The sequence below is a fragment of the Grampus griseus genome (assembly GCF_964374135.1).
Source record: "Grampus griseus genome assembly, chromosome: 14".
NCBI classification, from domain to species: domain Eukaryota; kingdom Metazoa; phylum Chordata; class Mammalia; order Artiodactyla; family Delphinidae; genus Grampus; species Grampus griseus.
Window position 1 is genome coordinate 86,176,821 of NC_139008.1, and position 959,328 is coordinate 87,136,148.

Sequence of the window (959,328 nt, forward strand, 5' to 3'; positions counted from 1 at the left end):
GCAGACACTCAGCCAGTCTTTGTGAGATGAATGGATGGATGGAGAACACTTGATATATGCCTGCCACGCGGTCAGCACTCAGTCAACGCATCGTATGTACTTGTTTTTATCTTTCCCAGCATCACTGGAAAGAGAAAGGAAAGGGTACCATTGGCTCTGTATGGGGCTGCTTCCCGCCCTTCCTACCCCCCCAAACCGTGAAAATGATATGATATTAATAACCATTGTGCTTTATCCGCAAAGTCGCTGCAGGTGGGCGACGCTAAAAGAAAATCTTGGACTAAGGCCTCCGTGGGTGTCAAGCTACAGTTCTTAGCAGGCTACTGACTAAGTAAAACGTTGGCCCTTAGGCCAATATTCAAACTAAAAATCCTTCATCAGGAGCCATTGTGTTCCCAATCTCATCTTATCTCCAAAGAAGGAATGTTACAATTAGCAATTCAGGAACTCTTTTACATCTTAGTAACCATGCATAAAAATTAATTCAAGCAAAACCTAATTTAGAATAATAATAACATGACTTCCTAATGTTTCCTATATTAATCATGGTTAAGACAGTTACTATAGCAGCACTGTTGGAACTTATTGAAAGTAACGGTAATTCGCTTCAGCGCAAGTTCTCTTCTGAGAATGTTACTATTTGTTTAAGCAAAGGAGAAAGAAATAGGAGAACACCCTGTTTCCTTTTAACTAATTTAAGGTTCAGTAGCGGACACAATCAAAAGTAATAAAGTGCTGTTTGCTCTGAGGGGAGGTGGTGGTGACCTCTGATTTTTATGGTTAGATTACTTCTAAATGTTTTCTCTCCGGCTCATCATTTTTTCCCCCTCAGTCTCATCTTTTTGCTCAAACTCAGGGGAAAAATATGGGATGAAGGAATTGAGTTGAGGGGGGAGAGAAATACATTGTGGGGGGCTACTCCCATCGAGGGGCCAGAATGAAGTCCATCTCACTTCTGTCCCTGGAGATCTTCCAGAGCCCAAACCAGACTTAAAGATCACAGTGAGGGGTCAGAGGCCAGCAGAAGTCAAGGTCGGAAGTTGGGGAGAAGTCTGGGAAAACTTAAACAGCATGAGATTGTGCAAGAACTCCCCCAGGTATTCAGCTCAAAATTCTTGGATTCTGGTCTCACAGTGATGACAGCTGGGCCCTGCCCCTCTGATATCAGGTGCTTCCAGGCGGCCAAATGTTCAAGATTTTCACGCAGAGCCAGCAGAGTTGCTGACGTTGCAGGTCCCACGTGGTAAACACAGTGAGACTGAGCAGTTGTTCAGACCTGGGTTCAACTCTCTGCTGTGCTGCAGACTGGCTGGTCCCCTCTGGCAAGGAGCTTGACTCCTCAGCAGCCCTTTTGTTCTGCTGTAACAGGTTTCCCAGGGGCAGCGCAATTGACATCGGGGGCTGGATCACTTCCTGTTGTAGGGCTGTCCTGTGCATGCGGGAGGGGGGTTAGCCGCACCCCTGCTCTCTCCCCCGACTAGATGCCAGTAGCACCTGTGTAGTCAGGACAACCAAAAATGTATCCAGACCTGGCAGCATGTGCCCAGGAGGACAGAATCACCCCCAGTTGAGAACCACTAAACCATAAAATAAAAATGATTAGAGTAGCTCCTTACTAAGGAAATACAATGAGGCAAGCTGCCCCGTGGACCGTGAACCCCATGAGGGCAGACTACACGCCATGGAGTGAGTGAGCCTCGGAGGAACCCTCAGGCAGACAGTGAATCCTAGATGCGGTTATTACAAAAGTTTCTCCTTGACCAATTAGAGAAAATTGATTTTTCCCCCAAAATACTTAAACACCAAGATGTCTTAGTTCATAAAATAGAGCAGCTTTGTCTCAGAGCACTCACCACCATTTTCACGATAAAACTTTGGTCCAGATGATATGAAGAACTATGTTTTAAGTCAAACTCCTTCAATATAAGCAAGACAATTTATGTTTCCTCACTTCTATCAAACGCATCTGGGTTGACACTTTCCATAAGGGCTCTTTCCATAATATACATTTTCCTTGACTCTTATACTCATTTAGGTAGACAGCTTTTTCCACTTTCTTGAACTTCTTTTTTCTTTTTTTTAATCTCTTTGTAAATCCCAGAACAATTTCAAAAACAGAATTTGCCTTCTCCAGTTCACTGAAGACATATTTATTTTAGACCAGCCAGTGGTGCAGATTTCAAATATTGATCGGTCACATGTGAAAACCAAATTAGATTTCATCTTGGATTCTGTTACTGAAAACCCTCTGCCTAGTCCAAGTGAGGTTGAGGTTCAAATATGCTTTTATATCAGCTGTGTAAGAATGCCCTATGTCAGTGAATTGTTTTTAAATTGAAGTATAGTTAATTTACAATGTTGTGTGAGCTTCGGGTGTTATCAGCAAATGTTTAGAGAATTAAATGTTTTATTTTGGCATGGTTGTAGGGTCACATGAAGTTTTAAGAAAACACAGAGAGATTCCCTGTTCTTTTTGCCCAGTTTCCCGTAATGCTAACATCTTGCAAATGTGTGGTACAGTCTGGTGGCTGAGGCTCTGACATTGATACTGTCAAGATACAGAGCGTGTTTCCATGACCACAAGAACCCCTCGTGTTGTTCTTTCATGTCCACACCATCTTCCTGTCTACCCCTAACTCCTTCTCAGTGCCTGGCAACCACTAATCTGTCCTCCATTCCATAAACTTTTTGTCATTTCAAGAAGCTTACATACATGGAATCATTTAGAAGGTAAACTTTTGGGATCTTTTTTCATTTATCATAGTCCTCTAGAGTTTCATCTATGTCATTATGTTCAGTGGTTCAATATTTTTTTTTGGCAAGTAATATTCCATGTTATGGGTGCACTATTCACTCATTAAAGCACATGTGGGCTTTCCCCAACTTTTAGCTATTATGAACAAAGCTGTTATGAACATTCACATACAGGATTTGTGTGAATCTAAGTCTTTATTTCTCGGGCATAAATGCCCAAGAGTGCAACAGCTACAGTATTTATAGTTTTTCAACATAAAAGCCGTGTGCACATATTGTTACATTTATATCTAACTATTTATTTCAACAATTGCAAGTAGTGTTGTGGTTTAATTTGATGTCTGTGTGTGCATTGCCAGTCTTGTATTCTGTATTTTATACAGAAATAAAATTAACTTTTTATGTTTATCCCATATCCTGCAAACACAATGAACTTACTAGTTGTGGGAGATTTTTTGTAGATTCCTTTGGGATTTTCTAAGTAAGCAATTATGTCCTCTGCAAAAAGAGGCAGTGTAATTTCTTTGTTTTACATATGGATTACTTTATTTTCTTTTTTGCCTTATTGCATTGGGTATAACTTCCAGCAATATGTTGCATAAGAGTGGTGAGAGCACAAAGAAATGGAAAGATAGGCTGTGTTCATGGATTGGAAGAATTAACATTGTTAAAATGTCCTAAATGTACCTAAAGCAATCTACAGATTCAATGCAATCACTAGCAAAATCCCAACTACATTTTCACAGAAATAGAACCCAGAACAATAACTTTTATATGGAACCACAAAAGACCCTGAATAGCCAAAGCAATCCTGAGAAAAAAGAACAAAGCTGGAGGTATCACATCCATGATCTTAAATTATATTACAAAGCTATAGTAATCAAAACAGCATGGTATTGGCAGAAAAACAGACACAGATCAATGGAACAGAACTGAAAGCCCAGAAATAAATCTACACAGATATGGTCAATTAATTTATGACAAAGGAGCAAAGAACATACAATGGAGAAAGGATAGTCTCTTCCATAAATGGTGCTGGGAAAACTGAACAACCACATGCAAAAGAATAAAACTAGACCACTATCTTACACCATATACAAAAATCAACTCAAAATGGAGTAAAGCCTTGAATGTAAGACCTGAAGCCATAAAACTCCTAGAAGAAAACATGGGCAGTACTTTCTCTGACATTTGTCTTAGCAATATCTTTCTGGATAAGTCTCTCCAGGCGAAGGAAACAAAAGCAAAAATAAACAAATGGGACTACATCAAACTAAAAAGCTTCTGCACAGTGAAGGAAACCATCAATGAAACAAAAAGACAACGTACCAAATGGGAGGAGATATTTGCAAATCATATCTGATAAGGGGTTACGATCCAAAATATATAAAAACTCATACAACTCAACAACAACCTCAAAAGAAACCCAATTAAAACATGGGCAAAAGAGCTGAATAGACATTTTCCCAAACAAGACATACAGATAGCCAACAGGCACATGGAAAGATGTTCCACATCATTAATTATTAGAGAAATGCAAATTAAAACCACAAGGAGATATCACTTCACACCTGTTAGAATGGCTACTATCAAGAGGATGAGAAATAACAAGGGTTGGTGAGGATGTAGAGGAAAGAGAACCCTCCTACACTGTTGGTGAGTTTTTACTGAACTCAGCAGAAGGAATGGGAGCAATACATCTACTCCATCTTCCCAGAAGCAGAAGCCTGACTCTTTCATCACATTTAGTGAGACAATACAGCAGAGATACCCAATCCAAAGACTAGCTCAGCCATGAGCTTGCAAGATAATTAACTATTCTGAGCCTCAGTTTCCACATCTGTAAAAGGGGATACTCATAGAACCTTCCTCTTGGAATCGTTCATAGGAACAATGCACCTGGTACCCAAATTAGTTCCATCTTGTTGGCCCTGATTCATCACCACCAACATCCTCCCAAATACAAGAAGCATCTTCTCCCTGCTGAGTTAAGTGTTTCTTCTCAGAGTGCTACTGGGCAGGAAAGGAATACCTACAGGGGTGGGGGTGCTCTCCGTCGGGGGGCCTGCTGTGCTCTTACTTGGTTCCAACACAGTCGAGCTGGTGGACTCAAAGCACAGGTGAGGATGGCAGCCTCAGCCTCCCTAGTAAGAAACGCAGACTCTCAGGGTTGGGGGAGGCCACCCGCAACTGCCGCATCAAAATCTGCATTTTGACAAGATCCCCAGGGTTTTCGTGTTCATCCTGCAACGTGAAAAGGGCTGGTCTAGGACTGGAGCTTCCTAGGTTTCACGGAGACCACAGTCCTCCGTTGAGAGCAGACAGCAGCTCGTGGGCGCACCTTTGTTTTTGAACACTGGGAAGGTGCAATAGCAAAGGTAGAGGCCCGGAAAGCCGGCAGCAGGAGCAGGGGAGAGGTACGTGTCAAGACTCAGAGTCTCTGAGTCAGGAAAGGCGGGCGAAAGCTGGGAGCATCGCCGACGGGGATGCACAAACCTCCCTGCAATCCCCATCTCTCGTCTGGTCCCCTGGAGTCCCTGCCCCTTGGATTCAAGGACACCCTTGCACTCACTGGTTGCTGCACTGCCTAACATGGCTTTGTTTGGCAATTAGTACAGATCCTTTGTCTGCAGCCAAAGCTCCTGAGTGACCTTAAGGCTCGCCCCACGTCTGCGCTTGGCTTTGATATGAATGTGAAATCAGTGCGTAGGAAGAGGCGGCAGCTCCACTGGGGAAGCAGGAACATTGCTGGGACCCAAACAGCCAGAGGCCACGTCATTTGCAAACCCCAAGGACCGAGCAGGGGTTACCCATCAGGTCTGGCTAACCTTGAAAACACAGGCGGGGAAACAATCAAGGAAGCAGAGAATCCTCTCCGGCAAAGCCACATAAATAAGTAAAACAGAACACGATGCCCTCTGCCCCGCCAAGCACAGACTTGGCTCCTTCCAAGAGGAAGGCGTTTCTATTTTGTACAGGGAAGGCAGCTGGGACCCACCCGGGGAGAGAGGAAACGTTCCTTCTTTCCTTTGTGCGAGAAGGTGTCAGAGGCTCAGGAGAAGAGCAAGCCTCAGTGTTGCCAGCAGCTGACGCATCCCTGGGCCCGTCCTGATAAATCGTACCCCAAGCAGATGGCAGCGGTGGCGACAGAGGGGAAAGTGTCCGCAGTGAACTTGTGCTTTCTTACCTGGCTTAAAACCAGCCACCCTGCAGGGAACAGGATGGAGTTTCTGGACAGGTGCTACCTTAAGCATGGGAATGGCCATTTTCCTCTTTTATAAGGAACATCGGTGCCCTGGTTGTAAAAAGTAAAAACAAGACGTAAAAGAAAGAGCATGGGTGGAGAGGAGGGCTTATAGCTAATTACATGTTTAAATCCAGGAGCCCCCCACCCCCGAATCTTCCCCTCCAGTTATTCACCAGGCGTTGCAACCCACAGTTTTGCGCAACCAGACGTGCACCAGCGATTGACAGCACACACCGAAGCCCTAGGATCCAGGGACACCTGCTCTGTGTTGCTGAGCTTCTGAGAATCAGGTGCCCGGGGAGGCCCCTTCTGTTTGGCAGACTCGACCTGCCTGGTGAGGGGGCCCCTGGCTTGAACCATTTGGGAGTTTGAGCTACAGCTAAAATTGTCAATTAATTCATAACACAGACAGTTAATATTCATAGAAAAATAAGTCAGAATGGAGTATGGTTTGGAAAAAGATTTCCCTGCGTTGGTGTGTACCACGACTGTGTTCTCTGCTGGGCCCTTTCCAAGGCCCTAAGTTCAAAAAGAAACATCGAACAGCACAAAAAGGAAACAGGAACCTGGGAGAAAATCTAGGAGGAAAAAACAGAAATAAACCTCAAAGATATCCCTTTCCTTGGCCTATGTCTCGATTTTATTTTTGTGGTGTCTCCAATTCCTCATATGTTTGTGTTTCTAAGTGAACGATTACACATGAAAATGACACATGCTTTTTCCATTATTTTCTGTATTTTGCTTTATGCGGAGAAACAGCTAATCGTGGCCGAGTTCTGTTCACAGCTCCTCTTTCTTCTGACTCTGGAAGATGGGTCAGGAATCACTCTTACCGCATCCCCACCATGAGCTGTTATATTTGTGAATTAGAGAGCAGTCGATTCAGCGTCTCAGGAAATGGCTCCTCTCCTCCAGGTGGCTTGGCGATCTGTCCACTTTTTCCCTCTCTGCTCTTATCATCGCTGTGTCATTCGTTAAAGAGCTGTCACAACAGCATATCCGTGATCATTTTCTGTGCCTATATATATATATATATATATATATATATATATATATATATATATGATATTTAGCCAGGAGAAAAGAAAACTTACCCGAATATCCCTGATTCCGAAGAAAACAGTGACAGTACCAGCTGAGAGAGAGAGACCAGGGCAGGCAGAGTCACTGGCAAGGCTGACAAACCAGCCTTGGTCCCTGCCCGTTGCCAGCAGTGATGGGGATGGAGCGGCGGCTCTGATCCAAAGGCGAGCTTTCATCTGTGTCCTTACTCCAGGACACTGCACACATGATTAGAAGCTAAGTTTCCTCGGAGGCTCCAGCTATGTGGGGAATAGCCGCTTCCACACACCTCAGCCTTATCTGAGTTATGACCAAATGCAATAAACAAGCACTCCTTCGAGAAGTAGACTGCACCCCTCACACCCACGAGGGATGGCCACCATCCCAAAACAGAAAATGAGTGTGGGAGGATGCAGAGACCAGAATTCTTGTGCACTGTGGGTGGTGATGGAAAATGGTGCAGCCATTATGGAAAACAGGGCACAGGTTCCTCAAAAAATTGAAAATAGAATTACTGTATGATCCAGCAATCCTGCTACTGCGTATATATCCAAAGGAAATGACAGCTGGGATTCAAATGGATATATATACTCCCATGTTCACAGAAGCATTATTCGTAACAGCCAAGAGGTCAAAACAACCCAGATGTCCATTGACAGATGAACGGATAAAGAAATTGTGTAGTGGAATATTATACAGATTTTAAAAAGGGGGCAGTTCTGTCACGTGCTGTTACATGGATGAACCCCGAGGACGTTATGCTCAGAAAAATAAAACAGACACAGAAAGTCGAATACTATATGATTCCACTCCTAGAAGGACCTAAAGTCATCAAACCATAGAAACCGAAGGCAGAATGGTGGTTGCCTTGGGGTGAGAGGAGGCGGAAGGGGGCTTCGTGTTTAATGGGGACAGAGTCACTTACCGCTCCCCTGGCAGGCGATGAGACCTTCTGCTAACTACACCCAGAAGCTGTGCTGCTCTCTAGCCGGGATCTGGGATCACGTGACACACGTTTCAAGGTTCTAGCAAATGCGCTATGAAAGGTGACACCTGTATTATCACACCTTTATTTGCATGCTAAAGAAATATTTTGCTGCTCCCTAGTCTTTAAAATAATTGCCTTTCAGATGTTTGCTGAAAAGATGAATAGGCTGAGATTTATTTTGAGCATGATACGCTGCAATTTAAAGTCTGATCTACCAAATCACCTCTTTCTATGACAAACTATAATCCGCCTGCAAAATAAATAAGGGCCCGCCTGGAACAATGGCGTGAGATGCAAAGCCTGCATTTCCTGCCGCTCTTGGGGAATACGACCTCCCCCAGGTACGAATCGATAAAACAGCAGGGCCATTTGCATCTGTATTTTTAGCTCGGAGGAATGTAGACAGATTTCCATGCACGAGAGCCACCCTACTCCTCCGCGTCCCACTTGCATTTGCAGGTCCCTTTTCCATTCACGGTGAAAAAAGGTTAACAAATAACTGTTTCTGCAGTTTGTACACCAAGTTCTGAAGTCTTCCAAATTCACCGCCGGGGCACACTCTCAGAGAAACATGAGTGTGAACAGTAATGGAACGACATCGTGCTGTCAGATGGAAACACGGGAACAGATGCTGGTTTCTGTGGCCGGGGTGCAGGTGTTCGTCGCAGCAGAGGAGGAGATAGGGAGGACACCGCTGCCCGGCTTCATCGGCTTGGAGCTAAAAGGCAGGTGGAGCCTAGGCGCCATCGTTCCCTTCCTCTGGGTCGTTCTCATTAAGACAAAATCCCGTGTGAAGGAGCTCATCCTCCGGGACCTGCCCTCCCTGTAGGCATTAATCAGGGAATGTGATTGCTCCGCAAATAATCATCATTCAGAGAGACTGAGGGCCAGTCCAAGAGGCCTGCGGTCAGAGACGGTGCATCTGTTTCCTCCTCGACAGAGCCTGGTAGGGGAAGTGGGGGAATGTGACGTAACCTTGTCAGAAAATTCGAGACCATCATCAAACTTGGTGGTGGCGTCGCTGCCGGGTTCAATTAACACATGCCTGCAAGTCCCTGAGCCCTGTTCTTGGCGCCCGGTGGGTGCACGGTGTCAGCTGTCACACTCGGCGCCTTTTGCCACTTCGCCGGGGACAAGAACCCGTCGGGATTCGGGAGGATTTATTTCTCAGGGAAACACCGCCTTCCATTCCAAAGCAGGCCTTCAAAACAAGATACACGGTGTGCACGCTAGCCAAAGTGACCGTCAGAGGCTCTCTCATGACTTTATTCTGTAACATACACAAATGTTGCTTCCAATAAGGAAAGGTCACTCGCACATAAACAGTTTACGTACAGCCTTTAATGAAATGAAAGATATGGCCCAGAGCGAGATGGACTTTTTGCTGCCGCTTCCCTGCAAGGTAACGAGAAACATTAAAAATGCATTTGGCCCTGATAGGTTGAATTCATTTTAACTGGCATAAATAGGACAGATGAGCTATTCAAATGTCTGCAGAGCACCGTATAATGAAATACTGATCACCTTCTCATGGCTCCGCCAGGAGGGGACAATCATTTGTTTTCTCTCGACATTAGTATTTCATGGTACCAATCATGAATTCGATGTTGCAGCCTCGCAGCCTGCACCCAGTTTCGTTTACTTATGTAGCCCAAAGTCTCATGGATCAAAATTTACAGGGAGAAAAGCTATAGTGTTAAATGCATAACCTTTAATGAACCCTGAATCGATAGTACGTACATTCTTGGGTATAGGTCATTAAGAACTTATTTTTTTACAAGTCTTCTAGGGTTACCAATTTAATAAATGTTTATTAATAGTACTTTTTTGTTTCTTTAAAATCAGAAATCTATGGAAACTTGCGTCTCTTACCATTTGCCTTTGAAGTATGATTGGAGAGTTTACCCCAGCCTCTGCTGGGGTGACTTCGCGGGTGAGTCCTGATTGTGCCAAAATTTGGTAGCTGTTTCTACGGAGAAGACATCGTCAGTGTGGATTTTATTTCACGAAGTTCCTTCGGAAACCCCAATTCGACAGGTTTTTCTTTTACTTCAAGACCAAAGAAAACTCATCCTCAGATGATAGATACTCCAGATCTCTGAGATATAGTATGTGGATGTGCTTGGATTTTGTTATTTTCCTCTCCAGAGGACTTTGAGGATCTTTTTTCTGACACTCTGGATTTCCAGTACATGTCAAAGGGAAATCCTCTGATAAAAGGTTTGAAATCCCACCCAATGCACCCTAATCCCCTCTCCTCTGCCAGCTCCTCTCTGCAGACACCCCTCCCCTGATTCTTCAGGCATCCCTCGGAGGGTTCCCCGGGGGTCTTGTCCCTCACCCCTGTGCGTGTCATGCTGGGGTCCCGCGTGGACAGCAGGTCTTAGGTGACGTGTGTGTTCAGTTCTGGGACTTGCCTCCTACACCGAGCAGGAGAAGACTTTAATCTTGTTGCTCTGATCCTTGCCGAGCGCACAGGTATTAGTCAGAACCCCCGGGGTCAATGCTGCAAACAGGGTCGTGTCAACGTCCAAGTCAGCCCTCCTAGCGGTAATCCAGGTAGGAAAAGCATCAACATCATCCTGTGTTATCAGCGTTTCCCTGCAAACATAACACCCACCCCCCCTCCGCCAGGACCTACCAGTTACTGAGAGCTTCCGATTGTTTTCCTCTTAAGAGCCTTTGAACGCATCCTCGTTCTCTGCATCCCGCTGCCACTGCAGTACCGCCACCAGGCTCCCTCATCCCCACCTTCAACGCTGCACAGAGCCTGAGATCCCTGCCCCATTCTTGGTCCTCCAGCCCCTTCCTTATGCTAACCGGCATCATCTTTTAGAAGCTTCAATCTGATAAAGACATTGCCCTATGCATCCTCTTAATGATTTCCCAAAGCTTAAAATTCTTACTGTGGTACACGGGCTGCCCGTCCGCCTGTCTGTCTGGGCTTGTGTGACACCTCCCCACCTTGGGGATGGCCTTGTCCTCTCTTCCGGTTCTTCCAACAAGCTATCAATATGGTCCCATCTGCCCAGCACCCTATTCCCTTGAGTTTTCCATCGTTCCTGCCTCACCCTCACCTCCTCAGGAGGCAAGCCTTCCCCAAAGCACTTAGCATCCCCTATCCTAAGCTCCTATAGATCCCAGAACCGTCTAATGACATTTTTACACACCAGATCAATATTGATTCTCCCCTTTGCATTGGCAGCTCCGTGAGGTCAGGTGCAGTGGGTGTCCTGTTCAAAGCCCACTGGTCAGCCCACTGCAATGCCAGGAGTGTGCTTAGAGCACTTCTGCCAAAGGTAATAAATATCTCAGTTTCCGCTGACGTCTGCCTATCCCAGCTCTAGTGAAACACCCTCTAAAGAGTCTGAATGAATGTAAATACTAGATTTCTGCGAAAATTCTATTTTTGGCCCAAATACATGGTCAACAATGACTTAAAATCCACCAAGAATTATTTTCTCCAAAGAGTTATATAAACAATAGGTCATCAACTGAAGAGAGACTGGGTACATAAAAAAGAGAAGAATAAAAGATGCTTTCTCACCCAAAGATAATATACAGATATTTAGAGAAATAGACCAGTTTGCAAACCGGACACACCGGAGGGTGATTGAAACTACAGCTAAGACCCTAGATGTCTGCTTTCAGCTGTCACATTAGGATCCCTCCAGAGTCGTCATGTGAAACCATTTTGAACATTTTTCATTCAACTCGCGGAAACCCACATCTTCAGCCAGAAGGTGTCCCCAAGCCCCTCCTTCGCCGAGGAGTGTAGAGCTTGTCGTGTGATTCCGTAGCTTCTTGTTTTCCTGGGTGCTTTCTCCTCAGACAGAAGGTGCCTAAGTGATGTCATCATCCGTCTGCTCCAGGGGCCTGTGCTCGCTACCCGTGGCCTCTGATGCTCGGGGGCAGCCCGCTGGGATCCCCAACGCCACGAATTCCAGAAGGAGCGAGTGCCGGGGGGAGGGAACAGGTCGCAGCAAAAGTAACTGACTCCAGGCAAATGGTTTGATGTGTAAGGAAATGAAGCCCTGTGGAGGAACAGGAGAGGAGAGGTTGGGGAGATTCCACTGGGAGATGCACCGGAGGTGAAGACAGGACCAAACCTGCAGGGCCCCAAGGCTGTAGAAAGACGTCGGGATTTTATCCTGGTGTCAGTGCAGCTCATTGTGAGTGTGAGAGAAAAGAGTAATGTGATCATAAATTTATTTCAAAAAAGATGCTTTGGGTCGAAAGATGAAGAAAGGACTTGGAGAAATGAGGACAAATTCATGAAAAACATGGAGAAACCCTTGGAGTCGTTCATAGGATATTAGGATGCCGGGATGTTGGACTGGGGGGTGGATGGCAATGCAGGTGTGGGGAAGTGACACCTGAGCAGAGATGACAAGGGTAATAAAATCATCAGGAAGGGGCGGCTTGTTGATAAAAAGGGCAAGTTTGGTGTTTTCTTCTATTTGTTGAATCAAATTTGGCTGGTCTAGGGCTTCCCTGGTGGCGCGGTTGTTGAGAGCCCGCCTGCCGATGCAGGGGACGCGGGTTCGTGCCCCGGTCCAGGAAGATCCCACGTGCCGCGGAGCGGCTGGGCCCGTGAGCTATGGCCGCTGAGCCTGCGCGTCCGGAGCCTGTGCTCCGCAACGGGAGAGGCCACAACAGTGAGAGGACTGCGTACCGCAAAAAAAAAAAAAAAAATTCGTCTGGTCTTTTCATGATGACCAGTTTCTACCTACAAGACGCTCGTGCAGAACAGACATAATCTTACTCCTGTCCAGGTCCACGTGCACCCCTGTGAGTGGAGACACCTTTTGTCCGGTGTCAGGACTTGTCTGTCCAGAAGCAGCTAGCCCTGCTTGTTGTCCTGCATATGACGTGTTCTGGGGCTCAGCCAGCCTTGCCTCAAGACCAGCTTGGGAGGAAAAGAGTTTGGACTCTTCTCCCCTTTCTCTGGGAGTGGTGGGGTGAGTGGATGCCATGCACGGTTAGAAAGCCTGGTGCCTATGTTTTCCTAACATGACTCACTGTTAAGACCATGACTATTAAGCTCCCGCATTCATACTTACAATATGGTGGGTTTTTTTAACGTTTTACTTGGGCAACGTGAGAGACGATGGAAGTTGGTGAAAGGCTGTCTGATATTTTAATAGATGGAGGGAACACACATTACATCCTCCATGTCGTTTTTGTCTTGTTTGTATGAATGAAGGGCGCAACCATTAATAAAACATGTAGCGAAGGAGTGACTCAGAAAGACGATAGTTTGTTTGTTGTAAGGGAAGAGGCGAACTCCTGCTCTCGTTTAAACTGGTGTTCTAGAAGAATTTCACGTCTTTTATTCTTTCTTTATAAAGAGGTTTTCACCAGGTGGGGGAGGGGTGCTACATGTTCATTGAAAAACAGGGAAGTTTGTTTCTTAAAAGAACACGTGTGCCGCCCAGTTCTTTGACTTGCAGCTGAGAACTGGGTCTCTGAGATGGGAAGCTTTGGGACGGCCCTTCCCTTGCCCACCGCCCTCTGGCACATCCTTCCCTGTCACCTGGGGGTGTCACCTGTCCCCTAAGTGACCTTGCCAGGAAGTTCTGGAGAGGGCAAGCGTGGACTGGTATTCAGCCGGAGTCCCAGCAGATGGCACTGTTCCCTCTGACTTGGTACCAGCCCAGAAGAGGGGTACCCGGGTGGGAGGGAAGCTGAGTGCCGGGGGTCCACCTGGGATGTTGGGGTCCTGGGCTTTGGCAGCAAAAGGAACAGGCGTGCAGACTGCAGCAGAACAAAGAGCTGGAAACACGACGCACGCACGGCTATGATTCTTCAGGCTGAACAACTTTAGGGCATCTTGCTTGTATTGCCAGCAAATAAGATGAGAAATTGTGCCCAAGGGCACAAACGGAAGTTTCAGCAGATTCTTTTTTTACGTCTATGATTTTCTGGAAGACCATCCAGATTGCAAATTAGGAATGGATTTCCTTTCCCCCTTACGGTTACTGTAAAAATTACATGAGAGAGCTTCCAGGAAAATGCACATAGTACCTGCCTTATGACAGTAACTTCATCTTTCTTGTCATTGTTTTGATTATTACATCCTTCATGCAAATACCCATTGAACTGTTACGGGTCAGGCTCTGTGATGGGCACAGGGAATCGCAGACACTTATGCCAAGGCCTCTAACTTCAGGAAATACACAGATAAGTTTTTTGGAAAAGGCAAGTTAACATAACAAAAAACATCAAAATTGCACAGAGAGGGTGTGAATGAAACAAAGCAAGGATGCGGGCAAGATTCCTGGAGGGGTGGGGACAGGCGAGGGTGGGGAGGACCAGCTGGAGAACTGACCTAAGGCTGTAGAGAGAAATAATAACTGGGCAGTGACAAGGTTGGGGCAAACCAAGGGGAGTGTGGCCAGAGCAGCCCCTCAGACCTGGTCAAGGGGGCATTGAGTCAGCCCAAGGCTGCGGGGTTTGGGGGACAGGACACTCCCATGAACTTTAGCATCCCCACTGCCCATCTATGCAGGCTCGAGAGAAATAGAGCCGCCGCCTTCACCCAGGTAGCGCCTCCCTTTTAGACGTTCACCCGTGAAGGCCATCATCCCCAGTTTCACACTGTCCTGTTGCAGAGGGAGGGGCAGAGTGGATTGCGCAAACCAGGAGCCTTTCCACTGCCTTCTGACTCTCTTGGTGAGTCAGTTTCAACTTACTTCCCATGGATTCAGGGATGAGAAGAAGGGCAGGCAGGCAGGAGGAATGGGAAGCAGGAAACTCCAGAGGCCAGGAGACCAAGAGGAGGCCTTGAAATGACGCATCACACAGTGAAGGAGGCTGCCCAGAGGTGGGGCTGCCAGAGGGGGCAGAAGAAAGACGCCGGGAAGGGACGGAGTACAAGCAGATACTTGGCTACCGACGGGCTCAGAGTCTAAGACTCAGAGTTCAAGGATGGATCGGAGCATGTCAGCCTGGCCCTTCCCAGGGGCATCTGCTTGTGTAGACCTACCGATCCCTCAGATTTCACTACCAAACACTGGCCTCTGACAGCAGAAAGGACAGGTGACAATGCACATGGGGGGGGGGGGGCTGCCTGTCGTGACAGCATCAGAGCTGTGTGAGACATTCTTCCCCAAGTGTGTGCCCCCCATCTTCCTCCTGCCGCCCCGCCAGACGATTCTTGTTTTTTTTTTCAAAAATTTTTTTGGATTGATATTTACGTGGAATATATTTTTCACTCCATTCACTTTCAAATTTTATATATTGTTATATTTCAGATGTATTTCCAACTGTATGTAGTTGGGTGTTTTTTCATACAGTAAGACAATACTTGTCTTTTTTTTCATTTGGCTTTGTTGGGTCTTTGTTGCTGTGCGCAGGCTTTCTCTAGTTGCGGCGAGCGGGGGCTACTCTTTGTTGTTGGTACGCGGGCTTCTCATTGCGGTGGCTTCTCTTGTTGCGGAGCAGGGGGTCTAGGTGCATGGGCTTCGGTAGATGCAGCACACAGGCTCAGTAGTTGCGCCACGTGGGCCCCAGAGTGCGCAGGCTTCAGTAGTTGTGGCTCATGGGCTTAGCTTCTCCGCGGCATGTGGGATCTTCCCGGACCAGGGCTCGAACCCGTGTCCCCTGCATCGGTAGGTGGACTCTCAACCACTGCGCCACCAGGGAAGTCCTAGACAGATTCTTCCTGACTGAAAAATTTTCTGCAAATCAACCTTGACTGCAATGACTATATTTTTAAAAATAGCCTTATCTTGATAAATGATATACATAAAATAGTGGATTTGGTAATAATATCTAAAACTTCTTTTCTCATACACAATTGATACGTAACTCTTCATTTAAAATTGTTTTCTCATGTGCCATCTCTCCTCGCACCAAAAGAAAAGAAAAAAAAAAAACAGAAAAAGGACCACTAGTCATCCGTATCCCAGACCGAGGGAGTCCACAGGACACAGACAGGAGCTGGGGTTCATCTCTGCTTTCATTGTCCATCAGGGTGAAAGGTCGGGATGTTTATGTCGCGACAGAGGACGTAAGCCTCGCTTGTGGTTTCAGCACTTCTGGAGACGCCGCGTACTGCCGTGTTTCGAGGCTATAGGACACCCTAGGGTGCTGCGGTTTTGTTTTTCTCATTGACCTAATCATTCCCGGGCGCCCAGACGCCCCAGGTGCGGAATCCAGGCGGCATGTGATTGGTTTGTCTGGAGTTCCAGAGGGTGGTCCAGGCATCGCAAGGGGCCACATCAGCAGGAAGGGAAACAAGCATCCTTGAGTCCTTGCCTGGAGCGCCATCCCCGACTCAGCCAACACCCACTCTCTCCCGCTAACCTTAGAGGAACTGCCTCCCCTCAAACTAAAAATCATTTAAAAATAACATTGGCAGGTCGAACCTTTAGGTGGCGAGAAAACAGACCATCTCAAACAAGCCTTCATTTTACAGTTGCGAGACCTGAGCCCAGGGAGTGCTCCACAGTGAGAGCGTTTGAACACAGCCTCAGTACTGAAGTCACTTTAATTCTGAACAACTGAATTTAAAGCCAATGGTTTAAAAATAGCTTATATTAAAAAAAAAATGGTAACTCCCTGATGCTATTAAGGCTGCAGTGAAATGAGTTTACGCCTTCAAGGTAAATTCAGAATAAGCCTTTTGGAAAGAAATGGACGCTCAAACCAAGGACTCTCAAGATGATCAAGACCTTGACCCAGAAATCCCTGCCCTCACCAATTATGCCCCATACATAATTCAACAGAACAACAGAAAAGATATTTACACAGCATTATTAACTGCAGCACTGTCTACAACTGTAACTGAAGGAAATGATTAGAGGTATACCTTCAGAAATTACATCCTCCAGAATGAAAGAATTTTATATATCCATTACAATGATGATTATACAAACTATAAAAGAGCAAAATTGCAAGATGGCCTGTCTGTATCGACTGCAGCTCTGAAAAGCATGACTCACTGTTTGCAAAAGGGTCAGAATTGGAAGCAGAGAGCATCCAAGAGCAGAGGCTGGGCTCAGTGGGTTCTGCTCCACCAGCTGGATGGGCAAGTAGGTGACCTGGAAGAATAATATTGATTGGGGAATCGTTTTACCATAGATCACTAGTGAGATAAAGAAGGGTGCAAAACAGAGTGTTCACCCATCCTGTAAGAAAATGCACATGCACACACGCACATGCACAGCTGTAGTCAGCTTCCTGAGACAGGAGCTGTTAACTCGTTGGGTACATTTTTTCTCCTGTGTGTGTGTGTGTGTGTGTGTGTCCTTTTCTGCATTCAGTTATCCCTGAATCAAGCCCATGACGATAAAAATATTTTTAAAAATCAACTGCCAGGAGAAAATTTTCATAGCTGTTTATCTTTTAAAATAAGCACAGAGACCTCAAGTTGGAAATGAAAATATTTGTGCTACTGTAATTTTTTAAAATTGGGAATAGGAGATTTAATATTGCTTTTTAACGTGAATTTTTAATTAAAATTTTAAAAATGGATAATATGCATTTTCCCCTCTTGAAAAAAAGCCATCCTAGGAGTTCAGATTATGCATAAACAGTGTATGTGTGTACATGTGAAGTGCAGATAATTTTATTTGAATTAATGTAGTTAGGAAGCTTCTCTCACAAACAGCTATCACACCATAGTGGAAACATTTAGAGCATAAACAGCGTAAATAAGCAAAATGAAAAAAATATTATCGTACTGTTTACCAACAGATCTATAATTACAAAATAAATTAACCATGAAATGAAACACTTGGGGTTTTCTGCAATATTGTTATGAGAGATCGGGTGCGTTGTCTTTTTTTTTTTTTCCAGATTAATTCTGGGAAAGCTTGAAACTGAAAAATTGCAAAGAGCATTATGATTTTTTTTTAACCTATCAGCACATATCAGTGCTGTTCAGAGATGCCTGTTTTCATTTCCAGAGTCAAGGCTGCAAACGGGGCGGTCACTCTGAAGAGGCTGGGCGTGCACTAAAGGGAAGCATTTCCAGGAGTGGAAAGACAGAAGGTGACAGATCGAGGTTTGAAGAGCGAAGCTTCCTTTATTCTCCTGTGAAGCCAAGAACGCTGAGATCGCAGCTCGGTTCCATGGAAACGAGAGGAAGAAAAGACTGACCTGCCCTCCTTTCAAACAGAGAATTCCTGCATCCGGCTAACTGAGATCAAGACCAACTTAGAAGGGCAGGTGCCCCTGGGTGAGTGTATGATGTAGAGGGAAGGTCCCAGAGCTCTCTGTGTGGGACAGCCTGCACCCCCCAGCCGTCCCTGTCACTGTGGGAGTGACATTCGGTCCCAGCAGGAAACTCAGAGTGCTTAGGACAGACCTGTCCCCATGGAGAAACACGTCTCCTGCTTCTTTGCTTCTAAGAAGAAAGTACACAAAAACAGAGTACATGGGGGGAAAACTCCAGCGTCCTCTCTGAAAATTCACAGTGCATGCCACGCAATCTATCATTTAATTCTATTCAGTCATTGGCCCTTTTCTTCTCCTTTCCTACGTAGGGCTCACGTTTATTTGGTGTCAAGCTTTTGCCTTTATTATGCAGATGCTTTTCTTGTAAGCAGAGTGCACAGGACCAGCCCACTGTACCCACTATTAGGAAGAAAATCAATCCCTGGGTGATGCGCTTATTTACCAAAGAGGCAGGAACCCCACACCTGGAGCTCCCCTCCAAGGAAGCCGCATCCCTTTCAGAAAGGAACCTGCCGGCAGCACAGGAGCCTGTGGAAAATAGCTGGGTGGTCACCACCGCTGTTTCCTAAGTGCTTCTCTCTGCCAGGCGCTCAGCTACGTGCCCCTGGAACATTATTAGGTATAATTCTCCAGAGGGCTCAGCCAGGAAGTATCACCCGGTACTTGCCCTCTTAGCCAACCCTACAAGGCGCCGTTGCAAGTAGATGGTCGGAAAGTCAGGTAAAACAAGAACTCCTTAAAAATTACACAATCTAAACATATTTATTTTAAGTTGACACATGCAAATGTACATTTACTAGTCAATCTTTTGGAAAGTCTCTTCCTTAAGTGTGGTACCACCGATTACATTTCTTAAGTGTTTTCCTTCCATAACCCTCTCCCCGCCGCTGTAATGCGTGGTTAATGTCCAAGTCCAGTTTCTTTAGAGTAGAAAGATGGCTGAAAAGCGCTCGAGAGAACAAGCCTTCTCCATGCATGCCGCCCCGTGGTTAATGTCCAAGTCCAGTTTCTTTAGAGTAGAAAGATGGCTGAAAAGCGCTCGAGAGAACAATCCTTCTCCACGCATGCCGCCCCCACCCCCGGTCTCTGACAGCTTCTGCTTCCGTGCCTTATTTGACAGGACTTTCTCTTTGCCAGCTCACTTTCTGAAACATCTCCCTTCGTTCTCATAAAAACAACCCTCTTTTTGCACTCTCATTTCATTGGCTCACGCGGTATTTAGTCAAATTACGTAATTATGATAAGATGTACCGTTGCATAAACTGATTTGGGAACAAACACAAATGAATCTTGTTCAGCGGATACTTTTGCTGGAGGACGCAGGAGTGCCTGAGTACCTGGGAGGTGGGCTGCAGGCTGTGGGCACTGGGGGGAAGGGGAGGGGCACTGTCCGTGTGTTTATAGAAAGGAGGAGGGTGGTGGTCACCCAAAAAATTATTTCAGTGAAAAGCAGTTTCCCCACTGCGCCTAAATTTACAGTCTGCATCACTGGGGCTGAAAGTTAAAGGATCCAAAGCCCGCTGGTGCTCACTGTACCAGGCTTGCTGCACCTGGACCGTTGCGTATCACTTTTATTCCAGGTCACTGAGTCATCCCTGCAGCTGCACAGTCAGTTCTGAGGTCCCGTTGCTCTTATCACTACAGCATCAAGTGTAGCTTCGGGGGCGGTAAGAGATTTTGAATAACAGGTTGCTGTCCTGCCATTTGCTGCCTCTGCCTGAGATCCTCCATGGGCTGAATGGTGTCCCCACCCCCAAATCTACAGGTTGAAGCCCTGACCCCCAGGACTTTGGAACATGACTGTATTTGGAACTGGGACCTTCACAGAGGTAATTAAGTTAAAATGAGGCCATTAGGGTGGGCCCTAATCCAACCTGACTGGTGTCCTTTTAAGAAGAGGAGATTAGGACACAGACCCCAGGGATGGGAAAGGCCATGTGAGGACACAGCAAGAAAGTAGTAATCTGAGGGCCAAGGAGGGAGACCCCAGCAGAAACCAGACCTGCCCCCACACCTTGATCTTGGACATCCAGCCTCCAGAGCTGTGAGAAAGTAAATCCCTCTTGTCGAAGCCACCCAGGCTGTGGCATCTGATACAGCAGCCCTATAGCAAACTCACCCTCCATCACACACCCTGCGTGCTAACCAGTCCTCAGAGGCTCTCGCCTGGGTTCCAGAGCCCCATTCCTCTGCTGAAAAGACACGAGAAACAGGGTTACCGAGAGCACAGTCCTCAGGACCTCCTGAGTGAGAATCACCTGGGGTGGTGGTTTTAAATGCAGATTCCTGGGCTCCACCCTGACTTCCGGAAATGGAGTTCTAGGGCTGAACCTTGGGGATGCTCACTGTTAGAAGGTCCCTGGGGGATTGCTATGAACACCAAAACATGAGAACTGAGTCAACGTCCTCTGTGCAGGTCACCCCACCTCCAGTTTTATCCCTGGAGTCAGCCATCACCTGCATGGACCCCACTCACTTTTTCTAAAGAACCACTGGGACCTGATTGTGAATGGCAGCATTTACCCATCTAGGAAAGTTAAAGCTGCACTAACAAAACACTTTTCAGACCTAAAGCGTCCCACTAATTCCAGTTACTGACAATAGTGATTGAAGAGCAACTGTAATGGTGACAGTCTCCAGGCTAAAGTCAGTCTCAGCTTAGATTCCATTTCTGTGACACCAGCTAGGTGACCTTAACGAGCTTTCTAACCTTTTTCAGTCTCATTTCTCTAATTAAAAAAAAGATAATGTCAATGTGATGTGAAGATTGAAACTGCACTACATGAGGAGCACCTAGCAGAATGCCTGGCACTTAATACGTACCTGCTAAATAATAGATATGATTAAATTACATGTTATACAAGTGCAACCATTACAACCGTTGATGCTGAAAATAGTGTAAAGATATAAATAGCTTATAAACCCTAATGTACATTTAAAAGATCTTATTTGATAAAAGTAACTACAAGTCTGTACAGAAAAGAATGGTCTGGAACAAAAGGCTAATTACAGGGGACAGAATGTGACGCATATTCGTTTTCACCAAAGGTATCGCCCCGAAAGTAAAGACAGAAAACCACTAGAGAACTTTAGAAATTATGAGGAGTGAACGTCTGTTTGGGCCAAAACAGAACGCTTTGGAGCAGATGAATCCTCTCACTGGGGGCAACTGTAAATGCTGGATGAAAGTTTTAAGAGGAGGGAAGGAAGGAAGGAAGGAAGGGAGGAGGGGGGAAAGGGGGAAAGAGGGAGGGAGGGAGGGAAGGGGAAGAGATCAAGGAAGCGGAGGGGAAAGAAAACCCTGAATGTCACAGAGAGCAATGAGGACAACCAAGGCTCAAAACACGGAGATGCAGGGAAGAGCCCAAGGAGGGGTAGGTGCGGGCACCCCACACTGGCCCCTGCTGTTTGGAGCATTTGCTGGTGTGGTTTGGGGGAACCATGGCCAAGTAGAAAGCAGTGACCTGGGACCTCAGCCTCATTGGACTGGGAAGCAGAGGCTGAGGCTGGATGTTCCCGAGGCAACTGAAACTCAAGGGGCCAACATTATGGAGAATAAGGAAATAGAGAAGGGATGCTAGAGAACTCTGCACACAATTTTCCCTCAAGCTGTTTACCAATTCCTTTTGGAAGCAGGAGCTGACATACCTGGAAGACAAACAGAAAGCAGTTCAGAGGCTAAAGAGCTGGGCAGAGTGTGTGATGATCTCACAGCTCTGGGAAGGTGGACATACAGGGTCCCCCTGGTCTGGAGACCCTCTTAAGCTGTACCAAGCACATACGTAAGTCATATATGTGATATGTCTATAGGCACATATATGATATGTGCATGTGTGCGTACACGCACATGCAGACCAAAGACTGACTAATTTGTCTGGTCAAGAAACAATGAGTCTCTTGTAGGTTTAGACAATTCATTACTTAAATAGACAGCAAAGGGAGTATTAGCTGACAGTTCCAGCCCCTGTGATCTCTATCCTACACCCTAAAACAGATGCCACCAGGAGAAAAGGGGCCAGAAGATTGCAGCATGAGTGTGAGGTATCCCAGAGTTGATGAAGATTAAGCTAAAAATCAATAACAAGGAGATAACTAGAAAATGACCAAATATTTGAAAAAATTTTTCTAAATAATTTCAATAAGTCATGAGTTCAAGAAGATAACCCAATGGAAATTATAAAATATTCTGACCTGAATAATAATGAGAATATAGCACACCACATCTGAAATGCAACTAAAGCCACACAGAGAGGAAAATTTATAGCCTTAGATGTATGTACTGGAAAAGATGACAGGCTGAAAATTAAGAATTTAAGTTTCTATCTGAAGACTCTAGGAAAAAAAGGTCAATTTAACATAAAATAGAAATAGAAAAGGTGAAAATAGGAGTCACTACCAATGCAATAGAAAGAAAAAGTTAGAGAAAATCACTAGAGCCAAAAGTTGGTTATTTGTAAAGATTAATAAAACTGATATATCATTACCAGTTCAAGAATAAAATAGGATAATCAGAATTTAAAGATGGAACACCATTAGAGCATCAATAGACATAATAACAATGGCAAGATGGTTTGAGGAACTTCTAGATGACAAATTTGAAAACATATACAACAAAAAATTCTTCAAAAGTACATCAAAATTGATGCAAGAAAAAATAGAAAATCCAAATGGTCCTTGATATATTAAGTACATACATCTATCATTTGAAACCCTCCTTAAAAGAACACTCCAGAACCAAATGTCTTCAGCATTAATTCTTCCAAATACTTAAGGAGAAATAGCTCAAGTCACATATAAATTCTTGATGATTCATCATGACCCAAGATAAACTTGACACAAACCCTGACAAGGGCGTTACAACAAAGGAACATTAGTTGATTTCATGAACCTAAAGGCAGCATTCTAAATAATTCATTAGCTCACTGAATCCAGGATTTATTTGACAAATAAAAATGTTGATTTAACATTCAAAACTCAATTCCTGGAAGAATAAGTTAGTGCGGGGAGTATGTTTTCATCTCAACAGATGCCACAAAAGCAGTCCAAAAAGGGTATCACCCGTGCATAACAGAAAACTTCAGTCAACTCTGAATAGAGGTGAAATTCCTTAGTTTGATAAAGGGTACCTCTAAAATATACGTAAAGACCATATTTGGTGGTGAAACACCCAAATCAGGAAGATGAGAATATCTGCTAATGTCGTCATTAGTCACATCGCACTGACGTTTCTAGCAGTGCAATAAGGTGAGAGTATAAATTGCTACAACCCCTTGGAACACTGAAGTATCTACAAAAGCTGAACAATGGCCTGGCATCATGGGTTCCTACGCAACGTAACTCAGTGTTTCAACAGCAATAGGGACATATATGAATGTTCAGGTCCATACTGTTCATGATAGTCAAATACCTGCTACCGTCTACAGAGCCGTCATCAGTGGGAAAGTTCGTACAGCGCAGTATATTTATAGATCGGGCAGGGCCAACAGACTTTGTCTGTAAATGGCCATAAAATAAATTGTGTGTGTGCGAACCAAGGTTGTCTGAACCAAGAGGCAAAACCAAGGATGATATAGGTACCAAAATAAACATTTCGTAATACAAAAAACACTCTTCACTCTTGGGCTGGACAGAACTAGGTGGCGAGCCAGATTTGGCCCCTGGGTCATAGTTGGCCAAACCCTGCTGCAGAGTAAGGGCAAGATAGGCTTCTGGGGTGACAGTAGCACACTCCGAGCTGAGTGGGTCACACAATAGATTCATCAAAGGTAAGTATAAAGTTAGTGCATTTTAACTGCATGTGCATGTTAACTTCAATTAAAAGGTTCACCTAAGAAATTCTAGGTGAATATTTTTTAGTTTGTGTATTAGGAGTAGACTTCATAAGCACAGACGGAAAGGAAGAAGCTACGAAGAGAAAGACCCTCTGTTCTGTTACCAAGCGACCATCAAGGAGACATTATCAAAGGCTCTCACCAGGCTTTATATAAACAGATAGTTATTTCAACATCAAATAAAATACCAAAACTTGGAAGCAACGAAAATGTCCCCAAATTTGAGTATTATTAAATAAACGATGAGATATTAGACTTCTGTTAGAAACAATGTTATGGAGAAGATTTAACCATATGGGAAAAGTCCTACATGTAATGTTAAGTTAAAAAGCAGTATATTAATAAATAACAAACACACATGTGCGCTTCTGTGTGTGTGTGTGCACACACACACACACACATACGAGTTCAAAAACACCAAACTATCAACAATATTTATCTCTGAGTTGTAGACCTAGAGATAATCTTTGTTTTTTCTTTTTAAACTCTCCTGTGGTTTCTTTCCTAGTTTCTACAATAAGATTGCAACTATAATCAGGAAAACATATGTATTTTTAAAGAGATGAGATTAAAGAACACTTTAAAATCATTATTACGATTCATAGGCTCTGCTTTGGAAAAGAAAATATCTTCATAACCCGAAAGAAAAATGCAACCATCCCAACTTCCTTTCAGAGAAATGAATTTTAAAAATAAACTCTAAGCAGCTTTGTCTGCAGAACAACACTTTCTTATCACTACCCCACTGTTGGCCAAGGAATGTGGATCTGGTGAATATCGACAGAGATATTTATGGTGAATGAGATAATTCTGCTGATAAAGACTTTTATAATAGACATTTTGTTTTCAACATCTATTTGCTTAGCACCTGTGCTGTGCCTGACACTTTCTGGCAGCAAGTAAATAGGTGGAATAAAAACAGAGTCACGTGCCCTGGAGGATCGTACAGACAAGCAGGAAATACAAACATCGTCAGATAATCACACGAATAAAACTACAACTCCCACTCTGATACACACAGCAGATGAGAAGAAGATCATTCTGGGAGAAGAAATAACAGGCTTCCAGCCATTTACCTAAATCCACAAAGCCATCTTTGAAGCGGCGTGTACACCTGCTGCCTTGCCAGTAAATCTGACACACAGGTTTTGCACCTGGCCAATTCCTGCGTCTCTAGCTGTGTTGGGCTGGGGAAGGGGTTTAATCACTCTCATCTTAGAACTACTGGAATCCAGACCAGCGTCCTGCACCTGCCAGGGCCTCACGCGGGATGGATCAGTTTCCTTTATGAGAGGAAAATGAGGGCCCAAGGCCAGAATTCAAGAGTGACTGTCTCCTGTCTGGGAGGCCGGAGGTGTGACCAGGGCTAGAGCGCTGGGCCGAGGGAGGTGAGCGGGTCAGAGAGCAGCCAGGCCAACCAGGGTTACTGACGTCCACCCTGAATCCTGTAGGGAAACAGGTGTATACGTTTGATTGAACACAATCGTTAGTTAAAATCTGCCGGCATAGGGCCCAAATGCAGCTTGCGCGCTCTGGATCTCACCTAGAGGGAAGGAACCCAAGAACCACAGGGGGATGGCAGTGACGTGCAGGGGGAGTGCACATCTGATCTGTAGGGACAGGAAGTGGCTCCTGTGGGGATGGCAGAGCCAGGACAGAGGGGGCCGGCCCGGGTGGCCTGGAGGAGCCGATCAGGGCAGCCACCACCCGAGACTGGACCTGTGCCGTGAAGCCGTGAAACCAGGCGTGGCCAGAGCCCTCTGGGTTTGGGGGAGAGAACAGTTTATCGTGTTCTGGTGTAAGACGTTTGTAGCATAGCTTCCAGGAGAAAGCAGGGTGGGTCCCAGAACCCAAGGGATGTGGAGACACAGTGAGAAGCTCAGGGAGAGCACATAGGGACAGAAGTGGGTGGTCACTGTCTCTTAGAGGCCTGGCCGGGCCCAGCCCCAGGTTCGCCCACTCACGCCAAGGTGAAGGTTGCAGTGAGAGACACGTCCCCTTCAGGCGCCCCTTCCTGACTCGCCCCATTTGTAAGACAACATCCATCCCCCTCCCCCTGCGGGGGGTGCAGGAGTCAGGTCCTCTTTCATGACCTCAGGCAGACTGTGCAAGCCGCGCTCCGGCCTGCACCTCAAGGTGCCTGAGACTTGCTCCCCACTCAGCAGGGCCGAGAAAACACCAGAACGGGCCGCCCGGGCTGCAGAACTTCCGTGCCAGCAACTGTGGACCCGTGTGCACCGCACAGGGGGGTCTGTGATGGGCACGCTCCCAGAATCATCTCCTCTGGTGACAGAGAACAGAAGGTGACAAAACTGGCGGTAAATTATTCAGTTTCTTCTCTTGGCCTCTGAGACGGATTCTGTGCCGCAGGGGAGCTCGGCGCATTTGTCCTGAGTCACTCGCCCCAGGCTGCCCCTTCAGGCTGATGGACAACCAGGTGACAGAGCGCTGATGTGCGGGAACAGACTGCGCTGAGCCCTGTGTCGACAAGCGCACTTTGATTCCAGCGCAGCTAATGTATTCTGAGCCTCCGTCAAGCGCCAGGCCGGGTGAGTCCTTCCCAGGAGGTTAGTGATGCGCCCCGAAATCCATGGAGCTGGGAGGGGGGCCAGGACGGGAGAAAGGCTGTGTGTTTGCAGGAGTATCGCCAGGGGGGTCCAGTGTTGGGTGATGAGATGAGCGAGGACTGTTGTCCTATGGCCTGAGGAATTCCCAGGCACCAGCAGCAACCGAGGCCAAGGGCTGGGGCTCAAGGAAGGCCGGGGAAACTCTTTGGCCATATCTGGTCTGTCTGGGTTCAAGACAACCACAGAGCACAGCGCTGCCTGAGGCCTCCTGGACCAGCACACCCTGAGCTTCTGCACACCGAGTGCTAACACCCACCGTGCCCGCACCTTCCCATCCCTCCATCACCCAGGTGAGCTCATCTCAGCCTGGAAATGGGAAGACACCTTCGGTGAAGACAGCGCCTCTGAGGGTGAAGCACAGGCCTCAGCCTATGTCCTAATAACTGTAACGTTCTCCACTGCCGATGACTTGGACACACACGCCTCTGCTGTTGACCGAGGTGCCTCTTGGGAGCAGCAAGTGCCCCAGTTTGGGAGAGAAGGTGTGGACAACTGTCCATGCTGCTGAGCTCTTCACTTCAGAGATTCTGCTGAACGAAAGGGTCAGTGGAAACGACTCGGGACCCTACAGTCCTCGAGACCAACTTCCACGTCACTTTCACCGGCACAAGCAGAAGAAACCCAGAGCCCACCGCCTCGCAGGGGAGCTAGTGGTGATGCCAGGTTTTCCTGTACTTGCCACACACCTGAAATTCTGACAACCGGCTCCAGGGAGGCTGCAGGGGCTCATGACAAACACAGGTGGCAGGCTGCTGCTACTAGAGCCTTGTTTTTTTAAATATTCCATTTTTTCCTCATGAGATCTCTGCATAAAAACACAAAGACCCTTGTGGTTAACCTGCCTTCCTGTCTGCCAATCCATGCTTTGTGTATTGTCCACTCCAGCCACGGTCAGGGGCTCATTTTATCTAGAGGGGTCACTATAGAAACCTCGGGGAAACTCAGAAGGATTTTCACAGCACAGAAAGTCACTTTATTTCCCACCCCCCTCCATCAGCTGGACTCTTGTGTTTTCAGAATAGCCCTTGGGGCGAAAGCCCAGATGTGTTTCCTTAGGAAGAATAGGTTCTAGAGACAAAAGTGGGATGAGGGGCTTCCCTGGTGGCGCGGTGGTTGAGAGTCCGCCTGATGGAGAGGACGACAAGCCTCCAGGTGGCTCCACCTGCCTAAAAGGTGCCCCTGGGGTATGTCAGAGCATCTTAGAATTCGCTCTTTGCCTTGCCCATCCTCACCACCCACCTGCACCTGATCAAACCCCAGTGCAGTTCCAGGCAAGATACCTCCGAGTTTGTCACCACCTTAACAGAAAGCAGGACTCGTAAAGGACAGGTGAGCTTGTCAGGAGCAGTTTCACAAGACAGCAGCCAGGCTGGAGATGAGCATCGTAAAGTCACCGGACACTCCGTGGAAGAGAACTCTCTAGAAAGCCAATAAGATGAATGTCCATGAGAGCCGTGCTCCCCACGTGTGGAGGATTGTGCTGGTCCTTGGTATCTATTACCTTATCTAATCTGCACACGTGTCTACATGCCAGGAGTGTTACCATCTGCATCGTCTAGATAAGGAAACTGAGGCTTAGAGAGGTCTGGGACCTTGGCCAAAGTCATAGCCAGAGAATGCATGGGACGTCAAAGCCCAGGGTCACACAGCACCACAATGCCTCTGGAAGCAAGCAGGGCACACGCGCTGGGGAGCACTTCAGATAAATATCGTCAACCTCGAATTTATGCAGAGTGGCTGTGAGTTGCAGAGTGGTCAGGGCAGCTCTGACCTAGAATGTTCCCTGCCGTTGTCCAACCAGGTGTTCTAATGTTTGGTCTGAAAAATATGACCAGCGTAACGCTGTGCCCTGGACCAGTGGTTCTTCAGCCAAGGAGCTCTGTGCCAGCAGCAGGGAGCAGGGGGGCCCCATGTCATTTGAGGTCCCAGACACTCCTTTTCAGAAATTTTAGCCTATGTGCCGGCCGCCCCATTATGACAGTTTTATTCTTCTGAGCCTTAAAGACTTTCTGGTATTAAAATCTTCCCCATAAAATTGCAGATGTCCCATAGAAGGGCCACAGTTCATGCCCCATTGGTTAATAAGATCAGTTAAACCTCTCAGGGAGGGTGACAGAGCCTGGCACTCAGAGGTCACTGATGCGCCCGCAGTGGATACGGCCACTGAAGTATCGTCTTCTGCAGCCCCGTGTGTGCGCCCACTCCCACCTGACTACCTTCTTTCCTGGGGTGTGTGTTATTTTCCTATGGCTGCTGTAACAAATTAGCACAAACATAGTGGCTTAAACAACACAAGTTCATGGTCTTACGGCTCTGGAGGTCTGAAGTCTGAAATGGGTCTCGCGGGGATAAAAGCAAGTTGATGGCAGGGCTGTTCTCTTCCGGAGGCTCCAGGGCGGAATCTGTTTCTTGCCTTCCCAGCTTCTAGAGGTCCCTCTCCTTCCTTGGCCCTGGGCCCCTTTATCCATCTTCAAAACCAGCAAAGCTGGGTTGAGTCCTTCTCACATCACATCTGTTTGACCTCTTCTGTTTCTAAGGACCCTTGTGATGGCATTGGAGGCACCCAGATCGTCGGGGATCATTTCCTTTCTCAAGGTCATTAACTTAACTCTCAAGGTCATCTGCAAAGTCCCTGTTGCCGTGTAAGGTAACATACTCACAGGCTCTGGGGATTAGGGTGTGGACTTTGGGGGCCGTCATCCTGCTTCCACAGACAATTTTGTAGTTGTGTGTGCGTGTGTGTGTGCGATTGAGGCAGTTAGAGATTACATTCTTTACACTTCTGTGTATTTGTTATTAAAATTTATACAATCTTGGATTTAGTTGATCCCCTGGTTCTGGACATTCAGGAAAGGTCTTGTGTTCTGAATTGTAACCTTTGGGCCAGCAGGTGGGGAGACACTGGCCCGGAAGGGGACCCTCAGCTTCCTGTTAGCCTGGTGCTGATGTGTCTACGTAGCAAAGGCCTTAAATGTTAAAGGATGTCACAAGCTGTGAGTTCCATGTGAGGTCTGCATTTGTAGACTTGAATCTACGGTTTACTTTACCTGATTAAGACTCCTCTCTTGCTTATCATGGAGTGCGGTAAACTCGGAGGGGGAGGGCTAAGGACTTTCCCAACACTTCTTTTAGGAGATGGGCCTGAGATATTGCATTAATAATCTCTGTGTTGTGTGTGCACTGGCTGAGGTCAGACCAGATCCTAGATTCTTAAACAAATCTGATGGACTCCTAAACATATGAGGCCATCTTGGAGAATCCAGCCAGGCTGCTAGAAGCCATTCCGGTTCTCCTAAAAGATAACCTGACATTTAGCAGGAACTAACAGGGAGAGAACATAGAATTGGTCCAAGGGGTTGAAAGGACGGAGGCAGAGGACAGTAGAAGAAGAGGGGGGAGGAAGGTATTTGCATGGGGGGAACCCAGGCAATAATTAAGCCACAACTTCATCCTTGCAAATCTACCAGCATCTGCTCCCCAAATGCAGTCTTTTGTCTGAGGAGTAGATGGCGGATACTGGTACCTAGACACACTCTTCCCAGCTCTTTGCCCTTTAACAACCTGACCTTCTGGGCCTGGGCTCTGCATTGTTTGGGGAAGGTGCTTGGTAAGCCTCCACACACTTCAGCCAGCCAGCCAGCCGCTTATTCAGTCAACGAACTCTTACCGAATAACCTCTAGGGGAAGAATCTGTGCTCGTTGCCGTGGAAATAAATTCACACAACAGAGTCTCAGTTCTCGAGTCACTTGCCAAAATTTTCACTCCTAGTCTCTCTAAGCATCTCTTTTGGCATATTTTTATGACACTTACTGTGACTTAAGGAGTTTCTTTCGTGCTCATTTTCCATAATTGTTTTGGGTGTTTTGTTGCTTTTATTTTTAAGCGTATTCTTTAAGGTTTCAGTTAGAATGATTGTTTAGATCGTTGGAGACTGAGGCAAAGAGTAATAAAATAGTTTCTGGCCCTAGTTCTTTTTAAAACTTTCTCTTTTCTTTATCATGATGTGATGTTATCGTTTCATAAGGACTAGATAAAGACCATCCTGGCTGTTGTTAGAAAATTCACATTTAAATGATCAAAACGGGGTTTGCCAATATCACCCAGCCTTTGAGGATCCCATAGAAATTTGGCTTTTTGGGTAACTTTTATTGAAGTAGAGTTGATTTACAATATTGTGTTACAAATTTGGCTGTTTAATTCCAAGACCCTGAAGAAGAAGGAGAAAGATCATGCTTTCTCCAGAATAATCACCCAAAAATGTTAGCAGGCCATGGGTGCCTACAAGTCTCACAATGAAATATTGCTTAACATATAGCTGATTCAATAGAAATCCCAACCAACCATACGCATAATTTCATTAAAATAGTCATTTAACATAACGCTTTAGCAAAAGGAATGCTGATAGGCAATTAGTGTCCAGATGGTCCTTGTTGAATTTAACAACAGTCAGACATGGGGGGCTGGGGCTGGGTGCGGGCCCTGCAGACACCAGTGAGTGAAGTGGTTTGGAATGCACTCTCTGCGACATCTCTAGAGGGTTCTCTGAGTTATGTGACACCAGCCAGCCTGGCTGGAAGCTGAAAGATCCATTTCTCCATTTCCTAGCTAACAGTTATTTTTTTTTTTTTGTGATACGCGGGCGTCTCACTCTTGCGGCCTCTCCCGTTGCGGAGCACAGGCTCCGGACGCGCAGGCTCAGCAGCCATGGCTCACGGGCCCAGCCGCTCTGCGGCATGTGGGATCTTCCCGGACCGGGGCACGAACCCGTGTCCCCTGCATCGGCAGGCGGACTCTCAACCGCTGCGCCACTGGGGAAGCCCCGTAGCTAACGTTTCAGAAGCAGGGTCTGTGCATGAGTTGTGACAGCTCCTCATCTTCCCAATTACTTCTGTAAAACTGACAGTGTTCTCCACTTTCATCATTTATACATTTTTCACTTTTCTGAAAACGCGTCTCCAGACCCCAGCAATGCATTTAACAAGTGAGTTTAAATATTTCAACAATGACGTTTAGCAAACGGGTGAGCGTGAGCCCGGAGCAAGAACCTCCTCGCTGATCCTCCTTCTTCTTAGGGGCTTCCTCCCAGGCCAGGGCTCTCTGTCTGCAGTGTCTGCCTCAGCCTGTGAAACACGGCCCCCCGCCACCCCGTCCTGTGCCCGCCCGTGGTCCAGGCTCGCCCTTCAGGCTCCAGCTCCAAGGCAGACACGCAGCCCTAATTCGGTGCTACTCCAGCCCACATGTCACCCTTTCAGCCAGGGCCCGTGAGCAGCTACCCCCCACCGATTCCAAGACACCCTCATCTTCCCCCACCCTCATGTTCCCTTCCTTAGGCCCAGGTAAGCCCCACCATCCTGGTCGCAGGTGGTCTGACATTTCTGGAGAAAGTGATGGAACAGAGCCAGTCGCCTTCACTACACACCCACGCTGCTCAGAGCCTTGTCAGTGTTCTCAGACGCTCTTACAAATTTCCATTCCCCAGAGGCACCTCCACGGGGGAAGCCCGTACTGTGTGGTGCCTAAGAACCACTGAAGAGCTCCTGAAGGATTCCACTGTGTTACAGCGTGTGAGTGTACGCACATGAGTGGGCTGATACGACAGTATCACATTTACTCCAGTTAAAAATCTTGATGTCAGCACACTGCCCAGATCACCCTTCTGTCCCCTCTACCGCCCAGGACAGCGCCTGGAATGTAGCACACGGACAGCATATCACCATCAGGAACGACGTCTTCAACCTGGTCTCAGGATGAGAAAAAAACGTAGACCAGAGCGGCGGCCGAATCACAGCCCACCGCCATCTGTAACTTGATAGTATTTGCAGTTATTGTTTCAGGACTATTTGTTACTGTAGCAAATTAACTAATACAGCCCTTGTTCCCCTTAGAGCTCAAGAAAAGAGCCAAACCTTTCCACCGCCCAAAAGGAGGTCACAGATTGTCGGGGGAAGCCGCTTGAGCCAAAAGAGCTGGAAGCTTTGCACACGGAGGGTGGACAGCAACTGGCCAGAGAGCCTCATGCAATGGGACAGGGGGACAGAGACCAGAGGCCAGCGAGCATCATGATGGGGTGAGTCACATTTGGAACAGAAAGTGGCATAGGGCAGACACAGAACAAGACACAGAAAGCCACCTGGGATCCACTGGGGGACGTTCCCTAGTCCCCAGGGACATAAATTAACCCTAGAAGTGAAGAAGAGAGAAAAGCCTAAGGGGAAAGTTTATAACCTTGAATGTGACTACATTTTAAACCTGAATTAACTGAGACATTACATTACTGAATAGAACCCCTTACAAGTGGATCCATTAATTTTCTGTTATTAGAGGAAAATGTGGGCTTAAGGTAAGACTCAAATTGAGTTACAGAAAATGTAATAATGCTACCTTTTTGCACACCCACATTTTATAAAGTTTTTTTTTTTTTTTTTGACTGTGAGTAAAAATCATACCCGTGACACACATAGACTGGCATATTTTCACAAGCCCTTGGTCTGAGGTATTTGAAAATTCAAGGGCTGGAGCGAAGTGAAGAATTCCCCCCGGGAAACTGACACAATAGATTAGAGATAAAAATCAAAGCGATTCTTCTTTTAGACCGAGTCTCCCCATGAAATAGGTGTGAGCCTTCACCTCAGAGGGGCTGGTTGCCAAGCAGTTGAGGTGCTGAATCTCCTTTTCTAGGAGTTACACTGATGCTGACAAATGCTCTTTTCAAATGATTGATTCCCCAACATGTGAGAATCTGAGTTAAGTCTGAACCTCAGAGCACAAGTTCAGAGCTGAGATAAAAAGCTCGCAAGCTCACCCCGCTTGGCCTTCTGCCCGGCTGGAGAGGTTTCCAGTCTCTGGAGCTGCCTTTGTGGACACAGGGAAGCAGAGGATGGTCTTTCTGGCAGCTCACACAGTGGCGACGGGCCCCGTACCCATCAAGATAAATGATGTTTACAAGCTCTTTTTGCCTCAAGCGTGAGTTTCCAACATGGCAACCCATCCATTTGAGAACAACTGGCTAGGAGGTAGAGACTGGCCAACAGCTGTAACCAAAGGCATCGTCTCCCCTGAAATAAAGGAGTCCCTCAGGGAAGTCTCCAAAGGACCACGTGATTAGCTTAGATCCAAATATTCGCAATACAAATTTATGAGTTAAATGTTTTATTATTTCAGTGATGGTGAACATTTTCCGAGCTCAAGTGTTGAAGGGAATTATTCTTTTTTTTTTTTTAATTGAAGTACAGTTGATTTACCATGTTGTGTTAGTTTCAGGTGTACAGCAAAGTGATTCAGTTATACATATATAAATATCTATTCTCTTTCAGATTCTTTTCCCTTATAGGTTATTACAAAATATTGAGTATTGTTCCCTGTGCTCTACAGTTGGTCCTTGTTGTTTATCTATATTATATGTATTAGTGTGTATGTGTTGATTCTAAACCTGATTGTGTGAAGGCAACTGGAGAGTTCACTTAAGCACACGCATGTGGCGAGTTTGCCACGATTGTGGTGACTTTGTGACCAGAACTGAAAAGATGTGGCCAAGTTCTCCATCTCACCACCACTCCTTACTCCATTCAGATTCTCTGTTTTATAAACTGAGAATCAAAGCATTAGCCAAAGGAGCGGAAATAGTAAATGGAGATTTTGGAGACGGAGAAAAAGAGACAGTTATTCCAGGACTGGAAAAATGACTTGCAGACACCACTGTGAAGTTTTTCTAACGTTGATACGTCATAAAGGGACAGAACGGGAAGGGCTTTCTTCAGAGCCTTGGAGGGAGATGTCACCACCTCAGAATGTCCCCCTGGGCTCACCTGAGCTCTATAGACTGACATAGAAACAGCCAAGACAGTTGGGGTTTATCCCCTATGAGTGTCACGTGGTGCATCTCAGGGAATGAGCAGATTACCGGAGAAAGCACTGCCTAGGGAGGAGTAATATAAATACCATCTCAATACCAGATCATCAGTGACCCAGCTGGTGTCTTCGACCACAGGGGATAATTTGGGTTGATCCCTCCGCATCCTTGGTTAATATTCCCCACATGTATCTTCAAAGATTTTTAGGTTTAAAGAACACGTAGCCCATAACCTTGAGACAGTGTGGCTTAACCCAGAAATCGGGACTCACCAGCTCCCTGCTCTAACCAGCTCAGGATGACCTCACTGGGGACACACCTGTTCCAGGTGCATACAGCTGGGAACAGGGCTGAGCCCAGCCTTGCTGGGGGCTGGAGGGGAGGAGAGAAGGTAGGGACCTACATCTTCAGGAGCCCCTACACGTCCCGTGATGAAGAGCACACCCCACGCCCGGGCTGTGGCTTCCCAGAGCTGCGTGGATTTGAAGCGGGGGCTCCAGCACAGAGGAGTGTGCCACTGATTTCAGTGGATGGATGCCAGTCAGAATAAAAGGCAAGGAAAGTTCTGTATCACTGTAATAACCATGTAATAATCCTGCTTCTTGGACAGTGGTTGCCCTAACACGGACTGGGTGTTACTGCCAAGCTCCTGTGAGGACCTGGACCACGTCTTACCTGCTCAGGTAGGTGCCCAGGAAGGACATACCGAGCAGATGGGTGTATACATGCATGCCGGAGCATATGCCCTTCTTCACGGTAAGACAAGTCCTCAGCCCCTCTCAAGACAGCCCCCACCATCATTAAACAGCGTGAGCATTAGAAAATCCTCCTCTATATCAAACATAAATACAAACCCACAAAGTGCAAAGGATGAACCAATTTCATTTCAGTTACAGAAACTAAGAATTAAATATTAATGATAATGCTGCCTCACAAGGCATATTTCCACCAGCCTGCAGGATTTCTCCAGTTGGATGTCCCCAAGAAAAAGGATTATGGGAGAGACTCAAAAAAATCCCCCAGGTCCTAAGGGTGCCTGCCACAAAATGATATATTTTTTCTACTAATGGTAAGAAATATGCAAAAATGCATGTCGGTCTCTTTTGTTTCCAAGCAAAGTATGCCAACGGTCACTGCCCCCTTTGGAAGTGAAGCCATACTTGCATGGAAGGAAAAGCATAGCATATAGAGGTCCCTTGCTTTTGTTGGGGAATCTTTCCATTTCAGCCTAGAGGTCATGTTTATTTAAAGAGAGGACTGTCTCTTTGTCTGGGGCAAACAGGATTTGCCGAAGGGGAGAGACTGGCAGGATGAGGTCTAATGTCGTGGCTCCCAAGCCAGTTGCCCGTTGAACTCATCTGGCACCTCTCAGCATCCGTGCCAGAGGCTATCTCCAGGCAGGGTCTGGGTATCTGTGTGCTTGACAGTTTCTCAGGTGACGGGGCAGGGCAGGGGGGGTTGGTCAGGGCTGAGAACACTGGTGAAGCTGTGAGTTCATTTTGTCTCCCGCATCGCCCTTGGACATTGTGGGAGAGACGAAGGGCTGGGAATTCATTCCTCTGGAGAACGAGGGCCTCACCCGCTCTGGTGATAACCCCTGACCTGGATGAGCAACACCTTCTTGGGCTCAGGACCACTCCCAGAACGGAACTTCCCACATTTACACAGAGGGCTGAGGCACTGGGGGTGGAATCTAAATATTATCAGATGTCCACTTAGAAGGGATTCAGCAGGAATAGGAAGTCTTACTGGCTCTTTTAATTCTTGCTGCCCTGACATTTTATGTTATTAAATAATTAGAGGATGGTCTATAGAACAGGATGGGGGTCATCTTTGATCTGGGCAGATCCGCAAACTCAACTGAAAATCACAGTGTGCACACATGTGTTCCCTAGGGTCCTGGAGCGCCTGTCTCTCGTCCTGAATTCTCTAGGTAGGCAGCTGGCCCCATGATACTTCCCCCAGTCCTAGAAGCCAAAGCCAGTGGAGTTAGCTGCTGCCCCTTTCTCAGACCAGCCCCCCTTTCGGCATCCCTCCCACCTTATCAGCCTCTTCCTTGCCTCGTTGCTCCCTCTGCTGCCCCCGAGACCATGCCTCCCAGTAGCTAAAAATGTCTCAGCCCCATCACTGCTGCCTGAAAACGCTTCCAAGCTTTCCAGGAAATGGAAATCCTCCGGGGCGCTCATGAATGGTTTAGCTCCTTCGGTCCCGACATAGGAAGAATGAATCAGAACCTCCAGGGAAGATTCTGGAAATCCAAAGCATTTCGCCCGGCCCCAGGTAATTCTCACGTCCATGCATAATGGGGAACTACCTGTGAATTACAGGGTGGAGGCAGTGACCCAAGGAAGCGTAGAAGGCCCTCTGGGCCCGAGCCTCTGCCTCCTTCTCTGTGTGACTTCTCACTCTCCCTTGGGTCCCCTCACACAACAGGTGTTCATGTAGACACTTGTTGAATGAATCAGCTACTGAGTCACAATTTGTGGTCCAGCAACTGATCTATTTATAGTTCTCCACATATATCATGCTGGTTTTCATCTCCACCCTTGTTCTTTTTCACCTGTCATCCACACACTCCTGTCAACAATCTGGGATGACTCCTCCTCTGTGCTCTGGCGATACAATGGTGCCTGGAGGGGCCTCTCTACTGACCAGATATATGTTTCTATTCATGTGATGTTTCCCATTAAAATGAGCTTCCTTAGGATGGGAACCTTTTCCCCCACCTGCACGTCTTCAGCGACTGCACAGTACTCAGCACACAATAGATGCTACGTAAACATTTATGCGTTGGTGTGTGGGTATCCACAGCCATCCCAGCCAATCAACCCTATATGCGCAGCTCTCCAGAGGAAACTACGGTCCAAACTGCTTAAGTGACTTTCATAGGTGACACAGCAAAAGAAAAGAATAACCAGTACTCAAAAAAGGTGTGATATTTTGTGCTTTCAAGAATACCCTCAGAATTCTTAGCAGGACAAAAATGAGGAGACACGTCAGTATCCCAGGATAAAATGACAGAGTGCTCGTGATGGCGCCAGGGGCCCGGAACCAAGGCCAGGGAGATATAGAGAGACTTGCTCTAGCTGCAGGTGAGAGATGTCCCAGCAAGCCTCGTCCGCCCCAAACCTGCCCTTGCCACCATGGTCCCATCGCCTCTGCTGGAAGCCAGCCCTCCAGAGCCACCGAGCCAGCGCCCGCGGACAGGAGCTCACACGGCTGGCCCTGCCTGGAGGCTAATCAAGCAGGAGGGGAGCCCGCGAGAAAAGAAAAGGGGCCCTTGAGTTTCAAATTGTCTCCATAAAATTAATAGTAAAAGAGGCTTGAAATGACAAGGCTTACAGTCTTAAAGCATGATAGGAACAGCTGATTGGAACATGTACATACACATAAGCTTATATATGTATATATATTATATAAGCTCAGTAAGTAATATATACCATATATACATGTATGCACACATATTAATGTAGTATGTATTAATATAATATTAACATCAGTATATATTATTATATTATACATTACTTTATATATTAATATATCGATACCATTTATCAAGCACTGACTATGTACCTGGTACCATGATCAGCACATAGGGTCATTTAATTATTATTTAATCGGATCGTTAGAACAATCCTCTACTGGGGAGGTGTTATATGCTACGTTAGTGGAAAACCTAGAGGTCAGGGAGACCAGGTGACTTGCCTAAGATCTCACAAGTAGTATGTATGAACCTGGAATTTAAACTTGAATCTGACAAGTTCAAACACTAAACCAGTGTGAGGGTGACAATGAGGACGATGATGATGGTGGTGGTGGCGGTGGTACTGATGAGGGCGATGATGTTGATGATGACGATGATGATGGTGGTGGTGGCGGTGGTACTGATGAGGGCGATGATGTTGACAGTGATGATGACGGTGATAATGGTGGTGATGATGTTGGTCATGGCAATGTTAGCGATGATGATTCTATTAAGCCCTCGCTATGTGCTGGGCACTGTTCTAAGCACTTTAAAGTAATAACTCATTCAGTCCTCACAGTGACCTATTTTTGCTTCCATATTGGAGATGAGAAAACAGAGGCACAAAGCATTTATACCTTTCCAAGTTTACACAGCAGGTGAGTGGCAGAGCAGGTACTAAAACCTAGGCTATCTAGCTCCAATGCCTGGTTCAAATATTGTGCTGCACTCCCTCTCATAATATGAATATGAATTCATAGTATATAATATTATATATATATACACACAATGGAGTATCATTCAGCCATGAGAGAGAAGGAGATTCTGCCATCTGCGACAACATGAGTGGACCTTGAGGGCATGATGCTAAGTGAAATAAGTCAGACAGAGAAAGACAAATACTGTATGATCTCACTTATATGTGGAAACTGTAAGAGCTGAACTCGCAGAAACAGAGTCGAGTGGTAGTTACCAGGGCTGGGGGCGGGGGAATTAGGGAAATGTTGTTTACGGGTCCAAACTCAGAGTGAGAAGATAAGTCCTGGAGAGCATAGTCGTTATAGCCAAAAGGCTACATTATAAACTGCAAACTTGCTAAGAGATTACATCTTAATTGTTCTCACCACAAAAAGAAATGATAATTATGTGACATGATAGAGGTGTCAGCTAATGCCATCACGGTGGTAATTATCTTGCGACATATAAATGCATCAAATCATTACATGGTCCACCTTAAACTTACACAACGTCATATGTCAATTATAGCTCAATTTTTAAAAATCCTGATAAAATATGAAGGGATGTGATACCTCACTGTAGTTTTGATTTGCATTTCTCTAATGATTAGTGATGTTGAGCATCCTTTCATGTGCTTTTTGGCAATCTGTATATCTGCTTTGGAGAAATGTCTATTTAGGTCAGCCAGTGGGAAACAGCCGCATAGCACAGGGAGATCAGCTCGGTGCTTTGTGACCACCTAGAGGGGTGGGATAGGGAGGGTGGGAGGGAGACGCAAGAGGGAGGGGATATGGGGATATATGTATACGTATAGCTGATTCACTTTGTTATACAGCAGCAACTAACACAACATTGTAAAGCAATTATACTCCAATAAAGATGTTAAAAAAAAATGAAGGGATGAAACTGGCTCGTTATGAGAGCCACTTCTCCAAAAAAATTAAGGGAGGGTCCAGACTTGGAGATCACATATCTGGGGGTAGGGATCTTCTGGAAGAAGTTGGAATCTTTGATGTCTGCCTATCAAAGGACACTGTTGGCTACATGTGGGAGGACCTGGAAAAGCTGGGCAGAAAGGAAATGTTCCTTTCAGTTGCTCCTTCAAAAGTGGCTTTTATGATAAAGCCCAAGCCGGGGCATTTCCCCCACAGGGCCTCCCACCAGGCCAGCACGTGCCCTGCAGTGACCGTGCCCACAGCAGGTGCCCTGGAGTGGCCAGGCTAGTGGCTGGTGTTCCCCGCACCCCCGGACCCCAGTCCCCTTGCCTGGGTGGAGGTATGGAGCACAGGCTCCAGCCTGAGGAGGGGCGGCAGGTGAAGCCACGGGGGACCAACAGGGAAGAAGGCGGAGAGGGTCCGTCGCCACGGCAGCCATCCTGCCCGATCACAGTGCTGACGGGGCACCTGCCACGTCATTCTCCAGTTGGCAACTTGGCGCCTACGTGGCTTGAACTAGAGGGAGCACTGATGTGTGTGCACGTGTTTGCCTGTGATGTGCGTGTGCAGTGCGCCCTGGCACACACGTGAGGAGCATCCGTGGGGCTCGGTGCAGGGAGCTCACGTGGTCTCCAACTGTGCACAGGTCCACAAAACTCCTTTTATACCCCTACTAACCTGGGGTTTGAGGGATAGGATGTGGAATTTTCTGGTTAAAGAATTCCCTTAAGAAATACTTTACATACTCTTGAAAGTTTTCCAGGCTCTTACAGCATTTTAAACAAAGTAAAGTAACAAATGGTTAATAAACACATTTCAGAAGAACAAAGAGGCAGAAAAACAATGAAAACAGAAACTTGTCACCAGCAGCAGGCAGCTAGAAGGGTCACAGGCATTGGGCATTTTCCCTTCCTGCCTATTTTCTGTTCATTTCGGTTTAACAACAGTTGTGATCAGAGCAGAGACACAAGTTTGCAACAGGCTTCTTTCGTTAGCATATTGCAAGCACTTTCTCAGTTGCTTTATCTCCATAAATGTTATTTAAATATATTCTATTATTATGCCCATGATTGCATATCAATTCTAGAGAAAGTAGAAAAGTGTTAAGCAAAAGGAAAAAATAAAATTGAATTATAACCCCAACACAAAAATAAGTGCTATTATCATTTTTGCATGTATTCATTTAGTGTGCACGGAAGAAGGGCTAATACACATATAGATACATGTCCATAGATGTAGCTATGGCTCACTTTACTCATTGTGTATATTTGGAATATAGGCAAAATGGAATCATAAGTCATACACCATCTTTATCTGAATAAAATGCCATTAAATGTTGATTTTTGTTTAGTGGCTAAGTTCACTTCCATTTGTATCGAGGAAAGACAAAAAAATGAGTAATTATGAAGGGGCTCATTTGCTCCATCATCTCTCTCTCTCTCTCTCTCCTATTCTATCATCTATCTACCATCTATCTATCTATCTATCTATCTTCTATCCATCTATCATCTATCTATCATCTATCTATCTATCTTCTATCATCTATCTATGATCTATCTTCTACCTATCTGTCTATCTATCATCTATCTATGTATCTATCAATCTATCTACCATCTATCTATCATCTATCTATCATCTATCTATCTATCTTCTATCTATCTTCTATCTATCTATCATCGATCTACCTATGAATCTATCATCTATCTATCTATCTATGTATCTGTCATCTATCTATGAATCTATCTATCATCTATCTATCTATCTTCTATCTATCTATCTATCATCTATCTATCTATGTATCTTCTATCTATCTATCTATCTATCATTATCTATCTTCTACCTATCTATCTATCTTCTATCTATGTATCTATCATCTATCTATGTATCTATCTATCATCTATCTATGTATCTATGTATCTATCATCTATCTATGAATCTATCTATGAATCTATCATCTATCTATCTATCTTCTATCTATCCAGCTATCTATCTATCTTCTATCTATCATCTATCATCTATCTATCATCTATCTATCTATGTATCTATCTATCATCTGTCTATGTATCTATCATCTATCTATCTTCTATCTATCATCTATCTATCTATCTTCTATCTCTCTCTCTTCTATCTATCATCTATCTTCTACCTATCTATCTGTCTTCTATCTATGTATCTATCTATCTTCTATCTATGTATCTATCTGTCATCTATCTATCTATGTATTTATCATCTATCTATGAATCTATGAATCTATCTATGTATCTATCTATCATCTATCTTCTATCTATCATCTATCTATCTTCTATCTATCTATCATCTATCTATCTTCTACCTATCTATCTGTCTTCTATCTATGTATCTATCTATCTATCTATCATCTATCTGTCTATCTTCTATCTATCTATCTATCATCTATCTATCTATCTATCTATCTATCTATCTATCTATCTATCTATCTATCATCTATCTAAATTCTTATTTTAAGTATCAGTTCTCTTCCTCCTGCTGTGCAGATGCTCCCGTACTGTGTCGCTGACATACTGGTCCTTTACTTGCAAGTTCCCCAGCCCACACCCTGTGAGGCAGATGTGAAAACCCAGGTAATAGGTCAGAACCCTTCCCTGGACTGCATGACAGGGCAGTGGCCAAGCTAGAATTGATTTGTTTTGAAAAGGCCCATTTCACCTCCAAACCCTGCTTTCGCCATAAATCCACTGTGCTTCTCCAATTATTCTGTCATTCATCCCCTCTGCTCACTGGGTGAGAGATGCACAGTGTGTCTTCTGTGTTACACACTCAGAAGATGCCATAAAAGGCACTTGAGCTTCAGGCCTCACCTATAAGTTATTTGTATCCTTCGATGAATAAATATCTGGTGTTGAAATTTACAATATAAGTAACTGACAAAGTATTAATATGGAGACTACAGGGGAAACGCTAGTAAATCAGCAAGACAAAGGAAATAAGACCCAACAGTAAACAACAAACGCTAGGAACAGCTAATAAGGATCAGAGAACTGCGCAGACGCACTACTAAAACAATGTATCTTGAGACACACAACTTTTATGGCCAATTGTCAGAGATGGAATGTCATGTGATGATCAGGGCTATGGAGGGAACTCAGTTGCTGGCGGGACTGAGCATTGCGGCTGAAGTTTTGGAAGACAACTGGGAAGTTTCTAGTGACAAAGAGAACAGTTCTTCATCTGACCTAAAAGTTATCTCCCATATTTGCTTTCATGGAGAAAGAGAAACTTCCGCAGAGACGCAAACAAAAGTAAACTGAAGCATGTCAACCGCAACATCACTTGGATAACAGAAATAATCTCAGTGACCATTAGGAGAAGAGACGATCAACTGGGGAGAGACCGACAGTGTGTGCGCTCTATCGGTGAAAAGGAAGGACCGTGAAATGTGAATCCGCGCAGCAGCCCCAAGACAGCAGGAGTAAACACGGGAGGAGCTGGACGGAGCACCCCGCAAAATACGCTCGGTGGTGTTTAAACACAGGTGATGACGCCTCTTGGGAAGAAGGCTGACATCGAGCGCAGAGGATGAGAAATCAAAACAAATAAAAACTCGTCCTTGCCTGACGGCAGTGGTTTGTCCAAACTGATGATCAGAGTCAATCCAGTTCTGCGGATCTAAGGATCAAGGCAAGGGGATCAGTATTTGATAGGAATTTGTTGCCTCTAGCCGCGAAAGACCCCGGGCTTGTGCAAGGGCTCTGTGTCCCAGTCATCACCCAGGCTAGGGGGTGGCTTCTGCTCAATTGACATTGTTTTTCTGCCTTTCTCAACAATCATATGTGAAGTATCGACTTGACCTATTTTGTTTCCAAAAGAACAGAAAATAAGAAAAGTGGCAGACTAAAACACAAGTAGCTGCCTCAGCTGACGCCAGGGCGCCTGCCGCAAAGCACCCGTGTGAAAGGAGTACCAGGCCCCAATGACTATGATTTGACCCTGCCTTTTGCAGGGCCTGCTTACTGGAAGGATTCATCATGCATAGAAATTATTTGTGCTTTAGCTGCCGGCCAAACGCTCTCTACTCTTCATCCAGCAAGAAGCCCAGACCACCGTCTCTACTCACTTACACAGGACATAAGTGACAGCGTTACCAGGACAGATGCAGTCTGTTTGCTGCTTTCCATCTGGTTTTTAAATCACTCAAAGAAAGCTCTAAAGACATGTTTTAATGCTGCATGAAATACACAGAGGAGAAAAAGGGCTTGGGCTTTTCGCACATTTGTTATTTCCTTATTTGTGTTGCCTCCATGGAATAAAAATCACAAAGTCGCTTCCCCAATTCTTCTGACCTCTGAACACTCGTTGTAACCTCTTAAATTTGATGTCTTCTTCCTAAATGTCCTCTCTGAAATTGTCCGACAATTCACTCTCCAGGCAGCTCTGACAGGGAACGGGCACGTTTCTGCTCCCAACAGCTCAGCGCGGCTGAGGGCAGAACTTGTGGAAAAATGCACTGAATCAGGTGTGAGAAGGAAATACAGGGTCTGAGCTGGCACTGCGCGGTCCACGTCACTCTCCTCCGACCAACAGTAGCGACCGTTGCATCCTTAGCTCTTGCCTCACGTGCTAAATGGCTCCATGACCTTTGTTCAGGCTCTTCCCCTGAGCCCCCGCCCCCTCCTGCTGACTCCCACCCCCTTGCCTGGCCCCCTCAGTCATGGCCGCTGAGCCCATCAACAGATTTACTGAGTTCTCGCTCTGTATGGGGCCAGCGCACGGTGGTGGGTCTCTAGCTCTGAACGAAGCAGCCTTCCAGGGCTCTGATCTCACGGAGTTTACCTTTTGTAAGGGGTGAGAGACAAAGAAAACCAGACCAATGAATAAACAAGATCATCATCATAAGCAATAAATGCTATGAAGAGAATAAAGACAGCTATTGGGACTCACTGGGAGAAAAGAAATAAGTGAAGACATTTTTGACCAGTGGTCAGGTAGGAAACATTTGAACTGGAGCCTCAAAGATGAAAAGAATCCAGGTGTGCGAAAACGTGGGGGAAAGTGGATTCAGGCAGAAGGCACTGTGAGTGCAAAGGCCCTGAGGTGTAGCCAGCTTGGCACGGTCAAGAAACAAGAAGGTCAAATTGGTGGAGGTGTCCCGCCAGTAGCCCAGTGGCCCATTTCCAGGTCCCCTCATGAGCCGTCTGGTGCTCCCCATCCTGGGGGTCACGGCCCCGAGTGCACTCCCATGGCCTGGTTTGCTGAGAATAATAAAAATCACTAACAGGTGTGGAGCAGTTACCAGGTGTCAGACCCCATGCCCTCAACAGCATTTTCTGATTTAATTCTCACCATCACCATTCTGTCCAAGAGGAGCCAAAGCAGGGGAATATAAGCCATTGGCCCACGTAGAAGAGGCAGGAGTCTCTATGGGAACCCAAGTTTCCCTGACTTTTAAGTCCTGTGCTTACCTCCTGGGCCAGGCGCTTGAAAACATCCTATGTGAGGAAGGGGCCGGGCAGTCAGGAGGGAGCCGGTGAGCCCCCTGTGGCCAGCAGGGGTCGGGGAAGAACTGACCCACCTGCTTCCCAGTGTGTGTATCTAGGTCACTTGACCTCACCTCCTGGTCCAAAGCGTTCGTGTCCCAGGTGAGGTCAACACCGGGTCCATGGGCCCTCTGGGTGAACTGGGGACACGTACTTCAGGGACAAGCCTTTCATCGGGACGGCAGCCAAGCATGTGGGGAAGGCTCCCACTGGAGACTCTAAGCCCTAGACTATGCCGTTTGGTTTCATTGTTCTGCAAAGGGCCGAGTAGTAAGCACTTTAGACCTTGCAGGGCACTCAGTGTCTCCACTCTGCTCTGGTTGCGGGAAAGCAGCCAGAGACCCTACAAATGAGGGTGGGACTGGGTGCCAGTGACACTTGACCTCACGGGCTGCGGGCTGGATTTGACCCTCAGACCACAGCGCTCCAGCCCTGGGTCCACAAGAGGCACCTCCCTGACTCAGAAGGATCCTGGCCTCTGGAGTTACCCCATGGAAGGCCACCTTTTGAACACCTGCGCTGTAAGAAACCACTCCCCTGGGGTTAAGACACTGAGATTCACTGCAGAACATTGTCTGCCCCAACTGGAATGGTTTCTTCTTTGATGCCTCTTTTACTGTTTTGTAGCTTTTTATTTTCCATCACACATGCATTCTTATCAATGCTATCCCTTGAGATCTGGTTGTTTGCTACAAAGTGGTTTCCATTTTGAATGGCCCCCTTATTAGAAAACCATCGATTACCGGAAACTTTGAAATAAGAAATGAGCCTGTACCGTCTTCCTGCCTCAGCCAATCCAGCCCATCCGCTCTCTCCTCTGAAACTCACTGAATGTTTTCCAGTGTGATTGTATGCAGCAAATTATTATAATTAGGAGCAAAGAGTAAAAAGCGTTGCTCCAACTTTAATTAAATTTGAATTAAGTGAGTTTGGTTCTTGCTGAGGTTTCATTTCTGCCAAGGGTTGGGGAGCTTGTGATCCACCAATCTAATGAGCACATGGGGAGTCCACAGGGAAGATCCTTTGATGACATGGGACCATTTCCACCCACCGTAAATATGTCTCCTGGCTCAAGAAGTAAAGAATAATCCTCGGGGGACTCCCAGGGCACCTCAGGTAGGAAATGTGCTTCCATAAGCAAAAATCGACCAAACTTCAGAAGATCTATCGTTTTTCTCATCCTCCAAATCAGCCCACAGAAGACAGCTGTGCAGTTACACCCCATGAAATGCCGGGGCACAGAGGGGCCTGAGGAGAACACGAGAAGTGGGGTGCAGCAAAGCAGTCACGGGGGGCCTTGCAGGAAATCATTCGTGTGTCCTGCCTTCACGGGCTTGGTCTAAATGTGGCCTGTGAGCCGGGGCCTTCGGGGCTCACTCTTTTTTCAACCCCTCCCAACTCATCTCTGCAGGATCGGTACAGGTACAGCGGGAACCCTACTCCAGCATCCATATGTCAAAGACTTGCAGCTCCTTGTTTTGAGTATTTTAAGTCTTTTGTAAAGCATATGGCTTTGTCACTGCGGACACATCCACATCCTAATTCCTGGAACCTGGGAACATCGACTTCTATGGCAAAAGATGGAAGTAAGCTGAAGATGCCGAGAGAAGGCTGTTATCCTGGATCACATGGGCGAGCCCTAAATGCAGTCGTATGAATGCTTATAAGATAGACACACAGAGGAGAAGGCAAAGTAAAGAAAGAGGCAGAGACCGGAAATGATGCTTCCCCAAACCAGCAAACACCGGCAGCGCCTGGAAGCTGGAAAAAGCAGGAAGAATCCTCCCCTGGGGTCTCCAGAGGGAGCCCAGCTCCGCTGACACCTTGATGTTGTATGTCTGGCCTCCAGAGCTGGGAGAGAATAAAGTTTTGTTGTTTTAAGCCCCCGGTTTGTGATAATTTGTTACCCAAGCACCAGGAAATGAATGCACTCCTTCTCCAAAAATTGATTTAAAAATCACCATTATTCAATCAATAAATGTACCCATATCCTGCCTTAATGAGACGTCACCCCTTGCCGAGCACCGCCCCACGCACTGTCACACGTGATGGCATTTAGCTCCCTCAGTATAACCACTCCCAGCACCCCCGTTTCACAGTCGAGGAAACTGAAGCTCAGAAAGGGGTATAAGTTGCTCAAGGTCACCCAGCAAGTGGCAGAGTCAGAGCTCAGATCTGGGTTGGCCTTTCTCCAACCCCCCCCCCCGCAACGATGTCCCTGGAGCTCCATGTCCATGCTGGGCTCTAGTGGGTCCCCAGCATGGGGTCAGGGGACTCTGTGCCCTGCCTGGAGCACCTCCAGATCACTCCTGGGCCCCGTCCCTTTGTTCCAGTGGACACCCTACTTGGCTCAAAAGGGAATGTGGAGCAGAATGAGACAAGAACACTCTAGAAAGACCTGTTGTGGACATGGGCGAGGAGGATGGAGGAGACGGTCCACGTCAATCTACTTCTCCTCCTCTTACCAAGTGTCTCTGGATCTTGGAGTTTTTTCTTGCCTGGCCAGGGACCATGTTATAGAAAAACACTCGGCAAATGCTCACCAGTATTATGGGTGTCTGGGGATACTGTTGAGGTAGAGGTTCTAGAGCCGCTGGACCACAGTCCCCTCCTGTGAGCTGGGGTCCCCTCTGGGCGTGGTGAGGAAAGTAAGCTGGGCACAGAGGGAAAGCGTGGGTTCTGGGAGAAGACAGAGCAAGAGACCTCCCGGCTCCACCCACTGCTTGGCCGTGCAAACTGCTTAACTTCTGTCAGCCTCGACGAAATGGGAAGCATGATGACATGCAAATGTCATGGGCACCAAGCGACGGTGTGCATTTCACGTGAAAATGCAGCTGACCCTTGAACAACACAGCTTGAACTGCGTAGGTCCACTTGTACGTGGATGTTTCTTTCACTAAATGCTAATTTCACAGGTTGGTTGAATCCAGGGATGTGGAACTGTGGATGCAGGGGGCCGACTGCTATACACGAATTTTTGACCACGGGGAAGGTTGGCGCCCTAACCCCTGCATTGTTCGGGGGCCAACACAATTTCAGGCGCGGTGGGTAGTTAAGAAACATCAGTTTGTTTGTTTGTTTCTCTTCTGGGTTTCCAGAGAATCTAAGTAATATTATTTACATTTTTAATTGAATTTTAAGGGACCTGTATTCATTAGAAAGTAACTAAGTCTGATTCCCGAAATCGTGTGTGGATGACGGGGTGGGAGGATATCTCATGGGAACAAAGATCCAATAATCCCCAGATCACTGATTCTCATCCAGTTGTCATGGCAACCTAGAGTACTGAGGCCCTCTCCGAGGGTACACTAGCAAACTTTGGTGAATATGTAAAATGATCCAGATGCCCTTTTTAGAGCAATATCTGTTGGGGCAGGATTGAGCTGAGGGTCACGCTCTATCTGCATAACAATGCCCCAGTTGCTGTGAGTAACAGTAATCGCACGAGAACTGTGAAGCAGGTGCCACAGAAAGATCGATGTGGAAAACTTTGCCTGCTGAGTATGTAGAGGAGCGCAGTAAGGGGAGTTCATAATTCTATTAGAACAGTGATACTGCTGAAGGGCAGTCCATCCAGTGCTCAGTGCTGTCACAGACAAGGTGAGGCCCTGTGATGTCACGTCCGAGTTCCCATTTAATGCTTGCCGACTTCTCTGGTGATGCTTTGAGATTTCAACTTCTTCAACTAAAGGTACCAAAGCTTTCGAGCCCACAAAAACTGTTCCTGAGAAGAAAGCCTGTGAAAACCTCTAGACTGGATTGTGCCATCTGAGCTGAGGGAGGCTTTACTCCAGAGATGTGCTGCCAGTAGACATAAAGATGCTCAGACCTGCTGTCTGAGATGGGCACGGAGGCAGCTGATCCACCTAGAAATACAGAGTGTGCTACTTGAATTAAACTCTCATTTTTCCATCCTAACATAGGGACAGAGTAACTCCTGGCATGGGATGGGGGTGGAAGATGGAGGTTATAAACCAGAGGCAAGACGACCATGCTCAGGGAGCCCCTCCAAAGAGCCCAATTAGGAGGACCTCGATGCGTAGGCTCAGAGCACACTTCGTATAATGACACAGATATAAATTCCTTAAGAGTTTTGTCTCAGCTCAATCTATGTTTCCTGGGTGAAATCACATGACCTTGAAGAGGATCTTCTCATCTACTCAGAGTGACTGACGAGGATTGGTACTGAAGGGCAAACAATTTAAATACCATAAAAAGGAAGGTGGCAGTGTTCCAAAGGAGCTCGAGGAGTGTCCCAAGTGAGAAGAGTAGCAGTGAGCTCTAAGAGCACGCTAGCTCCACTTGCCACAGTGACTGTTACCAGACACAGTGATGGTGACTGTAGATGGTGATGGTGATGATGATGATAGAATGATGATGTACTGATGGTGATGATGGTAGAATGATGATGTAATGATGGTGATGATGGTGAGGCAATGATAATGGTGGTGATGGTGATGATGATGTAATGATGGTGGTGATGATGAGGCAATGATAATGGTGGTGATGGTGATGATGATGTAATGATGGTGGTGATGATGAGGCAATGATAATGGTGGTGATGGTGATGATGATGTAATGATGCTGGTGATGATGATGGTATGAAACTAAAGTCCATGGGAGCTGCCTATAGAGCAGGGGTTGGCAAACTATGGCCCACGGGCCAATCTGGCCCACTTCCTGTTTTTATAGATAAAGTTTTATTAGCACACAGTCACGCCCATTTGTTTACATATTGTCTTTCGCTGCTTTCACCCTACAACAGCAAAGTTAAGTAGTTGCAATAGAGACTATATGGCTCGCAAAGCTAAAATATTTACTATTTGGCCCTTTACAGAAGAAGGATGACAACCCCTGCTGTAGAAGGAAGGGAGGTTAGACTCCATGTATTCACCAGCTGTTTTCCCCAAGTGTTCGTGCACATAAGAACCACTTAGGGGCTTCTTATGATTAGACTTGTGGGCAGGTGGACAGTTCATTGATAAACACTTCACGGGGTCCACATACAGGTCTTCCAAAACCAGACATGTGGTGTTAAGACAGCTTAAGTGTCTCTAATCCTCTAGTCTATTAGGTGAGGATTATATTTTATCTAGACGTGTTGGGAAACTAAACTGATGAAAAGAATTCAACATTACATAAATTTGAACAGAATTAAGCCAGTTCAATCCTCCTTAACAAATAAACATCTTCAAGCTTCTTGAACAGACCAGGATATAGTCTTTTAAGGTTGTCAGTCGTTAAGCAGACCCACTGGAGAACATTTTCCTTTGCCTTTAAGTGATTTATTCCTGTGATTTTGAGGGGAGCTTAAGTACTTACTGTTGTCTCAGGGCAGTTAATTGCCCCAATTTTGAAACGCATTCTCTACAAGAATCACTATTTTCAGTTTGTGATTTTTTTTCCCGGGATTTTTCTAAGAAGATAAAGCTAAATTAAATTCTTCTTCATGCCATCCAATGTGAGTTATGGCCTCAGTCTCATTTAGCAACGTTCCCAATTTATCACCATTAAAAATGGTCTAAAAGGGCTTAATTTAGATAGCAGATTCCTTTGCTTCAGAATCTGCTCCCCCATGACTTGGATTTCTTCTTCCGGTGCCACAGAAAGACGTAGGTTCTCCCTGAAAAAGATATTACTGATTCCCAAATAATGTTCCTGAAGTGTGAGCTGATTTTCACAAAATGAGACAGGTGTGTGGAGCTCATACCAGCCACCTGCGATGGCTCCGGATCGGCATTTTATACAAGAGGGGAAAGATGTTTGGCAGAAATCCCTAGGCATTCTCTGGGAAATAGGAATTTTAGCCAAGAAGGCTATACCAATTCCACATTTTTAGGCTTCTGTTACCACTAAATCCACAGGCAAAGGGGAGATATTCTTGGATTAGCTGGCTGTAAATGCAGAGATAATGAGACACACATGAGACAAGAAAAGGCTGGTTTTGATACTTATATCAGAGTTGACAGGTGCTGAAAAATGGCAGACATACTTGGGGAAAACATCCCTCCATTTGCTATAGAGCTTTGTGGAAAGCAACTTCAGTCTCTGATAAGGGAGGCACAATGTAGCCTCCAACAAACAGGATTCCCAGACCGTTCACTTGCTCTGTTCCCTGATAAAATACCCATCCCAGTGCCTTGTTGCTTCCACCCTTTCTAATGGTGTTTGGAGATTTATGTTCATTTAAAAGATGCGCCATTTCCGTGTAAAAAACTAATGTGTCTTTATTGCTGTGTGTGTGTATGCGTGTGTGTGTGCGCGCGTGTGCGCGTTTATTCAGAGAATACGGAAGGTTACAAAAAAGAAAATAAATAGATCCCCAAACTCTGAAACACAGATATAAAACCATGCAAACATTTCCCTTTTTATACCCATTTTGGCTATTTCCTGCATACGAATAAATATCTAGATAAAGATATACATGAATCACAAAATTAGATGTTGTGCTTCTTAGCAACTAACTTTTATCTGGAAAATATTTTGTAAAAACATGTTCTAATCACCAAGTTTGGACTTTCATGATCATTTTTTCTTTTTTTTTGCAGTATGCGGGCCTCTCACTGTTGTGGCCTCTCCCGTTGCAGAGCACAGGCTCCGGACGCACAGGCTCCGGACGCACAGGCTCAGCAGCCCTGGCTCACGGGCCCTGGCTCACAGGCCCAGCCGCTCCGCGGCATGTGGGATCTTCCCGGACCAGGACACGAACCCGTGTCCCCCGCGTTGGCAGGCGGATTCTCAACCACTGCGCCACCAGGGAAGCCCCATGATCATTTTTGAACGTTGACATGATGTCCTATTGTATAAACAAACCCTAATTTACATAATCAATTGCTTATTTGGGACATTTAGGGCATCCCCAAGTTTTCTGTTTTTATGTGTAGAGCACTGATGGGCCCCCTGATGTGCACCACTCAGACCCGCTGTCCAATCCTTTTCTTATTATAAGCACTCATCAGAGTGAGGCTAATGCCGTCTCCACACACCCCCCCTTCCAGCACCACCACTGCAGATGAAAGGTTAAAGTCATACCTTTAACAGGTAAACCTGGAATCCAGGGTGTGCCAGCTCCTTCGTTGGTTCCCAAATGCTTGCTAAGGTGTGTCTCCTACACTCTCCATGAAGGAGAGGAGAGTGTGTCTGGTGTCGACCGGGCGTCTGGGACTCTCCTCACAGACCACCAGCCTCTGTTCCATTCAACACCAACTCGTTCGCTGTTCTCCAAGGCGCTGCCATTCTCGATGCTCCCGGATGGCGACGCTCCCTTTGATTTTCCGCTTTAGAGACTAATGGGAGAATATTGTTTGGTGGTTTAGGCTTTCGACAATGGCACAATCTCGCATTTAGGGAAAACCCAGAGGTCTCTGAGCAATGTTCTTTGACCAAATTTCGGAAGGCAATCTGAGAAATTTAAAATTAAGTACTTAAAAATTGATTCAAATACAATCATAGAAGCTGGGAAATGGGAACCTAGGGCTCATTAAACAATGCTCTCTACTTTCTTGTATATTTGAAATCTTCCATAGTAAAAAGTTTACCAAAAAGTAATCCGAATGAACTTAGCTGTGCGAATTTAAGTGTCATAATGGATTTAAGAACAATTCTACTTAAAAAAAAACCTATACACATTGAATTTCAGATGACATCTTAAAGCATGTGTACCTTGTTCCATCACAAATCATTTTAAAATGTGCATTGTAAGTTCCATTTTCCTTTTCCTGCTGGAGAATGTCGCTCCATGGGGAAAAGCCCATTCGGCCATCAGTCGAGAGAACTAAGAGTTCTCCAGGCAGTCGTGTTTCTTGGAGAGGAGGAGAGAAAATACATTGCACTTTTGTATCTCAGAAAATACATCTCACTTTTGTATCCCTCAGCCAGGGAGAGGGAGAGAAGGATGGAAAGAGAGAAAGAAGGGCCAGAAGCGCAGGTGTCCCCTCCTCAGGATGCCCCAGCAGACTCGCTCACACATCTCTCTTCCCCTGCGAATGGCGCTTGAGTTGAAGTCATTAAAATGCTCCTGAGTTAGAGCAAGTTCACGGCAATTTCACTGAGGACCTCACCGAGTTATTATTGTGATAGTTTGAGCAGAGTGAGGGCTGGGGAACCGCACAGCCAGGCCTCCTGCAAGTTGTTGCCTCTACCCCAGCTCCCCGCTTCCTGGAAGATGGATTACAGCGGGACTCCTGTGGTTTCCCAGCTTGGGCAGGAGTGGGCCGTGGCCAAGGCGGCCGCATTCCAGAGCCACCTTATGAGATAACGCTGCACATCAGGCAACTCTCAACTTGATTCAGCTGGAAACCAGGAAGGCAGAAGCTGAGGGGGTGGCTGATGGGCCCCAAGCATCTCTCCCTCCTCTGTGCTTGTCAAAAGCCCCAACATGATCCGCCTCTGACTTTCCTGGGGTTCGTGGTATGTTCTACTCAGCCCGCAGGGTGTCCCTTCCCAGATTTCACCCTGGATAGATATCACTGAGCCTGTTTTCCAAAGGTGGTCTTCAACTGCGCACCTGCACTAGTGGAGGGAAGGTGTGTGGGATGTGTACAGGGTAGGAGGGGAGCAGCCCTCCCCTGTGTGTCTGTATGATGAGGCATTTTCATCCAAAAGGAAGATGGATTGTCAACCGGGCACCAGCATCTGACATGCAATTATGTCTGTGCACCTGCAGCTCGCCCCATATGCAAAATCCACAGGTGCAAACCTTGAGTCCAAAGACAGCCCTTTAAGTCTTCACCTCCAAATACGCCGGTGGTTCCTGTGGGAACAGGAAGGCTGCGGAGAAGAGAAACCGCGGGAGAAGCTAGTTCAGGACTTTTTCTCATGCTTGGTTGTGTTTTCTTCACCCAGGGAGACCTTTCAGCCTGGAGAAATTATAATTCCTTCTCTGGATCATTTCTGCTGACATCCTGTTCTCCTGCCCAACATAAGTGAGGGGAGGAATGTTTGTTTTGTGGGTGTGGTTTTGAACAGCTAACTCCATGCTAGTTCATCTGTCTTCTCCGGGCATCTCACTTGGACACTCGACCTCCCCTTGTTTTAGCATCCTTCCGCATCTCTTTTCAGTCACATCACCAAACCATGCCTTTAAAAATACAGAGACCCCCATCAGAAGCTTCTATCCCTCCAGCACCTTTGCTGTTGTCATTCTCGCTGTCTTCCAGGGTCAGCTGACACACAACCTCACCCTGGAGGGCTGCACCCTCTCTCCCCACCCCACACATCTCTTCTCTCTGTCTCTGTCCCCTCTCTGAGCCCCAGTTATACCTTGTCCCTCTTTGTCACTTTGATCATTTTATTGTGTATCACGGAGAGTTGTGTACTTTTCTCACGTTGAAAATGATGAAATCAGTGGATTGAACACTCTGCCTTGCCTAATTCAATTCTCATGAAAACCCGGGTACTAAGTGCTGTTATTAATCCCATTTTACAGATGAGGAAACTGAGGCTCAGAAAGATTCATTCTTTTTTTTTTTTTTTTGACGTTGGGGGTAGGAGTTTATTAATTAATTAATTTATTTTTGGCTGTGTTGGGTCTTCGTTTCTGTGCGAGGGCTTTCTCTAGTTGCGGCAAGCGGGGGCCACTCTCCATGGCAGTGCGCAGGCCTCTCACTATCGTGGCCTCTCTTGTTGCGGAGCACAGGCTCCAGACGCTCAGGCTCAGTAGTTGTGGCTCACGGACCTAGTTGCTCCGCGGCATGTGGGATCCTCCCAGACCAGGGCTCGAACCTGCGTCCCCTGCATTGGCAGGCAGATTCTCAACCACTGCGCCACCAGGGAAGCCCTCAATCACTTTTAATGAGGACGATTTACAAAGGCTGGCAGGGTAGAGGGAAATTGATGAGGGGTGCTGAAGCACCCTGGGGCTAATAGGGTACCAATCTTACGTCTCAGCAATAGAGGAAGGAACAGTTACAAGCACATGGAGAAAGAGCTATATAGGAAGGAACTATGGAATTTGGTAGATGGGTGCAGCGAATACACTGCAATGTGGTAGAGAGGAAGATGGCGGGGGTAATCCCCCCAATCCCCTGCTGGTGCCATGAGCATCTGGTGACCTTGCTGTTAGTTATTCTTATCCGTATTTTTCAGGCAGGGGTCCAGAGCACAGCAAAGTCACCAGGTGGTCAAGGTGACTTGAACACACACAGTCTGGCACCCGACCACGCCTCTACAGGGATGGAGGTGGCGGGTGTGGAGGTAACCCTGCCTTGAGTGATGTGTCGCCGAGGCCACTGGGGATGCTCGGGGGGCATGGCTGCCACTCTCCGTGGATAGTGACCACCCTGGAGCAGTGTTTCTGGAAACGCACTTCTGCAGGGGATGCAATTTTGAGTACTGAGCACAAGTGGCCCAGGCATGGGAAGACCTGACCAAGAGCATGATTTCTTCCCAGAACTCAGCCCCTGTGCTCTGGGACCGAGTGGAGGGGGACCTCAGCCCAAGCTGGGGCCCTGGTGACCTTACCCCCGGCCATGAGCTTAGCTCTTGTGAATTTCAGAGCAACTCCGTGTCACCCTCGCTTTAGCATCGCCTGTCCCCCGACGGCCCCAGCTGTCATCACCAAGAGGTATCGCCACGTCGTGAGGGGTAAGGGTGAGGCCTCCCAATCCAGCTGTCGTCACCAAGAGGTATCGCCACGTCGTGAGGGGTAGGGTGAGGCCTCCCAATCCAGCTGTCGTCACCAAGAGGTATCGCCATGTCGTGAGGGGTAAGGGTGAGGCCTCCCAATCCAGCTGTCATCACCAAGAGGTATCGCCACGTCGTGAGGGGTAGGGTGAGGCCTCCCAATCCAGCTGTCGTCACCAAGAGGTATCGCCATGTCGTGAGGGGTAAGGGTGAGGCCTCCCAGTCCAGCTGTCATCACCAAGAGGTATCGCCACGTCGTGAGGGGTAGGGTGAGGCCTCCCAATCCAGCTGTCATCACCAAGAGGTATCGCCACGTCGTGAGGGGTAGGGTGAGGCCTCCCAATGTCTTCTACAGATTTTGTTGTCCTGAGACGCTTCACAAGTGAGATGTCCCCATCACTGCCAAGAACAGGAAGACGGGGTGTCACACGATCGCTAGATTTTATTTATGAGAGAAGCATCTGAGTTTGCTAGAGCTGTGATCGCGCGGGTGTAGACTGACAGAGGCCTCTCTCCATGTCCACCCTGGAGAAGCTGGGCTGGAAAATGAAAGCAACAACACTTCCATCAGGAATTTAAAAATCGTAATAAAGTGATGGACAGACGGGATGCTTCCAGGCTCTAACTCCTAGGATCTACTTTAAAGGTTTGAGAACATATAATATTATGCATCAAAAAGAGCCAGGAGGATATATATAGAGAACCATGTTAATATTAGCAATGAGGGATTATAGGTGGCTATTGGTTTTACCTCTTTTGAAAACCGATCTGTGCATACTAAAATTCGACATTGTACTTTCCAAAGAATTCATGATAGGAGCATAAACATGTACGTATAACACAGATGTCCGTGGAGCACATCTAATTGTATGAGATCCCCTCTATTCCCGCTGTAGGCCATCCTTGGGCCCAGGAGGGGCTGTGGCACATAGGCACTGCCCTACCTGGCGGCTCAGTTGCTCCACTGGTGACTGTTCCAGAGGATGTAAAGGTCTGGGTGCTTATTTGGCTGCCTGTCAAGTTTTGGTGACGATCTGCCAAACCCTTTTGAAGCCCTCCTGTATTCAGTTGAGTGGGACCATTCCCCAGATATCATGCCGTCTTTGGCCACTGGTCCAGCAGGAGGTCTGAGCTGGGCTAAAAACGTGCTCCAGGCCTAGAATCTGAGCTACAAGCGGAGAAGCAACATGACAGAATAAGTCAGAGCACGTCCATTCCTGCAGGGCCTTCTAGATGAGGCTGTTAATTCGCTTCTGCCAGCCGGACCCTCTGAGACAGAAGGTCGTGGTCCTCTCCCTGTCCTTCCTGAATTCTCCTTTGTTCTTGGAAGTTCCTCTCCATCTTTCCAAAGATTTCCTTCTGTGCTTGATTCGACCTGAATGAGGTGTGTTGTTTACAAGCAAAGATCCCTACGTGGTACCATTGCCCATGGGTGTGATGTCAGGCTCGCAGGACGCTCCAGAAATAGTACCCTGAGTCCCTGGAACTCTTCCGCAGTGAAGGCATCATATATAATTGCAGCATAACATCAAAACCAGGAAATGGACCTTAGTACAATGCAGTTAGCTATATTACAGGCCTTATTCTATTCAATTGTCACCAGTTGTTCCATGAACTCTGCTTGGTGTCTTAGTTCTTGCTGTGACCCTAATTTAGTCATGAAGAATCCGAGGCCCCAGAAAAGCCCACCAAACAGAGCCAATGATCAGTTTCCCTTGATGGAGGTAAAGGTTCAGTGTATCTGTGCATACACCATTGCACAGAGCAGCAGTCAGGCCGGCAAGCCTGCACCATGAAGGGACCTGGCTGGAGATGACCCTTCCACTGGGTGAGAGTCCTGCAAGGAGCTCATTCCCAACTACAGTTCCAGGGAAAATGGTCACCTTCCAGCCCCCTCCCCATGCTGATCTGGAGACACCGGCTACGTGCTCTTTGCTTTCCAAATGCAAATAATTTGTAGCATCCCCCCAATACGTTCTGCATGTTGCCTATGAGACTGAGACAATGGAAAGTCCGTCTGACAGGTGTCCAAACCCCTGTAGGAACAAGTCACAAGCCCGTTTCAGACCTATGTCTGCACGAGAACGAAGTGGTGCGTACTTGTGCAGTGCCTCTCAGGCTTCACATCCTGATTCTGTAAGTCTGAGATGGGGCCTGAGATTCAGCACTGACACTAAGATGGTGCCCAAGCCGCTTGTTTAGGGACCGCACTTGGAGTCACAAAAGCCAAGATCCTATTATCACAGCTGGCCTTTCTACAAAATCTTAGTCCAAATGAGCTGATGATGTGCAAAGTAAGTCGTGAACTAAACAAATAATCTCTCATTCAATGGGTTTAAGGTAATATGAACCAAGAAACTAAGATCCTCCTATAATCTTGAACAAGTTACCTCACCCTTCTGGACCTCCGTTCCCTCATCTACAAAATGGGACACTAATAGCATTTACCATAATTGTGAGGTTTAAGTGACGTAATGCACATAATCTCTGAGCAGAATGTCATACTCAGAATAAGCACGTGGTACATGCCAGCTGGTAGGTTGACGGTTGATGAGAAGGACGACGGTGACGAGGATGATAATGGTGCCGATGGTTGGTTGATTGGGTGTGATTTCAGCAAGGTCTGTAGTCGGGGTCCCTGCTATAGCCACCATGAGAATGACCCTGCTGCCAGTGCTTCGGAGGCGGAAGGGAATGAGTCTGAGATTTCTCTCCAGAGCTGTTGAGGTTGATTTATTGGTTTGGCTCTTAGAGTACATTTCTTGGAGTTGATTTATTGAAGGTTATTTGTTCTCTTTTGTCACAGAAGTCACATCACAGCAAGTCTTCCTCTCAAGTCAGATGGGACATTCTAGGCTTCCCTGCCCCACATGACCCTGCAGAAATGATCTTCTTAGAAATCGAGGCATTAAATAACATCTGCAGGGCTGTTTGGGGGAGTTCAGCTTCTTTTTGTTCCAACCAAGTACCGTTTTCAATTGAAAAAGAAATGCATCTCTTTCATGGAAGTGAAAATTAAAGAAATTGCACGAAAATTACTGCATGACCAAAACCAAAGAGAACTCTTACCTGCGGGTGACAGCAAAGTGGTGTTCATATATATTAAAACTATTTAATCACATTGATGGCTAGATACTCCTTGAAAAATACACATCATTGTCTGGAGACAGGAATAAAAAGGGAGAAAGTCTGTCAATAGGAAAATGACTGAATTAAAACTAGTCTATTTTTTTTTAAATGAAGACCACATGCAATTCAAAATGAAAAAATATCCATCTAGTGACATGGGTAGATCTTTAAATGTCACATAGAGTAGAAGGGGGGGGTTCAGATTGATTGAACTTTTCTACAGGAATATATAGATCTGTATAAAGGTAATTTTTAAACCTCGGAAAAATATACAGAGAGACTTCAGTTTTATTAGGAAGGTTCTCTTTACTTCTTTTTGCAAGAGAATTTTTTCACCTCTTATTCATGTAATTAATTGTTTTAAGTACCAAACTTGAAGCTAAGAGAAATAGCCCTTTCTAGAACCTTCCTCTTTACAAGCAGTAAGGAGGCACCGTGCCGACTCAAGCACATGGTGTGGCTTAGTCGCTAGGGCACTTCTGTGAGCGGATCAGACACATCTAGGAGAGAAACCAGCATCCAGCGAAGAAAAGAACCTAAGAAGCTGGGCTTGAGTAAAATAGAGAAAACGGGAAAATGTCCCTTAATGTCTCCACCCCTGGCAGAGCCCACTGGTCCCTGCGTCTCTCCTCTCAACTCTGTTCTGGGCCCCTCCCCATTCATCCCAAAGGAACCTTTCCAGTTTTCAGTTCTCCAAGAACTATGTAGGTGAAAGCGTAAGCTAAAATATCACTGCCTAATCCAGGAACTTCTTCAGACACATATTTACATGTTGATGGAGGGTGTATGTTACGGACTGAATGGTGTACCCCCTCCAAAATTCGTGTGTTGAAGCCCTAGCCTTCAGTGTGATTGTGTATGGAGACCCGGCCTTTAAGAAGGTAATTAAGGCTAAATGAGGCCATAAGAATGGGGTCCTGACCCGATAGAATCGGTGTCCTTATAAGAAAAGAGAGAGACACCAGGGACGCCTATGCACAGAGAAAGGCACGTGAGGACCCAGCAAGGAGGTGGCTGTCGGCAGCCAAGGAGCGATGCCTCTTGAGAAACCAAACCTGCCAGACCTGAACTGGTCTGATAAGGCTTCCATGACAAAGTACCACAGACTGGGTGGCGTTTATTGTTTCACATTCTGGAGGCTGGGAGCCCAGGATCAAGGGGTCGGTCCCTTCTGAGTGCCGTGAGAAAGGTCCCGTTCTAGGCCTCCTCCCCAGCTTCCGATGGTTTCCTGGCAATCATCGGCGTTCCTCGGCCTGCAGAGGCATCTGCCGTCATCTTCACGTGGCCTTCTCCCTGTGTCCGTGTCTGTGTCCAAATTCCCCTTTTTTATAAAGGCACCTATTGGATTAGGGCCCACTCTGGTCCAGTACGACTTCATCTTAACTAATTACACACACAATGATCCTGTTCCCAAACAATGTCACACTCGGAAGTGCTGGAGGTCAGGATTTCAACATGGGAATTTCCAGGAGACATAATTCCATCCACAGCAGATGACCTTCAAGAACTCTAAGAAGTCCAGTGGCATAAAGTCTCCATTAAATCTTGTTTCCTTCACCATAGTAAAATAGCTCCATACGTATCCATTAAAGAAAGAAGAAGCACAAATCCTACATAAAAACATGTCATCCATTATTCATTAATGTGTTAGGCATTAGGTACACACTGAGTGCTTAACATGTGCTAGCCAGAATCAGGTTCTAGGGATGCAACAAACAATGTCCGTGCATTCAGCATCCTCTGGGAACTTTCACCAAATGGAGAAATCATCATTAAGTAAGGGTGTACAGCAAGATGTTGTCAATAACCTGGAACTGAAAATACTAGAATCCCATATCTTGGAATGGGAACGCAATATTTTTTGAAGTGTAAATTGTACCTGATAATCTCTTTCCAACCAAATTCCTAAGATAAGTGTTTTTGAGGGAAACACTATTTCTACAATTCATAGGGAGGAATAAACATCAGAAATGGAGATGCTGAAAAGAAAAATAATAGCAGTGTCCGAGATATAGTCTAATGTCATGTAAAAGGTGTGGCAAATGTTTTGCTGGGAGGAAGAACTCCGGAAATGTGTGAAGGTGATGGTCTTACAACTATGTGAATTCACTTAATGCCACTTAACTGTACCTTTTGAAATGGTTAAGATGGTACATTCTATGTTGTATGTTATTTTACCAAACAAAACCAGACTTGTGGCAAAGGTATCAAGATGTATATAGATCAATAGAACAAGAACCCATTTCAGCATATTAGAATTTAGTTTACAAGAATTTAGTTTAACAGTCATGTTAATGTAGGAAGGCATCATTACATTAATGGTGAGGGGATTCATCAAGCATTTAAGAAAAAAGAAAGTCATTTCAAAATCTCATCCAGGTGGACTAAAGTTTTAATGTAAAAAAGAACAATCAAAGTGCTAGAAGAAAATTTATTTGCACAGTATGCAATCTTGCTGAAAGGGAACATTTTCCTAAGCATGACATTAGAAATCCCAAACATGAAATATTGATAGATTTGACAAAGTAAAAGCATTGTATCACACACATACCCACGCAAAATTGTAAAAGTTAAAAGACAAATTTGGAACACATTTGCATTGTACACGTAACAAGGGGTTAATATTCTTCATATAGAAATATGCTTAATATACATTGTCCAACAGAAAAATGGGCAGTGAACTCAAACATTTGTTTTACAAAAGAGGAAACAGATTTAAACTATCAATCAAAATTAATCAAGGGAATGCAACTTCAAACAAAGTAAGGAAACCCTTTTTACTGTATTAGATTGGACAAATTAAAAATGAATGAAAATAAGAAGCTAGCAAGCTTCCTCGAATGTGATTTTGTAATATGTTATCAACATTTTAAAGCATGCATGTATTTAAATAATTACACTCCCATAGTCATGGGTAAGTACAAAAAGATACGGAGATTAAGAGTGACAGATGGAAATGATTGGAGAGAACATACGGCATTTTGATCCAAAGTTTCCCAAGTCCCTGAAGAATTTTGCCAAGAGAAAAATTCCTTTTGCTGCATGTGCTTGTCTCCACAAACACAGGCTTGTTCTCTCTATATGTGCATGAGAAGAAACAAAAAAAAGCCCTTCCATGCCAGTTTTTGTAGTGATTTCCTTTGAGGCATGTAGAATCTCTGAAAACTCCCCTGGGTATGCACATTCTAAAAGACTGATTTCCATGAAACTAACCCAAATTATGCATTGCAGCATCACTGTAGGATTTTCAGAGTAATTTTTCTGTTTCTCTGTCATTTCTCTTTTCTCTATTTCATTTATTTCTACTCTAATCTCTATTATGTCTTTCTTTCTGTTTGCTTTGGGGTTAGTTTGCTCTCTCTTTTCTAGTTTCTTAAGGTGAAAGGTCAGGTTATTGATTGAAGTTCTTTTTCATGCAAAACGTACCTTTTTACAAATTGAATTGACTCCTAAGAATTGCTTTGGCTGTATCCTCTAGTGTTGGTATGCTGTGATTTTGTTTTAATTCATTTCAAAGTATTTTCTAATTTCTCTTGTAATTTCTTCCTTAACCTGTGGATCAAAGAAGTTCGTTGTTTAGTTCTAACATATTTGTGAATTTCCCAAATTTCCTTTCATGACTAATTTCGTTATTAATGCCATTGTGGTCAGAGAATCTATTTTGATATTAATCCCTTAAAATGTATTCAGTCTGGGCTTCCCTGGTGGCACAGTGGTTACAAGTCTGCCTGCCTATGCAGGGGACGCGGGTTCGTGCCCTGGTCTGGGAGGATCCCACATGCCGCTGAGCCATGGCCGCTGAGCCTGCGCGTCCGGAGCCTGTGCTCCGCAACGGGAGAGGCCACAACAGTGAGAGGCCAGCATACCGCAAAAAAAAAAAAAAAATGTATTCAGTCTGCTTTATGACCTGCACATAGTTTATCCTGGAGAGGGTTCCGTGGGAGCTTGAAAAGAATGTGGGTGTCTGGAGAGTTATGTGAGGTCTAGTTGGTTTACAGTGTTGAAAATTCTATTTCCTTACTGATCTTCTATTTGGTCTACACATTATAGGAAGTGGGGTATTGAAGTCTCCAACTATTTTGTTTGTTTTTTTTTAGATGTTGGGGGTAGGAGTTTACTAATTTATTTATTTATTTTTGCTGTGTTGGGTCTTCGTTTCTGTGCGAGGGCTTTCTCTAGTTGTGGCAAGCGGGGGCCACTCTTCATCGCAGTGCGCGGGCCTCTCACTATCGCGGCCTCTCTTGTTGCGGAGCACAGGCTCCAGACGCGCAGGCTCAGTAGTTGTGGCTCACGGGCCTAGTGGCTCCGCAGCATGTGGGATCCTCCCAGACCAGGGCTCGAACCCGTGTCCCCTGCATTAGCAGGCAGATTCTCAACCACTGCGCCACCAGGGAAGCCCGAAGTCTCCAACTATTGTTGGATTGTCTGTTTCTCATTTCACTTCTGTCTGTCCTTCATGTATTTTGAGGCTCTATTGTTAAGTGGATATATGTTTAGAATCATTATGTCTTTCTGGTGGATTGCCCTTTCAGCATTATAAAATAAAACTCTTTGTTTCTAGTAACAATTGTTTGCTTTAAAGTGAATTTTGTCTGGTATTAGTATAACCACTCCAGCTCTCTTTAGATTGTTGTTTGCATGTTATATAATATGTCATTCTTTTATTTTCAATTTTTTTCAGTCTTTGAAGTGTCTCTTGTAGACAGCATATACTAGATCATATTTTTTAAAGATTTTTATCTATTCAGCTTTCTGATTTGTATTGGAGTGTTTAATCCATTTAAATTTAATCTAATTACTGCTAAGGTAGAATTTACTTCTGTCATTTTTTGTTTTCTATACATCTTATGTCTTTTTATTCCTGTGTTTTATCATTACTGCCATCTTTAGTGCTACATACATATTTTCTAATATAGTATTTTTTTTTAAGATGTTGGGGGTAGGAGTTTATTAATTAATTAATTAATTTTTGCTGTGTTGGGTCTTCGTTTCTGTGCGAGGGCTTTCTCTAGTTGCGGCAAGCGGGGGCCACTCTTCATCGCGGTGCGCGGGCCTCTCACTATCGCGGCCTCTCTTGTTGTGGAGCACAGGCTCCAGACGCGCAGGCTCAGTAGTTGTGGCTCACGAGCCTAGTGGCTCCGTGGCATGTGGGATCCTCCCAGACCAGGGGTCAAACCCGTGTCCCCTGCATTAGCAGGCAGATTCTCAACCACTGCGCTGCCAGGGAAGCCCTCTAATATAGCATTTTAATTCCTTTATTATTTCTTCCACTATATTTTTGAGTTGTTTTCTTAGTGGTTTTCCTGGAGGTTACAATTAGCATGTTGGTGTTTGGATTAACATCAAGTTAATTTCAACAGGACCCAGACACTTTGCTCCAGTCTTGTTTTATTCTTTCCCCTCCTTTGTGCTATTATTGTCAGACAAATTGCGTTTTTATACATTACACTCATCAACATAGTTTCATAATTCCTGCTTTTTTTAGTCATCCTTTAAATTAGATGGGAGGAGAAAACAGTTACAAAAATGCATATATATGTTGCATGTCTACTTATGTAGTTACGTTTGTAGTGTTTTTTATTTCTTCACATGCATTCAAATTACTGTTGTGCTCTTTCCTTTCAGCCTGACGGATTCCATTAGTATTACTTATACAGCAGGTCTGCTAATAATAGATTCTCTATATTTTTATTTATCTGGGAATGTTCCATTTTATCCTCCACTTTTTTTTTTTTTTAGATGTTGGGGGTAGGAATTTATTAATTAATTTATTTATTTTGGCTGTGTTGGGTCTTCGTTTCTGTGTGAGGGCATTCTCTAGTTGAGGCAAGCGGGGGCCACTCTTCATCGTGGTGCACGGGCCTCTCACTATCGCGACCTCTCTTGTTGCGGAGCACAGGCTCCAGGCGCACAGGCTCAGTAGTTGTGGCTCACGGGCCTGGTTGCTCCATGGCATGTGGGATCTTCGCAGACCAGGGCTCGAACCCGTGTCCCATGCATTAGCAGGCCGATTCTCAACCACTGCGCCACCAGGGAAGCCCTATCTTCCACTTTTTAAGGATAGTTTTTTTGGGTGTAGGATTCTTGGTTGGTAATCTTTTTCTTTCACCAAATTGAATATGCCCTCTTACTGCATTCTGGCCTCCAAGTTTTCTGATGAGAAGTCAGCTATTAATCTTATCAAGAATATTTTTTCCCAATTTTTTTATTGTGGTAAAATGCATATAACATAAAATTTACCATCTTAACCATTTTAAAGTGTACAGTTCAATGGTATTAAATACCTTTTGTTTTATGGTCATCACCAGCATCCCTCTTTATAACTTCTTCCATTTGTAAAGCTGAAACTCTATGCCCATTAATCAATAACTCCTGAGCCCCCTCCACCAAGCCCCTTGAATCCCCATTCTGCTTTCTGTCTCTATGATATTGACTAAGTATCTCATATAAATAGAATCACAGTAGTTGCCCTTTTGTGATTGGCTTAGTTCACTTAGCATAATGTCTTCAAAGTTTATCCATGTTGTAGCATGTGTCAGAACTCTTTATCTTTTTAAGGCTAAATAACACTATTGTATGCATATATCGAGCTTTGCTTACCTGTTCGTCCTTCAGTGGTCACTAGTGTGGCTTCCACCTTTCGGCCATTATGAATAATGCTGCTGTAAGCATGGGTATACAAATATCTCTTTGCAATCCTGCTTTCAATTCTTTTGTGTACGTAACCAGACTTGGGATTAAAGGATCATAGTAATCCTGTTTTTAATTTTTGAGGAACAGCCGTATTGTTTTCCATCCCATTTTACATTCTCACCAATAGTGCACAAGGTTTCTAATTTCACTACCTCCTTGCCAACACTTGTTATTTTCTGGGTTGTTTAATAGTGGCCACCCTATTGGGTATGAGTGGTATCTTGCTGTAGTTTTGAATTTCATTCTCCTGTTAATTAGTGATGTTGAACATCTTTTCATGTACTTACTGTCTATTTGTATATATTCTTTGGAGAGATGTCTATTCAAGTTCTTTGCCCATTACTGAATAGAGTTGTTGTTCTTGAGTTTTAGGAGTATATATATATATATATATATATATATATATATATATATATATATATATATAATATTCTGAATGTTAATCCTCTATCAGGTATATGATTTGTAAGTATTTTATTCTATTCTTTGGGTTGATTTTTACTCAGTAGATAGTATCTTTTGATGAATAATTATTTTCAATTTTCATGAAGTCCAATTTGTCTCTTTTTTCTTTTGTTATCTATACCTTTGGTGCCACATGCAATAAATCATTGCCAAATCTAATGTGATGAAACTTTTGTCCTGTTTTCTCCTAAGAGCTTTATAGTTTTAGGTACTACACTTAAGCCTTTGATCCATTTTCATTTAATTTTTGTATATGGTGTTAGGTCAGGGTCCTAACCTTTGGATGCCTTTATTTGTTTGCATGTGGCTATCCAGTTTTCCCAGCACATTTGTTGAAAAGACTGTCCTTTCCCCATTAAATGGCCTTGGCACCCTTTTCAAAGTTCATTTGACCGTATATCTGAGTGTTTATTTCTGGGCTCTCTATTCTATCCCATTGTCCATATGTCTATCTTTATGCCAGTACAACACTGTTTTGATTACTGTGACTGTGTAGTAAGTTTTGAAATCAGGAGGTGTGTGTCTTCCAGTTTTGTTCTTTTTCAAGATTGTTTTGGCTATTTGGGGTCCTTTTAGATTCCATATGAATTTTGGGATAAGTTTTACTGTTTCTGAAAAATAAAAAAGTCTTTGGGAGTTTGATAAGGATTGCATTGAATCTATAGATTGCTTTGGGTAGTACTGACATCTTAATATTAAGTCTTCCAATCCATAAACATGAGACGTCTTTCCATTTATTGATGCAGTGTTTTGTAGTTTTCATTGTGAAAGGCTTTCATTTCCTTGGTTGAGTTAATTCCTAAGTATTTTATTCTTTTTGATGCTCTTGTAAATGGAATTGTTTTTGTAATTCCTTTTTCGGATTCTTCATTGTTAGTGTATAGAAATGCAACTGATTTTTGAGTGTCGATTTTGTATCCGACTACTTTGCTGAGTTTATGTTAGTTCTAACAGTTTGTGTGTGTGTGTGTGTGTGTGTGTGTGTGTGTGTGTCTGTGTGTGTCTGTGTAAACATTAGGGTTTTCTGCATATAAGATAGTATTATCTGTGAACAGAGATAATTTTTGTTCTTTTCCAATTTGGATGCCTTTTATTTCTTTTCCTTGCCTAATTGCTCTGACTAGGACTTCAAATACTGTGTTGAATAGAAGTGGTAAAAGTGGGCCTCTTTGCCTTGTCCCTGACCTTAGAGGAAAATCTTTCAGTCTTTCATCATTAAATATGATGTTTTGCTATGGGTTTTTTTCATATATGGCTTGTATTATGTTGAGTCAGTTTCCTTCTAATCCTAGTTTGTTGAGGGTTTTTAGTCACAAAAAGTGTTGAATTTTTGTCATATGCCTTTTCTGCATCAATATAGATGACCGTGTGGGTTTTTTTCAATCATTCTTTTACTGTGTTGTGTTACATCTGTTGATTTTTAGATGTTGAACCATCCTTGCATCCTAGGAAAAAATCCCACTTGGTCATGGTGTATAATGTTTTTAATATGCTGCTGAATTAGGTCTGACAGTGTTTTGTTGAGTATTTTTGCATCAATATACATAAGGGCATTGGTCTATAGTTTTATTTTCTTGTAGTGTCCTTGCCTGGCTTTGATATCAGGGTAACGCTGATTTTATAAAATGAGTTAGAATGTATTCCCTCATCTTTAATTTTTTTGAAAAGTTTGAGAAGTTTAGATAGTAATTCTTTAAATGTTTGATGCAGTTTCATCAGTGAAGCTGTCAGGTCCAGGGCTTTTTTGGTTGAGAGATTTTTGAATACTGATTCAATCTCCTTACTAGTTATAGGTCTATTCAGATTTTCTATTTCTTTGTGGTTTAGGCTTGGTAGGTCTTGTGTTTCTACTAATCTGTCCATTTCATGTAGGGCATCCAATTTGTTGGTACACCATTGTTCATAGTACTCTCTTATAATACTTCTTATTTTGTAGAATCAATAGTTTTGTCTCCACTTTTATTTATGATTTTAGTAAATTTAATCTTTTCTCTTCCTTAGTCCATCTAGACAAAGGTTTGTCAATTTTGTTGATTTTGTCAAAGAAACAACTTTGGGTTTCATCAACTTTATTGTTTTTTTTTAATAACTTTATTGTTTTTATTCTCTGTTTTATTTACCTCTTGTCTAATGTTTATTATTTCCTTTCTTCTACTAGCTTTGGGTTTAGTTTGTTCTTCTTTTTCCAGGTCCTTAATTTATAAATTTGTTTTTTTTTAATTTGAGATCTTTCTTGTTTTTTACGTAAGCATTTACAGCTATAAATTTCCCCCTTAACACTGCTTTGCTGCATTTCGTAAGTTTCACTAGGTTGTGTTTATATTTTCATTTGTTTCTAGGTATTTTATAATTCCTCTTGTGGTTTTTTTCTTTGCTCAATTGGTTGCTTAAGAGTATGCTGTTTAATTTCCACAAGTTTGTCTACTTTTCCACTTTTACTTCTGTTGTTAACTTCTAACTTGATCCCAGTTGTCAGAGAAGATCCTTTGTATGAGGATACAGTGCATGTATGAGGATACAATGTATGTATGTATGTGTCCTTTGTATGAGGCTAGGTATGAGACCTATCTTTTAAAATATATTTAAATTTAATCTGTGGACTAACATACGATCTATCCTGGAGAATGTCCTATGTCCGCTTGAGAAGAATGTGTATTCTGTTGTTGTTGGGTAGACTGCTCTGTATCTGTCTGTTAGATCCAGTTGGTTCTGTGTTAAGTCCTCTATTTATTTACCTACCTTGCACCTGGTTGTTTTATCCATTATTGAAAGTACAGTATTGACATCTCCTACTCTTATGGCAGAACTGAATATTTCTCCCTTCAATTCTGTAAAGTCTTGCTTTGTACATTTTTCTGATCAGTTAGTAGGTGTGCAAGTGTTTATTATATTTTCTTGGTGTATTAAGATGCATTTCACCTGGGTCCCACTGAGACTTGACTTCCCATACCTGTGCTCTTTCAGACAGGTTGCCTGGCTCAGAAAGTCAGCTATCCAAAAAAAAAAAAAGTTACATCCACCACCCAGCACCTGCTCTCTTGGATTTTAAGGGATGAGTTCAGGTCTGGTGCTCTATAGGAAGTAAAGATAAAAGTTCAAGAATCTGCCAGAAGCAGTGGGATTGTTTCCACCAATAGAGCATCAGCAGGCGGCTATTAAAAATGGCTTGTTCGGGGCTTCCCTGGTGGCGCAGCGGTTGAGAGTCCGCCTGCCGTTGCAGGGGACGCGGGTTCGTGCCCCGGTCCGGGAAGATCCCACATGCCGCGGAGCGGCTGGGCTCGTGAGCCATGGCCGCTGAGCCTGCGCGTCCGGAGCCTGTGCTCCGCCACGGGAGAGGCCACAGCAGTGAGAGGCCCACGTGCCGCGAAAAAGGGGGGAAAAAAAGAAAAGGCTTGTTCACAAAACGCTACAAAATACTTCTTCATCTACAAAGTCGCCATGGCAAACATCACCCCAGTGAGCTAGGTTTTTGTGTGTTTTGCTGAAAACGATGTCTTTTCTAAGATTGCTACCTAAATAAGAATGCTCTGGAGACCCTAACACGGAAATAAAATGATGGTTCTGTCAACTTGGTTGTCTCTCTTAAGGAAGAGAAATGTGGTGCTCGGTGCTGCCTGACTCCCCATACATCTCTCTCTAGTCCTCTCCCCCCCGCTGCCCCCACCACCTCTCTCTCCTTCTTCATTGTTTCCAATGCTCAAACTGTCAGAAAGTCCTCAAATCTAAGCAGTCATCCCAGAGAGCTCCAGACTGTGCATTCTGCACAGAGGCCATGACATATTTACATATTTTAAGGGGGATGAGCCACAAGTGTTTTCAATGGAGACGTGGTGGGACTTTCAGCTTTCTAAGGCATCATCACCTCTTCCTGGAAACAATTAGAGTACTTCACAAAAGCCCCCATGCAAACTCAACAGTGACAGGAAAATGAAAGGGAGCACAATCGTAGCTCCGTAGAAGGCAGCCTCTTACTCACTGCTGACAGCAGGGACAGGTGGAATAACAACCCCAGTGAACACTTCCAAGGGGCTCACCACAGGGAAGCTGCCAGCCTTTGCTTTTACAAAAATGGACAGAGCCCTAGGAAGGCAATGTTGTGTGATGGGCTTTGTACATTAATTACATGGTGTTGGTAAGGCAGGCCAGCTTGACCCACCACTTCCCGCGTAGGAGCTGCACTGAGTTCAATGCAGCAGGTTAGGAAACAATGAGGGTTTTGTTTTTCTGTTTGGAGGTAGACGCATTCTGTGGGCACTACTCATGCAATAAAATCAAACTAATATTTCCCTTTTGTGAAGTGCCCAGAGAATGTGACATATGTTCTGCTTTCATGAAGATGGGTTGGAGGGTTTTCAAGCTGGTGACCCCTCCCCGGTTCTCATACTCATCTATTCACTAGGTAGCATCCAGGGGCCAAGCAACATGCTGGATCTTTCATGAGCATTATTTTTTGTCCTTCCACAATCCAACCGTTTAGATGAATGATGGATTTAAAATTGGGAGGTTAATTTTTTAGCTGTCTGCTTTTATTAATTTTTCGTTTATTTTTATCTCAAAGCCGTACAGCTTGTGAGTGGCAGAGCTGAGATAACAGCCTAAGGTCCCCTGGCTCCAGAGGCTCCTTCCACAATGAAACGGCGTATCAGGCAGGGAAGTGCACCTGCACCAACTCTGCAGAATGCCCCGCATCCCACCACAGATACAGACATCCTGTGGAACCCTGCATCGCGCAAAAGCACCCCTCGCCCGGTAGCAGGCTCTCAAAGAATGTGTAGCAAGTGAACGGATAAACTGTGCTACCTGTGTCAGAAGCCAAGAGATCAGAGTGGGCTGGAGACTGTTACTCCCTGAGTCTTCATTTAATCCCAAGAATGAATGCTACTCCTTTGGAAGTGAAGAGAACGGTCCTTTCACAGCAGTCCAGGCTCTTGGCTCCCTGGGAGCTGTCCAAGCTGCTAAGTGGGTGCTGCTGTTAGCAGTTCTGCGCAGGTCAAACAGCCCGTCTCCCCGAGCTTCTGCTTGCCCTGAATGTAGCCACTCTGGCTTCACATCCACAAATCCAGCCACTGGCCGTAATGCAGTTAGATTCTCCTGTGACTGTCTGTATTCCTTCCTGGGGTCCTTTAAAATGATTTTTTAAAACATTTGCATATTAAGGTTTCCTCTTTGCTCTGTTAAGTTCTAAGTCTTTTGATGAATCAAAATGTCATGTGTCTAGCATTACAGTATCACGTGGCATAGTTTAGTCCCCTAAAACACCCTAACTTCATCTCTTCCTTCCTCCCCTCTTGAACCCCTGGCCATCACTGATGAATATTCTGTCAATACGGTCTTGCCTTTTTTAAAAATGTCGTATAATGGGAGCCATACAGTCTGTAGTATTTGCAGACTGGTTCCTTCCGCTTAGCGCTGGCGTTCAAGTTTCCTCCATGACTTTTCATGGCTTGGTAGCTCATTTCTTTTGATCCCCGAATAATATTCCACTGAACGCCACAGTCTGTTTATCCATTCATGTGTTGAGGGGCATCTTGGTTGCTTGCAGTTTTCGGTGACTGCATAGAGCTGCTGTAAGCTTTCATGCGCAGGTTTTTCCACAAAAGCGTTTCTCAACAATTGGTTGAATGGGGGTACAGTTGCTAGGCTGCATGGCAAGGCTCTCTTTGGTTACCAGGCTGTCTTCCAAAGTGGCTGAAGCATTTTGCATCCCCACCAGCAGTGAATGAGGGGTTATACCATTCTGCATCCTTGACACATTTGTCACTGTCTGTTGTTTTGGAGTTCAGTCATTTTAATAGGTGTATGGTGGCATCTCACTGTGTTAACTTACAATTCCCTGATGAAAAATGACGTTAAGTGTGATATTTTTATATGCTTCTTTGCCACCCATATATCATTACTTGTGAAGTACCTATTACAATCCTTTACCTGTTTTTAAAAATTGAGTTATTTCCTCATTGTTGTAAGAGTTTTTGTGTATTTTGGGGACAAGTTCTTTGTCAGATATGTGGTTTGCAGGTGTTTCTCCCAACAGGTGGCTTGTCTTTTTATTATCTTATCAGTCGTTTCCACAGAGCACATGGTTTTAAATGTAAGAACGCTGTTGCTGTGTCAGAAAACTCATTGCCAAATCCAAGGTCACCTAGGTTTTCTCCAATATTTTCTTCTAGTTTTATACATTTTATAGCAATCTGTTTTATTTTTAACCCATTTTATTTTTAGACCTATGATCCATCTTGAGTTAATTTTTGTGAAAGATGTAAGGTCTGTGCCTAGATTTATTTATTTATTTAATTTTCACATACAGACATCCAATTGTTCCAGCACCATTGGTTGGAAAGACTATCCTTCCTCCATCAAATTGCCTTTGCTTCTTTGCTAAAGATCACTTGACCATATTTTTGTAGGTCTATTTTTGGGCTCTCCTATTCTATTCCATTGACCCCTGCATCTATGCTTTTATCAATACTATTCTGTCCTGATTATTGTAGCTTTATGGAAAGCCTTGAAGTTGGGTACATCAGGTCTCAGCTCTGCTCTTCCTCGGCACTGTGTTGACTATTCTAGGTCTTCTGCTTTCTGTATAAACTTTAAAATCAGTTTGCCAGTTTTTACAAAATAAAGAAGTATCCATTAATGGTTGAATAAGGCAAGAAAGAAAGAAGGGTAAGAAGGGAGGAAGGAAAGGTAAATGTCCAGTGCAGAAGAAATAAAGTAGAGTTGATAGATAGATAGATATAGAGATGGAGATGGACATAGAGATGGAGATGGAGATGAAGACATTTCACCCTCAAGTATGTGGAGCCTCTAACCCCCCACTCCATAGGTCTGAGCCGTGCATAGTGACTCTCTTCCAAAGACTATGAAAAGTTGGCGGAAAAGTAATTTTATGATGCGGAAACCCAACAAGCACAGCCTCAGCCAGGCGATCAAGGTTAACATAGATAATAGAAAGTCAGGTTGATAGCATGTGCATTTGATAAGATGTGATGAGAATGACACCACCTCTGTGGTCTTCCTTCCCGAAACCCATAACCCCACTCTAACCCTGTGAAAACAAAAGCAGCAGACAGACCCTAATCAAAGGACATTCTGTAAAATACCCAACCAGCACTTGTCACACAGTCAAGTTAATAGAAAATAAGTCTGAAAGACTAACCATCTAGAGAAACCTAAGGAGATACGATGACTAAATGTACTGTGTTGTCCTGGACGGGATCTTGAGACGGAAAGAAGGACATTGGGTCAAAACAAAGGAAGTCTAGATAAAATGAATAACAATGCGTTAATAACAATGCGTCAATACTGGTCCACTATTTGGGACGAATAAAATGAAGTAATGCAAGAGGTCAACTAGGTGTGGGATGTATGGGAACTTTCTACTATCTTTGTCACTCTTCTATAAATATAAAGGTATCCTAAAATGACGAGTTGATGCAATAGTAAATATGTGAGCAGCTGGGACTCAATTCCGCTGGGAATTCTAGGAGGCAGTAGAGGACACACCTCAGAATGACATCACCTGAGGGCTTAGGAACCTGAGACATTCATCCTCTAATTCATGCTTGTTGTTGGCTGAGGGCTGCCCTAGCACCTCCATCCTGCCCCACCTGGGCTGAGAGAAAACCCCAAATGTATGGGAGCAGTGAGTGTCGGGGGACATGGGCAAGGGGTCAACATCTCAGCACACACCTGCCAGGAGAGGGCCTGGGTTCTCTTTCCAATCAAGGGGCAGCCCTGCTGTTTCTGAAATCTCTTCAGGGAAGAACTTCCTGAAGATAAAAAGAAAACAAAAACATAAAAAGTTAAAAAAAAAAACCAAAAACACAAAACAAAACAAAAACCCAGCACGTCCATGGACAAAATGTGACCCAAATTACATCTAGGTTTATATCTGGTGGGAACCTTATTGTCATGTTAATTTCAAGCCCCACATTGTTCAACTTTCTCCTAGGAATTTGAAATAACTCTTGTGCCCTCTTAGGTCCCACTGGTCCTCCCACCGGCTTGGGAAGGGACAGACTTCCAGTACACTGGTGCTTCCCCAAGAAGAGCTGTGTTCCCTGCCCCTGAGACCACCTGGCATATTTACCTGCTCAAGCAAGAGAATCATGGGGCTTCCCAGAGTAATTATCACCTGATTCCCAGCAGGCACATAACAACATGTAGAGCAGCTGAAGTGTCATCCCTGCTTTGTTTTACAGGGATAGCATTGACTGGCCTGTTTCAGAGCAAATCTTAGCAAGGCCGTGGTTAAAAGGGCACCTCTGAACTCTTTAGGGAACATCTTTGTGGAGGGAAGAACAACCTCGCTCTCAGAGAAATGTCAAGTGACTATTTTGAAAGCAAAATGAAAGCAAAATTTTAATTCTCAGGGAAATGAGAAATCCAGCATAGAAATCCCATATTCTTCAGAGCTGGCAGCCTTTCCCTCTGCAATGACTACTTGATCCGTGTGCTGAGGCCACGTGACAGCAAGCCTGGTCCTCCAGCTACCCGAGGCAGCTTCCTCTCAAACCATCACTTTCTGACCCCTTTCGAATTTTCTAACTTTATCCCTTTTCTCGCATTTGCTTATAATTTATGCTCCAAGATCCCCAAATCTCTGCTCATCTAGCCCTTCCTGCAATCTACCAACTTGGTCTCAAAATTCTATTTTCTTGCTCAAATTGTTTTGGCTTTGAAAGTTTGAGCCTTCAGCTGGTGCCTGTGTCCCTCCGACATACCCCATCAATGTAGGTTTGGGTCTTTGAGCATTTCCTTACTTTCCTGCACTCCAAGAAGCTCCAGGCTCATCTTGAATATCCCCTGTCCTAGTCCTAGAATCAACCATTTCTCCAAGGGAATCCTGGTCCCTTTATTGGAGAATGGATTAGAAACCAATCATGGGCACTGGAGGTGCTCACTGTTACTGAGGTGTCATTGCTTCTAGGCCACCCAACCATCCCCCCAGCCAACCGAGCAAGGAGACTTTTGTGTGTATATGAATCTGTGTATGTTCACATATCTATACATATTTCTATATGTAACCACCTGCATCTATACTAAGGTAAACATGAGTTCATACTGATGTCTCCACCTCCACTTTAACATGTGGGTCATCCTAGCCCCCTCCCCTTGCTCATCTGTAATCTCCCTCCCCAACAGCGAGCAGCCTGGCTCCCACCATCTGCCATCCCGCTAGGTAACTACTCAGTTCCAGTGCGCAGGCACAGTGGATTCACGATTGCAAACCCCGAACCTACACACCTTGTTGACTGCCTTCCTTCCATTTCTCACGTGTGCTTCCTGGGATCACCACCATCACCTCCCAAGGAGCCCACTTGCTCTCAAATCCTCCTCCCGGGTCCGCTTCTATAGGTGCCCATCCTAAGACAGCACATCTGTAGAGCCGGGATGACTTCTAGGCCATCTGCTCTCAAGGATGATTGGAAGGGTTCTGTCTGGATCCTCGTGATCTTGCAGTTGGCCTTCTCTGCCCAGCGGTCTGGTTGGGGCAGGGCTTCAGGAAGCTTACTGCTGGGTTCCCTGGGGTTCTGACTTGGCAGGTTTCTCTCCTTTTCTGTTGCAGGCTCAGGGCAGCATCCTTCAATGATGCACTTTCTTCCCTTGGACATAAACCCTCCAGAATCCCCCGGCATCACCTCAGCACCACACTCAACCACCCAAAAGTGGCTCCTGATTTCCTCGTGGTGTTGATTCTTCTCTGAGCTCCCGAGTTATGCCTTATCAGATCCAGCATCTCACTGGATTACCTGATCCATGACACATCCGAACTCTTCTCTGCTGGGTCCCACGTGCCCTTTCTTCTTCCTCCCTTGGTGACTTTGCTCACATTAGTCTTCCGTGCAGAAAAGCCCACCCTCCCCACCATCCACAGGCACCTGCATTTCCTCCAGGTTCAGCTCCATCCTTTCCTAACCAGCCCTCCTCCCCACAGTGACTCTTAGCTTCCAAGCTTTGACTGAACTGACTTGGTACCAAAAGTCTGGGTACCCAATGACCAATGATCCTCTACCTTATTGATGTAACCTTGATCCCGTGGAGGTAAATACAGGGAGGAGAATTCTGAGATCGCCTTTGAGCTTACTGGTACCAGTCACGTGTCTGACACTTGCGAGCAGTGGCCCAGAGGCAGGTGTCATTGGTGTCTCTGCTGAAATTGTTTCATATGCGTTTTGATCTGGAGTTTCGTTCAGTTATGAGCTCTTAAGTTGGTCATTCTGTGATACACATTCTTTTCCTCCTTCAAGCGAAACTTAGACTCATTAATCTGAACTTAAAGTTGAATTATGAGGTTCAAATTCATACATACTTGGGGACCTCATGAGCCAACACTGCTGCACGCACTTGATCAGCTGAGAACGTGCCTGTATCTGTTGGCAGCTTACAGATAGCGATGTATACAACTGGAAATACAGGACTCATATCATCTTCCCTTCTGGTCTTTGAAGCCTCTGCTCTATAGACCTTCCTCTCTTGCCACATCACATTTTATTAGCCACCCTCTAGCCAATTTTCTTTAGAATCACAAAATAAATCAAGAGGGAATGAGCATGCACACTTAATCCTTTTGGCATATAGTTCGAGTTGTTCTGGTAATATATGAACTGAAGTCCTTTGTACCTTGGACTAAATCTGGCAACATCAGTGTTCAATGAGATTTTATTTTTTGTAATATAGTAGAATAAAATGCAAGTGACTCCATGCTTTATTGAAAGGCAGATTTTAATGGAAGAAAAATCATCACCATTACCATCATCTAGCAGATTCTTAAAGTTCTTGTGGTTTATGAAAATGTGATTCATGATGATGTATTAAATATTAAAACCAATGTAAGACCTAATCCAAATTTATGGGGCAGCTTTGCTTAATTTACTGTCTATCGCACAATTTCCTTTACAGATAACTTTTCGCATGCTGCATCAATTATAAAACGGTGTCCACATCCTTCAGTTGTTTCCACCTAGACCAGGATTGAAATTGCACTTGGTGACACTTAATTCCCTCTAGAATCATGTCGCTTTCTCTTCTTTCTTCCTCTGTCCCTTCAACAGGGCTACCTTGTAATTCTGTCACGACTTTATGGATTCCTGTTTGGAAAACAGAGACATTTTTCAAGCGTCAGCAGAGTGTTTGACTTGATATTTGACTTGACCTTGAACACTTTCTTGGTTGTAAAAGTGTAAGTACTTATCCAGGGCATGTTCCTAAGAAGACTCACGGGGAAGATGTCAGAGAAATGAAAATCTGGTCCTTTTCTCAAAGTCTTCAAGACTCTTGCCTCTGTTAATGAACCATATTGCTACTAAATTCAGTTCCATTTCAAATTTCCACTGTCTCAGTTTGATCCGTCAGGCTCCCAGGTGGATGGAGGAGAGGCACATCCCAGGGTTCTCTCTGCCAGGGAATTCACTGACGGTGCTCACTAGAACTTGTCCTCTTATTCAGAAGGTTGTAAGAAGTCAGAAGCCAGGGAGTCTCCTTGGCTTGAGTTTTCTATTGGGATTTTCTTATCATCCTGGATGACTTGACACGGCTGCTGGGAGAGGGTCACTGGGAGTAGCTGACAGGACTGGGGATTGCGGAACTGTGCCTCCCTGGGAAGGCCTGGATAGGCAGGTCACTGGGAAATTTCTGTGTGAACAGGGACATTTCTGGCCAGGGAGGGGCTCCTGGAACGTGAGTCTGAGGATGGCCTCTGTCTGGTGCATCTCTGTGTCCTAAGTACTCAGCAGGGTACCTGGCAAGTGCTAGGCACTGGGTAATATTTGTTGAGTGGATAAAGAGAGGACCAAAGGGGAGACAGAAGAGAGAAATTCCCTCCTCCTCCCTTGGGTCCGGGGAGAATTGGCACCAAGACAGGGAGGAAGGGAGGAGACTGGAGAAATCAGAGGCCCCAGCTATGCCCACAGCTTCCAGCAGACCTTCTCGGCCTTGCCCGTGACCATCACACCTGGGCACACCCCAGACTAACCCCAGTTAAGGCAGAATCCTCAAAAAAAGTGAGAAAACAGAGCTGGAAAGGTAGAATCAGGGCCGTCGCAATGCCAAGAGGCACTGGGGAGAATGAGGAAGCAGAGGGAGGGCTTCGTGCCAGGACTGGAACAGCCTGGGACAGACGAGGAGTCGCCGCCCGCTCTGGGCCTGTGCTGGGCCCCCAGGTCCTCCCCAAATCCCAAGGGCAGGACAGAGGCTGGAAGGTCACCCTTGCCCAGGGCTCCGCCCTCCAGAGGACCCTGGGGGAAGCCTGGGCTGTCCTGACTGGCATTAGTACCCAGGTCTTCCCCAGGCACCTACTCAGCATTTATTGAGCACCTACTGTGTCCTGGCACTGAGATGGGTCCGGGGTCGGGGGGAAACAGATTCAGAAGATAACAGACAAGTAATGACATTTGGTGAGTGTTTCCAGAGAGTGAGCTCTGATGGAGTTCAGCCTCCCCACAAACTTCGCCAGACACCAAAGGAAAGAGAGGGTCACAGGACCCGGGAGAGGGTCCCAGTGAGACAGAGAGGCACCAGGACGGCCTTAAGTGAGAGTGAGAAGAGCCGGGCCTGGCCCAGGGGGGCTGAGGGCTATGCGAGGCTGCAGTGGTGGTTAGGGAGGGTCCCGGCCGGGCCTCAGCTCGCCTGCGGGCTGCGTGCTGGAGAGGCCGGGTCAGGCAGCTCTGGTGATGGGAAAAAGGGCAGGAACAGGGCGGGGGCCGCCGCAGGACCGAGTAGGGGTTGGGCGGCTGAGCCCCTCTTCAAGTCTCAGGCAGGAGTGAGGCTCAGCCCATCCCACCCTGCCTCCAGGGCGACCTCTGCAGGGGGTCAGCAGCCAGCACTCCCAGGGCCCGTCAGCTTCGGGTCCCTCATCTTCGTGCCCGAGCCCATCTCCCCTGACCGTGTCTCAGATGCTCTCACTCTCCCTCCTGAAGCAGGAGGGCCCTAGGCCCAGGATGCTAAGCACCGCCTTGGAGGCCAAGCAGCAACTAGCCCCCTTCCAGGAACTGAAAATACCACTCAGTTTTGTGTTCTTTGTTTTTGTTCCTCTTACAAAACTGGAGCCGTTCTAGGAACACTTCTCTTTTTTTCCATCTACAGTGAAGTCCAATGATTTTCAGGCATGGCCTCCGGGCCAACTGTCTGGGTTCTAATTCAGCTCTGCCACTGACCAGCAGTGACCTGGGCAGGTAACTCATCTTAAGTCTCCCCGTCCATACCGTGCAGGGGTCCCGGCGATTCCTACTTGAGAAGGGTTTCATGAGAGTTTAAAGTGTGAAATTAAATACACTTGAAATAATGCCTGATATAAAACCAGCAGGGCAGGAGTGGCTGCAATGGTGGCTTTCATGAGCTCAGCGAACCCAGCTCTGAGGTCTCCATAATAGCGACTCCACCTGGCCGACTTCATCCACGCCTGTGTAATGCACGGAGCAGCATGTGTGTGCGAGACAGAGCAGGGATGAGACAAATCCACTCCTTGCCCCTCGCAAGGACTCTATCCTGGCAACGGTCCACCAGGGAAGTCCGGACAGCAACCTTACAGCAACGAGACGCAGAATATTCCCTCGGAGCTTGTCAGTAGCAGATTGGAAGAGTGAGTGCTGATGTGAGCACGGACACTCCATGCGGCCCTTAAAAATGAAATGAGGTATTGAGATGGTGAGCTCTCCAGGCAAGGTTTTGAAAAAAGAGAAAAAACATATATACATACATTTCTAGAGGGAATCACTAAAAGAAACAAAAAGCACTCAAGCTCTTAATGAGAGTCTTCCTCAGGGAGAAGGATTTTAGGCGAGGAGGGGGCGTGGGCTTTGCGTGTTGTGCCTCACGTGCATTTGTCTTTTCTAGCCAAGTATTTCCTTTACAGTTTCGCAACTGTGACAAGTAGGGCAACGGGATTACTAACTTTTATCGTGTGCATTTTTCAGTCACAACAAAACTAAAGTAAAATGGCCTAAAACAGTGATTCTCCTCGTTTTGATCTTCAGCCAATGCTCATTCCTGTTTATAGGCAGTTGGCTTCAGCCGGAGCTGCAGGAGTGAGTAGGCTGGGCCCCATCACCCCTAGGCTCTCCCGTCTATTTGTCCCTCGCTCCAGCCCCTTCCCTCCTTCAGGCTCTCTGCACGCACTGACCCTCCTGCCAGGGATGCTCTGTACCTCATGGCCTCTTCTCAACCCTCAGAGGAGCCCCACTGACCTCAGACGGACCTTCCCTGTCAACGTAACCCAACAACCGCTCTCCTCCTTGCCGTCCCCACCCTCCTCTAAGAGGTACCCGCTCCCTTCACAATTCTGGACACAGGTGTCACTTTGTAGGCCCTTGTTTGCTAACTTTTGGCGACTGTTTCCTCCACTACATCGGTGCTGCACGAGGGCTGAGACCACTTTCGTTTCATTTAATGTCACATAACCAGCATCTGACTCGGCACCACCTGGCACCCAGGAGGTAAACAGCTAGCATTCTTTAAATTAATGAATTAAGGGACAAAAGGAGGAATTCCAGGCACAAAGCTGGATGCTTCTTAAGCTCTGTAGCTTCTCAGTTCTTGGTCTTCTGTCTTTTCATTGCCTTCACTTTGAATTCTAGCAAAGGGACAGACAGGATGCAAAGCTTTAGTCTAACGCCGGAGGCCCCAGGGCTTAGTAGAAAGAGTGCTTGTGTTTCATACAGCGGCAGGTCTGTGTTCAGATCCTGCTGCCGCCACCTCCCGTACGTGTGTGTCACTCCCCGCCCACCACCAGACTCTGGACTCCAGTTTCTCTTCTGTCAAAGGGGCCAGGGTGCATCTTCCTGGCGTGTTATGAATGTAACCTAAGCAGAGCTGTGAGCATTTGCAGAAGGGGAGCAAGATAGACAATATATTAATATGCTTGAATAGTATTTTACAAATAAGGTTTAACTATCTGATGGGGGAAACCTTGCACTAAAAAGGAAATAAATGAAAACTAGGTTGTTAGCTTAACATTCACGGGAAGAGGACAAAAGGAGGCAAGTTTCTAGGTTTGGCGTAGTTGTGGTCACACGTATGTGTGCAGAACACTTGAAAGGACATAGGCGAGCCTTGGGGTCTAGAAGGTCCCCACCTGGAGAGGAGTCGGTGGTGAAAGCATCTAGGACCTCACAGCCCTCACATGGTGCCAGGGGTGGGGGGAGGTAGGGGTAGGGGGACACAAGTGCGGGCTGAACAGCACAGGGCAGGCGGGTCTGTGAGGTCACCCCCAAGGGACGCACAGGCAAAGCCACAAGCACAGAGGAATTTTGGGAAGATGGGGCTGGGGCCCCATCCACTTCTCCTTGGGACTCCGTTCCTGACCTCCCCAAGCTCAGGGGCAGCCCTCCCCTGCCATGGAGCAAGCACTGGTGGCCAAGTGCCCCCGCCCCTCCCTGCTTCCTGAGATGCCAGAGTCCCCATCAGGAATGAGCCCCAGATGCCACAGCGGCAACCTGCTCACTCACTCAATGAACTGGCGTCCTTCCCTTCCCGGCCTCACTCTCCAAGGCCCTTCTGCTCCCTGGGGACACCTCCCAGATCACTAAACTGCCCTCCAATCATTATCCCAGAGTCGGCTTCAGAAAGAGCCCAATCAACGGCTCTCGGGACCTGCTTGTTGACCTAGGAAGCCGCCGGTGCAAAGATTCCAGAGGCACATATCCTGTCTTGGCCCCGATTGATGTGTTGGCCCTGCAGTGGGGAGACCATGGACCGGCCCCCAGATGAGGCAGCCTGGAGGGAGCTGGAAGGTGACGTACTGTCTGCGGGGTGGACATGGTCCCCAGCCCTCCTCCTGCCAGGGTGGTGAGACGGAGGGGGAGGTCGGGGGGAATGTCAGGCCCCCCCCACTTCGATGTCCGTGATGAGCTCCCTGGCAGCAGTCGGGTAGGCAGGGCAGCCTCCTTGGCCAGCGTCCCTGATCCCGACTCAAAAACCGTGCCCGCTGTGGAGACACGAGAGCAAGTTGTTGGCATTTCGAAGCCTATCAAGAGATACTTATCGTGTCACTTTGTGAAACTCTCATTTCCAAATGATTCACATTTTAACCATGGCCAGAAGTTCTATCTAAACCCATTTTCACATTTGTCTTGATGGTCAAGATAATTTTTCTGGCAATCTCAGCGTCAGTTGCAACATGGACGCCTCTGCAAAAGTGAAACGAGGGAAAAAATCTTTAACGGAAGAGAAAGGCGTGTTCCTCAGGAAAGGAAGCTTCACTCATTCCCATTGATCACATCCTCAGAGCGCACCTTCTGTGAGACTTCTCTGCACTCGACTTGGAAGACATAGAAATGCACAGTAATTGCTGTCACTTTGTGTGGGTCCCACTAAGAGCGGCTGGGATTCTCGAAGGACCGGGAGTGTTCCTCGGCGCTAATGTGCGTGTGCTGCCACAAAGGCCCTCTGATCATTTAATTTACAGATTAAAACATAGACCCTAAATTAAATATGGGTTGCGGGCTGGAGACGTTGATTAAGAGACTTTTCATAATTGAAAATTGGCCAGATGGTGTGATGACCAGTACGGCTTCACTAAACTATTCCAGGGACCTCAGCTCTTGGGGTGACCCCCGCTCGAGGAGAAAAGGTTTTCTTCCCTCAGATAAAGGTTTCACATCCCAGCCACACCTGTCAATCCTAAACAGCTCAGCGTGACAAGATGAGGGGTTTTTGTGCTCAAATTCCAAAGACGGTAGCACGGGTGGATAAGGTACTGGAGTTTGATTTTGCAGGTTTGAAGAGTTTGGATACTTTGGAAAAATAAATAGAATTGCAGATGTGTTTCTACTCTGAAGATGGGCTGATGCCGTGAAGAACCATCCCCGTTACTTCTTTGCCTAAGGCCCCCCCCCGGATCATGATGGGATAATGGTCTGGACCACTGGATCCTAAGTGTCTGACTTCCCAGTAGCCTGTAAGCTCCATGGAGTCAAGAACCTCCCCAACTTGCAAGTGGGGTTCCCCAGTGCCTGGCATGTAGGTGCTTAATTATAAATAGATAGATAAGGATATATATGAATGTGGATACAATATGGATATGGGCTTGATATAGATTCAGATACTGATGGGTACAGATACAGATATCGACTATAGATACAGATATGGATACAGATATGAATAAAGAAAAGGTATATATACAGATGCCATAGCTTGAATGAATGAATGAGTGAACCAGGGAGTGAGCACCCCTTAGGATGCACCTGCTCCCACACTTCCTCTCATGTCCATCCCAGCAGGAGCACCTTACCTTAGTGACCCACTAGGAGGTCCCCATTTCCTTCTTTCTGAAGTGGGGGTGCTGCCACCTATTCAGAGGGCAGACGAGCAGATGACTGAGGCAAGCACAGGAAATATGTCGCCTGGTATTATCATTCCCCCGTGGACAAATTCAGTGTCCCCCAAACCTGCCAAGTCCTAAGAATTCCCAGAAATGTCAAATAAAATGCAGGCTTTAGAGACCCCCACTGAGTCAAAGTCTCCAGGGAGGGACCCATGGCCATGACGTTTCACCTGCATCCCAAACGGTTCTCATAAGGAGGCGAGTTTGGGATACACTGGCCTGGCTCTTCATAGTCCCAAACCGCTGGGAGGACGGGTCTGGATCAAGAAACTGCCTGTGATTGGGGTGATCTGAGAGTCTTCCCGATCGGTGTGCCCTCCACTCACCTCAGAGGGACAGAGGAGAGGAAGTAACCAGAGTGAACAAAAATGAGGACTCTGCCTTTGGAATAGAAATGACTTGCTCCAAACCTCCTCTTTCTTTCCCAATTAAGCCTCTCTGCGTGGACGCTGCTGGATCACCAGACACTAGAATGAGATGAAGCAGAAGCAGGCTGCCCCCCAAATTGCTGCCTTCGCTGTGGTGGTTGTACATCCCCTCCAGCTCTAGCTGGCTAACTGCAAAAACCATTAAATTCCAAATCACCATATATATACATATATATACACACACACACACACTCACACACACACCACCTACTGAACACACACACACACTCACACACACACCACCTACTGAACACACACACACACTCACACACACACCACCTACTGAACACACACACACACTCACACACACACCACCTACTGAACACACACACACACTCACACACACACCACCTACTGAACACACACACACACTCACACACACACCACCTACTGAACACACACACACACTCACACACACACCACCTACTGAACACACACACACACTCACACACACACCACCTACTGAACACACACACACACTCACACACACACCACCTACTGAACACACACACACACTCACACACACACCACCTACTGAACACACACACACACTCACACACACACCACCTACTGAACACACACACACACACACACACCACCTACTGAACACACACACACACTCACACACACGCCACCTACTGAACACACACACACACTCACACACACGCCACCTACTGAACACACACACACACTCACACACACACCACCTACTGAACACACTCACACACACACCACCTACTGAACACACACACACACTCACACACACACCACCTACTGAACACACACACACACTCACACACACACCACCTACTGAACACACACACACACACACACACCACCTACTGAACACACACACACACTCACACACACGCCACCGGCAGAGCTGTCACATGCACTGCACGTTTCATGCACTGTCACACCATTATGGATCTCACAAGGATGCAAATAAAGAGAAGGCCGGAGCCTAGGGGCTGAGTTATCGGGGAGGCGTCAGAGGGCGGCGTGTGCAACAGAAGAATTCATTGGGGGGCATTTAGAACCGAGTGGTCCGGGGTCAAGAGACATCATGGAGACGAGACGGAGCATAGCCCCACCTGGTCCTCAGCGCCCCCGCCAAGGGCCCTCCAGCCCTTCCCCACGCCACGGGGAGCGTGCAGGGAGATCCTGAGAGCGGAGCTCCGAGCGGCTGCCACGGTCAGGTGCTCGCTGCTGTCTGAAGCTCGGTCAGCAGGCATTTCCTCCAAAGGGCCAGAGAGTAAACATTTTAGGCTTTGCGGCCAGATGTTCCTGATGAAAGTACTCCTACAGGAATGGGCTTGGCCAGGTTCCAACAAAACGTCGTCTGCACTACAGGCGGTGTGGGTTTGAACTGAGGATCGTTCTTCACCAACCCCTGGCTTAAGGGAGCATTGGAAGGGTGTTCTAGAAACACGTGACCACATCGTTTGGAGGATGTGGAGTCAGGTGGGAAAAGCATGACATCCCAAAGATGACCTCAGAGGGACCGATGGGACCGGATAAAGGAGGCAGACCTGTTTCTGAGGCAAAGGTCGCCATATCAGGCTGGACATGGGGGTGGCCAGCCAGCTGTGAAACACACACTGCACAAATACGGAAGGTCACATGGATGGTGATGCCTCAGTTGATGGGCTAGTCCCTGGGAAATGTAAATGTCAGGTGCTCCCCTGGAGGGTGAGTTTCAAGAGCTCCGGAAATACCCCCCAGAAACGGCACGCTACAGTTCTGGGTTGCCGTGAGCCTGCTCTGTGTTTGTTTCTTCATTTCTGGGACCCAGAGTAATTATTCAACTACAGGGCTATCCCTGTAAGCCAGTGTCCAGAGCCAGGTAGGTCTGTCTCTTCCTTATGTCTCTACGGGTCTTAGGAAGCAGAGCTTTCGAGGTAACATCAGAGTGGGAGCGCAGAGGCCATGAGCCCAGTGAACCCACACAAGGCAAGCATCACTGTGGCTGCAGCAGAGTAACACCCAAGGGATCCCATGAACCGCAGGACAGGGGAATGAGGTTGCAGCCATTTTACTAGTGGACTTTAGACCAAGGGCCAATGTTTTCTTCATTTACGGCTCTGTTATGTGTTTCTCGATCATGCAGCCTGGGTGACTAGCTAGCTCTGAGGGATAAAAACACAGCCATAGACTTGTCCACGCCATCCCACACAGAGAGACTCCTGGGAGACTTGGTCATTGGCTAGACCATGGATTGAGTCTTGACAAATAGATTTTGTTTCCACAGCCTGCTTGAAAGCACTGTTTCTGTTGCAATCTAATCAATGCACATACGGAGTGCTTGTTCAATAAAAGAAACCAAGCAGGAGGTATTTAAGGAACCAGAGAAGTGGCCAAAAATAAAAGGAAGAATGATTTAACTGCAACACATTGGAATGAACTTCTTGAAGCATGCAATGGAAAGCAAAAGTCTACAATAATTATATCAATGAATGAGAGCTCCCTGTTAAAGCCTCTTTACGGTTTAAGCCTAGAACTTTTTCTTCTTTTCTTGGCGAACATCACCAAATTCTTGGTTTGAGCTGATTTATCTGATGAAATGTTAGACGTTTCCTGGTGGAGTGATGTCTGCCTGTTACTAGAATCTGACAGGTGGGCACTTCATCCAGCAGGTATATTTGCTGGAAGGACCCCTGTGACCTCAGCCAGTCTTATCTCTGAAATGGGTACAGGGCTTGGAGAGTGTGGACCTGACCAAACTGAGACCAGCTCCCTGCTTCACGAGACAGGGCCCCCCATCCCTTGGCCTCCCCCTCCCTTCCCTGTGTAACTTCAGCTGCCCCAAGCCCCGCACCCACACATACGTGCTGTTTTGGGTGTGAGCCTTCTCTCGGGCCGGCCTGGTTTCCGCCACTCTGTCTCCCCGACGTGCCTTGCTTACACCTGCCCTTCTCAGCCTGGATTCTCTTTCACCGTCTTCTCTGCCAATCTCCTGATTCAAGCCCCACCTCCCCCCAGCAGACCCTCATAACCTCCATAAACCACCTCCTGTAGAAACTCTTAACTGGTACCCACTTTCCATAGTCAGTGTCCCAGATTCTGTTTTTTTTTTGTGGGGGGCGGTACGCGGGCCTCTCACTGTTGTGGCCTCTCCCGTTGAGGAGCACAGGCTCCGGACGCGCAGGCTCAGCGGCCATGGCTCACGGGCCCAGCCGCTCCGTGACATGTGGGACCCTCCTGGACCGGGGCACGAACCCGCGTCCCCTGCATCGGCAGGCGGACTCTCAACCACTGTGCCACCAGAGAAGCCCACAGATTCTCTTTTTAATTCTCTCTCTGAATACATAGATCTTGGCTTTCCAAACCCAACGCGGGACCTAGTGGGCGGGGACAGAATCTTATACGTATTCAACAAGTGTCTATTAAGCAACAAACAGAGCTCTTCACTGGTAACATAAATAATATGAACTCAGTTGGTGCGATTACAGCAATGATCAGATGCTTACTCTAAGCGTAGTGTAGAGAATGGAGCTGACAGTGGCCACCCTCGGGGTCTTCGTTGGGGAGCTGCCTGCCTCACCATTGCCACTATCCCGAAAGGAGCTGGACGTACACCTTAATCTGGAATTTTGGAAAAAGTACCAAACGCGGCACTGGGAGGCCACCTTTCTACCTGTCCTCCCACCTGTTTTATCCGAGGCTGCGTAACTTTTCTTGTACTCTTTTCCCCATAATAAAACTCACCCAAGAATATCTACAAAGAGAGAGTAAGCACCTGAAAAATGGTCAGCGTCATTAGTCACCAGGGAAATGCAAATTAAAATCACTGACAATAGCCCCACATCCTGTCAGAACGATCAAATTGTTCAAAACTGGCAGTACTAGAGGTGGCGAGAGTGTGGAGCAACAGGAACTCTCATTTTTTGCCAGTGGGGTGACAAACGGCACAGCTACTCCGGACAACAGACGGTAGTTTCTCATAACCGTAAACTTACCGTACAGACCGCAGCCTCAACCCTAGAAACTTACCGAGTGAAAATGAAGATCTTTGTGCACACAAAAACCTGGATGGAAGTTTTATGGAAAAATCACCCCAAAGTAGAAACAACTCAAATGTCCCTTAACTGGGCAATTGATAGACACATTGATGGAATACCCGTCAGCACTAAAAAGAAAGAATTCTTGATACGCTCAACCACGCTGATGAATCTCATATGCACGGTGCGCCCTGAAAGAATCCAGCCTCAAAACACTACAAACAGTGTGATTCAATTTATACGACGTTCTGGAAGAACTAAAACAATAGGGACGGAAAATAGATCAGTGGTTGCCGGGGACGGGGGTGGGGAAGAGGAATGCTGTGCTGACTGTGCTGCTTTCGTGACTGTAGGTATCTGTCAAAACTCACAGAACTGCATCCTGAAAAGGTTGCATTTCATGGCATCTAAATTGTATCTTAAGAAAAAAAAATCTTTAAGCCGGCAGCTCTGACATCAAGCCTGAACTCATCCCGCCCAGGCGTCCCCGAGCTGCTCCAGGCAGGTTCCAGTGGCCACCAGGGAAGCTCAAAGCCCTCAAAACACAGCTGGGGGGCCCCAGGCTGGACCCTCGCTGGGCGCCTCCTTGCTCTCCGATTGTCTGTCATCTCTCGGGCCCTCACAGCAGGCAGATGGTGCAGATTCTGGGAAATCCCGCTCACAAACGTCATTACTTTCATCAGCAAAACTGTTTCCAACTGCTTCTGTGTCGATTAGCCGACTCACCAGCTGGGGCCGGGCGCCCTCCAGGGTGAGATCCTGTACCAGCCGACCCACTGGACCGCTGTCCGCTGCCAGTCTGAAGGGGAGGATGTGCATGGGCGTGTCTGCCTCTTGTCCAGGAGGCCAGGGCTGCACGGTGCCTCCCACCCATCACCCTGGTACACTGCCCTGGAGCCAGAGCTCAGACATCTTACTTCATGTGGAGCTGCCTTGAAATTAAAATGAGCCGTACACATCCAGTGTTCACTGTCGTACATTTACAGCAGCCAAGACACGGAAGCGACCTGAACGTCCATCCACAGAGGAGTGAATAAAGAAGGCGTGGTGTGTGTGTGTATATACACACACAAACACACACACTCGGTGGAATATTACTCAGCCATTAAAAAGCATGAAATAATGCCATTTGCAGCAGATGGACCTAGAGGTGATCATGCTAAGTGAAGTAAGTCAGACAAAGACAAGTACCATATGATATCGCTTATATGTGGAATCTAAAAAAATGATGCAGGTAAACTCATTTACAGATCCGAAACAGACTCACAGACTTAGAGGGCGGGCTTGTGGTGGCTAAGGGGGAAAGGTGGCAGGGAGATACATTGGGAGGTTGGGATTGGCATATGTATACTACTGTATGTAAAATAGATCATCAGTAAGGACCTACCATATAGCACAGGGAACTATACTACTCTGTAATAACCTATATGGGAAAAAATCTGAAAAAGAATATATATATATATGTGTGTGTGTGTGTGTGTGTGTGTGTGTGTATAACTGAATCACTTTTCTGTATACCTGAAGCTAACACAACGTCATGAATCAACTATACTCCAATATAAAACAGATAATTTTAAAAAATGAACCCTAGGCACAAAACAAAAAGTCCAATGAGTATGATTCTTCAGAATTTATTTTTTAAAAGGTTTTCTTTTCTCTCTAGTAGAGGATGGCTTCATCGTTAAAGTCAGCTGATACAGCTGAATCACTGCTTTCCAGGCAGCACACAGAAATACTCCTACCTGAGAAGAGGAGTGGTATCTATGGCAACAGGATGCAGAGGCCTTCAGCACTGATGGGCTGAGGACCTGTGGTTGTGTCTTGTTCCTAAGAGCTTGTGCTCAACGCCAGGATCCCTGAAGCAGTGGAACTGGGACCTCGCTCATTCTTGGGAGGAATACAGCACACGGCGATGACCCAGTGGCCCAGCGTCTCAGAGGAGACTGCCTGGATTTGACTTTTGACACTTAACCCCCTTGAGATCTTCTCTGTAAAGTGTGGATGGCAGCACCTACCCCTTCAATGTGTGGAGATGATTCCACAAGGTGTGAGCACTGCACTCGGTACCCTGCCTGCACGGTGAGAACTCGGTCGGTGATATTTATGATTAACTTACATTGATGCCCACTGGGTCCATGCAAGTCACTGCCCTCCCTGGCCCAGGTGGACTTCAAGCTTCCCTGCCTTTCCCCAGGCACCTGGGATACCCAAATGGGAGAACGGACCCTGGAAAAGGCACCCGAGGGAGGGTGGGCAGTGGACACCAGGGCCCTGGTGAGCGTGCTGCCTGGGCATCTCGGCAGAGACCTTGGTGCTTCCCAGGATCCCCCTCCTTACTGGAAAGGGGTAGGCCAGAGGGGCTCATGGTGGGGTCCCCAAGAGCAGCCTAACCCTAGGGAGAGGCAAAGTCACAGAGGGGGAAGAGCAGGTGGCCCCAGGAATCACCCAGTATATATTTACTGAATGAATGAATGACCCTAGGGTGTCCATAGCTCACATCATCAGCTGGCTGGTTAACAGCGTATCTAGAAGGTTCAGACACAGAATGTAAGTGGACAGACAACTTGCAGGTAGGGATAGGCTCAGGGCCGTGCACCGTACAACCTCCAGGGGTGCCATTCACATAAACACCTCAGTTTGTGTCTGACTTCCCCTTCTGCAGGCCTGACTACCTCCCTTCTGTCCCTCTAGGGCACCTCCGTGAGGGGCTTCAAGCCTGGTTCAGGCTTTGGTTGCTATAGCACCTGCTTGGAGAAGCCCCCAGCCCAGTGCTACGTCATTTTAAGCTGCTTTATTTTATCACATGAGTCACTCCCTGAAATCATTTTGTTTACTGTCTACCTGTATACTGTCTGTCTTCTGCAGCTAGAATGAAAGGCCCATGAAAGTGAGACTTTAACGCCTGGGTTCATTACTGACTCGCCAGTACCCAGAACATGGCTGAGACATAGTAAGAACAGACATTGGATGGAAGGAAAAGGAAAGAAGGAGGGAGGGAAGGAAGGCGTGGATGCCTGGGTGGGTGGATGGATGGATGGATGGAAGGACAGATGGACAGATGGATGGTTGGATGGATACATGTGTGGATGGATGGATGGATGGTTGGATGGATGGGAGGATGGATGGTGGATGGATGGATGGAAGGACAGGTGGATAGATGGATGGTTGGATGGATACATGGGTGGATGGTTGGACGAGTGGACGCGTGCCTGAATGGGTGGATGATGGATGGACAGGTGGGTAGACGGATGCGTGAGTGGGTGGGTGAATGGATTACTCGTTGATTGGGTGGTTGGTTGATGGTTAGATTAACGGTTGGATTGATGGCTTACTCAGAAAAAGGCAGACGCTGCTCACCTAGAGCTTTTATCCTCCAGGCAAAGTTCCTCAAACCTGCTGGGCTACCAGTCATCACCACGAACGCAAATTCCTTTTATATCGTGTAAGGGACTTCAGCCTTATTGGTGGGGGGTCAAGGGGAGGGCAATCCTTGGCTTCACTAACAAAGACCCTCAAGACCGGTTGCCCAGGACCAGATTCTGGTCCTTCAGTTCAATCAGGCCTCAGAGCTGAGAGGTGAGTTGAACAGCCCTGAGCAGTGTGGTTGTTCCTGACGTCTGCTCTCCTTGCCTGTGTTCCCCGAGCTTTCATCCCTGTAATTACACTGGGACACACTTCTCATCACAGGCACCAGGAGAAACCACAAGCGAGCGAGCAGTTGGTTAAGCAAGAAAGAGAAAAGCACAGGTTGACCGAGTCTGGATAAAATGGAATCCTACCTGAACCTCTCCCAGACGGAGCTCTCACTCCGCCAGCGCCTCGACGGCTCAGCACAGACATTGTTTCCCTTCCCTCTCTTTTCATTACGATGATCTTTGTGAGTTTTGTTCTTTTCTGAATTGAACAGAGTTACAAAGGATGGAAAGAACGGCAAGAATCTGAATTTCAGCAGGAACAGAGCCTTAGGTGTTCAGTCCTCTTGGAGCCCCTGCTCGTAAGTGCAGGCTTGAACCTAACAAATGAGCAGCTTCAGAAGTTGTATGTGAACGATGCAGGATCTGGTGGTGGCTGACAAAGGAACAGGGAGGGTGAGCGCCGGTCCAGATGGCGCCTTCTGGCTGGAGTTGTGGGGACCCTGACCAGTTCAGGGTCCCCAGTGGGAAGGGAGCAGGGAGGGTAGAGAGACGGCAAAACACCAGCAGGAAATACGAGATTGAGGAAAAGGTTCACGGGGTGTGGGTTTGTGTTCATTTACTTGAAGAGCGGTAGCGTGGAAGAGGATAGCTCTGTGTGACTTCAGAGAATAAAACTCAGGCTAAACTGATCAACAGCTCATGGAGGGACAGGTGTGCGTGTTTACAGTAGAATCCAGATTTGTCACCATGGCCTGCATGGCCCTGTATAATCCGGCCCCAGCCCTTCTCTCTAAGTTCGGCTCCCTCCACCCCCTCTTTTTTCCCTCTGCCCGGTCGGCCTTGCAGGACTTCCTCCAATGGGGCACGGGACATTGGCACTTGCCGTCCTCACTTTCTGACATGAAATGCCCTTTCCCTTCCTAGCGTTGGATCCAGTTGAAACCTCATTTACTTGGAGAAGTCTTCCTGGACCACGCCAGTTGACATCAATGCCCAGAATCACTCTTTGCTGTAATCATCACCCGGTTTTATTTAATCCCTGGTGTTTATTGTTCTGTAAAAGTGGCTTGTGTGTTTGTCTGCAGATAAGGGCTGTGTCTCTCACATTTGCCACCCACGCTCAGCTTCTAGGAGAGCATCCGATGCACAGGAGGGGCTCAGCAGTGACATGTCAGGTGAGCACATGAGCACACAAAGGAACGAGACACTCTGCTGGGTCAGAGCAGCTCTGTCCCCACAAGGAGAGATCGAAGGGCCGGCTGTGCTACCTTCATGCAAAGAGAACATCTCACCCGCACCAAGGGGACAGCAGCGTGTCCCCCTCACTTCCGAGCCCCAGCCAGTCTCCGGCCCACAGGGATGCAGAAGCCCAGGGGTGTTCTTTTCCATCACGGCTTTTGTTCTTGAAAATCCTGAGATTTCTGGCAATTTTGTTATTATTTGATGTATCAATCAATAATCAATATCTCTCTTTAGGGCAGTTTTAGCCATGACTATATTTTAACCTATTTTTCTCCAAACACACATTTTTCTCCGGGCTGAAGTGTTTCTAAATTCAGATCTCCCAGGGCCCATGTTTTCAATGCTACAAAGTCTAATTAACTGTGAGTTTATAAAGTGATAATTACCTGGTACATCTTGGGAGGGTCTGAGAAACTGCGTCTCCCAGGGCTTTGGCTTGTGCCCAGCTGTTCTCAAGGTCGCCCAATGGACAAAGACTGCCCTCAATTTTAATCCAATGTTGTAGGGGAGAAAAAGCCTATTTAATTGGCGAGTACTCAAAATATTATTTTCATATTAAAACAAATTCAGACTTGTAGAGTAAAATCACTGGATTTTTTAAAACGAGGCTTCAATATTCAAGGATGAAGTGGGTCACTTTTATGCTATTTTCAGCTTTCCAGAAAGCCATGCAGCTAGAGTGACCATGGGACATAATTCTGGTCAAGGGGTTTTTCACAGAAGTCCATAGGAAGGATGTCACTTCCTGAATAAAATGACAAACCGTCCCCTGCCTGGAATGCAGGGATGGCGGCCACAAGTGCTGCAACCATTTTCCTACCGTGAAGGTGAACGTCACGCCAGGAGGGAGAAGTGGGAAGATGGACAGATCCTTGGTCCTGGACATCAGTGCACTAACCCACCTGTCCAAGATCTTCCAACTTTGACTTGTAACTGAGAGAAGCAAAGCCTTGACCTGTGCTGGAATTCTCCATTACGGAGAGTTGAGTGCAATCCTCAATGTGAACCCCAGATTTGGCCTCTATAACAGAAGAGGCAACGGTGAGGTATCATTTTTATTGTGTCAACCAGTATTTGCATCCAGTTCTGCTAGCAATGTCCGGAGCCCAGGACAGTTGGTGGGTTTTGACTTTGAGACGACAAGACCTGATTTCACCTGAGCCCCATGCTCCTGGAAAAGAAGCCCCCAGCCTTCACGTTCCAGCAAACCACTCCCTACAATATGACTCAGTTAAGACTCACAGACGCCTCCTCGTATACCTGTGACCTGTTCAGACACGGGCCTTCAAAATTCCCATTCATTGCCTCCTAAACGATTGGCTGAACTGCCCAATAAGGAGAAATTGCTAACTGACTTGACCACACCGTGGTTAAGCCTCTTTCTTCCCCCCCCCCCCGCCCCGGGGCCCTGGACCCTGCCACACCCTCAGCCTGACACAGCGCACAGCCCCGCTTGACCACGAGAGACACATTCCTGAGTGCACTTACTCCACCCTGGTCTGCCCGACCTCTGAGAGGCCTGTGGAGCTATGGCCAGAGCATCTTTCTCTGTTTTGCAATCGCCTTTTCTAATCAAATCTCTCCTAACCTAAGTCTAGAGTGGTTTTCGTTTGACAGAGGAAACAAACACATGGGAGAGAATATGGAATCTTGCCCTCTCTGGGCTGTAAGGGTGATCAGAGGTCATCAAAAGTCAGAGGTCCAACCTCTTTACTTGGTTGTGAGTGAATTCAGTCCGGGGGGGGGAAGTGATTTTCCAAGTCTGTGCCATGATAAGTGATGGGTTCCAGGACAGCTCTGACCCCCACTTCCGTGGTCTTTGTAGAGCATCCCACCTTATGGGGCAAACCCAGGTTAGTCCTGTGCTTGCAGCTGACACATACACACGCCCCCTCTCCTGTGCACACAACATCATGTACACACAGCTGCACAGGAAGCAGCACACCCGTGTCTACATCTCCGGGTCAGTCGGATCAGGGCTGAGTTTTGCTTTCTTCACCCCAAACCTGAAGTCTGGTTGACAGATCAAAATGGAAATTAATCAGGAGGCCTCACAGTGGACATGCTCGGCCAGGCACAAAATCACCGGGCCCCGGAGAGGCCGCCTTTCTGTGTCTCCCCTCCCTGGTGAGTCCTGCCACCTCCCCACAGCCACTCCCGCCAGAGGCTGCCGTTCTTCTGTGCTGCCCCCCATCACGGTGACGCCGGAGCTGTTGGCGGTGACCACACAGAGTGCAGTGAAAGCATCCACTCTTCCTGGAAGAAAGGGAGGAGAGGGGTTTTATTCTGATAATAGAATTTTTAATGTACACAGTGAAACTCTTCTCCCATTGAAATTCAAGTTAATAAACACTGAAGACTTCCTTTGGGCCAGGTCACGTCCTGGGCACCTAAAACGTGGTTCCACCTTCCAGAACCTCACAGTGAAAGGGTGCAAAAGTAATAACAGCAATCAGACAAACGTAAACATGTAATATATGCACATAAACACATAATAAATACATGTAAATATGTATGTAAATAAATATATATTCTATATGTGTAAATATGTATATAGATTCTATATGTGTAAATATGTATATATAAATATATATTCTATATGTGTAAATATGTATATATAAATATACATTCTATATGTGTAAATATGTATATATAAAAATATATATTCTATATGTGTAAATATGTATATATAAATATATATTCTATATGTGTAAATATGTATATATAAAAATATATATTCTATATGTGTAAATATGTATATATAAATATATATTCTATATGTGTAAATATGTATATATAAAAATATATATTCTATATGTGTAAATATGTATATATAAATATATATTCTATATGTGTAAATATGTATATATAAAAATATATATTCTATATGTGTAAATATGTATATATAAATATATATTCGATATGTGTAAATATGTATATATAAATATATATTCGATATGTGTAAATATGTATATATAAATATATATTCGATATGTGTAAATATGTATATATAAATATATATTCTATATGTGTAAATATGTATATATAAAAATATATATTCTATATGTGTAAATATGTATATATAAATATATATTCTATATGTGTATGTATGTACTTACAGGCTTCATCACACAAAAACCTTGGAATGGGACTTTTTAGTCTGTTCAATCACCATCCCCTTTTTTACAAATGGAGAAGCTAGGCTTAGAGAGATTAAGTAAAGCAGCTTGAACAGCAGAATTCGTAACTGAATGTCTCAAAATTTAACTCTAGCTGCCTTGTTCCAAAGCCAGAAAAACCAATCAACTCCCGGCATTGAAGACACACATATAAGTTGGCAATTCCAACAGAATGGAAATTGTTATGAAGGAGCTGTGCATAGGTCTAAATCCATCCTGAAAAGCTTACTCTGAATTACAGTGCTGTAATCGAATGACTCCCATATGTGGGCCTGGCTGACTCATCCTATTTGGAACAGTGTGAATTTTGCAATCCCTAGGTGTGAAATTGACAGATAATAGCCTATTTCTCAGTCTATCTTACCCTTTGGAAATCTGATCTACACAATTAAGCCATAGGTGACTTTGTAGAAAATGTCAAGTATTGGAGTGGCTTGACTGCTATCGTGGTTTTCAAAGCGATCCTACCAGAAAGAGATGGCTGTGGTCCAAGCTGGCTCAACTCAAAGGCCAACTTTGGGGAGGGTAATACAGCTTCAAAAGAGAGATCCAACCATCCAAGAATTGAGGTTCCTGAATCTGCTTCTGCATTCAGTTTGTTGTGAGATGTTACTTTGGGGGAAATATGTGAAAAAAATGCAACCTCGCACAGATAATTAGTTGGAAAAAGGAGATGTATTTTAATAGTCTCCCCAGGTAGTTGTGGACGTTCTTTTTTGATGCTACACCAGAAGTCAGCAAGTGCTAGTTTCCTAGAGGTGAGATGCAGTGCAAGTCTGAAGTCGCGTCTGTGAACTTCTCATATCCTAGTAAAGTAAAATCCACCGATCTATCTTAAACTTTAAGTGAATCTTTTGCCAATTAAGTGAATTGACCAATTAAGTGAATTAATTGACCAATTAAGTGAATTTAAGTGAATCTTTTACCAATTGGTAACATCATCAAGGTCATTTGGGAGACAATGGTTCCAAACATTATGCAGATTTTCCATTATACAATATCAAAAAAAAAATCACATTTGCAAATATCACCAGATCGCATCAGAAAAGTCTTTAAGTTTTGGGAGGCTGCCAAGCTCAGGAGTGTAAATACAAGTTTTCCAAAATTCTAATTTGAACTTGGAAGCTCAAATTTCATCATTGGCAACACATACCAGCAGTTATGTTCCTGGAAGTGGCAGGTTCACTAGATTATATTTTTAAATAAACTTTTATGTTAGAAGAGTTTTAGGTTTATAGGAAAGTTGTAGAGTGCAGAGTCCCCGGCACTCTGTACCCGGGGTTCCCTATTGTGACCCCTTACATCAGATGGTGCATTTGTTAGAGTTAATGAACCAGTATTGATGTATTATCATTAAATGCCCTTAATAATGTATGTAATTGTATAGAACGCCCTTAGTTCTTCCCTAATGTCCTCTCTCTGTCCCAGAATACCGCCCGCCAGGACACCACATTGAATTTAGTCCTCCTGTCACCATGGGCTCCTCTGGGCTATGACAGTTTCACAGACTTCCCTTGTTTTTGATGATCTGGACAGCTTTGAGGAGCCCTGGTCAGATGCTTTGTAGAAAGTCCTTCAATTGGGATGTGTCTGATGGTTTTTCCTCATGGTTAGACTGGGGCTTTGGGATTTGGGGAGGGACCACAGAGGTGAAGTACCATGCTCATCACATCACTTCCAGGGTACCCTGGTCACCCTCCTGCAGTAGCTTTGTCAGCTTCCTCCCCTGTAAAATCCCTCTTCTGCCCCATCCACATCCGCACTGTACCCTTGAGAAGGTGCTCTCGTGCTCAGTCCACACTTAGGGAGCAGGGGTTGACCTCAGCCTCCTTGAGGCTGGAGCATCTATACACGTTACTTGGAATCCTTCTGCACAGGAGACTCGATGTACTTCGTTTGGGTGGAAATCTCTACATAATACCCAGGTCTGAATAACCATGGTTGACCTGTCAGACACTCTTTCAAGGAAAAATGCTATTTCTGGAAAAAAAGAAGACAGTTCAGCTGGCAACTCAAACAAACACCCTCAGGAAGCCTTTCCTGGAGACAACCCTCAAGTTCTGGTTTGAGGACAGATGCTCTGTGTTTCTGTGTCAACACACACAATAATTTTTTACAAGGGCATTCAGAGGTCACAATTAAAAAAAATTAACACTTTTACAGCTTCAGCAAGGAAATCCTTAAGTGGAACTGGCATTACGTCATCTCATGGAAGTGTCTGGAGATGAAGATAGTAGCTTCTGGCACTCGGCCTCCATCCCTGCCAGGGCGCCAGTGCTTTCCCCATCGTAGCTTTTGACCATCATTGTAAATGTCAAACCAGGGACAAGAGGAGCACCGTCTTAGTATGATCAGGAGAATAGTTTTGACTTTGCAAACCCCTTAAAAGAGACTAGGGGTCCCCAATAAGTCCGTGGATTTCACCACAAGAGCTACTGTTGTCAAGGACAAACTTAGCTTCCTCCTTCCCAAGTTAACCTTGATTCCCCAACTCTCAGGGAGACCCAAGGTCAACCTGTCCCACCCCCCCCATGATTCCTGCTGACTCATCGCCCTGGTCTGCTGCAGTCCTTCCCATATCTGCCGCCTCCCTGCCCTGGAACAACGGGTACTATATGGAAGGGTAACAGTGAGAGCCCCAATGCCACCCCCCAGGTCCCAAGTCGGGAAACCCCACTGTCCTCCTCTCGCTACTCATTAATTTATCCAGCATCTGTTAAGTACCCTAACGAGCTGATCCCTGGGCTGCTCGTCTTTACTGCTCTCTTCTTTAGAGCAGAGAAGACGCACCCAGCCTTCCCAGGCAAGCAAAATGTTAACCCTTCCCCCGAGTCTCAAAAATTTTGTTTTCAGCAAGAGTTTATTTATTAGCATATATAAGCCTAGTTATTAATCACATTATTTCTAAGTAAGGAATTTTCCAGGGTCGAGTTTCCAACTGAAGTTGCTAGGCAATTTGCCCAAGAAAGGACTTCATTAAGAACCACGGCAAAAATCAAAGGGATGCGGAGAGCTCAACAGGAGAAGAAATTGCCTGGGGAAGCCGGACTAGCTGAGTTTTCTTAATTTACTTTCTCACCCTTGACTCTCTCTTTCACCCTCTTGAGTTCTGGTTCTTGTAGACGGAGAGGGGCCAGCTCTGAAGGAATCGCAATCTTATCTCTCTGGCTCTGCACGTAGAAGTAATTCCAGGGGGTAAAGTGGGGAAGGAAAAAGGGCTGCCTGGTTAGAGAACTAAGGCTTGGTTGTGTGATTCTAGCCATTAAGATATGTTCAGTTGTAAGAAACAGAATCACCAGCTAAGAGTCCATCAAACGGGAAAGATGTATAATTATCTCCTGTAACCTGTAGTTTGGAAGGAGAGAATCTCAGGTGTGGTGCAGTGGTCCATCAAGGACCCAGCTTCATCCTCTCTTCCTCTGCCATCTTCACCACATTGGCAGTTAATCCTGGGGCTTACGGCCCTGTGTTTGCACATCTTTGAGTGTCTCATCCACCCATAACCATATTCAAGACAGAAAGAAGGAAGGATCAGCTCCAAAGTCTATCTTTCAATCAGGGTGTAGACACCTTAGAGCTTCCCCTAAAGTCTCTCCCTTGTGTGCCACTGGCCAGAAATTGTTCCATGCCCACCACTCACCCAGCCTGCAGCAGATGGGTGGGATGAGACTAAGACGGGAACGCTTGGCTTCTTAAGGCGTGTAGCTGCCTGAAGAACAACGGGGTTTTCTGAAGTGGGAAGGGGAGTAACCATGGCCCTAGGAAGACAGCCAAGGACACATTAGGGCTTGTTAGTCTAGGAGCCCATTTCTCAGGGCAGTGGGAGGCTCCCACCGAGCTGACCACTGTGATTTGCCCTTGGGGGTCAAGAGTCACCCATGTTCCCTGGGAGCAAAGGGCTGATTTCAACTCCATCTAACAGCAGCAGGAGTCCCAGAGAAACAAGGTGACCTTCCCCATCACAAGCCAAGATCTAAAGCCAGGTCATCCTTAAAGCAACATCCATGCCCTTGGCCCCTCCTTCTCACTGAGGATGTTATGGAGGAAATGAGAGGATTGCCTACAAGGACAAGAGGCTAGAGGTCCCTAACTGGATCCATTCCATCCCTGAAATGTGATGGCTTCAATCCACCTCCCTAAAACAGAAATAGAAAGCATTCATTCACTGTCATTATTTGGTTACACAAATGGATATGGTGACACAGATGGTGCCGGGTGTTTTGAAGGAGAAGTACAATGTACACCAAAGAAGCAAAGACCCTTTACTTATAGGATAAGATCATTTAAACAAATTCACGGCATTTGCGGGGTCAAGGGCAAGCACAATCCATTGTCTGGAAGTGGCAATCTTCCAAACACCTTAGGTGAGGGAGAAAATCTCCCCATGAAGGAGAAAACATCTCACCAAGGAGATCTTTATATCATAACAAAATGTTTACAAGTTGAAAAGCCATATCAGTGATAGATTAGACTGAATGGATAGAAAGATAGATAGATTGATGGATAGAAAGAGATGTATAGACTATTAACCTCATTACATATATACCCACTCACAAAATTGGATAATAATAACATTCAGATGGAAAACCGAGCTATCAGGAAACCTGAGAGTAGCCAAACTTTTCTCAGGCCCCAGAGTTACTCCCTGTGAGGGGTTTTCTCAGGTCAGCTCATTAGTGAGGCTCTTGGTCACTTCTGATTTTCTCCATCCAGGTGTGACTCACCGGGCATAATGAGACAGAATGTGGGCGAACATTCTCCTTTGCAAATGGGAACATAATTGAAGCCGCTCCACTTGGGAAACTGCCACCTCTAAAAAAGTCGCATCAGGGCTTCCCTGGTGGCGCAGGGGTTGAGAGTCCGCCTGCTGATGCAGGGAACATGGGTTTGTGCCCCGGTCCGGAAAGATCCCACATGCCGCGGAGCGGCTGGGCCCGTGAGCCATGGCCACTGGGCCTGCGCGTCCGGAGCCTGTGCTCCGCAACGGGAGAGGCCACAGCAGTGAGAGGCCCGCGTACCGCAAAAAAAAAAAAAAGTCGCATCAGAGGGTCGGGGTGTCACAGGTACATCTCATTGCCCAGAGGAGCCTGAGCCCAGAGACAGCCTTTAAGTCTCCGGCTTTTAGGGGAGAAATCAAGGCCTCCAGCATTTTAGTAAATCACTGCTGAAGAAAGGCAGAGAAAAAGAAAAGAAAATCAGTTGTTTTACTTCCTCGTGGCTTCAGCAATCACCCAGGAGACTGGGAACGTTCCTGGATTGTTATATGATGAATAATTTCTGGGGTCTTGCTTGTGTAGAAAGGATAGAGAGGTGGATGGATTCGTCTTTTTTTCCCACCTCATGCATTTTTCTTATCAAGTGTTCCCAAGTGAAGGATGATTTGATGCATTCATCTTTTGTTTTGTTTTCTTTGCAACATCATCCTGGCCCCTGAGTGCCTTGGGTCTGGGCCTCACTCCCCTCAGCACACGGGCATGGATTCTGTCACTTGTCTGGTGGACTCTGACCCGGTCTCACAGCTCTGGCTCTGCCACGTGGTGTCACTGGTTTCTGCTCAGGGAAGTGTCACCCTCTCTGGGCACAAGGCAGCTAGGCTCCTTGTCTGCAACTATGCTGTCTAATTTCATGGGCTAACTTGACCAGACCACTGCCGCCCCAGATGGCTGGTTAAAAGCTGTTTCTGGGTGTTTCCGAAAGAGCTTAGCCTTTGACTCTGCAGACCCTCTGCAGTGTGGATGGGCCGTATCCTGCCTCGTGAAAGCTTGAGTAGAGCAGAAAGCTGACGGCAGGGGAATTCACTCCTCCTGACCGATTGTCTGACCTGGACCTTGGTCTTCTCCTGCCCTTGGACTGAGACTCATCGCCTGGTCGTCAGGGCAGTCAAGTCAGACAACCTCACCACCAGCTCCGCTGGTCCTCCAGCTGCTGGACGGAGGACCGTGTTGCTTCTTAGTCTCTTTAATTGCATGAGCCAGTAAATCTTTTTATATATAAATATATAAATCTCATCTATAAAAATCCCTAGTATATATAATATATATCCTCTATGTATGTCTCATATAACATATAATAAATCTAATCTAGCTAAAATATATATTTACATATAAAATAAAATATTTTATATTTTAAAATATACATATTATATATGTATATTTTATATACATATTTGTGTGCATTTATAAATACGTGTTTGTTTTCATACATGTTTGTTCACACACGTGTTTGTTTACATATGTGTTTGCTCACACGGCTTGTTTACATGCATGTTTGTTGACACATGTGTTTGTTTACATACATGTTTGATTCTGTTTCTCTGCAGAACCCTGACTGATACGTCACAACAGCCGCAGAACATTGGTTGAATCCATGCTGCAGTTCTCAAAGTGTGGTCCTCAGACCAGCAGCAGCAGCACCTGGGAACTTGTGAGAAATGCAGATTCTCGGGCCCTGCCCAGACCTGCTGAATCAGAACCACTGGATGTGGAGCCTGCAGTGTGCCCTTAAGGAAGCCTCCAGGGGACCTTGAGGGATGCGCGATTTTGAGAACCACTCTTTAAAGTTGTAGGCGATGGGAACCAAACTGAAACTCACTTGGGCACAAGACAGGGCGTTCATCAGTTTGATTAATAGACAAATGCAGAGGGAATCTGGCTTTAGGCTCAGCTGGAGCCAGGTGCTCAGTGTCATTCACTGACTCTAATTGGCCAGACCAAGGTCATGTGATCAAGTGGTGACCAGGGCCCATAAGGACAGAGAGTGAAGGGAGGTGGGGTGCATTAGAGGAAAACCACAGCCAGAAAGAGAAGGGGATAGCACACAGAAATGTCAGGCACTCCTTCCACAGCTAACGGTATTTGCCATCCCCACTTCTCAGATGAGCAAACTGAGGACTGCCGACATTAGGCAATGTTCTGGGGCTCTTCAGCAGCGTGTGCAAGCCGGGGCTCCAGTCACCGAGGAAGTCTTCAAGCATAATAGAGTGTGCGTGTGCTCGGGGAAGGGACTCCATAGGCCCTGGTCCAGCCCCTTGTCATTTAAATGGTGAGCTGTAGCTCTTCCCAACTCTCACCTAGTAAGAACTCAGGCCAAGCATCTTTCATATTCAGCCAACCCCTGTAGCGTCGGGGGCCACCGAGGACACTTGTCTTGTTGGACGTCACCACGTGTGGTCCAGGTCGTCCACTTCCCCACCCGAGCTGGCAAGCTCCTCTATCTGGAACCCGCAGAGCCTGGTAACGGAACCCAGGTATCGCTCTCTCTGGCCACAGGGGAATGGGGCCCCTTCCAAGGGCAGCCGGTGGAAATGCAGCAGCCTGGAAACCAACTTTTCCTCTTGAATCAATCATCCACCCCAGCTCTCATCCATCAGGGGAGATTATCCGAGGATCTATAATGAAGCCAGTGATTTTCATAATAAAGAGGTGCTCAGGAACAGAGTTGAGGAGAGTGCTCAGAGGAGAGAGCAGAAATGAGATTTTGGTCAAGTAAGTGAGTAAGGATGGAAGCCAATTAATACCAGAGCCGCTCAGGGGCTATCACGGGGCCCCAAACCGAAATGTCAGCAGATTCTGTGTAACTTGTTAAAATAAAGGATCTAATTGAAGGCTAGAGAAGACTTTTCCTCTCTTGGTCTCATTCTCTACAGAAACAATCATTTTCTCAAAGCCAGTAACAAGAAAATACTCTGTCCTGGGTTCTCCCATCCCAGAAATGCACACTGTGACACAATATATTAAAAAAAGATGTTTAAGAGAGAGAAAATCAGGAGCTTCAAATATTTTTAGATGTCATGCAATGCTGAGGAAGGGAGAGCGTCGAGAAAAGAAACTGTCTTGTGATCAATCCAACGCAAACACCCTTAAAGTAATAAGTCCAGCAGAAGCCCTGCCATGAGCAAACAGGCATTAGAACATCTGCAGAAATACCGAATTAAATTTATTTGTAGAGGCATATCCAAAATTTCCATTAGAAAAGTTACTAAGCACCTAATTCAAAAGTTTATATTTAAACTTTTCTGGAAAAACCTGGATCGGTTTTATCCGTTTGTTTCTCCCGCCAGTTTTTGTGGGGAACGTGAAAAATTTCTACCTAGTTCTGGTGATGTGTCTGGATTCTGGTCCTCAGAAGAGAGGGAAAACTACCCTTTATTGAGAAACCCTCTCTGGTGAAGACATTTAGCACAGAATTAAAATGTATCTGCTGTGTTTTCATTGCAAAGCAATGCACACAGATTCCTAAGTACTATTTACCTTGCTGAAAATAAGTTGTGTGGTTTCCAGGTATGTCCTGGCCTGCCTTGTGTATGTAGGAGGTTAGCTGTTGTGATTTTTAAATGTTAGAACATTTCATAAGAAAAGGCAGCTCTTCTCGACCCAGTTTCAAAACACACACACACACACACACACACACACACAAGAGCAGTATGACTATATTATTCTTCTGTCATGTTTCTGATTTAAATACAATGTCACGTGTAGCCACTTACGTCTCCAATTTCTCAGGAGTAGTTTTGAAAGTTGCATCTCATTTCAAAGAAAAATTACAAAAGGCTCACTTGGCTCCAGTTTTCTGCCCAGCAGTTGATTATCAGCAGAGGAAACCTGGAGAAAATCCCCCTCGTCTTTTCTCCGGCTCTTGTGGAAGGATTAGGAAATGCAGCGTTTGCTCCTGGAGCTTCAGAAACCGCCTGGCACGGTGTCTCATTACTGCGTTATGGGTACGAGCTGACGCTTCTTCGGGAAAGCACGGACGTGGCTTCTGCACACAGATCACGCGAGAAGGTTAAACTGATAACGCTGGTTTTCTTTGAAGAGGCATTTACCTTTTACCAATGCAGAGATGCAAGTGAGTCCTGGGGATTTAGAATAATCTCCCTGAGAAACAAAAGCAAATTCTGTACAAACAGAGACGGGTGACACGCGTGCTGCAGGCCCGCCTCTGAGCTGCTTCGTTTCTTCTGACCCCTTTTTATCCTGCGAGCAGATGTCGCCCGGCTCCAACCCCTTTTGAATGTGGCGGCAATGATTTCACCCCAAGGCAGCAGCAATGAGTCTTCTGTCTTCTTGTCATTTTTCTCTGCATTAAAATATTAATACACACTCTCTGAAGGCATCGCCGATGAAGGGCAGATTCTGGAATGAAATGCATATCACATATCACTTCAAAGATAACTGATCCTGTGTCGTATCTACCACGGAAATAACTGGCCGATCCTGGATCATCTCACCACTTACCTACATTAGCGTTTTCTGAAAATAAGTATTAAGACTAATTGATATTGTGTATGAAAATACAGCCCGAGGAATGCATGACAACAAATCACTAAATGAAATCAAACTGGAAGTTCCCAATGTGACCAAGTAGTTGTATTTGAAGCGTGTGTGAGGGGGGGGGGTACTTTTGTGCAATGGTGGTTTTGGGAGGAAGCTTTTTTCCAAAGGTCTTAATCTGTACCTTCTCAAATTCAGTATTTTGGTAGAAGGTTCAGTGTGACACTCGGTGCTGCTGGTTAATCCCGTTGGTCTTGCGGTGATAGGAACTGAAGAAATCATTGGCTCAGATAGTTCTAGGTGTAGGGATGGAACCACCTTCAGGTACCACTGGATCCAGGGGCTGCAGTGATGGCGTGCTCTCTGCTCTGCATGTCATTTCACCTCCACCTGCTGCCATTACGCCTTGCTCCCAGGCTTCCTACGTGTGGGGGACAAGGTGAACAACAGTAGTCCAAGCGTCATAACCTCCCCCGTTTTGGTTCCAGCAGGAACGGTAGACTCTGCTTCCAGCTGAGGGAAGGTGCCCACTCAGCGGCCCCCAGCAGGGTCTCAAGGCCCTTGGGAGCATTTTGCATCTTTGGCGTCACAGTAATTGGAGGGTGCTACTGGCGTTGGAAGGGGAGTGGGGGGCCGGGGCTCAGGGGTGCCCGGCATTGTGCCATGTGCCGGGGTGCTGGACATCCTGCACAGTGAAGGGCCTGTGCTCATCCTCCACCGTGTTCACACGTCCATGCAGACACTCATGGAGGCAGAAGCTTGTTAACAATCATCTGAGCCTTGTGTCTTCATGCTGGTTTGCAAGGAAAACATTTGTAAGACGCACTGAATCTTCCAGGAACGTAACCTCCATGCGAATCTAGGGAAGACGGCAAAACTTTGTGTGGGGTGGCAGGGGTGGGGGCTTCATCAGGAGGTTCTCTCCATTTTGGAGAGTCATGTCTCTGACGGCAACGATGCTGGTGGCTTTGAGTTTCTGGTTAACTAGTCTGCATCCGTTCTGCTTTTTTAGACACAGGAAGAGCCAGCTGACTATGCGCGGTGTCTCCCAGGGTAGTTTCTCCTGCACATGTACATTTTGAAATACATATTTTATTATAAATTGCTTTCTTTTCCCTTGACCTTTATATTACAGTTAGGACATAAAATTGATTTAAATTATATGTGTAGGTAGGTTCTATTATTTCATTTCAGGAGTAACACACACACCCTTAACTAAGGGTAGGCTGCAGATGGGATGGCAGGTGGGAAATAATTGAGCACCCCGCCCAAATCACAGTGAGTGGAGGGTAGCTGGGCTGCCCACAGAAGCGATCCTGGCTGACAAAACAAAAAACGGACACCACATCTACTGCATGTGGTCAGAGTGAAAGTGCAATAAAAAAAAAAAGAAGAAGAAGAAAAAGAAGAAGAAGAAGGAGAAGAGGCCTATGTAGAAATAAATGTGGATTTCAAAATCAATACATGTGTATTAGTCAGGCTTCTCCAGAGAAACAGAGCCAACGGAATGTATATATAGAGAAAGAGATTTATTATGAGCAGCTGGCTCCTGGGATTATGGAGGCTGACAAGTCCCAGGATGTGCAGCCAATGAAATGGGGACCGAGGAGAGTCAGAGGTGTGGGTTCAACCTGAGAGCCAGCTGGCTCGACATCCAATAACTGAGATTTCTGTTTGACACCAATGGCAGGAAAAGACTGATTTTCTAGTTCAAGGGCAGTCGGGCAAGAGGAATTCCTTCTTCCTGATGAAAGGTCAACCTTTGGTTCTATTCAGGCCTTCAACTGATTGGACGAGGCCCACCCACACTTGGGAGGGCAATCTGCTTTCTTCACTCAACTGATTCAAATGCTAATCTCATCCAGAAACACCCACACAGACACACCCAGAAGAATGTTTGACCCAATGTCTGGGTACCCTGTGACCCAGTCAAGTTGAGACATAAAATTAGCCCTCGCAACAGGTAAAACTAAAAGTCACAAAATATATAGATCAGGGAGAAAAGCTTCTCCTTACAAGAGTCTGTGCAACTTAACAAGAAATCCCACTGTTGCATCATCTGAGACCATGGTTCTCAAATTTCCATGAAATTTTCCTGGGATTTAGGTTTTTTAGTCATAAAGACTGCCAAGGGAACCTTTCCTTAATAAAGTGATTCTGAAGCCTGAATTTGCCTGTCAGGATGGATGTTCTCAGAGTCACATCTGTTACATTAAAAATTTGTGAATTACCATAAGCCAGGGTTTCTCCACCTCAGCACTACTGATGCTCTGGAGCAGATCATTGTCAGTGGTGGGGCTGCCCCGTGCACTCTAGGAGGTGTAGCAGCATCCCCGGCCCCCACCCACTATATGTCAGTATCATCCCCTCGCAGGTGTGACAACATAAATATCTCCAGACACTGACACGTGTTCCCTGGGGGCAAACGAGCTCCCTGCTTGAAGCCAAGTGCTATAAAGGGAGCAGGATAGACCACATGGTACCCGCTTCTGATATTTTTTCAATTTAATGGGGACCATGGGCCGTAAGTGCCCTTAGAGACGAGCAGTGAGACCGTGGATACTCTGCCCAAGAGACCCCAAGTTCCCTGCCCAGGAGGCCTTAAGCATCTTTGTGCAGAGACCCAGGCTAACTCATTCACCCTGCTCATTTCCATGAGGGCCTCAGAATCAGCTCATCCTTCCCGTGGAGGCAGCGCTGGCTCCACAGGGTCTCAAGGAACCGGATGAGGATTTCAGCCTCCAGGGCATGAAGAAGCACATCTCCTTCAGCCCACCTGAAGGCGTTTCCCAGAGCAGGGTTTGATAGATGCTCACACATTCAGTGTGAGACATTTAAGACTCAGACTTAAGAATCCGATCATATTAAAAGATTAATATCAAATTAGATTCAAAAATAACTTTAAAGGATCTTTACATTCAAAAGAGTTAAGCAGACACTTAAAAGCAGAATTTGCTACAAGGGCAGTAACAGCTCTCCTTTTGTTTCTCCTTGGGCGTGAAGTTCCCACCAAAGGCTGAAAATCTCTGAGAGGCACGAACGTCTCCTCCAAGACCTGCTGGAAGATGAAGAAGGTTCCGGTGGACAAAACAGAGCAAAGGATGACACTTCCCAAGGGGCGGTGGGGAGCTTCCCTGTTAAAAGATCTCCTTTTTCCACTGGTCCAGAACACCAAGGCTTCAGATGGTTCATCTCTCCCCCTGTTTCCCATTTTCTTCTGCAGCAAGCCATGAAAACTCCTTGAATGGGAGGTCCTTATCATTATTGAGGGCTCGCTATTTGCCGGGTGCTCAGCCCAAGATGTTATTTAGATGATTTCATTTAATCCTCAGAAGAACCTTGCAGATCCGGTTTGGCCTCTCCGGATGCGGAAACAGTGTGAGGACGACGCACTGGTCCCAAGGTGAGATGGCCAGTGAGAGGTAGAGGGGGAACGCAGACCAAAGCAGTCGGAAGCCTGACCTTTGCCATCTGCCAGGTAACCCCAGCCCCACACCTTCTTCACTTCTCACTGCTTCTCACTTCTTGTCCAAAGGGCCCCCAACACGAGGAGGCTCCTCGCCCTGTATAAGTTTGCCAGGAAAGGACTGCTGCCCTCGGACCAAACCTCAAATCTCACACCCAGGGAATGTCTGTCATCTCCCCAGAGGACTCTGTCACTCACCTTCAGGAGTCCTTGGGTCTGTGTTTCTCCTCTGTCTTTAAAATATAAGTCAGATTGGGCTTCCCTGGTGGCGCAGTGGTTGAGAGTCCACCTGCCGATGCAGGGGACACGGGTTCGTGTCCTGGTCCGGGAAGATCCCACATGCCACGGAGCGGCTGGGCCCGTGAGCCATGGCCGCTGATCCTGCGCGTCCAGAGCCTGTGCTCCGCAACGGGAGAGGCCACAGCAGTGAGAGGCCCGCGTACCGCAAAAAAAAAAAAAAAAAAAAAAAAAAAAATTATATATATATATATATAAGTCAGATTGCACCACAACCCTGCTCAGAGCCCTCCCGCAGGCCGATGGGATGGAAGCCATGATCTCAGTTTCCACCTTAAATGCTAGAAAAAGAACAAATTAAACCCAAAGTAATTAGAAGAAAAGGAAATATCAAAGGTTAAGGGTGGAAATCAATGAGATCAGAGGTACACACACAAAAAGGCAGGAAAGGCAAACCATCTGTTTAAAGGCTGATAAAATGACTAAACTCCGAGTTACGATGGAATTTAAAATTGCCAGTATTAGGGACAAAAGCAGGGTCACCACTAAGGTGCTGCAGTCCTGAAATAAGAAGGTAATATTATAAATGAGTTGTCAATAAATTGTAAACATAGATGAAACTGCAAATTCTTAAAACACAGAACTTATCAAAACTTATACGAGAAGACACATGAAAACTGACTTCAGAAGTAATACAGAATCCAAAACTCCTATATAGTTTTAAAGCAATTGAACCTCTTATTAAAAAGTTTTCCCACAAAGGAAACTCCAGGCTGGGATATTACCCCTTACCCCTGTGCCACCTGCTAGCATCTCCCCTTCCACTGTGAAAGTTTTTACATTTTAATGTTATGCACGTCAGGGGCTGTCAATGCTCTCTCCACCCTTAGCGATGTTGCTCTCATAGCCAGCCTGACGGCTGACGACCAAACTTCAAAAAACTACTTTACAGTCTGTTTGCTGGGATCATTCCCGGTACCAACTGTCATGGGTAAGTGTCCCCAGATAGGAGACACCCAGAAGTTATGTACTGGGAAGTCCTCTCAGAGTGACCAGCTGTGGGAGAGTTAAGGGAAGCAGGATTCGACAGAGGGAGGTGGTGAACTTGGACGCAGTCACACCAGGGTCTCCGCTGAGCTCTGCAAAGACCTCCTATGTGAACACAAGAAGACGCCCCTGAGTGCATGCTGCCCGTGGAGGGCTGTGCAGGCGAAGGGGACTCAGCTGAACCTGTGTTAACTAGGGGAAGAGGCAGCTGCACCCAGTGGCCCGTCAACGAGGAACCCGATCTACAGGTTGCCTTTCTGATCCAACCTCAGCAGGACTCAAAGGAATAGCAGTGCACTTGGGGCCAGGGGACTCGGGCTTCAGCCAGTTCTGCTGAGAGCCCACGGGTGGGCTAGGGAAGCTACACATCGTGCTCTCACCCTCCCCAGCCACCACACCAGGTCTTAGACTGCATCCGTGTTTGCACACTGCAACCCTTCACGGACGGCCTTCTCCACTTTTGCCTCCTCTGTGTGTAACACGTATATTATTTACTCAGCATTCTCCTTTAAATCAACTTTTTAAATTTTTAACTTGAATATACTTATCTTCATCCGAAGGTATAATAAGGATAAGATTAAGGGTCTGATTTGTTAATCGACTTTTTTTTCTAATGCCTATTTCAAGAGTTGTTTGATTGTTAGGAAAAAAACTTAAATGTTTGTTCATGGGCTCCCTAGAAGCATTTTGTGTGCCCCCAGTCGTATGCCCCCCGAGAGAGACCAGGCTGAGTGAGGATGAGCTCTCTCCTTCTGGAAGCTCATGGAGTCTATACAGTACCCAGACCCCCAGCACCAGCTGCCTTGGGAAGGACAAACCACTAGGCAACACCGTGCAGGGCCCCTGAGACAGCCGTGGTCAGGATGCCCAGGGTCTGAAGAGCGAGGGGGACGGGGTCTCCACGGGAGACGTGGAAGGAGGGAGGACACCAGTCTGCGTGAATTTCCTCCCCCCAGACGTTGTCTGGTATCGCTCAACATTTCAACTGGAAACAAGAGATAGGGATCTCAATCTGGGACTTGGCTTTGTACATTAGCCGTCATCACAGCCCATAGCTATTAACTAAGTTAAACGTCCAGTGATATAAAGACCACACGTGGGAAGTTCCCCGAAACATACACGGCGCAGCTCTGGCTTCGCTTTGTTTAACGAACAGGCTTCACTTTCTCTTAAGCCAAAAGCCCAGAGTGATCCCATTGACTGTAATAGGCAAAATGCTCCTTCCTTGCCCAGAGAATTGCGCACCCCTGCTCCAGCCCATCGGGGTCTCCCTGCTGTTTCCTAAACTCTCAGCTGTGCTGGAGAACAAAAAGATGATGTGACATGAGGTCAGAGAGAAGGGTGGGAACAGGACCAGTTGGCGTGGGAATTGGCAATCTTTTTCTGTAAAGAGCCAGAGAGTAAATATTTTTGTCTTGTGGGCCATATGGTCTCTGTCACAACTACTCAACTCTGCCCTGCGCCACAAGAAAGCAGCCACAGATAATGTACATATGGGTGGGCGTGGTTGTGTCCCAGTTAAACTCTACTTACAAAAGCCGTGTCCCCCACAGCAGGCGCGGCTGGGTGACGCTGGGCAGTAGTGACACTGGAGCACGCCGAGGGCGGCCACTTCCTGCAGGTGGACCTCCCCCTTGCTGATGAAGGCTCCTGGTCCTCGACGGATCGGCAGGAATGCGCCCTGAACCGAGACAGAGTAAAACTTTGCCCATCGAAGATGCTGTTAACGTTGGTTTTCTGACGCGTGCAGCTGGACCTGACTCAGGGCAGTGCAAACTGTTTCCCACCCAAAAACAAGAGCTCCTGGGACACAGGGGCTGTGTTCTACTTTATCTCTGTACAACCCGCAGTTTGTAGCCCAGCGCTCCAGGACATTTTGTTAGCTTGCAATGAGGTATGACATTCTTTTCACCCTGCAGGCAGACAGCCCAGGGACAGTCTCTTCTTGTTCCTCTGTGACCCCCAAATGCAACGCTGGCTGCAGCCTCTAGAAACACTGTCAGTTTCAGGCAACCCCCTGCAAAGGGATCAACCCAATGACGGCTGCCAGTGGGCAACCTTGTGCGCCACGTTAAGTGCACTTTCAATCTGATTCCCTCAGCTAAGAAATGGCAGAATGTCACAGATGACTTCTGAGACCCCGCTCGCCCCTAAACACAGTGATGATGTGTAACCAGGGCACAGATGTGGGGTACCCAGGCCCATGGCCGCTTGTCTGAGCCGAAGACCATTAACCCATCCTGATGGGTTGCATCTTTGATTTGTAACATTTCAATAGATAGATGGTGGGAAGCAGCAGCATAGCACAGGGAGATCAGCTCGGTGCTTTGTGACCACCTAGAGGGGTGGGATAGGGAGGGTGGGAGGGACACACAGGAGGGAGGGGATATGGGGATATATGTATGCATATAGCTGATTCACTTTGTTATACAGCAGAAACTAACACAACGTTGTAAAGCAATTATACTTCAATAAAGATGTTAAAAAAAAAAAAGGTGGTTGAAGTGTAGGACAGCTGTCTGTGTTGGAAGTGCAGGCAGAAACAGAAAGACCCGTTTCCAAATGTTTGCTACCTTCTTTCTGGCGCTATCGGAATCAAATTGTGGCATTACTAGATCTTTTAAAATTAAAAAAATAATAAATAAGGAACTGCCATAAGACAGCTTTGCTATTGGGTCCTTGCTGAAACAAATGCCCTGAAAAATGTACGCCCCCTTACAAGGTCAGACGCGGAGCTCAAACTCCCAGGGATGGGAGACGCTCTCTCCCTGCACCGTCATGTGCCTTTCTCTGTGTCAGCTCAGCCTGGGGCTTCGATCTACCTGCTGTTTTGTGATTGAAATGTGTGCTCAAGCGTCTGTCTTTTCCCGAAAGAATGAGCATCAGTGGGGAGATCCTTGAGGAGCTCACATTGCGGTGGGTTCTTGGGCAACGGGGCAGCAGGCCACGTGCTCATGCCCAAGTTGGGGAGAGAACATGGGTCACGCTGAACACCTGTTAGGCTCAGAGAGGAGCCCAGCAGAGCAGCGTGGAATCCCGGACATTTGGTCGTGGATGTTGGGACAGCTGTGCGTCCTGGGAGTGTGTGGGACAGCTGAGGCCATTTTCCAGCCAGGATGACTGTGGGTAGATCTGAGAAGTTGGTGTAGAGCTGGCCAAGGAGCGTTGGAATGAGGCGAGGCCATGAGGACAGGGTGGGACCAGCACATCTCTTCTGTCCCGTCTGCTTTCTGGTCCTATAGAGCAGACAGCTGGCTTGATTTCCATACAATAGACATTTCTAGAAGGGCTTGGGCAGCCTCTAGATTTTATGCTTCCTGAGGCTTCCTAATCTGTAAGCTCATCTCCATGACCAAAGGGGAGCCTCAGCTCCAGGCCACGGTGAATTCCCAGGATGGCCTGGGACCCACACCAGGACAGAGAGAGTCCTGCCCTGACATTATACAGGGTGCTGGGAGAGAAAAGGCCACCTTTCTTTGGAGGCAGCAGCAGTCTGTCATCCTCCGTGGACGGGTCCCAAATTAATCCTCCCGCCTGTCCGCGGACGATGACCCCACATGGGGTCAGTGGCATTTCACTGCCTGGTGTCCCTGCCACTTTCTTTCACTGAGGTTCCAGTAGCCGCTGTCCTTGGGCCTCGCGTGGCCTCTGTGTTTCATGTGGAGCCGAAGGCTGTCACCCTGTTTTCTGCAGCCCCTGGGGCAGACCCCGTTCTCAGCCTGGCTCCCTGAGCACTGCCAAAGAGGGATCATGCTGGGACTTTAACAGGAAGTCAATCCCAGAATATTCCCCATCCTTCCACACTGTCTGACACCGAGATCCATCAGCCTGCTGCCCTGGGGTCCACATCACCCCCGGGAGAGGACTGGAGGAAGGCGACGCCCACCGATAGGAAACAGAGCTTCGAGGCTGCGTCATCTTGGAGCTCCCGGGGGCACTGTGGCTGAAGCTTTGCAGTTTGGACTTTTCAGTGAGATGAGCCCACAGGTTCCTGTAATTCTCTCCTAGCCACTGTCACTGGCAACAGAAAGTGCGCCGTCAGGTTCAATCACTGGGAGCACTGACGTCTTCGGGCCTGGCTGTCTCCAGGTTTGTGTTAAATGGTGTCACCATAGTGGCCTGCCAGCCGTCTGCCCAGGAGAGCAGAGGAAGTGGATTTCAGTGTCTGGACACTTCTTACAAGGGGGGCAGACGATGCCCAGGACCTGGGGGTGGGGGGCACCCATAGCCTCCCACCTCACTCCCAGCTCCAGGGACAGCAGGGATCTCGGAGGGTGGGCTTGGATCGGAGTGGAGGAGAATGGCAGGTGAGGCACCCGCTTCAACCAAATGAGATGCGATGGATCCCTTACTTGTGCTTCTCCAGCTGTTTCGGATGACCCTCTAGGGGCCTGGCAACAATTAGGCGTTGTTTAGCTAGATCCTGCCGGAAGTCAGGCGCCCGCATCCTTTTATAAGCAACTGAGGCTGAGGGCAGAAAGCACAGACCCAGAACGGTGCAGACGCGAGCCGTGCGCCCAGCCCATGGGGCTGACGCTCCTGCGGCCGGGAAGCTGATCTTGACAGCTCCGGCCCTTCCCTCTCCCAGGCTGTCTTGTCATGTGGGTCTTTCTAGCTCCCTGCTTCGCGGGACGTCACAGAGAACATCACATGAAAGGAACGCTATGTTTTATTCATTTTCTGGGAACGTTCTCTGAATGACGGGGAGCTGCCAGTAGCCCCACCCCTACTCATTTTCGAGGAAGGAGAGAGAATCCCCCAAGACAATGAAACACCGTTGCTTTTAATTTTCCTTAAGCAGCTTCATGGAAGTATATCCTCACACTTAACCAGTTCAACTGCACAATTCAACGATTTTTAGTGACTTTACCAAGAGGTGCGACTGTCACCGTAAATCATTCCAGACGTTTCCATCCCCCCAGTAAGACCCTCATGTCTCTTTGCAATCAACTCCCATCTACCCCTGGCTCTGGGCCACCACTCGTCCACTCTCTGTCTCTATCAATTTGCCTTTTCCACACATTTCACGTAAGTTGAATCATGTATGATGTGGTCCTCTGTGTCTGGCTTCTTTCACTTAACATAATGTCGCCAGGGTTCAACCATGCTGAGCTCGTACCAGAGCTTCACTCCTGTTTACGGAAGAAAGAAACCCGCTGTATGGGCGTCCTCCCCTCACCAGCTTACGGGCCTTTGAGTTGTTTCCAAACTTGTGGGCAAGTCTTTACGTGGACACGTTTCCTGTGTCTTGAGCAGATGCCGGAGTCGAATTTCTGGGTCCTACCAAGGGAGGTTGCTCTGCAAACACCAACTCCTTGTATCTAAGGCCTTGACATTCACAGACGACCCACAGTTCTGGGCACAAGCTCTGAGTGTGAATCCTGGCCTGGCCTCTTGCCAGTGATTGTCAGTTCAAGCGAGTCACGTAAGCCTTCCAGACCTCAGTGTCCTCTCCTGTAAAATGGGGTGATAACAGCTTGGCTGTGGTTCCCTGTGGAGAGGAAGTGGACGGAGCGTGACCAGCAGCCGGTGCCTGACCCCGCAGCAAGCACCCGGGGCCCGGTGCACCCGATGACCAGGAGGGTCAGGGACAGAAGAGGGCGGAAGGAGGAGAGAGGGAGGCAGAGAGATGGCGCCTGTGAAACCTGCTGCAGGGCTCACAAATCTCACGGCCACACGTGGAAACATGCACTGCCCACTGAGTCAGGAAAGGCCAGCTTGCCAGCCGTGGCTATTTTATTAGTTTCTTTTCTTTTAATTTATTTGCTGGCTTTACTTCACTCCTCCAAGTAAGAACGCCCACTCCTGCTTTGCTCGTCATCGATTTGGAGGTTCCCCGGTCTTTGGAAACCCCCCAGGCGCTCGCCCCTTGCCTTGCCCGCATCTCTGCCCAAACCGGGCCTCACTCTGGCCTCCTTCCCTACTGCCTCAGTCAGATTCTGCTGCCGGGGGCCCAAGGTTCCTCCTCAGCTGTTTTGTCGGTTTTCTTAGTGGTGTCATGTCCCATTAGTTCCTTCCCTTTGCTAATATCCAGCTTGCGTTCCATGTGACGCATTCCAAAGAAACCTTCATTCTCTTTGCAGCCGTTTTCTCTGCTGTTCTGCCTTTTGCCAGAGAATGGCTGCCTGGCTCTTTTTCTTCTTCTTCTTCTTCTTCTTCTTTTAATTTTAAGTAACTGAATTTCAACTTCTACCTAGTGTCAAAACCGATACTGCATAAAAATGATAAATATACTAAGATCTTAAAACTTACCATTCCAAATCCACCTGATGGAGCTGACCTGCTGAGGGGAGCAACAGAGAGCCGATAAACAGGACGTTGATGGAGAACCCTGAATTCCCAGACACGCGGGAAAAAGTGTTTTCATCCTCGAGTGGATCAGAAGCTGCTCAGATAAACAGCAACGTCAACAACAAAAAGTATTTCCAAGCTTGTACCGTGAGTCCCACACTGTTATAAGCACCACATTCATTTCCACGGATCCCACAACGACCCTATGAGACAGGGATTTTCATTAGTCCCATTTTACAGATGAAGAAATGAAGGCCTAGAGAGGTTAAGGAACTTGCCCAAAATTGCACAGCTTTGCAGTGATGAAACCGGGGCCAGCCGTCCCGGCCCAGAGCCCACAGCCTCACACCACCTGGGGCTCCCAGCCCCAGTTACCTCGTATGCAGACAGAGGTACGGATCTTTCTGCGAACACTCCAGAAGTCTGCTCCTACCACCCAGTTAGTTTTTACCAGAAAGTCATTACCTTACGACAATTTTTCACTTAGATTCTGGTTTTGATTGAAAGCCCGCATATAAAATAAATACGACACTGGGCAGACCAAACAGCGCTGCACGCCACACGTGTATTCACTCAGAAAATATAATTTCATACAGAAATTAATTTCAGAAGACTGACAGCGTGACCAGGACTCCAGTTCTGATCTGAATCGCGGGCCATTTCCCCCCACGTGCCCTGCCTGTTCTTCCCTTGAATCGATGACAACAGCAGAGGTTTACTGGAAGGTTTCCACGTGCCAGGAGCTGTGGAGTGACCTCTACTCCTCACGCCGGCCCCCAGCCCCTTTTATAAAGAGAAAATTGAAACTCAGTAATAAGTGGAGAGCCCGGGGCTCTAACCAGGAACCTTGGGTCAGGGCCCTTCCCTTCACTAAGCAGCTGAACCGCTCCACAGGAACATGATGCCTCTTTTACCAACACTTATCCGTTCAACACATACTTCATGGTCTCCCGCGGGAGCTGGGCCTGTTGCTGGGGACACAGCAGTGGACAGGGCAGCACTTCCCAAGCCTCGTGGACTCCACGGCTGAGCAGGGAAACGGATCGTTTCCCTTTATCACAACACAGCCCGTGTGATGGCAGCTGCAAGCAGGTCCTGGCGCCGTGAGCACACGGCAGGGTCCTGGGAGACCTGCCCAAGGCAGGGACCCCAGCCACGAGCTGATGCTCAAGAGGAAGATTGCAGAGAGGCTTCCAGGCTGAGGGGCAGCGTCTGTAAAGTGCCTGAAACAAAGTGGAATCAGCAAGTGGAAGGAACAAGGGCGGTGGGAGGGGCCAGGGCTGTGAGCCTCAAGAGGGCGGGGAGGGGGGGACACAGGGGGGTTGTGAGCAGGAGGGGGGCCCTGCCTCTGAGAGGACCAATCGGGGGAGCGAGAGCCTTGAAGGAAAGGCCAATTGGGAGGCAGCTGAGACCTGGGGGAGAGAAGACGGGGGCTCAGAGGCCCCTGGGAGGGGAGGGATGGTGCAAGGGAAACAGACGGTCGAGAAACAGACTTGGCAGGAATTGAGGTTCATTGAACAGCAAGGAGGGAGTGAAGAGAATTAGGCTTGGAAGGGTTTGGAGATGTGCAAAACTGTGGGGAAAAAGCCCTACCCATTCCCCTTCCAATTATGCTCAAGTTTAATTTCTGCCATCTTGGACGCCAAACCCAACTGGTCTTCCAAATCCAGCCCATAGCACAGCCCAAAGTCATGGAATGACACTGCATTGACCCCCAAAGTCCACGTTCCTTAACATGGCCTTCCGCGGCCCTCACCCTTGCCGTCTGTCCATCCGTCTGTCCCTCTATCCTTCCATCCCTCCATCCCTCCGTCCATCCACCAAATACATACACTATATGTCACACGTTTGCTAAGCGCTGGCCACCAACGACTGGCATAACTAGACACAGTCCCTGGAGTATTAATGACACAAACGGATGCACAATTTCAATACAGAGCAGCAAGAGCTGAGAATGCAGGTGGCGACGTCTTGGCTGTGGGGTGACTGGTCTAAAGGCCGTCCCCCACCATGTCCCTCCTCGTACCCTGGCCCCAGAGAAACTGGGTTCTGTTCCCCCAGGCCTTGTACATGTCTCCTCCATGTTCTGCCTGTGATAACAGGCCTGCTCTCATTCACTGGTAGATCTTTACTCCCCGGTCTGAAAACCCATCCTTACCGATAGCATCCATCTCCAAACCCTAGGGATGTCGCAATCACGTGTCCAAGATGGGTGACCTTAGGCTAGGAAACTCCATTTCCTTATCTATAAAATAGAAAAAGTAATAGGAGCTGCTTCCCTAACGGGGGAATGCACAGCCGATACCACAAGTGCTCAGAAGACATGAGCTCTTCCCTACGCAGACCACAGGGCTGACGCCTTCAAAGGTCTGTTTCCTCTTTAGGGCACATGAAAGCCAGAGAGGCAGGTACGATAAGGGAATCTGGTTCATAAAAGAGGCCGTTAGAGACAGAGCCGGGCTCCTGAGCTCCGGAAGCACCCTTCCCATCGGAGGTGAGCGATTGCAGGACCTGCAGGATCACCAGGCTCTCCGCCTAACACAGGCTCCCACTTACCGAGGTAGAGTTAAACAGTTTACGGAGGGAGAGGGACTCCATTTCAATTGTGTCTTCTTGTCTTCGGCTGGAGTTGTTGCGGTTACGCAGGGGCGGCCAGGACTCCTGAGAAAGCGTGCTGTGGTTTTCCTCCTGAGCTGCCCACCTACCCGGAGGAGTGAGGAGGAGGTGGGCTGCCTCTCCCTCCCCAGGGAGTCTGGACGAGGCTCTCCTCTCTTGGGCGGTCCCCCGCCCTCACACGTACCCAGACCTTGTGGTCAGAGGGACAGGTCTGCAGCCTAAGTCGTGGGTGCGGCTCCGCTGGGGCAGGAACAGAGCAGAGATGGCGGGTGCCACCCCTGGGGCCTCTGGCACAGAGGTCTCCATCACCTCGCGGGAGTGTGAGCTCTGGCAGGAGGCCCCAACTAGACCCCATACTAGGGTGCCTGTGAGGGGGTTTCCCAGGAAGGTTAGCATATGAATCGTGGGCTCAGTAAAGCAGGTGGTCACCCCCAGTGTGGGGGAGCTCTGTCCAGTCAGCGGAGGGCCTGGGAAGAACAAAGGAGAGGAAGGGAGAATCAGGCCCTTCTGCCCGACCGTGACCTGGAAGGAACACCCATCCTCTCCTGCCCTCAGGCTGGAACTTACACCATCAGGTCCCCTGGGTCTGTACTTCCGAATGGCAGATTGTGGGACTTCTCAGCCTCCATAGTTGTGGGAGTCAGTTCCTGATAATAGACCTCTTTAGATAGACGATGGATAGGTAGCTGGGTAGATAGACAGATGATGAATGATAGATAGATTGATCAATCAATCCTATTCTCTTTCTCTGGAGAACACTGACTGATACAATACTCAACTCACATTCAGCTTTCCTTTGATCATCGATCAATCGATCCATCCATCCATCCATTCAACAAGGAGTCATGGGTGCCTGCTGTGTGCTCAGTTCTGCAAGGAAATGCAGAAAAACATGGTAAAGAAACACCAGACTCAAATCCTGCCCTCACAGAGCAGACCCTGTAGATAGAGGAGAAAGACGTGGTTCCAACAAAGCACAAAGACAGAGCTACCAAGGAGAGAGACCTGGGGCCCCGAGGACATGTAATGTGGACTTGACCTAGTCAGGGAGATCAGTGAGGGCTTCCTGGAGGAAGTGGCATTTGAACGGAGACTTGAAGAATCCGTAGGCGTGAAAAAGGTGAAGAAAAGAGGGAAAAACCTTCCTAGAACCGCTTATTCAAAGGCCCCAAGCAGGCGTACCATGGGCTGGACAGGCATACCACAGTCAAGGCTGGAAGGCGAGCTTCCTTCTGAAGCAGTGAGCAAGTTACTGGGTGCTGCCTGGCGTCTTATGAAGAACAGGGAGCCAGTGAGGCTGGGGAGGAAGTGCCCGGCAAGGAGACGCAGCTGTGTTTATTCAGCAAACATGCCAGGCACTGGGGCTGTGAGCCATAAGCTTTAGTGAGTCAAGAACCCAGGCTAGAGTTGGTCCGTTTAAACCATCTTAAGAGTAGATTAATGTACAGCGGGGTGACCAAAGTTAACAATTCTGTATCATATATTTTAAAGTTGCTCAGAGAGTAGATCTCATCACAAGAAAAAAATTATTTGTAGCTATGTGAGGTGTTGATGTTAACTATACTTACTGTGGTCATCTTTTTGACATATATACATGTATTGAATTATCACGTGGTACACCTAACTCTATTCAATATGTCAACAGTATCTCAATAAAACTGGGTGGGGGGTAAATTAATTATTGGGCTCATTTTACAGACAAGGAAACGGAGACTCAGGCTAAGTAACCTGTGCAAGGTTTCACAGACAGAATGTGTCCGACTCCGGGCACAAGGGAAGGAACCCCGTCACAGATCGGGTGCCCCCAGCACTTTGCAAGGCCCCATCCCTGCGCTCTGGATACAGCAGGTAAAGGTGAGATGATGCTCCTTTACCTGGGCTCCCAGGGTAGCTGTGGAGGTGGAGCAGGTAGAGAAGGGAGCGCTTCCATGGTTGAACGGGATGTCCCTTGGGCCCTAGGAAGCTGGGCTGAGACCCAGTCTATGCACAGGATGCAGACGGGCAGGAGGGCTCGCCTTTTCTCCACCTCCCGTCAGGAAGCAGCCTGAGGCCGCCCAGGGAAGGCATCCCTTTCACATCAGTCCCTCCCTGCAGGAGGCAGGAAGGGATGACAGGAGAGGACCAGGCCTCAGATGAGAGGACTGTCTATTAGCTCACTGCCTGCTGGAGGATTTTTATCTCTAAAATACAGTGTTCCTGTTAGAAGGTACACATTTCACATCTATTAAATTGCTTTGCATGAAAGTGTACTTTCCTGGTACCATAGCAACCGCGCTTCCTAATCTGATGTAAATTTTTCTACCTTGTGCTGCAGAAGCTAATGCCACTTTCTGAAGTCAGTGGCTGTGCCCTGCACATGAGGTACAATTTTAGAAAAGAAAAATAATCCTTGGCTAAAAGTCACCTCCCTCTGCCCCGTTGGTGGGTGTTCCATGCTAATGGTTACAGACACGGGTACCAGCATCCTCGCCACTTCCTAGCTGAGAGATTCTGAGCGGCTTATTGAACCCTCCTGAAGCTCAGCTTCTTCATCTGGAAATCAGAAATTATAATATTTTATCTCAAAAGGCTGTTGGAAGGCTTAAATGACGTAAAGCACATAAAAAGCTTAGTTCCGTGTCTGACATCTATTAAGTGCAAAGTAAACATTATTAGGGATCTCGCCGTACACAGTCCCATTCATTTAATAGTAGTTAGAAGTTTGGATCTCCCAGTAGCTGCTGGCATGCAGTTTTCCACTGACTGGGATGTTCCAAGCGGGGGCTCAGCAGTTTCTGGAGGAAGGGGCGAAAAGCAAGACCGCAGCCCCAGGTCACCCAGTGCTGTCTCCGTGCGTCAGTCCTCTCCCCAAATCCGTCCCCAGAGCTTGGTCCAACTTCCTTGGTCCAACACCGGGCTGAACACGGAGGCCGTGGGAGGGTACACTCTGTGGTCCTCAGTCCCGGGAGAGCAGCCCCGTCTTGGAAAAACCCTTGGAAATGTTAATGGAAAGGAGGATGTTATTGCTGGAAGGACCAGGGGCACGTCATGCCCCACCTGACAGCTGAGCGATACGTCCTTCAGACTCAAAAAGGACGAGCAGCTTCTTAGAGCTGCAGCTCTGGGGACAGGGTTGTGGACTCCACCAACAGTGGCTGAGAGGAAAGCGTTCCTGGGGTTCTTAGACTGGATGGTGCATGAGAGTCAAGGCGAGGCAGGTTAAATGCATATGCCAGGTATCACGACTGGAGTTCTGATTAGGTGGGTTCAGCAGGGGGCCCTGGAACCAGTATTTTCATCAGTTACCCAGAGGTTCTCATGTAGACGCCCGAGGAAACACTGCTGGGCATCTGTAGAGTGAAACACTATTAGAATTATTTTAGAAAGCATCCTGTACTTCTGAAGTATTTAAAGGCAAAGTATCCTGGTGTTTATAATGTACCTTAATATACTGCAGGGGGACAGAGGGACAGAGACGATGGGAACATTTGGGGACCTGCGTGTGGCAATCCATGATGCCATTTTCTCTACTTTTCTGTACATTTGGAATTTTTTCATAAAACTGGATTTTTAAATCCTATTATAAGCTCAAGATCTAAGAAAATCAGGAGTCTCTCTAATTCTTCCCAGTCTTCAACTCCAGCCAGAAAATCTGGAGTGTTTAAATATCTGTGTTCACCTTCTTTTATACATGAAGAAAATTCCGTTTCTAAGAAATCTCCTTTTCCAATCTGGAGCAGTCATGGAATGGTCTGCCTTTCCTTCTCTTTCCTCTCTCTCTGGCTGACACAGTGGGTCGCGTCCCCCAGGGGGACTGCACCTCGTAATGAGACATGACTGATGTCACCCGACATCACACGACCCGATGTGGCTCTGCAGCTGAAAGTTCTCAGGGCTTTTTTTCCTTCTCTTTCCATAAGCTGTGGCTTCCGTCCCTTCCGGGAGAAGGTGGAGGGGGAAGGCAGCTGCTGTCCTCACGCAGAATGTACTGGTCTTTCCTCCACTCACACCTGCTCCCAGGGGACGGGCTTGACGGGAGGCCTCCCATCACTTTGGGGCACGGAGGTCGAAGAAGGAGGTACAGATGACGTTCCGCCATGTCTCTGGGTGACCCTAGAGCTCCACCCAGGTGGTGACTAAGCCCTTTCATAATGTTCTCCGAATGGAAAGGAAGCACAGTCACGTCTGAGTCCAGGCATTCAAATATTGAAATGCTTACAAATGTAAATTACCCGGCCCGAAGCACGTCTGAAAGCCTACTGGACAATTCACAGCAGCCCCTCTTGCCTGCAAAACTCTCTCCCTTCCACTTTATTGTGAGTTTCTTTATGCATAGCGCCTTAGTCGATATTTTTATGAAGATAGTCCAGCTATTCATATGAAGAAGCAAAGTTCACTTCCTCCCCGTACCAACCCTGTGTCTGTTGTTAATAACCTGCCTGGAAATTCAAAGGCTTACATTCAAACATGCATTTGGCTCCCGCGTTGGTTGGAGCTGGGTATCAGTGGACAGACTGGTGGTGAGGGTCCCCCCCATGCGTCACCATCCTCTGCAGACTCGACCTGGCACGTCCTCCTGCAGGGGCAGAGGGGAACCTCGGCAAACACGCCCGGCCTTCCACGGGCCCCAGCTTTAGCGCACCTTCTGCTCACATACATCCCACTGGCCGAGGCAAGTCCCACGATGAGAGTCTGGGTCAGGCACTGCAAACAGGGCACTGACCGTCCAAGGTGGGGAGTCGAGCCATGGGAAGTACGAGGCATTGGGGGCCACGCCATGCTTCTCTGATACACACAGGACACTCGGCAACATCTGTGCAGACTTCAGGTCTAAATCTTCCATGATCAGACCCACATACACTCCACATTTTGGAAAACTATACAGAACCGAGCCACAGAATGGAGCCCCTCATGCCTTCTTTTTTAACATCTTTATTGGAGTATAATTGCTTTACAATGGTGTGTTAGTTTCTGCTGTATAACAAAGTGAATCAGGGGGATATATCCCCATATCCCCTCCCTCTTGCATCTCCCTCCCACCCTCCCTATCCCACCCCTCCAGGCGGTCACAAAGCACAGAGTGTGCTATGTGGCTGCTTCCCACTAGCTAGCTATTTTACATTTGGTTGTGTATATATGTCCACTCTCTCACTTCCTCCCAGCTTCCCCTTCCCCCTCCCCGTGGTGTCTTCTTTAATTACAATGTCAACAACCGCCTTCCCCACCAGAGCAGCTCCTTCCTGGAGGGCACAGGCCACGCCTGTCCTGTCCGTGTTCCTTTCTTTGGTCAGGAGAGAAAGAACAATAAGTATCTACTGATTGACAAGAGTGACTGGACTCTACTGGGCCTGGAACACCTGCAAGGTTCCCACGTGACGAACTTTACATGTAATATTGTCTTTTGTGAAAATTCTAACAGACACTAAAGAAGAGAGAATAGCATAATAAATGTCCATGTAGCACCTCGATTAAATGATTATTAATTACTAGTTAACCGTATTTGCTTCAACTGTTTTTGGCTTCAGCACTTTCAAAATGAATTCCTGACATTTCACCTCTGGTTTAACACTTCAGTTCCAATCTCTTAAAGAATAAGACATTTACTTATAAACCATAGTACCATTCTTAGACTTCACAAAAGAAGCATCTTCTCCTAATATCATCTAATAACATTCATCTTCAAATTTCTCCAATAGCCCTAATAATGTCTTATAATTGGTGTGTTCAGATCAAATCCAGACAGCGTGCACACATCACATTTGGTTGTGATGCCACTTAAGTATCTTGTAATCAAGAAAAACCTATGCTTTCTTATCCCTGCCATGGACGTGGCGATGTATCTCATTGTAATCTGTGCGACAGCTCTGCAGTGTAATTGTAATCAACCCCATTTTCCAGTGGAAAAACTGAGGATCAAAGAGTTCACATAGCTCAAAGCAGCAGCTGGTATTCACAGAGACATTGGCATTAAAAGGACGTGTTTTCATCTAAAAACCGTGCTCTTTCTGTCATTTCATCTGTGTGAAGAGAGGAGGAGGAAAGATACTAAAACTTTTTAACTTTTAAAAAGCACCTTTAATATTGATTTTCAACACATTCTGAAAGAGCTCGGTTGTTTCTGCAAAAGAAAGGGGGTTGGCAGTGGAAACAGTGACAATCCTGCCCTGAGGGATAAGCGGTGATATTTTCACACTTCCAATCTGTGCCAGGCAGGAACTAGCTAGTAAATAAGTAAATAAAAGTGAGGTTTTTATCTTCAAAAGTATAGAGGTTTTCAGACTATGCCAAAGACAAAAATCAAAGACCAGGCCATCTTCACTATTTACAAACTTGAACATTTATCTAATAAGTGATTTGCAAAAATGACAGCGATACCCAAGGTCCCCTTTGATATGCAAATGTGTGTTTCTGCTTTTCTCCAACCCAGTCCTTCAAAAGGGCATGTGCTGGAGAATCCTTAGTAATATGGGGGAAACATCACGGAAATTGTCCCCAGGTGAATTAAGGTTTACTAGGGCTATTCCTTCCTTCCAGTTCTTTTAGGCAAGCTTGTTTTGCAGAGAGAGATTTGCAGACTAGTTTCTCTATCAGCAAATGCTGGCCGATAAAAGCTCAATAGATCTGAGAATTGGGTTACAGCCTCTTTCTGTCTGCATGCACCAGGGGTACGATTGAGTTTCAAAATTCTATTTCTTCCAGATTGCCACAACTTAGGAGTTCACGTCTGAAACCCTGACTCCCGGTGGATGAATTTTTAAAATATATGTTCCTAGAATATCCCATGGGTATTTAATAGTAGAAACAAAAAAAAATTCCAAATCTCTGGACGTTTTCTTTTAGATCTGGTGTCCCCTTACATTGCGCTCAGCTAGATCATCCGTAAAGGGACTCTGCAGTAGAACCTCTGAAAAGCTGGTTGGAAGACCCGTGTACCAGGAGGATGAGGCTGCCTCAGGAGCCTCGGATATCTGAAGCAGGTCCTGTGGACCTCACAAATGTGGAGTATCACGCCAGCTGAGAAATCAGGCGGAGAGTTCCGAAATCTCCCTGCTCAAAAGACGATTTGAAACGATTCAATGTTTAGTTCAAATTTTCAAAATTCTTCCAGTGAAAAAGGTTTTCTTTTATAAGCAGAAACTTGAGAATGGCATGAGAATCTACTAAATAAAAATATAGGAGGGGGAAGGATAAACTGGGAGATGGGGATTGCCATATATGCACTACTATACATAAAATAGACAACTATTAAGAATTTACCGTATAACACAGGGAACTCTACTCAATACTCTGTAATGACATATATGGGAATAGAATCTAAAAAAGAGTAGATAGATGTATACGTATAACTGATTCGCTTTTCTGTACAGCAGAAGTGGTAACTCCAGGGATGGTTCCTCAAGATGCAAAGTCATATTTCCCTCCACTTACAGCTTGATGCCGTTAATCAGTCTTAATCTCAGCACAGCTCAGGAATCTGGAAAGCACAGGTATGACACTTTTTTTGAACAGGCTCGTAATTTCTGTGCACTAAAATCCTTTGGGAAATTTTCTTGGAGTTACGGGTTTGAGAAGTGTTCATTTTCCAGGATATTTTTTATGGACTCTCCCAATTATGCTTCAGCAATCAGCATCCGGTTGCTCTCACTGGCACCCTGGGTGCTTGTTGGAGCTGAGTGATTGCACAGGATGGCTTTGGGGCTTACACTCTCCAGAATCCTGGAATTGGAAAAAGGCGTTTGATGTGAGCTCACCATATGGTGTCTCTGCAAACACTAACATTTATTTAAAAACTCAAACACTGCTATTTAAAAAAAAAAATAGAATGCAGGGAAATAATGACAATTAAATCATTTTCTTTCCTTGAGATTCTGTATTCTCTGGCCACAGAATCACACTAGCACTTTGGGGTTTTTTTTGTTTTTGTTTTTTTTATGGTACGCGGGCCTCTCACTGTTGGGGCCTCTTCCGTTGCGGAGCACAGGCTCCGGACGCGCAAGCTCAGCGGCCATGGCTCACGGGCCCAGCCGCTCCGCGGCATGTGGGATCTTCCCGGACCGGGGCGCGAACCCGTGTCCCCTGCATCGACAGGCGGACTCCCAACCACTGCGCCACCAGGGAAGCCCCTTCACTTTGGGTTTTATCACTGAGTTTAGAACAAATGCCTCCTGCCATGCGGATATTACCTTTAAATGCCCACTTCGTCACTGAGAAAAGAATCATCCTGCTACTCAAAGGTTTCCCATCCCCCAATGCACATTTCCAGCTGAGTTTATGTATTAAAATTATTTGAAAATGACTGATGTGAGTCAAAATTAATGCTGATGCAACTTCGAGGACCTCCCTGTCAAAGCTGTGAATGAGTACACACAGGTGCCCATTTCTGGGTCAAGTCCAAATTCCGTCAACACAATGCACATTTCAGAGAACAGTCTAAGGAACCGGAATTGTCCTTGATTCTGAGAAAAATAGGTTATAATTCCAAACATTTGCTTCTCACAAATAGCGCCACTTAAATGAGAAGTGCAGAGTTCATGTTCTGAAGGCAAAGTCAGATGTTTTTGCCTAAAACAATCACTCGACTCAGAAGACAGCCGTCGGTGAGTGTGGCCATCAGTCCGCAGCCCTTGGCTGGAGCTGGGGTGACACCTGGGTGCACAGGAGGCTCCAGTGTGACAGTGGCAGAGAGCAAGGCCCAGTGTAGATGGTTTGCAAAAGTGGCCCCACTTGGTGCTGTCAGGATGCTCTCTGAGGGGACTTCACAGCCCCTCCTGTGGAGAGGGGAGGCTGTATCCTCAGCCCTTGAACGTGGACTGGAATTGCAACTGGCTGGGCCAAGAAGGGTTCCACTCTGGAGCCCCTGAAATCTTGAGAGACTCTGCTCGTTCTTCTGGAAACTGGCCTGGCCATCAGAGCAAGCCTGGGTGGCCTGCTGGAGGAGGAGAGATTGGGTGGGGAAGAGCCAAAGTACCACGGCCAGCACCAGTCACCCCTAGAGACAGGGTTGCCTAGGCAACCACGGTGGACCTCAGAGGGAAGAGAGAGCCTGGCTGATAGCATCGGAGCCACCCAACTCAGCCAGGCCCCATGGCTGAGCCTCAGAATCAAAAGTTAAATAGTAGTTTTAAGGTTTTGAGGCAATTGTTTTAAGCCCTTAAGTTCTAGAGTGGCTTGTTATACAGGAAGAATTGACCAGTGCGGACCCTGTAATACCCCCCTCACCTCTCTATCTCCGTCTCTCTCTCTTCTCTCTCATCTCCTGTCTCTCGTCTCTACCTCTCCATCACCGTCTTCATCTCCATCTCTCTCCACAGTCTCCTAAATCTGCCTCTGCATCTCCAGGGGTCAGATCTGGACATGAGATTGGAGGACACAATTTAGATCGTGTTTGTCAAACGCTAGAGTCTCAGGAACTGTTTTCACCCTTAAAAATGAGCAAAAATCCCAAAGTGCTTCTGCTTGGCTATCCGTATTTACCATATTAGAAATTAAAGCTGAGAAGATTTTGTAGCTCCAGAAAAAGCAATCATACCATCAGACGGATGATGTCACTCCAGCTGTCATGGGCCCTGCAAAACCCCACTGTTCACTCAAAAAAAAATCCGAGTGAGGGAGACAAAAAACCTTTAGTGTTGTTATGAAAATAAGCCTTTCTTCACAGACCCTGGAGAACCTCTGATCTAACCTGAAATAAAAGGATCAGTGAGACCATCCTCAAGGATATTCCCAAGATTTCACACTGTTTCCCAACTTTACCTGCAAGGTTTTACCTGGGAAGTTAATAATCAGAATATAAACATGAAAAGACTTGCTCATTAGAAAGCTCAGACATTTACTACACAGTGGTAAAGGCATATGGGTAATAAACATTCATGTGGAGTAAACACTCTAAAATGTTATAATCATTGCATCTCCATGGTAATATTTATTTATAATGAATTGTATGCGTACAGGGGAATTTATTGAGCTAAGTGGAGAACTAATTACGGGAAACATATTTAGATCTTAAATAAAGTAACTCCTCCTTGTTTTAAATGATGGTTGTTTGAAGATCTTCTGCTCTTGTTTTAAGTTCAGGTTGGCGCCCAGGTCTCTCCCCTGGGAAGCCCCATGTGGTTCCCTTCCTGTTCATCCCTGGCGTCAATCACACCCACCACCATCACCGCCCTATCAGGTGCAGATCAGTCCACCCAGTGCATCCTTTGTTCTAAACGCTTTGCCATAGGTCATGGCCTTGACCCTGCACCAAACTTGTGATTCAGACTTCACCCTCTTGGCTGTACAGATGACGAAACTGGCAATCCATTGAACTACGTTCTCAAAGTCATACAATCAGAGAAAAAGAAGAAGAAGACGTGTTTCACTCATTTATTCCAGCATTCGTTCACTGATCAAAGCTGTTTTGTTTACGTGTTCTTTCAGGTACGGCGCTAGTAGGTGGGAGTGTAAAGGTGAATGAAGTATCTGCAAAGCCTGAAGTAAAGCAGCTTGCACCCTGGGAGTGGCAGCAGGGCAGGGCGAGAAAACGATACAGAGAGAGGATTGCATAGGCGTGCGGTGGATGCCACTCAAAGCTGTGCACTGGGTCTCCTGGGAGCCCCGAGAAGGTGCAGTCACCTGGTTGTGGGGCTGTGAGAGGCTTCCTGGAAGTGTGCAGCAGGTGGTACTTTCCAGAAACGGCTGCAGCAGTGGCTCCACTCGCTCTCCTCTAAGGCTCCTCCCAGCGAACAGGAGGGTCTGTTTCCTTCTTCTGAATCTGGACAGGCTGGTGGCAACAAAGGAAGGGATGCTATGTGACTGTAGACGCTAGGCCACAGAAGATAGCTTCCACCCAGTCCTCTGGGGAGGAAGTCCTCTGGGCTCCTCCTGGAGCCCAGCTGCCATGCTCTGAGGAAGCCCAGGGGTGAGGCACCTAGAACACGGCCTTCACTGTGACCAGCACCATTGGCCATGAACTCTACGGTCAATGGGCAAATCTTGAACCAATTTGTGTATTAATTACATTAATAGAATCGTGGCAAGTGCTGAAATAATTAAAAACTGACTCACGTGTTTGATGGACTTGAGTTTGCATTGTGGCATTGCCACTTACCACTGGGGACCTTGGAAATTACTTAACCGCACTGTGTTTCCTTGTCCTCCACTGTGAGGTGGTCCTGACATTATATGAGGTTCCGTAAGGAAAGCACTCGGTGAGCGGTGAGTGTTCGATAAAGATAGACAACCGTCTTCATCATCGTCATTTACTTTTACTCCTGAGAACACGTATTGTATGTTTAGGATTGTGTCCGCAGAGAAGAAGTATGGTTGTTGAAATAATAAGAACTGAGTGGCCCTTGCTGCCTAACCTCATCCCCAAGACATTGCTGACATTAACGATGTTGCTAAGACAACGAATTTGTACACAGATCCTTACTGTGAAGGGACTCCATTTTCACGGTGGTTCTATATCCAGGACACAAGGTTCCACAGTTCATTTAATTAGAGCCCTAAATAATTTGGATGTTAGAAGTCCTTTTATACCCTTAGCTTTTATGGTGAATTTTTATATTTTTCCCCCTGGTCCCCATATCAATTAAGAAATTTCGAGTTTTACAATAGATTGGTGGGTGGGTCCCACAAAGAGAAAGTTTATACGAGCTTTTGCAATTTCTTTGTCAATTCCCTTTCTTTTAATTTGTAAAATAATTAGGAAAAAATAAAATTCAAATATGGATAGAACCTTTAAAAATATAAAGAATAAAACTGTAGAGAATTAAATATACACACACAAGGGAGTGAGTACAGGTGAAGCTGGAGAAATCAGAAGGAGATTGGTGGATTATATCCATGTTGATATGTTGGCTGTGATCTTGTACTAGAGTTTTGCAAAATGTTACCATTGGGGAAAGTTGGTGAAGGGCATGTGAGATCTCTGTGTTATTTCTTATAGCTGCATATGAAGAGATATATATATATATATCATAGATATGAGATATATATAAGAATATAAAGGAATGTACATTTCTGGCAAAATGTCAACTCTTCAATACAATAGAACTAATAATTCTCAAAATCTGGGGAAGATACAGACATTTTGTCTCCAATTAAGTAAATTAGATGGCCACACACTCCAGAAACTACCCTCCATCCTTCAGCTTTCCTGGACTGCATAAATTTAGTTCTCATATTACATGTTTCTTCCAAGCCTGGTCCTCTAAGCTTGTTTCCTCTTTCTAAAAGGATCATCTTCCTTTCCACAAGTCAGAAGCCCAAAGGTCACCCCCATCCTCACCCTCACTCGATCCCCATTGCAAATCCTGAGTAAATCCTTAATGCAGGTGCCCCCGACGCACCCCTGACACGTGCCCACCTCTGTCTTCCTCCGCAGCTGCCCGGCCTCATCCAGCACCTCTCACCTGGGCGGCTGCAGGAAATGCCTCCTCCCACCATGAGTTCCTGTTCCCACTAGGCCTCCCCAAGTCCCATCACTTCTCAGCCGCCAGGATGATCTTTTAAACATAGAAACGTAACCACACGCCCTCTGAGCAGAAGCCCTTTACACCCTAACCCTGCTCTTGGGAACAGAATGTTCACCAAAACCCTGGATGTCCACAGTCAGCCAGGCTGGCATCCGTTCTCTCCCCCAGACACTGAAGCTTCCCTGGATGGGACTTCAGACCTGCTCCCACTCACTTCTCCGACTTAAGGTCTAACCTTCCTCCACACCTCAGTGCAAAGGTCATTTGTTCAGGGACTATAGGGCCAGATTCCTCTGATACAGACTTCCAGTGTCATAGAACTTCCCTGCAGAACCCCGCAAGTATACCTTTGTTTGTGTGTCTTTTTAATTGGGGTATAAATTATGGGCATTAAAATGCACACATCTAAAGTGTTCCGTTCAATACGTTTGACAATTATACACACCCCTAAATTGTACACACCACCCCAAACCAGCCACAGGACGCTTGCATCACCCAGAAATGTCTTCCTGCCTCTTTCCAGACAAGCCCCACCCCTAGAAGCAACGGCCCTTCCGATTTCCATGGATCAGTTTCATCTATTCTCAAATTTCACACAAGTGGAACCACACAGCCTATATTCTTTTGCATCCAGCTTTATCACTGCTGTTGCGTGACCAGCACGTCCTTTCTCCTGTGAGCGGCGTTCCTCTATATAATACAGCGGAACTCAGGTTTCCATCCTCCAACCAATGAACAAACATTCAGAGGCTCCTTGCTCCTGGCTATTATGAAATAGCCTGCTGTAGACATTGTTGTAAAAGCCGTTTTGTGGACACAGGTTTCCATTGCTCTTGGATAAAGATCTAAAAGTGGAATTGCTGCGTCATAGGGACGACATAGATCTAACTTTACAAGGACTGGCCAAACCCTTCTCCCGGGGGCTGTATTATTTTGCACACCTCCCAGCAGTGAGGGGAATTCCATTTGCTCCTCATCTCCAACGTTTGGCATTGCCGTTTTTTTTTTAACTTTAACAATTCTGATGAACAGTGTCCCACTGTGGCTTTAATTTGCATTTTCCTGATAGCTGATGATGTTGGGCACCCTTTTCTCTGCTTCCCAGCCATGTACACAGCTTCTTCCATGAAGTGGATATTAAACGGCCTTGCCCATTTTGATTGTGTTAGTTTTCTTTGAATGGTTGATTTGTAAGAATTCTGTATATAGTCTGGTTATGAGTCCTTTGTCAGGTTATTGCAAATGTTTTTTTCTCTCTTTGTGAATTGCCTGTTTATTCTCTTTAAAAATTTTTATTGAAGAACAGTTGATTTACAATATCATGTTAGTTTCAGGTGTATAACACAGTGATTCAGATATATATATATATACACACACACACACATACATACACACATGTATATATATATTCCTTTTAGGATTCTTTTCCCTTATAGGTTATTACAAAATATTGAGTATAGCTCCCTGTGCTATACAGTAGGTCTGTCTATTTATTCTCATAAGAGTATTTTTTGATAGGCAAATTTTGTCATTCGGATGACATTTAAAAAATCAAGCTTTTCTTTTGTAGTCAGTGCTCTTTGTGTCCTGCATACAGAACCTTTGCCCAACCAGTGGCCTGGATATGCTCTCCCCTGTTGTCTTCTGGAATTGTGTCATCAAACATGGCAGCCACTGGGCACATCCAGCACCAGGGCCCAGCATCTAGCGGCTTAACACAAGCACTGCATTTCACTCACGTTTTTGTAAACGACAAATTCAGGAAGGGCTTCGCTGGGTGATTCCTCTCTGATCTACGTGGTGTCAGCTCAGATCTCCTCGCTCCTACGGCTGTTGGGGGCTCCTGGGCTTCCCGTCTCTCTTTGTCTCCCTCCGGAGTATCTCATTCTCCATGTAGCATCTGCATAAGGCACGGGCTTCTGGGAGAATGGTGGCCTCAGAGTACTTGGATTTTTTATATGGTGGCTGGACACCCCCCCCACCCCCCGAGAGAGTGTTCTTCTGATAACCTGGCCCCAGATGGTCAAGTCCACGTCATCTTGTTGATCAACCAAATCACGAAGACCAGCCCACATTCAAGGGGTGGGGAGCCATAGACGACCTCTCAAGGGGGCCATGCCATACACACAGTGGGGGAAAGAAATTGATGGGGTCATCAGAACGTCCCCACCTTGACCTTGTATCCTGGAGCCACGTGAAATTCGTTTATTAGTTCTAGTCGTAATTTTTGTAGACACCATTTTTTTTGAATGTACACAATGACGTCAACTGCTAACAGCAAGAGTTTTACTTCTCTATTTTCACTCTGTGTGCGTTGCAGGTTTTGTTTGTTTTTCTGGCCTGTTTCACAGGCTAGGACTTCCAGGGTGATGTTGAATGGAAGTGGCAAAGGGCACAACATAGCCTAGTTCCCATCTGAGGGGGAACGTGTTCAGTGTTTGACCATTTGTGTGACTATCTGGTTCATGATGGACTCCACCAAGCTGAAAGCTCCAGGACCGTAAGAACCATGCCAGTTCTGGTTCACCTTTACATCTCTAGAGCTTAGCCTGATGCCTGGCCAAAGTAAGTGCTCAAAAAATGCAGTAAAACATAAAATAATAAAATAAAAAAGAATCATAAACGAAAAAAGTGTGCTGAATAAATGATCTTGACGTTCATTTTGTCTAATGTTGAATGCTAGTCTAGTTATTTGACTCTCAGTTTGAGCTTTCAGGGGGCTTTTGTCTATAAACTGGGGGCTTTGAGAGCCTACGTTTCTATAACGCAAATTGGAAAAAGAAATATACCCATATTCCAAATGTTTTGGTTTTTTCCACTTGAAAAGAGACGTCTAAGAAGTTCTTCCAAGCTCTGGCCTACTGCTGGGGAGGACAAACGCTGGATCCCATTCCTGCTACGTCTAAAGACCAACCTCAGAGGAGGTCTCCCACTGTGAAGATAAATGTCTTTATACCTGCCACTGTGTTGAGACAGACGCCCATCTTAATAGGTAGGCACTGCAGGAAATGAGACGTCTCCCTTCATCTGCTTGAAGCATAACCTCACCTAGCTCAGTCGAGCCCAGTAGCCAAATCCAATGAGCTTTGGGGGGGATGATGGAGTACTATGCCTTCTCTCATCACTTTTTTTTTTGGTGCATTGAAGGTCGTGGATGTGAAAACGATAAGCCTGGCTGTAGACCCTGAGATGTCTATGACGTGGGCACAAGACACTCTGGCCTGAGCAGCTTTGGATGTCCAGGCCCTCTCCTCAGGAACACATCTGGAGGGGCCACGAGCTATGTACGTCTTTCTGAAGTTCTGAGTTTGAACCCCTGCTTTAACACTGTGCAGTCCTGTGACCTCGTGCAAGTTAATGAACCTCTCTGAGCCTCCCTGTCCTTATCTTAAAGTGAGAATATTTATTCCTCCCTCAGTGGCTTTTTGTAGGGATTAAATGGCATTTACCTTTGTAAAACAAATAAAAAACAAACAAAAACTCCCCAGCGATCACATAGCGCACAGAGCAGGTACTCAATTCTGCCATTATTGTCGTTATTAAATTAATTACTACAAGGTTGATCTTGAAGTCCCCGGCTAGGATTACATTTTTTCCTTCTTCTAAAATCTCTTTGATGAGGACATATTGCAGTCTGTGCTGTGGAATAATTATCATCACGATTACTCTTACCTTATGTGTATGTACCTCCTTTGAATTGTTCAAGACATTTCACCTGCATTATCTAATTTCCCTTCACAGCTTCTGAGATTGACAGGACAGGTGACCCATGGATTCACGCGGGGAAAAGACTTGCAAATCTGCTGTGCTGAGAACCAGGGAATTGTCCCAAAGCCCAGAGCTTTGACTTTCTCCTTCCTTCTGTCCTATCAGCCCGGCAGGAGAGTGTAATTAACAAACTTCCTTCCTCTCGACCCTCAGGTTTCTTTCTTTCTCCTATCTACATGAAATGTCCTGCCCTCTCCAGAGAGCCTGCCTCCCCTTGTAAGATATGGGATCGATAAATGGAGAATACACGTCAGAAGCCCCAAACATACTCTAGTTGACTAGCCTTCTGCAGTCAAGGCCACAGCTTCCCTTAGAAGGCCTGCTGGGACTGACGGAAGCTGGACCCAGCCCCAGAAGTGTGCTTGTATTTCTCCTCTGCTCTCGTGCTCTCAGTGGGGGCCCTGTGGCACTTGGGGGTGAGTGAGGGATTCTCCTCGTGCATGGTGCAGGATCCTTAGCCTCTGTGCTGTCACCAGTCAAAGCTTAAAGGCAGCACCCTCAAACCACCACGATGATATTTCCAGATACCCTCCAGTGGCTGAGTGTCACCCCCCGTGAGAACCATGGGGCGATATTGGTCCCTACAGAGGCCTGACCTGTTTTTCTTTTTGACTGTCCTCATTTTTTTTCTTTAATTTTTATTTTATATTGGAGTATAGTTGATGTACAATGGCGTGTTAGTTTCAGGTGTACAGTATAGCGATTCAGTTATACATATACATGGATCTATTCCTTTTCACATTCTGTTCCCATATAGGTTATTACAGAGTATTGAGTAGAGTTCCCTGTGCTATACCGTAGGCCCTTGTTGATCGTCTATTTTATATATAGTAGTGTGTGTATCTGAATCCCGAACGCCCGATTTATCCCTCCCCCCAGCGGTCCTCATGTTTCCTGGGCCATTTTTTCTCAGTCTTGTCTTTTATCTTTAGCGGTGATAATTAACTAATTATTCTATGTAAGCTCTGAAAATGTGACAAGCGATCTTTCACGTCACTTGCTGAATCCATCTCCTTGCCCCTAAAACTCTCTTCAAGCACCATCTCTATTCTTGGGGAAGACCAGTCTTACAGGCCTCCTGGCCAGCATCGAAATACAAGGCAAATGCAAGTCCCCATCAAGTCCTGGCAGCCGGCAGGACCACTTTCCCTGCAAAATCAGGGAACCACACAAGGCAGCCAGCCAGGGGAAATGTCCTGTCAATAGCTCTGTGGGACGTGCCTACGTTCCCCTGTGATGCCCACTGACGCCTCCACTGCCTGGCATCGCCTTTGAGGCTGATCCCCAGCGGCCCCCAATCACCATCACCGTTGTGAGGGAAGCAGGTGCCGTTTCCAGAGAAGGGATTTCTCAGGAGGCCTGCTGCCTGTTGCTAACATAGGAACCTGGCACCCGTTCTGAATGTGTCCTCATGTGCTCGCAGACTGTGCAGCTCCCCGCAGCTGCGGTAGCCACTCCACAGCCATCTACAGTCTGGCTCCCCCACGGTGCCCTCGAGATGCCAGAGCCCCCCCCCCCCACTTCCTCCTGTCAGACAAGCAGGAAGCAGAGATCCCCGAGGCTGAGTCATTTCTATGAGTTAGTGATTTGTGTCTTCCCTTAGCTGTGTTCCTGATCAGGGAGAGAAATTTGAGTCACATCTGCCTTTTAAATATTTTACGGCCCTGACAGACGCCCAGCCAGACCCCCGCAGACCTTCCTGGCAGCCCCTGTACCCACAGCTCGCTGGCAGACGCTGCCCCGATTGGTCATGAGATGTGTCTCGGTCAAAGGGGATTGTTCATTGGCCACCGGGCAGCTGCAAAGACGACCCAAATGGTCACACAGGAGCCCACTTTTCTTTGAGGTTATAATCTATTTATGCCCGGATCTGTCATCTTGAAGGTGGTCACCCCTGGCTCTGTGGGAAGGTCACGGGGTGCAGGGGGTGGGAAGGAGCATCTTCTGGAGAAAGTGGCAAACTCTCTTCCCCAACCTGACACCTGCTTGCCAGAGCCCCACTCGTCCCCTTGGAGCCAGGCTCGCCAGGTTAGCCACTGAACCAACAGGACGCCCAGCTCAGTCTGACTCTCAGGGGAGCAGTAGAGACTTTTTCAGTGACCATAGGACCCAGCGGCAGGCCTCCTGGAGCAGAGACCCGAGAATCCTCGAGCCAAACCCAGAGGGTCCACTAGACCACGCCTGACACAGCGCTCTCCCAGCTGCCGTATGGAAGGGAGAGGCAGCTTTATTTCTTCTTAGTGTCTAAAGGTATGTGTGGTGAGTAGGTACAGCTTAAATAATAATGAGTAATAATATAGCACCCAGTGGGCATCACCCCCATCTCGGGGGAGCCAGCCTCGTTCAAAACCCTCCACAGGGGCTTCCCTGGTGGCGCGGCGGTTAAGAATCCACCTGCCAATGTAGGGTTCAATCCCTGGCCCAGGAAGATCCCACATGCCGCGGAGCAGCTAAGCCCATGCACCACAACTACTGAGCCTGCGCTCTAGAGCCCAAGAGCCACAGCTACTGAGCCCGTGTGCCACAACTACTGAAGCCCGCGTGCCTAGAGCCCGCGCTCCACAACAAGAGAAGCCACTGCAATGAGAGGCCCACGCACCGCAATGAAGAGTAGCCCCCGCTTGTTGCAACTAGAGAAAGCCCACTCACCGCCACTAGAGAAACCCCGCGCAGCAGCGAAGACCCAACGCAGCCAAAAATAAATAAATTAATTTATTTATTAAAAAAAAAACCCTCCACAGGCCCCTCTGCTCTCAACTCCCTCCTCCAGAAGGAACCACCAATCTAATGTGTTTTCTAATTATGAGATGAGACGCTGCCCCAATCATGCATTGTACAATAAAGCCAACTGGATCTTCAAATTTAAAAAATAATAATAAAAAATAAAAATGAAATAAACTTTGTGTTTCGCATTCTCTTCTTTCACTTTTTAACTTTACTATGTCTGGTTGGATCTCTCGATGTTCACATAGCCTCATGTGCTATTGAAGTTTCTATTAAAAAACGCAAGATCGTTTCTTCTGTGACTTACCAACGGCACTCAAGTCTCTCTGGTGGCCTCCACGTCGGGGGTCCAGCTCTGGGTCACTCACGTGTCCTGCAGGCACCGCCATTTATTGATTCATTTTGCTGCTGCTGAATATCGCCCCATCATGTTCTCAGGGATCCCCCAGAGAAACCGTCAAGGTCCTCAAGGTCGTTGTGTCTCTCCCGTTACACGTGAGCAGGCGCTTGTCTCAGTGTCCATCCAGAAGAGAAGTGTGGACTCACAGGTGGGGCCTCCACGCAGCAGCACCAGCTGTCTTCGCAGGGCTTGGTCCCTTCCCGCTGTGAGCACAGCCTGGCCGAAATCACCAGTCACTGTCCCCGTCAGCCGGGGAAGAGGATGTGAAATTAGATTTCACTGCAGTCTTACTCTGCATTCCTTTTCATTTTTCAGTAACCGATACTTTTCTAGGCATTTTCCCATGATTTAAGATTTCAAAAAAGATTAAAAATGTTTGAAATTTTGTTCTATGAAAAGAGTGCAAGATTGGTAAAGAAAGACAAGATGCAATAAAGTCATTGATAATATTAAGAATTGAACAGGAGACAGAACTAGAACTACAACAAAGATAAGAAGAAAATAATACAATGACTCCCCCCAACCCAGCTGAGACCCAAATGGGCCTGATGATGCAGTTGTGGTCCAGATTCCCAGGGTCCTCTTTCCCGGGTTCCCTCCGTGCAGTTCTGAGGCCAGGACGGCAGCTCTTTATCCCCTCTCAGTGTCTTCCCAGCGAAGTGAGTCTTCATCTAGTTCCCTCTCCGAGGTTGGTGTCTTCCAGGGCCCAAGCTGCCATCTCCCTTGTCTGGGTCAAAATTGTCGTAAACACACACACACAGTCCTCTCTACCATCCATCTCACTTGACCTGTGTCTTCCTTTAACCTTAACTTGACTGATATCATGTAATCCTCAAAACAATGTTCTAAGGATCCATTACATTTACAGACAGGGACACAGGCAGAAAATAACTCAGACAAAAGATTAGTGAAAAGCAAAACAATCTGCTTCGGGGAGAGTGGAGAGCCTAGCTCATCTGCCTTCCCGGGGTCAGCACTTCTGGACTCGCACATGCAGCTACAGGTGCTCCGGAATCAGTCCAGCCAGTGGGAAATAAAGGAGGAGGTTCAAGGCAGCACAATTGGGGGCCCTCTCAGCAAAGAGGCAGAACCTGGGCTTTCACAGGAACTGGTTCGAGGAGGGTTTTCTCTGTCCTCATGTGAGACCAAATTTGCAGGAGCCAGTGGCCTACAGTGACACAAAGCTGCCCTTCAATGTGATTCCTGGAGCTGGGAAGGTGGCGTCTCAGCCACGGGACTCGGGGGCGCAGCAAGCAGGGACCACAGGAGCGAGAGGAAACCCAGAGCTTTGAAACCCTCCTCTTCCCAGCTCTCTGGGTGGCCGGCGGGCATTGAGCCTCGTGGCTGGTAGAGGATGGAGACAGTGATGACCAGGCAAGGATTTACATTTGGCATGTCTCTCTGTCCCACCCTATCGTCTGCAGGCAGCCCTCGGCCCTGCCAGGTGTTCATTGCTCTTGTGCGGATGGCCCACACTCTAAAGTGGGATGTTTCAGGGGAGGATTCCCTGGAATTTCCTATCCAAGGCCAAGTGTGAGGTCAAATCCTTCCCTGTTTAACCCAAATGCTCTTCCTGGCTTTGTTTTACAAACCAAGCAAATGCCACATTACAGGGTGGCTGCGTTTCTCAGAAGCTGGGGTTTTATTTACTGGTGAGCCCTACACCACCGATTTCTTTCTTTCCTGTCCTTTTCCATTTTTAACGTTTAATGTTGAACGTTTTTTAACCTTGTTCTTTTAGTGTCCTCGCAAAATCCCATAACAAAGAATTGCAGCTGTATTTCATCCTTTTATCTGCACATAAGTGCTTTTGATCTGTTACCTCGGAGGGGCTATTTATCTGCCACAAGGCTTCCTTGTGGGAAAAACATTCCAAGGAGCTGGACTAGCCCCCAACCGACTCCCCAGACAATTTGCATTTTCTTTGCCCTTCACTCTGCAGCAAAATGCTATTTCATAAAAATGTTAGCTCTTCACTTTTTCGCTCCTGAGGGAGAACTCATCTTCCGGGCTTCTGGGTACCCGGCTTTGGTTTTGAGAATACACAGGAACTAATTCCTTTCCTAGTGGCGACAGGGCCACACACACCTTCCAGGCAATGAAGGGGACAAGGTGATGATCTTGCTGTTCCTGGCCCCGTCCCAGCCCCTGCCTCAAGCTACTGCAGCAAGTCCGTGGTGCGGCCGGAACCAGCAGGGCCTCTGATGGACACAGTGCTGCAGGTCAGTTGGTCAGCGAATCCGTTTGAGAGACTCTGGCCTCAGTCTCCCCAGCAGGCACTTGTCTGGTCTATTTATGTCACTAAAGGAATTCTGCCATTACTGAATTATCAGTGGTAAATATTCGCTGAGCACCTTTTGGGAATCAAGCCCTGGAGACAGTCGTATGGGTCTGACATATGAAAACCTCACACAGCACACCTGCGGAACACTGTCCTCCCGTAAGCCTGGAGCATGACGGACTGACATATCCTTTTAGACTCAGAGCCGACCATCTGGTCAACCTGATCAAATGTAAAAAGTTTTAAAGCAGGTTATTATATGTAACCCCTACGATTACTTCCATCATTAAACACGTTGTAGTCAGACTTGATGCTATTTCAGTATTTTGGTTACTGTTGGAATGTTTTATACCTTGAATAGTAAAAGGCTGAGGTTTTTCACTACCTCCATGTCTCTTGATGAAAATTTCCAGCCTTTATCTCCTTCTCAAAGGAACATAATTTAAATATGAATAATGAAAAGTACTTCCAGAAACATAAACCCAATAATGCTTTCTGAGGTGCAAACTGCTTAATGTGAAACTTGGATGCAACACAAAAGAACTGAATGTTAGCAAGTTATGCTTTCAACCCCTCCTGGCATAAAATTCTCCATGGGCCTGGCATCCGGTGGCGGGAGGGTCGGTGTAGACGGAGGAGGCATGTTTTTAGGCTACCAGTGAGGGTAAGCACAGAGAGATGCGCTGGCCAGACTTTGGAATTAAAATGGCAATTCTAAATACCTTTTGATGACATCTTTTAATATTATATACACACTCTTTTGTGGAGATGAATTTTCAGAAAGAACCGATGTGTTAAAAAGTCGAAGTGTAAATTTATTCCTTAGCTATAAAAAAAACTTAACTTGCATAAGTGATTTATGGGGAAATAAGGAAATACTAATCTAAGTGAGGCTTTTGGGTCTCAGCTGGCATCTCTCTCTCTCTCTTGTCCCCCCATATAATAAACACACTTGGTGCTTTTCAAGCACAGTATTTAATTCTACATGGAACTGGGGAAGCAGACGTCTTTATAAGGTCTTTTGTTTGTTGTACTGCTGGTGTTAAGAAACATCCCTGATAGAAAACTCTCCAGTCTTTTACAGCAATTAGCTGTGGACAGCACCTCCTGTGGCACGTGGGACATCCCTCAGACTCAGTGTGACATTCCCAGATTCCTGGGCGCTTTCTCGTTTTCACACTAAAGGTAGAATAAGCTTAGATTGGACCCTAGTAAATCCACCAATCAAAACATGTTTGCGGGCTTCCCTGGTGGCGCAGTGGTTGAGAGTCCGCCTGCCGATGCAGGGGACACGGGTTCGTGCCCTGGTCCGGGAGGATCCCACATGCCGCGGAGCGGCTGGGCCCGTGAGCCATGGCCACTGAGTCTGCGCGTCCGGAGCCTGTGCTCCGCAACGGGAGAGGCCACAACAGTGAGAGGCCCGCGTACCGCCAAAAAAAAACAAAAAACGTTTGCATCGTCTTCTGAATTCAAGCAAAGAGAAGAAAACTCATGCTCCAAGTATGAAGACGACTGTCCGTGGACCTAACCGGCCGAGCAGAAGCCGTAAGTGCTGTGTCTTAACAAATCTGTGTGCCCCTTCCAGCTCTTTGCCTGTCCCTGGTTATGTTCAATCCCACTGTTTCCGTAACGATTATGACGAGGGGATTTGTTTAGTGCTAAGCGTTTCACACCTTGGGTAAGGCAGTTGGCACTCAAATTCTATTTTGGGCTTTATTTATGAATTTGCAGCTTGCAAAGGGTTTGCGGGTACGAGAGCCAGCTGTGTGCCTCTTTTTAAAGAGGCAAGCCTCTCGTTGACAAGAAAGGTTTATTGAGCTCACACTGATTGACTGTTTTCCTTTTGTGTTAAGAGCAGCACAACTAACCACACTGCAGATGTACAATTCTAGCTCCTAGCAACACACACACGTTTTCAGCTGGCGCAAGACGTTTGCTCCGAAGATGGATTAATTGTGAGATTTAATGATTGAGTCAAAACAGTTTCAATGATTTGGGAAAAGAGTCCAATGGCGCTCGGCCAGGCACTACTTAGGCGGCGGTAACACTTTGCAATTGCAAACTCGGATGTGCACGAAATTTAACCAAATTGAAGCTCTGCCGTTTTGTGGCCTCTCTCTAATCCCCAGAATCCTCAAGGATCCCAGGGGTCCTAAGTAAAGCAAAGAAATGCGGGAGACCCCCTGGTCTTCAGTCTTTGCTGGCCGTGGCTGACATGCTCTCTGTCTAAGCCTGGAGATGAAATCCTGGGTACCACTGCTTCTGTGCCCCACAAGGGACATGGGCATGGGGGCATTGGACCAGGTTGGGAGGTCACAGCCCACAGAGGTCCAGCTGCCAGTACTGCCTATGAGCTATGGCCCAGGACTCCCTCCCCAGGGTAAGACGACTCTCTCTATGTCTCTCTCTCCAGCTTAGTTCCCTCCCTCTGTGCATCCCTCTCCTCTCTCCACTCAAACTCTCCTTCCTCTCCCCTGGTCTCTGGGCCATCCTTGAGCCCAGTCGAGATGCCCGGGTTTTCACGCTGAATCAAGCAAAGTTGTCTTCAGACTACTTCTGCTCCAGCTGTGCTCACATCCCTGGGTGAGGCTCTCTTCCTGGGCCCGTGGATGTGACGTCCCAGCCGCGCGGACCCAGGGAGGAACACGTTGGCTTGTCACCTGCTGCAACGAGGGACACTGCACACCCTCGGGGGTCGAGACCCCCTAAGGAAGCGGGATCTCGCTCTGGATTGGGACAGTCAGGAAGCGGTGGCTCTGGAACGGAGGGTCTCATCTGGTCATTCCTATGGGAGGAGAGTCCGGGGTGAGGATGAGGCTGTGCGTGGAGAGCAGCAGCCGCCCCTCGGTCTCGGGACCCACCTTCTCCAGAGTGTCCACGTTCACGTCCGTGTTTGACAGCAGAATGACACCGCTGGGCTCTAAGCATCTCACCAGGTTGTCACAACATTGAGGTCAGATCCGTCCGGGACCTCAGCGCCTGCTAGTTTCCTTTTCCAGATGTAAGAAGGGAAAATTCCAGAAACTAAAGTACACACTGTGATTTCCTGCCTTTATCTCTTATCAGCTGCTTTGCGTCCTGAAGGCGGGCAACCTCCTCCTCGGGCCTCGTGATGGTTTTCATGCAGCGAGGACGTTTTAAGAGCAAAGAAATTAAAAGTAGTTCCTTGGCTAAATCCTGGGGCTGCTAAGTAGCCGGTGAGTGGGGAGTATGCAGACGCCCCCGCGAGCTCCCAGTCTCCGTGCCCCCCAGGGCACCCCCCAAGGAGCCTGGGACGGTCCCCCAGGAGCCCTGGCCACCTTGGCAAAGGGGCGTGAGGACCAGTGGTCCTCTGCTCCAAGCTCTGTCTCTGCATCCTGTCCCTTCGCTCCTGGGGCCATCCTGTCTTCAGGCAAAAGCCTGGACAGAGCGTTAAGGGATGCCCTCCCTGTCCCTCCAGCATCCTCGGTCCCCAGTGTCTGCTTTACATCTGTGTCCTTGCTGCCCTGAGACACTACCCCCTTCTTTGTCCGCTGACTCCTGCTCCTTTCTCACGTGTTAATTCAAGGCACAGCTTCCTCCAAGAAGCCCTCCATGATCCCCGTCTCTCAAACCCTTATGGTCGGAGGCCAACTTCTGGAAAGCAGCAGCACCCTCCCTCCACCAGCTGTGCCCCCGAGGCAGCAGGACTGGGGAACTCTCCATGCCTCGTAGCTGGAAGACAGGGACCCCGCCCCTGCAGCAGAAGGACCCCCAATCCTGTCCCTTTCAGTTCACAGAGGAGAACACAGTCTGTGGGAGAGTGAAGCCAAATGAACGGCACGTGTAAACCACAGCAAACGAGCCCATTAAGAGGCACCTGGCTGCCTCCAGGGCCGGCTCCACCGTGACAAAGGGGACAGCCTCTGTGTGCCTCCCTGCACCAGGGCACCTGCACGGAGGTGGCAGCCCAGGGTCTTCCCTCTCAGTCCTCAATCCATCCCGCATACACATCTAACTCAGAGCCCCCCAAGGAGGTCTAGGCTCTTCTCCGCTCTTCCAGTAACACACCCCCACCCCCTCCCCTAAGAATTGCCACCTGGCCACCAAGGAGAGGGCGCAACAGCCAGAGACCCTCACGAGCAACCTCTGCCTGGCTTGTTTCTCTCTAGACTTTCATGTTGAACATGCTAATAAGAGCTGTGAAGGGGGCGGCAGGGGGTGGGGAGGGGGCGTGGAGAAAGAGAGAGCCCGAAGGAGAGGGAGAGACAGAAGAGGAGAAGAGAGAGTCATTTCAGCATCTAGATCAACCAGGTGTGATCCTCCAATCAGAGGAAGCCTGCTCTGACTTCTCATTGTTTAGCTCATGTTGGAGGAGAAGAGAGCTCTGCACACTTAGTATCAATAGTGTCCCAGCAGCTCCTTCCCAGCGGGCCAGGACTGACCACCACAAAGAGGTCCAGTGCAGCACGAAAGGACCATCTGCAGCTGCCCATCCGAAAGGCACTGCCCTCCCCTTGGGTCCATGGCATCTTTTCTAACTCAGCAGGAAACACCATCCTTTGCCTGAAAGTCAGTGATGCCTGGGGTTCCACGTGTCTCCCAACAACAGGCTTGGGGAATTCCAGAGCAAGGCCTGTGCTGATATGTTTAACCCGATTCATGTTTGGTTTTGTTGCCATCCATAGGGATAAAGAGTGATAACTATTGTAATAACGTGTGATAATATTGGGTTGGCCAAAAAGTTCGCTTGACTTTTTCCATAAGACGTTATGGAAAAACCCAAATGAACATTTTGGCCAACCCAATATATAGTTACTATTGTACTAATTTAATTGATCAATGTGGCCTGACTTCGCCACTCACTCAGTGGAACACAATGATGACTGTTTAAGGAATTGAAAGTTCTGAATAATACTCTATAGAAAATATGTTGGTTTTAGGATAATATACGGACACCTCCTGTGTTACTCTGTTGCTTTATCCACATGAAAATAAAAACACAAACGTGCCCGAGACCCGTCGTTTTAGGTTAGAGTGGATGAGTTTTGAGAACTTGCTACTGATTTTGATTTTTGGTCTCACATGCTTAGACTTTTATTTTGATGCCTCTTTGGGTCTTTATTCCCAGGTTTACATGTTTTTGTTCCTGACTTAATTCCCTTCATGTTCTTGTGCTTCCCAAATGTGATTGGTTATAAGAACTGCCTGTCCTCTGAGTTAAAATGCACGTTCCCTGGCCCACCCCAGACCCACCATGTGAGAGTCCACAGGGGCGGGGCCCAGGAATGTGCACTTTACTGCTCTCTCCGCCGTCTCTGGAGCTCCAGCACTTTCCGTGATGCAATGAGAAGCAGCAATTTAGACAGCAATCTACTCATCACGCAGTGGACTTTTAAACCTGCAGGAACATTAACTGGGCAGGTTCTCAATGGAATTTTTTAATATACGAGGTCGTGTCCTTGCCATTTAAATACAGCCTTAAATGGTAATTGAGTGACCATCCTAGACCAGGCTTTGTTTATCTTGAATGGATGCTGGATTTTGTCAAATGCTTTTTCTAGGTCTATTGATATGATCTTGTGATTTTTCTTCTTTCGCCTGTTGAGGTGATGGGTTACATGAATTAACTACAAACGTTGAGCCAGCCTTGCATTCTTGGAGTAAGCCCCACTTGGTCATGGTGTATAATTCTTTTTATATATTCTTGGATTCGCATCACTAATATTTTGTTGAGGATTGTTGTGTCTGTGTTCACGAGAGACCTTGGCCTACAGTTTTCCTTTCTAGTAAATGTCTTTATCTGGTTTTGGTGTTAGGATGATGTTGGCCTCCTAGAATGAGTTAGACAGTGCCTCCTCTGCTTCTAGAAGAGACGGTAGAGAATTAGCATGATTTCTTCCTTAAATATTTGGTAGCATTCACCAGTGAGCCCATCTTGGCCTGGTGCCTCCTTTTTTGATTCAATTTATTTTATAAATACAGGTCTATTCATATTGCTTATCTATCTTCCTGTGGGTTTTGGTCCTTTGGGTCTCCGGGAATTTGTCCATTTCATCTTAATTATCACGTTTGTGGGCGTAGAGTTTTTCATACAATTCTTTTATTACCCTTTTAACGCCCATGGGCTCAGGAACGATGGCTCCTCTCTGATTTCTGACATTAGTGTTTTGTGACTTCTCTGTTCTTATCATGGTCGTAGCCTGGCTAGAGGTTTATCCACTTTATTAACCTTTTCAAAGAAACAGCTTTGGATTTTGTTGATTCTCTCTATTGCTTTCCTGTTTAAAATGTTATTAATATCTGCTCTGATTTGCATTTTCTACTCCTTGCTTGAGGCTTAAATTATTCTTCTTTCTCTCATTTCCTGAGACGGAAGCGTAGATTATTGATTTTCAGCCTTTCTTTTTTTTTTCCAATATATTCATTCACTGCTACAAGTTTTCCTCAAAGCACAGCTTTCTCTGTATTCCACAGTTTGATGTTATAATTTCCCATTTCATTTTGCCTCAAATATATTTTTTAAATTTCTCTTGGGATGTGTTGCTTGGACCCATGTGTTATTCAGAAGTGCGTTGTAGACAACGTCCACAGAGTTAGGGTTTTCCTGTGCAGCCCTCACGTTGCTGGTGTTCATTCGAGGACACTGGCCGTTCCATCCAGCACATGGACAGGCCACCATTTTCCCAGGATCCCTGCGTCCCCAGTGAGTGTGGCGCCCACCCCAGCCGAGGCTGCAGCACGTAGACAAGCACCGTGACTCCCACAGCTCGGGGGCAACCCTACCGTCCCCTCTCCGGTTAGAGAAAACAGCAGACTCTTGCTCAGACTGAGTGCATTTGTCACGTAATGAGCATTCTTCACTTTTCTTTGAAAACGCGGAGCAGAGAGTTCCAAGCCCGAGGGGCCAGGAGGATGCAGGCCAGCACGCTGGTCTCCTCCCGTTCCTCACCACACCTAGGACCTCCCTTTCTGGCCTCCCAGGGTAAACCAGCCCCTCTGCCCAGGTGCCCCCCAGAGACCCTGCATCCTGCAGGGGAGGCACCTCCATTTCCCTGAGAGTTCTGGGCCCAATGTCCTTTCCCAGCAGTGACAGGACAAGTCAAGTGTCATGGTCCAAAGAGACCGTGGTGCCCTGGGCTTCACAACCCATGCCCAGGGCAGTGAGCCTCCACCAGCATCAGACTGCAGTCATCTGTCGAAAATACTGGGACTGAACCGTGAGGTTGTTTGTTTAAAACCGGCCTGGAAAAAGGCCAGATCAGATGGATTTATTCCCCGACAGCAAGAGACTGCATGCAGCCTGCACGTTTATATGTACATCTTCCTTCCTGCTTGGCCAGCTCCAGGTCAGTAAAGCAAACCAGTATCTGAAAATAAAAAATGTATATACACACGCATGTAAGGAGAAGGAAGCTGAACCTGCTGGCCTTGGCTCCGTCGGCGTATATCCCACCAGGCAGAGCAAACTGGTCTCTGGATCTTGGCTTTCAGACGTCCCCACAAGGCCCATCGCAGTGCTGGATTGGGATGCGGGCTTTGCTCATCCTGAAAGGAGCCCTATCCGTCCTCACTGTCACCCAGCCAGGCTGTAGCCTCCTGTGCAGGACCCGCCTACAGCCCAGACCCACAGTGTGGCAGCAGGTCATGTGGGCTGAAGTTGGGGGCGGGACAGCAGAGCCCACTCTGGCTCAGGGGGCCAGCTGTCCTGGAGGTTGGGATGCCACGAGGCAGAGGGAGGAGCGGGGAAGAGTCCCTTCTGCTGGGAACCGGACGGGTCCCCTCGACACGCATTATTGTACGTCGAGTGCATCTGAGTCCTGCAGGAGTGAGTGAGAGCTTCACTCTGGCACCGTTCCGTGTGTGACCGAGGACAGCCACGCCCCCGACATGCACTCACACCTGAGTCCCATCACCCCTAGCTGGACCTACCTGGGAGTGTTGGTGGCAGGTCCAAAGGTGATGATTCATAGAGGGCACAGCTGGAGCTGATCCGTGCTCCCCTCCAAACATCCATTTGTTGAAATCCTGCCCCCCAGTACCACAGGGGGTGGCTGTGTTTGGAGCTAGGGTCTTCAAACAGGTAATTAGGCTAAATGAGGTCACCAGGGTGGGCCCTCACCCTCTCTGACTGGTGTCCTCATAAGAAGAGGAGACCAGGATACACAGAGTTACCAGGGCTGCTGGCATGTCAGGGAGAGAGCACGTGAGGACCCAGCAGGAAGACGGCCACTCGCGAGCCAGGGAGAGAGGCCTCAGGAGGAACTGACCCTGCTGACACCTTGATCTGGGACGTCCAGCCTCCAGAACAGGAGAAGTAAATGTCTGATGTTTCAGCTGCCTGGTCTGTGGCACGTTGCTTTGGCACCTGGGCCCACGAATGCAGGCACTTAGAGCCCAGCTCAGAGCCTGGTCCAGAACATTCTCTCAGCAGACCACAGCTGTTGGTGTCCTGCTGTGATTATGACCACCCACCGTGGACAAGGTCACACTGTCCGTTCTCAAAGTCACAGACTGACCCTCTGCGGTAATAGGTGCATTTTATTCATCGTTTCTGAGCACCTAGCAACTGCCCGGCAGTGTCCCGGGCTCCAGGACGTCCGCTGCTGAGTAAACACTGGCGATCTGCAGACAGAAGGGACTGAGCCCGGCTGGACAGTCTGCGCAGCCGCTCGGGGCTGAAAGGGTGACTTCTGACATCGACCTACCCGGGCCCTGGCTTTCCAGCCCCCAATGATCCTGTGCAAACAGAAGTCCTTCTTATCTGCGTTTCGTTCCTGGCATACCTCATCTCCACAAATGCCTTCTCTCATCTGAAAACAAAAATTCTGCCCTGCAGCTGCCAGGAATCTCAGCGACGCTGCTTCTCTGAACAAGGTGGTCTGTTTGACTCTGGTGCCCTTGTGTCACTCCCGCACCTACCCCCGAGCTCTGCTCTGTGCCGTCTTTTTTCACATTAGATTTAAGTCACCCTCCCTTCAAGGCCCTTTGGAAGCGGATGGGTGTGAAATGGGGAGACTGCCTGCTGGGTCACCCCAGATTAAGAAAGGCACCCAGGGCATTACATTTCACTTCTTTGGAGGGGTTTCACTGCAGGGTCACCCGAGACTGACAGATTCAAAGTCTTTCTCCCTGGCCACGATCTCAGAGATCGCTCCAAAAGTGAACTCCTGGCTCTGTCCCTCAGGCCGGTGTGAGGTCTGGGGGTGCAGCAGGGTGCCCCCTTGCTTTTCATGAAGCTTGTACATGATCTGATCAAAAACCTTGCTCCCGAAAGGCCAATGAAGTGGCTGGCAGTGAGATGGGGGCCAGGAGGGCAACAAGGAGCCCAGAACCATCCATGCCCCTGGTGCCTGGTGGAAGAGGAAGCAGGGGGCCCAGGAGCAGCCCCCCAACCCCTGCAGGCACAGGCCACGCCCCCAGACCCACAGGTGCTGCCACGTGCCCCGAATACCGCTTCTCGGCTCATTTAAGTCACATAACGTGATTATAAAGCCCTCCCCACTCGAAGGCGGCTCCGTAGCTCAGCCCTGGATTCTGTTGGCATTTTGCAGGAAGTGGGGGGCAGCCCCGTCCCCTCAGAGATGATTGTGGAGGTGGACATGGATGCGTGAACAGCCCAAAGGTCCCAGCAATCCCTGTGCCGTCTGGCCGCTGCCCAGGCTGAGGTGCAATCAGCATGGTCATAGGAGGGAGTGGAAACAGCTATCCGAGCCTGCAGTTCCCTCCTCCAGCAGCCAGGCCTTCCTGGACCTCCCCAGGCTCCAGCCCCTAGAGGAGTTGGCCTGGCGGAGCCTCCTGCCAGGTCCTGCCCAGGAGCATCACCTTCACTGGCCAGCCCCCTTCCCCCACTCTGCCACTTGCCCTGACCCCCTCCAGCCTCCTCTCTACCACGCTGCCATGTGCTGCTTGCTAAGGTCCCCCATAACCCTCCACAAATGTCTATGCAAGACCATCCTGTGATGCAACACGCTGGCCCATGTCCAAAGGGGCGAGACCAGGGCAGCAAGGAGACTCGGGTCATGTGATGAGAGGGACGGTAGAAGGAATTGGATGTGATCTGCCAGATGCCGGGAAGTCTGCAGCGAAATCAGGGTAGGTCCTCACAGACCCAGGAGGCAGAGGGGCCTGGGTGCAAGATGCTACAGGGAAGGGCTTCCCTGGTGGCACAGTGGTCGAGAGTCTGCCTGCTGATGCAGGGGACGCGGGTTCGTGCCCTGGTCTGGGAGGATCCCACATGCCGCGGAGCGGCTGGGCCCTTGAGCCATGGCTGCTGAGCCTGTGCGTCCGGAGCCTGTGCTCCGCAACGGGAGAGGCCACAACAGTGAGAGGCCCTCGTACCGCAAAAAAAAAAAAAAAAAGATGCTACAGGGAAACAGTGTTCAGGCTGATGTACAGAAGGAGAACCTTAGAGGTATTTGGCCCAGGTAATGTGGGCAAATGGTGTGCTCCCGGCCACCAGAGGGGCTCATCAGAGCTGGGAAGTCGCCAGGAGGGAAGCAGAAAAGGCACTTCCACTCTCCTGCATTTGCCCAGCAGACTGCCAGGTACAAAGGGCGTGTGCAAATGTGGGTGAGAAAAGGGCTTCTCTTGAATGACGTCCCTGGGGAAACATTGCACCAACACCCCTGCCCTCCCTGGAAGATTTGCGATGCATGTGTTGCCTTGAGAAAGGCACTAAGTCCTGCAGCAAACAGATCTGGTTCCCTCAGTTTACACCTGCTTTATATCAAATGCATTTGACCAAAACATTGCCATTAAGATGGAAGCTTTCTGTCTCACAGGCTGGTGATTACGGTGTCCACGTGGGATGCAGTGTTTGCAGGGACCGAGTATGACGCTGGGACCAGGAGGTGAAGAGCACGGCTCTCTTCCTTCTTGGGGTCCAGCAGCCATCCAGGGTACCAGACCCACCTTCGGCAAAGTGCAGCATCTCAGCCTCCTCGGGACCTGCATCCAATAACCGTGTCTCTCTCCTGCTTGACTGTAAACTGTATGAGGTCAGTGAGCACAGCTAACCCTTCCAAGCCAAGTGTAAAATTAAAAGATATTTATTTAAGAAAGAGTGGAAAGGAGGGGGCGAGATGGGGGACATCGCGCTTGTACTGCTGCTTTTGGAAGGTTGCTATAAGACCAGTTCCCACGATGCTGCTTATTCCGAGTGGGGTCCCTGGGAATTCCATCAAGGAGATTTCCAGAGCCCAGAGCTTCTCTTCCATACAGCATAATATCCTGGAGAAGAGGCTTTATCCGTGGAGGGGGCCGGTTCCATGTTAATGGTTTTCAACAGAGCTCTGGCTTTCTATCCTGGGAGACCTTGGCAATTTAAAGAGACAATTGCTTCTTGGGCTTACCCTGCGAAATTGGAACTAATAGAGCCAGCGTCTCCATCGAAGTTGCTCTGGGGAACTGGATACAATCCAAGAAAGACTTATTCTGGACAACCTCAATATGTGTCCCATTAAAAAGTGTGGTATGAAAATCAGTTACATTGTTGACAAGATGTTAGGGTCTTCCCGGGCTAATCCAGTTATAAATGCTGGCCCCTTGCTCCGGCAAAGTGCACTGGAAAGACCTTTTTGGGGAAGCCCGTGCCCTGACCCGTGGTCCTCTTCCAGGGCTCTGTGTAGAAGTCCTGAAATGGCAACATCTCCAGCTGACCCTGTTTCAGCGTTTTCTCCCCCCAGTATTGTTAAGTCTTCCCAGCACACTCGCCAATGCAAATCATCCACTTATGTTCTCACACAAAATCCAATTGCCAATTTGTCTTTTTATTCCTTACACTTAAAGTGATTTGCCTTCAAATAATCTACAATGAATTGTTCATTTTACTACCACAGGAAGCGGTCGGTTCATCCAGGGAGCCACTAGGCTTGCAATCATCACTAAAGAACTCGCACTTCTCCAGTAATAACTATGCAGCCGCCTAGAGACTTCTCACGGAACGGGGGGCTGCGCAACAGGTCCTGCAGTGGTTCCCCCGATCGCTGCCCTGGGTCCACCACAAGACCAAGACCCGGCCAGATCCCCCCTGGCCTCCACTGGGGCTAAAGGTGAGATTCTGGGCTGGCTTTGAAGATGTGGTGGATAGCTGGCTGCTCTCTAGGAAGTCATTAGTTAGCTCTAATCGCCTCACTGGCACTGGCTTTTGGCCACCATGGAGAAGGATTTGGGCTTTATAATACCCGGTGGGATCAGATGTGAATGAGACCCAGAGGGAGGGCAGTGGTTTAGGAAACACAAGCTGTCAGATATGAAGCTTAGAATATTCCTGCCCCATTGGCCTCTGCTTCAGCCATCACGCTTCCACCTCCACCCCTGCTTCTCCAGGAAAATCCCTCCAGCCTTTGTGTAGATCTGGGATAGGACCACAGGCAGACCCAGCTCCCAGACATCACCTTCCCCAGCCCTCGGCAACCAATGCTTCTCCCTTCACAAGAGATTCACACATGGCTTTTTCATGCCTCTGCAATTAGAGACTCTCAAAGCTTCAGAAATCAAGAGAAATCCTGGGCTCAGCCCGAGGTGGTGCTGGTCAGGCCCCTGTAGGAAAGAACCCTCCGTTCCAGACGCCTTCGAGGGGAAGCAGACGGGGATGGACGGCATCTCTTCCTCCATGGGCTCAGCCATCATTTATCTTCCCAGAAAACTTGTTGCCCTTCCGACAACCACAGCTTCCCCTTCTGGGGGGATGTCAGGCACGGGAAGAAGGGAGGGATTTTTGAGGTCGAAATAGTGTGAAAACTTCTGGTCAAGGCGTGGGCTACTCGTTCACTCACTGACAGAGATCCTTCAGCCGAGAAGATATAATATAAAAAAGCACACAGTGGAATTTAATTGCCAATTAGAGATGGTGGTTTCCAGCTGGCCATCTTGAGCTCATCTTTCGGAAAGCGAAAATTGATCATAACTCTGGAAGCAGGCGACTCGGGGGGAGGGGGGCTGCCGGGAACCTCGGGCTGGAGCCGACGTGGGCCTCACACAGACACGGGGATGCGCCGAAGGCACGACGCATTATTTACTGTCATAAAAACGAGACTGAAGTTTTATCATAAAACGTATGTCTGCATAAAAGAACCTGACAGGGCAAATCAATAAACAAGGAGATTGCTTGTCTGGAATGGCCATTTTATTTTTATTTTTTCAAAATAATGCTCAAAAAAAGAACGATGACCCCCACAGAAGGCAGGTCAGGAAAGGCGGCCTCATGTGCTGAAAAGGCAGGGAAAGTGGGTATGGCACGTCTAAATTACAGAATGAAAAAATCAGTGTTCCACTCTCCCCGCAGGAAGAAAGCAAAGACAGAAGGACCTGCTTCCTTGTTGCCACGGTGGGTGCTGCCAGCAGGTTCCAGCAGGTTCCAGAGGTTTATGGCGGCCTGTGGACAGGCAGAAAAGGAGAACCGGCACCCTCAGGAGGTTTGCAAAACAGAAAACAAGCAAACAAAACAAACACACACACACACACACACACACACACACACCTTCTTAAGCAGCCACCCTGGGCCTGTCCTTGGCTCTGTTCCTGGAATTTTCACATCCTCATTATTTTATTGACTCTGCATAGACTTTCCAATAGATGATGGCATGACACCCATCTGACAAATAAGAGAGCTGAGACCACATGTCACCCCCGGAAAACCTCCCCCTCCTCTTGCCTGTGGTGAACAACAGTGGGGACACTCCAGGAATAATCCAGTTCTTCCCCAGGACATGGTGCAACAGGGCAGTTTGGATAGAGAAAACTGGGCCAAGCCTGGCAGTCACCCCGAGTGTGGACTTCAGAGTCAGCCGCCTTGCTCTGGGACCTGGCGTCCCCCAGTGACCAGCTGGGTTTCTGCTGCCACCCTAACCTTGTTTCCTGATTTAGAGAAAGGAGAGACACTGGGTTGGTGAGAGCATGAAGTGAGATAAAGCAAGCAAAAAGCCTCACAGTGTAGGCACTTAGTAACTGCTAAATAAACTATGGGCCAAGTATTTTCCGAGCATCCTTCAGCCTGGACTAGTCCACTGCTCGGACAGGCCTTTCCTGACCCCCTTGGGGGCCCCACGATGCTTTTCACAAACACATTTGCTTTCCACTATTCATTGTCTATCCCCCTCACTTGACTGCAACTTGAAGGAACCTGGCAGATTAGTAACGGATGTGTTCAACAGCGTTTGCTGAATGAATGAGTGAATGAATGACCACATGCTGGCGACACAGCTGGAAGGTAAACACTTAAGCCTATAAACGTGGGGTATGAGACAAAAGGGAATTGCAAGATCTGATCAAGTCCACGGGGGCAAGGACTGGAGGGAAAATGCCTGGGGGCCTCAGGACGTGGAGCTGGGCTTTGAGAAGCAGCAGGAAGGGCAGAGAGGGAGGGAGGCTGCTGCCCTGTGAGGGCAGGTCTGCAGAGATAAGTGACAGGGTGGCTTTGGCATCTTTAACCGAATGTAAAGGTTGCCTCGCATCAGCCGCGGTCAGTCGCCTGCCTCCCTCACAAGTCCAGCCTCAGCCAACTGGAGTGCCGAGGTCAGCGCCGCCGACTGGATCCAGAAACGGTGTGAAGGAGCACGGGTCCCGGGCGCCAGGTACTTTGACAGTCGGGCGGTATCTTCAGCCCAGAGAGGCACCAGCCTGAACCCTGAGCAGTCTGTCACTAATAATGATCATTTAATACTGTTTGGTTTCCATTGTGTGTATACACACTCCCAGAGCAAATTGCATGTGGGTGTTTACGTTGAAAGAGATTTTCTCTCTTATAATTGATAGAACTTTAATTTCCATGCGGTTTCAACAGTAAACACGCAAATGGCTGTTTCCATATACCAAGGCTTAGTTATCTTTAGGGAAGCAAAATGTTTTCCTTTGACCCCCAGTCTGAAATGGAGGTCGAAGCAAATCCAGATGGGACCAGCATTGGAGAAGTGGTGATGCAGACGGAGCTGGTGGCATCTCCTTGGGTCCCGCCTGCACCCGGGAGCCCTGACCCCCCAGCCAAGGCTGAAAGAGGAAGACTTGGCGGGCTGGGCTTGGTGTCTTGGTGTACACGTGAGTATCTCCGCTGAATACTGGTCACTTACTGGGAAATGATGAGGTTTGAGTCCTGTGGCGGGGACCCGAGGCCTCCAGCTGTGGGCAGAAGACGAGGTAGGGGTCTTCCTCACCCTCAGAACTTACTCAGCAGAGGGGCACGGGGTGGCGGGAAGCACAGCTCTGTATCTGGGCCTGACCCCCGAGTTCCCGGGCTCTGGACCACGTGGTCACGCTGCTTAGCCCCAGTTCTGGAGAGCAGAGGGGTGGACTTCCCTGCAGAGCTGTTGAAAGGAGAGGATGCGTGGAGACCATCCAGACCAGGGCTTCCCCCAGGGGACAGGCAGCCCCACCCAGGAACAACCGGGCAGGTGCTCCAGGGGGCGGTGTCTCAACCTCCTGCGCTGCACGGGCAGGACAGCCCACCACCGCAAAGGTTGTTTGGCCCCCAGTGTCATCCACGCCGAGGTGGAGAAACCCTGCCCTGGAGAGGCCAGACCAGCAGCTGCTTCACAGACCTGCTGGGCCCTCAGGCGGCCAAACGGGGCCGGGGCGGCTGGAGCTGCCGGGCTGCTCGCTGTGGCGCCTGGAGGGCTCGTGCTTTCAATTCACAGAGCCAAACAAAGGCCATCAGGGTCACCGTGGGCTACTGTGCCTCGACGGGGAGAAGTTAGGAAGCGCTGCTCTGGAGCACAGGACACAGAGGTAGTTAACTCTTCAGAATGTACTTACGAGAACGTTCTTATTCTATTATTATTGTCATGATCGCTATTATTATTGCTATTATCGTAGGTGGCGGGATGCTTCCCGTGTGCCCTGTGACTGTGACAGCATCAGCGGCTACAGCTCGTCCCGCAGTCACTGAGGCCTCGGGCTGAACCCTCAGCATCTCCATCTCACCCACCTTCCTCTACATCTCTTGGGGTGAGGACAGTCGCCACCCCGCCCCACCATGGAAACCGAGGCCTAGCAAGTCCCCACCCCTGCCCAGGATCCGAGTTCCTGGGCCCTGAGCCTCTGTGACACGGGGAGCCCCCAGGCTCAGCGGCTCTCAGAGCTGCTTTCCGCATACCTCCGGCGCAGGTGTCCCCCTCCAACCGGCACAAACCTGAAAGCGTTCCTCCTTCATCCTTCAGATGCAGAAGCCAGTGCAGGGCTGGCTCACTTCCCAACCACAGGCCGTCCCCCACCGCCACCTGGCCCCTCATGCTCAGGTGCCCACCGGGAGGGATGGCCAGAGCCTGGGGATCCCCGGAGCTGAGGGCTCAGGACACAGCTGAGCGGTTTAGAGACTGGACGGATAAGGCAGCAGGGACTGTGCCGACCCCTTCCTGGGGTCCTCCCCGGCCAAGCCCACATCCGGGGTGCAGCCCATCTGCAGAGACAGACCCGGACCCTGAAAGGGCAGGGAAGATGCTGTGGACAGTCGGGACCCCTGACAGCCAGTCCACCGGAAGAGGAGGGACCTCCGGGGCACAAGTGACTGTGGGACTCCAGGCCGGGATGACTCCTCGGGGACCCAAGTGGAGCGGCTGCCCCGAGTATGGGGAGCTGGCAACACAACCATGAGCTTCCGCCCCAGGAGAACTGCGGACGCACAGCCTCTGCAGAGGAGACGCTAAACAGAGCCAGACAGCGGACCATGTTGGATGCAAAGATCCCGGTGGCAGCAGCTGGTGCCCAATCAGCTAAGGGCCAGACATGACCTCAAATTGTCCAGAATCTCCGGCTAGCTCAGGGCATGGGGAGCCAGGGTCTTGGTTTCCAGAAATGGGGCTCTGAGCCCCAGAACTGTGCTCTCTCCCTCAGCACCTCACCTGAGCATCTGCTTCTCTCCACTGTCGGCCTCATTCCCCACCTGCCGAGAGGACAGTCCCCCGCCCGGGTCTTCATCTTTGAATGGGCACAGGAGTCACTGAGTGAGCCGGCCGGGCAGCTCCAATTCACAAAGGGTCACAAAGGCCTCTGAACAGAGCCGCCTGAGGCAGGACCCAAAAGCCGCTGCCCGCGTTCGCTCCCAGAACAAGGCAGTGACCAAAGGGACCCTGAGAAAGTCTGCGAGACACGGATCCCTAAAGACCTTTCAGGGAGCTGACGTGGCAGGCCTCTCTCGTCAGCTTGAAAAAGAAAGAAGGAAAAAGAAAGGATGAAGGTTGCTGCTGTCACTTACCTGCGGGCAGGTAGAAGGAGGTGATCAAATTCGGCCCCACCCCCCCAGAGCTCAGAATTAGTGGGGAATGCGGGAAAAACACACATGAGCTGTGCTGATCAGTGAGGCTTGTCTTAAACATCACTTTTCTAAAGAAACAGAAGAGCTCAGGCTTGGGGTTAGACAGACCTAATTCCGCCTCTTTCTGACGCCCAGGTCTTAGAGCTTTCATCCCCTAAGTCTTCACGTTTTCATCTGTACAGTGGCAGTGAGGATGCTGATAGGATTGGGCGGCTGCCCATAAGCTGATCCTTTCCCTTCATGGGAGCGTCAAGCCCTCTCCCCAGTGCAAGCAGCCAGGGAGCTGTGGATGGTGGTATAAGCTAAGGCAGGTGCACACGGATGGGGCTGTGTCCTGTTCTGTTTCTTCCCAAAGCCCCTGCAGAGGGGGACAGAGTGGTCCAGGAGATGTGTCCAAGGGGACAGTCAGGTCTTCACCCCACTGGACCATTTCCTAGGCTGATGGGAAGAGCTGGGACAGGGCTGGTGGGAGAAGTGGGTGGGACCGCAGTGCAACGGGAGAATTTTCCGGTAGCCACATCAAAACAGGTGAAAAGAAACAGGCAGTACTAATTTTCTTTTTTTTAACATCTTTATTGGAGTATAATTGCTTTACGATGGTGTGTTAGTTTCTGCTTTATAACAAAGTGAATCAGCTATGTGTATACATATATCCCCATATCTCCTCCCTCTTGCATCTCCCTCCCACCCTCCCTATCCCACCCCTCTAGGTGGTCACAAAGCACCGAGCTGATCTCCCTGTGCTATGCGGCTGCTTCCCACTAGCTATCTATTTTACATCTGGTAGTGTGTATATGTCCATGCCACTCTCTCACTTTGTCCCAGCTTCCCCTTCCCCCTCCCGTGTCCTCAAGTCCATTCTCTACATCTGCGTCTTTATTCCTGTCCCGCCTCTAGGTTCTTCAGAACCTTTTTTTTTTTTTTAGATTCGATATATATGTGTTAGCATACGGTATTTGTTTTTCTCTTTCTGACTTACTTCACTCTGTATGACAGACTCTAGGTTCATCCACCTCACTACAAATAACTCAATTTTGTTTCTTTTTATGGCTGAGTAATATTCCATTGTGTATATGTGCCACATCTTCTTTATCCATTCATCTGTCGATGGACACTTAGGTTGCTTCCATGTCCTGGCTATTGTAAATAGAGCTGCAATGAACACTGTGGTACATGACTCTTTTTGAATTATGGTTTTCTCAGGGTATATGCCCAGTAGTGGGATTGCTGGGTCGTATGATAGTTCTATTTTTAGTTTTTTAAGGTAACTGCATAGTGGCTGTATCAATTTACATTCCCACCAACAGTGCAAGAGGGTTCCCTTTTCTCCACACCCTCTCCAGCACTTATTGTTTGTAGATTTTTTGATGATGGCATTTCTGACTGTTGTGAGGTGATACCTCATTGTGGTTTTGATTTTTTTTTTTTTTTTTTTTTTTTTTGCGGTACACGGGCCTCTCACTGTTGTGGCATCTCCCGTTGTGGAGCCCAGGCTCCGGACGCGCAGGCTCAGCGGCCATGGCTCACAAGCCTAGCCACTCCGCGGCATGTGGGATCTTCCCGAACCGGGGCACGAACCCGTGTCCCCTGCATCGGCAGGCGGACTCTCAACCACTGCGCCACCAGGGAAGCCCTGTGGTTTTGATTTTCATTTCTCTAATGATTAGTGATGTTGAGTACTAATTTTAATGACGCATTTCATCTAACCCAGTAGGTCCAAATGCTATCACTTCATCATGTAATCAACATAAAAAGTCTTCACGCAATATTTCGCATGCTTTTTTTCCACTAAGCCTTCAAAATCAGGCACATGTTCTACACTCACAGCACCTCTCAATCCAGGCGAGCCACGTCCCAAGTCTCCCATAGTTGCCTGTGGCCATTGGCTGCCATACTGGGCAGTGCAGGGGTGCCCAGGCCCTGGATCTGTTTCCTGCAAGTCAGAAAGGGCCCGGGCTGAGCCTGGGGCTGGGGCAGCAGAGGCCCGAGGAGCTGGGCCTCCTAAGGATCGATTCCTGCCGTGTTGACCTCATGGAGGTCCACGGGGTCCTATCACCGCCGGACTCTGTCTCCTGATTTCAGTTTGAGGTGATGTCGGAGGGTTCCGATGCCCTTGTTCTGCACAGCAAAAGTCACGAAAAGTGGTTTAAACTTTCTGTAGAACAGTTAATGTTTTTAACATATCTGCAGTGAACTTTAATGCGATTCCATAAAAGCTGAACAGAACTCTGGACTAGCTGGAATAGTCAGTGAGTGACCTTGGTGTTTTTAATTAAACCCAAAGTGAAATTCAAGAATGTGAGAGTTTTACGTGGCTGGCTATGCAGAAGGAACCAGGAGCCTACAGGAGGGGACCAGGGAGTGAACGGACCACTCTCCCTGCCCAGCTGATGCTGGGTTGATCTGGACCAGCTCGTTCCCAGGTGTGAGATCAAGTAATTATTCAGTGTGTGATGCCCAATAGCTGAAAAGTTTTCCAGCAGGGCAGGAAGGACTTCTCCTGGATAACTAACTCCCACTCGACCTTCTGCCCTCACCTAGAAGACCTTGCTTTGTTTGTGCTGGCAAAGGCCACACATGTTATTACAATAATTTGTTAAACCACCTGTACTTCCTGTGGAATGGTGAGCCCAGGTAAGCTAGAGATGTGTGTGTTCCTGGGGTGAGGAGATGGATGGATGCTTAACATGAGGACCAGCTGGTAGCAGGTTGTCAGTCAAATCTGTGAATGGTCTATTTAAGGCAGAACCCAACCTGAGTTACAAAAGGGCGCAAACTGATTCCTTCACGTAGTAAATCTATCTCATCACTCCCCTCCATCCCAGGAAACGTCCAGAGCGCACTCACACATTCATCAGAGATTAATCAGAACAACTGTGTACAAACCAAATGTGGCTTCCACAACATCCCGTTCGGAAGCCTTCCTTGGCCCCCAGACAGTGATGTGTTCTTAGTTCTCTGAATCTGCTGGTCATCTCGTCCCAATTTTTTCCAACCACTTATCACAAATACAATGTGTTATAATTTCGTGCATACTTGTGTTATCTCCCCTGCTAGGTTAGATTTTTAAACACAAGGTCTGGTTCATTATCTTCCTGTCCCTCAGAAGTGCCCAGCACAGAGCCAGAGCAGAGGAGAAATTCAAAACTGTTGGTTGAAAGAATTCATTGGTGAACTTGACTGCCAATCACTCCTGGCACTGCCCCCAACCCTATATCTCTTGGGTCTGATTCTTTCGGGGCTGTGTCGTCTTCATCTCTCACATTCCTTTACCCTCTTTTCTTGCTTTGCAAGAACCACCATGAAAGTCTCAATTAACTACTGGGCTTGGGTGAGATGTTCTTGTTAACCAAATGAATGGGTGATTAAAGTTAACTGAAGAGTTATCGGCAAACATTTTTTCTGGCTGCCATGAAAATCCTCATTGTTGAACATCTTTCTAAGTATAGAAGTGCCCATCTGTCTTAGGAACAGCTGTATAATGAACATAACTGAGTTTCTCCTTGGTGGTTGGAGATCGTTATCTGATCATCACGTCTCACAACAGGTGCTTTCCCGGGCCGTCCCTGTCCCCCTCAACGCTGCGGGCGCTCATCTCCTACAAACTTCTTTTTTAAAGGATCGTACAGCTGTCAGGCAGTTCTTATCCTAAATGTAAGGCAACAGTCACCCGCCCATTTTCATCCAACGCTCTATGAGAATGTGGAGTAGCGGGTCCCAAATGAAAGGCCTAAATAATTCTATGAAATTTACTTTGTAAAAACCACAAAAGAAGTTGGCCCCTACCATGGACCCAAACCTGCCTCCTCGCTTAGAGAAAAAACACCTATTGTGTTCATGCATCAGGTGACCATTGATTTAGAGAAGCTGGGGACCACGCTCCAGCCCCGGGAGGGCAGGGGGGAGGGAAATAAATCTTGATTAGTTAAACCAATCATCTGGAGAGTGATCTGTTTAGGAGTTCCTAAAACAATTAGCATATGTGACCACAGGGATTGGAATCGAGGCATGAAGGACAGTCTGCTGAGGGGCTTCTGGAGAAGGTTTTCTACCTCTTAAAAGGAGGCACAAGACTGTCCTCTCTTCCTGCCCTTGGGTGATGTTTTCTAAGAATGAGATGCTAGGTGCTGTCGCAGCCACCTTGTGACCATGAGGGGCAGGTCCTGGAATTAACGCCAACAGGACGGCAGAGCAGAAAGGTGAAAAAACCTTGTCCTTAAGTATGTCACTGATCACCAGGTCAGCCATCCTGGAATCTCCAGAATTTCCCATTTTGGCTTTAGGATATTAAGTTAGTCTTTTGTGACTCAGCCCTGAAACCTTAACTGACGCACAACTCTTATCTTCTAGTCTCCAAGTAGAAGGCAGTGGAAAATAAAGAGAAAAGCACAATCTGGATAATTAAAGTATTCTAAGTGGCCTGGTTCTGGTTAGTTATAATTTATTTATATTTTTAATATTTTTAATTTTCTAGGGGGATTTTCAGCCGTGGTTTCTAACCTGCAGGGGCTCCCACACTGCCCCGTGTGTCTGCCTGGCTCCATGATGCTTTCCTCGCTCCTAAACCTCCAAGCTGAAAGCTTCGTCTTAGAGCCTCACACTGGGATCCTGAACAAGCCCCTCTGTCTGCCTAGACCTCCGCTCTCATCACAAGGTGGTAACTCCTTGCTGACTATAAGCCCCTGGACGATCTCAGAGCCTGCAAGACAGCCTCACAGGATGGTTACAGCCCGTGCGTGAGGAGGCTGCTCCCCGAGTGTGGGTGTCTCTACTGGTCACTCTGCTTAAATGGAAGGAGTTGGGAATCCAAAAAATCATAAAACATATTTCTTTCCCCTTTGTTCCCCAGTTCAAAATTGTTTAAATTTACATACAGTGAAGTTCACCCTTTTTGTGTCCAATTCAATGAGCTTTTCCTTGTGCATTACCTCTCACAGAGCAAGTCCAGCGTCCTCAGGTCCAATTTGTATTCAAGGCCTCCACCTCCTAATCTGTGGTGACTTCTTTCTTCCTATAGTTTTGCCATGAAAATGGTGTGATATAAGATGGATGGAGCCTTTGTGTCTGGCCCTCTGTCATTAACCACAATGCGTTTGAAGTTCACCCCTGCTGTGTGAGCATCAGTTCAATCCTTTATTTCACCGAGTAATATTCCACCATCTGGATGTGCCAAAGTGTGTTCGTCCAGCCACTCCCTCACTGAAAGCTATCTGGACTGTCTCAACAAGCCTGGGGAGGTCATGAATAACACTGCTATGAATATTCACATACAAGTTTTACATGAACATTCCTTTTTATTTTTCTAGGGCGACTTCAAGAAGTAGGAGTCCTGAGGACTTCCCTGGTGGTGCAGTGGTTGAGAATCCACCTGCCAGTTCCGGAGACATGGGTTCGAGCCCTGGTCCGGGACGATCCCACGTGCCATGGAGCAACTGAGCCCGTGTGCCACAACTACTGAGCCCGCATGCCACAACTACTGAAGCTCGCGCGCCTAGAGCCTATGCTCCACAACAAGAGAAGCCACGGCAATGAGAAGCCTTAGCACCGCAACGAAGAGCAGCCCCCCGCTCGCTGGAACTAGAGAAAGCCCGCGCAGCAATGAAGACCCAACGCAGCCAAAAATAAATAAATAAATACATAAATAAAATAAATTTTTTAAAAAAAGGAGTCGTGGATCAGATGGTTGTTGTATGTGTAACTTTTTATGAAACTGCTGAACTGATTTGCAGGGTGGCTGTCCTGTTCCGCGTTCCCACCAGCCACGAACAGGTGTACCTGTGGCACCAGACCCTTACCGACACTTGGTATCATCAGTATGTTTCATTGTGTCCATTTGAACAGGTGTTATTAACAATATCTCATCAAGGTTTTAAAGGGTGCTTAACACCAGGGGTTAAAGGAAAGAGTGGCTGCAGAGAGTAGGGGACCCAGGCACGTCACCGTGGTCGTGGCACCATGATCAGTGGTGTCCCCTCAGAGCAGTGGATTTTAAAGTCAGATCAAACAGGAAAGAAGCATTTCCTTGAAATAAAAGGCTCTCCCAGTGTAATGTGTAATATTCCCCCAAGAAATAATCTCCCTAATTTTTCCAACTGAGTTTTGGGAAATCAGTCTCAGGTAGGTGACCAGGCAGCTCTCAGCAACTGAGGTATATGAAGAGGACGCATTTCTAATGTCCGAGGATGAGAATACGATGTGAGAGCTCCCAGGAGGGCAGGCCCCCAGCCTCAGAGCATTCCAGTTTTAGGAAAGTAGACGGGTGTGTAAGGGTCTCCGTCGGGCACCGGTGGGTCAATTTGATGAAGGGGCTGGGGGAGGGGGTGCACTGCAGACCCACTGCCCGGATGTTCACAGGCTCCCAGCGCCCGACCACACAGTGGAGGTCAGGGGGGCACAAAATAGGGATGGTTAGGGGGTGTGTCGGGTGTCTCCGTGGCCTCCTCCACCACAGGCTCTGGTTCAGCAAAGTGGCTCAGGGGACAGACGGCAGGGCAGGGACCACAGGTGGAGCTGGCTTCCCGGATGGGGCTCAGCCCAGGCAAGCAAAGCCCTCTGGCTGCTTCAATGCTCCACCACATGTGCTGGCATCTACTTCCTGCCAGCTGTCCTGTCCACGCGGAAACCCGCCTTCCTGATGGAGTGGCGGGGCTGAGGTAGCCCAGTCCTTGGATCCTGGGGAAGGACTCGTTTCACCTGCACATAGTAAGGGGGTGCTTGAGCGTGTGGCTGACCCATGAATATTAAAAATAAAATACGCTGATGAATGAGAAATTTGTTTGCAGCGCAAGAGTGCTGGATTCAGCTAGACCAGCTCTCACAGCTTAATTACTGTCATCGGAGTGTGGTTTCACAAAGGACCAGGGTGTTTTGACATGCATTGATCTGCCATCATGATCTGAGGCTTTCAGAGATGAATACCCACCCCATCCCCTTTCTGTCTGTATCAGGGACACGTCAGAGCCATTGACATCCAGCCACCTCGTATTGATAAGCAGGGAAGCTAAAAATGCCTGTGATGGCGTGATTGACCATTGCATATTAACTAAGGTTATTAGAAAAGGAAAATATGATGCTTCCCTCCCCTCCACACGGTGCTGAATTTGACTATCTATCTTCCTCCTGTCCCTGGGTCTCTGCTCTCTCTGGGTCCGTTTTTGTCCCTTTCCTTTTCTTTTTTTTTTTTTATCCTCAGTGAATTACAGTCAATTAGAAGATGAACAAAATAACCATTCCAGTGCCCCTGAGGACACTTCCTCTTGGGGGGAGTTGTTCCAAAGCAAAACCGTGGCAGGTTGACTTCAGAAAACCTCAGAGAACCAGAAGAGGAGCCAGAGATGCCCCAGCCCCTTCCCGGGGATTCAAACTCACACCAATTCCCCTGCCTGGACTTGGGTATCCTTTGTGTCCACTTGGTTTTAGCAGAGACGCGTCTTGAAGCAGGCCCTGTGTTCTGCACATTGCCCTCAGTTTGTGGGACGGAAGAAGGACAGGAGAAAAGTCTCCATCCACCGGCAGACAGAGGACGAGAAGCCTGAACCTCAAGCGTCAGAGTCCCCATCGCGCCAGCCTCACGGTGTATCCTGTGTTCTGCTTCCCTGGGGCATAGCTCCATCCTGTGTTCTAGGAAGTCTCCCTTGAAACAAAATAAAAGAACCCCAGCAACGCCTTATTCTTTCCCTCCTTAAGCATTTAGTGAGCCCCTGCTGTATGCACAGAGCTGCAGGAGGGCTGTGGGGACTGGGGACAGGAAGGACTCAGGGGACCTGTGCACCTGACAGAGGAGTGGATCCGGGCTCGAGCTCTGGAAGGAGACGTGCTGCCTCTGAGCCCCGGCCTCCTCACCTGTAACGTGGGGACAGGGCATCCGTGTCCCTGGTGAGACGTGCATTTGATGATTTCCCTTGCACCCGGAAAGCCCAGCAAGTACTTTGCCCACAGCAGTGACCTGGCCACTGAGTTGACAAAGTAGACAGTCAGTGAGGTACCAGCTCGGTTTCTGCCACCTGGTACCCCGCCACGTGCCATGATGGCCAGGTACCCACAGCTGAGTGTCTCTTGGACCGTGCCTGCCTCTCGCTGAATAGCCAGGGCTCAAAACGCCTGCCTGGAAAGGCCGGAATCCTCTCGAAGCAACACCTACTCTAGTGACCTTTGACCAAGTGCGTGGCCTCCTGGAGCTTCGATTCCGGCACCTGTAATACAGCAGTGACAAAAGTCATCTCACAGCCACTGTGGTCAGAATTAAATGGAACTTTATATGCACCGTGTAGCCAGGGTCCGGCAAAGTTTGCTTTCAGCCCAGCCCCTTCGTTCTTGAAGTAGCAAGGAGGCAGGCTGCCCAAACTGTGAGGTGGGAGTTTCTTCTAGGCATCTAGGAAAGGGTCCTTTTGCTGTACTTGTCTGACAGGGAGGAGGGGGCTTCAGAAAGGAGGCGCGTGCCAGGAGAAGAGAGTCCCCCACGCCGGCTCCCGGGGCAGCGCTGAATGTGGGAGATCCTGCTGGAAACGGTCTTCCGTTACTCAGAGGTGCACCCTAACATCACGGGGTGACACACATCTGTCATTGGTGTGGATGTTTCTCCTTGATGGTTGAATTCAGCACATGGTGTCAGCAGCCCCCTTGCTGGTCCTCCAATGTGCTGAGCTGCCCCAGGGTCCCGATGCCTGCGTTCTTTCTGTCTGGAACTCTCTCTCTCTGATGCTCACGTGGCTGTACCTCCTTCGAATCTCTGCTCAGATATTGCCTTGTCTGTGAGGTCCCTCCAGGGCCATCACAGCCGCCGGTCCATGCCCTGTGCCCTGGCCTGGTTCCCTGGAGCGCTTCTCACCCAGAGCATATGTGCTTACTGGGCTTACTGCTTTTCTCCTCTCCCTGGGATGCCAGCTCTGGCAGCTGGGGCTGTGCCTGTCCTGTTGGCTGCGTCCCCATGCGGCCTCGTGCTATTTGCTGAGTGATGGAGGATCGCCATGTCCTCCACCTCCACCTGGTTTTGTCCACGTGGAGCTATGCCCCATGTTCATGGTGAGGCACCCATCTCCCCATCATGTGAGCGTCGGGGGGTGATGGGGGCGGGGACAAGGAGGTCTGAGCAGGTTCACAAGCTCTTGTAACTGAGGGGCTTGGGCCCTGACTGTAGCCCCAGGTCCAAACCAGCAGGATTCAGCCCCACAAGTGAGACCTGCAGGATTGGGCCCCAGCCTGCACAGAACCTGCGTGTGTGTCCTGGGATGGCCCTAGCAAAGGGCCACAGACTGGGAGGCTCACACAACAGAAATGAATTCTCCCATCGTTCTGGAGGATAAACTTCTGAAATCAGGGTGTGGCCAGGGCCAAGATCTCAGGGAGGATCCTCCCTACCTCTTCTGGCCTCTTAAGCCCACGTGAATGCAGTCTCTGCATCCATCTTCACTGGGCCTTCCCTTCTTCCCCGTCTCTCCTCTGTGTCACTTATAAAGACAGCTGTGATTGGATTTGGGGACCCTCTGTATAATCCAGGGTGATCTCATCTCAAAACACTTAATTAAACCTGCAAAGATCTTTTTTCCAAATAAGGTCACACTTCAAGTTTCCAGGGGTTAGAATGTGAGCCCACCTTATGAGGGGTCACCATACACTGTTCTGTGTATCCAACACAATTGCTAACGTCCAGGAGACACCAGTGGTTGTGCCCTGCGTGGTGTGACCCCCTTGCCTTCCGCCCACCCACAGGGAGTTACACTGACTTACAAAGGTAAAGGGAGGTGGCTTTATCCCCATTTCACAGGTAAGGAAACTGAGGGTCAGAAAACATAGGACCAGCCTATGGCAAATCCCAGAATTCAAGTCTGGGTGACTCCCTAAGCCATGTTCCAAAATCCCCAGCCTGGGCTGCTTCTTCAGATGGAGGATGAGGCCCAGAGGCTCTGACGCTGTGGCAGACACAGAGCCGAAATCCCTTTACTTCCAGGTTTTTCTGACGATGAGCCGCTGCTCCCCTGGTACCATAGCAGGTGGAGCAGCTGCAGGGTCAGATGGTACCAAACACTGGGTTACAGCTCAACAAATATTCCTTCCCTCTCCCTTGGGGCCAGTGTACTGTGTGGCCCCACTGAAGTAGGGCTGGGACATGCGATGTTTAGCCTTCTGGAGTGTAAGCAGGGACAACGTGCCATTCCCGAGCCACGACTTGACAGCACCTGCCTCTTCCTCATGGCCAGCTGTGCTTCTGTTGTTGCCCCTGGTAACCACAAGTTCAAGGATGGAGCGGGGTCGTGAGCAGAAGTCAACCCAGGATGCAGCTCGGAGCCTGGAGCCTGGAGCCAAGAGTCGGGAGATGAGTCCAGCCTCACCCACCCAAGGATCCGGGCAGCTGCCTGCCCACTGGTGAGTGAGAAAGAAACACTTGTTGCTTCAAGGCTCTGGGTTTTGGGGAGGTTTGTTACTCAGCATTCTTGTAGCAGCTGTTGATTGATACAGACGGGTCTGAGCTTGGATGGTTCATAGATGTGGAATGTACCTCAAAAATAACATGGATGGAGCATTCCCTGATCCAGAAAAAGAGCACAGAGACTCTTTTTGAGCTCTGTGATGACTAGATGACTCCGTGTTGACTGGAAACCAGTACTCAAGCTAGCTCTTTACAAGTTAAAGGGAAATTCGAATTTGAGACAAGACAGTCTCAAATTCAAGATGGAACCGTCTTTGGATGAGGTCTTTTGAATGAAATACCAGGGTGTCTGTAAACCGCTTTCTTCTCAATCTAACTTTTGAAAGTTTTTTGTGTACCTCTAATACTTAACTGACGTTAGATTGTTCATATCAGTTGATAATCTGATAGGGTCTTTGAAGAATATTCAATTTACATGTAACCCAGTTGACAAACACAGTCCTTCCACCAAAGTCAGCCTCCACAGAAAACTTTCTTCCCACATTTAGTTCTAATGTGTGGACTAATTTTGTTTATGAATGACAGCTCATCTGCTTTCTCCTTGTAATAAAATTATTAAATTAGTTTTTGCCCTCCCATTTGTTTTTTTTTTTCAGGGTAATCCTTTCATTAAAAGCCATGTAATGTTTTCCTGTTCTGTTATCTGCTATATTTCAACTTCTGTATTTTCTCTGCTCTCCTGTCATGTTTCTCATTAAATTTCCCCTTTTTATTCTCTTGTTGTGATGTCTTTTTAAATTTTTTTCCCCCAACACAAGCTTTGAACTAAAAGACTGGAAAACTATGTTATTTGGAATAAAAGAATGTGGAGTGTCACACATTTGCCAGCTAATGTGTTACTTCTTATGTTTTAATTTTTCAGAATGATTGTTTATGAACAAGGTCTTTTGTTTCTTCCAGGCTGGTCTGGTTCTCCGGACCCATCCTTCACAGGAAATGATAATCCTCTGATAACATAATCATCACCATGGCAACCGGACGCAATGTCTCAAACAGGATTATGACTTCAAGGACCCAGATTTGCATTTTTACCCACTCCTGAAGCAGCAGGCCACACCTCTACTGGTCCCACTCCACAGCACGGTGTGTGAGAGGCTCTGGAGGGCTGCAGGACGGCTTCCCAAGCTGAGAACAGCCAGTCGGGGAAAACCATTGTGAATTCAGAACCCGCTGTGCTCCACCGGCATCGGACACAGGCACGAAGCAAAGCGAACGGCTTTTCAGTTTTTTCAAATCTGTGTTTTGTTGTGTCATCCTGCCTCGCCACCACCCCTCCCACTGAGGAGCGATATTTTAAAACACAGGTGAGCATTTCTTAGGTGACGGCCAGGCAGGAGCACAATGTCTGAAGCCATCGGCACTCTCTTCTAACTCAGGGTTAGCTGGTCTATCTAAAGCTAGGGGAGAACTGGCGGACAGACTGATGTGTCTAGGGTGAGAAAAGGACAGCACTGCCCCTCCAGCTCAGTGGATGATGACGTGGGGATGACCGTCTGCATTAAGAGCCCCAAATCTGGCGCTAGACCGAGTGGTTTCAACTTCTGCTTTTGAGCTTTGACAAGTTACTTAGCTGAGTAATGTCTCCGTTTTTTACAGTGGTTTAAAAAAAAAAAGATTGGATTGAACTACTCAGCGTGTTCAGGAGGCCAGCAAAGGAAGCCCAGGGGCAGGGAAGTTGGTGCAGGCTGGGTCCGATGGGCATAAGTGCTCAGGAAGTCCACAGAAATGGTCCACATTCTCAGAGGCCCGGTCTGGGTCCTGCAGGCATCCCCAGAAGGTGAGGCAACTGCCTATTTCACAGATGTTGAAACTGAGGCTTAAAGAGCTTCCGTGAAGCTCCAGGTCACAGAGCTAAAAGCAGTAGGTAACGGCTCAAACACAGACGTCCCCAGTCAAGCACTGGGCTCGGCCAGAGCCTCAGAGGACACTGAAGGGCACGAACAGCTCTGAGGCAGCAGGTAGCTGATACAACCCAGCACGTTTACTGTTCATTAAGCACCTCGTGTGTCAGCCGCGGCACCTGGTACTTCACAGGCTCAGCTCTGGTCTAACCATGATGTCAAGATGCAGTTGTCAGGATTCTTATTTGTGCAGATAAGGGTGTGTGCCTTACACAGGAGAGTTTATAAGCAGGAGAAGCTGGGTTTGAACCCAGAGCAGTCTGCCACCAAAGTCCCTCCTCTTCCCTCAAGCCACCTGTCCCCACACTGCCAAGTCCCCTGGAAATTCACTACGAACCGAAAGCATGTGAGTGTCTGAAAGTAAACACATGCGCTGGGCATTCTATTTGCAGCTGCCCGTTGGGGTTTTATCATGTTGGCTCATCTTCCCATGATGCTGCGTGATGGGATCACTCCAAACAACCCCACACATGGGAAGCCTAACCCACTGCATCCTTCGGGATTACCGGATTCCCACTACAGGGAGTGACTATCATTCTCCACTGCAAGTCTCCCGGCTGAAATCACTCACCCTGTGGCCTAAATGGAATGTACCTGCAATGGATCACATTCATCCAGCTCCTCCTGTTCTCCATAGGCTGCTCAGCACATTCTAGCCCCTTCTGGCTGCGTAGGAAGGTGTCTACATCTGCCCTGTTCCCCTGATGAGCCGCTGACCTGACGCGGGTTTTCTTTGTCATCATATTGAGCATGGTAACAAGTAGGATGAGTAAATATTTGTTGATGAATGAATAAGAGATGCCCCGAAGAGCATCGCAAGATGCTGGAATTGTCAACTGCAAGCCTGCAGACCGGCTAGTCTCAGAGCAGAGCCACGGCCTTTGGGACTTACCTGCCTCTGAAAGCACGGCGATGATGGATATTGTCCCCTTCAGCCTAGTTAATGAAGCATCCAAGTCATGCCAGCTTTTATCTGTCCGTAAAACACCAGCAAGCAGGGTGGAGAGACCAAGCCAAGCGTTGTTCTGAAACATGAACTTCATGTAAATCGGGAGACAAGAATGGCTGGATTTCTCTAGAAGACTCATCATAGGAAACCAGCCGACCCTCTGCCTGAGCTTCTGGGCCCTCCGTATCCGCTCCAGGGCCAGCAGGGGCAGAGGTTGAAGCACGGGTGTGTCCTTGGCCAAGGGGCCAGGGTCTTCTGTGGATCCTGGACGGCCAGCCCTACGTGCGCCCAGCCAATCAGGCTGCAGGGAGGAACGTGTCTCCCACATCATGTGAATTCACCAACATGCAACTGTTTTAACTCCCTAAAATAGCAATCTCATAGGCTTCCACTTAAACGGGGGAAAGGATTGTCTATTTTATTGGAAATGTCTCTCTCGAGGATGATGGAAAGATTGTCGCGTGGTTGGCTTCTGGACTCACTGTCCCCACTAGCTAACCAGCCACAGGGCCTTTTGGCCACTGAAAATCTTCAAGTCACGTTAGCCGTCTGGTCCAGTCTCCTCATCTGCGAAAACAGGGCATCGGACGGCAAAATAAAGGTAGCCGACATTTTCCAGTATTTGCCATGCTCTGAGGAATGTGCTAAGTGATTATTTAAAGACATTTAACAGTTCTAGGTGATTATCAGCCCTTGACAACACTGGGAGGTAGAGATCGTCCTTACCCTGTTTAATAGATCAGGATGCTGGGGCCAGAGAGATGAGTGGTGTCCAAGTGGAGACTCCAGGACTGGAAGGAGGGGGCTGAGGGTCACCGCTGTAGTGCTAACTCTGAGACCCCGCCTCCTTCCATGAGCGGGAGACTCCTTCCAGCTGTAGGATGTGACGATACTTCGTTGACCTGTCATCTTGCAACCTGTTCACTACTGACGACTCATCTGCAGTGGCATTCGTAGAAAGAAGCCACAAAGGCCTGCTGGTGACCAGATGTGCATGGAGGGATGGTCACTTGCTTGTCTAGATCCGGGGCCTCCCTGGATGTTGTTTAATTTCCTCCTGCCCACTGATACGGTCAATTGGCACTTAGCATCCACTCACACCTCCTCCTTGAGTGCTTCCTGTGCTACCAGTGTTGACGGGCTGAAAGGTACATTTTCCAGAATCCCTTGTGCAGTGAGCTGACACTCAGGTGGCCCCAACAATCCCTTGATGGTGGCCTCCAGCCAATAGCCTGCAAGGAGCTGAGGCCTCAGTGCCACTGCCCTGGAGGGATAGACTCTGCCGACAGTTAAGTGAGCTTGGAAGCAGGTCCTGCCTCAGTTGAGCTTTCAGATGAGACACCAGTCCTGGCTGACACCTTGATGGCAGCCTCTAAGAAACTCCAAAGCAGAGAGCCAAGCCCAAAGCACCTGGAGCCCTGACCCCTGACCCACAGAAACTGTGAGACAATTAGTGTGTGCTCCACTTACAGCACTTTGTTAACCAGCACCCGAGGGTGAGTGTTTAGTTGTGCTGATCGGATGCTCTTGTCAAGATGTGGAACACACAAGGGAAGCATCATCTGGCTTCCTTTGGCTGCTTTCAGCCAGTCTGAATGAGGTCACCAGCCTGCATCCCAGCAACGGCGGCCGCCAAGATGCAGTCTGAGCAACTTTGTGGTTTTGACGGCAGCCTAGTGCCCAGCTGGGAGATCACAGTCCCACGGGTCATTGGGATCAATAGTTCGGTGGCGATCTCCCAATTTCCCAGCTTCCTGTTGGCGGAAGAGGTGGTAGCCCCTGGCAGGTCATTTCTGCAGGACATCCTGTCTTTGCCGGCTGGTCAGTCTGGGCATCGCTAGTGTCCACCTTCTACCCATCCAGCCAATTCATGAGCACCTGATTCCCCATATTAAGTCACTTTCTCCTTCCACTGCCTCGAGTGGTCTCTGTGTCCTGCCCTGAGCCTTACTAGATCCACCTGCTTTCTGGATTGTTTCCTGGAAAGTAAAGAAAGCCCTTCAATTTTCTCACCATGTACCTGAGTGCTTTCTCTCTGTGCGAATTCAAGATACTTTGAATCTTGGCCAAACACGAATTAGATGACATAATCCTACCTCAAGTACACATGGGACATGGTAGTTTACCAAGTGGTGCTACAGAAATCATGGCCTTCACGTCTCAGAACAGCTCACTGAAGTGGGTGTATGTCCCTCCACCTGTTTTATAAACAAGGAGACCGAGACTCAGGGGGAGTCAACCTCGGCCAAAGTGAGCAGGGTCGGAGCCAGGACTCCGCCCAGATCCCAGGGCGGCTGTGGTCCCTTCCTCCCTAGGATGAGGTTTCCTTTGATTTCTTCTCCTGATTTCCTAAATCCTCCCCACTTTCTACAAAAGAACCCAAAGGTGAAAATGGCCTTTGGACGCTATTTCCTTAAATCCATCCCCACGAAGCTTGCTTGTCCAGTGAGTAAACCCCTGCTGTGTGAGAATCAGCCCACCATCTGTTAATTTCTAAAACATGAGTGCCTACTATTGGCAAGATCGGGGCCTCATCCAAAGACCCCGACCCTCAGGGTGAACAGCGGCTGAAGTTTCCCACAAGCCCTTGGTCCCCTCTTTGCTCTCACAGAAAGGCCTTTAGCTCAGTCCTACCCCCACAGGGCTGTGTCCACCCAGAGAAAGTGCCTTTCCTTAGTTCACCCACCCAGATGGACGCTCTTCTCCTGGCACAAAGCCACCGTATCGGCTGGTGGCAGCCCTGTCCAAGCTGCGGAGACAGGTGTGAACAGGGACTTTGGAGGGCCTGGGAGTGTGTGACCAGCAGCAGGAAGGCTTCCCAAGGTCACAGAGGTCCCTTGAAGCATTTGAAACACTCTCTCTGTGTAGAAAGTTTATTCCGAGTCTGTGTGTTGTCACAGAGGTCAGAGTTAAGAGCAATGAACAGAAATGTCTGGAGAGATATGTGGGGTGTGCCTGACTATTCAGGCTCTCTGCGAAGATCCTTCTCTAACATTAATAGGGCCCGTGTCTCTGAAGGTGGTGACCTCTGTAGGAAGCAAGATCTTAGCAGGTGATTCGCGGGAGTTCCTAGAAGTCCGTCTGCTTTGACCGCTAAGATCACCTTTCGGTGCCGTTCCAGTGACCACTGGGTGGTGAATACTTTCTAACACAACTATCCTCATCTTCACTCTCAGCCCCTTCGTGACACGCACAACCCAAGCTGCTGAAGCAGCAGCCCTGGGCTCACTCCCCTGTGGCTGGCCTGCGATGGGAGACAGGTAGGCCAAGGGATCGCTTTGTCTTGTAATCAGGCAGATGTTGAATGGCAAAGATGACAAAGATACATTTTTAAAGTAAATGACGAGAAGCCGCATTAGAACATATCGTGAATGTTTGGGAAGCTACTGGGATGTAATTGGGTTCTCTAAACACCGTGCCATCTGATTCAGACTTGGGAGAAGTGATACAAAATGGACTTGAAATAAAACTCCCCAATCGTGTCCTACAGCTCAAGCCCAGCGCCAGCAAAGAAGCCTAATTATCCGCTGAAGCTAATTGCTTCCATTTGGGCTGGCTGCTAGGACTCTCCACAAAAGACTTGGAAATGAGATGGATCAGAGAGTTGCAGGCCAGAGACAGGAGCCCAGGAAAGCAGGACGTGCTCATGGGAGCAGTGCACAGGCAAGGCAGCTTTAAGAGTCATTTCTTTTTGAGCTGCTGCCTACGAGCCAGCCAGAGCGAGAGGGCTGCTTCCTCTGAAGGTGCCCGGAACGACTCAGAATCTCGTTGAAAGTGGCAGGGGGGAAACAGGCTCCGGATAACACGGTGCACACACACGCTTTGATCTCCATCAAGCTCTCTGCAAGGTGAGTCCTGGTGTCAGGACTCCAACGAGCCGACACCAGGGAAGACAACCTGCTTCCGAAGGGAGCCCCTCCCCACGGATGCCCCGGGGACTGATGTCAAAGGAGCCACATCTGCACATCAGCAGCCTCCAGGGGTCACGGTGGGCGTGCCCGAGGGATGACCTGCACGGTGACAGCTCCTCTAAGAGACCGAAGCCGGCTTCCCCGCTGACACCCGCCTGCTCCTCTGCTTGGTTCCGGGTCTCCTGGAGATTGCACTCACCTGGGGAGCAGCTGCATTCACCAGGCTTTGGAATCTCGGAGGCCGCCAAGCACATGACGCTGGGCAAGAGGAAATGGGTGTCTGCTGCAGGACAAACCCCCCAGTTCAGCACTGACTCTCTCCCCTTCCCACCCCACCTCCAGTGGATCAGCTAATCTGGCCAGAATCATCTGTGAAATACACGGAGACTCTGATCGCTTCTCCCCATTTCCACTGTCACTGCTTGGGCCTAGGCCACCATTGCCTTGGCCAGGCCAAGAGCAGTCAGGGATGCAGTGGACTTTCAAGGGCACTAACTGATTGGTTTTGCCTTCATGGCCCATTCTTCCATTATAGCTACCTATCTATCTATCTATCATCTGTCTATCATCTATCTATCTATCTATCTATCATCTATCTATCATCTATCTATCTATATCTATCATCTATCTATCATCTATCTATGTATCATCTATCTATCATCTATCATCTATTTATCTATCAACTATCTATCTATCATCTATCTATATCATCTATCTATCTATCTATCTATATCTATCATCTATCATCTGTCTATCATCTGTCTATCTATGTATCATCTATCATCTATCATCTATTTATCTATCTATCAACTATCTATCTATCATTTATCTATCATCTATCTATCTATCTACCTACTACCTACCTATCTACAGTTGACCCTTCAATAACATGGGTTTGAACTACGCAGGTCCACTTACACAGAGTTTTTTCAATAAATGTATTTATTCCTACAGGGTCCACAGTTGGCTGAATCCACAGATGCAGAACATATGATATGGAGGACCCACAATGGGACATGATCATCTTGGTTCTTGCTATCTGTGGTAGGTTCTGGAACCAAACCCCCATGAGGGTGGATAACCAGGGACCACTGTATGTCTATCTACCTACCTATCTATTTATATCACATATATAAAGCAGTCGTTGAAATATATAAAATATGTATATATTTATACGTATAAATATATATATAAATATATGTAAAACATATGCAAAACATTTGAACGACTTGTATACATGATATCGACTACAATATATGTATGTAAAGTACGTATAGATGTAAATGTTTAATGACTATGTTGGTATAAAGACAAACACAATCCAGGTCGGATTGTGTTCTTGTGTTTCTTCAGATTTTAAAGGAGATTAAACTGTTTCTTGTCCGTAAAGTCCAGGGAGCCCTGGGCCCTCGTGGGGGAAGCCAGGCTGCCTGCCTGGGCCCTGGGTCTGCCACACAGCCCCGCAGGGCGGACCCTCCATTCGAAAGCGCAGCCCTTTGGGAGCGTTCAGTCCTCTGCTCCAGCCTTTTATGCCTCTGCTCACATCACACCCGTGGCTCCCAGTGTGCCCTGAGCTGAGCAAGGGTCTTCGCCTGGCCTTCAGGGTGCTGCCTGCCCTGTTCTGGCCCTTCCTCCCTCTCCCCCAAAGCTCTGATCCAGCCACACTTGCCCCCTTACTGTTTCCAGGTGCACCACCCGGCCTCTGACCCCAGGGCCTTTGCACTCACCACTCCTGCCACGCCTCTGCTCAGAGGGACTTGTCCAAGAGCTTCTCCTGGCTGGGGATCCAGGAGCTTAGGGCCACCGTCACCATCCTGTGCTCCTTCAGAGCACTTTTACCACCCTGTGTGTTTAGCATCCGTTTCCCCCAACTTGAATTTAGGCCCAGACTGGATCTGTGTATCCCAGATGCCTGGCATGTCAGTGGAGTCTTGGATATTACCCTCTGTCTCCATCTTTAAGGAAATGAAGGCACACCACTAGCAGGTGGAGAGATGATAAATGGATCAATGACTTGATGGTATGAATTAATCTTAATGTGTCCATAACTCTCAGACAAGTCATTGACAAGGACCCAGTTCCCCTTTGAATGCCTGGGTGCAGAGCCTACAAGTAATGATTTTATGTTCTTTTGGGGAAAAAAGTACAGAATTACCAAACTCTGGATAGTCTCTGGATGTCACGTGAGACACGGAGCTGAGGGAGGGACCCCTACGAAGCTCCTAAGAGACCCGTCTTGGCCCCAGATGCAGCCCTTGGTGGCTCGTTGAGTCTCACCTGAGGGCGTCCACTTATGATTGGCTATTTCTGTGCCTCATTTTTGGCCCAGGGAACGCAAAATATGGGCCCATAGACCTTCATCCTTCTGCAGCAGTGAAGAGGTCTCAAAAGCTCTTTGAGTCCCATCTTCTTTAAAAAAAAAAAAAAACATCCAAACCAACCAGACATTTGCAAAAAGAAGTTGCTGAGCAGTCAGAGAGCAGAACCGGTGTGGGGGCTGCATTGTCTGGGGTGGAGAGTGATGGACCCGTAGAGCCCACCTCTAACCAGCTTGGATCTCTAGAAAGTTCTGCCCTGTCGTCCCCCCAAAGTAACCAAATAGTCCCGGCCCAGAGGAGGGAATCTCTGATTTCGGCAAGGACCCAAACCAAATTATTCGGCTTTCGGCAAATGACTCTGGTTCTCCTTTTGCTTTTGAATTGAGGGATAACTTACCAGGATAAAGTACGGAGAACTTAAGAGATAAATGAGTCCCTAACTCCTCACCCATGTAGTCACCCCCCCAACTGCAGACAGAGTGTTTCCAACACTCCGCAGGCTCCTCTGTGCTTCCCGCGGTCAGCTCCGCCCACCACCTGTTCTTGAACTTCCCGCCCACGCAGACACGCGGGACACACGCTTTCACATGTGGCTTCTTTGGCTCCGTGTTTGTCTTCCGGGTGGGACCGCGTGTCGTACATTTAGAAGTTCACTCTCTCTCTTCCTGTGAAGCTTAATTCACTTATTTTACGTTTATACGTTTGAGTTTCAGGAAAGTAAACTGCTGCCTCTTTTTTTTTTTTTAGATGTTGGGGGTAGGAATTTATTAATTAATTTATTAATTTTGGCTGTGTTGGGTCTTCGTTTCTGTGCGAGGGCTTTCTCCGGTTGCGGCGAGCGGGGGCCACTCTTCATCGCGGTGCGCGGGCCTCTCACTGTCGCGGCCTCTCTTGTTGCGGAGCACAGGCTCCAGACGCGCAGGCTCAGTAGTTGTGGCTCACAGGCCTAGTTGCTCCGTGGCATGTGGGATCTTCCCAGACCAGGGCTCGAACCCACGTCCCCTGCATTAGCAGGCAGATTCTCAACCACTGTGCCACCAGGGAAGCCCACTGCTGCATCTTAAAGTGGCATGAGCTGTATCAGGTGGACGTGGTGAAAACCACGAAGGCAGTAGACCATTAATTCAAGTCGGAGGGAAAAATTGGTGATCAAGAATCTGACCAGGAAGTCCCTAATCAGAGCAGAATTTCCAGCTGGAGGGAATTACAGCGGAGAAACAATGGAGAGCATCCCTCAGGTTCCTCAAAACGGGCATCCCTCAGGTTCCGCAAAACGGGCACCACCAGTGCGAACGGGAGCTGGGTCAGGCCTTTGAGGACCTCCAGGCACAGAGACCACCAGGTCAGAGCAGGCAGTCGGAGGGGACACAGTGGTGCCCATGGGACCCGACTGATCCACTTTCCAGGCACCGTTGAGGGAGATGGAGCAGGCCAAGGCCCCGGATGGTCAGTCCATTGCTGGGCTTGGACTAGGGTTTCAGGTCTGCCTGTTCCCAGGCCCCCGTGGAGTCCCGAGGCAGGACTTCCCTTCTGCTTCTGGTAGCCCAAGCTGAAATGGACACGACTGTCCTGACAGAGACGCACAGCCACCCTTTCGCGGCACCATTTTGCAGCACAGAAGTCAGACCCATACAGAGCTGCTCTGTGATGTTCGAGGGTGCACCTGTTCATTGATTTATTTTTAACCTCGTGGGTTCCCCCGCCCCGTCCTGAACGTCAGGCCTGTCCCGCCCCAGCCAGAGCCGCTGACGTCACGCGGCGGCCACTGGCTGGAAGGTCTCCATGTCCATCGCTCCTGAGTTCTCACCCCTCCAGACCTGCTTTGTTGCTTGGTAACAATTTTCACGGCCACATGAACAGGAGAGCTCTGAAAAGAGGATTGCTTAAAGCCTGACAGCAATTACAGGCAAGGCAGTCCACTTCCTTCATTTCAGAAACCAATACACAAATGGATCTTCCCATTCAGTTAGTGTTTTATTATTATTTAAACAGCCTCCCCACTGTGCTCAGAGCCAGCTCTGTGTCAATACTAATTCCACACCCCTCACTTCTGAGCCTCTCAGTCACTAAAGAGAGAAGGTTCTTCCTCACCATCTTTTGACTTCCTCTTGGCTTTGGAGTTCGTGGAAGGCAGGCATCCTACACTCAGATCACAGCCCCAAGAGGAGGAGTGGTCTCATGCCCCTGCCTTGGCCAAAAACCACGTCCACGGCCGTTCCTCCTTCCCCATCCTAGTTAAAAACAAGCCACCACCAAACAGCTGGTGACCTGACTCGCGCCTGAATGTTCTGGACGACTCTGAGACCCCTAAGGCAACAGCAGTATGTGAGCTGATTTTCTCCAGGAAGCCCAAGGGAGTCCTGGGCCCATAAAGAATTCTCAATAAACGCTTCCCCTGTTTCATGACCCGCTGGCTCTTATACACAGAGATGGGTCATAACTTTGGTTAATTTCAACTTGTCAAAAGAGAGGTTTTGACAACATCATCAAGCTTGTAGAAAGACTTGGGCAGGCCCAGTTGACATTAGAAAATTCCCCACCCCATTCCCATTTTTTGTTTTATTTTATTCAATTAAACCGAGCTCACGAAGGCTATAATAGAATTATGTTGAAGCCCATGTCTTTTACATAGTGTGTGAATGTATATGTGTGTTGTAATTTCCACAAAGTGTATTGTACTGTACGAATCTGTATGGTGAGTTATTCAGTAGAATGCCAAGTTTTTACACCCATCCATGCTGCTATACGTAGTCAGTCTGTTCACATCAACTGCTGTCTGGTAGTCCAGACTTGACCGTCTCCCCTAAGGATGAGTAGTTTGTTTTCCCCACTATTTCCCTCTTACTAACGTACTACAGTGGACAGCCGTAGACATTCTCCAGCTGGAAGAGCACAATGCGTAGGTACCAGGTGTGGAATTGCTCAGTATAGACTCGTGTTTCTCCTGTGTTCCTAGGTGTCCTCAAATTGCAGATTACTCTCCAAGGAATGAAGATGCCCCCTGCCCCCGCCACGTGGCTTCCGCCCTCTGCACATCCTTGTCGTTGTGTGGCGTTCTCTGACATTTTTTTTGCATCTGAGAGTCTGATCTGTGTGAAATGATGTCCACTTCTGTTCACGTTGTATTTACCTAAATTCTGATGTAATCAAGTGCGCTTGTGTTTGTTCACTGATCTTTCCATGCGGATGACATCAACCCTGGCACGTCTGCTGTCCCTCATTCCCTCCCCCCAAACCCCTAAAACATGCATTTGACAGCTGGGCCAGTGTGTCTGGTGACTGTTTTGGCTTTTTCCTCCCCAATAGTGTATTTGAAGGTGATAAAATAATCTTCACTGACGCACTTTTTATATGTGTTTGATGCCAGGATAATTTACAAAGGTACAAGTCTGAAAAATTGAATAAATCCATTCCTGCTGCTTCACTTATGGTTTGGTTCCTTGTTCTTTTATCTGGCAAAAAGAAAAGTTACAGGCCAACAGAGTTCTTTTTTTTTTTTTAGCAAAGAAAAGGCAGAAAGAAAAAATGAAGAAAAGAAGGAAAGAAAGTAGAAACAGGCAAGATGTAAATCACTCTGTTGAACATGGTGCCGTGCCACAGTGGCGGCGCAAGCTCAGCTTCCCCATCTCACTTCCTGAAAGAAATACCACAATCCCACAGATCCTGTGTGTGATGCAGGGAGCTAGTGATCACTGGTAACAGCGACATCTCACACGATTGAGGGCTCACTGCCTGTTTAGAACTGGAATGACGGGTAATAATGTGATAACAGCACAACAATAACGATGACTCAGACCATGTGTTCAGCTCTCCCTTCGGGCCAAGGCTGGGCTCCAACCAGTCACCCGCGTGGTCTGATCCGCTGTCACGGTGGCCTTGGGCAGCGGGCCTACCGTTCATCAGCTGAGAAGAGGAAGGCTCGCAAAGTTTAAATAACCAGCCGAACGCCACGCTGCAGGTGACACCCAGAGATGAAATTCAAGTCGAGGGTTATCTGCAGGCAGAACCAGAGCACATAGGGACCACAGTGGCCAGGGCAGAAGGCTCAGTGCCCTGCTGGCTCTCCAGCCACCAGGGCAGCACTGCTCTAGTCCCCTGAGGCCAGCGGCACCGTGAATGCAAACGGGAAAACTGCTGCTCCCTGGAAAGACAGACCAGCACCCGCACCCCACTCCCCACTCGCCCCACCTCATTTCCCTCACTGGTCCCACTCCGTCCCCAGGATTTCCAGCCAGCCAAGGAGCGGGAGATAAAATGCAGACTGCCTCCCACATCACGGTGGGCCGCGGCAGGAGGCACAGGCACCAAAGTCCCTGGTGATCGAGCTCCTCTGTCACTCGAGTGGCAAGCAGCTGACACCCACGGCCCTCAAGGAAGCTCCCTCTCTGCTCCGTCCAATTTCTCGGCAAGCGAAAGAAACGAGACCCTTGATCTAATGAAATAGTCCAGCAAGAGGGTAAATAAACTTCCTCTCCGACTTGTCCAAACTATTTATTGTAAATGATTCAGTCAACAGGAAGTGACTCCGGCACCTGGGGGGAAGCTGGCGGCCTCCAGGGTCTGCACAAAAGTGAAGGACAAAAGGTCCCTGAAACTCTTCCCAGGGGTGTTTTCTTTTCTTCTTTTGAAAGGAAAATGTTTCTCCTAGCAAGTTGGTAATACCAATTAAAATATAAAGATTTCTTTGTTTGGGGGTCCAAATTTCCCCAAATTTCCATGTGCAAATTGCTAAAGCAGCCCTCAGTCATTGACCAGGGACTTCTAGAACTTCTGGGAAAGAGGGGCAACACGTAAAGCCGTCATACGGCTGTGAAGAGACCAGGCCGGCATGAGAAGTTCTATCACGACATAAATAACACACTAGGTCTTAGTCACTAGTCCTAGAAGCACAGTGACCGTCCAAGAGAAACTCAGGGAGCCAGAAGCTGGTCTTTGGAAAGTTCTCCCAAATCTTATAGTTCATATTTGAAGTAAATTTGGCAAAAGATTTCTCAAATTTGAAAATGATCCAAATATTATATATGACACGGGCTTCCCTGGTGGCGCAGTGGTTGAGAGTCCGCCTGCCGATGCAGGGGACATGGGCTCATATCCCGGTCCAGGAAGATCCCACGTGCCGCGGAGCGGCTGGGCCCGTGAGCCATGGCCGCTGAGCCTGCGCGTCCGGAGACTGTGCTCCGCAACGGGAGAGGCCACAGCACTGAGAGGCCCGTGTACCGCAAAAAAAAAAAAAAAATTATATATGACAGGAATGAGAACATTGTGTGGTGTGAAATGAAACTTCCTGATTACTCATAATAGAACATCCATTTTCTATCGGACCAAACAACCTTCAGCAAATCATTCCATTTCTCCACCCCTAAGGTCATTGTCTGCACCCACCATGGTGACTGGTGAAGCCTGGACTTCCTGAAAGGCCCCGTATCAATGGTGGTTGTTATCATTCTCATCAGATTATCAACAACCCAAAATTACACTCTTTAACTTCCCTTCCAGAGGGAGGTCACCTGGACCAGCCATCAGCTATAGGGACCTCTTTTCCCAATTCCTCTGGCCAACTTCCCGAGAGCAGGAGGGGCACACACACCTGCATCTGGGGGTCCTTCCATCTGCCCCCGGAACCATTTCCCCTAAGCTGCACAGACTTCAAACACCATCTCTCTGCTGCACTTTTACCTGCCTATCCATCCTCTACATGGTATCACTCTTTTCTATTTCAGTTAATTAATTATCTGAAATTGCCCAAAACAGCCTGAAGTCTCACAGCAGTTACCCCTCACCCATTAGTGAGAAAGTGGCTGCCGTCTCTCTCTCTGGGATTACTTGTGCTGAGAGGTCGAAGATGGCAAGAGAAATGAAAAGCCGTTTGCTTTAGCACCATTAGTACCCTTTGTAGATAATTATATAACGTTCCAGGTATTCCTGGGGACTCACTTCAGCTGCCCAATCTTCTGAGTGAACTTTGACAAGAGAAAACTGAGGGTAATTTCTGTTTGTTTGCATACTCTTTCTATAGTAAGAAGGATAATTATTTTAAAAAGGAAGAAAGTTGTACTAGATCTCAGTCAATAAGTAAGCTCAAATTTTTCCCTTTAAAAAAAAAATGCTCACAGTGCAGATCTAAAGAGAAAGAAACAAGTAAAGGACATCTCATAGTTTTGCTGTCCTTTTTTTTTTTTGGCTTATCTCGCAGGTGAGATATGATTCTCAATTTAATTAAAGTCAGAAGAATAATGGCCTCAGGGCTATATTTCTAGCCTGGATCCCAAATGCTTGTGAATTTCCCTAACAAGAGAAGGGTCAAGGTCACCCATGTGTTTTAAAGACAAGTGTCCTCCTTTCCCCCCACCCGCCCCCACCAGTTTGTAAGTCCCGTGAAAAGCTTAGCACCTCCCGTACAGTCCTAAAGGAAGAGAAAATAACACAGTCTCTTCAGCAATGACTGTCTGTTCTGTCTCTGATAGTCAAATAATTAGGCACATTTGGGCCCCAAACCAAGGCCCCCCCACCCAGGCCAACCAGCTTCCTTCAATTTTCTGGTTGGCTAAACAGTGAAATGAGCACATGTGCCTTTCTTCACTTGTACCAACTGGAGCTGCGCCATGTGCCGGGAAGGATGCTGTGGTCCAGGGATGCGATGGTCAGACTGGCAGGAAGACATTCTGGAACCCCCAGGAGCTCATCCACCCGGTGAGCTCAGAGCAGGAACCACAAAAGTGTGACAAGAGTCCCTGCCTTCACGTAGGTTCCCCAAGGAGCAGAGCCTGAGGCAAGGATTCAAGGGCCAGACGTTTATGTGGGAGGGAGTCCCGGGAAACCCCAGCAGGAAGGAAGGCAGTCAACGTGTGTCACGAAGGCAGCTGCCACTGTGGCACCTGGAGTTAGTCCCACTAGGGACCTCGGGATCCAGCAAGGGACCTGCACCTCAGAGTCATCCCTCCCGAGGGCGGAGGGAGCTGGGGTATTTCCACACAGTCTCCCAAGATGGATCGATTGAGGGCCGCTCCTGGGAAGCTCTAGTTCTCTGCCACTTGGCCTGCTGGGCACAGAGGTGGGGACTGTACAGAGGAGGGAGGGCCCTGGACAGAGATGCACACGCTGGCAGAGGCAAGTCAGGCTACAGGCAAGAAGGAGGTGTGGGCGTGGGGTCTCCAAGGTGGATGAAGAGCTGGGGCGCCATGGGGACAGAGCACAGGCTCCTTCCCTGACCGCTGGACCAGGGGAAGGCTTCCAGGTGAAGGGAAGGGATGTCGGAAATGAGCCTGGAAGACGGGCAGGAGCTCCCCAGGGAAGGAGAAGGGGGGACTCTGCATTGCACAGGCCCAGAGGGAATATAAAGACGGTGATGTCAGCATCCCACGAGGAGCCCAGTTCCCCTGGGGCTGAGACTGAGAGAGGGAGAGAGGAGGGAAAGAAGATGGTGCTGGGAGGGTACCAAGGCCACGTAATGGGAGAGTCCCATGACCACCGGGGGCACCAGGAAGAGTTTCAGGAAAGAGAATGACGTGACCCAAGTTCATGCTTTGAAGGAAGCGTCTGCCTGTGGCCTGAAGGGTAGTTTGGAGTCAAGGAGGCCTGACCGGCGGCTTTGCAGCAGCTTGGAGGAGAGCCAGGCGGCGGCGCTGGGGCTGCAGAGAGGTGGCTGGGTAGGAGGGAAATCGATCCAATCCAGCAGCAGTGCCACTGACAGAGCTGGGGAGACACCGGCTTAGCCTTTTCAAAGACAGAATCCCAGCATTATTTTGGAAATGAGGGACAAGACCAGCCGACCTAGGTGATCAGTTCGGCCATAACTTTGGGAACCTCTGGGAAAACCAAATGCACCTGCCTTCTCGGGCCCCCACCCTGTTCTGTGAGAGGAGGACACAGCAGATGTCACGAGAAGAGACAGGAAGGCGTCACTTTCACTCCTTCCCTAAGAAGGAGCCATCAGACGCCGAGGCTTAGCTGCTAGTCCAACGTCCCTGCACGTTCTCTGAGCTGAAGGCTGCCAGCTTGGCCTCCGCCAAACTCACCTCCTAGACACCAGTTTTATTTTTAAAGTGACGGCCACAGTCAGGTCCAGCCAGCGACTCTGCTCTGAACCTCACCTCTCCTCCTTCGTCTGTGCTCTGCTGCAGAAGTTCAAACCAACCGTTGTCCTGTGACACAGTCTAACTAGACCCTTCACTACCCATTCTGACGCGTCTATTAGAGAATTATCCCAATGTGCTCCCTTGAAATGCTTTGACCAGACAAGGGCACCTAGTTTACAAGTTGCATGAAATGGTCCCTGAACTGGCCCGTGGGAAACAAAAGATGCTACCCACCCTCACCAGTCTCACCATCTCACAGGCGATCCCTGTGAGATGCCACCAGCACGCTTGTCACAGCAGTCACACTGCGGTGTTCGTTTTCTACTGGGAGATGCAGAAAAAAGGCCATGACACAGCGTACTCGGGGAGCTATGGGTTTGGGACGGACATCTTATGATTGTTTCCAGGTCCTGATGATGCTTATTCAATATCCATCAGTCCTTGTGAAGGAACTGAGTGAGTAGCTATTACATGCTTAGTGCAGTTCGGATGAAAGGTCTGTGCTGCAGGTCCCTGTGGTCCAGGTGGGGTTCTCTGGCTCAGATGCAAACTATAGAAAGGAAAGCTGCCTGCTATAACCCAAAAATACAGAGAGAGAGGGATGGAGTTTATCGGGAGGCACTGTGATTACCCAGAGACAGAAAGACGAAAAGAGAAGGTGAAACAGGTCCTATGGACAGAACCCCGAACAGAGCCGGGGATCCAGTGCTGGACCCAGTGGAAGAATATCCCTGTGTCTCTGCATCCTGTCCATGGGGGAGACCCAGCACCCACACAGAGAGAGCATCAACCTGCATGGGTCTCTCCTGCAGTCACCAAACAGCATCCTTAGGCCATCGAAGCCTCTGCTCCGACGTCCAGTTTGCTCTCCCGTTCCTGGGCCAAGCATGGAGCCCAGCACAGCACGGGCACTAAGGATAGATTTGCTGAATAAATGATTGGAAAGTTCCCCATCAATTGTATACATGAGAGGTGATGTCACTAGCAGCGTCACTGATCTTGATATTTCATGAGAGGGAGAAGAATTTTCAAGAGAAAATTGCTTACAGTTCCCTTGTCTTCATTCAAAATGAAAAAAAAAAATAGAAACTTTACTGAACTCCATGGCTGCAACGTCTACTTGTAAATTTGGGTCCATTACGCTTTTGTCTAAAGCAGGATTCCACGATCTACAGCCTGCAGGCAATCTTCAGCTGCTCCGAAGTTTTATCTGTTTTTGCAAATGATAACTTTTTACTGGAACGTGGCCGCACCCACTCGCTTACCTCCACAGCTGCTTTCACACTCTGATGGCGGAGTGGAGTAGTTGAGACAGACCTCAGGGCTTCAAACCTGAAAATATTTGCTATCTGACCCTTTATAGAAAATATATGATATTGCTTATATGTGGAATCTTTAAAAAGGATACAAATGAACTTATCTACAAGACAGAAATAGAGTCACAGACGTAGAAAACAAACCTATGGTTACCAGGGGGTAAGGGGAGGGATAAATTGGGAGATTGGGGTTGACATACACACACTACTATATATAAAATAGATAATTAATAAGGACCTACTGTACAGCACAGGGAACTCTGCTCAGTACTCTGTAATCATATATATGGGAGAAGAATCGAAAAAAGAGTGGATATATGTATATGTATAACTGATTCACTTTGCTGTACACCTGAAACTAACACAACATTGTAAATCAACTATACTCCAATAAAAATTAAAAAAAAAAAGATCAACCTCAGCATGTTAAAAAAAAAAGAAAATTTTGCTGTAGGTGGACATCAATAGACAAAGGGCATTGACACACAAAGCTACTTACTGCATTGCAACTTCTAAATGACGTAACATCAGGCGCAACTGTGGGCAGGTGGGGAGAAAGGGAAAAGCCCTTCCCTTTAGAACCTTGAGAATTCGGGGTGACAATGGAAGATGCTCCGGGGAAGATCGGGCACAGCTCAAACGTGCCCCCAAGGACTGGGGCAGACAATCACACCCCGGGGTCACCTCCTCCCCGTCTCCATGAGGGAACACCCAGCACAAAGACCCCAGACGTTCAGTGAAACCCTGACTCATCCTAACTGCAGCCCCAATCTCACCAAACTCCCCCGAGGCTTGGCGTCCTCAGCTGAAAAGTCGAGACGTTAGTATCTGCCTCTCAGACTGAAGCCAGTGTTGGGATTAAAGGCAACAGTATGTGAGGGGCACCTGCCTACAGTAGGTCCAAAATATTAGTTCCATACCTCCTCCTAGCTCTAAAATCAGTGGGTGTTGGCAAGTGTTTAACCACCAGATTTCTGGGGGGAGGAGAGGTAAGGTCTGACTGGTAGCTTTTGCCAATCGCCGTGGTGTAAATACCTCTATCATCAAGGTGACAAGCCACCAGCGTGACATCCTGAACCCGGAGCAGAGAGGAGATGCTGACGTCAGGTCTCAGCAGGGATTCCCGGCAGCCGTCACCTGGACCCCAACGCTCTGCTGGGAGGGCAGCCTGCAGGTCCCGCCCGTCCTCTCCCTATGTAGGCAGACCAGAGTCTGTGTGTTCACAGCCATGACCTTCTGGACTCAGATGCGGTCAGAAGCAGAATATTCAAGTTCTTTCCGCAGGGAGGACCACTCATGGGCTGGTGGCAGGTCCCCTCGTCTTGGAATGAGGTGGTCATTGATGTTAAGCTTTGGGGATCAATGTTTACGTAAAGTGATGGCAAGGCGTGCGGCTTCCTCCTTGTGCTCTCTGGCGGGCGTGAGGGAGAGGGGCCAACACCGCGCCTTTGGCCCCACTGTTCTGCTCCCCTGGGTCAGAGGTCACTCTGATGGGCTTGGTGAGGCTCCTCCCACCTCCATTAGAACCACCCGTTGCCTCTGGGGACACACCTGAGCCGAGGAGCCAGCTCCTCATTGACCAGGTGGCTTTGACTATAAAACCCCAGTAGAGAGAAAGCCACCTTCCTATGCTGTCCATGTTGTTGGGCCGGCTCTCCCACCCAGGGCGAGAGGGCAGGGGCTCAGGAGGGGGGTGTCCGTGCCACACGGTTTGGCCAGAGGCAGATCCCGGCGACAGGCTGAGCTGACAAGGGCTTCTGTTCCATCGCTGCGGGGACCTCATCACCTGCATTGCTGGGCTGGACTCTTATTCTCTTATTCTCTGCAGACTTGGAAAGAGAGAATATTAAGCAGTCATTTTTTTCCACCAGTATTTTCCAGGAGTCCAGCTCTGTGCAGCTGCGGCTTCTCCTTCTTCGGGCATTTTGTTTCCTGTCTCACACTCAGCCGTGTTAGGTGCAGCATCTTCACGGCTACTCCCAGGGCTCCGGGCACCCATTTTAGGGTGTCGTGACTCCTGTCATCTCCCTGCAGCTCATTCCAAATGAGAATAAGAAGCAGGTGATGGACCTGCTGATTTTAAATTTTTTAAAGAATAATAATACCTGGTAGGATAAGAATTGCACTGTTCTTTTTTTTCCCTCTATAATCTGCATTTGCAGCATTTTTCATCAATTCAAAGCATTCAAATAAAGATCGTCCAGCATACCTGGGATAATTACGTCTATCAGAGAACACTCATGGATGCACAAAGCCCAGGAAATGCTATGCTGACTATTTGTTTGAAGTGCAACCAAGGAGAGGAATATCTATAGTAACCACAGGCAGGTATTCAAATACCGCTGTATTTCCCGATAATGGGTCCATTAATGAAATAGCGGTTTGATTTTCAATCGCAGTTAATGATACCTTTTGTGTAACCAACATCCCTTTGTGCCGACATGTTCCAATGGGCCATTGCAGGTGGAGGGACAAGGCGGAGAGGGGGACAATTATTTGAGGCTCAGCTGGAAGAGAAGAAGCACCATCTCAGCTGGAGCCACAACGACCTGGCTGATGACATTCAGATCAGTCCTGTGGGTTTGGAAACCCTAGGGTTGCCTAGGTCCATGCCTTCCACTCTTGCCACAGAGAGTGAACATGGGTACCAGTGGTCAGCCGAGGCCAGCCGCATAAAGGTCTAAAGAGATTAGGAAAACCCCGGGAATCAGCCCTGTGGCACTGGCTGCAGAAGCTGGAAACAGTGGTAACCCCGCCCAAGTGGAGCCCGTCAGCAAGTCCCTCTGTAGGACACGGCATTGAGCCCGAGAGAGCCTTCCATCCCTGCCGGCGGCTCAGTGCGATGGCAGGTAAAGAAGAGAACGCGAAGGAAGCCCACTTTGGCCCCGCACACTTGGAGAAGCAAAGGAAAACAGTGGGGAGCGGGAAGGAGAGGCAGAGACCCTGGGTCCATGGGACCCCCTTCCTAGTTACAGTCCCTCATGAGACTCCGGCATCTTCCTGTTCTTGGGGCCCCTAACATCGCCTTCAGTCCTTATTCTAAATTCGCCATTTTCCGGGGCCACTTGCAACGGACCCCAAGCAGAGGGACCCTGTCCTTGCCACATCAGCCGCCTCTCACCAGCCCATCTGGTGCGGGGGGAAGCGTCCTTCTAACAGCCTTCCAGAAACGACACCATTTCTACCAAGACCCTCTGCCCTAGAGTTTCGGGGTCACGTTCTCCCCAACTACTTCCCTTATCTGACCCCACATGGCAGGTCTGGGGGGCATGGGGTGTCACACACACGGCAGAGCCAGGCAGCCTGGAGCTGGTCCTACAGCGTGGCAGCCCTGAGAGGCTGCCTCTTCATAATGGGCTTTGAGTGATTTTGCTGTGATTCTCCTGAAATCCCTCTCAGTCTGATCATCTGGACACACCACAAAGCTGGAAAAGAAAACACTAATATTTTGAACGATGACGGTCTCACTCTGGATAATTTTTTTCCTTCCAGTTAGAGATTGATGGAACCATTCCTAACCTGTTCTCTCTGTTTTTACATCTGAAAAAGCTCCTATTCACTTGGAAGTCAGCGCCATGTTCATCCTGTTGGGAATGTCTGGAACCAAAGGCAAGGTGAGCCTTTTAGAAACCCTTTCTTTCTAACCAGCCTCTTTTGTGGGCTCAACCATGGGCCCAACCCCCAGCCAGGAGGGAGACCCCACTTAAAGGGGGATCAGGGTCTGCCTAAGCAGGGGGTTCGGCCACGTTTCCCAGTGTCCATTCCCTGAGACCAGAGTGACAGTCAATAACACTCCTTCTGAAACATCATTGATACCCAAAGGGCATGGCCAGAGCCTTAGGTACCCAAAGGACATGGCCAGAGCCTTACGTACAGGGATGGGCATTGCGGCAAGATGAATTACAATGAAAAGTTTCATACAGCCGAAATGATCTATAAGAAGAGAACAGCTGTAAGAGAAAAAATGATGCAAGAGCCACGTGATGGAATATGACACAATTCATAAATTCATTCTCATCTGAGAATACGGGAAATGCTGATGCCATGTGAATATAAGAAAAAAAGCAAGAGAGAAATTTGTGAATAAAGGACTGACTCAGTTTTGCGTTGTACACACACACACACACACACACACAAGTAACCCAAACACTGGCAGGAGAAAATTGAAAGGAGGCATACAGGAATGCTAGGATGACTGGAGACCTCAATTTTCTTCTTAATATTTTCCCAAATGTACGTAAAAACATGCATTTCTTTTTTAATTAGAAAAATGTCATATTTGTATAAGTAAGTAAAAGAAAATATTGCAAATTCAGTACCAAAGACTGTGCAATCCAGAGATTCGTAACATGCCATGGAGTGGCCGTGAGGCGCTCAGAGCAGACACCTTCCTTGGCTCAAGGACACCAGATCACATCTTGGAAATCCATGTGCGTAAATAACAAATTTCAAACTCAGATAAAACCTTTGTTCACTGATCATTCCCCAGACGTGCTTCTCACTTTCCCACTGTACGCAGTTTCCAGCCCCAGGGGCCATCTTCCCTGCCCACCATCCTCCCCCGCTCCCCAGGGACAGGGTCGTCCCTCCATCCGAGGATGGGCTCCAGGTCCCCTCTCTGCCCCCCTGGAGGAGGAACCTGGGAGGCCTCCATCTCCCCACCCCCCGGGGGAGGTCAGAGGCTAGAAAACACACTGAAATGACCCCATAGCATGAACTGACACAGAGCATGTCCTCTGCCCAGACCCCACCCCCCACCCCAGGAATGAGGGTCTCCACGCAGTGGGTGGAGGGAGGGAGCAGAGGGTCAGAGATGCTCTGACCTTTTGACAGCACATAAACGCTACTTCTGCCATTCTCCTCCAGCATACCATATTTCCTCATTATGCCAGACTAATGAAATAAAGGAAAACCAAGAAGGGAGTGAATTTGGAGAAACATTTAAAAACATGTAATTGTGGCAAAATTTAAAGTGTTTCTTTGACTCCGACTTAAGAGACACATTTATGTTTCTTTCTTATGCGTTCAGATAACTTCTTAATGGAACCACCGTCTCACACAAAATTGGGTTCTTCTTGGATTGATATCTTTGAAAATTAAGTTGATTTATAACCAATTTTCTCCTCATTTAAACAGTGACCTGCAAGGGCTCCTCTGGGGAGCCCGCAGGATCGGAGAAATGATGGGTCGCCAGGAAAGCTCAGGAGAGCAGAATCTTGGGAAATATGGGCATATGGGGGTGGATGCTAAGGGAGCAAAATAATGCATTTCCTTGTTTTGCATCCCTGCCTTAACTCTGGAGTTATACATGCACTTTCCTGGGGCTGAGGAGACACTAACTGGGTAATTATAAAACAACCCCATCCGAATTACGATTTTCCAGAGTAACAATTGTGTTTACCTCCACTGGATCCTCAGTCCACACCAGCCAGGTTGCACCTGAGTCTGCATCTTCCGAACATTGGAGAGATGCCCCCCCAACACAGGGGAGCCTGAGACTCAAGCCACCCTCACCTGAAGCTTTGAAATGAGGCCAGTGGGTCCCCCTCCTGCAGCCAAGGTTGAAAGGCCGGATTTATTTAGAATGGTCCACTAGATGCATCCGCAGATGCAAAGAGCAGACTTCGTCAGGCGGTGCACCCATCCCTGCTGCTGAGAAAACACTGTGCTTCGTGATTTTATGATTATTCCGAGTAACTTGCACACGTGTCTTTGTGGCAGGACAGAAAACGGGTGACGTGGCTGTCCGTACAACAGGGTAATAATCAGCTACGAGTGTGGGCATCCACTGTGTGCCGAGTGTGTGTCATCCCCACCACCCGTCATGGGACTCCACCAGGCTGTTACTCCATCACCTGCTTGTTCATAAGTAAGGAAACGAGGTGACCTGCTGTAAGGATGTCCCGGCAGAGGGCACCATCATAGCCACTTCGCTTTCCCACCCACGGGAGCATGGTTTTCATGCAGCATCCAACATGATCTCTATTTCAGGCTTCACTCTGTGATCACTGTCCGTAAGTCCTGATAAGGCTAGTGAATTTCCTCACTGTTCACTGGCTGTTGAAGTCCCAGGAGAGACAGTGCTCAGTAAATATTTCCTCCATGAAGAGACGCATGCATGGTCTTGGCCATCTTCTGCTACCCGATCTAGATGATTCCAGTTCCTGTAACTCTTCCCAAACCAACAAATGACTTTCCAGAAGTGTTCCAATCCAGGCTACTAAGTTTCTGCTGTTTTCAATGGTCAGCCACATCGCCCTTAGATTTTCTGCCCATTCAGACACCCCTGGGCCTCTCCATGGCCCTGGCCTTCTCTTGCAGGGCCACCCAGGCACGTGGTCAGCCCTGGAGTGCAGCTCTGCAATGCCGTTGCATGGGCTCCTAATTGCCCCAGGGTCTCCAGTGGGCAGTATGCCTCCCTGCCTGTGAGCAGCTCCAGGGAGTGGGGTGCAGCCCAAGAGCAGCTGGAGCCAGACGGCTGGGGCCGCGGATACTGACAGACTCTTTAGGACGAGCCTGTCAGCCGCGATGCCCCAGAGTCCCCAGCTCCAGGCTGGGAAACAAAAGGAAAGGGCACTTTGGAAATAACTTGGGTCTCTGGGATTTTGTTCCTCCTGCAGCTCAAATTCCAGAGACTTTGTTTTAAAATTCATTTAATAATGAATATTTAATAATAACAAAGCAATTAAAAATTAATATTAATCCTATTGTTTTTCAGGTGCCTGGCCCACGCCAAGGGCTTTTCCAAGAGCTTCCCCTGGTCTGTTGCCCCGAATCTGAACAAGCACCTTATGAGTCAGATCCTGTTGTCAGTCTCTTTTTAAAGAGAAGGTAAATGGGGCTTTGAGAGCCTAAGAAAGCTGCATTTTCTCCCCAAATGTGCTCAAAAAATGACTTGTCCAAGGCATTGTCACCACCTCCCATCCCGACCTGGCTTCTCCTGCCTGCAGGTGTCAAAATTCATTCTGCAAACAGACGTCTGAATCATTGGGGTCACACGTATGGTCCAGTGGTTTCTCAGGGGTTTTGTTTTTGCAGAATGAGCTTGGAAGGATAAATTTACTCTTTGGGGTCCCAGGAGAGGAGGGAGGCCGTACCCCCAAATGCAGAATGGGCACCCAGGCTCACCTGCGCCCGCCTGCGTTCACCAAGCACTCAGAGAGGAGCAGGCAGGTCAGGAGCTCACGCTTCTCTTCCGATTGTGTCTTCCCCGAAAATTCCCAGTGACGTGGACCTGGATCACTTTTTTTTTCTGCGGTACGCGGGCCTCTCACTGTTGTGACCTCTCCCGTTGCGGAGCACAGGCTCCGGACGCGCAGGCTCAGCGGCCATGGCTCACGGGCCCAGCCGCTCCGCGGCATGAGGGATCTTCCCGGACCGGGGCACGAACCCGTGTCCCCTGCATCGGCAGGCGGACTCTCAACCACTGCGCCACCAGGGAAGCCCCGTGGGTCACTTTTAATGGGGGAAAAAAAGAAGCCAAGCAAGTGACTGCCTTTTGAAAACTCAAAAGCAATGCCCCTGTATTCACAGCCCTGGGGTTCCTTTGTCTCAGTCAGGCAGGGGAGGATGGAGTGGACCCCCCACCCCAGCCCTGCCCCAAGCCCAGGAGCTTCCTTTCCTGCCAAACAGCAAGAAACCCATAAAGGCTAACAAAACCCAGGCATGTGATACTGTAAAAAGTAGAGCAATTACTCAAGAGAAATTGCTCAGAGCTCCGGTCCCTGTGTGTCCCTTCGTTTTATTCCCGAGAGGACTGAGGCTGATTCAAGGCTAACTGTGTTGTTCTGGAGGTGAAATTGGGAAGGTTATTCTCGACTCAGAGGACACAGACTGGGCCCATGGGTTACCCCCTACTTGAATGCCTCTATGGACCTGGAACTCACTATCTAACAGGGCAGACTGTACCAACTGCAGCAATCTCTTCTTTGTAGTAAGGTTACATCTATAAATTCTATGGTGACCTGTAAGAGGAAGAGGCATAGATGGGGCTGGGACCTTGATTCTAGCATCAGCCTGTGGGGCAGACTGCTGCCGGCCGTTTATTAGCTAGACTTTGGAAGAGATACTTGACCTCTCCTCATTGTAAAGTGGAGAAGCTGATGCTGTAAAGGTCATATCATTTTAGGTACTTTATATGGAATGGAACAAAAACAAGGTCTTAGCTCAAAGCAAGTGAGTTTCAGGTCTGGTTTGATCCAGGACATAAATGATGCAAAGCCATCACGCACCTGTGAGGGCAGGTCACTGCCCCTCACATCACAGCACGGACCCCCCAGCTCACCCTGTGTGACAGCCCTGGATGATTCCAAAAGGCTCAGTTCTCTCCAAGTGCCTGAAATGGTTTGCATCGTATGCAGTGACCCTGTGAGAGCTCAGGTGCTAACCATAGTAATTCAGGCGAGCAGCCTGACACTTGCTACACAGGGTGATAATGTATACCTTGAAGAATGCCTTTAATGAAAATGTTTAGGATATCGGATTCAGCTAGGACACCTGCGGGAAAGCACTATCCCCCAGAGCAGCACGTCCCACTGCCCTGGGCCTCAGGAGGAAAACACAAGGTAAGAAGGGGGCAGGTCGGAACCTGGCTTCCCCGGGGTCGTGGGGAGCACACTGGGATTTTTTTAATTTAATTTAATTTTTACTGCATTTTTTAAATTTCGTTTTGAACTGGATGCAAGCAAATTACTGACCCGATACGTCCAAGAGCCTGGCTCCAGCAGGATGCCTTCACTCCACCAACAGATATCTACTGAGGTGACTATGTGCTCGGCAGATGTGCCCGGGGGCGGCGGGGAAAGCACCCTTTGCAAACAGACCAAGCATCTGCTCTCACGGAGCTTCCACGCTTCTGGAAGAGACACAGCCCAGCCCCAAACACCTAGCCTGTCTGTCACCTGGCGAAGTGTGTAACTGAGAGCAAGGAAGCCGGTGGGGATAAAGAAGGATGCTGCCAGCCACAAGTGCCGATGCTTCCTGCACTCTGCCTCATGCCCTCAGCCCTAACTCGTCCCATCGTATTTTTTGGAAGGAAAAGCAGAGGGGACTGGAGGGAAATGTGTGGAGTACACACCGAACTCTAGCGCTGACTGTATCCATTTCCTGTGCCGCTGAAAGAGATTACAGCCAACCTCCTTAGAACAACAAACACAAACTTACCCTCCCCCAGTTTGGAGGCCAGAAGTCCAAAGTCAAGGTGTGGGCCAGCAGGGGTGCCTCCTGTTGGAGACTACAGGGGAGAATCCTTTTCTGTGCCTTCCCAGCTTCTAGGGGCACCCACATCCCTGGACTCACAGACTCTTCATCTCCAAAGCCAGCACAAAGCATCTTCCCATCTCTCCCTGTGACTCTGACCCATCTGCCTCCCTCTTATAAAGATTTTATGATCACATCAAGGCCACCAGATAATCCAGGATCAGCTCCCATCTCAAGGTCCTTAACATGATCATATCTGCAAAGACCCTTTGCCAAGTCAGGTGACATAGCCACAGGTTCCATGAATTTGGACGTGAACATCTTTGGGGACCATTATTCAGTGGACCACACTGACCAGAGAGAATCCTCTGGTCCTCTCCCTGGTTAACTGAGAATCCACCTTTAAAAATATCAGAACGTGTACCTCTCTGTGGCAGGGAGAAACACATTATTAAGGGAATTTATTGTTTTCCTTGCTAAAAGGTTTTTTAATGCAATGATTTAGGATTTCTTTGCCTTAACAACAAGGAGAATAAATATCTTGAAACAGTTGCGCTTGCTTTTCTTTTTTCAGAGGATGGGGAATCTTTTGGGGTTAAGAATATTCTTGAGTTTTCTCTCCAGCAAGTTCTTCCAGAAAAAGAAACTCCTGTCAGTAAGAGGCTTAGGACCAGCCGATGGGTCGGGAGGGGATGGATATGAGTTTACTCCGTGCATCCTGCTGTCTCACTGCTCGATCTGGGAGCCTTGTCCCCCAGTATGCCACCAGTGGGTGTGATCGCTAGGAAAGCCACTTTGTTTACACCGTCTCCATGGAAATGGCCTGCACGATGGCCCCTTTGAGTCTCTGGAATGCGAAACGTTTTCACAAAGCATCATTAACCTGCTCAAGGTTTGATGCGCTGCCACGAGGGGTGAACGGGAAAACAACAGCTCCAAGTCGAAGGGATGGGAGCAGGGAAGCAGGGAGCCGGGTGGAGACGAACATTTCCTCTGGATACTGGCTGGGAAGGGGGAGGGGCAGCAGCACAGGATGACCTCTAGGGCACGTCACTTCAGCCCAGGTGTCCCCCGTGACAAGCTTTGAAAAGGAAAGTCCGTGGAGGCCACAGGGGCCAGGGTAGCCCCCCGTGGGTCCAGTGCCCTTGTCAGAGTGTCCGTCCTTCTCTCTATGGCGTGTGCAGGGTGGAGCTTGACGGTGACTCGGGCTTCATGGACCTCGGGGAACCTGCAGTGGCTGCGGTGAGCGCACTCACTTCGAGGCTGGTGCAGAGACACTCGGCTGACACTCCCTGGCCCCGCGGACAGAGACGGTCGGCAGGACGGTGGCAAAGCTGAGCTCCCTGTCCCTTGCTTGTCAGCCAGGCGACCCAGAAGGCTGCATCTGCTGCTCTGACCTCAGGCTGAGGGAGTGCATGGCCCATGCTAAGTATCACCAGACAAAATAAAACTAAATTCCAGGACTAGATAGATGATCGGCCTGGCGAAGAGTCCAGAGGATGGGCCAGGGGTTTGGCTGTCTGTCTGCGTATCTCCTTGGTCACCAGGCGCTCAGGGGATCGGCTTCTCTCTGCTCTCCCATCACCTCTCGTCCTGCAGCCTCCAGAGGTTACCTGTGCTCATCCCCCCGGAGTCTCTCTTCTCATTCGTTTGACCTCTGGCCCAGACTCTCCTCTGTGGGTCCCATGTAAGGATTCAGTCATCGTGTGTGTGTGCAGTGCAGGGAGGGGCACGCGAGAACCCTCCAGACACACGCTGAGCTAAGTCGGGGCCCCGCATGGCTCTGGGCCTGGTCTTCTCTGCCGCAGCAGCCTGAGACTTGCTGGACCCCTCTGACGGTTTCCCCAGGAAGGAGAGGAGAGACTCCCCACGGGGCTCTGGCTGGGACGGTGACCTTCAGGGCCAGAGGAAAGAAGGTGATGCTGGCAGAAATTACAGCAAGAACATACAGTGGCTCAAGGTGTGTGCGGGGCTGCTCCTTCCGGGGGCTGTGAGGGAGCGTCTGCTCCGGGCCTCTCCCCTACTTTCTGCTTCTTTGCTGGCATCTTTGCTGTTCCTCAATTTGTACTTGCATCTCCTGGGTCTCCCCTCCTTTTCTGCAGGGCGTTCTCCCTTTTGATAAAGACATATTGTTTTAGGGCCCACCCTAGTGACCTCATTTTCACTTGGTTATCTCTATAAAGACCCTCTCTCCAAATAGAGGCACATTCTGTGGTCCTGGAGGCTGGGAGCTCAGCATATGAACGGGGTGGGGGGTTACTCAATTCAATTCACAGCAATAGACCACCCCCTTTCATCCTCAAGACCGGAGAGTATTATTTTCCTCCATTTACAGACGTGGAAAGTGAGGCTTAAACAGATTAAGTAATGGGGCCCGTCCGTAACATCAGAACGCTCTGAGCTATCATCAGCCTGCATTTCTGAAGCAGAGCGGGCATCCCGTCTGCAGTGAGGCGGTGAGTGTGTCATGTCACCTGGGGCTCCGGTGGGGAGGCCACAGTAGGTGCGCCAATGAAGGAGAAATAGAAGGGGATCAACCTGGATTTTGGACAGTCCTGAAGGGCTGCGGCATCGAGGTTGTGAGTCCAGGATTTAAGACTCAGGATGGTTGAGAAAGAGACTCCACACACCCAAGTCCCCAGGGAGAACGCCGGGGTTGGAGGGGAGTTTCTGAGCATGCTCCAATAATGGATGGAGATTAATTAGGATTTTTTCGGTTGCAAGAAATAGAAAACATCTTGAGCTTGCATAAGCCAGGAGTGTGAGAAGTCATGATAAGGATCCCCACGGTTCGGAGGCCTGGGTGTGGGGTGCAGGCTGAGGCAGGAACCACACCATCACCTGCCTCTCGGGGCTTCTGCACACCTCTCCCCACTTCCCGCACCAATGGCCGTGAGCACAGAAGCCCCTAGGCCCCCAGGTTCTGTCTGTTTGCATTGGTGAGACACCCACACGAGAGTGTCTCAGACCCAGGTCCAAATTCCCAGGACACAGAATCCGATTACGCCCATTCAGATCAAGCGTCCAGGCAGTGGCGGCCGGATCCGACACGGGAGGCGAGGGGAGGGTGGAGGGGAGCACGGTGCACAGCTGAGCAAGGAGCACCCTGCTTCCCGAGCTCTTCCTCCAGGGCGCTGCCTGCCTCTGACACAAGCATGTCTGGGCTTGGTCTTGATTCTCTCAGGACTGGATGTAGAAACCAGTGGACCATGATAAGGAATCAGAGACACCTTCTTTGTTTAAAAAATGCCCTCGTGGCTGGGACGGCGGAGCTGGGTTCTCCACAAACCAAGCGTTTCAAACCCCACGGCGAGCGGCATTTCCATGGTCTCCTCTAAACGGGCTGCTTCTTCGGTGCCGTTTCTTAGCAACTAAATACCTGACTAATATTCAATTTTTTCCAGGGCTTTAAGAGCTGCAAGATGTTAATTCAAAACAAGACATCTGAATTGTTACTCTGGAAACTTGTGTAGTACCCCTCTGTAGATTAGCTGATAAAATGCCACATTAACAATAGCCCTGATTATTTCACTAGCCTTCCCAGAAGGAGGATCAGAAGACCTGTTCTTAGGTCTGTTTTACTGGCCACTGACGGCTGTGAGTGCCCCACTCCCCTCCAGCGGCCACCGCAGGAAAGGGGGCAGCTGGGGCTCAGGGTCTATAGCTCAGGCTGTGGACGTGTGCGGAGGCTGGCTTGAACGCCAGATGACCGCTCGCTGTCTTGGTGACCTTGAGGGCTCTGTAACCTCTCTGAGGCTCAGTTTGCTCCCCTGGAAGCTGGGAACATTAGTGCACTTGCAGGGTGAGGCCCACAGGCGACTAGAGAGTTCCACGCGGTGCAGAGAGCAGAAGCAGCCCTGGGAGGTTGTCGGAGACTGGGGACGGTCATTCACGATGAACAGCAATGGGCAAAGGGAACACGGCCCATCTGGGATGCCGGGATCTGTCCTACTGGCGCTCAGAGTCAAAGGTACAGCTTTAGAGGCATTTATTAAGGAAAAATATTTACAGACAAAGGACTGACCAGTTTCCAGTTCTACATGGAAGGAGTTTGGAAGTCACCACTTCATACTAACAAGTGAAAAGCTGAACTGACTAAAAAGTCAACAATTTTTTTGGCTCCTAAAAAAGGAAGACACAGGCAAACGCTGCCCCAAGGTTGGAGAGACAGACAAACACAAGAAGCTGCAGCATCCCGGAGCAGAAGCCAGCACCAGGGCAGGAGACCCGAAGGGCACGTCGCGGACGTCCAGTGGGGACAGCGCTGAGAGCTAGAAACCCCAGGGGGACCTGGTCGTGGAGGTCCCACGGTATTGTGAGACGCACGCCCCAGAGCTGGCCAGGCTCCCGCAGTAACTATCAGAGAAAACTCCCTCAGGCTTCCAGCAGGCGGAGGGACAGGGACCATTTTCAACTACTCCAGGACTCTGTTCTTCTTGACAAGATTTGTCCTCACGGGAAACCAGTTAACCAGAGCTCCCAGAGCCTAACCTGCTGGGTTATCAGAGCCTAAATGACCCAGGGAAAGGAAATACCCAACTCCAGTCTATTCCCGTCATCCTGCCCCTTTCTCTCTACAAAGGGGAGAAAACACCGAGAAACCCTGGAGAAGTTCACAGTCAAGAGACGTAAGTTCACGAAAGACAGAGACCAAATCACAGGCTATAGGACCCTTCCCTCCCCACAGGCACTGCTCACAATGTGATTAAAGGTCTATTTACAGCAGTTCTCTTTACCCAGAACATCACGTACGGCTATCAGGAACAAGCTAAAACCATACCAAAAGGGAAAAAAAGCACAATTTGAAACACCACAGCAGCCCCGGACAAGGCAAGAATGTTGGAATTATCAGACCAAGAATTTCAATCAACTATGAAAATATACTAAGCGCTCTAATGGATAAAGCCATGAAGGAACGGATGGGCAACGTAAGCAGATAAATAGATATAGGGGAAATCCTAAGAAAGACCCCAAAGAAATCCTTGAGATAAAAAGCACTGTAACACAAATGAAGAATGCCTTTCACAGGTTTGTCAGTAGGCTAAACACAGCTGTGGAAAGAACCTCTGAGACTGAGGATTTCTCAAAAGAAATCTCCAAAAACCAAAAAGCAAAGAGAAGAAAGATTGGGAAATAAAACCCAGAGAATCCAAGGACTGTGAGACAACGCCAAAAGGTAACATACACGTAATGGGAATACCAGAAAGAGAAGGAAGAAAGAAAGGAACAGAAGAAATTTTTGAATCAATAGCAACTGAGAATTTCCTCAAATTAATGTGTCAGACACCAAATTACAGACCCAGGAAGCTCAGAGAACACCAAGCAGGATAAATACCAGAAAAAACTACACACGGCACATCATCATCAAACTATAGAAAATCAAAGATTAAGAAAAAAAATCCTGAAGTAGCCAGAGGAAAAAGCACCTCATCTATGGAGGATTAAAGGTAAGAATTACATCTGACTTCTCCACAGAAACAATTCAATCAAGGAGGGAGTGGAGTGAAATATTTAAAGTGCTCAGAGAAAAAATCCCCACCAGACTAGAATTCGGTAACCTGTGAAGTTATTCTTCAAAAGTGAAGGAGAAAGAAAGACTTTCTCAGTCAAACAAAAATTGAGGACGTTTGTGTCAGTAGACCTGCCTTATAAGAAATATTAAAGCAGTACTTCAGAGAGGAGGAAAATCATATAGGTCAGAAGCTCGAATCTACGTAACGAAAGAGCATTGAAGAGCGGATGTGAAGGCCAAAGAAAATCTTATTTTTCCAATGCGTCTTTGATCTAAGAGATAGCATGTTATTCAAAATAAAAATGGCAAAAATGAATTTGATTATGTTTTGCTTATATATATATATATAATATATATGCTTATGTGTGTTTATATATAAGTGAAATGAATAACAGCATGATACAAGGAATAAGAGAAAAGTATTAGGATTATTTTGTTATAATAAGATACACTATTCGTGAAGAGGTCCAGTGTTCTTTAAAAGTGTACTCTGATTAGTGGTAAATATATACTGAAAACTCCAGGGCAAGTGCAAAAAAAAGTTTTTTAAAAAAGCTGTATAGGGCTTCCCGGGTGGCGCAGTGGTTGAGAGTCCGCCTGCCGACGCAGGGGACGCAGGTGCGTGCCCAGGTCTGGGAAGATCCCACATGCAGCAGAGTGGCTGGGCCCGTGAGCCATGGCCGCTGAGCCTGCACGTCCGGAGCCTGTGCTCTGCAATGGGAGAGGCCACAGCAGTGACAGGCTCGCGTACCACAAAAAAAAAAGGTGTATAATTGATATGCTAAGAAATGAGAAAAAACAGAATGATATTAACTGCTTAGTTAAGATCACAAAAGGCATAAAAAGAGGAAAAGCAAAAATAGGAACAAACAACCAGGGCAGCAAGTAGAAAACAGTAATGAATACAGTAGCTATTAATCCAACTACATCAATAATCACTTTGAATGTCAATGGCCTAAATGCACCAATTAAAGACAGAGATTGTCAGAGTGCCTCAATAAACAAGATCCAACTATATGCTGTTTACAAGAAACCCGCTTTAAACATAAAGACACATACATATTGAAAGTAAGTGGATGGAGAAAACTGTACCATGCCCACATGAATCAAAAGAAAGCAGGAGTCACTACACAATTGCAGACAGTGCAGACTTCAAAGCAAGGAAAGTTATCAGGGATAAAGAAGGGCTTTACACAATGATAAAGGAGTCAGTTTTCTGAGAAAACAACAATTTTTAACAAGTACGGGCCTAACCACAGAGCATCAAACTACATGGGGCAAAAAACCGGTAGAACTGCAAGGAGAAACAGATAAACCCACTATCATAATTGGCAGTTTCAACACCTCTCTTTCTCAGAAATGGACAGACAGAAAATCAGTGAGGACATAGCTGAACACAACAACACCATCAATCAGTTGGATATAATTGCCATATATAGACAACTTCAGCAATAAAACAATACACATTTTTTTGAAGCTCACGTGAACATTCACCAAGACACACCACATTCTGGGCCATAACACACTCCTTAACAAATCTAAAAGAATAGAAATGACACAGTGTCTGCTTCCAGACTACAACTCACTAAACTCAAAATCCGTAACAGAAAGATATCCAGAAAATCTCAGAATATGTGGAAATTAAACAACACACTTTTAGATAGTACATGGGTCAAAGAAGAAAACTTAAGAGAAATTTTAAAATATTTTTAGCTAAATGAAAATATAAACACAACTTACCAAAACTTGTGGAAGGCAGTGAAAACAGTGCTTATAGCACTGATTACATATAGTAGAAAAGAAGAAAGATCTAAAATCCAATAATCAAAGTTTCCACTTTAGGAAACTAAAAAGAAGGAAAAAAAGTAAATCCAAAGTAAGCAGAAGAAAACAATAAGAATTAGTGCAGAAACCAATGAAATTAAAAACAGGAAACCAATACAGAAAATCAGCGAAACCAAAAGCTGATACTTCGAAAAGATAAAAAAATTAAAAAAGAAATCAATAAGCCTCTTGCCAGACTAAGAAAAAGAAAGAGGACAAAAATGACTAATATCAGAAAAAAAGAGAACATCACTACAGATACCATGGAAATTATAAGGCTAATCAAGGAATATTATCAACAACTCTGTGCCCACAAATTTAATAACCTAGATGAAATGGACCAATTCCTTGAAAGGCACAATCTGTAGCAACTCACACAAGAAGAAATAGACTATCTGAATAGGCCTATATCTGCTAAAGAAATTAAATAAATAAGTAATAACCTTTCAAAGCAGAAAGCACCCAGCCCAGATGGGCTCATTGGTGAGTTTTACCAAACGTTTAAGGAAGAAATGATACAAAATCTCTATTATCTCTTTCAGAGTTTAGAAGCAAAAGGAATGCTTCCTACCTCATCCTATGAGGAAAGCATTACTCTAATACCAAAACTCGACAAAGACTTTACAATAAAAGAAAACTACAGACCAATATTTCTCGTGAACATACATGCAACAGTCCTCAACAAAATATTAGCTAATCAAATCCAAAAGAGAATAAAAAGAATTACACACCATGACTAAGCGGGATTTATCCCACGTACCCAAGGCTGGTTCAATATTCAAAAGTCAATTAATGTAACCCATCACATCAACAGAGCAATGAAGGAAAATCACATGATCATATCAAAAGATGCAGAAAAAGCATTCAACAAAATACAACATCCATTCATGACAAAAACTCTCAGTGAACTAGGAATAGAGTAGAACTTCTCAACTTGATAAAGACTGTCTACAAAATAGCTGACATCATACTTAATGGTGAGAAACTTGAAGGTTTCCCCTTAAGATATGTACAAGGCAAAAATATCACCTCTCTCCACTTCTTTTCAGCATTGTACTGGAAGTCCCTATTAATGCAATTTTTTGAATTTTAAAGAAAAGGAAATAAAACGTATACCGATTGGGAAGGCAGACATAAAACTGTCTTTGTTCACAGATGACATGATCATCTGTGAAGAAAATCTGAAAGAACTGACAAAAAGAAAACCCTCCTTGAACTAATAAGCAATTAATGCAAGGTTGCAGGATACAAGGTTACCCTACAAAAGTCAATTGTTTTCCTATATACCAACATTGAACAAGTAAAATTTGAAATTAAAAACAAAATACCCTTTACATGAACACCCCTCAAAAATGAAATACTTATGTATGAATCTAGCAAAATATGTACAAGATCTATATAAGGAAAACTACCAAATTATGATGAATGAAATCAAAGAACTAAACAAGTGGAGAGAGATTCCATGTTCATGGATGGGAAGACTCAATATTGTCACAGTGTCAATTCTTCTCAACTTGAACCTAAATTCGTTGCAATCCCAATCAAAATCCCAGCAAGCTATTTTAAGGATATTGACAAACTGACTTTAAAGTTATATAGAGATGCAGAAGACCCAGAATAGCCAACTGAGTATGAAGGAGAGGAACAAAGCTGGACGACTGACACTACCTGACTTCAAGCCTTAGTATAAAGGTAAGCGATCAAGACAGAGTGGTGTTGGTGAAAGAATAGAAAACTAATCTATGGAGCAGAACACAGAGCCCAGAAAGAGACTCATGTCACTACAGTAACTGATTTTTGACAAAGGGGCAAAGGCGATACAATGGAGCGAAGATATTCTCTTCAACACATGGTGCTAGAACAACACACCAACAAGATGTCCTTCAGTAGGTGGATGGATAAATTGTAATCCATCCGGACAGTGGAATATTATTCAGCCCTGAAAAGAAATGAGCTATCAAGCCATGGAAAGACATGGAGGACGCTTATTACCTAGGATGCATATTACCTAGTGAAAGAAGCCAATCTGAAAAGGCTACAGGCTACATAATTCCAACTCTATGACATTCCGGAAAAGGCAAAACTATGGAAACAGTCAAAAAAAAATCAGTGGTTGTCAAGGTGTGGGTGGGAGGTGGGGGGGAGGGGTGATCCTATGGAGCACAGAGGATTTTTAGGGCAGTGAAAATACTCTATAATATTATAATGACAGATACATGTCATTATACATTTGTCCAAACCCACAGAATGTACCACAGAGGATTTTTAGGGCTTTGGAAAGAGCCTGGCTTTCACCTGCTGGGTCCTTCAAGCAAGTTTCCCCCATTATTCCCCTCCTTCAGCCTCAGTCTTCTCATCTGTAAAATGGAGCAATATCTATAAAACGGGAACAGTAATAAAATCATTATTATATTATTATAATATATATTATTATATAGTGTGGGAAAAAATAATATACCATCAGAATGGTTCATGGTACATGCTGTGCAAGCATTAGCTAATGTTACTATAGAGTCTTATTTTAGTCTCACAGCAACCTTTGTTTGGTGGGACTGTCATCATTACCCTTATTTATAGGTGAGGAAGCCGAGGTGCAGGGAAGGTGAGAGTTTGCACCTGCAGAGTTTGTGGCCAGCCCTCAGCTGGATTTGTTGTCCAAAGTTCTTGCTGGAAAAAACACATGGATTACAGGCCTATCCAAGCGGGCCTGCACTGCGGGCAATAAGGCCGCTCAGTTTGGCGTCCCATCAGCTGGAAATCCTTATCAACTGGGGATCATACCATACAGTGATCATCGATATTCATAAGGAATTTAATTGAAACGAAGTTTAAAATAGCTTTAGCGTTAACTGCATTTTATTCTGATTCCTTAAAAATTGGTCATCCATGTACAACAGATGAGGTAACAAGAAAACATGCTTAATAAAACCACTCGGCCCTGACCTTCCCAGATGCCCAAGCTCCCTGTGAGAGAAGAGGGGTCAGCCGAGGAGGGTCAGCTCCCGCATGTTGACCCCACTATAGTGGACCCCCCAAATACACCCAAGCCCTAACACCCAGAACCTGTGAATGTGACCTTATTTGGAAATAGAACTTTTGCAGAGGCGATGATGTCAAGCATCTTAAGATGAGGTCATCCTGGACTTGGGGTGGCCCCAAATCCAGTGACTTGTAAAGAATAGGCAGAGGGGAGGTCACAGAGAGACACCTGGACGGGGCAGGGCCCTCGAGGACGGAGGCTCCAGGGGAGGGTCTTTCCTGCCTCTCCCGGCTTCTGGGGTCCAGGCATCCCTGGCCGGTGGCCGCATCCCTCCTGCCTCTGCCTCTGTCCTCCCACACCTTGATTTTGGACTCTGGCCTCCAGAAGTGTGAGAGAATAGATTTCTGTGAAGCCCCCAGGTGTGGTTCCTTGTTATCACAGCCACTGGGGACTCTATAGGGTCTCCTTCGTAATCTTCTGTATGTCCTGGGGGGCGTCTCTTCCTTGTCCCACCCAGGTCTGTGAGATGTCGGTCCTCTGGTCACGGCTCCCTGCACAACCATATTCATTCATTCATTCATTCATTCATCCATTCTCGGTTCACTCATTCATTCAGAACCCTTGGAAGGCACATTCAAGTGTCACACATTGGGCCGAGCTCTGGGTACGTGCCGTGACCTCGGCAGGGCTGATTCAACCCCCAAGACCCTCCCGGAGGAAGCTCCTGATGAGGACAGATGATAAACGGCCCCCAGTGTCGGGGGATCGGGGAAGGACGTGTGCGAGTCCTCTGGGTCGTACCCGCAGCCTCCTTTGGTGGTGCCCAGCTCTTGGCCTCACCTGCACACCCAGAAGGTGAGCTCTTGCAGGTGCTTCAGGCTGGATGGGTCAGACAGCAGGGGTCCGGGGACTTGAAAGCAGAGGTGGAATGGGGAGAGTTTGGGGGCAGAGCAAGCATCGGTAATGAGGCTCAGGCTGCTCTGTCCTCACGTGAGCCAAGACCACGATCCTGGGCCTCCCACTGCCGGGTCCCCTTGGAGCCAGTGCCCACCGCAGTCCGGGCCCCAGGCGGGAGCCACCTCTGCTCCGTCCTCTGTCCAGGCCCTGAGAATGTCGTGGGAGCCCAGGAATTAGCACGTGGCTATGAGTGATGAGCCTGCGTTCTTAGAGATACACACACGAAAATGAGGTCACGTTTTAGCCACCCACAAACTCAACCAAGAACACAGCCCAGAAGAACAGCCTTTCCACGACCTTCAGAGTCAGCAGGAACTAGCGGCAGGGGTTCTGAAATCTGCAGGGAGGACAGGCCCAGGTGTGGGCTCCTCACCGACCCTGATCTCCCCGCCCCAAGACCCCGACACCCACCGCCCAGCCCTGCTGGATCACCTCATCTCATCTCATCGAGCGCGGTGCTGCCAAATCAAAGCCCAGTCAGTCTGAGCGTCTTGGAAGCACACGTTGAAATGCAATTTGCATATCAAAAATACGGCAGGGTAGGAAGGGAGCGTGCTGGCGTTTCTCAACCCTGCCAGCGTCATCCTCTGACGGCGTCAAAGACACTTTCCTAACGAAGTAACAAAAACACTCTGAAATTTAAAACCACCCAAGGACATCTTTAAACGACACCCTCTCCCCTTCCTGCAACGATAAGAAGGAAATGGCTTAGATGTAACCGACCACAGTGTGTTCCCCGGGCGACCCCCACCAGGGTCCGGATATTCATACTGGTGTCTTCTCACTTATTGCCGGGTCGCCGCCCCAGGGGGCACCTGAAATACTCCTTCCAGTAGTGCTGTTTCCGTAGACTAACTGCCTACGTACCTACAGTGCCTGGTTATCTCCTATCGATTCTAGTTTCCCAAGCAAAAGTGAAGATTACTGATGTAAAATCTACTGTGTATGCTCATTCTGTCTTAAAAAAAATGTTTAATGACAACATGCACAACTGTGAAGACAGCCAGGTGCTGGAGGGAGACTTGCCTTTAAACGAAGATGCATCTTGCACTTACTGTCTCCGGGTGTGTATATGTGAATTCCACACAGCCCTCTGCGGGAAACCGCGCCGGGTCTAAAGAAAACTCCGTGGAGGCCACGCGGAACAGTCTAGGAAACCAGTCATGTGACTTTCCAGAACTCGACGCCCTCGCGCACACCTGTCCCTCGGGAGAAGGGGAGGGTCCCTGGAGCTGGCCTGGGGAGGAAGCGTTTCCAAGCTCTGTGCCTCCAGCCCCTCAGCACGGGGCGCTGCTGGGGACAGACTGGTTGACAGGCAGTCGCCTCCCAAGAAGCAAATCCCAGATGGGGAGGGACAGGTTTGGGCTCCCCAACCCCTGCCGTGTCCACACACAATTCTCACCTTACAATACACCGTCAGTGCTTCCTTTCTGTTGCTGTTGTTAAACACTTTATTTGTATTATTATTATTATATTAATTTTTACTTTATATCAGAGTATAGTTGATTACCACTGTCGTGTTAGCTTCAGGTGTACAGCAAAGTGATTCAGTTATACATATACACGTATCTATCAGTTTTCAAATTCTTTTCCCCTTTAGGTTATTCCAGAGTATTGAGCAGAGTTCCCTGTGCTATACAGTACATCCTCGCCGTTTATATAGCAGTGCATATGGCAATCCCAAATCCCCAATCTATCCCTCCCCCGACCCTTGCCCGTGGTAACAAGGTTCTCCCCTGCCTAGTTAATACCCTCCTCGTTCTACGCCTCTCCTTTCACACCGGGTTTGCATGGCCTGGCTCCCCTGGGCCCTGGAGATGCGCCCCAAGGCCAGGGCCCCAGAGAGGTCTCACCAGCCACCTCAACAGCCGCTGCCCCTGACCCAAGTCACGCAGAGGCGTGAGACTGCCTCGTCTCTTTGGGGATTTTGTTTTCTCCATAGCACTTATCTGGAAGAATCTCGTTTGTTGCCTTTATGTGTGTATTGTCGACCTGGAGCCCCCCACCAACACCGCGATGGCAGGTCCACACGGGGTAGGGGGGGACCATGAAATTTCACTCACTGGCCCCTCTACCAGCACAGGGCTGAGCACACAGACGGCTCCCTAAACACACATTGAAAGAACCAAGGACGGGACTTCGCTGGCGGTCCAGTGGTTAAGAAGCCACCTTCCAATGCAGGGGATGCAGGTTTGATCCTTGGTTGGGGAACTAAGATCCCACAGGCCACGGGGCAACTAAACCCACGAGTGACGCAGCTACTGAGCCCTCTGGAGCCCGTGTGCCGCAACTAAGACCCGAAACAGCCAAAAATAATAAATAAATAAATATTAAAGGAACAAAGGAACATGGTGACCCTGCTGGGAACCCAGCACGGGAGACAGAAATTGTGCCTCAAGAACTGTGCGTTGTTTGGACCCTCCTACCCACCTACTGGCGGCTTGCAGAGCATTTTAATTGTCACAGGTGAGAGCAGCACCCTGGGCTCAGATGGGGATGGCGGTTTCTGAGTGCGAGGGACATTTCATGTTCCATCATGACATCAGTGCCACTTGGACCGACTTATATTCGGGGCAGAGACCATCCGCTGAGTTCTCTTTAACGAAGGCACCTCCCTGGGGATGGTGAATGGATCAGGAGACATATGGTCACAGACCCAGAAGCAACAAGCAATGAAAGCATGAGGCTGGGTCTAAAATTCAACTCAATTTCACATCATATCCAGAGTAATGACTCTTCCAGGTGATGACCCCAAAACCCCCTCTTGGGTCATTGCCCTGCTGTCTTTTCTCAGGGGTAACTTTTCTGACACCTTCCTTAAAATTAAAGCCAAGCTGGCCCTCTCTAGCGCCCCCACTCCCGCTCATTTTATGTCTTTATTTATCCCCCACGTCCTCCCACTAGAACATATGCTTCAGGAGGCCAGTGGCAAAACATCAACGATTGAAAGTCATTGGAGGAAATGGGAAGATTGTTTCAGCAGGAAACCTAGAAACACCGCCAGGCTGGGTCAGGGCACAGGGAGAAGCAGAGGATTGATAGTGGTACCAGTCTGCGTGGCTGGGGGTTTCTCCAGAAATCCGCAGCAGCCTGGGTGTAAGTATGGAGAATGCAGACTGTTCCGTTAGCCCAGGCACGTTCTGCAAGGGAAACAGGGCAATGGGGGAAGCCAGGAAAGAGAGGTTGCTTCAGGAAGAAAAGACTACGACGGTGCAGGAAGAAAGAGATGGTGAGAGGCTCTTATCTCGGGACAGCGAGGAGGACAAGGGCGTGAGGCTGAGGGCGCTTCGCAGACGGGAGAATGGTGGCAGCGTCGCCTGGTGAGTTGGAGTGAGCACAGGACTCGGTGTCCCGGCGGGGCAGCAGCGGGCTGGATGGATGGCCCACCTTCCTGGCAGAGTACTGGTCTCGTCCAGTGGCCCTGCATCAGCTGTGGTTGGTCCCTTGCTCCAGGACCAAGGCTGCGAGACTCCAGCTCCCCAAGTCTGTGCTGACCCTGGAGACCAAGGCAGTCAAGAGTCTAGTCCGCTCTCCAGTCTATACAAGAGCCTTGCAGGATTCCTGTGGTCCTCCTTATTTTAAAGAGAGGATGACACGATTCCCCCAAGTGATGAACGGCGTGCTTGGAATGCCCTGTGAGGGGCAACTGTATAGCCTGGAAACTTCATAACAGTCTTGGGAGTGAAGCCAAAAGACCTAGGATGGTTTGAGCACCCAGCTGTAGGAGGGATACACAAACCTTGTCTAAATTCTCATGATGTGCTGGGCACTTTGATGCTCCATCCCACTTGATTCCTAGGATAATCCAATAAAACAGGCATGTGCCTTCCAATTCTGTAACAGTTTCCCAGGCTGGATTTCCAGGGCTGCATATCAACCCTTTCTCTTCCATTCTAAGAACCAAATCCATGAATCAAGGGAATCTGGAAAGAAAGCTGGAAATGAAAGACGCATCGGGAGGGGACCCTTCCAACATTTTACAGCGTGTACATTCATGATAGGCACCACGCCTAAAACTCAGAATACCCAGGATGTGTTTTTATTCTCCCAAACTGTTTGGAAATATCCTCAAAAGGCTGTTGAAACCAGTAGCAACTGGAATCGCTGGAATTAATTAACTGGAATTAGCAGTTAACAGAAGCACATTCAGCACCTAGGCAATGCACCCAACTGATGTATTTGCAAATTGAATTCAGTGAAGTGAATGATGTTAGATTTCAGGGATTCGGTCCTGCAGCAAAGCGCTCATTTGCTGAACTGACTGACCACGAGTTAGTTCTGCCAGTCAATGTTTTGGGCACAAAGCTCATCTCCCCCTCGACCACAGACCCTCTTGACCACTCGGACCTTCTCCAAGGAGCTTGCCCTCTGCTGTCTGCAGACGTATGTATGTTCCATTCAGAGCCTTGTTCCATCGGTTCAGCTTTACCAATCCATAAGCTGACCACATGGACGACTCTGCTAAGCATTGTTTCCAACGCCTCAGGGGTTAGAAAGACGAGGTCAGGGAACCAGTTCCCCCTACTTTCCCGTGGAGGAGGGAAAGAGATGTGAAGTGAGTGCTTCTGGTCCAAACAACTGCAGTGAGACCCACCATCAGACGCTGTCTTGCACGCTGTGCTGCATAAACGCGGATCCAGGTTTGGCTGCTGACAGATGTTTTTCCGCCAGAGATCCCAGCCCATCCAACCCCTCCCCCACCGTCCCCATACAGATGTGACTTAGGCATCATGAATCAATCACCACATTTGGAATATCAGCTAACAGCTTTCCTCTTTAAAGGTTCGAATGCAAACTGTTAAGCCGCAGATTCCTGTGCTTTTTTTTTTTTTTTTTTAGAAGTACCAGTTGTCTGTAAAGATGCCAAATGGCACGAACACTATTTGGACACTGGGCTTACGGACAGGTCTTCCTTGGACAAAATAAACGCATCTCATGGAACAAACATGGGTTGGGGGAGGCGGTGCCCTGGCTGAGCTGGCTGCCACAGATTCCAGCTTGAACCGGGAATGTCTTCCAGCGGGAAACAGACCCACAGCAGAACATCCGAAATTAATCACTGCTGTTGGCATTTTAATAAACAGCTGCTTTGGAAAATGCTTTGGAATGAACACAATCCTGACCACCAAATCGTGCTGAAAGAAGGTCGGAGGTTATACAAGCTGATGCTTCTGAAAGCAAAGAGAGAACAAACTTGAAAGTCATTCTTAACCAGACTCCAGAAATGAGACCCTGCTACGTGGCCCTAAGCAACCCGTCATGAGGTCAGGCCCCAGAGGAAGCACAGAGCCGTGGAAAGCGTGCAGACACCTCACCCAGGGCTGCGCTGATGCGCCCTGTGGATTGAGGGGGTCTCTCACCTCCTCTTCCATGAAGCAGTGATGGGGCAGCTCCCCACCTGGGCTTTGGCAAAAATCTGACGAGGTGATGGGCGTGGCCATTCTTTGAGCGGATAAAGAGGCCCCCAGAGCCTGTCACCACTCACATCCTCCAGAATGGGACGTGGAAGCAGCTCCACTGGCAGCATAAAGAGAATTCTAGTAAAAGTCAAACCCGTGTTTCTCTGCCTGGTTTCCGAGGGTAAGACTCTCGGCCTTCTTTCCCAAACTCCCGTGGTGATAAATCGGAGAAGGAAATGATTCGAAACAACAAAAAGGTCAAATGCTTTGCCTTCCGCGGGCCTCCTCCGTGCTGGGAAGGTCCATGAGTGGACGGACGAGGGCCACCCACACCCTGCAGAGCAGGAACCCAAGCCCACCAGCCTCTCCAGTTACTGTACTCCCCCCTCTACAGATCCATTTCTGTTCCTTGAGAAGCCATGCTCCCCACGGACAGGACATTTTAAAAATTCACCCAGAAGGCAACGCAATCACTGGAGCACTTCCTTCCCACGTCCGAACTAGAAGATGCAGCCCGGGGGAAGGAGGAGCCCTGCCCGCTCCAGGTGAGGGGTCGGCTGGGACCAGACAGGCCAGGGCGGCTCCCCCCGTAGCAGCACCGGCCAGAGATGACACCTCCGCTCCGTGCCACTAGGAGCTTAGCCATGGTAGACGTGGAAGTAATTCCCCGGCAGACACTTCACGCGGCTCAGTGACAGGACAGAGATATGCCATGAACTCCAGGCTGCTGTCGATGGCCCGCATGTCGAGGATGCCTCTGTGGGCTCCGCGGGCGCCTCACCTTCCCGGCTGGCTCTGGGGCCAACCTCACACCATCTTCCCTGAGTCTGGGGCAGGTCTGGCCTCAGTGGCTTCGGTTCATCACACGGACAGGAAGATCACCGTGTCCATGACACTTGTTACCGCCAGGGCTGGTGAAAGCGTCTCAGGCCTTGCTCAAGACAGCCGGGCCCTCTGTCTGACATCACTGGCAGCACGTCCGTGTCGGCGAGCCCTGACTCCCTGGAACCACGTCCGGGGACGTAAGACAAGAGCGAGGGACAGCTGTACCACCCGTGGAGAGCAGGGCCCCATGATTAGGAGGGAACAGCTGACTTATTCAGGGCAGACTCAGTCTAAAGGTACCGATGTTTTAGACGATGTTTGCTTCCCATCCACCACCATTCTATTCCTACAGAGAAACTAATCAGGTGGCCTAAAGAGAAAATAAACCAGTACCTGTTGATTAGCTTAAATATAAGTTTTAAACCTTAATGTTCAGCCGGTTGAATTTGGAAGCTGAGAGGCCAAAGAGAAAGTAACACCCACTATTTCTCAGAGGCTAAATGTTGATGCTTATAAAAGTCAAAACAGAATCCAGTGTCTGAGATCTGGGAGTGGGTGGGCTGGGTAAGAAGGTGAGAACAGATCGGCTGCGTGTTCATGCTGCTGGATCTGGGGGATGGATGCTGGGAGCTCATTGTACCAGTCTCTCTACTTTTGTGTATGTTAGAAATGTTCAGTAATTAATGCTTTTTAAAAAAAAAATCGATACAAGTACCACACTCTTAGCTTTTGGTGTTTCTAATAGTTAAGTGTTAAAAAACAATTTAGAACAATGCTCGATTGTCACTGAGACCAACCATGTGATTGACCCAAGGCTCAAGGGGAGGGGAGGGAGGCTGCCAGCTTTCCAACCTCACTGCCAGGAGGACTCTGCATCAGGCCTTCCCAGTGGCTCATGGGACAGTCGCGGTCTCTTGTCCTACCCCCTCCCAACAGGCCTAGAATCCCACAGACTTGTGACTTGAGTGGGGCAGGCCCCTCCTCTGAGTTTTAAGAACAGCCACGGTGAGTGGCCTGAACCCATCAGTCTCAGGTCACGTGTGGACACAGTGGGTGCAGGGCTGGGGCACACGACCTGGGCACTGAGGCCAGAGGGGCTCGACCACTGACGAACCCAGGGCAATCGCCTCGCTCCAGGCAGACCGAGCCCTCTGGGGACCCTGCTTGTGACCTGAGCTGCCCCAAGCAAGGAAGATCTTGGGAAATTGGTTCAGGCCCTTCCCGCCTGTGAATGGAAGAGTGGCCGATGCCATGACGGCCACCTGGAGTCCACGGGGGGCCAGACAGAGGAGGAGTCCCAGGAACCCACCAGAGGCCCACTCACACCTCAACTGAATCCCACCCGCCCCCTGCATTTTCCAGACACATCGGCCGACAGACACACTCTTTCCCTCCGAGCATCTGAGGCTATGCCTCAGTTTCCTGCCGCCAGCACGACTTGGAGATTGGCTGTCACAACCCCAAACAGAGATGTCACAGCAGTTCTTCCCCAGGTAGGCGTTTTTCCTCCTGAAAGACACAGGTCAGCTTTCGAGATGCCCCTGAGTGTATCCTGTGAGTATCGTTCTGTTCCTCGAGCGTCCGGTGTCCTGAGGTCAGCCGCTGCCCTTCCGTGTGGCCTCTCTGTCCTCAGGGCTTCCCGACTCTGGTGAGTCATTCCACCAACGAGCCCTGCCTGCCCCTTAAATAAATTCAGAGCCCTGGATGAAGCCCTCAGGATCCCTGTGACAAGGTCCGGAGTTTCTCCACATCAGGATGCAGCGCCTATTCTAAGGTTTTTGTTTCCAAAGACACGTTATTATAACTAGGGGGCTTTGATAACACATTTCTGAGCAAAAATATACAGAATCTCGTCGACGTGTAAATGAGAAGGGCTCTTGCCTCGTCCTGGACGTGACGCTCCGGGCTGCATCCCGCGGAGCGTGGGGCTGCACGGCCTTGGGGGGTATTAGTGCACCTGAGCATCTCCACACGGGCCGCTCGTGACCGGTCACGCGCCATCAAGACCCAGATCTCTTCTCCTCTTCTGGTTACTTAACACCAATTCTTGGGGTTCCTGCCCTCCTCCCCTCACCTCCTTTCTCTCTCTAACTTAACCTGGGTTTGGTTTTTTTTTTTTTTTAATTTTTTTAACATCTTTATTGGAGTATAATTGCTTTACAATGGTGTGTTAGTTTCTGCTTCACAACAAAACGAATCAGTTATATATATACATATGTTCCTATATCTCTTCCCGCTTGCGTCTCCCTCCCTCCCACCCTCCCTATCCCACCCCTCCAGGCAGCCGCAAAGCACCGAGCTGATCTCCCTGTGCTATGCGGCTGCTTCCCACTAGCTATCCACCTTACGTTTGGTAGTGTATATATGTCCATGCCTCTCTCTCGCTTTGTCACAGCTCACCCTTCCCCCTCCCCATATCCTCAAGTCCATTCTCTAGTAGGTCTGTGTCTTTATTCCTGTTTCACCCCTAGGTTCTTCATGACATTTTTTTTTCTTAAATTCCATATATATGTGTTAGCATATGGTATTTGTCTCTCTCTTTCTGACTTACTTCAATCTGTATGACAGACTCTAGGTCTATCCACCTCATTACAAATAGCTCAATTTCGTTTCTTTTATGGCTGAGTAATATTCCATTGTATATATGTGCCACATCTTCTTTATCCATTCATCCGATGATGGACATTTTAAACTTGGTGACTGTCACACGGGGACTTCTTTGAGTTTGCAGTTGAGTGAGGCTGACTGTACACAGTGAGACCACGCATGTGTCCATCGAGGGGTCAGAGCGGCTAATTTGATGATACCCATGGACGCTGGACACCCTGCCAGCTCACCAGGTCTGTAGTCATCCTTAGAGGGAGCATGGCTGTTTATTTCACTTCCTCCTCCAAACTGTCCCCACCAAGGATGTTCAAAACTAGGCCCAGCTCTCCACCTAACTGGCATTACAAAACACTCCAAGTATGGATGGCTGAGCTGGGAAGAGAGGCTCTGCGCCCCAAGACGGCCCCTGAGTCGCCACTAGGTTGGGCCCCATGCACAGCTGCCTCCCTCTGAGATGCTCGCCTTGCCCGGGCACCTTTGCAGCTTAACTGCCCCTCTTGTGAAAGCGCCAACGGCTGCCTTGTTCCACGTGGACATTCATACGCAATAATAATTCATACCCAATAATAGAGCCCGCTACACAATGAGCGGTGTGGGTGCTCACATGGGCCCTGTGATTAACATAGCCAGGCAGTGCCCTCAAAGGTGTGATTAAGCACCACCCTGGATGAAAAGGAATTTCAAAGGCAGCTTTCTCTCCCTCACTCCTTTGAATCTGCCTGTAAAAAAAAAAAAAAAATCAGAACTTGATTCCAAGCTTGTTCTGGGGGATGACAAATTAATGAACTGTCCTCATGTCGCTAAAGACTCAGCTCAGAACTCAGGTTACCGGGCGGATCGGGTTTTATTAGTCGCCTTACTCTGGGCTCTTGGCAATTACAGCCTTTGATTGTGGTTGCAGAGGGCATTGTATGAGGCTGATCAGTGTCTCCGCACGAAGACTGAGCAGAAGCAGAGATGAAGTGGTGTGTTTCTCCCCATCCCACTCGCCTTTTACCCCAGTCAAAAGAAGCAAGAAAGCGGAATTCCAGTGGAAACTAAGCAGTGCGTAATTCTCAAACGCAATCGTTAAACGCCCATAATCAGCACAGCGGCTATTAGACCGGGGCTTTGCACAAAAGGTTCAGATGCTTGTCTTGCCTTTGAAAGGATCTGCTCCTTGAAATCTGACTTAGGGGGGATTCAGTCAGCATGAATATCTTTGAGGTACTTTCCCCACGAGATGGCTGTCAACTCTGGAACAAATCAAGCCGTTTACAACGTTTTTACGCGGGGGTCCACGTGGAGATGGCTTGAATAAGTTCATTGTGCTCCCTTCAAAGTGGAGTGATGAGGAATCAGAGGACATCTTATAAAACGGGAAGAAGGTCATTTGCCTTCCTGTGACACCTTTCATGCTCAAAGGGTCCCAACAGTGGAACACTGACGAAGGATAAAGTGCTTCTGCTCTGTGAGACAGTGGCGTTGCAGCAACAGGGCTGGAAATGAAACAAAGACGAAACCGGACATGAGTTTGAGCCACATTTTACGTGGGTCTCACTTGGGAGCCCAGCATGAGGTGGGTAGAATCTGTGCAAATATTTTAAGTGGCCAAAATCAAGCCTTCCCCAAGCTAATTTGGGCGGCAATAACCCTGCCGCCCAACGCTTCCTTGGGGCACGATGACCAGATCTATCATTTGTTCTTATCTGCTTGAGAGATGGTTGTCCCTCTCCTTTACTTAGTTTTTAAATGAATAATTCAAACAAAATTAAGACGACATTAACATGTTCTTTTCAGTTTTAGTCACTGACCTAATGTTACCCCTCCCATTCTTTCTTGGTTCCCTTTTGGTCCTGATTTGTAAGCATAAACCATTACACACAGTCACATTCCCGGGTCAGACTTTGCACTGCCACCCCGCCTTGCTGTAATCTGGGGAGCACGGCAGTCTCGGGGAGATGTGTGTTTAATGACTGGGTCCTCTGGCCCCCTCGGGGAGAACGGACGTGGGGGGCTGGTTCTTAACTGTTCTTAGTCCTGCAACATCTTCCCTGGAGTAGGTTCCTGGGAGCTAAATGTCTTGTGTCTGAGGTTGTTGATATTTTTATGTTTATTTTTATATATCGTCAAATTGTTTTCCCAAAGAACTAGACCAATTTACGGTGCCATCGGCAATGTAGGCTCATAGCACACGATGTCCCCAACAGTATTAAAGATGACAGTTTTTTACATATGTTAATTTGACAGATTTTTCTGCAGTTCCTTATTATTTTTTGCTACGTCAGGGATGTTGACCGCTGCTCCCGCATTGCCCACATTACAGCAGCACGTGGACCATGCATCCAAGGGCTCCCACTGCAGCTGTAGCCCCGGCCTCACCCCAGGGCCTCCCTCATCGAATGTCTGTCGACTGCATTAATGATTCAAGGACCCTGTTATTTCTTTAATAATGTCACCCACAAAGTGTGCTGTGTCCCTGCTTTTCCCTCCAGAGCACATCTGGGATGGGAAGTTAAGTGTATTTTCCAATGTGGCCTGTCTGATAAGTTCAATCTGATCTTACAACTCACCTGATTTGTGGTGGAAAGTTGCCAGGGAAACAGCTCTCCCAGGAACGGGAGGCTCAGGGCCGGGCTCGCTTCCCTGCCTTGTGGGCGTGTGAAGCCCCTCTGTTCTCAGCAGGTCAAGATGCAACACAGCCCCCCGTCTGACCCCAGCCTTAAGCCAGAGAGAGCCTGAGTCCCTGCTTGGTCTCCAAGGACCCCCATGGCCAGTGGCGCCTGGTGGTTGAAGGGAGAGGCTAAGGGCAGTGAGCCCGAGGATTGGGGAGGCCAGATAGTGTCTCATGCTCACTCCGTCTGACACACGGACACAGCTCTGTGTACCCAGCACGCCTGCTGGAAACCTGTGACTTGCCTGTCCTCCACGAGTATGATGTCTGCACGTGAGACTGAGTGTTCCTTCTGTCAGCACAAGTACACGTGCGTTCAGCTTGCCCTTGGTTCTGTGAAGCAAAATCAGCACGACACGATGATTCTAGGGCACATAAAAACATTTTTAAAGCTCTATCTCCTTTTCTTGGGTGTCACACATAAAACACAGACTTAGGTGCTGGCTCTTCCTTATTGAACAGGTGCGTGTGTGGTTCTTAGCCCACAGTTTAAAGAATCACCTTGTTTTGTCAGAATAAAGTGTTATTATCCTGAACGAGGCCAACCTTCCCAGGACGCCTTTATTCAGATGGTTCCTGGAAATCCTGGGCCGGGGGTCAGCTCCTAGGTGACAGGGAAACTGGAGGCTGCCAAGAGCCCATGGATTCTACCAGCAGGATTGCGGTTCCCAATCTGTGGGGGGCGGGGGTGGGCTGTGATTCCAAGGTGCAGGTTGGGATGCCCCTGGACTTGTGCGCGGCCTTGGAGGGGAAAAACCACCCTCAGAAGACGGGAGAGCCACAGGCCCCAGGACTGGCAAGCTTCTTAGGCCTTGAGCCCCACACCCCCAGGAGCACCTCAAAGCCCAGCCACCTCCGGGGATGGTGACCCAGCTCCACCGCGTGCCAGAACTGGGCTTGGCAGGGCCGAGGAAGGGACGGCGGGCACACCGCAGCTGAGGGTCCCGGGCACTCACTACCTGCCTGGCAATCTGGTTGCGTCTCTAGAACCTGGGGAGCAGTGGAAGGTTTCGAGGGTTTGATTCAGTCACGTGTGCCTTTGGACAGACGACTGTGTGAGCGGATGGGGAGGGCGGTGGGTGGGCAGGGATGCTCTAAAGCCCACTGCAATTGTCTGGGGGAGAAATGGTGGCAGAAGTGACGTTGGTGAGAAGAGAGAAGAGGACTGTGCATGTCAGCAGTCAGGGTGCAGGGCACGGCTAGACGAGCAAACCTAGATGGAGAGATGTCTGTCCACACATCACATACAGCTGGAGAAACAGAGGGCTTTGGTCATCTGGCCACATTTTTCTCAGGTTAAAGCTCTTGGACTCTACCCTGAAAGTGATGGGACACCATGACAAGATCTTAAAGAAGACAGCTGACATGATCAGTTTTAAGACTTAGAAACTTCACCCTCTGGGCTGGGGAGGCGGGGTGAGCTGGGAGGGGAATGCTTCCCCAGACTTCTGTGAAAATGAATGTGTCAAATCAGTTTCTTCATCTTTAAAATGATGTTAAAAATAACTTGTCTGGGGCTTCCCTGGTGGCTCAGTGGTTGAGAGTCCACCTGCCGATGCAGGGGACACAGGTTCGTGCCCCGGTCCGGGAAGATCCCACATGCCGCGGAGCGGCTGGGTCCGTGAGCCGTGGCCGCTGGGCCTGCACGTCCGGAGCCTGTGCTCCGCAACGGGAGAGGCCACCGCAGTGAGAGGCCCGCGTACCACCAAAAAAAAAAGAAAAAAAAAAATGTCTGGGGCGTGGGGAGCATATAAAATAGCCATTGTCATATCTATCTTCATAGTTTGCTTAGGCATCACGCCAAAGCCTTCACCTACAAAATCTCACTTAATTTAATCTTCAAAACAATCTACAGGACAGATGTGACGGCCTGCCTTTCAAGGATGAGAATATCAAGTGTCAGAGAGTTTGAACATTTGCCTAAGATCGTCCAGCTATTATGGCAGAGCAGGGCTTTGAAATCACAACTGTGGAACCAGGGAACATCAGTGTCTTAAACTTCTCGGGTCTTAAGATGCCTGCCAACAACAGCTCTGCGGTGCGAGAAGGATCTGTTAATATTTCACAGGTGAGGAACTGAGGCTCAGAGAAATTGAGCAATTGTCCCACCCCGGAAGAGCTAGTTTTAGCACCGTGCTTGTATACATCAGAAGGTAAGATGCAGATGGTTTATGCAGCTTCATCACTTGCTGAGATCCTGGCCTCATTGCCTACTAACCTCCCAGGTCCAGTGAGTGTCTGCAGATTCATGCTTTCACATAGACAAGACCTGGAGTGATTTGGAAGAGGGCGGGGCATTTTTATTACATAGAATAAAAGGAAGATTCTGGTCACAGAGTTCCATCAGAGAAGCCAGGTACCAAGCCAGAGTGAGAGACAGGGCAGATCTGGGAGAGCCGGGGGTTGGGGCCCCTGGGCTGTGGCAGGACAGAGAGCGACGAGGGTGGGGTGACCCGCTTCTGGCGGGTGATCGGATCTCCACGCTGCAGGGCGGCCCTGCTTGACCCCTCCCTGGTGTTACTGAAGGCTTTCCGTCTTCAGCAATGAGGAGTGATGCTGGAGGTGGCCACCCCGTGTCCCCACCAAGTGCAAAGACCAGATAGCAAGGGCTCTTGGAATTGAGTCTCCCCAGACAGCTTCCCTTCTGACAATCTCCTTTTTCTTGTGATTAAGCTATTGTATACAATTGCTGCTAACATCTGGATTTCCAGAAAAGCCCAAGCAATTTACTTGGGAGACAAATTCAAGCCCTTGGACAAACCACGTAGAAAATTGTGACCCAGGCTAAAATTGAAGAGATGAAATGTTTGGGTCTTTATTCGGTATTTGTTTTTCTCTTTCTGTCTTACCTCACTCTGTGTGACAGACTCTAGGTCCATCCACCTCGCTACAAATAACTCAATTTTGTTTCTTTTTACGGCAGAGTAATATTCCATTGTGTATATGTGCCACATCTTCTTTATCCATTCGTCTGTCGATGGACACTTAGGTTGCTTCCATGTCCTGGCTATTGTCAATAGAGCTGCAGTGAACATTGTGGTACATGACTCTTTTTGAATTATGAGGACACAGAGGGGGAAGGGTAAGCTGGGATGAAGTGAGAGAGTAGAATCAACATATATCCACTACCAAATGTAAAATCGATAGCTAGTGGGAAGCAGCCGCATAGCACAGGGAGATCAGCTCGGTGCTTTGTGACCACCTAGAGGGGTGGGATAGGGAGGGTGGGAGGGAGACGCAAGAGGGAGGGGATATGGGGATATATGTATACATATAGCTGACTCACTTTGTTATACAGCAGAAACTAACACACCATTGTAAAACAATTATCCTCCAATAAAGATGTTAAAAAAAAAAAGAAAGAAAGAAATGAAATGGCCAGTGGCATTTTCTAAGTCTGGGTTTCTGTGAGCTTCCAGCTGGCGAGGTGACTGGACACCCAGCCTTTGGCATCAGACCCCCTGCAGCCTGATCCCATCACACCCCCCTTTCACAGAGTAGGGTAACGTGTGGTCCTTGTCTCACCAGAAACAATGAGATCCCGGGTTACTCAACCCTCACTTCACTTGAAGCACTAATTCCAGTCACAGCAAATGACAGCCCTGCTGACCAGAGTCATCACGAAAATGCTTTTCAATTATTTTGTTAAATCATTGAGGTGAAAAAAAAAAAAGAACTGTTCCATTCTTCCTCCACTCTTTGACACCGTGAATTGCAAACTACACATTGTAAATTGAAAACAACTTTCTGGGAGGGAGGGAGCACAATACTGACTGTACTCTTTTATTTTTATGACCCAGCCTTATTTCTGTAAAATACGAAAGAGAAAAATATTGATCTTTGAATTGAACCATAAGGAATTTGCCTAAAAGAACATTGCTTCCACATTTTCCATTAACATCTTGGAGAAATCTTTAAACAGTCTCAAAGCTTTTCCTTGAATTTTACCTTAATTTAGCTTCCGGAAAATGTTTGAGGTGTGAGGAGACGACGAAAGTGTGCCACCTCTGCTTCACGCTTGGCCAAGAGCAGATGAGCATCTTCTTGAATGGTACCCACATGCAGACACAGAGCAGAACGGGAATCCGCATCACTCGTTCTAATCACTAATCACTCGTTCATGGTTTCTCTCCTATGACCATCACACCCAAAAAGATAAGGAAACCCACCTTAAGGCAGTGGCCTCAGGTACAGACTCTCAGAAATTATGAGCTGCCGGTGTATGATTTTCCTATGGCTGCTATAACAAATGACCACAAATTCAATGGTTTAAGACAACACAAATGTGTTCACATATGATTCTGCAGCCGGAAAGTCGAAACCAGTTTCCCCAGGCTCAAATCAAGGTGTGGGCAGAGCTGGCTCTTTCTGGAGGCTTCAGGGGTGGATCTGGTTCCTTGCCTTTTCCACCTCCCGTGGGCTGTGTGCATTCTGTGGCTGCATCCCTGCATCCCTACACCCTTGTGCTTTCACCTTCGTGTCTGACAATGTGTCATTGACCCTCCTACCCCTCTCTTATAAGGACCCTTGTGGTTACATCATGAGGCTAACCCAGCTGGTCCAATATAATCTCCCATCGCAAGGTCCTTGACCTAATTACATCGGCAAAATCTCTTTTGCCGTGTAAGGTGACATGTTCACAGGTTCCACAGGTTAGGATGTGAACATCTCTGGGGACCGTTATTCAGCCTATCACAAAGGGAAAGCAAAATGAGAGATGGAGGACATCATTTTATTTTTGTGCGTATTTTGTTATATATATTTTTTCTATCTCTATTTTGACTTCTTCTTTTAGGACCTTACCCTGTGAGCTATGATTGGTGTCAGTACTGTAGCTTTGAGTCCATTGCAAATGTGTCTATTCATCCAACCAATATTAATCAGCTGGTGTATTTCAAGGTCCTGTGCTGGAACCTGGCGGATGGGCGGGCTGGGGGGGGGGGGCACACAATTATGTAAATTAGCCTCTGCCCTATAGGAGCTTGCAAATCCAGTGGGAAGACCAGATACTCATGAAAACAGGCAAGACTTCAGAGGAGAAGATGGCATAAAGGTGAGTGGTTCAGAGAAAACTTCCTGTGGACAGGACCTCAGGGAGGGACAGCCAATACTGACAAGAGAGGGCAGGGTTGGGCACCTTGGAGGGGAAGTGACCTGGGCCAGTCCTAAAAGACACAGGTAGAGGGAGAAGATCAGCGTCTCCAAGAAGAAGAGCATGGTGGGTAAGTCCCGGAGGTGAGAACGCGTGTGATTTCTTCTGGGCGTAGAGCAGATGCTGCTGCGATGGAATTCAATGTTCATTTGATAAACACAGAAGGTGATTTTGGCTAAATGGGGCAGAGTTGGATTTTGAAGTATCTGCATCCAATACCAGGTATTAGGACTTTACCCTATAAACAGGGAAAAGTTATGGAAGGATTTTAGAGGGGAAGTGATACAATGAAGTCAATAATCTGACAACGCGAGGCACAGCGGGAGGGGAGATCCTCACTGTATAAAAGGGAGGGGGGCCTAGGAAGCCAGGGGACCCACCTAGGTGCTTGGTGGGATGGAGAGAAAGTGCATTTGGAAGGCAGCTCCGGGGACAAGTCCAGGGTTGGGCTCCTGCATGAAAATGGGTGGAGGTTGCAGGAAAGAAGATAGACAAGGCATCCGTGAACCAAGGACAGACGCGGCAGAGATGGGATGAATTTGTGACTTCACTGCTCACTGGCTGAATGGCCTTATCTCTTCCCCTATAAGATGGAGACGCCCAAAGTAGATGAACGCCCCCACTGGGCGGGTTGGTGTGAGGGTAGGAACATCGTATGCAAAATGCCAGAGCCACCTTTGTGGAAGGTGCCCAGTAAAAAGGGAACCATCCCCCAACACCGCAACGCAGGCTTCTACCAGCCCAACGCAGGCCTCCATCAGCCATCAGCCCAACCGTCCTCTGACACTGGACTTCCACCTTCCCCAAGCTGCCCCACATAACCTTGAGAGACTTGGTCTCTCTGCCAGGCCTCCAAAATCTGGGCAGAAGCATCTCGTTGGCTTCCCTCCAGCTCTGGCGCGAGCTCGTTCAGCCGGGAGGGGAAGGAGACCCCTCTTCCCTCTGGCCTCACCCTCTGAAGGGCTGACACACCTGCCTTCCACCTGCTCAGGATTCCAAAGACAGTAAGAGCATCTATGTGTTTAGAAGCCAAAATGGCAGCTTCCCCAGCTAGATTCCACCTGACATTTTCCCCATGGCATGAAATATTTTCCTACAATGTTACTTTTTGTAAATTCCTTGGTACAGATTAAACATTTAGATTGTTTCTCTTCGTCATCTTCTTTTTTTTGTTGTTATTTTAAACAACACTGCAGTGAACATCTAATTAGTCTTTTGGGCATATCCTTGATTATTTCCTTAGGATAAAATTCTCAGAGTTTAATTTCTATATCGATGGTGCTACAAAACCAAAGGTCTTTTGTCCTAGATGGCTAATCCTGCATCGCTTACCTGGAGACAGCAGCCAACTTTCTTGTGGTTATAACACACATTCATATGAGACATGAGCATTTACAATCGTAAAAAAAAACAGAAAACATCCTGACATTAAACATCGTGTTTCACGCGGCTCCATGGTAGCATCTGATGTTCTGTGTTCCTTCTTCATTTTGGAGACACAGGTGCAGGGAATTAAAATAATTTCACACTCTATCATTGGTATTAAGAAAGGTTATTATTTCAATGATACGTGTACTAAATGTTAAAACATTTCTGTTGCGTAGCAAATGTATTTGCCTGTCCTTTAATAGGTCTTAGAGTTAGTATTGAAAGCATGATCAACGGGGATTTGTCCATTTCTTGTTAGCTTTCCAATGTAGATGGTGCAGTCTGAATGCTATCCTTCACACACACACACACACACACACACACACACACACACACACACGTATGTATGTACAGATTCAAGTTCCAACTGTACCCATTCCCAATTAAAAGATTTCAGATCAAGAATGAGACGCAAGACAGACAGAAGGTCCTATGCCCACATTACAGATGTTGGAATTGGTAGAGTGTCCATGCAATTCCTTTACTGTAAAAATATTCTTTTTCCTGGGTCCATGTATATACAGTCCCGTTGCTTGTAGACAACATCTCCATTCTTTGTGCCTGACTTTTCAACTCTTACCCAGTGGTTTTCCAGTTAATAAGAGGGTGAGGTGCAATACAGCCAACACACAGGGACCTCAAACGGGGAGGTTTTGTAATCGATGAAAAAACTCGAACTGAATTAGTATTAGACTTTTCCTTATGTTTAATTAAGTCTAATTAAACAATGCCGACATCTTCCTGGCACCTGTGGTGCGATTATGTTAAATATTTAATGCTTGTGAAGGGTTAGGCTGCGCTTCTAATCTATAGCTAACAATCTGTTCCCTCTCTGGAGGATTTTTTATTTAGTTCTGCTTTTGTATAATGAGTTACATTTCAAAGGAAACGGTGAAACACTCCAGCACGGACTGGCCAAGGCGTCGCCTGGCGAATTGGAGAAAGACGCATCTCGCCAACGTGACTTAACATGCGCGGCCGGCTGGCTTTGCTGGACCACAGCGACAGTGTCCCAAGAAGAGAGAAAGGAGAAAGCAAAGGGCACCACAGAGGCTTCTGGAGACTTTTTTCAGCTCCATATGCTGCCAGTGATTAAGGACTTGGAGCGTGAGGATGCCAAGTTCACATTGCAAACACCGCTGAACACTATCTCACAGCTGCACTGCCTCCATCCCCCGTTTCCCCAAGGGCGTCAGCTGTCCAGTGAAAAAATACACTTGTATGTTTTTACACCTCCTCCCCTCCCTGTCCCCAGGACCCGCACATCCATCCTCCTCTGGAAATAAAGCGTCTCCAAACCTGAGCTCCTCTTTCGAAGAACTCACTTCAAAGCAAAGGCCGTGGTTACTTCTGGAAGCAAAACTATAAATGCTGAGTAAGGGTGTTCATAGAATGTCATGCTTCTCCTCCAAAGGAAAACCGGGGCCTAATTATTCATCTTGGCCTGAAATGCTCCTGAGAAAAGAAATTCAATGTGTTCTTTGCATATGTAACACTTGGTACAAAGACGCTTGAAACTTGCAGCTTTGTTTCATTCCTCTAATGATTCCTGATATTTTTAACATATTAAGGAACAAAAGACAGATTTCTGTAATGAGGTTTCTAGGGGTGGAATCTGTGTAATCAATTTCTTAGGGTTTTTAAAGATTCTTCTTCCTCAGCAGAGCATGGCAGCAAGTAGGTACTCCTTCCATACAAGTTGAAAAGGAGCTGCAGGAGCCCCGTTTGTTAAAGCAAATGGGCTTCTTAAAAATTGAATGAGCACAGCTGATACACGTTCTGGTGGTGGAAGAATTACCTTCAACATTTGGGGCAGAGATGAAGATCAACTCGACTCCTCCCAGTTAAACTCCACGGCTTCTGAAAGAGACCCAGAGAACGATAACCTGAAACCTGCAGCTCCTACCGCTGAAGCCCTCCCAAGGCAGGATGAGAGGGAGGGAGGGGGCAGAAAGCCAGGCACATGCTCAGAAGCAAGCCTTATCCAGGAGATGCTCAGGCAGTCGCAGAACCATGGGAACTTTTGCAAGCTGCAGCTCAGTCCATATACTTTTGGGATGCCGAGGTGACATTCTGCTCCAGAGGGGCTGGGCATGGGTGGATTTGAAGCGTCCCTCCATGGGAAGCCCCTCCCCTTGTAAGAATGCATCCCAAGTGAAAACAGGGTGGTGCCCTGTCCACAGTGGCAAAAATTAGGAAACAGCTCCCTGCTACCTGTTAGGAGGCCGAGTCACGTGTACTCAGGAGCAACAATGGATTTTCAAAAGTAACTTTGCACTTGTGTAAAATTAATAGGGTGCTCATTACCACATCCATGCAGCATCTCGTGAATCGCTTCCTGTCACTGGAAGCAGAAGGTAGAGGCTCCTTAAGCTGGGGTTGTGTTGCCCTCTAGTGAAAGAGGTCAGCATTATGCATGCAAAATTATTTTGATCACTGCATAATTAATGTTTACGAAGGGAGGCAGAAGAGAAGCCCCAGCCTGTTTAGAAGGGCTAAGTGTTTATATATATATACATATCCACGAATATATACGTGTCTGTGCGTGTGTGTCCCCAACCCCCTAGACAGCCCCCCCATCCCTTCACTTGACTTAGCATATGGAAGCCATTTCTTCTTCCCTGTCACTTTTATTTCTTGGCATGGAAGTTTCGTTTTATATGGCTATCAACAGGCAAAGATCCAAGCATAAAGAATAAATCAACAGTGCTGATCGGAGACACAGAGCTTTAATGCATAAGTATATATTTAATGTGTCTGCTGAAAGAATGTCTAATTACCCTGTCATTGAACAAAGCACATGTTCAGCTGTGATAAATTATGCCATCCTTTACTTCTGCAAAACATATTGAGAGTTAGGAAAGCAGCAGCAAAGTCACAAAGATCTACCCAGTGGAACAAGCCAGCACCCAGACATCTCGGGCGCAGGGGTAAGGACAGGGCAATGCCCTACAGGCTGCCGCGTGTGGCAAGAAGCAAGACCTCCCTGAGTGGCCTCTTTCTGAATCCGTGCTGCTCCTTTCTTGGGCTTTTATTGGGCCTCTATTCTGCCCTTATGAACTCCACGTTGCCACGGGCTGGATTCCAAAATCCAAACCAGTGTACATTTCAGAAAAAGGGAAAGGGAAGGCCACGTGCACATTTGCAGTCACGCCTCTTCCCACGTGAGGCTGCAAGATCCAGACACATGGTGTAGAGTCCCTACGAAAGTAGCCCCCCAAAGGGTAATAGATCTAAGACGGCAAGGTGCCCCGGTAATCTACGCCAGGTAGATTAATTTGGGGAGGGGATAAAGTGGGTTAACGGTGGGTTGTAAGAAACTAACCAAAGTGCAGCGCACTGATGGATCTAGACCATCGTGCGCTGGGATGCAGCTCAGACGGTAACATCCGAGGAGCGCCCCAGAAACCGGGGACCCAGGGGCTCTTCTGGAGCGGAAGCCAAGCAGGAGCTCCTGCTAATGTCCATCCAACATGGATTCATTTCACCAAGTTCCCTCCCCTGCACGCCTGCCTTTGTCATTCCCACCCACCCCCCTCCTCTGCTGAGTCTTGGTTCTGACGTTTCTTCTCCCAGATGCTGGTCATCACAGGTCCCCAGACTCTCCAAAAGCCCAAGAGGGAGTCTGGCTGAGGGTCCCAGAACTCAGCATATTTATCCTGCAGCGTCAGAGAAGAAACCACGCTGTGCTCTGTGATTTGTGCAGTCCTCGGTCCCATGGACACAGAAGCACTGGGTTTCTATTTATGTCAGCAAGAGACAAAACAAACCAGGGAGAGAAAATATGAATTCATCCTGCCTGGGTATCTATGCCTTTCCTGAGAGGATGCCCAGAGTAGCAATCTGTTTCCTCAGGGGCGATTATATTTCTTATTTCTTTGATTACCTCTTGTTACAGTATTCTTTTATTTACTGACATAGAAGAGAAGGGTTTACCATGATGTCTCCACCGTGTGTAAAATATACAGCCAGGAACATCAGTCCTTTTATGCTTTACTGAATTGTGATCTATCGACTGAAGGGCCCATGAAAAAGAGAGATAAAAAATCTATTTCTGATACCATATTGGCTCTAAAATGTCAAAGTCTTCTTTATTGCATTAGGAGATTTGTATCCTTATTTATCTTTCTCAGTTTATTTTCAGAGGCTGCTGTCTCCATGTTGTTTGACAGGCTGCTGTTTCCGTGTATCATCAGGACCCTCCCTTGCTGCTTTTGGGATCTTATCAAGGCCACCTAAGGCTGCTGAGAAAGAAAAGCCAGGGAACCCAGGTCAGCAGGGGATGACAGGTCAGAGGCACGGATGTGTCACACGGGCAGCCGTGGGCCATGCGTGCAGGTTAAGCTCTTTTTAGTAATTTTTAGTGAGGACCTAAGAGACACTCTGATTCTTTGAATATTGAGAAATTGATAGACACACTCACTACTGTGCTCTTAAGGGAACATTGAGTCTGGAGTGGTTCGGCCAGAACTGAGTAGCCCAACCTGGGCTCCATGATCATTTGAAATGGAAACACTCTGAGTTAGACAAGATTCCTCTGCTCTGGGAAACAAAATGTACCTTCAGAATGAGGCTCTGTTCCAGGATGATGGACTAAACGGAGAATGTAATCAAACAGTGCTTAAAACAAAGGAGGGGGTTGTACCAGAGATACTCACTCTCTCTCGTTACCTCTTGTGTCCAAAATGCACAAGCAGCCTCAGCTTCCCTAAGGAAAGGAAGGGAAGGCCGAGAAGACCTCCCAGCCTGGAGCCAGCAAGGCGACCAAAGCGTCCATGTGTCAGATGTGAAACTGTGCTCCCCTGTGGGGAACCCACTTCTTTTTTAAAAAAATTTTATTTTATGGCTGAGTAATATTCCATTGTATATATGTGCCACATCTTCTTTATCCATTCATCTGTCGATGGACACTTAGGTTGCTTGCATGTCCTGGCTATTGTAAATAGAGCTGCAGTGAACACTGTGGTACATGACTCTTTTTGAATTATGGTTTTCTCAAGGTATATGCCCAGTAGTGGGATTGCTGGGTCGTACGGTAGCTCTGTTTTTAGTTTGTTAAGGAACCTCCATACTGTTCTCCATAGTGGCTGTATCAGTTTACATTCCCACCAACAGTGCAAGAGGGTTCCCTTTTCTCCACACCCTCTCCAGCATTTATTGTTTCTAGATTTTTAACTGATTCACTTTGTTATAAAGCAGAAACTAACACACCATTGTAAAGCAATTATACTCCAATAAAAATGTTAAAATAATAATTTTTTTATTTTTATACAATTTTTAAAGGTTACTTTCCATTTACAGTTATTACACAGTATTCCCCGTGTTGTACAGCACATCCTTGAGCCTGTCTTACGCCCAGTAGTGTGCACCCCTGCACCCCTAGATTGTAATCCCCCCACCAACCCTCAACCACCTGTCTGTTCTCTGTGTCTGTGAGTTTGCTGCTTTTGTGAAAACTCACTTCTCACTGGGTGAAGTGCTGTGTGAGTTCTCAGTCCTGCTATAGCAGCCAGGCTGGATTCACATGGGGCGCTGCCTTCTCCTGGGCCCGATGCTCGCGGAAGCACAGCCAATGCCGCGCAGAGAGGCCGCCTCTCAGGGCCCTGAAGGTGTCGGGGGTCATGAGCTGCGACTTGAGATACTCCCTTCCTTCCAAGACGGGTGAATTGAGATTTAGAAACATGATGCAGTAATGAGTCTGGAAAGGCCCGTGGGTGCTCCCCTGTAGCTCCTCCAAAGCTCTCAGTGCTGAACTGGGAGCTTCCTCGTCCGCATCTTGGGTGTCGTGGAACTGGCCCCATCCCGAGCAAACTGACTCAGTGATCGCAAGACACCATGAATCGCCTTCTTTCTCACTTCCTTTGACCTTTCTTAGAATTTCACCTTCCAAATACAAGCCCACGAGCTCCCCAGAACCTCCCACTAACACTCCACGTGACGGTTCTTCACTGCACACCCACATCATGCCTGGCACTGGGACTGAAACCCTGGGTCTTCAGAGCTGGTGGGGAGGGTCCATCTGCAGGTTGGGGAGGTGCAGGCTAGAGAGAGAGCAAAGGGAACGTGCGTGAAAGCCCAGAAAAAGGGCCTGGCTTCTCTCAGAAACAAAAAAACCAAGAGAAGGGAAGAAGCCTCATACTGGAGGAATATTGAAGTGTTTTCCACCCTGGCCCATAAATTAGAGCCCTGATACCTGACTGGGGTGACTGCCCCTTAGGAGACATCTGGAAACATCTGGAGACATTTTTGGTTGTCACGACTGGGAGAGGGGAGACGGGGTGGTGCTGGCGTCAAGGGAGTATAGACCGGGGATGCCCCACAACAGAGACCTATCTGCCCAAATGTCCACAGTCAAGGTCAAAATGTTGAGAACCCTGCTCCAGAGAGACTGCCCCACAGATTAGCACTAGCTGCTCTTAGCCGTTTCCAGTGTCTTGGTTTTGTTGTTTTAACCAGGTGATTAACTTCCTGAGAGACATCTCCACCGCCCAGGATGATCTTTCATCTCCTGAGCCCCTTGCACAATGAGAAGGAGTTGTTATGTCATCTGCAGAGAGCAGTGTGCCTGGCGCAGAGGTGGCGGAAGCTCAGAGACCTGTGCCTGCCCCGCGAGGCAAGGTCACAGCCTTGGGGCAGAGGAATTGAGGACAACCGAGACAGCCACCTGGATGCCCTTGAAGAGGGTTTTCTGCAAGTAAGTTCTCCTAGAGGGCCGCCCTCCCATTATCCGAGCGTCACTGGCCCCACTGGGATCCCAAGGCAGGAGCCGCCACGACTCGGGCTCATGGTGGGCCACGGCCACACAGGCATGCCACCGCAGGCAAGAGGATGCCTCACGGGGCCTCAGATGCCACGTTTGAAAAACGGAGTTGACGATGATAAAAACTACCTCTCAGAATATTTTGTAATAACCTATGAGGGAAAATAATCTGAAAAAGTACATATATATGTGTATATATAAAATTATACATATTTTATATATATATATATATAACTGAATCACCATGCTGTACACCTGAAACTAACACATTGTAAATCAACTATACTTCAATAAATAGTTTAATTAAAATAAATTTACAAGGGAAAAAACTTCACTCCCAATGTAACTCACATATTCTACAAATAGAACATCTTGAAGAGACCCCAATGCATCTGTGTTGTCTTTGGGCTACTAAGCAACTTGAATTTGGGGTCCATTCTTTTCTGTTTTAAAAGCTGTTTGTCAGAAAGAGAAAAACAAATACCGTATGCTGACACATATATATGGAATCTAAAAATAAAAAAAAAAAGGTTCTGAAGAACCTAGGGGCGGGACAGGAATAAAGACGCAGACATAGAGAATGGACTTGAGAACACGGGGAGGGGGAAGGTTAAGCTGGGACGAAGTGAGAGAGTGGCATGGACATATACACACTCCCAAATGTAAAACAGAGAGCTAGTGGGAAGGAGCCACATAGCACAGGGAGACCAGCTCGGTGCTTTGTGACCACCTAGAGGGGTGGGATAGGGAGGGTGGGAGGGAGGGAGATGCAAGAGGGAGGGGATATGGGGACATATGTATACATAAAGCTGATTCACTTTGCTATACAGCAGAAACTAACACACCATTGTAAAGCAATTATACTCCAATAAAGATGTTAAAAAAAAAAAAAGCTGTTTGAAAAGCCCTTCCCATATTTCTACTCTCCCTCCTTTCCTTTCCTTCTTTCCATCAATAAACTCCTCTCTGCTAGATACTGTTAAGAGGAAGGAGAAGGAGAATAAGAAAGAGAAGGAGAAAGAGAAGGAGAAGGAGAAGGAGAAGAGGGATTCAGGACCCAGTGAACTTAACATGTGTTGAAACTTTCCACCCCAGGTGCTTCGTCCACCTGTACTTGGGTCTCAGCTCTGCGTCTGTTTTGGTCCCTGACTCTGGAGCCGTGACATCAGACCAATGGTTCCAAGCTTTGGAAACATGTTATCTGGCTCTTCCTGCTGGCTATTTCTGGGAACGCCCAGGAGTGGAGTTGTGGCTGCATTCTCACCTGTGGTCAACCAGAGTCCTCTGCCACCTGTGGACATAGGCGCCTTTGCTCATGGGCAGTGGAGGATTTCATGACCCCTGGCATAAACAGGGTGCTCGAGGCCTGATTTCATTCTTTCTAAATCTTTATTCTTGTGCGAAATGCATCAGTTCTGGCTGGCTTATCTAGCCAATTTCATGATAATTCGCTGACAGAGTAGACACTGCTGCTGCAAGAAGGTCCTAGCGCCCAGTTCTCACATCAGACACGGGAGCCACCGGCCCAGCAGTGAGGGGGCCACGTGCATCAGCAATCTTAGCCTAAGGAAACTAACCACGTAGGTCAACCACCATGATCACAGCTGAGCTTGGATGGCGCCCACCGTTTTTTTTATACTCTGCACCACCTCAGCCGCCACTGTCCAGCAAAACCTTTCAACCAGGAGATCATAGCCCTCCTGTTGGTAATCAAATATAGCACAATCCTTTCCTCTCACCTCTGCCAGGAGACAGGATAAACTGTCCAGCATTCTTCAAGAGAAGGATGCCACCTCAATTTCCTAGCAACCAGTCTATTGATAGAACAACTGGACAGGATTGTTAGCCTAGAATAATCACAATAAACTACGCTTGGCATTTTTCACTCATTGAGTAATATTCATAGAGTCACATTTACGTTTTCTGGGTAATAAATCAAAAGCAAGATACCATGGTTTCTAATTTATCTTGTAGACTCTGCTCCAGTGATATCTTGCCGCTGTGAATATTTCTCACATTTCTTAAAAATCCTAAGATAAACGGCTTCTGAATGTTGAATGTGGCGGTTATATTCATCCCCTAAAACTTTATTTCAGGAAAGGTGCTTTCTTTTCTTTGCAGTTTCTAAAGGAAGTAATATACAAATTATGTCAAGCAAGCATTAACTGTCAACATTAAAATATTAACATGGCTCAAACCCTGTCTTACAAAGAGAAAACATTAACAGTGGAGATCATCAGAAGACCTAGTACACCAACCATATGAATTATGAATCAAAAGATAAAAAATGTGGTTTTTTTCTTTTCCACAATAGACATGGAACAGGATATTGTAAGACTAAGGGAAAATAAGCGTTCGTGCTCTTGAAGCATTTCACCTGTTTATTCAGCAAAATGAACGTACCCCCATTTGTTCTTTTTCCAAATACATAGCACACAGAGCATAGCTGTAGCACACAGCCGGCCAGGAGTGCCGATTGGTTGCCTGATAACAACTCTAACTGTAGGAAATTGTCGTTAATGTGGACTCTGCTACTTCGGAATTTGTGATGCAGGCAAGCTCTGGCTTAAAAACTTTCTTTATAATCTTTAGGAGGAATATTAGATTTAGTAGACAAACCTTGGTACAAATATAATTACTAGCGACAGGCACACTATTACTTAAGGGCACACACTGATTCTAAGCAGGTAGGGGACATTCGTTTCCCTCTAAATTCTTATTATATACTAATTACAAACCATATTAACCTGTGTTTAATTTTTATTATGAAATCACATGGCTTCTTCTTTTTATCAATTTATTAATTTTTGGCTGCGTTGGGTCTTCGTTGTTGCACACGGGCTTTCTCTAGTTGCGGCGAGTGGGGGCTACTCTTCGTTGCGGTGTGCAGGTTTCTCATTGCGGCGGCTTCTCTCGTTGTGGAGCACGGACTCTAGGTGCACAGGCTTCAGTAGTTGTGGTGCACGGGCTTAGTTGCTCCACGGCATGTGGGATCTTCCCGGACCAGGGCTCAAACCCGTGTCCCCTGCATTGGCAGGCAGATTCTTAACCACTATGCCACCAGGGAAGCCCCATGTGGCTTCTTATAATAAGAAACTAGTTCCAGCGTATGTAAAGGAAAATGTGACATGTTCTATGATCACACTTCTCTGCCGGGGAAGATGGCTCGCCCCTCTCCCCACCTGTTTTTAATAAGAGGATCCCAGTGGGCGCTTTCCTGTGGACTGAATTCAAGATGAGGTCAACTTGCAAGTAATAAAGCTGTTTTAAAATGAATTGTCACTAACTCAGAACTTCCAATGAAAGCAGAGGCCAGTCAGTCATCCGAACGTGCTCGTTTATGGCGTCCTCACTCATCCTGGCGATGTCACAGGAGTCTCACGCTTGTGTGAAAGGATGAGATTTTGGGGACTTTGAGTTTTCGTCTTCTCTCTGAGAGTGCATGTGTGCCCTTGCCCAAAAGGCAGGGCCACGTGGAGAGGCTGTCTGGAGAACACATGAAGCCCAGATTGAGAAGAGCTTAGATTCACTGAGGAGTTCCTGAGACAATGAGGAAGAGATGGTGCCTTTGAAAGTGTGGAAGCAGAGGTGGCCAGAGGATGGAGATGAAGATGGAGACTGCAGGTCCTGAGTGGTCAGGAGGGTCCAAGTCCCACCCTTATACGAGATGTGGCCCCAGGGATGCTCCTTGGGAGTGGACTGAACTTGGGGTGGAAGTTCCAAAGAGCCCCCTTCCAGGGACTGTGGGCCCTGGACAAGAATGTATGTACAGTGACCCATGAAGCCAGGTCAGGAGGTGACTCCCCAGGTTTCGGGCCCTGTAACCCCTGCTGCACACACACACCTTCGCATGGACCTGGTATGGGGCTGGAGTCTCTGCAGTGATGCCATTGGATTACCCAGCTGGGGGGCTTGTGTGCATCCGGGTTCCCAAGAGAAACAGACCAATAGGATGTAGAGAGAGAGAGAAAGAGATTTATTATAGAGAATTGGCTCCCACAATTATGGAGGTTGGAAAGTCCCCAGGTCTACAATCAACAAGCTGGAGACCTAGGAGTAGCCAAAGTTTCGGTTCAAGTCTGGAGGCAGGAAAGGAACAGCGTCCCAGCTCAGCAGTCAGGCAGAAGGGGTTCCTCTTAGTCGGCCTTTCTGTTTTATTCATGCCTTCAACTGACTGGATGAGGCCCACCCACACTGGCGAGGGCAATCTGCTTTCCTCTGTTCACCCATCCAAATGGACATCTCATCCAGAAACACCCTTGTAGACGCCCAGAGTAATGTTTGACCGAATATCTGGGCATCCCATCAACCTGACACGTAATATTCACCACTACAAAGCCCATTAATGAGTCCACACGTCTCAAACTCCAGGACGTGCTGTATGTACCTCGCCTGCCCTTGTTTACAGGATGGGATTAGCCCTTTCACAGCAGCAATGACGTTGCACTCCTCACGTGTCATCAGATGTGGACGCTGCACCATCCCTGTGCCCATCTGCCTCTCCTCCCAGCTGTCCCGCGTGGAGTCAGCCCGCTCGGACCTGCTTTACTGTATATGAAGCGAACTGTGGCCAAAACAGCCCTCTCTTTGCACGTCACCAAGCCAAGGATGCTGTGGGTGCATTTAGCCCGCGGCTAGACGAAGCACTAACAGTAAATCGTGCGCTCTCTCTAAGCATCATAAACATAAAGGGCTAGTGTGGAATGCATTGCAACTGCCTGCCCCCAGGTCTAGATCACTGCCTATTGATGGCCATGAACGGCAGGGCACCGAGCGGCCTGTGACAGTCCAGGGGCTCCCCTTTCACTTTTGGTTGCTCTGTGCCAGAGCCAGGACCAACTTAGAAGGAGGAGCATTTGCCATTATTTAAATCTTGCCACTAATTAAATCTCTCCCTTGCTCGGTGACTGTTCACTAATAGACGTGCTCCTGGATGTGCCTGGTGCGTTGAACAGAAGCAGAAACGTCTTTGCCCCTGGCAGACCCCAGAGTCCTGTCCCCTCCCATGCGCCCCACGGTACAGCAGGAGCTCCTCCAAGTCCAGATGATGGAGTCCAGTCCTGTATCCCTGCAACACCCACTAGGGTCCCTCCCCAGCATGTCTGAGAGGCCCACAGGGTCTGCTTGTGTCCACAGGACTCATGCGAAGTCAGGGTAGCAAGGGCTCCTCGTGGCGCCCTCGGGCTGAAACTTCTCCCTGCAGAGGGGATGGGGTCCTGGTTCACAGCTGGAAATCCAGGCAACTGGAAGAAGCAGCTGGGTTTGTTCTTGCTGCCAGCGCCAGAGGGGACTGCCGCGTCACTGCCTGCACAACCCTGGAGCTGCCCCGTGTCCTCAGAGCTTTGCCCTACTGTGATCACCCAAGGAAAGTGGCACTGTCCCTGACGGGGCCCCTGCAGCATAGCCTGGCCTCCCAGGTCCACGCCTGCCCCTTTGCTCCACCCAACTCGCTGCGAGGGAGTGGCTTCTGGCCTTTCTGACCCCTGATGCTTCTATCTTAGGGGCCTCACCATCCTTGCAGGAGACCGGCCTCGGGTCAGTGCACACAACCTCTTTCAGTAACCTGGCACCTCGGAGGTGACTTTGGGGTCACCTTCCCAGTGGGTATGCAGGATGGTTGCTCCGTCAGAGCTGAGACTGCTCGTCCTGGTGGCCACTGACCGCCACACCCTCTGCCCAGGAAGCCCTGGAGCGCGTGGCCGGCCAGACGTTCCCTGAGTAGCAGCGTGCTTGTGATCACAGCCCTCAGGTGCCGAGCGCTTGGGGGTGATTCAAATGCATCCACTTGTACAAGAAACATTCGCATCCGGGACTTTTCTGCTAAAAACCACCTCAGCTGATTTGCAAAACTGTCAGGGATAAAGTTTTTGAGCAGGATGCAGCAAAAGGGGAGCGTCTACACCTAAATGCACACTTTTTCCCAAGCCCCTGCATCCCTTGCACAAGCCCGGGGCTAGGCCCCTGTGCCCCAGCTGGTCACAGATGTGCTGGGCCCGGGGACAAGGCTGCAGCTAGAGCCAGGGACGTGTGTGCCTTTTCCTGGATGGTCAAGCGCACAGCCAAGGTCTAGAGCCTGAACTACTCTAGTCCTTAACCAGACATATTCACACGAGGGTTACCCCCACCTTGTAGTGAACCCTTGGGTTCCAGGCAGAGTCCCCGCTCCTGCACGGGATGCTCTTCCTTCCAGCACAAAGCCCCACACCCACTGAGAGGGAGGAAATGAAGCTGTCTTGTTCACAAACATTGTTTCCTCCATAATTAAAGGGAAGAAGCATTGTGGCTGCTGTCAGAGCAGGTCTAACTACCACACTGGGGCAAGGCCCCCGAAGAGCTGATAAATCAACACGCGGACGACGGTTGCTGTGATTAACACAAAGGGATCCTAATTCAAGTGTGCACTTTGGCTGCTCCAACATCCAACGTGCCTTAAAATATCCTGCATCGGATGAATGGATAAAGAAGATGTGGCACATATATACAATGGAATATTACTCAGCCATAAAAAGAAACGAAATTGAGCTATTTGTAATGAGGTGGATAGACCTAGAGTCTGTCATACAGAGTGAAGTAAGTCAGAAAGAAAAAGACAAATACCGTATGCTAACACATATATATGGAATTTAAGAAAAAAATGTCATGAAGAACCTAGGGGTAAAGCAGGAATAAAGACGCAGACCTCTTAGAGAACGGACTTGAGGTTATGGGGAGGGGGAAGGGTGAGCTGTGACAGGGCGAGAGAGAGTCATGGGCATATACACACTAACAAACGCAGTAAGGTAGATAGCTAGTGGGAAGCAGCCGCATGGCACAGGGATATTGGCTCGGTGCTTTGTGACAGCCTGGAGGGGTGGGACGGGGAGGGTGGGAGGGAGGGAGACGCAACAGGGAAGACATATGGGAACATATGTTTATGTATGACTGATTCACTTTGTTATAAAGCAGAAACTAACACACCATTGTAAAGCAATTATACCCCAATAAAGATGTTAAAAAAAAAAAAAATATCCTGCATCTGAGTGACAGAGATGTTCTCGTGCGGGCATCCCACAGGCAGAAGGGGGAGCGCGCCCGGCTCCAGCGCAGCAGCTGGTGGTCGAGGCCGCTGCCTTTTGGGACAGAGGAAACGGCTCTGGGGCCTCGAGTTCAACTCCCGGAGACCAGGTCTTCTGGGAGCCAACGGTGGGTCCATCTAGGAGGGGAAGCGCCAGAGTCGTGGCCCACCAGCCATAAGGTCATTCGCCTGACCCCGTCTCCATCAGACTGGGTCTGTGCTGCAACCTGCCTCCTGCCGGGGACGGTGGCGCCCAGTCTTCCTTTGGGAAACCGCCCTCCCCTCTCTCGGTCCAAGTGGCTCAGGCTGGGCTCACCCTCTGCCAGCCCCACCCTACACGCTCACACACAGATGCACACACGCACTCGTGCACACACATGTTCCCCCACAAAAACCCCCACTCACACGTTCACACTCCACATACTTCCTCACCTCAGGCTGGGCTCCAGACATGGTCTGATGAGGAAGACTCCCCCCGGCAGCTGCGGGGGCTTCTGAGCCCTTGGTGGGTGGGGGGGGACTGCTGCTGGACAGACTAGGTCAGTGGGTCCCAGGAGCCGCCCTCACAGGGGAGTGGGGCATCGTGAGACCCTGGATGTGTCAACCCCACTCACCTGTGGACCCTCCTCTCCACATGCACCTGCCCGAGCTGGGTTCTCATCAGTTCCTCCTCCAAACGCCTGAGGGTTCCCGCAGACACCCCAGAGAGGATAGCACGGTCCCGCGGCAGCTGTTCCGAGCCACTGGCCTGAAGACACCTCGCCGATACTGCAGGGCCCTGTCCCCTCCCTCTGGCTCCAGCTCTACCTCCCCATCCCCCGAGCCCCTGCAGTGGGTCCCAGCCGCAGGGCAATCCTGTGTGGCTGCAACCCTCTGCGACAACCTTAGCACGACAGCTTGTGAGTAACGGACCCACGAGGACTCGTGACGGGGCGAAGTCACCTCCCAAGAGGGGAGAGGAGCCGGAAGCACGTGAGCCCAGTCACCGGTGTGACGGCCACCGAGGCGGGCGTCGGTGCAGGAACACGGCACTCGGGCCGTCCTGGTGACGAGCTTGTGTGGGGCACCCAGACCCCTGCCCCTGCTCCCACCCTGAGTACAGGCCTCCGGGCACCGTGGGCTGAGCCTCGCCTTGTCGGGACTCCCGGCTCCCAGGCCCTCCGGCCGGTCCAGCGGCGCCTCCGCCGCAGTTAAGGGAGGGGCTTCTGGAACAAGACGCCCTCAGGAGCCAATCTTCTTTTCTACCATTTCCCAAGGTTTGCTATTCAAGGCGGGCAATCATCTCCTCACGTCAAGATCCTTCACTTAATCACATCTGCAAAGACCCTTTCCAGTCACAGTCACAGGCTCTGGGGACTTGGACGTGGGGAGAGCTTCTAGGGGCCACCATGAAATCCCCCCACAGCGACTTGCTGGCAAGGCCCCCTTTGTGTTTCCAGGTGAGGCAGACGCAGCCTTAGGATCCCTGCGCCCCAGGGGACTTGATGGTTGACGGAGGCTTCTGCAGGCTGAGCCCAGCCCTGCAGGCAGGTCTCGGGAGCCAGAGAACAGACCTGGCAGCTGCAGGCCCAGGGGGACAAGGCTGCTTTGCTTAAAAAAGTGTTGACTCTGCAAAGTGAAGCGAAACAGAGGGCAGGTGCTGGGAGCATATCTGGGCCCTCCTGGGTGTGCGCTGGAGCGCAGCGTGTGCCACCAGGCTCTGCCCTCTTCCCTTCCCGACTCAGCCGCTTGCCTGCAAAACAAAAGGAAGTCGAGGAGAGAGATTACGATGATGATGACAATGATCGTTTCTGCTAATAACGTACTACAACAAGCGCTGGCTGCTGGTTCCCGGGTCTGCAGACCCACACACAGGAAAGAGGGGGGTCCCTCCCCTAGGGAGTCTTCCTTCTAGAAAGAGCGGAGAGCAGTCCTCCCCAGGCAGCCTCACCGGACACATCTCATGATGGAGCTCGTTTAATATTTCCTCTCAAGTTACCCACTTTCTCCCACAGGGTGTGTTGGAAATGTTGCCTCCACCCCAGAAGGACCACACGTTTTTCTGTCCCTGGTGCTATCGGTTTTTGGTTGATTGTGTTTATTGCAAAATACTCCAGGTCAGCTATAATAAACGCAGATCACATAGTTATACGTAAAGTGAAAGCCCACCAAAACAATACCATCCACAGAGATGACAGCAGAAAACGGATGCAGGTGTGATCGTCCAGACATGTTCTGTGATGCATAAGAGCACACCTGTGCACACACCTGTATACATGTGCGTGCACACGTGCAAGTGCAGAGGGACACACGTGCAAACAAATCCACACGTGTACACACAGAGATGAGCATATACATAAACATGCGCACCCATGCACACGTGTACACATACCTACGCATACATGCACGTGCCTGTACACACATGCACACATTTGCATGCAGAAAGAGAGACACACACTCTCTCACACACACAGGAAACATGAGTTTCCTACAGACTTTGTAACGAAATTAAGATTCGAGGATTCACATCATCCTACAATTTGCTTTTACACTTAACAATATACGAGGACCCTTCCCACGTCAGGGCTCAGGACCGTCCCACCCATCTCAGGGCTGCACCATATTCCATTATGAACGCCCTTCAACGTGCTCGCCTGTTTCTCCACTTCTGCACATTGAGATGGTGACTCTTGGCGATTTCCTGACACACAAGATGCTGCGTTGAACCTTGTTTGTAACACATCCTTGCACACTCATACTAGTATTTCTGTAGCATAGAACTGATCCGTGAACTTAAGGAACAGACTGCCCAGTAAGAATGAGCTTCTGAAAATCATACTATGGGAAAAATAAAGTGTTCTCTTCAGTCTAAATTAAATTCTTCCAAAGAAACGGGCACGGGATGTCAACGCACCCATCTGCATGAGTCTCATCCAAATGCCAGCCCTCGAAACGTTCCATTTACCTGAAACATTCCCATAGGCTGTCTACATTAATCAGCCTCAACGGATAATTGTTTGACGAGCTACATGTTGTCATAATGTCTTTGATACTTTGGGAGGAGGTGACATAATATTGTGACAGTGTACCGTAACACTTACGAAATCTTAATAACCCATGCATGCCGAAGGTCATGAATTCCCAGCCAAGCCCAGGCCTCACACCCCGCAGTATCTTTGCCGGAGACAAATTGCCTCTGCTTGGGAGGGGCTGCAGTCTTCAGGGAGACACGAAGTCACGTCACTTCTCACCGTGCTTCATTTGTGAACAGGATGTGACAGGTCTCTCCTTTGAAATATCCAATTGGAAATATAGAAAGAGGGATTGAAGTAGGATTTCCCCGCAGCTACATGTTTCTCCCTCCTCTCTTTGAAGAATAAAATATTCCAATTAAGACTTGGTAACTAAATAGTATTGCCTAAGGAACTACATATGAAGTCGAATGTTCTCTCCCTCGCCCTTGACAACAGCAAAATGTACTTTTAACCTTAGCAATGAGAGTCACAGAGACTCTCCTACAAAGACAGGGTTGCATTTTTTTTTTCTTCCAACCCATGAGACCCAGATACATACACGGGAAGCTTGATTTATTTTGCAAAGTGAGTGTCATCCAGAGGCTGAAGTGTTTAAAAATCAGTCATTCCATCTAATTAGACCTCTCAGTAGCTCTGAAACTTAATATTACACCAATCGTGACACTAATGAGCTCGATGATGCTGGGCGTTTTGGAGAGAACCAGCTTTGCAGGCGCCGTGGGATCTGGACACTTGGGTGGTTTTGGGGGTACGTACAGCATTGTCTCAGCCTCGTTTCTGCAACTTAATTTAGGATCCAAGAGCCTGTTTTAACAAGACCACCTGCATCCAAGGGCTCTGGCTGTTTAGCTTGCTCCATTTGGGGAGGAAAAGGGAAAATACGTACATAACCAACCACGACTTAACAGAACCGACCTGCCATTTATTCAACTTTTTTCAAAACCCCATGTTTGTAGCATCGACATCATTAAAAAGCCTCTAAGCAGGATGAGGATCTGGGTCCTGTATATATTAATACAATCATTGATTTTCACCGAGCCAACACTTCACCGGCACCGGGAAACCTAACAACACGGTGTGAAAACATCGCTCATGTCAATTTCCACTGTACACTGTTAATATCCAATTTTGAGAGCACATCTTTCATTTGTAAAAGCAAATTGCTAGGAAAAGCAATTGCTACTGGCATTCTATGTTTCTAGTTCCAGCATGTATCCTCATGGAAAATTTATAGGAAAAAGTTTGTACGTTTCTCTACAGCCCGTATAGACCTGGTGTTTATCATACACTTGGATACATATGTGGCCTGATCATCTTTTTAAATGATGACTCGTATGAATTCAAAACGAGGTTACTTTAGGATGCATCCATTGAATAACGTTTGCACGGAAGGATTAAAAATAAAAGGCAGAAAGAGAAGATGCTATAGACCTACTGAAAGACACGAGCTTGAAGGATCTCTAGCATCTTGTACGGGTGCTTCTCAACCAACAGCCCAAAGCCGTAAAGCTGTAAATCTCACTCGACTGGGGAGTTAATACGAATGACTCTGGGAATTAAAGCAAGGAAATTAAGGATATTTGTGGGAGAGTTCAGGGAAACCAATTGTTCTCTGGAACTGTTGATTGAATGATAAGTCAAGTAGTGTTAGCATCAAGCAGAGAGTGCAGACCAGAGCAGTAAATAAAAGAACGATACATTTGAAATGCAGTTATTGCAAAGGGCACCAAGCAATCACCTATTAAATGAACTGCTTGGCGCTGAACGCCTTTGAAGCTCCCAGTATGTCTTTGTATGTGTGTAAAGTATAGAAAAACGGGGGGGGGGGGAATGTGAGTAGAATAATAGTGGGAGCAGAACTGAGAAAACCTGTCAGATCAGGCAGCTGATAATAATAATTCGGGTGACAACAGATCATGAGGCAGAGCCATAAAGTGGGTAACTATAAGTATTAATAAAAACGAGGCAAAAATGTGCTAGTATAAAAGCCATGATGTCCAGACCAGGCGCTCAGAATAATTAACCTGTCAAGGATGCGATTCAAGGAGCTGCTTAGCTCTAGCCTGACCTCAGGAACGGAGCAAGAATTCAGGTTGCAGTGTGCCCGCATCTGTGGCCTGCTGGTCTGCTGTGCTTGGCTTGCGTCACGCTTTTCATTTCGCTTTTTTAATGAGCCGCCAATATTTAAGACTTGGGCAATTTTGCATCAAACACCGGGATTCCTGGCTTTCCTGGGAAATTAAGATCGGACAGCATTGTGGCCCCCTTACCACATGACTGGAAGGCACTAGAGCTACGGGGAGGTGGGGGGAGGGGGGAGTTCCTCTCTCTCCTCTGCACACCAAGTGTGTTTTACTTATTTACACACCCTGCCTGACCCCTTCTGAGGCCTCTTGTTCAAGAGCACGCGTGGTGTGAGCTGTATCTTCTTTCCTAACAGACCAATGAGGCAGCTCAGTATCATCTGGTCCAGGGGCTGGGAGACACGGGCTGCCCTGGCCTCCATACGTTTATATGCATAGCAGCTTTCTTTATAATAGATCACCGTAAAGATTATATGAAGATTACAGGAGTTTGTGAGCTCCGTGTTGCCCGAGGAGAAGACAAATTTCTCATTCTTCTAAAAAGCTCACTTTGCAACTGGAATTTCACCTGAACCAAGTAAACAAAACTGTCATCTAACTTGAATGGGGAAAAGAAGTATTAGGAAAGGATCACTCTATTTTCAACTCTCCTATTATTAAGTTTGACTGATTTTTCCAGGGATGGGATTGTTACGGGGCGACTTTAAAATGAACCCAGCAGAAACCACTCTTCAGGGTTTATAATAGAAACATTTAAAAATTTAAATCACCAGTGAAAGATTGAAGCCGTGTGGTTTGGAAGCTGTGATTTTTTTGGAAGGGACCATCTATTTTCCATGAAAAGTGCAGCCTGATGCAGCACTTGCCCCTCAGCCTGGGCCTAACCGCACGGCTGGTGAAGCCACTGAGAGGTGAGCAAGTGACCTTGGACTTCCAAGGTCAGGGTAACAAGCTGCCTGTCTCCTGGTTGTAGACCTAGGGTACCACCCTGAAGATGCTGCTGAGAGAGAGGAAAAGCTCCTTACATTTGAAGGTGAGGACAGTGTTCCAAGCTGGCTGGGAGCCCATCTCTGTTACAAGACCCCCCCAGAGGGCTTGTGTACTCAGCGGGGAAAAAGTGGGCTTCAGAAACCACCCACTAGGCAGTGGTCCCTCCAGGATACGGATGTGCCTTATTGGTCGACAACAATTCTTGAGCACTCAGGGAGCAGTGACAGCACACGTAACATGCTTAACACACTGCCTGGCACACCGCACGTGGTAGGGATGTGCTGGCTCTCGGCGCCGAGGGACTGCTCTTCAAGTTAACGGTTCAAGGGTAAGGAGTGCAAATCCTGGACCCCTATTTGTCGTCTGGGAAAGTTATTTGATTGTTAAACTTCATCTCTAACATTAGAATAATAACTCCTACTTTGTAAGAATTCCACGAGGTAACATGAAAAATGTTAGCTCAAGGCAAGCATATAGATATTATTATTATTACTACATACGGCCTATGTCTTCCCCAGGACTCACCTTTCAGGAATTGAATGGATGTGACCTAATAAATTGGATGGCTATTGGCCCTGGCACCAATAACTCAGAACAACTTTTTTCAAACAACAATTTAGGAAATGAGGGCTGGGCAAAATACTTCTCATAGCCCGTCTACTGCGTTAACTGATTCAAAATGTGCACACGGGGGGCTTCCCTGGTGACGCAGTGGTTAAGAATCCGCCTGCCAATGCAGGGGACACGGGTTCGAGCCCTGGTTAAGGAACTAAGATCCTACGTGCCACGGGGCAACTAAGCCTGTGCGCCACAACTACTGAGCCTGCGCTCTAGAGCCCGTGAGCCACAACTACTGAAGCCTGTGTGCCTAGAGCCCGTGCTCCGCAAAAAGAGAAGCCACTGCAATGAGAAGCCGGTGCACCGCAACAAAGAGTAGCCCCCGCTCGCTGCAACTAGAGAAAAGCCCGCGCGCAGCAACGAAGACCCAACACAGCCAAAAATTAATTAATTAATTTATTTAATTTTTAAAAATGTGCACGTGGGTGTGCCTGCCAGAGGGACCGGAAACCCGAGCCTTGTCCCCACGGGCACCTGCCACCTGTTACGAGACAAAGGGCTCACTGCACAGTCTGAGCTGATGTGCTGTTTGCTCCTGGTGGCCGAAGCAGGACTTCATGACTCATGCACGATTGTAAACTTTTATTTTCTTTCGTAGACTTGGTTATTATTACCATTCCTACTCTCGAGGAAGGAAATATGGATTTAACTCAGTTCATAAAAGCATGTGGAGATAATGCCTCCAGGACCCAGGGCAGCACCAAGATACGATTAAGGGAGGTATTTGCTTTCTTGCTGTTTCCCATCAAGACCCACTGTTACCACGGCTTTGTCAAATCTTCTGCCTCACGAGGTTAACGTGGGCTTGCGGGACACTCAGGCCGGCCAGCAATCACAGTGGAACTGCTGTGAGAGCTGTTGGGATCTTCTTTGGAACAAACTACAGGCCATCCAAAGAAATAACCAAGTTTTAACCCTGTCCGTGGGTGTCTGTCCCAATAAAGTATCTAAATTTTCACAGTACACCGTGACTGTGTAGCAGAGGGAGAAGTTGAATCGTTGCTTGAAGTATTCATTGGGTGGAATAACCAAAGCTAAAATCCATGTGTTTTTTTCTTTTTAGTGGTTTGGGTTTTTGTTTGTTTGGGTTTTTTTAACATCTTTATTGGAGTATAATTGCTTTACAATGGTGGGTTAGTTTCTGCTTTATAACAAAGTGAATCAGTTATACATATACATATGTTCCCATATCTCTTCCCTCTTGCGTCTCCCTCCCTCCCACCCTCCCTATCCCACCCCTCCAGGCAGCCACAAAGCTCCGAGTTGATCTCCCTGTGCTATGCGGCTGCTTCCCACTAGCTCTCTACCTTACGTTTGGTAGTGTATATATGTCCATGCCTCTCTCTCGCTTTGTCACAGCTCACCCTTCCCCCTCCCCATATCCTCAAGTCCATTCTCTAGTAGGTCTGTGTCTTTATTCCTGTCTTACCCCTAGGTTCTTCATGACATTTTTTTTTCTTAAATTCCATATATATGTGTTAGCATACTGCCAACAAAGACATGAAAGAATGCTCAACACCATTAATCATTAGAGAAATGCAAATCAAAACTACAATGAGATATCATCTCACACCAGTCAGAATGGCCATCATCAAAAAATCTAGAAACAATAAATGCTGGAGAGGGTGTGGAGAAAAGGGAACACTCTTGCACTGCTGGTGGGAATGTGAATTGGTACAGCCTCTATGGAGAACAGTATGGAGGTTCCTTAAAAAACTACAAATAGAACTACCATATGACCCAGCAATCCCACTACGGGGCATATACCCTGAGAAAACCATAATTCAAAAAGAGTCATGTACCAAAATGTTCATTGCAGCTCTATTTACAATAGCCCGGAGATGGAAACAACCTAAGTGTCCATCATTAGATGAATGGATAAAGAAGATGTGGCACATATATACAATGGAATATTACTCAGCCATAAAAAGAAACGAAATTGAGCTATTTGTAATGAGGTGGATAGACCTAGAGTCTGTCATACAGAGTGAAGTAAGTCAGAAAGAGAAAGACAAATACCGTATGGTTTGGGTTTTTAAAATCATGATTATTTTGTTTTCTAATTGGCTAGAAAATTCCATCTTCAGGTCCATAATAATTGCCTTAAATTCACCTTCTTTGGCAGACAGCGACCAAGAAGTTAACTGCAGCAAGGCAGGTGTTGGTGCCCCAAATAATCAGAACGTAAGGGGCCCTCAGGGTGGGGGGCACCAAGCACTGGAGGGGCAGCTCGGCTTTCTTTGAGCAAAGGCCTGGGGGCTCACAGGTGATTCTGGAGAGGAGGAGTGTGGGTTTCTGTCTGGGATTCACGGCCTACACCCTCCAGAAGGAAGCTGAGTGCGTCTCTTATTAAGTGGCACATGCGCACCTTTGAACACCGGATTCACCACCCACACGTCCAGGAAACAGCCGCCCACCCAAACTCGGCACCATCAGCGACGGCATTTCATCCTCTCAGTACCCCACCTTCTCAGCCAGGACCGATAACTCCTCTGGTCGTTTGGTACGATGGGATTTGATCCTATTTTCCAGCTGGCGACCTCACTCCTCAAGAGGAAGCGCTAACAGCTTGAGGTTTTCTGGAAGGTGCCTGCAGTGGAAGGAGAGAACGTGCATGTTACAGCAACAAAAGCCCGTGTCGTGAGTTATCTCTTCCTCTGTGTATTCGAGGGAAATAATTTCTCATTTGAACTCCTGAATTTTCTCCTGACCAGCAAAGAGTTTCCGGCTTCTGGGTGGGCAGCGTTCTGCTAATGGGACCCTCGAGGGCCCCTCCCACTAGCTGTCTTGCACCCGATCCTTATTTTTACAAAGACATACCATCTGCTCCCAGACACTCCAAAGGGATCCTCCATGTCTTACGGGGTGTTTATCATATGTTAGCCATTTCTGTGCATGCAGAAATATTTTGAAAACTGCCAAGTCTACACGTATGAAAAATGCATTGAGGTTGCTATTTGTCAAGCATTTCCTGCCATTTGTCTCAATTCATGCACCAATTTCAACATCCATCTCAGAAACCCACAGCGTGGCTCTAAGCCCTGCACCCGCCCCCTTTCCTCTCAGAACCAAACTATCTACAGTCTATTTTCTAAGCATAGGAAAGATGTCACTGCATTTGGTTCTCAGTCTATACCAAGAAATGGTATAACGTATGGGAGGGGAGCCTAATTTTTACCAATGTATTGAGCTCTCTGGCTGTAATCGCAAATGGATAAAACACGGTCTGCCATTCAGAATTCTCTTTATGTCTTCAGAATCCACATTTGGAAGTGTAATTTTTATAGTGGTAGTGCAAGTTTTAACCCTGTCTGTGGGTGTCTGTGACTATGTAGCAGAGGGAGAAGTTGAAGAGTTGCTTGAAGTATTCATTGGGTGTAACAGCCAAAGCTAAAATCCATGTGTTTTTTTTCTTTTTAGTGGTTTGGGTTTTTTAAATCATGATTATTTTTCGTTTTGTTTTCTAATTGGCTAGAAAATTCTGTCTTCAGGTCCATAATAATTGCCTTAAATCTACCTTCTTTGGCAGACAGAGACCAAGAATTCAACTGCAACAAGGCAGATGTTAGAACAGCTTCTTTCCAAATAGCTCAAAGTCTCCCTGTCACTGAAATCTCAAATTCTATCACTGTAAAAAAGTAAAATAAAAAGGGAACCAGCATATCCATTTCCATCTGTTTTATCCTCTCATTATACCTTGTTATTTAAAGGGAACACGATCAAGCCACATGACTTGTACCTGACAGTAATACTGCAAAAATGAAGTCCCTACCAGAGAACTTGAATAAAGAAGATGATTCCTACTAACGTATCAAATTGTATCAATAAACCTGCATGGCTCTTAGGTGTCACTAACAGAATTAAATGAGTGTTTAAGGGGTTAAGTAGGATCTAGTGACATCTGTCAGCCAGCAAAAGGGAGCCGGGGGCATGGGAGGGGCACTTCCGTTCCAGGTCAGTCCACCCCTGTCTGTCAGGCAAATACAATAGGAATTACTTAATTTAACACCGTTTCAGTTCTAATTGAATTCTATTTTCTAAATCCTGAATAAATACATTACAATTGTCTCTTCGGTCAAACGGAGAGAAAGAGTCATCTTTTAATGACTCCCCTGAGAATTTAATGCCTATTCTATCTGTGAGAAAAATGATTCCAACATCCCTGGAATACATTGAAGGGATAATGGTTATTTAAACATGCCAAGTCTTTATAGAGTAGATAAGTATTTGAATTTGCATTTATGAAAATCAAAAAGAGAGCTCGGGAAGCAGGTACCAGGTTGCGACTTCCCAGGCCACGGAAACCATCGAGTTGGAAGATCAGGAAGTGAGGAGGGGGAAGCTGTTCTTTCCCCAAAGGACCTTCCACTGGCCTCTCTGTCCCCCACCACTGCATTCCTGCAAGTGGTCTTGAAAACAGCGTCACCGCTGGCCCGCCGGCCGCTGGCCCGCCGGCCTGGTTTATGCCATCAGCAGCTCCCGTGACTCTGCCGTCAAGACCAGAAGAGCCGACGTGGATGCCGTGGCCAGCTTGGCCCTCAGGGCTCTTCACCACCACAGCCTGGGCACTCTTTTGTTTCCTGCCCTTCCTGCTCACTGTTCCCTTGGACCCCAGGACCTTTGCACATGCTCTTTTCTGTTTGTAAAGCTCAATCTCACACACACACACACACACACACACACACACACACACACACACTACAATTTGTAATCACCTAATTACTGATGTCATTATTGGATACTTGCTTATCTCTCCTGATCGACAGGAAATTAGGGCCCTCATCTAATTTGTTCAGTATCACAGCGCCAGTACATTTTTGCCCAGCACGCAGTATGCGCTCAATAAGCTTCTGATTGAACAAATGAGTGAATCAATCAATCAATGCCCTACTTTGCAAATTCTGTTGAGCCTAAAAATAAACAAGCCATTTAGTCAAGCTATTTCCTGATTACTCCCATAATCCAATACGTCGTACATTCAGAACGACTGAATGTTCATTAATATCCCTCTAATATCCCTTTATTCCATTCCTTACAATTTTCAGAGGGGTCAGCCCATCACAATTTACCCCAGAGACGCTGAACTCCTCTCCCAGCACCACACTTAAGCCCCTTCGTTTTCTGTGCCTGTGTTTCCTTCCTGGGCTGCTTCCAACGCCCTGCAGCTACATTCCCCTCCCAAGTTCTAGCACAGGGACCGGGCTTCCGGAGACATGGGCCTCCTTCTGCCTCCACGCCCCTGCCTGAGAGGTGTCTGTGACCCCCGGGTGCTCTTTGTAAATGTGGCCGTGTGTGTTCCCCCCCGTCTGAGCTCCAAGGGACGCCTGGGGAGATGACCCGTGGGTTCCAAGCTGGAAAGGCAGCCTGCGCCTTCCAGCCAGCAGCTCAGCTACGCCAGGGGAAGGCGTCACGGACAGATAGAGCCCGCGGGGAAGGGGTGGCTGGCAAGTGTTAACCACCAGCTTTCAGGAGAAAGGATGGGAAGGTCCTGATCTGCAATGTTCGCTGATTTCCATGGTGTAAACTCTCTCTTTGCGGTCAAGGGTGGTCAGGGATGTGGTGTCCCAAGCATGGAGGGAGGAAGAGGTGGTGAGCACAGTCAACTGTCCCAGGCCCCAGGAGCCGCCTGGAGCACCCCGGGGACTGTGGGGTTCATGCGAGAAGATCAAGGAGCTGCGAGATCTCCATCCCTTTTGCCCAGCTGGGTCCTTACCCTGCACCCGCCCTGTGTCACATTCTTCACAGCACTGACCCCTCCACCTGCAGTGACGTGCTGATTTCCCTGCAGTGATGTTCAGGGGAACAGAGGCCTTGCCCGTCCTCTTCAGAGGAAGCCCGGCCCGCCGCCCGGCTCCGTGCTTGTTCATCACCTCTGTCTTGATTCCTTCCTCCAGTGGAAGATGGTTTCTGCCTCCGGCTACCAGAAGCTGCCAGAAGCAGCTAGATTAAGTCTCATCTCTAAGTGCTCACGAGCTGTTTTCTTCCCGGAGGTCTTAGAGTATTTGGAAATGCTCCCCCAGCTACCTAATGAAAAGCCCGCACACCTAATTCAGATATTTCATGGAAGACATCCCCGCAGCTCTAAAAACTTCCGTTTAAAACATAAGCAACATTCTAGAATATCTGGATGAAAATGATCAAAATAAGAATAATGGTAAAATGTGCAAATGTAGACCAGGGGTCAAAACACACGAGAAACCTCGAATCTCCAGTTCCTTTTACCTTGAACCAGAGCCCAGGAAACGCATCTGCTTAGCCTGACTCTTATATTTCAAATTCCAACCTCTCTCACTGGTCCTGCCTTCTTCTGGTAGCTAAGGAGACACATCTCTTCGAATAGAAACCCAAACATTTACATCCTGTGAAACAGGCTTGGGAATCAGACTCCAGATCCTGGGGCCTCTGGGAGCCTGGGAACCAGATCTCCCATCCGCCCTGAAGAGCCGACCGAAGGGGCTTGTGGGAGGTGGAAGGAGAGGATCCCGGGCTTGCAAAGCTCTCCAGACTTTGACTTCGTTCTGTGTTTGTTTGGGGGCGCAGGGGGTGCTCATGTCGAAGAGAGAGACAGAGACAGAGAGAGAGGGTCCTGGTTATAGACGAGGAAGAGCAGCCTCTTTGCTGAGGAGCTATATAATCCAAACGGAGGCAAATAGCAAGGCTGGAAGCACAGCTGCTTATGCAAATTGGCGTCTCAGAAGTTTGAGTCAGAGGTCAAGTATGAGCCGCAGAATCATGCCAGCACTAACGAAGCAGCCCCCCGGCCGAGAGCCAGCTTCTGGGCACGGGGGCGGTGGAGGAACGCCCCTTTCTGCAGGGACAGCTGAGGATCTCCATCCGCCATCACCTCTGACGCTGGGCACAGGGAGCCCTGTGTGTGCGATGGTGGAGCAGTGGTGGGGCCCCTGCGCAACGGCGTGAGCAGTTGTCTGAAAGCAGAACTCATCTTGACAGTCGTCATTCCTGCTTGTCCCTTTACAAATTGAGCTACTTTTTAAAGGCATGATCTTGCCACCCTCCCCTTCTATTCATTGGTCCCCCTGGGATCTGTCCCCGTGGCAATGTGCCCCAACTATGCCACTGCCCTCAAGATGGTAGGGTCAGCCACCCTATTATCTTAAGGGAAATAGCGGAGTTGTCAGCCTTGTTATCTGAGTGTGACGCTGCTGAGGGTTGTGGGGAAGGAGCTCTCACACTGTTGATGATGATGAGAGAGTAAATCTGTGGAACGTCTTTACATTGTTCTTTGTTTCTTTCTTTCTTTCTTTCTTCTTACTTTGCAGGGCACGTGGACCCTATCACTTAGAAATTAAAATGTGCATCCCCTTTGACCCAATTCCATTTCCAAATCTACCTACAGAAATAATACCCTAGACGAACAAAGACACACATATATGGATAATCATCATGAGTGATAGTAGAAACCTGGAAACAACCTAAACACTTACCAAGAGTGGTCTGTTTAATTTGAGGGCGCCCGTATAATGGCATGATCTGTGCAGCTCATACAGGGCTGCAGATCGAAAGATAATGGGGAAAAGATGCTCTCCCAGGATGTTTTAGCAATCAGTTCTGTTAAGGTATAATTGACATTTAATAAACTGCACATATCTAAAGTGTGTAATTGGATACATTTTGACATAGGGCACACTCATGAAACCATCCCCAATCTATTTATATCTTGGACCACATCCCCATCCGAGGCTGCCTCCTGCCCTTCCTCACGCCTCCCTATCCCACTCCTGCTTCCCTGCCCAGGCAACCACTGACCTGCTCTCTGTCACTTTAGATTAATTTCCATTTTCCAGATGTTTATGTAAGTGGAAGCACACAGGGCATATTCAGCTCTGTCAGGCTTCTTTCACTCGCCTAATTGCTTTCAAATCCATCCATGTTGCTGCTGGGACCATAGGCTCATCCCGTTTTTATCGCCAAGAAGTTTCCATTGCACGGATGCCTTACAGTTCATCAGTTCTTCTGTTGATGGACATTTGGATTGTTTTATTGGGGGGTTAATACAAATGAAATAGCTACGAACAGTCTTGTATGTGTTCTTGCACAGACACGTGCTTCCTTTTCTATAAATACCTAGGAATGGAATGTCTAGATCATATGCTAGGTGTAGGTTTAATGTTTCTTTAATGAGGTATAATTGACATACGACATTGTATCAGTTTCAAGCGTACGATAAGATGATTTTATATTTGTAAAAGGATTAACTTTTTAAGAAACAGCCTAACTGCCTTCCAAGGTGGTTGCCACATTTATATGCAGATATATATACATTTATATATATATTTGTTCATATATGCATAAACCACCACAAAAATTTGTACATAAACAGATTCAGGTGTGTGTATGTGTTTGTATCCTCATCACGTAGGACAATTCACATCAAATTCTTTTTTTTTTAACATCTTTTTTGGGGCACAATTGCCCCACAATGGTGTGTCATCCCCCGCCCTACAACAAAGTGAATCAGCTATACATATACATATGTTCCCATATCTCTTCCCTCTTGCGTCTCCCTCCCTCCCACCCTCCCTATCCCACCCCTCCAGGCAGTCACAAAGCACCGAGCCAATATCCCTGTGCCATGCGGCTGCTTCCCACTAGCTATCTACCTTACTACGTTTGTTAGTGTGTATATGTCCATGACTCTCTCTCGCCCCGTCACAGCTCACCCTTCCCCCTCCCCATAACCTCAAGTCCGTTCTCTAGGAGGTCTGCATCTTTATTCCTGCCTTACCCCTAGGTTCTTCATGACATTTTTTTTTCTTAAATTCCATATATATGTGTTAGCATACGGTATTTGTCTTTCTCTTTCTGACTTACTTCACTCTGTATGACAGACTCTAGGTCTATCCACCTCATTACAAATAGCTCAATTTCGTTTCTTTTTATGGCTGAGTAATATTCCATTGTATATATGTGCCACATCTTCTTTATCCATTCATCTGATCACATCAAATTCTTAACCACACTTACCTCCACAAGGTACAATTGAGACTTTGAATTTTTACTTGAGTTTTGGAATAGTTTTCCAGCATGTGTTACTTTTATATGTTTTAAAAATTATTTTATAGATAATAGAGTGTGTCTGGGATTGAAAATTTGAATCCATCTCAGCCTTGACCCAGTGAAGGTCCCTGTCATCACCAACGTGGGACTTGATCCAGGTGTGCATTACAACCCACTCAGGCCTTTATCTGCACAACCCCGGGCACCTGTCCCCACCTATGGAATGACTGTAGGACCTCCAGGTGAGAGTGTGCAGTCAAGTTCAAAGGAGCAGCTCCACCACCCAGGCACCCTAGATTCTGGGGTCGACCAGCCCAGCACTCACAGCCTCTGTCTCCCCTCAATAAACGTGCAGTGTGACTCAGTGACCCCAGATGTCTGTTCCAGTGATCAAAATCCTTTGCTGTATTTTTTCTTTCAAATGATAATCATGTATCTTACAAACATACTATTCCATGAGGTTGTTTTACTAATGTTTCTGAGGGCACCTAGCCAGCCCTTTATACCATTAAAAAACAAAAGAAAGACTATTTTGCAGATGTTAGGTTGCAACTGTGTTTTGAACAGTGGCCTGAGAGCAACGTTTCTAAGCAGTGTCAGCTCTCTTCTCTTAGACTAACAACAAACTCTGCATTTTTGAAAGACCAACTTTTGAGCAGATGCCACATAAGCTCTGGGGAAAGCTTAACAAACACGGCTCCCCATGAGTGAAGTTTACGAGACGCACCTCTGTTGGGGGCCACATCCCAGCTCCCAACGCACCACGCAGCTTACTGATGCTCTGCAGTAAGGTGACACTCGGAGGGCGTGAGAGGGGTCACAGCCATCATGCGCGAGGACCAGACCGCCCAGGGCTCCTTCCCGCCCAAACGAATTCCAACCTGTGTTGGGACTCGTCACAGTTCTCAGGAAAGAAACTCCCCTCTAAGAATTAGGACACTGCTGGGGTAGAGACCAGACACTCTTATTTCAGAAGACATCGGTTATAGCCATGGGTCCGTGCACTGGGCCGAAGCATACAAGGGTTGCCAGAATGATCTGCAGGCCCTCTCATGCCTTTAGTTAAATATAAATGCTTCAGGGTAGAATTGACTTAAGTTACTGTTATATTAGTACTCATTTTTTAAATTTTTTAAAAGTTAGTTGTCCCCATTTGTATCAATAATATAAAATCGAAACATCATTTTGAGTCAGTTTTATGGATTTCTGTAAATGGACACACAACTTACTTTATGACTTTTGTAAATTAGTGAGTATCTGTAGATATCAATTTTCTCATCTGTAAAACGAAGATAATAGCACCTGTCTTGCAGGCTGGCATGTGTTAAATTACTTAATTAGAAGCAGTGGTGAGTGCATGATAAGGGCTACGGCAGTGTTGACTATGAAAGTTCATATTATTTCTTTCTAAAGCTGGATCCCCTTTTCTGCAATATAAGACTCCTATTATCACTCATTCATTCATTTATATGACCAATATTTATTGAGTGCCTACTATAAGCAGGTGGTAAAGTCTCAGCTAGTTGTAGTGAACAAAGCAAAATTTAAAATCAGGGAACAGAGGCATGATGTGGAAGTGCAGATGCCCCAGGACGCATCAAGGGGACCCACCAGGGACAGTGATAGGAAACTCAAGGGATGGAAATCAACAAAGGCTTGGAGTGGAGCCATGAGTCCGTTTTAGAAAGAACCCTCGGCAGAGGAGCAGAGAACAGCTGCAGGGGAAGCAAATTCACGGGCAGTTGCACAGTTCTGATGGAAGGATGATGAAGTTTTGGAAGGGAGGCCAGGAAATGTAGGAGAGAGTCAGGAAGATAAGGTTTGGAGATGGACCGAATACGAGAGTTAAGGAGAAAGAAGTAATTAGGAACGGCTCCTAGATGTTGAGCTTCAGTTTTGGGGTGGGTGGCAAAGACGTTGGCTGCAGTGGGGGGACACTGCCCAAGAAATGGTTCTGTCCCTGGGAAAGGGCCACAGGGGATGAAGATGCAGCTATTCTGAAATAAGAAGGGATTATTGCTTTCATGGATGTCTTCATGGGTGTCTACCTAAGAATCTTTCCTAAAAAAATGGACTCGATACTTTTATTGAGTTATTCAAATACTGATTGTTTAATAGAAGGCACCTTACAAGACACACCAAACGATGGATGCCTGGGTTGTCACTTATGTTAAAGGAATAATGCATAACTACACATATCACCCCATCAAAGGAGACCTAGAGAGATTAAGAAAATTGACTTTGTTCTTCAACTAAAAGTGGTAGAACATGAATTTGAACCCAGACCTGCATGACTCAAGGCTTTATTGCCTTTCTAAGGGCACCCTGAAGAATTCTCGAGAATTCTTTTGTGGAGGTTAAAAGAAAGAAATCTTGAAAGTAATGAAAAGGTGAGATAACGTCTTGCAGATTTCTAGTGTGAGATACAATTGGTAGGTATTCACGAGCCTTGGCAGGTACTCCAACAGTTTCTTAGAAGATGCACCAGCCAGATAGCCAGATAAGATCAAGTTTCTGTAATGGAATTTTTGTTCACTGAGAGAGAGTGAAATGCAATTCAAGCAAAGTAGAGTCAAAGACTTCAGAGTTTACTTCAACGATGGAGAGACCTGGAAGGATTACTGTTTCCACCTTCAGAACAAGTAAAGGACAAACCGCAAGCCACTGACTTGTTGAACCCACCAAAGAACGTAGGTTGCAGAGTAAACAAAAACATCAAAACCTATGGAGAGGGGACTTCCCTGTGGTGCAGTGGTTGGGAGTCCGCCTGCCAATGCAGGGGACATGGGTTCAAGCCCTGGTCCAGGTAGATCCCACATGTAGCAGAGCAGCTAGGCCCATGCACCACAACTACTGAGCCTGCACTCTAGCGCCCGTGAGCCACAACTGCTGAGCCCACATGCCACAGCTACTGAAGCCTGCGTGCCTAGAGCCCATGCTCTGCAACAGGAGAAGCCACCGCAATGAGAAGCCCGGGCACTGCAATGAAGAGTAGCCCCAGCTCTCCGCAACTAGAGAGAGCCCACGCACAGCAACGAAGACCCAACGCAGCCAAAAATAAAATAAATTAAAAATAAACAAGACCTGGGGAGAGACAGATGCTGGCAGAGAAAAAGAAGATCCACACATCTGTTATGCAGAGCAGATGTCACCTGATCACATATATACTATAAAAAATTCAGCTTTAAACTGTTAAGTAATTGATAAAGGCCGAGCATGGGTGAGCGTGAGCGCGTAAAGTTCATAGTGACTACAGGCATTGGGAAGGGTCTGCACCGTCTCACAAACACACCAAGTACCACATGTTTGTATGTAAAAATGAAATCTGTGACAAAGATGGCACAAAGGATGGGAGGGAGGAATTAGGAACATATTTCTATAAGTCCCTCACACTGCATATGAAGTGGTAGCATGAAGGTGAACTTAGATTTTTAAAGAGTATATTGTAGATACTAGGGCAAATATTAAAAGAATTAAGAAGTATAAATATGCAATAGAAGAAATAAAACGTAACCATAGAAAGGTTAGTTAAACCTAGAGAAGGCAGAGAGGAGAAATATTTTTAAAAAGTAAAACAAACAGAACACAGCAAAGTGGTACCTTTTCACCCAATGTTATCAACAATCATTTTAAACGTGAACGGTCTAAATAAAAGACAGTTGAAAGACAGAGATTGTCGGCTTGGATTAAAAAAATGGAAGACTCAACCATATGCTGTACAGAAGAAATCCATTTTAAATGTAAATACATAGATGCAATAACAGTAGAAAGATAGAGAGTGATATACACGCAAACACAAAACGACAGGAAGCTGACGCGACTATGTTATTTCACACAAAGCAGAGGCAGAATTTAGAACAGGAATTTTATCAGAGCTAAAGAGGGGTGTTACATAACGATAAAAAAGTCAGTTATCCAGGAGGAGATAATGCTCTAAAATGTACGTGCAACTAACATCACAGCTTGGAAATACTTGAAGCAAAAAAACTAATCCATCCGAAAAGAGACAAAAATAATTACAGCTGGAGACTTCAACACTTTTCTTTCAGTAACTGACATAAAAAGTAGGCAAGGATCATTAGGATATGGCTAACCTAAACAATACCATCATGATTTTGACCTAATTGATATTTATAGAACAGGCCACACAGCAACAGCAAAATAGGCACTTTCTTCTAAAGTGTGAGTGTAAATTCACCAGGAGAGACTATGTTCCACACCATAAAAGAAACCTTAATAAATTTAAAAGAATAGAAGTACTATAAAGTATATACTCAAAGATTCAATTAAACTATAAAAATCCATAACAGAAATACATCTGGAAAAATCTCTAAATATTTGGAAATTAAATAACATACTTCTCAAAAAGACATGGATAAAAAAAGGACTTCTCTGGGGAAATTAAAATAATTTTGAACTGAATGGTGATAAAAATATACCATCAAAATGTGTGGGATGCAGTTTAAGCAGTACTTGGAGGACAGTTTATATTATGACATGCTTATACTAGTAAAAAAAAATTTTTAAATCAATAACCTAAGCTTTCCACTTTGAGGAATTAGAGGAGGAATGTCAAATATTCCTTAAGGAAGCAGAAGGAAGTAAACACTAAACTTTAGGGCAGAAATAAATACAATTGAAAATAGAAAAACAATAGAGAAAATCAGAGAAATTAAAAGCTGACCCTTAGAAAGTTCAGTAAAATTTACAAACCACTATCCAGGTAGAGCAAGAAAAAAAGAATGGATCACAAATTATCAGTACCAAGAATGAAAGAGAGGTGATCATTACCAATCCCCTAGATATTAAGAAAAAGAAGAAAATTTACAAATAATGTTATGTTATAAATTCAACTTAGATGAGATATACCAATCCCTTGAAAGATACAAAAAATACCAAAACTTACTCAGGAAGAAATAGATAACCTGAATAGACCTACGTATATTAAAGAAATTAAATTAGTAGTGAAAAACCTTTCAAAAAAGAAACTTCCTGATCCAGACAGTTTCACTAGCATATTCAATCGAACATTTAAAAAAGAAATATTACCAAATCGAGATAATATCTTCCAAAAATCGTTTTTTAAAAAGAGAACACTACTGCTGTTTCTAACTTCTTGGGGTGGTATATTTCGAACCACGTGTCCTTCCTATAATGAATAACATAATCTCCATTTTAATTCTTAATCACATGTATTTATCAATTTGTTAGGTTTATGTATTATTTCCTTTTAAACAAATAGACATGATTTTTAATTAAAAAAAGAGAGAACACTACTCAAATTATTTTATAAGGTAAGCTTTATCTTAATACCAATAGCAGACAAAGATATTACCAAGAAGGAGGAGGAAAAGAAATAAATACATATTCTTATATTTTAAATCTCTAGGAGTAAGACATAAAGTATTAAAATTCTAGAAGAAAACATCCTCTAGAGATTTCCTAGGGAGAAAATCTACCTGACCTGGCTTTGGAAATAAGTTTGTAGCTGTAACACCAAAAACTTGATCCTTAAAAGGAAAAAAAAATGGTAAATTGGACTTTTTAAAAACAAAAACTTTAACTTTGTGAAATATACTGTCAAGAGAATGAAAAGACAAGCTACAGACTTGGAAAAATATTTTCAAATCACATACCTAATAAAAGACATATATAGTACATATAAAAACCTCTTAAACTCGACAACCCAGTTAAAAACGGGCAAAGATCTGAATAGACACCTCACCAGATGATACATGGATGGCAAGCAAGCATAGGAATAGATGCTGAACATCATTCACTATTAGGGAAATGTACGCTAAACTGCAGTGAAACTCCCCTCCCCCTTGGCAATCATAAGTCTGTTCTCTATGTCTCTGAGTCTATTTGGAAGCTTTATTCTTAATTGCCCCAAACTGGAAACAATTCACATACTCGTTAACAGGTGAATGGATTAGCAAACAGTGGTATACCTGTAAAATGGAATAATACCCAGCAATAGAAAGGAATAAGTGATCCATTCACACAACAATATGGATAATTCAAATGCATTTTGCTAAATGGAAATAGTCAAAGCCGAGAGGCAACACACTGTATGATTCTATTTACACAACACTTGTTGTTTTTAATGTTTATTGGAGTCTAGTTGATTTAAAATGCGTTAGTTTCTGCTGTACAGCAAAGTGAATCAGTTACACATATACATACGTCTACTCTTTTTTAGATTCTTTTCCCATATAGGTCATTACAGAGTTCCCTGTGCTACACAGTAGGTCCTTATTGGTTATCTATTTTATATATAGCAGTGTGCCTTTTAAACAACATTTTGGAAAAGCGAAACCACAGGGTGGAAAAGAGACAAGTGATTGCTGAAATTTGGGGCTGGGGGAGGAATTAACTACAAGAGGCCATACAGAGAAGTAGGACATTTACATGGCCACAAAGTCTCTCTCCCCAAAGTGTTTATTAATTCTTGGAGTGGGTTTAACATATGTCCACACTTTCTTTAATATTCCTCCCTCCAGGAGATGGGGGTTGATTCTTTCCCTTGAGGATGGGCTGGTTTTAGCAATTCACTTCTAATGAAGAGAGCATGGAAAGGGAAAAATAGTAATTTTACAGAGGAGAAGTCTGGGAGACCACCTTATCCAAGTGATCAAGGTTTCCGTCATCCATAACAAATCATCCACAAGCAAGTACCCCTGTGTGGTGTGAGGTGACCCACCTCTGGGGTCTCCTTCTCCCAAGTCCGTAACCTGGATGTGAACATGAGAAAACATCAGACAAACCAAAATCGAGGAACATTCTAGGAAATGCCTAACTGATACCAGCCAGGGTTCTTGGCCTTCCGCAATGGATAGAAATTGATTAGAGGCCAGACAAGAAATTCAGGCAAGGCTTTATCGGGGCTCCTGCTGCAGCAGGGGGAGCGGAAACAAGTAACATCTTCCCTTGCTAGCTCCCCAGGAGAGTTGAGCTGGTTCCTTATATGGGGTGAGTGTAGCGGTGGGTCCAGGGCTCGGGCCAGAGGTGGGGCTTGGGTGGTCTGCCCGTCCTTTTGGTGGTGTTGAGTGCTGGGGGCATGAGCAATACGCTGTTTTTCCTCCCGACCCCGCTCTGCTCTTCAGAAGTAGCAGTTGGGTTTTTCCGTCTTTTTGTATCTTCTCTTCTCATCCAGAATTTGCCCCAACGGCACATGCATGCAGTTATTTTTAGTCCTTTATGGTTTCTTTGTATTTTGTTGCTCAATGAGACATTTGTCCAGGTGCAAGCATTGCAGCAAAGGGTCCCAGGTCCCAGACTGTCCCATGACTACCACTCTTCAAACGCTTAGAGGTCAAGAGAGACAAAGAAAGATTGAGAGGTTGTCACAGATTGGAGGGGACGCAGGGACAGGGAGAGTAAACACCACGCTTGGTCCTGGATCTGACCCCGGAACAGGGGAATCTGAGTAACATCTGGAGTTGAGTTAGCAGTATGACGTTGACAGTGCTCATTTCTTCGTTTTGATAAACATCCTGTGGTTTTATAAGAGGTCTCCATTAGGGGAAGCTGGGTGACAGATGTGTGGGGGGGGGAACTCTCTGGACTATCTTTACAACTCTTCCACAAACCTAAAATTATTCCAAAATCAAACCTTTAAAAGCATACAAAAACTGGACTCAGCACAGTAGAGTGGGCTGGGCATTTCCCATTTACCACTTCGGGTATCCAGCAGGCCGGGGAAACAAAGGAGAGGAGATCAGGCAGAAGTCTCCCATCCTCACAAAAGTTAGCATTTGCGGGAACGGGGGACTCCCACCACCGACCCTCAGACACTTTCTGCTATCGGCACCCAGGTAGCCCAGATGCAGAAAGGCCATGATCGTGGGCACTATGGAAGGCTGGAAACATATGCATGGGAAGGTAGACGCCTTGCTTCTCAGAGTGTGGTCCACGGACCAGCAGGCTGGGCATTGCCTGAGAGGGTGTTAGAAACGCAGGGCCTCAGGCCCCGCCCCAAAGCTACTGCATTTCAACAAGAGCCCCAGCTCTTCCTCTGCACCTCCATGAGTGTGTCCACCCCTCCCACCCTCCATCACGGCCCTCCCCGGGGGCTGTCCCTTGTCCTGGATCACGGCCCTCCAGACACACTTGGCCTCTTTTATTCCTTACAAGATCCAACTTTTTCTGTCTGGGACACTTTGACCAGAAATGTTCCCCAGACATGCATTCACATACAAACTCACACCTGCTCCTTCACACACACTTACACACGCACAGACTTACAGCCATGCACATGTGGATTCGGGCTACACACACACACACACACACACACACACACTGACTTCCCCTCACTCACATCCTGCACGTACGCCCCAGCTTTCTCTGGGCGTCCACACCCATGATTTTGTTGGCTCGTTCACTTGTCTGCTGCCTGTGGCTGTCACTGTGGTCCCAGCTCTGGAAGGGACTTTTGGTTCCATCCATCTCTCTTTTTTTTGTTTTTGTTTTTGTGGTACACGGGCCTCTCACTGCTGTGGCCTCTCTCGCTGTGGAGCACAGGCTCCGGACGCACAGGCTCAGCGGCCATGGCTCACGGGCCCAGCTGCTCCACGGCATGTGGGATCCTCCCGGACCGGGGCACGAACCTGTGTCCCTTGCATCAGCAGGCGGACTCCCAACCACTAAGCCACCAGAGAAGCCCCCCATCCATCTCTCTTACCATCTGTTTCCCCAGCACCCAGAACAGAGCCTGGCACAGTACAGAGACTCAATAAATATTTGTGTTTGAATAGAAGAGAGAGCGAGCCCAGGTCCAAAGGAAAGGGAAAGATAAAAGGGAAGAGGGAACTGCAGACAAGAAAAGGCCCACCTTTGCTGACCACGCGTGTCACCCTCTGAGTCCTGGGACTTTTCTCTCACACAGGGGACCACAGGTCTCCCGCAGGCAGCCTTATTACAATGAAACTCCACAGCTTTGATTTGAGACAGAATATGGACCTGCCTTCCCACGAGTTATGGTCTCGTAACCAGCCAACATGGGTTCTGCTCACGAGTTAAGAATGTGTTTCCATGGTGACCTTCTGGTAATTAACTCCTTGGAAGGTAGCCAAGATAGGCCAGCATTCTCCAGAATTCAGCACCACCAGGGGTCCATCCTGCCCAGGGCTACTCATTTTGGAAAATTAACCTGCGTGTTCAGGTTGTGGGAAGGGAAATTTGTTTCCCGACAAATGTCATCAACCCTTCCTTCTGTATTTTGCAGAAGAACCGGCTGGGAGGTTTATCAATGGACTCAGGTCTACTGTGAGACCCTGGAGACAGACCCAGAGAGAGGGGTGGGATGGGCCGTTTCTAAACTTTCATCACTGTTGGCCTGGCTTTGGAAACAACAAGCAACTCCTTCTAACAGGCTGTGGAAAGGAACGTGAGTGCCGGGTGGAGGACTGAAGACAGACATTTTTGTATCATGTGTTCTTGGACGGGGTGTTTCTTGCCAACATTTTGAAATTCATTGTTTAGCTCCCTTATGCTTGAGGCAAAACCCAAGAGACAATGATAGCGCATCGTTGAAACAATGGTGATAAATCCTAAATAGCTATAATTACCCGGTGGCTTGAAAAGAGATCTGCACACAATTAATAAAGAAATTTGGCAAGGGCACGATCTAAAGAAACATATAATTTATCAAGTAAGGAAATTTTACGGAAGTTCCATCATGTAGCCCTGTGTACGGCATCTTCTGCAAGGAAGCAGAATCCCACTGTGGATCAAATGCACGGAGCAGGGATTTTAAACAGCGGTGCGTACAAATCACATGGCCCGTTCCCACCTCTATAACGCCAGTTCCAGCGCGATGCTGAAAAAAATTCTCAAGCATCGGCTGGGAATTCATGTGCTCGAGGAAACAGGCCTGTCTGCAGCACAGACTGTCAAGCTGTTGCAGTCATACGCAACATGAGATAAGGCGGTTCAGTTCTCCGGAAGAGCTGGCATAGACCGTTTTGATGTGGAGAGAAAACTGGGCTGCATCTTTGCAAGCTGAGCAAGGTAACGAACAGAGGGGGCAGCGGGCACAATTTGGAGACATTGACATTGGTGTGAGCAAACATTCACCTGCTTCGTACCCTTCAGGGCGAGGGTTCAGCCAGCCGGGGAGCCTGGGAGTTAGGAATATGGCTGGAATTAGCCCATCTCCATCCCTCAATGCTCCCACTTATTTGCTTTGAATCTTAACAAGTTCTGTAAACTTTCTGAGCCCCAATCTCCTCACCCCTGTAACAGTTACCTCTTGGGGTTGAAGATAAAATGAGGTTAACAAAGTACCCAGCACATAGTAGGCCCTCAATAAAAAACAGCTCTAGTCTCCGCAGTGCCACTGGGTGCCTGGGTGTCCAATCAAGCATTCAGGTCCTCCTGGAATGAAGCGGAAGTCAAATTAACAGTTCGCCTTGAACCTACGTAGTAAGCATTCAATGGGAATTAACCTAAGTGCCCTAGAAGTTCAACCTACCTGGGATTCCGTTCCTGAGAGAGGCATGCGAATGGGATTCAAGGGTACCCAGGGAAGAGCTTTAAACATGCACACTTGGACTTATATACCTTTAGGAAAACTAATTTCCCTGAGTCTATTATTTCATCAGAAGGATGGAGAGGGAAGTCCTTCCGGGGGTCAGGGTGTCTGGGGTCCCCGCAATGAGCTGCGCCCCCCGTGTCTGCAGCACTTGCTGACCCCGATCATCCTGCCGCTCTCCGGTCCTCTCCCGGCAATACAAGATATTCCAGGCGGCAGCGACGTCCTCTCCCCCACCTCCCATTAAAACAGCTGTTTTATTTCTGATTGACTCTCTTTTGAGCAAATCCTCCAGAATCAAGTTGCTTGAAGGGTAATTGTTCCCGACAAATATCTTGTTTCTTCCTCCGTGCAGCTGTGGTTATTCAATCTCTGTCACACCATCCATTGACTGGCATATTTATTGCTTGACTTTTTTCCCTCCTTTTATTGTGGTTCTGTGTTGTTTGGTTCTCTTAGCTTGGGGAGGTTATGTTCTATACGCTTGGCGGGGGGGGCTCTGTTTTGCTTTACTGTAGTCCTAGTATATAGTATAAGAAATGTTTATTTTTAAATTAAACTAGTTTAAAATTAAGTATCTCAGTATAACATCCTAACATTTTGATATGAGTCCATTAACTGCAAGATCTATGTTTCAAGGAGAAATTGACCAGTCTCAGATGTTCAAAGATCACCTTTACAAATTCTGGGAGCATGTGTCAATCAGTTACATGGAATCTCCCATAACTTCATACTCACGTGCATATTTAATCCATCACCAAAAATGTCTAGGAGGTAGCCATCGGCCTCCTGAAGCTGTCGAGGGACAGAAGTTCCATAATCTCACATGAGTGTTAACAACTCCTAGGGTTTCCCCCTGGGGCTGCAACTTCTAGAGCAACCTTGTAGGGGAGCAGCATCCTCTGAAGGGAAGGGTTCACAGTGAGCAGCCAGGGCACGAGTCCTAACAGAGTCAAGACGGGAGTGTGAGAATGGGGTGGAAAGTGAGTACCAGGGGCGCACAAATGAGAAAGTGTTCACAGTCTTCCTGAGCACCTGGATTGCAGACCCCAGTGTCCCCAGCAGGGTTATTTTGGAGGTACCAGCCCACCAGCTCCTGCACCACAGTCCTGTCTCGGAGAACCTGCCCCCACTCCACCCTGAAAGTCCACCCACACAACACTGAATCTCACTCCCACCACAGATGACGGGACCAGGGGTCAGAAAACAGTGCTTGTATAGGATGCTTAATAGCCAGAGAGATATGGGGATGGGGCACAGGGACGGGCAAAGAGAGAAAGAGGAGACAGAGCAGAAAGGAAAGGTGATGGACCCTTGAGAGACGGAAGAAATGGCCACATTTCCTGACCTCACAGTTTCTGCTTTGAGCCTGGAGTCCAGCCACGCTGCACTTGCATGGTACTCATGGTTCAGCACAAGCAGTTCTCTGTGTGTGTCCTCCTCTGAATCATCAAAGCTCAAGGTCCAACACCTGTGTCTGCCTGGTTCCGCACTTATGCCCAGGACACAGCTCCAGGCCTGGCACCAAATGGCTTCCAGAATAAACAAAGAGTGAGCTTTGGGCCAAGAAAGGGGTCGCAGGTCAACTAGGAGCCCACAGCATGGTGGTCAACAGCACAGGTCAGAATGACCATTGCAATTATAGTGAAACACAGGTAAATATTTTAAAGGCAAAAATTCCTTTTTTTAAAGATTAGAATAAAAAGTGTTTGATAGAGTTAGTGGTGTGATTATTAAATTGTGAACTCATGCTTTAAACAATAAGTACCTTCCCCATGGGATTTATGCAGGACACTCTGATCCATCCCCGGTTTTGATCTTGAATACTAGTCTTCCATAAGAGGAATCAGAGATCCTCAGAGAGCAACTGATCTGACATTCAGCAGAAGAATAAAGTCAAGATGGTCCTAGAGCATCCTGTTGCCAGAGGGCAAGAATTCTTTCCAAAATGTTTGGGAATAGTATGAAAAGGACAAAGGAAGCTAACCCAACATGCTCTCAATGGACACACTGTGACAATGGGACCATCACCAAGAAAAGGATAATTATAAACAATCAGAACTAAGTCAATTCAGTGAAAAACCATGGGTCCTTACGGATACTCAAAATGGGCCAAGTAGTATAAAGTTTGCAAAGCCTTCTATGAAAGATCGATGGGGGTTGGAGAAGTGTTGGTGCCGCGTTGTAACCCCACAGATTACTTGCTGGTTAATGGGAGAAAGTATAACTCCACAGTGGAGGCATCTGGCAGCCCCCTCTTTAAGCCAACAACGAAACTTATCGTCACTCGTGGTGAAGTAGCCCGACATGCATGTGTCCACGATGAGACCCAATATGGAGTGCAAAGAGATCTCCTATAAGTCAGCCCCTCACTCAGACTTCTCAGTTATATGAGCCAATACTTTCCCTTCATTGTTTAAACCAGTTTGAGTTCGATTTTTAGTATAACTCAGATAAGAAGCAGCAGGTAACTTAGAGCCGAATGCACAATTTGGGGCTCCTTGGGAGAGCTTATCCTCCCTTCCTTCCGGTCACCGAGAAAAGTCCTGAGAACCTGAGGCTCCTGGAACTATGGCTACAACCCGCAGGATGGAGTGAGGGCGCCCATGCCTTTATGAGACACTGAGAGGCTTCCCTTTGCCTCCTCCACCGCACTCAGATTTACCCACAAAGCGTAGGAAACCAGGTTGGGGGGCAGCCGTTGTGGTCTTTGTCAGGATCACAGAGGAAGGCACTCTGTTCACCACTGGGTCTTCCTTTTATTCAGACTGATTTCTCATTCTCTGAAATTCTTCTGGGGCACATCAGGGATCTCAGTGTCTAAATTCTAAATGTATCTCTTTCTAACTCCCGTTAACTCTGCTTCTCGGGGTGTCGCTTCACTTCTCAAATCTTTAAACTGCTGGCAGAAAGCGATGCCTCCTTTGGAATGCAACCGTTTTGCAGGGCCAGTAATATCTATAATTATCCTCACCACATCTGTGATGCGTTTCACTGGCTTTCCACTGGAATCATTAGTGGAAATCATGGTATCACATATCTCAGTGTTTAAAAGGTTTTCTCTCTGAAAGGGGTTTAGGAGGTGGCAGTCTTCCCATTATTTCATTAACCTCCAAGAATACATCCAGGTGTGTGATGCTGAATTTCGTGCGACCGGACAGGGGAGCTGGCAGTGAGGTTTTTCTGCACTGGTTCGTTCATGCACCTTTTTTTTTTTCTGGTATTGGGGCTCCCCTGCTCAGTGTTCCTCGAAAGCCGAGTTTTTAACAAAGACTTCTTTCCACAGCATCCAATGTATTCAAGGGACTGAGACATACATGTCAAATATTTTAAGTCATTTACAAAAGTATTGAGATTTCCTAAGCTAAATGAGTAGAACGAGGCTGTGGATGGCAAAATTACCAGTTACCGCCAGTAATTCAGCAGTTGTCTATCACCCATACAAGACACAGTGGAGAGGAGGCCTGGCTGATTTAGCAACTCATTGGATGCATCCAAAACACCACTTAGAACTTAGAATTTATTTTCCGTAGAAAAGAATAACTGCACTGTTTCCTGCTGGGAAATTTACTACGCCTTCCTTCTGTTTAACCAATACTACCTTATGGGTGCTTGAAAATTATATTCACCTAATGATCGAACAGTCATTTTCATTTGTGCTGACAGAAAAGCGTAAATTGCGATTGGGTGTACAGAGCCCAGGTTCACTCACTGTTTTGCTAGGATAACAATGGCCACCACCAAACTCACTGTCGCTCAAACTTGCCTTGTTCCTGTCTGGTGCTAAGGCTTTGCTCAGGCCACTCCCCTCACCCAGGGAGCCACTCCTGGCCAAACCTTATTCTTTCCTCGAGGTCCAGTCTTAGTCTTCCCTTTCCATGAATTTCTTTCCAGATGTGTCTACACTGACCTCTGTCTCTGTGGATGCCCATGGTAGGTGAATTCATCTCCAAAATCCATGCCCTTGCTTTGTAGCTTTCCAGCTTCTCTTACTAAACATACAGTGTGTTACCATGCACCTAAGTTTTGGTTTTGGCCACATGGTTTGTTTGGGCCAATGGGATGTGAATAGAGGGGTGTGTGCTAGTTCTAAGCCTAGGACAGTGGTATAAAACTGCCAAGCACAGCCCAGGCAAGATGGGCAAACCCACCTAGCCAGTGCACAGACACATGAAAAATAAAGGCTTATTTCTATATACAACTGAGATTTTGCAGTTGTTTGTTATACAGCAATACCTGACTGATACAACTGATATACCTACAGTATAGTTTTCAAATGGTACAATGAGTGTGGCAGACATGCAACTCAGCTAATTGATACACATAATTAATATATGACATTTTCTTCATTTTCCAAAACTCAGCCAAATCCCCAGACTCCATTCTACTGAAGTGGGAGAAATTCAATCTGTCTGTTTAACTCTGCACAATCCGTTTACCCTGTGCCTATAGCTAAGTTCTAAAAGTTTACAAAGTGAGAAGACAGAGAGAGGGCAGGGCCCCCTCTGGACCCTTAATGTCATCCATCTGTACAGCCAACTACTGAGATGTCTCTCTGTTGTGGCCCACTTAGACCACCTTGGAGACATCCTCACTCATGCAGGCCCTTCTGACCCAGAGCCCCTCTCTTCCACATCTATCACATGGGGACATTCTGTATTTCCAGCCATGTGCTCAGATCCGACCTGCTCTGTGCTGTGCTCTTGTACCTTCTTTGACTCATCAGAGTAATCATGTTCTGTGTAAACTATTCCCAGGAGGAAGGCATTGCTTCCCTCTGTTGTGGGAGCTAAGAAGCCTCTCTGGGCTTAGCCTCCTTTCCTGGTGCTTAGTCCAGGAAGCAAGGCACAGGACCCATTTCTACTGTGCCAGCTAGTGATCGACCCCCTCAGATCATCCCAAATTCTCCATCACTACAACCTCTCCATCATCCCAACCTCTCCATCTTCCCAAGGATGCTCTTCTTGTCCCGAAGGACAAGAAGGAACGTCTGTCCTTTGCTCCCTCCCAAATTTACTGACTATTCCCTGCATCTTTTTGTTTGCCTAGGGACCTAGACTTTTGAAATACAAAACCCAGGAAGAGATTCCATGTTTCTGTCATTCTGATGTCACTATTTTCCTTCCAGTCAAGAACCACAGACAACAGTGATAACTGCTTGTCAATTTCAAGGCAATCTAACATTTTGGAGAGGGATGAAAGTAACAGTATGTGTTTCTTTATGTGTTAACAGAGCTTATTATTTGGCTCAACAACAATAACAGCATAACAAATTTAAAAAGTAATTAGTTTGTTTAATTAGTCAAATTTCACTAAAACTAATCTCCCAGTCTCAGACGAAGACTTTTATTGAGTGTTTTGTGCCACGGTTTTAGTAGAAGTCTCTATAATACAATTGGTGTTTGGTTTGTTGATGTGTTTCACTTGTCCATCTCAAAGTCATTCAATAATGACAACAGACCTTGACGGATAAATCTTCAGTTCATTGAAAGTTAAAGAAGTACAGAAAACGCAGTGATGCAGGGCAAGGAATAGAGCAAATCACCTCTGCATGACCGTTTCTGATCCACTAAGCCAGGGTTATGTTATCAGCCTTGGCTTCACTTTAGAACACACTGTGAGGAAATTCACAGAAAGAGCATCTTGGAGCTTTATACAGAGTCCCCCTTGAATATTCAGCTGAGTACTGATTAGCACATACAGGTAAGGGACCTACATGTGGCTAGGGAGAGAACCACCTGAAAGGATTGGAGGGAGCAGTGGCAGGTGTCCATACGGGACCAGGAATAGTATCTCTGTTCCCCAGCCAAGTTGAAGAAACTCGTAATTCATGGGACATTTAGCAAAATGTTCAGGAAGCTTTTACATTAATAGAAGTAAAAATTAGCCCTAGATTGAGAACAGCTCTCAAGCCACCTTAACCATCATAAAAGACCCCAAAGGACTAAACTGTCTCCAACTAACTTCATTGCATTTCAGGAAAAAAAAAAAAAAAAAAAAAAAACACTTCAGAATAAAATACAAAAATATGCAGCCTTCAAAAAGGTAAAAAACCACACAATGTCTGACATGTAACCAAAGATTACCAGACACACAAAAAGGAAGGAAAGCACTACCCATAATGAGAATAACTCATTGAAACGAACCCAGAACTGATGTTAGAATTAGCAGAAAAAGACATTAATACAATCATTATAACTATATTCCATATGTTCAAAACATTATATTGAGATATAGAAAAATGTAAAAGAGACATGAGAAGCTTTTGAAAATACTACCCCCACACAACTAAATTAAAATCTCCAGGAATGGGGCCCACGTACGAGGGTATTTTTTAAAGCCACTCTGGTGAGTTGAGTTGAGAAAGACTGCACTAACAAAAAACTAACACGACCAAAATGCTCCCAGCTTCGAAGAACTACTTATTTGCCTTCAGGAAGCCACAGAACACTTACCAGTTACTAGCCATCGAACAAGACTCCTCTAAAAGAGAAAGGAAGACTCATGGCCTGTGTGTATCCTCCCCACAAAGCCCCCTGACACATCATAAGAAGAATACTTAGTACAATGACATATTCCTACCACCGCAAAATTAAACGTAAAGCCAAAGGACAAATCACAGGTTCTGGAAAAATGTGTGTGATGACTGTGACCTATTTCTGTAATGCACATATGTTTAGCAATTTCCAACACCTGACATCATTTTCCAGGTTTCGAAACATCCATAAGTTCAGTCTCTCTTCATTTCTTCCTATAGAGCACGTAGTGGGACTCAGAGATGTGTTTCTACTAGGTACTAAAGAAACACTTGCTGAATCTATTTAAATGAGGTAATACCTGGAGAATTCTCTTGTAAACTGAGCTATTTTTGATGACCATCACAAACATACACACAATTACAGACTTAGAAAATCTGTGCACAGTGTGGAGCTCTGAAAATATCCGGTGCCTGGGTTCCACCCCACACCAGTGAAGTCAGAATGCCTGGGAGTGACCTCAGCATGGGTACCTTTTAGAAACACTCTATGTGGTTTCAGCAAGCAGCTACAGTTGCACAGGCAGGAGTACCAGAGTTAATTTTGGTGCTACAGGTGTGGGTGTTGACTAACAATGAGCTTATTCAATCCTTTGACTACTCAGGCAGAAAGCTTCATTCAGTATTAGTAAGTCTTTAACATGTCTTTAACTGTTGTGGGGATTTTTTGGGTTCTTTTTTAATTGAAACGTATTTGACATATAACAGTGTGTAAATGTAAGGTGTCCATGTTAATTTGATCACATATATTGTAATATAATTGCCATTGTAGCGATAATTAGCACCTCTATCAAGTCCCATAATTATAAACTGTTTAGTATTTGGAGTGATTAAGATCTAGTCTCTTAGAAAGTTTGATGATTGTAATACAATTGTTGTCTATATTCACTGTGCTCTGCCTTAGATCTCTAGGATTTATTTCCCACTCCTTTGTGCCCTTAAGCAACATCCCATCCCCAGTAACCACCATTTTACTTTCTGTTTTTACAAGTTTGGCTTTTTCAGACTCTGCACATAAGTGTTGTCACACAGTATTTGTCTTCCTCTGACTTCTCACTCAAGTTTCATCCATGTTACAGCTCATGGCAGGATGTCCTTCTTTCTCGTGGCTGAATAATATTCCTGTGTGTGTGTGTGTGTGTGTGTGTGTGTGTGTGTGTGTGTGTATTACATCTTTTTTATTCATTCAGCTGTTGATGGACACTTAGTTTGTTTCTATATCTTGGCTATTGTGAATAATGCTGCAATAAACATTGGAGTGCATGTATCTCTTTGATATCCTGTTTTCATTTCCTTCGGATATATACCCAGAAGTGGGATGTCTGGATCATATGGCAGTTCTATTTTTAATTTTTTGAGGAACCTTCATGCTGTTTTCCACAGTGGCTGAACCAATTTGCATTCCCACCAACAGTGTACAAGGGTTCCCTTTTCTCCACTTTCTCACCAACACTTTTTATCTCTTGTATTCTTAAATCTTGTTTATGTGTTCCCTTGACATATGGATCTCCAACCCAGAGCCTGGGAAGACAATGGTACCTTTTTCAAATTTAATAATGTTTTTCTGGTTCACTCAGGTTCTTAGTGGCTGTCAGACTCACAAATAGGCAGAGCCACGATTCCAGCCTTGCCCTGTCTGGCACCAAAGATACGATCATACAGAGCTTTTACAGATATAAAAAGTGATATAATGATACCACTTACAAGGGTCTGTGGGTTATACATTGTGTAGTCTGAAGAATTAAAGGATTAATTATTTTATTTTATTAAAGAATCAAGGAATTCATAAAGGAGACATATTTGAGGTGAATCTTGATGATGGAGCCTTAGGAGGGGCAAGGGACATATATTTCAAACAGAAATATCAGAAAGTAAAATTTTAAAGGATGTTGGGGGAGGGGACTGGTAGGGCAGGAATACAGAGTAGAGGGATGGGTCCTAGCAAGAGGTGAAATAGATGAGTGACAGAGTTTTCAATAAATGATGATGAGCAATTGGATATTCCTGCAGGAAAATAAGTTATACCTCTCATTCACATCATATGCAAAACCAGTTCAATGTGGTTTAAAGGAATAAATGTGAAAGACAATTCTTTTTGTAGATTGTAGGAAATTGTAGAGGGGAATATGTACGGTCAGGATGGACAAGCCACTCAATTGCCTATTAACTGTCATAAACTTGTGAGCAATCTGTCTTTTCTCTCCGGTTGCTTGAAGATTTTGTCTTGTCTTTAGTTTTCAGCAGTTTCCCCAAAATGTGTTTAGAATTGTGGGGGGCTTTAAAATTTTATTTATCCTGATTAAGATTAATTGCACTTCCTGAATCTGTGAATTGGTGTCTTCCATCAGTTCTGGAAAATTCTATCCATTGTATCTTCACATACTGTCCCCACCTTTTTACTTCTTTCCTCTGCTTTGGAACTCTGAATACATACATATTGTGTTTTTACCGTTCATGTTTCACGTCAGTCTTCCTCCCATATTTTTCCATTTCTCTGTCTATCTGGGCTACATTTTGGATAATGTTTTCAGATACATATTTCCGTAAACTAATTAGCTTTTCATCTGTGTGTGATCCACTGCTAAACCATCTGCTGAGTTTTAATTTTGATCCTTTCTACGTTTTCACATTTGTAATTGGTTCTTTTCCAAATGTGTTTGGCCATTTTATATTCTCTCACTTTCCCCATATTTGCAATCCTTTCATTTATTTCCATAAACTAAGTAAACATAACTTGATAATGTTAATATCTAAATTTCTACATACTTATTATACTGTCTGTTGTTTTGTTGGTCCTTGTTCACAGTGCCTGGTGTCCCTGTGAGTTTACAATTTTTGAATGAGTTCATATGTATTTAGAACTTTATCTATGGCAATTCCTTGTGCTCTGTGTTGACGGTGAGATTACTTCCTTTTGCTTCTACACGTTTTTGAGAACGTTACCAACTAGGACTACATTAGACTACATTCTCCGTTTGAGGTTCTACAGATTCAGTATTAATATAAATTCACCCACAACGCTGAATTCTCAAGTTATCAATTTCGGGATAGATTTTTCTCTTTCTCAAATCTGCCTTGAGGTTTAAGAGGACAGTGGCCTTGCAGCCCCTGAGGGTGGATTTGTTTCCACGTCCCCTTATATTGGGTGCAGCCCTTTGGGGGCCCAGGTTTATGTGGAAAGAACTCTTGGTTGACTTAGCACCTTGGACAGATGCCGAGCTTTGCTTCCTCTTCCTTCACCCAGTGGCTCTAAATGAAGCTCAGATGTGCTTGGTTGTCAGACGCCCTCAAGGTAGAGCCAGCTTCCCTGTTCTTATCCCCTCTCTGGGTCCCGAGTAGTAATCAGTTGCCGGCCTCCACGTATAATTTACTTTCTTGACGGCACATCATGCATTTTAAAGGTTTGCTTTTTTTCTTTTTCTTTAATCCATCATTTTTGGTTGGTTTCAGTGGAATTTGTCATATCTAGCCACCATTCTGCCAGAAGACATTCTTTGTAATAGCTGCATAAAATTCCGTATTATAAATGTCCCACTTTTTAATCATTGATGGATGGTTTGTTTCTGGATTGTTCTGTTTATTTTTGATGCAAAAAGGGTCCTTACGCATGCATTTTTATGAGTGTGTGCTCTCATTTCTGAAGGACTGGTTCAAAATATCAGAATGCCTATATCCATAGGAGAGCTGTATTTGTAGATACACAGACATATTCATACACATACCTGCAATATCTCACAATGTACACATTTACCTCTTCTTTTGTCCCAAATTTTTATTTTGAAAAATAGGTGCAAGACTAGTACAATGACAAGTGCACACACACACAGACACTGATCCATGTTCTTGCAGTATATATTGTTTTATTGAACCATTGGGATCATATAGCCATCAGGACACTTTATTACCAAATATATCACCATGTATTTTTTAAAAACAACCACATAACTACGACATTGTTATCATACACAGGAAATGCAATGCTAAAATCATTTTATTATCTAAAATGCTATCCATATTCAAATTTCTCCAATTATCCCAATAACCCTTTCTACAGATGTTTTATTTTTTAATCCAGGGTCAGTTAAGGATCACAAATTGCCTTTAGTTGCAAAATTCCCTTCATTCCTTTTTAGTCTGGAACAGTTCCCTTGGCTTTATTTTTATTTCTGTCTTTCATGGCATTGATCTTTTGATGAGTCCAGGGTAGTTATTTTACAGAATATCCCTCAAATGTATTGATCTGATTACTTCCTCATGATTTGATTCAAGATCATCATTTTTGGTCAGAACACCTCGTAGGAAATGTTTCCCTCCCTGGGCATCACATCAGGGCATAAGTGCAATCACTGTTTCCCATTATTCACCATGTTAAATTGGAGCATTTGCTTAAGATGGTGTCCGCCAGTTTCTCTCCTATTAAGTTATCCTTTGCCCAAAGCAATGAATAAGTAATTTATGATGCCACACTTCGATCGTGTGGATACCCTCTGCACCGGCAATCTTTCACCCAGTGATTTTAGCGCCCAGTGATGATTCTTGCCTGAATCAGTAGTTATTGTGGTAGCTGTAAAGAAGGGCTTTCCCATGTACCCCAGCTTCTCAAACGTTCATTCATTGGATTCTTTGTTTCTTTCTTATTCAGTGTGTTGTAACCCATTTCCTAGGCCTGGCCATGGTGTCCTTTTCTGTCTCCAATAATTTTTGAGTGCCTCCTGAATTTGGGCACAAGAGCATGTTCTTTCCATCCCTCGTCCCCTAATCCATGGGGTCCCATAGGTCCTGGCTCCTTTTGGAAAGAATCCCATTTAGAAGCCGACATCTGGCTGTTAGTTTCTGACACTCTTCCCCTTGAATTTTACAGCTGCACTTTCCCCAGCCCCGCTGCTGCGTCTGTGCTTGTTTTGCAGGCTTGTCTTGTACACACGTCTCTGCTGTTGGTCCTTCTGTGACGCCAACACAATGTTCTTCTGGTCTCTCCTTGGATGATTTCACCCACTCCCAAGGTTTTAGTAATAATTTATACACTGTCAATTCCCAAGCTGTCATCTCCCATTGCAGCCTGTCTCCTAAACTCTAGTCCACTATTTACAAGTATATCCTCAACGGCCACCTCAATGCCCTGCAGACACTTCCAACCTACTCACTTCAGTTTCAGTTAAAGGCATCACCACCCACCCAGTCTCCCAGTCTTAAACGTGTCACCTTCTTTCTCTGTCGCTCAATTTCTCTATTTAGCAACCAGATTCTGCCAGATCTACCCCAGAAATGTCTTGGGCACTGCATTTTCCTCTCCAACCTCACTGCTATGTAAATATCAACTCTCACTCAGACGACTGTCTCTTGTTCTGCAATTCTGTGACTTGTCTGATTTCTATGCCAGAATTGCCTCCTGTGGAATAATGAGATGACATGTGTGGTGTGCATTCTTTAACCATATACCCCTGTTCCTTCTTAGAAAAATATCCTGGTGTTCATTAGCATACGTAGACACCTAACCACCTGGCTATGTTCTCTCTAAAGAGACACAAGCAAAAGTGTGATTTGGGATTTGATGAAGGACACCTCTCCCTCCCTCTCTTCTTTCTTCCAGACCACAGCTCAGAAGGCTGCTACTCCAGCAGTCATCTCGGACCATCAGCTGATCTGAAAGATGAAACCCATGTGCTGAGCTGATGGGCAGAAAGATGGAACCCAGAACCCCAGATGACACCATGGAACTGTTTTCTACCACATCCTTGGAGGTGTCTTCCTCCAAGCTTCTGCCTGCAAAATATCAACTTTGATCTTTCATAAGCCATTGCTTTTGGGTAGGAGAAGAGTATTTTTCTTTTGAGCAGCTACCCCAATTCCAGCTGATACCATGTGGCATAGTGATGGAGCACATCACCTGGGGAATTAGCCACCACTGCCCTTACAATTAGCTGCAAGGTCTTCATCAAGCGACATAACTACTTCAAGATTCACATTATTCTCCACCAAGCATACACGTTTTCCATTCTTCAGTGGCCACTTTCTATCCTTGCTTCAATATCTAAGTTAATTGTCACCTCAAGAGCAGAGAGGCTTCTGGGTGCTGGGCATGCTCTACATCTGGACGGGGATTCATTGAAGAAAGCCATAGCTTTAAGACCCACACATTTTGATATGTATCTCTCTGTGTATAGATGATGTGGATATATATGTAGAGGCAAAGGTAGATGTAGATGTAGGGGTAGGTGTAGGTGTAGATGTAAATGTAGGTGTAGCTATAGATGTAGGTGTAGAGGAAGACGTAGGTGGAGGTGTAGAGGTAGATGTAGGTGTAAGGGTGGATGTAGTAGACGTAAGTGTAGATGTAGGTGTGGATGTAGATGTAGGTGTGGATGTAGGTGTAGGTGTTGCTGTAGGTGTAGGTGTGGATGTCGGTGTAGGTGTAGGTGTAGGTGTAGGTGTAGGTGTGGATGTAGTAGACGTAGGTGTAGGTGTGGATGTAGATGTAGGTGTTGCTGTAGGTGTAGGTGTGGATGTAGATGTAGGTGTGGATGTAGGTGTAGGTGTGGATGTAGGTGTAGGTGTAGATGTCGGTGTAGGTGTGGATGTAGTAGATGTAGGTGTGGATGTAGTAGATGTAGATGTAGGTGTGGATGTAGTAGATGTAGGTGTAGGTGTGGATGTAGATGTAAGTGTAGGTGTAGGTGTAGGTGTGGATGTAGTAGATGTAGGTGTGGATGTAGATGTAGGTGTTGCTGTAGGTGCAGGTGTAGACGTCGGTGCAGGTGTAGATGCAGGTGTAGGTGTAGTGGTAGATGTAATCACTGTCATCTTAGGGAAGGTGTCCTTAGCCACCTAAGGCAGGATCAGCACTTTGCTCATATCTCTGACCTTTGACCCCTTCCTTACTTATCTATAACCTACAGGTTTCCCAGACTGGCCAGTAAACTCGAGTGTCCCCAGGACCAGCCACGCCAGGACACACAGAGTTCTCAGCAAATGTTCCTAAACACACTGGTGAATTGAAATTCTTTACGAATAATGTGTATTTTGGGCCTTTAAGAAATGACTTCCACGTGCCTGATTCCAAATTCATGAAATCACACTTCCTTTATTTACTCTAAGACAATTTTCTTTACATCGCACAAAAATACCTCCTGAAATTGGGAACTGGGATTTGGCAAACAACCCCCCCTTCATTCCCTTCATGCCTGAACACATTTCACACACATACCCTGACCTTTCCACTTGGGAAATGATGCATCCCCTGGGCCTGTCTTCTGGGGAAGCCACAGTCTCTGCTCCATGTCAGGGTGACAGCCTTGGGGATTCCCTGAGCCACGCTGACCAGCACCACAGATGGCACCCAGGCGCAGAGACCACCACCTTCCTGGACACTTGGCGGAGAAAGAAGACAAAGCCTCAATGTGGAAAAGAGGGAAATGTATTGGACTTACAGAATGATCATAGTAAGGTTGCCAGATCTAGCAAAAAAAAAAAAATCTAGTTAGTTATATGTCAATATCAGATAAACAGATATTTTTTCAATAGCCTAGAAAATCATTCCCTGTTTCTCTGAAATTCAAGTGCTTTGTATTGATGGGAGAACCTGAGATCGTGGTGCATTTGCCCAACCTGTACTCACCAGCGACAAAATGCCGTGTCGGATAATATCGTTCTACTCACTCCTCACAAAAGCCCAGTGAGGTGGGCAGAGCAAAGGTCACTGGCTGCATTGAAATGAAGATAGTTAACAAAAATTACAACATAGGTAGCAAAACGTTCACCAGACTCAGGCCTTCTGGCTTTTATTTTACCCATCTCCATGGCTTTACTGGTGTGACAGGTGACCCTTCCCACAGAAGAAGGTGACTCATGCCTGCTTTCCACAGTTTACCATCAGGGCACCATTTTTCCTTTGGGAAGGAACCTTGCCCCATCCTGAGTCCATGTGTTCAGCTGAGACTGATCTCAGACCCAGGCATGGAGTCTGCAGAGCCCATCTCCACAGCCACAATTATCAACTCATTGCCCACACCTAAGACACACCAATGAGACACCATCACAGCACTTTGGCTGGAAATGCCTGAGAAAGAGAACTCTCTTACCAACTTGGTAGCCATCATAAAGGAAAGAAAAAAGAGAGAGAGTGAAACTTGACAAAGTAATTTGATCACCTGGATCCAGCCATACCTGAAGTCTAATGGCCCTGGACTTCTTTTGCACATGAGCCTGTACATGTTTTGTTTTTTTTTTTGTTCAGTCCAGATTTACGTGGATCTCTGCCACTTGCCAACAAAATGGTCCTGAACACCTACCTCTACATTTAAATGTCAATTATTGAAATCTGTCCTGGCCAGAAATTGGACAATCATTTATGAAGTGCTTGCTATGTTCCAGACACTGTGACAAGCGCAGAGACTCAGCGTGAGCAAGACGAGCATGCCCTCTGCCCTCGTGGAGCTGACTTTAATGCCACACAAGCTCTCAACATGCCGTGGCCATGCTGTGCTGCTCGGTCTGAGAGAACAAGACTCTCCTCTGGTCTGGTTGGGTTCCTGCCAAATGTCTGAATCCCAGGTAGATCAGCACTTCTTTCCCCCAGAGAGCAGAGCAGTGGTTCGTAAGGGAGGCCCCACCCCATCCCCGCTGTGCTCCAGTTCAAGCAGACGCCACCTTCCAGCATCACTCACCGATCTGCCCATTCTCCAGCTGCCAACTGAGGAATAAACCATCCTGTTAAAATACATAAATGCCAGACTAAGACCCCAGAAGGCGATGAGTCCTACCTAGTCCCAAGATTTATATTCCGAGTGTGAAAGTCAATAAAAACTAATTAGATGTTTACCTCATTTCCTTGGTAATGACCCTTACACGCTGCCGATTGTCAAACGGAATCTACGTACAGGCACTACCTCTCCTGGGGTCAGGGCTGCTTTCTGCACACACAAAGAAACAGCATTGCGGTTATTTATACCTGGGCCCCGGATGTTCTGTGCAGAAGCTGGTAAGCTCATTTCCACAGGAGGAGGAGCTGCAACCCCGATGTGAGTGCGCTGAGCAGGGAATTAGGTATGCAACAACCATCAACAATAACGAGAGTTATGCACCTAATTCCCCAGCATCATTTAAAAATTTGTTTTATTAAATAATGCTGTAATGTTAAGTAATGCAATGTTAAGTAACATTGACTTCAGCCTCATTAAATAATCTCCTTAACTATCATACTGGAAAACTAGTATCATTAAACAAAGGCGATTTGTCATCAGCCATGATGTAATTGTTACAGAAGTTTCCAGGCTAAGGAATTAATTAATAAACAAGTTACCACATATATAATGCCATCAGTGTACAAAAGAGAGTGTGGGCAGGTCTGAAAAATACCTCACAAGAGAGAGAGAATGCATAACGCTCCCTAATCATTAGCTCAGAAAGGGGAGAAAACACTAACCACCACCTCTGGTCTTACTCCTTTGTGCCTGGCTGAGGGCTGGCATCTGGGGGAGGCCTTATTGTGATGTGTTTCTGGGGAGGAAAGGAAACATGACTCAGTTGGTTGGTTTGTCAACCCTCCTCCCTACTAGTAAGAAACTGGAAAAAACACAGTGGAGTTTGTCTCAACATTTCCACCTTTGACATGTCACGATGGTCCATTTTACAATTAAAGCTATGATACCATAAAGTAAAACACTGAGATTTTTGCTTGCCTTTTACTATCTTCAGTAGCAGTTATCAGAACAATGCCACCCCCCTCAAAGATGGCCACATCTTAATCTTCCAAACCCGTGAATATGTTAGGGTGCGTGGCAGAGGGAAATTAAGGTCACAAATGGAATTAAAATGGCTAATCAGGGGCTTTCCTGGTGGCACAGTGGTTGAGAGTCCACCTGCTGATGCAGGGGACACGGGTTCGTGCCCCAGTCCGGGAGGATCCCACATGCCGCAGAGTGGCTGGGCCCGTGAGCCATGGCCGCTGAACCTGCGCGTCCGGAGCCTGTGCTCTGCAACGGGAGAGGCCACAACAGTGAGGGGCCCGCGTACCGCAAAAAAAAAAAAAAAAAAAAAAAAAAAGGCTAATCAGGGGACCTTAAGAAAGGGCGAGGAGCCTGGATTATCTGGGTGGCCCCAGTGTAATCACAGTGGTCCTCAGAAGTGGGACAGGAAGGCAGAAGAGGGAGGTCAGGGTCACAGAAAGCAATGTGCGGATGACAACAACAGAAGCAGTGTCCGAGCCATACGATGGGAGGGCTCAACCCGCATGGCTGGGTTTGAAGATGGAGGAAGAGGCCACACGCCAAGGAATGCAGGCGCTTCTGGAAGCTGGGAAAGGCAAAGAAACTCATCTTCTCCAAGAGCCTCCAGAAAGAAAGTCAGCCCTTTTGACACCCAGGTTTTAGGCCAGTAAGACCCATGTCAGACTTCTGACCTGCAGAGCTACACAATGATAAATAGACTTTTTAAGTCGCAAAGTTTGTGGGAATGTGTTACGGCAGCAGGAAAAGACAAAAGCATCCACTATCTGGAACATCTTACTACACTTCCCAGGTGCACTTGGACAGTTAATACACCACCAGGGAGACACCCTCCACCCACGAGCCAGCTCCTGCGATGGCTGGTGAGAGTCGGCTGCCTCGCCATAGACATTTCAGCATCAGAGGAGAGAGAGATTCAGGAGCGCGAGATGGGCTGACAAAGAGCACAGGGAATGAAGAGAGGCCGATATCTCCTGGGGCTGAGCCCGTCCCCGGGTGCTCTCGGACCAGCTTCCTTTCCTCACCCAGCCTTGATTATGAGGGAGGACTCTCTTGACTTTACAGCCTAGGAAATAGATACTTAGCTGGTTCAATACAAGTTCAGAACTCTTCCTAGTAAGAATCCACGAGCAGGATTTGAACCTCCTTGAGTTTCGGCTCCCAAAACCAAATCCTGCCCGCTGTCCTGCAACACCTAGAGTCCCAACAATTTTCAATAAACTTCTCACTTCAGTAAGAGGTCATTGCAAGGTCAGTCTTCTGTATGGGAAACCTCTTCCCTCAACTGTGGTTTACTTCTTGCATTGTCCCTGTTAAGGGATCTTACAAAAGGGATCCTGAATTCACATCAAATTCTCTGGAACAGAAGAATAAACGTGAGAGCACTTTATCACTCCTCCAGGCTCATGGCTGTACGCGTTAATAGTGACAGAATTCTGAGAGGGGTGCTCGGTTACTAACCCAACCTTTAAATATGCAAACGGAAGTGCAATCCGCTAATTGCCCACTGGCCAGTGGACATCAGCTCATCAGGGATCTTCGACCAGGTCTTGTGCACTCACGTGTGTTCACTCCAGAATAAAAAAGTGTCAGTGGTATGTACATATGAGAAGTCCTCCCCTGCATTGGCAATCGCCCATTTTATTACAGCCGTGGAAGATAAAAGTGCAAAGATTCAAGGAGACAAGAAAAGGGCATGATTCGGAGGGTTGGCTCTTACTGTTCAGTAGAACTTTGGGATGCTGGAATGTTCTATATGTGTTCTGTCCAATATGTTGGCAACTACCGACAAGCGGCTAGTGCAGTGCACCCAAAGAATATAAAAGTTAGGTTCGTTTCAGTTAATTAAATTTAAATAATTAAATTAAAGTTGGAAGAGAGAAACTTTGTACTCTGGCTCTTGTACTGGACAGCATAGAATTGAATAAACATGTGTGAACCTAAAACATGTCCATGACACTGGCCTTGGGATTGGCCATTGGTCTTCAGATGGTCAGCCTTGTGGTCAGGCTCGTCCCAACCTCCAGGATCTAGATATATAATCCTTCCATGAAAACTGTGCTCATTCATCCATCACTCTGTCATTGTTGTTTTTTTTTAAAAAAAACCTTTAGTCTGAATGTCTTATATCTATTTCTTTGGCTACTGTACCTGTCAATTTGCATTACACATTGTACCTCAACTGAAATACATACCCTGGGGTACTTCCCTGGTGGCGCAGTTGTTAAGAATCCACCTGCCAATGCAGGGGTCACGGGTTCGATCCCTGGTCCAGAAAGATCCCACATGCTGCGGAGCAACTAAGCCCGTGCGCCACAACTACTGAGCCCGCACGCCTAAAGCCTGTGCTCTACAGCAAGAGAAGCCACAGCAATGAGAAACCCGCGCAACACAGCAAAGAGTAGCCCCCGCTTGCCGCAACTAGAGAAAACCCACACGCGGCAACAAAGACCCAATGTAGCCAAAAATAAATTTAAAATAAATAAATAAATTTATTTTTAAAAAAAACATACCCCAGGGGGGCCCACTTGCGGTGCCTTTTTATTGCACATGTGGAATTAATATAAGGGCTAATTAGAGCCAGCAATTAAAACATCGCTGGTAATGAAAAATAACCTTGAACTTTTTGGAGTTAACAAAACCACCTGTAAACGACATCTTATCAAGTAAGGACCGTCCTGGGCGCCGCTACGCGGGTCTCCTCACTGGGCGTGGGGGGGCGGGGGGAGGAGGGCTTTTTCTCTCTTTCAACTCCTGGAAACCGATGACGAGCCTTGTAGCCACTGTCGCCCTGGCAGGATAAAGACCATTCCAGATTCACATTTTCAGCTTCACTTCAGCAGCAGTAAATATCTCCTGATGCATCAGAGCACCCAGGCCATAATCCAGAGTGAATGACATTTTTAAACGAGGAAAACAAGATTTATAGATTCACTTGCCAGTTTCAGCGTTTTGATCCTCGTACTAAGAGCCCTACATTTGACAAGTGTTATTTAGGATGCTGTCCGACTGGGCTTCCCAGGAAAATGACAGCCCAAGATTTTCTGGCCCTGCTACGGGACGGCGGAGATTAGCCACGCCCGTCCCATCGAACTCAATGGGAGGATATTGTCTTTTCTCCTTGAGAACCCACATCCTAGTCCAAACACTTGCCCTGAGGTTATTGTATTGATCGCAAGGGAGCGGCGGCCCTACTGAAACGTGATCTCTCAAAGGCAGCCCTGCACCCATGGGGTGTGCAGCTCTTCAATATTTGTTCCGCTAAGGCTGCCGCTGCTCCTAGACCAGCGAAAGGGCACCGGGTCAACACCGCAGGCCAGTTACATGCTCTCCCAGACATTCAGATCCTCATCTGGGGCCTCCGCATGGGGAAGGGAGACGGCGCCCTGGGAGTTCCAGCAAGAGGAAGTCAACACTCATCACTCCTAAGGAAAGACAAAAAACCAAAAACCAACCAGGGCTGGCCCAGCCTCCTACATCCAGGCACATACTGGTTCCCAGTGTGTATTCCTGGGCACACTGCAGCGTTCTTCCTTTACAAGTCAAGAGACTGATTCCAACCACATTAAGGGAGAGAAAAGGGGTTTAGTTTTGGAGCGGCAGCCTCAACCCTGGCTATATGTTAGAATCACCTGGGAAGGTTTTAAAACGTCAATACCCAGATCACACGAGCCAGTTAAAGAATACTTTCTGCGAGGGTGGGGCTGTGGGAATCAGTCCCTTTTAAAAAATATCACCAGGGGATTTTAACAGGCAGTTGGGTTGGACACGACGGACTGGGGTGTCTGGAACGTTCCCAGTGGGAAGGTGGCCGGAGAAGCAGCTTAGACAGAGAAGATCCCGAGAACCTCAGGGGTGGTCCCGCCCACAGGGCCCATCCTTCCTGCCATCCTCAAGCCACAGGCCCAAAGGCCAGAGTTCATGGAGAGCAGGCTGACGGCGCTCAGACGTGGCCAGGCCCTCGAATGGCAGGGGGTAAAGGCAGAAGGAAGCCACCCCGTCCCTCTGGCCTCCTGAATAGGTGGCAGGCGCTGGCTCTGCTTCCTGCCTCAGCCCCACCCGACGGGGCAAGGGTCGCTCCCTGGAGGGACGCTGGCGTAAGGCCAGGAGGGGGAATAGATGTCGGGCCCCCCAAAGGACCCCAACAGCCTTCATCTCTGTTATCCATAGGGTGGAAATCATGCGTATTAGTCTGTGGGTTAAAAAAAATTATACAACCTCTTTGAATGCAAGAAGAGGATATTCCACATTTTTCCAAAATATTTTTAATAACCACAAAGCCCTTCTCCCCATCATATGTTCTAAATTTACTGTTTGAATCATTTTAAAGAAGACAGTGCGGTGGCATTAAGCGTAACATCACCGCTATGTAGTTCTAGAACTTGTTCACTTGATGGTGATTTGTAGAGTGTGTGGGGCAGGCCAATCCCTTCGAAAGACACCAGGAGCCCAAGAGGGTGGATGCCAGGGAGCGGATGCACCTCAGAGCATCAGTTCATCTCCTGGGGCCGCGGCCAGGACAGTGGCCATCCCTACCTGGGCTCCTGTGTCTCTCAGGGTTGGTGGGTGATCCTTTAGAAGTTACAGCCCCACAGCTGGGGCCCAGCCAAGGTCCGGGTAGGATGTGGGAGGCTCATGTGTGCTCTGCCCAGCAATGAGCTTGCGTGTGGGGGGGATGAGTCTGGTTGCCCCAGGGTCAGTTCTACTCACTCACTGCTGTCTGACTGCGGCCACAGTCCACTGTGGCCTTGGGTGTCTCACAGAGGAGATGGGGGTGCTTCCCACAGCACGGCTGGCTGGCAAGTTAATTAAATTAAGGAACTCACAAGGTGCCAGGAGGTGAGCACGTGTATTGTGTCCTTCATCCTAACATGAGGTCTAGCAATTGAGTAAATGCTAAATAAATATGTAAGAGCAGGAAGTATGCTAAATCCCTTCCATTATTGCACGGAATTACTTTTTTCTTTTTTTTCTGCAGGAGTTTAAGCCCTTAAAGCAAAACAATTCATGCACAAGGTTAGTATATGTCTGTGTCTGTGTGTCTGTGTGTGTGAGTCTGCATGTGTCCGTACATGCATCTGTGTTTGTGTCTCTCTGTGTGTCTGTGTGCAGAAAAGAAGACTCACACTTGCGTGTGCGCACAGGAAAGAGAGAGGGGAGTGACAGAGGATCATTCTGGGTATTTTCTTTGCATGTCTCTCTCTGCTGGGTCGGTCTTTCCTGAAACCCTTTCACCTTTATACCCCCAGAACCTAGTGTGCTCCTGGTGTAAATCGGCACCGGCAGCCGCAGGTGTATTTCAGCATCCTTGAGGTTGGAGGAGAGCGAGTGAGAATAGACTTGGCTAAAAGAGGTGGAGCTGAAGGCCATAAAAAAGGATGAAATAGTGCCATTTGCAGCAACATGGATGGACCTAGACGTCATCATAGTAAGTGAGGTAAGTCAGACAGAGAAAGACAAATACCATATCACATCACTTATATGTGGAATCTAAAATATGACACAAATGAACCTATCTACGAAACAGAAACAGGCTCACAGCCATAGAGGACAGACCTGTGGTTGCCAAGCGGGGAGGGGTGGGGAATTGAGGGATTGGGAGTTTGGGATTAGCAGATGCAAACTATTATATATAGGGTGGACAAACGCCAAGGCCCTACTGTAGAGCACAGGGAGCTATATCAAATATCTTGTGATAAACCACAATGGAAAAGAATATGAAAAAGAAGGTATATATATGTACAGCTGAATCACTTTCCTGTACAGCGGAAATTAACGCGTTATAAGTTAACTATACTTCAATAAAATAAATTTTTTAAAAAGAGGTGGAGCTGAAGCCCATCCAGGTTCCCCACTTATAAGAATCCCCTGGACTTTACCCCGGCCCGAACCTACACTTTCTGGGGAGCGGCCCGGGCGTCTGCATCTTTCACAAATGCTTCCAACTTAGGGAAACGCGGACCTGCCCCTGAGCTTTGGCAGGCTGCCTGCGATCAGAGTCCTGCCCGAGCTCTCTGCTGCCCACTGCGTCCGCCCCCTCCTCTCCGTGTCAGCATCTCAAACTGTCTTCACCCTCCAAGGCAAACAGCGGGTTCTGGCTGAAGGAGGGTGTATTTTCCCATCCCCACGTCCCCTCTGCCCTCCACGCACAGGCTCACGCCGTTTGCCGCTCAGAACACGCTCAGGGTCCACGCATGAATTTCAGGTTGAAAATTTATCTCACACACACTCTGAGCAAATTAAATCCGATCAGGCAGAAATTGTCTTAAAGGGAGTTGATATTCTGGCGAAATTCCTGCATAAAGTGGCCACACTCCCCAGGCCTGCTGCACTTAACCTATTATCTGGATCAGATAAATGAGCAAGCCAGCGGCCCTTGGGGTGGGGCATCTTTTTTGGAACTGGCCCTGGAGAGCCCCACTCACCTTGGAGCTCTGGGTTTGGATTTATGGCAGAGGTGAGCTGTCCACCAAACAGTGGCAGACGTGGAGGGGCTGTGAATGGGGACATGGGGTTGGGATACTGTCTATGCAGAATGTGCGAAATGTACACATTGTTTGGGGAGCATTTAACATAGAGGTAACAATTTTTACAGCTAGAAATTGGAAAACTCTCAAAAGCCAACAGCAGAGGGTAGGAAGGCAGATCATGAGATACAAAACGGAAGTGAAATCACCATCTGAAATGATGGTTGTAAGGCTTGGGCAGACGACTCGGGCAGCTGTGGTCACTTGCGGTCAGCAGAATAATGTGCCCCCCCAAATATGTCCACATCCTAATGCCCCAAACCTGTGAATATGCCACCTTCCATGGCAAAGGGACTTTGCACCTGTGATTAAGGTTGTCAGCTTTGAGGTGGGAGATGGTCCTGGGTCATCTGGGTGAACCCAATGTCATGGGTCCTTGAAAGCAGAGAACCGTTCCCCGCTGCGGTCAGAGAAAGAGAGATGCGATGATGGAATGGGTGTCAAAGAAGGTGTGAGAAAGACTTGACTCACTGCTGCTGGGTTTGAAGACAGAGGAAGGGGCCAGGAGCTGAGAGACACAGGCACCTCTAGAAGCTGGAAATGCCAGGAAATAGATTCTCCCCTGGAGCCTCCGGAAGGACACAGCCGTGTGGACACCTTGATCTTAGCCCCATGAGACAGATTTCAGACTCTGACCTCCAGACTGTGAGATAATACATTTCATTGTTTAGGCCACGAAGTTTGCGGTAATTTGTTCCAGCAGCTGTAGGAGACTAATGCAGCTCTGGAGTCAGGTTGCCCACCTTTACTTCTGCAAAGTGGGGGCAGTGGACGTGTCTACTCTGCAGGACTGTTTGAAGGGTTAAATGAGATCTGCCATGAGGAGAGCTTGCCCCGGGCGAGTACTCCATGGGAGTTAAGCCACGATTTAGAAAGGAAGTTAAAAAAAAAGAAATAAAAAAATTTTAAAGGACTGAAAAAGGGAAAGGGCTATGAGCCACAAAAGGCGAACTTTAGAACTCATAATGATAGGACGGCTGTAAGGAGATAGAGGCCTATGGCAGAGTTCTTTTTAATAGTTACAGATTTACAGGTCACTTATTCTCTGGTGAGGGGAGCTGATGATAATTTTCTGCCTCTGCACCACTGGCCTCGCTCTCTGGCCCTGGAGCTCTACCCTGGCTGGACCCTGGGGAGACTCGGGCCTCACTGATCTCCATGCAGTGCCCAGACGGGAGCCTTCAGCCGATGGAACAGACACAAAATATGAAGAGGAAAAGTGAGAAAACCGTCTCGGGCCCCTAATCTGAGGTCAGCCCTTTGCAGTCTCTTGACAGTGCTGGCAAGGGGGGCATTGTTCCCTACACGAGGGAAAGATGTTTCATTTCCCACACGCCAGAGCGTTTTGAAATGTGAACTATTCTATTTTCTTCTTACTTCCTGGAGATAAAACCAAAGGCCTTGTATTTGAGCCTCACGATCTCTGCACTTTATTTGCCCTTCGCCGCTTTTTGCAAGCAAATTCCTGCCTCTTTTCAGTTTTCCCTGCAACCCACCGCCTTGTGCATCTCATGTGTCTTCGTGGCCTGGGGAAGGACAGGATCCATCACTGCTGGTCGGATGATAATGCCCAAACCTCTAACCTCCCGACAGGCATGGCTACCGCTCCAAACCCAGCCGAGCTGCAGACAGCGCCACTTAGCGGCTGAGAGCCCCAGGCAGGCCCGGCTGCCAGTCTGGCGGGTTTCAGTGACTGAGGGAAAACCTTTTTTTTTTTAATTTTTGTTGGAGTAGAGTTGATTTACAATGTTGTGTTAGTTTCAGGTGTACAGTAAAGTGAATCAGCTATACATATACAAATACCCACAATAGCCAGGACATGGAAGCAACCTCAATGTCCATCAGCGGAGGAATGGATAAAGACGATGTGGTGCATATATTCAATGGAAAAACGGGTGTTTTTTTTTAAATCACTTTTTCGTTTTGTCCCTAGAGCTCTCTGCATATCCTAGAGCTATGTTGGCATTCACAGACAGTAACAAACTATGAATGAAATGGAATTAGAGAATGCACACGTGTCTGTATTAATGGGTTGGCAGAACCATGTGAAATGATGAAATGGTCTAGTGGTCCAACCTAATATTTGTGTGTGTGAGGTGCTGACACAAAAGTAAGATCTATCTATCTGTCTATCTACCTACCTACCTACCTACCTATCTATCTATCATCTACTGATGGATCTATCTTACCTATCTGTATGCACATATACACACATTCCAAGGAAATAAGTGATCATGTATTTAAGAAAAACTAATAGAGCTACACTCTCCTGAACTTAAAGATGAAGCGCTGGACCCAATTATTTACTGTATTTAGAGCCGAGCACATGTATTTCTCCACTCAGGTGCTTTTGCAGGCTGTGCGGTGAGACCCTGGATGTTCAAAGAGAAACGTAGACCCCGATGGCTGGCTTTGGGGTGAGGGTGGGGAGTGTTCCTTTGCCGTGGGGACAGGGCACACCTTTGTCCCTCCAGCAGCCGCAGAGCAAGTTGTCCACAAATGAGGAGCTCTGATTGACCAGAGGCAGAGAGTTGTGAACGTCTGGCCGACAGTGGCCAGCATCCTTCTAAGGAGGGGTCGGACCACCTCTTTTCTTCAGTGGTTGACTTGATCGTCACACCGACTGTTTTTAAGGCAATGTCTTGCTGTTTCTCATAAGCGTCAGGCTCCTGCTCTCTGTCTGAGTCACATCTGCTTCCTTCCTGGCCCCCTTGTCCAGACAGGACTGGGATTGCCTGCCCCATGCCCACCACGTGTCCGGCTGGTTTCCCAGCTGCCGGCCACTGACCTCTGGGACCCATGTCCATCTGTCTGCTCAGCTGAGGCCAGGAGGGGCTGGCCAGAATGGGCCCCTCCCAGCTTTGGCCTGGCCACTCCCTCTGCCTGGGATGCTCTGAGGTCACCTCTTCGGGGGGCCTTCCAGATCCCCCAGCAAGGGTGGGTCCCCCCCACACAGATATTCTCCCCCAGAAGTTCTGTCCCCTGTCCTCTCAGCAAGGGTCCCCCGACTGCAAGCCTCTGGTATGTGCATCCCATGTCTGTCCTCGCCTCTTCCACCAGAAGGGAAGGCCCCTGTGAGCCGGGCCTGGGCCTGACTACTGTTTCCCCATGTGCCAAGCACAACCAGCAATTGTTAAAGCAAGGAAAGGCAACGCTTCCAAAGAGTGTGCTTCTCACCGTCAAATGCCCAGAGAGGAGCAAAGGTTTCTGTGGTCGTGAGGGAACGGCTGCTGCTCGCCGGTGGGGCCCGCGTCCATCGCCCTTGGCCTTCAGCTGGAGGTTAGGAGGTGATTCTAATTCTAGCCCTGCTGCCCACACATGGCGCTTTCAGCAGCTTCCCAGCCTCAGCACTAGTGGCCCTTAAGACCCAATTCTTCTCTGCAGTGGGGTCGTCCTGTGCACTAGAAGACGTTTAGCAATATCCCTGGCCTTTACCCACTAGATACCAGTATTGACCTCTGTCCCCACCCCTGCCCTGGTCCCAACTGTGACAATAAAAGGTCTCCAGACATTGCCAAAATGCCATGTGGGGCAAACGCACCCCTGCCCTACATGTATCAAATTCACCGTTCCTCACCATCTGCCTGCACGTGAGTCGTCATTATTTCTCTACAGAACAGGAAGCTGAGCTCAGAGAGGTTAACTCACTTGCTCAAGGTCACACAGCAAGTAAGCCAAGGAGCGGGGAACTGAACCCATGCCTCAGCCTCCCTGGAAGTCTCCAAAAACGTGTCTATGTCCCTCCACCCGTGCGGACGATGCTTTCATTGAGGTCCTCCATGTTGCCACCCCAGGAGCTAGTATCAGCCACGTCCAATCTAATGGACCAGGTCCGGGTTGTAAGTTATCCCTCTGATGCTGAGTGACTGTGATGCCGTCACTAACTGAGCAGGTGAGCACAGGGTCTCAAGTTAGAGCTCAGCTCCTGCCCTCACTAACAGCCTGCTTCTCACCTCATCGCAGGGCAACGTGAACCGAGATTCAAGTGAAGGGGGGCGCTGCACATCCCGACTCTCCCACCAGTGAGAAGCTCTCATCCGTCATCACTTCTGAGGCAGTGTGCCAGCAGGCCCCAGACCAGAGTGAAGCAAGTTAGGCCCTCAGGATGTAGGCCCCCCAGGGATGCCTCTGCACCTGTGGAGCCCTGGAGTGACGGCTGCCTCACACCTGCACCCTGGGTGCCTCCGTGATTTCCCCTGGTCCCAGTCCCAGCTCTTAGTCTTGGACTCACGGCCCCTGGATTCATATTCATCCCAGCTGCCCTGCTGGAGCCCCTGGCGTCTCCCATGCCCACCCCAAAAGCTTTCCCGGGTGCGTTCAGAGAAGGGCGTGTAGCCTCAGAGCAACCCTTCCCAGGAGAAATGCCCATCCTCCAAGAAGCCTCAGGGGAAGCTGGGCCTAGAGTGAATGGTCAAAGTCAGGCCAGCCCGGGCCAAACCCAGGCCAAACCCAGGCCAGCCCAGGCCAACCCAGGACAATCCAAGCCGAATCCAGGTCAACCCAGGACAACCCAGGTCACCCCAGGCCACACCCGGTCAATTCACTCTGAGTGGCCTTCAGCTACTTTGTCACCAAATGAATAGGTCCCTGAGCTCCAAAGATGGGGGAAACTGAGGGTGCAGACCAATTCTATCCTGTTCGAGGGTCTCTGACTGCTCGTAAAAAGCGCCTATTCCCCAATCAAATGCTGCCCATTGAAGGGTCTGACAGAGATAGGCACCTAGTAGCGGCCAAAACAAAGGCCCCACCAAGTCCGCACCCCCAGCTCCACTGTCTGACAGCACTTCCTGCCAAGGCGTCATTACACTGCCAGCAACTTGATGTCACTTTCAAACCACTGCTTTATTGCAATAATTATAAAGCTTTCTGGCCTCTGACAAATAAATGGGAATCCTTCCCACGTGCCGACAGAGCTGGGAAAGGGAATGGCACCCCAGCTGGGCCACCCTCCTGCACGGTTTCTGTTCTTCCTCATTTGTGTTTGCTCAGAGCTATGGGAAACCCAGAGGCTGGCAGACGTGCTGCTCACCTTCCACCCCTGTCAATCTTGGTGAGGTTTCACATGGATTGATTGGATATGAGTTCGGGTGAATTATTCAGGTTTCATATTTTGATGAATGGGAAAAAATGCCCATAGAGCACACGGAACTGTGTGCATTTGCACGTTTCAGGAAAACAAACATCACCTTTGCCAATCCCCATTTCTACCTCCTGTAAAGACTTTTCTGCAAATCTTCTGTGCCTGGTGAGCCAAGATCGCCCGGTGGGTGGGAGCCCTGTCTGCCCTGAGCTCGTGGGGAGAGACTTGCCCATCTCTCCGAGCATCATCTGCCTCCTCATTCATAAGTGGCAGTGAGAGTAATAATAATGCCCTGCCCTGAGCTGTGGGACTGTTATTTACAACACGTGCCCTCAAGGACTGGGCAGACGATCCGCCATCCGCCCAGTGGTGAGGCGCTAGCCTCTCCCAGCACCATCGGGGAAACAGGGTCGCCACCACGAATGAGACTGGAGACCTTCCCAAATCTCATGGAGCTTGCGTGTAGCTTGGACCGACATTGGAGCCCCTTTGTGATGGTCTGCTAGAAGCACAGCTTTGTGGTTATTTTCACATGACAGCTCAGGATCACCAACCTCTCACACCGTCACCTCGGAGAGAAGGGGAGATGTACCCACAGATGTCGTGCCTACGTTTCTCCATCTGTAAATGAGGGGCAACCTCCTCCTGTTTCCGTAACAGCCTGCTTGGCAAGAAGACTGGACATCGAGGACCCTCAAAAACACCGCGATGGAGGGACGTGACTTTGTTTGACAGCTTCCGCCTCCCGGATTCACCCACTAGCTAACCACGTGCACGAGGCAGCCCCTCCTCTCCCTAGTCAGGTAACCCCCAGGGCGTCTGGGTCAATTGGCAATACACCGCAGTTGTTAGAAACCTCCCTCTCTTGGAAGCTGATCTCTGGTCTCCAAGCTTAGCCAGCTTCAGTGATGTGTTATTACTACACCTCCTCCACCTTGTATTATTAATTTCATTTATAGCAGAACCAATAACTCATACATTCAAGGCAGTTTGTCATGCATACCTGTAAATAGATTGAAAGTCTACTGAAGCATGCTGGGTAAACACGAGGCCCGTGTCTACTCATCTCCTGGACCCGCGCCACGTCCTTTAGAGCCAGGCCATATTTTTCACAATGCATATGAATTTATGCCTCCCCCAGCCCTTGCCTCCATCACCCCTGAAATTCCATTTAGTCTCAGCGTTACTGCTCAAACCCGCTCTGCTGGAGCCTCACCCTGTGAAGGTGAAAAGCCGCAGCCGTCATTTTCCTATTGATTTACAAGAGACACTTCGCTCCTCGGGTCTCTGTTCAGTGACCTGAGCTGAAAGCACTCCACTCCGTACGAGGGGAGCACATGCAGGCTGGGCTACCTGGGCAGAGGGGCTGAGGGGCCGGGGTAGCAGGAGCCGCGGGGCTCGGGAGGCAAGGGTGCACCCCCTCCACGCTGGCCCCGCGGTGGCCTAGAGTCACGGTCATGAGGAGGGTCCGCTGTGCGGTAGTCTGAATAATTAAAGTGGCTCGTTCTGGCCAGAGACGCAAGTTGCTTGCTTAAAGCAAGTCTTTTATTTATTTATTTATTTATTTTCTTTTAGGGCTGCATCTAAAGAGAGCAAAATAAACGTTTAGGAATTTTACAAATATATGGACCTTTTGACAACAGCCCATTTCCCAAAATTTATGCTTAGATATACTCATACATAAACTCCCAGAGGACATACCTACAGAGTAAGGGCTACCTTGGGCTGCGAGGGAAGGACCCCAGACCCAGGCCTGAGCGCTCAGGCTCAGTGTTATTGTTTTGTGGGTGTCTGTGGCTCCTGCTTTCCCAGCATCCATCCCCCTTCTCCTGGTAACAGACCCTCAGTGTTCATTGGGGGTTAACTTCCCCATCAGTGAGGTTCAGGTGGATTGACTCAGCCCCTGTCTCCAGTGTGGTCATGTGACCCAGACCTGGCCAATCAGAGCATCGAATCAGCCTGGCACAGTGACTAGTTCAGAGAGCTAAGATGACCAGCTTGGTCCAATGAGGCTCATTCCAGGACTGTTGCTGAGATGGTTGAATAAGGTCAGTTATCCTGCTGCTTGTGTTACTGGGAAGGCAGGGTATGAATGTCGAGCTGCTAGTGTAAACATCTTGCTACTAGAAGGAGAAAGCCTCATTCAAAATGAAGCTATGCATGCAATACAGAAGGGGACAAGTGAAGTCTATGCAGCACCTGGATCCAGCCATGCCTGAAGCTAATGATGTCTTGGCTTTTGGGTTACCTAAGCCAATATATATTCTTCTATTTTTTTAAACATAAGCCAGTATGAGTTGGGATTCACTCTCTTCCGACTGAAAAACAATAGCCTGATAATACAACTTAGAACCCAAATACCAAGAATCAGAGTCTCCCCAACACTTTGCAATTGTTTAGATTTCCTTGCAACCACAAAAGTCTAATTCGAAGTTAGTGGTAGTTTTTGAATTCCTTCAAGTTCTGTCCTTTGTAAATCCAACGTCTCAGGCTGTCAGCGTGCAAAGTGATCAGCTTGTATGGAAAAAACGCATCACTTTAAGATAAAAAGGGAAAGCAGACTTTCTCCGTGGTCTTTTCCTTGCAGCTGTGTATCGCCTATTCCTCTTGGCATTTTATCCCCAACCCACTTTTTCCTGCTTTAGAGGCAACCCGATATCCTCCCAGCCTCTAGATGGGCTTTAGTCCCAGCTCTCCCAGCTCCTGACCTTGGATTCAGAGAAAGGGTCAGATGACTGAGATCTCTGCCCAGCTGGCTGCCATGGGCTCCCCTCTCCCAATGGAGGGAACATGTGTAGATAATATGCATGAACACACTTAAGTTGAACTATTAATTTCACTTTATTTTACATAGCTGGAGTCAATGGCATCTTGAACACAACAGGAAAGTCTATGTAAATGAGTACACACAGTTACGTATAAGGCTGTGCACACATGCCCCTGGATGCGGCAGGGCTGCCATTGAATTTTGTGACACGTGTGGCCACCATCCTGACTTTGTTCTAACCTCAGGAAAGTAGCGGGGAGCTCAGAAAATACCTGGGTTTCTGATTACCATGAAAAATGCTGGCTCGGCTGGAGGCCTGCGTCTCCCATTGAGTGGAAGCTTTCCTTCATTCAGATGAGCCTGGGAGGTAAGAGCCCCATGTCAGATGAGTGGTTGGAAAACCAGGACTTGGATTTTTATTTTATGTAAGTGTGATTTAAACTTTCTGTCTGCCTCTGCCGTAGTTTTGTGACTTTCAGGGCAGCCAGCAACGTGGTTTTGCAGAGTCGATTGCTGTGGTTGTGCAAGGCACAGGGCCAGTCTTTCTTGATGCAGGGATGCTTCTGGGGAGGAGGTCCTGCTGAAAATACACGCGGACCGTGTCTTGGGTCCTCTGCTCTCAGTTGGATTCCCTGAAAGTAGAGCCTGAGACAGAGACTAAGGTGCAGACAGTTTATTTAAAGATAATCTCAACTGATTTCTGTATGTTGTTTTTTATCCTGCAATTTTACTGAATTATTCATTCTAACAGGGTTTGTGTGTGTGTGGAATCTTTAGTGTTTTCTACATATGTGATCATGTCATCTGCAAACAGAGATAACTTTACTTCTTCCTTTCCCATTTGGATGCCTTCTTATTTCTTTTTCTTGCCCAACTGCTCCGGCTAGGACTTCCAGGGCTGTATTGAACAGAAGTGATCATCCTTGCCTTACTCCTCATTGTAAAGGAAAAGCTTTTAGTTTTTCACCCTTGAGTATGATGTTAGCAGTGTGATTGTCATATATGGCCTTTATCGTGTTGAGAGAGTTTCTTTCCATTCCTAGTTTCTTGGGAATTTTTACCATGAAAGGATCTTGAATTTTGTCAAATACTTTCTCCAAATCTACTGATATAATCATGTGATTTTCCCTTACTTCTGTTAATGTGGTGCATTACATTAATTGATGTTTGTATATTGAACCATCCTTGTATCCCAGGGACAAATCCCTGGGATGGATTATTCTTTTAATGTACTGTTGTATTCAGTTTGCTAGTATTTTGTTGAGGATTTTTGCATATGTTCATCAGGGATAGTGCCTGATGAAAATAACTTTCTTGTGTCTTTTTCTGGCTTTGGTATCAGGGTATGCCAGCCTCACAAAATGCATTTGGAAGTGTTCTGTCCTCTTTAATTTTTTGGAAACATTTGAGAAGGACTGGTGTTCATTTTTCTTTAAATGTAGAATTCACCAGTGAAGGCATCTGCTCCTGGGCTTTTCTTTGTTAGGAGGTTTTTGATCACTGATTCAATCTCCTTAGTCATTATTGGTCCATTCAGATTTTCTATGTCTTCTTTATTCAGTTTTGGTAGGTTGTATATTTCTGGGAATGTATATGTTTCTTCAAAATTGTTTAATTTGTTGGTGTACAGTTGTTCATAGTAGCCTCTTATGATCCTTTGTATTTCTGTGGAATCATTGTAATGTCTTCTCTTTCATTTCTGATTTTATTCATTTGACTTCTCTCTTTTTTTCTTAGTTTTTTTTCTTAGTCTAGCTGAAGTTTTGTCAATTTTGTTTGTCTTTCCAAAATAACAACTCTTAGTTTCATTGATTTCTATTTTTTTAAGTCTCTATTTCAATTATTTCTTCTCTAACCTTTACTATCCTTCAGTCTGCTAACTTTGGGCTTAGTTTGTTTTTTTTTTTTTTTTTTTTCTAGTTCCTAGAGGCATGATGTCAGGCTGGGTTTGTTTGTTTGTTTGTTTGAGATGTTTCTTCTTTTTCATGTAGCCATTTATCATTATAAATTTTCCTCTTAGTACTGCTTTTGCTGCATCCCATAAATTGGGTAATGTTGTGTTTTTGTTTTCATTTGTCTCAAGACATTTTCTAAAATCCCTTTTGATTTCTTCTTTGACCCATTGGTTGTTTAGGAGTGTGCTGTTTAATTTCCACGTACCTGTGAATTTTCCAGTATTCCTTCTGCTATTTATTTCTAGTTTCATTCAGTTATGATCAGAAAAGATACCTGACATGATCTCGATCTTCTTAAATTTGTTAAGACGTGCCTTGTGACCTAATACATGATCTATCATGGAGAATACTTCATGTGTGCTTGAGAAGAACGTATATGCACTACCATGATCACTGCAGCATTATCCACAGTAGCCAAAAGGTGGAGACAATTTACATGTCCATCCACTGAAAATGTGGTACATACAAACAATAGAATATTATTCAGCCTTAAAAAAGAAGGAAAACTACCATATACAACAACACAGATGAACCTGGAAGGACAAATACTGCATGATTCCCCTTATATGTGTTATCGAAAACAGTCAGACCCACAGAAATAGAGAGTAGGTCAGTGGTTTCCAGGGCCTGGGGGGAAATGGGGAGTTACTGTTCAATGGGTGTAAAGTTTGAATAAGTTCTAGAGATCTCCTGTTCAACATGGAGCCCATAGTTGCCAGTACTTTATTGTGTCCTTAAAAATTTGTCTAGAAAGTAGATGTCATGTTAACTGTTCTTATCACAATAAAAAAAAAAAAAGAATGAATGAGCCAATGAGTGAATGAACTTGCATTCATAAAACAATAAAGATGGTCTCAGGAGCAGGGAGACAGGGAAGATGGAGGGTGTGTACAGAGCTCGTTTCTGACTGAGCGCCTGGGCTCCCGCTCCAAAAAGTGCTGCTCTCTGTTCACTATTAAGTGAAACGTTTGCTCTGTACAATGGGACCACTTTGCACTCCGATGACTTGAGAAGTTGTCCTGGCGAAGGATGGGAACGGGGGCAGGGGTAGTTATCCACTAAATCCCACCCACCACTGGTTGCCGGTTTCCCCCAGGAAGTGATCTGTACCCCGACCTCCGTGCACACACTTTGGGCTCAGCTGTGTGGGGCTGAGGCTCCCCTGGAGGTGGAAGAAGGCCCTGCAGGGGCTTGAGCTGGGCAACCGCCACTGGCTGCTACGTGCACCTGAGTGGTGTGACCCGACCAGAGCGCACTCTTCAGCGCAGAGCCCACCGCAGGGCCCCCGAGACCCCGGCCAGGACCCTAAACGTGTCTCTGCTGTTCCAGGGTCTGGGACTGCATTTGGCAAACGGCATGTCCCAAACGTCCGGAGCAAGGTGAGCTTGTAGAGCAGGGCCATTCGGGACAAAGCCTCCTGCTGCTGCTCGGGGGACAAACCAGGTCCCTGGAGTCACCTTTGGAAGGTTTTGTTCCTTCCTTGGCCGTGCAGCTGGATTACTGGGGAGCAAGCCTCACAGACGCCACCCCTCCAATGCAGGGGTCCCTCAGCAGGGGCTCGGACCAGTGTCACGGGGTCTGGCCTCCGATGTCAGGAAAACCAGGAATGATAGAAACACATCCCTGGCTTGGTTCCCACATTTACCCTCTTAGAGATGGGTTATACCCCATTTTCCCCAACAGATTTTCCCGTCACGGTGCATCTCTATTCAGGGAGCAATAAGAGGCAACTAGTGTCCCCAGCTCTCTCTGCGATTGCTCCAGACCCAACTCACCACAGCCGACCAGCATCTCCCAGGAAACCTCTGGCCTCATCCCAGGCTGCTCAGTCTTTAGGAAAACACCAGGGCAGAGTCCCAAGGAGGGACGTGTAACCTGTATTTCGTCTCTTTGAAATGTATTGTTTCACTCTTTTTTTTTTTTTTTTGCCTTTCCCCTCCTCTTCCCCGTCTCCTTCTGGGGTTGGAGAAAACATGAGTAGAGATGCAAGACTCCCGTCTTGCTTTTCCCCTGCAAACAAGAGTGTGAGCAGAATGACGCATTTCATATGTGAAGTGGGGGATGTCAAAGGGCTTGCGCGCTGCACTGAGGCCTCCTGGGAACGGCTACTTCCTTCCGGCTGCATGAGGGAAGCAAACATCATTAGGCACACGGTTGGATTTCCAGGGTCCAGGTCCTGTGATTGTGGCTGAATCAACGAGATGCCTGGCTAACTCTGCTGTTGTGGAATGGCTGTTCTCTGCAAGCCCAGGATGAGCACACCCCTCCTCCCTTCTGCACATCAAAGGGCAGCAGTGGGACGGCCTGCGAGCTTACCTGCAACACGGCTCCTAGAAGTGATGTTTCCTCCCTGTGTCTCACCCATGAGCAGCTAAGTGAGCAGGCACTGGAGGCAGCTGAGGTGGGTCTGCGGTTTCCCAGCCTTGAAGGTGGGTGTGTTACAGCTAGTTATCCACTGCTGGGTAACAAATCACCCATAACTCAGTGTCTTAAATCATTCACCTCCGATTGCATCTCACCATGTTGCGGGTCAGGAATTGGAACAGGAATTCTGTTCCACGTGATATCAACAAAGGTCCCTCGGAGCTACTCAGCTGGTGGATGGACTGGTCTGGTGGGTCCTGGGGAGTTTCACTCATGAGGTGGGCACAGCTGGAAGGCCCCCTGCACACGGCTTTCTCAGCAAGGTGGCTTCAGGTGGTTAGACTTCTTACACGGCAGCTCAGGGGCCCAGAGAGGGGGGTCCCAATGGGCCCCCTGGGAGCTGCGAGGCTTCTTATGACCTATTGTCAGAGGTCGCAGAAGTCAGTTCTATCACGGTTGCCCAAACAAGTCAGGAAGGCCAGCCGGGATTCAGGGGAGGAGAGTCCAGCTTCACTTCTCAACGGAAAGAGAACAAAGAATTGGCTGCCACCTTTAATCCCCTACAGGCAGAGTGGCTGCTTTGTCTATAAGCCTCGTTCCTTCCTGAGTAAATGGGGATCACGATGGACCCTCCTTCAGAAAATGGTCATGAGAATAAAATGAGATGATGCGTTTAAACCACTTTGGCCCAGGAATAGGGTCAGTAGCGAAGGCTCTTCTTTCCTGGTTCCATCTGGACCACGGGAGTGGCTACTGCTGGCCAGTGACGCCAGCCCTCCTCCGGCTGCATTATGTCTCTGGTACTTTCACAGTATTCCTCTGGACACTGAATTTCCAGTGCAGTAAATTGGCTCCTGGGTGGGGAAGGCCCTGGGGCCCAGCGAAGATCATTCTCTCTTAAGAGCAATGAGCATTTATTGAGAATGTGCCTTCCCCAGCAGCAATTTATAAACGAGAGAGCATTGAAATCCCCAGAAGAAGGAGACTGTTTATAAACGCAGAGTGCTTCGTGCTCGCCGCTTCCCAAGTGGGAGAGGGTGAGGGCAACTTTGTAAACGGTGTCTACAAATCCCTGCTGTGAACGGTGCTCACCAGGGCTCAGGAGACGACGGCCGTGACCAGCAGGGTCCATGGCAGGTGGCTCACGCGGGGCCAGAGGTTATCGCCCTGGAGGGGGCAGTGATGGGAGGGAGATGCCTGAGCACCATGACCACCGGCCCCACCCGCAAGCTCACGCCAAAGGCTGGGGGGGGGGGGTAACCCAACCCATCCACCACCTCCAAAGATGGGATCATAGATGCAAAGGACCACGTGAGTCAGGAAAGAAGCCGTTGGCTTATCTGAAATTCACGTTGGGGGGAAGTGGGAGAGAAGAGCCTGTAGGCTTCACTAGTTAAAAACCCAGGAGTGTCGGAAGCAGATAAGATGTCCTTAAATAGGTGAATGGATAGTTAAACTGTGGTACATCCATACAATGGAGTGATAAAAAGATGTGGAGGAAAGGTAAAGGTAAACGCACATTGCTGAGTGAAAGAAGCCAATTTGAAAGGGCTACATCCTGTATGATTCCAGGATCCTTCTCCACCAACCCACCCAGCACCTGCCTTTTCCGAGTGCAGCGAGGATCAGTCCTAGGCCATGTTCTATGGTAGGAGCCTTGTTCCTGGGGATCGATTCTACGGAGTTTAGCTTCAGAGCTGGGTCGCCTGCTGCGTAGACCGGTGACCATGTCTGTACTGTCCCCCCCCGCCTCCTTTCTTTCTTCAGGGCTTTTCTCATTTCACACACAGAGCCCAGCAGCCTTGAGACCCTCCCAACCATCCTGAGAATCCCCTGCCGTACCCCACCTGGATAGGTGATATCCCTGCCACCTCCAGACCCCTGGCCACATTTCCCTCCCTCAAATCACGCATTCATTTGGCCAACCCATGGGAGCGCCCTTTCTAGAAAGTTATCAGAAATCAAGTCGCCTTTCAAGATGGAAACATTCAGAAGTGGTTCCATGCCTTACCCTCCGGCGTGCATCCTAACTCAGCTGGGGACGTGGGGAGCAGAGTTGCTCAGGCCCTACCTGACATTAGCTCAATGGGTATCGCCGGGGCTGGCTGGGCTCCACGCACCCATATTTTGAGACACTTGTCAGGAGGTCCTGTGGCTTGACTAAAGTTTGAGAATCCCTGCCTTATCCCAAAGAAGTGAATCTCTAATGGGGGTTGTGTTTTTTGAGCAGGTGGCTTCGTCCATCTTCCTCTGCAGACTCTTCTCCATTACAGCTTCAGCCACAGACCAAGAAGCAAAGGCAAATCGAGGGCTTGCTTCTTGAGGACAGGACAGCCTCCCTGGCCCCCGCACTTAGCAGAATGCCCCCACTTAGGCCTCCGAGGCACGTCCCACTGCACCTGCGCAGAGTGGACCGGGGCTGTCACCCCCTGCCAAGGAATCCAGCCACCTCTCAACAGTCCTGAGACTGGTGTTCTGGAGAAGGTGATCAGTGCTAACCCCCCAAAGTTCAGTACTAAAACCAGGTTAGACATAACTTGAAAGGATCCGACCAGTGACTGTAGGTAGAAGCCGTTTCCCCTGGGAACCCAGAAGAGCTGAAGCCAGCAGGACATCATCCAGCTCAGAGAAGCTCATAATTCCAGGCAGATGGTTTAACTTGGGAAGGCCGCTTCCCACTTCCTTTCCATTTTCTTGGTCTCTCCTGTGTTTTATTGCCACTCTCAGTCTACTCATATTTCCAGCGTCTCCCCCGTTTTCTCCTTCCGCTTGAATCTAATATTATCTATTTTACTGTTTCATTGGTTTCCTTTCCTCAGACATTTGTTTTTATCATCCTCCTCGCACTCCCTCACCCACCCGCCTTCCAAATCCCTTGCTGTTGGCGCCCTCACGCTGAACCACCTCCTCTGGCCCCAATTCTCGTCCTTCTGCCCCAGAGTTTATGAGAAGAGAGAAGGGAAACCATCCGTGTTCCTCCCTCCTAGGCGTGGGGCAAGTGTTCGGTTGCAGCATCACCAGACCCCTCCCCACTCCTCCAAAGTTGCCCAGAAGATGCTTCAGCCCTCCCGGATTTTCTGATCATCCACTGAGACGTTTATTTATTCAGAAATTTGCCCAGGCTGGGCTGGCACTGTCAGGGCTGGGGAGAGAGCCGTGGGTCAGGCAGAGGTGGCCCTGCTCCACTGCAGACATGAGACAAACCAAGAATCAGGTGTGAAAAGTCCTGGGTGACTGGGAGGTAGTTCAAGCCCTCTGCTTGCTCCAGGCCTCGGTTTCCCCTTCTGTCTAATGGGGGCATGTAGGAAGGTACCCAGACGCTCAGGGGAGCTGCTGATTCGAGCCAGAATTGTCGCTGCTTTATTCATCCAGCCACTGGGACTGGATCCTGTAGAGAGAAGTGACTACACCGGGCCCCCTGCCCTCAGACTCTTGGAGTTTCGGGGGGTGGGGGGCATAAAGCAAAAACCTCCATGACAATAGGACAGTGGGACAGTGTGAGGTGTATATGCAGTCGGAAGGCAGCCAAAGACAGCCCCTTGCCCCTGAAGAAAGGCCGGTTGGAGATAGAGGGGTCGCCTCCCACACGAAGGCTGGTGGGTTCCCGACAGAGGGCACAGTGGGGGCACAGGCGCGGAAGCCGGAAGGACGCACGTGCTCCCTGACAGGGGTCCAGGGTGGTGGCGGGCTTGGCGTGACCGGCCTAAAGTGGGAAAAGGAAGAAGATGGGGTGAGGCTGGGAACGTGGGAAAGACCACCTCCTCTGTTCGTGAGGATTACAGGAGATAACAGTTCGAAAGCCCTCCACGCAGGGCCCGGCCCACCCTAAACATCAACGCGTGTTAAGGGAGAGGTGATGTCAATGAAAACAAAAACAGTAATAATAGCGGCTGTGGGGGGGGTGCTGTGATGAACTGGGCGATTGGGATTGACATGTATACACTAATATGTATAAAATGGATAACTAATAAGAACCTGCTGTATAAAAAAATAAATAAAATAAAATTCCAAAAAAAACCCCCAAATAATAATAGCGCTGTTCTCTTTCTCCCCAGCATCAACCTTCTCCGGGGGTGAGAGTCAGTGGAATTGAAGGCAGAGAGCTGTCTGTGCTGGCCTGTCTCTCTCTCTCTCTCTCTTGCTTTTTCCTTTAAGATTGTTCTTCTGGGTTCCGTGTGGGGAGGTTTTCTCAAGCGGGTGGCAGGCTGATTGCACTCCTTTCTGTAGCGCCTGAATATCTTCAATTGTCCACAAAGATTCTGTTTTATTCTAGGGACCCGCCTTTTGCTAACTTCTCCCTGCTTTCTTTACAAAACAGTTTTTTGTCTAACATTGAAGTATCTAAACAATAATGATAAATGGAGGAGAAACAAATGAACATCAGAGGACAAGGCAGGGAAAAGTAGCCCCGATGCAAGCATTCAGTTTGCTTCCAAAGCTGAAGCCCTTCCCACCAGCAACCTCAACAAGGAGTCTTAGCAAACATCTGCAGGGCCATCAGTCAGAGGAGACCGTCACTCACAGGCTACCCTCTCGGTGGAATTTTCTTACTCTCTCTTAGAAACAGAAACACGCTCTTCTCTGGGGGCTCTACCCAGCAGCCTGAGAGGATAGCTCCTCGCCAGGTGGGCTTAGCCTGCTGGCACTGGGCAGAGCCGGGCGGCTAGAGCCCTCCCTCACGGCAGCTGTGTCTCCAACCCCAGCTCCGCCCTGAAACACCCAGATTCAGTAGGTCCAGGGTGTGGCCCAGGAGGTAGCATTTATAGATGCTCCCAGGAGCCGCCTATGGCCTTTGGGTAGGCCAGTGGTTCTCAAACACTAGTGTGCGTGAACACCAACCTAAGAAGCTGTTAAAAGGCCAGGTCCTGGGCCCCATTCCCCAAAGCTCCAAGTCAGTGGGTCTCAGGTGGAGCCCAGGAGTCTGCATTTTTCACAAGCCCCGCTAGGATTCTGAAGCAGATCACGTGAGGACAGAGGTGGGCTGGAGGGAGGGTGGGTTCCCATGCAGGCTCCCGTTCAGGAGGCCTGGCGTGTGGCCTGAGGGTCCGCATTTTCAACAAGTCCCCGAGGGGAGTCTGTGCTGCTGCTCTGGGGACCGTCCTCTGGAAGCCACTGCCCTGTATTTCAGACGGTCTTTTCCTTCCTCTCAGTGTGCCCTCTGCTTCATTCACAGCAAGCCTGATAAACCAATGCTCTCTACTGGACTTGCATCAGTTACTGCAGTGTTTCTGAAACCATATTCCTAAACGTGCGAGTTCCCATAAGACATCATATTCAATATATTGTGTACGAGGTCTCCTCCAGCAAATGAGCTTGGGGAAGAAAGATGCTCCCCAGGCCAGGGGTGCAGGGCCTGCCGCCTCCGCCTGGCCTCCCCACGCCTCCTCCTCTCCTGCCCAGGGGAGCAATGGGTATGACAGCAGACCCCACTCTGGAGTCAGGACGGCTCTAGGAGTTGATTCACACAAAGCTCCCCCACGTGCCCCTCCGCCAAGGCTGACTAGAGCCAGGACGGGCCTTCCAGGCCTGCGAGTCATCACGCACCTCAGCAGACTCAAGACTCCGAGACACTCAGTGGCAGGACACGGTGGGGGGAGGGGGAGGGGGAGGGGGTTTCCCCCAGTGTCTGGGCCTCAGGACCCCCCGACCCAACACCACTGTTTTTGTAATTTAAGTTGGCACACGTGTTTGCACGCGGAGCAGTTTCAGGAAGCACAGCAAGCAAGTGCTGGGTTCTGGAAGTCTCTCCCGAGAGCAAAATCTGCATCATACTCGGACCTTCTGAGACAAAGGCAGGTCCCCGTGATGGACATTTCAGAACTATTGCAAGGACCGTGGCCGGCCTCTGTCAGCTCCCTGCTGTGCTGAAGTACCCTGAGTAAGGGGGGAATTGGAGAGGTCTTAGCACAGCGCTGAGGAGTGGAACTTCTCCCAGCGTGGGTCTTGGGTGGGTCTGTCCATGCAACGTCACTGGTGACAAAGGATCTGTGCTGAAGTCTGAGCGTAAAGGTAAGCCAGGCACACTCAGCCACGTACAGGGGCACCCTGGCCCTATCCCGCCAGGCTGGGAACCGATGGGGCTCTGGCCAGGTGTGGCAGGCCGTTACTGATGCAGTGTCCCCTTTAACTGTCACACAGTTACTGAGTGAGAAGCCACAAGTCGCCGTGCTCTCAGATACACACTTGCCTTGCCCCTCTGCAGTTGTCTAGACCCTGACTTCCTTCAGTCCAAGGCAGCACGCTAACCAGCAGGCCCCCCAGCCCAGGTGCAAGGGTTCCAGGGGAGGGCAGGGCTGTGCTACAGCTCTCCTGCTCTCCTGCCCAAGTTGGCCCTGACCTTGGAGCTCAACAGTTCAGTCAATCTTCTTCCCCCTCCTTTGCAGCATATTTCTTAAACCAGAACTAATGTATTCTGGACACAGAGCTCTCCAAACCAAGACAAAGAAAATTTGAAATATCTGAGCAAACAAAACCACTTTTCTTAAAATCTCCAAACCAAAAGGGGACGTGCAGAAACATTTACTCACTTTCCAAGCTGTACACATTTTTCACTTGATGAGCCCTTAAGGAAGTGTTCCCCCAGTTCAGAAATCGCCCAAGCAGGCCCGCCTGGCCCGTCCGGCTGGCGCTCCTGCCCGCTCTTCTGCGGGGGAGTTTCTGCCTTTTCTTCCTGGGGCCTCTAAATTCTTTCTTCGCTTCTCAGGCCTAACAGTGTATTTTGATGCACAAACAGGAATTAGCCCCTTCCTTGGTCCTTAAGGGTCCACCACAGCCAGGGCCCAGACCTGGAGCTTTCCCTCACCCTGGGTGTCCATGCAGCCTGCAGGCCCTCTCTCTGCGCTTTCCGCTTTCCTAATCGGCTGGTCTCTCGGGGCTAATTCCTGGGAGCCCCAAAGATACGCAAGGCCAGGAGGTGGGCCTGGGACAGGAGAGTTAGTGGGAAGACACCTGAAGCATACAGGACAGATGGGGGTGCCTACCCCCACTGTGGGCCCAGGCAGGGATCTGGACTAAGGCATCAGGGTCTCCCCATCCCCAAGGCGCACCCATAGTTTGGGATCTGGGACCACCATCCCTTGTTCAGACCTCACAGCTCCCCCCGCCCCTTTTTCCCCAGTAGACTTTGTGTCCTCGGCCCCTTCGGCTGACCCGGGTTCCAGATGCCCTGTCCGGGCCGAGTGGTAAGGTGGGGCGCGGCGGCTGGGCGGGGACGCGGGGTGCGCGGGTGCGGCGCGGAGAGCGCGGCGCCTTTAAGGCCCGCGTCAGGCCGAGCGAGCGCAGGGGCCGGGCGGCGGGGCGGGGCCTCGGCGGGGCCGCCGCGCGGCTTCACCTGCAGTTCCGAACGCGCGGAACAGAGGCGCGGGCGGCTGAGAGGCCGGCGGACGCACCCGCCCGAGGGAGCCCGCCGCCGGCCGGACTTGGCCTCGCTCCCGGAGCCGGGCGGCAGTCGCGGCGGCGCAGCCTGGCTGCAGGAGCTGGGCCCGCTTGAGCGGCGGCGGCCGCGATCGGAGCGGCGCTATCGGGGCGGCGGCGGGGAACGGGCTCCGGGCGCCAGGCATCGGGCGGGCGCCGGGGCGCGGCGCGGCGCGGCGGGGAAGATGACCGTGGGCTCCGGCGTGCTCCTCGTGCTGCTCTCGCTCTCCGGCGCGCTCCGGGTAAGTTGCGCCTCGCGTCCGGGCCGCTCGGCAGCCCAGGCAGCGCGGGGCCGCCCCCGGAGCCGGCGGGGCGCGCACTCGCCCGGCGGGGCTTTCCCGGGCTTCCCCGGCCCGCGCCGGGCGTCCCCGGCGCGCGCACCGCTGCATCCAGCCGGCTCCCGCGCTCCGCGGAGCCGCCTGCGGTCGGCAGGAGCGAGGAGCCGCCGGGTCAGCGGGGAGCGGCGGTGCGTTGCGGAGTGCGGGACGCGGGGAGCTCTGCCCGAAGCGGACCCGCCGAGCATCCCTCAGCCACCCCAGGTCCGCGGCCGCTGCCCCGGAGCTTGGCTCTCCCGCGCTGGGGCAGGCTGCCCGCTGGCGGAGCCGGCGAGCCCTCCGTCGCCCTCTCGCCGCGCTCCTCCGGAGTTGGCGAGCCCAGCCCGGGCCAGGGCTGAGAACGAGGGGAGCTGGCGGCGGCCGGCCGGAAATCAGGGTGTTGGGGACACCGGCTCTGGCCGCCCCTGCTGGGGGCCGGTGCTCCCTGCGCGGCGCCGCATCCGTCCTCGTTCTCTGGGTGCTGGCAGGGACCGCCGCTGCTGGTGGGCGGCGGATGTGGACCGAGGGGCATTCTCGCTGCGGACTTCCCGCGGCGCCTGCTGCAGCCAGTGTTCGGCGGGGCCCTCGCGGCTCGGAGCGGGGCCGGAGAGCCAGGCGCCAGGCAGGAGCATGGTGAGGTGCACCGGGGAGCACGGTCCGGGCACCCGCCTTCTTCCTGCGGAGCCCCGCGAGCTCTGTCCCCAGCCCTGCGCTGCGCCTGCAGGGTGCAGGTCCCGAGGGCAGCGTGCAGGCTGCGCCGGGGGGCGCCCCTGGGGTAAGGCAGCGGGGCCGCGAGAATTGCAGGAACCCCCTCTCGTGGCCGATCGGCCTCGCTGCTCCTCCAGGGCCTCGCTGTTGTAACCTCGGAAATAAACAAGTGCCCGCGGCCGGAGGCCCGCCACTGAGGCTCCGGGCGCTTCGGTGCGCTCGACCCACGCCCGGGCAGGTGGAAACTTTCCTGGGCGAGTTAGGTATCCCCGGGCTTCGTTCGTATTTGGAGCTTCGTTCTCGAGGCACGGAGCCGCGGTGCGGAGCTTTACCCGAGAAGTGACCCTGCGCCCTGCCCTGCCTCCCCTTGGTGATTTTTGATGGGGGCGCCGCGCCCAGGCCGGCGTCGGGGTCCCGGGAGCTGCGGACTGGGGCAGCCTCCGGTGCCGAGGACGGGCGGGCGTCGGCGCGCAAGCCTGGAGGAGGCGGGGAGGTGCGTTCCGCTTGGTGGCCCCGCGAAGGCGCGACTGCGGGGCTCGGGCTGCGCCCCTGCTCCTGCGCTCGCTGCGGAGCCGGGAGCTGTGGCGCTCCTTCTTCTGACGCGGGGCTGGCTTCCCGTCGCACATGCAGCCTCTCCCTCCGTTCCCCATCCCTACGCAGCTGACCTAGCTGCCACTCCCCGCAGCCTGGGAGGGGCTCTTCGCCCACCTCCACACTTCCCTGCCCTCCCAGCGATCAGGGTTCTAGACCTCACACTGGGCAGGATAGCCCAGGGTGCGCCGGGGGACAGGACAGGAGGACACCCACCTTCTTTGGTCAGTTAGGGAAGCTCTGGCCTGGTTAGGCTGGAGATGAGGGCTCCAAAAGTGGACAAGCGTCCAAGAAGTGGAGGGGTAGGACTGGAGGGTGGGCGGAAGCCTCGGCCGCCTCCCTGCAGCCTCCCCGAGAGCCAAGCTCCGAGGTGGAGCTGAGTCTTGGAGAATCTCCTTTCCTGCCCTGCCCCTCTCCTTCCTCCTGGCCACCACAGGGAGGAGAAGGCCTGCTGGCCCACCTCGGCCCAAGCCTGAGCACTGGGGTGGGAGGGTGACACGGCCCGGGCAGGAGCCTGCTCCCTTGGCCGCCCCTCCTCTGTGTCTGCATTTGCTAACTCCTGGCTCTGCTGCTGGACAGTCCTCAGACCTTCCCTTATGCCACGTGTGGGTGAGGCCCTGACAGGCCCTCAGCCTCGCCATCCGCCGGCCCTCCCTCCCTGCTGCATGCCCCCTGTCCCCGGCCAACGTGGAGACCACAGGGGCAGACCCCAGATTATGTCTGGGAGGAGGCTCTGGTGGACCAAGGCTTGTCATAGCTGGAGACCTTGCATGCAGGAGGCCCGACTAAACGTGGGTTGGATGCAATTTCTGTGAACCTGTGTTTTTTCTGACCTCTCTTGTTTTTGTTCTCAGGCCCACAATGGAGATCTTACAGCCAGGGAGACCTGCAAAGCTGGATTCTCTGAAGAAGATTACACGGCATTAATCTCCCAAAATATTCTGGAAGGAGAGAAGGTCCTCAAAGGTAAGGCAGACATGTAAATGAAATGGCATACCATGCTCTGGATTAGGGAAACATTACCACCCACAGAAAAAGAGGCTCGGCTGGCTTTGAGCCAGGCTCTTTGCAAAAAAAAAAAAAAAAAATGGTGGAGAGGTCAGTGGAGGTGCAGCTCGGTAGACCTAAAAGGCCTTTTGCAGCACAGGTGAATGATTCAGAATCCCTGTCATTTTTGAGTGAGGTGAATCATTTCCTGGGCAACAAACTGGAATTCGGATGTAGCGTCACCCAAATAATGTGCAGAGAGAGAGACCTTCTTACCAAGTATTTTTGTGTATGAAATTCTGGATTCTCAAATTATCCCTGCTTTGAAATGCATGATAAAGCAGACGATGTTGTTGGGGACGCAGTAAATAAGCCCACAGACGTTCTGTTCGCAAATGTGCCGTGAGTTCTCGTTACTGTCCCACTGACAGCACGGAAGCACACGTGCAGGAGGCGGCTGCCGGTTAGCTTTATTGTAACCGCAGCACGATATCCACATTTGTGATGGGGAAGTCGGAGGCAGCTTCAGAGCTCAAATGACAATAGATCATTCTGCATATCGACCTGTTTCCCTCTCAAGACAAACTAACTAACCTTTATTTGCATGGGAGGGGAAATAAATCAGTTCTTTCTTCCTTGAGGTTTCAAATTGGCACCACAGACACCTCGGCGCGTGCCTTCCCTCCCCGCATCGGCTTCCCAGAAGCGGCTGCGTTTAGCCGATTCCAAAGTGATGGAGGGAACAAACTTTAGTGGAAGCATCAAAGCTAAGTTTCAATATTCAGGGCAAAATCATGCTCAGGCTGCTGACTTCCTGCCCAGTTTTCTGTTTTAGGGAATACGGCGTCCCCGCCACGAGCACTGACAGCAGATCCTTCGTGTGCGGGGGAACGCTCACAGAGTTGGTTGATTCTTCACATCCTGTCTGTGGAGACAGCTCGTTGACCTACTGTGTGTGCCTGGTTATGTGAATCAGGATCTTACTTTGCACCGAGTCCAGCTTTTCTAACTTATTTGTTGTCATCTGAGTCGACTATTAATATAGGGGTGTGATACTATTGACTCTTGCATTGATTATCAAAAAACAAAAAACAGCAACAAAAAAACCCAACCTCTTGGCAGTTGGCCTGGAAGCGGGCTGGGTAGCTGTGGGAGGGAGCATCTATGGTAAGAGTTTTCAAGAGATGCTTTGTTAATTGCACAGTGTGTGTCATTTTAGACCGCCTTTCAGGATCTGTGGGTTTATGAGAATCCCTGTGTGTGCACAGAGAAGGCCCGGAAGACTCTCTCACTCTCAGTGCAAATCAGGGGCGGCTAACTGCGGTCCTGCTGTTTGTGTGTCCTGAGGCTGGCATCCTTGCCACCTCCCCAATATGCAGCTAAACTTAAGATCTTGGCATATCAATTTTACTCAGGAATTTAAGAAAAAGTACCTCTATTTTTGTAACAGCAGATGCTACCTACTATGGAAGAGAATGACAGATGATTCTCTTACTTTTCTTAATAAAATGTAAGATTTCCAGCTAGCATCTCCTCTCTCTCCTGGTGGACCGTGCGGGTCCAGGCTGACCTGCCCTCTGCTCCTAGCCCATGTGATGGGGAAGCCTTGGTCGCTGGCTGGATGCTGGCCTGCCCCGTATGCCCCAGGAGTCCATCATCGTACGTGAACTTGGACCAGCTCACGGACTGTGTGGATGCAAGACTCATATTCTCTTCACTTACTTATACCCACGATGAGGCCCAACCCAAACCTGGTTGAGGGGGAAATCACAGAGTATCTCCCTCACCTGCGTGTGCCACTCCCTCTGTGTTCTCAGGGACAGAGAGGTTTTGCCTTAGAAATAATTTTACACATATGGAGGCAAAAGCTACCACTGCATACACTCAAGCCACGGCAGATAAAAACCTCTGTTTATGTAGAAAACTTTGCAAACGACAGGACCCCAGTGAAGATGCATGTGTCGAAAATAAATAAGTGGCCCAATATTTCTGTTATCCTGGTAGGAATCAAGTTAAATAAGTAATGACTACTTACAATTGAGTTATGCCAGCGGAGAGAGCTTAACCTTAATTTGACAAGCAAAGCTTCACAGAGTCCCCGTTTTATTCTAAATGCGCCGTAAGCCGTTAATGACTGCTTTGCGGTTCCTTCTCTTTGCCGGAGTAGCCCCAAACATCCAGGCTCCAGAAGGAGAGATTTGTTACACAGTAATTAACTTGTTGATGATAAATGGATGGAAGAAATGTTGTGGCATTTTGTTTTATGTCTAAATGAAAAAGCATTTGCATTCAAAAAATTTCACGCTAATTAGCCTTAAAACCGTTTTCCCCAGTAGGGTAGCAGATACTATGGTATTGGGATCCTTTTGAATGGCGGGCAGAACCGCTACGTACGCCCTCTGGAGTGTTTGTTTAGCTGATCTGTAGTTCCTAGATCCCCTCCGCGTTGCGTTTCCCGTCTGTGCTCCTCCTGGCGAGCACTCGAATGTAACTGCACACGCTGTTACCCCGTGGTTTGTTTCCAGGATCATTCACTGATGGCCACGATCACTGGTGCATGGTAATGTCTAAAATAGGATGGTGGAGCCCTTTTCCTTACGTGACAACAGAGCGTTCTCTACACCATAGTTTAGCACTGGGTAGTGGCTAAGCTGGTGTCTTTTTCTCGGCTTCGTTAATAATTAACGGTCAGCCCGGCCCGAGGCTGCAGCTGATGCGCTGACCTGCATCGCTCTCTCATGGCGGGCAGAGTTCTGCGAAAACCCAGAACAGCTTCAAGGTAAAACCCCACAAGGATGGGAGATTGAGGGGCGGCTTTGTGGGAAACCAGCACGGATGGGTCGTATCTGTCCTCGCTCCTGGAGAAGAGGGTGATGTGTGTGAAAATGTTGTCTGCCAGGGCAGGGGAAGTGGGGTCTGGACATTGCCCCACGAGTTCAGAGAATACAGAAAGAGGTGCTTTGTTTCTGATGACTTCATTTACTGAGACTGCCTCAGAAAAGCCTTCCCTCTCCCATATCCCAGTGAGTTTATGACCATCTTGTGCCCTTGACCACACTTTGCTTTCTCATTGGAGAATTTATATTATCTGGTCAATCATCTTTCTTACTTAAACTGTAAGGTTCATGAGGGCAGCAGCCCCGTCACTCTGGTTTAACATTTAGAATGTTCTGGGCCAACAGGATAAAACCCAATTAACAGAATCTTAAATGAATGGGGTTTAATTTTTCTCACATAACCGTGAAGAGATAGGTAGTCAAGGACTGATCAGGTCAGTGGCACCATGTCATGCCTAATCTTTATTCTTATCGTTCTACCATCTTTAGTTTGTCAGTGTATTGCCTGATCATTGTAAACTGGCTGCTGTGGCTCCAGGCATTGCATCTGAGTTCACAGCAAGCTAGAAAAAGGAGGGAGTAGTAGCACCATCTTCATCTCTTCCCTGTATCAGAAAAACAAACACTTTCTCAGAACCCTTGCTGAAGTTCTCACTGGCAAGGACTAGGTCACATTGCACTCCCGGTGGAAAGAGGTGGGGAGGCTGGGAAGCAGAGAATTGCACAATCTGACTTAGACCTGTTATGATCCATCACCTGGTAGATGAGTAAATTGCTACTTGGAGCAGAGTTGGGCATCTTAGGAAGGAAGACGGGAGGAATGGGTACCGAGGAGACAAGCATCAGTGTCTGCCACATAAAGGTTTCCCCACCTTCCAGCACCCTACCCAAAGCAGAGTAACAGGGAATGCCTTGTAGAACGAATGGCTCATTTGTGTATCAAGTCACACAGAGGGAGGGATGGTTGAGGAGAGACCAAATGCACGCAGGGGTCTGGAATCGGCATCTAAGAAATCGCCACAATGTAATGACTGTGGCCAGAAGTACCGCTATCTTGTCTTTACAAGTATGTTGAAAATAGCCTCTTTACCCTCCTCTGTGAAGACAGGTAACACTCTTGCCAGGGTGGAAGGTGTCGCTAGATGCATGGACCAGACGCTGAGCGAGTCTGACTGCACACCTATCACCCAGTGTCATGCCTGCCTTGTGGGGCCGTGGGTGTGCAACCAGTGTTGTCAAGTGAAGTCATGAATAAGCCGGAAAATGCTGACACTGTGGTGTTTCTGAGTCCCCTCCGTCAACTCACAGATAAGCGGGAGCTGCTCGGAATGTTCAAATAAATGGCACGCACGACAAAGCCACCCTGTGTGCTGTGAATCACTGGACACTGCAGGTTGCCTGTCCAGTATCCATTCTGTCCCTCTTCCTTACTAAGAGAAACTCTTCCTTACTAATGAAACCTCTTCTGTCCTGATCCGGTTGGCTCACACTGAGCCCTGTTTAATATACTCACACCTCTGGTAGACTTTTACACCAAGGTGGCAATATGGCCCTTTTCTGGTCAATGGGATCTGACTAGGTTTTTCTGTTAGATGAGACTTGTGGGAAAGCTGTTTTTTTCATGGTAAAGAGTAACAGACTCAGCTGGCCGTGCCTTCTTTCTTTTGCCCTTACCTTTTTCTCCTGCCTGGAATATGAATGTGATGTCTGGGGCAGAGCAGCCATCTTGTGACTGTGAGGATGGTGGAGCGGGAACTGGATCTCAGGTGGCATCCTTGAAAAACTGCAGACCTTTCACTGTCCCCTGAGAGATGAGAAAAATAAGGATAAAACACCACAGTCGAGTTTCTTGTGACGTGCAGCTAAATGCAATCCCTGCCTTTGGGAAAGCAAGAGCTGTGCATGCTAGCAAGTGCTTGTCTTTCCCTCTGGAAGCTCACAGCATGTTTCATGCTCTGCCCTGAGCCTCTATCCATCCTTTGTTTCTTGGGCCTTGGCCTTACTCTTGCTCTAGCGGCCTTCTGCTCCTTTGTAAATTAGTATCCACGTCCAGCACACTGGATTGCAGAGAGCATGTCTGGGCACTCGGTACATATTTGTTGAACAGACGAAATGAATAGTCAACACTTCAGACTTTCTCTTTGGCCAGGATATGACTGAATCATTACATATATTAAGTCAGGGCTATCTATCTCATCCACCCATCCCAGAATGTGAACTCTCTGCTGGCTGTCTTAGCCACCCTCTTCCAGGAAGCCAGGAGATTATGCACTGGGAATCTTGGTCTTAACAAAGACATGGAGTTGAGTGGAGGTGAAGCAGGACTGAGCCCCAGCGGGTGGCTTCCACTGGCTCTAAGCCAGGACTTTCCTTGCTCTTGAAGCCAAAGGAGGCTCCTTTGAGCACCCAGACCTCACTGCCTTCTATTGGTGGTACCTCAGGTGTCCCCTGAAAAGGAGCACCCGGAGCCCGTGGTAGTGGTGGAGACCATGGTACCCCTCTGGCTGTCTTTGGGGCCAGCCTTGCCTTTTCAGGGACCAGTGCTGTTTTGGGTTTCTCAGCAGCCTTTCCCTGCTATAATTTTGCCTGGTCACAGAGTTAAGAGGTTTAGAAAGAGTTTATATACTTAGAAAGTGGCTTCTATCAGATAAGAGGTAAGAACAGCACAGTGATAAAGCACGAAAAGCCTGCTTTATGCTCTGCCCACGCGCCAAAGCTCACGCCGATGGAGGGCCCTGATAGCTGTGTTTAAAACCAAAAGCAGGCCAAGGACTGCGGCCCCTGCCCTCGGCCACCACACCGCGTGCGGGCCCGGCCCCTGCTTCTGTTGCTCCCCCTGCAGCCCGGAGGGAGGTGCTAGTGCCTGTCCTTCCTCACTGGGTCCCTAAGGCCACGGATCAGGAGCGCCCCCCAGCACCCTCTACCCCCTGTGCCCTCTCTAGTCAACTGTCATGAAATAAAAATCCTCATCTCAGAGGCACACACACCAGTTAGACGTGAGGATGACGGACTCATGCACGCTGCAGTTTGAAGATTAAGATTTTTGCATTTCAGAAATATGTATTTTAATGGAGTCTTGGGATGAGGGAATGTGAAACTTTATATACTTATAACATTGCGTCCCAGCTGGGTCTGTGCCAGCCTCGGCGCACGTCCCGTGTAATCCTCCCAAAAGCCTTTCTGGGGAGGTAAAATTATTCCCATTGTTTGGATCAGAAACTGAAGATTGAGGAGGTTGAGAGATTGGCCTAAATGCATGCAGTTTGCTCTGTTTTCCCTCATGTTCAGACCCACGCTCTTAGCTTGTTTACATCTCCCCTGTAATGTGAACGGAGATGGTTTCTAGAGCACTTGAGCGGACAAGAGACACCCCAGATGTTCAGGGGCACCGTCATAAAACCGGCAATTATCAGGCATCCAGACGTGCTAATTGTTTCTCACCTTGAACGTTTGGAACAAACAGAGGCCCCGTTTATCCAGGAGTGCTTGACTGCAGTTGCTGATGTGGAAGGGCCCATCTGAAGCGGGTCCAAACTTGGTGGACACCTTGGGTTGGCAAAACTGGCCTTGGTTTTAGAAGAGCAGGATTCTGCGATGCCAGCAGGAATGTGCGATTCCGGGCATGTGGCAGACAGTCCCAGAACCACACTCTCACTCAGCTCTCAGACTCTGCCCACGTCGGGGACACAGCAGAGAAAGCCTACAGGAGCCAGCCGTCCTGGCACACACTTGATGGGGGCAGGGCTGAGGCTCGGGACAGCGTCATAAACCACTCCCGCTGCGGCTCAGAGCCTGGGGGACCTCGATGAGGCTCCCAAGAAGAGCTGACAACCCTGGTCTGAAGGAGGCCGCCCACCTGACCAGGCCGGGCTTCCTGGCACCACCTCTGTGGTATGCGGGGGCTGCGTGGGAGAGAGGGCCCTCCGTCTGCAGGTGGTCCTTTCTGCCTGGTTCTGGGGTCCTCAGTGTTTGCAGGGGCCCCCGATTCTAGGTCCTTCCCTCCTTCCTTCCTTGTGTCCTTCTTTCTTTTTCTTTGGAGCATGGTTAGGTGGATGCCAGAACTAACCACAAACTGAGAGCGAGTGAGGAAGCCAGCACTCATTTTTTCAAAGAATGTTCCTGTTATTCTGACTCTTTGAAGGAGCAATTCTTACTCCGATGGGGCTTCCCTGGTGGTGCAGTGGTTAGGAATCCACCTGCCAATGCAGGGGACATGGGTTCGAGCCCTGGTCTGGGAAGATCCCACATGCCGCAGAGCAACTAAGCCCGTGCACCACAACTACTGAAGCCCGCGCTCTAGAGCCCGTGAGCCACAACTACTGAGCCCGCGTGCCTACAGCCCATGCTCTGCAACAAGAGATGCCACTGCAATGAGAAGCCCGCGCACCGCAACAAAGAGTAGCCCCCACTCGATGCAACTAGAGAAAAGTCCGCGCACAGCAACGAAGACCCAGTGCAGCCAAAGATAAATAAAATAAATAACATGTATTAAAAAACAATTCTTACTCCAAGTGAATTCCACTATACAAAATACTGTAAGCTGACTGTCTTTCCGTCAAGGGTGGAAAGTGTGCTCTTGTAAAACCTCATGGCACTTGTTTTGCTTGTAATCTTCAGAGAGGGCTGTGCTATGTTGTAAGACGGGCTGGTAAAAACGCTCCCTTTTTGCTTAAAAACTAAGAAGTTTGGTGACTTTTTGCCCAGGCTCTAGGCTGCCCTCTCCTGGTGGCCTCTGGTACTGTCTCAGCCACCTCTCCCCACCTCCACTCCTTTTCTTAAACAAAAGAGAACAAAACTGAACAAAAACCTACTTAATTATCTTGGACTAGTGTATGCTACCAAAGGCCCTTTCCCTTCCAGCCTGCATCAGGGGCACGTGGTGTTCTTTGAGGACTTATTATATGCTAATATGTACTCACATTTAATGCCTTCAAGACACCTGTGGGCTCAGGGCAGTCAGAGGCCACGCCCCCAGACCACCTGGTCTGTATGGGCTGTAGGACTTTCCGCTCCCACACTGCCTTTTCCAGGGAGGAATCTGCTTAGATTGAGGACTGTAGGCGTTTCTTAGTGTGGTACAAGTGACCCATAAATGTAGCAGCTTAAAAGACACCGATCTTATCAGCTTGTTCTTCTGGACATCAGACTCCATCCAACATGGGTCCCCCTGGGCTAACATCCAGGTGTGGGCAGGCTGGATCCTTCTGGAAGTTCCCGGGAGAATCCGTTTCCTGCCTTTGCAGCTTCTCGAGGCCCCACTGCTGTCCTTTTCTCGCGGCCCCTTCCTCTACCTTCACACCAGCACCGGTGCAGCTCCCCACGGTCACATCACCTTCCCTGACTGCCTCTTCTGCTCATAAGGACCTCGTGAGGACCCTGGGCCCCCCACCCCCCGATAGTCCAGCATCACCTCCCATCTCAGGTACTGGACTTGAGCACATCTGCAGAGTCCCTTTTGCCACGAAGGTGACGTACTCGCAGGTTCGGTGATTCGGACATGGGTGTCCTTGGGGCCTCCCGCAGGCCGCCGCCTGCTGAGGACCTGCTGTGTCTCGGGCATTGTGCTGTGTTCTTCACTCGGCTCCTGTGGACCCTCAGCGATTCATGCGGGCACCCCCGCTTCACGGAGAGGAAAGTGAGGCCCAGGGCGATTCAGTCACCCAGTGGGAGACGGGTTAGGGAGACCGGTTTGCATCCAAAGCTGCAGCTCTGAGCCCTGCCCCCCGTGGCCCTCAACCCACCCTGCCTCACTCTAGGAGCTCCCGCCTACGGTGTCTCTAGTTAGGACTCTGGTTGGCAGCTTCCTCGTGGGTCCTGAGACGGGGATTTGCCACTCTGGAGACTCTGAAGGGTGACGGGGGCCACAAAACCCGTCCGAAGCAGCTTCCAATCCAGCTGCTTTAACTGCGCCTTGTTTAGCTTCATTGTGTTTTCTTGCCTCCTGTGGAGATTTAGGAAGGCTTAAGGTAAGCCTTCAGTGACAGATAAATATCTGCAGGGCAGGGGAGTGCCACCCCCTGCCTGTCAGGTGGGAGGATGGGCCTCCTGGAGGTGGGAGCTTACCTGCCCAGGGAGAGGCCCCGGGAGAAGCCGCAGGCCTTCCTGGCCTGGAACTGGTGTGCTTTCCATTTAGAATACAGTTTAATTCAGTTCCAGCCCCGGGGTTGGGGTGCAGACCCCATGTCTGTCCAAGGAGGGGGCCTCGCTCTCCTTATCCTTGAGCCAGGTAGAGAGGACGGCTCGCCTTCCGGACCGGCCCCCTTTGGGAGTGCGCACCCTTGCGTGTGCGTCTGACTTGGAGAAATGTAAGAGTTTCATTTTGCTTGGTTTTTGCTGCCCAAATGTGTTTGAACACCTTCGATGTTGATCTGCCTGGAAAGCTGAGAGGGACCCTCGTTGTGCACGTGTGCTAAGCTTGCCGTCCCAGTCTTCTGCGTCCAGCGGGGCAGGGGAGGAGTGAGGGTGGGGAGTTCTCCTGGGAGAAGAGCTGAATGGGGGCGGCCCTCCCTTCTCTAGGCCTTGGTTTCCTTATCTGCAGAGGGGCAGGATGTCCAAGTGTGGTCCAGGAACTGCCTGCCTGGGGGACACTGTTAAACCCGGCAGGCCCCTGGGTCCCCTCCCACACCAACTGTAGCGGGTTGGATGGTGTCGACTTTAAAAAAATGCAGTGTGAGAGTCGTGAGTTAAGTTTTACTGGGGGCAAAATGAGGACTATAGCCTGGGAGACAGCATCTCAGAGAGCTCTGAGAAATCGCTCCAAAGAGGTGGGGGGGAAGGTCAGTATAGATGTGATTTTGGCGAAGGGGGAGTACATGCAGTCAAACACATATCTTTTTGCAGAAGGTTTCTGCTAGTCACGAGGAACAGACGTCACCGTGAAGGATTTTAGTGCTTTTCTAGATACAAGGAGATACAAGAAGTGGGCTCATAAAATTGGCTCCTGAAAATATCTAACTATCTGAAGACCTGTTCTGCCACTTTTTCCCAGAGCACAGAGTCCCTCATCTCTGCTCTCCACCCTGAGCTCCTTTCAGGGGGTGTCGAAGGTCAGCAGCTGCAGCAGCATGTGATTTAACCCTTGTAGAGGTGGATGGCAAGTGCCCCTGGCAAGGGCCAATTCGTGGTTGACAACGGTGGCCCCAAAAGATACATCAACCCAGAACCTGTGACTGTGACCGTGTTTGGAGAAAGGGTCTTTGCGGGTTCAACTAAGCTAAGGATCTTGAGATGAGATCACCCGGGATTATCCAGGGCCCTACATCCAGTGACAAGTGTCTTTATAAGTGACAGAAGAGGAGACACACACACAGGGGAGAAGCTGTGTGACGATGGAAATAGAGCCTGGAGTGATGAGGCCACAAGCCAAGGACACCTGGGGGACCAGGAGCTGCAAGAGGTGGGAAGGATGCTCCCCTGGAGCCTGTGGAGGGAGTGCAGCCCTGCCGACCTGGATTTCAGACTTCTGGGCTCTAGAACTTCAAGAGAATACTTTTTTTTTTTTTAAGTCTGTGGTCACTTGTTACAGCAGCCCCAGGAAACTCACAGACGCACTGAACTAGAAATCCTGGGTCTGTGCCCTAGGACTCTGCCTATTTAATCCAACTGCCAGGGAAGCTGATGTTCCTTAAAGCCTGAAGGCTTCAGGTCTAGAGGACGTTTACCTTCAGAATTCCAGCGCTCAGCATCCCTCGTGAGAAAGTGTGTTTTCCATGAGGGGCTCTGCCAGGAGGTAACCAGCATCCTAAAGTGCTGCTCAGGTGGGCGGTGGGAAGGATGCTGTGGTTTCCATCTCCCCAGAACAGTAAATGGGGCACGTCAGTATAGAAATGTAGGATCTCGTACTATAAAGCCTGACATGGAACAGTTTCATTGGAATTAAAATGTATGTGAACATTTGCTCTCTCCCATTATCCTTCCCGGTCAAATGGAATTTTAACAAGGATTATAGCTCAGATAATATCACATAGATACACTGTAAATATTTTGTTAACCTGAAGGTCTGCATTTGGGAATGTATCGTTGAACCACTGCTGCTGCAGAAGGAAAGGCACGCTCCCTCTGCCACTGTGGAGATGCGTGTGAAGGAGCGGGTGCCCTCCAGAAGGAAAGCATTCATCGAATATGCCTCTTCTCTCCCCAGAACTGCTTTACTCTGCAAATGCAAAAAGGCATTATTTCTGGCTCCCAGTGTCTCGTTTCCGCGTCTCGAGCAGCCGCGTTTTTGCTGCCTGGCCCCTTAGCTCTCCGGAAAGCAGAGGTGAGCGGGCTTTCCCCAGGAAGGCAGCTGCTCAGCTCAGGTTCCAAGGTTCTGACCCTGTCCCTGTCCGTCTGTGGCTGCGTTGCAGGTAGCCTCCTGCATTCCTGGGACCAGACTGTTGCAAGCTGCCCTGCCTGCTGGGTCTGTGTTGACGGGGAGCCCTGGATATCCCAGGGGGCTCCAGGTCTTAACTGGGAGGGAGTGGCTGTGGCCATCCTGTCTGTCTTTTGGGGTTGGGATGGGCAAGCAACCCAAGGGCCAGTGACCGGCATGGGAATGGGCCTGGCCTTTCCATGACCACTGCCACTGGGCACCAGGATTCTCAGGCCCCAGGTGCTGCTCCAGCTGGCCCCTCGGGCTGCATGCGACACATCTCCCCAAGAGTGACCCAGGGCAGCCGGAGCAGAGGCGGAAGGGCTCTCGGGTTGGAACGTTCTGGATCAGCCGTGTCGTTGCTTTCTCTTGATGGTCAGGCTGTTTGCACGGCATTGGGTTATGGACACTGTAAACTGGGTGAGCTGGGTCATGCAGCCCCCGTGGTGAGTACCAGGCTCCCACGGGCGCCCTGTCCCATGCCTGCATCCGGTCCCACCCGAGGAGTTGGGAGGACCGTTGTTCTGTTTTCTAGTCTGTGGATCTAGGCTTCCCCTGCACCAGGCACCTTGCCGGTGCCAACCACCACCCTCTGAGGAGAGCGCATTATTAGCCCCCTTTTACGAAGCAGGGGACACTGATTCTGGATGGTTTGGGGACAGTTGTTTAAGTGGGGCAGCCTGCCTCCTGAGGCCTGCCCTTGCCCTGTTCTGTCCATCACCTTGGCCCCAATTCCCCCCACGGAGACCGGGCACCCCCGAGGCAGGGGGTCTGATAGCCTGGGTGGTGCAGACCCGGCGGCCCCGTCATCAGGTCTGCCAGCCTGCATCGTGGTCACTGCTCTTGTTAGACGACCAGACTCTCCTCCTCCTTGCCCCTGAGATGTGATGAGCTGGCCTTTGGAGCAGTAAGTTTTCCATTAGACGGCAGCTTGATTTGATATTTTTTATGGTTTTGTTTGGGGGCTTTTTCCCTTCTTGACCTTTACATTCTTACGTGTGGCCAGAGACCTTTTGGCAAAAGGCATGCTTTTAAAATTGAATAAACAAATGATGGAGAGGGTCATTTAAAGCTTTGTAGGCTCACGGGGGAATGGAGGCCGCACATGAACATAATTTCACAACCGCTATTTATTAATAGGGCTGGGTATGATTGGATTATGTCATATCACATTTAATGCTGGGGCGTGACGAGCTAATGGAGTCATTAGGCAATGAGTGTCCAAAGATAGCTGTCACCATCCTGCAGGCTCCTCACTGTTTAAAGCCGGAGGCTTTTTTCTCAAGTTATCTTACTCTTTCCCACCTTCCCTCAGATGCAAAGAAGGGATTATACCACTTGTCTTATCTAGTTCTTACATTTTAAGATAAAAACAGAATACCAGCAAAGGGCTGAAGGCGATAAAATTGTGATCAAAAGTCCGTAAAATTATAGAACTATATTTTCTTGAGAACAGAGAGGTTTCACAGTGACTTTTAAGGAGCTGGACAGCTTAAGGATTTATCTGCAGAGAAGTGTAAGGTATACTTGCATGTAAGAAAAAAAAATTGTTCCGTGCTTGAAAGGTTAATGGCTGGTAAACGTCAATTTTCTACCATGCTGCCAAAATTGCAATGGCCTTTGAAATCCATTTTGAAGTCTTGTATCCTTTGAAAATGACGAGGGGCAGGGGTACCGCCTGAACCTCGAGTGTCTTTCCTTCCGGCTGAGCAGTGGCACCTTTGCTGGAAGGGAGAGTGTCTCCCAACTGGTGGGAGTGTTTCACTGGGGTATTTTTGGTTTAAACACTTAACAAATGCTCTGGATTTCTAGTCCTAGAAACTGCAGATGCGTCTTTATGACATAAGATCTGTCCCCCACCCTGATAAACCTGAACTGTATTTGTAGGTCGTCCTGGGATATTTGCATTTGAAATACTATAAGCATAGCCTTCTCTAAAGATCTTTGATTTTAAATATGATGACAGCGACAGACTTTTGTTGCAGCCCCTGGAATTAGAATGGGGTTGTCTCCACTTTTTGGAATTCCAGCACACAGAGGTTCTGGAACTTTCCAGAGTTTCACAGGATAGACTAGGGTATGCGATGGGAGAGCCTTCTCATCTGAGCCTCTCCCACCTCTCTCCACGTCTTCTGTGCTTTACCTGGGCTGCAGGTTTGCTCGGGCAGAGCAGATGCCTGTAATTAGAGGAAACTTGTAGGGCCCGGCTTGAAGGATCATCCCTTGTGTGTTAATTTCCCAGTGCCCTTCGATTCCCGCATCTTCCGCTGTATTAAATGCAGCCCATTGACAGGGGTGCTCCTTCTTCCTAAGTGATAGAAGACGGTCCTCACGTCCAGCCTCGCTGAATCAGCGCAAGGGAGGGGCCAGGGGGCTGCCTTTCTGATTTCTTTGTGAGCAGGACTGAATTCCCCTTGGGCTGGCGTGGAGCCACAGGCCTGGGCTCCAGCATCTTCCACCGTGAGGCTTCAGCCTGGAGGGTCATGTGTCTGTGTTTAACTCCTCTGTGCTCACCTGGTGTAGCACTGGTGGTTCTCACCTGTCAGCCTCACACAGTGGGCGAGGCCACGTGAACCTAAAGTAGGAATTTGATTTTTCAGCACCGTCAGCCTGGAGGTTGTGCCTTTCCCCCGGAAGAGGTGCCGCTCACGTGATGGTTCTGTCACGATGTAAGAGAATCTTGGTTTTGCCTTTTCCCGCTTGAAAGATAAAAATGAAAGGTGACAGGTCTCCCCTCAATGCGCCAGGTTTGGTGGGGGGGGCAGGTCGGGACTCGGAGGCTGTGTTTAAATCAGGCAGCTGATTGTGGGCGGGGATGGGAAGGGGTGCTGGGCTGAGGGAGAAAGACCAGAAGAGAGGGGACTTGGTTGCTTCCTTCTTTAACATAAAATTGTGTCATGAATGGCCTTTCCTCCCCGCACAAAAGAGGCACCAAGAAGAGAATTCTTTTTTTTTTTTAAACATCTTTATTGGGGTATAATTGCTTTACAATGGTGTGTTAGTTTCTGCTTTATAACAAAGTGAATCAGTTATACATACACATATGTTCCCACATCTCCTCCCTCCTGCGTCTCCCTCCCTCCCACCCTCCCCACCCCACCCCACCCCACCCCTCCAGGTGGTCACAAAGCACTGAGCCGATATCCCTGTGCTATGCAGCTGCTTCTCACTAGCTATCCACCTTACGTTTGTTAGTGTATATATGTCCATGCCTCTCTCTCGCCCTGTCACAGCTCACTCTTCCCCCTCCCCATATCCTCAAGTCCGTTCTCCAGTAGGTCTATGTCTTTATTCCTGTCTTACCCCTAGGTTCTTCATGACATTTTTTTCCCTTAAATTCCATATATATATATATGTGTTAGCATACGGTATTTGTCTTTCTCTTTCTGACTTACTTCACTCTGTATGACAGAATTCTCTTCAAGCCAGGCCTCTGTCCTCCTGGCAGCCCCTGGGCTGGCAGACATGCTCCATTGTTGGGTTCTAAAAGGAGGATTCTGGAAGGATGTCACTCGGTGCCATGCAAATAGAAAGTCCCCCAGTGGCTTTCTAAGGTTACAGCTTCAAGGAGGCACTAATTAGTCACCTCGTCCAGCCCCAGGGGAGCAGAAGGGCTGCTCCCAAGATAAGGAGGCTGCGGGGGGGGGGGGGGGGGGGGCTCCCTCTAAATCTGCTCCTCTCCGTGGGCAGAAAATCCCATTGTTTTCTCCCTTTGAAAGGTGGTTATTTTATCAGGGACGCATCCCCTCCTGCAGCTGTTTAGGCGTTGCCTTACTGCACTTCTCTCTTTTCAGTTTTGAAATATTATTTCCTTCTTAAATGCCACGCGGGTAAAAACTTTTGTTGATGGGAAATGGCATCGTGGGTGAGGGCGTTGTTTCTTGCCCAGCTTCCTGGGCTCTCTCCTGGGTGGTGAAGGCTGATGGTGAGATCGGGCGCGACTCTGGGCGCTTGCCTGTATTTTTCTGAAGGAGTCTTGAGCTCTGAGTGTCAACCAGCAGCTGCGGAGGCAAGCGCTTATCTCTTTATTTCCTAACATATTGTGCTGTTAATCTCAACTCAACTGTCTACCAGTGGAACTGCTCCTGGTGAGACTGTAGCCTCTCTCCAGGAGGTTATTTGATTTTTGATGTAAGGAAAAGGATTAATGCAGTTGGGCTTTGATAAGGCTGGCCGTCTAGCGTGGCACAGACACGCTCATCCCAGCCATATCACTGACAGTCGGATGGTTACAGGAGCACTGCAGAGCGGCGATACAGGACGTGCAGAGATAATTGTAGTTTCGCTATTTAAAAAATAAGTCTAGTGCTTTACAACGTTAAAATGATAACCTGTTTAGGGAAACTCGCGGTGCCTGTCTCTTGGCACAGAAAAACCTCTTCTAGCAGCTTGACTGGACCCTATTAACCTATTTTTATTTTCCCGAGCAAAAATTAAAGTCTCATTTCTGTTTGAACTCTTAAGCTTAGAACGTAGGACCAGAAGTGCGTATCTGCAGTTTTGAACTGAACATAATTCCATAGATTTTGTACCTGTGATGTGTTTACGCCTTTGGTTTTAAATGATCTGAGGGTTGAAGTTAGATGCACTTGGTTAGACTTGGGATAAGTGCCTTGATCTACGGGGGCATTTTTTTTTTCTTTTTTTTTTTTTGCGGTACGCTGGCCTCTCACTGTTGTGGCCTCTCCCGTTGCAGAGCACAGGCTCCGGATGCGCAGGCTCAGCGGCCATGGCTCACGGGCCCAGCCGCTCCGCGGCATGTGGGATCTTCCCGGACCGGGGCACGAACCCGCGTCCCCCGCATCAGCAGGTGGACTCTCAACCACTGCGCCACCAGGGAAGGCCTACGGGGGCATTCTTGATCCAGGTGCTGATCTCGGGGCTGGGGGAAGAGACGATTAGCGGCCACCGTGGAGCAGTAGATAATTGTGACCCCGTGCTTCTGCCATCTTCCTGTCCCCACACTTGTCACTAATACATTGCGTTGTTCATTTTGCCGTTGGTGATGGTGATTCACTTCATAAACCCTGTGGGTCTTTGGATTCCTAGATGTCAGAGTAACCACAGCTATCCTTGACCCATTATCAATGGATCCCGGAGAGTCTTAGGCCCTTCGTGCCATGTTCCCCATGGCATGCCCACCGTGCCAGGCACCAGCATTGAATCACCTGCCCAGGTAGCTAGAACCTGCCAGCCCTCCCCTGCTCTGTGCCTTTGTCTTGGCCACCACCCTTCCCAGCTTGCCCCTGCATCTGGGGAATCTTCCAGGGCCTCCTGATCGAAATGTCATCTCTCCACTGGGCCCTCTTTTGGGGTCTTCTCCCTTCCCTTCTGCCTGAGCTAAGTGAAATTAATTCCCTCCACCTCCCTTGTCTCATAGTTTTATTAAAATATGCAATAATGTAATGTTGATTGTACTCTCCTCTATGGCTGCCCCAATTATGGTCTTACTCTGAGTGTGTGTGTTTTCTAGGTAACTGTGTGTTAGGTCTGGAGAGAGAAGATAGATGGCCCAGCGCACACCCAGGGAACGCCTTCCCAGGAAGGGATCTTTGCAGGAGAAAGAGATGAGCTTTTCCCACCTTCTGGAGGAGGCAGAGGCTGGAACTGATAAGCAAGAAAATATGAAAGTGAGATAATTAGAGAATGAGGGGCATAAAATGGAAAAGCCAAAGTATTTTTCATTTTGCAACTCTGTGTTAGGACTCACTCAGTTTATTTATTAAGCCGTTATCAAAGTAAAGTGAGACAAGTGGGTCTCAGTCTAATGGAATTGCCCCTCTGTGGGCCGTGTTAGCTTCAGGTATTCCGAGCATAACTGGATAACAACGACAGTTATTGCACCAGGAGTTTAGTGCCGGCCAGCCTCTCCCTCTGTGCTTTTTTCTGCACAGAGGCTCATAGGCCTTCTGATGAAGCTGGGGCAGGGCTGACTGTTCCAGCTCCAGTCCAGACCAGGAACTGCAGACTGGGTGCCCATCAGGCCAATAGGCCCTCACATTTCAGCTCCTGGCGCTTTTCTCTGTGTTGTAACCTGGGTGAAAAGCACCTCTGCTGTCATCTGGTAAACTACTCAGCAGGCTTTTGGCTGGTCTGGGTATCTGTGAGGCAGGTGGTTCCTCACCCGGGGGTCAGGGCGCCAAGGACAACCACCTACTGACTTCTGATTTGTTTTTAAAACTGTTTGACCTATGCCCCCTCCCTGCCACCTCCACCCCTCCCCAGGTAGGCCTGTCTGCCAGTATCATTTCACTGCTGAGAATCGGGCCCCTCTGTAAAATTATGCTGACCTGAGGGGATCGAGATCCAGAGGTGCCTGTGTGCTTAAATGTGCAGGAATCAAACCACTTGGCTGATAACTTGGTATCGATTCATCTCCTTCCCCTGCTTTGCTGAGCCCACGGCCTCCCGGATGAGGTAGTGATGTTTTGGGGCTGTAGTTAGGCAGGTAGTTCTCATTCTTGATGCTGAAATGACGTGTCCGTGGGCTGAGGACTGGCTCTTTATCAGGGCTCGGCTCACAGGGACTCCAGGCAGCATCACCTGGCTGGGGGTGGCGGGGGAGGGCATGCCTTTCCAGCGCGAGAACCAGAGGCCCTATCCTGGGGCTCAGTCCCCAGGAAACAGCTCAGGGCTTACAGTAATTGTTCCAAGAGGAGAACGTTCAAAGTGCAAGAGAAACAGAGGCTACTGGGCAGGAAGGGAATGTGGGAGGGGATGGAGGGGGTCTCCTCCAGGAGCGCAGAATTGAGACTCTACAGGTCACCCCTCGCTGCTCTGGGTGATGAGCCTGTGGGATGCTGGAGGCTCTGAGGAAGGGCCTGGGGGCCCTGGGGCCTCACCTGCACGGGGGGCCAACTGACTCAGTGATCCGGAAGGCGTGAATCTGATGAGCTTCACTTCTTAAGCAGGGGCTAGCTTCAGAGTCCGACAGCGAGGCTCCTTCCGCGTGGAGACTGAAGACTGACCCGCGGTGTTTGCTGCAGCCGGTGCCGTAACAGACACTGGAGGCCGTGGAAGCGTGCTGAGCTTGCTGGGAGCTGCGGACCTGGGGTGGGTCTGCTTCTGGCTGCCCCCGCCTCTCGTTCTGAGGGCCGCCCACACTCCTGCATTTCTAGGGATGAGAAGCCCTGTGGCCCCATGACTGCCTTTCCTGAGAGCTGTCCCCTCTGGGTCTCCACTGCAGCCGGGCTGCACGGAGTGCACACCCAGGAACACTCGCGTGCTGGGCAGGCGGCCGGGCACAGCCGGGAGGGTCCAGGCACCTGGGTCTCCTGCCCGGCGGATGGCTCAGTCCTCGCAGGGGCCTTGCTGCCTCTCAACTCTTGCTTTCAAATGCACCCTTTGCCAAAATGCCAGAAGGAGCTTCGGAAGCAGAGCCGCAGCCACCCTCAAGGCTGTGTTCCCTCGCTGGGCTCCTGGCTAAGCCACGTGCCCTCTGCCCCTGGTTCCCTTCTCTTCTTCATCCTTGTCCTGGGGCCCCTGCGAGGGACCCTCTGCTCTGCTCCGGGCACTACTTCCTGTCTCAGGCACTGGGCTCCTGGCCCCTCGCCGGGGGGGTGTCCCTGTCCACCTGTCGCCCTCCTGGCCTCCCTCTTCTGTCTGCCTTGGGGCACTGTGGCTGCCCAGAAGCCCCTCCCGTTATCCTCTTGCCCGTCACGCCTCCCTTTGCTGCATCATGGTTCTGAGAGCACACAGGGCCTGTGCTGGCCGGGCTCAGAGGGACACTCACGGCCGGTCGCTGAGTGGGTGACAGGTCGTGTCCCTGCTCTGCTCTAATCCCGACGTCATCCACAGCCCTGCCTGCGCAGGTTCTCGTGACTGTCACACTCCTTCCCACTCCCCCACTGCAGCTCCCTGCCCCCCTCTCGCCCCCATTGCTGGAATTCCTTGGCCCTTCATCCCTTTACTTTCTTTCCTTGGGAAGGGCCTACCTCTTCTCCCTTCAGGCAGCAAGTCCTCTCTGGAGGCCCCCTGCCCCTCCTGAGGGGCCTGGGCCCCCACCTCTCCCCTGCCCCTTGGTGGTCCCTGCCGTAGAGACCATCATGCGGCTCGGCCTGGGAAGGTCAGCAGCTGGAACTTCCACACACACACCCCCCCCAGTGCACCTGCTGGGGCCAGTCATCCACGGTTGCTGTCCTCCTGGGTGGGAGAAGGATCCTGCCCCCTGAGGCCCCCCAGGGGCCGGGGGGCAGAGGGGAGACAGTAAGGGGTGTTGAAGACTCGGCGCCTCTGAGGGTGATGCCCTGGCCTGAGCGCTGGGGGGACGCAGACTTGGCCTTGTTTCCAGTTGCCGGACACACAGGCAGTCTGGACCCTGGTGTGAAAACTCCCAATCTTGGTAACATTCCACGAGCCAAGCACAACAGGTCCTGGGCCGAATACCAGGCCGACAGTCCGTGACCGCGGGTTGGACTCTGCTCTGTGTCACAGGCCAGCACTCCTGTGAGCCTGTGACACCGTCTTGGAGCTGCATTGCTGGATAGGAGGGGACACCTTAACCAGGGCCCACTGGTTGCAGGGAAGAAACCTCTCTGGGGAGGAGGAGACGGCCTGGCATCTTTGGAATAGGGCTCCGTGCTGACCGCAGGCCAGAGGAGGCCCGAGTGGACGGTGGTGCCCAGGGCCTCCAAGGTAGGCCCAGCCTCCTGCTGGCCATGAGCCTTGCCTGCTGGGGCTGGGTGGGCGGGATGCGTGGTCCCTCGGGGCTGGGCGTGGTGCAGGCCAGCAGTGCTGTGAGGACAGCTTGTTTTGACCAGAAGCCCCCACCGAGGTGGGAAAGCGGATTTTAACCGCACTTTGCTCACATACAGGCTATCGGAGCCTGAAGACCCCCAAAGCGTCGGGCTCCGCGGTGCCTCCCCGCATCCAGAAGGATGCAGGGTTCCCGTGGCGCATGCAGCGTAGGAGAAGCCACCGCCCTTTACATTCTCTTCCAGCATCAAGGCCTCAGGTGGGCACCAGGATGTCCTCACTGTCTCACAAGGGAGCCAGCACCAGGCATGGAGCAAGAATTGAATGATATTATTTTGCTCTCACTGTGCTTGTTTACAAGCGCGATGTTAGCCGGCGATACAGATTTTCCTTTTAAATGCAAGTACTTCCGTAAAACCACAGAGTCAGTTAACATAAAAGCCTTGGGGGGACCGCAGTTGCGTGACTCGGTGGCGTCGCGCGTGCGGTGTGCCCCTGCCGCCCTGGTGAGGACCTTGGGGCCAGGACGTCCTCGGCAGCTTTCCAGTCGTGCTGCTCTCCCTGGGAGGGGCCGGGGGCGAGGGGCAGCAGCGTCCACGTAGATCTCACAGCATCACTGTTCCCAACATTTTGACAGTTCTTGACAGTTGCTTCTCCTTGTGGTACGTGCTACCGGTTTTCCATTTTCCCTCGGTGATGAAATGTTTCCTTGGAAGTTGTGAATTATTTTAGAAAAATGGGAGGGAAAATGGTAAGATGGTCCACAGATGGGGCAGAGAGCCGGGGCTGGGCCAGCTGTGGAAAGAGCTGCGCTGGAGTCCTAGACAGCCCAGCGTGTGGGCAGGCCTCTCCGGTGGCTCGGAGCTGTTAGAGTTCGCGGTGGACGAGGGTTTCCCTCCACCCACCCCCGCCACCCCCTGCCGGCTCCAGCACTAACGTGAGGCCTTGTGGGGACCCAGGCGAACCCCGTGTGCACCAGGACAGCACCAAAACTCATGGTGGGAGTCCACATGGCCAGCACCGAGGCCCAACAGGACATGTGTGTCTAACGTCCGTCAGGGGGTGGACCCCAGAATGTGCATCTCTCACAAGAGGACCCAGCGTCTTCTTGTCCACCAGCCTGGCTGCTCCCAATAAACCCAAATAAAACACCCTGCCCCTGCAGAATGAGTGAGCCCTGCCCCATTCTGGATCTGTTTGGATGTTGCTTTGAAAATTCCAGCTGCTGTGGAGAGAGCCACACAGAGGAGGAGAAAGACAACTGGGGAAGAGGCCGGTCAGGAGCAGAATTAATGAGGACATAACGCAAGAGTTAACCTCTGGGAACACATGTTAGATAAGATGCTTCTTTCTCAAAAGCAACAGCTTTTCATCCTTCTCTCTCTTACTTTAATAGAACATTTTGTGTTTTTAAAATGTCAAACAATTTACTTTGGAAAACTTGATAAGCTGAAAAACACACAAAAAGTAAGTTAGTGTAAGTTTGTCTCCCTCCCCTGAACAGCCACATTTAATCACTTGGCATGTCACGCGTGTGCGTGTGTGTGCGTGCGCACACGCTGTGTACAGGCATGGTATGATATCACGAGTACACGTGTGTGTGTAGTCATGTGGGCACCCTTGTGTATTGTTATGTACCTGTGTGCAAGCATGTGGGTGCTATTGTGTGTACATACCACACGTGCACACACATTCAAGTGACTGGTGTGATAATGTGTGATCATGGCTATAGCGTGTGTTCGTATGTGCACATGTGCTGGATGAGAGTGGTACATGCATAGAAGCGTGTGAGTGTGGTGTGTGCATATGTGCAGACATTTGGGTGTTTGTGCACGTGTGCATGCATGTGGCACGTATGCATATCTGGTACGTGCGGGGTGCCTGCGTGGTGAAGGACTAGAAGAAGTTTCCAGTTCTTTGCTGCTGAAAATGATGGATGCTGAAGAAAATCTATGTAAACGCATCTCAGGGCACATCTCTCATTACTTCTTTATGATGAATCATTAGAGGCAGAATTCAGAATTTCTGGCTCAGAGGCTCTGTTTGTTACATGGCCCTGGATCCACGCGTGTAAAGGATGTTTCAGGGGAGGTAGTGGGAATTTGTGCTCCCAGCCAAGACTTGGGAGATACCCGTGTTCCCGGGCCTCCTTGGCCCAAGGCCTGTCATATGGCCATTCTTTTAAAAGTGTTTTGTGGCCTGACAGGTATGAGACGATGTCATTTAATCTTGCATTTATTTAATTAGCAATTAGTAGAGTGGTAGGGAACTTTTAAAAAATCTGCTTTTCCTTCCCCTTTTTTCCTTTTGCAAATTATGTGTCTGCGTTTGTCAGTTTTTCTCTCGGGTGATTGGAGTGGCCTCATACAAATGCTTTCGTTTAGCCCTATCACCACTGAGATCCCTCAGGAAAGTTTTGTAATTTTTTCCAAGTAGTTTTGGTGTATTCTTAGAGTTTGTCCCTAAGTGCGTAACATGTGCTGATGTGTGAGCAGTGTGTCTGCAGGATGGAGGTGTCACTAAAGTATGCTTGATGGAACCTATTTTAACCAGGGACCATTGTTTACAGGCGTAAGTAAGCAAAGCCCATGCAAACTGGCGGAAGTCCCAGCACAGACTCTTGGAAAGGCAACAGGGCTTTCTGAGGGCCTGGAATCGAGGGTTGAAATCTAAGGCTGCCAGGACAAGGCATTGGCAAGCTTCTTCTGTAAGTGGCCAGATGATAGTTATTTTAGGTTTTGCAGGATAGGTCTGGCGGGACCTGCTCACCTCTGCTGCCGTAGCACAAATGCAGCCGTAAACAGTTCGTCATGAATGGGGTGGCTGTGTGCAGGTTACACACACAGTGCCCCTCCTTTCTGCATCTCTACCAGACGGCCTGTTTTTCTGTGCGTGTGGAGGAAAACTGTTCCCGGTTGAGAACCGTTGCTCTGAGTACATTTTTCTTTAGCCCTCATAGCCACATTATGAAGCTTGGCATTGCAGCCCCATTTGACAGATGAGCAAACTGAGGCCAGCAAGCTTTGATACCATAGCAGAGGTCAGGTAGCTAGTAAGTGGCAGAGCTGGGCTTTAAACCCACGTCTGCCTGACGGGCACAGCAGCCACGTAAGTGCCGTTCGGAGCAGGGCCAGGCACACAGGTCAGCGGCCACGGTGCTGGCCTGGGGGCTGCAGTCCTGGGTCCAGAGAGGCCGCAAAGAGGGAGCAGAGGAGGCAAGGATGCAGAGAGCTGGGTCCTCCCAGCCCCGCCAGGAGCGCTTTCTGCTGGCACATAATGCCACCATTAGGATAGCTGTGATAATGGAAAAGGAAGTGAAACATGATGAGCCCTTGGTGGATGGTGTGATCAGCCTTCAGTGTCAGATCTGCACGTGAAACTAGAGTTAAGAACGGACGACTGCTCACCTCCTTTGTGCTCTGTTTATCCCAGGTGTGGACTCGGAGAAGATGCTCCACATACTGGGCCCCGAACGCCAACGTTCGGTCTCATTAGAGGGACCGTGCTCGGGGACGTCGCCGCTCACCTGCTGGGGCCTGGATGGCAGCGGAACCCGGCATGGGCGCGGGTCGTCCCTTCCGGCGCGGGCGCAGGCCGTCCCTCCCGGCGCTGGACGCCTGCGGCCGCTCCTGCTTCCCAGAATGCCCACACTTCCGGTTCTGTGCATTCCATCCGGGTCAGGGGGCGCAGGGGGGCGTGAGGCGGGGTCAGCCACGAGCACAGGGCACCGTTTTGAGCCGAGGAGGCTCTCCTGTGGTGGAGTCCACTCGGGAAGTCCCCGCCTGTCCCCGCCGGGCGCGGAGACACTGAAAGGGACCTCAGGTGCTCAGATGGGGGGCGAGTTGACCACAGTGGTCGCATCTGGTCGCCTCCCTTGCGATGCTCTTGTCCGTGAAGCTGAGGCTGGAAGCCGGGGCCCGCAGGTCCCCTCAGTCCTGCGAGTGGCCTGTGGCCGCTGGGCGCCTGCAGCGCGGGCGGGGAGGTGCTGGGGGCCCTGCACCAGGGACCCTGAAGGCGGGCAGCTTTCGAAGGCGGCTCTCGGTGGCACCTCCTGTCAGCCGTCCCGCCCCGGCGACGGGACCGTGGCCCGGGTGGGCGGGTTCTGTTCCTGGACTCGGGCTCGGCCGGCGGGGAGGACTCCCCAGTCGCCTCGGCTTCGCGGTCACCCGTCTACGGGCCACATCAGCGTCCCACCTGCCGCCCGGGGAGCTCACATCCTCTGCCTGGTTGATCTGGACTCTGTGGGACAGACGCTCGCCCCAGGTTTAAGGTCAAGCGCACCGAAGAGTTAAAGCCGGAAAAGCGGCCGATGACATTGAAACACGTCCGACGTCAGACTTGTCCACGGCGCTTCCTGAATTGTCAGCTTGGTGGCTCGTCGTGTTCGGGGGGACCCGGAACCCGAGAAGGAACGTACGAGGACTCCAGGCCCGACGCCCAGCGCGTCTGAGCCTCCGTCTTCCCGCCTGTGAATTGGGGTAAGAGTCGCAACCGCCTCTTAGTGTCCTAAAGGGTCAGGGGAACGTGGGTGGCGGTGACCTTGCGGGTACTTGGCAGGCGGGGGGTGTCGCTCAGCCCACCGCGGCTCCTTTTGGGAAATAAGCCCAGTGAAGGGCGCGTCCGGGGGTGCCATGAGCCCCGGTCACGTCCCACGGTGGCGAGGCATTCTCCGGAGATGCCAGCTCCCTCCCGGGGCACCCAGGTGTGTGTCAGAGCCTGGAGTCAGGTGGACAGTCACGGGCGCGATGCCCAGCACGTCAGGGATCTGCCTCACCTGCACGGCCTCCCTGTGCTCACCTGGGGGTCCTTCCAGAAGGATGTGCTGGGGACCCGGGCGTCACTCTGGGCCGTAGGTGGGCATCCTGGCATCCAGCCGGCTCCCTGGCAGGTGAGGGTGTTGGTCAGACCCATACACACGACATCCCACGTGGGGAGCACGACCGTGACCCGGGCCCTGGTTTCTGGGGTGAAAGGCGGTCCAGGCCCGGGTGCCCGATGGTAACTCAGCGCCGACCCGTTGTCTCCTGGGAAGTGACTGCTTTGTGGCACCTCCAGGGCGGGCAGCAGTCCATTTGGGGGTAAAATATTTTCAGTGACGTGGAGTTTCGCACAATGAAAGAAAATCACAGCCGGTAGGACTTGGAAGGACAGTGGTCAGCATTTAATTATATTTATCCAGATGCACTTGGTGAAGGAAGCTGCTGGTGTGTTTCTATTCTCACGATTTCGTTCTTCCCAAGTAGAATACATTCCCTGGTGGAATTCTCAGGTTACGTTTTCCCAGAAAAATCTCGTTTCGCGGATTGGCCGTACTTCTGGCTGATCCATAAAAATGGGATTTTCCTGTCTTTGGTTCAGGCCCCTGCAGTTGAACTGTGTAACCTGTTTTAGCTGAAAAAATCGCGTTTGTCACTCTTTTTTCCCTTGGATTTGTCACTCAACTGACAGCCACATGCCCTCACCCCCTGTGTTTAAGGTGGCGGCTGTGGGTTGGGGGGTGGCCGGGGCCACCTGTGGGGATGTGGACGCCTCTCCTTGGGGCCGGGGCCTGGGGTGGGGCGGACAGGCAAGGCCTTGCCTGTTAATCGCATGATCCGCTCAGCGCTGTCACGAGCCCCGGGAAGGGAGTGGACGCCGGGCAGCCCCTGATTAGCAAGGCTGCTTGTCCAGCAGCCCCAGGGCCCTGGCCGCGGTGGGCAGGTGCAGCTGCGGGTGCCAGGGGCCCCGGGGCAGCTGCTGTACGCGAGGCGACACCGCCAGTGAAGGCGCCTGAGACCCGGGCCTGTCTGCCCAGCTGCCCCTGCAGGCTACCCAGCAATAAAAATATAAGCAGTTCTGGCATTTCTCTGTGCCGGGAGGGTCAAGGTGTTCGTCGTCTTCAGGCAGTAATAAAATCATCATGTTCTGAGGCAAAAGTCACAGACTTAGGCTCCTTGCAAGTAAACTGCGGCTTAAAAGGCAAGTGGCTTATTGAGATCCTGTTAGGAAAGGACAAAAAGAATTCAGAAAGCCAGGAATTAATTCTTTCTCTCCAGCCATTATAATGGGACAGTGGTTTATGTCATGCGCACCTGCTTTAAAAGGGGCGGTTGCGTTTGCTCCCAGGCCAAATGGAAAATTCGCAGGTGCTCCCACATGGGGTTCTGGGGTGATGGGGGGCCCAGGGAAGGGGTGGCTCCACTGCCCCCCCGCCCTACTTGGCGGGTCTTGTCTGTTCCCAGGGTGACTGTGCTCAGGGCCTCCTCCCCACTGGCCCCGGCTTGTGGGTGCAGTGGCCAGCCCAGAGGGACCCCAGGCTCCGCCCTGCCCTCCAGGGCAGGTGGATCGGGACTCTGCCAGCTTTTGTTCCCCTGCCTTCCCACAGTGAGGGCACTGAGCCCCACCAGCTAGCAGCGCTTGGGAGGAGCCTCCCTGGTGCCGGCTGGGGCGGGGGCTGCCTGGAAAGGATGGCCACGGCCAGCAGCATTTCCAGCTTTTGCATGAAATAGGCGTCAGACGCTGGCTCGGTGACCTTGTGTGAAATAGGAAGTGACACCAGAATATCCCCAGGGCCAGCAGGGCTCCCTGGGTTTAGAGCCACAGAACCCTGGCTCAGCGGAAGCGGCCAGTGTGGCAGGGACGGTGCTGTGCGTTGACCACACGTTCTGATCCTTCCGCTGGTGCGGAGGGGATGTGGCAGTTAGGAGCTGGGGGGGGTGGGCTCCTCCAGGCTGACAGATGACAGAGTCGCAAGATGGACACAGCCCCTGTCCCTGTGTCACAGGAGGGAGAGGACCCAGCAGCCCACTGTGGGCTGGGACATGGGGTGAAGGCGCTCTGTTTTTTAAAATGCAGTTAAAGTACTCCCCCGCTTCGTGGAAAGAGTTTTAAGTTTGCTGAGGTTGGGACATGTTTATCGATGTTTTAATGCACGTTTTTCACAGAGACCTGGCGTTACAAATCCCCCCATGGGGCTCTGGAGTCTGGCAGCCTGGAGGCACACTGATTAAGTGTGTGGCCTCAGACAGGGTACCAGGCCTGTTGTCTGCACAGGAGGGTCATGATATTCGTCCCCATCCCCTCTAAGACTGTAATGATGATAAGATGCTATTGTAAATGCAAATGCACTTTGCAAACATCTTTCATGAACATTGCAAAGTGGACCTACCAGCGATGGTCAGAATGTCCCTTTGGTTTTTGGAATCTGTGATTTCGATGTTCGAGCCCACAGTACATCGATATTAATTCTAGGAAGTTGCAGACTTGCAGATAGCCTTAGGTACCTTCTGGGGGTCTTGTATTTACACAGGTGAATGGCATGTGGCCAAGAATAAGGAGACGATAGTCCAGAAGGCCCCTCACCCTCAATCCAGCCCCTCAGGCTGGTGGCCACCACCCTACCTGACATCTGCTCCCCTACTCCTCAGTGCTCAAGGGGGTGGTCCTGTGGTGGCCATGGGGCAGGGGGCAGGCTGACTGCCTTTATCCTTAACCTTGGTTATTGTCCCTGACCACCCGCTCTGGATTCCCCGCCCTCACCCCAGCCCCTGTTCTTGCTTCATGCACATGGTCCGCCCCTCTGGTATACGGCCCTACTGTCACCTGTGCACCAGTGCTGGGCTGGGCTGGACTCAGAAAATAAAGCAATAAACACGGCACTCGCCCCTCCAGGTCCATTGGAGGGAGCAGACAAAGCAAAGGACAGCTGCAGAGTGAGACGGGGCTATGGGATTGCGTGAGTGGGGGCAGCAGGAACTCGTGGGAGCGGGGACACGCCAGGACGCGGGAGGTGGTGGTTGGGAGGTTAAGGGGGTCGTGGCTAAGCTGATACTAAGGGACGAGACAGAGTCGTCTGAAAGGAGAGCAGAGTGCAGGCAGCAGGTAGACCAGACGACCGGTCTGTTCCACACTAAGGGGTCACCATGCTGGAACCTTCAGGGATTGTATGAGACAACAAGGGGTGGGTGGGTGTGTGTGTGTGTGTGTGTGTGTGTGTGTGTGTGTGTGTGTGTGTGTGTGTGTGTGTGTGTGTGTGTGTGTGTGTGTGTGTGTGTGTGTGTGTGTGGTGTGTGTGTGTGTGTGTGTGTGTGTGTGAGAGAGAGAGAGAGAGAAAGACCGACCCACTGCCTGCCAGACACAGTTCCCAGCTCTGGAGCTGTTGTATCAATAGGTAACAAAACAATAGGTTTCCATGAGCTTATGGAACATAGAGTTCAGACAGGGTGGGTTCTGCAGGGCACAGGTTCTCAAAGATTTTTGACCATAACTCAGAAAAAAATGAATTTTAAAATGGAAGGCAGTAAACACCCCCCCTTGCCCCCATACAAACATAAATAAATCTTACAGAATCATATTTGCCTTCCTAGCGCAGGTGACACCATTACCATTCTGTTGTACTTTGTTTTAGAATGTTTTTCACAGCTCACTAGGTTGTTGGCCACAGTTAGAAAAGCACGTTTTGGAGGGCAAGTTCTGGGTGGGTGTTCAATCAGTGTTTGGAAAAAAACAGGTTTGGCTGAAGGTCCCTGAGCTGGATATTTCAGGCCAACTCAGATGAAAGGATGAGTAGATGGATAGATAGATATACAGATTCATAGATGGAAGGATGGATGGAGGATAGATGGATGGGTGGATATTAGGATGGGTGGAGGGAAGGATGGATGGATTAATTTGAGTTTCTTCATAATGGTTATTACTCAGCAGATTTTTTTCTGGAGCTGCTGGTGTTGGCAGGACTTGGGGGCTGATTTAAGTGAGCAGGACCTGGGAAGCTCACCTGAGCTTCCATTGGAGCAGCTCTCTGTTTACCTACAGTGTATTACGGTGTTCCTAACGTGGGTCCCTCTCTTTTTAAAAAGACATGGAAAAGCACTGGTCTTGTAGTGTGAAGAGTGCATCTGTATTTGGTATAAAGCAACGCCATGGATGGAGGGCTTGCTCACCACAGAGCATCCTTAGAAGGTGACTTTCAGTGATCAGTTGGTGCCTTTGCGCACGTGCACGTCATCCCACTGACAGGCCAGCTCCCCCAGGGGTCTGTCTGCCTCGGTCACTGCTATTCCTGGGGCCAAGGACAGGGCCTGATTCACAGTAGACGCTTGACTGTTTGTCCATTGAATGAAGAGATGTGTCTTTCCGCCTTGCTGTGAAAGCTGGGTTCTGGAAGGCCATGAGCACGTTCTCCACTCCCCAGGTCTCTTGTGTGATAGAGACATTAGCGCGTGTCAGACCCTTTAGCAGGGCTTCCCATTGCTGTAGGACGTTCCTTTAATCTAGTAAATATGCGCCCTTGGCTGAACTTTCCTGAATCTCTGGGGAGGCCAGAGTGAATGTGTGATGATTATGGGGTTTGAATGGCAATCAGGAGGTGCTTCTGGTCGCTGTGGAGACACCTAAACTGTTGGAAACTGCTCCACCTTCTTCTGGGTTTGGTGGTTCCGGCTGGCTCTGAAGGCCCACTATCTGCTTCAGGCACACCTGCACAGAATCCCAAGATGGCTTTGGCTCTCACAGGGTGGCTTCTGTGCGGCAATTTCAATAGCTCTGCTATTTGGGGAGCTCCCTTGGTGGGGCTTGGAGAAATGGGAGAAGGTAATGCCGTCAGGGTGACCCGTCCAGGAACGGGGCTCCTGGCCGGTATTTGACGGCTGCCTGACCTTGGACACCAGCAGAGTATCTTGGTCCTGGGCCACCACAGGCATCCCAGTCACTGGCTCTGAACCGGCATGGAGATCAATTAAGTCGAGTGCGTTTATGTTGGTAGGATTAGATTGAAGTCCGTGTGCTTTATTGATTTTATTGATCAATCATCCTGGACAATCAAGTTCCCTCCTAGCACCAAGGACCCGCAACCCAGGGAGGCCTGGCTCAGTCTCTCCCTCGCCCCTTCCGCTCGGCTTCCCTGCCCTCCTCTCTCCTGGGTTGTGTTTCTGGAACCTTGTCACTGGCCGGGTCCTATTCAGTCCTCCGAGTATTGCAGGATGACAGGCCTGTGTGCATTTCCACAGACCGTTGGAGGATCTGGGTCCTGGTGTTGACACGTCAGCACCACTTCTGCTTTGAAACATAACACATTATTTGTGACAGACGCTCTGAGCCTTCTGGCAACCGCAGGACCCTCAAATTCTACTATAATCATCACCTTTTTCTCTTGCCAAAAAAAAAAAAAAAATTTAAAAGAACACGTAGTAAAGAAAATCATTTCCGAGTCAAGCTGCAAAGGAGTCTGAGATTCATAGTGGCTAAGAGTCAGTCCCCCTTTTTCTGTGGGAACGGCAGAAGCAAGTGCAGGTCTGTGCACGTGGTGAACATAATGCTTTGCCTAAATTCGGGAACTAGAAATGCTCCGAAAGAACAGCGTTGGTTTCTGAAGACAGTGAAGTTGCAGCCCTAGTGGCAGCATTTTGGATAAGAATATCGCTGAGTATTGTGGGTTGAATTGTGTCTCCCAGGAAGATATGTTGAGATCCTTACTTCTTGGTACTGTGAGCATGGCTTTATTTGGGGGGAAAAAGGGGGTCTTTGCAGATGTAATCAAGGTAAGATGAGGTCACACTGGATTAGGGTGCGCCCTAAATCCCATGACTGGTATCCTTATAAGGAAGGAAGAAGACCTTTAATCCAGTTTTGGGTAGAGACCCACAGCAGGAGGGTGGGGACAGCGCAGGCAGGCAGAGTGGAGTGATGTGTCGGCAGGCCCAGGCCGGCCTGGGAGGGGCAGGAGGCTCCCTCCCCCACACGCTTCAGGGGGAGCCTGGCCCTGTCCACACCCCGAGGGTGACTTCAGTCCTCCAGACTGTGAGAGAGTCACCATCTGTTGTCTGAAGCCCCCCAGTTGGTGGTCCTTTGTTACAGGAGCCCCAGGAGTGGAATACACTGGGGGATATGGCAGTTGTGGAGGGGCACAGGAAAACACGGTGGAACAGAAGTGTTGGTTCAAATGCATGCTGGTGACTTACCTTCTCAGTGACACCCAGGAGTGACTTTTTAGGGAGGAACTTCTGCTCTGGGTGAGTTTTCTGTTCCCAGCTCTCTTTATGATGGAACAGTGGTGTCACTGCAGGAACAGGGTTGGCATCAGGAGTCTGGGTGTCGTTTTGCTGATGTCTCAACATTGTGAGCATCACTCCTGAAAGCCCCTCAAACACTCACAGCTCCCCAAGTTGCCTTCTTGCCTTCATCCCTCTTCATCCTGTCTTGTGAGAGTTTCATAAAACCGTATTCTGTATGCAGATGATGATGAGGCCTAAAGCCGAAAAAAGCAACCTATAAAAGTGTTAGGGGCCCTTTGAAATCAGCCATAAAAATCAGCCTGCGTCTTCCCCTCAGGGTGTGATGCTTGCAGCAAGCGTCCAGGGCTGGCTGTTTTGCCGGTGTGACCATTTGAAGTTTTAGAAGGAGGACCGGGTTTGGGACCAGTTCTCATAAAGGATCATTATTAAAAATAATATTTTATGGAAGCGTGTATGTCTTAGTTCACTCAGCAAACATGCATGGCCTGTCCTGGGTACTGATAATTTATTGGTGCATAAACAGAAGTTCCTTCCTTGGAGAGGGCATCGAACAGGAGAGGCAGGATTGACAGTCATGTGAACCAGGAGATCCCAGGGGGAGGGGTTGGTGCTCCAAAGCCAGACAAGGGGCTGAGGTCAGAGATGGGGTCGGGGGAGTGCCTGTCAGGTGAAGTGACATTAAGAGGATTCCTGAGTAATGGGGAGGAGAGGAGCCTGTCACGTGTGGCTCTAAGGAGACAGCTCTGGGCAGAGGGACAACACACACGTGCAAAGGCCCCGAGGTAGGGCGCATTCCAGGAACAGGAAGAAGCCCAGTGTGTCTGGGGCAGAAGAGTCAGAGGAGGAGAGGGGGGCAGTCAGAGCCTGTTCTGCAGACCTTGCAGGTGATGGAGGTCTGAGCCCAGGGCCTCGTTTGTCAGGACCAGCTCTCCGACTTTCCGCAGCCAAGAGCCTTCAGCTCGCCCCTGCTAAGAGCCTTGGAGTGTAGGCTGATGGGCTGCAGCTGGGCTCCGGCCCCCATGGGTGGGGAGAATGCCCAGTTCTTACCGGGTGCAGGGCTCCCCTGCCTCTGGCTGCCCTTCTTCCCACCCCACACACACTCACAGGTCCCCTGCAGTGGGGCGACGCAGACTCTTCTGCTTCCCACGATGCCATTTCTTTTGGGTGGGAAAGCCCTGGTTTTCTGGCAGAACCCCCAGGAAGGCAGGCGCCCCCGGGAAGCAAACCCCTCCATGTCCTTCATTTAGAACATTCTCAAGCGGTAGTGATAGGCCTCCACCCCTGCAGACTGGTGGCTGGGCCCACGCTCCTGCCCATGTAAGCCATGGGGAAGCCACACGCACACGTCCTGTCTCGACTCCGCTAAGCCTCCCAGGCCTCCAGAGTGAGGAGGGAGATGGGCAGCCAGCAACCACGGCTTATGATGTGCACGGTCTCTGCCAAGGGTGCATCGCGGGGTCCCAAGCCCCCACCGGCCGCCTACATCACAGACGGGGGAGCAAGACTTCGCCGTGGCCCCTGGACAGTGAAGGGACAGACCCCGAGCCTGCCTGTCCCTGAGGTCATTCCCATAACTGCCTCAGGTCTCTGCCATACAGACACGGTGGCGGGGTGGTGGTGGTGGTGAGGTGTGGCGGTGTGTGACAGGGAGCAGCCGTGTATGTTTGCAAGGGCACCCGTGTCGACACACTTGAAGGACATTGACCGTCCCGCTCGGGAGAATAGCCCCGCGCCTGGAATCAAACTTGGTTTAATTGAAGCGAGGTCTGCCTGTGCTCCCTGCCTTGGCGGGAGGTGTGTCACCGACGTTTGGGGCAGACCTGGTCTGCTGAGTCCATGTTGTTCCCGACGCCACTCAGCTTGGGCCGACGCCCTCTGGGGAGTTTTCCTGCTTCTCTACTTGTTTCCAGGGATGATCCTCAGACAATAAACTTCATCTCTAAAAATAGGTCACATAAAGGCCTTGATATTTTTTCTAATTAGTGTAAGAATATATTGAATATACATCATACGTGTAGATCACAATATTATTAAAATTACTGTGAAGACTTTACACATCAAAATAGTTCAGGCAGTGGGGACACAGGCAGCCCGATGTTCCCTGAGAATCATATCTGCATTAACAAGATAAAGGACAATTTAGGACGATTACAAAAGTGATGATTCAGAGTACAACATAAAACTCTTCTGAGAACGAATTCGTAATGCCAGCTGCTGCTAAGCTGCTTAATCTTTATCTAGTTCAATTAAAATCTGAATGTTTGGGATTTCATTAACAGCTGGGGGTTTGGAAATTACATGCGCTCTTCCACTGTATTCCATTGCTGACGTACAATAGTGGAAGTTTCCCAAAACGTCTTCAGGTAGACTTAGGTATCATTAAAACTTAAGTACGTAAAGGACGACACAGAGGTGAGAGAAGATTAGTGTAGTTTTTCGACCAGATCCAATTGGCAAGAGTAGGAAACCCCCTTGAAAGCAGCGCGACTTTTGTCGGGGAGAGAGAAGTATCGGAGCCTGGCTGAGACGCCGTCTGAGCCCTTTGGCCACGCCTGATGCTTCAGTTTAAGGACCGGGAGCTGGTCCGGGTGACGCTGGCCGTAGCGGTGTGTGTGGGGGGTACCCTGCCGATGCCCCTGCTCCTGCGTCCCATGCCTGGTCCTCACTCCAGTGCACATGGCTGCGCTGCCTGTCCATTCATTATGCATTCTCCAGACTTTGCAGGCGGGTTTTTCTAAAATCAAACCAGCCAACGTGATGAGCCAGCCTAATGTATCACTTCACATTAAAAACGAAAAGCAGAATGAACGTTTCATGTGTGTGTTTTCCCTTGACCTGGGTGTCAAGGTCTGTTGTCGTGAACTTCATTCTCCCAAGAATGGGAGGGTCCCTTTTTCCTCCTGCAGAGGATCTGACTGAGGTCAGGGTGGGGACAGGGAATCTGCATTATTAACTGCGCCCCCCCATGTCATCCTGAGGCAGGTGGTCTCCTCGCCAGGCCCGGCACGCCCCTGAGGGAGCGTTTGAGGTTTGGGACGTACCTGCTTTCTAGACTTGGATACCTGTGTGTGTGTGTGGGGGGGGGGGTTGCTGAATGATGGCCCCCAAACATGTCCAGGTCCTGATACCCAGGACCCGCAAATATGTCGCCTTACATGGCAAAAAGGACTTTGTAGATGGGATTTGGTTAAGGACACTGAGGTGGGAGTTGATCCCGGTGGGACCCCTATGGCCCTGAGGGCCCTTCTAAAAGGGAGAGAGGAAGGCAGAGTTAGTAGGAGATGTGACAGTGGAAGCAGAGGTTAAAGTGATGAGAGGAGGGGACCATGCACCTCCAGAAGCTGGAAAAGGCACAGAAACAGATTCTCCCGGAGCCTCCTGGAGGATGTAGCCCTGCCCACACCGTAATGTTCACCCAGTGAGACCCGAGTTGGACTTCTGACCTGACGAGCTGCAAGATGATAAATCTATGTTGTTTTCAGCCATAGGGAACTAATGCTCTGTGGGGCCTGGAGCAGGCCACTTCCCTTCTGGCCTCATTATTCTCACCTGGGAAACGGGCGTGGGAGGGGGCACGTCAGGGGGCTGAGCGAGGGTGGGACGGGACGTGGATGCTGAGGGGAGCCCGCTGAGAGCGAGGAGCTGTCCACGGCACACTGCTACTTGATTGGTGCAGGTGCTGCTTTGAGGGCCCCCAGGGAAGCCGGGGGAGGTGGACGGAGGCCTCCCACATAGGCTCACGTCCACGGCCTCTCCATGTCTGTTCTCTCAGCACCTCCGGCTGCCTCTTTGCCCTCCTTCCCCCGGCTTCCCGGGGAGGTGCCTTGGGCAGGAGCAGAAAAAGGGTCCCTTACCAGGTGCCCTGTGATTTGGGGTCAGTCCCCTCCTCCCCATTTCTCTGGGCAGCGATGGAATGGCTGAGCCAGCTCTGCAAGGTGCCCACTCATCTGGGTCCTCCCCATCTCCTCGCTGCTCTCTGTCCGTCCGCCTCACCTCCAACCAATTCCGTGTCTCTGTGTGCATGGAGGAGTGGGGGAGGAGCATCCCTGTGCCTCTTGGGCACACTTGGTGACAGGGAGACCCTAGGATGGAAGTTCTTAGGGCACCAGCTGGAAGGAGGACTTTAGAGGCCGTCCTGAGTCCCACAGGTTCAGGGGACACATGGCAGTTTCTGTTTTCGTTAGTGTGGGTGACATTTCCCTGCCCTTCAGTACTTCAGAGCCCACTTCGGAATCGAGTTGGCGTGACGCACTTTCTGAATTTTCAGAGAACCCAGCTCTCCCACTGACAAAGGAGCAGCATACTGCAGGGGCCCCCAAGGGCTCTGCCCCGCGATTATGAAAACGGGGCTGCAACCCCGTTCTCCGGGACACCCAGGCACTCGCATCCTGCTGTATGAGACAGACACCCGGACACTGCTCTTCTCAGCCACTGAGCACCATCCTACCGGCCCCACACTTCCTCCACGTGTATTTTGTTGTTACTCCTTTCTCCCGGCATCCTCTGAACCCCTTTTTTGAGGTCGATATTTTGGGTGGAATAGAGTGGAGAGCACAGTCTTCCTCTAGGGAGGGTGATCACGTGAGCGGCCCCCCAGGCAACAGTTGAACTATTCAGTATTTGTCATTTCAGATCATCCTAACACTGTGGTTTCCTGTGTCCTCATTTTATTATATTTATGTCTTTCTGCCTCACTGTCTTCTCTTTAAACCGTGAGCTGGAGGCTTGTGTGTGTTCTGTGTGTGTTGTGTGCACGTGTTGTACGTGTGCTCTGTGTTGCATGTGTGTTCTGTGTGTGTGTGTGTGGCATACAGATACTGTATCTGATACCGAGTTTGACAATCCATGAGTATATATCACATGTTTTGCATGTAAACTTGTCTTTTCGTTTGGTGATTTCTTCCCTTTGTCCTGGTGGTGGGAAGTAGGGGGAAAGAAAGAAGCATTATATCTACCACCTGTGGTGCAGAGTGGTGGGTGTAACTGGGACATCTAATGCCACAGCTTACTTCCTTCAGATTTCTTCTTAATTTCTTCTCACACTTAATGTGTTGACAAATCACATCAGAGTCCTGTCAAAATACTTGTCCTGATTCAGAGGATCTGGGCCGGGGCCTGAGGGTCTGTACCTCTGCAGGCTCCCAGGGCTGCCACCACTGGACTGGGGACCACAGTTTATGGAGCAAGAGTCACACTCCGCCCACCCCCTGCCACGCACACACCTGGTGGCCTCTGTCAGCCAAGTCCCTGCGCCAGCTCCTGAGGTTGCAAATAACCCCTTGATGCCTTCCTGCTCTCCCACCTCCTCCCCTTGGTCTGAGAGCGTCCCAGGACGTAGACGGACACAAGCTGGCACCTGCTCAGGAGCCCGGCTTGTTGCTCAAGATGAGAGTGAGCTGCCACCTTTTGGTGCTTGTACAGAAGAAAGACGTGAAGGAGGAATACTGCCATGTCCCACAGGGCTCCGGATAACCCGCAGGATGGGGTGTATCTGACACCCGGCTCCCAGTGTGGAAATCTGGGCCTCACATTGATCCGGTGGGCAGTGAATGTCTATGGCCTGTAATTGCTCTTGAACTGGGTAAGCCTTCTGATGGCACCCCTGCTGTTTTTGCTCTAGGCCCTTTAACGTTTCTACAAACAGCAGCCACGCTAACACAGGTCAGAGTCCGAGACGGGAGGGACCGTGGGTCTGCTCAGTTCCTGGCTGTCCCTCCTGAAAAGCTGGGAAGCTTCCCCACTTCCCTCTGTTGCTGAGGGTTTCATTTTCATCTGTTGACTTCAAGGGTCTTTCCAAGGTCTTGGGAAGGACGGTGATTGAGAATCTCGATTCCGCAAGTTGCTTTAGAATATCGTAGGCAAAATGTCCTAGGTTCCTCCAAAACTTCAACTTATGCTACAGGAAGTGGTTGATGGGCTATGTTGCTGCAATGCCATTGGCTTTTTAAAAACTTTTGATTGGTCTAAAACTACACACAGAAGAATCACACAGGTTGTGAGCATCCAGATGGCGAAGCTTCTTAAACTAAGCACATTGTGCCACCGGCACCAGCCTTTCTGAGGGGCTGAGTGGGACCCAGGCTCCGGGGCCTTCCCTAGTGGTCACTCCCTTCCAAAGGGGTCTGCTACACGTCGGTTTTGCCTGGTTTTGAACTTTAAGTCAGTGGAACCCTGTAGCATCTGCCATCACGCATCTGGCTTCTTTGAGCTCTGTGAGTCAGCAGATTGTGGCTTCCCCGCAGCACGGCTTCTGCCCCCTCCTCCCCCTAGAGCTTTCCTTCCCGTGAGTGTCCACATTTTATTTGTCCAATCTATGCTGATGGGCACCTGGGTTTTTCTAATGGTGCCACGCCAGGCAGTGTCGCATGGGGCCCACCGAACAGCCACGTGCCAAGCTTCTGCACTGGCCTTTTGGAGCACAGCTCTCCTGTGTTAATGAAAGGACCAGAATTTTCATTTGCAATGAAAGCTGGCAACAGTGGAGTGTGTCAGGGCGGAACTCAGCGCCCAGGGGAGAAATGCAAATATCCCTGCATCTTTTAGTCCCTTCCAAGTGAGCCTCTTGGTTCTAAGTGTACGTAGTGTGTTTTCACATGGATTCGTACCATGCCAGGGGCAGTGTGATATTCAAGGGGTCTGCAGACGAGTTCTTTACTATGAAACACCGTGTGCGTGCACACACTCACCCAAAGCTGTCACAAAACTACCCTGAGCTGCACGGTTGGGCGGGTGGAACTGGTTTTCTGCAGATGGAATTAGTGGGTTCCAGTGTCTTTTGCGGGGGCGGGGAGGCAGGGAGCGGTGAAGCCCAGTGACACCGTCTTTCGAGCTGCCTTGTGCAAGAAAGCATCGCAGACAATTAATCCTTGTCCACCTGCAAATCCTGGCAGAAGTCAGACACGCTGGCAGCCTCTGAGGTTTTTCTGCTGAAACGGCTGCTGCTTCTGTTCGTCAGAGTAATTGCCTGTGCTGGGGGCTGGAGAAGGTGCGGGGAGCCGGGCGCAGCATTTAGCACAGTCCAGACAGAATGCGAGGCGCCTCTGCTTCTCCAGTGTGTGGTTTTCCTCTGCTGATGGGGACCTGCTCAGGCACCACCCCCAGCCCTGAGGTCTTGTCTCTGATGATTGCAGGTGGAGGAGAGCTGGACACCACGATCTCTGGGGCTTAGACTTTGCTGCCAGGAACCTGTCTTGGTGCCTGAAATAGCCCCTTCCTGTACATCTGAAGTTGCTCAGAACCCGTTCAAAGGCTGGTCTGTGGGAGCAGGGCTTGCAGCCCACAGTTGGCAGGAGGACTGATTCCTTCCTGCTGGGTCTTGATTCCAGCAGGTGAGAGCTGTGCCCAGACTGCCTGCCCTGACAGCCCTTGGCCGGGGCGGGGCTGGCTGCAGATTTGCAGGGCCCAGTGCATGGTGACAGTGTGGGTCCCCTCGTTCAAAATTATGAGGAGTTTTAAGATGGTGACAGCAGAACATTGAGCCAAGCACAGGCCCTTCCAAGCGCCGGGTGCCGTGGGACTGTGAGGGTCACGCACCCTGAGGCCAGCCCTGCTCAGGGGGCAGCTGGGGCCCAGAAGATCCTGTGACTTCCTTGGAGCCGGTTCTGAGATCTGGCCGAGTGCTGGGCTGTGGGGGCCGGAAGGGGCTCCCCCCATTCTTGGGAGCTCAGGCGAGTGCCTCTCTTGAACATCCTGGGATGCGGGGAGGGGCTCCCAGCACAGGCCACGCCTTGCAGAGCTGTCCTCTCCCCTCTTCAGCTGCCCTGGACGTGGGCACCTTCCTCTCTCCTCTGGACGTTTATATGCGGTGGTTTGTGTAGCATTGGGTGGGCTGTTGTGAACTGACAGCAAAGTAAAAAAAGGAAAAACTAACATAACAGAATGAAGGAAGAGAAATGGCTGGTAGATGTTATAAAACTTCCAGAACCATTTCCCCAAATCATCAGTACCTTTCTTTTTATTTATTTATTTTTACCTTTTTTTAAAATTTATGTATATTTATTTTTGGCTGTGTTGGGTCTTCATTTCTGTGCAAGGGCTTTCTCTAGTTGTGGCAAGCGGGGGCCCCTCTTCGCGGTACGCGGGCCTCTCACTATCGCTGCCTCTCTTGTTGCGGAGCACAGGCTCCAGACGGGCAGGCTCAGTAGTTGTGGCTCACGGGCCTAGTTGCTCCGCAGCATGTGGGATCTTCCCGGACCGGGGCTCGAACCCATGTCCCCTGCATCGGCAAGTGGACTCTCAACCACTGCGCCACCAGAGAAGCCCCATCAGTACCTTTCATACCATTAGTTGCAGGAAACACATGACCTTGATTGTAATATTTAGTAGAAGATTTGAGCAGTAGAAGGACTGATTTGTAGATTGCCTTATTCATTCAATAAATATTTCTTGAATGTGTACTAAGTGCTGGGGCTTGGATATAACAGTGAACAAAGTCCAAGAATGATTTAGGGAACGTAGTCATAGTGAGTGTCTTACATGGGAGTCTTGGAGTTGAATGTGGCTAACTCCAAACCCGTTTTTAAAAGTCCTTTGGCCGGAAGAAACATGGGTGTGAAAGCAGTTTCCCGTGAGGGAGGCTGGTGCAGGTAGTTGCAGTCCTACCTCTCAGCCACCCTCTCCACTCTGCTCACCTCCACAGGATGACTGTGTCTGCAGGGGGACCTTCCTCTTGGTCAGAGAGACGGCACAGTCATCGTCAGGGCTCATGCCTATGGGTTGGCTCAGGTCACCAGCCGACCTCTGCTGACCTCCGATTGTGCCCACACAGGGCCACGTGCAGCTGGCTTGGTCTCAAACCAGCCCGGGCCCAGGGTGATGGGCAGGCCTCATGCCCCCAGCCAGTGGGGGTTCCTCACTCCAGTGGGCAGGTCCTCTCCTACCAGCCGGGTCGGGAGGGAGAGTCTTCCTATATCCGTCTGCTCAGGCCACCCATCATAACAAAGGACCACAGACTGGATGGGTTTAAACCACAGAAATTTATTTCTCTCAGTTCTGGAGTCTGAAAGTCCAAGATCAAGGTGTCAGCAGGGCTGGTTTCTCCTGAGGCCTCTCTCCTAGGCGTGTACACAGCCGACTTCTCCCTGTATCCTCATCTGGTGGTCTCTCTGTGCATGTCTGTGTCCTCATCTTCTCCTCTTATGACGACAACAGTCCTCTTGGATCAGGGCCACCCCAGTGACCTCATTTTACCTAAATTACTTCTTCAAAGGCCCATCTCCAAATGCAGTCATGTTCTCAGGTAATGGGGTTGGGACTTCAATAGATGAATTGGGGGGACGGGCACAATTTATCCCATAATACTTCTTCCCAAGGTGCCACTACTGGGCTTGGAGAGAGCCTCCCCAGGTCACAGCTGGGCCAGACTCACAGAGGCAGGAAGGAATTCTCTAGAGACTCAGGGTCGGACCTTCTGGGTGAGCTGAAGATTTAGCTGAATCCCAGATGTGTTGGTCAGACACTTAAAGTTAGCCAATTAAAAAATAAAACAAACAAAAAATATGGTGGAATGAGCGTTTATTCAGGCTCTGAATAGTGCTGGGAACATGCTTGCTGAACAGAAAAGCAGGAGATAAAATCAGAAAGGAAAAGATGGCTGGATCTGAAAAAAATAAAGATTTTAAAAAAATTTTTACAAAAAATTTTTTCACAATGAAAGCCAAACAGATTGGGAAAAATCATTGCAATAAATAGGACACGGAATTTCTCACCTTTAAATATAAAGAGGTAATATAGAGCGGTGAGGACAACGCAAATTAGAAAAATAAACCAAACCTTAAAGAAAAATTACAGAACAGCAGATATTTAATAAACATAGTGGAAAAAATGTTCAGTTTCACAAGTAACCAAGGAAATGACCTGAAAACAATGTGTTGCCACTTTTGTCTACCAGTTCTACAAAGTTTTTTCTTTTAAGTGATATTACTCAAAACTGGCCCAAATCTGTTGAGTTAGCGTTTTTACACTGCATCCAGAAATGTTAAATTGAAATAGAAAAGGCATTGACGAAACGTGCCAAGAGCCACAGAAATGGTTGTGCACTTTTACTTGGTGATTCCAGATGTAGTCAATACAAAAAAAAGAAAACCAGGAGAAACCCACAAGGGTGGGTGGGGACCTGTAGGACGCAGCCCCCTGGGTGGGCAGGGGCACCTGCACTGCAGCCTAGCTTTCTGTGCTCTGTGGCATCCATGGGCGAGCGGTTCTGCTGTGCCCGCTGCGCCTGCCCCAGGCCACAGGGTCAGGAAAAGCCGTGGTCTGGCCGGCTGCACTGTGGCTCCTCCTTCCTCCGCTTTTTCTCCTTTGTGTTCCCTGTCCAACTGCCCTATGAGCTGGGAACCCCGGGAGACGGGGCCCGTGTCCCTCTGTCCCCCTGTTCCCTGTCGCACGCAGCAGATCCGCAGAGAGTGCTGACTGAGTGGAGGGAGGGGCCGAGGGCGGCGGTCAGTTCTGTGCATTGCATGGGGCCACCTTCCAGAATGGATCTCAAGTCCCTGCACCCCGGGGGGACACGTGGGGCAGCCGGCACCACCCAGCTCCTGTCCCGAGCCTCCTCTCAACCCAGCACTTCCTGCGCTTGTCTTCTGCCTGCTGCGACCCCCCAGTGCAGAGTAAAGAGCTCGACCCCCGGGCCACGTGGGAGCCGGCCAGGACAGCACCGCCCTCCCTCGTTCAATGTCCAGTCGGCTTCCCCCTCCCCCGACACACACACAGCCTCATCCCCCCGGAGTTGGGGTGAGCGCGCTTTTCTCCCGCTGAGCCCTCACCCCTCTGCTCCCCAGGGCAGCCCCACCTCGGGCCTTCCAGAGGTGAGACGGTGGTCCCTGCACAGTGCACACCAGGCTGACGACACAGTGAGGAAATTCTTACTACAGGCTGGCCCTAATCCAGGATGGCTTTCATGTTGTGGCTTCTCAGGACCTGGTTGTGTTTAGAATCTACTTATGCCTCCCTTCCTGATCCCGTGTACTACACGGGCCTGGTTTAGCCAAGTGTGGGATAACGGTCCTGCTAAGATGGTGTCTTTACTGGTGCTTTGCGATGAATCCCCTGCCACCCGGGCCAGATGTACCAGCTGGGGCCCCGAAGGCCGGGCCGGAGCCCAGGGGCCGGTGGGGAAGTGGGTTTAAGCGAGAACCCCAGGCGGCCCCTGTGAACACTGCTGAAGTTCCTTCAAGGAGGGCATACGTCTCTCTGGTTTCTTAGCTCCCACCAGGTTGCCCCCGGCACCTTTGTTTTAGTGCAGACAGACCCTGCCAGGGAGCCAGCAGTCACTTCTCACGGTGCATAGACCTCGGTAAATATGTTTTTAGAACCAAACGGAGGAGCTGTTAATATCGTGTGCAAACAAAGGCAGCCTTGGTCGCAGCCTGCGTGGGATGGGCTAGGACTGTCCACCTGCGGGGGCCATGGCACGTCTAGGAAGTCGTTTTGTCTCCATATATTTTAGGTAGGTGGGCCTCTTTCCTTCCAGATAGAATCGATGGCACATGGCTGCTGAGCCCTTGTGTGGGAGAAAGGCCTTCCATCCCGGGGGCCCCACTGGACCCTCTTCCAAGCACAGCAATCTTCCAGTCATCTATGCTGATCTGAAGGACCTCAGAGGGAGGAATTAACAGTTACCAATGCCTGGGGGACACAGGCAGCTGTGCCCTGGGTGTGCAACGAGCTTACCTTTCGGACCTCAGGGGATGTGAGGGCTACTTGGGAAGCAGAGGGTCTGTTTTGTTAGTCTGTCCCTCACCCATTCAGGGATCTTTGGTAATAGGACCTTCATTCGTGTCTGAGGAAAGTGCCACGTGCTCTACAGAGGGTCCTCCCAGGCTCAGGGTCCTCCCAGGCTCAGGCTGTGTGGGGGCCAAGGGGGCCCAGCCTCATCGGCAGCACCTCACCTTCCTGCGGCCGTCCATTGTGATTACACGGGGTGGGCTCGTGATCACACAGGACCAGTAAAACGTTTGCAGCTTTCTGGATTCCTGGACAAGAGAAACTCTTCCTGGTTGCCCGGCAGGAGTCTGGTGTCCAGAAGGAGAGGAACCTCTGGAAGTGGTGCTTCCGGGGAGCACGGAGCTCAGAGCAGAGAGAGGAAGCTGACCCTGGGGACAGTGACCCCAGCAGGTGAGGACATGGTCAGACTCCAGACACCCAGCTGCAAAATCACACCAGTCCCATGTTGCTTAAGCTACTTGGTGTGAGGCTTTCCTTCTCCTGCTGCAGAAAGAGAAGTAACAGGTACAAGGGCTTGAGAAGGAATCATTCCCAAAACTGCCAGAGCCAGGCAGCGAGGGACGGGGTGAGGAGAGAGTGTGCTGGACCTCGTCCTTAGGATGCCACTCTCTGTCCTTGGGGTGGGTTAGGGGGGAGCAGATCTAGGGAAAGGTGGGCTTCCTGAGGCCTGGGAGGGTGGACTTGGGATGCGGGTGGCGAGGGTCATCCCAGGGGAGGGAAAGGCCAGCGGCTTCCCCCACCTACATACCCGCACCCTTGTCCTCTGGCCTCCCCAGTGCTGGGTTAGGATTGGCGGGCTTCTGGGAAGCCTGTGACACAGAAAATGGAAGCTCATTTTCCAAATGGAAGGGTGTTTTCAGATGGGCTTTTTGATGGATCTGCATTTTTCAAAACCCATTCCATCAGGAGAACTTAAGAAAAGGAAAATCTGATTTTCTGGAACATCGGAGATGGAAAAGGCCCAGGTCCTCACAGATGGAGACCAGGCTTAACTAAGTTTATAATTTGAAGGCTCTAACAAGTTTGGAAAAGTCCCCTTGTCCCCTTAAATCAGGTTCAGGTGGCAAAACTGATGTGTTGTTCCAGAAGAGATGGAATAAACCTTTGGCTGGAAGGAAGAATAAAGCCATCAGCCCTCTTACGGGTTTCTGCCTCTCGCCTCTCCCCATCCACCATGTGCCGTGTCTTCGGAGTGGGATCGCTTTGCCTGTTACAGGAAAAGTGGTTGCTTTTCAGCACAATTAATTTAGTAGGACACAAATGTTGCTGACTGCTGGGAGTAAGGTTTGATCAAACAGATTGGCTAATTGGCAGTGAAGAAATGTTGACCATGTGAAAGAGGAGGAAAGTGAAGTTGGACTCAGCTGTCATTAGGGCGGCCTTGCCCCCCATTGCGTGAGGCAAGATCCTCAGAGGGATCTCTGAGTTGTTGCCCAGAGCTGGAAACTGGCCACCATTTGTTTTATAATCATTTGTTCAGTGTGATAGTCAGAGTTGAGATGCTGGCCGGGTGGGGAGACACCTGGACGTGGGTCCTCCCTCAGGCGGACATGGCCGCCTCACCTGTTCATTTCCCGGCAGTCTTCAGAGCACACACCTTGACATGGAGCTGGAAGTCTTCCACCCACCCCATTATTTCTGAAACTGGATAAATGAAGGTGCCTGAGCAGCCCAGCCTCTGGGCGCCTGCGCTGTAATTCTGTTGAATCATGCTTGAAATGAAGCCCCGAGCACATGACCTGTTTGGGGGAGGGGAGGCTGCAGCTGCAGCGCATTCGGCTAAGGCACATGCAGGGCCACAGCCCCGTCTGTCTTTGCCCTAGACCAGATGCTAGGTACCCAACCTGGGCACTACTGGGTGATTCTGTTTTGGGGTCTGTCCTGTGCACTGTAGGATGTCCAGCAGCACCCCTGTCCTCTACCCACTCCATGCCAGTAGCACACCCCCTAGTTGTGATAACCAAAAGTGCCCCCAGACCGTGCCCAGTGTCTCCTGGGGCAGAATCCCTGCTGGTCAAGAACCACAGCTCTAGACAAAGGGCTGATGTTGGTTCAAAACCTGGCCCCGCACACAGAAGGCCAGGAGAGGCCTAAGAAGGGAGCAGCCACTCCAGATGGGCAGGTGGCAGGTTTCACAAGCAGGGAACTTATATACGAGGCTTGACTTGGGCGCCACAAGATGAGTAGATCTCTGCCCCGCTGGCCAGAATCTTAAAGTTTATGTAGAGGCCTTAACGGGGTTCAGTCGGTCCACCGTCCACATGGTCTCAATCATGTCATCACATAGGATACAGTCTTGCCTTGTGTTTGGTTTCATTCAGGATCTGCTGCTTTGCATGATAAAAACCTGAGTGTCTAAAAATCCTCCAAATGATGCTCGTTTTCCCTTCCCCTTTGCCTATTTGTTTATCTCTTAGAAGTAATGTTGACTGTTTCCTAACGAAGGCTTGTCCACTCAACAGCTTCATTATTAAACAATGAATCAGGGCATCAGGGTGGCTTAGTGATGTGGATGCATCCTCTATCGGGACACAGCAGGACAGAAGAACGGGGGTGATTAGGTCACCCCCACTTACACGCTCAGCTCAGAGCATTGCTCCTGATTAGAAAAACAAGTTCCATGAGGTCAAGGAGTGTGTCCTGTTTGGCTTCATGTCATCAGTTACTAGATGGCCTTTGGCATAGAGAAGGAACACTGGAGAGTCATTGACTGAATCGATGACCTAGCCTGCTCCTTTCCCCATGTACTGTTTATTATCATTCGTCCCTTCACTCAGCAAACATCTGCTCGTCCTCCTTGTGCTGGAGGGCTGAGCAGAAGACCCCCCACTCCACCCCCGAGGCCTTGGGCTGGTGACCTTGGCCTTAACCATGGCTGATTCTGCATACAGGTGTTGCTCTGTGTGTAAGGTCAACAGGACAAGTTGGCATTTCTGATACTTCCCAGGTTGGAGCATTCAGCTATCAAAGATTTCCTTCTGTATTATACCAGGAGGTAGGGCTAGGTTGCATTTTTCTTACTGCAGATTTTAAGTCGCCTGTACCCATTCTTCCATCCGTGGACACTTGGTTCGTTTCCACACCTTGGCTGTTGTGGATAGTGCTGCAAGGATGTCAGGGTGCAGATATCTCTCTGAGAAGCTGATTTCGAGTCTGCTGGGTGCGTACCCAGCAGTGGGATTGCTGGAGCTTGTGGTAGGTGGTTGCTGGGGCTGGGGGAGGGGAGGTGGGATGAAGTTTCAGTTGTGCAAGATGAGCACCTTCCAGAGCTAGCCGCCCACGGTCCACAGACAGGTGCTGTGACAGTCTGTTCAGAGAGCAGATCTCATGTTAAATGCTCTCATTTTTTCAGTGTCTCTGGGACGGTGTTCACGCCTGGGTTTATCTGGGGCCCGTGTTGCTGGTACAGCAGCACCTAGGTGTGTCCAGGGAGCCCGTGAGTGAGTCGCTTCCTGAGCATCTCAGGTGTGGGCGTGTGTGTGTTCTTCTGGCTGTTTTTTCTGTTTTTGTCGTGGTCGTTCATTCATTCAGCCAGCATTTGGGGGCATCTACCAGAGGCCAACTGTGCTTGGCACAGGGACTCATTCGGTGGTTCTCATCCGCGGTGGGCTACCCGAGCTCCAATCCCGTGACCTCGGAGGAGAAGGCAGGGGCAGCCGTGGAGGCCGGAGGAGGCCGAGCTGGGGTGGATTGGGGGAAGGAGGACCTGGACAAGATGCAGCCTCTGCCGGGGGTCTCAGCCGGGGCTGGTCTGCCCCCACGGACTTGGCAATGCCAGAGCCTTTTAATGTTTGTCACGACTGGAGGATGGGGGTGCTGTTCGCATCTGATGGGTAGAGGCCAGGGGGCTGGTTACACCCTACAGCTTATCAGGGTGGCCCCTCAGGACAGGGGGTTATCCAGCCAGACTGTCCCTAGTGCCGAGGTTGGGAAAACCTGACTTTAGCTGAGATCTGAACGGTGAACGGGAGCCAAGCAGGTGAAGAGGGAAGAAGGTCAGGGCGGGAGGAGCAAGGGTGAAGAGGAGCTGGGAAAGATGCCGGGGCCCAGGGGTGGCAGGACCGGCTTGAGAAAGGCCCTGGGGGAGGGGCTGGTGGCCGGGACCTGGGTGCCTCCGAGGGGGCAGGGTGGGCGTCATCCTACTGCCTGGTCTGGGGAGGTGGCCTGCGGCCTGGCGCTGGCCGCTTAACCACCAGCTCCTCCAGGGTCTCGACGCTTGGATCCCCCTTGGGGCGGTGTTGACCTGCCTAGTCTAGCCTTTGGCTAGTGGTCAGAAAATGAAAGCAGCCCCACCGCACATTTCCGGGGAGAGGGGTGCTCCGTGGGTCTCGGTAGTCGTCGATTGAGGCCAGAGGGCTCCGGCGCTGATTTAACTCTGCAAATTAGACCAGTTAATTTCCTGGGAAGTGAATACAGTCGTCTTGTTGATCCGGGAAAGGCGGGTTTCACCTTAGCAGCAGAGTGTGAGGTAGAGCTGGTTTTTTGGATTCTGAAGGTGAGGTCGCATTTTAACCAAAAGACCTCGATCATCTTTGCTTTTTTTTTTTCCTACGTCTCCTAAAATGAGGGCCTTGGAGTGCTGATGCTAAAATTTTCCTTAAAAAATATGAGAAGTTGCATATGCATGTGTGTGTGAGTGTGCGTGCATGTATATGCGTGTGTGAGTGCACGTGAGTGCATGTGTGTGCGTTGAAGACAGGAATCCCCAGAGTATGGTTGGGAGACACTGCGTATCCTCACCTCCCTCCTGGCATTCACCGGCACCGCCATTGGAGGCTCTGCAGTGAGCAGAGGCCTCTGGGTTTGTCACACTGGGCTGGTGCCGTGATTTGCTGGCAGGGCCCCCGCCTGGAGCTGTCATGCAGAGGTGCTGCTGCTCAGGACGGGCTTTGGTGAGTGCTGGTCTCCTCAAGGATCACATGATGCTGTGATGAACGGATGACTTGGTTACAGTAACCTTGGCAGCAGCCGCCGCTCAGCTTGCACCAGACCTGCTACAAATGGTCACCACGCATCGCTCACTCGATTCTCTCCATGACCTGATGAGAGCTGTGTTAGCAGCAGCACTAATCTCTCCGCATTTTACGGACGGGGAGACTGAGGCACAGAGACACCAAGTCACTTGGCAGGCGGCTGGGGGCAGCAAGTCTTCTCACCGTGAGCTCATGTCCCAGGAGCGGTTATCGGGTGTGCTCCACGCGCCAGTTGACATGCTGTGAGTTCACGAACATCATCCTCGTTGACGACCTCAACCTGTCAGGATGCTCATCACCTGTGTCTGACAGGTGATGGGACCGAGCTCAGGAATGTCTGGGACCTCACGCTCATCCCATGGGTACAGAGGGTAGGAGTTATGGCCGGCTCATCTGCCCGTCCTGCCCTCGCCTCCCCAGATTCAATGTCAGTAGTGACAGTGGCAAGAGGGGACCAAGAACAGGGAAGATTCCCTTCAGAGTCATCTGAGAATTGAGCTGAATATCCCCCCATCTCGTGTGGGTCCAGAAATGCTCTCTTCCTTGGCGGTGACTACTGGCTGTGCTGTGGGGTGACTGAGTGGATGGCTAGGTCAGCTCCTCCCCCTTGCCTTGAAGTCGTCGGCATCATTCATTATCCTGACATGCCAGGAGGGTTGGGAGTCCTTCGTGGAGTGACCTCTTCATGGGGTGGCTGCTCTCTTGGAGTTGATTGGATGGTCTGTCCAGTTGGCTGAATCCACCAGGAAAAATGATGCATCACACACAAAATAATGCACAACATGTACTTTGAAGCTACCCCTGGTCAGATCCAGTGACACTTGACTCGTTGCCATTTTGTCATGTCACCGGGGGCTTCTGACACCCCCGAGTGCCCTGACGGTAGTGATTTACTGAACTGGTCATGGCATAGATGAGTTAGTCGCCAACTTGGATAAAGTGATCAGAGCTCCTTCTGGATTCCCGAACTGCTACCTTGGGGTCACTGGGATGGGGTCCAGGTCCCTGAAGGAGGCTCCCGGTGCAAGGGGGGAGGTGGTATGCTCATCACGTGAGTAACAAAACGCCATGACCTTTGGCACGTGTAGCTGTGTTTGTGATAGATCTTCTGGGTGTCTCAAAGAGGCTTGTTGCAGTTAATGCCTCCTTGTTGGGGAAACAGTGAACTCAACAATTTATGATAGAGTGGAGAGAGGAGATTATCGCTGTGACTTACTTGGAGACACAGCCTTTGTTCCTGAAATTATGGGAGAATATTAGCTCTGCCATCAGTACACTGAGGGGAGATCACAGAGGTGATTTCCAACAAGCTGGAACTTTATGTAGCAATTATTCCATTTACCTTTGTATAAAAATCCATCTGTCTGTCCTCATCGGCTGCCAGGTGCCTGTGAGAGCGTGTGTGGTGCTAGGTGGAATTCCAGGATGTTCTGATGTGACCCTGGCCTTCAGGTGTGTCACGAGTACCAGCCCTGGGGGTAGATTTGGAGAGGGCCCCTGAGCCTTGCGGGGAACCTGATTTGTGGGGGGGTTGGGGGGCATTCTGTGTGTGCTGCAGGTCCAGGAAAGCTTCCTGGAAGAGTTTGGATATTAAATTGAAACTGTTAGTGTCCCAGGGCTGCTGTAACAAATTACCACAAATCGGGTGGCTTAGGACCCCTCACAGTTCTGTCTGAAATCAGGGCATCTTGGCAGGGCCTCACTTCCTCCAGAGGCTCTGGGGGAGGGTCCTTCCTGCCCGCTCCAGCTTCTGGGGGTGGCCAGATGTTCTGGTGCTCTTTGGCTACCAGGCTCAGCACTGCAACAACTGCCTATGTCATCACATGGCCTCCCCCCACCCCACCCCGTGTGCTTGAGTCACCTCTGCTTACAAATTTCTCCCTTATATGGATGCGAGCCACTGGATTAGGGTCCACCCTAATCTAGTATGACTTCTCCTTAACTTGATTACATCTGCAAAGACCCTATTTCCAGATAAGGGCATATTCTGAGTTTCCACGTGGACATGAATGCGGGGAATGCTATTTAACCCAGGACACTGCTCGGCAGTGAATATGAAAGAGGTGCAGAGGGAGAGTTTCTCACACCCAGAAAGAGTCACATTTATTCATTTATTCATCCTCAGGGGCACGGCCTTGAGGCACTGTGGCTGTCTGTCAGTCTGCACATCCCCCATTTATAGATGACACCACACCAGGCACTCTACCATGAGAAGAACTCTGGGACTCGGAACTCCCCGGGAGGTGCCAAACAAGGAGGTCCAAGATCAGCTTCCTAGACCATCACCTAGCTTCCCTCCTAAGCGTGGAGGGAATACCTATGGTCACCCCGGTGTGAATCCTGGCCTCCACCACTTGTGATCCCAGAGGTTCTGGGCAGGTGTGTAACCTGTGGCCTCAGCTCTGCCATCACAGATGCACTTTGCTCCCAGGGCTCCTGTGGAGGTTAAGTGAGATGATGCTCGTCAGGTGCTTCGCACAGTGCCTGGCACGGAGCTCACTGTTGGGAGGGTGTTTCCACTGGCTTCTGGAGCAGCATTCCTTACCCTCCTTGAGGGTCACAAAAAGAGGTCGTTGGAAGAAAGGGCTTAGCGTTTAAATGCTTTCACGTAGAAAGTCTCCTGAAGATGTTCCGAGGAACCCAACATCCCCAAATTGCGTCTCCGACAGCCGGGAGGCAAATCCAAAATAGCCTTCCCTTTCTGGTGTGAAGCTGCTGTTTTAAATTCTGTTGGTGTTTCCTTACCTGTACAGAGCAGGGCCTCGAAACTTCTCATTTTTCTGACAAAAGGTACGAAGAGAAGATGATGAGTCTTTGTTGAGGGGTGTCAGGATAGGGAGGTGGGTGTCTGGGGAGCAAGGAGATGTCCTTCCATATCACTGGGTCTGGGGGGAAGAGAGCAGACTGCGGGGTGGGGTGGGGGGACAGAGTTCAAGTTCCTTGGAGTAAATGCAAAGCCAGGAGCCCTGGTCCAGGTGGAAGTCTTGACAATGTGCTCTGTCTGCAGACGTGTCATGGGTTTATTTCTATAAAGGGCTCCATGGCTGTCAGCTTTGGAGGGCAGCCTCCAGTGGTTAGGAAATGAGATGAAAACCTGCACACAGTTTGTGCTCTAATCCCAGATGCTTGATCTAATGGGTTTGATCTCCTTTTCCCGTTGGAACCCGTCCAGTTGGCCTCGTCAACATAGCGCCCTGTTACAACACCTCTCAATGTCCCTGATGATGGGGTCACCCTTCCACACCCATCAGGAAATGAGAAATCACCGTTCCTAGTAGAGATCTTCCTCGACTTACGATGGGATTGTGTCCCGATAGACCCATGGTAAATTGGAAATATTCTGAGTGAGAGATGCATTTAATACCCCTGACCTACCGACCTGCCTCGCCCACCTTAAACCTGCTCAGAACACTGACATCAGGCTTCGGTCGGGCCAAATCGTCTAACGCAAAGCCTGTTTCATAACAAAGTGTTGCACGTATCACGTCGTTGATTGAACGGTGTCCTGAGTGTGAATAACAGAGTGGTTGTTAATGTGTTGGTTGTTCACCCTCCTGGTCGCGGGGCTGTGGCCTCCACTGCCCAGCATCTCGAAAGAGGACAGGATTGCATACCGCCAGCCCGGGAGAAGGTCATGAGTCAAAAGTCTAATAAGTATGGTTCCTACTGGATGTGTATTAGCACCATCCTAAAGTCAGAAAATCGTAAGTCGGGGACCATCTGTACCATCTTTTCCCAGAGAGAAACTAAGTTGAGTGGAACTAGTTGTAATTATGTTTTCCCTTCTGTTTGCAGACACTAACTTTAGGTGACAAATATAGTGAAGGAATGAGGTAACTCTTTTGAGTTTCCCTCATGGGATCTTTATTTAGGCAGGTAATTAATAGTTACTCTCCACAGACTTCTCCACTTAAGTGATTTGTTTTAGGAAAAGTTTAGCCCAAAGTTGAGTTCACAGCAGGTTTCTATGAATATATATCAAATGAACAAATGACTGAGTGACATGTTTTGAACTATATTGTCTCACGGCTGCAAAATTGCATGCATAACAGGAAGCTTGCTTAGGGAAAAAAAAGGGTTATTCTTATGAAATACATGATTTTCTCCCGAGTGTGCTGTGTGGCTTCAGAATCTCCTGGAAAATGCATAGCACACGTGTTATCTGGCCAGCTCGGAGGGTGTGGAATGTGGGCTAATCAAATGGGGTGGGGGCATGAGAGTGTCACTCTGTGCAAACTAGATGACCGTTTTTCAGATTCAGTGTAAGACAATGTGATTAACATTAAATTACACTTCATAGATTTCAATTCCTCCTTGATCCAGAAGGCTCACAGGCATCGTGGAGGATGCCAGGGGGTCATTGGAGACCCCAGGTTACTGCATGTTGGGGGGGGGGCGCTGACCCGCTGCCTGAGAGCATTCGGGGTGAGATTCCATAGGACAGAGGCTTTTCTCTCTTAGGTCACATCCATCAGGAGCACAAAATGAGTTGTTTTTCATTTTCTTGGAGGAGAAATTTATTTGGTTTTCAGTGGTACGAGGGCACAGGTAAATGCAAGATATGTTCCTTCTTAGGACTTTTCACCTCGGTAATCCTTAAACATCTGAAGGACCAAGATATCACTGCTGTGAAATACAGTGAGATAGATGAAATAACCATTTCTGGTATTGCCTTCCTGTATGTCATTTCCAAATAACTTGTTTGTCGGGCACAGTTTTACGGACTGTAAGACAAGATTTACCTCTACCAGCACGATTAGGGCGTCCTCTTCATCCTTGCTCGCAGAGCAGTTCTGTGGCAAAGGAGAGGGAGGGTGCAGCCCTGGGATTCTGTGAGCATTGCCTGAAGTGGTCTGCTGGAAGCAAATAATTGCTTTGAAGTTTCATATTTTATCTGAAAAATTCATGTGCCCAGAAGCCATATAAGAAAAGACAGTTACATTTGTATAAAAATTAAAGTTCCTGATTGTCAAAAGCATACCATTTAAATCTTATAGGAAAACATAGGATCCTAGGGAAAATGTTTTTTAATGTGTTTGACAGTTTTCCTTAATAAATAAAGGGATTTTTAAAATCAGTGAGACAAAGAGCTCAAATTGGTGGGGAAGGGGAGCAGGCGTGTTGAACTAAATTATGTGACTTTATAGCTAAATTATGTGAACAGGCAGTTAACGGGAAAAAAGGATTTTAGATGGTTGAGAAACATTTTCAATGCGCTCACTCGCATTCATGTAAATGCAAAATAAAATTCTGACCTACCATTTCACCACTAATATTGGCCAAGATTAAAACGTTGGTGCACAGGGTTGGGAGGCTGTGGAACTCTGCCCTTCATACAGGTGGTGGTAGGAGATGTATAGTCAATGTATTGGGTGGTCACTTGACCACATCCACAGGAGGTAAGATAGACACACCTTTTTTTCTGAATTATATGCTTTATTTTTTTATAATTTTACTGGAGTATAGTTGCTTTACAATGTTATGTTTGTTTCTACTGTACAGCAAAGTGAAGCAGCTATACATATACATGTATCCCCTCTTTTTTGGATTTCCTTCCCATTTAGGTCACCACAGAGCACTGAGTAGTGTTCCCTGTGCTATACAGTAGGTTCTCATTAGTTATCTATTTTATCAATAGTATCAGTAGTGTAGATATGTCAATCCCAATCTCCCAGTTCATCCCCCCCCTTCCCCGCTTGGTGTTCATATGTTTATTCTCTACTGGACACACCTTTTTTTTGAGTAGCAAATTATTATTGGTATGATTCAAGGGAAAAAAGGAAAGTTTAGAGGTACAGTTTCTGGAAAAGACATATTTTCAACCAAGTCTTTTTGCTGTTTATTTGGCACCTCAAACACATACCCATCTTTATCCTTGTATATTAAAGAATTTAATATACTAAATCCTCAAGAATTTTTTTCAAGAATTTTATAATATTCTTTAATTAAAATCTCCTTGGGAGTGGATGTGTGTTCATGTTTGTTGCAAACACACACACGCACGCACTACAACTAGTACAGTGTTCTGCACGTAGTGAGGATCTGCCATGTACAATTACATGAGCAATTAGATATTAACGTTATTAATGGTGTAACGAGGTAGCACCTTGCATTTAAGTAATAAAACGAAAAATGAAAATGATATCTTGAAAATTTAAAAATCCAAATTTTTAAAAGTTATTTTTATATTTTTTTGGCCATGCTGCACAGCTTGTGGGATCTTAGTTCCCCGACCAGGGATGGGACCCGGGCCCACGGCAATGAAAGCGCCGAGTCCTAACCACTGGACCGCCAGGGAAGTCCCCCAATTTGTTAAAGTATTACTATATTAAAGAAAGCTTAATGAACATTCAGAAGCAACACGTTTAGGACCTGAACACTATCAGTTTGGAGTATAAAAATACAATCACAAAGAAGAAAGGCTGGAAGGATGTACACATGCCAGCCCTGTGTGATTTGGGCATAGTCCTAAACAACAGCTCTCAATGGCATTTTGGAGGGCTACAGGCTTTGAGTCTGTTCAACCAATTTTGTGCTTATAAATTACTTCACCAAGTCACTTCAAGGATATAGATATTAACCACTGTAACAAAACAAAACAAAACCAAAAAACATCAGCATGGTTGGGGCACAGTGAGGGGGAGAATCAGGGAGAGGTGGTCAGGGGCCCCCCATGCAGGGCCTCACGGAGGGTGTGGAATCTGTGCTTTGAGTGCTCTGGGACAAGGGGGAGCAGAGGTGCCGTGGTTTGTGTCCTCCTCCAAAGATATGTCCAATCCTAACCCCCAGTACCTGTGAACGTGACCTTATTTGGAAAGTGGACACACCTTTGATGCAGCAGTTCCACTTCTGGAAACTTATTCTGTGTCTGTACTCCCAGGTGTGCAGGTGTGTTCACTGAAAGTTTATTTATTATAGGAAACTGGAAACAACATCTTTATCAGTGGAGAACTGTCTCCAGTACAGAACAGAAAACCTGCCAGCCTTTATGGAGGATGAGGTATAACTCTATGAATGGCCACGGAACTTTGGTTAGTAACTAACCGTATGTGAAAAAAGCAAATTTGTAAGAAGATACATTCGGACCCTGTTTGTGGGAAATAGGGGACTCTATTTGACATTTGTGCTTGTGTATATCTGTAGAACATTTTTGGAAGGACATACAGAAAATGTTACACATTCCCCTGGGGGGTGGGAGAGGGGAGCAGGGAGGGAAGGGGCTTTTCCTTCCTATTATGAGTTGTTTATGGTGGACTTGGATTGGTTTTTAACAGAATTGCTAATTTAAACAGTTGGTTCAAGGAGGAAGCTTACCTTTTCTATTAGGTGTAGAGAATGATCACATTCCCCATTATACATTGAAGTAATAAAAATATTTACAGACACTTTGCATTCTAATTCTCAATGCAAATTGTGGCCCTGGGCCCACATGCAGGAGGCTGCTGGTCATGCTGCCGTTGCTCCAACGTTGACCCTCTCTTGTGCTCTCCTGCCTTTGGAGGGTGTGCTGGCCTCCGGGAAGCTGTCCCCTCACGCCCACAGGCCCTGGGCAGTCACTTTTAACTGTTTGTTGTCACCCACGTGGTCTGTGCTTTGGCTTAACAAGGTTCAAGCTGTAGTCACAGGTCCTTCAGGAATGCTGGTGTCTTGACCTCAGCTGCCTGCCTTCTGGGCAGTGGCACTGCTGCCTGTCCTGGGATCCTGCGGGTGTCCTGCAGCCCCGCTCGCCACCCGCACAAGCCCCTGCATATATGGCACAAATGCCAGCAGGACCCCTGCACCCGTTGGCCTGAAAAGGTCTCTACTGATGGGCACAGGCCAGTAGTGGACAGTAACATAGATGCACGTAGAAGTATGAACAGGTCAGTCCTCCAGCCCTGTCCCCACAACTGTCCCCATTACAGCAGAGCCTGGGATGTAGGCTTGTCTCAGGGGGATCATTGGAAAGAGGCTGGAACATGTAAATCTGTGTCAGAGTGATGATGGAGAAAGACCCCAGATTTCCTGGCTGGAATAGGTTTTCATCACAGTTATGGCTTCAGAGCCAGCCAGGTCCGGCAGCATCCCTAAAGAATCCAGGAAACCTCCTGTGATGTGATGCTGGCCTGCAGGGCATGGTTCCTTTCACAGGGATGCTCCTGCCTTTGCCCTGGGCAAGTGCAAGAGCTCAGAGGCCCTGGGCCACCCGCGTGGGGGCAGACGTCCCTGTTGCCCTGGGAAGAGCACTTTTCCCAGCCCTGGGGTCTCCTTCCTGTTTCTCACTGGTGCTGGGGGGATTCTTGGTGCACCCCATCGTCCTGCGTGTGTCTGAACTTCCCCGGCCCAGGCTCAGACCCTTTCCTGGGTGCAGGGAATGCTGTGGGCCTTGCTTCCCTCTGCCCTGCGGGGGGTGATCCAGGGGTCTCTTAGCTGCACAAAATCCCATTCTAGGCTAATTCAGAGACTGACTTTCCACGGTCCCTCCCTTGGCTGAGAGCACCCTTGTTTATACTCATGGCTCTCGCTTGGCATCTTGAGGTAAGAAATCCGCCTTCTCCAGATGCTACTCGCCCTGCCCACGGTGGCCCTGGCCCTTCCTGGGCCTCACTCTGTTAGGGCGTATTTCGGGACAAGGCTGCAGTCTTAGTGCTTGTCCCATGGCGGCTTCTCCGCCCCGCCCCGTGGAGATCTGGGCCCCTCCCCTGCCAGACCCAGGTCCTTTCAGAGCCTCATCCAGGAAACAAAGCCTCAGCCTCGCCTGCCCCAACCTGGAGTCTTTATTTTTGGACTAAGCTGGACTTTGTTTGTGAAGGGCGGTGCTCTTCCCCTCTGAAGAAGCTACCTGGGCGTTGTGGACTGCCTGCTTGGCCTTTTGAGAGTGGGGAATTATTTCTGGCGGCGTTTCAGCAGCTCTCTTAAAGAAAAGACACAGAAGTAGGTGCAACCAGCGCTCCAGTCACACAAACACCTGGGGCCGGGGGCCTACGAGGCTCTCCTTCCTGGTTGGAGTTTTAGGGAAGATTACAAGGGGGTGGGCTTCCCTTGCAGGTGGAAAGTTCTGGCCTTTCTTGTCTAAACCCTTCTGTTTCCTTGCTCCCCCCTCCTGAAGCACCCCTGCAGCCCGCCCAGCTGGCCCCTCCTCATCCCTGGGGTGGGAGCTGCCCCTCCAGGCAGGGCACCTGTCCTTCACTCCCCTCCCAGCAGTCGCCATGGTTACTGTGTCCTCCCCTTGCCCTAGAGGGGAAGCACCAGGGGCAGCCACCTTGCCTGCTGTGTTCTGCGGTGTGGTCCCAGAGCCCAGAGGCTGCCGGGGTGGGAGTTCAGTGGTGAGCTGGTGAATGTGGAGGTTGGGAAGGGTGGACGGTGGCCTGCTCCATTGCTGCCCCAGGCCTCGGGATGAGGGACCTTCCCCCTCTGGAGGACACAGCCTGCCCAACTCAGCCAGGGGTGGAGTAGCCCAGGGGTGGGGGTGGGGGTGGGGGTCTGGCCGCAGCTCAGAGTTGGGTGGAGAGGGGCAGGGGAAGATGGGAGCTCCAGATGCCCCCAAGAGGGGAGCTGACCCCAGGAAGCACTCCCAGCCGCACCCTCTGAGGGCCCATCGGAGCCGTTCTCCAACCAGCCCAGGCTCCCTCCCTTTCCTCCCAGTTTTTGAAACCGTGTTCTGTTCACTATACAAGCTCCTCTGACCTGAGAGCAAGGCTTATGGAGCCCACGCTCTGTCAGGCTGTGCCACACGTATAGTCCCTGGTGAGTCTCGCCAACCCGTGAGACAGGCACCGCCACTAACCCCACTTTACAGGTGAGGGTCAGGCTCAGAGAGGTCGAATCCCCACCCAGGGTCACACAGCAGTGGATGGTGGAGCAAGATGTGGGCCTTGTCTCTATCCCTCCCCTTATGCTGGCAAAGCATGGCCAGTGCTCTTGACCCAGCCTGTACCGGGTACTGCGTTCATTCTTCATAACCTTTGGCTTCCTTCCCGTAATAGATGTGGTTGGATTTGCTGAGAGACCCCACCCTTGCCTCCCTCTCTCACTTGATGGCCTGAGCCTTACGCACAGGATCTTGAAACCCTCCGTTTCCTGGGCCAGTGAGCCCCGCTGTCCAGGGACGTTCCTGCAGCCACAGGTCTGCACTGCCCAGCATGGGGTGGGTCAGCAGAGGGACCGGGCTGTGCGCACTGAGCCATGGGTGTAGAAGAGGCTGGATTCCCGAGACTCGGAGTGGAAAAGCCTGCAAGACATCCACTAATAACCTTTTGTGCAGTGTGCAGGTGTAAACAATAGCATTTTGGCTGTATTGGGTTACATAAAACATATTAGGGAAATCAATTTCACCTCTATTTTTACCTTTCTAACATGGCACTAGAGGTTTAGGATTGCACACGTGGCTCGCCTTATCTTCCTACTGTATGGAGCCCCCTTCCAGCTGTTTCCTCCTGACTGGCCGGGACTTGGGGTCACTTTTACTGTGGTCAGTTTCGTGGTGGGGGAGGACTGCCCACCGGACGCTCCATTCATGAATGTGACTGGATTCCTTGGGTGGGGAGGACCCACCTCAGTGGCTGTGAGGGTGAAACTCTAGCTGAGAGCCTTAAGGCGGGTGAAATGCTAGAGCCCCTTTCTCAGTCTCATCCTTTGGGATGCCCATGTGCCTTTGCACCCACTCGGCCCTCCCTGCCCGATGCCCAGCACCGTGTTCCCCCAGCCTGTGTCTGCAACCAGGTTTCAGTCCAAATGTCCTAAAAGCTCTGGGTTATTTAAGAAGAGGCTTGGCCATCTCACAAGTTGATAATTCCCTCACCCAGCAGGTCACGGGGCAGAGGTGGCTCCTGTGACTTGGGGATGTCCCATGGCCCCAGAACATCAGTTTCCTCATCTGAGAAAGGACGGGGTCTGATGCCATGTGGCTCCCATGCCTGACTGTGCTTGACAAGCCAAAGAGTGTGGACTCTAGGACCCTTGCAGACCCACTGGGTCAGAATTCATAAGGCGGATCTGGGGATGTACGTGTGTGTGTGTGTGTGTGTGCGCGCGCGTGCTTGCATGTGTGTATTACATGCACATATGTGCACATACACAGTCTCCCCTGGAGACCTCATTGTCCTCACTCCCTCAGTTTCCCTCATACCACAGCAAACTCCATCACTTCCAAAATGCGTTTGAAATCCACACACTGGGCTCCTTGTCACTCTAGACCAAAACAGGGTCATCTCCCAGGGTTCTGAATGGGAGTCTGCCCACCACCCACACCGCAGGTAGCAGAGCTGGTCTCCACCCAAACATCGCTCCATGGGGGTAAACCTGGAGTCACCATACCGCCCAGCAACCCCACTCCTTGTATCCACCTGAGAGGATGAAACGCACGTTCCACAAAAATGTGTACACGAGTGTTCCTAAAACCATGACTCATCCAACAAAGCACACCCAGAAAGAAAGCAAGGACGTTCCTTCTCACCTGCCGAGATGAAGCCGCCAGGCCGCCCTCCCTGGTTGAAGGGACCGCAAGGAAGTGGCAGAGCCTTCAGTCACTGTTAAGATCTCAGAGTCCTATCGACAAATGTGAGCGGTATTGCGTGTCTTATTACTAAGCGTGATGGCGGCAGTAATGCTGCTGCAGGACATTAATGAAATAAGACATCCGACAACTCCCTGTAACGTGGTGGCTCCACAGACGAGGGAGTGGGGGGCATGTGGCTGTGCACAAATGTCGAGTGTTTGCGTTGACTCGCTCCTTACTGGCCCAGCCGAAGTGGAAGGAGCAGGGCCCAAGTCAGCAGTTTTCTCTCTTCCGTGTAATAGCTAAAGTCGCAGTGTTTCTGGTCCAAGGGAGATCGAAGGTAATTATATTCACTTTGTTCAGAAATTTAGGAATAAGCCACACGTGAAGCTTTTAAAGATTCCAGACACGTGGATCCGATATTTAAAACATTTAATTGCACCTTTTTTGTGATACGCAAAGTGTGATTATGTCGCCATGGATACAGCACACCTGGTTTGGATGCCTGCTTGCCAGGTACTCAGCCAGGCAAGGTGGTCTGTCCGCCCAGAGGTGGCCCTGTGAGGGCCCTGATTACACAAACGATTGTTCCTGATAAGACAGTAAAGCATATTGAATATCCATGACTCAGATTCCTGTGAAAGAATCTGCAGAAAATTCACACTGAGATGGGATTCGTACATCGTGCAAAGTCGGAGAACTCCCTGTGTGGAGAGCATCAAAGCAGAGAACACAGTGGGTCTCACCCAAGCATCACCCTGGCCAGGAGCCACAGTGCAGGGTTTGGTCCTGGTGGCTGCTGGGGAGTGGGCTATAAAGGGTTTTTACCTTCTGACTGGGCTGCCAGGGATGTTTCAAGAGTGACTTTGGTAAGAGCTGGCTCCCTAAGCCTTGTTTCTCTTACCTATTCAACGGGGTAAGAGCAGTGCCTGCCTCACTTGCGGGTCATTTTGAGGATGAAGTAAGATGATGTATGTGTGAGACGTGGCACTGTGCCTAGCACGTAGTAAGGCTGTGAACTCCTCCTCCTCCTCCATCATCAGCATTGTTGTGGTTCAGTAGGAGTGTTTCACTAATTCTCCTGGCCTGTTATCTCCTGGTACCTGTTCCCAGCATACTGAATGGTCTTTTTTCAATTCCTTTTTGTTCCCTTCCAGGAAGACCTTTTTATGGGCCTCTTCCAGTCTCCCTTGGTCAGGGCCAATCCTGTGGCCACAGTAGGTCCTCACTAAGTGTTTGGTGGAAGGAGGCCAGTACCTCCCATGTGCAGCCTTGTGTGTGTGTGTGTAGGGACCAGCTTCTTTTTAACCAAAAATGGGGGAGGTTGTCAGTATAGAATCTCCAGTCCTCACTGCGGAGGGCAGGTGGCCCAAGTCCTGGAGAATCAGATGGAGCCCCTGAGGGCCTGGAGCCTTTCTCGCTGCCCTCCTTCCCCCACTGGGCCTTACAGGGAAGGGTCTCTCTTCCCTCCCTGTCTCTCTTCTGTGGAAACAACACCCAGTATAGAAACACATCCACTCACAGGTAGAAGTAAGGACAGGCCCTCTGGGTGGAAGTTAGATTTTGGCCTCAGTCTGGCTGATTGGGAACAACCATCGTCCTTCTCTCCATGAGGCTCACAGCACGAGCTTGAGAAAAACGGGCCTGGGCTGGAATCCTGACTGTGCTTCTTGGCCCCAGACAAGTTACTTCTCTCTGAGTGGCAGGGGCTTTACTGTTAAGTGGGGGTATTTTCTTGATTGTGGTTGGCAGAGTGCATTGTCAGGTGATGATGATGATGATGTAGGTAATGATGAGGAAGAAGAAGATGGTGGTGATGATGGTGAAGATGAGGAGGATGATAGTGTTGATGGAGAACATGATGATGATGATGAAGAAAATGATGGCTGTGAGGTGATGACGTTGATGACGTTGATAGTAGTGATGTTGGTGATGATAATGACGAAAAGATGATAATAAAGATGATACTGATGATGATGAAGATAGTAAGGATGAAGATGATGATGGAGATGATAAAAACAGAGATGATGATGATGTTAACAGTGATGCTGCTGATGACAAGGAGGGTGAAGTTGATGAGGAGGAGGAGGATGGCCCTGGACAGGTACCCCCTGGGCTAGTCCTAAAATTTCTCCAGTGTTTACATTCAAGAGGCTAGGTGGGTTGTTTTCAAAGCCTTGTCCCTGAGGGCGTCCACCTCAGACATTCACACTGTGCTGCCTTGTACCCCGTGTTTGGGAGGTTTGACATCTTGTTCTGTGACCTTTGTCATCTTTAAGATTTCTCTGTCTTTGAGCTGGGATTTTTCCTTTACTGTGTGTGCGAAGTTTCCTGCTTTCCAAGCTGTGCCACACCACCGAGTTGCCCTGCTGTGAAGAAAGAAACCGCTTCCTTCCTTCCTTCCCCTGGTAATTTTGAAATGTGTGAGTTTCTGCCCCCGGGGTTTTTAGTTTTCTCCAACTGCAGGGGGTTAATTAGTTTGCTTATTTCACAGTAGCATTTACAGTTTTCTTATTAACTGGACAGCTATCCAAGGACTCCTACTCCTTCCTCACTGGGGTCTTCTGTGAGGTTTTACTCCCAGGGCTGGGCGTGAGTGTGGGGGGCTTGCAGAGAAGCCACAGACAGGGAGAGATTTCGAATAGCTGGAATAACCTCTAGCCGTTCCCAAGAAAATCACGGGCTAGGTTTGCCTTTTTGGTCTGACCCAGGAGAGAAATATCAGCCATTTTGCAGACCATGGTTCAACTATTCCTTTTCTACAGACTTTGCTTCAAAACACTTTAAGAAGCCCGTTATCAAATACTTCAAGAAGGGAGATTGGGAAGAGGTTGAGGAGAAGAAAATCAGGGTTTTAGAACCAGCAAAAAGTTTTTTTTTTTTCCTGCAACTAAAAATTTCAGAGGAGAACATTCTGTCTTGGCAGACTGAGCAGTTGTAAATAAGACTTGGGCGAGAATGGGGGTGGTAGAGTGAGGGAGGCTGGTTTTCTCGCGGTGAAGACGTGTTCTCTGGAGAAAGGGAACCAGAGAACGGGCAGGCGGGCTGGGATCTAAGACAGGGCTCTCACCGTATCTTTTACCCAGACACTAGCCCCTCCTTCCTCTGTCCGGTCCTCTGACCACCCACTTTTAACTGCCCGGTACTCAGGGAGTCAGACCCTCCAACCTCATCAGTCCCTGATTGACTTTTACTGTTTATTTTCAATAATAATGTCAAACACTTGCCCAATGCAAAGATTTAAGTTGGAATTGGAAGGGAGCTTTGTAATTATACTAATGGCTCTCTGGAAAGTGTTTATTTTTTAATTGTTGGGTAGTCCTTAAAGGCCATGATAACATCATCTTGGAGAATTTTAGAGAGAATCCTGTCCTTCGTCTTATGCTCCTGGAGGTCCTAAAGTGAATTTGCTGTTTCTACGTATATCCTCCAGAGACATTCTTGAACAAGTCCCCAAGGAAAATACACAGGAACATTACTGTCAAATCGTTCATAATGGCAAAATCAAACAAAATAAAACCAAAATGTCCAATGATAGGAGAATAAATGTGTGAATTGTGGCATATTCAAACAGTGTAATTGTGTGATAAACCATTTCTATATACATATCCCCGTGGATAAATCTCTAACATAATGTACACAAAAATTGCAGAGCGATATTGATTAAATGGTATCATTAATATGATGTTTCAAAATGCCCTCAAATACTATATTTTCTTTTTTTATGCAAAATTGTAATATTTTTTATTCTTTTCATAACTGTTTATCCTAATACCATTTTGTTTTTGTTTGTTTTTTAATAAATTTTTAATTGAAGTATAGTTGATTTACAATGTTGTGTTAGTTTCCACTGTACAGCAAAGTGAATCAGTTGTACATATACATATATCCACTCTTTTTTAGATTCTTTTCCCATATAGCTCATTACAGAGTACTGAGTAGAGTTCCCTGTGCTATACAGTAGGTTCTTATTAGTTACCTATTTTATGTACAGTAGTGTGTGTATGTCAATCCCAATCTCCCAATTTATCCCTCCCTACCCTTTCCCCCTTGGTAACCATAAGTTTGTTTTCTACATCTGTGACTCTATTTCTGTTTTGTAAATAAGTTCATTGTACCATTTTTTTAGATCCCACATATAAGCGATATCATATGATATTTGTCCTTGTTTGACTTACTTCACCTTCACTCACTGTGACAGCTCTAGGTCCATGAAAGTATAAACATGAGGAGAGAAGACACACAAACCAAATTCCAAATAGGGGCAGCTGATGTGAAGGAGGAGACAAGATGGAAGACAGTGGGCAGCAAGGGCTCCCACTGGGATGTGTGATCGTTCCTGAGATCAAAAGCTAATGTTTCTCGTTTCTTACATTTAGGTGGTGCGTGTGTGTGTGTGTATGATTATTTCTTGCACTTTTTTGCAGGCTATGAGATATTTCATAGTTAAGTATACACTGTTGGTCATGTTATGGATTTGAAGAGATCTTACATAATTGTTTTTGAACATCAGAATCTCTCAGAGGTAGAATTCTTGGGTCTAGATAGAAATTGGGGTGTGCTGAATAGGACTTTGTAGAGGATTCTGAGACAGGTCGTGACATACGTTTTCTGCCTGCACCTTGCCTTTCTCCAGACCTATGACATGGACACTCTGGTGTTTTCTCAAGCTCTGTTCCCTCCCAGGCACAGCTGGACATCATATGCCTTAGAGGGATTTATTATCTGATGGGGAGTTTGAGAAGGGACCCTCCACGGGCTCGGATCAGAGCAGTGAATTCAAAACCCCATATAGAACAGCCAGTTTAGAATGTTTGAAGGGAAAAGCCCTCTGAATTAGTCATACTCTTAAAGAGTTATTTGCTTGCATGTTATAAATGCCATCTTATTGCTTCCGAGTTCATTATATGAATATAAAAAGAGTATTACCGAGATTAAAAAGATGAGTTAATTAAGAAATCGTAATTCCCAGAAAGCCTCTTTGACATAATTTAAAAACCCAGGTAAATGTAATCCCATCATTTAAAACCTTAAATCAAATGGGAGACTAGAAAATACTATTTAACTGTACAAGTAATCCCAACAAGAGGGTCGCCGGGTAGGGAAAGAAAGTTAGCAAAGGAACGGAGGTCAGCCGTTTGGAGCACGACAGGTGGATGAGGAAGGAGGCTCGTTCTGGTCCCGAGGTCACAGAAACCAGCGGGGGCATCGCGGAGATGGTTTACGTGAGCATATGGCTGCGTTAGCCACGACCGGAGCCTTCCAGCAGTGGGCCACCAACCAGCATCCCTCTGTTCACCACATAAGGGCGTCGCCATCTTGGGTGGATAAACAAAGGCCAGTCGTCCATCTCAGGGATCTTGCCAGAGGGATGGTGTTTTGGATTTTCTAGATCAGATTCTATGATGACTCATATTAAAGTTATTCATCCTAAAGTAATTGCTGGGCCAAGAATTTAGAGCATGTCGTAAAACAAATGACGTTTCTTACCCCTTTGGGTTTGTGTTTGATTCTGTTTCCCTAACAAGCCCCAAATATTGAGACACAAATCATCACATCTGGCATTTGCCCAGCAAGGGCTCCATTGGCCAGATGCGTGATCACAGTTTTGGAGTGCGAACTCTAAGATGTAGATGTGTAAGTAAGATGTGTCCTTATGTCTCCCGTGGAATGGAAAGTAACCTTTCCGTTGTAGAGCAGCGGCCCGATTCCCTCCCATGTGAGGATAAAACCCCAGATCTTCCCCTGAAAGGCACGATCCCGGGCTCCACAGTTAGCACGCTTGCTGGCCCAGGGTGATGGAGGATGAGCACCTGGCAAGTGCATCCCAGTGTGTGACCGCTGTTGCAGGGTTGCTCTGTGCACCATCCCACCGTTTCCAAGACAGAAGTCACATGGTGGATGATACTGCCCTTGGTTGTGATTCAAACGGAGGTGAAGTGAGCGCTCAACACAGAATTCAGCCCGTGGCTTTTTCTCAATGAATGTTCGTCGTTGTTACTACTTCTGTGGAACTTTTGCTTCAACTACGGAAACTCAGGGGAGGCGTTAAGGACTCCACTGACAAAGCGAATCGTATGGCCTACCAGTGACCAAATTTAGGAGTTGTGAAGCAGTCCCCACACAGCATTCCCTTGGTTTGACAGAACTGTCGGGAGCAGATTACATGGTTTCATTCACTTAACGTATGTGTGTCTTTATTTAAGACAAACTGGAGTTGAGGAGGGAGATGGGGATCTCTAATCTTAGCCGTCTTGGAAACTAGCAGTGAGAAGATTGGTGAATAATGCGATTCCTCAGCCAGAGCTCCTTCTTCTAAGATGATAAACACCTTTGTTGGTTAATTGCCATGTGCTACGAATAGGAAGCTGAGTAATTGGAAGTGACTGGCAGAGAGTCTTGTAAACCCATCTGTTTGTTGCATTTTTATGACCGTTTTTGGTGCAGAACATCTTTAAGGCAAGAGGGAGAAGCATGAATGGTGACGGACCAAAGACCAAGTTTCAGGGCTCTTAGTGGCCAGCCCTCACTTGCTTACTCCCTTGGCCCTGGGGAGAAGTAGCATTGTAAGGATTAGTAGACTCGGGGAGCACGCTGAAGCCTGGTTGTTAATCCAAGGTCTAGAGCTCATAAAACTCCTTGAAAATGCACAGGCCACAGTCTGTGAGGCCTGCTGGCCCTGGTGACACTGTGACAGGATCACGGATCACTGCCAGTCCTGCGTTTCGGGTCTGAAGGATGGTGAGCTTTAACTCGCTGGAAGAGCACAGATTGTGAAGATTCAGCCGCGTGATTTAGACCGTTTGTTGTGCTGTGGCGGGGAAGGTGGATGGCAAGGGTGGACGCCCTGCATGACCGCTTCTGTCTCTGGGTATCTCCTTGACTCAGAAGTGGCTTCCCCCAAATCGCCCAGGCTGTGGGAGCTGGATTGGGGGTAGCAGATGATTTGGGAAATGGGAAGTCTCTGCTTTAAAATTCTGCACGGCAAGTCTGGCCGCACGTAAAGATGGCATCTGAAGTGAAATGTACATTTAGCCTTTAAAAAAGGTAACACAAGGAACTGAAGCATCCTAAATATCTGAACCAGCCCTAATGCTGTCAGACGTACCTTTCCTCTGATGCTCACCAACGACTCGCCAACCATGAGGAAAAGGCCACTCTGCCTGGTGTCTGGAGGCACCCGTACTATTAGTCCATAGAACTTCTAGTGGCTCGTGGCGTCACCTCTGAACTTCGCTTGCTGGTGCAGGTGGAAGAGGCGCTTTGTGCTGTAGCTGGGGGAGTGAGCATTTGTTTATACCTCTTGCGAAATGTATTATGTTCCTGAAGAGTTTTTTCACTCAGCCAACGTCATGTGGACCTAAGGAGATGAATATCTGTTCTAGGCTAGAAAATGAGATGCAAATGCTTATGAATTAAGGTAAAATAAACTTCAGGTTCATAGTCCTTGCCAAAAAATAATTTCCATTCAGCTTATCTCAAGAGATTGGCTGGGAGCCAAGAACATAAAAAGAACAGTATTTAACTGGAATATTTGAACAGTTCTGTGAGGAAATGTGTGTGCAGGCGTGTGTGTGTGTATGTTGTGTCTCTGTGTGGGAACCCAGACAGATCTCAGCCAGCAGTTAGGATGTGTTCAGGGGACTAGGTTCGTGCCTGTGGATAAGATTCCAGCGAGAGCTTGTGTAGTTGCCTGTCTTCTTGCTCCTCCCTCCCCTGTGTTCCAGCATAAAAACCTTCCACGGTTCTGGTATCAATCAGCATCGGTAAGTTATGGTTGCAGTAACAAATGACCCCAGGCTGTCAGTGTAAACCTTCTGGAAAGGTTTACATTTTGCTCAGAAAATGTTATTGTGGGTTGGCTTAGTGACTTCTTTTATACCAGAGTCCTGGCTGAAGATGTTCATTGCTCTTCTGGCACCTGTGCCTTTTAAGGCTCTTTTCAAAGCTCATATTATGAATGGATGGATTTTTTGATGCAAGTTTGTTAGGCTCTCAGCTCCAAGACTGCATGGGCCATTGTGTCAGCATCATATAGTAGAGTGCCCATCACAGCAATGACAGTTGGTCACGTCCGCTGGGCACTGTAGGGCTGAGATAAAAAGCAAATAAACAGCAAAAGGCTCCCTGAGAAACTGACTTGACTTAGACCTAAAGGATTGTATCTCCGTGAAGGACGAAGAGGGCATATTCCAGGAGGAAGAAGAACTCTGGACAAAGCCACAGAGGCATGATGATCTTAACGTGTACCAAGGACTTCCTGGAAATTCCCTGGGAGTGTTCGGTGTGAGGCAGAGAGATGCCCGATGGGGGGAGGAGGTGGGTCATGCTGGCCTCGTGGGGTCAGTAGGACAGTGCTGGCCAGGGCCGACAGGGACACCTCCCTCTTGGGGTGTATTTTTGTGCTTTTCTTGGAAGGGACCTGCTGTAAGGCTTTCCTCCCACCAGGGTCACACGAAAGAGAGAGTAGTCCTATGCCCTCAGTTTACGTGTTTGTTCTGGAATTACCTCAGGTTTGGAAATTATTTAGCTACTCTGTTGGGTTTTCCATATTTGTTGCTTGTCCTTATTTTTCTGTCCATATTCAGAAGGGATTTGATGTGATTTTCAATAAAATACCATATACACTAAGTGTTAAGATGGAAAGAGAGAGGGGTAACTCATTGAAATGTCTGTTACTTTCTTGTGGATGCTCTCAAGTATTTTTGTTTCCTAGCTTTGCTGTTTTTTCCAGTGATGAGGTAGCCAGGGACTGACCTACCTGTTCATAAAGAAGTAAGGAGTTGCTTTTCCCTGGTGCTTATTAATTTACAAGGTCTATACATTTTGACATTTCCTATATTAATTTTTCATTGTAAATTTTGTCTGAGTCCTTATTTTTCAGTGTCTTCTATTCAACTTTAATTTTTTGGTGAGAACTGTGATACCAACACAAATTCATAGATACACACTCAAAAGAAGACTTTCCTAAGTTTAAAATTGATACTATGAAGTCACCCTATAAAGGGACAAAATAAGTAGAATTGTATAACAGTTAATCATTAGATTCTAAGGGACACGGTATAACTCCTTTGAAACAAAGTAATTTTCTGCTCTAGCCAGTTATCTGTAGAATTGGGGTCCAGGACCTATCGTGATGCTCAATTCTGCAGTGTAGTGAGTGGGATTATAGCAAGAGTCTAGGGTAGGACTACTTATGCTCTGATAATGTTAGGGGCAGAAATCTTTTTATTTTGGTTCCTACCTGTCCCTTCTGGTAAATGATCAAACTCTACCAAGAGTCAACATTCTCCTAATGAGAAATATGAATAGATTTGTATGAGTATTTTGTGCCAGTCCTAATTTGTTTCCCTCATTGTTGACGTGTTTGTTAGATACATTCATCTATGAAGGTGCTGTTTCTCCCCCAGTGAAATGGAGATGGATGGCATGCCATTTCTTCTTTAATTTCTTACCTGGAGTAGCTGTGAAACGTCACGTGACACCTCTGAGCAATTATTAGCCCAGTGACATCCAAACCCTCCCGTTCTTAGAAGCAGTGTTAGTCCCTGTAATTAACTAGCCACATTTCATTGGGAATATGTTTCATTGAACAGTCAGTGTTTAATTTTTACTTAGCTTAACATAGTGTGGGCTAAAAGAAGGCCACATTGGTGGAGGAACCGTGCCTGTGTGGGATGCCTGGATGTCAAATCTGTAATAACCGTGGAAGGCAGCCTAACTGGGACAGTGCTAATAATTTATTCATCTTATTCAACTGAGCGAGTGTTGAGTAAACTGTCAGGTTTACTGTCACCTTTAACTACAGTTGGGAGAAGAGAGAGTTTGGTAGTCGTCCGTGTGCTTGGGACCTAAGTGGAAGCAGGAAAGGAGGTTCAGGGACCATCTACCACCCAGTTCTCAGGAGGGGACCCTGAGCTTTGAGTTACAGGCTCTGTGCTGGGCAGGTGGACAGTGCTGCTGGCAGGAATGACAGGAACTGTGCAGGGTGCTGTCCAAGGTACTGTTTCCACCCAACACACATTTACTGGGCACCCACTTTGGACCGAGTACTTTCCTCGGCATTTCAGCTGTAAATTCTCCTTTCCTCATGGGGATCACATTCTCGGGGGAGAGGCAAAAACACACAAGGAAGAACCTGAGTGAGGTGATTTCACCTAGGAGGGTGCTATGAGGGAAACAGAGCAGGCGGTATGACAGGAACTGCTTTCTGCCTCAGACTGAGTGCTCAGGATGCGTCTCTCAGGGCCAGGAACAGGCATGGATTCAGTCAAGCTGTGGGGCTGTTCCTGGCAGAGGGAACAGCAGGGGCAGAGGAACTGGGACAGGGATGGACCAGAAGTCCTAAAGGGACAAGAAGGTCCTCGTGTCTGGGGTACAGTGAGTTGGAGGAAGGATGCTGTTTGTGGTTGGAGAGGTCGGGGCCACAGCAGGGAGTCTGGGTTCCATTCTGAGTGAGCAGGAAGGCTTTAGAGGCTCTTCAGCAGGAGCTGTGTCTGGAGCGTGGGTTACAGGAGCAGGCGTGGAGTGGGCGCCGGGGGGGGGGCGGTCGGGGGGAGCCACCATCGCCGCTGTGCATCCTGCAGGGGAGAGGCCTTGGGGAGGTGTCTCAGGATAGGATGCAGGTCCTACTGGTTCCATATTCAGGTGGCAGCCAGTCTGTCCCTCATCCCCATCACACATCCACAGACGGGGCAGCCCTCCAGCTTTTCTGGTTCCCACTGATTGGCACATGCAGCTAATAAGCCACACATCACACTGTCTCATACTTTGGTTTCCTCCGTCTCCCTCACCAGCCTGTGGGTTCTTCCAGGTTGGTAACCATGTTTTTCTCTTTTATCTCCAGGACCCCATGTAGGTCCTGACCTCACAGCAGGATCCCACAGCACCCCTGACTCGCCGACTCCGGTTATTAGAACCTGACATTCATGAAGCCAGCCTCGCAGCTTCATCCCCTGCGTGGCCCCAAGACCTTAGCTTTAATCTAAAAGAACCATTTCCCAACCCATCCTTGACCTGGCAGAACGCTCAGTGGATGTATGTTATTAGTCCCCCCTGGTTGGCGTGTGGTGGCTGACCTGTGTTTAGCACTATGCCTGTGATCCAGTTAGAAAAGCCTTCTGTTTTAGATTGTTCTAAACGTTCTTGGATTTCGCTTAAATGGAAAAAAATCAACACATTTTTCCTACTTCATACTTTACCAAAGGGAAAAAAATGACAGGACAGGGACCTCCCACAATTCTTCCCGTGGTGACTAAATACAAATATCTATGACAAATCTCAGAAGGAATCATTAATGGCAGCTGTCCGTGTTATTGAAAATGAATTAGACCTTCCTATTTCCCCTCTAATGAACACTGCGAGAGACAATGAAGGTTTTTCCCATTCATCACACACCTGGATGTATGCCGTTCAGCTAAGTCAGGCATCGCAGGTGCTTATAAAGCAAAATACACCCAGCTTGAGTGTTTGTGAAACGTCAACTCACCTCCCTTTGTCTTAAATAGACTGTCTTTGTCTCAAGAGGATAGGCTGTGCTTTCTTGGTTTGGAAAAAGACCTAGGTCTCTCTGACTCCAGCTGATTTGGCCTACGGGGGTGTGAACCGCTGGTGCCTCAGGGTATGTGAAGATTCCTACGGAGAATCACCAGGTTATACTGGAGCTCTCAAGTCTTATCCGCCAGAGTGAATAGCAACTTTGTAAAATTAGGGATAGCCCTTTACATGATTAAAGAAAACTCCAGAAACCCATGTATGTGTTTATCAGAGAAAACTTTCTTCTGTGTACAAGTGAGCCTGTACCATGATGACTTCCATTGGGCTGTTTTCTCACCATAATGGTAAAAATTTCTACATTGGAAGTGGAGGAGTCAGGAGATAGTAGAAAATCGTTTGCCCCCTTGACCGAGGAATTATTGCAATTATTGCCAATTATTGCCAACAATTCTCTTTCTCTTTCTCTTTCAAGAAAGCCCAAACTTTCCTGAACCTTAAAACCAAACTTGCAATGAGAACGTCATTTTCACTTTCTTTCATTTTCCTTTACTTCCTGCGCTGCAGGAATCCAGGATCAGTTTACAGTTGATGGTCTCTTCTTCTGAAGATTTGGCCCAACCTCTCCAAATGGCATGGAGGTTATGGCTCCCAGCAGGACCGGCAGGTGTGGAGAAGGAAAAGTAAGACTTCTGGAAACATAAAGGCTTCGGCATTTCAGAAGTCACTTTCTTCATGGCTTTGAAATAAGCAATCCGATGACAGCTAATAACTGCTTCTCACTTCCTATAAGGAAGAGAAAAACCATTTGGATTTTTAAATATAATAATTAACTCAAGGTTTCTAGGAACTCCTAGTTTTTGCTTTTTGTTTTCAAACTAAATTTTTTTATTGGAGTATAGTTGATTTACAATGTTGCCTTAGTTTCAGGTGTACAGCATCTATCTGTAGATATAGAGATATTCTTTTCCAGATTCTTTTCCCTTACAGGTTATTACAAGGTATTGAATGGAGTTCTCTGTGCTATACAGTAGGTCCTTGTTGTTCACCTATCTTATATGTAGTAGTGTGTATATATACATTAATCCCAACCTCCTATTTCATCCCTCCCCTCCCCCTTTCCCCTTTGGTAACCATAAATTTGTTTTCTATGTCTGTGGGTCTATTTCCGTTTTGTATATAAATTCATTTGTGTCGTGTTTTTTAGATTCCACATAGAAGTGATATTATATGATATTTGTCTTTCTCTGTCTGACTTACTTCACTTATGACAATCTCTAGGTCCACCCATGTTGCTACAAGTGGCACTATTTCATTATTTTTAATGGTTGAGTAATATTCCATAGTATATATGTACCACATCTTCTTTATCCATTCGTCTGTCGATGGACATTTAGGTTGCTTCCATGTCCTGGCTATTGTGAATAGTGCTGCAGTGAACACTGGGGTCCATGTATCTTTTCTAATTATGGTTTTCTCTGGATATATGCCCAGGAGTGGGATTACTGGATCATACGGTAGTTCTGTTTTTAGTTTTTTAAGTAAACTACATTTTTTAATAAAAAGCACAGAGATGCCCCACATGCTTCCACCTCCCTGGAGGACACAGCCCCCATCCTTTCTTGGCCATCCAGGGCTTCTATGACTGATGAGGCGGGGACAGGGGAGGGCCTTGCTTTGTCCCAATCACCCAGTATGTATTCCGCTTTCTGTCTTGCTTTATGCTGTGTCACCCTGGCATCCAGGATTTCTTGCTGGGAAATCACACTCTGTCATGGGCTACACAGGACATGGACCAGATCTCTGGAGCTGGCCTGGGATCTCGAGGATAGATCACTGTCATCACGAATCGATGATGGGGGGCCCACTGTTCTCTCTGGGTGTGCCCCGCCCAGTGGCTGCTTTGTACCAGCAGGGGTTGGGCAGTTTGAAGGAGATAGCAGAATGCAACGAGGGTTCATCCCACCCATCCCTGCTGTGGGTGGGATGTGCCATATCTACTCTGGGAGTTGCCCTCTTGAGCACTGGCTAACATTTGCTGTGAACTGAATCCTGGGGAAAGACCAGCCACTTGAAGTGTGAGTCAGTTAATTTACAAGGTCGGCGAGGAAGAACCCCCCAAGAAACATGGGGGGCGAGCAGAGTGATTTTTCCACCTCCTCCATCGGCCGAGATGTGGGTGTGGGGCTGGGGGCAGGTGCAGACTCCGTGCAGACACACTCTGGTCGGGAGGCTGGTAGGGCCAGCAGCTCCCAGAGCCCGTTTCCATTTCAGGAGCTTGGGAATGTGCCCCGGTTGTTTTGAAGAGTAATGACATTTACATTCATGAACAGCTCAGGGGGAAAGTCATGCCCATTTGTCTGCAAAATAAGACCCCTTGGAAATGAAGCATGAGCTGAAGAGAGGGAGACCTGGTCAACAGACACTTTGCTCCAGGGGAGCAAACCGTGTCCAGGTTGGGGTTGGCCCAGCGCTCGTCCCCTCTGTGCCTGGGACAGTCTGTTTGGGGACAGTCACGTAGGAGAGGGAATGGACATGGCCCCACCCACTAGTGCAGCCCAAACAACTGTGGCCCCATTCTTCCCACACCCGAGGTCAGTGGAGACCCTGACCAGGTGCATGGAGACCAGCCCTGTGGCTGATGCATCTCTGCCCTCCTCTCTGGAGGTGGGGGGTCCTCTGCGTGTGGCCTCAAGGGAAAGGCTCAGTTTTGAGTGACTGTGTACTGCAAAATAAATAAATAAATAAATAAAATTAATTTCAGAGTCTCCAGCAAAGTGCCAAATCATGGCAGTTGCATGATGCCTATGACTCTGGCCTGTAATTTCACTTCACCACTCTTAACTCATTCCCTCGTAAACCATCTTAGTGTACTGAGGGTCCACGGAATACAGTCTTCACAGGAAGCCAGAGTTTATTCCACAGCTTGAGAGTGGACACCGTTCAAATCAATCACTCCCCCTGTAGCCCATCTTTTAATTCTGGTTAATTCTGCCTTCTTTGTCTTGTTCTTTTTTTTTTTTTTTTGACCTGTAAAAGTTGCTGAAAGCGCAATATTTATGATTTGTCCCAGTTCACCTTCCAACAGACGGGCAGCCCTGCAAGTCAGAGCTGGGATGCGCCACTTTAGAAGCATCTAAACTGAAAATGCTCTTTAGCTTGGCTGCATTCATGAGATTGATCTCTGGGCACAGTGGAGAAAGGTGGTTTTTCACCCCAGTGGTCCTGCCGTGTGTTTAGAGGACTTATCTCCGGTTTCAGTGTTAGAAGACTTTGTTTTCCTATTTCTAGATATGGGGAGTACGGAATTTACAGCAAGGGCAGTGATTCTGAAAATTCTATGGCACTGGTTTTCAGCTAGGAGTGATTTTGCTCTCAAGGGACACTTGGCAATGTCTGGGGACATTTTTCGTTGTCGTGACTGGGAGGATGCGGGTAGAGGCCAGGGATGCTGCTCAACAGCCTCCGGTGCCCAGGACACCTCCCCACTCAACCAAGTGTCCATGGTGCCAAGGTTGAGGCTCGATGCCCCACAGGCTCCGTGGGGGCAGGAAGAGCACAGGTTTTGCCAGCAGGCACTTTGCTGGACTCGGGGTCCCATACCTGTTGAGTTCCAAGCCTTACCTCTTATTAGCAACTTAGCCTCTCTGAACCCCAGTTTCCCGTTATGTCCACTAGAGATAACTACCCACTCTTGTTGGGTCCTTATGAAGACCTATCAATAGGACCACTCACATTTAGAGTTTAGCAAAGTACCTGCAAATGGCAGGTGTCGAGATGGTACTTTCTGCTGCGTTGTTCGATATAAATCATTGTCCCAGATTTGATGACCACACTCCTCGTCAAACTAGGAGATTGTGAAACGGGCTAGGGATGCACTGGGTGGAGGCTGAGGAGGGCTTTTTGCGGGGGATAACAGGGCCCAGGGACCCTGTCCCTGGCTGTGCTCTGGCAGCTACCACACCTAAGCACACCCTGTTAATGAGGAGTTGCGGCCACGTTGAGAGTCATGCATTAACATTTTATAGGCCATTTGCTCATAAAGGAAAGCAAAGCCAACTTAATTCTTGCTGGCTTTGAGGTTTTGGCTTCACACTCGGCATATCCAAGGCAGCTCCTGTGAGGATAAAATCCCTCAAATGTGGCCGTATTCATTGAGCAGGGGGGCAAGCGCTCCACTTGGGTTCCCTTGACAAAGGCTCCCAAACCTTTAATGTCCAGGCAGTAAAAACTGAACGAACCTTCCCTGGAGAATTGCAGACCCCGAAAGGAACAAGAAAGCAGAGGTTGAGGGAGGCTGGAGCAGAGGACTTGTCTCCCTTTCTGCCTTTGCCAGGTAAAAAAATGTGTGTTTAGATGGGAGGGAGGCATAGTCATTCAGAGAGCTTTGCATGTCCTCGGGGCTCATAGGGACTTCGGCAGGACCAAGGGGAGGATGGGGAGGGGATACAGGTCAATCTTGCTCTTGTGGGGACTTTTACATCTAAGGCAAACACCAAAAATGAAGCAAAAGGCCACCTGCATCCAAAACAGAAAACAGAGTCCATCTGAGCTCTTGCGCGGGCCTCACCGAAGACTGTTCTCTTGCACACACGTTCAGCCGTCTGGTCTTCTGGTTTAAGAGAAGAAACATAGGGCTGAAGACACACACTGGGAAATAGTAGCTGATGGTTAAGACACAGGGAAAATCATGTAGACATGTGTACGTCTATGTGTGAGTGTGTACACAATCTATGCATCTATCTATGCATTATATATGTGTATCTGTTTATCTTCCATCTATATATATCAGTCTGTCATTTATGCATCTATGTATCTATCAGTACACACACACACACATTCACACACGCAAACACACAGCAGTCACAGAAACTGAAAAGCATTAGGAAATTTGGAAAATCCCCTCCCTTCCTCATAGCCCGTAAGGTGGGAACTAGATACTGATGGATTGTTCTGGAAATGATCAGGTTGTCAGGAAAGCATCCCAGGGTTTCAGAAGGCATGAAGCTTATCATGAACTTGCTAAAAGTTTGTTTCCAGAAAGGTTGAATTTTTTTTTTTTTTTTACTATTTTTCACTAGAGGAATTTTTGTTGATCTGGGCATTCCACTGAGGTGCAATGATCAGATACTGCAGTGACATTCATGGAGCATTTATTGTGTGCCCGGTGGGGAGCTGGGACATGCTGTCTCTCATTGGGGATTGTCATTATTCCCACTGAATAGATGAGGAGCCCATCTGCGTAGAGGGTCGAGCCCCTTGCCCAGGATCCTGCAGCTGGAAGGTGACACAGCTGGTCTCTAACGGAGTCTGTCCTCTTATGGTGCCCACACTCTCCCACCTGGCAATACAGCCATTTCCTGAGTTGAGAGCCACCGTTTCCTGGGAGATCCTGGGTAAATGAGGTCTTCTGTGTTAACCCCACCCGTTTCAGCCAAGAGCCCCGAGAGTCTTTATGCCCAGTTGTTTACGAGTTAAGCCAAGTGGAGAAATGCCACGGCCCGTACTTGCGTTAATCCCCTCACCATTAATTGTCTGACTACATTTTCTTCAAGAGGCCATGCAGTTGCTTTTCTGTTTAGCTGCTTGTAAATATTCAGCCAGAATTTGATTGGCAGTGCAATGTTATATTCCCCAAAGCTTGTGCCGTATGTGAATATTTTAATTAGGATTGTAACAAGCTATTGAGAAAGTTTGAGCTAAATTGGTTCAGCTGTTTTTGCATTAGTGAAGCATGAAAAGGAATTTTTTTCCCCTCTATTAGAAAATATCCCTTTAAAAAACATTAAGCCAAAGCAACTGAAAATCAGCCAGTTTGGAATAGTTATGTAAAGTCAGGAGATTGGATTGAGGCTGGGATTAACTGGACAGATTTTTAAAATGTAAAATGAAGTTCAAAACGGTTACTCCTGTTCAACCTCTTCCCTTTCACAGCTGTTTGGAAGGAAGAAGTGGTTCTTACAAGGACCCCATGTTCTAAGAAAGGAAGGAATCTAGCAGGTTTGGATTCCTCGGGGTAGCATCATCCAGGAAGGTGTACTGCTCGCCACCAAGTCCTCAGCACACAACCCTCACCTTCATCCGACAGACCCCCCAGACAGCACATCTCCAGCGGTGAGGCATGGCCAGATCCGCCACCTGGGAGCGCTCTGCTAGAAATCCTGTGCTGCTGGGTGGAAACATGCCTCCTTGTTCGTGCCTCTCCTTGGACATCGAGCATACCTTTTGGCTTTGGGGGAGGTTGAGTGAGACAGGAAGAGAAGGACATGGCTGACCGATAGCTCATGTTAATCCTACATGCTGCCACTACCCTGGGCTGTTGGGAAACCTCTCAGCTTCTCTGAAGCCATCCCTCTCTCTCCTAGGTCTCAGGTGTGAGGAGTTGTTCTCCATTCTGGTGGTGGTGGGCTCTTCTTACCCATCATGGTCCTATGCTCCCATTTCTGCAGGGACCAGACGGTCCCCTCAGGGAAACCGGAGAAACTGGGCAGCCCAGGACCCATCGTAGGGTCACAGCAGCCCTGAATGTGGGCCCAGCTTGGCCAGATCTTCATGTTTTTCAGAAAAAGCCAGAAATCTGGAATTAAATGTGAAATCTACCATTATCAAATATTGGCAACAGTTCACACGTTTTTAAAACACTGTGCAGGCCCCACAAAGCAGAGCCCGCTCCAGCAAGGACCGCAAGCCCAGCAGGCCTCTCCCGCTTTGAGTCAGTGATCCTTGAGAGCAGGAACCACGGTTCTCCGTTATTTTTCTCCTTGGTACCCGCTGCAGCACCTACATAACTGAGCACTTGGTGGTGGTTAATAATTTTTTTGAAAAAAAAGTTTTTTTGTTCTGTTCAACATTTAGAACAGTTTTACCTAATGCACAGTGTTTATAGATGTTAGCGTTTTAACCGTTAGTTCCAATAAGAGGTGTTAATGTTAATAAATAGGAATCGCCCTGATTGTCCTCTGCCTGGATATGCACACTCTGAGAAATTCCCATGAGCTAAGCCACAGGAGTCGCTCCTGCACAGAGGTCTCAAACCCCTGGGCCTAAATCTCTCCTAGGGCTGTTAGTTTGGGATGGTCAGTGGTGCTGTCTGCTTTCCTCTCCCACTGCCCATCAGACTGTGAGTTCAGTGGGGTCTTTATCCTGCTGCCCCCTTGCTTCCCGGAAGCACCAGGCCCCGCACTCAGCACACAGGGGCATCGGCCACGCCTCACTCCCACAGTCCTGTGGTATTTCCCGTGAACTGTAAGCTGCACGAGGGCAGGGCCCAGGCCTGGCTGTTTCTCCGCCAGATGCCCATGCCTATCAAAGGGCCCTGGGCGGAGTAAACACTCCTTAAATACTTGTCGAACAAAGGCTGAATGAGCTATAGGTTTCCCATCAGCTCCCTTCCAATTGCTCTGCTGTTGAAACGAGGACGTTTTAAATCATCAGCCTTATATTGTTAATTGGTAAAACCTGAAGTCCAGCCCCTTGTAAACAGATGGACCTGTATTTCTCTAGGAGAGGGTCAGGTGCATGGCCCTTCCCTATTCTGTTGCAGACCTCGTGCAGACGTTGTCTGGAAAGCACGTTCACTTCTGTTTTTAAGGGCTGATGTAGAGGCTGAGGGCAGCAGTGAGCCTGGCCTCAAGCCGAAGACAGTAATTCTTACCAAAGGGAACAATCCCATTAATGCAGGAAGAAGGAGAGGAAACCACATGAAACCACGTAAACCAGTGTGCCCCGCAGGGAGCCGTCCTGCCGAACGCACGCCATCAATTTCAGCCTGGGTGGGATGAAGGGACAGGGCTTACTCCATGGCGCCCCCGGCCTCTGGGCACAGGACGCCCCGCACTAGAACACGGCAGGGGAGGGGGTCTCTAATCAGAGGGTCTGCCGTGCTGCTGTCCTTCCCCTGTCAAGTTCAGATGGGGCAGCCAGGATGTGGAGAGAACGAGGCAGAGGTGCCCAGAAGGCAACCAGCAAAGAAGCATGCCCATATTTTACTCCCTGGCAGCCCGAGTTCATTAATTCCAAGAGAAGTTTCTGGGTCAGTGACTTATCTTGGCTTTCTTTTTGTAAAGAAACAGTGAACTCACACATCACCCCCACAGGAAGGGCCCTCTTAAACCTGGCGAGTTATTTACTCTGTGTCCTGGGCTCACTTTCATAGGCGGTGAAGGGGGGCTTGTTACGAGGGTCAGTCTGCACATCCCTCCGAAATTAAGTGTGTGCATCAGTGTATGTGTTCCTGTGTGTCCATGTGTGCACATGTGCGTGTGCATATCCATGTGTGTGCATGTCTGTGTTCATGCCTGTTCCTGTGTGTGTCCATGAATGCACATGTGCATATGTGTCTGTATCCCTGTGCATGTGTGTGCCTGTGCTTGTGTGTGTGTGCACATGTCCGTGTACATGTGCTCCCCGCCTTCCCTTTCCTGGGAAAACCTGCAGGAAAATGCATCTGGATCCAAGTGCCAGGTTCACTCAAGAAACACTCGTCTTTAAAACTCCCGAATTCCCAGCACTCAGATGGCCTGTGTTGTGATGAGGCTGGTTTGTTCTCACCGCTTCCTGCGTGGTGTGTGTGAAGGGCTGACAGAGGGCTGGGCTGGGGTCTTTGTTCTGCCCCACAAAGTGGTAAATGAAGCATGCGGCCCGCGGCCCTGGCGCTGGCAGACCCTCCGTGCCTTTCTTTGGGGACGAGGGATTTGGAGCCATCAGCTCCTTTCCCACATGCTTCATCTTTCAGCTTTAGAGAGAAAGGCAGAAGGGAAGGGAGGGAGTATAAAGGATTCGTTTTGCACTCACTGCTCCCATTAGAGTCTGCGGCACGTCCTGATGAAAGCCGGTTGTGATGGAGGGAAATCGAGAGGACGACAGCGATTCCACCCCGCGAGACTGCACTTTACAGGGAAAGGCCTTGCAAAGAAGTGCTTTATTGAGTAATTAGCCGTAATAAGCTGAGATAAGACAGCAGATCAAACAAATCCTCTGGAAGGAAAGTGAACAGAGACGATGACTTTCTGGAAGGAACAACAAATAACGTCCAGAAGCTGAAACCTGGAACTCTTGGCGAGATCCAAATAGAAGTAGACTGCCACACACAGTTTTCTTCTCCCATTGAACCCAGATTATAACCAGCGTCATTAAAATCCGAGCGAGGCTGCCTTGGAGACAGTCTCTCTGTATACGTAGTATCTTGGGGAAATGAGACTCCGGATTTGTTGGGAAGAGCAAAGGACACTAAAGTGCGCCCCGTGTGTGTGGCATGACCAGAGTTGTAAGACAGTGAAGGAATGAGTTCCTTACCCTCGAGGACCTTTCAGAGGGATGAGGGGTATGAGGTGGAAGTGGGGAGGACCCTTCAGTGGGAGGAAGCAGAAGAGATGCCGGTGGGGCTGGCGTTTGCCCGTGGAGGGGCTGCGTGGGGATCTCTGGATCATTTCCCAGTCGAATCCCTCCTTCCATCAGCCATTCATTCCAGGATGGTTCCCATTTATTTGTACTTGCTGTGAGCCAGGCACAGGGCTCTGCCCAGAGCTGCAGAGATAAGATGCTCCCTGTCTAGGAGCTCGCGGTCTAGGGTGCCATGGTCAAAGCAGACTGTGAGGAACACAGTGATGAAGGTCCATTTGGGATGTCACCGGGGCAGAAAGAGGCCACCTGGGGAAGGAGTCCAGGAGGAGGGGAGTCAGAAGGACAGAGATACTCCTTAGGGCTCAGTTCTGCCTCAGATACTGGTGAGTCACGGGGCTTTCTGCATTTGACACAAAGTAGAAAAAAATCTTTACACAATCTGTTAAAAAGCAGCTGGAACGATCAGATGCATATAAACTCAACTTTGGGAAGAACGTTTTGATAAATAAGAGCTGTACACATGTAAACTGATGATTTTTTAAACCTGCTGCCCAAGAAGAATGTAGCCTGGCCATTCCCATCTCCACAGAGTTCCAACAGAAGGAAGGGAGGTGAAATGCAGCAGGAGGAATCCTGAGCGAGGTGTCAGAGAATTTAGATTCCAGGAAGGGAGCATCCTGTGAGCTCTGGTCCAGCCTCAGTAGATGAGAAGCTCATGGAACCTGGTTAAGAGGGTGGCCAGTGTCAGAGTTTAGAAGCAGCGAAGTTGAGATTGAAACTTTCCTGGGGGCCTGGGGGTGTTTGTCATGGTGAGATTTGGAGAGAAGAGGCCACCGAAAGCTTAAGTCTCCATCTGCATGGAGCATGGGGCTCGCCGGATGCTCTGGAGACCCTTCCAGGTCCTTCTAGACTTTTCTAGAGTCACGAGTGGATGCCTCCCTTTGCCAAGAAACGTGTGCACACATGAGCTCACGAGTGGACTGTGGCAGGGGAGGAGGAGGAGGAGAAATCATTTCTTAGCTTTCGGGACTGAATGTGTCAAGAAGAGGAAAGCGAACTTGGGGAACTGGAAGGTAAGAGAAGGTCTTGGCACGTTGTGTATGCAAATCCCTCCAGAGTATGATTTTCCGGGGGGAGGTGCATGCAGCGCTGGTGATCAAAGCAGATGAGTCCCAGACACGTTGGCTGGACCTCCTCCTTCTAATCCACACAGCGTCTGTCTGTCGGCTTTCGGAAGAGAAAAATGCTCCCATGTTAACTTGGTTTCTGATGATCGCGTGTGAAGGAGGCTAGCCGCGATTCCTTCCTTGAATGGACATCTGCTCAACAGCCGGTGCCAGACCAACAGGAGCATAGGGGCTGAGGAGAAAGAGCCAGCGTCCAGCCGGGAAATGGTGCAGGTGCGAAGTGAGGGGAGAAAGGGCTTTGCATCCATCCACTCTTCCACGTGTCCAGCTCCAAGCCCCCAGCGTTCAGGGCACCAGGTCCAGGGCATCCAGAAGGGGTGCTGTGATGTGGGACTGGCGGTGTCTCCCCTCCAGAAGGTCAGCCCAGCATCTGGCCACCCCTCACACACTGTTCCAGGCACCAGGGATTCTGAGCATGGTGTGCGAGTGGGCTCCTGCCTTCATGCAGGCCACAGAGGGGTGACCAGCAAGCACGTGACTAACCCGATGGGAGCAGCTCAGATGCTGGAGGGCAAACTCAGCAGGGCTGCCGGACTCCCTTTAGCAGCAAGATCAGTGAGGACCCGGCCGGGGAGCAGCCGTTTGGGCTGAGTCCTGAGGCAAGAAAGAGCCAGGCAGGCAGCATCTCGGGAGAAGAGAGGTCTAGACGAGGGCACAGCACGTGCAGGGGCCTGAGAGGGACGGGACGTACGCCGGGCCCCGTGGACAGCGGGAAGGAAGCCCTGAGCATGGTCAGCAGCAAGGGAAACGTGCAGACTCAGGGGAGCTTGGGAAGCACCAGGAAAAGGGTGATGGGTGAGCAGAAGCAGCCAGGGAATGTTTCTCCTGGTGAGTGAGTCAGAACAAGCAGATCTGGAAAGCTTCAGGTCTGAATTGTCCAGGGCCAGCATTTCCATGTGTCTCTTATACACTTACCAGGAGTTAACCGACAGACCAATATCCAGCCTGAAGCAAGGCCTTGAAAAAGCATGGTGCCTGGTTCTGATAGCACTCTCTCCACCTCCTTCATTGGGGCCTTTCCGATCAGTGGCTGGGCACCCCGGGAGGTGGCATCTCCCAGAGACGCAGCCTGTGGGCTGGGGACAAGGCAGCAGCACCCTCAAAGCCCTTTGCCTTCCTTCTGCTGATGCCTCTGAGGGCTCTCCCGCCTTCACATCGGAGACAGGAACATTCATGGCCCCACTGAAGCCCCAGGAGCCCCCCAGGGCCTGGCCTCTGTGGGGACTCCTCCAGCTGTGTCTGCAGGGCTCAGCCCGGGCTCCTCTCTCTTCTACAGTCAGTACAGAGGTTCCAAGGGGAGCTTGGGGCCCATCTAGCCAGGTCATAGCCCACCATATTCCTGGATTTCAGGCTTCTGTGGGCATCTGCGTGGCGTATATGCTGTCCGCAAGTGGTCAGGAACATGCACAAAATGTTGCTTTCTTAGAATCCAAGGATGGCAAGCTGACCTATGCCTTGCTTCTAGTAAGTGGACTTTGAAAGGAGGGGAACATCTCTGGTTCAAACCCAAGCAATGGTGAGGCTGTTTCCATAAGAGATAATGAAGAGCAAGGAGGCTTATATGATTCCAGCGGTTCTCAGAGTGTGGGCCCCAGGCCAGCAGTGTCAGCATCACCTGTTAGAAATTCAGATTCTCTGTGGACCTACTGACTCTGGAACTCTTGGTGTGGGGACCAGCATTGTGTTTTAACAAGCCCTCCAGGGGTTCTGATGCACTCTGAGGTTGACGACTCGCTGCCCTGGACTACATGTACATACTTGCCCCATCCTGGTTGTCAGCTGGGACACTTGTAAATACACTTTCCAGGCTGGATCAGGCCAGGCTGGTGACCTTTTCTCCTTTGATTTGGTGTGTGTGGTTGTTTTTATTTTAGTATTTTTCCCCCTGAGATGGTTCCTGAACAATATCTGAAATATTAATGCCAACAAGAATGTATAACTGTGTTTTAAAGAATAGAAAAATAAGCTCCCAACATAAAGATAGACCCTTACGTGTCCAATAGGAGCCCCTGCCTGACTGAATTGTGTGTTCATCATTTCCTGTAACACTCATTGTTTTGTTTTGCTTGTTGATTGAGCTTTACAAAAATGGAAAATCATACCAGATGCTCTGTGATCTGGCTTTTCTCACTCAGTGCTGAGAACCAGCCTAGAAAAAGATTAACCATGTAGACTCTGGAGCCAACCATTGGGTTCAAGTCCCAGTGCTGCCCCTGGGGTCTGGAGCAAGCCCACCCAGCCCCCTGGGCCTCTGCTTTCTCGCCTGGAAAACATACTTCTGGTGCGTTTACAAAGTGCAGTTATGTGCATCTGGTTGTGCCTGCAGCTTTTTTGTTTTTAATTTTTGGCTGCGTTGGGTCTCAGTTGTGGCACGTGGGCTTCTCTCTCCTTGTGGCACACAGGCTCTAGAGTGCGTGTGCTCCGTAGTTGCGGCACACGGGTTTAGTTGCCCTGCGGCATGTGGGATCTTAGTTTTCCGACCAGGGATCCAACCCATGTGCCCTGCATTGGAAGGCAGATTCTTAACTACTGGACCACCAGGGAAGTCCCCTGTGCCTGCAGTTTTTTAAATTAAAAAATACATGTTTTACGTGACTCCCTCGTGTTGCTGTTATAGTTGTGATTTGTTCATTGTCACTGCCCCACAGCTTGTATGAATATAGTGTAATTTATTCACCTGCCTGTTGATGGACATTTGATTTGTTTCCAGTTTTTTTCCTTTTATGAATGGTACTTCTCTGAACTTTTTAATTTCAGGTTTCTCATGTCGATGTGTAAGTTTCCCTTGTTAACAGACCCACAATGAAATTGCTGGCTTGTAGACTAAGATCTGCTTACTTTCAACTTTAATAGAAAACATCACATTGTTTTCCAAAGCGATAGGGAAAACGGACACTCCCATCAGCAGTGTATTAGAATTCCTATTGCTCCAAGTACTTTTCAGTCTTTGGTCCGATATTTAAAAGATGTTTGACTTGTCATTGGGTGGTATCATTTCCATTTCCAAAATTCTTAATGAGGTTGAACATCTTTTCATATGTTTGCTTGACCTTTTTCTTTTATTTCTGTTGTTAAACTTTCGTTTGGTCTTTTACTCATTTTTCTGCTATCATTTCCTTACTGATCTATAGTAGTTTTTTTATATACTCTAGATACTAATTCTTTATTAGATTTGTTTTGGGAAATATTTTCTCCCTACTGGTATCCTGTCTTTCAGCTTTCTTTATGGTGTCCTTTGGTAAACACAAGTTCTTAATTGAGTGCTGGGGAAGTTATCAGTCATTTTCTGTATATATTGATTCTTTTGTGTGCCTTACTTAGGAAATTCTTCCAAAGTCATATAAATATTCTGCTACATTTGCTTCTAAAATTTTTCTAAAAGTTCAGGTTTAAGTTCTTCATCCTTTGGGAACTGGTTTTGTCAATGATGTGAGCCAGAAATCCAATTTCACTTCATTCTTTATGAATAGCTGATTGTTCCAGACAGTAGATTGGGTAACTATTCCTTTTCCTACTAATTTTCAATACCAGTTCTTCATATGGAAATTTTTCATATGTGTGTGGATGTGTTTCTGGATTTTTTATTTGTTGAAACCTGCACCACTGCCACCCTAGGTTAATGAAGCCCTTATTCTTAAGTCTCGGAGTCGTGTAGGCACAGTTCCCCCTAGTTCTCACCAAGACCGTCCTGCCTCTTCTTGATCCTTTGCTCTTCCATAGAAAATCTCTTTCCACAAAAATACTCTGAACTTTTCATTAGAATTTCTTTGAACCTAAAGGCCAGTCAGGTGAAAACTGACATATTTACGCTAGAGATCTCCATTATGCAGATATTCTAATTTTTCTGTAATATTGTATAATTTTCTCCCTAAAGTCCTTGCACATTCTTGTTAGAGCTACTTATGGTTATTTCATATTTTTTATGTGATTAGAAACAACATCTCTTATTAAATTACATGTTCTACCCATTCTGTGGTATTGAAAAGCAATGAACACTTGTAAAATTCTATCTAGCAATCTGTTGTTTATTATTTCTAATAAATTATAGGTTAATTGGGGTTCTTCCAAGTGGATAATCATATCATCCATGAATACTGTTATTTTTGTTTCTTCCCATCTTTGTATCTTTGACCGTCCTTCCTTACTAATCAGTCAGTGTTAACTGGAGATATCAGTAGCAGGTGACTTTGTCTGGTCCCTCATCTGAAGACTCTAAGGACTCATCATTAGCTGGTGTTTGCTGTATGTTTAACAAGATTATTCTTCATGAGCTTTAAGAAGGGGCTCTTTCATTCCCAGTTTGCTATGACATTTTCTTGGGACTTTTTTCCTTCTGTTGAGATAATCTTGTAATTTCCTCTTTAATCTGTTCCCGGAGAAAATTGCATGAATACACAAATTTGTGTCGCTGGGATAAACTCTGCTTGGCCATGGGAGACAATTTGCTGGATTTAGTTTGCTGAGTTTTACATCTGTGCTGAAGAGGAAGATTAACTGTAATTTATCCTTGTACTTTTGTGGCTTGATTTTGGCATTAAGGTTATACCAGCTTTGTGAAACCAAACAGGGAGGGCTCCCTCGTTTTCTGCTCTCTAGGGAAATTACATAGGCTTAAAATCCTCTCTTGATTGCTGGGTAGAACTTACCTGTAAATCCCCCAGGCCGTGTTTGCATGTGTGTCCTCACATGTGTGAATGTGCGGGCGTGCATGTGGACACATGCATGTGTGTACCTGTGTGTATGAACACTGTTGGTGACCAGCGTGTTTTCCTCAGTGATTAGAGGACCAGTAGGTCCTACTTACCATCTTGCTTATTGCTGAGCTCCTGCATCTAGTTCATCTCTAGCAAGTGTCTGCAGCATTGGATCTCATCTTAAGGTGAGGCTCCTGTCTTGGTTGAGAGTCCCCTAAAAGGAGAGCCTGCCACAAGGATGGGGTGCAAGCTGCTTATTTGGGGCATGAGACCAGGAAGCTTAGGGAGGGGTGACAGAGCAAGGAGGAAAACCAAAAAAGGATGTATTAATGGGGGTCACGGACTTGAGGAACTTCAGCTCAGTCTCTCTGGGGACCCCCTAGGAGGCCAAATAGATCCCACTGCAAGGAAGGAGGAGGCCAGCCTTCACCCAGCACCCCACCCGCCAGTCATTGGCTGGGGTGTCCACCCGGCAGGCCCAGTCTGCCCAGGCACTGACTCACAAGTGTCCCAGCCGCAGTCACACTGGGGCCCAGGGTTATGGGCAGGGCTCCTGAAGTATCCTCTAGGGTTCCCGTGAACACCTGGTCCTGCAAGCTCCCCGGGTCTGAACACATCTGATGCTTGTCTTTGGTTAACTGCTCGCTCTGTGCCAGATACTTTCCAGAGCTGAAGGCGCCCCAGTAAATGAGGTTGACATTAAGACAAGCTAGTAACTAAGGAGGTAGACACACAAGTCAGCCTCAGAATTCCAGCTGCTTCTAAGCGAGGCCGGTTAGAACAGCCTTGTATACACTAAGGGAACATGGTGAGGAGACACGGGACTCAGCCTGAAGGGGCTCCTGCTGGCCCCGTCTGGGGACATTTGAGAATCAGAAACGAATGATGAACGAGGACAGTAGTGGGTCATAACCTATAGAATAAGGTAAGAATCCTTGAGTCCACACTGACAGTTAAAAAAAAATGACGGTGGGCAGGGTCAGAGGCTCCTTACAGCAGAACATCAGCTAATGAATGAGGAGTGAGTGACAGACCCAGAAAATCACCGTTTAACAAGCACATAATAATAGTTGATATAGGGAGGAGGCGCCAGTAGGTGCCAAATCTAGTTGGTGAAGGTTGAGGAGCAAAGGATGTGTATATAATACCTCTCTGAAGATACTGTTTATAAGATAAACAGTAAATTTCATGGGAGAAACCTGGCAGACACTGTCTTGCGAAGTGATCGAAGTTAACATCACCAGAAACAGAGCAAATCGTGACCGCGTGCCTCCTGGCATAAGGCACTGAGAAGGACACAGCATTCTGTGGTATCCTTAAATATCCTGAATTGACTCATGGGGAACCATCACACAAACCCAAATTGAGGAACATTCTATAGTAACATTTACATTCTATACTAAATGTCTTAAGTCATGAAACACAGAAACTGATTAAATTTCCAGTCAAACAAAATTTGAGTGGAAACAACAGAGTACAATGACCGATCTGGAATTTTTCTCTTTTTTTTCTTTTTTTCCCTAAAAGGACATGCTTGGGACAGTTAGTGAAATCTGGGTAAGGTCTGTAGATTAGATTATAATATTGAGTCAACGTCATCATCCTGATCTTGATATCTGAATTGGGATGTGTAAGAGGATGTGCTTGGTTCTAGAAAATATACATTAGAGTATTTATTAGAGATCAAGCAAATGGGGGTTAAGGAAATGTACATGAAGGGAATATGGGAATTATTTGCCATATTCTTGTAACTTTTCTGTAAGTCTGAAATTATATTGAAATAAGAGTAAAAAAAAAAATGTAAGTGAGCAATGTCAGATTCAGAGAGATGGGATCCAGGGAGCTCTTTAGATCAGATGGTCAGAGAAGACCCCTGCAGAGGCACCATTTGAGTTGAGATGTGAATGAGGAGAAGGCAGCGGCCACACTGATCAGAGAGAGCAGAGGTGCAGGTGGCCACAGCGGGAAGCTTTCCAGAGTCCTGGGGACACAAAAAGGCCCTGTCTTGAGGCTTTAGCTCAGGAGGAGGAGGGATAGTGGGAGAGGGGCAGGAACCAGAGCACGGGTAGGGTGTGGATTCTATCCTGGGTATTGGGGAGCCTGGGGGAAGGTTTCTAAGCAGCACAGTGTCTGGTGTGTCACTTGTCTGCTGCTGATGGGAGAACTGATTGGGGACCAGGTGGGCCTTCCAGCCAGGAAGGCCATTGCTGCCATCCAGGTGGAGTTGCCATCCATGCTGGAGGCCCACACCTGGGAGAGCAGTGAGGGAGGGACGTGAAGAGGAGTGGATGGTTCAGATATGTTCTGCAGGTGGAGCTGGGGGGCCCCGGGGGGAGACGAGGCTCAGAGATGACCCTGTCCTTTCATCTTGAGCACCTGGGTAGAGAGCTGGGCTGAATCCGTAGGCTCCGTGCTTTCAAGGAGCTCCTGGCTCTGAGATAAATGCCGATGGTGGCCTGTGTGATGCACGCAGGATGGGAAGGAGCTGGTGGCGGGCATGGGGCGTTGGGGCGGGGGGGCATTCTCCGAGGCCAGGGCATCCAGGGGCCTTTATACCTCCCATGGCCACGCCTCCTCCCTCTGACTGGCAGGCCTCTGACCTCTCGTGGGTCATTGTTTGCACCAGGACGGGGCATTTCATCCTCAAAGGTCCAGGACCAACTATTCGTTGGTTCTAAGTCCTGGAGAAGGAGTCAGACGCTGCTATCCTGGGCTTGTAACATGACCACGTTAGGATAAGACAGATCATTCCAGCGAGTTGCTTAAATACCGATTGCATCTCTTAACTTTGTAAATAAATCAGTGGTAAATTTTTACAGTATTGTTTTTAGAGAGGCTATAATGTGAAAGCAATTTTTTCCCCGTCGCCTGGATATCAAGCTCTTTTAATGAGAGTACCCAAAACGACTCCGTAAAACTTGGTTTGGGGTAGGCTGCGATGAGGCTTAGTGCTGTGCCCAAGCGTGGAGGGGTCCAGGAACCCACGGCGACCCTCTTGCCAGAGCCAGGAAACAGCAGAGCGCCTGCCTTGGTCCTGTCTCTTGGCTCCGCCCCGCCTGTCCCCCCAGGATGTCAGCTGTGAGGGTGGTGGTCACTTCCTGGGAAAGATTGGGAACGCACAGCTTGGGGGTTTTTATTTGGGAGCTTGCCTACTTTTTAATTGGCCTCGGTGTGAATGAATGGATTTGTTCTGTGTGCAGCCAGCGGGGCTGGGCGCTGGAGCGTGTAATCTGATCGCAGCCTGGTGCACTGAGCCCTGCACAAGCCTCTGGAGCCGCCCTGATTGCTTTGGCGGCGGGCTGCACAGGGCCTGGTAGGGACTGTTCGGGGATGGTGGGGGGAGGGGAGAGGAGGCACACTCGGCCCTGGAGGGCCTCCACTCTGAGTTTGGAGGCCAAAGGGCACTTTTGTCAACTTGCAGCGTCTTCTGGAGACCACCCTGGGGCTTGTCCTGGGGGGAGGGCGGAGAGACAGTCTCTTCCTGGGACAGCGCCATATACACACACAACACACACCGCCAGCATCCAGGAGGCATCAGTAGACTCCCTGCTTCTCGCTCAGGAACTGGGCGACTCTGCAGACATACTTCAAACTGCCAGGCCACAGTCCAGCCAGCAAAGGCCATCCAGCTAGTGTGGTGCAGACAGACCATCTGGTCACCCTCCAGACTCCTCCTTGTTTCTCTTTCGGGGGCTTCTCAGCCCTTTGGCCATTCTGCGCTTGAACACCTCCCTGGCCCCCCCCCCCCCAGACCAGCAGGCCTTTGTTGCAGGGTCCACACCTCCAGGCGATGTGGAATGTGCGTGCTTCCAGCTTGGTCACTGGATCGCGGCCCTGAGAGTGAGGGCTGTGTGTTCCTGTGGGACCCCAGAACTGCACTGCGAGAACCCAGCGGAAGACTCGGGTGCCGGAAACCAGCTTCACCGCAGTGCTGGGCATATCTCGGAGGCAGGTTTAGCATCTGAGATCTTCCTCTGCCATGGTGTGGCTCCATCTTCTGCCCCTCACCTCTGCCAAATGTTTGCTGCTGTCATCTGTGGACACACAGCAAGCCGGTCTCGTTAAGATGACTGAGAAGTGGGGTTTGATCCGGTGTTTGTAAACGCACTGCCCATTTCAGGTGAAGGAAATCACTCTACGTGAATCCACGTTCCCACGCTGGGGTTCCACGTTCCCACACTGGGATCCACGCCTGAATTCAGTGCTTTTGTTCTACGTCTGTGATCCTGTGTCCACCTCTGACACTTTGTGCTGGCTGGGTCTTTTGGCCCCAGAAGAAGCACGTGGCCAGCTTGGCTGCCCAATCGTCCCTGAGGGCCAAACACCACACCCTCCCAGGCCCCATCCATCCTTTGTGTCTGACTCAGCCCCTGTCCTGCAGTCACACGGCCAGGGTGTGGCCGGAGTCACACGCAGCTGTGTCAGGACCTGGTACCCCAGCCTTTCCTGCCCAGTATTCATGTCCAGAGAAAACCAGCAAGGCCGGTGCCTCAGCACACAGGCTCGCTCTGTCTCTCAGTCACCACAGTCTTGCCCGGGTACTATGCTCCGTGGACACTGTGCTCCACGGACACCGTGCTCCGTGGACATTGCTCCCTGTAGTTTAGGAAAATCCACGTGCAGATACAGTGGCTTCACTTGGACCATGAGTGGCAAATTCCTCTCTCAATAAAGTGGGAGCAACCAGGAGCAGCCTCCAACCTGGCTGGACCACTGGCACCTTGGCAACACTCATGAGCCTGCAGAGATCTTGGTCACCCTGGCACCACTTCTGGGGGACCCCCAGGCTGGGCCTCCCTGGCACCAACCCCAAGCCAGCCAGCTATCAATGTCATCTCACATGAGGAGCAAACCTTGTCCCCCAGGCCTTTGCCAGGTGGAAGGAGGGCCAGCTCTTTAGTAGTAGGACACGGTCACTGGGTTAGAATGCAACATCGCATGTCTAGGGTCAGGCCAAAAGTGCATTGCAGCTCCTGGCAATGAGATGAAATGTTCTAAACCTGCAGCATAAAGGCGCAGTCAGGCCAGATCCCGTGTCTTTTATGTGCCTCGTGCAGTGTTTCAGATCTTTGTTTTTTCATTCAGATGTCAACACTTAATCATATTTTTCATAAAAATCATTATTTCTGGCTTGTTTTCTAACACAGTGGAGGCTCTGGCTGCGGGACCCATTCCTGCTGGCAGGGATGGCCGGCTGGGGCATCAGTGGCCCTTGGTCAGGATGGGTTCCCTGTGTCTTCACCGCTCCCACCCAGCCCTGTTGCCCGGGGTTAAAGTCGTGTGCCTTTGTGCACGTGACACTCAACACCAGTCAAGTCCGGGGCCCAGGACAGTCACAGCTCTGAGGGGACAGCCAGCAGAGATCGGTGAGCAGGAAGGCTGTCTGCACCGTTTTGCACCAGATGAGTGAAACAGGCTGTGCCCTTTCAATCGCTCATTTTGAATTCTTGGAGACTCATTCAAGGGCTCCTTTTATTGTTCTAAAAACAGCAGTGATATTCTTTGTTCTTTGCAGATAGTGCAGCAGAATTTCGTCCTGGGCCTCTCAGGACCATATGGACTTAAATCGAGAAAAAGCAGCAGATAAAACTATACAAAACCCTCGCTGTCTCTGACCTCCCCGCTAAACAGGACTAGAAACCAGAAACCAGGGCCATCACTTCTCATACCAGGCTTACACCTGAATTGTCTGGTGACCTTGGCCAGTTGTGGGCGGTATCAGGGCTATTTTGTCAACTGTGAAATCACAATCGTAATTCTTCCCTTCTGGATGCTATTGGGTTGAAAACATCAAGGGCACCATAAGTGCTCAGTGTGATTTATTCAAACGCGTGGTGGCATGAAGAGGTGGAAATACGTGTGTAACGGTGTAAACTCTTGGGACTCACATTAAACACATGGGACCCCCTGGCCTCTGCAGAAATGACGGAAACAGACGTGGATGCTGCTACTCACAGAGCAGGGGGTGGTCCCTGGGTGCAGGTGCAGGCGCCTGGGGTGCACGTGGCAGGTTTGGGGGAGCCTAGAGCTACGAAGATCATGGTGCTCCTGATGGCAGGGAGTCAGCCAGCTTTGACAGCTCAGCCCCTCTGAGTTTCTAAACATTTGTCAAACACCTGCTGTGGATTAGGAATGGACCTTGGTGCTGGCTTTCTGACAGTAGGATGGCATGGCCCCTCCTGAGGAGCTCACGGGCTAATAGGGGAGGAAGAGTTAGAAAGGAGAGGTATGACCCCTTCACACACAGGATCCGGGAAGGCTGCTCAGAGGAGCTGATGGCCAGGCTGGCGGGTGGGGAGGGCGTGAGCTGTGAGGTCGACCAGGGCATCGCTTCACAGCAGCGTGGCATGTCAGGGCACACCTGGGGAGTTCCCAGGGAGTCCAGAGAAGGGGGTGCTCTCGGGGTTGGAGTTAAGAGTGTTGACTTGAGTCAGACTGCCTGGACTCAGGTCCTGGCTCCTCCACTACTTCCCCTGTGGGACAAGTTACTTAAGTTGTCTGGGTCTCTGTTCTCTCATCTGGAAAATGGGATAAAAATACCCACCTCACAGCGTTTTTATAAGGTTGGTACTTAAAAGAATGCTTGGCATCTGTTAAGTGCTCAGTAAAGTTAATGGTGATGGTGGTCCTTGTGGTAGAGATGGTGCTAGGTGATGGTGGTGACCATTACGGTGGTGGTTGTGATGCTGATGGTGATGAAGGTGATGGTGGTGGTGACGACCAAAGTACTGGAGGTGATAGAACTGGTTGTGGGCTGGGGGTGGTGGTCATAGTTCATAGTGGAGGTGATGGTGGAGGTCCCTGTGGTAGAGATGGGATTGCTGATGGTGGTGATTGTGTGATGGTGCTGGTGGTTATGTGGTTGTATGGTGTTGATGATGGTGCTGGTGGTGGTGATGTGGTAGAGATCGTGGTCCCGGTGGCGACTGTTATTGTGTGTTGGTGGTGAAGATGGTAGAGTGTGTGGTGAGGTTCTGTTGTCTGCACCCCACTGGTGTTGGTGAGGTGAGCATAGAATCCGTGAGAAAGTGGCCACGAGGATGAATCACCCTGGAATTCTGTGGTGTGGAACGTGAGTGCTGTTAGAAAAAGCCTCGGGAGAGGGAGGGCCAGAGTAGCGGGGGTCGTCTTCCTGGAGAGAGCGAGGCTCGGACCGGGACTAGGAGGGGAGGCCAGCTTGCCCCGGTTGGAGAAACGGCCCCAGTGCAGGTGTGGAGGCTGGACAAGCCTGGGGCCAGCAGAGCGAGCGGGCGAGATCGAGGGGGTAGGGGCGGGAGCCATGGACTTGGGCATGGTGAGCATGGGAGACGCCTACCCGGGGCAGAGTTCAGATTAGCCGTCGGGGGAGGGCCTGCCCTGGAACAGCCGCTTCCTGTGTGTTCTTCCCCTGTGGTTCACGTGGTCCCTCCTTTCTGTGGGACCAGCACGGACCCTCCGGCCAGCCCTGGGAGGGGTGCTGAGATTTCCACGGCACAGGTGAAGGACACAGGCTCAGGGGTATGGTGAAACTTCTCCGAGTCACCCAGATGTGTGCGCCAAGCCAGGACTGCAGGCGGTATGAGGCATCCCCACACGGCCCCTCTTCCCAGAAGGTTCCCTTGGCGGGTATCCTGGAACCACCGGCTTCCTGGGTGGTCCCCATGGAAAGACGTGTTTCCTGAGTCGAAAACCCGCTTCTCCTGCCTGTAGGGCTGCCTCCTTCATCCCCACCCGGGAGCATTAGTCAGGCAAGCTCGGAGCCATAGGACGATCAAAATACGAACGTGCACCCACCGCCAGTTCGTGACGGGCGGCTGCTGTCGTTCATGTCTGCGTTGCCAAGGTAACTGGGGATTTGGAAGGGACGGCTGGTGACATATTTTGCAAGCAGCGCTCTGTAATTATTGAAGACTTTGTGGCTTGATCTAAAACTGAGCAGGGAGCGTGGCCGTCTCTCGTGGCCTGTTCACCGAGGAGCTCGGGCTGCCGCTTCTGCTTTTCCCGCTTTCTTTAAAGAATGCTGCGGGTAGGGACTCCTGGGTTCTGGCAGGTCCAGAGGGTCCGGCCCCGTGTGTGCCAGTGGACGGCCGAGTTGTTGGGTGGCCTCTACCCTTCTGTCCCTGTCTCTCCCACTTGCACCCCTGGCCTCAGTGCGAAACATCCTGGCACCAAGACTTTGCCGAGTGCCACTTGGATGAGAAGTGATCGTTAAGGTGAACTTGAAGTGTCATCGATCCTCGGGGGCGTGTGGGATGCTCGGGATGGTACTGGGCCCAGGGGCCCTCCCACCCTGCGCAGGTAGCGACCTTGCTGCTTTAGCTCCTCAGTGCATGTAGGGACGGAACCCATCCCCATCCAAAGCCCCGATGCCCCTGGGAGCTTTGAGTAAGACTGACCTCATGCGAATTCTAAGAGCCTTTGGAACTTCTCTCTGGAAGGAAGGGAAGCTGGTCTTTCTCCTCTCAGCTCAGATCTGAAACAAAACCGCCTGCCAATGGCTTTCCGTAACCAACTGACCACCTTCGCTTCCAAACCTCAGAGTCTTTAATCAGGTCCAAAGGGCGTGCACCGAATTCTCAGAAACAATTCCGTGTTAAGCTCATTTCGTGTCCCTTTCAGAACCAGAAGCTCCTAGGCTGTTACAACGTAGGAATCACGGTTTAAGGTTTAAGGCAACCCTTCAGTGCCCTGTAAATGGCGCTACCATCCCTCCCCATCTGACTTCTTAAGGTGGCGCCCCACACAGGTCTGGACCTCACTGGGTCGACCCCTAGGACTGTGGCTGAAGAGCGGTCAGCATGGACCCCGTAAGGAGTGGGTAGGCAGGTCCAGGGTCCCTCCTTGTGTCCCCATGTGTAAGCACTACTGTGACTGCTCTGTCTTTTTAGTTCTTAATGTAGTGCTGGCTTTGCTTGATCTGAATGAACATGTTTGGGGAAAGTGGTTTTACAAGTTTCATTGGGCTACAGGTTTCCTTCCTTGAAAAGTTTGAACGTACAGTGGACTAGGTTCCTGAGGCTGCTGTAACAAGGTGTGGGCAGGGTTGTGCCCCCTGCAGGCTCTCGGGGAGGGTCCTTCCTGCCTCTTGCAGCTTCTGGGGCCTACGTCCCTGGGCTTGTGGCCGCATTCCTCCAAGCTCTGCCTCCGTCTCCACAGGGCTTCTCTCCTCTGTGTGTCTCTTATAAGAATCCTTGTCACTGGATTTGGGGCCCAACCAGATAACCCAGGATATTCTCTTTATCTCCAGATTTTGAATTATGTCTGCAAACTTTCTTTTTCTAAATAAGGTGACATACACAGTTTCCAGGGCTTGACATGGACGTATCTTTTGGGGAGGGAGCATCATTCAACCCACCATATGTAGTTTTGGATAGAGGAATAAAAGATGGCTTAGCATAACTGATAAACTTTTACTTTGAAGTAATTACAGATTTACAGGGTAGTTGCAAAGATAGTACAGAAAGGTCCCTTTACCCAATTTCCCCTACCTGTAACCTGTCCCATGACTTTAGTACAACATCGCAAGCCAGGAAGTTGACGGTTGGTACCGTCCTCATATTGGAGGCATAATCTTTCGAGGGCTTAATTTCAAGCCAGAGAGATGTGTGTTTATATCCCAAGCCCCCGCTTCATAGCTGTGTGACTTTAAGTAAAGTCTTCACCATCCTGACCCCAGGGTTTTTTTGGGGTTTTTTTACTTATGAAAGGGGAGTTTGAGAATGCCAGGTAGGGTGACTGTGAAAATTAGGAGGTGATACGGATGCTGGGCTGCACCATCTCGCCTGCCTGTGGCGTGGCGGGGGCGCTTCCTTTTGATAGATTAAAGCTGGAGCTTAGAACATGGTGCGTTTCAGGATCTGCTCCTTGGGAGGGTCTGGAGATCAGATGTGAAACACATACGTGGTTTCGGAGTGAGCCCCTCGGCTAGGTCTCCGTGGCTCCAGGAAGAGCTCTGCTCTCTCAGCCCCTGATGGGCAAGCCCACAGGATAGAGCTACCTTAACTGGCAGTCAGCCATGCAAAGTATTCCTGCCCTTCTCCCAAATACCAAGCAGGACAGAATAGTTACAATACATCCACGATTTTTATAGTTATCAAAGTTAGTCCAGCGTAGGAAAATCCTGAAGGCCATTAAGCAAATCCGGAACCTCCTCTCCCCGAGGGAGAAGGCACTGGTGGAGGTGCTCTTATTTAAATACCCTGTCCCTCCCTGCAGTTTACAGCGTAACTATCACTTTTTGCAACCTAAAATGGAGGAGAGGGATGGTCCTACTTTAAAAAAAAAGGATATTCAAATGCCTCATTAAAATGCATTGATTTGGCTAAGGATCCTTCTAAGGAGCAGTAGAAAAATTGCAGTGACATTCTTTCCCGTTCTCACTGTTGAACCAACTCTACTCACCGCCCCTGTGCTGGAACAGTCTTTGCTTAAGTCCCCACTGCAAGTTTTAGAAGTGTAGTGTCAACTTCAGGAATATAAAACAAGAAGAATCGCTTCAGGTAGCATTGCTTAGAGCGGAGACAAATCATTCAAAGAAAATCAGACGATAATTGGCCTTTGTTTAAAGTGGAGAGTTATGCAGATAAGGATGGCGTAGATAATTTTGTGGCAGACTTTTTTTTATTACACAGTCTAATTTGATATTGTCCTGGGAAGCCGTCCCTTTGAATATTCAACAAAAGCAACAAGGCACCCAGAGAGAAGGTATTAAGGGTATTATTTTTGCATAATTTATATTCAGTGACAGCCATTGCCTGCTTCACTTCATCACACATTTATGGGGAGACTGCTCAATTCTTCCGATCTCATTAAGCTATTTATTCACTGTAATGAATGGTTTTAATGTACAGCATTAAGGTTATGCCACACTGAACTGTTAAAAAAATCCATCTTACTGTACATATTTTAATGTTTGCGGCTAAATTGACACCTTTATTGCTGCCTCGTGGTCGAACGGACACCGTGGATGAATCACACCCTCTGCCTTGCCTCCCGGTCCTGGGCCACGTCTTCATGGAGTTGTGACCCCCTCTCACAGACGCCACGTCTGTGGACAGATGCACTGTCCGTTTTGCATAAACTCACAAGGTTCAGGGGCTCCTCTTTGCAGACTCTCCTTCTCCTCTGCCACCTCCCACCCACGTACACCCCTCCCTGGATCCCTCAAGATGTTGTTGGCAAGTTGCGAAGACAGGAAGATGCGGTCTTTCCGGAAGATGGAAGGGCAGTTCTAATAAAAAGCTGTCATTCACAAAACCAGATCCACTGTCACACGACATGCATTTTAAAGACCATATGAACTGTTAAATGGCTCAATATGGGCATGCTTTTTACAACTGGGAGATTTTTAATGGTAAGAAAAGGGGGCGTGGGGCCTATCATAGCTTTGGCCAAGGAGAAGTTTGGGGTTCTACAAAGAAAGATGGCATCAGAGCTCCTTCAGAGTTCTCCCTGCTGCACCTGCTTCAGAAGCCACCAGCGGCAATCACCCAGAGGAGGGAAGGACGTGGGCAAATGTGTATGTAGTGAGAACACTTTTTAATCTTTTATAACCTAGCAAATATTTGAAAGCTACAAGCCATGCCGAATGACATCGCCACCATCTGAAAGCGGCAGATGGAAATTCAGAATGGTGCTTTGCAAGGGGAAGCTTGGGCGGGCCTCAGGGTGGAGCATCCTCACTGTGGAGGGCAGCGGGGGGCCTGCGCTCCCAGTGCCCGCACCACCACCTCCGCATGAGCTGCCTGATGCCTGAGCTCTCCCTGATGTGTCCTTTGAAGGAGCCATGATGGTTTCGCCCTGAAAGGTCACTAGGACATTTGTGAGTGCCACTCGATATGAGATCCTGCTCATTTTATAGATGATATCACCAGGGCCCAAGCAGGAACTTGGGCTTTGAAATTTAAGGGAGAAAAATACGTTCTTCGGGAGAAAGAAAATGCAGAAGTTTATAACAATTACTCTGGGCTTGTTTTAGACCCTGCGGAAATAATTAGTCCATCTCACATAACCCAGCAGTTGACGATAAACAAAAACGTCCACGTAGAAGATTCTTTAGTTTTAGAGGAGGAGAAACGAGGGAAGAGTGTGCTCCACGCCCCCCCCACTACCCCCTACCAGGTGGCTCGAAGCTCAGAACAAAGTGACATCGTTACTAAGGAGGAATCCAACAGAATCAGTAGGGCTTGGACCTTGGAAAGTCCCACTTTGAAAATTTGAGCCACCCACCTGCCCACTCAAAGGAATGTGAGTTACAATCTTTTTTTTTTTCCCAATCTGATTTTTACATAATCAAGTAAAGGGAAAAACCTCAATCAGAAAATGTCTTTCAGAGAGTTGTTGGAAAACATCACTGTCATCAGCAGAAATGTCTAATAGAAGGGATACCTGCTACCTCTGGCCAAATCCTTCATTTAATTAGAGGCTCAAATGTAAAAATAAGAAATGAGAACTAGAAACAGATTTCACTTGCTGCTTGTTAACTCTCTAGATGCTGAATGGAATTTTCAAGCTTGGTGGTGCTAACTTACTACGTAAAGACCAGGGGTGGGGCATGGGGTCCCTTTTTCATCGGGATGAGAAGAAGGAGAGGCGCAGGCTCTGGAGGGGGTGCATGTGAGCACACAGACAGGAGACCCTGATGTGGAAGGAGCCACCCCAGGCATGGACGTCCCCGTTAGCAGGTTACCAGGGTCTCCTTCGCCACCCCGTAAAAAGGCAGAGGGCGTGACAGTGGTGTTGGTTTCCTGGGGTCATAATGAATTATCACAACTGAGCGGCTTACAACAAAAGTGTATCCTCTCACCATTCTGGAGGCCAGAAGTCTGAAACCGAGGTGTCGGCAGGGTCAGCTTCCTCTGAACGTCTAGAGGAGGGTCCATCCTGCCTCTTCCAGCTCTGGTGGCCCCAGGCATCCTTGGCCTGTGGCCACATCCCTCCAAGCTCTGCCTTCGTCATCACATGGCCTCCGTGTCCTATCTTCTGTCTTATAAGGACGCTTGTCACTGGACTTAGGGCCCACCCCAGTCAGGATGATCCTTAGCTCGATCACACCTGCAGAGACCCCTTTTCCAAATAAGGTCACATTCACAGGGTCCAGACATGATGTATCTTTTGAGGGGACACCATTCGTCCCACTAGGTCGCCCAAAGTAGGGACAGTGGGCGCAGTGGAGGGGTTGTCGGGACTGACACTGGGGCAGAAACCTGAGGCTGGAGTCAGGGTCACTCCACAGCGTGGAAACTGGGTCAGAACCGCGCCACAAGTGGCCCGGGTAGGGGTGCTGAAGAGGTGGCGTCTCATCCAGGCCCCATCCAGGGATGGAGAAGCCCCACGCCCGCAAGGGGCCGGGGGTCAGTTTGCTGCCCTAGTTCCAGGAGCTGGCCAGTGAGCTGGGGACCTGGGGGTCCCGCGAGTCTCCTTGAACTCATGTCCAGAGGTCTTACGGCTTCTCCCTCCTCCACCACCCCATGCCTCCTGACGTTCTGTCCAACCCTTTGTCTCTGCACAACGTTCTAAATAATCCCTTCCGACCTACCTTCCAGCTCACTTTGTCCTCCCACCAGTCCTCCTGCTGTGGTCCTGGCATGCGCTGAGCCTACGCTAAGCGCTCATGCCTTTGGGGGAGCAAGGAGGGAGGGAGGGTCTTGAGGTCTCCGATGGGCAGACAAGACAGGGTGGTGCTGTGAGGTCACGGGGGCCCGGGTTCCCTGGCTCTGCCATTATGCAGGGGCTTGGACAGATTCTTCCACCTCCGAAATGCTTAACTTCCCCCCCCCCCAGGGACGGTGCGTGTGCTTCCAGATTGCTGTCAGGGTCGAATGAGGGAGCTTTGCCGAAGTGCTCAGCACGGAGCCTGGCATGTAGCACAGAGCTCAAGTCAATAAACGGTAGCTGCCGACCTTGATATTTGTGTCTTCAGGAAACTTGATTTTTGAACTGCAGGCACCAAACGGCTTCTTGGAAGAGGTCAAAGCTGGACCTTCCAGGGAGACCAGGTGTGGCCCGTGGTCCCCAGAGGAGGGAGCACTGGCTGTCCTGGCAGCCCACCCGCATGTGACCTGAGAGGGGCAGAACCCACCCAGCCCTCCTGTGACTGATTTTCCAACCTCTGATTTGGGTGGGATTCTTTTTAAATTTTGCCATTTTGTTGAAAAGAATGATAAAAGGAAAACATACCCGTGGTTAGAAGAAAAAGAAAAACCTTGCAGGTCAGAATGGTTGAAGGTGAAAGATGTACGTCCCTTGTCCCATCTCCAAGTCTGCTAGTATACCCCACTGATAGAGCAGACACCCCATTCTAGCTGACACGTAAATTAAATCAAGTATACCATTCAGTTAATCCTAACACTTGACTCATGGAACGTTCTCATTTTTATAAATTCATTTTTAGTAATAACCCCCTAAAACAAGAACATAGACAGCGTTTGCACCCGCCTTCATGACCCCTCCCCCATACCCTATCCCCACCTCCCACTGCCCCACCCCTCACCTCCCCTGCCAGGGAACCACTGTCCTACATCACGCTATCTTCTGTTCCCAGTTTGACTTCTAATATGGTTTTATCACATCTGAATGTTTAACTGAGAAGTATATATTCCTTGGTTTTGGTTATTTTAATTTTAATAAATGGGCATCTTTGTACGTAATTTTGGGGCACTAAGTGTTTTTCACTCAAAATTATTTTGGTAAGGGTCAGAAAGTGTACCTTTTGCCCACCATCTCACTCTCCGTTATGTGAGTCCCCAGTTTGTCCACACCCCCGTGTGTGGACTTCAGGGTGTGGTCCACGTTTTCATGGACACATAGGTGAGTTTCTCTTGCTTGAGTAGAGGCTGAGGAATTCGAATGTTCCACACGTCGTGATCATGCCCGATTACTCTCCAAAGTGTAAATAACAAAATATACTCCCATGAGTCCCGGCCAAGGAGCCTGGTCCTCGCACCCCCATCACATGTGGCAACGCCGGGCTGCTTAATTTGTGCACTGGGACGGGTCCAAGATGATATCGTGACCTCTGATTTACATATTATTGACAGCAAATATGGTTTACCATCTCCTCATGTACTTAGCAACATACGTGTTACTTATGACACTCCTAGTTATCTCTTCTGACCATTTTTCTATCTTTTTGTTATTTTTTAACACGAATAGATTTACTACATGCTGTGCTACAACTTGATTTTTAAATATATCATGGACAGCATGACAGTTGATGGAGGTTGCGTGTATATAAACACACACACACACACACACACACACGCACACACGAGACCCATTTTACTCTTTTATGGTCTGCTTTTTCTCATTTAACAGCATCTCCTGAAGCAGTTTCATAAAAACAAATTATACCAAAACATAACTTTAATTATGCTATTGTGTGAGTACAACATCCTATATTTAACTAATCCTTTATATTTTCAATTTTTCACAATTATAAACAGCTTTGGGATAAAGAGCCTTGAAGTTAAATCTTTTTACATTTGAATTTCTCTGCCCTCAGGAGATATTTTAAGTAGTAGAAGTGTTGAGTCAGGGACATACTTTAAAGGCTTTCTGATATATTTGGTAAATGGGTGGAGGTGTTTTTTGGTGGCAGCGTTTGTTTTTGTTTTCAGAGAAAGAAAATAACCAAAAGTTCCCAGGGAAGGCGGAGTGTGAGCCGTGGCCGGGCCAGGCTGTGACTGTGCTCTGAGTGTGGCTTTCAGCAGGGAAGACAGAGGGTGGAGGCAGGGCTGGTCTTCTTCTCCCCCTCCCTCTGGCTGGCTCCCCCTCGTGGTACAGCACTGGCTTTTCCACCTTCCTGGGTGGGGTCTCGCCCCAGATACTCGTTATCCCATGGCCCCGTGCGTTTCCCAGGGAGCACTTGTTAGCACTTGGGGCAACATGTAAATATCTGTTTGTTCCCTTAAAAAAGTGAGCTTGTCTTTCTCACCACAGTGTCTCTCATACCTCATTCCAATGCCCGGCACATAGTAGGTGCTTCACAAGTACCTGATGAATGAGTATTTGATTTGATATGATTTGATTAACATGTAGAGCGAAGATGAGAAGAGTGCTGGCCAGCGTGTTAGAGTGGTTGTGTAGGTCAGGACGGGTCAGGACTGGCCAGCTGGGCCACATCTGGAGACATTTTTATTCGTCACAAATCAGGGGTCAGGGGAGAGTTGCTGCTGACATCTAGGGGTGGGGGCCAGGGATGCTGCTAAACGTCCTGCAGTGCGCAGGATGGCCCACCACAGGCAAGGATCCGCCCAGGATGTGGGCAGCGCCAACTTTGAGAAACCCCATTCTAGGTCACGAGGTCATTTCTTCTTTTTCATTGTGTCAGTTTTCCAAAGTCTCTGAAATCATTTTGTAATTAAAAATTACTTATTAGAGAGGTGTTTTTAACTGCAGTGAGCTGGGAGTGAAGCAGCTGGGAGTCTCAGGAGCTCTCTGCCCACAGCCACCTGCCGGCTGGCTTTGTCCTGCAGGGGAGTCTCTGCAATTGCCCTCAGGCCTCAGAGCCCGGGGGTGCTCAAAGCATGTGCCAGAAAACTCCCTAGAGATGTGCCCACTCTGACCTGCCACGTATGTGAGCCTCAGAAAGCGGTAATTCACCCAAACGGACAGAGCCAGCATCATTTAGGGAGGGAGGTGGGGGGCCCAGAAGCAGGTGGGTGGACTGGGCTGGGCTGGGGTGCGGGAAGAACACACTCAGCTGACACCTGCAGCATCACAGGTGCCAGTCAGACAGGGCAAGAGGCTGCCCGCTGGACCCCATCCACTCCCCGAGCCCCTCTGTTGGACTAAGGGCCATCGTCTGGGCTGGACAGTGTCCCCACCACTCGAAACGCCATTCCTACAGTCTCAAGGGAAAGTCCCGTCCCGCGCGCGGGGCTCGGGGCCTGGGGTGTCTGAGCTGAGACAACGCAGTGTGTTCTACATCCGTCCGTGTTGTTTCCTGTGGGAACGTCCCTGCTTCTGGCATGTGCCTGTGCTTGGGTAGTAAGGGCAGTAGTTCCAGCTTCCCTCCTGTCTCCTTCAGGGGACATAAGCACAATAATCCTTAGGTAAAAGACGGGGAGATGATATTTTTGCGCTAGTGGACTGCCCTCCTCCAGGCCTGAGGGACAGGCAGTCACGGTGTAGGACATGGTCTGTCCCTGCGTCTGACCTGCCTGCATCGGGTAGCTCTCCTGGGCCTTCCCCAGGTGCACAGAGCCGCAGGAGAGAGAGAGGCACCCTGGCTGCAGGGTCTGGGGGATTCATTTCTGCTGGGCACCCTCCCTCTCCCTGCAATCAGCAGAAGGTGACGAGGAGCCAGCGGAAGAAATGGCCCTTCAGGAGCGGTGCACAGAGATAATCCTGGTAAACAGGAAAGCGAGGAGAGCAGGCCAGTCCCCGCCTTCCCCAGGCCTGGCACGCAAGGAGGCTGTCCTGGGAGCTTTGGGTGCCTTCTAGGGTCTGAATGTAAGGTCAGGGTGAGCTTGGCTTTAAGCTTCACGGGGGGCTTTTGGAACACACCCTTGCCGAGACCCTTGCCGAGCAGATGTGGAGACCCTCGTGCTGCAGGATGTGAATTGGGGGTGGCGTACAAGAGCCCCTCTGTTTCCAAGCAAGCCTAACATTTGGCCAGCGTGGACTTTGGCAGCAGAGTGTCAGCCGGGCCACGCTCCCGATGGTTGGTGGCGACGTGACGGAGCCCCCGTGGAAGCTGGTCCCCATCCTGCAAGTCTCTGGAGCAGCTGCCCTCCCAGTGTGTGCCCTCACAGGGAGCTGCCGACACGGAACACGTGAGACTCTGACGTTATTTTCCAGAGAACTGAGTTCCTTGCATATGAAAATTAACCTTTTTTAATAACAAAAATGATATAGTCCATTGAAGTAGGGCTGGATTTATCTTGTGACAGTGCTTGTCATGGCCTTGAGTATTTATCGAGTAGTTTTAAAACTTCATTAAACTCCAGAGATTAAGTGTTGCCCTGAGCAGTGTCCCATAAAGGGGAAATATGGTCCTATTACTTGGTAAAATGTTGTGCTCTGTGGTTAATTCAGCTCCCCTGAGCTCCCATCTTCTGATTCAAAAGACATTTTCCCATGCTGTTAAATTTGACATTTTCAAAGAACCTGGGATTGTTTCTCACAGCACTCACCAAAAACTCAATATTGCATATTTATTTCATGGTGGGGGGCAGGGCTGGAGAAACACTAGCCCCCCAGTGTTTCTCCAGAAATGTCAAATGCATTAGCCCTCACTTTTCTCCACCGCTGTCTTCCTGTGTCACTTAGCTTAGAAATAACCAGTTGACCAACACAAAGTCTCCCCAGTGGGGAGCAAGGTACAGAGGCCCTGTCTACCCTTGGGAGAGACTCGGGGCCCTGGCTGGGCTTGCCCACATCATCCACTGGAGGACGAACAGGACAGAAAGTGTGAGGGGGAGAGGCACATTTTCTACCTACTGGGCCCAGTCTGTGATTAGTGCCATTTATTTTGCTTCTAATTTCTTTTTGAGTCAGTTCCCACTGAATCTCCATAGGAATATCCTTTTTATTATCTTATTTGACCTGAGGGCCTTTGTTTGCTTTCTACAGTGAGGTCTTGGTGACATTGACAGCACTGTTTTAATTAGTCCTCACGTAGGCCAGCTGGGGCGGCTGCGTCTCCTTTTCCCCTGATGGGGGACCCTGTGTTCCTCGAGAGAAAAGCCAGAGCAGTGCTTGGCCTCCCATCAGTGTGTGGGGCCGGGGGGCCTTCCTTACCAGTATCTGATGCAAGGATGAACAACCTCCAGCCTCACTGATCCAGACGACCCCCAGGCACTGGCAAAATTCAGCCTGGAAGCTTTGATTGGCAGCAGGGGCATCCTGAGACGAGGTGCTCTCATGGATGTGATTCTGAGTTAGTGCCCAGCCTGGGTCCATTCCCAGCACATCCATCACTGAGCAGGTGTTTGCTGAACAGCTGCTGCAGTTGAGCCCCATGTTAGGTGTCAGCCCTGTGGCTGTCATGCAAGGACGCCCCATGGCAGAGCAGAGCCAGCACGAGTTTTGGAGGGACTTCCTGGCTGTGTGTCCCAATCACTCCAGGCCTCTAACTCCTCCATCACATCAGGAGAATAAGAGCTCAGCTCACTGGGCTCTTGTGAGGATTAAATGAGCGAATGCATGTATGGAGGTAAGCATCATGCCAGGGATAAATGCTCAATAATTAATAACGACAGTCACCACCACCAGCAGCAGCAGTGCCAGCGTTCATTAAATCCTCGCACGTGCCAGGCAGTGGTCCAAGCAACACTTTACTATTAGCGCGTACAGTGTTCAGAATATTGTAGATACTCTTACAATATACATAACAGGAATATTGGGCTCAGAGAGGTTAAGTAACTTGCCCAGGGTCACACAGCTAAGAAGCAGCAGAGCCTGGATTCATACCTAGGCTGTCTGACCTGGCGATTGTGCAGCTGACCATTATAACAACAGTGTCAGCTGCTTCCGCCCTTACTGCCAAGATGGGCCTGGGGTCCACATCCACGGAACTTACATCACCTGTAAGATGGGTACGTAATGCACCAGGCAGAGTGTGCACTCAGTAAGACTGAGCCATCACCATCCACATTGTCGTCGTCGTCATCATCATCATAAAGACTGTTACTATCTTACTATATTAATGTGGTCTGATAACAGTCTATGTGCATGTATCACACGTGTCATATCGTAATATAAAACACTTATACAAGTAATCGCACTGTTATTATCATTGGGGTTGTTATCGTTACGAATCTAACGTGGTGTGGTGCGTTCTGAGATATGTGAGAAAGGGGATGGGTCAGCCTCCACCTGGAGGGATTCCTAGGTGGTGTAGGCTTGCGTCTCAGGTGAAGCCAGCAATTCCTAGAGAGCGTCTCTCCTCTCGAACTGCCCCCATACCTTCGACCTCAGGCCCCCTCCATCAGATGTGTCCTCTCTCCCCTGAGGTCCTCCTCTTCGCTTGTCAAGGCTCAACTCAAGGATTTACTCCTCACCAGAGGCTCTCCCACCCCACCGGCCTCTCTTGGGCAAGTGAGGGAAGCGATTCTGGGAATCGCTATATGTCCCATGAAGAAAGATTGTGCTCTCCTGGACCTTGGGAGACTTGGCTTTCTAAAGCCCTTTCATGTTCCCACTCTGATGGGGACATAGAGGGACAGAAGTGAGACACTGCGCCTGAACACTGCTGTAAGGAGTGGGTGGAAGACACTGGGGAGGGTTGCGGACTGCAGCAAAGGGTGGATGTGCCTCAATGGGAGCGGTCAGCTCTCCTCCCCCCAGCAGATCCTTGAGCCAGAACCACCACGTCTGCCAACTTCTCAAATGGATTCAAATCCAGATTTTATGTGAAATCTTTCCATTTTTAAATGTTGGAAGCTTCCTATTAAAAAACAGAGAAACCACAACAGCCATCTTGTGGGCCAGATCAAACACTTGTGTAGTTTGGAAGCCTCAGCAACTGCTGGACCGTGAGCGCCTCAAGCCCCCTCCCCTCGCTTCCCTGACACCCACAGTCATTCTGCAGCCTCCCCAGGGCCTGTTGTGAAAGTCTGCCCCCCGGGCTCAGAGCCGCTGGCCCGGATCCCCAGCCATGGATTCAAGCCAGGGGGTCAGCATGTCCCAGAGAATTAGGAATTGTCACCTCTCTATCTGAAGCTGGGCTCTCCCCCGGGAGGGCAGGACATGCCAGGGCAGGGCTGGGCCTTTGGGGAGCCCCTGGGGGTCCACCTTCAGCTTCTCAGTCGCTCGCCTCTTCCTAGGCCTGAAAGTTCGATGCTTTGTAAAAAGAAGATGTGCTGGGAAGCTTGTCACTGGATCAGTGGCTCCCAAACCCCAGAGGAAAATATCTGACCACTTAGCCCATATTTGCTATTTTATAAATTATATGCAGGAGCTCCTGTATTACTGTTGTTTAGTAAAAACACACAGCATAAATGGACATGTCAAAGGATGAGGAAAACAGATGTTTACTTAATTTATTAACAGTAAAAGAACTTTTCGCACTATTAATATGTATATGGCGTTATTAATAACTTTACTAATATTCTAACACAGCTTTTGAAGGTCTTGCTAACTCTGCTATCAACACTTTATCTCCAGGCTCAGTAAACACTTAGGGCAAGCTCTGTCACTAATGAGGTGGGGATAAATCCATATTAAATCCAGAGTCTCATTAACCTCAGATGTTTGGCATGATTTCATCAAGTCTGCTTTGTTCCTCCATGGCCTTTAACCTCTTAATGTGGCTGACAGACAGCTTGGTTTAGGACTATAAGTAGGGCCGCTCTATCTGGCCCTCTGCCTGTTTTTATAAATAAAGTTTTATTGGCATAAAGCCTGCTTGTAAGGTATCGGCTGTGGCTGCTTTTACACATGACCAGGGTCTCTCGAGGTACATCTGTCCTCAGACCATCTACATAGGAAGAGTCCAGCTCACAGGGGTGCTCACAGCAGACGCACATCCTGCCCCTACCCCCACCGCCTGGTGGGTGATCTGTTGTTTTAACCACGTCTGAACCACGGCTGTGTGGCAGGGTCCACGCCAGGCATAGCCTCGGGGCAACCCGTCTTGTGTCTGGTCTCTCCCCAGCTCAGCCTTTCCAGGTCTCTCAGGCTCAGAACCCTGAGGGCCGTGCGGAGGCACCAGAGGGGTAATTGTTCCCCCTCATCTCTGTCACTGCCCCACCTGTAACCCCATTTGAGCCTTGGGACACAACCCCAGGGGGCTGGACGCCCCAGGACTGGGGAGTGGGTGATAGGGGTCTAGCGGGTTTCTTGATATACTTTTTGATACTACTTAAATCTTTAAACTAGGTGAAAATTATTTTGATAAAAATATTTTTTGAAATAAGGGCCATCTAGGAAGTCTTTGAAAATGGGCCTCTTCTGGGTGGTTCCTTTGGGAGGCGGGAGGCCGGGTAGTTCTAGGAGGCTGTCAGGATGCTTCCCTGACACAGGCGGGGCTTTCCAGGTGGGTTCGCTTTGTGAAAATCCATCAATCTGTACATTTATGACTTCCATGCTTTTCTGCATGTATTATGTGCTTTCCTAAACACACTTCTTTAAAATACAGGCTTTTGAAGGTAGGCCCAAGGTGACCTAGAGTCACCTTGATGTGCTGACGGGATTGAACTTGAAACCTGTGCCCTGGGAACTGGTACTTTTTAATAGGTCCTGTCATTTTCTTCAGAAAGACATTGTATTCTTTTCTTGTTTAAAATGTTGATGTACAGAATATAAATATTTAAATTACACTACAGTTTTCATCTGAAAGAGAAACAATTTCTGCCCAAGTAGGAATCCCATTTGGTGGGTGTGGGCAGTGCTGGCGGGGCCTCTGCACCTGCCTCAGGAAGGAGCTGTTACGTGGATGGAGGGAAGGAATGATGAGATTCTTTCATGCATCAAAGTTTAGGAACCAGGCTACGAAGACAGTCCCGTAAGGGCCTGGCTGTGTCACGGTTACTATTTTTTAAGCACCCCATCCACAGAATGAATTTTTTGTTGAGGGGGGAGGTTTACTTGTGTGATGGACAACCAGCTGTTGACCAGTGGGCAGCTCTGCGCACCATGTACTGTGGGGAGTGAGCTCAGAGTGTTTGTGCAGGATTCACTCGCTGTTTTCATTTACAGAGACTTGTATTCTCACGTTAGCATTGAATGAGCATCCAAGTAGATCAGTCTTGCTTATTTATCTTGGGATTGATGATGTACCTCGAAAGATTTTCAGCTTTAAATATTTACGGAGGCTTGATTTTGCATTATGATAGATTTGCATCTATTTACAACTTATGTAGAGAAGAGATGATGTTCCCAAGAGTGCTATTTAGAGATAAAGAAGAAGACTCGAATCATGTTGTTTGAGACTTATAAGGGTAAAGGAAACAGGAAGGACTTTGCATTAGTGGCTTCTCCAGAGAAAGACAACTGGTAGGATGTGTATGAGTGGAGAGAGAGAGATTGACTGTAAGGCTTTGGCTCACGCAAAGATGGGGGGAAATCTGCAGGGCAGGCTGGAGACCCAGGGAAGAGTTGATTCCATGGTACGGTTGCATTGGAAGGCAGTCTTCTGGCAGAATTTTCTCTTTGTCGAGAGACCTCAGTCTTTTCTTTGTGAAGCCTTCACCTGATTAGATGAAGCCCATCCACATTACGGAGGACCTTCTGCTTTATTCAAAGTCTACTTGTTTCGATGTTAATCTCATCCCCAGATACCTTCAGCCACCTGTAGACTGGTGTTGGATGGGACATCCGGCCCGAGTTGACCCACAGCATTAACAATCACAGACCTGGTCTGCTTCATAGGTTCACTGATGGCTGCGGGTGGGGGAACCACCTGCCTCTTGAGAAAAGCAGGTCGTGTTCTCCATGAGCCACTGAGACCTGCTCTAATGGGAAGAATTGTGCCTACCAGTGGGCAGGGAACGCCACTTGCCATGCATGCCGGGAACCCTGTCATTTCTCCTGGAGAGGAAACCAGAGCGATTAGAGGCACGAGGATGGCCTCCTCCTCTGCCAGTGTCCTCCACTTTTCACCTTCCCAAAGCCCGAGGCGTGGCACCCAGGCTACACACCCATGCCTTGGGCCAGTAGAATCCAGCTGAGCGAGGATTAATTTTGACACATTTCTTGGGCATCATACATTCTATCCTGATGTATTCAGATACAGGTCCCAGAAAAGCACTGGATTTGGACATGTTCCAGACTGCCTTTCTCATTAAGATTCTTTTTTTTTAGCATCTTCATTGCAGTATAATTGCTTTACAGGGTTGTGTTCGTTTCTGCTGTATAACAAAGTGAATCAACTGTACATATACATATGTCCCCATATCCCCTCCCTCATGCATCTCCCTCCCACCCTGCTTATCCCACCCCTCTAGGTGGTCACAAAGCACCGAGCTGATTTCCCTGTGCTATGCAGCTGCTTCCCACTAGCTATCTGTTTTACATTTGGTAGTGTATATATGTCAGTACTATTCTCTGACTTTGTTGCAGCTTACCCTTGCCCCTCCCCGTAACCTCAAGTCCATTCTCTATATCTGTGTCTTTATTCCTGTCCTGCCCCTAGGTTCATGAGAACCTTTTTTTTTTTTTAAGATTCCATATATATGTGTTAGCATACAGTATTTGTTTTTCTTTCTGACTTACTTTACTCTGTATGACAGACTCTAGGTCCATCCACCTCACTACAAATAACTCAATTTCGTTTCTTTTTATGGCTGAGTAATATTCGATTGTATACATGTACCACATCTTCTTTATCCATTCATCTGTCTATGGACACCTAGGTTGCGTCCATGTCCTGGCTATTGTAAATACTGCTGCAGTGAATATTGTGGTACATGACTCTTTTTGAATTATGGTTTTCTCAGGGTATATGCCCTGTAGTGGGATTGCTGGGTCATGTGGTAGTTCTATTTTAGTTTTTTAAGGAACCTCCATGCTGTTCTCCATAGTGGCTGCATCGATTTATATTCACACGAACACTGCAAGAGGGTTCCCTTTTCTCCAGCAATTATTGTTTGTAGATTTTTTGATGATGGCCATTCTGACCGGCGTGAGGTGATACCTCATTGTACTTTTGCTTTGCATTCTCTAATGATTAATGATGTTGAGCATTCTTTCATGTGTTTGTTGGCAGTCTGTATATCTTCTTTGGAGAAATGTCTATTTAGGTCTTCTGACCATTTTTGGATTGGGTTTTTTTGATATTGAACTGCATGAGCTGCTTGTATATTTTAGAGATTAATTCTTTGTCAGTTCCTTCGTTTGCAAGTGTTTTCTCCCATTCTGAGAGCTTTCTACTCGTCTTGTTTATGGTTCCCTTTGCTGTGCAAAGGCTTTCAAGTTTCATTAGGTCCCATTTGTTTATTTTTATTTCCATTTCTCTAGGAGGTGGGTCAGAAAGGATCTTGCTGTGATTTATGTCATAGAGTGTTCTGCCTATCTTTTCCTCAAAGAGTTTTATAGTGTCTGGCCTTACATTTAGGTCTTTGATCCATTTTGAGTTTATTTTTGTGTATGGTGTTAGAAATTGTTCTAATTTCATTCTTTTACATATAGCTGTCCAGTATTCCCAGCACCACTTACTGAAGAGGCTGTCTTTTCTCCACTGTATACTCTTGCCTCCTTTATCAAAGATGAGGTGACCATATGTGCATGGGTTTATCTCTGGGCTTCTATCCTTTTCCATTGTTCTATATTTCTGTTTTTGCGCCAGTACTATACTGTCTTGATTACTGTAGTTTTGTAGTATAGTCTGAAGGCAGGGAGCCTGATTCCCCCAGCTTCATTTTTCTTTCTCAAGATTGTTTTGGCTATTCGAGGTTTTTTGTGTTTCCATACAAATTGTGAAATTTTTTGTTCTAGCTCTGTGGAAAATGCCACTGATAGTTAGATAGGGATTGCATTGAATCTGTAGATTGCTTTGGGTAGTATAGTCATTTTCACAATGTTGATTCTTCCAATCCAAGAACATGGTATATCTCTCCACCTGTTGGTATCATCTTTAATTTCTTTCATCAGTATCTTATAGTGTTATGCATACAGGTCTTTCATCTCCGTAGGTAGGTTTATCCCTAGGTGTTTTATTCTTTTTGTTGCAGTGGTAAATGGCAGTGTTTCCTTAATCTCTCTTTCAGATTTTTCATCATTAGTGTATAGGAATGCAAGAGATTTCTGTGCATTAAGTTTGTATCCTGCTACTCTACCAGATTCATTGATTAGCTCTAGTAGTTTTCTGGTAGCATCTTTTGGATTCTCTATGTATAGTACCATGTCATCCACAAACAGTGACAGTTTTACTTCTTTTCTGATTTGGATTACTTTTATTTATTTTTCTTCCCTGATTGCTGTGGCTAAAACTTCTAAAACTATGTTGAATAACAGTGGTGAGAGTGGGCAACCTTGTCTTCTTCCTGATCTTAGAGAAATGGTTTCAGTTTTTCACCATTGAGAATGATGTTGGCTGTCGGTTTGTCACATATGCCCTTTTTTATGTTGAGGTAGTTTCCCTCTATGGCTACGGTCTGGAGAGTTTTTATCATAAATTGGTGTTGAATTTTGTCAAAAGCTTTTTCTGCATCTATTGAGATTATCATATGGTTTTTATCCTTCGATTTGTTAATATGGTGTGTCACACTGATTGATTTGCATATATTGAAGAATCCTTGCATTCCTGGGATAAACCCCACTTGATCACGGTGTATGATCCTTTTAATGTGTTGTTGAATTCTGTTTGCTAGTATTTTGTTGAGGATTTTTGTATCTATGTATCTGTGTTCTTCAGAGATATTGGCCTGTAGTTTTCCTTTTTTGTGACATCTTTGTCTGGTTTTGGTATAGGGTGATGGTGGCCTTGTAGAATCACTTTGGGAGTGTTCTTCCTTCTGTATTTTGGAAGAGTTTGAGAAGGATAGGTGTTAGCTCTTCTCTAAATGTTTAATAGAATTCGCCTTGAAGCCATCTGGTCCTGGGCTTTTGTTTTTTGGAAGATTTTTAATCACAGTGTCAATTTCAGTGCTTGTGATTGGTCTGTTCATATTTTCTATTTTTTCCTGGTTCAGTCTCAGAAGGTTGTGCTTTTCTAAGAATTTGTCCATTTCTTCCAGGTTGTCCTCTTTCATTGGCATATAGTTGCTTGTAGTAATCTCTCACGATCCTTTGTATTACTGCAGTGTCAGTTGTTACTTCTCCTTTTTCATTTCTAATTCTGTTGATTTGAGTCTTCTCCCTTTTTTTCTTGGTGAGTCTGGCTAATGGTTTATCAATTTTGTTTATCTTCTCAAAGAACCAGCTTAGTTTCATTGCTCTTTGCTATTGTTTCCTTCATTTCTTTTTTATTTATTTCTGATCTGATCTTTTTGATTTCTTTCCTTCTGCTAACTGGGTTTTTATTGTTCTTCTTTCTCTAATTGCTTTAGCTGTAAGGTTAGGTTGTTTATTTGAGATTTTCTTGTTTCTTGAGGTAGGATTGTATTGCTGTAAACTGCCCTCTTAGAACTGCTTTTGCTGCATCCCATAAGTTTTGCGTCATCATGTTTTCATTTTCATTTGTTTCTAGGTATTTTTTTATTTCCTCTTAGATTTCTTCAGTGATCTCTTGGTTATTTAGTAGCGTACTGTTTAGCCTCCATGTGTTTTTATTTTTTACAGTTTTTTTCCCCTGTAATTGATATCTAGTCTCATAGTGGTGTGGTCGGAAAAGATACTTGATACGATTTCAATTTTCTTAAATTTACCAAGGCTTGATTTGGAGAATGTTCCATGAGCACTTGAGAAGAAAGTGTATTCTGTTGTTTTGGGATGGAATGTCCTATAAATATCAATTAAGTCCGTCCTGTTTAATGTGTCATTTAAAGCTTGTGTTTCCTTATTTACTTTCATTTTGGATGATCTGTCCATTGGTGAAAGTGGGGTGTTAAAGTCCCCAACTATTCTTATGTTACTGTCAATTTCCCCCCTTATGGCTGTTAGCATTTGCCTTATGTATTGAGGTGCTCCTATGTTGGGTGCATAAATATTTACAGTTGTTATATCTTCTTCTTGGATTGGCCCCTTGCTCATTATGTAGTGTCCTTCTTTGTCTCTTGTAATAGTCTTTATTTTAAAGTCTATTTTTTCTCATATGAGAATTGCTACTCCAGCTTTCTTTTGAGTTACATTTGCATGGACTATCTTTTTCCATCCCCTCACTTTCAGTCTGTATGTGTCCCTAGGTCTGAAGTGGGTCTCTTGTAGACAGCATATATAAGGGTCTTGTTTTTGTATCCGTTCAGCCAGTCTTTGTCTTTTGGTTGGAGCATTTACATTTACGGTAATTATCAATATGTATGTTCCTGTCACCATTTCTTAATTGTTTTGGGTTTGTTTTTGTAGGTCTTTTCCTTCTCTTGTGTTTCCTGCCTAGAGAAGTTCCTTTACCATGTGTTGTGAATCTGGTTTGGTGGTGCTGAATTCTCTTAACTTTTGCTTATCTGTAAAGATTTTAATTTCTCCATCAAATCTGAATGAGATCCTTGCTGGGTAGATTAATCTTGGTTGTAGTTTTTTCCCTTTCATCACTTTAAATATGTCCTGCCACTCCCTTATGGCTTGCAGAGTTTCTGCTGAAAGGTCAGCTGTTAGCCTTATGGGAATTCCCTTGCATGTTATTTGTTGCTTTTCCCTTGCTGCTTTTAATATTTTTTCTTTGTATTTAATTTTTGATAGTTTGATTAATATGTTTCTCAGCATGTTTCTCTTTGGGTTTATCCTGTATGGGACTCTCTCTGCATCCTGGACTTGATTGTTTCCTTTCCCATGTTAGGGAAGTTTTTGACTATAATCTCTTCAAATATTTTCTCAGACCCTTTCTTTTTCTCTTCTTCTTCTGGGACCCCTATAATTTGAATGTTGGTGTGTCTAATGTTGTCCCAGAGGGTCTGAGACTGTCCTCAGTTTTTTTCATTCTTTTTTCTTTATTCTGCTCCTGGCAGTTATTTCCACCATTTTATCTTCCAGCTCACTTACCCGTTCTTCTGCCTCAGTTATTCTGCTATTGATTCCTTCTAGAGTATTTTTAATTTCAGTGATTGTGTTTGTTTATTTGCTCTTTAGTTCTTCTAGATCCTTGTTAAATGTTTCTTGTGTTTTCTCCATTCTGTTTCTGAGCTTTTGGATCATCTTTACTATCATTACTCTGAATTCTTTTTCAGGTAGGTTTCCTATTTCATCTTCATTTATTTGCTCTTGTAGGTTTTTACCTTGCTCCTTCATCTGTAACATATTTTTTTGTCGGTTCATGTTTTTTTAATGGGTGGGGCTGTATGCCTGTCTTACTGGTTGTTTGGCCTGAGGCGTCCAGCACTGGAGTTTGCAGGCAGTTGAATAGAGCTGAGTCTTGGTGCTGAGATTAGGACCTCCGGGAAGCCTCACTCCAATTAATATTACCTGGGGTCTGACTTTCCCTGTTAGTCCAGCAGTTTGGACTCTGAGCTCCCACCACAGGAGCTCAAGCCTCACCTCCAGCCTGGGAACCAAGTTCCTGCAAGCCTTGTGTCGTGTTAAGAAACAGGAGGAAAGAACAAAAGGAACAGTATAATATCAAAGAATAAAAAAGAAAATAAAATTAGAAAGATAAATATATTAGGAAAAGTAAAACTATAATTGAAACAACTGCAACAAGGTAAAGTAACACCACAACAGAAAAAAGGAAAACAAAAAATGGGGAGGGGGGAAACAAGCCCAAAAGAGGGATCACTAACAAGGTATAAAGAATAAAGGAAAATTAGAAAAATAAAAGATTTATTAGGAAAAAGAAAAATATAAAAGAATCAACAACAATGAACCAATAGGGTAAAACAACCCCAATCTAAAAGAGGAAAAAAGAAAAGAAAAGAAAAGTAAAAAGCCTTGGCTCTCCTGCCGGAGTTTAGGTTGGGGGTGGAACTTAGGCAGGGGTGGGGTTTAGCGTGGGGTGGGACCTAGGCGGGTGAGGGGTGACTTTTGAGCGTGGGGCAGGGCCTAGGCTCAGGAGCCGTGTAGCTGGATAAGGCCATGGGGGCGGGGCTGAGGTGGGGTGACGTTTGAGCATGGGGCGGGGCCTCTGCTTAGGACCTGCCTGGAAGGGGAGCAGCAGCACGTGGAAAGGCGGGCCTCTGGAACGTGGGGTTCCGGTGTTTGGGGCTAAGGACCTGAGTTGGGTGTGTGTGTGTGGAGTTTAGGCCCAGCGTGGTGGAGGGCGTCTCCGAGGGTAGACGTAGGGCCCCGGGTAGGGTGCAGGGGCGGGGTTTGGGCTCTGCGCGGCAGGAGGGAGGCTCGGAGGGCAGAGGATTAGGTCCCAGCAGCCTTCCCGCACCTGAGTGGACAGGGAAAGCGCTGGCCGCGTGCCCTTCCGATCCTCCGTGCCCCTCCCCCACTGTCTCCCCTGTGGTCTCCCCCAGGGTCTCCCCCGTCCCCGCTGCACCCCTAACCGTGGGTGGGTCACCCTGGGTGTGGGAACTCCTCCCCTCCCCCAGCCACCCCTCAGGGGTGCAGGCCCCGGAGGTCCGGCCTTTACTTTTGCTCCCCCTTCCCTCCCTCCCACTCCCTCAGGACCCCGTGGCTGGAGGGGTCCTCAGTGGGCAGAGGATCAGGCCGGGCTCTCAGCAGGTTCCCGGGGGCCCAAGTGGGCAGGGGAATCCTGGCCACGCTCCCTTTTGGTCCTCTGCCCTCCCAGTGGTTCCCCCCATTTCCCCCTTCGGGCATGGGATCCCTTCCCCTCCCCCAGCCACCCTGCAGGGGCGCCAGTCCGTCCCACCTCCACTTCTCCTCCTCCCTCACTCCCCCCATGCCCCACGTCCTACCCGGTCGCAGGAAGTTCCTCCCGTCCCCTTAGGTGTCTGCGATCCCCCGCAGGTGCCTGGTAGGTGCCCTAGCTGTGTGGAGACCAAACTCCACATCCTCCTGGTATGCCATCTTGACTTCGCCCCCTCTCATTAAGATCCTTACCAAACAACATCCTTGCTCTTGGAAAAGCTAGGGAAGTGTACATTTCCTTGCTTGGTTTTCTTGTCATAAAGTTGTTGCACAGACGTTTGTTTAGAAGTGACCTGGAGCTGTGGCCACAGTTCCTGACCATGATGGTTTCAGTCAATGAAGCCAACTCTTCTGAGTCACTTGGTGAAAGCAGCTGAGCTGGTTTCTCACTCGCTCTGGGTCCCAACAGACCACCTCGGGTCAGCCACTGACCCCTCATGAATCAGGATATCCCCTGGGCCACTTAGTCTACTCTTGGAAGTTGGGCTACAATCCCCCTTTCCTTCCACCTACTGGCCTTTTCTCTAGAACGAGGAAGAGGGGCAGCATTTATATTTGCCTTGTACACACAGAGAGAAACCTTCCCCTCCACTCCATGGCTTCCTCGTTTCTGGGAAAACTATTTTACTTGCATTAGCCATTGTTGTCCCTTAATCATAGTGACAGTTGTAAGCAGAGTACCTAGAACAGAACACCCACCTTTAGACCCCAGGATAGAACACCCACCTCAGGTTACCATATCACCCTGCAATCCCACTTCTGGGCATATATCCAGAGAAAACTCTAATTCACAAAGATACATGCACCCCAATGTTCATAGCAGCGTTATTTACAATAGCCAAGGCATGTAAGCAACCTAAATGTCCATGGACAGATGAATGGATGAAGAAGATGTGGTGTATATACACAATGGAATATTACTTAGTCATAAAAAAGAATGAAATTATGCCGTTTGCAGCAACATGGATGGATCTAGAGTTTATCAAACTAAGTGAAGTAATATAGATAAAGACAAATGTCATATATTATACGTGGAATCTAAAAATGATACAAATGGACTTATTTATGAAGCAGAAACAGACCCACAGACACAGAAAACAAATTTATGGTTACCAAAGGGGAAGGGGGGGAGGGATAAATTAGGTGTTTGGGGTTAACGTATACACACTGCTATATATAAAATAGATAATCAACAAGGACCTACTGTATAGCACAGGGAACTATACTCAATATTTTATAATAACCTGTAAGAGAAAAGAATCTGAAAAAGAATAGATATATTTACATATGTATATAAGAAACTGAATCACTTTCCTGTACACATGAAACGAACACATTATAAATAAACTATACTTCAATAAAAAAAATTAAAATTAAAAAAAATAACACCCACCTCAGACTCCGACTGAGCAGGCCCATTCTGCCCCATCACCCCCGCCGTGGCCCCTCCTGTAAGCTGGCCTGCACGTCCGTTCCAGGATTTCTAGGTTGTGCAGCCTCTTGTAGTGGAGGCATCCCTCTCGCCTGACTGGGGTTAAATTCGTTATCAGCTGGACCTCAAATCTTTATTTATACTAATTTCTTCCAAGACTGGACCCTCTGAACAGGATTGTCAAGTTTGTTGTTTTTTTGTTCTAAGAAAAAGGAACTACTCATTTTTTTAAAAAGATCTGTAATGGAAATTTTCAAACATACTCAAAAGTAGAGAGGAGAATATTCTGAGCCCCCAGGGTAAGTCTCGGCTTTCCAACCTGCGACATGTCTTTTGCATCCGTGCCACCACAGAATCACCTGCCCTCCTTCGCAGAAGCAGCGTAAAGCACTGAGACTGACCCACTGTTGTCTATCAGGCCACACGCCGCCTCACTCACTCCTGACATCCATCGTTAAATCCTCCACATGGCCCGTCTGTGGTTTGATATCTTTTAGCCAGTGTTGTATTTGGTGCCTGCTTTCATATGTGATGCTGAACCTTGAGAGGCTGGGATGAAATGAACTCTGCACCTGCTCTGCAGGGGCTCCCAGACAAGTGATGGCCTTCCAGGCAGGGGCTGAGGACAGGGGTCATGGGCTGACCTGTGCCATTTAGGATGAGGGAGCTGTGAGCCCACGGGGCTGCCCCCGAGGCCAGTGGTCCTCGCACAGTCCCCACTGCAGGGACCCCACTGGACAGCTGCATTCAGGTGCCAGGGGTGGAGTGAGGGTTTGCTGGGTGGCCCTCCCACCTGGACCCCCTCCTGTCCTCTTTAGACAGGTGCCCTTGCAGGGACAACTCTTCTGGAGGTGGGTCATGGCCTGACCCTGACTGCGGAGGATGGTGACATGGAGGACGGTTCACTCCATGCTCACGGCTCTGGTCGCAAAGCAGAGCTACCCCTCCATCTTCAGGGGGCTTCTCCAGGGGGGTTTCACTCCCCTCAACTTGCAGAAACCTTTGGAGGCCAGAATGTTTTTATACCTGTTTAACACAACGCACTAGGATTTAAGGCTGTTAAAATCTTGCTTGCAATTAGCAGCATCTCTTAGAAGCCATAGTTGAGTACAGAAGTACCTGTTGAAAGGAAGGAAAGGACGGAGCCTGTTAGTGTTGATACAAGGTGAGGTGGGGGTGTTGCTGAGCTGTGGCAGCCCAGGGGAAGGGGTGCAGTCCTGCTAGCAGCCTGGACGAGCTGGGGTCTGCTTGGGGGACAGACACCCCCCAAGTCTCAGGACTAACATCAGAGGTTACATCTTACTCCTCCTCCCCGTCCCCATGAGTCTCTAGGGCTCTGCTCCACACAGTCAGGCAGGGATCCAGGCTTCACCCTCTCCTTCCCATCCAAACCCGGGACTCATCTGTCACCACTGCAGCGACCCGCCCACTGGGAGGAACCCAGGGCCAGGGCGTCCATTGGGCAGAATTAGACTCACGGCCATACCAGAGAAACTGAAGTCACACAATATGGGGGAAGGGCCGGAGGTGGTGGGGACGTGGGAGCACCTTCAGGTCCATTGGTGGGACAACGTGTCTCCTTTGGCATTGATGCAGCCCCACCTCACAGACCTGTCGTGGGGACAGCCAGTGGGGGTCAGATGCAGTTTACGCAGCCTGGAGATCTCCCCTATAATGTCTGCCCTGGTTATTTAGCTCTTGGATGTAGCAGGGAGTTTTTAATAATGAGTATTTGCGAAGAGCTTTAGTCTTAAGGCACATACTTCTCTTACCTGAATGAGTGTTAGACCAATTTACAGATGAGAAAACAGAAAGGTTAAGCCACGTTCTCGCAGGGCACCATGGTGGAGTCTGTTGGAGAACATCCTTTTTCCCTCTCTTCCTTTTTTACAAATCCACAAATTTATCCAGGAAAAATGATATATCAGCCAAAAAGCTTGTTTCCTATGTTCCATTGTAGCTAGGTGTTGCCATGTGACTAAGTTATCACCAAAAATATTTCGTGGGACTTCTGGAAAGTTTTTTTTTTTGCAAACTTTCCCTTATGCCTCCCCCCTCAACCTCCTTCCTTCCTCCTTTTTTCCTGTGTGGAACATAGAAGTGATGGCTGGATATCCAGCAGCCACCTTGGACCATGAGGGGACTTTGAAGATGGAAACCCCACGTACACAGGGCAGAGAAATACACCATCCTGCCAGCAACTGTAATCCTCTGGATTGCCAACCTCTGGGCTTCATTTATGTGAGCAAATACACCTTTACAAGTTTGAGGGAGTGTCTGTGTGTACAGTTGAACCTAATGCAGCTTTTCCTACAGCATAACTTTTATTTTTGCTGGGGGAAGGGGTAGTACTTCAGTTGTAGCTTCACTCATCTTGGGTTGTTGTCATACTCTGTGGTATGTTGTCACCTCTCTAGAAGTCAGGACATTCTGGAAAGTGACCACTTTGTGCCACCAGCACCATCCCCCCCCCCCATGCAGGTGCAATGATTCCAATCAAATAATCTCAGGGAACATGTGTAAGCCGGATTCAGAGAACAGGAAAGGGTCCTTCTCCACGTCACTTATTTCTGCCCCACACTAGGGTATCACTTTCCGAATTATTCTCCAGGTGTCTGTGCTTCACCTTACATGTTTCCGTGTCTGCATCTTTCTTCCAGCAACTTCTGCCTATGTCCCGGATTTTGCATGGGACACTTTTTCTGCACAGATAATAATAGACCTTGAATTCTCTTTATCCCTTAAACCAAAAGGGCGAACGGGAAAGCAGCATTTTTGACTGTGGAATCACTTCCCCCTTTAGCTAAATACAACAACGAAGTGGGTGGCAGGACACAACTTACCAGGAAAAATCTGGACATCGCAACGTGCTGTCTTCAGCTCATGTAAATACCTCCACATGTTATTCTTAATTAATTATATTTTATTGAAGCAATTAGGTGAATGACAACCTCGGTTAAGGGCTAATGAGAGGGCCATGTCTTTTCACGTGCTACTGATCAGAAGGTGCAGCCAGGAGTCCCAGTGGCCGGGCGCCAGGTGGGGAGGGTGGGGAGGGTGCCCAGATGCTGCTGGGAAGCCAGGCGGGCAGGGGCCCAGGACCACGACTCCCACCGTCCCGGCTCAGGGAAGGAGGCCCTGCACTTTCCCCCCCTCATTCCTCTGCTCTTTTCCCGTTTGTTTTAATTTCCAAAAACAATTAAGACAGCTGCTGAGTCCTAAGCAATGGCGCTTCTCTGGAAAGTTGAGTTAATTTGTCTAATTTTCGCACCTTTCGCTGTCCTCCACAGTGGTAGAGTGTTTTTGTGTCAAGGCATCAGATAAATTTCACGCTTCCTGCCTTTTCTCAAATACCCAGTGGCACCAAAAGCACCCGGTGCACCTGGCCCTGCCCCAGTGCTTCCAGGCTTCATTGTGATTATGACTGTCAGAGGAGGAGACGTGATGATCCTTGACGTAGCTGATATTGAGGGAGGGATTTGGGTGGAAATAGCACCCTGTTCTCTTAAGGTCAAATTTCCTATTAATCTGCATCCTTTCCTAAGGGAAACACCCAACGTCCGGGGCTTCAGGGATTTGCGATGGGGGAGGTCTTGTTCCTTTTAGGAGGAACATTGATAAGAAAACCATGGGTTGTTTTTACTTGTACCGTTGATACATCATCTAAATACCTTTTCAGGCTGATTTTGTTTAGGGGTCTGGTGACCACAGTTAAAGCTTTCAGTCCCCCTGTCTTTTGCACCTGCCTCCCCGGGAGGGGCAAGAGCTCTGGTCCCACTTCCCAGAAGCTATGCCAACCTCACTGCTCTGCACTGCCCTCCTCGGGCCTGGCGATTTCCTCTTGCTCTGTCCAGTGAACACTGTGCTGCTCCCACACCCGTGCCACGAGGAGATGCCCAGGCTTTGATCAAGCACCCTGGAATCACCCATCCCCGTGGCACTGATATTTCCCAGCGGGGCACAGTGCCACATCTTAGAGATGGACCTGGGTGCCCATGTAGGATCTTAGGGGATGGAATCTACTCTGTGTTCAAAAGTGAATAAGAAATTAGAGTGGTTGAACCACGTACATGTAGCTGTGGCCCTAATGCCTCCTGTTCATATTAGGAAAGTAGTTAATATTCTCACGTCTGCAGCAGAGGGGGGGGATCTGAAGATGAAGTGAAGGTGTAACCCAAGGGTCTCGGCCCCTGTAGTTGTTCAGATAAGTCGTTTTCAGTGAAGAAGAGGTAAAATTGTGTTTAACAGTCATGATGAAGGTGTGGAAGAACTGTACTCCTGGCTGCGTTGGGTCTTCGTTTCTGTGCGAGGGCTTCTCTAGTTGCGGCAAGCGGGGGCCCCTCTTCATCGCGGTGCGCGGGCCTCTCACCGTCGCAGCCTCTCTTGTAGCGGAGCACAGGCTCCAGACGCGCAGGCTCAGTAGTCGTGGCTCACGGGCCTAGCTGCTCCGCGGCATGTGGGATCTTCCCAGACCAGGGCTCGAACCCGTGTCCCATGCATTGGCAGGCAGATTCTCAACCACTGCGCCACCAGGGAAGCCCAAGAACTGTACTCTTATTCACGGCTTATGAATAGTGGTAGAAATCAGTGCAAACACTTTGGACAAGGATTTGCCAGATTTCCCTAAAGAGAAACAGAGACTTCTTTATGAAGTTTCTCTAGAAATTCTACCCCTGGGTATATTCCCAGGAGGCATGAGTGCGTATATCACAACAAAAGATAATTTTTAAAATGTTGAGGAATGTTCCTAGAAGCTTTATTCATAGTCGCTCAACACTGGGAACTGCCCAAGTGCACACACAGGGGAGAGTGGGTAAAAAGACCAGGGCACGTGCATCCCGTGGGATCCAGCACAGAAGTGGAGGGAAGGAACTATTCACGTGACATAGATGAGGATCGTCACCCGGGTGCTGAGCAAGGGAAGCCAGACTCCAAAGGGCACACGCCGACCACTCCAGTTACGTGATGCTCGTGAACAGGCCAAGCTAAACAAGTTGACACCTACACGTGTTTGCTTACAGTCCTGGGGTTGGACACCTAGTGTAGGTCAGCAGGGTCCTGCTCCTTTGGAGGCTCCAGCGGAGAATCTGTTTCTTTGCCTTTTGCAGCTTCTGCAGGCGCCCACACCCCTTGGCTCCGTATCACCCCGTCCTGTGCTTACATCATCGCGGGTCCTTCTCTGACTCCGACCCTCCTGCCTTCTCCTTAAGAGGACCCTCGTGATTACCTTGGGCCCACCCAGAACCCGGGAAGATTTCCCGTCGCAAGGGCCTTAACTTAATAGCATCTGCAAAGTCCCTTTTGTCATGTAGTCACATCTTTACAGCTTCTGGGGACGAGGACGTGGACGTCTTTGCAGACCATCCTTCTGCCCCCTACACTAACGGACGGCCACAGAGCAGCGGGCTGCCGGTGGGGTCTGTGAACGGAGAGGAGGGAGTGTCCAAGGTCTGCATCTCGGTGTTGTTTACCCGGCACCCGCATTTGTGAAACTGATCAGGCTGTTGCCTGAAAACCAGTGCACGTTACTACTGTATATATTGTTACACATCGGTACACATTTTTTAGAAAAGAAAAAAAGTGAAGGTCAGCTTCCTTGCAGACACTACACTGTGTGGAGCTGACACCCCCATGCTCAGCAGGATAAAGGAAGAAGGAGCCAGATTCTGGTGTGCGTTCGCCCTGATGGAGCTTGGGGTCTGGAGCACAGGGTGGGTGGAATGAAGCCCTGTTTTATGGATCCTCTTTGGTTCTCTTTCATTTTTGCATACCATGCTCATGGAAGCAACAAGCTTCTGGAAGGTGGGATAACTTACTTTTGTAACGGGGCCCCTGACAGTCTGCAGTGTGGGCCTTCCACAAATGCCTGTGGCACAAAGCTTTTTGTGATCATGGGTGCCCCAGCCACTTGTGTGTCTTCAAGGAGCCCAGCCCCATGGCTGCCAGGGGACCAGGTCCACTGGGGCTGGGGCCACACGCAGAACGTCTCCCTTTGAAGACACCGACTTCCGCTGGCTTCTTCACTCCTGAGTGTGACATTTAAGCTTCTACACATTGAGCAGCTTAGAAAACTGCCGGGTAGTTGTGTCACAAGCAAAGCACCATGGACATTTGCAGGATGTTTTTGGTTTCCAAAGCCCAGTGTGGGCTGGCACAGGCATGGAGGACTTGCCAATACTTCACTGATCTTGGAATAGCCCAAGCTGCCCCTGCAGCCGCCACGGGGAGTGTGGCCTTGACCTTGAGCTTGTCCCTCATTTGGTACCAGAGTCAGAACCGGCAAAGAGACGTTGAAACAGATGGGATTCAGAGAGAAACACACCACACCCCCGTAATGCTCTTTAAATAACTTCCACGTTGAAAGGGGTTCCCTCCCTCCCCATAAGGAACTAAAACGTGTTCTTCACAGATAAATATTTCAGACTAGACCAACTCATCTGGATCAAATGTTACCTTTTTAAAGATGCAAATTGAAAAGTAAACATCGGACTTCCCTGGTGGCGCAGTGGTTGAGAATCCGTCTGCCAGTGCAGGGGACACGGGTTCGAGCCCTGGTCTGGGAAGATCCCACATGCTGCGGAGCAGCTAAGCCCATGTGCCACAACTACTGAGCCTGCGCTCTAGAGCCCGTGAGCCACAAATACTGAGCCCATGTGCCACAACGGCTGAGCCCACACACCTACAGCCCATGCTCCACAATAAGAGAAGCCACTGCAACGAGAAGCCTGTGCACTGCAAGGAAGAGTAGCCCCCGCTCGCCGCAACTAGAGAAAACCCGTGTGTAGCAACAAGGACCCAATGCAGCCAAAAATAAATAAACTAATTAATTTAAAAGAAAACCGAAAGAAAATTAAGCATGAAAACACAAGGGTTCGCTAGGGCCTAGGGAGGGTTCCATGCTCAGCAGAGCCAGTGCATGTCAGAAATCGGGACCCCAGCCACCTCCGACCTGAGGTGGAGCTCAGGGCATGCTGTCGCTTCACTTTGTGTATTTTAGAGTTATTTTAAAGAGGAAATAGGATAAGACCTACTAAGCATGTCTCAAGCAGGTGAAAGCTGCCGTATATGAGAGATATGAGTCCCAGAAATCATTCTGGAAGGATTTTAGGAGCTGTTCTTTAACACTGCAATTTCCCCATGGCCCTGAAATGTCATTTATTTTTTAATGTTCCTAGTTTAGAAATTTTGAAAGGGGATCAATCAAAGCTAGCAAAGATATAGCATTAAGTAGCTAAGAATATTCAGTTTTTTTTTTTTTTTTTTTTTGCTGTACTCGGGCCTCTCACTGCTGTGGCCTCTCCCGTTGAGGAGCATAGGCTCTGGACGCGCAGGCTCAGCGGCCATGGCTCACGGGCCCAGCCACTCCGCGGCATGTGGGATCCTCCCGGACCGGGGCACGAACCCGCGTCCCCTGCATCGGCAGGCGGACTCTCAACCGCTGCGCCCCCAGGGAAGCCCTGTTCGGTGTTTTAGAACACTAATAATCTTAGTTCAGGTTTGGGAGCTTACAGACCACAGACCATCCTTGCCCAGACCTTAAGGTTAGTGTCATTTCACCCTCTTTTCCCAGACGAGAACTAGGAAACTCAGAGAAGTGAAGCAACCTGCTCAAGGGCACACAGCTGGAAACTGAGCAGGGATCTCAACCAGTCAGTCTAGGCCCTGAGATCAGGCGGCTTCCCCTCCTACGCTGAGCCAGGACGGGCTGGTGTCGTAGGGAAGCCTGGTGACACTTTAATGCCTTTCCCATAAGTTATTATAAAAGAAGAATACCTTGTGACCATACATCCATACATCCACTCAGCTACCCATCTGTTTACCCACCCACCCATCCATCCACTTATCCATCCATCCAGCCATCCATCCACTTATCCACCCACCTATCCATCCATCCACCACCCCACCTACCCACACATCCATCCACCCATCAGTTCACTTACCCATCCATCTATCCATCCACCCACCCACTCACCCACTCACCCATGCGTCCATCCATCCATCCATCCATGCATTCATTCACCCACCTATGCATTCATGCCTCCGTCCATCCCAGATAGTGAGGATTCTGCAATCAAACAGGCTGACAAAGTCCCTACTCTCATGAATCTAGTGTTCTTATTGTTACTCTTCACCATCCTATACCACCCTCAAAACGGGAGACTGAGTGGTATCCTGACGAGGGTCCCCTGTGCCTCCACCTTCAGGCTCATGTAGGACGAGTTTGATTTCAAAACTGCGTTAGTCACTGCCTCGTGCGAGGACAGGCTTTCAGGGTGTAAAGGCCTTAGCAGAGACTGCACCTAGGTGATTGCTTTGGCACGGCCTCAGGTGAGACTCTTTCATCTTCTCTATTTTAGTTTTCACAGGGACAGCTTTCCCACAGGGTCAGAAGGCCCAGCTTCCACACGGAGGCTCAGCTGCCAGCTGGGCTCACTGTGTCACCACCTCAAAGATGCCGCCAGCAGCAGCGCTCCGACAGGGCCCGCCATATGCTCTGCATCTGCGCTGGGCGGCTCATTTCCTGGAGCTCTCTTAGGTGCAGAGTGAGTTTTCAGCTAAAAGAATTAATAAAAATAAAGTGAGCAGTGAGTGCTGGGCCTGGAAGGGAAGCAGTATGTGGATGGTGGGGCATATGTGCGGGCCGGGGTATGTCCACACGTGAGCGGACCAGGGCAGACCACCAGCTGGCATGTGCAGGGGGGACAGAGGCTCAGACCACGAACTGGTCAGCGCCACCAACACGCTCACTCCTCAGCGTGGTCCAGCAGGAGGACCATGGATAAGGCCACATCTCATTGTGTGACCACGGGTTCATCCCTTCCCCTCTCTGAGCCTCCTGCCTCATCCAGAAAGAGGTGGACAAGATCCCCCCACCCTGAGAGCACAAGAGCCCGGCCCCCTCGCTGTCATTCCTCTCAGCAGAGCAGGTGAAGGGCGCTTGGGTCACTGAGACAATCGACCCTCCCCTGCAGCCACCACTTTCTCCTCTGGGGTTGCCCCCCGCCTGGTTCATCACCTAATCCTGGTAGGCAGATGAGTACTGTCTTTAGCCTAGTTCATACTGAGATGAACCAGGGTAATTTCAGTGACTGTTAACAGGAAAATCTGGGTGCTGGGCATGAACCGGGGTGACTGGAGTTGGCTCGCAGCATCTCCCCAGAGCAGCCTCTCCCGGACTCTGGTCAGTAGAGGCACATAGGGGCCTGAAACTGGCATGGAGGGAGCAGTTACACCAGGAGACTGGCAAATGCTACACATCAGCCTCCTCCCAGAGGGCCAGCTGTTAGCATCCACCAGCACCTCCCTGGCTTGGCCTCCTCCAGTTCCTTAGTGTTCAAGGCCCCTCCTGCTTTTCTGACTCAAAGTGACGTAAGGGCGAGAGGGGTATGGGGAAGGGATTTATTGGCTCACATGATGCATTTCCATGTGTTGCTGCGTCCCTAGATCTGGGGGCTCTGACTGTCCTTAGACTGGTCTGGCTCCACCCCAGCCTCACCTCCCCATGCCTGCAGCTCCGGGTCCAAACCCAGAGAAACAAGAGCTCTTCTTGCCAGGAACCCTAGCGGAAGTGCTGGGATTGCATCTACGTCTTGGTTTTCCCTCAAACCAGTTAGGGCCTGGGTCGTGTCCTCACCCCAGAGCTGTAGGGGCAGAGTCAGCCCACTGAACTCGGGGCCAAGTCAGAGGGAGCCGGGGGCCCGGTTCCGAGGACGGGCCGTGGGTGCTGGGCAGGCCGGATCCTGGATGCTGGGGTCTCCTCTTCGCCTCTGGAAAGTACTGCATTGAACCGGTTGTATGTCATACCCGTGTCCCTGGCTGTTTGACTTTGATGTTACTTCCGTGCAGAAGCCCTTCTGGCTCTGCCTGGTTTTAAACCCTCCCTCCTGAGGGCCCCCTGCGGCGCCCTCCCCGCCCTTTCCTTTGCAGCAGAGGCCCCACGCCTGGAGCCCACCCTGCACCACCGCCTGGATCCCTGCCCCTGCCTCGTTTCCTCCTTGCCTTCCTTCCTTCTAGACGAGGGAGCTCCCTGACTTGTGTCTGTACCCCTTCAGCTCCCGGCGTTGCTCTGTCCCCGGGGGGAGGGCGTGAAGGAGAGAGGGGGCCTGGCACGTTCTTTTCCTGCTGCAAGGTTGGGGAGCTGCTGGGAGCCGCTTGTCCTCCCGACGCACGTGGGCCACTCCTCCCTGGGACCAGGCTCTGCAGAAGCCTCAGGCTCCTCACCTGGAAGCCAGGGTGGTGACAGCACCGCTGCAAGCTCAGACGAGCCCAGTGTGCGCCCACACAGCGTAGGACCCAGGTCATCACTGTCACCGTGTACTGATGAGGTCACGGCCTGGCACACAGTAGGGACCCAGATTGTCACCGACGCCCCCTCCCCCGCCCCAGGAACTTTCCAGCTTCTCCCCGACACCACCCATTTGTGACCGGCTGCTTCCTGACTCCCAGCCAGCGCTTGCCCCCCACCCAGGGAAGCTGTCAGAAGGTCTTTCCTATGTGTCCCCTCGAGCCAGCGAGGTGCGGACCACAGGCACGTTTATGTAAATAGACATTTATCTACTCCTAGTCCTGGAGGCTGGAAGTCCAAGGTCAGGCTGTAGGCAGTGCTAGCTTCTCTGAGGCCTCTCTCCTTGGAATGTGATGATCATCTTCTTGCTGTGTCCTCACAGGGTCATTGCTGTGTATGTTGTCTGTGTCCTAATTTTTCCTTCTTGTGAGAACATAGTCCTATTGGATTAGGGCCACCCTAGTACCCTCATTTATCCTTAATCAGCTCTTTAAAGACCCTGTCTCCAAATACAGTCACATTCTGAGGTCGTGGGGATGAGGACTTCAATGTATGAAATTTGGGGGGACCCAGTTCAGCCCATCACATTACCCACCAGCCCCTTGCTGCACACGTGTCACATAGGGCCCCTGGAGTGGGCACACCCCCGAGCCCAGCTCAACCCTGATGCCAGCAGGCAAGGAGGGGGCAGTGGGTCAATGCATTGACCACATGTGTTTTCCCTGCACTTGGTCAGCTCATGCAGCTTGCTACTTCGGCTGCAGTTATGAGACCATCTGGGAGGAGAGGGGTTCCCTCTGTGGCCCGCAGTTCTAAAGCAGAGGCCCATCCAGCCCACTTCCACGCCAGCTCGTCATAAACGCCGTTCACCAGCAAGCTCCCGGCAAAGCTGACACCCAGCATTTCCATGTGATCTTATTGTCCTCCTGGCTGTGGTACTGATAACACTCGCATCTCGCAAGGGCAGCAGAAAGCCAAGCGGCCGTGCTACGGTGGAGGGTGGGATGGCTCTGCAGTGGCTGAGGGGCTCCTCTCGGCCGGGTCACTTCTCAGAATCAGAATTCCAATTAGAGCCACAGTTGGGAGGTTTCCCCGGTGGGAGAGGACTTTGAGAAGCCTGTTGCTGTCCTCTTGTTAAAGTCAGTTGGTCTCCTGTGAATCAGGCTTGAGCAGCTGGGCTGGACCTGCCACCCCCAGTAAATGCCGACTAGAGAACAGGAGGAGAGGCCTGTTGCAGTGGGTGCTTTGGTGCCCGTGTGCCCCTCTCCTGCCAGGTTGGGGCATCACGGTCCTGCGTCCCTCAGAGGAAGCTGGACCCTCTGCCAACTGGAAGTTTCAGAGCCACTGGGAGGCAGGTGGCATTTGAGATCCCCTCCAGCCGTGGTTCTGAGAGCGGGGTCAGTGCCATCAGCATCACCTGGACAGTGTTGGAAGCTCACCTTCTCAGCCCCACTGGAGACCTGCTGAATCGCAGCCTCGGGGTGGGGCCCAGAGATCTACGTGTGCCCAGCCCTGAAGCGCTGCCCAGGCCAAAATGAGGTCGTCACAGCGATTTTAAATGGTCTCGTAGCCACATCAGAAAAAGAAAAAGAAACCGTTGAAATTGATTTTGTTTTTACTGTGGTAAATATACATAACATGAAATTTACCACCTTAACCAGTTGTAAGGGCCCAGTTCAGGGGCATTAAGCACATTCACATTGCTGTGCAGCCATCACCACCATCATCCCCAGGATGTTTCCATCTCCCCAGACTGACACTCTGGTCCCGTTAAACACCAGCCCCCACATGCTCTCCCCCCCCCGCCCCTGGCATCCAGCACTCTGCTCTCTGTCTATGAGTTTGACTCGTCGAGGGACCTCCTGTAAAGGGAATCATGCGGTATTTGTCTTTTTGTGACTGGCTTATTTCACGTGGCATAATGTCCTCAAGGTTCGTTCACGTTGTAGCCTGTGTCCGAATTTCCTTCCTTTTTAAGGCTGAATAATATTCCATTGTGTATATACCCCACATCTTCTTTACCCATTCATCTGTTGATGGACACTTAGGTTGCTTCCATGTCTTAGCTATTGTAAGTAATTCTGCAGTGGACATGAGAGTGCAGATACCTTTTCAGTATCCTGTTGTCATTTCCTTTGGATAAATACCTAGAAGTGGAATTGTTGGGTCACATGTTAGTTCTACTTTTGACTTTTTGAGGAACCTCCATACTGTTTTCCATAGGCACTGAACCAATTTATATTCCCACCAGCAGTGTACTAGGGTTCCCTTTTCTCCACAACCTCAACAATGCTTGTTAACTCTTGCCTGTTTGCTGGTAGCCATTCTAACAGGTGTGAGGTGGTATCTTATTGTGGTTTTGATTTGCATTTCCCTAATGATTAGTGATGTTGAGCATCTTTTCACATACCTGTTGGCCATCTGTACCTTTTCTGGAAAAATGTCTATTTAGGTCTTCTGCTCATTTTTTAATTAGATTTTTTGTTTGGTTGTTTTTGGGTTTTGCTATTGAGTTCTGTGAGTTCCTTATATATTTTGAATATTAACCCCATATCAGGGAAATTATTTTAAATATTTTTTCCCATTCAGTATGTCACCTTTTCATTTTGTTGATTGTTTCCTTTGCTGTGCTGAAGGTTTTTAGTTTGATGTAATCCCACTTGTCTATTTTTGCCTATGCTGTCAAATCCAAAAGTATCATCTCTAAGACTAATGTCAAGAAGCTTACCTTCTGTGTTTACTTCTAGGAGTTTTATGATTTCAGGTCTTATGTTCAAGTATTTAATCCATGTTGAGTTAACGTTTGTGGATGGTGTAAGATGGTGTCCAGTTTCATTCTTTTGCATGTGTCTGTCCGGTTTTCCTAACACTAAGAGATTGTTCTTTCCCCATTGTATATTCTTGACTCCTTTGTCATATATTAATTGGCCACATATGTGTGGGTTTATTTCTAGTGTCTCTAATCTATTCCACTGGTCTCTGTGCCTGTTTTTATACCAAAAATTACCATTTTGATTACTACAGCTTTGTAATATAGTTTGAAATCTGAAAGTATGATGCCTCTAGCTTAAGATGGCTATTCAGGGTCTTTTGTGGTTCCATACACCTTTTAGGATTGTTTTTTTCTATTTCTGTGAAAAATGTCATTGGAATTTTGATAGGGGTTGCAATGATTCTGTAGATCACTTTGAGCAGTATGGAAATTTTAACAATATTAAGTCTTCCAATCCATGAGCACAGAATATCTTTCCACTTATTTGCATCTTCTTCAGTTTCTTTCATCAGCGTCTTATGGTTTTCACTGTACAGGTCTTTCACCTCCTTGGTTAAATTTATTCCTAGGTATTTTATTCTTTTTGATGTAATTGTAAGTGGGATTGTTAATTTCTCTTTCTGTTAGCTCATTATTAGCGCAGAGGAATGCAAAAGATTTTTGTGTGTTGATTTTGTACCCTGTAACTTTACTGAATTTGTTTATTAGTCCTAACAGCTTTTTGGAGTCTTTAGGATTTTCTACATGTAATACCATGTCACTCAAAAACATGATGGTTTTGCATCTTCATTTCTGATTCAGATGCCTTCTATTTCTTTTCATTGCCTACTCGCTCTGGCTAAGACTTCCAATACTGTGTTGCCTAAAAGTGATGAGAGGGGGCATCCTTGTCTGCTTCCTGACCTTAGAGGAACCGCTTTCAGCTTTTCACCATCGAGTATGATGTTTGCTCTGGGCTTGTCGTGTGTGGCCTTCACTGCGTTGAGGTGTGTTCCCTCTGTGCCCTCTTTCTGGAGAGCTTTTATCGTGAATGGATGTGGGACACAAGGTTTCTGAGTATGATTTGGGGTGTGTGGGTTTATGCATTTTAATTAAAGGCAGTTTTTTTGAGAGGGTAAGACCTGGACAGTTTCTTCCTGACTTGCTGCGTCGGGGCAGATTGGGTGTCTGCACATAGATGTGGGGTGCGTGTCTTGGGAGCTGGCCCAGTTGTTGGATGGGAAGACTTTGGACCCAAGGGGAAGCTGAATTGAGATGTTTGGAAACTCTCATTTGGAATGCAGCAGGACTGGCCCAGGCCGGCACTACTGCTCAATAGAGAAATACGTGGCCCACAGAGCTGAGCAGAGCTCTGTGGATGAGACCTGGATTCTGCGGCCGCTTCCTTCTTCCGAAGAAAAGGCCTCGCTTGTGGGGGCTGTGCTTTCCGGGCCTCTCTGTCCGTGTCCTCCCTCCCTCCACCCCCTCCTTCCCCCTCCCCCTCCCCCCATACCAGCAAACCTGCTGAGGTGGCCTCTTCCGCCTGGAACCAGCTGTGGGGTGTGGGACGCCCACTGAAGCGCCAGCTGTTGCCTCTACATATACTGCGGGTGTGAGCAGGCGCCGCAAGGGTGATGCGTCAGGCAGTCAGCGCACCCCCTCTGAGCCGATTGTTACCAACAACTGTCTCCACACACCCGTCTCTGGCCGCAGTATCTTTATATGTACTGATGTCTCAGGATGCTGAGATTGGCACCGCGCACCCGGTAGCGCATCTCTAGCTGTTTACCTCTCAGAATGTCGGCCAGTTTTCCAGACTTGCATTATTTGTTTTACTGCTGAAACAGCTCCGGGAGGGCTGGAGACAGACGCTGTGCATGTGCAGTGGGGGGAGGGGGACACACGCGTGGACGTGACCCCGTCCCTGTGGCCTCTGATCTGAAGGTGCTGCCAGAGGCCCGACTCCCTCCCCATGTGCTGAGTGCTGGCCGTCTTGGTCCAGCAGTGGGGCCAGTAACAGCCAGGCCATCTTTATACTCAAAGGCACGTTTGGAAAGGACAGGCCCCAACTATCCATTAGACTTTCTGTCTGGACACTTTCTGCCCTGTAGGAACCGCACGGGTCTGGCCCGTCCACTGCTCCTCTCTCCTCTCCGCAGGCCTGGCTGTCTCTCTCTCTGTCCTCGAGCCAAGGCCGTCCCCGCTCCCAGCCTTTGCCCCCCGTGCTGTTCCCCTTTGTCTGGCGAATGCCTGCTCGCCCTTCAGGCCGTGGCCTAACCGTCCACCTTGCAGAGGTCCCTGCTTTCTGTGCCCTGTGAATCCCCTGTGGTCTGTCTCTCCGCACTGTCCCCTCATAGCTGACGTCGATTCTGAACTACACAACCATCGGTGTCACCTGCCCGTGTGGCCCTGAGGGTGGGGATCAAGCCTGAATGTTTGCAGCCTCCTGAGAAGCACCCAGCGTGGGAGGCGTCTGTTGTGTGCACTGTTTGCAAAGCCTGTGAATTCTCATCGAATTCTAAGCTTAACCCTCTGAGTGGGCATCCATGAGCCCCATTTTACCAGGAAGCGTAGGGAGATGAGGAGGCCTCGGACCCACAGCGGTAGAAGATGCCAGGTGCTGACCCAGTACTGTCTGGCTCTTTCCCAGCGTAGTCCTGATGATGTGGTCCTAGGAGTGTGCGGCTCCTCCTGCTGCAGGGAGACCTGCAGGGGGCCTGGAGGCCTTGTTGGTGGGAGGGGACAGGTCAGGGCCAGGCCTGGTGGGGGTGGAGCTAAAAATGGCTGAAAGAGTGGGAAGAGAGAGGGGCTGCTTGCAGGTGCCCCTCACTCTGGGTGTGATCCCGTCACCATGGCAACGTGGGTGGACATCTCAGCAGGGAGACATCATCTGTGTCCTGTGGGCAGCCATCCCCACGTGGGCCATGTGAGAATGTCCCTGAAAGGCTGGGAAGATCTTACTACAACTTCCATTAACATTTTTTTTGCCAATAAAAAGAAAAGAAATGGCCCAACCATTTTGGAAACCCACATGGCAGGTCTTTTAAAGCTGAACGTGTGCATTTCCAGGGACCCAGCTACCCCCCTCCTAAGGTTATGCCCAACGAAAACTTGTGGTGTGCATGAAAATCACATCCTAGAGGGTTCACAGCAGCATCTTCCTAACAGTCCAGACTTGGAAACGACCCATAGCTGATGAATTGGGATTTCATGGAACTGAACAATATAGACAGCGATAAAGAGTGGCTGCAGGTGAATCTCAGAGATATGATATCAGTGGAAGTAGCCGGCCTCAGAAGAGTACATGACTCCATGACCTGGAGCCCGAAATCAGGCAAAACTAGCCCATCGTGATGGAGGTCATGAACGGCTCATTTTTGTGGGAGGGTTGACCTTGTGGGGCATGGGGAGGCCAGAAATCTTCTCTAGCTTCACTGGCTGGCGGTTACATGGGGTTGCACAGCTGTGAGATTTGTCGTTAAGAGTGTATCCTTTACTCCAGCAATGGTACGCTTCAATTTCAGAAAATTACCCTTGGAACAACCTAAATGCCCCTTGAAAGAGGAAGGGATAAAGAAGATGTGGTGCATACAGACAATGGAATACTACTCAGCCATAAAAGAGAATGAAATAATGCCACTTGCAGCAACATGGACGGACCTGGAGATGATCATGCTAAGTGAAGTCAGTCAGAGAAAGACAAATATGATATCACTCATATGTGGAATCTAATTTTTTTAACCTCTTTATTGGAGTATAATTGCTCTACAGTGGTGTGTTAGTTTCTACTTTATAACAAAGTTAATGAGCTATACGTATATCCCCATATCTCCTCCCTCTTGCTTCTCCCTCCCTCCCTCCCTATCCCATCCCTTTTAAAAAAGATACAGATGAACTTATTTACAAAGCAGAAGCAGGCTTACAGTTATTGAAAACAAACTTATGGTTACCAGAGGGGAAACGTGGCAGGCAGGGAGGGATAAATCAGGAGCTTGGGAGGAGCGTACACACACTGCTATATATAAGATGGATAACCAACAAGGACCTACTGTATAGCACGGGGAACTCTACTCAATATCCTGTGATAACCTGTATGAGAAAAAAATCTAAAAGGAATGAATATATGTATATGTATAACTGAATCACTTTGCTGTACCCCTGAAACTAACACAACATTGTAAATCAACTATAAAAAAAAGAAAGATAATTACCAAGAAAATCACCAGGAAATCTTCCTTAAATCCAGTAGTAAGAGGAGACTTCATAATTCTAGACAAAATGGAAGCCACCAGAAGGGACATGGGTGAAACACGTACACAAACTTTTGATCAAAGGAGCCAGACACCAAAGGGAGCATCTGGACGCTTCAGTTGATAGGAAATACTGAACAAGGTAGAATTTGTCTACACGGTTAGAAGTTGGGGTAACGGTGTCTCTTTGGGGTGGAGGGTGTTTCAGGGCTAAAGGGAATTAAGGGGGGTTTGGGGTGGTGGTTACACAAGAGAGGTAAGGTGGTTTTCACAGTGAAAATCCATCAGGCTGGGTACTTGTGATGTGTAGACCTTCCCTGTTGTACTTTGATGTCTACTTCAAGGAAAAACAGAAGACATTGAACTTGACTGATGTTCATGATGGGGGTAGAGGAGAACACTCTGCCTGTGCCTGGATCTGAGGAGCTGAGTTATGTCAGGAGGGGAGCTGAGGGGAGCGCAGAGCAGGTGGGGCAGGCTTGCTCACTGCCTGCAACCAGCCCGTGGAGGCTGGGCTCATTGGGAGCGCACTTGGTGAAGTGTATTTATGAATTATTGCCTAGTTTTAACTAAACTCGCCTTAACACAATAGACAAGTGGCTTTCAAAGATTCCTACAGAGGAACCTCAAGCTGGAGACAGTCCTCATGGCATCAGTGTTAAGTGAGCCAGAGCTCCAGAGCTGACACCCCTTCTGGGTGAGGGCCAGCCCCTTCCCGGCCAGAGTCAGGGGTGAAAAAGCAAAAACAACAAGTGATGATCCCATCACATCTGAGAGAAGTCAGCCCCAAACATGCAGTGTTACCAGGAGGACTTTCCAAAATGTAAATCTATATGCATTATCCTTATGGAAGAAACCTCTCCCAGCCTCCCCTGAAGGGAACCCTGTGCCTTAAACTACTGAGTACTGACGGCAGCACGTTTACAAGCATGTAGATATCCACATAATTAGGGTGCATGCCAAAAAAGTCCTTCTGTCCACGGGGTACCTGAGCACAAAGTTTGTGGCCTCTCATCTGGAACATCCAGAGTCTGGCCACGAGTTCCGAGTTAGGACAAGGGCTGCAGCCGGGGCGCAGGTGGGAGGTGTGTGCCCACCACAGACGCAGCAGCCCCTGCCCTTGTACCTCTGAATCAGTTCCCTCCTGTGCCAGCCCTGCCCCATCCGGGCAGTGAGGGAGATTCTTCTGTCCTGGCTGCACTGGCCAACCGCAAAGCTTCCACAGCGTCCACAACAGAGACAGGGTGTGTGGAGCCCCGGGCTCTTTTCCTCTGGCTCTGGTTTTGTTTTATCATTTGTCATTTGCTCCGAGCTCTGCGTGATGCATAGTGCTTTGCTCGGCCCTCCCCGCTCCCTGCACCCAGGCCAGCGGCCCCGGATGCACGGCCCGCCTTACCGGGGGCTAGACTTCAGCAGCTTCTGGGACCTGCCCCCACCTGGCCTCTGCCTGCTTCTCCAGCTCATACCTGGCCACACGCTCATGCACGCATGCACACAAATCACCATCCGTGTGCATGCACGTACCACGCATACCCATGTGCACACATGCAGGTGTGTGAATGTGTTCGTGCGCACAAATGCACATAAAAACTTACAAACACACACGTGCAGTCACACAAGCTGAAACCTGACCCACAGCCCCAGAGCGCACGGGGTCCACTGCAGGAGGGGGGCCTGCGGGCTCGGGCTCTCACCCATGCAGGCACATCCGAGGAAGGTTCGCAGAGATGGGCTCTGTGTCAGGCCCTGGGGCACCAGCATCAGACAACCTCTTCTCAGGGAAATGAGAGTCAGTGCAGGAGACAGTCAGAGAGACCCACAAAGTAGGACGAGGCCGTGCTGGGCTGGAAAACCACGCCGGGCATTGTGGGGCTCCAGTGCAGAGGTGCAGAGCCCTGGAGGCCAGGGGAGGCTCTGGAGGACCGGCCTCGAAGCGACGCCTAGAGGGACGAGGTTCACCTGTGAGAGGTGGGGTAGGAGAGATGGCATTTCAGGTGAGGAGGCAGAACAGGTTTGGGGTCAGGAAACCCCAAGGGTGGACCCTGGACAGTCCCTCCCTCTTTGGGTGTTTCTTGCTGCTGCTGTTGCTCTACCTGCCATCCAGGTGAGGCCCTGGTGCACCCAGTACGCGGCCCAGCCCAGCACACGCAGTCCTTCCCCGGCCCTCAGGCCGCGAGTGTCCCGTTTTACAGCCAACTCTACATCTGTGCTGTGTGCGGGGCTCTGACGGCGGTGCTGGGATCACGCTGGCCCCTCGGACCGCATACCCTCTCTCTTGAGCGCTGCTCTGCCCACAGGAGGGTGGGGGGAGGAAGGCGGCCAGGATAGCAGCTCAGCCCTGACGCTGGAGCAGCCACTTGGCCCCCTTGGGCACTTGGGGTGAAACGAGGAAGGGATCTGCCAGGGAGGGTCATCGGAGGCCTGGGCGGAGCCAGGGGGAGGGGGCAGGGCTCTAGGGGAGGCTCAGGACAGGGCGGTGGAGCCCGTCCCTGTGTGGATATGCAGAGCCCAGGTCTGCAGCAGGCACCTGCTGGGGCGCAGTCCTGAGGTCAGGCCCAGGAGAGACCCTTGAGGGAGGGAAGACACTGCAGTGATTGCCTGTGAGATGAGGTGAGAGCCCGTGGAAGGCCGTCCAGATGCAGAGACAGGGAGCAAGTGGCACCAGAACCCCAGTCGCCCCCCTAGTCCCCTAGTCCCCATAGCACCAGGGCCAGTAGTTCTGGTTGGCACTGCCCAGGAAAGGACCAGGACCACCTGCTGCTGATCACATCAGTGGCCTTGGCCCAGCCGTGAACCCAAAAGCTGCTCACATCCTCTGTGTGATAATTCAGGGAAACACACAATAGACAATTAGCAATACATCCCTCGGGGGGAGATCCCAGGGACTTTTATTCTGTGCTCTTTGCAGTTAAAAAACTGATGAGTTATTTTATGAGAAAACAAAAAATGATAAGACAGAGGAATGCATAATATATTTAATAGAGGTTACTAGTTTTTTTTTTTTTTTTTTAATCTGACAGTTAAAGGAATGATCTTGTTTTTCCACCGAGTAGTGTTTTAATCCCGCTGATTGTGATTGAAGTTTTGCTTGGAAAATACTCTAGCTTCATGTATTAAAGATGAGAAATACAGGAAAACGTAGGTGTATATGGTGAATAATGTTATGTCCTACAAAATGTTATCCGTAGCTCATACACACTATTGCCGTTTGACTTAAGTTCAGTGAATGTACGTTTACATCATGTTGATAGGATTGTGGGCTACCTGGATCCTGGTGTGCCAGGTGGAGAACTGCAGAACCTCCACATCTTCCTCAGGTCTGAGCTTCGGAGACTGCAGAGGACACGTTTGCCTGTTTGCTAATTCCGTCCCACCACCTGCATTTCTGTTTCATGCGTGAGTGGCTCATATAGATCCCAATTATGATTGCCGGGAACATGGCCGTTGACATTGTGATGGTGCCGGGCAGGCTTGGCCTTCCCAAACTTTTTGGGATCACGGTGTTGCCTCGCTATCCAAGGTCGCCTGGGCTGTCAACACCAGCGAAAGTGGCAGAGGGTGTTAGCCGGGAAGGTTCCCAGGGAGGATGAGGCAAGAGCAAGTGTTTGCTGCCTGGTATTCTTTCTGGGTTGTCTCAGAAGCACGGGATGTGTGTAGGGATGTGTTTGTGTGTTTAGGATTTCAAAATAAAGATACTCTTCTACGTAAAGATCTTGCTTGTGAACTTTTACTTAAAACCAGCTGTCGGCTCCTGGCTAATTGTTAGTAATTTTTCTGTTGCTGGTTACCACATTCATTGTAGGTGGTGTTTTCTTTAATAATGTCTGTGTCACTCATTTATAACCGAAGTGAGCACTGTACATATGACGGCAACTCCGGATCTAATTAGGGAGAAGAAAAATCAGAGAAGTGGGGGCTTCACGGGCTGGCATCTTTGGAACAAGCAATTAACACAATCTTGAAGCCACTACCTAGCTTTCTGCTGCATTTTCAAACAGCGAGGTGGAAACACCCTGTCTTCCCCTCTCTGCTTTCCAGCTCCGTGCTCCCAGCCCTGCAGAGGAGACCTTTGCCCTGCATTGTGTGAAGAGCACTGGTTCTGTGTGGTGGCAGCTCGCCCTGTTCTGCCCAGCTCCGTCTGTTTTGCACAGCTTTGCTGATGGGGCTCAGTGGCCTGTTTCTCAGTGGGCCAGGAGGGAGGATGTGTCTTTCTCCCGGCACAAACAGATCTAAAGGCCAAGGGCGTTCCCAATTTTCCTGCAGGGGTTTTAGGGACTGTTGCATGAAGTCAGAACATCATCATCTCTGATTCTCGATTTACATGTCATCCTGCATCAGTCAGAACTGTTTTCCAGCTGAGGTTGTCTTTGGACCACCTGGCCCCTTCCAGCCCCTCCGCTCCACCTCTCATCCCCACACTGTCCACCCCTTACATGTTACTCTCCACCTTCCCAAACTGCTGCTTCCAGGATCCTGAACAGGATCATCTACGTGGAGCCTCTGGTGTGTGCAGCCCCTGCTCCGTCTTCTGCCTGGAGTGCCAGTTCCAGACCCCGAATTTTATGACAGGCAAATGGCTATCCGGTCATTATTTACTTTTCTGCTAGTAGCTCTTTCCCACCTGCCCCTCGCACCAGGCAGTCAGTCCATACCTATCGACCGGGACCTCCAGGTCCAATATGTCAGAGCAGCTGGTATCCAACTAAGTCACCAAAAATCAAAGGTTGCATTAGGTAGGAAGAAAGAAGGAAGGAAGGAAGGAGGGAGGGAGGACGGAAGACTTGAAAGCATCAGAAAGCAACCACGGCAGCTAGGGCCTGAAGGGCCAGTATCCCAGAGCAAAGAGAACTACAGAGAACAGGGGCCAGCATCTGCGTGGCGTTTTCCCGGTGGGTGCTGACTTCTAGGCTACACATTCTCGGATGGGAGAGACGCCAGGCAGAAAGCAGCTGCTCAGGGGGTGAAGAGTGGGGCAGAGTGGGAAGGCCTGTGGTCCAGAGCCTCTCAAGGCCGGGAAGGTGGGTTCATTCAGAGTCCTCCTGAAGGGGAAACTCGGACACTGCCCACCGTGGGCAGAGGTGTGCAGCACCTGGAATTCTGACCCACTGTGGGGCGGAAGGGAGTGTCAGCCGGTCCGGCCATCAGGAAAACTGTTGACAGTTGCTATCAAAGCTGAGTGTGGGACTTCCCCTGCGGTCCAGTGGTTAAGAGTCCGCACTTCCAAAGCAGGGGACATGGGTTTGATCCCTGGTCGGGGAACTAACATCCCGGGTACCTCATGGCATGGCCAAAAAATTAAAAAAGAAAAAAATCTGAGTGTAAGCATATCCCATGCCCCAGGAATCCCACTCCAGGATGGGTCCCTAACAGAGATGCATGTGGATGGGCACCAGGAAACAAATACAAGAATGTTCTCAGCAGCACCATTTGTGATTTTCCCAAACATCCTACTGCCCATCGGTAGTAGAATGCACAAGAAACGGTGGGATGCGTGTGCAGTGGAATACTACACAGCATTCAAACACAGTGAACGCTGCCTTCCCTACAAGGACGGCTCCCAGACTTGGTGCTGGCAGAAGGCAGAGTAGTGGTCACCTTTGCAGGTGGGCGCTGGACTGTGGCACGAGGGGGCTTCCACGGTCCCAGTGAAGGATGCTTCTAACAATGTGGGTGTGTTCACTCTGAAAATCCATCGAGCTCTACACTTATGGTTTGTGCTTTTTACCAGATGTGTGCTTCAGTATAAATCTTAGCTAAGCAGATAGATGATGGGTAGGTAGGTAGGTGGAGAGAGACCATGATTGCTGACTGTGTTGCAGGGACAGCTGTACACAGAGCCATTCCCCCATGTTCTCAGCACGTGTGTATTCTTCTTCCGCTTCTCTAGAAGTTTTGTTGTATTGTACTTCTTTGCATTTTTCAGACTCTGGGTTCCTTGTTCACAGGGATGACAACAGAGTGAAGAAAATAAACGCAGCTTATATTTGACTGCTCACTCTTTCCAGATACTGGTCTTCATTTATGAACTCATTTAACCTTTACAAACAAGTCTTGAGGTAGAGACCGTTATCACCTCCATCTCACAGATCTCACAAATTTGAGCCTCAGAGAGCTTGTTCAGCTTGCCCAAAGTCACACAGCCACGCAGCATCAGAGGTGCCATCCCAAGCCTCACGGGCAGCCTCGGAGCCCACTTGTGCTCTGACCATCAGGCCTTCTCACCTCTCCTAGTGATGAGGTAGACTAGGCGTCAATTAGTTTAAGGCCAACTGTGGGCTGGAGACACAGAGGGTACAGCACCCAGTGGGCCTTCTCATCCCTGGGTCTGCAGTCCCAGGCAGGAAATCAGCGCCCAGTATCTGTTGGTTGAGTGGATGGATGGATTGGATTGGTGGATAGATGGGGTAGGAGTGGAGGGTAGGTGGATGGAGGGAGGGATGAATGAACGAAGGGATAGGTGGATAGCTGTGTCAGTAAGTGGGTGTGGATGGATGGATTAGATAGGATTGGATGGGTGGGTGGATGGGTGGATGAATGGATGAGATTTTCAGTAAGTGTTTCCCCTGAAGCCTCCCGCTGAGCCTGTCTGGCATCCGTGTCTGCAGGTAAGTGATTTCTGAGAAAAGCACCAGAGACACAGGCGTGCTTGAGAGCCAAGAACAGGGCTTAGAGCTGCACTTCTCACGTGAAGGTGCCCGTTAAAACAGATCTTTGGGTCCACCCCCAGAGATTCTGAGTCAGCAGGCCCCTGAGGGGTCTTGGGACCCTGAATTTCTAAGGAGCTCCCAGGAGAAGCTGCTCTGCTCAGCTGTGGGCCACACTCGAGGCAAGGTGGCAAGGGCGTCGAGAGCTGTCCAGCCCTTCTGGTGCCCATTGCTCTTGCGACGACACTTCATAATGTTTCCCTAAACCCTCTGTTAATTGGACCAAGCAGCGCTAATGGGAGGACGATTTCTAAGGCGTGTCTTAGGGGCTCTGCAGAGTGGGTGCACGCAGAGAAGGGAGGGATACGGATTTTCGGCAGCCCCCCACCTCTGCCCCGAACGTGAGTCTGCGCTCAGCTTTGAAGCCCGTCCATCAGCGTGCCAGGCAGCCTTCTGCCTCGAGGCCGTTTATAGTGCCGAAGTCTGTGCAGCTAAAGCAGTTTGATGTTAACTGCAGGAGGAAAGGGGAGCCTGCTGAGCGCGGCAGGATGCGGTGCCTTATCACGCTTTATGTGCGGCGGCTGCTTGCCGGCGTCGCCAGCAGACCCGCACCAGGGACACAACGGTGACACTGTTCACGGGCCGCCGTGTTCTGAATCAGCACTGCAGCAGTGCGATCAGAGGGAGGGAAGGAAGCGCGCAGTCACTGGCCGCTGCCGACAGTCCGGCGCGAGGCCTGCCTCTCTTATTACCTGCTGTCTGGTGTGGTATGCAAAGCAGCTTCTCCAGAAGCACTGCACCTTCACATCACCTGAAAATTGAGTTTTATTTGGTGGCCCGCATATAATTTATAGCACTCCTCCAATACACTTCAGTTCTCATTTAGCTAAAAGTGTATTCTGTATTTCCCACCGGCCAAGAGACGGAGAAAGAAGCCCGAGTGTTCCTTTGTGCTGACACCCCCCCAGGCCCCGGGTTCTCTGCAGAAGTGGGTTTTAAATTGTTCTGCCTCTTCGTTGACAAGAGATTTCCACGCTCCACAATGCCCCGAGACGAGGTGCCTCCTTCTGAGGAGGTGCCGCCATCAGCGTTAACAGAAGAATGTTCTGGAGCTGTTGTTTTTCTGCTTGGAGTGAAATGAGTCACCTGATAGGAACCACCTACCAAGTACAGCACGTCAGTCAGGGGTGGGGTGGACCTGAACCTTAAAGGCTCACTGAAGTATTTTTCTTTTAAACAAACAAGTAAAACCCCCCACCCCGACTATTTCATAAAGTACTGAATGGGGAAGATCTCTTCGACAAATCTGGAGTTCCAATGCAGGAGAAAATCTTGCTTGGTCAAAATTACTCTTTTTTTAAATCAAGTTTATCAAGATAAAATTTACATACAGTAAACTCTACCCCTTTAAGTGTACATTTCGATGAGTTTTGACAGATGAACACACTCGTGAAACCACCACCATAACCAAGATTTAGAGCTTTTCGTTCCCTCCGAAAAGCTCGCTTTGCCTCCCTGCAGTCAGCTTCCCCTCTGCCATCCCCTGGCAACGCTGATCAGCTTACTGTCACTGTAGAGTAGTGGGCATTTTCTACAGCCTTATAGAAGTGGAGTCATTTGGTGCTTGGCTTCCTTCCCCCAGTGTAACGACTCTGAGACCCGTCCGTGTGGTTTGTGTGTCTGTTGTTCCTTTCTGTTGCTGAGTAGCGTTCCCTTGTGTGGAGACGCTTTTTGTTTATCATGCACCTGCGGATGGACGTTTTGGATTGCTTCTAGGTTTCTGCTGCTGGGAATAAAGCTGCTCTAAGCATTTGGACTCAAGGCCCCCATGTTCTGCCTGTCTGGGGTGAGCCCCTAGGAGTGGAACAGCTGCTGGTAGGGGTATGTTTACCCTTCCTGACAGTTTTCCAAAGTGGTTGGACCATTTTACATTCCTACAGCAGCCTGAGAGTTCCACATCCTATCCCGCAGGTGGTGTGGTCAGTCCTTTAAATTATGGCCATTTTGGCGAGTGTGTCATGGGATCTCGTGGTGGTTAATTTTCATTTCCCTGGAGACTCATGATGTGGGGGACCTTGCCATGTTCTCATTGTCATTCATACCTCTTCTGTTAAATCTTCAATCCATTCTTAGATTGCATTGTTTGTCTTCTCATCGTTACCAAACCGAACTCGGGTCGCTCTCCTGACATGTGGTACAGCCAATCTACTGACACCAGGTTGTGGTGAAGGAAAGTTCAGTGTTTATTGCAGAGCCAACCAAGGAGAATGGGCAGCTCGTGCTCAAAAGACCCAAACTCCCTGATAGCTTTTAGGAAAGGGTTTTTAAAGAGAAAGTGAGGGAGGAGGGTCACAGGGTATGTGATCAGCTCCTGCACAATTCTCTGATTGGTTGATGATGAGGTAACAGGGTGATGTTTCTGGAATCTCAGTCATCAACCTTCTGGTTCCAACTGGTCTGGGGTCTACATGCTTGTGGTCAGCACACGGTTAACTTCTTCCAGCTGGTGGGAGTCTTAGTATCTGCAAAATGGCTCAAGGATATGGCTCATAAAATTATCTATAGCCCTTGAGGAGGAACTCAAGGTCCTTGACTTAGTTTTATGGCTAAACAGTTATTGTTTTGTCTTGCTTGACTGTTTTCCTTTGTTTCTGAATTTTCTTACTTCTCTGATTAAATTTGCTCTTCGGAACTTGGGGAAGGCCAAGGAAGCTCAAAGTTTTCTACAAACGAGAGGCGGGGGACATGGGAGGAATCTCTCCCCCGGAAGGCCCCACAGGGTCCTGCATGGTTTCATTATCATTGTGTTGAACTGATCTTTATATCCTAGATATAGTTTTCGTCTATATAGTAAAACATTCTTTGCCATTCAGTGGCTTGCCTTGTTTTCTGGGGAGTGTCTTTCAAAGAGCGAAAGATCTCATTTTGATAGAATCCCATTTGTCGATTTTTCCTTTTGTGGATCACACTTTCTGTGTTCTATCTAAGAAATCTTGTCCTACCCTGAAGTCTCAGCATCTTTTCTCCCATGCTTTCTTCTACAGGTTTCAGAGTTCTAGCTTCTGCATTCAGATCTGTGATCTGTTTTAGGGTGAACTTTCTGTATGGAGTGAGTTAAGGATCAATGTATCTTTTCCTTAGGGATATCCAGTTGTTCCAGCACCTTTTGTTGGAAAGACCTTCCTTTTCCTATTTGATTACCTTGGCAGTTTTGTCACATAACAGGTGATCTTGTGTGTGGCTCTGCCCTTAGACTTTCTGTTCTGTGCATTGTTCTACAGGACGTCTTTCTGCCAATACCACCTGCCTTGATTACTGCATCTTTATAGGAAATCTCGAGATCTGGGAGTGTAAGTCATCCAATTTTATTCTTTTCAAAATGTCTTTGGTTCTTCTGGGCAATTTGCATTTTCATGTAAATTTTAGAATCTGCTTGTCAATTTCTTTAAAAAAAAAACAGAAAACCTGCTGGAATGTTGATTAGGATTGTCAAAATCACTCTTGAAAATCACATAAGTTGACTCTAAAGAGCCAATGCAAGGCTTTGGGTGTGCCACCCTTCATGTTGATTAATCCTCATGCGTGCAAAAGTGTGAGAAGCACTGTGTTTCCGTAGTGTAGAGGTTACACATTTGCCTGATAGAAGTGTGAGAACTGGGGAACTAGGCCAAAGGAGATGAAGAAAAGAATGAAGCTGTACGGCATTCTTGAAGGCCTCAGTCTGCCTTCCGAGAGCTTCCTTTTCCTTGGAGTGACCCGCAGCTGGATGGAGGGGGATTCCGTGGCATTCCTGTGGGGCCTTCCGTACTATCTTATCTGTTAGACTCTTCAACTTTAATAAGAGTTAAAAGAGTAGCTTATGGTTGAGAGGATTAAATAAGATATGGCAGCTTGCAGGTGAGCTGCAAATGTTTGTGGATTGCAATCTAAACCCAGCTGGTAGACCCATTTACCATGTTTCTCGGTTGGTATTTCTTCAGCAGCATGGCTTTCTTGTGTTGGGGCCATCAGTCTCCTGACCCCTGGGAGGTATGATGGCTCTACGACGTGCCATTCTGCAGGGACTTCTGTCCCGGGGTGGATGCTACGTGGCTATTCTTTGGTCATTTCTACCTGTACGTATCAGGTGTCACATCAGACAGGAGCTCATGGAACTAACATTTCACCCCTGGATACCTGCCCGGTTAAGAGTTGGCTTGCAGCTCATACCCGCCATAGCTCCGTCGTGTTTCTGAAAATCCTTATTAGATATGCGCGATGTAATTCATCCCGGCTCTAAGAAGCCCCGAACGAGCCCGAGCTCTCTCTCTGAGTTTGAGAGAATAATAGATCCATAGGAGAATTCATTTGTAACTCTAAGCCCCGAGTTAAAGACGTCTCGGGGGATAAACGTGGGTGATTTGTGGAGCATTGCGATGCATTTATGAGATAGATTGCGTGTTGGCCGAGCGCGGCGAGACCAGATCAGCTTGCAGTAGAGGCACCAGGCTGTGCCCCACCTAAGGCAGCTCTCCTTTGGGGCGAGAAGGGAAGCTTTACGGAGCGCTAAGTGTGAAGAGCAGCAGTGGAAGTTGCCGCCGTGGCACCGGTGCTGGGAGCAGGTCCTGCTCCTCCCTCATTTAAGCACATTAGGGGACTTGATAAATTCTTACGTGCCTCGCGGGATGCTTAATTTCTGGGCCCAGCCTCACCTCCTCTGCCGTCACAAGGAGGCCACCAGAAAGCGTGTCTTGTGGGTGTGACGGCGGGAAGGCAGCACCAGGCCCATGGCAGCATTGAGACATTGAGACAGCCTGTGAGAGGCTGAGGGCTCTTTCCTCAGTGGCCGCCCCTCCGTTTGCCCCCACGCCGTTCCTTTTTATGCCCCTCCCACACCTTCTTTCTCATGCTCCCCTTGTTAGGGACTCAGATGATTTGACCATTTGCTTTTCTGGAGCCCCACTGGGACGTAGAGTAGGTGAAACAGTGAGCTGGTTTGCCTTTCTTCTTCTTGATGCACAGATGCCATGCAGCCTTTACCCCAGCCCCCGCCCACATGTACAAAGTTGGATTAACTGTCTCTGCTCGAGCCAGCTTGTGTAGGCAAACATGGTTTTTCTTCTGACACCGTGAAGCTCCAGGATTCGTGACAATCAGTTTTTGTAGAAGCTACGGCTTACTGCGTCTGCATGATCTCTACATCTTCGGAATCTTCAGAATGCCCGGGGTTGTGGATTCCATTGTGTGCCCATTTCCAGCAAACTGAGGCTCTGCCCAGGTCTGCAGGCAGAGGCAGAGGAAGGAGGATTCGAACCTGCATCTCCGAGACCCAGCCTGTCTCCTGCCCTGAGCACAGCCCCAGGGATTCACTTCCGAGGCTCCTACCTGGGGCTGGGATCCCCAGGAGGGCTCTGCTGGGCCCGCAGGCCCTCCAAGGATATCCAGTCTGGCCTCATCCCGTACCCTGACCTGGGTGCACAGAGGGGGGAGAGGTGAAGGATGTAAAGTGAGGTTTCAAAGACACGAGTGGAAAGGGGAAGTTAGACAGAGGGGCCTGGGAGAAGGAAAGGCTTGCAGCGGAACACAGGCCCAGCCCTGCCCACGCGGCAGCTCCCTGACCCTCTCACCTCCAGGAGGCCTGGGCTGCTCTTATTCCAAATGTTAGCTGAGGGCTGACACCCCAACAGGTGACAGGACACAGGGCATCCACTCCCCTGTGGCCTCCCCGACCTCGCTCACTGTCTGTCCCCAGCCTGGCTCGTCCCTACTGTCCTGGTGACTCATGGCTTTTTGCCCCTAGCAGGGCCTGAGCCCATCCTTTAAGTGGATTTGCCACTTTCCTTCTAGAGGCTTGTGCCCAAGGACGAATTCACAGCCTCGACAGCCACTGTATTGAGAGATCACGGGGTTTGTGTGACCAGGGGAGGAAGCTTTCCGATTAGCCACGAGGACCAGCCGCAGGGGTCGCAGGTTCTAACTGTGGAGGTGAGAGGACCTGGGGCGCCCATCTGGGTGTTGGGGAGAGTCTTTCTGGGCCTGTGGTGCTGGGAAGGGGCTCCTAGGGGGTGGGAACACCTCCTCCCTGACCATGGGGCTGCCTCCTCCCTGACCTTGGGGACATCTCCTCCCTGACCTTTGGGGACACCTCCTCCCTGACCTTTGGGGACACCTCCTCCGTGACCTTTGGGGCCACCTCCTCCCTGACCTTGGGGCCGCCTCCTCCCTGACCTTGGGGACATCTCCCTGACCTTGGGGATGCCTCCTCCCTGACCTTGGGGCCGCCTCCTCCCTGACCTTGGGGCCACCTCCTCCCTGACCTTGGGGCCGCCTCCTCCCTGACCTTGGGGACATCTCCCTGACCTTGGGGACGCCTCCTCCCTGACCTTGGGGATGCCTCCTCCCTGACCTTGGGGCCGCCTCCTCCCTGACCATGGGGCCGCCTCCTCCCTGACCTTGGGGACATCTCCTCCCTGACCTTTGGGGCCACCTCCTCCCTGACCTTGGGGCCGCCTCCTCCCTGACCTTGGGGCCACCTCCTCCCTGACCTTGGGGCCGTCTCCTCCCTGACCTTGGGGCTGTCTCCTCCCTGACCTTGGGGCCGCCTCCTCCCTGACCTTTGGGGACATCTCCTCCCTGACCTTGGGGACATCTCCTCCCTGACCTTGGGGACATCTCCTCCCTGACCTTGGGGATGCCTCCTCCCTGACCTTGGGGCCACCTCCTCCCTGACCTTGGGGCCGTCTCCTCCCTGACCTTGGGGACACCTCCTCCCTGACCTTGGGGCCGTCTCTCTCCAGTGGGGCAATACTGTCTCCTCCCAGTCCTGCCACGGGGCCTTTGCACTCGCTGTTCCTTCTGCCTGGAAGGCCCTTTCTGGGCCTGGTTAGCCCTGCTCGCCTGTCAGATCCTGAGGGAAGCTGCCCCAGACCTCTCCTTCTGGGTCAGACCTTCCTAGTCTCAGCTTGGACTCACGTTGTTCCTCTCTGCAGTACTGTCACCATCACTGTTCGCGCAGGTCAGCCCATCCCACCCCAGCTAGGTGTCTTGCAGTTCAGTTCTGACACTGCCCACCCAGAGTTAGCTCAGACCCCATAGGTTACGGGCAAATTCCTCCAAAAGACACCCCCGATTCTGATGCCAGTTACAAGTCTTGAGGGGTCTGCAGGTCACCTGCACTTCTAGACACCGGATTATAAATTGGAGACTTCCCCTGCCTCCCACCCCGCCCCGATTCAGTATTTCAGGAGAAAGACTCACAGAACTCGGGAAGGCAGCACTTCTGGTTACAGTTTTACCATGAAGAGTGCATGTGGGGTGAGGTCGGGAGGCCGAGCACCCCTTCCATCCCCGTCCCCTTGGAGTCAGGGCCTCACCCTCCCAGCACATCTGTGTGTTCACCAACCAGGAAGCTCACTGAGCTTCTGAGTCCAGAGTTTCTACTGCGGTTCATTACCAGGCATGGTTGATTGCATCATTGGCCATGTGACTGTCCCCCCTCCCCAGAGGTCAGGTGGGCTCAAAGCCCCCAGTGCTCCAGGCAAGTGGTTAGTCTTTCTGATGACCAGCCCCCCTCCTGCAGTAGGCGCCCACAGTGAGTCACCTCATCAGCATAACAAAGACACTCCCATCACTCAGGAAATCCCCAGGGTTTTAGAAGCTCCCTGCCAGGGACCAGGGATGACGAAGACCTAATTCTTATTACACAGCAGTGTGCTTGTTCCATTCTTGTCTGCGGCCTCAGTGAAAGCTCGGGAAGGGCAGGGCCTTGCCTGGTTTTCCTCTCTGCTGTATCTTAGCCCCGCACAGTGCCTAGAACTTGCGGGCGCTCCCCAAATATTAACATGAGAAGGGGGTGTCAGTCTGAGTGATGGCAGAGAGCCGGCAGCAGACTCGGGAGGAGACAGGAGAAAAACTGTTCACCAAAACGCACTGGCACCTTTGAAGGCCAGAGTGCAAGCCCCGGCCCCGGCCCCACCCTGCGAGCACCCTGCTCTGTCCCTTGCTCTTTTTAACTGTTTCTCATTCAGAGAAAAAGTCCTAGGCCCATGAGAGGAATCTGTTTGTCTACCTTGATGTTGATTTTTTTTTCCCTTTTTGGTGTGTTATAATCTTCCTCTGGCAAGGTCCCTGTTTTCTTTGGAATGGTGCTTAAAATGATAGCATTTAGTGGCAGAAATAGCAGCTCTCTCTCCATCTCCCTGTGACACCGCAAAAATGCTGGGGCCAGTGGAAACGCCTCCTTCTCTGCAAGCTCATGCCGGGCATGATTGCTGAGTGAGGCTTCCTGGCCCACTAGTTTCATCCTGAGAGCAGTTGTAATCAGAGTTTCAGCAACACGGACCACGCTGTGGGGAGAGAGCACGCAGGCCGGGCTGACTTTTAAAAATGGATCTTCTGTGTGTTCAGGTAACAAAAAAATGAGAGTGTTTTTCTTTTGCTCCCAAGTGCCACTGCCTGGTGGTTTCGATTGTGTAATTCAGGTCCACTGCACTCCATTTAAGGGGAACTGAGTTGCTAGGGGTCTTAGAATGACGGCTCTGCTGTAGATCTTCTCATTGTGCAGACACGCCCCACGAGACTGATAGGAAAATTCCACCGGGCCTGTGCCATCCCCTTAGAAAACTAAAGTCACAGTGGTAATTCCAAAGGGACCGGCCGTTCTCAGTCCAGAAGTCAGCAACCTTCCTCCATTAAGGCCAGACAGTGAATGTCTTCTGCTTTGTGCCCCTCCCTCCGTCACGACTACTCAGCTGTGCTATTACAGCAGGGAAAGAGCCACAGGTGGACGGTCTGGATTCCAGGAGCATTTCTTTCCCACAAGCAGTGCAGACCACTGTGGGTGGTGGGTAGGAGTTTGCCAGCACCTGAGCCAGTCTCTGACAATTCTGATTCAACGCCCCAAGCTAGACAAAATGTGCCACACATCTCCCTAATTTAGGGATCCAAGTTTACCAACTGTGCTTTGAATGAAAGCCCCAGCGCTTGAGAAGATTTCATGTCCCCTCAATTTATACTGTCATTAAAAGTAAACATAGCCCAGTAGGAGAGTGCAGCGCCGCGAAGAATTCACATTAGAAAACACAAAAACCCATCCCCCGTGTCACGTGTTATTCTTCTGAAAAGCCAGGAAACCTTTCTTTAAGTCCCAGTTTTATACGTTGTTTTGTTCTGCCACCGAAGACCTCATAAATCAATTGGACACATTTTGCTATAAAAGAAATATTTTCTGTGTGAAGTACTTTCTTCAAGATTTTCTCTTTTATCAGGGGTTTGTAAAAGTGCAAAACGACACGTGGATATAATGGGTTGGCCATAGTCCTTAACTGTGGGTGCCTTACATCTCTGCTCGTGCAAAATTTATTTGAGTGTCAGAACTTTAAGTGGACAAGGTGGGGAAGCTGCCCTGAAAACATTGTATATCAGAAAGAATGTTCTGTGCTTCAAAAAACTTTTCGCAAAACTTTGCAAACCTGTTTTGATAGGATGCTGAAGTAACCCACCCCGACCCTGTCCTGAAACATATCCCGGGTAAAAAATAAATCCTGCTATCTTATTAAATCAAGAATGTGCCCAATAACCAGAGAGCAGAAGCCCAGTTCATTTCCAAAGCCCCAAACAGATAGCAAAAATTGGTAAAAACACTTAACTCACTTAAAAACGTCAAGAAAACAGAATTCCATTATTATTCACACAGTGGAAACATGCTGGGTGAAGTGTTTGAATGCTTCTTTTATTTTTCCTCTCAGCCTAGCGTTTGTCTTCCGTGTTGACTGTTCTGACTGAAAATATTTTTAACTTTAAAAGACTTGTCTCTTAACTGGAGGATAGTTTGACTTTTTGTCAAAATGGTCAAAACAATCTTGGTGCTTGAAGTCATGTTATTGAAGATGCGGGCCTGTCTGTCAAAAGCGAGTGCCCAGGAGGAGTGTTGATGTGTGCGTTTCAGTTGCCTATCACTGCAAACAAACCCCGCCACCCACCCCCCCGCCCCCAGACTCGGAGGCCTGAGACAACCTCGTACTGCTTCCTCCTTGGTTCTGGGGAACTGTGGTGGGATGTCCCATCTGTGGACGGGCTCGGCTGGACGGCTCGTCCTGGGCTCCCAGGCACTTGCAGTCGGCTGGTGCTTGGGACTGGAGTCTCCCCAAGCCTGGGTGTCCAAGATGGCACACGTATGTGGCCATCACAAGGGAGATTGGCTGGGACTGTGGGCTGGACGTGGATCAGGTTCTAAGGGGGGATGTGTCCCAAAAGAGAGCATTACAAGAAGCCCAGGTGGAAGCTGCCTCCTGAACCGGCCTCAGGAGAACAGGAACATCCCTTGCTCTGCATTCTACTGGTCAAAGCAGTCAGTGGCCAGCTCAGATTCAAGGGGAGGAGCTTAGCAGCCCCCTCTGTGGGGAGAAGCAGCCTGCAAGTATAGAGAAGGGAGGGTCAGTGGTGCCACCCTTAGGGACCACCTACCACAGCCCCAGTGGGCGGGTCCTCACGCCCTAGCGCACTCTCGGCCCCCGTTACGAGGCTGTCTGGGGGAGAGAAGGACACCCTGGTACAGGCCTCTCATGCACTGAACTCCCACTTGAGTGCCTCTGCTTGTCAGTGCGTAATGCGCCCTCTTTTTAGGTCAGTCTTAACTGATTATCCCGTGTTGGAAATAGCCCATAAGAAGCCACAAACGCAGTGTAAATTGATAGCAAAGTGACAGTGCAACATAATGCAAAAATGCAGGATTTCATGAAGATGATGAGGGTGTTTTTGGAAAACTGTAGAAATTACACTCACAATCATTGACAAATGAAGAGAAGGTGAAGTTCAGCCAGAAAATCATTGAAGAGGTGACAATCAACTTTTTGCCAATGATAGTATATGTTCATACAAAGAGAAGTATCAAAACATTAAATGATTAAGAGTACACCTTTGGGAAATTAATGAGATTCTAGACTATTTTTTTATAGAAATCACTGTCTTTACAACTGGGCTCTAAAAGTTGTGTGTAAAAGGGAGTAGCCTATAGGGGCTGCCATAGACTTTTGTTAGCAAGCTATGCTGAAGAAACAGACACTTATCGAATTATTCCTTTGCTCTAAAAATTAGCATTTAGTTGTAATTATAGTTGAAATTTTATTAAATGTAAAATAAAATCGATGTATTTTTAATATATGTTAGTTTTGTTTTGGATATTAAGTACTCGATTTAAGTGTCTCTCTGAGGGTTTGAGTTGCCTTCCGTGATAAGGATGTAAATCCGAGTGACCAGGGTTGGGATTCTAGCTTTCCGCTTAGGAATGTCAAGCTCCTCGGAGCAGGTGCTGTTGCTGGCACCCGAGTGAGGGTCCTGCTGTCCCAGGTTGCCACGTGCTTTGCTGACACAGGGTAAGGAGTGCGAGAGGTCTGGTTCCGTGTCAGGACAGAGGAGCTGCTCCCGCGAGGGTACAGTCACGGGGAGAGCCCAGGCGAGCCCGTCTGCGGCAGATTACCCACGGGAAAGGCGTCGCAGCCATCGGCACAGACGTGAGTCTGAGACGGAAGTTTCTGTTGAGTTCAGATAGAGCTTCAAAGACAATTCCTTTCTCTAGCTTGTCTTGGGGTGAAAAAGATCCAGTTGTTTGCAATTTTCAAAGTAGGGAGCACCTCCTTGGAGCGGGCAGACCTGTGCTTTGTAACTTGAAATGCAATCTCAGACTGGAAATGCAACATCAGAGCAGAAGCCCTGGTGTGGTCCTGCCCCTCACGGGACCCGAAGTGTCCGTCATCTGGGAAAAGTCAAAAGAGACGGGACTTGGTCTGAGCATCGGGGATTTTAGAAGGAATGGAAAGCAGAAGGAGCATCCTCACCAGCCCCTTGATTTCAGAGTGAGGCCGGGGGCCCAAGGATGGGGCCGGGACCACTCAGCGAGCTGGCCGGAAGTGGGCAAGGCCCTCATGGCCAGTCAGCAGCACCAATCGTACGGACCCAAACTGGGAGAAAAGCCTCCCTCTTCCCACTGCCATTTTATCACCAACTGGTCCATAAAAAAAGAGAAGAGTCAGAATTGTTCATTTTGTAAAGTGTGTTGACTCAGGTTTCACGGCATCCTTCTCAACTAAGAAAACGTGGTTTCGGGAAAATGCGAGCCCTGTTCAAATACCATCTTTGTGTATCTGTGTGTCCTTCTGAATGACAGTACGGGGCATTCATCTGACCCACACAGGGGATCACCTAGAAGCAAGTGCAGCCTGGCTTCCAGGAACAGTTATCACTGTTTCGCTGCTGCTAATTAGCAGGATGGATTTTATCAGTCTTTGCTAAATTGAGCAAGTAAATGCGGATTTATTCAAGATGTGTTTAAAGGCGTGTTCGTGCAGTTTTCGCAAAGACCACAGGCAAGGAGAGCTGGCAGGTGCTGCGTGCGTCCAGAGCCTGCGTGTGAGCTGACTTGGATCGAACGTCTCCCTGACGTGAGACCCTCCACACACTGTACCTTCAGAACATATTGTTAAACCAACATCATCGCTGTCAGATCGATGAAACCTCTCTGTATCCTTTATGCTTATCCTGCTGTGAAAATGTTTGTGGTGAAACTAATAACAGAGTTTGAGAACTCCAATAAAACCACTGCCGAACTAACCACCATTTTAAGTAAAAGTGGCATTTCCGACTGGCCTACCTGGGCGTTTCCGGGCTTCACTTTGGGGGCGTGCGTGTAACTGCGTTTAAGCTGCCTGCTGTCATAAGCGGGGCTTTGCATTCTGGAGAATGAGACACAAAACCCTGGACATGAACTCGCGCTCATCAGCGCCTCAGGCACCGCCGGTGACTTCCAGACAGACATAAGGGGGCCGAGGAGGCGCCAGGGGATGTGCAGATGCAGCCCCTTATATAAAATAAGTAACAAGGAAGAACTTTAACCCTCTTTGTGCTGATTAGAAGAAATACACATTTGTGAGAATGCGCTTCCTGGGTTTGAGCACTGTGGGGTTTCTCCACTTGGACACTATTGACATTGGGGGCTGGATCATTCTCTGCGGGGGGGCGTCCTGTGCCCTGTGGGGTGTTCGGCAGTAGCCCTGGCCCCTCCCCACCGGATGCTTGTAGCACCCCGCTCCCCATCCCCAGGTGTGACGATCAAGAATGTCTCCAGACATTGCCACATGTCTCCTGGAAACCAAACAGCACCTGATGGAGAACCACTGCCTTAGTAATACGCCTTTTTAAAAATGTGCTTTATCATATGAGCCATGGTGGAAATGCCCCAAGCCCTACCTGTGTGCAGAGCACCTCGATTGACCTGGAAGGCTCTGCACACTGAAATCTCACTTCCCAGGTCTCTTATTCGCCACAGGAGTTGTTCCTGCTCTTTAATTGGTACAGTAAATATTCCTTGTCATGCCAGAGCCCTTTAGAAGTCAACTTTGGCACGTGGCTGCTGTTTTAGGGATCATCACACATCATCTGCTGTTTGGTGTCAAACCCAGAGCCACTGTTATTTAACACTGATTAATAAATGGCAGGTTGTCAGCACCGGTTGTAAAGACACTTGAAGGCGCCATTGTTCTTTTAAATTAAAACATTTAAACATTTAAATCCAGGGCTGGTTCTGGTGCCTCACTGTGATTATTCCTTTTGTCTCTGTGCACCTTTCTTCTCCTGGTCACACAGCTGTCAGCTGACAGTACCTGGAGTGGGGCGCATGACAGCCCTTCCCTGTGCACTGCCATTATTTTTACGAGGAAAGCTGGAAGCCACTGGAGCAGATACTAATTTTGTGGGAGGACTGCCGGCTTAAGTTATTAAAATGAACGTATCTGAAGGCTACAACTCATTTCATTTCTGTTTCGGGGCGGGCTTGCAGGGCTGGGCCGCGAGTGTGTGTGTGTGTGTGTGTGTGTGTGTGTGTGTGTGTGTGTGTGTGCGCGCGCGTGCGCACGTGTGCTTGGCGCTGGGAATGCTTCGGCCCATTCTTTTCTTTCCCTCCACTCCTTCCCTGCTCCTGATTGCAGGAATCACAAGCGACTCTGGTGTCTCCAGCAAACAGGGAATGCTGCAGACCATCGGGGGCTGCGGAAGCGGCAGGGGTTGGCCTGGCCTGTCTGGAGGCTCGCGTTGCGCCCCTGGCCCTCCTGCACAGAGACCAGTTAGTGTTCAAGACTCCCATCTCCTGGAGGAAGGGTCCGGCTGGCCAAGCCCAACCTGACTCTGCCTGGTCACCCTGGGCCAGCCCCTTCCAAGTGGGTGGCAGGAGTACCCCGTACCAGGACTGAACGTAATGTGAGTCCATAAAAGGCAGACCGGAGTGCTCATGATAGGAGGGTCGGAATTCTGGAGAGAAAATTAATGGGCACCCACCTCCTTCTCTCCTCTCCTCCCCTCCCGTCCATCTTCCTTCCTGTCTCCTACAAGTCAGCAGTAAGCTAAAGGACCATGGCAGCATTACTTTTAGCTCTAAAGATGCAGTTTTCTCACCAACTTCAAATCCACCTGGTTCATGTTATATTTAGCTTGCTTTAAATTTTAAAAAGTGGGGGAAAGAAAGACACATTGCAGAATTAAACTGCTGCAAAATGCAGGACGTTCCTTGTGGGTTATTTATATGTTCCCTGAGTCTGGTGTTCAAGGCAGTGATTCCTGGCTTGAGTCACACTTTCTGGATTTGATGCGGGGGTGGGGTGGCTGGCACTACCCCTCATCTCTGGCGGAGGGAGCCTGGGAAAATCCGTGGCATCTTTCTCTTCCAGAAGAACCCTCACCCCAGCATCTCATTCCCTCTGGCACCTGGAGCTTGGTTGTGATGCAGCAGACAGACAGCAAGACTGATACCAGGGAACCTTGGGCAGCTTACTTACAAGTGCTGAGTCCTAGCGCCACCTGAAAAAAGACTAACACTTTAAATATATACAATTATATTTGTCAATCATCCCTCAATGATTTTTTAAAAGATAACAAAAATTTTAAAACAGTGAAGTCTGTATGTCTAAATAAAAAAGAGACAAAATGCAAATATATTTAATAAAGTTTGACACTGCATACTAGACTATAAAAAAAGAGAGAAAGGAGGAAAGGCTGCTAAAAATGAAAGATGACTTAACTCACACTTTTTTAGGGAAATGATACAGCTCATATTCCCCCCTTAAATACAGTATAAAGGTTCCTTACATTGGGAAAGTAGTAATTTTCATAGACAGAACAACTAATCAGATATTTACTTACAGCACGTAGAAACTTGTGATATTATGCACACCCAAATAGATCAGGAAGGGTGGGTGACTATTTGGAGGAGTTAGTTTTACTGAGATCACCTCAGAACACAGACTTCCATAATCTAATTAGGAAGGAGAAAGCTTGCCACACACCAGGCAACACTGGCCAAAGAGGATTACTTACAAAAACTTTCTTAGACCAAAACGGCTAACTCCTATTTCTCTAAACACTAATTCATAAATTTACCTTGGTTTCAATTATGTATTTAAAAAGACATTGGAGAGCAAGATTTAATGTTATGCAAGTAAATATTTGACTAATTGTTTTGCCTATGAAAGTTACTTTTCCAATTAAAAAAAAACTTTACACTTTAGTCACACCCATATTATAAATTAAAACAATTTTAAGCCAAATCAGGAGTTACCCTTTTGAACAAACATCTTTATTCTGCTCGTCTCACAATGTTCTGTACCATCAGATATGCACAGCCCCGTAAGTGTCCCATCATACGGATTATTCCTGTTTAATGGATCCACTGTATGCTAAACAGTTAGCTCGTTTCCACTTTTCATTAGGGAGAGAGTAGCGCTGACGTGTGCAGCCCTGTGCATGTTTTTCATGAGCTTCTGATCATTTCCCTGAGGTTGAGTCTGTTTAAGGATTGTCACACCTGTTGCTGAACTGCCCTTGGAAAACCCAGCAGGTGTGTATATTCACTAATTGTAGGAATCCCAGGGTGGGGAGCACACAGGTGGGGTGCCTACCTTTATGCATATCCATTAATAAAGATATCCATTTCTGCCCGTTTGTAAGGGGAAGGTCTGAATATGTTGTTTACATTTTTATGTGCCATTATTACTGAAGCTGAACTTTCATTGCCGCTAATCTATTGACCATTTGTTTTTTCCTTGTAGATTAGTTGTCTTTTTGGATTTACTTACTTATTTTTTCTCACCTAAATACATATCTTTTCCTGTTTGATTTGTACGAATTCTTCAGTGCTGTTCATGAACCTTTCTGCCTCCTTTACCCCCTGCACATATAGCCCCCAATTTTTCTTCGGTCTTTCGGTTTTATTCATGTTTTCTGACTTAGAGTTTCACTTATTTTTTTGTCATGTCTGTTCATCTTTTCCCAAGTGCATCTCTCTTACTTGCCCTTTATCATTCAGTGTCTTTAATTTTCCCCCTTTCACTCTCTGATCTGTTTTCTTCCCTGTTCTTCTTACTTTTTGTCACTTATTTTTTCCCTGATGCTCCACTTCTTCATTTTTCTTCTCATTTTGCTGACACCAGAGAGTAACCTCCCTTTTTTGATCTCACTGGCTTTCCCAAGTTTCTGTCGTCAGCTCTGCATTCATACCCCTTTCCTTCAATGGGCACTGACTTCCCTACGTAACCAATTTAGAAATGGACCCGAAGAATCTTAAAAATGGGTGGCCCAGTACCAATGCCAGAGAAATTTGTCCCTAATCCTTCCGTGTCCAGAGTCGTGGGCACCTAGGGACTTGTTTCACCTTCTGCTGATGATAAAGAAGGTGCTTGTATAGTTTCCATAAGAGATTTTTTATTAAACAAACCTGCACTCTCCCACACTAGAAGGGCATTATGTGAACGTTTTATGAGCAGAAGGTAGAAATTAATGGAGAAAAAACATACTAGAAATTTGGGTTGTTTGGCATTGTTTGCCGCTCGCACCCAGTGGAATACAGTTAATCGCACATCACATTGCAGGCTCCTCTCGTCTCCTCCAGAATGTGTTTTTTATTTTCATTTGCGTTGGGGGTTTTGTAAAATAAACACATGTTGTGTTCTCTGGGAAGATAACGGGTGCTTTAAAAGGACAGAGGCGGCTCTGAGCTGTGATAGGAGATGGAGGCGTGGTTGGTCCTGCATTATCACCGTGTTGCGGGGGAAATGACTTAAATAGGCTGAGCCTCGGAAGCCACAGTTGTGTTAAACCTTGTTATGGTGAACTTTCCCTGCGTGGATGTGCAGTTCTGTTTAATTAATATACAAATAGGCACTCCACACATATCCGAGGGTTTTGGGGTTTTTTTTGATACTCTGAAAAGGCTATTCTGTCTTTTTGTAGGTCAATCTGCGAGTTTAGTGATGGAAAAATAGCAATAATAGTAACAACAGCACACACCAAAAAACAAAGCGAAATCAAAAAGCCCTGAAATATTTAAATTTTTATTAGGAAACAGCTGCGGTGACTTGATTATGCAGTAGGTCATGTGGAGGGGCTTCTGGGTCTTGAATATGCAGTGCTTTTCTCTACCATTTTTAAAAACCTGGGCTCTCATGAACTTCTGTCACTTTGCACACAGCCTCCCGGGAGGGCAGTGGGGAGTGGGGTGGCATCTGCCCAGCACGACTTGCAGCACTGGGGCTGTGGGGTCATCCAGGCTTAACCTTTGCTGCCTCGAGGGGCACTAGAACCCGCGGTGCTGACGTTTTTAACCCAAGCTAAGGCTGTCCTTGGAGGCCTGCAGCATGGCACACTCATCTCCACTGGGGGAAGGACCTGGCAGCAAGGGTCAGTGCAGATGCTGGGCGGGCTGCCACCAGACCCAAGGAAAGGGGAAATTAAAGCCATTCATTTTCGTATCCTCCAGAGCTTGGTTTTCTCCCAAGCTCTTTGATGGGCTAGGCTTTGCTCTGCTCATTCCCCAGGTCCCTCTGCTAATAAGGACCATCTATCCCTGCCTTCTTAGTCTCAGGCGCCATCTCACGTGACATGGAGGGTATTTTTTAAGTGAACATACAGCCCATCTTGCTTATGATGATTTTGCACAGTCTCCTAATAAGGGCAAAAGAAAGGACTTCAACTTTTATTGCTTTCTAAAACTTCTTTTAATAGTAGTGTATATTGACGGTAGAAAATTTTAATAAAAATGGATAAGAATGAAGAGCGTAAAATCGCCACCGTTGATGGTTTGATCTACAAATATCCTTTCTAGCCTTCTTCTTTAAAGTGAACAGTGAAATCATTGCCCAACTTGTCTGTAAGCTGCGGCTGTTTTCCATGTTGCACACAGATTTCAACAATGTTTTTAAGAGCTGCGTAGATTCCGTAGTACCCCGTAGTAGTGTTGTGAAGTGATTGCTGTCACCAATTCAGAATATGCTTTATTTCAGTGCTCCTGTCATTAAAGGGGGAAACGGCTCCATCAGGAACTGTTTAGGCTTTGTTCTGAGGAGTGGGCAATTTGCAGTAGGGTTGGTCTCTGCACCTGTGGTTGAGCCACACCCTTTTTTAGACTGGGAAACCAGGGGGTGTTAATTTCTACAGTCTTGACAATGATGCCATTATGACCGAAAGTGTCTTAGTGGAATCTTGGAAGTCTTCCAGAACGATTCTCTGTGGGCCGTGTTTGTAAATGTTGAACCTGAGTCTTTGAGTCAGGGCTGTCTCTGAATGAACCCCCTTCATGGGGTCACCCCCGTAGGACTGGCCCTTTGTGAGACCCCAAGCTTCAATCTCTGGACCGATTGGGGATGGGGAACTGGTGCTTCCCAAGGAAGCTAAATAAGACCCAAGGACAGGAGACACACACACAGGCCTGAGCCCAGGGCAGTGCCCCGCCCCTGCAAGCCATCTCAGGCAGAGGACCAAGCGCTGGACCTGTCCCCAGATGCTCGGTGCTCACATAGGTTGGTTTTTGCCTGCAGTGGGAGAGTGGTTTACACCAACCCCTAACCTCTGGAACATGACTTGTTTCAACAAACCCCAGGGCTGTTCTTCACTTGACACAGGATTTATTGAGGGAGACTTCAGGCACAAAAGGTGGCTCTTATGTTGAAATATGCTTTCAGTTTTGAAAATATGGCTGGTAGTGTGTCTATTAATGTCTGGGTTTCCTTACACCTAGAAGGTGTCCGAGCGTGCTCTGATGGAGGACGTTGGGCATTGTTGTCCTGAGCAGAGACCCTGGGCTGCATGGGCACCTCCCTCTACTCTGAATGGCTCTGTGGGTCTACATGTTTTCTCCCTGGTCCAAGGGTGGAGGCCCTGGAGTGGAGGTCTCTCTGGCATCATCCCAGTATCCTGGCAGCTATGGCCACGCAGCGGTTCTGAAGGAATCCTGGAGCTGTGGACCAGCACCTGGGCAGTGCTCGATATGGCAGGATGCCACGTATCTACATGAAATCCAACACGGCCCATTTATGAGAAATTCCACGTCCCAGCGTCACCTCCCCCACTGAGGGGTCTGCAATGGTCAGGAGAGACAAGGTGGTGTTCTGAGTAAAGAGCCTCGTGGCACATCTTCAGAGATAGATCGTTATAGGGCCAGAGGGACGTGCGTCTCCAGACCTAGGGTCCTACAGCAAGGCTGATTCCCAGGCGGGATCTGGCCCAAAGCCCCGCGATGGGGAGCAGCCCCAGCCCGGCCACCTCCAGCTGCCACGTTGGTCTGGTCAACAAGAGAGCTGTTCCTGGTCCAGGTCTAGGTCTGTCTTCCGAGGAGCCTTACCCACAGCAAGCAGGTCTCCGCTGCAGTTTGTTCCCAGAGACCTGATCTGCACAGCCAGGTTTGGAGGGAATTCACTCTCCTCCTCCAGCCTCTCCCTCATTTATGGGCACTTAGATGATTTAGGCAGAAACCATTTGAAAGTTAATTATCCACATAATTGCCCAACACTTAACTTCACTTTATAAAATGTAAACTTGATCGTCAGCCTAACGTACACTCATTTTGCATCCTCCGGACAATCGCTCTGGCCCCAGCCTGAGGACTGGGCGCCCTTGGGCATCTAATGCCATTTGTTTATTTGTTTGTTTGTCATGGGCTCAGGCTCCACTTAGATCTGTGGCTGTCGCTGTATTGTGCCCAGGTTGGGCCCAAAAACCGGTGGGCGGATTTACATGTCGAGCTTCAGGCGTCTTTGAAATTAATCTCATGGGTCAGAAAATTATACGAGATGATGCCTGATTCTGCTGGCCTGTAATGGATCTTAGTTCCTCGTTTAGAGATTCCCTTACACTGTCTGATGGAGGAGATAAGCCAAACTTAAGTAGCTTTATGTGTGTCGTTTGATTTCTGAAAAGATTGCCAATCCTAGTGGGAGTTTATGTAAAAGCACTCAGACCCTGCAGAATAGGCAAGGTTTCCATATTTATCAAGCGTGGCTCTTCTCGTGTGAATAATGTATTCTGGGGCAGGCTTGGTAAGTTGCCTTGGTTAATGAATTTCAAAGGCACAGGTGGTTGTTGAAGCATCTTATCTGGTGGGCTTGCTGTGTGAGTTTTCTGAGGTACTCAGTTTCTAAATTTCTGTGATTGTGGAAGGGTTTTCCACCATTCCGCATGGAAGTAAGGCAGGGAAAGCAAGAAATGTTGCCTGACATTTTTCTCTTCACAATTAATCCTCAAGATACATTCTTTTGATATGTGCAAAGGCCTTGCTTGTCATGCACGCATGTTTCAGTAGATGAAACCTTGAGAAAGCAGAAAGGCAGAGGTAGAATGGGGGTGTGATGAAAAGAGAAAAACATGGACTTGTATTATTTCTTCCCTTTCTTGCCCTCCATCCATCCACACCCCACCCCCCAGCTGTAACTCGTCTTCCTTCTGTAATAACACACAGCAGCAAACGCAGAGCTGCCGTTTAATTTAATTGCAACGTCTTCAAGTTCGACTCGTGATGTGTCCCCTCCCAAGCTAACTGTATAGAAAAAGATTTTATTAAGAAGCAAATGAAGAAATGAAAATCAAACTTCCTGGGAGGTAATTATCCCATTTTATAATAAGCCATAAGAATTTTGAAAGGAAGGGGGAGAGAAAGCAACAAAAGAGTATCTTGAGGATATTAGATTAAGTAATTTTAATGCCACCATTTAATATCTAGGAACACGAACAATTTATAGTTCTCGAAACTGTCAGGTTGAAGCATTCGTCTTTCAGGGGTGGGATGTTGGCATTGGTGGGGGTTAGAGAGCTAAGTTCATGGGGAGGGAGCTCGGATTTCACTTTGGAGACAAGTTTGGAGGGGAGAGAGCCGGGCAGAGCGGCAGCCTGTGGTCTCTGGGTTCACACACCTCCCACCCTGCTCACCGTGAGGTTCGGGGCAAGTGGCTGGACCCACCTTCGCTCGGGGTCCTGTCTCGACTTGAGGAGGGTGCTGATAGCACCGACTTCACAGGGTGTCCGTTTGGGGCCGGGTGCAGGGGGGCACTCGGCACCGTGGAGGAAAGGTGCCGGCTGTAGATTTGTTTGTGTTTAATTTAGAAGCCAAATCTTTTGCCTGTCACCCTTGATGGGATGATAGGATGCAGTCTGAAACACCGAGAAGTGCATCCCAGTGGCCGACTCTCATGGGAATGACCTGCTCGTGGCTGCAGCCAGGGGCTAACTGGCCAGGCGCCTGGCTTCCATCCCCGCCCAGGGCTAGTTACCTTTGCAGACAAGAATCTGTCTTCAGGGCAAGAACCCTCTCTGCAGGCCTAGACCGTGGCTGGTGTGTGTTCAGGGCCTCAGCTGCTCCAGCTCTTCATCTGCCCCTGGGGGACCCCGCCCTGCCCAGAGCATCAGACACTGGTTCAGAATCACCCACCAACATAGGTCAGCCATGACCTCCCACTGGGCCCCTCCCGTTGAGGTGCCGTCTCTAACTAAAGACTTCAGACTTCGGCCCGTGTGTGGTTGTGAGGGGAAGAGCTCTGGGACCCCGGCCTGGGCGCCCCCGCCCTCTGTGAAGGGTCCCCTGACACCCCGAGGAGGCGGAAGCAGAAGGCGGGGTGCCCGGGAGGCCAGGGCACCATCTAGCACTGGGGGCAGCTGCTCTCAGCCCTGATCATATTTAGGGATGTTTATTTTGCGTAATTGGAAAAGGCAGATTGGTGATGGGCTCAGAGCATACGTTGTAGATTTCCTATCATTTTCCCCCAAATAAACTCTCTGTTTATGGCAAGGAGGCCTTTTCCCTGAGAGAAGCTGGGCCTCACCTTGCCTCAGTCGCAAGGCGGCCCTGGCCCTGTGCCCGCCGGGCAGCCTGCAGGACCTCCCTTCCTCTCCGTCCTGTCTGCCACCATCGAAGCATGGCAGATGGGACGCCGTGGATGACGCCAGGGCTACATGATCTCATCTAATGTTCTGTCCACTCAGACATTATAAGAGTGTCCAGCCAATGACGGCGAGGCACCAGACCCTCAGGAGGTAGAGAAGGTGAGGCGAGGGGCCTGTGGCTTGTCCAGGAGGGTGACAAGGGCAAACGTTTACGGACACGGATGTGTTAGATTGTTGATTCAAGGGCCTCAGGTCAGCGTTGCTGTCGGTGATGTAATTCTCTTATGGTGAAGAAAGTTCTGACAACCCAAAGGAAAACCTTCCTTCTGTTTCTGTGGCAGTTTCACTCCTGAAAAATTCATTGTAGATTAAACTCCTGCAAAACCAGGTGATGTTTATATGTAAAACAAAATTAAGCTCTGGGCTCAAATAATTCTAGACTTACAGGATGCACCAGTGGGCCGTACCGCTGTGTACAGATGTAACTTCTCATGCTTTGTAGGACGCCTTGGCATCCCTAGCCCTTGCCCACAAGCTGCTCTTGGCACCCAGACATTGTGATAACCAAAACATACCCCCTATATTTCCAAAACTTCTTCCTGGGGTGGGAGAGCCACCCTCATGAGAGCCACTGTGCCCGACTATGAGTTAGTTCCTCAAGGACCCTGTATTTAGTCCTTACATCTCATCTGTAGCATGGGCCCTGGCAGGTGTGAAGTAGCCAAACAGATGATGGATGGATGGATGGATGGATGGATGGAGAGAGGAATGGATGGATGGATGCATGGATGGGAGAGAGAGAGGGATGGGTGGATGCATGGATGGATGGATGGATGGAGAGAGAGGAACGGATGGATGGATGCATGGATGGGAGAGAGAGAGGGATGGGTGGATGCATGGACGGACGGATGGATGGATGGATGGGAGAGAGCAGGATGGGTGGATGCATGGACGGATGGATGGATGGATGGATGGAGAGAGGAACGGATGGATGGATGCATGGATGGGAGAGAGAGAGGGATGGGTGGATGCATGGACGGACGGATGGATGGATGGATGGGAGAGAGCAGGATGGGTGGATGCATGGACGGATGGATGGATGGATGCATGGACGGACGGATGGATGCATGGATGGGAGAGAGAGAGGGATGGGTGGATGCATGGATGGATGGATGGATGGATGGAGAGAGAGAGAGGGATGGGTGGATGGATGGATGGATGGATGGATGGAGAGAGAGGCATGGATGGACGGATGCATGGATGGGAGAGAGAGGGATGGGTGGATGCATGGACGGATGGATGGATGCATGGATGGCTTTAACTGTCACTGCACCTGGGAAATCCTCAGGAGCCACTGCCCAGCATATGTGCTGAATTCACCATCTCTGGCCTTCAGGGATGGACGGACCTCCCCACTCCTAAGTAGTGTGTTGATAACTTCGTGGGTGAAAATCATCATCTGGCTGTTGTACAAGCACCAAGTTATGTAAAGATCTGAGGTTTTACTGTAGGTCAGGTTCTCAAGAGCTGATTTTGCCCCCAGGGATCATTTGGCGATCCCTGAGAACGTTTTTGGTTGTTACAAGTTGGGGGAGGGTGCTACTGGCATCGAGTGGGTAGAGACCAGGGACGCTGCTAAACACCCTGCGAGCCCAAGGTAGCCTGCACATCAAAGAATGGTCCAGCCCGATGGGCAGGAGGGCTGGGCTGAGCGTCTGCTCAAGGGGCTCCGCCGTATTATTTTTTAAAGCCACCGTAAAGTAAATTAATTGACTTTGGAATACTGAAGACGGCCTTGAACAAAATGGATACACAAAGAGCTTGTGCATCTGTAGGAAACAAGAGACATGGGAGAGGCAGATCCTGAGGTGAGGTCTGCGAGGAAGTTTCTCCAAGTGTCTTTAGCACGGAAAGTGTGCCCTGTATGTTGGATGTACCATTAGCATGATTCTGTATATTTATGTGAAGACAGGTGTTCTATAAATGCAGCGACGCTTCTGAGAACAATAGGAAAACTTCTCCTGGGGGTGAGCAAGTTAACACCTAAAGAAGGAGAAGCCTGGATTCACAATGGGGTAATAAATGGAAACTCGCTGCACAAAGGAAAATCGGTGTTTTAATTTGTCAGAAAATTACTGACCAGCAAGCGGCTCTTTGTACCAGAGTTGTCTTTTCAGAGTGTGAATTTTCCTTAAAAGAGAACAAACCAATGTGTACAGTCTCTGCCGAAACAAAGTCATTTGAAAACAATTGGTACCTACATGGAGTTCGTAGACCAGCCTCCGTGTTGCAGTCACTGCCCGTGCTGAGGCTGCTGCAGCCCAGCTTCTCCGTGTACCTTGGAGGTTGACAACATCTCCAGTTAGGTTCTCTGCTCACCGGGGCTTCACATCTCCCTGTGCTTCACATCTCTGAAGGGGTGGCTTGTTTATCCTCCTTCAAGGAACTCTGTTAAAGGTAACACCTCTCTCCTGGTTCAGGAGAGAGCGCTGGATACAGTAGCAGGGATAGAGCCACTCTGAGAAAATTAAGTGGCGGCAGTCATGTGACAATGAAGGTGGCAGTGATGATGATGAGAATGATAATAGTGCTGATGATGGTGGCGACAATGTGACTGTAGAGGTGGCGGTTTTGGTGGTGATGATGATGGTGATGACAATGGCAGTAGCCGTGATGTGACTGTAGAGGTGGCAGTTTTGGTGGTGATGATGGTGATGGTGACAGCGGTGATGTGCAGATGGAGGTGGCGGTTTTGGTGGTGATGATGATGGTGATGACAATGGCAGTAGCAGTGATGGGTGCAGCCTTGTCAGGGTCAGCAGAATGGTCCTCGGGCCCCACTTCCTCCTCAGCGATCTGCACTATTCCCCCGCACGCCTCTTGGCTGCAGCTGCCCCCAGGCATGACCTCTGAGCACCGGCCATTCCCATTCTCCTTCCATCCTGGAGCCCAGCAGGCTTAGTCCAGCCTCTGGGCTTTGCATTTCTGTTCTCTCTGGAAGTTTCTCACCCAGACCTCCTCCTGGCCGTCTCCTTTTTTGGATCGGTTTGCATCTCAGACCATCCCCTGGAGAGGCCCCCTCTCCATGTCCCGTCACCGTCTCCATGTCTTTGTGCCTGGCATTGCCTGATGGACGGGTTTAGCGTCTCTCTGGCCTGTTGGGCCATCGCCATCCGAGAAGGTCAGTCACTGAGAGCAGGTGATCGCGCTGGGCATCACTGTATCCCAGCTCCTGCTCAGTGGAGGTCAAACGGGAAGTCACCTCTGAGAACCCCAGCCTAGAGCTTTCTGTGCCCTCGCAGGGTCGCATCAGCATTTGGGTGGCTGTTAGGTCAGATCCCACGGGGACCTCCATGTGGGGGTGTCAGGCTCAGGAACCACCACGGGGTGGGGGGAAGGAGGGCGGGATTGCTGGGCGGGGAAGCCAGGAAACGGCCCGCGTATCAAGCAGGCGGCAGGCGCTGGGTCCAGGTCACGCTTTGCCAATCTGTGGATATTCTCCATTAGTAGGAAGTCAGTGACGTTTGCTAAATGAACTCGCACAGGTGTAAAATTCAAGGAGAAGAGTGTCATGAGCGCTTCGCCACGTGGCACGCAATAAACACTGAATAAGCACCTGCCCCTGCTGTCACCCTGCCGTTGTCTGTTGGCACCTCTGCTCTGTTACGGGAAGGGAGAACGTCATCGGCTTCGTGTGGTAGCAGAGAGAGGGCACTGCCCCGCAGGAGTGCAGATGTGCCTAGGCCACTGGAAGTGCGACCTGCTTCCCTACTCTGGGCCCCGGAGCCAGCAGGTTCCCTTGCTGCCTGGCCTTGTTGGAGTGGCTGGGAGATGTGGGTCCCAGTTTTGCCTTGAACCAGTGCAGTAGGCGGCCCCAGAGCCCTGAACTAACCTGCCTTGGGAGCCGCCTGGTCTGTACGTGGGACAGAGACTGCTGGGACTCCTGTGTAAACAGAGGTGTCCCCAGGTGCGGAATGGGAGGCGGCCACTGTAAGAAAGGCACCTCTGTTGCGTGGGGGCCCCAGGGACCCCTGAGGGGTGGCAGAGCTGGCTCAAGGGAGCAGTGGGTGCTGAACTTGGCTTCGAGGGGCAGCAGGCCTCCAGGGCTAGGGGAAAGGGACCAGGTCATCCGTGGGAGCGCCCTGCTGAATCCATGGCAGCGGTCCCTCTGTCACTGCTGCATGAATAATACCACTGTCATTCCTCGGTGGCCCTCCTGGCAGCTGAAGCTCTGCACTTCAGCAACCCCATCCCATTAAGGGGACCCCCTCCACCTGATGCCCCAACAAGAGGTGTCCTGCTCCAGTCTGTTTGCACCTTTTTCCAGGGACGTTACCTTTGAGAATTCAGAGGCCCCTGTGTCTGTGAGAATTCACAGAGGACAGAACCGGGCTGCGTTTGTAGACGTGTGTATCTAAATCCGAAATTTAAAAAGTGAAGTCGTGTCATTCACCCCTCCCTCCCCCCAATTTTATGCAAAATATTTTAGAGGAATATTGGCAATTTCAGAAGCAAATTGGATTAACAAATGTGAAATCCCTCAGTCTGGAACTCTGAGCACATCATGGGGGAAGACAGTCTTGCATACAGCCCCTCCGCTTTTCCTGCATTTAAAAAGGGTATTAAGAAAAGCAAAGCTTTTCCGGCACTCTCCCTTAATGGTCAGTTGTGCAGGGTTAATGAACTACATTAGTTCGTTGAACAATAACATACTGACTCTCAGAACTTGACACACCAGCACTGGGATGGAGCCTCCATAGAATATCTTTGTAGGAAATTAGAAGCGACTTTCCTTCCTCTGGAAGGATGAGACTGAAGGCCTGGTGATGAGGCATCTTCCAAAACAAGCTTCTTAGGTGCCCGGGACTCCAGGCAGAAGGGAAACACTCCCGAGGCCGGTGCAGATGCCTGGGAAACGCAGAGGCCCCAGGTTGTGGGGAGGCACTGCAGGGGGCGGCGGCTTGATTACTTTTCCCCTAAACTGCTGCTCTCTGGAATTGGTGTCTTGTCCTCCTGTGTCATTTCTGCATTTGTGAGGTTGTTCACTTAACCTGCACGCTGACCTGGAGTCGTCCCCGCCGGAGACGCGTGCTGTTTGCAGAGGAATCTGATGGAAGAAGCACAGACTCTTTACACTTGACTAGCAAGTGATGAGAGAGGGATTATTCAGCACTTTGCTGCCCAGAGCGCCGGAAGGCTGTGTGAGTTCCCGGGGCCAAGGAGTCAACGTGAAACCCAGTGGAAAAGTCCATGAAAAATTAAGATGCCATTAAAAATTGAGTTGACAAAAGGATTGCCACTGTTCACACTCCTGGTTCAGGCTCCAAGGTGGCATCCACACACACCTGAAATTACTGTGTGATAGTGAGGCTTTCTGATGAGAAAACTGTCAGGGACTAGGTGTTAGCGGGATTGACGAATAAATCCAAAACTAACCCAGGACTCGAAGTGCTGTAGCTTTGCAAGGCCGGCGGATGAAATGCTCGCCTCCTTCAGCCTTTCCAAAATCTTGTTACAGATTAGAACTTTCGGTTGAAATTCTGCCTTCATTTCCCCTGAGTCCTCGTGAAGACAGAAACACCCCGAGAACTCAGTAATTCAGACACCGCTCTCTCTCTGAATCCTGCAGAGTAACACTCAAAGGTCCAGCCCAGTCGCACGCGTGACTGGGGTTCCCCTTGCATCCTCTGCAGGGAAGGATTTGCCTGCAGGGGTGGAGGAGACCGTGTGTGTGCCAACAGTTGGGATTCTGAGAAAAATTTATTCTTACCTGTCTGTTAAATCAGAGGATCCAACAGTCCTGATTCTAAGGGTTCCCTAACCTTTTTCTGCATCTTTGTTCTGAAAGTAATAAAATCACTTAAAGTAAACCGTTATGTAGATGTCTTGCCAGGTTGTCAGAAGATCCAGATCCGGAGACTCTGCCCCATCTTCTCCCTTCTGAGCCCAAGGCTCTAGGCACCACGCACATTCCTCTCTCCCTTCGTCTGGCAGCACATCTGGGTGCATCATGGGTCCTCCATCTCTCCCTCCCTTATCCCATCGGCCCCCGAGTCCTGCTGACCATACTTCCTGAAGTGAGCTCCACACCTGCCAGGACCCCGGCTTCCACTCCATCCTCCATCCTTGCCATTGGGCTCACCTTTCCCAAATGCAGAGTGGAACAGTTCTCTCCTTTGCTATCATACTGTCCTTGCTCTGTTAAAGCTCCTGATTATTTTTAGTAAAACCATGCCAAAGCGGAGGGAAGTGGACACAGTTGGCACCATAGTGATGAAGCAAGAGTCTGCGGGGGAGGCAATCAGAAGAGTGAGGTTTCCTGTGGGGAAGGGAGGCACCAAAGTAACAACAAAGAAAGAAAATCTGAACGAGGTCTGCACAGAAAAAGCATCTGCTAAATACCAAAGAACTGAAGTTCAACCCAGTGAGATCTCAGTGAGCATTTCCCATGTTCTAAACCACTGGTTCTTCTCAAACAAAGATGCCCAAAACTCTAACCCAGCCCCAGGACTGTACTCAGAATCGTAAGAATCAAAACTGTCCCAACCGTGTTTCAAGTGGACTGCCGTCCAGGCCACTGAATTAAGAGTCGGACTCACCAGTGGATTCGGATCGGTCAGGAGGGAAGACAGAGGCTTTAGAGATGCTGCCCTGGGCTCCTGGGTGAGAGATCTGAGGGTCCAGTGATGAATCCCATCCTGCCTGAGTCACGGTGCCAGAACTGCAAGAGAAAAATTGTACCCAGTGGCTGAAGCAGGCAAGAGAGGCTTTATCCAGGACTCTTGTAACAGAGGAGAGAGATTTGAACTTAACTCTGCTGGAACATCAGTGGGGGTGGGGGATTTCAGGGCTGAGCCTGCAGGGAGTCCTGAAAAGCACTGGAGGTAGGTGGTCACTGTGAGCGGACCATGTGGGTTTGCTAATTGTCACTTACGGAAGTTAGGCTCCTTCCTCCCACACAGACTGAGCTGGCCAGTCTCCTTCAGGGATTCATTTCATTCAGGTCCTTGATAAAGTCATTCCTGGTCTGCAGAAGATTTACCTCTCACAGGGGCAGGAGAAGAGTTTACAATAACGAGTTTTCTAAAGTAGGTGCTCTAAGAAAAGGAGAGTCAGGGGCCCATAGTCAGGAAGAAACTTGCCCAAAGTTTGGTCCAAGGGTGAAGTCAAGATGGCGGACTAGGAGGACACGGGACTTGTGTCTCCGCACAAGTAGGGCACCTACCAGGTGGGGGACCACAGACACCTAAGGGCACGGGAGGAACCCCAGCCACCAGCTTGCAGGAGCTTGGTTCCCAGGCCGGAGGTCGGGCCTGAGCTCCTGTGGTGGGAGCTCCAAGTCCAAACCGCTGGACTAACAGACAACCTCAGACCCCAGAGAATATCAATTGGAGTGAGGCCTCCCGGAGGTCCTCATCTGAGCACCGAGACCCGGCCCTATCCAACTGCCTGCAAACTCCAGTGCTGGACGCCTCAGGCCAAACAACCAGTAAGACACTTTCTTCTCAAGTGCTCATGGAACATTCTCCAGGATAGATCATATCTAGGGTCACAAATCAAGCCTTGGTAAATTTAAGAAAATTGAAATTGTATCAAGTATCTTTTCCGACCACAACACTATGAGACTAGATATCAATTACAGGAAAAAAAAACTGTAAAAAATAAAAACACATGGAGGCTAAACAATATGCTACTAAATAACCAAGAGACCACTGAAGAAATCAAAGAGGAAATCAAAAAATACCTAGAAACAAATGACAATGAAAACACGATGAGGCAAAACCTCTGGGATGCAGCAAAAGCAGTTCTAAGAGGGAAGTTTATACCAATACAATTCTACCTCAAGAAACAAGAAAAATCTCAAATAAACAACTTAAGCTTACACCTAAAGCAATTAGAGAAAGAAGAACAAAACAACCCCCAAAGTTAGCAGAAGGAAAGAAAACATAAAGATCAGATCAGAAATAAATAAAAAAGAAATGAAGGAAACAATAGCAAAGATCAATAAAACTAAAAGCTGGTTCTTTGAGAAGATAAACAAAATTGATAAACCATTAGCCAGACTCATCAAGCAAAAAAGGGAGGGCTTCCCTGGTGGCTCAGTGGTTGGGAGTCCACCTGCCGATGCAGGGGACATGGGTTCGTGCCCTGGTCCAGGAGGATCCTGCATGCCGCGGAGCGGCTGGGCCCGTGAGCCATGCCACCAAGCCTGCACGTCCAGAGTCTGTGCTCTGCAATGGGGGAGGCCACAGCAGTGAGAGACCCACGTACCGCAAAAAAAAAAAAAAAAAAAAAAAAAAAAAAAAGAAAAAATGGAGAAGACTCAAATCAACAGAATTAGAAATGAAAACGGAGAAGTAACAACTGACACTGCAGAAATACAAAGGATCATGAGAGATTACTACAAGCAACTATATACCAATAAAATGGACAACCTGGAAGAAATGGGCAAATTCTTAGAAAAGCACAGCTGTCGTAATTGAACCAGGAAGAAAGAGAAAACTTAAACAGACCAATGACAAGCACTGAAATTGAAACTGTGATTAAAAATCTTCCAACAGGGGCTTCCCTGGTGGCGCAGTGGTTGAGAATCTGCCTGCCAATGCAGGGGACACGGGTTCGAGCCCTGGTCTGGGAAGATCCCACATGCTGCAGAGCAACGAGGCCCATGAGCCACAACTACTGAGCCTGTGCGTCTGGAGCTTGTGCTCCGCAACAAGAGAGGCCGCGACAGTGAGAGGCCCGCACACCGTGATGAAGAGTGGCCCCCGCTCACCGCAACTAGAGAAAGCCCACGCACAGAAACGGACACCCAACACAGCCTAAAATAAATAAATAAATAAATAAAATTAAAAAAAAATAATAATAATCTTCCAACAAACAAAAGCCCAGGACCAGATTGCTTCACAGGTGAATTCTATCAAACAGTTAGAGAAGAGCTAACACCTATCCTTCTCTAACTCTTCCAAAATATAGCAGAGGGAGGAACAGTCCCAAACTCATTCTATGAGGCCACCATCACCCTGATACCAAAACCAGACAAAGATGTCACAAAAAAAGAAAACTACAAGCCAATATCACTGATGAACATAGATGCAAAAATCGTCAACAAAATATTAGCAAACAGAATCCAACAGCACATTAAAAGGATCACACACCATGATCAACTGAGATTTATCCCAGGAATGCAAGGATTCTTCAATATACGCAAATCAATCACTGTGATACACCATATTAACATATTGGAGGATAAAAACCATATGACCATCTCAATAGATGCAGAAAAAGCTTTCGACAAAATTCAACACCCATTTATGATAAAAACTCTCCAGAAAGGAGGCATAGAGGGAAACTACCTCAACATAATAAAGGCCATATATGACAAACCCACAGCCAACATCATTCTCAATGGTGAAAAACTGAAACCATTTTCTCTAAGATAAGGAGCAAGACAAGGTTGCCCACTCTCACCACTATTATTCAACATAGTTTTGGAAGTTTTAGCCACAGCAATCAGAGAAGAAAAAAGAAATAAAAGGAATCCAAATAGGAAAAGAAGTAAAACTGTCACTGTTTACAGATGACATGATAGTATACATAGAGAATCCTAAAGATGCTATCAGAAAACTACTAGAGCTAATCAATGAATTTGGTTAAGTAGCAGGATACAAAATTAACGTACAGAAATCTCTTTCATTCCTATACACTAATGATGAAAAAATCTGAAAGAGATATTAAGGAAACACTCCCATTTACCATTGCAACAAAAAGAATAAAATATCTAGGGATAAACCTACCTAAGGAGACAAAAAACCTGTATGCAGAAAATTATACGGCACTGATGAAAGAAATTAAAGATGATACAAACAGATGGAGAGATATATCGTGTTCTTGGATTGGAAGAATCAACATTATGAAAATGACTGTACTACCCAAAGCAATCTACAGATTCAATGCAATCCCTTCCAACCAACAATGGCATTTTTCACAGAACTAGAACAAAAAAATTTCACAATTTGTGTGCAAACACAAAAGACCCTGAATAGCCATATCAATCTTGAGAAAGAAAAACGGAGCTGGACGAATCAGGCTCCCTGACTTCAGACTATACTACAAAGCTACAGTAATCAAGACAGTATGGTACTGGCACAAAAACAGAAATATAGATCAATGGAACAGGATAGAAAGCCCAGAGATAAACCCATGCACATATGGCCACCTTATCTTTGATAAAAGAGGCAAGAGTATACAGTGGAGAAAAGACAGCCTCTTCAGTAAGTGGTGCTGGGAAAACTGGACAGCTACACGTAAAAGAATGAAATTAGAACACTTCCTAACACCATACACAAAAATAAACTCAAAATGGATTAAAGACCTAAATGTAAGGCCAGACACTATAAAACTCTTTGAGGAAAAGATAGGCAGAACACTCTATGACATAAATCACAGCAAGATCCTTTTTGACCCACCTCCTAGAGAAACAGAAATAAAAGCAAAAATAAACAAATGGGACCTAATGAAACTTAAAAGCATTTGCATAGCAAGGGAAATCATAAATAAGACGAGAAGACAACCCTCATAATGGGAGAAAATATTTGCAAATGAAGGAAATGACAAAGGATTAATCTCCAAAATATACAAGCAGCTCATGCAGCTCAATATCAAAAAAACAAGCAACCCAATCCAAAAATGGGCAGAAGACCTAAATAGACATTTCTCCAAAGAAGATATACAGACTGCCAACAAACACATGAAAGGATGCTCAACATCACTAATCATTAGAGAAATGCAAATCAAAACTACAATGAGGTATCACCTCACACGGGTCAGAATGGCCATCATCAAAAAATCTAGAAACAATAAATGCTGGAGAGGGTGTGGAGAAAAAGGAACCCTCTTGCACTGTTGGTGCAAATGTAAATTGATACAGCCACTATGGAGAACAGTATGGAGGTTCCTTAAAAAACTAAAAATAGAACTACCATATGACCCAGCAATCCCACTACTGGGCATATACCCTGAGAAAACCATAATTCAAAAAAAGTCATGTACCACAATGTTCATTGCAGCTCTATTTACAATAGCCAGGACATGGAAACAACCTAAGTGTCCATTGACAGATGAATGGATAAAGAAGATGTGGCACATATATACAAGGGAATATTACTCAGCCATAAAAAGAAACGAAATTGAGTTATTTGTAGTGAGGTGGATGGACCTAGAGTCTGTCATACAGAGTGAAGTAAGTCAGAAAGAAAATCAAATACCGTATGCTAACACATATATATGAAATCTAAAAAAAAGATGGTTCTGATGAACCTAGGCTCAGGACAGGAAAGAAGACGCAGATGTAGAGAATGGACTTGAGGACACGGGGAGGGGGAAGGGTAAGCTAGGACGAAGTAAGAGAGTAGCATGGACATACATACACTACCAAATGTAAAATAGATAGCTAGTGGGAAGCAGCTGCATAGCACAGGAAATAGCTCGGTGCTTTGTAACCACCTAGAGAGGTGGGATAGGGAGGGTGGGAGGGAGACACAAGAAGGAGGGGAAGTGGGGATATATGTACACATATAGCTGATTCACTTTGGTATACAGCAGAAACTAATACAACATTGTAAAGCAATTATATTCCAATAAAGATGTTTAAAAAAAAAATTTTGGTCCAGCTGAGGGGAACATTACCGCCATCTTGGTCAACAGGGAAGGGATGAAACAAGGGTTTGAACTTGAGCCTTTCTGACTATAACCCCACAGCAAGTGACCCACCCCTTAGCAATTAATTTTCCATTCTAACGTCATTATGCCCATGAGCTTATGGTTCAGGTAACAGAATTAGTGGAACTATGAGTTTCTGGGAAAGCTGGTATGCTGGGGGCCCTGATTTGTGTTGGGGAGAAAGTGCCTGGAGGACGGGGTAAGCCTTGCTGCAGTCAGTAGCTGAGCAGTATTCAGTGAGCTCCAGAATATTACATTTTTTAAAGTCCCAGTAGGTTAGTTTCCAGGTATCATATGAAGGATGTGATCTGACTAAGCTCCACTTGGAATCCAGATTGAATGTAAAGAGTGAGTGTTTGGAGTATGTTCCTGGCCATTTTCAGCTTGTAGGAAGGTTAATGCCGCCCTATAATTTACTTAAGAAACGACCGTCCATGTTGGGCTGTTGACCAGAATGTGCTGGTTTATTATTACCTCTGAGGGCCTGGCCAAGACCTCATTTTGCCTTTGAACACAGCATTTTGTCCCTGAGTAGGCAATAATACTCGAGAAGGTTAATTGATTTGGGCAATTTTGGGCACCAACGGCTTTCCCGGATCTTGGCATTGAGGATAGCGCAGCCAGCTGGACCACAGGGTCTCTGGGATCTGGCTTTATTAACAGTCCAATAACTAACTTGGATGTATCCTCTGTCCCCGGAGGGAGAAGCAATTCAGTCTTCCTGCTGCCTGAGCCCAGTGCCCTCCCAAGCAGAGTGGACCCTCTCACCAGTATCTGCCGGTGGTGGAGGGGAGGGGGGCGGGCGCCGCTTGCTGTGGACTCGGAGCTGTTACCAAACTAATTTTCACTGAGAACAAAGAAGCCGGCTTCAAATCCAGGAGCCCAGTGAGAAGAATGGCTCCTTTATCCAGGTCATGCATTTTACATTTTTGCTGTTTAATAAGCGAAGAGTCTGAAAACATCGAATTTGGATCATTTATGAAGCAGGTCCTGAGACCTGAGGCCTTCAAACGTGCGTGCGTGCGAGTGTCATATGCCTACACATTTAAAGGATGTGTTTGAACATCCCAGGTGACCATCAGTAGGGACTTTGATCAGGCAGAGAGAAAGGTAGAAGGGGCAGCGTATTGTGTGTTTTCTGTCCCTCTGGGAACGAGGAAGGGGTCTGTCAGAGAATTTGTAGGAGAGTCTGCGTTTTGATTATATGAGAATAGCTAACCTGCAGCTTTCCAGTTTTTATCAGAGCATTCAGGAAGAATGGAATTTCTGTTGGAATTATGCATGAAAAGAGAAAACTTACCAGGGAGATACGATAGTGGGGAGGGGCAAGTGTGTATCAAACCAGGGTGGTTTTTTTTAAACCTCTGCTATATTCCTTCTATACAAACATGTTCAGTATTTCCTAGCAAAATATACTTACTCATGATACTGAAGTTATCCTTTTATTGTCTTAAAAATGATTATACTTGGCGCAGGGAGACTCTGCCTGATAGATGACATGTGACACCTCTCTGTAGATCATACGTACATATTGACTTGACATAGAGATGGCTAAGTGCATCTGAAGGAATTGCATCTAGGTGGACATTTTTTTGAACTGCTGTTGGCGTGAAGTTAAATGGCTGTACTTTAATTTTGAATATTTATCTCCTGGTGTTTGTTTCTGTAAATTCTTGCACATTTTTAACTCAATTTTCATTTGTGAGCAAGTCTTATGCTTGCAAAGGTTCCTTTCAGTTTTGACCTCAAGGAATTGTTAGAAACTACAAACCAGAATCACACATTCTCAAGTCTGGTGTATTCGTTTATGGGGTATAAAATACGGCCTCTTTTCTTTTCTTTTCTTTTTGGACAAATGTTGACTTTCCTATGTTCTCTATGGGCCAGTTTCCAAATGACTTTGCCTGTGTGAGTTCACTGATGGAGGAAGCGTCTTGTTTGGGATGGTGAGGAAATAGGATCAGATCTCCCCTTGGGACAGTCTTTAATTGTGAGAGTGCATCAAATTTAGTGCAGCGTGTGGCTGGCATGTAATGTGCTCCTGTCCACCAAAGGAGATGTGAATTTCCATTTATTTTTCTCTGTGGCTACCCCTGTACTACCACAACAGCAGGCTGAAAATGTAAAGATTTAGTCAGAGATTTGCAAAGAGCCAAGCAGCCCAGACACCAGATGGTTTGATTTGAATGATTTATTTTAAGCTTCTCTCCAGATGTTTGACAATATGTGAACACAGCTGGATTATCTTTACCAAAATAGGTGATTTTGCTGCAGTCCTATTAGATAACATTTCCTCCCATGCTTTCTTTTTCTTTTAAAATATGGCTAAGAAGGGAAAGGCTACACCACAGTTGTAATAAGAGAGCAAACAAAAAGTGTATCACATAGGACTTCCCTGGTGGCGCAGGGGTTAAGAATCTGTCTGCCAATGCAGGGGACACGGGTTCAGTCCCTGGTCCGGGAAGATCCCACACACCGTGGAGGAACTAAGCCCATGCGCCACAACTACTGAGCCTGTGTTCTAGAGCCTGCGAGCCACAACTTCTGAGCCTGTGTTCTAGAGCCCACGAGCCACAACTACTGAGACCACATGCCTAGAGCCCATGCTCCGCAGCAAGAGAAGCCACCGCAATGAGAAGCCCATGCACCGCAACAAAGAGCAGCCCCTGCTCACCGCACCTAAAGTCCATGCCCAGCAACGAAGACCCAACGCAGCCAAAAATAAATAAATAAATTTATTTTTAAAAAAAAGTGTATCACATAACCAAAAGAAGAAAAGCATAGTGGGTGACTCAGCACCATCCCAGAATCACCATCCAGGACTGACAAACTCATTTCCCAAGTAAAAGATTGCAGCATCCTGCTTACAGTGATAATGAGCTGAGAATTAGTCCTCTCCGAGAGGCAGGGCTCAGCTGACCAGTCACACTGTTGTTTCTTAACAGTTGCTGAAAACATGTATTCAGGTTTGAAATTCCCATCTCTACCTACTTTTCCACTGAAGCAATGATATTCTCAGTGATTTTAATAGTATATGATGCCGTTCTGTGATTGCTTCCTCTGTGCCAGGTTCTTCATAAACCCTTGCAGAGTTGTTTCCGTTCATCCCCATAGATAACCTTTGGGGAAGTTGACTCTTCTCTGGTTCGTGGATGAGGAAACTGGCCTGGGGAAGAGTCACAATGTGTGACCAAGGTCACATTCTCCTTATTACAGGTTCTCAAAACCACCACCAGTTCACCTAAATCAAGCCCACATCAAACCAATAAAGACCTGTAAAGGATGTCTTACACATGTTAACTCACTAACATTTGTTAAACACTAAGTACTGGATTTCCATTTCAATTGGTTCTTTTCGAAAGTTTACATTATGAGGTCTTGATGTCAGTTCTTTTGAGGGGCTCTGTGGCCAGTTCTCTGAAACGTTGTCATCTTGGATAGGGTAAGAATGGGATGAGAAAGGCTGCCAGTGACAACTTCTACCCCTGTCGCCCCCTGAGGGCAGGGTGTGTGGAGTCTGACTCTCCCCCAGCCATGCCTGCCCCCATCAGTCCCATTCGTGGTCTGTGCAGAGGTAGACAGCTAGGAAGTTAGAGGACAGCCCACGAGACCACCCTCACTTCGAACACCAAGTGCAGAGTTTGGGGGCCCCCGGGACTACCCTCAGTTTTGATAATTTGCTGGAACTCACTGTTATGGTTACGGCTTCTAACCTCAAAAGAACACAGATTAAAATCAGTCCAGGGAAGGGGCTTGTGGGCAGAGTGTAGGAGGGCACCAGGTGCGTGGTCTCCATTGGTTCCTCCCGGTGGAGATGGAGCAGGGCTCTTCTCCCAGCATCACTGAGTGGTACCCGGACTACTGCCAACCCGGGAAGCTCGCTCAGCGTCCAGGATCTTGACATGGGCTCCATCACGTAGGCATGATTGACTGCCCCGTGGCTGACCTCATCTCCAGCCCCTCTGGCACAAGACTGATAGCACGTGACCCAAAGCCCCCAGCCTATGTAAAATTGTTATTCTCTGGCTGGTCCAAGGTCCCCAGGCAAAGAAAGACTTCTATCAGGCAGGACCTTCCAAGGGCTTAGAGATCACCTCCCAGGAGCCTAAGGCCAGACCTCTCCCTGTGTAAGGTTAGTGCCTTATCATGCCGGGTAACTGTCAGAATTGTTCAAATACTTTTGTAGTCATGACTTTTTCACTTCCCAGGAAGCCACCATTATTCATGGAGTTTGTGTGGTTTGTTCTGTGAAGTCTACATTTACCGATGAATTGCTTTAGCAAACAATACCATTGGCTCATATTTTCCCAGTAAGCAGAATTGAATACGTGTCTGCTCTGTGCTCAAGTATGAATCATCTATTTCCCTTTTGCTAGAACAGAGACTTAGCAGTTCTCTTCAGGATTAGACTGCATGGTGAAACTTTGTTTTTACTTAATTCTCTTACAGCTGGAAAGTGTGACATAAAATCGGTGAGCTGTACCCAGCAGTGTGCTGGTAAATGGTTGTTGACAGGCCCTGATCTCTCGGGACAGGAGAGGTGAGAGTGGAGAGTCCTGATTCCCAGCGCTTGCCGATTACCAGGGTGTCATTCTGTGCTCTGTTTCAAGCTATAGCATGACATCATTGGACATGAAATTGAGAAGAGATGAAAATAATACATCATCATATGGTATTTCTAACCTTAGGTAGAATAGACTGAAACAACCTCGGTAGCATAGATATTAATAGAAAGTAGTAAAGTTATTAAAAAGTGAGAAATTTTGAGTATTCGTTACCTCTGTTTTTAATATAATGTATTAATTGTGAGTTTATACAATTTAATTTTTAACAGTGGCTGTGATTAACAACAGGCTGACACATTTTCTAGGTATTTAACAAGGGGCTCTGTCATGTCTGTAGGAGTCAGCGGCACACAGCTGGCTCTGCCCCACCCCTGGGGCCTGTGGCCAGAGAGCTTGTGGGCTGGGCCCCTCCTGTGAAGAGCTATGGGTCTCCCTGCCTTATCTCAGCCAGCATGTTATTTTCTCCGACCTAAGTGGAAATAACCAACTTTTAGAGCCCACATTTTAACCAAGAGGCCCCGTAACTTAACTCATGAGCAGAAAGTTGAATTTCTGGTTCATTTAGCAGGTTGCTTGCAGTTCTCGGTTCTGTGCACTTGTAATGAAACACATTGTGGGAGAAAAGTCCACCGTGTCTGTATGATGTTGTTAAAACAACTTTAATAAGGCAGTGAGCGTGGAATAGCTAACACAGGCACGTGCAGGCACACACACAGCACTTCTTTTCACACGCATGTCAGGGCAGAGACAACAGTGATTTTGGAATCAGCTCTGAATGCACAGCTGTGTACCGGTGGTTTTTCTCTCGCCTCTTTTGCTGGACACCAGCTCATGTTTTCATGGTGCTTCTTCTGGACTCCGTCGTAAAAAGCACCACAGAATATTGGACCATATTGGTTCTCTGTAAAGATCCAGGCTGTTTTGCTGAGGGTCACAGAAGATGAAATTTAAAGTTCCTCTGCTTTCCGGATCTTCAGAAATATCCATTCAGTGAGATGTTCTTTTGTAATGGAATAGTACATTATTATCAGTATTCCTTGATATAAAAGAAATGCAATTCTTTCGGGGTTGTAAACATCACGGATTCCCAGAGGTTGGGAGATGCAGCAATATTTTTTAGATTATTAAGAAGGCTCCTCTTCCCTGAGATTGGAAGAGAGATGAGTTTTACAATCATTGTGCCCTGGGTGACTTAGTGAAGCAATCAAACCCTCTCTTTAAGACATAATTCTGATTGCTTTCAACATTCTCTTTTCTGGAAATATCCTTTCTTTTTTTTCTTCTTTTTACCTTTTTTGATACCGCCTGGGGCATTTTTATGTGTTCTATTAAGGAAGCTCCTGCTGTGGCAGATGCTCCAGCAAATAGTCTGGAGCAGTCTGCTGCTTCTGCCTCGGCTGAGATTTTACAGCGTTACTGAGCTTCTCAGAGTTGTATCAGGAGTGCGAGCTGCAGGGTTTGGCTGTAAACTTAGGGCTTTTCGTTGTCCATTTAGAAACCTGCTTCCCGATATAATTTATTTCCAGCATCTCTGGAAATACGACGACTCCCAAGGCAAATAAAGCACAAACAGTATCTTCCTGTTCACTTTGGATTTGTGATGCTCTTTGATTAGAGCAGCCCCCACGTAATTCATGATGTGCTTTATTTGCGAAGCCTGCAGTGTATAAACCAGCTGCGAACGCGCCGCACAAAGGGGAGATGTGTGCTATGAAGTCAGAGATTGCACGGCCACTTCTTTTTCTTTGAGCACAGGACTAACAAGCCCTCACGCACATGTAGTTGTGTCTGGAGAGAAAACTCAGCTGAACTACGGGGATAGAATTTAGAAGTGCCCACTACTCCCACCCCCAGCCTCCTTCAGACTCAGTCACCTTCAAATGCCCAGACCGATATTCTGCTCCACCAAAAAAAACTGCCCGGAGGTGCGGGAGTTCCGAAATGCAGCCTTCCAAGGCCAGGCCCCAGCCCCATCCTCGCTTTCTTCCCCTGTAGGATTTATGTCTCTCCCTCCCTCTCTCCCTCTCTCTCCCTCCCTCCCTCCCTCTCCCTCCTTCCCTCCCTCTCTCTCCCTCCCTCCCTCCCTCTCCCTCCCTCCCTTGCTCCCTCTCCCTTCCTCCCTCCCTCTCCCTTCCTCCCTCCCTCCCTCTCCCTCCCTCCCTCTCCCTCCCTCCCTCCCTCTCCCTCCCTCCCTCTCTCTCCCTCCCTCCCTCCCTCCCTCTCCCTCCCCCCTCCTCACCCCCCCACCCCCACAGCTGTGGGCTCTGAGAAGCTAGCGCTGAACTTCACACCTCAGGATAAACCTCCCCACTGCTTCCATGGGGGCCTCTCAATGTCTGTGCATTGTTATTTCATCACAGACTACAAATGAACACCACTTGTGAGATAAATTTACAAGGTGTTGATGTACTGATTTTGCAAGAAATCTTCCTTGGGCAATGTGGCTTTTGCATCTGCTTATGAGTACTGTGGCCAAAGACGGAATTCCAGGTAATGTCAGAATTATGAACCTGGTCTGAGCAAGAGTGAGAGTTAATGACTGAAGGGACCTGGTGGTGTTGCTGCCGGCACAGTAGTACTAGTAGTAATCAGTGTTATTGGATGGACAGTACCGCTACCAATAATAGTCATCTAGAAGCACTCAGAGTGCAGACTTGATTCTGGTTAATGGCTCTTGGCTGGAACATTACTCAGAGTTAAAGACCAACCGCACGATTTTCACATTAGATGTAATTTTGACTCGAGTTTTAATATTTTGTCGGCACTTCTTTGAGTTCTTATTCCAGTAATGGTTTTTTAGTTTCAGTCCCGTGTTGGGCCTTTTTTTTTTTAATTTAATTTAATTTTGTTTTATACAGCAGGTTCTTATTAGTTTTCTGTTTTATACACATTAGTGTATATATGTCAATCCCAATCTCCCAGTTCATCCCACCACCACTCCCTGCCCCGCTTTCCCCCCTTGGTGTCTGTACTTTGTTCTCTACATCTGTGTCTCTATTTCTGCCCTGCAAACCGGTTCATCTGTACCATTTTTCTAGATTCCACGTATATACGTTAATCTACGATATTTGGTTTTCTCTTTCTGACTTACCTCACTCTGTATGACAGTCTTTAGGTCCTTCCACGTCTCTAACAAATGACCCAAGTTCGTTCCTTTTTATGGCTAATATTCCAGTGCATATATGTACCACATCTTCTTTATCCATTCGTCTGTCGATGGGCATTTAGGTTGCTTCCATGACCTGGCTATTGTAAATAGTGAGCTGCAGTGAATATTTGGGTGCATGTGTCTTTTTGAATTATGGTTTTCTCTGGGTACGTGCCTGTAGTGGGATTGCTGGGTCATATGGTAATTCTATTTTTAGTTCTTTAAGGACCATGTTGAACCTTAAAATAGGAAAAATCCCAGGAAAGTGGAGAGGTATGAGTACTTGTTTCTGTCCTTGGGAAGACAGAAGTCAGAGCGAACATTTCCAGAACATTCACTGCCTGCCCAGCGGATCAATAAGTGTGTGTATGTGTTCTGAACATATGCTCCAGACACAGAGGTGTGTATGTATTTTTTCTAAACAAAGACACGACACATGTGTATATACAAATTTATACACATAAAGATGGACACAAGCAGTGAGGGGCCCCTCCCCCTGCCCGCCTGGCACCAGCTCTGCAGAAACGCAGATTGTGTCCAACTAGCCAGGTGCGTCGGGGTTAAGAGTGGCACGTGAGAGGAAGCAGGTGCTGGAAGCTGCTGGGATGAGGAGGAACTAGGATGGTGGTTGGGGCAGCTGTGCCAGCGACAGGTGTTTGCAAGAACTGTGCTTGAGGAACAGCTGAATGGAGACTGGAGTGGGCGGTGGGGAGGCGTGCGTGTCAGGGTATTTCAGGATACTTCTTTTGTTTGAGGTTCTTTTGTTGAACTTCTTTAATCTTTGGATTTATAGATTTTATCAAATTTGGAAACTTGTCTTTATTTCTTCAAATATTCTTGTCCCCCTGCCCGCATCTCCTTTGGAGTTTCTAATTACATGCCTATCAGGCCACTCAAAGTTGTCCTACAGCTCACTGATTCTTTGTCCTTTTAATTCTTTTTTTCTGTGTATTTCGTTTTGGGTACTTTCTATTAGTATATCTTCAAGTTCAATGTTTTATTTTCTCCTGTAGTATCCAGTCTACTATGAATTTCATCTGGTGTATTTTCATCTCAGGGGCTATAGTTTCATCTATAGAAGTTTGATTTGGGACATTTCTGTGTCTTGACGTGCTATGCTTTCCTCTACCTTCCTGAACGTATGGGATAGAGTTACAAGAACTTTTTAACGTCCTTGTCCACTGCTTCTCTCGTTCTGACCTTTTTATTGATTTGCTTTTTCTCCTCATTATAGGTCGTATTTTCCTGCTTCTTCTATGCCTGATTTTTTTTTACTGGATGCCAGGTGTTGTGAATTTCGCTTTGGTGGGTGTGGGTATTTCTATATACCTGTTAATATTCTTTTTTTTTTTTTTTTTTTTTTGCGGTACGCGGGCCTCTCACTGTTGTGGCCTCTCCCGTTGCGGAGCACAGGTTCCGGACGTGCAGGCTTAGCAGCCGTGGCTCACGGGCCCAGCCGCTCCGCGGCATGTGGGATCTTCCCGGACCGGGGCACGAACCTGCGTCCCCTGCATCGGCAGGCGGACTCTCAACCACTGCGCCACCAGGGAAGCCCACCTGTTAATATTCTTGATCTTTGTTCTGGTACGGAGGTAACTTAGAAACAGTTTAGTCCTCTGGGATCTTGCTTTTAGCTGTATTAGGCAGGACTAGAGCAGTATTTAGCCCAGGGCTAAGTTTGCCCCACTCCTTAGGCAGGTTTTTTCTGAGTTACCTGTTCAATGTCCCGTGAATCACGAAGTTTATGCATGCTGGCTCGTGGGAACACAGACCATCACCTGTCATATATGAGTTCTGGGTGTTATTCTCTCTAATGCTTTCAGGTGGTTCTTACAGGCTGGGGTAATCTTTTCACATGTGTCCTCTGATCATTTTCAGATAGAGACTGAAGGAGACCCTCTGCTGATCTCTGGGAGTCCTGGCCCCCTCTCATATTCTGCCTTATTATGTCTATACCCTGCCCCCTCCCAGACCCTCACCTCTATCTCCTCAACTCGGGGGACCCCTGGGCTCTGCCTAGCTCCCCCTTCTGGTGCCCCAGCCTGGAAACTCTTTTCGGGACAGTGATCCGGGGCACTCCTGGGATTCCCCTTATGCGTGTCCCCTCTGAATAGATCCCTGTCCTGTGCGCCATAGCGTCCAGTGTCTGAACACCGTGGCCCATATACTTTGTTTAGATTCTCTGATCCACGATAGGTGGCATCCCCCCGCCAGCAGGAAGCCTCCTCCACCGTCCAGACTCTGGGTCCCATCGGAGGGCCTGACAAACAAATGCAGAATTAGTAGCATCTGCTGAAGATCCTCAGAGGGGCAGCTCCCTGCTCTTCCCAGGAACAAGAATCCATGTAATGATCAAGTCTTGGTGGTTGACTGGTGCCAGGGTGAGGAAAGTGCAGGAGGCTGTGGTGGAAGCACGGAGGCGGGAGCCTGGCGGGGCAGGCGGGGAGACGCCCACACTCCCCCGGAGGTCCGGGCGGCGGGGCTGTGGGAACAGAGGAGAACATCTGTGTCTGGCGGTCTGGCTTCCACTCCGGCTGCGCCAAGAGGTCAGAGAACTAGAATGCGAGTCGAGGTTTCTGGTTCCTGCACCTGCTCATTTGAATGTATGGAAGCCAGGCCCCTCCTCTGCACCTCCAAGTGTTAGGCTCTACATTGGGGTTAATGCTACATGCTCTGTCCATAGAGCGTGGGTTCGTAGAACAAAGATAACGCAACTCAGATGCTCCTGTTCATTTTAGGTGTGTTCACCCTGATTTTTCTACTTGATTCTCAGACGTCTTCTGTGAGAGGCAGGGGGCAGGCAGCTTTGTGTCTGTTCCCCAGATAGACCAACCCAAGTGCACGCAGTCTGAGGCAGTGCTCAGTGCACAGCGGCCAGAGGCCACAGCGAGGCAGCAGCCACCTCGGTCTAGAGCTCAAGTCTCTCGATGCCAGATCTCTACACCTGTCATTCTCAACTGAAACCTTGCCCCCCAGAGAACATTTGGCAAGGTCAGGATGCCGTTTTGGTTGTCACAGCTGGGGTGGGGCAGCAGGACGCTACTGGAATCTGGGGGGTGGAGGCCAGGGACGCTGCCCAGGAAGCCGCCAGAGCGGAGGGTGATGCACCCCAAATGCGGAGGAGCAGGGTTGAGGTGGAAAACCCTTAGTCCACGCCTCCCTGTGAAAGCGCTCTGAAAACCAAGAAGCGCCTTGAAAATCATATCTCACGATTCCAGCCCGATTATGCAGTAGTCGTCAAATTCCTGGCTCTGTCCCCCTCATCACAGCTAAAGGAGATGCATCTCTTTAAACCGCTTCTGCTGTCTGGGCACTCACACAGGGGGATTATGCTGGTGGTCCAGGTGTATACAGTAGGCATTTCCTTACAGGGTGTGCGGAGGTTGAATAAAAGCAAAAACCACACCTCCTTTCTGAAGCACAGCCTCGGCTAAACTGTGCTGGCTGCAGGCACCAGCAACAGATAAGACCAATTTGCTGCTAAAAATGCAATAGCAAGTTAAGAGAAGATGTAGTTTGCCTTTCATTCTAGCTCTTTGTGCATTTCTGTGTGTAAAAGAGAGCATCGGAATGGGTTTTTACCTCCCCAGGAACCGAACTGCTTCAGCAGATGCTTTTCAAATACAGTAAAATGCTCAAATTTTCAGTTGCAGTGTTGTCGTATGGTTTTTTGCAGGTCCATCCGTATCCATGACTTTCTGTTTCCCTTCTCTGTCTCTCTCTCTGTCTCCCTCTTGAGATCTAGCTCGCTGGTCCCGGGCAAAAGGTCTGTGACTTCATTTTTCAGGAAAGTGTGCCCCAAAAGTGTGCTTTTGAGCCTCTGGAACTCTGCTTCCTTTGGCCCCATCATGCCTGCTTATTCCAGTTGCTTGAATTCTCTGTGCTGCCACCTGCTCCGCAAAATGCGGATTAACAGAGGAACGATTCTGTTGGGCCCTGAAAATGTCAGGTGTTACCAGAACTCTGGCAGTGGAACGAGGCCGAAATGCCCTCATACCAACATTTCTCAGAATATTGGTGTATGTCTGTCCCCAGTTTGCATTTCTTTTATTCATAAGGAGATGCTCATGAAAACAATTGGTCCATTTCAACCGCAGGGATGGCAGTCAGAGCCCCGTTAGTGCATGCTGGTGACAGGAAGGGAGGTGGGGCTGATTTCCCCCTCCCCAGTGCCCGACTCTGGGGCCTCCTTGGGTTCTCCCCACCCTTCTGCTCACGGGCCGAGACGTTGCTCACCTGACTCCCCCCTCCAGTGTGGTTGGACATGGGGAGATGCATCATGTGACCCAGAGCCAGCCAATCAGTGTGCACGTCGCCCTGACCATGGCCCTCCACGTGAGATGGGCCATGGCCCACGTGGTTGATGTGAAGACACTGACAGCAATAGCAGCCACGGATACTGTACGCTTACCCAGTGCCAGACGCCATGGCCACCCTGTGAGATCCATTGTGCCAACATCATCCCTGTTTTACAGATGAGGAAACTGAGGCACGGGCTTGGACAGCCAGGGAATGGCCAGCCGGCGGCCTCCACCCCTGTTCTCGCCACCCCACTGAGCTGACCAGTCTCGCCCGCCTCTCCAAACTGGTCACGCCGCAGCCCTCAGCGCAGCCTCCTCTCAAATAAAAACCTGCCACCACGTTTTGTTCTTTGGCCCGAATATTCCCTTCTCAAAATTGTATACTCTTGTCTTCCCTGAGATTCTACTAACTCTTAAGACCCAGCTCCTACCTCCTCCTAAAACCTTCAAAGACCACGTCACTGGGCAGGTTCTGCTCTTCTTGACCGGTGTACCCAGGGCGTCCACAGTGGGGCAGTCCCGCCATCATTTGTCCATCCTGCTTGCCATTTCATCAGCACCATTTGTCTTCCGCTAATTCGCCACCTTGGACGCAGAGCAGCCTCTGGCTTCTGTGTCTCTCATCACCACAACCAGGCAATAAGCAGCCTGAGAGCCTGGGCTGGCTTTGTACGTGGTCCGCCCACAGTAATTTTAGTCTCCAGTATTTGCTGGGTGCACCCGCCCTGGCGGGCACCCTGGGCAGGTGTCGCATCTATTCTCATCAGATCCTTAAGACCAGTCCTGGGAGAGGAGCTGTAACAACCCAGTTCCCCTGAAGTACAGAGAGGTTAAGTCACTTGCCAAGCAGCACAGCCAGGATCTGAGTCCCACGTCCTCACGGTATGGAGCCGGCTCCTAACCACTGTGCCACAGTGCCTCCTGGCGACTGTTTTATCTCATCTCTTTTCAGAGCAGGTCTGATCCGATCAGAGTGTGGAGTCATCCATGCTTCCTCCTGGGGCTAAGAAAAGACTCTTGGGCAGCACCCATTAGTTTAGCATGAAAAACTTAATGTGGTAGACCAGTTCCCTGCTAGGAAACAAGCATTTCATCCCTTTCCAGCGGGCGGTTTCATTTCATGAAATGCATTGGCACACCGAACCTCATTTTGATGATTTTGGCAAGAGTGGGGTTCTTCAAAATTAAAGTCAGCACCCCTGTTTCATCGTGGGATGTCTTTGGCAGCCATGAGCTTCTAAAGATCTCTCTGATAGAGAATTGTATTCAGTTTACTTTTTAAGTATGATTATAGGGTGACAGGGAAACCTGCCCAGCTTCTCTTACTCCGTCCCCTGAGCTCCGCCTCTTTGGCCGCGTCTCGGGCAGCTCCTGTGCATCACAGCTCCGCAGTCCTGCCCAGAACATCCAATGTTATGAAGGAGGCTGAGGCTAGCACTCCAGACTCTTGCAGACTTATGGTTCCAACCAACAAATGTGAGTTGAGCCTGTCCACTCTGCCAGGGGTGGTGTTGGGTCCCGGGAATGTACAGCCTGGGGCAGCTGACCCCAGGGCACAGGTCTCCCCTATACGCTGCCAGACATGGCCAGGTGTGAGCGTGGGACGTGCAAGGTCCCCGCGGGAGGGCTCGTCGGCCACCTCCAGGGCCTCAGTGAAGCTGCTTTGTGCCAGTGGTCAAGGATACCCCTGCCTCTTGCAAAGGGCATGGCGGCTGTGGAATGAATCAGCACTGGCTGCGCACTGCTGCCCATCTGGACACCATTCCTCCCACCAACTGCCAAGTGCGGGTTTCAGCCGACATCCCCCCGCCGACTGTCCAAGGCCTCGGGGAGCAGCCGCTGAATTGCTTCCCTGTCGGTCCTGGTCCCCACGTCCCTCTGGGTTCTTCCGATCGAGGGAATCGACACAGGGACGCAACACCGTTTCCTCTGTCTACACCTTGACGCACAAACCAACGATGCATGAGCTCACGCTCACTTGCTTAGATAATTCTCTCTGAGGAGTTAGCTGCTGGAAAGCCAGGGTGTGCATCTTGCAAAGGGAAGTGTCAAGTATCTGCCTCCATGATGAGCAGTGCTTTTCATTTCTGAGATATTATGAACCAGAAAAATCCACAAAACATAAAAGAAACTCAGCTAAAGGCAACACGTCTAATTCTGCTGTGTTCCTTTGTTCTCCCTTCTCCCCCATAGCATGCTGTGAAGTTCATACACCGCAGACACTTCATGGAGGTACAAACAGGTTTCTCTGCACAGCAGCCCCGCGGCCCAGGTTTGGGAGCACGGGGACGTGATGGGTCAGTGCCCGCTGCTGGGGTGAGGACCGAGGGGGCTGGGTGAGGGCCAAGAGCTCTGGAAGGCTCACATTCACCTGACGTCACCGTTCAGTCCCAGGGACACGTCCCGATGCCCTGCTGGACACCTCATCCCTGCGCCCTGGTTCCCACAGTGGAGAAGGCGTTATCAGGTTGCAGGTGGGAGGGTGAACGCAGGACTCTAACGAACACCGATCTAATGCAGACAGAAGCGATCACGTGCCATCCTATGACTTGAGCTGTTGTTAGAAGCAAACGACTTACGTTACTACTTCAGCTGGGAATCTGCTTTCTAAGATGCAGGTTTTATTTTCCTGAATAAATATTGAAGGTGCTTGAAGGGAGTGACCGTGTCTTACTGTCGTTTATACGCAGAGCTGCCTGGTACAGTGAGGGGCACCGGCGTGTGGTAGGTCTATTCCTTCATTTCCTAATCCAGCATTATTTACTGAGCATCCCCATAGGCCTGGTGCGGAGAATGTGGACCCAAACAAGGGAGGTGACCCCTGCCCTCACGGAAGTTACAGGCAAGAGGAGAGACCACAAGTAAATAATGTCATGAGTCAATGCATATATAAATGTGAGAATGCCATGCAAGAAAAGAGATGCTCAGAAAAGGTGTAATGGCGGGGGGGCTTGTTTCATTGGGGAGGGAAGGTCGGGAATCCCTCTCTAAGGAAGGGCCTCCTTCAGGGAGGCCCCTGAGGAGGGGGAGTTGGGTGTGTATTAGTCACAGCACAGGAGACAGGCCTTCTCAAGGGAACGGCACGTGCAAAGGCCCTGAGGCGGGAGTAGGCATGTTTGGAGAAAAAGTTGAAGCCTGGAGAAAGGGGGACAGGGTGGTGGAGAGGGTGGGTAGGGGCCACATCCCACAGGGACTAGTGAGCCCCACTAAGGGTCGGGGCTTTGACCTCAGGGTGTGGCCTTTTGAAGCCAGGGAGCCACCTGAGTCAGACTGTGGTGTCCACTGAGGTCATGGGTGTAGACAGGACCGGACAGAGACCAGTGGGTGGGCTAAAGGCCTATGTGGAGGAGGAATTGCCACCTTCTGTCACGGTCCCCGGGGAGAACTCAAGGGGACTCGGCGTCTGGCTGTTTGCACCCGGGCGGCATTGGCTGGGACAGTGGTGCCTGCAGGGGGGTCGGGACAGGAAAGATGGAGAGTGCGTTTGGGGGCCTGTGAACACGGGGGCACCTCGGGGTCTCCAGGAAGGCTTGTCACAGAGATGTTTGGATACAACCCTGGAGCTGGGAGAGGGGGTCGGGCTGGAGTGAGGGGCATGGATGCCCACCTGGCCACAGACACAGACACAGAGGAAGCCGCCTAGGACGCCTGCCTACCAGGCTTTCTGACATCCCAGGGGAAGGGGCACTTTGGTCCTTCATGGCCTGGAGGAGGGGAGGAGACTTGAGAGTGAGAGGGTTCCCAGCAGGGTGGGGGTGGGGAGGGAAACTGGGATGGACTGCCGCTTTGCGCCCTGCGACCGTCAGTGACTCTGGGCATGATGGCGATGTCTGTACTTACTTAGCCTCGATAGCGGGGCCTCCATTCCTTCCACAAGCACCAAAAGCTTTGGCCTCCATACAAACGGGACCAAGATTTCAGGGTGACACCCTCAAAGAGCGCAGGTCTCAACTTGCCCTTTTTTTAATTTTTATTTTATATTGGAGTATAGTTGATTTGTAATGTGTTAGTTTCAGGTGCGCAGCAAAGTGATTGTTACGCATTTACATATATATAAATATTCTTGTTCAGATTCTTTTCCCATTTAGGCTATTATAGGATGTAGAGTGGAGTTCCCTGTGCTCAACAGGAGGTCCTTGTCGTTTATTTTACATACAGTAGTGTGTGTATGTTAACCCCGAACTCCTGATTTGTCCCTCCCCCCATCCACTTGCCCTTTTCAACAGCTGGGCTTGCAGTGCTTTTCCGGTCCTCACTCTTCACCATTCCTCCCAGGACAAGCCTCGGAGGGAAATGAACTGCCTGCTGACAAGGCAGCCCTTCAGCACGTTAATTTGTTCTGGCTCCTCGGTTTTCCAGCCGGAAACCTGAGCCGAAACGCCCTTCCCAAACAGCATCCGTCAAAGCCCAGCACGGGGCCACCCAGTGAGGGTGCGTCAACGTGCCAATCTGCTTTGCGATTGAAGTGCAACTCAAAATGGGTAAGCCCCATGCACAGAAACGGTGTGCGTGTGGTTGCAACCCCGGTCAGAGGTTGCCTTTCCCAGTAGGAGGACCCGAGGATACCTGAGTCCTCGGCCACCATTGGCGTGTCTACGTTTGTTCCTTACGTTTTTTCCTTCCACGTCGGAAGGAAAAGCAATCCGATCAGTGATTCTGTGGGGAGAGAAGGGCTTGGTCGTTCGGCAAACTCCATGTGGTTTATTTCTTCCAGATGGCCCAGACGCTCACCACTAGTCTTCGCCTGGTATTAACAAATGCGATTTGGCGTTTTTGAGAAATGGGTCGGCACGTGCTCCCTTTCCCGTGGTTCACCACCCTGACGTCCTGCAAAGAGCAGGGGGTGGGCATAACAAGCCGCCATTGCCGAGACTCAGAGTGTTTTAATGGAACAGAGCCGTTTTTAATTTCTTTAAAGAGCATTCCAAATTAACTCATTTGTTGAGTGCCTCTATAAACAAACACTTGGAGTTCACATGGGTCCCCCCGGAATGATCCTTCTAAGTGGCTTTGGCTAAGAGACGTCCTGCAGGGGTGATTGCTCTGCAATTGCTTCTGTTGGCGTGAATTATACTTGCGGTAGAATTTGTACTGGGCTAATTTATTTTCAATTGTAGGATAAGTTCTAAAGCACAAGGAGCATGTGCTCTGTGAGAAGCATCCTGGGGCCTGACTGGTAGCGGGAGGGTTGCTTGAGTGAGGAGAGGCCAAACATAAGAGAAGTCAGGGGCTTCCCTGGTGTCACAGTGGTTAAGAATCCACCAGCCAATGCAGGGGACACGGGTTCGAGCCCTGGTCCGGGAAGATCCCACATGCCGCAGGGCAGCTAAGCCCGTGAGCCACAACTACTGCGCATGCGCTCTAGAGCCCGCGAGCCACAACTACTGAGCCCATGCGCCACAACTACTGAGCCTGCGTGCCACAACTACTGAAGCCCGCGCACCGCAACAAGAGAAGCCACCACAATGAGAAGCCCGCGCACTGCAACAAAGAGTAGCCCCTGCTCACTGCAACTAGAGAGAGCCTGTGCAGAGCAACAAAGACCCAACACAGTGAAAAATAAAATATAAATAAATTAATTAATTAAAAAAAAGAGAAGTTGGCTGTTGATATTTGAGGACCCTGTTCCTCACTTTCCCAGCTTGTAAGGCTGGAAATGTCTGTGATAACTGTTTAAGAATGGGACACCACCCTCCTGCTGGCTCTCCTGTGTTCCTTGAGCATTCTCTAAGATTATGAGAATTTGGAGGTGCACGCACAATGTTTACTATGCACCCTGCTTTCTGGAGTGTGTCCTCGGACCAGTGTGCCTTGGGGGCACTTATCAAGTTTAAAGGGACTTCCCTGGTGGTCCAGTGGGTAAGATTACGTGCTCCCAATGCAGGGGGCACGGGTTCGATCCCTGGTTGGAAAACTAGATCTCACATGCTACAACGAACACCAGGCACAGCCTAAATAAATAAATTTTTTTTTAAGTTTAAAGATGCAAAGACAGGAAATAAGTGTGTCTCGCTGTTTTATGTGAGTCAAGTTTACTTTTTTAATTCATCCGTCAGTTTGGAAAAGTAATGCATTTCATCAATTCGTGCTTTGATGTGTTACCTTGAGATCCATCCTTTGGTGTCCCTACTGCAGAGAACAAGTGTTTCCCAGATCTTCGTTTGGAGGCTCTGGGTATCAGTTTCCTGTCCTTCTCCTGCCCTTTGTGATTGACGGCTGTTACTCCATGGAGCTCCCAGCATCTCCTAGGAGTGCAGACAGACCCATGGTGAGACTCAGACACAACAGAAGGATGACTTGTTTCATAAGTAAAGTTGTGACCGAACAGCGCTAACTTGAAACCATGCCTGACTCGTTCTTGCCTGTTCCCAAGGGCTGAGCACCTACAGCCAACGGTCACAGCCGGGGTCGAGCTGAACCCTTGACCAGGCTTGAGTGGACAGGCCAGTTGGTTCTGATAATGATAGTGACGTGTTCTGGGCTTCATGGTTAGACTCTAAGCACCGGGTGTTTATTAAGCTCTTTCATCTTCAGTTCACAGGTTAAAGTACTTGCTGATGCAGGGTGGTTGAGTAACTTGCTTTTGGAACCCAATCCAGCTGGTCTCAGAGTCAGAATCCAACCCCAACTAAATGGCTGGTGGTCTCCAAACATGGCCCCTCATCAGCATTATTTGGGGAGCTTCTGAAAAATACAGCTCCCTTGGGCCCCTCTCAGGGAGCTTCTAAGTCAGTAGGTGGAGGGCCCAGGAATCTGTGATGATGGACCCAGTTTGAGAACTGCTGTTTTAGCTCACAAATTCCTGGACAGCAGTCATGTTATTTGTTATCAAAAAAGAAAATCAAACCTACACTCACCCTTTGGCTCAGCTTTTCATCCCCTAAGTGTTATCTAAAGGAAACGAAAGGCTTGTACCAGGGTGTTCACTGTAGGCCAAAACCTGGAAGCAGCCCAAGTGACCACAAACAGACAGGTATATCCATGCAGTGGAATTCTGCTCAGCAACGACAAGGAGCAGACTGCTAATACGTGCAGCAACGTGGATGAATCTTGAAAGCACGCAAAGTGGGAAAAGGCTCACACAGTGGAGTGCACGCTTAGTGTACTGTTCCGTTGATGCGCCATCTGAGAGAGACCAAACTAATCGATGGTTTGAGAAAAAACCATCAGGGTGTTTGCCTCGGGCAGTGGTGGGACTTCGAGTGGGTGGTGAGGGGACTTTTGGGGACAGTGACGATGTTCACTGTCTTGGCCGGGGGCTGCCTTACACAGGGGTCTGCCTTTGTCACCCCAAAGATGTTTGCATTTCGTTCCAAATGCATTTTACATCAAAAAAGACCACAAATGAAATATTGAGCTCTTGTTAATAACGTGCCTGGTAAAATGGTTAGGGATGAGTCATTCTGAAGTCGAGCTTGCTTTGATGAATCCCAAAATGAGCTGGATTGTCTGGGGAGCAGAGGGATGGATAAATATGTGATAAAGCAAATATAGGCTGTGGTCCAGTTGATATCTGACTGTCTTCTGATGCAGGAGCAAAGGGGTCTCTCCCTCGTGGAGCTGCCCCGGGATGCAGGACGGTCGTTTGTGATCCCCTACTTGTGGGGGGTCTGAGGGAAGCTCATGGACCAAGGAGTCGTCGTCTGTAGATTCCAGCCGTTGCTGAGATACGGGAGCCCAGTGGGGATTCGAGTAGTTCGCACTTCATCGCTGTAAGGCTGGATTGGAAAGTGGGACTGCCTGTCCTCCCCTGGAAGTCTAGACTTTGGCACAGGAGGAGCCCCCGGAAGATGGTGGAACCCCTCTGGCATTCTTTTCCCAGATCCAAATGGCAGGTAGCGGAGAGAGAAGAGGCAAGTCAGGTGACACTTAGGACCATGGTGTCTAGTTGTCCCAGGGCACTGAAGTGGCCCCAGACAGCACAGCCCTGCAAAGGGTCCTCTTTTCCTCCTGCCCCAATTAGTTCCTCCTGTTAGGACCAGGTGCCGTTGGTCTGCTGAGAGCTGCTGCCCTTTTGTAATTGGAGCAGTTTTAACCAATAACAAGGATCGCTAGGGTTTTCTTTTCATAGGTCACTGTAGAGTGGGAATCACTCGGTAGCTGATTCTCCTGTGCTTATCCTGTGAATGTTTCTTTTCCTGTCACGTCATGCACAGGAGTTGGTGCCCAGGCTGGCATGGCACACCTGCACCAGGTGAGTGGGCTCTGCTCTCAGTGTGACTTGGGCTCCGGTGACTGTTCCATGCCCAACTTGCTGTCACTCCTCACTCTCTGTGTCCTCTCAGTGTACAAGGTGTGTCATCAGCATACATCATATGCTCCCTTACCAATGACATTTCAAGAGCACTGTGCCAGGGGACATCAGAGGACATTATGTCCCGGGAGACAAGTCTTCAGGAGCAAGGTCTGAGTTTGTCAGAGGAAGGATGCAGGGCTGCCAGTGGCTGAAGCTGTCCGGTCTGAAAGGAGCAGTGTGGGCTACGTGTCACCATCACCCAGAGCTGAGCACAAGGGAAATTCCAGAATATTTATTTTCACCACCTTTCTCGGTATCGTTACTGTACCTGTTGACGTGAATTGGCATATTTTTACGTTCGCAATAAGGGGAGGTGGCACTCGCCGGGACTTCTTGACTAAGTGGGCCCTTTCATGCGTGCAGCACATGGCCACATAATTGTCATGGGACAAGCCCACTGCAAGGATCCTAAAATACTCCCTGAATCATTAACAAAAGAGAAAATGACAGTCAGGACAATCAAAGTGCTATCAAGGATGGCTCATTGGACTTTAATTGCCCGCAATGGACAGTTCCTGTGAGATTGGTGTGGTTGCACTCGAGGTATATTTGACTAATCGGAAATCCTTCCCTGCACTGAATTACTGTTTACCAGACCTCTGCTGCCTTGAATCCTTGGGGGTGAAGGGCCTACAGAAGAACCACATAGAATTTTATCGCTGGTCCATTGCAGTACAGCATACGGCACGTGATATAACCAACTGCACGTTACCTCGAAGCTCTTTACACGGGGCTCTCCAAGCACCAGCGTGTGCATCAGAAGGATAAGACCAGAGGGAGAACACCGGTTTTCGGGACTTTTCTGTGTGACGGGCTGGACCACGGCAGCTGAGACCCAGCCTGCTCATTGCTGTGTAGATCACTGATAGGCCAGGCGTTTGGCCCTGATGTTCATCACTGACACTCCGAGGTGGACCGTCCAGAGCGTCACCCCAAACTTCTTGCGGGACAGGTGTTCTGAGCACCACGTGTGTGACTGGTGTTGCTGGTAAAAAGAGGGACAACCCAGAGTGATGTATGTCGAGTCACGTGTGTCCTGTGGGGCTGATAAAGTGGGTGGGTTTTTTTTTTGTAGTTGGGAAACTCTAGGTTTCCCAATTTCTTTACTTTAAGGCTTTTCAGAATTTTGTTATACATAATAATACGTTATTTTTCTAAATTATAATGCTATGACTTTCCATGAGGGAGATAAAATACATAGTATTTCTCAAACGTATTTGACCGTGGAACCTCCCATCTTGTTTTGTTTTTTTAACATCTTTATTGGAGTATAATTGCTTTACAGGGGTGTGTTAGGGTGGGATGTTAAAGACACACAAAAACTGTGATGGAGAAAGAACGTCCTTCCGGGGAATTTTCAGACAAGTCCACCCTTTTTTCTCTGTTCTTTGACCCTGTGTATATGTGTTTCCTCTGTTTTGTTGGTGATGTTGGCGTAGGAGGGCTTCTTTATGCGTTTGTGCGTTCCTGGTGAGAGACTCTTTTGCATGGATGGGTGGGGCCCACTGTGTGCCAGGACCAGGGGGCTGGAGAGACCGCGGTGAAAATGTCAGATGAGATGTTGTCCTCTGCAGCTCCCTTGCAGTCTTGGGAGGGCAAGCATATAATGAACAATCAACATACAATGACAGTATCAGAAGGCAAGAAGCACTAGGTACACAAGAAAAATGTTAAATATTGGTGGGTTGATGGAGAGTTGAGAGAGGGGCTACTTTCTTTTCTTTTTGAAAAACAGATTTGTTGAAGTATAATTGTCATGAAAATACTGTACATATTTAAAGCATACAATTGGAAACTACATTCAAGGTAACGAATATTTGGACTTCCCCGGTGGTGCAGTGGTTACGAATCTGCCTGCCAATGCAGGGGACACGGTTTCGATCCCTGGTCCGGGAAGATCCCACATGCCACGGAGCAACTAAGCCCGTGTGCCACAACTACTGAGCCTGCACTCTAGAACCGCGAGCCACAACTACTGAGCCCACAGCGAAGAGGAGCCCCCACTCGCCACAACTAGAGAAGGCCCATGCACAGCAGCGAACACCCAGTGCAGCCAAAAATTCATTCATTCATTAATTTTAAAAAGATAGTGAATATTTTCATCACCCACAAAAGTTTTTATTCTTTTTATTCTTTTTTTATTGAAGTATAGTTGATTTACAATGTTGTGTTCATTTCTGCTGTACAGTAGAGTGATTCAGTTATACATAATCCATTCTTTTTCGTATTTTTTTCCATTATGGTTTATCACGGGATACCGAACATGGTTCCCTGTGCTGTATGGTGGGACCTCATTTTTTATCGAGAGGAGCTACTTTAAATTGAGTGTCAGGGAAGGCCTCTTTGGGAGACCACAGTTACGCCAAAACATGGTGGGAACGAGAGCACAGACACTGGGTGCCGCAGTGGGAGGCCCTGTGAGGGCAGACTTATCAAGTGCAGCAGGACCTGAGAACCTTGCCGGTGGGCGGGGTGGGGGGCGGGGAACGGAGCGTCATTTCTGGCATTGAGTGCTGGCGAGTGTTAGGCTGGTTACCCAGGGCCTGGGTTTTGACCCGGACTGGGGAGATGAACAGAGCAGGCAGAGCTGAAGCCCAAGTGAAATATTTGAGACGCAGGCAACTCACCCAAACCCATTGAGTTTTAGCTCGGGAACTTTTCTGGAAGTGCGCCATCTCTTGACCTTTTCCTGGGAGAAGGCTGGTGCAAGCCCACCCAGACCGGCAGCGCACACTCAGCGTGGACCCTCCTGAGCCCCTCAGCACAAGATGGGCTGCACCCGCTCCACGTACACACCTGTTTTCCCCACTCCTGGGCGATGCTCAGAAGTAACCTGTCGGTTCTCTGAATATTTTTGCTTCCTACAGAGCAGTCTTCCCCGCCGGGGGTCACTGCCTCTGTCGTCACATAAAAAGGTTTTGGGAAACCAGAAACTGAGTGCTGATGAGTTGCCATAGGGGATGCCTCATGGCCGAAACCCTGTGCACCATTGCTTCTCTTCCCCTTCGCGATGGTGGAGGCATCGACGCAAATGAAATGGCCTGGAGCCTGTGTGCCTCTCTGCATGGAACATCCCACAGGATGGATCCCCACGTAGAGGATGGGTTCCCACTCCATCCTCGGAGCTGGGCAACAGAGAGACCCGTGGTCTGGCCTGGTTGGGTCTTTCCTTCCCTCTCCACCTCCCTCTGCTGTCCCCCTCCCCCTCCCCCTCCCCTGGTGAGCCTGTCTCCTTGCTCAGTCTTCTCGGGGAGGGCATGCAGGCCAGAGTCATGATAACATCCTGCCCCGTGAGGTTGGTCCCCCCTCCAAAAAGAGAGCAGATCCAGTCTGCATTCCTCTAAGTGGAGCCCCACCCCAGTCCCGGGAGGACAGGGCAGGAGGCTGTCCCTCAGATCCTGCTCTGTGGTCCTCTGTGACCCACGGACTCTCCCTCTGAAACAAGACCCAAAAAAACCGTGATGTGAGACTCCAGGCTTGTGTTTAGCTGGTTTAGCTGGATAGTTCTCCAGTAAATTGCCAGGACGAGATGTGGGGTGGGAGGAAAATGGCCATTGGATTCCAGCTCATTACAGGTAACTCGATCCCGGAGCCCGTTAGCGAGAGCAGTGTCACTGGGCCGGTCCCCGCACACTGTGCGTGAATCCCCACGCGTCCTGGAGGCTACGTCCCAGCTTGTGATTATTTTAGAAATCATTGCTCCCATTCATCCTGAAAGTTTAGAGAAGTTTTGCGTCAAATGCTGTCTTCATCTTCCTTATTTTTTCTAAGCTTGATAACGAAATCTCCCTCTCTGCCCTCACATGCTGTGTGCAAATCACCAAAATCCATAAACCTTGAATAGATTTAGAAAATCATGCTCTGCTATGAAAGAAACCCGTAAATGAATCTTTATATTTGAAGTTTTGACATTTAACAAATGCATTGTTATCCATTATCCCTTCGGTACTTAACAGACAGAAATACAGAAAGACACAATTGGAAGGGCTTTTTTCCGTTCCATTCTTTCAAAAGCAGCTATTTCCTTGCAGGTGGTAATTTTGTTTCAAGAAGAGGGTTGTTTAGTACTAGGCTTTTTAATAAAATACGTGTGAGAGAATAATTCTTCTAAAACATTCTGTATCTACAAAAATCTATATGTGGGAGAACTTGAATTATTCCCTAATAGATTTTATTACATAGCAGTTAAGAATTTTTCTAAGGGACATCTAGTCAAAGCCATCAATTTTGGGTAACAAAGCATGGGAGAGAATGGAACTTACTGAAAACTGACATTATTCCCTACTTAGTGAATGCTTTATCTGTTCTCTGGCTATCATTTTCTTTAGAAGGTAGAGCTCTTTAGGCTGTTAGGTTAGCATGATTAACCACAAATAAGTGATTGACATTTATTCACTTAACCCACATTCTCTGGACGTGTTCTGTCTGCCAGGTGCAGTGTCTGCACTGGGAAACTGAGGCAGGAAGGGGACTGCCCGGGGATCATACCTTGAATGGCAGGAGGAACAGACAGAGACTTGAATTCATAAAGCGAGGAGTGGGGAACCAGGGTAGGGAGACCCATGGCAGGGGTTCACCCGCTGTTTTAATAAATTAACATGTGATCCTGTACGACCAAATGCCAGTCACGTAGGGGTGAGGTGCAGAAAGAGAGGGCCACTTATTCATTGTTTCATTCAAAACTGATTGTTGCACACCTTTTACGTGTCAGGCGTGGCTCTGGCACCAAAGCTACGAGCAGGAGATACATGGCCCCAGGGCCCTGGAGACAGAAAACACTCCACCGTTACTCACGAAACATAACAAGAAACGCGGGACCAGGGGTGCGAGGGAGTCTGGAGCTGTGGACCGAGGTGACCCAGCCTCATTCGGGGAGGCCACCGGTGCCCCCTGATAACACGGCATTGGAGGGGGTGGATGGTCAGGGATTGGCCAGGTGTGGGAGGAGGCCAAGGGGATCTGGGGTCCAGGAGGCAGAGAGCTGGGTGGAGTGAAGAAGCTTAGAGGAACCTCCCCTTCTCCTGCAGGGAGCCGGGGGCAGAGACGGAGAGAAGGGAACATGGCAGGCACCTGCTGCGCAGGGGACAGCGGCTCCAGGGTTCTCCCCTCCAGTATGTGTTAAATGTGTTAAACTTGCAGAAAGCTGAGCGAACTCACCCTCCGTGAAAATCCTGCACTTCACGGGCTGCCGTCTTGCTTCACCTCGTACCTGTCCTCCTTCCGTCCATACGGCCGTTGTGCTTCTTACGGATTTCAGAGTGAAACTGCAGAAACCGGTATCCTTCCCTCCTAAACACTTCAGCAGGTGTCTCGTGAAATAGAGTTCACTATTTGTTTGCATTTTGAGTCAAAATTTATAGAGAGGAAAATACACACGTTTTAACTTTGAAGAATGCATACACCTGAGTAACCGAAGCTCCTGTCCAGGTCTAGAGCATCCTCGTTGTTCCAGAAGGTCCTCTCCTTTGGTGACCCATCCCTGCCCCCGGGGCCCAGAGGCAGTCCCTGTGCTGTTCTGGTGTTTTCAGCGTACTTTGCCCGTAGTGTGTATACCAGTCCTGCCCCTTTTGGGGGGTTTGGTGTGCGTTTTGCCTTTTACCAGTTGAAAGGCTACAGCCAGTCTGGGGTGGCTGTGAAGAAAGCTGCCGTGGACGCCACCGTGAACCTGTCGTGAGAAGGTGCTGCTCTCCCTGGTGGACGTCTCTTTTCTCTGACGCTGGTGGAGCAGCCCTGGCCGCGCATGCTCACCGCGGCCCGTGCGTGTTTTTTTTGTTTGTTTTTTTTTTTTTTTTGCGGTACGCAGGCCTCTCACTGCTGTGGTGTGGTCTCTCCCGTTGCGGAGCACAGGCTCCGGACGCGCAGGCTCAGCGACCGTGGCTCACGGGCCCAGCCGCTCCGCGGCATGTGGGATCTTTCCCGACCGGGGCACGAACCCGCGTCCCCTGCATCGGCAGGCGGACTCTCAACCACTGCGCCACCAGGGAAGTCCCCCATCTCTGTCTTTAAGGGAGGCTCTTGTGGACAGCATGTGTTTGGATCTTGATTTTTTTTCTATCTTTTCTGACAACTCTGTGTTGACATTGGAGTGTTTACTCCCTTTCAGGTTTATGACTGATGCGGTTGGAGTTAGGTCTGTCACTTGATGTTTGGAGTTTTGTTTGTGTCCCTTTGTAATTTCTCTTATGCTCCTTTGTTATGTTCCTTAATTTTTCTAGAATTTTATCTGAAGTTCTCTGTTGGATTTTTTTTTTTTTTTTTGCGGTACACGGGCCTCTCACTGTTGCGGCCTCTCCTGTTGCGGAGCACAGGCTCCGGATGCGCAGGTTCAGCGGCCATGGCTCATGGGCCCAGCCGCTCCGCGGCATGTGGGATCTTCCCGGACCGGGTCACAAACCCACGTCCCCTGCATCGGCAGGCGGACTCTCAACCACTGCGCCACCAGGGAAGCCCTCTATTGGATTTTTAACTCTCCCTCTTTACATTATGTTGCAGGAGTTGCTCTGGGGATTTCTAGGGAACCAGAGTCTATTCCAAAGTTCCTTAAAAGGCAAAGTCGAGGCAGCAGCCGTGGGAAGAATAGGTGGGCAACAGGAATAAGGCAGATGGGTTAGGAGGTGGCTGACATCGGTTAGCTGATTTCACCATTAGCTGAAGGAGGACATTCAGAACGTTATGGCCTGGATGACCGAAAACATACAAACTCTCCCCACCTCGTAAATTTATCAGCATCTTAATAATTAATGGTAAGCAAACTCAGGGGACAGCATGGTTCCGGCTTTTAGTTACCTCTTTGAAAAATAATTCAATCTAATAACTGCTGAATTTTTTAAACCACTCAATATCATTGGACAGTCAAGGGAGGACCTCCCAAAAACCCGACATGGTTTTTTTGTTTGTTTTGTTTTTGTTTTGCGGTACGCGGGCCTCTCACTGTTGTGGCCTCTCCCATTGCGGAGCACAGGCTCCGGATGCGCAGGCTCAGCGGCCATGGCTCACGGGCCCAGCCGCTCTGTGGCATGTGGAATCTTCCCGGACCGGGGCATGAACCCGTGTCCCCTGCATCAGCAGGCGGACTCTCAACCACTGCGTCACCAGGGAAGCCCCCGACATGTTTTTTAACCGTTATTACCGCAGCTGTCTTGTGTAAAGAGGACTCAACCTGGAGTTAGGGCCCTGGGAGTCTTGACTCCTCTGGAGGACCCCCTACCCCGGGTGTGGACAGAGCCATGGGCCCTGAGCCCAGGACAGCAGACACGGCACATGGGCGCAGAGGCCGTGCCACGGGGGTCAAGTCTCCAGGCTGCCTGGGGAAGGCTTCCCAGCTTGCCCAGAGCAGCTGGGGGCGGCCTGGTGCTCTGCACTGCACACGGGAAAGGAGTACAGGCAGTGCTGTCTCTGGACACCCCAGTCCCTCGGGAACACCCTGGACTGTGGCTCAGGAGGTGGAGATGTCGTCTTTGTGTTTGGTGTACCTGAGGTCACCGAGCCAGGAGGTGGCAGAGCCGGAATTTGGGCATCGGCCTGCAAACATCCTGCAGCCTGGCAGGGCCCCCTCCTCCTATGGGTGGTGCTGTGTGCGCAGGGACCCCAGGCATCGTGCTTGAGTGCATCGCGCATCCACTCCCCGCTTTCCCCGGGGTGGGAGTGGTGCTGAGTGAGGTTCTGGGGACAGTGATGGACCCTCGTGGGCCGGGGCTACGTGAATTCATCTCAGCCCCGAGCCAGAGGCCTCCCATCAGTCCTGGCTCCCCCGGCACCTCTGAGCCTCATGTGCTCATCCCCAGATCGTGGGTGACAGTCCTGTCTGCTCCACAGGTGACTGAGGGGGTGTCCGTGGGGTAATCTATACGAAGCACTTAGGGGACCACCAGGCCCATCTCGAGTGTCACCAAGTTGTCACCTGGGCCATAAATGTTATTAATTTTATGAGCGCTCTCGTTGCCATGACGATGGCCATCCGTGTGAGGACAGTCACTTTCCTGTCGGGAACCACCAGAGCGTCCTTGACAAGGAAGGGGGTCACCCAGCTGGGCAGGGCCTCCTTTGGCTTCAGCATGGGGGGAGGGGTGTCAGTAATTCGTTTACTGTAACTGCTGTGTTTGTCAAATAATGAAGGTATTATAGGCTGCGCTCAGAAATGGAAATTAAATTTTAATAAGGTATACAGTCATAATCGGAAACGAGGAGCACAAAGGAGGGCCCTTTTGCAATAATTACACATTATAAAGTCATTACTCACACTGACTTTGGAACTACATTGCGAATTAAAATGCTTGTTTGGGAGCGGAGCCTGCATACAGTACTTGCTCATTAAACTTCTGCGTTGTCGAGTGGAGAGAAGTGAATGCCAATCCCAGTGTCCACCTCCCTGGGCTTCGGGCTCCACCTCAGGCCGCAACAAAGCCGCCTCGAAGGGACTTCTGTGACCATGTCCACTAGCGATGGGGAAAAACACGGTAGAGACACGACCGCTTGTTGTGACTTGTGTTCTTTCCCCTGGAGGTGGGAAAGGCCTGCCAGGGCCCCGGTGCCCGAGTGTCCTAAAACCACGTTATAATGAAAAGAATGGCAGTTTGACAGCATCTCTGTAGTGTTAGGTGGAGGCATTTTCTATAAATGTTCATATCCCATCCTTATAAGTCCTGTTCTCCTAACATCATGGGCCCATGGGCTTGTGTCCTACAGCCTCATGGCCCCAAGTCCCAAACCAGCCTGGGTGCTGAATACGTGGGATGAGGCCCTCGACACGGGCAGTGCAGGTGCCCACGTGGACTCTCTTGGCTTGGACGTGGGAAGGCAAACTCATTATTTCTAAGGTTCTGCAGCATCAGCCTCTCCAGGAGGCTGTGTTATTACTGCATTCACAGCAGTAGGGCCACTGACAGGGTTCCTGATGGTGGGAGAGAAAGAACCTCCTTCTCCCATGGAGAGTTCCTGATCTCCAAGGGCTTTCCTGGTCAGCGCCAGAACAGTGTCCTCTCTAGAGCCCTGGCTGGACCAGGCCTGCTTCTGCAGAACCAGGATCAGGGAGGGGGGCCCACAGCCCAGCATCTTCATGCAAACTGCTTCTCTGTATCTGATGTTGAAAGCTTCATAGCATTGATGTCCTCGGCTGTCCCTTTAAGCCTGCAGCTTTAGATCGTATAGATAACACATTAATTTATCTGGCTTCTGTGCAGAAGAACAGTTACAACTGGTGGAAAAGAGTTCCCTGGGGAGATGGAGAGAAATGGAGAAACGGCATTCTTAGGAAATGCCACCGATTATTGGTATTTACCTGGCTACCTGTGCGGACACTGAGTGTTCAGTTAGGAAGAATTTATTGGCGGGGGCGAGGGCAGGGTGCCGTGGGAAAGAAGCCTGGCTGAGAGATCAGGAGCCCCATCAGCCGGCCGAATCTCAACTTTTGAGCCTGTGTCTCCGGGACCGGCAGACGCCCACCCTTGCCACCCGACAGCTACCGTATGGCCCAGAGAGCACGCAGAGGAGCGTGTTCTGGGCAGCGTGACATGCCGTGCAGAGTGCAGAGGCTGCTAGTCTTGATAACTAGTGCACCTGTGCACGTCAGCCCGGTGCGTGCTGGGGAGGCTCCAGGCTCCGCTAATGACCTTTCCTTTCTCTCCCTCCTAGGTAAGTGATCCTGCTGCTAAGCGAACACGTGTCCTCACACACCTGTTTCACCTGCGAGAACCTGTCTCTGCTCCCCGGCTCATCCTCAGCCCAGGGAAGGTGTGAGTCAGGCAGATCCAGTGAGAGCGAGCGATGGGGTCACATTTCCCAGGCTGTGACAGCATCGTTCCATCTTTCTTGGTGAAACCTGTGCTGGTGAAGAAGGGGGTGGGGGGAGAATGAGACAGCTAAGCTGGAAGCAGGAAGAAGGCAACTGATGTGGAATCTCTAACTTGAGAAGCCAGCCTGGACAACAGTTCGATTCTACTCCAACCCAAATAAGATTGAGCCCAGCATCTCAGGGGGAGCTCCAGAACCGGCTCTCACTGTGAGGTGCTTTTCCTATCTGAGTGACCTGGCGGTGTGGTTTGCGTCTTTTCTCGAGTCTGACCCAGAAGCAACTGCTTCTAAATTTGGCACACTTGCTGGGGTCTGCTTTCCCCTCTCCCAGGTAGTCCTTGGGCTGGCTTCTCAGGAGACTAAGGTTGCTCTTGTGGTCTGTGGCAAATGGTTCAAAGGTGTTTTCGGTTAAAGAAAATGTTAAAAGTAAATAGCTGAAGATTTTTCTCTGCTTGTGGAAAAACAGCTATGGGTGCAACGTGAGGTGTGTGTGGTCAGGAAATGCTCTCTGACCCTGAGTCGTGTGGGAAGCTCTCACCTCTAACCCTTACTACACTCTCTATCTTATGTGGAAACTTAACTTGCGTTACTCTCTAAAAAAAAAAGTCCAAGCCACTGGCACGCCCACACCTGTGATGACATAGGTTCATAGTTACCCAGCCTCGTGCCATGAAGGGTGTTAGGAATGGGGAAAAAAGAGAGGCTAGAGGGGCAGGTGTAAAGAAGAAACAGGTGAAGGCCCTTCCTCAGCAACATAGAGGAGCCTCACACTTGGCTGTCAGCTTCCTGGTGTCCAAAGCACAGAGGTAAACATAAGCAATTAACATGGTTGCAGACATCATGAAAGAGAAACACTCATTCTTTCCTTCTTTTTTTTTCTGGCAAAAAATACTCTTACCAGAACTAACGTCTAAAAGAACAGTCCCTTATTGGGCAGGTCTCCTGTGTTGGAGACACTGAGTAATAAATATATTAGACAACATCCTGAATGTTTCTGGACAAAACACAACGGAGGGTTCTGTGTGGTGGTTTGACCATTTTATTTAATAAAACAGTGGGAATAATATTAAAATACAACTCATTGAAAGCATTTCTGTAGGCCAAGATGACTAGGCCCAAATGAATATTCCTTTCATGGCTTGGCTGGGCACCAGCCTGGAGTCATGTACCTGGAGTCCAGGTACATCTCATGTACCTGGAGAAATAATAGATGCTACAGACTGTGTGGGCAGCACGCTCCCTGGTGGAACACAGATGAGGATGGATGGGGCCACCTCGCAATCCAGTCATCCCACGTGAGACCGGACTGCAAGGGTCCTGGGGTTTGGGTACAACAGGACACCCACTGTCAGGTGGGGCCCTTTGGGGAAAAGAAGATGCTCCTTGCAGACCAAGCAGAAGGGTGTCTGTCTTGAGCTCTGAGTTCAGGGAGTCTGAGTTCAGGCTCTTCAGGTGTGAAGGACCTTTTCAAAAAGGACAAAGAGAAATAGAAAAAGAGGTCCTAAGGTATTAGTAGCAGTGAATATAAAATCTCTTTTGAAAAAGCCCTGTTTTCTTGGACAGGCCCACTGTTCGGAGCATGAATGTTGGACACAAGTGTGGTCAGGATGTTCCAGCTGTAAGGGTGGGGTCCACCCCCTGCCCTAGCCTCCCTGGGTCTGTGGAAGGACATAGGTCATGCTTTACCAGAAATCCAGCATAGTGTTTGGCCTCAAGGTGGAAGGAGCCACATGCTGGATGAACTGGTGAATTCTTATTTATTATTTGCTAAATGTTATTTAACGTGCCTCATAAGTCTGTGGATAAAGTGGACACAATTTTTTAAACTCCATTTGAATACTGGCATTTGCTCTCACAAGGAAACATGTTTTACCATTTGAACTCAGTGTATCTTGGACTCACCCAGAGGGAGAGGAGGTAACTGGACAGGTGGGCTGAGAGCCCTGGCATGTGGCCTGGTTTCTGTGGGGCGTCCCCTCATGCTGGCCACTTGAGCCCGGGGTTTGCACCTGGGGTTAGACGCGCTCCCCTCCCCGCTGGCTGCGGCTGCCGCCCTGGGCTGCCGTGGCCTCTCGTACGTCCTAACCTTGGGTCAGGCACCGCTCTCCTCGTATTGGAGATCTCGTTACTCACCGATGCCTCGAAGGGCACTCTTGTCCCAGAATCCTGGCGCCCAGTGCCCTAGGTGGCACCAAAGAACGGAGCCCGTTCGGGTGGGGACCTCTGTGGCCGGACACCCACCGGGGCTGGGACCTGCGATTCTGTCCAGGTCACTTATGTCTTTGTCTGACCTGAGACTGTCTGGGTCTGAGATCCTGTAAGTCTCTATTCGATGTCTGATTTCAGACCTTGTGTTCTCTACACTCTCTTCAGAGACACATTAGCTACTGAAGTGATGCTCTGACTTGGTCCTTAAACATCATCTTAAGAGGGTTTCTACACCCGGGTTACTCAGTGTGACACCTGGGCTTTCTCTTCTGTTAAGTCAGTGGTTCTCCACAGGGTGCCTGACCCCCTGGGATGTTTGGCAAAGTCGAGGCATTTGGGGTTGTCACCATTCTGGGGGAGAGGCACTACAGCATCCAGTCGGTACCGGTCAGGGAAGGGCTCAACTTCCTCCAGTGCACGGGACAGGCCCTCAGCACCAACTCACCCCACCGCCAATGTCAGTAGAGCCGAGGGTGCGAGACCCTGGGTCAACCGATGACAAAAACTTTAAAAAGCACTACTATTAATGCCGCGTAAACACCGACGTAACGATTAGGTGCAAACCTCTGTTCATCAGCTCATTTAATTCTTGGCCCCATGAGGTGCACGTGGTTCCTCCCCTCACCTTGCAGGTGGGGAAACGAGGCTCAGAGAGGTTAGGCTGCTGCCCGAGACCGCAGCACGTCAGGGCTGGAGCAGTCCATTCTGTCCTGGCTGCACAGCCCCTGCTGCATCACTTGGCTGTGTTTTATCACCCAGACGAGAGTAGGGCCGGTAGGAAACCCGCACGGTGTGAGCGGTCGCTCTGTTCTCCCCAAGTGCAAACACTGCTCCGGGGACACGAAGTTCCAGTCTCCTGCCCCTCCATTTAATAACTGGCTGTGGGCAAAATCCGGCGATCGCAGCCCTGGCGTCTCTGCCCCATGTGATTCTGACTAATGACCTAAATGGGTACCAGAAGCACAGTTACACTGGTTCTTTCCCGACGGCTGCAGGTGGTGACGCTCCCCTTGATCTGGGCGCACAGCAAGGTAGGAGCACACGTCCCGCTCCTGTCCACACAGTGCCTTCTCATCACTTTCCTGGTTCCACCCCGAGGGCTTGATTTAGAAGAAGTGTCTGATTTAATGGTGGGGCGGGGGGAGATGAAACAACAAAAACAGGCCATTGGGAGCCCTCCGAGTACAGGGAAGGTGCTTTTCTTTCATTACACAGCTCAGCATTCTTTGTTTCTCGTTTTAACATTTTGCTTAAGATGTAGGGCTGGAGGCTGTGTTTCTCCTGGAAATTATTTTTCAGTTCGCATCTGTTTTCATTCCCATCTCAGAAGGAAGGTCTGTGATGGGAGGCGTGTTAGGCAGGTTCCACGTGGTGCGGGGCATCCAAGAGTTTACCGCGAGCTGGTGGCTGACAGGAGCCGAACGGGGACAAGCCGGGGAAGGCAGGGCCGCCAACCGCCGTGACTTTCTGTTATGGGCCATCTAAAGGGGGGTTGAGGATGAATCCCGAACCCTCGACCACAGCTTCTGTAACTCCCTCGCCCACCAGGAGTGCGCCGTCGCCTTGGGGAACAGGCTTTGCAATCCAGTCAGTAGAAACGGGATGTGAAGTCCGCGGGGGGAGGACCCTGCTGGGACCCTCATTCTTGTCTGAGCTTCTCGTGGGTGACAGAGCCTGTACCCAGCTTTCGGCTGTGCAGCTGGCCCCTCGATGTGTTCATGAGGCCACGTGGGCCACAGAACGTGAGCCTGCTCTCACCTGTCGTGTGAAGCATGGCAAACGCACGTGTTCACGAGAGGCGGTGCAGGGGCCCAGGGGACGTGATTTTGTTGGTGATGCTGGTTTGCTTCTTCTGCTTGGCATCCTGCCTGGCACATGATATGCACTCAGTTAATGCTGGTGGAAAGAAGGAAGCTGGGAAGCGTGAGCGGATGAGCATGACTTCACTCCCAAGAGGCTAGGAGCCTGATGTGTTTTAGGAGAAGCCCAGTCGTCATGCTGACTGGCACGTGATGAATGCGTTTTCTGCTTCCTCCACAGAATATCCAGGGCCACATGAGTTCCCTTATTTAGTTTTCATTCTTAGTTAAATCTTCCCTACTCATAAAGGTGGAAAAACTCTGTTGATAAGTTGACAGAGAAACTCGTATGCATCGGAGAGGTCCAGGTCCATTAGAAGTCCAAACATGGTGTCCAAACGTGGAGCTTAAATTGGACACATGCAATTACAGCTTCATAAATTAACCTCATACCACGTAGGATTTGATATTCGTTTGCTCCCCCATAAGAATTCTGAGTGCGAATCACAGCAAAAATAAAGTGACTTTATTATTAGTGTTAAATATTTACATAGTTTATAGAGGGGCGTAAACAAAGGACGACACATTGTGATGGAAATGAGTTTTTTCCGAAATTATGAGTGAGGAAACTTGCATATTTGGTGGAGAGTGAAGGAGCTCACGCATCATACTTTCAAATGTGGTGCAAGCAGGAACCAGAACTGCAGACAGTTCTCTGCCGTTATTAAGATCCAACTACAGTAACAGCGCAGCCTTAAACTTGGAGTATTATGGATGCGATGTAAATGTTTAACCAGCTGGGTTGCATGTGATATTTCTCACCACTGGTGATCCTGTTCTCATTTGTAGCTGACTTTCAGGGGTTTGTTTGGTAAAAGAAATGTGAGGGGGGGGGGGGAATTGGTGAAGCATTAAGTCCTATCTACGTTACTTTTACTTTTCCCCTTTAGGACCCTCCCTTTTACTGACGCAATGAGTTAGGCCAAAATGTATCAAAGAAATAATTCAGTGAATATTTATATGGCACCTACTGGGGGCAAAGACTTCTTCCCTGGGTGATACAAACATGAGCCAGCCTGCAAGACACGGGGAAAGAAAAAGGCTTTGCGGCCTCACCCATACGCGGTGCTGACAGCAGTCCAGGGAAGCTCTCTGGGGTCCGAGGTGAGGAGTATCGATCAGGGCCTGTTCTTCTCTAACTCTGAGTGGGACGAGGGTTGGAGGGTGGGCCATGGTGCTGGTTAGGGTTTAAATGTTTTATAAAGGAGCCCTGGTCTGTCGGCCAGGAGGTTCCACATGCACAGAAACCTTCAAAGCCCACCACTGAGACACGAGGCTGTGCACCCCCAAGGCCACTGGGAGAACAAACGCCACTCAGCTCAGTGGCTCGTGACTACCCCGGTTTCCCTAGGATTTGGCTTTAGTGGAAACCTGCCCCATTTGAGAGTCTGGGGTTTGTTGGGTTTCCTAAGTGAGTTTGTCACACGCTGTGTGAGTTTTTTAGCAGAATGTAGTTTCTTGAGTCAGATGCAACAACTAAAAATAAATGTACAAGTACACACATACACAGACATTTACAAATACATACATTTTCTCCAAAGGTAATTTTTTCTAAAAGCCAGAATAGCTTTTGGTACCACATCTAATTAGGAGATTGTAGAACAACGCAGAACCATCTTGATTATAATAACCGTCTTCAGATAATGCGCTGTTAAATTAGCTCACTCAACATGTATTTTGTAAGTAGATTCGGTTTATTTTTAGTCCTTGTTTGAAGCCAGGAATGCAAATGGAGAGGAAGGGTTTTCAGTGAGCATGGAGACCAAGGAGACGGCCGGCAGTGCTCAGCCTGGCAGCTCCTCTGAGAAGTTGGCTTTTTCAGGAGGAAGCTTGAAAAAAAGCCCACAGCAAAGGTGGGTTCACCGTGTCTCAGAGACAAGCTTCCGCTCTAGGAAAAACAAACGGTGGCACACTTGGAAATAAAGGGTACCTCCTACAAAATGCCTGATGGGAAATATCTGCAATGCATTTACCTGGTAAGGGGCTCATGCTCAAAATATAGACGTGATCCACAATTAAATGGCAGACAAACAAACAGCAACAACAGAGAAACAACTAATAACCTGATTTTTTAAATGGGTTAAGGACTTGAATAGACATGTCTCCAAAGAGGACATGCAAACGATAAACAGGTGTGTATAAAAATGTTCACTGTCAGTAATTTCAGGGAAATGCAGATCAAAACCACAATGAGATAACAACTGTCACGATGGCTATGATCACAAAAAAGGACAAGTGTTGACAAGGATGTGGAGAAATTGGAACATTTACACTCTGTTGGTGGGAAAGCAAATGGTGCAGTCACTAGAGAAGACAGTATGGAGATTCTTCCAAAAATTAAAAATAGAGCTACCATATAACCATATATCCCACTGCTGGGATCACAAAGAGATGCCGACTTTCTCAATAGACCATCTCTCCTGCATCCCAGACTGCAACCAGGCCACGTGTTCACAAAGACACAAATACCTGATGGAGAAAATATGATTGCATCGGGCAAGCTGACCATTTTTATCACATAAAGCTAGCTTAGGTAGTACCTGTATGTGTAATCACTGGAATTATTCAGTGGGTGGTAATCAATGGCTAAGGAAAAATGATGTTTTTTATGGCACTAATGAATTTAGTCATTTAGTTTTTTCCATGTTAGAAATTGACATCAAGGTTTTCCATAAACCACATTTCCATAACCTAAACTTATTAATCCCCAAATATTTCCTTACATATTCACTGAAAAATTCCTAGTCATGATTGGGTTTCATCTATATTTCTGATGGTTGAACCTGGGCTTAAAACAGAATTTAGAGAATAACAAAACAAAAAACGGGTACAGTGAGGGAAAAAAACCCAAAAAAAACCAAACTTGACTGGCAATCCTCCAACTATCAAAGTCACCAAAAACAAGGAAAGTCTGAGAAACTTTCACAGCCAGATGGAGCCTAAGGAGAGTGACAGCTAACTGTCGTGTGGGATCCTGGGCAAAAGAAGGACAGCCGGAAAAAACTAAGCAAGTCTGGATAAAGTATGGACTTTAGCTAATAATAATGTATCAATATTGGTTTGTTAATTACAACAAATGTACCTCTTTAGGGTGAGATGTTAACAGTAGGGAAGTGAGGCTGAGGACTGTGTAGCTCTCTGTGCTGTCTTTGCAACTTTTCTGTAAATTTAAAACTATTCTAAAATAAAGAGCCTGTTTTAAAACATATAAACAAGATAACTTGGAACACCCACTATTCCACCGCTGAGAAGAAAAATCACTGTCGATATTTTGGCATCTTCCTCTCTTTCTCTGCACCGTGCTTCACAGGGAGAAACCACACCAGGCACGAGAGTCCGTACCATGCTTTTTCCCGTTAATGAGGTGGGAACATAAACATCATCCCTGTGTCACTAAAAATGATTTGGTCAGTCAGTCAGTCGGTCAATCAATATATGACTAAATTCAGTCTCAGAGAACATGACATCCTTCTGAGACTGGAAGGAAATTCAGAAATGGATTCTGCATCGCAAAACCCTCCAACCCCAGGCAGCCTGTGGGCCTCACAGTGTCGGTCTTCGTGCTCCAAGCTGGAGCCGAGTTCCGGAGAAGCCACTCTCGCCTCCTGGAAGCTGGTCGAAGAGGCACCACTGAGAGCTGCTGTGAGAATTCAGCTGGGGGGGTGGGGGAGAGGGGAGATCTACCAAGGCTTCCTGTGGGAGGTGGCATGTGAGGTGGGCCTTGAAGGAGGTTGAGGATGCGAGTGACAGGTGACAGGAAAGTTCCTCCCGAGGGCTGAACAGTGAGGCAGCGGGTGGAGAGGGTAGGGTGTATGAGGCACGTGGGAGTCATTCTGCGGAGCCAAAGGCAGAAGGGCGGGAACCCAGGTGCGGTGGTGGAACAGGGAGGGGCTGAGCTTCAGAGACTCTGCAGGGCCTCTGCTGGACAGCACCGGCCTCGGGCAGCGTCAGCCAGCACAGGGAAGGGGAAACCAGGACCACTTAGGTCTGGTCTGAGGGAAAGACGGCACACGACCACTCACGGAGGCTGATAGACAGCAAGCTTGCTGCTCGCAGCTGATATAGGATGCTAAGGAGAGGAGCGTCGTATTTTAGGGGTGAAAAAGGAGGGAGAGAGGAAAAAGGGGTGGGGGCATCTTCCCATATGGTGAAGGTTCTCATTAAAATCAATTGTAAACTTCACTAATGGCTGGGTTCACATAATTTGAAATCGTAAATATGAGCTGCATCTGTGTTCAGCGTTTGAAACTTCCCTTTGGAAAGCCTGCGTGGCTTTGCGTGTGCTTTTCAGTGGAGTGTTGTGCATCTAAAGTTGTTTGAAAGTCTGATCACAAAGAACTTCAACCCGGAAATTTAGTGATTTGAAATACACTAGTGTCCATCCTCTGGGTGCTCCTTCTGAATGATGCTTAGAAAAAGGACAACTAAAAGCTATATCCCTGCTGTGTGCCTCGCAGTGTGTGCTTTGGGACAGGCCATGGCTTTGCGTTCTGTGAGCTTGGATTTGCGCTTGAGGATTGTGGTTTAAGGCACGAGGCTGCTCCCTGGGGGAGTGCGGGCGGAAGTTTACGGTGGAAGCTGAGGCTGACCTGGCCTCTCCCCTTCGCTTCCATCCAAGGGGTGGGGGGCACGTTTATTATCTGAAACTGACCTGCCAGAGGGGGTGACGACTCCCCCTGAGAAAGAGAGATGCATCCTGCATAAAATTCCACCGAGGTCGGCTGCTAGAAGAAAAGCCTGTGGGGTCCAGGAGGTGGCCAGCCGCCCCACCTTACTCCCTGTCATTGCTTCATGGTTGGACATCCACGTGGGACTGTTTGGGGGACTACATGAGTGATAAAAGTGGTAGAAATGAGTTTCCTAAATTATTTTAGAGGAGGCGGACCCTAAGTCCGTGAGGCTGAATACACGAGTCGGGCGGGACATGCTGTCAGTCCAGAAGGAAGTGTCCGTGTCACCTACTGTGCTACTGCTGGTGGGTGGGCGTGCGTCGGGCTCACCTGGGGGGCCTCACAGCCCCCAGCCCCTTCAGTTTTCAGAGGTAGAGCCTAGAAATCCACCCTGGGGACCACTGGCCTGGAAGACATCTTACATCTTCTTTCATCCCTCTAACATCCCTCTAATTCCGTGGCTTGTGCTGTGATTCTCTTGTCCATTCCCCGAAATGAAGAATTCCTTGAAAAAGCTCTTGCACTAAATCAAGTTAGCTTGGATGATACTGTGGACTTAGAAACACACCCCTCCCCAGCCACCAAGAAAGAGTCTAAAAGAAACCTTCCCCCCTGCTCCTCTGACTAGCACTTGCTACTTTCAGACGTGTATTGAAACAATCATTAATCATAAAATAGGTTTCCGCATTAAGTGATGTGGTGACCCTTGGGTAGATGGAGGAAGAAAGGGGAGAGAGAAGGTTTAATGCTTAGCGAGTATCTGGCAGATCTCCGAGCTTCCAAATCAGAAACAGAGCTAATCGCTCTGCCGAGATTAAGTCACTCTGGACGCTCAGCACTGATTTCCTGCCCTGAAGGCATCGATAACACTGGACTGTGAGACTCCTTTTTTTTCCTGGCTGTCCTGTAGAGTAACTGTCTGGAAAATTCCTAGGCTCCTCGTCTTAATGCCTGCAGAGAAAGAGTCCTCTTATCTGCTCTTGAGAACTGTGAAGCTTGCCCCTGGGACACTGACATTTCACAAAGAACACCCTTCATCTGCACTGATTGCAAACTTTGTAATCAAGCCCGTCACGTAAGCGAGGTTGCTGGCTCCAAGAGAGTACATCAGAGCCAGGCTCCCGTCCTGCGGCCAGCCAGCGGTCCGGCCTGCACGTGTTGAATGCCCTCTCGGATCTGTGCTCGGGCTCCCTACCTGCCTCTCCAGAGCCCCTACGGTGGTGACCAGGGTGTGCATATGCGTTTAAGTGTATGAGCTGCTCTAAAGACCCCTTGAGTTTTTACAGAGGGACCCCCACGCACAGGGAGACATGAGCCGGGATCATTTAAATTGACCATTCTCTCCTCTGAGTAGCCTGTTTGCAGATTGAATAATAAGCCTCATCCTGTCTCAGGCCCAGAACAGTGGGGGATTAAATGACTGAGTCTACGAAAACATACATCACTGAAGCCTCCCTCCTGTCATGACCCAGTTCTCCAAGTGCTGGCTTATGACAGACCAAAAGTAGGCCATCAGAGGGAGATGAAGTGGATGAGGGGGGAAATAATCATCCTACGAGCAGTCACTTAGAAATGTGCCAGTGCGGGCTTGCAAAGATCAGCTAAGAGGCTGGAGCCCGGTTCTCCAGACTCGCCTCCTCCTTCCCTGCGGTCCCTGGCGGCCTGCTCGGATGCTCCTCTGAGGCAGGTCGCTGGTGACGTGGAGCCTGCAGACAGCAGGACAGTCTGTTCTCGCCTCTCCAAGTAAATGCACTGGGTTCACATTCAGCGTTCACGGGGACAGTGTTGGCTTTGTAATTCAGGCTGGGTTTTTTGTTTGTTTGTTAGTTTTGGCAAATTATAAATTCAGTCCATCAAAATCGGATTGTTTTTCCGAAGCAGACTCCGGACACCAGTCGAGTTCTTTTTTCCATGATTAAAGCGTATGTGCCCGCTAAGGGTGGCACCCAGGAGGGGAGACACACCGTCCACTCACAAGGCAGCCTTTGACACCGCAAAGGACTGCATCCCATGAGGTGGGCTTCCTTCCACTTGAAGAGCCGTTTCTGCCAACCTGGGACCACTGTCCTCCTGGAGCTGGCCTGGTCCAGCCTCTTGCTGCCCCTCCGGCCACCTGGTGTCACTGCCTGGGAAGAGGTCCCCAACCTGTGATGCCACAGGGTGCAGGGGTGGAAGGGAAGCCGCAAGGGTCTCAGTGGGTGGCCAGCGCCCAGGGCCCAGGAGGGGTCTTCGGTGTCCACTCCTCCGTCAGCTCCGCAACGCCACAGGCAAGGGTGGGAGCGTCCTCAGAGCCTCCTGCACATCCTCTCATCCCAGCCCGCAGCCCACAGGCCACACACTTACTGCCCCCCCCCACCATTTACAGGGAGGAAACCAAGGCACAGGAAGCATGATACCCATAACCACAGCGATGCTTCAGCACGTGGCCACTCTTACGTCCACCTTCAACACGCCTCCCTTCCCTCCAGCCAAATCTCATCCCTGAAACACAACCAGTTTTCTTTTCTCTTAAAAACATTGAAGGGCTTCCCTGGTGGCACAGTGGTTGAGGGTCCGCCTGTCAATGCAGGGGGCGCGGGTTCATGCCCCGGTCCAGGAAGATCCCACATGCTGCGGAGCAGCTGGACCCATGAGCCATGTCCGCTGAGCCTGCGCGTCTGGAGCCTGTGCTCTGCGAAGGGAGAGGCCGCGTCAGTGAGAGGCCCACGTACCGCAAAACAAACAAACAAACAAACAAACAAAAAACATTGCAAAGAAAATCTGACAACTCCAGGCCTGCGTCCTGCCGTGGCCGTGAGTCCCTGTCCTGCTCACCCTCCCACTCTCCCAGCTCTGCAGGCCTGGCCCCCAGTCACTGCCGGCGCCCGTCCTTTTCTTTGTCACGGGTCCGTGCAAGGGCCGTGGGCATCAACTGAGTGACCAGGTCTTACTGGAGCCAAATATTTATGGGGATGAAGGTGGCTGCTAATGTATTGACGTGATCCTTGCAGGGAGCTGAATGGAGAGCCATAGATTTATTTTGCCTCGGGAAACACAGACGGAATTTGGTACAAATATTCATCATCTCTAGAGCAGCTCTGGAATTGTGGTCAAGAGGATTTAGATGGCCATAAATATGACATTTTCTAGGAGTGGTGACTAGAGGCACGTGGGCAGCCGCAGGGGGCGGGGGGAGGGGAGGCGGCTCTCTCTGAGGCCTCAGCACAATTGGCCTTGGTCCTTGCATGGCCTTGGGCCTAGACAAGGGCTGGTCACCCCGCTGGGCCTCTACCCCGTACCAGGAAACAGAGGCCTGTTGTCCCTGAGTCCCCATCAAAGTGTCAGGCACCGCACAGGCTCATAATCACGTGTGGAGTTGAGAGAAGAGGGAACTGGAGTTCTTTTCTAACATGGAATTGGCTCACTTTTACATTTTGGCAAATGGTTGAAAAGCTTTAAGTCACCACGTGGCCCCGCACCCCGCAGGCCTGGCCATTGCCCACCTCCATTTGCGCTCCTGGCTCTGGAGAGTCACCTCTCGATGTGGGCGGGCGCCCAGGAGAGTGTGGGCCCCAGAGCCTGCAGGTCCTGGATTGGCACAAAAGGACACTGCAGTCCATGAAGGTCACTGCCCCGATGGCCGGTCTGCAAGCCGAATAATTAGCCAGGATTGTGGTTTTCTAGCGGACAGAGCAAAACCCTCCTAAGACGACTACAGAATGACCAACGGCCCGAGGTGTTGTCCCTTCCTGCTTGAGCCGTGCACGCTCTGTGTCGGGAGCTGGGTTACCTCGCTCCCTCCCGGGGCTCCTCCCTGGGGATGTGTGTGGGCTACAGGCTCCGTCAAGTCCAGGTGTCACTGCCGGGAAATTCCAAGGACAAATGCACAGCAGTTCCTCGGTCTCCGTGCTGCAGGGCCATCCACCCACTGCAGGGCGCTGCCTTTCTTGTAACTGTCACCGGGAACGGAGACTGTTATGCACAATTACAGATAAAGGCGGAATCACTGCCTCTTTTTTGTTCTTCCAGGAAAGCTAATCTGACAGCCATCTTCCTCCATCCTGTCTCCCTCTCTCTCTGGCTTGTCCAGTTTTCGTGCACACTGTCTTCTGACATCTCCCATTGCTCCTGGGTTCAACCCAGGGGTCCTCTTCCCCTCATGGGCCAAGTCCCTGAACCCCCTAGTGTGATTCCCACACAAGGCGCCCTCTGCCCGCGTCTCTTCTCACCATGCGTCACCAGCGTGGGGGAGGTGGGGGGGCTGGGCCTTCTGGCCAACCAGATGGGGCCGTGGGCCGGGAAGTGGGCTCAAGTCTCCTCTTCCCGCCACGGGCCTCCAGACCTGGGGACTCAGGACAGCTGACCACACAGCCCGCTCTAATGGGGGCCGTCCGTTCAGCGCTCCTTCCTGCGCCGCGATTGTTCAGGTGACCGTGGCTGTCATCGTGGAGCCCAGGTCGACACCATCCTGTCCCTTCTCTCCCCACTCCTCTCCTGCCTTCGAGGTAGAAACGACCTTGGCTTCCATCTTACAGATGGGGAAACGGAGGCACCGTGACCGAACGGCGTCACAGCCGGAGGCGGGACCTGCGTTCTCACCACCCTGGAGACTACGTCTGCTTCCACGCTGTCCCTGAGTCACGGCTTCATGGAAACAGTCCACAGGGTCATTTGGGAGAAAGCTCGGCAGCTGAGCTATTTTAAAGCAAAATATCAGAACCTCATGGACCGATTCTAATAACCCAGGGCCCCGCCCCGGCCTGGGAGGAAGAGTCCACCTGCGGTCCTGACGAGGGCGTCACTGCGAGTAATGGTCAGTGAGAGCGAGTCCAGCGCGCATGTCCGCTCTTTTCTGGGAACTCAGAGCTCTCCACTCACGAGTCCCGGGCCCTGGATGGGTGTCTGTAGTGCCATTGCCCCTTTATTGAGCATCCCTAGTCCCCAGGCCCAGGAAACCACATCGTCTCCACAGCCAGCCTGCAAGGGTGGTGGTACAATTCCCATTTTAGAGCAGAGCAATCTGGGGTGTGGGAAAGATCCCTAACCTCCCCCCTATGCTAATTCTTTTCCCTCTGATAGGAAAAGGACTGTTGGGGGCAGACTGGAATCTGGACGGAAGCAGAGTCTCTATTATGATGGGACCATTCGCCCACCCACCCTCCCATTCATCCATTCATCCACCATCCATCCATCCGCCCATCCTCCCATCCATCCATCTGTCCATGGGACACATGCTCCTGGGCCCCCATAGTGCTGCCTCCTGCTGGGCTTTCTGTAAGGGGCTGAGTGTGAGTGTCACCTCTGAAGTGACCAAAGCAATGAAAGTGAGGTTCTTTCCTGGAGGTTTCCACTGCGGATTTCTGGGCTCTGGGGGTCCCTCAGTGTCTTCAGTCCCTTAATGTTTAATGACATTTGGCAGTGTCACAGCACGGCATGCTCTGCGGTCTTTGAAACTGACTTCAACTCACTCCTGTTAACACTTGATGACTTTTTGGAAAACTGGATGTCTCCATTCTGGACATAAAGATGTATGATGTATCCCAGCATTCAGCACCCCTGTTTCTAGCTGCTGGGGATCTGCTTTCATCCCCCTGGATAACAGTCCAGCAGGCGGAGCTTGAAGATGTAATGGTTGGGGGTGCAGCTGGTGGTTCCCTGAGGAGCCTTTTCAACCAGCGACCTGCATTTGCTGTCTGTGCTGTTGCTCCTTAAACAGCACTGTTCCTTTTCCACAAAGACCTGACGATGCAGTGGGTCGCGGCTGTCCTCACGTCCCCTGAGCAGCGTGGGCTCCATCACTGGCAGTTGCCATGTACTGAACGTCAGGACAAGCATGCCCACCCACGGCTCCGTCCGTGCGTTTCTGCCAAGTATCTTATTTGAGAATTATTCTGCCAGGTGCCGGCAAGCGGGCATCTCAAACAGAAACGCCCCTGTGGATGGAGGCGCCAACACGAACCGCCTGGCCTCAGTCTTCTGATCTGTGAAAGGGGGTGGTGGCAGTTGGGAGGGATCAGCCAGAGTGAGGGTCAGGAACCTGACTCTAGAGCCCAGGCCCAGCCCTGAAGGCTGTGTGGCCTCAGGAACTTGTTTTGCGTCTCTGGGCCTCAGTGTCCTGAACTGTCAAGTGGAGTAAATAATAGCACCTTCCTTGTAGAATTGTCTCCGTGAAGTACTCAGAACGGTGTGAGCACAGAACGGTGCCGCCTAGGAGTCACCGTGTGACCGCACTTCCTTGTAAAGTTGCTGGGTTGGCCGAGCCCCCCAGTGGGTCAGGCACCAAGATTGGCATTTGGCCTGTGCCACCTTCTTTTTTTTTTTTAATTTTTTTATTGTTTTAACAGCCTTAAATTTTATTTATTTTTTTAACATCTTTATTGGAGTATAATTGCTTTAGAACAGTGTGTTAGTTTCTGCTGTATAACAAAGTGAATCAGCTATACATATACATATATCCACATATCTCCTCCCTCTTGCATCTCCCTCCCTATCCCACCCTCCCGTCCCACCCCTCTAGGTGGTCACAGAGCACCGAGCTGATCTCCCTGTGCTATGCAGCTGCTTCCCACTAGATATCTATTTTACATTTGGTAGTGTACATAAGTCCATGCCACTCTCTCACTTCATCCCATCTTATCCTTCCCCCTCCCTGTGTCCTCAAGTCCATTACTACGTCTGCGTCTTTATTCCTGTTCTGCTCCTAGGTTCTTCAGAACGTTTTTGTTTTTTTTTAAGATTCCATATATATGTGTTAGCATACGGTATTTATTTTTCTCTTTCTGACTTACTTCACTCTGTATGACAGACTCTAGGTCCATCCACCTCACTACAAATAACTCAATTTCGTTTCTTTTTATGGCTGAGTAATATTGCATTGTATATATGTGCCACATCTTCTTTATCCATTCATCTGCCGATGGACACAGGTTGCTTCCATGTCCTGGCTATTGTAAATAGAGCTGCAATGAACATCATGGTACATGACTCTTTTTGAATTATGGTTTTCTCAGGGTATATGCCCAGTAGTGGGATTGCTGGGTTGTATGGTAGTTCTAGTTTTAGTTTTTTTAAGGAACCTCCATACTGTTCTCCATAGTGGCTGTATCAGTTTACATTCGCACCAACAGTGCAAGAGGGTTCCCTTTTCTCTGTTTATGGTTTCCTTTGCTGTGCAAAGGCTTTTAAGTTTCATTAGGTCCCATTTGTTTATTTTTGTTTTTATTTCTCTTTCTCTAGGAGGTGGGTCAAAAAGGATCTTGCTGTGATTTATGTCATAGAGTGTTCTGCCTATCTTTTCCTCAAAGAGTTTTATAGTGTCTGGCCTTACATTTAGGTCTTTAATCCATTTTGAGTTTATTTTTGTGTATGGTGTTAGGAAATGTTCTAACTTCGTTTTTTTGCATGTAGCTGTCCAGTTTTCCCAGCACCACCTATTGAAGAGGCTGTCTTTTCTCCACTGTATATTCTTGCCTCTTTTATCAAAGATAAGGTGACCATATGTGCGTGGGTTTATCTCTGGGCTTTCTATCCTGTTCCACTGATCTATATTTCTGTTTTTGTGACAGTACCATACTGTCTTGATTACTGTAGCTTTGTAGTATAGTCTGACATCCAGGAGCCTGATTCCTCCAGCTCCGTTTTTCTTTCTCAAGATTGCTTTGGCTATTCGGATCTTTTGTTTTTCCATACAAATTGTGAAATTTTTTGTTCTAGTTCTGTGAAAAATGCCATTGGTAGTTTGATAGGGATTGCATTGAATCTGTAGATTGCTTTGGGTAGTCGAGTCATTTTCACAATGTTGATTCTTCCAATCCAAGAACGTGGTATATCTCTCCGTCTGTTTGTATCATCTTTAATTTCTTTCATCAGTGTCTTATACTTTTTTGCATACAGGTCTTTTGTCTCCTTAGGTAGGTTTATTCTTAGGTATTTTATTCTTTTGTTGCAATGGTAAATGGGAGTGTTTCCTTAATTTCTCTTTCAGAGTTTTCATCATTAGTGTATAGGAATGCAAGAGATTTCTGTGCATTAATTTGGTATCCTGCTGCTTTACCAAATTCATTGATTAGCTCTAGTAGTTTTCTGATAGCGTCTTTAGGATTCTCTATGTATAGTATCATGTCATCTGCAAACAGTAACAGCTTTACTTCTTCTTTTCTGATTTGGATTCCTTTTATTTCTTTTTCTTCCCTGATTGCTGTAGCTATAACTTCCAAAACTATGTTGAATAATAGTGGTGAGAGTGGGCAACCTTGTCTTGTTCCTGATCTTAGAGGAAATGCTTTCAGTTTTTCACCATTGAGAACGATGTTTGCTGTGGGTTTGTCATATAAGGCCGTTACTGTGTTGAGGTAAGTTCCCTCTATGCCTTCTTTCTGGAGGGTTTTTATCATAAATGGGTGTTGAATTTTGTCAAAAGCTTTTTCTGCATCTATTGGGATGATCATATGGTTTTTATCCTTCAGTTTGTTTATATGGTTTATCACGTTGATTGATTTGCGTATTTTGAAGAATCCTTGCATCCCTGGGATAAACCCCACTTGATCATGGTGTACGATCCTTTTAATGTGCTGTTGGATTCTGTTTGCTAGTGTTCTGTTGAGGATTTTTGCATCTATGTTCATCAGTGATGCTGGCCTGTAGTTTTCTTTCACTGTGACATCCGTGTCTGGTTTTGGCTGCGCCTTCTTCTTTAATCCTCCGAGCAGCCCTTCGAAGGGGGTGCTGATCTTTGCATCCTTCCCCAGCCCAGGAACCGAGCTGTAAACAGAATGTACACCCAGGCTCCCCTCCCAGGTCCTGAAGGCCTGATGACCCTCCTGCCTGCTTAGTAGAAATCATTAACCTCAGGAAGCGTGCAGCCTCGTTGGGAAGATGAGATTATAATCATCCAGACTACTGCAAGAAAATGAAGGGGATGATTAAGTGTTCAAATGGGTAATGGGTCCTCGCCTGTGCTGGAGGCCCACGAGGATTTGTGGGGGGCTGCAGCTTCTTAGGGGCAAATAGAATTGATATCATACTGGGAATGCAGGGGGGCCTTCCAGGCCAGAGAAGTGCCTGCACCCGTTATCAGGGATTGAATGTGAACCCCAGCACTTTGGTCTGCTTTGATTTGAAGAACACTTACAAGATGGTTAGTTTCTTTCGTGATCATTCCATCAGAAAGGACTTCCACTCCACCAAAGCTTGCTTTTTATGGTTCTCCAAGTATGTGCCACCATTGCTGGTTTCCAAGACCATGGGGAGAGTTTTGTGTCTCTGTACATCCAGCTGGACCCCCAGCTGCTGCTCGGGGCAAGGACAGCCCGGCCCATCCTGTATCCTTAGCACCTTGTGTAGCAGAGTGATGGAAAACGGCCTCTGAGATGAGGAGGTAAATCGACAGGTGAATAACACATGATTTTCTCAAACTGGATCAAACGGACCTCTCGGGAAACCCATCTTGGAAGGAAGAAACAAGTCCAAAGGGACAGTGACAAGAAGTGGGGGTGCTCAGCCTCACATCTGTGCTTTGCTGAGGGCGTTGTAAGCTGAGTTCTGGACAAACGTATCACTGAGGGAGCTGGCCGTGAGCGCACAGCACGCATTCCCTCAGTCTTCCGAGGACCTCAGAGGATGAGCACGTTCCCACTTTACAAAGGGGAGACCCAGGCACAGAAAAGTAGGTTCAACGAGGTCTTGGAGTGGCCAGGTTTCAAACGCTGTCTGTGCCCAGCTCTGAGCCACATCCTGACCTGCCTGACCTGGATTTGATGGGTGGACACTCACCGTTCCCAGGAAGCCATGTGGAACAGCAGACTAGAGGGCTCCGGGATGCATTTCCTACGGGAACACTGCCAGAGCTCCAGGCCCCCTGAGTGTATCATGTGAGCTGGGGCCAAGCTCAGCCATGCAGCCACCTGTCTGCCAGAGCTCTCACATGGTGCCTTCCTAGAGCTGGAACACTTGGCAGGTGGGCGGGGCCTGAAGGCGGTGCTTCCAGTTGTGGGGGAAGGAGAGCCAGCCTGGCGAGCAGGGGAGCGGGGCAGACCCCCTGCCAAAGACCCCGCCCCGCAGCTGGAGAGTTGGTGCAGGTGGAGTTGCAGCCTTGAACTCTGAACATGTAAGCGAGGCGCCTTGCCGTTTCTGACACCCGGTGTCTCATCCATTACAGTTTAATTTGATCTTTTTTAATATCACATTAAAACGTTTCCATCCTGGAATGCATGGTCATAGCAAGCTTAAATCTGCCACACCCACAGTGCTTCATTTATATTAGCTTTTATTTAACTTGGTGAAAGGTAATTTGTTTTTATTAATTGATTCATTTTCCCCCTCCGGTCAGGCAGGCTGTGGCCCTGGGGGCACGTGTGCACAACAGCTCCCGGCGCGAGCCCAGGCTGCCCCTTCACCTCTGTGGAAACTTTAATTGACCGCCCAGGTGCCTGTGCGTCTTATTATCCGCTCCAGGGCCTCTCCTCTCCCTTCAATTCTTTATTTTTAGGTTATCCTGGCCAATTGATTAGTCGGATACTTGCTACTGAGATGGGCTGCAGCCCTCTTCAGCGTTCTGCTTTAAGCGGAGTGGGAGAGAGATACACAGAACCGTTGACTCGTGGGCATGTCTGGGCAGCTACATTGCATTCAGAATGCGTGTCCTGTGGTCAGGCTGGCTGGCTCGGTCAGCCGCTGGTGCCTCGAAATGAGATGCTTCATAACAAGCATCCTGGTTTGGCTTCTGTCTGCACTTCCTCTGCTGATGTTTCCTTGGCCCAAGTTACAGATGGGTGAATCCGGCTTCCCCGAGCTGGCTGGCCTTGTCCAGCCACCTGTCCACCCTCCAGCCGTCTCTCTAACCAGAGGTTTCCTCCTTTATGCTGGAACCTTTGAGGCGTCATCGGGAAGCTCTGTCCACTCACGGCCTGTTGCTTCCTCAGGGGATTCCTGGTTGGGTTGGAGAGTGCTCGGGGGACTGTGAGGCTAACCCAGCCTCATGTCGGGTGCACCCCTGCCCACGGCCCTCTTCCGTGGCCCTCTGGAGAGCACCCTTTGTGAAATATTTCTCCCTCCAGCAGCCTCTAGGTCCAGAGCCGTAAGTTCCACTAACATTCATTTTAGGAACACCTTGACTGATCGCAGGTGCCATGTGGTCTTCGGGGCGTCTCCAGGGCCACTTGCCTTTGGCACAAATGGCCAGGGTGGGAGTGGACATGCACGTTTCTACCATTCATTTGGGGAGGACACACCATCCACCTGCCTCCCCGACCATCAGGGTGGATAACTTTGCTTTCGTCACCTGTAAGCAGTGAGTTCTCCTCTTTACCAGGAAGATATGTACCCGTTTCCCATGTGGGATCCTACTGTTGGGTTTTGCTTTTCTATAAAAGTCAAATCAAACATGGTTAATATTCAGGGAAAATTACTTATGATAGCCAAGAGCTGTTGGTGGCTGTGTGCTAGGAGAAGCCCGACCACTTTGCTTGGGTTTTCTCATGTAAAGGGAGCAGATATCTCATTAACACAATTCTGTCTGCCTATCAAAAGGGAAAGGAAGCTACCTTTGGCTTGAATTTTGAGACAGGCTGTCTCTATAGGGCTGTTGTCTGCATTGTGCTCACTCTTCACTTTCTTTTGATGCAGTAACGCAAGCGAAAGTGATTTGTAAATACCGAAGCAGTACAGACAACGCGGGTCTGTTATTACTTACCCATGCAAATGTCCCGTAATTATAATTGGGACAAATGGTTTTTCGTGGTTTCGATGATGACATTTTATATGTATATAGTGCTTTGAACTCTTCTCAAAGTTTTTCATATCCATTGTGTCATTTAATCCAACTAATTGAACTTAAACTGGAACAAAGAAAAACATTGATAAATTAATTAAATCCAGTCCTTTTATTGGGGGGAGGGAACAGGAAGGGTGGAAAAACACAGCTGTCACAGCTGGTTTGTGGACGACTATTAAAAATGCGACTTTGGGCTTCCCTGGTGGCGCAGTGGTTGAGAGTCTGCCTGCCGATGCAGGGGGCATGGGTTCGTGCCCCGGTCCAGGAGGATCCCACATGCCGCGGAGCGGCTGGGCCCGTGAGCCATGGCTGCTGAGCCTGCGCGTCCGGAGCCTGTGCTCCGAAAAGGGAGAGGCCACAACAGTGAGAGGCCCGTGTACCGCAAAAAAAAAAAAAAAAAAAAAGAAAAAGCGACTTTATGGGAAAAACAAGAAAAACATACAAGATTTACACCCCTCCCGGCTTCAGATTATTCATATTTTTAATAAAAAGGGAAAAAAAACCAGGAAAGAAATTCAATTCCTATTTTAATATCACAAAATACTTAGGCATTGTTTTCCTATTCTTTTCTCTGACCCACCACCATAACTAATTTTTGAGAATGTTTTTTATTCTCAAAAATACATATTTCTGCAAGTTTGATAATAGGAAGTTTTTATAAGAACGTGTGATGATAAGAAATCTTTTCATAAGAGAGTCAAAGACATAGGTCAGTGTTTCTCAACCTGGACACTGTTGACATTGGGGCTGACTCACCCTCTGTTGTGGGCTGCCCTCGGTGTTCAGCAGCATCCCTGGCCCCCACCCGCTAGGTGCCCGTGGCAGCTCCCCCAAGTTCTGACAACCAAAGATGTCTCGCCCAGTGTCCCTGGGGTGGGAGTGGGGCAGACCAGTTGCCCCCAGTTGAGAAGGGCTCACGAAGACCTGATCGTGCTGCAGAGCGTTTGACGGGCCTGCGAAGTCAGGCTCCCAGGCAGGGCTCAGCTCCCATGCAGTGGTCTGGGCGTCTGGCGCAGCGTCTCCCAGTATTGGCTCATCCTCGGATCAGAGCGTCGGGCCGTCGCCTGGATCGTGACATCAGCTCCCGCTCATCACGACCATCCATTACCTCCTCTGCTTCCACGCGGAAGAGCCTGCCGGGGCTCCCAGGGCAGAGAGGAGGCCAGGGTCCAAGCAGGGCTTCATCTTCCAGAAGCTCACAGTATCTGAGGAAGAAAACCAGAGTAATATCCTAGTAGCAACAACTGAGAAGACATCTAGAAATTGCTTCTTGATATCAGATTGTGCTCTGAGGCTCCCCCGCCGAACCTCCCCCGCCCGCCTCTCCTGCTTCAGGGAAGATGCTGTGTGGGCCCCAGACCAGGAGCTGCTGGGGCAGTGAGCGAGCCTCCTTCCCTGCTGTGTGTACCTCGTTGAGGGGCTGGGAGAGGTTTGGCCATATGCAATCGTGCCGCTTAAATAAGACGGCTCCTGAGAGGGCGGAGCACCTACCCCAGGCGACACTGAGGCCAGGGTTCTCCGTTCATGGGGGACCGAGGGTAGACAGCCCTCCCCACGGGGTGGTGCTTTGACCCAGGGTGAGGGAGGTTTCCCCACACGCCTCCTGGGGCGGTCTCTTGGATATTTCTGGGCCGCAGGAAGAGAGTAACCGGAGCGTAGGTACAGACCATGGAGACTCCTTCCCTTTGGTCCCGCGGCTTGAGCAGCTGCAACAGGAGACTGAGAATTCTGATTTAGGACACGGACCAGAGGAAGGACGTGATGGGTTCTGCTTGCACCCGAAGGGCCCACATGACAAAGCAGGTCAGCTAAGCGTTTCCCCAGCACCCCGGTGTGGAAGGGTTATGGACACACACACACACGTGTACACATGTGTACGTGCACACAAGTCGCGCATACATATGCACACAGGCACACACACAGGGTTCCTTTCCTACATTAACTCTTCGCTAAATCCTTCAGAGTAGGGATTCATTTCATTTTGATGGTGCAAAGTGGTAAGAGGCTGAAAGGCCAGAGCAGCCCAGGGAGAAGGCTGCTGCTTTAGCTCAGTGCCCAGGAAGACGCCGGGGCCGCCGGCTAAGCTGAAGACCTGAAGGAGGAGAAGGGAAGCAGGCGCAGAGTCCCTTGTGCACGTGTTGTAAGTGGCGCGCTTCTACTTGTCTTCCAGAACCAGCACCAAAGTTTTTGAAGAGCCCGTGTTGGAATAGGGCCATGTTCCCGGAAGTCAGCTTTTTGCTTTAAAAAGGGGAAGCTCTGCAGAAGCAGATGGGGAGTTGGGAGGACTGGGCGTTGCTGCGGCTCTGCAGGCCACTTCCCTCCTCGAGGGTCCCCGCCACCCCGCCGGAGCGGGGTTGTCGGGGGGGACTTGCATGGGGGCCGCGAGGTTCCGCCGGGCTGCTCTGTCCCCCAGGTGCCAGGGGAGGGGATTGTGTGCTCTTCGGTCATGAACCGTGGGGCTTCCCTAAAGCCCAGCAACAGTGTATCAGTCTGTACCTAACATTCCTCTCCGTCATTCTTAGTGCCATTTATTAAAGGTACAAAGAAACAAACTCACTGAAATTCAATAGCTGCTGTCGTCAGTCGTGCTACTTTGTATTTATGCCACTGGAGCTAGAATATTGCAATGCAACAGCCATGTTTCCACTTGGAATTCTCCCTGTTGAATATGTTCAGAATAGATGCATTAACTATATCCACTTAAAAACGAGGGCACTTGGAAACTGGTGAATCTGAACAAGGTCTGCCCCGGGGTTCCTTGTGTTGTGACACTGTCCTCGCCCTGCTCCTGGGTGTAAGGTGTCATCGGGGAGCCTGGGGAAGAAAGACTCAGGAATTCTCTGCACTGATTTTGCAGCTTCTGTGAGTCTTAAACTATTCCAAAGTTAAAATTTAAAAAGCCCATATTCACCACTTTCAATTCTCATTGGATAATAACCATAGATGGATTTCTTGGGTTGAACGATAAACAAATTCTCCAGTCTAGCCTTTAATGAAAAGAAAGCAGAGTCTCACATACAAAGGTGCCTTCTCTTTACCGCTCTTCACCCTCCCCACCATTTAAAATTAATCCTTCTTTCTAATGTGAACATTGAAATAGGCATTAACGTTGCAAGGCTGGTTCCAATGCCAGCTTTTTATTCCCAGGTCAGAAACGACTTAGGACAGGTCATTTTCTGAATGATAGCTCTGTTGTTATTAAGCTCAAATGGTACCTTGGACAGACCTCTCAGGAGGCAAATTCCCTGGTTCATCCTAATGCCCATTTGCTCACTCATCCCCTGTATAATTTAGCACAGCTGGAAGTTTCTGGTGACGGGAGACCAGGCTGGAACAAGAGAGGTTTGCCCGAGGGGTTGAGCTGCTGCAGCTGTGCTTTTGGAAGAGCTTTCGTGGGAGTTTTACTGGGAGTGAGAGGGTCACGGGTTCGTTTCTGTGCCCCACTCGGGTTTGCACGGTGCATCCTTGGGTGGTTCTCATCGCTTGCGAGCCAGCACACCCGCTTGGGAAGGGCAGCTCTGGTCACTTCTTGCAGATGCCTCTGCAAGATGCTGAGGATGCCTTGGGAGGTGTCTGCAGGCTGCTCAGAAATGGCCGTGACCCCAGCAAACATGTCCTTTGTATCCAGGGTCCACTTCAACTGAACACCCTCCACGTGCAGGAGCCAGAGACTTGCTTAAAGCTAAGACAGAGGGAGGAAAGCAGAGACTGACGGAGCGTCCGCTGGGTGCGTGACACCACGCAGCGGCCACCACCTGAGCCTCGCTTTCTCTGCAGCAGCCACTGTGGCCTCGTTGATTAGCTGCTGTAACCAAGAAACCCCAGCTCCCCGGGACTGTGCAAGCCCCTTTCTTGCTAGCGTCCCAGAGCTCTGCAGATGTTCCCCACTCACCCTCACGCAGAAACCGAGACTCCTTCTGTCTTAAGAGTCCAGCTTTCTCTGGGTCCCTGGAGTTCTCTCCATCCAACTGCTGGAGTTGAGAGAGACTAAGGGTGGACACACATGTGTCTTCAGGATGGAAGAAAGGGCCGTCCCCACGTGGGCATCTGCTCCCATGGAGGGGCACACGTGCTCGGTGGTCAGCCACCTGGCTTCACACAAAGTTAGCACTTGCATTACCTCCATTTTACAGATGAAGAAACAGAAGGTCCGAGAACAGCCGTCTTTCCCCAGAGCACGTAGCTAAGCCAGGGGAAGGGGCTTGGACCCAGGCTGTCCACCTCCAGGGTAAACGTGCATCCCGCCGCCCCCTCCCTCTTGTCTGATGGGCACCGACCGTCCAAGTGTTTCTTTTCTGACTTTGCAGAAGCCCCCACTGAACATGACGCGTTCGAAGCTGCTTTTTCCTCTCTTTGCAGGAATGAGCACAGCCACTTAGCATCTATGTCACGCATGTCACACAGGGGCTTAGCGAGGGTTCTGTCTGAAGAGGGAATCAAAGACCTCCCTAGAGCTCGTGTCCTGTGGTCTGAATTCCCGGGCACTTCTCTACAGAACAGGCTCACTGCTGGTGTTCTGAAGGCTTCACCAGAGCCAGGAGTTTCCTTCCCATGATGGACTCATCTTTTTTAAAGTTTAAATAAAGACCGTAGCCTCATTTGTTTTTCTTTTTAAAATGTTATGGGGAAAGATGATTTATTTCATATTCTTAGATATGAATGATGGAGAGAGTGGTTTCCATTTCATTATTGCAGTTGTCATATTTCAGAACTTCCTAAATATAGCTTTGTTTTAAAAAAAAAAAGCCTACAGCCTTACATCAAGATAAAAAGTTTCTGTCAAAATCAAATGATATGTCAGTTTTAATGAGCAACTGAAAAATTAACAAATGTAACATTCTAATCTAATTATGTTCTTCCGGAAAGCTCTTTGAAAATTGACTCAAGTTTGATTGTCAAGTGCTCTGCCCCCAAGACATTAGCGACAGCGTGTGGGAGACTGGAGAGGGGCCTTCCGGGTGTTCTGAGGGGCTCTTTGCCCATCTCAGTACTTCCTAAACTTTGGGATTGTTGGCTAACGTTCTCAAACTTTTTATAAACTACAACACGTACAGAAAAGTGAACAAATTTCATGCAGTATCCCTCTGAATTTTCACAAGAGAATGAACCACATAACCAGCACTCCAGATGCCCCCCTCCCCATGTTTTTCATAAATAAGAGCTGTTTTTAAAAGCAGAGAGCCTGTGTCGTCTGCAAATCCCCTCGTGCTCCGTGTGTTTCTGTGAAAGATGGCTGAGTCCTGCCCTGGCGTCTCCAATGGGCGGGCGCTTGGTTCCCGGAAGTGGCCATGGTTCCCAGCTCCTGCATTTAGGAGGCATCCCGTTCCTTGTCCCACTCACTTGAGCGCCGCATGGATAGGTCGTGACACCCCACCGTGGTCACAGAATGCGGCAGAAGAGCGGCCCTTAACTAGAAGCAGCCCAGCAGACCCTCCCTTCCCTCGTCTCACGTTTGCCCTTGTTTCATGGCACTTTGGTTTTGGAGAGAGGGAGGTACGTCTTGTGCCATCAGACACGTTGGACAACCTAGGAGTGTGATTCTGAGCTTCAGAGGTAGTAGAGGCTGGAGCGGCCCCTCTTCTTAAGGATTTTACTGATTAGCAGGGGAACAGGGCACATGCAAAAAAAAAAAAAAAAAGGAGAGACAAGGAGAAAGAGGAGAGAGGGCAGGAGATGCTAAGTAGCAAATGTGGGAGAGAAGAAAAGACCAGAACTAAGGGAATTGAGAGGCGGAAGACAGATTATTTAGCCAATCTAGAAATTACCTAAAAACAAAGCTTAGAAACATCATCAGGGCACAGGATGAGGGCAGTGCAAGTCCAGTCTCCTCTTCCTTGTCTCCTGGTCCTTAGAGAGGGAGGTGGTGGTGACCTTGCTTTTTGATGTGGTTTGTTCTCTCTTTACAAATGCAAGGTCTTGGTCCCTGGTTATTAAAGACTGGGTGTGGTCCACGTACTGTGCTTGCTAATGGCGGGAGATAGACAGTTTAGAAAGCTTTCCAACAGAGGCCCAAGTAAAAAGGGTGCTCTGTTTCATGCAGAGCCTTCTACTCCTAATCACGATTTAATCCTGCAGACTGTGGGTTTCACATCTGTAGGAAGGAGTGGCTATTTCTTGGTGAGACGTTCATACGTGACGCCTGAGACCCAAAGCCACGCTTTTGACCTTCTCTTGAGATCCTTTCTGATTGTGTAAACTTTGGAATTTGGAGGTCTTGGATATCGGGAAGATAAATTGCCATAGACGTATACCATAGTTCCTGTTCCTCATATATTTCACATTGCATCGTTTACATATGCTTTAAATATCCAATGAATTGTAATAAATGGGAACTCATAATAACACTGGCAATAAAATGGCTCATTCAGGTAACGCTGTTTTGTTACGGTCTCATTATGATTATATAAAATCTTTATTAAAATCTGGATCAAAGATGAACTTCTCACTGGAGGCCCTTCACAAGTACTTTAATAAATTCTATTTATTGCACAATCCCGGGGTGGATATTGGCTTTTATAATTTCGTACAAATGTGTGTGATATGACATGGAACCCCTCTACAGGAAATCTGTACCGTGATCCCTTGAGAACTTGTAGCTTTACTTTCAGAACTTCCTGTCTTACTCTAGATTATTTTATTTGAAGAGATGTTTGCTGGGTGGAATATGTTCATAGCATCATTTTCCATCTTCAGCTGTTTTGCATGTTGCCCCCAAATGGCCGTTTTCCTTAGAGTCTCTTTCTGACAATAGCTGGGGTCCTGTGGTGTTGATGAAGGCCACAGAGGGTGGGTGGAGGCAAGCTGAGTGGACGTGTCGGAGTGATGGAGGGGCCCGAGGATTTACTCACTGGAGCCACACAGCTGAGAACTGACAAAGCCGTCCCTGACCTGGCACCTCCGGGTTAACTGGATGAGATCCACAGCAAGGCAGCAAGAACGGTCAAAGGAAACGCTTGGAGCTTCTCCAAAAACAGACCCACAACGAGGATGCTTGGCTGGAAAGAGGCTACATTGGGAGTGTCTAACATCATGAAAGAGACGGACCTGCTCCACCAGGCATGGCTGCCTGGTCCAGGAGGCAGGTCCGGGAGCACACATGCCTCACCAGAGAAGGGGGGCCTGCTTTCCGCTTGACCCAGCCGGCGGAGACAGCGTTACAAGAATCTTGCAGCCTTTTCCCTCTGTGGGATCCGTGTCTGCTGGCACGGTGCTGTGCACGGAGGTGGTGCTGCGTACGTGCTTGGAAGACGGACTTGCTCTTCGTCATTGCCAGGATGATTAACACTCATGTCTAGGGGTCGAGGGAGAAATCGAACTGAGCAATCTTAACATCGTTGGAATCACTGCCCACAGCTGCTCTCCAAACAGGGAGGCCCTGGACCCAGCCTGCCGTGTCCGAGTTCCAGACCCAGAACTCCGCGGCTGGGTGGCCTCCTCTTGCCTTGGTTTCCCTGTCTGTAAAATGGGCAGAAGGATCTGCCTCAGTGTCGCTATAGGGACTGAACATGAAACTGCTACAGGGCCTGGCATGTCATGACGTTTGCTGTAAAATGTTTCCCAGATTAATTTAAATGAATAGATTTTTCCGAATGGGACTTGCAGGCCATCCTTGGCGTGGGCTGGTGGAGGGCAGGGTGTCAATCTCATCCACAAGATACCGAGACCCTCCTGGTTCTCCCGGGCGGCCCTCAGGTGCCACGTGCAGACAGTGGAAGCAGCACTGCCTGAGTCCCCGCTCGTGGGGCCTAGGTGGGCCTGAATGAGGCGGGGAGAGGAGCCTTGGCCCGGCTGTGGAGCCCAGGGCTCACGCTGTCCAGATGCAGCCTAGAAATTGGATGTGGAAATGCTTCCACCAGCATCAGACAGGGAAGCCAATTTTAGAACTGCTTATTCGTAAAGTGAGGATTATCCAGGATTCTAAAGTTTGTTCTTATCTTCTGCGCTGCTCAAGTGTGGGGACTTGAGGAGATTTGGGCCCCTGGTTGGGGATCTGCAGCTGGAAAATGCATCAGGTGGCCTCACAGAAGTGGCACCTGCGGCTGGCCCTGCGGCTTCCTGCCACCCTAGGCAGAGATGCTGATGAAAACCAGAGCCAGCAAAACGAAAATAAACCGCAGGGCTCTATTTCTGCGACTGTGGAATACGGCCAGCCCCATCTTGATCACCCGCAGAGAACGGACCCCAGATGGTTCCACAAAGAGGCTGATTCCACAGGTGCCCCAGGTGGTGGAGTCTTTTCTCCATCCCCCACCCCCAGGTGGGACGGTGACCAAACTAAATCTCTGTTCTTACCTGGTCTTAATGCATAAAGGACATTCCAGGTGTTGTGTGATGGTTCCTGCACCCTGACCAGCATGAGGGCCAGATACTGAAATGGAGGCACGTCATCAGGACCAAATATTAAAACAGATCCCTAAATCTCAGACCTCCCCACCCCTCGAGTCAAATGCAACTAGTCTGTAGAAAGACCTGCTTCACATACAGATCAGTACGAAAAAAACCACGCAACAGAAAAAAAACGGAGAAGTGGGCAAAAGACATAAATGGGAAAACACAAAACAAAGTGGTAAACAGACATATCTAGAAATGTTTTACCTGCCTGGAAATCACTTAAAAGCAAACCAAAGTGCCCTGCTTGCTCATCTGAATAGCAAAAACCTAGAAGTTTGGCATCATTGTTGAGAAGGCCCTGGGGAAATGGGGCCCCCCAGTGGAGCGCCATGGGCCCGGTCCGGGGGGAGAGCAACAGGTGCATGAGTACTGGTCTTCTGTCCTGGGGTCGCAGTTACCACAAACACGGCAGCTTCAGACAAGACCCACTGATGCACCCAGGCCTGTGGGTCAGAAAGCCAGGCCCGGCTCTCAGCTCAGGGTCTCACGGTGCTAAGAGCACAGGTCAGCTGGGGCTGTATTCTGTTCTCATCAGGGCCGGGGTCCCCCAGGCTCACCAGTTGGGGCAGAACTCGCTTCCTTCTGTTTCCCACGTGGCATCTTCCACAATGAAGGCCACCCAGCGAGGTGGGGCCAGGGGAGAGAGTTCTAGGCTGAGGACCCTGGGAGATTATGGGGAGGGGCCGCAAGGAGGAGGGACGGCCAAGAGGACGGTGTCGCCGAGCTCAAGGGGAAGCACGTTTTGAGGGGAAGCAGGGATCCACAACAGCTGAAAACATCGGGGCAGGTGATGCAGGGCAGGCCAGGGGCTGACAGGTGAGCGAGGCGGCCAGTCCACTGGTGCCTTGGGCTGAGGGGGTGTGCCCGCTGCTTCCCTCTGTCCCCAAGAGCGTACAGACCCTGCAGCACAGACCGGTTAGCAAGCCGTGCCCGGACTGAGTGGCCGGTGTCCCCTGGGCGTGGGAAAACCCAGTGACCTGAGAGGGCAGCTTGGTGCCAGGACCCCCAGCCAGCATGACCTCTGTTAGAGTCTCCCTAGCCGCCTTTCTCTGCAATCAGAGCTGCTCCGCTAGTGGAGACGTGAACGGGGCCACCTTCTGCTGCATTACTGAGGCCAGAACGAGCCTCCCAGTCTTCAAAGAGAATAAATAGGGTGAGGATGTGACCGTGGGTGTGAACTGTGCGAGCCTGGGGGCTGCAGACCTCACGTGTGCCAGGCCTAACTACCCCCCTGTGCTGGGAGAGGAGGTGGGAACCCCACGCGGCGTTAGACCTGTGGGGTGGAACCAAGGAAGCTTCTAGAAAATTAACCCCATGGCACCTTGAAGAAGAACAAGCCTCCCCAATTCCCACACGAGCATCTGGCCTTGCCGTCTTTCCACCCAAAACATATTTGGGGAGGTTTTTCTCACCATCCTTTTGCTTTTCAGATGGGAATCCCCGCCTGCTTTGGTTCACAGAGACAAATTGACTGAATGCTAACAAATTTGTTCTATTAAACACATTCAGCGGTAGGCAGGCATGAGGTAACACAACTGCACTTCTATCTTAAATCGTTGTTCTAATCTGGCACTTGAATATCATCATTTAATTTGTACATCCACCTGGAAATACTGATTTTTCAGAGACATTTATTCTATGCATTATGTAAAATTCTATTTGCACTTTGCTATAGAAATATTACTTTGTGGCTTAAAATATTATTGAGATTGTTCGATTTTTTTTCCCTCATTTCCCACGTGCTCTTGCATCTCATGAGCCGGGGCACCGAGTGACTTCCCTATGGAGGTGGGAGAGGTCCAGCCGAAGACCCAAAGGGAAAAATCAGTATCTGCTTGCTTGGTTTCCGGGACTATGTGTGTGCCTAGGTGTGTGCCTTCTGTATTCAATACAGTTGTTGAAAAGCTGGTAAACGGTGAAAAGCAGGCTCGAGACTTGACCGGGGCCGGGCGCCCACCAAGCCCCCAGCCAGCCGTCCACAGGCACCTGCTCTGGAGGCCACAGCGGCTGTCGTTGGGTCGGTTGCAGGGTCTGGACCTGCAGAAGTGGCCCTCAGTGTCTGCGCTGATCAGGTTCTGTTTCTTTCCCCGAACTTCTGAGGTCTTTCCCCGAAGTTGCACCTTGTCTGGTCTCCCAAGGCCTCACCTCATGGGGATTCCATAGAGCAAGGATGCCACCCCTTGTGACAGCCTCCTGCAGGTGTGGCGGGCAAGCAACCTTCGTCCAGATTCACTCAGAAGTCACCCTGCCTGTCTGCAGGGACAGTCGGGTACGGGAATCCCATGCCCACTTCACAATGACGGTTACAGTCTTATCCGTACGGACCATCTGCCCTTAACTGAGTCTTTCGTCCAAGGGGCGTCTTCGGCTTATGTCACTGGAGCCCCCACCTTAGTTGATCTCTCGTGACCCTGGCTGGGTGGTTATAGTTATTTCCATTTCACAGATGAGGAAGTTGAGGCTCAGAAGCAAGAGCTAATGATTTACGGACTTCCATGGCAGATTAGAGGCCGACAAGGAACAGGTCTGATAGCCTCCCCTGGGTCTCCAGCAGCCCCACGGAGGGTGAGCTGAGTCACGTGGGGGCCCTGGCCATGGGGACGCCCCCCAAGGGGCCCGCGGGGCTCAACCTTACATGTGCAGATCCCATCCACGGGCCGGTTTCTTGAAAATGGCTGCTAATACAAAGCGGACAGAACTGGACTTAAAATAATGGTCCTAACACCAGGCTTAGGAAAAAAATGAATTTGTAGTTGTCCTGAAAGCCTTTTATGTAACATGTTTTTCGAAATAAATTGTATGCGGAGAAGGTCAGAAGCAGAGCCATCATTGTGGGGCCCAGTGCAAAATGAAAACACAGGGCCCCTTCTTCAGGGTATTAAGAATTTCAAGACGGCAACAGCTGGGCCGTAAGTGCACTGGGAGGCCCTTGGCATCTAGCTGCAGAAGCCAGAGGTGACTTAGGGAGGCAGGAGGGGCCCTGTGTCCCTTCTTGTTTGAGCAGCCTTTTCCCAGGTAGGCGGGTTAGCCTAGTCTCCTCCACCCCTCCCAACCCTCAGCTGCACCTGTCCCACACCCACCCAGCACTCCCTGCCTCTGCCAGGCAGGTGCCAGAAGTGGGGAGATTGAGAGCAGTGGGTCAAGCAGGTTTCTTCATAGAGAGCCCACCCCTTGGGCACGAGCCCTGGGGGAGATGCACCAGGCCAGTAGGACATCCTCTTGGGCCCTGGCTCCTCCAGCCCCTCTGTCCTCATTGGGGGCACCCAGGCCAGCCCCACCCCACCTCTGGGAGGGTGAGTGAGATGCCCACCTCCTTTGTGTGCAGGGAACCAAAGGCTCCGACTCTCCAGCCTCAAGCCCCTGATGAGGACACGTGTCCCGCGATTTCCAACAGGGCTGATTTGCTTTGCTGAAGCCTGGGCCAAACTGTGATTTAGGGGCATGTGGGTGCAGACGCACCACTTCTAATTGGTCCAACACATATTTGCTGAGTCCCTGCTCTGGGCCCCCGGCACTGAGCTGGACTAAACCACAGGCACATGGAGGCCCCAGATTGGCCAGGGGCCCTTGGTGGGGGAGGGGGGGGTGGGCCGGGATGCTGCTCCACTTCTGGAGGCTGGAATGTGGGATCGAGGTGTCGGCAGGGCTGGTGTCTCAGGAGGCCTCTCTCCTGGGCGAGCAGATGGCCACCTTCTCCCTGTGTCCTCACCTGGTCATCCCTCTGTGCAGATCCTAATCTCCGTCCTCATCTCTTCTTGTAAGGACAGAGTCCTGGTGGATTAAGGCCCGCCCCAAGGACCTCATTTTAATTTAATTATCCCTTTAAGTATTCTGTCTCCAAATACGGTTACATTCTGAGGTTCTGGGGGTTAGGACTTCACTGTATGAATTTGGGGAGCAAAGTTCAGTCCATAACTGTGGGGGCCTCTCCTGGGCAGTTGTTGGCCATGAGTTGGCTCAGAGTTCCTGTGGCTCTTATCACATGCATCTCTCCCCCGGCACCCCATACATGTGCGTCTGTAATCATGGCAGGACGAGAGGGGGCAGAGCCCACTGGCTCTGTACACATCTCATTGGCTGGAGCCGATGACGTGGTCACACTTCCTTCCAGAGCCTGGAGACAGTTCTCTGAGCGCTGGGACCTCGGCGAGCAGCTCCCACTCCTGCCCTGCTGCCCCCAAATTCTGAGCAGCCTCAGCCAGGGTTGGTGACCCATTAGTTTGTGGTCAGCTGTGGACATGAGGGCAGAGCAGGACTTGGGAGCCCCCGCTGTGCCCGGCACCCAGACGGGACACCCCCCTCCCCAGGCGAGCACGCAGGAGGCTGGGTGGGCAGTGAGCAAACGGTAGCGTACTTCTTATCCAGTTTTAGAAACCACAGTTAGAAAGCTCTTGCATGTGGTAGCACATTTAAAGAGCTGACTTTATTGAAAGGCAAAAAATTACATGAAAAGACCCATACAGTCCAGCCAAAAACGTATCCGTCAATATGGCTTGTGCTCTGGAATTTGGGACAGTGTTGGAAACTATTCATGAAGCCACCCAGAGCCGTGTTTGACATGGGAGACCGCAGAATACAGGGGCACAAGTGCCCCACATTTTGTTGTCTAATTCATGGTAAGTTCACTCCCCTGTGACCAGCGGGGCAAGCAAAAGTGCTCTTCATCATGTAACTTCAGCTTCTGGTCTTGGGGTTTTGGTTCCATTCATAAGCTCTGACCAGGGATTTTCAGTGCACCCCATAAATGCTGGGTGCCATGGGTGCCCACAGAGATAACTGGGGGAGTCTCCTGTCCCAGGGAGCATCTTACACAGCCACCAGTAATGAGAGATGATTCAAAAGAACCCTCCCGTCTGATAGATGTTTCCTTTTCTTTTTTCTTTTCTTTTTTAACTAATTACAATGTTGTGTTAGTTTCTAGTGTACAGCAAAGTGATTCAGATATATATATATATATATATTCTTTTGCAGATTCTTTTCCATTATAGGTTATTACAAGATACTGAATATAGTTCCCTGTGCTATACAGTAGGACCTTGTTGTTTATCTATTTTGTATATAGTAGTGTGTATCTTTTAATCCCAAACTCCTAATTTATCCCCCCCTTTTCCTCTTTGGTCACCATAAGTTTGTTTTCTATGCCTGTGAATCTATTTCTTTTTTGTAAATACATTCATTTGTATCATAATTTAGATTCCACATATAAGTGATATCATATGGTATTTGTCTGTCTCTCTCTGACTTACGTCACTTAGCATGATCATCTCCAGGTCCATCCATGTTGCTGCAAATGGCATTATTTCATTCTTTTTTATGGCTGAGTAATATTCCATTGTATATATGTACCACATCCTCTTTATCCGTTCATCTGTCAGTGGGCATTGAGGTTGCTTCCATGTCCTGGCTATTGTAAACAGTGCTGCTGTGAACGTCGGGGCGCATGTATCTTTTAAAATTAGAGTTTTCTCCAGACATATGCCCAGGAGTGGGATTGCTGGATCATGTGGCAACTCTATTTTTAGTTTTTTAAGGAACCCCCATACTGTTCTCTATAGTGACTGCACCAGATGTTTCCATTTCTAATATCTGATTTTGGGATAAATTCTTCCAGAATATTGATGGAATCCACGCATCTCCAAGGCGGAAATCTTCATTTCTTCCGCAGCCCTTGATGTGTGGGCGCTCAGTGGCTCCCAGTGATTAAGCTGATCCTGAACTGTTCCACTAAGGCAGTAATCAAACGGGCCGCTTGGTTAAACACCCTCCCGGCCTCTCCCCAGGCACTGAAGCCTGGCGCTTCCTTGAGTTTCTCTCCCATCCTGTTCCACCACATCCTGTCAAAAATGGGAGGGTGGGTGGGAGGACAAACTTGACGACTGCTGCCTAGAGTAGCTTATCATCTGCCATTTACCCTTGTGCCCAGAAGGTGTCAGAAGGGGAACTTAGTGTCTTCTCTGTACCTTTCCAGAAAATAGTCAAATGCCCCAGTCAGCATTAATTCCATATGTATTTGCATGGGTTTTTAATCAAAACACAGAACTTTCGATCAACTGCTGTCACACAACTGGAGTCTATAGTTTATGCTTGTGAGTTAATGTGTAGAGAATGTTTGTGAAATTGAACACATGGGAGGGGAATAAGACGCAGAGAGTTCACACCTCAGAACAGCAACGAAGCTCTGCGTGGGGTTCACCAGCCCCAGGTTCAGCCTGGCCATCCTCGGGCTCCCCTGCGTCTTCCTGTGTGTCACCCTATGGGGTGTGTTACTCTGTTTTCAGTAAGCATACTGGTGAGCTTTGTATCTGTCCAAAGAATCAATACGACACTGAAAAGTGCAAATGACATAGCAACACTGGGACGTCCACCATCTAGAGTTAATAGATGTTAATCGATTTTTTACAGAAATAAGATCATTATAGGAAAGGTGACAACCCCTTCTGTCCCCAGAAGCAACACTTTTGAGTGTGGCATCTCTCCACCCATGCTTTGGTACTTTTTCTATATCATACACATACAGAGATTATGCCAAATTTTTATGTTGACTTATTGAAAATGTGTGTACATGGCATCACACCCTGGCATTCTGGAACTGGCTTGTTTTACGTGTTGTTGTTTCTGAGATCTCTGCAGTGTCCCCACTCTGCTCCCTCCAGAGCAGCTGAGACGGTTGCTCCAAATTGCCCCATGGGGTTGGGTGTGGCCATGCAGCTTGCTTTGGGCGATGAAATGTCCGCGGGATCATGTGTGTCACGTGTGTAACCACCCCCATGAGGATGTTCAGGGCCCTGTTTCTCGTATGGAAATCCTCCAGATCAAAGCAGCATGGAAGGCTGAACCACATCTACAGGGCAGCTGCTCCGCAGGGCTGCCTAAGCTGGAAGTAAACTCCTCGTATGGGGTTAGGCTACTGAGACTCGAGGGCCGGTTGTTAGTGTAGCAGAACCCACCCTGTTTGGACTAATAGGGCCCGTCCCAGCTCTGTATCGTCACAAGCAGTGTGGTAGTGAGGAACCTCACGTGCGTGTCCTGGCCCTAATGTTCACATCTCTCTAGAGCGGTTACCTGGATTTTCTGGGCCAAAGGGCAGTTGCATTTTCAGCTTTCCTGGTGTGGCTGACTCGCTCTCCAAAGAGGCTGAATCAGCTTACCCTCCCACCGTGCACAAGACAGTCCTTTCCTCTGAATGACCCCAGCACATTTGCCAGACTGAGGAGGGTGAATTCCATTATTTCATTGCTTTAATTTTCCCTAGACGCCCTCTTTATAGACACAGTGTAAGTTGTGAGGCTCTGAAATATTAGAATTCCCTGTGATCATGAAAGTAACAACCCTGTTAATGAACAGTAATTCGTACTTCGCACAATATTGGGGAATTTTCTATGTTGACGTAAGAAAAGAAGAAGCTCTTACCAGTTCAGTGAACTTTTGGTAACACACAGGGGATATTTTATAAGCAGAACATCTTAAAAGGGTCTTTCTGTTCCTTTTAATAATGACTCTTGCATTGGAAGGGCCGTCAGTCAGCACGCATCCTGTCACTCAAGATGAGGGCCGGAGTAGCTCCGGCCCTTTGGAAGCATCCGACATGACTCTACGAATGATGTTTCAATTTCCCGGGATTTGGAAAAGTGACAGTTTCTTGTGTTAGTAGAAGTTTTGATGGCAGGGTTGGGCTGAGCCATAAAACTGTTGCTGAGTTCACGGATGTCACAGCTCTGCTAATTTCACAGCCGTAATAGGTTTCATTTGTCACTCGTGACACTGCCAAACGCAGCACTATTTTCCTTCTAACTTCTGTTATAAGAAGTTTTTTAAACCCAAAATGCTGAGGGCACATCTGAGCTCCATCGGTGCTGAGACAAGGCTGAGATTGAAGTAAGAAGCCGCACAGCCAGGTGACCACACACAGCAGGGCAGCTGCAGACACTCACAAATCGCAGCGTTAAAACACCGCTGTCCTGAACGCCACCTGATTACACGTGATCTCAAGAGTGCCAGTGGGCTTTTGGTAATGGGTCGCAGAGTTGGTACCTTCCCTGCCCTAAAGCTGCTAAGAGGCAGGAAAGCTGAAAGCCGTTTGTCCGGGTGGGGCCCCTAAGGGAACCCCTTCCCCGTCACCTCGCCCCCTCCGGGGCTGTGGAAGCAGCTCAGATGCTGACCTGTGTCATCAACAAGGATGCCTTTTCAACTGGGCTAAAAAGAATATGGCAGTGTCGCCTCCTCTCACTCACCGCTGAGGCCCGAGGACCTCGGGAAGGGCCCCTCCTCCTCCAAGACCCGCAGCCGGCCTCGGTGCACATGGACCCACAGGTGTGTGATCCACCTGCTAGTGGGTCTCTTCGGAGGGAGGTTCTCACCCAGGGGCAGTTCTGCGCCCTCGCCCCAGGGAACGTGGGCAACACCCAGGGACAGTCTGGATTGTCACGACCGCCAGGTGGATGCTGCTGGCAGCCAGTGGGTGGAGGCCAGTGATGCACTCGGGACAGCCCCACGACAGAGAATCATCCAACCCCAGTGTCACTAGTGCCCAGGAGGAGAAGACTGCTTTGGGACGGCCCGCCCTGTGGGGGTGTGGCCTCTTCCATCAGACCTGTGAGCATTCTGGGATGTTCTGGGAACCCGAGTGCATCCCGGAATCTTTGGAAGAAAGCCCGTGTGGGATGCATGTCCCTCAGCTAAGACAGGACACGTGATGGACAGTTACAGTGTCTCTCTGTTGACGCTGGAGCAGCCAGAACCCCTGACCCCAAGCTGCCGCGCTCCGCCCGGGCCCCTCCCCCAGCCAGTACCTGACCGCGCTTTGGCCACCTCCCGCGAGAGCCTGGTGCCAGTTTGGGATCATTTTGGAGGAGAGGGCCCGGAAGAATGAATAAATTCGGCTTGGCCCGCAGGCTGGAATTCCCACTCTGCTGGCTGTTTGCTTGTGAGACGTGCTTGGCCCCTCTACTCCCCAGGAAGGAGAGTTTCTATGAATTATGAACTTGAGTTTTACACTTAGGGAAGGGAAAAGACGACTGGGATCTCGGAGTTTGGCAAATACCGGCGCTGGGTCAAGTCAAAGCTATGAAGAAAGAATTAAACATGTGGATGAATACGGAGGATCAATTAGCAAATGATTCTCGGGCAGGCCCTCCGGGGGCTCTGGGGCCCTGGCCTTGGCCTGCCTGGGGAGGGAGAGCCAGGCTGGTCTCCAGCATCCCTGGGCCACTTTCAGAGCCTGGGGTGGTGCAGCCAGAGGAAGTCACCCGCGAGCTTGGCCGAGCAGCCTTGGGTCAGCGTGGCGTTAATTGTTCCCACCTAGGAGCAAACACAGCCTTTCTAAAAGGCCAAGCCGACCAACACATTAAAAATTACCTTTAAAATGCTAAAATTGCAGCCATTTCCAGGAAGGGTACATTTGGGAAGTGGTGGGAAACTCATGAAAGAGCAATTAACATCCATCAAAGGGCTGCTGGAAATTTACTAGAACTGCGGAGGCCCAGCAGAGTCTTTTCCCTGGGGTCTCTGCTGTCAGTCTGTCACAGGCACGGGAAGGACGCCGACCGCCCACGCAAGCGTCCCCCCGGCCTCCTGCGCCTGCGCCATCCCCAGGCCCTGGCGTCGGATGTTGGGTCGTCCGTCTGGGGTCCCCCAGCCCCCACCCTGTCCTCCGCTGTCTTTCAAGTCCAGCCGAGGACGTGGGTCCCCACTTCACAATCGTGGTTCAGGTTCATTTCTCTGGTCATCCTTCATCGTCCAGCTGTCGGAGCCCCTGGAGACCAGTGCCACCCATGCTCTGTCCTGCACGTGTGCGTGTGTGTGTGTGTGTATGTGATGGGAGTGTGTGCATGTGTATAGCGTGGCGTGTGTGCACATGAGTGTGTGCTATGTTGTGTGTTACACACACAGAACATGTATGCTTTGGGCATAAGCCTCAGAGGCACACACTTTGTGTTGTCAACGTGCACGGGGCTCACAGTATCTCTGGCATGTGTGACCTCCAGCTGTCTGCAGCATTTTTGAAAAGTCTCACCCCCAGAACACGGTTGACTTAAGGTGCTAAGTCCTGCTTGCTTCTCAGGTGAGTGTTTACCTGAAAATCTAGCTAGGTAGGTAGGTTTGTGTTTCCCTCTCTGTTACAACAGAGAAAAGAGATTAACTGTGAAAACGGAGCTGGTAGAGTGATTTGCATGCTGCCTAGAGATGCCATCCTGAACAGGATACGGGGGCCCGTCTGGAAGGCTGAAGTACAGAAACAAAACTCACCAGCAGGACCCAGACCTGCTTTTCTTGGGGGAGTTTGCAGCCTGGCTGGAAATGCAGCTGGGATGTGCTGGCGGCAGCTGCTGTGCCCACGAGCATCCTGCCAGGAGGCCAGGGCAGCGCCTGCAGCCCAGACACAGGTTCAGAGACTGGGTGGGGCCTCAGCTAGGGGCTGTGATGGACCGCGCCGGTCAGGATGCTGTTGGATAAAAGGTTACTCAGGACACCAGCAGCCGCTGCCCCTGACCTCCATCTTCCACACCCTTCTCTCTAGTTTGGTGGCGTCACCATTTACTCCAAGGTTCCCTTCATTCACTCACCAGTTCATTCCAAAAACACATTCAGGGTTTTGTCCCCGGGGCTCCTGGCCGTAGGACATAGGATAGGACAGACACGCTAGCTGCCCTCAGGCCAGTGGACGTTCATTCTGTCCCTGAGGCTGGAGCTCGGGGCCCAGTCCCTCCTGTCCTGCCACAAGGCTCTGACCCAGGGGCCCCTGTGCCCCCTCTCACATGGGCCCAGAGCACAGGGATGCTTGGCCTGTTTCTCACTGAAATCAGCTCCTTGATAAAGCGGGGAGTCTGCAGGGAGGGAGGATCACTCTTCCGCCCTCTGTGATTCCTGGCGCTGTTAATGGGGGTGATGGTAGCTGCCAGTGAGGGTTAAATGATTCATGTGGGCGAGGGGCTGGCTAGCACAGTGCCTGGCTCCGTCACAGGAAGCACCCCATGAATGCCAGCATTGTTACGCAAGCTATTCTTGTGTTGAATGAAACACAATCACCAGTAAACCTTTTCATTTTCCCTAAACTGGCTACATGCAGACCCTGTGAAGGCAAAGAACAAACACTCCCAGATTTCCTGCTACTGATCTAGAGCCTAATCACATTAAATCTCATGCTAGACCCATTTCACAGACCAGAAGCGTGAGTCTCAGAAAGGCCGAGGCCCTCGAGAGGCAGTTCAGGATCACGGTGAAGAGGCTGCATCCGACTCCAGGCTCAGCCACCTCTGGGCAGGCGGCTCTGGAGCTTTCTCACGGCCCCAGTGCTATGTCACCTCCCTTGTAAAATGGTCCTGCTTGGGGTTGTTACAGGACTGGGTGTGTGTGCACAAGCACATATATAAGCTTAACGTACATACAAATCTGAGTGCATGTATGCACATGCATACATGCTTATATACACGCATGTGTATGTGCCCTGTTCAAATACACACAAAACGATAATGCATGGGGTTGTTAAAAGAACTGAGTTAGGGTGCATGCACATATGTACACATGCGCATGTGTGTATGTATACAGATATATGTAAACGGTGCATCTGTACACACGAACATACACACTAATATGTATGGACACACACCTATAAACATGCACACATACAACCCACATGCAGGCATGCACACATACACTGATGTGCACATACATGCCTGCTTGTTTGTTTTCTATACACGTGTGTGCATTGACACACATATGCGTGTGTGCATACATGTAGTGCTTGTGTGTGCGCGCGTGTGCATGCGTGCCTGTGTGTGCACTTACACAGGTGTGTGCGCACGAGCACGTACTTACACCTTGTACCTGTGCATATCCTCGTGAGACGCTTGGAGCAGTGTCTGGCTGCCGGGAGCCGGGTTGAGGAGTGCCAAGGCTCCAGGGATGGAGGTTTAAGCCCCTCCCCACAGCTCACTTAGCAGCCTCACGAGGAGGGCTTCCCTGGGTGGATCATCCTGTCAGATGCAGGGAGAGAGGTGAGAGGTGAGAGACAGCAATGATAAAATGTGATGGGGCCCTGGGCAGGGGTCCCACCAATGAGCTGGCTTCTTCGGGGAGTCTTGCCCTCGGAGCCTGGCAGAGTTTGCAGGGTGACCCAGGTCCTGGCCGCCTGTTAAGTGGGTTAATATTTGAAAAGCCTTCAAACAGCGTCCTGGCGTAGAGTAAGCTTTGTATAAATATTTGTAAGATAAATAAAAAATAAAACAGCATGCCGTTTGCGCTCAGGGAGGGAGAGGCCTTGCTACCAGCTAATGTGTCCTGTCTCCCGGCTGGGCCGTGCGCTCTGTGGGGACCAGTGCGCCCCGCTGGGGAGCTGGTGGAGGAGGGGGGCCACGTGAGTGCAGCGGCCATGCCTGCGGCGCTGGGCATCCCTGGACAGGATTCCAGACCCGGGGGATCTTCCATATCGGCCTGTGGGGTGTCTGTTCCTCCAGTCACCTCCACGAGCAGGTGGAGCTGACCCCCATGGAGCCAGTGGACCGACCGCAGCCACCTGAGGGGAGCGGGGATCAAGGCGGGCCCCGGGTGAGGCCTGGGCTTGTGGGGTGTTGTGTGCACCGACCCCTCGCCAGGGCCACCGGCCTCCACAGGACACAGTTCTCTGTTGCTGGAAGGGCCAGGTGCTTCTCCAGGCCTGTGAGGGGTGAGGCAGGAGAACGGGGGTGTAGAGCCAGGAGGGTCCACTTCCCCTCGCCCCCCTGGCACCTGCCACCTTTTGCTCTGAAACGGATGAACTTGGGCACCATGGTTTAGCACCAGGACCCAGCTTGGCTTGGGGATTTCTTTGAACACACATTGCAGAGGAGGTGGTTCCCTCCGTGCACCCCGCTCACCAGCCACACTGTCATCACACCTGAAAGGTTCTCTGCCGTCCCCTGGTCCCCTGGCGTCTGTCGCGTGCACACGCCCCGGGGTTCAAATGTCATCTTTAAATATGGATCCTCTGAATTCGGATCCAGATGGGTCCACACCGTGACATCAGCTGAGGCACTTGTGAAGTGCCTTTTCACTGACTGGTTTTGTCTTTCCAGTCTGTGGCTGAGGAGACAGTGCTCTGCCCTGTAGACCCCCACTCTGGGTTTGCATCTGTATCTCCCACGTGGTGTAACAGGCTCCTCTCCCCCCGAGTGCCCCCGGCAGTGGGAGTTGGACCCAGAGGCCCCAGCAGGTCCACGGCGATTTGTTTTGGGGAAAAGTCCAGCTCTCTGAAGCCGCCAGACCTTCCATCAGGCATGTGAGTTCCGGCCCCCATGCGCTTTTAGAAGTTAGAAATGATGAGAGATGCAGGGTGATGGAGATGCAGTAGGAGAAATATTCCAGGACCTCATAACTAACCACTGCAGGTCTGCAGGAGCTCAGACCTGGGGTCAGAGGGCCCTGGGAGCTCCAGGCTCAGGCTTGGGAGGCAGGAGCGGGGCAACAGAGGGAGGGAAAGGGACCGGCCTTGGACACAGTCCTTGTGGAAGTCAGGGACCGGGGTCGGCCTCAGAGGAGAAGGTGAAGAGAGAATCGGGAACGGGCCACGGAGAGGCAGAGCTGGTGTGTCTGTGATGTTCGATTAATCCCTCCCCGTACAGCTCCAGAATATTTTACATCTTACTGTTTTAACTATCGTGCCAAATTCTTGGGGCAACATCTTTATTCAGATGGGTTGCGTTTTCATGGCTTAACGTCTATTAAAAAGTTAAAGCATGTTTACAGAAGTCTAAATTCTCAGGGTGTAGCAAATAAATTGGCTCTAAAAGCACTCGTTTTTAAGCAATTCAAAGAGAAAAGGCAGAGATTAGTAGCTTTTGACTGCGCAGCCCAACCTTGGAAGATATTAAAGAACAGTTATCGGGTACACCTCGACGCTTGTTCTTCTAAAAAGAAATGCCACCGATTAGGAGATGGAAAAAGGAGGAATTGGGATATTACAGGAACTGGCAGGTGGTTGGAATGTTATCATCCAACTAATGGATAAAGGTGGCTCATTCGGGGCAATGAATTAGGAAGATTACGGAGCTAAAACCTTCAGCGAGAAAGCGCTGGGTGTCTGGTTGTATGAAATTACAAATGGCTTCGGCTTTTCGGGGGAGAGGCGGGTGGAAGCCGCGCGGCAGGATGGAGGTTACGGGGGTAGATTAAGGCCCACAGGAGTTATTTAAGAAGCGTCGTCCGGTCACAACAAATCTAGACTTTGCAAACGCATCAGGAGAAGAACGGCAGTATCTTCCCTGCTTTTTACCGTCACGATGAGAAGCCATCTTCCTGCAGTCTTACAAAACAGTGCTTCTGACCCCAAGGTTGAGCCAATAGCAAGTGATATAAAATACACCGTTAGCGCCGCTGGTTAGAGCACCGAGAGTTTCACGGGCAGGATACCAGGTGACAGATGGAGCATGCGGGCGGGGGGCGGGGGGTGTGCTGAGAGCGCTCTGCTGCCGGAAAGGAGCGTCAGGAAGGCCCTTAGAAACCACAGACGCTGTCTTGGTATCTCTCCAAGAACAAGATCCAGCTCAACGATGCTAACGTGGGCGCTGTTTTTCAAAAACACGTTGGTGCTTTGAAGGAAGGTGGCGGGGCAGGCTCTAAGCGAGGTGCTCGCCCACAGTTTGCTTTCTGTGTGCACAAACTTATAAACTCAGGACTTTCCTCGTGTAATTTCAGGATCTGCAGCCCTTTCTATTCCCCCCTCGTCCTGTTCACTGAAAGGGCATCATCCACGTCCCTATAGCATCTTCTTAATGCTGAGAGATGAAACAGCCAAGCTTCCAGGTCACGGAGGGCTGCACCAGCGACGTGGCCCAGCTTCCCTGGGGCAAGTGCTGAGCCCCCTCCTGCTGCCTAGAGGGGACGAGGGGAGCGCAGAGGGGAGTGGACTCTGAAGTCGGACAGGATGTTGGAAGCCGGGCTCCGCCTCCCATTCATGTGATGTGGGTTGATGGATCCTCAGTTACAAATGCAGGTGACAGTAGTTTATAAACCCCTCTTCCTAGGGGTTTGTAAAGATTTCATGAACGGAGGTGTGTGAAACATTGTAGGCACTGGAGAGTTGTTAGCTGATAAATACGTGATATTTTATTTTGTGTATTTCAGCACACAGCATACACTAAGCGCCCAATAGACGTGTGCCAGAGTAGGAAGGCTTCTCCTCCCTGTGTTGTCTGACCCTTCATCACATCAACTCAGCCTTTTTTTTTTTTTTTTTTTGCGGTACGCGGGCCTCTCACTGTTGTGGCCTCTCCCGTTGCGGAGCGCAGGCTCAGCGGCCACGGCTCACGGGCGCAGTCGCTCCGCGGCATGTGGGATCTTCCCGGACCAGGGCATGAACCCGCGTCCCCTGCATCGGCAGGTGGACTCTCAACCACTGTGCCACCAGGGAAGCCCGAACTTAGTTTTTTTCCTTTCCTTTATCTGGCAAACTTCACTGGAGTATAGAATAGTTCGGAAAAGTCCCCTGACCACTGGATTGTTACAGAGTGAGTTTGCACATATAGCCAGCAAGTGGATCAAGGGACGGGACCTTTCCAGCATCCTCAGAAGCCGCTAGTGCTCTTGTTCTGTCAGTCCCAGCCCAGGAGGCGGCCCACTGCCCTGACCGGTCTCAGCACAGGTGACCTTTGCCGTTCATGAGCCCCATGTCCGAGGGAACACCCAGCACCTTCTGTGTTGTACCTGCTTCCTTCACTCACCCAGCCTGTGGGGAGGCATAGCCCGTCCACGCTCTTTGCGGGACAGTGTCCTGTTGTGGACGGGCCGACAGCACTGCCTCCCTGCCCAGCTCCCCCTCTGCCTCAGTCACCAGGCGCCACACCCAGAGGGGAAGCCATCAGCTGCTTTCCGTCTTTCTGATAATATTCACCTCTGGAGCCATTTGTGCAGGGACTAAAACGGACTTGATGTGATGAATCAAAAAATCGCACCCTTTATTCAAAAACCACGCAAACAGCAATTCCGTTTGGGATGAATTGGACCCATACAATGAGTTATGGGCTCATTAGAGTGGCACAGCGCCTTCCTTTATCATATTAAGTTTATTTAAATCACACAGAGTGTTCATTTTTAGGAACAATTTGCACTCACCTCAAGGAATCATCAGTATTGCTCCAGGAGATACGACACAATCCTGTTTTTAACGGGATGCACACAGTTTGCAATTGTCTGACAACTAGATTCCATTATGCCTTCCCTATGGGGACAGCCCATAAAGATTGATTACACATTAAAAATGGTATTAAAGAGACAGCCTGTGTCTATTCCTGCCTGTGGCTCTGAGTGTGGCCCGTGCTCTGCCTGGCTCAGACGCCCTCCCTGCCGTGGTGGGATCGCTCTCGGCACCCCTACCCCCAGGGAGGCATTCACATTCCTCTGCCTTTCTTTGGAAGAGCTCTCATCACCCCAGCATGTGCTTTGGTGACAAGAATGTGCACTGGGGCATCACTGAGTCCTCACATCTTGGAAATAAATGCAGGATGATCTGGGCAGATGCAGGCTTTGTTCTCTTGCAGTTTCCCAATGTGTGTGCCCCGTGGATCCAAAATGGGGTGGGGAACCACTCAGATCTTTTTATGATTAATAAGAAAGAAATCCCGGAGAGAGGCTCTGGGGTGGAGTTGTGGGCATGTGTCCTCTGTGCAGAGACTGTGTTCTGATAAAACCACCAGGACCCCCCGGGTGCTCTTCCCACAGACTTTTATTAAATGCAGAGTCCTTCAAATGAAGTGGCCGGAGTCCAGAAGTGAACATGAGTGTTTCTTAACTGAGCCACGATTGAGAGCAAATGGACCGCGGGAGCCCTCTTACCCGTCCCAGGGAACTGCTGTGATCTCAGATTCCCACGCTGGGTAGCAACCCCCTGAAAACATGCGGTCTACAGCCTGCTCACCTAGCAGTACTGTTCACAGAGGCCACGCATATAAATCCTCGAAAGCCCCAGCCTTCCGGCTTGCATGCCCCTTGGGTGTCTGCCCCTGAACAGGTGGGTGGTGGCTCGGCTCTGCCCAGGGATGTCACAGACAGGAGGCGCGAGGCGTCAGGGCACCCCACTCCTCCTTCCGCGGCTCTGGTCTCTGCCTCGATTTGGGGCCCGAGGAATAGAAATGTCACTGGAAATTGATTTTCCATTTAGTCAAAAGAGAAATTTATTTCTGGGTCTCTCCAAATGTAAGGTCATCCCTTGATGAGCTGGTGAAATTTTATTAAGTTTTAACCTTGCTGTTGCGTGCTTCTGGGTGTTGTGTTCCACGGGGGGGCAGCCTCCCTGTGAGCCGTGAGCTGATAGCTACAAAGGTCAGAATTGGCGGAGGGCAAGAGAACTGAGCTGGCAAAGGCAGCCTCACTCCCCAGCTCCTCTGTCACCAGGCAGCTCACTCTGGTTTAGAGGGTTCTGTGGTCTAAGCAGGGGTTGAGAAATGTTTTCCATGAAAGGGCCAGATGGTACATATTTTAGGCTTTGCAGCCATGGAGCCTCTATCATAGTCAACTCCGCGTGTAGCCCCAAAGCAGCCGTAGACAGTAAGTATACAAATGGGGGTGGCCACCTTCCCACAGAGCTGCTTACAGAAGCAGACAGGGGTTCCGATTCAGCTCTCAGGCCATAGTCTGTTGACTTTTGGTCCAAGAGACCTTTAGTTCTGTGTGACTTGACTAAGACAACACTGGGTGTGCAAAAGCAATTCAGTTCCAAGGCTGCCTTTGAGTGGAAGTAAGTTTTATGTACAGCAAGACCTGGATCTGCTTACGCTAGATTCTGCCTATAGACTAATTGAGTTTCTTAACGTGATGGCTGCTATCCCGATGGCTTAGAGGGGTGAGAGGAGGTAATTCAGGAGCAATATTGCTGCTCGTTTACGATGTTATTCCGAATCGAGCCTTCGTTTTAACAGAATCGCCGCACTTTTGGATGCACTTGGACTTCCAGGGTAGAGGGGACCATTGAGCTCTCCTGGATTGTTTGTGAATTTCTCGGATGGATGGCTCTGCTGGAATCCACAAAGTCTTGTTAACGACATTAATGTGTAACTACCTGCGTTTTAATCACGCAAAGACAAACTCGGGCCATTTTGTTCTGGTGGAGAGTCACTAATTCTAGTTACACGATAACTAGGCGATGCTGGATTTTAGAAATTGGGCCTCCGAGATCCACTAGTGGTGTGGTGCGCGTTGCTGAATGGATGTCTGTATTATTATCAAGGTAATTCAAAACAAATTTCAAGCTGTGACAATAAAATGGTTCTTGTAGTAGGTTGGGGTTTGTACAGAAATTGCCAATTTGAAGGAGACCGGTTATGTTTTCAAGTTGGAATTTTGGTGGACTAGTTTCACTTTTACTCATTTTCATTAATTTCTGAACATTATTTTTTACCAGTGTGATAATAGCATACCAGGGCAAACTGTGATTATTGGTTAATAATGACATGGTACTTTTTCACCCCGTTTAGCCTGTGGTGGTTTTGGGTATAAGATTATACAGTTCTCTTCTATGTCCAGGAAAAAGAGGAATACTCGGTAATCACACCAGGAATCCTGTCCCCGGGAAGAGTTTGTCCTGAACCTAGGACCATCCTTTGGAGATCCTCAGGCTGGCTGTGCCTGGTTCTCAAAGCCCTATTTCTGTTCTCCTTGCCCATTTTCACTGCAACCAGTACCCATGGAGAATTTAAGTTCTGGGGGAGAAGTGTGAGTAATTAGGTTTCCTCTTAAACCCTTTCTCTTGTTCTGATGCTGGAGGGATTGGAGAAGAGCATTTTACAGCTGTCTGTGGTTATAGGACCATCCTCTGTCCCCCGTACTCCACTGTGCCCTCTGCATCTGCCTTCCCTGCCCCCCACAGAGCCTCTCACAGTGTAGTAGATGCTTAGTCAACACATGTGAAGTGAATGAAGGTCGCGGTCGGATCGTGTCCTGGGGGTCCCCGAGGGAGCCTTGACGAGAGCACCAGAGCCGGATAGCTCAGGAATCCCGTGCTCATCCTCTCCCCTTGCCCGGTGTCCACACTCACAGTCTTCATCACAAGCCATCAGCATCACTGACCGAATGTCCCCCATGACTCTATGTATTGCATTAACTCATCGAACCCTCCCTGCAACCACGTGGGGCAGATACCGTTACTGTCCCCACTTCACGGGTGAGGAAACTGAGGCGCGAGGGGGGCAAAGCCACAGAAAGAAAGTCAGCATCAGTACTGACCGTGTAAAGGTGGTTGGAGAACTTCATACTGACCTACATCCCTACGACATAGGGACGGTCCTCTGACATGTACCGCAGCGTCCTCATCTCCAGAACTGCCGGAGAGCGACGGTCCCCATGGAGAGGGCTGTGGGGCCTCTGCATGGGCTGCTGGCTGCCAGTTGGCTCCGGCCTCACGTTCCCCTGGCTAATAAGTCACCACCTGTGCTGAGTGGCTTTAAGACTAAATCCTTTTCTCCCTGCTGGGCAGACCTGAGGGAAGCTCAACAGGGAAAGAGTGTCTGCTCATTGGAACAAATGGCCTGTTCGGAGAAGGGAGGACCCGCGTGTCACGAGCAAGAGCCGGCATGCTGGTGACAGAGGAGGGGTGACGTCATCACAGTCTGAGCTTAGTGCCCCCCGTGGGTTTCTCCATCCTTTTGCTGTGTACCGAGGGCCATGCAGCTAGCTTCCCAGGGTCCCCTCGCTTGCCAAGATGGTGCTCATGGGCAGATGCTGGCCCTCTGGGGGCGCTGAGACCCTCAGCTGCACACACTTCAACTGCAAACACCACATCTGAACCTTTTGTCCATTGACATCAGCCGATTCAGTTTCCCAAACACCTGCTCACCTCCCTACGCTGCCATCAATTGTTAGGCGCCCTGAGTCCCCTGCAGTGTCTACAGAGAAGAGGTGAACCAAGCCACATGAGGACATTTTCTGCGATTATCCGGTCACCGGGTGAAGCAAGACCTCCGCGGGGCTGACAGCCTTGGGAACCCATGTAACGTCAGCACCACAGTCGGCGCTTCCTCACCTGTGGTTTCTGTGGTTTTATCAAGCCCAGGATAACAGGCTCTAAGGTCACGTATCTTTTAAATACATACATAATGTTTGGGGAGCAGCTCTTAATTGATCCGTGCGTGTGACCGTCGTGGTAAAAGTCGTTCCGTGCATGTCTCCAGGTGTCATTTTATCCGAGGGGAGAAGAGTGACAGCTCACACCGCCTGGGTCCAAGCCGCCGCCCGCCCGCTGGCGGGTTGTTTAGCCCTCCTGTGCTTCGGCTTTCTCATTTGGAGCATGGAGATGACAGCACCTCCCACCCTGTAGGACTTGTAGGGACTTGTGTATCCCCTCCCTCAGGTCCCACCTGGACAAGTCACTGGAAGGACCTGGGCGTTTAAGGGTAACAGGTGCCTTTGCTCCTGGACACAACTGCCCCTCCAGCCATCCCCACCCCTGAGACCCTGGGCGCATACGGACTCACAAAAGAATAACTCTCTTTTCGGCGTGACAGTAAAGACAGGAAATCAGATATCAGTTCTCTTTCCACCCTCTGGATCCGGTGGCTGTACGTAAACCGCACCCATATGGTGGGATCGAGGCAGGGGCTGCGTTAGGGGCTTCTGTGGGCTTAGCTCACGTTAGTCCTCTCTGCAGCCCTAAGAGAAGCCACACTGTTACCCCATTTTACAGACGAGAAGCTGACACACAGGGCAGGTTAGTAATCGCTCCAGGCCACACAGCTAGCAGGACCCAAAGCCTGCGCACCCTCCCACCCCAGCCTCAGCCTGCACCTGTCCAACAGCATGACGAAAGGGATCCCGTTACTTAGGAATTTCCCATGAAAAGTATTGGGGATGGGTCACCACCTTTATTCTGATGGGCCCTGGCAGGGACTGACTATGGCCTATGAGCCCAGCCTGGCCTGCTTCCTCTTCTTACAAAGTTGTCTTGGAAGACATAGTGTCCATTTGTTTTCTTACTGTCTTTTTTTTTTGGAGTATAATTGCTTTATAACGTTGTGTTAGTGTCTGCTGTACAGTGAAGTGAATCAGCTCTATGTGTACATACATGCCCTCCCTCGTGGACCTCCCTCCCCACCCCCCACCCCAGCCACCTAGGTCATCACAGAGCACCGAGCTGAGCCCCCGTGCTATACGGCAGGTTCCCACTAGCCATCTATGTTACACATGGTAGTGTACTCATGTCAAACCTAATCTCCCAGTTCACCCCACCCTCCCTTTTCCCACGGGTCCACATGTCCGTTCCCTACGTCTGCCTTTCTGTTCCTGCCCTGAAGATAGGTTCATCTATACATTTTTGTAGATTCCCCATATATGCGTTAATATACGATATTTGTTTTTCTCTTTCTGACTTACTTCACTTTGTTTGACAGACTCTAGGTCCATCCACATCTCTACAAATGACCCAATTTCATTTCTTTTTATGGCTGAGTAATATTCCATTACATATATATGTACCACATCTTCTTTATCCATTCATCTCAGTGGACGTTTAGACTGTTTCCATGTCCTGGCTATTGTAAATAGTGCTGCAGTGAACATTGCGGTACATATGGTCTGTGTTTCTTTCCTGCAACCATGGCAGAGTTGAGTCATTGTGATACAGTCCTTGTTGCCCACCAAGCCAAGAATATTTACTGTCTGGCCCTTCATAGAAAACGTCTGCAGCCCCTGCTCTAATAACGTGGGCAGAAGAGAGAAACAAACAACCCACAAACACTTAAGCTTTTATCCCCGGGCTCAAGGATCAGCCCTTCTCCTGTTCTCGCTGCTGACACTCCCTCTTTCTGGGCAAAGTCTGGGACCAGGATGGTGGCAATGCCATTCCCTGGAATCTTGACCCACTCGGCTGCTGGTGCCTTAGTGTGGGGTGCCCGGTGCCTTCTCTCATTCTCAGAGCAGTCACCACCTGGGAGAACTGGGGGGTCTGCTGGGAGGTGGCCATGTGCACCCTGACCTGCAGCGTCTGGCAGGACCAGAGCACAGGGCAGCCCTCAATGGCTGGGCCTGCAGAGTGGGGAAAGTCACCATGTAATGTGGCCGTTCAGACTTGGAGTAGCTGAAGGGAGGGGTCCAAAAGCCATCCAGCTCCTCCCACCCTCCCGCAGGAATGGGTCTCTGATTTGTTATTTTAATTAGGGGCTTTTAAGCTTTAATTTTAAAAGTTTAATAAGCTGTCTTTCTGTGTCAATCGTGGCTGAGCAAACTATCACACGGTAACACATCTCAGGCTCTCACCCGACCTGAGATCACTGTCCTGACGGGACCCCAGTCCCCGATGGGCATCTCGGCTCCCGGCGGTAAGGCCAGGCCCCCTGCCTTGATCAGGGCCATTCCCACTGGCCGCAGGCACAGCCTTCATTGGCCTGTGACATGTGGGCATGAACTTGTAGGAACCTAAGCTTGGCCGTGCGTGGCGCCAGCTCTGTTTTGTTCCCGCAGTCCTCTTGCTGGCTCCAGGAAGGCAGCGCACAAGTAGCCATTTTCAAAGGCAAACACTCACTGTGTTACGACACGGCTTCTGGTTCTGAGTACCCAGCGGATACGCAGTGAACACGTCAGGATGACGCACAGGGGGCACCAGGCCAGACTCTCTGAGCTGAACAGCACCCTTTTCCTGCTGAGATTCATCAGTGCCAACGTCCTGGCCAAACTGTTCTTCAGGCCCATTCAGGCCAATCAGCATGGATGATATGATGCTGGAGGTGCTCTGTGCGAAGTTCCAAAGGCACAGGGGCCACACACGTGCGGTTCACCGTGAAGCACAGGCGAGGAGCTGTGGGCAGAAGAGGGTAAAATAGTGTAAAAGAAACTTTCTTATTATTAAACAACGACGACAACAAAAAAAGAAGGCTGCTCTTCATTGCAGTGCGTGGGCTTCTCACTGCAGTGGCTTCTCTTGTCCTCTTCCCAGGAAGCGCCTGGGAAGAAGGTCCCTGTGGACCGGAGCGCCAAGGCTGGGCTTGCAGGCGCACCTGGTACCTGCCTGCCTCCGCGCGCTGCATCCCACATCTTGCAGTCAGCCTTGAGGGAACATCTGCTCCTGATCGTTCACTGCCCTTTGGGTCAGCATATATGCACTGACCCGGGGCTTTGAGCTGGAGGGTCTGCTCTGGGGCGGAAGGGGCGCACTTGCAGTTAGTCCTCAGAGTCGTCCTGTGAAGCAGACCCTCTGGCCGCCCCATGGGGTCTGAGGCTTGGAGAACCTCAGAGCTGGAACCCAGGAAGGCAGGGCTCCCTCAGGGAGTTAAACGGCCGCCTTTCCCAGAATGATTCAGTCCCTAGAGGAATGGGATGGTGGATGTTGTAGATCATGGGTTTGGTCCCCATGGTTTATCGCTGAGCCTCTGAGATGCAGCTGTGTGTCAGCATCTGTTGCCGTGGGGATGAAGGGAGCGGGCACCTGGGACCCACACCTGGCTCATGGCGGGCTTGCCACGCCTTCACCCATTTGCTGCTGGGCTGCTTTGGCTCCAGCTATTCCTATGCTGCTGCCCTTGCCTCTCGTGCCTGAGCCAACCCACGAGCTCGCCCTGGGGAGTTTGTAGGGAGGAGCTCAGCCAGCTGCTCTCCGCTGTGAGCTGGTGTTTCTGTGGCCACCGGGTCCCGGCCGTCCCACCCACATGCCTGGGCTCCTGGAGGCCCACATCACTCAAGGGTTAATGTCTAGCGGCCACAGGTAAATTCCAGGAGCAGGTGGTGCAATGTCACTGCACCACGCACAAGACAGGAACTTCTTAGCCAGCAGCGGGGGCAGCAGACTCCTGGCCAAGAGGACCGCTCAGCCCCGAGAATAGAGGCAATGCAGACGCGGAACAGAGGGAAGGGCTCCTGCAGGCAGCAGGTACAGCTCTTCCCACAAGGGCTGCCCGACAGGAGCCAGCCACCGCCTGCATCCCGCTAGCACATCCTCGCAAGGTGCCCGCTGGTGGGCGCTGAGCAGGCTCTTCTGCCGTTCCCCTCCCCTGCTGTGCCTCATCAGTGATGGCCCCAGTCCTCCCCCAGTGCCGGATGCCACCACGGTGAGCTGGGAACTCTGCCTCCCAGGGTCCTGTGGCTGCCGAGGTGGCCCCCTGTGAAGGATGGGCCGATTTAGGGTGGCTCCTTGAATTAGGACAGAGCGTGCTTGTCGAGGTCATGGCAGCATCTGGGAGCGTGAGAGGTGCTCCAAGGTGACTCACGTTGTCACTGACCATCACGACAGGGTCTGTCCCCCTGGACGGGACCCCCCCTCCTTTATCCCACTCCCTTGCCTCTTTCACCCCATACTGGGCCTGGGGCCTCCGGGCCCTCCTGGAGGGCTCATCATGACACCCCACTGCCCTTGTTTCCTGCAGATTTGACCCAGAACCTCTGCTTTAGGGGTAGCAAATCGAATTTAGCGTTTCGCCTTTCAGTTGTTTTGGTTCTTCCAAAGATATTGAAAGAAATTGAACAACAGTCTGATTTCCTTAGGGATCACTTTTTAGCTTCTGTACCATTGATGAAGAATTGGATTCGAAATTGCCTCTACAGCGGCTGAGTAACTACCCACCTAGTTACCGAGCGCGAGGGAACTGTGGCACTCGCCAGGGCAGGACGCTTTGTGAGTTTTTAGCTGCGTCTCCTCCCAGCTGCCCTTCACTGAGGTGGGTGGGACACAGCGTGAGCTGGTGCGGGGGAAGCACTGTTTCTCTGGGCGGGGTCTACAGGGCCCAGCACCCTCTGGGGGAGGCCGTATTTACCCACGCCTCACTAAGTCACTTTCTCATTTGCCAGTCACTGCTTGAGAGTCTAAGAGATTGAAACCCCAGAGGACTGAGGCTGCATGAGGCCAGGTCTATTCAGAGAAGGGGTCTCTGGGGCCAGTAACAACTCCCTTTTTTGAAAACTCTGGGCCTGCCCAGACTTGAGTGAGCTTGGGGGTTGCCATAAGAGTCTGCTAAAAGCATCCACCGCGTCGGAACAGAGCAGAACAGACTGTGTGTCTTCTGGACCCAGAGCACACGGCACTGTCACCAGCCCGCGTGTTGCTGGCCTGGGGTTGCTCTGCCCGCCTCCAGGAGAGGTGAACGCCTTCAGTGCTGGGATCCAGGCACTTAAATCCAACCAAATGCCGTCCAAGAATCGCTGTTCATTTCTCTGTTAAAGCGGCCATCAGGGTCCCCTTTAAAATGGAGTGAACCTTTCCTGTTAGAATGTAGCCTTGTGGACGTGGCCAGACACGAGGATCCTCTTCCTCCCAGAGTCTTCTGGGGGTTGCAGTAACTAACCCGCGATCTTGCTGGTCTAGAAGATGCAAGACCAATTTTTCAGGGAAAACACTCGTATCTCTGAGCCGGCGTGTCCCTGTCAGCACTGCTTAAAGGGGTCAGTGGTCACTGTGGGGCTGATGTGATGGGGAGTTAGTGGGAAAATAGGCAGTTGACCTAAAGCAAGTACAGCAAACATTGAAAATAGCCAGGGCCTGTCCCTTGGGGAGCCTTGTGGAAGGTTCTAGAAGAGGCCTATGAAACCATAATTCCACTTCAATGATCCGGACCCCATATGACCCATGGTACCAGACAGGACGCTTATATACACACGGGAATACGTGTCTTACTTGACATTCAGAAGGAGAGTCTTCAGGTGCCAAAATGACTAGCGTGGTGTGTGAGCGACACCCGGCACCGCCGCTTCCCGGCCAAATGGGCAATACTGCTTCCATTACACACGCACAGGCCTGGATGCAGAAGTGGGTCGTGGGTCCTGGCAGCCCTGATGCTACTTCAGGCTAGATCTGTGTTGCTTGTTTCCAGAAGCGGGGTCTTCTGGGGCCGCCTTAAGGATGGGAATGAAAAGGTAGATGACAAGAGGTGGTCTGTTTGGGGTCTGGGCGTCGAGTTCTGTGCTTTCTCAGCACGGATGCTGGGCCGGGTAAGGGTGTGGTGTGTGGACGCCTCTGTTTGTAATGCGACGTTGGACTATTGATCTGGAGCTCAAGTTCCAGGGGCGCAACGCCAAATAAAGCGGGCTCAACTGGGAGAAATCAGACTCGGTAGAGGAGCTTCTTGACCCATGGTTTGCAATGATGCTCCTGTAATCAATGCTAATTACCTTCCCACTGCACCCTGGGGCTGCTGGCCTTTCTTCCTCTTCCGAGTGTGTTGGCTGCGCGTGTAGAGGCTGTTGAGAAGGTTGACAGCTTCTCCTAAGAAAACGTGGCGTCTGGGTGCCTAAGTGGCTCTGTGCTGGCGCGGGCGGCAGGGAGACATGCCTTTTAAGACTCTCCGTGTGTGTTTGTGAGGCTGCAAAGCGAGCGCCCCGCCCCGCCCCGCCCCGCCCCCACTGCCTTGCGCTTCTCTGCTCGGGTGGGGCGCTGCGTCGGTGGCTGCTGACTTCCGGCTGCAGGGCGGGTCAATACCCAGCCTGCGGCTGCTTTCTACTGCACGAGTGGTGTGTGTGGTCTGAATAGGAATTTCAGCCCCAGCCCTAACAGGACCCCAGGCCTTGCAGTCCGTGGACACAGCAGGTGTGCGTTCTCTGCCGGCTCAGAGGTATTGATCCTGGCGTTCAGTCACCTTTCTTCAAGGTCCCCTTGACGCGCAGGAGAGAGCCGGGCTCATCCAGGGCAGAGGAGCTGGAGACTCCAGGGGCACCTGGGGCAGAGGGTGGGGTGAGTGCAGGACCAGCGGGAGCGGGGTCCCCTGGCTTCAGGGGCCTTAGGACCAGGACTGGTGAGGTTTCCCCAGGTTCCTGCGAGAGCCCAGAGAGGCGGGCGGGCGTCCCCACTCGACAGGCCCCCTCCAAACCCTCTGCAAGGCAGTTTCTGCAGGAACGGGGCCCAGTTGACGGCTGAGGTCCGGGCCAGTTCGCAGGAGCCCGAGAGCTCCAGCTGCAGCTGAGCCTTTAGAAGCTGAAACCGAGAGTTTCACTGCTGCAAGGAACGGGGGTGCTTTCCCGTCCTCCCCAGCGCCCCCTGCCCCAGGGACCTTTCCGAGTGGCACCTCCTACCAGGGCCTACACTGCTGCAGATGCCAGTGTGTCAGGTGCCTACAGAGGAGGAAACAGAGGCACAGACTCACAGGGTCTCACAGCTGGAAGGGGACAGAGCTGGATTCAGCCCCAGGTGTAGCTTCCCTCAGAGCCAAACCCTAAACGAGTGAAGCAAACATAAACAACGGGCTGGAAGCCCCAGGAGTTCTTGTTCTGGGGCCGTGGCCTCCAGGAAGCAGGGCTGACTTAAGAAGGAAATGGCCTCCCGCACACTTGGGTGGAGGCGCGTCCCCTGGACTTGGGGTTCATCACATGAGCTCTGAGCTGGGCTCATTTTGCTTAAAAATGGGATTTTCCTTTGTCCTTGATACCTGCGTGTCCCTTAGATTAATTGTGTATATATATCACACGATAGTGTATACAGTACGCATACGTGTATTAAGTTCAACACAGCAAAGGTCGGAGTCTCCCCAGGTGGCCTTGCACAGGTGGGTGGAAGGGCAGGGCACGGGTACAGGAGGACTGGCCTGGGTGCAGTTACCTGAGTGGTGAGGCTGAGGGGAAGTGAGCAATGACGTGAGCCTGGGAGAAGCCTGGAAGGCTCGGGGGCAGTGGCAGAGACCCCCAAATCCTGCCTGCTGTCCTCAGGAAGACTCTCGGATCTGCAGAGGAAGGAAGGGCGGCTCGGAGCCATGCGACGGGGCGCCCCAGGCCCTGGGACGCTGCCCCCGCTTCTCAGGTAGAAGAAGGCCTTTCCCCACACCTCTGTGTGAGGCTGCTAGGACAGCATTTCTCAGTTTTAAACGTTCCATATTCCCACCGTCTTGCCTTGGTTTGCATCTCACCCACCAGTGAAGAATCATTTCTGTGCACAGTAAAGCAGGTGACCTCTAGGAAGAGAACCTTAAGACACACGGAAACGAGAACTGGCGTTTTCTCGCTCTTCCAAGTGCGCTGTGTTTGGATGTGGAGTGGTTGTTGAGAAGCTTGATCTTCTTGTGAGGATCCTGCTTAGAAAGTATACCTGGTTCTCCGCTGACTGAGGAGTGGATCAACTGACTGTGCTGTAGCCACACAACAGAATATCACACCGCCTTAAATAGGAAGCGGATCCTGACACAGGCTACAACATGGGTGAACTGTGAGAACGTCGTGCTGCCGAAAATGAGGCAGTCACAGGAGGACAATTACTGTGTGATCCCACTTATATGAGGTCCCTAGAAGAGTCAAATTCATAGAGACAGAAAGTAGGAGGGTGGGTGCCTGGGGCTGGGGGCAGGAGGGATGGCGGCTCATTGTTCAGTGGGTACAGTTTCAGTTTTGCAGGATAAAAAGGTTCTGGGCTGTGCTACACAGCGATGGGTGTGTAGTTAACACCGCTGTTCACTTAAACACGGTGAGGATGCGAAATTCTACGCCACGTATTTTCTACCACAGGTTTTAAAAAGCCCCTGTTGTAGATGGATGGACGGGGGGCAGGAGCCCACCCTGGATGGGGGGGGTGTGCTCCCCCTGCAGGTCCTGCCACTGCACCAAATCTGTCTTCAGGGAGAGCGAGCTGACTGGGGAGGGGCTCCCATTTCAGCTGAGCTCTGAGCCCGGAAATGAGACCCCTGTCAGGGTAGAGACCCCCATCAGAGAGGAAGGTGAGGGAAATGCCATCCCAGTAACTTCAGGGAGGGAAGGTGGAAGCCCTATTCCCGGACGATCCCTAACGCCGGTCCGTGCTCAGGACTCACTTTGGCGTTTACCTTGCGATTCTCTCATTTCAGAAACAAAAAAAGTAGAGGATTTGGAGATTTTTGTGAAAGTGTCACCTGGTTTGGCACTTTGGGAGGTAGACCGGATGCTGTTGAGGGTGGAACTTAGGTCCGGAGCGCACGTGATCATTCCAGAACATGGCCTCGACCCCGCGGGGTCCCCCTGGCATGTGGTCGTCTCCTGTGGGGGGGCCCCTGAGGTCCCGTGGGCAGTTGCGAGCACGCCCAGGGCACGCGGGCAGCCTCTGTGTCTCCTGGCCATGCAGAGCCGTCGGCGCACACCATTCAGGGGGACCCCCAGACCCTGGTGCCCGCCGGGCCAGGAGTCAGCCCCCTGCGCCCCCATGCTCACTGCCAGTAATGCCGTCTTCTCAGCAGCAGCCGAAGAGGAAGCGGCAACAGCGTATGTGTCCTGGGTCCTCGCACGGCAGAAACTCCCTCGCGCCACAGCTGCGGTTGTGTACATAACTGCACGCCGACACAGTTGTGAGAAACTCAAACCCAGGACGACGGAAGGGAGAGCTGTGTGCTGGTAACAGCCTGAGCACCGCCAAGAACTCCGCTCCTCCCCTCGGCCCGCCCTGCCTGCAGCCTCGCCCCCCGCGAGTTTTAATGGCTGCAGCTCCTGAGTCCTACTCGGCCTCCTGGCTAATTGATCAAGGCGCCCATGGGGGCCCCGTGAAGCCAGTGGTCTGCGGGTGGACATGCCAGCCAATTAGTGCCCCCGCCCTGGGCGGTGCCCCAGGAATCTCTTTCTCACTGGCGGCCCCAGCTGGCACCCGTGGCCTGGGCCCCTCCCACATCGAGCCCTCGGGCTCCCCACTCTCCCGGCCGTGGCCTAGAAGGCACCCCCAGCCCCTCGGCTCGGTAGCCCAGCTCGTGTGTTAGATTCAAAAGAGCATCTCCTCGCTCGTAACCATGCCGAGGTTAATATTTTCATTGGGGATCTTGCCCCATCGCCACGCGAGCGGGCAGACACGTGCTCCACCGAGCGACCGAGGTGCTGGGGAGAAGGCACGTGAGCCCCGAGTAGCAAAATGAAAGGAAAACCGATGCAGGTATTTTATGTAACAGGGAAGCCAGGGAGCACACCAGGAAGGGCAGCCACCACCTTTACGTTGCTGCGGGAGAAGAACGTCGTACACAGTCGCATCCTCGGGTTCAGGCTGGCTGCACCCCCTCCTGCATTTCTTCCCCAGGTGTGAATGCCACGGAAATCTTGTGGGTCTTCTTTAATTATAGAGAAAAAGTAATTTTCAGTTTAAGTTAAAAAAAAGATATTTCAGAGCTTCAGCAAATGACCCAAATGAGAGAAACAGTAGATTCTGATCAGATGAGCACGTTCTGACCCGGCAATCGTTTGTCATGGGCAAGATGCCTGAGATTGAGCCCCGGCTTTTCCACCGAGGGATACGGCTGTGTTCACGTCTCTGCTTTAGGAGCTGGTTGTATGCTCTTCTCTGTGGGCTCTGGCCTCACCCACAGCGGCTCTGGACCGAGTCCGAGATTCTCATAGTTGTGCCAACTGCCATATGCCCCAGTGATGGCCAGTTAAATGCCCGGGCGTTGTTCCAGTGAGGGGAGAACTAATACAGCAGAGCCTTTGCTGGGGGAAGGTCCTCTCAGGATGGAGCAGGGATAACCACCCGTAAGACGGCTCAGACACCTGTCCACGAACCCATGGAGAGTTCTGCCACCTTAAACACTGGAAAAGCGTGGAAATGTTTCAGAAACAGAGCTCCGTGTTTCATTAATCAAATTCTTCATTTAGGACTCTTTCAGCTGTAGGTGGCCACACTGAACTCAAACTAGCTAACCTGAAAAAGTTAAATAGCAGAGGGTAAGATCCAGGGGGTAGCTTCGGGGGCTGAAGATGTTATCCTCGGGGCCTGGTTTCTCTTATTTTGCTACCTCCAGTTTGGCTCCTTTTAATCAAATCTCTCCCCTCAATGAGGCAAGTTGGCAATGGTCAATCCAAGCCTACCTGTTCCCCATTTTAAGGAGAGGGGGGAAGAGAGGTTTTTCCTGGCAGTGTTAATACAACTCCCGGGATATGTGCTTATGGGTTGCACAGCTCCAGTGCCAGGCTCAGTGCCACATTTCACAAGCATTTATCAGATGGGCTATCATGGTGGTAAAAAGACACAAATTTGTTCTCATGGAGTTTAAATATGTTAATGAAAGACAGACACTAACTGAATCTTGGAATGAAGAAAGAGCAATGAGAAGAAAGGAACATGAGCCTATAGAGCTGAGGTCTGCAAACTATGGCCCTCTGCCTGTTTTTGTAAGTAAAGTTTTATTGAAACACAGCCATGTCCATCATCTACATATTGTCTATGGCTGCTTTCATGCTACAACAGCAGAGTTGAGTAATTGCAAGTGACTGTGTGCCCCACAAAGACTAAATTAATTACTCTCTGGCCCTTTACAGAAAATGTTTGCGGACTCCTGCAGAGCATAGGAGACAGACGCATGCTTCCCTGGGGACACATGAACTGAAATCTCAGGAATAAATAGGATTTAACTCAGCAGAGACGTGGGAGGCAGGAAGAGAAGATGCGGGAAGGGCTGGGGATATACGCAGGGGGTTTGGCTCTAAGACATGGTGCTCCTCCTGGGATTACCTTTTATGAGTGGGAGGGGTGGGGAGAAAGGACACATGCAGGAGGAGATGAAGGACGGACGCAGAGGGTTTGTGCTTCCCCCTCTGAAGTGGCAGGCGTGGGCACTGAGTCAAAGCTGCAGGAGGAACTGGAGCACAGCTCCTGGGAGCACGGCTTCTCAGTGTGGGTTGTATCTTGACTTTTATTATGTGTGTGTGTGTGAACATAAAACAAAGCTTCTTCCTGCAGCAAAACAACTCGTCAGATCCATCCTCACTGGGTTGAACGCCAGTGGTGTCGTTAACCCCCTGCCACCATCCTTCCTCCAGCCAATGGTGTTTGTAGATGGCGGGCCGGGTTCAGGAGAGAATAAAGCACCCCTTGGTGCTGAGAATACCGGGCCTGAAATGGATTAACCTTCTACCCGAACCCATGTTCTTGGCTTCACTAGTGCCTGTCTGACCAGCACCTGGACAGCACCGTGTGTGCGGATGTGGGCTTGCAAAATGATGGCATCTGTACAACTACCTCCCCTTCTCCAACTTGAGGCAGACATCACTAATCAATCCCCGCTGGGCTGGATGGAGCCTCGTGAACTGCGTAGCTCAGACAGCCACTGCCACCACTCAGCACCCAGAGAAGCCCATCTGCCACCCTAGTCCTGGGTGCTCAAAGACGACGGGTGAATGAAAGAAAGAGGGCTGCTGTGAAGCTCATTAACATCTCTGTGGCAGTAAGTGTGCCCCTAAGCAGTTCGTCTGGAAGATTGAAAACGCAGATCTACAATTAGCCCCAATAAGCCCTGGGACTCTAGGGTCTTGGGAGATTTATTTATTTTTAATGCCGAACAAGAAAGTCATTGCAAGAGCCATGAAGTGCAGTAGGAAATTAAAAAGCAGCATTCAAAACTCAGCTGATGGCTGTAAGAAGCACGAGGAGACGTTTACCTGTGTCATCACGTGGATTTCTTGTGCACTGATGCCTCTGTGCATTGGAAGGACTTCATCACAGCCCGCAGCAGCTGAGCTGAATCTCTCTTCTGCCCGGACGCACCCGTGGGCCTAGGGTCTGGGTCCCGAGGAGGACAGATGGAGCTAGCAGGCTGCGCGGGGTGGCATGTTTGGAAAGCGGCCTGTTGTTCTCTCGGTTCTGGAAGCCTCGGTTGGTGGGAGTAGGCGGCTCCCCTCGGTGATTAAATCTTGCTGGTGGTGGCCCTGGGCAGCCCCAGGAGCACTGGAGGAGAGGCGTGTGTCTTGACATAATTAACATTTCTGATCCCTTTCTTCCCTTCTCGGTACCGGCTTAGAAGCAAACTAGCCCAAGGCAAAGCTGTGAATAGGCGAAGCTTGTCTTCATTTCTCTCCCATCTCATCCCTTTTAATTTCCTTTCCCTCCTTCAAGCTTCTCTCCTTCCCCCACCGCTGCGCCCATGCAGCCTCCCAACACGTCTGGGTCCGACTCCCAGGGTGGCACGTGACACTTCAGATCCACTCCCTGGAGCGCAGAGGCTCCGTCCCAGCCAGCCAGAACAGCTGTGCTGTGCCTGGTCCACTGGGCACCAGGCAAGGCGGGCAGGGTTTGGGCTTGGGCATGAACTGTGTGTGCTGTGTGGCGATGAGCAGACACGGCTCTTCTAAAACGGTGTCACTTTTGGGTTTTGTCAGAAGGTTCTGTACCACAACTTTCTGTGATTTCACTGGATGTAACTGCCGACTTTCTCTTCAAATTAATGCAGAAGGACTGGGTGTGTTCTGGCTTCCCAGGGCTGGGCTTGGAGCCGTATGTGACAGGTCCAGAAAGACCATTTACCGCTTAGCAAAGGGAAACAAGGTGCGCGGCTCAGCACTCTCCACCCGCACCCCCACCTCACAGGACGGTCATTGGAGCCGTTCGGGTGGCAGCTCCAGGTGGCCGTCTGCCAGGAACCCTCCTGCAGGTCGGGCCACCGCCTTCTCATCACAGGTCGGTCTCCTACTTGCTGTGCAGTTCAAAGTCTGGGTTGTGAGGGACTCAAAACCAAACTCAAAATCCATCCAATAAGAGCTCATGTCCCCCAAGCATCCTTCCTTCCTCATCCTCCCATGGCATCCCTTCGTGACAGCCTGTTTCCAGTCTCCCCCATGCCCAGCCTGGGCCGGTCCCACCCTCCTATCTGCAGTAAGATGCCACCCCCGCCCCATCCAGGGGCAGAGAGAGCAGCCCCCCCGTGGGTCCGGGGAGGAGAGGGGATACTCTCTCCCCCCGTCCCTTGGCCAGGACTGGGTTCCAGCCCTGAACCACCATGTGGCTAAGGGGTAGGCAACACTGATCATCCCTTTGGGGCCCAAACATGGCACTGGGGAGGGGGGCCTGTCGCCTGAGAATGGGGGTGAGGGGCGTCCAAAAAGAGAGGCGGGGTCCCAAATGACAAATATGCATTACACTCGCTCTTCCCAGGACTCCTCGGACTTGTGTCTGCAGGACCCCACCCCTGTCCGGGGGAGCACGTAGGAGGACCACCCTGAGCCAGCTGACCTGGGAGGACTTCCTCCTGAGTCTCCCCCCTTGGCGCAGAGTCCCAGTTTGCGTCCCATGAAAACAGAGCCCCGATCTGGTTCACCTCCCCGCCCTCTTCCCCATATGCCCACGCGGAGGAGGTACCTCACTGCTGGCACATCTGCACACAGGGACAGGTGACATCTGCCTTCACTCGAAAGTCCAGTCAAATTGATGTGTAAGGCTGGGCTACTTACTGGGAAGGCTACTCTCCCTCTATAGTAGAGTTATTCAGAAGCTCTCGGAGCCAAAATGTACCTTTTTTAATAAAATGGCTAATTATATTGCACACACTTTCTGAATAAAAAGAAAACTCTCGAATAAACATCTGTACACCAGAGGTCCATCCAGCCCGTTCCGTGCATGTTGCCTCTTTATCAGCTGGAAAACAGCCCATGTGCTGAGTGTACCCTTTCTGTTTATAACGTAACCCGGGACATAGGCCTTGATTTACAGACTCTTGTGCTGCTATGAAAAGGGGGGGAAATCTGTATAAAGTCAAGGCAAACTCTATTTTTTACAAAAAGATGTTTGAGTGCATTTTTGTTCCCATTTCATGAGTGTGTGGTTGCGACCTGTGCAGCTCAGACCCCATGCCTTAATTGGAAGCGTATGGGCTCATTTCGGCTACGTCGCCTGTACACCAAAGGCGATTCATTGATTTTTGAGCTGACGCTCGAGAGGGGAAATCAGTCCCCTGTATGTCTTCTACTGGCTGAAGCCGAGATGCCTTGTAGAAGACGCGTGCGTCTTTGCCTGCAGACCATCGCCTGCGAAAGGTGCAAGAGCACGAAATGAGATCGTGCTGACCCGCGGATGGTGGGACTTCAGAAGTGGGCCAAGAGGCTCCCCAGCCCCACTTTGTTCATGTGAAGAGGCTCCCCAGCCCCACTTTGTTCATGTGAAGGGTTAAGGTCCAAGGTGACCCTGGACCTCACAGAGACCCCCTGAGCCCTGAACCACAGTCAATGACAGGAGGCAGCCCGTCTGGGACCCGAGGGCCTGGGGACATCGGGGTCACCGAAACGAGTCTGTCCAGGGCCTGGGTCCCTAGGCCTCTTGTTCATGCGGGCTTATCCTCAAACCGACAGCCAGTGAACACACCCCAAAGTAAACCGAGGGGCCAACTGCTCTGCTAGAATTAGGGGGAGGGGAGGGGCTGAGTCTTCCAGGGCCATCTTGCTCTTTTCTGGCCTGGTTCTCAGAATAGGCAGAAAGTGTAAGAGAGACAGAGACAGAGAGAGCAGGGGCGCCCACGGAAGCTGCCTGCCAGGGCCTGGCTCCAAATGTCCACGAGTGGGCATGTTGTGCGTATTAGCTTCTTGGTGCTGCTGTAACAGGTGAGCACAGCGGGGCTTCAAATAACACAGACACATTATCTTACGGTTCCGGAGGTCAGAAGTCCAGGTGTCAGCAGGGCTGGTTCCTTCTGGCAGCTCGGGGGAAAGATCTGGATTTCCCAGCTTCTGGAGGCACCCAGTGTCCTGGACTCACGGCCCCTCCTCTGTCTTCAGAGCAGCAGCACAAGGTCTTCCGTTGTCACATCCCTCCTCTGACCCTCCCACCTCCCTCTTAGGAGGACCCTGTGATGACACTGGGCCCCCCGGGGAATCCAGGGGCACCTCTCATCTCAAAGTCCTTAATCCCGTCTGCTAAGTTCCCTTTGTCATGGAGGGCGACATCGTCACAGCTACCAAGGGTTCGAACGTGGACATTTGTGAGGGCTGTTATTCAGCCGCCACGTTATGACTTTCTGTAATGCCTGGAATCTCTCCTTGTTGCTCATGGCCGTGGGCAGCATAAGACCCCTCCCGTCACCGCCCCCCCTCCCCCCGTGGGGCTGTCTCAGAGTCCCACGATCTCGCCAGGTGTGGGCCAGCCTGTCCTTGGGTTGTCTTGTCATCGCCGTGGACATGACCCTGGTGGTCCTCCCAGCGTTTGTCCTTCAAGTCTCAGCGAAAATACATGTACGCAAGCCCCCTCCTCATGGAAGCCTTTCCGGCTGCCCCATGGAAAGAACCAGGCCCCCGGCTGGTGTGGGGAAATCTGGGAGAGGAGGACAGGAACAGGCAGACCTGCAGAGAGGTGGACACGCGTCCTCTCCTCTCCGGGCAGCCCGGCCTCTCTCCGTTCTCACTGACATCAGGTCAGCGTCACCATTTCCCCTTCTTTTCACATTTAAGTATTTGGGATTTCATTGTGACATCGTATTACTCGGGGTTTACGAAGCTCCTCTCCTCGCCAGCTTCTCCCCCTTAGGCCCGAGTTAGGACAGCGCTTCACGGGTGCCGGCTATATGCGCACACTGGCCTTCCAGATAATAGACGGACCTTTAATAATAACCTTTAACAAGCATCAGGTCGGGATGCCCTCTTCTTAGGCCCTTCCCCTGGCTTCACCTCTGCTCCTGGAATAAAAGCCCTACCCCTCTAGATGGTCCAGCCCCAGCCAGCCCTGCTCCCTGGCCTGGAATGTTCTGTCCTGGGCTCTGGGTGCCCGCGGCAGTGTCCACTCCTGCAGATCTAGGCTGAGAAGCTCCTTCCACTGGAGAGGGCTCGCTCACCCCCTTACAAGTCAGAGTGCCCGCCCTGCCCACCTGCCCAATCACTCTGTTTATCTTCCTCCAGGTTCTTCTCACACTCTGTAATTGTCTGTTTTTAGCAGATTGATTTAGTCTGTTTCTCCCACTGGAGAGCCCACTCGGGAGACGGCCCGTCTCACTCGCTGCTCTGTCCCCAGTGACAGCACGTCCCCTGGCCACGGCAGGATGAAGGTTTGGGGGCTTTCTCGGGTGTACGATTTTCACTCGAACAATAGGAAAATATATAGTAAACCAAAGAGACTCCTGCGGGACTGCGCGGGGGTGGGTGCTTGGATGAGGGAGGCCGCGGGCATGAGTTAAGGGAAGAAGCCCCGGGCGACAGAAGCAGTGACCCAGAGCCTGCCGTCAGGTCACTGTGAGGCTAGATGGCATAAGCGTCAGGAGGACGGAGCTCCCCCGTGAGGAGCGATGACACTTCCCTGGGAGGTCACCTCCACGGGTGCCACCGACAGCCCTCTATCTCCTCGTGGAGCCTGGTCAGCCGCTGTTGTGCGCACATCGCCCTGGGCTCTCCCCGTCCTCCGCCTGCACAGCACAGATAAGGAAAATGGGGCCCAGAGCTCAGGAATCTTGGCTCAGGGTGGCCGGTGTGGTAAGTGGCAGTGCTGGAACCCAGCCACAGGTCTGCTCTGAAACATTCCAGCAAACAGCTCTGCTGGAAAATACCATCTGTTTGGTTGAGTGTCGTGTGGAGCTGCAAAGGCTCAAATCACAGGGCCGCTGCTCATTTCCAGCTAGCTCCCCTTTGACCTGGTAGAAATTCTCCTCACCCTCAGTCTTCCCTGCCCTTTCCTGCCTCCCCCTTCTTCTCCTCCTATCCTGTCAATTCCAAACCCACCGGCAAATCACTTCTGTTTAGTAGGGTCTTGTTTGGGTGCAGATCTCTTATTTATATACAGGTGTTTATGTCTTGCAAAATATATGTTATTTATGTGTCATTTCCCCTTAATTTTCAGTCTTTGTATTCAGAGGATGATTTTTCTTTCTGATTATTTGGCCAAATTCAATTCAATAGGATTTTATTGAAGATCTACTGTGGGATCCTCCTGGAATTTGGTGGCACATTAGAGATGATGGTGATGATGGTGATGATGGTGGTGGTGATGATGGTGGTGATGGTGATGATGATGGTGGTGATGATGATGATGGTGATGATGGTGATGGTGGTGGTGATGGTGATGGTGATGGTGGTGATGGTGATGGTGATGATGGTGGTGATGATGATGGTGATGATGGTGATGATGGTGATGGTGGTGATGATGGTGATGGTGGTGATGATGATGGTGATGGTGATGGTGATGGTGGTGGTGATGGTGATGGTGATGATGGTGGTGATGGTGATGGTGGTGATGATGGTGATGGTGGTGGTGATGGTGATGGTGATGATGGTGGTGATGGTGATGGTGGTGATGATGGTGATGGTGGTGATGATGGTGGTGATGATGATGGTGATGGTGATGGTGATGGTGGTGGTGATGGTGATGGTGATGATGGTGGTGATGGTGATGGTGGTGATGATGGTGATGGTGGTGATGATGGTGATGGTGGTGATGATGGTGGTGATGATGGTGGTGATGGTGATGGTGATGGTGATGGTGGTGGTGATGGTGATGGTGGTGATGATGGTGATGGTGGTGATGATGGTGGTGATGATGATGATGGTGATGATGGTGATGGTGGTGGTGATGGTGATGGTGGTGATGGTGATGGTGATGATGGTGGTGATGGTGATGATGATGGTGATGGTGGTGGTGATGGTGATGGTGATGATGGTGGTGATGGTGATGGTGGTGATGATGGTGATGGTGGTGATGATGATGGTGATGGTGATGGTGATGGTGGTGGTGATGGTGATGGTGATGATGGTGGTGATGGTGATGGTGGTGATGATGGTGATGGTGGTGGTGATGGTGATGGTGATGATGGTGGTGATGGTGATGGTGGTGATGATGGTGATGGTGGTGATGATGGTGGTGATGATGATGGTGATGGTGATGGTGATGGTGGTGGTGATGGTGATGGTGATGATGGTGGTGATGGTGATGGTGGTGATGATGGTGATGGTGGTGATGATGGTGATGGTGGTGATGATGGTGGTGATGATGGTGGTGATGGTGGTGGTGATGGTGATGGTGATGGTGGTGGTGATGGTGATGGTGGTGATGATGGTGATGGTGGTGATGATGGTGGTGATGATGATGATGGTGATGATGGTGATGGTGGTGGTGATGGTGATGGTGGTGATGGTGATGGTGATGATGGTGGTGATGGTGATGATGATGGTGATGGTGGTGGTGATGGTGATGGTGATGATGGTGGTGATGGTGATGGTGGTGATGATGGTGATGGTGGTGATGATGGTGGTGATGATGATGGTGATGGTGATGGTGATGGTGGTGGTGATGGTCATGATGATGGTGATAACAGTGATGATGATGAAGACTGCAGCTAACACTCTTCAGCACTGATGGATTCCTTGGCACAGTCCTAAGACCTTTACACACATTAACTCATTTCATGCTCACAGTAGCCTTATGAAGCATCTTGCTTCTGCAGACAAGGAACGTGAGGCACAGGAAGTTGGAGTGACCTCCAGAGTTACTCGGGCAGTGAGTAGCCGAGCTGCAATCTGAACCCAGGCCGCCTGGGACCACAGGTCCTGCTCTCAACCTCCATCCGACCCACCTTTGTAGAACGCGCCAGGTTATGGGAGACAAGACACACTCACATATACACAAGCACACACACCTGCATCCTCAAAGCAATTAAATAACAGTTCAAAAATTATCCACTGTGTTCATTCATTAATTTATTCATCGAACAAACATCTGAGTGCCTACTGTGTGCTAATAAGCCTGGGCATAGAAGTGTGAACGAAGCAGACGTAGCTTACGGAGCTTGAGGCGGGAGGGGAAAGCTGCCCTCGCGCTGTCCCGGGCGCCCCACGACTGAGGAAGGAGGTGTGGAGAGCAGTGCCTGCGGGATTCAGGGTCCCAGGGTGACGCAGGGACTGGAAAAGGTGGGCGTGGCTTCCTGGCATTGCGGTCTTCATCTGATTGCTGTAGAGAGACTGAGAATTGGGAGGCCTCAGGGCTCCTGGGAGGGAGGAGGGAGAAACCCCTGAGGAAGCGGTGGAGGGCCGGCGGTTTGAAGTGGGGCAAGGAGTATGGGGGACACTGCGATGGGGGAGCCTCTCCATCCTGCACCTCGGCCCTTGTCTTTCTGCTCACTTCCTCGTCCCCAGAGACCCCCACTGCAGGGTGGGGTGGTGCGTAGGTGTACAGCATCTCCTCCACTGGACTTTTATACTGATTTCCAAGTCGGTTTAACCGAGGAAATACTGACTCTGAGACCCGGGAAGAGAGCTTCTGTCTTCCTGTCGAGGTCTTGTCTTAGCTTGTCGCATCAGAAGTGAGGCCTGGGCAGAGAGCAAGGGAGGTGAGGGCCAGTGGAAGAAGGCCCACTTCCCCCTCCTCCCCCAGCCGACCCACCACCGGCACCTTCCACGTCACTTTGTTCCCGGGGCACCAGCTGGCACTGCCTGGGTGGTTGGGTGTGGAGGACACCAGCCCGGGGCAGGGGGGTGGGTAACCTGAAGGCTGACAGCCTCACGGTAGCCCACCCAGTTCTTAACGCCTTTTCTGAACGAAAGCTAAGCAGCGGGAAGCAGCCACTTTCATTGGTATTGTTTTGACTTTAATTCATTTTTTAACTGCACGAGTAGCAGATGAGTGACTCCCCATCATTGAAAAGTCAAGCCACGCCATTCAAGTACACCACGTTCGACTGATTCTCCCCTGGGTAACCGGTGCGTCTAGCTTTGTGTGTTTACTTTCCTGCGCGGTTGAAAATATACGTGAAAGTGCACAGATTTGTTTTCCATTTTAGAGATATAAACGATGTCATGGTGCTGTTACCTCGAACTTGCTTTTCTCGCCTCGGGGATCCTTCCGAGGTGCGCGGCCTGAAAAGTACTTAGCAAAACACCTGCGTGGTAGCCGTTCTGGAAGCATCACCTGTTATTACTATTACCATTATTTGCAGCAAGCCAGAGTTGGGAAGGAGACGGAAATGGGGCTTGCAAACTGGGAGAGCTCCCGATTTTTAAGGTGCTTTCCGAAACGGTTTAACCAAGTTAACACTGAATCCAAGGCCCGGGGAGAGGACCGACTCCTTCCTGTAGCCATCCGTCTTAGGTCCTGTGGTCAGAGGTGTCATACCGTTTCCAGAAGCAGGGTCTGGGCAGGGAACCAGGGCAGTGAGGGGAGAAGACAGTGATTCTTGCTCTGTTCTATTCGGCTCACACGGAGGATCAGCCCTGCGCTCCGGGCGGTTCCAGGCCCTCGGCAGGGAGAGACAGTCAGAGAAAAGACCCTGGGTTCTATGTAGAGGGACCAGTCCCATATACCAGGGGTCGTGTTTACACCTGAGCAATAGCACTTCCCCCTGAGGTGTTTGGACCTGAGGCACAGGTGGCCCTTGGCTTTCTCACCTGAGGGTCCTGCTTTTCCCTCCCCAGCTGACCTCCCCCTTGGACACGCACCCGCTCTTTTTCTCCTCCAGCTCAGGGCACTTGTACCTTTTATTCAACTTTCCTCCTGAAACTCACTCGCCCATGGTGGTTCTCAGTAATCTGGCTCCCCTCTCGGTTCTGCCTTTCCTGGAAAAGCCAACAAACCTTGCACCTCATAAATTTTAACAGGCTTTTCAACTGATGTATTTCATGTCTGAATTGTTTTATCTGCCTCACTTTGATTGTAGGCCCCAAGGGCCGAGACCTCGTCCTGTTTCATCTTTTGTGCAGCTCCGAGCACACTCTTGGCCCGCTTGTAAAAACACACGAGACGATAATATATGCAAACATCTATAATTGTTTTATTTAGAGACGTTTGACAATAGATCAGAGATGTGTGTGTCCCTACACATCTGAGACCTGAACACGACTTCATCTCGCGTCTTAATCTGTTCCTTGGGTATTAGTAATTTATAAAGCATGATTTATTTGCTTAGAATGTTTCTTCATAACTTTAAATGTGTGCATACTATAAAGGAAAAATTTAATCTCCAGTGTCTGATTAACTTTGTCGAACACGCTTCTTAGAATTATCTGTGCTACGTGGAGACTTACAAATAAGACTTGAATCATTTGTCTTTAAAAACACAAGTCTTCCTTCTGCCTAAGCATTAAGTGATGTTAGAACAAAAAGGTTCCATTGGGATTTAAGAAAGATGCACATTAATCAGGAATAATTTCTTCTTCATCTGGGTTTTTCAGTGTTCGTGGTTGGGAAATAATTGAGCTGGGTTTGTTTTAACCTCTTCATTTAACTTTGTTTCTAACGTATAAACTTTCAGGGTTTTTCTTTCTGCTGGAAAATTTCTGTTGGTGAATATAACATGCCTGTAGCTTATGTAATTCAACAAGTGACATACAGAAACAGGTGAGCCCACAAGAACATCCAAAGCTTACCTGATTTCTTCCTTCAATATGTGTTTGTGGAACACGTAGTGTGTGCCACGTAAAATAGTAGCTGATGCAGATCCAGGGGTGAAATAGAAAGACGAGGCTTCCAGCCTCAGGGACCCCCCGACTTTCGAGGGAGGCAATTAGAAAGCAGATGGAACACCACCATAAACAGAAACTGTGATCGGCACCACCAAGGGCTCCACCGGCGCTGAGACTGGTTCTCCCTGAGAAGGGGTGGCCAGGGGGCGGCTGAGGTTCCTCCTGCAGGAAGGAGAGCTGGGAGAGTGAGCCTCGGGCAGGGGAAGGACAGGTACAAAGGCCCTGGGGTGGGAGAGAACCGGGTGGCTCCATGGACAGAGACACTGGAAGATTTTATACCAAGAGCGCAAGTAATTTGATGAAACGTTGCTTGTGTTCACTCCAGCTGCTGTAGGGAGACTTGTGTGGAGGGATTAAAGGGAAGAGGGAGAGAGGGTGGCCCCTGTTCAAGGAGATTTGCAGACAGGAGGAGGGATGCGATAGGGCCAGTGTCCGGATTCGATAAGACAGATGGAATCGGCCAGAAGGCCATGCTGAGCTGGGTGCCCTGAAGGCAGGTTTAGGTTTGCTTTGCTGTGATCCCAGGAGCCTTGGCGCCCCCTGGGCAGGTGGGGATTGTGGAGGGTTCCCACACGCCTTCCCCGCTGCGTGCAGGGCCTCAGCACCCAGGCAGGCAGGAGGATGCAGGTGTCCAGCCACACCCTGGGGACAGGGCTGCACTCTCTCACCCCGTCAGCGACGGCAGGCTCAGGCTCATGCCAACTCTGACAAGAACCTTTTTTCCTTAGAAAATAAATGGTCTCCATGCTACAACTAAGACCCGATGCAACCAAAAATTAAATAAATAAATAAATGGAAGGAAGGAAGGAAGGAAATAAATGGTCTCTTTGCACATTTCAGTCCAGAACAGTGGAAAGAACATTTGAAATCGGTAGATTTCTGGAATGCCTGGCCAGGAAAGGGGACGGGCAGGACACGGAGCCTTCCGCCTGCTGTGTTCTGACCACTGGGTGTCCCCTCGCCCTAAGGACCCATACAGCTCCGTGGGCCGCCGGTCAGGGGCAAGGACGGTGGTCAGCACACCACCCACCATCCTGATGTTGTCACTCTAGATGTTGGGGTACAGTTCAAATACGTGTGCCTGACCGTGGTGGGGTCCCAAGTCTCCAGGCTCCAACCTGAGGAGTAAGGCCCATCCCCGCGCCGTGACCCCTCGCCATCGGGGCCTGCACTGCCCTGCGGAACCTGGGAGTGGTCCGGGACAGCGTCCGTCAGGGTCTCGAGGCTGCGGCTCCCCAGGCTTCAAGGTTGCCTCCTGCTGGCACCTCCTCCCCTGCCCCACTGACGCCCCCAGCCCTGCCCCTCGACCTGAGTTCTCTCCGCCTTGCCTGTTCCGTCTGCCGCCCGCCTCCCCCTTCTAGAAAGGTACGCCCCGCTAGTGCGTGCACGGTGCCTGTTTATCGGTCATGTCCTCAGAGGGGTGCCCGGCGCCCAGGAGCTGCTCACTGAAGACTTGGTCATGGAGTGAGTGGACCTGCTAGGTCCTCCTGGCTCCGGCACTGCAGCTGGCGGTTCCCCGCAAACAGCCCTCGTGCTGCGTGCCCCGCTCCCTGCCCCCAGCCTGAAGTCTGGGATGGATGTGAAAGAAATGGGTCTACTCTGACTGCGAACTGCGGGGGTAATTCGTGCAGGAGGGGGCTGCAGAGGGATTGGCTGGCCTGGGAAGGCACCCGTGGGAAACGGCATTTAATCTGCCATCAGAAGGAAGAGGAGCCTTTATTCCAGGTCAAGGAAGTAGCCTGTGGGGGGACAGAGGTGGGCGGGGGGCATGTTCCGGAAGCAGAAGAACCAGAAGGCTGTGTGTGAGGAGGGTGCCCATTCCCGCAGGCCCCGTGGGTGCCAGTGGGGAGCAGGCTGGGCCGCCGAGAAGTGGGAGCCCTCTCTCGGGCAGGAGGTGGGGTGGGGCGCAGGGGGCAGGGGCTCCGTGGGGAGCTGGGCTGGAGCCGACCGTTGTAGTCCAGGGGCCCCAGAGTCCCGGCGTCCAGAGCCGGCCAGGTGGGGGCGGCGACTACCCCAAGCTGCCCAGACCAGGGGCCGGCACAGAGGAGTGGGAGGCGACAGTCACATCCTCCTGCCGACAGCACAGCGGCCCTGCCGTGTCAGAGCTGGCAAGTGACGCCATCAGGGAATGTTCTAGAAGGACGATTCTGGCAGCTGTGAGACCAGGTTCCTGAGACGAGCACATTAAACTTGGTCTCCCCTCACCGCTTTTCATGCGTCCAGACGGCGCAGAGCCGCCGGCCGCAGCCAGCTGCCCCCGGAAGCCGCGTTACCTGACGCCTCTGACTCCACGGGTTGGTCGGCACGGCCGTTCTCTGGGAAACGAGGAATTACTGGTCTTGCAAACGCACGGTCCCGAGGAGGCGTTGAAGCGGGATCTACCAGGCAGGCCTGGTAGAGTTGCCTCTCTCCTCAGCAGCATTTCTAGTTGCTAGTTATGGGGCTCTTCAGACTTTTATTTACTTTTTCATGGCTCGGTTTTGGTAGGTTGGATATTTCTAGGAATATATCCATTTCTTCCATGTTATCCGATGTGTTAGCACATCATTGTTCATAGTGTTCTCTTATAATCCTTTTTATTTCTGGTGGCATCCCTCCCTCTCTCATTTCTAATTTTAGTTATTTGAGTTTTTTTTTTTCTTAGTCTAGCTAAGGATTTGTCACTACCAAAAAAAAAAAACAGAGCAGCAAAACACAAAAGAAGGCCGCAGGAGAGGAAAGGAGAGCGATAAGACACACAGAAAACAGTAACAAAATGGCAAGAGCAAGTCCTTCCCCATCAGTAATTACTGTAAATGTAAATGGACTAAACTCCCCAAGTAAAAGACACACATTGACTGAATGGATCTAAACAAAATAAGAAATCCAACCATATGCTGTCTTGGAGCGACTCACTTCAGGCAAAAGGACACCCATAGGCTGGCTTTTTGTAATGATGTGTTTTGATTGCCTTCTCGTTTCCCTTCCTGTCTATTCTATTGATATTTTCTTTGTGGTTACTATTGCAGTTACGTAAAACATTGTAAAGTTGTAACGATCTCACATAAATTGATAAGAACTTAGCTTCAGTCGCATATGAAAACTCTCCTCCTTTACGTGCCTGCCCACCTCCCACCATTTATGTTACTGTGACACAAATTACCTCTTTTTATACTGCATGTTCATTCACATGGATTTATAGTTACTTTCTATGCTTTTTTTAGAAAAAAATTCTACACTATAATTAAAAGTGATTTATGCTCCAACGTTACAATACTGCAGGTATTTTATTTGTCTGTATATGTACTTCCACCAGGTGGTTTTATGTTTCATGTGATTTTGCATTACTGTTGAGCATCTTTTTCATGTCAACTGGAAGGACTCCCTTTGGCACTTCCCTCAGGGCAGATCTAGGGATGAACTTCCTCAGCTTTTGTTTGTCTGAGAAAGTCTTAATTTATCTTTCATTTTTGAAGGACAGTTTCGGCAGATACGGTTTTCTTGGTTAACAGTTTTTGCTTTAGCACTTGATACGTCACCCCCTCCCTTCTAGTTTGCAAAGTTTCTGCTGAGAATCTACTGATAATCTTACAGGAAGCTCCCTTGTGTGACAAGTTACTTTTCTCCTGCAGCTTTTAAGATTCTCTCTTTGTCTCTGACTTTTAATAGTTTGATTATAATGTGTCTCAGTACAGGTCTCTTTAGAATTATCATAGTTGGAGGTCTTTAAGCTTTTTGAATTTGTGTGTTTGTTTCTTTCCTCAGATTTGGGATGCTTTCAGTGACTGTTTCTTCAGATAGGCTCTCTGCCCCTTTCTCTCTCTTCTCCTTCTGAGGCTTCCATAACGCATAAGTGGTTCCACCTGACGGTGTCCCATAAGTCCCTCAGGCTCTCTTCACTTTCCTTCATTCTATTTTCTTTTTGTTCCTTTGACTTGATCATTTTGAATACCCTGTCTTTGAGTTCACCAGTCTCTCTTCTGACGCATCAAGTTCAAGGTTGAGCTCCTCTAGTGAATTTTTCAATTCAATTATTGTGCTCTTCAGCTCCAGAATTGCCGTTTCTTTCTTCTTTATCATTTCTCTTTGTTGACGTTTTCCTGATTTCATGTCGTTGTCCTCCTGCAGGACCTCTTCGTTCACTGACTGTGCTTATGATGGTTACTCTGGATCCTTTATCTGGTAAATCATGTATTTCCATTTCTTTAAAGTTGGTTTTGGGAGATTTAACGTGTTCTTTTTATCAGGCCACATTTCCCTGTTTCTTGGTTGGGATTTACACATTTGGAAAAAATGACCACCTTTCTCATTCTTTATAATCTGGCTTTGTACATGGCAGACCTTCAGCAATCGGCTGGCCAGAGACTCTGGAGACGTCTGAAGACTTTCTGGGGCTGATCTTCTCTGGGCTGGTGCATGTAATCTCCTATTTGAGAATTGCCTGTTTCTACTCAGGATTTCTCCCTAGTTTCTGTCTGTGGTACTTCAACCTCTCTGGTGCTGGACCGCCATGGAATTTCTTTTGTTTTCAGTGGCCTCCAACCCAGCTCCCTTACCTGTCAGCATTTAGGTTCAGGTGAGGCAGAAACTAGTCTCTCAGCTATTCCCCTTAAAAGTCAGAGTATTGGACCATGTTTCATTCCTCTCTTTCCCTCCCAAAGGAGAAGCCAAGAGTTGGGAGTTTTTACCAATCACACTCCTCTGTGCTAGGGGAGGGGCTGCGGTGAGTAAATGACATGAATTTTCCTGCCAGTTTTGATGTGGTTCTTCTTGGTTCATCTCAGATGCAGGACTCTCTTAACTGGTTTCTGGATTTTTCTCAAAGGCAGTTGATCTATGTATTGTTGCTAAGTGATTGTTCCCATGGGAGAAGAATGATTTGGGGCTTCCTATTACATTATCTTGCTGATATCACTCTTAAAGAGCTCAGTTTTGAATACTCTATGCTTGAGGGACAAAAGCATCTTCTGATGGATCTCCCAGCACCCACACTCATCCCTGCAGTTAATGCCAGGGGTCTGCAAACTCGCCCTGTCGAGGGCCAGGTAGTAAATATTTTCAGCTTTGCTGCCTGTACTCAACTACTCCACTACTCAACTCTGCCGTAGACAGGATGTAAATGAGTGAGTGTGGCTGCATTCTAATAAAACTTTATTTACAAAATCAGATGGTGGCGGGCTGGCCGTAGTTTGCTGACCCCTGATCCTTGTTCAGTACGGCAGTTGAGGGATCCAGCCAAAGCCTGAGCCAGGCCCCTCACTGGTCAGCCCCCAGTACTTCAGAGAGTCTACTTTTCGCTCAAAGCAGAGTAAGATCTTTGTAGCAGCCACGCCTCTCACCACCCACCCTCTTCCTACTCTCGCCATCACTCTGTTCCGGCCGCCACTGGAGCAGCTGCTTAGTCACGTGCTGTTCCCACCTTAGGATCTTTGCGCTCACTGTTCCCACTATGTGGAATGCCCTTCCTCCTTGTATCTGCTTAACTGCTTCACTTCTTCAAACATTGTATGACCCTCCCAAGTCAGCTTGGGCGCCCATAACAAAATACCACACACTGGACAGCTTAAACAGCAGAAATGTTGTGTCTCACAGTTCTGGAGGTTGGATGTCCAAGGTCAAGGTTTGGTCTTCCCAGGCCTCTCTCCTTGGCTGGTAGATGGCCATCTTCTGCCTGTATCCTCACAGCATCTTTCTACTGTGTATCTGTGTCCTAACCTCCTCTTCTTTTAATGACACCAGTCGAATTGGATTAGGGCCGACCCATATGACTTCATTTAACCTTAATCACCTCTCTAAAGACCCGTCTCCAAATACAGTCACATCTTGTGAACTAGGGCTTCAACATACAGATGTGAGGGGGCACAGTTCCCCCCACACACTCCCTCTGAGGTCTGCCCTGACCACCCTATTTGGTCAGCAGCCCATCTCCCCTCAGTGCTCTGAATTTCCTCGTTCTGCTCTCTCCCCACTCAGCATCACCCCTGCTGACATCCAACGGGAGGTACCAGCATTTCTACAGGCTCTTTTATATTCTGAAAACTTATTGACGACCCAAAGAGCTTTTGCGCAGACCGGTGAAATCTTTCCATATTTATCGTAGTAAACATTAAAACTAAGACCTTTGAAAACTAGTTATTGATTAATTCATTTAAAAATAAGAAAAATAAACCCATTACATGCTAACATAAATAACATTTTATGAAAACTAACCGTATTTTGCAAAAACAAAGCCAAATTAGTGAGAAGATTTTTGCAAATCTCTTTAAAGTCAGGAAAGAGACTGCTGTATCTGCTTCTGCATTCACTGTGTGATATGTTGTTTGGGTTGAAAAACATGTGACAAAATTTAGCCTCACTCAGATGTGTAGATGAAAAGGAAGGGGTATTTTAATCATCTTTTCAGTTAATGGTGGATACTCTCCTTTGATATTATACCAAAAGTTGATGTGTTAGTTTCTTAAAGGTTAGTTGCAGTGTGGAAGCTGAAACCATCTCATTGAACTTTTCAGACTCTGCTAAATTAAAGTCCATTGACCTATGTTGTACTTAGAATGAATCTTTAACCGATGCATAATTTTATAACATCGTGGATTAGTCTTTTGAAATTGTTTTTCTGAGTTATGTATAGCTTCAGTTATATTTTAAAAATCACGTTTGTTAATATCAGCACCAGTCTCATCTGAAAAGTCTCTGATTGTTGGGACACTTTCAAGCTCACAATGGCAGACACAAGTTTTCTGAAAATCTAATTTTTGCTTGAAAATTTTCTAACTTTTATCATTGGCAATAAACGTTGTCAGTTGTTTTCCTTGAAGTGACAGAAACACTTTGCTCATTTGCGAGTGAATGTCTGCCAAACACTCGAATATGACTAACTGAGGTTTGCCTGTCAGTTGTTCTTTTAAGTAATAATAATCTTCCATGAAAAAAAGTGGCTAGTTCAGCTGGCAACTCAAACAGTCACACAAGTGCTTTACATCAAGACAAACACTTTCCTTTGGTATTTACTTTATCTGTACTTTCCCTTTCATCACACTGACTAATAAAAAACTATGTTTAAGAGTCAAGATTTAATAAAAGTAATTTTTTCTCCTTTTGCTTCATCAAGGACATTCTTTAGTGAAATAATTTTTTCCCACAGTGAAGGCTTCGTGATGAAAGACATGATGACTTGATTACCCTGGTTCTTGCCAAGGCGCCCACCATTTTACCATTTTATTTTAATAAAAGTTATGTACCAAAAAATTTACTCTTTCAAAATGTAAAATTCATAGTTTTTAGTGTATTTGCAGAGTTGTGGGACCATCACCATCAATATAATTTTAGAACCTTTTCATCACCCCAGAGTAAACCCCACATGCGTTAGCAGTTGCCTCCCGTTCCGTTTCTAACCCCCCCTCACGGCGCACATGCACACACGCACGCACACACCGCCTAGACAACGGGTCACCAGTGTATTTTTCTGTCTTGGTACATTTGCCTGTTCTGGATGTTTTATGTAAATGGAATCATATAATATGTGGCTTTTTGTGCCTGGCTTCTTTCAGTTAGCACACACACACTGTTTTCAAGGTTCGTGCACATTGGGGCGTTATCAATACTTCATTCTTTTTTATTGCTGAATAGTTTTTCATAGCATGATGCCATAAACAGAACAGTGGCCCCCCAAAGAGGTCTACCTCCTAATCCTGGAACCTGCGACTGAGTCACAATGTATGGCAAAAGGGACTCTGCAGGCTGGTCCAGTTAAGACCTTGAGATGAGGAGATCACCCTGGATCATCCAGGTGGGTTCCGTGTCATCACGAGGGCTCCTATGTAAGAAGGAGGCCGAAGGTCGGAATCAGAGAAGGAGCTGTGACAGTGGAAGCAGAGGTTGGAATGGGGTGGGTCATGAGCCAGGAATGCAGGTGACCTCTAGAAGCTGGAAAAGGCAGGAAGCAGATTCTCCCCCTGAGCCTCCAGAATGAACACAGTTCTGATTGCAGATTCCAGACTACAAAACTATAATAAGTTTGCGCTGTTTGAAGCCAAGTTTGGAGTCACTTGTTACAGTAGCCGTGGGAAAATAACGCGTATGGATCTATCGCAGTTTGTTTATTCATTCTTCAGTTGATAGACGCTTGGATGGCTTCCACCTTTGGACTGTTATGAATAATACTATTAGGAATATTTGTGTACACATTTTTTGTGTGGACATATGTTTTCAGTTCTTTGGCATATATACCTGGGAGTGGAATTGCTGGATCGCATGGTAACTCCATGTTTAACATTTTGAAGAACTGCCAAATTATTATTTTCCAAAGCAGTTGCAGCGTTTTCAGCCCACCAGCAATATATTAGGGCTCTAATTCATCCACATATTCACAGACACTTGTTATCTTCTAGGGTTTTTTAAAGTTATTATTACCTCCATTCCTAGTATATGTGAAGTGGTAGCTCATTGTGGTTTTGATTTGCTTTGGTTTTCATTAGTCCATAATAATGATGTTGAGCATCTTTTCATGTACTTATTGGCCGTTTGGATCTCGTCTTTGGAGAAATATCTATTCAAGTCTTTTGCCCATTTTTAATTGGGTTATTCATCTTTTTATTATTGAGTTGTAAGAGTTCTTTATGCATTCTGGATTCAGGTCCTCTATCAGATACGTCATTTGCACGTATTTTCTCCCCAGATGCTCAGACCTCTGATTTATGAGTGGTGGGTGGGGAAGGGAGCCCCAGACCTCTCAGCCAGGAGTAACCCTTCAGCACAAGAGCCTGGGGGATGGGTGTGAGAAGCGCTGAAGCCCTGCTCCTCCCAGGGAGAACCCACTGCCCTAAACGGGGAACTGTAGGCAGGGAACCCCCTTTTCGTGGCCACACCCACGTGGAGTAGGCTTTTCCCCACGCCGACCCGGAGGGGCAGGGGTGGAGCAGGTCTTGGCCCAAACGCCCAGAGACTCACACTGTTCCTACTGAGATTTAGCACGTTTTCCTGGATGAGTGTTTCTCTACTTGCTCTGTGCTCTTAGGACAATTTCCAGAGATGTTAAATGGTTGCTTTTTAAATACCTTTTACCAGTTCCATGTGTTTCACTGGGGAAGGGGTCTGTTCAGGTCCTCACACCTCCACTCCAGGACTCTCTGGGTGCAACATCTTAATATTATTATAAAAATCGTTGGACACAGCAGAGCTCCTGAAAGTGTTTTGAGGACAGCTATGAAATCACAGGAAACGGTGTGCCCTCCAGCGCAGACCTCCCCCGTCGGAACAGACGCATCCTGAGGACCTGTGTGTTGTTGGCTGACATCTCCCCAGCACACGTCAGGCATTCAGGATTTTATCATTTACCAAATATCCGGATGGCGCGTGGAGATGCAGGCTCAGAGGTCGGGAGAGCGGGCAGTGTTTGGGGGGATGTGCGGGTCACCTTCAGGGCTAGGCCTGCAACCCTGGGAGGAGCCAGAACCCACGGGCACCCAAGAAGGGACTGACTGTGCGGTTCATCTGCCATGAGGTTCTAGAATCCATCTCAGGTGACTGCCCTGTCGCTGCCCCAACAGGAAAGGGGCATCACCTGTGCATCAGCTCACTTTCTACAGCAGCAGGAGTTCCCAAAACCGCACGTTACCTGAGGAGCGAACAGGCTCAGGGGACGCCTGGCGCAGCTCAGGGCAACGCTGAGTCTCTCCCAGCCCTGAACGTCTCCTGTATCTTCGCTCTGGCCGCTAAGGACAGAACACGCTCCGGACTCCGCTTGTGTTCATACTTCCAGCAGGAAGGATAAATGGGCTGCTTTAGGAAAAGGACCTGGACGCTAGTGCCAGGTTTTAAACACAGCCTGTGCAGCCGAGCCCCGGGCCCCAGGGCCGACCACACAGCCACCTGTGGAGGCTGAGTCATTTTCATTGCACCATAGACACTGATGCTCTTCAAGACCAATAAATAGGATAAAGTTAGTAGCGAAATTTGAGGACTTTACATCCGTTACCTCACTACATCCTCACTGTGGTCAGCCATCCGTCCATCCGCCCATCATCCATCCATTCACCCAATATTTACCGAGTACCTGTTTTATGTCTGCATCGGCCGCTCACTGAGGACGTAACCGTGACCGTGGGGCCGCCCGCCATTCGGGGACCGTCATTAGGCCCATGTTGCACAAGAGGAAATGGGCTCAGAGGTCAATAACGGTCTGAGGTCGGCTCCCTATGACCTCGCACCCCCTCTCCTTCAGGATTAGGGAACCCAAGTGCCATTGTCGGCCTAAAAGCACTGGGGGTTAACCGACCCCTGCTGCCAGCATCTGACCATGTCCCCGCCTGGTCCCACCTGCCAGGCTCTGCACATGGGAAGGGCGGGATGCTGCGCGGCCTCAGACCCTGTCCTGAGCGTCGAATGTCATCAAAGCCACGGGAAGTTCCCCGAGCAGCTTCCCTCATGCGGAGTGAGCAGGCGGGGCCGCCTTTCCGGGGCTCTGTGAGCCGCCGGTGTGAACTCCGGAGCCCCTTCCCCGCAGAGAAGCCGGAGAAGGGAGGAGGGGACTTGCGATGACCCGTTCCTCCTTACTGTCCCAAACAAGTAAGAACAAGAAGAACAAACAGGAAGAACTACACAGGAGTTAACCTTTCTTTCTTTTAGGAAAATGTTTTTATCGATTCTTCTTCAGGTTTAAAGAGCATTCGACGAGGTTCCTCGGCACCATGCAGGACGGAAGCAGGAGCTCATTTAGATTCCAGAGACAGCCCGCGTCTGTCTAAGCTGCGCGGCGCGTTATACACTGCAGACCTGTGCCGTGTGGATTAATTCTGTGGGCTGCTTTGCAGGAGTGCATTGGTGAGAAAGATTGAACTTTTGGGGACCGGGCTCTGCCTCTGATTGAGGAGATGGCTGTGGGCTTGGGTGACGGGCCTGTTTCCCATAAAAGCCTTCCCCTATAACGTCTGCCCCGTAAGAATTCAATCTCTGTTGGCTCAGGACAGGGAGAGCCCACGCATTCCCCACCGGAATGTGTGAGCTTGCAGGTCCTCCGGGAGTACAGGCGCTTTCTGTTACAGCGACAAGCCCCAGAACAAATGCATCCCTCAGCGCGAGGGAAGTTTGACCAGGTTGAGTTGAGAAATCTCCAGGGACCAGAACGGCATCAAGCACTGGGATAAAATAGCTCTGAAGTCAACCTCTAAAATTTTCTTCTCACTCTCTCTGAATACCGCCCGCCACCATGAAACAAAGGAATCCAAGGTATTTATATGGACAAGTGAAAGAGGCGCTCACAGGTGTGCTGTCATTAGGATTTCACCCCGAGGCCGACACACCCTCTCTGGGCTTGCGGAAAGGGAGGTGTCCTCGTCCAGCAGCTCACAGGACACAGGCCGCACTAGAAGGGTAACAGCTCGTTGCCGGCGGAGGTGACAAGTCCCAGTGGCTGGAGGGGCTGCAGCAGGTTTCTTCCTAAGGGAAGCTCAGTCTTCTCCATCGTCCTAATGCCCCCATGTCCATAAGAAACACTGGCTGGAGGGGCAGAGGCAGCAATAGTGCTGATAAAACCAGTAGCTACCCTTTAATTAAAGTCATTTAACTTGAAAACATTAAAGTCATAAACCCTTCTTGGGCCATAAGCACCCGCTCTGGTCTGGGTCTGGGGGCACAGTGGTGAGCTCAGCAGAGGAGGTCCCGGGAGCTCTCGCGTTTAGTCATAATGATGACACATAACGTTCCCAGTGGGGCTGGTAAGTCCCCGATGAGGCCACCCGGGCTTCCCTGCTTCGTCCGCACTCTCCCAGCCCCAGCTGCTGCGCTTCTGGTTCTGAGGCGCTTGTGCCCTTGATCTTGTTGGCAGACAGTCGGAGCTGTGCTGTGATTCCCCCTTTCCAGAGCAGTGTTTTCAGATGCATACAATGAAATTCCTTGGATCACAAAGGCAAGCAATTGTATTGGAATGTGGTTATCAAAATAGGAAAAACAAATTTGTGACATAGAAGGGTATATTTTTATTAACCTGCTAAGTAACAGTATCCAGTGGTGGGTCTAACACATTCTGAAACTTCCCAGGGGTGCTGACCGTCAGGCCACACACAGCTGCAGTGCAGGATGTGAAACCCGGCCGCCATGTAGGGCGCGCTGCCCACGGGCGTGAGGAGGGGAGTGCTGGGGGCGGGGGCTGGTGTGCTAGCTTGAGCCCCAGGCGCACGCCCCCGGGTCCGGACCCCTGGCCAAGAAGGCCCTTCCATCAGTTCCACCCGTACCTCCGTCCTCTCCTGCTGCTGTCCTCGCCCTGGGCATTTTCTCGAGCCCTGACAGCGTAGATCTCCCACGACCCCAGCCCACCGCCCTCCCCACTTCTGCCTGGATTTGTTCCCCTCTGTGCCCTGCTGTCTGGTCCTGGGCGACCTCTGTAGGAGGTCCTGGAGGGCGTCCAGGCGAGTGGAGGGGCTGATTACTTCACTGCAGGAGATGCAAACGTGTGGGGAGACGGGTCCTACTGAGGAGGGAAGAGTCGCGGGAGAGGCCGGGCGCCACGGCCGTGGAGCCCACAGTGTCAGGGTGAGTGCCGGGGCAGGAAGGGCTCTCATGGGACAGAGACCATGTGGCTGCGTACGTGTTAAGTGGACAACCCGGCCTGAGCCCCAGCCCCTGAGCCGGCAGGGCAGGCACGCGGCGCAGCACAGCCCCCCGCTGGATTCAGGGACGCGCCGGAAGGGACTGCGGGCCACGCTTTCCCTCTGAGAGCACAGACTCCTGTGAAGCAAGCCCTGAGCTAACGAAAGAGGCAGAGACGGAGAAGCACCTAGAATCTTCTCTGTGCCCCCTCCTTGATCACCACGGCCACTGCTCGGCCTTCCCTCCCCTCTCCCCGCACCTTTCTCCTCCTGACACTTCCTCTCCCCAGTCCTGGTTGAAGCTGAACCCCGCTTCCGTGCACCTCGCATGACACTGGAGCCGCCTTTCATCCTGTGCGCATCACTCGAAAAACAAAGGCAGGGACCCCGGCCACAGGACAGCATCAGCCATTCCAGAGGGACGCAGCCGGTGCTGAGTTGAAGTGACAGGCACGTGGGTTTAATGACAGAACGTGTGAAGGCTTTGTTATAATTTAGGAGTGCTCGCTAGTTGAACAAACTGTCTGCCTATCCGGAGATGTTTCTCAAAACCGGCTGGCTCCCGGAATTCTGCTAAGAATATGGGGCGGGGGGTTGGAGGGGACATGTAAGAACGCAGCCCAGGCACGGGTGTACGCGGTGCCGGAGCGGCGGGGCCGTGGCCGTAGAGCAGCAGTTGCGTGAAACTGCAAGGGTTATGTCGTGTCGTTTAATTCTGGGCCAAAACGTTGTGAAAGAGGAGGGCAGTGGGGTCGACAGTCAGTTCCTGGATTCGTTGCTTTCCGAATCGCGAGCACACGGCACCTCCTGGCGCAGCAAAGACAGGAGCCGGCTCTGCAGCCGTGCTGTCTTCAGGCGCCGCACGTGTGTGTGATGGTTGAGGACGCAGACTTCAGTGCCAGGCAGGGATCTTCCACTTCTCAGCCACAAGGCCTTGAGCTGAGCCTCAGTTTTCCCATCTCTGTGGTGGGAACCCCAATAGTGCCCGTGTCACCAAACTGCTGTGATACTCTAACACAGGGTAAGCACTCAGCCAGAGACACCTGTGTTAATTAATATGGCCTCGTGGACCTTTTACTTTACCTGCTCACTTGCTGGTGAACTCCTACTCATCCTTCAACGCTTTGGTCATTTGTCCCTCGTTGAGGCACCTCCCCTGCCTTCCACTCCTCTCCTACCCCAAGTTCCCACACACTCCTGACCTGTGGCCCTGATGTCTGTCTTGCCCTCTCAAGGCCCAGCACACAGTAGGTGCTCACTGTACAGACTCGGGACAGACCCTTGGCTTTGTTCCTCCTGTGGCTGGTTCAGATGCCACTGCCTGCCTCCCTGTACCTGCCTAGGTGCCACCTCACCACCTCTGCCCACATCCAGCCCCGCCCGCTGGGACGGGGGTGGAAGCAGAGGTTGGACCTCTTTGGGTCATCTCTGTGGCAGTAGTTGATGTCCACTGGTTTGGTTCCGATGTTCCATCCTCTGCCATCGAGGTGGTGCAGAAGAAAGTCGAGGCTCCGCCTTTTAGCTCAGCTGCATTCATCCTGGTGCCTGCTGGTGCCTGCCGTTCTCCATGCTGTTCCCTGCTGTGGAGTTCGTATGTGTATTTATTCAGAAAGTATTTGGGCAGCTGCCATGTGCCACGCACTGTGTGTGCCAGGCCAGCAGCAGTGGTGGCAGATAATAAGCGATGCCTGGCAGGCCTGCCCAGGAGCTGTGGGGTCGCTGACTCAGTAAACGTATGTTAAGCCCTCGATGCTCTAAGTGTGATCCCTAGACCAGGAGCGTCGCATCAGCTGGGGCCCTGCCCCACACGTGCCGAGTCGGGCTCTGTGTTTTAACCGGATCCCAGGTGATTTGCGGGCACGGTGGGAGCTCTGGATGCAGCAGCTCTTGTGCACCAGAGGCCGTGTGGGTACAGAGGGCACAGAAGAGGGCAGCATGGCTCCTGCTCTCGAAACTCTCCATCTAGGTGAGGGGTGGGCCACTTCTTCGTTCTTTGAGGCAGCCAAGACCTCGGTTGACCGCTCCTGTGTGGGGGGCCCAGCGGGGGTGCTGGGACGCGGCCGTGGATGAGAGCGCCTTTTTCCAGTGGGAAGTGGATGAGGAAGCCACAGCCTGGAAGCGCTACTGGTGGAAAATCAACCCAGGCCATGGGCAGAGAGCCCTGGAACCAAGCAGCCCCTCTGAGGAGGTCGGCAGGACAGCCTGGCCACGTGCGGATCTAGACAAGGACGCACGAGGAGAGGGGAGCCCTGTGGGGCAGGAGAGCCTGCAGGCAGCATGACGGAGCTGAGAGAAGCCTGCCCCTGGGGGGAGACGGTGCAGCAGCGATGGGAGGGGGAGCCCGGAGGGACCCTGAGCAAGAAGACCTTCCCAGGCACTCACCCCAGGAGGTCCTGTCTCCCAGCCCCTCCCAGGCCCCCCAGGACAGAGTTCCTAGTGTGCAAAGTGCTGGGGATTCTAGTGAGGCTTCCTGGAAGAGGTGGCATTTGAGCCGCATCAGGAAGTCTGCAGAGGAGTTCTCCAGCTGGAGAAGTAAGGATTCCTATTCCTGTAACTATTTCTGACAAGACAGCAGATAAGGCAAGAAAAGCCTTAGGTATATAATAAGCCCAGGGAGTGTTCTATATGCGTGTGAGTATGCAGTACACGCACACACATCCACACGTCTGCACGTGGGCACACACGCACGCACACACGACGGCCACAGTCCTCTGCGCCTGGCCCTGACCGGCTCCCTCTTCTCTGCAACCTAGCAGAGACCGCGCTGTTCACACAGTGCAGCACGCTGATGTCACCGCTTTCTTCCCAATTAACTCTTGTGTCCGAAGCCAAGAATCCAATGTTTTTAAGCCCCAGAGGAAGAATCCTGAGATGGTGACCACCTGAGACTGAGAGGCAGAGAGCTTCCACGGAGGATGAGGTGCAAACATAATTACGGCGTCTCCCTGCGGCCCTGTGCTTCCCTGTGCAGCTAATGAGCCTTTCTGAACGCTGACACTGATCTCCAGTGAGTCCTGATACTGGGATGCACCTCAGATAATTGCAGAAGAGCACAGGACCCAGAATGGGCAATATCTGGCCTCAGAAGAAATGCTTCTCTGGCCTTTGCGTGGACGTGCTCCCGGGCAGGGAGGCTGGCCCAGAGCCATGCGAGCTGCTCCTGGCACACTCGGGGTTCAAGGCTCAGAAAAGAAGTGGCCTCACGCTCCATGCTGGAGGCCACGGGGGCGGGTGGGAGGAGCTCTTCTGTTTGGCGTCTGTTCTTCCTGACGCTCCCCTTCCTCCACACGCGTGCACACGCACCCCCCCACACACACACGCATGGACTTCTTTCATTTTTTATTACCATTTTTTGGACAAGGCATTTGACAGACGGCTGCTCCCCGACCCGGGGGCTCACGATAAGGGTGCAATTACGGAGCGCCCGGCGAAAGTTGCTGTGGGCATCACTTCGGGCGAAACAGGGAACGGAGTAGGGATGCTCGTGTAATTGGGGGAGACGGGCCTGGGGGGGGCTCTGGCCCTGGAAAGCGCAGGTCTCGTGACCCTTGTGATCGGGACTGGGCTCAGGCTCCCTGCGTTGCGAGTGAAATTCCAGAGTGTTTTGTGTGACCACGTGGAAGGCCAGGGCCTGCCTGGTGCCTGTTTTCACTTCTCCATGAAATGCAGCTCCACACGCTCAGGAAGACCAGGCAGCGAGCCTGGAGGTGATGAGTCCTGCCCGCCCTTGGGCGTGGGTCAGCCCCCCAGGGGAGTCACTTTTGATGAAGGAGGGCCCTCGGGGACCAAGGGTGACAAGGCCCCTCCAGGAAGGCAGGACAGAGCTCTGCTGCCAGCTGGGTGGTACAAGGCGTGGTTCGTATACAGACTCTGTCACACACACGTGCACACACACGTGCACATGCACGCACACACACCCCTTTCCCACCCCCTCCTCCCTTTCCTCTGACACCTCCGTCCCAGGGAACAGTGAGAAGGGCGCCATCAGAACCTGTTACATGGCAGACTGCACACAGGATACAGGTTTTGCACACGAATCCGACATCGTTGCACCACCTTGACGCGATCCCGGTACAGAGAGGGAGTTAGCACGTAACCCAAGTGCAAACATGCCCCCAGCAGCGGTCAGTGCTGTGGAGATAAAGCGGGAAGTAGGGCCACGGTGAAGGCACTGGACCTGCCTGCTGGGCTGGGGAGGCCCAGGAGGATGTGTTGTGGACGCGGACCCACCGCTTAGAGGGGAGCGGAGTCTGGCCATGATGGTCCTGCTGGCCTCGAGAACAGGTGGGCCCGTGATGCACCTGCACGCACTGTTTGGCAAACGGACGCCAGAACCGCCTGCGTGCAAGGTGGGAACAGCTGCCCTCCCAGCACCTGAGGGCCAGAACGAGATGGAAAATGTCAGAAAGCAGAGTGAAGCTTTGTGTGGCCTCCGTGGCTCAAAGTCCCGTCCAGTCGGTATGCTATTTACCCCACCCCACCCCCATCTCCATGTGGGCTGCCTGGGCGGCGCCACACATCCAACCCGCAGACGAGGAAACAAGCCCCGGAAACTGAGCAGAAGAGGCTAGGCAAATGGCGACCATCACAGTAAGGGCCATTCTGCCTGCGAGTGCCCACGTCTGGCAGTCTGCCAGGCGCCTGGCCTGCTGTCATTCTCTCGACAACCCTATGAGGGGTGGGGGCTACCACATCCCCATCCTTCAGAAGAGAGGACTGAGGCACAGAGAGGCTGCGTTACTCCCCTGGCATCACACAGCAGTGAGAGCCAGAGAGGCAGGATTGGTACCCAGGCCCACCTGGCTCTGAGCTTCATCTTCGTGGCAACGTCTGAGGCTCTCTGCACAGCTAAAAAAGGGCAGCAAGTGTCCCGTCCTCGCTGTACACGGAGGGGTGTCTTCCCCTTTTAATTCTTTTGGACTTGTGATGCTTAGTATTGACAAAGAGACCAGAATGTATCAGGAAATCGGTGGATTCACTGTCTCCTAACGTGGCTTCATCCTCTCCACGGCCTCCCTCCACTCACGTCACACACGCATTTGCTGGTGCCCAGAGTTATTTCTGGAAGGGAAATGAATTTCTAATCTGACTCGAGTTAAGTGACTCCAGTGACCTTATTTGGAGACGCCGGTGGGAAAGGGGATGACGCTCAGACGCCACCACCTCCAGCTTGGCCTCGGGGTCCCTGCTGTGATACCTAGTGGGGCGGGGGGCATGGTGTCCAGAAGTGATTTTTCTAACTGGCCCTTGGGAAGTTGGGCCAAAGGTCTGACAGGCAGCTCGAGGCAGGACAGAGAAGGGACGGAGCTGCGGGGCTGGCCGTGGTCGGTGGCGGTAATTTGTCCATTTCCTGGTCTGTTAACCTTTACAGTCTTGTTTTAACACCATCGCTGATTTAAGCTGCCTTTGCCACGCGTCCTGAAATGCAGAGGCTCAGCTGAATACACAAAGGTGATGGAAAGCAAACAGCCGTCAGCCGAGGGCCAGATGGGTTTTGAGTGCATACATCACGGAAGTGGAATTCTCCCCCGGCCCCGGGATGCACCGACTGGGGTATTTTCCTTTTCAACATTTGTTTGCTTTTTTCCCTTCGTAAGAATGCTAAGTAACATCATGACCTTCTGGAATGCAAAAAGATTTTTAAAAATCGAAAAGCTTTTTGATTCCATTTAAGAAGAAAAATGTCCTATTTTGAAAACACATTTGGTGCCCCCACTCAGTACTTATGATTTTCTCATGAATTATCTTTCCCATCTTTTAAAAAATGGACATAAAACCTAACCAACATGGTCATGCAGAAAGGGGGAGATAGCGCACACAATGGTTGGCAGCCGTGAAATCCGTGCTGATGTAATAAGCTTCGTTAAAAACCGTGTGACTTTTTAAGGGAGTTTTCTGGCACGGGGACTCATGGAAGCCTCAGTGAGACCCAGAGGTGGGGAAGGAGCAGAGCTCTCTTCACCTGGGCCAGGGCTCCCTTGAGACCCATCTAGCTCCTGGCTGAGTTTTCATTTGGGCCCCTCAAGGTGGCCCAGGGAGATTTTTATTAGGAATAAGAAAGGGTCTTCCTGGCGGGGGGGTGGTGCTGTGCATTCATCTGGTGGCCAGTTTGGAGACCTGGCTCTGGCCCGAGTCTGACCTGCCAGGTACGCCTCCCTCCCGACCACAGCACTCAGTCAACACCTGCTCCTTCCTCCTTCCCTCCTGCTTTCCCATGTTCCGAGAACTCTCCACTTGTTAGGTTTCAGGCGTCACCGGTGTAAAGACGAGCCTCCCCCCGGCCCCAGGTCTCACCGTCTCCACCCCCGGAATGGCTGCTGTGTCCTGGGCTGGAAGGCGAGGGATCTGGCCCTTCTGTGTGCAGCTTGCTGTAACACAGGCGCCCGGCCCAACACACACAATCTGGGGGAGGGCAGATTTATTTTTAAGCCACACCAGTTGGCAGGGAAGTGTCTTGATCATGTCCAGAAAGTGCTAACAGTACATTTACCCAGTGGCTTCAGTCAAATGGGAAGTTGCAGCTGTCATTTTGAGAACGAAGAACATCAATGGGTCGACCAAGTGTCCTCCCCGCCGACAGGCTGGCCTACTGCTCGTCTGAATGGAGCAGCCATGAACCCCGGCAGGTGCGTGCCAGCGCCTAAAGCTGCAGCCTGGACTCGTCAGCACCCTGGACAGAGCTCCCCAGCCTGGAGCCCGGGGGTCTCCATGGCTGGACCGTGACTGCCCGTCCCCCCGTCCCCCGCCCCGGCAGTGGAGCTGCGGCCTGATTCTGCAGCGTTGTTCTTTGCCCTTCTCACAGTTCTGCTTTGTGATGTGAGAAGGTGCGACATGGCCCATTGCAGATTTCCTCGCTTCCTCTTATTTTATTCAAGGAGTTAGTTCCACGGACCTGCGTGCTGAATGCTCACTCTTCAGTCACGGGTCCCACCACCTGCACGTACTCATCACTGCTGAGGGTGTCTGGAGGTATTTCCCAATGAAGCCGTCACGCGCTCATCCAAACAAGGGACAAGCATGACCTCCTGGGTCAGAGGGCAGATGCCCACGTTCCGTGCAGGACCGGGCCTGGCCACCAGGGCCTGAGGCCCCTGCTGCAAGCTTTGCTCTGCCACAGCTGCCTGAAGACCTGTACATCAGGACCAGCTGTGCAGCCCCGTGCCTCATGGCAGCACTGGGCATCGAGAGCCTCGCCCAGTTCCTCCACCTTTTGCTAAATCCCAGGCCACTTGCCCCTCTCGGGCTTCAAGGCTACATGGACCCCTCAAGTGGTCAAGTGTCCAGGGCATGCAAGTATGGCTTTTGAAGTTAGTCTAATCAAGCCTACAAAGGGAGGATGTCTCATTCTGTCTCCATTATCACTTAAAACCAAACATACATGAATGTTCTTAAAGCTTCTTATTGCATTCACTAGTACCTACTGACAGGATGGCCGGAAGCACTTGGTTTTACCTGCTTTGAAGTCACCTCTAGGGTTTTCTCCACTGAGAAACCTTTGCTTGGTGCCTGTATGTGGTTCGCACTAACTCCTGACCTGGGAGGTGTGAGCCCACCTCCACCCAGCGCCTTGAAGGTCTGCAGAGGGTGTTCTCTGTTTGTTTTATTTTGTTTGTTTTGCTTTTCATGTAGAGTACTTTTTGACAGTGCTTTCCAAGTTGAAGCAGATGCAAAAAGAAGAGTTTGGTGGTGGCCCTACCCTGAGAAGATCTACTTTAACGCAGCTGCAGAGGCGGGGAGGGGGCTGAAGGAGAAGAGGTGGAGAGGGGAGACCTCAAGTTCTTGTACCTGATACACAAATGTCTCGTCCTGTAGAAACCAGATGCGAAACAAGCAAACCAGTGGCCACGCTTGGGTACCTCTTGTGTTCTCGAATCCGGTGGGCATAGGGGATCTCTTTTTGCTTTGATGAACATTTGTCTGATATCACATCTTTTCACATACTTAGTTCTCATTTGACTTATACCCCATCTATGAATTCTCTACTTGTATCCTTTGCGATTTAAAAAATATATGTTGTTCCTGCCTTTTCCTTGTGGTTTTGCAAAGGTTTCTTGGGTTTCATACACATTATTGATTTTACAAGGTGGAATGTCTCCAATACGGTACTCATGGGATGACTTTGTCAATTGTGGACATTACTGAACGGAAGTCCTTCATTCTGGTGCCATGTTTAGACTCTCAGGTCTTATTTAAAGAATCTCTCCCCACCCCCAAGTCACAAACTGTCCCCTCCTTTTTCCATTAATGTTACAGTTTTTTGTGTTGCACCAAGGTCTGTGACCTGCAAGGACTTGGCTTCTGCATTTGGTGTGAGGCAGGGGTTGCACACACATCTGTTTCCGGGCTCTCCTTTCTCTCGTAGGTCTGTCTGGTCCTTGGCCATCTTTTCTTCTGTCTCATTTCTTCTGCAGAGAACTCAGCTCTCAGGAACCTCTACCACTCTCTCTCTGTGTTGCGTGTGAAGCAGAAAATGATGTGGGAACAGCCCACCACACCTCTAGGAGGGCAAGTAAAGGTGTGATCAGAGGCCCTGCTTTGCCCAGAGAGACGGGCTTCTGAGCTAGCGCTTCTCATGCACCTGTTTAGAGAATGTTCATCTGTCCTCCCAAGTGCTTCCTTGAAAAATACAGGGTTTTTCCTTCTCTGTCTCTCCACCCCCCCACACCCCCACACCCCCACACCCCCGCTTTCTGTCTCCACTTCACCCTCCCAGCCTCATTACCACAGACCCAGTCTTCACCCCAGTGCTTCAAAAAGCTAACACACCTTTGGAGGGGTTTAGAAATCCGAGCCGGCTTAGAGAGACACAGCTGCCCTCCAGGCAGAGTGAGCCCAAGGCTGTACCCCGAGTATCCTGAGCAGCTCCTCTTGAAGTGGCAGGGACCTCCGCCGCCCCCCCCCCCAATTACAGATCCGACCAGACATTTATTTGCGTGTGTCAATCAGCAGGAGAACCTCAAGTGCAAGGTGGCGATGTTCTCACTCCTTAATATTTCCCCAGAAACATGCTTGCCTCCGAGTGAACATTTCCTTTCATCACTTCCACACTGGTGTTAGTGAGAGTCGCTTATATACCGTCCATGTCTGAGCAGAACCCAGGATGCAACACTAGAAAAACTGAAAAAAGGGGCTTCAAAAGATAAACACATCTAGTGAACTGGATACTTAAACCACCAGGGAAATAATTAGTTCTAAGAGATTTAAAGGAGAGGAGCAGCTCGGCTAGGGTGTATCCAGCCGCTGTGCCTTCGCCCCTCCTGCCCGAGTGTCTTGGGCGTCCTCGCGGACGGGTGTGTGCGGCCCGCCTGGAGGCGGGGGAGGGGCGGGGTACGGGACGGGACTTGTTTGTTTCCCCACCGCAGTTGCCGGTGCTTGATTTTCGAGATGTGCTGCAGCTAAATATTTGCATGTTTGGGGTCCCTGTGATCGCTGAGCCGGCAAGTCTCCGATACAGCTGTCTCGCCCTGCAGAGGCAGGATGTGCAGGTCTTACTAAATGTATTTCTTGCCTCTGAAAGTCTTGGCATCTCCTAGTGATGGGAGTGCCTTTTGTTCCTTGTAAGGAGCCATTCTCCATCCCCCTGAGTTTACACTAATGAGGAGACTTAGTGCCGGTCCCTGGAGAGCCTCAGAGGGGGCTGGTCACCAGAGAGACCAAGTGGTTAGAGGGTTGGGACTTTCAGCCCCACCTGCCAACCTCCAGGAGGGGAGGGGATGGGGCTGGAGGCTGAGCTCTATGAGAACCCCAGAACCGTGAGATCCTAAGAGCTCCCCGGCTATGTGGGAAGGATGGGGAGCCCGGAGACCGTGTGGAAGGTCTGCCCGCACCCACACCTTGCCCTGTGCATGTCTTCCATGTGGCTGAGCGAGAGAGGTGTCCTTTATAATAAACCAGCAGATGTAAGTAAGCTGTGCTTCTGAGTTCTGAGCCATTCTAGGAAATTATTGAACCTGAGAAGGGGGTCATGGGAATCCCCGGTTGATCACCCCAGGTGGCAACCAGGGACTTGTAACTGTGTCTCAAGTGGGAGCGGTCTCGTGGGACTGAGCCCTGAACCTGGGGGATCTGTGTTCGCTGCAGGTTATTAGTGTCCAATGGAATTGAGCGGTTGGACATCAGTTCTGTCGTTGGGGAACTGGTTGGTGCCAAAGCAAACACTCCAGAGGGTGTTAGCAAAAAGCTATGGAAAAATTCAGCCCTCGCGTTTTGGGAGGTGACCAGAGATGTGGGCACTGTTGTGATGAGGGCACTGTTCTCGCAGACCCCAGGGATGGGCCACCTGCCCAGATCCCGCCCGATGCTCTCCCTCCCCTCCCTTCCCCACCCTCGCTGTGAGAGCTCCGCACCCCTGTGGTCTGTCTAGTGACAAGTTCAGTAAGGAAACGGCGACTTCTGCCCACCCAGAGAGTGCAGGGGCCGACGGGCACCCAGCCCTCGCTGGAAGAGGCCCTTCGCTGTGTTGGAATTCCGTGTACTTGAAAGGTATTCACATATTTTGCATGTTTTCGTAAGTGAGCAACTTCCCATGATGAAAAATATTTATAATCAGTTAAACCTCAAAGTGCTCAAGTGCAGCTGATTTTATGAACTTTTAAGTCTCGGGCATTAATATTTCGTAAAGAAAAATAAGTTAATGAACGGCGGGGAGTTGGAAGCTTATATGCTAAAGATACTGCCTGTACCGCTGATAAGTCACAGTTTGGTGTTTCCTCTCTTCTCTTTGTAGTGTCTTAAGGAGAAAGTATGCATCTGGGCCCAGCCCGCTCTACGTTTCCCAACAGACCTTGTAATTATTAATGTAGGGACTTGAGAGAGAGCAGAATTAGCGATTTCTATGAAAATCATCGTGCATGAAAACGAGGGCAGCAAAGACTTGCATTTCCAGACCTAAGGTAATGGTGAGAGATAGTTCATCAAGTTGGGGAACTTCTTCTGCCACTGTCATGGCTCCTTTCTTACCAGCTGAGTGGGGGGCCGTCTCCTCTCCTAGATCCAGGAACTCAGGCCCCGAGCATCTCCATCGGGAGGAGGGGAAGCATCTCAAGTTGCCCCCGTGGCTACGGCCCCACGTGCATGGCTCTGTCACTCCTGTGAGGACTGATCCCCCAGAGAGGTGATGGGGGAGGGGCAACCGAAGGCCGAGTGCCCCAAAAAAGGGGTGTGCTGTGTGGCCTGGGAGCCACGGAAGGTTTTGTGTGAAGGAATATCTCGGATGGAGCCCTGCTGCAGGAAGATGCAGGCATGGCATGGTGCTAGGTAGGACTGCAGAGGGGCACAGAGCCCCTTGACTCCTGCTTCCTGGGCACTTCCTCCATCTTTTCTGGGATGCCCAGTGGAAAGGGGACTGCAGCTGGTGACATCTCTAGCCCAAAAGTCAGGAGGAGCTGGGCAGGGAATCACAGCTGCTTTCAGTGCTTGTCTTCTTGGGCTTCCTGTGGCTGAATAAGCTCAGGGCTGTGGGATCAGGAGGGCATCCTCGTGGGCATGGACGGATAAAGCTTTGTGCCGTGATAGCGCTAGAGGAGATGGATGGATGGGCGGATAGGAAAGAAGGAAAGAGAGAAAGAAGGAAAAGGAAGCGGGGGAGGGCGCGAAGGGAAGGAAAGAAGGAAGGAAGGAAGGAAAGAAGGGAGGGAGGGAGGGAAGGAGGAAGGGAGGGAGGAAGGAAGGGAAAAAAATGGATGGGTGATGACTAGATGGATGGATAGATAGGAAAGAAAGAAAAGGAAGAAAGGAAAGGAAAAGATGGATGAATAATGATATCTAGCAGATGATACATAAATGATAGATGTAGATACAGACAGATAGATGATGAGTATGATGGGTGGATGGATGGATGGATAGATAGACAGACAGATAGATATGCAAATATAGCTAGAAGAATAGAGATAGAGGTTGCTATTTGCCAACATGTTCCATAATTCATTAGCAAAGATGTTTAAATTATTTTAATTTTAGTCCATTTAATTGAAACCAACATCTTCCATTTCCCATTGGGCTGCCTGGAGAGAGATGTTTGTTATCTGTTTGCAGAGAGTGGCCTTCTTTGCTGTAATAGGTCAGATACAAAAGCAAAGCGTTTTGGGCACACCACCCCAGCAGTCACGGGAGCTACAAGCCCGTTTTCCCAGCCCTCTCCTAGTGAGAGGTCTTCTTCCAAGGAGCAAGATTCAGCTTCCCTGTGTCTCTGGGTTTGTCCCAGTTCAGTCTGGTCCCTGTCCATCACATCTGCGGGTTTGTGGAGATTTCTCTGTTAAGTGTGTTTGTTTCCATATGTTCAAGGGATCCTTAGCACCTGTTTCTGTTTTCCAGTCACACTGTTAATACTTGCTCTCGAGCATTTCTTACTATGGCATCGCTAACATTTCTTCAGTCAAAGGTCAGTGTTGGGAACTGAGGTTTCTGTAGAAAACCCAGCCTCGGGTAGAGCCTGAATGTAAGAAAAGAGCCCTCGAACGGACCACAAGCCCAGACTGGGGCGCTGGCTCCCCGGGGCAGCCTGTTGCCCCTCGGCACAGAACGCGGCTGCCGGCTGTGTCTGCCGTCCTTGACTCTTCCTCAGACAGCACTCCATCTCCTCTGCTGACAGGGAACATGTCGCGAATGAAAGTTCATTAGTCTATGGAAACGTTACAGTTAATTGCAAAGCTAGTCCCCAGAATTGTCAAGTTCGTATTTCCATCTGTGCCTGAATGCAGTAATAAAGAATTATTTTGGACAGGTTAATTTGCCTAAAATACCATGCAGTCAGTCAGAGAAACAAAGTTGTTGATGCCTGCATCTGTCAGACAGAGCTTTCATCACTGCTGTCCTCCGGCTGCACGAGTTGGCAGAAATACAGTGAACAAGAGCGGCGGCTGTGCAGGGAAATGTTATTCCAACGTGAAACACCCAGCAGCTGGGGGTTGTGCTGGTGAGGATGGTTTATGGTTCAGGGTCCTTTTTGGAAGCAATATGTAATCATTGAGATAGAAGATGGCTTTAATATGTAATTCGGATTGCTGATATTATTTACATGTGTTAATTTTCTATTTTACTTAATTTGCCAGGGATGAAAACCCTCTTTGAAATGAAGTATGTGTGCTTCTGTCTCAAGATCCCTAACGCACATAGGTGTTTACTTTAAAAATAAAAACAGATTACGTGCGTACACTGTAATTGTTAAAGCAGGCTCCCTGTCAAAGCCCGGCCACAGAGAAAAGCGTGCTCTGCAGGTGCTGGGCAGCCGGCGTTAATTTGTGGTGATCAATGAATCATCTCACAATTGGGTCCTGTCCTCTCCGGGAAGGACCAGCCCTCAAAGACTTGCAGCAGGAGAGGCAGGAAAAGGAAAAGTTTCACTGTGATGCTGTGTGTCCATAATTTCATGCAGGAGAGCTGAGAAGAAGTGACAGATGGGTTTGTGCTGTCTCAGTCCTGCTGACTGTGACAAATTCCACAGATGGGCAGGTGAACAGCAGCACTGATTTCTCACAGTCTGGCGGCTGGAAGCCCAAGTTCAGAGTGCTGGCGGATTAGGTTCCTGGTGAGGACTCTCTTCCTGGCTTCTCGCTGTGTCCTTGTGGGGCAGGGGAAGAGAGAGGAAAGAAGCTTCCTCGTGTCTCTTCTAATGAGGGCACTAATCCCATCGTAGGGACTCCACCCTCGTGACCTAATCACCCCCCGAAGGCTCTACTTCCAAACACCATCACACTGGGGGTTGGGGTCTCAGCTCATGAGTTCGGGGAGCACATGCTCTGTCCATACTATGCTGCATTTAACATGATGCTACATTCTCTCAGCCCATGTGTCATAGAGGAAATACACTTACATCAACCACCTTAAGTTATCACCAAAAGTGTGTCCAGACGTTGCCATTTGTCCCCTGGGTGGGGCAGAATCACCCCTGGTCGGGAATCTTTGCATTCAAGTTAGAAGTGATGGGAGATCAGGGGCAGGCTGCAGGGGTGAAGAGCTAAGCACGTCTAGGTTTCCGCGAGGGGCCGGGTCATGAGGACTGGAGGCCATCCACCACTTGGAAGCCACTTGGGGCAGTGGGATAAACATGAGCTTTCAGTGTGGACCATGATAAATTATCTAATGTCATTACACCAACTGGGGAGGCACGCCTTTGAGGCAAACTGATATTTAAAATAATGACATAAACATTTGGGTTGAGTGGGGACACAGGAGAGGTAGGGTCAGCTGAGAGCTTGGACTCGAGAGTGGAATAGACCTGGGTTCACATTCCAGCCCAGCCTCGGGCCGGCTGGTAGCCAGGAGATTATTGAACGTATTTCTGAGACCCAGTTTCCCCATCTGTAAATTCAGCTGGGTCGATGAGAGGATTAAATGGGGTCGTGTCTCTCGGGGGCTCCCACAGTGCCTGAAGGTGGTGGAGTGTTGAGGACATCTTATCATTAGCAGACATCTTGTCCTCTTGTACTTGGGACAGGGGACCTTCCTGGGAGAACCCTGGGATTTACCTTTCTCCACGCCAGCCTGGGACCCCTTCTCAACTCCCTTTTAGAACAGATATTGAAGGTGCGAATTCCATATGTGTCTTCTTTATATAGATCCCACCTTTTGTCCAAGCGTTTAGGAATACCACTACAATAGAAATGATTTCAAGAACAAGTTGAACACCTAAAAAAGCATAATTGCTTTTAATTAAACCATAGAAAGAGCCCAACAGGCTAATTGAGAGCCATATCCAACGGCCACATTGTCTGTTCTGTACATTAGCATCATTTGTTGAAAGTGTTTCACAGCTGATCTTTAGGGAGGTCCTGACCTGTCACCATGGAGCCCTGGGGACCAGCCATCAACAAGAAATCTGTTTTAGCAAGTCGTAGAGTGTAAAGTATTTTTGCGAACAGAATAAAATCTACTTAGAATCTAAACAGGAAACACAGAGAGACCACTGTCTTTGGAGAATCTGACTCTGGCGGGACATACACCCCAGTACAGTCCTTAGAGTAAACAGGCAAAGGTGCTAGAATCAGACGGCTTAGGTTCACATCTGGGCCGTGTCCTCACTCTGGGTTTTGGGGAAAGTAGCTTATTCTTTCTGCTGTTGCATTTCCTTATCTGTAAATTGAGGGTGATCATAGTTACTATCTTGGAGGATCTTGGGAGGATGAAACAAGATGCCCCAGGTGCCCAGTAAATGTTCCATGAAGCCATCCTTCTGGGCCAGAGGACAAGTGGCTGTCCTCATCATGGTGATTTCACCTCAGGAAAGGTCCCATCCCCATGCAGGGTCCAAACAAAGCACCACATTTATCCTTCTTTCCTAAAACTTGTCCCTGCAGCCATGTCAAGGACTGCTGGACCTACAGTGTTCCATTGGCCAAGTCCCAGCATCAGGCATTGTTGACTTTGGGCTTCCTGGTCTTCAGATGCCGCCCTGGGAAGTAGACGTAGCCCACATTGGGGAGCCTTGCACTCGCCCTTCCCAGCTTCCCAAGAAGGTGGTTCCAGGCAAGAGTGAGGGTGTCTAGAATTTGATTCCATCAAATGGACTCCAAGGCCAGGTGGGTAGACTGTGAGGCCAGCCCTCAGTGGCCAGACCCAGGGGTGAGAGGATGAGGATTCTCGACATGAGGATAAGGACGATGCAAAAGGAAACGACAATGTCAGCTTCGAGGGACAAAAATACTGCCAGGAAATTGCCCAGGGGGAGCAGTGGGGGCTTCTCTGGTGAGGAGACAATGAAACAAAGAGCTAAGACGTGTTTGCAGAATGGGGAGGAGTGGGTGAGGCCTGGGTGCGAGGGAGCAGAGTGCCACCTTCTTCCCAGGGCTGATCTGGGCACCCTCAGCGCCGACCCAGGTGACCCCAGCCATGCCGGCTGCAGAACTGCAGCAGTGGAGGCTGAGAGAGGGTCGACCAGTTGGCCAGGACCACACAATTAATGAGTTAAGCCCTGCATCATTGATGGGGTGTGTAAGAATCTCCATGACAAGACCCACTAGGGCAGGACCAGAGGGGAGTGTCTCTCCCACATGGTGCCCGGAGCCTCTGCAGGATTCTCCTGATTATGCCAAGGTCCCCTGAAGCACCCACACCAGGCACGAGAACACAGGAAGAGCCGTTTTTAACAAGTTTGTTTTTCTCTGGGTATTTAATTAGTATATTCATTCATCATTCAAATATTTAATGAGAACTTTTTCCTCTTCCATAACGTCAGAAATCTCTGACATTTGCTGAACCGACTTGGCATCTTTATTAAGGGTTTGTATTTGAGGCGTCCACAGTTTTGAGCAGTCTGTGTGGTAGTTTGTTCCAAAAAGATTGTGTGGGAGTGGGAAGTAGGGAAAACACAGGTCTATATTAGGGTCAGAAATAATAATCATCTACTTACCATGAGAAACAAGTATCAGCAGATCAAGGGAAACAAATCTGAAAGCAGTGAAAACAACATCATTTTAAAGAGGGAAAAAAACAGGGAATTTTGTTTGTTTTTCAGGGGTTTGTTTTTTTTTTTAGGCTTGGCTGTCTATGCAGACACTCAGATGCTCACAGCCTCCATGCTTAAAAAAGGCTGATGTTCTCACAGACTTCAGAGGGCCTCACCATGTGCTCATCTTCTCCGCGCTGTGCTTGCCCTCAGGGCAGGGCACTTTTGGTCTCATCACCCCGTTTATCAGATAAGGAAATCAGGGGACGGCTCCTGGGACGCTCAGCTTCCGCACGCCCTGTCAGGGGTCCCCGTCCCACCTCCTCATGCAGCGCAAAGCGGGTTTTCATCTCACTTTTGGGCCCCCCCCCCCGCCCCGTGGCTCTCTGAGCCCTGGAGCAGCTGCCTTCCTTCAGGCATCTCTAGGACTCTCCCATGCCAACCGCCACCTGCCCTCACTCCCAGAGGTCCATGCGTCTCTCACATGTGCTGTTTCCTCTCCCTGGGACGCCCTGAGCAAGGTCAGGTTGAAAATACCGACAGGTCCTGTGCTCACTGTAGAGACAGGCACCACTCACGTCACCCTTTTGCTCCCCGCCGCCCCTGCGCATACAGAGCCGGGCACCCTCCCTGGACGGGCTCTCCTCGGTTACAGCCTTTGGGGACTGCTCATCGGCATCTGGCTTCCCTACTGGCCTCCGGAGTCATCTGTTTATTTTTTAGTTCATCCATTTGCCCATGTAACTCAGGCTTCATGAATTCATATTTTATTTGTATTCATTAAAGGCAGAGCATGGGCACGAGTACTCCCACCAGGAGCCTGGCTGGTCTTCTGGGTACAGGAGAGAGACGCGTCCGTGGGCTGGCAGGGCCCCCAGTCCCACGGACCGTGCATCCAGCCTGGACGGGGGCGGGGCTGGTTGGAGAAGCTGCCCAGCTTCCCAGGCCTGGCACTGGGCTTTCACATTCAAGTGTGAAAAGCACGGATGCAGCAGAATAGTGAGAACACGTGATGGATGGATTGCATCCAGACCCTCCTGGTGCAGCCGCACGACCACGTCCACAGACGGATGTGTGAGGTCAGGAGTGCACGACGGACCGCACACCCCCTCTCACCTCCCTGCAGGGCGGGATGGTGTCTCAGACTTTCTTCATCTCTCCATCATGGTTTCAGGCAGTGCACTGCATACAGTGGGGCTTCATAAATGCTTAATGAGTGAGCGCCGGCATGTGCTTCTCCACCAAGGCATCTGGCAGACGTGTCCGGGCTCTCTCTGCGGGCATCTCTGCTCCTGACCAGAGGGCAGGGTCTCAGCTGCAGATCCCGAGGGGCCTGCCTCGTTCGCGGGTACGCAGGAAACAGGAGCGCGGGGTGGAGGGGTGGTTGCCCCGCTTGTCACGGGACAGCAGTGGCTGCCAGGGGCTGGAGTCAGGATGCTCTGGCACTCGGCGATGCCAGAAATGAAATAAAAAAAGATAATTCAGAGCCTGGGCTCCGGGGTCTCAGGAATGAATCCCCCAAGATGGAGCGAGCTGTAATCAAAGGCACGGCGGGCCCTCATCTGCCCCCAGTCGTGTCACTGCGGTGCACGCAGGTGGCTTTAATTACGGATATTTCCTTTTAAGTTAAAGATGGATCTGAGACAGCTACAAACTTGGAAGGTTTATCTTCCAATTACAGGGAGACCTGTTAGAAACGATCACTGGAGGTGGCCGCGGGCTTTCCGGCCATTACCAGAGGTGGCTGAAGCCGTGGGGAAGAACTGGGGGCTGCGGCCTTCCCGAAAACTGCGGCGCTGTCCACCCTGTGCCCTGAGTGCCTGGACGTGCCGGATCCTGAGTCCCCTTCCTCATCGCAGCTAGACGGCCCGAGCCTCGCCAGGCTTCTCCGCTAGACGGTCTTGGGTCTTTACACAGGATTCTGCTTCTCTTATTGGACAGATGGGTGCACCTTGTGGTGACCCCAGCACGGGAATCAGGGACACACAGTCCCCTGGGATAGGGAGCTCTGTCTCATCCCAGTGTCCGCCTCTCCCTGGGCTCCAAGGCGGGTGACAGGCTCTGGCAGAGCTCCTGGTGCCCATGGAGGGCTGGAAGGAGGCAGCCTCAGCCCAGGACATCCTGCAGAGTGAGCTCGGAGGGCGAATTCACCCCAGACCCTTGAGACCCCAGCCACCCTCCCCAGGCTTTCTCACCAGCCCAGCTGGGCTTGGCTGCCGTCCCGCCTCATCCTCCCGTCCTCCCAATCATCCACTCACCATCTATCCACCATCCTCCCCTCATCCCATCATCCCAGCCACCCACCACCCATCTACCCATCCATCCGTCCATCCATCCATCCGTCCACCCGTCCACCTGTCCTCCCAACCATCCATCCGTCCATCCATCCATCTATCCACCATCCTCCCCTCATCCCATCATCCCAGCCATCCACCACCCATCTACCCGTCCATCCGTCCATCCGTCCACCCATCCACCACCCATCTACCCATCCATCCGTCCATCCGTCCATCTATCCACCATCCTCCCATCATCCCAGCCACCTACCACCCATCTACCCATCCATCCGTCCATCCATCCATCTATCCACCATCCTCCCCTCATCCCATCATCCCAGCCATCCACCACCCATCTACCCATCCATCCGTCCATCTGTCCATCTATCCACTATCCTCCCCTCATCCCATCATCCCAGCCATCCACCACCCATCTACCCATCCATCCGTCCATCCGTCCACCCATGCTCCCAGCCATCCATCCGTCCATCCTGGTCCCAGTTGCCCAGAAAGGAGATGCTGTGGGTCTCCATTGTCATCCCCAATGAGGCTCGACCCTGAGGGAAGCAGCTTTGGAATTCTGGAGGTCGGAACACAAGAAGGAGGTTTCTCCAGTGGCTGCCCAGCTTCACACACACCCAAAATCCCCTTCTCCTGAGCACTGGCATTGAGGGTACCATTCTTCTGGCTCCCGCACTTCCAGACAACCCCCCATATCCCCAAAGCTTACCCGGCTGTGGCCTACCTCATAGACCTCAGAGATGGTGGCTGGACAAAGAGAGGCCTGCAAGCTGCCGCAGAGGGGTCTGCTTCTCTACTTGGAGGTGGCGGGGGCTTCAGGAGTGCTGCCAGGGACAGGGGAGGGCCTTCTTCTGAGCCCAGAAACCATGCCCTGTGACAGCCGTGCACGGCCAGCCCTCCCGGGCACAGACAGCAGGGTCTGCTGCTCTGCTCATCAGAGCTGGCTTCTGCCCCGGGACTGAATCTTGGTGTCACTGTTATTTTTCTCTCATCTCATTTCCAATATAAAGAACTTGCTACCTCTCCTTCAGACCCTCGTGCTAACGGCCACTGGAGAATTCCATGGGCATTTGTCCTCTGCCTGCACACTAGGGAGGGCTCCTGGAGACCCTGAAATGGAATGTGGGGAAATCAAAACCTTTGTCAAAAGTCAAAAAGTCGATTTCTGTTTAATCTAGGAGACTTTGGCTCAAACCATTAAAAATTAGAGAGAGAAAAACTTTCTTTTTTAGAGAGGCTCTTATTACATTAATAAGTCAAGTGTGGTTTTTAAACTGGGATTTTTGCTTGAATAATTAGTTTTCTCATTTACCAGCTGAAATGGAATCTCCATCTCTGTTGAGTTCCTTAGTCTCCTGTGTGGGGCCCTGTCGGTTCCTGATCATCTGAACACGATTTTTGTGTCTCTCCTCCTGGAGCCCTTTTCGCCACTTTTCACAGGACTTTCAGCCCTAGCTGTGGCCCAGGCTGGAAGGCAGGGGTGGTGGTCACTGGTGCCCACCTGCTGCCACCCTCCCTCCCCCTTCACCACCTCCCCAGGGCCCAATCTCCCGACTTTGAGCCCACCCGTGACCCCTTCCGAGACATCTGAAACCCTCGGTCACTGGACGTGTTGGAGGCCAACAGTCTGGACTCAGAGTGTGACAAGTCAGATGCCCAGGAAGATTTGTCCAGGCTTTGCTAGAAGAGTCTATGACTGGAGTCCAGGTGGAAGGGGTGTTAGCCCCGGGGCAGGGACAGGATCCCAGCCGCACCCCTGCCAGCCCGCTGACCTTCTCTGGGTGACCCCTGCACAACCTGGAGGGGCTAGTTTAGCTGACCCTCCAGTTCTGAGCAACCCATGGTTGCTGGGAGAGCCCTGGACGCTCATCAGCTGCAGACTCCTAGATCCACCCTGGAGACGGGGATCCAGTGAGTCTCCCCGTGGCTTTGGGGTTCTGTTTGTTTTCCGGCTTGTTTTGCTTTTGTTTGTTTTTCTTTTCATACTTTTCTAACTTTTTTATTTTGAAGTGGCTGTAGATTGGTAGAAAGTTGCAGGGATAGTACAGAGAAGCCCGTGCACCTCTCCCCGAGCCTCCCCCGGTGGCTGCACCCTCCGCAGCCATGGTGCAGAAGCACAACCCAGAAATTGACCCAGTTCTCTGCCATTTATCACACGTGTAGATTCATGCAGCCCCACAGCGATCAGACACAGAGCTGTAGCAGGGCCACAGCGACCTTCCTCTTACTGCCCTAGAGTCACACCCGGCGAGGCTGTGGGCCACTCACTTCCCACCAGATCTCCTCCCAGAGCCCCTGCTCGACCCTGAAGCTGCAGTTCTTCATAGAAACCGGGAACCATCCTCTCTCACTGGCCTGTGTTGAGTTTTCTGTTAATTCACCTTCTTCCTTTCCTCTTTTTCATTTTATTTTTCTTCTATGCACTTTCCTCACGTCTTAACAAGCATCTAAACCTTATAAAATATTAGCTTTGTTCTCTTTCAGGATAGAGCATCTTTGTCATTAGAAGAAAAGTGACATAAAAATAAATAGCATGTTTACTGTATTTGAATTGTTGCTAAACAAGATTGTCCTGCGCTGGGAGATATTGAATCTACTTTGGGGGAATAATCGATTACAAATTATAGATTGTAAAGCCCAGGAGATGTCTCCTGAGCACACAATTTAATTCTTTGTTTCTCTGATGCTCTGAATTGTCCACCATTCCCTTCACAGCCTCGGAATCCCCTGAAATGTGTACATAACGAGATATAGAATCACGTCTTCAGGCTGATTTTGGTTAGGTTTGGTTGTTCCCTGTTTGAATTATGATCATTTTCTCCTTTGGACTTGGTCTCTCTCGGTTGGCACACTCCCTTCCTGGCCCCTGGACTCAGAATCTCACTAAGAATCAGGACTGTGACTCAGCGCTTTCCTCGCTCTCGTGTCACCTGCCCTCTCTCAACTGATGTTCTTAAGTGCCTTCGTCTGAGGCTCACCTTTGAAATGGACCAGGTTGCTTTGCATAACTCTGGATGCTTTGTAAGATTCATTCTCTAATTTAAGTCCTTGTGTAAGTTCTCAGTGCCACGGGGCACCTGAAAACTCTGGTGGCCCATAGAATGGATCGTTTCTCTGGCCGTTGTCAGCCACAGGCCGCCAGTGGGGGTGACGGATGCTCTGGGCTTTGGGCCCCAGCCTCCACTCCATGCACTCCGTCCTCCACTCACTATGGAGACATGATCCTGCCCCAGCCTGGCGCCCGGACCGACTTGGTAATAAGGAGAGCCCGTTGCTGCCGACTTGACTGGCTCCGTGAACATGCAGCCACTGATCTCTCGAGTAAACTGTGGCAGCTGATCGTTCAGCTTACCACAGGCTGGGCTTGTGAAGAGAGAGTTCTGGAACGTTTCCATCCTTTGAGAGCCAGCTTCCCCCTTCCTCCCTCTCCCAGCTGCACTAGCGTGTGTTGGTTTTTCCTAACCTCCTCCTCTCCCTGTATGGTTGTTGTATTAGCTAACATTTGAGTCATATCTTCAAGACGTATGGTCCAGTGCAGCACACCCACCCACAAAGAGGCTTCACTCAGGATGCTGGCACACAGAGGCCTGACCTCAGATTGGTCTGGTGGTGACAAGATTCTGGAAGCTTCCAGAAGAGGGCTCACTGCACCCTGGCTGGGGGTGGGGTGTGTCTGGCTTCTTGGAAAGTGGATTGGAAGCCAGATGACAGGGGAGGAGGCATGTAGGTGAATATGATTAGAGGACCCAAACCTTTCAGGAGGGCAGAGCTACAGGAGGAACCCAGGTTGGAGGTGTTGTATGTCTCAATCATTGTTGGCCTCAAAGGTCCTTCCATGGAACTTGGAGGGAGACAGTGAACATAGATGGATGGATGGGTGGATGGGTGGGTGGGTGGATGGTGGATGGATGGATGGATGGATAAAGGTGAAGAAGTGGGGTCAGGGGCTTGAGGCTATTGGGGGAGTTGCAGGACAGCTGAAGATATGGGAAGAGAACAGCATCCACTGTGGATGAATAGGAGGGGCAAGCAGCAATACGGGCAGACCCCACATATAAGCTTTGATCTATGGACCTCCTGCCCCAAACAGACCCTCTTCCTGATCTCACAGCACCCAGCACCATGCTGAGTATTTACTCCTCACTGCTCTCTGGAAATTATGGTTGAGTGAATGAGTCATAAAGGGGCTTTCTAAGGAGAGTGCGTCCTGATAAACAGGAAGCCCTGTCGGTAGAGCATCCTGATGGATTGGAATATGGCAAGCTGGTCTTAGAAGCAAAGGAGAACTACTGGTGTCCTCAAAGAGATGGAAGTTGTCTTAAACTCTGGAGGTACATTTGGGAGGGAAGTAATGATGGGAAAATAGGATATAGGAGAGCTGGGTAGAGGCGTCTGGGGGTGACGTGAGGTTGTCTGGAGACCAACAGGGAGAGAAGGGCTCCCGTGGTGTTGGCTGGAGGACCCCGTGGAGCAGAGATGCCTCACATTCCGTTGAAGCCACACTGTGGGTTCAGACTCCCCTGTCTTCCTTCTCTGCCCATCTTGAGTTCACTGCTTCCAGAAAGGATTGGTTTAGGGTTTTGCTTTGACATTTGGAGAGATACAGTGCAGAACAAAGGTACTCTGTGTGGACGTGGAAGCAGAGGGGACCCTGAAAACTGAACCTCCCTAAAAATCCCCAAAGATCTCAGGGAAGCTTTGGGCTTCCACACAATGTGTGATGGGGGATTGGAGCCAATTCAGGTCCCAGCAGACGGGATGATAAAAATAATAGGCATCGCATGGTGTCATCACAGGAGTGATGTGAACTACCTCACGTAGAGCACAGAAGTGACATGTAAGGACGTCACCAAGTGTGGTTGCTGGTGGAATGAATGAACGCATGAATGAATGAATGAATGAATGAGGAAGACCACCCACCTAGATCACGTTTCTGTGCAGGACAGGTGATGTTCTACAATATTTGGCAACCATTCTGAAGCTCGTGCAGGGCGATGAATTGGTAATGCAAGAGGGGCATGAATTTATAATGTGGGTACCTTCCCCTGCTTCAGTGGTGGTACTCAGTACAATTATGGTCTCTGCTGTTAAGTGCCCACAGATCACACGGGCTTCCCAGAGCTCTCTCTGCATCATCTTCCTCCCAAGGGGGCAAGCGTCGGACCGACTACCACCTCCCTCAGCCAACGCGGCCACCCAGCCTGGCAAGTACCAGGGAACTGATTCCTTCCTGCAGTTGTGTCAGATGGCTGCCCTGCCGTTTCCTTTGTGTGCTCGCGAACTATCCGACGTTCACAGTTCCCAACCTGAAATGAAACCATTGACGGTATTAATTTAAGCACATGACCCCTTCAAAGACATGATAAAGACGCCGGGCAGTGGGTCATCTTGATTAAAACTGGAGTTTAACGTGATGGTTGGGAGTCAAGTATTAATCGAGCTTGTGCTTGTCCAAGATGGGCCATAACCCTGCAACGTTCTAAAGGGAAAGGGGTCGTTTTCCTTAAAGCTCCATCTTGGTCTCCTCTGGCAACTTATATCCTTACTGCGGAGCTGAAGGCTTGAGCTTCTCAGGAACTCTCGCAGCTGTGAGTAGCATCTTTATTTCTTGGTGGACTGGAGGTTAGCTGGCCAATTATTTTATGTCCTTTTTTATATTAAGAATGCCACTGTGAACAGAAAACAGTCTGGTTATCTGGGCATGAAAATGCCCATCTTTGTCGTCTTGGAGCCATTTTGTCAGATGCTGAACCCAAAAGCGGTTCTGTCTTGTCGTAATTGCCTTCTGTTCGGTTTTGCAGTAATTACTTTCTTATAGGAGCTTTTGCTGTTTTATCTTCATGGATGGTTCACTTGGGAGAGCCGATGGGAGAAAGAAAGCCATAGATCTGGCGTCTCTGTGAAACTTTGCAGCTTTTGATGTTTAGTGTAGATTTTGATAGAAAATCCCAGAGAAAATGGCAAGATCTCTCTTTAGCTGGAGGAAGGCACGTGCTCAAAATCATTTACTTTTCTCGGTCTTTGTGACATCTGAACAGTACAGCCAGGCCAGCCTTCCTGCATGGAAAGATGGAAAGCCAGCTCGTCCGAGCACAAATAGTGATTTTAGATGTGTCTCTGCCACCAAGCCCACCACGACCCACACGGCCCCCCTCTGGTCCTGGTTGCAAGGGGCCAGCCTCCAGAGGTGAAGGCAAGCCTGCACTGGGCAAATGCAAATACAACTCCGGAGGCAGAGTGCAGTGAGCCAGATGGTTAGACCAGCCAGAGGGTAGACAGCCGCCTGGCCCTGTGCTGGCTGCCAGGGCCAATGCCAAGGGCTGCCACTGTCCAGGATTGTCAGTGAGTTTAGACAAGTGTACAAGCCACCACAACCACCGTGATAAAGATGAAAATAATCTCTAGATGTGAGTCCCCGTCACACCCCGTGGGGAGGAGATGAGGGATGCTTCAAGGGGGAGAGGGACGTGAGACGGTTCTTTAGGAGTTGGCAGGAATTTGCTGGCAGCGTTATAGAAGAGCCTTGAATACATACGTGTTTTTCCTACTGATAGAAAATTCTGCTTTTATCACCGAGCAGACTCAGCAAAGATTAATCAAACATGAGACATTGATTAATGTTTGAAGAGTAACGAGAGTCTGGGCTATGCTGTTGGTCTGTCTCCTGGCGAGTCTTGACTCTGTGTATACTAAGGACTCAGTACTGCGCGTTTCAGCTCCGGGTTAGGGGAAAGGAGTGAGAATCCATGCTGGGCACCAGGCAGAGCAGCTGCTCAGGGAATGTTCCGTGTGCATCTCTGTCTCCCTAGGGAGGTCAGCGGGCGGCCTTGTGTCTGCGCCCCGTGGCTTGCAGGTCGTACCAGGAGGCCCACGTCAGTGGGTGTTCAGTTCTGTGTTGCCTCCTGCTTGTGCCACGTGTTTGGGCCACTCTTCTTGCCTCGTTTCGTGCTGCCGAGGCTGGTGAAACGCTCTGGGCAGCTGGGATCGAAGAGGCCCTGGGGGGCAGGTCCTGCAACGTCAAAAGGGGAGCCTGACAAGGAGGCAGCTTGACCAGGGGAAAGTTGCAACGTGCAGGGCCTCGCTGGGGCCTTCCACCAGTGATCTGGGGGCAGTTTCAGACTTGTCCCCATTTCATGATTGGAGAGGAGCTTGATGAGATGACGAGGGTGGGGGATTCTTGCTAAAGGCAGGCCAAGGAGTCAGCTATGAAGGGCGGGGGAGTCTCCGTAAACCAGCCCCAACAGGATTCTCTGGTGGAACCTGACTCAGCAGGCCAAGGTCTAGGCCGGCTGGAAAAGAGGGCTCAGAGGACTCCAATGAAAGTTTGGTCAGAGAGGGAGCCCTGGCCCCGGGCACATGTTTGATTCCTGAGAACAGACACTGTCATCAAGCCCTGTAGATGTGGAGACCCACGCCAAGCCATTGGGGGTGGGGAGTGAGGGTTCGGAGCTGGTGGTGGTGACCGCAGTGCCCTGCTCCGTCTCGCCCTGTGCCCTGGAAGTGCCGCTCCCGGATCTTAGTCATGAGTCACTTACTGAGCCCCCCTGACCCGGATTGCATGAGAGGACTGTTGACCAAGGGCAGCTGGCGGGCATGGCATGAGCTCTAGCAGGAGCAGGAAGGAGAGGTTTTCACCCACGTAGGTCCAGCAGGTGGGGAGGCCACGCCCAGACCCCACTCAAAGCAGGTGGGGAGGCCCCGACCCCACGCAAAGCCAGGGAAGCCCTACGTAGGGGCAGAAGGAACTGTGTTCCTTGCACCCGGCCTCTTCCCGCGGCCCTGGTTCCTTGCCGGTTCCTGAGATGCTCTGTGAACAGGCAGCCTCCCGCCTTCCAGGAAGAGCAGAGCTGACAAGCCAAGGTGAAAACCAACCTCCCCCGTCCTGTGAAGGCTCCAGAAAGCAGGCACTTCAAGCTGGATCCCAAAGACAAAAGCATTTAGGGAGGACCACTGGAGCTCGTACATCCTGGAAGGGAATTCCGCCAGCCGGATTCCAGATGCGCGGTGGCGCCCGGGAGCTGCACGGCTCCCCATAAACATAAATGAATAAAAACAATGAATAAATTGATTCAGGCCCACTTGTCTTTAAGAAAACTCAATAAAATATATATAAATTTATAGTTACAGTGGATACCTAGCAGGGTTTTCCTCTTTTTATTTGACAAATAGAGCCCTCCCTGTATTAGTCTGCTCAGGCTGCCATAACAAAATTCCGTGGACTGGGCAGCTTAGACACAGACATCCATTTCTCATAGTTTGGAGGCTGGGAAGTCTGAGACCAGCGTGCCAGCGAGGTAGGTTTCACGGTGAGGCCTCTCCTCCTGGCAGGTCAGCCGCTGCCAGCCCGCTGTGTGCTCACGTGCCCTTTTTGAGCGCAGGGAGAGACAGAGAGAAATGGAGACAGCAAGAGCTCTGGCATCTCTTCCAATAAGGACATTAATCCCACAGGACCAGGGCCCTGTGACCCTTATGACCCCAATTAACCTTAATGACGTCCTTAGAGGCCCCATCTCCAAATGCTGTCACACTCAGTTTACACCCAGCATTTCTGTCCCTTCAACCCAACTAGCTTCTTTGTTCCCTGGTATTCCTCTTTCTCTGCGTTTCCTACAATTTCTATGGTCAGTTGCTTATAATACTTGATCACATCTGCCACGTGGAACACTGGTTAAGAGTACAGACAGCCTGGTCTGGAATTCCAGCTCTGTCCCGCACAGCTTTGCTCTGTGACCTCGGGCCTGTTACTTAACCTCTCTGAGCAGCAGTTTCATAATTTAAAATGATCTCTAACACTTCCTGGGTGCTTCACAGTGTGGGGAACTGTTCTGATTTCTGTACGTGCATCATCTCACTACATCACCCCAAACCTGAACCAGAGGGTACTTCAATCATCACCCACATACACACAGGAGGAACTGAGTCACTGAGAGGTTAGGTAACTTGCCCAAGGACCCACAGCCTGCAAGAGATGGAGCCATGACTCGATCCTGGGCTGTCTGACCCCAGAGCTGTGCTCAAAACCAGAGTCTGGGCTCTCTTTCATAAAATAGAGGTAACAGTGGTTCCTTCCTTGTAAGACCAACCTGAGGCTCAAATGTGATTGTCTGATTCCGTTCTGAAGGGACTGGCCTCGCCCTGTAGTATAGGGAGCACGCTGCATGTTGTAACTGCCTATAGGGATTATTCACAAACCATGTCATCACTCCTACAAGGGTGTAATTGTACCCCTTCCCTCTCCCACCCACCCCCTAAGGCTGTACACGTAGTGTGTGCGCAGTGAGAAGGGGGCTCATGAGGGATTCCGCCACCTAAAGCGGGGTCATTTTCCACCCGCTGCACCCCTGGTAACACACACAGCTCCGAGGGTCACCCTCAGTCACCCTCCTGGACACTTCCCCCTCATCCTGAGCCCTGGCGTAGCCCCTTCTGCAGGGTGAATTGTTTATTTCAAATCTGCCGCGTCAGCAGAACAAGGGTTCTGAAAACATGACTCATGTGACTGTAGAAAGTCAAGTCAGAGGGGGGATTTGCATAATAAAATGAAAACTGACAAATGCCAGAAATTCGAGCTCCGTGTCTTTTTACCTCAAAGTGATAAAGGCATTGATCTGGGGAAAGGCAGGTGCACACGGGGGGTCGGCGTGTAACAGGGGCAGCTCCAGGCACCACGGGGAATCGGCCATGAGTTCCTCACCCGCCTGCTGTTCCTGGAGGGGCGTTTGCTCAGGACACATTGGCGATCTGGCCAGACCCCGTGCAAGTGGCCTCAGTGGACAGTGAAACAGTGGCCGTTACCAGAGGCGGGAAACCAAGGCAAGCCCTGCGGTGATGTCCCTGTCACTGTCTCAGCCACGTTAGTGCTCTCCCCCCACAGGGCTGCTGACCCACAACCTGCAGGGCCCGCGTGGGTGACAGCACAGGTGAGCCAGCAGGAAGCCCACGGACCGTGACAGCAGAACCACAGAGGTCGAGCACCCCAGTTAGAATGTGCTCACTGTGGCCTGGGTCCCCCCAGCTCCTGCCCGCCCCCTACTGGCCGCCTCCCCTGCCCCTTTGGTGGGGCACAGGCGGGCGGGGCGCAGGTGCAGAACACCGGCCACCTTCGCCCCATCAATTAACAGCGAGTAGCTCCTGCAACACAAAGAGAGATGAAGCCTGTTTCACAGGCTCATTCAGCATCTGGGTCTTTCTGGTGGACCGGCAGCTGGGGAGGGGGCACAGGTCTTCAGATAGGAGCCCCCTTCCCTCTCCAGGTACCTGGGAGGAAGGAGAGGGTCAGAGGGCTGGGAGCTGCCCACAGCAGCTCACTGTCATGCATACGGACCCTCCTCCATGAGAGGTGAGGTCTGGGCGTGACGGGGCTGGGTTCCAGTCCCAGCTCAGCTGCTCTGCTCCAGTACACCCACCAGGCAGGCTGCCGTGGGAAGGAAGTGCTGGGAATGTGTGTTCCCCACCCCTTTCTCAGTCTCCTTTTGGTGAGTATCTCGTTACCCTCCTGCGACGGAAACAGGGTGAGGCCAGGGGCAGAGGCATGTAACACGTGCAGAGGTAGTGGTTGGAGCACCTCCCTGGGCTCAAGTCAAACCACGGTCAGACCCCCTTCCAAGTCTTAGTTCCTGCCTGTGTTGAAAGCATCATAATAGTAATAGTAACGGCTCTGGGAGAGGTGTGTTAACGTGCAAAGTGCTTCAATCGCGGCACCAGGGTCCGCTCTTCATTGTATTACTGTTGAAAGGCATTTCAGGAAGGAGTTCACAGTGGCACATAGGGCCTGACTCACGTTTAGGATGGCCTGAGTATAACTGTAGTCACAACTGTGCTGATACACCCCGGTTGAACCTCCCCTGCCAGTGGGACCCGCCCTCCTCTGTTGCTGCGACCAGATCTGGACAAAGCCCACGGGACACAGGGCCTTTTACATTCAACCGCCAACCTCTGGTGGGAGCCCAAGGTCAAGGGGAGAGGGCAGGAGGTGAGGTCAAAGACGTGGGCCAGGCTCGGCCCTGCTGGGGCCTCACGGGCCAGCTGTGCAGCCTGTAACTTATCCTAAATCCTTTAGCTCTCTGTCTGGATTCTTTTTTTAAAAATATCTCCCTCTTGCATGCTACTTCATTGAACTCATTTTTGAGATTCTAGAAGTTGTACATCCAGGTCACAGTTTATAAGTTGTCATAAAACTCCACTTCAGAAGTGAAGAATTGACATTTTCGCTTGCAGTGGAGACAGGGAATCAAGGAACTCTGCGTTAATTACAGTACATGGCTTCCTGCAGGGAGAGACTTGCAGGCTTGGCACCTGCCAGGAAAGGCTCAGGCTTCAGCTCCTGCTGGAGCAGCTGAACGGGGGCTGTGTATCAACGTGGGAAGATAGGATGTCTCAAAACTATAGGATGACTTGAATGGAGCATCTGGGCTTGTGATTAGTTTGCAAGGAAAGCAGAGAAGCTGTCTGCAGCCTCTGTGATCTCTTACTCCCAGGATGTTCCCAGGGGCCAGGGACTCACTTGGCAGTCACGTCCAGGGCTGTGACACCTGGGAGAAGAATGTTTCAGGACTTTTGCTTAGATGTTCTCATCCCCAGCTTGCTGAGAGATGGCCCGGCTGTGGAAGGGCACACAGTGCCCAGGGAGAGCTTCCTGGCTTTGCTGTCCTTGGTCCAACAGTGAAATTCACTGTAGAGGAAGGGGTTTCCCCCTGCCTGTGCTGCAGCAGCCGAGTCTCCCAAGGTTTATGTCCGTACTTAAAGGTACTAGTAACTACAGGCCTTTAGTGTAGCTAATTCCAGAATAAATATCCCAGCCCTGTCCTCCTAGGCGGCTTGCAGCTTTCCTGGTACCCCAATCTCAGGTGCCACCTCTTCTTGCCTTTTCCGATTTATTCTCCATGCAGCTGCCAGACCAGTCAATATTTCTGTAATAAAAGTTAGATCAGTCACTGCTTTGCTTAGAATTCATCGATAGCTTTCCATCACATTTAGAGTAAGTGAAGTGGGCCCCAGGCTCTTCAGCATGACCCGCAGGCCCTCCGTGAGCTGGTGGCTGCACTCGAGCCTGTTTTCCCCCATGGTCACTGCGTCTCCGGTTTCCTTGAGCAGGCCAAGTGCTTCCTAACCTCAGAGTCAATGGCTCATTGCTGCTGGAATGCCATTTCCCCTGCATTCCACCTGGCAAGCTCCTCTTCTCCCTTCAGGAAGGTCACCCCCTCCAAGAAGTCTGCCCTGACCACCTCAGTGTAAATTAGATCCTCCCCTGCCCCTCCCTGCACTATTCTCTCACAGCCCTGTCCTTTTCCCTCTGTGCATTTTCCCATTCAGTAATGTATACTTACCATTCACAATGAATCTCTTCACCAGACTGTGAGCTCCGTGAGGACTGGGACTGTGTTTTATTTACAGCTGAATTCCTATTGCTTAGGATGAAGCCTCGCACGTAGTCAGTATATACTTTTGAATGAATGCTGCATTTGCTCTCTATAATGTGACGTGTATATATGGATTTGAGTATATATAAAGGTAGTATATGTCTGTGTACTGGATATCTGGAAACATGGGCAAATGCTCACTGACACTGTCATTAACTAGTTCATCTTAATATTAGCCAGGAAGCTCTATTATTAAATATGTCATCCTTTTTCTCCCAAAAAATATTTATTGAGCGTCTACTGTATGTCAGCCATTGTGCCAAGCAATGGGATGTAGTCTTGATAAGAGAGGCCAGTTGGCAGCCACATAGCACAGGGAGATCAGCTCGGTGCTTTGTGACCACCTAGAGGGGTGGGATAGGGAGGGTGGGAGGGAGACGCAAGAGGGAAGAGATATGGGGACATATGTATATGTATGGCTGATTCACTTTGTTATAAAGCAGAAACTAACACACCATTGTAAAGCAATTATACTCCAATAAAGATGTTAAAAAAAATTTTTTAACTGAAAAAAGTAAAACATGAAAAAAAACCCTATCCTTTAGCATCAACATATGATCACCCACATGCTGTGTTTATACTATATTTTAAAAAGTTTATTTCCATACTTAAAGGTAATAATAATTACAGGTCTTTAGTGCTGCTAATTCAGAAATAGGTAGTATTTTGTTAATTTTTCCAAGAGCTAACAATTAACTTAGTCTCTCTCACTAGTGTGAAATTTATTTCATTTAGACATTAGCGAGGCTTTTAGTCAACACGTCCATCCATAGACTATCTACATAATCATCTTCTTAAATGGCCCTCATATTCATTTCTACCCAGGACCAACATCACACCTTTACTGAGGGAGGTTTTAAAACCAGTAACATTACAGCGAGGACATTCCAGTCCTCCCGTGGTGCGTGAGTTAGAATCGTGCTTTTCCATGGCATTGACCTCTGACTGCGTCTTCAAATTCAGGGAAAGACAGCCACTTCCCAGGTGAACTAAGGGTCATCTGGTCAACGTGGCTGTAGGGGACTCCCACCAACCTCCTCTTCTCTAAGTTAGAGAATCCCCAATTATTTCTTTTACCTATGCTAATTTATTTTCCAATAATTCAATGATTTTAGTTCCTCTCTCGGGCTTCTGTCCGTTTCCTTAGTCTTAAACACAATGGTAAAAACATGGTGTTTCCTCTTTTAATTGACTGGGCTCTGAGATTGTGGATGGTAGGAGTTCAGAGCTTTCTGTGTTCAGGGACGAGACCTCAGCTCTGGGGTGAGAGGCAGGTCCCTGTAGTTGTCCTGCTACCCAGATGAGACTCCCCTAACAAGGGCTGGTGGATGCTGGTGGCAGAAAACAACTGATCTTCCACGTGTTTACTCAGAGGATGTCCTTGGTTAGGGCTGCAGCCTGTAGTCACAGAAAAGAGAAAAAGAGAACTGAATAATATGAGGTTTGAGTCAATGTCAACATTTTTTTTAATGTCACCATTTCTTTAACCTTTTTAAAGTACATAATAGATATTCATGGTAGAAAAAGTGAAAAATACGGAAGAAAAAAGAAAAATCATTCATAACCCAATATCTATGCAAAACCACTTTTACATAGTTCCTTTTATGCATGCTCTTATTTCCATATATAAAAGAATATATATATATTCCTTTATATATATTTATATTCTATCTATATGTTCATTTACTGCAGTGGGGTTGTACTATCTATATTAAATAGCAAGGTGCTTGGTTCGTTAATAAACCATGCTCAGCTGTCCATGTTATAAATTTACATCATCGTTTTATTTTGTTTGTTTGTTTTGTTGTGTTTTGGCAGCATTGGGTCTTTGTTGCTGTGTGCGGGCTTTCTCTAATTGCAGCGAGCGGGGACTACTCTTCATTGTGGTGCGCAGGCTTCTCATTGCGGTAGCTTCTCTTGTTGCGGAGCAGGGGCTCTAGGCATGTGGGCTTCAGTAATTGTGGCACGCGGGCTCAGTAGTTGTGGCTTGTGGGCTCTAGAGCACAGGCTCAGTAGTTGTGGTGCATGGACTTAGTTGCTCCGTGGCGTGTAGGATCTTCCCAGACCAGGGCTGGGACCCATGTCCCCTGCATTGGCAGGCAGATCCTTAACCACTGCGCCACCAGGGGAGTCCCTACATCGTCATTTTAAATGACTGGATTCAATATTATAGGGAAACTGTAGTATGACCAGTCCTGTGTGACTGATGTCTATGTTAGTTCTAATTTTTCAGTATTATAAATAATGTGATAATAAATAATGTGATAATTATTTATATATTTATTTTACTTATTTATATATTTATTTTATTTATTATTTATATACTTATTTACAATATTGAAAAATTAATGTTATCATTTTTGCATTTGTCTATTATTTCCTTAGGATGAATTCTTAAAAATAAAATTATTAGGTCATAGTGCACGAACATTGGTAGTGTTTTTATTAGATACTATCATATTGTCCTTCAGGAAGAAAATGGATTATAGCATCCCCACTGTTAGTGTTTGAGAAAAATCCATTCAAATCCATGGAATCTTGAAATTTAATTTTACCTGCTTATTGTCCCCACGGTAAATGCCTAGGACCTTAATGCATGGGGTGATTTTTCATTTGAAAAAAGAAAACACATTTTCATTTCCCGTACTTACTCCAAAGAAAGCTCGAGATTTTCATAGAAACTGTAATTGTTAATTAGTGCATTTATATTGTGTGACAAAGAGATGTCATCTGTTTTTTAAAACGGTCGTATGCGTAGTTATTTGATCTTTTCACCTTGCTGTTTTGTAGTTTATTACAGTTTTATTTATTAGGTGTGTCTTAACCCATTGCCGAGGTTCGTTTGGCATCTATAACACTAAAAATGTTTACCAAAAAATAACATAAAACAGTTAATGAAATCAGGTAAAACAGTAAAATCAGGATATGAAATTTTATAGGGAGTGTGACCTCACCAATGAAAACCTTGACTAGAAAGGTCATTGAACCAGAGGACGGAACTCTAGGTGTTCTGGACAGACAGGGGGACCAGATCTGCCAGGTGGAGCAGTGTCACCCTGGTCTGGCCAACCCAGCAGTGTCTGTACAGAAATGCTCCCGGCCGCCCATGGGAACAGGCAACTGGGGTGGGAGGCAAGTGGGAACCAGGGGCTCAAAGAAGGACTTTTATTTTTATTCCATTTATTTAAGTTTTGCTCGTCTTCTTAATAAGAACGTTACATTTGTAACTGTATAAAACAGCGTGCATATATGTACGTGTGTACTTACGTGCATGTCAGCATAGGGAAGTGGTTGGGAGCAAACATGGAAATACAGGCAAGGCTCCTTCCTGGTGGTGGGATTTGGGCTGAGGTTTGTCCACTTTATAATCATATGTGCCCTCCAGTTTTTTAACAGATATATTACTTCTTTAACAGAAGAGATGTATGTGTGATCATTTTTACGGTACACACGCACACGCATGCACACACACACGACTCTTTCCTTTTGGCCTTTGGACGGTGAAATGGCACGCGGGACCCAGTTCAAAGAAGTGTCCGTTGTCCCAGGCACTGCCTGGCCTCCCTGACCACAGGTGCATCCCCTGCTCTGGGAGGAGAGGCCACTTCCTGCTGGGCCCAGCTTCAGCAGAAGGTCTTAGCCAAGCAGGTCATCACATCCTTGGTCATGGGTGGTTTGTGCATTCCTTTAGCAAGTCGGCTCTGAAAGCAGGTTTGTTTGCTCATTCGTTCATTCCTTCGCTCAGGTGCCTGGCTCTGTTCTAGGCACTGGGGCAGCACAGGGGACAGCCAGCCCAGGTCCCTGGGGTCCCCTCGCACGGTCCCCAGCACAGCCCAGGTGAACGCAGGCAGCTGATAAGAGCAACCAGGCACTGAGCACGCATCAGCCTGGACCAGACACAGCTTTGAAATGACCCTGTTGCACATGTGTAGAGCCTGGAAGGTGTGGCATTAGCCCTCATGGTGGTCACAGGAGAGAGAAAAGCAGCTCATGCGAGGACTGGGGAGGCTGCAGGAGTTGCCTCCAGAGTGAGGTCCTCCCTCGGTAGAGGGATGGGGCCCCCGCAGGCCGTCTGACCTGCTCCTGGGGCGAGGCACCCATGGCGGGGGTTTGCAGCTTTGGGGACGGGGTCAGGCCGGGCAGATGGGGAGACGGACCAGGGCTGGGGTCTGCATGTGCTGGCCCGGTTCTCCCACCTCGCTCTCCAAAGGGCCTTGGTGGGAGGATGTGGTGAGATAACTGCACCCTTAGCCACCAATTGCTGGCGCCCGTTGTTATTTCTGCCCAGAAACACTCACCGGGGATGTGCCAGGCTCAGCTGACAGTGGCTGAGTCCCGCGGAGGCCGCCATGGAGACACCCCAGCATCTAGAACATTCTTGGACCAGAGCAGGGCCTAACAGATGTGTGAGTGAACCATGTGACGTTTCAGGGACCAGTTGTCTGGCTGGGATCCTTCCGTGGGTGGCATGCATCACGGCTGGGCCCGGTGGACGCAGGTTTTTCTCTGTCCCACACCATGAAAGTTTTGGTTTTTTTTTTTTGCGGTACGCAGGCCTCTCACTGTCGTGGCCTCTCTCGTTGCGGAGCACAGGCTCCGGACGCGCAGGCTCAGCGGCCACGGCTCACGGGCCCAGCCGCTCTGCGGCATGTAGGATCCTCCCGGACCAGGGCACGAACCCGTGTCCCCTGCATCGGCAGGCGGACTCTCAACCGCTGCGCCCCCAGGGAGGCCCATGAAAGCTTTCTGACACATGAACATGCAAACCTAATTGCTAACAAAACACGGCCACGTCTTCTCCATGCTCTGAATGAGGAAGAAGCACGTTTGTCTCCCCAGACAGGCTACTTCGGCAGAGTCTCAGATGGTAACTGGTGCACATTTTCATGAGTGTATTTCTGAGTGATTTCAAGGGTTTGGGGGTTATAAAGATAAACCCGCAACGTGACTTTCAAAGCACTTACGAATGCCTATCTGATGCTATTAGTTTTATGCCCTTTTCTCTCGCCTATCAGAAACGGTTCTAAAGCACCTCTGATGAGGCAGATAAGTTGTTTTCTAGTTTCCCAGATTAGGAAAATGTAGGGCAGAGGTGTCTGTGACTTGTTCAAGGTCACAGTAAAGGGAAAAAATAAACCACTACTGTGGAGAGCTCCAGAAGGGCTTAGATGTCTGATCTCTGGGTGTGTGTGTTGCTGGAGGTACGTCAGTCGGAGGGTCTCAAAATGAAGATGTTTTCAGAATACTTAACAATATAAACACGGCATTCACCTCATAGTGAAACGTGGCATGGCGTGGGATTTGTGATAGACCAAAACCAACAGTGTTAAATCCCTGCAAGTGAAAAGAACCTAAGCATTTAAAAACATACTGATGTGCCCGCTTCTGGTGACCCCAGGCATGTGGCTATGGGCAGGATGCGTGGGAGGGCGTGGGGGTCACCCCTACCCACCCACAAGGTTCTGAGTCAGTAGGTCTGGGTGGGAGCAAAACTGTGCGTCTAACAATTCCCAGGGGCTGGTGGTCTTGGCAGTCGCTCTGAGCACCGCCGTCCTGACGAACAGTCACTCTGTTAGTTGCTGTGAACAATTAGTGAGACCAGTGTGTGTGGATGCTCCGAGCCCGGGGCCCGGCCACAGGGGAGGACGGACTCTTGAACGGTATTGGATGAGACTCCGGAGACACCAGTCTTTAAAAGCTTGCAGCGAAGAGCGTGGCCACCTGCCTGCAAAGGGGCGTTTCCCCGCAGTCAGCCGAGCGGTGGGGTCGATCACCCCTGGGGGGCTAGTTTGCGCAGCCAACAGTCCTGAGGGCCCAGGGTGGGGGTGGGCGCTCTCGGTACAAAGCCCCGGGGACAGGGGTGGCCGCCGGGGGTGGAGCTCGCGGAGTCCACTGTTGGGGGACCTCCCGGAGAAGCTGGAAGTGGAGGAGGAGGGGGGAGCCAGCGCACCAGGTCGCCTTGGGGTCAGGAACAGCAGGGGAGCTGCAGGGAAGATCCCGAACGAAGCCGGAGGAACAGCACCTTCCCGAGAGAGGAACAGCACCTTCCCGAGAGAGGAACAGGGGTGAGTTACAGCAGCCACCTCCTCGGAAACCCTGGAGGGACACGTTTAAACTGTTGAACGATCAAACCCACCACCCTGGACTTCTGCATCCAGCAAAAGCGCCCTTCAAAAGTGAAGGAAAGGGCTTCCCTGGTGGCGCAGTGGTTGAGAGTCCGCCTGCCGGTGCAGGGGACACAGGTTCATGCCCCGGTCCGGGAAGATCCCACATGCCGCGGAGCGACTGGGCCCGTGAGCCGTGGCCGCTGAGCCTGCGCATCTGGAGCCTGTGCTCCGCAACGGGAGAGGCCACAACAGTGAGAGGCCCGCGTACCGCAAAAAAAAAAAAAAAAAAAAAAGTGAAGGAAAATAAAGACTTCCTCAGACAAACAAAAACAGGGAATGTCTCACCAGTAAACCTGTCTTGCAAGAAATGTTCTAAGAAGTACTTCCAAGCAAAGGAAAATGGTATATGGGTCAGACACTCAGATCAGAGAAGGAACAAATGAAGATAAAGTACCATCTTTTATTTTTCTCATTATGAATTTTATGAGTTGACCTCATAGAAGACTTTATTCAAAATAATAATAGCAACGAGTCAGTCTTGCTTGCCTGGTGCAGTTTTTTGCAACCAGCTGCCAACATTTAATCATCTCCAGCAACAACCGTCAGGGGGCCGCTCTGAGGCCTGGCTGGCCTCCCAGCCTTCGGAGTCTGCGGGCCTGCCCTAGGCTGGTCGCCGGCAGGATCCTCCATCCTTGTCTCCTCCAACTGAGAACTGGAGCAGAATCTGAGAGCAGATTCTAAACATCTAAAAGTGAATTCTACAAGTTCTAAAAGTATTTTTCAGAAGACAGCAGCCCAAAAGGAGGCATGGAGGGAATGGAACAGAGGAGAGGGGGAGGGGGAGGGTGGGACGGAGGGCCAGGCCTGCCCTGATGCAGAGCAGCCCAGCTGGCCTGAGACTCTGGCCGGAGCCCGGGGAGAGCAGGAGGGAAGCCGGGCTGCCCCACACCTCCCGTGGTTCTCACACAGCCCACGTTCTCTCCCGCAGGGGCCAGCTCTCCGGGGCCCGGGCAGCTGGACGGGACACGAAAGCCCCGTCTCACGAACCTTGGGCCTCAGTTGGGTGTGTGGACGTCAACGAACCACTGGCCTCACGACCTGGAGGGAGAAAAACGTCACCACACAAACCTGAGTTCTGTATCAGGGCCAAATGGCGCCTCTTAGGAGGTCTTTAAATCAACCTGGCTTCTGATGGGTTTGTCTGACACCTTCATAAATGTCAGAGTTGGATCTGGAAGGAAATTCTTTTTTAATAGCTGGAGAAGGGACCAGTGGTTGACACCATGTACATCATGGAGTGTGATGGCTCACGGGTCCCCTCATCAACTTCATACTTGAAAAGGGTGTCAGGAGCCTTTTGTGTTTGTCGATCTCATAGCAGGTTGTCACAGAAACGTTCTAGCCACAAAACTAGTTCCTGCTTTGGGTCTGGGCTGACCATGTTTGAGTATCAGCCCGTGGTTCTCAGAACATTGATTTAGCTCTTACGATGAGGCCAGGCCTTTGGCGAGGCCCCGAGGGGTGGGTACACCTTATATTCATTCCCATTTAGAAGATGTAATTTGTTTGATATTGTGCCGGAGTTTGCCTAAGATCAACTATTATAGGAAACCAGGTGACCGGGACTTGGGACCTCTCCGTACTATCCTTGCAACTTCCTGAAAATCTGTAATTATTTCAAAGTTAAAACCGTTTTTAAAGGATTTAATCTGTTAAATCCCAGGTGTGTTGGGCTGTCACATCCTACCTGCCTTCCCAAGCCAGGTTCTCCTGGGCCTTACCTCCAAGAAGTCGCCTCCATGAATGAACCCCCAACACACATGCACAGAACCCACTTCAGGGTCTCCCCGGTCCCCTGGGCTCCAGTCTTACCCTGTGCAGAGCCATGTCCGTCTGCCCCTTCCCTGTGTCTCTTCTACCGTGAGCCCCATAGGGAGACCCCCCAGCCACTCTCTACCCTTATCCCAAAGACCACCCTGGGCCTCAGTGGTCCATGCTGGAATATGGTCATTGATCGAATCTACAAACATGTCAGTGGCTGGGCTGGGGACAGATGTCTGGAGGGAGGGAAGGTCACCCCGTAGGGCCACATGGAGCAGAATCCTGCCCTGAGTGAGACGGGGCAAATCGGGGACCATTTGAGGATAAGCCTGACTCTTTTCCTCTGTAAAGCCCGAAAGACATTGGAGTGAGCCTCCAGGCTGGGAACCACACCCAGAGGGGAAACAGGATCTTACAGGGTGGCCGACCACCTGTGCACTTAGCAAAGGTGCTCAGTACTGAGTACTTCGAGGTACCTGAGTACTTCACAGGGGTGCTCAGTACTGAGTACTTCGGATGCCTGAATACAGAGGTGCCCAGAATTCCCATCACCCCCTCCCTGCCAAGCCCACCCCTCCTGTGACTGCCCTTCTTCAGGGGGCTTGAGGCAGGTGCAGGAGGGGAGCCTGCATCGCTCTGGATGGATAACACACCAGCGGGCTCGGTGCAGGGTGCAGTGAGTGCATGCACGGAGAGGACCCCCAGGGCCCCGGGGCCATGGTGATGAATAACTCAGGTTCTCAGAGTCTATAAATAGCCCTCACCACAAATACCAGCACCGGCCTCCCGCCTGGGGCCACCTTTGATGTTTCATTCAGGGGAAGCCCTCTCAGTCCGGGGCCTGTTTCAATTTGTTTCATTCCCCATGCTCTGCTGCCCAGTATCTATGAAAAGCTGCTCCTTATGGAACTTGAAAAAAGTTACATCTTGAGCTGTCTTTGGTGTTCTTCCTGGAAAAATTGTTTCCTGGCCAGGCAGCCTCTGCCTCTGGGCTCCGCGAGGCTGGGACCCCGGGTCACTGGCGTGGGGCTGCCCCCCTCACCCCGCTTCCTGGGAGTCATCAGAGGATGCAAGTGGTAGAACTTCCGACATGCACAATCACCAAATTAGGAATTTAATTGCATGTGACATCAGACAGGGGCTCCTGAAGATGGAGCCCCTGGCCACGCCAGGAATTAGGATTTGGAGGTGAAATCCCCATTCGCTGTCTTCCTGCTCTGCCAGGGTGGCCCTGGAATGCAAGCCGCAGGCGGCAGAAAGAGGAACTAGGGCCAGGTTCCTGGGCACCTGGGCTAGCTGGGTCAGGACACTCGGCCTTGTCGCCAGGCCACGAGGCACCGCGTGTGGCCTCCAGCCTCTTCCTACCTCCCGGCCCCCATACAGGTGTTTGGGGAGCATCCCAAGAGGAGGAGCTGCGAGGAGCACAAGAATGGCAGGACTTCTTCCAGGACCCCCAGCTCGCCAGGACGCGTTCTGTGGGCCTTGCTCTGCCGGGGGTGGGGGGGGGAACGAGGACCCAGGGCAGGCACGGGAAATACAGGGGCACAGATGGAAGTGTTTGCTTTCTAACGTAAAGGCTCTTCCATCTGTTCTGACCACCTCAAGGAGAAAATGCCCGTTCTCAACAAATGTGTCTTTGATACTTGTAATCTCTTTCAAAGAGCAGGAATAGACCTCGGACACAGAACTTCAGCCAGGAAGTAACCATCAAAGCCACACTAGTAACATAGCAATGACAGTAACAATACCAGGAACACTTATGTCCTTTAGCAGACACTGTGCTAAGCCCTTTGGGAACAAACCCGTTAGTTCACAAGACTCGGTGATGTGGGTTCTTTTATTACCTCCATTTCACAGGCGATGAAACTGAGACACAGAGAGGTTAAGCAACTTGTCCAAGGTCACACAGCAAAAAAATCTCCAGAGTGGAATTTCAGCCAGGCAGTCCAGCCCCGGAGCTCCTGTTTGTAACCATGGTGCACCCTGCCTCCGAGCACTGTCTGGCCAGAACATAGTAACTTTCCTTTATCGCTTACAATGACCCGTTCTTTGTAGCAAGTGATATGATACTGGTTTTCCACCTAAGGGAGATTTAAAGAAGTGATGGAAAAGGGCATGTGTATGTGTACATGTGCATACACATATATATGCACATACATGTGTGTGTGCGCACCTCCATGTATATGTGTATGCATGTCTCTGTGTGCATTTGCATGTGTGTGTGCACACGTGTTGCATGCACTGTGTGTGCTGCGTGTATATACACATATACGTGTGTGGGTGTGTTTATATGAATAGACAGTGTGAAGAAAAATAACATGCAGATGATGTGGATACTATAACACGGTGAGGTACTGGGGGCGGTAGGAGAATGCAGAGGCATCTGGGTGGGTAGGAAGCCTTTACGGAAATTTCCACGGCCACCTCTGTTCTCCGTGCATTTGGCAGGCGGGCCATCAGGAAAGTAAGTGGACCACATCTAAGTGAGTCTCTCTCCCTGGGCAGGTTGAGAATGACACGCGTGCTTGGTTCCTGAGTTACACCCCGCCATGAGGCTGCAGAGGCTGGGGGTCAGCCCTCTGGGGCCTGGCCTCACGCAGTCACCACGTGGGCACCCACGTCCCTGTTCTCTGTGAGAGGAGGCTGACGCCAAGTCCAAGATCACACACAGAGCTGCAGGGCTCACGGCGCACGTTAACCAACCTAACTGGGTGTCTTCCCCCCTGAGATTTCTCCATTATTCATCTTTAGGGAAGTTGTAAAAACAGGGTCCTTCCAAATCAGACCTGATTTAAATTGCACGTTTAGATCACGGAAATGGCTGGAGGTGGAGGTGGCACTGGGAACACGCTGGAGCTTGTGCCGGCTTCCCGGAGCCACACTGTCGGTGGGGAACTGAAAGTGTCCAGGGTGTGCTGTCAGCATTCCCAGCATCAAGCGTGGCTTTGCCATTCGGAATAGACTCAGCTGCGCAAAGACGTGGGAAGAAAAGCAGTAACGAGGCTCAGAAAGGAAGGGAGGGGAGGGAGAAGAGGAAGGGTGAGCAGAGTCAGGGCACGGTGGGCAAGGCGACCTCCGTGCTTAACATCCATTCAGCCACCAAGTCAATTCAGGGGAGGGATGGGGACACTCTTTGTGGTCAAGGTGTGCTACCTCCCCTGCGGCCGTCGCAGAGCTCGCCTGGATTCCCAGCGGGGCTCGGGCCTCCTCTCCGTGGTCCCTCACAGAGGGGAACGCCCACCTCTGTGCAGAGAACCTGCCCGTCCTTCAAGGCCCTAATCCTCGCCCTGGAGCTGCCGCAGAACCCGGAATACAGGTCTTGCATCGAAGACTCATGCACCCCCCCCCCCCCGAGGTAAACCCTGGTACACAGACGGAAAAGGGCTTCCCTCTCGGGATCCTTCCGTGAGGTCCACAGAGGTGTCTGCTCAGTCCAGCCTCACCTCCAGCCCTCCTCCCTGGTCCTTTACTCCAGAGAAGACAGCAGACACCCCTAAATGCAGAATCTTTTGTGGCAGCATTGAGTATTGGATTCCACAATGACGATTCATCTTTCCACGTTTGTTCAGAGGACAAAAGCAGCGGGAATCGAAAGAAGGTTCTTGAAATTAACAAGTCATCAAATCCGAACAAAAACAGAAAAGAGCCTTGATAATTGAAATTATTTCTAGCAGCTCATTAGTCTGGGGTTGAGTAGATTCAGATCTTTGGTTGCTAAGAGATGGCGATTGCCGGGCAAAGACGTCGCTGGCAGTGGTGGCTGCTGGCCAGCGGTCGGGAGGTGGGGTATACGGGACCGTCCCGGCCGGGCTGAGTGCTGGAAGGAATGCGTGCGAAGGCCTGCAGGGCACAAGCTCTCCTGAGCTGATGAAAAGTCTCGGTTGCACATCGTCAACTAGAAGGCAGCAGCTACACCGGTGAGCTTGTGGTGCCTTGGCTTCCAGACCCAAGCAGTGGCCAACAGGGCATCACTCACTATAATCCAGACGCTCTTTCTCCCGGGCACTGGCCAGGATGGACCACTCACTCCTGAAATGGCACCGGGAACTCTGTGATCTTTGATCAGTTAAGTGACCCTAAAAACAAAGCAGTCTGCGTTTTCAGCTGTGGACGTGAGAGAAAAGGCTGTTGACAAGCAGACGGGGTGACTTCACGTTGGGGCTCCTCTTTGAATATGCAGTGAGTCCCTTCCCCTGGGGTCTGCCTCCTCTGAGATGCAAGATCCCTGTTGGATCCGCTGAGTGAGTGATAAACCCCGTGCCTTCGAGGGCTTACGGGGTCTGGAGAGGTCACGAGCAGGGCTTCAGGACGATAGCGAAAGTGAGCGGGCGCTCCTGGGCAGGCTTCTGTTTATCCATTTTTGATGAGGTGTGCGTAGCCAAGGGCAACCGAACTGCTTATGATACACGGGGGTCACAGAACGTCAAATTTATCTCTGACCTTTGAGTGTCTGACGCGCAGGCTGGCGGCCGCCGCCTGCAAAGTTTATACAGTGCTCCGACGTGGCCCTCGGCGCGCTCCCCGGACTGTCTGCGTCTCCGACCATCTTGGCTGCTGACAGGGAACAGAGAAAACAGCGGCGGCGGGAGAGAGGGGTCCCAGCGGCAGCACGTGAAGGTCACGGGCTGGGAGGTCGGTTCATGCAAGTCAGGGCAAAGACCGAGGCAGGAGAGGGGTCCACGCCCAGCCGAGGTGGACGCTGAGGCCCGGGTACCAAACGACGCAGATGGAAACCAGAAGCCCTATCCCAGCCTTGGCTGGCCAGCCGGCTTGCAGGCGAGGTGACTGCCCCCCGCCCTCCCAGTCAAGCTGTGGATCCCGGCCTCCGAAAAGTGGGGTGGTCTTTGCCACGTGTGGCCCGACGGCCACTGCGCTTCCCCAGAGGACGCTGCACGGACGGGAACAATGGGCTGGGCTGGGAGCTGGGGGTCTGCTGCATAGGCCAACCTGAACCACTCTCCTCCCAGGAGCCCCGAGATGTTCGCTTCTGCCCTCAGTTTTATTTGTAGCCACAAGCCCTGGTGGCGTGACTTCCCCTAGAACGGCATGGGGGCTGGCCGCTGAGGCGCCTGGTGTGCACAAGGGTCTGGGGTCATGGGTGAGACTTGGGGGCACCTGGTTTCATGTCCCTGCACCCGCTGCTCTCAGCCCACTGGCCTCAACCCCCAGGGTCCTCAGCACGTTCACTGGCTGAGCAGGTGCTTAAAAGAGCAAATGACAGAGCAGACGACCGGCTCGGGTGCCCGTCACAGGAGGGAGGCCATGGTGGGAGCGTTGCGTTTGTTCTGAGGCCACTGGGAGCCTTTGAGGGTTCTAGCAGAAGGGTGAGCTCTGGCTTCGACTGAACTTGAGTGGCCTCTGCTGTATTCTCAAGCCCAGAGGAGTTGGAACATGGTAAGAAAGTGAGAAAGGATGCCCCAGACCCCCTCAGAGAGCTAGCCGGGCGTAATGTTCCCACGCCCTGGAGAGAAGCCCTTTCCTGAAATTCGAATCCGCCGCTGAGCCCTAAGGGATCATTTTCCCGTGATTGCTGTTCCTTTTGTGTGGCAGAGGAGGGCCCGCCCCCTCCCTCCCTCTCCCCTCGGCCACAAAAGGCTCTAATGAGCATAACTTCTGGCAGCTGTGTTTATAAGACACTGATGCAGGGTGGGATGTGACGTTTTCGTATAAATACGTGCAGGACGCAGCTCTGGCTGCTGAACAGGTGGCCCAGGCGGGCTGTGGCCCCTCCCCGGATTATCCAGAGAGGGCAGCGCCTTTCAGGTCAGGGCAGCACCCTTTGTAGAAGGATCTGCTCTGATGACACGGGGTTGGCGGGGGGAACGTGGCCGCAGAAGGTGGAGCTGGCGGGACGCGGGCCTCGGGCAGGGCTTTGGGGCTGCAGGCGCCAAAAGCACAGCTCAGAGCAGCCGGGCAAGCAGCACGGCTGCCACGGCAACAGCCTGGGAGGCCTGGTTGGAGGGACGGCTGGACCCGGCGTTCGGGGGGCCCCCAGCACACTATGGCTGCTTCCCCCTCAGTTACTCCATCCTCAGGCAGGTCCCCCCACAGGCCAGTCCCCACCCTGCTGACTTCCATCCTTGTGCTCCAGCCACCCCAGCGTCGAGAGAGCCTTCTTGCTTCCCCCATAGCTCCAGGCAAACACTGGGAATGACTGTCACAGATCAGCCTCAGCGGAGCCTCATCTCTGGACTGAGACAGGGAAGGGTGGCTTCCTGCACAGCAGTCGAGGTGCTGTCACCAGAAGAGAGGGAGCCATCGAGAGCAACGTTCATCCAGGAAAATGTGCAAAGTGCTTGCTCGTGTGTGTGGAGGCGATGAAGCAGTTCGGGAAGAGTCAGGCTGTGCCCCGTGTCCCTGCCGAGCTGGGCTGTCTCCTCCCGCGGCACTCGGCTGGGTGTGGTGGGACAGGGGCACAGGTGAGCGTGTGGCCCGAGGAGGGAAGGGCTCGGGGGAGACGGGGGCTCCCAGGACGTGCGGGACGAGGCTGAAGACGGCGTGGTAGTCGTGACAGCAGGGGAGCAGGGCGCATACAGGTCACCCGCCTTGTAGCGGGCAAGGGGCTTTCCGGCGGAGCAGAAATGACCCAGATGGGGTCTTGGTATTGCATCCAGACTGAAGTCTGAGACAGCACCTATGGCAGACAGAACAGCGGCTCTCAAAGGGGTCCACTTCCTGCTCTCCAGAACCTGTGAAGACGTCACCTGACGTGGCAGATGGGAGTAAATTAAGGAGATGATCCTGGGTGATCTGGGCAGCCCCGAAATGCCATCCAAGGGTCCTCATATGGAAGGAGGGAGGCAGGAGAATCAGAATCAGAGAAGCAGACATGATGGCAGAGGTGGGGGTCAGAGGGAGGCTGGAAGACACTGGCCTTGGAAGGGAGGCAAGAATGCAGGCACCCCTGGAGAACAAGGAAGTGGAGCCCTGCCCCTCGAGCCTCCAGAGGGAACCAGCCCTGCCCGCACCTTGATTTTAGCCCAGTGAGACCCTCGCAAGACCTCTGACCCCGAGGACTGTGGAATGACAAATCCGTGCTCTATTAAGCCGCTGCGTTTGTGGCCAGGCGTTACAGCAGCCCCTCCACACCTGTTAGCCACAGGCCTCCAGCTGCACACGGGGTCTCTAACCTTGAAGAAATGAGGACAGACAGCTCACAACCAGCTTCCTTTTCTCCAGTTGTCTTTTCACTGCATCCTTTTAGAAACTCCACAGTGAGGATGACCTCAGAGATCCCGTTGGCTGCCGTGTGCACCTGAGATCTAGCGGTCGGTCTCTTTACCCCGTGTGCCCGGTGAGGAAGGGGCTGCCGAGAAGCCCGAGGATGCACCGCGAGTGAAACGTCGGATCTGATGCTCCAGGCGGCCGTCTGCATCCTCGTCAAGGCTGCGTTATCTCAAGAGCACATGCCGGGGCCCAGCACAGCCCCCGCATCTAGTCTTTGTTCATCCTTCCCCAGTGACGTGCCCTTCGCGGGCTGACGAGGGTCGGTCGTCAGCACAGAGTTCATTAGTTTAATGATGTCTCAGGTTCACGGTGCTTTCAAGAGACATCACGAAATAAATTCAAAATGGACTATGGAGATGCCCCTGGGCAAATAATACACGCAAATCACCTCTCTGCCGAGGAGGAAATCAGAGTCCGTCTCTTGTCCAGACAGTGTGACAGAGCGAGATGGGCGTCAGGGAGCGTGTCCTTCACGAAACTCAGGTCCCTGGTTCCTCGTCACGTGAAGATGGTCTTCAAACTGGCACCGACAGAAAGAGGGCATTTTTCACGCTAAACTTATATCTTAATAGAAACAAAAGGAAGACCCCAGAAGAAGTGCTTGATGAAGAAGCAAACCTGCTTTTCATGCCCCTTGAGAGGACTGTCCGAAGGGGTAGCTGAGGGGATGCTGCCCTCCTTGTAGAGGTGGGAGTTAAGCGAAGGAGAATGGGCGTTAAGTAGGCGTCAAGGATGGCGAGGCAGACTAGGAAGAGCCTGAGACAGATGGGGGAGCGGGAGAAGCAGGCCACCCGGGGCCGGCGGAGGGAGCCCTCCTCGGAGCAGAGCCGACCTGCAGGAATGGAACTTGACCGCTCATGCACGCTGCCTCTGCAACTGTTCATTTTCAAGTGGCTACATTTAAAACATAAACACAAGTGAGATTAATTTAATACTATTTAGCCCAATATATCCATAATTTTATTTCAATATGCAGTAAACATAAACACCAGCTTCCCTGGTGGCGCAGTAGTTGAGAGTCCGCCTGCCGATGCAGGGGACGCGGGTTCGTGCCCCGGTCCGGGAAGATCCCACATGCCGCGGAGCGGCTGGGCCCGTGAGCCATGGCCGCTGAGCCTGTGCGTCTGGAGCCTGTGTTCCTCAACGGGAGAGGCCACAACAGTGAGAGGCCCGCGTACCGCAAAAAAAAAAAAAAAGATTATTAGTGAGAAATTTTTCATTCTTTTTTTTTTCATGCCAAGTCTTCAAAATCCAGCATGTGTTTTACACTGACGGCTCACTCAGCTCAGACCAACCATGTTTCAAGTGGCCAGTGACTGCAGTACCGGACAGCACAGACCTAGGCCAGGGTCAGCAGCCTCCCCGTCCTTGAGCTAAATCCAGCCCCTGGCTGTTTTTGTAAATAAAGTTTTATTGGCACAGGGCCATGCCATCATTCACATGTTGTCTGTGGCTGCTTTTGCATTTTGACAACCTGGTTAAGTAGTTGGAAAAGAGACTTCATGACCCACCAAGCAGAAAATATGCTCTCTGGCCTCAGGAAACACTGCGGACCTGCTCTATAAGGAGCTGGAGTAGGCTCTTCATTTTAAGGGCAAAGGCAGGGGCCGCAAAGGGCCTGAGCAGGGAGGGAGGCTCTGCCGTGCTGTTGGCAGGAAGCCATCCAACCACCGGCTGGACAGTGTGTGGAGGTTGGTAGCAGGTCCAGGCAGCAGCGTGCCCCCCGCTTTGGGGGAAGGGCAGCCACCTCAGGGCCTAAGGTCTGGGCTCAACAAGCCCCTCCCGCCTTTCGGGGTTTGGGGTCAGACCCTGTGCTTCAGGAGGAGCCCAAGTCCGGTGTGGACGGGTGCCTCACAGGCCCTGCCCCTCCCCCACAAAGCCCAGAAGCCCTGCCCTTAGCTTGCCTGTCTGGGACCCTCCAGGCGCCTCAGGATGTAACAGAATGTGATTAATTGCACAGTCAGTTTGGGGACCTGGGTGGCGGCCAAGCGTGGGTCGAGCTCTGGGGTTTCACCCCGTGAATGTCGTGTGCGGATGCCTCTGCATGAACCCACATCTTCCCATCAGCCCCGCTCCCACTCACCTGGCGTCGGGAGTATGTACCTGGCTCAGGTCTGTCTGCCGCCACAAGGCAAGCTCTGTAGCCTGATGGTAACACGCCCCACAGTCCATCAGCATCTCCTTTCCTGTTCTGATTCCATCCTCTGAGGCTTCCACCTTCCCCTGAAAGGACCTGCTTCCAAAGGCTTGGAAGCAGGGTGGGAAGGGACAATGCCAGGTGGGGGCCCTGGGGCTCCCCCCGGGATGGACCCCTCAGAGTGGGCGGAGCGGGGACGGCAGTTGGAAGAACAGCCGGCGGAGGCACGAGGACCACCTGCCTGCAGAGGAGGGTCAGCCAGGAGGCCCTGGCCTGGGCTGTTGTGCTGTCTCCAGCGGCTGCCCGTCTAGTTGGGAGTTGCTGAGTGTGCCTGGCGCTGTTCTAGAGCCTTCCACGTACCCTGAGCAAACAAGCAAGTCCGCCCCTGGATGGAGCTGTGTGTCAGAAGGGTTTTGGAATGAAAAGAGGAAAAGGGGAATCAGGGGTGAGGCTGGGAGTGGCAGGGGTGGCCACAGTTTCCAGTCGGGAGGCCAGACCTGGTTGGGGTGACATCTGCGAGAAGTCTTAAAAGGGGATGGAGGTGAGCCAGGCTGCAGGGCCTGGGGGGGCCGGAAGTGCTGGACGGTTCGGTGGGTGAAGCACCCCCGGGAGGGCTGGGACTCTCGCTCTGCGTGTCCTGGGCGCCTGGGAGAGGTCACCACCCACCTGCGGTTTGACGGGGTCCCTTTGGCTGCCGGGGGTGGGGGGGTGGCAGAGGTGCCCCTTTGCCGTCGGGGAGGAGGGCAGACTCCCTCCCGGTGCGGATTCAGTTACAGGAAATGGGCACGTAACCTGCTTAAGAGGACGGTGTGTATCAGACACATTAGCAATGCCGTTCACATGCAGCAAACGTGCTAACTGCACAGAACCAGGCAAGGTGCCGGGGAGGAAAACAGACCTTCCCTCTTCATTAGGACAGGTCCAGCCAGGCTCCTACCTGCGGACACCCAGCTCATCTCTGTTCGTGTGCTGTCATCGGTGTTAAGACTCAAAAGTGATAGACTGCTTTCTTCTTTAAGAAAAAATCAACAGCACTTTACTAAATCAGACTCTTCCAGCAGGGCCCCCAGCCCCACCAGGCCCACGTGAAGAGGGGTTAGCGTGATGTGGTCTAAGAACCGAGAGGAGGTGAGAGATGGGTTGATGATAGATGGTCGATAGATACATAGACATGTAAATAGCTGGTCGGTAGGTAGGTAGACAGATAGATAAACCGATGATGGTTTTCTGAAGATGTTAACTAGTTAATTAGTTCAGAATCCTGAAAAGTAGGTAAATACTTACAGGGCCGTAAACATGTAGGTGAGCTTTAAACAGCGTGAATTGTGGTAGAAGCCTTGGCATCCCGTAGCCAGAAGGGAGCCGTTCAGCCGAGCAGTTGGGGCCTGCCCCGGGCTGCCACACGGAGTGCTGCACACTTCGGGGCTTAGAACAGCAGAGGTGCGTTCTCTCGCGCTGTTGGAGGCCAGAAGTCTGAAATCAAGGTGTCGCAGGGCTGGTTCCTTCTGGAGATCTGAGGGGGAATCTGTCCAGGCCCCTTTCCCAGCTTCGGGTGTTGCCATCAGTTCTGGGCATCCTGGGTGTCCTCGACGTCCTGGGCTTGTGGGTATGTCACCCTGACCCCTGCCTCCATCTTCAAGTGGCCGTCTTCTCTCTTCCTGTCTCTGTGTGTCCACACTGTCTCTCACGCGGACACGGCCATGGCATCCGAGGCCACCCTCATCCAGCATGGGGTCCTCTGGGTCCTTACCATCATTATACCTGCAAAGTCCCTGTTTCCAAATAAGGTGACGCTCTGAGGTTCCAGACGGATGTGAATCTGGGGGACACTGTTTGATCCAGGACAGTGCACAAGAGAGCAGCATGCATGCAATGTACATGTTTTGTCCCGTGGGTTCAGCAGGTGCTTGTGCGACTCCCAAGGAGAGGCCCTGGGTGTGTCGTTCCCGCCGCACCTGGTCCTGGCCGGGTGGCCCGGGAGGGATAGACTCGAGGCTGCAGGACCTTCCCCGGCGCCCTTGCAGTTTGCACTCAGTGCTCTCCTCTCTCCCCGCAGTCCTCTGTCCCTCTGTGAAATGCGCCAGGTGACACTGTCATTCATGCCACCCTTCCTCCAATTCCCAACCTGCCAACCTTTCTGCAGCAGCACGGGCTTCTCCAGTTTGAGGGAGCATCAGGGTCCCTGAAGGGCAAAGGCTGGCCTGGACCCCGGAGACTAGGGGTGAGTCCCGGGTGTTTGCACTTCTGTCCAGTTCCCAGGGCTGCTGATGCTGCAGCCGGGAGGGGAGCGCAGAAGAGTCTGCGCCCTGAGTGAGCAGAGCAGCTCCTATGTGAGAGGCAGGGGAGGGGGACTGGGAGGCGGGACCCCTGCCCTCAAGGGCTGTACCGAGGGCAGGGCAGATAAAAGCACTGAAGAGGTCAGCGTGAGGCTGCGTCGCACCTGCACGAGCCGGTGCCACCTCCCTGGAGTCCCCACACCTTACCCTGCCTGAGGCTGAGGCAGCACCTCGCCCATCACAGCCCAGTCACAGCCCCTCCGGCCGGCTGTCGCGCCTGGCACACAGGACGTCAGATGGCACAGCGAGAGCCACAGCTTACCTGGACTTTGAGGAAGAGCAGTGACCTGGGCAGGGGGCTGCAGGGCGCTGGGGTGGGAGGGGGGAGCAGGGGCCAGGCTGAGGGACACGGGCACTAGACGGGGTGGGGAGACCTCCGTCTGCAGGTGGCATGGGGGCTGGCGCCCCCGCATCAAACCGAGTCAGTGCCTCCTGCACTTTCTCACCTCCATCCTGAGCAGGTGCACAGGCGAGGGAGGCGAGAAAATCAGGTTCAGAGACATCTCCCAGGCGTGGGGTGAGTCAGAAGCAGGACGAGTGCTCCAGCCTGTTGTGACAGACCAGCCAAGGGGAAAATGCCTCCGTGAAGGCAGAGGCCGTAAACTCGGGAAGAGAGAGGCAGAGATGGAGCCCGAGAGGCGGCCGAGGGGTCAGCACAAAGAGGCTCACGCGGTGACGGTCAGGGCGCCGGAAGTGGTGTTGGAGTCTCATTTCTGAAGCAATGGTTAGATACAGATGTTAAAAGTTCCAACAGCCTCAATCTGGATGCATTCCTGGTGGTGCTGGCGGGTCCTGGCTGTCTGGGTAACCCTGTCTTCCACGCCACAGGGTGAGACAGCACCTGCAAGAGCCCTGGCACCACTGCTCTGACCTAGAGTCCTCCGACGGTCAGCTGGAGGGAGGGCTCGGCCTGGTCACCTGTCTCCCAGGGGGCAGTCCCTCTCACGGAGACTCAGCAGGTGCTTCTGAGGGACCACAGCCCCTGGGGGTGGAGGCAGGGCATCCTACCTCCTGCCCTCCCCTCTCCGCCCCACTTCTTTGGGAAGACCAGTGGGTCACTTTCCAGAAAGCAAAATGTCTTTAAAGCAAAGTGTTCTCTGATACCCGTTCAACCCGGGCATTTATTAACGTATCACTTGGCCGTACGATCAAAGGGAGAGGATTCAGATCCCCTAGTATCCTTTAAGGAGACTTCACACCCTCATTGCTTTTTTTCCCTCGTTCAACCACACACAGTCAAATTTGAGGCATAATTTGATGTGAATTACCTACAAATTGTACACAGTACTTCACTGCTAAGTAGCTTTTTGCAGGGCTCAGGATGCATTGTCCCTTTTGTCCAAGTAATACCACATGCTCTTTCTGAATTGTTAAGACTCTCTGCCACGCATATAAATGAGACTTAAATCACCCAAAAAGTGGCCAAAATGAGATAGACAATTCTTTATAACTGTGTATACGTTTAAGAAATCAGTCCCCCACCCTCACTCCCAGGGGTGAGGAGAGAATGGGGTGCTGGCCTGTGCGTGGGAGGGAAGCCATGGTCCTCTAGAGAGGCCCAGGGTCCTTCCCGAAAGGCATGGGGCCCTGGCATTAGGAAAATTGGGGTGTCCTCCACAGCCTGGGATGGGGTGCCTTTGGAGTGCCTACAGTAGGGAGCTCTGTGTCTGCTTCTGGAAATGATTTCTTCATTAACAGGTCTTTGGTTTCCTAACCGGGGAGAAGGCGGAGAGAGTTTTGAAGTTTGTCTTTTGTGGGTGTGGGTGGCGTGTGTTGTTATGTTGAACCTGGTCCCGTGAGCCTGCATGAGCCGCCAGGGCCCCAGGGTGGCAAGACTGTACATCTGTGTCCCCGACGTAAGGGGGATGCATGGCCCTGGTTCTGCTTGGCTGGTGGGGGCTGAGGACCAAGCACCCAAATCTCCATCAGCACCCACCGCCCACCAGGGGATCATAGAATCGGTGAACAAAGGACAGAGGCAAAGCTGAGGTCTAAAGTCATCGGACTAAGGATGCCACAGTTCTGTGAGATGAAGGAACCAAGTGGATGTCGCCTGCTGCTGGGAAATGAGGACCTCGGTCCCCAGCTCCATGGGGCGTCAGGTCCACCTGGAGGCCTGTTAACACACACATTTGCGGCTGCATCCCTGGAGTTTCCGAGTTAGTAGGTCTGAAGTAGAGCCTGAGGAGTTTCATTCCACCACTTAACCACTGGACCGCCAGGGAAGTCCCAGGATTTTCATTTTCAACAAGTCCCAAGTGTTTGAGTCTTCTCTGGCTGCTGTAACAAATTATCACAAACTTAGTGGCCTAAAAGAAAATGATCTTCTTGCAGTTCTGGAGGTCAGACGTGTAAAATGGGTCTCGTGGGCTGAGATCGAGGCGTTGGCAGGGCCGTGCTCCTTCTGGAGGCTCCAGGAGAGAAGCTGACGCTTCCAGCTTCCAGAGGCTCCCGGCACCGCCCTTCATCTTCAGAGCCAGACCGTAACATCTGCCCATAGCATCTCCCTCTGCTCTATCTTCTTTCTTCCACCTGTAAGAGCCCTGTAAGGGCAGGGGCCCACCCTGGTAACCAGGATCCTCTCTCCCCTCAAGCTCCTCAGCACCATCGCACCCAGAGTCCCTTTGCTGTGGACGGTGGTACAGGACAGGTTCGGGGACCAGAACGTTGACACTTTTGTGGGACCATTATTCTGGCAACCACTCCAACTGGTGCTGACACTGGTGCTGTTGGTCTGGGACGAAACTTAGTCCCCGAATCAGAGGAACAGACTCAGTTCTGCCTTCCATTGATGTGATATTGGTCCCATCCCGGTTCTCTGTCTGGCCGTCTGTCCAGTTCCCTGGTCAGGTCACCACTCAGATGGGGCATCCAGACCAATCCCTGCGCCTCCTCCGTGGCCAGCCAGCGGGATGCCCCCTCCCCGGGGGGGGGGGGCGGTTCGGAATCAGCCCCTCCCCTCTCCGAAGCAGGGACTCCACACCTGCTGCCCCCGGCACTCGCGTTCTCGCCACGTTTAAAGTGTTTCATTTACTTTAAGCACAAAACAGGTAGCCTTGAGGAGTGAGATGGTGTGTTCAGATCTGGTTGCCCCAGGCCAGGTCACGTCAAGTTCGTCCTTGGATGAGGCTCTGGGATGTGGCTGTGTTTGTCTAACAGCAGCAGGACAGGATTGTCCGGATAACAAGGACAGTCAGAAGCCGCCCCCCGCCCAGCACTCTCTGAGCCGCAGCCCCCGCACGGCGGGAGACACGGGATGCCCAAGCCCCAGCCGGACAGAGCCGGGTGCCCAGTGGAAAGGTGCCAGTCACACCCCAACCCTGGGCCTTGATGGTGATACCCCGCGCCCCCCCAGCTGCCTCAGGTCCCTGAGTGCCCCGATCCTGCCTGGGTTTCCGTAGCCCCAGCAGCAGTTGGGGTCCCGAGGCCACTCCTCGGTGGACCCCGTGTCTGTCCAGCTCAGTCACTGACTCCTGGAGAGCAGATAAAATGACATACCCGCGTGGTTTCCAGGAGGAGTGTGAGGGACTCAGTAGCGACAGGGAGGGAGGAAATGGTCCAATGGGTTTCAGCACCAGTGGAGCATCTGCGCTGCTGGTCAACGCATAATCGCCGGGCATCCGCCTCCATTCTGGGTCCTGGTATCTGGGCGTGTCCCCGCCTTTATGGTACTTACCTTCAGTGGACATAAGAGGGTAAGGGATGGGTGGAGGAGTGGATGGATCTGTGGGTGGATAGATGGCTGGACGGATGGATAAGTGGACAGAAGGAAGGAAGGGAAAGAGGGAGGGAGGGAGGGAGGGAGGAAGGGAGGGAGGGAGGGAAGAAGGAAGGAAGAGACAGCTGTGTGGACAAATGGATGGTGGATGGATGGATAAATGGAAGGAAGGCAAAGAAGGAGAGAATCGGGCATTAAGGATTCATTAAGGATAAAACAATAGCTGGAGGAAGTGTGGGTTTTATCTCCCCAAGCAATGCCTGATGTTTCTGGCTTATTGAAGAGGAGCCTTGGAAAAATTCCAGTAGATTCTAATCTGTGTAACACTGTATTACTGTCAAATTTGTAGGTTTTATGGCATTTGTCATGGAAACCTTTTTTTAACTGTGGGACAATATGCCCATAAACAAATATACTGAAAGTAGGTATTAGTTCCTCACCCAACCAGCATTACCCTTTCTTTGGAAAAATGCACCGAGTGAAGGGATGTATAAGAACCAATTGTGAATGGCTCCCTCTTGGCTGGGTTTCTAAAAATCCAGCATCTTTTTCTATAGCTGTAAATGACAGCTGGGAGTCTATTAAAATCAATACGAGGTCACCATGCCATTCGGGGCTGGCAGCGGGACTCACCTCCTATGATTCTGATACACTGTTTTCTCCCTGGAGTGTGTTTATGTGAATTGACGTGCTGGGTATAAGTATGCAGAGGGTGAATAAGTACACACAGCTGTATTCTCCACATCTGTGCGGTCTAGGGCATATGATAAATCTTGAGACCCATATGTTAGTCTTGTAAAATCCTGATCTTTGAAAGTAGTGGGTAATAGACATTAGGACGGCGGAGGGGAACGGTAGTCACAAGAGGAAATAATCCATTTCAAAGACTGTTTCCGCGACACAGAAGAAGGATCGGGCAGAATCTCTCGTCCCCCTGCCCTGAGCAGCGTGTGCTGGCTTTTGGCGAGCTGTCCCCCGGCATCCCGGTGCCCTCACACTGCGGCTCCTGGAAGCAGGGGGCAGACGCCCCGATGAGCGTGGGCTGGGCGGGGGTGGGGGGAGGGATACCTGCCCACCTGTGGGCTGGAGGAACGTGCCAGACACCGAGATTTGTCACCGTCCTGCAAACGGGCCAGCGGCTCAGAACCTTGCTTGTAGCCTGTCAGCTGCCGACGTGGTGAAACACATACTTTATGTAATGAAATTTAATCTTCAAGCCAAATATTAAAATGCGTTGGCTTGCGCGCAGCGTACCTCTTCCTGGAGAGGACGGGTCACTTGACACCAGCTCCCGGTTACAGGCCTCCTGCTCTGAGCCAGGCCCTGGGCTGAGTGCATGACCCTAATTAACAGCCCTACCTTCATGAGACGCTTCTCATGCTTCAGCAGTGTCCCCCGTCTCGGGCAGGTGTGATGAACTCTGGCTCTTGTCTGGCTCCTGTCCATAACGGAGACAGACTGGAGGCCTTCCCCCTGGCGGGGTGGGCCCCGGGGGTCGTCCGGCCACTGGCCAGAGCGGGATGTGTCCACCCCGTTCACGGATTCCTTAGCAAGAATGGCTGACACCTCGTGTGTGGCAAGGATGTAGAGAGTCCTTCCAGACAAGGCCCCCGCTCTCGGACACAGAGCATTCTAGAAACCACCAAACAAAGGAATGAAACCACTGACTTTGGAAGGGTACTCTCAGGAGTGCCGTCACTGAGGGCAGGGACAGCCTGCCAGGGTCCACGGAGGGCCCCCCACGCAGAGCCCCACGGAACTTTCCAGCTAAGGGAGCAGCAGTCATGGAACGGTGGCTTTGAGCCTCCTTGTCTTAAAAACCCATGAAGTAGGTCTGATTTAACGTGTGTGTCTCAGACCCTTTTACAGAGCACACTTTATCAGCCCATGAGAGCCTGCGCCTACTGCCCCAGCCCGACAACCGCTGTGCCTTCCGTCTCCACCTCTGCGGGTTCACCTACACCCAAATGCAGTCGCACCACGTGCGGTCTTTTGTCTCTGGCTTCTTTTTCATTTAGCACAATGTTTGTGAATCTGCTTTTTAGCTAATGTCGTTTCTTGAGAGCCATACGTAAATTCCCACTGGCTTCAAAACCCATCTCCACCTACTGATCTCCGAAAGCGTCTGCCACCCCGAGCGTGAGGTGGGAGTGATAGCCCCCGGCATATGATGGGGATTGACTGTGTACACCAAGCCACTCCCACCCTGCCTGCCTCTCAGTGAACTCAGGGCGTGTCAGCTGTCCCAGGAGAGAGCGTTTCCCTGGTCCCGCCCCTCTTCCCTCGGGGCTGCCCTCCATCCTGCCGTCTGTGCTGACGGTGGTCCTTCCCATCTCCTCGCGTCCAGGTTGGACACAGCCTGTGCAGCTCGGGCTCTTGATACGGTCATTCCCACCCTTGGACAGTACGAGACCATCTTCTGGATCCCCTTCCACTGCCCTGATGTGGGGCACCCAAGACCCCACCCTCCTAGAGCTCTAGGATCCAGCCCTCCCGGGGTAAACCCTCACCCACATCAGAAGCCTCGGAAGTGCCTGGTGCGTAAACCTTCCGTCATCTTGGGCAGCGCAGATGGCCCACGGGTGACGCCCACAGGCCATTTGACATTCCAGATGGCAGCATCCTGGGAGAAAAGCTTTTCCTTTCAAACCCCTCTCCCTCCTTTTATCAGAGATTTTGAAATTCTTGAAGATTCTGATAAATACTGAAGATAAAAATAAGACCCATTCTAGCACCATCAGAGGTGGTGGGATTTTTTTTCCAGTGAAAATAGACCACTGGCGTCTGTACCAATAATTTTACGTATTTTTCTGCCAAGAGAATAAGGGTCCTTCCAGCTTTTCCTAAAAGAATCAGAATTTCCTTGAGACTCCTGGAGTTTTACAGACTGTTCGTGAATTTGATGACAGGTGGTTTCCCTGCAGAGCCATCTCCCCGGCTAGGTGTTTGCCCGTCCCCTCGTCTGCTCTGCTCAGGAGACCCATGAGCCTGCTAGACACTGATGTGTGTGTACCCCCAAATCCGTGTGTTGAGTCCTAACCCCCAAGGTGACAGTGTTAGGAGGTGACCTTTGGGAGGTGATGAGGTGGTGAGGATGGAGCCCCATAAATGGGGTTAGTGCCCTTATAACAGAGGCCCCGTCCACCAAGTGAGGACACAGCCAGAAGACGGCCATCTGTGAACCAGACACTGAATCCTTGATTGTAGACTTCCAGCCTCCAGAGCTGCGAGGAATAAGTTTCTGTTGTTTATAAGCCCCAGCCTATGGTATTTTGTGATGGCAGCATGAACAGACTAAGAGTCAGAAGCAGAAGCCCTTGTGAGTGCACGTGTGCATGTGTTGTGCATGCATGTGCAAGCACCAGCCGAGGGTGATGCGCTGATTACCGACCTCGCTCGAGTCAGATTAAAGCCTCCTTCGAAGCCCACTGGAGGCTCTGCCCCCCACTGAGAAAATGTCGCGTGGTCTCACCATCTCACGACCCAAGCACACAGTGGGCAGTGCTTTCCCCCGACAGTGGCCATAAACGGGCGTCACTGTCCTGGCCAGCCCCGCCCAATGTAACTGGCAGAAGTGGTGCTTGTCTGGCTCTCACTGAAGGGAAGCACCTCCTTTCCCGAGAGCCGCAGCATGACTGTCCCCCCTCCTCAGGGCTCCCCTGCCCATCTGTATCTCTGACACCAAATGTAATCCACTGAACAGAACCGGACGTGTCTTTTTCCCCTCTTCGCCCTGTGGATGTGACTCGTTAACAGCAGTTTCTTGCAAAACCCAGAGTCTCCAAACTAACTGTCCGGACTTGGAGGCATCCCGGGGCCAGGGCTCACCAGATGCACAGATGCCGGCGAGCAGCCCGGCAGCCCCTCTGTCCACGGCTGCGGGGAGCAGAGGGCACCTGCTGACTCAGGCAGCCCTCTAATCAGCGAGCTTGCTTTAATTCTAACAAACAGCCGGGGAGTTATTTTTTGGAGTCGTTTTAAGCACAAATAACAACCCTATTTAAAAATAGATTTTGAGGGCTTCCCTGGTGGCGCAGTGGTTGAGAATCTGCCTGCCAATGCAAGGGACACGGGTTCGAGCCCTGGCCCATGAGGAACCCACATGCCGCAGAGCAGCTGGGGCCGTGTGCCACAACTGCCGAGCCTGCGCTCTGGAGCCCGCGAGCCGCAACTACTGAAGCCCGCGTGCCTACAGCCCATGCTCTGCAACAAGAGAAGCCACCGCAATGAGAAGCCCACGCACCGCAACGAAGATCCAATGCAGCCAAAAATAAATAAATAAAACAAATAAATTTTTTAAAAATAGATTTGATAATGTGAAATTGGCGACGAACTTTCAGGCAAACAAACTCACTTCAGATTCCTTAAATTCCTTAAATTCCCAAGTAAGCGATTTGGAAATTCTTTCTCCCTTAAAGCCTGATCAAAGGGACACCTTGACAGGTAGCATTTGTCTCAGGGAGCATCTGCTAGTGCAAGAGCACCTGATGAAGCAGCTTTCATTTGAGAAATAGAAATGCGGTCTGTAGTCACTGTGTGTCTAGAGCATGAAGACATTTCCTAGAAAGAGAACTTGGCCCACTTCGTAACCACAGGAGAAGTGTGAGAGCTTTTCGGTGTGGGTTGGGTTTTTTTTAGTATCTGATCCTTTCTTACAAGGAAATTAACTCCCGTTAGTTAAGGGCTATCAGCTTAGCTATTATTTAGTTTCGATATTGCTAGTGTTTCACTTACATGATATTTAAGTTCAGCAGACCAAGGCCTGGACAAAAGGCAGGACCTGCCGGCCAAGATGTAACCGAGTCTCAGAAGCTGAGTCTTCAGGCTGGGGGCCTGTCCTCCAGCCCTCAGAGCTCAGAGACCCTCTCCTAAGCTGGACTATTGCCTTAACTCTAGGGGTTGATACACAGCACAGCCTGGAATATTCTTATCCAACAGGAGTGTCTCTCCACCATCATCAGATTAAGCATTTCTGCACACACAGTCACCAAATCAAGTTAAACTTACCTGCTCTGGTCCTTGTCTCCCTCCCTCCTCCCCGCTCTCCATCCCCCTCGCTCTCTCTGCCCCTTCATTTGCACCCCCTGATACCCACCACCCAGTGCTCAGATGAACTTAGTTCTAAGTGATGTTTGCTGAGCACTTGTGGAATAGCCATCATTCTAATAAAGATTAAAATAACAGCAGACGGAGCTTCCCTGGTGGCGCAGTGGTTGAGAGTCCGCCTGCCAATGCAGGGGACGTGGGTTCGTGCCCCGGTCCGGGAGGATCCAACGTGCCGCGGAGCGGCTGGGCCCGTGAGCCATGGCCGCTGAGCCTGCACGTCCGGAGCCTGTGCTCCGCAACGGGAGAGGCCACGACAGTGAGAGGCCCGCGTGCCGCAAACAAACAAATAAGTAAATAACAGCAGACAGTCTTGCTTGGGCTTGGTGGGCCTCGCCCTGCTGGCAGCACTCTGCCCCGTGGCACCGTGGGCAGGGCCTGAGTCCTCATGCCCATCCTCCTCGGGCTCAGCATCAGCACCACGCAGTCCTGCAGAGGCCCACCGGCTGCAGGCCTGTCCCCCAGTCACTGCACGACTCTGCCTCTTCCCTAGAGTGCCTCCTGAGAGCCTCCACCGTGAACCTAGAACTCAGTGTCACCCACAGGACCAAGTGCTTCCAAGGAATCAATCAGTCTTTTTAATTCCGTCTTTTCTGATAACAAACGTGACACATATGATGCAGGAAAAGTTGGAACGTGGGCGCGTGTGGCATCCGTGGGGAAATGTCCCTGTAATCTCAGCCGCGTAGAGCTGCCGTGAGCCAGGCGATAGTCCTCCGAGAGCTTATCTTCTGCGTACAGTAAAACATGCGTAGACGTAATGGATTTTATTCTTTCAAAATTGAAATCCTCCCGGACGTACCTTTCAGCTCACTCTTTCACTCCCCAGCGTGCCTTGGGCAGATACGCGGTCTCCGTGTTGGCTGAGTCTCTCCTGCTTGTGGGCCCCACGTGTGGGTGGCCACCACTGACCCCCACAGCCTAATCAGGGCACCGGGGTGGCACAGGGGCTCCATTGGATGAGGACCAAGGCTGGAGGCTGGGTGACGAGTGGGTGACAAGGGTGAGAGGCCGGGCGTCAGCAGTGACTGATTCCTGGAGGCTTCCGGGAGGTGGTGAGGCTGTGTGTGACTGGGCTGGCCAGGCAGGTCTGTGTACTCAAAGGCCGGTGCTCAGCATGGGGCATCAGCTCCAGGGACGGACGGTGACAGCCGAGGGCAGAGGAGGGACCATTGCATCCCCTTGGCCTCCCATCCGCCTGCCAAGCCTTCTTTCTGCAGGACTCTGTGGATCTCCCTGTACCCGCTCCGAGTGGTGGTACCTGAAAGGCCTCTCCAGGTGCATCTGGTGCAGGGAGAGAAGAGCCGTGATGACCCCAGCTCGCTGCCCCGAGACTGTCCAGCTTCCCCATTCGGGCGGCCAGCTGTGGCTCGTGGCCCTGGTGCTTTGATGCCAATGGGTCTGGTCTGACAGAGGAGACAAGAGAAAGTGGCTGCAGGTTTTGCAGGTTTTAGGAACCAGGTGGTGGTGTTGGTACAGATTCTGGGAGTGGACACACTCCCCAGGGCTCGGCCACAGGCTCTGCAGAGCCGCCGTGAGCAGAGCATCCCTCCCAGAGATGAACCTACCGGATGACTCTTAGACTGATGATGACTGTCTCCTCCTGGGGGGATTCCACCTCTGACAGCAGCTGTAGATGAAGGGACCAGACCCCACCCCAGCCCCCCGCCAGCAGATATGAGTGTGTGTGTGTGTGTGTGTGTAGGTATAGGTATAAATACATAAATATTTGAGTCCTTAAAATAAATTAGCGCCCATTACAACCTTCCTTGAATTTCTAAGTATTGTGTGAATCTGCAAAGAAAAAAGCCCTTTGTTTCTGCCAAGGAAGGGAAATTCTTCACCTTGTCTTGTGCAAGGAAATTTCTAGACATGAGGGAAAATGAAGTCCATTGCGGGATAAAGATGTGTGTGTGTGTGCAACTTTTTATATTTGTTTGCATCACCTGTGTCCTCAAGTTTAATCAAGGAATTTAGTTGGAGTAGTTCTTTATTTCCAGAGACATCAAAAGCATTTGATTTTCTTTCTGGTCAACATATTCCTAAAAGGATCTGTTTTAAACCGATAGACTGAACTCACGCTAATCTCCCTTTAGGCTTAAAAGTGGAAAATAATATGAGAAAAAAACTCAGCATGTATCTAAAATCACATGAATTTGCTTACAGTGGGTATATATTGTGCCACGTTTCCTAATAAGCATTTATTGATCAGACCAGGAAATTTTCTCAGATATGTGCCCTCACCAGCAATTCCCTGAGCATTGGAGTGCGATGGGGCAGGGGGCAAATTTATAACAACTTTACACCATCGCAAAAACCCATCTGTGCTCCCTAGGACTCAATTTGCAGCCACTTACATACATTTCTGCCACAGTTGATCAGAAAAATTGATGTAGATTCTATTTTAATGCTCTATTTTCTTCCAGCAAGTGAATGTTTTTTTTGCTAGATAGGGCCTCGGAAATGCCCATTGGATATTGGTCAAAAGTTAGCACATTTTCCTGAAAGCCTTTAAACAAATAGCATCAGGGGGTTTATGGAAGAAGGATTTTTTTTCAGTTATCCAATCAAAATGATCCATGAGGGCAGCCAGCCCCAGGGACACTAAGAAAAATGGTATTGGGGGTTTTGAATAGCTAGTTGGGGATCTGTTACCCCATCACCAGATCTGCGGGTCACCCGCTGGGCTCAGCAGAGCACGGTGGGATGGCTTTCTGCAATGGGGGTGGGTCCCTGAGATAGGGGCCGGTCACCAGTCCGCAGGCTCGCGTGGTCATTCTTTTCCTTTGTGCGCGCCGTTGCCGCCTGCTGTGCACCGGACACTGTGCGGGGACGTCAGCGGGGGGCCTGGAGAGTGGGCAGGAGGGGCGACTGAGAGAAGTGGGCGTGCCCCACCCTCCGGGGAAGCTTTGGGGGCCACTTCTGCTGAAACCGCTTAGGATACTTTGAGCAAGGGGAGCAAGCAGCCACGTTCGGACTCATCAGGGCCCCTGAGCACAGAGGCATCACTTCCATTCTCTGCCCCTCGGAGCCCCTGCTCTGTGGTTGCCCCCCGCCCAGCCCCCCACCACTTCCATGACTTCTGTCCATCACCCTGTGTCCCTGTGTAGCCCGTGTCGCTCCCTGGGATCGTACTGACTTGGGGTTTTCAGCCTCTCCAGCTAGAATGTTGGAGAGTAACAGCCGTGCCTTGTCTGTGTCCACCCCCGACGCCTAGACAGACCCCACAGGCAAGGTGCCCCGGGAGGTGTGCGGAATCGGACAGTGCTGATTCCCCCATAACTGTGCGTGAATGGCAGGATTCCGTGCTTTTCGTGAGAAACTAATATTGTCACTAGTAGCTCCAAGTTACCCTCCAACTGGAACCAGTTCTCAGACACCCAGAATGGCATCCTTTTCTGAACTTGCAAAACAGAAAGACAGACGGGTTTCGATGGGAAAGAGTGAGCCGGTCTCTCGTGTGTTTTGCGTTTTTCAGGAACCGTGATGTTGTTTTTTGCAATCCTATTGGCCTGTTCACCTTCCCAGTATTGACGTAGAAGAGAAATTTATTTCTCATTTAGGTCAAGGTGAAAATATAAAGAGGAAAATGAGGAAGTACCAACGTTTAACTCATTTTTGCCAGAGGAAATGTGAACTGGAATTTCAAACCAGAAAAGGAAAGTGCTTTCCTGGAGGCCATGCTCCTTGGGAGCGCCAAGGATCCCCCAAGATAATGAGCTCCCTTGGAGGAGGACTGAATCAGGACCCTGGGGTATAAGTAAAACCTCGCAGGCAGGATGCCCCACAGATGTGCAGCAGGGCAGGTTCAGTCTGCCTTGCATTTTGCAGCCTCCCACGTCCTTTAGAGACCACGGTCCCCCCGACCCCCAGCCCGATACCATGAAGAGGAGATTAGCAAGCAGTTTTATGCTTTGCACAGGAGGCACCCTCAGAAGTCTCTGCCGTGCACGGCGATGCACCGGGGATACTGCCGGGACAAGCTAAGTGAAATGTCATACTTGCCGATCTGAGGCACCACGGACGGGCTGGAATGGGGCCTGTCGTGCTTTCAGAGACTGACAGCTAAATCTTTCATTCCTTCAGCTCCCAACATATGGCATGAAGTAGGGTGTGAAAGATGGATTTCTTTGGATAGGTGCAGAAAACATGTGCACCGTTTTCACTGCTTGGCTGTAGAGAAAGATCAAAAGAGCCATGTTTTCTGAGAGCAGAAATTTAATGCTCCGAAGCCATGCCTCCCTGGTAATGTCGGTACGGAAGTAATACCTACTTAGAGTAATTAGCACTTTCACGTCACGACAGGCAGGGTGAGCCCAGCAAGGAGACACACACCTCCCTTGGCCAGAGGTCAGCGGGCCGGCCTGGAGAGACCTCCCTGCCCAGAAGCAGTACCGTCCATCGTCCACGCCATCCTAGGGATCGGATGTACTCAAGGTGGACCTGCAAACTTGCACCAGGCCCCAAGGTGGGCTGCTGGAGTGCCCTGGGGCTTCATGGTTTGGGAAAGATTGACCCCTGATCGCCGTCCAGCCCCTCCCCCCAGCGGTTCTCCTCTGGAGCCTGAGCGCCATGGATGGGGGCTGGTCACGGAGTAACCGAGACCCTCAGTCAGCTCCAGGCCCCGCGAGGAGAGGCGCGATACTACTGTGTGTCAGGGGACACTCGGAACCACAGCACAGCGCCTACACGAGGAATGAAGAACGCCAGCGAAGCAGCTGCCGGCATCTGAGCGAGAAGCATCAGCTCGGAAGTGACCGACCTGACACCTGGCCGAGCCCTGAAAGTCCTCCTCCTCTGCCTCCACCCTGACCTCGCTTCTCCAACCCCCGCCTCCCGCAGGAGGACCGCGGGCTTCCCACTGCTTCCTGGCCATGGGCCTTGGGATTTCCTCAACACTCTACGAGGGTTTCCCAGCCTTGGTGCCGCCAACTCGTGGGGCCTCCTGGTTGTGGGGCTGCGCTGGGCATCATGGGACGTGTAGCAGCGTCCCTGACCTCTAGCCGTTAGGTGCCGTTACGTCCACCCCCAGCTGTGACACCCCAAAACGCCACAGACACTGAGTTGAGAACTACTGCCCTGGGGTCGACGTTAGGAAAAGGGAAGCAAACCTCAGGTGCGCGAGCCTGTCGGTGCCCCGGGACGCTGGTCCATGCTGCAGCCGGCTGCTAAGCACCTGTATGACTTGTCATGTTACACGAGGATGGCCTCCGAGTCCCCCTGGAGGACGTGTGTTTCCATGGCCTTTATCTGGAGAAAGACGACTCTTCCCTCCTCATCACAGCCTCGGGCGTGATTTCTCAGAACCTCAATTGCGTTTCCTTGGCTGGTCCCCCCATCCTCCTGTAAAGGTCATCGTGGCTGTAAATGCATGCTGGGGATGACTGATAAGGTTGGAGCAGAGAGGCTAGTCCCTGAGGTTCACACGCCACCCACCGTGATCAACCCGAGTGCCCCCATCCCCCAGGCGGTGTGAGACCCCAGAGGGCTGCAGGGGGCCGGGTTCGTCTCACCCTCTGGCAGCCTCTCGTGCTACGTGCTGCTGTCACATCAAGAATTATTATTTTCAGCATGTTAGGTGTCACCAGTGCCCTTGCCAAGTTATTTTTTCCGGGTCCACCCAACCTTTGCTGCTCCTTCCACGCTTGTCTCACGGAGGTCACCATGTCGTTAGGTGTTAAAATGAGATCAGAGCTGAGGATAAATCCGGATGAAAGAGGAGACCTGAGGGCACGGGCTGGGTGGGAAGTGAGCAGAAAGCCTGGGGGCTCCCTGAGGCTTTGCACTTCCTCTGTGGCCTGCGACACGCACTTCTCCCTGAGAAACCGACAAGCGCGTCTTCAGACGGGGGGTGCAGGGTTGTTAGCATGGCAGGGCTGGCGGTCCCCGCATGAGTCCTGTAGGGGTTCAGAGCATGAGAAGAGGGGCCTTCGTGAAGCCCGTGGTGGCCTCTGCAGAAAACCCCAGGATGTCAGGAACTGGGAGATGTCAGAACAGGATGTCGGGCTGCGAGTCTCACGCCGACTGGCGTCCTCACGCTGCCGGCCGCTGCCTGGACTTCACTCTGCGGCCGCTGTGTAACTCCAAACGCAGAACCACGTGGACGCGGGGGTGCTGTGGAACCACGGCCAGACGTGCGGGCACAGGATTTTATGCCACAAGAGCACACGGGGGCCTGGGGTCTGCACGTATTTGCCCACAGATGCCGACTGCTTCCTTTGGGGGTCGAAATGTCAGTCTTTGCATCATGCAAAGGCTCAGTCCTGCAGCCCCCAGGCCATTGAGAGGGCGGCGGCATCCGCCTCGGAAGTGCTCCCCGCCCGAATCTGCAGGAAGACACTCTGTAGCACCCGTGTTCCTGCTGAGCTTGGTGGTGGGGATTAATCTCTGGGCTTTTAATTCTCTCCGACTGGCAGGCAGGTGCCCAGCTGGGTCCCTCGCGAGGTCACCAAATCCGCGAGAGGGGAAGACGGGTGTCTCCAAGAGCATCCCAGCGGGCGGGCTCAGACGGGCATTCCCCCACACAGGCGGGAGTTCTGAGCCCAGAGGGTAATCCCCTCCTTCCCTGGGGAGAGGGAAGGGGGCCCTCTGGCAAAAGGACGTGGGGGCTCTGCTTCTCCGGGCCCCCAGGGGCCGAGTTAGGTCCGAGCCCTCGTCCGGGGGTCCTCCCAGACCCGACCGCCCGGCGCTGCCGGCCGCGGAGCCTGCTACAGTGGTGCATGCCGTCGTGCCTGCCCGCTGACGGACGTGCCCGCTCTGCACATCAGGAGGGCAGCCAGCAGCCACAAGGAGGCGGTTTCTCATCGGCGGTAATTCTGACTGCCTGGGATACACTCTTGGTCTGTCCTCAGGGCTCCTCTTAGACTCTCAGGGGCAGGCCTCCCTTGCATCAGGAGCCTGGATCTTTACTCCCATCCTTTACGGACTTCCTGGCTGGGCCACAAGCCCGCGAGGCCTCAGGGATGTCCACCAGTGCAGGCTTGCTGCGTGGAGAGTGACCCGGCCTAGACCAGCTCCACTTGGGCGGGGTCGCAGCCATCGCCCTTGCGGCTGTCTCGCCCGGATGTAGCGCCACACCGGCCCCACGGCAGGGGCTCGGGGTGTGCGCTACGCGAGTCTTTTTAAAGCTGGAGTTCGTTATCTCATAGGGAACCAAAGCCTTCCTCGGAGTGAATGTCAGCTCCCATTTTTTGTAAAACAGTTTCAAGGGATGAATTAGTTTCCTAGAGCTGCTGTGACAATGTTCCACCAATGGGGCAGCTTATGCAACAGAACACGTCTCACAGTCTTCGGAGGCAGGCGTCTGAAATCAAGGCGTCCACAGGGTTGGTTCCTTCTGAGGCTGGAGAGCAGATCTGCTCCAGGCCACTCTCCTTGGTGTGCAGACGGCCGTCTTCTCCCTGAGACTCTTCACTCATCTTCCCTCTGTGCACATCCATCTGTGCCCAAATCCCCCCTTTTTGTAAGGACACCAGTCATATTAAGTTAAGGGCCCACCTTACTGCACTGTGACCTCATCTCAAATAATTACATTTGCAGAGACCCAATTCCAAATAAGGTCACCTTCTGAGGTGCTAGGGGCTGGACTCCAATGTATGAATTTGGGGGGGACACAATTCAGCCCATGAAAAGGGGTTTCGGCGGGGTCCTCCCTGGGGTGTCCCAGCACTGACTAGCTCCTGGGCTGTAGTTCCACCAGTTCAGCTTGGAAACTTGAGAGCTGCTGGGCGTTGCAGTGACCTCCAAGGGATGTGACCAGAGGACCCCCCCAGGCCACGAGAGTGCGGGCCAGTCCCGAAGCCATCGAGGTGTCGGGGAGTCACGTGGGTGGTAAGCTTCATTCCGATTTGGGGAAGTCGGACAAAAACAGACGCCAAACGAGGGGTCACACAGGCTGGGTCTTCAGCACACAGATCTGGGGTCAGGCCGGTGGTTGGCGAGACGTTTCCAGGTTTGGAAAATCCAGGTGAACCCGGAACAGGGTCTTCCTCAGTCAGAAGAAGACGGCCTTCCTTCTCGTGCTGGGAGCTCGATGTTATCACGAAGGAAGGGGAGTTGCTCAGGCAAAACAGAAGTTCATTCACCTTAGCTACGCCTTGTTTCCTTGTTCAGACAGCGGTGGGCCAGTGGCCAGGGGCAGAGCCAGGCTCCAGGAGGTCTGGAGAGGCCCTGTCTTCACCGGACAGAGGCGAGTTCTGCTGGACAGAAGTCAGATGACTTCAAATGACTTCATTGTCATTTCCACCGTCCCCTCGGCTCTGGCCATCGCTGAGCTGAGAGTTGGCCCAGGAACAGGGGATGATGCTCTGTTCCTACCCCGTGGAGCCCAGTCAGCCTTCCTGTAGGACAGTTTCTGAGAAATGGATTTTATCGAGAACCAAGAAGAGATGGCAGAGCAAGAGTGGCTTGTGACTACGCACTCTGTGGTCCTTGTGGAATCGGGCGGCCTGGGCGGGAGCTGAACTAGGGTGAGCGAGGCAGGGACCGTCCCAGCGGATCCCTCTGCCCTCCAGAACATTCCACACCAAACCCCACAGAGCCTTGATTTGTGAAAGGAAAGCAGGGGCCATCCTCCCAGAGCAGCCAGCGTGGCCAGTTCAGGTGCAAGTATTTGTACACTTTGTGGGTTGTGAGTCCTCACACCTGTTTCAGTGATGCCGTAACCGTTCCGCCACCTTGATTCAGTTACAGCCGCGCAAAACGGCCGCTTGTGGTTAAACACATTTTTATTTATCTGAATGTGCATCTTAAAACCATGAAGTCTGTGCCTGAGCCGCAGTGTCCTGAGTGCTCCATGAAGCCGGGGACAGGCAGTGTGGCCTGGAGAAGGCCCAGGGCGTGCGTGCCCGACTGCCTTAGCGTGCTGTCTTTTCCAAAGTGCTGTGAAGGATTTTGCAACTAACCCGCTGTTCCATTTGATGGAAATTTGGAGTTCTTGGTCTACATCTGTCACTTTCCTCCAGAGCGATAGGGCCTGGTTTTTCCCCACGACCTGTTCATTGCACGAGGAGGTCCCCTAGGTGTGTGCCACACGGGAAAGCATGTGCGTGCGTGTGCCGTGTAGAGGGCGTTCGGTGTCTTCCTCTGCAAACCTCTGTGCCATACGCTGGGGGAGAGCAGTGATCACGGTAGACATCACCCCCTCTTGCCAAATGTATGGGCAGGCGGAGCAGAGGGCTCACAGCCCTACCAGGGCCATTGGACGCTGCAGATGCCTCAAGGACCAGGCTGACCATCAGACGTGGTCCCGTCTTCTCCCTCCTCATTGTGTCATGGAGCCCCTGCTTCCTGCCGGGGATGGTCTACGCGCAGGAACCCTGACATCACGGCGCTTCCTTCCTAGTTTGAGGAGGCAGGTGAAAAACACACATACACAGGCAAAATGGAAGGTGGCAGTAAGTGTCCCAGGGAAAGCGGGCCTGGCGTGGATGGACGTGGGTGATGTCTGAACATGGATGAAGGTGTCCTCGGAGTGCAGTTCCATAGAGGAGCTGAGAGGGCAGCGTGGCTGGGAATGGGGGTGGGGTGTGACCTTGCATTTGCAGAGTATTTAACCCAATCTTGAAAAGACGCCATTCGTGTCGGTGCCCACGAATCAGTGGGAGAAAGAGGAATGAGGTTAGGGCAGGAGGACCTGAGCCTCTAAATCCTCCCCTTGTGTCCCCTCCCCCACCCTCCCGCGGGTGCAGCCATCTGGTCTACCACACAGGACTCGGTGGCCCCTCTGGACCCCGGACTGGGACATTCCCATCAGACCCTGTACCCTGGTTGGCCTCCCTCCCCTAATCTTTTCCTTTTTGTTTTGATTTTAAGCACATCGGATTGGATGTGGATTTAAGCAATATTTATTCAGAGCTGCTCTACCTTGTGTTTTGCCGTTAAAAATATTAATTGTGACCTTTCAGAACTCCCAATTAAACTCTTCCGATAAAATGAAAAGGTTGAACAAGCGTAAGCGGGGGCGGGAGTGGGAGCGGGGCAGCTCCGTGCAGTGGGGATGCCGTATGCAGAGTCCTTGCCCCTGGAGTGGCCAGACAGGTGGCCACGCCCCTGAGGTCTGGGAAACCTGGTCTCTGTCCCGAGTGTGGAGAAAGGCTGAGTCCAGAGACCCGTCCTCCTGACCTCCTCCAAGGCCAGGCTGTGAGCCCATCAGAAGCAGCAGAATGAACCAGCTGGAGATCAGGAGTCAGTGACTGAAATTAATCTGCCGCGGTCACTGGCGTCCTGGCCATTTCATATGCGGACCGGGGCCTCTGGTTCTCCCTGTGTGGCCACCAAGTGCCCAGTCTCCACAGTGGCTAGAGGGATATGAATGCTACAGGATCCCAGCCTCCTGTCCAACAGGGATGCTGGCAGGAGCTGCTGCCTCCCTCCAAGGGGTTCAGGACCAGCTTTCTCGGTGGAGAAGGAATGCTGATGCTAATTCAGGTGGCTCGGAGTGGAAGAGGCCACTGGGCCAGCAGCAGGGGCTGCCTTTGTTCCGTGGGGTGTGCTCTGGAGTGACTCTCTGCCTCGCTTCCTGAGCAGCGCCTGCTCTTCTCGACGCCCAGCCTTGTCCTAAGAGAGACAGCAGCCTGCTTCTGAGCACGGCCAGCTGGAGGCTCAACCATGGGTTCCTGGAATCCAGCGGCTTCAGGGTCAAGGCAGATGAGGTCAACCGGGAAGGCAGGCAGCAGGGGCAGTGGGACAGGACGGAAGGGAGGGGGACCTCTAGGTGGGTGGGCTCACGTCCCACCTCCAGCTGGTGGCTGCCGCAAAGAGGCCTGGGTGTCACCAGATCTTTGGAATTTCCCAGAAAAGCTGAAAATCTGGATTTTTTTTTTAAAGGTGAAATTTGCCAGTACCTAATCTCTACAGCCTAGCCCGGGCTTTCCCAGTCTCAGTACTGTTTTCACCATGAGCCAGCTGGTTGTTGTGAGGCCGTCCTGTGCCTTGAAGGACGCTTAGCTGCATCCCTGGCCCCCACCCACTGGATGCCAATAACACACTCCCCAAGCTGTGACCACCTCCCAAGATGTCTCCAGGCACCGCCAGTGACCCCTGGGGGCCAAAATCACCCCCAGGAAGAACGAGGGATTTAGACTGTGAATCTTCCTTTTGTGAATTCTGTAAGAGACCAACCCAAAAGACCACATATGAGTCAATAGGCAGCTGGGCCCAGAAATGCATGGGGGCTCAGAGGCTCCCCTAGTGCCCAGGTGTCCCCAGCCAGTCACTGCCCCCCGGCCAGCCCCATCCCCTCTGCCTGGTGACACCTCAAGCCCAGGGCATCCCTCTCCTCAGCACCACACGGGCCTCATACCTGAAGTGGGCCAGCTGCAGGCAGACCCACCACGAGCTCTGGGAGGTTGCTCCGTACAGAGACACTTGTTCCCACCTTCTTCCCAGGCTCCCTTCAGATCCTCGGGTGGGGCTGCAGGTACGGATCCCGTGACGTGAAGAGAATACTGTTCAGCCACCTGGGGAGGCCATGCCCCTTCCAGCCAGAGAGGGGCATGGCAGGTAACAGCCAGCCTGTGGGACCAGGCTTACCCCACACCAGAGTGAATGGTCAGCCCTTCAGCTGCGGCTTGCGCATTTTGTTTTATGTGTGCAATATCGTCCTGCTCCCGGGCTGACCTCACCAAGCAGCAGGGGTTGCAGCGCTCAGAGGACCGTCCCCAGCAGCATCTCCTTCAGTCTTGGAGCCCGTGGCCGACAGCCGTTCGTGGAAGCAGCAGCTGTGTCCTCTCCTGCAACTTCAAAGGGACCTTCCATCAGGAGACCCACTCGCATGGGGCTGGCTCTGACCCTTATAGGTCTGGACGGGGCATAAATAACAGGCGGATTAATGGTGGTGTTGCCTCTGCCAGTTCAGCCCACCCGGGCTTGTGAGGCAGCATCTGGTCGTCTCCAACATCAGACACTTCAGCAAAGTTTTAAATTAGGCAGAAGCCTGCAGAGTGGCCAGAGGGCTCCATTTGCTAGGGGGCTGCTGGGCTCTTCTGCACACATTTGTGTCAGCCATGAAAAGCTGCACCACTGACGGCCAAATCAAATACCCTAGTTGTGTCAAGATTCCCCAGATGTGACGTGCAGAGTTCAGAGCGCCTTGTAGATTCCATGTTGCTTCCTCCCCTTAATGATGCCTGGAGATTTCTCCGTCACGGAGCCCTGGCCCAGCTGAGTCCCTCTCTTCCCCTCCGGGCAGAGAGCAAGTCCTCGCACCCCCTGTGCTCGCACCCCTGGGGCGGAGGGAGCAGGCCACCAGGCTGCCGCTCGTCTCTGGAAAACCTCAGGTGAGCTGCTCCCCCAGCTCTGCCGTGGGGGTCCCAGGACCCTATCTCAGAGCTGGGCGGCATCAGTCCAGCCTTTAGATTCCTTGCTGATCGGAGGAGGCCCAGGAGGGACAAGGGGGCAACCCAGGCACCACCCGTGAAGCTCTGACAATTGGCGAAAAGCTGCCGTCGGCCTCATTTGCAGGAGACCCACATCTCTCGAGAGTAATGTGTGTGGATGGTTTTCATATATTCAATACCATGAGGGAGCAAAAGGCATGTGACAAAAGGATGGTTTCTCGGGATCAGAGGAAGTTTAGCCTCAGTGTGGGCTCCAGGGGAGAAAGGACAGACAGAGAGACTGGCCCAACTAGGAGGTGGCTTTCCAAAGCCAAGGACACGGATGGTTGGGTCTGCGGGAAGAGACGTGAGCCGAGCGGCGGAGCCCGTTTTCTCTCCAGTTGCACATAAAACGCACTCACTCCCTCATATTTAGAAAACTCAGGGCTAACTCCTCTTGCGTGTGATCGCAGGTCAGATAAACGTGAACTTCAGCAGAGCAGGGTCAGTCAGAAGTTAATGGAGAGGCTCAGCCCCGAAGCACAGCATTTGGCCGTCAGCTCTGGACTTCCCCTTGAACTGCGCCACCCACTGCGGACTTGGCATCATAAAGGGAACCCGAGCCTTTCATAAAGACGAAGGACATCTGAACCTAGGTCAGCTGGCCACCACAGAGCTTTTTTTTTTTTTTAATTGGAGTATAATTGCTTTACAATGGTGTGTTAGTTTCTGCTGTATAACAAAGTGAATCAGTTATACATATACATTTGTCCCCATATCTCCTCCCTCTTGCGTCTCCCTCCCACCCTCCCTATCCCACCCCTCTAGGTGGTCACAAAGCACCGAGCTGATCTCCCTGTGCTATGCGGCTGCTTCCCACTAGCTCTGTACCTTACGTTTGGTAGTGCATATATGTCCATGCCTCTCTCACTTGTCACAGCTTACCTTTCCCATTCCCCATATCCTCAAGTCCATTCTCTAGTAGGTCTGTGTCTTTACTCCTGTCTTACTGCTACGTTCTTCGTGACTTTTTTTTTTCTTAAAATTACACCACAGAGCTTTGATGGTCGCACTCCACATGCCCCCCCCAACCCCCTACTCGTGCTGGGTGAATGTGTGATGCAGGAATGTGTGTAGTGATGTAAAAACAAATCCGAAAAGGGCAGCTTGGTGTCCTCGCCTCGCCTGCGCAGAGCACACAGCATCCCGTCCTGGCGGGCAGTGAAAAGGGCGCCCCGTAAAGGGGGAATGAAGCGAGGAGCAGTGAGCACCCTTCATGTGCTCCTTCTGGGGACGCGCAGCGCTCGGAGGGATTACGACCCTGAGCTTCAACGCAGGCAGAGCCGGGATCGAGGTCCAGCTGCAGGGCCTGCAGGGCTGGGGGCTTTGCAGAAGCAACCCACCTCTCCGAGCCTCCAGATCTTCACCCGGAGAAGGGATAGAGCTCCTGGGAGGCTATTGGGAGTTGTCACTGAAGCATCTGTGCTGGGGCCAAGAATCTGGCTGCCCCAGGCCCAGGTGGAGGGTCACACGTTCCCTCGAAAGCAGCAAACTCAGCCATCATGGCCCGTGGAGAGAAAGCCAGGCCTGTGTGCATTTCATCTCGAGGAGACAGAGTCAGGGAATCCAGGATCAGGGCCACACGGCAGCGTCTGTGGAGCCCTTTTCACAACCGTGCCGGCCTGCAGCCTGTCCAGGCTCAGAGCGAGAGGTCAGCTCAGGGGACTCGCTCCCCGGGGGCCCGGGACGGCTTGGTGAGGCCGGCAGCCCAGGTCGAGCCCCCGTCCTTGGTGTCCGGCTCTGCTGGCCGCATGCAGTGGACGTCCCAGGGCTTCTTGCGTGAATGTTCAGTGCTACTGTTTTTTCCTGCCCCATAGCAGGCACCTAAGAGGTATTTGTTAGCTGGGGCGCCACGGGAAGTGACCCCAAGAGAGAAGCCAGCCTCTGCTTTGAAGGCCTGACCTTGGTTTGCAGACGGGTGCGGGGGATGGCCTCTCCTGTGCTGGTCGCCCCACCTCTGAGCAAACCGCAGGAGGACTCGCGGGCGGAACCCCAGGGGGCCAGTGACACCAAAGCCTCGGTGTGGGCCTGTGGGAGATGGGCAGCCACTGCCCCTGGGCCCCCTCAGTCCCACGAGCTGGAGCAACGCCAAGGCAGCTGGGGGAGGGGTTGTCTGGGGGCTGGATCCCTCTTCAGGGAGGGTGACAGAGAGTTTGGGGTTCATGTGGGTCAGGCCAGGCTGGGCTCCCAGGACGTGGGACCGGTTTGTCCCCAGCAGTGCCCACCTCTGGACCCGCGCCTTGCTGCCCCCCAGCCTGTCCTCCACACTCCCATGCATGCCACCCCCTCCACGGTTCTGAGTGCCCCGTACAGTGTCCTTTTTCTTTAATTCCTCTTCTGTCTTCCAAAACATCCTCACCGTCTTCAGATCAGCCAGCCAGCCCTGAGGAAATTGCTGTGATAACTTAGCAGTACCCACTGCAGCCCTTCTATAGAGCTTCTCCTGATGGGCGGGCACTGTCTGTGCAGGGACAAATGAGCAGGTGTGGTCCCTGCCCTGACCCTCTTTTATGGGAGGGTCAGAGGCTAAACATGTAATTCTGAGTACACAGAAAGCTGGGAAAAAAGGCAAATCCAGTGAAAAGGAGATATGTATACGAGACGGTCCTAACCTCGTGTGGAGCACTGCGTCTGTGCATTGAGGAATGCGCAGCAGTGCTGATGTCGTGCACTGGTGGAACCGATTCTCGCTAAAGCATTAGTGATTGATAGGTTGAGTGTCCTATTTCCCCGGGAAGTCATTGTTTTTAATGGATAACAATTCAAATGTTTCCTTATGTCAGAGGGTCTGTGCGCAGCCGTGAGATTCCAGATGGTTCTGTTTGGCAGTGGCTGGCATTTGTGTTCAAATGCTGGGGACGTGGGGTAAGGGAGGTGGGGTCTCTACAATGCAGAGATCCCAGTGCCCTGGCCACAGGGGGTGTTCTGTGAAGGAGAGAAGGGGTGGGAGTCGGGAAGGGGTTAGGCCAAAGGGGTGGCCTCCGTCGGGGGGCACGGCTGGGGGGTGGTGAGACCAGGAGAAGCCCGGCCTGGGGCTGGGCTGTGCTGGCCCTGCCCAGCGTGGATGGACTTTTCTGCCTGGCTTGTCCTCGGGGACGCACCCCCTTCTTCTTCCGAGTGGTCGGTGGCTGGGTGTGTCCCGGGGCTCCCTCCCCGCGGGCCCTCTCCCGGCCCCTCGCTGGGGTCCCTGCAGCTCCCTCGCTCTGCTCTCTCCCAACACGCCCAGCTCTGGCAACTTTCCAGCTGTTTGTTTTCCCTGAAACACGGGTGGATACTATTTATACAGAAGCGTTTTAGAGGGAGAAGCTGGGAAGGGGCAGCCGGGCCTCCTTGGAAGACGGGGGCTGCCGTGGGCTCTGGGACGGGGACGGTCACGGGTGATGTTGGGGACAGGATGCTCCCCCAACTCTGCCCACGGGTGCTGGACAGAGAGGGGGAAGGGCCATGTCTGTCGGCCGCCTTTCTGGGACAAGACTGGCCTTGTCACACTCTCCAGAGGGCAGTGGAGCCCCTCTCATCAGGGCTGCTCCATGGACGCTTCCGTGCCACCCGCTGTGTGCCAGGCCCCGCATGTGGCCCACAGGGACCTGCCCCAGACGCCCAGGCTGGTTCACAGGGACCACCACCTGGGCCAGAGGCGGGCTCTCTGGGTGGAGGAGGAGAGAAGGTCCTGCATCGGGGCGTCGGGGTTGGTGTTTAGGGTGTTTTGGAGGAGAATCGGGGTGGGGTGGAGAGGCCTGCCTTGCCCATCTCTTACTGGGAGCCCGAGCCTTCCCAGCCGGGAATTCCACCTTTCCATAGGACGCGACCATATGGTACCACCGTGTTGTCAGTAACAAAAGTAACAAACCACGCCCCAGTTTAGTGGCTTCCAGAGCACTGAACATTGATGACCGCACTGCTCTGCTTCCCGAACGTGGGGCGGCTTGGCGGAGCTGCTCTGGCTTAGGGCGTCCCATGTGCTTGCAGTCAAGCTGGTCCCCCGATGGCCTGGCCAGGCTCGGGGATCCACTTCCAACATGCGTGACCCGCACGGCTGTCGGCTCGAGGCCTCAGTTGTGGGCCACGTGGACTCCCCACCGGGCTGCTTGGGCGTCCTCACGGTGTGGCGGCTGGTCCCCCAGAGCACGGCATCCCAGCAGGGTGGAAGCCGCAGTGTGCTTACGGCCCCGACTTGGAGTCCTGTGGGTCGAGTCTGTCGCACTGCTAGAGCCCTGCTTCGTGGGGAGGAAGGTCCACCAGGACTGGCCACCATCTCTGGCCTGGCTGCCTCAGTGGAACTGGGAGAGGGCTACCGATGGTGGGTCTGCCCGGGCGGTCCCAGGGGCTGGCACGGTGGGAGATCCTCCTTTGCTCTCACACCTCCTCTGGGGGTCCTGTCCCTGCTGCTCGGCCCCCCACCCCAGCACCTCTGCCCCTGGGTCCGGGAGCCCTCCACATGCCCCGATCTCAGTTCAGGGACACGTTTTCTGGGTTTATTCCCACTGTGGTGACCCCTGACATTATGCAACATGACGCCTGTGGAAGGATTACCGCACAGAAGCTATAATCCAGGTGAGGGGCCTGGCTGGGGAAGCGGGCTATGGCATCTGCAAGGGCTGCTGCCCAGGGGAGCGGGCGGGCAGCGCAGCCAGGTGCATCCCCTGCCCTGAGCCTGAGGACCTGCTGACTCAGACCCGGGCTGCCCTTGAGGGGCCCAGGCATTGCCATCACCCGCACACAGCCGTGGCTTCAGAGCGACAGTCCAGGAAGAAAACCCAGGTGGAAGGGCCTGCTGCAGCCCACGTGTGCTGAGACGCACAAGACAACGCATGTGGAGTTTTCTTCAAAAGAATTCATCTTTTCAGAGAAATTTTAGGTTCACAGCGAAACTGAGTGAACTGTGGAGATTTCCCATACATCCCCTGCCCGCACACGCACAGCCTCTCCTGTTAATCACATCCCCCACCAGCTGGTACCTTGTCGCAATCGATGGACCTACATGGACACATTATCATCACTCAAAGTCTGTAGTTTACATTAGGGCTCACTCTTGGTGCTGTACATTCTGTGGGTTTGGACGAACGTATGATGACGTGTATCCACCTTTACAGTATCATACAGGGTAGTTTCACTGCCCTAAACGTCCTCTGTGCTCTGTCTTTTCATCCCTCCCTCCCCACTAACCCCCTGGCAACCACTGATCTTTTTACTCTCTCTATAGTTTTGCCTTTTCCAGGATGTCATGTAGATGGAATCATACAGTCTGTAGCCTTTTTTCAGATTGGCTTCTTTCACTAATAATAGACATGTAAGTTTCCTCCGTGTGTTTTCGTGGCTTGATAGCTCCTTTATTTCTAGTGCTGAGTACTATTCCATTGTCCGGATGAACCGCAGTTTATTTATCCATCACCTACTGAAGAACAGCTCAGGTTCTTCCAGGTTTTGGCAACTGTGGATAAAGCAGCTTTAAACACCTGTGTGCAGGTCTTTGGGTAGACATGAGTTTTCAGCTTTTGGGGGTAAATACCAAGGAGCACAACTACTGGACCGTGTGGTAAGCGTATGTTTAGTTTTGCTAGAAACCTCCAAACTGTCTTTCAGAGTGGCTGCACCACCTGGCATCCCCGCCAGCAGTGAGCGAGAGTTCCTGCCTCTCCACATCCTCACCAGCATTTGGTGGTGCCGGTGTTCTGCATCTTGGTCATCCTAATGAGCGTGTGGTGGTGTCTCGTTGTTGTTTGGAGTTGCATTTCCCTGATGACATGTGATGTGGAGCATCTTTCTCATATACTTATTTGTTATCTGTATATCTTCTTTGGTGAGGTTGATGTTAAGGTATTTTGCCCACTTTTTAAATTGGGTTGTTTTCTTATTGTTGAGTTTTCAGAGTTCTTTGTGTATTTTAGATAATAGTCGTTTATCAGATGTGTCTTTTGCAAATATGTTCTCCTAGCCTGTGGTTTGTCTTCTAATTCTCTTCATGTTGTCTTTCTAAGAACAGAAGTTTTTTATTTTAATGAAGTCCTACTTATCCGTTATTTCTTTCATGGATCATGTCTTTGGTGTTATATCTAGAAGTCGTCACCATACCCAAGGTCACCTAGATGTTCTTCTATGGTACCTCCTGGGGGTTTTATAATGTTGCATTTCACATTTAGGTCTGTGACTCATTTTGAGTTAACTCTTGTGAAAGGTGTGATGTCTGTGTCTAGATTCATCTTCTGCTTGTGGAGGGATGTCCCGTTGTTCCAGGACCATTTGCTGAAGAGGCTCTCTTTGCTCCTTGTATTGCCTTTCCTATGTTGTCATTGTATTGCCTTTCCTATTGTGTCAAAGATCAGTCGACTGTATTTACGGGTATCTATTTCTGGGCTTTGGGTTCTGCTCCGTTGATCTGTTTGTCTAGTCGTTCACCAGTACACACTGTCTTGATTACTGTGGCTTTCTAGTAAGTCTTGAACAAAGTCCTCTGACTTTGTTCTTCAATGTGGTGTTGGCCCTTCTGGGTCCTTTGCCCCCTCTTCATATAAACCTTAGAACCAGCTCGTCGATATCCACAGAACGACTTGCTGGGATTTTGATTGGGATTGCAGTGAATCTGTAAATCAGGTTGGGAAGAACTGACATTGTTGTTCTGACAATATTGAGTCTTCCTATCCATGAATATGGAATATCTCTCTGTTTATTTAATTCTTCTTTGATTTCGTTCATCAGACTTTTGCAGTTTTCCTCACATAGATCTTAAACATATTTTGTTAGGTTTATACCCAAGTGTTTCATTTTAGGGGGTGCTAATGTAAATGCTATTGTTTTTTATTTCCAATTCCACTTGTCCCTTTCTGGTATATAGGAAAGTGATAAATTTCTATCTATTAATCTTATATCCTGTAACTTTGCTATACTCACTTATTAATTCCCGTTTTACAGACAAAAACAGTTTTATTTCTTCTCTTGCATTCAGTATACGTTTCACTTCCTTTTCATTAACAAGGACTCCAGTGTGATGTTTGAAAAGCAGTGATGAGATGGGGCATCTTGGCCTCGTACCTGATCCTAGCAGGAAAGCTCTGAGTTTCTCATCCTTTAGGTGTGATGTCTGTTGTTGATTTTTTTGAGGCAGTCTGCATTAAGTGGAGAAGAATGCCCTCTATTCCTAGTTTACAGAGAGTTTTTATCGTGAATGGCTATCAGATTTTTGTCACATTCGTTTCTGCATCTATTGATGTGATCATATGATTTTTTTCTTTCTTAGTCTTTCGATGTTATTAACTGATTTTTGAACATGGAACAAGCAGCCGTGCATACGTGGGATACACCCACTTAGTCGTGGTGTATAATTTTTGTACATGGTTGGACTTGATTTGCTGATATATTCTGAGAATTTTTGTATCTGTGTTGGGGAGTGCTGATTTTCACCCACACCAGAGGTGCTGAACACTGAGCTGATCCAGGCTGCCCTCCTCCTTGCCCAGTGCACTGGCGGCTCAGCCCCCTCTGCCTCCTCATCAGGTTGGAAAGCAACTGCCCTCCTTTCTGTGCCGTGGCCCCGGTTGAAGCCACCTTTGTCCCCTACCAGGGTGATGCCTGGCGGTGTCCACCATCCTGCCACAGCAACGGGGCCTGCCTCCCTGCGACACCCTGCCCCCGGCTCCTCGCCCGGGTGCCTCTTGTCCCAGCTCCCAGTCAAGCCTCACAGCCGTCGCAGGCCCTCCTCTGCCTGGAGCCAGCTGCTTCCCCAGGTTTTTGCAGCCCACCCCTTCCCCTCCTATGGGTCTCAGACAGATGTTGCCTCTTCCAGGAAGCCACCTGGAATCCCCCAGCCGAGGCCCCCTCGTTCTTCCACCCGGCTGCACGGCTCTGTCTGCCCCGCCCTCACGTGGGGCAGCGCCGCCTTTGCCGCGGGCACTGCTCAGAGTGGGATCACAGACGGACAGTGGGGAGGCTGCTGTCCAGGACGCTGGACCGCAGCCTGGGGAGGCTGTTCATTACAGAGCAGGACCAGATAAGCACACAAGAGTGAGCATTTAAGAACCTGCAGCAGCACCTGCAATCTCTCAGTCGTCGTTCATCTTTCCTGTATTTTACCAGACTATCGGCATGTGATGGAGATGGAATTAAAAACCGAAACACTGGGCTTTCAGCAGGGTGGATGGGGCAGTGGGGAGTGGGCTTTGCCCTGAGCCTACCTTCTCCCTGCACGCAGGCTCCCGGGGGGCGGGGCAGGCCCGGGATGCCTGAGACCACGTGCAGGAGACAGGCCTGAGGAACAGATGACCGGAGCCCCGGTACCCGCCGCCCATCACCCCTGCACCTGGACTCCGTGGCCAGCTGCCCACATTGTGAACCCGGGCGCGCCTGTCCCTCTCTCCAGGGAGTGGGAGCGAATTCGTGAGGCTGCGGCCAAGGCCGGCCACTTGCCGGACAGCTGCTGTCCGCAGATTCAATCAGGGCTGTCAGGAACTTCAACTTATTACTTTCTAATGACGAGTCGTTACTGCCAGCTCATCACAAGGTGAACGAGGAGCATGGCAGAGCCGGTGCTACGGCTTCCCGAGGGGATGAGGGCGAAAGGGCGCCGTGAATCGGCACGGTTTTGGCGATGCCCCCCAGAGGCTCTCGGCGTCTTCACAAACCCAAAAGAGCGGGTGCGGCTGGGAGGGAGGTTTTGTCTCCTTTCTTCACAGATGGCACAAGCTAATTATTCTCATTTGTGTAGCACCTTACACCTCTGTAGGCTTTTCTCAAAATGTTGGGAAACAGATGATCACGTCTGTTTTTGTAGCTGTGTGAGAGCTCTTCCATTAACAGGATCGGGCAGGACCATCTGCGTATTTAGTGGAAAGTTTGCCACCAGCAGCGAGTTTAAAACTTTGAAACAAGGGCTGAGCAGCATGTTTCTCACCTGTGTGTGGGCTGCCCGGGAGGGGCCGGGATGCGGTCCAGAGGCCGGGTGGGGGGCCTCCTACAGCCCTCAGCTCTTCTCAGCCGGCTCACCTTGCCTGGGCTGATGGTAATCAAGCCAGAGAGCATTCCAGAAAAACACGGTGGCGGGAAGTCCCCCTACTGCCAGCTGGTCCTCAGACAAGTGAGCTCACGTCCCCGAGCCTCAGCGCCTGGAAGAAATTGCAGCCGACGGGCCCCCGGGGCTCCCGGTCCTGGGAGGTGAGGTGGGGTGTGTGGGCCCGACGGAAGGGTCCCGAGGATGAATGGCAGCACAGGAGATCTGCAGCCACGCAAGGCCCTCCGTCTCTGTGCAGCTCCCGGGTCATCTCTCCTGTGGCAGAGCACCCCTCCCAGCCAGCTTCAAGTACACGGTTACGCAATTCGTCATTAAAGCAGCGACATCGCCAAGGGAACTCACAGCCCGCCTGCCTCGGGGGCCCTCGGGCTGCAAGGGTGGCAGCCTCAGCAGGAGCTGGTGGGCCGTGGCGAGGAGGAGAAGGGGCCTGGGGGGAGCCGGTGTGGACAGAGCCGCATTCATCCGACACGTGTTTACCCGGTGCTGTAGATACGAGGTGAGCTGATTGGCTCAGGCTAACAGGGCAGCAGACCCTCATTCATTCACTCAGCAAACGTCTGCTGAGTGCCCGCTTCACATTGGGGCCGTTCTTGGGTGCTGGAGACGTGAAGGCCGGGACGGCCGGCCTGCCCGCGGGGAGCGGGCGTTAGACTCCTGTGGCCGCTGTCACGAATGCAGTGGCCTAAAGCCATATCCGTGTGTTACCTGACGGCGTGAGGCCGCATGTCCAAAACGGGGCTCGAGTCGCCCCCACGCGGACGGGGCTGCTTCCTTCTGGAGGCTCAGGGGGAGCGAGTCCTTGCTCTGCATTTTCCAGCTTCTAGAGGCCATTCCTTGCCTCACAGCCCCTTCCTCTGTCTTCAAAACTAGCAGCACAGCATCTTCCGATCTCTCTCTGACCTGCTTTCCTCATCGCATCTCCTTGAACCCTGACTTCCTGCGCCCTTCTCATCAGGACCTTGTGATGACATTTAGGGCCACCTGGATGACCCAGGATCATCTCCCATCTCAAGATCCTTAACTGAATCACATCCGAAAAGTCCCTCCGGCCCTGGAAGGTGAGGTATTTGCAGGTTCTGGCATTAGGACGTGAACCTCTTCGAGGGGCCATCATTCTGCCGAACACAGAGGGGAAGGGGTCGCCCTCCCACGGATTTGTATACCATGAGTAACACCGACGTGGGTTTGGTCAGAAAAGGCAGCGAGATACGGGGTGGAGGGCGAGGACAGGGTGGTCAAGAGAGGGGTCTGCAAAATGATATTTCACCTGCAGGGAGGGAGGGAGCGAGCCACAGAGACAAGGGGACGGTCAGTGCAAATGTCCTGGGGTGCTGACAGTGGATGCCGGCACACCGAGATGAGTCGCTGGGAAGCTGTGACAAAGGCTTCTGTGCCGCGGCAAGGGAGGGGTCCACAGGAGGATGAGCAGGTGAGGGCCAGCCCCCAGGACTGATGTCACAGGCTGGGAGAGACGCTGAAGGAGACAGAGGTGCACGGGAGACACCTCTGAGACAGAAGAGACTCAGTTCCTGGCGGGGCTGGGAAGCCAGGGGAGACCAGCGAGGTGGGTGGCCTAATCGCAGGGTGTGGAGCCCAGCAGGCCAGTGAGGGGGGCCCCGAGGTTTGAGAAGGGTGCCGGGGCCGTGCGGGTGGGGAGGGTGTCACACTGCAGCCCGAGAGGCAGTGGGAGGTGTCATGGTGGGAGGCGAGGGGGTGAGAGGGTTACAGAGGGCCCGGGAGAGGGTGCTTGGAAGCTCACGCAGGCTCTGGCTGATCCAGAGCAGGCCTGAGCTGGCCGACCGCCCTGGAGGCCCGGAGAAGACGGGGAGGACAGACCCAGGGAGCGTGTAGGACGTCCCAGCTCAGTGGGAAGGTACCCAGCCCCTCCTCCCCCCGCCTCCTTGACGGCTTAAAGCCTGCATCGGCCCCACTTTTGCAGAAACAATGCTGCCGGCCCATCCCTGGTCCTACAGGAGCGTCCACTCCCAGGGACAGGCCCATAACCACAAGGCAGGGTCTGAGTGGTCAGAAGGACAGCAAGAGTGGGGGAGGGCCCGGAAGCACGGGAGAAGGTCCCCTCCTGTCCAGCTGCGTGCTGGGCACCACTTAGAGACGCCAGCGCAGTGCCCAGTGCTTCCCGCTCCTGGCCGCCTGGAGAGTCAGCCTCTGAGCTTCCAGCCGGTGCTGGTGGCCAGAATTCCATGTCAAAAGGGAGGAAGCTATATTTTTTATGTTAATGAACTAATGGGAACAAATAGCAGAACCATTCCTGGCCCACAGGGGCAGCCCTGGGGCTTGTGGCTGAGCAGTTAAGGACCACGAGGGGGATGCTGGGGGGTCCTGTGCCACCAGGGCCAGCTGCACAGAGTCGTGCTCTCATGCGGCAACCCTGGCCCCGTTTCCTCATCCTGACATTTCAGAGCAGCCTAATGTCTCCTCTGTCTGGGCAGACGCACAAAATATGCCCAAAAGGATGCTTTTAAAATGTACTCTGCACAGCCTGACGAAACACCTGCACCCACGTCCCCGGACAGTTGCCGGGTTCGAGGCCTGTGTAAGCTATGGTTTTAGGACGCGTCTTAGAATGCCGAGGTGGGGAGGCCACCCTGTCACAGGGCAGGAAGGTTGAGGTCCTGCTGCCCTCTCTAGGGGGTGGAGGGAAGAAGGGCTGTTGCTGCCTGGGGCCCCAGCGTCTTCCGGAGCCATCCTGGGGAGGTACAAACCTGCCTCTTGCCCAGATCCCTCGCCCCTTTCCTGTCTCTGTTCTTCCTGGCAAGGTGGGACCACGGGAACGCGGGCCCCCTGGGAGTTTGAGGAGACAGTTCAGGTGTGACAGGAGGAAGGCTTCTCTTGGCGTCAAACACAGAAGGAGGAGTGACTGGGCACCCTCTGCTGGGGCAGTGCCCGGACCGCCTCACCCTGCATCCTGGGCTGCACCGTGATCCGCACGCTCTGGGGGTAGAAGCGCCACTGTTTTACCTGTGCAGGTGTCGCCAGATGACCCAGGACCTCAATAGAATATTCACGTTAATCCAAACAAGAGCGGGTGCCTGGAGCTGTGCGAGTTGCTTGCCCCGTTTAGCTGGACAGTGCTGGGTGCTGGAGCCCAGCCTCGGATCCACGTCCCTCCTGCTGCCCTGCTCTCCAGGCAGCAACCGGGGAGGTCGGATTTCATCATCTGCTGAGTCACCATCCCCTACAAGTTGGGCAGCGGGTGTGAGACGCTGACCATCCCTGGAACTCGCATGGTCCCGTCTGGGCCCTGCCCTGAGTGAACCCCAAGTTCTGCAGGTGCGAGTGGCTCTCCCGGGGATGAAATCGGATGGGGAGCAGGGCCCTCCGATAGGAAGGGAGGCAAAACTGGGGGACCAGTATCCACGTCCTCAGTGTTACCTGCAGCCAAACGGGGAGCTTCAGTGGGTTCCTGTCAGAGATTGTTTTTGAGTCTTGGCCTTTTTTTTTCATTACTAATGCAGAGAAAGATGCAGCTCACTCTTTTTTTTTTTTTTTTTTTTTTTTGCGGTACGCGGACCTCTCACTGTTGGGGCCTCTCCCGTTGCGGAGCACAGGCTCCGGACGCGCAGGCTCAGCGGCCATGGCTCACGGGCCCAGCCGCTCCGCGGCATGTGGGATCTTCCCGGACCAGGGCACGAACCCGCGTCCCCTGCATCGGCAGGCGGACTCTCAACCACTGCGCCACCAGGGAAGCCCCCGCAGCTCACTCTTTGGTGCCTGAATGTAAAAGAACAGCTCCGAGCTGTAGCCTCATTGCAGAATCTTCCAAGGTACAAGTCAGCCACGAGGCCTGTTAGGTTTTTATTCCTCACTTTCAAAAACACAAGCTGTTTCTCCCCCGGAAGAGTATGTAATGTGCGAAAACATTAGGGATATTGCAAAATGGTTGCATGAAATAACTGGAAATATTTCACCAAAGCATTAACCTTCGCTTGCTGCCCTCCCCTGCCAGCCCAAGGAGAGATGATAATTTCTTCGAGTCTTTATCTCGTGCCCCTATATAATTGCTGCTTTAAATCACAAAAGCCTTTAGAGTTACGAACGCAGAATGTGCAGAACTGTATTTAGACCGTGCTCACCTACAAACCTCCCGATCCAGCGCCCCCCGCCCACCCCGGCCCAGAAGAGAAACAGTGGGGAACGGGCGGGACGTCGGCGGCCTCACCCCCAAAGTGTCTGTGAACATCCATGGAAGTGCTGTGCGACAAGGGGGGGCTCATGTCTTTCTGTTGGTGCTCTTTGTTCTTTCTTCCTAAAGGATGGATAATTCCTGGGAGTTTGTGTTTCACTCATAATTGTTTTTTAAATTAAGGTACACTTTGCAGCCCTGACTGCTGAGATAAAGACGTGCGTGGCTGGTGGGGAAGCACCTTGCTCTTGTTAAAAGGAAGAAAGGCGATAAGACACTGCGCTCTGGTTACTTGCAGAGCTTAGAAATCAAAGCTACCCCTGTGCATCTTGTTGTAAAAGCCATTGTCTTGTTCTTTCGTCTTCCTTGCGTTTCTCTGGGTCGCAGAAGGGGAGGCTGGGAGTGGAGAGCAGACCCTGGAGCTGTGGGGCAGGTGCACCGAGAGTCTTCACCAGCCTCCTTCCGCCCCCAGGCATCATTGTGCTGGGCTCGCTCTGTGTGCTGCCTCATTGGATTACGGCAAAAACCCTTCAAGGCGGAGGTTGTTAGTTCAACGTGGTATCTCCCTTGTTGCAGTGAGTCCATGAGTCTGACTGCGGGCTACAGGCTCGTGCCTCACGGTTGGAGGGTGATGGTGCTGCGTCAGATATGGAATCAGAGAGGTTTAGGGAGAGCTCCAAGGCCACACAGCTCATGCCACTTGCTTCCAGACCTCAGACCTTGGCAAGGCAGCTCGCCGCACTCTTTTGCACCCGCCACGGTCGGTGCACACAGTGGGTGCTGATCACATAGTAGGGACCCTGAGATGAACTGCAGCCTCCTGCCCACGACTTTCTCTTTTCAGCAGCCAGAAGAGTCTAGTCCAAAGGCTGCCTTTCTCTGAGAGATGCCTTGTCTTTCCAAGCAAAGTCCAGAAACTTCTTTCGCCATACTCTACCGTGCACTCGGCAGGAGCGAGGCCCACTGGGGACAGATTGCGTTTGGGCCGGGGCAGTGGGCTCGGTGGGCAGGACAGCCCTCTGCAGGCAAAGGCTCGGGCAGGCGTGGATGACGCCAGGGGCTCGCCCTCTGCCTCCAGTCTTCCCCGTTCTCATTGCCTGAAAAAAACCACTCCTGGTTCATTGACCTTTCTGCACATTTTCGTTTACACTCAGGAGTGAAATGTCACGTAATCTTTATGCATCTGGCTGAGCTGCTCTGCCGCTATGTTAAAAAAAAAATTCCTTATCAAGGTTTCATGTCAAACTTGTACAAGGGGTAATTACCCCGGGATAGATGCTGCATTTGCATACAGCTCCTCGGGCAGTGCCCTGGAAGGGAGCGTTGGAAGGTCTGGGGAACTGGGGTAAGGACTGTGCGTGGCCAGGATCCATCGCCTCCAAAATGACTTCATTAACTGGCTGCTTTTCGTGCCGGGGGTGAAGCCACCACAGTGCAGCTCAGGTGGGCGGGAATCTGCAGAGACATTCACCTGCAAGACCCAGCCGAGCGCCAGGCCCTCTCCCCTGGCTTTGGGGTTTAATGGCCAACACTCTCCATCGGCCTCCATCAGAGAAATGGGTGCGAAGGAGTGGGCGAGGGCTTCCTGGACCTCACCTTTCTGCTCAAGGTGAGCAGAGTGTCAGCATCACGACCTCCACTTTCAGGGAGTCTAATATGAGGGAAAGAACAAACAGAAAAGGCAGGGAGGCCGGGAAGCCTTTGCCAACCTGCGCGCCCCAGGCTGAGATGAAACGGCATTGGTTTTGGAGGCATCTATTAAACCTGTTTCCTTAGATGCAGGACTTGCTTTGGGTGTGTATCGTTCTAATTGCCATTTTGTTTATGGTAGAAGAGAAATCCCAGCTGGAGATGCTGTGACAGGTCTGTGCAGGAACAAGGGTCTCACTCAAGACACCGTCATTACCTTGGTTGCTACGTGCATGTTAACGTGTTACTGACAGAGTCCACCCTTACTTCATCCCACAGGGTAGGACGTCGTTCCCTCCCTCCTGGGCAGTTAGGACTGGCCTCGCGCTCTGCTTTGGCCAGTGAACCAGGAGCAAGCGTCCCTCCCGGGAGGGAACCAGGGAGCCAGTGACTCCCGTTTCTCAGCAGCAGATGCGCCCAGCTTGGCGATCACGGAAACAGAAGAAACCTCTCTCAGGATTCCATAGCAGAGCCTCCCCACTGGCCCACAGCGGCAGGTCAGGTGCTTTGGGAGCTGCTCATTGCTTCGGCGTAACCCAGCCTCATGCCGACTGATACACCCTGCGTTCTCAATATGCATCTCTTCCAGTGGTCGTAGAAATGGTTTTAGGTCATACGGTCCCCTGGCCCTCGCAGGACGTCCCGGGCCCCTGGCGTCTAATGGAGATTTCCGAGAGGGAGCTGCAGTGTGCGCCGTGGCCACAGGTGTGAAACCGTGTTCCTACCCCTCCCCCACACTGGCCCTGGACCTGGGGCCCGAGGCATTCTTCGGATGGTGATGTCGTGACCAGTAAATGATGTGCTCCTGCTTCCTTAATGCTCTTCAGAAGCGGGATTAGGACCAGAAACAACCAAACAGGTGTCTCGGGCCTCCTTTGGGACGGTCCCTGGCCAAGGAAGGGGATGTTTGGGGAAGACAGTTGAGAGGAAGAACCGTGTTCTTTCTTTCCGTGTCCCGGTAGAATTCACTCTTCACCACCGAGCGTTCCTCGTCGTGAACCTGGCGAATGTGTCCCCAGGTCCCGACCATCAGAGCCCAAAGTATGTCGGAAGGAGGCCCCTCCTGGAAAGCGCTCAGAGCGCACCGCGTGTGGCCCCGTCCCTTCTGAAGAGCTGCTCTGTGGTGCCCTGAAGGGCCTCATGGAGCCCAGACCGGCCCAGGGCGGGGGGCCCCAGGTCTCTGTGGGGCTGTCCCTCTGCCCAGGGCGTCTTAGCCTGGCCGGATTAGCTCCTGCCTTCCTTCAACCCCTGCCGGGGATCCACCACCAGGATCCCTCCTGGGCTCTCCCAGCACCTTGCACCCCAGAGTCCCCAGCAAGCTGCCCCCGCCTGAGCTCCTGGCTGCATTTGCTCAAGGCCCACCTGGCCCCTGAGGATGTTTCCGTCCTTGGTTGACGGGCACCCCAAGGGTCTGCTCGTCTCAAGGGGGTCCCCAAACATCACAAAGCCAAGTGTGACATGAATGCGTCCAGAACAAGAAAGCTCTGATGAGGGAAGACCCAGGGGGAGGTTGCCGGCCGTCGGTGCGATTGAGAGGGGGAGGAAGTGTTCACACTTCCTGAGTTCTGATTCCTTTAGAAAAATGTTGGCCGCCGACCCACGTGTGTTTGCAGAGGGAGCAGCTGGTAAAGTTCAGGGGCGGGTTTGGATTCAAACGGAGACTGAAGATGTGCCCCGCGAGTGGGGTTGTCAGACACCAGGGGCCCCGAAGCCGGTGCAGGAGGGCGGCCCGGGGGCTCTAGGCTGTCTCGGCCGTCCCTCCCACCCACAGGGAGCGACCCCTCCCGGGGTGACAAGCGTGCCCCCGTCTCGGCACTGGCGACCTCAGGTCGGGGCCAGAACAGCCGGGCAGCAGCCTGGTTCAGACCCCACATCCTGCCCGGACTCCAGGGAAGTCCTCTCCCTCGGAAGCCTGGGTGACCCTGGAATTTGTGGGCTCAGAGAAATGGGGAGGAGGCCTCAGCCTTCCAGCCTCCGGGTGCCCGCTCCAGGCCGTTCGCCCACCTGCAGCCTCAGAATCACAAGTACTTCTGAATCACAGTGGTGGTTTCTACACAAATGAAGGTCCCTGCCCTGGAGACATCTCAGGTCCCTCCCAATCGCAAACATAAGCGGAGGGGATCCGGCTCATCCTGTGGCCACGTGGCCTGGGGTAAGCGGCCCAGAAGGAAAGGCCCCTTTAGCACCTCTGTGGGGTGTAAATGAGTTACCGTGTGATCGGTGTTCTCATTTGTGCACGTGGAGGGGCCCTGTCTGCGCCAGCTGCCCGGGGCTGTCCCCGGCCATCACACGTGTGCCCGAGTGCGCACGTCACTCCCTGGTGTGCGTGAGCGTGTGCCCCTGCGTGTTCCTCTGCCGTCGGCCCTCCTCCACTCACTGCCAAGAGCCCTTGCGATGTCCCCGTGTCCCGGGCCTCCTGGCCACCCTCGCCCTCTCCGCGCCCGGTCTGCCTGACCAACCAGGCCGCCCTGTGACACCTGCCCGTCCGGCTCCCTCGGCTGGAGCGGCAGCCGCCCGAGCTGCACCAGGCTTGGCTCTGCGCTTTTTGGAGTGTCTCCCCTTTTTGGAGAACAGGGGCTCCCTGAGGAGCATGTGCCCGGCAGAGAGCAACGTGCGAGGGGTCAGTACGTGGATGGACAGATGGACAGACACAGATCGTGTGTCTGCTCCTTTCTTTGCCGGGTGCCGAGCGCACTGTCCCCGCGTGAGGTGCCCCCTCCCCCGCCCCGGCGCTGGGAGGGGCCGCGGCCAGGAGGCTGATCCGGCCTCTCCGAGCTGGACTTGCCTGGAGTCACACTGCCAGATGTGGTTCCTGTGGTCACCCAGAGCCACCCTCCCGAACCTTAACCCGGCCTTAAATAGCATGGCCTCCCTAGATGTTTGGAACAGCCTTGCGAGCGCTTTGAGAGGAGAATGAAACTGAATGGGTGAGTCAGCGGAGCGGGAGTGCTCTTAAATGCTCTTAAAATACAGAGAGCAAGAAACAGCCCTTTTGGTAAAATGAAGTAAAATCATAAACCAGATCTGGGGGCCCATCCAGAGTCTCCCCTTCCTCCTGCTGGCCCCCCACCTGCAGAGAGGACGGTGGCGGAGGAGGGAGTGAAGGAAGGGGAAGTGGGGGAAGGGAAAGGAGGAAGGGGGAAGCGGAGGGGGAGGGGGGAGGAGAGGTGGCCTCTGGGGACGGGAGAGAGCCATCTCTCTACCTGAGCCTTAATTGCAGATGATTTCATTAGCTCAGTCCTGATGCGCAGGAGCTAATGAGAGAGAGGCCGGCAGGTCTAAAAATAGCAGTCCCGCTCCTTGTGTTGTAAAGGGTCCCCCCAGGGCCCGCCCCCCTGGCCTGCTGCCAGCCTCCACTCCCTCCTCACCACCTCACGAGGGCCACGTCCAGATATGACAGGAGCCCAAGAGGGGACCTGGCCCCAGGCCGCCAAAGCCGGGCCCGCAGAAGGAGAAGCTCGTGGGCGGAAGGAGCCGTGGAGGAGCTGCAGACCCACCCTGTTCTTGTAGCAGCTTGTCTGGGGCGACCGGGTGCCGGGGCGGCGCCCCAAAGGAGACTAAGGCAGAAGAGCAGCCAGGCGCCCGTGGGGTGACCGCCAGACGAGTAGGCTGCCCACTGAGCCCCGCCGGGGACTTGTCCACCCGGGAGGGGCCTTCGGTTTCCTCTCGGGAACCCCTGGCCCCGATGCTCCTCAAACAGAGATCACTTTGGAGGCTGCCGTCCCCTCTCTATCTCTCGGTGCCCTCACCGGTAAAACGGGTGACAGCTGTCCCTGCCCGAGCTGTGGGGACGGCGTATGGTGTGGGCATGGAGTGTGGACCAAAGCCTGGCAGGAGCCGAGAACTCTCTAAGCAACTGCAGCCGTTATTCTTACAGTGATCACCATTATTATCGTCACCAGGGCCCCTGAGAGACGTGCTAGCTTGCACTTGCCCGGCTTAGAAACGGTCATTCATTGCCAGCAACACCGGGGGCAATGACACCTCCACAGCCGGGGACGGTGCAGGGGGCCCCTGGGTGCAGCGGCGGGTGGAGCGGAGCCCTGTTCAGAGCAAGCCTGCCGTCTTCTCCCTGCGTCCGGGGACCACCCAAGCCTTATCCTCTCTCTTCATGAACATCATCATCGGGAGAGCAGGACGTTTTGCAGCAGGCCAGTGCCACCCTCTCCCAGGCATACGAAATCACAGCCGCAAACCTGACCCGCCCTTGTGGATTGTCAAGACTGTCAGTACGCGTGCGGCTACGTTTCTCATGGTGGCTTGAAACGTAGGTGTGACCGTGTGTTTGTGAATGGACACCTGGGTATGGTTTTTATATGTAAAGCTCTTGGTAGCAAGAGCTGATGGAAAGAATAGGGGGGCCTCGGAAATAACTGAAATGACGTAGCTGTTGGGAGGAGTGACGTTGTTTAAATAACGCACGCGCTTCCCTCAGCCTGGTCTGTGTCCCTGGGGAAGGGCTCCAGGGCAGGGACGGCCTCGGTCACGTTCACAACCAGAAGGAAGGGGGCGCTTCTGGCACAAAACTGGGGGCCAGGAGCCCCCTCACCCTCAGCACTGGCTGTGCCACACGCTGGCCGTGGACCTGAGGGGGTCCGGTAACCTCTGTGAGGCTCGGTTCCCTCTTCTGAACCATGGAAAGCCCAGGACTCCTGACAGGTTTGTGAGATTCAATACGACACGGTGCTCCAGGTGCCTCGCGGGACACCTGAGTGACAACCGCGTCAGGAGTGAGCGAATGAAAACTCCGAATGTTCATCAGTTCATGAAATGTTGGTCTAGATCTTCAGTAAGATCACAGACTTCTTAACAGTCAAAAACCACCCCCCATTTTTCCAAAGAATCAGATGGACTCCTGGAATCTTGGACGAGAGAGTAAAGGTCCGGGCAGGGCCATCCCCTCCAGGGTCCTCAGGAACCCCCAATTCCTGGAGCACCCCCGACCACAGCCTTGGCCGTTAGCACGGCTCCCGCATCCCCGAGATGGAGCTGTGGACCAGATGGCCCTTCCTCCCTCCAGTGACGCTGGGCCCTTGGGGGAAGAACATTCCTCCCAGCCCAACTCTGAACATAGGAATGACACGCTTGTTGTCAGCCATCCTCTGGCTGTGAGCACAGCAGTGCAGCAGGGGGCCTGGGCATCTCCCACGCCCGGGCGTCTTGGCGGGTCTGCGGCCGGATTCGCCGCCGTCACCCCTGCTGGCTCTCCTGTGAGTGCGGGTGGGAGGGTTTCATCAGAGGTGCCACCAACTTAAGAGCCACGAGCTCCGTTGTGATGGGGCGTCAGTGGGATTTACTAATGAGGAGCTCAGACCTCCGTTCTGACTGCCACTCAGGAAAGACCTTCTGCATAAATAACCCTTCTCAGACCTGGAACCGCTGCCTGCCTCCTCCACCCAATTCCTGTGTCTCCCGAGATTCCTGCATCTCTGTTTTCCTCAACAAAGGACTGTTAATTAGTCCCAGAACCTAGAGAAATCCCTCTCCTTAGGTGGGCTCAGAACCGTGCTGAGACTGAAGCCTTGTGGTGCAGTCGTGGCAGGGCGGTGGGCGACGAGCTCTGCTTCTCCCATCAGCATCCCCGTCTTCACAGGGTGCGTGAATATTAGATTAGGACCCCAGGAACTTGTCAAGGCCACACTGGGAGTGGGAGTCACGCTGGAAAACAAGTCGCTCGGACCAGGGCTCGTGGTTGTTGCCGCTACGGCTGATGTTTCCTGGACAGGGAAATGGATGTGAAATCGGGTGTTGGATCACAGCGCGGCATTCATTACCAAGGAAACCCAGAGGGAGAGGCAGGTTTCACGCTCCCTGCCGTAGACGAGATGGCATGAGACAGGTTTCAATGTTTTGCTTTAAGATGAGACTTTTAACATTTCTGAGACAGAGTGTTTTCTCTGGAGACGATGTGTCTAATGGCTGGTGAATATCCATTTTCTTAATAGATGTTACATTTTAGAGCAGTTTTAGATTTCTGGAAAAACTGAGCAGGAAGTACAGAGTTGCATGCACTCCCTCTCTCCCTGCACAGATTGCCCTGTTATTAGCATCTTGCATTGTTACAGTTAGTGGGGAACGTTGTTACAGTGGATGAACCTGCACTGCCACTCATCATCACCCAACGTCCATAGTCTACCCCAGGGTTCCCTCCTGGTGTTGTGTGTTCCGTGGGTTTGGACAAATCTGTAATGAGACCTGTCCATTTATTACCGTGTCGCCCAGAGTGTTTCCACCACCCTACAGATCCTCTGTGCTACCTGTTCATCCCTCCCTCCCCTCAACCCCTGGCAACCCCTGATTTTTTTAGTGCCTCCATAGTTTTGCCTCTTCCAGAATGTCATGTAGCTTCTTCAGGTTGGCTTCTTTCACTAAGTAAAATGCATTTACGTTTCCTCTGTGTCTTTCCATGGCTTGAGAGCTCCTTGGATATCCATTTTTGAAGCTAAGAGAAATGGCATCTGTGCCTTTTCCAGATTCTCAAGCAAATCCTGGGTGCCAGAGGACCCCGGTGGGAGGTGCTGGGACTCGTGCTGAGGAGGGCTGGCCCAGTGCCTCGTGGCCCAGCTTACTTGGCAGGAGCGGCTGGAGCCACGTGAGCCAGGCAGTGGCCTTGGGGGCACAAAGGACGGCCCCCAGCATCCTGGGGGAAAGGGGACCCTGAAAGTGGGCCAGGGCTGGGTAGGGGAGAGCAGTCCTGCACACAGAGTGGAGGGGAGCGGGCAGGATGCAGGGTGGGATGGGACAGGCTGAGCCACAGACCACGCGGAGGGAGACCCGTGGGCAGTCAGGTGGCCCCCCATGGACACACTTGTACCGCCCAGGACACCTCGGAGTCTGCACCCCACTGCAGCAGGGCTCCCTAAGGGCCCACTCTCTCCCACGAAGTTAGAGGCTCTTCCATGCGGCTGGAGGCCAACGCTGACAACACAGTCTATGTGCGCACGTGAAACCTGGGGGTGACTGAGAAGACGTGGAAAATGCACGGAACCGATTGGAAGGAATCGGCTCTGCTCTGCGCCCACATCGCTGCAACGGGAGTTTGGCGAAGAGGCACAGAGGAAAGCGTGGGGGGAAGACTCCTCGGGTCTGAGGTTTCCAGCAGATGCAGACCTGGCCCTGGTTCTTGCCGGAGCCTTCTAAACAGATCGTGAAGGGACTCGGGTGAAGGGGCATGTGACTCCGCCTGTTCCCGGCCAAAGGCAGGGCCTCCTCAGGAAGGAAGGATCCCATCATGGTTTGAACGCACATCAGTTTTAAGTTTAAAGGCCCAGCTGAGAAGCCAACCACACTCATCCTCATGGACACGTCCTCCGAGAGGCAGGGCGCCCCCAGCCCCATCCTCGCGGGTGACGGGACTGGAGAGTGGCGGGCAACCTCTTGCCCGTGGTGCTGGGAGACGTGCCACAGCAGAGCAAGCCGACCCTGAGCACCAGCCCGGGGGTCCTCTGATGGGCGCACCCCCCTCCCCTGCCCCCGTGATCCGCGTCGGCCCCCGGGGGTGCCTGTCCCCCCCGCCCAGACTCGCGCCGTGTGGGGCTTCGCACAGACGTCCTGCTCATGGAGAGGGTCAGCAGGTACCCTCACACTGTGCTGGAAATGGCGCTTTTCCAACTTGTGTCAGCAAATGTCCGCCTCGGGAATCTGTGCTGAGCAAAATGATGGCAGAAGAAAACAAGAAAACACAGCCAGCCACAGTCTCAGGTGTCCATCCTGGCCTGGGGCAGCTTCCTGAGGTCCAGGCGCGCCCACGGCATCTGCCGGTGACCACACTCAGGCCGGTTGCTCCGGGGGTCCGCCTGGTGGGCAGACCACCCCCGGGCTCAGTAGATGCAGGGGCTCCATCCATGACCGGCTTCCCTGACTCCACAGGCAGGAGGGGTGGGGCCGATGCCTGTGTGCGGTCAAGGGAGATGTCTGATTCGGATTGAGTGGAAAAGAGGCAAACGTAACAACATTTTATGTATAAAGTACACATTTCAGGAAAGAGTCTGGAAGGACAGCCAAGGATGCCAGGTACCTGGGGCTCCAGTGATGCCCCGTCCATCCCAAGGCTGCAGGGGGAGCAGCAGTGCGGGGCCTGCGACAGCCCCTTCTCTGGGGAGTCCACTCAAGCACAACCCCCATGCCCGTCCCACATTAGTAAAACCCACCGAACCTCTGTCCGCCGCTTATGATCACCGTGCACTAGCAGTTCTAAACAATGTCCACCCCGCCCCTGGAGTGGACAGCACTGGAGTTGAATGAAGCTCTGGGGAGAAAGGACTCAACAGCTGAGATAAATCCAGGAAGGCTCCTCGGAGGAGGCGGCCCGTGTGGTAAAGGGTGTTGCAGAGCATTTCAGGCACGGGAAACTGAGGCTGAGCGCTTGGAGCATTTGGCCCACAGGGAGGGGATGAGCTATGGGAGAGTCAGGGTGCAAGTGAGCTTGGAGAGGCAGGTGGGGTGAGAACAGCCCACGAGTCCTCTCAGCTGCACCTGGAGGGCATGGTCTTCGGGGCCACTGCGTTCAAGCTCTGCCTCCATCACTTTCTGGTTGGGAGACTGGAGGCCAGGGACGCCCCCTCTCCTCCTCGTTGCCCATCAGTAGAGCAGAGGAGGATAAAGGTGGTCTCCTCCCTGGGGGTGGGCCGTGAGGGTAAATTTGAGGATACAGTGCAGCGAAAGGCTGAGCTCCGAGTAGGGCTCTCAGTGGCCGCTTGACTGTTCTCCCCGTGGCTTTAGATACAGTCAGGCAGGGAGAGGGGTGCATCGCGTGCTTGGTGCCCACCTCCCTGAAGCCTAGGTCCCCCCCAGGGACAAGTCCTGTTTTGGAGAATCAGTGAGGGAAGAGGCGTCCCTGGGGGCACTGTGCAAAGAGCAAGCCCCCCAGGGCTGTGCTCAAGGCCTCCGCTCGGCCTTTCTCACCTTCTGAGATGGCCCACACCCTGTCTGTGGAGTGTGTTTCTCTCTAAATAAATCCGCTTCTTACCTATCACTTTGTCTCTCACTGAATTCTTTCTGCAATGAGACATCAAGAACCTGAGCTTCATTAAGTCCTGAAACCAGGTGTGTGATCTCAGTTGGAAGACTGTGGGTTTGGGCTGGGTTCAAGTCCCACTCTCAGGTGCACGGTTTCAAAGGCTCAAGTTGATTCCCGCTGAGGCCTCGCACCTGGCAGAGCCACTCAGGACACTCAGTGGGGGATAAGCCGTGTTTATTCAGAATACTCATGGACCTTAGTGGAATTACTTCATTTTTGAGTCTTGACTTCCCTATCCCATCTTTGCTCCCTTTTGAACTCCACAGCAGGTCCACCAATAATGAGGCCAAGCCCGGGGAGGACCCAGAGGCCCTGTATATCACGGTGCTCCACAGGGAAGATGGTCCAGTCCTGAAGGTGCCTTTGATTCCAAATCTACTGCCACAAGCAGAAGCCAGGGAGCACAGTGGGGGATGTGGTTCAGATCAGGCCATCTCTGAGCAGATCGGTGTGATTCTGTGCACAGAGCCCTGGTATGAGGTCAACTCGATTCAACTGCATTTCACTGCTCAGATCACTCTATAACGACATAGTAACAGAAAATACAGAGAATTCAGTAAAGCCACCGTGGAGTCCATAGAGGGGAAGTGGGGTGGGTGACCTTTACCTGAAGCATGTGCTGCCCCTGGGGCTGCCCTGGTCTCCCCTGGCTGCCCAGCCCCTGGCCGGTGCCCGGAGCGTGGAGACGCAGTGAGTGGGGGATGGTGGACGGAAGGAGGGAGGGAGGGAGGCTGACTCCGCCGGGAGAACGTATTTACTCCTCAGCACAGTGCCAGCTACAAGCTCACCTCTGGCTCATTTGATCTTTCTCAGCGCAACTAACAAGAAAAATAATTTAAAAAGCAAAAGGGGGGACTTTCAGCACCACGGTGCACGTCTCCAGTATGCCAGACTCGGGGAGGCACAGCCCCCTGCCCCGTGAATGTCAGCAGGCTGCCGCCAGTGCGGAAGCAGACGCGCGTGTCACTCACGCCTGTTCGCAGCATGCCGTCCCCTCGTTCTTCTCACGGAGCGAGCAATTAAAAATGATGAGGGTAGAGGGTAAATGTAAACCCTCCTGTGGGGGAGCCGCCGGGCTTCCTTTCATGGGTGCCGCACGTTCTCTGCAGACGCTGTGGATAAGCATGGCTGCACCTGTCTGCTGCCAGCCAGCGAGATGGGCGCGGGGGAGAGAAAAATTTTCTAAGCAGGGCTTTGCACCGTCCTGGAAAAAGGAAAGAAGCGGGTCTCTGCTGTTTAGCCGAGGGCCTAATTATGGTGCTGCACAGGCAGCGTAGCGAGTCGGCGTGATCTTCATATCTCAGAACTGGTCGGAGCCAGGACCCCGTGCCGCAGGTTCTAGCACGTGGACTGCAGAGTTTTCACTTACGAGGTGTGCACACCAGCTGCAAACGTTAGGAATGCACAAAATTCTAAGAAAAGCAGGCTTGCCGCACGCTTTGCATTTTGGGCGTCAGTTAACTAGATACTAAAAGTGCCCGGGGCGCTGATGGAGAGCGCTGGTGTCTGTAGCGACTCTGGGCCTGCGTATCGCTGGGCACACTCTACAGTGTCATCTTCTCTCAGCAAATTCAGTTTGCTCATCGATAAAATGAGGGGCTGGAGGAGATGATCTCTGGGGCGCCTTCCAGTCCTGACATCCCAGAGGCTTGTGACACTCCTAGGAGGCGCTGGAGACCCGGTGAAGCTTTCGCGGGTCCCCGCGTGGTGCGGTACCCAGCACACAGACACGCGGCACGTGAAGGCACGCAGGCAGCTTCCAGGATGGCAGCTCAGAGCCCCGCTTCGTGAAGGCTTCATCTCCCTCCCGGGCCCCAGAGCGCTCTCCCCTCCTCTCTTCCAACGTCAGCATTTCCCCGTCTCTTTGGCCTGCACTTGGGCCGGGAGCGGAGAGACTGTGGGGAGGGGAGCTGGGGTTGTGGATCACGGCTGTTTCCAGGGAGGTTTTGTGAAGCTCTGGGCACGTGGGGCCTGAGGGGGCTGGGGGTCTTGAGGGGCAGGAAGCTGAGGCCGCCCTTCTCCCTGTCCTTCCAGCAGCCAGGAGGCAGGGACTCAGGGAGGCCCTGGAAACTGCTTCAGGGTAAAATTCACGTACATAAGTTTCACCACTTCAAGTGAACAACAATGCCGTGGCGCTTAGTACATTCACGTGCTGAGCAGCCGTCAGCTCCCTCTGGTTCCAGAACTTCTTGTCACCCCAAAGGAGACCCCGTGCCCATGAGCAGTCACTCGCCAGCCCCCGGCCGCCACCCAGCTGCACCTGTCTACGCTGGCTGCAGTACCAGCCCTCCCGGATGGGCAAGGGCCGTGGTGACGGCCACCAGGAGGCCCCACAGTCAGCAGACAGCACCCTCGGGGGATAAAGGGAGACACCCACAGGGACGCAGCCGCGCCCGGCAGATGACCCACGGGAGGCTCCCTCGGGGGCCCCAGGACCAGTTCGGGGTGGCTGCATGTCCTGAGGTTTTGCCGGCACTGCTGGACTTGTCTCCTCTCCCCCTCCCCCGCAGGGTCTCCCTGCGCCGTCTCCCTGGGGATGCATCGTTGCTGGGCGGGTGGCTGAATCACCTGGTTGAGGACCCGCCCTGGATTCCTTGCTCTCTTTTTCTTCCTTTTCCCCTTCTTTTCCTGGCTCTTGAATTTCTCTCTCCCAAGCAGAAGTGTGTGCAGGAGTCCTGTGATCCACTGTAGCTAAATTTGGAGGACGTAATTCTGAAGTCACAGCGGTGGACCCCTAACTCAGTTCACTGGGTGTTTTTATGGCTGGAAAAGGCTATGACCTTCTCTTAACATCGGCCCCAAAGGGAGGCCGTCACATCCGCTCAGGACGCCTCCTCAGCGCCACAGGCTGCTGGACCTTCCTAGAAACCCCTGGAGTGACACGGAGGCCCTTCCCTCATGGCGGGGAGTTCCCTAGCCCTGCCCATCTCTTGGAGTCTGCAGGTCATCCCACTGGCTGAGGACCTTCCTGTGCGCTTGTTTTGACTCTTGTTCACCCCAGCAGCCTGGTTCCCGTCACACTGGCTCTGAGTCCTTGACACCCCACACTCCCTCTGCTCAGGACCTTTGCACGTGCTGCCGTGTGGCCTTAAAAGCTCTCCCCTGCCCAAGCTCTCCTCTTGCATCCCTCGGTGCTCAGCAGAAGCACCAGGACCTCATCCTCGGGAAGCCCTCCCGCCGCACATCTGGGTCAGGCTCTCTCAAAACCGGCCTCCTTCCTTCACGCAGAGCCCCCTGCCCCCCGCCAGCCCCTGGGAGCCGCATCCGCAGTGTGACAACTCACTCCCACTCTGAGTCCATCTGACGGTCACTGTGCTTTTTGCTGACTGTTGTGTCCATAAATCAACACGAATGGATGGATGTTGGTGCCCCGGGAGCTCTGCGTGTGCAGCTGCCTTCACCACAGGGCAAGGGGTTCCACCAGGGGAAGAATCGGGGGGCAGCCCTGGGGCAGGGGAGGCCACGGGGGTTCCAGCAATAACTCAGTGGGCCCTCAGGGGACGCGTCGGCAGGGACACCAGGATGACAGACAGAGACTAACATTTACGCAGCGCGAAGGAAAATGCATCTCGATGACAGATGGCCAGCCAGGTGCGCCCCTGCCCTTCATCTGGATGGGCAGCGCCCCAGCCCGAGGCCAGCCAGCCCAGGCTGCCGATCAGCCTCAACACTGCTTCCCGATTTCACGGCGAGGGGGGAGGGGGGAGGCCCCCTGGAAGACGGAGTCCTGCACATAGTTCATGGCCTTCCCACCGTGTCCTGCTGGACGCGTTCCTGGGCGTTGGTCTCTCACGTGTGCTTCTCGCATAGCCATGGACGGTGCTGTTGCCGCTCTAAATGCTGGGCCTTTGCAGCGTCGAGTCACATTTCGGGAGCAGCGCAGACGCGGGCGGGGATCCATTCTTCTCTGGACGGCTTCTCGGGATGAACAGGGCTTGGAACCGGAATCCGTCCTGTCCAAAGGGAGAGGCGGGCGCTGGGGGCCAGGCCTGGGCTGGGGAGGGGGAGCCAGCCCCCAGTCGTGCGAGAGGGTCAGAATGCCAAGTGCTGGCTGACCCCACACATCCCGCAGGGCTCCCCTCCCCATCCCTTGGGCCGGCCCTCTTGGTGACCCCGTACAAGCCTGTGCCAGTCCACCATCTGCGCTGCCATTTCCCAGTCGCCTCCCACCCGGAGCCTCCGCTGTGTGTTCCTAGGTAGATCCCCAGAGCCAGGCACCAGGGGGCCCATAAATGTTTGTGGGGTGAACAGCCTCGTGTGACCTTGGCCCAGTGCTCTGCTCCCTGTCTCCTCAGGTGGGTGACATGGGTACTGGCCGGAGCGCAAGACAAGTTGTGTTTATCCAGCCTCTACGCTGCGCTGGCCCCGTCCGTCCTTTGCTGCTGCTCCCAGAGGCCTGTGCTCAGAGAGGCCACTGCTGGCCGGGTCACACAGCTGGCGTCCCAGCCCCATCCCGAAGGGGCCTGCCGGTGTGGGCGTGGCTGCAGCGCACACCTGCGCCCGGAGCTCACGCTTGCCCTCCTCCTCGGCAGGCATCAGTGCATACACCTCCCCACCCTCCCGGGACCCCGCCCTCGGGCAGGTGTGCTGAGTCCTGCCCCCAGGGCCCAGCCGGCCTCCCCCGGTGCTGGCTGCCCAGGAGCCACGGCCGCCACCCCTCCGAGGGGACGAGGCAGCGGGGGCTGTGACTGTGTGTGTTTAACCAACTGGACCTGCTTTCTCTCGGGAGTCCTCCCATCTCTTGTCACGTTTTTTTAAAACTAGTGGAAGTAGTTAGCAAGCCGCAGAGACGCACAGCAGGGCTGGGTGGTGGGTGACGAGCGCCCGGCAGGCCCCACATCCCAGCCTCGGAGGGAAGGAGGTTCTGTCTTCCTCCAAGCAGATCTCCTCTGGTGGAGCCTGAAGGAGGTTGTAAGCCCGGGGCCTGCACATCCAGGCAGGCATTTTCTCCCCACGAAGTGTGGAAGACCTTCTCGGACCCTCATGCTGGGACCACAACACCCGGCCTGGCCCGCACAGGAGCTTGTGAGCATGCGACGGCCTGGCAGCACCCTTGCCCCTAAAAGAGGATGACGTTTAACCTGCAGAGATAGAGGCAGACTCCAGAAATAAAAAGGAAGCAAGAGGAGGAAAGTGGGTTGCAGAGGAAACAAAGATAGAAAATTGGGCAGAAAGTGCTAAGGTTGGTAAATGCCTCAGCACTGCTAGGTCCCAGCTACCACGTTGCCTCTGAGCTTCCTGGTGGCCAAAGCGAAGAGGGAAACTGCCTTGGGGCAATTCACCAGAAAAAGGCAAATGGGCTTCTGGGTGACAGGAACCGTTCCTGCCCCAAGACCTCAGACGCGTCTCTGGAGAGTCTGCCCCTCAAGTGCTCGCTTCCCTTTTTTTTTTTTAACATCTTTATTGGAGTATAATTGCTTTTCAATGGTGTGTTTCTTTTGTACAACAAAGTGAATCAGCTATATGTATACATATATCCCCATATCTTCTCCCTCTTGCGTCACTTCCCATTTTTATGGCAAGATGTCGTGTTTGTAACCTGAGCAGTGTTTGCATGTTGAGAAATTTAAACCCACGTTCCTCAGGGTTTCAATCGGGAGTTCATTTGTTCAGAGCTGAAGCGCCGTGAGCGCCCCTGGTGTCTCAGAAGAACAAACCTTCCTGATCTTTCCCTTTGAAAGAGAGACACAGCCCAGGCGCGCACAGGAAGGCACTGTTTTGAACTCCCTTCCTTCTGGAAAGCTGGCACCCCAGCACCGCGGGCACTCGGAACGGCCCCCATCTCCCCGCAGGCACCTTCCAGCTCCTGCTTCCTCACTGACGAGGGCTCGGAGTCTCAGACGTGATGGTGAAACCAACCTGTTGGGTTGAGCCATCAGCCAAGCCTCAGTCACACTGAAGCTGGAGGCTGGGTTCCACGTTGTCCCAAGGCCCCCATGCCTCCTCGCGTGGAGGGCCCGCGTCAGACCCAGGCTGGAAAGATGTTAAGAGCAGCTGCGAGGAGAGGCCCAACTTTATCATCACAGGTCACGTCTGGTGGTGCCACCTTTAATGTCCTGCGGGCTCCCGTCCACTGAGGACGCCTGTGCCCTGCAAGGTCCCAGGCTCCTGTGGACGGTGCTCCGAACTTCCTGTTGGGGCAGCTCCTATGAGGGTGATTTTTTTCTCTGACAGCAATGTCCACACTTCCCTCAAATGCCACCAAAGCTGTGCGCCTGTTTTTTTAAAAAATGCAACGACACCATCACTTAATCCTGGAGAAACTCAGACCCTCCCACTACCGTCCAATCCCATTCGTGTTATTAGAAATCTTCTTTCAGAGAACAAAGGGCTTATTCATGTACTTTGGGCTAATCTCCCGGCAATCATAGGACTGTCATTTTTATCTTTGTCAACGACAGTCGGGCATCAGAAATAATTGATCCACTCAGTTTTTTGCTGATTTTAATTTGTTTACCGACGGGGAGGACAGGACTACAAAGGCAGTTTGGAATTTTCCTGTCACTGGAAAAAGAATGTGATTATCCCCCCACTAGGGGGGCATTTCCCTGGAGCCACAGCGCACTCCTCACCTTGGCTGCCCTCAACCACCCGAGGACCCCTGTCTGCGAGCTCTGGAGTCTGTACACACACGGAAATGTCTAGTTTCCTCAATTTAAAGACATTTTTATATTAAACCAACACGTGGGGATTGCTGGGGACTGGGGAGAGTCTGAAGTGAAGGAGCTGAAACAAGGGAACGTTCTGTTACTTATTATTTCAAGGCAGCCAACAATAAAATGTGAACGCAGAGGCAAACACTTATCAAACCTAACAGTGAGGAGCTCTTTTTCGTTTCTCGAATAAATAGTAATTAAATCATGTAAGCTGTAATTTCATGACAGTGAAATTGCTTAAAAACACCAATCGTCCCACCGTGATTGGGAGATACCCACACTTCTATAAACACCAGGTAACTTCATCCGTCGCTTGTATCAGCAGAATGTGACATGGCTGTTGGCGCCTCGTAATTTACCACATTAGGTGGCAGCTGCGAGAGCACACGTGTGAAAAAGGCACTGATGTGATGCCGGTGAATGGGCGGCTTCCGAGATGCCTTTTCCTGCAGGGGGTTTACCAACGGTCCAGGTGATGGAGTCACTGGGGGGGGCTGACAGTTCACTGCCTAATTACTGTTTGGGAAGCACAGCAACGTGCCTGCCCTGCAACGGCAGTAGACCATCCACCTTCCACGCCTGCTTCCAAGTCACCGAGAAAGCTCTCGGCTGCCCCAAGGTCACCAGGGAATTGGTTGAGGGTAAAGAAACTCCTCCCCCCGCAGGGCTCCGACTCAGGTTGAACCCAAAGTTGATAGTGACGGGGAGACGCGTTTGCAGGAGTGAGAACAGCTGTGTTTCAGAGCGAATGAACGTGCATTCATTGCTTGGGGTCGATGTTCCTTTTCCTAAGGCCTCAGCTAATTCCCTACGGGGTAGAGATAAAACCCAGTACCTGAAGGTCGAAAAGTCAATTAAATCACCGCTTTCTCGAAGCTCATTAGAGACCAAGGACCCGCTGCTGGAAATAAGCTGTGAGTGGGCGCCTGCCCGCCAGGCTGGTCCCCAGCGCCCTGACCTTCTCCCCCTCCTCTTGCAGTCAAGTTCAGCAGCTGCCTGGGGACCAAGGGGACACACTATGAGACCGACAGCATGGACTTCAAAGTCGGGGCTGACGGGACGGTCTTCGCCACCCGGGAGCTGCAGATCCCCTCCGAGCAGGTGGCCTTCACCGTGACCGCGTGGGACCGCCAGACGGCCGAGCGCTGGGACGCCGCGGTACGGCTGCTGGTGGCCCAGACCTCACCCACGCGGTCCGGACACAAGGTAAGGTGTGACTACATGCGGGGGGGCGGGGAGGCTGGGTAGGGGTCCTTCCTCCTTCAGGTCACCGAGCAGAACCTCTGCAGAGGCTGACACTTGAGTGGGCGGCGTGGGCTGGGAGGGGGACCCCTGACCTCCCACCTTCCCAGACAGGGCTGCCCACAGGCTCCACCCCCGCTGAGTGTAGTGCACAGCTGTCAGCACCCTTTTTCGGACAAGGGCCCCACAGCCCCGCTTCTCACCGGGCACCTCTCCTGCCTGAGGCTTGTAGCCCACCAGCCCCAGAGGCTCCCAAGACCCAGAGGGACAAGGAGTAAGACAGAGGCCACGTGGCTGGCCTTGCGAGGTGGCCAGAGTAGCTGGCGTGAGACTGATTCAGAGAGAGGGAAATGGGGAGGGGGAGGAGGGGGAGGGGGAAGGAGGGGGAGGGGGGAGGGGGAGGGAGGGGAAGGGATGGCACCCTTCACGTAGACACACACCAGCCACTGTCACCGGCCTCCGCAGCCCTCCCTCCAGCTTCACCTCTGACTCGGTTGCGTGGCCCTGTTGACCGGACAGGAGGGGTGAATTCACTTCCCCTGGTCCTGAAAGGCCTCTCAGCCCCACAGGCCCCAGGAATCCAGGACCAGACCCCTCAGCCCCCAGAAATCCCCACATTAGGTTTCCCGTGCCTGAGGGGGACCAGGTCTGCTTACCTCTGCCCGTCCCGTGTTTTGGCAGCTGCGTTGGCCTCCGCGTGAGGGCTCCCCGGTCAGCAGAGAAGTTGCTGCCCAGCTGACCTGCATGACGGGTCCAGCTACACACGTCCACCTACATGAAGGGTGGACCCGTGGGAAGGGAGACACCCTTACAGTCAACAGGAGGCCTCAGGTCATCAGTGTTATGATGTGTGTGCGGTTCACCAGCAAAAGAAACACACCGGTTAAAGCAGGACAGGCCATCGGGGACAGCGTTTGTGGGTATTCCCTCGGAAAAGGGTTCGAGGGAAGTAGAGGGTTAGACCAAGTTGACCAGATCCCTTTCTGCAAATTTGCCCAGAACCTCACAGGACTAAAGGGCTCAGTGAACCTCAGTGGGAGACAGTCTGCAAGTTTCCCCAAACCTGTTTGACCAAGGAACCTTCTTAATGGGACATCTTACAAGGCAGGTGTTCCGAGGAACCCACTTTGGTAAACAGGGGCTGTGTTTCATGTGTCTTGTTAAACAACACAGAGGTGGTTTTGGTGAGAAAAGGGAAAGTGGTGACTCGGTGGATAGCCTTATCTTGGTGGTGAGTGACCCCGTCGGGAAGGACGTCCTGAGCGCCCTCGCGGGTGTGCTGAACCAGGTGTTGAAACGCGCTTCTAACGGGCGCCCCCCAGATCGTGAGCCTCACCTTGGGGACGTTGAAAACCCTGAGACAGATGGATGTGGTTTTCCATTCCTTCCCGAATGGCCATGACAAATCACACCCTGGTGAGAGGGCAGCGTGGCCCACACAGGGGCCCCTCCCTGTCGGCAGCCAGGCCAGGGACAGCAGTGGGAAGGCTTACATCCCTGACTGTGATGCAAAAACTGCGCCTTGTGGGCAAGGAGTAGGGCTCCCTAACGCCCGTGGATGGCCTCAGATAAAAGGCATTAATTAAAAATATAGGGACTTCCCTGGCGGTCCAGTGCTTGAGACTTTGCCTTTCAACGCAGGGGGTGTGGGTTTGATCCCTGGTTGGGGAGCTAGGATCCCACATGCCTCGCGGCCAAGAGACCAAGACATAATACAGAAGCAATACTGTAACAAATTCAGTAAAGACTCTGAGGATGGTCCACATCAAAAAAAAATCTTTAAAAAAGTAAAAAGAAGATAAAAATAATGACACCTTTTGTCAGGCATGTTAATGAAGCATTTCTGATGCAGTTAATCCCCGAATCCTCCAGAAAGCGTGACTGCAGTTAGTCCTTAGGACACGTGCACCTCCAACCCCACAGCAGGCAGGCCCGAGAAGCACCCGATCTGCAGATCCCACATCCCAGGCCCAGAGCATCCTTGGGGCTGACTTTGTGGGGTTACACCCCGAGCACGTGAAACATGACCCTGTAGGTGGTGGGCAGAGTCTCTGCAGCCCACCTGACCCAGTCCTTCCCTGTTTATTTCATGTCCCCTTCGTTGCTGATGGCTCTCTGCTTCCTCCTTCTTCAAATCCAAAGAGCCCTGCCCTGACTTTCTAGGACCCCACCTAGACGCTGCCCTAAGTGCGTCCACATTGATCCTCACAACATCTCCAGAAGTGGGCGCTGCCACTGTCCCCACTTTACAGGTGGGGAAACAGAATCATGTGACTGCAACCTCTTTGCTGCATGGGAGAACCGATGTTCTGGAAAGGAGTGCAAAAACGACTTTCTAGGGACAGCTGAGCCCAGCATTGTAATGGAGCCTGGCTGGCCTGGATTGTCAGTTTGAATCAAGGCTTCTCCAGCTTACTGGCTGACGTTCTAGGACAAGCATACAACCTCTCTGAGGTTTACTGCTCTCGAAAATGGGACAGCTGTGTTACCTACATCCTATCCAAGGGTTGTTGAGAGGATTATGTGAGATTATGTGAGGTCAGGCAGGGTGCAGGCTCTGTGAGAGCCCTGTCCCCAAAGAGGCAAAACAGAGTTGCCCTTACTGCTGTCGTTGGCATGGTCCCAGCCCTCTGCGTCACGTGCTCATCATGGCCACGGGGCCCTCACCAGGGTGGTGCCAGGGGGACAGGGAGGAGGGTCTGTGTGGGACACCGGGTCACTCAGTTGATGTGCCCTTACAGAGACCAGTGCCAACCTTTGAATAATGTCACTCTGTGTAAATGGGTTAAGGTGATGCCAGATTGCTGGTGTCCTTGGTCGCCTGCCAGAAGCAAACGTAACTCTTCTCCAGTGGAAGGTATCATATACCAGACCTCAGATTACATCTCCTTTTATATACAATGTCCAGCACTCAACTGAAAATGACTGGAGGGACAAAACAAGGTAAATAAAAATCAAGAGGAGGAGCAGCTGATAATCAAAGACCCACAGGGCTCCAGGTAATAGAGTTATCAGACACAGATTTTATCATAATTATGCTCACTGTCTTTGAGCACATTAAATGCAAGATTTTGACAAAGGATTGGAAGATTAAAGAAGAATTAATTGGGCAGTTTAGGACCGAAAAATATAACAAACAAAATTAAGAGCTCAACGGACAGATTTATCTGCAGATTAGACACAGCTGAAGAGAAGATTAATGAAGCAAAAAACATCAGAAGAAATATTCAGGTCAAAGTGTAAGGAGATATCCAGAGAGAAAACACAAAGGAAAGAGTAAGAGATATTGGGAAAATGGTAAGAAGTTCTAACATGAGTATTTTGGAATATGAGAGGGAGAGATAAAATGGAGCAAAAGTAATATATGAAAAAATATCGGCAGAAAATATTCCAAAACTGGCAACAGACATCCAGGCATAGATTCAAAAAGCCCTGTGAACTCTAAACAGGATAAATATAAAGAAAACTGCACGTAGACACTTGCTTAGTCCATTCAATAGGCTATAGCAAAATACCATGGACTGGGGGGCTTACACACAATAGAAATTCATTTCTCACTCTTCTGGAGGCTGGAGGTCTGAATCAGAGTGGCACAGGGTCAAGTTCCCATGAGGGCCCTCTTCCAGATTGCTGCCTTCAGACTTATATCCTCACATGGCAGAGAGCAAAGACAGGAGGCCAGCTCACTCACAACTCCTGTAAGGACACTAATCCTGTTATGGAGACTCCATCCTGATGACCTCCCTTAATCCTAATCACCCCCGAAAGGCCTCACCTCCTAATATCATCCCATTGGGAGATAGGGTTTCAACAAAAGAATTTTGGGAGGACACAGTCCACACTAGGCATTTTAAGGTAAAATAGTTGAAAGCAAAAGTCAAGGAGAAAATCTTGGAAGCAAATAGAAAAGACAGAGCTTCTTTGAAAGAGGAATAATTCGATGTAAAACTGACTTCTCAACAGGAACTATGGAGGTTAGAAGACAATGGAATGGTATTTTTTAAAGTGCTAAAGAAAATAGAATTCTATTATTCAGTAAAATGTCCTTCACGGAGTAAAGGTGAATAAAGACATTTTTAAACAAATAAAAACTGAAAGAATCTGTCACAAGTTGTGTTCTTCAGGCAAAAATAAGATGATTTGAAGTAGAAAACCAAGAATGAGAAGATTAAGTAGATGGGAAAATACCAGTGTATAATTACAGGGTGATGTTTTGTGGGATGTAAAGAAGATGACTCAAATTCATGACAAGAATGGCATAGATTTTGAGAAAGGATAAATGGAGTCAAAGGGATCTAGGATGCTTGTGTTGTCCTGGAAGACGATGGAAATATCAAACTAATATTATACTTGGATGAGACACATCATTAAGAGCCATAGTGATGGATGCCTTACTTTAAGGTGCATATGAAACACTGACCACGACTGACCATAGTCTAGGTCCCAAAGTAAATCTTAACTTCAGGAGTTACCTAAAGTCTACATAGTGTCTAAATGAGCACTAAATTGATAAAAATGTATCTATTATAAAAACAGATATTTATTTCTCTTGGAATTTTCATATAATTCTAACACTACCGTATATGAAGATCTTAAGCTATAGCTGGATAATTTGGTATTAGTAACACAGCGCTGGGCAGGGGACAGCTAAATTCTCCCTCCATTCTAGATGTATTTCTTGTTTATTGTCACCTGTTTAGTCTTCATATTTAGGCAGTATTTTTTAAAACACCCTTAAATAACATAATTTGTCATTTTCCCCGGTAATCAATGTGAATTTTCAAATAAACATGCTTCTTAAACAATAAAAAATAGTCATAGGGTTAAGTTCTAACATAATAGATGGAAAATAGAATAATAAAACTTATCAATCCAAAAAAATGCAAGGAAAGAAAAGTGAAATTATAGAATAGGTGAGATATTTGTCTTTGAGTAGGATGGTAGATTTACAAATATATTATTAATTATAATAATTGAAAATAGATTCATTCATAATTAAAAGAAAATTGACAGGTTATATTTTAAAAAATCCAACTATATGCAGCTTACAAAAGGTACATCTAAAAAGTATAAGGATAAAAAACAAATACCGTATGCTAACACATATATGGAATCTTAAAAAAAAAAATGGTCATGAAGAACCTAGGGACAGGATGGGAATAAAGACGCAGACCTACTAGAGAATGGACTTGAGGACACAGGGAGGGGCAAGGGTAAGCTGGGACAAAGTGAGAGAGTGGCGTGGACATATATACACTACCAAATGTAAAACCGATAGCTCGTGGGAAGCAGCTGCATAGCACAGGGAGATCAGCTCTGTGCTTTGTGACCACCTAGAGGGGTGGGAGGGAGGGAGACACAAGAGGGAAGAGCTATGGGGATATATGTCTATGTATAGCTGATTCACTTTGTTATAAAGCAGAAACTAACACACCATTGTAAAGCAATTATACTCCAATAAAGATGTTGAAAAAAAAAAAGTATAAGGATAGAGAAAGTTGAAAGTAAAAGCATAGGGAGGGAAATACCATGCAAATACTAATGAAAAGGAAGTTGGTGACGAGGGCTCTGTTACTATAAGAATCAAATTTGTGTGCACTTGTAATATGACTTCAAAATATTTGAGCAAAAATTGATAGAACTAAAAGGAGAAATAAATAAGTATACAATCAATGGTAAATTTTAACAGCTATCTCTGAGTAAGTAACAGAACAAGCAGACAAAATATCAGAAAGGAAATAGAAGATTTGGAGCACAGAGTTAAGAAGTCTGACCTTAGTGAGATGTACATAAAACACAGAAACCGACCGCTGCTAAATACAGATTCTTTTCAAGTGTACTCAGAACTTTTACCAAATTTAGCCATAGGCTGAGCCTTCAAGCAAAATTCAACACGCTTCCAAAGTTTAGAATCAAACATAGTTTGTGTTCTTACCTCAGAGCAATTAAGCTAGAAATCGATAACAAAGAAAATAACTGAAAAAACCCCATAGATTTGGAAGTTAAGTAAGTGCCTTCTTATTAACCCTCGGGTAGAAAAGAAATCACGTGGAAATGAGGGAATATTCTGAACTGAGTAATGAAACTAGCTGGATGTAGCTGAAGCCACACCAGATAGAAACGCATAGGCTTACCTACGTACGTTAGAAGATAAAAAGGCCGAAAATCAGTGATGTTACCGTTCATCTCAAGAGATTATAAAAAGAACAAGAAATGAAACACTTTGTGTTTCCACACAAAGGAGAAGATAATGAAACAGAAAATAATAGAATCAACAAAGACAAAAGTTGGTTCTCTACTGAACTGTAGACTCAGTAAGAAAAAAACCCTGCAAATAATCTCTATCTGGAATGGAAAGAGGACGTCGTGACCAATCGCACAGACATTAGAAAGGTCATTTGCGGGCATTATGTACAATTTATAGCAATATATTTGAAAATATACGTGAAATGGATAACATTCTAGAATATAAAATTTACCAAAACTAACATGAAAGGAAAATCTGAACTGTTTTATTATTATGAACAAAATTTTAATTCAAGTTTTTATCACAAAAAAATACCCGCACCAGGATGGCTCCACTGGTAAGTTGTAACCAAGCTGTAAGGAGTTAAAACTCATCTTACAAGAGGGGTCACTTCCCCAACCAAATGGGCACCATGCTGAAACCAGCAAGAACCTTGCCCAAAGCCAGCACGAACCTTGAAAGAACAGTGAGAGAAAGGGTCATTACGTGCCAGTCCACTCATAAGTAGATGGGAAAAAGCCAAAGCAAAATATTAACACACTCAAATTCAGCCATGTTCACGTGGGATATATAATGGCCGCATTCGTCTGTTCCAAGAATGCGAGATTTGCTTTAACACTTAAAAGTTACTCCAAGTAGGTCAACACAGAATAAAGAGTAAACATCACATGATCATCTGAATACTGACTGTTAAATTTAACTTCATTCAGGATGAAAATATTCAACAAGTTAGGAAAAGAAGAGACCATTCTTAATCTCACAAAGCGTGTCCACAGCAAACATTCAGTCTACAGTCGGAATATTCGAAGCCTTCCTTGACATCAGAAATAGGACAAGGACACTCTTACATTACACGCCAGAGCTTCAAGCCAGTGAGGTGAGGCAAGAAAAAGAAATAGGAATAAATAGAACTAGCGTTATGTGTAGCTTATATAATTGTGAATGGAGAAAATCCGAAATAATCTGTAGATAAGTAACTGGAATTAATGAATGATGTTAGTTTAGCAAAGGCGCTGGATATAAAGCAATTGCACCTCTACGGACCAGGAGTAAATAGTTAGAAAATAAAATCTGAACCAGATACCAATTACAATAGCATGAAAAATTATAGTTAGGGCTTCCCTGGTGGCGCAGTGGTTGAGAGTCTGCCTGCCGATGCAGGGGACGCAGGTTCGTGCCTTGGTCCGGGAAGATCCCACATGCCGCGGAGTGGCTGGGCCCGTGAGCCATGGCCGCTGAGCCTGCGCGTCCGGAGCCTGTGCTCCGCAACGGGAGAGGCCACAACAGTGAGAGGCCTGCGTACCGCAAAAAAAAAAAAAAAATTATAAACCTAACAAAAAATTTTCAAGACCCTTACATATTACTGAGAACATTTAAAGAAGATCTTTAAAAATAGAGGGATGTGCCCTGCTCATAACATAAGAGACTCAAAGTTGTGAGGGTGTCAGTTCTACCCAAAGGTTTCCATAGATTCAACACAATCCCAACAAAAGTCCCAGCATGTTTTTTCTTTGCTTGTCTATAGAAGGGTTAAGAGCTGACTTTAAATTTTTAAATAGAAATACAAGGGGCCAAGAATAACCTAGAAGGACACAAAGATGCGAGGACCTGGTGGTTCAGACATCAAGACTACAAGTAAAGCACACCGCTACTGGCGTGTGGGGCCCAACGTGGGCCGCCCTGTGCACTGCAGGGTGTTCAGCAGCATCCCCGACCCCCACCCGCTAGATGCCAGCAGCGCCCCAGCAACCCCGCTTGCACCCAAAGCTGTCTCCAGTCATTGCCAAATGCTCCCCAGGGGCAAAACCGCCCCATCGGAGAACCACTGAACTACAGTAACTAAATGGTGTCGTTTGAGAGCAAAACAAATGGAACAGAATAGCAAGCCCAGAAAAAATACTTAATGTTTTAAAAAATCGTCTTCATGGAGGTTTAACTTTTATTCACCACAGTTCACCCACTTCACATACACGACTGGATGAACCTTGTCAGATGCACACGGCGCCGACACTTGATTTGAGTGGCACCAGATGGCAAAGGCCAGAAAGCTTCAGCCCACGGGTCGCGTCTGACCTGCCACCTGCCTTTTGATGGCCTGAAAGCTAAGAATGGTTTCTGTATTTTTAAATGGTTGTATAAGTGCCTGTATTAATATCCTCGACTTTGCTTCTTGGCCTACAAAGCCTAAAATATTTAACTCTCTGACCCTTTAACAAAAAGCCTGCTAGGCCCTGCTTAGAATAGTGGGTAAGGACTATCTCTTCAATACGTGATGCTGGGCCAGTCGGGTACCCTTAAGGGGAAAACGTGAAGTGACTCTGTACCACACTCCACACCCCAGGTCAGTTCCAGGTGGACTGTAATTCTAAGTGTTCAAGACAAACCAAATGGAAGAGACTATAGGGAGTGATGTGTGGGGAAAGCTTCCTTATACACAACCCACGAAGCACGGGGTATCCAGGGCAGGTCGATGACTGGACCTGGTTACAAATAAGAATGTACTCATCAGAGCCCATACTTAAGAAAGTGAAAAGATAAGCCAGAGCTGGAGAGAGGATATTTGTGACCCTTAATGTCTGACAAAGGAGGCACGTCCAGAATATATAAAGAGAGCCTCAAATCACTACAGAAAGACAGATAACCTAATGACAGAAGAAAAAAGAACACAGGCTGTCCCCCAAAGACAAGAGCCCGTGTGTGGATCAGCAGGGCAAGGCAGATTAAAGGCGAAAATCCACCAGGATGGCTAACCTTAGAAAGACTGGAGGTACCAAGTATTGGTGAGAAGGTGCAGAACCTGGAGTTACCACGTGCTCTCCGTGGGCGTGCACAATGGTGCAGCCTCTCTAGCAACAACGGGCGTTTTCATTGGAAGCTGAATATACGTTTGCCTGGTTGAAAGGAAAACCATTCCTCTTCTCACACTTCTGACACCAAAGGGGTAGGTTTTCCACCCCAGCCAGTTCTCTGACTTTCCGTGGACACCAACTGGGTGTTCTCTAATTTCATTCAGTTCTGACACTCGCAGCCCGGAGTCAGCGCAGACCCCGCACGCTCAGGGTTCAGTCCCAAAAGCCCACCCCCCTTCGGGCGTCAGTTACAAGTGGTGGGTCTCCAGGTTACTCGCTTCCGCCCGGCTCGGTTCCCACGACCCCCGCCTCAGTTCAGTAATTTGCTACGATGGGTTACGGAACTCGGGGCAACACTCACTTACTATCCCTGGTTTACCATGAAGGATATTATAAAGGAACCAGAGGAGCATCAGATGAAGAGTTACTTAGGGCGAAGTCTGGAAGGACCTCAAGTGCAGGCGCTTCTATCCCTGTGGCGAGGGGGTGCACCACCCTCCTGGCACGTGGACGTGTTCACCAACCTCGAAGCTCTCCACACCCCAGAGTTTAGGGATTGTTATGGGGGTTTCGTCACGTAGGCGTGATCGATTAACTCGACCTCCAGCCCCTCCCCTCTCCCCAGAGGATGGGGTGTGGGTCTGAGAGCTCCAAGCTTCTAATCATGGCTTTAGGCTTTCTGGTGGCCAGCCCCCTCCAGGAGCCCACCCAGAGTCACCTCACTAGAACAAAAGATGCTCTCTTGCCCAGGAAATTCCTAGGGGCCTAGGAGCTCTGGGTAAAATACTTCTGTCAGCCCATCACTGCAGGGATTGGTTTTGAGAGCTCTGTGTCGGGAATAGAGGGCAAAGGGCAAATGTGCATTTTGTATCGCGCTGCTGGTTTTAGGCACAAGCCCAACGGAAGTGTGCACACATCCGTGCCGTCAGCTCTGCACCAGAATTCGATAAACCTGAAAGGGACCCAAACGCTCATCCTCATTGCGTTGGATAAGTACCTGGTGGTGGATTCATACAGGGAATTGCTATATAGCAGCACAAATGAACAAAGCAGCAGGATGGGTAAATCTCCCAGACACGTATCGAGGGAAAGAGGGCGGGCACCCAGGCAGGAAAGTGCAGACTGTGAGTCCAGACGTGGACAGCTCAGAGTGCGTGTACAGCCACGCAGGGGACCGCTGTGGGAGGCGAGAGGAGGTGGCCCTGGTGGGGGCCTGAGGGACGTGAGGGGTCCTGGGGGCAGGTGTTCATTCTGTGATCATTAGTGTGTCTGTTCACTGACGTTTCAAGCACTTTCCTGCATGTTGTTTATAATTCACAATTTTCAAACATTTTTTAATGCATGCAGAGGGCTTCCTGGCTGGGTTTGGAAAGGTGGGGTGTTCAACGAGAACGTCGCCAGCGGGAGTTCTGTTAGCAGAAGTTTCTAGAAACACAAGGGCCTCCTTCAAAGGAGCCATTTGCAGTGTTAAAAGTCCCGAGAAGCTTTTAGCAAAAGGAGCCTTGAAGCCAATCCCTGGAGGAGGGCGCGAGGGGACCCCCTAATTTCCCGGTTCCATAAATTCCACCTCTCCCGTGTCGAGGTCCTGTCAAGCGCAGTCTCCCTTGTCCGTTATTCCAGCGACTGTGGAGCCAGCAAAACTGACAGCTTTCCAGTTAGGTGAACCATAAAAATTTGGCAACTTCTCCCCTTTTCCTTTCCTTTCTTAGCAACAATTTAAAGGCGGTCTTTTTGTGGGTAATACAAGCAGGGCTGGAATCTGGAAGAACTTTTTTGTGTGCAGTCTTGCAGGAAAGCTGATAGCAATTCAATTAGAAAATTTAATTAAGTCACGTATTTCCCACGGGAGTGCTGAATCGCCCCCGAGGAATGAGCGCAATATTCCAGCCCAACAGTAAATACCGAAGATAAAATTCCTCGCGCCGTTGTCATCTGACTGGCGGCGGTAGCGCTTGGAATTGTCGATGGGACCTGTGGGTATAGTTTGCAAGAAAGAAACTGTTGTTTATGAAACTAATATTGGGTCTTAGAGTGTGTCAGCATCTATGAAAGATAAACTCAGCTGAGCGTTACCCAGCAGCCGGACCAGGCCCAGACGCTGAAGCGCCTTCTTTCCTTGGGGTCTTGGCCTCCACGGGTGGATGGGCTGAACTTTGCCCCCCAGAGTTCCTGTGTTGAAGTCCAAACCCACAGAACCTCAGAATGGGACTGGGTTTTCAGATGTGGTTAGTTCAGGTGAGGTCCCTAGGGCAGACGGACCCTAATCCAACATGACAAGTGAACTTATTAAGAGGGGAATTTGGACGCAGACACGCTCACGGACAGAACTTCGTGTGCAGATGAAGACAGGGATCGAGGTGCTGCTTCTACGAGCCGAGGAACCCGGAAGACTGCCGGCAGCCACCAGAATCTAGGAGAGGGGCTGGGCCAGATCTGCTTGGCCCTCGGGAGGGACAGCCCCGCCACGCCTGCGCCTTGGCCTGTGGCCTCCAGAACTGAGACATGAACGTCCACTGTGGAAGCGCCCCAGTCTGTGGTGCTTTGATTCGGTGACACCAGGACACTCAGTCACCAGGGGTGTGGCCAGTGCCTTCCAGCTGAGGTGGACGCCCAACCCTGGGGCTGTGCCGACAGACCCAAGGCAGCCTCCCAAAGGTGGGATGTGGGTCCGGAGCCGGGCATCCAACCCAGTGTTCCTGATGCCTCAAGTCCTCTCCTCGCCTCTGCTTGGGTCTCCAGGACCGGCAAGGACAAGTCTTGCCAAGACCCCGATTCTTTAAGCCCCTGGGGTCCATCACCCCCATCCCCACAGTCTGCCCCCTGCGAGTGGGCAGAGCCCATCTTGGTATCATGGATGCCCAGGTGGGTTACAAGACAATGGAATGGAGAGGGCCTGGTTGAGAAGCAATTCCTGCAACACCCTGGAGGTGCAGCCGCTAAGGAAAGTCTGGCCCATGAGCGACCCTGCATCCCAGCATCACCCGCTTTCCATGAGCGCCAGAGGGCTAGTGCCCGCGCCTGAACCCCTACACTGCCGACTCAGGGTTTTAACCAAAGGGGGCGCGTGGGGCTTTCCACGCCAGGCGTCACCTTGGGAAGGCACCTGAAGGTCATTAGGTGGAGCTGAGTGACAGAGTGCACACCTTCAGAAAGTAGCAAGACGGTCCTTTTATGCTTTTCCAAAAGACGGCCTCAATGTGACTGAGAAACAGCAACTCCCAGAAAACAGACAACGGTGTGGTCAGCGAGCTTGCAGACAGCCGTCTACGCGCCTCTTTTCCCCCGGAGGGTGGCAGCTGCGTTAGTGAGTGATGATGAGCTCCTCGCTCCTGCAAGTTCAGATGGTGCTGCCGACGCCGGCCTGCTTCAGGCGCGGGCTTGACTGCCTGGGGGATGGCGGGAGAAACAGGTGTTTCCTTCTCCACGGCAGAGACCGTACAACTGCCGGGAAGGAGGCTGGTCCCTGTCCAGAGTCTGTGGTCATGACCACAGCCCGGCGGCCCGCCCCGGCGACAGGCGATCAGTAGTAGATCTCAGCGGATGCGCAGAGCTCCCCAGAAGACTGCAGCGTTTAACTCTGCCAGCGTGAAGGCGTGAGTGATTTCTAATTGCTGGAAGGTGCGTTTTCTGCAGTTGTGGAGAGCCACCCTGGGGTCCGCAGGTGGAGGAGGTCCAGCTCGGGCTGTTTCAGGCTGCAGACGGCCTTGAGCGAGTGTCGGGGTCCACCTTTCATTTTGCAGAGGAAAGGTGCCCAGGGTCCCACAGCCCAGGGAGAAAAGCATCACGGTCATTGGTCACTTTCCCTGGCCTGTCCCAGGGGGTGGCGGGGAGCGGTGTTGCAGCCTGGGCACCGTCTCACGGAGATTTGAGGCGGACGAGGGAATGAAGATGATGGGTGGCTCACTGACTCCCACGGCTCGGGGGAGCAAAGGGCACGAGAAAGAGGGGCCACTGCCAGGCAGGGAAGCCTCGGACACGCAGGCCAGGGGAGAGGAACGGACCGCACGATCCTGCCCTGTCTCGTTCCTGTGGGCCGAGGAGCGAGAGCCCGAGGGGGCAAGCGAGCGGCGGGCGTGCTCGAAGGACTCTGAGCCCCGTGAGTCAGAAAGATCCCAAGTCGCTCCCTTGGTCACTGGGTGAGTGAAGACGGTTTGCATGTCCCCGCCGGACACTTGGTAATGTTCTGAGATGCAAACGGCATCACCGGGAATGGTCCCACGAGGGCGGCGACAGGCCTGACCACTGAGCAGCAGCCACGGGGTGGGGTGGCTGGCGAGGGGCTGGGCCGGGAGAGGGTAGAGGCTGCGCTGTGTCCTGGGGGTCAGGAGGGTGACATCTGAGTCGAGACCCGAGATGAGAGAAGCCATCTTTCCCACAGAGGGAGCATCGCAAGCGGGGGCAGGTGGCCGGGCAGGTCCCTGGCCAGGCGGCCCTTGGTCAGGCTCTGAGTCTATTTTAGGGTGTGTCAGGACCCCAGGGAGGGCTGAAAGCGGGTGGGAGGGTGGCTCCTTCTGCTGCAGCCCCGGGTCGGCCAGCACAGCACTCAGCCTGCTTCCTGCTTGTCTCTGCAGGGCTGGTTTGCTAAGTGGGGGGGAGGCCCCCAGGGGCCGGCCCAGCTCCGTCTCCCACCCCGTGGGGTCCATCACCCCTCACCGCTGTGCTCTGGCCACTGTCCCCTCCCTGCCCTGGGAGGTCCCGCCACCCAGTACCCCTGCCTGGATCCTAGAATCTCCCCTCTCTCAGCTTCTCCTTTTCCTGAAACAAAACAAAAGCCTCAGAGAGCACGAGGCCATGCCCACCCCACCAGATCCACCACTTTGCCCCCATGTCCCTATGGGGGTGATGTCGCGTCACTTCTGCAGGACCTGTCCCGCCCCCAGCAGTGCTCTCCTGCAGCAAAGCGAGCACTGTGATGTGAGTACAAAAAGGAGAGGAGAGAGACCCTCCCTCACTGCCTGTCACACGCTAACCTTCCTCCTGACCAAAGCCTTCCAGGACCACCCACACCAACAAAACTGACCATTTTTCTCACTAATTGACACCAATATGAGTGATGCCACTTGGTCCCGCTGCAAACAACTCCAGGAAAAAGTCATACATTCTGGCCTAACTTGCTAGTTTAATTTTTTTTTTTTACTGTGATTGTATTTTTTTTCTGTAAACTACAGAGTAATTTCATTTACTTTGTTCCTAGCAAAACATAATTTTCTGGATTCTCCAGAGCCAGTTACCAGCCAGGGTACTCGCAGGAGATGCCTGGAGACAGCTTGGCTTGTGTCAGCGGGAGGAGTTGGGGGCAGGCGGAACTGCTCGGGCGCTGGGGGTCCTTGCCGTGTGGGGTGGGGAGGGGGGCGAGGATGGCCGAGCAGCCTGGCCGGGCTCGTGGAGGTGACACACACACACACACACACACACACACACACACACACACACACACCACACACACGGTGGGGCAGACTTGTCTGAACATTCGGGCATCCCCCCAACTTCCTTACCGTGGCCCGTAAAGCAAACATGTCCTCCGCTGTGCTCCCATCCATTACACCTGCATCCTGCCTGCTCCCTGGGCTGCACGGATGGGCGCATTGTCTTGTGTCTTCATTTCTGGGTGGACACAAGGCTGAAGAGGGCAAGGGGTGTGCTCTGAGCGTCTGTTAAAAGAAGTGTGGCTTTGACACTACTGAAGTACGTGAAGCCTTCCCTCGGGATGATGGTGACGGATGCAAGTTGCCTAAAGAGCTGCGTCTCAGCTGTTCCCCCCGGGCTGCTCCCACCCTGAGTCCCTGGCCCATCTGCCTAGGACACGGGGGCACTGGGCGCCAGGGTCGCAAAGCACAGGCAGCATCTCCCCTCCATGTCAGGGCGCCCCCGTCCAAGCCGAGGAGCAGGGCGGGGCCGAGGGAGTAGCCTGAGTTCCGAACCCAGCCCCGTGAGCCTGGGCCAGTCCCCAGACCTCTGCCCAGGTGTGAGTGAGCACCGTGCCAGCCCCTGCCTTCCTGGGCTGTCACGGGCGTGAGTGAGCAGGCGGGAGGGGGCTGGGTTCGGAACTCCCTGCCCCCTGCCCCGCACACAGCAAGCAGCGTGTACAGGAGTGTTTGCTTAAGACTGTCCTTCCAAATATAGATGCACAAGAAATAATCATGCTATTTCATTCAGGAAAACTTTCTTTGTATGATTTCTACGGGAATTTTCAAAACAATCTCCCCTTCTTAGACGAGATCGCAAGTAAGAAATACCGTAGTGCTTTACGGGGCATAGATACGGCATTTTTCTTCCCTATAGGGTCGTGGATGTAAAAAAAAAATCCACTAAGTGCCTTTTCAGAACCAAACTCATGCAAATGTTTGTTTAGAATGGCTCCCATGCTCTGTTTGTTACAGAACGGAGATATCTTTCTGTTGTTTTATTTTGTGTTTGTTAAATACCGTTTTAGTCTGTCGGTCCTTAGCTACCATGGAAACCAGGCAGAAGGCTGCAGACAGAACCCTAGTTAAATGTTTTAAATATACATGCTTGCAGGCAAACAAAAAGTACCATTTTTCAAATGTATATTGAAAGGGAAGCGAAGGGAGAGAAATGGACAATCTGTATAGATTTTGGTGCCTCTTTTTTTTTTTATGAAATCTAATTATCCTTAGTGAAAATCAGTACTGGGTTTGACATTTGGGAGAGTTGAGGAGTGGAAGGATGCTATTTCCCTTATTGAAGCATGTTTAACCCAAAACTCTAAGGAAGCAATGAAAACAGGAAGGCTGGGGAATCAGAGACAGGGGAGAGGGTCGTAAACAACACTGACATTTGGGGAATGAATCTCGTCTACCCTTGTTCCAGCATAAGCAGTGTTAGTCTACAATGCAGACGTGGCATGTCATTCCCCAAGTGTTCCATTTTGAGTACAGACCCATGAAATTCGTAACCCAGGGGCCCCAGGCCCTACATTGGTCGTGTTTCCGTGGCTGGGACGAGCCACCTCCTTCCCCAACATCGGGGCCACCGAGAGGGTCAGGTGAGACTCTGTGAGTGGGTCTTGGTCACTCTGCATGGAAGAAGGTGCAGGAGCCTACAGGGCTGGACGCTGGACGCTGGTTGAAAGGAAAGGGGTCCCGGGTGGATGCCCCGGTGTTGCTTCGTGCGGGGAGACACGCGGGCTGGTTGACCTTCGTGGCGAAAGAGAAGCAGCCCGGCCTCATCAGGGCTCCATCCTGAGGGCCTCCCCTGCCTGCATCTCGCGGGAAGCTCAGTGCAGGTGCAGGTCCCAGACCCCTGTCCCTGAGCTGCGCACCCACTGCCCAGAGAGGGGCTGGATGCACTGCTCCTCGGCACATGGCCCAGTCTGGAGACCAGAGAGCAGGGAAGAACAGGGAAGTTAAAAACCACAATTCCCTCCAGCCTGCCCATCCCCTGCCTCCGCATTCAGGGTCCACGCGCTGCCAGTCAGGGAAAGAAGATCACACGGGGCACCTTCCCGAGAAGGCACTGCCCTGGGTAAGGAAAGCCCATGATTCCATCGCAGGGGGGGGCCGGAAAGCTGACCCCAGGCCCCTTGATCGAGGTGTCCTCGTGGACGCTGGCGGTCAGCTCGCCTGGTTGGCACATCCCACGGGGAGCTAACTTGAAAGTGTCCCCATAAATGTAGCTTTTGTTGAATTGGTGGACTTGTGTTCATGCTATTTTCTCAAAAGTGGGGGGAGTTTACAGTGCTGAGGCAGGGCGGCATGGGACCCAACAGCTGTGTGGGAGGGCCCATGGGGGGTCAGGCTGTCATCTGTGACCCCATCTTCGAAGGTCAGGGCTGCCAGGCGCTCCTTAGAAACGCACTGGGATCTGGGACTGTTGAAGCCGTTTTCATATCCACGTCACCTCTTGAGGGCAGTGGCTTCTGCTGGGCCATCTTCTGGAGAACAGTGGAGCTCGTCGCACTCTGCAGAAGTGGCCGGGTGTCCGTGGGGTTCTGTGTATGGGGTGAGGATAGGGGTGTGTCCAGGGCTTGGGCCAGAGGGATGGCTTTGGTGGTGGTGAGTGCAGGGCGCACGCGCAGGACCATGCTTTTGCTCCCGGCTCTTCAGAAGTGGCAGTTGGGTTTTTGGACTCTTTGTATCTTGTTCAGACTTGCCCCAACTGCGCCGTGGGTGCAGTTCTTTTCAGTCCCTTATAGTCTCTTTGTATCTGTTGCTCAAGGAGACGTCTATCCAGGTGCAAGCCCTGCAGCAGAGGGTCCCGGGTCCCAGGTCCCTGCCTGTCTCGCAGTGGGACCTGTCACCTACACTCCCGTCACCAGGAGAGGTGAGCAGTACATATCGCTTATTCGCTGCTAAGCAGCTGTCACCCTCCTCAAACCATGATGGCTGGGAAGGGACTTGCTGCCTTGAAGACAGTCTGCATTGTTTATATTCCCTGCTCAGCGCCGCTTCTGAGTGTTTCGTGAGTCACCTATTTGCTTATACTTGGCTCTTCATAAGTCTGTGTTCCTACCAGGCGAGTGGTTGGGTGATAGAAAAAGATGACAGATTGTAACTTCCTGCATGTAGATTGGAGGAGGTGCATATGACTGTCCTCCTCCCCTGACACTTTCCTCTCTCTTTTTTTTTCCTTTTTGAAAAAAAGAAAAAAAAAAAGAGGCGATAATTTAAAACCTGCCCCAGGTCGGTTTTACATTATTCATCTTTCACTTGTGAACGATGATGGAAAGGAAGTGACCCAGCTTCTTCCTAATGTCGGGGAGTCCCTGAAGACCTCACCTAGAAGCCACACTTGATTACTCTCATAGACACACAGAGCGACGCTCCTTACAAGGAGAGCAGGCCCCGGGCAGGCACAGGGCTGCTGGGAGCTTAAGAAAATAAGATAATATGCCCGGTGAGGAGATAAAAAACAAAAGCCACCTTGGGAAGGCGGGTGTGCGGGTCACTGCTGGGCTCCAGGTTTGGGCTGGTGCCAGGAGAAGGTGGAAAATGATGACTTTGCGGGAGGATGGCAGTCGCGCAGCTTGCTTGTGAATCCGGGGCCTCGGCCTTCCCGTGAGAGTGGAAGACGGTCCTTGTCTCCATTCCTCCCCTTTTCTCTTGAGTTCACTGATCTGTGTTCCTGAGCATGGGGGTTTTGTCACTTTGTCCCTGGAGAGAAGATGCCTATGCCTGAGGCTGTTCCTGAAAACCTGCCGAGAGAGAAGCGCGAAGCCCAGAGACGAGGTGACCTAGAAGGGTCTTAGACCCCCGTCCTGGCCTCCCCAGACCCCCACGTGCTCTAGACAGAGCGGGTGTGCACACCCCTCGAGGGGGACCAGCCCAAGCAACCGCACAGGCACAGGGTGGCGTTTCGTCTTTGCAAAGTGCGAGTCCGCTGGGGCAGTGACTCCGTAGCTCACCTGTATCACTCAGGAGCGAGACCACGGAACCCCCCCAGGTTGTGACGTGAAGAAGCTACGCTCCAGAAAGGACCCCAGCCTCCTTCCCACGCCCCAGCTGCCCCCAAAGCGCAGAGCTTGTCCAGCTCCGGGGCGGGAAACGGAGGCCCAGAGGCAGGATAAGACTCATCCCGGGCCCCAGGCCTGGCGCTAGGAGCCCAGCCTGGGGAGGCTCCTCCCCTAGTAAGTCACCATTTCAGAGCATCGTCAGCGGAACGATCCGCTGCTAAGCCCGATGGATGAAGGCTCAGTGGGAGAGGCCATCTGAGATGAGAAATGCTTTGTAAATAACAACTGATAAGGAGCAGACGGATTTAGGGCCTCACAAATGAGCGCCTGGCCTCTGCGTGATCTGTACCCGGGAGCCACGGCCCCTGCCCTTCCTCTGCCCCTTTTGGGAAAGGCCCGCTGCTGGCGGAACAGGGCAGACGCGTGTCCTGAGCGGTCCTGGCCCCTCAAGACGCCCCTGTAAAAGCCCGTCTGCCGCCCCTTCCTGGGATCAGGGCTCCGAGGGGTCCCCAGGGGCTGCCACCCCCGCTGCACACCGTGCCCCGCTCAGCCGCTGCTTGTCGAGCACCAGCTCCTCCCTGGGGTGGGCCGGGCTGAGTCCCATCAGAGGACCAGGCGATCCCTCAGCGCTCGCCATCCTGCGAACCTGCAGGGAGCAGCTTGCTGGCTCCAAGGCCAGCGCGGCCGTCAGGACCCCCTCCGACCCCCACCAGTTACAAGACCTCTGACTTGGGCTGAACTGTGTGTAAGGAACAGCCTGTTGGGGCCGGGCTGTTGGTTCTGAGAAAATTGTGACGCATTACATACACAGAGAGAGAAACAACACACACACACACACATGTGTACACACGTGCATGTGTATATGAGACATAGCACAGAGGCACGTGCACATGTGTGCGTGCACGTGTGTCTGTATGTGCCTGGCCTGTACATACATGCGTGTGCCTATGTAGGTGAACGTGCACACGTGTATCAGGAGCATAGAGGCCACATTCACGTTATCACCCAACACCCGCCATCATTGGCTCAGAAACACGGGTGACCAGGGCGCAGTGGGGAAATCGGCAGCTGTCGTCTGTTCGGAAACACCTTCGAGAGCGGCCAGAAACATGATTTACCATTAGTATGATTACGCGTCGGGGTTTGCGTGCCGCACTCTGAACGGCCCGAGGTCCGCGCGGGTCCCGAAGCGCGTGCGCGCCTCATCAGGTGACGGGTCATTGTCGTCATCGGCGTTCCTCCCCCGGAGAAGTGGGTGTGTCTTCCCAGCTGAAGCTAGTGCAGGTCTGGCATTGATCTTCGCCAGATTTTGTTATTACACTTGTCTCACAGCTTTAAAATAGTAGCAAATATGTGCAATTTATTTAAACAACACTAGGGAAATTAACGCCATGCAAGCTCAGCCTAAGCAAATGAAGACAAAGCAGGTTTTTAAAAGGAGAACGGCTCGATGAAAACCTTGACAATTCCGAGTCTAGAATGAAGAGGCTCGGTGAGCTTCTGCAGGTGCCCAAGCATCAGCGGGCGAGGCAGACCTGCATTCTCTGTGCCGCACGTGGGAGACATGGCGGAGCCGGGACGGCCAGGCTCCACCTCCCAGAGGCCGTGCTTGTGGCCGGGACCCCTGCCCCAGCACCCCACACACGCACGCAGACGCGCTCAGAGCAAACACCAAGCGGGTCCCCTCTGCTGAGGCAAGTGCCTGTGCCGGGTGACCCTCGTTTCCTGTGAGGCCGGGAGCCCCCGCAAGGTCACGCGTCTGTGGAGCGTGGCAGTCCCCTGGAGGGCTCACTGAGCACACGCGGCAGGCGTCAGCGCAGAGGTGGGGAGTCCAGGTGGGAATCTCACACTTGGCATTTCTAACCTGGAAGCTGACGCCGCGGGAACTCAGAAATGCCTCTGCTGGTCCGAGGTTTTTCACTGACGTCCTTGGGCCTCTCCGATGGGAATGTCCATGTCTGCCCAGCCCACTGCACACTGACATGAGGACCCGTAGAGGGGATGGGGCCCCATGAAGAAACCCCAGAAGTGAGGGGGGCACACAGATCCTGCCTCTGCCTAAAGAGCTTTGTGACCTTCAGAAGTTACTTGGCCTCTCTAAGCCGCCCAGTCGCCTCCCTGGTAGAGGGGGGATGACCTTCCTGTAGCCTTGGCAGCAGGGAAGATGCAGGCAGAGACGGTTCAGAACGCTCAGTGCCCACAAGGCGTTGGCTGCCCCTGACACGTGGAGAGCAGTTGTCTGCATCCTGGCTGCAAGGGGGCAGGGTGTGGCCAGGACCATCCTGAACACTGTTCTGTGATGCTCATCAAGGAGTCTAGAGATGACCCCACCCCTGTCATCGTGAGAGATGCAGGGTTGGTCACAAGGCAGCATCTGTTAGTTTGACTTGAATAGGTGTTGAGAGAATGTCATGTTTCCGTAGAAATCAAGGCCACTGGGGATGCACACACCTCGCGTGGATTCTTCTCATGAAGGATGGGAAGCGACCTAGGGAAGCCTTTCGGTTTTTAATTGCTGCAGACTCTTAAGTGCAGGAGCTCAACACGAAAGACAGCAGGACCCCTTTTCCCTGGTGGGGAAAGTCCCAGAGGGGGGTCTCTGGAGTGTGGCTTGTCCAGATGGGTTTTTCCATTGATGTAGCATCAGGTTTTGGCGTTCAGGACTGATCTGTTTTTTTGGTTTTTTTAATTAGTTTTGTCGACGTGTGTCTAACTTATTCTATGCAGCTTTTTTGCAAGAGGGAGTGGGGAAGGTTCAACGGGCAATGGCAAGACCAACAGGTTCTCACTGGGTGGGAGCTCAGCTGGAGGGTGGGGACCCCGCCGTGATTGGAGAGGGGCCACCGCCTAGGGCCTCCAGCCAGCTCTGTCCTCTCTGGCTTGGGCTGTCCTGGTCCAGGGTCTGTCTCTGCCACGTGAGCTCTCATATGCTCCTGGCTCTGAGACTCGAGTGAAATGAACATCAACCATGAGAACGGTGCGGAGGCGGCCACACGGGGCACCTTGAAAATAAACATGGAGGCGATATAGGTGCAGATGTCTTGTGTATACGTGAGTCCTGTTAGCTCTTCTAATTATACAATTTCATGTACACTATAACATTCAGAAATACAGAAAGGTAAAAGGAATAAATTAAAATAAAAACTCACTGGTGACCAGAGAAAACCAGAGTTTACATTTCTATGTATTTCCTTCCAATCTTTTTTCTATCCTTTTAAAAAACATGGGGACTTATGCTGCCTGTATACTTTGGTGCCATTTCTCCACTTCCTATCAGTGTATTGAATTTCTTCATATCTTCAAAGAGTAACTTCTTTTTTTCTTAATACATCTTTATGGAGTATAATTGCTTCACAATGCTGTGTTAGTTTCCGCTGTACAACAAAGTAAATCAGCCATATGCATACATATATCCCCATATCCCCTCCCTCCTGAGCCTCCCTCCCACCTTCCCTATCCCACCTCTCTAGGCCGTCGCAAAGCACCGAGCTGCTCTTGTGCTATGCGGCTGCTTCCCAGTAGCTATTTTACAGTTGGTAGTGGATATGTGTGATGCTACTCTCGCTTCGCCCCAGCTTCCCCTTGCCCTGCCCCGTGTCCTCAAGTCCATTCTCTATGTCTTCATCTTTATTCCTGCCCTGCCACTAGGTTCATCAGTACCATTTTTTTAGATTCCATATAGATGCGTTAGCATACGGTATTTATTTTTCTCTTTCTGACTTACAAAGAGTAACTTCTAATGACACGTAGTATCCCAAAATATGAACGTAGTGTAATGCATTTAAATATTATTTACCACCATCAGACTTCCAGAATTTTTTCCTGGTATTTTTACTATTTCACATATACATAATGTTATTATAAAGACAGCTACAATGAACATCTTTATTTGGCGGGTTTGTCCACATGCAGTTCCGCTGGGACAGACTTCCAGCTGTGGAGTTATGGGGTCAAAAGCGAGGACCATTTTTGAGGCTTCTGATAGCTGTTGGCAGAATGCTGCTCCCAGCAGTGAGGAGCCCCATTGACTTCAGAGCAGCCGACATTCAGTCCCGCCGGTTCCCGCCAGGCATGGGCTCTTATCAGTCTAATTTCCATAGCAACCCTCTGAGTTCAGTGCTGTTATTACCAAGCCCGTTTTATAAAAGAAGTAGCTGGAGCTGAGAGAGATTAAGGGCACTTGCCCCGTGTCACATGAATCTTTGGATGCAGGTAAACATAAGACACCAGGTCTGTTTAACGCCAAATCCCACAACCTCAACCATCACCCTCTGCTGACTCACTCACGACACGCTCCTCAGGGGGGAGGATTCATTTTGTTTACTCTTGTCAGTTTGATGGGTGAGGAGGATATATTGCTTTAATTTGCATTGTTTGATGACTGGACATTTTTCATGAGTTTATTGATCCTTTATATTTACTTTGCTGTTAATTATCTATTTGTGTCTTTTTCCTGTTATAATGAAGTTCCAATTTTTTCTTATTGATTTGTAGGAACTCTTTATATAGTCAGGCTCTTAGCTGTTTGTCAGATTTGTTGTAACTTCATCAATTGCTTTTTGGGTATGTTTTCATAAACAAGGGTTTTAAGTTAAAATGTATGAATATTATCCTTTGTAATTTTTTTCCATCGTTTTGGGCCCTGATGTACTGGTTAAAGAGTCAGCTATATTTTCTTCTTTGTTTATGGTTTCTTAACCCCCATTTAATCTGTAGTCCATTTCTTTGTAGAGATGAGGGTCTTGCTAGATTTTTTTCCCTAACACGTCCCCACTTTTCCCAACACCATCCAATCTTTCCCTGGATCTAGGATAGTACAAATTCTAACAGATGCCTTTTCCTCTGCAACACCTAACCAGGCTTCTTTTCCTCTTCTCTCCCTTCCAAATAACGCTGCAGAAAGGAAAGAAGAGTGCACCCCTGGACCCTGTCCAGCCGCCAAATGACACACTGTTGCCGTGGCCACAGCATCAGAGCTCCAATGGGCTGAGGCGGCAGAAACGGGACTGGGTCATCCCGCCCATCAACGTGCCAGAAAACTCCCGCGGGCCCTTCCCGCAGCAGCTGGTGAGGGTAAGTGGAGACGCTCCTGCCGGTGGGGAAGCTCTCGGCTTTAGCCCCTGCCTGTCCCGGGATCTCGCGAATCAAGTCTGATGGGCTTGTTCCTGGAGCCTGGGACCGGCTCTGCACTGGGTGTCTAAGGTCAAGATTTTGCCTTTTCAGTAATGAGATAAGTAATACACAGAACAGAAAAGTCAGAAGGGCAGTTGCATCCTCCAGGGTGGACGGGCCTGCTTGCATTGGGTCCTCTCTCTCCGGTTACTGTCCAGTGACTGTTCTGGTGTGTGGAAGGAGATGGGATGGAGACTTGGGTCATGGCCTTTGACCTCTGACACCTTCCTTTGGTCTGCATGTTCACACTTCTTCCCGATTATGGCTAAGATATTGAATGGAGAATGATGGCTTGTCCACGCTGACCATGATCTTGGTGAAAAGTCAGAGGTGCTGAGACTGAGCCTGAGGTGCCGGGGGGGGCAGTTCTGTGTCCCTTCCCTTAGGGTCACCTGCTCCCAGCAGCCACCACGAGGTTGCTTTTCCTGAAGGACTGAAGGACTCATTTTACAAATCTGTTTTTCAATGATCAAGGCCACCAACTAGCGTCATCTCCTTCCCTTTGAAGGAAGATTGCAGCCCAATCTGAACAGCAGTTTGATAAAGTGGTGGTGAGAACCCCGTTAGATAATCCCATCCGTGGCCAGCGCCTCTCCCCACCTGTGGAGCTGGGGCCCCTCGGGTGTTATTAGGGCGTCGGCTTCATTCCTTGGCCTGGTTAGTCTGTTTTGTTTCCTGTTCTTTTTGATGCAGAAAGCTGGGGGGTGGGTATTAAAATGCAGAGCTGAAGCAGCAGACCTCGCAGGGCCATCCAGGTCAGTCACCCCACCACACACACCACAGCCACGGAGCCGTGTCGCGACTATCGCCCTGCCTTCACCACATGTGACGCTGTGACTTAGTTTGGTCTTTGTTCCTGTTTCTGGCCAGAACTCGTAAAACCCGTGCAATTTCCTAAATGATAAGAGTGAAAAAGATGTCTGCAGACATCCACAGCAAACCCCTTCTAGCACACCTGAGCTCATGTGCATGAGGGGACTTTGGGGAAGTCCCAGGGGAACCTAAGGCCGGGGCGGGTACCAACCCTGTGACTGCAGGGCTGGGACCTTCACGTTCCCCTTCCCCCCGAGCCGCTCACCCCAGGAGGGAAGAGGGGCTGGATGCTGAATCAGTCACCAGTGACCCATGATTTAATCAGTCGTGCCTACGTAACGAAGTCTCCATAAAACCCCAAAAGGACAGGGTTCAGAGAGCTTCCGGGGGGTGAACACATGGAGATTCAGTGAGGATGGCTCTCAGGGAGGGCGTGAAGTCTCCGGGAACCTTCCCACACCTCGTCCTACGCCTCTTCCCTCTGACTGTTCCCGAGTTCGTACCCTTTACAATAAACCAATAATCTAGCGAGTGCACTGGTTTTCCGAGTTCTGTGAGCTGCTCTAGCAAGTTAATCGAACCCAAGGAGGGGGGTGTTGGAACCTCAGAGTTACAGCCAATCGGTCAGAAGCTCAGGTGACAACCTGGACTTGGCAATTGACGTCTGAAGTGGGAGCATCTCGGGGGACCGAGCCCTTAACCTGTGGGATGGACGCCCTCTCCGGGTAGATGGTGTCAGAGTTGAGTTCAATGGTAGCACCCCCAGCTGGTGTCACAGAGAATTGCTGGATGTGGTGACACCTCTGGTGTCAGAAGTGCTGTGTGTGGCAGTCGTGGAAAAAAGGAGGAGCAGGAGGGTGTGTCCAGCTCAGCATATCACCGAACACAAGTGTGTGTGCCTGTCGCATGGGGGAGGCCAAACAGACCGAAATGTTGGAGTTTGGAGCAGAGAAGTGTTTACTGCAGGGCCAAGCAAGGAGAATGGGTGGTTCGTGCTCAAAAACTTCAAACTCCCTGATTTGAAGGGAGTTTCTCTTGGGGGAGAAGTTTTTATAGGCAAAACTTGGGGTGAGGGCTGCAGGGTGTGTGACTTTCTTCTGACTGGTTGCTGGTGAGGTAGCAGGACGGGGCTCTAGGAATCTCGTGCTCAGCCTGGAGCTGCCGTCCTCCACCTGCGTGGGGTCCTCAGTTCCTGCAGAAGAACTGAAGATGCAGTTACGTACACTCCTTGAGCAGGAACCAGGATCCTGCTTTGATCTCTGCACTGTAGTGTGATTGTTCTCCCTTTGTTTTTCCGCATTCCCTTACTTCCCTGGTTAGCAAGTGTTTGAATCTGCTCTTTGGTATTCAGGAAGGTCTAGGAGACTGAAGCCTTTTTCCTGCAAGTAAGAAACAGGGGACACGGAAAGGCTTTTGTGACCAGGAGGGCCCCATAGGGCCCTGCTGAGTTTCAGTCACACAGAGCCACCCTCCTGCCTCAGTCCCCTGGGATGGGAGTTCACTTCCAGAGCCATCACGCGCCCTTGAGAGGCCTGCCTGGGAGGGCGGGATCACAGCGAAACGGAGGTGAGGACTGGAGGGAGGCGCTCAAGCATCGACCCCCCCAGCCCGGGCGCAGTTTCCCAGACTGAGCGTCCTCTGGGCACATGGGCCAGGCCCAGGGCACAGCCCACGCCAACGGGGGTGCTGGTGACGGCTCTGGGGCCCCCGCCAGCCTCGAGGCCTTTGCCGCGTTGGACTGCCACTTGCCATTTACTTGAGATTTTCTCTAGTAGCTCATTTTCAGTATAAATACATTTATTCCAAAAGGAGGCTTTATTGGCTCACAATTGGAAAGCTGGAGGTATCTCTGCATAAAGCAGAGGAAACATAGCTCTGGGGCGGGAGGGGGCGGGGGGGGGACATGCAAGTGTTGACGTGTCTGAGATACACCGGAGCCAGAAGCTTCCTCTGAAGTGTCGCCAGGATTGAAAGCAAACTGGACAGGGAGCCAGGTTTTCATTGTGTGAGCCAGTTTTGTTGAAGGCCTTGGGCTGTGCTCCCCAAAGGTCATCTCTAGTAGAAATCTGTCCATCTAACTCAGGGATTGGCAAACTTTTTCTTTTTTTTTTTTTTAACATCTTTATTGGAGTGTAATTGCTTTACAATGGTGTGTTGGTTTCTGCTGTATAACAAAGTGAATCAGCTATACATATACATATGTCCCCATATCTCTTCCCTCTTGCGTCTCCCTCCCTCCCACCCTCCCCATCCCACCCCTCCAGGCGGTCACAAAGCACCGAGCTGATCTCCCTGTGCTACGCGGCTGCTTCCCACTAGCTATCTACCTTACGTTTGGTAGTGTATATACGTTCATGCCACTCTCACTTCATCCCAGCTTCCCCTTCCCCCTCCGCGTGTCCTCAAGCCCATTCTCTGCGTCTGCGTCTGTTTTCCTCAGAGCCCTTGGCAAGCGTCTTCTGTGAAGGACCAGGTAGTGAATGTTCTAGGCTTTGTGAGCCCTGCCGACTGGCCTCTGTTGAAACTATCCTGCTCTGCCTTTGTAGCGTGAAGGCGGCCCTCGGCAATATGTAGACCAACGGGCGTGGCTGGATTCCGATAAAACTTTATTTACAAAAGCAGGCAGTGGGCCCGATTTGACCCGCAAGCCAGATCCACCTCATTTCCCAAACTCCGGAACGTCTGGCCGAGTCATCCTCACCAATACTCAACGCTTGGCGGGAACCTTCTAGTGACGGGTGAGTCTGTAATGAGCCCCGAGGGGGCGTTTGCTCACTCACACCCTCACACACGTGCGTTTGGCAGGCATCTTGCCGCCACTGGGATATTCTGTCGTCCTGGCTCTCAGAGCTTTCTCAGAGTTGATGATATGGGTACCAACACGAGGAATTTCCCTCCTCTGTGCCCAGTCGTACCCAGGCCTGTGAAAGGTCCCAAAAGGGAAGAAGGCCACTGTGGGCAGAGCCCTTGTCCTGCAGGGGTTCCCAAGATCTGCTGGGTCGTCTGTCCTCTGCTGGACAGTGGAGGAAAGACACCCGTGTGCTTCCAGCCTGACCACTGCCGGCAGCCCCGAGGCAGAGAGGTCGGGTCTGGCAGTAGGAGAGGGGAGAGCCGGCTTCCCCGAGCAGCAGGCACTCGCGCCCCGCGGGCCTGTGGCTGTGTTGAGGGGGCACAGTCTTCTCACTAGGCCACAGTGACATCTGTGTGCCCTGATGGGGGACGTGCACCGCTCTGAAGCAGGGAAATGAGCCCCCTCCCCAGTGAACGTAAACCTTGCAAAATCCGGCAGGAAAGCAGCGACGGCGGGAGCTCTCGGGCCCCTGCACACGCAGGCTCCTGGGGACTCTCCTTGCTGGTGATGTTTCTACGCTGGAGCCGTGGGGACAGGCGGTCCGGGCGTGGTGTCTGGCGTGCGATGAGCAGAGCTGCGCGCTCCACGGACTCACTGAGGGGCAGCCTCTCCTGTCTTCTAGTCTGCAGTGTTGCTGTGGTTTGGAGAGACCGCGTCCTCTGCTGCTCGGACCCCCCGACGTGTCCGCAGCCCCTGGAGGGAGGCTATCTCCAGGTGGATGTCAGCTCCAACGCGGACTGCAGGGAGGGCTGACGCTCTGACGGGCATTCCCACAATTTCAGAAACCGAACAGAACAGAGGTTTATTTCTTGCTCCTGGGAAGGTCATTTGGGGGCTGTCATGCGGGGCGCCAGAGGGAGGAGCGCAGGGTCGGCTGGGCCTGGACGTGGGAAACACCATTCCCGCCTGAATTCCATTGGCCAAGTTGCAGAGAACCCCGGGGAACGCGGCCCAGCTCTGTGCCCAGGAGGAGGGGTACGTGTGGGAAATGGCTGCGTGCTGCCCCAGTGGGTTTCCCCAGAGGAGAAAGTGTGCGTCCTTTCGGCTCGAAGGGCCCCGCAGCGCCAAGGAAGGGGGTGGTCTAGGTGAGCGATCAGACCTGACTCACCTGCCCTTCTCCAAGCCTGGTCTGTCTTTACCACACTGTCCCGCTGTACTTCCGCCGTAGCACTCAGTACAGTCTGACGTCATGCCTGCTATTTATTCACCCAAGGACAGGCCTCCTGAAGGCAGGGGCCCTGCCTGCATCTCTGTACTGTAAACGGCAGGCACTGCGCGTGTTGACTGAATGAACAAATGAGGGAGGGAGGGAGTGATGGCAGCAATTCCGATGGCGAGCCGTCCCGGGCACCCATGGGCTCACACAGCATGCTGGCCGTGGCATGTGGCATTTGTGGGGGGGTCCTGGCACTGCTTCCCCTGGAGTCGGCCTCCAAGCTGAGCTGATCCTCATGCGGAGGATCATGCGGAGATGGTACCTCCAGCAAATGGAAAATGGAATCTCTGTTACAGTTTCTGTAAAAGATTGGTTTTTCCAGTGGATTCCGAGTCATTACGGGAGAACTCAGCCCAGAAACTCATGCAGGCAGATGCACACACGCGTGCGCACACAGCCCCCCCACTTCCACGTGGGCGCACACTCGTGTGCTCAGCGTCTGCCCCCGCACCCTCCCTCGCTCCTTCTCCCCGCTTTCTCCCTTAAACTCTTACGGAGCACAGGCGAGGGTTTGGGGTGCTTTTCTACCCCACTGTGTCTGCAGGAGGTCGATGAGTTTCCTGTCAGTGGTTTGTTTTTTTTTGGGGGGGGTGCTGCCCCGAAGGACGCCCAAATCACAGCAGCGTGACTGCAGCTTGATGGGAGTGGGAAGCTGAGTGTGGAGCTCTGGAGGCTCAGCTGGGATCAGCTGCAATTCTGCACTCACTACGGCGTTTCCTTCTGATAAGATGTTAAATGAAAAAGCGGGAGGGAGAGCAGCCGGCAGAATGTTCTTCCCAAAGAGACCTGTGTTACTTACAGGCGTTTTCCTTGGAAAGAGTATCTTGTCTCTTTGTGAGCCTTCGCTGGGCCATGCAGGGAGACCCTCGCTGAGCATTCGCTCGCCCCGCCGAGGGGGCCCTGGGCAGGGCGAGGCAGCTATTGCTGGCAGGGCTGCCGGGAGCCGTGACGCCCCGGGCGAGGCCGGTACGCACTCCCGGTGCCACGCCCACCAGAATTAGAGCGCACTCTCAGTGAAGTGGTGAGTGAGGAGGTGCAGCCGCTTCCCGGAGATAGCGCTCAGAAGATCCAGGCTGTCCTCTCAGAAGGGAGGAGGAACCAATTCACAGTCGCTAAGCTGATCCCCTGGGAAGCTGGGTAGAGGCTTTTCATTATGGCGGGGGGGGGGGGGAATCATGGGGAATGGCAGGAGGGGACATCCAGCAAAGATTAACAAGAGACCTTCCCACTCCCAAATTCCAGCCCTGGGCTCTGGACAGAACAGTCTGGGGTCATCCATGGGTGTCAGGCGCCGCGCAGTCACTGGGGGACTCAGAAGGGAGAGAACGCAGAGCCCTTTTGTGGCCTCAAGAGCCACCAGGCATCAGCTTTCTGCCCGTCATCCAGAACTTGGTCCCTTCCCTGCCTCGGTTAGGATTCCTTCACATGTCGACTAGAGGAGGGTTTTAAAAAGACACTTGCTTTTCTAGCATGGATGTTAGGTTTGACTTCCAGCAGGATTTAGAATGAGAATCAAATCAAACTTTTAGAAAGAGGATGCATCTCTTAGCTGAGTCTAATAAAAATTCAGAATCTGTTAACTTGAGAGGCTGTCCAGGGCGACCGTAGGAATCCGCTGTAGGTGACGAGGCAGAAGGTAATGCTCTTGGGACACAAGTCCTTTAATTTTGGAAGTTGACATTTTACCAGACAAGAAGTCATGCAGACCCATCCTCGGGGGCCCTGCCAGAGAGTCTGGCAAGGGAGATCTAAATAGAAGACTCTGGAAGGAAGTCCTTGCATAATTGCTTAGCATGAAAGATGGCCTCTTGGAAAAGGCAAGCAGGAGGCCGTTTCTAGAGCAGGGAGCTCGGCTGCAGGTGGTTTGGAAAGGGTCGTGAAAGTCAGCCCCTCACGTCTGACAATCCAAATGATCTTGAACCAACTGAAGTCAAAAGTTTTCTTCACATTTTCTCGACAGTTTCGTTCCTGTTTTGTGCACGTGCACCGCGTAGCCTCACATCCAGCCACAAGTATTTATCGACCTTTTGTGTAAATGGAGGAGGATCTGGGTTTGGGGGACTAGAGCTCAGGAGCTAGTTTTGTGATGAAATGTGCCCTGGGCTGGGGTCTGCGTGATGAGACGTGTGACAGGGAGATGGTGAGTGAGCCCGTATCTGGCCCAGGTAGACTCCGTGAATGTTCATCAGATGTGTAAGTACATGTGAGGGAGCTGGCTGGAGTTTAACTCAGTGTTAGCCTGCAAAATGTTTGCTGGGTGACCTGTCAGTGTAATTGCCACTGAGTCCACCTAGGAGCCTGTCTTCTGGCACTCTGAAGGTGTCCATCCATGAATGAACAACTGACGTGGTCATTATGCACCTTCTCGTGGAAGAAGGTAACCTTTCAAAGCACGACGTGTGTGTGTTGTTCCCCTTCCATCATTTCCCCTCTGTCCCCAGGAGAAAACCTAACCCTGGAGCACATCACACGGGGCCCCACGATCTGACTCTGCCCCTTGGTGCACCAAACTCCAGCCACGCTGGGCTACTTGTAGCTTCCGGTCCTGATCACACCCTTGGTTACCTGGAGTCCTGTGTTTTCCCCCTGTACCTGACACCCCCCAACCTGGCTACTTCCTGCCTCCTTTAAGAATGCCCCACTTCTCAGGACCAACACGGGTCCTCCCCATTGCCTGCCATTGTGGTAGAGTTTTTGACGCTGTTTTTTCCGTGATTATAGGTCTATCTCCCCAACACGGGTCCTCCCCATTGCCTGCCATTGTGGTAGAGTTTTTGATGCTGTTTTTTCAGTGATTATAGGTCTATCTCCCCAGTAAATGTAAAGGGCCTTGAGGGATAGTTCACCTGTCAGGCACAGCAGCAGGGACAGAGTAGATGTCATTAAGTACTTATTGAGTGAATGAATGATACAGCCATCATGCCCACCTCTACTAGTCAGCCTTTCACGATCATTATGAAGATGGTTAGGTTAGATAAACAATCCTTGAAAATACTGAAATTGGAAGTTCTGTTTCTGGTAATGGTGGAGTAGTTTATATCAGACTAACACTCCTCAAATAACAATTATAAACTCTAGGGGAAATTCTTTGTTAAAAACTATTTGAAGTTACTTGAGAGTGATGAATAGTAGGCAGAAACTGTAGGGAACTCCACCCGTGAAAAGAAAACAGCACTGGGTGAGACCTGTGTTTATATGGCTTTCCCTTTGAAAGCACCCCCCAGTCCATCCTTGCCTCAAAGTATGGCTAGATCTCACGAAGAAACCCAGTCTTACTGGCCAGAGGAGTTGGAAGATGGGGTTTAGAACTGACAAAGCAGCTGGAATGTGAGGGGATAAATCCTATAAAATATGTAGCCACAGATGGAGACTCCCAGATACACTTATAAGCTCTGTCCAGCTCCTTGGCTACCCCTTAAACTGTGCACGCACCCAGAGAAAAGCAACAGCTAGAAGATTGAGAGCGCAGAGAAGAGACTTCAGCTGCTGCCTACGGCAAGGTAAACAGAGTTAAATTTCAGTCCAACCAAGTTAACAGCCTCCAGAGAAAGACAACAGAACCAGATTCTCTGTATAATATCATCTACAATGATTACAATGATCAGTATCCAAACCAAAATTACAAGACATGCAAAAAAAAAACAAAAACGAAAAAGGAAAACGTGACCCATAATTAGGCAAAAACCGCTCATAGAATCTAACCCTGAGGTCACCCAGATACTGGAATTAGCAGCAAGGCTTTTAAAATATCTCTTATAAATAGGGTCAAGGACTTAAAGGAAAATATGGTCAGAATGAATGAATACATCGAGAATCAGAGCAGGAGAATGGAAACTCTAAAAATATAACCAAATGGACATGGTAAACCTGAAGAGTATAATGTCTCTAATGAAAAACGCACTGGATGGGCTTGCAAATAGATTGTAGAAGGCAGAAGAAAGGTCAGTGTGTCAATCGATAAAAATTATCTAGCCTGAAGAATGGCAGGGGAGAGGATTGAAACACACAGAGTTTCAATGGGACAAAATTAAGTGGCCTAACGTGTGTAACTGGAGTCCCAAAAGGAGAGGAGAGATAATAAGATAGGGAAAAGGGTTGAAATTTCCCCAAATTTAATGGAGAAACAAACTTATATATCCAAGAAATTCAGTGAATCTCAAGTAGGATAAATACAAACAAAGCCATACCTTGATTATAGTCAAACTGCTGAAATTCTAAAACTAGAGAGAAAACCTTGAAAGCAGAGGAGAAATGCAGCACAAAGGACCACAGTGGGAACAAGGGCTGGCCTCTCTTTAGAAGTGATAGAGGTCTCTGGGCAATGACATTTTCAACTTGCTGAGTGAAAAGAAACCATCAACCAAGAATTCTGTATCCAGAAAAAAAACATCCCTCAGAATTGAAGGTGAAATAAAGGCATTTCTGATCAACAAACTTAAGGAACTCATGAGCAGCAGGCCCACATTAAGTAGTAAAGGATATCCTTTTGGCTGAAAAGAAATGACACCAGTTGGAAATTCAGATCTACAGGAAGGGATGGAGAACACCGGAAAAGATAAATGTGTGGGTTAACATAAAAGACTGTATTTTTTTTTCTCTTGACTCATTTAAAATACAGCTGACCATTTAAAGCAAAAGTATAGCGCTGTCTTGTGGGGTTTATAAGCCTTGCTTGTTGCGGGGGGATTGTCCGATGCACACTGCAGTGTAACTGGGACGTGCCCCTCTGGCTGTACACCTCCCCCGGGTGCCCGAGGGCCCTCCCCCAGATGGACATTGCCCTCCTAAATTTCGGCGTGCCTCCCTTTCAAGGAGTCGCCTGGGAGCAGGTTTCAGGCAGACGCAGCTGCTTTCTAAGAGGCAGAGGCTTCAGATGCTCCACTTCCTAACCTCTCTCGTGGATCTTTAAGGCCTGTGCTGCAAAGCCAGAAACGCGTGTGGGTGAATGAAGAAGTGGATTTTCTCAGACTGAAGGCTCTGGGAAGAAACCGAGGTGGGGCTTGCTCCAGGAGTTTGCTCGTGTCTGGGTTTTCTCCCCCTTAGATAGATCGTAACAGGTTGCGGAAATGTCACCTCTGCCTTCACCACACCGTCCACTGTTGTGAGGGTCACTGGAACAGAAGGAACCAGAACAGTTGAGGAAGAGGTTCCAGGGGCTCCAGCTCATCCCCACCAGGAGACGTACCTCCTTGAGGAGGTGCTCAAGTATTTGGAGAAGCATTTTCGTAGAAACAGCAGGACTCCTTCCCCAGTGAGGGGACGGGGGTGCCCATCACGTCACCTGCAGTGCAGGGTCCACCCCCTGCCCAGCCCCCCGTGGGGCGGGTCTGGCACCATCAGCCCCCACACGGTGTCAGTTCTGAAAGTGCGGCCCCAGCACGAATGTGCCGTCGGGGGTCTTCCGTGGCAGCCTCCAGGCCTCCCTGTAATTATACACGCAGTCGAGACCTGCGGGGAGTGTGCTCTGTCCTCGCAAAAGCCAGAGGGACACGAAGAAAGCATCCCTGAACGACTCAGCCGCCTTGGGTTCCGTGATCTAATCATTCACGCAGAAGAAACGTACAGACCCTTTGTGTTTACCGGTCCCTCATCTGAGCAGAAAATGTTCCCTTTCTTGAATCGCTTTAATGGCTATATTTATGCAGCTGAAAGTTCCTTAAGAAATGAAAGTAAAATCAAATTGCTGCAAATGCTCAGATAATTTATCAGAGAATATTCAATTAGAATATATTAATATTTTAGATTTCCATCATTAATTTAATATTCAGAAATTTGATTTAGTCATTGAGTCGCTGTAGCACCCTGGGTGGATGGGAGTTTAGGATGAGGGCTCCAGGCACCTGCGGAGCGTGGTCAGCTCCCAGGCGGCTCCCCCAAACCGTCTCCTGCCAGCCAGCGTTCTGCCTCGGCCCCAGGGCCTCGTGTCTGCAGACCAGACGTCGTCCCCAAGTGTGGGCACGTCCACGTGTGTGGTTGGGACACACTGTCAAGACCAGGGAGGAGGTCGGACTGATCAGGGCTTGGAATATTCCATAACTCGGGGAGCAGTGCCCCGTAATGGAGGGAGGAGGTGTCTGTGAGAGTGAAACCTGTTTCTCCCCCACCCCCAGCCGGCAGGACTAGTTCATCGTTCTTTTACTCCCAGCCCACCCCCAGGACAATGTGGATGTTACCGGGGAAACTGACGTCTGTCCCCTCAGGTTCCCACACTGATGACTGTGGTCCTGGGGCTGTTGCAGGGCGGGGCCTGTGGATAAACTTCAGAGGAGATACAGACTTTGGAGTATGTCAGGGCAGGGTTGCCAGTGGCCCCTTCCTGGAAGGGGCACCCTTCGCTCCTTGGTGTGGCTGTCTTTCTCGTATGAAATGATGACAGAAGGTCGTGGTGAAGGTCGTCTGTTCATCCTCACATGTTCGTTAAGCCTGCACGTGCATACTGAGCACCCCCTCTGCTGTTCTAGGCTCAGAGGACTCGCAAAGACACATAAGAGGCAGAGAGAGCCCAGCCCTCCCAGAGTTTATGTTCGGGGAGAAAGATAAGCTACCGATGCTTACATATTAGGGACCAGGGGGTGTGGGGTGCAGGTGGAGTTCCCATCACATGGTGGCCCAGAAGCCTCCTCTGGTGCGAGAGCAAATGCAGTGGCAGAAGAACCATGGTGATACCGAGGGGAAGAGCTTTCTAGGCAGAGGGAACAGCAAATGCAAATGCTCAGAGTCTTGGAGAAAGAGCCAGGAGGTCAGAGTGGCTGAATGGAGATGGGCAGAGAGAGGGTGAGGGTGATGAGGTGAGGGAACGTCAGGGCCAGGGCATGAGGTGCTTGCCCTTCAGGGGCAAGAGTTCCAGTTGGCTGCAGTCCCCACCACCCCCTGATGCCTCCCTCGCCCTGCATCACTGTACTGGTTGGGCCCCATGGGCACTGGGCAGTGTCCCCACTTTGGGCTGCACTGAGCAGCTCTAAGAGAAGCAAGCGCACAAACTTCCCCCCAGCACGTTCCTGGGAAAGACAGGACGTGCTCCTGGGCACAGAGCATCAGACAAGTGTGCGAGCAGAACGTGGGGGCCAGGGGCCTCGGACCTGTCCGGTGGGATTGTCAGGGTGAGGGCCCAGTTAGAGGCTTGGATTCTATTTCGGCTTCACGGGAAGCCCGTGGGCCGTTCACAGCGCCAGGGCCTGTTGCAGGAGAAACAGCCCCAAATCTCAGTGCACAGCGGGCTGCTGGCCCTCCCGCCCGCCTTCCCACCCCCGGCATGGCTCCGCAGTCCAGGCTGCTCCCACCTCCGGCACCTCCAGGGCAGGGCACAGCTTACTGGGGAGGTGAGCTCCGGCCTTTAATGCAGCCACCTGGAAGTGACGTCACTGCCGTGCCACGTCATTGGTCCACGCAGGCCACGTGGCGTGACCTGGCTTCCAGGGGTGAGAGCAAGCGTCGTCGCATGAGGAACATTGTGAAGAGAACTGGGGCCAGGCCGCAGGGGTGAGGTGTGATGTGCTTCAGGTTTTGCGGGAGGGACGAGGGGCCCTGTGGGGCTCTGCTTCTGGGCAGAGAGGACAAGAGCAGGCCCGGCTCTAGCTGCCCTGCAAGGCCTCGTCGTGGATAGGGTCTGCTAGTTTCCACACGGCCACTTGGGCCAACCTGGGGAAAGATGAGAGGCCACGTCTGCTCCTGCGTTTGCACTGCTGTGGTGCATCTGCTGCAGGATGACCCGATTCTCGTGACCCTCAGAGAATGAGGGGCTCCCTTTGGTCACTCTGCGTCCACCGCGTGGCCAGGGGCCCTGGAGCTTCCAACTCTCAGTGCGCATGTGATATGAGAAGCAGCCGCAGGGTGACCACCAGAAGGACACACCCCTCCAGGGTGGTTGCAGACGGGGGTCCTTGCAGGGTCCGAGGAGGGAGAACGCACAGTGTGGCTTTCTTTGTCTGAGACGCCTCCAGGCTTGGGAGGGAACTGACAGCAGAGGACACCGCTGCAGATAGAAGCCCATCTCTCCAGGGCCGTCCAGGTGCCCATAGCAGGTGCTCCCTGGATCCGAGAGGGAGAAACCCTCAGGCCTTCTGCCTTCCTGGGATGGCGACAGGAAACCCTCACCAGGCACGTGGTCCTGCAGGAGGCCCAGTCGCGTTTCTGACACTTGCTGTTTCCTGCTAATTACTTCCAAACCGCTGACAGCTAATTTTGAAGACTCTTCTTCTGAATTGAACGGAACCAGGCCGGGGCGCGGGGGGAGAGGGAGGGCATCTGTCTCTACAGAGCTCTCAGTTTGAGGACCTGCTTCCACTCACCGAAACATGGCGCGCAGACGCTGGCTTAAAAGCAAAGCCAATCAGAGCAGATGGCGTCCGGGGAGGGTCGTGTCTGGGAGCTCGGGCTGCCTCTGAGCTACAGGAGGCAGCAGCAAACAGCACTGTGGCTCCAGCCTCCCGGTGAGGCCGGAGCAGTCAGACTTACGTCTCCGGAGTTATTCTTTAAAATGACGCCCGAGAGACGGACTGTGTTGACGGCCCGGCTTGTGGCTGGACTGCTGTGTGCTTTGTTCGCTTCTGGCTACAGTCCCGTCCAAGAGCGGCTGGGTCTCAGGCCACCGCGGCCCCAGGCTCAGGGCCCTCTCTGTATCAACCATCAGGAAAGGGCCTCAGAGCGGGGCTGTTGTAACCGAACCCGAGAGGCCTGAAGAGGCATCTGCACCTGCACGTAGGTGTTCGGCCTGCTGGGCTGCTTGGCGATTGAGTTAGTGTTTGATCTGGGCTTTGGGGCTTCGGGAGCTGTAAATGCTTATTTAAGTCAAGAAGCTGATTTCATTTTCCTGAAAAATGGGGAGATAAAAACAAGAAAAGCCATGGAGCCTCAGTGTCTGTGTGTTCAAAGCAAAATTAAGCAGACAGCTAAGCAGCCTCTCGAAGAGGCCTGGACCCTCCAAGGCACCCCCAGGCCCGGGGAGGGCATCCCCCCGGGACGAGGAGCCAGCAGCTTCCCCACCCACATGCCGCTTACCTCTCCCTGTGCAGCGCGTCACGAGGACGCAGTGGGGGCTCTTACCTGACTCGTGGCTTTAGGAACCGTCTACACACGTGAAACAGACTAGGCAAGAGGGCATGGCTGATGTGTCCCGTGTTTCGGCGGAAACCACAAGGACCGGCGTTTAGACAGACCCAGACCGGGGACCCAGCAGCCTCCTTGGTCTCCAGCACCACCAGCTGGGCCCAGGAGGCCCCGAGGCTCTGCGTGGGCAGCCGTGGGCCCCCCAGGACACCCAAATGATGATGGATTCCCGTGTCACGTCATAGCTTGGTCCCCGCTTGGGCCTGGGAGCACTGAGCCCTGGTGGCCACCTGGTTCTATTAGGTTGGTTTCTTCTGCTCCTAAGGAGTGACAAGGCAGTGCCCCAGGCGTGTCCTGGCACACCAGCGGCCACTGGCCTGACATGGCCTGGCGTCTGGGCCTCCTCCCGACCCCCCATCAGATGAAAGGCCTGAGGTGGACCTGGCTGGCTGGTGTGAATGGCAACTGCCCACAGGGTGGGATGCCCCCAACCCCACCCAGCCCGGCTCCCACCTGCTCCTCTGGACTCCACACTCAGGCCTCCGCTAGTCCCGCAAAGCTGTGCACAGGCACGCACACACACACCTGGATCTCCACGTTGACCCAGAGGACACTGTTTACCACACAGTCCTCAGCCTGTGAAGTAAGGGGTGATACCATTTTACTCCCACAGGCAGGGACTGAGGCTTGGAGAGGTTGAGTGACTTGCCCAAGGTCACACAGCCAGGAAACAGCAGAGCAGAACACCCACCCAGCCCTGCCCCAGTGCAGGGGACCTAAGTGATCAAAGCCCTTTCCTTCTGGCCTGTGGGCAGCGCCTTGTCAGTGGCCCAGCCGACCTTGATGAACTGCTTACAGCCCAATGTTGGTGATGCCACACAGGGCAAATCCAGCTTCGGTTCTCCCCTTGGCTCTGTGTCCTGCAGCCCCCTGGGCCCACCCCAGACTCCCACCTCCCATTTCCCCGGAAGGGAAATCCTGCAGAAACAGACAAGGTCCTCCTTGCCGTCTTCCTGGGCCCTGCAGGCCCTGCCTGGGGAGGGGAGGACGAAAGGGAGGAGGGGGTAGGATCCCATGACCTCTCAGCCGGTCAGACCCAGGAGTGGTCGACCTGGAGAATGCAGCTCCAGGTACAGGCTGGGCTCGGCGCCCAGGGAGCTGCAGCCTGCAGCTCACCCCGCTGCTGCTGGCATGTGAGGAGAGAAGGACGGAAAAAATAGAACCGCCGAGCAAGCGCTGTTTGCAGGGGCTCCTGCTAACGTGGAAAATCTTCCACTTCATCGGGAGATTAAGCTTCATGCCACTTCCCAATGGCGACAGAAGCGCCTGTTGGGTTTGCTGGGAGAGCACCATATGGCGCTCAACTCCGCAGCTCCGTTCGGTATCCCCAGTGTCGGGGTGGGCCCGCAGGCGTGAGCCACCCTCCCTCCTGGCTGCGCGGAAAGTGGGGCCCCGGCCCAGGGCCGACGGGGGTGTGCTCTGTAGGCTGGTGACCGGGGGCCAGCAGGCCAGTGGGGGAGCCACACGAGTCCCTCCACGCCGCCGTGAGTTGAAGGGACACTACTGTCACCACTGATTAGAAAGGTTCACGCCATCCTGTGTTTTTCCTGTGAAACGTGGCAGAGCCTAGGGCGGGAAATGACCACGAAAGAGGCTGAAACATCACAGCAGAAAGGTAAACGTTTGTCTTACAGCAGAATGTGTTTCTCCAGAGCCCAGGTGTTTAAATGAAGCAAGTTCTGGTTTATGTGCAGCTATGATTGTATTTAGAAATAATAATAATAACACACCTGGGAGCTGATAAAATGCCGGTGCCAGGCCTCTCAGAGCCCTGGGCTCTGATGGAGACAGGCCGGGTGGGAGCCATGTCGAGCCCCCAGGTGGGAGGCTGGGGCCCAGGATGCAGACCTCCTATAGGGCCAACTGTGGACCCCACAGGCCCTCACACTCGGGATGCTGTTTCGCTAAAAAAAAAAACCAGGCTGGAAAGCGCAGCTCCAGGGTTGGGGAAGCCAGAAAAAATTAGCCCAGCTGACCCGTCTCATTCAGAACCAGACGCTGAGGGGCGGCAGCCACTTCATGGAAGTCGAGGACCCTGGAGATTTCGCTGAGCTCTAGCCCTCCTTAATGCAAATTTTAAAAGCTTTTAATGTACGTTAAATACATACCAGCTACTTGTCAGAGCTGTGGTTATGGAGGATTAATTTTATAGCTGCTATATTTCTGATCAACGGTTACATATAATTGGCCCCTATAAATGTTTCTAAATAATCAGATAATATTTGAATAGTTTAAATAAACTAAATGACTGTCTTATTGCTTCTATCGGGAAATCACATTTAAATTGGGAAGTTCACAGAGGCAGGTCTGTGTATCTGGCTGGTGTAAGGGTGGAGTTGGTTGACACCCAGCTGTTACACTCCAGGGAAAAGAACGGTTAAACGTGTTTCAGAACGTAAGAGGATTATTTTAAACATTCCCATGAATATCAGGAGGATTCAAGCCAGCCATAAACGTTCCTGAGTCCAAATTCTCGAAAGGCTCGTGGGGACTTTGTGGGGCGACACTCATTCTCACGCTCAGCTTTCGCGGCTGGCACCTGTGCCCGGCAGCCCCGGCCCGAGTCCCAGTTTGCTGGGTGTGGCCCCTCGTGGTTTCCAGGGGCAGAGGCTGGCACGCTCCGTCAGAAACATGGAGGGCCCTCCCCCAGCCGGGACGAGCGCGCTCCCTCTGGGGGTCCCGCTGCGGGGTGGTAGCTGGGGTTTCTGAAGACGGGGCTGGTGAGCTCAGCGAGAAGTTTCTGCCAGCACTGTCGCCCAGGTCCCTCGAGCGCCCTCTCCCTCCAGCCGCTCGCTCCGTCTGGGGGCGTCCTGGAGAGATGCGGGGCCCCATCACGGTGGCAATGGACTTCCCCACGCTGCCCTGCACCCACCCGTCTGCCGACCCTCGGGGGCAAGGAGTGCTGTGCCCCGTGCCCCGCTCCCCCCGCACTCCCGGAACAGCCTACTGTCCCTCCTCGCGTGTCCCAGGGCCGGGTTCCCTTCGAAGCCTCCGGCAGGGCTGATTCCTCCCCATAAGAGCCAGTGGCCTGCAGTCAGCAAGGCCCCCTCGAAGTGCTTTTTTTTTGCGGTACACGGTCCCTCACTGTTGTGGCCTCTCCCACTGCGGAGCACAGGCTCCGGACGCACAGGCTCAGCGGCCATGGCTCACGGGCCCAGCCGCTCCGCGGCATGTGGGATCTTCCCGGACCGGGGCACGAACCCATGTCCCCTGCATCGGCAGGCGGACCCTCAACCACTGCGCCACCAGGGAAGCCCTTGAAGTGCTTTGAAGCCCCCAGAGCCAAAGTCCTGAGCAGGCCCAGGGCCCCGACCCTGTGAGTAGGAAAGACGCCACAACCTGAGAGCACGGATGCTTCTTTCCAGAAAGCTGCCCAGCTCAGTGCCCGAGAGGGTGGACAGAACCAGGACAGATCAAAGTGGCCTTTCTGGGGGGTCTCGAGCTGCTGGCAGTGGGGGTGGCAGTGCGTGGGGTGTTCGTTCACGGGGCTGCAGGAGAGGAAGCAGCAGTAGCCCAGGGCCGTTTACCTACCAGGTAGGGAGGGGAGTCCTGGAGAGACCCGTGTATGAGCATCCTGTGCTCAGAGGGCCGGTGGACCGTGACTCAGGTCAGGGATTTCCCAGGTAAACGCGGCTTCCCCCGTGTGGTCTGGTGCAGGGCTTCTTGTCCGTGGCTAGACGCCGTGGAGACTCTCCTGGGGCAGCCAGGCCAAGGGGCATTCGGGGGGTCAGCCTCGGGATCCGATCCAGCTCTGGCCCTTCCCAGTCGTGTCCCGGGGTGGGGAGCATGGCCTCGCTGTGCCTCAGTGGCCTCTGTGAAGCAGGACCCCTCTATGGGCCAGCGACGGTCCGTGGGAACTCTTGGTGCTGGTCCGGCGCCTCTGAATGGAAGGAGTGCTGGGCTCCTCATCGTCCCGCATCCTCTGCAGGCTCAGGGAGAATCCTGGCCTTTTCCACCCTCTGGAGGTGCCTGCATTCCTCGGCTGGTGCGTGGCCCCTCCTCCGTCCCCAAGGCCAGCAACGCAGCGTACGCCCCTGGCTGCTACCTCTCTCAAATCCCCTCTCTTCGGTCATGTAAGGACCCTTAGGGCCCGCCTGGCTGATCCAGGATCATCTCCCAGCCCAAGAGCCTGAACGTAATCACGTCTACAAACTCGTTTTTGTCCTGTAGGGTGACATTCATGGGTCCCAGGGATTAGGACCTGGATGTCTTTGAATAGAACACCTGGTCCTGTTCAGCTGGTCAAAGGCCCAAAGTAGGATGCTGGGGGGCCCCTGTAGCTGGAGTGAAATGGAGGTTCTGTCTGGTCTCTGCCCCTTTCCCGCGACGCTCTTTCACCTGCTCTCCCAGAAACAAGGAAGCTCACAACAGCTCACCTCTACTAGCCTCCCTAGGAGCCGAACCCTTGTGACACCACCCTTGCTCTATTCAACCCCTGAGCCCTGGAGAAGCGTACTCTGACCCACCTCTGTTCCCAGCCGAAGTGACAGGCTCAGAGAGGACAAGGTTCTCACTGGAGGTCACACAGCTCGAAGCACAGAGCTGGGCTTTGAATCCACAAAGTCTGTCTGAAGAGCTCCCCCATCATGCCTGGCAAAGTGTGCGGGGAGCCCAGAGCCCCCAGGTCCGGGGGGTGCCCCATCATCCCCGTTTTCACCATCTCCGAGTTAGCAGTAAAGAAATGCATTTCGGGCTTCCCTGGTGGCGCAGTGGTTGAGAGAGAGTCCGCCTGCCGATGCAGGGGACACGGGTTCGTGCCCCGGTCCGGGAAGATCCCACATGCTGCGGAGCGGCTGGGCCCATGAGCCATGGCCGCTGAGCCTGCGCGTCCGGAGCCTGTGCTCCACAACGGGAGAGGCCACAGCAGTAAGAGGCCCGCATACCGCAAAAAAAAAAAAAGAAATGCATTTCTTCTGCAGGATATTTCTTTGAAGGAAAACTTATTTGGGGAAAGAAAAACAAGCTTCTCTGTTGGAGGGAATTAAAAGTGGGAAAAATCTATGCTTGTGTTTTTCACGTGCTGTTTCAAGCTAATCAGCTCCAGGACGGCTGCAAACAAAGACAGTGACTGAGTCCCCGGGGCAGCGAGGGGCTGAGGACCTGCTAAGCAGAGACACCTGTGTGGGTGGGGCAGGTGACCTGAGGGGCGCAGAGGAACCGGAGTCTGCCCTCCACTGGCCCCTACATCATTACTGGGGTGGCCGGTAGGGGTGCACCCTGTGTGCTTCAGGCTGGGCCCTGCACTCCCCTCCGCCTTCCTTTGCACGATGCCCACTGCCTGAGTCTGGCTCGGGTGTTTCTCCCTCATCCTCCGTTTGGGGTGGGTGTGGCACCCTCGCACATGGCAGGTGGGGAGGAGGGTCCGTGTCTGCGTTGTCGCTGCTGGAATCCGACTAGCTCTGGATGGCAAGGAGCCTCCTCTTGTCGCCACGCCCCCCTCCTTCACCCATGCCCCGCAGGCTTCGCATGACCACCTGCTAATTAACCAGCCAGTCCGTGAGCCGTCCCATCTCTTCAGTGAGGTGTCCGATGGCATCCACCACATCCGTGTGTCCGTGAGGCACTGCAGGGTCCCCTCTGGGTGTGGCCCCAACAGGTTCTGACCTCCCGATGCGTTTGGACCAGCAAGGAGCTCGCTCGCCGGTACTTGGCATGCCGGTGGCGATCCGTCCAGCCAGCGATTACCGGTGTCACTGAGAGGGACACGCAGCCAGAAAGTCTGTCCAAACCAATTTCCTCAGGCTGCTTATTTCAAAGTCTGAAAATCCCTAATTCCGGGAGGCAGGCTGTATTTAAATTTAAGCTTAGTTCCCGAATGAGCTCTTTGCCTTCACCTGTTCAACTTTATTTGGAAATACGAAACGGTAACTTGATTACATGTTAGGGTGGCTTTGGCCAGGGGATTGTAGCCGAAATCTCTGTTCCTCTGAGCTTATCCCCCGATGATGGAATCCATCCAAATTAGGAACTCGGTTCCTCTGCCGCTAGAGAAGCATGGGCCAGGCTCAACCCGGGCGTTCTGCAGGCGGGGCATCCTGGGGCACTGTGGTTTCACAGGGTGTCATCTGTGGACCTAGGAGGGGGACATGCCAGCTCCTTGCTTGGCCCCAGAGGAAGGACCATCCTTAGAAACTTTAGTCTCGTATTTCCCAGCCTCCCATCAAGGAGGGAGGATTATTAAACTGTCGAAATGAAAATCCGTTACAAGAGAAGCTGCCATTTCCAGAGGTTCTGCAGCTTAGAGCACCCAAAGCTGAGAGAACACAACCCCTTGGAGATGGGCCACGTGCAGAGGAGCAGCCCCACAGCCACGTGGTGTCGCCCATCCCTCTGTCTGTCCGGTGGCCCCAGGAGCCACAGCAGGCGCTGTACAGCTAATGGATTGTGAACAAGTTAATCTTTCTGTTTTCTGCGTGAGTCTCTTGTCAGGGAAGTTGCCAAACCTGAGAATTATCTTGACAAAAAAGAGGCGCATGTTCTCCAAATAGGCTTGTTTTCTGTAAGGGGTGGAGGGATGATTGAAAACAGATATCAAGCTGGGGAGACATCGTTCAGGCCGTGAAAACCACAGCTCACCAGCCGTCCAGCCTGCTGTTTAGGTGGTCTGAGAGTGGCCGTGCTGAGGACGGGACAGAACTGGTATTTCCTCGAGCCCCCGCTGGAGGCCCGCTCTGCAGAGACGCCTCCCGTGAACAGTCCATCTAGTCTGGGCTGCCCTGTGCACGTGAGGAAGCAGGAGGGGGCAGGCAGCAAAGAATGGAGAGCAGAGGGTCCCTGCCGCCCCCCCCCGACACCCCATCCTCTGCGTGCCAGCCTCCAGCCTCACACCTGCCATCCGACTCCAGTGGAGAGGTGAGCTGCACCCAGTGGGCAGCTCTCCCTTCTCCTCCTGAAAGTGCTTGGTGCTCCTTCCTTCCTGAAGCCCCCAGACCCTGCCTCTCCTGACGTGTGCATCCTAGGCTAGCCTCCCTCCTGTCTCCTGCTTGGACCCGCCCACTGCTCACCTGGGGGCTAGTTCAGCTTCTGGTGTGTCAGGCTTGAGTTGGGCGGCCCAGAGTGGGGACCCAGCAGAGCAGCGGCAGCAGCCTCAGAAGCCCAGGGAGAGGTCTGAGCGGTGGGGGGCAATGTGGAAGCCGCTGCCACCCAAGTACAGAACCACGAGGGCAGAGGTCTGGAGCAGAAGAGTCAGGACTCTACCTGCAGGTGGCAGAAGCCAACTCTCACATTTAGGGCGTGTGTAAATGGAACACGGCGAGGTGGGTCAGCTTCAGGCACGGCAGGATCTAGGAGCTCAGGCGATGTCTGTGTCATCAGGTGGCTTTCTCCTCACCCTGTGGCTCTGCCATCCTTGACATCAGCCCATCTCGGCAGAGCCCCCAACCCCAAGGCCCCGAGCAGCACAGGGCTCGCACACACACCCCCCACAATCCCCAGTTCCGTGGAAGGAGAGAGTCTCAGAACCAGCGCGGAACCAGCGCAGTACAGGGCCCTCTCCAGGGGTGACTGCAACACAATAGTTCTTTCGAAGACCCCAGGAACAGGGGCGTCCTCATTCCCTTCCCAGGGCTAAAGAGTGCACCCGAGGTCTCATGCCCGGGACAGAGACCAGACTCCACTTCCACCCACGGCACCCCTGAAGTCAGGCACCAGAGCCCTCACCTCACGGACCTGTACCCCGAGGACTTAGGAGGTGCTCTGCTGCCATGAAAAACCATAATGCAGGGTGGGGGGCAATTCTACGCCCATTTGAGGGTCTGAGGGAAGTTCCAGACCCTTTCCCCAGAGAAATGCACACACGTGCACAGGCACATACACACGCACGCAAGTGCACACACGGGCACCAGCAGAGCCACACGATGCTCCCGTGGGTGTTGGGCGCTGAAGCGGCATCTGGATGCAGGTCAGGCTGGCCGTGAGGGCTGCTGGGGAAACACTGCACTCCCTCTCCGTCTGGAGGCTCTTTAATTCCTGGGGTGAGGGTCGAGGGAACGAAAGGCAGAGCCGCGGGGTGCCCATTTCAGCCACACGCGTGTACAGCGCCTCTTTGCGTCAGGCTCCGCCAGGCCAGGCAGGTTGGTGGAGCGGCCGTCTGCCACCCACTGCCGTCCCTGAGAGCGATGCAGGGCCACACTGGCCCCGAGGACATAGTTAAGAGTCATCTTCCGCCAGGTGACACCCGATGCCAGGGACAGAGAGCATCTGGGCTTCTTGAAACCAGAACCACACCTTCGAGAGGAGCAGATCTTATTTTAACTACCAAGAAGCCCTCTAATAGTGGGTTGCTAAGAAACCACCACAGCAGGTGATTCTGCAAACGAAGGAGACGTTGGTTCCTGATCTATGGGTTTCCAGGGCCGTGGAAACACCCCCACCACCACCCCCACACACACACACACACGCACGCACGCACACACACACACACACCACACACACACACACCAACATACACACACCACACACACACACACAAACACACACGCACGCACACACACACACCACACACAAACACACACACGCACACACAAACACACACACCAACATACACACACACCACACACATACCACACACACACACCACAAACACATACACACACACCACACACACACACAACACAGACACATACACACACACCACGCACACACACACACACCACACACACACACAATACACACACACCACACACACAGACACACACACCACACACACGCGCGCACGCACACACACACACCCGCCCGGCTTTGGCACTGCTGGGGTGCGGGTAGCTCTGGGAGGGCCCAGGAGGTGCCTGGTGGCATCGCCAGGCTGAGGAGTGGCTGGTCGGGAGAAGCCGCCTCGGGGAAGAAAGTGGGTGATGTCGGCAGAAACAGTGGGTGTCGTGAAGGCCACAGTCGCTGTATTCCAGAACCGCAGGGGGGGCCAGGCCCCCTCTACCCAGCTGGTGTCTTTGATGGGGGCTGGTGGGGGGTCTTAAAACAGGCTGTTGACAAGGATTTTCTGTGCTGTGGACTTGACTCCAAGCCTCCGATGACGGGGTGTCGGGGGTCAGGACACCAGCCGTGTCTGAGTTTGGGGCTCTTCAGGCTAAACTGATCGGCTCCAGAAACTCCCGCCCGCTCCCTCTCCTGCCCGCAGGGAGCCCGAGGTCCCTGGGCCCCTGCCTGCGGTTTGGCAGCTCCGCCCTCCGGGAGGGAAGGTTGGCACAGGCAGGTCTTGCACGCTGTGATATTTCTGTGAAGTAGCCACACAGTAATGACCTAAACAGTGTCCAGGAAAATAAACGGAAGCAAGAGGACAAGACGCGATGCGAAATTACTGACAGCTCTCCAGGCTCAGTCGACACGATGGAACAAACCGGGTAAGTGTCTTGTGTCAGGAGAATGGGCAGGTATCCAGGGATTCTGCACGTAGCAGTTTGTCAACCCCCAGGATGTCTGGAGTCATCAGTAAAGCCAGAAAGCTCACAGCCAGTAATGTCATCTGTCATTAGGTTAAATCACGTCCACGCAGTGGTGGGCTGGCGGGCATGGCGGGATGCAGGCATGGGGCGCTCCAGAGCCATGCTGGGTGGACTGGGCTGTGCTGGGCGGGGCACGACCCCAGGGTGAAGAAGGCCGGTCAGCCAGCGTGCCCCGATCCAAACAGGAGTGCGCCCGAGACTGACGAAGGCCACGAGACGCACTCCTGCCACGTTTAAGGCGCCGGGAGATCACCTGTGGCCGCACACTGGTCGTGGCTGTGGCGGCTTGGGAACCTTGCCCAGACGGCTAAGGGAACGGCTGCCACTGTGCGGGCAGGGCTGCGAGGGCACTCACCCCGCAGAGCCCTGGGTCACGAACGCTGTGTCTCCGCCGGTCACCCGGGAGTCTGCGCTTCCAGAATCGTGACTCTGATTTCAAACCTAATGGGTACGTCTGTTTTCTTGGCCTTGTTTCAAATGCAGCAATGCCAGCTGCAAAAAATACAGCTAAGCCTCCATGCAAAGACCCACTTACAACCACTGTACCCAGTAGTGAGAGAAAAAGCCTCCATTTGGACCTCATTTGAGGCCGTGGGCACATTAAGGACCAGCTCTAGATCTTAGTGTTGTGTGGGGTTTTCTCCGGTCCCGGCTTTGCCCCTCCTAGAGCTCACGCATCTTGGAACATTAAGGGGATACATGCAGAATTCGTTCCCAATGTGATTTGAACCAGAAGAGCCACCGGCTCTGTGCCTCAGAGCAGCTTCTCAGTTCTCACTCCTCACTCCTCGTGCTCAGAGCCTACTGTCTGCCTCTGAAGTGGGCGCTGTTGCCCTGCGGCTTCCCTGTTTACCGTCAGCACGCGAGCCGCGGGGTCGAGACAGCCAGGGAGTGGGGGAGGTCTTTCACGACTCACCTTCACGCCTTCTGCCTTTGGTCAGATACCACATATGCTGCTGTTTCCCTGTGGTGTTACTTAAATCAACTCACCTGTCATATGAAACAAGTTTCTTTTGAAGGACATTTTAGGTAACCATCGTCTAATGAAAAGCCCCCATCACTAGACCTAAGGAGAACAGACCCCCCCCAAAATGGCAGCAAAATGATGTTATTGTTTAAAGGCAGTGTTTGTCCATCCACCACCGAACACCATCTCCAGCCCCAGCAGGGAGGCACCCGCCACCACTTGGGAGATGCCAGGGTCAGTGACGGCAGCCGTGTGGTGACGGTCCTGCCGGCTTGAGACCTTTAGCTTGTGGTGAATACGTATGATCGATTCCACCAAATGAGGCGTCTCCGTTTTCCTCAACTATGCAGAAGTGTTTCTAAGAATGATGTGCTGTTATCACCAGCCCGTCTTTCCGGGGATGGCGAGCTGGACACACAATGGGTGTGATGTGTCAGCACAGCTCAGAAATCAGTTAATCTGGGCTCTTCAGTGTTGTGGTGAATGTAAACGACACCCAGGAAGACACCCTTGCCTGTCGTCTTCACCGTTTACATAACTAAGGCCCATCCCCAACTCGGAGGCACCTGGAAATGAGGGACCTCTTCTCAGCGATCAAGGTCCCCGAGTGCTGATGACTGAGTGTAATTGTACCCGTGCGTCCGTGACACCAGGACTACTTAGCATTTGCGCAGAGGAGGAGAGGCAGAAGCTGGAGCACGCGGAGGTGTAGCCCAATCCGGTTGGAGGTGACGCGTGAGGAGGCCAGAGAGGGAACTCGTGTTTTAATGCGTGAGGACTTGCGACAGAAAGCAGGCTTCCTCCGACCTTGTGTTCTTGTGTTGTGTTGTGTCTTGTGTTCTTCATGGCTGGGTTCCTCGGGGACAAAGGCAGAACCTTGGATGCAAACGTTACAACCAACACACAAGACAGACGGGCGTCCAGTGGGCAAGGGCAATGAGGCTGGAGGGCAGCGATGGGGAGCCTTCAACTGAACCCGGAGGCTGCGGGGAGGCGTGTGGACGTTGTCCCACATCTCACGGGGTCTGTGGGGATTTTATGAGGGGAGGGAGACCAGGTGGGTTTTATCTGAAAAGACCATAGTGTCTCTTGCGGCAATATTTTTGCACAACCCCCGGGACTGCTGCTCGTGCCTGGGGGCTTGGCTGGAGTTGGAGGGATGGCCTCCACCCTCCAGCAGGGTCTCCGGACAGAAGCAGAGAAGCAGAAGGGCGGCCAAGACCAGTAGCTAACGGCCCCTGACCAAGCAAGATGCGGGCTGACCCCAGGGAAGGGGAGAGGACAGCAGATGCAGAGATGTGGGGAGAGGGTTCAGGCCTGATTGAAATCCACCCATCGTCACGGACCTGCAGTGGGGGCTGTGTTGTAGCTGTTACTGTTATATCATCATTCTGGCCCCTATGTGTACTGTAGTGGTTTGGCTTGTAGTTCCCAGTATTCTTTTTTTTTTTTTTGGCTGCATTGGGTCTTCGTTGCTGCGAGCGGGCTTCCTCTAATTGCAGGGAGCGGGGGCTAGTCTTCGTCGCGGTGCGCGGGCTTCTCATTGCGGTGGCTTCTCTTGTTGTGGAGCACGGGCTCTAGGCGCGTGGGCTCAGTAGTTGTGGCACGTGGGCTCAGTAGTTGTGGCTCGCGGGCTTAGTTGCTCCGCGGCATGTGGGTCGTCCTGGACCAGGGCTTGAACCCATGTCCCCTGCATCGGCAGGCGGATTCTCAACCACTGCGCCGCCAGGGAAGTCCCCCAGTATTCTTTCCAGCAAAAAGTGACTCTGGTCAAGGGTGGAGGGGGAGGGGGAGCGTAATTAGTGTTTAGTGGGTACAGAGTTTCAGTTGTGCAAGATGGGAATGTTCTAGGGATCTCCTGCACAATAGTGCAAATGTGCTTAACACACTTTAACGTAAACTATACACATAAAAATGGTTAAGATGGTAGATTTAACGTTGTGTGTTTTTTACCACAATAAGAGAGAATTGCTGTGCAAAGCAATAAAATAAAATGAAATCTAAAAACCCCTTATTTAAAAAAAAAAAAAGAATTTGTCTTTTAAATAGAAACGCTGAGCCGGATTCAAAGCTCTCTCTTTAACTTGACAAGTTTTTCTAGAATATATTTCACCGTAACTCTGATCTGTAGTGACACTGAAACGTTATGTTCCTACTTTCGCTCAAAACCCATTTTTTAAATGAAATTAAATGACACCCCACAATCCCACTGCTCGAGGTCGTAATCAAATAGAAATTGAATACAACCTGCCCCGGGGCATGTGCCTGGCCTGGATTCTCAGACCCAATTTGTGACCCCCTCTGTTCACTCAATGGGCGTGTCAGGAATCATAAAAACCGAGCCACTCCCGCTGGAGATCAGAGTCTGTGTGTGTCCCCACTGGGTTCCCTTTCGCACCCCCATCCCTTCTCCCCCATCTCTGCCGAGCCCCCTCCCCAGGCCCCTGCCAACCCCAGAGCAGCCCCGAAGGCTGTAAACACATCTGACTCTGAAATCATCCGTTCTCTGCAGAACCGAGCAGGGCCACCGTTCCTGAGAACTTCCCAACCCTGGACGCCTGGGTCACCCCCCGGGGCCTCAGAGCTTCTCCGAAGAGCTACTGCCCCCCTCCCACACTGCTGCCCAGGCTGTGACCCGCAGAGCACGGGGCCTCTGCACTTTCTGGGCCGGGCTTCCTGGGGGCTGGAGATCCCGACCTCCCGCTCTCCACATTATGCCGCATTTGTAACGGGAGCTGGAAAGGAATCGGTCACATGAGCTCACGCGCTTCATCCCTGCAAAACCGGCAGTGATGTGCTGACAGCTGCTTCATCAGCAGGCCCGGCTCCTGCCTGTCAGGCACGCCACTCCGCAGGAACACAACAGAAAGCGCATTTCTAAAAACCGCAAACATCCCCAAACTCTTAGGGAGAAAAAAATACAACTTCTGCTGAGGATGTGATCCAGGTGGAAGTGAAAAGTTGCTGGAGGAAAGATCCAAACGACTCAGGCTTAAGAAACGAGATTTTCCTGAGACGCGGGATCCGTACTCCCGGCATCTCAGGACGGCTTCATTCGAGGTTGTGAATAAACGCGCGTGCTCGACTCGCACAAAATCACCCAGAAGGGAGCGCGGTGACCATTACTCGCCTGTAGTAAAGCTCAGACTTTGGATGGTCTGAAGCCAAGAGAAACCAATAAATAGCTTTTATGCCTTTGCGACAAGAAAAGGACACTCACCACACAGCAGTGAGCAAAGCAAATGGAATCAACTGGTTGAAAATGGAAAAGCAAATTGGAAAATGGTTGTTGCCCAGTCCGAGAGGTCCTGAGGTTCCTGGGGCCCCGGCCTCACCAGCGTCCTATCGAGAAGCCCAGCAGCTGCCCACGCAGGGGCCCCTCCCTGGCAGCCTGCAGCCCGGCCATCCGTCCTCAAGACTTTCCACTTGGGCTTTGCATCGAAGCCCTGGTGGTCCTGCCGTCCACCCACCCTCGTGCTTTTAGCGGTCTCCCCCGCCGGGGGCCTCTCAGGCCTTTCGGCCTTCTCAGTTCATCTGCTCGCAAGGGGGCTGCTTCCACTTGGCTGGGGCTTAGGTGCACGTAAAGGGGGTGGGGGAAGCGTTATCAGGAGAAGAGGCAGTGAAGCAGGATGGGCAGGGGAAGAAGCCAAGAAAGGAAGTGGTCTCAGCTAGAAACCAGCCTCAGCCTGGTCCCGGCAGCCAGGGAGGAAAGCTGTCCTCCAGCCCTGCCCACCCTCGTGCCCCGCAGCGGTCACGGCCATGGCTGCCGGGGTGGGGAGCAGAAACTTCCCGTGGGAGGGGGAACTCCCCAGCCCCCGTTCCAGCAGCTGGAAGAGAGGCCACTGCCCAGGGAGGTGGGTCCTGGCAGAGCGCCGGCTCCAAGGGCACCTGCCTCTCTCTTTGGTGTGTTTTCCAACATCCCAAGAGGATTTCTCCTGCCCCACGTGGCCTAGATCTTAAGTCAGACCATCCCAAACATAGCACTGAAATTTGATGAGCACATTCCCCACGCTCGGTGCATAATTCAGTCACCAACTGACAGACATCCTTTGTGTTTAGGTAGAGGTGGTTCATTACCGACCCGAGCCCTCTGGGGGAGTCCAGGGAGTTAGGACTTGGACGTGTGCACTTCGCAGGGTTTGCATCTTGTGCAGAATGCACCGGGCCTCCTCCACCGCCCCCATCTACCGTCCCCCAGCTGTGTCAGAGCAGAGCAGAGCTTCCAAGCCGCTGCTCTGCGCCCCAGGCCGTCACAGCAGAGAAGGGCCTCTTCAGGCAGGTCGACGACACTGGCAGAAACAGACTGGGAAACCCCACAGCATCCTGGTAACAAACAGGACCTGACATGCTGGCCGGCAGGATGGCTCTGAGGGCCCAGACCGCGAGTCAGGATGCCACCGCGGCCACCTGTGCCTGGGTTCCAGGGGCTGCAGGCGCCGGCGTAGACTAGAGAGCGACCCAGAGTCATGTGTGCCACCTTCCTGCCCCAATAGAAGGAGAGCCATCTTAAATCACTGCTGCTGCAGATTTCAAACAGAATTTCTAACGTCCCTGGCAAACCCCTTCAGTTTTGAGAATTAACAGAGTAAACAAGATTGCAAGGGGAATGTTTAAAATGTGCTTCGAGCTCCCTCCAGCACTTCAGAGGCCCCCAGCCTCGTTCCCGTCAATCCGCTAATGAGCCTGGGTTCTTACCCATCCACCCAAGCCACGCGCCCTGGGGAACCCACACGGCTTCTCGCTCCCTCACGGAGTTTCCTTGGAGATAACGGTGCCCTCTTGTTGGGGTGCTCAGGGGCCAAGTGCTGTGCCTCACCTGCGCCTTTCACCTGGTTCCCATCTCCCAAGGTCAGATGGAGTGAGTATTTCCAGGAGGACCCTGCGACCCTTCTCTCTTCACAGATGAGGAAGCTGAGGATCAGAGAGGCTTAGTCACCTGCCCAAGGTCACACAGCTGGAAGGCAGCAGCTGCAGATCCAGGCCCGTCTGCTTCCAAAGCTGTAGTGTGACCATTGCATCAAGAGCGCCTGGCGCTCGCGCCCCAGCACCTGGGCCAGAGGAGCCGCCGGTGCCGCACGCCCGGTCCACCCGACTCCAGTCGCGCACAACGGCAGGGATGGCGCCCGGCCTCTCCTGGCTCCTGCCAGGCTTTGTTTCGTTTCCTCCACCCAGTAGTGTGACTCCCTTCCCTGGGGACCCCAGAGCTTGGCCAGCTGTCCTCTCCAGTACGGTGGACGATGGTTGCCCTGGATGCTCCAGCACGGCCCCTATCGCTCGCAGCACGGACACGCGCACGCGGCTTGTGGGCCAGAAGAGCCCCTGCGGCATGGGGAGGGCTCAGCATCTGGGGCTGGAGCTCTGGGTGCACATCAGGCGCCCCTCCAGCATGTGACTGGGGGCCACCCGCCTGCCCCTCTGGGTCCACTTCCTCGCCTGTAACATGGGGATAGTAACGGCCCGCCTCATAGACGGGGTGAAGACTGACCCCCCCCCCACCCGCAAGAACGTCCCAGGAATTATCTCTTCTCACCTGCACCTTGTCACCTCAGCTCACAGAAAAGCAAAGTGAGGCACAGAGACTGCAGTAACTTGCCCGAGGTCACACAGCTGGGATATAGGGGCAGGGCTGGAACCCAGGCCAGCTGAGCAATCCTTGGGGCCCTCCCCAGGGTCCGGGGCTGCTGACCTGCCCTGGGAGCCGCGTCCTCACAGCTGTTATGTTTGGTTTCTGCCGCCTCTCACTGGCGAACTGGAGGCTCCCAAAATAACTGGCAGAAAACTCCCTTGTGCAAGAGACCCAAGGCGGAGCCCCCGTTTCGAGAGGATGTTTGCAGCGTGCAATTAAACCCTGCTTGGCGGTGATAAGAAAATGAGCCCGGCTAGGATGTGCCGGTAGATACATGGCTCAGATGCTGGCGAGTCTGTAAGTGGTCCCCTCGTTAGTTCATGGTCTGCTCATCCCAGTGCTTGCGCATCTTCCGTGTCAGCTGACGAGCATGTAATCAGCGTCTGCGGGTCCTCCGGGCCAGGCATCTGCTCCCGAGTGAACATTTGGAAGGAAGCACATTCTCACCCCTGGGGTCCTGCTGCACGTGGAGCGGTATTAACACTGACACTTCTTTGCCTGAAGCCCCCCCCCCAGTGGAGGTCGGTGCTCCTTTATGGCCCCCACTTCCCCGCAGGGCCCTCCCTGCCCAGCGGCCCAGGGCACCTTTGCGACACACACGGCTTTCCCACGCCCGTGTGAGCACAGGTGCGGGCGCTGGGAGGGCAGCTCCTGAAACTGGGATTTCTTCCAGTCCGTAAACCGAGGATCCTGTGCCTGCTTTTGCAGCAACCCGGGACCTCTGAAATAATTGATCGAATGCCAGAAAATTCTGCAGCCTGGGTGCACTTGAGTTCACAGGAATGTGTGAGCTGGACATAGCGCGTGTCCGAGGGCAAGCGGCGGAGAAGGATTCGGGGCAGAAAGGGCTCGTGCCACATGACCCGAGAAGTCCTTCTGACCCGAACACCGCGGTTCCTGGCCTGACACCTCCTCCCAGGGGAGGCCATGATGGATGGGGTCGCAGCGCCACGGCACACCCAGGTCACCCCCTACCCTACCCCCCGCCCAGGGCAGTGAGGCCACACGTCCTGCGCACCACGCTTTGTGACCTTGGGGTGTTTGTCCAGGCCCAGGAGTGGCCCCTGTGGCAGTTCCAGCAGCTTCTGTCCTCATGAGCGGGGAGGGTGGCCCACGGCTGCTTCCAGAACAATCAGATCTCCTGACCGGACCTTGACCCCATCAGTGCAGGAAGGCTGCGAGATACAAGGGAATTCGGCCTCACTCTTGGACTTCTGGAATCAAACTCCTCGGTACTCAGGAGCCCCGAAGACCCCGCTGGACCCCCCAGAGTGGAATCTATCTTTGCAGCGAAGGGGTGCGGGGTGGAGAACTTCATAAAGCTTAGCGGTTACGTTCTCCGTCCTCGGAGGCCACAGCCGGGGGATTCCAAGCTAGAAGGAAAATAAACCGAAGGAACACTGCTTTTCTGATTCTAAGTCTTTGAAACTGTTAACCCCAGATTATCGAATGCAAAATACACCCCGGACAGAAATGGAGGCTCACAGCAGGGGAGGTTTGGGGCTGGGAACTGGGATGTCCTTGGTTCTCCTGGCTGCCTCGGATATCTGTGCTGACTTTTTAAACTCCCACTTCTCTCATTTACAAAAGAGTAAACGGAAGCAATTTCTCTTGGCCTCGGCACAGAGGAGCCTGAAGTCACCTAAACCTAGGGACTCAGGCACCTCCATTTGGGGAGCAGTTGGGGGCTTCCCAGGGCGGCCCCCGGGGGTCCTCCCGGAGGCTGGTGAGGCTTCGCCGTGGAGCACAAGTCCCACGGAAGGGCAGTGGGGGGCCCGAGCTGTGATGTGGGAGCTTCTTCTGCAGCAGCCTTGGGAGGAAGGAAGCTAGGGGCGGGGAGGCTATTGCGGGAGGGGCGGCCACTTTCCCAGCCTGAAAAGTTTGCTTTCACCATCATTGGCCCAATAACAACATCTCCCTAATGTTCAGGGCGTAAAATACTCAGCACAGTGAGCAGCCTTCTCAGCTGCTCCCTGATTTTCTAAACACAAAAGTAGCGGCTCTGATGGCAGCGTGCGGCTGAGATTCTCAGCGAAAGAGGATGGAAAATTCTATTTTCCACTTCCTTAAACACCGAATTTATTTTCTTTTATCCTGTGAGATGTTAATTTCTATAATAACAGAGGCCATGTTTTTGCCAACCGGAGACATGAAAAGTAGCAGCTATTATAGATGGAAACCATGCCCTCAGCTTCTCGGGACTTATGCAAATGGCTGTTTAAACCCAAATGTGACCTCTTGGCTTCCTGCAGTCGGTGAGCCACTGGTGAAAGACGGAAATCTGTCCCCAGGCAGGTGGGAGCTGGTGGAGTCTGGAAGAATTGTGGGCACGACCCTGGCCATCGCAGTTTGGCAACGGGCAGTTCTCCTAGCTGACAGCAGGTGCGGTCACTCCCCGGGGGCACGGCCATGACCTCGCCGGCCTGAGGGACCTGTGGACCCTCTCCCACAGGCTGCCCTCTGGTTCCCCACACCGTCCGTGCCCACCAGGGAGTCTGGGCTCGTTCCTAACCCCCGTCTCTGCCACCTACACTTGTTTCCATAAGAAACTTCAACGTCAGAGCAGCAGCTTGTGCAGGAAGGGCCCCAGGTCCTGCAGGGGCCTAGGAGCATTTCAGACCCCAGGGGCATCTCCTGGGGACCCAGGACTGGAAGGTGCCCAGACTCCCAATAATGCAAGCAGAAGGCTTGCGTGTCATCCTAGTTAACGACACAAATAGCCGTGGGTTCCCGGAAGCCTCTTCTCATGGCCTCTGCTGGTAGGGCTGCTTAGGATGAAGAAGGTAGAGCTGTTGGGAGAGACCCAGTGGAACTTCCTGAGGTTGGCGTTGTAACAGGAGCCCCGTGGCTGCGCCCAGATGCCCCCTGCTGCCTTCTCCCGCCTCGATGGGCCTCTGGGTTCCCTCCTCTGTCCTCAGCCCCACCTCTGAGGTCTGGGGTCTTTGGACCTGCAAAGACTTCATCTCCGTTTCCCAGCAGGACCTTCCTTTGCAGAGCATCTTGGCCAGGCCCGTTAGGGACTGAGGATGAGCGAACTTGAAGGAGTGTCAGATGCAACCGCAGGGAAACAGCATTGGCCTTGAAACTGTCCCCTTCTGAGAGGGGGACCCGGAGAGAGAGACCGAGAGCGTACTGGTATTTGCATCCGCTGTTCCTTTCTCAGATGTGTTAAAGCGCGTCATCCTTTCCCCACCCCGAGGAAGATTCCAAATGCGTTTGTATCCTGGAGACCCCCTTAACCCCGTGACTGATCGCATCTCCTCCAAATACGCCATCAAGAGGATCGTCTGCGTTTCTGAAGGCGGCCGAGCGGGACCGCGACTCTCACGTTATGACGACACCCCCCTCCCCCCCCCGCACTGTTTCGCCAGGATCTAGTACCTGTGTACACCAGTTGGGAGAAAGCACCACTTTCCATCCCCCTGTGGGTTTTTTTCCCTCCGCTGCTGATTGGTATAATTTATATGAAGCGCTAAGCCCCCTGCCGGGCTGGGACTGCTTGTGACACACGTATAATTACCAACCTTCTCCCCAGCTCTGTGTGCTCAGAGGAGGAAAGACATTTCTGAAGGAGCTATTTTAGTTGTACTGATGAAATGCATATTCATTTACGGGGCGGGGGTGGGCTTGGTTATTTAGCTATTAATAACGCACGCTGGGTTCTCGGGGACAGGACCGCCAGGCTGGGGACACGTGTTACCGATCTGACTCTGTGACCTTGAGCCGTGGCAGACCTGCTTTGAAAGGCTGGGGGTCAAACTCCTGAGGCACCGGCTCTTGGAATCTGGGGTCCCCTTTCTCCTACAAGATCTGCTGGTTTTCTCTGGGGAATGTCTCCGACCTCCCTTCATCCCCTTGGCCGCACCTTGTTTCAGACTTGGGGGTCCCCATCTCCCCCCCAACTCCATCCTGTCTTCACACTCATCTCCCCCAAGCCTTGCCTTCCCCAGAGAACCCCAAGGTCACTTAGGGTCCCGAGGGCACTGGGCCTTGGAAACAGCTGCCATTTCTCTGGGGCCCCCACGTGCCGGGCACTGGGCTCGTGTGCAAACACGTTTCATTCTAGGATTTGTAGCTGTCGTGAAAGCACCAGAACCACCCGCCTAAGCTCCACCTCCTCCTGCCTCTGTGAGCCCGTGCTTCAGCCCCACTCTTGTGCTTGCAGTGATCCCTAGGATGGGTTTGCGGTTTGAAAGAGGAAAGGAAAAGAATCTTATAATTCAGTTCAAATTTGCAAGCGTTTAGTGGGCCCCCTATGACCTGGGTACCGTGCACCTGAGAGAGACACGAGGAAGCAAACATCACCCAAACCCAAAGACACAGGCACAAATCCAGTAACCACAGCGCCACAGGGCTGTGGGGAGAGATGCCGGGTGGTATGGGGCCTCCCTCTCTCAGGACGCCACACTCCAGAGACAACATGCAAGCCTCATAGGTAATTCACATTTTCTACCAGCCACAATTAAAAGAGTAAAAATGGGGCTTCCCTGGTGGCGCAGTGGTTGAGAGTCCGCCTGCCGATGCAGGGGACGCGGGTTCGTGCCCCGGTCCGGGAAGATCCCACATGCTGCGGAGCGGCTGGGCCCGTGAGCCGTGGCCGCTGGGCCTGCGCGTCTGGAGCCTGTGCTCCATGACGGGAGAGGCCACAGCAGTGAGAGGCCCGCGTACCGCAAAAAAAAAAAAAAAAAAAAAAGTAAAAATGAAGATGTGCAGTTGATTTTTTTGTTGTGGTCAAAGACATAGGACATAAAATTTGCAGTCGTAGCCATTTTTAAGTGCACAGTTCAGTGGTTTTAAAATACATCTGTAATGTGTGCAGCCATCACCTCGCTCCATCTCCAGAACCATTCTCAGCCGGCAAATCTGAAACTCTGTCCCCACTGAACACTAACTCCCCAGGCCCCAGCCCCTAGTGACCCCCTATTCTGCTTTCTGTCTCTATGAATTGACTCCTCTAGAGACCTCACAGAAGTGGAATCATATAGGATTGTTCTTCTTGTGACTGGTTTATTCCACTGAGCATAATCTCTTCAAGGTTCACCCATGTTGTAGCACATGGCAGAATCCCCTTCCTTTTTAAAGCTGAATAGTATTCCATTGTCAGGACGGACCACAGTTTGTTTATCCACCGCCTGCGATGGCACTTGGGTTGTCGCCACCTTTTGGCTGTTGTGAATAGTGCTGCTATGAGCATGGGTGTGACATTAAATGTAATAGTGTATTTTATTTAACTCAGCGTCTCCAAAAATGCTGTTTCAAGTTGAAATCAATATTTTAAAAATTGGCTAAGATACTTTACAGTCTCTTTTTCTGATACAAAGTCTTTGAAATCGAGTGTGTTTCCTCTACTGACAGCAAACTCAGTACGGCTCCGTCACATTTCAGGGGAGGCCACCTCGCTGTACGGCACAGGCCCAGCCAAAGGGGGCTCTAGTGACTGAGGAAGAGGACATTGAAACCACGGTCTGGGGCTATGGTCAGGCCCAGGCTCACCTTGTCACGACCTCACGGAGAAACCCCACCTCCTCCCTGAGGGGCAGCTGTCCCTCTGCCATCGCCCCACGGTGTCACCATAGACGACAGGTAACACCCTGGCCCCCGTGCCCACGTGGGTCAGGCAGGGACAGCAGTAGCTGTGCCTCCAGGGACAGTGGACAGGCGAAAGGTGAGGCCATGATGCACAGATGCCTGGACGGTGCCTGGTCCCCAGGAAGCACTCACTGTGGGGGCTGTACGGGGGTGCGGTGGGGGGATCCCAGCCCAACTGAGGGACAGAGGAAGCCACCCCGTCTGGGACCATTAGAGCCACGTGTAGTAACGTACCTGAAACAGACCCACACATCCCCATGCCCATGCCCATTAGCTTTTCCTGAACCAGAGGAGGCCTGATTCCATTGCTCCGAATGTAATGAACTCGGGGTTCCGAGCAGCTGCCCGAAGGCATGGGGTCCTGATCTGCGTGGACACAAGGGAGGCGTACGTGGTCCCCTCAAGGTCATATGATGCCTGTTAGCCTGGGAGGGTGACCCGCTGGCAAGGTTATCAGCAAAGGAGTTGTTTATTTAAAAAATATGTAACATTCCGGGGACTTCCCTGGCGGTCCAGTGGGTAAGACTCCGCGCTCCCAATGCAGGGTGCCCGGGTTCGACCCCTGGTCGCAGAACTAGATCCCGCATGCACTGCCGCAACTAAGAGTCCACATGCCACAACTATGAAGCCCGCATATGGCAACTAAGACCCAGCGCGGCCAAAATAAATAAATAAATAATATATATATATCTAAAACATTCCTTAGATTTTTTAAATACAGAGAAATAAAATAAGAACAATAAAATAGCTTCTACCCCCACTCAGATGCCCATCATTGGCCTTCTATTTTAAATAGAAGTAATATGTGAACATGCTTAGAAAATTCTTTTGAAGTTCCACAAAGTAACCAAGTAGAAAGTAGAGGCCTCCTCCCTCCCTCCGCTTGCTTGTGGCCTTTCCTAATTTCCTTCACGAAAGAATCAGCTGATGCAGATACACATGCATGTACGCTCGCGAGGGTCGGATGAGAAACTGCATCTGTGAGCACCGTGCTCCACGAGCCCCTCCACCACTGTGCTGTGGTGCTCATAGCTGTTGGTTTTGTCTCCTCATGGTCGAAAGAGGGCTGCCAGTACTCCTGCCATGTTCTCCACTTCAAGAAATGACAGTAGTAACTATCTTTTCATGCTTGTTGTCAGGAAAGCAAAAGAATCCCAGGATTTCCCCTCCAGACTTTCCTTCACGTCTCATCCTTCAGATACTGGTCACAGACCACCCTGGGCTGCAAGGGAGGCTGTGACAGCAAATGGTGGCAAAATTCCAGCCTCTTCGGTGGGAGGCAGGGAAGGAGAAGGGAGCTTACTGACTGGGATCGGCCACCCCCCCGCGCATGGTCTAGAGCATGTTCTGTACTGCCGGCAGGTCCCTTCCCAACTCCTCTGACTTCAAGAGTTACTAGAAATTCTTTTTTCCTTCTTCATGGAGGAAGGTGGGGCTTTGCGATTTTATTTTTAGATAACATCTCATTAATAATTTACTTATTTGCCGTGACTGTGCCTTCAGACTCCAAGGCCCGTGCTCTAATGTGCTGGTGAATTATGTGTTCATTATGCGAGTACAACAGAAAGAGCGTCTTGATGCCTAGGAAAGTCACTCATGTAATAAAAACCTTTGTCATTTATTCATTTTAATACAATAACCATCTTGCCTCGTGTCGTGAGCGTTTTTACGGCACCTCTGATGACGGCAGTAACATGAGGAGACAGTCATTTTTATAGAGCAGAGTTACTGCCATGTTTAGATTATCAGAAATTTTATTACGGTGCTAAAATGAAAACTGATAAAGGAAAAAAGTAGGCCAACACACCTGTAGTTCCCAGGGTCTTCCTCAGAGGCGCGACTCAGCCATCAGTCACCGAGGTGTGCAGAGGTGCCTCCTCTGTGCACTGCCCAGGGGCAGAGCTGGCGGGTGGAAACGTCTCTGAGGAAGCACTGAAGGGTGCGTCCCCTCAAAGCCCCGACGTCCCCCACAGAGGATTTCACTGGGCTTCACAGGGCTTCAAGCATGGCCGACGAGAGGCCACTGAGCTTGTCAAAATGTCCAGCTGCCCACTTGTCCTTCTCCCTGACTGACCAGGGCCGCCTGCCCCATTGGACCCTGGACATAACAGGAGGCCGCAATCCCCCCACGATCTTTGAACGTCAAATTGCCAAAGCAGCAGGTTGACGATCGCGCTTCACCCGCCCAGCAGCCACCCCACTGTGCAATCTGCCTGTCCATTGTGGCAGGGAGAGACGGTGGCATGTTATCCAGGCTTCTTCAGAGAAACAAGGCCAGTAGGGTGGACGGATGTAAAGAAAGAGACTCACAAAGAAATGGCTCACGGCAAAATCAGCAGTGTGGGCTGGCCGCCTGGGGACACAGGAGAGCTGGCCGTGTGGACTGTCTGAAGGCCGTCTGCTGGAGAATCCCCCCGTGCTTGGGGAAGGCTGGTCCTATGTTCTGACTGGAGGAGCCCCACCCACTTTAGGGAGGGCAATCTGCTTTCCTCAAAGTCCAGGAATTTCATGGTCATCTCAGCCAAAATGCCCTCACAGAAACACCCAAAAGCATGTTTGACCCAATATCTGGGGCCCCCGTGGCCCAAAAAGTTGACATATAGAAGTAACCATCATGGGTGGGGATCAGAGTCCCAGGCTCCAGGAAGCTGGCTCCAGGCTTCCAGCCCCTCACCATCCCCAGGAAGTTCTCTTTTCTCACCACCACCCCCAAAGGGTGACTGGTCTTTCTCCACAGCACAGGTGGAGTTATGGTGGGACCAGCTGAGTTAAATCCAGGGAATGCCACAGGACGGTCACTCCCGATTACACTGTCACCCGGAGCAGGAAAACGGGTCTAAAAACGTCTCCAGCTTCAGAAGCACGCACTTGCCGCTGAGGTGCATCAGTTTCTTTTTCCTGGAATTTGCATTTTGTATCATCATAGAAGCAGGATTTAGAGGCAGGAGAGGCATGTGTAAGTCACACCAAACCCTCACCTTACAGACAAGGAAATAAAGGGCCAGTAAGGTGAGGGCACTTGCCCAGGTCACCCGGAAGGTGTCACCAGGTGAGCACGCTGGCCGTGGCTCCCCACCCACACCGCCTCCTGCTGGATCCAGAGATGTTTTCCTGGGGCCTTTTGTCACTTGTATGAGATCCTCATCAAGGTGAGCAGAGATGCCAGGCCTCCGTCCAGTGTCCCAGGCCCGTTGGCTGAACTCACCACCCGAACACCTGGAGAATTTCTTCCCTGGACCATCTGACACTCTCCAAGTTGCAAACACGCTGGCCTCAAGGTACTAAATACAGAAAATTCTAATTCATCACAGGCAGGTTACACATCTGCAGCTTGTGATACTGGACACAATGTCTGGAATCCTTCTTGAGAAGCACAAAGTCTCAAGCTGTGAAAACACTCCGATACCCTATTCTGTTGCCCCCCAGTTATGCTTGGATACAGCTGGGGGATATACCCCTGGGGTGCATTCGTCCTTCTCAGCCTGGTTAGGTGACTCGTGCGTTGTATCTCTTGCTCTCCCCCCTTTGGGGCAGGTGAGCCCCTCATACCATGATGACGGTGGTGGTGCTGCCGATGACGATGGTGAGGATGATGGTGGTGATGAATGTAATGGTGACGATGATTGTGAAGGCGATGATAATGGTAACACAGGCGATGATGGTGGTGGTCGTGGTGCTCCTGGTGGTGGTGTTGATGAGGGTGATGGTGATGATGATGACTGCAGTGATGAAGGTGGATGGTAATGTGAGGGGGAGGTGGTGATGGCGGTGATGGTGGTGGAAGAGAAGGAAGAAGTTGCAACCACCATATCTTGAGCACTTTCCTTGAGTATTCTAAATTACAAACATCTTCCTTTTAATCCTCCTGACAGTTTTGATGCAGTAGGTACCGTCATCCCTTTGATGAAGAGAGTAAGACAAAGATCAAACCTGTCCACATGGACACTAATAAGTGGAATGAGGATTTGAACTCAGATCTATTTGCATCCTAAACCCATGCTTGTCATTGTTGCTATAATATCCTCACCGTGAATTTGTGTGTTTTGTACGCAGCCGAATTGCTAAATCCCTTGGTGTCTGCTTAAATATTTGGCAGCATGAGAATAAATACATGTATCGCATTTATGTCGCCAGTTCACGTAAAGTCTTAAGAAAACAAGACGTGCTCTTCTCAGTGAAGTAAATTTACATCAAAGCAAGGCTCAATCAATAAATACTCTGCAGTGGAGCCATGTAGTGGGGCAGCTTTCTCAGGTGGAAAAGGTGTGTTTTATTGGAAAGATTGGAAGAGACAATGCCCTTAGGGTAGGGAAGCAATTGCTGGAGGAAGGCAAGTCTCTAAGGACCGTTACTCCGTTTGCCACAGTTGAACACATCAGCTTGTTCTCCTTCTCGTTATGATTTTCCAGCAGATGTCTGGAGCCACGGGTCCCCTGGGGAGAAATCCCGTGGTCCTCTGCAGCTCTCAGATTGGGGCTCCGTTTCATGCCAGCTTTCCTTTGGACCTCAGGGTGGTCTCATCATGCATCCAAAGGCATCTTCACGGCTGCCTTGCCACGTGCGGGCTGCTGCTGGGGAGCTGGCTCCACAGGTAACTGGTATGACTTGAAGTGAGCAGCGGCTCCAGAGCCTCATAGAGATGGATAAGGATACACGAAAGATGCTCCCCCTCCCCCTGCCCCACCCCTGCCCTGTGGATTAAGTGAATTGATGATGGGAGAGAGGCAGAAAGGAATTAAAACATAGAGACTCTTGGGGAGTATCATTACAGGGTCATGGGTCTTACCTAAGGAGGTGAAATTCTCATCATTTTCTTCCCTGTGCTGAGCTGTCTGCCTCTGTTAGAGAGTCTGTATGTGCACGTGTTCGTATTTCTAATACTGACCTCATTAATTTATTTGGAATTAACCAGGGTGAAAACTTCCGAGAAAAGTGCCCAACAAGAGATCCGGGTCACGTTTAATCCAATTGTGGGGCTATTTAGATGTGGGGAAGAAAGAGTCCTTTAATCTGTAGGCTTTCTTCATCCACAGCCTTCTTCCCACTTATTCTAAAAAGGAACCATTGAATTGTGTAATAACATTGGGGCCACGTGCATCATAAGAACAGGCTTAACCCTTCTAAGATTACAAGATGAAGCTACATTTTCTGAGTGTTGGCAGATTAAACACGAGGGCTTCTTCAAGCAGGATGTTTAAAGGTTGGGTCTCTCCAAACCCCACGCTTCTCCTGGGACACAACGACCGTTTCTTTTATCTCAGAGCCACAGTTTAAATGTTTATGTTTACAGCATGAGTCAGTTTTTCTCACTTGACTTGTAGATCCTAGAGTTGGAGGATTTTTTTTTCTTTCTTCCCTCATTTATTCCTTTACCCCATGACTTTAGAAATTATCTACATGATCACACCAAAGTAAAAGTAAAAGTTTTTATAGATCCAGCCTCTGGCTCTGACCTCACCACAAGGCTCATAAGAATTCTGTTGAGCACTTACTATGGACAAAATCCTGTCCAAGTGCTTCACATACAAGATCTCATTCAAAATTCACCCAGACTTTGGAGGTAGGAACTATTTGTATTTCTGTTTTACCAATGGGGAAACTGAGGCAGAGAGGAAGGTAAGTTAACTCGCCCAAGATCACAAGGGAGAAAATAGCAAGCCCAGGATTTGAACCCAGGCAGTCTGGACCCAGAATTGACTCTGATCCACCTTGCTCTGTGACATCTCTGTTACATTGTCAGCTGCCCACTTGATTTTCAAGCTTACTATCACCACCTCATCATCAGTATCACCATCTCCAACACCATCACCACCTCCTCCATCATGGCCATCATCACCATCACCGTCACCATCTCCCTCATCACCGTCACTGCCACCATCTCCATCACCATCATCATTATCCATCTCCATCACCATCATCACCACCAGTAATAAACAGGAGAAACAAGACACCATTTCTATTACTCTTCTCCTCACCATCTGGAGGAAAAATATTGGTCTACTTCTCCATGTTACACACAGCTGCCAACACAGAGCGTCATTTTTTATTTATTGTTTGTTAGACAGCAGGTTCTTATTAGTTGTCCATTGTATACATATTAGTGTACATATGTCAATCCCAATCTCCCAGTTCTTCCCACCACCATCACCTGCTCCCTGCCACTTTCCCCCCTGATGTCCATACATTTGTTCTCTACATCTCTGTCTCTATTTCTGCCTTGCAAACCGGTTCATCTGTACCGTTTTTCTAGATTCCACATATATGTGTTAATGTACGATATTTGTTTTTCTCTTTCTGACTTACTTCATTCTGTATGACAGTCTCTAGGTCCACCCACGTCTCTGCAAGTGACCCAATTTTGTTCCTTTTTATGGCTGAGTAATATTCCATTGTATATGTGTACCACATCTTCTTTATCCATTCGTCTGTTGATGGGCATTTAGGTTGCTTCCATGACCTGGCTATTGTAAATAGTGTTGCAGTGAACATTGGGGTGCACGTGTCTTTTGGAATTATGGTTTTCTCTGGGTATATGCCCAGTAGTGGGATTGCTGGGTCATATGGTAATTCTATTTTTAGATTTTTAAGGAACCTCCATACTGTTCTCCATAGTGGCTGTATCAATTTACATTCCCACCAACAGTGCCAGAGAGTTCCCTTTTCTCCACATCCTCTCCAGCATTTGTTGTTTGTAGATTTTCTGATGATGCCCTTTCTAACTGGTGTGAGGTGATACCTCAGTGTAGTCTTGATTTGCATTTCTCTAATAATTAGTGATGTTGAGCAGCTTTTCATGTGCCTCTTGGCCACCTGTATGTCTTCTTTGGAGAACAGTATGTTTAGGTCTCCTGCCCATTTTTTGATTGGGCTGTTTGTTTTTTTAATATTGAGCTGCATAAGCTGTTTATATATTTTAGAGATTAATTCTTTGTCTGTTGATTCATTTGCAAATATTTTCTCCCATTCTGAGGGTTGTCTTTTTGTATTGTTTATAGTTTCCTTTGTTGTGCAAAAGCTTTTAAGTTTCATTAGGTCCCATTTGGGTTTTTTTTGTTTGTTTTTATTTCCATTACTCTAGGAGGTGGGTCAAAAAAGATCTTGCTGTGATTTATGTCAAAGAGTGTTCTTCCTATGTTTTCCTCTAAGAGTTTTATAGTGTCCTGTCTTACATTTAGGTCTTTAATCCATCTGGAGTTTATTTTTGTGTAAGGTGTTAGGGAGTGTTCTAATTTCATTATTTTTTTACATGTAGCTGTCCAGTTTTCCCAGCACTACTTATTGAAGAGGGTGCCTTTTCTCCATTGTATATCCTTGCCTCCTTTGTCATAGATTAGTTGACCATAGGTGCATGGGTTTATCTCTGGGCTTTCTATCCTGTTCCATTGATCTATGTTTCTGTTTTTGTGCCAGTACCATATTGTCTTGATTACTGTAACTCTGTAGTATAGTCTGAAGTCAGGGAGTCTGATTCCTTTAGCTCTGTTTTTTTCCCTCAGGATTGCTTTGGTTATTCAGGTCTTTTGTGTCTCCATACAAATTTTAAGATTTTCTAGTTCTGTAAAAAATGCCATTAGTAATTTGATAGGGATTGCATTGAAGCTGTAGATTGCTTTGGGTAGTATAGTCATTTTCACAATAGTGATTCTTTCAATCCAAGAACATGGTATATCTCTCCATCTGTTTGTGTCATCTTTGATTTCTTTCATCAGTGTCTCATAGTTTTCTGAGTACAGGTCTTTTACCTCCTTAGGTAGGTTTAGTCCTAGATATTTTATTCTTTTTGTTGCAGTGGTGAATGGGATTGTTTCTTTAATTTCTCTTTCTGATCTTTCGTTGTCAGCGTATAGGAATGCAAGAGATTTCTGTGCATGAATTTTGTATTCGGCAACTTTACCAAATTCATTGATTAGCTCTAGTAGTTTTCTGGTGGCATCTCTAGGATTTTCAATGTATAGTATCATGTCATCTGCAAACAGTGACCATTTTACTTTTTCTTTTCCAATTTGGATTCCTTTTATTTCTTTTTCTCCTCTGATTGCCATGGCTAGGACTTCCAAAACTATGTTGACTAATAGTGGCGAGAGTGGGCATCCTTGTCTTGTTCCTGATCTTAGAGGAAATGCTTTCAGTTTTTCACCATTGAGAATGATGTTTGCTGTGGGTTTGCCATATATGGCCTTTATTATGTTGAGGTAGTTTCCCTCTATGCCCACTTTCTGGAGAGTTTTTATCATAAATCGTGTTCAATTTTGTCAAAAGCTTTTTCTGCACCAGTTGAGATGATCATATGGTTTTTGTTCTTCAGTTTGTTAATATGGTATATCACATTGATTGATTTGCATATATTGAAGAATCCTTGCATCCCTGGCATAAATCCCACTTGACCATGGTGTATGAGCCTTTTAATTTGTTGTTGGATTCTGTTTGCTAGTATTTTGTTGAGGATTTTTGCATCTATATTCATGAGTGATATTGGTCTGTAATTTTCTTTTTTTATAGTATCTCTGTCTGGTTTTGGTATCAGGGTGATGGTGGCCTCGTAGAATGAGTTTGGGAGTGTTCCTTCCTCTGCAATTTTTTGGAAGAGTTTGAAAAGGACGGGTGTTAGCTCTTCTCTAAGATGTTTGATAGAATTCACCAGTGAAGCCATTTGGTCCTGGGCTTTTGTTTGCTGGAAGATTTTTAATCACAGTTTCAATTTCATTACTTGTGATTGGTCTGTTCATATTTTCTATTTCTTCCTGGTTCAGTCTTGGAAGGTTATACCTTTCTAAGAATTTGTCCATTTCTTCCAGGTTGTCTCTTTTATTGGCATAGAGTTGTTTGTAGTAGTCTCTTATGATGCTCTGTATTTCTGTGGTGTCCTTTGTAACATCGCCTTTTTCTTTTCTAATTTTACTGATTTGAGTCCTCTCCCTCTTTTTCTTGATGATTATGGCTAAAGGCTTATCAATTTTATTTATATTCTCAAAGAGCCAGCTTTTAGTTTTATTGATCTTTGTTATTGTTTTCTTTGCTTCTATTTCATTTCTTTCTTCTCTGATTGTTATGATTTCTTTCCTTCTACTAGCTTTGGGGTTTTTTTGTTCTTCTTTCTCTAGTTCCTTTAGGTGTAAAGTTAGATTGTTTATTTGAGATTTTTCTTGTTTCTTGAGGTAGCGTTGTATTGCTATAAACTTCCCTGTTAAAACTGCTTGTGCTGCACCCCATAGGTTTTTGTTTTCATTGTCAATTGTCTCTAGCTATTTTTTGATTTCCTCTGATTTCTTCAATGATCTCTTAGTTATTTAGTAATGTATTGTTTAGCCTCCATGTGTTTGTGTTTTTTACGTTTTTTTCCCTGTATGTGATTTCTAATCTCATAGTGTTTTGGTCGGAAAAGATACTTGATATGATTTCAATTTTCTTAAATTTACTGAGGCTTGATTTGTGACCCAAAGTGTGATCTATCTTGGAGAATGTTCCATGTGCACTTGAGAAGAAAGTGTTAAGATGCTGTTTTCAGATGGAATGTCCTATAAATATCAATTAATCTATCTGGTGTATTGTGTCAATTAAAGCTTGTGTTTCCTTATTAATTTTCTCTCTGGATGATCTGTCCATTGGTGTAAGCGAGGTGTTAAAGTCCCCCACTATTACTGTGTTACTGTCGATTCCCTCTTTCATAGCCATTAGCATTTGCTTTATGTATTGAGGTGCTCCTATGTTGAGTGCATAAATATTTATAATTGTTATATCTTCTTCTTGGATTGATCCCTTGATCATTATGTAGTTTCCTTCCTTGCCTCTTGTAACAGTCTTTATTTTAAAGTCTATTTTGGGCTTCCCTGGTGGCGAAGTGGTTGAGAGTCTGCCTGCCGATGCAGGGGACACGGGTTCGTGCCCCGGTCCGGGAAGATCCCACATGCCGTGGAGCGGCTGGTCCCATGAGCCATGGCCGCTGAGCCTGCGCGTCCGGAGCCTGTGCTCCACAACGGGAGAGGCCACAACAGTGAGAGGCCCGCGTACCGCAAAAAAAAAAAAAAAGTCTATTTTATCTGATACGAGTATTGCTACTCCAGCTTTCTTTTGATTTCCATTTACATGGAATATCTTTTTCTATCCCCTTACTTTCAATCTGTATGTGTCCCTAGGTCTGAAGTGGGTCTCTTATAGACAGCATATATATGGGTCTTGTTTTTGTATCCATTCAGCGAGCTTGTGTCTTTTGGTTGGAGAATTTAACCCATTCTCATTTAAGGTAATTATCAGTATGTATGTTCCTATTACCATTTTCTTAATTGTTTTGGGTTTGTTTTTGTAGGTCCTTTTCTTCTCTTGTGTTTCCCACTTAGAGAAGTTCCTTTAGCATTTGTTATAGAGCTGGTTTGGTGGTGCTGAATTCTCTTAGCTTTTCTTGTCTCTAAAGCTTTTAATTTCTCCATCAAATCTGACTGAGATCCTTGCCGGGTAGAGTAATCTTGGTTGTAGGTTCTTCCCTTTCATCACTTTAAGTATATCATGCCACTCCCTTCTGGCTTGTAGAGTTTCTGCTGAGAAACCAGCTGTTAACCTTATGTGAGTTCCCTTGTATATTATTTGTCATTTTTCCCTTATTACTTTTAATAATTTTTCTTTGCCTTTAATTTTTGTCAATTTGATTACTATGTGTCTCGGTGTGTTTCTCCTTAGGTGTATCCTGGCTGGGACTCTCTGTGTTTCCTGGACTTGGGTGGCTATTTCCTTTCCCATGTTAGGGAAGTTTTCGACTATAATCTCTTCAAATATTTTCTCCGGGCCTTTCTCTCTCTCTTCTCCTTCTAGAACCCATATTATATGAATGTTGGTGTGTTTAGTGTTGTCCCAGAGGTCTCTTAGGCTGTCTTCATTTCTTTTCATTCTTTTTTCTTTATTCTGTTCTGCAGCAGTGAATTCCACCATTCTGTCTTCCAGGTCACTTATCTGTTCTTCTGCCTCAGTTATTCTGCTATTGATTTTTTCTAGTGTATTGTTCATTTCAGTTACTGTATTGTTCATCTCTGTTTGTTTGTTCTTTAATTTTTCTAGGCCTTTGTTAAAAATTTCTTTCATCTTCTCAATCTTTACCTCCATTCTTTTTCTGAGGTCCTGGATCATCTTCACTGTCATTATTCTGCATTCTTTTTCTGGAAGGTTGCCTATCTCCTCTTCATTTAGTTGTTTTTCTGGGGTTTTATCTTGTTCCTTCATCTGGTATAGAGCCCTCTGCCTTTTCATTTTGTCTTTTCTTTCTGTGAATGTGGTTTTCATTCCACAGGCTGCAGAATTGTAGTTCTTCTTGCTTCTGCTGTCTTCCCTCTCTTATTTTTTTTAAATAGCTTATGCAAAACAGCAGTACAAGCAATTCTCAGTTATTTGGGAAAATCGGATAACTGTAAAACATGAGTAAGGAGGAGCACAGGTACATTTCATTTAGGACTGCGTTGTGCTGATTTTTAATAGACCATTTTTATGAAAGTTTATTTCATAAATGCTTTTCCCAAAGTGTGTCCCATGGAGCAACCATGGTATCACAGTGGCTGTTTTGGTGGTGGCGGGTGGGGGAGACTGAAGTGTTCAGCAGTCAGATTGCGTTGGCAGATGCTGGATTAACTGAGATGCAGCATACCTCCTTCCTGCAGGACTTCTCAGGGCCTTTAGCACACGCCCACCTAGGGTGCTTCTCTGAGACTTGTTGTGATACTCAACGTTTACCAAACGCATTTGGCCACGGAACCCTTCCCCTGCCAACAGAACTCTTAGAACCAGAATAGACTAGACTAACATTTTGGTTATTTGTTTGGTTGTGACGTGGCCCCTGCAAGTTTCATCTAGTGTCACATCCAGTGACCCTTTAGCCCTTTCTCTGTGCCAGGCACATACTGCCCTCCTAGGACTCGCAATCTCAGAGAAAACAAATATTAGCCAAATAATCAAATAAAGATAAAACGGAGACGGTGACAAATGCTACCAAGAAGAGAGAGGGGCCCGTGCTATGGAAGTTGACCCAATCCAGGCTGGCAGGTGTGGGTGGAGGTAACACCTAAGCATGAGCAGGAGTTAACTCAGAAAAGCAGCAACCTGTGCAAAGGTCCTGGGGCAGGGGCAGACACAGTGCATCTAAGGAGCTAAAGGAAGGCCGGCATGGTTGGGGAGGAGGGACAGAGGGGAGCATGGTAAAAGGGGGCATCAGGAGAGGATGGGGAACAGAATTACATGGTCCTGGCTGAGCAGTGAGTTCTGCCGGGAGCCCTGAGAACAGCTGCATGCAGCCCGTTGGCCGATCTCCCTGGACTCGGGACACAGGACACTTGGCTGTCGTCAGCCTGGGCAATGGCTCTTCCCATTTAGGGGTCCGTGTGGGTCCCTTCACTCATCTGTGCATCAAACACCTCCCCCCGAAGTGTCTATGGACTCAATGGTCATAACCAGTCCTCTGAAGTCATTTGGGGCCATTACCAGCAGCCCTGTCACTGACCCACCGATAATAGGCCTTAGGAGGCAGTGGGGCCATCACTTGGGCTCCCCCGATGGACAGTGCAGGCTTGGCTGGGGCTGAGGTCATCAGCGGAGTGGTCACTGCCTGGAGGCCCCAGCAGCTCCCAGGAAGGAGCCCACAGAAGGCTCTGTGGAGAGGGGGCTGGGGGTGGGGCGCTGAGCAGGGAGCCCTGCCAACCCCCCCCCAAAGCGGGATTCGTGTGCTGAGATCACCCCCTCCCCAGGGAGGCTCAGAGCCTGGCATCAGCCAGATATATGCGTTTTCTGGATCTGAGCAGATGACACCCTTCCTGGACGGGTGAGTGGAAAGAAATGTAAGAGGCCGTGTCTAGTTCTGAATGAGGCATTGGCAGGAAGATGGGCTGCAGAGCTTGTGAGCCGGGAGAAAGGGAAGGGAAACCACTAGAATGGTGATGTGGCCACAGTCCGGTGTGGAACCTGCTCTCCAGGGATGCTGGCCACGGCCTACCTGCCCAGGACAGCCCCCCACGACAGAGAACGCTTGGTGCGAAGCGTCGACAGTGCCGAGGTGGAGACGTTCTGGCCTAAGTGGGAGGTTTTGCAGGACCCTCAGTAGCGTTTGTGGGTTTGTGGTGCAGTCCCTCGGGGGATAAGGACACAGCTGCTCCTTTTGCCTTAAATCGAAAGATCCTGAGCCAGAATCTGGGTCCCCGTCACCATCACGTCAGGTCCTCACAGCCAGTGGCGTGGCAGGTCCACTGGGCCGTGCTGTCTTCCAGTCTTTGGCAAGCCACCCAGGGGGTCTCCGGAGTGAAGGACGGGGACACCCTGCTTCCCAGCAGGGCGGCCGTTCTAGGACCTGAGGCTGTCTCCCCGTGCTGCTCACAGGCTACCTGTGTCCACAGGTTTGGGGACTTGGACATTGGTCAGGGGGCTGTGCTGGAACCTTCTGAGTGACAGCCTCAGTGGGCCTCCCCCACCCCAGCTTCTTTTATTTTGGTAAAATACACACAACATAAGATGTACCCTTAGTGACATCTAGGACATTCACAACCATCTTGTTCCAGAACATTTTCATCCCCCCAAAAGGAAACCCCCGACCCTTTAAGCAGTCACTCCCCTCCCACAGCCTCCCCCACCCCCCCGGCAACCACGACTCTGCTTTCTGTCTCCCTGCATTTGCCTGTTCCGGATGTTTGTGGAATCGTACAGCATGTGGGCTTCTGTGTCTGGCTTCTCTCACTGAGCATGTGTGTGAGGTTCATGCATGCTACGACCTGTGTCAGGCCTTCATTCCTTTTTATGGCCTAATAACGTCCCACTGCAGCGCCGGACCACATTCCGCTACTCTTTTCAGCAGTTGAGAGTTGACGGTCGTGGGCTGTTGCCACCTTTCGGCCGCTGTAAACGCTCAGGCACAAGTGCTTCTTCGACCACCGTTCAGTCCTCTGGGCCCGACGCCTGATAGAATTGCTGGGTCCCACGGGGACTCTTTCACTGTTGAGGAACCGCCAGCCTGGCCCCATGTGGTCTGTGGGCCTCCTGTGGAGGGGGGCTGGGGAGTGGGTGCTCCCCCACCAGCATTTACTCTGGACAAGCCATCAGGGCAGGTTTGGGCTCCAGGAGCCCCATGGAAGCACCCTCAGTGCTGACAGCCCCCAGCAGGACACGCCGGCTGGCTGAGGGCCACCTTGCTCTTGCCACGAGAGCGGCCACGTTCCTGAGGTTTGGGGGCCGATGGCTCTGCCTCCTGGTGACACGGTGCAGCCCTCTCCCTGCACCCATGGCCCCAGCTGGGGCGGGAGACAAGGCTCCCGGGGGCCGCCTGGCTGGAGTGCCGTGGGCTGCAGACACGCCAGGACGGTGGCTGCCCCAGTGCCCCGCCTCAGCCTGCATGCAGCCTCATCCCGCACTCGCTGTCCCTCAAATAGCCCTCATTCCCACCCACCCACCCCCGACACTGTTCCTCTCCTTCCGGGTCTGGGGGCTGGTCTCCGTCCTCCTGCTCAGACCTGCCGCCTCGAGCTCTGCCTGGGCCTCCCCCAGCCCCAGCCATGGTCTGGCTGCTGCAGCCTCCGTCTCCAAGGACTGGATCCTGTCTGGGGTCATCCCTTGTCAGAGACTTGTGTGCAGGGCCTTCCAGAGGCGGGCAGGGACACACATTACGTATTAATGAAGCAGCGTTCCTGCCGAGACGCTTGACTCTTCATTTGGGGGACCAGAAATGACAACAGGCAGAGCGTGGGCAGCAGATCTGAGGGTGAACTGCAGCCCACAAGAGCCATCCGCCCCGCGGATCCCTGCCTCCATCGGGCTGAGGCAGTGTCTCCCGCAGACTCTGCTCCCTGACGGACAGGTGTATTCCTAGCCTGGGGCCTTGGAAGGAAATCTGTCTCCACTCTGGCTTTCTGTGCAGCAACAGCCCTCGTTAGCTGTCAAGTTTAGGCATCTCCAGGGAAGCCACAGACCTGCCCAGACTCCTTCTCAGAGCCCTCACTTTTCCAGGAGGCTGCCCAGGTACCGGGTGTCGACTAAACACCACTCGAGGCTGGGTGCTGAGTTAAATTAAACTTTGCTGCAAGCCAAGTGACCGTCTCTCCTGAGCATCTCCTGGACAGTGCAGTGGGGGAGACAGAAAGAGAGCAGTCAACAGAGGCATAAACAGGAAAAAGCTGCAATGGAAGTGCTGGGGAGACGGTGAGGCAGGGTGTGGCAGGCGCTCTGAACCTCGGCAGAGGACGGACCCCCTCACCCTGGGCTGGCCCACGGAGGCCACCTCTTCCCCCCGGAGGCTCCAGAGCTCCCCCGGGAGATGGGGCTGAAGCCAGACCCCAGCCCAGCCCGCATCTCTCCTCTCCTGCCTCAGCTCCTGCAGACTCTGCCCAGGCGACCACTCACACAAGACTCTCATCTCCGGCTCTGCTTGCAGGGAACCGCACCGCACACTAGGGTGGAGAAGTCGGGTGGGCCTCCGTGGGGAGGCGGCATAGGCAGGGGCCTGGGCACCACGGGGACGCTGCCCTCTGGTTAGAGCTTCCCTGCCCCGCGCAGTGTTAAGGGCCCCTCCGACTACATCTGGGTCAGGCAGAGGTTTGACTGAATGCAACGGGGGAACCCACTGCAGCTACCCCTCTTCACGCAGACGGACTGGGAGGGAAGGCTGGCCAGCAGGTGGCTCCGGGGCCCTGGGTCTTGACAGGGAGATGGCCCTGCAGCGGAGGGGCTCCAGCCATATTTCCCACCCCCACTCTTTCTTGACTCAGCATCCACAGTTGAGAGGAGACGCTGATTGGCCAGCTCGGCTCATAGGCCCGCCTGTTGCCCAGGGCAGGGCAGGGCGTCTTGACCGACTGCTCCCCAGGACCACTCACAGTGGGGAACGATGACCCCCCAGAAGGAAATCGGGCCTCTGCTGCCTGAGTGAGAGCCGGGAGTGGACTCTGCCCTGTTCCCACTGTCAGCAATAATGTCTTCTGTCATCCCTTACCCCGAATTAAGTAGCTACCTGTCTTTGTTAATTTGGTACAACCTGAAGGGCACTTTTGAGAAGCATCTAATTCACTCTTCCCCACCAGGCAAATTTTGTAAGAACATATTCATGGCTTTCATTAATATTCATACGACTTTGAGGGGTTTTTTCACGATTTATAAAACTCAAAGTAACTGTGAATGGTGATGTATAATAGTGTCAATGTTACACAGCAAATGCCTTTCCCTATCACATTCTGGGTTTTTCTGCTCATTACAAGAACCTAGTTGAAAATAATTGAAAGCTGAATTTCATTGTGCGTGGAAAGTATTTAGTAAAATGGAAGAAATACAAACATCGTCAAGCCTCTTGAAGTAACGCTCAAGAATCAAGGAAGCGCTGGGGAGGGACGTGTGGATCCCGGCACCCTCAGCCCCGGGTTTGCCCCGTTCACTTGAGAGAACAGTTTTATTCTGGCCGGATCTCGCTGCTTGCCCAGCGCCATGGCAAAGGGCTTTTAAATTAAACTTTGCTGCGTCACGTAGGATTCGGTTATAATTTCATGATCACTTTCAAAGGCAATTAAAGTGATGTTCTAGTCCTGGGCCTTAGAGCCACGGTGACTTTTTTTTTTTCTTTTTTGGCTGTGTTGGGTCTTCGTTTCTGTGCCAGGGCTTATCTCTAGTTGCGGCAAGCGGCAGCCACTCTTCATCGCGGTGCGCAGGCCTCTCACTGCTGCGGCCTCTCTTGCGGAACACAGGCTCCAGACGCGCAGCCTCAGTAGTTGTGGCTCACGGGCCTAGTTGCTCCGCGGCATGTGGGATCTTCCCAGACCAGGGCTCAAACCCGTGTCCCCTACATTGGCAGGCAGATTCTCAACCACCGCGCCACCAGGGAAGCCCACGGTGACTTTTTAAAGCACGGAACTTCAGCGATCCCTGTGTATTTGTAAAACCAGCTGGAATGAGAGCGACACCCGGGGTCTGAGATTCCCGTCACGGGTCGAGTGACCCTGGGGAGACACAGAGGCCTCCTGGGCCCGGTCTCCCATCTGCACAAGTGGGCACAGCTTCCTCAGCCTCCCTTTCTGCTCTTTTTTTTTTTTTTTGCGGTACGCGGGCCTCTCACTGTTGTGGCCTCTCCCACTGCGGAGCACAGGCTCCAGACGCGCAGGCTCAGCGGCCATGGCTCACGGGCCCAGCCGCTCCGCGGCATGTGGGATCTTCCGGGACCGGGGCACGAACCCGCGTCCCCCGCATCGGCAGGCGGACTCCCAACCACTGCGCCACCAGGGAAGCCCTCCCCTTCTACTCTTCGAAGCTTCCTAAGAAGGCAGCATGACCGAGACAAGACCTGGGAACTCTGCCCTTGATCCTGGACTACTTGTGAAACCTTCGTCCACCCTTAGCCTCTCTGCGCCTCAGTCTCCCTACCTGCAGAAGGGGCTGGACCGAATCGTCAGTGGGGCCGACATTCTGGGGCTTTTCTTTCATTGTCCCTTAAGGAGTTGCAGGGGTGTGGGGTGGAGATTCCTGGAACCCTCCTCTTCACAGGGGAGCTCGGCGCCAGCTTCAGGCTTTCGAGGCGTAATAAGGACACATAAGGAGGGAAACCCTAATTTGGGCAAAGAAGCCCAAGATAAACACAGTGAAGAGCCGGCCAAGGACGGGCCGTCCTGCTGTTGGTCCCATCAGCTCACCCCTCCCGGGGGCCAGCCCCTCCCCAAGCCTCCTTCCTCTCCTGCCGGAGGCCTGGGGGCCAGGTGACACCACACCCCTCGGGTTCCCGCTGAGTCTCTAGAGCAGAACCCTTCTGACTCCCTCCCCAGCCCCCCAGGGCCCCCAGAAGCCTCTGCAGACACCCGGGGGTGGTCCCCCTCCTCCTTCTTTTGCTCCGAGTTTTCACCTGGGGAGGGGTGACCACCTCTCTTCTCTCCCCCCTCCCTATTTCGCGGCTGTTTCTTTGCCCCCAGACAGTAGCCACAGGGCTGGGTGGAAGGTCTCCCTCCCACCTGGGATCTTCGACCACCTGCCGCCCCCTTGGGGGCCCCCCTTCCCTCAGCCTCCTCCCTCGGGGCTCAGGGAAGAGGGAGATTGAGCACCTACTGTGTTCACCGTGCCGGGCCTGCACCTGCCATCCGTGGGGACAGACAGCACGTTTGTGTTCCTAGGGCCCAGAGGAGGGTGTGGGGCAGCGTTAGTGCTCAACAGTTGGGGGGGGGGGGAACAGGCGAGCCGTCCCTGCAGAGCAGACGGGATGACGGACACAAAACCTGAGAAAACCCTGATTCTCTGTCAGCATGAAAATCTAGAAGCCCCAGCATCGCGGGCCAACGTGAGGGCCGTGAGGACCAGCTGAGGCCGCGGGGAAGCCGCAAGTACATTTAAGGTGAAGGAGTGCTCCTAACTCTGGCTCTGGTGAGAGTCGGATTGTAAGGAAAACTGGCCGCAGCCTCCTGGCCGGCCACAGTCACAGCCAAGTGTAGATATGCCTGCCTGCGTCCTGGCCAGCGTGGGGTGGGTGGGGGCAAAGCGTCTGCTGCCACGACTCAGAGCTTCTCCCTCTGCTGCAGGCAGCTCAAAACTCCCAAAACGTAACAGAAATGAGAGTCTGCAACCTGTTTTCCTGGGAAGGTCTCTGGGTTTAATATCATACAAGGAGAAAGCGCTGCAATACTTCACTGAAGAATTACATCCTTGTGGAAGAACTTGATCCCAAGGGTTTTGAGAGCATCTTTTGAAACATGGGGACAGGGTCAGGGAGGCCTTATTAGTGGCGTGGCAAAGCCATTAAGATGCAGAATAGCCATCGCCTTCCCAGAGACTTAGAGCAAGAGGAGGGGAGATCCAGTCGTGTGCACACACGTGCACACGTGTGTATGCTTATATGTATGTTTGCAGGTGTGTGTGTTTGGGTGTGTTTGGGTGTGTTTACATGTCTGTTTTATGTGCGTATGCGTGTTTCTGTGTGTGTGTATGTACACACATGTCCAGGAATCATGTACCGTGGTGGACAAGACCAAACACTCAATTTTAACTGGACATTCTTGAAAATTCTCTTTGCCCCCCAAGTCCTTACATCAGGATCTCTCACAGACCCTGTTCTTCCCCCATTTTATAATTGTCACTTTATACTGCACTGAGAGGCTGTCATTTTTTTAGATCTAATTCCTCTGGTCCATGAACCGCGTGAGGGCAGGGCTGTGTCTGTCCAGCGTGATGGGGCCTGGCACACAGCACAGGCCACGTGGGCCAAGTGAAGACATTGTTGAAACACCAGGGGCCCAGCCTGCACTGACGGTGTCCCCTGAGCTGACTGGGCCTCTGCCTGTCCTGAGGCAGGTTTTTCTCTGCAGGTCCAGTGGGATTCTCCTCCCCTTCAATTCTTTGGGAATAAACCTCCAGGGCGTTTGCAATTCAAAACCACACATGATGACTTTTCTCCAAGTTTCAAGTTTATTCGAAATTAGGCAAATACCTTCTCCTTGGGGGAGAGCCTGCCAGAATCCTGCATTTCATCCCGCCTTTCCTAAGGACGGATCCAGCCCTCCGAGCGAGGTCCCTGGCGAACACAATGGCCAGGCACCATACGTTATTTTAATGTCGACATCACTTTAAACTAACCTTTTACCATCTGTTCTGTCCTTTAGTAACAAATGCAAAAGAGCATAATTCTCGGTGGCATCATAAAAGTGAGATGGGTGATGGAAATGCCCACCTCCACTCTTTATTCACGGTCCTTCCGGACGCTGCTGTGATGTTTTTCTCATTTTCCAGACACAAATCAAGGGGAAACTGCTCTCCCCTGATCTGGTGAATTCATCTGCACAGTATTTCTTCTTAATACGGTAAACTGTGGGAGAATTCAGGGCACCCTGCGCGTATTTCAGAAGGCGCCTGGAGAATTAAGGGAACGCGGCTCGACGGTCAGGATGTAATGAGATTTCTTTGCAAAAAATAAAATCTTGAAATGCGTAGCGGGTTCTTTTCATCCGTTTCATCACTAACTTCCCTGTGAAGGACAGGCAGCCTGGCCCGGAGACGGCGGGGTGGGGAAGCACACTGCGTGGGCCGGTGTGTCCCCCACGCCCCCAATCTCTGCAGGGCCGTACGGGCTCCCACGCCCCCCTCAATCCAGGCAGAAGGCGGGCGGTACCCCGGCCCAGGGGTCCGTGGGGGGGCGTCCGGCCCGGCCATTCTAAGTGGTCTTGCTCAGGGCGGACAAGGACCAGGAGAACCGGACGTGACGGTAGGAGAGGGAGGAGGGCGGAGCTGGGGAAGCCGGAGCGAAGGCACCCGTCACGGACAGTGCGTGCGCGTGCGTGTGTGCGCGCGCGCGTGGCTCCTCTCGGAGGCCCGCGTCGGCCCCCAAGCAGACCAGGTCGCGCTGACCTCCATGATGCCTGTGGGGTGAAAGCGTCGCCTCCTTCGGACCATCGGTTCCTGATATTTTCTCTTCCCCGTCCTGTCGCGAAGGAGGTAAGAGGCCGTTGGGGCGGCTGGGGTCCCTGCCCCCACGCTCATGACCTGGGGGGGTCGACTCTGGTGTGTTAACAGTAAGTGCTGGTTTAGGAAAGGTGTCTTCTATTGGACCGAATTTTCTCGGAAGTGGCGTTTTCTGGGGAATGGCTTGTTCTATGGTCCAGGTTCAGCTGGAAAGGATGTTCATTATCAAATCTCTGTGGAGCCTCCGTGGAGACCAGCCTGTGATGATGATTGTGCTACAGAAATAAGTTGCCCGAGAAAAAGCCACCCTTAGTTTCCGAGATAAATCCCACTTAGGCGTGTAGGGGGAGGAAAAGTAAATTTCTCTCGCCCCTTCTGAGTTCCTGGCTGAGACCCCCGTAATAAAAGATTAACAAGAGAACAAGCAGCAGAAGTGTATTAACACGAGTGCGTCATGCATACATGGGGGACCCAGGGAAAATGAGTAGCTCCCCAAGATGGCTGAGAATTCAAGTCTAAGAGGAAAAGGGGAGGGGAATGTAGGCCTCTCAGGGGAGAGGAAGTGACTTGTAGGAAAGATGATGGACCCTTGGAGGAGGGATGGGAGGTGTGGTCGTGTGGAGGTCGGCCTGGGTGTGCTTGTCTCTTCTAGCCCCCCTCCCAAGACTAGAGGCAATAATCCTTCTCAGGTGATAACCCCACCGTGGGGGGAGGGCATCTGTGACACCTGAGCCTCTTTGAGTCTCTGTCTCCAGGCAGATGAGGGAGCTCAGAGAAAACCCCTCCTATACCTGCTGGTTCTCAAGGGCCTGCAGCTGAGAACAGTCACTACACCCAGCGGCATGTTTGGGAGTGGCGTCTCGCTAACCTTCATCCCCGCCTTTGACACTCCCGCAAGCAGTTTCGGCCTAGCAGCTGGGCTGGCGGGTTGCTCCGTCTCACTGAACCCGTCTCTCAGTTCAGTTAGCAGTAGGCTCATTTCAGGAGGCAGGGTTGCAGGATGGCTCTGCAGGATGCAAACAGTCAGGTGTGTAATATGAGGCATTTCCATGGAAGGGAGAGAAAAACAAAGTTAATGGTTGGAACAGGCTCTAAACCCGTTTCTGAGTCCTGGGGCAGCCAGTCGAGAAGATTTCTGGTTGGTGATCTCACAGCATCTTCTGCAGTCTGGTTGCCTCTGATGAGGTCATTGCATGTTCCAGGGAACTTTCTGAACGTCGGCATGGCAACAGGCAGGCAGGCTGTCGGTACATGAGCTGTTTCGGGGGCTTCTCTGAAGTTCATACCCAGTCATCCAGCCTTAGTTTGCAGGGCTTTGGGGAAAGGGCAGTTTTGTTCTTAGTGATTCCAAGTCAGAAAGGCAGGAGAAGGGGCTTCCCTGGTGGTCCAGTGGTTAAGACTAGGCGCTTTCACTGCCAAGGGCGTGGGTTCGATCCCTGCTCGGGGAACCAAGATCTTGCATACTGTGAGGCGTGACGGAAAAAAGGGGGGCGGGGGCAGGCAGGAGAACATTAGAAACGTTGGTTTGGAGAAGCGCGGCCAGATATTTGAGGAAACTAGAAGAACGCGGATCCAGTCCAGTTTCAGGTAGAAAATAAAACCTCAAAGACAACAAGCAGGACCAGAATCTCAATGTACAGCTTCCTACCAAGACCTAAGTCTCCTCTACAGTCAGCCACGTTCCTGCCAAAGGCAATCATGGTAAGACCGATTTGTTTGCAAAATAAACCTGGTCTCATTTAACGTGGCCTGACCGTTTACAAAAGTGTAGCAGAAACAGGACCGTACAGGCTCCGTGGAGGTTTGCCCTGCTGGAGCTTCTAACAAGGACTCTCAGGTCACACCTGAGCCCTCCCGTTTGGATGTGATGATGGCGGCTCTAGTGCAGGTTGAACCCCACCTGCTGGTATTTCTGTTCTGACCGTAACATCTCCGTCTCTGTGTGGGATTGGTTTGCAGTTACCTTACTTTGTGCTCTCAGGAGGAGAATGGTATCCAAGGAGGATTTGTAAAACCAGGGGGATTGCTTTTTCTCTTGTGTCCTCTGCTCTGGAAAACTTTCAAACACCTCCTAGGTAAGCTCACCTGACCCTGGAGCCCTTTGCGGAGGAATTTCCTAAAGAAATAGTGGTCTCTTCACGTTTGCTCTTCTTTCTAGCTGAGTTTGAAATTTTATATTTTCTCAAAAAATAAAGTTTCGTCAAGATTTTCGACTTGGCTAACATAAAATATAAAGAATAAAATGTGCTTTTAAGTCCTATTTTTTTCTCTTAAATTTGCCAAAGGTTCATCTATTTTCTTGTGGGTTTTCCTCCGAAGTACAGCTCTTGAATCTATTTATCAGTTCTTCCAGTTTTTCTGTTTTCAGATTTAGAAATTTCTGCATTCGTCTTAATCAGTTACCTGGGTGTTTGCCCCTTCCTGCTTTGTCATTCCTTTCCTTCTGGAGCTAAATGCTCAGTTCATTCACTGTAATTCTACTCTAATGATGAAAACATTTGAAGTTGAGGGTTTGCTCTGACTCAGTCTCTGGCCAGATTCCTTGGGTTTCACTGTGTAATCGTCTTCTTGTCATTTTACTGTTTTTAAATCACCTCTAAATGTAGTTTTGATTCCTTAACCTGTGGTTACTGCAGAATGTTTTCTAAAATGTCTCTTTAAAATTACCGTTAAATTTTAATTGCATTATTCTAGTAAAATGTCCTGGTCAGTTTTGCTTTGTGCAATTTGAGGTTTTCGTTGTGGTCCATTTGATTATAAAATGTTGCCATGGTGCCCTGGGCTTTGATTTTTAAAAGTTGTGTTTTTTTAAAGGTGTATTCAGAGTTTTATGCTAATCTTAATTTGACCCCGTCAGTTATTCCTTTCACATCCTTGTGGCTTAGTTACAGTTTCCCACTTTCGGACAAGTGTTTCACGGTGTCTATGATTATTAACTGCCCTTTATGTGACAAGAGTCTTTGCTTCATCTAAATGAAAGACATACGTCTTTGTTTAATTCTGCTGGTGTCCTTTCTGTGTCCCAAAGACGTATGTTTGTCTAATGATCTGGTCAGAAGTGACATGTTGTTTCTGTGTAGCCCCACCCCACCCCACATAAAACACAGAATCGTGCATTTTTCTCTGTTCTTTCCGTTTCTTCCCCCAGCTCTCAGGCTTTGCTAACTTACTTTGGATTTGGGGCCCAGATAAGCATTATTAAATTGTTTTTTCAACAATATACAGTTTCTGTTATAAAAGAAAAAAACTTTGTGTGCTTGTACTCAGCTCCATAAAACCACATTGACAGCAATTTTCAGAGTTAAGTTTCTGTGTCTAAATACTGGTCGTGGGCCGTTTCTGTCGCAGCCCCCGTTCTTGAGATCCTGGCTGTGACCCACCCCTCAGGGCCTCTGTCAAAGGCGCAAGAACACAGGACATTTTCTGCATCTTTGCGCATCCAGAAATATCTGTTCCCTCCTACACGGATGACAGCTCGGGGGCACAAGCGTATTGGCCCCGACCTTTTGCCCTCAGACCTCTGCGGAGTGTGCTGTTCCCTTGCCCTCGTCTTTGTCGAGGTTTGCTGTGCTGGGTGTTTGCACTGGGTCCTCAGCCACTTCAAACCATCATTTGCAGGCTCTCCCGTCGGTGTCATTGGCTCTGCCATGCTCGCTGCACACCCTTTCCTCTTGGAATATTGTGTCCTGTCCTCCCCTGTCACCTGGTGGGCCACCAGATGTGCAGCGGTGGCTCTCAGTAAACCCCTGGCCTCTGCTTGCCCTTCCGGTCCCCAGAGTGGACGAAGCATTGGCTGTGGCCCCAGATGCACCTGGGAGAGGCCACGTGTGTGGCCAGCAGGTGGGATGAACGTGGCCCTGCTCACACTGCAGCCTGACCCTCCCCTCCACCTGCTCCTCCTTCCAGATCCGGTCCGACAAAGACAGCGACATCCCCATCCGCTACAGTATCACGGGCGTGGGCGCCGACCAGCCCCCGGTGGAGGTCTTCAGCATCGACTCCATGTCTGGCCGGATGTATGTCACACGGCCCATGGACCGGGAGGAGCGAGCCTCCTACCACGTGAGTGTCCATGGCCTCAGGTCCCTGAGCGGGGGGAGGGCAAACCCAAGTCTGTATCAGAAAAGCCCAGGGGCGTGTGGGGCACCGCCCCAGAGTGTCTGTTTCATGGGGCGGGGTGGGCCGAGAATTTGCACTTGTAACATGTTCCCGGGTGATGCTGGGAGGGTCTGGGACACACTGGGGGAGCGACTGGTAGAACTGGATCCACCTGGAAGACGTGGATCCACGTGACCTGCCAGGAGCTCTGACGGTCGGCGGGGAGGTCGAGAGGCTGCTGTGCCATCCCCGGCCTCTGTGATGGCCAGACATGCATCCTGCGGCCCTTCTGTTCCTGCCTCTCTGAGGGCGGAAAGGCAGCTCTGAAGCCAGCACTGCTGTTTGCATCTCGGAGCTGTGCGTGGAGAGGGAGAAAGGAGGAGAAAGTGGAGACTTCAGGGTTCAGCTGAAAGGGACTGTCCACCCGTTTCCTCCTTGGCCTCACAGCCTGGTGGCCCATGGGAGTGGCCCTCCGCCCTGGTGCCAGGCCCCTCTCCAGGCTCTGCATCCTTGTTTGCAAGATGAGGGTCTGCACCTGCGGGCGTCACACGGGCTGGAGCCCCGCCCCCAGCAGGTGAGACCTGGGCACTTAACCTCTCCGGCCTCGGTGCTCTCTCCTGCGAAGGGGGCGGATGACCAGGCTGCATCAGCGTGTCGTTGCGAGGACTCACGGGTGACCACACATGAGGCATTTAGGACGGAGCCCAGCCCCTGGTAAGGCTGCCTTTGGGGTTATCGTCAAGACGTCGGAGCTCCCGGTTCCTGGATTGTAATTTACAAACAAAGACATTCATGTGAGAGGATGGACTTCACAGCCTTCTGCCCGTGTCGTCCTGCTGACCGGCTCTGAGCTCGCTCGGCTCCAGCCCGAGGTGCTAAGTGTGGCCACAGGCTCTGCTGCGCCTCGTGTTTGCTGGTTATTCGTTTCGGGTTAATTGTCCACCTCCTGGACCAGAAGGAAGGCTCCACGCGGGCAGGGAGCCGTCAGGCTTGTCCACACCACATCCCCTGGCCCGAGACCAGAGCCCAGCCCTTGGGGGACGCTCACAGCCCATTCGCAGAAGGGAGGGAGTGGGTGGGAGGAGGCTGATTCTGTCACTGGCAACGGTGGCCTCCCCTGAGGGACTCCTGATGTCCCGTCAGCAGCAGGTGCACCTGCGGGAGCCCATCCTGGGGGGCGGGCAGTCCCCTCTGAGCCACGAGGGTTTCCTCTCTCAGTGGATTACTTCCCTATGTTCAGGACGGCTACAGAATTTCCGGGTCCGACACAAAATGAAACAGGGGCCCCTCCGAGCTTACTAAGGATTTTAAGACAGTGACGGCAGAGCATTAAACCACACGCAGGCCCTTCTGAACACAGGGCCCGTGTGACTGTGCGGGTCACACAAGGCCATGAGGCTCGTGGCCCCCTTTGAGGTGGGATCGACAGGAAGGCCGAAGCTTGAGGACCCCACCTTGTGGTTGTCTGGGCCTCCAGGGCCCCATCTGCGCCTCGGCGCAAGCGGCCCAGAGCTGCAACCAGCGTTACGTCCATTCCTGAGGCTCCCCAGCTCCGGGCACCCCGAGAGCTGCTCGATGCCGAGGACACCACACGCCTCCCTGAACCCCCTTCCGCACCCCCCCCAGACCCGCTGCTGGGAAGGCAGGAGCCAGGTCTGGGGAAAGGAGACCCGACTGGCAGTGGTCTGGGGTCTCCCGAGTTCCCGGCCCACCGTTAACCGCCACGGTGGGTGCACAGAACCAGCGAGACAATCCAGCCAACACGTGTTCAGCCAGCCTCGCGGCAGGAAACACACCAACTCAACGTGACTGTTGGCGCCCCACGGGGGCTGTGTGCTGCCACCACAGTGCTCACGGCATGGCTCAAGGTCAAGGTCAGCTCCCCTCGCCTGCCAACGAGTCCGTGCTGACTGAGAGACTGAGGGGAAGCGCTGGAGGCAGACAGGCCCCCAGTTCCTTGCGGCTGTTGGCCAGGGGCCGCTCCCACCCCCTGATGGCGCTACAAGTCTCTCACGCTCTCGCCTGCCGCTGGCCAGGAAAAGTGCTCTGATGTTAGAGGCCACGAGGCTACCTCTGTCCACCCAGACAGTCTCCCTGCCACTGAAGCCAAGCCCGCCACATGACTGACCTGGTCACGGGGTGAGCCCCGTTGCCCTCACTCCTGAGACCAGTGCCCCACATCCTTGCGGCCCTTTTAGAATCCTCTCTGCTCCCCCCGACCCCAGTTCCACCGGCACCTTTGCCTGTGGAGTGGGTGGGATGACCTCCCACCTGAGAGGGAGCTGGTAAACTGGACACGGGTCAGCATGAGACGACCGCGTGGAGGCCCACCAACACGAGACAGACGAGCTGTCACTGCCCTGCAAGGTGACTCCCCAGAAGCTTCTCTCAGGACTCTGTAAGAGGGCTTGCTATCGGGTTCTCCCGCATACCGTCATCTTGGGCAAGTTCGCTAATCTTCCTGCGCCTCCGTTTCCCCATCTCTAAAATAGGGATCGGACAGCACCCAGCTCATGGGTTCTTGGGAGCTGTGAGGTAAGGCAGTGCGTGTAGAGTTCTGGGGGCACCCCCAGCCCGAGCCAGGGCGCAGCGAGAGCCAGAGGCTGGTGGTGATGGAAGACAGCCTCCAGAGTCCACGTGAGGCCACTTCCAGGGCCCACATAGAATGTTCCGGGTCCCGTGCCCCAGGAAGAAACCAATGGCTCACGATTAAGACACGAAGAGCGAGCACCTGGGAGGGGAGAGAACAGGGTCCCGCACACGGTCCGCAGGCACCCACAGTGCATCACGGGAATTCGTTCGCTTGGCGTGCGATGCTCAGATTTGCAAGTCGCAGGACGTTTCTTGTCTCCGCCACCAAGACAGACCCCCGTCCCCCAGCCGGCGGCTGTGTGCACAGCCTGAGAGATGGAGGGGGCTGGGGGCGCTCTTAGAGATTTCCAGCGGACACCATCGAATGTTATTTAACCTTGGGGGCTGTGGGCGAGGAGAACCGCACCAGCCCCTTTCTGTCATCGGCTCCACTCGGGGTGCTCCTGCTGCTGAAGACAGCGGCCCAAGCGGCAGTGTCACTCTAGGTAGAAGATAACTTTAAGTTTAGCTCAGAATTACCCTTTTTAAAAGTCTTCTCAGCCTTTGGCTCAGTGCCTTATCGCCTGGCTGCACTTGACAAGATGAAGGATGGCCTGGTGGCCCGCGGGAAGGACTTCCGCAGCAGGGCAGGTGCAGACCGGGGCTCCCGGAACTGGGGACTGACGGCGGCTGGGGCAGGTGGCTAGTGGAAACAACCGCACAGCATCCTGAGACGTTTAAACACGATACTTCAAGCCTCTCTGCAAGGGGGCAGCCACACCACTTAGCGGGCTGCGGGTCCCGGGAATCAGCGCTCATTTGTTCCCTTCTGATGACTCAGATCACCTGGTCTGTGAAGCCAGCCCACTAAACACACTGGAGCTCCCCACTAAACACACTGTTTCAAGGGTAAAATTCCACCCAGGGCTGTCGGGCTGGGGCTGGCGTGCTGCAGTTAGCACGAGGCCCCTCCTGCAGGCAAGGATGGGCACCGCTGCCTCTCCCCTGAGGCTGGCAGAGCACAGGGTGCAGGGCACCGAGGGGGTGGCGTGGACAACTGTGGGTGGGGCCCCTGCTCAGAGACCCCTCGCCCCGGAGGCCTGGAGCACAGGCTCTTCTGGCCACCCTTGGCTTGGCACTGTCTTGGTGTAAAGACCCTGAGATCTGGTGTGTCCGGCTTGGAGGGTAACGTGATTTCCACAGAGAGATGGGGTCCGGGACATGGCTGTGTGACAGTCACAGCTCTGGCTGGAGAGACCCCAGGCAGGTCCCTTCCACTCGCCAAGACTTGGTTTTCCCGTCTAAATCCCAGGTCCCCAGTGGTCCTGCTCCAGCCCCCGCTGCTGCCTGCAGAGCTCAGCCACTCTGCGTGCCCCACGGAGGCCTCCACACTTGCTGTCCTCTTGGCCCCTTGTCCAGGGCTCAGCTCCAACGTCATCTCCTCTGACAGGCCTGCCTGGCCTCCTCCCCACCCCAGCGGGTCGCTGTGGTCACACGCCTTCTGTACTGCTTCCTTTCCTTCTCAGGGTCCGTCTCCCTTCTATACGAGAAGCCCCAGGGCAGCCCCGTGTCTCACTGAGCCATAGTCTAGGGTGCAGCCCAGTGCCTGGCACACATGGGCCCTCGATAGATATTGACTGAGGGAATGGATTAATGAGTGAATAAGTGAGTAAAAGAAAAAATCCAGAAGTGAAGGGGTGAGTCTGAGCAGCCCCTCTGGACGCTGCAGGCCGAGTGGAGGGGGTCTCTTTCCTTTGTACCTTCAAGTCGTTCCCAGATGCAGTTCGCTGGAGCCCCTTGCCCAGCAGAGTGGGGGCTTCCACCCCAGGGCCCCTGGACCCGTTTCCGCTTTGCTGCCCCAAGAACAGATAAGCCGGGGTGTGAATGGGCAGCAGGGTGGCCTCACAGTGGACCCCCAAGTTCAAGGCCCCCATGTGTCTCTCCCAGGCCTGACCTCTCAGCAGCAGGAGTCTAAGCCCCCAGCCCTGGTTGGCACGAGTGGCCTTTGTGTAGCTACTCTAGGTGGACGTGAACCCTCATGGGCAATAGCGTGGGGACGGTCTGCGTGGGTCCTGGGTGGGCATCGGCGTGGGCCCTCGGGTCGGTTTCAGGCTCCCATGGGACACCCGGTTTTGCCCTCTCGGGACCCTTCCCCATTTCCACAGAGAGCCGAGGCTCATGACGTGTCCCCGGGCTGCCCCTCGGGGGGCCCGGAGCTGTTACGTCACCACCGTCCCAGTGCTGTGGGTCCAAGGAAGCTGCTTTCGGCTGTTCTTAGGCGGCCGGGCAGCTGTGTCCCCACCGGGCGGCCGCCGGCGCTGATGGCGTGTGCTGCTTTCCAGCTCCGAGCCCACGCCGTGGACATGAACGGCAACAAGGTGGAGAACCCCATCGACCTGTACATCTACGTGATTGACATGAACGACAACCGCCCCGAGTTCCTCAGCCAGCTGTACAACGGCTCCGTGGACGAAGGCTCCAGGCCAGGTGAGCCCCGGGCCCCGAGGGCGGGCAGGGGCCCCACGCTAGGGGAGGGCCCCCATGCTAGGGGAGGGCCCCCACGCTAGGGGAGGGCCACGCAGCCGCCGCGGGGGCACCGTGGGACTCGTCGCCGACGCGTTTATTTTAGCAGGTGTTTACGAGTACCTACTGCGTGCACTGGGGAGCGGGGTCCCTGCTCCCCAGACCTCACGGTCCGGAGGGGCCACAGACAAAAGAGCAAAAACAGAGAATGAAGCTATTGCAGTGATGATTAGGCTCAGAAGGAAACCCACGGGGCACTGGGTCACGGGGCCGGCTGTAGATCAGGGAAGGTCCCTCTGCGGAGGCGCCCTGTGGGCCAAGAGCTGATGCGTGATAAGGAACAGCACTGAGAGAAGGGCTGGGAGGGAACTCGGGGTGGAAAGAGCATGTGCAAAGGTCCTGGGGCAGGTCAGAGAGCAGGCCGGCCACCTGGGGCCTCCTGGGCACCCTTGGGGTTTGATTCCAAGCACAACAGGAAGCCCGTGAGAGGGCCGACTCCCCGGCCCGAGGAGGTGAGCCGAGTGCCTGAGGCCTTGGTTCCCCTCAGAGCTGACCCAGAGCCTGTCTTCCCGTGGGCTCCTGTCCAGCATAAATGGTAACGGCCACTTTATAGCATCTGGCCTCTGGGTGACATAATGACCAGGAAGTGGGCACCCCCCTCTCCCCTTTAGACTCAGGGCCTGGGGAGGTGGGGGAAGCCGCCCCGGCCCCTTGGTGTGGATGTGAGGGGGAGCCCCAGCCGATGCTGGGACCCCCGCTCAGGGACCTGCAGCATCAGCTGGGAACACGTCACAAATGCATCGCTTGTGGCCGCACCTGCTGATTCAGACTCTGCAGATGGGGCCCCGGGGCCAGCAGCCGAGCTCCCAGGTGATTCTGCACTTGCTTCCGTTTGAGAACCCCGCTGTCTCCTGATTGGGGGCGGGGTTGTCCTTGGGACAACTGCTCAGCTCAGGTCGAGTGGGGAGCTGAGTCAAGCACCACTGCTGAGGTCCCTGCTGGGGCTGCCGGAAGTTACCGCTAAAATATAGGACTCGGGTTACATTTGAACTTCAGAGAAACAAGGGATCATTTTTATGCAGGAGTATCGGGAACATACTTAGAGTAAGGGGTCTTGCTTGTTGATCTGAACGTCAAGTGTAACCGTCACGTGTAACCGTCAAGTGCATCTTAGAGGCTGCCCCTCCCTGGCTCCCCAGCGGGCACCCATCCTGGGAAAACGTCCCGGCTCTGGGGAAGGTCTGCGGTGCCGGGCAACCTGAGGCCAGCTTCCCGGGCCTCTGAGGAGGGGTCAGTGGGCGTCCGGCTTGGGGGGAGGCGGGGCCCGCGAAAGCAAACATTTATCGACCCTTCTCCCCTGGCTCCGTCTCGGGGCTGCTGCTGCAACAAGGTGGATTGCGTTTATGATTGATTGTCTCTCGGAATTGGGACGCTCGGGCCAGCCTGGTGTCAGCAAAGGGAACGGGATATGACATTATTTCTGCAGGAGCCCTGGGCAGCTGGGCCCTGCAGGCCCCTGAGGGGCAGGGGCAGGCGGCGGGTGGCCATATTAGCTACCAGCAGCCAAAGGAAACAGATGAGGGCTGCCAACAGCCAGCTCTTTAAGGATCAGGGTGGGGAGTGAGTGTGAGTGAGGGTCCCCAGTGGTCCTGCTCCAGCCCCCGCTGGAGCAGGGGAAGGGGCTTTCTCATTAACAGAAGCGGCGGGTCCTCTCTCCCCAAGACCCAGGACGCTCTGTAAAGCTGCCTGGATGTCACAAATCAAGTCTCCCGCATCTTACTTTCAAATAGATGGATAGAGACAGTTTTCCCAAATGCATAACTGCCTTTACTCATTAGGATAACAAAAGCAGCAAATTACTCTGTCGCCCCCTCGAAATCCTGATAGGAGCATCCTCGGATAGCTGGGTGTGGCCTGGGCAGGCTGAGGGCTGGTGGTGTCCCTGACTGGTCCTTGATTCCCCAGACACTTTGAGCCTTTCTGGGACCTTTTGCACTAAATGTTGGCTGACTTTCGAAGCCCCTGGGGGCTCCCAGCTGCACCTCTGTTCCCGGAACAACCCTCAGAGGGGACCGGTGAGGTGCCTCCTTGTGCAAAGCCAGGGATGGAGCTGCATGGTGCCCCGTTGGACCCGGCTTGATGCCCTCGCTCACCCTGATGTCCAGACAAAGCGGGCACGGCATCCTCGGGGCAGGAGACTCCCGGGGACTTGGAAATAGTCTCTCCAGTTTCTTCCCTTACGCCAGTAAATTACAATAATGGAAGGGTTTTACACAGTGCCTTTGTGGGATAAGGAAAAACTACCGCCAGAAGTTAGTCATTATTTTCTGGAATGATAGGCTAATGAAGGGTTTCAGATGCACGTTCTAATGGAAAACAAATAGGAATGTGTGTTCAGCATTGACTCAGCTGGATAGGAACCTTCTAAGGTTTGGGAAGTTCACATGGGGACATCAGCAAGCCAGCTGGGGCCAGATCCCAGGCCGATCCCACATCACCCCGCGTCCTTCTCCCAGCCCCGGGCCCCTCAGTTTTATGAAATCCTCTCTGGCTTTGCTGGGCTGAATGGGCTCACACACGACTGTGGCTCCTACAACTGAGAAGCTAAATTTCTCCTTGTATTTAATACAAATAGCCACGTGCCACGTGTGGGTAGTGGCTGCCGTGTTGGGTCCCCACCCAGACGGGGCCCCCTGAAGCTGGTGCTCACAGCAGCAGTCCCTCCCCTCCCCCGGGAGCATCTGTCCCCTCCTGGTCTCATTGTCCCAAATCCTGGATGGAACTGGCCAGGGGCCACCAAGCCCCTTGGAGACTCCATGCCATGCTCCAGATGAGAGCAGAAAGGGAAGCACGTCCGCTGACCCCGCTTTGAACGTCTCACCGCGGGAGCTTTGCTCCCTGTGTACACGTCACCCCTGCCTTTCCAAACTCTGCCATGTCTGCAGAGCCCCGCCTTGACACCCACCCTATACTGTGTCCCCCCAATCTGCCTTGCCCACCCCCTTGAGGCGACCACCCCACACCCCCGGGCAAACGCTGCATCTGCAGGGGCGACTGTTTTTGCACACAGGACGAGCACGTTCGCTGTTTCCATGCACTCCCTCTGTCATGATGGGAGGGTAACTGATGTGCGTCCCTGTGCAGCAAAATGGGTCTTAAGTAAGCGGTCGTTTCTGCCAAGGCCTCTCTCCCTGGCTTTGAAATTGACTCTGAGCTCATCAGTTCAGATTCGTAATAATTTATAAGAATTATCTATCTGTAATAGGGATGTTTTCCATAAAGAATTGGAGTTTCATTGATTTCAAGTTCACCAGAAAGTGGAACCAAAATTAGGGTTCCCAAGAAGAAGGGTCCCACTGAAGTGAGAGGTGAGGAGGCTCAAGAGGACTGTGGCCTGGTGCCCGCTGGGGCCTGGGGTCCACAGACGCATCTCAGGCCCCTGGGTGGGCAGGCGGCAGGCGGGCCAGGCTGTGTACAGACTTGAGCCAGCTCCCCAGGTATCGCCACCCCATGGACTCCTAGATGCGCTTCCCATGGGGTCTCATTGGAAGAAATGTCTTTTTAAGAAATCTTTTTATTTTGACATAGTTGTGGATACACATGCAGTTCTAAGAAATGGTACAGAGATACCCCACAGATCCTTCACCCAGTTTATCCCGGTGGTAACATCTTGCAGAGCTGCCGTGCAGGGTCACACCAGGATGTGACATTGGTGCAAGCCCTGGCCCTCACTCAGACTTCAGCAGCCTTGCCTGCATGCGTGTGTGTGCGTGTGTGTGTGTGCGCGCGTGCGTGTGCGCGTGTCTCCACGTGCATGCGGTTTTATCACGTGTGCTGATTCGCGTGACCTCCATGGTCAAGACGCTAACGGTTCCGTCACGAGGACCCTCAAGCTGCCCTTTCAGAGCCACAGCCGTCTCCCCACCCACCCGCCATCCCTAACGCTTGCAATCATTGCTCTCATTTGTCTCTATGATTTTGTCATTTTAAGACGTTCATATAAATGGAATCATATGGTGTGTTACCTTAGGAGACTGGCTTTTTCCACTGAGCATAATTCTCTAGATACTCATCCAAGTGGTGTGTGTCCACAGTTCATTTCTCTTCATTGCTGAGCAGTCTGCGGTGTGGATGCGTTGCCCTTGTTCACCCTTTGAAGGGCATTTGGGTTGTTCCCAGTTTGGGGCCATAGTAAACCTCCAAGATCTTTCATCCCCATACAGACTTTTGCGTGAATGTAAGTTTTCATTTCTCTGAGACAGATACCCAAGAACGCAGTCACTGGGTGGCACGGGGAACAGGGGTTCAGCTCTGCGAGGGATGGCCACGCACTCTTCTGGAGTGACGGTGCCATCTTCTGTCCCACCACGTGGGTGGCCCGGCTTCTCCACGTCCTCGTCAGCACTTGGTGGTGTCGTGTTGCTTTAGCTGTTCAGAGCGGGGTAGTGGTATCTCATGGCGGTTTTCATTTCTATTTCCCTGATGGCTGACGACCTTGGAGATCTCATTCTGTGTTTGTTTGCCATCCGCACATCCTCCTCGATGAGATGGCTCTCCATGTCTCTTGTCCATTTTCTAAATAGTTTGCTTTTTTAATCACTGAGTTTCGAGAATTCTTTACTTACTCGAGATACAAGCCCTTTGTCGGACATGTAGTTTGCAGGTATTTTCTCCCCCTCCGGGACTTGTGTTTTCATCCTCTTCATGGCATCCTTTGGGAGCAAGAGATTTTCATTTTGATGCAGTCCAGTTTTCCACTTTCCGTCGATGGATTGGGCTTGAGTATTGAGAACTCTTCCCAGGGCCTGGGTCCTGAAGGTGCTGTAGGCTTTGTTCTAAAGGTCGTGAGACTCCGCGTCCGGGTCGTTTCTCTGCTCGTGGACGCCCGGGCGCAGATGCTGTAGGCTTTGTCCTAAAGGTCGTGAGACTTCGCGTCCGGGGGGGGTCGTCTCTCTGCTCGCGGACGCCCGGGTGCAGATGCTGTAGGCTTTGCTCTAAAGGTCGTGAGACTTCGCGTCCGGGTCGTCTCTCTGCTCGCGGACGCCTGGGCGCAGATGCTGTAGGCTTTGTCCTAAAGGTCGTGAGACTTCGCGTCCGGGTCGTCTCTCTGCTCGTGGACGCCCGGGTGCAGATGCTGTAGGCTTTGCTCTAAAGGTCGTGAGACTCCGCGTCCGGGTCGTTTCTCTGCTCGCGGACGCCCAGGCGCTCCTGCACCGCTTGTTGGAACGTCTTTCATTGAGCTGCGTTTGTACTTTTGTCAGAACTCAGTTGGGCCTATTTGTGGGTCTGTTCCTGGGTTCTCTGCTTCTATCCGTTGATCTGCGTGTCTGTCCCTCTGCCAGCCCCGCACTGCCTGGGTGACTGCGGCTCCATGGGAAGCCTTGACGTGGGGCGGAGTCGAAGGCTGTTGGGACGGCGCGTTAAGTGTTCAGACCCTGGCTGTCGCCTGTGTCCTCCCCAGGTGGACTGTGCACTTGGCAGGTGGCGTCGCGTGGCACTCAGCCACGCTTCTCAGAATCCAGGCAGCCGGCCACCATGTGGCCAGCATGCGGCGTGGCGGGGCCTCTGCCAGCTACTCCCTCTGTCTCATCGTTAAATGGAAGTAATGGTAGCGCCCACCTCCTGGAGTCAGCTGAGGGCGCCCACCTGAGGCTCCCAACACCTGTGCTATCGTTAATCGTGTTATTAATATTAACGGGTATTAACTTAATATTGTTAAACGTTCTTACTCAAAATATTAGTTCATTTTCCCAACTCCAGCAAGTACATTGTCAGGTTGAACCTCAGATTGAACCGTAAGACTCACTTAAAACCAGCTGTCCTTTATGTTACGTTCCAGCGTCCCTCGGGCCACCCTGCTGGTCTCCCTGATGGCCAGGCTAGACCTCAGACATGCGTTCTTCTGAATCATCACGAGCTCCCCATTGGCCACGTCTGAACAGTGGCAGTTTCCCAGCCTGGGCTGGGCCCCTGTCCCCAGGGCTGATGGGGAGGTATTGGTGCACGTGCCTCTCAGGGATCTGCTGGATCCCGGAAGCATCTGGGAGGCGGGAGGGAGGATGCACAGGAGAGGGGAGAGGGAGGGGCCAACCCAGGGTGAGGCCACAGCCAGGCCTTGACCAGCCAGCACCCAGCAGCAGAGGGCGCCCCAGAGGAGAAGGTGGGGCCCCGAGGGGCTGCAGGAGCCCATCCAGGTGCCGGCTTCCCCATCAGGTGCCCACTCACCCTGGACCCGAGTCCTGTTCCCAGAGCTGGATCCAGGGGCAGCACTGCAGGGTGGATGCTGAAACCCTGGGAGGCCCTCCCCTAGGGCGGCTTTCTTCATCAGAAGCAAGAGCCCTCCTGCCCCTCGGGGTGACCCTCCGGGGTGCAAGCACATCTTAAAAGGCTGAGTTCTGAGTGAAATAAGTCAGAAAGAGAAAAACGAATACCGTACGCTAACATATATATATGGAATCTTAAAACAAAATGATTCTCAAGAACCTAGGGGCAGGACAGGAATAAAGATGCAGGTGTAGAGAATGGACTTGAGGACACGGGGAGGGGGAGGGGTAAGCTGGGACGAAGTGAGAGAGTGGCATGGACATATATACGCTACCAAATGTAAAATCGATAGCTAGTGGGAAGCAGCCGCATAGCACAGGGAGATCAGCTCGGTGCTTTGTGACCACCTAGAGGGGTGGGATAGGGAGGGTGGGAGGGAGATGCAAGAGGGAGGGGAATGGGGATATATGTATACATATAGCTGATTCACTTTGTTATACAGCAGAAACTAATACACCATTGTAAAGCAATTATACTCCAATAAAGATGTTAAAAATAAATGAATAAAATAAAAGGCTGTGTTCTGCTCCTTTGAGAAGAGGAAACAACAGATTAAAAACAGCAGCTGAGGGGCCTTCCCTGGTGGTGCAGTGGTTAAGAATCCACCTGCCAATGCAGGGAACACAGGTTCAAGCCCTGGTCCGGGAAGATCCCACATGCCGTGGAGCAACTAAGCCCGTCCGCCCCAACTACTGAGTCTGAGCTCTAGAGCCCACAAGCCACAACTGCAGAAGCCGACGTGCCTAGAGCCTGTGCTCCGCAACAAGAGAAGCCACCGCGATGAGAAGCCCATACACCACAACAAAGAGTAGCTCCCGCTCGCCACAACTAGAGAAAGCCCGTGCACAGTAACGAAGACCCAAGCAGCCAAATAAATAATTTAAAAAATAATAAAAAATAAATAAAAACAACTGGGCTCCCTGACCTGAAGCTTGTGAGCCCCGACTGCCTTGTCCCTCTGCTCTTCCTGAGCTCCTGAACCTGACTCAGGGCAGTGGGGAGGCCCCACGTCTCTGCAGGAGGCCTCAGGCTCCCCCTGCAAGGGGCGCACCTTCCGCTGAAGCTTTGATTATGCAGCCATCGCAGAAACACAGCACTGACCAAGGGCCTCCAGATGCTGGGTCCTGTCCTCAGGCCTCCCGATGGGGTAACCTACTGCAACCTGACAGTCCTGTGACACAGGCACTTTGGAGATGAGGGAACGAAGGCGCAGAACAGGTAAGTAAGGACACAGCCAGTGACAGGTGTTACCAAACCAAACTCGGGTCCGCTCGCCCGCACGGTACAACCTACTGACACGAGGTTGTGGTGAAGGAGAGTGCAGGTGTTTCCTGAAACAGCTCCAAACAAGGAGAACGGGTGGCTTGTGCTCAGAAACCCCGCACTCCCCAGAGGGTTTCAGCAGAGCATTTTGAAAGGCCAGGTAAGGGAGTTGGCGGTCCCCGGGTACGTGATCAGCTCGTGCAAAATCCTCTGATTGGTTAATGGTGAAGTAACAGGGTGGGATCACAGGCGTTCACATTACAATCCTCAGGCTCCAGGAGGCCTGTGGACTACATGCTCAAGATCATCGGGGCTACGTCCTCATAACTGGAGCCCCCTTCCCTCTGCAGCAGCCATGGGTCCACGCCCTTTCCGACAGGCTTCTCCAGCTGGAAATGGGATTCACGGTGTCACCTCCTGCCCAGAGGCAGCCTGACCAGTCTCCTGGCATCTCTCAAGCCTTTCAAGTGTGTTGACTATTTTTTAACAAAAGGGCTCTAGTTGGAATTTGTGCTTTCCCTAACCCCTTGTAACTGTGTGAGGGCCTATATTATAAATTTTGAAATTAATGTGCTTTAAAATATTAAATAGAGAAATCTACGTGCTGCAAATGAAGTCAAAGAAACCTTCATCTGTGTAATGCAGTTTCTGCTTAAATAGATTATTAGCGGGCCCCGGTTATTTATTTCTTGTATCTCTGTGCTGGCGGAGTCCCCCGAGATTAACGCCACGGACTGATGCACAGATGGCGCCAGATACTTGAAAGTCATCTGCGTGTTGAGAATTTAAATCTTTAGCCTCAGTGATTTGAGCGGAAAGCCAATTATGGAGCTGAATTCGTTTTCAAATTAAACTGCAATTTAAGGTTTGTGAAATTAATCCTTTAAGGCGCATGGCAGCGTTTGTACACGAGTTCCTCAGAAGAACCAAGAGTTTGCCTTCTCCCCCTTTTCCTGCTGGCGCGATTTATGAAGAGATGTCCGGCGTCTCGGGCAGCGGACAGCATGCCCTCTCAGAGGAAAATACAGAGTGATGTTCAGTTTCGTTAAGAAAAATGCAGGCCTCTCTACTAGGGGGAGAGGCCCAACGAGGCCTCCAGAGAAAGCCCTAGAAGGATGATTTTCTCCTCGTTCTCACAGCCCAGGTGATGGGGGCGAGACCTAACTCTCCAGTTACTACCGATGCTGCTGCAGTGAGTGGTTCCTGGCAGAGCGCTTAGCTGGGTGACGCGGCTGAGTCGCTCCCTCCCTCCTGTGGGCAGCCCAGGTGTGCCATGGCGTTGCGGCTGCTGGGCGCTCACGGCTGCCTGTGGACCAGACCCGCCCCCACTGGAGAAGGCGAGAGGATCAGGGGGACCTTGATGCCAGGGTCACGCTTTCCCAGACACGCGGAGGCTGGCCCTGCTCACACCCCGAGACGTGGTGTGGCCACTGAACACTTGCTGGAGGGTTCGGGAAGGGGCACCCTCAAGTGTAAGGGGGAGACTGAGGCACAGGACATGGGCAAGGGGGCAGAAGCAGGGTGCCACCAGGGCAGAGCCTGGCCCCCAGATCAGCAGGCGTCGCCGAGTGCCCAGACGGTGAGTGGAGGCCACCTCCCCCAGGCAGCTCTCCAGGCCTCAAAAAGGAGTTCCTTCTGCCTCCGCCCCACTCTCTTCTTCTAGGAAGGAAGTGAGAATCACGGGGCCCTTGCTCAGTTCCAGGGCCTTGCACATGTATATTTCATCTGGGTTTGTTTCCATGGCAACCCTGCCCGTTGGCCTTTGGGCTCAGAGCACTTGGGCATGCATGGGTCACCTGACCACGGAGTGGTGGCCATGGACCATTCAAGTTTCCAGAATCTTTCTTGAAAGAAACCAAATTGTGATTAAGGCTGAAGAAAAAGTCCCATCAGTTGCCTTATTTCTTTTTTTAAGTAACATTTTACCTTCTGTTAATCAAGTGATAATCTTTGGAGGAAACTTGAGAGAGACAGAGGAAATCACAAAGAAAAACATCACAGTCTCCCATCTTGCCTGCCACGCAGAGATTGCCATGAGCACGTTCGTCAAAGATCCCTCTGGTCTTATCTCCCTGCACGAACATGTTATATTAAAGAACACAGTTTAGAAACTGGATTGTTTTCCGTTTTGCTGTATATCGTGAACATTTCAAGCGTCACGAAATATTCTGGCTTTAAACAGTTCCGTCGTGGGAATGTACCACGATTTGTTTAGCCAACACCCAGTTGTCAGGCGTTCGGTGTCACGTACTAGTTGATCATGCTCCTTGCTTATCTGCACCACTGGATGTGAGCTTCGCAGGTCAGGGACTTTTTTTTTTATTTGAGACCATTGTTGACCCACACGTGCTTGTGCAGCAAAGGACAGAGAGAGTCCCTCACCCAGTGTTTCCAACAGTAACGTGGAAATAAATGAAGACCAGCCAGTGGGAACCAGCAGAGGCTGTGTGTTCAGAGCAGGGGGGTCACCAGCCACCATCACAGGCAGAGACTCGAAGGCGGGCAGAGGACCAGGGAGCTTCATGGTAGAGAAGGGGGCTCAGGTGTGCCTTGGTGGGGGCTGGTAGTGGGGGCCTAGAATGGGGCGTCCCATGTGAATATCTGGGGGTGCGCTTCAGCTTCTCTGGCTGATTGCTTTTAATCTGCATCTGATGACTCTGTTATTGGAATCTCCCCTGGTCTGGTCCTGGTCAGTTCTTTGTCTCTGTTTTCAGTCAGGTTTTGTCTTCTTGTGTGCCTGGTTCGTGACGTACTGTGCCTTGTGTATGAAGTTGTAGAGGTGACTTGAGGGTAAGATGTTACCTTTGTCTATGAAAGATGTGCTTTCGCTCCTGACAGGGAGTCTGGTAACCTTAGATATCAGAGCCTAAGTCACCTTAATAGAGCTGTGCCCCCGTCGGCTAGGACGGTTCCTTTCCTGTTCGCCCTCACTCCCAGCGCGCTGCCCTTCCGGGTCCAACCCAAAGACGCGAGCATTTTCCAGGCTCCACCCTCATATGGCAGGCCCTAAGCGCAGTGTTTTTACCCCCATTCCCATCAGTCTGTTGAAAGCTCCATGTAGCTCTTCAGCTGTCAGAAGCCGATTTGGAATCAGCAAATGTCTTTTTTTTTTAATGTTTATTTATTTATTTGGCCGTGCCAGGTCGTAGTTGCGGCACGTGGGATCTTCGTGGCCGCGTGCAGGATCTTTAGTTGTGGCGTGTGGGATCTTAGTTCCCCAGCCAGGGATCAAACCCAGGCCCCATTGGGGGCACGGAGTCTTAACCACTGTACCGCCAAGGAAGTCCCTGGAATCAGCAAATGTCTTGAGAGGAAAGATGGCCCCCAGTCTCGGGTTCTCCCTTCCGGCCTGCCCCACCCTCCCTGAGTCTGTGTCATTGTATCTCTCTAGTGCCCTTAATGAGGTGTTTTTATTTCACGTTGGGTCCGGTTTTTCTAGTTTTCCTCAGGAGGAAGATGGGTTTAAAATAACATTGTCCACCATTTGCTAAAAACAGAACCTCCTGGATTTCTTTTAAATACTTAATGCCTCTGGGGAAATTCTACTGATAATTAAATTCATTAAAATTGGGTTTACAGGGCTTGCCTGGTGGCACAGTGGTTAAGAATCCGCCTGCCAATGCAGGGGACACGGGTTCAAGCCCTGGTCTGGGAAGATCCCACATGGCCGTGGAGCAACTAAGCCTGTGCGCCACAACTACTGAGCCTGTGCTCTAGAGCCCGCAAACCACAACTACTGAGACCACATGCCACAACTACTGAAGCCCGCATGCCTAGAGCCCATGTTCCATAACAAGAGAAGCCACTGCAATGAAAAGCCCATGCACTGCAACAAAGAGTAGCCCCCCTCGCTGCAACTAGAGAAAGCCCACACACAGCAACGAAGACCCAATGCAGCCAAAAATACATAAAATAAAATAAAATAAATTGGGTTTGCACACTGTTTGAGAATAGCCATTGCGTGAAGTTAGGTGGGTGTGTTTGATGAATGTTTTTCCTGAGGTTCTCAAAACACTGAAGTTCCATATTTTTTCCCCTAGAAGACACTTAATAAAGACGTGTTGAATGAATGAATAAATGTCCTAGTGGGTTTGCAACATCTTGGTCTGACTGCAACCAGTTCTCCATGAAATCCGGTGAATGAGTTAGCATTCCCACTACCAACCCTCGCCCCCCGCACTCCTGGCTGCATGCAGTCTGTGTTCTCTACGTGTCTTCAAAACATAAATTTGACCTGCTCTCCTGATGAAAATACTGCCCTGTGGTCTTAGAATAAAGTCCAGAATCCTCGCCGTGGGCCCAGCCCACCTCCAGCCCCATCACATGCCCCCTTTCCCCGGTTCCTCAAGCGTTTGGAGCTCTTCTCTGCCCCAGGGCCTTGGCCTCCTGCCCAGAGTACCCCCCGTCCCCTCCCTACCCCACCACCCCCATCTCTCAGGTCATCCCTGCTTCCTCCGTAGCACCCCACGTACCTCATTATTCTACATATTCATTCATGCTAGCGTTCTTCCCCCTTCCAAGGACTTATTGCAGCTGGTGATGATCTGTGTCTCCCTGTTTGTTCTCTCTGTCCTCACTGGCATGTTCGGGGTGGGACCTCATCTGCTTGTTCTCTTCCTACGTCCTGAGCACAGAGCCTGGTGTCTGCACACAGCAAGTGCTCACTCAGTAATTGTGGGCTGAGTAGCCCCGCACACTGGAATGTCATTCAGCCATAAAAAGGAGTGAACCTTGAAAACGTTAGGCTCCTCGAAAGACGCCAGACACAAAGGCCGCATAGTATATGACCCCGTTTATGAGCTGTGTTCAGAAAACGCCAATCTGGAGACAGAAGGTAGATGAGCATTGCTGGGGGCTGGGGAGGAGGAGGGAGCAGCTCATTCATTCATTCATTCATTCATTCATGCGTGCATGCTGTGCCGGGTCTTAGTTGCGGCACGCAGGACCCTCGTTGCAGCATGTGGTATGCAGACTTCTTAGTTGCAGCATGCGGACTCTTAGTTGCGGCAGGCATGCAGGATCTAGTTCCCCGACCTGGGATCGAACCCAGGCCCCCTGCACTGGGAGTGTGGAATTTCACTCACTGGACCGCCAGGGAAGCCCTGGGAGCGACTCTTAACGGATACAGGTTTCTTTGGGGGTGACAGAAGTTCTGGAGTTAGATACGCCCTGTTGACAATTGCACTGACTTGTGCACTTTAAAAGGGTGAATTTTCTGATGCATGAATTACATTTTGATAAAAACTATGTAAATCTGTGGATTGAACAAGTCGGGGGAGGGAGGCGCTGCGGGCCTGGAGCTCCTGGGCCCTCGCTTCCTGCAGCGTCCCGCCCCACCCAGGCTGGGACTTCCCGTCCTTTCAGTGTGAAAAGTCTGGTCCTGGGCCCATTCCTCTCTGATTGGTGGATGAGAATAGAAAACCTGTGCCCTGTAGACAGATTTCCACTTTCCTGTCCCTGTTTGCTCTCCTTTCTGTTGTATCGAATGCATTTGCTTTGAGAAGCTTTCATTCAGTAAAAGCTGAAAGTTAAAGCCAGTTCGCAGTCAGGCCCTCGCTGCTTGCGGCGGGGCTGGACGCGGGAAGGCAGGAGGACCTGTTCTGCGCACACATCCGCGCAGCCAGAACACTGGGAGGATTTGGAAAAGGCTCCCTGCCCGGACCACGCAAGGGTCTCCACCACTGTCTGCCCAGTTCCTAGCACCATGCCGGTCCAGAGCAGGTTGCCCAGTGCATGTTTGATGACTAAAACACCCACCCGTCACCACCTTGGATCCCAGCAGGCCTGGAGGCCCGGCTGCACAGCCAAGCCCCAAGCCCAGTTCAGTCTCAGCTTAAGCCAGCGCCCCCAAGAGGATGGTGCCCACACTCCTTCCCCCCGTGGGCCCTGGGAACATAGAGCTGAGCGAAGGACACGCAGCTCAGGACTAGGGCCCCATGCCTGGCTCCAGGGGCGCTCACAGGGCCGGGCGCCCGTGCCAGTCAGAGCTCTGGGTTGCAGGCGACGAAAGCTCAAACTGAAATGACGTGAGGCAGGAAGGGGAATCTATCGGTTCAGGTACAGAGTCTGTAAGGTACCGTCTCCTCGATGTGCTGTGAGCCTAAAACCGCTTTGTAAAAGAAGCCCTAATTGTTTTAAGCATGGAGGCAACAGCTTCAGGTGCCGCTTGACCCAGGGGCTGCCCGGTAGGCGGTGCTCACCAGAGCCCCTCTTGGTTTTGTTTCCTCCGAGATGGCCCTGTCCTTCACTCTCCTTCCTTGTGGCACAAAGTGACCACAGCCCCAGCCTCACACGCTGACCCAGCCGAGGCCAGCAGCAGGGACAGTACGCTGGTTTCCCAGTAACCCTGCGAGCACCTCCACCTTGATCACAGGCCCTGACAGAGTAAGATGCCCACCGTGGACCCGATCACTGTGGCCAGGGGAGGGGTGTGCTGTCCAGCCAGGGCCTACCGCCGTGGGGAAAGGGGGATGCCAGTAGGAGCCCCACGTGCCGCTCTCAGGAGTCAGGGGACCTTGCCGGAGCGTCACCTGCGGACCTCAACCCTGGTGTGTGGATGGGAAATGGCGTGGGCGGCTCACTGCCCCGGGCTCGGAGGTGCAGGTGACCACGTGTCCTCGCGCACCCTGGATTTACTACTCCATCTGCCCCTGTGCCCCGTGTGCACAGCTCCCCCCACCCCCGAGGGGGCTCTTCTCACTTAGCTTCCTCAAGTGCCTGTTGTGCCCCTTCTGTACACCCAGCCCTGTTTTTTACCGCGTGCCGAGTCGCGGCCGTGCAGTCCTCCACGTGGGATCTGGATCCTCGGCAAACGCTGCCGGCCAGCGCCTTGGGCCGTGTGGCTCAGGAGGGAGAGTGCTGGGCTCTGAGCCAGAATCGCTGGCTCCGCTGTCCCCAGGCGGCTCCCCCTCCTCCAGGGCCTCCATCTCTCTGCCTGCTGATGACCTCAGAGCAGACTTGAGCTCGGCAAGAAACCCGCCGGTGGTTCTGCAGGAGTGTGTGGGGCTGGGAGGGACGGGGCACTTCCCAGGGCCTGGCAGGCCCTCAGCCCGTGGGAGGGGAAGGACTCACACCATGTCCAGCCTCCGGGGAGACATGGTCCCGGCTGACGTCTGCCAGGGTGCGGGCGCGGGCCCACAGTGGGTGTGGTTGGTGAGTCCCACGTGCGCTGCCGTCTCTGTTCCAGGCACCTACGTGATGACCGTCACAGCCAGCGACGCTGACGACGGCACCACGGCCAATGGGATGGTGCGCTACCGGATCGTGACCCAGACCCCGCAGAGCCCCTCCCAGAACATGTTCACCATCAACAGCGAGACAGGGGACATCGTGACGGTGGCGGCCGGCCTGGACCGAGAGGTGAGGAGGCCGCCGTGGGGGGGCGGGGGGCGCTGGTGCTGCCGCCGCTGCTGGGGCGGGGGGACCTTTCCCACTAGGCACAGCAGGGTGTCTCCAGGCACTGGGCCACGTGGTCCCGCCTGGGCGAGGCTTGGCAGGGACGGTGCCCGGCGGGGCTTAAGCTGCACAGTGTAAATACGTCTCTGGGACCCGTGTCAGTGGAGCTGTGCGATGGGGCAGGTGGGCCAGAACCCCAGGGCTCAGAGCAGGCCTCGGGCGGACCCGGGGCCTCCATCTCACGTCCCAGAGGATCCAGCAAGGCCCCAGGACCCTCCCCGGGACCGTGATGGGCGCCTGCTCGGCCCGGACAGGGCCCTGCAGTTGGCCCTTGGAATGAGGAGCTGCTCCGTCCAGCTTCTAGAAGCCTGCTGCCCTCAGCTAGGGAGGTGGTCCCTCGGAGGGGAGAGTGACGCCGCATGGGGTGGGCCGTCAGGGAGGCGAACCATCCCCTGTCTCTCCCCACCCAGGGTCCCTGACCTGCCCCGGGAGGGAGGGCATCCCCATTGCCCCCAGAAGACTGTACCACAGTGTTTCTCCAGCCTCTAGCCTCACTCAGGGTGTCTTCACACCTTTCGGGAGAGCAGTGAGGTATGACCGGGGCCTGTGCATGAATGCAGACACTCACACGTGCTCTCGCACACGCATGCACACGTCCTTCTCCATGGTCAGCATTGGAAGCATTGCTCCAAGGCAATTCCTGTCTGAGGTCCGGGGTCAAGGCTGAACTTGGACACGGTGACCCCTGAACACAGGCAAGTGCCCCGCCTGCTCCTTCCTCACTTAGCAGATGTGGGGACAGAGTGCTGTGTGAGGCATAGGGGATGTGGAGCTGGTTAGACGGTGGCTGCCCCAGGGCCAGGGGCGGGGAGCAGAACCTAAGTGCGTGTGCTGCAGTGGATCGCGTGTGCAGGCAGCGGGTCACGTGTGTAGGCAGTGGGTCGTGTGTGCATATGCAGTAGGTCACGTGTACCTGTGGTGGATCGTGTGTATTGCAGCGGATCGCGTGTATATGCGGTAGATCACGTGTATATGCGGTAGATCACGTGTATATGCAGTGGATCACGTGTGTAGGCAGTGGATTGTGTCCACAAAGTGGTGTTGTGAGATGAATGGAGCTGACTATGGAGAAATCAGGGGAGGCTTCTCAGAAGAGGTGGCCTTGCTCTGAGCCTTGGAGGCTGATAGAATCAATCATATTTTCTTCTCTTTGGGACTAAGGACCCGCTTTTCCTGAACGCTGCACACCAGACGTCTAACTGGTTCCGAGCGATCACAGATCCCACTGAGCAGGTTCCTCCTCTCGATCACTGAGCGCTGACTTTGCGCTAGAGGCTGCCGAGGGTCGGGGCCGACAGCAGCACACAGGGCGAGTGGTGTCCCCGCTCGCGGGGGGCTCACTCTGCAGAGGGAGAAACAGGCAAGAGGGATTAGTCCCCACGAGATAAACGAATTCAGGCAGCGGAGTGGGTTATAAAGAAAGAGCATCGCGCACCGTCCACAGAGGGTGGGGGCTGGGCCTGGAGCATCAGGGATGTCCCTGTTCTGTCCCGGGAAGGGAGTTGTACGCGTGTCCCAGGGCTGTCCTAACAAAGGAAATTAGCCTCTGACAGTTCTGGGGACCAGAAGTCCAAGATCCCAGCGGCCTCAGGCCCCAGCCCGGCAGCAGAGGGGCCTGTCCTCCTCCCACGCAGGCAGATCCCCGCGCGCTGCCCGGCACAGCCTCAACGGGCCTCCGCCACCTCTAAGGAGCTTCTGTTCATTGCTTGATGAGTGTGGACTTCAAGTTCAGGAAACAGAGAGGCGGGGAGCAGGCGGTACCCAGCCCACGGGCCCGGAGCACCCGGACCTCCGTTAGAGATAAAGAGCAGCTCGGCTGCACGGCTCTGCTGGGAGCCTGGCTGTGATGTTGGGCCTTGGAGAAGGAAAGAGGCATTTCTGGGGCCTCTGTCTAGAGGACAAAGGGGCAGCACCCAGAGGACCCTTCTGGAAGTCTGCAGAGCAGGGAGAGGCCCCACCTCAGAAAGCTCAGAGAAGCTGCCGGTTCCGAAGACGCAGGGCGGCTCTGGGTGCCGCGCCCCTGCTTCCCTGAACAGGTGGGGTGCAGGCCGTTCCGGTTCGCATTTATTTATGAACAAACCAGCAGGTGTGGAGGGAGGGACAGACAGCCAGGAGCAGTGGGAGGAGGAATACCGCCAACGTTTCGTGGGCATTTCTGCTACTCATTTTCCATTCTTTTGTAAGCGTGTGCCGAGCTCCCGCCCGTGGGCAGAGCCTGTTCTAGACACCGGGGTGCCCCAGGGACCCCACGGGAGGTCAGTGCGGGCTAGGCACTGTACAGTGCACGTTATCACATCTTAGTCCTTGAAACCGCCCTGGGGGAAGTTCCAGTAGTAGCATTTCTTTCCAGGTGAGACAGGCAGGGCTGCAGGGGCTCTCAACTGCCCAGGGCTGCAGCGTCTCAAGAGAGGCGTGGCCCCCGGCAACCTGGATTCTTAACCCTTTCCAGGGGGCACCCCAGGAGAGGCTCCACCCTGCCAGGTGAGACACAGGCCACCCAGCTAGATCTGAGCTGCAGACAAACACAGATCGTGTTTCCTGCAAGCGTGTCCCAAATATTGCATGGGACTTATTCATACCAAAAATTGTCAGTTGTTTGTGTGAAGTTACATATAACTGAACGGTCCCTGGTTTTTTTTGCCTCGTCTGGCAACCGAGCCTGAGGCAGCCACCCCACTCTGGGCCCGGTGGGCGATCCCTCCTCCTCAGTGCCACAGCGGCACCTGGCAGGGAGGGGCTGACAGGCAGCAAGGTCCCCGAGAGCCGGGCCTGCAGATCACGGGGAGCTGGCCGGGCGGGTGGACATGACGTGCGAGGTTCCTGCCCGGCTGGGCGAGCCATCAGGTCCCGTGAGTGTGGCCGGCACCAAGCGGCCGGGGCTGTCGCTGCGACACGACGCGCCCTGGAGCGGAAGCCGTAGCACTCGCTCGGCCGCTGGAGGCCCCTCCTTCCCCGGGAGCGAACCTGAACACCTGCTCCGCAGACACCGCAGGCCGGGGAACATCCCGGTGGGTGTGCCAGGCAGTGCACCCTCACTTCAGGGAGCCTGGTGGCCTCGTCCCTCACTTAACGCAGACCCAGGACCTCCAGAGCCACCCACTGTCTCAGGCTCTTGGTCGCTGCAGAATCGCGTGGACCTTCCTCCCGGCTCCAGCGGTGACCCTCCTTCCCCATCCTTGCCCTGCGCCCCCGCGCGGCACCTGGCTGCCCGGCGCCGGAGGGACCGGCCCCGCCGAGTGGGCGGAAGCAGCCGGGTGGCACCTGGCTCCACCCTGCGTCCTCCGGCCTCCACCCGGCTCAGTCCCGCCCGGAGGCCTGGCCGCTCCTTTGGGGCGGCCGCTGGGCCAGTCACGCCAGCTGTGCACCCACCTCCCCCCAGAGCAGGTGGTTGCTGGATCTCAGGCAGGTCAAGTGAAAGTCTGTACTAACTAGTGCGTCCGCGGACCGTGGGCTGCAATGATCGTGAGACAGCCGCTGGCCGCTCCTCCTGGCCACTTTCCCCGCTGCGCCACGAGCCCTTAGGCTTGGGGTGGGCAGCCTGGGAGGGCCCAGCCCGGGAAAGGACAGCCCCGAACAGAGGGAGCGGGGGAGGGTGGCGGGCAGGACCAGCGCTCTGAGGCCCCGGCGCCCCGTGGCCTGCCCCCGACCACGCAGCCTTCAGCCTTGAGCTCTCCCCTCTCCGGCCGTCTGGTCTTTTCCATCTTCTCACCAGACGTCACCTCCTCAGGGAGGCCTCCCTGACTCCCTCTGCTCTCACTGAACCGGCCCAGTTCCTGCAGAGCCCAGTGCAGGGGAGACGCCACGTGGGCTTATCTCCTCTGCTGGGGGTTCCCTCCTGCCACAGGCTCGGGGGGCCGGGCCAGGCCTGAGGCTGGGCTCCGTGCCTGGTGCGTCGAAGCTGCTCGAGAAGTGGTAGCTGTTGGCGCCACCGCTGCCATGAGGGCCCTGCTCCAGCGGGGACAGCACTGCTTGTCCCAAACCTGGACACATGCCCAGGGGTCTCCTCCTGCCTCAGCCGCCGCCTCTCCTCTTTCTGCTCAGGAATCCAGGTGCTTCAGTGTAGTCTCTGTTTATGGATAAGACGAGGCACAGAGAGGGAAGAAGCTTGCCCAGAGTCACACAGCAGGGAAGGGAAGGCTGGCATTTGAACGCAGGCGGCTCCCTGCCCTCAGCCTGTGCTGGGCTGCTGGCTGGGGCGGGGGTTGCGGGGAGGCGGGGTGTGTGAGATTCCGCCCGCCAGCGTGTCCTTTCCGAGATCTGAACCCTAGGCCTCCCCCCTCCCTCCCTTCTTCCCCTGCCCCTTCCTCTCTCGGTCTCCATAAGGAGGGTTAACCTCCCATAACACTGGCCCCAGACTGAGCTTTTCCTGGCCCAGAATTGAAGCGGGAACCGTCTCCCACTGTGAGTCCGTCTGACTTCTCGCCACTTGGATGCCCCTCAAAACTGTCCCAAGTACGAGGGGGGATCCGTGTCCAGGCTTTGGGAATCTCAGATGGTCCATGGACCCTGGAGTGGCCAGTGGAAAGGAGGCCCAGCTGCTGAGTGTGCGTCTCAAGGAAAGGGAGCATGTGTACTTCCTGGCAGAAGCGAAGGGCGTCCCTACGTGTTCACTCTGTCGACGACACGTGTAGGACCCAGCATGCAGCTTCCCCACACCCTTCAGTGGCCAGGACCCCCTCCCCGCTGAGTCTGTCCGCAAACTCACCTGGCTGGCCCATCGAGGTACCCTGTTTCTTCCTTTTTTACATGTCACCCGCACCCTGGCACTGGGCCAGAGCTGCCGCCACCTCCTGCTTAGACCAGGATGGCGCCCGCCCAGGCGCTCTCCCAGCCCCGCCCCCGCCCTACAGTCTGTCCTCAGTCAGCAGCCAGGCGATCGTGTCCACGTGCCAATCCGGTCGTCGCTGCCTTCTCAAACCCTCCTGTGCCTGCCCATCTCCCCAGAGTGGAGTCCACGTGGCCCCTGCTCCCTCTCCACCCTCCAGCGCCCGCTTCCCCGCTCGCTGGCCACAGTGAGCCCCTGCCCCAGGGCCTTTGCAGGTCTGGCCGCTTTTGCTGAGCGCCGCGTTTTCGAGGTTCATCCACGTTGTAGCCGGGGTCAGTGCGTCCCTCCTTTTCCGCCGCACGGACAGGCCACGCTTCGCTCGTCCCCTCGTCTGATGGTGGGTGTTTGGGCTGCTTCCCCCGTGACAGGTGCTGCTGCGAACACAGGTACAGCACCTGCCTGAACGCCTGTTGCTGTTCTCTCGGGTGCACGCCTAGCTGTGGACTTGAGGGCGTAACATGTAACTTCCCAGGACCTGCAGCCAGTTTTCCACGGCGGCCACACTCCCTTAGCCTTTTGGGATAAGTCTCGATGCACTTGAGTGAACAAGGTCATCAGTCTTGGGGCTCCTCCTCCCCCCAGGGCCCATCTCGTGGGTCCCCAGTCACATTCTCGGGCCCTGGGCGGACACCCGAGGGCTGAGCACACGAGAACCAGACCCAGGCAGGAGGCCCGGCCCTTGGTGTGCTCTGTCTCCCAGCAGTGACCCTCGGCACTGGGCACAGGCTGACCCAGCCCCGGGAGCAGTGCGGACGGTGGGGTCCAAGCTGCACCGCTGGCTGCGTGTCCCGGCGGCCCTGCGTGGAGAGGGCTGAGCGCGCGCAGGGTGCGGGGATCTTTGATGCTTTTCTCGGGCAGGCCAGCCAGATGCATTATTGATGGATGTTCTGCAAAATTTAAATGCTGAGCTACGGGGAGGTGAGTGAAAACCCCAGGGACACCGCTTGCGGTTTTCTTCCCTCCTCTTGAACTTGAAAACGGCAAATCGCGTTTTAATGAACTCACTTCGGCACCACCGCTGCGCGGCTGCAGGGGATCTGCACCCGGCAGGAGCAGGGGGTACTGCTGGGCAGCGGCCCAGGCTGGCCGGCGGGGGCACCTGCTCGGTACACCCACGGGTGGCAAGCGGCTGTCGCCAACCATCCTTCAGCGGGCCGCCCACTCCCCCACCCACCTCCTTCCCGCTCCACTGGGGTGGGCGTGTCGGTAGGGAGAGCAAAGGTGGAGGAGGAACGCCGGCCGGTCCAGAGCTGGGCCCAGGGTCATCTCTTAGTCCCAGGAAGCCGGTTGCTGGGATCCAGCCTCCAACCGCCAGGCCCCAGGCACACGGCTCACCAGCCCGGACCCTGACGGAGCCACCTGGCCCACCAAAGACTCAGTGTGGTCACCTGCAGAGTGCGGAGGGTGTGACGCCCCTACTCCCCAGGGCTGGTCGGAGGTCGGGGTGGAGGCTGAGTGTGGTCTGTGGAGTCGCCAGCAGGCGGCGCTAGAGCAGCACCGAAAACAGCCCCAGGCAGTCCGCTCCCGCAGGGCTCCCTCACCCGGCCTCGCGTAAACCGTGAAATGCAGTAAGGCCAGGGATCAAGGCCCGGAGGAAAGCTTTTTATTTTAGTTATTTATTTTGATATTTAATTTTTGCGCTTTAATGGACATTAAACATAACATAAACTAAGGATTTAGGTATAAAATACCTATTTTTAGAGGTGCATTTTAGGATTCTGAAAGGAAGTTCAAGATGCCATTTATGTTTCCTTTCATTGTTGTTCCGTTTATCTATTTATACATTACCACCATCTCATATTGATTCTTTTTTTTGAATTTTATTTTACTTATTTTTTTATACAGCAGGTTCTCATAAGTTATCCATTTTATACATATTAGTATATATATGTCAATGCCAATCTCCCAGTTCATCACAGCACCACCCCACCGTGCCACTTTCCCCCCTTGTTGTCCATACGTTTGTTCTCTGCATCTGTGTCTCTATTTCTGCCTTGCAAACCGGTTCATCTGTACCATTTTTCTAGGTTCCACATATATGCGTTAATATACGATAATTTGTTTTTCTCTTTCTGACTTACTTTGTATGACAGTCTCTAGATTCATCCATGTCTCTACAAATGACCCGATTTCGTTCCTTTGTATGGCTGAGTGATATTCCATTGTATACACGTGCCACATCTTCTTTATCCATTTGTCTGTCAATGGGCATTTAGGTTGCTTCCATGACCTGGCTATTGTAAATAGTGCTGCAATGAACATTGGGGTGCACGTGTCTTTTGGAATTATGGTTTTCTTCAGATAAATGCCCAGGAGTGGGATTGCTGGGTCACATGGTAGTTCTATTTGTAGTTTTTTAAGGAACCTCCATACTGTTCTCCATAGTGGCTGTATCAATTTGCATTCCCACCAACAGTGCAAGAGGGTTCCCTGTTCTCCACACCCTGTCCAGCATTTGTTGTTTGTAGATTTTCTGATGATGCCCATTCTAACTGGTGTGAGGTGATACCTCATTGTAGTTTTGGTTTGCATTTCTCTAATAATTAGTGATGCTGAGAAGCTTTTCATGTGCTTCTTGGCCATCTGTATGTATGTCGTCTTTGGAGAAATGTCTATTTAGGTCTTATGCCCATTTTTGGATTGGGTTTGTTTTCTTAATATTGAGCTGCATGAGCTGTTTCTATATTTTGGAGATTAATCCTTTGTTGATTCGTTTGCAAATATTTTCTCCTATTCTGAGGGCTGTCTTTTCATCTCGTTTGTAGTTTCCTTTGCTTTGCAAAAGCTTTTAAGTTTCATTAGGTCCCATTTGTTTATTTTTGTTTTTATTTCCATTACTCTAGGAGGTGGATCAAAAAAGATCTTGCTGTGATTTATGTCAAAGGGTGTTTTTCCTATGTTTTCCTCTAAGAGTTTTATAGTGTCCGGTCTTACACTTAGGTCTCGAATCCATTTTGAGTTTATTTTTGTGTATGGTGTTAAGGAGTGTTCTAATTTCATTCTTTTACATGTAGCCGTCCAGTTTTCCCAGCACCATTTATTGAGGAGACTGCCTTTTCTCCATTGTATATCCTTGCCTCCTTTGTCGTAGATTAGTTGACCATAGGTGCGTGGGTTTATCTCTGGGCTTTCTATCTTGTTCCATTGATCTGTATTTCTGTTTTTTGTGCCAGTACTATATTGTCTTGATTACTGTAGCTTTGTAGTATAGTCTGAAGTCAGGGAGTCTGATTCCTCCAGCTCCATTTTTTTCCCTCAAGACTGCTTTGGCTATTCGGGTGTTTTGTGTCTCCATACAAATTTTAAGATTTTTTGTTCTAGTTCTTTAAAAAATGCCATTGGTAATTTGATAGGGATTGCATTGAATCTGTAGGTTGCTTTGGGTAGTAGAGTCATTTTCACAATATTGATCCTTCCAATCCAAGAACATGGTATATCTTTCCATCTGTTGGTATCACCTTTAATTTCTTTCATCAGTGTCTTATAGTTTTCTGCATACAGGTCTTTTGTCTCCCTAGGTAGGTTTATTCCTAGGTATTTTATTCTTTTTTGTTGCAATGGTAAATGGGAGTGTTTCCTTAATTTCTCTTTCAGAGTTTTCATCATTAGTGTATAGGAATGCAAGAGATTTCTGTGCATTAATTTGGTATCCTGCTGCTTTACCAAATTCATTGATTAGCTCTAGTAGTTTTCTGATAGCGTCTTTAGGATTCTCTATGTATAGTATCATGTCATCTGCAAACAGTGACCGTTTTACTTCTTCTTTTCCAATTTGTATTCATTTTATTTCTTTTTCTCCTCTGATTGCCGTGGCTAGGACTTCCAAAACTATGTTGAATAATAGTGGTGAGAGTGGACATCCTTGTCTTTTTCCTGATCTTAGAGGAAATGCTTTCAGTTTTTCACCATTGAGAATGATGTTTGCTGTGGGTTTGCCATATATGGCCTTTATTATGTTGATGTAGTCTCCCTCTGTGCCCACTTTCTGGAGAGTTTTTATCATAAATGTGTGTTGAATTTTGTCAAAAGCTTTTTCTGCATCTATTGAGATGATCATATGGTTTTTATTCTTCAATTTGTTAATATGGTGTATCACATTGATTGATTTGCGTATACTGAAGAATCCTTGCATCCCTGGGATAAATCCCACTTAATGTGCTGTTGGATTCTGTTTGCTAGTATTTTGTTGAGGATTTTTGCATCTATATTCATCAGTGGTATTGGTCTGTAATTTTCTTTTTTTGTAGTATCTTTGTCTGGTTTTGGTATCAGGGTGATGGTGGTCTCATAGAATGAGTTTGGGAGTGTTCCTTCCTCTGCAGTTTTTTGGGAGAGTTTGAGAAGGATGGTGTTAGCGCTTCTCTAAATGTTTGATAGAATTCACCTGTGAAGCCATCTAGTCCTGGACTTTGTTGGAAGATTTTTAATCACAGTTTCAATTTCATTACTTGTGATTGTTCATATTTTCTATTTCTTCCTGGCTCACTCTTGGAAGTTTATACCTTTCTAAGAATTTGTCCATTGCTTCCACATTGTCCATTTTATTGGCATAGAGTTGCTTGTAGTAGTCTCTTAGGATGCTTTGTATTTCTGCGGTGTCTGTTGTAACTTTTCCTTTTTCATTTCTATTTTTATTGATTTGAGTCTTCTCCCTCTTTTTCTTGATGAGTCAGGCTAATGGTTTATCAATTTTGTTTATCTTCTCAGAGAACCAGCTTTTAGTTTTATTGATCTTTGCTCTTGTTTTCTTGTTTCTATTTCATTTATTTCTGCTCTGATCTTTATGATTTCTTTCCTTTTGCTAACTTTGGGTTGTGTTTGTTCTTTCTCTAGTTCCTTTAGGTGTAAGGTTAGATTGTTTATTTGCGATTTTTCTTGTTTCTTGAGGTAGGCTTGTATGGCTATAAACTTCCCTCTTAGAACTGCTTTTGCTGCATCCCATAGGTTTTGGATCGTTGTGTTTTCATTGTCATTTGTCTCTAGGTATTTTTTGATTTCCTCTTTGATTTCTTCAGTGATCTCTTGGTTATTTAGTAATGTATTGTTTAGCTTCCAGGTGTTTGTGTTTTTTACGTTATTTTCCCTGTAATTGATTTCTAATCTCATAGCGTTGTGGTCAGAAAAGATGCTTGATATGATTTCGGTTTTCTTAAATTTACTGAGGCTTGATTTGTGACCCAAGATGTGAGCTATCCTGGAGAATGTTCCATACGCACTTGAGAAGAAAGTGTATTCTGCTGTTTTTGGATGGAATGTCCTATAAATATCAATTAAATCTATCCGGTCTATTGTGTCATTTAAAGCTTGTGTTTCCTTATTAATTTTCTGTTTGGATGATCTGTCCATTGGTGTAAGTGAGGTGTTGAAGTCCCCCACTATTACTGTGTTACTGTCGATTTCCTCTTTTATAGCTGTTAGCAGTTGCCTTATGTATTGAGGTGCTGCTGTGTTGGCTGCATATATATTTATAATCGTTATATTTTCTTCTTGGATTGATCCCTTTCGCAGTGTCCTTCCTTGTCTCTTGTAACAGTCTTTATTTTAAAGTCTATTTTATCTGATATGAGTATTGCTCCTCAGCTTTCTTTTGATTTCCATTTGCATGGAATATCTTTTTCCCATCCCCTCACTTTCAGTCTGTATGTGTCCCTAGGTCTGAAGTGGGTCTCTTGTAGACAGCATATATAAGGATCTTGTTTTTTGTATCCATTCAGCGAGCCTGTGTCTTTTGGTTGGATCATTTAATCCATTCACGTTTAAGGTAATTATCAACATGTATGCTCCTATCACCATTTTCTTAATTGTTTTGGGTTTGTTTTTGTAGGTACTTTTCTTCTCTTGTGTTTCCCACTTAGAGAAGTTCCTTTAGCATTTGTTGTAGGGCTGGTTTTGTGGTGCTGAATTCTCTTAGCTTTTGCTTGTCTGTAAAGCTTTTGATTTCTCCATCGAATCTGAATGAGATCCTTGCCCGGTAGATAATCTTGGTTGTAGGTTCTTTCCTTTCATCACTTTAAGTATATCATGCCACTCCCTTCTGGCTTGTAGAGTTTCTGCTGAGAAATCAGCTGTTAACCTTATGGGAGTTCCCTTGTATGTTATTTGTTGTTTTTCCCTTGCTGCTTTCAATAATTTTTCTTTGTCTTTAATTTTTGCCAGTTTGATTACTATGTGTCTTGGCGTGCTTCTCCCTGTGTTTATCCTGTATGGGACTCTCTGCACTTCCTGGACTTGGGTGGCTATTTCCTTTCCCATGTTAGGGAAGTTTTCGACTATAATCTCTTCAGATATTTTCTCGGGTCCTTTCTCTCTCTCTTCTCCTTCTGGGACCCCCTATAATGCGAATGTTGTTGCGTTTAATGTTGTCCCAGAGGTCTCTTAGGCTATCTTCATTTCTTTTCATTCTTTTTTCTTTATTCTGTTCCACGGCAGTGAATTCTACCATTCTGTCTTCCAGGTCACTTATCCGTTTTTTTTGTTTGTTTTTTTTTGTGGTACGCGGGCCTCTCACTGTTGTGGCCTCTCCCGTTGCGGACCACAGGCTCCAGACATGCAGGTTCAGCGGCCATGGCTCACGGGCCCAGCCACTCCGTGGCATGTCGGATCCTCCTGGACTGGGGCATGAACCCCCGTCCCCTGCATCGGCAGGCGGACTCTCAACCACTGCACCACCAGGGAATCCCCACTTATCCATTATTCTGCCTCAGTTATTCTGCTATTGATTCCTTCTAGTGTATTTTTCATTTTGGTTATTGTATTGTTCATCTCTTGTTTGTTTGTTCGTTCTTCGGTTCTTCTAGGTCTTTGTTAAACATTTCTTGCATCTTCTCAATCTTTGCCTCCATTCTTTTTCCGAGGTCCTGGATCATCTTCACTATCATTATTCTGAATTCTTTTTCTGGAATGTTGCCTATCTCCACTTCATTTAGTTGTTTTTCTGGGGTTTATCTTGTTCCTTCATCTGGTACATAGCCCTCTGCCTTTTCATCTTGTCTATCTTTCTGTGAATGTGGTTTTTGTTCCACAGGCTGCAGGATTGTAGTTCTTGCTTCTGCTGTCTGCCCTCTGGTGGATGAGGCTAAGAGGACTGTGCAAGCTTCCTGATGGGAGGGACTGGTGGTGGTAGAGCTGACTGTTGCTCTGGTGGGCAGAACTCAGTAAAACTTTAATCTGCTTGACTGCTGTTGGGTGGGGCTGGGTTCCCTCCCTGTTGGTTGTTCGGCCTGAGGCGGCCCAGCACTGGACTACCCTGCTCTTTGGTGGGGCTAATGGTGGACTCTGGGAGGGCTCACGCCAAGGAGTACTTCCCAGAAGTTCTGCTGCCAGTGTCCTTGTCCCCACGGTGAACCACAGCCACCCCCGGCCTCTGCAGGAGACCCTCCAAAACTAGCAGGTAGGTCTGGTTCAGTCTCCTATGGGGTCCCTGCTCCTTCCCCTGGGTCCTGGTGCGCACACTACTTTGTGTGTGCCCCCCTGAGAGTGGAGTCTCTGTTTCCCCCAGTCCTGTTGAAGTCCTGCAATCAAATCCCGCTATCCTTCAAAGTCTGATTCTCTAGGAATTCCTCCTCCCATTGCCAGACCCCCAGGTTCAGAAGCCTGATGTGGGGCTCCAGTGGGTGGACTTCCGTGGTATAAGTGTTCTCCAGTTTGTGAGTCACCCACCCAGCAGTTATGGGATTTGATTGTATTGTGATTGCGCCCCTCCCACCGTCTCATTGTGGCTTCTCCTTTGTCTTTGGATGTGGGGTGTCTTTTTTGGTGAGTTCCAGTGTCTTCCTGTCGATGATCGTTCAGCAGTTAGTTGTGATTCCAGTGTTCTCACAAGAGGGAGTGAAGGCACGTCCTTCTACTCCGCCATCTAGGAAGGCTTTTTAAATGAAAATATCAAAACTCTTAACCATGCTGGACCCTGCTGCTAAGATGTGAGTGTGTCTGTGTCCAGGGATGCTTCCCCGGGGTGTGCGTGGGCCCTGCCCACCCACCCCTGGCCTCTACATGCCCCTCCACAACGGGATTTGGTAAAAGACAAAACAGTGACCGTTATTAAGTCTGAAAAGTATACTTTCTGAAACAAAAGCCACAGCAGAGCCTGGACCCGTGTCCCCCCAGTGCTCCCGCGATGCCTAGTCCGGTGCCCAGACTGAGCTGGCCTGGATCTCAGAGGCCTCGTCCACGGGGAGGCACTGGGTTCCACTGGGTCCCAGCCCCCGTTTCTTCCTTCTTGCTGGATTTTCTTCCAGCCCCCGCCATGGCCAGGAAGGACCCCCGACCCTGCTCCGCAAAGCAGGACCGGCCCGCCCTCTAGTGGTGGTTGTCTGTACAACACACACTCAGGCACACACACATGTACGTGCACACATGATACATACATACACGTGTGTGCACACTTGCACACGTGTATACATGTGCCTGTCACATACACGTGTGTGCGCTAGTACACAGACATGCACATGCATGCATGCGTGCATAACACACACCTGCATGTGTCCCCATGTTTCTCTCCAGTGTCTTCTGAGGGCAGCAGCCCGTGATGGCCCCGTGTAGAGGCTGTGATTCTATGATTAAGGAGGCGAGAAAGACCGAGTGACTTCCGGCTGCAGTCAGTCACGTGACAACGGCGACACTTTTCTTCCTCTTCTCTGGTTAAGCCCCTCCCTTTGCTGTGGGCATGAATCCTCCTGTTTCCTGCTCGGCCCCGTGCAGTGTCGGCTGGTCCCAGAGGCGAGGCTGGGGTGACGACCCTCCTCCCAGCCTTCCAGCCCTGGGCCTGCCTCCTTCCCGCCGGGCGGTGAGATGGACAGAGCCCAGACGGTGAGGCCACGGGGTCTCAGGGGAAGCCTCTCCAGGTGGAAGCTCACCATCTGCTTGGAGCAAGGCCAGCATGGGGAAGGGGGTATCTCAGATGCCTCCAGCGGCCTGGGAAGGGTGAGCCCGAGGCCATTGTGCGGTTCCTGGGTGGCCACCCACTGGGCGCCATCAGACAACAGAATCGCATCCAGCTCTGGAGGCCAGAGCTCCCAAACGCAGGCCGTGCTGCTTCCTTCTGGAGGGTCGTGGAACACCTCCTGTGCTTCTGCCAGCATCCTTCACTTGTGGCCACTCCAGTCTCTGCCCCCATCTCGAGTGGCCACCTCCTCCCTGTGTCCTGTGCCCTCATCTCCTCTCCCCAGGACACCTGTCACTGGATTGGGGCCGCCCTAGCCCAGGTGGTCCCATCTCGAGCCTTACCTTCACTTTATGTACAGAGGCCCTATTTCCATGTTCTGAGGCTCCTGATGGGACTTATATTTGGGTTTGTCTTTACTGCCCCCAAAGAATAACCTCTGTGATCCCTGCTGGCCGACGAGACCAGGGTGGGAACAGAGGCGGGCAGCCGAGGCCCCCGCAGCCAAGCGCCGTCCGTCCCAGGCCCGCCCGCCGTGGCCCGTGCATGGCCCGTTTAGGGTGAGGCTGCCCGCGCCGGACTGTGGGCTCCTGCGCTATGATCATGTGTGTTTTCTTCCCCGTGACAGCCCACGCAAAGCAGGGCCTGGGTGGCAAAGGTGAATTTGTGGTCAGGTGGGAGACCCAGCCGGCTCCCTCCTGCTCTGCATCCCCAGCTCCCACCTCCAGATCCCCCAGGCTGGCCGGAGCCTTCCACGTCGGGGCTGGCAGAGCCTGTGCGTGCCCCGCGGTGGGACTCTGGGTGCCTCAGCCCTGCAAGGGCAGCCAGCCCTGAGGCGGTCTCCCTTCAGCACTGACCCCTAGGAGCCCACTCACCCCTTCCGCCTGCTGAGCTCTGGAAACATCTCTGCTCCAGACCTGTGTATGGGTCAGCCCGAGGGGCATCCCTGATGCCCACCCCGTCCTGTGCCCGGCTGCCCTGGGGCAGACCGATCCAAGCTATGGCCCTGGCCTCGCCGAGCTGTGCCCACAGACACCGCCAGCGCCCAGGGAGGGTGGCATCGTCCCCGCCACCCACGGACAGCGTGCAGGCGTGTTCTAGACGCCGGGGAGACGGCACTGAGTGTGAAGTCCTGGGCTCCGGAGCCCTGCTCGTGGGGCAGGAGCCGGTGGAGGGCGGCCGCGCTGACGCTGAGAAGTGAAGCAGAGTCTCGGGAGAGCGGGCAGCCGGCAGGGGGAGCGGCCATGGGGCAGCGATTGTATTTTATTCAGGGAGGCAGGGAAGGCCTTGCTGATGGGGGCGAGCAGAGTGCCAGGGCAGGCGGAACAGCCCTGCACCGGCCCGGAGGGCACCGTGGCTTTGGGGGGCGGCAGAGGAGAAAGCGTGCGGCCAGCGGGCCCGCCTGCCCCGGGACCGGTGGACTGTAGGCCTCTGCTTGTGCCCAGGGAGCAGAGCCAGGGCAGGTCCTAGCAGAGGAGCCCTGGGACCCGCTCCGTGTTAGCCTACCAGCCGGGGGTGGGGCGGGCCCCTCTCAGCCTGCGTGTCTCTCCGCATGGCAAGAGGTGACGGGCAGCCGCTGCGGGGGGCGTCGCGTGGCTCCGTCGGCCTGGGTCCCCCCATTGCTTCGTGCACTGGGCCTGGACACTCACAGATGGACCTTTAAAAATACACAGTCGTGTTTAGGACTAATTTCTATTTGTGGAAGGTGATGCTCGTTTGCCATTTATGGCAGCGGCATGAACGCTTCTAAATGTGTTTACTGAAGTACAAGGAAGCCTGAGCTGTAAGGAGTAATCTACGGCAGAGCTGGACGGGGGGCGTGGTGTCTGTCGACACTGTGGGGGTGACTGCGAGGCTCCATGGCGGAGCGCTCACCACGACACCCCGACTGAGGCCACGACAGTCGGGCCCCGAGTCCGCCCTCAGGCCCCATCGGTGCCCCGAGGGTCGGGGCCGGTGGTGCTGGGAGAACGTCAGCGGAGTCCTGTTCTCTCCTGCATGAGGTGCCCGGTCGTCCCACTGTGCTTCCTGTGATGGTGTCCCTCACAAAAAGAAAGACAGTAGCAGGTGGGGCAGTCAGACCCCCTTCTGTGGCAGAGGACAGAAACGAGCTCCAGGATCAAACAAAAAAGAGGGCTAACTGGCTCACGTGATTGAACGCACAGGGCGCCTTCAGGCCTGGCTGGATCCGGGACGCTCCGGGCAGGACCCTCGCCGAGGGCACGTGGGGACCTGAGGTTCGGGTTCGGTTTGTCGGTCTACCCACCCTGGCACTGGTACTGTCCCCAGCCTGTCGCTGCCATGTCCCTGCTGAGGCAGCAGTGACCAGAGATGACCAGCCGCCTTTGATGGGCAAGAGGGAGGGGCACTTACTCCCTGCTGGGGTCCGGAGGCACGGCAGTCGCGAAGGAGGGACCCCTGCCCTGAGCGAGGTCCTGATGTCAAGGGCGCAATGGATGTCTGAGCATATGCAGCTGTCCACACGTGGAGATGGATACTGACCGTGCAGCTGTCGGGGGGAAGCGGGTTAAGGATGGCGCTGCCGTGCCCTTGGGTACCTCGTGTGCCACATTCAGAGAGAGGCCTCCTGGCAGCCTGGCTGACGTCGCTGCCTTGGCGGCACGGAGCCGTCTGCATTCACCCATCACAGAGGCGCCAACCCGCACCGGGAATCCCACGGCCACTCCAGCAGCCTCTGGTTTGCTGCGTGCCTCTGGGGACATCATGAGACTCAGCGTCCCCACCTGTGAGATGGGGCAGGGCCACATCACTGAAAGAGTGAGCAGGAAGGGAGAGCACTTCCTAGCCTGGGACAGTCACCGTGCTTCTCCCCCTCACCTGCCCCAACACCACCCCGACCCTGGGGACCCACATCGTGCCTGTCCCCGCTTCCCTGTCTGGTGAGCCCCACACTCTGCTCTGATGGTACCTCCAGGGGAAGCCTGTCCCCGCTCCCTGAGTTCATTTATCTCATGAACAGCTGAGAGGACCTCTCGCCACCTCACCGGGTGGTCGTGATCCCACCTAACAGAGGGTGGGGGGGGGTCCCTGTAAATGAAGGATGGATGGATGGACGGATGGATGGAGGATGGATGGATGGATGAGTGGTCGGGTAGGTAGATGGAGGACGGAGAGAGGAAGCAGGGAAGGAGGCAAGACTTAATCTTTTGTGGGAGAACGTTCAAGGTGTGACGTGGCACCCAAGCAAGTGTAGGCTGTTGCTTTGATTTTTTCATGTCTCCTTGGGCGCAGGTTCTAACCACGTTCACAAAAAACATCATCAGCTCTTTAGACGTGTGCTCGGTTCATGTAACGAGCACGGACTGAGTGCGTTCTGTGTACCGGCTCCAGGCTGGGCTTCCAGGGGCCCAGCCTGAGTGTGAGGCCGACCTCGGGGTGCTCTCCATCTCCGAGGAGAGTCAGGCCCATGTTTGTTGAGTGACTGTCAGAGGGGTTGATCCCAAGGACTGTGGGGCTGTGAGGAGGGCAGGTCCATTCTGCGGTGGGGGAGGGGGTCCCCTGGAGGCGCCGTCACAGCCGGTTCTTGGCAGCGGGAACAGGGGCCCAGCACGAGGTGGGTCCCCAGGGTCTGGCCGGTGTCAGAGCAGGTGAGGGGGGAAGAGCAGTGACTGTCCTGGTCTTGGGACTGCTTTCCCGCTCGCTATTTCAGGCACGTGGCCCTGCCCCCTCTCCCAGGTGGGGACCTGAGCCCAGCACGGCACTGGGGCCCCTCCCCTCTCGCCCCCTACCTAGGAGCCTGTTCAGAGGCCCCGATGTGCTCTCCTCACTCTCCTCCTCCAGATACTTCATCCCTTGAAGGGACGCCCCAGCTGTGTGCCAAGGAGCTGTTTCCTGCTCCTCTGAGAGGCTCACTCCTGGGGGAGGCCTCTTGGAATAAGAGCCAGGGCGGGGAGGAGGGGAGTTAGCACCGCCACCCCCCAGCTGCACACCGGCCCTGGGCACGTGGACTGCGGCGCTGACAGAGGTGGAGGCCAGACATCCATCTGGGTGGGAGACAGTGTGAGCCTCCCGAGCCACCTCCCAGCTCTGGTCCACACCCTCCACTCAGCCCTCACTCATCCTGTCACCTCTGGGCAGAACAGCCCACCACCTCCTGGAAGCCTCCCTGGTTTCCCCGGCCCTCGTTCCCTGAGAAGTTTGTGGCATCACCATGAGGCCGGTCCGGGAGGTACCTGGTCTGTGATGCCTGATGTCAGAGCCCAGGGCCACCAAACGTCTTGTATTTTTTATTGAAGTACAGTTGATTTACAATGTTGTCTTAGTTTGAGGTGTGCAGCAAAGCAATTCAGTTATACATATATAAAGCCATATATTCTTTTTCATATCCTTTCCCATTATGGTTTATTACAGGATATCGAATACAATTCCCCGTGCCGTACAGTAGGAACTTGTTATCTATTTTATATACAGTAGTGTGAATCTGTTAATCCCAAACTCCTAATTTATCCCTCCCCTCCCTTTCCCCTTTGGTAAGTTTGTTTTCTGTGTCTGTGAGTCTGTTTCTGTTTTGTAAATAAGTTCATTTGTACCTTTTTTTTTAAGATTCCACATATAAGTGAGATCATATGATACTTGTCTTTCTCTGACTGACTTCTTAGTATGATCACCTCTAGGCCCATCCATGTTGCTGTAAATGGTAGTATTTCATTCTTTTTTATGGCTGAGTAGTATTCCATGTATATATGTACATCTTCTTTATCCATTCATCTGTCCACGGACATTTAAGTTGCTTTCATGTCTTGGCTATTGTATACAGTGCTGCTGTGAACATTGGGGTGCACGTATCTTTTTGGGTTATGGTTTTCTCCGGGTATATGCCCAGGAGTGGGATTGCAGGATCATACAGTAACTCTATTTTTAGTTTTTTTAAGGAACCTCCGTACTGTTCTCCATTGGTTGTACCAATTTACATTCTCACCAGCAGTGCAGGAGGGTTCCCTTTTCTGCACACCCTCTCCAGCATTTGTTGTTTGTAGACTTTTTGATGATGGCCATTCTGACTGCTGTGAGGTGGTATCTGTTTGTAGTTCTGATTTGCGTTTCTCTAATAATGAGCGATGTTGAGCATCTTTTCCATGCCTCTTCGCCGTTTTTATGTCTTCTTTGGAGAAATGTCTACTTAGGTCTTCTGTGCATTTTTTGATTGCGTTGTTTGGTTTTTGTTATTGAGTTGTGAGCTGTTTGTATGTTTTGGAGATTAAGCCCTTGTCAGTCGGTCGCATCATTTGCAATTTTTTTTTTTTTTTTTTTTTGCGGTACGCAGGCCTCTCACTGTTGTGGCCTCTCCCGTTGCGGCCTCTCCCGTTGCGGAGCACAGGCTCCAGACACGCAGGCTCAGCGGCCATGGCTCACGGGCCCAGCCACTCCACTGCATGTGGGATCTTCCCGGACCGGGGCACGAACCCGTGACCCCTGCATCGGCAGGCGGACTCTCAACCACTGCGCCACCAGGGAAGCCCCATTTGCAAATATTTGCTGGCAGTCTGTAGGTTGTCTATTCATTTTGTTTATCATTTCCTTTGCTGTGCAAAAGCTAACATTTATTTTTGCTTTTATTTCTATTACCTGGGGGGACTGACCTAAGAAAACATTGCTACGATTTATGTCAGAGAATGGTTTGCCTATGTTCTCTTCTAGGAGTTTTATGGTGTCATGTCTAAGTCTTCAAGCCATTTTGAGTTTATTTATGTGTATGGTGTGAGAGGGAGTGTTCTAATTTCATTGATTTACGTGAGGCTATCCTGCTTTCCCCACATGGGCTGTGGGTCTGGGAAGGAGAGAGAAATGGAGGGACTCACGGGTGGATGGAGGGAGGCTGGGAGGGAGGGAAAGGGAGTGGCGCTCTGCGGCCGTCTGCGGCCGTCTGCGGCCGTCTGCTGTTTATAATCCCTTCCGGAGCCCCCTAGGGACCCTGAGCACATTTCCCTGAATGGTGGGGCTGAGAAGTGGGCTCTTCCCTGAGCCTCTTAGGGGAGCGGGACTTGGGATCGTTCATTCCTTGGAGGCATTTCAGAAGGTCCCTTTCTGCCCTGGACCCCAGAACCCTCCCTCCCCAATGGTGCCAGTGAGAGGTGGGCTGTGGTCCCAGCAGAGAGCTGCCCACCAGGCTCGTCCTCACCTGTCACAGTTGGAAACACCTGCGGCCTCTGCTCAGAACAGGGGTGTGGAAAGGCCCCCTCTGCTGACCTGGGGTTGCTGCACCAGTGGGTCCAGGTGGAGAAGGGCTGGGTGGCCCCTTCAGTGCCCAGTGAAATTCGCCGTCCCCATCAAGCATCATTTTGCCTTTTAAAATTCACACCTGCATCTGAACGCTAACCACTCCTTCCAGACTGTGTTCAGACACAGAGTAATGCTGGTGTCTGTGTGCCTGCAGAGAGAGGGGAGAGGGCTTGACTCCCTTCTCCTGTTTGAATTTCTGGACTGAGGCTGAACTAGACACTGAGGATGCTAAAGAAATGAGGTCCCTGCAGACACACGTCTGGGGGTCGCCCCTCTTTCCAAACTGTCCACCCCTGGTCTGGCAAACCCAGCACAGCGTGCTGTGTGCTCCAGGCCCCCTTTTCCTTATTTCTACCTCGATCTACACCTGTGGAAGCCAGGCACTGAGGTGAAGGCAGAGACCTCACCACCCACCGCAAGTGAGAACTTCCTTCTGCCAGGTCACCTGCCGAGCGCCCTGCAGCCAGCGCCCCCGGGCAGGACGGGGACCCAGCTGAGTCCGTCCAGGGAATGTATTTCTTTAATGAAAGTATAAACAGCCTGTAAACTAAAACCCAAACTGATGCTGTCTTCCTCCCCCTCATGCCCTTCTAGAAAGTTCAGCAGTACACAGTCATCGTTCAAGCGACAGACATGGAAGGAAACCTGAACTATGGCCTGTCCAACACGGCCACAGCCATCATCACGGTGACGGACGTGAACGACAACCCGCCCGAGTTCACTGCCAGCACGGTGAGTGCGCGTCCCCTCGGAGACGGTCCCGGGCCTTCGGGCTGCTTCTTTCTCTGCTGCCAGCACGGTGAGTGCGCGTCCCCTCGGAGACGGTCCCGGGCCTTCGGGCTGCTTCTCTCTCTGCTGCCACCTGATGGAAGGAGCTTGACAGACGAATAGACAGGCTGTTAACAAAGGCCCCGAGCGGCGGGGGGCTGAGCGGGAGAGGAGCTCCGGGTGTCTGCAGGCCCCTACTGACCACTGGCTGACACCTGGAGAGGCTCCCAGGACAGAGGGAGTTGGACCCTCCTCCCGAACCCGGAGGAGTTGACCAGCGGTGTTTGGGCTCCAGGGTCAGCCAGTGTGGGGTGTGTGCATGGCTGCACGCGAGGCAGGACTGTCGGGGGGGATGCCTGGGGACAGGGCAGGTCCCTGCGGCAGGACCGCAGCTGGCCCTCCACGGCCCACCATCAGCAGGGGGCAGCGGGGCGTGGGGGACACATTGTACGTCCTGCCCCTTCAGGCACGGCCAGCGGGCTGTGACCAGGCCACGTGCCAGGCTGCCCAGAACCTGAATGACCACAGGAACGCCCTAGCGGCAGAGCCGAGGGATCACAGAGCCACGCGTCACGCGCTCCCAGTTCCTCTGAATTCCAAAGGAGCTGCGTCTTTTGGGCCACGCCCCCCGGAGTGGGGTTGCTGACAGAATGGGAACATATACCCACCCTGCGGGTGCCCGTCCAGAAATGCGGCAGATGCAGGGGGCCAGATGGGCAGAGGGGAGGGTCAGTGAGGACTCCCCGGGCAGTGCTGGGAGGTGGAGGCTGCCCCCTCCCCCCAGGGTGTCAGGGTTGCCTTCTCTGAGCCTCACTCCCGCGGCACGAGTGGATGAGAGGGTAACAGCAGTAACAGTAACAGAAGAACTGGAGCGCAAGCCCAGCTGTGGAGCGCCCCTCACCCCCACTCCACCAGGCAGCAGCCTGGGCTTCCTGGTCAACCTCTGGGTCCCACCAGCCCCATGAGGCTCGGGACCCAGTTAGGGAGGAGGATGCTGAGGCTCAGAGAGGCTGAGTCACTTGTCCAGAGCCACTCAGCCCACTAGGAGCAGCTGGGGCTGAGCCCAGGAAGCTGTGCTCTCATGCCACAGCGGAGGGGGTGGGGGGGGACAGAGAGGAGACCCCTCATTCTCCCAGTGGGTGGGTCAGCTTGCCGTGAAGGCATCTCACAGGCGGGAGCCCCACCAGCGTCCCTGCATGCCCTCATCCTGCTTCCCCACCTGCCCACAGGCTCCAAATTCTGGAGTCCTCAAATCCCACATCCCTGCAGTAAGGCATCTCAGAGTCCTAGGCTCTGTGTCCGGCTGGACCAAGCCAGAGGAGGGCAGCCTCAGCCACGAGGGCACAGCGCCATCTGGTGGGCAGATGGCAGATCGCCCCACAGAGGGAGCCGCTCAGGTCTCTGCCCCCTGGTTAGGGTGGGATGGCTTCCATTCTGTTTGCTCTCCACGGCCAGTGGGCAGTGGCAGGAAGGGCTCAGGAGCAGCGTCCCAGGGAATCTGGACATGAGGAGAGCAGCTCGTTGTTCGTTGCACCGAGGTCTGACGTGCCTACAGTATGAGGCACAAATCTTGAGTGAAACCTTCCCCCCGGCCAGCAGCAACCCAGGCCCATCGTCCAAGGTGAGCTTTACCTGTTCTAGGATGTCATGTAAACGGAGTCACACGGAACGCACGATTCCCTGGAGCCGCCCACCTGGTGGCATAAGGCCTCTGGGGTCCTTCCTTGTTGTTGTATCAGTTCAGTCAGATAGGGCCCCGCCCATCTGGGTTTTTTCTGTTCTCAGCTTGGACCCTTTGGAACTAGGAACAAGTTTTCATTGCCTCACCCGGCTTCACTTAATCATTATCTATATCTCTTTTTTAAAAATTAACTTAACTTGAGTATTTGGTTAGGTAATTCACACACACGGTACAGTACCTCAAAAGGTATAAAATGACTTACTTTGAGGAGGAGCCCCTTGTGTTTTCACTCTGACCCTTGCGTTGTTTTTGGTTTTTCCGCTTATGATATGCCTTGAAGACCTTTCCATATCCACAGATTCCGAACGCCCCTGAGATTTTTGCAACATGTGTTTGTTTAGAAATAATTTCAAGCTCACAGAAAAGTTGCAAGAATAGAAACAGGGAAAAGAATAGCCTCACAGAGAGAAGACAAGATGGTGGAGTAGAAGGCCTTGCGCTCACCTAACACAAAAGCACCAAAGTCACAGCTAACTGCTGCACAGTCACTCATCAAAAAACAAGAAAGACGGGCTTCCCTGGTGGTGCAGTGGGTAAGAATCGCCTGCCAATGCAGGGGACACAGGTTCGAGCCCTGGTCCAGGAAGATCCCACGTGCCGCGGAGTGTGCCACAACTACTGAGCCCGTGCTCTAGAGCCCGCAAGCCACAGCTACTGAAGCCTGCGTGCCTAGACCCCGTGCTCCGCAACAAGAGAAGCCACCACAATGAGAAGCCCGTGCACCGCAGCAAAGAGTAGCCCCCACTCGCCGCAACTAGAGAAAGCCTGCTCGCAGCAACGAAGACCCAACACAGCCAAAAATAAATAAATTTATTTTTAAAAACAAAAGATTATCAGCTGATTTTTTTTCAGCAGAGACTATGCAGGCCAGAAGGGAGTGGCAGGATATATCTATCTAAAGTGATGAAAGGAAAAGACATACAACCAAGAATACTCTACCTAGCAAGGCTCTCATTCAGATTTGATGGAGAAATCAAAAGCTTTATAGACAAGCAAAAGCTAAAAGAATTTAGCACCACCAAACCAGCGTTACAAGAGACACTGAAGGAACTTCTCTACGTGGAAAAGGCCACAACTAGAAACAAGAAAATGATGAAATGGGAAAGCTCACCAGTAAAGGCAAACGTACAGTAAAGGTAGGAGATCATCCACACAAGCATGGTATCACCACCAGCCATCGTGAGAGGAGGAGAGCACAAGTGCAGGACACTGGAAGTGCGTTTGAAATTAAGAGATCACAATTTAAAACAATCATATGTTTATATACACTGCTGTATCAGAACCTCATGGTAACCACAAACCAAAAATCTATAATAGACGTACACACAAAAAAGAAAAAGGAATCCAAACACAACACTAAAGATAGTCATCAAATCATAAGAAGAGAGAACAAAAGAGGAAAGGAAGAAAAAAGACCTACAAACGCAAAACAATTAACAAAATACCAGTAAGAACATACATATCAATAATTACCTTAAATGGCGGCTTCCCGGTGGCGCAGTTGTTGAGGGTCTGCCTGCCGATGCAGGGGACACGGGTTTGTGCCCCGGTCCAGGAGGATCCCACATGCCGCCGAGCGGCATGGCCGCTGAGCCTGCGCGTCCGGAGCCTGTGCTCCGCAACAGGAGAGGCCATAGCAGTGAGAGGCCCGCGTACCGCAAAAAATAATAATAATAGTTACCTTAAACGTAAACGGGTTAAATGCTCCAACCAAAAGACGTGGACTGGCTGAATGGATACAAAAACAAGACCCATATATGTGTTGTCTACAAGAGACCCACTTCAGACCTAGAGACACATACAGACTGAAAGGGGGTGGAAAAAGGTATTCCATGCAAATGGAAATCAAAAGGAAGCTGGAGTAGCAATACTCATATCAGATAAAATAGACTTGAAAATAAAGACTACTACAAGAGACAAAGGAGGACACTACGTAATGATCAAGGGATCGATCCAAGAAGAAGATACAACAATTGTAAATATATACGCACCCAACACAGGAGCACCTCAATATATAAGGCAAATGTTAACAGATATAAAAGGAGAAATTGACAGTAAATAAATAATAGTGGGGGACTTCAGCGCCCCACTTACATCAATGGACAGATCATCCAGACAGAAAATCAGTGAGGAAACACAAGCCTTAAATGACACATTAGACCAGATGCACTTAACGGATACCTACAGAGCATTCTGTCCGAAAGCAGCAGAATACACACTCTTTTCAAGTGCACACGGAACATTCTCCAGGACAGATCACGTGCTGGGCCACAAAGCGAGCCTCAGTAAACTTGGGAAAATTGAAATCATATCAAGCATCTTTTCCAACCACAACACTATAAGATTAGAAATCAACTACAAGAAAAAAAAAACTGCAAAAAAACACTAACACGTGGAGGCTACGCAATATGCTAGTGAACGACCAATGGATCACTGAAGAAATCAAAGAGGAAATCAGACAATACCTAGAGGCAAATGACGACGAAAGCACTAAGATCCACAAGCTATGGAACGCAGCAAAAGCAGTTCTAAGAGGAAAGTTTATAGCAATACAAGCCGACCTCAGGAAAAAGAAAAATCTCAAACAACCTAACCTTACATTAAAGCAACTAAAGATGAAGAACAAACAAAACCCAAAGTTAGTAGAAGGAAAGAAATCATAGAGATCAGAGCAGAAATAAATGAAATACAGACTAAGAAAACCATAAAAAAAGATGAATTAAAGTAAAAGCTGGTTCTTTGAAAAGATAAAATTAATAAAACTTTAGCAAGACCCATCAGGAAAAAAAGGGAGAGGACTCAAATCAATAAAATTAGAAATGAAAAAGGAGACATTACAACCAACAGCACAGAAATACAAAGGACCACAAGAGACTACTACAGGCAACTATATGGCAGTAAATTGGACAACCTAGAAGACATGGACAAATTCTTAGAAAGGTACAATCTCCCAAAACTGAACCAGGAAGAAATAGAAAATATGAAAAGACCAATTACAAGTACTGAAATTGAATCTGTGATTTAAAAACTCCCAACAAACCAAAACGTCCAGGACCAGATGGTTTCACAGGTGAATTCTATCAAACATTTAAAAAAGAGTTAACACCTATCCTTCTGAAACTATTCCAAAAAATTGCAGAAGAAGGAACATTTCCAAACTCATTCTATGAGGCGACCATCACTCTGATACCAAAACCAGACAAAAATACTTCAAAAAAAAATTACAGGCCAATATCACTGATGAACACAGATGCAAAAATCCTCAACAAAACACTAGCAAACCGAATCCAACAATACATTAAAAGGATCATACACCACGATCAAGTGTGATCCATCCCAGGGATGCAAGGATTTTTCAGTATCTGCAAATCAATCAGTGTGATACACCACATTAACAAATGGAAGAATAAAAACCATACGATCGTCTCAGTAGAAGCAGAAAAAACTTCTGATAAAATTCCACACCCATTTATGATTTAAAAAAAAAACTGTCCAGAAAGTAGGCATAGAGGGAGCCTACCTCAACATAATAAAGGCCATATATGACAACCCCACAGCTAACATCATACTCAATGGTGAAAAGCTGAAAGCATTTCCTCTAAGATCAAGAACAAGACAAGGGGACTTCCCTGGTGGCGAAGTGGTTAAGAATCCACCTGCCAATGCGGGAGACACGGGTTCAAGCCCTGGTCTGGGAATAATATCCCATATGCTGCGGAGCAACTAAGCCGGTGTGCCACAACTACTGAAGCCTGTGCGCCTAGAGCCTGTGCTCCGCAGCAAGAGAAATCACCGCAATGAGAAGCCCATGCACCACAGCAAGAGTAGCCCCTGCTCGCCTCAACTAGAGAAAGCCCGCGCACAGCAACAAAGACCCAACGCAGCCAAAAATAAATAAATTCAAAAAGAACAAACAAGGATGTCCACTCTCACCACTTTTATTCAGCATAGTTTTGGAAGTCCTAGCCACAGCAGTTGGAAAAGAAAAAGAAATAAAAGGGATCCAAACTGGAAAAGAAGCAAAACTGTCACCGTTTTCAGATGACATTACACTGTACATTCATTGAGAATCCTAAAGATGCTACCAGGAAACTGCTTGAGCTCATCAGCGAATCTGGTAAAGTTGCAGGATACAAAATTAATACACACAAATCTGTTGGATTTCTATACACTAACAACAGAAGATCAGAAAGGGAAATTAAGGAAACAGTCCCATTTACCATGGCATCAAAAAGAATAAAATACCCAGGAATGAACCTACCTAAGGAGAAAAAAAAAAACAAAAAACACCTGTACTCCAAAAACTGTAAGATGCTGATGAAAGAAACAGAAGATGACATAAATAGATGGAAGCATATACCAAGTTCATGGATTGGGAGAGTCAATATTGTCAAAATGACTATACTACCCAAGGTAATCTACAGACTCAGTGAAATCCCTATCAAATTACCTATGGTATTTTTCACAGAACTAGTACAAAAAGTTTTAAAATTTGTATGAAAACACAGAAGACCCCGAATAGCCAAAGCAATCTTGAGAAAGAAAAACGGAGCTGGAGGAATCAGGCTCCCTGACTTCAGACTATACTACAAAGCTACAGTAATCAAAACAGCATGGTACTTGCACAAAAACAGAAATGTAGATCAATGGAACAGGATAGAAAGCCCACAAATAAACCCACACACCTATGGTCAATTAATCTACGACAAACGAGGCAAGAATATACAATGGAGAAGATACAGTCTCTTCAATAAGTAGTGCTGGGGAAACTGTACAGCTACATGTAAAAGAATGAAATTAGAACATTCTCTAACAACACCATACAAAAAATAAATTCAAAATGGATTAAAGACTTCAACATAAGACCGGATACTATAAAACTCCTAGAGGAAAACATAGGGAGGACACCCTTTGACATATCGCAGCAATACATCTTTGGATCCATCTTCCAGAGTAATGAAAACAAAAATAAACACATGGGACCTAATTAAACTTAAGAGCTTTCGCATAGCAAAGGAAACCATAAAACGAAAAGACAACCTATGGAATGGGAGAAAATATTTTCAAATGAAGCGACTGACAAGGGATTCATCTCCAAAATATACAAACAGCTCATGCAGCTCAATATCAAGAAAACCTAATCAAAAAATGGGCAGAAGACCTAAGTAGAAATTTCTGCAAAGAAGACACACAGGTGGCAAAAAGGCACGTGGAAAGATGTTCAACATCACTAATTAGAGAAATGCAAATCAAAACTGCAATGAAGTATCACCTCACACCAGTTAGAATGGAAATCACCAGAAAATCTACAAACAACAAATGCTGGAGAGGGTGTGGAGAAAAGGGAACCCTCCTGCACTGTTGGTGGGAAGGTAAATTGGTGCAGCCACTATGGAGAACAGTACGGAGGTTCCTTAAAAAACTGAATATAGAACTACCCAGCAATCCCACTCCTGGGCATTTATCTGGAGAAAACCATAATTTGAAAAGATACATGCACCCTAGTGTTCACTGCAGCACCATTTACAATAGCCAAGACATGGAAGCAACCTAAATGTCCATCAAAAGATGAGTGGATAAAGAAGATGTGGTACACATATACAATGGAATATTACTCAGCTATAAAAAAAGAATGAAATAATGCCATTTGCAGCAACATGGATGGACCTGGAGATGATCATGCTAAGTGAAGTCAGACAGAAAGACAAATATCATCATATATCACTTACAGGTGGAAACTAAAAAAATGATACAAATGAACTTATTTACAAAACAGAAACAGACTCGTAGACATAGAAAACAAACTTGTGGTTACCAAAGGGCCGGGGGATAATTCAGGAGGTTGGGATTAACATTTACACACTGCTATATATAAAATAGATAAAGAACAAGGACCTACTGTATGACACAGGGAACTCTACTCAATGTTTTCTAATAACCTGTATGGGGAAAGAATCTGAAAAACAATAGACGTACATATGTGTGTAACTGAGTCACTTTGCGCTACACCTGAAACTAACACACACTGTAAACCAGCTGTGCTCCAGTTACAGCAAACACAAAGGAGAGCTGCGCACCCCGACCCCGTCGGCGCCACGCCGTGTGTGCCCGCTTCTCCCTGTAGGTGCGCCCGCACAATTCTTTCTGAGCTGCTTGGGAATCAGTAGTATGCGTGATGCCCTCACATCTAAAGGCTTCTGAGTGTATTTCCTAAGAGGCTCTTCTCCGTCAGGAAACAGCTGCTAGCCCTTTTTCCACCAGAGACACCTGAGGCCCAGAGGGGTAATTCGGGCTACCCGAGGTCACACAGTGAGACAGAGTCCAACCCACATCTCCTCCTTCCGCGGGCCCACCTTCGCACCACACCTCTGTCCTTCAAGACCCCAAGTGTGTCTCCCGTCCCCTTCTGAGACGGAGCAGCGCTGCCTTCCCGGGTTTCCGCAGCTCCAGAGAGGGGCCCGGAGGCTGCCTTTACACCCGAGCTCCCGCAGGGCACGTCCGCGGGGGACCACTTCCGCCCACTGTCCCGAGCCCTGATCTGGCTTTGACGAGCCCTGGTCGGCCCTGACCTGACCCTCGTGTGGCTCTCTGCTTCTACCCTGAACCTCGTCTGCCCTTCTGCACGCCAGCCGCCCTGCAAACGCCCGCTGATCCCCTAGAAAGGCCGGGTCCTAGATGGCCTGTGAGGAAGCGATGCGGCGGAGAAAAGGAGGGTGCGGTGCACCTTCCTGACCTGTTTGCGCTGGGGTGTCCACACGAGGGGAGGGGAGATGATCAACAAGATACCCCCGGATCCGCACACACGCCTGAAAAAGGGGCAGCCCGGGAATTACACTGAGACCCAGGAGGGAGTTTGCATGTGACCCAAGGAGGTGCCTTGGGGCACATCCCAGGGGAACGTTCCTGCCTGCACGCCTGGATGAAGGCAAGGTGGGCACAGCCTGGTTCCCGGGACTGTTCCTAGGAGGATGCCCCTCCGGGCTTTCGGAACGGCTGCCTCTTCCCAGAGTCGCCCCTGCCCCTCCTCCACCCTCAGCCAGGCCCGGGCCCTGGAGGCCAGGAGAGCACATAGAGGCCCTGCCTGCTTACTGTCGGGGCTGTGGGGCAGCGGCGTGGATGTGTGTGGATTGCCTAATGTCCCGGGGTCACACGTCATGACATGGCCCCTCGGGACGGGTGGAAGGCAGGGCCCCAGGACACCGTCTGCTGGGCTCAGTGGGGGCGGGCGGGCGAAGGCCCGGGGCTGGCTGCACCCCCTGCACAGCCAGGCTAATTTTATCCAGCTTAATCAAGAGCCATCAGCAGAAGCTGCAGAGGTGGGGGTGGGGATTTGCATGATCCAGTTCCTGTTCTGAAATGTTAATTAGACGTCGTTCTCCCTTCGCCTGCTCCGAGCCTGCGCTCCCTTGCTGCCACCGCTAAGCGTCCCTCAGCACCCCTGCAGGGTGAGGCGGGTCCACGGGGTAGGGCCGAGGCCCCCAGGACACAGCCGCAGACCCGACCCAAGGGCCTCCCTCTGCCTCATCCTCAGGTCCTGGAGCAAAGCCCTGAGACCCAGCCACACACAGGCCCACGGGAGGGTCTCCTGGAGTCGGGAAGCCCCCTTCTGCCCCCCCCAACCCCCGGGTCCCTCCTAGCTTTGTGCCCTTAGGTTGACAGTCGGACCGCTCTGAGCATCAGAACGTTTTCCCCTCTTGGCGCGTAAGTGTTACATGGCTCAAGGTGAAGCTGGGAGCATCCGCTCATCTACAGGAAAGTTTGCTCTCTGCCCTAAAAACGCCGCGGGTGGTACCTGACCCCCATCACAGGGGCACCGACTGGGCGGCGGAGCAGACGGGGTCCCGGCTCTGCCTTCAGTGGGTGAGGGGTCCTTAAGGTACATCGCGCTACCGTTCCAGACTGTACGTGATAGGACATACTTGTCTTTACTGTACATGTGATTGGATGACCTATTCCCCATGCCAAGGCAAGCATGAATAAAGTTAAGCTAAATGTTAAAAAAAAATAAAGGGGGGGTGAGATCATGGTGGGTCCCCTCCCAGGGTCCTCTGAAGACAGAAGAGAGGGCGACAAGCACCCAGTAGCCCTTCTTTCTGGAAAGGGGGTGAACCAAAAAGCTGGGGAGGTGCTTCAGGGTCCTCTCCCTGAGCTGGCGTCCCAAGGGCCACGTCCCAGGCGGCACTCACCTGTTCTCACAGCAGCACCGCAGGAGGGGACAAGGCTCCAGAGTCACCACCCGGGCCCCGGGCCCCAGGCTTCTCCCTGTGGGTGGAGGAGGATGGATGTCAGCCGCCAGGTCCCCCGTTACGAGCCACTGGTCCCACCCGTCAGATTCTGATTCCAAACTCAGAAGCCGACAGAAACCGTCACCGTTTTACTGGAGAGGAAACTAAATTTCAAAAGTTAAAATCGCCGGAACGTTATGCCACTACCACCTCCCGCTCCCCTGCACCAGTGCCGCGGCCGCATCCCTGGGCCGGAGCCCCGGGGCCAGGCGCTGCGGAAAGATGAAGAGAAGAGAGCAGGAGCTCGGAAGTGCTGTGGGCTGTGAGGGAGAGAAGGAGGGGAGGCTTGGAAGTTCTGACTGCAGACGATAAAGAAACTAAAGACAAAACAGCAAAAATAAAACGACAGCAATGTCAGAGGAGAAGGCACGATTTCCAACAGAAGCCAACGCAGCCCCGGGGCTTCCAGGGCGATCCCTGAGTTCCCGGCTCAGGAGAGGACTGGGTGGGGGGCACCCCCCTCGCATAACACCTTCAGTCATACCAGGGTCCAGGGCCCAGAGAGAAGGCAGCTGGGGGAGGGTCAGGTCCTCAGGCCTGAGCCGCGCTAGGACCAGCGATGGTTCGAATACTGGGGCCAGAAACAAAAGCATCATCTCGGGGAGTCTGGCATCCCCAATGGAGCAGGTGCCCTGGTGGTCCCCGGGTCTGTGGGGACAGGCCCTGCCATCCTCCATCCTCTCGGCCTGGCTGAGGGGTCTTCCCTAAATCCCGGCTGGGCTTCACTGTTCCCACCCAAATCCTCCACTCTGCTAATGTGACCCTCCCCTGGGAGCCCCCCAGATTTGTGCGGAGGAGCTGGGGTTGTGCTGGAAGGCCCAGGCACGAATAGGAAATCCGCCCTGCCTCTTGAGATGGGGGTGCACGTGAATTCCGGGTTACAGCTATGCGAGAAATTCCAACACTCTTCCAATTCTTCCTTTCCCAAGTATCCGCCCTTACATCCCACGGGGCATGGGGGAGGCTTTCCCTGTGCCTGAAAACCCAAAAATTTAAATTTAAAACTCATTATGGCTACAGGGGAAGGTTAGTAAGAAAACCCTGAGCCAGGCTTCCCAGCTAAGGCACCTCTTTGTGAACCTTTATTAAACTTGCATGAATTAAAATAGACTTTTCAAATAAACTTCACCCGGAAGTTTGGAAGGAACTGGTCTCCGGGACACGCAGCTCTCCCCATGCCATGAAACCACAGGCCCGTATTCTCGGGGGACCAGAGCAGAGTGGGTGGAGGCGCCCAACAGGGCCCCCATGGGGTGCACTGAAACTGGGGGGGGGGGGGGCCTGTCAGTTGACGGCACCAGAACCCACCCTGATTAAGCCAGTGGCCGCCAAAGCACATGAGGGGCCACAGACTCCGAGAGCCGCGTGCATCAGGTTGGGGGCTCCGCCGGGGGTACCCCCACCTTCCTCTGCCACGGGGCGCAGAGGCCTCAGCTCCCATCTCCATCGCTGGACACGGTGCCACCACCCACCTTCTGCCACTGCAGGCGCCAAAGCACAAGGTCTCTCTGCCTCTCTTCTGAATCAAACTCATGAAGGTGTGTCCCACTGGCAGGTTCTAGATCACCTGACCAGGTCGTGGCAGTAGAGGAGGGCGAGAAAGCACGGTTCTGGAAGATAAAGAAGGGAATTCAGAAGGTGCTGGAGAGCCAAACAGCCTACTGATGTCCACTACACTGACCCTGGCAACTGAAACAAGAAGAGAATCTCCTCATCTCGCAGAAGCTGCACTGTCTTCAGGCATGGCTGGATCCAGGCTCCGGCAGTCACCCGGCGGTTTCCCTGAGCTGTGCTTTCTCTGGGCCGTGCCAAGGTCTCTTAACCTCTCTTGCTTCTGCTTCTTCATCTGCAAAATGGGGATAAGAATGGGGTTCTCCTGAGGAACCAGCAGAATAACGCAAGGGCAGTACCTGGCACAGAGTGGGCACTCGGTAACCATCGTTAGGGTTGCGCTGCTGTGAACACAACTGGAAATCTCCAGATATTTGTTCAAACTTTGTCTCCGGGTTTTGTGGCTCAAAAGCACACTGCACTGTGACAGAATGGCCACACGATTTGCATGGCCCAGTGCCAAATAAGAACGCAGGGGCCCTCATTCACAAAGTATGAAGAATTTCAAGACTGTGACCGCACAGCAGTAAACCGAGCTCGGGGCTCTTCTGAGCTGGGCCACAGCTGCACAGCACTGACTCACCTGCTGAGAGGTGCTCAGATTTCCATCACCACCTCGACACCAGCACCAACACGCCCAGCCACGCACACAGTCTTTGCCTGCCCGTAACTACTGTGGCCACGTGAACCCCACTCACCGATGGGCGTGGTTTGCAGCCCTCACTGCTGCGGCAGGAAAGAAAGGGTTGAGGCTCTGTGTTTGATCATCTGCACATCTGCAGCTGCTGACCCCAGGCCCCAAGCCCATGTCGGGGACCACTGGGACGGCAGGAGCCCAGAGATGGTTCAGCTCGGGAAGCCCTCTGCAGCTGCGTCCCCACTCCTGTTCGTTTCCCATTTTGTAAGCACATTTTTAGTCTCTTGCAAGCCCCAGGTATTTGCATTGGTCCCCTGCTGCCTATGGGAAGGGCCTGAAGGGGATTTAGGAGGGGGGCCTGGCATGCGTGCGTGCGTGCACAGGCAGGGATTAGTTTGGAGGTGGATACGTGCAGATGAGCCTCGGGCTTTGCTGGGCCTCAGCTGGAGGAAGCAGAGCCCTCTCTAGACGCCTCCTCGTCGGCACGGACATGGGATGGGCCAACCTGTGGGAGTCACCGTGTCTGGGTGCAGCTGGAAGCAGAGGCCCCCCAGGGTCAGCAGAGAACCTCTCCAGCCTCTCCAGGCTTCCACACGGGTTTGTAATGTTGTCTTTTCTTACACTTCGCAGTACGCAGGGGAAGTCCCCGAAAACCGGGTGGAGATGGTGGTCGCAAACCTCACTGTGATGGACCGAGATCAGCCCCACTCCCCGAACTGGAACGCTGTCTACCGCATCATCAGCGGGGACCCCTCGGGCCACTTCAGCGTCCGCACGGACCCCGTCACCAACGAGGGCATGGTCACTGTGGTGAAGGTGGGTGCTCACCTCGCCTCCTGCTGGGCTCCCTGAGCTCTGCCCCCGCCACGTGCCCTGAGGCAGACGTAACAGGAGTGATATTCGGGTTCAGTGCGTGCCACCCCAGTGTCCAAGGGCAAAGGACTGCGCCCGACCTGCCAGGGGCAGAGGCAGCCTCAGCAGGACCGGTCACGTGACCCCAGGGACTCTGCAGGCCTGACCTGCCACCCACCCCCCAAAAGATAACTCTCCCATCTCCTCCCTCGCACCTGGCCCTCAGCTTCTGAAGCTCAGAGGCCAAGAATCAGCCTCTTCTGCTTCCCGGCCGGGCGGCGACAAGGCTTTGCCCGAGGCAGTGAGTGAGCGGTGCCCCAGTGCCCGGAGGAGGGTCAGGGTGGCAGGAACAGCGGGAGCAGGCCAGTTTGGGGGTCGCGGTAACCTCTGCAGCTCCCAGCAAGGCTCAGCGAAAACACTTCACCCCAAGCCTCCCCCACGTGCACTGGTGCGCCCCCGGCCCTGCCCCACGAGCCTGCACCCACGCTGGGCTGCTCCCCTCAGGGTGCAGACCCGGCCCCTGGGCTTTGAGCGAAGGGTCGTGGCCACACGTGGGGGAGGCAGCTGAGCGGAGGCCCAGTGAGGCTGTCTGGCCTCTGATTGAAACTGTTGGAGCAAATTACTCACTGATTTCTCTGTTACCAATATGTTTTGTTTTGCCGTCCGACAGACTTCCGTTGGCCATAATCTTTCTGGAAGGTGTCCTCACTCAGACTGGCGACACAATTTTTAATGCATGACACGTAGCATTATTCCCTGTCCTCCAGGGACACGAACAGATAAATATGGGAGAAGGACCACTTCCTTTAGTGACTTCTTCAGAGGCACACCCACCGTGATTTTAAGAAGCAGTATATTTCAGTCGCTGCCAACACTCGGGGGGCCCTGGGGGAGGGGCTGGAGGCCTGGCAGCCGCTTAGTTCTCGGCGGCAGGGTGGGCGGGGGGGGGGGGGGGACCTCAGCCATGAAGAGGCAAGCGCCAGGGAGGGACGTGGCTTCTCACCGGGGGCTCCAGGGGCTCTGAAGGTAACACGCATTCCTTCAGCAGATGAGGAGACCACAGCTGCAGAGGACGGGGGCTCCCGCAAGGTGAGCCGGGGGGACAGTGGGGAGGACGACGGAAGTGTCGGCCCAGAGCCCCGATCTCTGCTGCCACCTCCAGGCCTTCCCGTCAGGCAGGCACTGCGCCTTAGGGAGCCTCGTCTCCGTCCCCTTTCCACGCCCACTCAGCACTGTTACTTACTTTATAGTAAACTCTTCCCGTGCTCAATACCTTGCTTAGTAGCAGGAGCTGAGAAGGCGTGGGTTTGATGCACCAGGTGTATGACGGTCAATACTCACAGAAATCAAGGCTGAGCTGCAGGAGGAGCCCAGCGATGGGGCAGGGCTGGGCCAGGCGAGCAGCAGGCAGGGCAGCACGGCCCCATCACCAGCACCCCCGGGGCTCGCAGGACAACTGGTCCCACGAGGCGATCAGGTCCCCTCTGAGCAGAAGTGTGTCACACCATTTACCACAAACGTTTCCAAGCACATCTAGAAGTAAGAGAGACGGGTGTACCCTCACCTGCCACTTCAGTTTCACAGTTACTAGCGTGCTGCCATGTCGCTCCATCCGTGTTTTGCTGCCGTGTGGTTCTAACTCCAGGCCCTCTGCTCACATAGCTACAACCGTGACAGCACCTGAGACAGACAACCACGCCTCCGTGATCTCCAATATGAGTCATTTGTTTTTTTGTTGTTTTTTTTTTGCGGTACGCGGGCCTCTCACTGTCGTGGCCTCTCCCGTTGCGGAGCACAGGCTCCGGACGCGCAGGCTCAGTGGCCATGGCTCACGGGCCCAGCCGCTCCGCGGCATGTGGGATCTTCCCGGACCGGGGCACGAACCCGTGTCCCCTGCATCGGCAGGTGGACTCCCAGCCACTGCACCACCATGGAGGCCCTGAGTCTACATTTAATTGCCCTTAATTTTCCAAGTGTCTCTTGATGGTGTGGTTTTTCAAATCTGGATCCAACCAGGGTCCCCACGTTGCATTCGGTTGTGCCATCTCTTGAATCTCTCATAATCTAGAATATTCCCCCCACCTCTGACCTGTCACAAACGCAGGGTCCGCGGTGCTGAATCTGTCCGATCGCTTCCTCTCGGAGTATCTGGTCTCTCGCTCTCTGCTCTTCCTGTAAGCAGGGCTGCAGACCTGAAGGGCCCTTCCGCGATGAGAAGCCTGGTTGTCCCGTGCACAGCCATCTGAGCCTGACCAGTGGGCTCCGGTGCTCACAGGCCTCTCCCGTCACCGTGGAGTTGGCTCCTCCCCGTCATGACCGGCAAGCAGTCCGCAAAAGCACGGCTCTCCACCAGCCCCCACCTGTTGGTTTCATCATCTGTTGATGGTCATTGCCAAGTTCATTTCTTCATTAGGCGGTATAAAATGGTGCTTTACAATCCTGTCATTGCTTAAAAAATAACGAATCCAAACTCCCGGCCAACAGCAAGCAAACCAGATGAATTTAAGGTTTCTTTGCAGTAACTCTTGTCCTTAGAATAAATCCCATGAAGGACTTACCGTCTAAATGCTGTCCCAGTCACGAGAAATCATTATTTTCTTGGGAGTTATATTACCATCGATATACAGTTAGTTTAATTTAACTCCGTTTGTTTCTGATTTTCAGAGATTGCTTCATATATACAAGTTTACTTGTAATACCTAAAATGTGAGAATGTAAGGTTACATGGCTCTAAAATCAAAGCTATGTGGCAAAACACACGCAGCAAACTCACACCTCCAGACGTTCCCTCCACCCTTATTCCTTCCCTCTGCTCACGGGTGACTGTTTTATGAGTTTTTGGTTTATCCTTTCAGCATTTCTTTTTGCATATTTGAGCAGATACATATGCAAATTCACGTTCCTCTCCCCCTTTCACACAAGAGGCAGCCTGCAATGGATGTTGCCTTTTCTGCTCACCAGTCGATCCTGGAGATCTCTCCGTTCCCACGTGTATCTTCCTGGTTCTTTCTTACAGCTGCAAATGTCCCCACTGTGCGGATGCAGCCCAGCCAGTGCTATGGGTGCCTGAGTTGACAGCAGTATAAATCCTCTATGAATGATACAGATGATACGTCAGTGAATATTCTTGGGCACGTAATACTCCGCACGTGTCTAAGCAGAACTGTTCAAATGCAGCTGCAGTGTGCTGTGTTGCTTGTTTTCTAGTGAGACTGTTGCAAGCTTTGCCAGGAATAATTACACGTCTCGGGGCCCCAAGTGCTTCCGTGCAGCTTCCATCCCCCCTCAAAACGTGAAGAATACCCCCCGAGACTGATCGTACCCCGGAGACCCTATAACTGTAGACAATAGAACCATACTAACATTTATCATCCGGGGTCCTGACACCCCCAAAATGTGTGTCAACTGGAGAGAATGGTCATGCAAGGGCCACGCAGAGGTGAGGGGGCTCCGTGAGACCTGGTGTGTTGGTGTCCTGGGGCTGCTGTAGCAACTTACCACAGACCAGGTGGGTTAGAACAGCTGAAGGATGCGCTCTCACAGCTCTGGAGGCCAGACGTCCAAAATCAGGGCATTGGCGGGGCCGTGCTCCCTCTGGAGGCTCTGGGAGGATCCCTCCTGCCCCGTCCAGCTCCTGGGGTTGTTGGCCATCCCTGGCTCAGAGCTGCGTCACCCCAGCCTGTGCCTGTCTTCACCTGGCCCCTTTCTGTGTCTGCAGTCTCCCTCCCCTAACTCACAGGGCACCCAGGCTTGAATCGGGGAACACCTCAATCCAGGGCGACTCCCTCTCGAGACCTTTAACTTCATTACATCTACAAAAACCCTATTTGCCAAAGGTCACAGTCACAGGTTCCAGAGGGACGTATCCTTGGAGACCACCCTTCCACCCACCACACCTGGTGAGGCACCCTGGACGGACAAGAGCCAGGCCCTCGACCTGCCAGGCTGCAGGGAGCAGGGTGGGGCCCCCGCACTCCTAATGCGTGATGAGTGCCGGAGCCGCTGGCTAGGAGGTGTGCCTGGCGGGAGCCGTAGCCCCCGAGGAGCCCAGGTACTGCCACTCCATGACGTGGGAAGCTGGGGGACGGCACCCCTCGGGACTGACCTCCTGGGCCCAGAGCAGGACGTGTGCAGACCAAGCAGCCCCACGGGCACCACCCTCCCAGACAGCCTCGCGGGCACCTAAGCCAGCTCCCCGTCCCGGCGCCTCTCATTCCAGGCGGTCGACTATGAGCTGAACAGAGCGTTCATGCTGACCGTGATGGTGTCCAACCAGGCGCCCCTGGCCAGCGGGATCCAGATGTCCTTCCAGTCCACGGCGGGGGTGACCATCTCAGTCATGGACATCAACGAGGCCCCCTACTTCCCCTCGAACCACAAGCTGATCCGCCTGGAAGAGGGCGTGCCCACTGGCACCGTGCTAACCACGTTTTTGGCAGTGGACCCTGACCGGTTCATGCAGCAGGCCGTGAGGTGGGCCCACAGAGCACCCTCGGGCCCTGGGAACAGGGAGCCCCGTCTTCCACAGAGAAGAGTCCTGAATGCCCAGTGAAACCTGCAACCCAGAAAGTCCCGGGTGGGCGCTTGGGGGCATCCCCGACTTGTGGTGTCCCCAGGCAGGGAAGCCCAGTCTGGGGACAGCTGGCATCACCGGCCGCCAGGCTGCCCTGACACGAGACGGTGGGAAAAGCTTGAAGGACATTCAGCCGCATCTAGAGTCAGGCTGGGTCCTGACCCCGCTTGACGCTCCTGCGCTTACGATTCTGTGAGTCACCAGCCCCCTCTGCCCCTCCGTCTCCCCGCCTGTAAAGGGGGCGATGGGAGAATCTGCTTCCCAGGGTCCTTGTGAGGTTAAATAGCCCGTTCTCCTTGGAGACTTCCAGCCGCTGTTGTCACTGTCCCGCGTGGGAGGACCCCGTGCAGGGCTTCAGGGAAGGACCCCCACCCCCACCCCGCGCGCGCTCGGCAGGAGGGCGGCCAGGAGGGGCTCCTCCAGCCCCTCGCCTCACCCCTCCCCTCCCTCCCCCGCAGATACTCAAAGCTGTCGGACCCAGCGAACTGGCTGCACATTAACGCCACCAACGGTCAGATCAGCACGGCGGCCGTCCTCGACCGCGAGTCTCCCTACATCAGAAACAACGTCTATGAGGCCACCTTCCTGGCAGCGGACAACGGTGCGCCCAGGGGCAGGGAGACACGGGGCGGGGGGCCCGCCCTCGCCCATTTGAAGCCCTGGGCCTGGTGCTTCACTGATGCGGGCGCCAGGGGAGCTGGGCACTGTTAACACCACTGTTACAGCTCCCTGGGCTCCTGCCATGTGCCAGGCTCTATCCATCAGTGAGCAAAACAGACAAGAGCCTTCTCCTTTGCATGGGTGACATTCTAGAGGCCAGTGTGTCAGCTTGAACCAGGTTTGTCTGCATAATAATTATAGCAATCTTAACAAGATGGAGGTTTACTTTCTGCCACATAAAAGAAGACTGGAAGCAGGCAGCCCAGGGTCAGGTATGAGAAACCAAGCTCACTCTGGCCACTCCCGCGTCCTTGGCAAGCTGCAGCATATGGCCCAGAGCAGCTGCTGATGCTCCAGCCATCGTGACCACATTCTGGCAAACAGGAGGAGGGGGAGGCCAAGGGCACATCCCAGCCCTTCTAAGGACTTCCACTCACAGCTCATGAAAGCCAGAACTCAGTCCCGAAGCCACGTCTCACTGCAAGGGATGCTGAGGAATGTCGTCTTCTGGTTGGGCAGTGATGAGCCCAGGTAAAGTCTGGGGCTTCAGTTCTTTTATTAAGGAACAAAGAGGAAATGGATATTAGGGACAACTCAGCAGTCTCTGCCCCAGGGAAACAAGTGTGAAACAAGCCAGCCAGACAATTTCAGGGAACGGGAGGTGCCGGAAAAGAACCAAATGGAGGATGGGAGAGTGGCCGGGGTCTCCTGCTGCACTGCTGGCTATGAGTGACCTGCTGTGGGTCCAGGACCTGCGGGATTAGAAGGACAAGCCAGGGGAAGATGGGGCGGGGAGGGGCGTCCCGGAGTCAGGAAAGGGCACTCGCAAAGGCCCCGTGCCAGGCCCATGCCACGTGGGTTCTGGGATCAGCTGCATAAATAAAGCTTCAGGAGCTAGAGTAGCCGCTGCACAAAGGTTTGGTCGACAGCAGCTGGAAGCTGGGACCTGGAGACCATCCCGCAGCCCCTGCCCACCTCCCTCACCCCGCGGGGTCCACAGAGGCCCAGCCCCTCAGCCAGCCACGATGAGCGCCAGGCCCTGGTCGGGGACCGCTGCTCTGAGCAGCAGCTGCAGCACTGAGATTAGATTAGAACGTGATTTTAATGCATCAGTGGCCAGAGCAGTGGAAAGCAGGAGGAAGACACCAGAATCGGAGCACAAGTCCCGCTCGCGTTAATAGAACCTGCCTGTGCTTCTCGGACTGTGAGCTGTGCCATCGGCCACCTATCACAGCAGGCACCAAGCTGCGTCGCCTTGAACGCGCTCTGATGCGTCTCCTGGGAGATCACAGACGCGCTATGGGATGGATGTTCTACATGCTCTGCCTGCCTCGGCCAAGAAACGCAGTCGTCAATGACGGGGTCAGAGCCGCCGTCAAAGGGCAGGGCCACGCTCAGAACACGGAGGACAGACAGGCCACCTCCGGCCACTCAGCGCTGGTCCACCCTCACTGTGCACCTGGGCTGAGACAGGGGCTGGGTGTGGGCGGGGGGGGGGGGGGCGGGGGGACGGGACAGCCACACGTGGGCAGGTGTGTGCGGTTCCTGTGTGTGTGCAGCTGAGTGGCTGCATATGTCACATGGCAGAGTGTCAGTGTGCATGTGGGGCTGTGGTCAGCTGGGGTCTGTCCCGGGTGGGGCTGGGGTCTGTCCTGGGTGGGACTGGGGGTCTGTCCTGGGTGGGGCTGGGGTCTGTCCCGGGTGGGGCTGGGGTCTGTCCTGGGTGGGGCTGGGGCGTGGTCCCATGCACACTGTGCGTCTGTGGTCATGGAGCCCAGGAGTGACCGTGTGATCACCCGTGTCCGGCCCACAGGGATCCCTCCGGCCAGCGGCACCGGGACCCTCCAGATCTACCTCATCGACATCAACGACAACGCCCCCGAGCTGCTGCCCAGGGAGGCGCAGATCTGCGAGAAGCCCAGCCTGAACGCCATCAACATCACAGCGGCTGACGCGGACGTCGATCCCAACATCGGCCCCTACGTCTTCGAGCTGCCCTTCGTTCCAGCGAGCGTGCGGAAGAACTGGACCATCACCCGCCTCAATGGTAAGCCTGCCTCGGGCACCAGCCCGCTGGCGCCCCTGCCAGTGGGAAAATCGGACGAGTCTAGGGTGCAGGCCCCCAGGGGCCCATCACCCCTTCACAGGAGGGTCGCGCAGCCCCTTCCTGTGGCGTGGGGGCCCCTGCCTGCTCTGGGGCTCGGCCGCCAAGGAGGCCCCCAGGGCAGGCCCCAATCTCATCATTTTAACAAGCTCAGCCTTGACCATCCCAGTGGCTGTAACTGCAGACCACTTCCTATGCCATCACCAACTGATGGGACGGGCCCTAACCAATGCATTTCCTGAGTCCTATGCCATCACCAACTGATGGGACGGGCCCTAACCAATGCATTTCCTGAGTCCTATGCCATCACCAACTGATGGACGGGCCCTAACCAACGCGTTTCCTGAGTCCTATGCCATCACCAACTGATGGACGGGCCCTAACCAACACGTTTCCTGAGTCCTATGCCATCACCAAATGATGGACGGACCCTAACCAACGCGTTTCCTGAGGGCACTTCCCTAGCCGTGGCCTTGGTAGAAAGGGCGTCCAAGTTCTGAAGTTCTGATAGCATTTGCTTGTTCCCCAAGCCCTTACCAACACTGAATATTGTTTTAAAAAGCATTTTTCCAATTCTTTTAGCGAAAGTCACTGTTTCCACTTGTATCTTTTGACTACCAGTGGGCATTTTTTCATATATTTATTGGCCATTTTTTGCTTCTGTGAACCATCTGTTCAATGTCCGTGCCTATTTTTCTTTGAAAATGGGCTTTTTTTCTAATTGATTTGGTCGAACTCTTTATACGTTAAGGAAATAATTTCATCATTCTTCGTGTTGTAACTGCTCTATTTCTCTTTTTTTTTTTTCCTGGGCTGTGTTGGGTCTTCGTTGCTGCGCGCGGGCTTTTCTCTAGTTGCAGCGAGCGGGGGCTGCTCTTCATGGCGGTGCATGGGCTTCTCATTGTGGTGGCTTCTCTCATTGCGGAGCATGGGCTCTAGGCACCTGGGCTTCTGTAGTTGTGGCACGTGGGCTCAGTAGTTGCAGCACACGGGCTCTAGAGCACAGGCTCAGTAGTTGTGGCGCATGGACTTAGTTGCTCCGCAGCATGTAGGGTCTTCCCGCACCAGGGCTCGAACCCGTGTCCCCTGCATTGGCAGGCGGATTCTTAACCACTGCGCCACCAGGGAAGTCCCACTGCTCCATTCTTGAATTGCCAACGTCTCAACCTTATGGTATGATGCAGGGTGTGTGTGCGCACATGTGCGCACGTCTACGTGTGTCTTAGCCAAGCAGGCGTGTTAGATGTTCCCACTATCAGTCTTTGCCTCCGTTAGTCTCGCTCAGAAAGGAGGGCGGGCTGCTCAGTGAGTGGAGCCCGTCCCGTCACTCGCACCAGGTGACTACGCCCAGCTCAGCCTGCGCGTCCTGTACCTGGAGGCCGGAGTGTACGACGTCCCCATCGTCGTCACGGACTCGGGGAACCCGCCCCTGTCCAATACGTCCATCATCAAAGTCAAGGTGTGCCCGTGCGACGAGAATGGCGACTGCACCACCATGGGCGCGGTGGCGGCAGCCGGGCTGGGCACGGGCGCCATCGTGGCCATCCTCATCTGCATCATCGTCCTGCTCAGTGAGTGCAGCTGGTCCTGGGGTGACGGGTGGAGGGGCCCAGGTGTGCCCACGGCCCCATCTCCTGGCCCCGCTCTACCTGCCAGGAGGCTTCCAGAAGCCCAGCCCAACCGGGTGCCCGGCAACAGACACAGGCACTCGCAGCCACACGTGCGCACCCTCCCGCGCATGCACGCCCTCGTGCAGACACACGCACACCTGCTCACGGTGCCCCCTGCCCCACAGCCATGGTCCTGCTGTTCGTCGTGTGGATGAGGCGGCGGGAGAAGGAGCGGCACACGAAGCAGCTGCTCATCGACCCCGAGGACGACGTGCGCGACAACATCCTCAAGTACGACGAGGAAGGGGGCGGCGAGGAGGACCAGGTGAGGCCCGTGGCCGGGACAGCGGGGACGTGTGGGGACACCCTCCCAGCCCTGGCGGAGCGCACACGCTGGGGTCCCCGCGTGACCTCCGGCCCTCAGCCCTGCACCCCTCATCTGCACCTTCCGCAGCCACTGAGCCCCGCCCAGTGCCGCCTGCACCCCGCGCCCAGGGAGGGTGGGCCTGGGGCGCTGCCCAGTTGGTCACTGGGGACTCGGGGCGAGCCTTAGCCCATAAAAGCTTAGTGACCACCCCCCGTGAAGTGGGCGTTCCCAGGGATACATGAGGAATGCGGTGGCAGCTGAGCAGATGGGGAAGGGGTTGACCCCAGGGGGAAGGCAGCAGGGGGCACAGACCCCACATGTGCCTTGAGGACGGGCAGGATTCGGATGAACAGAGGTGGGGTGAGCATTTCAGGAAGGACAGACCAGGTGAGGGCCCAGGACGGGGGGGCGCCCGGGGGGCCCGGAATAGGTCAATGGATATGCTCAGAGCCCAGCCACAGAACACGATGAGGACGCGCCCCACGACTTCTCTGGTGCCTCTGCCTGGTACCCCCTCCACCCGTACTGCCTTTCCTGACTCCCCTGCCCGCCCCCCAGGACTACGACCTCAGCCAGCTGCAGCAGCCGGAGGCCATGGAGCATGTGCTGAGCAAGGCCCCCGGGGTGCGGCGGGTGGACGAGCGGCCGGTGGGCGCCGAGCCCCAGTACCCGGCCCGGCCGGTGGTGCCCCACCCAGGAGACATCGGGGACTTCATCAGCGAGGTGGGTAGCCCGGCCGTGCCGGGGGCGCAGACCTGCTAACACAGACAGGAAGCAGCCCGCTTCTCTGGGGCCCGGTGCTGGGCTCAGCGGGCAGCTCCAGACCTGGGTTCACGCCGGCCCTGCTGCTGCCGGCGGGGAGCCCTGGGCCGAGCGCCTCGGTTTAGTATCCCCGCTGCAGAAGGACTAACCTGCCCCCGCCCCCGGTGGGGACAAACACGCAGGGCTTAGCAAGACTGCTGGAACTTGAGGCCACAGTCCAGGCAAGAACAGGAGGGGGACCAGCAAGGTGGCTCTGACCCCAGACTCTTGTCTGCAGCGATCGGGAGAGGCCTCCGCAGTGTCCACTCAACCCCGATGACCAGACGCGCAGGCTGCCCCTCCCCACTCCACACACACACAGGGCATCAGGGACGGCCTGGGAGGTGAGCGTCACTCCAGAGCTGACCACGTGGCCGTGTCACCCATCCTAACGCCTGGGGTCTGGAGACCATGTAGCATCAGCGTCCCAGCCGACAGCGTCCCTTTGATCATCCCCTTGGCAAGAAAAGCTGACCCACCTCTTGAAGCTGAGCCCAAGGTGCCCAACTGACATGTCCAAGGGTGTCAAGAGCGCGCCTCCCCCCTCTGCTCCTGTCCTCCTGTGCGGTAAAGCCGAGGGACAGCGTGAGCCAGGGCGCGTGGCTGCACTCCAGACGCTCTCCCCCAGCGCCAGCTGCTGCGGCCCGGGCAGCCAGTACCTCCGCGCCCACCGCGGCTCCCACAGACGGGATGCCTTCCATGCCCCGTGTAGCCAGCGCGGGTCCCTGCGGATTTACCACCCATCTCTAACACGACTGTACTTTGAGAGGGGCTGACAACACTTCTTTCTCCACCTGTGTCAGAACCGGACTTTAAAAGGATTTATTTAAACAGAATAGAACCCAGGGAGTGGCTTGGCAGAGACACAAAAGAGATTTCTCAGAATATTCCCCGAAACAGACCGTGTCTCAGGCCGTAAATGAAATTTTTATGGCTGCCCAAAAGCCGATTCAGCTTGGACGACATTTACCATCTACAGGGTAATAAAATTTTTAAAACTCCAAAAACTACGTCCTCCCTGATGGACAATCAAAAGCCCACTTTTAAACAACTTAAGAGGAAAGCAAAAATGGAAATGACCAACCATTCCGTACTGAATAATGGAAAAGGTACTCCCCTCCCTAACGAGGGCAGGCTTAGGCAGTGCCAGCACAGGCCCCCGGGCCGTCCTGCGTCCTGCGGGAGACTCCTGGAGCCGGCGGGGAGCCCTCCAAGCTGTCCCGCCCCCCGGGGGGAGGGAGCGGGGAGGTGTGTCCACCCCTCCCACGGTCCCCGGGTGGGAGCTGCCAGGGGCACCCTTGGCCAGTGGCCAGAGTGCTGGAGGTGGCCTGGCCAGGGGTCCCAGCATCAGGCACTGGGGGAAAGGGGCCGGGGCACGGGCAGGGGCTCCAGCCACACCTGCTACATCCCCGTTTGCTCCCGCGCACAGTTACGGTAACAACTTCAGGTGTCTGACACCCACCCCGGGTTCCCCTCCCTGTGGCAACAACCAGGGACTCGTGGAGGCCGGCCTCTCGCACAGGCCCCGGCCGGCCCTCCGCCTGGCTGTGTGCGCTGCCCCCAGGCCTCTTGCACGGCTCATTCTGCAAACACCGCGCCCCTACTCGGGTCTCTGAGGCGCCCTTGACTGACACGCAGGAGCACTTATTGAGCACCTGCTGCATACAAGGCCCCATCACTGCGCCTCCCCAACCTGCCTCCCCAGCTCCGCTCCTGGGCGCCCCTCTGCCCCCCCGCCCTGCACCCTAACCCGTGTCTCCACGGCCCCCAGGGACTCCGCGCAGCCGACAACGACCCCACGGCGCCGCCCTATGACTCGCTGCTGGTCTTCGACTACGAGGGCAGCGGGTCCACCGCGGGCTCCGTCAGCTCCCTGGACTCATCCAGCTCCGGGGACCAGGACTACGAATACCTGAACGACTGGGGGCCCAGGTTCAGGAAGCTGGCAGACATGTACGGCGGCGGCCAGGAGGACTAAGCGGGCCCGCCCCAGACGAGGCGAGAGCAGCGCTCGGACGTACGGGACAGACAGCGGGCCTTCCCGACTCCGCGGCCGCGCCACCCGGCGGTGTGTGAGGGGTCCCCGCCCGCCCCCCGCACGGAGCTGTCTGGCACGAACACTTGTCAGCCCGCGGCCGCCCCCAGCGCGGTAGCTGACTCGGCACCACGGAGAGCAGAGGCACCGTCTGAGCCTGGATTTCCTGGACAGAAGCGCTGTTTAAAACAGAATGGAAGTGCCTTTTGGTACATGCGTCAGATTCCCTCACACTCAGGAGCGCCCCCCAGCCAGTCCTGAGCGCCCCCAACCCCGGCCAGTCCCAGCTCTGAAGTCACGAATTAAGGAATTGGGGAGAATGTCCTTTTTTTCGATCTCCTATCAAGAAAAAAAGTGGGTGACGCACTTGACAAAACTGACAAAGAAAAACAATTTGGGGTCCAAACGCCATAAGCCTTCCGAGTGCTCACACTTTGCTTGCACACTTGGGGTCTCCCGGGCCCCCTGGGGGTCCCCGAGGCCGGAGGCCCCACCTTCAGCTCCTGCAGCAGCGAGTCCGCCTGGGGCAGGTCAAGCCGGTGGACCAAAGGCCCGCTGTACAGCTGGGCTTCCACAGAAGCGTGCTGCCCCCGACTCCCAGATGCTGGAAATAGCTGGGCAGCTGGGGTTCCCAGCGGCTGTCCCTGATGCTCCCCCATCTCTGCCCTTGGCCACCCCCAGGGCCCCCCAATCATGAGGCCTCCCCCAGGGCCAACTGTGACCCTGAATGCCACCCAGGTCCCCACTGCCTTTGGTCCAGGAGAGTACGGTGTCCCAGGACACCACAAGCAAAACCGGCCGGCATGCCACCAAACCCTGGCATGAGCCCTCCACCCCTCTAGATCAGACTCCCGAGGGACCCCGTCAGAGGCCCGGCGGACACTCACCAGTCCAAACCCCCGAAGGCTCTGAACGCCTCTGGCCACCGGCGGGGCGTGCGGACTGCAGGGAGAGCTGATGCTCACCGGGGTCCCAGGAGGCTGGAGACGACCGGGGGGACTGGCGGGCTCCTCCCTGCCCTGCTCCTCTGGACCAGAGTTTCTGATGCTCGTGAGCTGATGTGGGCGGCTACGGTCGGCTCCGAGTGCCGGGACAGCACCGTCGTCGCTGTGCCATCTGTCCCACACGTGCGTCTCACCGCATCCGCCAGAAACAGTCTCCTTTCCTTTGGACCCGTGGCAGCAGCCAGCAGCTGCAGGGCCAGGTAGCTGCTTGAGCTCTCAGAACTGGCCGTGCCTCCTGCGGGGCAGTCTGACTCCCAAGCCAGACTCCCGAGTCAGCTCCACAGTGCAGCAAGGAGCCCCCTGCTGTGTCTGTCCGCGGCTGCGTGAGAAGAGGCGCTGGGGCAGCCCTTCGCCCAGCATCTCCCAGGACCTCCATTCTGGGTGTGAAGGCGCCTCAGGCCGGCAGGAGAGCCGCCTCCTGGGGGATCCTTGCCTGCTCTCGGGCTCCCCAGGGAGGGGCCTGGGCTGCCACTGGCCCTGGGCAGGACTTGGTGTCAGAGCCCCACCTCACACCTGCTCCTGGGGCCAGGGGAGGCCTCGGGAGGGCGGGGGCGGGGTTTCACACGCTCCCCGTGCCCTCCGTCGGGGGGTCTCTCTCCGATCCACTCCGCAGCCCACAGCCTGCCCTGGTGCCATGGTCATCCTCTTTTCTAAACAGCCTCGGCCTCAAAGATGAGCTTGAGTGGACACGTGCGTGTGCAATCCGCGTGGGTGTGTCCCCCCTGGATGTCAGGGTTCTTCCCCAAACCAAATTCATCACTAATTCCATCCACCCTCCCGGAGCTGAGCTGAGCTGAGCTGAGCTGAGCTGAGCTGAGCTGGGGAGACGGGCTCCGGCCTGTGGCCTGAGGGAGGCCCGTGCTGGGCTCCGTCCATCCTGACCCCGTCCATGACTCCTGGGGAGGGACGCGTGGACGGAGGCAGTGGTCACCGGTGTCACATGCCCATGCCCCTACACAGACTGCGGTCTCCCAGACGTGGTGGGCGGCGTGGCCTGCCGGAGGGAGGGGACGCCCCCCTGTGAAGCCATGCTGTGCAAATCGCTCGGGGTCAGGTGGCCCACGAGGACTGTCCCAGTGTCTGAAGGTGTGGCCATCCAGGATTGCTGGTGGTGTCAGGGTTGGTGAGACGTGAGCCGGAACCTTGTTTTTGTTTGTCTCTGGAAAGCTCATCTCCAGTTGAAGTTCTAAGGGTGACTGTGGTGGGGCCCAGACAGCTGTGAACTCTCCTCACTGGAATCCCGAGGCCCCCTTTGGTCCCCTGGGCTCACCCCAAGGATGGGTGTGCCAGGCGCGGCCTTCGACTCGGACCCCTCGGGGCCCCAGGCGCCCTGCCTCCCCCCACCCAGGAGAGCCGGATGCAGAGTCCGTCCCACTGCCCCCTTCCAGCTCTCTTACCCCGGCCCCTCGCCTCATCACTGCCAGGGCCCCTGCATCTCGCCTGCATCGCACAGGCCGAGGCTGCGGCAGCCAGCGGGGGACACGTCAACAGAGGGGGTGCTTCTCACACCCATCCCTGCTTCCAGGCAGCCGGACAGCTGCCCCTGGAGGCTCCCACCCCCTCCCAGAGCTCCGTCCCAACCAACGGGTTAGCATTAGCTAAACACACAATCGGCGTCAAACGTCCCTTTTTCGTAGCTTGTAGATACGACGGGTCCAGATCAGGACGCGGCCAGCGGAGGCCCAGACTCGGTGCTGGCAAAGCGCTCAGGCAGGTTCAGCGCCTGTAGGGAATTTCTGTTCTTGTGAACAGGAGACGCCAGCAAGAATGCCCTGGCCTCGGGCGGTGGGCACCCCCAGCCCAGGGCCACCGTGCCCGTCAGGCCTCAGCACCCGCCACCCCTGGCCCAGCAGGCCTTCCCTTTCCTGCGTGCTTCAGAACATCCCGGGCGCCTGACCTCCCGCCGCCAACGTGTCAGGGTAACGGCAGCCGTCAGGCCTTCCCTACTGTGAGCACCACCCACACGGGCCTTTGAGATGACAGCTCTGTTCCCTCCAAGGGGAGCGTCAGGGAGGGGAGTCTCAATTTCTGTCAAGGCTGAAAGGTGTAACACCAAGGAAGCAAACACAATCTCCCCCCCCCGGAGCATCCTGAGAGACGGTTCCGCGCAACCTGGCGTAGATGAGACAGGCCCCCCGCAAAGCGGGGCATCCCGGGGGGGGGAACCTCTGTGTATAATTGGAACGCATTCTGCTTTTCCTTTCTCTCCTTTTCCCATTCTAATTTTTTTTTTTTGCATGTTTCTTTTTGAAAACGGACACAAAGTGTAGCAGCCCGCATGACTGTGGTTGTTCTGGGGGGAGACACTGGAGTACGATGTATTCACACTGCATCTCTGAGCATTGCGCAGTTAGACAAACGTTCCAACTTTTTTTGTAATCGTCAACAGCACAACTATTTTGTATTGTTGTTTGTATCATTTTGTACCAAAAAAAAAAAAAAAAGAAAAAGAAAAAAAGGGAAGAGCGTTGATGTTTTCAACGTGTTTTCTAGCACCAGGCGGTCTCGGCTCCAAACTGAGCGGCAGCTTCGCGGAGGGGCCATGTGTGGGAGCGGGCTCGGGGTCCTGGCATGCTGCTCCAGGGCAGTAAATAAAGTCCCCCTGTTAAGTGGTCGCCTGACCCTGGCTTGTTTTTCTCCGAGTGTCCCATCCGCTCAGGGGCAGCAGATGGACGAACACGGGGGCTGAGGTGTCGAGAGGGGGTTTGAGCACCTGCTGTGTCTCAGGCTCCGCCCTAGGCTCTGAGGGCACAGACAGCAACAGGACCAGGCCCACTCCTCACACCTGTGAGGCCCCGGGGACGCGCACAGATGAAGGCCCACGGGCCGTGTGTCCAAAGGTGCCGACGTCCTTAGAAGGCCTAAACCAAGCTAACACACCGCTCAGCGAGGTGTGCTCCCCCTACCTTGGCGATACACCTTCCTGCCACCATGAGAAGGCTGGGTCAAGTTCAGGGTTCTCCTGCCCCTCGGATTCTCTCAGGGCCCAGCCTCCTCCCCGCCTCCGGGGACTGCAGGCCCACCCCTGACGCCAGCCAGAAACCCACGGGCCAGCGGGTCCATTCCTCAGCAGCTCTGGTCACGTGCTCCAGCCTGCCCTCGACCGCTGGCCACAAAGGTGCACAGGGGAGCCCCCGGGTTCAGTGCCAGACTCGCTGGGGCTCTGCCCACCTCAGGGAAACAGCTCAGAAAGGCTGAGGGGCACCTCGCTCACCCCACTAATAAGTGGCGCAGTCAGACCAGAGCCCCAGGGGCCCACCCTGCAGGCCAGGCTCCCAGCCCCGCCCCCCAGCCCCCACCCACTTCCAGGCCTCTCCTGGGGCTCGAATCTGCAACCAGGACAAGGTACAGTAACAAAAAGTCACTCACACGAGTGAGTTGACAATTACGGGCGTGATCAGCGCTTGCTAATTTTGAGGGTGCCGGCAGCTAATGACATTCACAATTAGGTAACTGCTGTGGGCCTGGGACAGGCAGTCGCTGGGGGGCACAGCTCCTTGTAATCAGACCCCCGGGGCCAGGACCTGGGGGGTTGGGGGGACAGTCTGCTTAAGGTCACCCCCTCCCAGCTCCACAGCAGAGGGCTGTCTAGAACACAGGCTCAGCAGTTGTGGCGCACAGGCTTCAGCAGTTGTGGCTCGCGGGCTCTAGAGCGCAGACTCAGTAGTTGTGGCGCACAGACTTAGTTACTCCGCGGCACGTGGGATCTTCCCGGACCAGGGCTCGAACCCGTGTCCCCTGCGTTGGCAGGCGGATTCTTAACCACTGCGCCACCAGGGAAGCCCTCCCCTGCCTCCTGTTTCTAGAGAAGCTGAAGTCTCCCAGGCCTCCCGGAGTCACAAAGGAGCAGCTCAAGAAGCTAATGATTAGGACTGAGAGTCACAGACTCAGGGGCTGACGCACATTCCTGAGCCATTTTACTGACACTGTAACTGCCACCAGAAGGAAAAGGCTGGCTGCGTGATGACCAGGGTGCAGCCGTGACATAAGCTGCTCCACCTGGAGCAGAACTGAGTCTGTGGCACTCGAGACAACTGAGTCTTGTCTCTCGGTTCCAAGAACTGGCCTCAAGAGAATGGGATTAACATTGTTGCTCACGTTAACCTATATCTTTGTGTAGCTCGTTCTGCCCGTATATGTAGGCAGGCAACTAAAGCTGTCAGCAAAGAGGTGCTGTCGACAGACCCACGTCGACATCCTCCACTCTGAGAATACGGCACCTGTGTCTGCAGGAAGAAGTTACAGAAGCCAGGCCTTCACCCCTAATCCCATAGAAATGGAATGCTCTTCCAAGTGGGGATCTGTAAGCAGCTCTTTGCAAGAGGTCCCCCTGTCTCGTCACTAACCCTAAACCAGCCGCCCCCAGGCTCTCCTCATCTCTGGCGCAAGCACACCTTTCAAATCTTTCGATCACACAATACCTTGCTTAACATGTTGCTTCTCTCCATAGATCAAAGAAGTAGAAATGAAGAATAAGTAACTAACAGACGCCCAGATCTCTTCCCCAGCTTCCCCTGCAGTAATCTCACGAACAAACTGCGTGAACGAGACAGCATCTAAAAAAAGGTCGCAAGGAGCTGACCATCCTGCACACAGTGGGGAATGGCGGCGACCCTGACCCCAGTGTCTCCATGATTAACCGACATTACTGCCTCTTTTTCCTTAAAAAACTTTCACGGCTGAGCAGAATCTTGGGAGTAGGTTTAGGGGGACACTGAGTACGACTTCTCCCCCACGTTGCTGGTTTTCTGATTAAAAGCACCGTTTTCCATTTCTACCAACACCTGCCTCTCCAGCATGGATCTCCAAACAGCGAGCGGCTGGACCTGAGTTCAGTAACGTTTTTACCTAAGGAAAAAAAAAATAAACTTCCACCCTGAGCCCAATTTTAACCGATAATCTCAGGCTGGGCACTGCCTCACAAGAGCCAGGCACACTCTCGGCTCTCCTGGGCACGTCTCCGCGTCCTCTCCCACCTTCTCCCCGCCCCTAAGTGCCCCGAGAAAAGCTCCCCTCCCCCCTCACACACACGTTCCTCCCATCTACTCAGGGACGTGCCCCCAGGACAGCCCAAGGCTGGGCAGGGGAAGCGAGGGAGGGCTCGGTCATCACGACTCTGCCGTGCCAGACGCCCCAACACAGCATCTCACAGCGAGACGCGTGGGACGCGGGGACTCCCACTCCGCAGAGGATGGCGGCGGCCAACTTTGGGGCCAGTTTGACCTTGTTACTGTTTGCCAGGAACGTGCCGGCACCACCATGTTAAGTGAGCCCACTGCTCCCCGAGCCCAAGGGGCACAAGCACGAGCCCCGCACCCACACGCGCAGACCAAAGCCCGCCTCCTGCCCCAGCAGGCCCCTCCCCGAGGGCGGGAGCGCTGCCAGCTCACCGGGCCCTGCCCCCACAGTACCCAGGGCCAGGCCTCTCCTGCACAGCCGCAAAGCACCTCAGACCAAGGCGGGCGGGGCAGTGCAGGAGCACAAGCAGGGTCTCCCCGACCCTCCAAACTGCAACTTTAAGCAGCCTCCTCAGAGAGGGACGGGGCTCGTCCGGTCCCTGGGTGCATGGGTGGGAGCAGAGTAAGTGGTCCAGTCGGCCCCCTTCGGCAGCAGGACTGAGGGTGGGAGGCTCCCAGAGGGGCCCGCCCCGGAACGAGAGGACCTGAAGACCACCCCACGCTCCCCGACACCTGCTGCGCCAGCCAGCAGCCTCCCCCACGGGGGACCTGGGGGCAGTAACCTCGTCCTGACTCGGGCCCTCAGGGGTTGTATCAGATTCGGGGCACTCTGCAGGCTGAGGTCCTCGTGAGCACTGCCTCATCCGGACAGCATTAGGCCTCGGAAAACAAGGACCCTCAAGGTTGACACTGAAAGCACAAGGCCCAGGACACCCGCTGAAGAGCCAAAGGAGTGGGGTGTGGCCAGACTCTGAGCCTGACAGACCACTCTCCGCCCTCCCAGCCCACGTGCCCCATCACATCCCCCAAATGCCCACCAATCCCGCCCCCAACCCAACCCCTACGCTCACGCTCACTCAGACTCAGGTGCGCGCGCGCGCACACACACGCGCACACACACGCACGGCTGTCCTGACTCACTTAGTTGGAGGGTGCTGACCGTGGTGCTGAACTCCAGCCGCCGGGCCCCGCTCCGGTGTGGCCTCAGGACACGCCCACAGGAACTTCTGCCTGTTTAGGAAAAATCACCTGCTTGGAAATTTACCTCAAAGGCAAGAAGGGGGACAGAGAGGGGTGAGGTCTGGCCCCGCTGAGCCCCTGCCACAGCGACATTACTTCTCCAGGCCCTGCCCTGCTGGGCCGGGCAGTGGGAAGGGCGCCCGGGCAGCCGGGGCTCCACGTGAGCAGCAACCCCCCTGCAAAGCCCGGGAGACCCTCGTGGCCCTGAACGCTCAGACTTCTCCGTGGGGCAAGCCCCCCCGACCCGCCCTGCGGTCCTCTCTGTCCTTCCTCCTTGTCTGATTCCTTGAACAACTTCATTATTTACGTTCACGTGTCTTACCCCAAGTTCTTCCTCTGGCCTGTCTATACATCATAACAGGCAGCGACCTCCCTGGATGTCCCCACTGTGTTCCCAGCGTCCAGGGTGGCCTGGCCAGGAGGAGCTCACGTCCCAGCTGTCAAGACACGCTAACCAGGGCTTCCTTGGTGGCGCAGTGGTTGAGAATCCGCCTGCCAGTGCAGGGGACATGGGTTCGAGCCCTGGTCCGGGAAGATTCCACATGTTGCAGAGGAACTAAGCCCGTGAGCCACAACTACTGAGCCTGCGCTCTAGAGCCCGCGAGCCACAACTACTGACGCCTGCACACCTAGAGCCCGCGCTCCGCAACAAGAGGAGCCACCGCGATGAGAGGCCCGCTCGCCACAACTGGGGAGAGCCCACTCACAGCAGCGAAGACCCGACACAGCCAAAAGTAGAATAAATAAATTTATATAAAAAAAAAAGACATGCTAACCAGGCCCCTGGCCTTCCTGGGGCAGCAGCGAGTGTGTAGCCAGAGCCTGCCCTGAGTCCAGCTCCGCTCCTCCTGGAGCTCCTGACCTTGGACAAGTCCCCTAAAGGGCTCCGGGCCAACACCACCTGCCCGGTGGGTGGTTGGGAAGATGAACTGAGATGGGCTGCGGTCCCAGTGCCCAGGAGCACATTGGCGTGGCCCCGGGGTGTGCGGGCACCCAGGGGATCCCCAGTACGTGGCCAGCCCCCAGGGACACGCGCTGTGGTCGGCAAGCCTGCAGTGTGTACACACGGCGGGGGGGGGGGGTTTGTTCACAGAACGCACACCGTCCCCACTCACCACACACCGGGGCAGCCGGTGGGCACTTTGCTCCGGTCCCATTGGCGGAGACCTCTGCCCACTGCTGAACACTGAGGAAAGACTCGGGGTGACTTAGGGAGGGGGGCAAAGAAACTTCCAGAAGCATGCCGGCCCGAGTGGCCAGGCAGAGGGTGGAGGGGGAGAGCACTCTGCACCTGGAGCCAGGAGTGGGTCTGTGCTTGCACCCTGGCCTTTTCCTTCCTTTTAAACTTCTGGAACGGTTGCCATGGAAACTCAGAGGCCGGTGGTCAGGAGTAACTGAGGAGTAGGCAGCAGTCGGGCACCGGTCAGCTGGGCCTGCTGGGAGGGCCAGGTGGGACCAGTCACCCACCTCCCGCCCCAACCCTCCACCACCACCAGAAAGAAAACCTGGGGAACCTCCCTGGCAGTCCAGTGGGTAAGACTTCGCCTTCCAGTGCAGGGGGTGCGGATTCGATCCCTGGTTGTGGAGCTAAGACCCCACAGGCCTCACGGCCAAAAAACCAAAACATAAAACAGAAGCAGTATTGTAACAAATTCAATAAAGACTTTAAAAAAAAACAAAGTCCACATCCAAAAAAACAAAACACCTTAAAAAAAGAAAGAAAGAAAGAAAACCTGGGTTCAGGGCCTCTCTTGGGAAGCTGCAGGATTTCCCTCTGGGCTGGCAGTCAGGGCTACAGATGTGGAGGAATCCGTGCGAGGCTGCTGGACGGGAAGGGCCAGTGACCACGCCTGGAAGAATCTGACGGGCCTTTGCGCCCTCACGGGCACGTGCCCTCTGCGGGACGGCGGGCGCCAACCCCTGCACCCCCACCTCATCCTCCGTTAGCAGGATGGGGTGACCCCGGGCAGCTGGTCAGCTACAAGCGGTGGACAGGGATGGGCCAGGCCACTTCAGGGCCTGAGGACGCTCATCTCTGCGCGTGTCTGCTTTTTGCCTGCTCTGTCAGGCCAGCCTAGGACTCTCCACGGTGGAACCCAGGCGGCCCGTGGGAAGAGCCTTTGTGGGGTCCCGGGGCCTTTCTTTTATATCTTCTGTCTGGCGGTGTGGGTGATGAAATAAAAATTCACATTTTAAGGCAAACGAGAAAAACTCATACTTTTTTTCTCTGCCCTTTGGCCTCCTGCCTCCCCTCCGGGGATACCTGCGCAGAAATAAAGATCAATTTTTCTTCTTCTGGTACCAGCCACGTAATTCCCTAAAAGATAACGTTCCTTTCTTAGTCCCGTAAGGGGGCCTCAATGAGCCACCACTCGTCCTGTACGTGCAGACGTCTTTGGTGGACTTTACGGACAAGGCCACTATATCATTTCCCTTAAAGATAATGACTGGTGCAGAACAGACTAATCAGATGACCTGGGGAGATACGGGGCTGCACCCAATGAAAGTTCTCAGCTTAAATACTCACTCATGACCTTGTTAACGTCACTGCCCATTCTACCCGATTATTGGGTTTTGCGTTACCAAACGTGTGACTGAACCTCTGATAAAATTCATGACTAGGGGACTTGAAACCACTGACCAAATACACAGTTGTATAAGATCAATGATTGTAATAGTGTAGCTCTGGATGTGGGACAAAGCGACAAGAGGGAACGGTTTCCTGGACCACGACAGACTGTGAGACAGGCGGCCAGAGGCTTGGGCTATTGTTAACGGAGCCTGGTCCAGGAACAGCCCATCGAGTGGCCCATCCATGGCATCCTCACCTGACCAGGGAATGAGCATTCCTAGCGCCATGGGACAAATTGGTCATGAAATGCCTCCCAAACCTGGGTAGAAGTTAAGACCGAAAGGGAGGGGATTGTACACAAAGACCGCTGCCCACCACCCAGCTCTACGAGAAACAAGTCAGCCACTGGTGTCGCTGACCTAACAGCACATCCGGAAAGGAACTCAGAGCGGAGATCAAGGCGGAACTGGCCCTCAGGAAGTACTTTCAGGAGAAAATTTTATGAGCCCCGTTTCTCGCCTCTTCCCATACTTAGAAAAGCACTAAAACCATTAGCTAAGAGATCTGTTCCTGGAGAACAGCAGTGACCTTCTACCAAACTGTGCTTGGGTACATGTACACCATCATCAAAATCACATGTACGTGTGCTGACCTCCCCCCTCACCTCTTCTCAACAGTCCTCAGAGCCCCCTGAGAGGCGTCTGTCTCCTGGGTTATAACCCTCAGGCCGGCACCAATAAAAGTGTGCATTTCTTTCTTAGACTGACTACTGATCAGCCTTTTCATCCACACGGAGGCGCGCCCATGCTTTTTAATAACATTTCGGTAGCTTTTCTGGAGCCTTCTGGATGCACGGACTCGTCGCCCACTCCCGCCAGGCCTGGGGGGCCAGGTGCACAGCTGCCCCGCGGGGGCAATCAGCTTAGTAACAGAGCCTCTGGTCCCTAAACCTGGGCGCGCCAGCCAGGTTTTCGCCCCTCCTCCCGGGAGGTGAACTGCGGCGCGAGGCGTCTCACCGCCAAGGACCTGAGAAGCGCGCGCCCCGGCGACCCTCCGCTGGTGCCCCCACCCGCGTGCACCGCAGCCCCGCCGGCTCAAGCGCCCCGCCCCCCCGCCGTGGGTCACGTGCGCCTCCCCCCTCGCTGCCCCGTCCCCACCCGCCCTCCACCCCGTGCGCCCCGCTCCCGCGAGCCGGTGGGCCGTCCTGGTCCCGCGGCCCCACACCGCCACCTGGCGGCCCGGCCTGGGATGCGCGGAAGTGGTCCCCGCGTGGCCCCCAGGACGCACCGGGCTCCGCAGGGCGGTGGCCTCGGGCGAGCCCATTCCCATTCTCCCTCCGGCCTGCTTCCTCGCCCCGCTGGTCCTGGCCTCTGGCACAGACCCGCCGCTGCATTGGGACGGGTCCCGGAGAGCGCCCCGTAGACCCCACGCCGGCTGGTGAATTAGCATCTCTGGTCCCTCTGCCCAGGGGGCTGCAGTTAGGGCTCTTAGGTTAACCCCACTTCAGAGCTGAGGACACTGAGGCCCAGAGGGTGAAATGCTGTCTGCATCCAGAGGCGGGGGTGTGAGCCCCGACTCCGCGCTGGGGGGTCAGGGGGCCCTGGGCCGGCCCTGCCAGGAACACAGCAAGTGCGGACGCTGTGGGGCAAGGCCTGGAGACCCCACCCCTTCTTCTGGTGCCCAAATGAGAAGCCTCAGTCCGAGGATGTCACCACCCCCTCAACCTACTTCTCCGCATGTCTCCCTTCTTCCAGAAATCCCTGACATGCCCTCACCCTGAGTTTGCAGAGGCCCCCTCCCAGGGGACGGCCCCTCCCCTCCGCTCTGGTGTGGGTCCTTGGCCCAGCCAGGCTTGGGGGCTACACCAGGCTTCCTCGCTGAGTCTGCCCTAGGAGGGGAGGAGAGGGGAGGGACCGTGAGGGTGGGAGTACTCGGACAGGTTCTTTCCAGGGTGCAGTCTGCAATGTTGGGGGGTCTTCGGTCCTTCCTCAAACTCCTGGGAGCCAGTTCTCAGGGCTGGGCTGGATGTGCAGGCCTGGTTGAATTGACAAGTGAAATTCTTGTCACCACCCTGCCCCAACACGTCCAAAAAAGGCTCAGTGTTGGCCTTCAGGCACGGCTGGATCCAAGTGCTCCAAGGACACCACTCTCGTGTTCTGTACTGGCCTCACTTCGAGCCAAGCTCTCGAGAAGCAGCAGTCTAGGTGGCCCTAGGCAGAAAAGCTGACCTCCTACCAGCCCCTTTCTGTGGAGTGCCTGCATCCCTCCCCTCCCCTCCCGCGCCCAGTCCCCCCACTCCTTGCCCCCTCTCTCTTCCTTAGCACGCCCCACCCTGCCGCCACTGCTGCAGCAGCCACCGCCGCCCATCCCCCAGGAGTATAATATGCTCCAGCATCTCCCGTCTGATCCCCATGCGTCCCCATGCCCATCCCCGCTCCCCACTCGCTCCCCACTCAGCACAATCCCAACTGCAGGCCCCCCGGCTTCCTTGGGCAGCTGCTCACCCCTCTTTGGCACCCCTTGTCCCCAGCCTGATGATTAACCTTGTCCTGGCCCCGAACCCTTCACGTGGCACCCCAAGGACTCTGCAGCCAAACTTCGCCACACACCCCCTGCCCTGGACGACACTTGCAGACGCTGTGGGAACTGTGGGTCCCCCACCCCTCATCTGTCCAGCGCCAGGACGTGTCCGCCTCCCTCCCAGCCACTGCCACCTACACCTTCCTCCTGGCCACATCCCATCCAAGCCAGTGCCCCCCTAGAAACACAGCTTCATTTTTTTATCCACATTCCCTTATTTCTGCGCCTTTACCGAGATACTGCGGATGCACGGTAAACTGCCCGTATTTCCAGCGTGCCATCTGAAATGTTCCAACGCTTGCACGCACCACCACAATCAAGGTGGCAAACATCCCAGGACCCCAAAGATTCCTCGCACCCTTTGCAGGACTCCCCCCACCCCCCAGGCCACCCCAACGCTCCACATAAAGGAAACCCCACGGGGCCCTCTGGCCAGGCTGCGTTCCCTCATCATCACCCCCGTCACCCCAAGACTCACTGTGGCACCGAGCGGCCCCTCCCTGTAGGAACAGGCCAACATATCCCTTCACCTGGAGAGGGACAGTTAGGGTTCCTCCAGTTTTTAGCCATTTGAGATGAAGCCGCTAGGAAAACTCGTGTACAATCTTTGCACAGACGGCTCTTCCATTCCTCTCGGGTGAGAGCCCAGGAGTGCGTCGGCAGGGTGTGGGAGTGGACGTGGTCATAACACACATCTCACTTCTGAAGAAACTGCCAGGGCCGTGCACCCTGCAGCCGCGCAGCTCCCGGGCCCTCATCCTCCCGGCACTTGGCACGGCCGGTCTTTTCCCGACGGTGTGCTGCTAGCATCTCACTGTGCTGCTGATTTCCAAACAAGCACACAAAGTGTGCTTGCCTTTCTCCCCAGCTGCACCAGCAGGAGAAGCCCTGTCCCCCCAACACACACACACACCCCCCCCTGCCCAGGCCGCGGCCTCCGCTGCGCCCTGCCACCCGGTGGGCTCCTGGCCACCTCTTCCAGCCCAAGGCCAACCCCCTCTGCGACGGCGCCCGGCCCTCTCGCAGGCACTTGCTGAACAAATACATTTCAGAAAAGCAATGGATCTGTGCAGGCCTGTTCCCCTCAGAAACAGAGTCTGGCAGTTAGGACTTAAAGCCTGATACAACCGCCTCAAGAGGCAGCTAAATTTGTAAGGAGGAACGTGACTTGTTTCCCTTGCGAGTCTCCGAAGGAAACAGGACACGTCCCCTTGGGCTGGTCCTTCCCGGGCCAGGTGACCCAGGTGAGGCCAGAACGATCTGGAGGACAGAGAGGCTGCCAGCCTGTCGCTGTGGAAGGGGAGCTCGGAAAGGCTGCTTATGGCCTGGGGCTAAGAGCATACCTCCACCGTGAGAGCATGCACTGGTTGAGCACTTGCTGTATGCAAGGCATGAAGGCTACGCAGGACTCAAAGGGGTCCCCAGGGCTGCTCAGATTGACAGAACATGAGACCAGAGCAGCTGCCTTGTGGCCTCAGATACTGGGACGGGCAAGGCTGAGGGACACTGGGTGGACTGTTGTTTCTTTTAGATGAAGTTTTTTTGTTGTTTAATTTTTTTTTAATGCTTTATTTGTTCAGCTGTAATAAGTCATTTTAAGACCTCTGTGTTCTCAGATATGTTTTCTTTCTTTCCCTTTCTTCTCTCTCTCTCTCTCTCTCTCTTTAGGCTACATTGGGTCTTCGTTGCTGCGCACAGGCTCCCTCTAGTAGTGGTGAGCGGGGGCTACTCTTCATTGTGCTGCGCGGGCTTCTCATTGCGGTGGCTTCTTTTGTTGCAGAGCATGGGCTCTAGGTGCACGGGCTTTGGTAGTTGTGGCACGCAGGCTCAGTAGTTGTGGCTCGTGGGCTCCAGAGCGCAGGCTCAGCAGTTGTGGCTCACGGGCTTAGTTGCTCCGCGGCATGTGGGATCTTCCCGGACCAGGGCTCGAACCCGCGTCCCCTGCACTGGCAGGTGGATTCTTAACCACTGCGCCACCAGGAAAGTCCTCTTTTCGATAAAAGTTTACACTTGGAGACCACAGTTGTGACAGAAGGGAAAACAAGTGAACTGTGGATAATCACAAGATTTGCCTTGATAACAGCATTCCCAGAAGATCACAAGCTGTCTCCTACTTAGCACACCTATCCCGAGACACTCGCGTGCCTTCCCGCGTGGCACCACGTCACCGGCCCAGGTGGAGCCGAGGCCCCACCCAGGGGGTCCGACGCTCAGCTCTGGAGTCTTTCCCCCACGCTCTCCTGAGGTACACTTCACACACGCTAAAACACACAGATCTTAACCTGTCAGCCTAACCTTTCACACGTGTTCACACCCACGTAACCACTGCCCAGATCCCGACGGCACTTCCATCAGCCCAGAGGGCCCGGGGCCCCTCCAGCCTGGGGAACGCGCTCGGACGCCTGTCACAGCTGGGAGTTCTGCCCGTTCTCGAGCTACAGGCGAACGAACAGGGTCGGGTGAGCGGGGGCTTCCGCGGCGGGCTTCTCCCAGCGTAATTCTCAGGAAACTCGTGGGTACGTTACTGACAGCATCATCAGCGCGTTCCGCTTACTCCCGGGGAGTATCTCACTGAATAAATACCCTCTGGTCTGCCCGCACTCACCTTCCGATGGACACGCGGGCCGTCCCCATTTTACCCCGTCAACGAGCAGAGCCTCAGTGAGCATCCTCGCAAGGTGTCTCCGGAGGACAAGGCACCCACTTCCCCGAGTAGACGCAGAGGGGCGCGACTGCGGGGTCACGCATGTTTACGTTACCAGGCGTGACACGGTTTCCCGAGTGGCTCCGCCACGTTACACACTGACAGCCTGTGTGAAGCTCCACCCCCACACAACACCGTCAACCTTTATCATCTGAGCCAACGTGGGCGAGTGGTGGAATCTCACCGTGGTTTTGTGTTTCTCCGATGACCCGTAACGACGAGCACCTTTTCATTTGCCTGTTGGCTCACGGGCAGCCCTTCCATGAAGTACCTGTTCAAGGGTCTCGCACGTTCTTTACCAAGTTGTCTTCTGACTGCTGAGCTGTGGAATTCTTTGTATATTCTGGACACGGGTCCTTTGCCGGGCGTACACTTCGCAAGTATTTTCTGGAAGTCTCTGGCTTGCCCTCTCACTGTCACAAGAGCATCTTTCGATGAGAGAAAGTTTGTAACTTTAAAGTCCAATTTTCCAATGTTTTCTCTGTGGTTTGTGCCTTCTATGCCCTTAGAAATCCCTGCCCGCTCCCACGTCATGACGATCTCCGACGTTTTCCCCCAGAAGCTTTGCAGTTTTAGCCCCCGTTTCCAGGCCTGTGATCCATCTCGAAGTGATACCTGTGGTGTGCGGGCTCACGTTCCCCCCACCCACCCACAGGGCATCCGGTCGCACCAGCGAAAACCTAGTGACCGTAACGTATGGATCCCTTTCTGGACTCTCTGTTTTGTTCGTGGATCCTGTCTGTCTTTACGCCAATACCACGCTGTCCCAATTACTGCAGCTCTACAGGAAGTCATGAACTCTAGGGGTGGAAATACTTCAATTTTGTTCTAGATTGTCTTGGCTATTCTAAGTCCTCTGCAGATTCATGTAAGTTTCTAGAATCAGATTGTCAGTTTCTATGAAAATTGCTGGGATTCTAACCGGGACAGCATTGAATCAGTTGGGAGAGAACCGCTATCTTCACAATACTGGGTCCCCTCCGGGGGTACAGCGAAGTTTCTCCCTTTAGGTCTCCTTTCGTCTAATTTCAGTGTAATGATCTTAGACATCTTTAACTGTATGTATTCCCACGTATCCCAATGTTCCCGGTGGTGGTGTTAATGCTACTTTTCTAGCTTTTTGCTGCTGGCTAAGGGATTACGGTTGATTCTGGATCCTGACCTTGCACCCCGAAATCTTACAAAACGCACAAGCACCGGAACCGTTTCAGCGCCGTGCGCATGGATTCTTTTGGGATTTCTGTGCACTCGACTGCGCTGCCTCAGGGTCCAGCCCTCACCTTCAGTCCTCATTTCTCTCTCTCGCCTTTCTGCCCGCCTGGGACTGCAGTTCCCTGGGGAATGGACGTGGTGAAAGCAGACGTCCTTGTCATGGCCCTGGCCCATCCCCACAGCACTCTACCCCAAGCCCACAGAGGTACGCGAATCGGACTTCGGACAACTGGTAAGGTGTTGTGCTGAAACAACAGCACCCGGCGCCCACAGGAGGGAGAAATAACGGATAAAGGCGCCTCGAGGCTGCTGGCCACGCTTCTGCCAGGGATCATCCCCGGCGAGCGTCAGTCTGCCTCGGCGAGGCCCCTGGCAGAACGACTGGGCCCAGGAGGACGTGCAGAGAAGCCGGAACTAAAGCTATTGCACCTGCAGAAACCCAAGCGCTGCTGCCCTTTACTGACTGACCTAGTTTATTTCAGGCCAAGAACTTAGTGAAAACAAAGTATTAGTCGTGACAGAAAGTCCAAGCATGACCTAATTAATCAACCGCCTTGGGCGTTTTCATGCAGGTGGAAGACTGGAAGTCGTGCCCCTGGTACTCCCTGCTCAGGCTCTGAAAATTCAGATTTAGTTTCTTTCATCATCCAAAATCACAGGCTAAGTTACAGGTTGAACTGCAATCCCCCCCCTCCCTTAAAAAAAAAAAAAAAAAAAAGCTTATGCCGGGGTTGTGTGGCGGTCCTAACACTCCAGGACCTCAGAACATGACCTTATTTGGACACAGGGTCTTCACAGAGGTCATCAAGTTCAAATGAGGTCACTAGGATGGGCCCTCATCCCAACGACTGGTATCCTGTGAAAAGGAGAAACTCAGACACAAAGACAGATGCACACACGGCGAAAACACCACGGAAAGGTGAAGGGGCGACGCTTCTACGCCCCAAGGAACATCCAAGATGCCCGCGACCACCAGAAGCCGGGGGACCAGGGCACGTCCTCCACCACCGCACTCAGAACCAACACGGCCCACACACCTGGGTCTCGACTTCAGCCTCCAGAACGGAGACGACCAAAACCTGTGGTCTCAGCTACCGGTCCATGGTGCTCCGTCACAGCAGCCCCAGGCAACTGACGCAACAGGTACCAGAATGAGACTGTACCTCGTAAGTAAGCCCACGGATCATGGGAGATCCAGCAAATCGTCAAAATTAACGTGAAAGCCAGATTCCGAAAACCATCACGCCAGGAACAGGGTCTGTGGCTCGAGAGGCCGAGCGCTGGTGGGGACTTAGGCGGCTAAGCCTCTGAAAGGGGGGCCCCTCGGGAGCTATGGTTCATCGAGGCCAACCTGTCATGCTCACCGCCAGACGGGGCGGGGCCTCCAGAGACCCCGCCCTCCCCAGCCAGGGGGTGGGTCCACATCAGGGCTGGGGCTGCCCCCCCCACCCCGGATCTCCCCCACCCCTCGCCTTACCTTCCCTCTCCCAGGGGTGCCCCTGTGCCTCTGCACGGACGGGAGCCCGGCGTCCACGCTGCGCAAGTCCATCTGTGTCCGACGTGGGGAGCCCCAGGCTGAGGGCAAGGCCTGAGCTCGGCTTCCGGGCCCTCGGACGTGACCCACCGGGTCCTACTCTGGAGCACGCAGGTCCTGTCCTTGGAAGTGAGGCTATTTCTACCAGATTCGCTGGGTTTTAGACACTGATTCTAACAAGTAGCTCATAAATACACACCTCAGCGGAACCAGAGCTGAATCTCTGGCAGCAGAATCTACAACTGGAAAACTGGGAAAAATAGGCAAAACAAATACAGATAAATTTGTTTTTAATAAAGGAGTTAATTTTCTTTCAATCCTATATAAAACAATAGCAATTAAAAACTTCATTTCTGAAAGTAAAATATTTACATATGAACAAGTAACTGTGCAAAATTTACATGAAAAAATGGAAAGACAGGGATTTCCTAAAAGACAAAATAAAAGGTGTAACAGTTTTCAGGCGTTGGTAAAAAATACTGATCAGCATTCAGTTCACACGCGCGAATGAAGTCTAACGTGAGAATTCACACGAGAAAGCCCAAGTATTTACAGTCATAAAGTACTGTCGGTAGACAACTGAGTACAATAACCTCTGAACGTATAAAGAACCAAGTAGTATATTTGTAATAAAAAAATAGGTACAAAGAAGGGGCTTTTGCTCTGGACGTCTGTAAAGCGAGTCCACAGCTTGCATACAGCCTCTTAGCAAAATAATTATAGCTACATAGCCGTCCTCACGTTGTGTGCCAAAGGTTATGTACAATTACTGACAAAATACACCAACCAGTTTTCAACACTTGATTCACACTGAGAAACAGTCTTCTGATGATTCTTCTCAACTCTGGTTTTATTTCGTCTAAGTTTTTTCACTTTTAGCTAAAAAACAGTGCAAGTAAAATAGATTTATGCTGAAAAGGTTTTCATTTCTTTTAACTTTACAGCTTTACAAACGATAGCAAATAAAATGCATTTGTACAGATGCTGACCCCACACATTCAGAAGGAGCCGCGTCGCCGGGCCCCACGAAGCAGAAAGGGAGGAGCCCCAGGCGCAGGCGGGCAGTGAGCTGCCTGCTCCCTGAGGGTCCTGAATGGAGGGCTGGGGACGGGAGGGAGATAAATAGTCTAAAAAAATCAGTTTGCTTTGCCAACTGACTAATACAAAAATAAAATAAATGAAATGAGGTCATCGGCTGTAGACACACACCTCCGCAGTAAGTTGGGTTGAACTAAACCAAATGCACAAACGATGTAGAAACCGCTATGAGGTGACAGAGGGCAGCTACTTATTTGCTAAACGATTCCATCAGTTTTTATATATGGCTTGTTTGGCAAGAAGGCCACTCGATCAAAGATGAGTTAAGATTTAATTGTCCTTTAAGAGTACCCGTGGGCCTCTTGTTCTCTGTTACAGAAACGTGTTTTCCTTCATACTGAAGAGTTGACTTAGAAACAGGAATATAAAACTGTTCCATTGTAAAGAGGTGGCTGCTTTTAAACAATATCCCATTTGCTTGTTACAAAAAGGCGTCATCTGCAAATATAGAAAAAGCCCCAGGCGTCGCCGGCTAAGAGGCCGCGTCCGTGCTACTTAAGGAATGCTTTGTAGAGCAACAGTGAATGGCTTGTCTCACGTTCATTTTCTAAACAAAATATGAGGTCCCTGAGGTTGACCCGCGTGATCCTTTGTCGCGTGAACTGTCTGGGGGTTCCGACGCCGGAACTGCCTGGGACCGCTGAGCCTGGGCCCGAGCCCTGGTGACGAGAAAGGAGAAGACAGCCGAGTTAGTGGTGCGCAGAGGTGGGCAGGGCCCTCGGCGCTGGAAGGAAGGGGCAGGGCCAGGTGCCGCCCCAGGACCAACTCACGTTTCCCTACAGGTGTCCCAAGAAACCCTGGCTCTGGAGGAAGCCAGGCCTACTGCTGGAGCTGAAGTGCTTTACGAGTCCCTAACGGGGAGGGGTGAGAGCAGGGGGCACGCCGACCCTCCAGGATTGGTGCTCTCAGGCACGCGCTCGAGAACACTAACCCCGAGATTCCCCCCAGAGCTCAGACTCTGGCCCCTGGGGCACGAGGAAGGAAAAGGTGGCGGCTCCTGCCCCAAGGGGACGGCAGAACAGCTCCAGGGCTTGTGGCTGGCGTCCCCGACCTCCAGGCGTCCAGGGACTCAGGTGTGCTGATGCTGTGCCCGCGGCGGCCGTGACATCCCCGCTTCGCCGGCAAAGGCACACTTCCCAAGGCCGCAAGGTCTAGACTCCTGGGCTGGGCGGGCTGGCGGTGGTCGGCTGGCTGCGCCGAGGGCTCCACAGTCACCACGTCGTCCATGGCCTGGAGGGGGCTCCCTGCTTCCCCGGGCTGACAGCGGCGGTTCGGCCGGCCTGTACCGCTCGGCGCCCAGCCTGGTCGGCCCGCGGGGGATCCGGGCGACGGCTGGGGCTCTGATGCCTGCCCGCTTGGCACAGGCGGGTTTCCGGGCGCTCTCCTGCCGCGTCGCCGCCCCTCAGCAGCAGCGTCCCGTGGTTTCAGCATGTCACCACCTCCAACCGACACTCGCAGGCATGAACCACGCAACTCCCAATCGGACAGTCCTCGGTTTTCCACTCGGAATGAACACTGAGTGTCTGTATTCTGATGGTTAAAGTCGCTCTTGTATATTTGAAGCGCAAACCTTACAGTGGTATTTTTACAGCGTTCTCTCGAAGTTTAAGGTGGGAGCGATGAGCCCTAGGATGCTGGAGGAAGCGGCAGCACAGCAAGCAGTCAGCAGGTGGCAGGTGAGGCTGGTCCCTCCTGGGCACTCAGGGCAGCTCAGGGCACGCACGCCCTTCTTCCACCTTCCACCGTTAACCGCGTGTTCTTTATGCCCCCTTCAGACACCCCTAAACCACCGGGGTCCCTCCTCCAGGCCGGTCCTCTAGTGACACTTTTCCGTGTTTGAACAACTATTTAGGTTTTCCTGGCAGTTTCCCCTGAGTCTCCATAACGGCCCTAAAGGAGCATTTTGTGAACAAGACAAACCGCCCCTGAAAAGGGGGTGATGAAAGCACACAGTTTAGAGGAGCCAGGAGGAAAACGGGGTTCCGTCTCCGCGGCCGGAGAGCTGGCCTGCGCCGGGGGCCCTGTGGGTGTGAAGCCTCTGCACCGCGGGGGAGCCTGCAGGCCAAGCCGAGGCCAGCGCCTGGCCAGACGGCTGGGGCGGGGCCGGCGGGCCGTCAGGCGGGTGGGAGCTCCTCCCCGCCCGGGACAGACAGGGCGGCGCCAGACCTTGGGGCTCGTGGAGAGCGAAGCGCTCCCTCAACCACGGGCCAGGTGTCTTCTGTGACACTCGCTACAACTCTGGGCCACGTGTGATGTTCTTACTTTCAAAACAGTTCAACGGCCAAACCCAGCTGGGACAGGGGTGAGGGCTCCCTTCAGGCACAGCATTTAAAGCTGAAACTCAAGCAATCCCTGCCAGTAATATTTTAATGAGATCTTTTTCAGAAGTCAGCAGTGCTTCCAAACAATCCGGACAGGCAAGCGTTAGCACAGCCCACAGCCAGGGCTCCGGGGCCGGGACCACACCGGCCCCACTCCGCACGTCTCAGGCTCCAAAGGTCACGACGCTGCCATGCGTCACTGTTCTACGGACTTGAATAAGAAGCCTATGTGCTCAGAGGCATCCTACTTGACAACTCAAATGACTTCTGATTTCATGGGGTGAGTGCCGTCCTTTGATCGTACTGCCCTTGGGGTGTCCTGGCCAGAAGGCGGTCACAGGAACCCAGCGCCCAGCCCGCGGGCGCAAGGACCGGTCCAGCCCAGAGCCCCATGCGGGAAGCCTGGGGAAGCGGCCCTCGGGCACGGCAGCTGAGCGACCAGCAGTGACCTCAGATGACAGAAAACTGCGGGGCAGGTGCCGGCGTCCACCTTCAACAACATTCACACTCCAGCAAAGAGGCTGATTCGGTGTGTTTTGTTTTGTATTTGCAGGCACTGGGGTTGAAACAAAGCGACCGTGGACACACGGTTTACATTCTCCCGGAGGCCAGCTTCCTCCCTGAAAGTGCTGTGTGACCATTCATCATGTCCTGTCACAGGACTGCTGAGAGGATTCATGAAAGGAGGCTGGTATCTCCTTTGAAGGCAATCTTTCCACTGTCAAAAACACCACAACCAACCTAACAGGCAACAAACACTCAAGGTGAAAACCAAATGGAAACAATCACCTCCGTCCCAACCCCACCTGGCTCGCGGGGTCACTTCGCTGGGGCCCCCAGGGCCGCGCACAACCAGCGGTGGCAGCCGGCGCAGCTTCAGACCTGCCGTGGCCGCTCGCCCAGTCGGCAGAGAGCACCAGCCCCTCAGGGACTGTCTCGGGGGGACTCGCACCACGGGGGCCTTGTTGCCGCTCCCCCCAGAGCCCCCTCGACAACAGTGAGAGGTCTGTGCCCACGAGAGGGCACCTCTAACCCGCGTGATGTCCCTGCGTCCCGGACAGCGAGTGATGAGGTCACGGCGCCAAGAGCACAGGCCCCCGCCAGCTTGCTCTGCTCCGCTTCTGCCGGCGCAGTCCCCACACTTGTCCATGAAACGGAGCCCACGCCCAGCACAGGCAGCTGGAGGGCGCTGTGAAAAGCGACAGCGACGGAGCCCCTCGGGCGCTCAGCTCAGAACAAGGGCCACTCGCAGGAGGCTGAAGACAAGCTCACCCCGGCACCTCCCATCGTCTCCCCAAGAACCGTCCAGAACAGGGAGGGAAACACAGACCTACCCGGGGCACGGCACCCGCACAACACGAGGATGGGGCCCGGACCCCACGCGGAACGATGCTCCTGGGCGGGGCCCACAGTGCCTCCACGAGGCCGAGCACCAGAGACAGAGCGGGGGGGGGGGGGGGGGGTGCTCCCGCCAGAGCGGGCCTGGGGGGCCTAAGAGCGCACAGCTTCTGAGATGAGTCCTTCGAAACTGGGCAGCGGCGGCAGGCAAAGAAGTAAGCGGGGGGAATGCAGGGGCCGGCAGGCACAGGGCCTCGCCTCCAGAGGACACTCAGCCCTCCTCACCCTCGGACAGACACCCGCGAAGCCACCGGGCTCTGCAGAATTGTCAGCAGAGGGCACCGTCGGAGGGCGAATCTTGTAAACACCCCAACCATGAAAATGCACACGAGGAAGATACGCAGGTCCACAAAGAACCACTGCAAAAAATCAGAAGATGAAACTGCACACGTATCAGAGACAAAGTCAGTCTGGAAAAACAAGAAAACTGTAAGACAACGCTTTCAACAAAACAAAATATACTTAACATCTGAGGATATGAAAATCACCTTGAATCAAAACCTCAAAACTTAGGAGGAAAATGGATTGAAAACCAGAAAGAAATGAGAGTTGATTTGACACAAGAAAGAAATGAGAAAAAAGGACAAAAGTATCTCAGAAATTAATATAAACTGTAAGGTGCTCAGGGGAGAAAAGACTCGAATAAAAATGTAGTAAGAGGCAAAGAAGAAAGGCAGAAAAACAAGAGAATAAAAATGAGACAAAGAAAAGAAATTAAAGGGCCAGGAAAAAAAACAGGGGAAAAGGAAGCAACCAAAGGAGGACATGTACTCAGTCGTCAGAGCCCCCGGAGAAGGAAGACAAACGTGCGGCAGAGGTTAACACTCAAACTATAATCCAAGGAAACTTTCAAGAAACAGAAAACAAAACAAACCGACACACTGAAAGGGCATGTGGGCACCTGGGAAAGTTAACCCATAAAAATCAACTTCCACAAAGTCTCCTAAAACGGTCAGCTTTCCAAGATAAAGAAAACCCTCCAGGTAAAAAGAGAAAATAAACCATCAAGACGAGAGAATTAACCTGGCATCAGGCTTTCCCAAACCAACACAGAAAGCAATGCAACAGCACCGAAAAATCACTGAAAGCAAGTGTGAACCCACATTTGTATATCCAGCCTAACCGTCCTCCACACATCAAGGCCACAGAAAAACCGTTTCAACCTGCAAAACATCAGGGGACTCTGCACCTGAGCTTTGCGAAGGCTCAGCCACAGGCAGGGGCCGTCCCAACAAGGGAAGAGCGGGGAAACCTCAGAAAAACGCAGCAATAAGCATTTATAATATATAAACACGCAGCTGGTGCTACAGCAGAGGTGAGGAGGAGGCTGGGAAACGTCAAGCGCTGTGACAAGGTAGAAATGATGTAACAAAGCACGAAGGGAAGGGGACACAACAGGCTCCGGATGCAGTGTGGCCACCGGGGAGCCGAGGAGAAGGCTGACGCAAGCCGAACAGGAAACACACGTGAAAACCGGGGACCGAAGACGCCCAGAAACACTTACATACAAAAGTAACCACTAGAGCACAGTTAAAAACCATCCTAAACACAAACAAAAATCTTAATTAAGGAGCAAAGACTACACATCTCACCAAAAAACAGAGCAACTATAAAAAGTACACATCATCATAAAGCACTGTGACCGAGTCAGAACCCACCTTGTCAGCTGTATCAATACAGATGACGGGCTTAGCTCACCCCTGACAGGAAAACGCTTTTCGACTGGACTCAGAAAACAAGCCCGCCGTGTGCTCTACACAAGAGACATACCTAAAGGAAGGGCTACAAATCAAGCAGAATGGAGGTGTTCCAGGCTGATGCAAACAGGAGAGCAGGGGCAACGGCCCTGACTGAGGACAAAGGAGACATCAAGCCCACTGGGCAAAGGCTGACGCTTTTCAATGGTAAAAATCACGACTCACGGTGAACATGTAACACTTACGGATGTTTATGTACCAAATAACACAGCAACCCCCATACAAGGCAAAAACTGCAGGAGATGCAAGGAGATAAAGACAGAAACACAAGGACTTCCCTGGTGGCTCAGTGGTTAAGAATCCGCCTGCCAATGCAGGGGACACGGGTTCAATCCCTGGTCCAGGAAGATCCCACATGCCGCAGAGCAACTAAGCCCGTGCGCCACAACTACTGAGCCTGCGCTCTAGAGCCTGCAAGCCACAACTGCTGAGCCCACGCGCCTCAACTACTGAAGCCCACATGCCCAGAGCCTGTGCTCCGCAACAAGAGAAGCCACTGCAGTGAGAAGCCCACGCACCGCAACGAAGAGTAGCCCCCGCTCGCCACAACTAGAGAAAGCCTGCGTGCAGCAACGAAGACCCAACGCAGCCTAAAATAAATAATAAATAAATGAATTTATTAAAAAAAAAAAAGACAAAAACACACTAACAACGGAAAGCTCTGGGACACCACATCCATCCAGCACAAAACACATCACGTGGACAAAAATAAGCAAAGACACAGTGGGCGTAATCGGTAAGGTGCACCCCCTATAAACCCAGCAAGTCCTACACCCTGCCTAAGAATACGCCTTATTCTCAAGCACCCACAGCACATTCGCCGAAACTGAGCACCCCTGTTGCCCAACAGATCAGCAAAATTACAAACTGTGGCAACACACGCCAGGAGGCTGTGGGGAGACAGGCCCTTTCCCTCACCACCGGCGGGTGAGAACTGGCACGACCCTCCAGAGGGGAGCTTGGCAATTCCTAACGAAACTACCGACCCACTTACCTTCACCCCACAACACACACCCCCAAGAATACAACACCATCCGTGCACAAGGGAGGGGGTCGCCCAAGACACGTGGGTGCGGAGAAGCACCCCGCTTGCTGTGAAGAATGGGGAGCATCGCCACGAAACGGCATGGAGTGCGCTCCAGAACGTGCGAAGTGAAAACGGCCCACGGCAGAAGGGCGCCGACATTACGCTTCCTCAAGGGAGAGGCGGAAATCGCAAACACACGCTTGTGTCTGAGGGGGAGGAGACGGCACTGCTGGGTGCAGGCATTTGTACAGCTCTGGCTCTGAGAACCCCCAAAATAAACAACCAAACGAAAGCAGGGTGGGGGCCACACTGGAGGACAGACAGCAGAAGAGCCCAGCTGTGCCACTCGGAGGGACAGAGCCTGCTGCGGGGCAGCAGGAAAGGGCTCATCTAGTAACTCTGCGGCGCTGAGGACGCGGAACTCGGGGGCGCCGCAGGGCTACACACAGGAAGAACTGGGCAGACACATGCTACTCTGGACAGTCAGCCACTTCCTTCTCACAGGGCTTAGCAGTTGTGGATCTCCTTTTTATCTGCAAAGTAGGGTGGGACAAACAGCAAACCCACCGTGACGATGAGAGTCAGGCCTCCCAGGTGGGACGCGGGACGGCTCGGAGGGCCTGTCACGTCAGGTTGGACCCACCGCCTTCGGTACAGACACAGAAAACACAGGTGGGGCGGTGCACGTATCCCCAGCTGTACCCCCGAGGGGGCTGGAGCAAGACACCCAGGGTCCCGAGCACACCGGTGCCCAGACCTGGTCCCTGCACACGCGTCCCAACAAAAAGAACCGCGGCTCTGTGGAGAAACGGTCGATTCCACTGTTAGGGCAGGAAAAATATAAGGTAAGCCTGGAACATTTGTGACGTGAGAGAGTAAGAACCCTTCAGAAGGTGACAGGTTACGTCAACAGGACAGAGGAGCCCAACTGAAGGGCTCGCGAGGACCAAGCAGGGCTGGCAGAATTCCAACCAGCAAACGGGGGACAGAGGAGGAGAGCCTGTCAGCCCGCGGTCACTGACCACGGGAAGCAGTGGTGCCAACGAGGAGAAACAGGAGGGCGCGGTCCCTCAGCATTTCCCACAAGACACTTTCATTACAAAGGGACACAGATTTTCCAGCGGAGATGCCTGGGACCCCCCCCCCAGAACCAAGTGTTCAGAGTGATCACTCGCAGCGGGACACAGATGTCACGTACCTCCTGATACGATGCACTGAGGACACAGCATCACTGGTGCGACATTCCAGCCAAATTACATAACCTGGGTTTCATCAAGAGGAAACGTAAGATGAGCTCAAATTAAGAGACCTTCTACCAAATAACCGACCACACACTCTTCAAAGTGTCAAGATCAGGAAAGACAGGCAAAGACAGAGGACCCGTCATAGACCAGAGAAGGCTACAGAGACATGGTGACCAAATTCCAGGAGGGGTACTGGATGGGATCCTACACCTTCAGTGGAGAATGGTAACAATCAAATACACACAAAACATTTGCAAAAGACATATCTGGTTAAAAAAAAACACAACTCATCCAAACTATACAAAGAACTCCGAAAACTCAATAGCAAGAAAACAAACAACTCAATTTTTAAAATGGATCAACGGGGCTTCCCTGATGGCGCAGCGGTTGAGAGTCCGCCTGCCGATGCAGGGAACGCGGGTTCGTGCCCCGGTCCGGGAAGATCCCACATGCCGCAGAGCAGCTGGGCCCGTGAGGCATGGCCACTGAGCCTGCGCGTCCGGAGCCTGCGCTCCGCAACGGGAGAGGCCACAACAGTGAGAGGCCCGCGTACCGAAATAAATAAATAAATAAAAATTTAAAAAATAAAATAAAATGGATCAACGATCTTAAAAGACCCCTCGCCAAAGAAGCAGCACATGAAGAGATGCTCCACGTCATGCATCAGGGAAATGCAATTTAAAGCAACGAGACACCACGACACACCTATTAGGACGGCCAGAATCTAGAGCACCGACACCACCAGGTGCTGGTGGGGACGTGGAGCAGCAGGAACCTCACTCGTAACCGACGGGAATGCGACATGGAGCAGCTACTCTGCAAGACAGCCCGGCAGGTTTTTAAAAAACTAAACATACTCTCACCATACGAACCAGCAATCGTGCTCCTCGGTATTTACCCAAAGGAGCTGAAAACTCATGTCCACACAAAAGCCTGCACACGGGTATTTATAGCAGCTGTATTCACAGTGGCCAAAACTTGGAAGTAACCAAGATGTCCTTCAGCAGGTGACAGATAAATAAACTGTGGTGCATCCAGACAGCAGAATGTTATTCAGCCCTGAAAAGAGAGAAATGAGGTACCAAGCCACGAGAGGACACGGAGGAACCTTAGATGCGTTTAACTAAGTGAAAGAAGCCAATCTGAAAAGGCTACAGACTGTATGATTCCAACTCTATGACACTCTGGAAAAGACAAAACTATGGAGACAGTAAAAAGATCAAGGGTTGCCAGGGGCTGCGGGGAGGGAGGGATGACAGATGAAGCACAGAGGATGTTTAGGGCCGTGAAACTACTCTGTATTATACTGTAAAGGTGGATACAGGCCATCATACATCTGTCCAAACCCACAGAACGTGCAACACCAAGAGGGAACCCGGATGTAAACTGTGGACTCTGGTGGTGATGAAGTGTCCGTGCAGGTTCATCGACTGCAACAAACGCAGCATCCGGTGGGGGCGTGGATGATGCGGGAGGCTGTGCAGGTGCGAGGGGAGCGGGGGACGGGGCGGGGGGGCGTATGGGAACTCTCTGCACTTTCCACTCAATTTGGCCGTGAACCTAAAACTGCTCTAAAATATAAAGTTTCTTAACTTAAAATTAAATTCTGAAAGACCAAGTCAAATAAGGTCCCTAGTCAGCAGTATCACACCAGCGATGCACGTTAGGGCAAGCTGGGGGATATACAGGAACTCTCTGTACTCTTCGTGCAACTTTGCTGCAAGTCTAAAATGAGTTCACAATAAATTTGTTTTTAAAGACACATCCTAAAGAAATAATCCTAAACTAAAAACAGAAAAAGAGAAATTAAGCCTTAGCTCTGATGAACAAAGGCATATGAAGGACTTTTTAAATTCCAGATTTCGTATTAACTGTCACACATATAACCCACAAGTACCCCTGAAGACCTAAATTAGGCACAACCAGCAACGTACGAGGCCACGCCGCAGGACCTCCGGTGGCGTGCATCCCTCCCACCATCTCCTCAAGGTGCCCCCTCACCCCACACTCCTCCCCACACTCACGCCCTCCCCGTCAGTCTGGAAATACGCGCTCTTTTTCTCTTCTTTAGAAAACGCCTAAGGCAGAAGTTAATCCACATGCCTTTCCCACGAGCCCTCCCCTCCCAGCACAGGGACCCCAGCGGCCAGAGTGGTTCAGGGACTGGTTACATTGAGCCAAAAAAAATAAAAAAACAAATATATTGAAAATAACGGGAACTCGCGTTCTGTCTGTCTGTGAAGGGATTCAAAAGTAAGGAAACGAAGAAGACTAGAAGCAGCCCTGAGGTCCTAGACTAGAATCTCAGCATCAACTAGAACACACAGGGTTGTTCTAGATACAGAAAGGGGCACGCGCCCACGCACGCGCACACTCACTTGTACACATACATACGTTCCGGGCTCTGACTGCTGGGGGCCTGGAGCAGGGACCCCCGTAGCAATCAGCACACACAGTGCTCAGATACTGGTCTCTAAATACCACCCTCCACCGCAAGGAAGCAGGCTCCTGGGCGCCACTGCGGGTGAGGGCAGGGGAAGCACAAGAGGCACCTGGACACCTCTCACGCTTACAGGACGAGGGCAACGTTTCAAAAGGATATAGGAAACCGCTTGAAGAAGCTTCCACTGACCAAATCTAGAAATAACGAGAGCATTGATTACAACCCTCTGAATACAGCAGGAATCCATGCGTCCATACACAGTGATGAATGAATGCATGAATGAATGAGGACGGAGGGAGGGAAGGAGGGAGGGAAGGAGGGAAGCTCTTCTTCACGGCAGAAGGCAACCAGTAAATGTGGAAGGCGTGATGGAAACTGAGCATCGTGACCTGGCCCCCAGCCTGGCGGTCCTGACGCAAGGGCAGTCTGCAAGGGTGCTAAGGCCGGGTGAGGGGTGATGGGAACAGAGTACCTGCGTGACCCTGGAGTGCCTCCTTACACAACACTGATAAGCGCTAAGGGACTAGCTGACTACACAGTGGAGAAAGCTGCTTTCTCAGCCAGGCAACTTAACCAGGTGATCAAGGCTAAGATCACCTAGTGATGCCAAGGGTCATCCTACAGAACAAGAGACCTGCCCTCTTCAGCACCGTCAGGAATGGGGAGACTGGGAAGAGGTTCACGCCACAAGCCAGCCGGACACCGCACACGCCTGGATCAAAGAGAAACCAGGACAGGCGGTGAAGTGGGAGCAGGTCTGGGGACCCTGGGGCATCAGGGCTGATTTCCCGATGCGGGGGGATGGGTGCAGTAGTAACACAAGAGAACGTCCAGCGTTGTCAGCATTTAGGGGTGACGGAACATCCCACACGCGTACTTGTGTGTGTAAAGAGGGGGTGACGAGGGCTTCCCTGGTGACGCAGTGGTTGAGCGTCCACCTGCCGACGCAGGGGACGCGGGTTTGTGCCCCAGTCCGGGAAGATCCCACATGCCGCAGAGCGGCTGGGCCTGTGAGCCATGGCCGCTGAGCCTGCGCGTCCGGAGCCTGTGCTCCGCGACGGGAGAGGTCCCAACAGTGAGAGGCCCACGTACCGCAAAAAAAAAAAAAAAAAAAAGGGGGTATCAAAATAAAGGTGGTAAAATGTTCAGAATTGAGAATCTGAATGGAGTTTTTTATACTGTTCTTACAACTTTTCTGTATGTTTGAAACTACTCTAAATCAAAAGAAAAACATTTTGAAAAACACTAATCATTATATTCTGGGAAGAAGATGCCAGAGGCGTCAAAGTTTCTTTGAATCTTCCCAAAGGCCATATAAAACACACAGCAACTAGAAAGCAAAACCAAACGCTAGCAGACAACATTTACAACCAAACCGGTGAAGATGAACCGCGAGCAGCCACAAGCCTATCTGAAAACTGTGCAGGAAGAGCAGCGGGGCAGCTGCGAGGCCCCAAGGCCCCCAGGGGCCAGCGGGTGTTCACCGGGAGGAGTGGCAGGTTCACTGGAGAGCAGCAGCTACAGCCAGGAGTTCTCTCCTCTCAGCAGCAGCCTCGCCACTAGGAACTCTGCCTCCGACCTGCCAGGGCCCCGCAGCACAGGGCCTCACGCAGAAGAGAACCTGCGAGGAGCGAAATTAAAGCTGAGCAGGACAGTCCGGGACCATGGAGGCAAGAAGGTCCAGGTGAGAGTCAGGGAGCAGCAGAGCCTGACGTCTCAGACAGCAAGTTCGTCACCACGCGGAAACAACGGAAGAGGAGCTCAGTGAAGCTGGCAAACCTGCAAACCACCTCCTCCTAAAGGCTCAAGACAGCAAAATTCACATAAAAGTGAACCACAGAGAGGTCAGGTCCCAGAGAAGCTGCCCTAGGAAAAAAAGAGAATAAGGAGCAGAACAACATCCCTACAGATGATCAGAAACCGCAAAAAGACGTAATCAAAACGAGATCAAAACTGCTATGTTCTACTTCCAAACAAGCTAAAAGACACTGAGAAAACGATAAGAAGCATGAAAGAATAACATAAATCAGAATCAGCGAAACTCAGAAATGAGGTGACAAAGGCAAGGAAACATCAGAAACAAAAGAAAATTTCACCTGAGAAATGAAGACTCTCCACGAAAAAGAACACAAGAGCAAACAAACGCAACAAATGATACCTTAAGAAGGAATTAGAAGAGCGAGAAGCATAAACAGGGTAAAAGTTTTTAAAAGAGAGACTGAAAGGATTAAAGAGAAAAGCACCAATACTGATGGCAGATACAAAAGATACAGCGTCTGAGTAACAGGAATCTCCGAAGAGGAAAACAAAAACAAAGAAAGCATTAAAGAAAATGTTCCTGAATACAAAAAGGTTTAACTGCATGTTGAAAGAACACAACCTCTCCCTGAGAACGCCAACCCAAGACAGCCAATTCCAAGTAAAAGGCTGGGCTTTAAGGGAAAAGAATTCTGTGGGCATCTTTGGGCAGAAAGAACACATGAGAAACACAAGAGAAATAAAATTAGACTATCATCAGACTGACAGCAACCTTCCATACCAGGAAAAAAATTATCGAGTTGTAACTATTTACTCAAGATAGATTCTCAAGGAAAGAAAACGTGAGCCACGGCTTTTCTAGCCATCAAAACCGCCATCGACATGCACAAATACGGGGAACGCAGCCCCCACGAAACATTCCAGAAGAATCCAACAGACGAGATTCAGAAAACCAAATGACTAAACAGACATCCACACAGACTTGTAATTAGCATTAAACATAAAGTTACTTATGGAACTAAGATGAAGGGTCCAGGGAGAGAGGACAGCGTGAAACAGCCGTGTGATGTAAGCAAAACACATGCATGAGCGGCAGTCCTCGCTGGAGTGTAGCCCACCCGACGCTCTCCCTCCCAGCATCCGGCCAAGTCGCCAAAGGCCCTTCCCTGGGAGTAAGGATCATACCCGACGTAAGACCCACCCCAACCAAGCCTAAAACCTGCACAGGGAAGGCAAGTCTGCAGGGTGAGCCCCACTGGGTGAGGGAGCTCAGAAACACCATGGGATTTCCACAGACCCTACTGAACACCAAAGTGAGACACAAGACACACAAGTTCAAGATGAGCAGCCAGGAGCTGAACTAAAACAAGAGTCAGTACTCTTCAGAGGATGACGACATGTCATCCACAAAATCCAGCATCCAAGCGCCAATGGCTAGACATGCAGAGAGACAGGAAACCATGACCCACGGTCAAAGGAAAAAGCAGTCGACAGAGACTGAATCGAGACGCCCCCGATGTTGGACTTGACAAAACCATGAGAGAAGCTTTTACAAACAGGTTCAAAGAATGCTGGGAAAATGTGGCCTCAGTACGTGAGCAGACAGGTAAATCTCAGCAAAGACTCAGCAGCCATAAAAAAGACTTAAGTGGAAATCCCAGAACTGCAGATACATCGACAAATGAAAACTTCACCGGACAGACTGCAGAGCTGACTGGAGAAGACAGGGAATCTGAAGACAGATCAGTAGAAATGATCCAGTCCGAACAGAGAAAGAAGTGATTAAAGAGGGACAAATACAGACTCCGAGACCCACAGGGCAATATCAAAAAGATCTAACAGAGGTCTAACTGGGAATCCCAATAGAAAAAGACTGAAACAGAGAAAGTTTTGAAGAAATAAAGGCCAAAGTGTTGCAAATTTGAGGAAAACTACTGACCTACAGATCCAAGAAGCTCAGAGAAGCCCAAGCAGAGTGACTAGCAAGAGAACCAAGTCTAAACACCACACGGACGAACTTCAAAGAAGTAAGACGATCGCCTCAAAACAGCTGGAGAAGTGACTCACGTGACAGACAGGAAACAAGGACTGAAATCACAGTGAGGCCCTGAACACGATGCAACAACGTCTCTAAGGACAACGACGGTCACACGTTTACGGCTGTTTTCAGGTCTAAGAATAAGAGCTCTGCAATTTTGCAAAACACATTGGGAAATCTCCCATCTTTTTTGTGATCCGGAACAAGATAACATGTCTAAATGAGAATAGGAGTTTCCCTGGAAAAGAGAAAGAGACCAGCAGTTAAGACAGGATTCAAGGAGTAGAGGAAAAACGTGAAGGATGGCTAAAATTCTTACAATCACTCATCCCTATTAGTCGGTCATTCTATAAAGTTAAGTGATGTATGTCTGGATCTGCTCGGCTTATTCAAGAACATGAGAGAAAATTACATATTAAGTTAAGTTAAAAAAACAGAGCTGAAAGAAAAAAAAAACTGTCAACATTCAGGGAAAACTTCATTCAAACCTTTGAGCGTGAAATACAACCATTTTCAGGTAAACAAAAGCTGAAAGAATCCATCACCAGCAGACTGCACTACAAGAAACGCTAAATGCTGTCCTTCAAGCCAAAGGGAAATACCACAGATGGAAGCCTGGAACTTGGGGAAGGAACGAAAACACCAGAAATGGTAAATAAGCAGGTAAATATAAAAGACGATGTTTTCTTTCTTCCTGTGATTTACTAATAAAACAACCGGCAGTTTAAAGAAAAAATAACAATACTTTAAAGTTGGGTTTGTAATTACATACAAAGACACGACAGCAAACAAAACAAGAAACTAACAAACTTTGGACAAACGGAAACAGGCAACAACAACCTTCCTTCACGTTAACCCCAGTACCCAGGGAGGACAGTCAGCCCCACAAAGGTCAGTCTTCGGACGGAATCTCCCCATATTCTCTTCGAAGTCAGTCTAAATCTCATCGTGTTAAGCTACAGTGATCAAACTTCCTCATGCAAAGAACTTCTTGCTCACATGATATCCACAAATAGGTTGATTTGAATATAAAGTATCGAATGTACCGAGAAAACAAGTACTCCAAGGGCGGTGAGACAACATGTGCGCGAACGACAGCCCGTTCTCGGCGTGCCTGACTCCCTGAAGAGGCGAGCGGGACGCAGATGCCCCGAGGCCCTTCCAGCCCCCGTCCCTGCATCCGTGCGGTACCTCTACTCCCGATCCCGGTGCCGGAGAGTCCACTTTCCTCTTTTTCCTGGGCCCGATGGCAGCCAGTGCTGTGAGGTTGGCATCTCGCTGCCTCATCTGTGCCAGTTCTTGTTGCTGCATCTTTGTTTTGAAAAGGAAAACAGGGACTGTCATTTCACGCACTTTTTTTATTACTACAAAAGTAATACATAGACACCAAAGGGTTTTCTAAACTTTCCTAAATGAAAATTTCATTTGACTGTTTTTTTTTAAACAGCAAGCATATTGTGCAATCAGAAAAACAGTGAAGCAATAGATGCTCACCTTAAAAAGCTCAGATCTGAGCAAATTGTGAGAGTACAGAGACTGGACTGCACCACATGAGAAATGACCGTGAAGTTTAAAAGCACAGGAAAACACTTTTGCAAACACCATAAATCGCTACGGGAAGGCCTATTGTGCAGAGATACCATCGCCTTCTCAGCCTCTCTCTCTCTCGTTAGGTGCTGAGGTTGAACACAAACGTATTTTCAAGTGTGCAGTGTAGACTCTTGGACTGGAAACGCTTACCTCCTTTGCCTTCTGTTTCAACCTTAACTGCTCTGGATCTTCTTGTCTGGACCGAGACTATTTTCAAACAGGTAAAAAAGAAAGATAAGTTGTGACCTAAACGTTCATCACCCGACAAACATGTCATCTTATACGTGACATGATGACATCTAAGTCACGTGACAGAACGCATTAAATTTTTAAACGTTTACAGCCAACGGATGAAAATTTATCATCATGAAAATCAATACCATTTGGATGTAAGAACCACGCCATGGTCCAATGTGACGTGAGGACGGTGGGCCAGGGCAGCCCGCAGGGCTCCGGGCCCAGTTAAGGGACCCGCCCCACGTGCTGGGCGACCTGCTGAGGTCTGGAGGCTTCCCGCCCCGGCTGCGCTCCTAACCCCGCGCACGTGTCATCGAGGCCAGCGCCAAACCCTGTTCCGGCTCCTCGAAACCCCAAGGGTGTCCGCGAGCGCCCAGGGTGGACAGGGGAAAACTGCGTGCAGCACGAGCACTTGCCTTTGCTGCCCGCATCAAGATCTCTCTCTCCTGTTCGTCCTTTCTCTGTTTCTCAATTTGATCAAGCTGTTCAAAAAATTTGAGCTGAGCCCGGACATCACTTGCCTGCTCGTATCTGTCATCATCCTAGAAAAAAGTGAAACGACTGTTTGTCACGAACTTGGGAACCCAGCCGGACAGTCCGCACACCGCTTCCCGCCCCCCTCGGCCCACTCCCCAGGCGGCGCGCAGACCCAAGCCCCTCTCGTCTCCAAGACTCTGCTTCTGAAGTGCTCTGGACGTGCACACGCCGCCTCAGGTAAGTCATCCGGGGGCTCGCAGGCAACTTTCCATTTTATACGCTTTGGTATCATTTGACTCTTCTAAGTTACATTTTAAATTTTTTTCTAATAGCGTAAAAAGTATTTTTAAAGCCAAGTGGCTACAGGCTTGTACTTCAAACGCTGCTCGGGCAGTGCCTGGCCGCTCCACGGTGCCCCTGAAAGAGGGTTTGCGTGACTGAAGAGGAAGGCGGATTCTGCCTGGAACCTGCTGTGAGAGGCCGGGCCTCCACAGCACACGACAGGGCACCACTCTGAGTCACGGGAGCGCGGGTGAGCCAGAGCCCCTCGGGTCTGCAGGGACAGCTCGGGCCGCAGCTGCTGGGAGCCCCCCGCGTGGAAACGGGCGGGGGGCTCCACCTTCTCCAGAGCTGAAGATGCCACCAGCCCGGACCCAGAAGGCTGGCTCCCTAACCGGAGGTCAGATCCTCCACACCCTCCTTCCACAGCCCAGTGGGTAGCGCCCGGAGCACCACGGGACTGAAAGAAGTGGCATCTTCCCAAAATCTCGTTCTGGGGAAAAGTCAAAACGAGCTCAACACTCTGCCGCTTCCCCTGTGCCCTCCAGGCAGCACCAGACCCGGGAGCGCCGCCAGGGCATCCCCTCCAGGAAACGGCGGGTTACCTTATAAGAGAAGTTCTTTTGCTGAGCCGTTTCTGATATCTTTTCTACAAGGTTCTGCAGCCTCTGTTGCGTGGCGTGTGACACGTAACTCACCACGTCTGGGTGTAACTCTGTTATGCCGTGTTTCTTACCTGGGGAACAGGCGGTATTTTACAATCACTGAAGTTCTTTTCTTTCCTTCACTGTTTTTCCCTTATCCCCCCGTTACCACTTTGTGCAACCTGAGGGTCGGGGGTGGTCTACACCTGCTCCAACTACCTGAGAACGTCACCGCCAACCCCACGGAAAGCACAACGCTGGCAAAACAGGTGACAAGGGACAAGGGGTGTCCCCCCAAGCCCAGGACAGCTCCGTGCTGAGCACCGCAGCCGTGGTCCACACCAGGCCCACTGGTGGAGGCCGGACGCCCAGGGCCATACCTATTTCCAATATTCTTCTTTGCAGAGGCGCCGGGAGGAGGAAGGTCTCGTCTTTGCAGGACCGCGTCAGGGTGCCCACTAACTCAGAGTTCGTAGCCAATATTCTCGCACTTTCTTCCGACAGGTTCACGCCGGCCATCGACGCTACGTCATTGATGTCATCGTCGTCCCTTCAGGAAAGAAGAGGAGGTGGGTCTAACGAACGAAGGGCCGCCAACTCGGCGGGCAGAGGGGCGGCTCTCCCGCGCTGCTGTCACCTGAGCACAAAGGCGGTCATCTGCGAGCGAATCTGTTCTTTTAAAGGAAGACCCACCCCAAGGTACGGCAGAGTGGGAGTCTCTGCACACAGATGTCAATGCCAAGTTCACAGAGAGCACAGCACCTACTCACTGCTTCAAGGAGTTTGTTCTGTGAAACCCTTTTTAAATGATCTCACAGCATTATTTTTAATACGATCACAACCTCTCAGAAAAGCTGGAAGAACAGTACAAAGGAAAGTCCGTGAACCACTTGAGGGTGAGCGGCCGACCTGACACCCAACCCCCAACCCCCCGGACACGGCAGTGTGGCTCCCTGTGGACAGAGGCACCCCTACGGAACTGGGGGGATGGCCTTTGAAACCGGGCCACCAGCCACGCCCAGACCCCCAGCTTTGGCTAACGGTCCCTATAGCGGCTCCCACAGCAAAGGGTCCAGCTCAGAACCATGAGCTGCGTTTTGCTGCCACGTCTCTGCAGCCCCTCCCTGACTCTCGTGCCCCTGACACCTGGAAGGTCCCAGGCCAGCTGTTCTGCAGCGTGTCCTCGTTTTCCCTCTGACGGACGTCCCTTTGTGACGAGCCGCGGGCAATGCACCTTTGGCAGGAATTTCACACGAGTCAGGGGCCTTGCTCACCCTGCACACGGAGCTCCCGCGCAGGGGGGCCCTGCCCGCTTCCCTGCGTCGGGGCGCCCCTCCCTCCCTGTGTAGTTACGAGGACCTCAGGGGAGGTGGTCTGAGACTGTGCAAATCCCGTTCCCCTAAACCACCCACTGACTCGTTTCTAGGGGCTCGGGTTCCTGTCTTACCCACAGGTACAATGTCACTACAGACACAGCTGGCAGGAGGGGGCCACTTGGGGGCTTCTGGGAACTCTGACGCTTGAGCACTGCTCTCTGACCAAACAAAGTGCACTAACTCGTCCTGCACCCTCGCGACTCCGGCCTGGAATCAGCACCCCCCTAAGGCACCCTGGTCACCGCGGCGGAAGCAGTTTTAGACGAGACCTGGGCGCTGGGTGTGCTGCTGCCATCATGGTGTCACCAATCCCAGGCCCCTCCAGTGGCAGAGCGGGTGGCTCCAGCCACAGCTTTTCCAGAGTATTCACAGCCGGACGTCCGACCCGACCCGACCCCACCGGGCTCGCCTCGTTTGCTCCTCTCTGTATTTCTAACTCCCTCACACCTGCAGGTGGACGCATCTTCCCATCTCCGCCACCCACCCTCTCCCTCGTGGATGTCCTCCCCACCCCTGTGGGCCCCCACCCTCCGTGCCAGACTGTGCCAGCCACCCATCTCCTTGCCCTGCCTGGAAGCCGACCCAGGCTCAGGCCACCACGGCTCCAGCACTGCCAACACCTGCCCTGCTCCCTAACAGCTTGAGGGACGAAGCTTCTGGGAAGGGAAGGGAAGGACCACCCAGGTCCCCCGACACACGCACTTTGCTACTGCTGGATCCGAACCAAAGTAGCCACTGTAGCCCCTCCTATGGCGGTGCTCAGACCAGCTGCTCGTCAAGAGCCCAAAGCACAGCATCTCTGAAGGTTCTGAGGTTGAAAGGAGGACACAGAAGCGTCCTCTGTTATGACTGTGATGCACTCAGAAGACCGAGCCATCGTATCACAGACACGAATCTCCCACTGGTCCGCGCGGAAAGTCAGCTGCTCTGCCATCCCGCCCTGTGTCTGCGGCAAACGTCCCTGAGCCGCTCTGTGGGAAAACACGCACACAGCGAGCGCGCGCACGTGCGTGTGTGTGTGTGTGTGCGCGTGTGTGCGTGCGTGTGTGTGTGTGTGTGCGTGTGTAGGGAATGAACGCAGCCTCAAAGCACCAACGGCCACCGGGCGAGGCCCTTCCCTCCGGGCGCCTCCTGAGCCAGGGCTCATTCCTTACCTAAACGAGCCTCCCCCGGGCTCCTTGAGCTTGTTTTTCTGTGCAGCAGCTGCTTGTGCTGAGACAGTAGAAAGAGCTTTGGTTCCAGGTAACACGGCAGGTTTCACCACAGGGACTGCAAAACAAGAGACGAGGGTATGCCCCCCGCGCACAGACTCGGAGATGGAGACACTGCCGTCCCCAGTGCTAGGCGGGCTGCACGGAGGGCCACTACTCCCAGCCCACCACAAGGAGGCTTCCTAAAACGTCAGAAACGTTGCGTTACTAACTCTAGATTAGAGTAAAAGCATAAGCAGCATCTCTCACGCATTTGCCTTCCTGTAGCTCATCAAACTCTTTGGAATGTAGGAACGACTACTCGTTAAGAACCCAGTCCTGAATGTGTAATTGTAAAAATCGTACTGACGGGGCGATGCCCGTACAACCCTGTGAATGTACTAACGCCACTGAATTGTACACCTGTTCACGTGACTAAAATGGCCAAGTCTGTGTTACATGAGTTTCACCACAATTAAAAAAACAGGGAGACAGGGCCCTGGGGAGAGCGGCCCGGCCGCCGGCCCTCACCTGGCTGCAGCTGGTTCAGCTGGATCTGCTGGGGCGTGGTGAGCACGATGCGGTTGTGGGGCTGCCGGAGCGCCACCATGGGCGTCTGTGTCAGCGTCACCTGCGGCGGCCGGATCAGCGCTCCAGGCTTGGGCGGCGGCTGGATCACCTGGAGCAGAGCCCACGGGGCACGTGAGCTCACATCCCACCCCCGCCCCCACCGCAGAGGGGGCTCCCACACCTGTTCCCTGCCCAGGGCGGGGGGTGGGCAGCCTTCCGGGAGGACCAGGAGGGTCAGCCGGGGGCACTGCATCAGGCTGCAAGCTCCTGGGGGCAGATTAACTGCTCGGAAGCCACACATGGGGCCCTGAGGCCAGCGCCTGGAGGACAGTGTTTGCTGAGCTTGCGAACCAGTGTGGAACAGACGACTTCTCCCCAGATGTGAGCACAGGTGCCGGGGCGCCCCCTCAGATCCCTTCCAGAGCCTCTAGGGCTGGATCAGAATCCAGCTGCTGAACTTTACGAAGGTCGCCTGGTGGGCACACTCTTAACGTTACAGCGCACTCGCGGAGGGATGGGTGGTGCCCAGGGCCGAGCTATTTCTGCAACAAAACCTATGAAAATTCACACTGTCCAGAACGAGCAGACACACGACTGCCTGCAGGAGGTTCAGGCCAAGTTTTGCCACAAACTCAGGGAAGAGCCTCCAGGTTTCACGTCTCTACGGCCTTCAAGGGAAGCAGGTGATGGACCGGTGGTGCCCGACTCTGCAAGGGCGCGGCAGAGCTCCACCCCTCCAGTGAGGGGCATGCGAGCGAGCCCTGATCTCACACCTGCACTTTGGCCCGAAGCGCGCGCGCGCGCACACACACACACACACACACACACACACACACGGCTCCACCTCCCACGGGAGCCTGTCTTCCTCACCACCAATCAAGGCAAGAACAAATGCAGATTTTAACTTGAGCAGGTGAGAGACCACCACCTTCATGACTCTGATTGCCCGCCTGGTTATCACTCGAGCATTATCGTAAGATATACTCCACAACCTACGAAAGTGACGTGAGGACCTGCGTTGTTTTAATTTTTTTTAACCGTCTGTATAGGAACAAAATCCCTTTGAAATGTTAAAAAAAGAATAGCAAGTGCCTTTCTACACTGGGCGAACCCCGTGTGCCTGCAGGAGCGCGCTCAGTCCTGAACTCTTACTGGGTGAACCCCGTCTGCCTGCAGGAGGCAGGAGCACGTTCAGTCCTGAACTCTCCCCAGCAGACACCCTTTTCTATAGCTACACGACCAGAACCCTGGATCCCAACCACAGATAAATCCACCGTCAGCAGCCGTGCCTCCCGAGGATCTCCGAGCCCCAAACGACGGCTGCAGAGCTCGGTCCTAGACCATGAAACCTGACGTGTCCAGCGCCAAGCACTTAGCGCCAGCTTCGTGTATTTGGGCCATTGCTCCTAATCAAAGATAACGTCCAGCTAAAAGATCCACTACAAACACACTGTGTCCATTTAAACCAGGGACGCCCGAAACAGCACAGACAACGGACGTGCCAAAGGGCAAAAGTCAGTAGGCTTATTTCGTTTTACTGAGAAATAAATTTCGAAGCTGCAGGGCCTCGGCCCCTGGCTGACACCTCACTATTTCAGATCCCGCCCCAGGTCCTCCCTGACAGTCTCTCTGAGCCGCGGGCGGCCGGGCACGTGCGGGGGAGCAGGGCGAGGCTCTGGCCTCCATACCAGCGGCGTGGGCTGCCCCTGCTTGCCGACGCCCACCGGCGTGGGCTGCGCGAGGCTGATGACAGGGGGCTGGAGGGCGCTGGTCACGGTGGCCGCCGTCTTCCCGGCCGTGCGCTGCACCGAGCCGCTGAGCACCACAGCCGTGAGCGCGGTGGTGGCCTGCGAGGCCGGTGGCGGCTGCTGCTGACTCTGCTGGATGAAGGCCGCAGAGTCGGGGGTCAGCTGTCTCAAGGCGGGCAAGCTCCTCTGGGCGGAAAGACAGAAAACACACGACCCTGAGAACACGTCCTCGGCCAAACAGCGTCGGTCTGGGGCCTTAAGGAGACGCCCCGGGACGCCGGGTGCCGGCATCCCAAACCACTGTCCCCCGACTGCCGCTGAGCAGGGTTACCCTCAGTGACAACTGGCTGCAATTTGTTTAAAAAACAAAGCAGAAGCGCCACTTCTGAAATGCAGTTAAGCGCGTCAAGGCAGCCGAGGCATCTGAGCGACACCCTCGTCCCAGCGGCGCGGGGCCCCCGTCTGCGGGGAGAGGGCCCCTCGCAGTCCCCGGTGGTGACACAACATTGTGGCCTCAGTGGCGGGGGTCTCGTAACTTACAGAGAAGCCTCGAAAGAGAAAACTTAACCTTCTGTCTCAGGGGGCTTGAAACCTGCAAACGCACCGGTGACACCCGTGCAAGCCCACCCGTCCCCGGGACGCGCCCGCCCCTCCACCCGACGCTGGGTGCTCGCAGGCGGCTTCAAATTACCTTCAGGAAAGGCACAAGGTAAGGTTGAGGTGAAGAATTAAGTTCTCGGTATAACCTACTAGTGAAATCTTCTGCTTCGATTTTTCCGTCCTTAAAAATAAAATTCACATTGAAATTCCTCCACGAATACTAACGCGCACATGCATATCTTTATGCAGCATTTCTCTGGTCTCGCGTTTTAGGACTGGCTGTTCCTCACGCCAGGTCCTGCACTGGATGAAGGTGCGGGAGGGCCCGGGGGCCACATGCTCAGCTGACACGGGTTCCCGGGCGTGGGTGAGGCCCCCGGCCCTCCCTGTGCCCCACCCCATCGGGGCTCACTGGCCCACCCCACGACTTCCCTACGCCAGCTCCCACGGGACATCTACGCGGCACCTAACCCACAGCACATCAGGCATTTTGCCAGGCGACAGACTAGCCTAAAAGTACCCTCATGACCAAGTTGGAAGGTACCGCAGACCAGGGACACCCTTACCCAGAGAGACCACACCTACGCCGAGACCCCAGAGCAGCTGGGGCACCGGCGGGGAGAAGCGAGCGCCCAGACGAGACGGCCCAGACCCCGCTCTGGAAACCAAAGCGAGCCAGGTGTGGGGGCTGGGGGGCCAAGCCCGTGGCTGACTGGGCCCAGTTCAAGGTGGGAGTGGCCAGGGCTGCAAAGAGGTCCTGTAACAAGGGCGGAACGGGGGTCCTGGTGCCCTGATAAGGGCGCAGCACAACGGGGACGGCACTGGGCTCATCCGGGGGTGGGGGGATGGATGGGGAGGGTCGACGAGACGAGCACACGCTTCCAGCGCCGGGGAGGGACCACAGACAAAGGACCGTGGGAAAAAAGGGAATGGCGTTTATTTAATTAGAAATTTTCATTAGAAGGTAAAATTGTTATAATTAAAACAAACAAAAAGCTGGGAGTTCTTGTTCGTCGCAGGAGGTGAGATTATTTTTCAATCTCTGGGTTTCCTGAAAAGATTTAAGGAGCATCTGAAGCGATCATTTTTCCTTGTGAGAGCGGGACTTCATTCCTTTCTGGCCCCAAACCCACATGGTCTGCAGAGGCGGCACAGAGCCAGCCCCTGAGGGTGGCTCCCCTCCAGCCCAAGCCTCGGCACGGAAGTGAGGCTGCGAGCGGAGGGTCTGAGCCGACGAACCCACCAGCAGGACAGAAAAGTCCAACAGCCCGTCTGCTGAGCCACCAGGTTTCCTTGCATAGAGAAACCGAGAGGAAAGGAAAACAGCAGGAAGGAGGGGACCCCCAGGTTACCAGCAACAACAGAGGCAGCTGCCACAGGTGGACCTGACCGACTCTGACCGAGCCCTGCAGGCAACACTGGACTCAGCCTCTGGGCACCTGGGGGCTGCGAGGGATCCTGTGTTCACAGGTTATGTCCAGGCATCCGTGCTAAAATATTTATGAGACTGGGGAGGGGCTGTGGGTGGCAACGGGGGCGCAGCAGATGCAAAGTCATATAAGAACTCATGACCGACGAAGCCCGCAGGTGGCCCAGAAGGGCTGTCACTCTGCTTTCCGCTTCTGTATCACTTAAAATCCTCCATGAAAGGGACTTCCCTGGTGGCACAGTGGATAAGACTCCGTGCTCCCAACGCAGGGGGCCCAGGTTAGATCCCTGGTCGGGGAACTAGATCCCACATGCATGCCACAACTAAGAGTTCCCACGCCACAACTGGGGAGCCCACCTGCGGCAACTAGGGAGCCTGTGAGCCTGTGAGCAGCTAAGACCCCGTGCAACCAAATAGATAAATATTTAAAAAAAAAAAAATCCTCCGTGAAAAAGGCAGAGCAGGTGGAGGAGCGAGCGAGGGCCTTTGAACACCCTCCATCTGGTGAGTTTACATCGCTCCCCTGCGGCCAACACGCTGTGAGGCTCCGAGAAGCCGGGCTGGCGAGCGGATGGCAGGGTGGTGGGCAGAGGGGCCCAGACTCCGGCCACACCCCACCCCCATGGCCAAGTACAGCGCTCTAAGGCAGAGGGGCCGGCGTACGGAGCTCTTACCAGCAGATTCTGTACCAGTTCTTTCACGTTAGCGGCTGTCTCTGTAGACTGTTTACCAGATGAAGCCAGTTTTATTAGCGTAGATAAAAAATTTTTACATTTCTTCACATTCTCCATAGTTTCCTGGATAGAAGTTAAAAAGATGTAAGCAAAAAACTCTTAAAAGGCAGATTTTCATCACAGCTTTTAACTAAGACATGGGTATCATATAAGAAATGTATGTTTCTGGGCTTCCCGGTGGCGCAGTGGTTAAGAATCCACCTGCCAACGCAGGGGACACGGGTTCGAGCCGAGCCCAGGGCCGGGAAGACCCCACATGCCACAGAGCAACGAAGCCCCGTGCGCCACAACTACTGAGCCTGTGCTCTAGAGTCTGCGAGCCACAACTACCGAGCCCACGTGCTGCAGCTACTGAAGCCCGCGTGCCTGGAGCCCGTGCTCCGCGACAAGAGAAGCTACCACAGTAAGAAGCCCACGCACCGCAACGAAGAGTAGCCCCCGCTCGACGCAACTAGAGAGAGCCCGTGCGCAGCAACGAAGCCCCAACGCAACCAAAAATAAATAAATAGATTTATTTAAAAAAAAAAAAGAAATGTGTATTTCTTTTCTTAAACTTCTTTGAGGAAAATGCAGTAACTCTCACGGCCTGATGATGGGAGTATAAACCAGGACATGTGCTCTGAAGGTCCAGACCCAAGTTTACAGCTCACTCAGCCCAGCAATTCTACTTTTAGAAATGTAACTAATAACCAATAAATGTAAAAAAGATGACCTATAAGACATTCACCTTGATACTGCTTACCATAAAGAAAAACTGATCCCTACCTAAGTGCACAAGAGAAGAAACTGAATTATGGCACAGATACTAAAGATGATGAAAAATACTCAGCAAAGAAACGTGAACAACGTAAGTCATAAATGAAGCACGATCCCACTGGTTTAAAGATTCACACGGGTGCAGGACAACTGCTAGAGATAAGTGTTAAGGGGGCAACGCTGCCGCTCTACAGGCCGCAACCGTCGTGCAGCCCGGCCCCCGTGTCACCCCTCTGAACACACCTGGTCCGGCTCCATCCCACAGACGTCCCCCACAGCCCAAAAGCCTCGTGTAGGGTGGTGGACCCTTCCTGCGGCCCTGCAGAGACCACTGCCCTCAGACCCACTCATATGGAGCCGTGGAGACCCCAACGCATCCCCACGTCCGCGGCAGTGGCTCCCCTGGGCCGGCTGGCGCTCTGAGGCAGCACGAACCACACATACGGCCCCAAATCGCAGCCGAGAGGCGGCACTCACCGTGGCGGCTGTGGAGGTGGTGGTGGCCCCCGGGACCGTTCGCTGAGGTGTCCCCGTCTGAACAGCTGTCGCCGTCCCAAGTGAGGGTGTCTGGGCAGCGCCACCCAGAACAAGCTGAGGCTACGAGAAGCCAAAACACAAGGTAGATAGAGGCTGCGGGGAGACGGCCTTCGTGAGACTCCCTGTAGCAGGCGGGACCCCACGGGACATGCGGCCTCAAGGGACCACACCAGCCCCGCGGCAGACCGTGTCCCCGAGGGCCACCTTCCTGAGCACCGAGGAAGCAGTATTTTGCAGCAAAAACTGACAGAAACGAAGCCAATGGCCGGGAAGAACCTGGTTGTCAGAAGTCGATCCTAGAAGTCACATGGTGACCAAAACAAATGATCTTTTAATAACCAAACCAGATCCCGTCTCAGAACTGAAAAGAACAAACAGAGAAACCAACTGAAAAGCCCGTCACCTGGCTTGTGCAGGCAGCTGGTGACAAGGAAGCCAGGACGTCACATGCACACGGGCAGGCCGCCCCCCATGCGGGGGGCGGCACCAGGACTCGTCGGGGTCCCGGGCTCCCCCACCGCTGCCAGACCAACCTTTCTTTGCTCCCCCAAAGCGAGTCACATCCAGAAACATCCTGGAAAGGGGGTGCTCAGAGCAGGCGGGGACTCGATGTAGTTGGTGTTGGGAGGGAGGGGCTGCTTTGCTAAACGAATATATTTAAGCCAACAAACAGCTAGACATCAAACAACAACTGTGCTCGGTCAAATTCCCGAGACTTCTAGTCTGCGTGACCAATCAGGATGCAAATATTTACTGTTTTTTTTTAATTAGCACTTTTCCAATTTAAAAAATGGAGCCTTCTCCAACTTTTTAAACGTTACTCTCTTACGACTTCGGAAGATAGGGGGCAGTGTAACCCCAAGCATGACTCGCCTGCGGCTCTTCTAAGCAACCAGGCCCCAGGCCTGGCAAGGGACTCAGACGGCACGGCCGCTACGGCAGGGGGTGGGCGGGCAGCTGTCTGCACCCCCAGGCTGTGGACACTGGTTTCACGGGAGGAGTTGAAAGAGATGATGGGCTCTTCCTTTATTATCTGGGTATTTTACTTGTAACGTTAAGCATGTATTACTTTTGTAACTACAAAATGGCAAATAAAAAACTTCAGAGGAGAAACGTAAAAGAACTGACCAACAGCCACCTTTGGGCAGCAAAAGGGGAAGAGCAGAGCTGCTTCGGGACACCCAGAAACAGCCAGGGCACTTCCATTCTTGGGAGTTTTCCTTTACATCAAACTTTATTCCTCACGCTTGCTTCTACTGGTCAGATGAATACACGTTTCACCTGGATGATTCTGAGATTGTGGGAACCTATGTCGATAAACTTATTTTCTACTAAATCTCATGCAAAAGCTGACCATGAGCTTCACTACCTTCTCAGAAAAGGTTCCTTTCACTATAACTGAAGTTCAGATGCGCCAATCAGACTGAACTCGGGCCAGAAGACCCCGTCTCAGGAAGCGCCGTTGCCTGGGCAGCTCCTGTTGCGGGAGACCACTGCGTTCAGTTACTTGGGACCCAACTGCTCCTTCAGCTGTTCTGAAAAGCAATGTCGGGGCTGCAGACGCCAAAAGGCAAAGGAGGACAAGACCAGGGTGAGTGGAGAGAGCACTGGACGAGGTGCGGCTGCAGGGAGGCCGGGCCGAGGCCACACCGGGACAGGGGTCCGGAGCCTCTCACACCGCACGTGTCCGCGCCCATCAGGGAGGGGTGTTGTGAGAATCGCACGCATGAACGCACATACACAGTGAGGACACATCCTCCTCGGTGCAGGAACAGTTCGCGAGCAACACGCGCGCGCGCGCACGCACACACACACACACACACTCTGTCTCTCTCTCTCTCTCTCTCTCTCTACCCCCCCCACCCCGCGCGCTGTAGATCTTCTCTGCTTCACAGATGCAGTTACTAAGGCAACGTTTTCAATTGCACTTCCGGCACAGTGGGAAGCTTTTAAGAATGTTGCTGGTGTTAAACTCTATGCGACTTTAAAGAAAAGCAACTGATCTACGCTGTGTTCCCCAAACTCCAAAACTTAGCATCCAGCACCCAAACTCGCGAGGCCTGAGCCCTGCGTCCTGGGCACCACGGAGCCCCAGCCTCACCTGAACCCCGGGAGAGCGCTGCAGTGCGGTGCTGGGCTGTACCGTCGTCTGGGCCTGAGACACTTGCTTGATTATGGTCGTTGGGGTCACCTGCCGTGCAATAATGGGGGTCCCAGGTGCCTGAAAAACAAGGAGGAGTCGCCTAGGAGGAGAGACAAGTGAAAGTAGTCCCCAGCACCTGGCGCGCCCAACACTCCATCCTTCAGTGCAGAGCCAGCGCGCTCAAGGGCCCCCAGGTCGATCACCAGCCTCAGGGAAGCCACCCCAAGTCTAAACTTTCCTTAACAAGTAAAAGTGCATGATCGGAACCTCCATCGCATAACTGTAATACGCTCCTTAATAAAGTCTCCGACCTGGTCTTTAAGGAACGCATATAACCTGGGAAATCAATACTTGTGTGGGTTTCTTGTATTCTTGGCCACAAGCGCCAAAAAAGTAACAAAGGCACTACAGTAAGAGGCATGTGTTCCCTGGGCCTAAAGACTGGTCACTGTGCTGCAGAAAAGGAAGTAAACGAGACACTTACAGTGAACTGTCCTACATAGTTAGGGTACATGAAGTGAAATATCCCACATCTGTGTCTTACTGGACAGACCTCGACAGACCCTGAACACTGCTCTGGGCTGCTCTGGATTTTCAGTCAGGGGAGGGCCCTTTGTGAGTCCCCAGTCTACAGCACAGGGGTCTCAACTCCAGAGGAATGCGGCTGAAATCAAAGGAGAATAGAGTTTTCCAGATCTTCTTCGTCTCCATGTTAGTCTCTAACCAGCCAACTGGCTCAGAACAGCAGAACGGCAGCACGAGACAGAAAGGCATCAGAGACAGAGTAGGGAGTAGGGAGGTGATGTGCGGGCATGGACCCAAATGGAGACTGAGCGGCAGAACCCTGGGGGGAGGGGCGAGTCCCAGGCACTGGGCTTCAAGCATCCAACCCATCCTCCCTCCACAACCCCAGGGGGCCACAGCCTCAGGGGTCAGGGCAGGCAGTAGCCCCTAAAGGCTTCAATGTCTGCGGGGGAGAGGGGAGTACTGCTTAACACAATCCTGCAAAGCTCTTCCACGCCTCCCTGGTAGCCACGGCTGACACTTGCTCAGCATTCCCTCTGCTCCACTGTCCTAACTGGTCCCCGTGACAGCCCTACAAGAGCAGCACCGGCGGGATCTCCACGTTGCACAGGAGGAAACTGAGGCCCGGGAAGGTGGCGTCACAGGAGAGAAGGGGAGGGCCCAGGCGGGGTCCAGGCGGCAGACCCCAAGCTCCTCCCGCCGCATGTGGGCCATGCCACACCCCCTGCCCCGCCCCACCCCGCCCCCCACCCCACCCCCCGCCAGGCCCAGCGCTGGCTCGCACTCACCTGCACGGTGGAGATCTGCACGGGAGGGGCACTTGTGGGCGTGGCCGGGCGGGGCGCCATGGCGGTCTGAGGCTGGGCCTGGGCGTGGGCCTGGGCCTGCATCTGGGCCAGGGCCTGCTGAGGAATCATTAACAGCTGCCCGTTCTCGCTCCGCACGAGGACCATACCTGGGGGAGGAGAGCTGGCATCGGGAAACACGCCCCAGGGCCGGACTCCATGGGGGAGCCCGGCAGCTCAGAGGAGGCAAAAGGAGAAGCTGTCAAACACAGTCGCAGAACTCTATACACACCTGCGAGAAAGAGGGTCCGCAGCACTACAAAAACGTAAAAGGAGTTTTTTCCTGGATTCAAACAGCAACAGTGGGCCAGGCAGCCGAGCTGCTCACGCCGCCGTCTGCCCCTGCGCTGGCCTGCAGGTCAGGAGGCCCGGAAGCCGAGGGCCTCGTGTGCTCCCAACACGGGCTGCCCAGCGTGGCCAAGTTCACAAGGCAGCAGGTGTCTGGCGGGAGGTCGTGGCTGGAGCCTCAGACCCGAACCCTGCCCTGGAGCAGGTGTCCACACCCCCACCCCCGTCCCCGTCCCCACGGGCTGGGCTGGGCCCTGGGAGGCTGCGCCCCACAGCCCACATGCCCAGGGCTCCCTGCCTGCAGTCCTGTGAGGCCCTGACACTCTTTCCAGAACAGGACCACTCTTGCGGGGGGGGGCAGTTCTGTGCCCACGACGACCTGAGGCGCCCACCACAGAGACGCAGAGACACGGAGGACCGCTCGCACTTCACGGTGCTTCAGCTACGTCACTGGAAGCCCAACCCTAGCGGGCAGGTTTGGCGTTAATTCCAGCTTCAAAAACCGGCAACCAATTATATCCTAGATTCCACTAGAAACAGCAACACAACTTTCACACTCGATTTCCCATGACGGATTAGTGATGGAGCTGCAAGGGGAGACCTAAAAACGCCATAAACACCGTACTCTTCCCAAAGCAAGGCCTCAGCACAGGGCCCTGCACGAGGCACCCCACTGAAGAGCAACACAGCCGGGCAAGGGGGTGTCGACCAAGGAGCCTGCTGCCTGGGCAGCCCCTGCGTCCTCCCATGAGGCAGCTGAAAATCAGGTCCGAGAACCTCCTGCCAGCTTCACAAGTGACATCAGGCTTTCCCCTGCTGAACCAAACAGGAGTTCGATCCAACTCACAAGTCTGAGAAGTCTCTGAAGCTGCTGGGTCCCGGCTCCTTCGACACCCATCGTGACATCAGGAAATAAGAGGCCTCTCCCTGGGGTCACATCTGCTACTCTTGATCCAAAAGAACCACGTGTATGCCCATCATGAGACCTTCCCTCCAAAACATCCCTTTTAAAATACGCCATGCTGCAGCAAAGGAAACCATAAACAAAACAAAAAGGCAACCCACAGTACAGGAGAAAATATTTGCAAGCAATGCGACTGACACGGGATTAATCTCCGAAATATACAAACAGCTCATGCTGCTCAATATCAAAAAAACGAACAACCCAGTCAAAAAATGGGCAGAAGACCTAAACAGACATTTCTCCAAAGAAGACATATACAGATGGCCAAGAGGTACATGAAAAGATGCTCAACATCACTAATTATTAAAGAAATGCAAATCAAAACTACAATGAGGTGTCACCTCACACCGGTTAGAATGGCCATCAGCAGAAAGTCGACAAACAATAAATTCTGGAGAGGGTGTGGAGAAAAGGGAACCCTCCTGCACTGCTGGTGGGAATGTAAACTGATACAGCCACTATGGAGAACAGTATGGAGGTTCCTTAAAAAACTAAAAATAGAACTACCATGTGACCCAGCAACCCCACTACTCGGTGTGTACCCTGAGAAAACCATACTTCGAAAAGATACACACATCCCTACATTCACAGCAGCACTATTCACAATAGCCAGAACATGGAAACCACCTAAGTGTCCATGGACAGATGAATGGATAAAGAAGATGTGGTACATATATACAACGGAATATTACTCAGCCATAAAAAAGAATGAAATAATGCCATTTGCAGCAACATGGATGGACCTGGAGATAATCATACTAAGTGAAGTCAGTCAGAGAAAAACAAATATCATATGATATCACTTATATGTGGAATCTAAAACAATGATACAAATGAACTTATTTACAAAACAGAAACAGACTCACAGACTTACAAAACAAACTTATTGTTACCAAAAGGGAAAGGTTGGGGGGGATAATTTAGGAGGTTAGGATTAACATATACACGCTTCTATATATAAAATAGATAATCAATAAGGACTACTGTATAGCACAGGGAACTCTACTCCATATTCTATGGTAACCTATATGGGAAAACAATCTGAAAAAGAATGAATATATGTCTATGTATAACTGAATCACCCTGCTGTACACCTGAAACTAACACAACATTGTAAATCAACTATACTCCAATATAAAATAAAAATTAAAAAACTAAAACTAAAAAAATAAAATAAGCCATGCTAAAAAAAAAAAACAACAGCTGCTGCAAATAACTCACTCTTCTGAAACCTGGAAACTCGTTAAAGCACTGAGGAGAGCAAGGCCTGGCAGGCCGACAGCCAGGACTGACTATGCCCGTGCCCTAAGAAGTGGGCACCACGCCCGGGACAGGTGTGGTGGGCCAGGGCGAGGCTCAAGGGGCCAAAGAGGTCAGGGCTGGGCCACTGTGGCGGGTGTTGCGCAGCTGCCCACCCTGGCCCATGCCTGTGCTGGGGCCCCCAAAAGAGGGCTCTCGGTGAACACCCAGCCATTCACTCACCGGCCCACTCAGACGCCCGTCCAGAGACCCCTGCTCCTCCCTCGCAGGGATCCTAGGGGGCAGGGCAGCCGAGCAGGCCCCTGCAGCTCCCACGGCTGGACACCCCAATTTCAAACTTGCTAATGGGGCAGCTGACGCCTACACTTTGATTATCGAATGCTCGTTTGCTTGAAAAATGATGTCTGCAGAAATATAAAGGAATGTTTAAATAATACTCATGAAAAGCAACGGGATTAATATGGCTATGAAGTGATGGTGGTCTTTTGGACACCAAAGTCTAGGAAAATGGACACTAGGGATGTGTGATGAGCCTCTGAGAAAGCAAGCTGGCGATGGAAGCAGAAGTCCCCCAAGAAGTGACCGTGGGACCCTGGAAGTGACGACACCTCTCTGCAGCACTGAAAAGTCTCCAGTGGTTACAGACTCGGGAAAGCAACAGCCTCTGGGCATGAGGGCCACGGGGCTGGTCTGGCCAGCGGCTCCGCGGGCAGGCGTGGCAGGCGCTGCGCCCAGGACACCTGTCAGCTTCCCTGGGTACCGCGTGCACAGTCACTGGTTCTGACAAAAGCGGAGTCAGACATGCACGCGACGCCGGGGGGAATCCAAACAGCAGCGCTGGCCTCAAACACGCCGCAGTAATGGCACTATCACCGCTCTGGATCTCGTAAACTCAAACAGGTAACTATGCAGTATCCATTCAGAGGCAAAGAAACACAACTCTGTCTCAAAATGTAACTTAAATGACTTGGATAAAAGGTCATGGAAGAGCAATCCCCCACATTCGCAGCAGGCAGCATGGGTGGCCTGGGACGCACACCACCCGGGGCCCCACCCGGCCCCAACCCACGCCGGGAGGCCGCCTGTCGTCACCCCTCCGCGGGCACAAGGCCAGCTCTGGGAGCGACTCAGGGAATGGCCTTACGGACCGGGCCACCGAGGCCGGCAGGGAAGTGACTTCCCAGGAGCCCCGACACGGGCCCGCACAGCACGGCGCTGCCCCCAGGAGCCCCCGAGGCCCCAGCACACACACCCAGGCAGTCTGGCTTGAACAGCGACCCAGAGGAGGGCTGTATGCATGGGCCATGTTCATCCCAGCCTTACGTCAGGGAGGAGGTCAAACTTGTCACACTGAACACAGCCTTCCATTTCAGAAGGCCCTCAGGGGAGGCCAGGGGCCACAGACCCTGCCCAGGTCCCCCTCCCTGCACCCCTCACCCCTCCACTCAGGACGCTCTGGAAACAAAACAGGCCAACGTGCACGAGCAACAAGAACGACACGACGAGTTCAAGCAGCCAGAAAGCCATTCAGGGCTTCGTTTTTAAATAATTTTAACATCTTTCTTAGTATAGAGGTAAGTGTTCATGAGAGAAAACCTGAGAAACATGGAGATGTACAAGGAAGACAGAAATATCCAGAAACCCCATCTCCTTTGGCTACTAGACTGTGTATTTCCTTCCACTCTCTGTCCTACGTGCACATGTATAACATATGTGTTTTGATAACCATAAAGAAAATTGGGGTAATTCTGTTGATATCTGGCTTGGTAATTTCTTTTCAGAACCGTAATTTTCAGTGGTTACATGGTATTTCATCCAGAATGTATTTATGATTTCTTTATTGATGAAGACAGGCATTTTCTATTTTTTGTTACCATGGGAGCTCAGGTTCTTCAATTACAACGCGCAGCACAAACCCACATCAGCCGTGTTAAGGCCACGCTGCTTGGCTGTGACCGAGCCTCCGCGTGCTCATACATAAGACAGGCACAACACCGCCTGTTTGGGAGGCCGGGCGCCGACGCGGCCACAGAGCAGAGTGAGCTCCGCAAGGGTGGGGCCGCGTCCCCCACCGCAGCCCAAGCACAACCAGCAACCCTTAAGGACTGAATGAATCCCAGCCTCCCTCAGTCACCAGAGTTCAACATCAACTCGAGTGTTCTTACCCAATGTTACGGTTTTTCTGACCCCTTTCATGCCAACATTTTTCACTGTATTTTTAACCAAGATGTAGGTCAGCCAGAGCTACACTACAAATTAAACAGGCATTTTCTGCCCCGCATGGGAACGTCCACCTGCAAGACATCGCTTCTGGGGAAATGTTCTTCAGCACGACCTTCGGGGGCTCCGGCCTCGACCTCACCCCCGTCACACACGCTCGTCCGTCACACACGCGCGTCCTTCAACCTGGGCTCAGGGGGGCGAGGGGGGGGCTCCCAGCTGCGCTGGCACAAGCAGGGAACAGCGGCCGGGTCAGACGGACCAGACCCCTCCCTGCCCCCCCTCCCACCCCGACAAGGGTCCCCAGCACCGTCACCTGCTGGACGGCGCAGAGAGTGCGCTACGAAAGGCAGATCCTCCACAACCAAGATGTGCAAAACGGAACTGCCCCCAACCCCCGACGTGAACCCTGAAGAAGCCAGAATCGGATGGGAACACAGGAACCCGCGCGTGGCGTGGTGTCCCACAGCTGGAGAGCTCACTCCTGAGAGCCGTGACACGTTTCCTAACCGTACAGGGGAGCTGGGGGGAGGGCTCCCAGGACCGTCCCGTCCAGACCCCAGGCCGCAGCAGCGGAGAGAGGAGCCTGGGCCTCATGGAGCATCCCTGAGACCCAACAGTCCAGGAGAACAGCCACTGGCCAGCGTGACGGTGGCCCTCCTGCCATACCACCTCCCTCAGCCCTGCCCAGGGTGCCTGCCCCTCCAGCAGGTCCCCATGGGACGGGGTCCCCCAACTACTCCAATGGAAGCAGAGTCAGCAAGACGCCAACACGGACGCTGGGGAAGCTGACTTAAATTACGGCCTAACTGTTCCTTTTGCTCCTGTGGCTGTTTGCCTTTTACACCACCTAAAAGAAAGTGCTTAAACCTGCAGAGCTGTGACTCCAGGAAGGCCAGCGTGGGGGGGAGGGGGCGGGAGGGGTTAAGACGAGTGCCCACGGGGCTCCCGCATCCTGGCCTCAACTTCACAAGCCTTAGGCATGGAGGGCAGAGCACGGCAACCGCACCAACCTGTGTGCTGCCCTGGTGCCGCCCACGAGGGAGCCCGGTTCGTGGCCAGCTCACGAGTGGGACCCGGCCCCAGCCCCCCAGCCCCCCAGCCCCAGGGTTTTGGTCCTTCAAGAGCAGCTGGGCAGTGCCTCGACCTCACCACACTTCGGGGACACTCCACCTGCCTCACCCAGGACGCCCCAGGATTCTCACCATCATTCCCGAGAATTCTCACTCTTGGCCCTGAAGTGGTGCAGGACCCACCTGCAAGTATGACATGAGCTCGGGTGTGTGAAGAAGTCGACCCAACCCTGGCGCTCTGTCCCCCTCGAAGGCTGGTCTTACTTCTTCAAGGGGCATCTGTGCTGTAACAGTAGGCGCACAAGGGCGTATTGCTTCTAAAACCGGTTTCCCACTAAGCCAGATGTGTTCTTTGTCATCATTGCAGGGGGCAACTGAAGGCTGGAAGCCAAAGCCGCCGGAGCAGCCCAAAGTGCTAAGAGCACTGACATTCCTGCATTCCTGAATATTCAGCTGAAGACAAGCTTCTGACCCAATTCAAGGTCCAGCGTCTGCAGCTCCCTGCACACCTCATGTGTCGTAAAATCGCGCACTTTTAATCCGTACATTGAAGACTACGAGACCCTGCCAAGGGAAATCGAGGAAGACCCAAACAGGTAAAGAGGCTAACCATACCTTGTTCATGGGTCGGGAAACTCAGAATCATCAAGGTGTCAGCGCTCCCCAAACTAACCTGCAGACGCAACGCGAGCCATCGAAACCCCAGCAGCCTCGTGCGTGGAAACAGGCAAGCCGAGTCTAAATTCATGTAGAAACACAAAGGTCCTGGAGCAACCAAAAATCGATGAAGACGTACACGGTCGGAGGCCTAACACCTCCTGTTCCAAAGATGGATTAGAAGGCTACAGGAATCGAGATGGTACAGAACTGACCCAGATTTAGCCACAGACCCCACCACACACGTGCTCGCACACAGGGCCTCTGCCTGGAACCTTCCGCTCTCCCAGCTGCCTCCTAACCCCCACTCATCACAGACCCCTCCCCCCCACGGTCTAGGGTTCCGTGCACCCTGCTCCTGCAGCTGGGTCTCCCTGAAGGGCTGGACCCAGCACCCTGGCCTCCCGCACCTGCTAAGTGGAAGCTCAGTGCGACTGACAGGGCACAGAACCACAGGGGTTCACAATGCCAGCCCCACGGGGTGTTCCGGCCCTTGTCCCACCAGGGCTGCTCCAGGCCGCAATACACCCCTCAAACGTTACTTCCTTAAATTCTCTTTAAGTACACATTAACTTTAAATGACTAACATACTTTGATAAGATTAAGAAATGACTGATGTATGTGTTTACATGTACCACACAACTTGTGTGTGGGTTTTGTTTGTTAAGGCAGCGCCCGCTGTAAGAGGGGAAGTGGACCCCTCTTACAGACCATAACCTGAAGCTGCCGACAGCCACCCGCAGACATCCTTCCCCACGGTGGCTGCGTGTCACATGCTTTACCTAATGGCTCCAACGATACACACCAGAGGCACAGCCGCTCACCCCCGTGTCAGCGACAGCTTAAATCGCTTTGATAAAACCGTCAGGAACAGGTGACTCTAGAGGGACAGTACGCAGGTATTCACTGTATTAGTCTTTTCTGTAAGTTTTAAATTTCTCAAAATGAAAACTGGAGGCGGGAAATGCTTCGCTATGTAGAGATGCAACCAGAGGTGACGTGAGCTTGGCTGAGGGAGGGAAGGGGGAGGAGGAGGGCAAGGTAAACAGGGGCATCCCTATAACCCTACTTCCACAGGAGCTCAGGTCCCAGCCCGCGGTAGCAGGAACCCTGCTATCTGCCTGGGGCACCCGGCAAACACAGCCCCCCTGCACACGCCCCGGCCTCCAGGCACGGATGGCCCAGTAAGACCAGGGGCAGAAACCAGATGACCTACAGCGGCCAGGGACTGACCTGGGAGCTGGACAGGGGGGAGAACAGCGCTCTGTGGGGCAGGGGCACGGCCACGTCAAGGTGAACTGCGTGTGGAGCCGGCCAGACCGTCAGGGACGGCGCACGCAGCGGCGCCAGGAGGGCCAGTGAGCGGGCCGCAGGCTGGGGCCCCAGGGGAGGGGGGACACAAAGCGTCCCCCACACAAACACCTTTGGAGCGTGCAGGGGTCGCGCTCCGGAGGCTCAGGCCCCCGCACGTTACTTTTAACTTCTCTTCACTTCACACGGTGACTTTCACGGTCTTGATGAAACTGAGCAACGGTTTTAAGTGAGGCAAGGCATCCTCTGGCGCTCCTCGGACACTGCGTTTAAGAACCTCGCTACTGTGTGCACACGGGCACACACCCCACAGAACTGTCCCGCGGGGCAGGCTGGAGAATGAGAACGAAGGCAGGGTGGCAGGTGGGGGGTCGGGGACGGAGGGGGTCTTTCCCATGTCAAGCATGTCCGTACAGGCTGGAATTCTCTAAGGGACCTGGCTTAGAGCATAATTTCTGAACACAAAATTTTGCCCTAAAACTTGACTAAGTTGCCAGTAACCACAACTGTCTTATCTACTTTAAAAATTGACCATGAAAACGCCTATCTCGCAATTTCCAAAAGCAACACAAAGGGCCAAACAGCAGACGCTCAACCTCACTAATGAGCGAGGAGGGGCAGGTTTCAGGTGACGACCTTCACCCCGCTGCAGACGCGGCTCAGGGTCATCTCTGCCCTCCGCCCCGGCACAGGGTGGGCACAGGGCACACACGCCCCTGCGAGGATCTTTCTGGCAGCGTCAACATCGTGACGCATGTCCCCTGACCCGGGCTTGCTGTTTGGGGACACCCGCCTTCAGGGGCCAAGTGGCCACGACTCTGCTGTACCCATATGGTGTCCACAGGCAGTCCACCCACGCACTGGTGGGGACACGTGCCCTTGACGTGCGATGTGACTAAGACAACGGCAGAACAACACGTGGCTGGCTCGTGTAAAAGTCACGTGTGCATGCTCAGTTATGCACTTGAGAAATGAAAAACGACGGTCAAGATACACCTAAGGGGGAACTTCCCTGGCGGTCCAGTGGTTAAGACTCCACACTTCCACTGCAGGGGGCACAGATCTGATCCCTGGCTGGGGAACTAAGACCCTGCACGCCACGCAGTGCGGCCAAAAAAGAACAAAAAAGAAGATAGACCTAAGGGCACTGACCTCTCAGGAGAAGACACGTGTCCACAGTTCTTTAAATTAGCTCTAGGGTCACTTTGTCACTTAAATGAAACCACAAGAAGAAAGAGCACCAGGAAGCGCTGGGGTGACAGGCTTTCGGGGCGCCACAGGCCCCGAGGTCCCCTCAACCCTTGGGGCCCTTGGGGCCACCTCCACCTCCCTCTTCCCCAAGGCCCACCACCAAGGGTGCCCCCTGCGTGGCTCAGCTGCCAGCGCTGCTCTGTGGCCCACATGCCGCCCCACCCGTCTCGGACACTCCATGCTGCCTTGTGTGTCTGGGGCTGGCGGGGCCTCACGAGTGCAGGGCTCCGGGGCTCCAAGCGCCTTGTCATCCCACGCCTCTTCTGGGTGGTAGAGGGAAAACAACGTGCCCCCAAAAGGACGCGTCTGGCGCCCGTGACAGCACAGCGCGACCGAGGGAAGCTCTCTCTCCTCCAACCTCACCACGGACACGGGCCTCACCCCTGCCGTGGTGTCCGCGGCCCTTTACTTTCCGGTGTCCGTGCATCTGCCTAACTTAGCGCACCTGGCCGAATGCCCTCACCCCTGCTTGTACACGTGCAGCAAACAGGGAATGGCTGTATGACCTGCAGGTCTCTCTGGGCGCCTTTCGGTGGAACGCCTCTGTGGAGGACGCCTCCCGCCCGGATCCCACCTCTGCCATCTCTTACGTCCTCACTTAAAGCAGCCAACAGTGGGTTCCCAGTTCCTCACATTTTCAAAATCCCTGAAATCCACGGGCTTCAGAGGCTTCCCCGAGTTCCTCCTCTGGGGGCCCTGGACCCACAGCCAAAGTGGCCAAGGATGAGGTTTTGGGGCATCCAAACCCCACCCTCCCAGCACCAGAGCCGGTGGCCCAGAGCCTGCGCACCAGCTGCCAGGACGGCGCCCCCGTGAGGACAGCCAGCGTCCCGCGGGCCTGGGTGAGCCTGCCTCGAGCATCCCTGCACTCCTGGCAGAAGCCTGAGCGTGTTTCACCGTGTGCCTACGTCCGAAGTTCTAAATATTCCACGCTAACGGAGAACTTGTACCCAGGCAACATTTTATGGTGTTCTCTCATCGGCGGATCGTGACCTCCATTCAAACACTACTTTGCTCCCTTTGCTTTGACTGGCAGAAGCCAATCGGTGCCCTCCACCACCACCCCGCACGGCAGCTGACAGAGCCCCAGGTGAGCACTCCTCCCTCAACCCGTGCCATCCTATCTTTCCTTAACCTTCCCTCTCCCCTGACCTTCTCTTAACTTTATCTTCTATTATTCTTATTATTCATCTGAAGTTCTTTCTAGAGTAAGAACGTGTGTAAACAAAAGAAGGACGAGCAGATGCTCCTCCCGACCTCAGGGATGCAGCCAGCAGGCAGGGGCCTGAAGCACCCGCCTCCCCCGCAAAGCTGTGCGCGTGTCAAGAGCAGCTCCGGAAACGGAAACGCGACAGGTTGAGAGCACACAGGACGCTCTGGAGGAACGTCCCGGGCCTTTCTCAGGATCAGTAAGCAAAGAGAGAAGAGCCCTCCCTATCGGAGTTACCCGCCATAGCATGTGACTCAGCGAGCTCTGATTCCACAGACAGGTGAGTACCAGCTTCTCTTACCCAAACTCCACAGGTCTGTCCAGATTGATACAACACCCCTACCCTTTCAGGGGTTCAACTGTTTAGTAAATCGGCCTTTAGCCAGAGGCCAGAGCAGGGCTGACCTGAGAGCCGAAGGTGGGAAGCATGGCCCACTGCCCCAGACAGAGCCTGCCCGCTGCAGGGCCGGGCTCCGGTGTCCAGGCCGAGGGCCCGCGCGAGACCTGGTTTGCGGCAGCTAACTAAACTCCAAGTGTGGGTCTACTTGTTGTCAACACACTTTGAACAGGGTGTGAACCCCGTGCACAGTTTCCAGGGAACTACGGTCAGGCGGCAGACAGACGCACGCCACGGCACTTACGGCCAACTTCAGCTACCTGGCCACCTCCCTCGTTGAGAACACCGGAGGAGAAGAAGGAGCAAAACAAGGGACTCTGAACTACATTCATTCATCCCCTAAGCCAGCCGGCCAGCCCGCCAGCGCTCACTGAGGACCTCCTACGTGCTGGGCTGTGCGGAGCCCGACCAGAACCGGAAACACACACCGGGCTGGGGCTTCCTACACGGCGGGGAAGGCAGGCACCAGCCAGAGGCCCACCGCCTCCCATCAGCCCTACAACCAATCAATGAGATCAATCAGTGCCACGGCCAATGCCACAAGGGGGAGGTGCCCGGCACTCTGTGCAACCAGGAGGTGCTCTAATCTGAGGGGCCTGGTTTCCCGAAGGAAGCAACACCAAAACGACCCAAGAAGGAAGAGTGGGAGCTGGCTGTGAGGAGGGGCAGGGGAGAGCCCCCCACATCCCAGCAAGGCAGGCAAAAACCACCTGAGGGACACGCTGAGGAGAGAGCCAAGGGGACCCGAGGGCTGAGATGCAAGACCCCTCGGCCACCAGACAGGAGGGACGCAGGCCCAGGCAGCGGGTCATGGCCCCCAGCTGCTGGCTTCAGTGCTCTCCAGGGAGCACGGGGTGGCAGGAGAAGCCAGAGGACCAGGATGGGCAGGAGCTGACCAGCAACACTGCTGGGTTTTAAGTAACTGAAGGAATCCCACAGTAGCACAACAGGCATTTGACAAACTCAAAGTCCCCTGGACTAAAAAATTAACATCCTCCGCCAAGAAAAGCAAACAACTTTAGAAAATGAGGAACGGCAAGGAACCTCCTCAACGGGATGAAATAAACCTACAAACGCCCGTCCCCAACGGTGAATCATTAGAAGCGTTTCCTCAGATTCCAGGAACAATTCAAGGGTGCCAGTCAGCACCGCTTCCACCCAACACCATACCAGAGATCCCAGCAAGCCCCGCAAACCAGAGGACAGACAGACAGGTCGAGAGGTGGGAACATGAGCACTGGAATGACACAAAACTGTCACTAACTGCATACAATAGGATTCTCTACATATAACACCCCCCCAAAAATCTGCACATACTTTTCTTTTCTTTTTTTTGGCGGTACGCGGGCCTCTCACTGTTGTGGCCTCTCCCGTTGCGGAGCACAGGCTCCGGACGCACAGGCTCAGCGGCCATGGCTCACGGGCCCAGCCGCTCCGCAGCATGTGGGATCCTCCCGGACCGGGGCACAAACCCGTGTCCCCTGCATCGGCAGGCGGACTCTCAACCACTGCGCCACCAGGGAAGCCCCTGCACATACATTTTTAAATGAAAGTGCTTGATAACATCGCTAGATTTAAAATCCATGTCCAAAATTCAACTACAATTCAACATTTCATCAACAAAGAATCAGAAAATGCAACTTTAAAAAACTACTATTTACAATAACAGGAATAAACTTAAGAGTGTCCTGGAATGAATCTAACAAAATACGTGTAAGACCTATACGGGAAAAAATATATAAGACTTGACTGAAAGATGTTATAGAAGATCTAAGCAGAGTGATATGCCACATTCATGAACACACTGAGCACTATATTGTGGATGGCAATCCTTCCCAAATTGACCCACAGATCGATAAAATTCTGATCAAAATAACCTGGGCCTCAAAGAGTTGATGCAAAAATTTATAAGCAAGATCAAAATACCGAAACTACAAAAAAAAGAAAAAAAAAAAAACAAACCAAGACTAGCATAGACAATTCTCAGGAAGAACCTAGTGGGATACCAGCCCCAGTAGACACCAAGAGTCAGCATGAAGCTACACTATTTATGGACATGATGGTACTGATGAAAAGACAAATAAACCAAGAGAAAACTACCGACAGCCCAGAAACAGACCCCTACATAACATAAGACTTGAAATATTACAGAAGGGACATGCAGATTAGTGGGACAAGGAAGGTCATTCAAGTATATAGTGCCAGGACGACTGTTCATCCAAATGGAAGAAAAGTGAAAACGGAACTCTAACACACCATATGCAAGTCTGATTCCAGGAGGATTAAAGACATAAAAGTGGAAGCAAACACTAAAATTTTAGAAGAAAATACAGGAGACCATTCATATGACCTTGGGTTTAGAAAGTGTTTCTTAAACATGACTGAAAAAGGTATTTACCATAAAGAAAAAGACAGAGTCCACTCCATTAAAATCAAGAACTCGTATTCATCAGAAGATACCATAAAGAAAGTGAAAAGACCAGCCACAAACTGAAAGAACACACCGACCACACACATGACCTATAAAGGAATCGTAAGCAGAATATAAACAGAATTCCTACAAATTCACAAGAAAATTCAAAAGAAAACTGGGCAAAAGGACATAAACAGACACTTCACAGAAGGATACCCACCAACAGCAGTAAGCACGCAATGCTGCCAACTTCCTCGACATGAAGGAGAAGGAGATGAAAACTGAAACAACAGTGCGACAGCATCCCACACGCACGAGGTCTGAAGAATTGAAAACGCTGACAACACCAAGTGCTGTCAGGGACGTAAACAGACAGGAGCTCTGCGTGTAGGCAGGTAAACTGCTGTGACCAGCATCACTCATGAACCAAAGCCAGACAGCGATAACTGCAAGAAGACAACACCAAGAGCCCTCACAAACTCACAGAAAAATTTCAGCAAATCAACTATAACAGTACATGAAATGGTACTACTTCACGGCCAAGTGGGGTTTATCCTAGGAATGCGCCATGATTTTAACACTCAAAATCACATCCACGTTAACACCTTATTAACAGACTAAAAAAGAAAATCCACAAGAGCATCTCAATACATGAAGAAAGGCATTGGACAAATTAAACATCCATTCAAAAATTCTCACCAAACTAGGAATAGCAGGGAATTCCTCAACCCAGTAAAGGACATCTATGAAAATCCTACAGCTAGTATCATACATTTAATGAAAAAAAGCCTGAGTACAATTCACCCCAAATCAGAAACAAGGCAAAAATGTCCCTTCCCATTGCTTCTATTCAACATTATACTAGAGGTCTCAGCTGGTGCAATACAGTGAGAAGAAAAATAAAGGTATGCAGAACAGAAAGGAAGAAGGAAGCCTCTCTTTGCTGCAGACAATACGGTTGGTTGCCTTTGTAGAAAATCTTAAGGAATCCACAAAACTGCTACAAGAACTAATATATGAGTTAGACACAGTCACAGGATGTAAGGTCAATACTTAAAAAGTGACTGTATTTCTAAATACTAGCAACAAATAATGGGAAATTGCAATTTTTTTTTTGGCAGTACGCGGGCCTCTCACTGTTGTGGCTCTCCCGTTGCAGAGCACAGGCTCCGGACACACAGGCTCAGCGGCCATGGCTCACGGGCCCAGCCGCTCCGCGGCATGTGGGATCTTCCCAGACCAGGGCACGAACCCGTGTCCCCTGCATCGGCAGGCGGACTCTCAACCACTGCGCCACCAGGGAAGTCCAAGTTGCATTTTTTTAAAGTACCATTTATATAGCATAAAAATATGAATACTTAAAGATATGTTTGTTTAACAAAACATGTTAAAGACATAAACACTGAAAACTATAAAATAATTCTGAGAGAAATACTGAAAGACCTAAATAAACGGAGAGGTATACCATGTTCATAGATCAGAAGCCAATGTTTTTGGTTTTGTTTTTGTTTTTAAGATTTTTTTTTGATGTGCACCATTTTTTAAAGTCTTTATTTAATTTGTGACAACATTGCTTCTGTTTTACGTTTTTCTGGTTTTTTTGGACATGAGGCATGTGGGACCTTAGCTCCCCAACCAGGGATTGAACCCACACCCCCTGCATTGGAAGGTGAAGCCTTAACCATTGGACCGCCAGGGAAGTCCCACCAATGTTGTTAAGATGTCAATTACCATAAATCTGGTTTACAGATTCGATACAATCCCAGGCAAGATATCAGAAGACTTTTTTGTGGAAACTGACAAGCTGATTCTAAAACTTACATGGAAACGCAAAAGACCCAAGTACCCCCAAACATTTCTGAAAAAGAAGGGCAGTCAGAGGACTCATGCCACCCGAGTCCAAGACGGACTTACTATGACTGAGCTACAACAATCAGGCACTGCTGTACTGCGCAGGTAAATAAAGGCGACAGAACACCATCCATAAGTAAAGACCACACACACACACGGTCAACTGATTCTCAGTAAAAGCGGCAGGAAAATTCAACAGAGAGAGGAAGATCTTTTCATCAAATAGGGCTGGTACAACTAGATATTCTATGCGGAAAAAAATTAATCTCAACCCCCTACCTTACAACTATCCCAAAATGAACTTGACTTGGATTGAGTAAAAGCTAAAACCATAAAAACCCTATAAGAATACACGGGAGAAAATCCTTGTGCTCTGGGTCAGGCAAAAATTTCTTTGATAAGACATAATGTGAACCCTGAAAGAAACTGATAAGCTGGACTTCATTAAAATTGAACACTTGCTCTTTGCAATATATTGTTAGATAAATGAAAAGGCAAACACAGACGAAGCAAAAGCATCTGTAAAACAATTCTATCTGATAAAGGGCTTGTATCTATGTTTTTAAAACTCTTACCAAACCAATAATAACAAAACGAACACCACCAAAAAAACACAGGCGAACAATCTGAGTAGACACTTCAGGAAAGATCCGCAAATGAAAAATAAGCACGTGCAAAGATGCTCAACAACGTTAGTCATTAGGGAAACGCAAATTAAAACCATCACGAGACAGCATTACACACCCACGAAATCGGCGAAGATTTAAAATACTGACCATATTAACGGCAGGGATTTGAAACAACCATCACACACTGCTGGTGGGAATGTAAAATAGTACAGCCACTCTGGAAAACATCTTGGCAGATTAAAAAGTTAAACACTCACCTACCACACCCAACAATCCCACGCCTGTGTAGCTGCCCAGGAGGAATTAAAACTTACGTCCATACAAAGACTTACAGGCAAAGCTTACAGAAGCAATATTCTTTTTTTTTTAATTTAACTATAGTTGATTTACAACATTGTGTTAGTTTCAGTTATACAGCTTCCTAGAAGCACTACTCTCAATAGTCAAAAGCTGGAAACAACCCAAATACCCACCAACTGGTAACCAGATGAATAAAGTGCAGTGTATATCCACAGCGTGGAATACTACCGTACAACAAAAAGGCATGTGCCGATGCAGGCAACAACTTGGAGAATTTCAGAAGCGCTCTGCTAAGTGAAAGAAGCCAGACAGAAAAGACTACTCGTGTATAATTTCATTTGCATAAAATTCTAGAAGAGGCACAATCACAGAGACACGGCGGATCGCTGGTTGCCAGGGGAGGGAGGGTGGGGGAGGGGCTCACTACCAAGGCAAGGGGCAAGGGGAAACTCTTCCAGGCTCTGGAACGGTTCTGTCTCTTGACTGTGGTGATGGCTACATGATTTAGGCTTGCTAAACCTCACAAAACTATACCCTGAAAAGGGTAAATTTTACTGTATGAAAACTGTGCCTCAATAAAACAGACTTTAAAAAATAAACACAATGAGATACCACTGCACACCCACAAGAACGGTTCACATGAAACAGCCTTCCCACGCCCAGTGCCGGCTCGACGTGCAGCCACAGGGACTCTCGTGCACTGCAGGCCAACCCCTCAGGAAAGCAGTGGGGGGTGGCTTCTGACGAGAATGAACATACACTTTCCACACAGGCAGCAGTTCCACCCCTGATATTCACCCAAGAGGAAAGGATGTCCACACATACGTCCACACGAAGCCCGGGCAGTAACGTTCAAAGAAGCATCAGTCACCACAGCCAAAACCAGGAAGCGACCCACTGCCCACCCACTGGTGAATGAATTAACGTACAGTGTGTCCAAACGTGCGACGCTGCTCGGCACGAACAAAGCGTCACGGACACACACAGCCACGGGGATGAACTCAAAGCATGCAGAGGGAAGAGCGCCGGACACCAGAAAGCACGTGACGTACGATCCCGTACAAATGGGATTTTAGAAAGGCAAAAACCAAACGGCAGTGACAGAAAAGCAAAAAGAACATTTGCTTGGGCCCAGGGTGTGCTAGGGATGAACGAGCGACCTGCATCTCGGTCATGACGGTGGACAGACAGGGCACCCACTTCTCAAAACTCAACCTGTTGCGCTCAAAATGGGTCCATTTTGTTGTATGGAAAGCATACCCTCCCTCAAAAGATTTTGTGTGTGCTGACGAGTATTTAAAGATGAGCCCCTCGGCCCTCAGACACCACGGACCTGGCTTCTGCATCACCCCGGGAAGCTGAGGCCCCGTTCCAAGCACACAGCAGACTGGCCGGGAACCACACAGCTTCACCTCCGCGAGCAGGACCAGCCTCCGCCGGCAGCCCGACCCTCCCCGGCACAGGTGTCTTATGCCTATGGCTGCTTTTGACCATGCAGGGGAAGGTCTAATGTCCTTTCTGAACCCATTCCCTTCCAAAACTACGTTTACAAAAGTTTTAGTGCTTGAACTATGCAGGAAGGTGTCACTACTAAAAGTAATTTCTTCTCAGAGTGTACTAGATATAAAACTTAGTTTTTCAATTAAAATAAAATGCCACCAGAAAATGATCTCCAGGTTATACTGTCAGAAAAAAATCAAGGTTCAAGTCAACGTATACGCCACCTTTGGTGTAAGAAAAAGGGGGGAAAAGAATACATCTGTGTGCACACACTTATTTTTACAAAAAGACATACTTGAAAAGATGGCCCACAAACTAATGAAAATTAAATTTTTTTAAATTATCCCTCTAGGGGAAGAAGAGAGGCAGAACTAGAGATGAAAGTGCTTCTACAGAGTTCAGCCTTCCTACCATGAAAATGTTTCACACATTCAAGATACAAAATTACAACAAACAAAACAATAGGAGGTAAAATTGAAAACAAAGTCAAACAAAACAAACAAAAAAAACTAAACCATGGGGACTTCCCTGGTGGCTCAGTGGTTAAGAATCCACCTGCCAATGCAGGGCACACGGGTTCGAGCCCTGGTCCGGGAAGATCTTACATGCCGTGGAGCAACTAAGCTCATGCGCCACAACTACTGAGCCTGTGCTCTAGAGCCCTCGAGCCACAACTACTGAGTCCTCGTGCCTAGAGGCCGTGCTCCGCAACAAGGGAAGCCACCGCAACAAGAAGCCCACGCACTGCAACGAAGAGTAGCCTCCGCTCGTCGCAACTAGAGAAAGCCTGCACGCAGCAACAAAGACCCAGTGCAGCCAAAAATACGTAAAAATGAATTAATTAAATTTTTAAAAATCTAAACCATGTATCAAATTGGTAGCATAACACACACAAAAAAGAATTTCAACGGAGTCTTGAGCACACAAAGAACCGCAAAGAAGCCTTAAACTTTACTCCAGTCTTACTCTTACAATCTTGAAACTACCTCTAAGTATATGGTAGAATAAGCCAAGTGATAAATATGTGTATACGATCAGGATTCAAGATGCTCCGTGCAAGAGAAGAGATACAAATATAATCTCAAAGAATTTATGGGGGGGATCCTGCTATGTTGGAAACACCGACAGGAGCTCCCTTCCCTCACAGAGCACACAACAGTGACAGGACACACGACCTGGCCCCAGCCCTTGGTGTTTACAGAGCCATTTTCCTTTAAAGACCGTTCCCAGGCTTCTTGGGAAAAGTCCGCCTCCAGGCCTGGGACCCAGAGCACAGGACACAGCGAGCACGGAGCGGAGGCCAGACGCCCCACCCGGCCCACGGCCACCCGTGCAGAGACGGGAGGCAGCGAAAAAAGAGGCACCTCCAGAAACGCTGCGAGGTTCACTCGCCTTACGACACACGGAGATGATCCCAGGTGCAGCCAAGGCTGCGAGGAGACACACACGTGAAGACACACCTGGTGTGTCAGGTGCCGAGAGCCCCCCAGACAGGCAGGTGAGGAACCCACCAGGCCACCCTCCGCTGCTCACACCACTCGTGCTCACGCCCACCCCAGCACAGCTTCCCCTTTCGGCAGGGCCCCCGTCACACACGACAGGCGTGGCACACGGCTGGCACTAGGCTAGCACTGAAGAGTGAACGAACGTTAACTCAGGTGCACAGCCACTAAAATCATGTTTACCAGAGAACAGTTAAGGACCTGGGAAATTCTGGAAATCAGGAAACAACGTGTCAGAGATAATTATGACCTCTTGGTGACAGAAATACAGATTATTAACCATTCCTTTCCCATACTTTTCTATGTTTATCGAATGTTCTATGATGAGTATGTGTTTGGAGACCAAATGTTATCTTGTTGGTCTGCAAGTACAGAGGAGGTAAGCTATACCTTACAATGGCCACTTCTGGGACAGGCAGGCCCAGAGGAAGACCACCCCCGACGGACACTCAGCTTCCTCCAATGAGGACTAGACGGATGCTTCCACTTCAATAGAAGCAAAATGGAAGCTGTGTGGGTGGTCCCGTCGGTGCCTGACACAGCACTGCCCCCGGGGGCTCCAGGGGGAAAGTAACTCCTCACAGGCACAGCTAATAAGCGGCCCCTTGGCTCAGGCAAATGGCTTCCTGGTGCTCTAGCTCTCTATTTTAAAATTACGGAAAGCGAGACTAAGTAACCAGTATCAGACCCAGAGGGCAATTAAGCCATTTCAAAGAAGCCCCTGACCAGCAGTCCCGACTTCTTGCTCTGTTGCACCCTGGTTTTAGGAGAGGGCAGACACTGGTATCCTACACAAATACACGAGAACACAGATTGTAACTCCAGCTCCAACTACCCTTCTTTCCCCCGGGACATCATGCAACACCAAGGCAGGAAGAAAAGGAGGCACCATGAACTTTTCTTGTATAGCTGTACTGAAACACAGTGTACAAAGAACAAAATATACCCATTTAAAGTGTACAACCTGGTGAGCTTGGACAAAGGCACACAGTTGTGCACCCACTGTCATAATCAAGGTTTGAAACATTTCCATCAACTTAGAAAGCCTCTGGGCAGCACACAGCCATCACCCCTGACCAGGCAACCACTGTTTCACAGCACAGCTTTTGCTAGAATTTCACATAAATGGAACCGGATCATAGCCGGTCCTGTGCCTGGCTTCTCGCACTTGGTGGACGACTCTGAGATCCCTCCGTATCGTGGCACGTGGCATACTCCATTCCTTTGTATCCTAAGTCGTGTCCCACTATGTGGACAGACCGCGTGCACCGCTCACCACCTGGTGGACACTTAGGTCACTTCCAGCGTGGGCTGTTACAAACAGGGCTGCTGCCAACGCTACCAGCGAGCCCCAGGAGGATACACGTCTCACTTCTCTTGGAGGGGGTGCTGGATACCATGAGCACATGCCGCATTTTTCAAGCACCTGCCAAGCTGTCTCCGCCTGCCTGGCTGTCCCCGTTGGCACTCACCCCACAGGGCTCCACGATCTCCACATCCACCCACAGGAGGTACGGTCGGTCGTTCTCGCTCTACCTGCGTCGGTGTAGGTGGAAGCAGTGGACGTATCCCACGGGGGCTTAACTTGCATTCCTCTGATGACTCTTCATGTGCTTGCTGGCCATTTCTGTAACTTCTCTTGCGTCTATTCCAAACGTCTGCCCCTTCTGAACAGAGCTGTCTTCTGACTACTGAGCTGTATTCCGGACACAAGCTCATCTCACTTCGCAGCCTGCCTTCCATTTTCTTAACACTGTCTGTCAGCTAGCAATAGTTTGCCTTTAATTCTCAAATCCAGTTTACTGATCTTTTCTTCGATGGTTCAGCCACCTGTGTCCCAGGAAATCTTTTCCTAAGCTACAGGCAGAAAGATCGCCACCTGCTTTCTACGTTTACTCTTTGCTTTTAGGACGGTGACTTCAGTGTCACTGCGAGTGGGACGCACTTTCGCTTCCCGGGACTCTGCATCCAGTGCCTGCCATCCCACGGCGGGCGGGCCGACACCCTGTCTCCTCGGGAGGCCACCCAGCAGCCTGTGCCCCAGCCCTGAGATGCCACCCGCTCTGGAGAGGAGGCCTGCCCCAAGAGTGAGCAGGCACTGCGAGTGTGGGCTTCCCCTAAAGCTACTGGATTTTCACACTCCTCCCCAGCAGGGCTGAGAGTCTAGAGATTACACGGGGAAGACCCACTGTGTTCGCCTTACTCTCCTGCCCCTAAACCTGCAAAGGAACGGGAACCCTAAACCTGCAAAGGAAATTGTAAGTTCATGTGCAAGGAAAGAGAAAACCCTAACCGAGCAAAACAGGACAATGTCTTCGGTGGATTCTTGGTCTGCAACTACACTCAGGGAGACCTTCAGAGGCACAGCCTCACTTGAGAACCTGGCCTACCAGTGGGGGGTAGAATCTCACGAGGCGCGCCTGCCCACGACGCAGAGACACCAGCCCTTCCCCCTGCTGTGAAGGCAGCGCTCACACCACAGCCAAGCCCAAAGGCTCGAACCTGCTCCGGAACACACCAGGCTTTGCCAGAGGAAAAGTGACCCCTGGTTTCCATGGTGAGAGCGTGGTGAACATACATGTCTGCTGTCAAACTCCGATCATACGGAAAACGACACGGCCAGGGGAGCCAGAGATCTACCATCTCAACACAGCACCCAGAAGCCCTCACCAGGACATTCAGGCACAGGGGCTGCCTGATGAACAGGTGTCACCCAGGCCAATGCTCCCCGGGGCGCCCCCAGACCCACTATTCCTCCCACCTCACACCCTCCACCAAGGCTCGGCCCCTGCCCCCACCACCACGTCCACCCAGCAGGCGCTTCCCTCTTCCCCACCCACAGTGTGTGGCCACCAGCCCACCCCTCCCCAGAGCGGGGCACCCCAGGTTGGGGAGGGGTGCCTTCTAACGCAAGCACCAAAAATCACCCCTGAAAGTCCCGAAAGCCCCCGGGGGCTCGGGCAGGGCCAGGTCCCCTGGGCAGCGACACTGGCGCTTGTCACCTAAACCCTAGGCCAAGGAGGGGGCTTGCCCTTGGGGGGGTCCAGTTCCAGAAATGCTCTTCTCAGAACCCTGGACTCACTCGGGGACTGAGAAGAGTGACAGTCCATCCCGAGGCCTGGACAGGGCAGGAGTCTCCCTCAGGCTTTCCCTGCCAGGAGGGCTCCTCCAGCGTCCCAGGGAGGCTGCTCCCCGATGACTCTTCCCCAAATACCCCCATTCGTGATCAAAACTCTCAATAAAGGAACAGAAATGAAGTTCTTCAACTTGATAATCTACAAAAAACCAACAGCTAACATCATACTTCATGATGAGAAGCTCAAAGCTTTCCCACTAAGACCTGGTACAAGGCAAGAACGTTCCCTCTCACCACTGCTTTCAACCGGAAGTCCTCCTGACCAGTGCAAGAAAAGGAAAGGAAATAAAAGGTACGCAGATTGGAAAAGAAGAAATAAAACTGTCTTTCTTCATAGATCATATGATCACCTATGCAGAAAATCCAAAAGAACTGGCAACAAACAATCAACTCCTGGTACTAATAAACGGCTATAGCAAGGTTGCAGGATACAAGGTTAATATATAAAATTCAACTGCGGGACTTCCCTGGCAGTCCAGTGGTTAAGACTCCACGCTTCCACTGCAGGGGGCACAGGTTCTATCCCTGGTCGAGGAACTAAGATCTCACATGTCGTGGGGCGCAACCAAGAAAAAAAAAAAATTCAACTGCTTTCCTATAAATCAACAATGGATAAATGGAACTTCAAATTAAAAAGACAATACTACTTACATTAGCACCCAAAAAGTGAAATACTTAGATATAAATCTAACATAATACATACAGTGATGAATTAAATCAAAGGAGAACTAAATCAATGAAGAGATATTCCACGTTCATGGACAGAAAGACTCAGTACTGTCAAGACGTCGGCTCTTCCCAACTCGATCTGTAGATTCAACACATTCCCAGTCAAAATCCCAGCACATTATTTCACGAGTATCAACACACTGATTCTAAAGTTCACACGGAGAGGAGGCGAAAGACTCAGAATGGTCAACACAATATTGAAGGAGAAGAACAAAGTAGGAGGGCTGACTACCCAACTTCAAGACTTCCTGAAAAGCTACAGTAGGGCTTCCATGGTGGCACAGTGGTCGGGGGTCCGCCTGCCGATGCAGGGGACGCGGGTTCGTGCCCCGGTCCGGGAGGATCCCACGTGCCGCGGAGCGGCTGGGCCCGTGAGCCATGGCCGCTGAGCCTGCGTGTCCGGAGCCTGTGCTCCGCAACGGGAGAGGCCACAGCAGTGAGAGGCCCGCATACCGCAAAAAAAAAAAAAAAAAAAAGCTATAGTAATGAAGACAGTGTGGTACTGGGGAAAGAATAGACACATAGATCAATGGAACAGAACAGACAGCCCAGAAATAGACCCACACAAATATCATCAACTGATCTTGGACAAAGGGCCAAAAGCAATACAATGGAGCAAAGACAGTCTCTTCAACAAATGGTGCTGGAACCACTGGACACCCGTCCACAAGCAAAAGATGAATCTAGACACAGACCTTACACCCTTCACGGGAATTAACTCAAAATGCATCATAGACGTAAATGCAAAGTGCAAACTATAAAACTCCAAGAAGATAACAGAGGAGAAAACCTAGACGCCTTGGGCCTGGTGATGCCTTTTCAGAGACAACACCAAAGGCACGATCCAGGGCTTCCCTGGTGGCGCGGTGGTTGAGAGTCTGCCTGCCAATGCGGGGGACACGGGTTCGGGCCCTGATCTGGGAAGATCCCACATGCCGCGGAGTGGCTGGGCCCGTGAGCCACAATTACTGAGCCTGCGCGTCTGGAGCCTGTGCTCCGCAGAGAACAAGAGAGGCAGCGATGGTGAGAGGCCCGTGCACCGCGATGAGGAGTGGCCCCCACCTGCCACAGCTGGAGAAAGCCCTCACACAGAAACGAAGACCCAACACAGCCATAAATAAATAAATAAATTTTAAAATAAATTTAAAAAAAAAAGGCACGATCCATAAAAGAGAAAATTGATAGGCTGAACTTCATTAAAACTAAAAACATCTGTACTACAACAGACAACTTCAAGAGAATGAGAAGACAAGCCACAGACTGGGAGAAAATATTTGCAAAAGACACATCTGATAACGGACTGTTAACCAAAATATACAAACAACTCTTAAAACTCAGTAAGAAAACAAACAACCCAACTGGAACTGGGCCAAAGACCTAAACAGGTATCTCAGCAAAGAAGATATACAGATGGCAAATAAGCACATGAAAAGATGCTTCCCGTCATATGTCACCAGGGAAGTGCAAATTAAAACAATGAGATACCACTACGTCACTCTCAGAATGGCCAAAATCCAGAACACCGACAACACCAAACGCTGGTGAGGATGTGGAGCCACGGGAACGCTCATTCACGGCTGGTGGGGATGTGAAACGCTGCAGCCACTTTGGAAGACAGTTTGAAAGTTTCTTACAAAACTAAACATACTCTTACCATATGATGCAGGAACTCTGCTCCTTGGTATTTATCCAAAGGAGCTGAAAACTCAGGTCCACACAGAAACTTGCGCACAGATGTCTGAAGCAGCTTTATTCACAACTGTCAAAACTTGGAAGCAACCAAGATGTCCTTCAGCAGGTGAATGGATAAATAAACTGCAGTATGCCCAGACAGTGGAATGTTATTCAGTGATAAAAGGAAATGAACTATCAAGCCATGAAAAGACATGGTGGAACCATAAGTGTATATTACTAAGTGAAAGAGGACAGTCAGAGAAAACTACAATACCGTATGATTCCAACTCTACGACACTCTGGAAAAGACGATGGAGACAGTGAAAAGATGAGTGGGTGCCAGGGGCTGGGGGAGGGAGGGATGAATAGGTGAAGCACAGAGAATTCTGAGGGTAGTAAAACTACTCTGTGCGATACTACAACGGTGGATACATGTCATTATACATTTGTCCAAACCCACAGAATGTACAACCCCAAGAGTGAGCCCTGATGTAAACTATGGACCTGAGCGATGATGAGGTGTCAATGCAGGTTCATCGGTCGTAACAAATGCACCATCTGGTGGAGGGTGCGGATAATGGGGGAGGTTATGTATGTGTGGGGGCTGGGGGCACATAGGAAATCTCTATACTTTTCTCTTAACTTGTTGTGAAACTAAAAATGCTCTTAAAAAAATTGTCTTTAAAAAAATCTGCTTTGGGGCTTCCCTGGTGGTGCAGTGGTTGGGAGTCCGCCTGCCGATGCAGGGGACGCGGGTTCGTGTCCTGGTCCAGGAGGATCCCGCATGCCGTGGAGCAGCTGGGCCCGTGAGCCATGGCTGCTAAGCCTGTGCGTCCGGAGCCTGTGTTCCACAACGGGAGAGGCCACAGCAGTGAGAGGCCCGCGTACCGCAAAAAAAAAAAAAAAATCTGCTTTGGGGACTTCCCTGGTGGTCTAGTGGTTAAGAATCCGCCTTCCAATGCAGGGGACACGGGTTCGATCACTGGTCGGGGAACTAAGATCTCACATGCTTAGGGGCAACTGAGCCCTAGTGCCTCAACTAGAGAGCCCGCGAGCTGCAACTACTGAGCCCGCACGCCACAACGGGGGAGAAACCTGCCCACCACAATGAAGAGCTCGCGTCACAACAAAATATCCCACACGCCACAACTAAGACCCAATGCAACCAAAGATAAATAAGTAAATAAATATATTTTTTTAAATCTGCTTTTACTAGTACTTGGAGAGTCCAGGGAGGTGCCCCAAAACCCCCTGAGAAGCAGCCTCTGGGTGGCTGTCTGACCGGTGGAACAATCTCTTCCCCCACCAAGACCCACTAAACCGAGAATAAATGAACCTAAGTGGTCCCAAGCCCCCAAGAGAAGGAGAGAATAGAAGGACGGGAGATTCCAGGAATTCCCTGGCAGTCCAGAGGTTAGGATGCGGGCTTCCACTGCCATGGACTTGGGTCCGATCCCTGGTCAGGAAACTAAGAACCAAGGAATGAAGGAGGAAAAGCAGACTCCAGGAGGAGGGGCAGGAAGGGGTCTGCCCAGCACTGCCCCCAAGGGCTCGGGGAGGAGGGTGCCTGCTGCAGGGACCACGAACGGGAACTGGGGGAGTCTGGGTAGCACAGCAGCCACGTGTCCAGGTTTTAAGCAGGAAAAACTCAGAGCCGGATTATCCTTTCCTAAGACACTGAGAACGTTCTGGCATCAAGAAGTCCCGCCTAGTCCCACCCGATCACCCAGAGACGAGGGGCGCCGAGGCACGAGCATGACCCCCTCCCTGTTCATGCCGTGCTCAGACAAGCCAAGACCACCAGACACTTCAGGAACGGCTCCTACAGGACAGGGGCGTGCACACCTGCTACGGGCCAATCGCTGTCCTGCGTGCCAAGGATCAGAAGGCTTCCTTTCTCACAAAGCAACTCGAGAGAGCTGGGGAGACGGGGCACCCACAACCGGGAGAACGCACAAGAGCAAACCACGCAGACACGACACCGAGCTCCCGACAAAGTAAAAGGAATTTCAAAGAGAGCACAGGCGCGAAATTACCAAGAAGGGGCAAAGTGCCCACAGAAACAGCAGCACACTGTCCTCAACCTGGAGAACTGGAGCGTCCAGGGGCACAGGCTCGACGGCAGGGCCGGGGGGCACCCACCCCAGGAGACCCGAGGTCCTGCAACCGGCACGGAGATGGCAACGCTGGGCTGAAGGTCCAGGCCCTCGGTGCGGCTGGGGCCCAGTGTGTCAGGGCCCCCAGGCAGAGACAGACGTGCTCGCCACAGCCTCCCCCTGGAAGCTCCTGGAGAACGGCTCCAGCAGGATGTCAGCCCCCGGGCAGCGAGGTGGGGTGGGCACGGGGGACCCCAAGCGCCAGCCAGCGTGGCCTCTTCCCGCCGCGGGCTGCACCCCCCAGCCCCATGGGGCTGACCCACCCAGAGCAATGGTTTCCCCCTCCTGTCTGAATTCTGTTATCCGTGTCCTCCTTTCACTCTCAAAAAGGCTGCCACTGAGCAGTCGCTGACCCGTCAGCCCCGCGGCCACCCTGGACGACTCTGGGCGCTCCCACTGCCCGATTTCTCCCGGTGACCCAGTGCTTTGCTGCAGGCAGGCCACAGCGCACACGGCCCCCCTCCCTGCCGACCCCAGGGAAGGAGGCAGGGCCCCCCCTCCATCCAGTCCAGCCCCTCCCACCTGCCTCCTGCACAGCCCTCCCCACTCCGCCCACGCTGCCGGCCGCACTGCAGCTCCTGACACGCTTCCCCACCCCAAGGGCCGGCTCCGCACCGTCCTCAGCCTGCCCCCACACCGCCCTCCGGCTCAGTGCCCTCTGGCTCAGTGCCCAGCCCCCAGCGACCTCCTCCAGGGTCTGACCACACACCCTCCTTCCCCCGCTGCACTCTCCGTCCCCAGGTACACGTCCAGGAGCCACCTCGAGCCCCAGGAGGGGCTGTGCTGAGTCCGCAGGCGCACCAACAGCTCAGGGTGACTTGGACACGGGTAACAGCCCGACGTGATACAGTGGGCCAAAATATGTTAAAATTATTACTTTCATCTTGTCGTACGCTCATGTTTTTTGTCCTTTTTAACTGCTACTGGAAACTGAACTTTCTGTGTGGCTCACGTCACATTTCCACTGGAGAGCCGTGCTCTAAAATCTCCCATCTTTCAGAAACAAGCCCAGAAACAACCAAAGAGACTGAGACTCCACTTGCATGTGCCCCACCGACAGTCCCCAAGCACTGTCCTGACACCCCAAGGGCCCTTCTCACCTTCCCCCAGGCTGGCCCGTTCCAGTCACCCGCCTCCAGGGCCCAACCCAAGGGCAGCTCCGTCTTCACCTCCCTGCCAAGTGAAGACGCTCATCTCCTTGACACACTCCTGACCCCACACCTGCCTCCCCGCCCCGCCCCGAGGGCACCCTTCTTCCCCCATCTCCTCTGCAGCATCCTTTGCTGATCCACCTGTTCCGCCTCCAGGCGTCAGAAGGTCTCAGAACACGTCTGTGGGCGCTTCTTTCCTCCCTGGCTATCCTACCCGTCCCCCAAACCAGGCGAGCACACCGAACCCCTGGTTTAAAGTACCATCCCTCTTTCAGGGACCCTCCCTTCCAGGTCCCCAGCCCTGAACCCACTTCTGAATTTGACGCACATCTCAAGTCCCACCGACACTCACTTGGGCATCTAGTGGACAACCCAAACTCAAGCGTCTAGAAGCAAGAACGTGAGTTTCCGTAAGCAAAGAGCCGGCCTGTGCTCAGCATACCCCACACATTGCTGGGAAGGGGCAGCACTTCCTGGGCTGCGGTTCCTCCCGCGACAGGACTGTGCCCCCTGCTCCCCCACTGGAGCTCAGCATACCCCACACATCGCTGGGAAGCGGCAGCACTTCCTGGGCTGGCCGACAGTCCCCAAGCACTGTCCTGACACCCCAAGGGCCACAGGGAGGCAGGCCCCCTGCCTCCCCCACTGGACACCCCAGCAAGGTGAGCGGGGCTGAAGAAGCTGTGGGGTCCCCAGGTGACAAAGGACCGCCCGCCCTACGGGAGGACGACTCCTGCACCGCGACGCCTGAGGAGCCGAGGTCCCAGAAGACGGCCCACAGCACGGCTCTCTCTACAAAGTTATGGCAAAACCAGACACACGGTTCAGCAACCTTCAGGAAGACGCCACGAGCAGGTAGGAAGGGGAAACGAGGGTGTGGTGGCCACGAGGGGGGACAATGGCTGCCGCGGCCGGAGAGGTGGGGGCCAGACAGTCACGTGGGAGGTGTGCAGGGACCCAGCTCTGCTGCCAGGGGTGTCACAGGTGCTTATTAAACTGTTACATGACCAGAGACCATGACTAATTCACGTCTACACATCTCAGATCCAAACACACTTATCCTGTCCTCCACTGGTCTCCACCAACGGCTTCCTGAAGTCTCGGCCTGTCTACTGAGCAGACAGACCACAAACACCCCCAGGCCTCCTTGACTCAGCGGCGAGCACATACGCCACGCAAGCGCCACGCTGATGCTGAGGTCAAAGAGGAGCGACACACAAGCCACGCTCCCTGCCCTCAGGTGTCCCCTGCTTTGCTGACGAGACCACAGTCAAAACCAACCTGTAACCCACAGGAAGCCCCACCTGTACGGGCTCAGAGCCACCTGCCCCGCTGCTGGGACCCACGGAGATAGGCCTCAGTGAGAGACACGCGAGACAGGCAGTCCTGAGGAAGGGCCTGCTCTGCCTTGGGGGCCACAGATGCCAGGGTCCAGGAGCAGCGCAGGGGCTGGCGCCTGATGACGGGCAGCAGCGTCCAGAGAGCGACGTTCTCGGCAAAACGAAGAGCAGCCGTGACGTGCGGCTGCGACCCGGGTGCCGGCTGCTGAGGAAGAAGGCAGGCAGGGCCTCCCTGGCGGCGCAGTGGCTAAGAACCCGCCTGCCAGTGCAGGGGGCACGGGTTCGAGCCCCGGTCCGGGAAGATCCCACATGCCACGGAGCAACTAAGCCCGTGCGCCACAACTACTGAGCCCGTGCTCTAGAGCCCACGAGCCACAACTACTGAGTCCACATGCCACAACTACTGAGCCTGCACTCTAGAGCCCGTGAGCCACAACTACTGAGCCCACGTGCCACAACTACTGAGCCTGTGCTCTACAGCCCGCGTGCCACAACCACTGAGCCCACGTGCCACAACTACTGAAGCCCACACAGCTAGAACCCGTGCTCCGCAACAAGAGGAGCCACCGCAATGAGAAGCCCGCGCACCGCAATGAAGAGCAGCCCCTGCTCAGCGCACTAGAGAAAGCCCGCGCGTGAAGGAACACACGGCACAACACAGGTAGGAACACAGATCCGAGTGGTGTCCCTGCACGGCCTCGAAAGTGGGCTCACACCGGGCCCCACCCCACCTGCTTCCTGCACACGATGTACTCCTGCCATCCGGCCGTGCTGACCCGGAGAATGGAGCCCAGATACTCTCCGCCTGCTCTGCCCGTGCCCACGCATCCCTGCACTCACCTGTCCCACCCTGCTAAGGCTAGACCGGAGACACAACACTCGTCTCTAGGGAAGCAGGTCCCCAGCGGGTCGGCAACCCACACCCACACCAGGAGACTCTGCTGGCGGCCCCGAGGTCGCCAAGCCAACAGCACCCCCAAGCGCAGCCTCAGAGCCCCCCGCGGAGGCATGTTTGCAAAGCCCCCACAGCTCCAGGACCAGGACGCTAGGCGGCACCAGGCAGCGGTTTCCCAACTGCTCAGCGTGCAAGGGAAGCAGGGGTCAGTCCACGAGGGCCCAGGCCAGGCACCGAGGCCCAGAGCGGCCAGGAGCCTTGCCTGGTCCCGCACGATCACTGACAAGCTCTGGCTCAGGGCTCTCTGCCTGCCTCCCTGTGGCCCAGCTGTAGGCTATCTTTACTACATCACCCGAGGACTTCCAAAGTGAGCATTCTGAACTGAGTTTCTTAAACTGCCAAACACATAACTAAGTGGCACCAGCCCTGACTTGTTATCTAATCAGTCCAAAGCAGCAGAGAAAACTCTGGCGTCTCCAGAACTGAATATAACAGACAGAACCTCTATTTTGAGAAATTACACCAGGGGAGGGACTGACTAATGACACTGCATCTCAGAAACGACACAACACTCGGCCCACTCCTGCCCTCACGCACTGACCTACAGTGGTTCAGCAACACGACCCCATCAGAAAGGCACTCCCTGAGGACAGGACCACACTGCTTCAGCACAAGGTCGGACCTGAACCTGGTGCTCAGTTAGTGCTTGCTGACCGACGAGTGCCCAGCTCTCAAACCACTGCCCTGGCCTGCGGGGCCACGGGTAGGGCTGCTGACTGCCCACCAAGACAGCCCCCGGACACAGGCTGAAGGAGTCCACGGCCTCTGCCATCAGGAGAAAGGTCCCGGGCCTCAAGGCCAGGGTGTCTCGTGACCGCTCACCCTTTCCAGCCGGCAAGGTGGCCTCGACCGGAGCACCTGCGGCCCGTGCAGAGAAGAGCCCGCGGGCGCAGTGAGGGGCCTTTCCAAGCCGGGACCGCAGAGCACAGTTGCTGCCACCCCGAGAAGCCCGCGGCCCGGGCACTCCACGCCCTCCCGCACCTGCGTCTCCAGAACGGGTGGCGGGCACACTCACCCTGGGAACAGCCTCTCGCCATACGGATTTTCCCCGTGAAAAGCCTGGTCCCTGTGCATCAGCTGTTTCAAGTCGGCACAGCCATGAGGGGTGCACAGGAAGGAGCAGGCACCCTGGAGGCCCAGCCGGCCGGCCTCTCTCTGGGCCCAGCCCCTCGGTAACTGGCCGCCGGGTCCCTGAAAAGCCACTCACCTCCAGTCTCAGCATCTTCATCAGGGGAGGTCATCTTCACAGGACCGACCGGCTCCAGAAACCTACAGACCCCTGCATCCCTCCATCTGCACATGGCAGGAAGTCGAGGACTGCAAATCACCTGAGTTCATCAACTCACGCACCGTGTCGAAAGTAATGATGTTCATTCTAAGCCATTTTCATAAATAAAACAGCAAAGAGGCCAGGGGATGGCGCTCCCTCAATGACAAACGTCCGACATCACAAAACACTCTTAAAACAAGTGCCCCATGTCTTTCTTCCCCAAAGAGCTGGCAGCATTCAGGGCCACCCTTTCCTGCTGACCCTCTGCCCGCCCCAACTCCGCCCCAGCAGGGGGCTGCCCACTCCCCACCTTCTCCCAGGAGGCGGCCCTCACTCGCTGGGTCTACGCTGAGGCTCCCTTGGGGGTGACCGTCCACAACCAAACATCCCATCGAATGCCACGACTCCCAAATTCTGACCTCTTCCAACCTCTCTCGCAAGCTCCTGCCTTATATTTAACTACCCACCTCTGATGTTTCCTCTGGGAATACGCATCTCAAACCTAACGTGTCCAAACACACACATCTGTCCCCACCCTCACTGCCCACCCAGGGAACGTTCCACCTTCTCCCGTGTCACTGTGGTCCCGAATCTCAGTCCCTCTGGGACTCCCTGGCCTTGAGCCTATCAGCAAGTCCACAGCGCTCCACCCTACGCCGGCACCCCAGGCCCGGCTATCTGCCCCCGCCTGGACGCTGCCCGTCCTGCCCCGGCCACCTCACCCCTGCATTCCACAGGCCACAGACACAAAGTGCTCTCACAACGCAGTTCAGATTCTATTGCTGCGCTGCCGAAAACCCTCCAAAGCCTTCCCAGCGCACCTGGCTACACGGCTCTTCAGCCAGCCAGCCCCCACCCATCCCCCGTGGCTCCCCCCACCCCCGCTAGCCCACTCCGGCCCAGGAGCCTCTCCCTGACCTGCCCTCAGGCTCCTGCACTGGCTCCCTCCTCTGCCTGAACCCAGGTCCCGGGCGGCATGTGGCTCCTTTCTCATCACCCGGGTCTCATCTGCCTGCTCGGAAGGCCTTCCCGGCCGGCGGCGCCTGCTGGTCCCTCGTCCACTCCTCCATCAACTTAGGGTGAGAAACCCTTCCGAGGCTCCGCTTGTTTGTTCGCTGCCTGCTGCCCAGCACGACGAAGCACCCTGACAGCAGGGGCTCTGTGGAACTGGGGGCCCCCAGCTTGGACCCCGGCACCACAGCAGCCTGGCTCACTGGCTCAGTCCACACCTGGAAAGCATGAGTGGGATCGGGCCGCCCTCTCCGTCAACACCTCCACCAATCAAGGTGGTTTAATTAACCTCACTTGGTTAAAAAAAAGTGACGTAAAACTAGATAGAACTGTCTAAAGAAGTCTTTAGAACGCTATCAATTTCTAAAGAGTCGTATTTTGGCCACGTTTCTAAAAACCATGGTTTCAAAAGCGTAAATGGTCGAGCTCTTCAGAAGACAATCTTTATCAAAGACCTGGAAGTGCTCAGCCCAGCAGACGCACACAGAGTGGACACCAGGACAGCCACCTAAGGGTCACTCATGACAGACCAGTGCACAGCAGCACAGCAGCCTGTCACAGGGGCCTGCGACGAAGCGTTGGCCCGAGGCAGTGGGGGACCAGGCGGACAAAGGGAACTTCAAAGATCACCGAGGGGTGGGAGCTGCACTCCAAACTCACGCAGAAGGCGGGCCACAGGGCCCCTCTTTCCAAACTTCCTAAAGGAATAAATCTAATTTTATGATCAGAAAAAACAGGTGAGGAAAGGAGTCATTTTCAAGTGACCAATGATTTTAATAACACAGTTACATTTTGAAAATCAATCAAGAATGCTTTCCTTTTTAATTCTTCAAATAAGTGTCGTGATACTTAAGATGCTACTATTTCACAGCATCTTTACAGATCAAACAGGCATGCATCAGGCCTGTCTCTCATGTGCTGGGCTCACTACCACCCAGCGTCCGTCTGCATAAACCTTATGAAGGTGAGCTCCCCTGTGAAAGGTGTAAAAAACTCCTTTAAACTCCTTTCCTGAGCAGCTGTCCACATACTTCAGCACAAAGTCTCGGAGTGGAGAAGCTGCCTTCTCGCCTTCTCCCCGTGATGCTGAGACATGGCCGTGTGAGCGGTGTGCGCTGCCCTCTCCCTCCCCGAAGCTCACAGGCTCCTCGCTGACCCCACAGGCCTCTCTGCCCTCTGTGGAGTGTCCAGCCAACACCTGCCACTCCGACCAGCGGACACACACCTGGCAGGCCGCGCCCAGCACTGGGGAGGAGGGCTTAGATCTCCTGGCTACTAGAGTCCCGCCCTGTCCACTTGGTGTCTACTCAGACCACTGACCACCCCCCCAAAACAAGTCACTTGAGAGCTAGAACCTTCTTACCGCTTGCCCCTAAGTTCTAAAATATGACATCCAATTTGATACGGTCGTAAGAACCGTTTTAGGATTTCCCCAACCTCTGGAGCTAGAGAACATTCGGAAACAAGCCCTGGAAGATACTAGTTCCCCAGTGTCAGCGCGGATATCCTGCATCCTCCTCTTCACCTGGTCACACGCCTCCCAAGTTTGGGCTCAAAATCAGCGTGCACGTCCCTTCCTCCCAGGCCATGTGGAAGAGGCAGAAAGTTCCCATCCAGGCTCTAACTTCAGGAGGGAAGGACAAAAGTCCAACTCGGCTTCACAGGGCTGCAGAGGGGCTCTGCACTCACAGGCCCTGCTTCAAGCCCCGCTCACGATGCCCACGCCAGGAGGGTGGGGAGCTCCCCCGGCCTCCATCCACGGCCTCCATCCACGCCCATGCAGCAGCACGGACAGGCAGGCAGCCGGACAAGGAAGCCGGACAAACAGGGGCGACGTCTATGCACTTCTCAAATGGGGGCGGGGGAGGAATCTAAATTGTGGACATATTTTGTATCTCTTTGTTTACTAAAGGTTTTAATTCCTTGGTGTAGCTATTCGAGGATATATAAAATTCAAAATTTTTAAGACTTCCCTGGTGGCGCAGTGGTTAAGAATCCACCTGCCAGTGCAGGGGACACGGGTTCGAGCCCTGGTCCGGGAAGATTCCACATGCCGCGGAGCAACTAAGGCTGTGCGCCACAAATACTGAGCCTGCGCTCTAGAGCCCGTGAGCCACAACAACTGAGCCCACGTGCTGCAACTACTGAAGCCCGCGTGCCTAGAGCCCATGCTCCGCAACGAGAAGCCACCACAATGAGAAGCCCATGCACCGCAAAAGAGCAGCCCCCGCTCGCCGCAACTAGAGAAAGCCCGCGCGAAGCAACGAAGACCCAACGCAGCCAAAAATAAACACGTTTATTTTTTAAATTTCAAAATTTCTTATTCAAAGCGTGCATAGCCCTACCCTAGAAATATAAAGTTTCCAATTTTCAGTCATGACTTTATAGCACTTGCTCTACTTCACAGAGCGTTAAAGAGCAATTATTCCAAGAAAGAAGCTCTGAAGTGCGTGCGTTTGTAACTTACAGGCCAGGAGCCAGGGTCCCCTCAGGCCCAGCAGGAAACAACACAGTTCAGTCACCCGCCGGGCGCACAGCACCCAGGGCAGAGGGTCCTGCTGCAAACAGCTCCCCTGTCCTTTGGTTTTCTTACTTAGTTCGACTGTTTTATTTACTATCAAAGGCCTGATTAAATAAAAGGCTGCCGACCTCCAGCCTGAGACAAATTTCAGAGGTGAGAGCTCTGAACGGTGACTGAATCAATCAGGACAATCAAGAAAATCTGAGTCTCCTGCTTGCTATCAACACGAAGACAAGGAAAAGTGCTTCTGAGACCTATGCAAATTACCCCAAATCTCAGGCAAGTTTCTCCAGAGTCCTTCAAAATCTCTGCTTCAAGATTTTCAAAAACAGTTTTAATTATGTTTTGATCAACTCACATACGACTAGTGATTTATGAAAAAGCTTTCTTAAAAGGTATCATTTAAGATGAGGAAAGCTTACATTTACACTGAAACGGGCTCGGGAAGCATGTCAGGAACCACCGGCATCTCATTACGACTTCAAGGAAACAGACAGGTGCGCCGCTGCTCTTTCCACTGAGCCGCTTCTCCCCAGGGCGGGGTCTGAACCGAGCCGCTCCAGTTCCGATCAAACACCACTGCGGGTGGCGGGGGGGGGGGGGGGGGGCAGCGGCCAGAGCCCAGGCTCCACCCCACAGGCTGGGGGGGGCGAGACAGCCGCCGCCTAGCCAGCAGACCACTTTCCCAACTGCTTCCTTCCAGAGCCCTCGCAAATAAGGACGCACCCCTCATGCAGTGGTACTCAGAAAGTTGTCTCTTCTAACTCTGGTGATTCCGCCACAAGGGCGGGACCCACTGCCCTGGAGCGCAGTGAGAAGAGACACCCCGGAGGGGCCTGAGGAACCCCTTTCCTGGCTGTTGCTAAAACGTGAGAACCACCAGCTCCGAAAGACACCCACCTACGTGTGCAACATCATCCTGATCAGTCCATGTCACCAAGACGGCTACGTCCACCCTAAAGACAATGGGGACAGCCAGGTTCCAAGGTGGGACAGAGAAAAAGGAAGAGTGACCGCCTGCTTGCCCGCCACGGGCCTCGCCTCCAAGCCGGCGGTGTGGAAGCAAACTCAGAGACATCACCTCTGCTACGCTAAGCAGAGATGCCCAGTGCTGGCCGGGTACAGCTCCCCAAAAGTTTTTTGGTTTTTGTTTTTTTCAAATGTCACTGTTATCTAAGGATGTCAAGAGAAAAACTCAGTGAAGGCCTTTGGCCTAAAGTGAGCCCCCTGCCCACGTCCACTCTCTCTGCAGACAGCTGCACCCCCTTGTCCCCCCATGGCTTCCAGGACATGTCCCCCAGGTCTATGGCCCACCTGTGATGACAACCTCAGCAACTTTCTCACAGAACCAGAGCTGGCCACCACACCAGGCTCCCTGGTCACTGAGAACCTGTCCAATCTGGGCATGGTGCTGACGGGAAGAAAACTGTGTTTTAGACTTTGCTACATCTACAGCAACATACTGCTTGGAAACCAGTGAGAAACATAATGGAGCTGAGACAGCGTGTGACTAAACGCTACCTGACAGTGGTGCGTACCGCTCCTCCCAACGCAATTTCACAGTGCTTCACAAAACGGTCAAGCTCACTTTCCACCTGGGGAAACTGAGACTCCAAAGAACCACATATTCTGTCCCAGGTCAAGAGTGCCCTCAAGTAACAAAATCTAAACTTCTAAGAACATCCCTCGTGCCAAAGCACTTCCGCCAAAGTCGGCCACCAGACGTCCAGAGCCCAAAACTCTGGGGCTGCCACCCGGCTCAGGACCAGCCTTCCCAGAACTCAACCCGGCCCACACAGCACAGTCTGCTACCCTGGACTCTTTTTCCCCTTTCCCCACCATCCAATAATTCTATTCACCAAGGACGGGAACCCCTGCCCTAGACCTCAGCAGCCTCAAGAGTGTTCATCTTAAGCCACCAGCCCCATGCAAGCATTCCCGAAGCCCAGGTATGGAGGAAAGGTGTTCTATCCCGAATGAGAACCGACACTTCAGCCAAACCTTAGACCCACAGGAGAACAAATTCTCTGTGAAAGCAGAACAGACAGACATACACTGCTGAAAATGCAAGAAAAGATAAGCTTTAGAAATAAGCATCTCTAGCGTAACACCTATCTCAAAAGATCTCTTGAAACCATCTGCGCACACGCCAATTTTGGTGTCGTATCACTTTTCTCTCCTTTCAACTATAATAATAATGTTACTTCGATGTTATGACTATTCTAAGGTGTACAGAACTAACTAGTGCTTTTCACTGTTCTTGGGTCCACTGCCTTTGCTGCAACAATCTCTCTGAAGGCTCATGTGTTCTTAATATTCCCCACAGCAGATAAAATTGAAACTCTGGTACCCTTAAGTGAGTAAATTAATTACAATAACATCAACGTCTCTTTACAAAACTGTCCTGACAAGGAATATCGAGACTGAGTTTACTGAAACCAAGTTCAACACGTGCTCACGGTGGCTGTGAGGATGAAACATGCAAGGCCTGACTGGCCCTCAGGGACTCGGTGAAACCTCTGTCCCTCTGTTTCCCCCCTCGGACTCTGACCTACAGGGAGGGAAGGCACCGGGAGGGGCAGGCCTCTCTCACCCACACTCCAACTGCCAACAGTCTGTTACTTCACTTGACACCTAAGTGTAGCTTTGAAAACCCTGCCCACCCCTAATGCCTGAGTACTAACAAGAATGAGTTATCATCCAAGCAACAGTTATTTTTACAAGTTAGTTCCACCTCCACTTTGTACATTTTTATGATGAAAAATTTCAGAGAAAAGGAAGCATCAAACAGAACTTAATATTTTCTGATTGACCCATTATACGAGGCAACTAGAATATTCGTAATCTGTCACTTTGATTTAAAGAACTAATTTGTGCTATTTAAAAGAAGGCACTCTGCTGTGGGGCACTGGTAGTAATTTTAACTATACTTTTTGTGCTTCTGTTATTAAGGTGAAGGAGCGGAATTGATCAGCGATCCAAATCAGTAGATCAACTGTGGGGGGAGGGGAGCATGACGAGATGAATGCGAATCTTTTATTTTCTAGAAAGCATTTGGCCCCTTTAAAGCACAGCTCTCAGCATTTGTCACCCAAATGTCAACATGAGCTGTTCTCTGCTCTCACACGTGGGACTAATGCAAAGACTCGTGAGAACTCATGCAAAGAGTCAGCGCTTCTACGATTTTCTTCAAGGAGTCGCCTACTTGTCACATGCAGACATCCCTAACACACCGCTAGCACAGGAGGTGAGAGGGAGTCCAGGGTCAATCACAACGAAGATGACACAGGTGCCCTTTCCAAACCACAGCTTCCTCCCCCCAGAAGAAATAAGGTAGCGAAGGCTTCACCTACGCAGAGGCCCAGACCAAGGGGATCCAGTCAACCCCAAACAGCCACACCTACAGGCACCATCCGGGCAGGCCGGAGGGGGGGATGGGGGACACGACGACGGCTCCACCCCGCCCTGGGAGCCAGGCACAGCGCGCCAGTCTCGCAAAATTTACTGAGGAGCTCACACCAGTTTTCAATAACAAAAGTGCAGCGCATGGAACCGGCCTTGCTAGGAGCGAGGAAGGTGCCGAGGACCAACGAGGAGGTATTTTAATAAGTAGGTAAAAAGTATTTTGACATTTTCCATAATGTGCTACAACCCCGAATTCTCTTTTTTAAACGTTACTGAAGATCAAACATATCTTCCACTAAAAGGTCAAAAGACACATAATGAGCAAAACACAACCTTTAATAAAACCCTCCTACAAACTCAAAAACAAACAAACTGTGCTGTAAGGGGCAGCCCGCACATCTCAAGTAGCTTACACACCCCTCACAGCAGGGGCGCTCCCACAACCACCCCAAAACGCTGCTCTTGGCTGGAACCTCCCCTCCTCCCACCCGTGTGACATCAGGTCCTTGCCAGACTTCACCACGGCTCCAAACCTCACAGCACTTGGACAGCAAATCCTTCCTTCCAAGACGCTGAAATCCTCTCAAGGTGACCAACCGTTCTTTTCCGAAAGCATGGGGGACACAGGCACAGGACGTGCTGTTCCTACTACTCCTGTGCGGCGGCACACGTTACTACACAGCAGGGGAGGAGCGCTCCGAGTCCGCGCAGGCGAGGCGGAGGGCATGGAAGGGAAGACAGGGAGCCTCCAGTGCTGGAGTTTCTCGCTGCCCAGGAAGACCGAAACAAAGCAGCGGGACACGTAATGCCGTGGGGGACCTTTCGCTGGCGAACCTAAAGAGCTGCCGAGATGACGGGAGATGGAGCGTGGGGTCAAGGAGGCTCGCGGTCCTCCTGCACCGTCTGTACCTCCGAGGGACCCGCTGATGGGAGAGCACGTGCCCACCGCTGACTTCACTGGTAATAATTAAGGTAACCAGCATCCTCTAAGTGAGGACACCGTGCCTACGAGGAGTACTGAAACAAGGCTGCAGAGCAGGCGTGAGGCAAGGGCTCCGACCAGGAAGGCTGTGTGCCCCGCGACTCCTCCAGGCTCACCTGGGAACTCTGCCATCCTGGTGTCAGCAGGGCAGCGAAAGCTTTCCGTGCAGCCTTGCCCAGCCTCGTGGAGGGGGCGTCACTCCGCTAACCTCACCAGGAAAGGGGGGGTCCCTAGCCCACCGGCAGGGGACACCAATCACAGCCCAGCATAATAAACGAGCAGGAGAGTTCAATGAGGACACAGACCACATGCCTGATCCCAGAAATCAGAGAGGGAAGTGCCAAGCATGGGAAAGCCACGGGCCCAGGCTGAATAACCCAGTAAGTTGTCCCCGGAGCACCAGCTGCTACTGCTCTCCATCGTGCGGGGACTGGGCAGGGGCACACAGAGCCAGGAAGGGAGCAAAGGACCCACTCGCTGGACTGGCAGTCCTAGCAGAGAAGCTCTGCAACGCAAAGAACTAAGCTGGAGCCAAGCACTGCACCAGGTAGGAGACCCCCACTGCCACATCACACACACACACCCGCACACACACTCGCATGCCCAGGACCGTCCCGCGCCGGGGCAGAGGCGCACCCCCGCTCGCAGCAGGCCCACGCAGGGCCCATGACCTCCGCGTCCTGCCAGCCCGACAACTTCCTGGACGCCCAGCTGCAGGGCACGAACGCACTCGCCCGGCGGCGCGGCCACTCACCTGGGGGCAGCTGGAAGTTCTGGATGTTGGTCGGGTTCTGCGGCGGCTGCGGCAGGCGTGGGGCGAGGACCGTGGGCGTCAGCGTGGCCCGGATCCCGCCGGTGGTGGCCGAGGGCGTCCTGGGCAGGCTCTGGGTCACCGCGCTGGTCGAGCCCTTGGGCAGCCCGGTGGGGGTACCGGGGGCCGGCGGTGGGAGGCCGGCGGCGGCGGCGGCGGGCAGAGCCCCTTGCATAGTTGGCCCGAGGATCATGCCGGCCCCCGCGCCGGCCGGGCAGCTGGCCGCCAGGGTCTGCGGCGGCGGGGGCGCCGGCTGCAGCGCAGTCTTGGGCGAGTCGGCCTTGGCCACCTGCGCGGGCGCGGCGGCGGGCCCTGGCTGACTGTTGGCGGCGGGCGCCGGGGCAGAAACGGGCGCTGGGGCCGGGGCGGGCGCGGGGGCGGGCGCGGGGGCGGGCGCGGCGCTGCCCCCGTTCTGCGCGGCCACCGGGGGTCCGGCCGGGGGGCCGGGCGGCCGGGCCAGGCTGGCGGCGGCGGGCGGCGCCGGCGGCGGGGCAGCGGCGGCGGGCGCGGGGGGCGCGGCGGGCGCGGCGGGCGCGGGGGGCGAGGGGGCGCGGGGCGCGGGCGCGGGGGGGGAGCCGAGGAAGGGCGGCGTCTGGATGACAGTGGCGGCGGCGGGCTTGGGCGGCGGCGGCGCGGGCGCGGGCCCGTTGTGGAGCAGGCTGACAGCAGGTGCGGCGGCGGCGCGGAGCGAGTTCCCCAACGCGGCGCTCCCATTCAAAGTTTGCGCGGCGCCGGGGCCGCCGGGCGGGCCGTTGCGGGCGGCGGGCTTGGCGGCGGGCTCGGGCGCGGCCGCTGCCCCCGGCGCACAGGCCCCGGCCGCGGCGCCCGCCCCGGCCCCGGCGCCGGCCGCGGCGCTCGCGCCGGCCTCGAGCGCGCTCAGCTTCGCGGCGGGCCCTGCGGGGACAAGCGAAGCAGCGCAGTGAGGACGCGGGCCCGGCCGGCGGCCGCCCGCGCTCAGGCCGCGCCGCGCTCTACCTGCGGGGGGCGGCTCCGGCGCCGCTGCGGGCGCGCCCTCGGCCGGCACGGCTCCGGCTCCGACATGGTTCCCGAGCGCGCCGGCGGCCGCGGCCCGCGCCTCGGGCGCGCGGGGCGCGAGGTGGTGGTGGTGGGCCGCGCTGGCCGCCAGCTGCGACTCGAGCGAGCCCACCAGGTCGCTCACCACTTTCTCGTCCACCTCGCTGTTGAAGAAGACCTCGTCCAGCAGATCCGAGCCCGCCGCCATCTTTCCTCCTCGGCCCGCCGCCGCCGCCGCTCGGCCGGCGCTGGGCGGGGAGGAGGCTCCGCGCGGGCGGGCGGGCGGGCGGGCGGCCGCGGGGGCGGGCGGGGGGCGGCGCGCGCCGGGCGGGGCGGGGGCGGCGGCCGGGCGGGGGGCGCGGGCGGCCGGGCGGGGGGGAGGGCGGTGGCGGCGCGTTGCGCAGGCGCGGCGGCGCGCCCGCCCCCGCCCGCCGCCCGGCGCCTCGCCATTGGCCACGGTGCCCCCCGCCCGGCCGCCCGGCGCCCCACGATTGGCCGCGGCGCTCGCCTAAAAGGCGCGTCCAATGGCTGCGAGCGGCAGACGCCGGTGCGCAGGAGGGCGGCCGGGGTTCAGCGGGCGGGTGGGTAGCGGGCGGCGGGCTCGGCGCCCTTGGGCCGTCGTCGACGTGGGGGTCCGGACCGCCGGACGGGCTAGAGGCCGGAGGGCAGGAGGACGAGACGGGCAGGGACCGTGGCCGGGACCTGGTGGGGGCGGCGGCAGTGATTGGCTCTTTGTCTCCGCTCGCTCCAAAATGGCTGCGGCCGGAGCTGAGGGGAGAGCCGGGCGGGCGGGCGAGGGAGCCGGGGACGCCGTGCTCCCGGGACCCCAACGCCCCTCATGGAGTCGCCGCCGCCGCCGCCCGCGGGGACCCGGCGCCCCGGGAGGGTGCGGCCTGGGGCCGGGGGCCGAGGCAGGGAGGCGGCCTGGGCGTCGGCGCCATTGCTGCCCGGCGGGCGCGAGACCCGGAGCTCGGCGCACCGGGCGGGGCGAGCGCTGGCCTGCCCCTCGGCCGGGCGCCTTGGTCCGCCCGAGATCCGGCGTCTCGCGCCGTGAGGGCCGCTGCTCGGGCGGCGGGGGCGGGGCGGGGGTCGGCGCCCGGGGCCGCGCCAGGGTGACTCATCTTCTCCGGCGGCGCGGCCCCCGGACACGAATGTCTGTAAATTACTGGGTGAGACGGCGGCGCCGGCCGGGACCAGCAGCTCCCGTAGGGAGCGTCCATCCTGGAGGTCTTCCTCGGGTCCTTATTTCCCGTTCTGTCCTTTTGACGAAGTAAGTTATCTAAAATAACCTTACGAGCACCTTCTCTGTAGAAACAGTTCACGTAAAGTTCTCTCCTGCGTGTTTTCGGGGTTTTTTCACCGAAAGATGGTATTCTGGGACATGCCTAGGGGTTCTCTTCTCTCCCCTTTTTTTTGGGGGGGGTGGGCGGGGGACCCAGAGAGGTGCCTCCAGCCTCGCTCCAGCTGAAGAGCCCGCGCCGCAGTCACACGGACCGCAGCACAATGCGGGAAGCTGTTGACACGTAAATGATCTTTTCTAACCGCCTAACAAAAGAACCCGCCGGCCCCCGCGAGCCCCACTCACGGGGCGGGTTTAGACAATGGGCGCGGCGGCTGGAGCCTGGAAAGGGGCCTCCATGGGCCAGTGTTAGGGGGGAACCCTGCGAAGAGAGAACCGGAATTTTGCACCCGAACTTGAGTACCCAGAAGGTGGAACAAACCTGGGGTGGGGGACCTTGCACGCGGGGTGCCTGCGCGCCATCCCCACCGCTCTTTGAGCCCAGCGGGGGCGGACAGTCTGGTTTTCGAGCCAGAGCAGAAATGTGGCATTACGTGTAACATCTCATCGTCTTTAATGTTGACAACTCATTAGAAAATGTTCAGCTGGGCCAAACAAAAGCAAGCTGACTTCAGCCCCGGGTGCGACCTCCGTCGTGGGAAACGGAGGTGTACACCGTAGTCTACACTCAAAACGCTCACATCGGAGTCAGGGTAGAAGAGTTAGCAGCCGTGCTACTGGCCAGATCACTGGCTGCCGCGAGACCGTGACCCCCGGGTTCTGAGGCCCTGGGGAGGGGGTCCCCCTCCCGTCCGCCCCTGTAGTTACTCAGATCTTCAGTGAAGGGAGGAGGTGGTGCCAAGTGAGGCCCCTCCTGCTTCCCCACAGTGCAGGGACTTCCTGCGTCCTCTGAAGGCCCGCCAGGACCCCTCCAACCCTCCGCGCCGCAGTGGTGCTGACATCACCCCCAGAGTCCTCCGGGGCGCCCTCCGGTCCAGCAGGAAGTGTGGGAGGTGAAGCGTCCGTGCGCCGCCTTCCACGCCCCACCACGCCCCACCCCGCTCCACCCAATTCTTCCAGAGGGGTCGCCCGCAGAGAAGGTGGGAGTTACCGACTGCTTAGGCACTCTCCCGCATCTGGTGCCCTCCAGAGCACGGCCCGCCTGGAGAGCGGGGTGGGGGCGGAAGCCACGTGGCTCCTCCCCTCCTCCCGATAGGAGGGCGGGGAGACGCTACCAAACTGTTAACCTTGGCCACCCTGGGGACTTGAGGCATTTTCTTTGAATATCGCTCTGTGGTTTTACTCGCTTCAACAAGCAGCTTCCCTGTGACTTCTGTAATTTGAAACAAAAATCCCAACTAGCGTGAAGAGAAAAAAGGGCCTGAAAACGAGTGTAAATATAAACACCAGGTTTAAACAGGGGAAAATGTTTATTGTTAAGTGAGAACGGCAGAACCCAAAAACAGTACATCCTTGCCACCTACAGCGGTGCAAACATGCAAGGCCATGGGCAAAAAGGCAGCCACCCAGGCCGGCAGCTGTGTGGGACTTTAAGGTTTATTAAGCAGTATATTATCTTTTCAATAAAATGGAGACAGCATCAGACACGCTCTCTTAAATATAAAAATAAACATAGAAGACCTAAATAGACATTTTTCCAAAGAAGATATACAGACTGCCAACAAACACATGAAAGAATGCTCAACATCATTAATCATTAGAGAAATGCAAATCAAAACTACAATGAGATATCACCTCACACCAGTCAGAATGGCCATCATCAAAAAATCTAGAAACAATAAATGCTGGAGAGGGTGTGGAGAAAAGGGAACACTCTTGCACTGCTGGTGGGAATGTGAATTGGTTCAGCCACTATGGAGAACAGTATGGATGTTCCTTAAAAAACTACAAATAGAACTACCATATGACCCAGCAATCCCACTACGGGGCATATACCCTGAGAAAACCATAATTCAAAAAGAGTCATGTACCAAAATGTTCATTGCAGCTCTATATGCAATAGGCTGGAGATGGAAACAACCTAAGTGCCCATCAACGGATGAATGGATAAAGATGATGTGGCACATATACACAATGGAATATTACTCAGCCATAAAAAGAAACAAAATTGAGCTATTTGTAATGAGGTGGATAGACCTAGAGTCTGTCATACAGAGTGAAGTAAGTCAGAAAGAGAAAGACAAATTCCGTATGCTAACACATATATATGGAATTTAAGGGAAAAAAATGTCATGAAGAACCTAGGGGTAAGACAGGAATAAAGACACAGACCTACTAGAGAATGGACTTGAGGATATGGGGAGGGGGAAGGGTGAGCTGTGACAAAAGCGAGAGAGAGGCATGGACATATATACACTACCAAACATAAGGTAGATAGCTAGTGGGAAGCAGCCACATAGCACAGGGAGATCAGCTCGGTGCTTTGTGGCCGCCCGGAGGGGTGGGATAGGGAGGGTGGGAGGGAGGGAGACACAAGAGGGAAGAGATATGGGAACATATGTATATGTATAACTGATTCACTGTTATACAGCAGAAACTAACACACCATTGTAAAGCAATTATACTCCAATAAAGACGTAAAAAAGAAAGAATAAACAACCACGAGTCAATAATTTCAGTGTTGCTCTGGCTGTGTGAAAGATATGCAGTGTTCGTTATATTTCCTATGCTTTTGTTATCTGCCTGAAATACAACATAACAATCTTAAAAAGAGACAGGCAGCTAGATGGCAGCTGGTGACCCGACCCTGTTCCCAGAGTCTTGGTTCACCAGACTTCCCTGCCGCAGCCGGCAGCCCTCAGCGCTGCAGACTCAGTCTTGCCACAGTCAAGAGGGGATCCATGTCCCAGGATGAACACATAACTGATTGTAAATGCAGGTGCATTCGTTTCTTAGGGCCGTTGTAACATTATCACAAACTTGGGGGCTTAAAACAACAGAAATTTATTCTCATAGTTCTAGAAACCAGAAGTCCAAAATCAAGGTGTCAGCAGGGTCACACTCCCTCTGGAGGTTCCGGGAGGGTCATTCCTGCCTCTTTCAGCTCCTGGTGGCCCCAGGCATTCTTGGCTTGCAGCAGCATCACCAAATGCCTTAATATAAAACTAACATCAAAGAGCTCGAGACCTATAGACAAAAAATTGTAAAACACAATTGAGAGAAGTTACAGAAAAAGTAATTACATGGAGGGATATACCAAGTTCAAGAATTGGAAGACTAAGTATTGTAAAAATGTCATTTCTCCCCCAACATACTCTACAGATCGATGCAAATGGATTTTAAGATCCCAGGCAGGATCTCTGCACAGAAATGGACAAGCTAGGCTTCCATTGCCAGTATGTGAACTCCTACTGAACTAACCTGCCACAGACAGCACTATGAACTCTGGACAACATAACGCTCACCTGGAGTCGTCAGAGTGAGCACAGGCAGGTGCTGGAGAGGAGAAGCCCTGGAAGAAGAGAACGGCCGGGTGAGCTGCCTGCTTTCACAGCTTCTAGCCTAAGGGCAGGCCATGCCATGCAGGGCAGATAAACACCAACAAAACACCTGCAGTCCTGCTGGCCTGAGAGCCAGGAGATAGAGTTTGGGCAATGACACCCTCTGGAAAGTATTTGGGGGCATCCCAGAAAGGAAGGAGTGAGAGAAGGGGAGACCCAAATTCTGTTTGTAACCTGGGCCTAAATCTCCAGGTGACATTGGAACATAGGATAGACTCCAAGCATCTTGGCTAAGAATAAAAGAACTGAGATGAGATCTGAGCTGCTGTCCAAGGGACAGTATTTGCTGTCTGAGCCCCACCAAGTCATCTTTGATTTGCTAACACAAACATAGAAATAATCAAATCAATGCTCTTTGAGTTAATATAGGAGAATCCAAGGTCAACACAAAATAACACAATATCCAGGACACAATCTAAAGTTACTAAACAAAGAAAAGGAGAATCTTGGCCATTCTTAAAAAAAAAAAAGTATGGGCAATTGATCCCTGATACGACACAGGTGATGGAATTAGCAAAAGAAAATTTTAAACTATTGTAATCACTCATGTAAAGAAAAATATGCTTTTAACGAGTGAAAAGATTTTTTTTTAAATCACAGCAGAGTTGGGACTTCCCTAGTGGTCCAGTGATTAAGACTCCGTGCTTCCACTGCAGGGGGCACAGACTTGATCCCTGGTTGGGGAACTAGGATTCCGCATGCCATATGGCATGGCCAAAATAAATAAATCAACAGATAAATAAATCACAGCAGAGAACTGTAAAATATATCTTAAAAAGGAAATTCTAGAACTGAAAGTTAAAATTTCCTAAACATAAAGTTAACTGAATGGGCCAAACAGAAGAGTGGAATGACAGAGGGAAAAAAAATCAGTGAACTTAAAGGTATATCAATAGAATTTATTCAGTCTGAAAAGGAAAGAGTGGGGAATAAATAAAAAGATCATAAGGGATCTCTGGTATAGAATCAAAATGTTGACATCTGTGCAATTAAAATCACAAAAAGGGAGGAAAAAATAGGGCAGGAAAGAGTATTTGAAGACAAAATTTACAGAATTTTCTGTATTCGGTTAAAGGCATAAATTTACGTGCTTGAAGAATTCCACAATCCCCAACTAAGATAAACTCAAAGGAAACTATGCACGGGCACAGCATAGTCAAACTGTTGGAAGCTGGGTGTAAAGAGAAAAATCGTATGAGTAGCCGCAGGAGAACAACACATCTCATGCAGGGAACAATGAAGTGACACTGCTAACTTCTCATCGGAAGCTATGGAGGCCAAAAGAAAGTGGACCAACACCTGTCAGTATTGAAAGAAAGCCCGTGAACCCTTTTGCAGAATGCCAAACTTTCAAACTATCTTTCCAGAATGAGGGTAAATAAAGATATTTTGCTATACAAGAAAATTAAGAGAATTCATCACCAGCAGACCTAAACTACAAGAAATGCTAAAGGAAATTCTTCAGAGTGAAGGAAAATGATACCAGATAGAAACCTGGTCATCGGGAAAGAATGAAGAGCATCAGAAATGGTAAATACCTGAACAAATATAAAAGAATATTTTTCCTCTTCATTTCTCTAAAATACATGCCTATTTAAAGCAAAATTATAACAGTGAATGGTGGGGGGTTTTACTGCATTTAAATATACTCTAGCAAATCTATAGCAAACTATGGACCTATGACATTGAAAATGTTCTACATTTTGGGACTTCCCTGGTGGCACAGTGGTTAAGAATCCACCTGCCAATGCAGGGGACACAGGTTCGATCCCTGGTCCAGGAAGATCCTACATGCTGTGGAGCAACTAAGCCCATGCACCACAACTACTGAGCCTGTGCTCTAGAACCCGCGAGCCACAGCTACTGAAGCCTGTGCGCCTAGAGCCCGTGCTCCGCAACAAGAGAAGCCACCGCAGTGAGAAGCCCGCACACTGCAATGAAGAGCAGCCCCCGCTCACCACAGCTAGAGAAAGCCTGCACGAAGCAACAAAGACCCAGCAATCAAAAATAAATAAATAAATAATTTATTTATTTATTTTAAAAAAGTGTTCTACATTTTATGTGACTTGGTACAATGTTAACTCAAAGAAGACTGTGAAAAGTTAAGCATACGTATTGTAATCCCTAAAGCAACCACTAAAAAAATTAACACAAAGAGCCATATCTAAAAATACGATCAATAAACTAGAAAATTGAAAAATATTCAGATAATCCAAAAGAAAACAAAAGAGGACATTTTAGGACTTCCCTGGTGGCACAGTGGTTGAGAATCTGCCTGCTAATGCAGGGGACACGGGTTCGAGCCCTGGTCTGGGAAGATTCCACATGGCGCAGAGCAACTAGACCCGTGAGCCACAGCTACTGAGCCTGCACGTCTGGAGCCTGTGCTCCGCAACAAGAGAGGCTGCGATAGATAGTGAGAGGCCCGCGCACCGCGATGAAGAGTGGCCCCCGCTTGCCGCAACTAGAGAAAGCCCTCGCACAGAAACGAAGACCCAACACAGCCAAAACTAAAAATAAATAAATAAATAAAAGATTCCGCATCTTCCCCCAACGTTGGCTTTCCTTTAAAAAAAAAAAAAAAAGGACATTTTAGAAAGAACAAACACAAAACAAATAGATGATAGACCTAAATCTCACCAACTTAACCATAATATTAAATGTTAAGCATTAAGCACTTCAATTAAAAGGATAGAAAAGCGAGACTCTGCCAATGCTGTTTTCGAGAGACACTTCAAAACAATATATCGTGCAAACACTACACTTAACAAGGCTGGAGAGGTTGTATTAACATCAGATAAAATGGACCTCCACGTAGTGCTTGTCAGAGACAGAAAGGGACGCTGCCTAATGAAAACTGGTTAACTCATCAAGAAGACAAAAACCATAACTTGGTATGTGCCTCATAGCTTCAAAATATGTGAAGCAAAAAGGGACAGAATTAAACAGAAAAATAGATAATCCAACAGCCATCGTTGGAGATTTTAACACCCATCGAACAAATGGACAAAACTCTCGGGATGGACACAAGTGATCTGAATGACAATGTGAGCTATCTTGATCTGATATTTATCAAACACCACACCCAACACATTCTTTTCTATTGCAGATAGTACACTCAGAAAGATAAACCAAATGCTGGGCCATGAAACAAAGCTCAACAAATTTAAAAGGATTGAAATCACGCAGAATATGTTCTCTGTTTATATTGGAATAAAATCAATAACAAAACAATGCAAACCCCAAATATTTGGAAATACCTAAGTAACCCATGGGTCAAAAAAATCACAAGGGAAATCTGAAAATACTTTGAACTGAATGTTACTGAAAATACAACATATCAAAATGTGTGGCCCACAAGTAAAGCAGGGGATTTAGTTTATAAATGCTTATTTTAGAAATGCTAATTCCAGAATTCATATGGAAATGCAAATGGACAAATACAGCCAAGGCAGTCTTGAAGAACAACAACTCTGGAGGACCTTCGTTATCAGATATCATAACCATGACAGTAATTGAGGCAGTGAGGTGTTGGTGCAAGAATAGATAAATAGGCCAAATGAATAGAGTCCTGAAAAAGACACATATATACAGTCAATCTATTTATGACACAATGGACAATGCCTTGCAGTGGTGGAAGGATGGTCTTTTCAATCATTGGCTCTGGGTCAATGGCTACCCATAAGGGTGAAAAATAAATGTTGACCCAAACCTCACACCATACAGAAAAAACAATTCCAGCTGAATTGAAGAGCTAAATGTGAAAAGTAAAATAATAAAATTGTAGAAGGAAATATGTTTATAATCTTGGAGCAGGTAAAATTTTTGTTTGTTTGTTTGTTTTTTCACCGAGCTGTGCAGCTCATGGGATCTTAGTTCCCTGACCAGGGATTGAACCCAGGCCACACCAGTGAAAGCACCGAGTCCTAGACACTGGATGGCGAGGGAATTCCTTTTTTTTTTTTTCAAGATTTCTTTTAAAATAAGCACAAAAAATGCTAGACACTATAAAGGAAAAAAGTTGATAAATTGGGCCACATTAAGAGCTTCTCATCAAAAGACACCATTAAAAGAATGGAAAGGCAGTGGGAGAAGCTAGGTGCAGTATAGAAAAAATGGGCACGTCACTTCTGATGGATAGAGAGGATGATTGGAATATAAAAAGGGCCCAGCCTCATCGGTCCCCAGGGAAATGCAAACCAAACCCACTGCAGACCCGCCAGAAAGACCAAACTGAAAAGGACCAACCCTACCTAGCTGGCAAGGAGGAGGAGAGTATCTGCTGGTGAGAGTAGGAATTGGTTCAACCACCTTGGAAACTGTTTGGCATTGCATGGCTTAAGCCATGCAACCACTCAGCCTGGGGCCCAACAATTCTGCTCCTCAGGCACGCAACAGATGCAAGTTCTGTGTGCCCCGTGGAAGTGCCAGAACGGTCAGAGCAGCACTGTTCAGACTCACCCCAAACTGGAATCCACCCCAATTTCCATCACCAGTGAAATGGATAAACAAATGGCGGTCCATTCGTTCAATGGCATCAGGTGGTGTGTTTGGTTTGAGAGAATGTGTCGATGTGTGTAGTTTTTTTGTAAATGTCACACTTGAGTGAAAGTCAATGAGGAAATGTGTCAGGCTCTGTGCATACTCAGCTTTCTGAGCTGGGAAGCCTTAAACACACCCCTCATTCTCTGAGAGAAGGAAACCAGAGCCCAGCAATGGCAAGTGACTTGCCTAAGGCCACCACGAAACGGGAGACGTGGACGAAAACCCAAGTTTCCTGAATTCTGGGCCAGGGCTCTCCCCAGTACAGCAACCTGCTGTCATCAAATCCTTTTCTTTTTCTGGTTGTGGTAAAGAACACATAACATAAAATGTACCATCTTAACCACTTTTAAGTGTACAGTTCAATACTGTTAGGTATTTGCACTGTGTCACAGATCTCCAGCACGTTTTCATCTTTTCAAACTGAACTCCGTCCCATTAAACAACTCCCTCACCCCCTCCCCCAGCTTCTGGGAACCACCATTCTACTTTCTGTTCCTATGATTTTGATGACTTCAGAGACTTCATATAAGTGGAATCACACCGTATTTGTCCTTCTGTGTCTGGCTTACGTCGTTGGTCATAATGTCCTCAGGGTTCCTCCACGCTGTAACATATTGCAGGATTTCCTTCCACCTTAAGGCTGAACAATATTCCAGAGTATGGGTGGATCCCATTCTGCTTCTCCATTCAGCCATTGATGGACACTTGGGTTGTCTCCACCTCTTGGCTACTGTGAATGACGCTGCTACAGTCTGGTTGTGCAAACATCTCGTCAAGCCCTGCCTTCAGTTCTTTTGGATAAATACCCAGAAGTGGCCTCACCAACATTCTCGAGTTATTTATACTGGTAGGCTTTACCCCCTCAACTACACAGAAGGTCCTAGAAGTCAGGGATCAATCGGCCACTTAGGTGCTGGTGAGCGTTTAACAACCGTCTTCCTGAGCGGGGGGAACACCTGATTTGTGCCAACTGCCAACACCCTTGCTGTGCAGCCCGAGGAGATGCCTGGTGCTGGAAACCGGGCCCTGCTTGGAAGTGTCCAGAGCAGTGGGACCCCGGGTGGCCACCCCTGCCCCGCATGGCCAGGCAACACTACCCCCACCCCTTAAGAACTGAAGCCAAAGACACCCCAGACTCAGGGTCAGAAGCCCAGCAAGGTGGCGCTGGGGGGGTGTGGACTGGGTGAAACTCTCCACTGAAGAATTCTTAGGTTGGATGGTGGGGACATGGGTGCTCACTTTCTTCTTGTTAGTTAAAAGATGCAGTGTGATATATACACCCTTTTATATGCATGAGACATTTAGCATTTATTTTTTATTTTTATTTTATTTATTTAATTTATTTTTTTATTTTTGGCTGTGCTGGGGCTTCGCTGCTGTGCACGGGCCTTCTCTAGTTGCGGCGAGCGGGGGCTCCTCTTGGTCGTGGTGCACGGGCTTCTCATTGTGGTGACTTCTCTTGTTGCAGAGCACAGGCTGTAGGCATGTGGGCTTCAGTAGTTGTGGTGTGTGGGCTCAGTAGCTGTGGTGCACGGGCTTAGTTGCTCCGCAGCATGTAGGATCTTCCCAGACCAGGGCTCAAACCCATGTCCCCTGCATTAGCAGGTGGATTCTTAACCACTGTGACACCAGGGAAGCCCGACATTTAGCATTTAAAAGGTAAAACACAAACACCCACACAGATTCACATGGTGCGTGCACCTGCACAGGTGTGCATTCAGGTGCACCCAGCCTCAGGTTTGGGTGGGACCCAGGCACCTGCACTCTGAAAAGATCATTTAAATGATTGTCTCGCCCACTGACACAATCAAAAGGTTGTCTCTCAGGGCTTCCCTGGTGGCGCAGTGGTTGAGAGTCCGCCTGCCGATGCAGGGGGCACGGGTTCGTGCCCCGGTCCGGGAAGATCCCACATGCCGCGGAGCGGCTGGGCCCGTGAGCCATGGCCGCTGAGCCTGTGCGTCCGGAGCCTGTGCTCCGCAACGGGAGAGGCCACAACAGTGAGAGGCCCGCGTACCGCAAAAAAAAAAAAAAAAAAAAAAAAAAGATTGTCTCTCATACAAAAGATGTCTGTGCTGCCAGACTTTTCCCTGAGATTCCCTAAAATGGGGGAATAATCGAAATGAGTCATTTGCTCTTTTCTCGGGAAGCAAAGGGAGTAGCATGTGCAGAATGAGCTTAGCAGTCATGAACAAGCCGGTAAATTTCACATCTGGGGGAGGCTCACACGTTAAAACGCTTCCCAGGGCTTCCCTGGTGGCACAGTGGTTAAGAATCCACCTGCCATGCAGGGTACACGGGTTCGAGCCCTGGTCTGGGAAGATCCCACATGCCGCGGAGCAACTAGACCCGTGCGCCACAACTACTGAGCCTGCGCGCCTAGAGCCCGTGCTCCACAAGAGAAGCCACCGCAATGAGAAGCCCACGCACCGCAACGAAGAGTAGCCCCCGCTCGCCGCAACTAGAGAAAGTCCACACGCAGCAATGAAGACCCAACGCAGCCAAAAATAAATAAATAAACAAAATAAATTTTTAAAAAAAACCTTTCCCAAATTCATGCCAATATGCATTTTGACAGTCATATTTTATCAAAATGGGTTGTGTCATTCAGCAACTGTTTGCAAAATGAACATCCTGCCCTAAGAACCCACATGCTATTTTTTTTAAAGCTTATAGAGCAGAAGGATAGCCCAGCTCTAGAGTGGAAAAGGTTGAATCTTCTCATTAGGAGCCTGACGCCCTGCTTGCCCTCTGTGATAAACCTGAGTGGCATGAGAAAGACCAAAGCATGAACTTGAAACATTAAAGACATGACCCAGAGACCAGGAGGGAAGGTGTGCCCCAGGCTGTGGACTCACAGCTCACCAGCACTAAGTCGACTTGATCCATCTGCCAGAAACCATCTGCCAAAACCAGAGTGTTGGTTTTCACCAGCTTCAGGCTTCAGTGCTGGCCGCTGCCCTGGGGCCCAAGGCTCTCCAGGAAAAGACTGGAAAGGTGATGGGGACCTTGGAGTTTCCTTCTCCTCTGTGCTTTTTCTGCATTTATTTTCTTAAATGCATGTGTTGTTCTTTTATCATTAAAAAAAGAGAAGCACTGCTTGATTTTTCATCTCTCAACTTGTTCTTGAGGGAAAATACACACACTAGAAAGTGCACAACTCAGTGAATTCTCGCAAACTAAACACACCCACGTCACCAGCACCAGATCAAGGAGCAGAATGTGCCCAGCACCCCAGAGGCCACCCCCGCCCAGCCACCCCTCCCCAGAGTGACCACCACCTGACTCCTAATATCATGCATTCCTGTAGCCAGGTTGGTGACTGGAGGTAAATGGAGTTATACGAACTTCTGTCTTTTGTTTCCCCAGTGTTTTATTTTGTGTGTGTGTGTGTATTGGGGGGGCGGGGGTTAATTTTTTTATTGTGGTAAAATTCTCATAACATAAAAGTCACCATTTCAACCTTGTTACAGTGTACAACTTCGTGGCATTCACGATGTTGTGCAACCATCAGCCTTACCTAGTTCCAGAACGTTTTCCTCACCTGAAAGGAAGACTGTAAGCAGCCAGTCCCTACCCTCCTATTTCCTCAGCCCCTGGCAACCACTAATCCACATCTGTCCCCGTGGATTTACCTGTTCTGGACATTTCACGTAAATAGGACCATGCAATAGGTGTCTTCCCTTTGTGTCTGTCTTCCTTCACTCAGCATCGTTTTTTTAAAAAAATGTTTTATTAATTTTTAGGCTGTGCCATGCAGCAGGCAGGCTCCTAGTTCCCCAACCAGGGATCTAACCAATGCCCCCTGCAGTGGAAGCAGGGAGTCTTAACCACTGGACCACCAGGGAAGTCCCTACTCAGCATCTCGTTTTTGAGGTTCACCCACATGGTAGCCTGTGTCAGTGCTTCATCCCCTTTTGTGACTGAATAATATTCCATTACGTGGATGGATCACCTTTGTTTATCCATCCATCCATTGATGGACAGTTGGGTTGTTTCCATTTTTGGAGTAGTGCTTCCGTGAAGATTCGCACACAAGGTTTTGTGTGGACATATGTTTACATTTCTCTTGGGTATATTCCTTGGAGCAGAATTGCTGGGTCACGTGGTGAGTCTACGTTGAACTTACAGAGGAACCGGGTTCTCTTGTGCACGGGCATTCTCTCCCTCAGCGGTAGGTGAGGCTCATCTGTGTTGTTGCCACCCTGCAGAGGGCCCACGCTCACTGCTGCAGGATCCGTGGTTGAACACACCCAGCTACGTATCCACTCTTCAGATGGTGGGCACTGGGGGCTCCAGTTTGCAGCTGTTATGAAGAGTGCTGCTCTGAACGTTCCCTACTTGACTTTTGGTGACACAGACATTTCTTTGGGAATACAGCTAACAGTGGACTGGGCTAGCAATTAGGTGAGAAAATGAAACTGCAGACATCCAGATTGGAAGGAAGAAGGAAAACTATCTCTATCTGCAGATGATGTGACCTTGTATACAGAAACTTCTAAAGGCACAACTAGAAAACTATTAGAACTAGTAAACAAGTTCAGCAAGGTGGCAGGACAAGATCAATATACGAAATATCGATTGTAGTTCATTCAGAAGCAATGAACAAGACAAAAATGAAATTAAGTAAGCAATCCCATGAATATTTATGAGTAAATTAACAAAAGAAGTGCAAAACATATATTCTGAAAACTACAATACATTGTTGAAAGAAATTAAAGAAGACCTAAATAAATGGAAATATATCCCACGTTCAGGGATTGGAAGACTGAATATCATTAAGATGGTGGTACTCCCCAAATTGATTTTTATTTGCGCTCCCTGATACCACTTGTATATCAGACTCAATACAATCCTTATCAAACTCCCAGGTGGCTTCTTTGCGGTAACTGACAAACGAATCCTTAAATTCCTATGGAAATTCAAGGGATTCAGAATAGCCAAAACAATCTTGGAAAAGAAGGACAAAGTTGGAGCACTCACACTTCCCAGTTTCAAACTTACTACAAAACTACAGTAATCAAGACAGAACGGTACTGGCATATGGAGAGTTACATAGACCAGCTGGAGTAGAATAGAGAGCCCGGAAATAAACCCTCACATATATGGTCTAATGATTTTTCAGAAGGGTGCTGTGATGATTCAATGACGAAAGGACAGTTTTTTCAACAAATCGTGCTGGGAAAACTGGATACCCGCATGGAAAGGAAAGAAGCTAGATCCCTCTCTCACACTAGACACAAAAATTAACTCAAAATTGATCAAAGACCTAAACGTGGGGACAAAAACTGTAAAACTTTTAGAAGAAAATATACATATAGACCTTGGATTAGGTGATTGCTCTTTTGATATGACACCAAAAGCATAAGTAACAACAGCAAAAGAGATAAATTCGACATCCTCAAAATTTAAAACTTCTGTGCCTCAGAAGACATCGAGAAAATGAAAAAAACTGAGAGAGAGGAAGAAAAAGTTCAAATCACACTTAGAAGAGACTTGTATCTAGAATACATGAAGAACTATCACAACTCAATAATAAAAAGACAAATAAGGGCTTCCCTGGTGGCGCAGTGGTTGAGAGTCCGCCTGCCGATGCAGGGGACACAGGTTCGTGCCCTGGTCTGGGAAGATCCCACATGCCACAGAGCGGCTGGGCCCGTGAGCCATGGCCACTGAGCCTGCGCGTCCGGAGCCTGTGTTCCGCAATGGGAGAGGCCACAACAGTGAGAGGCCTGCGTACCGCAAAAAAAAAAAAAAAAAAAAAAAAAAGACAAATAACCCAATTTAAAAATGGGCAAAAGATATGAATAGACACTTGTCCAAAGGAGAGATACAAATGACCGATAAGAACATGAAATGATGCTCAGCATCTGGGCCAGGACCATGCCAGCCTCCCAGAGGGAGTATGTTACTCTCCACAAAACAGCCCAAGGTGACAGTGCTGAGGGCTCTCTGCGGAAGGGATGGATTCCACAAATACTGACACCGTCTCTGTGCAGATGTGGAGATGTGCTGCTCAGAGCCCCTCCAGGAAAGCACCACTGCCCAGCTGCAAGAAGCAGGGTGAACTAACTGGGAGCCTCCAGCCATTAGCTTCAAGCCCAGGTCACGTTCTTCTCGGGTGATCCCAGCGACCGCCAGCAAGGCGGTAGGTGGGATGAGGACACCTATTTCCGCTCAGCGTGGGACCCCTCCAATGGGCAGGTGCTCCGGAGCTGCCCGCTGGGCTGGCACATCGCGGCCCGGGGTCCCTCCTGCCCAGTCCTGCTGCCTCCCTTTTCCCCCTTGAAGGTGTTTCTTCCCAAGAAACCTCCGCCTCAGCATCTGCATCCTGGAGAACAAGCTGGGACTCGGAGTAGAGCGGTTCAAGAGAGCAGGCAGCCGGATGGAGCTGCAGACTGCACCACTCACCACCGGGGCAGTGAGGGAAGCCCATCCCTGACCCGAGGCCCAACTGCTAACACTTCCCCTGGGGATGACTTGGGGGACGGAGCTGGCGGCCCGGCTGGTAGCAGGGGCCGCACCGGCCAGCAGTCTGCCCAGTGTCATGATCCAAACTGAACTGGTTGCTTGAAAGGTAGAGGAGCGGGGGTGGGGGGTGGGGGGAAGATGGAACCGGAGGCTCGTTGACTAAGTTGCACTGACTTAGAGACGATAATGACAAGCTGAGGGCAGTTAAACAATTGAGAAACCTGTGTGGGAGCCAGCAGTCTCATTATCAGCTTCAAAGAAACTCAGGCGGTAAAGCAGGAAACACTCAAGCTCCCGTTCAGACACAACGGCCAGAGGGGCTGAACTCCACAGACGGAGATCGCTCAGCCGCAGCAGGACTGCTACGCCGACGTCAGGACCCTGCCTGGGACCCCTGGGGACCCCGGGGGGTGGAGACCTGGGTGTGTGCATGCAGAATTTGATTCCTCAGAGGCCTTTAGCCACCTGAGCCTGCAGCCGTGGACCCCCTCCCCAGCTAGAGCCAGCCGGCCCCGGGGGAGACGATACAGAAATCTCTCCCCCATAAGGCAACAGGTGACCGTCCCCACACCCTCTCTGGGCCACCAGGCCTGTCAGAATTAAGTTACAGTGTAGCTGGGACGATACAGCAGGAAAAGGGCTGCAAGGCTCGGCCAGCACATATTGCCAAGACCGGTGGGGCTGGATTCCGAGGGCGCTCCTGGCGCTGTGGTGACTCTTACCGTGAATGGACAGAGCAGCACCCCAGCCTGAGAGGGTACAGTGACCAGGGGCTCAGACCCTCCTGAATGAGGACATGGCTCACACTCCCAGGAAGGCCCCCAAGATCCGCAGAGGTGACAGCTGAGGAGGGCTGTAGGCTGGAGAGTGGAGGGGCCCCGAGACCCGCTGCAAGCGGCGGGGCCTCACCCACCTTCCTCCCTCCCTCTTCTAAGTCTCCCCCAGGAAGAGAGGCTGGGGTACCCCTGGAGGAGACCCCCATGTGCAAGGGAGGGAACCTGTGGGCACAAGGGGTGACTGTGGTCACACAGATCTCCCTTCCAAAAGAGACTCACTGCCCAACACAGGAGCGGGGCTAGCAGACTGCCCGCAGCCATTAGAGGCTTAGGGTCCGCCTCAGATTTCACTGAGGTGGTGCCCTTCTCAGGGTGGCCCCAGTCAGCCCGAGCAAGGCCGTGGTCCGAAGGACTGGCCATTTCTGCCCCACGTGAGACTCCTCCCCTGAACTCCAGACCTCCTGCCGGCAGGCAGACTTGGTCAGGTCCCAGCCCAAGCAGACTTCCTCCACTTTTCTCCTCACCGGTGTTAGCCCCCTTAGGCCCTTTGTACGCTTACTTGTCTCAGCACTTTCTTCCTGGAGACCCTCGCACTTGGCCTTTATGTGCTGACAAGCAGGACATCCAGGGAGGGTTGGTTTATTAGCTCAGCAGGTATTTGGGGAGGATGTGTAATAGCATGCCGGGGGC

General features: G+C 50.9%; 2 protein-coding genes across 2 annotated transcripts; one reads left to right on the forward strand and one right to left on the reverse strand.

The window, feature by feature from the left end:
• Positions 1 to 307,701: 307,701 nt before the first annotated feature.
• On the forward strand, positions 307,702 to 852,444 carry CDH4 (cadherin 4; the record flags this gene model as incomplete). Its single annotated transcript, XM_082671247.1, has 16 exons — positions 307,702 to 307,758; positions 309,984 to 310,095; positions 702,340 to 702,566; positions 726,010 to 726,183; positions 786,184 to 786,339; positions 791,289 to 791,433; positions 806,243 to 806,415; positions 827,052 to 827,189; positions 840,130 to 840,315; positions 844,571 to 844,824; positions 845,383 to 845,525; positions 847,398 to 847,631; positions 849,026 to 849,259; positions 849,484 to 849,623; positions 850,224 to 850,388; positions 852,238 to 852,444. 16 exons carry the CDS (start codon positions 307,702 to 307,704, stop codon positions 852,442 to 852,444), a joined length of 2,745 nt encoding a protein of 914 aa, XP_082527373.1.
• Positions 852,445 to 870,583: 18,139 nt separating this feature from the next.
• Positions 870,584 to 942,257, reverse strand: TAF4 (TATA-box binding protein associated factor 4; the record flags this gene model as incomplete). The annotated part of the gene is made up of 15 exons (XM_082671584.1): positions 870,584 to 872,061; positions 886,580 to 886,699; positions 887,129 to 887,185; positions 887,632 to 887,757; positions 888,577 to 888,707; positions 888,996 to 889,165; positions 891,146 to 891,260; positions 891,713 to 891,860; positions 893,440 to 893,685; positions 894,191 to 894,280; positions 896,203 to 896,325; positions 897,496 to 897,615; positions 899,657 to 899,776; positions 901,012 to 901,178; positions 940,979 to 942,257. The coding sequence occupies 15 exons, from the start codon at positions 942,255 to 942,257 to the stop codon at positions 871,894 to 871,896; spliced, it is 3,180 nt and encodes a 1,059-aa protein (XP_082527710.1). The 3' UTR covers positions 870,584 to 871,893.
• Between the last annotated feature and the right edge of the window lie 17,071 nt (positions 942,258 to 959,328).